At 43.5% G+C, this 1,153,433-nt stretch overlaps 4 protein-coding genes across 9 annotated transcripts; 2 read left to right on the forward strand and 2 right to left on the reverse strand.

Annotated features, from left to right (window-relative positions):
• The first annotated feature begins 42,721 nt into the window (after positions 1–42,721).
• PDE1B (phosphodiesterase 1B) lies at positions 42,722–699,779 on the forward strand. Of its 4 annotated transcripts, none has more exons than XM_033937713.1 (16): positions 42,722–42,855; positions 42,991–43,100; positions 548,100–548,213; positions 570,015–570,197; positions 573,531–573,597; positions 576,789–576,905; positions 592,686–592,826; positions 606,558–606,658; positions 610,171–610,296; positions 613,015–613,116; positions 614,643–614,763; positions 640,032–640,113; positions 659,333–659,453; positions 663,418–663,554; positions 676,207–676,314; positions 699,423–699,779. In XM_033937713.1, exons 2-15 carry the CDS (start codon positions 42,997–42,999, stop codon positions 676,287–676,289), a joined length of 1,599 nt encoding a protein of 532 aa, XP_033793604.1. In that variant the 5' UTR covers positions 42,722–42,855; positions 42,991–42,996; the 3' UTR covers positions 676,290–676,314; positions 699,423–699,779. The 4 variants fall into 4 exon arrangements, with proteins under 4 accessions (XP_033793604.1, XP_033793605.1, XP_033793606.1 ...); XM_033937714.1 differs by having other exon boundaries at positions 42,754–42,855; positions 42,995–43,100; XM_033937715.1 differs by lacking the exons at positions 42,722–42,855; positions 42,991–43,100 and adding an exon at positions 345,001–345,302.
• LOC117357327 (uncharacterized PE-PGRS family protein PE_PGRS54-like) lies at positions 501,004–506,799 on the forward strand. 2 transcript variants are annotated; one of them, XM_033937710.1, is made up of 3 exons: positions 501,004–502,285; positions 504,675–504,767; positions 505,723–506,799. In XM_033937710.1, exons 1-3 carry the CDS (start codon positions 501,142–501,144, stop codon positions 506,301–506,303), a joined length of 1,818 nt encoding a protein of 605 aa, XP_033793601.1. In that variant the 5' UTR covers positions 501,004–501,141; the 3' UTR covers positions 506,304–506,799. The 2 variants fall into 2 exon arrangements, with proteins under 2 accessions (XP_033793601.1, XP_033793603.1); XM_033937712.1 differs by lacking the exon at positions 504,675–504,767.
• Positions 699,780–742,558: 42,779 nt separating the features above from the next.
• Positions 742,559–880,616, reverse strand: PPP1R1A (protein phosphatase 1 regulatory inhibitor subunit 1A). The gene is made up of 7 exons (XM_033935383.1): positions 880,351–880,616; positions 792,272–792,332; positions 770,319–770,356; positions 764,169–764,232; positions 760,411–760,653; positions 750,962–751,087; positions 742,559–744,281 (listed from the first exon to the last, which is right to left on the reverse strand). The coding sequence occupies exons 1-6, from the start codon at positions 880,429–880,431 to the stop codon at positions 750,966–750,968; spliced, it is 609 nt and encodes a 202-aa protein (XP_033791274.1). The 5' UTR covers positions 880,432–880,616; the 3' UTR covers positions 742,559–744,281; positions 750,962–750,965.
• A 159,264-nt stretch (positions 880,617–1,039,880) lies between these two features.
• TESPA1 (thymocyte expressed, positive selection associated 1) lies at positions 1,039,881–1,134,710 on the reverse strand. 2 transcript variants are annotated; one of them, XM_033938382.1, is made up of 12 exons: positions 1,134,582–1,134,710; positions 1,104,764–1,104,964; positions 1,101,411–1,101,453; positions 1,095,250–1,095,299; positions 1,085,767–1,085,820; positions 1,081,293–1,081,329; positions 1,078,496–1,078,591; positions 1,075,336–1,075,544; positions 1,069,606–1,070,088; positions 1,059,134–1,059,540; positions 1,056,518–1,056,599; positions 1,039,881–1,041,051 (listed from the first exon to the last, which is right to left on the reverse strand). In XM_033938382.1, exons 2-11 carry the CDS (start codon positions 1,104,930–1,104,932, stop codon positions 1,056,528–1,056,530), a joined length of 1,620 nt encoding a protein of 539 aa, XP_033794273.1. In that variant the 5' UTR covers positions 1,104,933–1,104,964; positions 1,134,582–1,134,710; the 3' UTR covers positions 1,039,881–1,041,051; positions 1,056,518–1,056,527. The 2 variants fall into 2 exon arrangements, with proteins under 2 accessions (XP_033794273.1, XP_033794274.1); XM_033938383.1 differs by lacking the exons at positions 1,095,250–1,095,299; positions 1,101,411–1,101,453; positions 1,104,764–1,104,964; positions 1,134,582–1,134,710 and adding an exon at positions 1,090,056–1,090,066.
• Between the last annotated feature and the right edge of the window lie 18,723 nt (positions 1,134,711–1,153,433).

Below are 1,153,433 nucleotides of genomic sequence, written 5' to 3' on the forward strand. Positions count from 1 at the left end.
GAAAATGGCAGCTTTTTATATTTTTTCCATTGACATGAATGGGTGAAATCTGATTTTCTGTTTGTAGCTCCGCCCACATATGCAGGTGGGCCGCGAGACCCCCCAGAACATATCACCCCAGGTAGTGAGGGATCTGCATACCAAGTGTCGTTCAAATCGGTCAAGCCGTTTTTGAATTACTGTGAGAATGGCAGCTTTTTACTTTTTTTCCATTGACATGAATGGGTGAAATCTGATTTTATGTTTGTAGCTCCGCCCACGTGTGTAGGTGGGCCGCGAGACCCCCAGAGCATATCATCCCAGGTAGTGAGGGATCTGCATACCAAGTTTTGTTCAAATCGGTTAAGCCGTTTTTGCGTGATCGCGGCACATACACACACACATACATACATACATACATACATACATACATACATACCTCCGATTTTATATATATAGATTAATTAATTAATGGACGGCATTGTTTTAGATGGAAAAAATACTTCAGAGAAATATTTTTTAAACATGTCGCCCGGAGTTACCCCTGTAGCTTTAGGAAAGTTTAAAAGCCTAAGATTTAACCTTCTGTTAAAGTTTTCAATTTGTTCCACTTTTCTTTGAATATAAAGTTTATTTTTAACCAAGTTCCCAGTTAAATGTTGAAGAGATGTTATCTCTTTTCCCATTTGATCAAGCTTATTCGTAGTATCTGTTCTAATGGAATCCACTGATTTGGTTAAATCATCTATTTTACTCACAACCATTAATTCCAATGTCGATTTGGTAACTGCTTTTTCTAACCTTTGTAAGACACTCCAGACACCGTCCAAAGTAACCGCTGCGGGAGGGACCTATGCACTCGCTCCCTGGTTGTCTCGAACATCGGCACAAGTTTCCAGGTCAACTCCCTCTTCGCACGTCTGCATCAAACCACACAGGATTGGAGATGCAACGGCGTCACTGAAATCTGATGCCGGTCTCGGTGGTGGCAGGGTATATGGAGGAGAGAGATATGTTTCTCGCCCAGAGACTCCGGAGGCTCCTTCCTCCGAGGTAACAGCAGGCAGCTCCACTCCAATAGCAGATGGTGAGCTTGCCATGAAGCGGTCCATCCTCGTCTGTCCTAGCAAAGAGGGATTCAGCCAAACAGAGCCCTTCCTTTTGGTATGCGGCATTGTTACAATCCGACAGTCGAACGCCAAAAACTCCAGCAGTTCTTAAAGAGGTAAAAGTCAGGTAGGGACAGAATGCTATCTCTGGCTGCTAGCTCGCCGCCATCTTGGTTCTCATATTTATTGAATTTTTGGGTTTTTTTTTAATATATTAAATCTATCAAAATTCTGGGAGTCACACTAGACCGACATTTAAAACTAGCAGAACACACAAACTTAGTGGTACAAAAATGCTTTTTTACATTGTGGAAATTAAGAACCATAAAAAAATATTTTGATCCTTTATCGTTCAGACTATTGGTGCAGGCATTAGTTGTATCTATTTTAGACTATTGTAACATCATCTATTTAGGAGCACCCAGAAAATTCTAAGGAAATTAAGGATAATTCAGAATACAGCTGTTCGATTGATTTTTGGTTTAAAAAAGAATGACCATATTACTCCATATTATCATTTACTTAATTGGCTGCCTTTGGAGGCAAGAGTATTATTCAGATTTTCCTGCATCTGCTTTAAGCTGATATCGGGATTGTCTCCAGCTTACGGGATTGTCTCCAGCTTACCTCTTTCCTCATTTTGTGTTGCATAGACCATCAAGAGAAACTAGAAACTTCTACCTATTTGCTTATCCAAAAATTAATGGATGTAGATATAAGACCTTCTTAGATAGGACCTTAGCATTTCAAGCTGGTAGGTAACAATCTTGGTTAGGTAAATGTATTCAGCAAGCTATGTTATCCTATTGCAGTTTTCGGAAATTAATTAAGACCACTTTGTTCGATAAGTTTATTACTTAGTGAGTTTTATTACTGAAATTTTATTTTACAAATATTTGTTTTTTTTACTGTATTATTGTATTTCGCTGATTGTCCAGCTCTTTTTAGTGGAAACCGCCTAGAACTTTTGGTTATGGTGGTATAAAAGAATAAAGTTATTATTATTATTATATATTCATATAGGGATTTTTTTGTGAGTATTTATTAACTGTTTGAAATCCTTTTAAGAATTGCCTCCTATTTTTGTGATGGAACTGTAATACAATGACCATTTAATATCACTAATTTAGGACACTGAGTAATAGCTTTTAAAATATAACTGCTGTTTCATCTTTATTAAAATATATTGGCTAACATCCATTTTTTAATTGCCTGGAAGTACAAAAATGCAAACTGTAGTTTCTGCCAAATTGGTCTCTATAGGAGCAAAAAAATTGTATATCATCTGCATAAATACTCCAAATCCAGAAAATAGATGGCAATTAGGTGGAATATACAAATTAAATAGTAATGAAGATAAAGGAGTTGTTAATAGGATCCAAGAAGATTTACCAGTTCAAACACAAACCTGTTCATAATGATCAGTCAAGAAAGATGTAAATCAATCTAATATGGGTCCACTTGTATACCTCTTTCAAATCTATGCAACAAAATGAAATATGAGGTGATTGAAATGCAGATGATATGTCAAGCATAACAAATACTTAAGAAATGCCAGCCTCAAATCCATGAAAAATTTCACTGCAGTTGGACATAAGCAGTGCTTCAGTACTATGATGTTTAGTCAAATGATAAATCTATAAAATTATATCAAATCAAAGTAAAACATACCAAATCAAAGGCCAGATGTGGCATTGTCATCATCCAGTCAATTCCCAATGGCCTAAAGGAGGGAAAAAAACATCAGTTGATAAGATGGTTTTTAGATTGGCTTTAAAGTTTACTAGGGATTGCCCCATCCTTAGCATTCCATAGAGCTGGACCAATAACATTAAAATATCCTTGTGCGGACAAAGTTGTAACAAAGTTCTCATAATGAGGGGACAACTATCAGCCTAGTATGACAGGAATGAAGAGTTAGAGAAGGACAGTATGGAATGAGTACTTGGAAGAGATAGAGTGGTGATCCAGTATGAGGAACTTTGTGTAATATAGTCATAGGTGTTGCTATGGGGTGGCAAGTACCACCCCAAACAAATTGCTTGCCATCCCAGTTTCAGTGGGTAAGATTCAGTATTTTTCCCTCTTCCCCCTCCCCAGCATGGTCTGATATTATTTTTTGTCCTTCCCTTCTCCCCCCTCAGTGGTCCCCCAGCATTTCTGCTGGCAGCATCAATCAGGTGAGAAAGCTGCCTCTGGCTGGCCCCAGAAGAATTTCCTCTGCCGTGTTCTGCCTCCTTGGACACAACTTCCTGTGTCCACCTAGGCAGAACTAGAGAATGACACAGGGACAAATTTTTCCCTGTCCTCGCAGGAACTCATTTTCCTGTCCCGTTCCGGTGAGTTCTTTTCCTGTCCCTGCCCCATTGCTGCAAGCTCTGTCCTCATCTGCACAAGCCACAAACACTTTAAAATCAAGTTTCTGGCATTGGAGGAACCAGTTTCATCCTTTACTTTTGTTTGAGATTTGTGAGGTTAGGCGATCGTCTAGGAAAACTCATCTTTTTATGGAAGTTTGGGATCCGTATATTCAAAACCTTTCACCAAGAGCAAGAAATTTAATTCTCATTGATTTACATTGAAGCTAAGGTTGTTTAAATTACATTCCAGTTGTTTATTTTTCTTTATTTTTGTCAGCTTTCATCCAGGGAGAGGGAATTGATTATGGAATGAAAGGGATAGAATTTTTTTTTTTTTTAATAATATATGGATTAGAATTTTAGCAATTGTTAATTATTTATTATTTGTTAAGAATATCTTTTTGTCTAATTTATATGTATTTTACTCTATTTCTTTAAAAACATGTTTGAACATAAATAAGGGGGGTAGGGAGGGAGGAGGAGGAGAGAAGAGGGGATGGGGAAGGGGGTTTGGGAATGGGGGGAATGTATAGAGGTATGAGGTGGGTAATATGGAAATATATTTTGGAGGAATGATAGAAATATGTATGAAATTAGTATTGTGAATATAATTGTATTGAACATTTTATTGTATTATATTATTGTATACTTATTTGATTCCTTCAATAAAATGTTATAAATTAAAATCATAAGTGTTCTAGGCTCTTGTGGTTAAGGCAGAGCTTACAGGAATGGGACAGGAACAGTGATAAAACTCACGGGGATGGGATGGGGAAATTGAGTTCCTGTGGGGACAGGGAAAAATTGGTCCCCGTGTCATTCTCTAGGCGGAACACAGCACAGGGAATGCTTCCGGGGCCAACGGAAGGTAGCTTGCTCTCCTAATTGACCCTGCTGACATAATATAACATGACATTTATATACCGCAAAACCTTTCAGATCCATGCATTTAACAATTGAAGAGAAGCTGGAACATTAACAATGAGCTACACATAATCCTAACAAATTAGACTTTACAGGAGGGCTTCACATATGCAGGATGTTACAAAAACTTACTAAATAAGTGAGTCTTTAATGATTTTCTAAAATTCACGTAGGATGTTGAAGTAATAAAAAGTTGGCGGAAAATCAAATCATATAGGGCTAATGGATAAAATAACAGTCTGCAGAAATGGTGAAGCACCGCATGGGGGAGGAAGAAAGGCCAAGAACAATTCTGATCTGTACAAGGAGGGGGAGGAAAAGGATAAAAGATACCAGATTGTGCAAGGAAAGGCAGGGTGATAGATGGCAGAAAGTGGGTAAGGAGGAGAGGGACAGAAATGGTAGACCATGGGGGGGGGGGGGGGAGGGCAGGGGGCAGAATGCTGAACTGGAGAGGGAGTGAAGGGAAGAGAGTTTGAATGAAGGGGAGATATGCAGCCAGCCTGGGGAAGGAAGGAGACAGAGAGAGGCAGTTTCTTGGGGACAGGGCAGGAGACAGAGAGGAAAATATTCTGGCCCTGGGGTGGGAAATACTGAACTGGAGAGGAAGTAAATGAAAAAGAGCTTGGATGAGGGGGATAGATGCAGCTACCACCAGGGAGGGAGGGAGACAGAGAGAGATGCAGTGCCTTAGTGATGGGGCAGAGGAAAGAGAGAAAAAAATAATGCTGGCCCTGGGGTAGGGTAAAGGAGAAATGGAAGATGGTATGCAGAGGGAGTGGCGGGGTCAAGAGGAGTGATGCTGAATAGGGGGATGGGGACAGTGACACAGAGTGTAGATACTTTATAAGAAAGACAGAGGCATATTATTGTTTTTCATAGTTTATGAAATGATTTGTTTTCGCAGTTTGTGCCGTTGTTTTAATTATGTATGTTGAATTGTAACTCGCTCAGAATTGTTGGATGGTTGCGAGTAATAAATTTTTAAATAAATTAAAGCAAATGAAGTTGGATGTAGAAAAAAAATGTCATGTGAACAGGAGACCCTAGAAAGAGCAGAAGATGGCACTTGGAGAGGGGTGAGAAGGGGAACAGAGCAGAAGATGACTAGTACTTGATGATTGAGTGGGAAAGTGTTGGAGGAGGCTTAGCAGGGAATTATAGATGGGAGGATAAAGTGGGAATTTTGAGAGAATAAAGCAGATGAGAAAAGCTGGTAGGTAGATGAGAGGTGGAAAGGATACTAAGAACTAGAGGGAGAAGAATGGAAGAATGAGGGTAAACACAAATGGGCAGAAGTAAACACAGAGAAAAGTGAAAAAAGTAAAACAAAAAGGAAGCAGTGGTAGACAGATAAAGAGGAGGAAAAGAAGAGAGAGAAGAAATAGAAAGGCAAAACTGGAAAAGAATGTAAGAGAAGACTGACATAAAGAAAGTAGGAAAGAGACTGGGGCCAGCTCAATTAGACAAAAAAAAAGAAAAACTGCAGGAATGGAGTACAAGATGCCAAGACTTTAATCAATCAACATAAATACGAACAAAAAAACAGTTTGTATCCAACATATGGTCTATATGGTAGATGAACCCTTACCCGGCATGGTCCGTGTTTCGAAGAAACACTCCTTCTTCAGAAGTTCTTGACATCATGTACACCATTCCTGCAGGTTTTTTTCTTTTTTTGGTGTTCGACTTATCACTGCAGTTCTGTTGGATTTTTTGCTTGTTTGCTATCTCAATTAGAAAAATAAAATGCCCAGACAAAATGTAGAAAAGTAAAAAATATTACTTTTTAAGAATTGAGATACAGTCTGTCTGCTTGGAAAATGTACTTTTTTTTCTGTTTTTTTGTACTGTAGTTTGCAGAGTACAGGAGAAAACACATTTCTTTTTGTCCTTTACGGTACAGTATTTTCACCGCTTATATAGTTTGGCTTTTCTGGATGGCAGGGGGGGGAGGGAGGAAGAATCCCACTTCATTTTTTTAGCTGAATAAATTGCATTTTTCTTAGTGGCCAGCCACCCGCTGCCAATCCATATTAGCATGTTGCATTTCTTAAGATTTGTATTTCATGATGTGTATGTTCTTTCTAAATCGTGGATTTCTGGGTTTCCATCTTCTGGAATCCCAGTGGTGAGAGGGCTGGCCACTCCCATCATGTACTGTGATTTTCATTTTGTATCATTAATCAAGTGATATTGTGTGTATGTATAAGGAAGGAGGTGAAGGGTGAGGACCTGTGTTCCCTCTAAGTGGAGCACATGAGCAATCGCTCATACATTCTAGGAGCATCATTCACAGATTTTACATGGTCGGCGCTCCTTCCCCACCCCTACCCCCACTTGTGCCCTCCCTTCCCCCTGTACCTCATTAAATCCTCACCAGGGTGAGCAGCTTCTCCAGCCTGCTGCTCACGCCGACATTGGCTTTCCCTCTGATGTCACTTCCTGGCCCCACGACCAGAAGTGATTTCAAAGGGGAGCCAGGCCAGCGCAAACAGCAGGCCAGAGAAGTTGCTTATGCACCAGAATTGGGGTTGGGTAGGAAGAAAGATTGGTGGGACTTGCAGTGCTATCCCTAGCATTTCTTTTACCCACAGGTCTTCCCTGTGTGGTACCATCTGCTGTGCTTTTCATTTAAGGACAGCCTGGCCAGTTGTGTTCACACCCCAACATGCTTTAATTTCCCTGGTAATTTCTGGTGAGTTGAGCACCTGCAATCATTTTGAAAAGTTGGCTCCTAAGGTGAGGTAAACTTGACTTTTCAGCTCTTATGTCAAAAAATTCAGTCTCTCCTTTATGAAAAGTCTTAAAATAGGACTTCGAACAGCAAGATTAATTCAGTGAGAGCTCGATAGCATGACAGCAGATAAAGACAAGATAGTTTCTTCAGTCTGCAAATCCTCACCAACTCCTCAATTTCACTATTGCACTTCCCTCAGAGAGCCTCTGTGCTTACCCCCATGGTTTCTTGAATTCAGATACTGTCCTTGTCTCCACAACCTGAGAGCAGCAAAGAAGTTTGTTTTTCAGGCTGTGCACAATAGATATTCATCAGATGTTATTTGCATCATAAGTCACGACACGACTAGTTTGCATAACTTGGCTGTCTTGGAAACAAGACATAAAGAGTAGTCTGGTGTTGGCTTTCAGGCACCCAGATTCCTACTGTATTTTGATACTTGTGCTGATATGAAATGGAAAAGCCAGAACTACACAATTGGGGGTGACTGGATGGCTGTCTTTAATCTGGAACCACTCTGCTTCAAGGTCACCCTGTAGATTTACATAAAACAATACAGTGGGAATTAGCCTGATTGCTATATGTAATTGCAATTAACTTCTTAGATTTTGGATTAGAGAATGACACGGGGACAAATTTTTCCCCCATCTCCACAGGAACTCAATTTCCATGTCCCGTCCCTTCGAGTTTTGTCACTGTCCCTATCCCATTCCTGTAAACTCTGTCTTAACCGCATAAGCCTTGAACACTTATGATTTTAAAGTGTATGAGGCTTATGCAGATTAGGACAGAGCTTGCAGGAATGGGGCAGGGACAGGAAAAGAACTCCCCGAAACGGGATGGGAAAATGAGTTCCTGTGGGAATGGGGAAAAATTTGTCCCCGTGTCATTCTCTAGTTTGGATGACTAAGAAGTTCCAGTCTCTCACAGCAGTTAACAGGCTTCCTGTTACTTGTATACAGTATATGAGGCTGCAGCAACCACAGCAGGGCTCCTGCTGGCTCAGGTGCTATGGCAGATGCCACATGCCCCAATGGGGGGATTCATTGTTACTCCTTCATCCCCCCCCCCCCCAAATCACCCAGACCCTAACAGACTGCAGAGAGGAAGCTAATCTCACAATTCTGACACTAACCCCTCCCCCCCCTTTTGCAAAAGCGGTTTTTAACACCAGCTGGCACGTTGAATGCTCTGTGCTGCTCCCAACGCTCATAGAGTTAGGAGCAATGCTGAACATTCAGCGCGTAGGCCTGCACTAAAATCCGCTTTTGTGGTTTTATAAAAGATGGGGGGGGGAGGGGCGGTTAAGCCAAGGAGCCTGAATACAATAAAAGTTAGAAATCTCTACTTCTCCCCTCCCAAAGTTAGCAATCATACAATTATCAATCATCTTAAACTGAACTTCACATTTTCTCATTCAAGCTACCCATGAGAGGACAAGATCTATTCTACCAATAATTTTAGCAGCAAGCATTTCAACATAAATTAAAACAATATTTATTATTTATAGTACGGCATCTGTGCACATAAGAGTCTGCCATCAGACAAGTTTGGAGCAGGGAGAAATGAAGGGATCCCATTTGGGATAAAATAACTAACTAGAAATGAGACCTACTTGGCTTGTCTGTGATCTCTCCAGCTCCCTGATTCCCAGGTTAAAATCCTGTTTTCATATGTGATTTTCAGGTCCCTGGTTAATAAGGTCTGTCAGTTTTAAAGAAGTCATCATTTAAAAAAGCACTAGTGAAAAAAATGATACAATTTCATGTGGAAAATCAACAACTAGCTTTAAATTTGGTTTAATATGTTATTTATCCACCTGGAATTTCTAGGAAATTATGCAAAAATACACAGATTACCGAAATATGTTTAAGTGTTCTGATAATAGTTTTTATGTGTTTGTGAAAACCCATCTGTTCGATACTTAATCTCCTTCTCCCTCTCCTCTCCTCTCTTCCCTTTCCCCTTCCCTCCCACATCCTCTCTCTCCTCTTTTTCTCTCCCTTTCCTCTCCCTCCTACCTATTCCACCTCCCCTCTCCCCCCTCCTCTTCCTCTCCCTCTTCTTACAGTCGTCTTGAGCCTGTATAGGTATGAGCGACGCACAAATAGAAGATTAGATTAGATTGTGCCTCAATTGTCAATTAATCGTACTTACCCACTTACCTTTTACATAACCGCGAAAGCAGTTTTTAGCGCCGGCTGCTCCCGATGCTCATAGCGTTCCTATGAGCATCGGAAGCAGTGCAGCGCATCGGCCTGTGCTGAAAACCGCTTTCACGGGTTTGTAAAAGGCGGGGCTATTTACCCATAATGGCACTAACACATTAGTTTCATGTTCTCATTCACAAGTTTTCAATATAGATTATCGCTATGACGATGCTAATACTGAAAGGGAGAAATTCTATAAGAGGCGCCTAAGTTAGGCCTTCTTTTACTAAGCTGTGGTAATGGTTTCTACCGTGGCCTGGAGTGCTAAATGCTCCGAGACTGCTCCGACGTGCATAGGAATTCTATGAGCGTCAGAGCATTCAGCTCTCTGGGCCATGGTAGAAACCTTTACCGTGGCTTAGTATAAAAAAAAGGGGGAAGGGTTCAATTAGTAACAAGCTCATAATTGCAAAAAATAAAAATTAATTGGATGATAGGCACCTTTCTTTTTAATCGAAATTCTACAAAACATAGGCACCTAGGGCTCCTTTAACTAAGCTGCGCTAGCGGTTTTAGCATTCGCGCTAGATGCTAACGCCCCCATAGAGCTGGCGTTAGTATTTTCTGTGTAGCGCGGGGGTTAGTGCACGCTAATCTTCAGCGCACGCTAAAAACTCTACCGCAGCTTAGTAAAAGGAGCCCTTAGTGTAGGGTTACCATATAAGAACATAAGAACATAAGCGTTGCCTCTGCCGGGTCAGACCAGGGGTCCATCGTGCCCGGCAGTCCGCTCCTGCGGCGGCCCCCCAGGTCCATGACCTGAAAGTGTTCCCTACCTAACCTAATATATCTATACCCTATTCGCTCAATGTCCTGTAAGGTAAACCTCTATCTGTACCCTGTTATCCCCTTCGCTTCCAGGAAGTCATCCAGTCCCTTTTTGAACCCCAGAATTGTACTCTGTCCTATCACCTCTCCGGGAAGCACGTTCCAGGTGTCCACCACCCTCTGAGTGAAGAAGAACCTCCTTGCATTCGTTATGAATCTGTCTCCTCTCAGTTTTTCTGAATGACCTCTTGTTTTAGTTGCCCCTACTAGTCTAAAGAATCTGTCCCTCTCCACCTTCTCTATGCCTTTCATGATTTTATAAGTTTCTATCATGTCCCCTCTCAGTCTCCGCTTCTCCAGGGTAAAGAGCCCCAGCCTGTCCAACTGTTCGGCATATGAAAGGTTCTCCATACCCTTTATCATCCTCGTTGCCCTCCTCTGGACCCTCTCGAGTATTGCCATGTCCTTCTTGAGGTATGGCGACCAGTATTGGACGCAGTATTCCAGATGTGGGCGCACCATTGCTCGATACAGTGGTAGGATAACTTCTTTTGTTCTGGTAGTGATACCTTTTTTGATAATGCCCAACATTCTGTTCGCTTTTTTTGAGGCCGCTGCACATTGTGCCGCCTGCTTCATTGTGTTATCCACCAATACCCCCAGATCTTTTTCTTGGCTGCTTTCCCCGAGTACCCTCCCTCCCATCGTATAGCTGTACATGGAGTTCCCCTTCCCTATGTGCAAGACCTTACATTTCTCCACATTGAAGCTCATCTGCCATTTTTTTGCCCACTCACTCAGTTTGTTCAGGTCGCTCTGCAGTTCTTTGCATTCCTCAACAGTTCTGGCCCTGCTGGAGAGTTTTGTGTCATCCGTGAACTTGATAACTTCGCACTTTGTCCCCGTTTCTAGATCATTAATAAATATATTGAACAGCAATGGTCCCAGCACTGACCCTTGCGGAACACCACTTGTGACCCCTATCCAGTCAGAGTAGTGCCCCTTTACTCCTACCCTCTGTTTCCTGTCCGCCAGCCAATTTTTGATCCATCTGTACACGTTCCCTTCCACCCCGTGACTCCACAGTTTCTTCAGTAAGCGTTCATGGGGCACCTTGTCAAAGGCTTTTTGGAAATCTAGATATATAATGTCTACTGGGTCACCTTGGTCCAATTGCTTACTTATCCCCTCAAAGAAATGCAGTAGATTTGTCTGGCATGATCGGCCTTTACAGAAACCATGCTGGCTTGATCTCATCAGATTATTTTTTTCTATATGCTCATTGATACCTTCCCTGATCATTGATTCGACCATCTTCCACGGAACAGAGGTTAAGCTCACCGGTCTGTAGTTTCCCGGGTCGCCTCTCGATCCTTTTTTGAAGATCGGTGTAACATTCGCTATCTTCCAGTCCTCCGGGATTATCCCTGTTCTCAAGGACAGGTTGCAAATATGCTGCAGTAACTCTGCTGTTTCATCTCTGAGCTCTTTCAGTATTCTCGGGTGGATCCCGTCTGGGCCCGGAGCTTTGTCCGTTCTTAATCTATCTATCTGCCTGAGAATGTCTTCAAGGCTTACCTCCATGCATGATAATTTCCCCTCTTGGTCTCCCCTGAAGATTTTTTCCGGTTCTGGCACACTGGATGTGTCCTCTATTGTAAAGACCGACGAGAAAAACTTGTTTAGCCTACCAGCCACCTCTTTTTCCTCTTTCACCACTCCCTTCCGGTCACCCTCATCCAGGGGCCCCACCTCCTCCCTCGCTGGCTGTTTCCCTTTCACATATCGGAAAAATGGTTTGAAATTTCTTGCTTCCTTTGCTAGTCTCTCCTCATACTCTTTCTTGGCTTTCCTGACTACTCGGTGACATTCTTTTTGTTGCTTCCTGTGCTCTCTCCAGTTTCCTTCAGTTTTGTCCTTTTTCCACTTCCGAAATGATTTTTTCTTGTCTCCTATCACTTTCTTTACTTCACTGGTTATCCATGCAGGGTCCTTTGTCTGATTCTTCTTGGAACCTTTCCTAAATCTTGGTATATATAGGTTTTGTGCCTTGTTTACTGTGTCCTTGAATAGGGACCAGGCTTGCTCCACAGTCCGAGTTTCCTTGGAGCTGTTTTTGAGCTTCTTTCTCACCATTTGTCTCATGGCATCATAGTTCCCTTTCTTGAAGTTAAATGATGTTGCCTTGGTTCTCTTTCCCATAGGTAGTCCTACTTGCACTTTGAATTGAATCATGTTGTGGTCACTGGTTCCTAGTGGTCCTATGATCTCCACATCCTTCGCGGGGCCTTTCAGCCCATTGAGGATCAGATCCAGAGTCGCTGATCCTCTCGTTGGTGCCTCGACTAGTTGTTCCATGAAGCAGTCCTGGACTGCTTCCAGGAACTCCGTTTCCCTTGCACATTTTGAATTTCCAAGACACCAGTCTATCCCAGGATAGTTGAAATCTCCCATAACTATGGTGTTTGGGTTCTTGCATTCCCTTCTCAGCTCGGCTACCATTTCTGTATCTTCAGCTTGTTTGCCCAGGTGGACGGTAGAACAGTCCCATCTTTATCTCGGATCCGTTGCTTCCTGGTACTTTGATCCACAATGACTCCAGTTGGGCATTTGTCTCTGCTGTGTCCACAGTAGTTGAGTGAATGGTATCCCTTATGTATAGTGCTATTCCTCCCCCCTTCTGGTACGTCCTGTCTTTTCGGTAGAGTTTGTATCCTGGCAGTACTATGTCCCATTTGTTTTCCTCGTTCCACCATGTTTCCGTGATCCCTATGATGTCTAGTTTCTCATTATTGGCCATGACTTCTAGTTCCCCCATTTTGTTCTTTAGGCTCCTTGCATTTGTATACATGCAGTTCAAGTCTTGGCATTTTCCCTTCCTTTCTATTTTACCTTGCATTTCATGCTTCATTCTGTCCCCTTCCTGGCCTGTCAACTCCTGAGTATTGTCTCTTTTGTCCTCTCTTTGTGGTAGATTCCTATTGCCTTCCCCTTGTGGCGTGTTCCTATTGTCCTCCTCTTGTTCTTTCTCATCATCCAATCCCGTTTAGACTTCCCCTTCCAGTATGTTCATCCTTTCCCCCTCTCGCTTCATCTGACTCCCTTGTTTGCTCATAGTCTGTTGCTTGCCACTTGTGTCTTCCCCAAAATCTTTCCCCTCAGTACCCTCACTGGGTACTGTTTCCCGAACCGTCGATACCAGGTCGACTGTCGGCTTTCCCCTTCTACTTAGTTTAAAGCTTGCTCTATCGCTCTTCTGACGTTATTTGCTAGTTGTCTAGTTCCCGCCTTGCTCAGGTGTAGACCATCCTTCTTGAAAAGCTTGTTCTTTCCCCAGAACGTTGTCCAGTTCCTCACGAAGAGAAATCCCTCTTCCTCACACCATTTTCTCATCCATGCGTTAATTGATTGTAGCTCTGTCTGCCTCTTCGTTTCTGCCCTCGGTACTGGCAGGATCTCTGAGAAGGCTATCCGCTGGGTCCTCATCTTCAGTTTCCTTCCTAAGATCTTGAATTGTTCAGTCAGTGCATTCTTGCTGTATTCCCTCCTGGTGACATCGTTCGTCCCGATGTGGACTATCACTGCTGTCTCTTCTGTCTCTGCTCCTTCCAGGATTCTCTCAATCTTGTCAACGATGTCCTTTGTTCTTGCTCCTGGGAGACAGGTCACTAGCCGATCCTCTCTCCCTCCTGCTATGTGACTGTCAACATGCCTCAGGATTGAGTCTCCCACCAGGATTGCAGATTTCCCTTCTTTCAGCATCCGTGTCGGTCGCAGGTCTGTGTCCTTGGTGTTCTTTGTTTCTTCCAGCAAGGTTCCTCCGTGGGTATCCTCTACCTTGGTGTCAGATGTTTCTTGTCCTCTGCTCTGTGTGTCTTCCTCATTTCCGTGCTCCTGTTCTTCCACTCTCCTGTAGGCATCCTCAATGAACCTCTCGAGCTCCCTGACTTGTTCCTCGATGCACTCCTCTCACATGGGGTCTTCGGCTGTCTGGAAGGGGGCTTCGGAGATGTAGAGTCCCTCCAGCTCCTGGATCCTGAGCTTCAGCCGACTGACTTCGCTCTTCAAGCTTTCCAGTTCCTGGCATCTTCCGCACACATATGACTGCTGCCCGGAGGGGAGGTAGTCATACATGTGGCAGTCCGTGCAGTACACTGGGAAGCTCATCCTTCGGGTTCCTTCCGCTTCCATATTTGTCCGCTCTCTAGGAGTCCTGTTGCTCTTTGCTAGTGTCTAGGAGTCCTGTTGCTCTTTGCTAGTGTGTTCACTCCTGTGCCTGGCTCTTCCTTACCTTCTTCGTCTTAAGTCCTTCTCTGCCCCTAAACTATTTTGGAGTTACTGTTACCATATGACTCCAGAAAAAGGAGGACGGATTGAGACATCTGGATTTTACTTCTACTGAAAGCAATGGAAGTAAAACCCGGATGTCTCAATCCATCCTCCTTTTTCTGGAGTCATATGGTAACAGTAACTCCAAAATAGTTTAGGGGCAGAGAAGGACTTAAGTACCACTAGGTGATTCTTTAATGGACTTAAGCGCCTATAATGTAGACCAGTGTCTCGCAAACTATCTCCAGCTGCACCACACTAAACAGGTGGCTGCGGCTCGAGGGCACCTGAAAGTGTGAAGGCATTGATGTGATGATGTCACATGCAAGTCGTGCGTATGCGTGTAGACCCTTCATCCATCAGTGTGTGTGTGTGTGGGGGGGGGGGTGTCAACAGGAGAGGTACAGAGAGCAGTAGAGGTGCCGGGGAGGAGGAGAGGCACTGGCTATCTACAGGACGTGCTTCTCAGTGATCTCATTAGTATGGGTTGTATTTTAGAGACATCAATGATCAAGACAGATGAAATTACAGCACTGATGAATTGGACAATGACCTAACGACTGGATTACTTGTTCAGTAGTACAAAGCAAATCCAAAATTCAGTGGTCCTGTTATAAACAGCCATGTTAGGATGTTTAAATATCTTTACTGTCTTTGCAGTGCTTATGAAGAAATATATAGACACATCAAACTCTCCAGCTCTACCTGTCTCTTAATAAGCTTTCATTGGAAGTTAAAACAATGGGGGGAGGGGAAGGGGGAAGAGGGGGAGTGTATAGAGGTATGAAATAGGTAATATGGAAATATATTTTGGAGAAATGATAGAAATATGTATGGAAAAATTAGATATGTGAATATAATAGTAATGAATATCTTATTGTATTGTATTATTATATATTTATTTGAGTCCTTCAATAAAATGTTATAAATTAATAAGCTTTCACAGTACGCTTAAGTCACATTCAACCCAGCTGCACAACTTCTGTCTCCCCCTCTGTCATACTAGACTCCCGGGGAAGCTGTGGGTCTACCCTCCAGCTAGCTATCAGGGACAACAATTACCTTTCCCTAGGAATACCAGCCTTCTAATCTAATCTAGTATTTGTGTGTCACGCACACCTAATCATGTTCTAAGCGACTTGCAGAAAGGAAAGGGAAGTGAGGGTAACGCGGGAGGATAGAGGAGGGAAGAGGAGGAGGGGGGAACAGGAGGAGAAGATCCTAATCATATTAAGTAGAAGGGCAGGTGCGTATGACAATCTTTGAATAATTAGTTGTCAAAGAGTGAGGTTTTCAGTTTCTTCCGGAAAAGGGCATGATTGGTTTCAGTTCTTATAGTCTCTGTGAGATTGTTCCAGATTTTGACTCCAAGGAAGGTGAACATGGATTGGAAGATTCTTCTGTATTTGAGATTTTTTGTCGAGGGGAGGTTCAGTTGAATCCTGTTGAGAATTCTGCATGAGGTGGACCATGTATCAGACAGGAGTTTGATGAGTGGAGCGGCAGAGTTGCCGTAGATAATGTGATGCATGATACAGGATGTTTTGAATTTTATACGGGATAAGATAGGGAGCCAGTGGAGTTGTTTGAAGCAGAATAAGAATGAGTCATATTTTTTTCAGGCCGAAGATGAGTCTTATTGCAGTGTTTTGGATGAGCTGCATTTTGTGGATGAGGTAGGTCTTGATTCCCAAGTAGGCGGAGTTACAGTAATCCAGTTGGGATAGTATCATCATCTAGACCAGTGGTTCCCAACCCTGTCCTGGAGGACCACCAGGCCAATCGGGTTTTCAGGCTAGCCCTAATGAATATGCTTGAGAGAGATTTGCATATAATGGAAGTGAGAGGCATGCAAATCTGCTCCATGCATATTCATTAGGGCTAGCCTGAAAACCCAATTGGCCTGGTGGTCCTCCAGGACAGGGTTGGGAACCACTGATCTAGTCAACCAGGACATAATGATATTGATGGAAGTATGGTCTGAAGAGTCTTAACTGTTTCATGGTGAAGAAGGTTTTCTTTCGAAGATGGGATATTTGGGGTTCCATAGATAATGTAGTCTATGATGCATCCTAGGATTTTGGAGGTTTTTTCTACAGTGAATGTGTTGCCTCATTGGAGTGTGATGCTCATTGGTGCTGTTTGTTGGGCACTGTGGAAATAAATGACCTTGGTTTTGGTGGCATTTAGCTTCAGTTTTTGAGTGGTTGCATAGGCTTGTATTTTTTCTATGTTATCTGAGATTTTCTTGGGAGTGTCAGCTTGGTTTTCTGCCGCCAGTATGAGGAGTAGGATGTCATCTGTGTATGACATTATGCTCTCATCTTCAAGCTGGATGTCACCGAGCGAGCTCATGAACAGGTTAAATAGGATAGGAGAGAACAGAGAGCCTTGCAGGACTCCGCCGAAGGCCTGCCAGTTTTGGAATAGACTCCATCTTTTTTGACGGTGTATTCTCTGTTTATGAGGAAGTCAGTGAACCAGCACAGAACCGTGTCTGTTACCCGTGTCTGTTGCAGACTCTTTGCTCTGCCCAAGTCATGCCTGTTCCACCTCAGCCCCGCCCCCAGCCTCTTCTCATGTTCGGAGCTGCGTTGGGAGGGCATCTGCACGTGAACAAATGTGATACAATGATGTCACATGCATGCATGTGTGACATCTCCGTGTTGCATCTGCACATGCGCAGATGCCCTCCCAATGCGGTCCCGAGCTGGAGGCTTTTCAAAACCCGGATAAAATTCCAGGTATTGAAAAGCTGTTTGGATGCCTGGACAGTTCTCTAAAAAGAGGACATGTCCGGGTAAATTCTGACACCCCCTGGCAGCGGGAGAGATGCCCACTCTCTCCCATCTTTGCCCAACCCTCTGACAACTCCCCCCATGCCCCAGACTCTACAGGCCCCCCCACAGTAAGAGAGATGTCCACTCTCTCCCACTATCGCCAAACTCCCCCTGTGCCCCCAAATATCCCCCGCCTCTCCTTACCTTACTCAGGAAGACTGGCCGGAGGGACGCCTACCCGCTCCAGGTGGCAGGCCCGCCTCTTACAAAATGGCAGGCCTTCCCCTTCCCAGTGCATCCTGGGATGCACCTGGAAGGGGACTTGGCCCAGTTTGCTTAAGGCTACTTTATATGAGAGGGAAATGCCCATTCTTGGAAAAAACATTCAAAATGTGTTTTTTCCCCACAGATGGCCTACCCGTACGTTCAGGTGTTTATTTACCCAGACCGCTACTACATCTACCTTTAAGCCCTATTCCCCCCCTAAAATTTGCCCAAGTCCCAAACACCCAAAACAAGACCTTTCAGGTGTGAGAGGAACCAGTCCTTCACCTAAAACCACAATTCTCTAACTGGCGTCTGTCATAAGCGCCAGTTAGAGAATCATTGAACAGTCCCCCTCCTCCTGCAACGATTGTGGCAGAAGGGATGCCCAGTCTCTCCTGCCCACATCCGCTGCGACTATCCCTGCAACGATCGCAGCAGGAGGGATGCCCAGTCCCTCCTGCCTGCACCCGCCACGACTCCCCTGCAACTATCGCTGGCAGGAGAGATGCCCAATCTCTCCTGCCGGACACTCCCCTCCCGAACCCCTGAAAGTTCGCCAGCAAGAGAGATGCCCAGTTTCTCCTTCTGGACACCCCCAAACCCCCTCCCCCCAAAAAAAAGTTCACCGGCAGGAGAGATGCCCATTCCCTCCGGCTGGACACTCCCCACCCCCCCCAAAGTAGCCCACTGGGATGCACTGTGCACTGGGAGTGGCCTAAGATTCAGATCGGCCTGATTCTGATTGGCCAGATCCCCTAGGCCCCTCCTATGTGATATGGTTGTAATTTGTGATAATATTTATAAAAGTTTGATTTGTATAAGTGTTATGATAAATAAATGCTTTAAAAATTGAATGTATATAGATCTATAGCTTCTTTAATGTGTATGTAATGAATATGCATGAGAGAGATTTACTTATAATGGAAGTGACAGGTATGCATATTCATTGGGGATATCCTGAAAACCAGACTGGCAGGTGGTTCTTTAGGACAGGGTTGGGAACAATTGCCTTAAGGGACAAGGCTAGGGCTGATAACTAAGCGAAAGCGAATAAGAAGGAGGAGAAGAAAATGGAGAGAACAGAACTGTGAGAACAATGACCAGGATAGAATATTCTTAAGGAAAATTATGATGACTGGCTGACAGTAAGAAAATTCTAGAGTTCAGGAGCAGCAGGCTGGGCAGGTCAGATCATACTATATCTTGAGAGGTGGGTAGAAGATAGGAACAGTGGATTCCTTGTTTGGAATGCTATACAGTAGAGAAAAAGCTTGGGGATTAGAAAGCTGGTTCTTCCAAAGGAGGGATTGTGTTATGTTAGCTGATAACTGTTTACTAAAATGTTTAAGGTTTAACTTTTTTTCCAGCTGGAAAATAAATGGAACTTGATGGATTTTTAAACATTTTAACAAATATGGTGAATTAATTCACCATGCACCCAATATTCAGTATGTGCCTATATTTTTCAGTGTAACTTTAAAAAAAAAAAAGTTGATTAGGAAACATTCTTATATTCAGAAATAACATGAGTTCATTAGTTAGTTGCTTGGCTACATGGTTGGTTGCTAAGGGTTTTCATAAACCTTTAATAGAAGTCATTATGTATAAAATTGTAGTACAGCATTCTAACTCTTAAAGTATGCCAGGTTTCTTGGACCAATCTAAGAATTCACGAGACAAGAGACTCAAGTCTGGAAGCCTCAGGGACAATGGCCTAAATTCACTAAATTCACTGGTCTGGGCGATCTGTGGGTGATCCGTGGCCAAGTCTTGCTGGGCGACCGATTCACTAAGAGTCCTCATACAAATTAATGTGATCAGATCGGACGCACGCCCCACGGATCGCTGCAGAGCGATCGCGACGCATGCATAGACCATTCTGGTTGGCTCTAGATGTGCATGCGCTTGGTCTTCGAGGTCAAAACAAAGGGGGAGGGGTGGCTGCAGTACTCGCTGGCCCAAAGGAATCAAGATGTCCATATTTTAGAAATATTCTCAAGTGCAACCTGATTATTTATGGAACAGAAGACACTTTTAACCCGGACTGCACTGCGCCTTTTGCTGAAATATGGGGAGTGATTTTGTGGCAGAGAACAGGATTTCAGGGCGGCAGAGAGCAGGAGAGTCGGCAAGGACAGTTGCCTCAGCAGTCGCTTCTTTTCAGATCGGCAATCCCAATCGGTGTTTCTTCTTCTGCTTAGTGAATTGATGCCTTACTACTTATGCAGACAATTTCCCCTCATTTGCATGGGCGGATCGGATCGGGTCAGAGATTGATCGGCCACAAGGTTAGTGAATGGGGTCGGGGAACGATCGCAAACTGGTCGGGACACGATCGGTGCATTTAGTGAATCTGGCCCCATGTAATCTTTAGATAACTCTTGTGCTGGTCCCATAAAAGTGACCCTAGCCAGCAAATAATCCTATTTTATACAGGAAATCCAGATATACAGTAAAACATTAGATACAAGGAAATAAGTGTGCACATTTACCCATTTCTAGCCTATCTGAGTATAAATTGCCAAGTAAGGCTTCATGGTCAGGGCTGATACAGGTGAAACTTCTTTGTGCATGTATCAGTCTTAGGTGAGGCTATCCATAAAATACATATATTTATTTTGTTAGTGGTCTAGATCGGGACTAGTAATCACTGCCCTATCAATCTATTCTGTACTGGCACATGAAAACAGTCCACAACAGAATTAGGGTTATGAACCAAAAGGGTTTACTTATGGAAACCACTTAGATCAGGGGTACGGAACTCCGGCCCTCAAGAGCTTCCATTGTGCAAGGCATTGTGTTCATTAGGAGTTAGGTCCTCATTTACTAAGGTACGCTAATCGATTTAGTGCATGCTAAAGGCTAATGCGTACATGTTAGTCTATGGATACGTTAGTGTTTAGCGTGCGCTAATTTGATTAGCGTGTGCTAATCGGTTAGCGCATCTTAGTAAAAGAGGGGGGTTAGTTTTCATCTTTATGTGGATGATATTCAATTCCTGATTCCTGTTGGAATATCGCAGGACGAAGCGGTTTCATATCAGAACGACTGTTTTGTTGTCATTCGGGATTGAATGACGCAAAACCATTTAAAATTGAATGTTGCAAAAACAGAAGTATTATTTCTGGCGCATGGAAAGAATCTGGTTTTGTGCCCAGCCAAAATCTTTAGCAGGCAAGGTTGTTGAAGTTCGCCAGCAATGTAGGTATTTGGGAGTTGTGCTTGATTCATCTTTGTCATTTAAGGTTCATATTAAGGCAGTGACTACTGGTGTATTTTTCAAACTGCGGTTATTAAGGAGGTTGCGTGATTATCTATTGGATGACAACTTTTATACAGTCGTCACGTTATTGATCACACCACTGCTTGATTATTGCAACTTCATTTAGGGTTGCCCAAATGTGTTTTGCGTGCTTTGAAGGTGGCACAGAACGCTGCAGCCTGTCTCATTGCTCATGTCTCTAAATTCGATCACATCACCCCTGTATTACATGCGATTCATTGGCTGCCCATTGGAATGCGGGTGGAATTTAAAACTCTGTGTCTTCGTTGGGCTCCATGGCTGCCATGGTCAGTCTGGAATCTTTTCCTACCTTCCTATGGTGAAGAAAAAATCAAAGACCCAGGTTTTCCTGGAGGAGCCTGTTTCTGTCCAGACTGGCCCAATGGACGCCTTTCTGGAGCATGGCTCCCGAGCACAATTGCCGGAGGGAAATTCCTCGGCTGGGGAGGGTGTGCAGGCTGAGGCACATGAACTCTCTTTCGAGGTGGCCACACTGTCCTGGATGAGCGGAGTCCACCAGCGCACCCTGGAACGTTGGAGGAGTGGTTGGAGGTTAACCTGATGCCGGATGTCCCCTTGCTGTTCCAGCAGGGAGCGAGTGCTGACCCTGGAGGGACCACATACAGTTTAGTCACACTGCCAGCAATTGACTACTACTTAGAGGCCCAGAGGGATATCAGATTACCCTCCAAGCAGCATAGCTGCCTCATATTTCCCGAAGGCACCTCTGCTATAATATTTTCTTAATTTATTTTTCACTTTTCATATTAATTTTTCATTACTTATCTTCTATATATTGATACTTTTTGTTATTATTCTTCCATTCTTTTCTACTTTAGCTTTCAGCCATTGTTAAAGATCCCCCCAGCCGCCAACGCGTTTCAATCTCTTTATCAAGGCGAGTGGGGAAGCTGAAAAACCAGAAAAAACTCATATTAGTTTTCAATAACATTAATATTCAAGAGATACATTCCCTACCTCTTGCCCATTAACAAAAACTTCTCTCACCTAGTAAGTTACATCTCACACATCCAGCCGACAGTTCTCCAAAAGATAGCCGCAGCATACTGGCTATGGACTGTAATACTCCCACCCCTATGACATCACTTTTGGCCACCCGGGGAATTCAGAATCTACACTAAAGGATCCTATTTTAAAACTGAACTCACTTAGATCTTATTAAAATATATAGAAAATAACTATAAAGACCCCTCCAGAGAAGGCTACAGATCTACCTGGGCTATCCAATCTGATGCTTCATTAAGACTAGAGAATGACACGGTGGCGGTTTACCCGCGGCTACTGCGTTTAGCCGCGGGTAACCCGCCAAAAACAGGGAATGAAAATTAGCAGCCTCTGCGGGGACGGGGACAAGGCCATCACCGCCCCGTGGAGCGGTGAATGGTCTTGTCACCGCAGTGAGGCATAAAGATTGTGCGGTCCCCGCAGCCCCCACCTGCCCACCCGCACGCCGGCTCGATCGTTTAACCAGCTTCCTCTCTCCACCTCACCTTAGTTTGCCGGCTTTCTTTTTCGGCGACCGGAACACTTTCAAAAGAGCCGCGCACGCGCGGCTGCTCAGTATTCAATCTTCTGCTCTGACCCAACCGGAAACAGGAAGATGCAGCAGAGCAGAAGATTGAACTTTGAGCAGCCGCGCGTGCGCGGCTCTTTGAAAGCGTGCCGGTCGCCGAAAAAGAAAACCGGCAAACTAAGGAGAACTGGAGAGCAGTAGCATACCAAGGGGGGGCAGGAGGGGTGAAAAAGGTAATGGCGCCAGGCCTTGGAGCACCAAGGCAGACCGCTTCTCCCCCCTCCCAGCCGAACCCCCGCTGACCCTCCTATCTCTCCCCCCCAAGTGAACCTTTCCGACCCTCCCAGCGAAAGCAGCAAACCTCCCTCCAGTAGCATCGGCTTTCTCCTCCCTCTGCCGCATCATTGATGACATCATCAGTGACGCGCAGAGGGAGGAGAAAGCCGCGAAGGAGGTTTGCTGCTCTCGCTGGGAGGGTCGGAAAGGTTCACGGAGGGGGGGATAGGAGGGTCAGCGGGGATCCGGCTGGGAGGGGGGAGAAGCGGTCTGCCTCGTGCTCCATTACCTTCTTCGGGCAGCAGCAGCGTTTACAATTCGCTGCTGTTGCCGGCTTCAGGCCTTGTTCTCTGCCGGGTCCTGCCTACTTCCTGTTTTCATGAAGACAGGACCCGACAGATAGGAAGGCCTGAAGCGGGCAACAGCAGTGAATTGTGAATGCTGCTGCTGCCCGATGAAGTTCAGGACATCAGGACATCGGGGAAGGAGCAGGGAGAAATCGGCTGCTGGCTTGGGGGTGAGGGTAGGGAAAGAATTGTGGAAGTGGAGAAATTGGCACGATGGCTTTGTGGGGGCTAGGGGGAGAGAGAAAGAAAGGAAAAAATAAAGAAGGGGGGCCAGGGGGAGAGAGAAAGAAAGGCAGAAATAAAGAGGGGTCAGGGAGAGAGAGAAAGAAAGGCAGAAATAAAGAGGGGGTCAAGAGGGAGAGAAAGAAAGGCAGAAAGAAAGAGGAGGGCCAGGGGGAGAGAGAAATAAAGAGGGAAGCCAGGGGAAGAGAGAAAGAAAGGCAGAAATAAAGGGGGGCCAGGGGGAGAGAGAAAGAAAGGCAGAAATAAAGAGGGGAGCCAGGGGGAGAGAGAAAGAAAGAGGGGGGGGGGGCAGGAGAAGAAAGAAGAAGGACCAGAGACTCATGAAATCACCAGACAAAAAGGTAGGAAAAATGATTTTATTTTCAACTTAGTGATCAAAATGTGTCCATTTTGAGAATTTATATTTGCTGTCTATATTTTGCACTATGGCCCCCTTTTACTAAAACGCAATAGCGGTTTTTAGCACAGGGAGCCTATGAGCGTCGAGAGCAGCATGGGGCATTCAGCGCAGCTCCCTGCGCTAAAAACCGCTATTGCAGTTTAGTAAAAAGGGAGGGGGAATATTTGTCTATTTTTGTATAGTTGTTACTGAGGTGACATTGCATAAAGTCATCTGCCTTCACCTCTTTGAAAACCCGTGGAATATAAATGATAATTAACATTTTCTCTGTGTACAGCGTGCTTTGTGTTTTTAAAATTTTATTGTTGGTAGATCATTTTGACTTGGCCACAAAGGTAAGGGGGAGGGAGGGAGGGGAGCTGCTGAAAGACATCTAGTAATCCTTGCAGGCTTGACTGTGTAGGGAATTATTTTTGTAAAATCATGTTTTGTTATGTGACTGGCATTATCTAGACTTTAATTTCTATGAATGAATAGAATGAAAATTATATAAAATTACTTGCTTGCGGGGACCGCGTGTTCCGGCTCACACAAGGAAGGAGGGGGTGAAAGGGAAAAAGTTTTTCTTCCTTGGAAATAGATTCTGAAGTGACCTCATCAAAGAAGACCAGCACCAAATGTACAAGAAATCCCTTAAACAATGTCAAAAGAGCCCAAAATAGAAAACTGCTACTGCCTTGAGACTCCATTATTGAAGGAATCAACTTGAAATCACAGAAGAGACAGGAAAAGGTTAAATGCCTCATGGAATCCTCAGGTACGAAACACAAACCAAATTGTGAATGAAATCAGAGCAGACAGTAAGAATTATAAAATTGATGTCATTATCCATCTGGAAAAAAAGGCGTACTAGAAATAATGCCTCAGCAATACAATTTTCAGAAGTTCTATTTGCTCATGGTAAGGGAGAAGAGAGACTGCTAGTGATGGTGGGGGGACTGATAGAAGATATGAAAGAAGGGTGGTAGAAAGGAACAGATGGTAAAGGAGGGAGGGAAGGGTGGTGGTGGAAAGGAATAGAACAGACATTGAAAGAGGGTAGAGAGGAACAGACCCTGAAAGGAAATGTGGAAGGCAGAGTGGGGAGAAGACGCTGGAAGGGAAGAAGACAGATGCCAGACTATTGGGGAGCAGAGGGAAGAAGATGGGTGCTAGACGGTGACGGTGACGGGGCGGTGAATGGGATGGCAGTGGCGGTGATGGGGCGGTGAAAGGGATGGCGGTGATGGTGACGGGGCGGTGAAGGGAACGGCGGTGACGGGGCGGTGCAGAGGACGGTGGGCTGGGGACGGTGCAGTGATGGGGACAGATTTTTACCCCGTGTCATTCTCTAATTAAGACCTCCCGGGTATATAGAATGTAGTTTAAACATCCATCTTAATTCACCTAGGTTTAACCTACGTTCAGTATTACCTCCCTCCCACCTCACAATTATTTGATCTAATACCCGCCATTTTAAATCTTGAAGGGTATGCCCACACCTCAATGGCGGACTAAAGGGGATGACTCGTTCTGATTATGGATCCTCGATTTATGCTCCGTTAGGCGTGTACGGAGAAGAGAAGAAGATATAGGATGACCCTGGAGGGAAGCATGAGGAACGCTGTGAAACATCGATGCAGTCAGTGGGGGAACTTCAGCAAACACAGGTTATTTCAACAATTGTAGCTGGTACTGTAGTTTGTAATAAGGACCTTAGAACTGAGATTGTTCCCCTACAGAGGCCCAAGATCTTCAACATGGAAACAAATTGGGAAGCTATATCTAATTTACAAATTTCTCTGGGTAATCAAATGGAGCAACTTTCTTCAAAGTGTACAACGGTGCTATCAGAAAATCATATTGAAGATGAGGACATTGACTTTGGAAAATAAATTGGATGGAGTAGAAGTTAGGGTTTGGAGACCCAAGCTTTGACTTGGGTTAAAAATAGTGCAAGTCTGCACTTAAAACAGGAAATGTTGGAAAATTTTTACTAGGAGATCAAATTTGCGGATTATTAACTTTCCTAAACAAACTTCAATAACAGCAATAGTTATGTTTAAAAGATATTTGAACGAAAGTTTGAAAGTACCAGAAACCTCATATATCCGCCTCTCTCAAAAATGTATTATTTACCTAGAAGAATAAAGCCACAAAATCCTAACCAGCAGAATTTGTCTGCTGATAGTTTGGACTTATCTAATTTCCTGGAGAGATCGGATACTGTCTTCAAACACTATTAAAAAATAATGTTTTTAATAGTCTTTTAATATTGTTATAATTTACTTCTGCTCTAATTTCCTTCCTTGGGCAGTGCGTTCCAAGCATTTGATGCTAACCAGAAAAATGTCTTTTCTCTTGTGGTTGCCCAATGGGCCATTTTAAAATGTAGAGATGCAAGCCTAAAATTTTGAAAATATCCTAGACATCTCACGGGTGTATACAAAGTGGTCCATCTGCTCAGGTAGCTTGGTTCATGTTCCCATAACGCTTGGTGAACTAGACCTAACAGTTTAAATTTACATCTAAACCAAACTTGTAGCCAATTAGATCTCTTATATAGAGGTGTAACATGATCATGAATTGCATAGAAGCCTAATGCTAACATTTTGGTTGCAGTCTTTTTTGTAAATTATGAGTTAAACCCAGGTACACCATGTTTTCATAATCTCGACACAAATAATGAATACAATAAAGTTTGCAATGCAGATATTTTAATATATTTTTTAAAGGAGTGTAATTGTCTGAGAATATAAAAGCCTCTTTTAACTACCACTGGTACCTGATTTTTGAATGTTAAGGTTGAGTCAAGAAACACTCCTATGGCATTATCCTATGATACTGTGATATTTGGTATGGAAATGAGAAAAAAAAAGTCAGATTTCTGCGAATAATAATAAATTACTACTAATAATGACGGGTGTTGCCATTCAGCAAATCACATTTAATTGGAAGGATTGGAGGAAATTAAATTACACCTTCTGGTGGAACTCTTTATGCCATATCTATAAAATGGAAAGGTTTATTGCATTACAGCGGGGTTATTTTAAGAAGTTTCAGGATGTGTGGCAACCATTAATGAAATATTGTAAAGATTAATTTAAAAAAAAATTGTTTACCTTATATTTTATTAATTTAAGGAGCAGGGAGGGGGGATATTATTGTTATATGTTTTATATGATAATGGAATATATGGGAAAGAGGGTTGGGATAGGGGAGGGGATAAAAATTTATGAAATGTGTTAATGATTGTTTGTAAGTGATGTATTTATTGTTTATGTGAATGAATATATTTTAATACTTAATGTAATCTTGAAAATGAATAAAGAATTAAAAAAAAAAAAAAAGAAACACTCCTAAATATCTGAAGCTGGTGACTAACTGAAGGGGCTGTCCTAACAATACCCTAACAATGTCCTAATGATTTTAGATATGCCGGGGCCTAGGGCAGAAATTAAGGAGGAAGTTCCCAATCCCTTCTCCAGATATGCATTTCTTTTAGTACTGAACACACAGGGGTCCTGGGCCCAGATCCACCAAAAATTAGCTACCCCCTTGCTGTGGCTGCTGGGGATCCCAAAGCCCTGCCAGTTGAAGACTACTTCCTCCAGTCTGGCAGCCAGAAAATTTCAAGTTCTGAAGTTAGCAGCAGTGTCTCCGAGCTGCAACCAGCTGCAGAGCTTGGAGAGCTCTAACCTTGACTGGAGGAAGAGGTTTTCAGCTGCAGGGCTTTGGGATCCCCACCAGTTTAAGTATTTATATTTTGCATTTAGGCAGAGGGTATGAGAGAGGACAGGAAGAAAATTTAGTGCCCACCCACTTTGGTCTCAGGGCCACTGTCCACCCTCACCTCTCAATCCACCACTGCCCACACTCACCCCTCAATCCACCATCAACTGTCTGGTAAGCTACTGGACACAAAACAAAGATCTATGATAAATATATCTCAAAGCTAACATATTCCAGTAATAAATTTAAAATAAAAAACTTTTTTCTACTTTTGTTGTCTGGACATTTTATTTTTCCATCATGCTGGTCCCATTTTGTCTCTTCTGCTTTCCTCTGTCTTCTGATGATTCCCTTTACAGTGGTTGCTGTTCATATGTCTTTTCTGCTCGCTCCTGTCATGTTTTATTCCCTCATTACACCTGTCTTTAATTACTTCCTTTTTTTGCTCTTCCTTCTCTTTTTCTTTTCTGCATCTCCATCCACTCTAATGCCACCCTTTCCTTCTTTTTCCTTTTCAGCTACCTACCAACTTCCCTTCTCACTTTCTCATGCTGTAGCTCTCCCATTTCCCATCTCACTCCTTCCCCAGTCTCCTATACCCTTCTTATCTTTCATCTGCTCCTCATCACCTCTGAATCCACTATCCTCCATTATTCTCCTCTTTACTCTTCATTACTATATTTCTGTGCAGCCATGCACTTGCATTATACTTGCTGGTCGCCCTGGTAACCAGGATGTAAACATTCCAGATGCTGCTGTTGCTAGTGAGAGTCAGTTGGGAGGGAGCTATGATAGTGGGTGAAGTCTGTATTAAGTTGTCCTGCTCTCATGGCTGAAATTTGGTTGATTCCTTGAGTATTCACCTTGAAACCTTTTCTCTAGAAGTTTAAGGGAGTATGTGTGAGGTTCAAAGGAAAGGAATCAACCTGGTAAGAAAACTGAATGGTGAAAGATAGAGAGGAGTGTCTGAAAGAGCAAATGCAAGATATTAGGTCTGCTCTTGGAGGACTGTTTATAGAGGAACTAGGGATATCTAAAACAGAAAAAAAAAGTCCCTAAGACGTGTTCATTTGTGCAGAGAAGCTTTGATGACTGGCAGCCTGGTAAAGCTGTTCTAAGTAATGCATAGCTACTAGCTAAGGAAGAGGGAAGAGGGAAGAGGGCAATAATCACCAGTTCTCAATTCTCATAGGCAATGTGTGAAAGGAACTCTAGCTAGAATCCTTGAATAAAACAAACTGGGATTTTAAAAGAAAAACAAAGTGAAAGGCTGTGAAATATTTGTTTCTATAGAGTTGGTTCAGTCTCTGATGCACAGAGCAGGGCATTCAGTGCCTTTGAATGTTTTGGGGTGGGAAAGTCAGGGGACTGTTTTTGTTAAATTTTATTTATTGGGGCCAGCTAGTTATTCAGTTATGTTGAGGCAACACTCACATAAACATTCTAGAAAATGCCAGGATACTCCAAATTACATATTGTTAGGGAAGTAGATTTTTTATTTTGTTAATTTGGTATAGATAAGCTAGTAGGTGTGCTACTGAGATCAACGCTGGAGGTTCCTGACCATTATGACCAGAAAGGAAAAACAAAGGCATCCCAACTTGCAAGAAAGCTCTGGGAAGAGGAGGAAGCTAAGTGATTGAGATCAATATTTTTTTTAAAGTGTGCACACTGAACCAGGTGACAGATTTTTTAATAATAATCTGGGTTTGAAGAAACTTAAAGAGAGAATAATTTCTGACTTGCTTCTTTGAAATCTGTTAGTATTCTCAGTTACTATATAAAATGAGTTTCCTTTAAATGCAAGCTTATTTTAATAGAAATTGTTTTGTATGATAATTTTTTTTTGTGTGTGTGTGTTATTTTGAAATTCTTTTTTTTTAAATTCTTTATTCATTTTCAAACTTACAATAAGTGTGATAAAATGTCCAAACAAATTAACAATATCTATATCACTTAATAATCATCAATGGTAACAGTTATAAATACTTAACTCCCACCCTTCCCCCCTTACCTATCAAATAATCAATACTTATACAATACATAACTATAAAATTCCCCCCTTCCCTCACAATTGAACTTGTAAATTTAAGGGAAAAGAAAATTTCATCTAATCAGTACAATACTTTGTTAATGGCTCCCAAACATCTTGAAATTTCTTGAAACTACCCCGCTGTATTGCCAGAAATCTCTCCATTTTATATATATGACAAGGAATTCCACCAAAAATTATAATTATAATAATCTCCCTTACTTCCCTTCACCTTCCCATCTCTTTTCAACATCCAAAAGTTCCTTTTCAGAGGGGTCCTAGCATGGCAGCCATTCTCACAAGCTTTTCATCGTAACCTGCCCAGATGGAAACAGGAAATTGCATCAGAGGAGGCAAATCATGCCAGAGGGAAAGCTTTGGAGCAGCCACTGGCAGCTTGTCAGAATGGTTGCCGCACTGGGGCCCCTCTGAAAAGGAACATTTGGATGTTAGAAAAGAAGACTGGGAAGGTGGGGGAAAGCGAGGGAGATGAACAGAAGGGGAAGAAATGTCCAGACCGCAGTGCCCTCTGGATCTGTAGGGCCCAAGGCAGCTGCCCAGTTTGCCCTCCCCTAACGCCAGCCCTGATTCAGATGTGTCCTTTACCCCCTGCAGACAAGTTGCCTATCATATCTATGTTATCTGAATAAACTAGTGCTTATTGAGGTGTTTCACTTCTATTTTGCGGACATTGTGAATATATGTTAAATGCATGCTTGAGAACCGACAGGAGAAACTGCCTTCACAACAGTGAACAACACAACAAAGGTGACCAATTGGTGCTCAGTCTCTTTTATTGTGGTAAACTCGACACAATCGTGTTTCGGCCCACAAGGGCCTGCCTCAGGAGTCTTGTAGTGAAATCATGACAATTAACGTACAAATTCACAAAATATTTTCAAACATCTAATGAAACACTGCTGCTTGAAGAACCAGCGTGTACTATTGCCTGCAGCTGATTAAAAGTAACTGTCATGATTTCACTACAAGACTCCTGAGGCAGGCCCTTGTGGGCCGAAACACGATTGTGTCGAGTTTACCACAATAAAAGAGACTGAGCACCAATTGGTCACCTTTGCTGTTTTGTTTGATGTTAAATGAATGTACATTCCATGCTTATTATGATGTATAATTTGAATAATTTCTCATATTTTGATTATACGACTGTTCTGTGTTGCATTATTTGTATACAGTATATTGTTTATACAATATCATATTACTCCTATTTCTGGGATTCAGTCTGCCATTTTAAAGTTTACCTTGATCATGCTTATGCTTATTGCTATATTGCTAACAGAATTGTAAGTTTTATACCAAGCAGGAACAAGTACCAATAATCAAACCGACTTTCTGGATGTATCCAGGGAATATTTAGGCCTCTGAATGCTGCTGTGTGCCCAGAGCTGAAAGGAGAGTATCTGGAGGAGTGGTTAGGATGGGATGTGGGCCGATCTACACTTAGTCATCCTGCAGGGATAATCGAATGTTTCACGAGATGTTCTGGATGAAACTAATACGTTTTGGGTTAGACCAGTGGTTCCCAACCCTGTCCTGGAGGACCACCAGGCCAGTCGGGTTTTCAGGATAGCCCTAATGAATATGCATGAGAGAGATCAGCATATAATGGAGTTGGCAGGCATGCAAATCGGCTCCATGCATATTCATTAAGGCTATCCTGAAAACCCGACTGGCCTGGTGGTCCTCCAGGACAGGGTTGGGAACCACTGGGTTAGACGATGTAAAAGCAGGTATAAGTGCCAAAAGGTATCCAAAGTGACCAGATAACCACTGCAGAGCCAACGTAAAGAACCCCACACATTCCCCCAGTGATTACTGACCCCCTCACACTGCCACAAATATCACAATAAAAACATACATACCTGTCTCCCAAACATCAGCTCTTGCTATAGGAAAACCTAGAAGAGCTGCATACAAGTATCTTAAGTAGCCTGGGGGTGGGTGGGCTAGTGAACCATAGAGAGGAGGACCCAGACCCATAAGCCACTCTAACCACTACATTAATGGTGGAAAATGTGAGCCCACCAAAAAAAACCCAAACCTTACTGTACTGCCATATAGGTGGCATCTGCAGCCATAAGGGCTATTTGGGTTGTAGACAGATGGGTATAGTGTGTTTTAAGGGGGCTCACCATATCCTATAAGGTAGTTCTGGTGAGATGTTTGTGGCACCCTTTTTGTGAAGTTCACAGTAGTCCCTGTAAGGTGCCCCACTGCTCTGTTGCAATGTCTGGGTGGCCAGTCCATTACAATGCTGGCCCCTTCCACGTCCAAATGGTCTTGTTCTGGGCATTTAGGACTCAGACAAAATTTTTGATCAAAAATGTGGTATAAAGATAGACGTTCTGGCGGTCAGCACGATCAATGGCCTGGATTAAAAATTTTAGATGTATTTTTCAAGAATGGACATTTTTCTATTGCTGACTTTGGGTGTCTAGCGCCATACGTCCGAATTGGACTTAGACATTTCTTTTGATTATGCCCCAACGTGTGCATAGCTTAGAGACCGTTTTATAATTTATGTGCATATGTGCACACCCTCCTTAGACTTTGCCTAGATAAACACCAACCTGCAAAATATAAATCATTGACTATCGGCGCACACTTACCGAATACTGTGTAGCTGGAAAATGGTCATTTACAAGTATAAATGCCAGTCTTTTAGTCATTAATGCAGGTTCCTACTGCCTAGATCTAGGCAGCTCCTTAGACAAGAATTACCCTACACTGGCTGCAAATTCACAGATAGCAGTTGCATTTTACCAGCAGCCAGTAAACATAAACCTGTTTGAGAATTGACCCTTCATTGTACAGACAGGACAATACCCAGGTGTTGCTGCTAGTCTACATTGTCCCTTGTCTGGATATATTTCTTTCCTGCTGACAGCATGCGACATATTTTGCTGTTAAAGCTGCTGTATCTCGTCTTCACCTGGATTATACAGCATTTTCCAGTACATTCTGTTGTGGAACATCTGAGATTTTCTTTGTCAGCTCTGGGAAATGTGTGTTACTGATCTCTTTGTATTTTGCACAGTGCAAGAGAAAACCCATTTTCAGTTTCCATTTTTCCAGTTTGCATTGTATGCATATTTTGGCTTCTTATATTAATATAATCCTAGGACAACTCTTCCTTGTTCCCACTTGCCGTTCTCATTCATACATCTGCTGTTATAGTCACACTGGCTTCTTGGCATTTCTAGTACAGTGTTTGTATGCATCTATTTCTAGCCTGTGTCACTTTTTCTATTTGGTCCGTCTGTTTTGCATGTGTAAGTGAGGTCAGGCATTCTGGTGTATTTTTGTGCAGGAGTTTATAGCAGGCCAGCTTGTTTTATTTTCCAGCCTCCTTCCCATTGAAGGTGCACTGGATAGTATCTGCGCAGGAGTATTACTGGTGATGCTCCTCCATTTCCCTTCTCACTCCCTACCCCAGTCACATAGTAAAAGGAGGAGGAGGAGGCACCTACACATTGTGCTGGGTCCTCCTCCTCTGTTGTCCAAGACCAACTACATATTTCAACCACATAGGCCACTGTAGAGCTGCAAGGTTCAAATAAGCAATCAGATCTAGGAAGGCAGCAAAGAATGTGGTCCAACATGCATTGTGAGTCTTCTCTTGCTGAGTGATTGGGGGTGGGGGCAGGGAGAGATCGATCTAAGGGCCCGATTCACTAAACTCACAGATCCTGTAACGATCGTCGCTAAACCAGTTTGCCTGGTTTTGCGATCATTCGTGTTCCCCAACCTGATTCACAAAACTGCTGTCCGATGTGCTTTTCCTAGCACTCGCCCATTCTCCGATCCAAGCATGCTAATGAGGGGAAATGCCATGCAAAAGTAGGCAGCGATTGAATCATAAAGCACAAGAAGAAATACCGATCGGGTCTGCCAATCCGAAAAAGAGCAACTGCTGAGGCCCAGTTGCTCACTATCCTTGCCGGCTCTTTTGCCCTGAAATATCAATATCGTGGATACAATCCTGCATAAAACATCTATTAAAAATAACTATAAAATAACTTTAGATATGCACAAGAACTCATTCGTGAGTTACATTCTGTATCATGCACATTGCGAGCATGTATATTTCAAGCACGGGTTTAAAGCGTGTTGAAGTTCTGTTCGATACATGGCCGTAGTCTGCCTATACAAAAATATTAGGCACGGCGACAGTCACAAATCTTTCCTTTTTAAAAATTACCAAATATTAGGGCCAGCACTAGTAAATTGCATCTATCCCTCCCCCTTCCTTATGGGCTCACCCGCCAATGATGTATACGAATTAACCACACTCATTAACTACGTAGTAAAGCGGGAAGAATGTTTATACCCTGGTTACCAGGGCGACCAGCATGTAAACTCAGTTGTGTATCGGTCACTGGGCAAAAATCGGCCAGAGAATCGGCCAACAATGATCCCATCAGTGAGTTTAGTGAATCTGGCCCTAAGTGCCTGTAGGAGGAAGGGGAATCAGTGTCAGCATGATACTATAGTGGAGTCACAATGTGGGTTGGGGGCATAACAGACTTGGCGGTATGGGTATGGGTAAGTTAAGGCTAGGGCAGAGGAAGTTTGGGCTGTGAAATGAATTTGGGGATGAGAGCAGAGCAAGCTTAAGAATGTGCCATGAGAGTGTGGGAGCAGAGCAAGTCTGACAGTGTGACTTGTCTTGGTAGGGGTGAGTGGAATAGAAAGAAGGCGAGGAGGCGTATGTTCCTAGAAAGGAAGATGGCAGTTTGTGCAAGCGGGCAAGAAGACGACATGGTGGGATTACTGAATATACTCAAATACAGTACTCCCCCGAAATTCGCAGGGGCTCCATTCCAGGAACCTCTGTGAATTTTGAAAAACCACGAATACGGTTAAAAGGCAGGAGAGGCAGCTGGGGCGCCGGCGGGTGCAAAATCATTTGCGGTATGCTCTGATGTCCTCTTCCTGTTACTAAAGTCAGGCTACACCATTCAGGAGCTGCTCTGAGATGCAGCTCCTGATTGGTGTAGCCTGAATTTAGTACAGGAAGAGGCAGATGGAGAATACCGTGAATTAGTGAGTCCGCGATTCGCAAACTGCGAATTTGCAGGGGAACACTTTATAAACTTATCTGAAGGGGAGAAAAAAGGTTGACTCGAATAGAAACTGAACTCACGGCAGTCTCACGAGATTACTGTGGAGTGGAGGGATGGCCTAGTAGTTAGAGCTGCTGCCTCAGCACCCTGAGGTTGTGAGTTCAATTCCAGCATGCTCCTTGTGACTCTGGGCATCATTTAACACTACATTGCCCTAGGTACCACAGTTAGATTGTGAGCCTGGCAGGAGAGATAGGGAGAATACTTGAGTACCTGATTACTATTCAATGTATTGTAAACCACTTTGGGTGAATCTCTTCATTAAAAGGCAGTTCATAAATCTAACTAAATAAATAAACTTGTATCAGCCATTTTAAGTAGTGAGATTGCACAGAGCAGGATGATCTCTCTTGCCTTGCTCACTACTGGACCAGCAGGGTTTAAGGTAGGCCCAGGAAGAGGCCTGTGATGAGTCCAAGAGGGGGAGGTCTCAAATATAAACCGAGACCCCCATTTTTGCGACATTTTTTGGCTCCAAATCTAGGTTTGTATTCCAGTATGTACCAGAGGAAAAAGATGGAGTTGTTGGGAGGGGAAAACTTTGGGGATTAAGAGTCTTACTAAGAGTTATAGAACAATATTTTTATTGAGTTTAATATAACAACAGACGAATAAGAATACTTTTTCATAAAGAAACCCCCTCCTGCTTTCCTTTTACCCTCCTCCCCATCCTCTCCTATCCCCTATGAACTCCTTCCTTAAAACACAAATTGGATGTTTACATAGGCAGTATCAAGAACATAGAAGCATATTTCCATTTGGTTTATCAAACTATTAAGTAACATATTTCTCAACCTAAGTGTTAATGAGTCCAGGAGTGGAGTCCACAACTTGATAAATTAGGATATCTTCTCTCCCTTACCAATAATTGACATGTGCTCTATACGTGATAGCACATGCATGTGATTTCACCATAGTATTAAAGCAAGCAAATCCTGCTTTATCCATTGTGACAGAATACAGCACTTAGCTATTAAGCATGCTTTCCTTAAGTATAATCATTGATCATCTGTCTCAAGATCCAGGTCATCCTTTATATCCATCAAACATAATTTTGTACTTCTTGGAATGGAATGTCTCATCAGTCAATCCAAATGTCGCCATAACTGATCCTAGAAGCATGCAATAATAGAACAATTCTACCAACAATGATATGTCCCTAAACATTCTCAAATTTAATGCAGTTTGTGAAATGATTTTTCTATACTTTATTTACCCATCTAGAATGCTTATAAGGCTGATGAAGCATTCTATAATGAGTCTCCTCATTCTGCTAAATGTATTCCTCCCTAACCTCCTCTAAAAATTCAGCAGATGTTTAACCCTCCTCTAACAGCCAGATGCACTAAACAGGATTGGTAAGACCATGTGGGTCTGCTCTGATTTTTGGCCGATTCTAAGAGTTATTGATGCACTAAAAATTTTGCATGCAAATGATTCATGCAGAGAGGTTCATCGTAATCCCTGGCTCTCCTGTCCAATTGATCGCTGTGAGAGCGACTCTCACACATGAGCAGAGCTGGCAGGGGAAGTCCAAATAGCTGAGAAGCAGGGGAAGACTCAAAGCAGCCTCCTGTCACTCAGCTGATGGGGCAAGAAACCTTTTTTTTTTATTTTAAATGGGCACAGATGCTGTATCTGCCCCATTAAAAAAAGTCCCCTGGCCGATGATGGCTCTCCCCGATGTCTCCCCAATGAACCGGCAGCATGGAACGACCCTACCCACCCATGCCAGTGAATATCGGCAGGAGGGATGCTCTAGATGTTAATGTTGGTTTAATAGGTCAGGTTTGTTATTTATGTTTCATTTCTTCTAGGCTTTTTCTGTTACTTCATAGAGTACCAAGCAGCAGGGGCATAGCCATGGGTGGCCCCAACCACAATGGGCTCAGGCATACCTAGCAGCAATGCTTTCTTGTCAGAGCTAACATGGTGGGGAATGGGGGTTAAGAGAGGCAAATTGGTCCCTAAAGCTATGGGAGGCCCCTATAGTCCAGCATCTCCCTCACTCCTGCCCTCCTTCTGGTCCACCGTAAAAGGTGTCTTTCTTCATTGGGATCACTGACAGTGGTGACATCTGAGCCAATCAGGCCTTAGGCTCCTCCCTTTGTATCCCAGGATACAGAGGGAGAAGCATAAAGCTCTGATTGGCTTGACAGAGCCTTAGGCCTCTCCCACAGCATGTGGCACATGGATGCTCCTCAGTCAACCAGCCCCAAACTGGCATGATATAGGGGTAGAAAGGCTTGGGGAGTCCACAATAATAATTTATTATCAAAAACAAGGTGTTTTGAGCCAGATAGAGGCTTTCAAAATAAGACTGGTAAATCCAGTATGGCCATGATGACAGCATTTTGGCACCAGAAAACAGCCCAGGAGAGCTAAATAAAACTTCCAAAAATTAAGAAAAGGGGTTTTTGGAGGACAGTGACCCTAAAGGAAGCCTCAGAGACCCTCAAAACTCCAGTTCTTAAACCATCCTGAAGTCTCCCATAAAGAGTAATTGACTGCAGCTGGACAATGGAGAAGATTTTTACTTTCGACATGCCTCTAGGATTCTTCAGTCATTTGTCTCTTCAGGCTGCCTTTGATTCACATCACTTTCTTAAAAAATCAGACTCACCAATTCAGTGACTTCTGACACCTCTGGATTCCTAAAGCAGTAGCAGCTATGGCGGTGGTCGGCAGGAAGAGGCAGCGCTTGGAAAAGGCTGCTTCTGGCCTGTCCTGCCGGGGTCTTCCCTCTGCCGCATCACTGATGATGTCACTGATGACATGGCAGAGGGAAGCCCTGGTGGGGCAGGCGAGAAGCAGTCTGTTAAGTGTGCTACCTCTTCCTGCTGGCCACCGCTGCTGCTGCTTTGGGAGGCCCATATGTCAGTTGGTGCTGCACAGGAGACTAGGAGGGAAGGAAAGCTGCTGCACACGGGGATGGGAGGGAGGGATAGAAAGCTGCTGCACAAGGGGAGAGAGTAGAGAGAAAAAATTGTTGGACATGGGATAGAGGATAGAACATAACATAAGAACATAAGCATTGCCTCTGCTGGGTCAGACCAGAGGTCCATCTCGCTCAGCAGTCCGCTTGCGCGGCGGCCCATCAGGTCCAAGACCTGTATAGTAATCCTCTGTCTATACCCTTCAATCCCCTTTTCCTTCAGGAAATCATCCAATCCCTTCTTGAAACCTAATACTGTACTCTGTCCTATCACACCCTCTGGAAGTGCATTCCAGGTGTCCACCACCCTTTGGGTGAAGAAGAACTTCCTAGCATTGGTTCTGAATCTGTCCCCTCTTAATTTTTCCGAAAGCCCTCTCGTTCTTGTAGTTTCTCTATGCCCTTCATGATCTTGTAAGTCTCTATCATGTCCCCTCTAAGCCTCCAGGGAAAAGAGCCCCAGTTTCTCTATTCTTTCAGTATATGAAAGGTTTTCCATACCTTTTATTAATCTCATCGCTCTTTTCTGTACCCTCTCAAGTATCGCCATATCCTTTTTAAGTTACGGCGACCAATATTGGACGCAGTACTCCAAATGCGGGTGCACCATCGCCCGATCCAACGGCAGGATAACTTCCTTCGTTCTAGTTATAATACCTTTCTTGATAATACCTAGCATTCTGTTTGCCTTCTTAGAAGCCGCTGTGCACTGTGCCGACAGCTTCATTGTTTTGTCCACCAGTACTCCTAAGTCCTTCTCTAGGCTACTTTCACCCATTACTAGCCCTCCCATCGTATAGCTGTACATCGGGTTTCTGCTCCCTATATGCAAGACTTTACATTTCTCTACATTAAAGTTCATCTTCCATTTATTCGCCCACTCTCCCAGTTTGTTCAGGTCCCTTTGTAAATTTTCACAGTCCTCTTTAGTCCTAACCCCACTAAAAAATTTTGTGTCATCTGCAAATTTTATAACTTCGCACTTCGTCCCTGTTTCTAGGTCATTAATTAATACATTGAACAGCAGCGGTCTGAGTACCGACCCCTGCGGAACACCACTCATGACCCTTCTCCAGTCCGAGTAGTGGCCCTTCACTCCTACCCTTTGCTGCTTACCCGCCAAACAATTTTTAATCCATCTACGCACCTCCCCTTACACCCCATGGTTCCTCAGTTTCCATAGTAGGCGTTCGTGGGGTACCTTGTCGAAGGCTTTTTGGAAATCTAAGTATATGATGTCTATGGGGTCCCCTTTGTCCATTTGTTTGTTAATTCCTTCGAAGAAGTGTAATAAGTTTGTTTGGTATGATCTTCCCTTGCAGAAGCCATGTTGGCTTGTTTTTATCAGTTTATTCCTTTCTAGATGCTCATCGATGCTGTTTTTTATCAGCGCTTCCGCCATTTTCCCTGGGACCGAAGTCAGACTTGCCGGTCTGTAGTTCCCCGGGTCACCTCTCGATCCTTTTTTAAAGATGGGTGTAACATTTGCTATCTTCCAATCCTCAGGGATCACCCCTGTTTTCAGGGATAGATTACAAACCTGCTGTAGTAATTCTGCTATTTCCTTTTTTAGCTCTTTCAATACCCTAGGGTGGATTCTGTCCGGGCTCGGAGATTTGTCAGTTTTTAATCTATCTATCTGCTTGAGTACGTCTTCGAGACTTACCTCTATGGATGTTAATTTTTCTGCTTGATCTCCTTTGAAGATTTTTTTCAGGTTCCGGCATGTTGGATGTGTCCTCTTTTGTAAATACTGACGAGAAGAACATGTTTAGTCTTTCAGCCACTTCTTTTTCCTCCTTCACCACTCCCTTCCTGTCTCCTTCATCCAGCGGTCCCACCTCCTCCTTTGCCGGCTGCTTCCCTTTAACATATCTGAAGAACGGTTTGAAATTTTGTACTTCTCTGGCTAGCCTCTCTTCGTATTCTCTTTTTGCTCTTCTAACCATGCGGTGACATTCTTTTTGATGCTTCATGTGCTCTTTCCAGTTCTCCCCGGTTTTGTCCTTTTTCCACATCCAGAATGATTTTTTCTTATCTCCTATCGCTTTCTTCACTTCATTAGTTATCCACGCTGGGTCTTTTGTTTGGTTCTTTTTGCACCCTTTTCTAAATCTGGGGATATACTGATTTTGCGCTTCGCTCACCGTGTCCTAGAATAATGACCAGGCTTGCTCCACAGTCTGCGATTTCTTTGAGCTATTCCTGTTTCTTTCTTACCATTACTCTCATCGCTTCATAGTTTCCTTTTTTGAAGTTAAAAGTTGTCGCTGTGGTTCTCTTCCTCTTCGATATTCCTACTTAAACTTTGAATTGTGATCACTGTTTCCTAACAGTCCCACTACTTCCACTTCCTTTGCAGGTCCTCTTAACCCATTGAGGATTAGGTCCAGAGTGGCATTCCCTCTCGTCGGTTCTTTGACAAGCTGCTCCATGAAGCAGTCCTGTATAGCCTCCAGGAATCCAGTTTCCTTAGCGCAGGGGTAGGGAACTCCAGTCCTCGAGAGCTGTATTCCAGTAGGGTTTTCAAGATTTCCCCAATGAATATGCATGAAATCTATTTGCATTTTGAGTTTCCAAGACTCCAGTCTATCCCGGGATAGTTGAAGTCTCTCATAACAATGGTGTTACTGTTTTTGCATTCTCGCCTCAACTCGGCTTCCATTCAGGGCCGGATTTTCCTATAGGCTAACTAGGCTTCAGCCTAGTGCCTCAAGATCAAGAGGGGCCTACATTCAAATTGTTAGCAAAATTAAAATTACCCTATTCTAAAAACAGTGAACACTAAAACACTGAACCGAAAATAAGGAGAAATTCTACGCTTCGGGATCGGAACCGGCTCCGGCCGCAACGGGGCGCTGACTCAGCTTCTCCCTTTCTTTTTCTCGCCCTGGGAGGAGGAACGGGGAGGGAAAGACGTCAGTCCGGAAACAGCTGGGCAAAGCCCAGCCCCGTAGGGAGAGAGGCAAAACGTGGATCCGTCAGGACAGGGCGGCCCAGACTGGCATCGGGGGGTGGGGTGGGGGGTTTCAGTGGAAGGGGGGTGGGAGGCAGGCAGGCTGGCATCGGAGGGGGGGGTGGGGGGTTTAATGGAAGGCAGGCAGGATGGCATGGGGGGGTGTTCAATGGAAGGGGGATGGGAGGCAGGCGGGCATCAGAGGGGGGGGGGTGAGGTGAGGAAGGATGCACTGGGGGCACTATGGACATAGGAAGGGGCAATGTTGCGTGTTATGTTTGATTAGTTATTGTTACAAGTACTATATATGGTGCTGAGAATAAATGTCCAAATAAGTGTTCTCGACTTTTTTTTATTTATTATCCGTGTCACATTTTTTATAAAGGTTAGTACCAATAACAACATGTTTCATTTAACATATTGATATATATCACAGTAATGATGTATTTTATTATCTCTCATGTAATTTACAAACTTAAAAATGGGAGGTGAAAGGGCCTAAGTGGAATAGCCTAGGCCCTCTTTTCATCTAAATCCGGCCCTGCTTCCATTTCTTCATCGTTTACTTCGGTTTGCCCAGGTGGACGATAGTACAGACCCATCTTTATCTCGGGCCCATTCCTTCCTGGTATTTTAACCCATAGTGATTCCAATTTGTTGGTTGTCACCGCTGTGTCCACTCTGGTCGAGTGTATGGTATCCTTTATGTATAAGGCTATTTCTCCTCCTTTCTGATCTGACCTGTCTTTGCGATAGAGCTTGTACCCTGGCAGTACTATGTCCCATTTGGTTTTTTTGTTCCACCATGTTTCAGTGACCCCATTGATGTCTAGGTTCTCTTTTTTGGCCATGACTTCTAATTCTCCCATTTTGTTCCTTAGGCTCCTTGCATTAGTATACATGCAATTTAAGTCCTGGTATTTTCTTGTCTTCATTTTTTTTTTCCTGTGCTACGTTCTTCTTCTCCTCTTCTTGACTTGTCAAGGAAGGGAGAGATGCAGCAAAGAGGTAGAAAGGGGGAAAAGGAGAAATCCTACATATGGTGGAGGGGAGGGAGATATGCATAGAGAAGAGAGAGGGAGAAGTGGAGGGCAGGGAGAGATGGTGCATGGGGAGAGAAATGTTGCACATGATAATGGAGGGGAAGAAGAGAGAGATTTGACCCAGAACACAAGGCAGGGAGAGAGATAGATGATAGACAGTGGGAAAGAAACAGAAACATTGGATATGGCAGTGGAAAGGAGAGTACAGAGATGGAAGATGGATGGTGAGCATGGAGAAAGAAGAAAATGTCAAATGGGCAGGAAACCTTGGTGAGCGAGTTAACAGAAGAAAAACATGGGCCCAACATAATTTGAATAATAAAATGACCAGACAACAAAAGGTAGAAAAAATAATTTAATTTTCTATTTTGTGATTACCATATGTCAGATTTGAAATGCTGCCAGAGCTGGTGTTAGACAGCCAATGTGAGCTAGAATCTAACAGAGAGAGGGAAAGTCATTTTTGTTTATTTTTTACACCAAAGCGCTGGCGTGGGATTGGAGAGGGCAAAAGGGGGTAGGTACTCTAAAAATTAGTGCAGGCCAGCTAGGCAGGTACTCTGCAAAAGGGTTGCCCCCCCCAGCTACAGCCCTTTGGTCCAGACTATAGGTATCTTCTCCCAGGAAGAACCATCTCCTGGGAATAGGGTTACCAGACCTCCGGATTTACCCGGACATGGCCTCCTTTTGAGGCCATGTCTGGGGGTCCAGATGGCTTTTCAAAACTCTGCACTTTGTCTGGGTTTTGAAAAGCTTCCGACGTTGGGGCGGCATCCGCGGATGCAACGCACATCATTGCATCGCATCCGCACATGTGTGAATACCGTCCTGATGCACGAACTGGTTAAGGGGGCGGGGCTGGGGCATGACACAGGCGGAACTGGGCAGGCGGGGGGGTCCAGATTTTGCCCTACCTAGGAATCTCTGTAGCACCAGGAAGCCTCAAAATCGGATAAATACCTAAAAATAATAAATCAGATGCAGACCCTCTCTTCTTGCTTGCAGAAGGAAAAATTGAGGCCAACTGATGCAATGTCCAGTGAGACAAGGAGGCGGAGTTCAAAAATTTAGATGATGCCATGTGCAAACCCCGCTGGTGAAGGGAAGAAACCCACTTGTGAAGTTTACTGTGTGTGCCCTTTGGGAGGCTAGAAAAAAACAGTAAAATGACCTGCAACCTGAGGGAATGAAAAATGCACGCGATGGTTTCTGCCCCTCTGTGTGGGCTGAACAGAGTCAACACCTTGGCGCCCCTCCCCTTTCTCAACCGTCCCCTGCGGAAAGAGGGCGGGACGCGGCGTGAAGAGGCGGAGCCGGGGGGGGGCGTGACGCTGGGCGGAGCCATTGTTTCTGGAGGCGCGGCGGGAGCGCTGCGGAGAAGCGGCCGCGCACGTTGGCTTGTTGCTGCTTTTCGGTTCGTGCTCGCTCGCCGGAGCCGGATCCACGGTGGTCTTTCCGCTGGTTGGTGTGACGGCTGTGGCGCGGGTAAGCGATCCTTGCTCACGTTGTTCATGTTCTCGTGTCTCTATGTTTTCAGAGAGAACAGTGTTGACACGGTGTTCTTTTATTTTTTTTTTTTTTCCTTGTCCCCCCCCCTTCATCCCCCGCTTCTTTCCGTAGGCAGCCATGGACTCCCCGAGATCGGAGAAGGAGCTGCTCGAGTGCTGCCAGTCGCCTCTGGAGCTCAAGTCGGCACCTAGCAAGAAGATGTGGATCAAGCTGCGAGCGCTGTGAGTGACGGGGGTCTGTGCTCAAAGGGGCAAGTGACCCTCCTCCCTTGATCAACACCTCTTCCCCCTACCAACCATTACAACTGATCAGCTCCTGTCCTTCCAACTCTCCCGCTGATCCCTAGCACCCTTTCTCCTCGCTCTATCACCGTCACTTCATCACCCTGCTCTTTCCATTTTCAGCCCCCTGATTTCTCTGCATTTCCTTAAATCTTCTTCAGGCATTTCCAGCCCTCCTCTTCTGCATGTTGCTGGCATCTCTGACCCTGAAGAAGGGGGGTTGTTACCCTTGTGCCTTCCTGCATTTTACTGATCTAGGTTAGGTTGATGCTTTCCAACCCCCCCACTCTGAGGGTGCTAAAGCCATCCTTTTAGACACATCGGGAGAATGATTTCTTTCCTTTTTTTTTTTTTTTGGGGGGGGGGGGGGGTACGAACTGCAGCTCTTTAAGTTCTTAAACCACCGGTATCCAACAGGCTGTGTGACATGCATGCCTATCTATGATTGCTCCACACGAATGGAAGCGGCCACCTGTTTGACTGATGTCTCCATCAGAACCGCTGTCCACTGCTGCAGGTGCTACCGTAATCGGCCAGCTTTCCTCGGGGAAAATACTAGACCCACTCAGGCTGCTTTGGAAATCTGTTTTCCTTCTATCCTACCTTGTGCTAAAATGTGCACCAAAGTACTGGTGCTATTGTAATGGGGACATGGCAGCGATTACCCTAGATGCCCTACTTTCACTCTCTCCCTGTCACTTTCACATTGTTGTTCACAAAAATGAGTTTGCCATGCTGTAATATGATGTAAATGAAGATGGCGATTATTCAAGCATTGGATACTGATTATGTGGATCAAGACTCTTAATAGCCTTTTAATCAAATTGAAATCTCTCCTCAGATGAAGAGGGTATTAAAAAGGCACCCTGTTATCTCTGCAACTGAGATTCGAAAGCTTGAAGGACTTTTATGATCTGAGACAAGGTGTTAGCTTTTTGCATAGCAGACAGGCCATTTGTTTTTAAGTTAAAGCCAGTTCTGACACTTGTAGGAATTGACAAGGACTCTGTCTCTCCCCTCCATGGTTACTGTTTTTCCTGTGTCTTTCCAAAGGGTTCATTTGGTTTGATGCATTTCTATTCTCTCTAACAGTTTGCCAGTCTGTACAAAAGTGAGTGTAGTAGTATAATATTAATAATTTATTTTTTTGTATACTGCTATACCAAAAAGGTTCAAAGCGGTTCACAACAAGAAATGAATACATACAGTGTGAATAAAATAGCATAAATTTATTACTATGAATTTAAAATATATCGGCTAAAAAAATAAAATAGGAACACAATTAAGATGAGAACCTGTCAAACAGACGTGTCTTAAGTAATTTTCTAAAATCAGAGTAGGAAGAAGCCTCTATCATTAATTTTCCAAGCCACGTATTCAGTTTAGCGGCCTGGAATGAAAACATTTTGTCAAAGAATTTCTTGTATTGGCAGGATTTTATAGAGGGATAGTTGAAAAAATTGTATCCTATGTGTACTCTTAGTGGAATGATTCAAGGAAAAATGAGAGGTAAGATAGTCTGGTAGCATACTAAAAACTGATTTAAAACAGATACTGGAGAACTTAAACAGGACTTTGGACTCTGCTGGTATCAACTAAGATTTATTTCCCATAGATACAGAATGTGAATAACCCACCAGTCCTGTGTCTCTAACACTTGTAGAGAAGGGTGGCGGCAGACTTCTCCTTTCTGTGACTCTCAGTTTCATCTCACCCTACCTTTCCCATTTCATGGAGGACTTGGGCAAAACCTATCTGTTCTCTAACCAAGCCAAAAAACCCCAAAAACAAACGAAACCCTAACTGGAAGGCATCAAGGAAAGCTTTATTCAGAAATGTGAAGTTTTATGCTTAGTTTTGGATATTTTGTTTGAGATAGAAACAATACTGGTTTTGTATTAAATTTTCTAACAGCTTGTGTTAAGGATCACTGTAGTGTAAGGTTTGTAATGGTCTGAAAGAAATGTTTTGTATAAAAATTCCAGATACTGTTAGGGAACCTGAAGCCAGGTTTGTCTGGATTAAAGTTTCTAGTGCTATTTAGAGTTGGATAGTCATGTAATGCATTTTTTGGGAGGATCTAGAAAATACATCTGACAGTGATAATGAAAAAAAATCCATTGATAGGGCAGATTTGAGTGGGGCTAGGCTTGTAGTTTCCTTCATTTTGAGAATAGCTGTGTTACAGCGTTCCCAGTCAGATTCTTCAGTGAACATGACCTACTTTCTTTGGGTATATTGTGGGAGGGATGCTATACTTTTGATCAACTACATCAAAGCATATTTTTTGAGAGCAACTTTCAGCAGTTGACAAAGATAGCATAGTCCTGTTTTCCCCTTTGGTTTCATATTGTCATGGGTGTGCAGTCATCCCAGATTGAAAGCTTTTATCCTTGGGTTGCCAAACAAGTACAGTGGTACTTCGGAATCCGAACGCCCCAGAACTCAAACAACTTGGAATCCGAACTGTTTTTTAAATTAAATTTTGCCCCAGAATCTGAACGCTGCTTTGGAATCCGAACGTACGGGAACTGCAAGCGCTGCTCAGCCCAAAGCTTCCCCTCTGACGCAGCTTCCTGTTTCCGCCTGGGCGCTTCGCGTTAGATGGAAGCTTTGGACTTAGCACCGCTTGCCGATCTTGCTGTCTCTGCTGATTGGGATGCCCGATCTTGCTGTCTCTGCCGGTGGGGGCCCAATCTTGCAGACTCTACTAGGGGGGGCCCCAATCTTGCAGTCTCTACTAGGGGGGGGGGCGATCTTGCTTTCTCTGCCAGGGGGGCCCGATCTTGTGTTTACTGTTAAATTTATTTGAAAATCTGAGTTTGTGGGACCAAGGAAGGGATTAATCCAGTTTCTATTATTTTCAATGGGAAAAATTGTCTTGGAACTCAAACGGGGCTCTGGAACGGATTAAGTTCGGATTCCAAGGTACCACTGTACTTTGGTTTGTATCCATATCATGGTCAATCATGGGCAGCTAACCTTTAGGATAGAAGGAAACACCTAGTGGATATTCTTACGTCTTTAACACAAATTATATTCATTTTTTGGAATACTTTGTCCCTTCTTTCAAACAAGCATTTAACTAATTTGAACCTAAAAAAGGTCACAATGTTCATTTATGTTGCTTTAGGTTCTGCTTTTCTTTTCATCAGTTTTGATTCTACCTGTCTTTATTTTTATTTTGAAAATAACATTGCAACTGTGCCACAAAACCTGGACCCATAATAACCTAAGAGGTGAACTATGATAAAGACTGCCTGCTATAGGCAGTCTGTATTGCAGTGATTCCCAAACTTGTCCTGGAGGAACCCCAGCCAGGTTTTCAGATTATCCACAATGAGTATGCATACCGAAGAGGCAGTGTATTCAAATCGATCTCATGAATATTCATTGTGGATATCCTGAGAAAATGACAGGCTGGGGTTCCCCTGGGACGGGTTTGGGAATCACTGCTGTGGGTAATACAGGCTGCTGTGCAGCGAGCATTTGTTCATTCTAGGAAGGTATGGAAGGCTTGGTTCTTTTTAAATGCAAAAGAAACTTATTTTTGTGTGATGGCATCTTCTATGACTTGCCCAGAGGAAAAGAAAATCCGCAACAACAAATGGGTTACAGAAGATTACAGGCACTTACGAAGGGGGGTGCTGAATAGTTCTTCATCCCAACCAAGAAGAGAATGACGTGGATCTGATTCAATCAATGATCTGAAACAATGTCAAAGCACAGAATTTTGTATCTGCAAATTGGCACGAAATAAGATACTCTTTTCAGCTAAGGTGGCAAAATAACGCTCGGAATTTAAGAAGTTGGTTGGTTGGGCTGAGAATTTTTCAGCACTCCCTTGTAATGACCCAATGCAAAAAAATATGGAAAGCCATATTCAGAGAATGTCAGGGAAGTTCAGCAGAAGCTGTTGCTTGTGTGGGGCAGGAGCTTGGGGCGCTCTGACACTTGTGTTCTCTGCTCCTTGACACTATAGTGCAGGAGGAATTCTCTGTACTGTAATAGAAATGCTTACCATTTATATAGCGCCACTGGAACTATGCATTGCTGTACAATAGTGATAAGTATTCAGGTGCACCATGCCCTGCACTGGCGTAGCGAGGGTGGGAGGCAACAGGGATGGTGGTGCCACACCTTGCCCTCTTCTCCGCTCCCCCCCACTCCTTCCCTGCCACCCCCTCCCCCTCCACGCCTCTTCCCTTCTCCCATACCTGTTTAACTTCCTCGGGGCGAGCAGCATCTCCATCTTGCTGCTCGCGTCAGCTCTCCTGACAACACTTCCCAGTCGCAGGACCCAGAAGTAACATCAGAGGGGAGAGCCGAGGCCAGCGCGAGCGGCAGGTTGGAGCTGCTGCTCACTCCAGCGAAGTGGGGGTGGGGGAGTGAAGGCACGTGCGTGGCGGGGAAGGAGCGGGGTGGGGGGGGCAGGGAGGAAAAGAGTTGCTGGTGCCCCTACAAAGACAGCGTCTGGGGAGGTCCGCCCCCCCATGGCCCCCCCCACCCCACTGATACCCTGTTCTAGGTACCTGATGCAATGAGAGAGAAAGGCTTGTTCAAAGTTACAAGAAATAAATTGGCAACATTTGCATGCTTAAGTTTATGTGCCGAGTCCAAAACCAACTAGGTCAAAAATGTAATAATATCAAGTCGGGGGATCCATGACTTAAACACAATGGCTGTGTTTTGGTTTTCTGCACTGGTTTTATTCATGTGTTTAAATGGCTGCTGCCAGCCAGGCAGCTTTCTATTTTTTTTTTTCTTCCCTTGAGTTTGTGCTTGCAATGATACTGCTTTATTGCTTTCAAAATGAAAATGGGATTTATTATTGCTTTCAAAATTACAGTTGGATTTTACAACTGTGTAGGGGCATTAAAATGATATATTTTAGAGGTAAATCCCCTTCCCCCTATCCATTTTTCAATGTCGCACAATTTCTACCTGTTTAAGTTGGGGTTTTTTTTCCCGTTTCCAGAAAGAAAAACCAGAGGTGCACTAATTTTTAAGGGGGTACTTGAATATAGCTTTTATTCCACAAGAATGCTGTCCCCCCCCCTTGACTTTTCAGAAAGCTGGAGTGTGCTTTATCAGGTGTATACCCACTCATGAGCATTTTGAGACTGTAAACATCAAATGAGACTGCAGCAAGTCTGTATGGTTAACAGAATCCCATTATGTCATCAAGTTAGTCGTTTTGATAACAAAACTAATTCTCAGCGCTGCTCTCTTCTGCATTGGGGGAAAATGTTATTTGGCTCCATCTAAAGTGTGCAGGTTTCCTTGGGGCTGCTGCTGTTAGTTTAGGGGACTGTAAAACCACTCTATTAAGCGATGCAGGCACTTAGTTATGCTAAACAATGATACTAATTAATTATACTGCTCCTGTAAGCCTGCAGTGCCTGCTCATTTCACACCTGTGAGCGCTTGTCCAAGGGAGCTTGCCACTTGCAGCTATTATTTTTCCTCCTGTGCTCTTGAGTTTACAGGTAAATTGTAAGCGGGCTCCAGTGGAGCTCGCTGCAGTTAATGAGCTGTGCACTGGGAGAAAAGACCCTATTTCGTAAAGATTGAATTACGGTTCTTCCCTCGAGCAAACCTTACTGAACTACTGGGAGAAATTCAAAGCTCTGATACTGGGGATTAATTTGGTCTGCTAGTTGAGGGAGAGGAGAATGGAACTCCGAGGCAGCAAAATGTGAGCAGGGTGCCTTAGCTTCTTTTTGCTGACTTGGAAAGCTGGAGCTCAAATTGAACTGTTTTGGGAAAACAAAACCAAAAAAGAATGACAGGTGGTGTTGGCTGCTGGTAAGGGGCTGAAAGCGGTTTATTGGCACAAACATAAAATCTATAGCTTTGATATGATTCTCCCTGGCTTTTGTCCTTTGCATCTTCACCACCTTTTCTTTTTAATTGGAGAGACCACAGTAACTTTGATTTTTACTGTGGTTTTAAAAGGAATGGTATGAACACATAAGATATTTCTTGTACGGTACAACAGCAAACACACCTGCTTGCCGGTTACAGGAGCAGTGGACTATCACCAGGCTGGGGGGAAAGATTGGTCCATGCAAACCAGTCTCCACTCTGCCCTCATCTTCTTCATGCCCAGTGGCCTATGCTGTGTAGGCATAAAGTTGATTGGGCGATGGCCCTGACAGCTCACGCTGGTCCATTGCTTGTAGCAACTTGTGAAGAGCCTGGAGATTATGTCAGAGTTTACAGCTAACATTGGTGGCTGAATTTGTGCCAGAACTCCCCTTGTGGTGGTCATGTGGTTAGGTATTTTTGAGATTTGCTTGTCAAATTTGTTTGAGGTGGTCCCAAGTGGCCATGGGAGTTTTGCTGTACTACATGAAACTGCATTAAAGTACTGTGGTTTGACATGAAAGAGGGCATGATGTTTTGTGACACATCGTGTTAAGCGAAAATGAAATTGTTCTTACAGAGAATGGAGAATGTTGGTAGCAATCATTTGTCAACTGCAGTCACCATGCCATAGAACCTCCATAAGCATTATAGATAGTCCATTTATTTGTAAAGGTTTTATATTCCACTCATCTAAAACTTTTGTATTGAATTAAAATTCTAGTTTAAACAAACAATTTACAATGGACATAAAAATTAATGTCATACATTTGTCATCATTTGTCACGGGAACGGGGATCGCGGGAATCCCACGGTCCCGCGGGAATCCCCCCTAACCCACTGGACTCCCACGGGGACCCCCCTCTAGCCAACGGGACTCCCACGGGGATGAAAGATGTTGGAAGCTGGGTTCGTCCATATAATATTACTTTTAAAAGAGTTGCTTGAGGGAGAAGTCTCCCAATTGTTTTGTTAATTTCTGCAAGTTAAACACCTAGGGGCCTTTTTACTAAAGTCTAGAACAAGCCGCCCAAATCCCTTCAGCAGTGTTCAAGGCCCATTTAAAAGTCCACCTCTTTGAGAGTGCTTTCAACTCCTAACTCCTCACCTTGAGTTCTGCATCCCCTACCCTCTATGTCAGGTCTGTCTGTCCAAGTTAAATTGTAAGCTCTTCCGAGCAGGGACCATCTATAAATGCCAAAATGTACAGCGCTGCATACACCTTTCAGCACCATATAAGTGATAAATTGTAGTAGTACTAACCCCCCCCCTTTTTATGAAATCACATTAGGCTTTTTATATCCAGAGAAGAGCGACAAAAATGGTTAAGTGGCTGGAGGAGTTGCCGTACAGTGAGAGATTGGAGAAACTGGGCCTCTTCTCCCTTGAAAAGAGGAGACTGAGAGGGGACATGATCGAAACATTCAAAATACTGAACGGAATAGTCTTAGCAGTAGAGAATGACACGGTGACAAAATTCATCACCATTCCCGTCCCCGCGGATAACCGCGGGAAACCATCTTCATGTCATTCTTTAAGGAGAGAGGAAAGAATCAGAGTATAATTGGGCACAACCACTGACCCGCAAGCTTTGCTTTGAAGAATGCTGGTGTAGAAGAACCGAGGTTGAAATAGACACTAGAAAATGACATGGGATTATTTCCCGCGGTTATCCGCGGGGACGGGAATGGTGATGAATTTTGTCACCGTGTCATTCTCTAGCAAGGGTGAACAGTTTGTTCACCCTCTCCAAGGCAGAGAGAACGAGAGGGCACTCTCTGAAGCTAAAAGGGGATAGATTCCATACAAACATAAGGAAGTTCTTCTTCACCCAGAGAGTGGTAGAAAACTGGAACGCTCATCCGGAGGCTGTGATAGGGGAAAACACCTTCCAGGGATTCAAGACAAAGTTAGACAAGTTCCTCCTGAACCAGAACGTACGCAGATAAGGCTAGTCTCAGTTAGGGCACTGGTCTTTGATCTAAGGGCTGCCGCGTGAGCGGACTGCTGGGCACGATGGACCACTGGTCTGACCCAGCAGCGGCAATTTTTATGTTCTTATTAGCTCTGACGCTCATAGAATTCCTATGAGAGTTGGAGCTAATACCGCTGCGGCTGGCCATAAACAAAGTCTAACATGGCTTTGTAAAAAAAAAAAAAGGGGGGGGGGTTAAAAGTTAAGAAGCCCATATTTATAAGAAGGCTTCTCAGCCTTTAGTTCACACTAAGCTTTAGTAAAAGGGCTCCCAGGTTTTTTGTTTGGGTCCTAGCTCATATATGATATAGAGGAGCCATTAGATTTTATAAGGGGTTCAAAATGAAGCAAGGGATTGAAACATGGACCTTGCATAGAAACTGACTGATGAGACACGTAATTAGGACTGTTTTACTTGCAGAAATAGGCTTTTATAAAAAGTACACCCAGTATGGGCTGGATTTAGTGAATGGTGCTTAAAATTCAGCACCGAAAAAAATTGGCGTTGGTGTTCTGTTAACGGGTGTTCTGGAATGAACACTATAGAATAGCACTTAGCGTTGGGATCTGTGTTCAACTTTGGGCACGAGGATTTACATCAGCTGGAACCAGGTGCAAATCCTGGTGCGTGAGCTGGCACAGATTCACACTATTTTATAATGCACTGTGTGCCCCTGACCCACCTATGATCCTCCCATTGTTATGCCTCCTTTGCAGATCCGTGTGGAAATACTTGGGCATGTTTCTATAAATGGCTTCATAAGTGTGTTTGCACAGATCTGCCATTTTTGCCCTGTTTCGGTGCCTTGCAGCCGTTAGAAAACACTTTCTTCATTGAAAAGTTTGATGCAGAAGTAGCGCCTAATGTTCACTGCTATACATATATAGAATTCCCCTGTACGTGTCTAAAGTTATTTGTATAGGCTGTACTTGGATAACTACTCAGACTAGAGGTCTGAACTGGGATCGTGGGAATCCCATGGGTCCAGCGGGGGTCCTGCGGGAATCCCCCCAACCCACGGGACTCCCACGGGGACCCCCCTCTGGCCCACGGGACTCCCATGAGGACCCCCCTCTGGCCAACGGGACTCCCACGGGGATGGAAGGCTTTGGAAGCAGGATTCATCCATATAATATAATGGACACGTCAGCTTTAGTAAAAGAGGGGGTTTATAAGTTAAATACCTGAACAGAAAACAAAAAAAGGGTTCCACCAAAGAGATTCCACAAGGAAAACAGCGAAAGAAACTGTGGAATTGATGATCCTGTCAGAAGTAATTGCTGCTTTTTATGGGGACGGGCGGGGATGGAGGTAATTCCTGCGGGGATGGGTGGGGACGGAGAGAATCCTGGCGGGGACGAGTGGGGACAAAGAGGATCCTGGTGGGGATGGGTGGGATTTCTGTCCCCGCGCAACTCTCTAACTCAGACCGTGTCGAGGCATTTCTGGTGCAAGACTTGAGGAGGGATTTGCATTTCTGATTGGATTTAAAAAATTAACACAAAAAATTAGTGCGTGCTAAAGAGCAGATGTAAATGCATACGTTTCCTTGGGATAATATTCAAAGTGAAAATTTTGCTGAATCCTGTACAAGTAAATTTATACTTTTTTTTGAAAAAAACAACTTTTTACACTCGTTTATATAATTACACTCAAGTCTAAATCTTCTAAAAGAATTTTTAAACAGAGATTCAGTGTGCTCTTGAGGAGTTTGCGTTCTAGAAAACCCAATGTTAGTGGTGAAGAGGAAATTTAAGGAATTTTGGGCTCCTTTTACTAAGCCGCGTTAGCGGCTTTAGCGCGTGACTTTTTATCACGCGCTAACCCCCGTGCTAGCCGAAAAACTACCGTCTGCTCAAGAGGAGGCGGTAGCGACTAGCGCGGCTGGCGGTTTAGCGCTTGCTATTACGCGCTTTAAACCGCTAACGCGTCTTCGTAAAAGGAGCCCTAGGTGATTTCTGTGATCTTGTTACATCACAGTGATCTAAAATATGGAAACAGATGAGCCGCAGGTTGATCAGAGAGAACAGAAGCTAATGAGACAAAGGTGAGAGCAGCCATAGAGAAGTACAAGAGGGTCTTTCTGACTGCATTTCATTGGTTGCTGGTTTCCCTGCCAGCATATACCGTAAATGCTAAGCTTTACCCTTGTCATATATGGGCTGCACTAGTTTGACAGAGTGATTGGTCCCTTACTCCCCTCCTTTCTCCTTGTGTTGACATGAGGGTAATTTTCTGATGAGTATTTCAGAAAAAGCTTTTAACACACTTGTGTTCTGAAATCCCTGCATTTTTTTTACATGGCTCCAAATTGGGAGAATAAATTGTAAGCTGTGCATTTACGACCTGTTCTTTAAAATCCTTTTTATTCACCCCCCCTTTACAAAAATAGTGGGACTTCGGATTCTTGACTTTAGATACTATATTTTGCTTAATCTTTTAAAGCAGTGGTTCCCAACCCTGTCCTGGAGGACCATCAGCCAGTCGGATTTTTTAGATAACCCTAATGAGAGAGATTTGCATATAATGGAGGTGACAGGCATGCAAATCTGCTCCATGCATATTCATTGGGGCTATCCTGAAAACCTGACTGGCTGGTGGTCCTCCAGGACAGGGTTGGGAACCACTGTTTTAAAGAGTTTGAAGGAAGGACCAGAGTATACAGTTGCAGGAACCATACAATAAATTTCTTTAAGAATGTAAGAGGGCCATTTTTAAAGTAAGAATTGTTTTGTTGTAAATTCATAACCATTTATTGTAATTCAAAAACTTTCTAATTACAGTGAAAATATGTCTTAAACTCTTTTCAATATAATTCCCATTGACGTTCAAGCGTTTTTGAGACCGGAAGATGAGCTTGACAGTCCCCTCATTGAAAAAGGTTTCCTCCTGTTCCTTGAACCTGTTGTTGACAATTTCATGGAAGTCATCATAGGTCTGCATGTGTTGTTTCAAGCATCATGAGGACACCATTCTTTTCTGTTTGTGTTCTGGTGTCAACATTCTTGGAACCCACCTCACACAAATCTTGTAGTGAAGGCAATCAGTGGCAATTTTGTAAACAACAGAACAAGAAACATAAGAAAAATCCTGCATGAAGCTCATCAGTTGTGAATATCCTGTTCTGCTGAAGGTGTGCATCAATTGCAGTTTTCAATTTTTTGGTGATGACAGACAGGCGTCCGGATCTTGCTTCATTGTGCACGTTTGTTCTCCCTTTGTTAAACAAACATTTGCCTCATTCATTACACCTTCACTATACGCTTCAATTAGTTGGCGATGAATTTGAGCTGGGTGAATGTTCTTTGCATCTAAAAAATGAATCACTGATCTCACCCCCCCAATTGGAGGGATTGATGATAGACATGGTTAATGAAATACACCTGCAAAATTACATCTGATGCACTGATAGGCAGGTTATAGACAAATCTAGACATGTTCCTAACAATGTTCCAGTCCAAAGCACCTACTTAGCTTGTTAATATATGAAAACAATTCTTACTTTAAAAATGGCCCTCGTATATCTACGGTTGCCAGATTGAGTGACTTGCCCAGGGTCACAAGGAGCAGCGCAGGGTTTGAACCCACAACTTCAGGGTGCTGAGGCTGTAGCTCTAACCACTAGGCCACTCCTTCCTCCAAGAGATGACCTAGAATGACTTGGTGGATGAACTGATTTGAGCGACTGGTACCCCTCTGACCAGATTCACTTGTTTAATTATCCAAAGCAGAAGTTGCAAAGGAAAAAAACATGTGGGAGGGATATTTTTGATACGACGTCTAAGTCTGACTTTGGACATTTTGAGAAAAATGTTCAAAAATCAGGTAGAGAAAATGTCCATCTTTTTTTATTTTTTAAATGGCCGAGATAGATGTCTAATTTTATTTTGTCATTATCAAAAAAAGGGTCCAAATTTAAAAACATCTAAAATAAGCCATTTGCATGTAGGAGGGTCTAGCATTTTGAATGGACTGGCCATGCAGACATGCCAACAGCATGGGGCACCCTAGGAGGCACTGCTGTGATTTGCACACTAAGGGTGCCACGTACACATCTCACCATAACCCCTTTACATTATACGTGTATGTTGAGCCCTCCAATACTCCCCCCCAAACCTGTACCCACCTGTCTACCACCCCAATATCCCTTGTGCCTGCAGGTGTCACCTTTATGGCAGTACAGTAGGTTTTTGGTGGGCTCACACTTTTCACCACAAGTGTACTAGTTAGGGTGGCATATGGGTCTGGGTCCCCTTCTCTGCAGTCCACTGCACTGTTCACTAGGCTACTCTAGAAACCTGCTTGCAGCTCTGTTAGGACTGGCCTTAGTATCTGCAGCTGTCGTAGAGACAGAAATGTACTGTTACATGCAGATATTTGGTGGATGGGAAGGGGTAGTGTGTGGGGACTATATTTTCATCCCTCCAGTGGTCAACTGGTTAGTTTGGTTAAAATTTTGGCTCTTATTCGTTTTAAACACAGATCTAGCCCAAAACACCCAAATTGCATCCTGGACGTTTTGTAAAATGTTTGATTATTGCTATAAAATGTCCAAGTGCTAAGCTTGCCCTAATCCCTCCTAAAACATGGCTCTAACACAGTCCCTTAAGATGTGGAGGGGCATTTTCAAAACATACATCTAAGTCTGATTTGGATGTATGGCGCTAGATGTCCAAAATCGGCAGTAGGAAAATGCCTATTTTCAAAAGGCAAGCCACCATACGCTTAGAAATCTTTTTTTTTATCCTCTGTCTTGACATCTAGGCCATTGGGACGCTCAAACCGCCAGAATGTCTATTTTTAAACCACATTTTCAACCAAAATTTTGTCCAAGTCCCAAATGTCCAGAACAAGACCATTTGGGCATGGGGTGGCCAGTCCTGTAATGGACTGGCCACCCAGACATGACAACAGAGCAGTGGGGCACTTTATAGGGCACTGCTGTGAACTTCACATAAAGGGTGTCAGATAAACATCTTACCAGAGCTCCCATATATGTTATAGTGAGCCCCCCAAACCCAAGTCTTTCTGCAATAATCAAACGTTTTGCAAGACATCTTGGACAGAACTTATATGTTTGGAACTAGACCTGTTTTAGAAGGGTCTAAGTGCCACAAAGGTCCCAAACTGACCAGATAACCACTGCATGCATCAAGGTAAGATGCCCCCACACTCCCTCAGTGCTCATGGACCCCCTCACACCCACAAAGTTCAGAATATAAAAGTACATACCTGTCTCCAGAACATTAGCACCTGGTATGGGAAAGCCTAGTAATAGGCCCTGCCTTTGGAACCTAGACCTGCTAAGCCTTCCAAAAGTGAATCTGCCAAAACACTTTTGAACTTTACAATCACAGTTCCATCTTGGCTTGTGCCTGTCATGGGCTGGGAACAGGGCCAGTGGAAGAGTATTAGGCAAACCTTCAGCCTAGCACATCCATCAATTAAATCTTGGGCTCCTAAACCCCCTCACTGAGAATTTTAATTACTTTAACCCCAAAGAATAATTCTTTAAAAAATAACATGAGCACACTCTTCAAGTGTAAGTTCGCTCTGCATTTTTACATACTTTAAATTTGTGACCCTATGAGGCTATCTTTTAAGTTTTGATGACCCTGGTATCTTTTCTTTAATTTTTGGAATTTAGGTAATAGGGGACTTGGAGGGGATGATAAGATGGGGGGAGAGTTAAGAGGGGGTGGGTTTGTTGTGTTTGGGGTTATTCATTTTGGATATAATGTATGATTGTTATTGTCCTATAGTGTCATCCAGTTAGATTGTTTTAATTCCAATGCCTTGTTTATTGGTTTAAAACTAATTTAAAAAATATAAACATAAGGTACGTGTTATATAGAACATTAAAATCAGAATTCAGATCAATTGGTCAGTTGTCCTTCCAACATTTTTGCTATGGCCACATATCCATGAAGGCAAATGTGACTTTCTTTTGAAATGCAAACTGAGAACTTTAGCTTTCTACTTGGAATGTACTAGAGCCCTTATAATGTCTACTCAGATTTCTATTCTTTTGACCTCAACAAGCCTGTTTGGAGAAGGATCTCTGATGCAACAGTAGGTCTGGTCAGTTTGTCCTGTGGAATCTAACTTTGCCCCTTTGAGCCTATTTTATTCCCAAGTTGCTTTCTTTAAAAAAAGAAATATAAACCCTGAAAAAATATGTAAAGCTAGTTCTCAAAAAAACATCATTACTGTCTGTAGGCACTCTGTACATTTATTTGTAATTCCCCCTCCCCGTTTTTACTCTTTTTTTTTTTTCTTCCTTTTTCTTTAAAGGCAACATCTGAGGACTGCATATCCTGCTTGTCCTTGGAGAAAGCAAATTCCTCCCAGCATTCTCCAGGGTGACTCACAGGTCTACTCCAATTCACTGATTCACTGGGGGCCTCTGCTTCAGCTGCCCAGGGCTGTTTCTGACTGCTTTCCAAGTGCTGAGGAGGTCTTGTAGCCTATCTGCATATTTCTCCCAGCATTTTCTGGGGTGACTTGCTAGTCTAACCGATTCACTCAGGGTCTCTAATCTAGCTGCCGCATACTTTTAGGGAGGATGATCCAGATGATTTTTGGGCTCTTCACTGCCTGGATTCGAGGCAGATTCTGGTTGTTATTTGGAGGTGACCAGGTACTTGGATCATCTGTTTGTGTTCACAAGCTACAAGAAGGGGTGCAAGGTGTCTAAGGCTACCATTGCGAGGTAGTTTAAGGAAGTCATCTTGTCAGGTTATGTTTTGGCAGAGAAGCCCCTGTCTCTCAAGCTGAAGGTGCACTCGACTAGGGCGCAAGCCACAACTTTTGCTGAAGACACAAGCTGTTTTGACTGATGAATTATGTTGGTCCGCTGTATGGTCCTCAGAACATACCTTTTCTAGTCATCATAGATTGGATGGGGATTGGCAAGTCCCACCCTAATAGGACTGCTTTTTTTTTCTCTCGCATCTCCCCAGTCTCTAGATTGATCTGTAGAATGCTATGGAAGGAAAAATTATTTTATACCTGGTGATTTTTTTCCATTGGTCCTTACAGATCAATCCAAAGGCCTTCCCTATATGTTAACGCTCTTTCTGTTTCTTAGATCTGCAAGAGATAAATTTCAGCAGAAGTGGTTCACAAAGAACCTTTTTTATATATACTGTATATATATATATATATATAAATCCCACATCAATTCAACAAAAGATAAGGAGATAAAGAATTGTATCCTTGGGAGGAGTGGTTTTCCTCTCCATTACCTATGTTGGGTAGTGAAGTTCCTGGTGCATATGGCAACAGATGTTTGGCTTATTCACAGTTGTTGCATTTTCTCAATGTTGCTTCTATGCAGTTATTTCAGTAGAAGAAGAACATGAAGCAGACCCACCAGTATGGAAGATAAGTGATTTATTAATTTTAGTCACCTGATGTGGCTATATTTCTCCCTAAGGCTGCATCAGGGGTTAGAGCTATGATACAACCAATTAAATGCAAATTAAAACCATTAAAACATTAGTTCATTTATGAGGGGCTGCTGAAAAGTTCTCAGCCCAACCAAGAAGAGAATGATGTTGAGTCATGAAACTTACAAGTTATTCCCCACTTTTTTTGACACTTTTTAATTTCATATAATTGAAATGAAAAGTGTCAAGAAAAATGTGGAATAACTTGTAAATTTCATGGCTCCACATTATTCTCTTCTTGGCCAGGCTGAGAACTTTCCAGTGGCTCTTCGAATAACATTTATACTAAAAATATAATATGCAATGATGTCATCAGAACAAGGAAGTGTAATCGCAATGGGGATAAGTATGCTGGAACCTAATAATAGTTTGGCATCTCTCTGATGCCCACCCCAAAAGTCCCCTTTCCCCCTAGCAGTTGCAGATTTTCTCTTTGATTCTCCCCTTACAAGTCCAGCATCTTCCTGACTCCCTCTCCTCTCACTCTTGCAGGTCCAGCATCTTTTCTGCTTCTCCTCCTTCACAGGTCCAACTGGCTTCCATTTATTTATTTATTAGATTTTTAGCCCGCCTCCCAAAAGAGCCCAGAACGGGTTACAAAGTACATCCATAATAATCAAGACAGAGCAGAGATGACATTTTACATAAATTACAATATAGATGACAGTTTACATAAATTACAATATAGACATGACAATAAAACATATGTACTAAGTAGCATCTGGTGAAATTAAGTGACATAGGTGAGTTGACTGGGTGGCATTTCAGGGTGAATGACTTTAGGGCGCTGGGTTAGTAAAGAGGAAGGTTTTCACGGCCTGAAGTTCCAGAGTCCATCTAGTGATCTGACAGATGGAGGGATTGTGTGCCAAAGTTTGGGTACCTTCCTTCCATGTGTCCAAACACCTGTCCCATACGTTCTCTGTAGCTGGCCCTGGAAACTTTCCTCTGTTGCAACTTGCCACCTTTTGATGCAGCTTCATGTTTGTTTAGAAGTGGACCACATCAGAGAAAACGTTCCAGGGCTGGCTGCAGACAGCATGTGTTTATCAATACTGCAGCCTCAAAAACAGGTCAGAAGTGCTGGGGGAAGGGGGGGAGCAGATGCGGGAGAGGTGCTTGGACAGGGAAGGAGATGGAAGTCAGTTTGACCTGCGAGGGAGGAGGAGCAGGAGAGCTGCTGAAACTTTTTTGTAAGCTGCAGACCTCAGGCACCAGATAGGAATTTTTAGTTGCCATGGCAACCTGGTGCCTGGAATTTGTCAAGGCCTACTTTAGGTCATCAGGTACCCTCTTGCCAGACTGGCTGATCTTCATGGTTCATGTCAGGAAGATGCCTATTTTCCTCTAGTACAGGTGTGGCTACAGATGCAGAATGGGTAGAGTCCTTCGTTTTCCATTTAAATTGATTTTCACCTATTAGAACTGTTGGATTTTTAGAAAAATGAAATTGATTCAGCTTTTTTCACCCCCGTTTCAAAAACAGAGTCATAGACTTGCCATTCGTTCTAGCATCTCCTCCCTCGTAAAACTATCAGTTGGTCCAGATTCTACATGCAGCATAAGTGTGGAAGCAGCATATACATGAATTCTGCGATCAGTTGTGTGTCATCCCTCAGCAGAAAAAAGGAAGCTGTGAGTGGAAGAGAGATCACCCCTGAAGTTATACTAATACAGGGAATCTCAATCTAGTTCTCAACATACATAGCGAGTCAGGTTTTCAGGATACCCATATTTAATATTCATGAGAGAGGTTTGCATATAGTGAAGGTAATATGTGCAAATTTTTCTCATGCACAGAAACATAGAAACATGATGGCAGATAAAGGCCAAATGGCCCATCTAGTCTGCTCACCCGAAGTAACCATTATCTTTTTCTCTCTGTGATATCCCATGTGCCTATTCCAAGGCCTTTTGAATTCAGACACAGTCTCTGTCTCCACCACCTCTTCTGGGAGACTGTTCCATGCATCTACCACCCTTTCTGTAATAAAGTATTTCCTTAGATTACTCCGGAGCCTATCACCTGGACAGCTGACTGGGTGAGTGTGTCTCGAGGACTGGGTTTACATCCTGACATGTTTATATACCGTGTTTCCTCGAAAATAAGCCCTAGCATGATTTTTAAAGATGCTCCTAATATAAGCCCTACCCCAAAAATAAGCCCTAGTTAAGATCGACCCCTGAATGTCCCTGACACTTCCCAACTCAATCCCTGACACTAGTGCTACCCGATTTGCTGAAAAAATTGGACTCATCTGACCTGATATAACTCCACTCCGATGCCTCCTAAAGCAGCAGCTCTGAACAGGTTGCTTCGTGGTGTTCCCTACTGGGGCATTCCCTCTGCCACATCACTGATACTGCCATGTCACTGATGACATCATCAGTGATGTGGTAGAGGGAAAGCCCCGGCGGGGAAGGCACAAAGCAGCCCGTTCACAGCGCTGCTGCCACTGCTGTTTTTGGAGGCCTCGGAGGTACGCTATGTCAGTCTCACAGTGGTAGGGTCGATGGGGTTCTGCTGCACAGGGGGATGGGAGGAAGGGATAGAAAGATGCTGCACAAGGGGATGGGTGAGAGGGGAGGAAAGATGCTGCACATGGGGTGGGGGTGGGGTGGGGAGAAAGGAAAGAGGAAGAATTGGGGTGGAGGAGATGAAGGAAGAGATGATTGTTGTACATGAAAAAAAGATAAGACATCCCACGAAAATAAGCAATAATGCGTTTTTTGGAGCAAAAATTAATATAAGACACGGTTGACAAAATGAGGAGGAAAAATAAAGTTAAATAAAAACCAAAATCAAGGTCCCTAAGAATTGAGGTGTTTTTTTTTTTTCCATGGACTACCAAGTAGTCATTCAAAAAGTATTAAAAACTCACTTATTTGTAAAAGCCTTCTATGAATAAGGAATTTCTGCTTTAATGTACTTTTCCTAGGATCTTTTTATTTGCTGAATTTATTTTTTTACTGCATTTGTATTTTAGTATGTCTTTAGTTGAATTTGTATTTTTTGTATGTCTCATTTTATGTATGTTTATTTGTAATCTGCTTAAATAGGCGGAATAGAAAATTTTAAAAATAAATAAATAAATTGGTATTAGGCTATTGGAGAAAGCTGAGCTTGATGGACCTGTTTGTCATCCAGGTTGACAGGTTGCCTCAGTCTGGAGGAATAGGATGTAGAACTGTTTTGACAGGTCACCACCCAGTTTGGATCGTGAGTAATCAGCACCATGGTCAAGAGCATTGAGTTGAGGGATACCCTAGATCAGGGGTGCCCACACTTTATGGGCTTGCGAGCTACTTTTACAACGACTAAGTCAAAATGATCTACCAACAATAAAATAAAAACAAACAAACACAAAGCACACTGAAAGGCAGAGAAAATGTTAATTATTCATATTCCGGGTTTTTTCAAAGAGGTCACGGCAGATGACTCTATGCAATGTCACCTCAGTAACAAAATACAAAAATAGACAAATACACCCCCTCCCTTTTTACTAAACTACAATAGTAGGTTTTAGCACAGGAAGTTACGCTGAATGCCTCGCGCTGCTCTCAATGCTCATAGGCTCCCTGTGCTAAAAAACGCTATTGCGGTTTAGTAAAAGGGAGCCATAGTGCAAAATATAGACAACAGATATAAATTCTCAAAACCGACACATTTTGATCACTAAATTGAAAATAAAATCATTTTTCCTACCTTTGCTGTTTGGTGATTTCATGAGTCTCTGGTTGCACTTTCTTCTTCTGACTGTGTATCCAATCTTTCTTCCATCGGGGAACAGCCCCCAAGCCACCGCCGTCCCAAGCTTTCCCTGCAGAAGCGTCGCACTGACCAGCATTCCATTCCCTGACGTCAATTCTGACGTAGGAGAGAAAGTTCCGGGCCAACAAGGCATTTCTTCTCATTCCATCCAGCCTGAGCCCCATCTCTCCTTGATCCAGCATTTCCCTTCTGTGTCTGTCAGAATTACCATTCCACCTATTTTCCAGCATCACCCTTCTTTGTGTCCATCTCACCTATATCCCTATCTCACCACTTTTTCAGAATCTTCATTTGTCTCTGTCCTTGTCTTTACCCCATGTTCACCATTTGCCCTTTCAATGTCTTTATCTCCCCCCCCCCACTTTTTCAGCATTACTTCTATGTCTCTATTTCACCTCCTCTTCATGTCCCCTCTGTATCTCTATCCTTATTCAGTAGGTCCTGCTCACCCTTTCTCTTCTTTGTGTCACTATCTCCATTTTCAGCTTTCCCCCCTTTTCCTTTTGTTACTTCACTCTGTAGCCAGAATCTTTCCACCCTCCCTCCACTCCGGCCCAGCCCAGTATGAAATATTTCCTTTTGTTTCCCTCCCCTCTCTCTTTCTCTCTCTCTTCTCCTCCCTCACCCAAGAGTCCTGCATCTGGCCCTCTCCCTTCTACCCGCACCCGGCAACACCCCCCTGCTCCGCGGCTCTCTTAAGCAACTCGTCAGCAGCGGTGATCAAGACAAGCTGCCAACATCGAGGCCTTCCCTCTATGAGTCCAGCCTTTGTGGAAAAAGGAAGTTGAAACAAGCGGGACTCGCAGAGGGTAGGCCCCGATGTCAGAAGCTTGTGTCGATCGCTGCTGCTGAGTTGACGAAGAGAGCCGTGGAGCAGGGGGTGTGGCCGGAAGCAGGTAGAAGGGAGAGGGAGATAAGAAGGCTGTAGAAGCTCCGGAGCATGACACCGACCCCGGCCAGGATGATTTCTTTTTCAGGCTGCTGCTGCCACTGCCACGCTTCCCCCCCGAAATGACAAAGACAGCCTAAAGTGGATGCCCGGCGTCGGCGTCTTTGACGTTGGGGAGAGGAAGGCTGATAGGCCCGGTAGATCGGGACGGCAACACGAGTCTATCATGGAGCCCAGGATGGGCTCTGCGATCGACTCACGTTGCCTTCCTGAGCTACCGGTCGATCGCGATCGACGTGTTGGGCACCCCTGCCCTAGATCACTGTTCTTCAACCGCCAGTCCGCGGACTGGTGGCGGTCCACAGGAAATTTTTGCCAGTCCGCACAGGGCCGGCGAGATTGACTCACTTCAATTTCCTGCCGGTCCGCACAGGGCCGGCAAGATCAACAGCTGAAATCCGTGTTGGGCCGGAGAGATCTTGGGGAGCCTCCGACAGTGGCTTTTTCCCCTCTCTGCAGCTCTCCTTTACTTCCCAGTGCAGCGATTCACAAAGGTAGCCTTGGGGCTTTTGCTGAGTCGCGGCTGCCTCTGATGATGCAACTTCCTCTTTCCTCAGAGGCGATGCGACCCAACAAAGGACCCGAGGCTGACTTCCTGAATTGCTGCGCTGGGAAGTAAGGAGAGCTGCTGGGAGGGGAGAAAGCCACTATTGGAGTCTGGGAAGCTGCTGGGCAAGGGAAAAAAAGGGACAGCTGCTCCTGGAGAGGAAGAAGGAGAGATGCTGCTGGGAGGGGAGGAGGGAAAGGAGTCTGGGAAGCTGCTGGGCAAGGGAAAAAAAGGGACAGCTGCTACTGGACCTGGAGGGAAGCTGCTGGGCAAGGGAAAAAAAGGGACAGCTGCTACTGGAGAGGGAGAAGGAGAGATGCTGCTGGGAGGGGAGGAAGGGAAGAGAGTTACTGCTGGACAGGAGGAGGAGGGAAGGGAGAATGAAAAAAAGGAAGGAAACAGCTGGCAGAGAGATTAGAGGAGGGGAAGGGGAGAGACAGGCATGAGAAAGTAGAGAGATTGATGATAGGAAGAATCAGCAGAAAAATAAGCAGAGAGGGACAATGGTGGTAGATCTGGTATAGGAGAGATAAAAATGAAGAGAGCAGTGAAGCTGGAATGAATCATGTAAAAAGGAGAGAGGATGCGCAGGCTGGATGGAAAGTGGAGAGGGGCATAGAAAGAAGACAGATACCATATGGAAGGGGGAGAGGACAGACAGTGGATGGAAGGGGCAGATGCTAGATTGAAGAGACAGAGAGGGCAGACGCTGGAAGGAAGAGAGTGAAAAGAAGATGAAAGCAGAAACCAGAGACGACAAAAGGTAGAAAAAAATAATTTTATTTCTATTTTGTGATTAGAATATATCAGATTTGAAATATATATCCTGCTAGAGCTGGTGTTAGACATAACTGGGGACTGCAAAGCCCAGGCAGTGCTTCTTTAGCTTCCAGCTGGCTTAGGGCGCTCTGACCAGGGGGCAGTTGCCCTAGTTGCACTCCCCTAAAACTATTCCTATCATGTGTGATTGCAGTATTCTGTTAGCATGATATTTTTGTGTAGCATTCTGTAATAATTTGGCTTGTTCAGTTTTCTTGATAGTAGAAGGGATATATGTGAAGGGGAGGGGAGACAGGGTTTTGTTGATCCTTGCTCTGTATTTGTATTTATTAAATGACAATTGTACAGAATATTGTTTCTTTTTATACTTTAATAAAATACATTCAATATAAAATCATAACTGAGGCTTGTGTGGATGGGATCAGATGATTTGTGGGGACCGAGCTTGCGGAGATGGGGCGGTCTACAAAATAATTCTTTTAGTTCTGCCGGTCCACGGGTGTAAAAAGGTTGAAAAACACTGCCCCAGATTATATTTAGGGGCCCGGGGGGCCTTTTTATTTCAAGCCAGTGGAGAGGGGAAGTGGGTCTTTCTGCATTGACAGTCACTATGGGCTCCTTTTATCAAGGTGCGATAGGCGCTTAATGTGCGAAATACCACGCGTTCAACCGTCTGCTGCGCTTGTCTCTAACGCCTCCATTGATGAGGTGTTAGGTTTTTGGCTTTCTGCGGGGGTTAACGCTTGATGAAATGTCCGACACGTTAACCTCCATAGTGCACCTTGATAAAAGGAGTCCTATATTTATTTATTTAAAAGATTTCTTAACTGCTTATTCCTAGGCGGTTTTACAAGGAAAAATATACATAAAATAAAAACACAGAAAAAACATTTATACAAACAACAAACATTTCAAATCGTTCAAAAAGAAAAAATTATTTACAGCGTTCAATTGTATGCCTATACAGCAGTGGTGGAGTATAGGCCACCACCAATAGCACCAAGCTGGAGATAGAGCATTCTGGCTCTTATCACTTGGGGCTCCTTTTACTAAGGTGTGCTAGGGCTTTAACGCGCGGAATAGAGCATGCTACATTGCTGTGCGCGCTAGACCTTAACGCCAGCATCAAGCTGGCATTAGTTCTAGAAGCATAGCACGTTGTAATTTCCTACGTGCACTAAAAACACTAGCGCACCTTGGTAAAAGGAGCCCTTGGTATGGCTTTTCTGTCCCCTCTGATGACATCTCTTATTCTTTAATTTGACAGCTTCATTTGAGGGCTGCTTTAATGTCAATTCAGTGTTTTTTTTTGTTGCTGTTTTTTTTGTGGATGTCCGGCAGGTTTTGATGCCTTAATTGGCCCAATAAAATTTATTTTATATAAAGAACGATTAATGCACTTTTCAGATTATTCTTAACATTTCTGCAAACGGTTCAGTTTTTATGCAGACTTGCACAAATACTAGAACTCTGGGCTTCAGGGAAGGTATTTTTAAAAATGTTATATTTAGGGGGAAATTCTATAAATGGCTCTTTCAAAATTCAGCTCTGGAAAAATAATCAATGCTAGGTTATAAAGGGCAAACATTGAAGCAGTGTAAATCCTGGCATACAACTTGGGCTTGGATTCCCCCATATTCTGTAATACTGTGCCAAACCTTTCAGAACATCCCTGCCCCGCCACACCCACTTGTGGGTTACACCCTATGGGATTTGGGTGCCCAACATTATAGCATGCAGCCAGATGCACATGCACATCTTAACTGCCATTTAACATCAATAATTATTAGTTAGGCTCCAATTATTTCTTGTTAATAGCTTGTTATCCAATTAAGTTGTGTATGCATCCTGGATTTCCACTCAAATTTTGCTGTAATTCAAGATGCATGCACGGCCAGAGGAAGGGCATCGTCATCTTGCCAGAGGAGCTTTTTTTTTTTTTTTAGTCCATGTGACTATTTAACTTTTTATTGAAGAATATGATGATCCTTGATGCAGGCATTTGCTGGAATTCTACCAAGTTGGGTCCTTCATTACATTTGTTTAGTATTGGCTGTTCCTTGGACCACTTTTGCTCTTGTTGTTTTGCCCAAATATGGACACAATATATATAATCCAGGGGTTAAAGCCTTTTGAACATTTAGACAAAAAAAATCATATAATCTTTTACGAAAAGAATCTTTACAATCTTTCATAAATTACAGGTCAATAATTTAAGTATCTGAAGTAAGATCCAAGACATAAACCATTTAGGGGGGAAGTTATTGACATGGGCTACAGTTAACCCTGATTACAATAACTAGGTCTCTTTGCATAAAATGGGACCTGTGCTAAAATAGCATGAGTTGGTGGTAAATAAGCTGCCTTAATGGTAACCCATGTTGATAATTTCCCCTTCATAAAGAGAGGGGAAAGGAGAAAGAGAAATTCAAGGATTATGTTCCTAGAGGAGTAAAATACTATTTACCATATATACTCGAATATAAACTGAGGTAACTTCCCCCCCAAAAAAAACCCTCCCAAAGGTTGAATATAAACCAGCCAGGCTCTGCTTCTATCCCCCCATCCCTCCCCTGCCTTACCAGGCTCTTCACCAAGCCCACCTCCCTCCCTCCCTGCTAAGCTCTGCACCCTGTTTGCCCTCCCTCCCTGCCCTACCAGGTTCTGCATCCATCCCTCTCCCTCCCCTGCCGGTCTCTGTGCCCAGCCCCCCTCCTTCCTGTCATGCCAGGTTATATAATCTGTCCCCCCTCCCTCCCGATGCCTTACTGGCCTCCACTGGGCCTACCATAAATCCTGGTGGGCCAGTACAGGAGTGATCTCTCCTGTCTCCTGCCCTAGTAAACTTTAACAATTTTTATCTTCCTCCCCCTATTCCCCCCCCTGCGTACCTGTTAAGTCTCTGGTGGTCCAGCGGTGGGCCGGGACAGGAGGGATCCTTTCCGTCTCCTGCCACAGCCAACTTTAAACAACTTTATCTCCCTCCCCCCTTCCGCGTACCTGTTAAGTTCTAGTGGTCCAGTGATGAACTGTGGCAGGAGCGACCTTCCTTCACTCCTGCCCGTGCAGAGCCGCTAGCTAATTGGCTGCTGCAGGTTCTTGGCAGTAACCCAGAGAAATTATCTGATGTACAGAACCTGTCACATCCTCTGTATTATGTATTCCTCAAGCTTGTCCCATTCATTGACAATATAAATTGTCTCTCTGTAAACAGTTCTCATTAGGCTAGATATTGAAAGGAGATAACAGTCTTCAACTTCTGCATGTCAGGTTACAAAAATAGAAAGTTGCTCTACATATTATATAGACCAGGAAAATTAGGAAATTGAATGTCAAGTGATTGTAAAAAACTTATTTTTCTGCTGGAAAAGAGTTCAGAGAATTGAAGGCACGTACTGTACAATTAATATTTCCTTATCTAGGGAAAGAGGAAAAACAACTCAAAACAGTTGCCACGGCCATTTCCGAAGTACCTTTAGCATTGTATCTTTTTTGAGAAAGTCTTCTAGCTCTCTGTTCTTCTAATACACTTGCATCTTTAACAATAATAGGAAAATTAAGAATGTGTATATATATATATATATATATATATATATATATATATATGATTGTCATAAGATATTATTTTCATGTGGTATATATTAGTTGTATATGAATTTGGGAGGGGAGTGGGGGTTAAATCTTCTTGGTGTATGATATTGAAGATTTTTTAAGTGATGTTGTATTATAATTGTTTGATGTTTATTGTACACTTGATGTAAGTTATAAAATGAATAAAGAAATTAAAAAAAACAACAATAATAGGAAAAGAAGGCATTTTAAATGTTGGCAAAGAAATGTGCTACCTATTGAAATTCTGTTACTTGTGCCTGGGATTATTTAACATTGATGGTCCTGAATGGCTTTTTACTAGCTAATGCGAGTGCTGAAGTGTAGGGGTTTTTGTTTGGGCACTAGGATGAATGTCTGCTCTTAGACATCACAGTGCCCTCAGAAAGAAATAAGCTCTGACTTAGCGGTAAATTTAACTCCTTTTAAGGGCAGTGGGTAGAGATGCTTGGAAATTAAGTGTCCCCATTTCAGCTTTTATATATAAAACATGAAAGATAAGTTATAGTTTTTTCTACTATTTAAAAAATATACAAAACAACTAAAAAAAACTTTAAAAACTAAAAAGTATAAAATTATATATGGATGGTAGAGATTAAGCGATGAGGAGGCTAGCTACATTAAGCCTGAACTAAAATGAAATAATAAATTCAAGTGTAACCGCTGAGGTTATTCCTCCACTGTTAACATTTATATATGTTGATAAGTATTTATATAAATTGTGAATTAATAGTGATAAGAATATATGAAGATCTGTGGATTTTGATAATAAAAAAATATATACACAAAAAAAATCTAATTGTCTTGAAGCAAGGATTGTATATTGATGATTGATTTTTGAATGCTTCCAAAGACCTTTTTCATTAAGCTTAATAGTTTAGCTATATAAGTAGTGCTTTGGAAATTAACCAGCGCCTAAACTTAGGCACCTATTTCAGAGGCGCCCAACTAGATAGGCGCCTATCTAAATTAAATAACATGCTCAATTAAGCTTTTTAATCAACACTGATTGAAACTTAGGCGCCTATCAAGAAAACGCGATTCTGTAACAAGACGCCTCTAAAAATTTAAACGGCCTTCAAAAAAATAGGTGCTATGCAAGTTAAGCACCGGCGTGACTACGTGTTAGGCGCCTTCTTACAAAATCACTGCTCTTAAGCGCTCGCATGGGCGCCTCACTTTTAGTTGTGCCCAGAGCTGGCCTATTTACTGGGCGCCTCCAAAACAGCTGCCCAAATAGGTGCCGCTCAGTGCGATTCACTAAACAGCACCCAATTTTACTTGAATCGCACTGAACGGTGCCTATATCGGCGCCTAACTTTTGGGCGCTTCTTATAGAATTTGCCCTTAAGTGACGCATCAGGCAGGAAAAAGTGAAGCGGGCAAATGGTGGTTATGTTCTATAATTTATATTAGTGACAAAGGATGAGGTTATGCAAGCAGAATAACAGGGTCGACTGGGTACTGACAGAAATGTGTATGCTTTCAGAATCCCTTCTATGCTTCATGTCCTTATTTTTTCTCTTAAACTCCAATATATATAGTATATAAACCATATATCCTCACACCTCATTCATATCTTAGTTTTAAGAACATTTACCACCCGATCCTCAGCAAGGCCACCTTCCCACTCAGTGTTCACTCATAGTGGGCGGCTTTATGCCTCAATTCGACATAGGATCATTCTATTCTTTTTAGGTTATATACTTTTAGAATTTTTCTCTCCGTTTTCATTTTATTCTTATCTTTTATACTTCAATTTATAAATATTAATCCAAAGCGGTTTACTTAGCTTTGTTTAATCAAGCTTCTGGTCTCAGTTCACAGAAAGGGGGAGGGAGATAACCGACATGTTTCACCCATGTATTACCAGCGGTTTTCTCAAGGTTATCACTCCCTCATAACTCACACTCCATTCTGAACAGATCAATTCACTCTCATTTTCAAAAGGTATATAACCTAAAAAGAATAGAATGATCCTATGACGAATTGAGGCATAAAGCCGCCCACTTTGAGTGAACACTGTGTCCAGCACTGGTCTCCCTACCTAAAGAAGGATGTGACCCTGCTGGAGAGGGTGCAGAGGCGAACTAGTAGAAGGTATGGAAAATTTGAGCTACAAAGAACGCCTCAGAAAACTGGGCTTATTCACCCTTGAGAAGAGAAGACTGGGAGGGGATATGATAGAGACTTATAAAATAATAAAAGGATTCGACAAAATAGAGCGCGAAGCATCGTTATTCACGTTGTCAAATGTGACTCGGACAAGAGGTCATGGACTGAAGTTGAGAGGCGACAGGCCCAGGACAAATATGAGGAAGTTCTGTTTCACACAGCGAATGGTGGACGCTTGGAATGCTCTCCCGGAGGAGGTTGTGACGGAGACTACCATTCTGGGTTTCAAGAGCAAGTTGGATGCACACCTTCTTGCAAATCACATTGATGGATACAGGTAAACAGGTCTTCATCGGGGAACACCTGGCTTGGCCTCTGCGTGTGCGGGTCACCGGACTGGATGGACCAATGGTCTGATTCGGTGAAGGCGTTTCTTATGTTCTTATGAAGGTGGCCTTGCTGAGGATCGGGTGGTAAATGTTCTTAAAACTAAGATATGAATGAGGTGTGAGGATATATATTGGAGTTTATGATATATTATTGCCTCTTTCTCTAAACATGTGAATAAAGTGAGTGCCTTATTCTTAACTTATTTTTTCTCTTGCATAGCATGACATTGTTACATGCGTATTAAACGTACCTTGTGCCAACTGAAATGGTGGCCAAGTGTGGTAAACTCTGGGCTTAGCATGTTCTAATGAGGGACTTTCCCATACGCTAAGCCTAGATTTAATGCCGCATTTTGTAAGGCATCTATTTTTTATTTTTTTGCAGGTTGTGGGCTAATGTTGTCATTAATGCACAGTAACTGAAAAACTTAACACGGGAACACTTAGGACCAAATTCTATAAGCAGCGCCTACATTGTAAGCACTGCTCGACACAATTGTCAATATAAAAAATGACACTGGTTATAGAATCATACGAGTGCCTAAGCAGATGTAGGCATCGTAAGCGCTGTTCCTTTAGGCCATATTTTCACTCGCCTAATTTGGTGGTGCCCATGTCAGCCACCTAATATTGCTTTAAGTCGGCTAAGAACGCGTTGCCAGAGGATGTGGTAAGAGCAGATAGCGTAGCTGATTTTAAAGGTTTGGACAAGTTCCTGGAGGAAAAGTCCATAGTCTGTTATTGAGAAAGACATGGGGGAAGCCACTGCTTGCCCTGTATCGGTAGGATGGAATATTGCTACACCTTGGGTTTTGTCCAGGTACTAGTGACCTGGATTGGCCACCGTGAGAACGGGCTACTGGGCTTGATGGACCATTGGTCTGACCCAGTAAGGTTATTCTTATGTTCTTGTTCTCCAGCCATAACCACGCCTACTTTTTAATATAGGCATTGTTGGGCATCCCTAGGCATTGGATGGCGCCGCTAGGTGTCCTAAGAATTCAGCATCAAACTCTTAAATTGTTTAATTTTTTTTTTTTTTTGATTGGCTGAAAACTGGTATAGTCAATTACCATGCCGATTAAGCCAATTAAAACAATTATGTTCAGCATGGATCTCAAACTTAGGGGCCACTAGGCGGCTGCGATTAAGGCACCTAGTAGCACCCAAATAGGGCGCTGTTTATAGAATATGGCCATTTAGGAGGCTCTGAGGTCTCCTGCATTAACCCTGCGATGTCCAGTTAGCGTGTGCTAATCCTAGTGCACTTGCTAGATAATGGAGGAATGCTAGTTCTTCACCCATGACACTCTCCCTTGTAAAAATATTTTTTAAAAACTAGGTAACAAGTGGGATACCGCATGCTAACAAGCAAAATACTGCAAAATGCTATAACTTATTTTTGTGCACCAGCTGCTCTTGTGCTTATTGCCCTTTAGTAAAAATGCCTCTGTGTTTGTTGCTAGAAATGCATGTTTTACAGGTGAACAGAAAGAACTGGGATCAGTGTACCCAGAATGCTAATTTTTACTGTCACCAAATGTTGGCCATGGCATTGTATTAAATATGGTTTTATTATTAAACTAATTCAATATGTAAATCAACAAAACAGATTGGGAACAAGAAATACCTCCTGTGGAGTTGAAACTATATATTTTTAATAAGCATCTCTGAAGGTATACATTTCATTCCTAGCAATATTTGTGCCAGAGAAATGTTCATTAAAGGGATGAATAAGGGTTCCTAATAGCCCCCTCTGCCTGAGAGAATTATGCCACAACTGAGCTGTGAATCTCATTGCTTGGAATAGTAAAGCCCAAAAGAATTTACTCTCTGTGCACAAGAAGAGAGATCAGTGTTGTATCCTTAAGTGCTTCATTATGTATTCCTTTACCGTAATGAGAAGTCAAAATGATAGCGGTTTGTCATTTTACAGTCCTAAATGCCATGCAAATAAACAATCTTGATAAGAGCACATCTCAGGATCTGCTTGAAAGCTGCAGGGCCTGGGGTTGCTCTGACTGTGGATTGGTATAGAAAATGATTGAGAGCAATCGAATAAACTTAATATGGGAGCGTAAAATCATCAGCGATGTGGCTTGAATATATGCAACTTGAACCTTTGGGCAGATTAAGGCTACAGCGGCAAAAAGGGCAAACAGAATGCTAGGAATGATCAAGAATGGGTTCACGGACAGATCTGAGAGGTTATCATGCCGCTGTACCGGGCCATGGTGCGCCCTCACCTGGAGTACTGCGTCCAGCACTGGTCGCCGTACATGAAGAAGGATACAGTACTACTCGAAAGGGTCCAGAAAAGGGCGACAAATGGTTAAGGGGCTGGAGGAGTTGCCGTACAGTGAGAGATTAGAGAAACTAGGCATCTTCTCCCTTGAAAGGAGGAGACTGCGAGGGGACATGATCGAAACATTCAAAATACTGAAGGGAATAGACTTAGTAGAGAAAGACAGATTGTTCACCCTCTCTAAGGTAGGGAGAACGAGAGGGCACTCTCTAAAGTTGAAAGGGGATAGATTCCATACAAACGTAAGGAAATTCTTCTTCACCTAGAGAGTGGTAGAAAACTGGAACGCTCTTCCAGAGTCTGTTATAGGGGGAAAACACCCTCCAGGGTTTCAAGACAAAGTTGGACAAGTTCTTGCTAAACTGGTGAGACTGGACTCATTTGGAGCACTGGTCTTGACTTGGGGCCACCGCGTGAGCGGACTGCTGGGCAGGATGGACCATTGGTCTGACCCAGCAGTGGCAATTCTTATGTTCTAAAGGATGCGGGCTGCTCTCTGAAGCTGTCGGATGTGACATGACACTTTGGTGGTGGCACAAAAAAGCAAATAGGATATGTACCAGTACCTGGTCTATTGCACTTGGGGAACCATGTCCACTGAAAGCTGTCGCATGTTCCTTTAAAACAGGAGATTTTGTCTCATGCAATTTTTTTTTTTTTTAAAGATTCAACAAGAACAAGATAGAGTAGGTGAGCTTTCCAGACCTCAAAGGCCACCACTTCAAATGTTAAAAGTACAAGAAGACAAATTAAATTGCCAGTCAGATGCAGGATACCTGAGACCTTCACTTTTCCAGACTAGCATGTAGCAGGAGAGGGTTCATTACATTTTAGGGCAAAGCTGTCAGATTCAGGTTTTCTGTTTTTCTGCAACCTAAATTACTTAATAATTTTCTCGGTCTCATTACATTAGATGACCTGGATGATATGGAAAGGCAGAGGGCAAGATCTATCAGTCGTGTTTTTAGTCAGGGGCGGCAGCATAGCAGACAGCTGTGAATCCTGTGACCCTACAGTTTAGACCCTGTCTTTTTTCATTCCTGAACTGATGTTGATGCTTTATACATGATAATTTGTGTAGCATGAAGCGTAGAAGAGATTGTTATAAACAATTTTTCTTATGCTGTGTATTTAATGGCACTTTAAAATCTGACAAAGGGTGATAAATGAGTTATTTCCAGCAAAGAAGTTAGGATGCAATGTGAACCAATGACAATTATTTATTCATAAGAGTCATTTTGAGATAAACACAAGGAGTTAGTCATAAAGAAGTATACATTTATAGTGGTATAGTACAATAGTACCGTATTTTCACGCAAATAACGCGCACCCGTATAAAACGCGCACACGGGTATAGCGCACAGAAATCACGATGATATGCACAAAAACTTTGGTATACCGCGCTCACGGGTATACCGTGCATGCTGCCCGACGCTCCTTTCGCCCGCCCTGACTTTCCGTGCGCTGTCCCGACTCTCCGTTCACCCCCCCTGACTTCCGTGCACTGTCCCCCCTTGAAGGTCTGTCCCCATCCTGAAAGCCTGATTCCCCCCCCCCCCGACGTCCGATACATCCCTCCCCCCGAAGGACCGCCGACTCCCCAACAATATCGGGCCAGGAGGGAGCCCAAATCCTCCTGGCCACGGCGACCCCCTAACCCCACCCCGCACTACATTACGGGCAGGAGGGATCCCAGGCCCTCCTGCCCTCGACGCAAACCCCCCTCCCCCCAACGACCGCCCCCCCCAAGAACCTCCGACCGCCCCACCAGCCGACCCGCGACCCCCCTGGCGACCCCCACGACCCCCCCACCCCCCTTCCCCGTACCTTTGGTAGTTGGGCCAGAAGGGAGCCCAAACCCTCCTGGCCACGGCGCCCCCCTAACCCCACCCCGCACTACATTACGGGCAGGAGGGATCCCAGGCCCTCCTGCCCTCGACGCAAACCCCCCTCCCCCCCAACGACCGCCCCCCCCAAGAACCTCCGACCGCCCCCCCAGCTGACCCGCGACCCCCCTGGCGACCCCCACGACCCCCCCACCCCCCTTCCCCGTACCTTTGGTAGTTGGCCGGACAGACGGGAGCCAAACCCGCCTGTCCGGCAGGCAGCCAACGAAGGAATGAGGCCGGATTGGCCCATCCATCCTAAAGCTCCGCCTACTGGTGGGGCCTAAGGCGCGTGGGCCAATCAGAATAGGCCCTGGAGCCTTAGGTCCCACCTGGGGGCGCGGCCTGAGGCACATGGTCGGGTTGGGCCCATGTGCCTCAGGCCGCGCCCCCAGGTGGGACCTAAGGCTCCAGGGCCTATTCTGATTGGCCCACGCGCCTTAGGCCCCACCAGTAGGCGGAGCTTTAGGATGGATGGGCCAATCCGGCCTCATTCCTTTGTTGGCTGCCTGCCGGACAGGCGGGTTTGGCTCCCGTCTGTCTGGCCAACTACCAAAGGTACGGGGAAGGGGGTGGGGGGGTCGTGGGGGGTCGCCAGGGGGGTCGCGGGTCGGCTGGGGGGGCGGTCGGAGGTTCTTGGGGGGGGGGCGGTCGTTGGAGGGAGGGGGGTTTGCGTCGAGGGCAGGAGGGCCTGGGATCCCTCCTGCCCGTAATGTAGTGCGGGGTGGGGTTAGGGGGTCGCCGTGGCCAGGAGGGTTTGGGCTCCCTTCTGGCCCGATATTGTCGGGAAGTCGGCGGTCCTTCGGGGTGGGGGTGCGAGTGGTCCTGCTGGGGGGGGGGGATGTATCGGACATCGGGGAGTCGGCCGGGCAAGAGGGCTTGGGCTCCCTCTTGCTCCGATCGTGGATGCGGGTGCGGGTGGGAGCGCGTGCGAGCCGTCGTTCGGGGTGGGGGTGCGAGCGGTCCTGCTGGGGGGGTGAATCGGGCGTCGGGCGGGGTGGGAACTATGTTTTAAAACTTTTGTATACCGCGCTCACGCATATAACGCGCGAGGGGTATGCGCGGTAGGTAAAAACGCGTATAACGCGCGCGTTATATGCGTGAAAATACGGTAATACAAGGTGCCCTTACAGAAATGTGTTTAGTTGTACAGTAAGCTAGTATTTCCCCAAATGACAGTTAGAGCTCATTTAGCAAAATATAATCCCACCATCAAGCTTGCACCACTCCTGTAAAGGCATATCTAACTTTCTAGAATGTGTTAGAAAAGTAATAATTATAAATGGACCTTCATATCTAAAGACACACACCATTAGAGCCAGAGCTATCTCCGGACATTCGTTTAACAAGATATAATCATTAGTCCAAACTTGAAAAATGATGGTGTGATATCAAAAGTGATTTTTCGGGCATATAAAAATACAGCCATCCAACCTTCATTCCAAAATGGTTAAGACTTTTCAAATGTACTTATCTTTAACAAAGTAACTCCAATCATGGTGTATTGAATATAGCATTTAAACAGTAATCTGATCATGAACGCCTACTTCGGAAACTGAAGAACCATGGGGTGGAAGGAGATGTATACAGATGATCAGGAATTGGTTGGCGTGTAGAAAGCAGAGGGTAGGAGTGAAGGGCCACTACTCGGACTGGAGGAGGGTCACGAGTGGTGTTCCACAGGAGTCGGTGCTTGGACCGCTGCTATTCAATGTATTCATAAATGATCTAGAAACGGGAACGAAGTGCGAAATAATAAAATTCGCAGATGACACCAAACTATTTAATGGGGCTAGGACTAAAGAGGAATGTGAAGATTTACAAAGGGACCTGAATAAACTAGGGGAATGGGCGCCGAGATGGCAGATGAATTCAATGTAGAGAAATGTAAGGTCTTGCACGTGGGAAATAGAAACCCGAGATACAGCTACACGATGGGAGGGCTGTTATTGAGTGAGAGCACCCAAGAAAGGGACTTGGGGATATTAGTGGACAAGACCATGAAGCCGTTGGCACAGTGCACAGCAGTCACTAAGAAAGCGAATAGAATGCTAGGTATAATCAAGAAGGGTATTACAACCAGAACGAAAGAAGTTATCCTGCCGTTGTATCGGGCGATGGTGTGCCTGCATCTGGAGTACTGCGTCCAATATTGGTCGCCGTACCTAAAGAAGGATATGGCGATACTTGAGAGGGTTCAGAAGAGAGCGACACGTTTGATAAAAGGTATGGAAAACCTTTCATACGCTGAGACTGGAGAAACTGGGGCTCTTTTCCCTGGAGAAGCGGAGACTTAGAGGGGATATGATTGAGACTTATAAGATCATGAAGGGCATAGAGAAAGTTGAACAGGACAGATTCTTCAAACTTTCGAAAACTACAAGAATGAGAGGGCATTTGGAAAAATTGAGAGGGGACAGATTCAGAACCAATGCTAGGAAGTTCTTCTTCACCCAACGCTTCCAGAGAGTGTGATAGGACAAGGTACGGTATAGGAGTTCAAGAAGGGATTGGACAACTTTCTGAAGGAAAAGGGGATAGAAGGGTATAGATAGAGGGTTACGTAACAGGTCTGGACCTGATAGGCTGTCGCATGAGCGGACTGCTGGGCATGATGGACCTCTGGTCAGATCCAGCAGAGGCACTGCTTATGTTCTTATGTTCATAGTGGAGGAGATGTTGATGCAGATGGACAGGCTAACGATATCGGTAAAAGGAGGAGGTAATACTGTTGGCCCGTCCCTCAGCATCAACATCGTTTCAACTGCAAGGCCCGGGATGAACATAAGAATAGCCTTACTGAGTCAGACCAATGGGCCATCAAGCCCACTAGCCCGTTCTCACGGTGGCCAATCCAGGTCAAAACCCAAGGAGTAGAAACATTCCATGCTACCGATCCAAGGCAAGCAGAGGCTTCCCCCATGTCTTAATAACAAACTATGGACTTTTCCTCCAGGAACTTGTCCAAACCTTTCTTAAAACCAGCTGCGCTATCCACTATTACCACAACCTCTAGCAACGTGTTCCAGAGCTTAACTATTCTCTGAACGAAAAAAAAATTTCCTCCTATTGGTTTTAAAAGTATTTCCCTGCAGTTTCATTGAGTGTTCCTTACCCCCTCTTTTACTAAGGTGCGCTAACTGCTAATGCATGCATAGACTAACATGCACGCATTAGCGTTTAGCGTGTGCTAAATCGATTAGCGCATCTTAGTAAAAGAGGGCCCTAGTCTTTGTAATTTTTGACGGAGTGAAAAATCGATCCACTTGCATGAAGGCATTTGCTGACATCTGGGCATTCTGGGGCAGATCTGTAAGCAGGTGTTGCGATGCTATGCAATGGGGGCCTGTTCTGTATCAGCACCCGGGCGCCCAGATTCTATTACAGAATAATAGTGTGACCTGGCATTAGCGCAGCCTACATTTATATGCCCGCACACTAGCCATAGACCTGGTGTAACTGTAGGTGTCTAAATGCTGACACTTTTATGTTCATAAATATAAACTTACCCATGAAAGTGCTGGTATTCTGTACATTTACATACTCAAGTAGCGCTTAAATAAGGACATCCAGTTATAGAATCGCCCTTTACACAATTACCGTTGTACAAAGGATTCTACAAAGGACGCCTATCTTTGGACAGACTTGCATGGTCTGTGTCCCATAAGTGATGATTTTGTGTAGGATTAGCCTGGGGAGGGCATTGATGGGAACTCCATTAACTTGGAACATGAGAATGTTACTGGCCAGATTTTATGGTAGATATCCTGCAAACAGGATGGTTAGATAGGCTGGATTGAGCTTGGACGGCAACTTCAGTATTTGGAATCTAGGACAATACCAGGTGACCCAGAAATATCAAAGAAGAGACAAATTAATTTAATCATGTATTTTTAATGGGTATAACTAATGGGCAGACTGGATAGACCGTTCAGGTCTTTATCTGCTGTCATTTACTATGCTACATATACCTCTATGGGCACCTGTGTTACTATTGTACCAAGTTTCCAAGTTTATTGTAAATTTGATTGAATGCCTATCTAAATACTAAGCATTGTACAACAATATAATTGGGGTAAGAACAGAATTAAAAGCAACAATAATAAACAGACGAAATATACTCAGACAAACAAAACACAAAGTAAGTGTAATAAGAACAAGAAGGATAGGGGGGAGAACTACAATAAATACAGGAAATAGAACGTATATGGGAGAAAACAAAAGGACTAAGGGGGATCAATAAGAAAAGATTAGTAGTATGGTTAGCTGAAGGCATCAATGAATAGGAAGCTTTTTAAAGCTCCTTTTAAATTTGTCTAAATTTTGCTCTGCCCAAAGATAAGTAGGTAATGCATTCCAGAGTGTGGGTGCGGTAACTGAAAATATTATTGTTCTGTGGGTATTATAAATTGGAGTGGAGGAGAAGTTTAATGGGTAATACAGTGGCCTGAGACCCAGGTTCAGTTCCCACTGCAGCTCCTTGGGACTTTGGGCAAGTCACTTAACCCTCTATTGCTCTAGGTACAAAATAAGTACCTGCATATAATATGTAAACCACTTTGATTGTAACCACAGAAAGGCGGTATATCCTTTCTGGTCCATAAATATATACACCCCATAACCGGCTTTCGATGGATGTTGCCCTGGGATTTCTGAAGGATTTTGAACTGTCGCCAATTCTTTCTTTTTAAATGAGACTTGTGAATAACTTATTGGTTCACGTTTCAACCTAATTTCTTTGCTGGAAGTAACTAGTTTATCTCCTATGCTGTTGGCTGTACGGAGTTTATAAATATTTATTTATTGGGGTTTATTAACAATCTTTATGAAGAAATTCACCCAAGGAGGTATACAGCAGATATAATTCAACATAAAACTTACAATTTTGTTAACAGCATAACAGTAGTAAAAAGACCAAATATAAACATAAATACAATAAATGAGGTAGAGTTAAAATCAGTAAATTGAAACTTAATAATAGGACTACCATCAAGTTTCAAGTTTTATTTATATTTGATTAATCGCTTAATTAAAATTGTTTTTAAGCGAATTACAATATGACTTCCGGCGGAAGCATGGGGCTGTGAGGTCGAGTGCTTCGCGGCTCCGATACGCCCGCCACAGCTTTTTTGTTAATTAATCGGCGCTTTTCGCCGGACACTGCTCCCCCGGGCTGTGGGATCGCCGCGCTTGATCCGCGCTCCATTTTCACTGCGGGTGCAGGTGGGATGGCCGCTAAGACGCCGGCAAAGAGCCGCGAGCGTGGGAAGCCGCAAGACAGCAAGATGGCGGCGCACGCGGCTCCTGCCTCGCCGGAGGCCCCTAGCTCGCTTTGGGTGGCGGAGGTGTCGGCGGAGGTGCAGGCCGCGCTGGAGGGCACGCTCGGTGCCAAACTGCAGAGGATCTTAGATAAGCTGGACTCGATGGACCAGCGTTTCGCTGCTCTCACCTCCGAGGTCCGGGACACCCAGCAGAGGGTCAGCAATGCGGAGGATTCGGTTCTCCGGCTGACTCAGGAACAGGGGGTGCAGGCTTCCTCTCTGGCGGCGTTGAAGGCCAAGGTGGAGGACCTTGAGAACCGGTCCCGCCGGAACAACTTGCGGTTTGTCGGCCTGCCGGAGACTATTGCGGAGAGCGACCTGGGGGACGTCTTGGAGCATTGGCTGACGGAGTCCCTGGCTCTACCACAAAAATTGGGCCCCCTGCATATCGAGCGGGCTCATCGTTTGGGACGGCGCAGAGACGGCGCGGATCGTCCGCGGGTGGTGATCTGCAGGATTTTGAATTACCGGCATAAGATGGAGGTCCTTAGAGCTTTGCGGCAGGGGAAGAAACTGCAATATAACAACGTCTCCATCCTCTGCTTTCAAGACTATTCTGCGGAGGTTTCCCAGGCTCGTCGCAAGTTTTCTTCACTTTGCTCTGCGCTGGTTCGCCGCCATGTTCCTTTTTCTCTGCAGTACCCGGCACGTCTGCGGGTGATGTTCTCTGGCTCGGCTCATCACTTTGACTCTCCTGAGGCCGCTCAGAAATTTGTGGATGAGCACTTTCCTGCTGCCTCCTCCTAGTTTTTGGAGACTTTGCTGTTGCACCGTTGGAGATCCTTTTGAGATCTGGCCTTTTGGGGCTGTGGATCTCGGGGGTGCCTCCGTGGACCGACTCCTCTGCCTCCCTCTGGTCTTCTGGTGGACGTGCTTTGGCTTTTGAACTTTTTAGGGGCATTAGCTCCATGCTGTAGGGGTGCTTTTGACGTCTCTTGGTGTGGAAGGATGGGAGTGTGAGAGTGGGTTTGGTTGATTGTTGTCTGGGGGTTCCTTTGTTTGCGGTGGGCTGGTGGGTATGTGTGGTTGGACCGGGGGTTGTGAGTCGGGGGGGGAGTTTGGTGTCTGGATATCCTGCTGATCCTGTGGTGGGCGTATCTTGCTTTCAGGAAGTGGCAACCGTTGGGTTGTGGTGTGGCTGGTGGGTAGGGGGGAAGTGGGGGGGTTGGGGAAGGTGGGGAGTTTCTGGGACGGGGAGGGGGAGGTTTTTGGAGGGTTGGGGTAATCCTAGGTTTAGACTGGTGGGGGTCCGGAGGGCTTCTTGGTGGTTGATATGGCTGGGGGGGTGGTGGCTGGGACACTCCTCTGGTTCTGCTCAAAGGGTTTTATTGTACTTGCTATGTTATCTCTATCTTGTTTTTTCTGGAACATAAACTGATTTCCTGGAATGTGGGGGGTATTCATTCCCCAATTAAACGCTTTAAAATATTACAGCAGCTTAATCGGAGACGAGCTTCCTTGGCGTTCCTGCAGGAAACTCGGCTAACCTCTGTGGAACATGCTAAGCTCTGTACATGGTGGGTGGGTGATCATCTGGAGGCTCCGGCTCTGGGGGGGAAGGGAGGTGTTGTGATTCTCTTTCGTAAGGGCCTTTCGCTACAGACTCACAGGGTTCTCAGGGATCCTGGGGGCCGGTATTTGATTGCTTCGGTTACTCTTAACAATAAACCTCTGCTTTTATGTAACCTCTACGCTCCTAATAATCCCTCCGCCAAATTTTTTAGAAAGCTGCGTTCTCTTTTGTTGCAATTTGGTGAGATCCCTTTGTTGATTGGGGGGGATTTTAATGAGGTTCCGGACCCGAGACTGGACCGCTCTTCCTCGGCGGGAAGGGAAGCCCACAAAATTTGTACGGGGGCTCAGCTTTTGGCGTCTTCACTTGATTTGTTGGATGTTTGGCGGGTTTTGCACCCGGTGGAACGGGATTATTCCCACCTTTCTAGGGCCCATGGGTCACTTTCTAGGATCGATCTGGTTCTCTTGTCCAGGGAGTTACTTCCGGTGGTTCAGGATGCAGCGATTGGCCCCATTGAGATATCCGATCACGCGTGGGTGAGTCTGGTCTGGCAATGGGGGCCCTCTAGAGGGGGTGGCGCCCGGTGGGTGTTCCCTTGTCATTTATATCGGAATACTCGATTTCATGATTTTCTGTTGCGTAAGTGGGGGGATTTCCAGCATACCAATTTGGAGCATAGAGACGATCCTATCCTGTATTGGGAAGCTGCGAAAGCCGTATTGCGCGGGGAGATCTTGGCGTTTGTGGCCCACGAAAGTAAACTGCGGCACCGGGCAGTATTGGCGCTGGAGCGTCGGGTTTTGCTTTTGCGGAGACAGTATGCTGGTGGTGGCTCCTTGGAGCTCCGGACGCAGCTTTTGGAGGCTCAGCAGGATTTGAATGAGCTCTTACATCGGGGAGCGCTGAGATCACGGGATCACTATAAATTCCAACTCTTTCGGTTTGCCAATAAGAGTAGCCGGCTGTTGGCTCGGTTGGCCCGTTCTCAACGGGGGGGGCGTCCGGTGTGGCGGCGTTGAGAGACTCGGGAGGGGTTCTACACCATAAGCCTGGAGATGTTAGTCGTATTTTACGTGATTTTTTTGCCGCTTTGTATGATTCGCCTGACCCGGACCTCCTTGATGGTAAGGTCTATTTGGATAGTTTGGATTTGCCCCGCCTCTCGACTTTTGACTCTGATATGTTGGACTGTCCTCTTACTGCTGAGGAGGTGGAGAGTGTGATTCATGCGTGCCCGTTGGGCAAGGCGCCGGGGCCCGATGGTTTTCGAGGGGAGTTTTATAAGTTGCTCGCTTCCGAGATTGCCCCGATTTTGTCGGAGATTTTTAATTTGAGCGTTGCTAAAGGTTTTTTGCCTCGTTATTTGAATCTTGCGCAGATTATCGTTCTTCCCAAGCCGGATCGGGATCCGGTTTTGCCGGAATCCTATAGACCCATTTCCTTGCTGAATTTTGAGACGAAATTGATGGCTAAAGTGCTGGCCAATCGTTTGGCCCGGGTGTTGCCTTCGTTGGTGTCTGACCAGCAGGTGGGCTTTGTACGTGCTCGACCGGTGTCTAAAAACATTCGTCGTATTCTGTTGGCTTTGGAGAAGGCTGGTGTGGAGGGCACCCCCGCCCTACTTGTTAGTTTTGATGCTGAAAAGGCCTTTGATCGAGTGGGGTGGGGGTTCCTCTTTGCTGTGCTTCGTGCGTACGGGTTTGGCCCTTTCTTTTTCAATGCTCTCCAAGCGCTATATAGTGATCCAGCGGCACAGATCTCGGTGAACGGGGACCTTTCGGCCTCCTTTCCGATTCGGAGGGGTACCCGCCAGGGCTGCCCTTTATCGCCCTTGCTTTTTGCTCTTTATTTGGATCCGTTGATTCGGGAGCTGCAAGCTAATGTGGACATCTGTGGCCTTCATTTGGGTGCCACTCATTTTAAGGTGGCAGCTTTTGCTGATGATCTTTTGGTTTTTTTGTCTGATCCACACCGCTCCTTGTCTACTCTCTTGGAGAGTGTTCGGGAATTTGGGGACTTTTCTGGGTTTGCATTGAATCTGACTAAATCTGAGGCATTGGCCTCTTCGGCGGGGCTCCGGGCGTCTTGGGGAGGGACTTTTCCTTTGAAATGGGCTGATTCTTCCTTCCGCTATTTGGGAATTCGGCTTTCTATGGATGTGCGGGAACTTTACCGGTTGAACGTTACGCGTCTCTTGTCTTCTATGGGATCGGTTCTGGCTGCTTGGCGGGAGTTGCCGCTCTCCTTGATGGGAAGAGTGCATCTCTTTCGGATGGTGCTCTTTCCTCGATGGTTGTACGTCCTGCAGACGCTTCCCTTGTGTCTTTTGCAGCGGGACATACGGACTTTTTACTCTTTGCTTTCGAGGTTCTGTTGGGGAGGCCGCAAGCCTAAGCTACGGTGGCGCTTTATGGTGGGTTCGTGGGACCGGGGTGGCTTTGGGGTGCCGAATCTTAGGTTGTATAACTGGGCTTGTCTATTGCGGCATATTCGAGATTGGACTTTGGGTACCGCTCTGTATACGGACATCTCCTTCGAGCGCGATTATTTTTATCCTACCCACCTTGTGTCTCTTTTGCACGCACGGTTGGTGGAGGTACCTGCTCCTGGTAGACGTAGTGTCTTGTTTCGCCCCCTTTGGGAGGTGTGGCGGCGGATTCTTCCCATGTGGCATCAGGACTCGCGGGTTAGTGTGTTGTTGCCCCTGGCCGGTAATCTTTCTTTCCCTCCGGGATTCGGGCCTTCAGTTTTCGGAAGATGGCGGGCTAAGGGCTGTGAATATCTCTTTCAGGTTCTGCGGGATGACGGGGAGCTGCAATCCTGCGCAGACTTGCGACAGGGGGGTCTTCCTTCTCAAGGGCTTGATTTCGCGCATTGTCAGCTGCGTCACTATGTGCGCTCGCTTCCTAGAGATTCTCTCTCTTTGTCCTTTGGGCTACGGTTTAGAGCTTTTTTGGAGGGGGGGGAGGATCCGGAGCCTCAGATTTCGGTTTCTTTTTTTCACAGGCGGCTTGTAGCCCTGGAGCCTCCCCATGACTTTTCCTTGGTTTTGGAAGCTTGGCGGAGGGATGTGGGGCGGGAGCTTAAGGCAGATTGGTTGCTCCACGCTATACGCCGGATTCCGGCCCTAGTCTCAAATGCTGAGCTGCGAGAGTGCCATTACAGGACCTTGCTGCGGGCCTATACCTCCCAGAGCCGGGCCTTCTATATGGGCTGTGTGGATACCCAGGTTTGTCTCACCTGTAACACTGAAGTGAACTCTTATTTTCATGGCTTTTGGAGTTGTGAGAGTATACAGGGTTTCTGGGGGGCTCTGGCCTCCTTCCTGCAGGATCTCCTTCAGGTTCCTGTTCCTCTTTCTATTTTCCACATGTTGTTTGCTTACTTCCCTGCATTTTCTGCTTTTTCTTCCGCTGAAAAGTTGTTCTTGAGTAAATGTTATATTTTAGGGAAGAAGTGTATCTTGAACCATTGGCTGGCCGATGTTCCTCCCTCCTTCTGGTATTGGAGGAACAAACTACATGAGCTGATGTGTTGGGAGGCCCGGCTGGCTCGTTCCTCCCGCCGAAAGAGTAGTGACTTTATTCGTACTTGGCTTCCATACTTGGACAGTTTGCCGCCAAGAAGTCGTAGTCGAATTGTAAATGGGTTGCAATTATACTCTGCTCCACCTGTCTGACCTGGGATTCTTTCTGTTGGGGCTGGGGGGTGGCGGGGTTTGGGGGGAAGGGGGGGGGTATGGGTTTGAGGGGGGGTGTTTGGGTTTCTTTGTTCCCTGAGAGGACATCAGAGTCCAGTCCTCTTTGGGGGGGAGGTGACCTCCTTTGACTTTTCTTGTAACTGTTACAATCCTTTTCTGTATTCTGTGGTTGTGAGTTGTTATTCTATTTACCAATAAAAAAGAGTTTCATAATAATAATAATTACAATATATAAAAGTAACATATAATTAAACATAATACTAAAATAGGAAATGACATATAAGATATTATAAAACTAACAATTTATACAATAAATACAATCAAAAAAAGGGAGAATTTACATAACAAATATATAATTAGCTAATAAATTTATACAATAATGAAAAAGATAACAACATAAAAAAAAAAGATTTAGGAAAAGAAGCATGGAAAAGAAGAAGAAAGAAAACGAGGGAGAGCTCAGAAGTAATTTATAAGTTAAAGGCATCCTTGAAACAATATACTTATTAACAGCAGTGAAATTCAAATAAGTGAAATATAATACATGCTAAAAGGAAGATATAATACATAAGCATAAACCAGAACATTCAAATAACATAGATATGGTGCTGATGCTTTTCTACAGTATAATACAGCTTATAGCTGAGGGGTCAAATGCAGATATTAGATGGGGACAAGATGGGTGGTAGGGAGTGTGTTGGATGAATAGATGGGAGGCTAAACTCAAGGCAAGTTGTTTATACAGTTCAACAAGGTATAAGGAACTGATTTAGGTAGTATGTGTGGCAAACGAGTCCTGGTGCAGAATGAGTGTATAATCAATCACCCTATGTATTAAAGGCTTGGGTGAAGAGCCAGACTTTCACCTGCTTCCTGGGGTTAGACGTAGCCCATCTAGGAGTAAATTCCAAAGTGTGTGGGGTCACATCATACAATTTCTTTTGATGAGGGTACAGATAGTGATATGAACCACTGCTTTGGCCAGCTCTGTAGCACAAAGTATAGCAGGTCCCCGAGCTGGTTCTTCTGCTCCCCAGTTGGCCAGGCTTTAGATGCTGCAGATGGAGTCATGGTCATTGCTTAATGGTGATATCTAGTAGCTGGAGCCATAGTTACTGGGTTCTGGAGAGTGATTGCAGTAGCCACTATGCAATGATAGGGTATCTCTATACCTTAGAGCTGAACGAAACTTGCAGAAATTCAAAAGCAGTCTAAAATGCTTGCGTTTTAAAGATGCCTATAATTGATTTTTTTTACACGTATCTACTCCAGCCATTTTTAACTTTTTCCCTTTTCCTATTGTATTTTCCTTTTATGTATTCTTTCTATAAAATTGTAGTTCTTCCCTATTTTCCCATTGTTTTCAAGTCATAAGTATGTTTGTTTAGTTCATGTATGTCTAATTAATTAAAAAATGTTCGTCTCCCAATTATTTTTAAATACTTTGTACAACGCTTTGTACTTTTGGATAAGCGTTTAATCAAAACTTAAATAAACTATGGGCTGAGAAAGTGTTTGTTTTATAAAACAGGAGAAAAATCCCCTGAATAGTGAGCTATTAGGTTGCAGCTCTGGTTCTGACTAGGTTTGAAGCGCAGAAGGATGGTTCATGAATACATTTCAAAAAAGAAACCATTCCTTTAACTATATTGTTTCCTAGGAGCCATCAGGATAGCTCTGCAGGCTGAACTGTCCCTTTGTAAAGTCTACTGAAATAACATAAGATGAAGAAAATGAGTTTTAGAGCAAATAAGTCCTTTTGCAGATCTTTCTAGGAGTTAGACTGACCTTTTTTTGCCTTCTGAACTCCATTTTAAGGTTCAGTATACTTTATCTTTTCATTATTTGTAAAGTAGAATCTGTTCTCCTTTTGCTGCTTTGCATTTTCTTTCTTAGAGTGCATAATAACTTGTATGTTCCAGGAAATGTTTATCACCAATTCCCATTTGGTAGCATCTTTCCTTTAGCATATTGTTAAGGTTGTTGTGATAATTAAAAATGTAGTAATTAAACATACCCAATGTGGATCATGTGGCTCTATCCCTTTCACGGTGAAAGCATTTTCTCATTTGTTTAGGTTTAATATGCTGACGGAGATAGCTGGAAGGATCAGGCCTTTGTTGCTAACTCACAAAGTTTTTTTTTTGGGGGGGAGGGGTGAATACTTGTCATTTGTGTGATATATAGTTTGGGATACAAATATAAGCTGCTGGTTTATCTGGATCCCATAGCTAAATATCCTGAGAAAAGTTTGTGCATTACCAACTGTAAGAAGGTGAAAAATCTCAGACTAAATGGGTCCCTTTTGTATGATAGTGGCAGGCAATGAAAGGAGATATTGGGCCTTATGTCTATACATACATGTGTATTCTCTCACTGTTATTCACACATGCTTTCAGACCTGACACACACCTTTCATGCCATTTGGGCTTCATTTTAAAATATTGTAATAAAAGGTCATTATACATTTTACTTAATGAGCTTCCTGTTCTTTTTATTATGTCATAATAACAGCTGTTGTGATCGGCTTTATGAAAAGGTGGGCTGTAAATTTGATTTAAGATGTTGTATAGTGGGAGACCTGAAGGTGGCAGCATAATTGAACTAACCTCATGAAACTACTGGACCAGATGCACTCTCATTAGGCTTCAGCATCAACTGCTAACACTGAAATTTGCAATCTCTTGTGGAAGTATCAAATGGGGCCACACACATAGTAGTGGAAAATGAGGATGTTGCAGAGTAGGGGATAGGTGCATTGGCAGACGTGTGTGTGTGTGTTTTAAGACAGGTGGGAAGTTCATTGGCAGACCTCCGTGAGGGTCTTTTTGGGAATAGCTGGGAGTGCTGCAAAGCAGGCATAAGGTGTATTCCAGGACCTTCAATGCTAAGAAATGTAAGGTCATGCACCTCAGAAGCGGAAATCCATGCAGGACGTACTTCTTGAACGGAGAAACTTTAACTAGGACTTCAGCAGAACGAGATTTAGGAGTAATCATCAGTGCAGACATGAAAACTGCCAATCAAGTGGAGAAGGCTTCATCTAAGGCAAGGCAGATATTGGGTTGTATCAATAGAAGTTTCGTCAGCCGAAAGCCTGAAGTCATAATGCCATTGTACAGGGCCATGGTGAGACTTCATCTGGAATACTGTGTGCAATTCTGGAGGCCACATTACAGTAAAGATGTGCGCAGAATTGAATTGGTTCAGTGGATGGCCACCAGGATGATCTCGGGGCTCAAGGGTCTCTTGTACAAAGAGAGAATGAACAAATTGCAGCTCTACACTCTCGAGGAACGAAGGGAGAGGGGAGACATGATCGAAACATTTAAGTACCTCACGGGACGTGTCGAAGTGGAAGATGATATTTTCTTTCTCAAGGGACCCTCAGCCACAAGAGGGCACCCGCTCAAACTCAGGGGTGGAAAATTTCATGGCGACACCAGAAAGTATTTCTTCACAGAGAGAGTGGTTGATCATTGGAACAAGCTTCCAGTGCAGGTGATCGAGGCAAACAGCGTGCCAGACTTTAAGAATAAATGGGATACCTATGTGGGATCCCTACGAGGGTCAAGATAAGGAAACTGGATCATTAGGGCTTAGACAGGGGGTGGGTAAGCAGAGTGGGCAGAATTGATGGGCTATAGCCCTTTTCTGACATCATCTTCTATGTTTCCATGTTTTATGAGGTCTTAGTATTGGATTAGCTAAAGGTATTATAGGACCGGGAGGGGGGGGGGGGAGTAAGTCTCAGTACTGGAATAGTTGTGGAAACTGTTGGGTGGAAGTGAGGTGTATTGGTCTCAGTAATGGAATAGGTGGGGTTAGTGCAGGACAGGATTGAGATGCAGTGGCAGAACTGTGTGTGTGTGTGTGGGGGGGGGGGGGGGGAGTGAGGGATCTCGATACTAGAAAAGCTGGGAGTACTGCAGGACAGAGCTGCTTTTAGGGTGCTTGGTACTGGATTAGCTGGGAGGTACAGTGGGGCCGGTGTGAGGGCCATTGCCAAAGCTGTGTGCAAAGCTCTCTCTACCAGAATAGTCATGCGTGCTACGGGACAGGAGTGAGGTGTATTGGTGGGGAAGGTCTCAGTACTAGAGTAGCTGGGGTATTTCCAGGCAGGAGTGAGGTGCATTGGCAGAGCTGTGGGTGGGTTCATTGCTGATTCATTTGTTTGTGCCTTGTGACTAGGATGCCATCCTCATACATTCCAAGTGAAAGACTGAAGCCAAGCTTTGCTTTTATTATCAGATATATTTAAATCACCATAGTAGTGATAGGATATGAAAGGATCTATTTCAGTTCTGTTCTTGAACTGCGGGAGGTACTGCAAGTCAACAGTAGGAATCTTTTTATAAGGTCTAGCTTTTAAGCTTTTCTCTCTCGCTGTTTCATTTCTACAAGTTAGTGACCACTGAGTCAGAATTCTCAAATTCTTAGAAATGTGACAGGACTTATACTGTGCTTGCTTCTGTTGTAGCCCTTAGAACTGAACTGAGACCGCGGTCTTATTTCACTTGAGCCATCTAGGCTGTGATTATGAAATCTGAAAAAATTTAGATTATTTGGTAAGCAAATTTTAAGTTATTGTTTTGCTCTCTAAGGCATTTGTTTCTCAAATCAATCCTGGAGTACCCCTTGCCAGTCATGTTTTCAGGATATCCACAATGAATATGCATGAAAGAAATTTGCATATAATGGAGCAGTGTATGCAAATCAAGTTTATGCATATTCATTGTGGATATCCTGAAAACCTGACTGGCAAGGGGTACTCCAGGACCGAGTTGAGAAACACTGCTCTAAGGAATCATATTTACTTAAGATATGTATGTTTTGGCTGCTTTGGAAATATGGTTCCTTTGAACGTTTGCAGTTTATGATGCGCAACAATAATAAAGTGAAATCCACTGCTTATTCCTAAAATAAGCAGCATAAAATCTGTTTTACTACTTGGGATCTAGCTAGGTACTTGCGACCTGGGTTGGCCACTGTTAGAAACAGGATATAGTACTCCCCCAATATTTGCGGGGGTTCCATTCCAGGAAGCCCTGCGAATCTTGAAAAACCGCGAATACGGTTTTCAGCGGGGGAGACAGGAGAGAGCTTTGACACACAGCTCCTGATTGGTGAGGCCCAACTGTAGTACAGGAAGAGGCGGTTGGAGCATACTGTGAGTGATTTCCTTCACTCACCGGCGCTCCGGCTGTTCTCTCCTTCCGCTCTGGCTGCCCTCTCCTGCCCGGTCATTCGCAGTTGGAAAATACCGTGAATGACTGGGACCACAAATCACCAACCGTGAATGACTAGGGGAGCACTGTACTGGCCTTGATGGACCTTCGGTATGGCAATTCTTATGTTCTTATGAAATAAAAGAAACAAACAAACAAAAAAGAAACTAAGATGATATTGGACTAATTAAATATATTTTTACTGGCTTTTGAAGGCCATAACCTTCTTCCTCAGGTTAGGAATGAGCAAAAGATGACTTAGGTATATTAATAAAGAATTATAGAGGAGGTAGAATAAATTGTCAGGCCCCCCCCCCTCCAAATAGCAAATAAACACTATCAAATCTGCACACGTCCAAAAGATTGCTTTCATAAAAAGGAAAGGAAAAATCCCTCAAAATTATACAAACACCAAAAATCTTTCTTCTAACTGCAGTGTGATTCTTACAATAGATTAACTGAAAAATAAGCTTTCAATGATCAAAAAGTGTCAATGAGATACTTTGAAATTAAGGTCCATTTTCTGATGATAACCTGCTGCCTCAGGGAAAACTCAGACATTAATCAAGCTATTTGTGCCACTTCTGATCATTTATCACCTTTTTTGATCATTGAGAGTTTATTTTTGAGTTGAACTATTGCAAGAATTGTACTGCAGCTTGAAAGGTTTTCTTGCTCATCATTTGAATAGTTAAACATGACCATTTTTAATGCTTTTGTGATTTGGAGACTTTCTCCTTCCTTTTTATGATTAAACCGCTTTTTGTATATGCAGGTTTGATAAACAAATATTGCTATCTGTTGCTTATTCCTGAAATGAAGAAGGTTTTGGCCTTTGAAAGCTGGTCAAAATATGTATTTAGTCCAATAAAATGGTAAATTTTTCTTTTAAAATTTCTCTTCCACCACCTAATAGAGAGTGTGGTGTAATGGTTAAAGCTACCGCATCAGCACCCTGAGGGTGTGGGTTCAAACCCCATGCTGCTCCTTGTGACCTTGGATAAGCCACTTAATCCTCCACTGCCCCTGGACAGATAGGGAAAATGCTTGAAGTACTTGCATGTAAACCGCTTTGAGTTTGATTGTAAAACTACATAAAGATGGTATACAAGTCCCAGTCCCTTATCTTTAAAGTGGTTTAACATGACAACCACACTGCTTTATCCATGATGAAGGGGCTCTTTTACTAAAGCTTAGCTTGCTAATGGAATTAGTGCAGGCTGTATGCTAAGATGCCCATTTTATACCTGTGGGCATGTGCTAAACTTTAGGAAACAGGCCCAAAAAAGCAGAAGGAGCTCACATGAAGAGTACAGGCAGCAATCCTGCCTTATTTGAATCTCTGATGTGCTCTTTTTTACCTACCCCATTATTTCAGGGTGACTGTCCTGGCTGGGGATACCTTTGCTTCAACTCTGGTGCAATCTGACAGATCCAGAGACTATTGGATGCAGGTGAATCAGATTGTCAGCTCTTTGTTGCAGTAGAAAAGTTTGACCCTATGTAGTGTAAGAGAGCTCCTATGAATTCTATCATCTGAGATGGCCATAGATGTGGCTTTTAGTAGCTGACAGCAAACCCTAGTAGCTCCAGTAAAGCTGATGACATGCTGAGCTAGTAGCGATGATGAAGCTTTGATCAGCCAATCATCCAAAGAGGGAAAAAAGAGAAAAGCCCCTTGAGTGAAGGTCTGCTGCCATTACCACTGGGCATTTTATAAAGATATGAGAAGCAGAAGCTAGGTTGAAAGGTAAAAAAAACTTTGTATTGGAAATATTGAAATCCAACTCAAACACAAAGATACTTTCTGTGAGCAGGTAGAATGGATATGTGAATGTAAACCTCTTTGAGATCCAGAGAGCAAAGCCAATCTCTTTTTTTCTAGTAGAGGTAGAAGAGTTCCCAGAGACCCTGTGGAACTTCTCTTTCATCAAGTATCTGTTAAGACCTTAGTGGTCTAGAATTGCTCAAAGGCCTCCAGTCTGAGCCGAACCACACTCCCTGCAGTACCTCCCTCCCCACACTTCAATAAAAATTGGCAGGAAGGATGCCCACTCCCTCTTGCTGCCGTGACATCTTCCTCCACCAAACTGACCTACCCCCACCAGGACTTCCCGAACTGACCCTTCTACTTTCCTTTCCCTCCCCTTCCTCACTTTACCAAAAATCAGCAGGAGGGATGCCCACTCCCTCCTGTCATCGGATGAACCCCCGGGAAGGCCTGCCACAGATGAACTCCGTGGAAGGCCCGCCATTTTAGAATGGCAGGCCTGCAAGCAGGAGGAACTGAGCATCCGTCCTGCTGTCATTATAATTTATAGGTATGGGGGAGGTTTGGGGGTCAGGGGAGCATCCGGTGGTAGGAGGGAGAGGGCATTCATCCTGCTGATTTTTGGTAAAATGTGGAAGGGGAGTAGAGGGGTCGTTTGGGGAGTCCTGGTAGAGGGTGTGTGTGTGTTTAGTTCAGCAGGAGGGGGGGGGGATTCGCAGTGGTAGGAGGGAATGGGCATCCCTCCTGCCTCTATATTGTGTCCAGAGGTCATGGGGGGAGAGTCGCGTCAGAGGGGAGTTGAGCGGCTCACATTTTAATGGCTGTGCTATTAAAAACAAAAGAAAAAAAGCCCCAACAACTGAGTAGCAGGAGGTTGCTTTGGAGCTTCCCCTGCCGCTCAGCTGTTCAGCCTTCCCCAAACTGGCTCTGCATTTGTGTGAAAACCAGTTTCTAAGCGAGAGATCAGATGGAATTACGACTGCCCTCCACAAAACTCATTTGCATAGGCAGCCATTTGAACATCGATCGCTGTTTAGAAATCAGTCATAAAATCAGCCCACAGTGACCCGCATGGTCTTAACAACCGTTTTTATAATATTTGATATTTTTTTGTCATGTTTTCTGTGAATGTTTGGTTTTTTGTAACTCACTGAGAGCATTTGTATTTATATCTTGCATAATCCAAATACGGTGTCTGTGTGGATGCTGCCAACTTCCTTTTCATTCAAATAACCCAAGGGTCTCTACAGAAGACCTCTTCAGCTGGCAGGGCATGGGAATCTCCTCCAGCATCACCAATGAGGTGCACCACTGTTGGCTGGGGCTGAATGCAAAATGGGGCCCAGCAGTGGCTGTGCCACTGATTGCTAGAACTGATTTTTCTAGGAGCCTTGAGTGGCAAAGTGCTCACTTCTGAAGATCTATTTATGCATTCATTTTTTTCCAAGACAGGCCTGAATTAAATCTTTTTTTGTAAGAGCACTCTTCAGAGAAATTCTTTTCTGCTTGTGACCTTGTTGAGAAGTCCTTGTTTTACTGAGCTGCATCTGAATGAGAAAGTTAAAGAAAAATAATATCTACCATAAACCAATTGAGTGTGCCATTTTCATGTACGTCCTTTATCCTTATTACTCAAATCCATCAGCTCATAGTTTCTGTGGGAAACGGCTCTTATAAGAAGGGTTTTTCAAATTTTATTAAGTCTTCTGCTTCCCAAGGGAACCATGTACAAATTACAGCTTTGAGTTACTTTAGGCAGACCGTGATCTCTGGTTTTCAGTTGATGGTTGCTGGATTTTTTATTTTTTTTTTTGCCATTTGGTTCCTGCAGTGTGAAAGTAGAATATAAATCTCAGCATGTGATCTGACTCCTTTAGAGATATAATTAGTCTTTGTTTAACTTGGCTTAATTTGAGATCCAGCATGACTTGTTTGTTTTCCCAATAGAGGAAAAATAATTCTTGTTTTTCTGACTTGAATTTATCTGCTTCACATTGAGTTCTTCTGGTTCCCTGAGCTTCAGACAGCTCAGCTGTCTGTGTTGACATGGGACCTTAGGTCACCACAAACTGATCTCTTATGATTAGAGAACCAGAAGAGAGAGCCTCAAATTCTGTCCTTTTCTCACCTTGTGATATAAGAACATAAGAATTGTTGGTGCTGGGTCAGACCAGTGGTCCATCGTGCCCCGCAGTCTTCACGCGGCGGCCCTTAGGTCAAAGACCAGTGCCCTAACTGAGTCTAGCCCTACCTGTGTACGTTCTGGTTCAGCAGGAACTTGTCTAACTTTGTCTTGAATCCCTGGAGGGTGTTTTCCCCTATGACAGACTCCGGAAGAGCGTTCCAGTTTTCCACCACTCTCTGGGTGAAGAAGAACTTCCTTACGTTTGTACGGAATCTATCCCCTTTTAACTTTAGAGAGTGTCCTCTCGTTCTCCCTACCTTGGAGTGGGTGAACAACCTGTCCTTATCTACTAAGGGCTCCTTTTACTAAGGAGCGCTAGCATTTTTACCACGTGCTGAAGATTAGCGCGCGCAAAACCCCGCGCTAAATGAAAAATCCTAACACAAGCTCTATGGAGGCGTTAGCGTCTAGTGCACGGCACTGTAATAAAAGGAGCCCTAAGTCTATTCCCTTCATTATTTTGAATGTTTCGATCATGTCCCCTCTCAGTCTCCTCTTTTCAAGGGAGAAGAGGCCCAGTTTCTCCAATCTCTCACTGTATGTCAACTCCTCCAGCCCCTTGACCATTTTAGTCGCTCTTTTCTGGACCTTTTCGAGTAGTACTGTGTCCTTTTTCAAGTGCAGCGAGCAGTGCTGGACACAGTATTCCAGGTGAGGGCGTACCATGGCCTGGTACAGCGGCATGATAACCTCCGATCTGTTCGTGATCCCCCTTAATCATACCTAGCATTCTGTTCGCCCTTTTCGCCGCTGCCGCGCATTGCGCGGACAGCTTCATCGACTTGTCAACCAGTACTTCCAAGTCTCTTTCCTGGGGGGTCTCTCTGACTGGACATCCTGTATTTGTGTATAAGATTTTTGTTATCGACATGCTTCACCTTCTGTTCATTTTCTTTATAGCCACCATATATGCGGCTCTGGTAGTGAGGACAGCTTGGGACAAATTCTGTAAAGGACGCCTAAAAGTTAGACATCGTTTAGACCAGTGTTTCTCAACCCAGTCTTGGAGTACCCCCTTGCCAGTCAGGTTTTCAGGATATCCACAATGAATATGCATGAAAGACATTTGCATATAATGGAGGCAGTGTTTGCAAGTCAAGATTATGTATATTCATTGTGGAAATCCTGACTGGCAAGGGGGTGCTCCAGGATGAAACACTGGTTTAGACATCCAGTAGTATAACGTTCAGTACGGTTCTATTATGCATAGAACCACAATAGAAAATCGCACTCAGCGGCATACAGAGAATTTAAGCGTGCCTATATAGTTAGACAGCCATATAGTATCGCCTTTTAGGCATCACATAGACGTCCTGACAACATCTATAACGCTATCGTGTTTTAGCATTTTGATGTCATTAGAACGGTGATTTTATGCTATTTTTTACATTAACATGGTATGCAGTAAAATGGTATGCAGAAGGCTGCCCAATTTTACAGAGGGGGACTCCAGGCTTCTGGCCAGGCTCTTCCTGCCCAAGAAGCACCACTATTATATTTAATTTATTTATCTTTTAATTATTTATATACTACTTATATCCTAAGTGGTATTTACATTCGTCTACTTTGTCATATTTCCCTCCTGTCCCAATGGGCTCAAACTCTTATCTAGTGCACCTGGGGCAATGAGGGGATTAAGTGAAGCCCAGGGTCACAAGGGAGCAGTGAAGGATTTGAACCCACAACCTCAGGGTGCTGAGGCTGTAGCTCTAACCACTGCACTACACACTTGGGCATTAAACCACACGTCACTTCAAAAGCCAAACTTATATCCTATTGATTCACAAGCAGTCATTTCTCTAGGACAGTGTATCTCAAACTTTGTGCCTCCTCAGATTTCAGGTGTGCCGCGGTACACTGGGGAGGAGCAGAGGCGCTGGCACCAGCTGACTGCCTACAGGACGAGCCTCATGATGAGAGGCACATCCCATAGGCAATCAGTGGGCACCTATCCTTTTTTGTAGCCTTCTTCCCTTCTGACACCCCCCACTGGCGTCTCAGGGCCTGCCTGGAGGGCCTTCACACACACAGACATCGACATGATGATGTCATGCATGCATGTGATGTCATCATAGTGATATCTGTGCACTTCCTGGTGCCTCAAGCCATGGCCACTACTTTTAGTGTGCTGCGGCTTGAGAAAGTTTGAGGGACACTGCTCTAGGATAAATATCAAACATGTACCTTCAACACTTGTCCAGTTCCTCTGCTTTTCTCCAAAAACACTCCTTTGGCCTCTGTGTTCCTCAATCAAAGCACAAGAAAAAAATATATATATATATACCGTATTTGCCGGCGTATAAGATGACTGGGCGTATAAGACGACCCCCCAACTTTTACAGTTAAAATATAGAGTTTGTTATATACTCGCCATATAAGACTACCCCTTCTTCCGCACACCTTCTGCACAACAAAGAACATCAGAATTTATTTCAACAATTTTAATTAATTCACTAAAGCTGAATAGAACAATAAACCCATGGGAGCTGCCATGCTATTTGTTTTCTAAACTGTTAACCAAACTGAAACTGTCAATGATAGAAGGAAGATAACACATAGAGGGAGAGAGCAAGTGCCGGGCAAGTCCCTAGCAAGTTTGCTGGCATGACAGTTTCCCTTTAAAAGCCTTCAAAAGCCTCCTGTTCGCCCCCGCAACTTCCTTAAGGGCTAGACTCCACACACGGCCGCATGTGCGAGAGACGTAGTAAAGAGAAAAGGGGTGGGGCCAGAGCGCTGCTGCTTCCCGCTGCGCAGGATGAAGGAGCTGGCACCCTTGTCACACTGATGTCCCGCCATGGCCCCGCTGATGTCCCGGCAGGTTTACTAGTACCGTAAGCACCGTAAGGAGGTAAGGAAGGAGATGTTAGGGCATGTAAAGTAAGGGCAAGTAAACCAGTGTTCTTCAACCTTTTTACACCCGTGGACCGGCAGAAATAAAAGAATTATTTTGTGGACCGGCAAACTACTAAGACCGAAATTTTAAAAAACACATTTTCGCCCCATCTCCGCAAGCTCGGTCCCCACAAACCATCTGATCCCATCTGCACAAGCCTCAGTTATGATTTTATATTGAACGTATTTTATTAAAGTATAAAAAGAAACAATATTCTGTACAATTGTCATTTTATAAATATAAATATTCAGAACAAGGACCAACAAAACCCCTGTCTCCCCTCCCCTTCACATATATCCCCTCTACTATCAAGAAAACTGAACAAGCCAAAATTATTACAGAATGCTACACAGAAATATCATGCTAACAGAATACTGCAGTCACACATGACAGGAATAGTGTTAGGCTTTGCAGTCCACAGTTATGTCTCTAGCAGGATATATATTTCAAATCTGATATATTGTAATGACAAAATAGAAATAAAATGATTTTTTTTCTACCTTTTGTGGTCTCTGCTTTCATCTTCTTTCCACTCTTCCTTCCAGCATCTGCCCATTCCATCCACTGTCTGGCCTCTCCCCCTTCCATATGTATCTGACTTCTTTCTATGCCCCTCTCCCCTTTCCATCCAGCCTGTGCCTCCTCTCTCCTTTTTACATCATTCATTCCAGCTTCACTGCTTTCTTCATTTTTATCTCTCCTACACCAGATCTAGCATCTTTATCCCTCTCTCATTTCTCTGCTGACCCCATTTCCAGCATCAATCTCTCTCTACTTTCTCATTCCTGTCTCTCCCCTTTCCCTCCTCTAATCTCCCTGCCAGCTGTTTCCTTCCTTTTTACTTTCTCCCTTCCCTCCTCCCCCCTATCCAACAGTAGCTCTCTTCCCAACTCTTTCCCTCTTCCCCTCCCAGCAGCATCTCTCTTTCTACCTCTCTCCAGGTGCAGTAGCAGCTCTCCCTTTATCCATCAGCTTCCCAGCCTCCAACAGTGGCTTCCTCTCCTTCCAGCAGCTCTCAGTACTTGCCTGCAGCAGTGATTTCCTTAGGCAGCCTTGGGTCCATTGCCGCCTCTGAGGAAAGGGGAAGTTGCCAAAGTGAATCACTGCCCTGGTAAGTACAGAGCTGCTAGGAGAGGAGATAGCCACTGTTGAAGGCTCCCCATGATCTTACTCCTGCTGTGCCCTGCACATTCGCGCCCCCCCAACCAAGCCGGCAAAAACAGCTTTGCACCGCAGGCCCTGCCGCCCAAGACGAGCCGGAGGCCCCTACCCGCCGCATCCTGCACGTGGGCAGACTCTCAGCACTAACGCTGCTGATGGCCCCAATCGACACGCTGACCATCTCCTCTCTGCCTGCACTTTCCCCGCGGCCCTCTTCGGCGACTCGGCAGGGGCAGCGATCAAGACAGGCTGCCGATATCGGGACCTTCCCTCTCTGAGTCCCGCCTATTTTGTTTCAACTTCCTGTTTCCGCATAGGCGAGACTCACAGAGGGAATGGCCGACGTCGGCAGCCTGTCTTGATCGCCCGAGGCTGGGAGGAACAGAAGATTTCTGCAAACACCATCGGGGCAGAAAATTTAACGGGTCCATCTCGCCGGTCCTGTGCGGACCGGCAGGAATTTTCTGCGGACCGGCACCGGTCCGCGGACCGGCGGTTGAAGAACTGTGATGTAAACAGTACCCGGCGTATAAGACGACCCCCGACTTTGGGGAGGATTTTAAGGTACTGAAAAGTCGTCTTATACGCCGGCAAATACAGTATATCATACTAAACCTTCTGTTTTTTGCTATAAAGAGGACTCCTCTTTGATAATAATGGAAAAAGATGTTTAATACTAAACCTCATTCCCAAAGTTTAAGAAAATAAGAAGAGAAACCCTACTCATGGTGGCTGTGGCACAGAGTAAGTGGATATGTTTGACACACACTTTTGACATCATTGTGACATCATCAATATGCACCTAGATGCTAGATTGTCACAAAAAAAATAGGAATATGTTCTAGGGTACCTGACCATACTAGGGATTTGAACCCACCACCTTGGGAAAATGGAAGAAGCGCCTTTAACCATTTAGCCACTGGAGATTCCTTTTAGGTAGGGGTTCCTGCCATGTGAGATGATACCTTACATAGAAACATAGAAATAGACGGCAGATAAGGGCCACGGCTCATCAAGTCTGCCCACTCTAATGACCCACCCTATTTATCTTTGCGGATAGATCCCACATGTCTATCCCATCTGGCCTTAAAATCTGGCACGCTGCTGGCCTCAATAACCTGGAGTGGAAGACTATTCCAGCGATCAACCACCCTTTCAGTGAAGAAGAACTTCCTAGTGTCACCTTGCAGTTTCCCGCCCCTGATTTTCCACGGATGCCCCCTTGTTGCCGCGGGACCCTTGAAAAAGAAGATATCTTCTTCCACCTCGATGCGGCCCGTGAGATACTTGAATGTCTCGATCATATCTCCCCTCTCTCTACGTTCCTCAAGTGAGTAGAGCTGCAACTTCCCTAACCGCTCCTCGTATGGGAGCTCCTTGAGTCCCGAGACCATCCTGGTAGCCATTCTCTGGACCGATTCCAGTCTCAGCACATCCTTGCGGTAATGCGGCCTCCAGAATTGCACACAGTACTCCAGGTGCGGTCTCACCATGGATCTATACAGTGGCATAATGACTTCCGGTTTACGGCTGACGAAACTCCTGCGTATGCAACCTATGATTTGCCTTGCTTTGGATGAAGCTTGTTCCACTTGGTTTGCAGATTTCATGTCTTCCCTGACAATCACCCCTAAGTCTCTTTCTGCTTCAGTTCTTGTCAGGATCTCGCCATTTAGGGTGTAAACCTTGCATGGATTTTGGCTCCCCAGGTGCATGACTTTGCATTTTTTGGCATTGAAACTGAGTTGCCAGGACCTAGACCAGCGCTCCAGTAGAAGTAGGTCATGCATCATATCGTCTGCCATTAAATTTTTGTCTGTTGTGCTTTTGCTCACTACATTGCTTAGTTTGGCATCATCGGCGAATAATGTTATTTTACCTCGGAGCCCTTCTGTCAAGTCTCTTATATAGATGTTGAACAAGATCGGGCCCAGGACGGAGCCCTGTGGCACTCCACTTATCACTTCTGACATTTCGGAGGGGGTGCCATTCACCACTACCCTCTGAAGCCTACCTCCAAGCCAGTTCCCAACCCATTTGGTCAATGTGTCGCCCAATCCTAAAGAACTCATCTTGCTCAGCAACCTACGGTGAGGTACGCTGTCAAATGCTTTGCTGAAATCCAGGTAGACGATGTCCAGGGACTCGCCAGCATCCAGCTTCCTCGTCACCCAGTCAAAGAAGCTGATCAGGTTGGATTGGCAGGATCTCCCTTTAGTAAATCCATGTTGGCGGGGATCCTGTAGATTCTCCTCGTCCATGATCCTATCCAATTGGCGTTTGATTAGGGTTTCCATTAGTTTGCTCACTATTGATGTGAGGCTCACTGGTCTGTAATTTGCCATCTCCATCCTGGAGCCTTTCTTATGGAGTGGAATGACGTTAGCCGTCTTCCAGTCCATCGGGACGTTACCTGTACTAAGGGAGAGATTGAAGAGCGTAGATAGCAGTTCCGCCAAGACATCACCCAACTCCCTGAGCACCCTAGGGTGTAGGTTGTCAGGCCCCATTGCCTTGTTGACCTTGATTTTTGACAGCTCGCAGTAGACGCTGCTGGATGTAAACTTGAAATTACTAAACGGGTCAACTGATTTAACCCTTGTTTGTGGCTGAGGGCCGATTCCCGGCGCCTCGCAGGTGAAGACTGAGCAGAAGTATTTATTTAACAGTTTGGGCTTTATCCGAGTCCGTCTCCACATAGTCTCCGTCTGGTTTTCTGAGACGTACTATCCCGCCCGAGTTCTTATTTCTGTCACTGATATACCTGAAGAAAGATTTATCCCCTTTCTGGATGTTCTTTGCTAGAGACTCCTCCATGCGGAATTTGGCCTCCCTAACTGCTGCTTTGACGGCTCTTGACTTGGCCAGATATTGTACTCTAGAGTCCTGTGTCCCTGATTGTTTGTAAGAGATGAATGCTTTTTTCTTCTCTTTGATGAGGTCCGAGATCTCCGTAGAGAACCACTGTGGCTTGTTGTTCCTACTCCGTTTGCTTACTGATTTAACATAGCGGTTTGTTGCTTCCTGTATGGTGGCTTTCAAAGTTGACCACATTTCTTCCATGCTGTCACCATCTCAGGGTAAAAATAAGTTTCCTTTGGACCCTGGAAATGATAGAATGCAAATGTAAATGACAAAGTCCTCTTAATACCCACCCACAACCCATACTCTCTTATGAGACCAAAAAGAAGCTGTTAAGGTACTGGGGGGAGGAGGGGTTATGTGGATTTGAACCCACAACCTGTGGAAGATGGAAGAAGTGCCTCTAACCACTGAGCCACAAGAGTTTTCTTTGAGGTAGGGATTCCTATTATTTTTAGTGACATCCTGCCATCTAGGTGCATATTGATGATGTCACAATGATGTAGGTGCATATTGATGATGTCACATTAATGTAACGATTGTGCATCAGATATGTCCACTTGCTCTGAACCACAGCCATTGTGAGTAGGGTTTGTCTTATATTCTTAAACTTTGGAAATGAGGTTTAGTATGCAATATATTTTTTCATGTGCTTTGCTTGAGTAATGCATTATTAAATATCGTTTTACCATAATATCAAACTGGAGTATTCTTTGCTCCAAGAAAACAAAACCCATACCACAATAGCTGGACGCCTCCGGTACACCTAACCCAAGCCTAACTCGTGCCTAGCTAGCACCCAACTCACACCCAAATGTAGACCTGGTTTTGCAACGCCTACATTTTAAGCAAGAATATAGATGTGCTAGGACGTTGAGCACCATTCAATTTTATAAATAGATGTCCATAGTAAAACCATGCCCTCACCTATCACATTAGGCGCAGCATTTTCCGATGGGTGTCTATGAAATTCTGGATGCCTATTCTGTGAATTGCGCACAGCCTTTGGACGTCTAACTTTCAATTATTGCATGTTAAAGTCATTAATTGTGCTTATTATTCAATCTGTTTGGATGCCTAAGTTGTTGGACATCCACATTGTGGACACCTAATTTAGGGATCCTTTATAGAATTTGCCCCGTTGTGTATACCACCCAGGTTAGAGGGGAGTAAGAGGTTTCATGCAAAAGCAATCATAAATATTAACCCAGAATTTTGTGTTTGGGGCTTAAAAGAATTGACAGACCAGGAATTCAGAGATGCCATCAAATGAGAAGCTGAAAACGTCACCAGTTGCTCAAATTTCCGCTTTATCTTCAAGGAAGGACTGAAAAGCTAGTTAAACATTTTCAGTCTGATCAGGGATAAGCCCTGTCTCTTCATCCCCTGATAGTAAGGCTGCAGCCTGTCACAGAAGAAACAGTTCTGATGGCAGTAACAGGAGATAAGGACCCTGGCGGTATGATGGGAGCAGAACCTCTTGCATTTGCTGCAGTCTTGTTTCTGAAATCCTAGTGCCATTTTAAAGCAACTTTACTGAATGTAATTTTAGTAATATCCACTGGCAGTTTAAACACCTCATAGCTCTTTATTGCTCTGATTCTTATTTTGTGCTTCAGGAGCTTTGGTCGCTTAGATTTTTTTTTTTTTTGGGGTGGGAGGGGGGAAGATCCGCTTGCTTAATCGCTCCCATGATGATGAATGTAAGTAAATTAGGGCATTGCTGTGCGGTTCCTTATCTATACTCGATGCAGACTTCGGTGGATATCTGCAATTTAAATCTGTTTATGGTTTTGCTTGAACAATTCAGAACAACAAATATGACACATCATGTATTTTCTTTTGCATTCCATTTAACAAACAGAATGAACTTTCCAAAATTATATGTATGATTTCTGATCATTCCATTCTTCCATTCCTCTCCCTTTCAGATCCACCTTATTAATATTCAAAAGTTAAAAAAGAACCCACAGCAACACTTTTTATAATCCCTCAAATCCCATTTAAGAAAATACATGTTGCCTCTGGGGAGCAAAATCATTTGGACTTGCTGTATAATAATAATAATAATAATAATAACTTTTATTTTGTATTTCGCCATACCCAGAGAGTTCTAGGCGGTTCACATCAGTTAAACAAAGTTACAAATGAAGAAGTTGTGGGAAGTTAGGAAGTCAGTTAAACAGAGTTAGCTGACCGGAAGTCAGTTTAAACAGAAGTTACAAACAATGAAGTCATTTGAGTTCGGAGATTACAGTAAGGAGTAGGCAGGGATTCCCGTACAAGGTTTGCGGGGGGGGGGGGGGGGGAAAAGGATGGGGGTGGTAGGTGTTAAGGGTTCTGTATGAACTTCTGGCGAAATCGGAGCTGGCCTTTACTGGAAATACAGTGTCATTAACCTTTGCATGCAACTATCTGGGGCTTTTGCACCCCCCCCATCTCCTCCCAAACCTGGTCCTGTAGCTGAGAATAGATTGGGAATGGATCTGAAATAAGGCACAAGTGCACAGGTATCATGATTCCATGCAGGCTTCAGCCTCTTCTGGGGACTGAGATGCGTACTTCTGTGCCTGACCAAGAAGATGAAGCCATGGTAAAAATCAAGCCAGGTTTCCTACATTTGGGCCATAAGGTCAACCCAGGAGTGACAAGAGCTGTGGTGATAATAATATAAGAGAGAAATAAAGTATTACGAGGAGGAGAGGCTATTTGTCAGATTCCAGTGGCCACTTTTCATGGCCAATCTGGATAGCTTCTGGTTACTTATTGCACTTCTTTATAGGTTGTGCCCCCCCCCCCCCCAAGCCTAATTTTCCAGCTGGATACCTGGTTTTAGATACACGTAAAGCCATTGTCACTACTACTCTGCCAATCAAGTGGAGCAGGCTTCGTCCAAGGCAAGACTAATCATGGGTTGCAAACTAAGGGGTTTCGTCAGCCGTAAGGAGGAAGTCATTATGCCATTGTATAGATCCATGGTGAGGCCCCACCTGGAATACTGTGTGCAATTTTGGAGGCCACATTATCGCAAGGATGTGCTGAGACTGGAGTCGGTGCAGAGAATGGCCACCCGGATGGTCTCAGGACTCAAGGATCTTCCATACGAAGAACGGCTTGACAAATTACAGCTATACTCGCTCGAGGAGCGCAGAGAGAGGGGAGACATGATTGAGACGTTCAAGTATCTTACGGGCCGCATCGAGGCGGAGGAAGATATCTTCTTTTTCAAGGGTCCCACGACAACAAGAGGGCATCTGTGGAAAATCAGGGGCGGGAAACTGCGAGGTGACACCAGGAAATTCTTTTTCACTGAAAGAGTGGTTGATCGCTGGAATAGTCTTCCACTACAGGTGATTGAGGCCAGCAGCGTGCCTGATTTTAAGGCCAAATGGGATCGGCACATGGGATCTATTCACAGGGCAAAGGTAGGGGAGGGACATTAGGGTGGGCAGACTAAATAATAATAATAATAATAATAATAATAACTTTATTCTTATATACCGCACAATCTTGCGACTTCTAGGCGGTTTACAATGAAGAGAAACTGTACAGACAGCGAATTACAGAGTATAGCATTGAACATCTAGTGATAGTAACAGGAGAGTTACAGAGTCTGTGTATTACACGGTTTCACAATGAGTAGCATTATACAGTCGACGATATTCAGAGCATAAGTAGGAGAAGAGAAAGGAGATTGCGCTTTGAGTTACAAAGATGCAAGACTGCGAAGGTAAAAAAGATAACATAAGATGTTGATGAGAAGTAAGTTGTTAACTTGGTACATTTGAACGAAGGACGGGCACCAGTGGGAAAAACTGGGAACAATTAAAGATAAACATTTTGGAAGAAGAGGGTAGACGGACTCCTTGGGATGGGAGGAGGCTCTGATTTTAGGGGAGAAGTCTGGTTAGGTTATAAATTTCTTAAACAAGGTGGTTTTTAGTTCTTTCCTAAAGATACTATATGATTCTCTGGCGGCATCAGTGAAGTAGCCTGTCCAAGTTTGCAGTCTACCTGCTTGGAACTTGAATGTTCTATCAAAGAAGGTGCAATATCTACAGCCTATGATATTTGGGTAGGTAAAGAGGTTACGGTTTCTGGTAGGCCTAAATAGAGGAGTGGAATTCGAAGTGAGGTAGTAGGTAGCTGGGGGCCAGTCCCCAGATTAGTTTATAGCATGGGCCGTGGCCCTTATCTGCCGTCTATTTCTATGTTTCTATGTTACTCTTAAAATGCTCCCAGGACAAGGCCTTTTATACCGAAGCACTTTAGTGGTTCTGCAAATGGTATGGAGGGTGGGGAGGAAACAGACCCACCTGAGGAGGGAAGGAGGAGCAAAGAGTGGGAGGGTGAAGTAAAGAGGCAAGACCAGTGGAGTAGAGGAGTAGCCTAGTGGTTAGAACTGCTGCCTCAGCACCCTGAGGTTGTGAGTTCAATCTCAGTCTGCTCCTTGTGACTCTGGGCAGGTCACTTAACACTCCATTGGCCCAAATACCACAGTTAGATTGCGAGCCTGCCAGGACAGGTAGAGAAATACTTAAGAGTACTTGATTACTACTCAGTATATTGTAAATTGCTTTGGGTGAATTTCTTCATGAAAAAGGTGGGAAATAAAATAAATAATGAGAGAAGGTTGCATATCAGGTTGTTGAGGCGAAGAAGCATTATTTACCAAAAAATTATAGTTTCCACTATTGGCAAATGTTAAAGGATATTGAAAGGCTGACATATCTCCACAGTTTGTGATAAATCTTGTACATCTAAAATACTTTTGTTTTTCTTTTGACATAATAACCTGAACTATGCCAAACTAGTGATTTATAGGGCTGGATCTGATGATTTTCTTTATTTTGCTTCTTGAAAAGTTCTAATAAATTGGGAGACCTAGTTAATTCCCCCTCCCCTTTAATAAAACTGCAAAAGCGTTTTTTAGCGCAGGCTGGCGTGCTTAATGCTCTGTGCTGCTTCTGACACTCATAGGAACTCTATGAGTGTCGGGAGCAGCGCATTCAGTGCGCTGGCCTGCGCTAAAACCCGCTATGGAGGAGGGGGGGGGTAAAATACATCTGATTTTAATGGACATTGTTCAGATGTAATTAGTGAACTTTTAATCCAGATGGGCACAGAAATAGAGGCATTTATATGCCTGTAATAGGGATGGGCAGCCAGAAAAATTTTTAGTTTCATGCTTCCTGTACTGTTTATGGGATGTTTTGTTGTATTCGGGGTTTTTCGGTGTGTGCACTATTATTGCATAAGATTTCATGTTTTCAGTTTGTTTTTCGTGCAGTGGCATGGGATATGTCATTGGCATTTTCCTTGTCGCAAATGACAGCCCTTCCCTAGTGTCTAATGGCCTAGACCGCAGTTCTTCTAGCTTTGATTGATAAGTTGCAGTCAAGTCAAAGCTGACTCCTGGTGATCATTTAGATTGACTTTCTCCAGATCACGCCCTGTCTTCTGTTTGTGTGTGGAGACTTTTTAATAGAGCATATATTATTATTGTGACTGTATCGATCCTTCTTATAGACCCTTTTTGGTATGGCGGTATATAAGAATAAAATTATTATTATTATTATTGCTGGTCTTTCGCACCCTCTTTTTCCTTCAACCTTTCCTGGCATAATCATTTTTTCTAGGGACTCTGTCCATCGTATAATTTGTCTAGTCACATGAGCTACTAGTGAGAATCTAAGGGCTCCTTTTACTAAGGTGCGCTAGGGCTTTAACGCACGGAATAGCGCGCGCTACATTGTCCCGCGCGCTAGACCTTAATGCCAGAACTGAGCTGGCGATAGTTCTAGAAGTGTAGCACGCGGTAATTTCCTGTGTGCGCTAAAGACGTTAGCGCACCTTAGTAAAAGGAGCCCTAAGTTTTATTTGGTGAAAAACATGTACACTTACTCTGTCCTTAATAACGCTTATTCTAACCAACCTTTGAAGTGCCACCACATAATGGCTTGTGCATGGTCTATCAATGTCACTGTAAAAGTAGCTACTTGCTTTGTCCTCTTTGAAATCCTCTTTGAAAGCTACTTGCCCTTTGCCCTCTTTTGACACAAATAGCAGGAAGCTTATTCACAAGTCAGCATAAATATTAGTACATTAACCAGAAGATGTCAAATTTGGTGCTTTTTTGGCTTAATAAAATTAATAGAGGGTATTCTATATTTGTCAGGATTTATCTTTATTGATTAAAAAAGATTTTCTAGTAAAGCCCAAGACATTATCATTTAAAACACATTTGCCTCAAGTCCAGAAAGTGTAGTAGCTTTTTCTCCAAAAAGCATTTACCAGCCTTCACTGTGTGTTTATGTTCCAGTCTAAAAATCTCTGAGGGCATTCTAGGGAGGATTAAAGGCTTGCTCTTTATTGGTAGAAACATTGACGAGATCACTTTTCAGTGAACTCTCAAGAATTAATGTGGTGAGCATTATTCTACAAGCTTGTTGTTCAGCATCCATGTTAATTCCCATTTATTGTGTGGGCATCTATATGGCACGTTCCAGCTTCCTTTCGGAACTACACAATTGCACCTTATAATACTTTGCTACTAGTCACTGATCACACACTCTCCAATTTCACAAGCAGATTTCTCCCTGAAGAATATTTTCTTCAGAATTCGGGAAGCTTTACGGTACTTCCCCCCAAAACCTGACTAGAGAATGACACGGGGATATAAGAGTTTGAGGCTTGTGCAGTTAAGGCAGACAGGAATGGGACAGGGACAGCGACAAAACTAGGGGACAAGACGGGAAAATTGAGTTCCTGTGGGGACGGGGAAAAAAGGCCCCGGCCACAGGAGGGGTCTAAGGCAACTAAACCAATTCTGGTTGGCTCAGGCGCCTAAGGTCCCACCTGTGGGCGGGGCTTGAGGTACCTGGACCCGCCATTCTGAGGATGGCGGGCCTGCCTGCCAGCCGGGCTTGGGACCCACCCGTCCATCCAACTTTTTTAAGGTAAAGGGTGTCATCGCGGGGTCGGCGGGCCGATCGGGGGTTTGGGGAGGGCGATTGTGGGGGGGCTGCATCAAGGCAGGAGGGCTTGGGATCCCTCCTGCCCAGATTAAGTCAGGGGTGGAGTGTGGGAGCATCGCCGGGCAGTAGGAGTTGGGCTCCCTCCTGCCCATGTCGTGTCGGGTGGTAGGGGCTGTGTCGGAGCAGGAGGGCTTGGGCTCTCTCCTGCCCGATCCAATGGGGGGGAGGTGGATCGTGGCAGAATTGATGGCTCATCTCTCCTCCCGTGATAGCAATCACCCACCTCCTGAACCGCGGCGATGCCCTGCCGTGATCCTCACTCTGAAGTACCACGGTTCGGGCGGGGGCCATCTCTTCTGCCACAATCGTTGTGGTAGAGGGTAGGCAGGTTGCTGGAGCCACTGAGCTGATTGCGGCAGCCGCGATCAGCTCAGCAGCCCCTTTTTCTGCACTTATACCTTTTTTGACTTGGTCTAAGTCAAAACGTATAAGTGACGACTAGGCAACCTGCCTAAACCTTTGATTATACCTGCTGTACAAATGTGTCTAGGTTGGCCAACCTCCCGCCTTTTCCCGTCCTCTAAAAACACCTCTTTTCGCTCTATGCGTTTAGAGGCAGGGGAAAGGCCTAAGCTGGTTTTAGATACGTCTAAAACCAGCTTTGATTATGGGTATTTGGACGATCATGTTTTTTGATCGTCCAAGTACCCATTTAGACCACTTTTAAGACATTATTTAAAAATTTATTATGCGCCCCTTAGTATATACATTCCCCCCCCCCCCATGACCCTGGATTCAGACTATTACCAACTGGAACAAGAAAAAAGCAAGGTTATACATGTTTGCAAGCATTTACCCCCCCCCCACACATCTATTTTTTAGAAAGCTATAGTAGCAACTGCCACTTGGCAAACACTCAAGACTCCCATTGAATTCCAGTGGATATTGGAGCGATGACCGCAACAGCTACTACTGCGGTTTTGTAAAATGAGCTCTTAGCTAAGACTGCTGCTTTAAATAGAATTGATGCAGACTAAGTCTAATTATATATTGGGGAAAAGAAACAAACACTTGGTACTCTACTAAAGAGAGTGATTAAAGAGAAGCGTACGCAAGACTGTATAGAATCACTCTTCAAGTATGGAAATCAACTTTTATACTAGTCAAACTATTATCACTGAAGTCAAAAATATGCTCAGACACAGAGACAAAACAAGGGGCCAAAGCCCCAAGAATATTGCCTCACCATCCATTCATCACATATAGTGAAGTCAAGTGAAAAAATCTGTTGAGAAATCGGTGGAGGAAGCATGTACTTTGGAATTTCCATTTAAGTCTTTTGAGACATCACCACCCTTAAGAAAGTATTTTTGAGTGCTTCATTTGGTTCCCTCACGCAGGATCGAAACAGGCCACGTCGGAACCTCTGACTAAGCTAAGTTTTATGCTTGAAATAGTCTAACAGCATTAGAAAGTTCATGTACTAGTTTACAGCGAAGAGCTCTGATGATTTTTTCACTTGACTTCACTATATGCAGTGACTGGGTTGTGAGGCAATATTCTTGGGGCTTTGGCCCCTTGTTTTTGCCTCTGTGGCTCAGCATATTTTGACTTCAAAGTGATGATAGTTTGACCAGTGTAAAAGTTGATTACCATACTTGAAGTGTGACTCTATACAGTCTTAAATAGAATTGAGCCTGTTTTCCTTCTCAGGCAAGCCTGTCTATCTCTGGAAAGCTGCTGTTCTTAGCTTCTGTTTGGCAAGCAAGAACTTACTTGTGTGCTGCATTAGGAGTTTGAAGTGTAAAGTCTCAGGGGAGGGACACTTAACTTCCACTTGATTTTTAAGTGCTTTAACATATGGAACAGAAGCTGAATTCTGTCTAAATATTACAATTTGAAAAGTAGACAAGGGATTTCTTTTACAACTGTAATGCTACATGATTAGACGCATGTCATTGTCTGTATTCATCGTTCTTTTTCTCCCAAATCAAGAATATCTGCAAAAGACAAACCTTGTTTGATGTCCTGGAATTTAGCTGCTTGAGTGACTGTCATTGTCGTAATCTGTAGCTTGACAAGCACCATCATGTCCATAGTAGTACCTAAAAGCACTTCCAGAAGTGGGAGGCAAGGGTCCCTCTCTCTAAAAGTAGGCCATAAATATAGGTATAGAAAAACATTATTCACCATGGGGTTTCTTGAGATTCAACCTTTTATGCACATGGGCCAGGATGCTCCAGGATCCTGCAGTAAAGGCATGTCATTGCTTTTCTATGTCTGTATTGTGATGTTTGTGTAAAAATTATTCAGTATAAATGTGTAATTAGGTACGTGTACTTTATAATCTGCTCAGTAGTAAATGGTACTGTAGTCCTAAAAGTAAGTTATTCTGTTTGGTACAGAATTCTCACTGTGGTCTGGATATCTGGACTGACATTCTCACAGACTTAAAATGGGGAACATTATATTACATTGATGTCTTCTTTCCCGCCAACACCTTTCAGTTCTAGGCGGTTACAAGGGAAGGGTCAATACGGTTTGGTTAGATCATTTGACAAATTTCTTGAATAGTATGGTTTTCAGTTCCTTCCTGAATATTTTGTAGTTGGGTGTCGTGGTCAGCAGATTTGAGAGGTGGTGGTCTATTTTTGCTGCTCTGGCGGCTAGTAGACCGTCATAATTTTTTTTTGCTTTGCATGCCTTTGATTGGGGGTGGGTAAAGTGTGCTTGAGTTCTCCTTGGTCTGGATGTGTTTTTCCTGATTAGGCGGTTGTTCAGATAGCTTGGTCCATTTCCATTTAGGGCTTTGAATATGTGAGTCTTGGACAGCTGAGGTAATGTGGTCGTATTTTTTTTTTCAGCGAGTATACAGTCAAACCTTGGATAGCGAGTAACGTGATTTGCAAGTGTTTTGCAAGATGAGCAAAACATTTTATTAAATTTTAACTCGATAAACGAGCGTTGCCTTGCAGTACGAACATGTATACGCGTGTCACATCATCAGAACCCACAGTTCAAGCGCGCACCTCTTACGCCGAGCGCAGCTGAATGTAATAAAAGCATCATGCCCAATTTACCCATGGTTCAAACACGTACTACATACGCGTATCTTAACGCCGAGCTGAACGTAATAGCAGCGTCACGCTCAATTTACCCATAGCCCAAGCGCTCACAGCATACAGTATTTTGTATTAAAGTTTTTGAGTTGTGGAATGAATTGTCTGACTTTCCATTATTTCCTGTGGGGAAATTCGCTTTGATATACGAGTGCTTTGGATTACAAGTATGCTTCTGGAACAAATTAAGCTCGCAAACCAAGGTTTGACTGTATCTGGATTTTAGAGCCAGAGATAACTACTGTTTAGTTCTAACACAAAACTAGCTGAAAAGGTTCCCTGCACCTTGACCAGCAGCGAAATGAGTTACATAATAGATGTAGGAGTTGTGGATAATCACTGTTTCTTCTCACTCCCCCAAGTCTCTTAACAGAAAAAGCAACATATAGAGACAGAGCAAAAATGGCACACAGGGGTTGATGCTATAAGTAGCACCTGAAAAGACAAACTCCTAGAAAAATGTGTGTCAGCCATATTCAGGTGCTACTTAGAGAAAATCATGGCTACCAGCACCTAATGACAAACTTAGGCACTGATAATGTAGGCCAGGGTTTTAAAGACCTAAATTTCTGGTGCCTAAATTCATCATAGAATCATGCCTGGAGGCGTTTAGTGACACCTAAGGCCAACTCCACCCCTAAATACACCTACTTAGGTGTGCAGCATTGCTAGGCACCCAGGTGTTAGCTGCTGGTTCCAGGAGATTCCTAGAGGTGCCTAGGTTTAAAATTTTTTAAAATTTTAATTGGCTTTTAATGCTGTGCGATCAATTATTGCGTCACTTAAAGCTGATTAAAACAATTAAGTCAGGCACCGACAGGCGTGATCTAGGTACCCCTTACAGAATTTCCATCATTAGAGGCCGCAATGTTTATTTTAGAAGCACTATTCTAGATGTGCATAAACTGGCATTTAAATATGTGTATCGCATGTGCGTATAAATCCCGATTTTTAGGAATCTAGGATGGACGTATCTAAAACTCCAAAATGTGCATATGGCAAGGGGGTGTGGTGTGAGTGTTTTTTTGGGTGGGAATAGGATAGAGCCAAAAATACCTGTGCAGCCTCTAAGAAGAGGGATGCAGCTTTGAAAATGGACATTTTTCCTTTTTTAAAATTTAGGATTTTAGAAACATATACCACAAGATATACTTCTTTAAAGAAACACAGACCAAGTCACATTCGTTAATAAGGAAATATCATAGGCCCCCTTTTATCAAGCCACGTTAGGGTTTCTTTTATCACCGGCCGCAGTGGTAAAAGCTCCGAAGCTCATGGGATACCTCTGGGGTACCACACTTGGAAGGGTCAAGGCTCTCCCCCCCCATTTCCACCACCTCCCCAGGTTTTCTGAATTTAGAGGAGCCTTAACTGTACACCTGGCCACCTGTTCTGCACAGACTACAGTTTAGAGTGCCTGGGGTCTGCTCTCTTGAGACTGCTAGTTTAGCTGTGAGAAGTTAAAAAAAAATAAGACACAAGAAATAAAAGGAGCATAAAGTGGTCCTGAGGCCGCCATTTTTGTATGGTGTTGTACATGGGTTTTTTTGGTGCATTCAGTATGAGTGCTTGAAAAAAGCAGCACAAATGTATTTTATGTGGGCACCGAGAAGTGGATGCGGCTGGTGGCTGCACAAAGTGTACTGGCCAGGGGGACCTGGCTTTGAATGTTGATGTGTCATGCTTCCCTTCGCGCACACACCGCTCATTGGCGGGAGGTGGTAGTGATGTCCGGTCTCTCCTGCCACCCATGCTGGGGTTTCCTCATCTGCTGGCTGTCTGGCAGATTCGGGGTTGCAGACTGCAGGGGGGGGGGCTGGAAGTTCCCTTGTTGCTGCAGCTGGGGCTGTTAGTGTTTACTCGGTAGTGGCGGGGTCAAGTTTGGCTTCAATGCTGCGTATTACTTCAGCTGACAGTTTAGTGACTGCCCTTCCCTCGGTTTTGGCGGGAAGCGTGTCCATTTTGCCCACTGCCTCAGGTGACCTTCCTCCTGTCTTAGAGAGACAGTAACAGGTCTTAATTATTATGTCTTCTGCTCCTGCTTTAAATGCTGGATTGCCGCCGAGGTTGTTGTGCCCTGATTTTATGTTAGCCATGTGCAAGGCTTATTTACAGGTGGCTGGGGGTCCTGCTTCAGTTCCGGGGGTCTCGGGGTCATCAGGGGGTGGTGGTTTCTCTTCTGCAATCGCCCCTGTTCAGTCTCCTGCTACAGCTGCCTCTATGCAGCTCCCTCAGCCATCGTCCAAGCAACCGTGGGTGTCTTGGGATGAGGGTTCTTTTCTGGTTGATCCATTTCCTCTGGATGAGGACTTGGATCTTGGGGAAGATTTTCCAGATCTGTTAGGGATGTTTTGGATGGAGTTTTCCAAGAGGCACCGGTTGGTGAGGACGCATCTGTTGTGCATATATTTCATCGGGAAGAGTTGCAGCAGCTCATTCTTCAGGTATCTTCAGTTTTATACTTTGAAGAGGAAGCTAAGAACTAGAGAATGACACGGGGAAAAAATCTGTCCCCGTCACCGCCCCGTCACCGGCCCACCATCCTCTGCACCGCCCCATCACCGCCGTTCCCTTCACCACCCCGTCACCGTCACCGCCATCCCTTTCACCGCCCCGTCACCGCCACTGCCATCCCATTCACCGCCCCGTCACCGTCCCCGCTGCATCCATATAAGCCTTAGTACTGTAATATTTAGCTTATTCCTTTCTTATAAATCAAAGTTCCTGCTGCTGAACTAGAGAAAGAGATGTTCAGCTGGCAGGGCTTTGTTTATAAATTTTTATCAACACAACTAATATACTATTTTATCCTAAAGCAAAAAATAAATAAATAAATATAATTTTTTTTTCTACCTTTGTTGTCTGGTTTCTGCTTTCCACATCTTCTCATTGAATTCCTTCCATCCACTGTGTGTCTTCTCTCTGCGTCTTCCATTTGCTGTTACTGTGCCTCTCCCTTCACCCCCCCCAAATTGGTCTAGCACCCATCTTCTTCCCTCCGCTCCCTCATAGTCTGGCATCTGTCTTCTTCCCATTCTGTCTTCCACATTTCCCTTCAGGGTCTGTTCCTCTCCACCCTCCTTCAATGTCTGTCCTATTCCTTTCCACCACCACCCTTCCCTCCCTCCTTTACCATCTGTTCCTTTCTACTACCCTTCAGCTCCTCTCGCGTGGCCTATCTATCTACCTTCCTCCCTCTTATTTTCATGGCACGTTACAATGTAATTTGTGCAAGCCACTGGAGCCTGCGAGCTCGATCCCTGTCCCATCCCCACAAACCATCTCGCTTCTGTGCTCCTATTTTCCCCATTTCTAATATCTCCCCTATGTATCTGCCATTGCCCCCCCTGTGTCCATATACCATCCCCATGGCATGTCCCCTTTTTGTCTCTGTCCCTATGCCCCATGCACATAATTTCCCCTCTTTCTGTTACCTTCCTGTGTCCAGATTTCTCCTATCTTCCTCTTCCATACCAGTGTGTCTCTTCTTTTCAACCCCATCTAGCTTTTTTCCCTCTTTCTTCCCCCCCCCCCCTGCTTCTAGCATCTGGCTCACCTGCCTGTCCTTCCCTTTCTTTCCTGCTGTGGGTTTTTCTTTCCGTTTTCATCCCCTTGGCCCAGAATCCTTTTCCCTTTCACTCCCTCCTTACAGTCTGAGCCGGGAACACGGGTGATCGCACGGTCCTCGCAGCCCCCACCCGCCTGCCCAATCGATCCTAGTGTTTAGCCAGCTCTCTCCCTTCTCCTCACCTTAATTTGCAGGCTTTCTTTTTCAGTGACCTGCACGCTTTCCCAAAGAGCCACACACGCGCGGCTGCTCAGTGTTCAATCTTCTGCTCTGCTGCAACTTCCTGTTTCCGGTTGCGTCAGAGCAGAAGATCGAAACTGAGCAGCAGCGGGTGCGCGGCTCTCTGATAGCGTGCGGGTCGCCGAAAAAGAAAATCTACAAACTAAGGTGAGGAGAAGGGAGAGAGCTGGCTAAACACTAGAATCGATTGGGCAGGCGGGTGTGAGCTGCGGGGACCGCGCGATCCTTCATGCCTCACTGCGGGGACAAGACCCATTCACCGCCCCGCGGGCGGTGAATGGCCTTGTCCCCGTCGCCGCAGCGACTGCTAGTTTTCTTCCCCGTTTTCGGCGGGTGACCCGCGGCTAAAATGCGGTGGCCGCAGGTAAACCGCCACCGTGTCATTCTCTACTAAGAACCCCCATCATGTGGTGGACCCTCTGCTTAGAGCAGTGGTCTCAAACTCGTGGCCTGGGGGCCACATGCGGCCCACCAGATACTATTTTGAGGCCCTCAGTATGTTTATCATAATCACAAAAGTAAAATAAAACAGTTTCTTGATCATATATCTCTTTAGCTATAAATTACAATATTATTATTAAGACTTAGCCAAAAGGAAAGATTTATAAACTATGAAGAGTTTTACCTCATGCAAAATTGTCATTTCTTTAATAAGACATTAACTATTTTTTCTGCGGCCCTCCAAGTACCTACAAATCCAAAATATGGCCCTGCAAAGGGTTTGAGTTTGAGACCACTGGCTTAGAGGGATCTGGCAGGATCCTGCTCGTTTCCTAAGCATCAGAATATTTGGGATGTAGTCTATGTTCAGTAGAAAGTTCTGGACATGCCTTTTCGGTTGATGCGGTCCATGGCCAGACTCTACCCCATGCCTGATGGTGATAGAGGAACCTTTAAATCTCCCGTGTGTTTCGGCTGTTGCGCGCAGACATACCATGTCAGTGAAAGGCGGCTCAATTCTGAGAGACCCTCAGGACCATAATATGGAAGCTCTTTTTTTATTTTATTTTTTCGTTGTTTTGATGTGGCTGTCCAGGCGGCGATTTGTGGTGGTCTGGAACCCGGGCTTGTTTCTGGTGGTCTGAGAGAGTTCTTGACCGTAAAATAGCTGACTGATCCTTAGTGTATCAGGAAGTTGCTAAGATTGAGCTGGGAGCTTCTTATCTCTCTGATGCCATGTATGATCTGTTGTGTGCCTCAGCTAAGTCCATGGCTCTAGGTGTAGTGACCCGCTGTACCCTATGGCTTCGGGGTTGGTTGGAAGATGCGGTGTCTATGTAAGTTTCTCTACTGGGGCTTCTTTCTCTTCGGGGAGGAGTTGGATAAGCTGATTCAGGCCTTGTGACTCTAAGGTGCCTTTATTAAGGTGCCTCGGAATAGACAGGAAACAGAGTTCAGAGCATTAACGAAGAAATCAGAACCAGAAACAGGCAACAAGATGATTAGAAAAATAAAAATCACCAGACATATCTCAAAATGTTCATTGTGGATATCCTGAAAACTTAACTGGCTGACTGTGTCCCAAGTAGAGGGCGATTGAAAACAAACCTGCAGCCAAAATTTGCTGCTTAGTTTCAGTCAAAACTGAAGTAATCTCACCTCTAGATATAGCAACCCCCATTTCCATTTCTTTTCTCTTGCTCTCTCTTCCAAACAAAGGTAGCCCCTATTCCCTCTGCCCATAGTGCTTCCACCCATGCTTTCCACTCCTGCCCCCCCCAAACAGGAGTGGACCCATTTGAGTGAATTTCGTAGGTACCACCCTGGCAGGGGTGTGACCTCTTTTCCTTCCTTTCCAATGCATGCAATTCTTTTCGGGGCCCCACTTTGGGGGGGGAGGGGTGACTCCTCCAGAGGCTCCTCCACCACCCTTCTGGCCCAATGACTTGTTGCGGGTCCTTTCCCCGGTTCCAGTTGGAGCCTGGTTGCTGGAATTTTATTGGGGGTGGTCCAAGATCCCAAATGCCTAATTTTACTGGGGGTGGGCCAAGATCCAAAATGTCCAAACTTAGACTTAGACTCCTATTGAAAATGCCCCTCCATGACTTTTAAGATAAATTGTTTTGCACTTATTTGTTTAAAAAGTATTGGGATGAATAAGAACACTTAAAAATTGAAATATTGAAAAACTGGAACCAATGAAGAGCCTGATGTAATTTAAGTAGTGAAGATTATACTGTTAGCACCATCTGAGCGTCAGACTTATATAACTTATATATCAACAATAGCACATACATGTAAATCTTATGCTTTACGCTCCTCAAGTGCATTTGCCCCTTCTGCTATTTAGAGTATTGAATTTTGGTCTCCTGCTCATATTTTTCACATCAGTCCTGTTGTGCCATATTTGCCTTTTTTCTGCTTGAGTAAGAGTAGTGATTCTCTTTTGTAAAGCAGGAGTTTTAGTAAGCCACATAAAGCTATTGAGCTGACATACATTATTCATTCAATTTTCTATACCGTTACTCAAGCATTTTTCCCTGTCTGTCCCAGTGGGCTCAAAATCTATTTAATGTACCTGGGTTAGTAGGGGGAATTAAGTGACTTCCCCAGGGTCACAAAAACAGCATGAGTTTGAACCCACAACTCCAGGGTGCTGAGACTGTGGCTTTAATCACTGTGCTACATTCTCTCTGGAATTTCTTTATTTTATTTTCCAGGTATATGAATGTTTCCCTTCCAAATATTGACTCTCCCTTGCTCCTTCAGGCACTTGACCATACATCCTGTTGGTCAGCATCTCTAACCCTAGCCAAGCCCAACTTGAGAGAGACTTCTTGTTCAGGGCTTTTAAGTTTCTCTTGGTGCTCCCTTTTTATAGTGAATAACTAATGTTACCTTAGACTGAACAAAGCTTCAGATATTATTGTAAGAATAAGTCTGTCCTTCAGGCAGAATTCTCTCCATACTAGACATCATATTACTCCATACTAGACATACATATTACTACATACTGCTGAAAATTAGTAATTATATCTCTTTGTGTCATTGTTATTGGCTATATACTCACTGGATTCTGCTACACTGATGCCATATATCAATCATAGTGACCATTTGAGCTTTAGAAGCCTCCTGAATATTCCAGTTTTTTTATTCACCTTTGGAGTCACAAATGAGACTTGGGGGCAAATTTGAGCAGTGTCCTTGATTCATAAAATTGCACCTTAGAGTAATATAAGTTGAAAGCTTTTTGGTCCAGCCAACCAGCATTTGAGAAGGCCTTAATAATGAAGAGAGTATTTTGCCAAACTTCACAACCCTTGTGGGTCATGCACTAAGCATTAAAAATCATCACCCTCTGCAATTTGGCTCTAACCAAAGGTATGTTAGAAAAGCCTAAAGAATGTTATTACTTTGGCAGTGCACGAAAATTGCCATGCCAATGGAGTGATCTGATTCTCAAGATAGGAAAAAAAAAAAATGGAAGAGCTGTCTGAGGTGCTGAAAGAGACTGGTTAAAACCATTCACATGTGCAGATCCTTTTTTCCGTGACTGTCCTTTGCACATCCACAGATGGATCTGTAGGATGCATTTTGGAATCCATCACTAAGAAACTGAATATATGTTCTTGGGTTCTGGCAACTGATCAAGTTTTGCTTAACTATATAGAGTTTCAAATATGTGTTCTCCTCGCCCACTTTTCTGCAGTCTTCTATCCGCCACAGCACTAAACGTATGTTATCAATTCGGTCCTTGTAGCCTGTTGACATGCAAGGAGTCCAGCTTCTCCTTTCTTTTTAAAACTTTAATTTGGCAAAATGAATCACGAGGGGAGGGGGTTGAGTTGTAACTACAATTATGAATAGCTTGCATTAATAGGATACTATAACCTGGGTGCTATAACTTGAGCACCCAGGTTTAAGTGCCATTTGTGCACTATGATTATAGAATGCTAGCATTTAGGTATATAAGTGCTAGGCATGTGCTCAGTGGCTTGAGGTGATTTGATAGAGGTCTATAAAATACTGAGTGGAGTGGAAAGGGTAGATGTGAATCGCTTGTTCACTTTTCAAAAAAAAAAATACTAGGACTAGGGGGCATGCAATGAAGCTACTAAATTGCAAGAGGGTGTGTTGGAGGCATGTTTTAGATAGGCTTTAAATCTGGATTTTTTTGTGTGTGTGTGATAATGGAACAGAATAAAAAGGTCCAGGGCAGAAAAGTATGTTTTTGTCTAGTCCTGTTCTAGACATGACAGTCTGAAAAAGGTGTCCAAACTGACTAGCTGACCTCTGGTGAATGAAGGCATGACCCCTTCCCATCCCCCAAAGATGTGACAGAGACATTAGGTAGCAGGCCCCAGATATTATGGCCATTCCTAAGACAGCAGCAAGCAAGTGGATGCAGTAACCTAGTAGATGGTGAACAATGGGACCCAGATCAAATTCCCACTTTACCTCTTTCATTTCTGTATAAATATGTGAGCCTTCCTGGAACATAGAAATATCTCCCGTACCTAAATACATAAGTGATCTGCAAGCTTTGGGGCTGTTTTAGGTATAGTAGGTTTTCTCAGTTCCTGGAGAGCTCACCATACAATATGAAGGGGTTTAGGTGGGATTTATACCTGGGACTCTTTATGTGAAGTCCACTGCATTGACCACCAGGCTACCCCTCTGTACTATTAGGATGTCTGTGTGGCCAGTTTAACGGGAATGCTGTCAGACAGACCACTCTATGGCTTGGTTGTCTACATTTTTCTCTTGAAGTGTGTGGGGTTTTTTTCTTCAAAAATGGTACTTAAGATGCATGTGTTGAGCTTGAAAATGTCTAGCTCAAAGCCGTAATCAAATCAGAAACTTAAAAATTTTTTCTGATTCAATTTTGGCTTCTTGCTGGACATTGGGTTAAGACATTTTCAGAAAAATTTCTGAATTCAGACGTAGACATTTTATCGAAAATGCTCCTCTTGGCGTAAGTGGTTGCATAAATGCTGACTTATGCTAACATTCTATAATGGAATCTGGGCGCTCAGATGCCATTATAGAATTTGTGCTTAGTGTGCTGTTTCTATCACCTAAATTTTGGTGCACTTTGTAGAATTGACTTTCTGACACACACATACCTGTAAATGTTCTCCACAGCAATGGAGGTGTAATGAATTTTCTCTCCCAGTAGTAGAGAAAGCTTGGGTGTGTGTTGTCAATTTCTTGACACGGTGGATCTACTTAGCTCCTTTTGTACTGGTTCCATTATGTTTTTGTAATAGCATTTTGGAAATGCTAACATAGGATAGTTAGTGCAATCCATAGTTCGGCATAATACAAAAATGATTTCTTAGCAGGAAGAGGAAGTTTATTTTTGATTGCTGTTCATACTGAGTAACAGAAAGCCAAACTAATATAATAACCTCAGGTCTTCCAGGAGGTTTCTGATCAGTCAGAATAAGCACTTGGGTATTTTCCAGTTTAATGATCATGTACACCTGTCTCCTTTGACTTTAGTGGCAAATTTTTGATGAGTTGTAGTAGATTTGATGCACAGATTTACCTTAGAGCAGTAGTTCCCAACCCTGTCCTGGAGCACCACCAGCAAGTCAGGTTTTCAGGATAACCTTAATGAATATGCATGGGGCAGATTTGCATGCCTATCATTTCCATTATATGCAAATCTCTCTCATGCATACTCAGGGGTATCCCGAAAACCTGAGTGGCTGGTGGTCCCCCAGGACAGGGTTGGGAACCACTGCACTAGAGTTATGCCGGTCCTTTCTGTGACCATCTGAGGCTTTTGGCAGAGGAGTGCAGAACATGCAGAAGCTCTGTAGGGAGTGCAAAAAGGTCCAGCCCAGGACTTCATCAGCCTTTCATCTGATAAACTGTGTGTGTCAGATTTGTAGCCTCAAACCCTGCAATCTGTTCAGTACTTTGGGATGTCATGATGATTAAATATGTTACAATCTGTTAAATTCTGCCTATGTTTCAAAAAATAAAACTAGACCAGCCTCTCTTGGTGTTCTTCCATGTGTTGTAGCGCGAGATCATCAAATAATTCCTCCCATCTAAAAGAATTTTTGTATCTAACCCCCCCCAGCATCCCCATTATCTGTCCAATATCTTTTCAAAGGGAAAATATTTCCTTTATTGAACAGGAAATCTAGTGACAGATTGTCTATCTCCATTAATGCATATGTAATGTGCCAGAATTCTCTCTCTTCATGCTCTGCTGGAGGATTTTGAGAGGAAGTTCCCCCTGTATGATGGCTTATGAGCTATAAACCTAAACTGGAGCATAGCAACAGTGTTGAATCCCAGTTCAATGTTGAACTTCCAGTACAGTCAATGTTGTGGTTTCAGTACCTTGCCGATTGAGACAGTGAAAGTGGATTTGTTGGTACATCTCAGAGAAATCTCCTAGAAGTGAGGGAGGTCACTTATAAATACTGGAGGTATTATATAAATTGATGCTTAGATGTCCACACCATATACCAGGGATCTCAAAGTCCCTCCTCGAGGGCCGCAATCCAGTCGGGTTTTCAGGATTTCCTCAATGAATATGCATTGAAAGCAGTGCCTGCACATAGATCTCATGCATATTCATTGGGGAAATCCTGAAAACCCGACTGGATTGCGGCCCTCAAAGAGGGACTTTGAAGATCCCTGCCATATACAGTACATGTGTTAAAGGTACCAACTGATAGTTATCTATAAATGTGTATAAGGCACCACTTTAAAGAATGGTATTGAAGTGATACAGGGGGGAGGGGTGTACTTGGGCAGAATGTGGGTTTGTCTTCAAGTGACAAGCATAATTTACAGAATGCTGTCAATTATAGGCGAACCAATTTAGACCTGCTATTGACATGGCATAACAGACACCTGAATGAGGTGCTCCAATGCTAATTTAAGTCAGTATTTTGTAATGGTATCAATCCACCTCCTAAGCAGAGTGCCACTGTAGAGAATTGCCTTCCTTACCTATTATCACTAGAAGGAAGCTCTCTTTGGCACAATATAAGTATTATGGTGAGCATTAGCAGTAAGTTTGAGAGACTGAAATTGTACTCCACATTCTCTGCCTTAGGAGTCAGGCTCACTGCTGCCAAGGTATGCACAAAAGGTATTTGGAGATATTGTTCCCGAGTGAGATTTGCTGGAATGGACCTGTAACGGATCATGAGTATTTGAGTTGAATGTAATGAAAGGACAGACATTGAGCTGGATTGCTCTTAAGAAAAGTATTATGGTTAATTTGGGGGTGGTTTTGGGCCTGTGCTCTATAGGGAAGTTAGGTTAAATTTATAGCTGTCCAGACAAGGCCTGAACTATATTTTTTCTTAAAGAGAATTAAGCTGTCAGCATTATTGATTCAAGCTGGTATACTAAAGAACATTGCAACTTGGAGCTGGACTGTTTATTCTAGGTGAGATCATGGGACAGAAAAAACATGGTACAAGATCATTTAGGTCATGATGATCTTGGACAATTATGCCCGTCCATGAAGGTGGTCAAGAGGGTAGGTCTGCTGTGGGTTGTGTATGCTTAAACTGACTAGGCCTTTGCATCATTAGGACCAATTCCCATGACTTAATCCTCATTAAGATGGATCAATCATTTATTGCCAAGCTCCATTACTTCCATGTTAGCCTGTCGTTAGCCAATGACAGAACTTACCATTAATGGCTATGGAGACAAAATCTATATAACATGGGATATTCTGGATAATAGGGAGTATGAGTGTGAGAATGAGAGCCAAAGTGTTTATGTGTGAGTAAGTATGAGACAGTAAGATGATGACAGAATTGAGAGAGAGAGAGTTGGTGGTCTGAAAAAGGGAATAGAGGGGTATAGATAGAGGATTACTGCACAGGTCCTGGACCTGTCGGGCCGCCGCGTGAGCGGACTGCTGGGCACGATGGACCTCAGGTCTGACCCAGCGAAAGCTTTGCTTGTGTTCTTATGTCCAGCTCTGCAGATGGACTGCAAAGATGTGCCATGGAGAAGGATGTTTTGCCAGGGTTGGGGGACAACGATCTTTTCCAGGGCAGAAATACTGCTACAGTGAAATTCTGTTTTAAATTGGACTCTTTTTGGAGCAGTACTAGCCTGACAGCAGCTAGCAAAAGTTGTTTATTCACCGAACAAGGGGGTAAGATAGAGTAAATATGTGGTATTGACTCTGTGTAGAAACATTAAACATAATATCTTACTGAGACACAGAGATTGTAAGTTTTTACATATGTCTCTAATCTGACCTTAATTTAAGATTGTTTGTCAGTTAATTCCCCCCCTTTTACAAAACCGTGCTAGTGTTTTTTTGCAGGCCAGCGCACTGAAAGCTCTGTGTTGCTCCCGACACTTTGGGAGCAGGGCAGAGCATTCAGCACACTGGCCTGCGCTAAAAACTGCTATTGCGGTTTTGTAAAAAGGAGGGGGTGGGTGGGTAAATCTGCGTTACTATTAATTTGAATTAAATAAAAGTCATGCTTTAAATCTCATGTGTGTGTGTATGTAGTTGTGTATCTGTATCTTTATCTGTATATCATATAAAATATATATAAGAAAAGGCATAGCATTAAGAGGATTTACAGATACTGCCTAATAAGGTACAAACAGATTTCATAACAAATCAGTAAATCATTTTGTAGAATTTTTAGTAAAGACAATTGTACATTAGAGTACTATGCCTCAGCTATTTAAGCTGATACTGTGTGCAATTTTGATCGCCATATCTCAAAGATATAGTGGAATTAGAAAAGGTACAGAGAAGGGCAATGAAAATGATACAAGGAATGGGGCAACTTCCCTGTGAGGAAAGGCTACAGCAGCCTTCAGCTTGGAGAAGAGATAGCTCCTTGAAGATATGCTAGAGATCTATGAAACGCAGGCTGGAGTAGAAAGGGTAGATACGAATTGCTTATTTACTCTTTCCAAAAATACCAGGACTAGGGGGAATTCGGTGAAGCTACTAAGTAGGAGATTAAAAAAAGAAATAGGAGAAATATTTCTTCACCCAATGTGGAATTAAACTTTGGAATTCATTTCCAGAGAATATGGTGAAACCAGTTAGCTTAGAAGGGTTTAAAAAAGGGTTGGATAATTTCCTAAGATGGCTTGGAGAAATCTACTGTTTATTCCTAGGATAAGCAGCGTAAAATCTGTTTTTCTGCTTGGGATCTTGCTTGGGTACTTGTGGCTTGGGTTGGCCACAGTAAAAACAGGATACGGGGCTTGATGGACCTTTGGTCTGTCCTAGTAAGACAATTCATATATTCTTATGATAATGACAGTGCTCTTTAGTTGGCAGGTCAACATGATATATGTGAGTTTGTATGCCTGATATCCAACTGGATGATTGGGGAGTGGGGGGAGGCTCCTCCTTTTTTGTAATTCTTTTGCAATTGAGAAACATCTTACTGAAAACTCTGTTCAGGTGGCATCTTGGTCAGTTAGGACAGTGAATAGCCAAATGCAGAAACAGTGGTTCTGATGGAGGTGGTGGTGGTTAGTGCTGACAGAGAGATTTGGTTTCTTGGACTTACACAATAACATCATAATTCAGATTTTATGATTCAAAAGCATGCGCGACCAATGCAGACCCTCAATATTTGCGGGGGTTAGGGGCAGAGCTGGCCCGTGAATAGTGAAGTATCGCGGATAACTTTCAGGACCGGCTCTGACCCACCTCCGCCTCCCCCCTGCGTCCCGGGCCTTCCCCAGACCTTACCTGGTGGTCTAGCGGCAATGAGGGGCAGGATTGATCGTCTTACACTCCTGCCCCGTGCAGAGTCGTCATCAAAATGGCTGCCGTGAGTTCCCGTTGTAGTTTGATGATGGCTCTGCACGGGGCAGGTGTGTAGGAAGATTGCTTCTGCCCCGCGTCACCGCTAGACCACCAGGTAAGGTCTGGGGAAGGCCCAGGATGCAGTTTTCTGTTATTACAAACCATCAGGCAAAAATTGCAAATAACCGAATCCGTGGGTACTGAAACCGCGGATTCGGAGGCGGTACTGTAGTCTGCATCTAAATCTTACTATTCATTTTTTATGGAAGAGCTCAAATTCTCTCTTTCCCTGTAATTACCCTCCTCATCCCCCATATCTCTGAGTGTACTGTACTGGTACAAAAGTCACTAGCTAGCTCACATCTTCCATTCAATTTGTTTAGAAAAATGCAAACAAAACATCCATTGCAATGGGATTACTCTGTATGATGTAACAGTGACATAGTACACACTTCATAGGTGTCAGAAATGCTGTTTGTACACCCTGCTCTGTATAACGTGAAATCAGGTTGGAGGCAGGTACTTAACAGTTGTGTTAGCAGTTTGGTCATGGTGACATTGTGACGGTAGTTTTTAATCCCTACTAATAGCCAAATAGAAACAGACGAAGAAGGCTAGTAGGTAGTAGATTTTATCAATGATATACTGAAAGAGTCAATGATATACTGTCAATAATATACTGAAAGAGTTGTCCCCATTCATGCTGTGGTTTGCAGTCAAAAGACGTATGTTCAGGGACAAAAGCCAAAATGGAGGGCAGACTTCACTTGTATTTGGAATTTTTAAATCAATGACTTCACTTGCCAGCTCCTGCTTTTGTAAATCAAATGCTTTTGCTGAGTTATCTGATAAACCTGTAACTCTTTTATGCACAAGTAAATAATCACAAGCAAATAATGAATGAACTCCTCTACCAAACAACTGATAGCTTACACTTCAGCAGTTGCCCATACTTTGTCCAACAAAGCAGCCCATTATAGAACACAAGCCATAGGGCAAGCTTTCTTCACAGCCATACCTAACCTCAGCCAGGTACAGCACAGGGAGCAGTAGGGCAAGATGCCCACCCCACAGAACAGTTGAGCACAGCAGGAGCATCAATTTTTGGATGGGCATTGGGGTGAACTGGGTGGACATAACCCACACATTCCCACTTTGATCCCCACATGTTCCAAATTGCCCTGCTCAACTGAAACAACAGTCAAAATGAATACTTTGGCTGGTGGGGATCCCCGGATCCTACCAGCTGAAGAGTCCTCTCTGGAATCCCCATAACAGTAAGCAGTGCATTTCCATCAGTCAACATCAGCACTCCCCCCCCCCCCCCAATCCTGGCATATGCTTGGTTCAGCCAGCTTCCCCTATGCATGCATGGGAGAGAGGAAGAGTGACAGCATTAGTATCTGAAAATCCATTGCTCACTGCTGCACAGATGAATCTGCTTGGGGAAATCCAAAAATGGCTTTTCAGCTGTAGGGGCCTGGGGATTAACGATGTGTATCGCCACTGGATAGGCCTGAAGGGAAATTGGGTGGGCCCCAGGTGGGTGGGGCCCAGCCCATCCGGACACACTTGTGTCTATGCCACTGGAGTATAGGCAGCAGTCATTCAAGGTTTTACTAATACCACTCAACCAATATTTTTTTAGACCTTCTTTGTTGAGTTAATGTCTTGGAATAAAAAGCTAGCTTTCTGTTGTGACTGTTAGCTAATATGCCATTTTTCGCTAGTGGTAGTGTCAGTGGTTCTTTTGCAAATACCTGTTCACTCAGAGCATGACTGATGCATTTTACTTCTCACCATATCGATCAAGTCCTATCTTCTAAGTACAAATAATTGAGTCAGATTTTCCCGATGGCTTTGCAACAGTTATTGTTCGTGCCCGTGGTGGCTTTCCATCAGCACCTGTTGAAGGAAAGATCTCCATTTCCAAATTCCAGTTCATTGAGCCAGTGGTCTGCCCGGGCGCAATGTTGGTGGGGGCCCGGCACCCCTCCTCCTCTCTGCCCCCTCTGCCTCTTATCACTCTTCTTCTTGCCACGTACCTCTAGTTGTTCACCGCCGCGAGCAACAGTTTCAACGTGGTCCTTTATGACCGCATCAGCTCTCCCGCTAACATCACTCCTGGGAGCCACGCATAGGAAGTGATGTCAGAGGGAGAGCCGCCATGGTCGCGAAGAGCACATTAACGTTACTCACGGCGGTGATTGACTAGAGGTATGGGGGAAGGGAAGCGCACACGTGGCAGGTGGGTTCGGGGAGAGCGTTGATGAGGGTGGGGGAGGGGCAGCTCTCACCCTCGCTATGCTACAGCATTGCTACAGCATATGCTACAGCTATGCCACCCAGTCCCTAAAGCTTATAACATTAGATTAATTATTAAGGCATTATCAATCAGATTGTTCTCTTTAGAAAAAAATGTGAAGGGCATAATGTTAAGCCATAGTGTATTTTAATATCCATGACCTAGAGTGGCTGTTTTCCCCCTTCCCTTTGAGAATTTATTTTTCATTGCAGATAAGTGGTTTTTCTCTGGAACCTCTTGGCAGAAATAGTCAGAGGGATCATATTTTATTGTAACTATAAATTAGGAGATACTGCTAGTCACAGTATAATAAACAGGAGGAAAATTAAGTGCCATATTTTACAAAAGATTTTCTGTAAATTTAGTTGAAGAATCGAAAAAAAACTTAGTGGAAAAGTGTATGCAGGGGATAGGAAAGGTAGATAGTGGCAACCACCTAGTTGCTAAAGCGCTCATGGGAAAGGTGCTGCAAAGTCAGAAATATCGGGGTCAGTTTTCAAACAGTGCATGGGGAACTCAGGACCTTGAGGGCTGGAATCCAATTGGGTTTTCAGGATTTCCCCAATGAATATGCATTGAAAGCAGTGCATGCAAATAGATCTCATGCATATTCATTGGGGAAATCCTGAAAACCCGATTGGATTCCGGCCTTCGAGGACCGGAGTTTCCCATGCACTGCTTGAAAACTGACCCCCATGTCTGGCTTAGATGTTCAATGTTGCGCAGACATTTAAGTGCAGCCCAAGTTTCATTTTCGTTCGAACCGCACATATAATTAAACTAGCTGCATACTACATTGTACATCTAATTTTGTATGTGCAGGGAAAGGGGTGTTCCAGGGTGGGGTCTGGATTCATAGGTGAAGATATTGAACACCTCCATGCTGCGACCTCATGTAGAGTATTGCGTTCAATTCTGGTTTCCTTATCTCAAAAAAGATATAGTGGTGCTAGAAAAGGTTCAAAGAAGAGTGACCAAGATGGTAAAGGGGATGGAACTCCTCTTGTATGAGGAAAGACTAAAATGGTTAGGGCTCTTCAGCTTGGAAAAAAGACGGCCGAGGGGAGATATGATTGAAGTCTACAAAATCCTGAGTGGAGTAGAACGGGTACAAGTGGATCGATTTTTCACTCCATCAAAAATTACAAAGACTAGGGGACACTCGATGAAATTACAAAGAAATGCTTTTAAAACCATTAGGAGGAAATTTTTTTCACTCAGAGAATAGTTAAGCTCTGGAATGCGTTGTCAGAGGATGTGGAGAGCGTAGCTGGTTTTAAGAAAGGTTTGGACAAGTTCCTGAAGGAAAAGTCCATAGTCTGTTATTAAGAAAGACACAGGGGAAGCCACTGCTTGCCCTGTTTTGGTAGCATGGAATATTGCTACTGCTTGGGTTCTGGCCAGATACTAGGTACCTGGATTAGCCACCTTGAGAACAAGCTACTGGGCTTGATGGACCATTGGTCTGACCCAGTAAGCTTATTCTTATTTATTTATTTCGATTTCTATCCCATTCTCCCAGAAGCTCAGAATGGGTTACAAGTAGACATTCACAATCGTTTGAAAACAGTCATGACAACAAATAGGTTACAGTATACAATAACAGAGCTTATTCTAGAGCCCAGACATAGCGAAGAGTACTATGTTCTTATGTTCTTACCTATGCCTTTATATAGTTGGGCTGGCCATGCCAAAACCAGATAATCTGGTACACAGCCCAAATTTATATTCTAGATGTATGAGTATAATGCCAAATATCTCTATTTTTACTTCTAGAATAGGTGCATATTTTCAGCGGTGCACACTATACATGTTTCCAAGTTTATTAAAATCTTTCTATGGGCAATGCTTCCTAGGTGGCTGTACAATCTAAAAAAAAGGGAAAAAGTAATGAGACGTGACAATGGAGGTAGGGGGGAGAAGAACAAAATTCTGATAGAAAAGGTGAGATGGGAGATAACTTAAGGGTAGCTGTGCGTTGTTTAAAAGATAAAAACATAAGAATTGCCATACTGGTATAGGCCAAAGCTCCATCAAACCCAGTATCTTGTCTCCAACAGTGGCCAACCCAGGTCCTAAGTACCTAACTAGATCCCAAGTAGTAAAACAGATTTTATGCTGCTTATCCTAGGAATAAGCAGTGGATTTCCCCAAGCCATCTCAATAATGGCCTACGGACTTCTCTTTTAGGAAATTATCCAAGCCTTTTTTAAACACTACTAATCTGATTTCACCATTCCAGAGTTTAATTGCACATGTGTAAAGAAATATTTTCTCCACTTTGTTTTAAATCTGCTACTTAGCTTCATCGCATGTCCCCTAGTCCTAGTATTTTTGGAAAGACTAAACAAGCAATTAACATCTACCCTTTCCACTCCACTCATTATTTTATAGACCTCTTATATCACACCTGGGCTCTCTTCTCCAAGCTGAAGAGCCCTAGTTGCATTAGCCTTTCCTCATAGGGAAGTCGTCCCATCCCTTTTATAATTTTTCTCACCCTTCCCTGTACCTTTTCTAATTCCACTATATCTTTTTTGAGATACAGCGACCAGAATTACACATAGCATTCGAGGTGCAGCTATACCATAGAGCAGTGGTTCCCAAACCTGTCCTGGAGGACCCCCAGGCCAGTCGAGTTTTCAAGATAGCCCTAATGAATATACATGACAGAGATTTGCGTATAATGGAGATGCCAGGAATGCAGATCTGCTCCATGCATATTCATTAGGGCTATCTTGAAAACCCGACTGGCCTGGGGGTCCTCCAGGACAGGTTTGGGAACCACTGCCATAGAGTAATGTCTCGCAAACATTTTTCATCGTGGCACACTAAACTCAGGGTTGTTTCTAGAGGGCCTCTGAGCATGCGCGGTCATCAACCAATGAGCATGTGTGTGATGTCGGCCCTTCAGACACAGCCCTGAGCTTGGGGGCCTTCCAAAACCCAGACAAATTGCCAGGTTTTGGACATCCCTCCATCGCCAGGGGGGCAGAGAGGAGGAGAGGTGCTGGCACCTGGGCCGGCAGTGACAGGCTCATATCTCGCTTTGGCACACCTTGAATCTTAACATGGCATACTATTGTGCCATGGCACACAGTTTGCAATCCACTGCCATAGAGCAATACAAGGGCATTATAACATTTTCGTCTTTGTTTTCCATTCCTTTCCTGATCATTCCTGATTCTATTTGCTTTCTTAGTCGCCGCCGCCGCCGCACATTGAGCTGAGAGTTTCAACGTATCCTCAACAATGACACCTAGATCCTTTTCTTGAGCAGTGACTCCTAACAGAGAACCCAGCATCGCATAGCTATAGTTCAGGTTCCTCTTTCCTACATGCATCACTTTGCACTTGTTCACATTAAACGTCATCTGCCATTTTGACGCGCAGTCTTCCAGTCTCTCAAGGTCCTCTTGCAATTTTTCACAATCCTTTTGCGATTTAACAACTTTGAACTACTTTGTGTCATCGGCAAATTTAATTATCTCACTAGTTATTCTCATCTCTAGATCATTGATAAATATGTTAAAAAGCAGCGGTCCCAGTACAGACCCCTGAGGAACCCCACTATTTGCCCTTCTCCTTTGAGAATATTGACCATCTAAACTTATTCTCTGTTTTCTGTCTTAAGTGTGGGAAAACTGCTAACGATGAGCATCTTTAAAACGAAAAGGCTTCAATTAAGATTTACATTGTGCCTGAGATGATTGAAGATATAAGGAGATGAAATGAATAAATAAGAATTCGATTAAGTTAATAAGTTAAATTTTTGTGTGATGGGTCCTCAGTTTTCACAACTCTATTATCAGACCCAGCCTGTAACATCGGGTTGAGAGTTGTATTAACCCAAACAGGTTATTCAAATGTGAACCGTCCCTGGACCCAATATTTTATAGTGAATAATGTAATGTAATTTATTTCTTATATACCGCTACATCCGTTAGGTTCTAAGCGGTTTGAAGAAAATATACATTAAGATTATAAATGAGAAGTAAGAAGGTACTTAAAAATTCCCTTACTGTCCCGAAGGCTCACAATCTAACTAAAGTACCTGGAAATTAATAAAGAAGAGAAAATAAAGATGGTTGAAAAAAGAAAAATTCTATGTGAACTTATAGGATGGAAATTAAACTGACAGTGAAGAACTGTATGAAAAATACATATGGAATGCAGTTAGAGAGGGTAGGTTACAATCTATTGATGGTATTTGTTTAATTGGAAGGTGTTAAGGTGTTAAGTGCAAAATCACGCAACCAAAATCAAAAATTGAAAAATAAATCATCATTCATCTCTCTAATATACTATTGTACATATAATGCTACTAAGTCCATAAATCTATTTGAGATTCAACTTCCAAATTTCTTCCTCTGGTATCCAAAAATCAGGAATCGAAACAGTTCAAATAGTTAAAGAAGCTGGTACTTATCCTTGCAAACGTGGAGGCGTCCAATAAGACACATTCAGTCCATAGTTTTTGCTGTGAAAACTGAGGACCCATCACACAAAAATTTTACTTATAACACTGGGACTCGTACATCATTCATTCAAATACATTACCCATTTCAATAATAACCATTACAGCATTCAGTTGGGCAAATATTGGCCACAGCTTTATTTTGTATTATTTTCAAACATTAATTTTTAAAACTTTTATAAACATAACCAAACTCCACATTTAACCATTTAGGATTTACCTCCAACAGTTAATCGGTATCGACACTAGCTCCCTTATCCCAAACTCCCTTAACTCCCGGTGACTTACAGTGTCGTCAAGCCACCTCGAGGACATATTTACCATTCACCATCATAGTTCTTCCAATTCAATCTGCCTCTAATAAAGGATATGCCCTTAGGCCCCCAAACCTACTAGCTGCGACTGCCACCCCCCAGATTCCCTAACCCCTCCATCTTTCCACCCCTTACCTCCATACATCCCCTAGTGGCGGGAGGGAGGGAAACTCGAATCCCTTTACTCTCCTCACTCTCTTTCACCTGTGCTGTCTTATTTTTGCCCGCCAATTTCTATCTTCCTTTTCCCCCCTAGGCGTTAGCGTCTAGTGTGCGAGGCAATTTAGCATGCGCTAAGAAAACACAATAAAAACGTTATCGCAGCTTAGTAAAAGGAGCCCTATATTTGGGTTTTTGAGTTTAACAAATAATTTGAAGGTATAAGGAAGCAGGTCAGAAATACCGTAGTTGAGGTCCATATACTAAAAAAGTTGCTTTCCTGATGTGTTTATATATATTATATATCTATATATATAAAATCGGAGGTATGTATGTGTGTATGTGCCGCGATCACGCAAAAACGGCTTGACCGATTTGAACGAAACTTGGTATGCAGATCCCTCACTACCTGGAATGATATGTTCTGGGGGTCTCGCGGCCCACCTGCACACATGGGCGGAGCTACAAACATAAAATCAGATTTCACCCATTCATGTCAATGGAAAAAATGTAAAAAGCTGCCATTCTCACAGTAATTCAAAAACGGCTTGACCGATTTGAACGAAACTTGGTATGCAGATCCCTCACTACCTGGGATGATATGTTCTGGGGGTCTCGCGGCCCACCTGCACACGTGGGCGGAGCTACAAACATAAAATCAGATTTCACCCATTCATGTCAATGGAAAAAATGTAAAAAGCTGCCATTCTCACAGTAATTCAAAAACGGCTTGACCGATTTGAACGAAACTTGGTATGCAGATCCATCACTACCTGGGGTGATATGTTCTGGGGGTCTCGCGGCCCACCTGCACACATGGGCGGAGTTACAAACAGAAAATCAGATTTCACCCATTCATGTCAATGGAAAAAAATGTAAAAAGCTGCCATTCTCACAGTAATTCAAAAACGGCTTGACCGATTTGAACGAAACTTGGTATGCAGATCCCTCACTACCTGGGGTGATATGTTCTGGGGGTCTCGTGGCCCACCTGCACACGTGGGTGGAGCTACAAACAGAAAATCAGATTTCACCCATTCATGTCAATGGAAAAAATGTAAAAAGCTGCCATTCTCACAGTAATTCAAAAACGGCTTGACCGATTTGAACGAAACTTGGTATGCAGATCCCTCACTACCTGGGGTGATATGTTCTGGGGGTCTCGCGGCCCACCTGCACACGTGGGCGGAGCTACAAACAGAAAATCAGATTTCACCCATTCATGTCAATGGAAAAAATGTAAAAAGCTGCCATTCTCACAGTAATTCAAAAACGGCTTGACCGCTTTGAACAAAACTTGGTATGCAGATCCCTCACTACCTGGGGTGATATGTTCTGGGGGTCTCTCGGCCCACAACTCTATGTTGCTTGCTCAAGGGTGGGTTCACCCAAGAATTTATATGTTCTTGCTCCTGGAGGTGAAACTAAAATTGTTGTTTATAATCACGTTTTGCGTTAGTTGTATTGTATTCATTTTGTCAAATATTTCACATTATAATTTGAATATTGTACTTTTTATTAAGCTGTAAAAAAATAATTTCATTCACCACTATAAAGTATTTTTATTTGAATCCATTTACAGTGTTATTGCTATAATTAAATACCCGTGCAACGCCGGGGCATCAGCTAGTTATATATATATATATATATATATATATATATATAATTTAAAAGATTTCTCATCCGCCTAGTCCTGTTTCGTGGTATGTGGGAATTTTAAGTAAACTTTGATTGGTAGAGCTAAGTGATCTAGCAGGTGTTTATGAGATTATGTGAAGTATGAGATATGTGGGTTCACCTGAGCATAGTATTTTAAATATTAGTACTATATTTCCGCATGTATAGGCCGGGCCTATACATGGGATTTGCAATCCCCTGCAATGGGTGAGGCTTCCTTATATGGGGCGGACTATCTAAAGACATCATAGATAAGCTACCCCATTGGACGATCAGCCGTGGAGTCCTCCGTTCCTGCATCTCCCTCCTGGATGGCTGCCAGCTGCTTCCTGCCTCGTCGCGGCCAGCGGTGCAGGACAGGAGCGATCTTTTCAGCATCCAGCCGGCCCCGCGCTGCTTCCTCAATGCCTGTGCGAGTCCTGCAAAAACTGTTGCAGGCATTGAGAACATAAGAATTGCCGCTGCTGGGTCAGACCAGTGGTCCAGCAGTGTGCTCATGCGGCGGCCCCCAGGTCAAAGACCAGTGCTCTAAATTAGTCCAGCCTCACCTGCGTACATTCCAGTTTAGCAGGAACTTGTCCAACTTTGTCTTGAATCCCTGGATGGTGTTTTCCCTTATAACAGACTCCGGAAGAGCGTTCCAGTTTTCTACCACTCTCTGGGTGAAGAAGAACTTCCATATGTTTGTATGGAATCTATCCTCTTTCAACTTTAGACAGTGTCCTCTCATTCTCCCTACCTTGGAGAGGGTGAACAATCTGTCTTTATCTACTAAGTCTATTCCCTTCGGTATTTTGAATATTTCGATCATGTCCCTTTTCAGTCTCCTCTTTTCAAAGGAGAAGAGGCCCAGTTTCTTCAATCTCTCACTGTACGGCAACTCCTCCAGCCCCTTAACCATTTTAGTCACTCTTCTCTGGACTCTTTCGAGTAGTACCGTGTCCTTCTTCATGTATGGCGACCAGTGCTGTACGCAGGACTCCAGGTGAGGGCACACCATGGCCTGGTACAGCGGCATTGAGGAAGCAGCGTGGCGCCGCCTGGATGCTGAAAAGAATGCTCCTGCCCTGCACCACTGGCTGCGACGAGGCAGGAGGCAGCCGGCGAAGGTATTTACTGGGGGAGGGGGGAAGGGATGTATAGGCCGCCCCATTTTATAGGCCGTTTTAGGTTTTAAAATGCTTAGATAAGCCGTGGCTAGTAACATGGGGTGGCTTATCTAAGAGTTTTAAAACCTAAAGCAGCATTTCCTGCAGCCTATACATGGGGAAATACAGTAATAGCAATTTAACCAGGAGCCAGTGTGCATAAATGAATCAGTCTCATGGCTGCATTTTGAATCAGTTGTAATCTGTGAAGGTCTTTTTTTGTCAGACCAGCATAAAGAAAGTTACTGTAGTCAATTTGTTGGATATTTACAGAGTGTATTAGAATGTCTAATGCCAAAAGAAGGAGTAAAGGACGAATTGAGTGAATCATGTGAAGATTGAAAAAAAGATCTTTTGCTGTAACACCACCATAAATGTGTCTACCGTATTTTCGCGGATATAACGCGCGCGTTATACGTGATTTTACGTACCGCGCATACCCCTCGCGCGTTATATGCCTGAGCGCGGTATACAAAAGTTTTTAAACATAGTTCCCACCCCGCCCGACGCCCGATTCACCCCCCCAGCAGGACCGCTCGCACCCCCACCCCGAACGACCGCTCGCACGCGCTCCCACCCGCACCCGCATCCACGATCGGAGCAAGAGGGAGCCCAAGCCCTCTTGCCCGGCCGACTCCCCGACGTCCGATACATCCCCCCCCCGGCAGGACCACTCGCACCCTCACCCCGAAGGACCGCCGACTCCCCAACAATATCGGGCCAGGAGGGAGCCCAAACCCTCCTGGCCACGGCGACCCCCTAACCCCACCCCGCACTACATTACGGGCAGGAGGGATCCCAGGCCCTCCTGCCCTCGACGCAAACCCCCTCCCCCCAACGACCGCCCCCCCCCCAAGAACCTCCGCCCGTCCCCCAGCCGACCCGCGACCCCCCTGGCCGACCCCCACGACACCCCCACCCGCCTTCCCCGTACTTTGTGTAGTTGGGCCAGAAGGGAGCCCAAACCCTCCTGGCCACGGCGACCCCCTAACCCCACCCCGCACTACATTACGGGCAGGAGGGATCCCAGGCCCTCCTGCCCTCGACGCAAACCCCCCTCCCTCCAACGACCGCCCCCCCCCAAGAACCTCCGACCGCCCCCCCAGCCGACCCGCGACCCCCCTGGCCGACCCCCACGACCCCCCCACCCCCCTTCCCCGTACCTTTGGAAGTTGGCCGGACAGACGGGAGCCAAACCCGCCTGTCCGGCAGGCAGCCAACGAAGGAATGAGGCCGGATTGGCCCATCCGTCCTAAAGCTCCGCCTACTGGTGGGGCCTAAGGCGCGTGGGCCAATCAGAATAGGCCCTGGAGCCTTAGGTCCCACCTGGGGGCGCGGCCTGAGGCACATGGGCCAAACCCGACCATGTGTCTCAGGCCGCGCCCCCAGGCGGGACCTAAGGCTCCAGGGCCTATTCTGATTGGCCCACGCGCCTTAGGCCCCACCAGTAGGCGGAGCTTTAGGACGGATGGGCCAATCCGGCCTCATTCCTTCGTTGGCTGCCTGCCGGACAGGCGGGTTTGGCTCCCGTCTGTCCGGCCAACTTCCAAAGGTACGGGGAAGGGGGGTGGGGGGGTCGTGGGGGTCGGCCAGGGGGGTCGCGGGTCGGCTGGGGGGGAGGGGGGTTTGCGTCGAGGGCAGGAGGGCCTGGGATCCCTCCTGCCCGTAATGTAGTGCGGGGTGGGGTTAGGGGGTCGCCGTGGCCAGGAGGATTTGGGCTCCCTCCTGGCCCAATATTGTCGGGGAGTCGGCGGTCCTTCGGGGTGGGGGTGCGAGTGGTCCTGCCGAGGGGGGAGAAGAATCGGACGTCGAGGGGGGGCATCAGGCTTTCAGGATGGGGACAGGACTTCAAGGGGGGACAGGCAGATCTTCAAGGGGGACAGGCAGACCTTCAAGGGGGACAGGACTTCAAGGGGGGACAGGCAGACCTTCAAGGGGGGACAGGCAGACCTTCAAGGGGGGACAGGACTTCAAGGGGGACAGGCACGGAGAGGCGGGGCAGTGCACCGAAAGTCAGGGCGGGTGAACGGTGAGTCGGGGCAACCAGAGGAGAGTCGGGGCAGTGCACCGAAAGTCAGGGTGAGTCGGGGCAACCAGAGGAGAGTCGGGGCAGTGCACCGAAAGTCAGGGTGAGTCGGGGCAACCAGATGAGAGTCGGGGAGGGCGAAAGGAGAGTCGGGGTGGCCAGAGGAGAGTCGGGGAGAGCGAAAGGAGAGTCGGGGTGGCCAGAGGAGAGTCGGGCAGCATGCGCGTTATATGCCTGAGCGCGGTATAGAAAAGTTTTTGTACATATCATCGTGATTTCTGCGCGCTATACCCCTGTGCGCGTTTTACAATGGTGCGCGTTATATCCGCGAAAATACGGTAATTTAAGCATGCATTCTACTCTATTCTGCTCTGGGCAAATACCCAGACATCCCCAGTCGGATGTCCCTGTTTTAAAAACTGAGCTGTTCCTCTGCAAGTCTGGTCTTTGTAATAGATTGGCAGAGTTGATCAGGTCTACATCCTTTGTATTGTTGAATATTATAGTGCTGGGGTAGGCAATTCCGATCCTCGAGAGCCGGAGCCAGGTCAGGTTTTCAGGATATCCACGATAGATTTGCATCTCAAGGAGGCAGTGCATGCAAATCCATCTCATACATATTCATTGTGGATATCCTGAAAACCTGACCTGGCTCCGGCTCTCAAGGACCGGAATTGCCTACCACTGTTATAGTGGAATCAGTACAACCAGATGCATTTATATAAGTAAATGAGTCCAGCTCTCTTTTGCACTTTATAGTAAAAGATTGATTCACATAAACATCCACCCAGGATATACTGTATTAGCTCAGTTTTTGCAAGAAGATCTTGATTATATGGTGCCACTACTGGCACTGTATATAAATTCACTACCCCTTTCAAATCTACCATCACATTTTGTTTGGGCCATTATGGAGGAATGAAGAGAAATAAGGGCATAACTTTAGCTAACATCATGTTTAGATCTATTGCTGCATGACCCTGTAGCATTAATATTTGAAAGATACCTTGTCTTATAAGAGAGAGTGTGGCGCAGTGGTTAAAGCTACAGCCTCAGCACCCTGAAGTTGTGGGTTCAAACCCACACTGTTCTTTGTGACCCTGGGAAGTCACTTAATCCCCCATTGTCCCAGTTACATTAGAAAGATTGTGAGCCCACTGGGACAGATAAGGGAAAATGTGTGAGTACCTGAATAAATTCATATTGTAAATTGTTCTGAGCTCCCCTGGGAGCAAGGTATAGAAAACTGAATAAATAAAAAAAATAATTGACCTAATAATACCTTTGTAAACTCTTGAGTGAGAAGACAAATTAAAAAGGTTGAAATGAATCCTCCTGGAATCTTCTGAATAAATTTGTGCTATAAGTAGAGGACAATACTCCTCCGGCCTGATTTTATTTATTTTTTTTTTTAAGAAAAAAGCTGAGCTCCTTAAATTAGGCTCCTAACCCCCCTTTACAAAACCATAGCACGGTTTATAGCACTGGTTGTGGCAGTAACAGTTCTGATGCTGATAGAATTCCTATGAGTGTCAACGCTGTTACTGTTGCAGCCAGCGCTAAAAACTGCACTATGGATTTGTAAAGCCGGGGGGGGGGGGGGGGGGAAGGCAATTTTTGCTCTATTTGTTAAAATCTTAGGTGTCTTATGGGTCTTTTACTAAAGATTAATGTTTGTTACCTGCAGCAGGACTCATTGGAATAAAATAGGCCCTATGAACGCGCTTCCTGGAGAGGTGATAGGACAGAGTACAATTCTGGGGTTCAAAAAGGGACTGGATGACTTCCTGGAAGCGAAGGGGATAACAGGGTACAGATAGAGGTTTACCTTACAGGACATTGAGCGAATAGGGTATGGATATTTTAGGTTAGGTAGGGAACACTTTCAGGTCATGGACCTGGGGGGCCGCCGTGGGAGCGGATTGTCGGGCACGATGGACCCCCTGGTCTGACCCGGCAGAGGCAACGCTTATGTTCTTATGTTCTTATGACAGATAATATAAGCTAATCTTCAGTAAAAGACCCCCTAGGTTTTCAACTGAAAATTCTTCTTAATTTACAAGAGAAGCTTAAAAACACACTTATAAATTTAAGCCTGTCTTTCATTTGCCTAAATCTACAAGCTGAGTGCTGAAAATCAGTGCTAGGTTCCTAACTTTTTCCCCGCCATAAATTTTCCACCCACTGCTTCTAAATTTAGGAGTTTAGTGAAACTTTGAATATAAATTTAGATATTCAGCCCTTGGAAATCTTTCAAGAGGCCACCTTAGCAGCATAAATCCTTTAGATATTGGGTCCCTAGAGTTTAGATAGCAGCCATTAAAAACTCATTGACAAGTTGTTGAAAACATAAGCATAAGGTAATTGAGGTTGATGGGGTTAAATGCATCAAGGATTCATTAGCAGCAGCTGTGAATAACATATGGCTTAGCCCTAGGAAAACTGTTGAGGAGGGGAGCTTAATAATATAGGAGATGTCAGTGGAAATGACGTTAAAAGTCAAAATCTTGTTCTGGCTTTCTGATAGCTTTCAGAAAGTTTGTCTCCCCCCCACTTTTATGACATTGGTAGAGCACAGACAAATCAGGCGGGAATTGCATTGCTGGGAAAGGAAAGTATCTCTCTTTACTTTATGCAGACTGTTCCTTTAAATTGAGATGGTTCTATGAGGAGTTAATTTCTATGCCTTGTATATGGCTTTAGCCAAAACCTTGATTCTCACTCTTAGACCCTTTTATTTGGTACAGGATTTTCTCAGTATTTCAACTCTTCCCTCAATAGAGTCAGCGGTCTGTACCTTATGTTCTTATTAAAGTACACTGTATTTCCAACAAAATGGGACCCTTTTATTTTTCTCTATGCAAATGAGTAGCTGGATATGCAACTTAGCTCACAATAAGCCTATAATAGATCTATAATTTGGAAATATACCCCCTCCCCCCCCTTTTACAAAGCCGCACTAGAGGCTTCGGGGCAGTTACCACAGTGGCCCACACTATCTTAAACTGATCTTCATTAAAACACCACAAGGACCAGTATTCAAAAGTTAAGCTCCTAACTTGGGGCTCCTTTTTAATAAGCTGTGATAGCATTTTTAGCGTGCGCTTAGCATGCGCAGAATTGCCCCGCGCGCTAGATGCTAACGCCAGCATTGAGCTGGCGTTAATTCTAGCCATGTAGCGTGGGTTTAGCGCATGGGGCAATTCTGTGCGCGCTAAAAATGCTATCGCAGCTTAATAAAAGGAGCCCTTGGTGTCTCTGAAAATTTTTTTAAGTCCGAGTACCTAAGTTTATATAATAACCACTGGATGCCCCATAGATGCGCTAGTAGGTATATTTGTGGTTGGAGATTTTAAGGGGATAATGTTTTATTGTTGTGCTGTTCAGAACCTATTCTATTGCTTGAACTTGGCATTGGAATTGGTATGGTCAACGCCACTAATTTTGTTTATTTGATTGATATAACTTTATAGAGTGCGTTAATAGTATTTGTTAATGCTGACTGCTTGCATTTATACATTGATGGGTTTTTGAAAACTCAATAAAAATTTAAAGAAAAAAAAAAAATTCTATATACTACACCACAAGTTAGGCGCCATTTTGGTGTGTAACTTTTGGTGCCACAATGAAAATGAAGGGCTCCTTTTACGAAGGCGCGTTAGTGGTTTAATGCGCGTAATAGCGCACGCTAAACTGCTGGACGTGCTAGCCGCTACCGCCTCCTCTTGAGCAGGCGGTAGTTTTTCGGCCAGCGCGGGGGTTAGCGCGTGATGAAAAGTCACGCGCATGAAACCCGCTAGCGCGGGTTCCTAAGTCACAACATAGCAGTAAGCATTTACATCTGATTTCAGCAGGCATAAATGTTGGCAACCAAAATTGGGCACAAGAATCCGCTCTAAGCGCTATTCTTTAAAGGGTGTTCTGCGCAGAGTGCCCTTTATAGAACTCTAGTATAATGTGTATCTTTCCGGTGCCAATCTTTGGGTACCATTTATAAAATTCTAGACGAACATTGGGCCTAAATTTTGAAGCATAACTTTAAGCTCCTAAATTAAGATGAATTTTCAGTTGAAAACTTAGGCCTCCTTTATGAAGCCGCGTTAGGCTTTTGTATCGCCAGCAGCGACTGTTTTAGCTCCGAAGGTCATAAGAATTCTATGAGCGTCAGAGCTTTTACCGGCATAGCCGGTGATCAAAGAAAGCCTAATGTGGCTTCGTAAAAAAAGGGGGGGAGGGAGGGTTAGACTCCTAAGTTTGGCTGAAAAAAGGCTGTAAATTTATGAGCCTAGCTTATTGGAGTATCCTGCATTTTATTTTCTAGAATTTGGCAGTGTGCTAAAGTAGCAGTATCTGAGTCTCTGCTAATTCTCATTCTCAACAAGTGTGGATAAGATAAAGCCTTTTTTAAAGCTTTGATATTGAACTTGTTTGGTAGCCTATTGTGTTCTTGCAGTTAATGTGACATGTTCTCTTGGTGGCTTGATTTGGGCAGGAGCAAAGGCTTTTGTACAGACCACAATGCACAGCAGAAGTCATAATAATCTAGTTCAATACAGCACATTCTATTCATACAGAATTCCTGGCTGTATATATTTTCATATTTGTTCAATTTCCTATACTGTTCTCCCAGGGGAGCTCAGAATGGTTCACATTAATTTATTCAGGTACTCAAGCATTTTTCTCTATCTGTCCCAGCTGACTCGCAATCGATCTAATGTACCTGGGGCAGTGGGGGGATTAAGTGACTTTCCCAAGGTCACAAGGAGCAGTGTGGGTTTGAGGCTATGGCTTTAACCACTGCGCCACACTCTCCTCCTTTGACCCAGGGGCATAGCCAGATACGTGAGTCTGGGCCCAGGGTTGGATAGAAGAATCCTGCCCCACCCCTGCCCCACAGATAATTCAGTCCTTGGTCTCTCCTCCCGCCCACCTGCAGGTCATCCGGCTTCTCAATCCCCACCCTCCATATACATTTAAACTTCATCTTTTTGCCGGCATCAAGCAGCAGTTGATACACACTGCTCGCGCCCACCCCACAGCCTTCCCTCTGAGGCACTCTTGCTTATACAGAAGCAAGAAGCTGCATCATAGGGAAGGCTGTGTATATTAATCACCCCTCGCTGCTATCAAAGATCTGCTATTTATAAGGTATATGGGAGGGAGAGTTGGGAATTTTTAGCTGGCAGGGCTTTAGGATCCCCGCCAGTCACTTCATATGGGTGGGCCTGGGTCCACCCATGGATACCCCATTGATTCAACCTGCCTTTCCTGCTTCTAAAGGGAGATGGGAATAATGTTAAAAGGAATGCATGGTAAAACATGGGTTTGGTAAAAAGCAGAAAACGATTTGTCAGATTACATTGGCAATAAATGGTAAAACAAAATCTAACTTAAATTCCAGGAGTTTTCTAATTAATTATTATAGCATTCTACTCTCGAAATGTCTACTCACCTCTGCATTACTCCATTTTGAGTATTTAAGAAACCTTGAGGGGGGGAAACAAACAGGAAAACCCCAGTTTTACTGCCTGCATTTGTTGTTCAGTAAAGCATATTACTCCCAATAGTGACGTGATGTAATGTAATTTAAGATTTATAAGTCAATATTTCCTTGGAAACAGGACCCTGGTGAATTGCCTATAGATTGAACAACAAAACAGATACAAATATCAAACAAAATTTGAAGTCTTTGAATCTGCAGGTCAAAGCAAGAGATGGTTTCTCTCAAGATGTTGTAAGGATGTACATATTGGATCCTTATTACACAGGATGTCTCTGCTTTATGAAAAACCAATACACAAGAAAGCAGAAAAATACAATAATAACCAATCACACTTCTACATGTCAACAAAAACAGAACAAGTACATACGTGTAGGGTTAGCAGACGTCCGGATTTCCCCAGCCATGGCCTCTTTTTTAAAACCCAGCTTTTCAAAATTGCGTCGGGCAGGGAGAAAAACACCAAAATGTACCTGTATTGTCCAAAACTACCTCAGTGGTGTCTTCCTTCTTGACAAACATGGCTAAAAGATGCCATCCAGGACTAAAAAGGGGGAAGTGAAAGGTGAGAATTGATGTCATAGCCTCATTTCCCAAAATGCACCTGCTTAAAGGCAAAGGATGAACACAAATGTGGCTGAAAGCCGTCTTAATTCACTAAACTGAGTGCTGATCTCAGCAGAAAAAAAGCTCCATGCCAGATGTTGATTTAATCCATCCAATATCTTTCAGGCAGGGCGAAAAAAGTTTTAAATTAGCTGGATACACACAATGACCGGGAAAAACCAAGACGCAATAGGAAAGCTCAATTCAAATCAATTCAGATTTAAATTCTGTCTCACCAGGTCTTCACATATCTGATTTATAAGAGTACATCTCTGGACAGTATAGGCAGTTGGTCTGAACTACAGGTACACCACTGATTTTCTGACAATGGATGTCTAGCACCTCTTTTAGTCCGGTGGCAAGCAGCAATTACAACCTGCTGCTTGCAACCTACTCGAACTGATGTGACATCCTGGTCCCGCGACCAGGAAGTGATATTACAGGGACAGCCGAGGCCAGGGCAAGCAGCTTGTAGATGTTACTCACTGCTGGTGAATATTTAAAGAGGTTGGAGGGGGAGGAGAGGTGCCAGGGTTAGAGCATGTTCTAAAGGTGACCACCTTTGTTTGACAGAATGCTTATTCCATTAAGGGTTTGGAACCAGGGGTGCTGGAAAATCGGTGGTATACCTGTATTTGTCAAAGCACCTGGGTGGGAGGCACACAGTGGATCATTCCAGTTTTTAATACAGTGACTCCTTAGAGAGTTTGAGGAGAGCAGTGATCAAGAGAGGAAACAGTTCTTCCCCTTTTCATTCCTGTAAAATTCTGCATGGGAGACCCCTGCATTGTTCTGCTTGTGTTCTGAGATCAGCCACTAGCTGACGACAGGTTGTTGCCCTCTCTAGGATGGAGACTTGACTATTTATAAATGATCTAGAAATTGAAATGACGAGTGAGTTGATTAAATTTGCAGATGACACTAAAATTCAAAATTGTTAAAACGCATGCGGAATGTGAAAAATTACAGGCAGACCTTAGGAAATTGGAAGACTGGGCATCCAAATGGCAGATGAAATTTTATATGGACGAATGCAAAGTGATGTGCATTGGGAAAAATAATCTAAATCACAATTACCATATGCTAGGGTTCACCTTAGGGGGTCAGCGCCCAAGAAAAAGATCTAGGTGTCGTCATTACCAATATGCTGAAACTTTCTGCCCAATATGTGGTGGCGACGGCCAAAAAAAACAAACAAGATGCTAGGAATTATTAGAAAAGGGATGGTAAATAAGACCAAGAATATTATAATGCCTCTGTATCATTCCATGGTGAGACCTCACCTTGAGTATTGCATTCAATTCTGGTTTCACAACCAATTGTAAATAGTAGCACATAAATTACAAAATTTCTCAAAAAATGTTACCACACAGCGGTGGAGCTGCCCTAAGAGAACCGCATTTCATAACAAAGTGGAGAAGAAAGCCTCAAGCAATTTGTATAAGAAACAGCGATCCAAATGGATTTTTAGCCACTGAGCTATTATCAGATTCAAAAAAAACCCTCCACTGTCCAAAATACCAGTTTCAACCTGGGCTAAACCCACCACAGTGCACAGGGAGAAAAAAGTTGAAAAAACTTAACTTAGTTCATCGTGAAGAGACGTATATTCCCAATGCTGACAGACTTCCGCTACAGCCCTGTTTAATGCTCAGCTGTGAACTTCATCCGTTGTTAATTTTCCGACAAGGTTCTTGTTTTGCCCAAATAGGGCTGCTTCAGGGAAATTTCAAAACAATATTTCCAGACCTCTGCTCCATGCACTACCAGAATCTAAAACAGCTCTTCGGTTTTAAAGCTCTCGCTTCTCTGTATCCATTGACATCATTTCTGGGAACTCAGCTGTCAGTTCTAATTTAATAGAACGCACGCCATTCAATTCTTTGGTTAAGACCATTGGGCCATACAGTATCCAGAAAAACTATGTAACGTTGTTCAGACTGATACAGCTCCTTTTTAATATTACCCCTTCGCTGTGTTGGAGGAGTGTGATCAAGCATTAGACAGCGAAAATCTTCAAAAGAGTGTTGCCGTTTTCAGCAATGACGTGTGAGTACATCTACTTGCTTTTTATGGGTAATATTACTCTGATGTTCACAAATACGTGTGCTGTATGGCCAATATAACACAGGTCACAGGGGCAAATTATGGCATATACCACACCCACTGTCTCACATGATGTCAAACACCTTGAAGCCCAGGGTTTCCTCCCTGGAAATGCATTACTTCACAATGCATTCCGTCCACAACGAAAATGGCCCACCTCACTCTCCTCAGCATTAGACAAAACATCTGATTTACAAAGGAAATCCTTTAAGGTTTTATTCCGTGAAAAAGCAATATTGCAATCCAATGCCTATAGACCAGATTTAGGGCTCCTTTTACTAAGCTGCATTAGCGTTTTTAGTGCACGCTAAACCCGTGCTACACGGCTAGAACTAATGCCAGCTCAATGCTGGCGTTAAGGTCTAGCGCGGGAAGCAATTTAGCGCGCGCTATTCCGTGCGTTAAAGCCCAAACGCGGCTTAGTAAAAGGAGCCCTTAGTTTGTAACTCAGGCCACAATTGTTTTATTTTCCTATCCAATTTTTGAGAAACTGAGGAAAATCTCATTATATAAGAAACCGCATTTGTATCCTCCTTAGGTCTGTATTGGAGAAGCTGATTCTGAGTACTGTATCTCGTTTGTTTAAATGCCTTTGAAATCACCATTTTTGCATAGCCTCTTTCGGAATATTTCTGCTCTAACCCTTTCGATTGATTCAAATATTCTTCTGTAGAGTGACAAATTCTCCGATATCGAAAGAACTGAGATGTAGGCAAATTATTTTTTAACATGCTCAGGTGCATGCTTGTGTACAGTAACAGCGTAATCTGACGGGTTGGAATATACTGTGATCATTAATCTCTGCTGTTCCCTACAAAGTTTCACATCCCAAAAAACCAATTTGCGATGTTGCTGAGTTCATTTTAAATTTAATTGTAGAATGACACCCATTTAAATAGGACAAAAACCTCTGTAGATGTTCTTCTGTAGAATCCCATAACAAAAAAATGTCATCTATAAATCTTTTCCACAATTTAATGTGTGCAAAATAGGGAGAACCATATACTCAAGTTTCCTTGAACTTAGACATAAACAAGTTTACTATGGAAGGCGCAAAAGACAGCCCCATAGAAACCCCAGATTTCTGTTGAAAAAACTTATGATCAAAAATGAAATAATTTTTAGACTTTGCCACTGTGGTCAGAGCAACTATAAACTCCGTGGGCACCTGATGAGGGTGCAGACGACCTTCCAGAGCTTCTTCAACTACATTAAGAGCCTCCTTTTGAGGGATACAAGTGTACAGGGACTTCACATCCAACGTTACCATAGTATTGAAATCTATAAAATTCATACCACCCTATGAGAAACAATTTGTCTTCCTCGGAAAATACTGAAGAGTCTACGGGATGATTCCTCTATTGTGATCCGTAAGGCTGAGGTTCTGTTCTGGAGAGGATATGTAAATATGTGGACACTTTTCTACCACCGTTGATGTCCAGTATCCCTTTGTTCCTCCTAGACACCACCCATTTTTTGAACTGTTTGGAACCTCATATGAAAACAGTATCTGAACATACAGAATGAACCAATTAAAAACCATATATATGCATCAGAATGAAATAGATTCATTGAAGAAAATAACATTAAAACAAATGTGAATGATAAAATCAATGATGATTTTTTAACAAAAACAAATGTGGCACCATGCTTTAATAAGAAATAAATGGAAGATTGCAGGAGAAAAAACAGGGGGAATGGACAGTGTAATGTTGTGCAATTGAGCTCTAGGTAATGAGCTAAAGACCCAAATTTTGTGCACACCATGCCTGTTAGCCATGCTTAAGTGTAATAGATCTAGGTAAGTGCCAGTTTGTTGGTGCATAGAGATAAAAGGCAGAAGGAGTATGATGGATCTATGTAAAAATATGATAATCTAAAAACTGAGGCCAGTCCATGCAAGGAAAAAAACATAAAGGGAATATCTTGACTAGTAGTCACTGAGTTCAAGACACTCTAACAGCGTAAACGGAAAGAGAAAAAACATTATTTAAAAGCCAACTACACTGCTGTGAGATCAATATTCAAGGAAGCTATCGTCATAAAATCATGAAAGAAGATAAAAAAATAAAATAAAAGGTCAAAACAGAAATAAAACCAAAGGAGCAGGGTGCCACATTTGTTTGTGTTTAAAAAAAAAAAATCACCATTGATTTTAGCATTCATGTTTGTTTTAACATCATTTTCTTCAATGAATATATTTCATTATCCCAGGACAAGCAGGCATGATATTCTCACATGTGGGTGACGTCATCTACGGAGCCCCAGCGCGGACAGCTTTTCAAGCAAACTTGCTAGAAGTTTCAAGTTTGCACACTGCACCACGCATGTGCTAGCCTTCTTGCCCACTAGAGGGCGCATCCCCACCTCGTGGTCCTCAGTTCATTTTCATCCGCGGAGCCAGAAGCCCTGTGGAGAATTTGTGCTAATTGTGCCTTCTGTCGCCGCGGCTGTGTAGGGATTTTCGCACGGTCGCTGCGTTTTTTTGTCTTCTTCTTTCTTTATTTTCTTCTTTTTCAAAAAAAAAAAAAAAAAAAATCTTTTTTGTTCCGTTGCTACCGGGGGCTCCCGGTAGCCGTGGCCGAGGAACCTCGCTTGTTCCCGGCTCTCTTTTGGGCCCATGTCCCGGCCCGTAACGGGCTTTAAAAAGTGCGGGCGCTGTGAACGGCTTCTTTCAATTACTGACCCGCACGGGTGCTGTCTGCGGTGTTTGGGGCCCCATCACCCGACAGCGTCCTGCGAGAAGTGTGCCACTTTCCAGAAGCGGGCACTTAAACGCCGCAAAGCCCGCATGGCGGAACTTTTTTCTGTCGAGTCCCCTCCGGGGAAGGCCTCGAGTTCGGCCTCGGCTTCGGCCCCGGCCTTGACCTCGGCCTCGACGTCGGCATCGACCTCAGCTTCGGCACCCTCGGCTTCGCCTCGGGCCTCGATGCCTTCGAAACAGCCCAAGGCCTCGGGTAAGTCTCCGCTTCCCTCCTCAGCTCCAGGATCGTCCAAAAAGCCATCCTCGGGCTCGTCGGCGGGTGGGTCCGCCTCTGTTAAACCCAAGTTGCCCGCGTCCGCTGCCCCGAGGGAATACTCGAGACCGAGGTCGCCCTCTGAGGAGCAGCGGCAGGTCTTGCCACAGGGAATGTCAATCCCTGTGTTCCAAGAATTGCTCCGGGCGTTGATCGCCTCGGAGCTCACCGGGGCCATTGACCAGCTGCAGCAGGCTTCGGCCTCGGCGGCTTCGGCCCCGGTGGCTTCGGCCTCGGTGGCCCCGCAGTTGGCGACCTCGGCCTCGGGTACCGGGGCTTCAGCTCCCGAGGCGCCCACGGCCTCGACCTCGGCGGTACCCTCGGACCCGGCTTCGCGGGATCCGCCGGAGCGTAGCGTGCGCCCGAAGGACAAGGTGCGCCGAGTGCGACGAATCTCATCTTCGTCCTCGGGGTCCTCGCGAGGTTCATCGCCCTCGGGCAGGTCTCGAGCGAGGCGCAAGCCGAGGAAGGCCAAGCGGTCTCGGACCTCGCCTCGGCGGCGTGGTCGCTCGTCGCCGGCCGGGGCCGATGCCTTGCAGGTGGGGGACCTGCGTGTCGATAACCCCATTTTGTTCCGGTCTCCGGCCAGGGAGAGCTCTCGGGCTTCCTCGCCGGGGCCGAAGGGTCGGGCTTCGGTGCCTCGGACCCCGGGGGGATCCCCGAGGGGTTCCTTCCGACGCACCCGGTCTCCGACGCCGTCGAGGTCGCAGGACTGTGCCTCGTTGGGGTCGGGGTCGGGGAGGGAGCCCAGATACTCTCATGAGGCCTCTCCCTTCGGCTCCGCCGGGAAGTCACGGTCTCCCTCTCCTCCTGCAAAACCCTCATCCTTTACCAGGTTTGTACAGGATATGGCGGCGGCTTTGGGTGTCGACTTGTCTGAAGGGTCCACTCACACCAAGGAGTTCTTGGAGGAGCAGGATCTTCCTGCCCCTCCTAGGGAGTCCCCGCGCCTTCCGATTAACAAGGTCCTCTGTCAGACCTTCCTGCGGAATCTTGAGGCTCCTTTGACGGTCGCGGTGGTCCCCTCCAAAATGGAGTCTAAGTATCGCACCCTCCCCATCAAAGGGTTTGAGAAGGGCCAACTTTCCCATACCTCACTCCTAGTGGAATCAGCGGTCAAGAAATCGCAACCCTCCAGGGTCTCGGCGACGGTCCCGCCGAGTAGGGAGGGCTGGACCCTTGACAAATTTGGCCGTCGTCTCTATGCGAACTCTCTGATGGCTGCAAGGGTCTTGAACTATGCTTTTTCGTACTCTTCCTTCCTCCGTACGATGGTGAAGGACCTCCCCTCTTTCCGTGAGGTGATGCCGGAGTCGCATAGGGACCGGTTCGCCACCTTTAGTTCGAATCTGACCCAGCTGCGCCTATATTTATTCCACGCAGTTTATGATGCGTTTGAACTCGCCTCGAGGGTGTCCGCCTGTGCAGTGGCCATGCGCCGGCTGGCGTGGCTTCGGACCCTCGAGATGGAGTCGAATTTGCAGGAACGCCTGGCAAATTTGCCTTGTGTTGGGGTGGAGTTATTTGATGACTCTCTGGATGCAGCGACGGAGCGACTGTCTAAACAGGAACGCTCCCTGGCCTCTCTGGTGCGGCCGAAGCCTAAGGCTCCTGCCCAGCGTCCCTTCCGGCAGCCCCCGAGGAGGTACCCTCAGAAGTCCACACCGGCCTTCTCCAGACCGCCCCCTCGGAGACAGCCCCAGCAGAGTAGGGGTGGCCCCTCTAAGCCTGCCGCGCAGGGGGCCGCCAAGGCCGCGCCGTCCTTTTGACGGGATACGCGGTTGGGGGCGGGCCCCCACCGCAATATCGCGCCACCCCCTCCCCATCGGGGGTCGGCTGACGGCCTTTGCCGGGGCCTGGTCGGCGATCACGTCGGACGCATGGGTGCTCAGGATAATCTCAGACGGCTATTCGCTAAACTTCTCCTGTCCGCCTCCGGACTTGCCCCCCGGGGCTTGCCCTCCCAATCGGAACCAGCTGGCCCTTCTCCTGGAGGAAGCCAGGGCCTTGTTGAGTCTCAGGGCGGTCGAGGTGGTGCCTCGCGATCAGATGGGCCAGGGGTTTTACTCCCGTTACTTTTTGGTCCCAAAAAAGACCGGGGACTTGCGCCCCATTTTGGACCTCCGGAAGCTCAACAAGTTCCTGGTCCGGGAGAAGTTCCGTATGTTATCGCTCCCGGTTCTCTATCCACTTTTGGACGAGGGAGATTGGATGTGCTCCCTGGACTTGAAGGAAGCTTACACCCATGTTCCGGTGCATCCCGCTTGCCGCAAGTTCTTGCGTTTTCAGGTCGGGGATTTGCACCTGCAGTATCGGGTTCTTCCCTTCGGGCTGTCATCTTCCCCTCGGGTATTCACCAAGTGTATGGTGGTGGTGGCGGCGGCCCTGCGCTCGCGGGGTCTGCAGGTCTTTCCCTATCTGGACGATTGGCTGATCAAGGCCCCGTCCAGGGAGGGGGTTATCTTAGCGACCCGACAGACTATCAGTCTTTTGCAGGACCTGGGGTTCGAAGTAAACTTCCCCAAGTCTCAGTTGCGTCCGGCGCAGTCTCTCCAGTTCATTGGAGCCGTGCTGGACACGGTTCGCCTCCGCGCTTTTCTCCCCCCGCCTCGACGGGAGACTCTGCTTCGGTGGAGTCGCCATTGTCAAGGGCAATCGCAAATGTCGGCCCAGCACATGATGGTTTTGCTGGGCCACATGGCGTCGACGGTTCACGTTACGCCGTTCGCTCGCCTGCACTTGAGAATCGCGCAATGGACTCTGGCGTCGCAGTGGCGACAGGATCGCGATCCGGTGTCCTCCCGGATAGCAGTGACTCCTTGTTTACGTCGATCGCTCCGTTGGTGGACCGTCTCTTCCAATTTGTCAGGGGGTTTGCTGTTTCTCGTTCCTCCTCACACCAAGGTCTTGACGACGGACTCCTCCGAGTATGCGTGGGGAGCGCACCTGGACGGTCTGAGGACGCAAGGTCTGTGGTCGGCCGAGGATCGTCGGTGCCACATCAATGTGCTGGAGCTTCGCGCCATTTTTCTAGCTGCGCGAGCTTTTGTCCACCTACTACGCGACCAGGTGGTACTCGTGCGGACGGACAACCAGGTAGCGATGTACTATGTAAACAAACAGGGGGGTACGGGCTCTTGGCCTCTGTGTCAAGAGGCCCTCCGCCTTTGGGACTGGGCGATCTCCCAGAACATGTTCCTGCGGGCGGTGTACATTCAGGGAGAGCAGAATCAGCTGGCCGACAAACTCAGTCGTCTTCTCCAGCCGCACGAATGGTCTCTGAACTCCCGAGTACTTCGCGAGGTTTTCGACCGCTGGGGTACTCCTCAGGTGGATCTGTTTGCCTCTCCGGAGACTCGCAAGCTACCCCTCTATTGCTCTCGGATTTACTCTCCGGATCGTCTCGAGGCGGATGCCTTCCTCCTCGAATGGGAGGGGAGGTTCCTTTATGCGTTTCCGCCGTTTCCTCTGATCTTGAGAACGCTGGTTCATCTCAGATCGACCGGAGCCTCCATGATCCTCATTGCGCCTCGTTGGGCCAGGCAGCCCTGGTTCTCCCTTCTTCTTCAACTCAGTACCAGGGAACCTCTGCTTCTGCCGGTGTTTCCCTCTCTGCTGTCTCAGAGTCGGGGTTCGCTGTTGCATCCCAATCTTCAGTCTTTACATCTGACTGCTTGGTTTCTCTCCCCCTGACTTCGATTCCGGTGTCTCGGGCCGTGAGGGACGTTTTGGAGGCCTCGCGTAAGGTCTCGACTCGGCTTTGCTATACTCAGAAATGGACCAGGTTTACATCCTGGTGTTCTTTGAATAGTCTGGAACCAGTTTCGGTGCCTGTGGCTTCGGTTCTGGAGTATCTTTTGCATTTGTCTGAGTCTGGCCTGAAAACGACTTCCATTCGGGTACATCTCAGTGCCATTGCTGCATTCCATCGGCATCTTGAGGGTCGTTCTCTCTCTCTTCATCCTCTGGTGACGTGTTTCATGAAGGGGCTAGTGAATATCCATCCTCCTCTGAAACCTCCTCCGGTGGTGTGGGATCTTAATGTGGTCTTGGCTCAGCTTATGAAGCCTCCCTTTGAGCCCATCGACAAGTCGCACCTTAAGTTTCTTACTTGGAAAGTAGTCTTTTTGATTGCACTCACGTCTGCTCGTAGAATTAGTGAACTACAGTCTTTGGTGGCGGATCCTCCTTTCACGGTGTTTCATCATGATAAGGTGGTTCTCCGCACCCATCCCAAATTTTTACCTAAAGTTGTGTCTGATTTCCACCTCAATCAGTCTATTGTCCTTCCGGTGTTTTTTCCGAAGCCCCATTCTCATCCTGGTGAGGCGGCGCTTCATACCCTTGACTGTAAGAGGGCGTTGGCATTTTATCTCCAACGTACCAAGTCTCATCGGAAGGTTACTCAATTATTTTTGTCCTTTGATCCTAATCGTTTGGGACACCCGGTTTCAAAGCGCACCTTGTCCAACTGGTTAGCTGCTTGTATTTCTTTTTGCTACGCTCAGGCTGGTCTCCCGCTTGCGGGTCGTGTTACGGGTCATAAAGTCCGGGCGATGGCAGCTTCTGTGGCTTTCCTCCGTTCTACGCCTATGGAGGATATTTGTAAAGCTGCCACTTGGTCTTCGGTTCATACGTTCACCTCCCACTACTGTCTGGACACTTTGTCCAGAAGCGACGGCCGGTTTGGCCAGTCGGTGTTACGTAATCTGTTTTCATAATTTGCCATCCTCCCACCTGCCCTTTTTTGGTTGGCTTGGAGGTCACCCACATGTGAGAATATCATGCCTGCTTGTCCTGGGATAAAGCACAGTTACTTACCGTAACAGGTGTTATCCAGGGACAGCAGGCATATATTCTCACAACCCGCCCACCTCCCCGGGGATGGCTTTCTTTGCTATGATATGGAACTGAGGACCACGAGGTGGGGATGCGCCCTCTAGTGGGCAAGAAGGCTAGCACATGCGTGGTGCAGTGTGCAAACTTGAAACTTCTAGCAAGTTTGCTTGAAAAGCTGTCCGCGCTGGGGCTCCGTAGATGACGTCACCCACATGTGAGAATATATGCCTGCTGTCCCTGGATAACACCTGTTACGGTAAGTAACTGTGCTTTCTGATGCATATATATAGTTTTTAATTGGTTCATTCTGTTTGTTCAGATACTGTTTTCATGCAGTCATTATATATATATTTTTTGTTACTATGTCAATATATTTCTTTAAGAAGTTTTTAAATGTTAATTTAAATGGATCATATACACTAAAACCTTAGATTGCAAGTAACTTGGTTTGCAAGCGTTTTGCAAGACAAGCAAAACATTTTATTAATTTTTAACTTGATATACAAGCAATGTCGTGCAATACAAGTACATACAGTATACACACATCACAACTGAGCCGATGGTTCTTTTATCTCTGACGCTGAGGGAGTGTAGTGGACATTGTTTAAAGAACATAAGAATTGCCGCTGCTGGGTCAGACCAGTGGTCCATCGTGCCGAGCAGTCCGCTCACACAGTGGCCCCAGGGCAAAGACCATCGGCCCCAAGGGCAAAGACCAGACCCCTAACCGAGACCAGCCCTACCTGCGTTCATTCTGGTTCGGTTCAGCAGGAACTTGTCTAACTTTGTCTTGATTCCCTGGTGGGTGTTTTCCCAATAACAGCCTCCGGAAGAACGTTCCAGTTTTCCACCACACTGGGTGAAAAAGAACTTCCTTACATTTGTTCGGAATCTATCCTTTTTTAACTCGTTCTCTCTACCTTGGAGAGGGTGAACAACCTGTCTTTATCTACTAAGTCTATTCCCTTCATTATCTTGACTAAAGATGCCATCTTGGACGCCCTGTCAGGATTTATTCTCTGTGGGGATGCACTAAAGTCAGCAATCGTCGCTAAACCTGTTTTCACAACTTTAGCGACAATCGCTATTACCGACCCGATGCACAAAATGGACCACCGTGTTTTTCCCCTCGATCGCCCATTTCCGATCCGGCCATACAAATTAGCTAAAACCTCAGGCAAAATAGCCAAGTGATTGATGCACTAACATCGCTTTGTTATTCAAAAAAATTGGAGTTCTAAATGAGCGAGGTCTTGCAATACAAGTATATATAGTATTTTATATTAAAGTTTGTGGGTTGTGGAATGAATTGTCTGAGTTTCCATTATTTCCTATGGGGAAATTTGCTTTGATATACAAATACTTTGGAGTACAAGCACTTGGAACGAATTATGCTCGCAAACCAAGGTTTTACTGTATTTCCAACAGTGTCCTCTGCGTTTTCTACATGCTGAAACTGGGTTCCTGGGACCTGGGACTCGATCATTGGTTGAAAAAAACCTTGCCTTTCTGTTTGACTCGTGTCCAAGGTGCCACTTTGTTCCTCCTGTGGCCCTTCATCATATCCCTGCTTTCTCTTTGTTTCAGCTTTTTGGAATATATGGTGGCTATAGAAAGTCTAACTCCTTTGAACGTTGACATCATCGGCATCACAGAAACATGGTGGACTGAGGAAAACGTTTGGGACACTGTGCTTCCAGGATACAAACTATACCGCAGAGACAGAGTGACTCAAAAAAGTGGCCAAAAGAGACTATGGGGAAAAAATAGCCAAGGAGGTGAAGAACTTCTAGCCGTTTTTTTCGATATATTAAGGGGAAATGACCCGCAAGGGAAGCGATGGGGCCGTTGGATGACCGTGGAATAAAGGGAGTGCTAAAGGAGGACAAAGAAATCGCCGACAAACTGAATTTTTTGCATCTATATTTACCGAAAAGGATATACAAAACATACCGGAACCCATCAGGCTATATACTGGAAACGAAGACGGGAAACTGACAGGGTTGACGGTCAGTCTAGAAGAGATATGCAAACATATTGATAGGCTTAAGAACGATAAATCCCCAGGATCGGATGGCATCCATCCGAGGATCATCAAGGAACTGAAAGGGACTATGGCTGAACTGCTTCAGCTAATAGCCAATTTATCGATCAAATCAGGAAAGATTCCGGAAGACTGGAAGGTGGCAAATGTTACTCCAATCTTCAAAAAAGGTTCGAGGGAAGATCCAGGAAACTACAGACCGGTGAGTTTGACCTCGATACCGGGAAAGATGGTAGAGGCGCTGATATGGACACGATCTGATGAGGATCAGCCAGCACGGTTTCAGTAAAGGCAGATCTTGCCTGACGAACTTGCTGCACTTCTTTGAGGGAGTAAGCAGGCGGAGAGACAAGGGCAACCCGGTCAACATTGTATATCTGGATTTTCAGAAGGCGTTCGACAAAGTTCCACATGAACGACTACTTTGGAAAATTGCATGCCATGGAATCGAGGGTGAAATACTCACGTGGATTAAAAACTGGCTGGAGCATAGGAAACAGAGAGTGGGGGTAAATGGACAATTCTCAGACTGGAAGAGCGTCACCAGTGGGGTGCTGCAGGGCTCAGTGCTTAAACCTGTGCTCTTCAACATCTTTATAAAATGATCTGGACATTGGTACGATGAGTAAGGTGATTAAATTTGCGGAACAAAAATCTCATGCACGAATACAGGATGTCCGGGGCGGTACTTGGAGAGACCTCCCAGGAAAGAGACTTGGAAGTTCTGATCGACAAGTCCATGCTGTGGTGGCGAAAAGGGCGAACAGAATGCTAGGAATGATCAAGAAGGGGATCACGAACATATCAGAGAAGGTTATCATGCCGCTGTACCGGGCCATGGTGCGCCCTCACCTGGATTACTGCGTTCAGCACTGGTCGCTGTACATGAAGAAGGACACGGTACTACTCAAGAGTCCAGAGAAGAGCGACTAAAATGGTTAAAGGGATGGAGGAGTTGCCGTACAGTGAGAGATTGGAGAAACTGGGCCTCTTCTCCCTTGAAAAGAGGAGACTGAGAGGGGACATGATCGAAACATTCAAAATACAGAAGGGAATAGACTTAACAGATAAAGACAGATTGTTCACCCTTTCCAAGGTAGGGAGAATTAGAGGGCACTGTCTAAAGTTGAAAGGGGATAGATTCCGTACAAACATATGGAAGTTCTTCTTCACCCAGAGAGTGGTAGAAAACTGGAACGCTCTTCAGGAGTTTGTTATAGGGGAAAACACCCTCCAGGGATTCAAGACAAAGTTGGACAAGTTCCTGCTAAACTGGAATGTACACAGTTCTAAGTGAAATAGATTCTGGCACTGTCATCTTGATATAGGGACACTGGATTATCTGCTTTCTTTTGTCCCTTGATACTTAAGTTTTGGCGATCCATTTGGGGTCAAAAAAATAGCATACTGGAAGTTCCATTGGCATTGACGTATGATGCACTGCTGTTTGTTACGTGATTGATGGCCAAGAGTCCAATAACTTCACATAACAATAGACTACCTTTCATCATGACGGGAGTTGCCATACAACTTATTTTGAAAAATTGGGACAGGTTAAACTATAGTTTTTGGTGGTAATCCTTTTGTGCCAAACTTATAAATTTGGGACATTATAAAAAAATTCAAGGAGGTTTGATACCCATTGAAAATTTTTTGTAAAGATTGATTATTGGTTTTAGCCCTTTGATAATACACGTCCAGGATGGAGGGGGGTGGGATATGCCTTTAATTTATTATTTGATTGCAATTTTGTTTGTCTTGATCATATGTATTATTCTTGATTGTCTTTATGCTGTATGAAAAGGTGGGTGGGAGGGGAGAAAGGATATGTACTGATTATATCAATTGATGGAATTAAGTGCTGTTTATTTTGTACATTGTTAGATAATATGTTGCACTTGATGTTGGTTTTTAAAATGAATAAAGAAATGGAAGAAAAAGAGTGAATCATTTTCATCTGTTATCACTGCAGTTTGTGTTCATAGTTTTTTTTTCTGAGTATTGTATTTTGTGCAATTGCTTTAAATGCAAAGACTTTTTCATTGCAAACCTTTTTCATTTTTGAAACACTGCTCTTTGGTGTTTGTACCTTTGTGCCTTTAGGGTGTCTGGGTTCTCTAAAGAGTGCTTGGTGGTTCAGACCAGAACTCCCTGTAGGGCTTTAGCCTTCTTACCAAACGTGCCTAGTTTTCATTTACTGCCCCCTGGTATAAGATTAGTGCGGACCCTGGCCGGTGACAAATTATACTGGGCTATATTCAGGAAAGACATGGTAGGAAAAAAAGGGGGCAGAGGAATGTTATATGTTAAAGATCATATTAAAGCCACACAATTGCAGGATCTGCTGGGCAAGGAAGAGGCACTGTGGATCAATTTGGAAAGAGGGAATGGTGAATATATTTACATTGGTATGATATACAGTCCTCCTTCACAGATGGAAGAAGTAGATAGAGATTTAATAGTAGTCATTCAGAATGTATCTAAAGGGGAAGTCTTGCTAATAGGTGATTTTAACATGCTGAATGTTGATTGGAGTATCCCAATTGCAGGGTCTTCTAGAAGTAGGGAGATCCTGGATTCTCTACAAAGAGATCTGTTCCAGCAGTTGGTAATGGAACCTATGTGGGATGGGGTCATACCTGGACTGAGTGCTTACAAACGGGGAAATTGTTTCTGATGTTACAGCAGGTGATCCAGTGATCACTGCATGGTATGGTTTAATATTAAGATGGATATAAAGAGGGCTCATTCAAAAGCAAAGGTTCTAGACTTTTAAAAAACTAACTGTTCAGATGGGGGTTTACGTCAAGGAATTATTGTGATAAATTTTTACTGAGACATTTTGCATCAAGTTGTATGCATCTAAAATTTATCATGCAAAGGCCTTGGAATAAAGTATTTTATAGTAGTCCTGCTTGTTAATTATAAATGCATACACCAGAGACTGTAGGGCTTTTTTTTGTTTTAAATGAAAAAGTCTTCAACTGAATGGATCATTTTCAATTTGAACAAGCATTTACTTACTAGGGAAGAAATATGAAGACAGATATTTAATGCAGGCTCCACAGTTACTACCAGTTTTTAATATTGCTGTTGCAAAATAAATCTTGGAGTCAGCAATAATAATGAGGCCTGAGGGCACTATAGTTTCATTCATATAATTCATTGATTTAAAGGATGACTTTTTCCAGTCAACTGCTCCTCACACCTTATGGGGGAAAATTTATTTTTGTGGAAGACTAAGAATATATTCATAAAACATAAATTACCCAACTAAATAAGTTCCACTCCCCCCCGCCTGTCAATATAATATTTTTTAAATAAATGTTTTCCACATAATTAATAGTTCTAAGTCAGGGGTCTCAAAGTCCCTCCTTGAGGGCCGCAATCCAGTCAGATTTTCAGGATTTCCCCAATGAATATGCATGAGATCTATGTGCATGCATTGCTTTCAATGCATATTCATTGGGGAAATCCTGAAAACCCGACTGGATTGCGGCCCTCAAGGAGAGACTTTGAGATCCCTGTTCTAAGTGGATCCTTGATATCAAGTACAGCGGTGAGTCTGGGATAGTTGGGGGGGGTGACGCGAGCTGGGGGGGGAGGATGCCGGTTCGCAGGGGGAATGCCGGATTCGAATGAAAAAAAAAATGCTCTCGGGTAAGCGAGCGGGGGGGAGGATGCCGGTTCGGAGTAGGCGGGAGGAGGTTTTAGCATGCGCGGTATAAGCGTGTGCGCGCTATATTAAAATTTTATTACATAAATTTCTGTTCCCCGCGCGCTATACCCGTGTGCGCGTTTTACACGGGTGCGTGGTATATGAGTGAAAATACGGTAATTGTTTTAGCTGATATTCGCCGATCTGCCAAAATCAGGTCATGAATATGGTCAACAATTTCAGGAGTTGACACTGTCATGCTGAAGGTTTGCACACCACTTCTTCATTGTGGAGTATGATGGGCATTTTGTCATTCAGTGTTTGCATCATACATTCATGGATTTTCTTTGGAGTTTTCTTCTGCACGAATAGGAACTTCATGACGGCTCAGTGTTCCACACTTGAAAATTCCACACTTTTTGTTGACATGGTTCAATCATTGATCTGAAACAATATCAAAACATAGCATTACGATTCTGCAAATTGACACTTTGCAAAATAAAATAACACTTTTCAGCTAGAGCAGCAAAATAACGCTCAGAATTTTAGGAAGTTGGTTGGGCTGAGAACTTTTCAGCACCCCATTGTTTGAAGCAAAATAAATACGGTAGATATCGGAGATGCTATACATTCAGATTCCCAAAGTTGGTATATTCAAATCATAATGCTTTCCTTCCTTTATTATCTGGACAGCTCAACCACTGTTGCTGTCTCTCCTACATTTTGCAGGGGCTGAGTTATGAGCTGGGAGGCAGCATGCACCTCCACATTTTCCTGTGGGCATGCGGAGAGTGACTGAAAACTTTGCTTCTCTTTACATGAATGTCTGGGACATGCAGAGCCCAAGCTCTTTTATTAATATTTGGGGACCACGGGTCAGTTTTTTGCAGACAATGGAAAAAGTTCCGGTACTTAGACGCAGTAGTATGCCTTAGAAAAAAAAAAGCACTGATTTATATATCATTTATTCAGACAACCAGCTGTGCTTCCCTTTCTCCATCTGTATGCAGAGTTCTTAGAGTAGACTTTTGTTTGTGTTTTTGTGCTTTTTTCAAATGGATGAGTTTAAATGGACTAAAACTGTCTTGAAGAGGCCAAATTTCACCTGTTTTCCCTAGTATTTTCAGTCCTGCCTCTAATTGCAGGTGAAATATTTCATGACCACATCCTGTCTCTGTACCTTCCAATCAGGCTGATAATATGCTGAGTTCCTGTTTGAGAAGTGACTTGTTCCAGAGGGGGAAGAGTAGTGTGCCACCTGGTCTCTTTCCAAGCCCCAGCATGTACAAGAGGGACATTGTTAGCCTTCTCCCCAAGCAAAGAGGCAGTGCTTAACGAAGCACGCTAATGTTTTAACATTCTGCGTCATTAGTTATTTCTACCTCTGCTTTGCTTAAGCAGCTTAAATATTTATAGTAATGGAAAACTGGAGTGAAGGACATGAAATAACTCGGTTGTAACTCATGAAAAGAGAGCTCGAATGATTTAAAGATTTGCTTTGTATGGTAATATAACCATATGCTTTTCTTAGTGTTTTGATTTTTGTGTTAAGGCTGGGTATTATCTTTAACTCTTCCTATCTTTGTTCTTTGTGAACTTAACACTGGTGCTGAAAGGAAGGGAAAAGGGTTGGGATTTGATATATCCCTTTTCAGTGGTTACAGTCAAAGCAGATTGCATATTATGTACAGGTACATAATTTTACCTGGGGCAATGGCGCAGTCAAAAACTTTAATTTTCTTTCTAATGCTCTGTCTTAATGGATAAATGATGGAGTAATACTCAGTCCATGGCAGTCATTGTTTTAAAAATGTTAGCCACTGTGGAAGTTTTTTTATACCTGGTATTCATTGCGGACCTTACTTGGATACTAGGAATTTCACCAATACTTATCGGGGTATTGGTGAAATTCAGTCTGGTAGTTGGATAACTGCCCGGTTAAAGTTAGGCAAACCTTTTGGGGTTCTAACTTTATCCATATATTTACCTGATTAGCAATGATATTCATTCCATTAGAGATTGGCCCAGTTGTCTTAGCTCTGCCTCCTGGACTGCTTCGCTGATATCTAGACAGTGCTTGGTTGGTCAGTGATAATTTTCAGCAACACTGGCCATTTCTTTTTATTGCTGTCCAGGTAAATAACTTTAAATATCAGGCTTGATATGTTTATAGATATTTCTCTGTAATTCAGTAGATTTATTTAAGTTATTTCTATGATACTTTATTCCATTATCTGATTTTACATTATTTATGTATCAGATATGATTAAGGTACAAGATATATACAAAGATATATACAGTCAAACACTACTGAAAGCAAAGGCAACATAAAAGTCAAGCCTTCCTAAAGGACAGTAAATATAATGTCGTATGGAGCTGTACCGAATAGCATATTCTGCTATTTGGCCGAGTACAAATAATGAAAAATGTTGTTGGGTTGAATACGAATGCCAAATACGAATTGAGCTTTTCAGAGAACAAGTGCTTATTTCAGAATCATCTAAAACAAAATGAATGATGGCAGATAAAGACCTATCCATTAGTTATTCTCATTAAAAATACGTGATTAAATTAACTTATCTCTGCTTTGATATTTCTGGGCCATAGACTAAAGTCCACCTGGTATTGTCCTAGGTTCCAACTGCTGAAGTTGCCATCTAAGCTCACTCCAGCCTATCCAACCATCCCGTTGTTTGCAGGATATTTACCGTAAAGTCTGGCCAGTAACATTCTCATGTTACAAGTTAGTGGAATTCCCATTGAAGCCCTTCCCAGCCCATCCTACACCGAATCACCATATATGGGACATAAACCGTACAAGTCTGTCCAGTACCGGCCTTAGTTCTTTAATTTATACCATTTAGAGTCCTGGATTATTCATATTCAAATTTAAATCACTATTTGGCCGAATGGAAATAATGTATTCAGGGCACTATTTGGGATCAATTTGAATGAAATACAGATATTTAGTACAGCCCTCTCGTAGCTGGTAGACCCTGAATCACAAGCCAGCTCTTCAGAAAGAGATAGAGCAATTCTGCAGCCCTGTTGCCATACGAGTGTTGGTGTAACAGCTATGGGAACGGATGATGTGATGGAAATGTAGCAGTATTGCCAGGGGAAAGACTACCGGGCCAAATTAATCTGAGACGTGCAGCTTTGCTTTGTTAGGATTATCCCTTAAGTGTAGGCGGTGGGGTGGAATAATATGAACTGACAAAAGATACATTCTTTTTGTGTAGTAGGAATAAAAGTGGTTTTCCCAGAGCACATCAAAAGGTTTGATTCAAACTGTACAGATCCGGTGCTATCCATGCCATGTGGCTTGTCCGCATTCTAAATCTCCATTCTTTCATACATATATGAAGGTTTTAAAATTATTTATTTATTTTTAAAATTTCTAGACCACTTAACCGTAAGCGGTTTCCATATAAAGCATACATAATATTTCATCAAACAATATATAGCATGGGTTATTTCAGTTGCATAAGCACAACATAACATCAAGCTTAAAATCTCTTCATATCTCACACATAAACATAACATTCTCAGTAAAATGCAAAAATAGAAAACCATCAAAGTTCTCTTCAATATATAATAACACTGAATCATTCTTAAATCCTATTTCATAAAAAAAGCGTCAACAAATAATTGTGTGGTCAGCATTTTTTTTTTTTAATTTTAATCCTAAGAATTCTAGGGAGGGAATTCCAAAGGCTCACCTTAGCTATGGAAAGCACTGATGCTCTAGACTAGACCAGGGGTGCCCAAAAAGTCAATCGTGATCGACCAGTATATTGTGAAGGCAACGCGAGTCGATCACGGAGCCCATCCCGGGCTCTGTGATAGACTTGCGTTGCTTTTGCGCTCTCCCTGCTTTCCTACATCGTAAACAGGAGAGCAGAAGCACCGGGCCCACCAGACTTCCCCCTCCTGATGTCAATTCTGACGTCGGAGAGGAAGTTCCGGGCTAGGGGGTATATTTGTCTATTTTTGTATAGTAACTGAGGTGATATTGCATAAAATCATCTGCCTCTGAAAAAATCACGGAATATAAATAATTAACATTTTCTCTGCATATTGTGTGTTTTGTGTTTTTTTTTTAAATTTTATTGTTGGTAAATCATTTTGACTTTGTCATTTTAAAAGTAGCTCACAAGCCCAAGAAGTATGGGCACCCCAGCTCTAGACCTTACATACAGAACATTATTTTCCTTCATGGAAATCAGCCTCATCCCTCCTTCAGATATTAATGTTCTACTGGGCTGATATACCTTCCAGAGCGAGTGGAAACTTAAAGGAACTGACCCATATAAGGTCTGATGCACCATAGACAACAGTTTATGACAAATTCTTTGTGGTATTGGAAGCCAATGTACTGTAATTGCTTTAATACCGGTGTAATATGTGCAATCCTTGGTAGTCCCGCAATCTGATCCAGACTGAATGAAAGGCTTCAAATTCAGGGTCAGAATACATCTGGGTATATAAAGTAATACTGGCTAGTAGTAATATTCAGGAGGAAGTGGGATGTCCAGGTCAGATTTCGCCACAATATGATCAAAATCATCCTCCTGTCCTTTCCTGGGACAACAGAGCTTCAGTGCCTTTAAATTCAGAGAAATACCAAGCCTGTTTCTCTACCTAAACAAAGAGCTGGAGCAGCTTTGTACAGAGCAACAGAGATAAACATCGCTTAATCTAAAACAAGTTAGCAACTGGTGTAAATATGTCATAACAAACTACATAAAGCGTAGTTGTGTTTGCAAAATTTCATAACCAGTTCCGACTTTTAAAGTTGGTGAGCCACCAGATGGTCCTAGAGTATATTGTAGATGTCCCTACATAAGAAGAATGAACCAACATTAGGTCCGGATTCTCTAAACAGTGCCATTGTTGGCGGCCACTTAAAAAGCCGCCGCTGATCGTGTGCCAATCACACAGCAGCGCCATTTAGAAAATCGTGCTTCCTTCTAAGGTAGGTGATGGAAATGTAGGCCAGGGTTTTCAAGGCCTACCTTTCCGGTGCCTACCTTTGACGTGATTCACGTCTCCGTAGGCGCTTTACGGCACTCGTAGTGATAAGTTTCAGGCAGCATTTACCCGCACTTTGCTTAAAAAGCTCACCTGCTCCCTGAAGAAAAGGGTTGAAACGGATACTCTGTCAAAGAGGTGTTGCTGCTAAGCAAGCTAAGTACATAATGGTTAAATTAAGTGTATTTAGCTGTTGTATTGATGAACTGAATAACATAGTTATAAAATTAAACCATTAATTATTTTTAAAAAAAGAATATAGCACATATAAGAATATCAAACAAAATTAACCAATGGGACTAATGAGGAGTTCAGCCGGCTTGAGTCTGGTGACCCAGCTGGCATGCTGAAGACCCTGAGGTTATAGATCAGCAAGTTTGCACAATTATTGGCAAGATTAAGGGCTCCTTTTACAAAGCCGCGCTAGAGCCTTAATGTGCGGAATAGCATGTGCTAAATTGCCGCACGTGCTAGCCTTTTGAGCAGGGCTAATCCGGTACGTGCGATAAAACTGCTAGTACGGCTTTGTAAAAGGAGCCCTAAGTTGCACTTTGATACAGTCAAACCTCGGTTTGCGAGTGTTTTGTAAGACGAGCAAAACATTTCGCAAAACTTGTCTTGCAAACTGAGTGTTGACTCGATTTGCGAGCACCCCCCCCCCTGAGAACCGGCATCGCTCCCCCCCGTTCGAACCAGCACCCCCCATCTGAACAACTTGAAACTTACCCCCCCTCCCCCATCTGGCATCGGCACACAGCCCACAGGACATGCCGGTGCCGCTTAAAGAACTTTCTGCTTCTGCCGGGCCTTGAGCATGCATCTGCGCATGCTCAAGGCCTTCTCATTCTCCCTCTCACTGAGATTCTCAGAGATCTCCAAGAATCTCAGCGAGAGGGAGAATTAGAAGGCCTTGAGCATGCGCAGATGCATGCTGAAGGCCCGGCAGAGGCAGGAAGTTCTTCAAGCGGCACCGGCACGTCCTGTGGGCTGTGTGCCGGTGCCAGACGGAGGGTAAGTTTCAAGTTGTTCAGGCGGGGGGTGCCGGTTCAAGCGGTGGGGGGGGGAGCAGCGCCGCTGGCCTCGGGGGGGGGAATGTATCAAGCGAGTTTCCATTATTTCCTATGGGGAACTCACTTTGATATACGAGTATTTTGGTTTACGAGCATGCTTCTGGAACAAATTATGCTTGTAAACCAAGGTTCCACTGTACATATATAAAGATACATATATGATTGATCTGAGTTTTGACTTCCAGTGTTAGCCATGTCTGTAGTGACATTAGGCGCCGTAAAGCATCTATGGGAGTGTGATTCCAGTGCCTTCTAAATCAGTTTAAAATGTCATTGAAACTGCATTTTTCACTTAGCTTAGGTGCTGGTTTATAGAATATAGTTTCTAGGGCTTCCCTGTTTGGTGTCTTAAGTTGAGCTTCATCGCTGTTTGCCAGGTAGAAGGTTGAGTTCCTGGGTAGAGAATGACATTGGGACAAATTCTTCCCTGTCCCCACAGGAACTCATTTTCCTGTCCCATCCCCGTGAGTTCTTTTCCTGTCCCTGTCCCATTCCTGTAAGCTCTGCCTTAACCGCACACGCCTCAAACACTTTAAAATCATAAGTATTCAGCCATCGGATCACTCAGAGGAGTTGAAACAGCGGATCCCTCAGGATTTCCTCAAGTTGAATTTACCTTCACCTAAGGTTGCAGGTACTTTAATTGCACCAGAAGGTCTGGGTTTAGAACTTACACCTATGCAGACACCCAAGGTCTTTAATATGGAAACACTTTGGGAAGCAATATCTAATTTACAACTCTCATTGGGGACCCAAATGCAGCAACTTACAGCACGTTACACTACTGTTGTTTCAGAAAATTTGGATTTGAAAAATAGGCTATCTAGCCTGGAAAACAAAGTGGATGGACATGAGACCAGAATAAAAACTGTGGAGTCCCAGGCCTTGGTGTGGATTAGGGATAGTGTAAATCTTAATTTTAAGGTGGAAATGCTGGAGAACATGACCAGAAGATGTAATCTTCAGATTACAAATTTTCCAAAACTATCACTTATTCCAGTGCAAGATACATTTAAGAAATATTTGAGAGAAGTTTTGAAAGTTCCTGAAACCTCTTATCTGCCTCTCACAAAAATATATTATTTACCAACTAGATCAATAATTCAGAATCCAAACCAGCAGAATTTATCTACTGATAGTTTGGATTTGACAAATTTTGTAGAGAGATCTGATAATGAGGCACCGGCAACTGCTACGCTGCTTGTACAATTTGCAATTGACTCGGACAGAGAATGGATGCTCAAGTTATTCTTTAAGTTTAAGGACATACCATTTATGTCAAAATTAGTGAGAATGTATCCAGATGTGTCACGATTAATCCAAAAGAGAAGAAAACAATTCCTTATTTTGAGACCCAGGATATTGCAGCTGGGTGCGACGTTCATTCTCAGATACCCCTGTATGATGGTTTATCAAGGGAATAGATAGGGTTTTTTTGAACCTCAGCAGTTGACAAAATTTATTTCCGCTAAAGAGCAAGTTTAGTAATCTTGAGAGATTCTCTACTTCAAGTCAGCTCAGTTAAGTATGGTTCTTGAACCTAATCAGCTTCCATTTCTTTATTTTCCTCTATAGTTTGATTCGTAATATTCATCAAATTCACAGTTGTCTCCCCCTTTAATTGAGGATTAACTATACAAACCAGTGAGTTTAATTTCGTACCTTTGAATTAATGGAGAAGTGTCTCCTTATGCAACTTTTTTCTTATACATGAAGTAAATTTCTCGTGTTACATATTTTTCGTTATTCAAAGATGTTAAAACTGGTATTGTATTATTACTTCTTTTGACTAATATTTTGTCAAAAAATAAAATGAAAATAATGATTAAAAATAAATAAATAAAATCATATGTATTTGAGATTTGTGCGGTTAAGGCAGAACTTACAGGAATGGGGTAGGGACAGAAAAAGAACTCGTGGGGACGGGACAGGGAAATTGAGTTCCTACGGGGACAAATCCTATCCTGGATTAGTAAGGTGGTCTGTCGAGATGAGGCTTTTTCAGTTCATGACGCACAGGTTTGGAATACTCTCCCGTCCCACTTACGGGTGAAGTAGAATTTAAAGGTGTTTGGTTATGATTGGAAATTTAACTTAGAGGGGCAATTACCATATTTTCACGCAGATAACGCGCACCCGTGTATAACGCGCACACGGGTATAGCGCGCAGAAACCACGATTTTATGTATAAAAACTTTTGTATACCGCGCTCATGGGTATAATGCGCATGCTGCCCGACTGTCCTTTCGCCCGCCCCGACTCTCCTCTGGCCACCCCGACTCTCCTTTCGCCCTCCCCGACTCTCCGTGCGCTGTCCCGACTCTCCGTTTACCCGCCCTGCCCTGCCCTGCCCCCCCCCGCAGGACCGCTCGCACCCCCACCCCGAACGACCGCTCGCACGCGCTCCCACCCGCACCCGCATCCACGATCGGAGCAAGAGGGAGCCCAAGTCCTCTTGCCCGGCCGACTCCCCGACAATATCGGGCCAGGAGGGAGCCCAAACCCTCCTGGCCACGGCGACCCCCTACCCCCACCCCGCACTACATTACGGGCAGGAGGGATCCCAGGCCCTCCTGCCCTCGACGCAAACCCCCCTCCCTCCAACGACCGCCCCCCCCAAGAACCTCCGACCGCCCCCCCAGCCGACCCGCGAACCCCCTGGCCGACCCCCACGACACCCCCACCCCCCTTCCCCGTACCTTTGTGTAGTTGGGACAGACGGGAGCCAAAACCGCCTGTCCGGCAGGCAGCCAACGACGGAATGAGGCCGGATTGGCCCATCCGTCCCAAAGCTCCGCCTACTGGTGGGGCCTAAGGCGCGTGGGCCAATCAGAATAGGCCCTGGAGCCTTAGGTCCCACCTGGGGGCGCGGCCTGAGGCACATGGTCGGGATGGGCCAATCCGGCCTCATTCCGTCATTGGCTGCCTGCCGGACAGGCGGCTTTGGCTCCCGTCTGTCCCAACTACACAAAGGTACGGGGAAGGGGGGTGGGAGTGTCGTGGGGGTCGGCCAGGGGGGTCGCGGGTCGGCTGGGGGGGCGGTCGGAGGTTCTTGGGGGGGGCAGTCGTTGGAGGGAGGGGGGTTTGCGTCGAGGGCAGGAGGGCCTGGGATCCCTCCTGCCCGTAATGTAGTGCGGGGTGGGGGTAGGGGGTCGCCGTGGCCAGGAGGGTTTGGGCTCCCTCCTGGCCCGATATTGTCGGGGAGTCGGCCGGGCAAGAGGGCTTGGGCTCCCTCTTGCTCCGATCGTGGATGCGGGTGCGGGTTGGAGCGCATGCGAGCGGTCGTTCGGGGTGGGGGTGCGAGCGGTCCTGCTGGGGGGGGTGAATCGGGCGTCGGGCGGGGTGGGAACTATGTAGAAAAACTTTTGTATACCGCGCTCACGCGTATAACGCGCGAGGGGTATGCGCGGTAGGTAAAAACACGTATAACGCGCGCGTTATATGCGTGAAAATACGGTAGTAGGGAAAGTGGGGGGCTAAGGTTTTTTTTAGCTCTATATGAGTACTATGGAGTGTTTTAAAATTGTTTAACTGTATCAGGTTTACTTTTGTTGTACTTTAACATTCATTCTTTGAATTTCAGAGTTGTGATGTGCAAACATCATCAAATGAAAAAATAAAAGTAAACCGTTCTTATTACTGTAATTGTACCCTCCCTAGGAATATGAAACCCTGGTATTAAAATATTTTTTTTCACCTATATGTTGCCCTTCAACAGTGTTTCTCAACTTCTTCAAGCCAAGTACCCCCTAAGTCTAACAAATATCAACCGAGTACCCCTGCCAAAGCTCCACCCAGACCCACCCAGGCTCTGCTTCTGACCCCACCCCTATAATAATAGTATTAATTGTAATGCAATTTCTTCCATCCATTTTTCATATACACACAATGTAATCTTATTAATGCATAATGGTAACTACAAAATTTTTTTTAAACCCAAAGTATACTGTATGCATAGAGTGTGGTGTAGTGGTTAAAGCTACAGCCTCACAATCCTGGGGTTGTGGGTTCAAACCTACGCTGCTCCTTGTGACCCTGGGCAAGTCACTTAATCCCCCCATTGCCCCAGGTCTATTAGATAGATTGTGATCCCACTGGGACAGACAGGGAAAACTGCTTGAGTACCTGAATAAATGCATGTAAACCGTTCTGAGTTCCCCTGGGAGAACGGTATAGAAAATTAAATAAATAAAATCATTTATATTTGGGGTTATTTTTCAAATAAGACTTTAAAATATGCAATGTCATCTCAGTAACAACTATAGAAAAACAGACACATTTCAATCACTAAATTGAAAATAAAATCATCTTTCCTACCTTTGTTGGCTGGTGATTTCATGAGTCTTTGCTTGCACTTCCTTCTGACTGTGCATCCAATATTACTTTCTTTCTGCCTCCTGCATGCTTCCTCTCCTCCAGACCTCATTCCCTTCCCCAAACAACATCTCTCTATCTGTTCCTCCATGAGTCCAACATTTCTCCCTCTCTCAACCCCTGGATCATATGCAGCATTTTTCACCACTGTCCATCAGATCCATGTCCATTTCTCCCTCTATCACCCCTCTCCAACACAATGCCACAGCTCTCCTATCACTATGTCCAATATTCTTCCCCCTTGCATCCCCTTCAATTTGCCCCTCTGTTCCTTCTCCACCACCATTTCCAACATTTCTTCTTCTCATCCTTCTCTTCCTCATGCATCTCTACCTCGCTCCTCTTTCTCTCTATCCCAATTTTCCTCTTTCTTCCTTTCCCCATGTGCACCATCTCTTTTCCTCTCACTCACACACTCATGCCCAACAATTCTCCCTTTTTATTCCCTCCCTCCTATGTCCCGAGTTAGTGCCCCCTCCTCCCTCCTTTCTGTTTCCCATGTTTATGCCACCTTCCTTCCTTCTGAGTTGAGTTTGTGCCCCCTCCCCCTCCCTGCCTTCCAACTATTATCTCAATGCCCTAATGTGCTCCTTCCCCCCTCCTTTATCCCAGAAAGATTGTGTCCTCTTACTTGTTCAAGCTGCACTCGCTCCATCTGCCTTCAACAGCTTGTTGGGGGGACGCGCAGGCACATGTGGCTGACCCACAAACTTTCCCTCCAATGTTAGCTATGATGGAGAGAAAGTTTCTGGGTTAGCTACATGCAGTGTGCGAACCTATGCCAGCTGTGCATCCCCCAACAAGCTGATGAAGACAGAAGGAGCGAATGTGACAAGAAGGTAACTGGGCCCTCCTCTGACATCAGCTCTGACATCAGAGGGAAGCCCCGTGGGTCAGCTTCGGGAGGGAGGGAGGAGAGGGGGTGAGTGGGCAAGGATTCCTGGTAGCGGCTTCAGTGAGTGGGGTGGGCAGAAAGGAAGGATCTCTGGTGGTGGCAGCGCGGCTCTGGACAGGCAAGCAGGGAATATTCTCCATGATGGCCATGCCAAGTACCCCCAAAAAGCGGCCCGTGTACCCCAAAGGGTACGCATACCGTGTGTTCAGAAACACTGCCCTACAGCAACAAAGGACACTGGAAAGTTTACAATATTTCAAAGATATACAAGATAGCTTATTGGGCAGGTCTTTGTTACTATGTAACTTCATAAGGGTGTAAGTCTGTAGGGAATTGCCTAGTTTTAGATGTCAGGAAGGTGCATAAATGGCCTCTTATAGAATACTAACTGGTAGATCTGATGTCTTGTACAGGGTGGGCCACAGAAAAGTAGCCCTCCTCTGGCGATAGTATGAGAAGATGAATGAGCAAGTGGATTGTTCTTATTCACTTACCCACAAGTTACAACAGATGATGAAAGTGGTCCCCTCTCACGTCTATGCACCTTTGTGCACATAGCCTTCCATAATCACTATTCCAGGGAGAACCCCATCTTTCTAGCACTGGTATTAGAGGCGGGCTGCTTTTCCATGCTCCACCCTGCACTTTACCAGTGGGCTTGCATATGGGTGGAATCTGGACAAAATTTGTAAACATGCACGCAAATTGTAGTATTTTATGATTTATGTGTGACCTGACTTAACATCTAGGTCCACACATTTACACCTATTATAGGGCTGTCATAAATGATCACGTCATAAATGTAAGTGCCTTCTTCACCACTTGTGCTAGTATTATTCAAAGCAAAGTAGGCACTCGCTTTTCTTTCTAGAATACTCTTAAAATAGACTCTCGCTTTTCTTTCTAGAATACTCTTAAAATAGACACCTGCCTACCCTCTTGTCCTAGACGCCCTGTTAGATAGCTACCTTCATCTATAATAATAAAACCCTTAGTTAGCGCGTGTGCAATAGGATTGAAACTCCGTGCCTCCGCATGCGCAGTACAATAGAACCGCCGAGCAGAGAAGGGTCTCAGCGCACGATAAGGGTACAGAGGACTAAGGAAATGGTGAAAGGTGAGGTGGTGGGATTAGGATCAGTGGGAGGCAGGGTCGAGGCATGGTAGAGGCGGGACATGGGTGGGGTCAGGGTATAGGTGGGGCTGGGGTTACAGAGATGCAGCTTTTGGGGCAAACCACCGCCAGCCTGCCCAAACATTCAGTGCAGTGGCCAGGGAGGAGATAGGTGGGGAGTCAGGAGTTGCAGAGAGTGGTCTGAGGATACCATTGGGGGGTGGGGTTTGAATTGGTGCCGGCTCTGGTGTTGGGGTGCAGTTGGGTGAAGACGGTTAAAGTGGCAGATGTTGGAATGGGGAGAGGGTGGGTTGCAGTACCATGGGAAGGGGCAGGGGAGAGACAAGAGAGAAATTGGTCCTGGGGTAGGGTACAAGAGAATAAAAAAGGAAGAGAAGCTGGGTGGGGGTGGAATATATGGACAGGAAGAATGGCCTTCAAGGCAAGGGAAGGAAGGATAGATAGGGATGGAGCTGGGTCTGAAAGGGTGATAAATCAGTGGAGGATCAATGAGGGCCAAAAGGGTACAGAGGACTAAAGAAATGGTGAAAGGTGAGGTGGTAGGACTGGGATCAGTGGGAGGCAGGGTTCGGGCATGATATAGGTGGGGCTGGGGTTATGTGTCCTCTTTTTTATCTTCACAAATATTGTAACCCTACCTGTATCAAGAATGCATACCCCAAAAAGACACTCTATTAGTCTAATAGTGATCCCTGTTGACTGGTTAATGGTTAGCATCTATTCTAGCACCTGTTAATGTAACAGGCTTAAACACTAGTACTGCAATAAAAGAAGTGCTTAGGGTACAATACAGTGGAGAGCTAGAGCAGTCAGCCTTTTGAGATGTGGTTCTTTTTCTACTGTATGTTTTTATGAATTATGTGAACCGCCCTCTTATTGTTTAAGGAAGGGTGATATATAAATAAAGTAAACCATAAACCATTTAGATCTTGATTGATGAGAGGGTAATCCACTCGGTTGCAGAAATCCAGACTGTTGAGGAAGAGTGACAAAAGCCCAGGCAGGAGCCAATGGGCAAAAGTTAGGGTGGTAGGGTAGGACAGGGGGTTGAAACATGAATAAGCCTTCTTTTGGCCCTAAAAATATCTAATAACTGTTTGGGCTCAAAGAAATGGAAATTTTTATTTTGATAAGAAATAAAACATTTTGCTGGAAATTTAAGCAAAAAAGTAGCCCCAAGGGCCAGGGCTCTTGGTCGCAAGGCCAAGACTCCTTTCTATGCCTCTGGGTTTTCAAAGCTACGTCAGGAAAAATTTTATTATTTGAGCCCAAAAATTTATCATTTAAATGACAGAAATATAGGCGTAAAACATATTCTCCACTTTCCAAGGCTAGAGTCAATAAGAGAGTGGTTCTATCCATAACCATCGATCATGTGACACCTCTCCTTAAAAAGGCTCATTGGCTTCCAGTCATACACAGAATTACACATAAATTATGTACTATTATCTTTAAAACATTAGAAAATAAGACTCCAGCATTTTTATTCAGACTACTTATTCCATACTCTGTTAAAAGAACTTTAAGATCTAGTGAACGGAATCTTTTATCAGTTCCTACGTTAAAAGTAATAGGCACAAGAAGACAATTTATCTTCTCATGTACAGCTCCCCAGATCTGGAATGCGCTTCCTATGTTTTTACGGGAGGAGAAAGTGTTTGGGAAATTTAAAAGCGAATTAAAAACCTTTTTATTTAAAGACGCATTTTTAAACTAAGTAAATTTTATTATATAGTGTTATTCTAGTTAATTATTTTTCACTTATTTTTTAAATTCCTTATGTGTTTTCCCTGTATGTTCTTTCTTTACTATAAAAAATGTATTTCTCCCTCTCTTTCCCTTTGTTTTTGTTATAATTGATAAATTGTATGTAATGTTTTCGTTTTCATATGTGTATATTTTATTGTAAATCGCTTAGAAATTTGATTAAGCGATTCAACAAACAACCTAATAAACTTGAAACTTGAAACCACCTCAAGGGAAGTTTCCAGAAATAAAGACAGATCAACATTATCTTTAGATTTTTCCTTAGGAGTAGACTCCCCTTGAGGTCTCCTAATGTCCAGGTATTAAGCCCTAACAATTGAAGGTAAATTTTCCAATGGGATGGCTAGGACTTCTTGAATGTATCCACTGGAGAGATGACGGGACATTTAGGAAAGTTCAAAAATCTTAAGTTATTTTTCCTGAGTGAGTTTTCAAAATTTTCCAACTTGTGAGAAATAAATAATCTTTTCTTAACCATTTCCAATTGGATAGTCTTCACTTCCTTCAAACTTTCTTCTGGTTTCTCCAATTTCACACTTAAGTTAATTAGTCGCACTCCTTGTTGCTCAACCTTGGAATAGATAGTCCCATAGTCAGTTTTGATAGTTGAAAGACTCAATTTAAGGTTGGTGTCCATGATAGGGTTGGTTTCTTAGTCCAAGGATGAATGACCTGTCTATCGGCTGTAGGGTGGATATCCATTGCCTTTACTCTATATCTGTATAATTTTGTTCAATTAATCAACATTTATTCTCTTTCTTGATTCCAAATTTTGTGGACTGAATAGCTGATTGTATTTCTTAGTATAGATGTTAAATTTCTTTCTTTTTGGATATTCTGATCTCTTTTCAAGACTGTAATGTCAAAGCAGCTCCTGATTGGTGAGGCCCGACTTTAGTGCAGGAAGAGGCGGTTGGAGCATACCACGAGTGATTTCCTTCACTCGCTGGTGCTCCGGCTGCTCTCTCCTATCTCCCCCGCTAAAAACCGTATTCGTGGTTTTTCAGCATTCATGCGGGTTCCAGGAACGGAACCTCCGCGAATATCGGGGGAGTACTGTAATACCCTTCCTGGCCACATTAACAATAATATCTTCTACATTAGAATGAAAGTGCTTGCCTTTAAAACTGTCTCCTTGATGATGACATTGCTGCTTGAGGTGAAAAATGTCTTAATTTGGAATATTTTTTCTCCAGGAGGTGAAGAACAGTGTACTTTTTTTTAAGTTAGTAGCCTAAGGTAGTGGTTCATAGAGCTACAAGTCCAGCATGCAGTAAGGTAAAACCAGTGGTTAAAGTTACAGCCTCAGCACCCTGAGGTTGTGGGTTCAAATCCACGCTGCTCCTTGTGACCTTGGGCAAGTCACTTAATCCCCCCATTGTCCCAGGTACATTAGATAGATTATGAGCCCGCCAGGACAGACAGGGAAAAATGCTTGAGTACTTGAATAAATCCATGTAAACAGTTCTAAGCTCCCCTGGGAGAACAGTATAGAAAATTGAATAAATAAATAATCCTGACCTGAAATAAATGACTGCAATTGCGAGCCCTAGAAGGGTAAGAACAGTGGGATGAAGTTTGTACATGTATATTGATAAAAAACAAAAGGGGGCATATTGTATAGAATATCCATGTATAAATTTGGAACAGATTTAAATGTGGGCAAGATTTAAATTTGTGCGCTATTGAGGCTCCGGCTTTTACCCTTGTGTTATAAAATAGTCTTTAGATAGGCACCTTTTCCCACCTATGACATAAGCAGTCTTTTGCGCTTGAAATGACTTGACTATATGCATTCGTTTATAAGGTTTCTTACAAAGCAACAGATATTCAATGGTCTTTTCCATAAACAGATTGCTGCACAACGTAGTTCTTAGATAAGGTTGTTCACTTACGATCTGAGAGAAAAAAAAAATATTTGCCAGTCTCTCTTATAACAAATTGTTTCCTCCAGAATTTTGGAACCTGTTTTGGCATTCCCGTAACTATGCAAAAGCTTTTTTTTGTTTCTTTGTTAAGCAATCAGCAAATCGTGTGTATGTGTGTGTGAATATGGAAAAGAAGTGCATCACCTTTTCTGGGGTAAACTTCCCCAAAGTGGCAGAGGATGCCTTTAATCGGAGACCTTAACTGTTCCTCCGAGCTCTGGCCTGCTGTCTCCATTCTGAACGGCAGCTGAAAGCCAGCTGCAGTGCTCAAGGACATTCTATCCTGTGTCTAAAATGACTGACTGGCGCTAAATGGCCCAGATGCCTTCATCCCCACCAAGAAAATATATTGCAAGAGCTTTGTCAGTAGGAGATTTCATAGCTATTACCGACTAAACCTTTTACCCATCCAGTAACAGTGCTCTCAAATGATTCTCCTGAAGTCTGCATCACAGCTGAAGGCCCTGCTGTAAGGTCTATCTGTGTAGCACTTTACCTTTCCTATCAGTATCCTGCAGACACTAGACAGACGACTCTCTGAGAGAAGGTTATTAACCACAAATGCAAATAACAAGCTTTAACAGCGCAGCTAAGCCATTCCCTCTCTTTTCCCTACCTTCTTTCTGCCTCCCTCTCCTACAGTTTATTGTTCCTCTTTAGTTCGCTGTCTTGTTTTCTGTTTGACTCTTTCTTATTTGATTTTCATGTAAAGAGCAGATTAGATATCGGCCCTGATAAAAAGAATTCTCCCTTTATACAAATTGTACATTCTGCTGCTCACAACTTTTCAAGTGTTGAGTGACGATAGCTCTGGATTTACATCCCTGATTGTCTTAAGTATGGATGAGGGCAATGGGACAGGATCCCTCTATGAGGTCATAGCCAGCTGGAAGGGTGGGGGAGGGGGCAGTAACCTCTTTGCGCCAACATAGAGTGATCATAGACTTTGGGGAGGCTGTTAAGGTTATTGCTTACTTTCCCTGTTGGAAGTCCGTATCCGTGTAATGTTTAGCAACATGTTGCTGTGCTGTACTGACTTCTTCCTCTCTAAGATTCACAGTTTCTGTTCCTTTTTTGATCATTAAACTTTTCGTATATGTGGTCAGTTTTTACAGTAGCAAAGTAACACAATGTCAGATCAGGGTCATTTGCCTCTGCCAGTTTGACTTGTTGCTTCTGCATTCGTAACTCTAGGTCGGGTTTTCAGGATATCCATAAAAAAAATTAAATGATCATGCAAGAAATACATTTACATGTGCTGGGAGGGAAGGTCCAAGAAGGCACAGGGAGCACACACAATGATGTGAGCTCTTGGTGTCCCTGGAAGTTTGCTGGCCCTGATGGGGAAACAGAAAGACAAAGCACATACCTTTCCCACTGAACATGGTGCAGCTGCTGTTCCTGGTCAACAGACCTTGAAACCCATGTCAAAGAGGTTGGCTCCGGAAGTGATGCATTCTGCTGACGAACTTGTGTCGGCTATAGATAGGGTTACCAGATGTCCGGATTTTCCCAGACATGTCCTCCTTTTGAGGACATGTCCAGGGGTCCAGACGGCTTTTCAAAACCCGGTGCTTTGTCTGGGTTTTGAAAAGCTTTCCTTCGCACAGTAGAGCATCCGCACATGCACAGATGTCCTGTCCGACGAGAGCAGGGGGCGGGACTGGGGCCGGAACAGGTTGGGATTGGAATGGGACCTAGGTGTGACAGGGCAGGAATGGGTGGAACTGGGCGGGCCTGGGGGCAGGTCTAGGGGTCTGGATTTTCCAGACGGAAAATCTGATAACCCTACCCAGGGGGATTTCCGAAACCCGACAGTTTGTCTGGGTTTTGGAAGTCCCTGAGCTCAGGGCCACGTCTGGTGGCCCTCTGCGCATGCATGGATGTCAACGCGTGCATGCATGTGACATCATTGCAGTGACATCCATGCATGCGTAGAGGCCCTCCAGACATGGCCTTGAGCTTGGGGAAGGAGACTGGAGGTTCATGTAGGAGCAGAGCTAGGGGCAGAATGAGGCAGGGCTGGAGGCAACAGTACAGCAATTTATTATAGCAGTATTTTCTATTCTATCTTACTACTACTACTGTTTATTATTTCTATAGCGCTGAGAGGCGTAAGCAGTGCTGTACATTTTAACATACAATAGACAGTCCCTGCTCAGAAGAGATTACAATCTAATGTAGACAGGACATTTCAGGGTTGGGGAGGTTATAGTGGGTATAGGTATGGTTCCCAGGATAGTATATATGGGGAACTAGTTGAAGTTGGTTTAGGGATAGGAGTTGTCTTTGTGGATAGCTATTCAGTAAAAAGGTGGGCTTTTACCATTTTCCTGAAATTTAATAGTCCTGCCTGAGATATCCAGAGAACATTTCAGAAGTTTAGGGCTGTATTGAGATGTGTGGCTGGTGTGGAAACATGATGGCAGATAAAGGCCAAATGGCCCATCCAGTCTGCCCATCCGCAGTAAACATTATCTCTTCCTTTCTCTAAGAGATCCCACGTGCCTGTCCCATGCTTTCTTGAATTTAGACATAATCTGTCTCCACCACCTCTTCCGGGAGACTGTTCCATGCATCTACCACCCTTTCTGTAAAAAAGTATTTCCTTAGATTACTCCGGAGCCTATCACCTTTTATCTTCAGTCCTCATTCCAGAGCTTCCTTTTAAATGAAAGAGACTCGAATCATGTGCATTTACGCCATGTAGGTATTTAAATGTCTCTATCATATCTCCCCTCTCCTACCTTTACTCCAAAGTATACAGATTGAGATCTTTAAGTCTGTCCTCATACGCCTTATTACAAAGACCACATACCATTTTAGTAGCCTTCCTCACTGACTCCATCCTTTTTATATCTTTTTGAAAGTGCGTCCTCCAGAATCATACACAATATTCTAAATCACAGTTTTTCAACTGCCGGTCTGCGGACCGTTGGCGGTCCGCAGGAAATTTTTGCCGGTCCGTGTAGGACCGGCAAGATTGACTCACTTCAACTTCCTGCCGGTCCGCGCAGGGCCGGCAAGATCAACATGTGAAGCGTGCGCTGGGCCGGAGAGATCTTGGGGAGCCTCCGACAGTGGCTTTTTCCCCTCTCTGCAGCTCTCCTTTACTTCCCAGTGCAGCGATTAACGAAGGCAGCTTCGGGGCTTTTGCTGAGTCGCGGCTGCCTCTGATGATGCAACTTCCTCTTTCCTCAGAGGCGGCGCGACCCAACAAAGGACCCGAGGCTGCCTTCGTGAATCGCTGCGCTGGGAAGTAAGAAGAGCTGCTGGGAGGGAAGAAAACCACTATCAGAGTCTGGGAAGCTGCTGGGCAGGGGAAAAAAGGGACAGCTTGTACTGGAGAGGGAGAAGGAGAGATGCTGCTGGGAGGGGAGGAGGGAAATGAATCTGGGAAGCTGCTGGGCAAGGAAAAAAAAGACAGCTGCTACTGGAGAGGGAGAAGGAGAGATGCTTCTGGGAGGGGAGGAGGGAAAGAAATATGGGAAGCTGCTGGGCAAGGATAAAAAGGACAGCTGCTACTGGAGAGGGAGAAGGAGAGATGCTTCTGAGAGGGGAAGAGGGAAAGGAATCTGGGAAGCTGCTGGGCAAGGAAAAAAAGGGACAGCTGCTACTGGAGAGGGAGAGAGAGATGCTTCTGGGTGGGGAGGAGGGAAAAGAATCTGGGAAGCTGCTGGGCAAGGAAAAAAAGGACAGCTGCTACTGGAGAGGGAGAAGGAGAGATGCTTCTGGGAGGGGAGGAGGGAAAGGAATCTGGGAAGCTGCTGGGCAAGGAAAAAAAGGACAGCTGCTACTGGAGAGGGAGAAGGAGAGATGCTTCTGGGAGGGGAGAAGGGAAAGGTATCTGGGAAGCTGCTGGGCAAGGAAAAAAAGGACAGCTGCTACTGGAGAGGGAGAAGGAGAGATGCTTCTGGGAGGGGAGGAGGGAAAGGAATCTGGGAAGCTGCTGGACAAGGAAAAAAAGGACAGCTGCTACTGGAGAGGGAGAAGGAGAGATGCTTCTGGGAGGGGAGGAGGAAAGGAATCTGGTAAGCTGCTGGGCAAGGAAAAAAAGGGACAGCTGCTACTGGAGAGGGAAAAGGAGAGATGCTTCTGGGAGGGGAGGAGGGAAAGGAATCTGGGAAGCTGCTGGGCAAGGAAAAAAAGGACAGCTGCTACTGGAGAGGGAGAAGGAGAGATGCTTCTGGGAGAGGAGGAGGGATAGGAATCTGGGAAGCTGCTGGGCAAGGAAAAAAAGGACAGCTGCTACTGGAGAGGGAGAAGGAGAGATGCTTCTGGGAGGGGAGGAGGGAAAGGAATCTGGGAAGCTGCTGGGCAAGGAAAAAAAAGGACAGCTGCTACTGGAGAGGGAGAAGGAGAGATGCTGCTGGGAGGGGAGGAGGGAAAGGAATCTGGGAAGCTGCTGGGCAAGGAAAAAAAGGGACAGCTGCTACTGGAGAGGGAGAAGGAGAGATGCTGCTGGGAGGGGAGGGAAGATAATTACTGCTGGACAGGAGGAGGAGGGAAGGGAGAACGAAAAATGAAAGGAAACAGCTGGCAGAGAGATTAGAGGAGGGGAAGGGGAGACACAGGCATGAGAAAGTAGAGAGATTGATGATAGGAAGGGGGTCAGCAGAAAAATAAGCAGAGAGGGACAACGATGATAGATCTGGTGTAGGAGAGATAAAATTGAAGAGAGCAGTGAAGCTGGAATGAATCATGTAAAAAGGAGAGAGGGGGCACAAGCTGGATGGAAAGCGGAGAGGGGCATAGAAAGAAGACAGATACCATATGGAAGGGGGAGAGGACAGACAGTGGATGGAAGGGGCAGATGCTGGATTGAAGAGACAGAGAGGGCAGACGCTGGAAGAAAGAGAGTGAAAAGAAGATTGAAAGCAGAAACCAGAGATGGAAGGGGGAGAGGACAGACAGTGGATGGAAGGGGCAGATGCTGGATTGAAGAGACAGAGAGGGCAGACGCTGGAAGGAAGAGAGTGAAAAGAAGATTGAAAGCAGAAACCAGAGACGACAAAAGGTAGAAAATAATAATTTTATTTCTATTTTGTGATTAGAATATATCAGTTTTGAAATATATATCCTGCTAGAGCTGGTGTTAGACATAACTGGGGACTGCAAAGCCCAGGCAGTGCTTCTTTAGCTTCCAGCTGGCTTAGGGCGCTCTCTGACCAGGGGGCAGTTGCCCTAGTTGCACTCCCCTAAAACTATTCCAGTCATGTGTGACTGCAGTATTCTGTTAGCATGATATTTCTGTGTAGCATTCTGTAATAATTTGGCTTGTTCAGTTTTCTTGATAGTAGAGGGGATATATGTGAAGGGGAGGGGAGACAGGGGTTTTGTTGATCCTGCTCTGAATTATTTGTATTTATAAAATGACAATTGTACAGAATATTGTTTCTTTTTATACTTTAATAAAATACATTCAATATAAAATCATAACTGAGGCTTGTGTGGATGGGATCAGATGATTTGTGTGGACCGACTCGCGGAGATGGGGTGGAAACGGGGTTTTTAAATTTTAGTCCTAGTAGTTTGCCGGTCCACAAAATAATTATTTTTTTTCTGCCGGTCCACGGGTGTAAAAAGGTTGAAGAACACTGTTCTAAATGCATATAAATAAATAGCCTTTATTTTTATAATAACACTGATCTCATTGCTTGTTTAGTATTCAAGAGTTAAGAATATGGATCCTATAACGGGAACATAATTAAGAAAAACCAAAACAATAATTCTAAGTACTAAATAAAATTCCATTGCACATTTTCACGTTCCTCATTGCACTGTTCTCCAGTAGAAAGCAGTAGCTCTGTAGGTTGCTCCTGCACACACCTATTTACACCTACAGAGGACTAGGAGTGTGGATATAAAGAGTACTTGGTTATACAGTATAATCTCGTTATAACGAACTTCAAGGGACCTGGAAAAACAATCCGTTATATCCAGAGTTGCATTTTTTTAAAACTTTATTTAGGTCAACTTGAAACAATATACAATCAATGAACAACAGTCACTGCACAAGCATATCAGCAACATCAATAACAAACTCAGCAAAACATTGGTATGGCACGAAATGATTGCAAAACCAGAACACTAAAAGATGTCCTAAAGCAGGGCTGCCCAAGTCCGGTCCTCGAGATCTACAGGCAGGCCAGATTTTCAGGATATCCACAAAGAATATACATGAGAGAGATTTGCCTGCACTGCCTTCTTGGTATGCAAATCTCTCTCATGCACGTTCATTGTGGATATCCTGAAAACCTGGCCTGCCAATAGATCTCGAGGACTGGACTTGGGCAGCCCTGTTCTAAAGCATTATGTCATACTGTACTGGAAAGAAAAATACCTGATGGGCCGCCGCGGAAGTGGACTGCTGGGCGCGATGGTCCCCTGGTCTGACCCAGCGGAGGCAACATCTTATGTTCTTAAGTAAGGGTCTATTTCTGCGCTGTTTGCAACATAGGTACAGCTTCTGCCACTTAGGGCTTTTTTTACGAAGGTGCGTTAGGGCCTTAACGCATGGAACAGCGCACGCTAAAATGCCGTGCGCGCTAGCTGCTGCCGCCTCCTCTTGAGCAGGCGGTAGTTTTGCAGCTAGCGCGTGCCAATCTGGTGCGTGCGCTAAAAACGCTAGCGCACCTTCGTAAAAGGAGCCCTTAGGCTGTTGTAAACACATAAAACAACAGCTAAGAAGATGCCTGCTTGCCCTTTTCAACCAAGAGCCCTGTTAAAAAATGACCCCACCCCCGTCTGCCATTCTTTCTGGCACATCATCTTCCCCTCGTTCTTCCTATCTTTGTACCACTACTTTGTGTTTTCTGCTGTTTTTCTTTGCCTCTCGTCTCCCCTCTCCCTTTCTGTGACCTTGCTTTGATGGTGTTTTTCATCTCTCTTCAGTCAGACTGCATGCAGAAGTAATTCTAAAACTTATTACGCTAATTAATTCTTTCAGATAGTGTTTCATGCTCTCGGAAAAGAACTTTTGGAAGACATGCCTGGAAAGACAAGGTCTGTAGACTAAATGAAATGGCAGAGCCTCTCAAGTCATGGTCTCTGTTACCATGTTGACTGTGAATTAAAGGAGCACGAGGGCGTGTAAAAAGCTTTTTACTCTCCTGATTTATTTGTCTGTAAATTGTGACACTATTATTTATTGGAAATTATTATTGGATCCGGGCTCGGTACTTCAAAGGAAATATTTAGATGGAACTGACAGCACACAACAACAAACTAGGCAATTATAAATGCAGAGATTTGAAGTAATGTTAATCCAGCACCTTCCTTTCCAACAAGGTTACTTAGGGCTAGATTCACAAAGCTAATCGATTGGTTTGCGATCCCTTTGGGACCTAATTTTACTCCGGCCCGATTCACTTACCTCTCTGCCGATCCGATTCCGACCCACGCATGCAAATGAGGGGAACGACATGCAAAGTAGGCAGGGACGCGATTCACAAAACAAATTTTGCGATCCAACTGGGCTGGCCGATCAACTCAAGAAGCGACTGCTGGAGACCAGTCGCAAACGTCCTTTCCGACTCTCCAGCTCCATTGCCGCCCTGCTCTCTGCACGCCCTGCTCTCTGCTGCCCCGATCTCGCTGCCTTTATGCTTCTCGCCGCCCTGCTCTCTGCCCTGAATACAAACTCCACCTGCTCTCTGCTGCCCCGACTCTCCTACTCTCTGCCTCCTTCCCCACAGTGCATGCCCACGTGTTTAAAGCGGGGCTGCACTACGCAGTGCAGCCCCGCTTTAAACCTGCGGGCTCGCACTACAGAGAAGGCGGCAGAGAGCAGGAGAGTCAGGGCCAGTGAGTTTAAGGCTGCTGCCGCCGGGGATCGCCTTCAAGAGTGTTGGGGCCCCAAAAAACAAAACAAAACAAAAAAATGGAGCAGAAACGAACAAGAATACATGCGCAGACCATCTACAGGGAAAGCAGATGGTCTGCACATGCATCTGGATCGCACACTTGCGATCCGTTTCAGCGAATAGGAGTGTTCCTCTGATTGCCCCCATTTGAATATTGCTGGTTTGTGAATCCATTGTACCTGCCCGGATCAGACATGGATTGGTCACGATCGGGCAGGTTAGTGAATCAAGCCCTTAGTTGTCTTCACACTTAGACAATATCCCCCTAATTGTCCAAAATGTGCCTAGCACACACAGTTGCATATGCAATTTATAGGACAGGGTCGGTTATGCATGCAACTTAATTAGCTAATGAGCTGCTAATTGGCATTAACAATCAATTGACAGTTGGTGTTCATTGGTGCTAATTTGGATTAATTAGCAGTTATGCATTTAACTGCCCCTAGTCAGTATTCTGTAACTGGCATGCACAAAATCCAGAGCATGTAATTGCAAGGGTGGAGGACCTGAGAAAGGCATGGGTGGACAATACATTGCAGCCGTTTAAGAGCCATCAATTCAGCGTGGCCCTTTCAACGTGGGACTATTCAGCATGGCCTAGGGCTCAAGCTTGTGGTGCATTTGGTGGGGAGGCGATATCTCCCCCACCACCAGCACTCATTCATAGCACAATACCCCCCCATCAACACCCCCCCTGATGCAGCTATGGCACATGTGGTGGGAGGGGTCAATGCCCCCCACACCCTACAGCAGTTCTTGTCTGTGGCGCAATGCCCCCCTCCCAATCCAGCACTCTACTGATCCAGCAAAACCCCCCAACTCACATCAACACTCCACCTCAACGGTGCTGAACAATCCCCTCGATGAAATGGCCCTCTGAATGGGCGGCTCTTAAATGATGGTGGTGACAGGGTGGTGCTGAACTGGCGGCTCTTAAAGGGCAATGCTGAATGGTCCCATTCCAGTTACACACATGGGTTATGGAATTACTTGCATTTATGGGCTTAACTGCCTGGTATGAGCAAATGACTGGTATAAAAGCATGCAACTGAATTTTGGAACATAAATACAGGCATAGGCTAGCATTCTACAGTATAACGATTTTGGCATGTGACGCATCTCAGCACCAGCTTTAGGTGACCTTTTGAGAATTAATCTAATCTAATTCTTAGTCTTATATACCAAATTATCTCCTAAAAATAGGAGCTTGATTCGGTTTAATTAGATCACATAGAAAGATCCAGTAATATTCATTGGAGCTATAGCCTAAAAAGCGAGATGAGAGTTACTGGCGAGAGAGATGATACCGGTGTACCTAACTCTAGCTGAATAAAAACTTGTAAACATCAGCTGAGATAGAAAATAAAGTGATTTGATTAAACTCACATGTAAGGTCAATGACGAAGCTGAGGATTAGAATTCAGGCACAATCTTCCAAGGACACCGGAATGGGGATTAGATCTAAAGTCCAAATTTTCTTGTATCTCTCTATGCCACGTTTTTCTGAGCGTTTTTGTGTCATTTAACTGCTTTTAAAAGTTGGAGAAACTGGAATACGAGGATCGACTTAAGAAACTGGGATTGTTCTCCCTTGAGAAAAGGAGACTGCGAGGGGATATGATCGAGACCTTCAAAATACTGAAAGGAATCGACAAAATAGAAGAATAAGATTGAATATTCATACCAAAGCAAGATTGGTAGACTATTTTAACTTTTATTATTCAAAGTAAATTAGCATTTTCACATTTTCAACCTTTTTGGTCACCTTTAGATCATCACATACTATTACACTCAAGTCCCACTCTTCTTTTATGCACAAAAATTCTTCACCCCCTAAACTGTACTGATCCTTCGGTTTTTTACAGCCCAAATTCATGGCTGTACATTTTTTAGCATTAAATCTTAGCTGATAAATTTCAGACCATTCTTCACGCTTTGCTAGATCCTTCCTCATGTTGTTCACACCATCAGGGGTGTCTATTCTATTGCAGATTTTAGTATCAACTGCAAAGAGGCCAATCTTACCTGCCAATCTTAGCCTTTCAGCAATATGTTAAAAAGAACAAGCTAAAGAACTAAACCTTGAAGCACACCACTGGTAACATTCCTTTACTTAGAGAGATTCCATAAGGCCACTACCCTCTGTCGCCTTCCATTCAACCTCTTCCTGACCCAGTCCACAATTTGTAAGGTATTCACCCTGCAGAGGCCAGAACCATCAGGTATTTGATGAATGGGAGACAAGTAGAAGGGAAGGAGAATTAAGATTAAGTGATTCTGGTTCTGCCAACTTGCTGGTGAGGCCTCACTTGAAATATTGTGTTCAGTTCTGAAAGCTGTATGTTGCTAAGGATTTGAGAGGAAGGCAATGCACTGGAAGGCAATGCACCGGAAGACCTATGAGAAGAGGCGACTACCTGAATATGTATATTCCAGACTAGAGGAAAGAAGGGATAGAGAAGATATGATAGATGTTTAAATACTTGAATCGTCGTATTAATCCACAAATAATCTTTCCAGAGATGGAGAAGTGGTAAAAACAAGAGGACATATATTTGTATTTGTTTATTTAGTTGGAAACTCTTAAATATATTATATTGTGTCCAATCAAGACTGTTTAAAACCGCGAACAACTTACTCATGCACGCAGTAGAAATCGCTCCATCCAAGAAAATTTCATGCTGAATTGGGAGCGTCTGATGTCACTTCCGGCATTTAAACCCTAAAAAAAGGTTCAGACGCTCCCAATTCAGCATGAAATTTTCTTGGATGGAGCGATTTCTACTGCGTTCATGAGTAAGTTGTTCGCGGTTTTAAACAGTCTTGATTGGACACAATATAATATATTTAAGAGTTTCCAACTAAATAAACAAATACAAATATATATTAATGATAGTTTAGGAGTAATGCTTGATATTCAAATGTTTTTTAGGCACTATTCGGGAGCCTCGACCCTGAGGAAAGCGTGTGAAACATGGACATGTTGGTGGAGGCGCTCCCTGTTTAAAGCTAAATATAAGCTAAGTAAAGATTATTCATTTATGATTCATTATTGGATAAAAGAAAAAGAAAAAAGAAAAAATATATTAAATAAGATACATTTGGATCCCATGAAGATCGGATTCTATGGGTTTTCACCCATTTGAATCTATGGGCAATCTGACCCTCTGAGGATCGCGTATCTCATTTCTCCTTATGAATGTGGAGTATATTAGTACTATTACACTGGAAAAATTTTTCTCTTTTAACAGTGCTGGCACTGTACCAGCACCCCCGGACCAGTCACTGATTTTTTTGTTACCAAAAGCTGCCGCCGTGCTTGGAGAATGACTCGGCGATGTTTAAGAATCCACTGGAGTGCTGGTTTCAATAATCAAGGCCCATTTGCATGGCAGTGTCAGAGACTGCTAGAAAGCTTGCTAAAGACCGCGATAAACCGTTTTGATAATCCGCCACTAAAATGCATGCCAGGCTAAACCAGCTATAACCAGTTTAGCGGCCTTGTTAAAGACAACCTTAAGTTTTGAGAATCTGGCCCTTAGCAAGTAAAATTAACAGTTACTAGATGATAAGTTTGAGATTGTTTGGCAGACTGAACGGACCTTGCAGGTCTTCTTTTGCCGTCATTTACTATGTATGTAACTAGATTGCCTTTTTACCTGCTGGTACTGATAGGAAAAATACTTAAGAGTACCTGATTACTATTCAATATATTGTAAACCGCTTTGGGTGACTCTCTTCACGAAAAGGCAGTTAATAAATTCAAAAAGTTTTTTTAAAAACCTACCACTTTAAATATCTAGGGAAATATCCTTCATGAATGTGATTGGTAAGCCATTCAATCATCAGAAGCAGTGATTCCTCCTGTTCAATTTAAATGTTTTCTTACTATGGCTCTACTAATGTGGTCCCACTTGACACTTTGGGTAATTACTGTGCAACTTTACTGGGTAAACTGTTACTCTGATTCTGTGCCATCCTGTTCTATGAATTTTGGAATGGCATTTCCTGGTATCCCCACTGATCTGGGGCAATATGGAGGTGGAATACAGCTTCCTGAAAGCACCTTACAACATGAATAAGGAACAAAGTATAGCTGTCACCAAATTAGAGGCTCCTAATGGCCCTTGGGGAAGTCTTTATATATTCTGTGCACAACTCTGGAATAGAACTCTGATTTTAATTATCAAATGCAATAAAGTTCAGAGAGGAAGGGAAACAGACAAGGTTGATGGATCCAAATTAATTCAACATGAACAGCTGTGGAGTGACTTCGGGAAAGATGAGAGCACTCCGAGACACTCAAGTATAAATACAGCATGGACAGCTGTAAGACCTCAGGGAACAGGAAATGTGAGGGGCTGGGTGAGATAAGGCAGGGCTTCCTTAAGAATATTCCCTCACTGAACTTGAAACTGAGCTGCGCTGCATACGTCTGGTAGCGCTCTGGAAATAGTTAATAGTAGTAATAGTACCTTTGGCGTGACGTAGTTCAATTATCCCGTCTGGCTGGGAGAGCAGCCCTTCAGTAGAGAGCAAGGAGTTAAAACCCCTCTGGCAAACCAGAGCAGGGAGGGCCCAAGGGAAGAAGTCTCCAAGGGGGAGGCCCAAGTCAAGAAATTGCCCCAAGTAAGGACTTCTTAGCATTTGCAGAGAGGCTTTAGTACCTAAGAGAAGAGGAGTAGCCTGAACCTAAGTATTTCCCTGGGTTGGAAAACTGTATATGCAGCTCAGCCTCCAGAAGTTAATTATACATGTAAGGAAAACTGCCAAGGTAAGAGATAACCATAAAATATATTCAGAGAGGACCTGATTTTGGTGTATGTCCGGACGGGGCCCAAGATGGCATTATCAGCCACTGTGTTTAGGCCTGGCTAGTAGCCACCCTCTTAAGAGTATTTCCTGTGACTATATTGAAAGAGACTCTAATTAAAAGGACTGACGTCTGTGAATTACTGACCCTTTTGTACATAAATAGTGTTTTCTCTTTCACTTGCAACCTCTGGGTGTGTGCCACATTCATTCAAAGTCCTGCTGCCAGCGAGAAAGGGAGACCTTTACAAACATAAGATGCATGATCTGAAGCTTTGGTGGTATTGGAAAAAAGGATTAAAAACCACTCAAAGAAAACAAACACCAAATGGTTTGAGGAATTGGTGGGTTCAGTGGACTGACAAACAAAAAGGCAAGGGATGTGTCTTTTCAACCAATGATCGAGTCTTTATTCAAAACAAATAGACCCAACAAGGATCCCTCTTTTGACGTGTGGTGACACTTGGTGGATGCGGAGTTCAAAATGCACTTTGCTGAAATGGCATTAAGATTAAACGTTCTTGTGCATGAAGAACAGTGCAGTTTCACTGCACAAGAGCGTTTAATCTTTTATTTAAAACTTTATTTAGTTTTTAATGCCAACAAAAAGTGCAATACAATTTACATACAAATAATAATAATCAAATAAGCACTTATAGTCACAACTCGATCAGAGAGCAAGTCAAAACGCTGCTGGGAGGCTGCTAGTTGAGTTTGTATAGATTCCAATTCTACACGCATATCCTTGGATATTTCCATATGAGATTTCATCAAGGATTTAATGGTTTGTAGCTCAGTAAGAATCGGATCAGTCTCCTCCACGAGGTCCGTAATGGCGCCAGATTTATCAGGAGAAGGGGGAGCCGATTTGAGACGTTCGTTAGCTGGAAGCACGTCTGTTTTAGTTTTCTTGTTGGCCATATTGCTTCGGGTGTTGAAAAAAGCGTATAGCGAGGCTTCAGATGGAGAAAAAGTTAAAGATGCAGGTAATTGCAAGACGATTATCTGTAAGGAGAGTGGGAGCATGCAGCTCACGCAGCCATGCCTTTCGAGTCCAAACCGGAAGTCTCAAATAAGCACTTATAAACAATCAGAATCTATACAAAAGATAAAAATGCCCTCCCCCTTCCATCATTACCATCAGGAATAATACCAAAACAAAAGATTTACCCCCCCTCCTGCTCCCACCCCCCTTGGATGTGTGGGTGCAATACAATGGAAAATAAAGATAAAGGGCAACTATAACAAATCTACAAAAGACATCAATGGACCCCAAACCAATCTTATTATATTATATTATATATATTATATTATATATATATTATTATATATTATATCTTATTATGCCCCAGCAAGTCAGCATTCATTTTCTCATACTTATAAGTTAAGCATAAGCTCACCCACCAGAAAGTAAAACTAAGGTGATCCCAATTCTTCCAATTGCGAGTAATCATTTGCTTGGCTATCCCGGTCATAATTAGGAAAAGCCGGCATTTATAGCGGTCCATGGGGGGCATAATATGCAATAATGTTCCACATATGACTACCTCATACGTCAGTGGAATTGATGCCTCCAGTATGGTATTAATCTGTCCCCATATTGACATCCAAAAGTTAAGTATCAAAGGACAATAGAACTGCAGATGATCCAGTGTTCCTACATCAAGATGACAGTGCCAGCATCTATTAGTGCCAGCATCTAATTTTTGTAAACGAACAGGGGTCCAGAAACTTCTATGTAACAAAAAACCCGTTTGTTTCATAGATTCTGATGCTGTACATCTCATCCTCCAAGTCCAAATTCGTTTAATCTTAACGCCGTTTCAGCAAAGTGCGTTTTGAACTCCGCATCCACCAGCCAAGTGTCCCCTGAGGAAGGCATTCACCACACCGCTAAAACAGGGATCCTTGTTGGGACTATTTGTTTTGAATAAAGACTTGATCATTGATTGAAAAGACACCTCCCTTACCTTTTTGTTTGTCTGGTGGGGTGTTCTTCTGTTTGCCTGCTGGGTTCAGTGGACTAACTTTTTTTTGTTTTTACCTCTTAAGATGCTTATTGAAATTAGGGATGGGCATTGAAAATATCAACAACATATCCCATGCCATTATCAAACGAAAAGGAGCAAAAAAACCCCCATGAAAATGTATGTTTTATCTTTTACCAATAATAGTATGCGCTCTCTCTTTTGGGAGGCTGTGCACATAAGGCACACTGTTTTAAGAGTTGCTTTCAGCTCCTGATCCCACTCGCTGGTAAAGCACCCATGCCAGCATGAGAAACTCCTATCCACCTACTTGTCCTCTTTGCCTGTTGATTAGATTGTAAGCTCTACTGAGCAGGGACTGTCTCTTGAATGTTTTAATGTACAGCGCTGCATACGTCTAGCAGCGCTATAGAAATGATAAGTAGTAGTAATGTGTACTCAACAACGTTGCTCTTGTGTTGAAAAAAATGACCAAATGAAAATTTTCTGCCCACGCATCTCTAATTTAAATCTAGATTATGGTGGGGGTCTGAAACTCCGTAGCAACTGAAATTTGTTCTGCAGCACATATATAATGTAATTCAGGCTTTGACATGTATGTGTCCGTACTCTGGATCAGGGACTTTTATGTGAATCTCTGTAGCACTATGTCTACTTTAGAAACAACTGGAGTAGGTTTGTCCATGTCTCAATGGCTAGACCGTTCACATCATGGATTGCTGTGTCCCCTGCCTTTTCTTCCTTCCCCTCCATCATACAGTAGTTTGTGGTTATGGACATGCTTCTTGACAATCCTAGCAAATACCCCAATAATTTACTAGTAATGGAATTTAAATGCCATTTCCCCCTTGTAGGCTAGTTGTCCAGCCATATAGGAAACCTGACTATATAGTACTTGTGTTTACTGTAGCTGTTTTGTGGAATCCTGAGCATTTCATCTGGTAGTGCTGTCAATCCAGAGCACAATCTTGTATGTCCAATTCACTCCATTGTGAATGTTTACGTGTAAACCGTTCTGAGCTACTGGGAGGGCGGGATACAAATCTAAATAAAGAAATAAAGAAATTATTAAACACCAAATTAACTAGCAAAAGTGTTGCATAACACCTTTCTTCTTTTTTTTTTTTTTTTTTGTGAAACTTTAAATTTTTGTTAGCAGTTTCAAATACAAAAATATAATAGCAAACCTTACACACAAGAACCATGAGACGTCAAACTTCACCAAACCTCCCCTATTACATCAGGTCTCAAATGTGTGAAACAACTATCAAAAAGCCCTCTTAGTATTTCCATTCACAGTATAAAGGCAAAACAGGAAAGCCCATTTATATTTAAAATCCAGGGAGCGCAAAAATGCAGTGACTCCCTTAAGCCCCAACTGTGTTGGGCTCCTTTTACGAAGGTGTGCTAGGGCCTCAATGCGCGGAATAGCGCGCGCTAAATTGCCATGTGTGCTGGCCACTACCGCCTCCTTTTGAGCAGGCAGTAGATTTTCGGCTAGCACGCGCTATAGCGCACGCTAATCCGGTGCCTGCGATAAAACCGCTAACGCACCTTCGTAAAAGTAGCCCTAAGTCCTGAAAAATCTCTAATTGCAAAGATTTCCATTACTGTATATCTTCTTCTGCATTTTGGCCGCTACCAAGACCCTATCTTTTTCAGAATAGCAGTGGAAACAGTCCAAAATATCTTTTGGTCTGCCCCCAGGGTTCTTTGAGCTCTGTCAGTGGTAATCCAGGGAGCTGTAGATTTAGCAGACTTTGAGCAATATCCTGAACAACTGCAGAGCAATCCTTACATGCTGAGCTTCAGGAACACCTCTGATTCGGATATCGCATTGCCTAGATTCATTCTCCATATCCTCCATCGGGTCCCAGAGAGCGCACAAGTCCATGCTGTGCGATTCATAGAAAGACTGCAGGCCTTCAACCTGATCTTCACAATTCGATAGTCTGCCTTCTATTTCCTCCTGTTTAGCGCCAATCTCAGCAATATCCTTTTTGAGAGATTTTCACATCCTGACTTATCAAGTGGAACTCCTCTTTAAGCTCTGATAGCTACTGTTTCATGTTGTGCCTCGTGAACCCCACACATGAGCCTTCCGAGTCAGAGGCCGAGTCGTCTTCCGTCACGATGTCCAGGGGCATCATCGCCGGCTTGAGCTCTGTCTGGTATCGGGTTGATCTTGCTGCGGGAGCACTGCTTTCCCCATTTCAGGTCTCCTTTGTGAGACCATCATATATGAGCTCTAGCTGCCAGAGGTTTTTGCAAATTAATGCAGATGGCGGAAGCCCCGCACCACCATCTCTTAGGCTGACGTCACTTCCTCCTCCCTTTCTTCTTTTCTTTTTTTTTAATAAAAAAGGAAACTGTGGGCTCCTTTTACTAAGGTGTGCTAGCGTTTTAAGCGCATACTGCATTGCCGCGCTACGCACCAAGAACTAATGCCAGCTCAATGGTGGCGTTAGCGTCTAGCACGTGGGGCATTGCAGCGTGCACTAAGTGCGCACTAAAACCGCTAGCGCAGCTTAGTAAAAGGAGCCCTGTGTTAAGAAAAAAAGAGGTGGAATGGGTGTTGTCCCAACAGCTCCCAATTTGCAGATAAGCTCTCCAATAGCTCAGAGAGATTTTTTTTTTTTTTCTCTCTGAGCACGTGCCCCACTGGGCATGCCCGAGCTCTACCCATTTCCCCCCTGCTTCCCCCTAATCTCCAGGATGTTCTTAGCTGTGGCCGGGTCGGCTGTACGGGGAGGCGGGTGGATTGTGTGGCTGACTATCCTGCTGTCCACGGAGAACCTACTTTACAGGTAGGTAACTACACTTTAAATATGCCTTTTTCAGACTGTATGGCTGTTCCATGACCAGGATTTTGAAAATGCTTAGGTGAGGTGGTAGGGACTGGAGCAAAGTGGGAAAGAACACCATCACTTTCCGCTTATGAAAAATACGACCGAGGAGTATGACTTTAGCACCTCTATCTTGTTTTCCTGAAGTGAGTCTTATCTACTAAAGAAACTGCGACAAACCTTATATTATGTTTTTTTCTTTTTAATAGAGTGGTAATAATTGCATATTTGTCAAGTCGGAGATAATCAGCTCTGGCCTGCCAAGCAATGCTGCCGCCTAGAAAGGAATCGCCAACTGTAGTAAATGGACCTTAGCCCATTAATCTTTCATTGTGTTTGCCTCTCTTGAAAATAACAAAGCAGGGCAGATCATTCAGTAGCTTCTATTATAAAGGAATGCAAATTGCATTTAATGAAGTCTTCTATCCCTCCCTGCACATCTAGGCATCCTCTGTTCACTTCCACTATGCTGCTGTTCTGTTATGAAGGCAGATTTATTGGGAGGAGTTGTACACAGGGTTGGGGAGCTGGCACACCAAACCTTCGACTTTGATTCCAACTCCTCTATTTTTCTACCATCTGACTGTAACTCCAAATTTGACACTTACTTATATTAGGCTTTACATTTTTTTGTCTTGAATTTAAAATACTGATAGATATAATTTACATTTTCCAATACTTTAGATTCAGGACAAAAAATAATTTTATTCCTTGAGGTTAATTTCCTTCCGCCCACCCCAAGGCAGAGCTTTTTTGGCTCTTTAGTCAACCAGGGACAGGGCATTGCTTTGGTAGGATTTTTCTGTCCTTTCTTTTTTTTTTTCATCCAGGTGTAAGTACTTCTGCAACTGGGTAACATCATGTCACCAAAGCTGCTGCCCAGGTTACAGCTTCTGTCTCTGTGCAGATAGAAAATGTTACCCTAGCAGAGGGAGTGGTTCCATGTGCAAGCTGTCTTCAATTTGAATCCCTCATGAAGTAAGTAAAGGAACTGAGCGAAGAGATGGGAAGACTGAGAAGCATCCATGAGAATGAGAGGTACATCGATGAAATGGTTCATGAGGCATCAAAGATTTCCAGCAGTGGGGAAGAAGAGGCTGTGCTGAGGGAAGACAGCTGGACTCAGATTACGGAACACTGCAAGATTGGTACTGTGATTCTACCCGCCCTTGAACTGAAGAACCAATATGCTGCCCTGGAAGTGGAGGAGATGAGAGCATAAGGTAGTGGTGGTTGGCGATTCCTTTCTGAGGAGTACAGAAGTGTCCATCTGCAGACCAGACATGATGTCCCGGGAGGTATGCTGTCTACCTGGTGCCAAAATCCAAGATGTTACAGAGAGATTGTCAAGACTCATCAAGCCTGATTACTATTATCCAATGCTGCTTATCCACATCGGCACTAATGATACTGCCAGGTGCCCCTGCAAATGTATCAGAAGTGACTTTGTGGCTGTGGGAGAGAAGGTGAAGCAGTCAGGTATACAGGTGGTTTTCTCGTCCATCCTCACTGTCGAGAGTAAGGACCAGGTTTGAGAAGCACGCATTCTGGAGATGAATGCATGGCTATGTGGATGGTGTCGTCAAGAGCATTTTGGCTTCCTGGACCATGGGATGATTTTTCAAGGGCTGCTGAGCAAGGATGATATATATCTATCAAAGAAGGTAAAAAGTGTCTTTGGCAGCAGGCTGGCTAATCTACTGAAGAGGGTTTTGAACTAGAAGTGATGGGCAGAGTGATCAAAGCCTCCAGGTGAGTAAATAACTGAATACCTTTCCACGGATGGGAAAAGCGGGGCAATATCTGGAAAGCAGTATATACTAATGCTCAAAGTTTGGGAAACAAGATTCTGGATCAAGAAGATGAGTTGGATATAGTGGCTATCATAGAGACGTAGTTCACGGAGAACCATGACTGGGATGTAGTTATACTGAGCTATAAACTGTTCAGGAAAAAACAGGGTAGGAAGAAAAGGAGGGGAGTAGCATTATATGTTAAAGATCATATTAAAATAGATTATAAATCACAAAATGTGATAAAAGTAAATTGTGTTCAAAAAACCAAACCAATAATGAACACAAAATCAAAATAATGGATATCAAAAATGGAGGGGAAAGACCTCAAATGTGCCCGTGCCCAGAGCTCATAGCTTGTTTCAAAGGCACCTTGGGGAGCAAGGGTATTATCATGGGTCAGAAAACCCCTCCATATTTTGATTTTTATTTTTAATGTACTCTAGTGAAAAAAATAAATTTTCAAAAATATATCAAAATTTACTTAGTGCACAAAGGCTCTTTAGCCTACAAACACAAAATTCAGAGTGCTGCATTGAAAAAACTCCCTATGTTCAACGGGAGACGTACAAGGACAAATAGTGGAATGCAAAAATCAAACCATTCAGTCCAGCAACAGTCCAAATGCACAATGCAAAAACCAGCAGGAAATAAGTAAGTGAAGGAAGGCACTTATCTGTGATCCCAACTGTGGCCAGAACCGTTTCACTCGTTGGCTTCTTCAGGGGATATTAGAAGAAAAGTCCATCAACAAGAACATGCTGGAAATTGAAACCCCCCACGGCTTCAGTGCAAGAGAAAAATTTTATGTAACGCCAAAGTGAAAGCGGTAGCTCATTCCAGAGCTCGGTTAGTTTGAAAATAAAAGAGTGTAGCTGAATCTTTTGAAAGTTCTATTTTTACCCCTAAGGGAAGGAAATGTAAGTTTTAATTTATTTGAACTCCTAACAAGATGAGATCTGTGTGTATTCCAATCTAAAGGAATCAAAGTAATGAAAATACCAAAGAGAATTTTAAATACAATACAAATGCACTTAAATTGAATTCTAAGAGTGTTCTCAGGATGGGCGCCAAAGAGATGAGCTGGATCAGGAACTGGTTAAGTAGAACATGACAGAGGGTTATGGTTAATGGAGATCACTCTGAGGAAAGGGATGTTACCAGTGGTATGCCTCAAAGTTCTGTTCTTGGGCCTGTTCTTTTTAACATTTTTATAAGCGATATTGCTAAAGAGCTGTCAGGTAAGATTTGCCTCTTTGTGGATGATACTAAAATCTGCAATAGAGTAGACACCCCGGATGGTGTGAATAACATGAAGAAAGACCAAGTGAAGCTTGAAAAATGGTCTGAAATTTGGCAGCTAAAATTTAATGCTAAGAAATGCAAGGTCATGCATTTGGACTGCAAAACCCTGAAGGAACGGTACAGTTTAGGGGGTGAAGAACTTATGTGCCTTACAGAAGAGTAGGACTTGGGTGTGATTATGTATGATCTTAAGGTGGCCAAACAGGTTGAAAAGGTGATGATGAAAGCTCGAAGGATGCTAGGGTGTGTAGGAAGAGGTATGGCCAATAGGAAAAAGGAGGTATTGATGCCCCTGTATAAGACTCTGGTGAGACCACCTAGAACTACTGGCAGGGTGGTATACAACAAATAAATTATTATTATTTAGAATATTGTGTACAATTTTGGAGACCGCTCCTTCAAAAAGGTATAAAAAGGATGGGATCGGTCCAGAGGAAGGCTATTGAAAAGGTGCATGGTTTTCATCAAAAGTCGTATGGGGACAGACTTAAAGATCTTAATATATGTATTTTGGAGGAAAGGTAGGAGGGGGATATATGATAGAGACGTTTAAATGTTCCTAAATGGACTTTATTTGAAAGTATCAAAGTTCCAAAGGTACACTAAAATCATCCACATAAAATAATTCCATCCACATAAAAGTAAATCATCCACATAAGAGCCTTAAAGGACCTAGTTCGCTAGAGATACAGGACCCTACACGGTCCGCGTTTCGACAAAAAGTTTTCTTCAGGGGTCCCTGGGGGTCCTATAAAGGTGAGTATGCGGGAAACAATTGTGTGTTGAGCCGGAAGTGAGGCTCTTATGTGGATGATTTACTTTTATGTGGATGGAATTATTTTATGTGGATGATTTTAGTGTACCTTTGGAACTTTGATACTTTCAAATAAAGTCCATTTAGGAACATCGTCACTCCACAGAGTTTTTTCGGTTTCCTCTGGATTTTCTTCTTTGTGGATATTTTGGGGTCAATTCCTTTTGTTTTTTTTGCTTAGAGACATTTAAATACCTATGTGGTGTAAATGCACTTGAGTCGAGTCTCTTTCATTTGAAAGGAAGCTCTGGAATGAGAGGGAATAGGATAAAGTTAAGAAGTGATAGGCTCAGGAGTAATTTAAGGAAATACCTTTTTTGAGAAAGGGTGGCAGATGTGTGGAACACTCCCTTGAAGAGGTGGTGGAGACAGAATTCAAGAAAGCATGAGATAGGTATGTGAGATCTCTTAGAGACAGGAAGAGAAAATGGTTACTGCAGATGAGCTGGATGGGCCATTTGGCCTTTATCTGCCATCATGTTTCTATGTATTATATAATGTAAGTTTTTATTTTGAAGCTGGAGTTTGTTCATTTTTAGCGGCTCTGACTCCACCCAAAATTGAATTTGAGTCTGACTCCATAGCCCTGGTTGTATGGTTCACTGCTATAAACACTACTCCACAGTAATTTTAAATAGGAGCAAACTTGAGAAGAAAACTTAAGTCAAAATCAGGACCCTTGCTGGCCAAAGCCCAGGGCTCTTTCTAATGATGCAGCCAACCTGGACAGGACCCCCTATGATTGAAGTTGGCCTGATTGTAGGTACCCTCAGAGGACTCCCTCAGCCCATATTCTCTCCTCCCCCTACAAATACTCTTCTCCTTCTTTCACCTGTTCTCTATCCCAACACTTTCTTACCACACATGACCACCTTCCTGTCCATATACTCTCTCCTCCAATCCTATCCTAGCCAGTCTCTGCCTCCTCCAAACAGCCTTCATCACCAACTCCTCTAAACACTTTCTCTCTCCCCCCTCTCCCCAAACATTCTTTGGAGACTTGTTGTCAATGCTGCTTTGAGAATATCTGTTTTATTGTCTTTTAGGACGGCATGACTGTTAGTGAATTTGAGTTTACAATGTCTGAACTCCACACTCTGTTCACTCAGTGTTAAGAGAATAGTACATGAATTCAGGCGTCCTGCAGCTCGAATTTGCACAGTTGTATATGAAGACGCAGCAACTGTTCTGGAGGCAGAATCAGCACTGAGCCTCTGGTGAAGGTGACGGGAGAGAGTGTATCGAAAGAAGAGAGTTGGAGGACCACATTTAATATAAGCTGCCACTGGCTCTTGTGTCTTACAGTCAGGAACACCAATCTAGAGCATAAAGCTAGGAACCAAGAGAACTTGAATTATTATCTTATTTCTTCCAACAGTAAAGTCATTTTAGCTCTGTGCCTTGGGTTACAAAGCTATAATTGGGTTATAGCAGTACTTTTTTTTTTCTCATTTTCTTACACTTTCATGCCAGAAATGAGTAGCTAATACCTTTGCCTCTCGGATGTGAATTCTTGCATGTCTTAACAAATGTGATTTCCTATTGAGGTCATGATTAAATAAATCCAAATCTATCATGGTAATTAGTATAAGGAAGAGTTTAATGAGCAGAGCCTGGGACTGCGTAATCAGATGAGTTGCTAGGTTCTGATACAGGTCTGTTACAACTATTGATATAATCTTGAACAAGTTGTGTTTTCTTAGTTCCTTTGAGTAACTGATTACTAATCTCGTCTTAACCCTTTCTGTCTGAAAGCTGTCAGATGGTTTATATGCAGGACTTAGGGATAGATTCACTGAGCAAACCAATCGGTTTGCGATCCCTTTGTGACCCAATTTTACTCCGGCCTGATTCACTTACCTCTCTTCCGATCCGTGCTTGCAAATGAAGGGAACGGCATGCAAAGTAGGCAGGGACATGATTCACTTTAGAAATCTTGCAAACCGACTGGTCTGGCCGATCAACACAAGAAGCAACTGCTAGGGACCAATCGCAAATGTCCTTTCTGACTGTCCTCGGCCTGAATTCCCAGCCCTGCAGCCCATCTCTGCCGCTCTGCTTTCTGCCCCTTCCAGCTGAATTTTCCACACATCCAAGACACAGCAAATGCCCCTTCCAGCCAAGCCCTGCTCTTGCCGCCCTGACTCTCCTGCTCTCTGCTGCCTTTCCCCGCAGTGCAAGCCTGTGGTTTTAAAGTGGAGCTGCACTGCGGGGAAGGGCGGCAGAGAGCAGGAGAGTCAATAATTGCCTGCTTTAAATGTCTTTTGTAACTGAGGGATAGGGTCTGAACTGAATTTCTGATCGAAAATATTGTCTTCCAGCTGTCTTTTTATTTCTGCCTCCATTATGAGCAGCCTGCCGCCGGGGATCGCCCTTCCAGAGCAAGAGAGTCGGGGCCAGTTAACCCCCCCCCCAGCAAAAATGAACATCAAACGCATGTGTAGACCATCTACAGGGAAAGCAGATGGTTTGCGCATGCATCAGGATCGCATACTAGTGATCCGTGCGGTCAGAGGGGGGCATTCCTCCAATTGCCCTCATTTTAATTTTGTTGTTTTGTGAATTGGTCGGGCCTGCACAGATCGGCCACGGATCAGGCATGGAGAATCAGGTAAGTGAATCTAGCCCTTATAGTCTTAGATGTCAAAAAATGATAAACTTAAGTGTTTTATTTTCCAGCTAATTCTGGCTTCTTTGAGGGTAGTTGCAGATCAAGCAGGCAGGCAGCACATAGTCTGAGGAGGTGAGGGAAGAGGACAAAAAGGAAGAGAGATGCAGTCCCCCAGGCTGTGAGAGACTGCGTCACTCTTCCCTCCTGTCCACACTTCCTGGCTGTGATCTGCCAAAATTACTAGATCTTGGGGGAGAAGGGGAAGAGGCTGAGAGAAGGAGATTGCCAGGTGGGGAGGGGGCCGAAAGAGATCAGAGCTGCAGTGAGAGGGCATTGGAGGGGGAGTGTTGGGGGTTCGGGGGATCAACCAGGCCAAGCGGCAGGAGGGAGTAGGCATCCCTCCTGCCGATTTGATTTGGGGGGAGTGTCAGGGTGTTAAGCAGGAGGGAGTGGGCATCCCTCCTGCCACACAGATGTGGGTGGGAGCATTGGGGTGTTAGGCAGGAGGGAGTGAACATCCCTCCTGCTGCATGGATGTGTGGGGGTGGGTGGAGCAGGGTATTAGGCAGGAGGGAGTGGATATCTCTCCTGCTGCGTGGACGTGTGTGTGTGTGTGTGTCCTGTCCCACTGCCCGCTCAGCTGATCGTGGCAGGAGTATCCCCCCTCCCCCGATCAGCTGAGCTGGCAGGACTCCCTGAACTTAAGTGTCTCTATTCATCTCCCTAGACTCGCGACAAACACCTACAGTGTAGGCATCCTGCCTCTGGGAGGTTTTTTTAAAACATGCATCCTGATTGGCTGCCAGACAGCAGTAGGACGCCTACCACTGCCTATAATCGAGATGCCTGTTTGTTGAATCAGCCCCTAATTGATTAGCATGTAGTTAGAATGTGAGCCGTTACTGCCTACAAAATAGGTGACTCCTAAATATTGACCAAAAACAACACTAATTCACTGTCAACGAGCAGTAAATTATTTAAAAACAGTTCATTTATATCTTCTCAAATTATATAATGCAAGAAACTTATCTTGAAAATAGGCACTTTACTGCCATGCTGCCAAAAGTGTTCTTCTCTCTGCTGCTTACAGTACTCTGACGTGATCTGTGTTTTGCAGCAACATCGCCACTGCGACAGAGAACTATAGCGTCAGCTTTTTTTCATTCTACATAGTTGCCTTTCAAAATCAGTTTTCTTTTTCAGAGAGAATGGCTGCCACACCATGGCCTCTCTGAAAAAGAAAACACCCTTGCAGAAGCAGGAAGTAGGTGGGATCTGGCAGAGAGGAAGGCCCGAAGCTAGCAAGAGCAGTGAGTTGTGAACACTGCACTCCTTACAGAGGGGGTGGTGACAAAGAGAGGGAGAGAGGGGGAGAGAAATGCTGCACCCAATTGGTGAGAGGGAGGGAGGGGGAGAGAAAAAAAAAACAGGGAAGAGAGAGGAAGGCCTGACGCCGACGGAGCAGTGACTTGTGAACGCTGCCACTGCCAGTCCTGAGAACACCCCATTATGGGCTGCATCCAGGGCGGACCACCCCTTGCCCTCCCCATTGGTATGCCACTGAGCGCATTTAGCCCTCCCTCCTGTCAGCAGTGTTGCCACAGAGCAGCAAATGTCTTCCTTCCTTAAAATAAAAAAAGTTTCCCCCACTCAAGTTCCAGAGTGTATCTGTTGACTATGAACATCTCCTTCATTCCCCCACTTAGTAGCTCATCACAGCCCAGCCCATCTATCCAATGCCTCTTGCCATCTTTGAGATTCATATATGAAACCATTTGAACTGCACTTATCTAAACAGCACTGTACAGGTCAAACCATTAATTGCAATTTGAGCCATGTGAGAAGCAGAAATGCTTGAAGGAGGAAAAGTGGGTTTATAAGCTACAGCATAGGGAAGAGGAAGAAAGAAGAAACAGAACCAACCAGGAAGGCAAAGAGGAACAGGTCAAGGACATAAGGCCTGGGTTGAGACCCAGGAGCTCAAAAAGAGCAGGGATTAAGACCACTGATTAATGCTAAAAATAATAAATAATTAAGGAATTGCAGAGCTTCCCTTCCCAATTGTGCACTCCCCTCTCCCTCTTTCCTAGAAATGATGGTAGCTCTATCTCTCTTCCCTTATGTTTCAGTCTGTCATGTATTTGTCTAAAGTATTAGTTATATTTTCCCAATTTTATATATTTTTTAATGTAATGTACACTACTTTGATGATTCTTTAAAGCGGTATATCAAATTTTAAGAAACTTGGAAACTTAGATCGAGAATCAGGGTGGGAGCCATGAAGAGGGCTGTATTAGAAGAACTAAGAAAAAGTACAATAGAAAACATTTTGGGTCTGGTATTTAAAGAATTTTATGCTCTTAACTTTTGCTTGTTCTGCTCCTAAATTGAAAATTTATTAGAGCCAGATTCCTAAATCTATACTTAGAATTTCACGAACCTCTCGTTCTATAACTTGGCTGGTCTCAGCATGGCTGCACTTTTCAAGGCTGTATTGTTTGTTCCCCTGATGAGCCAAACATTGGTGAAACAAGGCCACTTGTTGGGAAGATTGGAGAAGACGTGACAGCATTGGAGCTCAAGTCATCTTTTGTCAGCTAACTCCTTGAACATGCCTCCAGATGACTTTGCCCTTTTCTAAACCGGAGCTGTTCTGTGAGGGAGTTATTTTACCAGTGAAAGTATCAAAAGCAGTTTTAATTTGTACCTTTTGGTTCTATACTGCTACATTAGTCTGAGGCTTTTTCTCCCTCTTTTTGGGGTGCATGCTGGGTTTGAAGAAGGAGGTACCTTGGTGCCACGATCACACATTTTGACTCATTATATGAACATATATGTTGTGCATCCTCGTATAATTTGTTAACTTAAACTTAAGTACCATTTGTGCACTTTCATAGGCATCCAGCTCTGTGAATGCTTGAGCACCCCAGTACAAAGCAAACTCTTTGTGTCCAGGGCGAGGTCGTTTCCACTGGGTTTAGCACCCCTAATCATTTTGAAAAGTTGACTTCTACATGTACTTCGATTAATAGAACATTAGCACTTAGCTGGTAAGTGTACATTTGTGCACATAAGTGCTAAGTGAGTACTCAGCGCTATTCTATATCATGTGCAACTGAGCTCATAAATGAATGGGAGTGCTCACAGGGGAGCAGCATATACAGATTGCAGAGTCAGCATTTATGAGTTTAATGTACATAGCACTGTAAGTTATGTGCTAAAGTGCCACATTTAAAAGTTAAAGGAAATGGGCTTCTTGAATATGTAGAAATAAGGGCCTGTGTTCAGACACAGAAAAATTCTGGAATCTCCACTCCTAATCTGCTCTTGTGCTGAAATGTGAGGTGATGGAGAAGGAACCTGGGTATCTCCTTCATTGCATTAGGAAGGCAAAAACAAAAGGCTCAGTTATGCAGGGCCCGAGGTCTTCCTTCACAGGAATCCAAGAGAAGAGAGGCTGCAGGAACCCAAAGGCGGCCTTCCTGATAGCCAATTAGGTCATCCAACCACAAAACTGCTGTTATATCCTTAAGCTGGCTACACTTATCCAAAGCTACAGTGAAGGAAACAAGACTGTAGGCAGGAGTTATGTAAGAGAAGTTTTGGCTCTGAGAAAACCCCATGAGCAGAAGGTATCTTTCTGACGCAGCAGAGGAAAGGCCCTGCTGGGGCTGGCTAGAAGCAGCCTGTTTATGGTGCTGCCCCTGCCTACCAGCTGCTGCTACGGCTTTGGGTAAGGGGGGGAGGAGGCTGTTAGGACCAGCTCTGCTGCTTCAAGATCTGGAGGTAGGGAGTTTGTCAGGACCAGCTACCGCTGCTGCTGTGGGGGCCAGAGGGAGGGAGATTTTTGGCTGCTGCTTCAGGAGAGCTGCAGGCAAGTAAGGGGGAGAGGGCCAAACGTGAGCTGAGGGAGGGAGGGCAGACCTGAATGGAGGAGGAAGTGGACCAAAAGTGTGTATGTGGGGGGAGGAAGGGACATAGATGCTGAACCTGCAGGGTGAAGGGCACCGGAGGGGAGATGGATGGATGCTGGAACCATAAGTGGAGGGGGGAAGGGGGGAGAGAGAAAGTGACTCAGACCAGAAAGGAGGGTGGGAAGGAAGGAACAGATGCTGGACCTACAAGTGGGGTTGGGGGGATGATAGAGAGTGACTCAGACCAGACAGGGGAGTTGGGAAGGGAGACAAAACTGCAGTTGGAGTGAGAGAGAGAACAGAGGCTGGAACCTGAGAAGGAAAAGGCAGAAAGGAATTTCAGGCCTTAGGCCAGGGGTGTCATAGTCCCTCCTTGGGGACCACAATCAAGTCGAGTTTTCAGGATTTCCCCAATGAATATGCATGAGATCTATTTGCATGCACTGCTTTCATGGTTCATAGTCAAAAGTGTGCGGTGACAAAGGTGCGCCGAGACAACTGAGCGCAAGGCGGAAGAAAAGGTGCGCCAAAGAAAAACTGTTTTAAGGGGCTCCGATGGGGGGTGTTGGTGGGGAACCACCCCCACTTTACTGAATACAGATCGCGCCGGTGTTGTGGGGGTTTGGGGGGTTGTAACCCCCCTCATTATACTGGAAACTTAACTTTTTCCCTGTTTTTTAGGGAAAAAGTGAAGTTTTCAGTATAATGAGGGGGGTTACAACTCCCCACAACGCTGGCGCGATCTGTATTCAGTAAAATGGGGGGGTTCCCCCCCACACCCCTGTCCGTCAGAGCCCCTTAAAACACTGTTTTTCTTCGGCGCGGGCTTCCGCCTTGCGCTCAGTTGTCTCGGCGCGCGCTTTTGACCGGTCACTGCTTTCATTGTATGCTAATAGAACATGCATATTCATTGGGGAAATCCTGAAATCCTGACTGGATTGCGGCCCTCGTGGAGGGACTTTGACATCTTTGCCTTAGGATAAGGGAATTTTTTGCTTTTATTTCCTGTATTTCAATACTAATTTCAAGTAAATGAAGAGTTTATGGTATAGTATGCGGTATAGTATTAGTTAGGCCTATTTTTATTGGTAACTCTCAAGCAATGAGAAACTACATTTATCTGGCATCTACCAATCCCCATGGGTGCTGAATAACTGAGAGTCTGCTGTAATAGAAGCACACTCATGCTCACACTCCCATTTGACTTGTCATGCTTAGATGGAAGGGTCTTTACTCAAGGCCTAGAACTTTTATACCACAAGGTGGTGATAGAACTGTTGAAATCAAACCACCCTTAAGTCTTGTCTCTGCTTGCTTTCTTGGTGTCCTTATCTTGAAAGGCAGTGTTTTGCACAGTACTGTTTCCCAATTAACAAATCACTTTAGGATGCAGTGTATATGATATCTGAAGACTGTTTGCTGTTCTTGCTTGTAAACTGACAGGATTATTTGTGCATCTGTGTCCTAGAATCTGAAGTGTATTCCAGTGTGTGAGCTTAGGGCAGTGTATCACAAACTGTGTGCTGCGGCACACTAGTGTGCCTCCTGAGATTTGAGGTGTACCGTGAGATGCTGGGGAGGAGGAGAGGCTCCGGCGCTGGTTGACTGCCTACGGGACATAACTCTCGTGGCGAGAGACATATCCTGTAGACCAGGGGTGCCCAATGTCGGTCCTCGAGGGCCGCAGTCCAGTCGGGTTTTCAGGATTTCCCCAATGAATATGCATTGAAAGCAGTGCATGCAAATAGATCTCAGGCATATTCATTGGGGGAATCCTGAAAACCCGACTGGATTGCGGCCCTCGAGGACCGACATTGGACACCCCTGCTGTAGACAGTCAGCCAGCGTCAGTGCCTCTCCTTCTCTCTGCGTGTCTTCCCTGCTCCTCACTGGCGGCTCAGGGCCTGTCTGGAGGACCTTCGCATATGCACGGATGTTGACATGCGCGTGATGTCATTGCGGCAACATCCACACACTTCTGGATGCCTCGAGCCATAGCCACTACATTTATTCTGTCGCAGCTCGACAAAGTTTGAGAGACACTGGCTTAGGGGGATGGTTTCAAAGGGATGCAACTTAAGTGGTTGCATAGACGACCTGGTTGAAAATTGGTTACCCCATCCACCCACATAACTAAACATGCACACTGGCTTTCATGTATTTTAGCTGGATTAGAGAGAGAGATTTCTGGGGAGTCAAATAGCATACCTGTATTTAGTTTTACAAATTTATGTGCATTATTTCACTCCAACTCTGCTACCACAGGTGCACAGTTTGTAGGCCCTGTCTAACTTTAGGCAGTTGTCAAAGGGAAATTGCCAGTATTATGTACTGTCTAAAATTGTAACTGCAAGGTCCTGGGGGTATTTAAGTATTCACATACAGTGCAGTAGAAGAGGATACAGGAAATTGCTCTCCATAGTTGAATAGTAAATGGATCCAGCTACTTGGACACACAGTCACATGACTAGGGACTAGATTCAGTAACCTGCCCAATCGTGACCGATCCATGGCAGGCCGACCAATTCACTACAGGGTAATATTTAAATGGGGTGATCGGAGAAACACCCCCCCTCCCACACCGACTGCATGGATCGCTACTGAGCGATCCAGACGCATGCGCAGACAATCTCTTTGCCTATCGATGGTCTGCGCATGCTCTCTCCGCAAGGAAGACACTTGCAGGAGGGGAGGGGGGGGGGGCAATCAGCCAGAACATGCTAGGCCTTAACCCGCCCAACTCTCCTACTCTCTGCCGCCTTCCTTGCAGTGCGAGCCCGCAGGATTAAAGTGGGGCTGCACTCTGAATGGTTTTGTGATTTCACAAGAACTCACTAATATAGCTGCTGCTTAAGCAAGTGAAAGATTATATACTACACTGCTCTGCTCTCATTAATTCAGTCAATGCCACTAAACAGATGCTAAGTTAATTAGCACTTTTAATAGTCTCTCACCATGGAAGTTGTTAAAAAGAATCTATTTCTTAGTAAAAGCTTTAACAAAAGCAACTTCTTTCTAACATTAACAGTACAGATATTTGTAAGTAGGTGAAAACCTCCAGAAGTGCCTGGTAGGAGGAACCCTGTGAAGACAATCTTGAGCATCATCCCCCATCTTTGCACTTGCTATGGAGAAAGGGCTAGATCAGTGGTCTCAAATACGCGGCCCACAGGCCACATGTGGCTCTCCAGGCGCTATTTTGCGGCCTGCGGTCTGGATGAGATCAAAACAGCATTTCTCTTCCCCCTTCCCTTCCTTTTGTAGCAGCAGCGTGTCTGGCCGGCTCAGTCGATCATTCCGTTCAAAGCCGCAAGTTGGCGGCTCCTCGCGCTATCCACTCCTGCATTGGAAGCCTCTCTGACGTCACAACATCAGAGAGGCTTCAGACGCAGGTGCGGATCTCGCGAGGAGCCGCCACCCGCGGCTTTGAACGGAACGATCAACTGAGCTAGCCAGACATGCTGCAGCTCCACAAGGAAGAGAATGGAAGGGGAGGGGAAGAGAAATGCTTCTGCTGCATAGGAAAGGGGGACCCTGGGGAAATGCTGCTGCTGCTGCTGTACAGGGAAAGGGAGAGGGAGGGAAAGGGGAAGAGAAATGCTTCTGCTGCACAGGAAAGGAGGAAGGGAAATGCTGCTTCTGTTGCTGCTGCACCCAATTGGGGAAAGAGAGGGAAGGAAGGAGAAGGAAGACAAGGGAGAGGAGAGGAACAAGAGAAGCCAAGTTCATGGGAGGGAGGGAAGGAAAGGAGATATCAGACCACGGAGGGGGAGGGAGAGATGGCAGGGCATGGGGGAAGGGAAGGAGACAGATGCCAGACCAGGGGAAAGGAAGGAAGGAGGGAGGGAGAGAAAAGAAGGAAAGAGATGCCAGACCTTGGAAATAGGACGGAAGAAGAGAGAGATAGGAAGGGAAGGTAAGACATGGAAACGTAGATTTTGAAAAGAAAGCAGAAAAATTGAACATTAAGTTAATGCCAAAGATGGATGCAAGGCAGAAAGTGAAGACGGAGAGAAAAACAGTCAAAGGACAAGAAGGCCCTGGAAACATAGTTGAAAGCACAGAAAAATAAAGTCACCAGACAACAAAGGTAGAGAAAATGATTTTATTTTCAAAATATTGATTGAAATGTGTCAGTTTTAAGAAAGAAAAGATATTAAACTTTAAATGTGAGGGCTGCAGAAAAAATACTTGGAGGGCCGCAGAAAAAATAGTTAATGTCTTATTAAAGAAATGACAATTTTGCATAAGGTAAAACTCTTTATAGTTTATATATCTTTCCTTTTAACTGTTAAAGGAAAGTTTTATAAACTATAAAGAGTTTTACCTCATGCAAAATTGTCATTTCTTTAATAAGACATTAACTATTTTTTCTGCGGCCCTCCAAGTACCTACAAATCCAAAATGTGGCCCCACAAAGGGTTTGAGTTTGAAACCATTGGGCTAGATTCACTAAGGACACTGATCGTGTCCCGACCACTTTGCGACCCGATTGTTCCCCGACCTGTTTCACTAACCTTGGTGTCGATCAACCTCTGATCCAATCTGATCCGTGCATGCAAATGATGGAAATGGCATGCAAATGTAGGAAGGCAGATATTCACTAAACAATTTAAGGGACACCGACTAGGCTGGCTGATCCAAAAACAAGCTACTGGTGAGGACCAGTCGCTTGAGCAAAAACCCTGCTCTCTGCCCCGACTCTTGCTGGTTCTCTGTCCCCACTCTTGCTGGCTCTCTGCCACGATTCTCTTGCTTGCTGTCCTTCCCTGCAGTGCAAGCTCGTGGTTTTAACCCACTTTAAACCCACAGGTTAAAACCATGGGTTCACAAGTAAAAAAGTTTAAAAAAAACAACAACAACAAACAAACGCAGACAGCAAACGCATGCGCAGACCATCTATAGGCAAAGTAGATGGTCTGCGCATGCGTCGGGATCGCGCTCAGGCGATCAGTGCTGATGGTTGGGGGGGGTGATTACAATTGCCCTCATTTGCATGAGGGTGCTTTGTGAATCAGCTCCTCAGCCACAGATCGGGTCTTTGGCCTTAGTGAATCTAGCCCAAAGGGAGGTAAACCTGAAACTGGAACTTGTAACTTTATTTAAGCAGCAGTAACACATGCAACACAGCCTATAGGCTCCTGTAGGCCAGACCCTGTCTGTGTTAGTGTCCCTTCCATGGTAGTCAGGGTGTCAGATGATACCTGGTTATACACAGCACAAGTTGAAAATGTGTTGTCATACTGTACCTCTTTTTTTCCAGTTTTAAAAATAAAGTGATTGTGAGGCATGTAACCAAAATGGGGAGGAAGAAACCTCTGTCTCTAAATATTATGCTTTATCACTATATTATTGTATTGGAAGGGACTAGAAAACTCTGCCACAGAGTTCTTCACAGCTGCTTGTGATGCGACACTGTTTTTCTTCGGTAAAAAGCAAAAATTTTCAACCACTGTTGTGTGATCCTCTAATACAGGGGTAGGGAACTCCGGTCATCGAAAGCTGTATTCCAGTCGGGTTTTCAGGATTTCCCCAATGAATATGCATGAGATCTAGTTGCATGCACTGCTTTCAATGCATATTCATTGGGGAAATCCTGAACACCCGACTGGAATACGGCACTCGAGGACCGGAGTGCCCTACCCCTGCTCTAATACCAGGTCTTGCAAACTATATGAAGCTGCGTCACACTAAACATGGTGGCTGCGGCTCAAGGCATCCGGAAGTGCGCGGACGTCGGCACGATGACATCACGCACATGCGTGAAGTCATTGTAATGACTTCTGCTCATGCACAAAGCCCTTCTAGAGGGGGCCCTGAGCCACCAGTGCGGGGTGCGAGAAGGGAAGAGACGCAGAGAGAAGGAGAGACATTGGCACCGGCTGACTGCCTACAGGATATTTCTCTCATTGTGAGAGGCACATCCTGTAGACAGCCAGCACTTCTCCTCCTCCCTCGTATCTCGCAGCATACCTGAAATCTCAGGCAGCACAGTAGTGTGCCGCTCGATACACTGCTCTAATACCAAGCAAACTCATGGGTGTCAAATCTAGCAAGAGACATGCAAAGCTACTTGTGTGATTTTATCAGACTTTTATTAAACTTGAAACTTGAATCTCCTAAGCTATTTGCTCATTGAGAGCATCAGTTGTTTCTTCTTTTTTTTTAAGGTAGTACTACTTGGTCTCTTTTTAGCTAAGTCCAAAACACAGAGTATGATGTGCCTTTGTGAACGAGATTAAGACCCCAAAAACCCAAAAAACAAACAAAACACACAAAAAACAACTTTGCCAGTTTTTCCTGTCTGTATTATAGTTTTACGTTGTTTTGGGATATTTTCATTTTTTACTTATTCTCTTTAAGTCTGAAGAGCTTCATGGCGCCATGCCACATAGCCCCACACTGATATTGCACTGCAGTTCCTCAAATGGACGAGTCCATGTCCACAGGAAGGCGACATCCTGGAGCTGCCATTAATTTCCCGACACCCCCCCTTGACGAAGATTGTTGAGATACCTATTCCCTCCTGTCTTGGCCACCCGGACCCCTCATGCCCCCCAACCTGTCCCCCATACCTTATACCGAAGACAACAGGAGGTTTATATGGGATGCCTAGTCCCTCCTGGCAGCAGGTCCACCTCTTCAAAATGGTAGACTTTCCTGGTGCATACTGGGATGTATCGGGAGGGGCCTTAGGCCCTGATGGGCTCAGGGACCTATGGCCCCTTACAGGGGGAGGAGCCTTGGGCACCTGAGCCAATCAGGGCCTTAGGCTCCTCAATGCACTGGGCAGGAGTCTAGGGCTCTGACTGGCTCAGATACCTAAGGCCCTTCCCCTGTGAGGGGCCATAGGCACTTCAGCCAATCAGGGCCTTAGGCCTCTGCCTTTTGCATCCCAGGATGCACCGGAAAGGGCAAAATCAGCCTTTTTGAAGTGGCCGGCAGGAGGGACTGGGCATCCCTCCTGCTGTCTTCTATATAAGGTACAGAGGTGGGATGGGGGGTCCGGGTGGCTGAGGCAGGAGGGTGTAGACATCCTTTCTGCTAACGATCTTTGTGGGGGGAAGGTCAGGAGTGTGTGTGGGAGGTCCAGGTGGGTGCAATTTTCATACAGGGGCCTGCTTTGGGTGGCCGAGGCAGGAGCATTCTTCCTACCAATGATCTTCACCGGAATGGGGGGGGGGGGGGTCTCAGGAGTGTGCGGGGCTCCAGGCTTCCAAGGCAGGAGGGAATTGGGCATCTGTCCCATCCATCTTTTTTTTTTTGTTCAGGGGCCATCGTCCTGGGGGGGGGGGGTAGGGGTGGTGGGGGCTGTCACAACTTATTTTTTAATGGAGGCAGATATTTTGCATGAGTAACACACGTACAACATCTATTCTAGAGGAAGGAGTGACAAGTGGTTAGACCTACAGCTTCAGCACCCTGAGGTTGTGGGTTCAAATCTCATGCTGCTCCTTGTGACCCTGAGCAAGTCACTCAATCCTCCATTGCCCCAGGTACATCAGATAGATTGTGAGTCCACCATTACAGATAAGAAAAATGCTTGAGTACCTGATTGTAAACAGCTTAAATAACTTTGATAGGCAGTATATAAATACCTAAAATAAATAAAAAAGAAGAAAATAAAGTCTTCCTGCCCTGAACAACTGAGAGGCAGAAGGCTGCTTCGGGGCTTCCCCTGCTGGCTCTGCACATGTGTCAAAGTTGCTTTTCCAACAACTGATCAGATGGGATTATACCAGACCTCCATGAAACTCATGTGCAGGATTAGCACCACAGACTGACAGCTGGCACTAGAGTAAGGAGGTAGGGAGAAAAAGCATGGATTTGTGGGTTAGGCTCTTTGCTTATGTAAACATTGTTATACCACTGAGTTGTTAAATACCCATCTGAGTTAAAATATTCAATATCACAGTAATATCCATATTTCTCACCGGTACAGTAGTTCCAATCAGTATCATATATCCATGTCACTGTAAGTCAGTCCAAAAAGAAATCATACTCATTAAATACCTAAGCTAAGTCATAAGTCATGATCTTTAAATAATAATTTAAAAATAAATTCACAAAGGTAAGATTTTATGTGTTTTCTTAAACTGAGATATTCTTCTCTGGCCATATAGACAATGGAAGCTCATTCCATAATATAACAGTTGGTACCAAAAATGCCCTCTTATGAAAACCACCAAATGTAAATCATGAATAGATGGAATATGTAATAGATCTGCATACTTACAATGTAAGGGACAAGATGGATATAATTAACAATCTTATCATGCATGTACTGATGATCTGATGTAGATTGTACCTCAAATGACAAATGTTCATAGACTACAAAATCTGGAAAAAAGGAGGCTCAGGGGTGATATGATAGAGACCTTCAAGATCATGAGGGGCATAGAGAGGGTGGATAGGGACAGATTCTTCAGGCTGAAGGGGACAACAGGTACGAGGGGGCATTCGGAGAAACTGAAGGGAGATAGGTTCAAAACGAATGCAAGGAAGTTTTTTTTCACCCAAAGGGTCATGGACACTTGGAATGCGCTACCGGAGGACGTGATTGGGCAGAGTACGATACAAGGATTCAAACAGAGACTGGACGGATTCCTGAGGGATAAAGGGATCGTGGGATACTGAGAAAGCTAACCAGAAAATAAGTATAGAAACCCGACCAGGTCGTGCATGTGCAAGACCGGAGGGCTAGGACTTTGATGGGAAGATAGGACTCAATAGGAAACCAAGGTGGCATGGGGGCCCCTTCTGGTGATTTGGACAGGTCGTGACCTGTTTGGGCCGCCGCGGGAGCGGACTGCTGGGCAGGATGGACCTATGGTCTGACCCGGCGGAGGCACTGCTTATGTTCTTATGTTCTTAAATAAGATATGATAGATAACCTTAGTTATAATGTCAGCAGAATAATTGGCTCACACAACTTCTGGTTACAAGTAGATGGTATTCACAGCAGTCTCGTGTATGGAGAAGGGGGCAATAAAGGGTTTGGTCTGCAGAGATTTGCAGTTACCGTATTTTTGCTCCGTGAGATGCACTTTTCCACCCCCAAAAAGGAGCAAATGTAAAAAAAAAACAAAAACCCAAACAAGACCCGTATCTCCTTTTGGCATCCCGGCTGTCCAGCGCGCTTTCTGCGCTCCTGCCTGGGTTCCGCTGCTCTGTTCCGGCAGCGTCAGTGGCACAGTGGTGCAGGAGGCAGGCGCGTGCTTTTTCCGTACCTGCTTGGTCCCTCTGGAACAATACCTGTCCACCCCGTGTAATCCCACCTAACTCCCCTGATTCTCTAACTGGTGCCTATATCACAGGCGCTGTTACGTTTCCTCTGAGCTGATTGTGGCTAGGGAATCTCCCTACTGCGATCAGCTCAGCGGCAACCGTAGCAGCAGGGAACCCCTGAAAACCTCCCCTCATGAAGTCAGGTGGCAGGAGGGATGCTCCCTCCCTCCTGACACCCCCCTGAAGAATCCCTCCCGAAGCATCTGCCGGCAAGAGGAGTTCCCAATTCCTCCTGCCAGAACCCCTCGAGCTACCCACAGCAGGAGGAGTGCTGAATTCCTCCTTCTGGAACCCAACTAAAACACCCCCCACCCAACCTTGATAGGCAGGAGGGATGCCCACTCCATCCTTTCAGAACACCCCCACCCTCAAAATACCCAACTGGAGGGGCTTTAGGTATCAGACCAATTGGAGTTTTAGGCCCCTCCCAGTGCATCCCAGAATGCATGGGGAAGGAGGTCTAAGATTCCAGTTGGCCCAAGTGCCTAAGCCTCCTCCAGTGGAAAGAGCCTTAGGCATCTGAGCCAGGTAGGGAATGGCTCACCATTTTCCAGTGGCTTGCCTGCCAGCCGGAGAGTGTATGCCTCCCTCCGGCTGGACCTTCTGTTTACAAGGTGGGGTGGGGGTGGGGTGGAGTTGCAGGTGGTCTCCTCTTTAGGGAGATCTCTGAGTGGGTGGGGTTCGTTGGGGGGGTGTCTGTCTGTCGTTGTGTGTGTGTTTCGGGGGGGGGGGGGAGGAGGGTGTTCTGGCAGGATGGAGTAGGCATCCTTCCTGCCTATCACAGTTTGGTGGGGGAAGGGAGGTTTCGGGCTCCTGCACTAAAAATGCATATTTGAATAAGAGAGACACTAGACTACCCTTGAAAAGAGCTATGCAAATATTATCTATTAAGGATAAGGATGTCATTAAGTTATTGCTATCTAAGAAAACAGCTTTTCTTATATCAGACCTATCCTATGGAACTCTTGTTTATAGTTGAATCAGGAGAAGCCATCTTATCATGCCATATGCAAAGCCACTAAGATTCTTTTGTTTTCCTCGTATTATTATTATTATTATTATTATTAATAGAGTATGCCGACTGTGACAGTGTGATATAGATTTGCTTTGACATTTTATGTTGTAGAGAAGAATGTATTTTTTTATTTTATGTATATGTTTGGAAGTGTTGATTGTATAACACTGTGACACAATTGTGATATGCGGTATATCAAGTTAATAAATCCAATCCAATTCTCGAACTAATTGGTTGGTGCTTGACAATGTAGCTACGCTAACCAATTAGCACAGAACACACCTACTCTCTGCCCTCAAATTCCCCCCAGCACTAAAAAATAAAAAGTATTTTTAGTGCATGGGAAGTGCAGACAGATGCCAGAACCACCGTAGGACACCTGAGCACATAGAAACATAATGGCAGATAAAGGCTTAGTGACCCATCCAGTCCCTAAGAGATCCCACATGCCTGTCCCAATCCTGCAGTAGTGATAAGCATGCATTAGTGATTACCATAGGGACCCAAAGTTAAGAAAAGACAGAGGAAAAGAGAAACAGGAACCAATGTAATTACAAAAACCTGAATGCCCAGCAACATAAAGTAGATAAAAAGCATTTTATTTTCAGTCTGATGATTTGGAATGTCAGCTTTGGGAATATGTATCTCTGAATGTTTTTGTATTTTACTGAGTACTAGAGGAAATTTGCTTTTCTATTTCCTTGGTTTGCACTGCATGCATAGTCTGGCTTCTGGGGTTTCTTGTTCAGTTTTTATCTGTATATTATTTGAAGTGGTCCCTTTTGTATTTGTTAAAGGTTGTCTGTGTGCTGTTTATGTGATCAAGGTAAAGTATTTCTGCTCGCATATTATCTCTATATAAGTTGATAGCGATCTGTGGTCATCTAGCTGTATTTTTTCCCAGTAAGAGACGTATTGGCCTTTGAGATCCTGTTACTATATTTGCAATGCAGCCTTTTTATAGAAAAGGTTGTGGCTTTGTGTGTCTTGGATGTTAGCACTGTTATGGTATGGTGGGCGTGCTACATAAGTACATCAGCATTGCCATACAGGGATAAACTGAAGGTTCATCAAGCCTAGTAGTGGTCTGTTTCCAGAAGTAGCCAATCTGGGTCACAAATACCTGGTAAGATCCCAAAAGAGTAAAACAGATTTTATGCTGCTTATCCCAGAAATAAGCAGTGGAGTTTCCTAAGTCCACCTTAATGGTTTATGAGCTTTTATTAGGAACTTGTCCAAACCATTTTTTTTAACCATGCCAGCCATTGGCAGTTGGTGACTCAACTGTTTGGGGAGGCTAAAGTGGGCAGGGCAAGGGTAGGGCTAGAGAGTGTGGCACAGTGGTTAAAACTACAGCCTCAGCACCCTGTGGTTGTGGGTTCAAATCCACACTGCTCCTTGTGACCCTGGGCAAATCACTTAATCCCCCCATTTACATTAGATAGATTGTGAGTCCACCAGGACAGCAAGAAAAATGCTTCAGTACTTGAATAAATTCATGCATAGGTGTCAGAACAGGAGAGGCCATAGGGGTCATGGCCTCCACAAAAATTTGGTGCCTGCCTACCCTCCCATGTCCCTGTGTTCTACCTTAAATCTTCGGGCCACCACCCCACAGCATCAATGAGCAGATCTGCCCGGAACCCTTCATTTTACTTCCGGGGGCAGATTTGCTCCTTGACGCTGCACAGCGGTTGTCTGAAGGAGGAGGTGGATGGGTGAGTCAGGAGAGATGCCACAGGAGTTTGCTAGGGCCAGTTCAGAGCTCCTGCCCCCCCCCCCCCAAACAGAACAGCATCCCGCTGCCCATGAATTCATGTAAACCGTTCTGAGCTCCCCCGGAAGAAAGGTATAAAAAATTGAATGAATGAATGAATAAATAAACAGAGCAAATTAAAATCCTTGGGGTGAGGGCAATAAAAATGAACATATGCCTTGAGGTCGAATTATACCTTGAGCATCATGAATGAAGCACAGTGACGTGGAGTACAAATCCATGCATCATAAGGTTAAAGAGAGAGCAAAATACTACTTTCTTTAAACCCCCCCCCAACAAAAAAACAACTTTTGGTAAACAGACTAGCTAAACAAACAAAGACCTGCAAAATATTCCAATTTAAAGGAAGATAAGTTTGAAAAAAGGTATGAAATAAATCCGTGCATTAAAGATCTCAAAAACAGGATTCATGATTACTAATTAGGACCTAATAAACCCACTAGGAGAAAAGAGTGCCATCTGCCCAGAGATAGATATTAAAAAAGGAAATGTGAATAAAATAACATGTTTAAAAAATATACATATGAATATATAGATGCACTTGATGCACAAATAAATATGGTAACAATGTATTGAACACGTTTGTGATGCACATTAATAAAGTGACTAAAATAACACAGAAATAACCACATAATAATACACATTAATAAAAAAAACAAGCAAATGAACACATTGTAACGCAAATCACTGTGAAGAACTGCATATAAGTTATGCAAGCTCCTAGCAAACAAAAGTAATGAGACACATTATAACATACATTACTAATAATGTAACCAGCAAATTGAATAATATGGAAACTATTTAACACGTAGCGCAAATCACTAAAAAGACCTGCAAATAGGGTATTATGCAAGCTACCAGCAAATAAGAATAAAAATAATGAGACACATTATAACATACATTAATAAAGTAACCAGCAAATTGGATAATATGGAAACTATTTGTAAAACATTGATAGAATGAAATAATGAAATCATATATATATATTTATATATATATATATATATATATATATAAAATGCAAATTTGCTAATTATGATGCATATTGATTAAAAAAGTGTAAGAATAACACAGATTGGTTCATTGTAATCCATATTGAAACTGTAACGAGCAAGTTGACTGACTGATTTAAAAGCTATTGTATAAACTATGGAATTATGTACTAATAAAATAGGAAGTGCATATGTATGAAAATATTTAAATGCAATTAGTACAAGAAATGATTTACCAATTGTATTGCACTATCCAAGTTTAAAAATCAATAAAGATTTTTTTAAAAAATAAATAAAAATAATATCAACATCAAAGAGATAATATATGACATAGGAACACTGAAAAAGGGGTAAAACACAGAAAGACTAAAAATGTCTTTTTAAAGAGAAACACGATCATCTCTATCTGTATTAAGGCCAAATGGGCAGAGAGAGTTTAGATCATGAATGACTTGTTGTGGGGTGGTATCTATATCACCACCTCTAGGATTCGGTTTAATTATCTTAAAGATAAAACTGATGTTCTATCTATAATGTGAGTTTTGATGATCCTCTTGGTTTTGCTAACATACATCAATTTGCATGGACATAATCAAGTTTATTAAGTTTATTAGGATTTTTTATATACCGCCTATCAAGGTTATCTAAGCAGTTTTTACAGTCAGGTACTCAAGCATTTTCCCCTCTCTGTCCCGGTGGGCTCACAATCTATCTAACTTGTATTGCAATCTTATGAATGATGTAGTTCATAAGTTTGATCTGTTGCAGGATATATAAATCTGTTAATTTCAAGACTCAAAGGACAAACTGTGCATCTGCCACATTTTCTGTGGCCTATATGTGTGCTTGTTTTAGTATCTGGAGAGATATCTGGTAATCTTGACGGAACCAGTTTCTCTGTCAAATTCTTATTAGAGAATGACACGGGGAAAAAATCTGTCCCCGTCACCGCCCCGTCACCGGCCCACCATCCTCTGCACCGCCCCGTCACCGCCGATCCCTTCACCGCCCCATCACCGTCACCGCCATCCCTTTCACCGCCCCGTCACCGCCACTGCCATCCCATTCACCGCCCCGTCACCGTCCCCGCTGCATCCATATAAGCCTTTTTCCTTTCACTCCCTCCTTCCAATTTGAGCCGGGAACACTAGCGATCGCACGGTCCCCGCGGCCACTACCTGCCTGCCCGGTCGATCCTGGTGTTTGGCCGGCTCTCTCCCTTCTCCTCACCTTGGTTTGTGGGTTTTCTTTTTCAGCAACCTGCGCGCTTTCCCAGGGAGCCGCACACGCGCAGCTGCTCAGTGTTCGATCTTCTGTTCTGCTGCAACTTCCTGTTTCCGGTTGCGTCAGAGCAGAAGATCGAGGCTGAGCAGCGGCGGGTGTGCGCGGCTCTCTGGTAGCGTGCGGGTCGCCGAGGAGGAGGATCTGCGGACTGGGGTGAGGAGAGGGGAGAGAGCTGGCTGGACACTGGAATCGATTGGGCGGGCGGGTGTGAGCTGCGGGGACCGCGCGATCCTTCATGCCTCACTGCGGGGGACAAGACCATTCACTGCCCCGCGGGCGGTGAATGGCCTTGTCCCCGTCGCCGCAGCGACTGCTAGTTTTCTTCCCCGTTTTCGGCGGGTGACCCGCGGCTAAAATGTGGTGGCCGCGAGTAAACCGCCACCGTGTCATTCTCTAATTCTTATCTCTCAAATAAGCAATGGCAAGCTTTTTGTTCTGGAAACACTCGTGTCCCTCTAAGATTTTCCAATGGGCTCTAATGATCTTGTTGATGTCTTTAAATAAATGTGTATAATGCTAAGAGCAAACAATATCTAGTGAAATCTTCATCGAGGGTTTCAGCAATTCTGCTCTTTCCTTCATCCGTGCTTTATTAGAAACATAGAAACATGATGGCAGATAAAGGCCAAATGGCCCAGTCTGCCTATCCGCAGTAACCATTATCTCTTTCTCTGAGAAATCCCACATGCCTATCCCAGGCCCTTTTGAATTCAGACACAGTCTCTGTCTCTACCACCTCTTCCAGAAGACTGTTCCATGCATCTACCACCCATTCTGTAAAAAAAGGGTTTCCTTAGATTAATCCTGAGCCTATTACCTCTTAACTTCATCCTATGCCCTCTCATTGCAGAGTTTCCTTTCAAATGAAAGAGGCTCGACTCATGCACATTTACATTATGTAGATATTTAAATGTCTCTATCATATCTCCTCTCTCCCGCCTTTCCTCCAAAGTATACAGATTGAGATCTTTAAGTCTGTCCCCATACGCCTTATGATGAAGACCACATACCATTTTAGTAGCCTTCCTCTGGACCGACTCCATCCTTTTTATATCTTTTTGAAGGTGCGGCCTCCAGAATTGTACACAATATTTTAAATGATGTCTCACCAAAGTCTTATACAGGGTCATCAATACCTCCTTTTTCCTACTGGCCATTCCTCACCCTATGCAACTTAGCATCCTAGCTTTCACCGTCACCTAAGAACATAAGAAGTGCCTCTGCTGGGTCAGACCAGAGGTCCATCGTGCCCAGCAGTTCATGCATGCGGTGGCCCAACAGGTCCAGGACCTGTGTAGTAGTCCTCTATCTATATCCCTCTATCCCCTTTTCCTTCAGAAAATTATCCAATTCCTTCTTAAACCCTAATACCGTACTCTGTCCTATTACGCCCTCTGGAAGCTCATTCCAGGTGTCCACCACCTGCTGGGTGAAGAAAAACTTCCTAGCGTTGGTTTTGAATCTGTCCCCTTTCGGCTTTTCCAAATGCCCTCTCGTTCTTGTAGTTTTCGAAAGTTTGAAGAATCTGTCCCTCTCCACTTTCTCTATTCCTTTCATGATCTTGTAAGTCTCTATCATATCCCCTCTAATTCTCCTCTTCTCCAGGGAAAAGAGCTCCAGTTTCTCCAGTCTCTCAGTGTATGAAAGGTTTTCCATCCCCTTTATCAAACGTGTCACTCTCCTCTGAACCCTCTCGAGTATCGCCATATCCTTCTTAAGGTACGGCGACCAGTATTGGATGCAGTACTCCAGATGCGAACGTACCATTGCCCGATACAACGGCAGGATAACTTCTTTTGTTCTGGTTGTAATACCCTTCTTGATTATACCCAGCATTCTATTCACTCTCTTAGCGGCCGCTGCGCACTGTGCCGACGGCTTCATTGTCTTGTCCACTATTACCCCCAAGTCCCGTTCTTGGGTACTCTCATTCAATAATATCCCTCCCATTGTATAGCTGTACCTCGGGTTTCTGCTTCCCACATGCAATACTTTACATTTCTCTACATTGAACTTCATCTGCCATTTCGTCGCCTATTCCCCTAGCTTGTTCAGGTCCCTTTGTAATTCTTCACAGTCCTTAGTCCGAGCAGCACTAAATAGTTTGATGTTGTCTGCAAATTTTATTATTTCGCACTTCGTCCCTGTTTCTATATCATTTATAAATATATTGAATGGCAGCGGTCCGAGCACCGACCCCTGCGGACCACTCGTGACCCTCCTCCAGTCCGAGTAGTGGCCTTTCACTCCTACCCTCTACTTCCTCCCCGCCAACCAATTTCTGATCCATCTGTGTACGTCTCCTTCCCCCCCATGGTTCTTCAGTTTCCGAAGTAGGCGTTCATGGGGTTACCTTGTCAAAGGCTTTCTGGAAATCTAAATATACTTGTCTATGGGGTCCCCTTTGTCTATCCGTTTGTTAATTCCTTCAAAGAAGTGCAGTAATTTCGTTAGGCACGATCTCCTCTTGCAGAAGCCATGTTGGCTTGTGGTTAGAAGTTTATTTCTTTCAAAATGCTCATTGATGCTATCTTTTATCAGCGCTTCCGCCATTTTCCCCAGAACCGAGGTCAGACTCACTGGTCTATAGTTTCCCGGGTCACCTCTCGATCCCTTTTTAAAGATGGGTGTAACATTGGCTATCTTCCAATCCTCCAGGATCACGCCTGTTTTCAGGGATAGATTGCAAACTTGCTGTAGTAGTTCCGCTATTTCCTCCTTTAATTCTTTCAGAACCCTTGGGTGGATTCTGTCCGGGCCCAGCGATTTGTCAGATTTTAATTTTTCTAACTGCCTGTGTACGTCTTCAAGGCTTACTTCCATGGATGTTAGTTTATTTGTTTGGGCTCCGTTGAAGATTTGCTCAGGTTCCGGTATGTTTAATCTTTCTGCCACTTCTTTCTCCTCCTTCACCACCTTTTCAACCTTTTTGGCCACCTTAAAATCATCACATACAATCACACCCAAGTCCTATATTTATGTGGGAGGATGGGCATCTTCTACAATGGAATCTTTCAGCCAGTTCTATAGCATTATTTTCAAAGTCTTGGAGATCAGTGCATATGCGTCTCAATCTCAGATATTGTGTGTAAGGTAAATTGTTTTTGAGAGATGGGTTATGATTGATTGTATAATGCAAGTAAGCATTTCTATCTCTGAGCTTTCTGTACAAAATGGTAATGAAGTTGTTTGTTCCTTTACATATCCAGAGATCTTAAAAAATTGATCTTAGTATCATCATAATTCATTTTGAATTTAAGATAGGGATCTCTTGTATTAAACCATTAAAAAAGTGTCCAATTGAATTGAATCTCCTCTCCATAAAATAAAAATGTCATCAATCTATCATTTATTAAAAAAAACCAACAAATATTGCTCTGAAAGGGATGATCTTGTAAGTAAATGCTTTCAAAATTAGCTACCTATAAATTAGCCAAAGCAGGTGCCATAGCGGCACCCATGATTGTGCCCAAAACTTGCTGGTAAAATTTACCTTGGAACTGAAAACAATTCTCTGTAAGAGCTATGGTAGCCAAAGCCAAGATGAAATGATTAAGAATCCTTCGATCAAACTCTCTGCCATTCAAGGTATTTTCTGTGATGGCAAGGGTATTAATCTGAGGAATGTTGGTGTAAAGTGCTTCAATGTCTAAAGTAGTTAAAATAATGTGGGCCAACTCGCACTCAAGGGGATCTAAAAGATTAATAAGATGGGCAGAGTCATGTATGTATGAATCAATTTTTGGTATGTAGGGTCTTAAAACATGGGACTCCTTTTACTAAGCCGCGTTAGGGCTTTAACGCACGGAATAGCGCGCGCTATATTGCCCCGCGCATTAGACCTTAATGCCAGCATTGAGCTGGCGTTAGTTCTAGAAGCAGAGCGCGTGGTAATTTCCTGCGTGCGCTAAAATGCTAGCGCAACTTAGTAAAAGGAGCCCATGGTCAACAAAAATCGACAGGGGTTCTAGTACAGACCCATTTGTTGAGACAATGGGTCTTCCTGGTGGGTCAATAACATTTATATATTTTTGGTAGCATATAGATGGTCGGTATAATTAGATGTACTTTTAAGAAATCTTTTCTCTTTTTGTGTAAGTAAGCCTGCTCCAAAGGAGATATCAACCAATTCTGCAATTTCTTCTTTAAGTCGCTCTGTAGGATCTTTTGGTAAGGGTAAATAATAGCCTCTGTCTTTAACTTGTCTCAAGACGTCTCGTATATAATCTGTCCTATTAAGGACAGCTGGTTTAATAAGAATGTCTTCATTATTGGACAAGGCCTTAACAGCACTGAATTCTTTGGTGAAATTGAAGTATTTTTGTTTTTTCTTCTTTGGTAATATCATTCATAACATACGTAGAGAATGCTTCTATCAGAGGATCCTTATTACCCGGCAGTAGAGAATGACATGGGGATCGGTGGTCACCGCAGTAAATCCGCAGGAATGGAGACATTTGCAACTGGTTTACCGCAGGAATGGGGACAAGACCTTTCACCGCCCCCCGGCAGTATCCATTTGGCTGGTCTCTTAACTACCGAATAATCTGTGTGAGTGTTTGAGGAATTGGAAAAGGCATGAATAATCTGTAATTTATGAGTAAACTTAAACAAGTCGACTGTGGCCTGGAAAGTATTGTACCGACAAGATGGAACAAAATCTCTTTTTCAATACTTCTTTTTCTAAATTTGTGAGTTTGATATTGAGAGATTAAAACTTGGAATTTCTAGTTCTAATCTAATCTAAACCTTAAGTTTATATACCGCATCATCTCCATGAGAATGGAGCTCGACACGGTTTACAAGAACTTAAAATAGTGGGTAGAGAAGAAGAAAAAGGATTACATGAATTTATGTGTAGAAGGGGGGAGAGAAAGGGGGGAAGGATAGAGCTACAATTTGCTGAAAAGCCAGGTTTTCAGTTGTTTGCGGAATAACTGAAGGGAGCTCAGGTTCCGCAGCGGGGTGGTGAGGTCGTTCCAAAGACCTGTGATTTTGAAGAGAAGGGATTTTCCCAGTTTGCCTGAATAGTGGATGCCACGTGGAGAGGGGAAGGCTAGTTTAAGCCTTTGGGTAGTTCTGGAGGAGTCGGGACTGGAGGAGTTGAAAGACAGTGGGATAAGAGGAGGCAGGATTCCGTGAATGATCTTGAAAGCCAGGCAGGAACATTTGAAATGGACAAATCGTGCACTCAGCACTTGTTGCTGTACCCCCTAAGATCTGCCCTGAAAACAAAGACGATACACAAGCGTTTTCAACTAGTGTGGAATTTTATTTGGCCGCAGCCGTAACAGCACTATTACATCACAACAACCATGTATAACACTTATTAGGTATAACCACCACATGATCAGGTGCACAGCATATTCCTCTCCCAACGTGGGGTTGCCGCGTCCGCCTCGTGTGATGCTGGATCGAGAGGAGCGACCTCCCCTCCGCTCACCCCTAATCTATCCTGCCCTCCTCCCCTTCCCCCCCTCCCCCCAGCCGATTGGCTCCAAGGCTTCGGCCGATTTGTCTTCGCTCCTCCCTATGTGGTTCGGAGCTTGTTTTTTCTGGAGATTATTGGGAGCCAATGAAGTTTGGCAAGGAGTGGGGAGGCATGGTCAGACTTGCGTTTTGAGAAGATCAGTTTGGCTGCAGTATTCTGGATTAGCTGGAGTCTTAGAATACTTTTTTTTGGATAGATTTAAGTAGATGGCGTTGCAGTAATCTAGTTTGGAGAGGATGATGGATTGGACAAGGATGGCAAAGTGTTGTTGGCTGAAGTAGGATCTAGCTTTCCTCAGCATGTGAAGGCTGAAAAAGCATGATTTTGCCAAGGAGTTGAGGTGGTCATTGAGGGAGAGAGAGGAATCGATAGTTCTGTTGCCACTGATTGTTGTGTGAGAATATTCTGCCGTGGTACGGTATACATTGTTGTTGAAAAGGTCTGTCTCTCCCTCTTTGATTGACTGGACCCCATGTCTGCTGATATGATTGAGAATTCGTGTGGATCAGAGTATTGATTTGTACTCTGCCCCAAATCCAAACTAACACCAGGATTCATTAACCTGCCAGATCGGGCCCAATCCTGGCAGGTCCGATCAATTCAGAAACCAAAAATATGCAGATGGGGGCAATCGGAGGAACTTCGGGGAAACTGAACCAAACACCACCACTGACCCCAACCCGTATGGCTTCCAGAAAGCTGGTCCCGCTCTTGCCAGCTGCCGCCCTCACTAATAATAAAAAGATAAATGGAGCCCGTGGTTTTAACCCGCTTAGAGCCCGTGGGTTAAAACCACGGGCTTGCACTGTGGGGAAGGGTGAGAGAGTCCAGGCAGGCAGGAAATCATAGCAGTTCGGGTCAGGCAGCAGTTTGGGCAGGCAGGAGAAGAGCATCGGAAAGACGAACAGCAGGAGATAAGAAGCAGGGCAGCATTCGGGGCGAGCAGGCAGGAGAGATTGCAGGGCAGAGAGCAGGGCTTCCAGTCAGAAAAACGTTTTCGACTGGTCCCCATCAGTCGTTTCTTCAGGTGATCGGCCAGCCCAGTCGGATCAGAAATTTGGTGTAGTGAATCGGGTCGTTGTCCAATTTGCATGCGTTTCACCTCATTTGCATGCACGGATTCAAAGCGGATCGCAGGAGAGGTAAGTGAATCAGGCCGGATGGAAATTTGATAGTAAAGGGGTCGCAAACTGATCTATACATGATTGGTTTGCTTTGTGAATCTAGCCCTAAAAAAGAAGGACTAACAGGTTCAATTTGTACATCTGATCTAGGTGTATTAATAGGGCTGCATAGAGAGGATGTATAGAGATCACAACCAATCTTACTTCTATAGCAAGCTTTTGAGCATCTCCCCCTTAGTTTTTCTTTGACTGGGGAGGGGAGGGGTGTGTGGATATGGGGAGGGGTGTGTGGATATAGAGTATATAGCATGTGCACCTGTGGAAATCCCATATACGTCTGCTGTTTTTCTCCCATGATCTAAGAACAGCCTTAGGAATGCTTCTTTATAACCTGACTAAAAGTGAACACTTTGGAAGGGGCAGAAAAGGAAACAGTCCAGTTTACCTGGATAATTAGCTTTGAGACTTTTGTACCTTAACGAACACAGGTACAACTTGTCTTGCTAGTACACTTCTCCCTCCATATTCGCTGTGATAGGGGATTAACAGAACTGCAAATATAGAAAAAACGTAAATAACTTTTCCATAAGTTATTCGTTGTTTTCTATTAAAAACTATCGTGAATATGGTGAAATCGTGAATAACATGGTGGGAGACCTGGCCTTTTCCTGAAGGAGAAGCAAAACACGGTGAAGAAAGTGCTGGGAATCAGCGATTTTCTTTGTAAACTCTTGGAATCAGCGATTTCTCTATGCAGACTGACGTTATTGGGGGGAGGGGGAGGGGGGAGAAGCCAGCAAACTAAAAAATGTGAATAATCAAAATCGCGATTGCTGAAACCGTGAATACGGAGGGAGAAGTGTAGTTTCTTGAATCTGAACAGAGCCAAAACAAAAAGCAAGTTGATATATTGTGGAAATTATGGTACTGCCACTTTAAGTCAAATTGAAAGAAATGTGCCTTTCTTCTTTAAGTTCCCCAGGAGTATGATATTGCTTAGTTCCCATCTGCAACTATGACACAGTAGATTAAAACAGTCTGATTGTGTGTTCAAACTGTCCTGTTAATGATTTTTTTTTTTTTTTTAAATCATCGGTTGAGTATAATCAGCAGTAAATTGAGTTGTTTTGTCGCTGTGATACACTGGAGCTGAAGTCTATTGGCGATGTGCAGACTGTTATAAGTGCGGCAATTATGCCTGAGAGCAGCTGAGTGTGAAATGCATACAAATGGAGGAGAAACTCAAGGTGTACCGTTCACTGAGGATTCTCGTTTTGTGTTCATTACTTTCTCAAATAATTTGGCTAATAATTGAACAAAAATGTGCAAGTTGAATTGCTTTGAGCAATTCAGAATGTACTGTACTTCCTAAAGTGTAAAGATGTCCTAAGCATACCTATGAACTTATTTTAAGTTATCAGTCACCCTGTTGATTAGATGGGGGATGGGAGGGGACAAGGATGTAACAAGATTCTCTTCCAAACCCTTCCCTAACCAGGAGGGAATCAGTGGCGTGCAGTCAGGTCTTTCTGGAGATTCTGTGAATGCCCAGCTCACATGTTTTTTTTTTTGTTTTGTTTACTTTTTGTCTGATGATGTTTGGTTGAGCAGGCTACCTGCTCAGCCAATCAAAGGGCATTAAGCAAAGAAGTCATGTTGGGAAGGGGATTCACTCAATTTCCCCTCCCCCTCTCCCCCCCCCCCCCCGAAGACCCTGACACCTGACAGTAGAGAATGATACAGGGACAAAGTTTATCCCCGTCCCCTTGTGAGCATTGTCTCTGTCCTTGTCCCATCCCTGAAGGCTCCATTTCCATCCCTGCCCTGTCCCCACGAGCTCTGTCCCCAAGGACTCTGACCTCATTTGCACAAGTCTCAATCACTTATGATTTTATATTTAAATCTTTTTATTAAAGTATAAAAAGGAACAATATTTTTCACAACTGTTTATAAATCACAGATACTGTAGAACCTTTCATTTCTGTTTGGTTTTGGTACAACCTTCACCTTGGGACATAGCCTTGACTGGATGCTGCTTTTAAAGATTACTACATCATTCATCCTGCATTTCAGGATCACTGAGATATCAACAGAGACTATGTGACACTGTTTATTCTGTCACTTTGGTTTAAATAAATCACCAGGCTGCATTGGCATCCTACATGCCTTTTCTTTGTTGGTTCTTGTATATTACAAGGCAAGATCTCTTCTTCCCCTTTTGTTTTGGTACAACCTTCCCAAAGATTTAGTTGCCTATGTTATTACATCTTCTGGGAAGGAAATTGGATTGTCTTTCAGACTTGGGTATAGAAGAGAACCTAAACTGTGTAGTGGATGAACAGGAAAATAAGTGTCTATTAAATGTTAGAAATATTCCTTGATGCCAGCAATGATGGATGAATCTGTTGTAATAACAGTAAGATGCTTGAGCAACTGGGCACATGATGGAAGGACATTGGAGATGGCAGATGAGACACAGAGACACAGATTATGTTATTTAATAGTAGTTCATTGAGATCCAAAAGCAGCTTCTGCAGTTTTTTTAATCATTGAATTCAGTTGCCAATTATCTAAGATGTGTTAAGTTTTTACATACTGATACTAGTCTCAAGTTTTTAGAGAGAAGGGAGGGAGGACAAAGTTTGTCCCTGTCCCTGTCCCCTTGTCATTCTCTACCTGACAGCAGTACTTCAGGGAAAATGATTGAATCCCTGGCCCACAGATAGGGCCAGTTCAAGGGATTATGGTGCCTGCCCCACTCCCTGCCCCTCCTCCCTCCTTTGATGTAAGGGAGGAGGCAGTGGGGCATAGAGTGGGTGGGCCCAGCAGCCTATTGGTAAGTTCAGCCCCAAGCTGGAAGCCTCTCTTCTGCTGCCTGCCTACCGCAGTTGATAGCTCTCTCTCTTCCTCCCCCAGCAGCAATTACCTCAACCTTTTCCCTGCAACCTCAACCTTTTCCCTGCAAGGAAACAGGGCATTGTCATAGTAGGTGAAGTTCCTGCAGGGAAATGTCCCAATGTTGGCTGAACATGGGTTGAGGTAATCGCTGCTGGGGACAAGGAAGGATGAGCCTGGGGAAAGGGGGGGGGGAAGGGGGGGGGGAGGAAGGAAGAGAATACAGAGTGCGATTAAAAACTGCTTTGAATCCAGTGTCTTCTCCAGGAATATCAGGCTCAAATTTAACAAACTGCTGAGAAGGCTAGGCCAGTTAGAGCAGTCTGCGGCAGTGCAGGGGGCCAAGTACTCCATAGTTTTAATTAGATTTTAGCTCGGCCATAACCAGGATTTCAAGCAAGACTTTACTTTTAGGTTCATTAAAACACAATCAAGTCACCTATTTTTAAACATTTTAAACAGTGGTTTCGGAGGCACTGCCAATTAAATATTGTGTGAATTTGCTAAGGAAACTGTAGAAACTTGGATGCCAGATACAGAAGTGTCAGGTCACCCAGTGGCTAGTGCAGAGTTTTGGTTGTGGTTGTATTTTAACGTTTTTCCCCAGTACATGGTATACTGGTATTTTTAAGACCCCCCCTTTGAAATTTGTTCTACAAGGGCCACAATACAACAGGGCAGTGTGAAGTTTAGAAAGCCAAGACCTGGGTCACTTAGAAGCTCTGCAAATCTTTCCATACCTGGTGACTTGAGCAAGTGTCCTTGGCTTTACTACCAGTCGCTGGAGGGAAGGAATAGTGGTGCTGGACCTGCAGGTGGGGGGAAAAATAAGAACTCAGAAGGGAGATCACAGTAGGTGATGTTGAACACAGCAGAGATACTGGACAAGGAACTAGAGGGACACAGAGAAATGAGTTTCTAAATATGGAGGAAGATAGGGACACAGAGATGGGGGACATGAAGAGAGAAGAAATGTAAAATGGACAGGGCCCCTGGCAAGTGAGTTAAGAAAAGACAGGGAAGCAGAGACTGGGACCATCTTGATTTGAAAAATAGAATACCCAGACGACAAAACGTTTCCCCGAAAATAAGACCTACCCTGAAAATAAGTCCTAGCATGATTTTGGGGTAGGTCTTAATATAAGCCCTACCCCCGAAAATAAGCCCTAGTCATCAGCAGCTGCACTTCCCCCGCCACACAGCCGAATCCCCACTGACTTTCCATCCTTCCCTCCCATCCGAACCCCCTGACCATGAGCCATAAATACCTTTCTTCAGAGCAGTGTCGGGCCAGCAGCACTCTAAACAGACTGCTTCATGGCCTTTTCACTGGGGAATTCCTTCTGCCATGTCACTGATGATGTCATCATTAATGCGGCACACAAAAGGCCCCGGGGTTCGGATGGGAGGGAATGATGGAGGGTCAGCCGGGAACCGGCTTTGTGGTGGGGGTGGGGGCTCAAGGGATGGGAGGGAGGCAATGATGGAAGCTGGGCAAGGGTTCTGCTGCACAGGAGGATGGGAGGGATGGAGGGATAGAAAGATGCTGCAGAGTGAAGGCACAAGGGGATGGGTGAGAGGAGAGGAAAGATGTTGCCCATGTGGGGGAGAGAAAGGAAAGAGGAATAATTAAGGTGAAGGAGAGGAAGGGAGAGATGATCATGTACATGAAAAAAAATAAGCCCTACCCGAAAATAAGACCTAGTGCGTTTTTTGGGCCCCAAATAACTATGACACTGTCTTATTTTCGGGGAAACACTGTAGTTATTGCATGTTTGGCATTTTTGTTCTGTGTATATGACCAAGGTATTCTATTAGTATGATTTTTTTATGTAGCCTTCTGTAACTATATTATAAAATTTTTAAGAAGTCTTTGAAAACTTATTTGTTTAATGAATATGTGGAGGGGCAAAATCAAAAAAAGCGTCTAAGTTCCCTTTTGGCCTAAGTCCCTAAACGTTCAACCCAGAAGCAGGGAAAGTGTCCATAACCAAAACATACGTCCAGGAGGAGTGGCTTTGGTGCCCCTGGGCCAATCCAGTCCCATTCTTCATTGAGCTGCATGCCGGACGGACGGGTTTGGCACCCGTCTGTCCGGCCAACCTAAAATAGGTACGGGGAAGGGGGGGTGGGGTGGGGTGGGGTGGGGGGGTCGTGGGGTCGGCCGGGGGGGCACGGGTTGGCTGGGGGGGCCGATCGGGGGTTCTTGGGGGCGGGGGATGGGGGTGCGTCGAGGGCAGGAGGGCCTGGGATCCCTCCTGCCCGTACTGTAGTGGGGGTGGGGGTAGGGGGGTCGCCTGGGCCAGGAGGGCTTGGGCTCCCTCCTAGCCCGAACATGTCGGGGGTGCCGCGGGTGCCTGGGGCAAGAGGGCTTGGGCTCCTTCTTGCCCTGATGTTATCGGGGGGGGGGGGGGGTCGCGGCTGCCGCAGGGCAAGAGGGCTTGGGCTCCCTCTTGCCCCGATGTTGTGTTTGGGGGGGGGGAGTGATTCATCACGGCAGGAGAGATGCCTCATCTCCCCTACCGCGATGCCATCACTCCTCTACCCGAACTGCTGTGGGTCGGGTAGAAGAGTGATGGCATTGCGGTAGGGGAGATGAGGCATCTCTCCTGCCACGATGGTTAGGTTGCCAGGCCGCTGAACTGATGGCGCCAGCGGCTATCAGCTCAGCGGCCCGTTTTTCGGCACTTAGACCTGGTTTTATTTCGTCTAAGTGAAAAAGGTCTAAGTGCCGACTAAACTGTATTGGTTATACCTGTTGTACGCCTAGGAGTAGGTCGGCCCACCTCCCGCCCACTGCCCGCCCTTTCCCCTCCTCTAAACACACCTCTTTTCTCTCTGTACGTTTAGTGGCAGGGGAAAGGCCTAAGTTGGTTTTTGATACGTCTAAAAACCAGCTTTGGTTATGGGTACTTGGACGATCAGGCTTTTTGATCGTCCAAGTAGCCACTTAGGACACTTTTTAGACGTTTTTTTTTTTTTGATTATGAGCCCCATAGTATGTTAAAGGGATAATTTCATCTGTTTTAATTCATGTTGCTTTTAGATTATAATTCTGTACATTGTCGCCAATTCTTGTTATGTTAACCGTAGTGAACTTCATTGAGGTATTTGCGGTATATAAATAAAATTGTACTGTATTTTGTATTGTATCCTAGTTAACTGGTATTTTGTGTAAAGTAGAATCCAGCTAACCAGTATTCAACTAACCGGCACTCTCAACCAACTGGCAAAAAAAGGTCTCCTGCGTTCCTCAGACAACCTCCAAAGTTGTGCTCATGACCCAACAATCCCCCTCCCTCCCTCCACTCCAGAAGCATCAGCGGTAGCCAGAAATTTCCCTCCCTTCCTCTAGCTCCAAAAGCAGCTAGTCTTGACAAACAGGCTGCTTGCAGTCAGCCCTGGTAGGGCCTCTCCTCTGCTGCATCACTTCTAGAAGGAGGGAGAGTAGGGGGGCTTGCAAGGACCAGCTGCCTGCTGCTTTTCGGCTGGAGGAAGGGAGGGAAATTTGTGGCTAGACCTGTGCTGATGGAGGGAGGGCAGACCTAGAGGGGGGAGGAGGACCAAAAGTATGGGGGAAGTTTTGAAGAGACAAGGATACTGGTCCTGCAGGGTGAAGGGCAGGGGAGATGGATAGATGCTGGACCAATAAGTGGGGGGAGAAGGTGGAGAGAGAAAGTAACCCAGAAAGAAGGAAAGAATATATGCTGGACCTAAAATTGGGGGTGGGGGGGAGATAAAAGTGAGGTGGGAGGGGAGACAAAACTATTTTTTACTGTAACTCTCAAGCAACCAGAAACTACAGTTATCCACCAATCCCCATGGGTGCCAGATAACTGAGAGTTTTAGGTCCTAAAATACCAGTTTTGCAAGTTAGTGCTAGCATTGTGAATTTGTTCTAGGTTCTGCATGACTTTTTGTTTTCAAGAATTTTATTTACTATACGGCTGTTGTGGAGATTACACTAGAAACCAAAATGTTTGGTGAGTTTTACAGAGCATTTCCACCAGTGGTATAGCCAAAAAGGCATGGAGAAGGAGCAGGTAACAACACCCATACGCTGAAGGAATGTGGAGCCTGTCTGCTCTCCTGTCTCAGAAATATATGGTAGTCAGCAGCAGCTTGACATTGATACCACAAGCAAGCATAGTTCTCATGCGTGAACTGAGCATGCTTATTGTACTGTTGGCTAAAGTGGGTGCCACCAACTAGCATGCCTCAGGAAAACAAGAGGGACTTGGTAGTCCAACCTTTCACTTCCCATTGAGTGATAAAGCCACTAAACCTCTTGAGATGAAAGGTTATATGCTGGGGCCATTGATCCCCTCTTTTTTGCTTCTCTGGGGTGTTATATATTTTGAGATTTTGTTAAATGGTTCTGTTTCATGTGTTAAGAAAATCTTCATGGATGTTGAAGGCAGCTGTACCATCAATTCAGCCCAGTGGCATTGTAAGAGGGGTGCGTGGGGTGTGGACTGCCCGGGTGCCAAGTTGGTGTGGGCACTGGCAACTCTCTGCCCTGCCCTGGCACACCATGCCACCCTTGTGCCATCCTTCTCCCCCCAGCCCATACCTCTGTATTATCTTTGCTAGCATGAACAATTTCTGCCTGTTGCTTGCGCCAGCCTGGTTCCCCTCTGAATCACTTCCGGATCACGGGGCCAGGAAATGACGTCAGAGGGAATCCAACACTGGCGTGTGGAGCATGCTTGCAGAAGCCACTCATGCTGGTGAAGATTAAGAGGTAAGGGAGGGGAGAGGGAGAGTGCAAGTGTGGAATGGGGCGGGAAGGAGCATGAGGGCACAGGGGGGGGGGCACCACTGTCCCGAGCGCTTCCTACCCTTACTACGCCATTGGTTCAGCTCAAGCACACAAGGTTTGCAATCTTGTTAACTGGTTGTGTTTCAAGTGTTAAGGACATTTTCATGGATGTTTCAGGCAACTGTACCATCAGGTTTGGCTCATAGTAACTATGACTTTGCATTGTCTGTTCATTGTCACTCCTATTTGAGTATGACCTGAAGATGAAATGGGTGATGAGACAAAGCTTATGTTACAGCAGTAGCCTCAAACTTGCGGCCCGCCAGGTACTATTTTTAGGCCCTCGGTATGTTTATCATAATCACAAAAGTAAAATAAAACAGTTTCTTGATCATAGGTCTCTTTAGCTATAAATTACAGTATTATTATTATTAAGAATTAGCCAAGAGGAAAGATTTATAAACTATAAAGAGTTTTACCTCATGCAAAATTGTCATTTCTTTAATAAGACATTAACTATTTTTTCTGAGGCCCTCCAAATCCAAAATATGGCCCTGCAAAGGGTTTGAGTTTGAGTCCACTGTGTTACATGCACCCTGGAGGTCATGTATTTGCTGTTCTGTGCTCTTACCTCTTGTTTGTAGGTCCACAATAACTTGCCGCTTCAGTCTCAAACTATCACAAAGTCTGAATTGCTCAAAGTATTTTTGTGATGGAATCTGCAGTTCTACATCAAATAACGTCAGTCTGTATAAATCTGAATAGATTTTGAAAAGGTGGTTGTGATGCAGACCTTAAGTTTCTTTACATCAATACAGAAGTCCCTCTGTGAGAAATTCCCTACCCCCATTTGTTTTAATTTGATTGTAAACTCTATTGAGCAGGGGTTGTTGCTTATTTGTTTAATGTACAGTCCTGTGAATGTCTAGCAGCGCTATAGAAATGATGATTAGTAGTAGTAAGTAAGAAGAGAAGCAGCAAATGTTAGAGGTGTTTTTCAGAAAGAGACTAAGACCTGACATCATTTAGCACAGTAACCTTGGTTAAGGGTATGTATTGCTCTAATGATTAGCACAGGAATGTCCATACTTGGGTCCTCAAAAGCTTCAATCTAGTTGAGTGTTCAAGATTTATTCAATGAATATGCATGACATTATTTGCATGCACTGCCTCCATTATATACAAATAGACGTCATGGTTGGCCACCCCTAGTTTAGCTCATCTACTGAATACCCTGCTTTAAATGTCACCACACACCATTGGGGGAGATGCAGTAAGCCTCGCATTACAGCTGCAGCTCTATTGCAAAAATAATCCCAGAAAAATAATGTGATGTGCAAGATGTTAAAATCTGTGTCAACTTTTCTGGCTGTGCTACAGTAAATATAAATAAAACCACCGGGACCAAGATGCCTTTTGCCCACCCAGAATTATAAAAACATGTCCCTTGTGTCTAGTGGCATTCCCCTCCCCCCTGCCTACCCATCAACAAAGAATCATAAAATTATGATCCTGGTGTTTGATAGCATCCTCCTCCTCAGACCCAATACCTCTTTTGACAGCAGCCATGCCCAGAGGCTCCTGCCTCTGGAGCAGTCCTGATGAAAATGGTGGCTCTTGCCTTGCCTGATATATTCTGGGATGCACTAGGTGAGACCAGTCTATCGTATAAGTGAATAAAGTTATAAGTACTTGGCATGGGCCCCAAAAGTGGCAAGGTTCCATGTTCCTCAATCCCAAGGCTTTCTTCAGGACTACCTTAATAATGGGTTATGAACTTTTCCTCCAGGAATTTGTCCAAACTTATTTTAAAACCAGCAGCATTAACTGCTTCACCAGATCCCTCCTCATGTTATACACACTATCAGGGGTGTCTACCCTATTACAGAGAAGCAAGCCTTACCAGAGAGCTCTTTTGCAATATCACTTAGATATGTAAACAAGATCTGTCCCAAGTTTATTCTTGTTTATTAGAAGCTTCTCTATTGCTACTAATGACCGGGGAGTCAATTATGAGTGGTTTGCATAAGTTACAATACCTGAGCTTCAGTAAAGGTGTTACAAGTACTGAATTTTGCAGTATACCACTAGTAACATCCCTTATCCCAGGACAAGCAGGCAGTATGTTCTCACTGCTGGGTGATGGCACCGACAGAGCCCTGATACGGACATTTCAAGAACTTGAAAAAAGTTCTTGACGCCCGCACCGCGCATGTGCGAGTGCCTTCCCGCCCAACGTAGGTGCGTGGTCCCTCAGTTTCTTAGTTTCTGCGGAGCTAAGAAGTCGCGTTTCAACGGCTTTTGAAAATTTTTCATTTCGCTGCCTTCCCTTGACTTTTTGTCAGTTTCTTCTTTTCTTTTATTGATAGGTTCATGCTAAAATAAAAAAAACCTCAAAAAAACCAATTATACTTAATTTTTTTCTTTACTGTTGTCGGTTTGGCCTAGTGGGGTCTTATGGATCAGCATTTTGTTTTCTCCCCTCTGCATGGCTCTTGTCCCGGGCTAGTTTTTCCTGCCCAATTTTCTTCCACGCGGTTGTTTTGTTGTGGAACTCGTCTTCACCGACATCCTTCTGCTATTTTAGCAATGTTGGGACCTCGGCCTTGCCGTTTTTTTCTTCCCTTGCTTTTTTTCTCTTCAGCACATTTTCATGTGTATTCTCCAGAAGCAGTTTCCCGTTGACACTGCCAGGAATCCGGCACCTGTCAATGCCAATGATCCGGAACCCAGCGTACTTCTGGTATCGCTTCTCCAGTCCACACCATCTGTCATACTTCTTCTTTTGGTAAGTTGGTTTTCTCCTTTGGGCTTCAGGTCATTGTAACAGGGAGTCTAATCCTGCCGACCTTGGTCATTATAGCAGTGAGTCAAGTCCTGCCGACCTTTTTCAACTCTCTCTCTGGCTCCGCTTTGATGTCGATGACTATCTTGATATGGGCATGTTCATCTTGGAAGCGTGGAGAAACACCGATGGTACTGATCATGAGCTAAGGATACTGGTGTTCTTTTCTTTTCTTCTATTCCTGAGCCACACCTATGGTTCCGGTCATGGACCAAGGATACCAGGGTTCTTTTCTTTCTGCTCTGGAACGACACCAATGGTACCGGTTGGGGACCAAAGGTGCCAGTGTTCTTTCTTTCTCCTCTGGGAGCAGCTCCGATGGTACCGGTCTTGGGCCCCAGGTGCCGGTGCTTTTTTCTTTCTACTCTGGAATGACACCATCAGTACCAGTCATGGACCAATGGTACTGGTGTCTTTTTCTCTTTGCTGGGGCATAATGCCATCGGTACCGGTCATAGACCAACAGTACCGGCGTCTTTTTCTCTTTGTTGGGGCACGACGCTGTCGGTACCGGTCATGGATCAACGGTACCGGTGTCCTTTTCTCTCTGCTTGGGAATGACACCATCGGTACCAGTCATGGACCAACGGTACCGGTGTCTTTTCCCGTCTGCTACGGTGGTGCTGTGTGCCTTGATACTGGCTTTTTCATCTAGAGAGTGTTGCACCTTTGTACCGGCGTTGTATCCATTGGTACCAGTTCTTCCTTTTTAACAGTGTTTTCTTTCATGCCACAATTTCGGTTGGCCTCGGCATAAGAACATAAGAATTGCCACTGTTTGGTCAGACCAGTGGTTCATCGTGCCCAGCAGTCCACTCACGTGGCGGCCCTTGGTCAAAGACCAGCACCCTGACTGAGACTAGCCCTACCTGCGTACGTTCTGGTTCAGCAGGAACTTGTCCAACTTTGTCTTGAATCCCTGGAGGGTGTTTTCCCCTACAACAGACTCCAGAAGAGCGTTCCACTCTCTGAGTGAAGAAGAACTTCCTTACATTCGTACGGAATCTATCCCCTTTCAATTTTAGAGAGTGCCCTCTCGTTCTCCCTACCTTGGAGAGGGTGAACAACCTGCCCTTATCTACTAAGTCTATTCCCTTCAGTACCTTGAATGTTTCGATCATGTCCCCTCTCAATCTCCTCTGTTTGAGGGAGAAAAGGCCCAGTTTCTCTAATCTTTCACTGTACGGCAACTCCTTCAGCCCCTTAACCATCTTAGTCGCTCTTCTCTGGACCCTTTCGAGTAGTACCGTGTCCTCCTTCATGTACGGCTACCAGTGCTGGACGCAGTACTCCAGGTGAGGGCGCACCATGGCCCGGTACAGCAGCATGATAATTTTCTCCGATCTGTTCATGATCCCCTTCTTTATCATTCCTAGCATTCTGTTCGCCCTTTTTGCGACCACTGCACATTGCGTGGACGGCTTCATCGACTTGTCGATCATAACTCCCAAGTTTCTTTCCTGGGAGGTCTCTCCAAGTACCACCCTGGAGATCCTGTATTCGTGCATGAGATTTTTGTTACCCACATGCATCACTTTACACTTATCCACGTTGAACCTCATCTGCCATGTTCCTGTCGGTGATGTCGACCTCCCTGCTCGATGTTGACTTCTCTATTGACGCCATGTTAATGTCTTCATTTCTGATCGATGTCACAGTCCATATTGACATCCAGGTCAATGTCGGACTTTCTTGTCAACATTGACATGTTCTACTGTGATTCCAGTTGTTTGGGTTGTCAGCCCTGTTGACATCATCTCTTCTAGTGTTGCCCGGTTGAGTTTTTTGATTCCGAGGACATTTTTACTTGAGTCATCTCTGTTTTTAACGACTCCTATCCTGTGACACCAATTGTCGTTGCAATTACCAGTGTCAGTATTGTTCCGGTATGGGAAGGCTTTGCAGTCATCAGGCTGTATTCAGCCTTCGACATTGACTCCTTGATGTTCTTGGTTTTGACTGGTTGAGAGGCTTGGGGTGTCTTTTGGAACTACGCCCTCTCTCTGAAGTGATGGGTGCTTCTTTATCACATGTGCTTTTTTCCCTTGAGTGGGGTTCGCAAAGCCTTCATAATTGCATGACATATTGTTTTTTAAAGATCCATTAGGGAAGTTTATGTAATGCATTCCTTTGGGAGTTGACTTGTACAGTCATTTCTTTCCATATGGAATTTCTTTTCCTTCCTTGTATTTATCTCCTCAAGGGTGGTTTGCTTCCCTTCCTTGATCTCTATGGGGACTTTTTTGACATGCCCTATGAAGCAGTTAACATGTGTCTTTGTTTCCCTCCTGGTGGAGTTCCTCCTCATGGCTAGTGTGTAGGTCTCTCTCTTTCTGGGCAGAGTGGACAAGGCTAGGGACCGGTTAGCCAAATGGGCTTGCTAGATTCTTCTACTGCCTGAATGGTTTTCCTTGGCATACATTTGTGTACGCATTCTATGTAGCCGCTTTTCAATTTCGGTACCTGGTTTTGCAGATCTGTTTTTTACGGATCTGGTCTGCATCTGAGTGTCTGTTTTTATCATTACTCAACAGGACAGGTTATTGAATATGTCTGGTTTGGGGAGGTGTTCCTGGGGCTGTGCTGGAACATGTTTCCTCTACATTATGGACCTGGTGAGTTTCTCTGGCCGCATCTGTGTAGCAGTTTTCACTTTCACGGCGGCTGTCTTATCAGTCTTCATGTACTCCTACGAGCCTAGGCTCTCTGAGTTTTCTTCATGTGGAGGCTTTATTCACTTAATCTTTTCACCCTGCTCTCAGATTCTGTTTTCTTTTGAGAGTCTGTGTGGGATCTTAGGCTGTCCTTCCTGTTTTCTCCTGCTAGTTCTCCTTGAAGGGTTCTCTTCAATTACTGGTCTTTCTCTTAATTGTCAAGGCCACTGGATGTCTGTGTGTTTTCTGGATTTCAGACCTCATGGCTCTGCTTCCTGATTTTCCGGGCAGCCGCTACAGGCTCCAATTCATACGGCTTTTGAGCTGTGTTTTTCAACCGTTCTCCTTACCAGTTTTGGTTTTTTCCTCCCAGATTATTCAGGGGGTGTCTGATTGTGCTGGCCACATCTATTCGTTTACAGGGCCTTCTTGTTTTTCCATTTTTTGAACATCCAGTTTTTTACCTGGTTGTTTTTTCCCTGAGAGATGGTTCAGATGTTTTTCTCTCTCATCTCTTTTTCTTTAACTTTTCATTTTCCGTACCCGTATTCATGTCTGTGTTTCTTTGGGGTACTTCTTTACTCCACTCTTTTGGAAGTGTTTCTTTTTTCAGATTGTTTTCAATCTTACACATGTTGTTCCTTTTGAACAACAGGCATTCTCCTGTTTCTGTTATGCCACGGGTCGGACTACATTCTTGTACTCCTCAGTGGTCTTTTGTTTTCCAGTGGTACCAGGCGAGGGCTTGTCTCTCAAAGCTTGTATATCTTTGATCTCTAGTCTCTACGGAGGTTCCCTTTTCTATTTGTTACCTCCTTGCATGGTCTTCATGCTGGCTGCATCTATTTTCTGCCTGGGGGTTTCATATAGGCATTCTACAGCCTCAGGGTCTTTTGACTGCCAGGCATCGGATTTTCCCATTTTTTCCTAATTTTTTCTAATGATATTTATAGGACCTCATGATTTTCATCATCTACCCTGTCCTCACGTCCTCCTTCCTTGCACAGTCAATTCAGGGGTTTTACACTACATGTAAATGAGCAAGGAGTCTAGGACTTTCTTCTGTTATGTCAGGAGGCCCTGTTTTTGTGACCTTGGAGACGATTGGCCATCTGCTCTTACTGCTATTCATGGGGAGCTGAATTTTCTAGCAGCCAATTTCAGCAGGATTCTTTAATCCTTTTACTCCAGGATTTTTCTTTGTCTGGCAATGGTTATTTTTCTCCTGGATTGGGCGAGCATCTTTTTATGTGCATTCCCTTCACTTCTTCTCCTATTGAGCTTTTTTCATCAAGCTCACGAGAGCTGTTACCACTATGATGCATGGTGACCTAGTCAACATGGGCTCTCCCTTCTTCGTCCACTCAAATTTTGGTAGCCCTTTCTTCTTCTCATTTTTCTGCTCGGTTTCACTCCGACTCAGGAATCTTTGATTTCTTCCAGTCTTCATTGGTTTTTTCTTTGGGCTGTATCTATTTCATTTATATCTTTCTCAGCCCGTTTGTTGATTTCTGCCTGGACACTAGCCACTCACCCTTGTTGATAACAAAAGGGGTTTCATTTTCTTTCCTGGTGTCTTTTTCTCTGCCTATTTCCACCTTCCTAACCGGTGTTATTTTTTCTTTGTTTGATTCTAGTCTCGAGTCTATAGCTCTCAGACTTCTTTTTAATGATACTGCATTTTTTCCCTTGATCTGTCGAGGAGCAACCTCTTTCTGATTTTTTTCTCTGGGTCCCAGGCTCATGACAGGGGTTTTTTCATGTGTGTAATCACACCTCATTCCTTCTTTTGTCGTCTGGACTATTTCTGTGGTTCTTTCCTGGTTGTTGACCATTTGTAACAATACCGTCAGCTCCACTTGAGTTTATTACCTGGAAAATGTTTTTTCTTATATCTCTTACCTCTTCCAGGGGGATCGGTGAGTTTCCTGCATGCTAGCAGCTTCCTCCTTATCAGTCTTTCATCAAGTCAAGGTGATTCTGTGTTCATGTCCACAGTATCTTCTACTATTTTCATTTCGCTCAGTCAATTCTGTCTGTGTTGTTTCCTGCACCTCATTTTTCCTATGAGGATCCTGGCTTTATATGTTTTGTCCTATAAGCGTTTTTTTGTCCTCCTTGTTACACAGGTCGGAGCCATAGTGATTTTATTCCAACCTTTTCTTTTGATTCAACTCAGTTTGGATATCCTATATTCATGGAAACGTTTTACACTTGGCTGATTGCCTCCCTCTCGTTCTTCTTTATTCAGACTGGCCTGGTATGGGGATATCGTGTCCCAGTCCCTAAGCTCGAGTTCTGGCAGCTTTTGTTGTTTTCCTTATAGTTACATTACTGGGGAACTTTGTTCAGCTGCCACCTGGTCCTCAGTTCATTCCTTCACTTCTCACTATTATCTGTTTTTTTCTCCAAACGGAATGGGCACTTTGGCCATTCTGTTTTCCAATTGTATTTCTTTGGCCAACTCTCCCACTATCCCATTTCTGTTAGCTTGGAGGTCACCCATCAGTGAGAATATGCTGCCTGCTTGTCCTGGAATAAAGCATAGTTCCTTACTGTAACAGGTGTTATCCAGGGACAGCAGGCAGATATTCTCACAACCCACCCACCTCCCCGGGTTGGCTTCTTAGCTGGCTTATCTTAACTGAGAGACGGGAAGGCACTCGTGCATGCGCGGTGCGGGCGTCAAGAACTTTTTTCAAGTTCTTGAAGTGTCCGTACCGGGGCTCCATCGGTGCCATCACCCATCAGTGAGAATATCTGCCTGCTCTCCCTGGATAACACCTGTTACGGTAAGTAACTGTGTTTTTCCTCAGTGCGAGTTCCATTTACCACTACGCTTTGTTGCCTTCTGCTCACCCCGATGCTCTGGAATTTATTCCCAGAGGACTACGTCTTACTCAAGACTACTTTTACTTCAGGAAGTAGGTGAAAACCTGAGCAAAGGGAGTTGGTTTGCATAGGATCAACAAATGGAAGAAAGGACTTTACTTCGATCTGATGGAGATTCACTTTGAATATTAACTATCTAGCTTAAGAGCTCAAGTTAATGGGAAGTAAAGGTTTATTTTCCGAGATTCTCAACTTGCTAAAGAAAGATTTAAGTGGTTTCATGGCCCATCTGGCTCTTCCATCTGCTGTTTCTTGTTTCCCTTTGTGCTCTGGTCAGAGAATATCTCTGTTTGGGTTGAATAGTTTCTAATCTAAACAGTTTTAATATTGAGGGGCAGCCCTCTTGAGCCTGTGTGTTGCCTGCCAGTTTATGCAGGACTGATACCATTAGCAGGGATAATTGCACTGGCAGATAACCTGCTGGAAGGATGCAGGAACAGATAATTCACTTGTATCCGTTTGCTTCCTTGTTTCTGAAACAGAGTGTTGGCAGGTTTGCTTTGAACAAACCTTTTGAGTTTTCCAGAGCTGACCCCAGCATGGGGCCAAATGCACTGAATGCTGAGGACAGCAGCAATTTAAAGGCCTATTTCTGTCTTAAAGCAGCAGGTGCTGATTCCTAGATTATGCCTATTTTTGGGGTCTGTTTTTTTTTTTCCCAAGCAACAAGGTAATGTGCCAATTTCAGCAATAGTATCACCTTGTAGAAGCCACATTTGGAAGATAATTTTATAATATAGGTGCTGGTTTATGTATGTAAATGTTTGGAACACTAGCAGGTACACACCACTGTTTCCCCTAAGCTGTGCAGAAGTCTTCCACCTACAATCCTGCCAGCAAGAGTTGCTGTTTCACTATCACATTTTCAAAAGTAAGGGACAGGCAGGCTCGGCAGGACTCCAGGGAACAAGCCTGTCCCTAGTGAAGCACTGAGAACTCCCACTCATAAAAGACCACATATTCATACGGAATAAAATATACAACAAAAAACAGGAAAATGGTCATATTGCGTCCCCTTGAGAGGATACACCAAAAACAACAATATCATGCACTTTCAACAACTGTTTAAATCTGTTTCTTGCCTTAACCTCCTCATTTGAACTCTAGATATGCTCCACTACCCCTACTCACTGGCATGGCCACTTCCTCAATCTTGTCATCTTCTCTAACTTCTCCCTCTCAAACTTCTCCACCTCTGACCATCATCCGATAACCTTCACACTTACTCACTCCCCCCCTCAGTCACGCCCAGCCATCACCAACAGATTTCAAAATCTCTAAGCCCTTGATCCTTCCATGTTCCACTGTTACCCAAGTCTTTCAAAGAGGCTGTCTCATTGTATAGCTCTATTCTTTCCTTTGCTCTGGATACCTTTGCTCCCCCTGTTTCCTGCTCTGTCATGTGCACCAGATCCCAGCCTTGGCTGACTACCAGAATTTGCTACCTATGTTCCTGTACCCACTCTACTAGGTGCCTCTGGCTTAAATCTCGTATATATGCTGACTTCCTACATTTTAAACTTAATTAAAACTTGAATTCTGCTCTTACACAGGCCAAGCAAAACTACTACGTCCACTTAACTTTCTTCCAACCCTCGCCGTCTGTTTGCTATGTTGAACTCCCTCCTCAAAATGCCCCCTCTTCTGACCCATCCCTCTCTCCCCATACGATGACTGAATACTTCCATAACCAAAAAAAGACAAGACAGATGTCCAATCAAACCAAATTGTACTTTAATAATCTAAGAGAAACAATTATGTTTTTCCAGTGATTTAATCCCCAAAACCTTATGCTTATCCTGGTGAAAGTGTACTGCATACCTTAGACTTCAAGCAAGCCTTAGCCTATCTGGAGCGGACTAAAACCCATAAAGAGGCAACCCAGCTTTTTGTTTCTTTTGAGCTAAACTGGTTAGGTAGCCATTGGCAAATGCACAGTTTCTTATTGGCTAGCAGATTGCATTTCTTTTACTTAAACTCAGGCTGGGCTGACTTTTACAGGTCATGTCAAGGTTCATAATGTCAGAGCCATGGCGATGTCAGTAGTCCACTTGAGCTCAGTCTCCACAGAGGAGATATGCAAGGCTGCGAAGTGGTCATCTGTCTACATGTTCACATCCCACTAGTGCCATAAGCAAAATTCCCAATGTGATAGCTGGTTCGTTCAGATAGTCCTGCAGAATTTTTTTCAGTGTCTAGAATCCAGCTTCACCCCCTTAGACCCATTTTTTATTCTGTTCCAGACTGCACTTTCACATTAGCCTTTTTTATTTCTTAGGCTGATTATTGTACAGGCCTTGACATTTTGAGTCCGTATGGTCCTAGCCTTGTTTTCGCTGAGCCTGATCGTTAGCTGTGAGAATATGAGGGGTCGACTTGTCCTCAAAGAAAGCAAAGTTACTTAACTGTAGCAGGTGTTCTCTGAGGAAGGAAAGCCAACTATTCTCACACACCCTCCCACCTCCCTTTGGCGTTACATTTTTTAAGCTATGTTATAGGACTGAGGGAACTGCACTCACATGTCGGGCAAGAAGGTTTCCATGCATGTACGGTACAGCACTGGTAGAAACTTTTGCATAAATGTTACTATCAAGCATCTGTGCCAGGCTCCATCAGATGACATCACCCAGCTATGTTAATATTCAGTCTGCTGTCCTTGGAGAACATCTGCTACAGGTAAGTAACTTTCGCTTTATTGTTTGTGCCCCTTTTTTTCTAGTAGTTGCACTTACATTTGAGATACCCTTGGCCTTTGGGTTTTTTCTTTGCACCTGTGTTCTGTTATAGAATAACAATATTAGTGTACACAACCTGCTTCCTTCCTTATTTTGGGAGTATGTTTGACTCCGTTTGTGCTAGTTAGTTAATAAGTTCAATTCTGCAGCAGGTCTGGCAGCATGCTGGGAGCAGTCCTCCAATTGCACATAAAAAAAATTGTAATTCATTTCTTGTATCCTGTGAGAAAATGGAGAGCTGATTGCCTTTTTCATTATAATCTGCCCTTTCAAGCAAAATCCTAGAGTACAGCAGAAATGTAAGAAGAATGCATTTTATCTTTGCTTGAAATAAAGATAATACACTTCCCCCTCCGTATTCGCGGTTTCCGTATCTACAGATTCACTTATTCACGATTTTAAACCTAAAATTCCTTTTTCGGGCTATTTTAAGCCCTGTAAGCCCCCCCCCCCATAAGCCTTACCCGGTGGTCTAGCGGGTTTTCGGGGCAGGAGCGATCTTACCACACTCCTGTCCTGTGCAGATCGCTCACAAGAAATGGCTCAATAGACTACGGAAGCTCAAGGCAGCCATTTCCTGTGAGCGATCTGCACAGGGCAGGAGCATTGGAAGATCGCTCCTGCCTGAAAACCCGCTAGACCACCAGGTAAGGCTTAAGGGGGGGGCTTTCAGGGCTTAAAATAGCCAAGGAAAGCGGGGGGTTAGGGGCAGAACCGGCCCAAATATTATTAGCAGTTTTTTAATATTCACGGGCCAGCTCTGCCCCTAACCACCGTGAATACGGAGGGAGAAGCGTAGTTCATTTCAAAAATTTCCATTTACATGTCCGGCGTATTCTGTTTTGGGAAAAGCCAAGAGGCTCATTGGAATGGCAGTTCCCTTATTTGATCTGAGCTCCTTCTTGTAAATATTATAATTTCCTTCATCAATAATATTATCAGCAGAACAAAGAATTAGATCTAAGTTCACCTTTGTTTCTTATATAGAATTGTCCTTAGTTTCTCCCTTAAACCTGTATGTATAAAAAGTTATTTTCTAAAGAATGTTTTCAGATTGACAACTACAGAGATTGATCTATGCTTTGATTGTCTGAATCTATGTAAGTATATACAGTAAAACCTTGGTTTGCAAGCATAATTCGTTCCAGAAGCATGCTTGTAATCCAAAGCACTCGTATATCAAAGCAAGACCTCGCTCATTTAGAACAGTCACTGCACTCCTGCAGCGACAGAGAGAGAAGAACCATTGGCTCAGTTGTGATGATGTGATGCGTGTATACTTTATGTAATCGTATTGTGAAACTTTGCTTGTTTAGAACAGTCGCTACACTCTTGCTCACTCAGAGAGAAAAGAACCATCGGCTCAGTTGTGATATGTGTATACTGTATGTACTTGTATTATAAGACATTGCTTGTATATCAAGTTAAAATTTAATAAAATGTTTTGCTTAAACTCTTGCAAACTAAGTTACTTGCAATTCAATGTTTTACTGTATTGTATTTTATGTTGCATATGGTATGTCCTGAGTATCGACATATTCTAGAGCAGGGGTGTCGAACCTTGGCCCTCGCCAGGTCAGGTTTTCAAGATTTCCCAAATGAAATCTATTTGCATACAATGGAAGCAATGTATGCAAATAGATCTCATGCATATTCATTGGAAAAATCCTGAAAACCCAACTGGTTTGTGGCCCTTGAGGACCGACGTTGGACAACCCTGTTCTACTGATATCTATTCACACTTTTTTTGTTTGACTTTTAAATTTGAACATTTCCTAGTATGTTCTCCCTGTTTCATTTCATTTACCCAGTTCATTTCATCTATAATATTCTGTGGATATATTGTTCAGAATTCATCAATTCAGTTAGGATTGTGTGGACATGTATTATAGTTATTTTATTCAGTGTATTTATTCCTCTGGTTTTACTTGATCATATATCTTTTTAAAAAAATGGATGTTATGTGTGACCATGTTTTTTTCTTGGTTTTACGTATTTAAATTTTCCCATGCACACTAGAAAGATATCTAACCTCCCCTTTTACAAAGCCCCATTAGGCTTTTTTATTGCCAGCTAATACCGCCATGGCCAGCGATAGAAAAGTCTAACACGGCTTCATAAAAGAGGGAGTAAATGAGCAAGCGCCCTGTTAAAATATATAGTAACTAGTCTTTAAGCCCGTTACATTAACGGGTGCTAGAATAGATATGTCTGTCTGTCTGTGTTTCTTTATCTCTCTCTCCTTGGCCGCTGTCTATATCCTTCTGTCTCCCCCCCCCCCCAGAGCACAGCTGTCTGCCCCCAGGATACACCTCCCCCCCAAAGCAGCCCCCTTTCCCTCTCCCTAACTGTCTCTCCATGGCCCTCTTCTGTCTTCCCCCCCCCCGAGCAAAGCTGTCTGTCCCCAGCACACCTCTCCCTATCTCTCCATGGCCCCTTCTGTCTCCCCCCAGCACAGCCCTCCCCCCCAAAGCAGCCCCCTTTCCCTCTCCCTGTCTCTCCATGGCCCCTTCTGTCTTCCCCCAGAGCAAAGCTGTCTGTCCCCAGCACACCTCCTCCCCCAAAGTAGCCCCCTTTCCCTCCCCCTATCTCTCCATGGCCCCTTCTGTCTCCTCCCAGAGCAAAGCTGGCCCCAGCACACCTCCCCCCCAAAGCAGCCCCCTTTCCCTCTCCCTCTTCATGGCCCCTTCTGTCTCCCCCCCCAGCATACCCCTCCCCCCAAAGCAGCCCCCTTTCCCTTTCCCTCTCCCCCTGGCTCCCGGTATTGATCCCCTTCTTAACCTCCCCTCCATCCCGGCGTCTTCTGGCCTGCTCCTCTTCAAAGCAGCCTGCGATCTTGGTGGCCGGCTTTAGCGAACCTAGCAGGCCGCTCTCTAACTCGGTAGCACGTTCCCTCTGACGCGATCCCGTGCGTCAGAGGGAGCATGCTACTGGGGTTGGAGAGCGGCCTGCGAGGTTCTTTAAAGCTGGCCACGATCGCAGGCTGCTCTGAAGAGGAGGATCAGCGGCAGCGGTGGCGAGTGAGGTGACACGGCGAGGACACGTGCAGGCAGCGAGTGAGAGGCAGCGGCGAGTGAGGGCGGGTGGTGACGCGCCGAGGACAGGGAGAGAGCACAGTTGCGCACCTTCAGCCCCCGCATGCGCCGTGAGGTTAGAATGTTGCCACAGAAGCACACCTCACGGCGCCACACCTCACGAATTTTCGAGAGCGCATGCGCGCTGTAGCGTTTTATTATTATTGACGTTCTTTGTCGCAGCGAGGAGGATTTTTTACTTTCCTGCCGTTATTCTGACAGCAACCTAAGATAAGTACAAGTAATTTGAGCTAACTATTTTGAAATACTAGTGCTGTCTGCGTTATGTTGATTGCAGTTAGAAACATTGGATTTGTCGATCTCTGCACAAATTTAATTTTTTAGTTATTTGAGTTTAGGCAAGATATTGCCTTTCCTTCAGATAAGAACATAAGAATTGCTGCTGCTGAGTCAGACCAGTGGTCCTTCGTGCCCAGCAGTCCGCTCCCGCGGTGGCCCCAAGGTCAAAGACCAGCGCCTTAACTGAGATCAGCCCTACCGCAGGAACTTGTCTAACTTTGTCTTGAATCCCTGGAGGGTGTTTTCCCCTACGACAGCCTCCGGAAGAGCGTTCCAGTTTTCCACCACTCTCTGGGTGAAAAAAAACTTCCTTACATTTGTACGGAATCTATCCCCTTTCAATTTTAGAGAGTGCCCTCTCATTCACCCTACCTTGGAGAGAGTGAACAACCTCTCTTAAGTCTATTCCTTTCATTATCTTCAACCTCTACTAAGTCTATTCCTTTCATTATCTTGAAAGTTTCAATCATGGGTTGCAATTGAATATTGGGAAGTCTAAAGTAATGGTAGTGAGTGATGATGATGTGGAATATCTTCCAACTGAAATCTAGGTTCAAGGAACAAATTTGTAGGTTAGAAGGTCATCTTTGGTGTCTGCTTAGATCACAGTCTTTCAATGGGAAGACAGGTTCTCAGGGTTATCCAGGGTGAGTAATCGCAATTATGGACACCCTATCGGTTAAAGCCAATGCTGTTGCCATGTGACGTTCGTTCGGTGGTACAGGCATTGATTTTGACACGCCTAGATTACTGTAATACGCTTTATTTAGGAATGACTAAAATTAGATATAAAACATTACAGCAATTGATGAATTCTACTGCAAGGCTGATCTCAGAAATCTCACGCAAAACATATTACCCCTGTACTAAAACAGTTGCACTGGCTTCCAGTGTCGCAAATGGTTTGTTATAAATTGTTGGCAGTGATACATCAGAGTTTGTATGGATCTGTTCCTTTGAATTTTCAGTCTTTGTGGGAGGTGTATCAGCTGAGGAGCGACTTAAGGTCTGAGGGTACCATGAGATTATCCTCTGAAATGGAGAAAACTGTCCGGTATGTTAAATCCAGAGTGGCAATGTTGTCCGCGGCAGGGGTCAAATTTTGGAATTCCCTCCCTGGTATCCTGAGGACCTGTTCCGACCGCTTACAATTTAGAAAGATATTGAAGACACAACTGTTTGTGGAGGCTTTTTTTTTTTTTTTTTTTAACTACCTAGTAGATTTATTTTAAGCTGTGGTTATTGCACTTTAAATACAGTGATGGCTAATGTGTAAATTTTTTGAGCTCTCGAAACTATTTTAGGGGATGAGATTGCTATCTAATTGCAATGTTATTTGAATGCACTTTGTAAATGTATTGTGTGTGAATTATTGTGAATGTTTTTCAACTGTTAACTGCTTAGTTTTAGGTGGTCTAGAAATATTAGAAATAAACAAATAAATAATAAACGCTTATTTGAGGAACTACGATAAGTTTTTTTAAAAAAAATACATTTAAAATCTGAGCCTCTTCCTACGTGTAGTCGCTATACTTTTTATTTGAAATTTCATTATGACATTTGATTAACAGCACCTTGTTCATTCTTCCGTTGTTACCATTTTGCAGACAGCCTGTTTTGGCAGTTGTGCAAGGTTTTATGTTGCCGTGCTTCAAACATAACTTACAGCAGTTAGCTGAGTGTGTTAGGTTTCTTCTCACGATTTCTTTTAAATATGTCTTCCCATACCTCACATGGTACATTTTTTGAATATTCATTACAAATTATCATCTCTGTAACATTTCACATATAATTACTTGCACTTAAATCAATTGGATGGTCAGACCACTTGGTTTATGATAATTGAAGGCTCACATACCCTTGGACGTTCCTCGTGCTTTATATTTTTATATTTTAATTCATTACCTTTACTTTTATTTATATTTTTTATTCTCTTTTACATATGATGTTTATTAAAAAATGTTTGGATTATATATGACCATTTTAAATGTGTTTGTAATGTTTTGTCTAGTATAAAATGTGCTACAAAAAATGCCCCAAAATGTATGCATATGCGTTGCTTTTAGGCTCCTGAGAAAGACACTTATGGTGTCGAAACACTGGCCGTTTTGAGTGTCTTTGCCTAGAACCCAGGTGTCAAACTGAAGGCCCCTGGGGCGAATCCGGCCCTCCTGGCTGTTTTATGCGGCCCGCAGTCAGATGGTGTTATGTTGTGGCTGGCTCCCTCCTCCTCACAGCCACAGTGTGCACGAAGCCTCTTCTCATGTCCCGCATCTCATCCAGAAGCATTCCCTCTGACGTTGTGACGTCAGAGAGGAGGTTTCTGGTTCAGGCGTAGAACGAGTGAGGATCTGCTGCACGTGGCTTCGTGCACACTGCGGATGTGAAGAGGAGGGAGCCGGCCACAAGATAACACCGGGGGCATCAGACCGCGGGCTGCATAAAACGGCCAGGTGGGAGCCGGCCAGAAGGTAAGATACCTGCCGGAGGGAGGCACAGCATGGAGGAAGACAACAAAGGTAGGGGGAATGATTTTATTTTCAAGTTGGTGTTTGAATTGTGGCAATTTTGAGAATTTTAATCTGCTGCACTGTTCAGGAAGAAATATATTTGTTTCTATTTCTCTGGGGTTGTACTGCATACAGAATCTTGAATCTTAGGGTTTCTTTTTTATATATTAAACTTTTAGTTTGTGGTCCCGTTTTTGGTAGGAATGAATGGTGAGAAGCATACAGTGTGATTTGTGTAGTTTAATTCTGTGGTTAACCATTATGTGTTAATGTGGTTAACCATAATGTGTTAATGTGTATATATGACAAATGAATGGAAAATATTATGTTATAATTAGTACTATTATGGGGGCGGGACCTGAGGCGGAGATTGGGCGGGGTCTGGCCCGTGACTTAGGCTGTATTTTGGATTTCAGCCCCTTAATGTGATTGAGTTTGACACCCCTGGCCTAGAAGGAAGTTATTTGCAAGGCTTTGCATGACCCATAAACAGTTGGAATGTCTTTGCATGGAAGAAAGTTTCTTGCATGACTTGGTATGAACAATAAATAGTTGAATTATTCCTACTTGTACATCCTAAGTGAGGGCATCATTTTGTTCCTACTCTTCTTCGTTTTAATTCCCTTTTCAAGCAATGCTTCTGTGCACCATAATTGTGCTTGAGTGGCCTAGTGATAGAACTGCTGCCTTAGCACCATGAACTGTGGGATCGATCCCAATACTGCTTCTGGTGACCCTGGGCAAGTCACTTAGGGGTCCTTTTACTAAGGCGCGCTAACCTTTGTAGCACGCACTAAATGCTAATGCGTCCATAGACTTTTTTTTATTTCAAATATGTTTATTAGGCTTTCAATAAAACATAAGTAAACAATACAAAGAAAGAATAACAGTATGTAAACTACAAGGCCAGTGAAGGGCAGACCATCATCACAACATGAGCCAATCAGACTTTAATGGACGCGTTAGCATGCGTTAAAACGGTTAGCGTGCCTTAGTAAAAGGACCCCTTAATCCACCATTGGCACGGGTACAAAATAAGTACTTATATATATATATGTACATCGCTTTGAATGTTTGACCATAAAAAGGCAGTATACAGGTCCCATTGGTGACCCGTCAAAAGCGTGCCGGACATTGGTGCGCCGCCAATCCCGCCCCGCCGCTTTCAGCCCTTCCCCTATGCGCTCTGAGGGGGAGTCTGGGGGTTAACTTACAACTCCTCACGCTCCTGCTGGGGGGGGTGTGGGAGGAGCCCCCCTCACTGCACTGAAAACTCCTGAAGACCGAAAACGGGAAGGAGAACAGGAGTTTTCAGTGTACTGGGGGATCTCCCCAAACCACCCCCCAACGGGAGTATAGGGAGTTTTAAGTTAAGTGTGGGGGGTCACCCCACCCCTCAAAACGCAAATGGATAAGCCTCAAACCAGCGGAAGCGGCGGCGTGCATTTTTCCTGTGTACAAATATTGGGGCAGGATTGTTGACGCACCAATGTCTTGCGTGCTTTCAACAGTGTACCTGATTGTAAAACCGCTTAGATAACCTCGATAGGCGGTATATAAAATCCTAATAAACATGAAACTTGAAACTTAATGAAACTACAAAGGTATCAAATAGAGAAATTGGAAACAAATATTAAGAATGATCTATTAAGATCCAAGATGGTTATTCACAGGAATGCTTTACTTTTTCCCGTTGAAACCTTTGCTTTTTAATATATATATATATTTTTTTACTATAACCTAATGAATAAATACAAGGGCTGTCAGCATGTTTAACTTGATGGACTGTTAGACACATTTGTCTCCTGGACTGATTTGACTACTTCAACCTTTGAAACAAAGCTTTTAAAAACACTTTTAAAATGTTAATTAATATTGAATATGGCAGTTTTCAGTAGCCCAGTGTCTCTCAAACTTTCTCAAGCTGGGGCACACTAAAGGTAGTGGCCGTGGCTTGAGGCACCGAGAAGTGCACGCACGTCGCTGTGATGACATCACGCATATGCGTGACATCATCACATCGATGTCCATGCATGTGCAGAGGCCCTCCAGATGGGCCCGGAGATGCATGTAGGGGGTGCCAGCAGGGAAGAGGGCCGGAGAGAAGGAGAAGCACTGGCGCCAGCTGATTGCCTACAGTAGTGTTTCTCAACTACTTTAAGCTAAGTACCCCCTATCAACTGAGTGCCGCGTTTGGCGGCACTTGGTGGTTTCGCTATCGCGGCAGGGGAGATGAGCCATCTCTCCTGCCGCGATCGTTGCTGGCGGGGGTGGGAGGGTGGATTCTGTAACCGGTATTGTTTTTGACAGACACCGGTTACATAATCCAGCTTTTAGGTGAAGGACTGGTTTGGGCGTTTGGGACTTAGGCTTTTTTTTGGTTTATTATATGTCTTAAGTGTAGACGTAGTGGTGGTCTGGGCGTTTAAACAGCTGAGGCAGGCCATTATCAAAAAAAGCCTCCTTTTGGACGTTTTTTTTTGAGAATGGACATTTTCCCTGCTTCTACTTTCAACGTTTAGGGCCTTAAGCCAAAAGGGGACTTAGACTTTTTTTTTTATTATGCCCCTCCACACTTCTAGAAATTTTACAAATAAATAGGTCTTCAACAATTTCCTAAAATGCTGATAAGATACAGAACTGACTATCAAATTTGTCCCAGGTTGCAGCCTGAAATGAGAAAAGCCGATGAAAATATCTTTTATGTGAACAACCCTTAACAGATGGAAAAGCAAAAGAAGTGTAAATACGCTGTGAACGTCTTGAATTAGCAAAAATAAAGTGATCCACAAGATAATTAGGTGCAAGACCATGCAACACCTTATAGCATATACATCCAAATTTGAATATCACTCTTGCCTCAACTGGGAGCCAGTGTAATTTATGATGATAAGGTGTAACATGGTCTGACCTTTTTAAATTCAAGATCAGTCAAACAGCAATATTTTGAATACTATACAAACTGTGAAGATTTTTTGGGTAATCTGCAAAATAAAATTACAATAATCCAGAATACTCAGAACTAAGGATTGCACCAACAATCTTAAAGAAGAGTCAAAATATGATCTGATTGTTTGCAGTTTCCACAAAGTACGTATAAAAGCTTTTCCAGACCAAGGCATCAGTCTGGTTGCTCATTGACGATGAACATGGCTTCCATAGCATTTCCAGCTCTGGCTGACCTGGGTATCGAACCCAGGCTCTCTACACAAGCCATCAGGCTGGCCCTCAAGAATTTTGATTGTATACAGAAAGTTTTAATAAAGTAATGTCCTTTTTATATTCAAATATTCTCTGTTATCCTTTCAATGTTATCCAGTACCCACAATTAAAATGCAAAGCTACATCCATTATCTAAATGGGGAGAATACTTTTATGATCAATAAATCCTTTTGTCCCTGTTTTCCCATTGACATGATTTGGAATTTTACCAAATAAGATGACATCGGGAGCAGCTGGAACATCTGAAATGGTAAATTTCTTAAGAAAATTGAGTAGCAGATTCCCTAAGGGGATAATGTGCCTATGCTGCTTGAAGCCGTAGCTTGGAGAATCAATTGAAATATTACATATAGTCCAATCAATCTATTGAAGGAGAGCCTTCATGAATAATATTAGCTGTAGCAACATCATACATGTACCATTAAATTACCCTTATTTTCCAAATATCGTATTTCAGCTTATTATCCAGTGTAGCTGACAGTAATTTTTTTAGACGTCATGTCAACAATAGATTGCATTCTCATATCAGTAGGATATAGAAATCTGTTTCCCTCCCCTCCATTTTTTCTCATTGAGGCATCCTTATTATTTAAAGAAAATAGACATATAAAATAAAAGGTATATGAAATGTTTTTATTGGGGCTTTCTTACACCAATCCGTGTCTTCTCTAGTTTGTGGGGAATGTCATCTTGCTTACTAGCTTGTCTGTTGAAATCTAACATATAATTTATTTCATTTGTTTATATTCTGCATTTCCCAAATACATTTTTTATCAAGGCAAATCACAGTTCAAAACATGGCAGCTTGAATAAGCACCAGCCAGAAAACCTGATTTCCAAAATGTAAACCGTAGATAGCAGCATAAAAACATAAATAGCAATCACATCGGTAAACATATTTCTTGAATCACAATATCAATGATAAATATATTAGACCTTCAAGCAGGTTATCTTGTTATTACACCTATACATATTTATTTCTGTGTTGTAACATGCAACAATGTTGGCAACATTCCTGGGACTTGAATATGCAGTTCTTGAACAAAATTCGACCAACAAATAAACCAGCAAGGAAGAAGCTAAAATCGAGGCTGATTATGATCCCCCCAGTTGTTGAGTAGTTTCATTATTTATTTAAAAGCACTTATGTGGTAGAAAACTGAAACGCTTTTCCGTAGGCTGTTATAGGGGAAAACACCCTCCAGGGATTCAAGACAAAGTTAGACAAGTTCCTGCTGAACCATAACGTACGCAGGTAAGGCTAGTTTCAGTTAGGACACTGGTCTTTGACCTAAGGGCCGCCGCATTAGTGGACAGCTGGGCACGATGGACCACTGGTCTGACCCAGGAGCAGCAATTCTTATGTTCTTATGTGGATGGTGGTTTTTTTAAAAACGTGGCATATAAATGGGTGACATCGTTAAACGGCCAAAGGTATCCTTTTAAAATTGAGGTGGCATTTTATAGCTTACTTATCTGATCGGTAGTGAAATTCAGCCACTGACAAGGTCATGTTATCAAGGGTTTTCCATGTGCTAAGCCAGATTTATTTAATTCATTTTCTATTCTTTTCTCCCCAAAGAGCTCAGAACGGGTTACAGGTTAATAGGTTACAATTTGCCATAGTTTAGTACAAGGATTTTTTTCCTGGTACAAGTTATTATCCTAACTCGACACAAACTAAGGATCTAATACCATTATATACAGTATAATATACAGTTTACAGGTTGCAGTTTGCCATAATTACAGTGCAAGGTTTTTCAATTCAAGTTTTTATCCTAACTCGACACATTACATGTGAAGATGTTCTTACGTAAAATTGCATGGCCGTGTGTACAGATAACTCACAAGCATTTTCAAGGTCCTAGTTTGTGTGTTTGTGATATGTGCATGTACTCTTTTTTTTTTTTTTTTAACCATTTGCAGAGCAGAAGTAAATTTATATGCTTCAATTTATATGTCGATGTGGCTGGTTTGGGCAGCATGCTTAATAAAGGCACATACGTGCCTAGGTTGTGGTGATAAAATAGGTGCCACCTGGGACTTTCAGCATAAGGGCTGGGTATAAAATTACCCCCTAAAATAGGCATTTATTCATTAATCTCATTTGCATTAATCTCATTTGCATAAATAGCAGATTTCACTTAGTTGTCTATTTAAGGTTTGGCGTGAATCTTCATCTGAGCTACTTGAACAAATAGTACCATTTAAAATCCGTGTAACTTTAAATGCATGACTCATCCATTCACAGGTATTGTAGGAGTACATAGTGCTATAAACTAATTTTAGGTAATCAGAGTTATATGGGCTCTCATGTCTAGGGGAAAGCACTATTACAAAGCCCAGAGAACAAACTTTCAAGGGTGATGATGCAGAGGAACTGAAAGAAATCTCAGTGAATCTGGAAGATGTACTAAGCCAGATTGACAAGTTAAAAAGTGATAAATTGCCTGGACTAGATGGTATTCATCCCAAGATACTAAAAGAACTCAAACATGAAATTGCTGACCTGCTGTTAGTGATCTGTAACCTGTCGCTAAAATCGTCTGTAGTACCTGAAGATTGGAGGGTGGCCAATGTTACACCAGTTTTTACAAGGGGTTCCAGGGGATATCTGGGAAATTACAGGCCGGTAAGCCTGACTTCAGTGCCGGGCAAAATGGTGGAAACAATTATAAAAAATAAAATTGAGGAACATGTAGACAAACATTATTTAATGAGACAAGTCAGCATGGGTTCAGCTGAGGGAAATCTTGCCTCACCAATTTGCTTGACTTCTTTGAAGGTATGAATAAACATGTGGATAAAGGTGAGCCGGTTGATATAATGTATCTAGATTATCTGCAAGCTTTTGATGAAGTTCCTCATGAGAGGCTCCTGAGAAAATTAAAGAGTCACGGGATAGGTGGCAAGATTTAGTTGTGGATTAGGAATTGGTTATCGGATAGAAAACAGAGGGTAGGGTTAAATGGTTATTTTTCTTAATGGAGGAGAGTAAACAGTGGGGTGCCACAGGAACCTGTACTGGGACTGGTGCTATTTAATTTATTTATAAATGATCTGGAAATTGGAATGATGAGTGAGGTGATTAAATTTGCAGATGACACTAAACTGTTCAAAGTTGTTAAAATGCTTGCAGATTGTGAAAAATTGCAGTCAGACCTTAGGAAATTGGAAGACTGGGCGTCCAAGTGGCAAATGAAATTTCATGTGGACAAATGCAAAGTGATGCACATTGGGAAAAATAGCCCAAATCACAATTGCAGGATGCTAGGGTCCATTTTGGGGTTAGTACCCAAGAAAAAGATCTGGGTGTCATTGTAGACAATACAATGAAACCTTCCACTCAATGTGTGGTGGCGGCCAAAAAAGCAAACAGAATGCTAGGAATTATTAAAAAAGGAATGGTTAACAAGACTAAGAATGTTATAAAGCCCCTGTATCGCTATATGGTGTGACCTTACCTGGAGTATTGCGTTAAATTCTGGTCTCCTTATTTCAAGAAAGATATAGTGGCACTAGAAAATGTTCAAAGAAGAGTGACCAAGATGATAAAAGAGATGGAACTCCACTCGTATGAGGAAAGACTAAAAAAGTTAGGGCTCTTCAGCTTGGAAAAGAAACAGCTGAGGGGAGATATGATTGAAGTCTACAAAATCCTGAGTGGAGTAGAACGGGTACAAGTGGATCGATTTTTCACTCCATCAAAAATTACAAAGACTAGGAAACACACGATGAAGTTACAGGGAAATACTTTGAAAACCAATAGGAGTGAAACATTTTTTCACTTAGAGAATAGTTAAGCTCTGGATCGCATTGCCAGAGGTTGTGATAAGAGCGGATAGCGTAGCTGGTTTTAAGAAAGGTTTGGACAATTTCCTTGAGGAAAAACCCATAGTATGTTATTGAGAAAGACATTGGGGAATCCACTGCTTGTCCTGTATCAGTTAGATGGAATGTTGCTACTCCTTGGGTTTTTGGCCAGGTACTAGTGACCTGGATTGGCCACTGTGAGAACGGACTATTGGGTTTGATGGACCCATTGGTCTGACCCAGAAAGGCTATTCTTATGTTCTTATTTTCTGCTTGCTTCTTCGCTTGTAGAAGACAGACTTAAGTTATGCACAAAATGCTTTTACTCAGAAATCTAACAAGCCATAGAAAAATGAAGTCATGGCAGACGACAATGCTAAAGATAAATACATGCATAAATATATATATATATAGCACTCCTATGCAACATGTGCAACTACTAATCAAAACTGTATCAAACACAGAATATACATACAGAAACATAGGGCTCCTTTTACTAAGGTGCAGTAGGGCTTTAATGCACGGAATAGTGCGCGCGACATTGCCACACGCGCTAGACCTTAATGCCAGCATTGAGCTGGCGTTAGCTCTAGAAGCATAGTGCATGGTAATAGCACACGGTAATTTCCTGCGTGCGCTAAAAACGCTAGCGCACCTTAGTAAAAGGAGCCCATAGATTACTTAGAGACAGAAAGCACACAACTAAGGTATCACTGAGCTAATAATCATGTCCCATAAATCTGTCCTTTTGAGGCAACTGCCATATGTCCCTGTCTAACCCAGTGAAACAATAGAGGAATCCCTTCACTCACTATTAGGTTGTAGAGAGGGCATCTCCACGGAGGTGTGAAGGATTCGCCCTCTCTCTCCAGCAGTCAGCCAAGACGTGCCCATGGTCTGCTGGTCTTATACGAAATTACAGCACTGCTGATGAACCAGATCTAGCAGGAGGAGAAATGCTAGCACCAAAGCTGTCAGTCATTCTTTTGTCTTTCAGAGGAAAAGTTGACAGGTCTCTGAAATCAGGCAGTCTCATTACTTTCTTCCCAGCCCAGACAAGGCACTAGGAGACAGTTCTCTGTAATCTTGTTTTCAGGGGTAGCGCACAAAGTCCAGACTTTACTCCTCACTCCTCCAGCTCTAAAACTTATCTCTTCCAAACTACAAAATTGTCCAGCACCTTTCTTTTTCTTTATCTAACCCACCATATGCTCTCTTGTCCTTCCTCCACTGAGGGTCCTCCCAATGGATCAATCATTGCCCGACCTGAAAAGGGTATATTTCAGTCATATAGCAGAATCATGAAGCCTGCATGCCAGTGTCAGAGGGACCCACAAATCATCCCATAAATAGAAAGGTACCAGGCATGAATTGTCCAAGTTCTGTAGATGTAGTTACTCTCCTCCACACATTCTACTAGTAGCAAAGGGGCCCAGCTCTGGTAAAGATGACCTTGTCAGAGCACACACATGGCTTGGTCTAGGGGCCGCTGCATGAGCCGACTGTTGAGTGGACTGCTGGGCAGGATGGACCACTGGTCTGACCCAGCAGAAGCAATTCTTATGTTCTTGTAAAATTCCAAGATGCTTTAAGCGGGAGAAAAAATGGATCTTGGCCTACGTCAGGCTACAGCCTAAAATGGCAGTGCAAAAATAGCCCTACAGTATGTGGCAGGCTGAAAACTGATATCTTTGTCTTAATAGCCTATATCTTCTCACTGCAACTCCTTATGACCCTCAGCAAGGTATGTAACACTCCATTGCCCAGGTACAAAAACAGATTGTGAGCCTGCTTGGGACAGAGAAAAGTACTTGCAAGCATATTATGTGTACCGTGCTGTGTACATCTAGTGTTGCTATAGAAATGACTAATAGTAGTAGTAGTAATATATCCATCAGCATTTTGAAAATGCATGAATTAATGGCACATAAAGCCAAGATGGATTTAGCCTAAGGAAATCTTGTCTTGCCAATCTGCTGTGTTTTCTTGGAGGGTTGAATAAATGTTTGAGAAAGGTGATCTGGTTGATACTGTGTATCTGGATTTTTCAGAAAATATTTGACAAAATACTTCCTGAATGACTCTTGAGGAAATTAAATAGTCAAGAGATGGGAAGCAGCCATCCTGTTGTAGATTGATAACTAGATTAAAAAATAGAAAACAGAGAGTAGGGTTAAATTGTCAGTATTCTCAACGGAGAAGGATAAATAGTAGGGTTCCAAAATCACTCTCACTATCAAGAGTGTTTATTTATTCATTACATTTTCTATACTGTTCTCCCAGGGGAGCTCAGAAGGGTTTGCATGAATTTATTCAGGTACTCAAGCAGGCTCACAATCTATCTAATGTACCTGGGGCAGTGGGGGGATTAAGGGCTAGATTCACTAACCCTCCGATCCGTATCTGATCCGTGTGCGATTGGAGGCAGGCCGACCGATTCGCCAACCATCTGCATGCAAATGGGGGCGATCGGAGGCACACCCCCAACTGACTGCACGGATCGGATTGACCTCTGACAGTAGTGACAGGAGAAGCAGCCTCCTGTCACTGCTGTCAGGGCTCTGCCGGATTTTTAAATTTTTTTAAAAATTGGGCTGATATTTTGTGTGTTTTACACACGCAAAATATTAGCCCAATTAAAAAAAAATTAAACACCCCTCCCTCTCCTGACAAGTGCCCCTTCCCCTCTCCCTCCCCAAACCAAAAAATTCCTGGAGTGAGGATCCCACTCCCACCACCCCCTGAACGGTCCACCGCATCCCCGGCCTGCCTGCACCTGCCCCCCTCCCTCCCCATACCTTTAAAATAGTTGGGAGCAGGAGGGGTGCCCGGTCCCTCCTGATCCGTAGGCCTTCCTCCATGATAGCACCATCTTCAGGAGCAGGAGGAAGCGTAAAGTCCTCCTACTCATGCTGCTCTCCGGGGCCACTACGCAGTATGGGCCTTAGGCCACGCCCCGGTGTATCATGTGATGTATGGGGAGGGGCCTAAGGCCCTGATTGGCTGAGGCGCCTCGGGCTCCTCCCTTGGGAGGGGCCTGGTGCACCTCAGCCAATCAGGGACTTCCTTAGGGAGGAGTCTAAGGAAGTCCCTGATTGGCCATAAACAATGTTTTAGCAACCCCCCAAATTTTCTTCGCTGCATTTTTCACTGTGTTCATTCCCTCAATTTGCTCCCCCAGAGCTGCAACTCTTATCAGCTGTATGAGAGACATTGTGTAGCTGCCTAATGTGGTGCCTTGATCATCTGTGTAAGCTCAAGGTTGACTGGCGTCTATCCCCTCCAAAACAGGAACTTCATAGGGGGAGGGAGTAAGCAGGCTTTGAGCATGTGCAGATGCTTAAGACCCAATGTTGGCTTGCCACACAATGCCTCTTATGCAGCTGATGGAGTTGCTGCTCTGGGAGAGTGAGATAAGGGAAGTAATTGCTTGGTGGCAGTGGCATGGGTGGAAGTGTTGGACACATTAGCAGGGAGGGAGGTAAGGAAGAAGGGAAGGAGAGAGCTGCTGAAGAAGGGAGGGGGAGAAGGAAGATGAGAGATGCTGAATACCATGGGCAGGGGAAGGGAGGTAGGGAAAGAAATGCTGAAGGCTATGGTGATAGTAGTGGGGTTGAAAAGAAGGGAAGGACAGAGATACTGGAATCAGGAGAAGGGGAAGTTGAGCGGGATAGAAGGACAGATTCTGGAGACCAGGGATGGAGGGGTCAAAGGGGGGTGTGGAAGAGAAGAAGAGAAATGCTGGACACCATGAGGGGAATATGGGATGGTATGGAAAGATTGGGGGTGGGGGTGGGGATAGAACTTGAACACTCCCAAACAAAAAGGCATTTTGCTGTCCCTGAATTGCAAAAGGACCTTATGAAATTGGGTATCAGATGACATTTGCAGTCATACCGGGTTATCTCTTATCTTTTTTTTTTTTTTTTTCCAACTGATTCCACACTAGCCATTTTGTCCTGTTTGTCTGTCTCAAATAGATTGTAAGCTCTGTCGAGCAGGGGCTGTCTCTTATGTGTTTAGTATATAGCACTGCTTACATCTACTAGTGCTAGAGAAATAATTAGTAGTAATACAATGTAATATATTAAGAACAATTTGGACAAAATATTTCTTTACTCAGTGTATAATTAAGCTCTGGAAATTTGTTGCCAAAGGATGTGGTAAAAGCAGTTAGCATAGCAATGTTGAAAATTAAAGGTTTGGACAAGTTCCTAAATAAGAATTCTATAAACCATTATGTTTCTATCTCCCATGGCAACTATGACATCTCTCTCCATGTCTTGAAACATTGAGTCTTACCACAGTGATCCATGCAATGATAGTTTCACAATTGGACCAGTATAATCCTCTCTACATTGATTAACCCAAAAAGACTTTGTACCAGTTCAAATTAATCAGAATCCTGCAGCAGGTCTGACAGATGGGTGCAAGTGGCATGACCACATCACACCCTTTCTGTAAAAACTACATTGGCTGCCTCTTATCTTTGATCTTTGATATTTAAGGTCCTCAGACAAATTGGGCCAGAGAACCTAAAGAATAAGTTGGAGGCCTCGGAGATGTGTAGAGGGTAAGGACCTCTCAAGAAGCATCATTGTCTGAACCCTCATCAAAAACAAATTACATGATGTGATACCTGCCAGCGAGCCTTCTCAGAAGTAGCTTCCATACTCTGAAACTCTCCTGGTGCGGCTACGCTGGACCCAAGGCTACCTCTGTTTAAGGAAGCCTTTGATACATGTGGTCACTGATTATTTACTCATTCTGCTTCTAGGCTAGTTTACTGCCCACAGACTTAGACTAGTTTCACCTGTATATATAATTCACCTGTATGTATAATTTGCTTTCAGTTTGTCCTATTTACTGTATATTTCTGAACTGCACTTGCCCCATCATCTACCTGTTAAGATGGGCCATTCTAGGACAAACATATGCCCTCCTGTATTGACACTAAACCATTGATAACTACTTTTTCAGCCTAGTTTTCCAATCCATTTTACACATATGAAGGACATTATTCTAGAATCTGATGCTGAAGGTACTGAAGAAAGCATATCAATTATGTGTGAAGCGTATCACCTGATGATTCTGAAGGGTAAGAAAAATGGAAGTAGGAAAGAACATCTTTCAAGGGCAGGAATAAACATATTTTTATTTCTGCTTTTGCACTTTCCTTACACAGTAATTCACCTGCAGTATAACCATCCTTTGGAATTGATACAGACTCTGTGGTATACTAGCTTTGGGGTTATAAAGACCGGTGAAACCTGGTGCGTGCAATGCTGCTTGTGGTACTTATTTAAAATGTAGCGGTTTTCAAAGGTTTATTTTTTATTAATCTTGTTATACCGCTCGTTCATTTCACTGGTCCAAGCGGTTTACAAAATACAATAGAAATTATATATATATATATATATATATATACAGGTAGTTGTCGACTTACAACCGCAATCGGTTCTGACTGATAGTTGGTCCAGCAGTGTATCCTGCTTGAGATCCTCCTGCCGATGTCAGCTGTCAGAAGCCAGCAGCGCACCCGGGTCGGCATGCGCAGGAGCGAGCTTTTAGAACTCCTGCCTCGCCCTGCACACTTACTGAAACACTGCCACCAGTTCTCACGGGACTTGTGGTTCTCGCGGCACACTGTGGGGAGGGGTAAAAAATACTGTGTACTGTAGTTAGTAAGGGCTGGGGAAACGCGTCGTAAAGTCGAACTGTCACAAATTGCATAGGTTGTAAGTCGACGAGTACCTGTATATATAAAAGAACTCCATTATTAGATAGGATAGACCTGGCTCATACAAACAGCAAACATACTAAGAAACATTCACTCTTAATAAAAAAAAAACAAAACCCTTCATTGTTGAGCAGGATAAATCTAACCATATAAACAACAAGCAACACTGGAATTACCTGCAGCGGCATTTAAGCCATCACTGCACAAACTGTAGCAGCACTGGAAGCACCCAAAACACAGCAGTGGTGCATTTGCACTGGTCTGATTCCATCTGTGCAAGCAAGCCATTGAAAAAAATGTGCAAAAGAATCTGATGCCTTGTTACCTCCTTATGCATGGTGATTACTTATTGCCATATGGGTACCATTTTTTGTTGTTGTAAGAATGCACAGGCTATTCACTCATAGCATCCTGCCAGTTCTGCTTTCCATCCTGCCTTATGACAGCTTGGAAACTTCGCTGACCAGATGGCCAGTCAGTCAGTTGTACAGTCCTCAGGAACTGTTCTTTCGACAGTGTAGCATGGCAGCATTCAATGATACAGCCCGGACCGAACAGCAGAATTGTGCCAGAAGGAGTTCATTCCTTCAATCTGATATAATAAATGTCCTGAAATTGTCCTGGTTAAAAAAAAACAATAAAAAAACTCAACCTATATATGATACAGATCTGCTTCCCACAGAGCACTGGCCTGCACTCATGAACTGTGCTAGTTATCTTTGCTGCTCTCGCAAGCAGATGCATATTTTGTGCCGCTATTATTTCCAGCGTTTTCTCTGTATCATTTACTGTGGGGTTGCTGTCACTTTTCTATTACTGAAATTTGTTAGAAATGCTTCCTGTCTTCTGAAAAGCTGCCACCAATTTGAACTCAGCTTAACACCACATAAATGGAGGTTGGTTCCAACTTAGTGTAAAATGGCTGCCGGCCGGTTTGGAAATTGAAAAACATACAGTCCCTCTGCGAGAAAAGGACTGGAAGCTGGCAGATTTGTTCTAAACAGTGACTGATATAACAAATAATAACGAGTGAGGGCTACACTGTGAGACTTTATTGGCTTTAAATGTTTGGTTAGCAGGTGCTATTTTCCACCCATGCCCTTGTTGCTTTTCATAAGAGGTGCGTGTGTGTGGGGGGGAGGGGGGGACAGAAATTTGTGGAAGGCCCATGCAGCACTATTTCAAATTCTTATTTCCTGCTAAACCCTGATTACAATGCTGAATTAGGAGGTGGACTCTGTCATTCTGCTCATTTTCTCTTCCTGTTCTAATGCTTCATTTTTGGCTCTTATGGTTAGGGATCCGCTCTGCTTGTCCCTATCTTTCTTGAGTTTTGCTTACAGCTTCAGTTGTACCTGGAGGCTGTGCCATGCATTCACCATCCTTTCCATGAAGAAATTCTTATGTTTTATGTCTGTCCTCTCCTGATTGAGCTTGTATGTGTTATAACCCTCTGCTGTTCCTTTGTATCCGCACAATGATATGGACCAGAGAAGCCCTGTGGCACTGGTCGGCTAGCTTTTCCTTTTCTGCCCTCTCCTCCCCTTTAATAAAGTGAGCGGGCACAGTCTCTGTTTCCGGCCTCCAGTGCTAACCAACTACATAAGCTTGTTCGCTCTATATATGGCAAGAAGCATCTGAAAAGCACAGAGAAATGCTAAGTTATACAATACAATACCATTTTTATATGTATACCGCCAATACCTCCATGAAGTTCACAGCGCTTTGCATAAATAATTATGGTAACACAAATTAAAAACAAGTCTTTAGGTCTTTTTTAAAACATTTAAAATTAGATTGCTGGTTGATATTAGTTGGTAATGCTTTCCACAGTTTTGCTGCTTAATATGCCCATGTGGAGTTAAAAGTTCTACTTTATCTAATGTTCCTAATGACTGGATACCCAAAAGTATCATTGTTTCTTAGGTTCAAAGATGGGTATTAGAAAAATTAACGAGATGTAGCTTATAATCAGGAGCTTCTCCAAACTGTATTTTAAATTGAATACACTAGAATTTATAAAATATTCTCCCTTCTATAGGAAACCAGTGTAATTCACGTAATTAGGTGTAATCATATTGCTTTTCTTCAATCTGAAGATTAATCTAATGACTATATTCTGTAGTGGGAAAATGCTTGAGTACCTGATTGTAAAAACCGCTTAGATAACCTTGATAGGCGGTATATAAAATCCTAATAAACTTGAAACTTGAAGTGTTTGGAGTGTTTTTGTATTATAAATTTAGGGCAATTTATAAAGGTGGCATTGCAATTGTTCAGTTGAAACAAAACTAGAGATTGTACTAATAGAAGGAATTGATAATTAAGTACTTTCTAATCCTCCTAAGTTTCCAGAAAAGACCAAAAGACTTTTTGGTGACCCGTCAAAAGTGCATCGGACAATCACGCCCCGACATTTGCATGCATGACAAATGCATGCCACATCCTGTGTCTTCCTGTTTGCGCTCTGAGGGGGAACTCCCCCAACACACTCGCGCTTCCATTGAGGGGGGAACCCCTCCACTACACTTAAAACTTGCGCTTTCCTTCCCAAGTCTTCCCATTTCCGCTCTTCCGTTCTTGAGGGTGTAGGGGGAACACCCCACTACGATTCCGCTCTACTTCAGGGGGATGCTGACACGCTCCGTTGCAGCTATCCCCTCACTATACTTACCATTGCACCCCAATAATCTCGTTCCCTTCATGCGTGCACTTGTCCCTGCGCACATTTGACGGAGCAGAATTGTCGGCGTGCCAATGTTCTCCACGCTACTGATGGTGTACCAACTTTTTTTATTAACAAGTTGACTTCATAATGATGCATGTAGTGTCCGGCTATGTTATGACCCCAGGCACAGCATGCATGATCCACAGTATAGGAAGCACTAGTATAGAGTATATGAGCACAGGGGAGGTTGTGCCCACAGCTGCAAATATTGTTTATATAGACCTTTCAAATTTCAGTCATCTAAATGGTTAATATTTTAAATAATATCTATATTCTTAAATATATAACATTATCCCCTGGATTCTATAAAGGTTGCTCAAATTTGTGAGTCCGGAATTGGGCGCAGATCCAGGATCTGAATGCAAAATAATTAATGACAATGATTTAATTATTGGAGTTATAAGCCCTTAATTGGTACTAATTGACTGATGGACTACAAAGAAATGTACATTATTACCAGAACCCATTATGTGTCACCTAAGGAAAACTTATAAGGTAAAATCTGGTATTAAAACTATAGCAAATCCAACCTATAGCTGTCTGTCAATTAGGATAAAACTTGTACTGTTGAACCTTTTTACTTCCCTGGGCCGCATTGGATGAAAAAAAATTTTCTGGGGCCGCACTAACACTAGCTGATGAGCAAAAAAAATGGTTGAGCAGGTCCCAAATTTGCAATCACTAATATAGAAGATGTACGTATCGAATAATAAACCTTCATTAAAGGGACACTGTGGAGAGGAACCCAAAAAAGAAGTAATACTTACCCTGACTGAGAGATCCTCCACGTACACCGCTGACAGTGGGAGCAGCCACAGGCTTCCGCATCCCCATTCTGATGAGCAGGGATGCGTGCTCCTGGTTCTCCCATTCACTTCTATTACAGCTATGGTGAGCCTCTTCAGAGGTGAGCCTCATCAGAGCGGGGATGCTGAATCAACTGTCAGCAGCGCACATGGAGGATCGTTTAATCAGGGTAAATATTACTGCCTCCCACTTTGAGCTTAGGCTCCCTCAAAATGAACATCTCCCCTGCTGTAGCTAGTAGGGATCCCCAAGCCTCACCAACTGACGGCCACCTCCTCCCCCTCCAACTTCCCAAGTTCTGCAGCTGGCAGCAATATTGCAGAGCAGCTGCCTTCCCTCCCCCCTTGGCTTTCATGCATGCATGAAAGCAGGGGCAGCTTGAGGATATTGCCATTGGCTGCAAAGCTTAGAGATTTTGAGTTGCCAGACTGGAGGAAGATATCTTCAGTTGGCCGGGCTTGGGAATCCCCACTAGCTCAAGTATTTATAAATTGCACTCAGGCAGGGTGAAACTTTGGTGCCCATCCACTAATTTAGGGCTCCAGTCCCTCTCCCAAATCAGCTATATATGACTACACCATTGAATACAAAAACTAGTTGTGATGCACATAGCCCAAAGCTAACATAGTCCAGTTAATAAATTCAAAATAAAACAATTTTTTCTAGCTTGTTGTCTGGATGCTTTGTTTTTCCATTATCTTGGTCCCATTTTCTCTTTCTGCTTTTTGTCTATCTTGAACTAATTCTCTTTCCAGTGTCTGCTGTCCATTTTTTTCTCCTCTTCTCTCTTGTTCCATTTCCTCCTTATGCCTGTCTCCAACATATTGAATTTTCCATTTCAACTTTCTTAACTTTTTCTTTTCTTTTTTGCCTCTGTCCATTCAAATCTTGCCTTCTTTCTCACCTGTCTTCTTTTTAAATGTTCAGCTACCTCTCAATTCTCCATCTTCTCTCAGTCCCTAGCTCTCCCATCTCACTCCTTTCCCAGCCTCCTATTTCCTGCTATTTACTCCCCATTACCACATTTCTACCACTGTAGTCACTGCACTCTTACTCATCTTGTCATCTCCCTTTTGACCTCATCCACATGGCTCACCACTTTCAAAATTCCCCTCCCTCTCTCCTCTGGTCAGGCTATTACTCTGTCCCTTTCTTTCCATCTCCTAGCATCTTCTTATCCAAGCTCTCTTCCCTCCTGCCCTACCATGGGTCCATCTCTGCTCCTCTATCTCCAGGGTCCAACATTTTGCTCCCTCTCTTTTTTGTTTTTCTTCTTCCCTCCCCCCTTGATGCTGAACAATGGAATGGAGGGGAAATAAAGAGAGATGCTGCATCTCTCTGTCTTCCATCCCCAGGCCTAACATTTCTCCCTCCCTCCCTTTCATCCTCAGATCCAACTTCTCTCCCTTTCTCTTCCCAACTGCCCCCCCATCCCATCTCTCCCCCCCTGCCTGCCTCCCTTCCTTCCCCAGGTCCACCATTTCTCCCTTTCTCTTCCCAACAGTTCTCCCTTCAAGTATCTCTTTCCCTCTTCGTCCACACCACCCCAGGTCTAACTTCTCTCCATTCAGACCATTGCCCTCTGTTTCTGGCCCCATAAGCTCTCCCCCAACGCCCAATCTAGTACTTTAAAAAAAAAAAATTTCCAAGAGGCTTCCTCGGCCCAGTATGTTCACCTCCTTCTCTCTGCACCCATGCATCTCTACCTCACTCCTCTTCCACCACCTTTCTTTCCCTCCCTCCTCTCTCTGCCCAAAAGTTCTCCTCTTTTTTCATCTCCCCATGTGCATCATCTCTTTCCCTAGTCAGATACCCAATACTCCCTTTCTATTCTCTCCCTCACCTCAGCATCTCTTTCCCTCACTCCCTCCATTCTTCTATCTTATGGCTCATGCTTCCCTCCCTCTTTCCCTTCATTTGGAGTCCTAAGTTTATGCCCCTCCTTCCTTCCTTCCATCATTTGTCCTCCCTCCCTCTTGTCCCAACACGTCCTCCCTCCCTTCTGTGCCGCAAGTGTTTACCTTCTTGCCGGCTCCCTCCTCTATCTTGCTGCAGCGTTCGCTCAAAGCCATGGGCAGCAGTTCCTACACGCCTCCTGCGGCTGATCTGGAAGCCTTCTCTGATGTCACGACGTCAGAGGGAACTCTTCTGGGTCAGCAGCGGGAGGCATGTAAGAGCCGCTGCCCGCAGCTTTGAGCAAACGCTGCAGCAAGATGGAGGAGGGAGCCGGCAAGAAGGTAAACACCCGGAGGCGGCAGAGAAAAATGCCCCCTTGCCAGTCAGGTTTTCAAGATATCCACAATGAACATGCATGAAATAAATTTGCATATAGTATATGCAAATCAAGTTTATGGAAATTCAATGTGGATATCCTGAAAACCTGACTGGCAAGGGGGTACTCCAGGACTGAGTTGAGAAACACTTAGGCCCTGATTCTCCAAAGTGCATCCCGATTTTAGGCAGCTGTAGGCGTCCTACAGCTTTCTAATCAGCCAATCGGGATGCACATTTTTTTTAAAAAAATGCTCCCCAGGCAGGCCTGAAGGCACCTCCGGGAGCCTAGGGAGACCCGCAAGATGCCTAAGCTCGTCTAAGGGCCTTAGGCGGGCCTTAGGCTGAACCTAGGTGGCCCTACGCGTCTTCCTAGTAGAGGAGAAGCTTAAAATGTAGACCAGCAAAATGCTGGTCTACATTATAAGTAGACGCGGCCGCTATACTTATCGTGGCAAGGGATCTCTCTGCCGCTATAAGTATAGTGGGCCGCGGCCTGTCCGATCGCTGGCAGGAGGGTGCCCAATCCCTCCTGCCCGAACACGCACCCTCCCGACACTACCGACCGCCCCCCCCGACATAACCGATCTCCCCCCCCCGACAATATTGATAGCTGGCAGGAGGGTGCCCAATCCCTCCTGCCCGAAGACGCACCCCCCCCCGGGGCTAACAACCCCCAAACCTCCACTCCACCAAACCTGTTCTTACGGCGAGATGGGTCTTGCACATCGAGCCGGCAGGCATGCCTCGTCGAAATGAGGCGGGCCCGCCCCTTCCCGGCCCATCCCGCCGAAGCCTAAGGCCTGATTGGCCCAAGCTCTAGAAGCCTGGACCAATCAGGCCTTAGGCATAGCAGGTCCGCCCATCCCCACTAAGTCTAAGGTCTGATTGGCCAATCAGGCCTTAGATTAAGTGGGGATGGGCGGACCCGCTATGCCTAAGGCCTGATTGGTATAGGCTTCTAGAGCCTGGGCCAATCAGGCCTTAGGCTTCGGCGGGAAGGGGCGGGCCCGCCTCATTTCGACGAGGCGTGCCTGCCGGCTCGACGTGCAAGACCCATCTCGCCGTAAGAACAGGTTTGGTGGAGTGGAGGTTTGGGGGTTGTTAGCGCCGGGGGGGGGTGCGTCTTCGGGTAGGAAGGATTGGGCACCCTCCTGCCAGCGATTGATATTGTTGGAGGGGGGAGATCGGTAATGTCGGGGGGGGGGGTCGGTAGTGTCGGGGGGGGGGTGCGTCTTCAGGCAGGAGGGTTTGGGCACCCTCCTGCCAGCGATCGGTCAGGGGGCCACGGCCCGCTATACTTATAGCGGCAGAGAGATCCCTTGCTGCGATAAGTGTAGCGGGCCGTGTCTAATCTAACCCGATTCTCTAACCTGCGTCTGTAACATGGACGCCGGTTACAGAATCGGGGTTTAGTTTAGGCCGATTCTGAATTGGACGCCTCTCCCGGGGGTCCTATACAGAATCAGGGCCTAGGTGTCTTGCGGGCCTCGCCTTCAATATAGGCGGCCTGCCTGGGGAGCATTTTTTTAAAAAAACGTGCATCCCGATTGGCTGATTAGACAGCTGTAGGACGCCTACAGCTGCCTAAAATCGGGACGCACTTTTAGAGAATCAGGCCCTTATAGAATAACAGTTCCGTGCCCAACTTGCTCCCTAGGATTTACACCAGGCTTCATCAAGCACAAGTCCTCACACCCAAAGTTGGGTGCAGAAATTTGCACTAAGTGCTATTCAATAAAAGGTAGTCATTCTGGAACACCCTTTATTGAGGAGTGTGGATTTTTCCTTGTGCCATATATTGAATCTGGCCGTATATCTTTCATAGGGCTCCATTTACAAAGCCATGCTAGCAATTCCTGGACAGCAAATACGATGAAGCCCATTGGTTGCTTGGCTATTCTCTAATATACAATATCTTAGAGTACGGTGCAGGGTTATAACTATAGCCTCAGCACCCTGTGGTTGTGGGTTCAAGTCCACATTGTCCCCCGTGACCCTGAGTGGGTCACTTGCCCCAGGTACATAGATTGTGAGCCCACCAGGACAGACAGAGAAAAATGCGTGAGTGCCTGAATAAATTCATGTAAACTATTCTGAGCTCCCCTGGGAGAATGGTATAGAAAATTGAAAGGAATTAAATGGGCTTTGTCACATTTGCTGTGCAGGAATCGCTAGTACATCTTTGTAAAATGAGCCCTTTATTTTTAACGCTGTCAGATTGTATTTCAGTTTGGCTAGCCTCTGAGCCCGACTATATTTTGCTGTGGTTAACGCAGAGAGCATTGGATTTTGTTTTATTTGGATACTGTGGAGCGTGCCAAAATATGCCCATGTTATTATTTCTACTCTTGTCCCAGTTTAAAAACAAAAGTTTTATTTTGCCAACCTAACTGCACAGTGTTCTTGCTCCAGGATTTCTGGGAACTGCCTGCAGCTCAATATGAGACATATTTTTCTTCCTTAATTTTTGGCAGTAATGTCCTTGGCATAATGTTGCCAGATGGCTGTGGGTCATCCAGGACAGCTGTGCCAGTCCAGTCGTTAAAATAATTCTATGCCATTGAATTCTGAAAACTGTCACTATGTTTTTAGCCTATGTTTTGAACAAAAGGCTTTTGAGATCACTGTATATCTGTGTTTGTCTATTTTTCTTGCTGTGTGCAGTACCTGATAGACTGTCCATGAGGGGATCCTGAAGGTGTTTGTTTTTTAATCCACTCATGCATGAGGATGACCCAGAATAAAGGCTCTATTGGAACTTTATGCTGCTTGAGGTTACTGGTGACAGTGGTGTAGCAAGGGTGAGCCTGCGATGGTGGTGCTATTCACCCTCCCCCATCCTCTTCCCCACTCCCCTACTGTGTGCACACGCCCTTCCCTGTACCTATTTAATTTTGGCGCGAGCAGCCACCATCATACTGCCCGTGTCGGTTTTGGCGCGCTGTCTGACATCACTTCCTAGGCGCGCGTCCTGGAAGTGACATCAGAGATAGTGCCGAAGCCAACATGGGCAGCATGTTGGTGGCTGCTTGCACCGAAGTTAAAAAGGTGCGGGGGAAGGGAAGGGGCGCATGCATGACAGGGTGGGCGAAGAGGAGGAGGGGTTGCTGGCGCCCCGAGCAAGATGGCGCCTCGGGTGAACCATCCCCTCACCCCCCCTCCCTTACTACGTCACTGACTGGTGATACTTTAGACAGAGGCTGAACCATTCCTGGTGTTTATTTAAGTATATTGTACAGTTCAGTGCTGCAGTGAGATTCTAGGTGTGCTGCAAGCGGCATGTTACCTGTAGGCGAGTCAGCCGGTGCCTCTCCTCCTCACCAGCACCTCACCTCCTGTCCGCAGCTCCCTACTGGCGCAGTAATTTCAGGGATAACAAGCTCACGGCCTTGTCTGGAGGGCCTCTGCGCATGCTTGGGCGTTGATGTGATGATGTCACGTGTGCACATGACATCATTGTGGTGATGTTTGTGTATGCGCTGAGACCCTCCAGCTGTGGCCCTGAGTTTAGTGTGCTGTGGCTTGTAAAAGTTTGCGAGACACTGGTTTGTTGCTCAATATTTATTTACTGCGCTTTTGAAGAAAAAAAAATTCACCCAAGATGTAGTATCCAGCAAGAATAAGTTGAAGATAGGCAACAGGCAATTACTGCAGTATAAATATTCAGATAACAATACATGGTGTAGCATAGCGTGCTGCTTAAATTGTCAACACAATCCTTTACTGTGGATTGGTCCAGCTCTTTGTTAGGGAATGGAAGCTGTAAAGATGTTAAACTGGCCCTTTAATAAATCTGGGAGCTTGGTTCCACCTATCCCAGCATTCTGTGAGAATAAAATCATGACTGGTCTTTTCATTGAACTGGATGCTTTGGGAGGCATAAAGGCAGTGGAGTCCACACTCTTTACTTTCATCTAGCTGTAATGTTTCCCATCTCCTTATTTAGAAGCAGTCTTCAGAGACATTTTTCCAACTAAAACAAACTTTAAATTGGACTCGACCTTGAAGGCTCAGTTAGTAACAAAAATGATGGATAAAAACCTTCAGAGTCCATCCAGTCCTGCCCAACCTTCACATTCAGTATCAGTGCAGAAGAACTCTGATTCCTGATCCGATTATGGGCCGACAGCTGTTGGCTAAGGGACTCTCTTTTACAGTGTTCTATCTTATGGTATAAATTGTCCTATTTAGTTCCTATATTGCTTGTAACATAAGCCACCTTTTGTGTCTGACTTTTCCCTCTGTTATATTTTATAGCTTAACATTCTTTGTATCAAATAACATTAAAATGTGACACCTAGTGGTCAGATATAGGATCGATGTTGACTGGGTTTCAGAGTTGGGTAATTATGAATGAAGGCTCATGAGCCAACAAAAGCCATTTCTGAGTGAGCAGGAAGGCAAAAAAAAAAAAAATGATGATGGAGGAAACTGCTGAACCAATGCATTTAAAGTTCAGGTATTTCAAATTGCCTTTTGCTTTCTAAACAGCGGACTGTAGTGGCTCATTGTTTTGAGCACATCTGGATTTTTTTTTTTTTTTTAATTGTTACTGAACACTGCTGCCCCCAGTGGAGGTTTAAGGAGAACTGAGCATTGCTGTGGTGGAAGCATTTTTCTGCTTCCAGCTATATGCAGATCTAACACTGTACCAAGCAGAAATCTCAGCTGCATTCCAACTTGTCACTGGTTCTTCTCACTAAGCAGCAGGCTCCAGGAGAGAGGATACAAAATATTAAAATAGATTTCTTGTTTTGCTTTTAGCATTAGTAGTTGGGTTCCACCAGGATTTGCTTTTGAGGAACTCATGTGAAATTGGAGAGTCCCAAAATCTTAGTTCCCCCCCCCAAAAAAAAAAGAGTTCATACTTGAAACAGACTGCATTTGTATATAGCATGGAATGTGTGAAATTTGCACAAAGAGGCATATATGCATAAGATATAAGATAACCCTAAATGTGGTATACTTTGAATTCCCCTGAGAGGCAACTAGACTCACATACAAACACTCTCATTCAGATTATTTTTTTGTGGACCACCAGTTGGTAAGTACTGCAGGACAAATAATGTCCAAGCCAACACCTTAATTCTTTATAGGTCTTTTTTTTTTACATTATTCATCCATTATGATAAAAGTATCTTAATTCTTTCAAAATCTGATGAATCCAAATGAACATGAATGCATCTTAAATACTAGAACAGTTTCTCATCATATATGGTATTCAGTGAAAAACATTTTCTTCTGTTGAATTTATTCAGGGAACAGTTGTTCATACTTAACAGATTTTGAAACTCACTTCTTCAAATCCAAACAGAAGAATGGCTCTTTTAGGACTAGATTCACAAAACTTACCGATCGTGTACCGATGGTTTTGTGATCGTTTCCCGATCCAATTGTTCCCCGACCTGATTCACTTAACAGCTGTGCAATCAGTCTTCAATCCTATCCGCACATGCAAATGAGGGGAAATGCCATGCATAAGTAAGAAGCCGATTCACTAAACAGAAGAAGGAACACCGATTGGGTTTGCCGATCCTAAATGAAGCGACAGTCGCCACTGTCCTTGCTGACTCTCCTGCTCTCTGCCACCCTGAAATCTCCCTTCTCTCTGCTGCCTTGAAAACAACCATCAACATAAAAAAATAAAAAACTGTACATATGCATACTTTCCCCATTTTATATATTGTGCAAAAAGCACAATGTGAGCCCATGGTTTTAACCCGTGGGTTTAAAGCGTGTTCTGATCCGTAGTCTGGCTGCAAAGCGTGTTCTGATCCATTCTGCCTGCACAAATTTAAATGATTCCTTTCAGGGAGCTGCTGTCTAAGCCACCCCTCCCCCCCTTGTTTTGACCTCGCTTATGCAGAGAGCAAGCGTATGCGCAGATCGCATCGAAGTACAGTTAACCAGGATGGTCTGCGCATGCATTGCGATCGCTCTGCAGCGATTCATGGGGCGTGCGTCCGATCGGGTAATGTGCATGAGGACTCTTTAGTGAATTGGTTGCCCGACAGAACTCGGCCACGAATTGCCCAACGACGATCCAGACCGGTGAGTTTAGTGAATCTAGGCCTTAGTAGCTAACATGAGCTGGATTTGCTCTGTTGCTTGAAGAACAGTATACAAACAAGAATATGAAGGGGGTGGGGGGGCACAAGGAAGGTTTGTTTGCGGTTTTTCTGCTCTTGCCAACCTGTGAATCATAAGAACATAAGAAGCGCCATCTCCAGATCAGACCTTCGGTCCATCAAGTCCGGCGATCCGCACACGCGGAGGCCCCGCCAGGTATACACCTGGTTTATTTTATAGCCACCATATCTTTATATGCCTTTCTCAAGGAGATATGCATCTAGTTTGCTTTTGAAGCCTGGGACTGTCGATTCCGCAATAATCTCCCCTGGGAGAGTATTCCAGATGTCCACCACTCTCTGTGTGAAGCAGAACTTCCTGAATAATAGAAATGGTAGAGTAATTTTTTTTTATCTCTATGTATGTTTTTACCAATGTTCCCCCTCCTTTACTAACGCTTAGCATGGGTTTTAGCACCGGCAGCAGCATTAACTGCTCCGACGCTCATAGGAATTTATGAGCGTCAGAGCAGTTACGGCTGCTGCCGGCGCTAAAACCCATGCTACGCGTTAGTAAATCTGTATGTGGATTTAATTTTAATACATGTTTTTTTATTCAATTAATGATTGTAAACCGTCTAGATCAGGGGTGCCCACACTTTATGGGCTTGCGAGCTACTTTTATAATGACTAAGTCAAAATGATCTACCAACAATAAAATTAAAAAAAAAACACAAAGCACACTGAAAGGCAGAGAAAATGTTAATTATTCATATTCCGGGTTTTTTCAAAGAGGTCACGGCAGATGACTCTATGCAATGTCACCTCGGTAACAAAATACAAAAATAGACAAATACACCCCCTCCCTATTTACTAAACCACAATAGTAGGTTTTAGCACAGGGAGTTACGCTGAATGCCTCGCGCTGCTCTCAATGCTCATAGGCTCCCTGCGCTAAAAAACGATATTGCGGTTTAGTAAAAGGGAGCCATAGTGCAAAATATAGACAGCAGATATAAATTCTCAAAACAGACACATTTTGATCACTAAATTGAAAATAAAATCATTTTTCCTACCTTTGCTGTTTGGTGATTTCATGAGTCTCTGGTTGCACTTTCTTCTTCTGACTGTGCATACAATCTTTCTTCCTTTCTTTCAGCCTCCTGTATGTTTCCTCTCCTCCAGACCTCATTCTCTCCCCCAACTTTTTCTTTCTGTCTCCCTGTTCCCCCTTCTTTCTGTCTCCCTGTCTGCCCTTTTTCTTTCTTTCTCCGTGCCCTCCCCAAGCCACTCGGTTTGCTGCCACCGCCATCGGGGAACAGCCCCCAAGCCACCGCTGTCCCAAGCTTTCCCTGCAGAAGCGTTGCGCTGACCAGCATTCTGCTCCCTGATGTCAATTCTGACGTAGGAGAGGAAGTTCCGGGAAAGCAAGGCATTTCTCCTCATTCCATCCAGCCTGAGCCCCATCTCTCCTTGATCCAGCATTTCCCTTCTATGTCTGTCAGAATTACCATTCCACCTATTTTCCAGCACCCCCCTTCTTTGTGTCCATCTCACCTATATCCCTATCTCACCACTTTTTCAGAATCTTCATTTGTCTCTGTCCTTGTCTTTACCCCATGTTCACCATTTGCCCTTTCAATGTCTTTATCCCCTCCCACCACCACTTTTTCAGCATTACTTCTATGTCTCTATTTCACCTCCTCTTCATGTCCCCTCTGTATCTCTATCCTTATTCAGTAGGTCCTCCTTACCCTTTCTCTTCTTTGTGTCACTATCTCCATTTTCAGCTTTCCCCCCTTTTCCTTTGTTACTGCACCCGGTAGCCAGAATCTTTCCACCCTCCCTCCACTCCGGCCCAGCCCAGTATGAAATATTTCCTTTTGTTTCAATCCCCTCACTCTTTCTCTCTCTCTTCTCCTCCCTCACCCACGAGTCCTGCATCTGGCCCTCTCCCTTCTACCTGCACCTGGCAACACCCCCCTGCTCCGCGGCTCTCTTCAGCAACTCGTCAGCAGTGGTGATCAAGACAAGCTGCCGACATCGAGGCCTTCCCTCTACGAGTCCCGCCTTTGTGGAAAAAGGAAGTTGAAACAAGCGGGACTCGCAGAGGGTAGGCCCCGACGTCAGAAGCTTGTATCGATCGCTGTTGCTGAGTTGCCGAAGAGAGCCGCGGAGCAGGGGGTGTGGCCGGAAGCAGGTAGAAGGGAGAAAGAAGCAGGTAGAAGGAAGGCCGTAGAAGCTCCGGAGCATGACACCGACCCCGGCCAGGATGATTTCTTTTTCAGGCTGCTGCCGCTGCCGCTACTACGCTCCCGCTCCCCCCCCCCCCCCCCGAAATGACAAAAACAGCCTAATGCCCAGCGTCAGCGTCTTTGACGTCGGGAAGAGGAAGGCTGATAGGCCCGGTAGTTCGGGACGGCAACACGAGTCTATCACGGAGCCTGGGATGGGCTCCGCGATCGACTCACGCTGCCTTCCTGAGCTACCGGTCGATCGCGATCGACGTGTTGGGCACCCCTGGTCTAGATAATTATTGATAGGTATATCAAATGAAAAATAAGCTTGGAAACTTGGAATTCTGAGCTCTTAAACCCCCCACCTATCATCTGAGTTTCAAGGTTTAAATCAGGTCTCAAAACTTTCCTATTCAAAGATGCTTTCAATACCTAGATCAGGGGTGTCCAACCTGTGGCCCTGGTCAAGGGTGATGAAGTGTTTTCCTCTGCTGCCCCCATCTTGTCGGCACCCTCCTCTGTCTTGCTGCAGCATTTGCACGTTTGTGTGGCCCCAGAAACATTTTTTTCGGCCAATGCAGCCCAGGGAAACCAAAAGGTTGGACACTCCTGACTTAGATCTTGACATTTACACTCGGACTTAAGTCTTAGGAATTTTTTCTTTTCTCTTCTTCTCCATTCTACTCATCCTTTTCCCACCTTCTTGGTTTGTCCCTTCACTTCTCCTTTATTTTAATACGATGTATCCTCTAATCGTTTTTCCCTTTTGTGTCCAGTATGTCTGTTAATAGTGTCTAATTATCCTTGTAAGTCTACCCTAATTTTATATTTTTGTAAAATTTGGTTGGAAACCGCTTAGGCTTTAAAGTGTAGTTACTTACCTGTAACATAGTTTTTCCGTGGACAGCGGGATAGTCAGCCACATATGGGTGATGTCCCATCAGCTCCCATTTGCAAATAAGTTCTCCAATAACTCAGATATATATTTTTTTTCTCTCTCTCGCTCTCTCTCTCTGAGCACGTGCAGTGCCGGGGGCCCCACCAGGCATGCCCTAGCACTACCCATTTCCTCCTGCTTCCCCCTAATCCTCAGTCTTTAGTCTCTGCCCGTTCCCATCTAAGATAAGTGTCATCATTCATTTTGGTGGTCAGTCTGATATAGTTGTGATATATTGGATTATTTTTGAGTTTTTTGAACAAAACTACTATTAAAGTGAAACCTGAGACATGCAGCTATAATACACAGCTATTTCATTGACAAAGCTTAATCTGTGCAATGATTGAAGAATAAGCGCTAAGAACAAGGGGGCAAGCAAACCCCCTAATTGAGCTTCATACATCTCTGAGCATATGGAGGCATTGCCTTTCTTTGAGCATCTTATAAACTACACTTTTGAGTAATAGGAGTAACGCTATAGAAGGTGTTATACATCCATTTTTAGCATTAACTTTTAACATTCAACTTTCTTCCATTTTTCTGCTTTCTTCTCAAAATCTACTTTTCCATGCCTTCCCTTACCATCTATCCATGTGTACCATCTCCTCTCTCTTTCTTCTCCCCTATTCCCATCTATCCATAAGGAGCATTTCTTCTTATCTCTTCCATGTCGCACCCATTCCTGTGCACCATCTCCTCCCTCTGTCTCCCCTTTCCCATTCCCTCCATTCCTATGCACCATCTCATCCTTCTCCCATGACCATACATCTCTGTCTTCTCCCTTCCTCCCTCATATGGTCTGGCATCTTTTTCCTCTCCTTCCCTCCCTCTCCCTTTCCTCTCCATCTCTCTCCTCTCCTTTCTGTGGTCTGGCATCTCTCTCTCCCCTCCTTCCCTTCCATTCTGTGGTCTGGCATCTCTCTCTCTCTCTCCTTCCCATTCCAGTGGTCTGACATCTCCCCCTTCTTTGGGTCATCTCTCCTCCCTCCCAGTGTAACATTTCTCCTTCCCTCCTCTCCACCATTATCATGTCCAACAATTCTCCCTCTTTCTTCCTTTTCCCATATACATCATCTCTCTTTCCCTCTCACGCCACACACATATGTCTAACAATTCTCCGTTCCTTTTCCCTCCCCCACCGGCAGCATTTCTTTCTCTTCCTTCCCACTACTCCACTTGTGCAGCATCTCTCTTTTTCTCCTTTCCTAACCCCCCCAGCCCATGCATTTGTCCTTCCCAACCCTCTCCCAGTACGTGCAGTATCTGTCTTTCCCAAATCGCTGAGCATCTGTCCTCCCTGCCTTCCCAACTCCCTACCCCCTGCACTTAGCCTCTCCTCGCCAGGCTCTGCACCCAACCCCCTTCCTTCCCCCTCCCCTGTCAGACTCTGCACCCAACCCCCCTCCCTCTCTGTCAGGTTTTGCACCCAATCCCCCTTCCCTGTCAGACTATGCACCCAGCCCCTTTCCTTCCCTCCCCTGTCAGGTTCTGCACACAGCCCCCCACCCTGTCAGGTTCTGCACCCAGCCACCCCCCTGTCAGACTCTGCACCCAGCCCCCTTCCCTCATTCACTCTGCACTCTGCCCCGTCCTCCTATCTCCTTTGGCCTGGTGGTCTAGAGGTGCAGCAGGCAGGAGCAAGCTTTCCGGCTCCTGTCCTGCTGCTAACCCGGCTGTTCACGGCTGGTTTCTTCTGCTGCTGCGGCAATGAGTGGGAGCATGCTTTGACGCTCTTGCTTGTGAGAATTTGTGGGACCCAAAGAAGCCGCTGAGTGCCGAACAGAGCTTCAAAGCATGCTCCCACCCATTGCCGCTCAGCAGCAGAAGAAACTAGCCGCGCCTGGCTGGGTTAGCAGTGGGAAAGGAGCCGGAAAGCTAGCTCCTGCCCACTGCATCTCTGGACCACCAGGGATGATGAAAGTGGCAATTTTGGGGGAGGCCACAGCCCCTGTCCCCTCCCCCGTTCAAACGCCTATGCCTTATCCATTTCTATTACTTCTACCTGAAATTGGACTCTGTGTAGATCCTTTCTAAGTTGGTCCTTGGGCAGCTGCTCTGTCTACCTCCCCCTTTATCCATCATTGAGCTACTACAGTATAATGCATAGTTTTGTTGAATTAAAACAGTGTAAACCTGCATGTTCTCCAAGTCTGTTTCCATTGTCCTAGTTCCAGCTATTATAACTATGGCAGCGGGTCTGGGTGAATTCAGATCCTGCTTTTGATATGTTTCTGCTAGTTTTGCTGTAATGGAAAATATTATTAATCTCAACAGCTGTGTTTTATTAAGTTTGGTATGAAAGTTTTGAAAATCTCTGGTTAGCAGGTTCCCCATTTTTTAAAAAATTATTATTATTTTAAGAGTGTTTCTTTTGCTGTGAAGTGTCAGGATCTCAGCACTGGTTCCAACTGAGCTATTTTTGTATTTATTTACACATATAGACCCTTTCCTTGGAATATCCAATCAAGACGGTTTACAGAGTATAAAAATCATAAATGTATAGTTTAAGGCAGAGGAGAAATTAGAAGAACATCACCACACCAGACCCATCTACATTCCATCATATAACCAAAAAGTACTTCAGGCCTTTTCTAAACAGTGCTCAAGATCGAGCTGCTTTAAATTTACTTAGGGAGTTGATTTCACCACAATGCTTACATTATCTTGTACATAAGAATTGCCGCTGCTGGGTCAAACCAGTGGTCCATCATGCCCAGCAGTCCGCTCACGCGGCGGCCCTCTGGTCTAAGACCAGCACCCTAACTGAGACTAACCCTACCAGCGCACGTTCTTGTTCAGCAGGAACTTGTCTGACTTTGTCTTGAATCCCTGGAGGGTGTTTTCCCCTATAACAGCCTCCGTAAGAGCATTCCAGTTTCTACCACTCTCTGGGTGAAGAACTTCATACGAAATCTATCCCTCTTCAACCTTAGAGCGTGCCCTCTCGTTCTCCCTACCTTGGAGAGGGTGAACAACCTGTCCTTATCTACTAAGTCTATTCCCTTCAGTACCTTGAATGTTTCGATCATGTCCCCTCTCAATCTCCTCTGTTTGAGGGAGAAGAGGCCCAGTTTCTCTAATCATTCGCTTTGCTTGTAGGCTTTCTATCGCCATTTCTTTAATTTTACTTCTTTCACAAAGAACGTAATAATTGCCTGAGGGTGTAAGTCACTAGGCCAAGAAAGAAATAAGTCATGGAATGCTTTCCATCCCCCTCTACTTTTGTTTTTGTATCTGTGTTTTGTGTGTGTGCATTTTTTCTGTGCATAACCCTGACCTGGAGGCACAGAGAAGGAAATGTTTGAATGGTGCACTATCCAAAAATTCATCATTTAAAAAGAATTATAAAATTAAACCAAGTGTGATAATATTTCTAACCCTTAGACATCACCATCAACAGATTTCAAAGGATGGATTATACAGCTGCTTAAGAGGGTGCCACTGTCACAAAGCAACACATATTTCCAACATTTAATAGACATTTATTTTCCTGTCTATCCACTGCACAGTGTTAGTTCTCTTCTACGCTCACGTCTGAAAGACAATCCAGTTATCTTCCCATATGATGTAAAAATAGGTAACCAAATTTTTAGGAAGGTTGTACCAAAACCAGATCGAAATGTAAGGCCCTATTTGTGATTACAAACAAACAGTTGGACAGAATATTGTCCCTTTTCATACTTTAATGAAAAGATTTAAATATAAATGAGGACAGAGCCCATGGGGGCAGGGACAGAGCCCGTGTGGACAGAACGGGGACAGACTTTGTCCCCGTCCCATTCTCTAGCTAGAATTCACAGTACAATTTACAAGCAAATAAAATTACTGAATCAATAAGTAAGCCTAACAAGGATAGGAGTGTGGCTGCAGGAAGGGAGCCTGCCTCATTAAATTATTTGTAGCCCTTCTGTGAGTTTGTGTTTGTTTTCAGTGTTTGTGTTTGTTTTCAGTGCGTGTGTCAGTTTGTGGGTAGATAGGGATGTGTGTGTTAGTGACAAGGGCAGGAAATGGGTGAGAGGCAGTTTAAAAGATATAATTCCCTAACTTCTATTTTACAGTGAATCAGTGTTATATGCTACAGCTGCAGGTATTCTTTGACTTTGGGGGGGGGAGGGGGGTCCTCTGGAACCTCCTATCTGAGTCTCTCTTCACACCTTTTCTTCAATACCAAATTTTGTCCATGAAGGTTTTGGAGATTATTTTGTCCCCACAGATAAATGAGAGGGGGAGGGGAAGCTTTGTTCATGGATTATGGGCATAGTTCTAGAAGTAGAGGAGGTTGAGGGGTAGCTGTGAGGTGTTATGAGGGTAGATGGCAGGATTGTGGTGGGCAGGTGGGAACTAGTACGGTAGTTTTTGTTGATAGCAGGGGTAGTTAGGGTAGTTTGAGGGTTTGTAGAGCTAGTATTTTTTTTTTGGTGGGGGAGGGATACTCGAGGCAGTTTAGAGGATGAAGGAAGTTTATGGGAATAGGGTACTACGCTTCACTGTATCTAAGTTTCTCTATACTTCAGAAGCTGGAACTGTCTCCCATAGAAATGCATTGGACTTATTGAGATGCTTATTTCTGTAGATCCTCCAGACTGACCTGGCCTATTTTTGACCTTGATGTTTCTTTTTACTAGTTCCCCTTTCCAAGCTAAAGGTATTCTTGTTCATTTAATTTTTTGGAGAGTCATTATGCCCCTTCCCACCCCTCCCACCCCCGACATTGACAGACATAGTCAGCCACTTATATATTATTGTTTCCAACTTATTTTTAGTTTGAGAGAATAAAAAAGATGTGTGTGACAGGAAACCAGCAAGATAAGTCTTATCAGCATGTGAAGATGTTGATGCTGAGCATTTTACTGATCATTGAAGAGTGAATTATGGTGCTAAAACCATGAAAAGTATGTTAATCTCTTGATGCACTTTTGTTTTGTAAGTGAGACCTAGCTATATTTTGCTGCTACAGAAATATAGCTAGGTCTAGCAACCTTTATTAGTTGAACTATTCAGCTTCCACTAAATTATGCGAAGGCCAGTTGGGCTGTGATCCAGATAGAAATTCCAGTTTGGGGAATCAAATGATAAGTAAATTCAGAGCAAAAATTCAGTTGTAAGCAGTTGTGTAGGCATACTTAACATTTTGGGTTGGTCCAGAGTTAATATAGGTGGGCATAAGGCAACTCTTCCCCCCCCAACCCAGCATCTCCACTGCCCTACACACCTCCCCCTTCCTTTAGTTCACAGATTTCAACGGCAGTTAGAACAGACTTCCCTTCCTACCCAAGTAGTAAATAGTGGAACTAGAAAAGGTTCAGAGAAAGGCAAAAATAATAATATAGGGTATTCAATACCTCCCTTATGAAGAGAAGTTACATTATGTTAGAGCTTTTTAGCCAGTAGACAAATGGATTGGAGGGAATATAAGAAGTTTATACAGTGGAACTTTGGTTTACGAGCATAATTCGTTCCAGAAGTATGCTCATAAACCAAAATACTCGTATATCAAAGCAAGTTTCCCTATAGAAATAATGGAAACTTGCTTGATATGTTCCCAAACCCCCCCTCCCACGAGTCCAGCGGCGCTGCTCCCCCCCTGCTCGAACCGGCACCCCCCGCCCGAACAACTTGAAACTTACCCCCCGTTTGGCACTGGCACGCAGCCCACAGGACGTGCCGGTGCCACTTGAAGAACTTCCTGCCTCTGCCGGGCCTTGAGCATGCATCTGTGCATGCTCAAGGCCTTCTAATTCTCCCTCTCGCCGAGATTCTTGGCGAGAGGGAGAATTAGAAGGCCTTGAGCATGCACAGATGCATGCTCAAGGCCCGGCAGAGGCAGGAAGTTCTTCAAGTGGCACCGGCACGACCTGTGGGCTGCGTGCCAGTTCCAAACGGGGGGTAAGTTTCAAGTTGTTCGGGCGAGGGAATGCCGGTTCGTGCGGTGTGGGGGGGGGGGGCAGTTCGAGCGGGGGAGGGCCTTTGCGAGCGGGGGAAGCGATGCCAGTTCTCGGGGGGGGGGGGGGGTGCTCGCAAATCGAGTCAACACTCAGTTTGCGAGACAAGTTTTGCGAGAATGTTTTGCTCGTCTTGCAAAACACTCGCAAACCGGGTTACTCGCAAACATATGGCCAGGATGCTGAACACAAATTTGCAAAGGTTTGTTTTGTTTCCCATTCAGCACATAATTAAACTATGAAATCTGTTGGTGGATGAAATAGTCAGTGTGACTAACATAGCGGGAGTCAAGCGCTGTAGACAAATTCCTGGACAAAAAGAATATAAATAAAAGTATTATCCAGTGTAACCTTTTCTCATCCCAGGAAATGAGCAACGAGGAAGACTGGATTCAGGAATCCTTTGGTTACACTTTTATTTGCTTTTTTATTTTTTTTAGCACCCACACACTCCTGTTTATAAAAAGCAATCAGAATTTCACTCACCAGTTCTCTTTCCACATCCAAACATTGTTGAATCTGAAATATAACATTTGCTGTCTAAAAGGACTTAGAGACTATAACTTTTTTTTGTCCATTTCTCTTTTCTTTGACTTTGTCTCAGCTAAAATTCTTCTTTGAACCTACTGCTTAAGCCAACAACCAATCAAGTTGCTTTTAGCTGTTTCCAGGGCTCCTGCTACTTGTCATGCACTTTTCTCAGTGTACATGCCAAGTACAAATGTTCAGCCAGGGAGGATAAGGCCACCACAGAGAGACTGAATGAATTTTTTGCTTCAGACTTTACGGAAGAAGATGTAAGAGATCTACCTGAACCGTTTTCAAGAGAAACTGAAAGAAATCTCTGTGAATCAGGGCCTTAGGTCCCTCACACTGCTTCAAAAAATGCATTGGGAGGGGGAAGGCCTGTCATTCTGAGCATGTGGTCCTATATGCAGGAGGGAGTGTGCTTCCCTCCTGCCGATTTGTCAGAGGTTGTGGTAAGAGCAGATAGCATAGCTGGTTTTAAGAAAGGTTTGGACAATTTCCTGGAGGAAAAGTCCATAGTCTGTTATTGAGAAAGACATGGGGGAAACCACTGCTTGCCCTGGATTGGTAGCATGGAGATATTGCTACTTCTTGGGTTTTGGCCCTGGATTGGCCACCATGAGAACAGGCTACTGGGCTTGATAGACCATTGGTCTGATCCAGTAAGGCTCTTCTTATGTTCTTAGGTTCATCTGAAGGTACGGGGGTGTTGGCCGGGGGGTCCAGGAATGTTGGGAGATGTGGAGGGGTCCGGTGGTGTCAGGGGGGGAGGGGGGGATGTCGGAGGTCCAGGGATGTCAGGGTGTCCAGGAATGTTGGGGAGGATATAGGGAGGTATTTGGGGGGAGTCCAGAGATGTGGGGAGTGTCCAGGTATGTTTGAGGGAGGGGCGTAGGGCTCAGCTGCTCTTTTTTTATTTGGTTAGTTTGGAGGTGTACTGGAGAGGATTGGTGCTTGGGAGAGAGGGAGAGAGGAATCTCCCTGCCAATTCAGCTGAACCTGGCAAGGGGAATCTCCATCAGCTGAGCCGGCAGAAATCTCAAAAACCAGCTCAGCTAATGGGGATTCCCCTGCCACGATCAGATAAGGTAGTTGGATAGGTCTGCAAAACTTGCTTTTATGCGTTTTTGATGTGGACGATTTTATTTTTGAAAATAGCTAGAAAAGATAGACATACTAAGGACTAAAATGTCTACATGGGTCACTTCCAAAAATAAAAGAGAAACATCTGGCTGTTTCGAAAACGTCCAAATTAGACTTAGACATCCTATTGAAAATGCCCCTCCATGTCTGTCTCTAACATAATGATTTTTCCCTTTATGCTCTTAACTCCCTATTTTTCTTTTCTGTCTTTGTCCACTCAAATTTTACTCCTTCTTACCCTTCTTTTTAATTTTAAATTTAAATTATCTATCAGTTTTCCATTTCCTCTCCGTTACTAGCTCTCCTCTTTTCCATCTCACTCCTTTCCCTGCATCCTATTTACTTACATTGACACCCTATTATCACATTTATATTTCTGTACTCACCATTCTGCCTTCACTCATCTTCTTCCCACTCTCTATTGACCTTTCCCATATGGTCCAATCATTTCCTGAATACCTCTCTCTACTCTTATAGCCCACCTCACTCTCAATGCCTGACATCTCAATGTCCTTTTCCTGTTCCACCTCTCTTCCCTCTTGTCCCCCATGGGTTTTTCTCTCTTCCCACTCCCATGGTCCAACATTATTCCCTCTCTTTCATCTCTCCCTCCTGATACAGTATCTTTTTCCTCCCTCCATCCCATTGTTTAGTATCTTTTCCTCCTTTCCACCTTCAGACCCAATATTTTTCCCTCTTTCTTCCCTCCCATCCCCAGCTTCAACTTCTCTCTTTCTTCCAGACTGCCCTCCCATCCAGCATCTCACTCTCCTTCCACCCGCCCCCTCCCCATCCCTAGGTCCACCATCTCCCCCTTTCTCTTCTCAACTGCCCACCATGTCTCTCTTTCCCATCTCGTCTCTCTCTCCTTCATACCACCCTGGTCCAATTTCTCTGCCTTTTTTCTTCTCTCCATCCCATTCTTCTCCCATCTTTCTCCCTCTGCTCTTTTTCTGAGCCCATCATTTCTTCCCCTTCACCTCACCCCCCCAGTCCAGCATTTTCCCCTTTCCTTGAACCCCTCAGTGACCTGTATCACAAAAACATCTATTTAATGGGGCCCCCATGGGCTGGTATGTCTCCTCCTACTCTCCATCCCTGTCCAGCATTTCCCTCACCTTCCTGGTTTCACTTTAAATGCATTTTTCTTTTGCAGGATTTTTCTAGCATGGCAACGATTTCTGCCTGAGATCTCTTCAGTGCTTTCCCTGTGGAGTGGTCCATCCCACTTCTGATACAATTTCCTGTTTCTGCCTGGGTAGACCACGGCAGAGGGGAAGCATTAAGCAGGCCCCAGGCAGCATATTGGGTATCACTGCCATGTGGTAACACCCTGCAAAGCAAGATGCATTTAGAGTGAGTCCGGGAAGATGATGGGAATGCTGGAAGGGGGTGGTGAGAAGGGGGAGACATTTCAGCCCATGGTGTGTTCCCTTGAGCTGTGGGGCCCAGGGCAACTGCTCTGTTTGCTCTCCTTAATACTGGCCCTGGTGTCATGTTGTAAGAAACTGAGCATATTTTATTAACATGACCAGGGTTAGCAAGATAATAGATTTAGTGGAGAATTAAAATGGAGGGTAGGAAGATTTTTCTTTGCTCTTTCTCTGTAAAATGGCTGGATCCTACTTTCATAATTAGGTATGTCAGACCAGCAAAAGGCTTGTGCTGAGCTGTCTGATAAAACTGGCAATTGAACATGTGTTTGGTTTGGACTGGAATAGGTGTCATGCAGAATATCCAGTGGGCTGGGATGCAATGGGGAGGGGCCTGAGGCTCTGATTGGCCCAGGTTGTTTAATGCCCCTCCTATGGGTGGGGCCTTATGCGTCTGGGCCAATCAGAGCCATAGGCTTCCAGATGCGGCCTCCAAGCTCAGGGCTTCCAAAACCCAGACAAACTGCTGGGTTTTGGAAATCCCTCTGGGCGCCCTGCCATGTCTTCTAAAAAGAGGACATGTCCGGGTTTTCCTGGATGTCTTGTAACTCTACCCATGCCATCACCTCAGAAACTGTTCTTAGATCAGGCTTATCCCATGCCCTCATTGTGTATACATCATATCACCATACACATAACCTTACTCTCAAATTTCTACCCACAGTAGATGCACACTACCTACAGTCGTAAGTACCCTCCTACATGTACCCCAACACAGGACTCCAGAACCCTGACCCCATACACACACTATACAATATACCCCTCAATTTCCATACATACCACTACTTCTCCTGACTGGAAGCCTTTAGGGGATTTTGCCCCCCCCCCCACCAATCCCCACTACCTTTGGAGAAATGGTATTATAAGGGCCCATCTTAATTTTTCTACCTAGGGTGGAGATTCGGTTGAAGTTCCATTTTTTATGGGTTTGGGTTGGCCCCAGACCTCATTCCTGTTTGAGAAGTTCATATGCTATGAAGTAACTGTATTTTCCCTTGTGACATTATTTGCCCAGTATTTATTTCTTGCCTTGAATTTGCCTTGACAATAGCTCAGACTTTTAAAATCTTTTGCTGCTTCAGTGATTGACTCCTTTAAAGGAATTCTCCTGTATACTGTGGGTTCCTCGATATCTTGTTGCATTTCAGCCAAACATTTCTGTTTTACAGAGAATTTGAACTCACCACATATTCCCTTGAGCACTGTTGTGGTGGATGCTGTTATACTTCCTTAAATCTATCTGTGGTTTTCTCAGGCCATGAGAACAGGAAAATGTGAAAAGGGTAACTGCTGGGACAGGAAGAGAGTCTTTGGTACTTAGTGCCACTTAATTCTGAAGAAGGAAGAACCAGTCTGGCAGAAGGAGGATGGAAAGCAACTCTTTATGATTGTTCTTTTCTTATAGCCCTAATATTTTTCTTCATAAACGGAGAAATATGCCTTCTAAATGCGAGTTGAATTTAATTGCACTTATTAATCTTTGTTAATATTGAAAAGCAAGAACATTCAGTGTATTTTTCTAAAAGAACTCTTGATTAAAGTAATAAAAAATTGGGATAGTTACATATGGCTGCTCTGACTTTCAGATCATATTTGACTTACTTTTTGGTTAAAATCATATTAATGGTTTTATTCCCAGCGTAGAGCAACAATGGATTTACAATGTGCAGAGTGACTTCTCTCCTGAGCTGATGTCGGATAAAAAGATATAGAAAAAGTTTATTGTGAGTCAGCCTTTTAACTCGGTAACAGTGCTGCTTCCTGTCATTGGCAGGGCCTAGGCTTGAATCCTGTGCCCAGTTCTTAATCCCAAGGTTAGCCGGGATGAAGACTGTTATAGAGCTGATGCTTACAGGTCCTATGGGGTAGACCATTACTCAACAGTGACACCTAGTGGCCAGATTCAAAGTGTTCATGTGCAGGTTCCAGGAAGAGCTGTGGGTTGTATCCCACTGGCCTGGGATTATCACTGCAATGATTGAACTACTAGGGTGGGGGGCATAGTAATGAAATAAGAGAAAACCTGAAGCCAGTTGTAAATAAATGAATGCTCATGGTACGATAGCTCAATAAATGTTGGTTCTAATTGATTTGGGAGGCCAGAGGACACTGCATGACCCCAAATCAATACATAATGCTTAAAAAAAAAGAACTGAATTGTCATTTAAAAAAAATTCCTTCTATAATAGTGTATTGAAAAGTGAACTTAAATGATCTGGAAGCCATAGTGCAGCTGCAAAAAGACTCATTTTGTATAGTGATTCACCACCACAGAAGGCAGCACTTCTTTTCAAAGGCGGAAAGAAAAAAAAATGAAACAGTTTTATAAAAATGGAAGACTTTCCAAGGCTGCTTGAATTGATCTGACAAACTGCTTCTCAAGGAGGACTTCTGAAATCTGCAGCACTTTTCTTCAACTTGAAGGATGTACTTTGGATTTTCCAAGTGAGTCTGTGGAAAATCGGAGATATCCATTAAGCTGGAGCCAAGCTGGTTCAACTTCAAATTCACTGTAAAATTTACAAGTAAGAAAATGAAATGCACATCTGAATCTATAAGAAAGGACAGGAGCGTGGATGCAAAATGGGAGAATGTATGGTGGGAGAAGCATGTTAGCATATATAGCAAGCCTCATGGAATTATTTCTAGCCTCTTTACATTGGGGGGTGGGGGGGAGGCTGCTAGAACTGCTTCTACCATAGAAATGCATTGGGACACTTTGAGGGGGGTTTATTTCTGTGGAGTTCCCAGTTATAAGAACATAAGCAATGCCTCTGCTGGGTCAGACCTGAGGTCCATCGTGCCCAGCAGTCCGCTCACGCGGCGGCCCAACAGGTCCAGGACCTATGCAGTAATCCTCTTTCTATACCCCTCTATCCCCTTTTCCAGCAGGAAATTGTCCAATCCTTTCTTAAACTCTAGTACCGTACTCTGCCCTATTACGTCTTCTGAAAGCGCATTCCAGGTGTCCACCACACATTGGGTAAAGAAAAACTTCCTAGCATTCGTTTTGAATCTGTCCCCTTTCAACTTTTCCGAATGCCCTCTTGTTCTTTTATTTTTTGAAAGTTTGAAGAATCTGTCCCTCTCTACTCTCTCTATGCCCTTCATGATCTTGTAAGTCTCTATCATATCCCCTCTAAGTCTTCTCTTCTCCAGGGAAAAGAGATCCAGCTTCTCCAATCTCTCAGCGTATGAAAGGTTTTCCATACCTTTTATCAGACGTGTCGCTCTCCTCTGAACCCTCTCAAATAACGCCATATCCTTCTTAAGGTACGGCGACCAATATTGGACGCAGTACTCCAGATGCGGGCGCACCATCGCCCGATACAACGGCAGAATAACTTCTTTTGTTCTGGTTGTAATACCCTTCTTGATTATACCTAGCATTCTATTCACTCTCTTAGCGGCCGCTGCGCACTGTGCCGTCGGCTTCATTGTCATGTCCACCATTACCCCCAAGTCCCTTTCTTGGGTACTCTCATTCAATAATATCCCTCCCATCGTATAGCTGTACCTCGAGTTTCTGCTTTCCACATGTAATACTTTACATTTCTCAATGTTGAACTTCATCTGCCATCTCGTCGCTCATTCCCCTAGTTTGTTCAAGTCCCTTTGCAATTCTTCGCAACCCTCTTTAGTCCAAGCTCCACTAAATAGTTTGGTGTCGTCCGCAAATTTTATTATCTCACACTTTGTCCCTGTTTCTAGATCATTTATGAATATATTAAATAGCAGCGGCCCGAGCACCGAGTCCTGCGGGACACCACTCGTGACCCTCCTCCAGTCCGAGTAGTGGCCCTTCACTCCTACCCTCTGTTTCCTACCCGCCAACCAGTTTCTGATCCATCTATGTACATCTCCTTCCACCCTATGATTCTTCAGTTTCCGCAGTAGACGTTCATGGGGCACCTTGTCAAAGGCTATTTGGAAATCTAAATATATGATGTCTATGGGGTCTCCTTTGTCCATCCGTTTGCTAATCCCTTTAAAGAAGTGCAATAAGTTTGTTAGGCACGATCTCCCCTTGCAAAAACCATGTTGGCTGGTTATCAGAAGTTCATTTCTTTCAAAATGTTCATCGATGTTTTCTTTTATCAGTGCTTCTGCCATTTTCCCAGGAACCGAGGTCAGGCTCTGTAGTTTCCCAGGTCACCTCTTGATCCCTTTTTAAAGATGGGTGTAACGTTGGCTATCTTCCAATCCTCCGGGATCACGCCTGTTTTCAAGGATAAGTTGCAAATTTGCTGTAGTAGTTCCGCTGTCTCCTCCTTTAATTCCTTCAGAACCCTTGGATGTATTCCGTCCGGACCCAGGGATTTGTCAGTTTTTAGTTTTTCTATCGGCCTGCGCACATCTTCAAGGCTCACTTCCATGGATGTTCATTTTTCTGCTTGACTTCCATTGAAGAATTGCTCAGGTTCCGATATGTTGGATGTGTCTTTGTTTGTAAATACAAATGAGAAGAACATTTTAAGCCTTTCTGCCACTTCTTTCTCCTCCTTCACCACTCCCTTCCTGTCTTCGTTGTCCAGCGGTCCCACCTCCTCCTTAGCCGGCTGCTTCCCTTTAACATATGTAAAGAACGGTTTGAAATTTCTTGCTTCCCTGACTAGTCTCTCTTCATACTCTCTTTTGGCTTATCGAACCACACGGTGACATTCTTTTTGATACTTCCTGTGCTCTTTCCAATTCCCCTCAGTTTTGTCCTTTTTCCATTTCCTGAATGAATTTTTCTTATTGTCTATCGCTTCCTTCACTATTTTGGTTATCCACGCCTGGTCTTTTGTTCGACTTGTTTTGCACCCCTTTCTGAATCTGGGGATATATAGATTTTGCGCCTCGCTCACCATGTCCTTGAAAAAAGACCAGGCATGATTTACCGTTTGCCATTTTTTGGAAGTGTTCCTAAGTTTCTTCCTTACCATTTCCCTCATTGCTTCATAGTTTCCTTTCCTGAAGTTGAACGTTGTCGCTATGGTTCTTCTTCCTTTCGGTACTCCTACCTCAACCTTGAACTTGATCATATTATGATCGCTGTTTCCCAATGATCCCACTACTTCCACTTCCTTTGCAGGTCCCCTTAACCCATTTAGACTTAGATCCAGAGTGGCATTTCCTCTCGTCGGTTCTCTAACAAGCTGCTCCATGAAGCAATCTTGTGTAGCCTCCAGGAATTCTGTCTCCCTAGCGCATTTTGAGCTTCCAAGACTCCAGTCTATCCCGGGGTAGTTGAAGTCTCCCATAATAACTGTGTTGCCACTTTTGCATTCTTGCTTCATCTCGGCTTCCATTTCCTCATTGATATCTCCGGTTTGCCCGGGTGGACAATAGTATAGGCCCATCTTTATTTCAGGCCCTTTTCTTACCGGTATTTTAACCCATAGAGATTCCAGCTTGTTGGTCATCTCTGTTGTGTCCATTCTTGTCGATTGTATGCTTTCTTTTATGTATAGGGCTGTTCCACCTCCTTTTTGTCCTGACCTGTCCTGGTGATAGAGCTTGTACCCCGGCAGTGCTGTATCCCATTTGTTTACCTCATTCCACCATGTTTCAGAGATTCCAATGATGTCTATGTCTTCTGCATTGACCATGGCTTCTAGTTCCCCCATTTTGTTTCTTAGGCTCTTTGCATTAGTATATATGCAATTTAGATCCTGGTATTTTGTTGTCTTCATTTCCTTTCCCTGTGCTTCGGTCTTTAGTTTCTTCTCTTTTGCTACAATCTTTCTAACCTCCTCTTCTGGGTTAATCGACTCCTGCAATTTGTCCCTTGTTTCTTCCCAGCCTTTTTTCCCCTTAGTATCTTCACAGGATACCTTCTTCCGAATCGTCGACGCTTGGTCAACTGTCGTCTTTCCCCTTCTTCTTAGTTTAAAGCCTGTTCTATTCTGATCTGGCCCATTTTTTAATTTGATGTGTCGCTTCACCAGTCTTTCCTCAATGCCAAATTGTCATATTTCCAGTCTTTGATGCCAAAGCACTTTGAGAGATTGGGGAAGAAGAGCACTTTTCCATTTCTTTTCTGCATAATTTCTGGGCTATCTTGTGGCTGTGGCATGCCTGGTTTGTTTCCAGAAGCTTAAGACTTGGCTCTTTCAGAGCCGTTGTGCGAGTATAGTCTTTAGTGGCTGTCTCCACGGGAGGCCTGGAACACTATGCAGGAAGAAACACTATACTGGGGAGCAAACTGCACATTTTCTGTCCTCCTCCAAACTCACCATTCATATACTTACCACTATCTCTCCTATTGTCATCCCCTCTATCTGCCATATCCTCAACCAGGACCGGATTAAATGATAGGCCCAAGAGGCACGTGCCTAGGGCCCAAAATAATCAGGGGGGCCCCAGGGCTGGTGTTAGGAGGTGACAAACAGGCCAGCTGCCCTAGGCCCCACAGCTCAAGGGGACCCCGCGATCCAGACAGCTCACTTAGCTGCCATCAGCCCTGCCTTTAGCTACGGTTCCGCAAAAACGAAGATAGAAGCCGCGGGACTTTTCCTCTGGCCTGCATCGTTATAGGCTCTGCCAATCTTGATCCCGCCCCCCTCTGAAGTGACTTCCTGCTTTTGAGGGGCAGGATTGAGACCAGCGGAGCTTATAGGAAGAGCGATGCAGGCAAGAGGAAAGGTCCCGCGGCTTCTGTTTTTTCTGGTTAACTACCTCACGCTCCTCGTCTCTCCATAGCCGTTGGCCAGTGTTAGGCCACCGAGACCCCACCTCGCTCGTGGCTCAGAAGGCGAGACAAACCTCAGTGGCAGGCTCGAGCCAGTGCATGCGATCATCCTGCCCACCCTCTGGCGTAACTTCACATTTCCGGCAGGCCCGTTGGTCAGAGGAAGCCTCCCGGGGGAGGGAGGGAGGGAGAGAGAGCAAGAAAGGGAAGGAGCTTATAGCGGAAGAGCAATCCAGGCAAGAGGAAAGGTCCCATGGCTTCTGTCTTTGTTTTTGCTGGTTAACTACCTGGGTGTCTGTTTTCTTGGACTGTTCTAGTACTAAGTGTAGCAAGGGAAGGAGCTTGCTGTGCAGTAGTTCTAGATAGCAGGAAAGCTGCCCATGGAATCTTTTTTTATGCTGGGCAGCCCCTGTCTATTTTTTTATTTGAATTTGCTGCAAGTGATTTGCTGCAAGTGATTTGCTGCAAGTGATCCTCCTCTCTCCCCATGCCTGAGTGTTCTTGCTGCCTTCCCCAATAGCCAAGTCCTCCTCCTCCCTCAGAGCATAAACATAGAGTTTGTCCATCCCCTCCCACCTCGAGCAGAACCCGAGAGGGCATGTGCGCTCTCCCATCCTCGCGCTCCTCAACTCTCCGCAGCCATTGGCCAGTGTTAGGCCACCGAGACCCCGCCTTGAGGAACAAACCTCGGCGGCAGGCTCAAGCCTGTACCATGATCGCCCCGCTCACCCTCCAGTGTAACTTCCTGTTTCCGACGGGTGCATTAGTCAGAGGAAGCCAGCAAAAGGTAGCCCGGGGGAGAGACTGAGAGAGAGCGAGAAAGGGAAGGATGGCCTCCCTCGAGACATGTGAAGGACAGGGCAGTGGCGCTGCTACTGCTGCTGTCCCCAACTAAGAGATTCTGAAAGCACCGGAAACCACAGCCAGATACTATTTCCATGAAGATGATTAAAGTAGAAATGACAAAAGGTAGAAAAAAAGATTTTTTATGTTGCTTTAGAATAAAATAGTATTGTAGTTAGTTCAATAATCAATACAGTAAAACCTTGGATTACAAGTAACTTGGTTTGCAAGTGTTTTGCAAGACAAGCAAAACATTTTATTAAATTTTAACTTGATATACAAGCAATGTCTTGCAATACAAGTAGATACAGTGTACACACATCACAACTGAGCCAATGGTTCTTCTCTCTCTGACGCTGCGGGAGTGTAATGATTGTTCTAAATGAGCGAGGTCTTGCAATACAAGTACGTATAGTATTTTGTATTAAAGTTTTTGGGTTGTGGAACGAATCATCTGAGTTTCCATTATTTCTTATGGGGAAATTCGCTTTAATATACAAATGTTTTCGATTACAAGCATGTTTTCAGAATGAATTATACTTGTAAACCAAGGTTTTGCTGTAGTTGTATTAAAACTTTTAGAAACAGAAAATAAGGTAATCTTTTTTATTGGACTAATTTTTATGCATTTTTTTTACTAACTTTTAGAGACCAAAACCCCCTTTCTCAGGTCAGGACAGTATAATGTAACAGCAGTATACTATATTGACCTGAAGAAGGCTGTGGCCTCTGAAAGTTAATTGAAAAATGGATTAGTCCTATAAAATGGAATATTCTTATTTTCAATTTTTGTTTTATTTCTATTTGTTAATTTGTAAACTGGTGGTTATCTGTTTCTTCAAATATACATCTGCTATATTTATATTTTGCAGAGTATTAGGGGCCTATGTGACATTGTTTCTGTGGTGTTTCACTGTATGCAGTTTGGCTTCTTGGTGGTTCAGTTTATCCTTTATCTACATATTTCTATTTTTAGTGAGGATGTATCTGTGTTCTGTGTGTATGAAAGACATGGTTTTCTGTTAGCTTTGTTTGGCTAAATGCATCGGGCATGATTCTTGGGAGCAACTGATTTGAATCTCCTTATTGTCTGCCGATCTTCTTTTGTTCCACATTGGATTCTTTGGTGAACTGCTTGCTTTGTTGTTTTATTACAAGTTAACATACATGGAGTGGAACGTACTAGAGGAGTTAGTTTTGGTTGTTTATACATACAAAATCCTAATAAACGTAATAATAATAATAAAAATAAACGTTACAGTTGGTCGACACAGAGACAGTTGAGAGGCGTTGTAAACTTGTTTTTTTAATATAGACTTATATTTCAAATAGTATTACTGCTTTACAATATATTTGAACACATATACTGAGCAGAGTTTTGGTTCTACCCTGCTCATAGGTGCATTGAAATGATGATAATTGTACAAATATTTCCAATAAAATATTTTTTATTAAAAGTTTACAGACAGTCCTGTTTCAAGGCATTCATTTGTACAATGGAGGAACAAGTCAGAGAGTGTAAATGCAACTTCCTTGACTTAACGCCCTCAAAATTCCGTTCTGCTAGGTTTACTTAAATATACCTAATACATGATGACATTTTACTGCCTGCATATAATTGGTCAAGAATACTTGATACTATATAAGGTGCTTGCATGCATATTGGGGGAATGTCTGTCCCCCCTCACACAAGAATTCCTAAAAGTTATATTTTAATACTAGCTTATCTAATAAAGAAAGATACAGAAGAAACCAAGAGAAGGTATTACAATATTCTTACAGAGGAAAAATTATCCATACACACAGCTTTAAATCATTTCTCCTTAAAAGTCAAACTGCTGCTCCCATGTTACTGAGTCACTTAAGAGCATGCACTGAAAATCCTGTGTCTCAGTGAAGAGAAGGGGAGTGGCCAATCCACTCCCACAAACCCTACATTTTCCTTTATGAATCCTCAAGTACGATTTTTAGAGGTAATTATATTTCAATCTGAACCCTTGAATATGAAAGTTCCTACATTAATAATTTACTAAAATTTAATTCATCATATTTGCATTTTGTATATCCAATTAGCATTTACCCTGCAAAAAAAGGAGAGGGAAACCCCTCCCCCTGGAATGTAATCTCTCTAGTAAGAAGAAAAGTCCATCTCTATAGCAACCAGGTCAAAAGCCAAACCTTATCTGCCACAGGTCTTTGGAGACCAGACTGGGCACACATTGAAACAATGGAACTTCATAAAACTAAGCTATAGCCTGTGTGTATCTTCTCTGGTCTTCAACAGAGCTTATATATTAATTCTCCTGTCCCTCCTGTCCCAGTCCGATTCTAATTATTTTTATCTCCCTCCCACCTTCCCCGTGTACTTTTAAGTATCCCTGGTAGTCCAGTGGTGAATTGCGGCAGGAGCAACATTCCTTTGTTCCTGCCTGTGCAGAATTACTGGACCACCAGGGATACTTAAGGTACACTGGGGAGGCGGGAGAGAGATAAAAATAATTAGAATTGGACTGGGATAGGAGGTGGGAGGGATGCTTCCTGTCTCGGCCACCACTGGACCATCAGGTCTCACGACAAACAATTTTGTAGTCTTTCTTTTCTCTCCGTATACTTTGCCTATGTACTTTTGGTGTTATAGCCTCCGGAACTGAGTAGAAAGTTCCAGATTCAGTCTGTTATTTGTATAATCAGTCAAGTTTTCAAGTTTTTATTTTGATTTGATAAATCGCTTATTCAAATTACTAAGCGAGCTACAGCATAAAAAAGTAAATATATAATTAGACATACAAATTAAAATTAACAGTCAAGTTTCAAGTCTTTTTAGTTCAACTGTACTTATACTTCTGCCTCATTATTGTTATTCCTTTTGGCTCTTGCCAAGTCCATTTCTTACTATTTGGTATGCTTAAGATCAGATATATTCACCCCAAGGTCTCTCCTGTTTAGTATGCATTAGGATTACAGTATTTTGATTAGGGGGGAATTCATAGATTAAGTTTGTGCTGTTATGGCACTGCTCTCCAGCATTGCTGCTATGATCATTAAAGAATTCTGTGTGAGCATTTGTTAAGTTTCATTCAAATGCTCATGCAGAGCAACTAATTACACCTGGCTGACCAGGTTTGAGCAGTATATTTTCCTCAGTGGCATACCAAGGGCAGGGTGAAGTCCGCCCCAGGTGCAGCTAGTAAAGGGATGCATGGAGAAGCTGCAGGGCCACAGTTCACACGTGCATGGCCTTTGACTCTGCTGCCCCCTCTGACATCAACTTCCTGTTCTGGGGCAGGGGACTGGCAGAGCTAATAGCTGCGTGCACACAGACTGCAGCCCTTGTGACCGATTCACCTACCCCCCCACTGCTTGGAAGGGGTGCTCCCCCTCCCCCCCGGGTGGAATACAAGCCAGGTACACTACTGATTTTCCCCAGATTCTGTATAGGTTGCCTAAATTTGGGCATGGATCCTAAATGCAGAGTGAAACCAATTAATCAAGTGCTAACAATTATTGGAGCTAGCAAGCGCTTAATTGGCAGGAGTTACACACAGCTTTGTTCTATGCCGAGGGTTACCATATGGTTCCAGAAAAAGGAGGACAGATTGAGACATCCAGGTTCCATTGCTTTCAATGGAAGTAAAACCCGGATGTCTCAATCCATCCTCCCTTTTCTGGAACCATATGGTATCCTAGCTGCGCCCTATTCCAGGGGTGGGCAACTCCGGTCCTCGAGGGCCAGAATCCAGTTGGGTTTTCAGGATTTCCCCAAGGAATATGCATTGAAAGCAGTGCATGCAAATAGATCTCATGCATATTCCTTGGGGAAATCCTGAAAACCCGACTGGATTCTGGCCCTCGAGGACCGGAGTTGCCCACCCCTGCCCTATTCTATAACTTGTATGCCTAAATTTCATAGCGCAGAATTCCTAAGCACCAAGGTCATGGGAGGGGCAAAGGTGGATCAGGGATATTCCCAAAAATGAAGTACCATGTTATAGAATACCTTGTCAGCATTTACACTGCTTTTGGCAGGCATAAATACTTGCACCCAATGTTAGGCACGAAATGCATGCTAAGCTCATATTTTATAAAGGATGTTCCATGCATAACACGCTTTACAGATCATCCCAGCACCTGACTTTGGGCACCAAATATTGACTCTAGCCCTTTGGGTGTAATTGTATGAACCTTTTTCACATGTACAAATTCCTCAGTTTGTACCTGTGGTGACAAGAAGGCACATATTTGTAAGTAGGCATATTCTGGTTTACAAAAAACTAAACGGTTTACATTAATTAAAAGATACACAAGGTAAAAACAAACCTTGTCATAAAAATCTACATAATTAAACAATTTATTTTCTTTAAATGTCAACTAATAAATCACAAAAATGCAATAATAAATAGCTGAGTTTTTAACTGTTTCTTAAATTGAAACCAGTTTGCACACAGTCACACTTGCATACTTTATAAAACACATGTATACTTGTTGACTATTGGTCCTCCAGCCTCGCTTCTCTGACCAGAAGTCAGCCAACAACTTCCTCGATTCGACTTCCAATATGTCAAGCAAACATCTGTCTATGGGCCACAGCAATCCACTTCACTTCTGCTTCTCCAAACCAAAAGTCCATCCACAACAGTCTGCTACTTTCAAACAGAAGTCTATCCAGGATAGTCAGCACTCTCCTCTGGCCAATCTCCATCGTCAAAGGTATCTCTCCTTCAAAAGGTGAGAGATCAGTCTCCAAATTCCCAAGGCTCACCAGCTATAAAATCCTAATTTGGGTCCCTCTGTATAGTGAGTGTGAGTAATTTATAAGTTTACTAGTAGTCATTCGGATCAACCAGAGTCTCCTCTCTCATCTCCTTCTGGACCTAAGAGGGCCCTTTCTCCCTTCTGGAGTCTTATTATTATGTCCTATACAAACTTCTCTGGTTTATGCAAATCAAATGCAAATGCTGTCTTCAGCTCATCAGTTGGATATTGGCCAGGGAGTTCTATAACAAGGGACCTGAAAGTTAGCCTGCTCTTGCCACCTCCCATGTAACCTTCCCTGATCTTCTACAGCCTCCCATGGCAGATCTAAGCTTGTATATATACGACTATGGTTGACACGCTAAGCTGCCATCCTATGTTTTGCCATACAATGCTCATCATGCTATGTCACACCATACCATATTTGTCATGTAATGTTTTTACCATGCTTTGCTATGTATGTAAACTTGTAACCCGTTCTGAACTCTCCTGAGAAGATGGGATATAAAACCAAATAAATAAATCCCCAATCAACCAAATCTCTAAGGGGGCTTTGGGTCTAACATCAGACCAAGTTATCATCCTATGTTGCCTATTCCTGGGAGGTTCCTCCTCTCCATGCCCTGTCACAAAATACTAAGCTGCGATAGCGTTTTTAGTGCACGCAGGTTTTTAGCGCGCGCTAAACCCACGCTACGCAGCTAGAACTAACGCCAGCTCAATGCTGGCGTTAAGGTCTAGCACGCGAGGCAATTCAGCGCACGCTAAGTGCACACTAAAACCGTTATCGCAGCTTAGTAAAAGGAGCCCTAAGGTTTATGCCTTCTTCTAAGCATGTAAATGTCCCTGTCTTCAATCTAGCATGAAGACAAAGAGCACATATTTGCTAAAGTGAATATTACTTTCCTATTGATTTATGGAGTTCCATTCTTAATTTGTAATATTGGGTTTTATTGTTAACTGCTTTGATTTGCCTGACAATTAAAGTGGTATATCAAAGTGATTAAACAATAAATGATTGCCAGTTTATCCCTAGTTTTATTTATTTGTTATAAATAAATAAATCTTGCCCTCTCTGCCTAAACAACATATTCTAAAAATTGCCCTCCAGTCTATGAATTCAGGGTTTGATTTTTTTTTTTATATATATAACATAGTCATTGTATCAGTTTTTATGTATTTTCCCCAAAGTGTAGTGTTTGAAATGAGACGTTTGCAGTGTCTCTGTGACTACACTGAGCATCCCATATACTGCATCCCCCATCTCTGTTTGAGCTCTTTCTCCAGTGTAACCCTTTACTGAAATATGATAAGTTTAATGTGGGAATTAATATGTGCTATTAATGCACACCTACTCACACAGTTAAAGCAGCAGCTCAATTCCAACATTAGCTGACAGACATGGAATGAGGTGAGAACTGTGCCTTTACATGTAACATGCGATATAGTAAGAATATAAGAATAGCTTTACTGGGTCAGACCAATGTTCCATCAAGCCCAATAGCCCGTTCTTATAGTGGCCAATCCAGGTCACTAGTAACTGGCCAAAACCCAAGGGGTAGCAATATTGCCGATACTGAGCAAGCAGTGGCTTCTTCCATGTCTTTCTCAATAACAGGCAATGGACTTTTCCTCAAGGAAATTGTGCCAACCTTTCTTAAAACCAGCTACGCTATCCGCTTTTACCAAAACCTCTGGCAATGCGTTCCAGAGCTTAACTATTCTCTGAGTGAAAAAAAATTTCCTCCTATTGGTTTTAAAAGTATTTTGATGGAGTGAAAAATTGATCCACTTGTACCTGTTCTAATCCACTCAGGATTTTGTAGAATTCAATCATATCTCCCATCAGCCATCTCTGTTTTCCAGAACAGTTAATGCCACCTTTCAGTAGGTAGTGGTGGTTAGTGCATCCATGTTATTTCCATTACATTTAACACATGATAAGTTTATTGTGTCTGCATAAACTGTATAGGAAGATGTTTGGCACATTCTAACAGGTCATCCAAAGACTTTGCTATTATTAAATAATTTTGCTATTAACACATGATACCAGTAACATTGTAAAATGTACCGAAAGAAGTAATCACCTGTTAATGTGTGAAAACAGCCCCATGGTTTAATGAGTTGAAAAAATTGAAATGTGATCTCCAAAAAGGAGAATGGATATGGAGAAAATATCCATGTTGGTCAAATCTTGAGCGTTACAGTCTTTTGGCGTCATCACTTCTTTTGGCAAAAAAGGAATTCTATAATAAGACAATTGAGGATCCCCCTTCTCAGTCTAAAGTTATTTTCTACCATTGCTAAATTGGTTGCTGAACCTAAAACTAAAGATTTAATGTATCTTTTACCGTGTCAAAAGATGGCAATGAGATTTATGGAGAATGTTGTAAGTATTAATCTTGAATTCGCTGCTGTAGACCTTCCTGTTGACATGAATTGACTTTTAGAAGTTGAGGTAACATTAGAACAAATTTAAGATAATTCTGAAGAAGCCCTTGATAGTTACCAGCCTTTGGTAGTGAAAGGCATGAAAACGGTGATTCCAAAAATTATCCACTAGTGAGCTACCTTAAAAGATCCTTCATTAGTCTTAAATCTCTGTAAATAGCTCGTTTCCAATATTAAACTTACCCTTTCTTGCAAAAGTTGTAGAAAAGTGTGTTCTTGACCAATTAGTCAAATCTTTAGATACAAATCAGGGACTTGATGATTACCAGTTTTGATTTAGAGCAATGCACGACACTGAAACTCTGTTGATATCTATTTGACACAATTCATGCAAGTTTTGATAAAGGTTCTAGCTATGTGCTAGTATTATTGGATATCTCCGCTACCTTTGACATGATCAATCATACAATTTTTTTTGCCACAATATCAGTCAATAGGGATAGCAGGAATAGTTCATCAATGATTTCCTTCTTTCATATCTGACAGACAGTTCTGTGTAATGAAAGGACAGGACAGTTCATCAATGCTAGAAGTTCAATCAGGAGTGCCTCAGGGATCTCTTTGTTGGCTGCCCTGTTTAATATCTTTCTTAAGCCGCTCTGTATTCTGTTAGGAACCCTAGGACTCTCATATAGGATCTGTGCTGATGATATCCAGTACTGTTTTAAAATTGAGCAAACGTATGATAAAACTCTAAATTTATTAAGTTTGTGCTTAAATGTGGTTAACCAGTAGATGAGTGAATCAATTGAAACTGAACAGGAGCAAAACACAAGTTATAGTATTGATGAGTCATCTTTTCTTTTTCTTCCCTGAATCTTGTGAGATTGATTGATACAAACTGGATTTTTTTTTTTAAGATCAAAACGTTAGGAGTGATAGTTGATTCAGCACTTAATATGCGTGAACAGATGCAGAAGGTGATTAAATCAATCTTCTATTAAGATTGTTCAAAGATTGAGAGATATACTGACAGGAGACAATTTTCGTAGAGTTGTACAGAGTACCATACTACCCTTATCTGACTGCTATAATGAGCTGCTAATAGGCATACTGAAACAATATCTAAAGTCTTTACAAACTATGCAGAATGCGGTTGCTTGAGTCATAATGGGACTGACCAGGTATGATCACATGACACCAACATTACAAAAGTTACATTGGCTTCCAATTGAACTTAGGATCCACTATAAGATCTTAATGCTGGCGTTCAAAATAATTACAAAAGGAATTTCCCCTGCAGTGGCGGCTTCTTTCTATTTACCCCAGCCTTCACACTCACTGTTTTCATCTGCAGCTCACCTGGTGGATGTCCCATCGCATAAATTAATGTATCATGAAGAATACAGGGCTTCAATCTTTTATGTATTAGCCCAGTACTTTGGAATGCTCTGCCCACAAGGATCAGAGCACTGCAAGATTGAAAATAATTTAAAATCGCACTGAAAACCTAATCAGCAGGCATATCAAATGATTAGATATAGAGGAAATCTTAACTCTGATAATATGGGACAGCAAGAGTTTTAATTCTTTCAGTACAGGTTATGATTTTAGTAATTATGTAATGCTGGGTTATATTAGTTCTAGGTGCTGAATTATGTATGTGACCTCGTGAACCGCCTAGAATGGTTGAGATTGTACGGTATACAAATCTTGTAAATATATTAAAGGAGGCGATAGGGGAGGGAGACCTTTATGTTGAAATTAGGAATATGAAAATGTGTATCATGTACCATCACTACCACCAAAGCGATCCAATTCTGGGAGTTATAAGCCTAGTAATTGCAGAAATATGGTCCTGCTGAAAATCATAATGTATATTTTGATGCAATAAAACTGTTTCCAACTGGAGATATTTATCCTCATGTATAATACCTGCTTGCCAGATGCTAGAAGAGTTTTCTCATGTTTATTCTGAACCGGAAGAATGAAAAAAAACCCAACCTGTTGGCTTGTTTGGTTCTTTTTGCCTTTGTCACTCTGTTTTGCTTTTTATTACCCCCCTCGGCCTTTTATTTTCCTTAAAATTTATTACTACTACTATTAATTATTTCTATAGCACTACCAGACGTATGCAGCGCTGTACAGAGTTACAAAGAAGACAGTCCCTGCTCGAAAGAGCTTACAATCTAAACGAACAAGACAGACAAACAGGATTTCTTGGATACAGTTAAGGCCCTTAAGTGTTTCTCTAGCAGTATGCATTGCAAAAGGTTTTAATTAATGTCACATTTCTGTATGTTGTAAGTCATCGTGGTTGAATAATCAGATTTTTCCTCAGTTTACAGATTTCAAAACTCTAAAATAGTATTCCGCAAACTTTCTTGAGCCGCGACACACTAAACGCAGTGGCCACGGCTCAAGGCATCCGGAAATGCGCACACGCGAATGCCCACCAGATGGGTCCTGAGACGCCAGAAGGGAGTGCCAGCAGAGAAGGAGAGGCGCTGACTGTCTTCAGGACATGCCTCTCATCACGAGCCGGCATTGGTGCCTCTCCTCTTCTCCAGTGTGCCGCAGCACACCTGAAATCTCAGGAGGCACACTAGTGTGCCGTGGCACACAGTTTACAACACACTGCTCTAAAATATACTTTTTATTAAAGGAGTTTCAGCTCTGGATTACTCCCTAATACTGATTTACTTTTCATTACAGTTAGTTTATATACCATCACAGCAATCACATCCAAAACAGTGTCCACAAAGATAAATATATGAAACACAGGCAGAAGCAGTCATTAGCTGACTATTCCCTTAACAAAGGAGAACAACCCCTAAAAATGTAAATCCTTCCCCCATTAAACATAATCCTATAGAAGCCCATACTCCTGACCACCTCCAAATAACATACTCCCCTCATAAACTAAATCGTACTAAATCATTTTCACTCCAAGAGTGTGCTTGCAAGAAGTCAAACAAAACAAAACAAAACCAATTACATATGCATATCACCCAGGCTTCACCAAACAATCATTACCATACTATTCTGCTCAAGACTGAAGATACACGATTAACTGGGCTGTTAGAAAAAGAGTCACTAGCTGTTGTAGACATCTGTTCCTGAAGTATTTAGACAACTGACCTACACAATCTTACTCCACAATAATTGACCTTTGTAATAGGGAAGCTCCTGTCACAGTGAAAACTACTGCTAAAACTCCCCAGAATGCAGCACAGGGCTCTGTAAAACCCGGCATGGAGCCAGGACAGCTGGTTCAGCCAAAAGAATACAAGCCAAGGCAGGTCCCAGCACAGCTGAAGAGCCAATTAGGGAAGGCTCTGAGAACCACTAATTTCCCCTATCACTCCTTTCCAGAGGTCAGGGAGAAACCTGAGACCAATTTAGAGAGGGGTGGAGTCAGACCCGGGAGTTTGCCTTATAGGCAAAGTAAGTTGGCAAACTTAGGAAGGAGGAGGGAGAGAGAGAAGGAGGACACAGCTGTCTCTGATGAGAGAAGCCAAATCACTCAAGGAGTTGCCAGGTCACAGAGGGTGCCTAAGACCCAGCATGAGCGTATGGCAGGAAGCCAGCACCTAAGGAAAGGTGGTACAGCATTTGGGAGGTACAGTGACTGGCAATTTAAACCCCAGAGAGAAGGGCTGGTAAATTATCCCCAGGGAAAGGCTGCAGGTATTTTGGCAGACTTGCAGAGAGGGGGATGGGAAGCACAGCCTGGGGGAAATGAGGAAACGTTAAGCCAGAGTTCTAATGAGGGTGAATGGGAAATGTGCAGTGTCCTGAGTGATAATATAAGTGAAGAGGACATGGACCTGGGGGAATACAGTATTTTGAAAGTCCTCAGCTACTCTCACGAAGAACGTTCTCCCATTGTTTACTTGTTTCACACGGAAGCCAGAGCAGGGCTGGCAAAGCTAATGAGGTGATAAAAATGTGTTAAGAAGATAAAGAGAGCTGAGAGGGGAAAAGGCTTGACGCAAGCCGTGCTCAGCTAGAAAAGCCAGAAGGTGTTAAGATCCAGAGAGATCAATAAATCCCAGTGGGGGATACGAGCCAAGGAAGGCATTGAACTGATATAATATTTTGATGTTATAGTATTTTTTGCTTTTGATAAGGAGGTGCAATCCAGCTCCTCAGTAAAAAAACCTGGACTGTAATATAATAGTGTGCAGGATGCACCTAAAGGACTGTAACCAACCAAGGTGAATGTTTTCTTTTTGCTTCTGTTTTCTTTTCTTTGTACTTTGGGACACTAATAAACCTGGTACTGTTTTTCAAGGAATCCGGTATCCGGGTTTTCCTTTCACCACCATATAAAAGGCGTACTAAAATTCTTGCTTGTGGTCCGGGCCGGTGTTTCCCACCTACTCGGGGACGGGCCCGGCCACACCCTACAGCTGTTAATCTCTAGCTTCTAACTTTGTTAATTCCAATTAATTTGTAACATCTTTTAATCATTGTAAACCACATCGAACTTCACGGTCCTGCGGTATATAAACTGTTATTATTAGATCTGAAGATGAGTTTCGCACTAAAGAGCCTGAAACTCAAAAAGGTCCTGTCTATGAGATAAACAACGATACTACTTGACCAGATCTTGGTGATTACCTTGCATTGTACTCTTTCAGCTTATTTTGAAAATAAATTGTCCATTAGCCCTCATGGCTCTAATCACCATTGCTGAAAGTTTGAACCTAATCTATTCAATTCTTAGAAACCAATGAAGTTTGTCCAGTGAAGGTCTTACTAACCCAAAATAGTCCTGGATCCCATATTCTGAATAACCTGAAGTTGGTTCACATACCTATCTGAAATTCCCATGAACAAATGTTCATTCAACAAAGACAAAACAGGCACCTGAATGACTGTTTTGAGAAAGTTGTTCTCATCCAGGTAAAGAGAAGATGGCGCCTTGAAGGAGATGGTATGAGTAAGTCTTCCTTAATCCATGCTGTTTATTATTTGCTTTTAGATAGATCTGAAAAAAGAAAGGACTGCTCCAGCCAGCAGTCAAGTCTGTATTAGCCCAATCCCCTGACCTTACCTGACTATTCCACTTTCACAGCTCTCTCCCCATGATTTAAAACAACCTTTTTCTGGTAGTCCAGATGCCCCCTTCCTCAGACTAAAAATTTTTAAATCCCTGGTATCATGGCACCCTTGCCCCTTCCCCAGGCTCCTTCAAGGAAGTGACATCAGAGGGAAGGCTGAGGCTGACATGAACAGCAGGTAAGAGATACTGCTCACTACTGTCGAAGATTTGAAGAAATAGGTGGGGAAGTGCCAGCGCTCCTGCCAAGTTGGTGCATGGGATGCTCTACCCCCTACCCCTCCTCCTTACTATGCCACTTCAGGGGAGGAGGGGAGCAGAGAGGGTTGTTGGGTTGGGGAGGCAGGGACTGTTGCAGAAAGCTATCTAGGGCAGCAGGGATGGGTTGGGGGAGATAGGGGGTGTCACTAGACACCCATTCTTCTCAAAACAACTTTTCTGCACTACCTTGAACCTAGCAAAAAGTCCCATGGCACTCTAGTAACACCTCTCTCTCTCTGACCCAATCCTCCCCTTATCCTCACTTTAAATAAAACTTTCCCTGATAATCTAAGCATGGCCACAGAACTGGTAATGACTGCATTACTAGTCACTTTAATGCAGTATGCAATGAAGGTTTTGTCACAAGTTAACACCCATGCTTAAACTCTTTCTGCATTGCTAGACCAGTAAAAATGGCAATAAAGCCAAGTTAAACACATGGTAATGCTACCTGCATTGGCCCCTGTGTATTTCTTAGTTATGATGCAGTCCACTTGAGCACTAACGAGTTTCAAGTCAAGAACAAATCAGTCATGAAGGTTGTCCGCCATCTGAATATCAATCGTATTTTGGAATTTCTTGCCCTAGAGCTTAAGAACAGAAAATAATTATATCGGGTTTCAAATGGTCTCAAAACTTACTGTTTTCTCTCATTTTTGAAAAGGTCATTGAGGTAGCTGTCAGAAGCTGGAGAAAAAGAAATAATGGGTTACGTATCATTTTAGTTGTTATTGTAACACACTCTTTTCCACTGTTGTCCTTTTCCTAATTTCTCCTGACACGTCTGTGTTCACTTGTCGTCCACTTCAATGTCTTTCTCCACCAGACTGCTTGGAAGATGTTTTTTCTCCCTTTTCTGTAAATCACTCTAGTATAAGTAATGAAGTGCAGGCTATCAAATACTGTAATATAAATGAATCATGTATGTCTGAAGATTTAGGCATTTGGTTATGAATGGTTCTGTAGACTGGCTCTTTTCGTCTAATACATTGACTGTTTTTGTCCATTACTCTTTTCCGCTGAAAACTTGTTTTCAGCAGATAATGAAAACAAGATTAAGTGAAGTGGAGTTAGGTCAAGAGAGCAGAAATTCATTTGCTACTTTGACCCTACAATCACTGGCTGTGCAGAGAAATAAAATGAAGTTAGGCTTTCAAACTACAGAAGATTCAGGAAATATGGAATTTATTTCAAAATTGTGCTTCTGTTTGAAATTTCACATTCATGGTGGTTTCATAACTGGAATGTCTCCCTCAGGCAAAGCCACACTGGGGCAATAGCAAAATGCTAGTAATAGCAGAAATTAGAAAGGTACATGGAATTCATTATGATACCTAGGTATGTTTTTATGTTTGTTTTATTAACATTTGATAAACCGCTTAAGCATATTACAGATCAAAGTGGTTTACAATAAAATACAGGTACTTAGAACTTCCCTATCTGTCCTGAAGGCTCACAAACTAGCTAAAGTACCTGAGTAAACAATTATTAAAATAGAAAAGATATAACAAAATTCCAAGAATTGTGAGAGAAAAGTACAATTCATATAATAATAAAAAAAAGAGAAAAGAAATAAAAAGTTAAATTAAAAACATACAAATAAGTTGAAGAGATTGGAGATTGAGCAAAATAAATTCCAATCTGGTGTTAAGTCCAATCATAAATCCGGTAAGGAAGGATCGACACAGAGAATCTCTTCTGCTTGATCATGCAGTGCTTACCTTTTCACATTGCCTTACTCTGCAGTGAAAGTAGGGTCAGGGCCAGATCAGCTTTGTCGGCACTTGGGATACACATTCGATATCATGCCTCTTGTCTTCCTTCATATACCTACTACTACTTATCATTTCTATAGTGCTACCAGGTATATGTAGTGTTGTATACCAAACATGGAAGAGTCCCTGCTTGAAAGAACTTTCAATCCAAAATGACAGATAGACTGGACAAAAAAGTGCATCTATACACGTCGCTCAGGTGGGGAATTACAGAGGGAGTGATAAGACAGATATGGGTGCTTAGCAGGTAGGTTGGAGTTAGGAATTGAAAGCAGCATCAAGGAAATGGGCTTTGAACATGGATTTGAATCCTGCCAGAGACGACACTTGACTTACCGAGTCAAGCTGTTTGTTCCAGGCATATAGTGCAGCAAGGTTGAAGGGACAGAGTCTGGAGTTGGCCACAGAGGAGAAAGGTATAGATAAGAGGGACTCGGGAGGAGAGATACTAAGAAGCTGCAGAGTGAACAGACTTTTAGGTTAATAAGAGGAATTTGAATTGTATGCGGAAATGGATAGGGAGCCATTGAAGTGACTTGAGGAGAGGAGTTGTGTGGGTATAGCAGTGTTGGCAGAGTATGAGGTGTGTAGCAGAGTTCTGGATGGATCGAAGGGGGGAGAGATGCTTTAGCGGTCGTCCAGTGAGAAGCAGGTTGCAGTAGTCTAGGCGAGAGGTGATGAGGCTATGGACAAGGGTCTTAGCAGTGTGTTCAGAAAGGAAGGGTCAAATTTTGGTGATGTTGTAGAGGAAGTAATGGAAGTGAGAGTTGTTAGAGTTGGTCAGGACAGGAGGCGGGAGGGATCCCTCCTGACACAGCCCACCGCTGGTCCACCAGGGCTTACGACAGGCCCAATGGAGGCTTGCAAGGCATCAGGAGAGAGGGGGACAGGATGCAGACCTGGGCAGGGATGGAGGGGGGGTCAGGATGCAGAGCTTGGCAGGGCAGGGAGGGAGGGATTCTGGATGCAGAGCCTGGCAGGGCAGGGCACTTGAATATAACCCCCCTCCCCTCCCCAGTTTATATTTGAGTCATCTTTTTTTCCTCCTTTTGGGGGGGGGGGGGGAAGGTTACCTCGGTTTATATTTGGGTCAGTTTATATTTGAGTATATACGGTACTTTGAAACACACTATGAAATACACATGTTTTACTCTTTTGGGAACTTGCCAGGTACTTGTGACCTAGGTTGGCCACTATCGGAAACGGGATACTTGGCTTGATGGACCTTCGATCTGTCCCAGTATGGCAACTCTTATGTTCTTATATGGCACCAAGGAAAAACCACATCATTAACAAAATTACATTATTTTCATACTAAGGATGCAGCATTTTGGTTCACTGGTCCCTAACTGTGCCTCATCGCAGAATCGAAAGAAGGAAGCAGAGTAGTCCAAGTCTTTGTATGTCTTGTTTTGTGCAGAGGCTGATATTCCTTGTTGACTAGTGTCATCGCAGAAATGTCCAGATTTAAGAAACATTTAGTGCATCTGTTTGTTCAATTATTTCCATTCTGAGTTATTCTAGCAGAGCTTGAGACATGGAACTTGACATATAGAGTATTGCTATTAAGTATGTTTTATGGTAACCTACGTAGTTAATAGGGGGATAGGAATAAGGAAAAAGACATCAATCTTAATTAAGGTACATTCATAACCCTGCAAACTGCAGGTCCTCGTCATCCATTCTAGTCTCATTCTCTTTCATATTCTGCTCCTTAGTGTTCATTTGAGCTTGAGCCCTTCAAACCACAGTAAAAACACTGTATTTTATAGTAGTATACTACACATGATACTGTATGTACTCGAATATAAACCGAGGTAACCTTTTCTCCCTCAAAAGGAGGAAACAAGGTTGACTTGATTATAACCGTGTGTGTGTGCGTGTGCTAATATTCAAGTACCCAGCCCTGCCTGGCTCTGCCCCCTGCCCCCCTCCCTTCCTGCCCTGCCAGGCCTTGCAAGAACTCATAGCAGCCAATCATTAGCAGATCTCCACGGGGCAGAAGCGTGGGAAGGCTGCTCCTGCTCCGATTAATCGCTGGACCACCAAAGATTGTAAAAGGTATGTAGAGGAGGCGGGAGGGAGATAAAGGAAGGCATAGTCGGCTGGGACAGGAGGCAGGAGGGTTCCCTGGTGTCCCAGCCCACCGTTGGACCACCGGGGATTTTAAAAGTACACGGGGGAGGCGGGAGTATAGGTAAAAGTTTATTGAGTTGGTGGGGCCAGGAAGTGGGAAGGATCCCTCTTGTCCCAGCCCATCACTGGTTTACTAGGTGTTACAGCAGGCCCGGTGGAGGCCTGCAACAGGTCTGGAAGGGGGGGGGGCGGATGGGCGCTGATCTGAATATAAGCCGAAACCTCCCATTTTTGGCCACAAACATCTCTGCTTATATTCAAGTATATACAGTATATGGTAAATAGTTATTTTTTAGAATTTATATCTGTGGTGTACAGTTTCCTTTTCTGCCTCTTATCTTCCATAACATTTGAGAATGACACAGTGACAGAATTCATCACCGTTCCCGTCCCAGTGGAAAACTGCAGGAAACCACCCGCGTGTCATTCTTTGAGGAGAGAGGGAAGAATCAGAATATGAATGGGCACAGCCACTGACCCTCAAGCCTTGCATTGAAGAATGCTGGTATAAAAGGACTGAGGTTGAGATAGACACTAAAGAATGACATGGTTTGGTTTCCCGCAGTTATCCACAGGGACTGAGACGGTGACAAATTCTGTCACCATGTCATTCTGTCTATGGATTATTTTCATTATTACTCTGTAGACTGCCTTGACAGCCTGGCTAAAGGGCAGCATACTAAATAAAGCTTGGGACTCTGGTAGGTGTACTGATCTTAGAAGAAAACTGGCTGCTTTGTAGTCTATAATAAATCTTAAGTGTTTTTACTGGAAAGAGGGTGTTATATATTGGGGTAGGGTTACCAGACATCCGGATTTCCCCAGACATGTCTTCCTTTGAGGACATGTCCGGGGGTCCGGGTTTTGAAAAGCCTCTTCAAATCGCGTTGGACAGGGAGGAAGTCCACACATGCGCAGACGTCCTCCCTGCCCAACAAGAGCAGGCAGCAGGGGGCGGGGCTAGGGAGGAACTGGGGGCAGGACTAGGGCATTACAGGGCAGGGATGGGCAGAACTGGGTGGGTCTAGGAGTCCAGATTTTGCAATTGGGGTTTAGGGGTTATCTGCGCATGTGCGGATTTCCAGCCCGACAAGAGCAGGGGGGGGTAGGGACTACGGCATTACAGGGCAGGCCTGGGTGAGTCTGGGGGCGGGTCTAGGGGGTCCAGATTTTCCAATTGGGGTCACTGACTTCTACCATTGTTAGGGTCTTAAGGAGCCAATTTTATAACTGAGCGCTAATTCTATAACAGAATCTGGGCACCAAGATTTTATTAAAGATCACTAGCTTAAATCAGCATTGATGTGCGTACATTTAGATGTGTCTACTTACACCATACCAGTAGCAGGCAGAAATGGTCACCCTTAACTGTGCCAGTTTATGATTACAATACTCAGTAAGTTACATGTGAAATATTAGTCCTACCCAGCCTCCACCCATGCTCCTTTCCTGTGAACATGCACTTAACTTTTACATGCTAAGAAATATGTGTCATTTATAGCATAGAGCACTCAGCTAGCATTTACATGCATAAATATATAATTTGAGCATAAGTGCTAAAATTCTATAAATTATGTGCACTGTTATTTATAGAATGAGGGGAAAATGCCCAGACAACAAAGGTAGACAATATGAGTCATTTTAATTTTGGTTTAGTGATCTGAATATGTCAGCTTTGGGAAAATGAATGTATAGATCTAATGATAAGAGTTGTCCTGTTGAAAGTTATACTGAGTGAACATGTTCCACATAGGTGTCTAATAAATAAGCTAAGTGCCTTTGTGATGGGCCCCAAAGTGAAGGACTGGGTCAGGAATTGGTTGTGTTGAAAGTGACAGAGGGTAGTAGTCAAAGGAGATCTCTCTGAGGAAAGGGAGGTTGCCAGTGGTGTGGATCAAGGTTTGGTTCTTGGGCCTGTTGTTTTTAACATTTTTATAAGCAATATTGCTAAAGGGCTGTCAGGTAAGATTTGCCTCTTAGCGGTTGGTAGAGTAGACACTTCCGATGATGTAAATAACATTAGGAAGGACCTTGCAAAGCTTGCAGAATGGTCTGAAATTTGGCAGCTAAAATTTAATGCCAAGACATGCAAGGTCATGCGTTTGGGCTGCAAAAAACCCAAAGGAATGGTACAGTGCAGGGGATGAAGAACTTTTGTGCTTGATAAAGGAGCGGGACTTGGGTGTGATAGTACAGTATGTGATGATATAAAGGTGGCCAAACAGGTTGAAAAGATGCTGGTGAAAGCTAGAAGGATGCTAGGGTGCACAGGGAAAAGTATGGCCAGTAGGAAAAGGAGGTATTGATGCCCCTCTATAAGATTCTGGTGAGACCTCATTTAGAATATTGTGTACAATTCTGGAGACCACACTATCAACAAGATATAAACAGGATGGAGTCGGTCCGGAGGAAGACAACTAAAATGGTCAGTGGTCTTTGTCATAAGACGTATGGGGCCAGACTTAAAGATCTCAATATGCATGCTTTGGAGGAAAGGCGGGAGAGGGGAGATAAGATAGAGATGTTTAAATATCTACATGGCATAAATTTATTTATTTTAAAAATTTATATACCATTTAAAACTAAACGGTTTACATGGTTTACATACACAATGTTAAAATGATAATAATAACTTTTATTTGTATACCGCGATACCACAAGCAGTTCAGAGCAGTTTACAGAGGAAGAGACTGTGCATATACAGTGATGATACAGAGAATATTGTCAAGTACATTGGTAACAAATTTCAATTATATTAGTGAGCCGAAAGAGGTTAGATATAACCGGAAATATGTCGGAGATACAGCAGGTAATGCAATGATATGGCAAGGTAGGAAGGAGTCAGAGAAATTTATCAAAGAGATAGGTTTTAACTGATTTCCTGAAGGATTGGTAGGAGGGGGCACATGAAATGAGGGTAGCTAGACAATTATTCTATTTGCCGGCTAGGAATGACAGTGTTCTATCAAGGAATCTCTTGTATACACCTCCCTTCAGGGAGGGGAAGGCAAATAGATAGGCACTACGTGTGCGAGTGGTGCCAGGAAACACAAAGTGATGCGATAGGTAAATTGGGGATGAACCAGTTATGGTTTTGAAGCAAAGGCAGGCGAACTTGAAGATGACCCTTGCCTCCATTGACAACCAGTGAAGTTTTCTGTAGAACGGGTTTACATGATCTGACTTTTTGAGACCATAAATGAGACGGACGGGGGTATTTTGGATGATTCTCAGATGTTTGATGGTTTTCTTGAAGGATCCCAAATATATGATGTTGCAGTAATCCAAGGTGCTCAAATTAGAGACTGAACCAGCAATCAAAAGGAGGGGAAGTCGAATTAGTGTTTGATGGTACGGAGTTTCCAGAGGGTGCAAAAGCATTTTATAACCTGAGCGTTGGTATGGTGTTCAAAAGTCAGGTATCGGTCCAGGATGACTCCAAGGATTTTAATGGTGGAATTGATTGGGTAAGTTAGCCAGTTTAGGTACAGAGAGATATTCGTTAGTTTATGGTTGGGACTTGTGAGGAAAAGCTTCGTTTTTTCTGGGTTTAATTTTAGTTTGAACTGTGTAGTCCAGGGGTGCCCAACACGTCGATCGCGATCGACCAGTAGCTCAGGAAGGTAACGCGAGTCGATCGCGGAGCCCATCCCGGGCTCCGTGATAGACTCGTGTTGCCGTCCTGATCTACCGGGCCGATCAGCCTTCCTCTCCAGTGTTCTCTCTAGGGCCTTTTAGCTGGGCGGTCCGCCCAGCTGTCATCTGCTGCTGCCGCTACTGCTGAACATTAAAAAAAAACGGCTTGGAGATTTCAGCCCGTAGCAAACTTATGCTCCGTGGCTCTAACGTGTGCGTGCAGGCTTCCCTTCTCTTCCCTCCGAAACCGGAAGTTATGTCCGGGGGGGGGGGGGGAGAAGGGAAGCCAGCATGCACATGTTGAGAGCCCTGAAGCAAGCGTTCGCTATGGGCTAAGGCGGGAGACAGATTAGTGAAGCATTTGCTCTTCTTGCTGCCGGGTCCTGCCTACTTTCTGTTTCCGCGAAGGCAGGACCCGGCAGCATTTCCCCCAATAGGTCGATCGTGATCTTGGGCCAATCAGCCTTCCTCTCCCCGACGGCAGAATTGACGTCAGGGATAGGAATGCTGGTCGGCTGAAGCAGGGAGAGCTTGGGGGGCGTCGGCTTTCGGGCCTGTTATTGGTGGCGGTTTGGGGCCTGGTCCCCGATGGCAGTGGCTTGGGGGAGGGCAGGGAGAAAGAAAGAAAAAGGGCAGGCAGGGAGACAGAAGGAAAGAAGAGAAACAGAAAAAAAAGAAAGGGAGGCAGAGAGAAAGAAAGGGCAGGGAGAGAGGAAGGAAAAGTTGGGGGAGGGAACGAGGTCTGGAGGAGAGGAAGCATACAGGCTAAAAGAAAGATTGGATGCACAGTCAGAAGAAGAAAGTGCAACCAGAGACTCATGAAATCACCAGACAAGGTAGGAAGAATGATTTTATTTTAAATTTAGTGATCAAAATGTGTCTGAATTTATATCTGCTGCCTATATTTTACACTAAGGTCCCCTTTTACTAAACCGCAATAGAGTTTTTTAGCACAGGGAGCCTATGAGCGTCAAGAGCAGCGCTGGGCATTCAGCGCAGCTCCCTGCACTCTAAAAACTGCTATCGTGGTTTAGTAAAAAGGGAGGGGGGTATATTTGTCTATTTTTGTATGGTTGTTACTGAGGTGATAGTGCATAGAGTCATCTGCTTTGACCTCTTTGAAAAACCCTGGAATAGGAATGATAATTAACATTTTCTATGCGTACAGTGTGCGTTGTGTTTTTTTAAAATTTTATTGTTGGTAGATCATTTTGACTTGGCCATTTTAAAAGTAGCTCGCAAGCCCAAAAAGTGTGGGCACCCCTGGTGTAGTCCATTGTTCTACCATAGTGAGAACAGAGGAGGTGAGTTGTTCAGTTTCTTGTGTCAGTAACATATTAAAAGCAAATACTTGATAAAATAATCATATAATAAAAAAGAAATACATATAATAAAAAAGAAATGTGGAAAGAAGAGCTCATAGATGAGAGATCGAATCAAGATGGCAAAGGAGTGAGTCGCACTTTCAGGTGGCTCCTGCACTTTGTCGGCAATCTTTGCATTTTCCTGTAGGAACTTTACATTTTCTGTGCAGCATGCCTAAGCGCAGGGGTAAGCAGAGGAGTGTTCTTCCTGCCTCCTCTTCCACCTCTCTGACGCGACAAGTGGTAATAACAGCTTATGCTGTTCCAGCTGAACTGGGCATTGCTGCTGACCGAAGTGGGCAGACCTCAGTCTTGGAGGGCGAGGTATCGCTCAACCCTTTGGGGCCTGGAGTTCCTCCACGTTCTGGGATGATGTCGAGGATGCCTTCAGCAGCTCAGGAAGCGCTGGAGTTGATGTCTTCATCGGTGGGGGCAGGCCTTCAGGGGGGTGTTGCAGGCCTTCGGGGGGACAGGCCTTCAAAGGGGGGGCAGGCCTTCAGGGGTGGTGGTGCAGGTCTTCAGGATGGGAGCACAGGCCTTCAAAGGGGGACAGGCCTTCATGGGTGGTGATACAGGCTTTCAGGGGGACAGGCAGGCCTTCATGGGTGGGGTGCAGGCCTTTGGGGTGGGATGCAGGCTTTCAGGGGGGGACAGGCCTTCGGGGGAGGGGGGCTGGTGTAGAAGTACATGGAGGGAGGGAGGGAAAGGGAAGGGTTTCAAAGAGACGTGTATATGCCGGACTTTGGGGGGAAGAAATAATGGGTCTAAAAACAGAAGAGAGGGAGAGAGATGGTGGACAATGGGATTTAGAAAGGGAAGGACAGAAAGGGAGAGAAGTTGGATACAAGGGATGATGTGGAGGGGAGATAGAGATACTGGATAGGAGGGTAGTTGGGAAGAGAAAGGAAGATATGGTAGACCCTGGGGTGGTGGGGAAGGAGGGGAGATGCTGGATGAAAGGGTAGTTGAGAAAAGATGGATTTGGGGATAGAGACGAAAAAAAGGAAAGATGCCAGACCTCCGGGGGAAGGAAGGGAAACAGAAGGGGAGGACAGAGATAGAAGATGGATGGTTAGCACGGAGAAAGAAGAAAGGAGACCCTGGCAAGCAAGTTATCAGAAGACAACCAGAGCCTGGGACCAACAAGATTTGAATAATGACCAGACAACAAAAGGTAGAAAAACTAATTTTATTTTCTATTTTGTGATTACAATATATCAGATTTGAAATGTGTATCCTGCCAGAGGTGGTGGTAGACCTCGAATGTGAGCTAGGATTTAACAGAGAGAGGAAAAGTCTTTTTTGTTTGTTTATTTTGTTTACACCACAGCGCCAGTGTTGGTAGGAGAGGGAAAAGGGGGTGAAGAGGCTATAAAATAAACCCGCCAGGATATTTGAAAAAAACACCCAATTGGGCAGGATAATCGAATCAAATTGAAAAATGTATTCAATAGGCTGAATCGAATCAAATCAAAAAATTTTTTCCTGAATTGGACAGCACTAGCGAATAGCTGCGTCTTTAGTAATTCTGGAATGAGAGAACATAAGATGAAGAGAAAGGGTGGTAGATGTGTGGCATAGGCTCCTGGTAGAAACAAAGACTGTGTCTGAATTCAAAAAAGCGTGGGACAAGCATGTGGAATCTCTGAGAAAGAGGAGGAGATAGTGGATGCTATGGATGGGCCAATCAGCCTTTATCTGTTTCTATGTAATAAGGCCAATTAGGCTGTTTTGGTGCTTTAGGGTTTTCTAGACCAGACTGATTTGGATGGAGTTTGTTAGTTCTATTTAGAAACTCATCCACTTGTTTAAATACCAGGTGCTTGGGAGCAAAAGGGAGGGTAGCAATCGGGTGAAAGTTAGTGTTCTAATGGGCAGTATAAACAATATTAAATAAATTTGAATGTGAAACTTTATCTTTGCATTTTGCATAGTACAGAAGGAAATGCATTTTAGTTTCTATTTCTTTCATGTTGCGCTGAAGGCAGAATCTGGCTTCTTGAGGTTTCCAGTTTTTCTCTGCATGTATCTAGTTCTAATTTGTGGTCACTTATTCTGTATTTGGTGTGAATCTGCCCATGTTCTGTGTGTGTGACTGGGGTGAGGTGTCCTGCTAATGTCTAATGTCTGTGTGTGAATCCATCTTGTGGGCTGATGTTTTAGGGTCTGTTAGAATATCTACAGAGCTCCCGTTTTATGAGCTTTGCTGCTAGTTGCAGAGGTGGAGCCCTAGGTTGCTCTCTCTTCCTTTCATCAAAGGGACATCCTTTCACCATGCCTCCTGTTTTCTAGGAAAAAAGCACTATTGGAATTACAAATCTGGATTTCAAGTTCACGTTTATTATTTGATAAATCGCCTATATAAAACATTCTAAGCGATGAACAATTTAAAAACAACTTATGGGGAAACAGACAATTTTAAAACAGCATTTTAGAAAACAAATATTATTAAGACACAAGTAAAAAGTCAGGATATTTATAAGGTTTCTTTATACATGTGGCTTAGTGACAAACATGATATAAGAGGGAAAAGGGAAAAAAAGTTACAATTTGAGGTAGCAGTAAGCTTATTGAGCCTCAAAAAGGGCTTAATTAGTTAATTAAATGTGTTTTCTATCCCATTGTCCCCAAAGGGCCCAGAGCGGGTTGCAGGTTAAACATACATAATATCAGTACAAGATTATAATATAAGTTTTCATCCTAGTTGGCACATATTAGGTGTAGTTATCCTTATATGACACAGATTGGTTCAGTTACTAAATATACAATTCTTTGTAGTCCATAGATCAAGGGCAGGCGGTCAGATTTTATTGCTTTTCTGAAGTTGAGGAGACCTTCAAGAGATCTGATCTGTGATGGCAGTCGATTCCAGTGACTCGGAATGAAGTGGGAGTAGGCCCGTTGTTTGGCAGTTTGAAGGGCAAGACCAGGGGGGCGTTTCGAGACGTATTTCTCCTGGGAGCGGAGGGACCGGTTTGGCACATACGGAGGGAGTTCAGCCATCACATAGCCCAGCGCTATGTTGTGCAAGGATTTGAACGCTAGCATCAGGCCCTTGAAGACAACGTTTGGCTACAGGCAGCCCGTGAGTTATATGGTTAATGACCTGGAAAACCACTCTTCTTCAAAGCATTTTGATATTTCAGCTGCTTTTGATGCACTCAATCATTCGTTACTTTTATATAGACTGAGTGAACTTGGCATGCAGGATGTGGGAAAGAACATGCGAAGTAAGGAGGGGCCCCTGCAGATCTCAGGCCTGGGGATCATCTTGTGATGTTCCTCAAGGCTCACTGTTGTCCCTCTCCTTGTTCAATATTTATTTGTATCCCTCCGTTCAGAAGTGTCCATTTATTTCTATGCTGCTCATATTTTTCTGCTTTGTGCAAAGGATGGTTTCGAAGATACCTTAAGTAGGAATAAAACAAAAACATAAAGGAAAAAAATAATACCTTTTTTATTGGACTAACTTATGATTAGCTTTCGAAGGCAGAAATAAGCAAAGGTTGATTTTGCCATCATCGTTCCTCTCCTCCAAAACATGAGCAAGTTGCGTAATACCCTTGGATTTCCAGTGGGAGAAGGGACCTGGTAAACATCTCCGGGGGAGAACCCGCATTGCCCATAAGGGGCAAATATCACAAAGAGTGGGCATGGAGCTTATAATGTTCTCGGCATTGTCTCCAGGTCCACCTTAAAGATTTCACCAAAGGATATTGTTTTATACTCTGCAATAACTTAGCTCTGACCTGAATTACAAGCTGGATGTAGGTCGCCCATCAAATTATTTTCAAATGCTAAGTCACAACAATCGGACGTTTGAAACATCCAGACTCGTAACATCAGTGACAGGCAATATTATAAGCTTTAAGATATGGTAAATCCATGCACCCTCCCCCTTCGCTGCCGCCATTTTCTTTATGTGCGGCTGCCTGAAAATATTGCTTTATTTTACTGGCGCATTTCCGGGTCATCTATAGAGTGTCGCTGGGGTGTCTAGCAAGACAAGAGGGATCAAATTTTTTAATGTAACAAGGAGAACCCCCAGATCTGAGCGCTGTCTCCTTTTTTTCTCCAGGGCTGATTGGAGCTTCAGGCTCAAGCTGCCATCGCTCTGATGACATCACAGGAAGTCGTCCACCTTTTTAATGTATAAACCTTTCCAGCAGGCTGGATCTGTTGGTAGCAGCATTTTACAATGTTTGCTTGAATTTTAAAGTCAGTGACCATGTGTGTGTATTGTATACGTGTGTGTCCCATGCCTTATAGCTGTGTCTAACAGACACACACAATGTTTTTAGCCTTGCTGCTGCTTGTTCGGAGCTCCAGCGATCACAGCTCTGCCTTCTACTAGTCCTGTAGAGTTGTGCCTACCGCTCAGCTCTTGTGCGCAGGTGCTAGGCGTGTTCCTACCCCTTTTACTTCTGATTCTCAACACAAACAGCGTGCCGTTTGTGCTGAGCATCACCTGGTAAAACTAAATTGCTCTGTTTTGTATCAGTTTGAGGTGTTCTGTATATCGGCTCCTAAGTCTGATGTGTTTAAAAGGATGCTGGGGCTTTAGCTAGACTACTTGATTAGTTGAATTTCCCCCAAAACTAATGGGAAGGATCAATAGTGAAAATGTATTTCCCCCCCAAAAATTGATGAGGGGGCGCTGGGTGGCTCTTAGCCTGGGTTGGGTTCTTGAAAATGAGCTGGCAGCTTGCCATGGCGCTGCTGAGCACCGCAGACTGCTTGCTGGTGCTACTTCCTTTGATTGGACCTCTTGTGTTTACCTCTGTTCTGTTGTTCTTGATTCTTGTGTTTTTTTCGGAGAGCATGTATTTGTTGCACATTGGCTATACTGTTTGCTCCAATAAAGATATTATTTTAAAAAACTAATGGGAAGGATCAATAGTGAAAATGTAACTACATATGTCTTTTATAGGTCAGAAAGAAAAAGAAAGCTCTGAGGGTGGAAAGTCTGCCTGTGGATTTTGGTGTCTAATCTGTATAATGGTTTCTGAAGTTGTATAGCTATGATTAAATGGGCCCCTGTAACTAGGGTTATCAGACGTCCGGATCACCCCGAACATGTCCTCCTTTTGAGGACATGTCCAGGGGTCCGGATGGCTTTACAAAACCCAGCACTTTGTCTGGGTTTTGAAAAGCTTTCCTCCACATCGCGTTGGGAAGGAGGGCATCCGCGCATATGCAGATGTCATGCGCATGTGCATGTGATGTCTTCGCATCGCATCCACGCATGCGCAGATGTCCTGCCCAATGAGGTCAGGTGGCGGGGCAGGATTGGGTGGGATGGGGTGTGATTGGGCAGGGATTGGTGGAACTGGGTGGGTCTAGGGGTCCAGATTTTCCAAATGGAAAATCTGGTAACCCTACTACTACTTATTATTTCTATAGCGCTGAAAGGCGTACACAATGCTGTACATTTTAACATATAATAGACAGTCCCTACTCAGAAGAGCTTACAATCTAGTTTAGACAGGATATTTCAGGGTTGGGAGATTATGATAGAGGAACATAATCTTTTCCAGAGAAAGGAAAATGGTAAAACCAGAGGACATAATTTGAGGTTGAGGGGTGGTAGATTCAAAGGCAATGTTAGGAAATTCTACTTTACGGAGAGGGTGGTGGATGCCTGGAATGCGCTCCTGAGAGAGGTGGTGGAGAGTAAAACTGTGACTGAGTTCAAAGAAGCGGGGGATGAACACAGAGAATCTAGAATCAGAAAATAATATTAAAAATTAAACTAAGGCCAGTACTGGGCAGACTTGCACGGTTTGTCTGTATATGGCCATTTGGTGGAGGATGGGCTGGGGAGGGCTTCAATGGCTGAGAGGGTGTAGATGGGCTGGAGTAGATTTTAACGGAGATTTCGACAGTAGGAACCCAAGCACAGTACCGGGTAGAGTTTTGGATTCTTGCCCAGAAATAGCTAAGAAAAAAAAATTAAAAAATTTAAATTGAATCAAGTTGGGCAGACTGGATGGACCATTCGGGTCTTTATCTGCCGTCATCTACTATGTTGCTATGTAAATGATAGAGTGGATATAGTCATCTGACAGCAATGAGTAGGAGTTAAGAGTGGAAAACAGTTTCAAAAAGTGGGCTTTTAGCTTGGATATCAATACTGCTAGGGACAGAGCACGATGTATTGATTCAGGCAGCCTGTTCCAGGCATATGACACCGCAAGAAAGAAGGGACGGAGTCTGGAGTTGGCAGTGGAAGAGAAAGGTACAGATAAGAGGGGCTTGCCCAATGAACGGAGATCACAGGGAGGAACATAGGGGGAGATAAGTGAAGAGAGATATTGGGGGGCTTCAGAGTGAATGCACTTGTAAGTCAGCAAGAGGAGTTTAAACTGTATTTGGAAATAGATGGGGAGCCAATGAAGTGACTTGAGGAGAGGGGTAATGTGAGAATTTCGGCTCCCGCGGAATACAAGTCATGCAGCGGCAATTTGAATGGATTGAAGAGGTGAGAGATGGGTGCGCAGGAGGCCCGAGAGAAATAAGTTGCAGTAGTCTAAGCGCGAGGTGATGAGAGCATGGACATGGGTTTTGGTAGTGTGTTCAGAGAGAAGAGGACAGATTTTGGCAATATTATAGAGGAGGAAGTGACAGGATTTAGCGGTTTGTTGGATCTGAGCAGAGAAGAAGAGAAAGGAGTCAAAGATCACCCCAAGGTTGCGAGCTGACGAGACAGGGAGGAGGATAGTGTTATCCATAGAAATAGAGAATGGCGAGAGGGGGTAGGTACGTTTAAGTGGAAATATAAGGAGTTCAGGTTTAGACATATTCAGTTTGAGATGGTGGTGAGACATCCAAGCGGCAATGTCAGACAGGCAGGCTGAAATTAGGCCCTGAACTCCTGTAGATATAGCTGGCGTGGAGAGGTAGATCTGAGCATCATCAGCATGGAGGTGATATTGAAAGCCATGAGAGGAGATCAGTGTACCAAGAGAGCTGGTATATATAGAAAAGAGGAGAGGGCCCAGGATAGAGCCTTGGGGTAAGCCAGTAGACAGCGGGATGGTGGTGGAGGAGGATCCGCCGTAATATACGCTGAAGGTACAACGAGAGAGATAGGAAGAAAACCAGGAGAGAGCAGAACCCCCGGAATCCTAGCAAGGATAACACGTCAAAGAGGAGGTGGTGATCAACAGTGTCAAAGACAGCAGACAGATCGAGAAGAATGAGGATAGAGTAGAGTCCATTGGATTTGGCCAGGAGCAGGTTGTTAGAGACTTTAGCAAGGGCAGTTTCTGTAGAGTGGAGAGGGTGAAAGCCCGATTGAAGCGGGTCAAGAATATTATGAGAAGAAAGGAAGTCTGGGCAACGGTGGTGAAAAGCACGTTAGAGTAGTTTGGATAGGAAGAGGAAGAGGGAGATAGGGCGGTAGTTGGAGGGGGATGTAGGGACTAATGAGGATTTTTTAACGGCATATTTGAAGACATCAGGAACTGTAGCAATGGAGAGCGAAAGGTTGAGGATGTGACAGATGGAAGGGATTACAGCTGGAACGATGGATCCGAGTAGGCAGATAGGAATCAGATCAGAGGAACAGGTGGTGGGTTTGGAAGAGAATAGAAGGTGAGCAGTTTCCTCTTCCGTTACTTTAGAAAAGGAAGAAAGGGTCATAAGGATTGTTGAAGGGAGGTCGACAAAGTGGACAGTCGGTAGGGTGGCGGGTGAGGCGACATTGTTGATAATTCAAGGTGGATCTTGTGAATCTTGTCATGGAAGAACTCTGCCATCGTCTGGGGGGAGAGCGAAGAGGGGATAGGAGGTGGGGGCACTTTGAGTAGAGAGTTGAGTATGGCAAAGAGATGGTGAGGGTTGGCACTGAGAGAGTTAGTTAAATGGTTGTAGTAGTCCTGTTTGGCAAGCGAGAGGGTAGATTTGAGGGACATCAACATGAATTTGAAATGAATGAAGTCAGCAAGCGAGCCGGATTTAAGCCAAAGACATTCAGCAGCTCGAGCACAGGTAATGAATTTGGAGGGGTCAAGCCTGAGTTCATGGTGTGGCTGTGGAGACTTCTCCTAGAGGTAACTTATACTTTAATGAAAGTGACTGAATGTCTTGGATTAGTCAATTAGCAAAAAAGCTAAGATTGAAGATAAGAAGTCACAGGAAAGAAGAGAGTTTCATATGCATTTAAGAATACAGCATTACGAGAAATAGTCAAAATTCCAAATACTATTTGAAAAGCATGAAAGAGAGAGAATTACATGAAAGAGAGAGAATTTCAATGCAATTAGGCACAGAGTATATTACCAAAAGAGACAATATGTGTATATTAGATCAACTGAAAGCCCTACTGAAATAGAATGAATGAATGGGGTTATATAAAACTTTAAAGGTACTGCTCCACTGAGCTGGGCGGAGGGATTTTGGCAGGGAATGAGTTGATCGCAGGGAGGTTTAAAGTCGGGTTGGGTGAAAATCCTGTCAGTCAATGAATCAAAAGAAAAGATGTGTATATTAGAGCAATTGAAAGCCCTACTGAAACCCTACCTGTAACACCATCTTTCCCAAGATAATAGGGGGAGCAGGACAGGACAGTAGGGTCTGTAGGGGGAGGGACCCTTTCAGAGTTCCAGTAAGCAGATCCTGCAAAGCACAAACACTTTCCAGACCTGTATAGAAAACCTATCATAATAAAGCAGCAATCGCATCCAAGACTCATATAGTAACAACCTTACCTTTAAAAGACAGCACTCTAGAGCAGTGTTTTTCAACCTTTTTACACCCATGGACCGGCAGAAATAAAAGAATTATTTTGTAGACCAGCAAACTACTAGGACTAAAATTTTAAAACCCCATTTCCGCGAGCTCGGTCACCTTAGTAACTATAGAAAAATAGACAAATATAGTGCAAAATATAGACAGCAGATATAAATTCTCAAAACTGATACGTTTTGATCACTAAATTGAAAATAAAATCATTTTTCCTACATTTGCTGTCTGGTGATTGATTTCATGAGTCTCTGGTTGCTTTTCCTTCTGTCTGTGCATCCTTTCTTTCATTTCTTTCTTTCTGCACTCAGGCCCAAGAATTGTCCCTTTCTATTCCTTCCCTCTTTCCTTCCTATGTCCTTAGTGCCCCCAGTGCCTCCTTCCCATGTCCTTAGTGCCCCTTCCTGTCTTTAATGCCCCCAGTGCCTCCTTCCCATGTCCTTAGTGCCCCTTCCTGTCTTCCAGAATTGACGTCGGAAAGAAGACTTCCTGTCGGCTTTTTTTTTTTTTTTTTTTTTGCGCCTGTCCCTTAATCTTGCCGGCCCTGTGCGGACCAGCAGAAATTTCCTGCGGACCGATACCGGTCCGCGGATCGGCGGTTGAAGAACAGTGCCCTAGAGAAAACATCTTTACACAGAAACAACATGCTCACAGAGTATTGTACCTTGGTTACACATTCACAGCACAGAACACAAAAATATGAAACAAGGGACAACAGATCAATACAAGAGATATGAAAGCAACAACCAGAACTAAAGGGAAACCTCTGTATGTACAGCAAGCCTAGAGAAATAGAAACTGAAATACAAGGTATCTGAGATGCACATTTCCCAAAGCTGACATATTTCAAGTAATAAATTCAGAATAAAATACTTTGTTTTACCTTTGTGGTCTGAGTATTTTATTTTTCCATTTGCTCTGTTCTTTGTGTTTCCTTTTATGCTTTTCTCTGTTTTTTTTTTCTCTTTTCAGGTCTCCTGTAGAGAGTTGCGCGGGGACAGAAATCCCACCCGTCCCCACCCGTCCCCGCCAAAATCCCACCCGTCCCCACCTGTCCCCGTGAGGAATCCCTCCGTCCCCACCCGTCCCCGTGAGGAATCCCTCCGTCCCCACCCGTCCCCGCGATGAATCCCCTCCGTCCCCACCCGTCCCCGCGAGGAATCCCCTCCGTCCCCACCCGTCCCCGCAAGGAATCCCCTCCGTCACCACCCTTCCCTATAAACTTCAGAAATAGTTATTTTATTTAATTATGCTACTGAATTAAAGGCTCTGGTAGAGACCCATTTACAAATAAGCAAAGAGACTTTACTAATTTGGAAAAATTAATTGGGAAGAATACATACTTTGTAAATGGGTTTCTACCAGAACCTCTAATGTAAATATAAAATATAAATACTCAGCTGATGAGAACCCACAAACTGTCAGCTGAGGACTTCCTTTGCAGTTGGCCGGGGGTCCCTTTTGCCAAGCTTGGCAGGCAGCAGTAGCGTCCCTGAGTCACAGATGCTGGCACCTCAGTGGCTCATGGATGCTGCCAGCGACTGCTGCACTTGGTGGAGGGGAGTTCTGGCCATCTCTAGAGGAGGTCCTCTGCTGGCGGTGCTTGGGGATCCCCACCAGTCACAGCAAGGGTCAACAAGTACTTCAACACTGTAGAAATAAAACCAGAAATGCATTTCCTTTTCTTTTGAACACAATACAAAGACATCTGCCATATACATTTCCCAAAGCTAACATATTTTAGTCAATAAATTCCGTTTTTTACCTTTGTTGTCTGGAGACTTATTTTTCCATAAAGTTGGTCCCAGTTTCTTTTTTTCCGCTTTCCCATCTTCTGTAAATTCTTCTGTTGCTGTTCATTGGTTCCCCCTACCATGGTCCAGCATTTATCTCTTTCTCATCTTTCGTGCCTGCCCACCAGCCCCATGCCCAACATTTCTCCTTCTATCACCCCTCTCCAGCATTATGCCACATCTCTCCCTCCATTCCCTTCACCACTGTCCAATATTCCTCCCTCTTGCATCCCTTTCAATCTGCCCCATTGTTCCCTTGCCACATTTCTCACTCTCATCTTTTTCTTCCCTATCATATTCTGTACCTTCCTCCCTACGACCAAAAATTCTCCTCTTTCTTCCATTTGCCGTGTGTACACAACCATCTCTCTTTCCCGCTCATTGACACACCCACACCCAATTCTCCCTTTCTATTCCCTCCCCCACCTCAGCATCTCTTTCCCTCCTTTCCTCTCTCCCCAGTTCATGACTTCTGTGTCCAAAAATGCACTCCCTTCCACCACTTCATTCGAGTCCAGATAACAGCAGGGGTTGGAGGCAGCCTGCAGCAAGCCATATGTAGCCGACCCAGAAGTCTTCCCCCGAAGTCAGAGCTGACATCAGAGGGAAGGCTTTGCATCAGTCTGGCGGCGGCTGAGGTGTCAGGTGGGAAGGGGTAGATACTGGATGTAGGAGGTGAGAGGAGACAGACTGTAGATAGAAATGGGGAGGGATCAGACACACTGGATGAAAGGGGAAAGATAAGACAAACTGGAATGCCTGGGGAGAGAGAAAAAGACAGATGATGGATGGAAAGAAAAGGAGAGGGGAGGAAGACATTGAATGGAAAGGAGGAGAGGGGGAGGATACGGATGGAAGGGAGGAAAGAGAAAGATGGAGCAGACACTGAATAGAAGGGGGAGAAAGAGAAATGAAGCAGATGCTGGGCTGAAAGGGGGGAAAGATGGGCAGATGCTGGATGGAATGGGGGGAGAAAGAAGGGTGGATGATGGATGGGATGACAGAGGGGGCAGAAAGGAGGAAGAGAGGAGACAGATCAGATGCTGGGCAGAAGCAGCAGACAGAGGGGCAGATGCTGGATGGAAAGAGGGGGAGGGGCAGATGCTGGATGGAAAGAGGGGGAGGGGCAGATGCTGGATGGAAAGGGACCTCAGGTCAGCATCTGAATGGCCGTGCAAGTCTGCATGGGTCCAAATGGTGCCACACACTGCTAGACCCCCCCCAGTCCATTGTGCTTTCTAGAAGCCAGTATTGTGGTGCAGCCTGGTCCCTGCTAGGTTTTCTCCCCCTAGAATGGGACAGACTGTGCTTTTGCCGGCAGAGGCAGAGTGGTGAGCCTGCACGATGTCGCAAACTAGCCCCCCTCCCCACCCCACCCCACCCCACCCCACAAATGTCCTCCACCCAGAACAGGATCGAATCTGGGTTCCCAGTAGCTGAGCAGTGAGCCTACCGAGGTATCCCCTACCGAGAATGGAACCAACTCTGCAGTAAGAAGACTTAAAGAAGACTTAGAGCCATAGAGGCACGAGACTCCCACGGGGATGAAAACAGCCTACCTAAATTCTGGCGATGCAGGCATGCAGCTTACAAGTCCGGCGTCGCGGCAGGAAATAGCCATGCTGAGCACTGAGCTCAGCACGTACACAGATGAAAGCCTTGCTTGCTGATTGGTCCGGCGGCACGGCGGGGCGGGGCCGCCGGACCAATCAGCAAGCAAGGCTTTCATCTGTGTACGTGCTGAGCTCACTGCTCAGCATGGCTATTTCCTGCCGCGACGCCGGACTTGTAAGCTGCATGCCTGCATCGCCAAAATTTAGGTAGGCTGTTTTCATCCCCGTGGGAGTACCGTGGGCCAGGCGGCGTCCCCGTGGGAGTCCCGTGGGTCAGGGGGGCATCCCCGTGGGAGTCCTGTGGGCCAGGGGGCATCCCCGTGGGAGTCCCATGGGCCAGGGGGGGGAACCCACGGGACCCGCGGGATTCCCGCGATCCCCGTTCCCGTGCAGACCTCTAGTCTCCTGTCCATATGGTATTTCTTCTCTCTCCATTTCTAACATCCATCTTTCCCCTGTGTCCCTATCTGCCATGTCCAGAATCTCCCCACTGTGTCTCTATTCTTCCCCTATATTCAGCGTCTCCCCTATGTGCTTGTATCTCGTGCTGTCCAGCTTCTGGCTTCAGTGTCTGTCTTTTTCTCTCCCTCTGTCCTTATGTTCCTTTCATAACCAGCATTTCTTCTGTGTCCTTGTCTGTTCCCTTGTCCTGCCTCTCCTCCCTTTTCCCACACCTCCCACCTTAGGGCCAGCATTTCTCCCTCTCTCACACTGCAGCTCCTTTCCCTTGCAGTGCAGCATCTCTGTCTTTCCCCTCCCCATTCCAGCTTCTCTCCTTCCCACCTCTGGAGTCCATCATCTTCCCCCTCTTCCCCCCCTGCTGTGGTCCAGCACATCTTTTTCCTTTCCCCCTCTTCAGTGGCTCTGCTCTCTCCAGTTTCTGGTACTGACATTGAAAGCTTGCCTTCAGCCTGAGACCTTCCCTCACCATGTTACACTCATAGGAAGTTGCATCATTGGATGCAGGATGTAGCAAAGGGAAGGTGACTGGGGTTGGCTAGAGGAAGCCTGTCTTTACTCCTGCAGGCAATCTGTTGCAACTTTGTAGGTCCTGGGAGGGAGAGATATCAGAGCTATTTTGGGGGGGGGGAAGATGGGTGAAAAGAAGAAGAGATGCTGGACGGTGGAGACGGTGAACTTGGATCTAAGCTGGGAGAAGAGCACTTCAGCTGCCATTGCTAGTTGTGTTATTATAGAGTTACTTGGGGTAGTGGCAACCTGCGGTCATCCTGCTATTTGGAATGTGAAAGCTGTCCCTGTGCCCTTTTAAACATGTCACTGTTGCCCAGGGGGCCAATTAGTGTCATTGGCTATAATAACTGTTGAATCCTTATGGGTAATTAAGAAGATGCCCCCCCTGCCTTGCTAGCTAGCAGGAATGGATACAGCTGGTATTTCAGCTCTGGAACTTCTCAGCAGGAAAGATATTAACCCATGACTCCTTGAGCATGCAAAAATTAAAGCATAACAAACGCCAATATGTGCTGTCATTTTTCACATCTCTGCAAATATCAGCTTATATATGAAACAAAGCAACAATTTAATCCAAAAATGCCTTCAGTTGTTTTAGGTTATATTCCGTCTACTATCATTCGGTATTCTTACTTTTTTTATCCTCTAAATATTTTATTTCTTGTGTTTGTTAACATTTGTTTGGAATAGAAGACATGGACATTTTTATTTGGTCACATGTATGACTTTTATAATCTTCCCTGAGATGTTGTGTCAGCCATGTTTGCTATCCAGCCCCTAGGTTAAGAATGAATTTCGTTTTTTAAATTGTTCTTAAGTTGAATTTATATGTAACTCGGATCCTATACGGTACACAGTCTATAAAAACATTAAAGAAACAGTGGTGGAAAACTAGAACGCTCTTCCGGAGGCTATTATAGGGGAAAACACCCTCCATGGATTCAAGACAAAGTTAGACAAGTTCCTGCTGAACCAGAACGTACGCAGGTAAGGCTAGTCTCAGTTAAGGCACTGGTCTTTGACCTAAGGGCCGCCGCATGAGCTGACTGCTGGGCACGATGGACCACTGGTTTGACCCAGCAGCGGCAAATCTTATGTTCTTATGTTTAAATAGAAAGAAAAGATAAGAGGTTTACACTTACTTTTGTTCTTCATCCGTTCCACTGTTCCCTCTCCACCACCACATCCAACATTTCTCCCTCTCATCTCTCTCTTCCCCATACATCTGTACCTCACACCTCTCCCACCACCATGACCAATGTTTCTTTCTCCCTCCCTATGCCTAACAATTCACTTTTTTCTTCATTTCCTCATGTACACTGTCTCTCTTTCCCTCTTACTCAGGCACCCATATCCAACAATTCTCCCTTTCTATTTCCTCCCCCACCTCAGCATCTTTCCCTCACTCCCTCCATTGTTCCATCCTATCCCCCAAGTTCATGCTCCCTCCCTCCTTTCTTCCTTCCTTCCATCCTTTGCCTGAAGTTTGTGCTCCCTCACTTCCTTCTATGTCCCAACATGACCCTGCTTCTCCCTTGCTTTGCCAATGCACCCCTTTTTCCTCCCTTCTTGTCCAAACACGACCCTCGTCATCTTTCCCTCCGTTCTGCGACCCAAATTTGTGCCTCTGCAGGTGTTTACCTCGTCTGGCCGGCTCCCTCTTCCCATCGCAGTTCTCTTTGCAAAGCTGCAGCCACGGTTCCTGCATGCGGCTGACCCAGCAGCCTGACCCTTAGTGCCTCCCGCAGGTGTTTACCTCTTCTGGCTGGTTCTCTCCTCCCAGTGGCACAACTCTTCGTGAAGCCGCGGTCGCTGGTTCCTGCATGCGGCTCATGGCTAACATGAAAGCCATCACAAGTAGCACCAGACTTTGAGTCAGAAATCGACTCCACAGCGTGCATGCCTCTTGCCATGTTAACATTCATTTATTGTACTTTTTTTAATACAAAATCAATGAAAAAATTTTGAACTATAAAAGAAATCGACTCCACAAACTTTACTGTCCTTTATTTATTTAAATATTTCTAATATTCTAAGCAGTGTACAATCAAACAAAATGTAAGCATACAACACCCATAATAAAAATAAACAAATATAAAACCATCAATAAACATAAATTATTTAAAACAATATTGAGTCAGCTTGCTAGATCTGAGTCATCCTCTACGTATATCAATTAACTGCTACATCATAGAAAATAGCTTGAAATAAATAAGTCTTCAAATGCTTCTTAAATTGTAATAAGGATCCTGTCATTATGAAGTCTGAGGGCAGCCTATTCTATAATTTTTAACCAGCTATCAAGAAGATTGAAGTCCTGTATTCTTCGAGTGGCACAAATCTAAATGATGAGCCATCAAACAGATTCAATTCTGCTGATCTTATTGCACGCACTGGTTTACAGTGCATTCTTGCTATTTGCGCATCAAATATATACGATTTTGCAAATTTGTGGATGCACAAATTCTGACTGCTATTCATGTTGCTATATTCACATATTTGTGGACCTGTGCATTTAAAAATCAGCCGCATTTGCTTCCACTTTCGCTTTCACTTTTGAAAATGGCCACCAAGCATCCAGAGAGGGAGTTGCAAGCAGCAACTCCAGAAAGAAAGAAACATGCATGCAGGAACCTAACCTTGTTTTTCTTATTAGATCCATTATAAACTTTCCGCAGTTTTTAGGAATCACATGTATGGCTTAAACCTAACATCTATTTTTTTTAATTAGTTATTTAATTTTCTATACCGTTCTCCCAGGGGAGCTCAGTACAGTTTACATGAATTTATTAAGTTACTTGAACATTTTTCCCTGTATGTCCCTTTCCCATAGACATATTATTTCGTTATTCGTGAATTTGCACTTTGCGAAGATTTTTCGGAACCATACTACAGTGAATAATGGGAATGCACTGTACTTAAATATAAATTTGTAGAAATAATTGGTGATACTATATTTGCCAAACCATAAAAAGAAAGAAGGAATATCTTGTATTGAATTCAAAATTCTACAGGCAGCCAATGTAACTTCAGAATTGGTAAGATATTATATATTGTTTTCCCTTTACAATTGTTTAATTTGGCTGTACTTGTTATATGTTGTAACAATTAATAAATTTATAAATAATAAAAAAAAAAAATGGTAAGATATGATCAAAGTGCCTCAGCCCTAACAAAACTCGGACAGTGGTGTTCCGAGCCAATTGTAATGCCTTCAAGGACTTTTTTGGGGAGTCCTAACAATAGGCTTTTATAGTAATCAAACATTGGAATGATTACACTTTGATCAACCAACCAGAAATGTTCTTGACTTAAATAATCTCTCAACCATCTAATCACCTTTAATTTCATAAAAACTATGCCTATTACTTGTATTTTTAACATGTTCTTTCATACTTAAAGTCATGTCAAGGATGATACCCACTATCGTCATCTCTATCCCATCAATAATAAAGGATTTTGGAATTTTAGAAGTCATACAACCTGACACAATCAGGGGTGTAGCCAGGGTGAGAGGCACCTGAGAAGGTGGTGCCCCCGCCCATCTCTCCACCCCTGCTCCTTCCCTGCCCCTCCTGCTGCGCATGCGCCCCCTTCCCTTCCCCCGTACCTCTAGCTGTTCACCGCCATGACCAACAACTTCAACGTGCTCCTTGCGACTGCGTCCTCTCCCTCTGGCATTTCTTCCTATGCGTGGCACCCCAAAGTGATGTCAGCAGGAGCCGATGCGATCGCAAGGAGCACGTTAAATTGTTACTCGCTGCAGTGAACAACTAGGGGTATGGGGAAGGAGGGGCGCGTGCGGCAGGATGAGGAGTAGGAAGAGGCGGGGGGCAGAGAGGAGGAAGGGTACTGGCACCCATGAATGCCATTGGACCAAATCATTACATGTGTCTTAGATGTGTTCAGTTTCAGATGATTCCCTTTTAACCAGAAGTTGATTGCTTTTAAATACAAACACAGTATTTAGGAACATTACTAAAGTTACCATATTTAACGACGGACAAACCCAGATGCATGGCCCTGCCCCATTCTACCCCTAGCCCTGCCTTCTTCTGCCTCCAACCTGCCCCATTTTGCATCCAGCCCCTCCCCACCTCCAGCTGTGGCCCCCCAAAAGCCTCGACTCTTTTCCTGCCCTCCAGGCTGCGTCTGAAGGGCCTCCAGCATGCATGGATGCGTATAATGTCATCCGCGCATGCTTGTTTAAGGCTCTTCAGATGTGGCTGGAGCTCGGGGCTTTCCAAAACCCGGTCAAACTACTGGGTTTTGGAAAGTCTTCTGAAAAGAGGACATGTCCAGGTTTCCCTGGTCACCTGGTAACCCTACAAATTACACTTTACCTTCACTGATCAAGTAGTAACTATTTACAGTTCTTTCCTGCTTTCTCCAGACACAGATGAAAACACAATTAATTGTTACTTTTATTCCCTTAGATCAGTGTTTTTCAACCGCTGTTCCGCGGCACACTAGTGTGCCGCGAGATGTTGCCTGGTGTGCTGTACGGTGCAGACACTGATTAGGCCTCAGGCCGGGTCCCGCACGCGCTCCCATGAGACTCCCCCGGTCCCCGCTGCTGTTCAGTTTCGATCTTCTGCTCTGACGCAACCGGAAACAGGAAGTTGCAGCAGAGCAGAAGATTGAACACTGAGCAGCCGCGCGTGCGCGGCTCTTTGGGAAAGCGTGCATGTCGCCGAAAAACAAAACCTACAAACTAAGGTGAGGCGAAGGGAGAGAGCTGGCTAAACAGTAGGATCGATTGGGCAGGCGAGTGGTGGCTGCGGGGACCGTGCGATCGCTTGTGTTCCCGGCTCAAATTGGAAGGAGGGAGTGAAAGGGAAAAGGATTCTGGGCCAAGGGGATGAAGACGGGAAAGAAAAACCCACAGCAGGAAAGAAAGGGAAGGACAGGCAGGTGAGCCAGATGCTAGAAGCAGGGGGGGGGGGGAAGAAAGAGGGAAAAAAGCTAGATGGGGTTGAAAAGAAGAGACACACTGGTATGGAAGAGGAAGATAGGGGAAATCTGGACACAGGAAGGTAACAGAAAGAGGGGAAATTATGTGCATGGGGCATAGGGACAGAGACATAAAGGGGACATGCTATGGGGATGGTATATGGACACAGGGGGGGGGGGCAATGACAGATACATAGGGGAGATATTAGAAATGGAGAAAATAGGAGCACAGAAGCGAGATGGTTTGTGGGGATGGGACAGGGACCGAGCTCGCAGGCTCCAGTGGCTTGCACAAATTACATTGTAACGTGCCATGAAAATAAGAGGGAGGAAGGTAGATAGATAAGCCACGTGAGAGGAGCTGAAGGGTAGTAGAAAGGAACAGATGGTAAAGGAGGGAGGGAAGGGTGGTGGTGGAAAGGAATAGGACAGACATTGAAGGAGGGTGGAGAGGAACAGACCCCGAAGGGAAATGTGGAAGAAAGAGTGGGAAGAAGACAGATGCCAGACTATGGGGGAGTGGAGGGAAGAAGATGGGTGCTAGACCAATTGGGGGGGGGGGTGAAGGGAGAGGCACAGTAACAGCAAATGGAAGACGTAGAGAGAAGACACACAGTGGATGGAAGGAATTGAATGAGAAGATGTGGAAAGCAGAAACCAGACAACGAAGGTAGAAAAAAAAATTATATTTATTTATTTATTTTTTGCTTTAGGATAAAATAGTATATTAGTTGTGTTGATAAAAATTTATAAACAAAGCCCTGCCAGCTGAACATCTCTTTCTCTAGTTCAGCAGCAGGAACTTTGATTTATAAGAAAGGAATAAGCTAAATATTACAGTACTAAGGCTTATATGGATGCAGCGGGGACGGTGACGGGGCGGTGAATGGGATGGCAGTGGCGGTGACGGGGCGGTGAAAGGGATGGCAGTGACGGTGACGGGGCGGTGAAGGGAACAGCTGTTGATGAAGAGCTACGTGTGTGTCTTTCTTCGATTCTAGCCAGAATATCAGCTTTGTGTTCAGCCAAACAGGCCCAGGTTTCGCACTGAATAAAGTATTTTATAATTTTTCACTATTCTGTTTACTTAATATTTCATAATAAAGTAATTATAAAATACTTTCTTTGTGTTTATTTGATTCCTATTCAAGAGAATTACTTTATATATAGTCAATATAGGCACAGAGTTAAATTTTTTAACATTTTCTAATGGTGGTGTGCCTCGTGATTTTTTTCATGAAACAAGTGTGCCTTTGCCCAAAAAAGGTTGAAAAACACTGCCTTAGATGGTTAAACCTACTTGCCCGGTTGGTGAAGGTCTTTCAAGATTACCTGCTGCTCATTCTGACAGTAGTTAAACATATATCAGTGCTTATTTATTATTCACCTACAGTTTCCCCAGACTCCAGATGTTGGCAGGTGTCTCCAGGTAATAAATAGTAAATTAGCATACCCTTCAGCCCTGTAAGTTCCAGAGCTTTCCTATACTGGAGCTTTCTGTTGACTAGTGGGATGCACAGAGGTCAGCAAGAGGCCACAAATTAAAATGGACCTCAGAAACACTGCTGGAATAAAACACAGGCACCTCTCTCCCATTGGCCAGCTAGCTTCTCCCTACTAGAAGGAAGTGACAGGGCAACTGATCAGCAAAATCCAATATAGCGGTACAAAAAAGAAGATCAGAGGAATGTATTCTTCAAAATCTTTATTTGTCTGTGAGGTCTAAAATTAAAAACAGACAAGCCCGATACTGGCTGCATTTTGCCCATTCAAGGGCTATGTCAGGAGCTAGATAATATTATCAATAAACAAAAGAAGTTAGCAAAAAAAATAGAGGCTCCTTTTTACAAAGCCACGGTAGCAATGCTGCTGTGGTAAATGCGAAGTCCATAGGAATTGTTTGCACTTAGCAGTCAGTACGCATGTGTGCACTTTCCATTCTTATTCTCGCTACGCCAAGGATTCTGCTTGTTGAGCCCCTCAATATTAGGTATTATTTGTCTATGTTTGCCATGCTTCGCTTGTATATAACACTGTTTGTCATGCTATGTTCTGTCATACAATGCACGTCATAGTATGTCTCACCATACCACGTTTGTCATGTTATATTTTACCATGCTTTGTTAACAATGTTTTGCTATCTCTGTCAGACAATGTCCTGCCATGCCATGTTTACCATCACTTTGTATAAATGCACTTTAACATGTATGTAAACTTGTAATCCGTTCTGAAGTTTCCTGGGAAGACGGGATATAAAACGAACTAACTACCGTATTTTCACGCAGATAACGCGCACCCGTGTAAAACGCGCACACGGGTATAGCGCGCAGAAACCACGATTTTATGTACAAAAACTTTTGTATACCGCACTCACGGGTATACCGCGCATGCAGCCCGACTGTCCTTTCGCCCGCCCCGACTCTCTTCTGGCCACCCCGACTCTCCTTTCGCCCTCCCCGACTCTCCGTGCGCTGTCCCGACTCTCCGTTCACCTGAGGCACATGGTCGGGTTGGGCCCATGTGCCTCAGGCCGCGCCCCCAGGTGGGACCTAAGGCTCCAGGGCCTATTCTGATTGGCCCACGCGCCTTAGGCCCCACCAGTAGGCGGAGCTTTGGGACGGATGGGCCAATCCGGCCTCATTCCATCGTTGGCTGCCTGCCGGACAGGCGGGTTTGGCTCCTGTCTGTCCGGCCAACTACCAAAGATACGGGGAAGGGGGGTGGGGGTGTCGTGGGGGTCGGCCAGGGGGTTCGCGGGTCGGCTGGGGGGGCGGTCGGAGGTTCTTGGGGGGGGGCAGTCGTTGGAGGGAGGGGGGTTTGCGTCGAGGGCAGGAGGGCCTGGGATCCCTCCTGCCCGTAATGTAGTGCGGGGTGGGGGTAGGGGGTCGCCGTGGCCAGGAGGGTTTGGGCTCCCTCCTGGCCCGATATTGTCGGGGAGTTGGGGAGTCGGCCGGGCAAGAGGGCTTGGGCTCCCTCTTGCTCCGATCGTGGATGCGGGTGCGGGTGGGAGCGCGTGCGAGCGGTCGTTCAGGGTGGGGGTGCGAGCGGTCCTGCTGGGGGGGGTGAATCGGGCGTCGGGCGGGGTGGGAACTATGTAAAAAAAATTTTATATACCGCGCTCACGTGTATAACGCGCGAGGGGTATGCGCGGTAGGTAAAAACACGTATAACGCGTGCGTTATATGCGTGAAAATATGGTAAATTATTTTATTTATTTTATTTTAAAAATTTCTATACCGTTTTTTTCCAAAACGGTTTACAAAAAGTTACATACATAAAATATTTAGAATCAGAACAAAATTAGAACAAAACAGACAGATTCAGGACTCCTTTTACTAAGGTGCGCTAGCATTTTTAGCGCACGCACAAGATTAGCGCATGCAAGCCGAAAAATTACCGCCTGCTTAAAAGGAGGCGGTAGCGGCTAGCGCACGCAGCATTTTAGCACACGCTATTCTGCGCATTAAGGCCCTAACGCACCTTTGTAAAAGGAGCCCTCAATCTTTACATTAGATCATTTGCTCAAAGAAATGCATCTCAGAATAGTTGGGTTTTTTAACATTTTCCTGAATGAGCTCTTATCTCTACATTTTCGAATTTGGCCAACATGGCTTTTCCATAACTTAACTCCTTCACATGGAAAAGTCATGCCATTTGTTTCCGCATATTTAGGATTAGCTTTCGTTTTCAGTAATGCCGAACTCTCAGAACGCAATGATCTTAGTGGTTGATACCCAAACATCAGACTCTTAAAAAATTCAGGAATCATACCATATAGAAATTGTTGACATATCATAACTTCTTTGTACTGAATTCTAAATGCAACTGGCAGCCAATGCAGTTGTCGGAGATATGGGGTAATATGCTCATATCTTGATGTTCCAGTTATTTATTTCATCTTCTATCCCATCCTCCCTAAAGATCTCTGAATGGGTTACAGGCTAACATCCATAATATACAATTAACAGGTTACAATTTGCCATAATTATAGAACAAGTTTAATAAATAATCTTTATGTGAATTCCATTGAATGACCCCTGATGAAGGTAGACACGCCGAAACACGGACCGTTTTGGGTCCTTCAATAAATTAGCTTTTTTAATCGCTCGCAACTTGATGGTCCCTTGTGCTTCCTGTTTGGTCTATACTTTGACTCCCTCTCCATTTTGATTGTTTGATCAAAGCTACAGATAACAATAAATACACAATAGCTTGGTATACCAAACTAAAAATGACCCTTCAAATAGCCATAAAAAATTCTAGAGAGAGCTTCTGACCAAATTTCTCCAAAAAGCATTAGCGTACAATTTAGATACTTTTTATTGATGTTTATTTACATATTATTTATTCTTTTACTAACATGGTTTTTGTTTTATTTATTGATAGAATTATCTAGCTCCTTACACGGCCCTTGCATGTGGGAAACACAGCCATTGTCGGGTGTGTCTATTTTTTTTTTAATTTTAGACCTCACAGAGAATAAAGATTTTAAAGAATATTTTCCTGATTCTGATCTTCCTAATACATTCAGAAGTGAGAGCACTGACATTAACATGACTTTTAGGAACAGCAGTGACAAGTTCAGGCAGATTTAACCTGCTGAATCTCTCTGCTACACCCTCCTCCCTTTTCCCCATTGTCACTTCCTCATACTCCTCTCCTTTTCCTTCCTCTTCTCAATTATCCTCCATGTCTGTGCTTCCCAGAAATGAGGAGAAGGCCAGAGACCAGTTGGGATTTGTGATTATTGCACTAGGACTGATATTGGAGAGGCTACAATAGAAGAGCCTAATATGGTAGGAGCAGGGTCAGAAGATTGCAGTGTAACAATTAGATAACAGAGCCACCTCCTCTCTTGCAAGAGCAGAGACAAAGGGAAGAATGAAAAGACAAAACTAGATAGCTGAGAAATAAATCATTGACTCAGCAATACTGTAGGCTAGAGAATGACATGGTGACAAAATTAATCACCGTTCCCGTCCCTGCGGATAACCGCGGGAAACCATCTTCATGTCATTCTTTAAGGAGAGAGGGAAGAATCAGAGTATGAATAGCCACAACCACTGACTCTCAAGCTTTGCTTTGAAGAATGCTGATGTAGAAGGATTGAAGTTGAGATAGACACTACAGAAATATTGTGATGTCATAATGCCTCATTCCACCAGTGCCTAAGAGCCAATCACATCAGTGATGTCACAATGGCATCATTATCCTTGGCTCACATAAGAATCGGAGTATGAATGGCCACAACCACTGACCCGCAAGCTTTGCTTTGAAGAATGCTGGTGTAGAAGGACTGAGGTTGAAATAGACACTAGAGAATGACATGGGATTATTTCCCGCGGTTATCCGCGGGGATGGGAACGGTGATGAATTTTGTCACCATGTCATTCTCTACTGTAGGCCATGGTCTAGCCAGAATGTTCTCAGGCCCTGATGTTCAAAACTTACCGTGCATTTCACGTTCGTCGCTAAACCAGTTCTAACCAGTTTAGCGTGCAAGCATTTTAGCTTCTGATGCACAAAATGGTTCTGTGCGGTCTTTTGTGTGCCCTGTAGCAGCCTCCGAGGTACAACAAGCTCGTTAATATTAAAATGAGCACTTCAGGTGATGCCCAGACATTCCTGGGTGATGCAAAAATGAAGCACCAACCTTTAATGCTCCGAAATTACTGGCAGGTCTGGAGGTGCCGATAGTTATAAAAAAAAAAAAAATACATTCAAAATACTTTTATAGGATTTGGAGGCACCAAAAAAAGCATATATATCGTGATATAAGTGTGTGTTAAAAGCGTCTCTCAGGCGCATCTGTTAAAAGTACTTCTCAGGTGCATGTGTTAAAGACGCATTTCAGGCATCTGATTGCATGAGGTGGAAGTTAACACCCCCCAAGCCCCCAATGGCACTTATGACGTTGTAGGATTGCTCTATCATTGTCCTTTTAAAATCTTAAGGCCTGGATAGGCCTGACACCATTTTATTGAATTCATCTTTGCTCCGCCATAAGGAACTTTGATGAATTAGCTCTTTTGAACAAAGAGACTATGGAATTTGCTTTGCTACAGAGTTCAGTTTGAGAAAGTATGTAGAAACAAGTTATAGGCACGTTAATGACGTCTGTCCTGTTTCTTTATCATCTTGGCTGGACATACTGTATTAACCTTGGAAGAAGGTACACGAAGAAGCCTATTCAGCCTCCTTAGGTCCTGTCCCTGCTTGGGATAAATCATGTTTGGCCAGCTGGTTCCTGAGCATGTGAGGGATGAGGAACACTAGAAAGTGAGCAGTTTATATATCTCATATTGTTTTTGATAGAGCTGATAATCACTAGTCAAAGTAACAGTTTCATTCTGAGCAGCTGACAGTTTAGACTTAAAGAAACAGAATGTGTATTATTTTGTTCAGATAAAGCATTTTGGAGAGACTGCACTTTTTCTAACAAAATGTGTTTTAACTCTCACAATGAATCAGGCTGTAATTACAACTTGTGATGCTGTTTACAAAGACCAGATAAGCCTTCTACTGCCATGTCATGCAGGATACACCAGGAAGAGGCCTAAGTCCCTGATTGACCCAAGAGCCTAACACCTCTCCTATGGGCATGGCCTTAGGTGCCTGGGCCAATCAGAGCTCTTAGGTCCCTTCAAGTGCATCCCAAGATGCACCTGGAAAGGGAAGGCCCATCATTTTGAAGAGAGGGCCTGCCAGCAGAAGGGAGTTGGCATCCATCCTGCCACTCTTCTGAATAAGATACGAGGGGTAGGGGTGACTGAGGCAGGAGGGATTGGGCATCCCTCCTGCTGATTTTCATGGGAGAGGGTTTGGGGATAAGGGGGTCTGGGTGGCTGCTGAGGCAGGAAGGAGTGGGCATCCATCCTGCCGATATTCACAGGGGACATCGGGGGGGGGGGAGGGTCTGGGTGGCCTGCCAAAATTTTTTTTTTGGGGGGGGGCTATCACGGGAGGGGGTGCAGCATGACTTTTTTTAAAAAAGGGGGGCAGATATTGTGTGTGGGAAACACACACACAATATCTGTGCCCATTAAAAAAAGAAAGTCTTCCTGCTCTGAATAGCTGAGCGGCAGAAAGCTGCTTTGGGGTTTCCCCTGCCACTCAGCTGTTTGGGCTTCCCCTGCCGGGTCTGCACATGTGTAAGTTGCTTTTCCAGCAACTGATTTCATGGGATTATGTTGGATCTTCTTGAAACTCATTTCCATATGAAATTGTTTCAACATCGATTGCCGTTTTAAAATCGGACAATTTGCCAGCACTACAATGACCCAATGGATTTTACCAGTGATATTAGAGATTATACCAACAATATTACAGCTAGAAGGTGCTGAACAACAGAGAAAGAAGTAATCAGCTGTTATTCTGTTGCCAGAAGTATTTTGGCAGCAGTGGCAAGGTGAGGATGAATGGATAATCATTTTAGGAGAACTGTTTATGTGAAGAGAGCCTGAGGGGGGGAAGGATCAGTAAGAAGATGAGAAGGGGTGAGTTGGGGGGATATGTGTCAAAGCAAGAAAGTGTGAAACACTCCCTATTCTGTCTGCTCCCTCCCATCCTGCCAGGATCTGGAACTCTCCCTCTTGCCCCTGATCTTCCTCCTCTAAAAGGTCCACCTGATCATCAAATGCTTGGTTCTTTTGGAAGAGGTCCAGCCAGGCCATTAAGGTCTCAGAGTCAGATTCTCAAAGCTCTGACACCATGGTAAAAAATATACCGTGGTTGGAACGATTTACTGGTGATTCATCATAGTAGCATGCAAATTATATGCATGCTATATGTGGAGAATCGCCAGTAAAGGGTGGGGGGAAACGGATTGTCCCAGGTGCCTAAGGCCCCTCCCAAGGCCACTAGGGGGAGGGGTCTTAGGTGCTTGGGCCAATCAAGGCCTTAGGCCCCTTCCAATGCACCCAAGATGCATCGGGAAGGGGAATGCCCACCATTTTAAAGAGGTGGGCCTGCCAACAAGAGGGCATCACTCTTGCCGATCTTCCACGTGGGGTTCCGGGAGGGGAGTGTATCGGTAGGGGGGGTGTATCAGCAGGGGAGGGTGGCACTAGACCACAAAGCTTGTTTTGGAGCTCTGTGGGAGGGTAGGAAATCGAGGTCATTCGTGGTGGTGGGTCTGAGCTGCTTTATTTTCCTGGCCGTGCCTGAGCCAATCAATGCTCAGGCACTGACAGGAAAGTAAGGCTATGACAGCTTAGACTCTGCCGGTAAATATTGGCCCTGATTCCTCTTAAATGGAGGGGTGTTCCTTTTTGAGAATCGCCTGGAGAACTCATTTTAATATTAATGACCTCGTTATACTTCATTTGAATAATACAGTCAGAGAGTGCTAGAAAGCATGGAAAATACCACGGTGAGCCGTTTTGATAATCGGGCAGTAAAATGCGTGCATTTAATGATGGTTTAGTGCCATCGTTAAATGCATGGTGACTTTAGAGAATCTGGGCATCAGTCTTTTATTGGGGTGGTTATATGGGGAGATGTTGGAGTCTTTTCTTGAAGGAGAGGTAAAGAGTCCATTGAACCATCAGGCCCTCAGCTTATTGCCAGAGCGCTGGCTGACAGTAAGGCCTATTGGGTTTTTTATCTTTGTCTAAGAAAAACTGAGGGTGTTTCCTTTTTTTGTTGTCCTATGCCTGTTCCTTCCAGTTCTCTTCACTTCATTCCTGATTCTTCTTTCTAACTGATGCTACATGAAATGCTTTATCAGTATCCAGAACTTAGTTTGCACATGATTAGGGTTACCAGATGTCCGGGAAAATACGGACATGTCCACTTTTTAGAGGACTGCCCAGGTGCCCAGATGGACTTTCTAAATCCCAGCAGTTTGTCTGGATTTAGGAAAGTCCCAACGAGCTCCGGACGCATCTGAAGGGCCTCTAAGCATGCGCTGACAACTTCATACACACCGCACATGCTCCAGGCTCTCAAGATGTGGCTGGAGCTCGTTGAGGAAGTAGAAAGGAGGCTTTGAGAGGACGGGGCTGGGTGCAGAACCAGAGGTTGAACTGGGTGAGGCTGGGGCAGAATGGGGCATGGTTGGAGGTGAAACAGGGCGGGGCCAAGTGTCCGTAGTTTTGCAGTCTAAAATCTGGTAAGCCTACCCATGATGCTCTTCATTAAAAGCCCTGAAGGGAAGGTGTAGGAGTCAGGGATGAAATGCCCATGTTTCATGTGAGGCTGAACTTGAGGTGTGAGACCGTACATCAGGAGTGCCTAAATGGTCGATTGCGATCTTTTTCGCCCTGCTGCTTCCCCAAGCTAGGCCTGGCGCATACAAGCACCGGACTCACAAGACTTCACCTCTAACATCAATTCTGATGTCGGAGAGGAAGTTCTGGGCCAGCCAATCGCTGCCTGGCTGGGCTGGAACTTCCTCCCCGACGTTAGAATTGACATCGGAGATGAAGTCTTGTGGGCCCAGCGCCTGTACGCACCAGGCCTGGCTTGGGGAAGCAGCAGAGAGAAATCGGCATGGTGGCTTGGGGGGGTAGTGGTTAGGGAAAGAATCGGGGAAGTGGAGAAATCAGCATGATGGCTTGAGGGGAGCAGGGGGAGAGAGAAAGAAAGACAGGCAGGCAGGGGGAGAGACAAAGAAAGAGAGACAGAAAAGGGGAGGGGGCAGAAAGAAATATTGGATTTACAGAAGAAGGAAGTGCAACCAGAGATTCATGAAATCAGACAAAAGGTAGTAAAAATGATTTTATTTTCAATTTAGTGATCAAAATGTGTCCGTTTTGAGAATTTATATCTGCTGTCTATATTTTGCACTATGGCTCCCTTTTACTAAACCGCAATAGCGGTTTTTAGCGCAGGGAGCCTATGAGCATCGAGAGCAACGCAGGGCATTCAGCACAGCTCCCTGCTTTAAAAACCGCTATCGCGGTTTAGTAAAAGGGGAGGGGTATATTTGACTATTTTTGTATAGTTGTTACTGATGTGACATTGCATATTTTAAAGTCATCTGCCTTGACCTCTGAAAAAAAAAACAAATTCAAATAATAATTAACATTTTCTCTGCGTACAGTGTGCTATGTGTTTTTTAAATTTTATTGTTGGTAGATCATTTTGACTTGGTCATTTTAAAAGTAGCTCGCAAGCCAAAAAAAGTGTGGGCACCCCTGCTTTACAACATACGGAGCGCCTTAAAGAAAATGCAGTATTCCTGAAAATCTGAGCGTGTAATATCCATCCATAACCCTAAATCTGTTATCTAGTAAGCATGCTTTTATCCCTCTCTGCACTGTGTCTTAGGAACAAGGTTGTCCCAAGAGCCATTTGAGCAGTGGGCCATCCTTTGTTTCCCTTTGAAGTGGTTGTGGCATGGTGAGTGGGGGTGGTGACACTATGAGATGCATCTGATTAGGAATTAAACCCCTATCAGAGCATAGGAGTGAAATGAAAATATTAAAGAGAAAAAAAAGAGCCCAGTATCTGATATTTAACTGCTGACTGAATTAAAAAAATAGTAAGAAATTGGCAGCACTGCTGTTAGCAATGAGTAATTCAGATGTGAAATTCTTTAACAAGCTACTTGCAGGCCACCCCTCTCCCCCCTTCATTTTCTTATTGAAAGACTGGTACTGAGGTACAGCTAAATGGGAAAAACTTTGTATAGTTCAAACTTATTTGCCACTACTTCCAGCTCTCTTCAGCAGAATGTTAAAAAAAGAGCTGAGATCCTAGAAAACCCTTTTGTCACATTATAGCAAAATGAGCTGAACCCTGGGATTTGGGGCTGAAGGAAAGGCTTGTAGAGCCAAAGTCTGCCCAGGTTAAATAGGATTTTTAATATTTTTGTAATATTTCTGAGAGGATTATGGCCTTGCATTCCAGTCAGTTCAGTTATGTAAAAACACAGCCTATTTACTAATTTCTTACAATGTAGTATTATGATTTATAATGGCTGAGTCTCTGGGAGTTACCTTAATCGCTTAAAAATAATTCCTATGGCTAACGTTTGAGTCTAGTTTTAAATCTTCATTTATCCTTAAATTTATATGTACAAAAAAAAAAAGAGGGTGGCAGATTTAATATCAATTGCATATCCCCCAAAAGACGTGTGTATTTGTTTTTAACAATTTTCAGCAGATAACTGCTTCCCACCTCAATTCACCCAACTCATTCCAACTCTGGCATCTGCTTCCCTTCTCCCATGCCTTGGGATCTCTTTCCTTTCTTCTCCTTCCATCTTTCCCTCAATGCTCTGGCATCTCCATTCCTTCCTTTCGCTCCCTCCCTTCCCAATGGTCTGGCATCTTTGTCTCCTTCCCTTCCCTCCCCACATGCTCTGGCATCTCTCTCCTCTCCTTCCCTCCCATCTCTCCCTCCCTCTCTATGCTATGGCATGTCATCTCTTTCCTTTCCCTCCCTTCCTTCCCCATGGTCTGGCATCACTCCTCTCCCTTCCATTCCTTCTCTTCCCCCTAATTGGATGCCTTTCTTCCTTATGCCCCCTCCCTCCAATCAGGTGCATGGTGCAGTATTTCTCTAACTCCTCCATGGATTCTTCTCTTTTTCTCATTGTCAGCAGCCTTCACAATTTGCTGCTCTGTTGGAGTCAGTCATCCTATCTGTTGGATCCTGCCTGTTCCTGCGAAGGCAGGACCTGGCAGAAAGGAAGGCCCAACATCGGCAGAACAGTGAGTTGTAAAACTCAAGCTGCCGCTGCCAGAAGGGGAAGTTCCTGGACCATCGCTTCAACACCAGGAGCATCCCCTTATGGTCTGTACCCGGGATGAACCCCTCCCCCCTCCTTGGTTCACCACTGCCTCACAGGTAAAAATTGGTGGGATCTGAACTGTGCAGAATTTGAAGAAATTTAGCAAACAGAGAGTAATGACAAACCCTTGCATGTCCCGAAATCAGACAGAAATATACAAACTTCCCTGACTGCTGCTGTTTCTTGAGTTTTTGTTGACTGCCAATGCTGACCCCCAAAATGTCCTGTGGTTCTGCCCAGTAGGCAAAGACAAATTTTTGTATTTATTTGGTTAGTTTTAGATCCTGTCCTCACCAACGAGCTCAGAACGTTTACACACTGTACTTTTAATTGTCCCAGCTGGCAGGTATTTAGCTAGTTTTACTGGTCTGCCATAATTAGCTCTCCCCAGGCTCCTGGACCTGAGATCTATTAACTGAAGGATGAGCCTAAGTGTTTCTTTAAAATAAATATATAAAGGTATCTTTTTAAGGCTATGTTGGTTGGAAACTGAATACTGGCAGAGTTCCCTATTGTAGTTCTGTAGTTTGAGAAAAACTTGAGAGCCTGCTTCTCAGAAACACATGACACAGTTCCTGCGTGTGTTTATATTTTTTTTAAACTTTCTTTCTTGTTCTCCTCCCCCTAACACACGGACACGCACACACACACACACACACACACACACACAGACAACCACAGCTGCTGCTGCTGCTTCTCTTTCTGCTACTTGCTGGGGGTCTCTTCATTAGCGTGTCCAGGGAAGACGGCTTGAACCTTTGCTGTCATGCAGACAGAGGCCGTGGGATTCAGCCGATACTGTGTTTCTGCAATGGGGGCTTTAAAACTTGCGCCCTGTGCTCACCAGAGCTAAGCCTGCATCGCCCGGGCAGCTGCTGGGTTCCAAAGTTAGCTGGGAGGAACCACTGGAGATTGTATTTTCATGGCTAAATTTATCAGAATCCAGAAAAAGCATCTGCATGCTCCAGTGATAAGGTAAGTCTTACCACCCCCAGTGGTTTGGGCAGTGCACTGAAAAAAAAATGAAGGTAGAGATTATCAGTGCTGCAGCATTTGTGACAAGAGAGAGGTTATATTGATGGGTAATACATATGGAACCTGTGTCAGATTTTCAGGAGAGCTTTGCTGATTAGAGTGTGAAAACCATTATCTGGCCAAAAACAAACAGTAGAGTTTTGTTTTTGATGTTGGGACTTCAGATCTGAACTGTATTTAAACCAGAGACAGTCCGTAAATGTTCAGCCCTCTATAACATGCTGGCGGCTCTTGTTCCGGGCTAGCATTTCCTCAGTGGTGTTGGCCCAGCCTGTGCTTAGTGCCTTCTTATTTCTGGTAGGCAGCAGGACCTCAAGTTCTCAGGCACTGTGTGAGCTGAGGGGCGAGAGAAGTTCTGTTTCTCCTCTTTGCTTTTGGATCTTCACTTCTAACGTGTTGTGGGGAGGGAGCAGGAGGAGGAATGAATTGCCATGATAAATAATTGCATATAATAATTTGGCTTTGAATATGAAGTGTCATCCCGGTTGGTAAGAGTTGGGATATCGACATTTCAGACACAAGAAAAAAAAAAAGTATGTATGTTTGTGTTTTGTGATACCTTTTTCCCTTGTTTTAATTTAATAACCACATGGCAATACATGAGCATTGAAACCTTCTATGTATTTTAAAATGATGTAGTTCAACACATATTTCCTATGCCTGGAATAAATTGAGTTTGTCCTCCAAGCACCTTCCCTTACCTTGTTTAAAAGCAGATTGAAAACCCACCTTTTTGATATAGCCTTCAATCCATAACCCTACTCTCCGCTGTCCTCCAACCCAGCCAGCAGATTAACCGTTCCCCTTAACTATTTCCATGACATCCTGTTTGTCTGTCTTGGCTGTTTAGATTGTAAGCTCTTTCAAGCAGGGACTGATTTCTTCTTTGTGACTGTACAGCGCTGCGTTCATCTGGTAGTGATATAAAAATAATTCATAGTAGTAGTAGTGTGAAGAGTTCCAGTCTTTGGGAAGCAGAGCTGAGATTGTGATGTCATAATGCCTCATTCCACCAATAAGAGCCAATCTCATCAGTGATGTTACAATGGCTTGCTTGGCCTGTACTTCCCTCTGCCCTCCAACCCAGCCAGCTGATTAACCGTTCCCCTTAACTGTATCCATGACATCCTGTTTGTCTGTCTTGTCTGTTTAGATTGTAAGTAGAGAATGACACGGGGCCAAATTTTTCCCCGTCTTTGCGGGAACTCATTTTCCCGTCCCCGCGAGTTCTTTTCCTGTTCCTGCTCCTGCCCCATTCACGCAAGCTCTGTCCTCATCTGTACAAGCCTCTAAAATCATGTGTTCGAGGCTTGTGCGGTTAAGGCAGAGCTTACAGGAATAGGGCACAGACAGTGACCAAACTCACAGGGTCAGGGTGGGGAAATTGAGTTCCTGCGGGGACAGGGACAAATTTGTCCCCGTGTCATTCTCTAATTGTAAGCTAACTGAACAGGGACTGTCTTCTTTGTGACTCTGTACAGCACTGTGTACATCTGGTAGCGCTATAGAAATAATAATAGTAGTATAGTCTCTCGTATATAACATTTTGTTTGTTTATCAGCTCTCTCTCCACCATTCCTATCCCGTCCACCCTCCTCCCCCTGATTCTGGTACACAGTACACTCTGAGGTTTTGTAGGGATTGCTGATATTAGGTAATTGTTTGGACCTCCTGTCCTGCATGTTAAGGTTTTCTCCACTCCATATAGGGTTCCCAGCATTTCTGAAAACCACTGGTATTATTTTTATAGGCATGGTCTCACTTATCCAGATGGTCACCTCTGATTTGGGGGCATGCTGTTAATCAGGGTGTCATTTGGGTCCTCCACAGCTTCATCACCTCCACCTAACCAGCATCCCATTTCCCCTTCAATAAGCCGTGGGCTGACGTCCACCTTCCTGCTTGTTGCTGTCTCCAGAAATCTTGTAAACTCCCATCATAGATCTTGTATTATAGGGCATCCCCATCACATGTGCTCATAGTCCCCAACCTGCCTGCAGTCCCTCCCAACAACTGTGCGTTGCATTCTATACATCCCTACTGGGGTTAGATGATGAGTTCTATAAAGAAATCTATAATTAATTCCTATCAGGGATACCCAAAAAGAAACTCTATTTGTCATCTTCAGTACATCTGGCCAAACAAAATCCTTTCCTTGTAACTCTAGCCATTCTTCCCACAAGTATAAAAAAGAGCTTATTTGTTCTAACGGGGCTAATAACTTAGACAAAAGCCCCTTAGTTGCCTTCATAAGGAGTTAGTGAGGCAACCAGGCTCTCCCAAACATCTTTACCTTTCAGATAGAGTTACAGCTAAACATAATAGTACCTCTCCTCATCACTCCCCCCCAGAACTCAGATCACAGAACTCATTGATGACCTTCCGGATAGCGGTAAAGACCCTCCTCTTCAACTAAAATGACAACTGTGATCTACCCCTTAAACTCCCCCATCCTTCTACCCTCCCCCCTCCATCCTGAACCTCTACTTAAATTACTGTATAGTCATCTCTTAACATGTACTTAAATTGTTGCATAGTCCATTCTTAACCTGTACCTAAATTTCTGTATAATCCCCGTACTTGAACTACTGTATAATCTTTGTACTGTCTAAATATACACCACTGTGAATGTTTGCTTGTAGGCCGTTCTGAGCTACTGGAAGAACGGGATATAAATAGAAATAAATAAATAAATATATCCTTTGAAGGTTGTCAAATCAGCCAAATTACCTTCTGCTGTTATAAGATGACCCACATTCACTAGCCCCTTATCACCCATAATTTTATATATCTGATACTCCCATCCTGGGAGAAGTCTTTTTATTAAAGCAAATGGCCAGAAAGCCTGATATGTGCTTCTCTTCCAGCAGTACCTTTGTCACCTTCTGAATCAGTAAAGTCAGTTCTACAGAGGTTTCACCTCATAGAAATCTTTTTTATGCTAATAAGAACATAAGAGTTGCCGCTGCTGGGTCAGACCAGTGGTCCATCATGCCCAGCTCACGCGGCGGCCATTTTGGTCAAAGACCAGCGCCCTAACTGAGACTAGCCTTACCAGCATATGTCCTTGTTAAGTAGGAACTTGTTTAACTTTGTTTTGAATCCCTGGAGGGTGTTTTCCCCTATAACAGTCTCCGGGAGAGTGTTCCAGTTTTCACTCTCTGGGTGAAGAAAAACTTCCTTACGTTTGTATGGAATCTATCCCCTTTCAATTTTAGAGAGTACCCTCTCGTTCTCCCTACTTTGGAGAGAGTGAACAACCTATCCTTATCTACTAAGTCTATTCCTTCAGTACCTTGAATATTTTGATCATGTCCCCTTTCAATCTCCTCTGTTCGAGGGAGAAGAGGTCCAGTTTCTCTAATCTTTCGCTGTACGACAGCTCCTCCAACCCCTTAACCATCTTAGTCGCTCTTCTCTGGACCCTCTCGAGTAGTACCGTGTTTTTCTTCATGTATGGTGACCAGTGCTGTAAGCAGTACTCCAGGTGAGGGCGCACCATGGCCCGGTACAGCAGCATGATAACCTTCTCCGATCTGTTTGTGATCCCCTTCTTTATCATTCCTAGCATTCTGTTCGCCCTTTTTGCCACCGCCGCACATTGTGTAGACGGCTTCATCAACTTATCAGAACTCCCAAGTCTCTTTCCTGGGAGATCTATGCAAGTACCGCCCCGGACATCCTGTACTCGTGCTTGAGATTTTTGATACCGACATGCATCACTTTACACTTATCCACGTTGAACCTCATCTGCCATGTCGATGCCCATTCCTCGAGCCTGATTATGTCACGTTGTAGATCTTCACAATCCCCCTGTGTCTTCACTACTCTGATTAACTTCTTGTCATCCGCAAATTTAATCACCTCGCTCGTCGTACCTATGTCCAAATCATTTATAAAGATGTTGAAGAGTACAGGTCCAAGCACCGAGCCCTGCGGCACACCACTGGTGACACTCTTCCAGTCCGAGTATTGCCCATTTATCCCACTCTCTGTTTCCTATGCTCCAGCCAGTTTTTAATCCACGTGAGTATTTCTCCCTCGATTCCATTGCTCGCAATGTTCCAAAGTAGTCATTCATTCGGAACCTTGTCAAATGCCTTCTGAAAGTCCAGATATACAATGTCGACCAGGTCGCCCTTGTCTATCTGCTTGTTTACTCCCTCGAAGAAGACAAACCTTGAAATAAGAAATACAGTGAGAGCACACATTACAATCACATTAGAGGAAAAATAATAAGTATAAAGGAAAAAAGAAAGACTATAGGCCTCTTTAATCAAGCCCAATAGTGTGGGCTGGCACAGTAAATGCTCCGAAGCCCATCAGGATATAAAGGGCTTCAGTGTCTTTACCAAGGCAGCATTACTACCACAGCTTTGTAAAAGGGGCCCTATGTCTCTACAACAATTTAGCCCACAAAACTGAGGGGAACTTAAAGGAAATAAAAAAGTAGGGATCAATAAGGAAATAAAGAAAATATTAAAAGGCAGTGTAAGCGCTTCATGATTATATCAAGCCTTTATACATATCCCTAGTTATTCATGTCATCAGTACAGATGATATATAGATCAATCTAAACTAAAACTAACTAAACTAAACCTTAAGTTTATACTACATCCTCTCCATAAAGATAGAGCTCAGCACAGTTTACAGGAACTTTAATATAGGGAAGGAAAAACATAATAAGAATTAGTGATTATAAAGAGGGTAGCGAGATTTACATTTTTGAGAAAGGAGCCCAGATTTTGCAGCAGGACAGGAATGTTATTCCAAAGCTCAGTGATTTTGAAGAAAATAGATTTCCCTAATTTTCCAGCATAGATAACGCCTTTTAACGAGGGGAAAGATAGTTTAAGTTTTTGGATGGATCTGGTAGTGTCAGGTCTCGTAGAATTCCAAGATAGTGGACTTAGAGGAGGAAGAATGCCATGCAAGATCTTGAATGTTAGGCAGGCACATCAACTCTCCACAATTTTTTGTTCTCCAATACATCACTGGACCACCAGGGATTCAAAAACGTAAAAATAATATCAGAGTTGGGCAGGAGATGGGACGGATCCCTCCTGCCCCAGCCCAACCCACGAGGTCATATGGCGGGCCCAATGGAGGCTTACAACAAGTCTGGGAGGGGATAGGTGGGCACTGACCAAATAAAAGCTGAGACCCCCATTTTTTTGGCCCCAAAATCTCAGCTTATGTTCGAGTATATATGGTACTGATCCAATGTATGACAGCACTCTGGCAAAGCATCTTCAAAATCTTGCAAAGATATCTCAGTGTAACAGAAGCAGTGCTTTAACATCCAATGAGCTGTCTGGAGTGCACTTCTAACTAACTCCACCTGTCCTGTACCTAGTGCACAGGTGTCAAAGTCGGTCCTCGAGGGCCGGAATCCAGTCGGGTTTTCAGGATTTCCCCAATGAATATGCATGAGATCTATGTGCATGCACTGCTTTCAATGCATATTCATTGGGGAAATCCTGAAAACCCGACTGGATTACGGCCCTCGAGGAGGGACTTTGACACCCCTGACCTAGTGGAAGCCATGTGAATGACATTTATGTTTAGGAATTTCAGTTCCCTAAGATACACAAATCCAGCCAGACACTTCATTATCTTGAGCTGTGGAAGGGCTTGGAGAGAACCTCCAGGACATATAGTTCTCTTTCTAACTCCTTAAATGACTCTGACAAAGAGAGGATGCTCTGTAAGCACCTCACACCAGACTTATGTGCTTAAAACCAATAACCTGTTTTGTCTACTTGCCTTTCTGTTCTACTGTATAACCTTGTCCCATCTAGGGCATCAGCGCAGTGTTTTCCAGCCTTTTTGGGTGCAAATCATGCCAACACATTCAAAAATGTGCAGCACATTAAGCTCTGCAGTGAAAGCATTGCAGATCTGGGAGAAGATTTATAAACATATGGCCTAAAGAAAAGCTGGGTTAGTCTCATTAGAAGGTAGAAGGACTCAAGAAGGAGGGTCAAGCGGAGGAAGAGGTAGAGGTGCTAGAGCAATGTGTATGTTGCAGAAAGCAAGGCCTTCCTATCTGTCCCCTATATGCTGACGATTTATTACCTCATTTCCAGGACTCATGCTGTATCTAGGACGGAGAGTAGCATATGTGACTACATATCTGCTCAGAATGAGCTCCTGCATGTTTTAAGAGCCACTGCTTGTGTTTCTCACTGTGAGATGTTGAGAACAGAGTCTGTATGCTGCTTTGGACCTGAGTATGAGGCAGTGGTAGGTCTCTTAGTCAAAGCTGTGGGTGAGATTCACTTTGCCATTAAAGGTGCATATAGTATTAGGTACTTCTTGGAGGTGAAATTAATCACTTATAAAGTTTGTTTCTTTCTAAATATTTATTTTATTTTATTTATTCAGTTTTCTGTACCGTTCTCCCAGTGGAGCTCAGAACAGTATACATGAGTTTATTCAGGTACACGCAAAAAACAAAAGGAATTGACCCCAAAATATCCACAAAGAAGAAAATCCAGAGAAAACCAAAAAACTCTGTGGAGTGACGATGTTCCTAAATGGACTTTATTTGAAAGTATCAAAGTTCCAAAGGTACACTAAAATCATCCACATAAAATAATTCCATCCACATAAAAGTAAATCATCCACATAAGAGCCTTAAAGGACCTAGTCCGCTAGGGATACAGGACCCAACACGGTCCGCGTTTCGACAAAAAGTCTTCTTCAGGGGTCCCTGGGGGTCCTATAAAGGTATGTACGTGGGAAACAATTGTGTGGTGAACCGGAAGTGAGACACTGCTTGCATTTGCAATGGAAAGGTACACAAGCATTTTTTTTCCTGTCTGTCCTGGTGGGCTCACACTCTATCTAATGTACCTGGGACAATGGAGGGATTAAGTGACTTGCCCAGGGTCACAAGGAGCAGCGTGGGTTTGATTGAGCTAGAAATATTTTCTCTTTCACAACAGCTTTCTAAGCATGCCTATACACAACAATATTCACTCATAGGTTCAAGCAGACACAAAAACAAGGAAGAAAGCAAAAAAGTAATAACTTTTGAATTTGCTCTCTATGGGGTGTGTATTTTGTTGCAAAATGGTAGTATACAACTGTAACTGGGGATGTAATGGAGCAGTCATTTGCCATGCAGCCTGTCAATGGGAATTTGATTTTTTTATTTGTCTAAAAACAATCTTCTGAAGTGCCCTTTTAAATTATTTCAGGCAATACTGTACCTAACAGTGCTGGTATTTTCTTTCTGTTTATTTTTCTTCATATGGTTCTTTCATTATTCTCTCTGTTGGAAGCCTAATACAACATGATTTTTAGAACCTTTAGCTGCCCCTGACTTTAAATCTCTTTTGGGTGGTTGTTGAGACCATTTAAGGCTTAATAAAACAGATGTTGATTATATTTTGTTAGCTACAGAGGCTATTGGGGCAAACCCATTATTTCAGAGGACATAAATGCTTCCTGTTCTTGGGGCCATGTTAGCACATCAATCGTGTTTGGACTCCTCAAGGAAATAGTTTTCCACTGTACTATTTCATTTTGGCCAGTAGTATATCTAGTCTTTTCTATGAAAAAGCCGAGTTAAGTCAGACCCATAAGCACGAGATATTGCACATTGCACGAATGGATATATTTGTACACTAGAGAACACAAGATGGTGGAATTCTGCGAAGTCATATTTGTAGGGTTACCAGACATCCGGATTTCACCGGACATGTCCTCCACTTTGATTTCCTTCCTGCCCGACAAGAGCAGACAATGGGGGGCAGGGCTAGGGTGGGACTGGGAGCGGGATTAGGGCATTATCCCAGGACAAGCAGGCAGCATATTCTTGACTGATGGGTGACGGCACCGACGGAGCCCCGGTACGGACAATTTTAGAGTGATTGCACTCTAAGAACTTTAGAAAGTTCTAGCTAGGCCGCATCGCGCGTGCGCGAGTGCCTTCCCGCCCGACGGAGGCGCGCGGTCCCCAGTTTCTTAGTTTCCGCGGAGCTAAGAAGACGCGTGTTTCCAACGGCTGTTGGAAATTTTTTTCAAGTATTTTCACCTTCCCGCTCGCGCGTTTTTTCTCTTCGAGAATTTTTTCCTTTTCTCATTTTAATTTGTTCGTGTTAAAAAAAAAAAAAAAACTACTTTATTTCGTTTTTTTGTGGTCGGCCCCAGCGGGGCCTGTTGGCACCATCGAAGCCTCGGGCTTCGATTTTGCTACAGCCGTTTTTCCATTCATGCCCCCGTCACCGGGTTTTAAAAAGTGCCAGCGGTGTGCACGCCCTATATCTCTTTCCGACCCGCACAATTTGTTTATTTTTGATCGTTTGTCCGAACTTTTATACAATTTGGAACACAGAATAAAAATATAGGAAAGAAAATGGTATAAGCAGAAATAAAAAGAAAATCTATTTCAGTTTATTCCAAACCCGTGTTGCCGGATGTTTCAGAGCCAAAATTGTCAGTTTTTTAATTATGTCTCAGCCTAAACAGGCTAAATGCATTTGTCTTGAGAGCTGAGCCAATACCTCAGATTTCAGGAGAAAAATCAATATCTCCTACGTTCAGGTATTCAAATTTTAAGTCTGTGTCTAAATTTTAATTTTAGTTCTTCTTGTCATTTTATTTTTTTTTATTCAGGTCTTATTATTTTTAGACATCCGTGTGTAAGACACAACAGTTTAAATGTATAGACTTCATGGCATAAATATTTTGATATGTTGGCCCTTCCTCTCAAAGACCTGAAACAAAACTGAATTAACACTGGAATCATTTGTAAATGCTTTTTGTTGTTTTTGAAAATAACACAACAGGAGCCTTGCATATAGGAAAGTATTGTATTATTAACAGAAATTATGAGTTTTATGCCATAAGCCTCATTCTGCGCTTATAGAACAAATCTTTATTAAGCAACGACTTACTCCTTTCAGTTATGAAATTGGTTTGAGTATAAGAAATGAGGTTTTCAGATACAGCTCGGCTTTTTGGTAAGCTAACCAGGGAACTTTATCAGTAGTTACTTCTAATAAAATACTTTTTTACTATCCACACTATAACAAACGGCTAAGTAAGGACTTCCTTAGGCTCAGATGCCTTGGGCTCCTCCCTGTAAGGCCCCTCCCAAGGAAGGAGCCTAAGACGTCTGAGCCAGTCAGGGCCTTAAGCCCCTCCCCATGCATCACATGATGTACTGGGGCAGGGCCTAAGGTACAGTGGCGTGACGACCAGAGGTAGAACAGAAGGTGTTTTCAGTACCTCCTGCTTCAAACATAAAGGTACGGGCACCGGGGAGGGGAGGGGCACTGCAGTGGCAGGAGGGAGTGGGCATCCCTCCTGCTGTTTTTTTTAGGTTCGGGGGGGGGGATGGTAGCTCAGGGGTGCTAGCGTGGGGGAGGGCTTTTTTAATGATGCGTGTTTAGGTTGCACAGAACATCTGTCCCATTTAAAAAAAAAAGCAGAAGCCCAGACAGCAGTGACAGGAGGCTGCTTCTCCTGTCACTACTGTCAGGGCTCTGCGCATGTTGCAGTCGGTGGGTTTGCATGCAAATGATTTGCATCTCCGTGCAAATAATTTGCATGCAAACTTGATAGTGAATCAATCGCTGTTTGAAAATCAGCCAGAAAATCGCCCAACAGCGATTGAGTCGCTATCTTTAGTGAATCTAGCCCTTAATCCTCCAGAGCCCACCACTTTGAAGTCAGCTTTGAAATGCCAAAGCAACAAAAAGGCAGTATACAAGTCCCCATTCCCTTTCTCTTCTTCTAGATAGCATCCTGCAGAGATTAGGAAGGGAAAGGGAGAGACTAGAATATACCATCCTATAATATAAAACTCTAGCCGCGCATGCGCACTCCTATCTGCGTGCTTCCGTGATCAGTAGGTCTGTGACTGCAGAAGTGCGCATGCGTGACTCCCCAGCCTTAATTCCCAGCATCCGCGAACTACTCTTTTGTTTTTCTCCGTCCCCTTCAGTCCCTCTAATTTGCACAAGCGCGTCAGATCGAGCTTCGGACTACAGGACCCACAAGGCCGCCGCCGCGGCGGCTCCTCTCTCATCTTCCGACGCAAGTGCAGCTCATGAGAGGAGCCGCGGCGGCGGCGGCGGCTTTGAAAACGGCTCCCTTACTTTAAAAAAACTTTCGGCAGCAGCAGGCCAGCCCGCGGGAAGGGAAAGGGGAACCGAACAAGAACAAGAACATTCATTTCTGTGCTTCGGCCAGCTCTTCAGGCTGGGCCGAGTCAGTGTGGGGACTCCCCATCCTCCAGTCACCCCCCTGGGTGAGTGCGGCCTAGCCCCATTCGTTGTGCTTCAGTTGCTGGGTTGCGGTGGGGAAGGAGATGCTACAAGCAGTGCTAAGAGCTGACAAGATGGTTTTTGTATTTGAAAGGAGAAGAGCTGGGGCTGCTTTGTTATAATCCTTATGCCAGGCAGCTCTTTTTGGGAGGCAGGCTGGCATGGGGGGTTAAATGGAAGGGGGATGGGAGGCAGGCAGGGAGGCTGGCATCGGAGGGGGGTGGGGGGGGTTTCATGGAAACATGCTGCGGCAGGCAGGCAGACTGGCATCGGTGGGGGAGGGGTTTTTTAATGTAAGGCAGACAGGCAGGCAGGCTGGCATCGGGGTGGTGGGTGGGGTGGTTTCCATGGAAACATGCTGCTCAGGGGGATGGGAGACAGGCTGGCATCGGGGGGGGTTCAATAGAAGGGGAATGGGAGGCAGGCAGGCTGGCATCGGAGGGGGGTGGGGGGGTTTCAATGGCAGGCAGGCAGGCTGCCATCGGGGGTGGGTGGGATGGTTTCCATGGGAACATGCTGCTCAGGGGGATGGGAGGCAGGCAGGCTGGCATCAGGGGGGGGTTTCAATGGAAGGGGGATGGGAGGCAGGCAGGCTGGCATTTGAGGTGGGGTGAGGGGAGGAAGGAGGCACTGGGGGGCACTAAGGACATAGAAAGGGGCACTGGGGGCACTATGGACATAGGAAGGGGCACTAAGGACATAGGAAGGAGGCACTGAGGGCACTAAGGACACAGGGAGATTCACAGACAGAAAAAATGACAGACAGGCAGCGTGCAAGGAGAAACAGACAAAGAAAAAAAATACCCAGACAGACAGACATCTACTCTAGCACCCGTTAATGTAACGGGCTTAAAGACTAGTACCTAACTAACTTTTCTCTCTAGCCAGTTCTTCCCTCCCCTCTTGTTATTTTCTAAGGGCTAATGCAAAAAAATCAGGTGCTATCAAGTGCTTGCAGGATAAAAAAGCCCTGCTCCATTTCAAGACTAAATTTGAAAATAAATTATGGACTTTAGAAATAATAACAAAATCCCCAGTTTGAAATTTGCTCTTTAAACCTCACTGTATACATCACAAAGGCAGCCAAAGGTATTTGCAGCACCCACTTAAACTCCCTGTTCTGTTCTCCTGTACGCCAAGGATAGTTTTAAAACCTGTTTCATCTCTTTCCTTTTGTGAAGGTCTATTGTCTACATCCCTGCAGCTGTGAAAAGCTTTCCACAAAGCACTGATAAAGCTTAACACTCACACCATTCAAGAATCTTTAGCAAAATTCCCAGAGAGAGAAAATATTTAGAACGTGAAAAGCTTGCCAAATGCTCAGCCTTTCAAAAATGCAGCCAATGTTGTATCTGGCTAGATGTCGGTGAATTATCAGTCGAAAGGTCCTCAAGTTGTAGTTGAAACTTTACAAAATAACTCGTTACTGCTACTACTTATCATTTCTATAGCACTGCTAGACGTACGTTATAACCTAGTCTGTCAATTTTGCCATTGGGCAGTTTATAGAAAATTCACATTTGGAGTTATAGTTCGATATATTACATTTTTTTGGTCAGGTAGGCATGTATAGTTTCTAGATTCATCATATCACATCAGTTTTTTGACACTGGTAACTGGGAAATCTTAGATGTTTAATTTGATTAAAATAATCAAAATTTAGGCTACTTATTTACCTACAAAAATGTTTCCCTTTCTTATAGAGTCATGGATTTGATATACTGCCTTTCTATGGGTACAATTAAATATACCACAAGAATATACATTTATTAAACTTGTGCCATTTTTTTCCTTCTCAATCACTGGTAAGAAGAACACTTTGTTAAGTTTATATACCATATTTGCCGGCATATAGGATGCACAACCAGTCACAACAGGGTTTGGATGGGGGACGCCCAGGGTAAGCTACAGTCCTAGCCTGCAACAGCTCCACTTGAGAAATGAAGGGCGCTCTCAGTGTGAACCATCAGCAATGGGAGCAGAAGCTCCGATACTTCACTTCTGGGTTGAGGCGGGAAGCCTCCACCACCACACCATCATTGAGCCCCCTATGTGTATATAATGAAAAACACCTGCAATAAGGCCCTAAATAAATAATGCAATCTAAGCAACCCCGTGAGCAAATCAAACTCAAACGGTGGAATTATAACCTGAGCGACCCCCACACAAACCCTGCCAGCCGAAACCCGCCAAGCTAGAAATAAAGCAATAAAAAACAATATCAAAAAATGCTCAAATTCAATCACAAATAATACTTATCTGAACCAAACTACCACGAATGAAAACGCCAGGAGCCAAAGTTCAACCACGCTGGTTTCGGGGAGGAGCCCTTCTTCAGGAACCTAGCCCCCGACCACAAACCAAAAAGCAAAGAAAAAATGCAAAAACGCGAAGCGGGACGGCGGGACGCTTCGCGTTTTTGCATTTTTTCTTTGCTTTTTGGTTTGTGGTCGGGGGCTAGGTTCCTGAAGAAGGGCTCCTCCCCGAAACCAGCGTGGTTGAACTTTGGCTCCTGGCGTTTTCATTCGTGGTAGTTTGGTTCAGATAAGTATTATTTGTGATTGAATTTGAGCATTTTTTGATATTGTTTTTTATTGCTTTATTTCTAGCTTGGCGGGTTTCGGCTGGCAGGGTTTGTGTGGGGGTCACTCAGGTTATAATTCCACCGTTTGAGTTTGATTTGCTCACGGGGTTGCTTAGATTGCATTATTTATTTAGGGCCTTATTGCAGGTGTTTTTCATTATATACACATAGGGGGCTCAATGATGGTGTGGTGGTGGAGGCTTCCCGCCTCAACCCAGAAGTGAAGTATCGGAGCTTCTGCTCCCATTGCTGATGGTTCACACTGAGAGCGCCCTTCATTTCTCAAGTGGAGCTGTTGCAGGCTAGGACTGTAGCTTACCCTGGGCGTCCCCCATCCAAACCCTGTTGTGACTGGTTGTGCCTCTTTGTTGTTACTATTTTAGGATTTTTGGCATATACATTGAGTGTAGTGTTGGGCATATAGGATGCAGCGGCGTATAAGACGCACCCCCTTTTTTTGCATACATTTTTAAGAAAATAAATACTTTTCTACATTTTTAAACAAATTACAGCACAACAAAGAAAAATGGAGAGACCCAATGATCCACAGTGAAAACAATCCACCGATGAAAACAAAAGCAAAAACTGTGGATACAGATGTTCTGGAGATAATTTATTAAACACTGACATATAAAACCATGAAAATTCAATTAAAAAAGTACAATGATAAAAAATACTGTGATAAAAATCCAACCGGACCCTACACGGTCCGTGTTTCGGCGAACACGCCTTCCTCAGGGGTCCAATGGTTTGCAACCTCACATATAAAGAATTGGACTAAAAACAGTCTATTGTCTTTAAACATGTGAGCAAAGAACACCGCAGACAAGCTGAAGAGGAGGCAGTAGCGGCTAGCGTGCAGGGCAATTTATCGCACGCTATTCCATGCATTAAGACCCTAATGCGCCTTCGTAAAAGGAGCCCAAAGTCTTGAGATCTTTGTGGAACAGATACGGTAATACGAAGCCATTCCCCCGTGCAGCAGAACCCCGATGACCCCGCCAACCCATCCCCTTGCACAGCATCTTTCCATCTCTCCTTCCCATCCTGTGCAGAACCCCGATGACCCTCCCACCGCCAGGCTGACATACCTCTATTTCAAACTGCAGCAGCACTGAACAGGCTGCTTCGCAGCATTCCCCGCCGGGCCCTTCTCTGTGCCACATCACTGATGACATCACTGACGCAGCACAGGGAATGCTCCAGCGGGGAGGTAGCGAAGCAGCCTATTCAGTGCTGCTGCAGTTTGAAACAGAGGTATGTCGGCCTGGCGGTGGTAGGGTCGTCGGGGTTCTGCTGTGCAGGATGGGAAGGAGGGATGGAAACATGCTGCGCAAGGGGGGAGAAGAGAAAGCACTGCCACCAGCAAATCGGGGAGTTACTGGCACATAAGACGCACCCCATATTTTAATCATATTTTGAGGGTAAAAAAAGTGCGTCCTATATGCCGGCAAATATGGTACTTTGTATATATTATTTTTCAATTTTATGAAACAAACCACAGCTTAATGTGTTCCATTGTCCTAAAACATCTATTAATAAACTCCACATTTTCATCATCTTATAATTGTAACTTGGGCTCTCCCTAGGAGATGTAAGGGTTACGGAAAAAGATTTATTTCAAGACCCAAAGTGGAGACTGTAAGGGCGGGGTGTGTGTGTGTGTAAGTTATTAATGTGAGTTATTGTTACGTTTGGTTATTTAAGAACAGGGACCCATTTAATGCATTTGAAACCCTGTGGTAAAATAGCCCAGCGGAGTAGAGGAATAGACTAATGGCTAGTGCAGTGGTCTGATAACCAAAGAGCCAGGTTCAGTTCCTGCTGCAGCTCCTTGTGACTCTGGACAAGTCACTTAATTCTCCATTGCCCCAGGTACAAAATAAGTACCTGTATATAATATATAAACCACTTTGATTGTAACCACAGGAAGGTGCTATATGAAATCCCATTCCCTTTCCCTTATTAGCAAAAATGTTGATGAAAACCTCAACGTATGGTTATTTCTAGCATGGCCTTCATATGGGGGGTGGGGGGGGAGTCTGGGCTCTCCTCCTCCTCCTCATTTGTTACTGGTGGCTACTTTCTGCTTCAGTATCCTGACCCCTCCTACTGGGTGAGCCATAACAGAAACACCACATGGTTGTGAGGTTATAATTTAACACTTGTGAAAGGTTTCCTCAGAAGTAGGGGTGAGGGACTGGCACTGGATGAAATGGTTCAAGTTCTTCCCTTTTGTTCATACACGTCCAGGGTGGGATGGGGATGGGGTGGGTGGGAATATTTTATGATTTCTTTTGCTTATGAATAACTGTTGGGTTTAAAGGAGGGGGGATATTTGATGCTAGTTAGAATTTGATGATATATTAAGTGATGTTAAAGTATAAATGTTTGTATTATGTGATACACTTATAGTGAGTTTTAAAAATGAATTAAGATTAACAAAACAAAAAAATCAAGTTCTTCCAAGTGTATTAAAAATTTGTTATACCGCCAAATCAAACTTCTTGCAAGGAGAAGGAGGTGATAGTGGGAAATACCAGACAGAAGTAAAATACTTGTACAGCTTTTATTTGCTTTCTTGAAGTTGGATAGGTGAATAGGAATGAGAGAACCAAGTTGTTTAGAAATATTTATAAAGACATGCCATTAATCATCAGTTGCGTGAAAAAAATATTTCTTTTTCTTCATTAACACTCTATACTTGATGTATCACCACAACTGACTGTCTTTCCCAGCATCCCTCCTTGCTCTTTGAAAGTTAATGTGCAGGCATCTCAATTACTATACTCCAAAATATACATGCCCTTCTTCCTTCATCAGTATGTCTCCCTGTCCAGTGTTACCCCTCTGAACATATCCAAAGTGACTTTGTGGCTCTGGGAGAGAAGGTGAAGCAGTCAGGTGCGCAAGTGGCATTCTCGTCAATCTTCCCTGTCAAAGATATAAGCCAGGGCAGAGATGAATGCATGGAGATGAATGCATGGCTGCGTGAATTGTGGTGTTGAGAGAATGTTGACTTCCTAGACCTTGGGATGATTTTCCAAGGGCTGCTGAGTAAGGATGGTGTGCATATATCAAAGAAGGGAAGAAGTGTCTTAACCTACTGAAAAGGGATTTAAATTAGAATCATTGGAAAAGGGTGATCAAAGCCTCCATGTGAGTTTAAGCACTCAGGGAAGTGAATCACTAAATACCTCTACACAAATGGGAAAGGGAGTCTGCAGTATACGCTAATGCTCAAAGTATGGAGAACAAGGTTCTGGATCTAGAAGCTGTGATGGAATAGACTGAGATGGATTTAGTGGCAGCCACAGAGACATGATTCATGGAAAACCATGTCTGGGATATAGTTATCCTGGGCTATAATCTGACAGTCTTGCAGTGTACCTTGTGTGTAGCTTTAATATGATCTTTAACATATAAATTGTATTAAAGCTATACAATTGCAGGATCTGGAGGATAAGGAAGAGGCTCAATCTGGAAAGAGGGAATGGTGTGATATACAGACATCCTTCAAAGACAGAAGTGGACAGAGATTTAATAGTAGACATTCAGAATATAGCTGTAAAAGGGAAAGTATTACAAAATGTTGATTTTTGACATGCCAGATGTTGATTGGGGGTATCCCTATTGCGGGGTCTTTCAGAAGTAGGGAGATCCTGGATTCTCTACAAGGATAGCTGTTCCAGCAGTTGTTAATAGAACCCATGCAAGATGGAGCCATACTGGTCTTAGTACTTACAAATGGGGGAGTAATCATTTGGCATCCAGTGATCACCACATGGTCTAATATTAAGACAGGTGTAGTACAAATTTTAAAATTTGTTACAAACAAAATTAGGAATATGACATAATCTCAGGAAATAAATTTAGTGCATTGTTTTTAAAGTAAATGCATCTAGCCCACAATATTCAGCAAACAATTTTGTAAGGAAAGTAAGTAAAAGTAAGAGGAAAAGAAAGCCACTTTGGGTCTCAAAAGTAGTAGCTGAGAAGATAAGGAAAAAGAGGTTAGCTTTCATACACTACAAATGATCACAGAAAGAGGAAGCCAGGTAGAAATATCTGGAAAAATTAAGAGTGGCTGGTCAGGAAAGCAAAGATGCAAATGGAAAAAAAAAATAGACGACACAGTAAAATGGAGGGACAAGGCATTTTTTAGTGATAGGAAGAAGTGCAAAATTGGCATTGTGAGACTGAAAGGTAGTGTTACCACACGTCCATATTTACCTGTACATGCTCTCTTTTTAGAGGACTGTCCGGGCGTCCAGACGGTTTTTCAAAACCCAGCGCTTTGTGTGCGATGTCATCACGTCACATCTGCGTATGCACAGATGCCCTCCCAATGCAGCTCTGAGCATGAGAAGAGGTTGGGGGATGGAGCTGGGCATGACTTGGATGGTACAGGGCAGGCCTGGGTAGAACTGGGCAGACCTGGGGCGGGGCCATGGGTCCAGATTTTATGATCGGAAAACCGGGTAACCCTACTCCAAGGTGAAGGGTAGAAATATGTAGAAGCCAATCAAAATAAGGCTGAATCGCTTAACAAATATTTCTGTTCTGTGTCCACAGCTGAAGCACCGAGAATAGGACTGCAGAAGACAAATGCAAATAGGGATGGAGGTGTGGTAAACCCTAATAGATTTTCAGAGGATTGGGTTTGTGAGGAGCTAGCTAAACTAAAGGTGAACAAAGCAATGGGGCTAGATGGTGTACATCTGAGGGTACTGAGGGAAGTTAGGGAAATCCTGGCGGCTCCGCTGGCTGATCTTTTCAAAGCTTCTCTAGAGTTGGGAGTGGTACCAGAGGACTAGAGAAGGGTGGATGTGGTCCCTCTCCACAAAAGTGGAAGAGGGAGATACAATATAGATGTTTACATAAGAACTTAAGAATTGCCAAACAGGGACAGACTGAAGGTCCATCAAACCTAGTATCCTGTTTTCAATAGTGGCTGACCCAGGTCTCAAGTACCTAGCTAGATCCCAAGAAGTAAAGCAGATTTTATGCTGCTTTATCCTAGGAATAATCAGTGGATTTCCCAAGCCATCTCTTGGAAATTATCCAAGCCTTTTTTAAACTCCGCTAGGCTAACTGATTTCACCACATTCTCCTGCAATGAATTCCAGAGTTAAATTACATGTTGTGTGAAGCAATATTTTCTCTGGTTTGTTTTAAATCTACTACTTAGTAGCTTCTTCGCATGTCCCCTAGTCCTAGTATTTTTGGAAAGAGTGAACAAGCGATTCACATCTACTCTTTCCATTCCACTAATAATTTTATAGACCTCTTATCATATCACCCCTGAGTAGTCTCTTCTCTAAGCTAAAGAGCCCTAGCCATGTTAGCCTTTCCTCATAGAGAAGTCGTCCCATCCCTTTTATCATTTTTTGTCGCCCTTCTATGTACCTTTTCTAATTCCTATGTGGCATAAATAGGCATGAGGCCATTTTCTTTCAGTTGAAAGGAAGCTCCAGAGTGAGAAGGCATGGGATGAAATTAAGAGGTGATAGGCTCAGAAGTAATCTAAGGAAATACTTTTTTTACAGAAAGGGTGGTAAATGCATGGAGTAGTCTCCCTGTAAAGGTGATGGAGACAAAGTCTGTGTCTGAATTTAAGAAAGCTTAGGAGAGGAGGAGTACATTTGCTTTGGTGAAAACTTAGTGTCACATCTAATTTTCCCCCTCCATTACAAAGCTGCACTAATGTTTTTAGTGCAGGCTATGGCGGTAACAGCGCGGACGTTCATAAGAATTCTGTGAGCGTCAGAGCTGTTACTGCAGTGGCTGGTGTTAAAAATGGTAGCAAGGCTTTGTAAAGGAGGGGGGTTTATTTGGTAACATAAATCGGCTTACACTAAACTTGGCAGATTTCAGATGTTTTGGAAAGACTGATTGCCTGTATGTGTGTCCTGATTTTGGGTATTTGAGAGCTGCATCCTTGCCCCTTCAGCATGTTCAGTTGACAAATCAACTTTGTTTATGTAGGTAGGCTTTTTGTTACAACAAGAAAGTTGACCCTGGTCCCTCCACAAAAGGAACGCAACCAAAAAAACAAAAGACTTGTGGAGAGTTGATGTCCACGATGAAGGCTTTATTAGAACAAATAGATAATCCACATAAAAATGTCTAGGGCCTGAACCACTGGAAAATATGGGCCCAACACGGTCCGCGTTTCGACACAATTGTCTTCTTCAGGGGTCCCTATAGGTCCTATGAGCAGGCTTGTGGATTAAATAAAAAACGAAAACCTCTGTGCTGGTGAGATATACTCAATAGCAAAGTAAAGTCTTTTGTTTCTTGGTAGGCTTTTTATTGCAAATTTTTGCAAATAGAACCATCAATCACTGCAGCACAGAAATAATTGAGTTTGCACTAAATGAAAATCCTATATATATATATATATATATATATATATATATATATATATTGACCCCCCCACCCCCAGATTGTATTCTGTTCTTTGCACATGTCTCCTGCCTATAGGGCTGCCCAAAGTGGTTACAACATATTAATAATAATTCATAGTCAATAGCATATTGAAATATTCTTCATAAATATAAAAGACTACAGAATAGATTCTGGACTCATTACGAGCCAAGCTGATTTCCTCTTTATGACCAGAATTAGTTTAGGTTGTCTTTTTTATTTACCATATGCTTGATATACTGCCTATTGCGCATAGCACTAAATCTAATAAACGTTTTGACTACGTCATCTTATAGATTGATAGGCAGTTTTTATTTATATGAGGGCAAGCTGCCACTGCAAAGACTGGAGGGAGAAATGCTGAAAATACTGTTTCTTTTTCTGTAATGGTATTTGGTTCTGTATGCTGCTTTGTTTTTTTGGCATCTGCTTCACAAGAATAAAGTTTTCAGAGAGAAAACCATCCAACTATCCCCTCTTCTATGAAACCATGCTAGCGTTTTTTAGCGCAGAGAGCCACGCTAAATGGCCCGCGCTGCTCCCGATGCTCATAGGAACTCTATGAGCGTCGAGATCAGCGCAGGCCATTCAGCACAGCTCTCTGCGCTAAAAAACACTAGCGCTGTTTCGTACAAGAGGGAGTATCTGGATTTACCAAATGTATTTTCTATTTTTAAAATTTGTGTGGGCTCTTCAAAGGTGGTGTCATGTTAGTTGCTTTGTATATACCAGTATCTCTCAAACTGTGTGCCACGGCACAGTGGGTGTGCTACGAGAGATTCCAGAATTTCACTTTATTTTTTAAAATTCCCTTCATAAGTATACATTAGAATAGATGACTTGTACGTCATGTACGCAAGAGTTTATCAATTTTATGAGCATCTGTGTGCATAAGGATAAATAATAATAATAATAATAATAATTTTATTTCTTATATACCGCTGTACCGTGAAGTTCTAAGCGGTTTACAGTAGAAACAGAAGAAATGCAATAAGTAAGATTAATTAAGATGAAGAGAGAGTACTTAGAGTTCCCTGACTGTCCCAGACAAGCATTATTCTCTGATATGATTGGTCCTTGAAAACTAACAAGTAATTTGAGTTTTATTTTTTATCCAGTAGTTATCTTAACTTGAGCAACAAAACAATCAAGGCTATATTACCGTTTGCATCTTCTTATCTTTGCGAACTTGGATTTTCAGCTCTGTGGATGGGTCAACTTCGGGGGAGGGGAGGGAGCACGAACTTGACACAGAAGGAAGGGGGTGCTAACTTGGGACATAGGAGGGAGGGAATAGAAAGGGAGAATTGATGTGCATGAGTGTGGGAGTGAGAGATGGTGCACATGGGGAAAGGAAGAAAGGAAAATTGGGCATAGAGAGAGAGGAGTGAGGTAGCGATGCATGGGGAATAGAAGGATGAGAGGGAGAAATGATGGATATGGTAGTGGGACGGCAGATTGAAGGGAATGCATGGGGGAGGAATGTTGGGCATAGTGATGGAGGGAGAGGTGTGGCATTGTGCTGGAGAAAGGGGTGATAGAAGGAGAAATGAGCATGGGACTGGTGGGAAGTGGTGAAAAATGTTGTACATGACCCAGGGAAAGAGAGAGGAAGAAATATTGGATGTGGCAGTGGGGGGGGGGGGGGGGAAGAGATTCCTGGATTTCTCAAGACAGATGGACAGTGAGAGAGAGGAAGACATATTGGCAATAGGGGTGGAGGAGAGAGAGGAAGAAAAGTTGGACTCATGGAGGGACATAGAGAGATGTTGATTGAGGAAGGGAATGGGGTCCGGAGGAGGAAGCGTGCAGGAGGCAGAAAGAAAGAAATAATGGAAATGCAACCAGAGACTCATGAAATCACCAGACAATAAAGATAGGAAAAATTATTTTATTTTCAATTTAGTGATCAAAATGTGTCAGTTTTGTGAATTTATAACTGCTGTCTATATTTTGCTCTATTTTTGTCTATTTTCTATAGTTGTTGAAGTCATCTGCCTTGACCTCTTTGAAAAGAAACCCCAAATATAAATGATAATTAACATTTTCTTTGCGTACAGTGTACTTTGTTTTTTTAATTTTGTGGTTACCATTATGTATTAATAAGATTATATTGTGTGTTTATGAAAAATGGATGGAAGAAATTGCGTTACTATTAGTACTGTTATTATGGGAGTTGGGTCTGGGGTGGTGCTTGGGCAGGGGTATCGGTTGGGATTAGCTAGGCTTAGGGGGTACTTGGCTTGAAGAAGTTGAGAAACACTGTCATAGACCAGTCAGAGAGATACTGGACACAGACTCTGAAACTGGGGTGTTTTTTCCCACACAAAGTGACTACCATGAAGGCATGCTAAACATTAGGACTGATTTTGCCAGTGAAAGAACTAATACTTCTTGCTTTTCAAGAGAAGTATGGCAGGTCTTTATCTCATGGTTCGAATGCCATAGTAGTTCTTCCAAGGGCAGTATGCCATTTATATTATTTAGTCTGGAGCACTGCTAAGGCTGCCTTTCGATGGTGCCGTGAAGGCTCCCACTAGGTATGTACTGAGTTGTTTACTAAGAACAGCTTCTTTGTTGGTGATCAAACGGGCAAATGCTGGGAGCAGTGGTATACCAAAGGGAGGGGGGGGAGGACTGCCCCGGGTACACACCCTAGGGGGGGTGCACAACTGGCTGGGTCCAGAACCTCCTGGGACCTGCACTTCAGCATGGCTGCTGGTCCACCCCCGTGGCCAAGAAAAAGGCTAAGAAGCCGGCGGGAGCGATGAAAGCGTCCTTTAAGGAACACCCTCCCGATCTGACTCTATCCCGTCCCCTTCGTGACACCATCAGACAGCGTTCTCAGCCATTGGCCGACCTTGCCTGGGTGCTGTGACCCAGGCAAGGTTGACCAATGGCTGAGAACGCTGTCCGGTGGCATCACGAAGGGGGCAGGATAGAGCCAGATTGGAAGGGTGTTCCTTAAAGGACGCTTTCATCGCTCCCGCTGGCTTCTTAGCCTTTTTTGAACCATAGCAGTGGTGAACCAAGGAGGGGGGGTGTCAAAAAAATGATGGGTCAGGGGGAGGGGGGTGTCAAAAAATGATGGGCCCCGGGTATCACATACCATAGGTACGCCACTGGCTGGGAGCAATGCTGGCAGTGACTTCAAAAGTTTGTGGGAGGGAAAAACTGATGTTCTTTTTTGTCCTGAATGGCAACTGTCAGTTCAAACAGAGTTGGCTAAAATTGATTTCAATGATGCCTGCTTTTAATTTCTGGAGTAGTATCTTGTCTAGAATGTTATGCATCTAGGGTACGAATTATCTTGTTTAGAGTTACGAAATAAAGGTTAATACACTGAAATAAAAAAATATAGGGTGATACCTTTTGCAGACTAAGTACATTTTTGATTAGCTTTTGAGAACTAAAATTCCCTTCCTCAAGTCGCAACAGATGACTGTGCTAGAATATTTAAATGAAATCATTAAAATGTTCTTGTGACCTAGGTTGACTACTGTTGGAAACAGGACACTGGGCTTGATGAACCTGCGGTCTGTCCCAGTATGGTAGCTCTTATGTTCTTATGACAGTCTAAAGGAGGAAAAGTTAGGCAAGGGTATAGGAGGGAAAGATGGAGAGGTGATAAGAAGGTGACAAGCAGTATTGGTTTATAATGTTTTAGAAAACCCAAATCATAGTTAAGTCCTTTCCCATTAGTTTCAAAGTATCTGATCATTTTAGCTTTAAAAGTCTTGCGTCAATGGATTATTTTATAGCTTCTTTTCCTTATCCTTCATTATCCTGATCATTGATGCTGTACTCTGGTCTTCTAGCACACCAAGAGTGGGGTGGTAGGGGTGGGCTGCTCAAGGAGCAGACAGAGTGGGTGTGTGTTTGTGTAGAGGTCGCAGGGCCACAGTCCACATGTGCTTAGCCATCAGCTCCACTCACCCCCGTCCCATATGACATCAATTTCTTGTTCAGGGATTGGCTGAGCCGAGGATCACAAGCATGTGGACTGCAGACCCATGATCGCTCTCCCCCCCCCCCTCCCAACTGCCTGGAGGGAGGGTGTGCTCCACCCTGGGTAGCCACCAAGTTAGGTATGTCACTGCTCTGGTCACAAGAAGTGCTCCCTCACAGAGCTTTTGCCTTTATTGCATCTGCGAAGAAGGCAAACAGAATGTTGGGTATTATTTAAAATGGTATTACGACCAGAACAAAAGAAGTCATCCTGCCGTTGTATCGGGCAATGGTGCGCCCGCACCTGGAGTACTGCGTTCAGTATTGGTTACCGTACCTTATGAAGGATATGGCAGTACTTGAGAGGGTCCAGAGGAGAGCGACACGAATGATTAAGGGCATGGAAAACTTTCATACACTGAAAGATTGGAGAGGCTGGAGCTCTTCTCCCTGGAAAAGCGGAGACTTAGAGGAGACATGATAGAAACCTACAAGATCATGAAGGACATAGAGAAAGTAGAGAGAGATAGATTCTTCAAATTTTCAAAACATAAAAGAACAAGAGGGCATTCGGAAAAATTGGAAGGGGATAGATTCAAAACAAATGCTAGGAAGTTTTTCTTTACTCAGTGGGTGGTGGACACCTGGAATGCGCTTCCAGAGGACGTAATAGGGCAGAGTACGGTACTGGGGTTTAAGAAAGGATTGGACAAATTCCTGCTGGAAAAGGGAATAGAGGGGTATAGATAGAAGATTACTGCACAAGTCCTGGACTGCTGGGCACGATGGACCTCAGGTCTGACCCGGCAGAGGCATTGCTTATGTTCTTATGTTATGTTCTTATGATCATATGCCTAAGAACTGAATTGTTTTTGTAACATGTAGCCTTTCTCTCCAAAGTAGCATCCTTTTTCACAATTTTTACATTGAATAAGATATTACATTAGAGGAGAGGCAGGAATAACATCCCCTTATGTACACTGTACTTCCCATGTGGAGTCCTGTGATATGTGCTAGCACAGTTTTATGTTCTGTCAGAAGCAGGCTTTTCACACATTTTTTATTTAGATTAGGTGGTTGTCAGAAGAGTAGCCTAATAACACTAGGAATGGCTCAGTCTGCCCCTTGTGCCAAAGAATTTTCAGCAGCCCTGGTATTACATGTGTAATCGATGTGATCACAGGGTTCACCCTTTGCATTTGTGAGACATTTTGGTTTGGTAGATTTGAGCCTTTTGGAGCATTGCAAGCCATCTATGGAAGAGGGTGTATATTTACCAAAGCTTTAAATCTAGATTTTTGTAGTCTTTTTTATTTAAGAATTGTCCTAGAATACAGTGGGTAGGGGAGGAAGTAAAGGATGAAATAACATATGATCTAGTGTGCCTTTTTCATGACCACAAGACTAACATAAAGGGGAATATTCAGAGTTAAGCTTATTTAATTGAAGAGGAATCCATACGACGCGTCTAACCACAAAAAAATAGAGATTGTTTCATAGAAGCAGATTGACAACATCGGAGGCGCTTGAGGAATATAAGTCTCCATTGATCATCAGTAATAGACACAGTTAATTCACGTGACCAAATGTCATGTTTTTGTTGTTCCAGTTGTACTAATATTTTGTACCAATTAGATGCTTCATGACCTAATCCCATAATCCCTTTACACAGTGAAAGAATGCTTGGTTTAGAAGATTTTACTGGGATTTTTGAACAAACAATAGCATGGCGAAGTTGTAGCCACTTGAAGCTGTGTGAAAAGCTGACATGATAACTTGCACGCAACTCTGAAAAGGATTTCAAACAATCAGATTGTAATATATCTGACATTGTGTATACCAGGGGTGCCCAATAGGTTGATCGCGATCGACGGGTAGCTCGCCAAGGCAAAGTAAGTCGATCACCCAGGACTCACTTTGCCTTGGCGATCTATCGGGCCGATCAGTCTTCCTCTCCCCGATGTCAATTCTGCTGTCAGAGAGGAAGTTCGTGCCAGCCAATCGCTGCCTGGCTGGGCGGAACTTCCTCTTCGATGGCAGAATTGACGTCGGGGAGAGGAATGCTGGTCGGCCGGAAGCAGGGAGAGCATGGGGCGGCGGCGGCGGCTTTGGGGCCTGTTATCCATTGGTGGCGGTTTGGGTCCTGTTCCTCGATGGCAGCGGCAGTGGCAGTGGCTTGGGGAAGGGCAGGGAGAAAGAAAGAAAGGGGGCAGGCAGGGAGACAGAAGGAAAGAAGAGAAACAGAAAAAAAGAAAGGGGGCATGAAGAGAGAAAGAAAGAAAGATCAGGGAGAGAGGAAGAAAAAGTTGGGGGAGGGAATGAGGAGTGGAGGAGAGGAAGCATACAGGCTGAAAGAAAGATTGGATGCACAGTCAGAAGAAGAAAGTGCAACCAGAGACTCATGAAATCACCAAACAAGGTAGGAAAAATGATTTTATTTTAAATTTAGTGATCAAAATGTGTCTGAATTTATATCTGCTGTCTATATTTTACAATATGGTCCCCTTTTACTAAACCGCAATAGTGGTTTTTAGCGCAGGGAGCCTATGAGCGTCGAGAGCAGCGCTGGGCATTCAGCGCAGCTCCCTGCGCTAAACACTGCTATTGTGGTTTAGTAAAAAGGGAGGGGGGTGGGTATTTGTCTATTTTTGTATGGTTGTTACTGAGGTGACAGTGCATAGAGTCATCTGCTTTGACTTCTTTGAAAAAACCCCAGAATAGGAATGATAATTAACAATTCTATGCATACAGTGTGCGTTGTGTTTTTTTAAAATTTTATTGTTGGTAGATCATTTTGACTTGGTCATTTTAAAAGTAGTTCGTGAGTTAAAAAAGTGTGGGCACCCCTGGTGTATACGTTCCATCCATTCTTTCCATATAATGCGTTTTCCGTCAATGCAGATATTCCTGTTTCCCCAAAGAGAGCATAAATTCGATCTTCCAAAAGGAATATTCAGTTGAGAGTCAATTTCAACAAGCGCCCTTTAAGGGTTTAGTTATGGAAGTACAACACAGATTTTACTGTCCCGTGGTTCATGATTTTTGGCAACAGGTGTGGAGTCATGTTCAAACACTGTTACATATGGATATTTCCTTGACATATGCGGGTGTAATTTTCAATCTCTTAGAAGCTTCTGCTGATATGACTAGTGATAATAAGTTGCAATTCAAACCATTCTAAAAACATGAAAAAATGCATCTTTGTTATCTTTTCAATTTTGGTGGAACTCGGTTTGCTTAATTGGTAAATATGAGGCAACCATAATGGAAAAGAGAGTCAAGAAGGCTAAATTTAAAAAGTTGTAGTTACCTATATAAGAATATGTAGACAATGGTTGAGTGTTATTAAAGAATGGATAAGTATGTATGTATAGGTATGAATGTATGTATGTATGGTTTTTCACTCTCTGCAAATGGGGTGGGATGAGAGGGTTTGGGGATAGTTCTTAGAAATTTCATGAATATCCTTTGCATTGTGATGATATAGTATATAATCAAGCTTTTCAGAATTTATATTCTCAACTGTTTGAATGTATGTTTATTATATAAAATTTCAATTAAAAAATTTGGAACTGCAAAAAAAAGAAAACCAGGATTTGATCAGCTTATTTAGGTTAGCCTTGCATTGTGCATTGTGTTCTGTTGCATGTTTTGCCAGTTAACTGAGGCTCAGATTTTCATACACTCCAGAAATTCCTAAATGCCAGTTTTTGACCTAAGGGCAATATGCGTGCTTTTCCCTATGAGTGCTTTGCAGAGCAAGGTGAAAGGGAAGAGTGCTAGACTAAGCTGTGCACAAGGTTTAGGGCTTCTGCCATGTTTTCAGGTCAATGTGACAAGTTTTCAATAGTGTTAGAGTAGAAGTGGGCAACCTTGGTCTTTGAGAGGGTTACCATGTGGCTCCAGGAAAGGAGGACGGATTGAGACATCCAGGTTTTACTTCCGTTGATTTCATCCATCTTCCTTACTTCCATTGCTTTCAAAGGAAGTAAAATCTGGATATCTCAATCCATCCTCTTTTCTTTCTGGAGCCATATGGTAACCATAGTGTTTGAGGGCTACGACCCAGTCAGATTTTCAGGACTTCCCCCATGAATATACATGAGATCTATTTGCATCTATTCTTTGGGGAAATCCTGGAAACCTGACTTTGTAGTGGCCCTGAGATCGAATTTGTTCACTCCTGGCTTAAAGGATGGATTTACAATGCTATCTTATTATATGTAAAGTGGGAGGATAAATGCGGATATGGGAAATTTGTTATTTTTGTTTGCTTTCCTGATGATGAGACAAGTTTGATATCTTTCATGTACTGTAGATATGATTACAGCAATTTTCTAAGGGCTTTTTAGAGTTAAATAAGGATTTATCTATAGAAAAAGACCCTTTAAAGATTGCTCCTGGTTCTTTGGGACTGGAGTGGACCTAAGAAAACAAAAAATGTAATTATTTAATTTTAAAAAATCTGCTTTCCACCCTTTTACCAGAACTCACATCACAACCCTATCACTCCTTTAGGTGCCAAGACTGCAGTGCTCAGGGTGTCTCCTCAGGAGGAAGGTGTGGATCACTGGCAGAACTGCTGCCTATGCACCCAGAGGTTGTGAGTTCAAATCCCGGTGCTGCTCCTTGTGACCCTGGGCATGTCACTTAATCCTCCAGTGCCCACCGCTTTGAACGTCAGCTTTGAAATATCAAAGCCACAAAAAAAAGTGGTACACAAGTCCTCATTCCCTATCCCTCGCTTGAGGGCTGAGACTACTAGTGCTCAGAAAATTATACCATGCTGGTTATACTACATTCTTTTGCATGAACTCGTATATATAGTAAAGCAAAATCATAAGGACCACAGGCAGCCAAGAGGAATAGTGTGTTAACTGCAGCCAGAGGAGAAAAACATAGGAAATTGAACAGCCTTCATTTGATCCTCACACTTAATCCTCAGGGGAGATCAAGTGATAGATGTGTCCATAAAAGATAGCAAGTCCACTGTATTAACTGGAAACCTATTATTTCTCAAAACTCACGAGGCACCATTCAGAGACTGAATTTGCCATTTAAATTGTATAATTGGAAAGGAAACATTCTGAAGAACATGAGTTCCCCCTACCCCCCCCCCCCCCCGAAATAGATTTAAACAAGATGACTAGTCTAATTACACTAGAGCACTTTATTTTCTCTTCAAAGAAGACGTGTGTGTTCTATTCCCATTCTGCTACTGATTGTGTGATGATGGGCAGCAGCCTAACTTTCTGTGCAGTAGTTAGAGGTTGGACAGAGGTTTCAGATCAACTATGAATTTAAACTATGGGGTTTTCTCCTTAGTCACGCTTTATTTACAATGCCTGGGATTCACTAACCTGCCCGATCGGGCCCGTCCGATGAATTCAGGAACGAAAAATATGCAGATGGGGGCGATCGGAGGAACGCCCCCATCTGCCTGCACGGATCATTCTATAGCGATCCCCGTGCATGCGTAGACCATCTATAGATGGTCTGCGCATGCCTGTCTGAGACGCGATACTTTTTTTTGGGTTAGTTTTTAGCCCTGCGAGCCCGTGGTTTTAACCCGCTTTAAACCCGCGGGTTAAAACCATGGGCTTGCTGGGTGTGGAAGGGCAGGAGAACAGCGATGTGGCAGGAGAGATTCGGGGAAGATCAAGGCAGAGCAGGGCAGCATTCGGGGCGAGCAGGCAGGAGAGACTGCAGGGCAAAGAGCAGGGCTTCCAGTCGGAAAGACGTTTTCGACTGGTCCCCAGTAGTCGCTTCTTCAGGTGATCGGCTAGCCCAGTCGGATCGGAAATTTGGTGTTGTGAATCGCGTCCCAGCCTACTTTGCATGCGTTTCACCTCATTTGCACGCATGGATTTGAAGCGAATCGCAGGAGAGGTAAGTGAATCAGGCCGGATGGAAATTTGATAATAAAGGAGTCGCAAACCAATCGGTACACGATCGGTTTGCTTTGTGAATCTAGCCCAATGTCCTTTTATTTTACCTATCCAAAAAAGGTTGGAAGTGTTACATTCTCAGAAGAACATAAGTTGCAATTTCCACATAGAGACAATTACAGAACACCCCCTCAGTTCAAGAAGTCTGCTCAAGTAGATACTCTTCACAATAATAATAATAGAGCTCGTTTATTTATTTATTTGTATACTGCCTAACAACGGAGGTTGTCTAAGTGGTTTACATTCAGTTACTCAGGCATTTTTCCTTTGTGTCCTGGCAGGCTCACTATCTAATAATGTATCTAGGGCAATGGGGGGTTAAGTGACTTGCTCAGGGTCAGAAGGAGCTCACGCGGCTTAAGACTGGATGGGAATGAATTCTCAAGGAATGGGTCCATACATAAGAACATAAGAAGTTGCCTCCGCTGAGGCAGACCAGAGGTCCATCTCGCCCAGTGGTCTGCTCCCACGGCGGCCCATCAGGCCCACTGCCTGAACAGTGGTCTCTGACTAATTTTACAATTTACCTCTAATCCTATCCCTATAACCTTACCTCTACTCTTATCATTAAGATGATTTTTTCATGGTGTCACACAGGTGCAAGTCTTTTGATCCTGATTTACCTATAGGCAGTAGCATAGTAAGGGGGTGGTGGTGTGGACCGCCCGGGGTACCTTCTTCATGGGGGTGCCGGCGGTGGTGCCTCTCCTCTTCTCCGCCTCACAGCATACCTCTTTAAATGTTTGCTGGTGCGAGCAGCAGCTTCCACCTGCTGCTTGCGCCAGCCTTGGCTCTCTTCTGATGTCACTTCCTGGTCGTGGAAGATGCTGCTTGTGCAGGCAAACATTTCAAGAGATAGGCAGCATCTTTCTCCTTCCCTGTAATGTTTTCAGATGTTTTCAGCTAAACAGTCTCAACTACTAGCTTTATTATAGCTCAAAGCAGCAATATGAAGTTTTGTATTCTACCCAGATGCACCTTGCACTTCCTGGAAAATCATAGAGACTTACACAACAGCCAGCATGACCTATCACATCTCCCTCTCTTTAATTAACAGTTTCTGTATATCAGGATAGTTTTCATATGACTCGCCCAAAACATGTCCTGATGGGTACCGTGATTTGTGCAGTTCCAAGGCTGACTGCAGCCTAGCAGTGTTGTTTAAGTACTTGGTCAAAGTACTTATGTAAATGTAAAAATAAATGCATTTCTAAATACTTAAGTACAGTTTAGAATATGTAAAAAATTAAGTTAAAAAAAAAAAGCCCAAAAAAGTTATTGCCCAATATAATACTTTTTGAGTAAAAAGTGAAATTATTAATTACAATGAATGCAACTATTAGTAGAGCCTGCCACCTACAACAAAAGAAGACAATAAAGGCATATTAAGTGCCCTCTGTTGAACGTTCCAAAGTGCTGTGCAGGAAATCCTGCGCAGTATTCACAGAATCAAAACTGTTCCCTATCCCATTGTGGTGTACTTTAAGCAGCGCAGAATAGAGAAGCATGAATCGAATCTTAGAGTCTGACAGAGATGTACAGATTGGTGAGAATTTCCTGCGTCTGTCTAAAAGTGAGGTTGAATAGTCTTGAAAGATGTTAATGGGCATGGTTTCATAAAGCACTTTATCATCAAGTCTACTTTATGCGTTTAGTTAAAGATCTTTACAATAACTACATGGGGTATGACTGATCCTTCCTGTCTGTGACCAAGGCGATAGGTCCTCAATTTCAAACAGTTCTGTGCGATGCTTTATGGGCAACTCTGACATCAACCAATGCTCCAGTACTCAAGAGAGTTGCTGGTCAGGCACCATTTCAGGAATACCAACAGAATACAGGTTGTTGCATCTCGACCTGTTCTCTATGTCATTCAGTTTATCTGCGTATAAGATGAGACGGGCCAGAGTATCTGTGCACTGTTTCTCCGCCAAAGTCATCAAGTCTTCCAAGGCGGACACTCGCCTTCAAGTGCCATTATCTTCTGTGAAAATTCAGTCATAAAAGTCTCCAAAGGTACTAAGTTGCCCGGAAAGCTTATCTAATCTCAGTTCTAAGGCCTGAACCACAGCACTAGTGAGTTGAGCAATGTGTGCCATGGCCAAGGGCAGCATAGGTTGTGCGGCCTCCTCCACGATGGGTCATCATGCAGCCTCACTTTCTCCCTATCTTTTTTGGTTCAAAGTTATCCTGGATGCCGATTTTGTAACAAATCTGTCCATAAAGTTGTGCCTAAAAGCACCAAGGATCTAAATGCCGCCAATGGATGATTTAAATTAGATAATTCAAGAGATGGGGGGGGAGTCCTGGAGTCAGACACAAAGCAACCTACCTTGCTCAGCTCATCAAGTGATCTCCCCACACAGGTTGCCACCGATTCCAGTGCTGACAGAACTTTAACACCTCTAGAGCTTAGTCCATGGTTATATATGGACAAGAAGTCTAAAAGAACCTCTCTTCTGACATTGAGGAACAGGTGTACATTTTGGGGTACTGAGGGATTTAGACAGCTGTGTGATTTCCTTTTTAATACTTTTTACTTTTGTAAGAAAATTAATGAGGGGGTGTAAAGCAGGAGAATGTGCATAACAATATTGAAGGGACTGCTAGGGAGAGACGGAGAACTGTGGCTATTTAGAATCTGTTATTAAAATGTCTTAGTTCCCTTGAATAGAAGAAGCGTTTAAGCTCCCGTAATGCAAACATGCTTGGAATTAAAATGCATGTTAGGCTCTGACTGACTATTTTGGGCATAGATTTTTTTTTTTAAAATCTGTGGTCAATATTTAAAACTAGTTAACAAGGTGTCTGGACTGAGGTAGTGCTATTCAGTGGCATTATCTGGATAATATTGCAGAATGTTAATGGTTTCTTATATACCTGGATTCAAAGCGGAAGAAGATATCTTCTTTTTCAAGGGACCCACGGTAACAAGAGGGCATCCGTGGAAAATCAGAGGTGGGAAATTATGAGGTGACACCAGGAAATTCTTTTTCACTGAAAGGGTGGTTGATCGTTGGAATAGTCTTCCACTGCAGGTGATTGAGGCCAGCAGCATGCCTGATTTTAAGGCCAAATGGGATCAACACGTGGGATCTATTCACTAGGCAAAGGTAAGGGAGGGTCATTAGGGTGGACAGACTAGATGGGCCGTGGCCCTTATCTGCCGTCTATTTCTATGTTTCTATGTTTCTATACAAAAGGATCACAAAAAATTACAAAGAATGAATAAGAACAAAAGACTTGAGATTATAGATATTAAAGCCTTGCCAAAGTTGCCGAGCCCCTTTAGGAGTAGTATTCTTTTTCGACCTTTGTGGGTAGGGTGGCACCGGACTCTGCAGTTGTGGAATTAGGACTCTCATGTTAGTGTACTCTTACCCTTGGTGGGGAATTTCACTTTCCCTCTGGGTGTTGGCCCGTCCATTTTTGGTAGCTGGCGGGCCCGGGGAGTTGAGCAGTTGCAGCATATTCTGCAGGAGGATGGGGCCCTTTTTTTCTTGTGACAACATGGAGCGGCGGGGGGTTCCTAAGATTGGCCTTCCTTTTGCCTATTGTCAACTTAGGCATTAAGTAGGCTCTCTCCTGGGGGGTTACCTGGGTGGAGATTTTGGGATCCGCTTCTGTGCTTTTTTGGCAGTGGATCAGGACACTAGGGTCTCAATTTCTTATTTTCATAGACAGATGATGGATCTTCGACCACCCAGGGTATTTCCCGGCATTAGGCCAGCAGCGTGATTTGAAAAGGAACCTTGGGGGGAGTTTTTTGTTAAAGGTGCTGAAACGCACAGCTGGCCTAGTCTATAATGCTGAATTACAGGAATGTCACTATCGCACAGTCCTGCGGGCTTATGTTTCTCAAAGTCAGGCTTATTATAGGGGCTGTGTTGACACTCAACTGTGTGTTGTTCTGTTGAGGTTAACTCTTATTTTCATGGTCTCTGGGGTTGTGAAAGGAGCCAGGTCTTTTGGAAGGCACTGGCCTCCTTTTAGCAGGACCTTTTGCAGGTTCACGTGCCTGTATCGGTGCTTTCTATGTTATTTGCTCATTTTTCTTTGCTCTGTGTACACTTCTTCAGAAAAACTATTTCTTAGTAAATGTTTCATTCTGGGGAAGAAATGTATCTTCTGAACCACCCTCCTTTTGGTATTGGAGAAACTGGCTATATGAGCTTATGGGCTGCGAGGCTCATTTGGCCTATTCCTCTTGCCGCCAGAGAAGAGACTTTGTAGACACCTGGACTCCATATCCGAACATTTTGTCACCAGTGAGTCGTAGCCGTATACTGAATAGACTCCAATTATATTCTGTCATACCTGTTTGACATCTAAACTCCATTTGTGCAATGTAGTATTTTCTGTTGGTGGGAGGGTGGGGGGAGGGGAGGAGGGAAGGGGGGTTGGGAGGGGTTCTTTCTGCGGAGAAGGGGTGGTTTGTTGTTTGATAGTGGCCATGGAGGACATAAGAGTCCAGTCTTCCGTGGTGGCTAGATTCTATTGTAAACATTGTTTTCCGCTTTTGTTGTTTCTGCTGTTGTCACTGTTTAATACAAAGATTAAAATACGAAAGCTAAGCATCATGGATTAAGAGAGGCCTATATTTCAAAGAAGGAGGTATTCAGCAATTTGCAAAATAAGCAGTAAGTAGATATAGTTCTAATTTCTGCTGCCAAGGGGGCTGACCCACTCAGCGGGAGATTCAGGATCCGAAACCAGCCCAGCCCATGTTTGACCCATTGAATCTTATCTAGGTACTGCCAGAGCGGTCCAGGGGTGGAGCTAAGGCAGAGCTCGAGGTTCTCCTGATTCCCCCTTTTTTCAATGCTAGTACCTGGATAACTGTCCAGGCAAGTTACCTAAGTCAGTGGAATAGCCATCCTGTCTTGCCTGGTTAGCTACCTGGGTGCAAGTGCTGAATACTGGCAATACCTAGATAACGTCTGTTGGCTGCGGAACACCCAAATATTCAGTGCTGATATCTGGGTACACCCTAATGCCATCCAGGTATAGAAAAACCCACTGCTGCCAGGGTTTCATAAATTCTGACCACTGAGGGTCTGATATTACCCCTATATACAAGGGTAAATCAAAAAGTAAAGGCAAAATATATTTAGGGTTCCTTTTGCAAAGGTGCGCTAGCGGTTTTATCGCACGCACCGGATTAGCGCGCGCTATAGCGCGTGCTAGCCAAAAATCTACCGCTTGCTCAAAAGGAGGCAGTAGCGGCTAGTGTGCGCTATTCCACGTGTTAAGCCCCTAGCGAATTTATGAAATTTATGGCTTTATTAGAAGTATCTGTGAACAATTGAACATATCACTTTTCCACATAGTCCCCATGCAAGATAGCGCATTTGTTGTATCGTTCAACTAGCTTCTTCATTCCTGCAGCAAAGAAGTTTTTTGGCTGCTCCCGAAGCCAGGTGAGCACTCCTTTACTTCATCATGCTTTGTCTTTTGCTCTCTGAGTTGCAGTGATGCATCCAGGTCTCGTTGCCAATGACAGTTCTCTCCAGAATACTCGGATCTTCTTCATACCATCTCAGGAACTGGGTCGCAACCTCCACATACTCTTGCTTGTGCAGATCAGTAAGCTGTTTAGGAACCCATCGTGCGCAGACTCTCCTGTATCCTAAGTCATCATTAATTATGGCAAATGCAGATCTATAGCTGATATCCAAATTTGCAGCCAATTGAGGCACCGTTATCCGTCGGTCTTTTCTAATCAAGGCATCCGCCCTGCCAATGTGCTCTTGTGTGTGCGATGTTGATGGGCGACCAGAACAATCTTCATCGGTTACACCTGTTCTTCCCGCTTTAAACCTTTTTAACTACTCATAAACCTTTCATTGATTCATGGTGCTATGTCCATACTGAGTCAATATCCGATTGTGAATTTCCATAGGTTTCACTCGCTCTGCCCAAAGAAAGTACACTACTGCACGTTGTTAATCGGGTGTTGCAATCTTGCAATGGAGCGTCCATGTTTCTGACCTTGTGGCTGCCACATGACTAAAGGCCAAGCGCTGCAGTGTTCGTGAATGAACAGGTAACATATGTTGCATTTTGCTAGCTCTGTTCCAGTTATCGCGTAATTTAACAATTGCCTTTAATTTTTGATTCGCCCTTATATATTATCCACATGCATGTTTTTACAACATGTGGAGACATTAGCATTGTATAAAATATAACGTGTATGCAATTAAAAAACCCAACCAATGGTGTGTCACACTTCATATTTATTATTACTTTTATATGTTCTCAAGTTTGACTGACTCCCCCTAGTGGCTCCAAAGGAATCTACAGTGGTGTATTGTACGGGTAGACTTAAAGGCATCTGTTTCTTATGCTTAATGAACTGTGTTGCTCTTCTGTACAAGTGAAGGAGTCAAATTGTACATGGAAGAGGGGCCTGTTACTGTTCAGAGAATCTACCACACAAATCTGCTCTAATATTTTGTAGACAGGTGACAGACTTAGCACAAAGTCTCAGTATTCAGGGGCCTAGGGTAGAAACTGGGGAAGGAGCTTCAAAGCCTCCCTTCAGACTGTGCTGCCTTCAGCTTAAGGCACGCTTGAGGCCCCCTGAGGGCCCAAGGCAATTAACTAGTTGCCAACCCTTAGTACCAGCCCTGCACTGATCCAAGTACGGCCAGGCTTTAAATTCTTGTGTGCTATTGACAGAAGCACAACAAGAAGGTTTTTATATTGTAAATCGCTTTGATCTTTTAAATTTAGCTAAGCGGTATATAAAGTGTGTAATAAACATATTGCAAAATGAAAAAAATAACTATTTTTTATTTGGATCAACTCTGCTTGAGTATGAAAGTGTTAAATTATTGAAGTGGACTATGTGTGATGATTGTAAGCCACAATGTCAGAAATTGTAAGTTATCAGGTTCAGTAAAGGAATAAATTAGTAATTATTTTCAGTTTGCGTGGTTTGCTAAGCTTTCTATTTTAGTACAGTAGAGCTTCAGGTTCGAAACACATCACCCAGTTATCTTTTCACTACAGGAGCAAATCCCAACAGCTTTAAACTAGAGAATGACATGGGGACAAATGTGTCCCTGTCCCCATGGGCCCCTGTCCTGTCCCCATGAGTTCTGTCCCTGTCCCATCCCTGCAAGCTCTGTCCTCATCTGCACAAGCTTTAAACAAATCAAAAGTGTTCGAGGCTTGTGTAGACGAGGACAGAGCTTGCAGGGATGGGGCAGGGACAGAACTCACCGAATGGGACAGGGATGGAGATAGATCCCATGGGGATGGGGACAAATTTGTCCCTTTGTCATAGACTCCTACTTCTGTGGGAAACCTGTGCAAAAAATGTGAAAATTTGTACAGTTATTTAAAAATTCTGCATTCCTTATTTTCTAAATTTTTTTGTACACAATTTCCCCCTCATAAAGGTGTGGGTTCTCTATGCTCCAGCCCTGTCCCCACTCAACTTTCTCTTTGCTCAGGCTCGAACTCCCACAGACACACTCACCCCCCTCCACCCTATCCTATCCCCAACACCAACTTTTCAAAATTATTGGGAGTGCTAAACCTAATAGAAAATGCCTCACCCTTGACACAATCAAGGAGTTTGTTCATTATTGGGGGTACTCAGGCAGCAAAAGGGCTGGCTTCTATGCCCATAGCTCTCTCCCAACCCTGCTTCCTCTGGCACACATCCTCATAGCTCTTTTTCCGTCACCACCCCTGTATAGAAGTGACATAGGTGGGATGTGTGTATGTGTACATTGGAAGTGGTCCGATCTTGTGCCAAAGATTTATTAATTTTTGTATTAATAAAATTTTAAATATTGGATCTAATGATGTATGGGGCAGGTCTTATTTAGACCTTATGTCTGGTGTTTGTCCTCTATGAGATCTTGCCCGCGGCTAAATCGTGCTCTTAGTAGTGAGCTTGGCCCATACTGAAGTCCTCCTGGTACTTCTATTATTGTAGATATTTTCATTAATATTCATTTGTGTCTTATATTTTGGCTTATTCGCACCAGGTGAAAAAAAAGTTTCTTGTCAATCCTGGTTTTGGGATTTTTATATTGGAAGTGGCACAGGTGCTGCCACTGCTTCCGTGAACCTGTGCGGAATTCTGCATTGGAGGAGAATGGCATCTCTCCTAACATAACGATAACGATACCCGGTTTTCATCTTAGCCCAATTCCTGCTGGTCTTGGGGATATCTTTGGGGTTTTATATTTCTTTTTCCAAATACAAATGTATACATTATACATGATTTGAGGCTTAAATGAGGAGATAGACTGAAGAGCAAATTGTTCATAAGCACCTTCTTTCTTGAGTACACACTGCAGCTGTTTGTGCTGTTTTGCTTATGAGGCTGTGCTGCTTTTGCAAAACTGAGAAGGCTGGGCTTTGTAAGCTTCAGTTTATAAGGCTAGCCATGGATTAGTCACATGATCTTTTAAGACATGAGAAACCCAGATGTTTCCAGGAATTAATTACAAATCTAAATAGTAAAAGTCAAATGTTAATGATTCTGTCTCTAACAGCAATATGAATTAGAATGAAGAAAAAATAATTTGCTATCACCCAACTAGTTTGCAGCTACAATTAAAGTGTGATTTCTATGCATTAATGATCATGGAAAGAACATTTTCTCCAGTTAAATTAATCCATCTTTCCAGATATTTCAATATCTGAAAGATATTGGTATTGTACAGGAAGCAAAAGAGAGAACGTTCTAAAACAAACAGTCATCATATGTGGCTTTGAGGACGAACAGCATTAGGAAATATTTTATCTCAGGGTTGTAGATGCATGGAATACGTTGGCAGAGTAGGTAGTGGCAATTCATGCTTTATGTGTTCAGTGATGTAGTTGGGGGGGCAGACTACCCCGGGCGCTGTTTTGGTGGGGGCGCTGGCACCTCTCTGCCCCCCATGCCACACTTGCACACTCCCTTCCCTGCCCCCCATACCTGTTTAAAATCTTTGCCAGCACGAGCAACTACACTAGCCTGCTGCTCGTACCCACTTGGCTCCCTCTGAAATCACTTCCAGGTTGCGGGGCCAGGAAGTGACATCAGAGGGAAAGCCAGCATGAGCAGCAGGCCGTAGAAACTGCTCGTGCTGGCAAAGATTTAAAGCAGTTTGGGGGTAGGAAGGAAGGGTGTGAGGAAGGCATGGGTTAGGTTGGCACAGAAGAAGTGGTGGGGGGCAGAGAGGAGGGCATAGGGGGTGCCACCACCCCTGGCACCTTGTACCCTCGCTACAACACTGTCTGTGTGCAATATCTTGGGGATTTCCAGTTCAGTATTTTTACAAGACTTCTCATGAAACTCTGTGGGGTGAGCCATCCCACTGGCAAAGTCGCACTGCTAACCTGCAGACGGCTTCAGTTCGATCCCAGTATGAGTGCTTCTGTAACCTGGGGCATACAACTTAGTCATTGTTAAGGGTATGGCTAGATTTAGAGTCCAGGATACAGGGTTCTGGAAGGAGCCCTGGCGCATAGTTCCTGACCTCGGATCCACTGCTTGCAATGACCAGACTAGAAACAGAAGACTGGAGAGGGGTCTGTTAAAATAGGAGGAAAACCCTTGGGTCATGTTTATTGAAAACCCAGGGAAGCAAAAAATAAACACACCGGCCCACAGACAACTCTCTGCGATTTCTAGGTGGGCATGAGTAAGAGCTGCTCTGCGCTAATCTCGCTAAACTTCAGCAATGGTTTTTAAAGGTCATGTCTGCTGATAAAAGAACCATTCTTGTGTGCTTCGCAGCATTAATGTTTAGACTTTAAACCTCCTTGGAAACGGTGATGTGTGTGTATTAATAATAATATATTTTTTTTAAATGCCAAAATAGTTGATTGTATGAAGTTATCAAGTTGTGAACAATTTATAGGAGCTGCTACTTGCATGACAGTTTCTACACAGATGATTAGTGGGGTCCTTTCCCAGTCATTAGATGATTGTATGAAATTTAGAATTTACTGCTGTATCCATTAGCCAGTTGTTTATTTGATCAGCAGTATAGTATTTCCAGTTTCCTTAGTGTCCAGCTGCACCAGTCTCTGCACGATGGGTCGTATCCCTTTCTTACCAGCAGATGGAGGTAGAGAAACTGATGTCTTAGTGACATCACTAGTATAAGGGCTGGTGCAAAAAGAACCGAACAAAAGACCTGGCATGGATAACCAAAGAAGTGATGAAAGCAATAGTAGACAAGAAACACTTATTCCGGAAATGGAAAAAGGACAAAACTGGGGAGAACTGGAAAGAGCACAGGAAACATCAAAAAGAATGTCACCGCGTGGTTAGAAGAGCAAAAAGAGAATATGAAGAGAGGCTAGCTAGGGAAGCACAAACTTTCTAACCGTTCTTCAGATATGTTAAAGGGAAGCAGCCAGCAAGGGAGGAGGTGGAACCCCTGGATGAAGGAGATAGGAAAGGAGTGGTGAAGGAGGAAAAAGAAGTAGCAGATAGACTAAACATGTTCTTTTCGTCAGTATTTACAAAAGAGGACACATCCAACGTGCCGGAACCTGAAAAAAATCTTCAAAGGAGATCAAGCAGAAAAATTAACATCCATGGAGGTAAGCCTTGAAGACGTACGCAAGCAGATAGATAGATTTAAAAAACCCAAAAACGGACAAATCTCCGGGCCCGGACGGAATCCACCCAAGGGTACTGAAAGAACTAAAGGAGGAAATAGCGGAACTACTACAGCAGGTTTGTAACCTATCCCTGCAAACAGGTGTGATCCCGGAGGATTGGAAGATAGCTAATGTTACGCCCATCTTTAAAAAAGGATCGAGAAGTGACCCAGGGAACTACAGACCGGTGAGTCTGACTTCAGTTCCGGGGAAGATGGCGGAAGCGCTGATAAAAAACAGCATTGATGAGCATCTTGAAAGGAATAAACTGATGAAAACAAGCCAACATGGCTTTTGCAAGGGAAGATCGTGCCTAACGAACTTATTGCACTTCTTTGAAGGAATTAACAAACAAAATGGACAAAGGGGACCCCATAGACATCGTATACTTAGAGTTCCAAAAAGCCTTTGACAAGGTACCCGATGACCACCTACTACGGAAACTGAAGAACCATGGGGTGGAAGAAGAAGTACATAAATGGATCAAAAATTGGTTGGCGGGTAGGAAGCAAAGGGTAGGAGTGAAGGGCCACTACTCGGACTGGAGGAGGGTCACGAGTGGTGTTCCGCAGAGGTTGGTACTCAGACCATTGCTGTTCAATGTATTTATAAACGATCTAGAAACAGGGACGAAGTGCGAAGTAATAAAATTTGCAGATGACACCAAACTATTTAGTGGAGTTAGGACCAAAGAGAACTGTGAGGATCTACAACGGGACATGAACAAACTAGAAGAGTGGGCGACGAAATGGCAGATGAAGTTTAATGTAGAAAAATGTAAAGTCTTGCATGTAGGAAATGGAAACCCGAAGTACAGCTATACAATGGGAGGGCTGGTAATGGGTGAAAGTACCCTAGAAAAGAACTTGGGGGTGATGGTGGACAGGACAATGAAGCCGTCGGCACAGTACGCAGCGGCCTCTAAGAAGGCGAATAGAATGCTGGGTATTATCAAGAAAGGTATTACAACCAGAATGAAAGAAGTTATCCTGCCGTTGTATCAGGCGATGGTGCACCCGCATCTGGATGACTGCGTCCATTATTGGTCGCCGTACCTTAAGAAGGATATGGCGATACTCAAGAGGGTTCAGAAAAGAGCGGCGAGATTGATAAAAGGTATGGAAAACCTTTCATATGCTGAAAGATTAGAGAAACTGGGGCTCTTTTCCCTGGAAAAGAGGAAGCTTAGAGGGGACATGATAGAGACTTACAAGATCATGAAGGGTATAGAGAAAGTGGAGAGGGACAGATTCTTCAAACTTTCGAAAACTACAAGAACGAGAGGGCATTTGTAAAAATTAAGAGGGGACAGATTCAGAACCAATGCTAGGAAGTTCTTCTTCACCCAAAGGTTGGTGGACACCTGGAATGCTCTTCCAGAGGGTATGATAGGACAGAGTACGGTATTGGGGTTCAAGAATGGATTAGATGATTTCTTGAAGAAAAAGGGGATAGAAGAGTATAGATAGAGGATTACTATACAGGTCCTGGACCTGATGGGCTGCTGCGTGAGTGGACTGCTGGCACGATGGACCTCTGGTCTGACCCAGCAGAGGAACTGCTTATGTTCTTATGCAGTCTGAAAAACACCAGTATTTTCTCTATGTCAAACAAATGGGAGGCTATGTGGGCATGTGCAATTGGTCTTGGCCTAAGGTTACCAGACGTCTGGGAAAACCTGGACATGTTCTCTTTTAGGGTGCCTGGACAGATTTCCTAAACCTAGCAGTTTATCCGGGTTTTGGAAAGCCTCGACCTTGGGGACACATCTGGAGGGCCTTCAAGCATTTGCGAGTGTGACGCATTGAAGTCACATTAATGTGCGCATAAGAATAGGCTTACTGGGTCAGAACAATGGTCCTTCTAACCCAGTAGCCCGTCCTCTTGGTGGCCAATTCAGGTCACTAGTACCTGACAAAAACCCAAATAGTAGCAACATGCTCGAAGGCCCTCCAGACACAGTCCCGAGCTTGGGGAAGAAGAGATGAGGTTCGTGTGGGAGCAGGGCTGGGTGGGGTTGGAGGGTGGAAAAGGGGCAGAATGGGACAGGGCCATGTGTTCTCTTTTTTTTAACGAGGAAATTTGATAACCTTATCTTGGGCCTTGCAGGCTAAGGCTGCCCCACTTGGTTGAGTTTAATAGCCTTGCTCCCAGGACTTTGTTCCCTATGGGGCATTTGCCGTCAGTGGTTGTGAGTCCCCATTCCTTCTTTCTGCTGTCCCATACCTCTTTGAGGGCATTCTCAATTTCAAAGTTCCTTTTAGTTTCAAACGGCCTGGTGGGGAAATAAGCTAGTTAAAAACAAAAAATTAAATAAAAAATAATAATTTATTTATTCAGTTTTTTATACCATTCTCCTAGGGGAGCTCAGAACGGTTTATATGAATTTATTCAGGTACTCAAGCATTTTTTCCTGCTGGGATCTCAGTCTATCTAATGTACCTGGGGCAATGGGAGAATTAAGTGGCTTGCCCAGGGTCACAAGGAACAGCGTGAGTTTGAAGCCGCAACCTCAGGGTGCTAAAACTGAAGCTCTAACCACAGGGCCACTCTTCCACTCTAGTGTTTTAGTGGTAGACACTGGAAACCCAATCAAAATTATAGTTGAATAATCAAAACATCACAAAATATTGCTGAAGACAATGTATGAAAGTCATCCGTCCATAGTAATGGTCAGAACTGTAATATTACATCATCTGAATGACCTTCTTCATATTGTTGAAGACTCAGCCAAGAATCAAGAATAGCACCCAGACGTTTAAGTTTCATTCATATTAGAAGAACAAAATCATTCAACTGAATTTTAGACAAATAACACAGTGTGCTTTCATGTGTGACCACTAAGTCCTCTATTGTTTTTAGATTAATTGCAAGACTATGGCAATTTAAGCATACTAAATCACTTAAAAGTATGTAGGCATAGAAGTTATATGTATACCAGCCAAAAATCAGTGAACAGCACATAGATCATGATAGCGGAAAACCTCTCTAAATTAATACCCTTTGTCCTAGCTTGTGCTCTCCGGTCACAAAATAGCAAAATGCTTTGTCTTCTGTCTCAATCAGTTGTTCACTTTGAAACCATCTGAGATGATACCATTTTTTATGGAGCTCTACTGTTAGAATGTACTCCCTTTTTACTCAAGCTGAAAATTTCTCCTGAGATTCAAGTAAGGACTGATGACTGTTTTAAAAAATTCTACTTAGCTTATGAATAAATCCAATGAGAGTAGCAGAAAACCGTTAGTCTAATTTCTTTTTTTTTCTACCATTTCCATGTTTTATTGGTTTCCTTAATTTCTGTTGGTTCTTTTTATTTAAATTTTGTGTATATTTGAACTATTGATATATTTTTCTATTAGATATTCTACATCACTTCGATGACTCCTGTCGAAAGGCAGTTAAGCAAATACAAATAAAGTAAACTAAATATCATCAGCATAAAAGTATAAAAAGAAAATCCCAACTCTGTTTATAATTTCACCTCATGGTACCTATAGGGTAGAACTTGGGTTACGCCTGCTTTAATGCAGACCAAGCTGATTCCGGTGGCCTTGATAAGGAAGAGTGAAAGCAGTCCAATACAATCATCCCTATCCCCATCTGATGCTTGTAAAAGATGTTTATGATCTACAAAATGCTGGATTTAGTGGAAGGCAACATAGGCATCTCCCTAGGATGCCACATTTTGAAGGTACCAAATAACCAAAGAAGAGCCAGCTCCCATTACTTGAAAGTTTGATACATGTGCTGGGGCACTGTGGGCTTCCTTTGCTCCTTTTCTGACTCTCCACTCTTTAGGTTCTCTGGTATCTCTGTCTTACGATCATGCCTATGGGCACCACACCTTAAATCATCCCCAGTGCCAGATATTGGAGGAATCAGTCAAATAGATTCAAATGGGGACAATGAACTCAATACTTTCAAAAGAATTGAGTGTTTAAAGAGAGTATATCAAATTTAATGAAATAATCACTCTTAGTCAGCTCAAAATAAGATATTTTAAAGGTGTATCAACTAATAATGAAACTTATGCTCAGAGACTCGAAGGCAATAAACAGGGGAAAAACCCCAACACTACTGCCTCACCGCCCAATCATCGCATGTTCAAAAAGCTTCAGTTGCTATCAAAATTGTTGTTATATTCGGAACCTGCAAGCTAAAGATAGGTTTGCCATATAAGTTCTTAATTACATGCGAATATAGTGAATTGCATAGACTGTGAGGCACATAATGTTATAAAAGAATATAACAACAATTTTGATATCAACTGAAGCTTTTTGAACATGCAATGATTGGGTGGTGAGGCAGTAGTGTTAGGGTTTTTTCCCCTGTTTATTGCCTTCGAGTCTCTTAGCATAAGTTTCATTATTAGTTGATACACCTTTAAAATATTTTATTTTGAGCTAAGAGTGATTATTTCATTGAACTAGATATTGGAGGAAGCCATAATCCTTGCTGGTCATCTTGGAAGACTTTCACTGGTAGGAAGTCAAACAGGAAGAGGAGGAGGAACCCTTAGGTCTTTGTGAATGAAAGCTCATAGGGCTAGATTCACAAAGCAAACCGGTTTGCGCCCCCTTTGCGATCAGATTTCCCTTCTGCACTATTCGCTAACGCCTGTAGCGATCCGAACCCGATCCTCCCATGCAAATTAGTAAAACCCCATGCAAAATAGCCAAGCAATTGATTCACTAACAACTGAGTTACCGACAGCTCTGCAGGTTTTTTGACAGGCCTGCCTGTCTTTTTTTATTCATTTTTTTTCCATGGCACAGATATTTTGCGTGTGTTACACATGCAAAATATCTGCCCCATAAAAAAAATAAATAAAAGACAGGCCGGCCTATCAAAAAATGTTTCCTCCTTCTCAAAAATTTACTGTCTTCCAATAAAAGATCAAGAACGGCAACAAGCCCAGCATCAAGATCAGGGATCAACAGATGGACTTAACAACTCTGTTGGATACATCATTGAAAGAGTTAGTTACACCAGCTACTTTGCTGGTCACAGTAGTATTGTTGCCTGATAAGATTTGGATCCTAAAATTATTCTTCAAGAACCGACATAAGGAATTTCTGGGACAAAAAATTCAACTTTTTCCAGATGTGACAAAAGAAACCCAAATTTTTGTTGTTAAAACCAGGTGTTACTGCAGTGGGTGCAATTTTTCTTCTATGATGTCCATGCAAATGTGTTATTAAATATAAGTCTAGAAAAAAGACCATTTAAACTAAATAATTAATTTATGGAGCATGTATGGTTGGGCAGACTGGATGGACCGTTCGGGTCTTTATCTGCTGTCATTTACTATGTAGTTTTGGCATTAATGGAAGAAATAAATATTTTGCCCCAGTGTAAGAGTTACATTACATTACATTAGTGATTTCTATTCCGCCAATACCTTGCGGTTCAAGGTGGATTACATAAAAGTTTTCAGAAATTATATTAAAGTTTACAGGAATAGCATAAGAGATGTCGTAAGAGTTACATATGAATTACCAAAAAGTTGTCGAGATCTTAAGGTGATAAATGTTTGGGTAATAAGAATTACCAGAGAGTTGTCGAGATCTAAGGTGGTAACTGTTGGTTAAATAGAGGCATTTAGCATTAGTTGGGTAGTTGGGGGCATATTAGAGTATATTAAGGGTATAGAGTAGGTAGGAGGGGTTTGGGTAGGAACTGGTCGTGTTAGATAGGTTTTATGTATTTTTTGAAGAGTAGGGTTTTAGTATCTTTCTTGAAGGTTTTGTAGTCTGTGGTCGATGACAACAGAGTGGTTATTTGTCTGTCCATTTAGCTGCTTTGGTGGCTATTAGGTTGTCATATAATTTTCCTCGTTTAACATTTTTGGTTGGTGGGTGTGTGAATAGTGAGTGGGTTCTCCTGTGCCTGGTTGAGGTGGATTGGGTTAGTCAGTTATTCCAGTAGGTTGGGCTTTCTCCGTTAATAGCTTTGAATAGTAGGCAGTAGAATTTGAAGTGTATTCTTGCTTGTATTGGGAGCCAGTGAGAGTCATGGTATGCTTCTGTGATGTGGTCATATTTTTTCAATGAGTAGATGAGTCTTAGGGCTGTATTTTGTATAGTTTGTAATTGTTTTATCATGATCGCTGTACATGGGAGGTATAGTATGTTGCAGTAGTCTATTAGTCCAAGGATAAGGGATTGTACCAAAAGTAGGAATTGTTTCCTAAACTAAACTAAACTAAACCTTGGGTTTATATACCGCACCATCTCCACGAATGCGGAGCTCGGCACGGTTTACAGGAAGAAGGATGAGAGAGGAACTACAGTGGAGAGATTAAAGAGTTAGGTGTAAAGGGGAAGGTGAGAGGCCTAAAAGGGGGGAAGTGTTACAGTTTTGAGAATAGCCAGGTTTTTAGGTGTTTGCGGAAGAGTTGGAGGGAGCTTGAGGTTCGGAGTGGGGAGGTGAGGTTATTCCAGATCTCAGTGATTCTAAAGGGGAGGGATGACCCAAGTTTGCCTGCATGGGAAATACCTTTTATGGAAGGGAAGGATAGTTTAAAAATTTGGGAGGATCTGGAGGAAGTAGGGGTTGGGGAGTTCCAGGATAGAGGGATAACGGCAGGAAGGATGCCATGTATGATCTTGTATGCCAGACACGCACATTTGAAGTGGATCCTGGGGATTACTGGGAGCCAATGGAGCTTAGACAGGAGTGGTGAGACGCGATCAAATTTGCTTTTCGCGAAAACAAGCTTAGCTGCGGTGTTCTGAATCCGCTGAAGTCTGTGGAGGCTTTTCTTGGTTAGGCTGAGGTAGATAGAATTGCAATAATCCAATCTGGAGAGGATGATGGATTGTACTAGGACTGCGAAGTGTTTTTGGTGAAAATAGGGTCTGACTTTCCTTAGCATGTGAAGGCTGAAGAAGCATTTCTTCACCAGGGATTGGAGATGTTCGTTGAAGGATAGAGAAGAGTCTAAGGTGACACCCAGAACTTTGCTTGAGAACTCGAGCTGTAATGGGGGGCCGGTGGACAATGGGATGGAGGAAGGTAGATGGTCTAATTTTTGGCCGAGCCAAAGGAGTTTTGTTTTGGACTCGTTTAGTTTCATATGCATTGTGAATGCCCAGGATTGGAGGTTCTTTATGCATGAGGATATGTTCGTGAAGAGGTTAATGAGGTTCGAGTCGGTCTCAAGGAGGACGAGGATGTCATCAGCGTAAGTGTAAAGAGTTTCAAGGGGGGATAGTTGGAGTAGTTTCAGGGAAGACATGTAAATGTTAAAGAGGATTGGGGAGAGGGGTGAGCCTTGTGGGACACCACAAGTCGGGGTCCAGGGGGAGGATGAGGTGCCGCTCATGTTAACCATGTAAGAGCGGGAGCGCAAGAATTTGGAGAACCAATCAAGAACTATGGAGCTAATGCCTATCTCGGAGAGTTGGAAAATTAGAATGTTGTGGTGGACAACGTCAAAAGCTGCGGAGAGGTCGAATTGTAGAAGGACAGCAAACTTGTTACGAGAATGCAGTTGCTGAACCTTAGAGATTAGAGAGGCCAATAGGGATTCAGTGCAGAAGTTGGGTCTGAAGCCATATTGGTAAGGTAAGAGGATGGAGAATCTTTCTAAGTAGGAAGAGAGCTGGGTAGATATGATAGACTCGAGCAGTTTGGTGAGGAGAGGGATATTTGCTATTGGACGGTAGTTGGATGGTATGGAGGGGTCTAGGTCAGCTTTTTTCAGTAAAGGGGTCAATGCGATATGTCCCATTTCAGTGGAGAATAGGCCTGATAATAGGGCAGAATTTATGAGTTTGGTAAGAGATGTGATGGCCTGTGCAGGGATTTTCTCAAATAGGTAGGAGGGAAATGAGTCCAGGATGCAGTTGCATGATTTTAACTTGAGGCAGAGTTTAAGGGTCTGAGAATCAGATATGAGCTCGAAGACAGTCCAGGATCTGTCGGCAGGGATGGGGTTGAGAGCAGCTAGGGTGGGGTTGGGTTCGGGGGGCACCAGAGAATTGTAGGAGATTGCGGGCGGGAAGGAGCGCCTTAAGGTAGAGATCTTATCATTGAAGAATTTTGCTAGGACCTCGGCTGAAGGAGATGAGGGAAGAAGGGTGGAGTCATTTTTAGTGGTTAGGGAGCGCCAAATGTTGAACAATGTGCCATTCTGGTTTTTGGATTTGGAGATCTTGTCTCCATAGAAGTTCTTCCTTGCTTTTTTTAATATTGAGTTGTAGAGTACCGATCAACAGAGATAAGTTGAAAGTTTTTTCTTCTATCAACTATGCATAGATGAGCCCTGCTCATAGTTTTTCTATTTTGGGAGTGTGACGGAGGTTTTTGCCAGTGAGGTTACCAGCCTACCACCTTTATCCACCATTGTGGTGGTGGGAGGGCATTTGTCTGAGGCTTTTCCTCCAGTTCATTTGGAACATACTCCTTCAAACTAAAGCAGCACTGCCTACATTTATATATGACATTGCTCTTTTCTCTTTTTCTTGTGAAAGTGTGTTTTACTATACTATTGATTTTTCACATATCCGAATATTTTGTGACCCCTGACGTAGCCCATTTCGGGTCCCTCATTAAAGGTTTGATTATCCATTCTTGAAGGCTTGTGGTGCTTTTTATTCTGGTCCATTGCCTAAAGTTAGATGTCAGGATGCTGTGCACTGAGCATGAGTTATAGATTAGCGATTATATAGGTCAGGGATGTCAAATGTCGGTCCTCAAGGGCCGTAATCCAGTTGGGTTTTCAGGATTTCCCCAATGAATATGCATGATATCTATTTGCATGCATTGTTTTCATTGTATGCTAATAGATCTCATGCATATTCATTGGGGAAATCCTGAAAACCTGACTGGACTGCGGCCCTCGAGGACCGACATTTGACACCCCTGATATAAGTAATTGCTATTGTAGAATACTGGCGTAAGTCTGCGGTTACCGTATTTTTCGCTCCATAAGATGCACTTTTTCTCCACCCAAAAGTGGGTGAAAATCTCGGTGCGTCTTAAGGAGCAAAGGTACAAATTTTAGCCTCCCCCCGCACCATTTTAGGGCACCCCGCTGCCGCTGCACCTTTAAAAGCACCCGCCCGCCGCCACTGTCGCACCTTTAAAAACACATGTCCACCGTCGTAGTACCTGGTGATCCAGCATGTATCCCTCCCTTACTAGCAACGCACAGGTCAGGAGCGTGGATGTCAAGAGCAAGCTTTCCGCACTCCCGCTTGGGCCCGCGCCGCTTTCTGAATGGCTGGCATAAATTCTAAAAGTACTGGGGGGTACGAAGGATGATTTAAAAGTACTGGAGGGGGGTGGGGTGGGGGATGATTTAAAAGTACTGGGATGGGGCTGATCTAAAAGTACTGGGGGGATGATTTAAAAGTACTGTGTGGGGGGGTTTGATCTAAAAGTACTGGGGGGTACAGGGGGATGATTTTAAAAAGGTACTGGGTTGGGTCTAGTCTGTAGGGATGGCAGAGGGAAGGACTGGATACTCCTGGGGGGGAGGGGGGTTGGTTTTGGGGTGGGCTGCAAGGGGGGGTGAGTTTGGTACTGGTTATTGTTTAGTATATTGAAAACTTTGATGACTTGGATGTGCTATGTTGCTATATGTGATTTTTGTAATCAATAAAATTGTTTCAAAGTAAAAAAAATACTGGGGGGTACGCGGGGGGTATGGGGGATGATTTAAGGTATGGGAGGTACGGGGGGTATAGGGGCCTGCCTGCCTGTCCTGTGCCCTATCCTTGCCTATTACTAGACCACCAGAGGGGGGGGACAGGGTACAGAGCCTGGCAGGTAGAATTTCGTTCAGAATGTTTTTTTTTTCTTGTTTTCATCCTCTAAATCTAGGGTGTGTCTTATGGAGCGAAAAATATGGTACATATCTACTTTAGGTGGGAGCAGTACTGCCAGCTGAAGGGCTAGTTTAAATGCTTGAGCCCCTAACTGTTGTTAGCTAGGCTTGTAATTCCTAGTATGCTCCTTGTGACCCTGGACAAGTCACTTAATCCCCCCATTAACCCAGGTATTTATTTATTTTAGTATTTATATACTTCTTATAGCCTAAGCGGTTTATATTCAGGTACTCTAGCATTTTCCCTATCTGTCCCAGCAGGCTCACAGTTTATGTAATGTACCTGGGGCAGTGGAGGATTAAGAGACTTGCCCAAGGTCAAAAGGAGCAGCGCAGGTTTTGAACCCACAACCTCAAGGTGCTGAGGCTATAGCTCTAACCACTATGCTCGAGTACCTGAATCAATTCATGAAAACTGTTCTGAGCTCCCCTGGAAGAATGGTGTAGAAAAAAATTGTTTTTTACCATGCTTTGTTAACTTTTCCATCTTTGCCAGCTAATGTTCTGCCACGCCATGTCTGCCATCACATTGTATAAATATACTTTATTATGTATGTAAACTTGTAACTTGTTCTGAGCTGTTCTAGGAGGATGGGATATAAAATCAAATAAATAAATATTCTGTAACATGTATGCATAAATACTAGGCATAAGAACATAAGAAGCGCCATCCCCGGATCAGACCCTCGGTCCATCAAGTCCGGCGATCCGGACACGCGGAGGCCCTGCCAGATGTACACCTGGTATAATTTTTAGTCACCCATGTCCTATACCTCTCGTAGGAGATGTGCATCTAGTTTGCTTTTGAAACCTAGGACGGTCGATTCCGCAGTAACCTCCTCTGGGAGAGCATTCCAGGTGTCAACACTTTCTGCATGAAGCAGAACTTTCTGATATTTGTCCTGGACTTGTCCCCCCTTAGCTTCATTCCATGTCCTCTTGTCCGTGCCTATGCTCCTCCCATGTCCACACCTCCTAGCAGCTAGACGCTTTAAATTTTGTGTGCACAGTTGGTAGACTATCAACTAAGGGTAATTAAGTATGTAACTGCAAATTAGAGACAACTAGAGCCAATTAACAAGAATTATAACCTATTTTTGGTTGTTCATGCCAATTAGAAGCTTATTAGGCCATTAAGTTGCCTGTTTAACTGACACTATGCTATAAAACTTGTAACTTTGTGCACTAAGGGTAAAATTTTGCATCCCAGATTATAGAATTATGTAGGGTTACCAGACATCCCGGTTTCCCCAGGGGGTCTGGATGGCTTTTCAAAACCCAGCACTTTGTTTTTTTAAAAGCTTCTATCAAATTGCCATCGGGCAGGAGGGCATCCGCACATGCACGGATGCCCTCCTGCCTGACGAGAGCAGGCAGCGGGGGAGGGGGAGGGGGGATGGGTGGAACTGGGCAGGCCAAATGGAAAATCTGGTAACCCTAGAATTAGGGGAATAATGTACATGTACAAATGCATACAAGCTTCCTGTTGTACTTAAGTGAGGTGTCCCAGACAGCAACCTGCAATAAGGATCGAGCCTAAAGTCCTCCCAAGGTACGCAGGAATGCAAGGCCAAGAGAACATTCAGAATTAGAAAATAGAAGAGCAAGGCAGAACACAGATATAGGAAACCAACCTAAAACCAAAGCATTCCAGCTCAAGAATCAAACTGGAATAGATTGAATTTTTGTTATTAAAGACTTTCTCTTGTTTCAATGCTGTTTGATGAGCAATTGGTTTGAACAGCCCTTTGGCATGCTGAGCTGGATTTATGGGCTTCCTGCTAATATTTGCAGTCAATCCTTATGTGATCTGGGCTGGTGTCTTTCTGTAGCAGCAGGTGCCTTTCAGTAGATAAATGATTAGCACAGGAGCAGTTACCGATGCTTTCTAAGGTAAAAGAAGCATAAATTGTAACCTTGAATAAAGAAGGAAGCAAGGCTAGCTGGGCCCCCTTCCCTCCCTTTGGGCTTCACCTTTTAAAGGTCAGACTTTATCATCATTTCCTATGTCATTTTAAAGGGTGTGCTTCTGTTTCTGGCCTACTCGTTAATTTACTCAGCTCTTATAATTGATACCACAGCATGTGCCACACTGATTTGTGAAAAGCTTTTTATTCAGTTAGGCAAGGACCCTTTGCTGAACAGTGCACCTCTCTCTGCTAGAAACAATTTGAAACGCATGCTGTGCCAAACACCATGCGGGTGCCATTTCTTCCTTTTTTTTGGCCCTAGGCTGTGAAGGTACTTGTTTTATCTCATCTTATTAATATTATGGTAATGGCTTTTGAGACAAAAATGCAGTAATGTAGGTTTTCTGGGAAGTAGAAAATTGTCTGGAAAATTTTCCATGCAAATTTTATTCTGATTTCCATAAAATTTGTATTAAATTTTTCACAGAAAGTATTACTTTGCAAAATGTCCCGGGACCCTGAACAGATTTGTAATCTTATTTGACATATATATATGGTATAGCAGAAATCATGGCATCATATTAATTTCCCACATTGTGTTTTTTAACAAAGCTGTGGTGGTATTAGCTCCGAAACTCATAGGAATTCCGAAGCCGGTGATAAAAAAGCCTAATGCAGCTTCATAAAAGGGAGGAAGGGGGTTAATTGGGTAGGGAATCAATAAAAATGCTTCAAGTGTTTAAATGTTATCCTGAAATATTCAAAGTTTTATGTGGTCATAAATTTATTATTGGATTTTCTTTTTCTTTTTTTTTTGGGGGGGAGATCATGTAAAACGTAATATGATAGAATTATTTCTTGTACGTGATTTACTTTTAAGGAAAGAAAAAACAACAACCTGGAAGGCACTGAAAATTATTGGTGTCCATTTTAACACATGCAAAGAATGGTAAATGATATGTATATGCCCTAACCATTCACTCTTCTGCTTCAACTTTCTTCCATTGAAGTCTTTGCTGCCCCCTCATTTTCCCTGACACTCCATAGTACTGCTTATTACTTTCAGAACCAGACTGAGGCAGGTATGAACTACCTGAATGACATTCTTTTGCTACACATTGGCCGTACCAGTGAGCCTATAAACAATATTTTCTTATCACATAAGAACATAAGAATAACCTTACTAGGTCAAACCAATGGTTCATCAAGCCCAGTAGCCCGTTCTCACGGTGGCCAATCCAGGTCACTAGTATCTGCCCAAATCCCAAGGCGTAGCAATATTCCATGCTACTAATACATGGCAAGCAGTGGCTTCTTCTGTGTCTTTCTCAATAACACACTATGGACTTTTCCTCCAGGAACTAAAAACAGCTAAGTTATCCGCTCTTACCACATCCTCTGGCAACGTGTTACGGAGCTTAACTATTCTCTGAGTGAAAAAAAATTTCCTCCTATTGGTTTTAAAAGTATTTCCCTGTAACTTCATCGAGTGTCACCTAGTCTTTGTAATTTTTGACGGAGTGAGAAATCGATCCACTTGTACCCGTTCTACTCCACTCAGGATTTTGTAGACTTCAGTCATATCTCCCCTCAGCCGTCTCTTTTCCAAGCTGAAGAACCCTAACCGTTTTAGTCTTTCCTCATACGAGAGGAGTTCCATCCCCTTTACCATCTTGGTCGCGCTTCTTTGAACCTTTTCTAGCACCACTATATCTTTCTTGAGATAAGGAGACCAGAATTGAACGCAATACTCCAGATGAGGTTGCACCATAGAGTGACACAGGGGCTTTATAACATTCTTAGTCTTGTTAACCATCCCTTTTTTAATAATTCCTAGCATCCTATTTGTTTTTTGGGCCGCCGCCGCACTTTGGGCGGAAGATTTCATCGTATTGTCTACGATGACACCCAGATCCTTTTCTTGGGCGCTAATTCCCAAGATGGCTTAGCATCCCTAGCATCACACTGCAGCTTTTCCGTTAATTGTGTGCCTGGCTGATTTTGAGAACTAGAAAGTTAGTAGCATGTTCATTTGTTACTCTGAGTTTTCTCTTTTGGTCTTAATCGAACTTTAAGGCTTTCAGGTCTATGCACAAGAAACTGCTATTGGTGAAAATGGATCTGTAGAGCAGCCCTGAATAACAGTCAGGTATTGCAGAAGCCTTTCCACTAAGTGAGCAGTGCATTTGTCCAATATTTGTCACCAGACAAAAGAGTGCGTTTGGAAACGTTCACAACCTTGAGGATATTTCCCAATGACATCTGAAGGTGGGTTGGTGGGACTTGAAAGAGAATAATAATACCAGGATGGCCATATTCAATTTTTCAATTTCCGAGGCCTGTATCCTGAGGTTACCACGCACTAAGGAGAACCATGTGACCTACAGACATCTAAGAAATCCAGCTGGCAGAACTAATTGGGAAGGTAGAATGTTTATAGCTCTGAAATGGAAAATAAAGCTGTTAGAATAATCTCACAAGAATGCTTTTATAAACAGGCTCCTAATTTTCTTTTCTCTTCTCCTTTGAAGTAACAATTCTCTTTTTCTAGGTTTTGCTTTTAACAACCCTTCTTTTCAATTACTGCTGTTTTATTCTGACTTTTTCTCTTCACATATTCTACAGCCCACACTAAAGTTCTCATATATGGCCCTTTCCTATAGATAAGAGGCTACAATAAACCCAAATTGATATCCCGGTAGGCCCCTGATTAGGATTCACAGATTCTTTTCTAATTATCTAAGCCTCTTGTTTTCCTCTGTTTTCAGTTATCTTGAGTGAAGAAGGGTTACCTTCGAAAGCTCGTCATAAAATGCATTGAGTTAGTCCAATAAAAAAGTATCACCATATTTCCTTTGTTTTAGTTCTTACCTAAGTTATCTTGAGTTTCTTTCTATGAGAACTCTGGTTTCTGGGCTGATAAGGGGTCCCAGGTGATAGGGTCATGAGAAGGGTAATTAAGGTACCTGGGACTAGCAGGAGATGCCATTGCAACCTAGGAGTCACCCCTGTGCCCCCAAATTTATTACACCTCCAATTAAGACAGGCTAGGATTGTTAGGGACTTGAGAAAAAAAACAATATCTCAAATGGTCAGGATACATGAAAGAGATAAGAGATGAAATGAGGTCATTAGGGCTAATACAAATGCATATTCCTATTCTCCCAATGTAAGAGAAAAAACTATAAGACGCGGACTCTGAAGCTAACAGAATACGGGTTTTGCTCTAGATGAGTTCTGAGTCTGTTGCTTATCACTGTGGAGCAAATCCCCTCCTTTGTGTCTGTAAAATATCTGTCTGCTTTGCAAGAATATGTTGTGTGTGTTCATACTGTAGGGATTTTTCTTTAGGGATTTTGTTTAGAGATAGGGAAATAATCTTGTTTCTATTATTTACTCATATACTTTTTTTCTCCCAGGATATTATGTGTGTGAGAATATGAACTAACCTATAAAGAAGTACATAAGAACATAAGATTTGCCGCTGCTAGGTCAGACCAGTGGTCCATCGTGCCCAGCAGTCTACTCATGTGGCGGCCCTTAGGTCAAAGACCAGTGCCCTATTTGAGTCTAGCCTAAGGTGACCATACGTCCCGTTTTGAACGGGACAGTCCCTTTTTCACATCCCCTGTTCTGTTGTCCCCACTCCCAGCTTCGGGACGCCCGAAATGTCCCGTTTTCAGAGAGGGCGTCCAAAGCTGTGAGTGGGAACAACGGGGCAGGGAATCACAGCCTGGATTCAGGCCCCGCTGACCCTCCTATCTCTCCCTTCCGACCCTCCCAGCGAGTTGACAACCTCCTTCCAGTAGCGTCGGCAGCCGCAGCAAGCTAAACAGGCTGCTTCACGGCTTCCTCCTGCCGGCGAAGCGTCACTGATGACATCATCGGTGATGCGGCAGAGGGATTCGCGGGCAGGAGAAAGCCGCGAAGCAGCCTGTTTAGCTTGCTGCGGCTGCCGACGCTACTGGAGGGAGGTTGTCAACTCGCTGGGAGGGTCGGGAGGGAGAGATAGGAGGGTCAGCAGAGGTTCGACTGGGTGGGGGGAGAAGCGCTCCATTACCTTCTTCGGTGCTCCATTACCTTCTTCGGGCAGCAGCAGCAGCGTTTACAATTTGCTGCTGTTGCCGGCTTCAGGCCTTCCTCTCTACCGGGACCTGCCTACTTCCTGTTTTCATGAAGACAGGACCTGATAGAGAGGAAGGCCTGAAGCTGGCAACAGCATTGAATTGTGAATGCTGCTGCTGCCCGATGAAGTTCAGGACACCAGGCCTTGGGTGACAAGGAGGAAAGGGAGCAGAGGGGGAGAGAATTGGGGAGAGTGTTGAAGGAAGATGAGGGAGGGAATGAAAGGAAATGCCAGGGCTTGGATGGAAGGAGGAAGGTATGCCAGACCAAGGGAAAAGGAAGGAGGAGTTGTCAGAGCATAGAGGGGGAGGGATAGATGGAAGAAAAGGAAAGGAGAGAGATGCCGGGAATCAGGGAAGGGATGATGCCAGACCATGGGGGAAGGAAAGAAAGGAGAAGAGAGAGATGCCAGAGCATAGGGGAGGGGGTGGTGACAAAGAGAGAAAAACAGAGAGGTGACAGAGCTGAAATCAATCATGTACAAAGGAGAGAAGGGGCACGAGATAGATAGTTTATGGAAGGAGCATAGAAAGAGGGAAGATGCCATATGGAAGAGAGAGAAAGAGAGAGAGAGCGGACACTGGATGGAAAGAGCACAGAGGGCAGTGAATGGAAGGGGCGAGATAGAGAGTGAACAGTAGATGGAAGGGATAGAGAGAGAGAAACAGCAATGAACAGAAGTGTGGGGGAGAGGAGGGACAGCCGCTGAATGGAAGTGTGAGGGACAGGGGGAGCAGATACTGGAAGGAAGTGGGGAGGAGAAAGGAAAAAAGGGCACATGCAGGATTGAGGGAAGAGGATATAGTTAGTTACTGGAAGGGGTGAGGGAAAGAGGTAGCAAGCTATAGGTAGACACAGTGAAAGAGGGAAATTGAGGACTGAATAGTAAAAAAGAATTTAGAGAGAGGCAGAAAATAAATTGAGAAGGAAGACCAGGGAAGAACAGGAGGAAGGGAGCGGAGAGAGAGATGCCAGAGCAGGGGGGAAGGAGAGGAGACAGATACCAGACCTGGGAGGAGGAAAAGAGGAAGGAGACAGATACTAGATCCGAGGGGAAAAAAGGAGTAGAGAGATATGCTAAAATCTGCTGGGAGGGAGGAAGGAAAGAAGGAGAGAAAGAGGCAGAGAAAGAGGGGGTTGTAAGCACATTAGTAAGACTACAGAGAAAAAGGCTTTGATGAAAGTGGAAAGACAGGAGGCAGATGCAGGACTTTGGGAGGTTCAAACAGAGGGGGAGAGAAAGGGAGACCTGGAACAAAGGTAGAAAGGAGAACTGACACTGAATCTGGGGAGGGTAACAGAGGGAAAAGAGAGAGAGACCTGGACCCAAAGGGGATGGGGCTGGATTCTGAAAGAAATGTTGAATGCAAAAGAAAGAAAGATTGGATGCACAGTCATTAGGAAGTGCAACAGAGACTCATGAAATCACCAGACAACAAAGGTAGGAAAAATGATTTTATTATCAATTTAGTGATCAAAATGTGTCTGTTTTGAGAATTTATATCTGCTGTCTATATTTTGCACTATATTTGTCTATTTTTCTATAGTTACTGAGGTGACATTGCTTATTTTAAAGTAATCTGCCTTTACATCTTTGAAAAAACCCTGAAACTCGTAAATGATAATTAATATTTTCTCTGCGTACAGTGTGCTTTGTGTTTTTTTTTTTATATTTTATGTTTACCATTATGAATTAAGATATTGTGTGTACAAGAAAATGAATGGAAGAAATTGGGGGCGGGGCTAGGGTGGGGCTAGGGGTGGGGCTAGGGCGGAATTGGGGGCGGGACTGAATATTAATAGATGTCCCGTTTTGATGAAAAAAATAAATGGTCACATTAGTCTAGCCTTACCTGCGTACGTTCTGGTTCAGCAGGAACTTATGTAACCTTTTCTTGAATCCCTGGAGGGTGTTTTTTCCTATAACAGCCTCTGGAAGAGCGTTCCAGATTTCTACCATTCTCTGGGTGAAGAAGAACTTCCTTACGTTTGTACAGAATCTTTTAGCGAGTGCCCTCTTGTTCTCTCCACCCCGGAGAGGGTGAACAATCTCTCTTTCTCTACTAAGTCTTCATTATCTTGAATGTTTCGATCATGTCCCCTCTCAGTATCCTCTTTTCAAGGGAGAAGAGGCCCAGTTTCTCTAACCTCTCACTGTACGGAAAGTCCTCCAGTCCCTTAACCATTTTTGTCACTCTTCTCTGACCCTTTCAAGTAGTACTATGTCCTTTTTCATGTACGGCTACCAGTGTTGGACGCAGTATTCCAGGCACACCATGGCCCGGTACATGTAAGACTGTATACAGTTGTATGCATGTGTATTTTGGGGATTGTCTTTGTGGTTAAGTTTGGTGCTCTGAATTTTGGAACACTTCTGAACCCAGTTGTAGGTTCTGGAATGGTCTGAAAGAACCGACAGAATGGATGTCTTTGGCACACACTGGCCCATATTTGGTGGCTCTCCTTCAGCTCATTAGAATCCGAAGTGGCCCCAGCTGAAAAATGAATGAAGACCACTCATTATAGAACACTAGCATAACCTGGTATCAGCACTCCTAACTTTATGTGGCCACAGTTACACCTGCACATATAAATTATTTTGAGAAAGTCTATCATAGACATTGACTGTTCAAGAATTGTCTAACATTGACCCAGTGGCGTACCTAGGGTATGTGGCACCCGGGGCCCATTATTTTTTGACACCCCACCCCAATGTAAAAAAATATTTTTTGTAATGATCATGAAATGGAATAGAAACAGGCAGTGAAAATTTTCTTTTATTGAACCTCATACATGTAACCATTATTCCAAACATAACATGACATAAAATAACATAAATTATGTCTGAATTGTCTTGACATCAGAAGTACATATGAAGTAGTTGCAGATGATGCTTGGGACAGTTCTGATTGTGTTAGTTTGGTTTTATGTGTTTTTTGAATAGAAGGGTTTTTATTTCTTTTTTGCAGGTTTTGTAGTCTGTGGTCGAGGTCAATAGCTTGTAGAGTTGGGGGTCGAGTGTTGCAGCTCGAATGGCTAGGAGGTTGTCGAACAGTTTTTTTCTTTTGATGATTTTGGTTGGAAGGTGTGTGAATGATGCGTGAGTTCTCCTATGTCTGGTGAGGTGGATTGAATTATTTAGCTGAAGAAATTAATTACCCCCCTACCCCATTCCACACACATTAATTTTCTTCCATTTTTGTTCCCATTATAAAAAAACACTGATAAGTTCCCAGAAAAAAAATACATTAAAATAAGAAGTGAAAACAAAGGCCCCTACAGATGAGAACATAACATAAGAATAGCCTAACTGGGTCAGACCAATGGTCCATCATGCCTAGTAGCCCATTCTCATGGTAGCCAATCCAGGTCACTAATACCTGGTCAAAACCCAAAGAGTAGCAATATTCCATGCTACTGATCCAGGGCAAGCAGACACATCCCCCATGTCTTAATAACAGTCTATGGACTTTTCCTCCAGGAATTTGTCCAAATCTTTCTTAAAACCAGCTACACTATCTGCTTTTACCATAACTTCTGGCCACTTCATTTTTAAGTTTAGATCTTTCCTTCCAAACAGAGACCTTGCTAGATGTCAAATACAGCACAAGGTAACTTCACACGGACTTAGCTGTGCAGGAAATGTGAATCTCCTCATACACCCACCATATAGTGCAAAAATGTGCAAAGGTCTGGTTTTTTTTTTCGATCACTACATAGCCTAATGCCACACAAGCAGCGCTGTTACAAACATATTCTGTAGGTCAATGCTAAGGTTAACAAAGTTTCCTTCCTTGGACCAAAAGGAGATACTGACAAACCACTGGAAGAGACCCCAAAACAACTACCCAGGAACAACACCCAAAGACCCACTCAGTGTGTGAACCAGTTGAGTGGAGTGGACTAACTGGGGGGTGGAAATGGGCCCAGAGTTTGCTCAGCAGAATTTCCCAGACCACCTCTTCCTCTCAACACATTGACACGTTGCCACCACCACCACTAGGAACACCTCACCGGGTAAGCCAGCAATGCTATAAACTTTATAAAACACATTATTATATTTTCTTATAAAACACATATTTTAACTGAACTCTCTGACATCCTCAGCCTTTCCATTCACAAAAATAGAAGGAAGAAAAGTTCCCATTTCCTGCTATCTCATGTCCCTGGCCTATACAATGTTTTTCTTCTGCAGATCCTTCAAAAGTCTCACCAAATCCTCGTTTCACTTGCATTATAAAGTACTGAGGATGCCATCTCTCCCCAATCCCAGTTTCTAAAGTCTAAGACAGTAGCGCAAACTAGTGCTGCCAGATTCAGGAAAAAAAATTTTGATTCGATTCAGCCTATTGAATTGGTTTATCGATTAAATTTTCCTGCCCAATTGGGTGTTTTTTTCAAACATCCTGGTGGGTTTATTTTATAGCTTTTTCACCCCCCTTTGGCTTCTCCTAACCACACTGGCACTGTGGTGTAAATAAAATAAAGAAACAAAAAAGACTTTTCCTCTCTCTGTTAAATCCTAGCTCACGTTTGCGGTCTAACACCAGCTCTGGCAGGATACGCATTTCAAATCTGACATAATGTAATCACAAAACAGAAAATAAAATTAGTTTTTCTACCTTTTGTTGTCTGGTTATTTTTCAAATCTTGTTGGTCCAAGGCTTTGGTTGTCTTCTGATAACTTGCTTGCCAGGGTCTCCTTCTTTCTTCTTTCTCCTTGCTAACCATCCATCTGCCATCTCTGTCCTCCCCTTCTGTTTCCCTTCCCTCCCCCGGATGTCTGGCATCTTTCCTTTTTTTCATCTCCCTCCACAGATCCACCTTTTCTTAACTACCCTTTTATCCAGCAGCTCTCCCTCCTTCCCCACCACCCCAGGGTCCACCATCTCTCTCTTTCTTTTCCCAGCTACCCTCCTAACCAGTATCTCTATCCCCCCCTCCACACCATCCCTTGTGTCCAACTTCTCTCCCTTTCTGTTCCTTCCCTCCCTAAAACCCATGGTCCATCATCTCTCTCCCTGTCCTCTATTTTCAAACCCATTATTTCTTCCCACCCAAAGTCTGGCATATGCACGTCTCTTTGAACCCTTCCCCCTTCCCTCCGTGTACTTCTACACCAGGGCATGTCCTCCCCTGAAGGCCTGTCCCCGCCTTGAAGGCATGTCCCCCTCTTGAAGGCCTGCCTACCTGTCCCCCCGAAGGCCTGCACCCCCCCTGAAGGCCTGCCTGCCTGTTCCCCTTGAAGGTCTGTCCCCCCCCTTGAAGGCCTGCCCCCCCTTGAAGGCCTGCCTGTCTGTCCCCCTTGAAGGCCTGTCCCCCCTCCTTGAAGGCCTGCCTGCCTGTTCCCCTTGAAGGCCTGTCCCCCCCCCTTGAAAGCCTGCCTGTCCCCCTTGAAGGCCTGTCCCCCCCTCCGAAGGCCTGCACCCCCCCCCTTGAAGGCCTGTCCCCCCTTGAAGGCCTGTCCTCCCCCCACAAGGCCTGCTTGCCTGCCCCACCCTGAAGGCCTGCTGCCCCCCCCAAAGGACCACTCACCCCCCCACCACCTCGAAGGACCGCTTGCCCCCACCACCACCACCACCACGAAGGACTGCTCATCCCCCCTACCTCCCCGCACCATTTACCTGGGGAAACAGCCTGCACAAGATTGTGATGCCAGCGATCTTTGCCTGCTTCGGCTGTTTCCTCTGCCGAGGTCCCGCCCCTCTTCTGATGTCAGAGGAGGGGCGGGACCGCGGCGGAGGAAACAGCCGAAGCAGGCAAAGATCGCTGGAATCGTGATCTTGTGCAGGCTGTTTCCCCAGGTAAATGGTGCGGGGAGGCCGAGGGGGGGGAGTGGGAGGAAATCCAGATGTGACACCTAGACGTCGGGGGCTGAACCGGAAGCAGGGGGTGAACCAGACCGGGAGCACCCCCTCAGGGTTTGCACCCGGGGCGGACCGCCCCCCCCTTGGTACGCCACTGCTTTGACCACCTCTTTAACACTCTCCCTTATAGTCATTAAATACTCAGACCCTCAGAAATGCCACCACGATACTCAAATGTTATTTCATAGTATCTGGCTTTATGCATTCAGTCCTCACCGGGTCATTTAAATGTCTTTTTAGTTAGATGCAATTCTATTATTCTATTATTAAAGTTTGTCTAATATATTTGAAGCTTTAATACTTAGCTTAAGTGGTCTGATTTCAGGGATTAATAAGCCGACATGTTTCACCTGGAGGGTTTCTTCAAGGCTACCATCCCTATAAGACATAAAATATACCTTGTTAATATAGTTTATCCCCTAGTAATTAATCTCCTAGTAAAATCTAAACACTTATATTCACACCAAACTATTTAAACTGTTGGTTACTACCTTTGTGAAACTTATCGCCGCATATCGATCATCGAGCTCCTGTTATCAAGATGGCCGCGACATTTTCCTCTTTCCACCTGTCATAGACCAGGCAAAACTCTTATCGCATAAATGCTTCAAGGATGCACATAACGCCACCCATGTATAGTCCCTCCCTTGAATTTATGTGCTAATGGCACTTACATATATTGTGACAAAATAGTGTTAAAGGCATCCTGCTGGTTCTTATGCACATAAATTCTGGTATTCTGTACATGGGTGTAGAAATGTAGATGTCCAGTTATAGAATTGTCTTTAACAGTTGCCTTAAAGTTTGTCAGTATGACAATCCTTGTATCTTCGTTGCATTCAAGCTTACTGTCCTATGCCAGAAGATTTGATCCATGAGCAAACCAACAAGACACACTGGCTGCAAGTCTATAAATTGGCATCTCATTTTATGTGCCGCAAAGGGACACAAGTTCCATAAGTGCTTAAGAGGGCTCCTAAGCCAATATAAAATATTAGTGCAAAGCCACATTGCTATGTCAAAAATAAGCGTGCCTATGTATGGCAGGTCAATGCTGGCATAAATGGATGCACCTAAGTGCCCCATGCGGTCTGTGCAGAGCTTAGCGCAGATCGTCCTGGCCACTGCCACAGCAGCAGGAAAGGCCTTCATGAAAGGTTGCTGCAGGATAGCGGCAGCAGGAGATGACCTTTTAGGAAGGCCTTTTCTGCTGCCATGGCACAGGGAGGCAATGCCTTTTGCCTCTGGCTGCCAATCGGGGCAGAGCAAAGGGTCAGGAAGGGCAGAGCAATGGGCTGGGCTAGGCACGGACCCTGAATCTCCTGCTGAGTGGGTCAGCCCCCTTGGCAGCAGAAATGAGCACTATAACTACTTACTGCTTATTTTGCAAATTGCTGAAAACCTTCTTCTTTGAAATATAGGCCTCTCTTAATCCAGTATGCTTAGCTTTAATATCTATAATCTCAAGTCTTTTGTTCTTATTCATTCTTTGTAATGTTTTGTGATCCTTTTGTAAACCGCTTTGAATCCAGTAGGAGATATAGCGGTATATAAGACACCATTAACATTAGCATCTGCACCAGCTGCAGAATCTTCCCTTTGTTGTAGCCTGCCCCACTTTGATGTAATTTCCTGTTTCCTCAGGGATGTAGTAGAGGACGACGTCAGAGCTGGTGTGGGTTGCATTAGGGGAAATGCTGCCGGTGCATAGGAGGGGATAACTAAATTGTGAGGTAGACTGGGGGAGGGTGGCCTGAGGGGGGGTACCAGACCCACGACTAGAGGTTTTGGCCGCTGCAGAGGGATTAGGTGAGGCAGGCTTTTAGCACCCTTGAAGCTTGACGCCCTGAGCTTCTGCCTCAACTGGTCCGTGCCTTGAGCTGACCCTACTACTACTATTTATCACTTCTATAGCTGCTTAGACTTAAGATCCTTGTGCTGGTTCTATCTGAAGGCCCAATGAAAGAAACTCACAAGCTATAACATTGTTTAAAACTGTTTATTAGCAGTAAATTTCCTGGTGTGAAAACAGAAGCTACATATTGTCAGAATATCTCACGAAGGTCTATACACAAACACACAAAAAGAGAACTCTCAACAAATACAGAATAGATGGCCACAAACTGGAAATAGAAATACGTGGAAAGGTGCTGGATAAGGGAGCAGAGCGGCATATATTGCTTTGCTTTAGCCTCACACTTCTACCCATTTGCTCCCTTTACACTACCTGGAAGGGGAGCAGGCAACCTGAAATTCCAAGTCCTGTCTGCTCATATCTATTAAACCTTTTGAGCTGTAAAGTCTTGATGGGCAATTTATGCTGCCTGCCAGCAGGGGGTCACTCTGGACCTTTGGGACTAGCTGGTAGAAACATAGAAAATGACGGCAGAAAAGGGCTATAGCCCACCAAGTCTGCCCATTCCAATTATCCGCCCCCCAGAGTTCACTCCCCTAGAGATCCCACGTGAATATCCCATTTCCTCTTAAAATCCGTCACGCTGCTGGCCTCAATCACCTGCAGTGGGAGTCCATTCCAATGATCCACCACTCTTTCGGTGAAGAAGTACTTCCTGGAGTCATTCTGAAATTTCCCTCCCCTGATTTTCAGCGGATGCCCTCTGGTGGTTGAGGGTCCCATGAGACAGAAGAGATCATCTTCTGACTCGATACGTCCCGTGATGTACTTATACGTTTTAATCATGTCTCCCCGTTCTCTTCTTTCCTCAAGTGAATACAGCCGCAATTTTTTTAGTCTTTCTTCATACGTGAGATCCTTGAGCCCCAAGACCATCCTTGTCGCCATTCGTTGAACCGACTCGATCCTCAGTATATCCTTATGGTAGTGTGGTCTCCAGAACTGAACACAGTACTCCAAGTGAGGCCTCACCATGGATCTGTATAACGGCATCATTATTTCAGGTCTCCTGCTGACAAAACCTCTGCGGATACAACCCATCATCTGTCTTGCCCTGGAGGAAGCCTTCTCCACTTGATTGGCAGCCTTCATGTCCTCACTGATAATCACCCCTAGATCGTGTTCTGCCGTGGTCTTAACCAATGTTTCACCATTCAGTACATAAGTTCTACGTGGATTTCTCTTGCCCAGGTGCATTATCTTGCATTTTTTAGCATTGAAGCCTAGCTGCCAAGTAGTTGACCATCTTTCCAGCAGCAGTAGATCATGTGTCATATTGTCAGGTAATACACTTTTGCCTACTATGTTGCAAAGTTTGGCGTCGTCAGCGAACAGTGCTACTCTTCCTTTAAGTCCTTGCGTCATATCTCTTATGAATAAATTGAATAGAATCGGGCCCAGGACTGAGCCCTGCGGCACCCCACTGATCACTTCCGATGCCTTGGATGGGGTACCGTTCACCACCACCCTCTGAAGTCTACCGCTCAGCCAATCCCCAACCCATGTAGTTAGAGTGTCTCCCAATCCCATCGTTTTCAACTTGTTCAATAGCCTTCGGTGTGGGACGCTATCAAATGCTTTACTGAAATCCAAATATACCATATCCAGTGATTCTCTGGCATCCAGTTGTCTAGTAACCCAGTCAAAAAAGCTAATCAGATTAGATTTGCATGATCTACCCTGGGTGAACCCGTGTTGGTGTGGGTCACGTAGGTTTTCCTCATCTAGGATTGTGTCAAGATTCCGTTTGATCAGAGTTTCCATGAGTTTACACATTACAGATGTGAGACTCACTGGTCTGTAGTTTGCCAACTCTGTCCTGCAGCCCTTTTTGTGGAGTGGGATTACGTTAGCTGTTTTCCAGTCCAAGGGGACTCTTCCTGTGCATAGGGAAAGATTGAAAAGCACAGATAATGGTTCTGCCAGGACTTCACTTAATTCCCTGAGCACCCTGGGGTGTAGGTTGTCCGGTCCCATGGCCTTGTTTACTTTGAGTCTTGATAGTTTGTTGTAGACGCTACTGGGCGTAAACTCGAAATCCTGAAACGGGTCTTTCTGGTTATCCTCCCGTCTGAAGCTGTGGACCAGCTCCTGGCGCTTCACAGGTGAAGACTGAACAGAAGTATTCGTTTAGTAGTTCTGCCTTGGAAGAATCTGATTCCGCAAAGTTACCGTCCGATTACTTCAGTCGTTCTATCCCATCTTTGTTTCTTTTTCTGTCACTAATATAGCTAAAGAAAGATTTGTCCCCTTTCTTAATATTCCGTGCTAGCTCTACTTCCATTCGGAGTTTGGCCTCTCTGACTTCTTTTTTGACAGATTTAGCTCTGTCTAGATAGTCCTTTTTCGCCCCCTGGTTTCCTAAATGTTTGTAGGTGATGAATGCTTGCTTTTTCTTTTTAACTAGGTCTGAAATTTCTCTAGTGAACCATTGGGGTCTTTTGGTTCTCCTGCGTTTACTTACTGTTCTTATGTATCGGTTTGTTGCTGCATGTAGGATGGACTTCAGAGACGACCACATATCCTCTAAATCGTCAGATTTTGTTTGTTTATACAGCTCCTGATGGACAAAATCTCCCATTCAGTTGAAGTCTGTGCCTCTAAAGTTGAGAACCCTTGTTGCTGTGTTTGACTTAGAGAAACCTTTCCTGAGGTTGAGCCATACCATATTATGGTCGCTGGAGGCCAGTGTATCACCTACTGAGACATCTGAGACGCTATCCCCGTTGGTGAGTACCAGGTCCAGTATCGCCTGGTCCCTGGTGGGTTCCAATACCATTTTCTTGAGACGTGCACCCTTTATGGAGGTTAATATTCTTTTACTGCTACCTGTAGTTGCGTGGGCTTAGTGCACGCTAATCTGCTGCGTGCGCTAAAAACGCTAGCGCACCTTAGTAAAAGGAGCCCTTAGTTTGCAGCTATGGATATGTGTATTCTCTATAGCTAAGTACTTTGGATGTATTTTTACTACTTGATTTTCTTAGCTAATTTGTTCAACTATGTTATAAGGACTGCTGTACTTTTCAGGATGTGCCTTTCCACGTTGCTGCTTTACATCTCTAAGGAGTAGTATTTTTCTATTTTTGCCATTCCTGCTGTTGGATGAAACGGAATTAAAAACTGGCAGTGGTGGAGTTTTTTCATGGCCAGTGATGAACTAAGGACCCACTCGCTTTGCAGTTTTTACTGTCGTGATGAGTTTCTTGATTGGTTGTGAAGCCTTTTTTCTCCACCTTAGTCTGGTTGTTATCCGTTTTCTACCTCATTAGAAGGAGATAGTTTTTGGTGTGTGTGTGTGATTATATTTATCTCTGCCAGTGATTTTGGTATTCAGTTTTTAAATAGCCAATTTCCCATTGTAAATGGCTTTTGGAAATTGCTCTCATTATATGTTCACAAAAGTTTAATACTTTAAAATACGATGTCAAAATATATGTTTTTATATGATTGTTCTCAAGTTTTATTATCAGCATTTGGGGGGTTTGCAGGTGCAAGTTTGAAGTTTCACCAAGGGCGCCTAATGCCTGTGTACCAGCTTTGCAAATAGGCTGATAGAATAGAATGTCCCTTTCTTATTTTTTCTTTTTTTTATAAATCTTTATTCATTTTAAAGCCAAAAATAAGTGCAACATATTATACAGTCATTTTATACATTAACATCACTTAAAGTCAATCAAAATTATATTCTATGACAAATACTTATATCTCCCCCCCATACACACACACACTACATATCCAACAATTTGCACTCAAATTAATAATATATCCCTTTCTTATTAAATAGCATTAGCTAAGTCTCACTGTATCAGCCTGAGCATGAGAAAGCTCAAAAGCATTCCTCTCAATGTGTACAAATGTGTGATGGGCAGGAATCCTTTTTATGGCAGAAAAATTTTTACCTTTAAATAAACACCGGTAAGTCCCTGAGAAATATTTATAAGGAATTAATAAGCACATTCTGGTTAACTGCTGGAAGAGTTCCTGGTCTGTGAGTAAGATTTCTGCCGTTAACATGCAACCTTTATTACTTCCTTCAATAGTTTAATTACTTCCTTTTATGGTGACTTTTCTGTTTTGCGAGTGTGTGTGTGTGTATGTTTTAATTCCCTTGCATTTTATATTCTGCTCTGTAAGACAGGTTTAGATGAATTTCCCTGTGGAATTTTGATATAATTTCTAAACAAAATGAAGAGATTGATCAATTTATGGATTCATGGATTAGCACTAGTACTCATATTTTAAATGAAATGGCCCCTATAAAAGTAAGAAGAAAGATCTAGAAACTTAGATGGATGGTTCGACTCAGAGCTTCTAATGGTAAAAAGGGAATTAAGGAAATTAGAAAGACAATGGTTAAAATCAGGAACTTCAGAGCATAGAGAGGTTTGGAGGCAAAAACTGAAAGTCTATAAAAATCTGACAAAGGAGAAACGTAAAAATTTTTATGCCCCCCAAATTGGCAATGTACCAATTAATAGTAGTAGTCTTTTTAAATTAGTCAATGACCTTTACGATATTGAGACACTTATTGATCCCACAGAAGAATCCATTCTAACTGCGGATAGTTTGGCCGATTTTTTTCAACTCGAAAGTACAAAAATTAAGGTACTCTTATTATTACAGTCTCTGACAGGAGAGCTGTTTTAAAAATGAAACTTGCATCTGTTAAAAGACTAGATTCAGCATCGTTGTTGGTTTGTGAGAGGTCATCTTGTCATGAAAGAGCGCCTGTAGATTAATTGATTTATTTCATTTTCTATCTCATCCTCCCCAAAGAACCCAGGATGGGTCACAGGTCAACATACACAATATACAGTTATTAGGTTACAATTTGCCATAGTTACAGTACAAGTTTTTCAGGTACAAGTTATTATCCTAACTTGACAAATACTAGGGATCTAATACCAGTATACACAATATAATGTGTAGAGTTCTGTGTATGGCTAGTAGCACTATAGAAATCATAAGAAATAGTAGAAAGGGGGCTGCTGAATCAGCAGTGACAGCATCCCTTTCTGCTATTCCAAGTGATACTGTTGAGAGTTGGCACTCATGCGTTGTTCTGCGCAGTGTTTCCCAGCTGAACTGCCTCTTTCAGATTCTAGTTGCTTCACTGTATGTGTCCTTACTGCTTTATGAGCTCTGGAACTCGTTGCTAGAGGATGTGGTATCAGCGGTTAGCGTAGCTGAGTTTAAAAACAAGATTTGGACAAGTTCCTGGAGAAAAAGTCCAAGTTTCCAAGTTTATTACATATTTGATATACCATCTATCAAAGGTTACCTAGACAGTTTACAATACTAAACTTTAAAAAGAAAAAAAAGAAAGGGGAGGCATGCATGTCTAAAATATCAAGGACAGATCAGACAAAGACATGTGATAACAAGGGGGCTTATGGGTAAGGATAAGTAAAGTACATTGAGATAAAATAAATTAAAAGGGAGGTAAAAAAGGGGTGGAGATAACATAGGGAGGGGATAGTGCTTCTTAAAAGCGGTTTGTGGTTAATAGTCTGACCAGGATTGTTGATGTGACATCCCAGAAGATTTTTGATTTTGCTATTATAAATTTTGAGTTTAACCAAAGTGATTGACATTTTGTCTTATTAACCAGTATTGGTAATTTAGCATCCAAGGACCTTAGAAATTATTAGCAGAGGAATTAGGTGATTCCAAGAAATTTAAAGAGATTTGGGGGCCATTGGAATTTTATATAAAAGAATCTTAACTATATAAATCTTATATAAAAGAATCTTAAATAAAATTCACACGATCCTGTCAACTTTGAAATTCCAAAGACGCATCTAGGTTTAGGGAAAGAGGGTGGGGATGAGAGGGAGAGTGGGAGGGTGGAGAAAGTGTTTGTGGTTTCATTTATAAAATATAAGTGCTTTTATGTATTTATTGTAATGTATTTATTGCACTTACAGTTAAAACAGAAAACAGATGTGACATCCCCATTTTATTTATAGCTGGTAGGCATCTCTAAATAGGAATGTCTTTAACTTGCTTCTGAATTTGTCAAGGGAGTTTTTCAAGTCTGATATCTGGTGGGAGAACATTCCATAGGGAGGGGGCTGTGACAGAGAAAATAGTGTTACGCGTGTAGAATAGTGCTATTGAGCCAGACATGGGGGATGCCACTATTGTCCCTGGGATTTGTAGCATGAAATATTGCCACGGTCTGGGTTTCTACCAGGTGCTTATGACCTGGATTGGCCACAGCTGGAAGCAAGTTGCAGGACTAGACTTAGGAGAAATGTTAGGCAATTATTTTTCATAGATAGGGTGATTGAGGCCTGGATTGAGGCCCAGGGAGGTGGTGGAGAGGAAAATGGTGATGGAATTAAAAAATGTGTGGGATGAACACAGAGGAGCAGATTCTGCAAATAGCACTATAACTTAGGCAGTGGTAGGTGCCCTACTGCCGCCTAACTTGTTGTAATTGATTTGATCGGCACATTAATTGACTACGCCAATTAAAATCTTGTTTAAAAAATGTAGACGCCCACAGGCACCTGCAAAAAAGGCACTGGAATCTTATCTGTAGAGGCGCTTAGCAGCACCTAAGGTCAAAGTAGGTGTGGTTTTGGCCAAAAATGACCTTAGGCACCATTAGAGGCATGATTCTCCATCCAGAAACTGAAGGCATAGGCCTCGGAATGGCCATGCCCCCCCCCCCCCCAAAAAAAAAAACAAAAAAATTGTGTCCTTCGGTCTCTTCTCTTTCCCTTCCACCATGGACACCCTCCTACACTCCTACCTTCTCAGCCAGCAGTGCTTTGCCTAAGGCTTACATTCTAGCACTGCTAGCTGGTTGGCCGGCCAGTTCGAGTCTCTTCTCTATTTCAGACTGCCATAGAGAGGAGACAAATCAGCCAGCCAGCCAGCAGCACTGCCGGCTGGGAAGGTAGGAATGCAGGAGGGGAGGCTGCAGGGGGAGAAAGGAAAGGAGAAGAGAGAAACCAATACTGCATTTCTAACAGTAATTTATAGTGTCCTTAATCAGAGGGGACACCCCTCAACCTATCCACAATGGAAAAGCTTGCAAACTCACCCTCAGCTTCTTTTTTGAGGTAACCAAGTGATGCTCCTGTGCAGATGGATAGAGGCCAAATGGCCCATCCACAGCATCCACTATCTCCTCCTCAAAGCATGGCTTCCTTTTCAGCTGGGGTTTACCAGACATCATCGTCCTCCGTTTTGCCTTTTGATTTTTTTTTATAATGAATACATTTTTTTCTATTCATCCCAGCACAAAGAGTAGTAGTTCAGGGAGATTTATACCTTGCTGTAGTAATTAGTTCACATGACTGTTCCCAGAGTGCAAAAGCTGACCCTCCATCATTGAGATCTGCTAGTTGGAGCAGTCTTGACAGCCTCTAAGTGTTTCTGTCAAAAAATGTCTGAATTTCTAAGATGCAACTTGCCTTTGAGTGCATGACAACATCCTTGAGCAGCTAAGAGCTGTTATTATTGTTGCTCTTTCCCCCCAACCACCACCTCCAACAGTTCTTGGTACATTCTAAAAGTGAGGCAGGATTTGTTCTGCAGTTAACATTAGTTGATATATTGCTATGATGAAATGAAGATGCACTGGTAAAAAAAAAAAATAATAAAGCTGTTTACAAGCTACTCTGCAGTGATGAAACTGCATGTGGGGAATGAGCTGTAAGTATTCCCTGCAGACCACTGGTGTTCAGAACAGATCTTGTTTGGGTCACTGCATCTGTCCATCACAGGTATGTAGTGGGTCCCCAGTGGACTGCTGTGTGGTCAGCATCTGAGGCTAAAGTTGTGGAGGGGGAGACCTATTTTCTGGGTCCTTAGGGGTGGGGGTAGTTTTTGGATGATTTCTTACTTTCTTCGCCTCACCTTTCACTCAAATGCTCCTCCACAAAATAAGGTTTCTGTCTACTTCAGAAACTATGATTTAAGAAAAAAAAAAAAATTGGGGTGAATCAAAAAGTAAACAATGCATTTATTGGTTAAGTCACAAACTAGCAAAATGGGGAAAATAACCCTAAAAGTAAAAATGACAAAATATTCGCAAGATTCTGATTCTGTGTAAAATAATGCTTCAAAAAAACACAAAAATAGACTTGAAGTGCTCATATTCAAAGGGTTTAAGCACCTACCGTTGAGAGTTTAGTTGTATTAATTTCATATACCATTTAACATTTGGTACATCTAACTGGTTTACTGTAAAACAGTATATACAGAACCTCATTTTAAAAAAGAACATTTGTGAAGTAAAAGAAGTCTAGGTACGCATATGGAGACTACAGGCAGTATTTTAGAAAAGCAGTAATGAGCATGGAGACAAATCTTAGATACATATATTGCTCTTCCCCCAACACTGATGTGAAAAAAACAAACAAACCTTGAAGCAGGGACATCCTAAACTAGACTAAAACTTAGCTTTGTATACCAGGTCTTCAGCCAGAAAGGAGTTCGACTCAGTTAAAAAATACTGAAAAACGTAACAATCAGAAAATATTAATATGACTGGTTTCCAAAGTGTTTGGCAAATAAAATATTTTTTAAAGATTTACGAAAAAGTTGAAAAGGACCAGGACCCCTTAAAATAAGAGGAAGTTCGTTCCATAGTTGAGAAAATTTGAAAACCATGGATTGACTGAAATTCTTGACTCGTTTGATTCCTTTCACTGAAGGAAGGGAGAGTTTGAATTGTTGGGTGCCTTTTGCATAGGAGAATCTATAAACATTCCATAATACAGGGACAAGAGGGATGAAGATACCATGTAAAATTTTAAAAGTAATACATGCACATTTGAAGTGAATCCAGAGATAGACCGGAAGCCAGTGAAGGTTTAAAAGCAAAGGAGACACATGGTCAAATCTACTTTTTCCCAAAATTAATTTTGCAGCGGTATTTTGTATCAGTTGGAATCTTTGAAGGCAGGTCTTTGTTATGCCGAGATAGACAGTGTTACAGTAATGTAGCCGGGATAATATGATAGATTGGACCAGAACAGAGAAGTATTGTTGGTGGAAAAGATTTCTGACCTTCCTCAACATTCGAAGACTAAAAAAGCACGGAGAAACTGAAAGGGGACAGGTTTAGAACCAATGCCAGGAAGTTCTTCTTCACCCAGAGAGTGGTGGACACGTGGAACGCACTCCCGGAGGTTGTGATAGGGCAGAAGACACTATAGGGATTCAAAGAAGGTTTGGATAAATTCCTGAAGGATAAGGGGATTGAGGGGTACGGACAGAAGTAGTGATAGGTTATAGGATGAGGCAGGGACCACTTGACAGGTCATGGACCTGATGGGCCGCCGCGGGTGCAGATTGCTGGGCGCGATGGACCTCTGGTCTGACCCAGTGGAGGCAACTTCTTATGTTCTTATGATCCTTAAAAGTAAGAGAAGAGTCTATGAGAACTCCCAATATCTTGGAAGAGAACTCGATCTGCAGGGAGACCCCGGAATCCAAAGTTACAGTTGGAGGAAGACAGTCCAATTTTGGGCCTAGCCATAAAAGTTTGTTTTTGCAGCATTTAGCTTCATCTGGACAGACATAGCCCAGGCTTGGAGTTTGGAGATACAATGATTTATTTTAAAGGCTGGGTTGGTGAGATCTGAATCAATCTCAATCAACATAAAGATATCATCCGCATAGGTGAACAGTGTTTCCCAAGCTGACAACTTATAAAGGTTCAATGTAGTCATATAGAGATTGAACAGGACTGGGGAGAGCGGAGAACCCTGAGGTAGCCTCTGTATTCATATGTCTAGTACCTGTTTTGTACTCAGCAGGATGGTGACATGTAGAGAATGTTGGAAGATCAGTGTACTTGTGGATTCTGGCACTGAGGCAGCCTGCAGATAAAAACTTGCCAGGATGCTTATGGCGACATTTTAGACTGGGTAAGTATCAATATACATGTCATATGCACAAACAAAAGAGTAACCTGTAGGTATTTCTCTCCTCAGTTCACCATTATAAAAACACCATTATGATCCCCCTAAAATCCCCCATCTAAAATCTTTACATAATCATTTCTTTGAATATACGCTCGTGCATCCCACAAAACAACCCACTTGCATGTTCTATAAACAAACCCCAAAGATGGCTCCCAACATCCCCTATCTGTATACAAGGCCCTTAAAGCATTATTCTATCCAGGCAAGCCATCTTTGGACACGCTGCAGATCTCCTGACCTTTCCACAGTTAGCCTAACACTGTACTGTGCACACTTTGTTTTAATGCTCCATCTACAGCAGGGGTGTCAAAGTCCCTCCTCGAGGGCCGCAATACAGTTGGGTTTTCAGGATTTTCCCAATGAATATGCGTGAGATCTATTTGCATGCACTGCTTTCATTATATGCTAATAGATCTCACGCATATTCATTGGGGAAATCCTGAAAACCCGACTCGATTGACACCCCTGATCTACAGAGACAGAAAATGGCCCAAGCTAATTATGTAGCATATAAATGGTACAGGCATCTCTGAGAAAACCAAAAAAACTCTGTGGAGTGACGATGTTCCTAAATGGACTTTATTTGAAAGTGTCAAAGTTCCAAAGGTACACTGAAATCATCCACATAAAATAATTTCATCCACATAAAAATAAATCATCCACATAAAAGCCTTAAAGGACCTAGTCCGCTAGGGATACAGGACCCAACAAGGTCCGCGTTTCGACAAAAAGTCTTCTTCAGGGGTCAAGTTTCAAGTCAAGTTTATTAGGATTTTATATACCGCCTATCAAGGTTATCTAAGCGGTTTTTACAATCAGGTACTCAAGCATTTTTCCCTCTCTGTCCCGGTGGGCTCACAATCTCTCTAACGTACCTGGGGCTATGGAGGATTAAGTGACTTGCTCAGGGTCACAAGGAGCAGCGCGGGGTTTGAACCCACAACCCCAGGGTGCTGAGGCTGTAGATCCAACCATTGCGCCACACACTGCGCCACACACTCCTCGTCCAATTGTGTGGTGAGCCGGAAGTGAGACACTGCTTGCATTTGCACTAGAAAGGGCACATTTGATTACTATCTGCTGATCCCAGCAGTGTAATTGGCGTAAACGACGCAGAGAAAATATAGGAAACCAGGTGCGTGAAATAAGAGCAAGTTTCTCAGATTTTTTTTTTAAAGCAGCTGATTAGTAATAGCATTTCTTCTGTAGAGTTTTACACTAAATATTCATAGAGAAAGCTGAGAAAAGACCACCTGCAAACCTACATTCTCCTGCAATACCCATCAGTAAATTGTGTCTAAATAGTATGCTTTATGATGTGCTCTGAGTGGTTCTAAATAAACAATGAGACTGCTTATGTAACACAATAACTCATATATGGTAATTGTGCTGTTGTTACCCAGAAGAGCATGGAAGCTGATTTTGAGCACAGTTTATGTGATAAAGTCCTTGTTTGCAGCTCCAATTTCTGTACTGTCAGAATATAAGAGATGTCATTTCATGTTGGCTAAATGAAAAGACCTAAACGAGCAAAATAAGCTCTCTTTTCTTTTGAGACAATGCTTGGCTTATTTATTAAGTAAATTATGGCCCTTGAAGGTGTGCTGGTACGCTAAATGGTCAAAACGATGGCTGTAGATGGAATATGTCCTAAGGGACCTCAAAGAAATTCTGGCAAGTCAAGTGAAAGTGAACGACTTGTTCCATACATCTCTGCAGAATGGAGTGATTTCACAAGACTAGGGATAACCAAATGTAGTCCCGCTCCATAAAAGTAGTGCCACAGAGGAAAATGGAAAATACAGGTCAGTTTTTTACTTTGGTGGTGGGAAAATGATTGACCACAAACTAACCCAAATTTACCAAACCCCATTTCACAAAATACGTAAAAAATTGATAAATCTAAATTGTAGAATGTACAATTTAGATTTACTAATTTTTTTACATATTTTGGGAAAATTATTGGAAATTCTTCTATAGAAAAAGGATATGATATGAAGATCTATAAGAGAGGAAGTAGACATAATAAGCGGTGAATAAAAAAAAAAAGCTTGCCAAATTCTTAGCAACTAAAATTGAGGGCAAAACAAAAATGTTTTGCATTTGGGGCCCAGAAATCCATAGGAATTGCCTCGGTATGGGGAAGTATTTCTAGTATTTTACCCATGCATATGGGGGAAGGGGGAGTTCTAGACCCACTAGACCACCATGAAGTAGAGATTCTCTGGGGGATGGGATACAGGGCATAAACACCAATATTTCAAAATGATTGAGGGTACCAAACACAATACAAATTGCTCCTCCCTAACACAATGAGGGAGCTTTGTTAGTATTGTGGGTGCACAACACCTACTGGCAACAACAGACCTGGCTTCTGTGGTCCAGGAAGGCCTCTAAGTTAACTGAATGTTCTAACTTGTGCTTATTAGATGCTTCATAAGTATTATGTCTCCCTTTCCATATGTATTATATCTCACTTATTTGAATTTCAGTGCTGTTAATAAGTACAGTGGTACCTTGGATTACGAGCATAATCCGTTCCAGGAGCATGCTCGTAATCCAAAATGCTCGTTTATCAAAGCGAGTTTCCCCATAGGAAATAAAGGAAACTCACTTTGATAGGTTCCCTCCCCACCCCCCCTGAGGCTAGCAGCGCTGCTCCCCCCCCCCACGAGAACCGGCATTGCTCCCCCTGAAGACCCCCCCCCCCCGCGAACCGGCACCCTCCCCCCGCGATCTGGCACCCCTCCACTGCCATCGGACACCCCCTCGCCGCGACTTGAGGTCCCCCCCAACCCACCCGAACCCTCTTCTTACTTTGATGTAGCCTCCGCACCGGCACCGGCAGCAGCATGTCCTGTGTGTTGGTGCCGGTGCCCGAAGATCTGCCTCCTGTGCTGGGTCTTGAGCATGTGCGCATGCTCAAGGCTGAGAGTTCACGTTCGACGTGAGAGTTCACGTTCGATGTGAACTCTCAGGCCTTGAGCATGCGCACATGCTCAAGACCCAGCACAGAAGGCAGATCTTCGGGCACCGGCACCAGCACAGGACATGCTGGTGCCGGTGCGGAGGCTACATCAAAGTAAGAAGAGGGTTCAGGTGGGTTGGGGGGACCTCAGGTCGCGGCGGGGGGGTGCCTGATGGCGGCGGGGGGTGCCGGATGGTGGCGGGGGGGTGTCGGATCGCGGGGGGGAGGGTGCCGGTTCACAGGGGGGGGTGCTCGCAAATCGAGGCATGCTCGGTTTACGAGGCACCAAGTTTGCAAATGTTTTGCTCGTCTTGCAAAACACTCGCAAACCGGTGCACTCGTAAACCGAGGTACCACTGTATATTGTTTCATGGTAGTCCTATTATTAAGTTTCAATTTACTGATTTTAACTCTACCTCATTCATTGTATTTATGTTTATATTTGGTCTTTTTACTACTATTATACTGTCAACAAAATTGTAAGTTTTATGTTGAATTATACCTGCATTGGGTGAATCTCTTCATAAAGGCGGTTAATACATCTAAATAAGTAAATAAATAGGCCTTCCATTTCAAAGAGAGTTCCCAAAACTTCTTTTACAGAACAAAGGCCAGGATTCTCAAAAACTCACGTTAAAAGTGACAGTCTGCTAATGCAGCCATTTTGATAGCGAATCGGAAAAAAGCGAGACATTCTTAAAAAATCGTGCATGCAAATAAGGTCGACGGACAGCAGTGAAGATTTGCATGTGCCCATCGCTGGTGTTAGTGAATGGCACATGCGCAGAAAAAACACGTCAAGAAAAAAAACCCCAAAACACAACAGCGGGAGAGATATTCTCTCGCTGCCCTGAAATCCCAGCCGCACACCATCTCTTGTGAATACACGCTCGTGCATCCCACAAACCACCCTATTTGCATGTTCTATAAACAAGCCCCAGAGGTGGGGGAGGGAGGTGCATGGCCAGGATTTCAGGGCAGCAGGAGAGTGTAGGCATCTTTCCCGCTGCGGTGGGGGGCGGGGGTGGCATGTGACTGGGATTTCAGGGCAGCAGTAGCATGTAGGCATCTATCCTGCAGGGGGGGGTGTGTGGGTGTGGCGCTTGGCTGGGATTTTAGGACAGCGAGGGGGATGTTCACCGATGCTGCAAGGGTAGGGGTGTTGTGATGCAGTAGGAGAGAATGGGCATGTCTCTCGCTGCATCACAACACTTTCTAGCAGTCTCTGAGACTGACTGGCACCCCTGGACCAGTTGCTTATTTTTGTCGCCAAAATGGGTGCCAAAGTACATCTCAAGCTGACACTGGAAAGTGCTCTGGAAGTAGCTGAAGTTTTTCAGTAGGCTCAATCTGTACCTAAGAACCCCAGCCTAAATTAAAGAATATGCTCTTGAACCCTGGAAAACATATACAGAATAAATGAATGATGTTGCAACCACTGAAAATTCAGCGCTCAATGTTCCAAGTCTGTCAGAATCTATATCTTGCTTCAACTGTAGAGAAAGAGGACACCAAGAATGTTAATCTAATGGCATCATACAGTATGCTTGCAACTTTTTGGATGCTCCTCATCCTAAGATACAGAATTTTGTGGTCCAAGTTGAGCTGGAGGGGACCCCCACCCACTCAAGATTTGGTGGACTTTCGAAGTGTAAAGACTTATTCAGAGAGAGTTAATCAAGAGACTCTAGATACATTTTAATAGGACAATGACTTTAACCTGCATTCATGGACACCAGAAGGATTACCCTAAAGTCTGGCTTTCAATCAAAATTCCTGTGGGGCAAGCCAAGTTAGAAGTAGGAGTCTTACCTTGACTTCCACTCCTGGTTGTCTTGAGACAGGACTATCCAGACTTTGGAGCTTTGTGGGTCCAGTTAACCACCAGTCTACCAATGCTGGAAAATATTTCTGTAAGTCTTCCCACTAGAAGACCTGGGTTTCAGGTAATCCCATTGCACAAAATAGCCCTGGTTCAAAAGAAGTCAAATTGGAGCTGACTATAAATAGAGCTTTTTCTTATGTTGGCCCAGCTCTTTGGAATTTATTGCTGAATGGTTTTTATGTTTGGCTTGTTTTATTATGCCTTCTGGAAACTACTGAAGTCGATTTTATTCCAATAATATTTTGGATTTGGAAACTACTAATTTCAGGGATATGGTTGAATATAAAGAAGTATTTGCAGTTATATTTTGTATTTGTTTCTACTGTGATGTTACTGTTTTATAGATTTTTATGTATTGAAATATTACTATAATTTTTCTTAATGTAGCATTGTTAATTGCTTAATACATTTGTCATAGTGGTATATCAAGGACTATAAATCAAATCCAATCCAATTAGCATTGCTATTATAATTCCAAATAACTTAGATTAAGATAAATCTAGTGCTTCTGTTAGACCTCTCTGCAGCATTTGATTTCATAAATCATTATCTCTGTAGATTACATAAGATTAGTTTTGTTGATATTGTCTTATAGTGGTTTTATTCATATCTTACAGATAGAACGAAGCAGTGCAGGCAGATGGGGCATTCCTCCGATCGCCCCCATCTGCATATTTTTGTTTTCTGAATTGGTCAGACCTTCCCGGATCGGGCCTGATCTGGCAGGTTAGTGAATCCTGGCCATAGTTCTTTGGCAGAACACTCTCTCAGATCCCCATATTTATCAACCTGAGTTGTGTTGTCCACAAAATATCCTAATTCTCAGCAACAAACTTAACAAGGATAGTGGATTGGCTTAGTGATCACAAATTGAAATTGAATTCCAAGACATCAAGAAGACCTCTGATTTCCCAGAAAAAAAAACCTTTTCCCTCTGCTCCTATTCCTAATGCAGGCTCTAAAGTTCCTTACGAATCTGTGAAGGTGCTTGTGTTAGACCAGACCTTAAAGGCCAAATGCTGCTGCCTAACTTAATGACTTTAATTGGCTATGGTCGCTGTGGTAATTGACTGTGTCGTTAAAACCCGATTAAAAACTAGTTTTATAAAAAGTATTGCACCGTTAGATGACTATACTTTGGGATGAACACTGGCTATTAGGCTTGGCTTTTCTGAAGTAGGCTGTGAAAACCGAAAAATTGTTTATAGCTCTTCTGAGGGCTGTTTTAAGTTCTTTAATTTGTAATTTTTCAATTTGTATTTTGTATTTCTTATCTTTTTCTAATTTTTTTTTTCTTCTTTAATTTTTATATGTGAAATCTGTTTTATTAAGGAACAAATACAGGAACAGCAATGACATGAACATTCCAATAATTCCTGGTTAATAAACACATGTTCTACCCCCTACCCTCCTAAATCTTCCCAGTATAGAGAATTACAGACAGAAAGCGGTCTGATGAAATTTTAAAGTTCAATGATATTTGTATGATTTTATTTAGGAGTGAATGCTTTTTGTAAGAGTGAATGTTCCTTAGTATTTTTGCTTTTTATATGGATTAGGTCTATACTATCTAATAATAGATTTCCTTTTTATATTTGTTTTATTTTATTATAATCTGTAAACCGCTTGGACCAGTGAAATGAACGAGCGATATATCAATATTAATAAACCATAATCCATAACCATAAAATAGATCCAGAATACCAGAAAAAATATATAAGCATGGTCATCAGTGAGTACAGGAAAAGTCCCCCTCTCACAAGTCAATCAAACACAAAAGAGAGAAATTCCAGAGGCTTTGATTCTTATAGGCTCCAGAGCCACTCACCCCCCCACCCCCCACCATACTAACTTTTTTAAAATGGGGAACTACAATGTTTGTTTATTTGTATTTATATACTGCTCTTCAATACAACATCAGTACGGTGTGTTCAATAAGAGGCTCCGGCCCCTGGGGTTCAAGGAGTCAAGATAAGCACTCCAAGAAATCAAAAATTGTTTCCGTCCCTTAGAATATTCCTCTACATCTCGGGCTTCCCAGAGTACCAAGGTGTGAACCTGACTCCTCCATTGCCAATAGGAAGACGGTTCCGACGAGATCCAGGATTGCAATTTACGAGCCAGGAGACACACCTTTTGACACATCAAACCCCTCCCCCCCTTTGGTAAATATTCGAAAAGTCTCAGGAACATTGTGACAAACCCAGCATCAGCTCTAGTCTTGACTCTGGTAAGATCCGGTGCAGAAGAGCTGACCAGGTTGATTCTGGCGGTCAACTTGAGGCTGATCCCTCTTGCCCCTACATTCAGAGTAATAGTGGTATGGAACAGAGGCAGACAGACTGGCAACAGCAGCCTCCGGGCTATAGGGCAGCTAGAGAAGCCACAAGGAATGTAGCTGCACTGAATAAACCCAGGCAGAGAAAAGCTGCTTTAGAACCAAAGCCCATCCCCCGCTACAGGCTGAAGGGGATTGGCTCTGTGCTGCTTAAGAGCAGACTGATGCAAGCAGCAGGAGGAGGAGCGAGTGACCAGGGTGAGTCACTCCCCACAACCCAAGGCAAGGCAGGAGCCGTGGAGCCAGGCAGCAGAGCCAGAAGTTCCAGATTGGCCCATGCAGGAGGTGGAAGAAATCCTCCCCACCTCAAGCTTTCAGATTCCTGATTGTGTGGAAAGCATGGAGGTACAAGTTGCTGGTCCTGTACATGAGAACCAGATAGATCTTATGGACACAAATTGAGCCAGGCAGTGAGTAGCTGGAAAGCAGTGAATGTGGGTTTTTTTTTCCCCCTCTGCCTTTCCTTTTGTACCAGAAAGCCTGAAGAATTTGCCATTTGCTTTTGAAGCTAACTAATAGTTTGATTTCAGAAATTGACTTACCTGAATGCTGGCAACTGATGTTTTTCTAAAAGTAAAGGTTGAAATTATAGAACCTATGAACTGTGTGAATGAGTTTGTTTGGAATTTTGCAAACATACTGTGGCTACCGTTTGCTGGCAGCTAATCACCTGATCTCACACAGCTGCCTTGCCTTCCTGAAGGTAGCTGAAGAGACCGGGGTTCTTTGCAAGGCAGTGCTGGGGCTTACTGCCAAACAAAGTTTCTAACCTTTGCTGTGACACAAGTTTGTTTAGTCCCTGTCTTGACTGCTGGAAGTTATTTATGTTTTATGCTTCTAACAAATACTGTTGAGAAGAAGTTTGAGTTATGTTTGAATACCATTATAAAGCATATTGCTGAATCAGAGTGCAAGAACTCTGGCAAGATAACCTGTATGGGATTTTTGCTTGTATATTTTGATTTTCCCTTTTTGTTCAGCTGAATTTATTTTGCCAATATTTGCCTTTTATGTTTCACCTTTTTGGGACCACCAAGGTCAGAATAAAGCTTTGATTCTTTATTTAAGAACGCTGTCTGAGGGGTGATAACTTGAAGCCTATATTGACCCTTGCCTCCCAAGCCTAGGCAGGCACCTAGAAGATCTGAAGATACCCTTGTTATAGGGGACACGCCAGAATTCCAGTGTTTGTCACAGATTAGCTCTGCTCTGAGGAGTGTTGGTGACAACATCCAAAAAAAGTTGTTCAACTGTACCTGTGACTGCACAGCCCAATAATTTACCTGGATAGTTCACAATAAGCAACCAGAACTTTTGAATATACCTGCAGCTCCAAAAAGAATGAGACAGTATATGGGGCTCCCCACCACACTTAATACAGAGAGGCGTATCAATACCACCCACTGTAAAAAGTTGGTTCTGCGAAAAATAGGCCAGGTAAAGAACCCAAAAATAGTATTCCCGCAGTCCCGCACCAACCACCAGTCCGGGAATATTTATTCTTTAATTTTTGTAGGGCTGCATTTTGATGAAAATTTGTAATTCCAATTGAAGGTATGTTATTTATATATTTATTATTTTCCCATTGCAACTCTTTATAATTATGGGCAATGGAGAACTAAGTGACTTTTTGCCCAGAGTCACAGGGATACTGATGGGGATGGAGGAGATTAATTGTGGGGATGGATGAGGATGGAAAGAATTATAGCAGGTGCTACTCTCTACCCCAGAAGAAGTGACGAGCAGTGAAAGGGATTACAGACACAGATAAAGGAGACGTATGATGTGTGACTATACAGCATTTGCTTAATACTGCAGACTGCCCTAAAGCAGTATTTGTTCTACATAAATCACCCAATATCAGTCTGAAACATAGAAACATGAAGGCAGATAAAGGCCAAATGGCCCATCCAGTCTGCCCATCCACAGCATCCACTATCTCCTCCTTCCCCTAAGAAGGTGTCTCGCAAACTTTCTGGCCAGCGACACATTAAATTTAGTGTCCCAGCCAGAAGGCACCCAGAAGTGTGCGGACATTGACACAATGACATCACGTGTATGTGTGATGTCATTGCGTCAACATCCATTCATGTGCGAAGGCCATCTAGCTGTGACCCACTTCGGTGGAGGGATCCGGGAGGTGTGGGGGAGAGGAGGAGAGACACCGGCCAGGAGGAGAGTCATCTGCGCTGGCTGACTGTCTGTAGGCAGTCAGCCAGCATGGACAACTCTCCTCGCCAGTGTGTCGTGGCACACAGTTTGCGATACAAGAGATGAAATGTGCCCTGAGCTTTTAAGGGAAATCTCCGTCTGCCCCCCCCCCCCCCCCCCGAAAAAAAAAAGAGAAACAACTTCTTGGAGAAGGGTGTGAATTTGCTAAATGAAAGAGGGAAGACAGAAGACAAAAATATTCTGTGAACCCTTAAGAGAAGAGTTGCCTAATGGACTGCCCTAGACAAGACGGCCCTTAACAATATTAAGAAAAGCCTTGCTTTCCGCTTGCAAAGTTGCTCATGTGTCAGCAAATGGGTGCAACAGTTACTCTGCTCACAATTTTGTTCATGGGTCAGTGAGTGCTTTCAATACAGGGCACATGCTCAGCCAGTGTGGTTTACTGGAAAGTAATCTCTCTTTTTAAAAAAAAAGCATATCAGAGCTGAATTTGAAACCTTTAATAGAAATATTTGGAATTTAAATACTTATCAGGACTTCTAGGGGATGTGCTTTCAACCCACCAGTAAGTTACTGAAAGGCTTAGTGGAATCCATACGTGACCCTTCACCTGTTGTGCTAGGTTAAATGCCTCCTCAATAATGGAATGAATGAGGCCATTCTTGAAAGCAACTGGCACCCTGCATGCAAGCTGCTTCCAGCAAACTCCACAGAAAGGAGTTTCCCTGCAGTAAAACCAAGAAAACACTGCAACTTCTCTTGTGCAGTGGTGGTTTGGGCCTGGGTTTCTTATTCACACAGGCTAAGGACTTTTTACTTGATCTGTCATAGTAAAAGCAAAACACACAGGTACAAATGAATATGTAAATTTCCCAGAAAATAAAACTGTACACCAAAAGGAAAAAAAAGGAAAGAGAAGAGAAGCCCTAGCACTGAAGAAAAGACGTTTTGGCCAGAAGTATAGTTCAGATACCTCCCGAATGCAGAACTCCTAACGTAACTAGTTTTTGAACTTACATCTTCATGTGTTGAAGGATTTGCAGGCCTGCTTGCTTTGTTTGAAATCAGTACAAAATGCCTCGGAGTGAGGAATCAAAAAGTCAGAACTGACTAAAGTCTCTCTCTAGAAAGAAACGGCCCAACCAGTGGCGTAGTAAGGAGGAGCGGGGGGTGAGATACGTCTAAAACCCAGTTTGATTATTGGCATTTGGACAACTTGTCTTACTGATCATTCAAGTGCCGATTTAAGCCGTTTTTTGACATATTTCTGTTTCGATTATGAGCCCCTTAATATACAATAGAAAATTACATCCAGGTGACTCTTTGCTACATGCGCTGCTTCCTCTGGCATTAAAAAAAAAATTATGTTGGGCATTTCAGAAACTTTCTGCTTCTCTTTGCAGTTTCTGCATAAAGTGACGCATATGAGTAAGAGACATCTCTTCAATCCTCATTAATTTCTACAAATTAAACCCGTTTTGAGCCAAATATGACAAAATTAGCATGACAAAATATGATGACAGACTTACAGTTGATGCAGCCAAGGGATTTTTAAAAGAAGTGATGAACTATTTGATTTTTAAACTGGAAAGTTATGATGTTGTATTACATTGAGTCAGTTTTCTCTGTATATTAAGATTTGGTTCAGTGCCTTATTCATTTCACTGCAATGTTCTGGTTATTCCCCAGGGCTAGGTCATAAAAGTTAGTCTTTCTGTGGAATTTCCTGTGACTAGCCTTTTTTTTAAAATTATTTTCACATTACTCATTTCAATTTCCTTTCTAATAAATGTATTTTGCTAGATTACTTCTGTAAGTCATCTGCTTTTGGCTGGGAGATAGGGAGATGGCGAGTGGGGGGACTTGTTAAATTCAGGCCCACTTTTGCAATAAATAGAAACATGATACTCTCACATCAAATTATTTTTTTTATATGAAGTTACAGCTGGTAAAAATTCTCAAAATGCACTGCTTTCTGTCCCAAATGGTTTCCCACTGGGCACGGTTTAATTTGGCCACTGGCTACACTCTCTTTTTTTGCTAAGAGGGAGGTTTAAGTTTCTTTCTTGGCTGTTTTGCAAATTATTGAGAAGAAATGGTGTAAAAGTTCTACATTCTGAAGCAATCTCGTTAATTTGCTCTTTTTGATGTTTAGTTTCAGCGCCTTGGAGCGTCTCTCTAAATAGTTCAGCGCTTATCATGTTGATCGTTATGCACTTAAAAAAGTTCCAAAACAAACATATTTGTATAGATGCACGATAGTGTTCAACACTAAGGGCTTCTTTTACTACGCTGTGCTACATTGCCGCGCGCGCTAGGCGCTAACGCCTCCATTGAGCTGGCATTAGTTTTTACGCATAGCGCGGGGGTTAGCGCGCGCTAATCTGCAGTGCGCACTAAAAACGCTACCGCAGCTTAGTAAAAGGAGCCCCCTTTTTACAAAACCGTAGTGCAGTTTTTAGCGCCGGCTGCGGCGGTAACAACTCGGACGCTCATAGGAATTCTAGGAGTGTCGGAGCAGTTACTGCTGCGGCTGACGCTACAAACCATGCTCCAGTTTTGTAAAAGGTAGGGGTTGGGATGAGGAGGCTAGATCCTCCCAAAAACTGAAACTATCATTCCCCTCTGCAAAAGGTATATCCCGCGTAGGAAAACTAGGAACATCCCTCCCCTTTAGAACCACAGAACTCTGGAACAACCTCACATCCCCACTCAGAATTTCAAGCTCCCTCCAATCCTTCCGCAAACACCTGAAAACTTGGCTCTTTTCAAAAATCTAACACCTCCCGCTCTTTGGTACCCTGTCCCTCTTTATCTTCCTAGTTCCTTTCCTATAACCCTTCATTGTAGCTCCTTTTCAACCTAACCCTGTAAACCGTGCCGAGCTCTACACTTGTGGAGATGGTGTGGTATACAAACCTAAGGTTTAGTTTAGTTTAGTTTAAAATATAAATATAAATGTCCCCATATCTTAGCCTTTTGGAACTCAATCTGGGATCAAGTAAATTGTTTATTGGAAAACCATGTAGCGTTATTTTATGATACTGTGATTTTTGGAATGTCTATGAGAAAAAAAAAGTCAGATATCAATATGTAATAACAAACTTTTATTGATTTTGACTGGAGGTGCCATCCAACATATTACTAATAACTGGAAAGATCATAGTAGGCTCAATTTTAATTTTTGGTGGAATTCAGTATGTCACATATATAGAATGGAAAGGTCAATAGCGGTACAGAATGGAAATTATAAAAATTTTATTAAAATTTGGGAGCCATTAACGTCCTTTTGTCATGATTGATGCCATTTTTCTATTAATTTTCTATTAATTATGTATGATTTAGGTTTGGGTGGGGGGTGGGTTTCCAATATGTGAAAATATAAAGATTAAAGGGATTTGAGGGTGGGAGGGGAGGGTTATATTTCTAATTATAAGATATAATGATAAAATGAACAAGTGCTCATATTAATTTTGTTTATTGTATATTTTTGTACACTTGATGAAAGTTTTAAAATGAATAAAGAATTTAAAAAAATAAAAAATAAAATATAAATGCATTCCTTGCCCTGCTGTCTTCGTTTTAGGTAGTTTGGCATTCTTTATACGTTTCCAGAGACATTGCATTTGAATTGTGTACCTGTAAATACAAAGCGAAACATCATCTCTGTTTCAAAGAAAATATTATTTGGTTTACAGCTCCCCTCCCCCCCAAAAAAAATACTTAAATACTTAAGCTAGCATTGCTGCATGAACCACATCTAACTTAGAGAAGCTGGAAGATATATATGTCTTAGAATAATCTGGATTCTGTACATTCTGTAAAAGTTTGTATCGGATCAAAGGAGCAATAGTACAGAGATGTTGAACATGGGCTATTGAGATCGTAATGTCTCTTACGTGTTAACTGAAAAGGGCTCTGTGTAGTTTCGGGGGTTCATGTACAATACATTTGAATAATTCATACATTACCTTTTAAAGGTCTTAACCATCTTGTACATTTTTCACATTCTGCTATCACAAAATACAGTTCAAATGCATTAATATAGGAGTTTAACTAATTGTAACCCTTTCCAGTTTGGGGTCCCCCCCACTGCCTCTTATTTATGCTGTGCAGGAGCCCAGGGGCACATCTTCAGGAAGATAACATTGTCTTTGTTCAGGTTTAACCTCGCTGGGGTTCTGGGCCCTAGGATGGGACCAGTGGAACTGGTAGGCCTTTATCACCTGGAATCCATTCTTCACACAAACCCACTTCCACAAAATAAAGTCCAGGTCTGAGTATCTTCTGAATCAATACTTTACTTAAAATTAAATGAAGTGGCAGATATAAAACAAAATAGCCATAAAGAAGCATAGTAAGAAAAATAAAAAGTACACTCATTCCTATCTTCTAGGTTTCTCTTTTCTTGGTGAACCCCTTCCTCCTCTTGGACTTCCAAATCTTCAGGAGCAAGAGACTGACCTCAGATGTAACGACAGATTCCCTTGGGGATTCTGGCTTTAAGCGTTCAGTCTTCTACAAATATTATTATTTATGTGTAAACTAAGTACCTTGTTTTGCTCTAAATTTGAGCGCTAAGTCTTAATTTTTTAGATATTGTATTTGAAGTAAGAAAATTAAAAATTTAGAAACTTAAAATTACATAATCTTATGATTGGCAAACTGATCAGGTTTGGTACATAACGCTTAGGTGGTAATGGCTTTTTGAGCTACTGGAGTGGTACCGCTGAGGTTCTTAAATTAGCTCTTATATAGAACTCCTCTTGCAAAACCCGCACGGCATATATAGTGAAGCCCATAGGAGCCGAAAGCAAGGTTAAATATGAAAGATTGAGTTAAACTTGCAGATTGGGTAGGCCTATTAACTTTAATCCAAAAATGTGACCAATCAATGTTTCAATTTAAAATTTTAGATCTTTTTTCCCAGGGCAGAAGCATTCATATTAAAGGAAATACAGTATGTTAAAATTGGATCCTCCAGATTTTAGGTAAGATTTCCTCATACACTGATGATTCAAGATATAAGTAACAGTCTTATCACTTTAAGCAGGTCATAGAGTACCGTAGTTATATAGTTCCTTGTCAAAATTAACATGGATGATATGATCCTGGTATTATCCTTCCCCCTCTCCCGCCTCCCTTTCTCTATTACATGAGTGAAGATGAAATTTGAACCACTTCTTTTTTTTTTGTGAATCATAATTATTTTTCATAATAATTATCTATATAAAAAGTATACAGATAATTATTATACATATACAAATATATAAAAGATAACTCAAACATGAAACAGACTAGTTGTACATATAAGCAGGGAGATAGTATTAATTGTAAGCCAATAAAACCAGTGTCCCATGCCAACCAAATCCAGTACATATAATTTCAGCTGAGAGTACCGTATTTTCGCGGATATAACGCGCACCCGTGTAAAACGCGCACACGGGTATAGCACGCAGAAACCACACTTGTATGTACGGAAACTTTTGTATACAGCGCTCATGGGTATACCGCGCATGCTGCCCGACTCTCCTCTGGCCACCCCGACTCTCCTTTCGCCCTCCCCGACTCTCCTCTGGTTGCCCCGACTCACCGTTCACCCGCCCTGACTTTCCGTGCACTGCCCCGCCTCTCCGTGCGCTGTCCCGACTCTCCGTTCACCTGCCCTGACTTTCCGTGCACTGCCCCGCCTCTCCGTGTGCTGTCCCGACTCTCCGTTCACCTGCCCTGACTTTCCGTGCACTGCCCCGCCTCTCCGTGCGCTGTCCCGACTCTCCGTTCACCTGCCCTGACTTTCCGTGCACTGCCCCGCCTGTCCCCCTTGAAGGTCTGCCTGTCCCCCTGAAGTCCTGTCCCCCCTTGAAGGTCTGTCCCCATCCTGAAAGCCTGATGCCCCCCCTCGACGTCCGATTCTTCTCCCCCCTCGGCAGGACCACTCGCACCCCCACCCCGAAGGACCGCCGACTCCCCGACAATATCGGGCCAGGAGGGAGCCCAAATCCTCCTGGCCACGGCGACCCCCTAACCCCACCCCGCACTACATTACGGGCAGGAGGGATCCCAGGCCCTCCTGCCCTCGACGCAAACCCCCTTCCCCCCCAACGACCGCCCCCCCCAAGAACCTCCGACCGCCCCCCCAGCCGACCCGCGATCCCCCTGGCGACCTCCACGACCCCCCCACCCCCCTTCCCCGTACCTTTGGTAGTTGGCCGGACAGACGGGAGCCAAACCCACCTGTCCGGCAGGCAGCCAACGAAGGAATGAGGCCGGATTGGCCCATCCATCCTAAAGCTCCGCCTACTGGTGGGGCCTAAGGCGCGTGGGCCAATCAGAATAGGCCCTGGAGCCTTAGGTCCCACCTGGGGGCGTGGCCTGAGGCACATGGTCAGGTTGGGCCCATGTGCCTCAGGCCGCGCCCCCAGGTGGGAACTAAGGCTCCAGGGCCTATTCTGATTGGCCCACGCGCCTTAGGCCCCACCAGTAGGCGGAGCTTTAGGATGGATGGGCCAATCCGGCCTCATTCCTTCGTTGGCTGCCTGCCAGACAGGCGGGTTTGGCTCCCGTCTGTCCGGCCAACTACCAAAGGTACGGGGAAGGGGGGTGGGGGGGTCGTGGGGGTCGCTAGGGGGATCGCGGGTCGGCTGGGGGGGCGGTCGGAGGTTCTTGGGGGGGGCGGTCGTTGGGGGGAGGGGGGTTTGCGTCGAGGGCAGGAGGGCCTAGGATCCCTCCTGCCCGTAATGTAGTGCGAGGTGGGGGTAGGGGGTCGCCGTGGCCAGGAGGGTTTGGGCTCCCTCCTGGCCCGATATTGTCGGGGAGTCGGCGGTCCTTCGGGGTGGGGGTGCGAGCGTCCTTCCGGATGATGAATCGGGCGTCGGGCGGGGTGTGAAATATGTAAAAAAAATTTTGTATACCGCGCTCAGGCATATAACGCGCGAAGGGTATGCGCGGTACGTAAAAACGCGTATAACGCGCGCGTTATATCCGCGAAAATACGGTATATGTGTGAAGCATGGAAGAGAGTTCCCAATGAGCATCATAATGAGCATCCCAAATGACTCAATTAAATGATAAGAAGTGACTCTCTCTATTGAGGTAATTTATGTCAACGGTCCAAGTCACAATAAAGTTGAACATATCTCCATACTCTGAGAAAAGAACTAATAGAATGATGTTTTTCAGCTATTACACTTTCAAATTTGTTGGTTATGCATACCGTTTCCACCATACGATGTATTCTACCTTAGATAAGTCCTTCCAACTGTGCAAAATATTTTAATAGCCAAGAATAATAAGATGTTAAGTAAACGGGCATTGGACTTAGACATAGAGTATGTGAGACCATGTTCAAGAATAATAATTTTAAGAGGTAAGAGTGGTGGATATGGTGTTCTAGACTTTATCCCAATACAATTTAATATGTGAGCATTGGTATAACATGTGCGGAAGTGTACCTTCAAATTTTCCACAGAACCAGCATAGATTGGAGCCTTCTTTGGAAAATTTAGCGAGTCCAGTCGGATCGATGCAGTCAAAAGTATATTGATTGAAGGACTGGAGCCGATCTGATAGACTTGAGTAATCTGGTACCCACTTTCTGCCAAAGCTCATCATCCACGGAAATGTCTAAATCCGGATGCCATTAGTGATATAGACACAGTTGAAGTTTGTCTCATTTAGAGGCAACATCTTTAAGTGGAGCTATAGTAATAATATGTTGAAAGAGATCAGGTGTTGATTTCAATTTTAGAAGTTCTGGAATTGAAGCACAAACACAGTTTTAATTTGAACCACTTCTACCCAGGCATGGGGGATATAAGTAGATTGGATCAGCATATCCTAGTTTGATACGGTTTCTTCAGTGTCCTAGTGTTCTTTTCTCTTAGTGGCAATTGCTGGACAAAACTCTTAAGAGTGCACTTCAGTACAGCAGAGAGAAACTGCTGAGTTGGCACACCAGTCATGTCCCATCTTCATCCCCCACCTCCCCTCCCCACCAGAATGTTGAGCCGCTAGGCACGTGTCTAGTTTGCCTGCACTGTAAAAACTGCAAATAGACAACTTTAAAAATCCCTTAAAGGAAATAAAATTTATGTCAGAACATCAAGCATTAGTATTTAAAGCAGACGCTCATCAACTAGCCTACACAGCAGTTCCTCCCCATTAAATCTGCATCTAGTGTTGACAACGGGTTTAAAGTAAATTGGCTTAAAATGATCTTTTTTTCCCCTTTCATTTCATTAGAAATTACACGTTTGGGTGTTTAGATTCACACAGAAGGTGCTGTTAAATTATAACATCTTAATTAGCCGGGTGCAATGAAAACAGATACACTGTCTTTTTTTAATGCAAACTAATTCTATCCAGAAAATAAACACCACCACCATCACTACAATTTGTTCATTTTCATTTGTTTCTGTTACTATTGCAACAATAAAATGCTTGTCAGATGCTAAGGAAACTCTAGGGCATTGCGTCGAAATCCAGTCCTTAAGGCAGAGGTGTCAAAGTCCCTCCTTGAGGGCCGCAATCCAGTCAGATTTTTAGGATTTCCCCAATGAATATGCATGAGATCTATTAGCATACATTGAAAGCAGTGCATGCAAATATATCTCATGCATATTCATTGGAGAAATCCTGAAAACCCGACTGGATTGCGGCCCTCGCGGAGGGACTTTGACACCCCTGCCTTAAGGCATACCTAGTCCCATCAGGTTTTCAGGATATCTAAAATGAATCTGCATGACAGAGATTTGCATGCACATAAGAACATAAGCAGTGCCTCTGCTGGGTCAGACCTGAGGTCCGTCGTGCCCAGCAGCCCGCTCATGCGGCGGCCCCAACAGGTCCAGGACCTGTGCAGTGATCCTCTGTTTATACCCTTCTATCCCCCTTTCCAGCAGGAAATTGTCCAATCCTTTCTTAAACCCCCAATACCGTACTCTGCCCTATTACGTCCTCTGGAAGCACACTCCAGGTGTCCACCACACACTGGGTAAAGAAGAACTTCCTAGGATTTGTTTTGAATCTGTTCCCTTTCAGTTTTTCCGAATGCCCTCTTGTTCTTATATTTTTTGAAAGTTTGAAGAATCTGTCCCTCTCTACTCTCTCTATGCCCCACATGATCTTATAAGTCTCTATCATATCCCCTCTAAGTCTCCTCTTCTCCAGGGAAAAGAGACCCAGTTTCTCCAATCTCTCAGCGTATGAAAGGTTTTCCATCCCTTTTATCAGACGTGTCGCTCTCCTCTGAACCCTCTCGAGTAATGCCATATCCTTCTTAAGGTACGGCAACCAATATTGGACGCAGTATTCCAGATGCGGGTGCACCATTGCCCGATACAGCGGCAGGATAACTTCTTTCGTCCTGGTTGTAATACCCTTCTTGATTATACCTAGCATTCTATTCGCTCTCTTAGCGTCCACTGTGCACTGTGCCGTCGGCTTCATTGTCATGTCCATCATTACCCCCAAGTCCCTTTCTTGGGTAATCTCGTTCACTAACATCCCTCCCATTATATAGTTGTACCTCGGGTTTCTGCTTCCCAGATGCAATATTTTACATTTCTCAACGTTGAACTTCATCTGCCATCTCGTTGCTCATTCCCCTAGTTTGCTCAAGTCCCTTTGCAATTCTTCGCAGTCCTCTTTAGTCTGAGCTCTACTAAATAGTTTGGTGTCGTCCGCAAATTTTATTATCTCACACTTCGTCCCTGTTTCTAGATCATTTATGAATATATTAAATAGCAGCGGCCCGAGCACCGAGCCCTGCGGAACACCACTCGTGACCCTCCTCCATTCCGAGTAGTGGCCCTTCACCCCTACCCTCTGTTTCCTACCCGCCAACCAGTTTCTGATCCATCTATGTATGTCTCCATCCACCCCATGGTTCTTCAGTTTCCGTAGTAGACGCTCATGTGGCACCTTGTCAAAGGCTTTTTGGAAATCCAAGTATATGATGTCTATGGGGTCTCCTCTGTCCATCTGTTTGTTAATTCCTTCGAAGAAGTGCAATAAGTTAGTTAGGCACGATCTCCCCCTGCAGAAATCATGTTGGCTTGTTTTCAGAAGTTCGTTTCTTTCCAAATGTTCATCGATGTTTTCTTTTATCAGTGCTTCCGCCATTTTCCCCCGAACCGAGGTGAGACTCACCGGTCTGTAGTTTCCTGGGTCACCTCTTGATCCCTTTTTAAAAATGGGCGTGATGTTGGCTATCTTCCAATCCTCCGGAATCACTCCTGTTTTCAGGGATAGGTTGCAGATTTGCTGCAGTAGTTCCGCTATCTCCTCCTTTAATTCTTTCAGAACCCTTGGATGGATTCCGTCCGGATCCGGGGATTTGTCAGTTTTTAGTTTTTCTATCTGCCTGCGCACATCTTCAAGGCTCACTTCCATGGATGTTAATTTTTCTGCTTGATTTCCATTGAAGAATTGCTCAGGTTCCGGTATGTTGATTGTGTCTTCATTCGTAAATACAGACGAAAAGAACATGCTAAGTCTTTCCGCGACTTCTTTCTCCTCCTTCACTACTCCCTTCCTGTCTCCGTCGTCTAGCGGTCCCACCTCCTCCCTAGCCGGCTGTTTCCCTTTAACGTATCTGAAGAACGGTTTGAAATTTTGTGCCTCTCTTCATACTCTCTTTTGGCTTTACGAATCACACGGTGACATTCTTTTTGCTACTTCCTGTGCTCTTTCCAGTTCTCCTCAGTTTTGTCCTTTTTCCATTTCCTGGATGAATTTTTCTTAATGCCTATCACTTCCTTCACTATTTTAGTGATCCATACCGGATCTTTTGTTCGACTCTTTTTGTACCCCTTTCTGAAACCGGGGATGTATAGCCTCCTCAGTATGTAAATCTATCTCATGCATATTCATTTTAGATATCCTGAAAACCTGATGGGACTAGGTATGCCTTAAGGCACAGGTGTCAAATGTCGGTCCTCGAGGGCTGCAATCCAGTCAGGTTTTTAGAATTTCCCCAGTGAATATGCATGATATCAGTTTACATGTACTGCTTTCATTGTATGCTGATAGATCTCATGCATATTCATTGGGGAAATCCTAAAAACCTGACTGGATTGCAGCCCTCGAGGACCGACATTTGACACCTCTGCCTTAAGGACTGAGTTTAGAAGCAATGCCCTAGAGTTTCCCTTAGCATCTGACAAGCATTTTGCTGTGGCAATAGCAGCAGAAACAAATGAAAATGAACAAATTGTAGTGATGGTGGTGGTGTTTATTTTCTGGATGGAATTATTTTGCATTAAAAAAAGACAGTGTATCTGCTTTCATTGCACCCGGCTAATTAAGATGTTATAATTTAACAGCACCTTCTGTGTGAATCTAAACGCCCAAACGTGTAATTTCTAATGAAATGAAAGGGGGAAAAAGATCCTTTTAAGCCAGTTTCCTTTAAACCTTTTGTCAACACTAGATGCAGATTTAATGGGGAGGAACTGCTGTGTAGGCTAGTGGATGAGCGTTTGCTTTAAATGTTAATGTTTGGTGTTCTGACGTAAATTTTATTTCCTGTAAGAGATTTTTAAAGTTGTCTATTTGCACTTTTCACAGTGCAGGCAAACTAGATACATGCCTAGGGCTGAACATTCTAGCTTGGGGAGGGAGGGGTATGATTGGAGGTGGGCCATGTCAGGTGTGCTAACTCAGCAGTTTCTCACTGCTATACTGAAGTGCACACTCAGATTTTTGTCCAGCAATTGCCACTAAGAGAAAAGAGCAGAGGTAGGCCAGAGCCACTACCACTGTTATCCACAATTTCCCTCTCCATGCAGTCCTCCAGCCAGCAGGAGAGCCCTTGAACAGTGCATGTTATCTATTTTTTTTTCTTTTAGCTTTAAACTGCTATCAGAACTGTATGTAGTGGCAGGGGACTTTGGCTAGCATGGGCAGGGCAATGGAAGGGCATAGAGTGGGGCAGTTGTGGGTTTTTTCTTATTCAAAAAGTTGGCAAACTTATATGCATCTGAAAGACATACATAGGAATTTAAACATCTCTATCATATCTACATTAAAGGAGAATGATAGGGATGTTTAAATACCTAGGTGGCATAAAAGTGCATGAGGTGAGTCTCTTTCAATTGAAAGGAAACTCTAGAAAGAGGGGGCATAGGATGAAGGTGAAAGAAGAGAGACTAAGAAGTAATCTCAGAAAATAATTTTTCATGGAGATGGTGGTGCATGTGTGGAATGGCCTCCTGGTAGATGTGATGGAGACAAAAAAGTGTATCTGAATTCAAGAAAGCTTGAGGCAAGTATATAAGATATCTAAGGGATAGTAAATGGTATGGTTTGGCTTGGCAGGCCAGATAGGCCATATGGTCTTTATCTGCCTTCATTTTTCTATGTTTCTAAATCACAGGGACATTTGAGCGATTGAATTCTCTGGTCAGTAGCCTCTCAGGCTTAGCTCAGCTTAGTACTAGAGACCTAATCACAGAAGTTGGAACGCTTAGCGAGAGGGACCTCTGAGGTGATGCACCTGAAGGGAGGAGAGGTCCCAAGCTACTACCTGTTATCTGATTACAAATTTGATTTGAGGAAGACTTTCAAGGGGCTGTGGAGATTGGTAGGAAGCAGAAGCAGGAGGGAACATTTAATTCTATATCCCCCCTCATAGAGTGACAACTTTTGCAAAAGAGCTGCTGTTCTGGAGCACAGTAAAACCAGATATTGTAAAAGGTAGTCTACCTGAACTGACCTAGGGTGGCTATTTCTCTCTGAAAAAATAGAATTTTATTGAATAAAGCCTAGTGTTGTACTGTGTGCTCAGTCAGTTAGACTGAGCCTGTTATATATTTATTTTTTTTACTTTATATTTGTATTCTGCACTGTTTTAAAAGTAAATAAAAATTGATCTCTTACACAGCTAACAATCATAATTGAAATAAAAAGTCACTATTGTGTTGATCCCTCCACCAGGAATGTTACAAATTTATCCAGACATGTCCACTTTTTAGAGAAATGTCCAGATGGTTTCCTGGACTGAAGGGAGTTTGTCCGGGTTTTGGACTCACTCTCTCCAGTCCAGCCCCCACCCCAGAGTCAGGCAATGCTTTTGTGAGTTTCCCTATCCCCAGTACAGGGGAAGAGAAGCAGCATACACGTGGCAGGAGGAGGTGGGGAAGGAGCATGTGGAGATGGGGGGTAGAAAAGAGGGCGGGGAGGGGCACCACTCACCCTCGCTACATCACTGTTTACACCCATACTATCTCTTACTCTCTCTCTCTTAAACAGACCTTCTGATTTTGTTTTAAAATTTTTCCTGGGTCCTGCAGCCCCTCTCTTCTGTAGAAGTACAACACTTCTCTATCAGAGCAAGTAAGAGCCTCACAAAATGTACTTAGATCCAGGGTAGGGTTACCATATTTAATGATGGACAAACCCGAATGCATGGCCCCGCCCCATTCGGTCACCAGTCCCGCCTTGTTCTGCCTCCAACCCACCCGTTCCACCTCCAGTTCCGCCCCGTTCTGCCTCTGGCCCCACCCCCCCAGAAGCCTCATTTCTTTTTTTCGCCGACCTCTAGGTCGGACAAACTGCCGGATTTTGGAAAGTCCATCCGGGAACCCGGACAGTCCTCTAAAAAGAGGACATGTCTGTGTTTTCCCGGACATCTGGTTACCCTAGGCCAGGGCTAATCCATTAGTGTAGCTGTATCGCTGTGCACTAACCGAGTAGCATGTGGTTAGTATGGGAGTCCTTACTGCCTACCCAACTAACTTCTAAATTTAGGGATGCTTTCATTAAGGTACACTAATAGATTTACTATGCACTAAATGCTTTGCAGCCTATTGTATGAGCAACATAGCACTTAACGAATTTACTCCAATTCTTTGAGACCGTGAACAAGCAAATTGATAGTGGAAAGCCGGTGGACATAATATACTTGGACTTCCAGAAAGCATTTGACAAAGTTCCACACGAAAGACTTCTCAGGAAGCTACAAAGCCATGGCATAGAGGGAGATATACAAAGATGGATAGGCAAATGGCTGGAAAACCGAAAGCAGAGAGTGGGCATAAATGGGAAGTTCTCCGACTGGGAGAGAGTGACTAGTGGTGTGCCCCAGGGCTCGGTACTTGGGCCGATCCTTTTTAATATTTATATCAATGACCTGGAAAACGGAACATCCAGTGAGATCATCAAGTTTGCAGACGACACAAAACTCTGCCGGGCAATCAGATCGCAGGAGGACAGTGAGGAACTCCAGAGCGATTTGTGTCGGTTAGAAAAATGGGCGGAGAAATGGCAGATGAAGTTCAACGTGGAGAAATGCAAGGTAATGCATTTAGGCAGTAAAAATAAGGAATACGAGTACAGAATGTCAGGTGCAACTCTGGGGAAAAGTGAACAAGAAAGGGATCTGGGTGTACTGATAGATAGGACCCTGAAGCCGTCGGCACAATGCGCGGCAGCGGCAAATAAGGCAAATAGAATGTTGGGCATGATAAAGAAAGGAATCTCGAGTAGATCGGAGAAAGTTATAATGCCGCTTTATAGGGCAATGGTCAGACCCCACTTGGAATACTGCGTCCAACATTGGTCTCCCTACCTAAAGAAGGATATAAAACTGCTGGAGAGGGTGCAGAGACGAGCAACTAAACTAGTGAAGGGTATGGAGAAACTGGAATATGAGGATCGACTTAAAACACTGGGATTGTTCTCCCTTGAGAAAAGGAGACTGCGTGGGGATATGATCGAGACCTTCAAAATACTGAAAGGAATTGACAAAATAGAGCAGAGAAGATTATTTACAATGTCCAATTTGACACGGACAAGAGGACATGAAATGAAGCTAAGGGGGGGCAAGTTCAGGACTAATGTCAGGAAGTTCTGCTTCACACAGAGAGTGGTTGACATCTGGAATACTCTCCCAGGGGAGATTATTGCGGAATCGACAGTCCTAGGCTTCAAAAGCAAACTAGATGCATATCTCCTTGAGAGAGGCATATAAAGATATGGTTGGCTATAAAATAAACTATAATAAAGTAAAGTCCCCCTATGGGAAAATAACCTATATAATATTATCTAAATATTCCCATATATAGAGAAAAAAGAGAAAAAGTGTGGTGTTAATTCTTAACTTTATTTAACATATACTCTATTTTATCTAGGGAGAGACCTCAGACACGGAGCCCACGCACAGACGTTATTCACAGACCGGAAAATTCAGCGTGGTTATGCGCTCCCTTGCTCCAATCATTGGTCTTCTTCCCTCCTAATCTCTTATCCCTATGTGTATTCTAGGAAGATGTAATTATTTTTTTGAATTTTTAGTTTATATATAGAAATGTCTTAATAAATAACTTCTAAAATATTCCTTTTGATCACCATATTGTGTCTACACACTCGTTCCCTTGAGACCCAAACTAGCAACAATTTAACATGTTTGATTTATGTTGAAAGAAGTACTTAGCATTCATTATTTAGCTTATTTTAGCAAAAGTACTTAGCTTTAGCAGTGCTCATGTATCAACAGATACCAACGTGGCCAGCGTTTCGTGGATTTGGCTTTATATCCACTGCTTCAGGGCCATTTCACGTGTGTACCAAGCTATTATCTCAAGTACGCTACCAGACGGCTGGTAGCGTACTTGAGATAATAGCTTGGTACACACGTGAAATGGCCCTGAAGCAGTGGATATAAAGCCAAATCCACGAAACGCTGGCCACGTTGGTATCTGTTGATACATGAGCACTGCTAAAGCTAAGTACTTTTGCTAAAATAAGCTAAATAATGAATGCTAAGTACTTCTTTCAACATAAATCAAACATGTTAAATTGTTGCTAGTTTGGGTCTCAAGGGAACGAGTGTGTAGACACAATATGGTGATCAAAAGGAATATTTTAGAAGTTATTTATTAAGACATTTCTATATATAAACTAAAAATTCAAAAAAATAATTACATCTTCCTAGAATACACATAGGGATAAGAGATTAGGAGGGAAGAAGACCAATGATTGGAGCAAGGGAGCGCATAACCACGCTGAATTTTCCGGTCTGTGAATAACGTCTGTGCGTGGGCTCCGGGTCTCTCCCTAGATAAAATAGAGTATATGTTAAATAAAGTTAAGAATTAACACCACACTTTTTCTCTTTTTTCTCTATATATGGGAATATTTAGATAATATTATATTGGCTATAAAATAAGCCAGGTGAATACCTAACAGGGCCTCCGCGTGTGCGGATCGCCGGACTTGATGGACCGAAGGTCTGATCCGGAGATGGCGCTTCTTATGTTCTTATGTTCTTAACACACAATAAATCATTAGTGCCCCTTAGTAAGTAAACTTCTTTTTTTAATTTATTGCATTTCAGCTATAAAATAACCATGAATACAGGAAAGAAGCCCCAGCAAAATTACAATATATAAGAAATTAAAAAAAACTTCTGGTGCAAAGGGCATATGAGTCCTGACAGTAGGCGATATTCCAATATTCACGAGTTGATTGCAGATGGATGGAATTTTACATTCTTCAGCTCTGCCTCCTTCTCCAGTTCTGTAGAGCCCCCTTCAGTTTTTTCCTTCTACATGTGAGTTGAGAAGGAGTGATTCTGATCTATTCTGAAATCCTTTTATAATTTGGGATGGGAAAGTTTATTTGAGTTTGAGGCTTTCGGTGCTAAAGAGATTCCCAGTGACCCTGGGGCAGCTCTACCTGGTATAGGATGCAGACTCTGTGAAAGTAGTCTGCAGCTGGCATGGCAACTCTTGGGGTTCCTGTCCAACCGGCCTGCATTTGAACTTGTGGAGTTCTCCTTGAAGCTAGCTCACATTCTGATTTATCAGGTGCTTGAGTACAGGCTGTTCGGCCCCAGTGTCTATCCAGCAGAGCTTAATGTGTGCCAGCTGCATAAATTCCTCCTGCCACTCGCGTGTGGATTCGCGGGGTTTGAGGCTTCGGTTGGGCTTTAAGTCTGACTGGTAGCCTGTAGATCCCAGCAAGTAGACTTGCTTTGGTATGTCACCTGCTATCTTATATTCCCTTTGCACCGGAAGGAAGATTAGGTACTTACCTTGATAATCTTCTTTGTGGAAAAAGGGCATATGAGTCCTGACACCCTGCCCTATCATTCTGGAGTTCACTTGCCTACTGTTTGGACAAACAGAGATGTCCAGAGCTGGAGATTTTCTCCTGTCAGGAAAGGAACCGTAAAGCAGTAAGTGAGACTCTACGAGTTCCGTAAATTTAATGCTGGTTGCATTTTAATGAATGGTTGTTCGTTCCACATAAGTTGTTTAAGGTGTTGTTTAACCTTGTTAATTATTTCTCACGGAGCAGAGTAGAAATATTTTAGTGGGGAAACTCCCTGTTCCCTCTACTTTTTATTTCTCAATTTTAGTGCCATTCGACTGCTTTGGTACAAACTGAAGGGGGCTGTACAGCACTGGAGAAGGAGATGGACCTAAAGAATGTAAATTTCATCCTTCTGCAATCATAAAAATAGCCTTACTGGGTCAGACCAATAGCCCAGTAGCCTGTTCTCACAGTGGCCAATCCAGGGCACTAGTACCAGGCAAAAAACCCCAAAGAGTAGCAACATTCCATTCTACCAATCCAGGGCAAGCAGTGGCTTCCCCCATGTCTTTCTCAATAATGGAGTATGGATTTTCCTCCAGGAACTTGTCCAAACCTTTCTTAAAACCAGCTACACTTTCTGTTCTTACCACAACCTCTGGCAATGCGTTCCAGAGCTTAATTATTCTCTGAATGAAAAAATATTTCTTCCTATTAATTTTAAAAGTATTTCCCTGTAACTTCAAGTGTCTCCTAGTCTTTGTAATTTTTGACGGAGTGAAAAATCGATCCACTTGTACCCATTCTACTCCACTTAGGATTTTGAAGACTTCAATCATATCTCCCCTTAGCCGTCTCTTTTCCAAGTTGAAGAGCCCTAACCTTTTTAGTCTTTCCTCATACAAGAGGAGTTCCATCCCCTTTTTCATCTTGGTCACTCTTCTTTGAACCTTTTCTAGTGCCGCTATATCTTTTTGAGGTAAGGAGACCAGAACTGAACGCAATACTCCAGGTGTGGTTGCAACATGAAGTGACAAAAAACAACCTGATAAAGGAACAATGCTACTTCAAAAAACCTTTGAACCTTAGGTGGTGCTCAGATTCCAAGATGGAAAACAAGAGACCTCAATATGGGGACTTAACCCCTATAGAGACTCTGTGGTATCTATCATTGCACCGTGGAAGAGATTTATGTGAAGTACTTGTTGATGATGGACTGTTTAGTCTCTATCTTTATACACTTCAAAGTGAAATAAACTTTAAACTGAGTGAGCTTGAAAAAATGAACTTAGCTGTAAAAATACAGGAAGCGTTGGTACTGCAGGGTCCTGACGCGTTTCGCCGCCCTGGCTTCCTCAGAAGACCCGCAAGCAACTTGTATACAGCCTGTTCTAATTGACGTCATTCTCTGACGTCAATTAGAACAGGCTGTATACAAGTTGCTTGCGGGTCTTCTGAGGAAGCCAGGGCGGCGAAACGCGTCAGGACCCTGCAGTACCAACGCTTCCTGTATTTTTACAGCTAAGTTCATTTTTTCAAGCTCACTCAGTTTAAAGTTTATTTCACTTTGAAGTGTATAAAGATAGAGACTAAACAGTCCATCATCAACAAGTACTTCACATAAATCTCTTCCACGGTGCAATGATAGATACCACAGAGTCTCTATAGGGGTTAAGTCCCCATATTGAGGTCTCTTGTTTTCCATCTTGGAATCTGAGCACCACCTAAGGTTCAAAGGTTTTTTGAAGTAGCATTGTTCCTTTATCAGGTTGTTTTTTGTCATGGACATTTAGGAACAATTTTGTTTTTTGAGTTTACCCAGTTGTTCATATTGCAACATGAAGTGATACAGAGGCATTTTAACATTCTAGGTCTTGTTAACCATCCCTTTTTAAATAATTTCTAGTTTTTTGATCACTGCCACACATTGGGAGGAAGGTTTCATCGTATTGTCTACAGTGGCACCCAGATCCTTTTCTTGGGCGCTAACCCCCAAGGTGGACTCTAGCATCTGGTAGCTGTGATTTGGGTTATTCTTCCCAATGTGCATCACTTTGCATTTGTCCACATTAAATTTCATCTGCCACTTGGACACCCAGTCTTCCAATATCCTAAGGTCTGCCTGCAATTTTTCACAATCTGCATGCGTTTTGACAACTTTGAACAGTTTAGTGTCATCTGCAAATTTAATCACCTCACTCGTCGTTCTAATTTCCAGATCATTTATAAATAAGTTAAATAGCACCGGTCCCAGTACAGATCCCTGTGGTACTCCATTATTTACTCTTCTCCATTAATAAAAATGATCATTTAACCCTACCCTCTGCTTTCTATCCGATAACCAATTCTTAATCCAGAACTGAACTTTGCTACCTATCCTATGACTCTTTAATTTTCTCAGGAGCCTCTCATGAGGAACTTTGTCAAAAGCTTTCTGAAAATCTAGATACACTACATAAACCGGCTCACCTTTATCCACATGTTTATTCACACCTTCAAATAAGTCAAGTAAATTGGTGAGGCAAGATCTCCCTCGGCTGAACTCATGCTGACTCTGACTCATTAAATCATGTTTGTCTATGTGTTCCACAATTTTATTTTTTATAATTGTTTCTACCATTTTTCCTGATATTGAAGTCAGGCTTACCGGTCTGTAATGTCCTGGATCTCCCTTGGAACCCTTTGTTAAAATTGGTGCAACATTGGCCACCTTCCAATCGTCAGGTACTATAGACGATTTTAGAAACATAGAAACATAGAAAAAAAAAGCGGCAGAAAAGGGCTATAGCCCACCAAGTCTGCCCATTCCAGGTATCCCCCCCCCCCTGAATTTACTCCCTTAAAGATCCCACGTGAGTATCCCATTTTTTCTTAAAATCCGTCATGCTGCTGGCCTTTATCACCTAGAGTGGGAGTCTATTCCAGTGATCCACCACTCTTTCGGTGAAGAAATACTTCCTGGAGTCGCCATGAAACTTCCCTCCCCTGATTTTCAGCGGATGCCCTCTGGTGGTCGAGGGTCCCACTAGCCCGAAGATATCATCTTCTGACTTGATGCATCCCGTGATGTACTTATACGTTTCAATCATATCTCCCCGTTCTCTTCTTTCCTCAAGTGAGTACAGCCGCAATTTCTTTAGCGACAGGTTAATCACTAACAGCAAATCAGCAATTTCATGTTTGAGTTCTTTTAGTACCTGGGATGTATATCATTTGGTCCAGGTGATTTATCACTTTTTAACTTGTCGATTTGGCTTTAATACATCTTCCAGATTCACCGAGATTTCTTTCAGTTCCTCTGCATCATCACCCTTGAAAACCATTACTGGTTCAGGTAGATGTCTTACATCTTCCGTAAAGATCAAAGCAAAGAATTCATTCAGTGTCTCCGCTATTGCCTTATCCTCTCTGAGCACCCCTTTTGCTCTTTGATCATCCAATTGTCCAATGGATTCCCTCACAGATTTTCTGCTTCTGATGTACCCAAAAAAATTGTTATGAGTTTTTGCCTCTTTTGCAAGTTTCTCTTCATATTCTTTCTCAGCTTTCTTTATTAATGCTTTGCATCTAACTTGCCAGTGCTTGTTTCTCTTCTTATTTTCTTCATTTGGATCCTTTTTTTTGCTCTAATAGCTACTTTTACTTCACCTTTTAATCATGCCAGCTCTCGTTTCCTCTTCTTTCCACCTTTGCTAATACATGGAATACATCAAGTTTCAAGTTTATAAAAATTTTTTTATACTGCTCAATCAGACTTCTGAGCGGAGTACAATAGGGTTTGCAGTTGACAATTCAAATATACGTAACATACTTAGACAAAGACAAACGGGAACAAATGGAAAGAAGGGTAGGAACTACAATATTTTAAGAAAAGAGTACAATTAGGGAGAGAACAACTGGGAAGGGAAAGATGATGCCTTCTGCTGTTGGCGTCTGTGTAGCACTTATAAGGGCAATTAAGTATCAAATGCATCTTTGAACAAAAATGTTTTCAGCTTTGTTTTAAAATGAAGCAGAGATAATTTTTCACAAAGATAATTAGGAATAAAATTCGAAATGGATGGCGCAGTCACTGCAAAATTATTGGATCTTATTGTATTTATGTACTTGAGGGATGGGACTGCGAGAAGATTTTGAGACATAGAGCAAAGTGTTTTAGATGGACAATAGAGGATTAGTAAACTATTGATAAATTCAGGTTGGTTACTTTGACGTGTCTTGAATGTAAATAATAGAATTTTATAACTAATTCTGTGTTCAACAGGCAACCAATGTGCTTTGCGCAAGAGGGGGGAAACATGATTGCATTTTTTAGCATTAAATATAATTTTTATTGCAGTATTTTGCACAATGTGGAGGCGTCTGGGCTTCCACGATGGTATTTTTAAAAAATAACCACACCTGGTTTACAGTCCTAACCGTTGCAACTGATCCTTTTAGCTTCTTTTTAACCATTTTCCTCATTTTATCATAGTTGCCCTTTCGAAAATTAAATGCCTCTACAGTAGATTTCTTTTGTGACATCACTTATAAGTATGGAAATATCACCTACTGTCAGGACTCATGCCCTTTCTCTAGAAAGAAGATTATTGAGGTAAGTACCTAATCTTCCCTTCATTATCACCAAGAAAGCACTTACCCCCCCCCTTTTTTTTTTTCCAAAACCATTGTGAGTTTTTTTAGCACCGGTTGCCGTGGTAACAGCTCTGATGCTCATACAACTTTGTAAAAGGGGATGGGGTAAGTGAGAAAAATTTGAAGGCTTTGTTTTCTCTAGCAGGTCCAGCATTTCTCTCGTTTCCCTCGAATCTTGAAACCCCCTGCTCATCTTTCTCTCCCTTGCTGGTCTGGCATGCACCCAGGCGAACTCAAGTCTATACCCCTGCATTACCCATCTTTTCCTATTCTGGATATGAATACAAAAATCTATATTTTTTATTTGCAGACTTAGAAACATAGAAAGATGACGGCAGAAAAGGGCTACAGCCCATCAAGTCTGCCCACTCTATTGACCCACCCCATTAAGTCTGAATGCTAATGACCTAGTTCCTTAACTCAACCCTCGTAGGGATCCCACGTGGATGTCCCATTTATTCTTAAAGTCGAGCACGCTGGTGGCCTTGATCACCTGCACCGGAAGTCTGTTCCAGTTATCTACCACCCTTTCTGTGAAGAAATACTTCCTGGTGTCACCACTAAATATACTTGATATACTACAATTTAAAACCATGTCAAAATGGTTTACAACTTAATAATATAATAATAATAATCAATAGAAAAGAAAAAAGAAGAATAGAAAAAGATGAGAAGCAAGGTTTGCATCAATCATTTCCAAAAATAAGATTTCAGGGCAACCTTGAGGATTCCAGCAAAGCAATCCATAAAAGGAGGACAAACACAGTACAGATTTTCCCATGGAAATTTATTTGACTATATTTGGGAGGAGGTTATTTCTTTGATCTGGACTACTTTTGAGCATGACGTAACTTTTCACTAGTTTTTCCCAAGGCCGAATTTGGTCCTGTTCTTTTATGTTATGGTATTATATTGGGTCACACAAACCAGCAAGAAGAAGAACAGAAAAATACAACCAAACCCTAAATCCAAACTGTTTATGTCTCTGGGCTCCTTTTATCAAGGCACGCTACAGGGGTTAGCGCGTTGGACATTTCATCACGCGCTAACCCCTGCAGCAGCCAAAATTCCTAACGCCTCGTCAATGGAGGCGTTAGGTACTAGCGCGGCAGGTGGTTTATTAAACTGCTTCCGTGCCTTTGTAAAAGGACCCTTCTGTCCACTGGAGGGTTACTCATTCAAGAAAGCATGCCCCAAATGTCACAATGTGGAGAAAAACGCCTCATAGAACACGACAGCTATTATAATACAGTAAATACAAACTGTCTCATTATATCATTGGCATAAAAAACTCCACAATATATAGCATACTTTTATCAAAATGAAAAAAAAATCAACTGCTGTGTGCACATGCTGGAAACGCCAGGCTACTTCATCTCCAATGTCGGAGACATCCCACACTGAAACTGGATCCTCTGCCTCTTTATATCCTACCATTTCTTCAAGTTTCAAGTTTATTCATATATTTGATTAAACGCTTATCGTAGGATACTAAGCGTTGTACAATGATAATAAAAACTTTTATAGACAAACAAATAAGTCAGACAGTTTTCTTACTTAACTATTAAGACCTTAGTGGTACAGTGGGAGGAGAGGGAGGGGAGAACTACAATATTTATAAAGGAAAGATACATAAAAGGAAAGTACATTAGGGTAGGGAAAAGTTAACAAATTTGCTGGACTAAGTCAAATAATCAATTATAGGCATCTTTAAAAAGAAAACATTTTAGATCGCTTTTGAACTTCTGTATATTTTGTTCGGATCTTATCCTTAAACAGCATTTTGATTTTTTCGGACCATTAATACTTTTTTTGATTAATGAAAGTCTACAGTACAGTATTATGCCATTGGCTTGGAAAACCACCATTATCCACCCCATTGTTAAAGACCACAAAATAAGTATTGAAGAGAAATCAAATTATAGGCCAATTGCAAATATCCCGTTTCTTGCAAAAATAACAGAGAAAATTGTCTTTAATCAAATATCAAACTTTATAGAACAAACAAATATTCTACACCTTAACCAAACAGGTTTCCGGCAACACCATTCTACCGAACATTCCCTGATAGGTATGACATCTTCAATACTCTGTCACTTGGATCACCATTCTTCTGTTCTTCTGATTTCACTTGATCTTTCTGCAGCTTTTGACACAGTTGATCATAATCTTTTATTGAATAGATTGCAATCCATAGGCATCTCTGAGCAGGTCCTTCTTTGGTTTAGATCCTACTTTGACAATCGAACCTCTATAGTTTCCTTTAATGATTCTACTTCCTCGAGTTTTTCTGTCTCCTATGGCATTCCACAAGGTTCTATTCTGTCTCCTCTCCTGTTTAATATTTTTCTTTCTCCTCTTATGACTCTCTGTCAATCTATCGGCTTCTCAGTATTTGCGTATGCTGATGACATACAACTTTTACATCCTCTCGACCCTAACAGTCCATCGGAAATTGCTGCTATCAATGAGAAACTTAATCAGATTCATCTATGGCTTGACAATAATAGACTGTCTTTAAAGTTTTTTATTATTATTAAACATTAATAAAACTAACACTTTACTTTTCCCTGGAAAGATAATCATAAAATTGCGGTTCCCATTAATATCCAAGGGGTTGCGCTCAAACAAATAAACAAGATTCGGATTTTAGGTGTCATCTTAGATGAAAATCTAACCTATCATGACCACGTCAGTTACGTGGTTAAGGCTACTTTTTACAGATTACGTCAAATACGATCTATCTCAAAATTCCTTTGTCCTAAATCATTAAATATACTAATTCACTCAATGATTATTTCGAAAATTGACAATTGTAATGCTTTATTCAAGGGAATGGCTCAAAAAGAAATTAGAAGATTGCAGATTATCCAAAATGCTTCCATTAAATTAATTATGGGGGCCAAGAAGTTCGATCATGTCTCGCCATTACTCCAAAAGGCACATTGGCTCCCAGTTGCACATCGAATTTTATATAAGTTATCCTTACTCACTTTTAAATTGTTACTATACAAAACCCCAGCTTTTATTTACAAAGCTTTAATTCCATATACTTCTCCTAAAATTTTAAGATCTAATGAACAACTTTTATTGGTCATTCCTACTCTTAAAATCATAAATACTCGAAGACAATACATTTTTACTGTTACGGCACCTCAGACATGGAATTCACTCCCACTTTATTTAAGAGAGGAGAAGAATCTGGATAAATTTAAGAGCCAACTTAAGAGCTTTCTTTTTAAAGATGCTTTCAATATCTAATTGAAACGTTAATTGCTCTTTTTATCTGCTCACTATTTTATTCATTTGTGCATTTTTATTTCCAATAATTTTATTTGTTTTTCCCATTCCTTTTGGATTTTACCTTTAATCGTTTTCTCTTTCCTATCATAAATTGTATTTCTTCCCCTTCTACCCCATTGTTTCCTTGTTATAGTTTTAATTACCTTAGTTTTAATTTGTCTGTTTTTAATGATTTTTATATTGTTGTTAATGTTTACCTCTTATTTTTTGTACATTTCAGAAATTTATGTTATTATTTGTACATCACTTAGTAATTGTGATAGGCGATTAATCAAATAACTAATAAACTTGAAACTTGATAGGCAGAGAATTCCAAATCATAGGCGCAGTTACCGAGAAAATTGTGGTACGGCGAGTACCTATTATCCTTAGAGATAGGACACTAAGAGTATGTTGAGAAGTGGATCTAAGGGCTCTAGGTGGGTCATATGGGATTAGAAGTCTGTCAATGAATACTGGGGTGTGTGTTTGTATTGTTTTGAAAGTTAAAAGGGCGATTTTATATGTTATCCTATGTATGACTGGTAACCAATGAGCTTTTCGTAGTAGTGGAGTAACATGATCACAAAAAAGAAGTTCAAAGTGGGTTACAATAATTCTTAAGTGATAATTCAAGGCAAAAATTCAAATTACTTTCAAGCATTTGCACATATCAGACCATTATAAAGTTATATTCCCAATAAAAAATCTGTGAAAAGGCCAAGTCTTTACCTGTTTATGAAAGTCCGTGTAAGATGTCATCATACGAATATCTAAAGGTAAAGAATTCCATGTCTGAGCTACACTACTACTACTTATCGTTTCTGTAGCGCTGTTAGACAAATGCATTACTGTATATTAAACATTCAAGAGATGGTCCCTGCTCAGTAGAGCTTACAATCTAATCAAGCAGACAAACAGAACAAGTAGGGGGTTAGGGGAGTTTCTTAGAGAGGGAATGATAAAATAGGCAGGGGTGCTTTACAAGCGAGTGGGAGTTAGGAGTTAAAAGCAATCTTGAAAAAGTGGTCTTTTAGCCTGGATTTGAATATTACTAGAGATGGAGCTTGACATATAGACTGTTCCAGGGACATAACCTAGAGTTGACAGTAGATGAGAAGAATACAGATAGGAGAAACTTACCCAATGAGCAGAGTTCCCGAGGAGGAATATAAGGATGGTCTGGGAACTTCCCCATATAGAGTCTTATATGCTAGACAGCATAATTTAAATACAACTTGTAAATTCACTGGGAGTCAATGCAACTCCATAAACAATGGCGTAACGTGATCCAACCTGGACTTAGAAACATAGAAACATAATAGCAGATAAAGACCAAATGGCTCATCTAATCTGCCCATTCACAGTAACCATTATCTCTTTCTCTCTCCGAGAGATCCTACATGCCTATCCCAGGCCTTTTTGAATTCAGACACAGTCTCTGTCTCCACCACCTCTTCTGAGAGATTGTTCCACGCATCTACCACCCTTTCTGTAAAAAAAAGCATTTCCTTAGATTATTTTTGAACCTATCACCTCTTAACTTTATCCAATGCCCTCTCATTGCAAAGTTTCCTTTCAAATTGAAGAGACTAGACTCATGCGCATATACATTACGTAGGTATTAAAATGTCTCTATCATATCTCCCCTCTCCTGCCTTTCCTCCAAAGTATACAGATTGAGATCTTTAAGTCTGTCCCCATATGCCTTATGATGAAGACCACATACCATTTTAGTAGCCTTCCTCTGGACCGACTCCATCCTTTTTATATCTTTTTGAAGGTGCGGCCTCCAGAATTGTACACAGTATTCTAAATGAGGTCTCACCAGATTCTTATACAGAGGCATCAACACCTCCTTTTTCCTACTGACCATACCTCGCCCTAAGCAACCTAGCATCCTTCTAGCTTTCGCCGTCACTTTTTTAACCTGTTTGGCCACTTTAAGATCATCACATTTTCATCACACTACGAAATATTAATCTTGCTGCTGTTTTCTGTATTAGACAGTTTTCTCATTGACAGGCGGGCAGATAGACATTCTCAAACACATGTGTACAGTATAAATATTTCCAACACATTGGGTTGACAATAATAGAAAAATGGCTAATTTTTAAATAGCTTTTAATATTTATGTTTTCTATTATTATTTTCCTTTCCTTTAAACTTGTTGCACAGTTACTCCGGAAATCTGTGGGTTGTTAAATCCAAACTGGTTTAAACATGATCTATCCTAACCTAGCTTGCTTTATGCTTAAGTATGTAAGGTTGGCAGATATCTATGCACCTGATGAAGGGTGTGCACTACTTGGTTAAGGATATTGTTGTTTTTTTCCTTAATAATAGCCACTATTTTCAGCATCTAATCTAATCTTCCATTTGTGAGTCGCACAAACCTGTCCAAGCTCAAGGCGACAGATCAAAGAGGATGAGGGAAAAGGAGTAGGGGTGGGGGACTCAGAGAAGCAAGGGGAGGGGCCTAGAAGGAAGGGGTGCTATACAGAAGCTCAAACAGTTAATTGTCAAAGAGGTGGGTCTTCAGGTTTTTCCTGAATGCGGTGCAGTTTGTCTCCTTCCTGAGAGCTTCTGGAAGATCATTCCAGGTTTTTACACTCAGATAAGTTAGCATAGAGTGAAAAATTTGCTTGTAGTGGAGGTATTTTGTGGATGGCAGGTTTAGTTGAATTCTGTTAAGGATTCTTCTTGATGTCGATCTAGCAGTAGAGAATACTTGGATGAGGGGGGCAGCTGAGTTTCTGTACAAAATCTGGTGGATACATGAAGTTTTGAAGATTATTCGGGATGATATTGGGAGCCAGTGTGGACACTTTTCAAATGCACATACCTAGACAGATTGCTTTGTTTGGGAATTGTCCTTTCCATAGAGGCACAAGGCATATGTAGGCACTTAACAACAGATTTCATCTGGTGGATGGCGTATTTAAATTTGACTGCCTTAAAAACAACAGGTGTAAAATACTCAGGCACCTTCTACCTATCCAACTTATAAGCAATTTTCTACAGAAAGCTACCTAGGTAGTTTCCCCTCTGAAACTCCACTAAAGGTTGTGCACATATTAAAGTGCATCCATACCTTGGAGCATTGTTGGCTTGTGAAAAAGTAGCAGTTGATCCTCCTGCTTATACCATACAATACTATACCATACCATTTTCTATATCCCACAATTTTCTACTAGCAATCATTGCTGTTTACAATAGTATAACTACAAAGACATTTGGTTGGAGTTATAATAAAATTTTTGGATCCTACATAACTTAAGAATTTATTTCTAGACCACCATTACCGTAAAGTTCAATGCGGTTTACAAAATAATAGCTATGATACGTAAATCAATGTGAAGAATATGTTAGTATTAAGAGCTAAGTCTTAAGTTGCATCCTGTAATGAAGGTAAGAAATGGATAATGATGAAAGCCGCTTGGAATCATTGTCCCATAAAGCAATTTGAAAAGAGAGGGTTTTATCATGGGTGGGGCTCATGTGAATTGCAGAAACAAGAGATATGTCTTTAGCATGTTCCTGTAGTTGAAGTAGGTGGGAAGCTAACGCAAACCTAGACTTTAGATCCCTGAAATTTGAAGGTAGTATTGGAGAATGGAGATGAACATTAATATCATAGCTTGGCTATTTTATTTTTTTATATCTCTGAACCATACTTTTTTGCTTTTGCTTCCTAAGCGCACAAAAGAACCAGTAAAGCAGGATATCGGACTTTACATTGGCCCTTTGACCTAATTAAAGGAAATTAATGATGTGCTTACTCTGAGACAATACAAGATATAGGATGGAAACACTGAACGTGAGAAAAAGTAGAACTTATCAGGATGGCTCTTGCCAAATGCTAAAATAAACAGGCACTCATTCTTTTCTCTTTTTTGACATCTGAATTAAATTTTCTATACTCTCTGTCCTGCAAGGCTGAGCCTTATAAATGACTGTGACACATTCCTAAGTTGTGGTGACTCAACTCTTCCCCGCCTTTCTCTCTCTCCCTCCCTCCTCCGATCCTCCTTTATAATTATCCATGCCACTGTGTGCTTTTATTTACTCTGTTTAATTATCGATGTGCTCCAAAGCCATTTCTAGAAACACTGTGGTGGCATTGGTCCCTGTAGAGAGGGGACATAATGAGAGATGAAAAGCAATCAAAACACTACACAACAAATTAGAATTTTTTAATACATTTAATAGCATGGGTTTTTTTTTTCAAAGTTTTGCTTGCCTGGCATTGTTTATGCAAAACTATCTTGAATGGTGCTTCAGCATTACTTTAGCTGTACAAGTGAAATAATGGCATCTTTGTATCATATACAGTCTAGATCAGAGCTCTTCATTGTAGGGCGTACATGACAGTGGTGGCTCCTCCACTAATCCTAAGTATGACCACCTGACACTTCTCCCTTACACACTATCACCCTCCCCCCTCTTGTTCCGAGACTTGCTGCTGGCAAATCCAGCATATTAGTTGTTCTTTTTCTACCTGTTCCCACATCACTTATCACCTTTTACAATTCTATTAAATAATGATTTCAAATTTAAAATATGTGTATATGTGAAAAGCTTAGACCAACAACCCCCCTCTAGTGAAATACACAGAGGCAGTTGCTAATGAGACCATCACAGCTCTTCCCAGTCTCATACCACCGCATGATATAAATTCTTAACTTATAATCTTTACTGATTACTTATCTTTCTTTTTCTTTTTTTGCGGTGGTTCTGTTGTGACTTCTCAACAATTGCTCCGGGTCAAAGATAAAACACTTTGACGAATGCTGTCTCTCATTTCCCTCGACCCCCCCATTAGCAACTGCCTCCTTGTGTATCACTAGAGGTGGGTTGTTGGGTCTTAGCTTTTCACATATACACATATTTGAAATTTGAAATCATTATTTAATAGAATTGTAAAAGGTGATAAGTGATGTGGGAATTATTAGATGATCACCTGAGTTCAATGGATTATTTTTCATAAGTGATTGACTTTTTCTACCTGTGCCATGTAGCTGTTTGTAAGTTTCAACTATTTATTCCCTAACAACACCCATACTTTTCTCACATGATTGAAAGAGCAGTGAAGGAATCAATGCAGTCTGTAACTCAAACTCATTGAAGACAAGACTCATATTGTGCTGGAGGAAAACAGAATAGCCATTCTGAGGCCAACAAGCCTCTGCTGAAAAGTGGAATGCAGACCAGCCTGAATGGGCTGAGGGTAGAGGCAGGAGGATAATAATAACTTTATTCTTTTATACTGTCATAACCAAAAGTTCTAGGCAGTTTACACTTAAAAGAGCTGGACAATCAGCGAAATATAATAATACAGCAAAAAATACAAATATTTGTAAAATAGAATTTCAATAATAAAACTCACTAAGTAATAAACTTATCGAACAAAGTGGTCTTAATTAATTTCTGAAAACTGCAATAGGATAACATAGCTTGCTGAATACATTTACCTAACCAAGATTGTTGCCTACCAGCTTGAAATGCTAGGGTCCTACCTAAGAAGGTCTTATATCTACACCAATTAATTTTTAGATAAGCAAATAAGTAGAAGTTCTAGTTTCTCTTGATGGTCTATACAACACAAAATGAGGAAAAAGGTAAGCTGGAGACAATCCCGATATCAGCTTAAAGCAGATACAGGGAAATTTGAATAATACTCTTGCCTCCAAAGGCAGCCAATGAAGTAAACGATAATATGGACTAATAAGGTTTGACGGGGGGAATGGTGGTTGAAATTGAGAACAGTTGGGGTTTGGTTGGAGAAAAGGTGGGGAGAACAAGTAGGGAGGGGGCAAGGGCTAGGAGACATGGGCAAGAAATGTGTTGGGTAGGGGTATGAGCTTGGGGAAAAAGAGAGGGTGGAGGAGTAGGCTATGTTTTAGTTATGAGTCTCTCTAATTATGCTTAAGCATCCAGATTGATCACAACACAGGGGGAAGCCGCTAGGTGAGCTGTGTCATGAAGAAAGAAAATCCCCGTTCCTAGTGTGCTGTTCACTTTGTCCAGCTGTAATCTTGACTCTCACACTGAATTGTGTTTGCTTAAGTGGACACTAGGCCTTGGAATTGAGATTCCAAATTGGCCACCTGTACTTCTGTTATAAGTATTATTTAATGTCTTCTTTCCATGTGTGGTTGTTCTCTTCTGTCCTATAATGAATTGTAGTTCCTTTCATGATTCTTTTCTTTAACATTGTAAACTGCTTTGATCTGTGTTCCAGAATAGGGTGGTATATTAAGCTTTGAAAAATATCAAAACATGATGGCAGATAAAGACCAAATAGCCCATTCAGTCTGCCCATCCGCACCATCCACTATCTCCTTATCTCTTTAAGAGATCCCATGTACTTGTCCCATGCTTTCATGAATTCAGATACAGCCTTTGTCACCGGGAGGCTGTTCCACATATCTACTACCCTTTTGTAAAAAGCATTTCCTTAGATCACTCCTAAACCTACAACCTTTTAACTTCATCCTGTGCCCCTTTGTTCCATGGTTTTATTTCAGTTGAAATAGACAGTCCTTCTAGGGTTACCATATGGCTCCAGAAAAAGGAGGATGGATTGAAACATCCGGGTTTTATTTCCATTGAAAGCAATGGAAGTAAGTAGAACACATCACTTTGTTATAAAGCCTTACATGGTCAGGCACCTGGGTATCTGTTAGATCAATTTGTGTTTCCTTCCGTACGAGGCTGTGTCTATAAGAAGTTCCTACAAAGATTATTTGCCTATCAGGCAGCTAGCTGGGACATTAAGCTTCGTAATTTGTTTTCTTTGTCATGTTCATATATGCACTTTAAAAAATTATTAAAATCTACCCCATTTGTAAGATTTTAAGGAAACTAATTATTACAATGGTCATTTTGTAGATCACTGTTGTACAGTTTCTTGGTTTTGTAAACCGCATCGATCTGAAAGGTTTTGCGGTCTAGAAATTCAATGTAATGTAACATCGAGACATCTGGATTTTACTTCCATTGAAAGCAATGGAAGCAAAACCTGGATGTCTCAATCTGTCCTCCTTTTTCTGGAGTCATCTTATCTCCTCCTGTGCATTAATGCCACAGAGATGTGATAGAGGTTTATAAAATCTTGAGTGTGTGGAAACATTAGGAAAAGGGTCACTCCATGAAAGTAACTAGTAGCAGAATAGCAGATTTCTGCCTAGAGCTCTTGATTCCTTTCAATTATTATAGCCTTTTTCCTTCAAAGCTTCTAAATCCTCACCCATGAAAAGAAAAGCTGATCAGGGAGCAGGACCTTAGAGCTCACATTTATTAATTATCCATCAAGAAAGTATTATTAAACTTCAAAACCTTAGGCGGAACTGTTTGAAATATAGTCTTATAGGGAAGGTGGAGATGAGCATCCACAGAAAATATGCAAAATATTTAAAAGAAATAACCCTCCAATGTAAACTTAGATAAAAATAATTGCTTTTTTGGTTTTTAATCAGATCTTCTGTTAATCTACAGGAGCTCTTCTGAAGTTGTTTGTGCAATGAAAGCTGGTCATATTATTGTTTTAAACTCTAAGAAGCGTCTGGGAGATGTCCAGAAGGCATCTGATCATAAATTTATATGAAGAAATTTTATTATTAAAAATATAAACAAAATATGCATAATTACATAATTCCCTCAAGAGAGATGCTTTCTTTTGTACCAGGAAACAAAGTGAATGAATAATTAGGTTAGATTAAAGATTTTATCAGGCTTAGGTATACTGATTAAATAATCAACATACAGTATACTGTTCCACATTCCAGCATGCTGCATACCAACGATTCCTTATTTTACAAGTGATAAAGTATAAAATTGTATAGACTGACACAACAGACGAGTAATGCCAGACAGACAGGGCAGGTGGTAACAAGTGTAGATTCTTTAATACAGTGCTACTTCATACTCTTTTGAGAACTGAACTTCGCTGTTTGCCTTCATGCGAGTGCTTTCTCCGCAGCGAATCTTGAGTACTTTAGATAAGCGTCCCCTGAGGAAGATGTCTCCAATATGCCGAAACTTGGATCCTTGTTGGAACCACTGTTTTGAATAAAGACTCGATCATTGGTTGAAAAGACGTCTCCTTGCCTTTTAGTTGGTCTGCCAGTGTGACTCCTGGACATTTCACCTTATCGAGGATTTTTTTGGTACATCTTCTTTCACATTGTCTCTTCCTCTTATATACAGTATAGGCAGCGGAATGATGTGGGTCATTGAGCCACGGCTTGACCATTATTTTGCCCAGCACATCATCAGCATAGGTTTATCTTGCCCCTCCAGCTAAAAATGTTTTCTGCTGCCTCTGTCCTGGTATATCACATCACCTTGTCCTGGGTTCACATTTTCCTTCCCTTGAATGTATAACTGTATTCATACCTTAAGCTTAGCCCAGTGGGCTGTGAGTTTCTGATATTTAAGAGGTGATACCATTAGAGGCCAACCAAGTTTTGGCTCTGATTCTAGCACTGAAACCATCCCCAAATTCTTTCTCTGCTCAGTTTCAGTCAAAAGGTTATTTTAATTTTTGGCCATCATTTCAGATGTGGCTGAAAATAACCATGTGTTTTCAGTGAAAACGGAAAATTTGCATTTTGTCTTACTTGTCTGTCTCTCTTCCTCCCTCCCAAAGACCATCCCTTCATGCCTCCCTCCCCCTATCTGTAGACCCTTTGGGCCTATTTTACAAACCCTGGTTGTCTAGGAGTGTATTTGGGGTAAGAGCGATCCCCCAGTTACTCCTGTCTGCTCTCAAAATGACCGCTGTGTCTGGGGCATTATTCCTGCCCTTACTATACCACCGGGAATTGTAAATAGTCCTGGGGTGGGGCTAAGCCTTGTATTCTTTTTTTTTATACTGCAATTGCAAGTAATGCAGTTATGATCTTGCACAATGATTTATATAGTAAATTGTAGTGCTTATTTGGGTAATTCTTCCCAATTTGCATCACTTTGCCCTTCTCCACATTAAATTTAATTTGCCCTTTGGATGCCTAGTCCTCTAGCCTCCCAAGGTCCAGTTTCATGCAGTCCACATGAGTTTCACAACTCTGAACAGTTTTCTGTCATCTGCAAACTTGACTGGTAAATTAACTTGATTAATATATTCCTTAATGTCCTGTTTGAAGAACTTAAGGTGTGCATTGAGATTAATTCCAAAGTTTATATCCACCCGCAGGCTTTTGAATGAGTTTTCTCAATTGACAAGACTATCTTTGAATTAGACTGTGACAGAAATGTCTTTGGTTCTGAGTGAAAAGAAGTGTTGGTATCTAAGAATAGAATGAGAAGAAGTAAAAAGCAGAGGGAGAAGAAAAAAAGACTGAGGCCCAAATTCTGTAACCATCGCCTAATGTTAAGCACCTATTTTGGAGGCGCCCAACTAGATAGGCGCCTATTTAAATTGATTAACAAGCTCAATTAAGCTTTTTTAATCAGCCTATCAAGAAAGAGCGATTCTGCAACAAGGCGCCTCTAAAAATTTAGGCGGCCTTCAAAAAAATAGGCACTATGCACGTTAGGCGTAGGCGTGGCTACGTATTAGGCGCCTTGTTGCAGAATCGCTACTCTTAAGCGTGCTTAAGCGCTCACATAGGCGCCTAACTTTTAGTTGTGCCTAGAGCTAGCCAATTTATTGAGCGCCTCCAAAATAGGTGCCACTCAGCGTGATTCATTAAGCACCCAATTTTACTTGAATCGTGCGGAACAGTGCCTATTTCAGCGCCTAACTTTTGGGTGCTTCTTATAGAATTTGCCCTTGAGTGCTTTGGGATGAGGAAAAAAAAGAGGAGAGTAAGTCAAATGACTGGACTGTGGGTTCTGGAGGAGAAGAAAGTACTATACTTTCGGTGGAATGAAGTAAAGAAGAGTTGAGGGTAGTGGGGTGTACACTCACCTGGGAAAAATGCACTCAGTATGTTCTGTTGCCACCACCATTAACATAGAAACATGACGGCAGATAAAGGCCAAATGGCCCATCTAGTCTGCCCATCCGCAGTAACCATTATCTCTTTCTCTCTCCAAGAGATCCCATGTGCTTATCCCAGGCTTTCTTGAATTCAGACACAGTCTCTGTTTCCACCACCTCTTCCAGGAGACTGTTCCACGCATCTATCACCCTTTCTGTAAAAAAGTATTTCCTCAGATTACTCCGGAGCCTATCACCTCTTAACTTCATCATGCGCCCTCTCATTGTAGAGTTTCCTTTCAAATGAAAGAGACTCGACTCATGCTCATTTATATAACCTAGGTATTTAAACATCTCTATCATATCTCTCCTCTCCTGTCTTTCCTCCAAAGTATACAGATTGAGATCTTTAAGTCTGTCCCCATTCGCCTTATCATGAAGACCACACACTATTTTTGTAGCCTTCCTCTGGACCGACTCCATCCTTTTTATATCTTTTTGAAGGTGCAGCCTCCAGAATTGTACACAATATTCTAAATGAGGTCTCACCAGAGTCTTATACAAAGGCATCAATACCTTCTTCTTCCTACTGGCCATACCTCGCCCTATGCAACCTAGCAACCTGTTTGACCACTTTAAGATCATCACATACAATCACACCCAAGTCCCGCTCTTCCATTGTGCACATAAGTTCTTCACCCCTAAACTGTATTGTTCTTTGGGTTTTTGCAGCCTAAATGTATGACGTTGCATTTCTTAGCATTAAATTTTAGCTGCCAAATTTCAGACCATTCTTCAAGCTTCACCATATTCCATGTAAAAATAATTATTGAGGGAAGGGGGGAGGAGCACATGCTGAATGGATTTGTCCATGATGAGTATGTCCTGAAGGAATTTTAGAGTCTCTATTCATCCAGACATTGATTATGTTGCCACTGAGAAAAGCAGCCATTTCAGCTATATATAAATTGTTGTGGCCGAGTGACAGGAAGGAGGGATCCTGGTGATGTTTCATTACAACTATGAAGTGACATATGCCCAGACATCAATGTAGGTCTGCTGTTCCTAAACATTTATCTTTACTTTTATTATCTTGACTGAGTTTATTACTTTAATTAATTTTAGTGCAGGATATTATCAATTAGAGTCAGTGGTTCATTCAAAGGCATGCTTTAAGCTAGCATGTTCAAACCGTGGCAGCAGGTTACCTGCTGTAGGAATATGAGCAGTAGAGTACCACACCTGGGACGATAGGGCAGCTGGTGGTTCTCTTGTGTAAGTAGTTTCTTTGCTAGAAAACCATCCTGTCCTCATATTTGTAGTAGTGATGCTGAAGAAAACTTAATTGTGTTTTAAAGTGATTGTATAATTTTTGTCAGCACTAATGGACGGGTTGACCTGGCAGCACATTTCTAGCATTGGTTCTGCAAGGCAAGTTTTAAAAGTGGAAAAAAAAAATATTCCTGTAATTAGCTAGTTCCAGCAATGTAGATTTTGGGCCCACAGAAGGGATCCAGATTCAAATATCAAGGCATCTAATTGGACACATTGGGGCTCATAATAATAATTTTTTAAAAAGTCTAAAAAGTGGCCTAAATGGGTACTTGGGGATGATCAAAAAGCCTGATCGTCCAAGTACCCATAATCAAAGATGGTTGTAGACGTATCTTAAACCAGCTTAGGCCTTTCCCCTGCCTCTAAACACATAGAGGGGCATAATCAAAAAAACCGTCTAAGTCCCTTTTTGGCCTAAGTCCTTAAACGTTCAAAGCAGAAGCAGGGAAAGTGTCCATAACCAAAACAAACGTCCTTGTTTTGATTATGGCCTGCCTCTACTAAACGCCCAGATCACCACTACGTTTACAAGTACACCCCCATGACCTCTACACTTTTTGGTCATAATGAACCAAAAAAACACCTAAGCCTCAAACGTCCAACAGAAGAGCTTTTAGGCGAAGGAGGAGCCAGTCCTTCGCCTAAAAGCTGGATTCTGTAACTGGTGTCTGTCAAAAACAACACTGGTTACAGAACCCCCCCCCCCATAACGATCCAGGTAGGAGGAAGCCCAAGCCCTCCTGCCATGTCGAAACCGCGACCCCCCCCCCATGACATTGGGGCAAGAGGGAGTCCAAGCCCTCTTGCCCCGTCGAACCGCGACCCTCCCGACGGCATCAGGGCAAGAGGGAGCTCAAGCCCTCTTGCCCCGGTGATTGTGCCCCCCTCCCTCGCCGAGTACGAGCAGGCCAGGAGGGAGCCCAAGCCCTTCTGGCCCCAGCAACCCCCCTTCCGACAGCAATGGGCCAGGAGGGAGCCCAAGCTCTCTTTGCCCCGGCGACCCCCCTCCGACAGCAATGAGCCAGGAGGGAGCCCAAGCCCTCCTGACCCCGGTGACCCCCCCCCTCCGACAGCAACGGGCCAGGAGAGAGCCCAAGCCCTCCTGGCCCTGGTGACCCCCTACCCCACACCCCCTACTAAAATACGGGCAGGAGGGATCCCAGGCCCTCCTGCCTTCGACACAACCCCCCACCCCCAACGACCACCCCCAGAACCCCCGATCGCCCCCCCCGCTGACCCGCGACCCCCCACCCCCTTCTCCATACCTTTTACGTTAGCCAGATGGACAGGTGCCAAGCCCGCCCGTCCGGCAGGCCAACGTAAAAGGTATGGGGAAGGGGGGTGGGGGGAGTCGTGGGGTTGGCCGGGGGGGTCACGGGTCGGCGGGGGGGCCAATTGGGAGTTCTGGGGTGGGCGGTCGTTGCGGGAGGGGGGTTGTGTCGAGGGCAGGAGGGCCTGAGATCGCTCCTGCCCGTATTGTAGTAGGGGGTAGTGGGTCACCGGGGCCAGGAGGGCATGGGCTCCCTCCTGGCCCGTAGCTGTCGGAGGGGGGGGTCGCCGGGGCCAGGAGAGCTTGGGCTCTCTCCTGGCCTGTTGCTGTCAGAGAGGGGGTCGCCGGGGCCAGGAGAGCTTGGGCTCTCTCCTGGCCCGTTGTTGTCGGAGGGGGGGTCGCCAGGGCCAGGAGGGCTTGGGCTCCCTCTTGCCCCGATGTTGTGTGTGTGTGTGGGGGGGGGGGATGCATCGCGGCAGGAGAGATGCCCCATCTCCCCTACTGCGATGCCATCACTCCTCTACCCGAACTGCCGCGACCCATGGCAGGAGAGATAGGGCATCTCTCCTGCTGCAGGTCGCGGCAGTTCGGGTAGAGGAGTGATGGCATCGCGGTAGGGGAGATGGGCGGAGAAATGGCAGATGAAGTTCAATGTGGAGAAATGCAAGGTAATGCATTTAGGCAATAAGAATAAGGAATACGAGTATACAATGTCAGGTGCAACTCTGGGGAAGAGTGAACAAGAAAAGGACCTGGGTGTACTGATAGATAGGACCCTGAAGCCGTCGGCACAATGCGCGGCAGCGGCAAAGAAGGCAAATAGAATGTTGGGCATGATAAAGAAAGGAATCTCGAGTAGATCGGAGAAAGTTATAATGCCGCTTTATAGGGCAATGGTCAGACCACACTTGGAATACTGCGTCCAACATTGGTCTCCCTACCTAAAGAAGGATATAAAACTGCTGGAGAGGGTGCAGAGACGAGCAACAAAACTGGTGAAGGGTATGGAGAAACTGGAATACGAGGACAGACTTATAACACTAGGATTGTTCTCCCTTGAGAAAAGGAGACTGCGTGGGGATATGATCGAGACCTTCAAAATACTGAAAGGAATTGACAAAATAGAGCAGAGAAGATTATTTACATTGTCCAATTTGACACGGACTAGAGGACATGTAATGAAGCTAAGGGGGGACAGGTTCAGGACTAATGTCAGGAAGTTCTGCTTCACTCAGAGAGTGGTTGACACCTGGAATGCCCTCCCAGATGAGATTATTGCGGAATCGACCGTCCTAGGCTTCAAGAGCAAACTAGATGCATATCTCCTTAAGAGAGGCATATAAGGATATGGTGGACTATAAATTACAACAGGTGTACACCTGGCAGGGCCTCCGCGTGTGCGGATCGCCGGACTTGATGGACCGAAGGTCTGATCCAGAGATGGCAGTTCTTATGTTCTTATGGAGGGGTAGGCAGGTTGCTGGGGCCACTGAGCTGATCGCTGCAGCCACAATCAGCTCAGCGGCCCCTTTTTCGGCACTTAGACCTGGTTTGACTTCATCTAAGTCAAAAAGGTCTAATTGCCGACTAGGCAACCTGCCTACTGTTTTGGTTATACCTGGTGTACGCCAAGGTGTAGGTCGGACCACCTCCCGCCCACTGCCCGCCCTTTCCCCTCCTCTAAATACGCCTCTTTTCTCTCTGTACGTTTAGAGGCAGGGGAAAGGCCTAAGCTGTTTTTAGATACGTCTAAAAACCAGCTTTGGTTATGGGTACTTGGACGATCAGGCTTTTTGATCGTCCAAGTAGCCACTTAGGACACTATTTAGAAATTTATTTTTTTTTTATTATGAACCCCATAGTGTGAAAAGAGGTGTTTTTAGAGGAGGGGAAAGGGCAAGACAAGCAAAACATTTGATTAAATTTTATCTTGATATACAAGCAAGGTCTTGCAATACAAGTACATACAGTATACACACATCACATCATCACAATTGAGCCAATGGTTTGTTTGTTTTTCTCTCTCTCTCGTGACTGTTCTAAACAAGCAAGGTCTTTCAATACGAGTACATACAATATTTTGTATTAAAGTTTTTGGGTTGTGGAGTTTCCATTATTTCATATGGGGAAATTCACTATGATATCTGAGTGTTGTGGATTGCAAGCATATTTTCGGAATGAATTATGCTCGCAAACCAATGTTTTACTGTATTTGGGACAGAAAATCTGTTTGCAGAGCACCTATAAACATTTTTCCTGTAATGGTCTTGGTGGTCAGTGAGTTAATAATTTGACAGAGCTTGGAATTGGGCCTATGGGCATTGCCTGGTGATTTCAGCTACTGCTTGGAGCCAGATAAGAGATTTATTCTTACTACACATGGTGTATATATCTGAGCTCTGTTTGGTCACTTCAGGGCTTCTAAGTATTCCCTCCCTTTTTAATTCCTACAGGACCAGTATAGCATTACCGAGTACTTTAGCCACATTTATTATTTTCTTAAACTCTTACTCTTTAACCACAGTTGGAAACTTCCTTCCCTGCTCTAAATTTTAGTCTCTCTCTCAAAGCTGAATTCAGGAACATCCTTCTTTCCAGACTGAGGGGATTCTTGGGTCCTCTACTAACTGTGGCCCCTTTTTCTCGTTTGAGGGGCCCTGTTTAATTGTCCCTTCAACAGCTATTCTGTTTTCTTTCAGCACCATATGTCTCTTCAGTGAGTTAGAATTGCATGGTGCCCTGATTTCTGTACTGCTCTTTTAGACTCTTAGGAAAGTATAGGAGTTTGAGCACTACATGATTCACCCTATCTGGCTAAGGTAGAAAACAGAACAACTGTTAAGGGTATAGGGCTCTTTTTACTAAGCTGCGCTAGACCTTAATGCCAGCATTGAGCTGGCGTTAGTTCTAGCCGCGTAGCGCGAGTTTTGCGTGTGCTAAAATCCTGCGTGCGCTAAAAACGCTATCACAGCTTAGTAAAAGGAGCCCATAGTGTCAGCAGCAAGTCTCGAGGCAAGGTGAAGAAATGGAATATAGTTTATAGTTTGTTTATTTATAGTCCACTTTTTCCAAAACAGATCACAAAGTCACATACATAATATACAGTATATAATAAACATCTGTATAAAATCAATTGACAAAAAAAAAAAAATATGTCTTAACTCTATCACAATGCCCATTATTCCACTATAGAATAAAACAAATTTTCAACACCCATACTTCATATTACAGAATCAATGTTTGGGGAAAGAGTCAGAGTGCTACACTTAGGTCTAAATTCAATAAATGGCATTCAAAAAAAATGGCGCTGAACAAAATGGGCACTAGTTCTATAATGGGCACTCATAGATGAGCACCCATTATAGAACAGCATTGAGTGCCAATTTTGGTATCCAAATTCGGGTACATATCCCCAGTATTCTATAACGCTGCATGCAAATTGTAGGAATGCACTTGACCCACCTTTGCACCTCTCATGGCCACATCCCCTTTTGGGTTGTGTGTTATGGGATTTGGGCACACACATTGTTATAACACATAGCAAAATGTGTGCCCAGTTCCAAAATTGGTACTGAGTAATGCACTCAATTATTGGCACTAATTGGATCCTTAGTCAATTTAATTGGGTGCACATATTTTTTATTTATTTTAAAAACTTAATATACCGCCTGGAGTCACAGCAGTTTCCAAATAAACATACATAGATCAAAAGCAAAAACAATACAAATTATTCTTCAAAATAGTATTAACACAAGTGAAAATAAAACCTAAAAATGTTAGAAAAATGCCCAGACAATATTAGGAAAGACAGATCAAAAATATGCATCTACAAACAACACCCAAATACTGCCACCCAGTTTGGACACCATATATAAGATCTGGGGATCTTACTGCTCTAGAATCATCTAGAACAGTGTCTTGCAAACTTTCCGAAGCCGCAGCACACTAAACTGGCAGCGAGATGGTGTCCAGAAATGCTCAGATGTCGACACGACGATGTCACACATGTGTGATAAACAAAAACAAGGAAAACTGCAGAAACATGTACAATGATGCAGGCTAAATTTATTATATCATATAATTGAACGCAGTTAATAGTACCACCTTAAAAATTAACCGAGGGACCGATTAATAAATCAAATATGTGTGATGTCATTACGTCAATGTCCGCGCATGTGTGAAGGTCCTCCAGACGGGGCCCTGAGCCACCAGTGCAGGGGGGGGATTCTGGAAGAGAAGAGGCTTGGAGAAGTGCTGGCGCCAGCTAACTGCCTAGAGGACATGTCTCTTGCCGCGAGAGGTACAGCCTGTAGGCAGTCAGCCGGCACCGACGCCTTTCCTCCTCCCCAGTGTCTCATGGCACATCTGGAATCTCGCTGTTCCGCGGCACACAGTTTGTGATACACTGATCTAGCACATCAAGAATTACTGGAATAGTTATGGCCATTGGTGCTATGGGAAGATTAACTTTCTTATGCTATACAAGATTTTGAGACAACTTTTTCTAGTGATAATGCTATTGCAAGTTGCATCTGAATTCTGATATATAAAACGTGTGTTGGAATTTTCATTAAATTTGATTGCTTACAAAACATTACCTACATTATCATTAGGACTAGTTGGCATTTACTTCTATTCATTCCATAGAAAAAGAATTGAGAATAATAAGAATGTGCATTGCCATGACTTGTATTTTTTAAAATATTGGTCATAGCTATAATATGGAAGAGAGGCATAGTCAGTAGAAAAAAAGGAGGTGATAATGCTTCTGTATGTCTCTAGTGAAACTTTATCTAGAGTACTGTGTACAATTCTGGAGGCAATACCTTCAAAACGATATAAAGAGGGTCAGAGAGTGGTTACTATAAAATGTATGGGGCAGGCTTAAAAAAAATCTCATGTATATTTTGGAAGAAATATGGGAAAGAGGAGATATGATGAAGGCATTTAAATATCTCCATGGCACAAATGCACAGGAGGTGGGCCTTTCTCAATGGAAAGGAAGCTTTGTAAAGAGGGGTCATAGATGAGTTTGAAAGGAGATAAACTCAGGAGTAATCTAAGCAAATCTTTACAGAAAGGGTGGTAAACTTGTGGAAAGGCCTCCCAATGGAGATGGTGGAGATAAAGACAGTATCTGAATTCAAGAAAGCATGGGCCATGCACAGAGGATCTCTAAGGGAAATCAAGGGATAGTAGACATTAATAGATAGTATGGATAGGGTGACTGGATAGGCCAAGTGGTCTTTATCTGCTGTCATTTATGTTTCTAGATTAGAGAAGAGGTAAAAAGAAGAGTAAGATGGGATATTACATAAGAGAACTGAGGATATATGCATTTCAAGAAAGGGACAGGAATATTGAAAGAGTGTTGTGGGGCAGGAGATAGAAAGAACAGTACAGGTAAAGGAATAGAAGGGGCAGGACCAGAAAAAGAAGGGACAAGGTGAGAGAAGGATAAGTACTGTGAGAGGAAAAAGAGAGAAGGGACTGGTTCTGGGAGGGAACAGTATAAATAATTGAGAGAATAATAATTTGTGAGTGGAGAAAAGAGAGCACAGAAGGGAAAATTATTGAAAGAGGTGAATTTGAAGGAGAAATGTGTGAAGATGAGTAGCCATGTATTTCCTCCAGCGATAAGCAATCAGTTGTACAAGTGGATGACATAATTTACCGGTGCTAACATAAAGCAGTTCCTAGACTGCTATGAGAAAACCTGGAAATGCTTTTATGCACTTGTGCAAGACTTCCCAACCAGCCATCATCACACTAGGTCTTAGATCCAAACCTGCCTGAATTTTCCATATTTGTCAATCTGGCCTAAAAACCAACATGCAGATAAAATCCCCATCTCAGTTAGGTGCCATCGACTTGTGTTTGAGTTCTATCGACTTGATGAATTAGAGATCTAAAAATAAATTGGTTTTGTGCTAGTCCAGTAAGATCCTCCAGCATCATCCCCATGGTTGTTTTCAACGTGTCCAGCCATCTGGCTGCAGATCACCCTCTTTACCTGGTTCCTTCAATCTTCCCAAACATGATGTCCTTCTCCATTGATCTTTCTCTTCTGACAGTATGACGAAAATAAGACAGTCGTAACTTCATCATTTGAGCTTCATGTGACATAGCCAGTTTGATCTCTTCCAGAATTGAGTGTTTTAGCTTTTTTAGCGGTCATCTGGCAGCGTGCATAAAATCCTTCTCCAGCACCAAAGCTCAAATAAGTCAATCTTCTTTTTGCCTTGTTTTCTTAGTGTCCAGCTTTCACATCCATAATTGACCACTGAGAAAATTAGTGTGTGGACAAGTCTGATCTTCATTTGGAATGTTATTTCCTTGCCTTTGAATACTTTGTTGAGAGCCTTCATTGAAGAACGACCAAGTACTATTCTACAAAGTATTTCTTCCCTGCTAGTTGCTTCTTTGTTTACGAAAGAGGCCAGGAGATTGAAATCCTATACAACTTCTATTTTATCGCCTTCATGCTCAAAATCATTATCATTTTCTGTGTTCATTGATCTTCATTTTATTTATGTTCAGTTCTAATCTCATGTTATGACTTTCAGCTTTGGCTTTTCTCAGTAGATACAGCATGTCTTCTTTGCTACTGGTAATGAGTGTTGTATCATCTGCATAGTGCAGGTTTTTTATATTTCGGCCACCAACTTTGAAACCAATACTCTCGTCTTCCAAATTTGCTTTTCTGAAGACTGCTTCAAGTTTATTTCAAGTTTCAAGTTTATTTAAAAATTTGTTATACCGCCTAATCAGGTTTCTAGGCGGTGTACATAAAGGTTGAACAGGCAAGGTGACAAGATGTCTGACACCATCTCTGTATAGCCTTCAGTTGTAAGATTTATTCAGGGCTTGTTTCAGTTCTTCATTCAAGCTACCTGCTGTGTTATGGGATTTCACTGTGATTATGACTTAGCAGGTAAAAGCCCCTTTTGATCTACTGAATTCTGTAAGCTGAAATACATGACCTAAAAAGTCACTTTTTCTGGTATAGTTCAGTTCAGAGTCACTGAACTGTAGTGTCTAATGACTTATCCAGCTTCTACCAAATTTCATTCTAACAGTGAAGTGTTGTATACTTTATCCTAATTCGTGCCTTTAGTGATTTTGGATATATACCTTAACCAGCCAATCTGCAAACATGTGTGCCGAGGCTGAATGTTTATAACGTTCGTTAGAAAGGTCCACCCAACATTGCTTCCTTTCATTCCGATATGCTTGTAATTATTATAATCCAAAACAGTACATTCCTTTTTAGGAAATTTGTGTTATCAAATTAATGCAGTATTATCTATTATTATATGATTTATGTTTTCAGATGATATAAGTACCTAGTATGTCATCATATGTTTAACTGGGGCAGTTTCTATAAGGTAATATTTATATTATAATCTGCAATGAATTTGGGGCTTTGGCAGAGTTTAAATTTTAGTGTAACGTGATGTAACTGGATAGCAGACTGAATCTTTGGTTATGTGCAGACAAGTCTAACTCTTTGAGTATGTCAAAGCTGAAAATATTAGAGCCATAGTAGTGTGAGTGCACTATCAGGAGGAGAGTGTGGTGTGGTGGTTAGAGTTACAGCTTCAGCACCCTGAGGTTGTGGGTTCAAATCCCGTGCTGCTCCTTGTGACCCTGGGCAAGTCACTCAATCCTCCACTGCCTCAGGTATATTAGATAGATTATGAGCCCACCGGGATAGATAGAGAAAATGCTTGAAGTACCTGTATTTAAACCATTTTGAGTGTGGTTGTAAAATTACAAAAGGGCGGTATACAAGTCCTAATCCCTTTCCCTATCTGAAACTGGTGTCCACTGAAGAGATTTATGAAACTGTGACTTGGAGTAAAGTTCACACATTTACTTCTCCTTGATATTTAGACTTCAACTTTCAACACAACAGTAAGAATACAAGAGTTGGTTGTCTGTTGAGGTCATATAGCACAGTGTTTCTCAAACCTTTCCTGGGGGACTACCATCCATTTGGGTTTACAGGATATCATTAATGAATATGCATAATATAAATGTGCATGCCCAATACCTTCATTATATGCAGATATCTCAAGCATATTCATTAGGGATGTTCTGGGTGATGATAGCGATGGTCCCCCAGGAGAGGTTTGAGACAGATTGATAGAGATGATTTCAGAAAAAAATCAGCTGTTCCATCCAGTCTGCCCAGTTATTCCTGTCCATTGCCAACCCTAAAAGAGGCCATTGATATAAGATGCTGCCTAATTTTAAACACCAGAAAGGTATGTAAATGACCTTTAACAGAATACCACCTATGGAAAATGTACACAACATGATTTGATAGTATGTGCTTTATAGCGGGCATGCTCTTGGATAGAACACACAGATACATATGTAAATGATAGAATTCTATTATTATTTAAGCATATGTGCTAATATCTTGATGCAAACATTTGCCTCAGCTATAGGGCTGGTGTAAGTGATCACACCTTAACATATGTGCATTTTCAGCCATTTGAAATAATATATAATGTTGATCTCATTAGCAGACTATTGATTTTGCCTCCAGGAACTTGTCCAGACCTTTTTAAATCCAGATACGCTAACTGCTGCAGTCACAAACTCTGGCATTGAGTTCCAGAGCTTAACTGTTCTATGAGTGAAATAATATTTCTTCCTATTCATTTTAAAAGTATTACCACGTAACTTCATTGAGTGTTCCCAAGTCTTTGTACTTTTTTGTAAGAGAAAAAAAAAAATCAATTTAGTTTTACCCATTGTATACCACTCAGGATTTTGTAGACCTCTTTCATATTCATCCTAGGTGGTCTCTTTTCCAAGGTGAAGAGCCCTAACCTTTATAGTCTTTTCTCAAATGAGGAGTTCCATCCCCATAATCATTTTGGTTGCCCTTTGAATCTTGCGTAATCCGCTATATCTTTTTTTGAGATACAGTGACCAGAATTGCACACAATACAATACTCATGGCGAAGGCTGTGGCTGCCCTGTTCTAAAATTACCCTAAACGTGTGAGTGCCTATTTTATATCTCATCTTTTCCTAGATAATTTTTGTCAGTCTTTCACTGCACTCCATCTTTGTTGGTAGGTCAGAATGCAGGATCCTCTTCATAATTTATAACTAGCACTCTCCTTTTCCTATATCCAAGTGCAAGATCCCAAAATAATCCTGAGAGCCAACGGTACCAGCCCGGTTGTTACTTGATGATGAAATTGTTTTTTAGGTTCTTGTGGCCTTTCTGGCTGCTCCCCACCGCATCAATCCAGCCGCTTTGTTTTCTAAGGTCTTTTCAAGAGTTCCCAGAGGTTGGGGGTTTTCTTTCACTTTCTTGTTTGCAACCTTTTGGTTGAAAGGCAACCCCTTATCTAGAGATTCCCACGTGTGGTTGATTGTTTGCTTGTCCTCAGAGAAAATAAATAAAGCTGTGTTCTTATAGCAGGTGTTCTCCAGAATCAGATGTTCTCCCATGGCCACTAGAAGGTGCGCAGAAGACACAGATTACTGCTAAGGATGCCTGAGCACTCTATGATCCCTATTACTACAGCACCAGTAGGATGGGTTTGTTTATGTTCCTGTTTATTAAAGACTTTATACTGGTTTGCTAAATTTAAAAGAGCAAATGCTACATCAACAGAGAGGGTCCTAGCAGGTTGCATCATCATGGGATGTTCCCCTTCCCTCTTCATCCTGCCCAGTAACTGGCTGAAATTCTGGAAGGCGCATTCTCACTTTCTTTCTGAAACTGCCTGATTAGCCCCACATAACCACATTCCTCTCCTTATGAAGTTGATTTTCAGCTATGATAGAGACCTGAAGGGTACCCACATAAGTGACAGGCTGGGAAGACTCGTGCATGTCCAGGAAAGTCTTGATAGGGCCTTTCCGGAATTCTCTTGGAAATGCTCTGCATTGGGCACTGTTGGGTGGCATCTTCTGGTTATGTGACTGATTATCCTGCTGTCAAGCAGGTTTGTTTTGCAATAGCCACAGTATCCTGTATGTTCTCTTTGTGTTTCCTGTAATTGCAGGTTAAGAAATGACCCCTCATTTCCAGGGACATCTGGTGATAGGTCCTGTTGTCATTGTTTTTCTTTATTCTTCACTGTGCTTGGTTTGATGCTAAGACTCTTTTATTTGTTTCTCAATCTGGCAGCCAGTGTATCAGATGCGCTTGACAGAGCCCATTATAGGACTTCAATTACCCGCCAACACCCAACACGTTCTTTTGGCAAAGCACATCTCATTTATATGCACTCGAGAAGCAGCGTCTGAAAAAAAGAGATTGAAAATGTAACCAGTAAATTTAGCAGTAGGCTCCTCAGCATGTTGGTGTTGTCATTTGTGTCTGTGGTCTACTGTAGTATTGATGTAGTATGGATTTGATCTATAGTAACTTTAAAATGACAGGTCAGCGCATCAGTGATTTATTGACCTATAGTGGTGTTTTTCACAGAGACATGCACTGGGTATTGGATGAGGTGGCAAAACAGTTTGAGTTTTCAGTCAGAAGCTCTCATTAGCCTTTTTGCTTGTCACTGGGATTCTTGTTTTGTGTTAGATAGTTCTTTTGCTTTTTAATGTTTGAGATCAGGAAATGAATTTGGAAAGTAGCTCACACTGCTTGGAAGAATCTGCCTCTGTGGTGGAATTTTTGATGGACTTTGAAGCATGTTTTCTTTTTGATTTATTATGACTGCAGAGAAACATTCAGAGGTAATGAAAGTGCCCCTTTGTTAAGCTATCTCTTTTCTTCTGAGTGGGTTAATAACTGCTCTGTCCAGCAGTTTTCAGATTTTCATAGAGGTGGCTGATCTAACCCTCCAAAACTGTGAAACTAGCAGCAGTTGTACAGTATCTCCAAACCACCCCTGCAGTCTGTGGACTTCAAAGAGCAGACTAGCTCAGATACTGGGAATGTGTAGTGGTGTCCAATTACAGCCTAAAAGCTTTTGATTCAATGTGATTCACTCATATGAATCAATTATTCGAGTCAGTTCTTTAAGGCTACTATTGATAAACAGAAAATAAAATAAATTTTTCTACCCTTGTTTTCTGGTCTTCTTAATTTTTATAATTGTGTTGGTCCCATTTTCTGCTTTCTTGTATCTTCTCTTAATTATTTTTCAGGGTCTCCTAGTCTGTTTAGTATTTGTCTACGTCCATCCCTTGCCCCTGTCTTCCTGCCATGTTGAACATCTCCCCTCTCTGTACCTTTATTCTTGTCCTGTCCCTCTGTAATTCTATCCTCCCTCCCCATGTCCAGCACCATATCTCTATGTCCCTATCTGTCCTCATGTTTAGCTTCTCCCCTTCTCCCTTCTTTCCTCCTCCTCCCCTCTTCTCCTTCCTCCTCCAGGACCATCATCTTCCTTACTTCTCTCTTGTCCTTCCCTCCCCCTTCCATCTAGGGTGTTCTCTTTCATTTTGATGGTTCCAGAAGCTGTTATTGGTATCAGCTAATCAATATGCTTTTTATGACTCATATTTTATTCATTAAATTCTCATTTAAAGAAACAGAAAACAAGGTTCTAAATACATGTGATGTAGTTTCCTTTATAAAGGTTCAGACTCTTAAGGCAGGCCAAGTATCCGAAACACATGCATATCGAGTTTTAATCACAATAAAGAAATTGAGCATCACAGGTCATCTTTTCTGTTTTCATCAGCCCTCCTCTGCCCTGTTCCATCCAGCCTCTGCCCTCTCTCTCTTCTCCAGGCTCTCCCTCATCCATCCAGCCTCTGTTCCTTCTGTCCACCCCTCCCCCTTCAATACAGTATCAGCCTTCTCTCTGTTCACCCCTGACAGCCAACCTTTATCTTCTTTCTCTCTCTCCAGTCCCTACTTCTTCCATCCAGTCTGTGTTCCCTCTGTCCCCCCAATCTAGCATCTGCCTCCTCTCTGTTCCCTCCTGACACCTACATCTGCCCTTTCTCTTTCACTCTCCAGTTCCCACCTTTTACATTTAGCCTCTTTCCCCTCCCCCCCCCAATCCAGTGTCTGCCCTCTCGTCCGAATATCCATGCCATCACTGCTGTTGCTTTTCTAGAGCAGCAGCAGCGGCAACAACAAAAGAAACAACTCATTGCAGGATGCAGAGCCAGCATTCGTGTTTGCTACCAATTCTGCCCCAAGAAGTGACGTCCAAGGGAGCGGGACCAGCAGCCAGTGCGAATGCTGACTCCAGGCCTCACAGTGAGTAGTTTATTTTGCTACCTCCGCTGCTGCTTCAGAGAAGCAGCAGTAACAGCGGCTTGGGTGATAGAAGGAGAGAGGTAGAGAAGCTTGAGTTTTTTCCCCCAAAACATAATCAATATGAATTGATTTGAATTGGGAATTAGACAGCACTAGTGTAAATCAGATATGCCAAGTTTCAATCTTTAGGAGTGTGTCATACTCATTTGAAAGCTCTCTCATACTCTCTGGACCCTATTTCCCACTCATCAGAACTTCAGAACCAGCGAACTGATCTTGATCACTGTTTTCATGAGCGAGAAACCTTAGAGAAGTAAACTGAGTGGTCCTACCAGTGGAAATCTGAGCACTGCTTCCCCTTATCCTGTCCCTTTCCCCTTTACTGCAAGAACATGTGCTCTGAAATCAATGTACATAGTGTTAACTAGTGGAAGACAATTTTCAGCTTAAAATATTTACTCAAATGGCTCCTCACTTCTTTCAGAGGCTTCAAAGAAAATCCAGTTGATCATTTTATGCTGCCTTGATTCATTTGCAAAGCACTAAATTTATAACCTGGATGTATCATCTGAAAAATCTCATTCTTTGGACTTCAATCTCACTCCTTGGTGTGATAAATCTCACTTTTTGTAATGGATCACTCTTAGTAGGGTTACCAGACGTCCAGACAGCTTTTCAAAACCTGGCACTTTGTCCAGGTTTTGAAAAACCTCTATCAAAATGCCGTCAGGCAGGAGAGCATCCATGCATGCATGGATGTCCTCTTGTCCAACGAGAGTAGGCAGTGGGAATATAAGAACATAAGAACATAAGCAATGCCATGTACCCAGTAGTCCGTTCACGCGGCGGCCCAACAGGTTCAGGACCTGTGCGGTAATCCTCTATCTATACTCCTCTATCCCCTTTTCCAGCAGGAAATTGTCCAATCCTTTCTTAAACCCCAGTACCATAATCTGTCCTATTACATCCTCTGGAAGCGCATTCCAGGTGCCAACCACACGTTGGGTAAAGAAGAACTTCCTAGCATTCATTTTGAATTTGTCCCCTTTCAACTTTTCCGAATGCACTCTTGTTCTTTTATTTTTTGAAAGTTTGAAGAATCTGTCCCTCTCTATGCTCTTCATGATCTTGTAAGTCTCTATCTAAGTCTTCATGATCTTGTAAGTCCCCTCTAAGTCTCCTCCAGGGAAAAGAGACCCAGTTTCTCCAATCTCTCAGCGTATGAAAGGTTTTCCATCCCTTTTATCAGACGTGTCGCTCTCCTCTGAACCCTCTCGAGTAACGCCATATCCTTCTTAAGGTTCGGCGACCAGTACTGGACGCAGTACTCCAGATGCGGGCGCACCATCGCCCGATACAACGGCAGGATAACTTCTTTCGTTCTGGTTTTAATATCCTTCTTGATTATACCTAGCATTCTATTCGCTCTCTTAGCGGCCACTGCGCATTGTGCCATCGGGGGCAGGGCTAGGGCGGGACTAGGGCATGATGGGGCGGGGATGGGTGGAATTGGTTGGGCCTGAGGGCATGGCTAGGGGTCCGGTTTTTCTAGATGGAAAATCTGGTAACCCTAACCCTTGGCATCTGATAAAGTGATTATCCATCTAATCTGTGTCCCTGTAATGTGAAGTTAGACTATGACAAAACAGAGTTCACTAAATAATTCCACAGAGAGAAGGAGACAGTCAAAAACAAAACGGAACTGTGAAAACGATGATCTCAATAACCAGTTTATTGAAAAAGGTTAAAAGTCTTCACAGGTAAAAGCAATGCAAATAATTGACACATCCAAATTGTATACAGCAAAAGATCTGTGGCATGGACCCGACACGGTCTGTGTTTCGGTATGAATCCTTCTTCCGGGGTCCTATAAAGATATGTAAGTGTGTAAGTCTACTGTTGAACATGTAAGTATGAAAGAGTTACATAGTGCTCATGCAATCCATAAAATGATAAAGGAGTGGTGAAAACAAATGAATGGGTGATGGGTGAGTATATAATTTGGTGCTCCTAAGAGGCATAAATAACTAGAAACAAGGTAAAATCTGCTGTAAGGATTGTGATTTAGGTGTAAATGGAGAAAGGTGAATGAGAGTCCATGAGGTTGAAAAGACGACATGCCAAGAAAAACACGTGGCTATGGAACAAATGGTGATGAAAAATATTGAGTGTCAAAAAAACCAGACCGAGGAGGATATGTTGAGCCATAAGATATAGAATTGCTGAATTGAATCCAAAGTACTGTGTGCATCTGGTGGTAGGAGGGAGTGGAATCCCTCCTGCCATTTTCGCTGGGGGGGGGGGGGTTGGTTAGTTCCTGGTGCCGGGACATCAGGAAGGTCTTTTTTTAATGGGACCAATATTGTGTGTGTGTAACATATGCACATCTGTCCATTAAATAGAAAAAAAGGTTTCCTGCCCTGAACAGCTGAGTGGCAGGAGGCTGCTTTCGGGGCTTCCCCTGCCTCTCAGCTGCTCGGGCTTCCCTTTGCCGGCTTTGCGCATGTGTGAGAGTTACTCTCACACCGATCAGTCAGACGAGAGAGACGGGAATTATGACAAACCTCCATGCAAATCATTTGCATGCAATCTTTTTGGTACATCAATCGCTCTTCCATAGTTGGCTAGAGAACCGGCCAACAGCGATCCAGTTGTGAGGTGATTAAATTTGCAGATGACACTAAACTGTTCAAAGTTATTAAAATGCACGCAGACTGAAAAATTGCAGGAAAACCTTAAAAAATTGGAAGACTAAGCATCCAAATGGCAGATAAACTTTAACAAATGCAAGTGGGTTGAATAATCAGAATCATAGTTACCAGATGCTAGGGTGCATCTTAGGGGTCAACATCCAAGTAAAAGATCTAGATGTCATTGTAGATAATATGTTGAAATCCTCAGTGCAATGTTTGGCAGCAGCCAAAAAAAGCAAATAGGATGCTAGGAATTATATATTGTGTGTGTGTGTATATATATCCCATACCCTTTACCCTTGATGCAGTTTGATTGGTTGAGCAGGCAGCCATCAAGCAAAAATTATAAACAAACAAACAAGCTTGCTATACAGTTGGGAATTCACTGAAAACCCAGACGGCACACCACTACTTTATGCAGAATTATGTTTATACTATAGTAAAGAAATCTTTTTATACCCTTAGAAAGTTGAGGACTTTAAAGAAATATTTTTTTCTACAGATTTGTTCAGGGTTTTTGTATAATTGCTCCTTCTGTCACAGTTTGATTACTGCAAATTTACTCTGGCAGGTTGTTCTAATATCCTGTTTAATAAGCTACAAGCTACATAAAAGTGAATCTGTTACGTGTTTTTATGCTAAGTTGTGCTGGCTATCTATTATAGCAAGAGTGCATTTTAAGCTTTGTGGTTTTTAAAATTCTAGTGGAGGAAGCTCCCTCATATATGACAAATTTAATTACATTGCTACATGGTTCAAATGCTAGGTATAACACCCATAATCAGTTTCTATTATGCTTTTCAGATATGAATAATTTGAAATTGGTGAAGCATTTTTCTTTATCTGTACAATATCAGATAGTGGAAATCTGGAATGCCTTGCCTCACTTTGATATCTTTCAGACATTATCTACAGTTCTGGACAAATATGAAAGCATTTTTGTTTTGCAAATTTGGTATATCAGACTATTAGGGGCATAATCAAAAACCAAAATGTCCAAAAAAACCTACCTCAGTCGACACTTGGGTGTCCTATTCACCAGGACATCCAAGTGCCAATTATCAAGACCGTTTTCCTGGACGTCTAGTGAGATGTTTCACTTGCTGTGCATCCAGAGTTCTAGGGGGCATATTGGGAGGCTTGTTATGGGCGGGCTTTAGGCTTTCTTAACTTTGACATCTTATGGCAATAATTGAACCTTCCCACTTGATGGAACTTAGACGTTAGGAGCCAGACCTCTTTTAGAAGCATCTAAGTGCCACAAAGTTACCCAAACTGACCAGATGACCACTGGATACATTAAGGTATGGACCCCCAACACTCCTCCACTGCTCATTGACCCCTCCCAACCCCAAAAAATCTGAATGAAAAAGTACATACCTGTCTCTAGAACAGCAGCACTTGGTATGGGAAAGCCTAGTAGAGCATCACACAGGTGTCTTAAGTAACCTGGTGGATGGGCTAGGGAACCATAGAGAGGAGGACTCAGGCCCATAAGACACTCTAACCACTACATTTATAATAATAATAATAATAACAGTTTATATACCGCAATACCGTGAAGTTCTATGCGGTTTACAAAAGATTACAAGAGGTACAAATTGAGAGAACTTAAGAGAGAAGAGAGTGAGAATAGGTCAAGAAAATCGTTAATTGAGAGAGGTGTGCGGGTCAGTTGTCTAGGTACTTCAGGAATAGGTATGTTTTTAGGCGCTTCCTGAATTCCTCGTAAGCGGTGGGCGAAAGCAATTGTTTTAGGTCTTTGCCCCATAATGCTGCTTGATGTGAGAGAAGGTGTTCATGGTGTTTTTTTAGTTTGCAACCTCTGACTGGGGGGGGGGGAAACGAAGTTCAGATGTGAGCTTCTCTTGTGTTTGTTGGTGGAGAAGGTGAAAAGGTCTGTTATGTATTTAGGGGCTAGACCATATAGTACTTTGAAGCAGAGGCAGGCGAACTTAAACTTTACGCGTGCTTCTGTCGGTAGCCAGTGCAACTGCCGGTAGTAAGGTGTCACATGATCAAACTTCTTTAACCCGAAGATAAGTCTGACCACTGCATTTTGCACTAGTTGCAGACGTCGCATGTTCTTTTGGGAAATTGCTAAATAGGCGATGTTGCAGTAGTCAAGTTGACTTAGTACGAGGGATTGTACCAGGATTCTGAATGCTGACGTATCAAAATATTACTTAACGGATCTCAGTTTCCAGAGAGTGAAAAAACCTTTTCTGATTAAGGAGTCTACCTGGTCTTTCATGGTTAGGCATTGATCCAGAGTTACACCCAGTATCTTCATGGTGGACTGAATAGGTTAATTAAGATCGTTGATGCATAGTGGGGTTTTGGTGTCAAGCGGGTGAGGGGAAGCTATGAAGAATTTTGTTTTTTCTGAATTAAGTTTATGGTGGAAAGTGTGAGCCCACCAAAACCCTACTATAGAAACATGTTGGCAGATAAAGGACAGATGACCCATCCAGTCTGCCCATCCGCAGCACCCACTATCTCTTCTCCCTTAAAAGATCCAACATGCCTAAGGTTATCATGTTTGTGAGGGGCCCTGCCCTTGGCCCCAACCCTAGCCCTGGTCTCGCTCCTCTCCTGTCTGGGGAGGAAGTGTCTAGCATCCTAAACTGTCTGCCCTGTCCCCCACCTACATCTGGGTTTGGCTAAAATTGAATCTTCAGGCCGGCCAGCAGCAACATCAAAGTGAGCCTGCTGCCATCGGCCTGCTCCAGAAGCCTTCTCTCTGGGGCTTCCGCTTACATGGGAACAAGAAGTCGCTCCAAAGAGAAAGCTTCCAGGCCAGGGCAGGCTGATGGCAGCAGGCTCTGCTGCTGTCGACCGGCCTAAAGATTAAATTTCAGTGAGGAGGTAGGTGGGGGACAGGTGAGAGAGAAAGGCACTGTCTCACCGTGGAGGACAGGGGAGAGAGAAAGGCACCGTCCCATGGGGAAGGGGGGATGTTGAAGGGGAGGGAGAGAGAGAAGTACCCATGGGAGGGGAGTTGCAGAGAGAGAGAGAAGCACCCATGGGGGAGGAAGAGGGAAGTACCCACATAGGGGGGTTGAAAGAAGAGAGACAGAAGCACCCATGGGGAGTTGGAGGGAGGGGGGGTAAGGTTGGAGGGAGGGAAAGAGAGAAGTACTAAAAGGGTACAGAAGATGAGAAGGGGGTCTAAGGAAAGTTGGGATGAAAGTTGGGGTGGGAGGGGTGAGACTGGTGAAAGATGGGGGACGAGGCAGTTTTAAGACTAGTGGGAAGCGGGCCAGGGGTGGGTCAGGGTCATGTGTCCTCTTTTTTAACTTCAGAAATGTGAACACAGAACAGAAATATTTGTTAAGCAATTCATTCTTATCTTTATCAACTTCTACATATTTCTTCTCTTCAACTTTGAGTCTCACAGTGCCACTTTTGCACTTCTTCCTATCAATAATATATGTAAAAAGTCTTGCCCCCCCCCCCCCCTGTTTTGCAGTGCTATATAGGTGCCGCCTGCTGCTATAAGAGCTATTAGGGTGGGAGACAGGTGGGTATAATAGGTTTTGGGGGAGTTTTGGAGGGCTCACCATAAATTATAAAGGTGTTATGGTGAGATGTACTTCTGGCACCCTTTATATGAAGTTCACAGCAGTGCCCTCTTAAGGTGACCCATTGCTCTGTTGGTATGTTTGTATGGCCAGTCCATCATAATGATGACCATTCCCACGTTCAAATGGTCTGGATTTGGACATTTTCAACTTGGATGTTTCTTTGGTTGAAAATGGGGTACCTAGAGTAGGTGATTTTCAAAAAAATATATTTTTGGACATTTAGTAGTTCGGTTTTCAAAAATGGACGTTTCTGTGCTTCAGACTTTGGAAATTTAGTAGGGAACGTTTAAGTTGGACTTAGACTTTCTTTTTGAAAATGGCCCTCTCTGTTTCTAATTGACAGTTTTTGGCTATGTGTAGTTTACTCCAAACTTCTTTCTTTTTTTCTTTATGTAATTTTCAGATACACTAATCTAGTTTCTTCTTAATGTAATGCGCTCTGAACTGCCATGGCCATGCACAACTAAACATGCTGTGATTACGCAAGAGGCACTCCTCACCTGATTCCAGACAGATAGCAGCGAATAGTCAGCCACAGATCCCTACTGTCAGCACACTAGAAACCTTAGAGAGAAAAGATTGAGCAATGTACATGGCATTCAAAAGTTGGTGAAACATGGTGAACATGGTGAAAGGTACCGATGGTGGAAATCCTACTTTAAAGATGCCGAAGCCATTATGAAGCCCACACCAAGACAAGAGTTGAACCTGATGATAAGATGTCTGGGACCTGAGTCATCCGAAAAAGTGAAGATATTGAAAGATGCATTTCAGCATGATGATGCCTGAAGCCTGCAAGAAATATGGGAGAGACTAGATGTCTCACTGACATCCAAAACTGAATGTAGCTAAGACCGAGCTCCTAATCCTTCCAACTAAACCCTCCTCCCCCCCCCCCCCCCATTCTCTATTTCTGTAGACAACACTCTCCTCCTCCCTGTTTTGTCAATGTGCATCCTTGGGTTTATCTTTGACTCCTCTCTCTCCTTCCCCACTCAGATCCAACAAATTGCTAAAGCCTATCGCTTTTTTCTCTATAATATTCCCAAAATCTGAGCTCTCCTTTGCGAGCATACTACCAATAGCCTTATCCACACCCTCATCACCTTTCGCTTACTTCTCTCAGGTCTTCCGCTCAACCTTCTCTCTCCCCTTCAATCCATTCAAAATTCTGCTGCACAACTCATGTTCCGTGAGATCCACCATACTAACATTACTCCTCTCCTCAAGCCACTTCACTGGCTCCCCATCCATTTCCTAATATAGCTCAAACTCCTCTTTCTGACCTACAAGTACCGTATTTTCACTTATATAACGCGCACCCGTGTAAAACGCGCACACGGGTATAGCGTGCGGAAAACACAAATCTATGTACAGAAATTTTTATATACCGCACACACCCATATACCGCGCATGCTGCCCGACTCTCCCGTCGCTGCCCGACTCTCCTTTTGCCCGCTCCGACGCTCCTCTGGCCTCCCCGACTCTCCTTTCGCCCGCCCCGACTCTCCTCTCCCCCTTGAAGTCCTGTCCCCACCCTGAAAACCTGATCCCCCCCGACGTCCGATTCACCCCAACGCAGGACCGCTCGCACCCCCATCCCGAAGGACCGCTCGCAAGCACTCCCGTCCTCTTGCCCCAGCCAACCGCGGCACCCCCGACACGATCAGGGCAAGAGGGAGCTCAAGCCCTCTTGCCCCCCACGACACGATCGCGGCAAAAGGGAGCCCAAGCCCTCTTGCCCCGCCAACTCCCCAACTCCCCGACAATATCGGGCCAGGAGGGAGCCCAAACCCTCCTGGCCACAGCGACCCCCTACCCCCACCCCGCACTACATTACGGGCAGGAGGGATCCCAGGCCCTCCTGCCCTCGACGCAAACCGCCCCTCCCCCCAACGACCGCCCCCCCAAGAACCTCCGACCGCCCCCCCAACCGACCCGCGACCCCCCTGGCCGACCCCCAAGACACCCCCACCCGCCTTCCCCGTACCTTTGTGTAGTTGGCTGGACAGACGGGAGCCAAACCCGCCTGTCCGGCAGGCAGCCAACGACGGAATGAGGCCAGATTGGCCCATCCGTCCCAAAGCTCTGCCTACTGGTGGGGCCTAAGGCGCCTGGGCCAATCAGAATAGGCCCGGGAGCCTTAGGTCCCTCCTGGGGGCGGGGCCTGAGGCACATGGGCCCAACCCGACCATGTGCCCAAGACCCCGCCCCCAGGAGGGACCTAAGGCTCCCGGGCCTATTCTGATTGGCTCAGGTGACTTAGGCCCCACCAGTAGGCGGAGCTTTTGGACGGATGGGCCAATCTACATAAAGGTACGGGGAAGGCGGGTGGGGGTGTTGTGGGGGTCGGCCAGGGGGGTCGAGGGTCGGCTGGGGGGGCGGTCGGAGGTTCTTGGGGGAGGGCGGGCGTTGGGGGGAGGGGGGTATGCGTCGAGGGCAGGAGGGCCTGAGATCCCTCCTGCCCGTAATGTAGTGCGGGGTGGGGGTAGGGGGTCGCCGTGGCCAGGAGGGTTTGGGCTCCCTCCTGGCCCGATATTGTCGGGGAGTTGGGGAGTTGGTGGGGCAAGAGGGCTTGGGCTCCCTTTTGCCCCGATCATGTCGGGGGGGGGGCAAGAGGGCTTGAGCTCCCTCTTGCCCCGATCGTGTCAGGGGTGCCGCGGTTGACTGGGGCAAGAGGACGGGAGTGCGTGCAAGCGGTTCTTCAGGGTGGGGGTGCGGGTGCGGGTGGGAGTGCGTGCGAGCGGTCCTTCAGGGTGGGGATGTGGGTGCGGGTGGGAGCGCGTGCGAGCGGTCCTTCGGGGTGGGGATGCGAGCGGTCCTGCTGGGGGGGGGGTGAATCGGACGTCGGGGGGGGGGAACTATGTAAAAAAAAATTTGTACAACGCACTCACGCGTATACCGCGCAAGGTTATGCACGGTTTGTAAAAACACGTATAACGCGCGCGTTATATGCGTGAAAATACGGTACATCTCTCCTCACTTATCTCCCCCTATGCTCCTCCTGTGTACTCCATTCATTGGATGTGTCCCTCCTATCCGTACCCTTCTCCTCCACTACCAACTCCAGACTCTGTCCTTTCTATCTTTCTTGGAACAGACTGCCTGAGTCATTACGTCAGGCTTTGTCTCTAGCAGTGTTCAAATCCAAGCTAAAAGCTTGGGTAATGGCAGTATAAAAGAATAAATTTATTATTTTTTTTTTTTGAGGCTGATTTCAACTCCTAAACCATATGACACCTATGTCCATCCTTTCATTCTCTCTGCAAGAAACTCCCCAGCCCTTAAATGTTCTGACTGCAAGCTCTTTTGAGCAGGGACTATTTCATATTAAAAGTATAGCACTTCGTTCACCTTTCAGCGCTATAAAAATGATATATAGTAATAGCAGTGGCAGAATGGAAGATCCAGTATAACATAACATCCATAAATATATATTTTTTAGGGGGTCCTATTTTAAACTGTGGTAGGTTTATTGTACTTACTGCATGGTAAGTTCAGAGCCTGGAGGGTAAATAGCAAGGCACATTCCCTGATTAGCCCTGGATTTACCACATACAGCAGTCAGATGATGCAGTACAGGCATCATATTACATGCAGAGCTAGATAGTGTGGGAGTACCTGCACTATCAGGCTCTGCATATAATGCAGTGCAAACCCACTTCCTACATTCAGATTTCCCCAGTCACCACCCAGAACCATCACACAACCTGATGGCAGACCTGACCCTTCCAACACAAGTCCCGAACCACCTGGATATAAGTCCTGACCATCCTGGTCGCTAAATCCACACTCTGAGGCCAGCCCTGATACCCATGAAGACATTTGGGGTCTCCAACATAACCCCTCCCCCCCAAAAAAAAAAACAACCACCCTGCCTCCAATCTCTACTCTTTCCACTACTCCAAGATTTACTCAGGGGTTTGAATTGGTGGAGCAGTGGGGCTCAGCTGGCAGTGATCCTCCTGGGCTGGTGCCTGTATCCAAAATAGCGCTGATGGGCCTTAGTGGTAGTTTCACAGTACTACCAATAGGGGTCATCCATCCATTTATACCAAAGTTCTCCATAGTGGACTGCTGATAGCATAGCTGCACTTACTACCTTCTTTTGAGGTGGCCAGGTAGTTATGACAGCTAGTATGCAAATGATTCCCAGATACACAAATTTTCACAGCCAGATACACTTCCATCCACCCATGCCTCACGGAGATCCCACCCAGTCCTAAGTTAGGCAGCTAATATGAGATTTATACCACAGCAACTGTCTTTTTAGCAGAGGGCCGCGCTGCTGTCTGCTGCATGGTAAACTCTACATTAACTGCTTAACACAGCTTATTAGAAGGATCCCCTTAATTAGCAGAGCTTTAATTTTGCTGAGATATCTTTAAAAATTATATCATTTTATGTATTTTAATTTTCATTAGTATAATTATGTGTTGTTATATGGTTATGTCTATAATCTGCCAAGAAGTTTTAGATTGAGAGGAGCAGGATTTTTTTTTAAATAAATAAAAATCTTTTTTATAAAGAATAACTATTATATCCTTGGCATTTCAATTGCCCAGCAGGTGGGAGTGTCTTTCTGGATGGATACTAGTTACAGCACTAAATGGAAATAAATTTGCCTATAAATTGGCTTAAAAATTTAATTTCTCATCTGCTGAGTGCATTCCAAGTCTGCCCATCTGTGGACTGGCAGTGTTGCCTCAAACACACCTACTTTGTTAGCAGGCCCAAAATGGATGTCCTGGCAGTTGAGGAGTACAACTTTCAAGCTGGATTGCCATCAGATTTGTGTTTATTGCAAAGTGGCATCCAGTTAAACCTGCACTTGGCTTTTTGGATGATGCTGCCTACTCATGCATTTGCTATTTCACTGAAAAAGATGAACATGGTAAAAATCTTCCTGTCTGGCATTGAATTATTGTAAATTAATGAAAAACTGTTATTACAAAAGGTTACGGAAATGTGTGAGCAATGGAATCCTATGCACCTTTCATGGTGGGGGAGAGTCCAAACTATTAAGATGATGATTTTACCTGTGGTTTGCTATCAGATGGGCATGTTGACAGTTTATTTTCAAGGGTCCTTTTATAAAAAATTAAATAGCATTCTGTTAAAATTTATTTGGCTGGGTAAAACTCCTAGAGTAGCTTTGGTATCTTTACAAAGATCAATTTCAGAGGGAGGGGTAAATTTTCCAAACTTTTATAGGTACCATCAAGCCTATATTTTGCGTCATGGTATGTATTGGATCCTCCCAGAACTCATGGAAAAACTCCCAGATTGGTTAAGGTTAGAATGGCAACTCATGTCTCCATTGCGATTGTCCCATGTCCTCAGTATCAAAATGCCTAACTATAGTAAAGATAACAAAATACTAGCAGATACATGGAAAACTTTAAGATATATAAGTAACTTAACAACTATTCCAATTTACAAATCTACAAATCAATCTATATGGGTAAACTCCAAGATTCAAATTGGCGGAGAAAGACTAGTCTGGAAACATTGGATGATAGCAGGAATACGTATATTGGATGATGTCATCTCTAATGGTGCTATGCTTGAATTTTCACAGTTGCAACATAAATTTGGACTTAAAAAATCAGAAAATTTCAGATGGATGCAACTGAAGCATGCCATTCAGGCGGGGTTCCCTGAATGGAAAAACCTTAATAATCATCATAGTATGGAGTTTCTTTGTTTCCAGACAGACTTCTTGGGTCACCAGGCCGCCCAATGGTATAAATTATTAACTGAACTTACTAAGAAGAAATTAAAAACTGGTTTAAGAGATATTTGGAGTATTGAGATTAAGCATGAAATTACTGCATCTCAATGGCCACGAATTTGGTCTTGGAGGATGAAATGTACGGTATCAGCATCTATGAGACAAACATGGTTTTTTCTATTGCATAGAGCGTTATGGACCCCTGTTAGATTGCAAAAATTAGATAGTTCTTTGTCTAATAAATGCTGGCATTGTCATCTAGAAGCAGGAACTTTAGATCATTTATTGTTTCATTGCCCATACATTAATAATTTTTGGAAATCAATTTGGGACCAAATTAACAATTTATTAGAAAACCCAGTGGCATTATCTTATGATACTGTGATATTTGGTATGGATATGAGAAAAAAAAAGTCAGATTTCAGCGAACAATAATAAATTATTATTAATAATGACAGGGGTTGCCATTCAACAAATCACATATAACTGGAAAGATTGGAAAAGACTAAATTATACATTTTGGTGGAATTCTTTATGCCACATATATAAAATGGAAAGGTTTACTGCGTTACAAAAGGGATATTTTAAAAAATTTCAGGATGTATGGAAACCATTAACACAATATTGTCAAGATTAAGTAGAAATATTTCCCTTATGTTTATTAATTTATGAAGAAAGGGGGGGATATTTTATTTTAACATATATCATACAAAAATGAAGTTTAGGGATGGGAGGGAGGGAAGAGGAATAGAGATATAAATAAACACTTAATGTAATTTATGAATATGAATAAAGAATTTATATGATTATAGAACATATGATAGAGAGGGATGGGAAGGGGAGGGGGGAAAAAAGGATGTACTGCACAAATAATAGAATGTTAAATGATATATTTACTGTTAATGTGATTAAATATATATATACATTTAATGTAATTATGAAAATGAATAAAGAATTATAAAAAAAAAAAAGAATTATTGTAATGGTTTTCTCACAATCATGGGTTAGGCACAGTGTCAGTGCTTTAAAAATTATGCTATTTATTTATTTAATTTATAAACTGCTAAAATCTAAGCGGTGTATATAATATGAGTATAGATGTAGTTTGTCTGCTAAGTTTGTGTAGAGCAAGGGATAATGAGGTTACATAGTTGGAGGAGAAGAGGAATAGGGACCAATTCAGCATTAGCCTAGATCCTTTGAAGTAACACATCCTCCCCACCATACTATATCTATAATAATCCTCAAGTGGTTCTGTGGAAATGATTCAGGTTGTTGAAGAAACATAGCATAGCTGCACTTACTGCCTTCCATTGATGTCCGTGATGGAGCCAATTTCAATTGCTAAAAGACATACCTGGGATTGGGAGGATTGCCAAGACCAATGTGCACTAAGATCCCTTTGGGCAGAATTAAAAACATGCAAATTGGACTGCAGCTGACACCTTTTCTCTTGTGGTTAGAGAGCTTGTTAGTTTATATTTTGTCTTTCTTATTTTACCTTGTGTGTTTTACAAGTTTGTACATACTCGTATTCAATATGTAGAGAGCAAGAATTTCAGATTGCAAATGAAACAATACCTAAAAATGAATAAAATAGCTTTCAAGATGGCCTGCGAATACTTGTTTTTATAAGCTATCTTTACATAATTTGCCTTTGAGTGGTTAATGTAAAGACAGGAAAGTGAATTAAATGTGGATTGGCCAGTGTCTCTCAAACTTTTTTAGCTACGGCAGACTAAATGGAGCAAATGTTTTTTGCAGCATATTACAACTGAAATTATAAAATTACAAAACCAACAAAAAATTAAATTTGAGAGTTATTTATTTAAAGTTCTTTAAGCTATTGTAAAGGGGTGAAAAACACTTACACACTTAAATAGTACTATGTTCAATTAGTTACTCACATCAACATTTCTTCAAAGACCAAATGCACCACTTCCTGTTCAAACCCCCTGGTGGTGAAGGATGATACTACAGTTTGCGCATTTAAAATTAATTTGGTTATGAGTTTTAGGGTTTCCCAGTTAAAATATCAACCAGCCAGCGTAATTATTCTCTTTAATTTCTTCAAACCCAGATTTAAAAAAAAAAATCTGCACACTTAAAAAAAAAAAATATTGATCTCAATCACTTAGCTTTCTTCTCTTCCCAGAGCTTTCTTGAAATCTGGGTGCCTTTGTCTTTCCTTTCTCATCACAACGGTCAGGAAACTTCAGCGTTGATCTCAGTAGCACACCTACTAGCCTATCTATACCAAATTAATTTTTAAAAATCTACTTCCATAACAATATATAATTTGGAGTATCCTGGTGTTTTCTAGAATGTCTATGTGAGTGTTGCCTCAACATAACTAAAGAAATAAAATTTAACAAAAACAGTCCCTGACTTTCTCACCCAGAACCCCAAATCACTCTCTCATACAATCAGGGAATAGTTTGCAGTCAGCCCAAAACAATTCACAGGCACTGAATACCCTGCTCTGTGCATCAGAGACTGAACCAACTCTATAGAGTTGCCTGTGAGAACTGAGAGCTGGTGATTCTTGCACCCTTCCATGGTAAGCCTTAACTAGCAGCTATGTCTTACCTTAGAACAGCTTTACAAACTGCCATACATAAAAGCTTCTTTGCACAAATGTACCCTTCTTAGGGACTTTTTTTCTGTTTTAGAAATCCCTAGTTCCTCTAGAAACAGTCCTCCAAGAGCAGACCTAACATCTTGCATTTGCTCTTTCAGACACTCCTCTCTGTCTTTCACCATTCAGTTTTCTTACCAGGTTGATTCCTTTCCTTTGAATCTCACACATACTCCCACAGTCTCCCTTAAACTTCTAGAGAAAAGGTTTCAAGGTGAATACTCAAGGAATCAACCAAATTTCAGCCATGAGAGCAGGACAACTTAATACAGACTTCACCCACTATCATAGCTCCCTCCCAACTGACTCTCACCAGCAACAGCAGCATCTGGAATGTTTACATCCTGGTTACCAGGGCGACCAGCAAGTACAATGCAAGTGCATGACTATACAGAATAAATGTTTTCACCCCTTTACACTATGTATGGGTAGTTGTAACAACGGTGAAACTAAAGTAGACAGAATAGAATCATTAATCAAAGTGATGGATGTGCTTGTTTTTGAGTGCAAATTAACTCAAAACATGACTCGATAGTCGACAAGCACACACACATTTCATAATCTACCATCTGCAGTTCCCTTCATTTCGATTTAATTTCTGTCAGAGCTGAAAATCCAAGTTTACAAAGATAAGAAGATCCAAACGGTAACAAAGCCTTGATTGTTTTGCTGCTCAAAGTAGAATAACTACCGCATAAAAAATTATCTCTAATGGTAAAATGCTTGAATTTTCACAGTTGCAACATAAATATGGCCTTAATAAATCAGAAAGTTTTAGATGGTTGCAATTGAAGCATGCCATTCAGGCGCGGTTCCCTGACTGGAAAAACCTTAATAATCGTTATAGTATGGAATTCTTATGCTTTCAGGTGAACTTCTTGGGCCACCAGGCCACCAAGTGGTATAAATTACTAACTGGATTTATTAAAAAGAAACCAAACACGGGTCTGAGAGACATTTGGAGCATTGAGATTAAGCATCAAATTACTGCATCTCAATGGCCATGAATTTGGTCTTGGAGGATGAGATGTACAGTGTCGGCATCTATGAGACAAACTTGGTTTTTTCTGTTACATACACGACCATCAGTACTGATGACCACTTCCTCCCCCCACTGACCGGCCCTGTGCATAACTGTGCGCCAGTGCTGAAAGTGCCTGTTGCTCGTTCCCCTGCTAGGCTGTTGCAGGGCCTTCAGCATCTGCGCATGCTCAAGGCCTTTTGCAGGGCCTTCAGCATCTGCGCATGCTCAAGGCCTTCTGGCTCTCACCCTCTGTGAGATTCTCATGTGATCCCAGAATCTCATGAGAATCTCAGAGGGTGAGAGCCAGAAGGCCTTAAGCATGTGCGGATGCTCAAGGCCACGCAGCAGCCTAGCATGGAACTGGTGACAGGCACTTTCAGCACCGGCGCTTGGGTAAGCACAGGGCTAGTCAGTGGGGAGAGGAGGTGGACAGCAGTACTGATGGTCGCAAAGGGAAGGAGCAGTGCCGGTGGCCTCGGGGGGAAAAGCGAAGCCGGTTCCCAGGGTGACCTGGGGAGAGGGGGGGTCAAAGTGGAGGACAGCAGTGAGAGAAGTGTTGGAAGGGTCGAGTCGGGTGGGGGGGAGGGAGGGAGAAGGAGTGATTTATTGTATTGTCCGTAGAACGAATCATCTGGGGAGGGAGGAGGAGAGATTTCAGTGGAATGAATCATCCAAGTTGCCATTATTTTTATGGGGAACTTTGCTTTGATATACAAGCACTTTGGATTATGAGCATGCTTCTGGAATGAATTATGCTCGCAAACCAAGGTACCACTGTATCTTGAAATTTGAGAATGCTATCACTGTTGCCATATCACTGCAAGTTTTCATGCACTATTGGATAATTCCTAGCTCCAAAATGTACAAATCCCAGCACTGTTTCCCACTAGTATAAATTCATGAAAATGTTGGGGGTAAATATTTAGTTGTCATTAGTGAGTGTTTTGCATAAAGCACAGATTTTACTGATTAATTTTAAGACATGACTGTTGTGTACTGATCAGCTGAAAGCTATCACAATGATGTGTCCATACCCCTATAAACCTTTCGAAAACTATGTTGTTAATGAATTTCATTTTGGCTCCAGTGCGAACAACAGCGGACATTGGGTAGCTGTTGGCTAACTTCTGGATAGGTAAATGCAGAACTCTGTTGTCAAGTCTGCCAAATAGTTGCAAGATCCTTGTAGCCAGTCAAGCTGCTGAGGATTTAAATCTATTTTATAACTTTCTGAGCCTGAAAATCATTCTGATGCATAATCACTCTGTCCTTCCGACCGAGACAAAACAGCAGCCCCATAATCGCAGAGACTCATCTTTCCAATTAGCTTGTGAGGAAGCAAGAAGGAAAATCAATTTTAAACCTGCTGCCAACCCCTGTGCAAGGACAATCTCAAGGAGAGGCGCGCACTGCCTTTGCATTCTGGGTAATGCTCATTCCTTCACATCAAATTCACTCACTCGCTTGCTGTGTACAGGCGTCAAGCCTAATGATACATGCTAAGCATGAACTAGACTGTTTTTATTCTCTGGCTACACGTCTGACTGCTTTCTCTGCATGTGGTTATAAAATAATATTTTAGCTTGAAAGTGGTAATAAAGCTTACACCATTTATTGTTCCTCCTTAAAAAAAGTGTTGGTTTTTTTTGCTATCTCTAAGACAGAAGTGTTTGTCTGTTAAGCAGAGACTGTCTTACATGTTTTGTGAACAGTACTGCATACTTTTAGTAGCACTGTAGAAATAAGTAGTAGTAGAAGTGTTTGACTTGTCCACCTTCCATCCTCACTTGCACCCCCCTCCCCCATCCCTGTTGCCACCCAGAGTGACTTTCCTGTGCATCCTGCCCGTCACCTAACAGCCTTCTCCCCTCACCTTAAAATTGCCTAAAAAGACAGTACAAGGCCGTCAGTGCATAAAGAAGCACCCCCCATAACTACCATTATAATTAATTAATTAATTAATTATTTAAAATATATATATATACCGCATATTAACTATGCGGTTTACAAAATTACATGCAAATCAAATTAAGCTCCATAACAGACAACTGCAGATCAAGTTTCAACAAAACTAGCACAGGAAGGCATTAACAAACAGTGAACTTTCATGAACTTCATCCTCCCAGCACAATATCACAAAATTCCAGGAAGGCATTAATATTGTGTATATCCTGAAAACCTGGCTGGCTAGGGCTCCTCCAGGACAGGTTTGGAAACCTCTGCTATAAAGAATAGGAAAGAATCTCAATCTCAGTAAACTACCATACTCAGACTCTCGGTGGTACCTCTAATCATCTAATTCCTCATGTCCCATCTCATTCTTCTTATTCCAAATAAGTCAGTCTACTTATTCTACCATCCCTGCTAGAACTTCATTTTGGGAGTTCCTTTAGGCTCATCTCTCTGAATTTCCCTTCCCTCCAATCTGAGCAGTCATTACCCAAGTTCCAACTGGGTTTAAAGACCTTGGCCTAGATGTACAAAACTCACCGTGCATTTAACGATCGACAGTTTTAACTGGTTTAGCATCAAATTACTAAGCTATCGATGTACGAAATGGCAAATCACAGTCTTTTCCATAGTTTGTAGTAGTTTCCGATAATCGTGTGTAAATACATTAAAACGAGCTCATCAGTTTTAAAATGAGCATTCCAATCGATGCCCACATGATGCACAAATGAAGTGCCAGTTTTTAATACTCCTATGGGAGTGGCCTTAGGTGCCTAAGCCAGTCAGTGCCTTAGGCCTCTCCCAGTGCATCCCAGGCCCGCTATTTTGAATAAGGTATGGAGGAGTCAGTTCGGTTGGATTGTGATGTATGGGAAGGTCCGGCTGGCCAAGGCAGGAGGGTATGGGCATTCCTCCTGCTGATTTTCACAGTGGGGTCGGGTGTGTGTTTGTGTGTGGGGTCTCCGGGTGACTGAGGCAGAAGGGAGTGCACATCCCTCCTGACGATTTACATGGTGGGATTCGGGGTTGGGGGGGGGTCTGGGTGTGGGCATCCTTCCTGTCAATTTTTTTTTAATGGGGGCAGATATTGTGCATGTGTAACACATGCACATCTGTGCCCATTTTATAAAAGGAAGTCTTCCTGCCCCAAACAGCTGAGTGGCAGGATGCTGCTTTGGGGCTTTGTTGCAAAAGTGTCAGTCACTTTTGCAACAACTGATCCGATGGGATTACAGCGGACCTCCGCGAAAGTCATTTGCATGCAAAATTGAACATCAGTTGCCGTTTTCAAATTGGACATTTACCGGCCCCACAGTGACCCAAAGGATTTTAATGGCGATTTTAGAGCATTCCGGCCCTGGGCTCAGTTTGAAGAAGAGAGTGCATGAGTCTTGGGCAAATGTCTCTTTCCCTTCCTCTTCTTTCTTTGCTTGAATAGCTCTGATGCATTTATTCTCTGTCTTGATGTCTAATCTAATCTAATCTTCTATTTCTGCATCGCACATATCTAGGCAGGCTCAAGGCGACTTACAAAGAGAAGAGAGAGGAGTGGAGAGAGAAGGGGAGAGTGAGGGGAGGAGAAAAAGGGGAAATTTTTGAGCAGGGGAAGATCTGAGAAGTTCAAGTGTCAAAGAGGTTGGTTTTCATTTTTTTCCGGAATGTGGTGTAGTTGGGTTCTATTCTGGTCGTTTCAGTGAGATCATTCCAAGTTTTCATTCCTAGGAAGGTAAGCATGGAGTGAAAAATTCACTTAGAGATTCTTTGTTCAGGGAAGGTTTAGTAGTATCCTGTTAAGGGTTCTATGGGAGGTAGACCATGCCTTTGAGAAGAGTTGGATGAGTGGAGCTGCTGTAGGAGCTGTATATGGGTTTGAAGGTAGGTAACATAATCTTGTTCAGGAAAAAAGGCCTCAGATTTGGAGCATACATGTAGTCCTATCATGGACTGAACGGTCAGCGTAATGTTACAGCTCCATACTTCAGTCATATCAGTCCATGATAGGACTACGCATATGCTCCGAATCTGAGGCCTTTTTTCCCGAACAAGATTATGCTACCTGTTTGGTGTATTTTTCATATTAAGTGGTATATGCTTTACATATGAGTAAAGGATATTTTGGCCACTTGGGTTGACAACATTTGAAGGTAGGTAAACAGTAAAATTAGAGGACACGAATTGAGGTTGCAGTTTAGTAGGCTTAGGAGTAACACAGGAAATTCATTTTCATGGAGAGGGTGGTCAATGTCTAGAATGCCCTCCTGAGGGAGGTGATGGATAGGGTTACCAGACATCCAGATTTACCCGGACATGTCCTCTTTTTAGCCGGATGGCTTTTCCTGGGCATCTGGCACTTTGTCCAGGTTTTGAAAAGCTGTTGAGGTCAGTGTCGAGTCTGGAGTGCATCTGTGCATGCGTGCAATGTAATCATGTCACATCTGCACATGCGTAGACGCACTCCAGACTCAGTCCGAAAAGACGAAGTTTGCGTGGGGGTGGAATGGGGTGGGGTGGGACCGGGGACAGAACGGAGCGGGCCCAGGGATGGGGCGGGACCACGTGTCCTCTTTATCCAGATGCAAAATCTGGTAACTCTAGTGATGGAGAAGACATGGTTATGAAAAGGGAAAATAGTAAAAAGAAAATCCGATTTTGTCCGAATTGGTACATATGTATTTCAATCAATCTGAGTTGTTTTTGTTAGCTATGATCTCTCTTTAGAATAGGTTTCAAGGTGTCTTATATTTATGATCCTTCAGCATAAATGTAAAGCAGTACTTACTGAAAGAAAAAAAAATCTAGTGTATTAGACAAGCTATTGTGACCTGGATTCCACAAAGTTAATTTTATTCTCTGTACTAGCTGATGACCCGGCGTTGCACGGGTATTTAATTATAGCAATAACACTGTAAATGGATTCAAATAAAGATACTTTATAGTGGTGAATGAAATTATTTTTTTACAGCTTTATAAAAAGTACAATATTCAAATTATAATGTGAAATATTTGACAAAATGAATACAATACAACTAACACAAAACTTGATTATAAACAACATTTTTAGTTTCACCTCCAGGAGCAAGAACATATAAATTCTTGGGTGAACCCACCCTTGAGCAAGCAACATAGAGTTGTCCATGGGAAAAACAGGGGGATCTTAAATCCACTCCACAGTATGTAATAGTCTGTCCCTGTGATTTGTTGATTGTGATAGAGAATGCAAGTCTCACTGGAATTTGCAATCTCTTAAACTGAAAAGGAAGATCTGTTGGAATAAGTGGCATCCAAAAGTTTCAGTATTGATTTAAACCACAGTTCTTCAACCGCCGGTCCGCGGACCGGTATCGGTCCGCAGGAAATTTTTGCCGGTCCGCACAGGACCGGCAAGATTGACTCATTTGAACTTCCTGCCGGTCCGCGCAGGACCGGCAAGATCAGCATCGGAAGCGTGCGCTGGGCCGGAGAGATCTTGGGGAGCCTCCGACAGTGGCTTTCTCCCCTGTCTGCAGCTCTCCTTTACTTCCCAGCGCAGCGATTCACAAAGGCAGCCTCGGGGCTTTTGCTGAATCGCGGCTGCCTCTGATGATGCAACTTCCTCTTTCCTCAGAGGCGGCGCGACCCAACAAAGGACCCGAGGCTGCATTCGTGAATCGCTGCACTGGGAAGTAAGAAGAGCTGCTGGGAGGGGAGAAAACCACTATCAGTCTGGGAAGCTGCTGGGCAGGGGAAAAAAGGGACAGCTGCTACTGGAAAGGGAGAAGGAGAGATGCATCTGGGAGGGGAGGAGGGAAAGGAATCTGGGAAGCTGCTGGGCCAGGAAAAAAAAGGGACAGCTGCTACTGGAGAGGGAGAAGGAGAAGGAGAGATGCATCTGGGAGGGGAGGAGGGAAAGGAATCTGGGAAGCTGCTGGGCCAGGAAAAAAAAGGACAGCTGCTACTGGAGAGGGAGAAGAAGGAGAGATGCTTCTGGGAGGGGAGGAGGGAAAGGAATCTGGGAAGCTGCTGGGCTAGGAAAAAAAGGGACAGCTGCTACTGGAGAGGGAGAAGGAGACGGAGAGATGCTTCTGGGAGGGAGGAGGGAAAGGAATCTGGGAAGCTGCTGGGCAAGATAAAAAAAGGGACAGCTGCTACTGGAGAGGGAGAAGAAGGAGAGATGCTTCTGGGAGGGGAGGAGGGAAAGGAATCTGGGAAGCTGCTGGGCAAGGAAAAAAAAGGGACAGCTGCTACTGGAGAGGGAGACGGAGAGATGCTGCTGGGAGGGGAGGAAGGGAAGAGAGTTACTGCTGGACAGGAGGAGGAGGGAAGGGAGAATGAAAAAAGGAAGGAAACAGCTGGCAGAGAGATTAGAGGAGGGGAAGGGGAGACACAGGCATGAGAAAGTAGAGAGATTGATGATAGGAAGGGGTCAGCAGAAAAATAAGCAGAGGGACAACGATGATAGATCTGGTGTAGGAGAGATAAAAATGAAGAGAGCAGTGAAGCTGGAATGAATCATGTAAATAGGAGAGAGGGGCACAAGCTGGATGGAAAGGGGAGAGGGACATAGAAAGAAGACAGATACCATATGGAAGGGGGAGAGGACAGATAGTGGATGGAAGGGGCAGATGCTGGATTGAAGAGACAGAGAGGGCATACGCTGGAAGGAAGAGAGTGAAAAAAAGATTGAAAGCAGAAACCAGAGATGACAAAAGGTAGAAAAAAATAATCTTATTTCTATTTTGTGATTAGAATATATCAGATTTGAAATATATATCCTGCTAGAGCTGGTGTTAGACATAACTGGGGACTGCAAAACCCAGGCAGTGCTTCTTTAGCTTTCAGCTGGCTTAGGGCGCTCTCTGACCAGGGGGCAGTTGCCCTAGTTGCACTCCCCTAAAACTATTCCTGTCATGTGTTACTTCAGTATTCTGTTAGCATGATATTTCTGTGTAGCATTCTGTAATAATTTGGCTTGTTCAGTTTTCTTGATAGTAGAGGGGATATATGTGAAGGGGAGGGGAGACAGGGGTTTTGTTGATCCTTGCTCTGAATTATTTGTATTTATAAAATGACAATTCTACAGAATATTGTTTCTTTTTATACTTTAATAAAATACATTCAATATAAAATCATAACTGAGGCTTGTGTGGATGGGATCAGATGATTTGTGGGGACCGAGCTCACGGAGATGGGGCGGAAACGGGATTTTTAAATTTTAGTCCTAGTAGTTTGCCGGTCCACAAAATAATTCTTTTTTTTCTGCCGGTCCACGGGTGTAAAAAGGTTGAAGAACACTGATTTAAACAACTCAATATGTGGAAACTCAGGTTGAAAAGAAACTCCATGCATTTTTTTCCCGGTTCAGAATGGAACCTGTGTTCCTAGTTCAGCATATGTGAGTACTCATGTAATGTAAGAAGGAGCACGAGAGCTAGTCTCAAAGGGCGGAGTTTAACACGGGGCTGGGAGGCCCTGGGGTTGTATGCAGGCAAGATAGGAAGGGGGGGGGAGGAGAACCGTTAGAAGGAGAAGGGTATCGAAGGAGGGGAGGGGTTCGCGCCAAAAGGAAAGGCAGGGGTAGGGTAGTGTGGAGAAAGGGGGCGTTTCTGCAGAGGGTTTTTAGTTACGAGCCTTGGAGGACTAAGTTCGTTGCAGGTCCTCCAAGGCAGAATTTGGCTATTACCGGACGTTTTTTCACTTACTTGTGTTACTATGGCGTCTTCCAGTCGGGCGGAGGTCTGTGGGGAGGAGGAGGAGGCAGAATTGTCGTTCTTGGCCGGGGACTCGTTCGCGGAAGAGACGCTGGAGCAGGTGGGTGTCTGCTCAGTAGAGGAGCGTGTGCAACCGGCACGACGTTCAAAAGAGGAAGCGCTGAGAGCATTAGCCCTTGTCGGTTCGGGAGGCCATAGGGGGACTTGTTCGGGGTTCCTTCCTGGGGGGGGGAAGGCCCGCCGTAAGTCTAAGGCGTCGGGCAGTGTGCAGGGAGCTGTTCCGGCCGGCCGCAGTTCGTTGGATTCGTCGGGGGGCGGGGCTTCAGCGGCGGTTGCCAGTGCTGAGTGTGTGAGCAGGAATATGCCGGTTAGCAGGGAGGTGGCTGGAGATATTGCTTCGGGGAGTGGTGTGAGTATGGGGGGCAGGGTAGGGTCTATGGCAGCAGGAGTATCTGAGCCTTCTTGCTCTGGGGTTTCGGGTGCTAGAGAGCTTTTCTCGGGTTTGTTGGCGGGTGGACCTGGTGATTCCTGTGGGTCGCCTGGGGCTTTAGGTTTGGGTAGGGGTATGAGTGCTCCCGGTTTTATGTCCGGTGCCGGGGGGGTACCTGCAGGTCCGTTCCCTGGTCTTTTTTCCGGTAGTTGGTCTCCGAGTTGGGGGGCGGGTTCCTGGGGTGCTTCCTCCTCGGGTGGGGGTTTGATGCCTTCAGTTTCTCAATGGGGAGGGGGTGTTCCGGGTAATATGGGCTTGGGGCTGATGCCAGGGTGTAGTTATGGGTCTGGATGGGGTGTCCCTGTTGGTATGCCGGGGTTTTGTTTTCCTGGTCCTGCCTCTGTTTCTTGGTCTCCACAGGTGGCGTGTATCCTTCCGGGAGGACAGATGGTGCAGACGGATGGATTGGGAGCAGTGGGCAGTCCCGGAGTTGCAGAGCGACCTGGCGGTTCTGGTGCGGAGCGCGGATCGGCGCTGACTGCTGGTGCAGTTGCTGGCGGAGGCGCTGCGGTTTCTGGCCCCAGTTCATCCCTGATGCCTGAGGTTGCTGTTCGTGGCGGCTCGGTTCAAGCTTCTGATGTCTCTTCCTTGGTGGGGACTGCTGGCCAAGGCGTCTCTGGAGTGTCTGCAGGAGTGTCGGGAGCTTCTACTACTGGTAACAAGGCGCCTGCTCAGGTTGCTGGTGGGGGGAGGGCGCGGCGTAAGAAGCGCAGGCGTCGGCGTCGGGGTTCCTCTTCGTCCTCGTCTGGGTCTTCCTCCTCGGGTTCTACGTCTTCTTCTTCGGTGGAAGCCGGTCCTTCGGGTGGTGTTGAAGCTGCTGGGGTAGGTAGTGGTGAAGCTTCTACAGGGGAAGTTCGGGGTGCCCCGGCTTTAGTGGCACTTACCGAGTTGTGGGAAAAGGTTCCCCGGGATTTGCGGCGGAAAATTCGGCGGCGATCCTGCTTAGATATTTTTCGCCTCATGGAGGGTAGAGCCCATAGGAAGCGGCATAGGAAATCCAAGCGTGACGGGAAGGAGGTTAAAGTTTTTCCGGTGGCTCGTTCCATTATTAATTGGATTCGGGCTTTTTTGCGATTAGCGAGTGTGTGGGGACGCGCTAATCCGCAGGATGCTGGTTTATTATTGTCATATGCGGATTCGATTTTGGATTCCTATCAGCGTTTCGGCGGGTGGGCTTGGTTGAATTACGACGAAGCCTTCAGAGACAAAATGGAAGAAAATAGTTTCATGTCTTGGGGTTCTCAGGATGTGAATCTATGGCTTACGCATATGGCTTCCAAATCCGTACCGGGTATGCCAGGGCGGACTTTTGGGACTCCGGGGAGCGTCCGGCCCTTTCGCGGCGGGTCGGGGGGGAGTCCTTCAGCAGGGTCCGACGTGTGTTGGAAATTTAATAAATCCAACTGTCCCTTCTCCGACTGTAAATTTCGTCATGCCTGCTCCGTCTGTGGTCAATCGCATTCGGCTCTTAAATGTCCCAAACGTGTCGGTGGAGCAGCTGCGGGGGTCGGCAAGTGATGTGGTGGTGGATGTGCCTACTCCGATTCGGGTAGGTGCTTTGCGCCCGTGGTTGCATAGCTATAGTCGGCGGAGGGTGGCGGGTATTTTGGAGGCCGGGTTTACAGAGGGTTTTGATATTCCTTTTTTGGGGGAGGTGACGGCGGCGCGTGTGCAGAACTCATCTTCGGTGTCTGTTTTACGTGGTGTAGTGTGGGATAAGTTGTCTGCGGAAATACAACTGGGGCGTATTGCGGGACCTTTTCGTGTTCCACCTTTTTCTCGGATGAAGATTTCACCTTTGGCGGTGATCCCTAAGAAAGTGCCTGGGGAGTATCGTCTCATTCATAACTTGTCTCGGCCTTTGGGTCGGTCGGTTAATGATGGTATTCCAAAGGATCTTTGTACTGTGCGTTATGCCTCTTTGGATAGTGCATTGAGGCTTATCGTATCGGTCGGACGTGGTGCTTTGTTAGCGAAGGTGGATATCGAATCGGCCTTCCGATTGCTCCCTATTCATCCGCGGGCTTATCCGTTATTGGGTTTTCGTTTCGAGGGTTTGTATTTTTACGACCGATGTTTGCCCATGGGCTGTTCCATTTCGTGTGCGTACTTCGAAATGTTCAGTTCCTTTTTGCATTGGGTTTTAGTTCAGCAGGTAGGTGTTGACTCTGTTGTGCATTATCTGGATGACTTCTTGTTTATAGGTGCAGGGAGTAGCGGGGTTTGTGCGCGTCTTAAGCAGGTTTTTGAGGACTTGGCGGAGGATTTCGGTGTGCCTTTAGCGCGTGACAAATCGGAGGGGCCGGTTACTTCTTTGGTTTTTTTTGGGGATAGAGTTGGACACAGAGGCTCTAGTTACTCGGCTGCCTCTGTTGAAGGTTCGTCAACTGCTAGGACTCATAGAGCAGGTGATTCAGGCTCCTAAGTCTACCTTGCACACGATTCAGTCTCTATTGGGGTCTCTCAATTTTGCCTGTCGAGTTCTTCCTATGGGTAGGGCTTTTTCGCGTAGGTTGGCAGCGTCCACGTCTGGGGTACGGGATCGTCATCATTTTTTGCGTCTCCCGGCGGGTGTACGTGCTGATTTGCGTATGTGGGCCGTTTTTCTTCGGGATTTTAATGGTACGGTACCGATGCTGGCGCCTGAGCTTTCTAGCGTTGATCTTGAGCTATTTTCTGATGCGGCGGGTGGTGTTGGCTTCGGTTTGTATTGCAATGGTGACTGGTGTGCCGAGCGTTGGCCTGCGGAATGGGTGCGGTCCGGCGTCACAAAGAATATTACCTTGTTGGAATTATTTCCGCTCCTGGTGGCTTGTGAGCTCTGGTCTGGGGTCTTGCGCAATAGACGGGTGGTGTTCTGGTGTGACAATTTAGGAGTAGTGGAGGTCGTTAATCGGCAGGCGGCGCGATGTTTGGCGGTCAATGCGCTCATGCGGGAGTTGGTTTTGCGCTGTTTGCGTCTGAATTTGTTTGTTCGTGCTCGTCATGTTCCGGGTCTGCAAAATGGCATTGCTGATGCTTTGTCTCGTTTCAATTTTTTGCAGTTTCGTCGGCTGGCGCCAGGAGCTCGAGCAGAAGGTTCACGGATGCCAGCGCGTTTGTGGAGCCTGGTCGGGAAGGAGTCTGGGAGATGCTCCGTATGTCCGTAGCCTCTTCTACGTGGTCCCATTATTCAGCGGGTTTTCGGTCTGTGGCAGCTTTCTTAGCCGATAGGGGCTGGTGTCCGGGAGATGTGGCCGAATCCTTATTAGAGGATTTCGTGTTGTCTTCTTTTCGGAATCGGGTTTCCCGGGGTGTAGTTCGTGGTCAATTAGCGGGTTTTGCCTTTTTCTGCAGGGCATTGGGTTGGGCTTGTCCAGTCTCTAGTTTTTTGGTTCAACGGTTGCTTCGGGCGTTAGGACGTGTGTTGCCACAGCCGCGTGACTCGAGGTTGCCCGTGACGCATGAGCTACTCCTACGTTTGTTGGCGGTATTGCCGGAGGTGGCCCACTCGCCGTATGAGGCCTGTTTATTTCAGGCGGCTTTCTCCATTGCCTTTTTTGGTGCCTTAAGGGTTAGTGAGTTAGTCGTAGGTCCGGCTTCGGGAGTGGTTCCGCGGGGCCTTCGGATTCAGCATGTGACTGTGGAGGATTCGGTTTTAAGGCTGCATATTGTCAGTTCTAAGACGGATCAGTATGGGGTTGGGCACTGGGTGGTTCTGCATGCTGTGTCTGGCTGTTTGTCTTGTCCGGTTCTCCGGCTGCGTACTTACTTGGCCATTCGTCCCACTAGCTCTCAGGTATTGTTTGTGCATGCGGATGGCGCGCCTTTGACGCGTTACCAGTTTCGGGCGGTACAGAGTTTAGCGCTAGCACGTTGTGGTATGAATCCGGCGGATTTTGGAACTCATTCATTCCGGATAGGTGCTGCCACGAGTGCTAGTAGGGCGGGTATGTCGGGGGAGGGTATTCAGAGATTGGGTCGTTGGGTTTCGAATGCGTTTCGGGGTTATATTCGTCGTGAGGGGGTTGGGGCCGGGAGTGTTGCGGGGAGAGGTTCTCAATAAGGGGATTGGCAGTAGGTGTGATCTGTTTTGTTTATTTTCTGTTTCAGCTCCCAGTTCCTGTTCCTATTCTCTGTGGATCGTGGGCCATTCTTTCATCCACTGGGCTAGTGAACGTGCATGTATCCGCCCGGGTGGCCGTCATCTTGGACTGGGGCATTTGGGACTTCGTGTTTCCTGGTGGGGACAACGCGGGATGCATTGGAGTCAACTTTTGGTCTTATTGACTGATTTGCGATCTCGGACTAGTCATCCTGACATACTTCTGATACATTTGGGGGGGAATGATGTGGATGCATTGACGGGAAAGGATTTGGTCAATAGGATCAAAGATGATCTGCGGGTGGTGTGGGATTGGTTCCCGGGGGTGTTGCTAGTATGGTCTGACATAGTGCCTCGTCCAAGTCGTATAGTGTCCCGGCGTTGGACAAGGGGCCTGGCCAAGCTCAACAGGCAAGTTGGGAAATGGGTGGTGGGTCACGGTGGGTGGCAGATACAGCATGATTGGGTGGACGTTAATTGTCTTGGTTTGTATCATACCGATAGGGTTCACTTGTCGGATGTGGGATTGGATCTTCTGCTGGATGATTTCGCGTCCAGTTGTGAGAAGTTCCTCAGTGATCGTTCATAGTCGCTGCTCTTTTGGGGGAGGGCCTGTGTGGTACAGGCCTGTGGCGGGTCTCCCGAGCTACTGGGTGCTGGGGCTCATCCGGCGATGAGCGGTGGGCCGGCTGGGAGCCGTGCCTTGGGGTCAGGTGACCCGGGTTAAAGGGGCATGAGGTCATGCCACCCCTCAGACACTTGCTGTTGGTGGCGGGGTCGGGGGCAAAGGTACTGTTTACACAGGGTAGCTCGGGAGGAGCTTGCTGAGGTTGATTGTTAATTGAGGTTCAATATGTTAATGATGTTAATTTATGCAAGTTAATTTATTGGTTAATGTGCTTTAATAAAGAGCTGCGGCTATTTACCACAGTAATGTGTTTGGTGTTATTGATGTGGGTGGGGTGCAGAGAAAGGAGGGATAATGACAACTGAAGGGACTATCCAGATCCCGATGTTAGAAGGAGCACGAGAGCTAGTCTCAAAGGGCGGAGTTTAACACGGGGCTGGGAGGCCCTGGGGTTGTATGCAGGCAAGATAGGAAGGGGGGGGGGAGGAGAACCGTTAGAAGGAGAAGGGTATCGAAGGAGGGGAGGGGTTCGCGCCAAAAGGAAAGGCAGGGGTAGGGTAGTGTGGAGAAAGGGGGCGTTTCTGCAGAGGGTTTTTAGTTACGAGCCTTGGAGGACTAAGTTCGTTGCAGGTCCTCCAAGGCAGAATTTGCCCACCCTCCCTCCCTTTAATGAGATTGAGTGGCTTGGGAGGCGGGTCTCCCGAGCTACTGGGTGCTGGGGCTCATCCGGCGATGAGCGGTGGGCCGGCTGGGAGCCGTGCCTTGGGGTCAGGTGACCCGGGTTAAAGGGGCATGAGGTCATGCCACCCCTCAGACACTTGCTGTTGGTGGCGGGGTCGGGGGCAAAGGTACTGTTTACACAGGGTAGCTCGGGAGGAGCTTGCTGAGGTTGATTGTTAATTGAGGTTCAATATGTTAATGATGTTAATTTATGCAAGTTAATTTATTGGTTAATGTGCTTTAATAAAGAGCTGCGGCTATTTACCACAGTAATGTGTTTGGTGTTATTGATGTGGGTGGGGTGCAGAGAAAGGAGGGATAATGACAACTGAAGGGACTATCCAGATCCCGATGTTATAACATTATGAACTGGGGTGCATGAAGGAAACAGTTACAAACACAGTTAGAACATGCAAACTCTATATGTATGGTGTCCGTGGTAGAATAGAAACAATGTCCCTAGTGGTTATAGTGTCATAGAAAGTGTTTTAAAGTTGGAATTACTGTGAGAATGGCAGCTTTTTACATCCTTTCCATTGACATGAAAGGGTGAAATATGATTTTATGTTTGTAGCTCCGTCCACGTGTGCAGGTGGGCCGCGAGACCCCCAGAACATATCACCCCAGGTAGTTGGAATTACTGTGAGATTGGCAGCTTTTTACATTTTTTCCATTGACATGAATGAGTGAAATCTGATTTTATGTTTGTAGCTCCGCCCATGTGTGCAGGTGGGCCGCGAGACCCCCAGAACATATCACCCCAGGTAGTGAGGGATCTGCATACCAAGTTTCGTTCAAATCGGTCAAGCCGTTTTTGATTTACTGTGAGAATGGCAGCTGTTTACATTTTTTCCATTGATATGAATGGGTGAAATCTGATTTTCTGTTTGTAGCTCCGCCCACGTGTGCAGGTGGGCCGCGAGACCCCCAGAACATATCACCCCAGGTAGTGAGGGATCTGCATACCAAGTGTCGTTCAAATCGGTCAAGCCGTTTTTGAATTACTGTGAGAATGGCAGCTTTTTACATTTTTTCCATTGACATGAATGGGTGAAATCTGATTTTATGTTTGTAGCTCCGCCCATGTGTGCAGGTGGGCCGCGAGACCCCCAGAACATATCACCCCAGGTAGTGAGGGATCTGCATACCAAGTTTCGTTCAAATCGGGCAAGCCGTTTTTGCGGTGGCAGCTTTTTACATTTTTTCCATTGACATGAATGTGTGAAATCTGATTTTCTGTTTGTAGCTCCGCCCACGTGTGCAAGTGGGCCGCGAGACCCCCAGAACATATCACCCCAGGTAGTGAGGGATCTGCATACCAAGTTTCGTTCAAATCGGTCAAGCCGTTTTTGCGTGATCGCGACACATACACATATACATACACACATACCTCCGATTTTATATATATATAGATGTTCAAGTAGCAGAAGTTGGTAAAGGAGTTTATGCCTTTTAAAACATCAACTGGATTAAAAGGGTGAAAATTGCAGTGCTGCTGGCCACCTCCTTTCTGCAGTTGTCCAGAGAAGCAGAGCTTTCATCCTCCAGAAAGTTTCATTTTGAACTTACTAGTGCAAAAGCCACACACTGAAAACTTCAGTTTCTACTGCAAGCATCATTAGCGTGACCATTTATTTTTTTCATCAAAACGAGACATCTATTAATTGTCAACCCCGCCCCAATCCCACCCTAGCCCCGCCCCCAATTTATTCCATTCATTTTTCATGTACACATTTTATTAATTAATAATGGTAACCGTAAAATTAAAAAACCTACAAAGCACACTATACGCAGAGAAAATGTTAATTATCATTTATATTTGGGGGTTTTCAAAGATGTCATAAGAACATAAGAAATGCCTTCACTGAATCAGACCTTAGGTCCATCTAGTCCGGCGACCCACACACGCGGAGGCTAAGCTAGTTGTTCCCTGATGAAGACCCTGTTTACCCGTATCCCTCAATGTGATTTGCAAGAAGGTGTGCATCCAACTTGCCCTTGAATCCCAGAATGGTGGTCTCTGTCACAACCTCCTCTGGGAGAGCATTGCAAGCGTCCACCACTCGTGTGAAACAGAACTTCCGGACATTTGTCCTGGGCCTGTTGCCCTTCAATTTCAGTCCATGACCTCTTGTCCGAGTCACATCTGACAATGTGAATAACGGTGATTCTTGCTCTATTTTGTCGAATCCTTTTATTATTTTAAAAGTCTCTATCATATCGCCTCGCAGTCTTCTCTTCCCCAGGGTGAACAAGCCCATTTTTCCGAGGCGTTCTTTGTAGCTCAAATTCTCCATACCCTTAACTAGCTTCGTGGCTCGCCTCTGCACCCTCTCCAGCAGGGTTATAGCCTTCTTTAGGTAGGGAGACCAGTGCTGGATACAGTACTCCAAGTGTGGTCTGACCATTGCTCTGTAAAGCGGCATTATGACATCCGCCAATCTACTTGTGATTCCCTTCTTTATCTTGCTTTCTTTGACACCGCTGCGCATTGAGCCGACGGCTTCAGGGTCCTGTCTATCAGTACTCCAAGGTCCCTATCTTGTTTGCTCTTGCCCAATGTCACACCTAACATTTTATATTCATGTTCCTTATTTTTCCTGCCCAGGTGCATCACTTTGCATTTTTATATATTAAACTTAATCTGCCACTTTTCCGCCCACTTCTCTAGCCGGTTCAAATCTCTCTGGAGTTCTTCGCTGTCCATGTGTGACCCAACTGTCCGACATAGTTTAGTGTCATCTGCAAACTTGATTATATTACTTGTTGTTTCCTCTTCCAGGTCATTTATGAAGATATTGAATAAGAAGGGCCCAAGAACTGAGCCCTGGGGCACACCGCTTGTCACCTTTTCCCAGTCCGAGAACATGTCAAGGCAGATGACTTTAAAATATGCAATGTCACCTCAGTAACTATAGAAAAATAGACAAATATAGTGCAAAATATAGACAGCAGATATAAATTCTCAAAACTGACACATTTTGATCACTAAATTGAAAATAAAATCATTTTTCCTATCTTTGCTGTCTGGTGATTTCATGAGTGCGTTTCCTTCTGACTGTGCATCCTTTCTTTCTTTCTGCACTCAGGCCCAACAATTGTCCCTTTCTGTTTCCTCCCTCCTTCCTTCCTATGTCCTTAGTGTCCCCAGTGCCTCCTTACTATGTCCTTAGTGCCTCCAGTGCCTCCTTCCCATGTCCTTAGTGCCCCCAGTGCCTCCTTCCTATGTCCTTAGTACCCTCAGTGCCTCCTTCCAGTGTCCTTAGTACCCCCAGAGCCTCCTTCCTATATCCTTAGTGTCCTCAGTGCCTCCTTCCAATGTCCATCTCACTGCCTTCCAGCCTTTGTCCGACCCCCTCCCTCGAAGCCAGCCTGCCTGCCTGGCCAAAGCCTACCTGCCGCACCTGCCATCCCCCTTCCCTCCCTCCAGCGCCCGATTCAACCCCTTCGCCCCCCGGACTGCCGCCGCTGCCTGCCAGCCTCCCTCCTTCCCTTCCTCCAGCGACGATTCAAACCCCCATCCGCCCACCACCGCTGCAGCGTCTTCTTGCCGCCCAGAAGCCTTCTTCCCGACATCAATTCTGACGTCGGAGAGGAAGATCCAGGCCAACCAATTGTTGACTGGATGGCCGGGAACTTCCTCTCCGACGTCAGAATTGACGTCGAGAAGAAGCCATCTGGGCGGCAAGAAGAAGGTGCGGTGGCGGCGGATGGACGGGGGTTTGAATCGGTGCTGGAGGGAGGGGAAGCAATCGCCTGTCCTGTTGTCCCCGCGCACAGCTTTGGGATGCTGTCCTTAAAACCGGGTTTCTCATCTAACCTCAGACTTGGGCACATTTTTGATTATGCCCCTCAAACCGTATAAGTCTATCCAATACCAGCCTTACTATCTCCCTATATCACCCCTTCAACTAATTCTTGTTTCAGTCCAGATCCATCTGTTTCTACCCAGATAGTTATGACTGCAAAAACATTCAATTTGATGGGGTTTAGGTGGTGGTTCTTTTTTTTTTTTTTTCTTTTTCTTTTTGTCCGTCTTTTTTTATATATAGATTCTCAAAGGGGATTTTTTTTTCTCGTCATTGCATTTTTTGTTGTTGAGTGATTGCTGCTAAGCCTCAGGTAAGAAATGGGGAAGGAAAAATGATGGCATGTGTAACATTAAAAGTCTTCTTTCTGACAGTGAGAGCCCTAAAGGAAGGTTTAACCTTTGATCTACTGAGGACTCAGAACTATTATTCTCCCATGTCAAGTGCACTTGACTTTGACTAGAGGTTAAATTGAGAGGCTATAAATCTTGATGGCAATAGGGAGATATAGAAAAACAGTTCTAGGTAAATACTTGTAATCAACCACAGTTTTTTCTCAAAACTTCTAGGAGGTAAAAGTGTTACCAGTTTATGCAGATGAATCTTGGAATAAAGAGTAAGCTTCTGTAAGATTGCACCTGAGCCTATATCACTTCTTAACTTCAACCTATGCCTTCTCAATCTGAACTTCCTTTTTTTACGAAAGAGAATCATCTCGTGTATTTATGCCACATAGGTACTTAAATGTCTCTATCATATCTCCTCTCTCCCACCTTTCCTCCAAAGTATACATTCTGAGATCTTTAAGTCTGGCTATACAAGTGCTATTGGATTGGGTATGAAGGTGCTGAATTGGTTTTCAGTTGTTTTTTTTTTAAGAACAAGAAGGTATTGTGTAAAGGGAATAAATACAAATTCAGACTACCGGAGTACAAATTGTGGTGTTCAACAAGAATCACAAGTGTCGCCTTTACATTTTAATTTGTATATGAGTGCTTTGGATGAATGGCTAACAAACGTAGGAATTTTTATTTTATCTTATGCTGATAATATTTTTATTTTAAGTCCTGCATTGGATAATCTGGAAAAGGCTCTGGGAGTTGCTCAAAAGGTAATTACATTAGTGGATAATTGGGCAGCCAATAATTTTCTAAAGCGGAATAAACAAACAAAAAAAATAATTAGTTTGTTTTGGTAATCCAAGTGGATTTATTGGTAAGAAAATAGTATTGAATATGGGTGAGATTCTTATGATAGATGAAAAATCTAGGGTTTGGGGAATTATTTTGGAGTGTGGTTTGACATTTGAGAGTCAAATGGTTTGGTAAAGAGGTTTTTTTTGTTTGCACCAATTACGGGCAATACGTTCTGTTTTATCTTTAGATAGTTCTTACCACCATTTGAAAACTATCATATTGCCTCAGTTGGATTGTTGCAGCTCACTATATTGTGGTGGTACATTAAACTTGAAAAATATGCTGCAGCTGCTTCAGAATACAGCTATACATTTGATTTTTAGAGCAAAAAATTATGACCGGTTTACTCCTCTTTTGAATCAATTACATTCAATGGCATAGTAAAGGGGATGGCCGTCCGCTCTGGGTGCTATCTAGGTGGGGAAGCCAGCACCCGTCCTCTTCTCTGCCCCCCACTCCTTTCTGCCCCCCACCTGCCGCACACATGCCCCTTCTATTCCCCTATACTCTTGAATTTTCCCAGCATGATCAGCATCACGAGTTTGCTGCCCACGTCAGTGTCAGCTCACGTCACTTCCAGATCCGGCACCTAGGAAGAGGTGTCAGAGGGAGAGTGGCACCAATGCAGGCAGGGAAGGGGATGGAGAAGAAGGAGGGGTTGGGCATCTCCACCCTACGCATCACTCACCCTCGCTACACTACTGGTTACATTGGCTGAAGATTAAAAAGCGAGTGAATTTTAAATTAGTTGTATTTATATACAAATTATTACAGGACCAGAAGGCTTAATAAAATATATAACTTTTCCAGTAAATATATTTACTTCCCGGTATAAACTTCTGTTAAAGCTTGTCTATTCAATAAGTTCATATGGTCGATTGAACATTTGAGGTTATAGGGACTAAACTTTGGAAAGATCTTCCAAAAGAATTAAGAAAAATTTCTTCTTTTATATTTATAGATAATTGTTAAAAATTTTATTTTTTAAAAGATGGTGATGGAAAAATTTGTTTGGTACAATGTGTTTTTAAATTGTTATCTGCCTAGAATCTATTATGAAAATAGAGCAGAGTATGAATAAATCAGAATAGAATAGAAAGAGATGACTGATGAATTTTTATTCACCCAACTTTGGGCAGGATACAATCTATCAAAGAATTCAATTCCAATTGCTGAATTTTGTGAGGGGAGTAGTGATTTTGGATGGTGACCTTAATGTGGCCCCAGACGCTTGGTTGGATCATTCTAAAAGGGGTGGTGAATATAGTAAAATTCATAGGAATTTTATGCACCAACTAGAATTAGAGGATAACTGGAGACTTTTCCATGGAGTGCAGAAAAATTATACTTTTTATTCTCATGCTAATGAAACCTATACTCGTATAGATTCAGTTTGGTCTCACCATAATGTATGGGTGATTCAGGCAGAGATAGAGCCCATCTCTATTTCTGACCATGTCCCAGCCTGGGTTGCCTTTTCTGGTTTTGCTAATCTTAAGGGGCTGAGATTTTAGCTTCTCAATGAGTCTCTTCTGAATGATATGGAAATCTGTGAAGATATTCATGGCACAATCCAGCAATATTTATAGTAGATGTTAATGATACTGGAGAGATGGGAGACATTAAAATAATTGCTGAGACACTGGCAGATAGACTGTCTACCATCCTACCAAAGCTTATACATGATGACCAGTTGAAGTTTATTCATGGGAGGCAAGTGCGGGATAATATTCACCAAACTGTTCACCTGGATTGGGAGACTTAGTGCACCTGAACTTGTTGCTTTCCATTGACATGGAGCAAGCTTTTGATGTTAGTCTGGGGGAGAAGTTTTGTACTGGGGTAAAAGCTATGAATGAGGCCCCTCAGGGGAGGACTCAGGTTAATGGGGAATATACAATTCCCTTTGTGATTGAGCATGGAAATAGACAGGTGTACCCCCTCTCCTCTCTGTTTGCATTGTACATTATCCCCTTGCAGCTCATATACAATTAAACCCAGATGTGAGGGGGTGAGGACAGGGTAAGTTGACCATAAAATAGCTCTGTTTGTGGATAACATGCTAATGTATATGTTCAACAACTTGGATTGGCTTTCCCTATGCTTCTAAATGAGTTTGGAATCTATGGGAGAGTTTCAGGGTTTAAGACCAATATAGGCAAGTCAGAAATGTAGAAAGTTAATTTACTAGCAACAGCTGAATCTCAGCTAAAAAATTCTTTTCCATTTCAAATGACCCCCCTCCCCCCCAGGGTTATTTGCTATCTGAATTCAAGAACACATGGGACAAGCAGACAAGATCCCTGAAGTATAAGAGGATTATAGAACTGAAAATTTGATGTAAATGGACTTACTATCATTTTCAGTGCTTCTATGTTTAACTACATGTACTATTTTCAGCAAGCATATTGTATGTGCTTACGTGACTATAAGTTTTTGTGAAAGCCCTTTTATTTATGTAAAATAGGCATTACAGGCAGAAAAAAGTTTCAAAAATTATCCCTACTATATTTTTAATTAGAGGACAAAGCAATTTCAGTAACACTGGTTTTGATTTCTAATATAATGCCGTTATAGTTGTTGATGGTTAGTTACAGTCCGTCTTCATCATATCTGTCTTAGTTGAATGACAGACTGATTTGACAGTGATAGAATGGGACTCTTCTCAGTGTATTGTGCAAAATTTCCTGAATATTTAGAAAAATATAAAACTGCAGAAAAAGGAGCAATTGAATGGCTATTGGTGGTCCTGCTTTTCTGCATTTATTTTAGAAAAGTCAGTGCAGCTTTTTGCTCCGTCCCCACCATGTGGTATAAGCTGTGCAATTCAGTTATAATGGGACAATAATTCATCCCCGAAAGAATGTTGAAGTCCTTTGATTAGCAATGTTTCAAAATTATGCTTGACAGCTGAGTTGATTAAAAAAAATAATGGCGACAACAGCAGATGTTTGCTTGTTGCTTTTTATAGACCGCTATTCGCATTAACATCAAAGCGGTTTACAAAATAAAATTATGTGAGAAAGGAACGCCAATATCAATAGTAAAGAAAATTTTTAAACAATTTTAAGAACAAAAAGAGAGAAAACAAAATCTAAATGGCTGCAACAAGGAAACCCTTTACATCTTATGGAAATGCTAAACCAAAAAGATACGTTTTCAGTAAGCTTCTAAACTTAGGATAAGAAAGTTCAGATTGTAATTCAAAAGGGAGAGAATTCCATAGTGATGGAACAGAAGCAAAAAAAAAAAAGAGCAGAATTACATGTAGATGTTAACTAAATGGACAAGTCAAGGAAACCATCCGTGCAATGAGCGGTGGCGAAAAGGGCGAACAGAATGCTAGGAATGATTGAGAAGGGGATCACAAACAGATCTGAGATGATTATCATGCTGCTGTACCGGGCCATGGTGCGCCCCCACCTGGAATACTGTGTCCAACACTGGTCGCTGTACATGAAAAAGGACATAGTACTACTCGAAAGGGTCCAGAGAAGAGCAATAAAAAATGGTTAAGGGACTGGGGGAGTTGCCGTACAATGAGAGGCTAGAGAAACTGGGCCTCTTCTCCCTTGAAAAGAGGAGACTGAGAAGGGACATGATCGAAACATTCAAGATATTGAAGGGAATTGACTTAGTAGAGAAAGAGAGATTGTTTGCCCTCTCCAAGGTAGGGAGAACGAGAGGGTACTCTCTAAAGTTAAAAGGGATAGATTCCGTACAAACGTAAGGAAGTTCTTCTTCACCCAGAGAGTGGTAGAAATCTAGAACGCTCTTCCGGAGGCTGTTATAGGGGAAAGCACCCTCCAGAGATTCAAGAAAGGGTTAGATAAGTTCCTGCTGAACCAGAACGTACGCAGGTAAGATCTATACTCAAATAGGACACTGGTCTTTGACTTAAGGGCCACCGCGTGAGCAGACTGCTGGGCACGATGGACCACTGGTCTGACCCAGCAGCGGCAATTCTTATGTTCTTATGGCAAAGTCTGTCTTGCCCCCAATCAACATCTGGCATGCTAACATCACCTATTACTAATACTTTCCCTTTTATAGCTATATTCTGAATGTCTGCTGTTAAATTTCTGTCCACCTCTGTCTGTGAATGAGGCCTGTATATCACACCAGTGTAAATACATTTCCATTCCCTCTTTCCAGATTGACCCACTGTGCTTCTTCTATACCTTGTAGATCCTGCAGGATTTTCAATACCCTGTACATCAGTGTATAGCAAACGGTGTGCCGTGAGAGGCACGTCGTGTAGGTGAGCCAGCCAGCATTTATGCCTCTGCTTGCTGGCGCCTTTCCTATTCTCTGCACCTTCCCACTGGCATAGTAATTTTAGGGTTAACAAGTACAGAGCCCCATCTGGAGGGCCTCTGCGCTTACGCAGATGTCAACATGATGTCATACCTCTGTGTGATGTCATCACACTGATGTCTGCACATGCATGGAAACCCTCCAGCTGTGGTCCCGAGTTTATTGTGCTGCGGCTTGGAAAAGTTTGCAAGACACTGCTGTAGATCCTCCAGTTGTATAGCCCTAATCCTTGCTGTAGCTGGTGGGGATCGCCAAGCACTGCCAGTTCAAGACCTCCTCCACCAAAGATGGCTGGAATTCCTTTCTATCAAGCATGGCCGTCGTTGGCAGCATCTTTGAGCCACTGAGGTGCCAGCATCGGTGACTCAGGGATGTTGCTGCTGCCTGCCAAGTTTGGTAAAAGGGCGTTCTGGCCATCTTTGGAGGAAGTCTTCAGCTGACAGATCTTGTTGATCCTTATAACGTACATTGGAGGCCCTGGCAGAGAGACTCATTTAAAAAGTATTGTGGCTAGGTCCAGCCCCGGCCACACACGCTCGGATCTAGTCTCCACAGAGTGTCAATGCGGTGTGTAGGCTTCACTAAATAAACAGTCTTTTTTGTTTTTGTTTTTGCACTTTCAAAATCTCAAAAGTTTTATTTTCCTTTACAATCCTTTATACAGGGAAACTGGCAGCAAAATCTGCTGTCCGGGCTTTCAACTCAGTCCATGCTTCAAAAATACAGCCCACTTTACAAATCTCTAACAGTTCAGGATTTTTATATTCCTCAACCAAACAAAAGAGCAAATTAGTTTTCCAGCTTTTGCCCCTGGGCTGCTGCCTTCTCTCAATCCAAGCAACCTTTGTAATTGGGGCAAACACTGGCTTCTCTCAGCCCACAGGCAACTCCAGACAGTGCTCCTGCCTGCACTAAATTCTCAGACTGCTATTATGATCCACAGTCAAATTAAGGGACACTCTCTTGTGCCTAGCTTCAAAGAGCTCTCTCACCTTACTGCCCTGACTCTTCCTAGGTGGGCCAGTAGGTGTGAGAACAAGCTCCACCCAAATACAGACAAATGGAGCCTGTACACCTCCCGTGTTCCCCAATTAATCAATATCTCTGGACATGGACCAACTTTGGCACTTGCAGTAGTCTTGGTTTTAAACCTGGGTTCCTCTGCAATAATACTGGGCTTTTCTCCCCCACTGCACCAAAGCTCATTCACTCACTCCTGCCCCCACTCTCAATCAATCCCTGTTTCAAATCCCTTCAGTTACAGGATCCTTGTTTCACTCTTAACCATACATTCCTTCCCCTGGTTCACAACTATAATCCATGTCATATTTTACATCATCATTATCAAACCCTTGTTCATTCACCTCCATGGGAGCTACTTCTATGCCCTGTGGCTCCCTTCCCACACTCTGTACAAGCTCTCGTTTCTCACAGCCAGCCTGCTTGAACTTTTCCTCAGAAACCTCCCCATCCCAAGCTAACCTTGCTCTGGGAAAATGATTCTTGCCTGGCCTGGGAGTAGCAGATGGCAGCCTTAAATGAGATAGTGGCACTGGAAAGTAAACAGGGTTTTCAAATGCTCCTGGCAGAGCTCTCAGCTGTGCAGCTCTACTATGCCGTTTCTGTTGCTGCTCTGGCTCTTCCTGTTTTTGCCACTCATCCCTCCAGCTCTCATCTGTGGAAGCTCTATTCTTCCTGGGCTCTAGCCCTGCTGGATACACATCAGCCCTGCTGACTCCACTCCTTTCTTTAACCCCCCTATATGTCAGCTTGTAAAGCTGCAGGTTTAAAAGAAGTTTTTACTGCTGCAGTTTTGAATAAGGAATAATAGCATAGATTAAAGGAATTCTGAGCTGCTGCTGCACTCTGTCCTGTTCTCTGCCTTTCTGATGTGTGAGCTGTCTGCTTGCCAGACCTTACAGTTTGCTTTCTGGTCCTAGGAATAGGCACTGGAATAGGGTTAGCAGCAGAGTCTCTGAATGAGACAGGATCCTGCCTGTCACGGTATGTATTCTTCCTAATTAATATTTCCAAATAAAGTACCTTTGCTTATTTGGAAATGTTAATTGAAAAGAATTCATACATCATACATGGAATTCATACTTCATACATGGATCTCTGCCAGAGCCTCTAATGTACTTCAGTAGCCAGTGGTGTACCAAGGGGGAGAGGGGCAGGGGACAGACTGCCCTGGATGCAGACCATGGGGGGGGGGGGGTGCTCCTAGGGTCAGCATCAAGGTCCAGTAACTTCACTGCTCTGCCAGCATCAAGCTTTTCTCTCTCCTGGGTCCTGCCTCCGCAGAAGCAGGAAGTAGGAGGGACCAGCAGAGAGGAAGGCCCGACACTGACAGAGCAGCGAGTTAAGGCTGCTGACAAAGAGAGAACTCACATACCTCCGGGCCTGCCTTCTAAAGCAATAGCAGTAGTGGTGGTAACCAGCTGTTGGAGGCAGAACTCTGAGCAGGCTTCTTGTGGCCCAGCCACCAGGTTCTTCCTCTGCCCCATCATTGATGATATCACTGATGATGCAGCAGAGAGAAGCCCTAGCAGAGCAGGCCACAAACAGCCTATTTGGCGTTGCCTCTAACAGTTGCCCACCACTGTTGCTGATGTTGGAGGCCAGAAGGGATGTCAAATCTCACTGTTGTAGTGGTGGTGGTGGGTCAGTTGGTGTGACACAGGGGAAAGGGAGGGAGAGATGGAAAGCTGCTGCATATGGGGGAGAGAGGAAGAATTCTTGGAAATGGGCTGGAAAAGAGGAAGGGATATGCAACAAAGAGATAGAAAGAGGGAGAAATCCTGCATATGGTGGAAGGGAGGGAGACATGCATGGAGAAGAAAGAAGGAGAAATGTTGGACATAGGGTGGAGGACAGGGAGAGATGGTGCATGGGGAGAGAGAAAGAAATGTTGCACATGATAATGGGAGGAGAGGAAGGGAGAGATTGTGCATGGGGGAGAATAGAGGGGTTTGGCCCAGGGCACAAGGCAGGAAAAGAGAGAGATAGTGGGAAAGAAAAAGAAATATTGGATATGGCAATGAGAGGGAAGGTACAGAGATGGAAGATGGATGGTAAGCATGGAGAAAAAAGACAATGTCAAATAGGCAGGAGACCCTGGTGTGCGAATTAACAGAAGACAAACGTAAACCAACATGATTTCAATAATAAAATGACCAGACAACAAAAGATAGAAAAAATAATTTTATTTTCTATTTTGTAATTACAATATGGCAGATTTGAAATGTGTATCCTGCCAGAGCTGGTGTTAGACAGAAAATATGAGCTAGGACCTAACAGAGAGAGGAAGTCTCTTCTTGTTTATTTTGTTTGCAGTACAGCTCTGGCATGGAATGGAGAGGTTGTAACCCTATGCAATGTTATATTGTAACACTGTGAATGTTAAACTGTAACCCTTTCCAAGCTCTCTGGGGTGGATGGACTATACAAATAAATAAATACAATTATTAAATATATATATATATTTTTTTTGTTTGTTTTTTTTGGGGGGGTGTTAAAAAATAATCGGCCCTGGCTGTTACATACCCTAGGTATGCCCCTGTCAGTAGCATAATTAAATAAAATAACTACTTCTGAAGGTTATGGGAGGGGATGGAAGAGATTACTGGTGTGGACAGGCGGGGACGGAATGGATCTTAGCAGGGAAGGGCAGGGACGGGTTTGATTTCAGCAGGGAGAGACTTGATTTCTGTACCCATGCAACTCTCTAGTTCTAAGTAATTTAATTTAATACAGAGTTTATATACCACTATATCACCATACAAGCTTCAAAGCGGTTTACAATTAAATCAAGCTAATTAGGTACATTGAAACTTCTCTCAGTGTCCCGAATGGGCTCACAATCTAACTAAAGTACCTAAAAAAATATTTAATTACATGTAAGAGATATAGAAAAAAAAGGAAAAGGGAGAAGTAAAATACTTTTAAGTAATGCAGCAAAGGTGATTTGGGGGCCATGCCAATGCTAAAAGAAGTTATATCAATGTCCAATAATAGTGGAAGTTACATTTAAGGCTCTGATCTTGTGATATGGGTCAGTCACTGGCAGCGTGTAGGACCTGCTGCCTGTGGCTGCAGAATTGTGAAGGGAACAGGTGGCGGAGGCAGGTACACTCCCATGGGAGTCTCTCAGGATCCCCAACAACCCCTTCCCATGCAGCTTCCTACTAAGAACTAGCTGTAGCTTGTGCAACAATCTTCCCAGCAGTCCTATTCAAAGTGTACTACAGTAAGCAATATAGAAAATTACAGGGGAGAGAATCAGTTCAAATAAGAAAGCAATAATCCTTGGTTCTTTCTCTCTGTTTAAGGGTAGCAGGCACAGGGAGCCTGTGTTTCCTGCTGGAAAATAATCCAAATGGGGAAAGTAAATTAAAACTGAGCAAAAATCATCTTTAGTTTCCTTCTTTATAAGAACCTTGTGATGTTTCTTATGGAACCAGATTTCACTTTAGCACGACCAGGGGTCATGTGTGTTTCATTATTACCCATTTAAAAAATGACTTACCTAGTCCCAGTCTGATATGGAGCTCTGTTTTGTGTCAGATTGCTTCAGGACTTTAGGCTTATCATTATTAATTTCTCACAGCTTTTTCAAGTGCACTAGGTATTTTCCTAGGTTTGGAGGACTCACAATCTAATTTTTCTTCTTGAGGCAATGGAGGATTAAGTGACTTGTCCAAGATCTCAAGGAGCAGTAGCAGGATTTGAACCAGGCACCCCTGGATGTCAAGCTGAGTGCTCTAACCACTAGGCACTATGCTTCAGCCTATTCTAAAGCAGAAAAAAAAAACCTTGCTTAACATTTAAAATGGCATTGATCCTTTATTATCTGGTCACAACATATTTTCTGATTCCTGCTTGTTGGATGCCTTCACTCCACTAATCAATTTCTGGATTCAATCCAAAGGATGTTGTTTTCTGTAAAGAGTAAGTCCGATATTGTTCCTATAAATTCAGTACTATCATCTCTTCTTGAATAAATGCCAATTTGTCACTACTCATCAATGTAAATCTTTAAAACACTTAATGCTGTGTATATAATGCTTAGCCAGTGGTGCAGATGAAATCTTTGTACTCATCTTTTATGTTAAGTAAAGCAAATTGTGAAAGACCCCGTACATTTTTCCAACATAGAAATGAGATTATGGGCATCTAATAATATATATTGGGGCAATGGTTAAAGTTACAGCCTCAGCACCCTGAGGTTGTGGGTTCAAACCCACACTGCTCCTTGTGACTCTGAGCAAGTCACCTAATCCCCCCATTGCCCCAGGTACGTTAGATAGATAGTGAGCCCACCAGGACAGACAGGAAAAATGCTTGAGTACCTGAATAAATTCATGAAACCATTCTGAGCTCCCCTGGGAGAACAGTATAGAACAGTGGTTCCCAATCCTGTCCTGGAGGACCACCAGCCAGTCAGGTTTTCAGAATAGCCCTAATGAATATGCATGGAGGAGATTTGCATGCCTTTCACTTCCATTATATGCAAATCTCTCTCATGCATATTCATTAGGGTTATCCCAAAAAACTAACAGGCTGGTGGTCCTACAGGACAGGGTTGGGAACCATTGGTATAGAACATTGAATAAAAAAATATAACATATGTCAAACAGCTGGTTGTTCAATGCATAATATAGGACTCCTTTTACTAAGGTGCATGCCCAAAGGAACATCTAATTTAAATTGGCATTTATAGCCTATTTATTCCCTATAATGGTACAAAGCAGCGTACAACTAATTGCAAATATAATAATGCCTATATAGCTATTATACTTTAAACAATCTATAATAAGATGCTAAAACACAGAGTCATTTCAGGCTACTACAGCTCACATAGTTCTCAAATAAGTTTTCAAACCTTTATGAAATAACACATAAGATTAATTCTTTAGACTCAATGGCAAGTTATTCCAGATCAGATCAGCCTAAGAAAAGGAATTCTCCAATAATTTTTGAAATCAAATTTTCTGAAAGAATGGACTAACTAGGTTCAATCAGTGTAACCTGCGGCTGAAGCCTAATCTAGATAGAAATTGGACCAAATGAATAACCTGTAGCGGAGTTGAACCATGAAAGATCTTTAAAATAATGCAACAGGATTTAGAGAGAATACGAAACCAATGTGTAATTCCTTCAGTAATGGGGACAATGTGAGCAAATTTACTCAGTTTAAAAATCATGCGAGCCACTGTATTTTGTAATAATTGAAGTTGATTTTGTAGTCTCACTGATTTACCTAGATAACAATATGCTGCAGTAATCAAATTGAGATAATGTAAGACTTTGAGCCAATAGTCTGAAGTAGTGCTCATGAAAATAGGAGTAAGTAGTTCTTAATTGCTTCAAATTTAAGAAGATTTTCTTGAAAAGGCTTTTAATTTGGCACTGCCCACAAGATGAGTAAGACTCTGAGAGACTTATATAATTTATTTACATTTTGGGCACCAAATGGGTGGCCTCTATGCACAGAAATTGGCAAGATGGACACACCTGGTATAGTACATTCATTGATTATATAGTCTGTACAATCTTTAGTTATCCCCTCCTGCCTGTCTGCTCATTGGGTAGAGCAGTACAGTTCACAAACTCTCAAATCCTTCCTACCTATTTCCTATATCTCCACCCCTTATTCTTCAGACCCTGGCCATATTTAGAGCTGCCCATATTTGGGCACTGTTCCCTCCTTTCACATACTCGCCCCTCACGTGACATACATAGACCATCTTTTTAAACACTAGTGCTTATGGTAAATTCTGCTGATACCTCGACACAATGTTCATTTGACTGTAGGCATTGTATTCAGTGTCCCAGGAATGCCCCCTCCCATCTTTTGAGTCAGCAATACTTCTTACTGCACAATGTAAGACAAACTCCTTCTGGAATTTTACCAGTATTTCATTTAGTTTTCCATTACCACTTTATTAATATTTTCTTTATAATATTACCTCTTTAGTGACCCCTGCCTTATTAGAATAATATGCATAAGTAATATCTTTATAGTTTCTCTGTAGTTATATAACCATGTCTGATTATATGCAAGTGTTATACAATTAAGTGTTCATCTCCTCTGTTATTCTTCAATAATTAACACTATTAGAAAATATTAATATTTTCATTTCTCACAGTAGACTTTTCAACTTTGAAGGTAATCCAATTTGAATGCAATGAATATTTACATAATAGTTCAGTATGAGTTAGTAAACCAGAGAACCATGGTCTTATTCACGTTTAACTGTAACATGGAAGATAAGTTTGTCTATACAAGTAGGTTAGAGAGTAACACGGGAGTGGTTATCATAGTAATACCATGGTTACAGGGAGCACTTTGGAGAATCCCCCAGGAATACCATGGTAACAGTAGACCATTCTAAGGTAGTGCCACCGGAATGGGGACCATTATCGCTGTATTCTCACCATTGTTTCTTCTAAGCTGCATAACCCTGCCAAGCAGTTGGTAGAGTCGGAATCAGCACCTTCTCCCTCCTGCACCACTCTCCCACCCTCTGCTCATGCTTTCCCATAGCAGCAGCAGCAAGCTGAAATAGAGCAGTCATGGGACCCTCTCCGACATCACTTCTTCTATGGCAGAATCAGCAGCTGTGGGTAGGTCTGAGAAGGTCCCATGAGTGCTCTGTTTCAGTTTGTTACTTCTGCTGCTGCTTCAGGAAATAAGTAGTAACAGTGGAGATGCTTGGAGTAGATGCTGATGGATGTGGGTTTGGGGGAAGAGAGGGGATAGACGCTGGTGGATGTGGAGTGTGGGAGAGAGAGGTGATAGATACTAGTGGAAGAGGGGTGGGAGAGAGAGGGGGGAAGACACTAGTGGAAGGGGGTGGAGGAAAGAGATGGGCAGACACTGGTGGAAGAGGGATGAAGGAAAGAGATGGGACAGACACTAGTGCAAGAGGAGCGGGGGAGAGCGATGGGACAGACACTGGCGGAAGAGAGGTGAGGAGGGAGCAGCAGCAGTGGTGGGGATGTTTGGAGGTAGATGCTGGTGGATGTAGGGTGAAGAGAGGGGACAGATACTGGTGGAAACAGGCAGACGATAGAAAAGGGGTGGGGAGAGATGGGGCAGTCACTGGTGGAAGTGAGAGGAGAGAGAGAGAGGGGGGCAAAAATAGAAAAGGTGGGTGGGGGAGAGATAAAGGGCCGGCTGGTGGAAGGGGGAGGAGAGAGAGGGGCAGACAGAAGCTTATGGATGAAAGGAGGGGAGAAGAGAGGGACAGATGCTGGATGAACGGAGGGAATAAAAAGAGCAGATGGGGAAGAGGATAGAGTTAGTGAGATATTGAGGAAATAAGAGGAAGTGAAATAGGACAGCTGGGGTTAGGGAAAGAGGGAGTAAGCTATAGGCAGATACAGAGAAAAGAGGAAAATTGAGGACTGGATAGTAAGAATTTAATGGGCTTTGGTGCATTTACCACGGCAGCTTCACTACCGCAGCTTTGTGAAAGGGGCCCTTAATCTAGAATGAGGCAGAAAGTAAAGAAAGTTGAAAGGAAGAGAAGAAGAGAGAAATAGGAAATCCTGGCAGGAGAATTTTCCATTTAAAATAAAATAGTGTGGTAGTTGTGCTAATAAACATCAATAAATAAAAATAGAAAATGGAAATAAGGTGTTATCTTTTTATTGGACTACATAATTTTAATACATTTTTATCAGACTTTCAGAGACCAAAACCTTCCTCAGGTCAGAAGAGGATACTATAACAGCAGTATACAGCTGTGACCTGAGAAAAATGGATTTGGTATTTGAGAACTAAATGAAAACTGTATTTAATCCAATACAATGATATATTTTCCATTTTTTGTTTGTTTTGTATTTGTTAGTTTGTAATATAGTGATTGCAATATGTCAGGTTTTGAAATTTACATCTGCTATCTTTGGACTCCTTTTACTAAACGGCGCTAGAGGATTTTAGCGAAGGCCTGTGAAGTAAATGCTCTGATACTCATAGAATTCCTATGAACATTGGAGCATTTACCTCACCTGCCCGTGCTAAAAACCTCTAGCGCCGTTTCGTAAAACCCCAGCATTTATATTTTGCAAAGTACCGGGAGACATGCATCTCTTTCTCTAGTGTTGCACTGTATTCAGAATCTGGCTTCTTTGGGATCAGTTTAACTTTAATTTCTATTTTTAGTTTGTGATTACTTATTCCATTCTGGGTGGGGGTGTATTTTTGTAGTGTGTGTATGAGAAAGACATGGCTGACTGTGCATTGACTTTCTTTTTCTTAGAGAATCATTTAATAGGTGCATTCTAATTACAGAAATGATTGGTGGTGTATTAGGCTAGACCAATGTCCAGCAACTTTCTCGAGCCATGACACATTAAAGGTAGTGGTCATGGCTTGAGGCACCTGAAAGTATGTGGATATCTGATGACATCACACGCATGCATGACATCATCATGTCGATGTCCACGTGTGTGTGAAAGCCCACCAGGCGGGCCCTGAGACGCCAGTGAGGGGTGCCAGAAGGGAAGAGGGCCAGAGAGAAGGATAGGTGCTGGCGCCCACTGATTGCCTACAGGACGTGCCTCTTGCCACAAGAGGCACGTCCTGTAGGGAGTCAGTTGGCGCCGGCACATCTCCGCCTTCCCAGTGTACCGCGGCACACCTGAAATCTCAGGAGGCACACAGTTTGAGATACACTGGACTAGACTAACATAAAATCTTCCTTTGAGCAGGGAGATGCAAGGAAGAAAATTAAGACTGCAGGGACAGAGAGGGTCAGGGATGAAAAACACTGGGATGGTGAAGGGATGGGGTTATAAAGTTTGCTTCATTGTGAGGACAGGGTAGGAATGGGAAAAATCTTTGGTTGCGGGGAGGGAATGGGGATGAATTTTTGCCCCTGCATCACTTTTTTTTTTAAATTCTTTATTGAGTTTTCAAACTTCAATAGTGCAATACATAAAATGTAACATATAATAATACAATAAAAGCACATTCAGCTTACACGTATTCATAACCAACCATATTCTCCCACTCACCCAATGATTATTCAATAAAACACAAAAATATAGATTATCACAAGTACCTTATCCTAATCCAATTAATGATATCCTCCCATTCACCCACCCACCCCAAGTGCAAATACCCAAAGAACAAAATTAAGACAGAAATAATCCCCCCCTCCCCCCCACACTTCCCTGGATGTGCATGAAAATAAACTAACTCCTGATCAAAGACCTACTAAAGCAGGGATCTCAAAGTCCCTCCTTGAGGGCCGCAATCCAGTCGGGTTTTCTGGATTTCCCCAATGAATATGCATTGAAAGCAGTGCATGCACATAGATCTCATGCATATTCATTGGGGAAATCCTGAAAACCCGACTGGATTGCGGCCCTCAAGGAGGGACTTTGAGATCCCTGTACTAAAGTGAAGAAATGTAAGATGTCAATGGACCCCCAAACCAATCTAAATGAATTACTGTGCCCCAAACTATCGGCATTCATTCTTTCACATCTAAACTGGAGCACAGATTTGCCTACCAGAAAGGGAAATTTAAACAATCGTAATTCTTTCAATTTCCTGTTATCATCATTTTCTAAATTAGAATCCGAGTGATCTGTGACAGAAAAGATGACTTCATCCGTTTGCTAAAGAGAGAGAGAAAGAGAATGAATCAGGAGAATTCATGAAATCATTAAAAAGGTGGTTGCCAAGCATTCGGTATTGTCCATTTCATTTTTACAAACAAAGAAGAACTGCAGACAAAAGTACAAAATGCAGGCTAAGTTTATTGAAACAATTATATGTTGCGGTTAGTGTCACCACCTTTGTACAAACCAGGGGACCTGACACGGTCTGTGTTTTGGTTAATACGCCTTCATCAGGGGTCCCTAATTTGAAAGGTATCAAGTTAAACTGCAACAAAAAGTAACATAAGCCTGTGTAAAATGAAATCAGTCGCTGCAACAGTATCTTTGGAGGGTTTGCAAACTTTCGTCTACAGTTCTTCTTTGTTCTGATTGCTTTTTACTGCAGACTAGTTGGATTGTTTTTTTTGTTTTCGTTTGACCTCCATTTCATTTTTACTGTATATCTTCTATAAGTCAGAAGTTTCTTGAACCAGTTCAGAGCCAATCCTGTAATACCTATTCCTCAAGTTTAGCAAGTAATATGGCATAATCAAACATATCAAATGCAGCTGACCAATTGAATTGCAGCATTAGAACCTGAGGACCAATAGCAAGTAATGTCCTGACTTTAATCACTAATATTAATAATAAATGATTCCATTTATTAAGCAGCTGTAGAGAGTTTTACCGCAGGTTAGCGAGGTAAATGCTCTGATGCTCATTCAGTTCCTATGAGTGTCGGAGCATTTGTCTCGTCATTCTGCGGTAAAACTCGCTATTGCTGTCCCGATAAAAGGAGCCCAAAGTCTCAGCACTATGTAAGGCTTTGAATCTAAAGTGAGAAGAGTGCAATATTTGATATTTATCTAAATAATTTGACAACTGTTGTGCTGCGACTGTCTGGAATACTAGCTATTTTCCAATAACAAGCTGGCAAGGCTAAGTCCAAATTTATAGACTTTGGAATTAGAGTTAATATAATTTCACTAATAATAATAATAATTTTATTTCTTATATACGCTATACCCTAAGTTCAAAGCGGTTTACAATGAGAGTACTGCTGAGAGAGCAAGCAGTGTTTACAAAAGGAGACATATGTTTACAATAAGATACATATGTTTGGAGTTGGACATAGGATACAAGCTTTGGAGTCAAAAGACTTGGATACGTAATCTTTGGAATAAGATATCTCAGGTACACAGGCTTGGAACAGTGTACATATGGGTCAAGTTATAGAACGAAGGCATATTCATAAGATACAAGCGATCAGAGTTGTTTACAGGGAGGTATTTACAATGTGAATTAGATACAGGGTGATACAATGTGAGTAAGATACCGGAAGATTTTTACAAGATATTTCTAAAGTGAGAAGGAATTATTAAAAGAAGTTTATAAAGAGAATATGATACTTACAATGAGAGAAGATTTATACAGGATCTTTGCAATGGTAATAAGATATCGGGCATTCCCATGAGCAAGATATGGGAAGATTTTACAAAATACGGGATGATTAGAAGGTACAAGAGGTCGACACTGATTACAGGGAGAAATTTACCATGTGAATGGGAAAGGATAACGGCGTGATACGACAAAGGAAGGGCAGGGGTAGCGGAAGGGCTAATGGGGGGAGCACATGGGAGGAGGGAAACTTAGGTAGCATTGAAGAGACGTGTCTTCAGGGATTTTCTGAAGTCAGCATATGAGGTGGCCTCGAGTATAGGTTTTGCTAGCCATGTGTTCAGTCTAGCTGCCTGGAATGATAGCATTCTGTGTCAAAGTACTTCTTGTAGCGGCATGATTTCAGTGGAGGGTAAATGAAGAGATTTGCTCTGCGAGAGGTCATATTCTGGTAGTTGGTGGGGAGTTGGGAAGCTAGGTAAGTTGGTAGCATCCCGAAGATCGCTTTGAAGCTGATGCAGGCAAACTTGAAGAGTATTCTGGATTCTACTGGTAACCAGTAGAGAATTTGGAGATATGGGGAGCAGTGTTCCCTCTAAGCGGGCGGGTGTTGTGAGCAAACTTTTTTCACTGTGAGCTAAAAATATCGGGCGCCAGCAAGTTATGAGCCAAATAAATATGTTGCTTTCTACCACAGAACTTCCTTACGTTTGTATGGAATCTATCCCCTTTCAACTTTAAAGAGTGCCCTCTCATTCTCCCTGCCTTAGCTACTAAGTCTATTCCCTTCAGTACCTTGAATGTTTCTATCATGTCCCCTCTCAATCTCCTCTGCTCAAGGGAGAAGAGGCCCAGTTTCTCTAATCTTTCGCTGTACGGCAACTCCTCCAGCCCCTTAACCATTTTAGTTGCTCTTCTCTGGATCCTTTCGAGTAGTACCGTGTCCTTCTTAAAGTACCAGTGCTGGACGCAGTACTCCAGGTGAGGGCGTACCATGGCCCGGTACAGCAGCATGATAACCTTCTCTGTCTCTTCAGTCCAGCATCTGCCCCTTCCATTAACTGTCTGTCTTTCCCTGCCATCTCTCCTCCTGCCCCCCCCCACCCCCCAATTTGGTCTAGCATCCATCATCTTCCTTCTGTTCCCCTCATGGTCTGGCATCTCTATCCTTCCCTCCCCCCTGTGGTTTTTAGCATATCTCTCTTCTCATTTCCTCCACTCAGATCTGATCATTCTCTGCTCTCTCTTCCCTTTTCTTCTCTGGTCTTCCTTCTCTATTTTCTGCCTCCATCTAAATTAAATTCTTTCTTACTATTTAGTCCCGTTTCCCTCTTTTCACTGTGTCTACACACAGCTTGTCACCCCTTTCCCTCACCCCTCCATTATCTTACTATTTTCTTCCCCCTTTATTTATCTCCTCCTTCCATCCAGTATGTGTTCTTTCCCCACTTCCATTCAGCATCTGCTCTCCCTTCTCAACTGACATCCATCTGCCTTCTGCTCTCTCTCCCTTCTTCTCACTTCCATCATCTGTCCCCTTCTCTCTCTCTCTCTCTCATCTCCTCCATTCCATCATCTGCCCCTTCTCTCTCTCTCTCTCTCTCTCCCCCCCCCCCAACTTCCATCATCTGCCCCCCTTCCCCTCACCTTTGTGGGTCACTTTCTTTCCCCTGAGGGTGGCTCATGTCACAGGGGAAGCTTTGGCCGAGCAGAACCGCTTGATTGACAGTGGAACTTACTTGATTGATGTCGATGCTGGGGCCCGTTGCCGTTTGAAGGAAAAAAAAAAAGGTGGAAAAAAGGAACCTGTAAAGGCGAGAGGAAGGGAAACCTCCAGGACAGCTGCTTTTTGCCCTCCTTCAGCGGCCCAAGAGTTCAGACCAGCAGCGGCAGCTCTGTATGCTTTTAACTTCGGCACAGAGCTGCCCCTAATCAATAGTTTAGCGCGGTTTCATGAGGCAGCCTCGGGGCCTTTGATAGCCGGCCCGCTTCGATGATGCGATGTGGGCCGGCCTAGCAAAGGCCCCGAGGCTGCCTTATGAAACCGCGCTAAACTATTGATTAGGGGCAGCTCTGTGCCGAAGTTAAAAGCATACACAGCTGCCGCTGCTGGTCTGGAGGTGCGGAGACAAGGCAGGAGGCAAACGCGGTGGAAGGCAGGAGTCCCGGCGAAGGCAGGAGTCCCGGCACAGCGACTGCAACAGGAAGTTGCAAGTCAGCTGACGCCGGCCTTTCGTTGCGGCGGGGACCGAATCCTTCGCGGACCGGCAAGATTTTGTTTGCGGACCGGCGGTTGAAGAACTGTGCTCTACACTGTGTGCGCTGTGACGAGAAACTTGTGCGCTGCGAGGTAATATTTTGTGCGTCAGCGCACCCCAGCGCAGCTTAGCGGGAACACAGAGTAGATATGTTCCCATTTTTTCAATCCAAAGATGAGTCGGACTGCGGTGTTTTAAATTAATCTTAGCTTGTTGAGTGACTTTTTGTAGGCTCCCAAAAATATGATGTTGCAGTAGTGTATTGAAAATAGCCTATGTTCAAAAGATTATCATTAGAGTGGTGATCCAGCTCCTAACCGCTGGTAGAAATTTATGAAGCAAATAAGTTTGACAGGAATCTAAAATACTAGAAGATTTACAAAGTTTTTTGATCTTTTTTACCTGATCGATACATCTTCCAAACTAACAGAAGACCAATATCTATCTACATAAATTTCTGAATTAGATTTTCTATAGCTGCTGATAAGTTGTTAATTAGAGAATCGCAACAACAAACAAAAATCTCAAACTCCACTGGACAAAAGGAAAAACAACAAACAAATCCTGGCAATCAAAGAGAGCGGGAGAGTGAAGTAGCATTGGAGCATTTCGTTTTCCGGGCCTTGGTAGAAACCTCCACTGCGGCTTAGTAAAAGAGGGCCTGGATTAATTTACACAGACAAATTACTATATAGACTATCTGTGCTGTTTTACAGTTAGAATATTGTTGTAGTATAATACTCTCTCCTGTTTTAGGATGAGTAAACACTTGTGTTTTCACATTGACATGGCATACACAACAATTCAAACATGGATAGTGTCCCTAAACCTTATCTTTTCTCAAAAGCACTAGAACTGCCAGTGGTACCAGAATATCTTTCAGATTTTTATACCTTTTAAAAACAAGTAAAATATCTTCTTCAGAAAATGCTGGTATTGATTGAATGATAAAACAATGTTTTTTCAATATTTTAATAATATCATGAGAGACAAATGATCATAATATAAAGTGCAAGCTATTTTATCACATCTCTTTTCATGTCTAACTAATAGAGAACTCCTTTCTTGAACACTTGCTCTTTTAAGACCTTCTCTAATATATTTCATAGGGTAATTTATTTCTATAAATCATTCTGATTTTCCTTATCATATTGTAAAGAGCAGATCTTATTGACCCTTAAAAACTGATTATAAGGTAAATTGCGTTTCAATGACATATTGTAGCAGCTATTATAATTTAGCATTTGTTAACATCAGAAGGTTTACAATACAGAGTAGTTTCAAAAATATTATCTTCTGTATTATACTGAATCAAAATATCAAAAAAGGGTATTTTTCCATCAATATAATGCAAATCAAATTTAAGATTGTCGTCTCTGGTGTTCAATCTTATATCATCATTCTTCAAGATCAAAAAAATAGCACCAAAGACCAATTTCAGATGCATAAGGATGATTACAAAAATGTCTATGTAAGTTGGCTATATATAAGTTGGCTAACAAGGGGGCCATAGTGTCCTTCATTGCAGTTCCTTTAATCCGTCTATAGAACTTGCCGTCAAAATAAAAATAGCTTTCTTTAAGAGCAATTGAAGCAAGTTCTAAAATATATTCAGTAGGTATTCTCAAATGAGATGTTCTAGTGCACAGTGCTTTTCATTCAACTTCCAGTGCTTCATCTTGTAGAATATTCGTATATAAAGATTCTATATCCCTCTTGTTGATTTGGGGGGATGAACTGTCTGGGGTTGGGTGTAGCCAGCTCAGCTGATCGCAGCAGGGGTATTTTTCCCCCCAGTCAGCTGAGCTGGCAGGACTCCCTGAAGCTGTGGCTGCCTGCTTAGCTGATCGGGGATTCCCATGCCATGATCAGCTGATCGGGGATTCTCATGCCATGATCAGCTGATGGCAAGTGATCCCTCATCTAAGCCACCTATCTTTGTGATCAGGCAGGCATGATTCTCTAACCTGCACCGGTTGACATAGGCGCCAGTAAGAGAATTGGGAGTGGGAGGTGGGTAAAGCATCTGTTCTTTCAGGTAGAAGCAATTCTACATAGGACACCAGTACCCAATTCTCAGGCACTTCTTAGGTGGCCACCAAGACCAGCATCCTATACAGAATCAGGCCCTTGATGGGGACTGCCCCCAACTTTGTTGGTTGGGCTGAGATCTTTTCAGTGGCCCCTCTGAGATACATGCCCTGAGACACTGGCTCTCTCTCCTGCCCCAAGCACCGTAATTACCACCCCTACACTAGCTGTGCATTAGAAGAGATGATGCTGACAGTATACATGAATCGCATGACCAAAATGCAGGTCCTTTAGATCCTGCTGCCTGAGCAGCCTCCTACCTCTGATCACATTAGCACAACTTCCAAATTAAATTACTGCCTCCTATACCATTGGGTGTCATGTTCTATGGTTTTGTTCTGCATTTGTCATTTTTTTTTTTTTTTTAGAAACAGGCTTAGTGGAGATATGATTGAGCAAAGCATTTTGAATGTTTGATCGTTACAGCATACCTTACAGGTGGTGGCCAGTCATATTACTGCTGTAGGCCAGTGCAAAATTCCTTTCAGTCTCTGTGGCTCTGAAGTGATTTAAGTTATAGATTGTGAGTTTTGTCACAGATCGGATGAAAAGAGGAGAGCTCTAGAAGGCTGTCACAGATTTTTTCTTTTAATGTGTGTTATATTTGAAGTACCACCTTTCTGTAAAGGGTTAAACCAAACCAGTCTACATTTTATGTACAGGAATTGAACCCGGTTCCCTGCCTGCTGCACTAACCTTTAGGCTACTCTGTCTACTCTGATAAAAAGGCATCACCTACAACTTTCTGATAATCCTTGTTTCAGCAAATTGGGGAAACAGTCTTGTGGCTTTTGTTTTTTGAGTTCTTTCTGAGAATACCCGGATGTGATGCAATGATGTCACACGCATGCATACATGTCATGTCATCGCATCACATTCACACATGCTTGGAGGCCTTCCAGACGCGGCCCCGAACTCTGGGGAGAAGAGAGGAAAATTGCAAGCCATGGAATCGAGGGAGAAATACTCGCGTGGATTAAAAACTGGCTGGAGCATAGGAAACAGAGAGTGGGGGTAAATGGGAAATACTCGGACTGGAAGAGCGTCAACAGTGGGGTGCCCCAGGGATCGGTGCTTGGACCTGTACTCTTCAACATCTTTATAATTGATCTGGACATAGGTACGACGAGCAAGGTGATTAAATTTGCGGACGACACAAAGTTATTCAGAGTAGTGAAGATGCAGGAGGATTGCGAAGATCTACAACGTGACATAATCAGGCTTGAGGAATGGGCATCGACATGGCAGATGAGGTTCAACGTGGATAAGTGTAAAGTGATACATGTCGGTAACAAAAATCTCAAGCACGAGTACAGGATGTCCGGGGCAGTACTTGGAGAGACCTCCCAGGAAAGGGACTTGGGAGTTCTGATTGACAAGTCGATGAAGCCGTCTACACAATGTGCGGCAGTGGCGAAAAGGGTGAACAGAATGCTAGGAATGATAAAGAAGGGTATCACGAACAGATCGGAGAAGGTTATCGTGCCGCTGTACTGGGCCATGGTACGCCCTCACCTGGAGTACTGCACACAGCACTGGTCGCCGTACATGAAGAAGGACACGATACTACTCGAAAGGATCCAGAGAAGAGCAACTAAGATGGTTAAGGGGTTGGAGGAGCTGCCGTACAGCGAAAGATTAGAGAAACGGGGCCTCTTCTCCCTCGAACAGAGGAGATTGAGAGGGGACATGATCGAAACATTCAGGGTACTGAAGGGGATAGACTTAGTCGATAAGGACAGGTTGTTCACCCTCTCCAAGGTAGGGAGAATGAGAGAGCACTCTTTAAAATTGAAAGGGGATAGATTCCGTACAAACGTAAGGAAGTTCTTCTTCACTCAGAGAGTGGTGGAAAACTGGAACGCTCTCCCAGAGGCTGTCACAGGGGAAAACACCCTCCAGGGATTCAAGACAAAGTTAGACAAGTTCCTGCTGAACAAGGATGTACGCTGGTAGGGCTAGTCTCAGTTAGGACACTGGCCTTTGACCAAAAGGGCCGCCACGTGAGCTGACTGCTGGGCATGATGGACCACTGGTCTGACCCAGCAGCGGCATCTCTTATGTTCTTATGATGAGAGCATTATTCACCAAAATAGAGAACAGGGGAAGGGGAGAGGCAGGTTTAGGAGTTCATCCTTGGGCATGTTTAATTTTAGATGGCGGCGAGACATCCAGGTAGCAATGTCAGCCAGGCTGGCTGAGACTCGGGCCAGGATTCTTATTGAAATTTTGGGCATAGAGAGGTGAGGCATCAGCATAGAGATGGTACTGGAAGCCATGAGAAGAGATTAGAGTGCCTCACTTCCCTCATGGTTCAGAGCTTAGAAAAGCAATAAAGTACATCAAACCACATTGTTTCCCTCTCCTGCCCTGAGCTTGAATACATCAGTACAAAACATAACATTTAGGTTTCAGGCAGGAGAGAAGTTTCAAGTTTCAAGTTTAAGTTTATTTGGATTTTATATACCGCCTATCAAGGTTATCTAAGCGGTTTTACAATCAGGTACTCAAGCATTTTCCCTATCTGTCCCGGTGGGCTCACAATCTAGCTAACATACCTGGGGCTATGGAGGACTGAGTGACTTGCCCAGGGTCACAAGGAGCAGCGCGGGGTTTGAACCCACAACCCCAGGGTGCTGAGGCTGTAGATCCAACCACTGCGCCACACACTCCTCACAGGATGCAGTCCAATGTGTTCTCTTCCACTGACCTCCTTCAAGCTTCCAGGTCATGGCTGGCATTAGGGTTGTAGAAACAGGGCTCCAATACCACAGGGTTCCCCCTGCTTAAAGCTGAAGTAGAATGCTAGTAGGCTTAGAAGTAGAGAATGACATGGGGACAATTTTTTCCCCATCCCCGCAGGAATTCAATTTCCCCATCCCATCCCCACAAGTTTTGTCGCTGTCTCTGTCCCTGCTCCATTCTTGTATGCTCTGCCTTAACTGCATTAGCCTCAAACACTTATGATTTTAAAGTGTTTGATGCTTGTGCAGATGAGGGTGGGTCTTGAAGGAATGGGACAAGGACAGGAAAAGAACTTGTGGGGTTTGGAAAAGAGTTCCTGCTGGAATGGGGAAAAATTTGGTCTTTGTGTCATTCTCTACTTTGAAGCCCTCTCCCAAGTTTCAGTCCTGGGCTTCCAGCATGTTTAACATTAGCTCTGCGCCAGATGGTAGGAGGAGAGGGTGGAAACCGAGAATTGCCTTTATAGTAGCCATCAAAATCATCCCTTCATCTTTGGCCTAACTGCCAGTCTACCATGGCAATTCCATAAGGACTGGCTAGTTATACAGCAGGGGCTAATATATATGGCTCTTACTGTGATCCCTGAGTATAACTACTATGTATAAAGTGATTTGAACTATTGGAAAGAAGGCAGTCTTTTAGTTGAATACACTCCAGTGAGTCTGCAGGAAACTAGACCAAGGCTGTCTCATTCTGGGCATGCTTGGAGACAGTTCCCCTCTACCTTCAAACACTATTCTGGTCCACAACAGGAGTTGTACTCGAATCTCCAGTACCATATGGTTCTTTGAACTAGCAGTTTATTGTAACCTTGAAAACAATGTCGTAACCTTGAAAACAATGTCGTAATGTTGGTTAATGTAGAATCCAATAGTATTTTTATTTATTTATTTAGATATAGCTCACATCTTCTAATTGGTAGCACCAGCTCAGTACATTTCAGGCACAGTAGGTATTTCCATGTTTGCAAATGGTTTACAATCTAAGGGTTCCTTTATTATGTGCATTAACTGCAAAGCAGTTATGTAAAGGATCACCTGGTTTTAGGCTCCAGGAAGGCACCTATTTGGTGCCTGTTATATAAATTAACATAAGAATAGCCATACTGGGTCAGACCAGTGGTCCGTCTAGCCCAGTATCCTGTTTCCATGTGGCCAATCCACAAGTACCTGGCAGAAATCCAAATAGTAGCAACATTCCATGCTACTGATCTCAAGGCAAACAGTGGCTTCCCCCATGCCTCTCTCAATAGCAGACTATAGACTTTTCCTCCAGGAACTTTCAAAACCCATTTTCCTCCAATAATTTGTTCAAACCCATCTACGTTAACCACTGTTGTCATATCCCCTGGTAATGAGTTCCAGATCTTAACTATTCTTTGAGTGAAAAAACAGTTCCTCCTAATGGGTTTAAAAGTATTTCCCTGTAACTTTGAGTGTCTCCTACTATAGACTTTTCCAAGCTGAAGAACCCTAACCTCTTTAGTATTTCCTCTTATGAGTGGAGTTCCATCCCCTTTATCATCTTGGTCATTCTTCTTTGAACCTTTTCTAATTCTGCTATACTCTATATTTTTTGAGATATGGTGATCAGAACTTAATATAATACTCAAGGTGAGGTTGCGTCATAGAACAATATCGAGGAATTACAATATTCTTTGTCTTTTTTTTATCTCTTTTCAAATAATTCCTAGCATCCTGTTTGTTTTTTTAGCCATTGCCACCCATCGAGTGGAAGGTTTCAGCATATTGTCTACAATGACACTAGATCTTTTTTCTTGGGTGCCGACTCCTAAGGTGGATTCTAGCAGTTATGATTTGGATTATTCTTCAAACAAAAGCACAGCGTAGGAGACAATAACCAATGGAATTGGATGGGAACACTTTATTCAACACCACAATTTCTAAGCTCTAAGATCGATGGCATATCTTGCACAACAAATGTTAGGAGTCCATGGTTTGTCTTGATCACCAATCTTACAACTGAAATACAGCTCATATGCTTTCTTAACAAGTCGAGTCATGGTGCGTCTTTGAGGCATAAGCATATACTCGCCACAAACGTAGCAGAATATATCACAGCTGTTGCAACATTGGCAAGATATTTTTGCTGTCATAAATCATCCTAAAACAATTAATAATTAACTGGCTTACTAATTAAGCTACTTACATAGACAATACTATGCCTTGAAGTAGAGAATGACACAGAGATAAATTTGTCCTCATCCCCATAAGAACTCAATTTACCCATCCATCCCCATGCATTTTCTCACTGTCCCTGCCCCATTCCTGTAAGCTCTGCCTTAACTGCACAAGCCTCAAACACCAATGATTTTAAAGCGTTTGATGCTTGTGCAGACGAGGACAGAACTTGCAGGAATGGGGCAGGGACAGGAAAAGAACTTGCGGGGATGGGAAAATGAGTGCCTGTGGGGACGGGGAAAAATTGGTCCCCATGTTATTCTCTACTTTGAAGTATCAAAATACACCTGAACTGACAGACACGTAATGAAGATTATCCCTGTATGTGAACTGCTTTAATATAGCCTTTTCAGGCAGCATCCATCAAGCCCATGTACAAGCATGCCCAGACTTCATCATTTCCATGGACATTATGCAACCTGCCCTGAATGTATGCCTGGACATGCCCACACTATATCCAGCAAGGTATAATTTGAGCAATAGGCCTATATTAATAATTAGGCTAAAAATTCATTTCATTAGCCTGAAAGTATAACAAGAAATTTTAAAAACATATTTCTTTTTGTTAAAATGGTACGTGATATGTAATTTTAAATGTGATTTTCATGATCAGCAGCCAAAATCTGTAAGAAAGTGTTGAAGAAGCAAAAACTTTGTTGTCCAGTGATATAGCATTATGCTTATTTGAATCGATTTCTCTGTACAAGTTTTGCCTGATTTGCCTTTATTTGAAATTTCATACATTAAAAAATGTAAAAAAAACCCAACCAAATTAAAAAGCAGGGGATGGGGGTAGGTCGAGAGGGGTAGAGCTAGGCTGGAGGGCCCCACTGAAGTAGTCTGCACAAGACCCCACAGTTGCTAAGAACCACCCTGGCTCTACCACCAGCTTATGTCCCCCTTACTAGGGGGTCCTTTTATTGAGGCGCTAACTGATTTAGTGCATGCTAAAGATTAGTGTGCGCTAAATGCTAAGGCATCCATTATATTCTATGGGCACCTTAGCATTTAGCATGTGCCAATCTTTAGCATGCATTAAATCAGTTAGCGCACCTTAATAAAAGGACCCCTTATTTTGGCTGGATTCTGCCTCACAATATACAGAAGAGCAGATGCAAATCTTCCGGTGCCATAATTCTTAGCTCTGCATGTAATTTTGGGCAAGTCACTTTATCTCCCATTGCCTCCAGTTATCTAATCAATAATTGAGTAATAATATTTATAACATTGTTTATGCTCTCTTTTTGAAGTTTTCATGCAGGCTGGCAAAACAGAAAAAAAGGTGTTGCTAGGCAATCTGTTTTAGAAAGCCTCATGTGTATTTCTGAAAAGCTAAAGCTTCCCATATTGCTAAAGAGTTTATAGAAATCCTGCCCTGGTGTCCAGTGGTGTAGTAAGGGGAGGGGCGGTCCACCCTGGACACAATCTTGATGGGGGCGCCAGCACCTGTCCTCATCTCCACCATGGCCCCCACTACCTCACACGCCCTTCTCTTGTATCTCTTTAGCATTTGTGGTGCGAGCAGCAACCCCTACCCGCTGCTCGCACCAGTGTTGGCTCTTCCTTAGATGTCACTTCCTGGACCCGCACCTAGGAAGTGACATCAGAGGAAGAGCTGATGCTGGCACGAACAGCAGGTTAGGATGGCTGCTCGCACCATGAATGTTAAAGGGGTACGGGGAGAGGGTGGGGGAGGAGCGCCATTGCCCCAGGCACCTCTCACCCTCGCTACACCACTGCTGCTGTCCAAATAGCATTTTAGTTCTGAAGTAACCCATGTTTGTGTGGGCATGTGAAGCATCACTTTGAGAGAGATTTAGAACAACTTTTATGGTTACGCACCCTGGTTGGCTTCAACACTGTCAGCCAGAGGTGGTAGACTGCCACATAAGGAGCCAAGTTTGGCTCCAGAATTCTATAGGGGAGGTGGTGGTCAAGGATGAAGGAAAATGGGGAAAATCTTAAGGGCTTTTAAATAGAAATTGCCCTTTCCCCTCACCATATCAACCAGTAATTTTGAACTAGCTTGACTAGACTACTGTAATGTAACACTAGTTCTTTGCGCTAAAACATTGCTATCGCGTCTACCACTAGTTCAGAATGCAGCAGTAAGACTCATATACAGACTATGGAAATCAGTACACCTACAGCCCTGCTAGATGAAACTACATTGGCTGCCCATCACTGCAATAATCAAGTTTAAATTAGGTATCATTGCCTTTAAGATCCTGAGAGGGAATGCCCCCAACTACCTAACAGAGTTGGCCATCCTACTCCAGGGTGCCTCCAACAGATATTCCAGCAGAAATCTTTTCCAGTTCAAATTTCCAGCCTGCAATAATATAAAGTCTACCAGGCAAATTACCTTATCCATGCAATATCTATTAGCAAAATGCTGGAACCAACTGCCACTTACATTACGATCTTGTGATCACTATCTCGGGTTCAGAAAATGTCTAAAAGCATTTCGATACCAAGACAGGGAGCCAACCCTGAAGTAACTAAAATAGTAATTGTAAAAGCTCATTTCTAAATTGTCTAATGAAACTCCTGGGACATAATAATGAGCCAACAATGACCTACATGAACTTGAAGCTATTGGTATTTGTAACTACATAAGAACATAAGAAGTTGCCTCCACTGGGTCAGACCAGAGGTCCATCGTGCCCAGCGGTCCGCTCCCGCGGTGGCCCATCAGGTCCATGACCTGCGACGTGGTTTCTGACTATTCCTATTACCTACCTCTACTTCTATCTGTACCTCTCAATCCCCTTTTCTTTTAGGAACCTATCTAGACCCTCCTTGAACCCTTGTAGCGTGCTCTGGCCTATCACAGCCTCCGGGAGCGCGTTCCATGTGTCCACCACCCTCTGAGTGAAAAAGAACTTCCTAGCATTTGTTCTAAACCTGAAACTATGGCCCTCTTTTACTAAGGTGGGCACGCTAAATCCACGCGTGCGCTAACCGCTAACGCGTCCATAAAATAACATGCATGCGTTAGCATTTAGCATGTGTTTAGTGCGCGCTAATATTTACCGCTCGCTAAAAAGCATAGCGCACCTTAGTAAAAGAGGGGTATGTATTTGTAACTATGACCTATCTGTACTGAGCTACCTGTACTAGCAACTCTATTGAATGTCCATGTCAAACTGTCCATTGTAACTTCCTGGGTAACTCATCCGACCTTGAACTGAATAGGTAAAGGTGGAATAGAAAGATGGCAGAGCAAATAGATTTGGGGATAGGCTGCTAAATGAGGAAAGCCTCAAGTAGACAAGATAAAGGGGTATGCCAAGAATATAAAATTCAAAGACACTGTATAAATCATAATTATTAGTACAGCATGTGAAAGAATCCATCCTCTTTTCCTCAATGGCTTATACATGAGCAAGCAGGAGATAGACTTTTATATAAGATGCCACGCCACAGTAGGGAATTTCTGCTCTCTGATGACAGAGGCTGCAACAGAAATAAATGATACCAGATCAGCATCATTTATTTAAAAGAGACTTCAGTGCTGTAAGAAAACCCCTTTATTCACTAGGACCATTTTCCTGTGACAGAAAAGAATGGATGCTATTCAGAAGTGGTGATAGGCACCATCAGTCTGAAATGCAGGGTGTTGGGAGAACATTTATCTTCTCTTCCTCATTAGGCAACGTTTTCTTATTTGGCTTAGGTGGCTGCTGTTTGGTTTGAAATGAATATCAGGCTGGTTCTCACCCCTCCCCTCCGCAGTGGATTTTACCTATATCCTGTTAAGCTTACTGATTTGCTAGTTCAAGAATAACATTTGGAATTCACCTGATGCACTTGCAGGATCATTTTATCTCTATCCTTGCCCCAACCCTCTGGACTCTTAGGGCTCCTTTTATCAAAGTGCGCTACGAGGGGTTAGCACGTCGGACATTTCATCACGCGCTAACCCCTGCGGCAAGTCAAAAAACTAATGCCTCGTCAATGGAGGCGTTAGTGGCTAGCGCAGCAGGCGGTTTAACGCACAGTATTCCGCGCATTAAACCCCTACCGCACCTTGGTAAAAGAAGCCTTTAGTTCAAAACCTCTTTTATTACCATTTTATGAAGTCCAACGAACAATAAATGCACTTGTGTCCCCAGATTCTATTTAACATAAAAGTTTATTTATCTATCTATATATATATATAAAATCGGAGGTATGTATGTGTGTATGTGTGTATGTGCCGCGATCACGCAAAAACGGCTTGACCGATTTGAACGAAACTTGGTATGCAGATCCCTCACTACCTGGGGTGATATGTTCTGGGGGTCTCGCGGCCCACCTGCACACGTGGGCGGAGCTACAAACAGAAAATCTGATTTCACCCATTCAAGTCAATGGAAAAAATGTAAAAAGCTGTGGGACCGATTTGAACGAAACTTGGTATGCAGATCCCTCACTACCTGGGGTGATATGTTCTGGGGGTCTCGCGGCCCACCTGCACACGTGGGCGGAGCTACAAACAGAAAATCAGATTTCACCCATTCACGTCAATGGAAAAAATGTAAAAAGCTGTGGGACCGATTTGAACGAAACTTGGTATGCAGATCCCTCACTACCTGGGGTGATATGTTCTGGGGGTCTCGCTGCCCACCTGCACACGTGGGCGGAGCTACAAACAGAAAATCAGATTTCACCCATTCAAGTCAATGGAAAAAATGTAAAAAGCTGTGGGACCGATTTGAACGAAACTTGGTATGCAGATCCCTCACTACCTGGGGTGATATGTTCTGGGGGTCTCGCGGCCCACCTGCACACGTGGGCGGAGATACAAACAGAAAATCAGATTTCACCCATTCAAGTCAATGGAAAAAATGTAAAAAGCTGTGGGACCGATTTGAACGAAACTTGGTATGCAGATCCCTCACTACCTGGGGTGATATGTTCTGGGGGTCTCGCGGCCCACCTGCACACGTGGGCGGAGCTACAAACAGAAAATCAGATTTCACCCATTCACGTCAATGGAAAAAATGTAAAAAGCTGTGGGACCGATTTGAACGAAACTTGGTATGCAGATCCCTCACTACCTGGGGTGATATGTTCTGGGGGTCTCGCTGCCCACCTGCACACGTGGGCGGAGCTACAAACAGAAAATCAGATTTCACCCATTCAAGTCAATGGAAAAAATGTAAAAAGCTGTGGGACCGATTTGAACGAAACTTGGTATGCAGATCCCTCACTACCTGGGGTGATATGTTCTGGGGGTCTCGCAGCCCACCTGCACACGTGGGCGGAGCTACAAACAGAAAATCTGATTTCACCCATTCAAGTCAATGGAAAAAATGTAAAAAGCTGTGGGACCGATTTGAACGAAACTTGATATGCAGATCCCTCACTACCTGGGGTGATATGTTCTGGGGGTCTCGCGGCCCACCTGCACACGTGGGCGGAGCTACAAACAGAAAATCAGATTTCACCCATTCAAGTCAATGGAAAAAATGTAAAAAGCTGTGGGACCGATTTGAACGAAACTTGGTATGCAGATCCCTCACTACCTGGGGTGATATGTTCTGGGGGTCTCGCAGCCCACCTGCACACGTGGGCGGAGCTACAAACATAAAATCATATTTCACCCATTCATGTCAATGGAAAAAATGTAAAAAGCTGTGGGATCTCCAGTTATTTTACTTAGCAACCTTGACCCACCAAAACTTTGCAATGGCACAAGGCTTTGTGTAAAGAGGTTACTGTCCAATGTAATTGAAGCGACTATCTTAACCGGAAAGGGACAAGGTGAAACCATATTTATCCCGCGGATACCACTTATTCCAACAGATCTTCCTTTTCAGTTTAAAAGATTGCAAATTCCAGTGAGACTTGCATTCTCTATCACAATCAACAAATCACAAGGACAGACTATTACATACTGTGGAGTGGATTTAAGATCCCCCTGTTTTTCCCATGGACAACTCTATGTTGCTTGCTCAAGGGTGGGTTCACCCAAGAATGTATATGTTCTTGCTCCTGGAGGTGAAACTAAAAATGTTGTTTATAATCAAGTTTTGTGTTAGTAATATTTCACATTATTATTTGAATATTGTACTTTTTATAAAGCTGTAAAAAAATAATTTATTTCACACTATAAAGTATCTTTTTTTGAATCCATTTACAGTGTTATTGCTATAATTAAATGCCCGTGCAACGCCGGGGCATCAGCTAGTATACCATAAAACCTTACAGTTCAATGCGGTTAACAATAAAAGAAAAGCGGTACAAACACAGTCACATACAAACTTTAAGCTGACAACATTTTTAAACAGAAAAAGTCTGAAGCAATTCTCTAAAATGTTGCTTTGAAATGGAGTTGCTTATCAAAATACTAACCTCCTCTTTTATTAAACGGCGCTAGCGGTTTTTAGTGGAGAGAGCCGCGCTGAATGCCCCGCACTGCTCCCGACGCTCATAGGAACTCAGTGAGCGTTGGGAGCAGCGTGGGCCATTCAGCGAGGCTCTCTGCGTTAAAAACCGCTAGCACAGTTTCGTAGAAGAGGGGGTCAAATTCTCATCCCATGTCGCAGCCTGAAAAGACAGTATATCTGTAAAAATATCTTTTATGCGTACAACCTTTTACAGAGAACAAAGTAAAATGCTTCCAAGATGCGCCTGCAAACAAATTAATTTATTTATTTAATTCATTTTTCTATCCCGTTCTCCCCAACAAGCTCAGAACGTTTGGTGGCACAGGTATTGATTTTGTCACGCCTAGATTATTGTAATATGCTTTACTTGGGACTGACTAAGATTAAATATAGGGTGTTGCAGCAATTGATGAATTCTACGGTGAGGTTAATTTTGGGAATCTCACGCACAGAACATATTACGCCTGTTCAAAAACAGCTGCACTGGCTCCCAGTGTCGCAAAGGGTTTGTTATAAAATGTCATCAGTGATACATCAGAGCTTATATGGATCTGTTCCTTTGAACTTTCAATCTCTGTGGGAGGTACATCAGCCAAGGAGGAATCTAATGTCTGAGTGAGATTAACTTCCATGATGGAGAAAACTGTCCGGTATGCTAAATCTAGAGTCGCAATGTTGTCCTTGGCAGGGGTAAAATTTTGGAACTCCCTCCCTGGCATCCTGAGGACCTGTTTTGACCATTTACAGTTTAGAAAAATGTTGAAGACACAACAGTTTGTGGAGGCTTTTCTCTAAAATTATGTCGGAGACATATTTAATAAGAATCCTGAACTGTGAGTGTTGCACTGTTCCTGACACTCATAGAGTTCTTATGAGCATCAGGAGCAGCGCAGGTCATTCAGTGCAGCTCCCGGTGCTAAAAACGCTAATGTGGTTTAGAAATTTTAGAAATAAATAATAAATACTTAGTAAACTCAGAAGTATCAATAATTGAGTGCTAACAATCAATTATTGAGGTTAATTGGCACTCATTAAAAATTTGCGCACACATCTGGATGCATGCTATTCTATAAGGCCTGGCGCAACTCCCAAGGCGACTGCACTGAAGAGAGGAGCCCGAATGGCCTCTATAATGGGGAAAGCAATCCAAATATGGGAGTCGAACACACAGCAGGGGACGATCCAAAGCAAACTTTGTTGAGCAGGATGTAGGTTGCACAGACTCGACACTGACAGTGTTTTGGCAATTCTGCCTTTGTCAAGAGTCTAATGAATCACAAAGGTACGAAAGATAAAACCAAATAGTTACTGTATTTTTCATTCTATAGGACAAACCCGAACATAGGACGCACCCCCCTGTAGAGGAAGAAAAACCAAGAAAAAAAAATTTGGTTCAGAATTTTTTTTTTCTTGGTTCTTCCTCGTCTACATGTAGGTACATCTGGTGGTCTGGTGCTGGGAAGCCCGCAGCCCGAACATAGATGCATCTGATGGTCTAGTGCTGGGAAGCAGCAGTCCGCAGCAGCAGCGAATACACCTCCCCCACCCCCAGGTACCTTTATTTAATGGGCAGTGGTATCTCTTGCTGGATGGCTGCCTTTCTTCTTGCAGAGTGGCGCACAATGCAGGAGCATGACCATTGCGCTTCCTGCCTGGTCCCGCACTGCTCTGTGATTGGCTGCCATCAGTTCACTCTGCTTAACTTGGGTGCAGTATGACAGTATGGAGTGGCACACCATAGTTTGACATCACCCCACCTCTCTCTGGTTCTGATTTGTTAGTGTAATTTGATGTATGACGTTCTCTGTCATGGCTTCTTAACGCGCAGCTGCGCTCCTCTCTGTTATCTCCGCCCTCCCCCAGCCGGCTCGATGGTTCTTGTGTTCTGTAATCTGGGTTCCTGAAGAAGGGATTTTTCCCGAAACCAGGCTGGTTGGACCTGGTATCCTGCGGATCTCCCGGCTTTCGGGTGACCGCTTCATCACTCGCTTCAGCTTCAGCTAAGTCGGCTTTTTGATTTATCGGGAGTTCTCTGGGAGAGGTTCTCTGAGAGACTGTTTGATTGACCTCACTTGTGTTATTGCTTGTGCTTTATTTTGCACTCTTCACGTTTTGATTTATCTCACACACTTTGGTAGTACCCTATGATGGTGTGGGGGCAGGGACTTGTTGGTCCTTGTCTCATATGTGAAGCGTAGGAGTATTGCTCCCTTCGCTGCTTTATCACACTGAGGGTACTCCATTATCAAATTACACTAATTACTGCTTGATTTCTTATTACTTGTGTGTTCATATGTTTGGTCAGCAAGCAGTCTCTCCGAGAACCGTATGATCTTTTCTGCCTCCGTATTGGTATCTTGTTAACTTGGGTGCTGGCATTTATACCAGGTTTCAACAGGCATAATTCCAGTGCCCAAAAGTTAGTCACAGGATCCACACAAACACTATTCTTCTACCATCATTCGCTCCCTTTTACCGACAAGATTGAGATTATTTTAATTTAAACTTAGCCAACTTTGGACAATTTAAAATATATTTCCCCCTTCCTTTTATGTTATACCTTTTTATTATTTTTTTAATATAAAAAATTGTATTGTTTTTTTAGTGTGTATTTGTAAGTTAACTTTTTTTTTCCTGTTTACTATTATTGTAAACCGCTTAGATATTCAACAAGCGGTATATCAAGATTTGAATAAACTTGAAACTTTATAAGGAATGTGGCCTTTATAGAATAGCATGTAGTGCTGAATTTATTCAGGGCTCCTTTTACTAAGCTGCGGTAGCGTTTTTAACGCATACTGCAGATTAGCGCGTGCTAATCCCCGCGCTACAAGGAAAAACTAATGCCAGCTCAATGGAGGTGTTAGCGTCTAGCGTGCGCGGCATTGTAGCGGGTGCTAAGCGCGTGCTAAAACCGCTAGCGCAGCTTAGTAAAAGGAGCCCTCAGTGTCCAATATTTGTGAATTCCCTTCATGATAATAAATAGACATAAAACGAAGAAAAGAAGATAACTTTTTTAAATACAGTTTTTATTAGCTTTTGAAGGCTTTCATCAGGTCAGAAATAAAAAATGTTGGCAAATGTTTAAATATATAGTATAAGCAGAAAAAAGGTATCATCATCTTTAGTTTGTTTGGTTTTATTTCTCTTTATTACCTTTAAAAGTGGACTAACACGGCTACCACAGCACTTTACTCCTTAAAGAACAAAGCCAGGCATATCGCCTGACCTACCTTGATATATATATCCTTACAATGCTATTTACTCAGAAAAATTACTGTAAAATTTGACCTCATTGTTAGTCATATGTTAGACCTATATGCAGCTGGGTTTGAATATTAGCATAACCTCCTTTCACACTCCTCCTCTATTATTTTGACTAATGTAGGTGGTTCTTTTAATGCATCTCATGTTTTGTTTTAATATTGTTATGGATGATCACTGGATATTGTATAAGAAATCTGGCTATTTTCCAGACCGCCTCATCCAAATCACCTCTACCAGGCATAGAAAAATACACACCCCATTCACTTACCCCCCAATCAAAGAAGTAAAATGGAAAAAAACTATACAACGGACTACTGGCCACTCAGGCAGCGAAGATAGTCAACCAAGTCTCCAACCTATTGACAACAACCCCAGACTAAAAGATGTTCAGAAAGGAAATAAAAACTATATTCTTCAAGAAATCCCTTAATAAAGCTTAATACCATGATAAAGCTTAACCCCCCTCTTACCATCCCCTCCCTAACCCCAGATCCTACTTTTCCCTCTCTTGGAAACCTTCTCTGATCTAACGTTGTAACCCTTCTTCCATAACTCTTTTTGTAATCTGCTTTGAACCGAAAGGTAATGGTGGAATAGAAATCTGTAATGTAATGTAATGTAACATGAGAGGGTAGCAGTAGAGCTGGTGGTATATAAGAAGAAGCAGCATTTTGGACTGAAGGAGCTTAACCCCTCAGTAGATACTGATCTTTCCAATGTTGAGTGCAATTTAGTAAGAGCAATTTCTTTGTTTCCTGCAGTCTAAAGTTCATGGTGAAGCAGCTGGAAAATGGAGAGGTGAATATCGTGGAATTGAAGAAGAACTTGGAATACACAGCATCATTGCTAGAAGCAGTTTACATTGATGAGACAAGGTGAGGTGGCTTCAATTTCAGGAGCTAGTTTAGAAAGCATTGTGGCTTGCTTTCTTTGTCCCCTGGGCTGCCAGTTTTCAGGCTGCTTGCAGATATGAGATAACCAAGCTCTTGAAGCTTAGTCTCAATGAGGCCAATATTCAGAGCGATTTAAGTGGATAGGAAGCTCTCCTGTCCACTTAAATCGCTTCTGGCTGCCTAAGAGGAGATATTCAGTGGCACTTAACCAGAGAATGCCACTCAATATCCCCTCAGACCACCCAACTAAAAAGTTGGCAGGTCAGGAGCAGTGCTGGGGGCAACACTTGGGAGGATCCATAGGTTATGCAAATGCCAGCATTTTTGGTGCTGGCACTCACATAGCTAAGTGGCCAGATAGAATTTGAGCACTGAATATCGGGCCACTAAGTACACATGTAGGCCTGGATGGCCTACATGGATGTCGGGTAACATAGAAACCTAGAATATGATGGCAGAAAAGGGCCAGCGGCCCAACAAGTCTGCCCAATCAAGATCCCTCCCACCCTCGAGGATGTTCCGGAGGCCGGGGGAAGGGTGTGTGTTAAGAAATAGCTATGCCATTCAGCCAGCTTTTCAACCAAAGCTGCATAACTCACTTATGTGGGCCTGGCTGAATATCGGCCATGCCTGCAAAGTTCTGGCAGCCTGCCTGCTCACACAGCCCCTAATATTCAGTGCCAATGCCCAGTCATAGCCCAGCACTGAATATTGGTGGCTAATTTAGCCGGCGACGGTAAGTGTTTATAAAAGCGATGACTGCAGCTGGCTAAATATTGTGGGGAAATGTTACTGTAGTTATGTCCATCGACCAGCAGATGGAGACAGAATACACAAGAAGAGCTGTATGATATAGGTCCTAGCCATCTGTACAGCTCCTCAGTATTTGCTGTTTCCAAGCAGATGGATGGTCATAACTTTCAGCTCTGAGATTTGGTAGGCCGCTCCTGGTCCAGTTGGTCAACTGGTTCCCAGTCGAGCTTTCCCATTTGTAGCCTCTTGGAATGCACACTTGGTGGTGTTAGCCTCTGCCGCCTAGCCCGCTGCCCCCTCTCCCAGTCGGCTCCTCTCCCAGTGTGATTTAGACTGCAGCCTCTCCCAAAAAAAACCCAGAGAGAGAGAGAGAGAGAGAGAGAGAACCTGGTCACTCCTCTCTTCTTTGGGTGCAATTTTGATCATCATTGGTTCTGATATGATACTAGTATCAAATGTGCAAGATTCATTAATGTTTTGAAATAATGAATAAGTCAGTTGTTTGTGTCGAGAGGAAGATGACCTGTGGTAATGCACATTATCCCAGGACAAGCAGGCAGCATATTCTTAACGCATGGGTGACGACACCGACGGAGCCCCGGTACGGACCTTTTTAACTAGAAAGTTCAAGTTGGCCGCACCGCAAATGCGCGAGTGCCTTCCCGCCCGACGGAGGAGAGCGTGGTCCCCAGTTTCTTCGTTTCCGCGGAGCGAAGAAGACGCATGTGTTTTCAACGGCCGTTGAAAAACTAATTTTTGCCTTCCCGCTCGCGTATTTTTTCACTTTCTTTCCTTTTTTCTTATCGGATTCCCTTTATTTTTGTTTTCAAAAAAAAAAAACTCGTCGAGTTTTCCTTATTTTTTCAGGCCGGCCCCGGCGGGGCCTGTTGCCACCATACAGGCCTCCGGATTCGATTTTGCGGAGGCCGTGTTTCCATTCATGCCCCCTCAACCGGGTTTTAAGAAGTGCCAGCGGTGTGCACGCCTGATCTCCCTCACCGACCCACACAATTGGTGCCTCCAGTGCTTGGGTCCAGAGCATCGGGCTGATACCTGCACCCGCTGTGCTACGCTTAAAAAGCGTACTTTGAAAAATCGGCAGATCCAGCAAAATATTTTGTTTGGTACCGGATCTGCCATGGAACCGGCTGCGACGTCGACGGCACCACAAAAGTCGGCACCGACGACATCGACACCACTGGACCCTTCCTCGGGGTCGTTGGGCCCAGGTAAGCCGGCTAAGAAGCCTCCCACTTCCCTTGAGCGCCCTCCTGCCACGGTTGCGACACCGGCCCTCCCGGCACCGCACCGGCCCCGCAAACGCTCCGCTCCGATCTCGGTGAGTGCCTCATCATCGGCCTCCTCATCGCCGGAGCGTAGAGCGGCACCTATGGTATCGAAGAAGAAAAAAGCGGTACCGGTGCCTCCCTTGGACGACCGCATCGCGGCCATACTCCAAACACAGTTACAGGAGCAGCTGCAACAACAGCTCCAACAACTGTTGCCGGCGTTGCTGGCACCGCACCTTCCGGTACAGGACCGGTCCGAGCCTCACACTGTCCCATCGGTGTCGACCCCCTCGGTACCGATTAATACCTCCATGCCGGTGTTCTTGGCAGAAACACCTACAGTGCATACCCGTGATGCTGCCGACCCTGTCCTGTCCCAGGAACGACATCGGTCTTCCTCACCCGGTACCGCCTCGGTGCGCTCAGGCAAATCTCTTTCAAAGACCCGCCATGCCGAGCCCTCCACACCAATGTCCAAACGTACGCACCCCGACGTTAGGGACCCAGATTTGTGGGAAGACTCCCCTCACGGTACCGAGGAGGACGCTTCGTCAACTGACGAAGAACCCTCCATGACCGACACCATCTCCAAACCAGAGCAATCCTCTTTCTCCAAATTCCTTAGGGAGATGTCAGCAGCTCTTTCCATTCCCTTAGAGTCCGACTCTAAAAAGTCTCAGGCTTTCCTCGATGCCCTAGACTTTGAGCAACCTCCCAAAGAATTTCTGAAGTTGCCCGTCCACGACATCTTACGGGAAACTTTCTATAAAAACTGGGAAGCTCCCCTCACGGTTCCTGGAGCCTCTCGTAAATTGGATAGCTTGTAACGGGTTATTCCAATCCCAGGATTTGATAAGCCTCAATTGCCCCACAAGTCCCTTCTGGTGGAATCTAGTTTGAAAAAATCTCAGGGTTCCAGTGTATATGCCTCCACCCCTCCTGGCAGAGAGGGAAAAACCATGGATAAATTTGGTAAGCGCCTTTTCCAAAATGCCATGTTAGCCAATAGAGCCAACAACTACACCTTCCACTTCTCCTTCTACATGAAGCATCTGGTGCAACAGCTCTCCTCCTTACAGAAATACCTTCCTGAACGTAAGGTCCCTCTTTTCCAGCAACATATTTCCAGCCTCCTCCAACTCAGGAAATTCATGGTTCGCTCCATCTATGACTCATTTGAGCTGACCTCTCGCGCATCTGCCATGGCGGTGGCCATGCGACGTTTGGCATGGCTGAGAGTCTCTGACCTGGACATTAACCACCAGGACCGCCTGGCTAACGCACCTTGTCTGGGTGATGAACTCTTCGGAGAGTCCCTGGACTCAACAACCCAGAAACTCTCAGCACAGACCAGGTGGGACACTCTGATTAAACCTAAAAAGAAGACTCCACCTGCTCGCACCTACAGACAGCAGTCTTCCTACCAGTGCAGGTTCTCGGCCAGACCTCTCAACCCGCCTCAACAGCAGCCTCGCCGACCTCGTCAACAGCATCAATCTCAGGCTCGCTCACAGTCTCACCAACCTGCCAAGCCTCTCCCTCCGTCAAAACCATCTCAGCCCTTTTGACTTTTTCCTCCGGGGCATAGCCAGTCTCCCATCATCATTGCCTCTTCCTCAGCCTATCGGAGGTCGCCTCCAAATCTTCCTCAGCCGTTGGGAGGTCATCACATCAGACCAATGGGTCCTCAACATCATTCGCCACGGCAACTCTCTCAACTTCCAGACTCTTGCACCAGACAATCCTCCCGTAGAGTCTGCTTCTCACTCCTCCCAAACCCCCCTCCTCCTGAGGGAGATCCAATCCCTCCTTCTTCTCAATGCCATCGAAGAGGTGCCTCCGGACCAAAGGGGTCAGGGATTCTACTCCCGCTACTTCCTGGTTCCCAAGAAGACAGGAGACCTTCGTCCCATCCTCGATCTCAGGGACCTCAACAAGTGTCTGGTCAAGGAGAAGTTCAGAATGCTCTCCCTTGCCACGCTTTACCCTCTTCTCTCTCAACACGACTGGCTATGTTCCCTGGACCTCAAAGAGGCCTACACTCACATCCCAATCAATCCGACTTCACGTCGCTACCTACGGTTTCAGATACAGCACCGTCACTATCAGTACAAAGTGCTACCTTTTGGCCTCGCTTCATCGCCCAGGGTGTTCACCAAGTGCCTTATTGTGGTGGCGGCCTTCCTCAGGTCTCACAACCTCCAGGTGTTCCCCTACTTGGACGATTGGTTGGTGAAAGCACCTACGTCTCCACTTGTGCTACAAGCCACTCATCACACCATCTCTTTCCTCCATCTCCTGGGGTTCGAGATCAACTACCCCAAGTCGCATCTGCTTCCCACACAGCGACTTCAGTTCATTGGTGCAGTTCTCGACACCACACTAATGAGGGCGTTTCTCCCCTCCGACCGTCAACGGACCCTGCTCCACCTCTGTCGTCAGGTGCTCCTTCATCACTCCATTCCTGCCCGACAGATGATGGTCCTCCTGGGCCACATGGCCTCGACGGTCCATGTGCTTCCTCTGGCGCGACTCCACCTCAGGACACCTCAATGGACTCTTGCCAACCAATGGTCACAGACCACGGATCTTCTTTCTCATCCCATCTCTGTGACATTGTCTCTTCAGCAATCTCTTCAATGGTGGTTGAACTCCTCAAATCTTTCCAGGGGTCTACTCTTTCATCTACCCCCTCACTCCAAGATCATAACCACGGATGTCTCCCCCTATGCGTGGGGAGCTCACCTGGGAGATCTACGCACCCAGGGACTCTGGACCCCGCAGGAGCGTCAACATCACATCAGTTTCCTGGAACTCAGAGCCATGTTCTATGCTCTCAAGGCCTTCCAGCACCTTCTCTGCCCTCAGGTTCTTCTCCTGTGCACAGACAATCAAGTCGCCATGTACTACAGCGGCGTGTTAGATTTCAAGAGAAAATGGGATATTCATGTGGGATCTCTAGGAGAGTAAGAATCAGGGAGTGGGTCATTGGTATGGGCAGACTCGATGGGCTATAGCCCTTTTCTGCCGTCAATTTCTATGTTTCTATGTTTCTACATAAACAAGCAAGGCGGCACCGGATCTCGCCTCCTTTGTCAGGAGGCTCTCAGCATCTGGACTTGGGCCACGTCCCGCAATCTCTTCCTCAAGGCTGTCTATATCCAGGGCGAACAGAACTCCCTGGCCGACAATCTCAGCCGCATCCTTCAACCTCACGAGTGGACTCTGGACCCTTCCATACTCCACTCCATCTTTGCTCGCTGGGGCAGTCCGCAGGTGGACCTCTTTGCAGCACCTCACAACCATCAGCTGCCCCAGTTCTGTTCCAGACTCTTCTCTCCTCATCGTCTGACCCCAGATGCATTCCTGCTCGACTGGACGGATCGGTTCCTCTATGCCTTTCCTCCACTACCTCTGATGTTGCGGATGTTATCCAAACTCTGCAGGGACAGGGCCACCATGATTCTCATCGCTCCTCGGTGGCCTCGCCAACACTGGTTCTCCCTCCTGCTTCAGCTCAGCTCCAGGGAGCCCATTCCTCTTCCTGTGTTTCCTACTCTACTTACGCAGCAACGTCAGTCTCTACTGCATCCCAATCTGTCTTCGCTCCACCTGACAGCTTGGTTTCTCTCGAGCTGACCTCTCCAGAGAATCTGTCTCAGCCTGTCCATCGCATTTTGGATGCCTCCAGGAAACCGGCCACCCTCCAATGTTACCATCAGAAGTGGACCAGGTTCTCCTCTTGGTGTCTACTGCATCATCACGATCCCACCTCATTAGCGGTGGAAACTGTACTGGACTATTTGCTCTCTCTGTCCGATGCTGGCCTCAAGTCTACCTCAATCAGAGTCCACCTCAGTGCCATCACTGCGTTTCATGAGCCTATCCTCGGAAAACCTCTCACGGCTCATCCCCTGGTTTCCCGGTTCATGAGAGGCCTCTTCAATGTCAAACCGCCTCTGAAGCCTCCTCCTGTCGTCTGGGACCTGAATGTGGTTTTATCAGCCCTCATGAAACCCCCTTTTGAGCCTCTTGCCACAACTTCGCTCAAACTTCTAACATGGAAGGTCTTTTCCTCATTGCCATCACCTCTGCCAGGAGGGTTAGTGAGATGCATGCACTGGTCGCCGATCCACCGTTCACTGTTTTTCACCATGACAAGGTGGTTCTGCGTACCCATCCTAAATTCCTTCCCAAGGTGGTCTCGGCTTTTCACCTCAACCAGTCCATTGTGTTGCCTGTCTTTTTCCCTAAACCCCATTCTCATCCTGGGGAACAGGCGTTGCACACGCTGGATTGTAAGCGTGCCCTTGCATACTACCTTGACCGTACCAGGGTTCACCACTCGTCCCCTCAGCTCTTTCTGACCTTCGATCCTAACCGTCTAGGTCGTCCTGTCTCTAAACGGACGCTTTCCAACTGGCTTGCTGCCTGTATTGCGTTCTGTTATGCTCGAGCCGGTCTCTCACTGGAAGGTGCTGTCACGGCCCACAGGGTCAGAGCTATGGCTGCTTCTGTGGCTTTCCTCCGTTCCACGCCCATCGAGGAAATCTGCAAGGCTGCCACTTGGTCCTCAGTTCACACGTTCACTACTCGCTACTGTCTGGATGCCTTCTCCAGACGGGATGGACACTTCGGCCAATCTGTGTTACAAAATTTATTTTCCTAATGGCCAACCATCCCTCCTCCCTCTCTGTTAGCTTGGAGGTCACCCATGCGTTAAGAATATGCTGCCTGCTTGTCCTGGGATAAAGCACAGTTACTTACCGTAACAGGTGTTATCCAGGGACAGCAGGCAGATATTCTTACGTCCCACCCTCCTCCCCGGGTTGGCTTCTTAGCTGGCTTATCCTAACTGGAGACCACGCACTCCTCCGTCGGGCGGGAAGGCACTCGCGCATGCGCGGTGCGGCCAACTAGAACTTTCTAGTTAAAAAGGTCCGTACCGGGGCTCCGTCGGTGACGTCACCCATGCGTTAAGAATATCTGCCTGCTGTCCCTGGATAACACCTGTTACGGTAAGTAACTGTGCTTTTTAAATTATTATTTGTAATTTGTTTTTAGATAGCACTTAGGGCTGCACATTTAATGCATTAATAATGTGATTAACATGCGTTAAAAATTTTAATGCAGGTTAACACAGCTCTCTCCCTCTGAGTATCTTTGTGTTGGTACAACATACTGGACCATTTTCCAGAGACATAACTTGGGAAGGGGGGTGGCGAGGCACAAGGGAAGCAGTCACACATTTGCCTCTCACCTTCCAGCAGTCAAACAAAGGATTCCCAATGTGACTGGGGAGGTGTGTCGCCTAAGCCTTACTCCTGTGCGATTTAGCTGCCATCCACAGCCAATCCTTCCTCCTCCCCTTAGGTGGTCCTCCAACCCCATGATACTCCCTTTCCGGTGGCGCAGGCAATTGAAGCAGGGCACTGCAGGTCAGATCATGATTCCCTTCTTCCTCTCCCTAAGTAGTCCTCCAACCCCCCAGCACCTCCCCCTGGCGACACAGGCAATCAAAGCAAGGCACTGCCAGCCGGATGATGATCCCCTTCCTCTTCCCCCTAAGTGGTCCTCCAACCTCCCCCGGCAATACAGGCGATCAAGGCAGGGCACCCAGCTGGATCATAATTCCCAGCACCTCACCCCGGTGGCACAAGCAATTGAAGCAGAGCACCGTCGGCTGGATCCAGAGCCCTTCTCTCTAGCGCCTCTCGCCTCCTCTGATATAACTTCCTGTTCCTGTGTAGGCAGATGTGCCAGAGAGTAAGCCCCTGGAGCGGCTGGCGGTTCAAGCACCAACACCAAAAAGAAAGCCTCAGGAGGCCAAAGAACCACTCACGGAAAGAAAGAAAGGAATCACAACATATTAATTTGCCAGACAAGGGGAAGAATGATGTTGCAAAGGGGAATGGGGTGGGGAGCAGATGCCTGACCAGGAGGTGGGACCTGAAGTGGTGAAGAGAAGAGATATGGGATGGATGCTACAAAGGGAGAGAGAGAGAGGGGCTTTGGGTGGGTGAGAGAGACAACATTCCTTCAGCACTACAGTGCTAAAGGCAAAATTGTAGGGCCAAGAGGGCCAGGAAGAAAAGTGAGAGAATTCAGACAAGATGGCGGGGGGGGGGGGGGGGGGGGGGTGAAGGTTAAGAAGTGCCAAAAGAAAGAATGAGAGATGTGGAGGGGGGATTTTTGAGAGAGATGCTTGAAATAGAGGATGGAAAAACAAAGAAGGTAGATGACCACAGATGGAGGAGAGGGGAGAAATGATGACCATGGAGTGTTGGGAACAGGAGGGGAGGGAAGAGAAAAGGAAAAAAATGGTGGACCATGGATGGAGGGAAGGGAAGAGATGGTGCCCATGGGGTGGAGGGGAGATGGGAAGGGGGTGCATGCGGAGAAGAGAGGAGAAGAAAGGGAAACCAGAGAGACTGGAGGAGATGATGTTCATGGAGAAGAGGAGAAAGTAAGATGGTGCCCTTGGAAGGGAGGGGAAGGTAAGGTAATGGAAGAGATGAAAACTAGATTTGAGATGGAGGAATAAAATGGATGAAAGCTGAATGTGAAATATTGATATAGTGTGAGAAGTGAAGGAGAAAAATGAAATAGTGAATAGTCAGGAGGCACTGGAACCAGAGTTGATGGCATGGAACTGTCCTGCATTCACAGGGAAACAGCACCAGAGTCAGGTAATGAGAAGATTAGAAAGATAAAATCTCCAAACAACATAGATAAGATAAATGATTTTATTTTTAATTTAGTTGAAATATGTCAATTTTGAGAATTTACATCTGCTACCTCTGTATTGCACTGTATAGAGGGTATAGAGCAGTGGTCTCAAACTCAAACCATTTGTAGGGCCACATTTTGGATTTGTAGGTACTTGGAGGGCCGCAGAAAAAATAGTTAATGTCATTAAAGAAATGACAATTTTGCATGAGGTAAAACTTTCTATAGTTTATAAATCTTTCCTTTAACTGTTAAAGGAAAGATTTATAAATATAATGAGTTTTACCTCATGCAAAATTGTCATTTCTTTAATAAGACATTAACTATTTTTTCTGTGGCCCTCCAAATACCCTATTTTTTCTGCGGCCCTCACAGTTAAAGTTTAACATCTTTCCTTTCTCAGAACTGACACATTTCATTCACTATATTGAAAATAAAATATTTTCCCTACCTTTGTTGTCTGCTGACTTCATTTTGTTTCCAGGGCCTTCTTGTCCTTTGACTGTTTTTCTCTCCGGTCTTCACGTTCTGCCTTGCATCCATCTTTGGCATTAACTTAACATTCAGTTTTTCCCTTTTTTCTGCTTTCTTCTCAATATCTACATTTCCATGTCTTACCTCCCTTCCTATTTCTCTCTCCTTCCCTCCCTATTTCCATGGTCTGACATCTCTCTCCTTCCCCTCCAGTGTAACATTTCTCTTTTCCTTCCTCCTTTCTGCCCCCTACAGTCCATCTTCCTTCCCTTCCTCCTTTCTGGCCTCCCTCCCAGTCCAACATTTCTCCCTCCTTTCCACCAGTCCAACATTTTTTTCTCTCTTTCTCCTGCATGCTTCTCCTCTGATCCTCCTTCCTTCAACCAAACATCTCTCTCTCTCTCCCTCCAAGAGTCCAACTTTTCACTCTCTGCCCTCTCCCCCTTCTCCAGTGTAACATTTCTCCTTCCCTCCTTTCTCTCCTCCCCATCTATCTTGCCCTCTCCATGAATCAAACACTTTCTGCCTCCTGCACGCTTTCTCTCTCTGTCCTTGCCTCTTCCCTCAATGACATCCCTCCTTTGCACCTCCCAACCCAACATGCTCTCTCCCTATGCACCATCTCACCCTCCCCTCCAGTGTGTAGCACCTTTCCTTTCCCTCCCTTTCTGCCAGGCCCAGCAGTACCTCTTCTCCCTTCCTTTTACCTCCCCCTTGTCCAGCAGTACTCCTTCCCCCTTCCCCCCTGTCCGGCAGTATCCCTTCCCTGTTCCCATTGTCCAGCAATACCCCTTCTCCCTTCCCTGCTTCCCTTGTCCAGCAGTACCCCTTCTCCCTTCCTTCTTCCCCTCCTCCCCTTGTCCAGCAGTACCCCTTCTCCCTTCCTTCTTCCCCTCCTCCCCTTGTCCAGCAGTACCTGGTGCACACTGGGCAGGAAGAGAAGCTCCGGCATCAGCTGACTAGCAACTTCCTGCAGCTGCATCTTATGCCGGGACTTCTGCCTTCGCGTATCCGGCAGATACGCAAAGGCAGGAATCCCGGCATACGATGCGGCTGCAGGAACTTGCTAGTCAGATGACGCTGGACCTTCTCTTCCTGCCCAGTGTGCGAGATGGTGCCGGCGTCAGCGGACTTGCAACTGCCTGCTGCCGTTACGCATGCTGGGACTCCTGCTTTCGCGTATCCGGCAGATATGCTAAGGCAGGAGTCCCAGCATACAGGCAGCAGGCAGTTGCCCAGATTGTTGGATTGGGTTGCCCAGTTGCAGTTGCCCAGATTGCGAGTTTGGGTACTAGACCACGGGCTGCAAAATAGCAGCTGGGGGGCCAAGAGTTTGAGACCACTGGTATAAAGGGTACTTTACTGGCAGTGAACAGGGTCTCTTACCTGCTCCTTGTGCTGGCTGAACCTTCCCTCCAATGTCACTTCCTGGCCCTGTGAACATGAAGTGATGTCAGAGAAATGCCTGGTCTGTGTGAACAATGGAAAGGAGTTCTTGCTCTCTGCCAGAGAAGACTAGAAGGGGTACGGGGGAGGGAAGTGCATTTAAGAGATTCCTCCCCATCACTGGGGTGCTCCACCCCTCCCCCTTTACTAATACGCTGACTGGAACAGAGACATTCCTGGACCCGGAGCTGGGGTAAGGTTTGGACTTAATTGCATATTTGATAACATATACATACATAGAAGGTCATCTTATAATGTTAGAGTTCTTATCCCTTAATCTGTTCAATTCCCTCCTTAAGCTATGTTCTCAAAGAGGCAGTAAAAACAACACAGAAGCGCAGCTTGAAATTAAAGAGGTTTATTGTAAGGAATTAATTTAATGAAATTACAGAGAGAAATTTGTGTACAAACGGTTAATGTGTAACTGGATGGCAAGCAACTATATTTCCAGACAGACTTGTATGCTGTAGGAGAGTATGCAAAGAGAGATTCCCTCCATGATAACTGCACTGCTTCCTCACTATAATCTATCACTTGGTGTACTGCATTTTCCATAGTGTGCACCGTAAGGTTAAATTGTGCCTTGGAAAATTGCAATTGTGTTAATGCATTCCTAATACTTGTGGTCAAATTGGAAGTAAATGTGGACAAGAAATGTAAATCTTGTATTTCTGTACTAACCTCAAATGACCAAAATGAATATGATATGATTGGACAATCATATTCTGAATTCCTTCTATCTCAAATGTGCCACTGAGACATGCAATCAATTTCATTGGCCAGCCATATAATGTTCACATGTTCTGTAGTTTGCAGCACATAATTACAGTTACCTAAGAAATAAATCTGAAACTGAGTATTTGTAACTGTGACATTATATTCTCGGGCAAGTGAATAATGTTCCATGTCAAATACCATTAAAGGTGACTGCATACTAGTGTGTGTAAAAATGTATAATGAATTATTGCATAAATATAATTCTTGTGTAATAATAGGATAGGTTAGAATTTCTCCTAACACATAACCATGATTCAAATTGGTGTAACAAAGAAACTTTTCTGCCTCTTTAGGTCCTGTTGCTAACACAGATGTATAATAATTTGTATGAACTATTATTTTCACTTTCCATAAATCACTACACTGAGATGGGGGAAATGTGTTTTCTAAATATGAGTTTAACAAATATGGCCATTTCCCTTCCATTAGATCTTTAAATATTGTCACCCACCACCTCAGGGCAATGTGTCCAGGGCTGTGGGGACAAGGAATATCTCTTGTGGGCCGCGGAAGGCGCCACAAGGAAAGGAAAAAGCAAAAGGTTTTTGCCCACAAGTCAGGTAAGTCTTTCAGAAAAAAAAACCAGGACTGGATTTATTTAGGTTATATAACAGTGAAACCAAAAACATAAAAAATAAACAATTGTCAGGAATTTCAACCAAGCAATCCAGTCTTCCAAAACCTCGAGCTTCAATATCATACCCAATAAAGTCTTTCAATTCACATAACAAAAAGTGCTCTGTATTCATCAATAAGCATCAGTTTAAAGTTCTTTCAAAAGAAAAACTAACAAAAGAACAGTCTCTTCCCTTTGGTAGTTACTCAGATCACTGTCAGTGACACAGCACTGTTCTCCCTCAGCAATAAAAATGCTGACCAGGTGGTGTGCTCCACGTGATGGATTAATGCTACATAATAGAGCCCACTATCCCACCTCAAAACTTGGGGCTAATTCCCCCACCACACTGGCAGGGTAAAGTGCATACTCCCTCCTTAAACAGGGAGAAACTCAGCAAACTATTAAGCATAAGTTTTTCAGTCTTAAACTCCTGTGCTTCCCTGCTTCAGCCACAACAGGGCAGGTAAAGCACAGCTTCAAAAACAAACCAAAAACAGTTCATACAAAAACATAAGTAATAGAAATCCTCTTTAGGCAGTTACTTTACTTGCCTTGGAGAGACACACTTCCATAGGTTGAGAATCCAGCTGAACCTCTGCACTTGGTTCTAACTCCAATTCCATGGCTTGTGGAACTTCAGAGAGGTCAGGAGTTATCCCAGCACCAGCTTCAGCAAACTCCATGCACTCAGGGGTTTGTTGGTCCTGCAGAGCTCTCAGTCCTGAGCTAGGCTGCCAGTACTTTTCCTGCGACTGTTCTCCTCCTCTCCAGTTCTCCCTCTGCCTCTCTAACTGTTCAGACCTGAGTTTAAGGAACCTGCAGCCCCGCCCAACACTCCCAGGTGCAAAGCATTTCCGGTCATAAGACTTGGGAAGGTGTGGGGGAGGGGAAGACTGCAGCTCAGCCCCTAAGCTCCCTCTACTGGACACAGTAGAAATAGCAGGAAAAAGGGTAAACTGGTATTTAGCTTGAGCAGTTTGAGAACTAACTGCTCCAGGCATAGACCTTATGCTAGGACCAGTCCTAGCAGGCACACCTCGCATACCACAATATGGAAGAATAAGCTGTAGCATAGATCTGAGTACACTGTAATGCTTTTGACGCATTCCTTCTAAGAAAATAAGTATTCCCTTTCAATATCTTTAAATATTCGTGCTGTTATATCTATCTCCTTCTGAGTGAATTTAGAAACTATCCTTGTGACATCCTCTTTGATGGCTGCTAATGCCTCCTGAGTGTTTAGCTAAAGCTGTCAATTTATTAATCGGTGCTTCAATCTGCTTGGAGTTTTGTTTTTTTTTACCTCCCCATTGCAGTTCTTATAGCTGCAAGTGATCCCCCTAACCAACTGGAAAGATCATGGATTTTTCTTTCTGTCACTCTTGGTTTGGGTACGAAGCCTCTCGATAAAGCTAGCATCAGGTCTGTAACTATTTGTCATTTTGCTGTTTGTTTTAATAATTATGGGACTCATAATCGAAACAGAAATACATCTAAAAACCCACCCACGTCAGCACTTGGACAACCTAAAAGACAATTCATCCAAGTGCCGATAATCAAAACGTTTTTTCAGACGTATCCAGGGACATTTTAGGTCTCTGAATGCCGCTGTGCGCCCAGAGCTGAAAGGGGAGTTTTTTGGAGGAGTGGTGAGGGCGGGAAGTGGGCCAACCTAGACTTATTTGTACTGCAGAGATAATCAAAAGTTTTACGAGGCTGCTTGGACGGAAATTTTACATTGTGACTTAGGTGATCTAAAACCAGGTCTAAGTGCCCAGAAGGTATCCAAAGTGACTAGATAATCACTGCAGACCCACACACACTCCTCCAGTGATCACTGACCCCCACACACCGCCAAAAAAATCAGAATAAAAATGTACATACCTGTCTCCAGAACATCAGCATCTGCTATAGGAAAGCCTAGTACAGCTGCATAGAGATCTCTTAAGAAGCCGGAGGGGGGGGGGGGGGGGGGGCTAGTGAACCATACAGAAGTGGACCCAGGTCCATAATCCACTCTAACCATTACATTCATGGTGGAAAATAGCCCACCAAAACAAAAAAAAACTACTGTACTGCCATATGAGTGCTACCTGCAGCCATAAGGGTTATTGGGGTTGTAGCAGGTGGGTATAGTGGATTTTGGGGTTTTTGGGGGGGGTTCAACATTTACTTATAGGGGAGTTCTGGTGAGATGTTTATGTCTGAAAATGAAACCTAAAATTGCCAAAAATAATTCAACAAGATACCAAAAAGTTTGGCAATAAATTTAGAAAGGGCAGTAGCCCTCACTATATTAGCCAAAATATGCTGAAAAGTTTTAATAAATTAAATGGAAGGTAACAAAACCCATTGAAAGGAAAGAGAAAGACCTCAGTACTGGGGAACTGCAATAGATCAATCAACTAGTAGTATAACCCTGGGCAGACAACTCATGTTTGAATAACCTAATGGCTATGACCTAAATGAGTTTGCCCCGTACATCATAATGTCTCCTCTGTGGTGAAAGAATAAATGTACGGTATTTGCCGGCGTATAAGACGACTGGGCGTATAAGACGACCCCCCAACTTTTACAGTTAAAATATAGAGTTTGTTATATACTCGCCGTATAAGACTACCCCTTCTTCTGCACACCTTCTGCACAACAAATAAAACTTAAAAGAACATCAGAATTTATTTCAACAATTTTAATTCAAATGTTTACTTACCCCCTCCCCCCACCCTTTTATCAAACTGCACGGCAGAGTAGTGCAACTTGATTTAAAAAAGGGGAGGGGGAGGTAGCTCGTATATAGCACTGTTAGGGCATAAGATAGGGCAGTCAGTTTTCGGGGGGAAGCGAAGCTTAGCCAAGCAAAGAGGGACCGGTTTAGCGTCCAGCAACCAAACGCAAGGGAGGAACCTCCCATGGATTTAAAATGCCCCACGAGGCCCTTCTCTTAAGTTTGGGGACCAGCTGATCTAGAGCGAGACGAACACTCGGCTCACGCGAAGCACAAACCCAACCTTTTATCTCCCGAAAGGAAAAAAGAGCTGCACAGACCCGACATGTGCACGCATTCCTATAGCAAAACCTGGTTTATTTATCTTTTTAAATAAACTGGCTAAGAAAAGACCTTATTATCACCAGACCCCGCCGGCGGACCCACTACTCACCGGACGAGCCGGAACAGCGCTCCGTCTAACCACCACATCCCGGCACCGGCTCCCCTCCCCCGTAGCACGCCTCGCTCTCCGAACCCCAGGGCGAGCTTAACCCGGCCGGCAACACGACTTCAATCCATCGCACGGGCTCACTGGTGGGCGAGCGAGCTAAGTCTCCTCTCATTGGTTGCGCTTTGACGGCCCGCTGCGTGGTAGGCGGAGGCAAAAGGTGAGGCGGGCTGGTGGGCGGGGGAAAAGTGCAGAAGGCAGGAGGTAAGGAAGGAGATGTTAGGGCATGTAAAGTAAGGGAACGTAAACAGTACCCAACGTATAAGACGACCCCCGACTTTGGGGAGGATTTTAAGGTACTGAAAAGTCGTCTTATACGCCGGCAAATACGGTAAGTGAAAATAATAATAATAATGTGAAAACTATTCAGTATACTCTCCTCATCTAGCGATTGTAAGTTTTTAAAAAGCTGTCATCTTCAATTTTCTTTCGCTGCTCAGACCCAAAAAACAACAAAAAATAAGTTATCAAAAAACAATATTTGAAAAAACCAACTTATCTGAGCCCAAAGGAAATGAGTCACTGCTCGAGCTCCATTTGACTATCCTCTTCAGGAGCAGAAACCCAATAATCCTTCTTAAAGAATCATGGCTCTTGGAGTCCAGCCCCTCCTTGGCTACAGGGCTTGGCTCCTCTCTGAGAAGATGTGAGGTTTCTGGCTCTTCTCACTCCTCTGAAGTGACCTAGCCTCTTCCTAGCATAACAGGGAATTTTACTATAACCCCTCAATATCTACGAGCAGCAGTTTTATAAGTAACTCAGGCTCTCTTACCTCATTCGCTGTGTTTACCAGCTGTATGCTGAACCCTAACTCTAGCTATGGGGTTCAGTGTGAAGGGACTATCCTACCGATTAGATAGTAATCCCTCCCACAATCCCTTCTCGTGAGGTTCAAGTTATACTTCTCTAGCCTTACTCTCATAGCATAGCACTGCTTTCATAGCCTTGCAGACAGGAAAGGGTTATTGATTCCCCTCCCCCACACACTGCAGCTTCCCCTACACGTAACAGAAATACGGTACTTCTTGAAACTTGTTAGCTTTAACTTTCTTTTTTTAGGCTAGCACTGCGCTTAGCATAGCCTTAAAACTGAGCTCTTTGTTTAGCATAAAGCAGAAAAATTACATAACATTCCTTAATTCAACTCTAAGGGAAGAAATATCATTAATACAGTGTTCTAGGCAACTCTCAGATGTCTTCATTTCTGTCTCATCTCTAGAACTAACTGAAACATTCTTTTCGAAATCCTTGAATTCTTCTATCACTGGCATGAATACACTTCCTTCAGACTCATTCAGCATTTCTACTTCTGGGACCTTTGGCATATGGTTCCTACCCTGTGTAGAATCTTTAGTCTTATAAGAACATAAGAATTGCCGCTGCTGAGTCAGACCAGTGGTCCATCATGCCCAGCAGTCTGCTCACGCGGCGGCCCTCTGGTCAAAGACCATCAACCTAAACAAGACTAGCCCTACCAGCGCACGTTCTTGTTCAGCAGGAACTTGTCTAACTTTGTCTTGAATCCCTGGAGGGTGTTTTCCCCTATAACAGCCTCTGGAAGAGTGTTCCAGCTTTCTACCACTCTTTGGGTGAAGAAGAACTTCCATACATTTGTAAGGAATCTATCCCCTTTCAACTTTAGAGAGTGCCCTCTCGTTCTCCCTACCTTGGAGAGGGTGAACAGCCTGTCTTTATCTACTAAGTCTATCTCCTTCAGTACCTTGAATGTTTCGATCATGTCCCCTGTTCGAGGGAGAAGAGGCCCAGTTTCTCTAATCTTTCGCTGTACGGCAGCTCCTCCTATCCCTTAACCATCTTAGTTGCTCTTCTCTGAACCCTTTCGAGTAGTACCATGTCCTTCTTCATGTACGGCGACCAGTGCTGGATGCAGTACTCCAGGTGAGGGCACACCATGGCTGGTACAGCAGCATGATAACCTTCTCCGATCTGTTCGTGATCCCCCTTCTTTATCATTCCTAGCATTCTGTTTGCCCTTTTTGCCGCTGCCGCACATTGCGTGGACGGCTTCATCGACTTTTCAATCAGAACTCCCAAGTCCGACATGCATCACTTTACACTTATCCACGTTGAACCTCATCTGCCATGTTGATGCCCATTCCTCGAGCCTTGTTACAGATCTTCACAATCCCCCTGCGTCTTCACTACTCTGAATAACTTCGTATCGTCCACAAATTTAATCACTTTGCTCATTGTACCTATGTCCAGATCGTTTATAAAGATGTTGAAGAACACAGGTCCAAGCACCGAGCCCTGCAGCACCCCACTGGTGACACTCTTCCAGTCCAAGTATTGTCCATTTACCCCCCACTCTCTGTTTCCTATGCTCCAGCCAGTTTTTAATCCACGTATTTCACCCTCGATTCCATGGATCGCAATTTTCCAAAGTAGTCGTTCATGCAGAATCTTGTCGAACACCTTCTGGAAATCCAGATATACATTGTCGACCAGATCGCCCTTGTCTATCTGTCTGTTTACTCCCTCAAAAAGTGCAGCAAGTTCGTCAAACACGATCTGCCTTTGCTAAAACCGTGCTGACTGGTCCTCATCAGCCCGTGTCCGTCAAGGTGATCAATGATGCTGTCCTTTATCAGTGACTCTACCATCTTTCCCGGTACTGAGGTCAGGCTCACAGGTCTGTAGTTTCCCGGATCTCCCCTCAAACCTTTCTTGAAGATCGGCGTAACATTCGCCACCTTCCAGTCTTCCGGAATCTTTCCCGATTTGATCGACAGATTGGCTATTAGTTGAAGCAGTTCTGCTATGGTCCCTTTCAGTTCCTTGATAACCCTCGGATGGATGCCATCCGGTCCCAGGGATTTATCGTTCTTAAGCCTATCAATCTGCCTACACACCTCCTCTAGACTGACCGTCAATCCTGTCAGCTTTCCGTCTTCATTTCCAGCATATAGCCTGATGAGTTCCAGTATGCTGTGTACATCTTCTTCGGTAAATACAGATGCAAAAAATGTGTTCAGTTTGTCGGCAATTGCTTTGTCCTATTTTAGCACTCCCTTTATTCCATGGTCATCCAACGGTCCCACCGCTTCCTTCACAGGTCGTTTCCCCTTAATATATCGAAAGAACGGCTTGAAGTTCTTCGCCTCCTTGGCTATTTTTTCATCATAGTCTCTTTTGGCCCCTTTTACTGTCATATGGCACCTGCCTTGATGTTGTTTGCGCTTGTTCCAGTTTTCGTCCGTTTTGACCTTTTCCATTCCTTAAATGAAGTTTTCTTGTCTCTGATTGCTTCCTTCACCTCTACAGTGAGCCATGCCAGTTCTTTGTTCTTTTTCCTCTCGGATCCCTTATTGATACGCAGCATATATAGATTTTGCTCCTCGGTGACTGTGTCTGAGGTTCTCTAGCCCTGATATCTCTCTCAGCCTTTCTTCCCTGAGTGGCTACTGCTGAGGGCTTTGGAAAGCTGCCCTCTTCCTTGCCTTTCCAGCCTTTAGTGGAGCTCCTTTGCTTCTGTCTTCCCACTGGTTTAATCAAGCCCACAGGTGAAACAGAAGTTCTTATTGATTGAAGCACAGATTGTTTGCCTGCCTGTTTGCCTGCTGTAGCTTTGCCTAGGGTATTTTCTCTGCCTCTCTTCTCCCTCACTAGAGCAGGAGATGGGGAATGTATGAACTGTCTCACCATGTCAGGATCCTCAGCCAAGGATGACTAAGTCTGTGGTGCAGAAATACTTTTATTTCCTGCAGCTCTTGGCTTTAGCTGTTTGCTACAGACTTTCGCTTTCTCTCCAGTGACAGGGCAGGTTCCTTTATTCCTTTGCTGAAACCTAGGGATTTCTCTGGTTGCCAACTTTTCCCTGTCATATTACGTAGGCCTAATTCCTCACCAAGATAAAATATATAATGGGGTAAAGTCCAGTCTTGGCTTTCCAGCACTTCTGCATGCCTAGAAACATCGATTAATATCTGGACTTGATAAGGTAACGATCCTGGAGCAGCCAGCCTTAATAATTTCAGCATTTCAATCTGTCAAATCTTGTGCCTAAACCATTTCCACTAAAGCTGCTAAGAATTCCCTGTGTCCTCAAACTTTTCCCAAGCATACAAGGAACGAATTAAAGCCCTAATTTCTGAGGTTTTCAAGGGCACAATTATGTGTTGTTCCCCCCTCTACGTGCCCAGGCATAGCAATTCTATTCATAGCTCCCACTGGATAATTTCTTAACTCTCATATGCCCAATATCTCCAACTCCGATCCACTCACATAAGTGTCATAGCAATTGGCATCTTTGCCACTTTGACTTGAAGTTGTTCATTCTCCGCTTGCAAATTCTTTCTTTCTTCCAACAGATCCTGGACCTGTTTCTCTGTTTCAAGTTTCTGTTGACTAAAACAGGCATTCACAGATGTCAGAATATGTAGCTGATCTGTACCTTGCTTCAAGTTATCTGTAAGCATCTGATTACACCATTGTAACTCATTAATTTTCTCACTCATGCGGTTAAAACTATCCATAGCACAGATTTTATACTTCTTTTCTCACTCGTGAGAGATAAGTATGTTTCATATTGGTTCTGTAACCCTTATACATTCAATTATAAAACCTTTTGTAAAAGGATTACGCCCTGTTTTTTCCAGGATTCTCTGCACAACGTAAACTTTTGTATTTAATGCTAAAGCAGCTGTGCCTATCACTCTGGACGCTGATCTTTTCCTAAACCTCTTGAAAAAGAGGAAGAGTGTGGTGCAGTGGTTAAAGCTTTAGCCTAAGCACCCTTGTGGGTTCAAACTCATGCTGCTCCTTGTGACCCTGGGCAAGTCACCGAATCCTCCATTGCTCCGGGTACATTAGATAGATTGTGAGTCCACCGGGACAGAGAGGGAAAAATGCTTGAGTCCCTGAATAAATTCATATAAACTGGGAGGACAGTATAGAAAACTGAATAAATAAATACACTAATTTCTTTCTTGTTTACTCACCTCTCTGGTTTTATTTACCTGTTTCGTACCCTGATCGAGCAACTGTGCTTTTTTTTCCCCAAAAGAAAATCAATATGGCTGCATCTGTGAACACAATTCAAAAGAGAAGAATTAAGACAGAATCCTTTTAACTTAAGTTTCCCCCTCGTAGCCATCCTCTGCTTATTATCCCTTAATCTGTTCAATTCCCTTCTTAAGCTGTGTTCTCCCAAAGGCAATAAAAAAAACACAGAAGTGCTGATTGAAATTAAAGAGGTTTATTGTAAGGAATTAATTTAATGAAATTACAGAGATAGATTTTTGTACAAATGGTTAATGTGTAACTGGATGGCAAACAACTATATTTCCAAACAAACTTGTCAAATATCTAAATTCTTCTAAGTTCTTATACGTTTTTTATTTAATTAATAAGTATGCATATATTTTAAGAATAACAAAGTTCCTCAGATTTTACTCTTAGTAAACTTCAGCTATATAATTAACTTAAAAAGAAAAATATATTACCCAAGTGTCTCCCTTAGATTGGCCTTCAAAGTTCATATAAGCCTGCTTCCTCAAAGGAATGGAGGAAGTAGTTGCCTTGTACCTCTGACTCAGTGCCTTATGTATCGTAACATTTCATGTTCTTGTGTCCTAAGGCAAGCTGATGATACATTCTTCCTGGGAGGAGAGGAGAGAATATTCACGCCTGGCCCTTTCTCATTGCCCTAGGTCTGCTCTACCCCTGCAAACTTGCACCCAGCGAGAGAGGTTGTCTTCTGCAGTTTGCCGCTAAGCTAATTACGGCAGCCTGCAGAGCGAATCTAGCAGGCTGCCATTGGCCCCGAAGTACATTCCTGCTGCCGCGGTCCTGCTCCTTCTCTGATGTCAGAGGCAGGACCGCAGCAGAGGGAACATGTGCAGAGACTGATGGCAGCCTGCTAGGATTGCTAGGATAGGCTGCCTTAATTAGCTTGTTGGTCCTCGAAAGCGGTAGGGGTGGCGCTTTTAAAGGTGAGATTAGGAGGGAAGAGCAGGAGCAGGGGAGAGGAGTGAGAGTTGTTTTGGGCCGCATGCAGCCCGGGGGCTGTATGTTGTGCAGGGCTGTGTTATGTTATTCTCCAATGTCCACCATGAATGTCAGCTTTGAATGCCAAAGCCACAAAAAAGCGGTATATGAGTCCCCATTCCCTTTCCCTTTATAAAATTACTTAAAATATGCTTCTTTTTGAAGTGCTCACATGAGTGTTCTAAAAAAAAAAGCATAAAAAAGGCACATTTTTGGGTGCTAGACAACTGGTATAAATATGTTCATATACTTTCCTTAGGAAAATTTTTAAAGTGAAAGTATGCACATATTAGAATTGATGTACTTTGTGTATACTTACTGCACAAGTTAGGTGGTCTATTATAAATGTACCCTCCCTCTGTAAATACTGGAATTATGCTAATCCCCAGAATTACAATAATACTCTCCAATACTTTTTTTTCAGGCAGTTTCACTGTAAAACTTAACAAGCATACCATCTGTTCTTCTCCAGGCAAATTCTGGACACGGAGGATGAACTACCAGAGATACGCTCCGATGCAGTTCCATCCGAAGTGCGGGACTGGTTAGCATCCACCTTCACCCAGCAGACCAGGTCAACAGGACGTCGGTCCGAGGAGAAACCTAAATTCCGCAGCATTGTGCACGCTGTACAGGCAGGCATCTTTGTGGAGAGGTAAGAAGGATAAAAGGGGTCGAGCACATTTATCCAGCATTTGCTAAGATAAGAAATAGACAAGTGGAGGGAAGTAACATGTAAGAGAGCAAGAACACAGACAAAAACCTCCTAATCGAGCCAATGAAACAGAAATGCATAATGCAGAGGCTCTCAACCAAGTCCCAGGGAAACTCAGGCTTTCATGATATCCACAGTGAATATGCATGAGACAAATTTTCATGCAACAGAGGCAAATCTCTCTTATCCATATTCATTGTGGATATCCTGAAATCCAAGACCAGCTTGGTGTGTCCCGAGGGCTGGGTTGAGAACCACTAATGCACAGGAAGGTTTATAAATGCAATTATTCAGATCCAAAGACTAGACTGTTGCAACAAGAAAGGATAAAGCACATGTTAGATAGGCCTGTTGGTCTTTGACATCATATTCTTTTTCTGTGAATGTCTGATATTGTTCTCATTCAGTTTGCTTCATAACGATGCTTCATTTATGAAATTGATATATACAGTATTTCATACACATAAACTGTGTGTTTTTGAATGCTACCTCATTTTCAAAAACCAGTGCAGTGATGGCACAGATTAGCACACTTTATTTATGCATTTGGTATAGATTTACATATACATGTAGATATTCTAGTCTCTGATAAGCAGGTGCAATGGAACCACATACCGCATTTGTGTAGCTCAGCCTCATGCCACTATGTGTGATCAGTGGTGTGAGGGGGGCGGTCTGCCCCGGGCACCATGTTGGTGGTGGTGCCAGCATCCCTCCTCTTCTCTGCTCCCTCCGCCTCTTCCCATTCCTCCCCTCGCTACGCACCCCCCCTTCCCCAATACCTCTAGTTCACCGCTGCAAGCAACAATTGAATATGTTCCTCGTGACCGCGTGACATCACTTCCGAGTGCCGCACACAGGAAGTGACATAAGAAGAAGAGCGGCCGGGGTCACGGGGAGCATGTTGAAGTTATTACTTGCGGCAGTGAACAACTAGAGGTACGGGGGAAAGGAAGAGGGGGCACACACTGCAAGGGAGAGCGGGGCGTTGGGGCGCCTCCGCCCTGGTTGTCTTTCACCCTCCCTATGCCCCTGTGCGTGATCTTTCAGACCTTTCCCAGTTGCTGTACAAAGATACGCAGTAGTTGGCAGTATTCATACAAGACTCACAGCTGTTCCATTTTTCCTTTGCCCTTTCTTGGAAGAGGACGTTCTACCAGATCATCCATGGGCAGCAATTTATGTCCCTCAGGATATTTTCAGAGATTTTTCATTCTTTGCAAAGATGTCTACTCTTCACCTAAGCTGTTGCTACTTTCCCCAAACTGCTGTCTTTGCTTTTTCATCATTTTTCATGAATTATTATTTTTTAGTCCCTTAATTTATCAGGGTAAGAACAGTTAGTCATCCTACCCTAAGGAACCTGCATTTATTGCTAGCAGTCTGCTCGACTCATTCTCTTTGTGAAAATATCTTCACTTCCTGATTTTGTTTCCCCCCTCATGTCTGAGAAGCAAAACTAGCCGTTTCAAGAGGTGTCCCAAATACTTGCAGCAGATATTTCTCATGGATTATTACACTGAGTGTTACGAATGTCTGAGTGCAGTTCTCAAAGTCTCCTCATTTAACCACTGAGAGGGGCTCAGGCCCAGCTGGAGAAGTTCTGTGCCTGTCTGTCTGTCTATCTGGTACAAGTCAATCGAGCTCAAAACTGGTCTTAAAACCTAAAGAGAAGGGTGTATTGTGCAAAATTGCTCAGGCAATTTATAGAATTAATAATAATAATAAATTTTATTTTTATACCACAGTACCTCTCAGTTCTGTGTGGCTGACAATAATGAAAAGCTGAACAAGAACAGCAATAGTTCAGCAGTAGCATTAAAATTTCATAATAACAGCTGGCAAATTTGTCAAAAGATGGGTTTTAACATTTTTTCTCTAAGCTGAACAAAAACAGCGATAATACAGCAGTAGCATTAAAATTCATAATAACATCTGTTACACACCTAATTGAACTGATTGAAGGACAATAGGCTTTAACAACCAATAATTGCTAATTGAAGGTATGGCTCACTGATAGAACTACTGCTTCTGCACCCAGAGGTTGCGAGATCAAATCCCAGTGCTGTTCCTTGTGACCCTGGGCAAGTCACTTAATCCTCCAGTGCCCACCGCTTTGAAATGCCAAAGCCACAAAAAGGTGGTATACAAACCCCCATTCCCCTCCCTTATTAGTACTAGTTGGCAGTTAGTCACATAAGTGACTTGAGTTGATATTCTAGAAACTAAGTACACAATTTCTAGAGCACACAGCTGCAAGGAGGCTGTGGACCTGAGACGAGCATGTGCAAGTCAGGAGCATGCCTAGGAGTTACATGCATGGGTTATAGAATACTAAAACAGCACAAAAAGTGTAACCCTTTGGACAATAGCCAATAAAGTCCAAAAATAAGATCCGATCTACAATTGGCTAGCACTCTTAATCCCTTGGAAAAGAAGTCTGAACTGGGAAAAGGACAACCTAAATAGAAAAAATTCTTTAAATAATGGACATCAGTATGAGCCCTTGGTAAGCAAGCGAGAAATTAAGGCTCGGCCAGTATCTCATAGGTGACCAGCACCAGACCAAAGTCTAGATGAGAAATGCCCCATACATCATTTAGTCCTTTTCAAAGTTGTCAAACATGTGAATGAAATCACACTCCCAGAATAAAATAGAGATCAGACCTACACACCTACATATTTGACAACTTTGAAAGGGACTAGATGATGTATGGGGCATTTCTCATCTAGACTTTGGTCTGGTGCTGGTCACTTATGAGATACTGCCCGAGCCTTAATTTCTCGCTTGCTTACCAAGGGCTCATACTGATGTCCATTATTTAAAGAATTTTTTCTATTTAGGTTTTCCTTTTCCCAGTTTAGACTTCTTTTCCGAGGGATTAAGAGTGCTAGCCAATTGTAGATTGGATCTTATAGAATATTAGCCATGTGGCTGGCTTAAGTGCTATCGCCTAACATTTAACACAGAACTATGGACTTAGGCTAGTATTCTATAATGGCACTTCAGTACAGAGCTGCCATTACAGAATTCATGTGCAGCACACATCATCCTAATACATAAATTTCAGTGACCTTTTGAGAATTTCCCCCTTAATGTGAACAAATGACTTAGAACCATGTCATTGTACATATGGAAGAGATTACATACAGTTAGTAAGTCATTTATAATGCTGGGTCTTTTAGGTGTCAAGACAGTTGAGCTATTTTTAGGCTTCTTTATGGCATGAATTCTGCTAGAAAAGGCTTCACTATTTGGCTTTATATTCACAGGATGTTCCGAAGAACGTACACTGCAGTTGGACCAAACCATTCTCTGGCTGTGGTTAATTCCTTGAAGGTATAACAGAATATTTTCAGTCCTGCTCAGAGAAATTTTAAAACACCAAAATGGCTCTGGTAATAAATGGGCGAGATAAAATCTGCGATGAAAGCAGAAATTTCTAAATTTTAATGATAGGGTCCTTTGGGAAAACACATTCACTCTCAGCATTCCGTATGTCAACTTGGTTCAGTGGGGAAGAGTTTGTTTACAGTGTTATAATTCTGATTTAATTGGGTGTAAGCCCGTGTTAATTTATTGATTTATTTTTTTACTTCTGTTGCACAACTATTGATGTCAGTTTTGAAAGGAATTTAACTGGGTAGCTACAACCTCCAGAGTGAAATTTAAACACTGCATACCAGCTGAAAGTATACACATACTTGGAGAAATCCCATACATTTAACTAAATAAAATATGTTTCTCAAGGGGGGTGGTTTAGTTAGGAACAATTTACATTTAAGAATTTAAGAATAGCCTTACTGGGTCAGAACAATGGTTCATCTAGCCCAGTAGCCCGTTCTCACAGTGGCCACTCCAGGTCACTAGTACCTGGCCAAAGCCCAAAGAGTAGCAACATTCCATGCTACCGATCCAGGGCAAGCAGTGGCTTCCTCCATGTCTGTCTCAATAACAGACTATGGACTTTTCCTCCAGGAAATTGTCCAAACCTTTCTTAAAGCCAGCTACGTTAGCCGCTCTTACTACATCCTCTGGCAATGTGTTCCAGAGCTTAAGTATTCTCTGAATGAAAAAATTTCCTCCTATTGGTTTTAAAAGCATCTTCCTGTAATTTCATGGTGTCTAGGCCCTCCACTATCCTGTCTATATCAAATTTTTCAACAATCTCCCTTTCCCCTCCCTATTTTAGATTGTAAGCTGCCTAGAAGGTCTGTCCAGTGGACGGGATAGAAAATCTATATAAATTTGAAACTAATAGATTTACCCAGCTTCCCTGCTTGTACAACTTACAGGCATTAAGTATACAGGCATGTTTTTATCTGCTTATGCAAAATTTCAGAAAGAAACAACCTCGGTGTTTTCTCTTCAAAAATCTGCTTAACATTTAGTACAATTGAGATTTTTCCTTGCTACAAAAAACAATGGGAATGATTTGCTTATTTATTGGGATTTATTAATCACCTTTATGAGATTTTTAGTGTGGGTCGGCAAGGTAAGTGCTCCACCGCTCATAGTAATTCTATGAGCGTTGGAGCATTTACCGCACCGGCTCACGCTAAAATCCTCTAGCGCAGCTTGATAAAGGGGGCCCATAAATATAATACAATGTCAGCATAATACCAATGAAACACGCATTAGAATCCTCTAAGGATTGGCCAAGTGCATGCAAATTTTTTTTTTGTTTGAGCGACACATTCTAAATTTTTTTTTTTTCATGTGAGCAACTAGTTCTAAAAACCAGATTTGCAAGTATTTTTGTGACCACGTCCTGCAAGCAGTCGACACACAGTTTGCGATACACTGTATTAAAGGCTTGGGAGAAGAGCCAAGCTTTCACCTGTTTCCTGAAGTAGAGGTAGTCTTGAGTTAAATGTAGACCCTCTGGGAATAAGTTCCAGAGCTTGGGGGCTACTACTGAGAAGGCTCACTGGTGGGTATCACATTGTACAATTTCTTTTGATGCGGGTGCAACAGTGATGCTTCTTGAGAGAGGACCTTAGAGGTCTCACAGGTGTGCAGAAGGCTAACATTTTCTTTAAGTGCTCTGGCCCATTTTGTCTGAAAATCAAAGCATATCAAATTTGGCCCTGGTAGCCAGTGTAGTTTTTGCAGGACGGGTGTGTGATGTCATCCTGCAGGTTGAAGTGGTTTTATAAATTTGGCTTGCTGTAGCACATTAATGTTTATTTTTATTTGATATACCATTACTAATGTAATTCTTTTTATCTCCTTTCATTGTCTTTTAGTTTTCTACTCTGGTCCCTTTTTTTATCTGGGATATAATAGAGCTTTTTCTTTTCTTGTTTGGAATATTGATTGTGTTTTCATATTGATTATTTCTTTTTTAATGCTCATTTTTTCTGTAACAGGTTTGAATTGTTACTTTTAGCTATTAGATAGATATAGAACAAGATGCAAAAGCACCTAGCTGGCATACAGAAAATTATACCCTCTATTATTAAAAAACTGTCTGAAAATGATGTATTTATAAATGAGATGAGAGTGAAAAAGGTTCTGTTGATATAAGATGTTATTACTACTTGATATTTGCACGTAGGACAAAGCTGAAAAAGGAAAGCAGAGCTCTCATAGAACTGGTACACTACAGTTACCTAAGAACATAAGAGCTTCCCTGTTGCAGTGTTCTTCAATGCAAGGCCTGGGTTCTAATGGCAGCCCCTGGAGACTTCAGGGGTGGCCCCCATCATCATTCTGTTTTTACTATATTAATCTCTGCCTCTTTTCCTATGCTTCTGATAAAAAGCAAAAAATGGATGGGGAAAATGACTGTAAGCAGTGTTGTGGCTCTCCTTCAGCTTATTTGAATTCAAAGTGGCTCTGACTTAAAAATTAGTGAAGGCCACTGCCCTACAGGGTCAGACCAAAGGTCCGTCTAGCCCAGTATCCTGTTTCTCAAGTATCCGGCAGAATTCCAGAGAGTAGCAAGATTCTATGCTACTTAATCCCAAGGATAAGCAGTAGCTTTCCGAGGTCTCTCTTAATAACAGTTTATGGACTTTACCACCAGGAACTTGTCCAAATCTTTTTAAAACCCAGCTACTGAAATTACTTTTACCACTTGATCCAGCAATGAGTTCCAGAGCTTAACTATGGGGTCCTTTAATCAAGGCACAGTAGGGGTTTAACGGGCGGAATACCGCGCGTTAAACCGCCTGCCGTGCTAGTCGCTAATGCCTCCATTGACGAGGCATTAGTTTTTTGGCTTGCCGCAGGGGTTAGCGCGTGATGAAATGTCCGACGCGTAACCCCCGTAGCGCGCCTTGATAAAAGAAACCCTATATGTTGAGGGAAAACATACTTTCTCCTATTTCTTTTAAACTTCAGGGAGTGTCCCTTAACCTTTGTACTTTATGAAAGAGTAAGCAATTGATTCACATTTATCTATTCCACTTATATCAAAGATGAATCTTGATGATGATCTCTTGATAAGGAAGGTTGCATTCTGTGTCTGGTATCCTTGTCCCTTTCCAACTTGCTGTGGAATAAATTCTTGTTTTGTGTTCCAGAACCTGGACCTATGGAACTTTGATGTCTTCTCCATGAACAGAGTGAGTGAGGATCATTCACTGAAGACCATAGTGTTTGAACTGCTGACCAGACACAACCTTAACAGTCGCTTTAAGGTCAGAAAAACCTGTGTGCATATGAATGTTGGCTTTGTGCAAATACTAAGGAAAATAGTTATGGATTTTTCAGACTTTCTCTATTTTCAGACCCTTTTCAGTTTGTTGTACACTTTCCGTTGTAATGAATTGTACACACATAGGTTACGGCATGTTAAATTGATCAGGGTTTTTTTTCTTAGTCCTCCTGCTGCTTTCACCATCGATTATTATTAGCGTGGCCACTGCGAGGGAGATTGGGGAGGCGGAAGAGAGAGAGAGGAGATCGGTGGCAGTTGCAGTGGTAGAGCGCGCACACGCGATGGAGCCTTCCAGCCGACAGTGACCAAAACAGAGAAGCCAAAAAAGGAGCGGGGAGGTGGGCCCTAAAAGAAATCAGGAATTTTTGGACCACATCCATTTTTCATGGATTTTCACAATTCGTGGGGGCTCCTGGGATGTAACCCCTGCAAATTTGGGGGGAGTACTATATATATATATTTTTTTTTTTTTATTGGGATGGAATTGACTTTAGAGGGGAGGATGCTTATCATTCATGTTAAAATTGGAGCATCAATGATGTCAGTAGCGGGTGTCAAACTTTGGAATGCTCTGCCAGGCATACTGCATTTTTGTGTTGGAAAGATCAATTTTAAGAAAATGTTGAAAGTGCAGCTCTTTGTTAATGCATTTTTAAAAAGTGCACCTACTTTTATTCTTCTTGTAAGATATAGTGCCAATGAATATCTGGGTTTTAACTTTTTGCAGTTTGCTTGCTAAACATTTTATTGATAAAATATTTGTCTATTGTTTGTTCATATTTATGCAACTAAAGGGCGATCAGTATATTATGTGTGTAACCAATATGTGAACTGCATAGTTATATGCAGTATATAAATTTTTAAATAAATGGAAGAATATCTAATATAGGACCCCTTTTGCATAGCCACGGTAGCAAGTCCAGCGTGGTAAATGTGCCGCAGCCTGTTCAGTTTTTATGGCTGCATCACATTTGCTGCGCTGGTACTCACTTTGCAGCCTTGTAAAAGGGACCCATAATATTTAGCACTTAACCTTTAGACTGATGTGCACAAAATGAGTTGTAATATTATATCCCTATGATCTAATAAAACCAAAAATATATAACAATAAGTGAAAAACATACATCCTACAAAATGGGTCAAATTAGGTCATATTTGAAAGTTTAATTGGCATTTGCATGCAGGGAGTGGGTTTATCTATGTAGACAGTCCAACAAATTTAGGTAATGATTTTAGAACAGGGGTAGGCAATTCCGGTCCTCGAGAGCCACAGGCAGGTCAGGTTTTCAGGATATCCACAATGAATATGTATGAGATGGATTTGCATGCACTGCCTCCTTGAGATACAAATCTATCTTGTGCATATTTATTGTGGATATCCTGAAAACCTGGCCTGCCTGTGGCTCTCGAGGTCCGGAATTGGCTACCCCTGATTTTAGAAAAGCCGTAACTAACACGTATATGTCAGCATGATGTAAAATTTTCAAAGGATCATGTCCTGGACAGGCATCAGAAGTATGCAAATATTTCTTATTTTGGAAAGAAATATATGCAAACTTTATAAAATCTAGACACTGGTGTTTACTCCTGCTCTGAGGAATGAACAATTGTCAGCTAAATACGGGGTTGGATAGTTGATTAGGGCAATTCTGCTTGTCTCTCTGGCATTAAAATCCACCTTTACAAAATTTAAAACTGAGTTTTCAATAAATGCAACCTATATGAAATCCAGGCATTCAGGTGTAACCCTGGGTGGTATAAGCAGCTAGGCGGCTGCTTGGGGTAAGTCCAGTGGTAAAGAGACTGAGGCACACACTTATTTGTTGGTTGAGGGCCAGGACTAGTAACACCAGCAGGCTGAACAAGTAGAGCATCAGACTTTACTTCCACACCATGCCAACAAATTATGTCAGTACTAGAGTCTCTCTTTCTCCATGTCCAAAAATTTACTGATAAGATAACAGTTGCACTTCACATAATTAGGTTGCCCACCACATACAAAGCATCCCTCCTGTTTCTCCTGCTCTGGGTGGTACCTGCCTGCTAGAGATTAAGCAAAACAGACTGACTCTGTAACAGTAACACAACCCCAGAGGAGGACTCGTTATACAAAAAGTTAAGCTCAGAGATATAAAACTCTGAAGAGGGAGAGGTAACCCCCTCTTAGGGAAAGAGTTTATCTTCCAATCATTGCTTCATAATTGTGACAAACGAGCCCAACTCCAAGGTGTAAAAGTTTTAACTGTGTATATATCTCAATGTGGATGCAATATGCATTCAACAGGCTTTCAAAAATAGATAAATATTCTGCATTCAGGTAAGCACTAGAATGAATGCTAAAAATTCTAGTGCTTACCTGAATGCAGAATATTTATCTATTTTTGAAAGCCTGTTGAATGCATATTGCATCCACATTGCGATATATACACAGTTAAAACTTTTACACCTTGGAGTTGGGTTCGTTTGTCACAATTATGAAGCAATGATTGGAAGATAAACTCTTTCCCTAAGAGGGGGTTACCTCTCCCTCTTCAGAGTTTTATATCTCTGAGCTTAACTTTTTGTATAACGAGTCCTCCTCTGGGGTTGTGTTACTGTTACAGAGTCAGTCTGTTTTGTTTATAGCATAGTGCCTTTTCTGACTCTTAGTTACATTGTCCCTGCTTATAGTGGAAACACAATGCTAGAGATTAAGAGCAGGGTGCCTGGTTGGAGTAACAAATAACCAGATCTTGATTTCATTCTTCCTGAAGGTCTGCATTTAATGTAGTAGCTCCAACATTGTGGAATACTTTCCCACTTGAACTGAGGATGGAAACTTCCACGTCACGGTTTTTAAAAGCTCTAAAAACATAGTTGTTTAGACGGGTGCTTTTTTTTGTTAATTTAATTCTATTTGTTGTGTATCACTTTTTATCACCTTGCAATTAATATTCTCCCTCCTTTTGTTTCTTATAATTTTATCTTTATTGTCTGTTTTCCATTATTATTTTTTTTATTATTAAAAATCGTCTTGATATTTTTATGATTGTAAGGGGGTCTAACAAATTATACAAAATAAATAAACTTCAGTTGACTCCTTCTCCTTCCCTAGGACAAGAAGGGTCCCAAGGCTCTCCTCCACACTAAACAAGCCAGCAGCCTTCTGCAGGTTCTGCTTGTCCTCTGTCATTTTTATCAAAATGCCTTTTGGAGTACTAGCCTGTGAATACATAGCAAGGCTAAAACTTCCCTCTATTTTGCTGCAGACATGGCAAGAAGAGTTTCCCTGAAAACTAAGGCCTTCTTTTACTAAGATACGCTAACTGATTAGCGTTCGCTAATCGATTTAGCGCATGCTAAACGCTAACGCATGCAAGTTAGTCTATGGTCGCGTTAGCGTTTAGCATGCGCTAATCGGTTCACGCACCTTAGTAGAAGAGGGGGTAAGGGTCAAAGGTGGGAGATGGAACCTAAGATGTTTTTGCTGGGTTAGGGTTGCATTATATATGGCTTGTGCTGCCAGTGATTATCAAAAGCACTCCTTTACTTCTTCTACTTTCCAGTTGTTTCCAAACTATTAAAGTTCTTCCTCCTTTTGGAAAGATCTTGAGTCCTCCTGACAGGTAGCGGAAAGCACAGAATTTATGAAAAGGTCAATGCTTAGATTGGAATAAAAAGTGCCTAACTGCTGCTAATGTCAGACACCCTGATTTCTGTTATTAGATGACTTAACTGAACAGTGTCTGCGCCAGGGCTGGTACTCGACATGATAGGGATCAGGGCAGATGCTATGGAGTGGGCCCCAAAGCTGGCTTGTAGGATGTCCCTCTTTCAACATCATTATATTGAAAAATACACACTCAAAATATGTTATCAACTAAAGATAACCAGTTGAAAATGTATTTTGAGTGGGCATTTGTGAATATAGAAATAGTGTAAGATCTCCACTCTCCTCCTTAATGAATTAGTTATTTTCCTCTTTCAACTTCAGGCAGGTTTGGGATCCCCAGAAACATGGGGGCCCGGGGCAATTGCCCTGTTTGCCCACCCCTAACACTGGCCCTGGTCTACTGAGAATTAAGTCCTTATTTCTGAATTTCTCATGATGTTACACCAGCTACTGTTGTTAGGCTGAAAACATGTTCAAGGGGCAAGTGATTATTTCATTCAATGTTCAAATTATCAACAAGGCATCAAATAAGAGGTCAATGAAATTCAAAAACTGAAGGAATAGTGTACTTGTAAAGGAGTCGCTCTTGATCTTTCTACAGAAACAAATTCTTTTAGGAAATAACCTTGCATCTAGATCTTAATTTCCTGTGAAGCGTGAACTTGCTCAGGAAGTGAATAGACCAAGATAGGGTTGTTATCTGACACCCTTCAAAAGTGGCTGAGCACTTGGATTCAGAGGAATGATAAGCTAAGTCCAAGATGTAAGTAGCCATTAACATGAGTCTAAAAATGGCACAGACCTCACGGCAAAAGTTTTGCCACTTTTAGTCTCAGCTTAGGGAGGGAGAAGCATTAGGGTCCATCAGAGCTAGTGTCATGGAGGGCTGTCAGAGCCATGACCTATGCAGAGACTAAAAGCAGTAAAACTTTATTATTTCACAAGCTATTAAAGTAGCCTACAGGTTAGGACATCTGTCTTGGGCTCTGCTGATCTGGGTTCAAAACCGGCTTGAACCAAACAAAAATACAATTTCCTGCTGCAGCTCTGGGGTAAAACGCAGACCTCCCTTAGCTGAAGTGGTTATCGAATGCTTTGGTACAAACTGAAGAGAGGCAGTGCAGCCCATTGAGGAAGGAGGCAGAGCTGAAGAAAAAGTATTGTTTCCTTCTGCAACAGCTCACAATTTGGGGGATTCAACTCACTTATCAGGACTCCGTATACTGTGTTAGCAGATAGAAGATTATCGAGAAAAGTACCTAATCTTCCCATGTAGAGAGAAACCAATATGTACTGGAATGGCACCGAGGAAGATTCTGGGTTTTTTTTTGAGAAGCCTGTTCCACTAGCTGAAATTAGTTTAGAGGCCTTATGGCAGACAATGTACATTCAATATGTGGTTACTGGAAAATGTATGGTTTGTTGTTTTTTTTAAGAAAAAGGAAAAACTGGAAATTAAATTTGAGGATTTTGAAAAGCAAGAAAATGGGGTGAGAAACACTAGTTAATTCTTTAAATAATGGAAAGGTTTTTCTCCAGAGGAAAACAAATCATGTAGAGAACCTTGTTAAGATTAGAAGTTTAAGAGTGATTTAATTTTCTGAAAGTTGATTCTGTTCTTCCTACTGAATTATTTTGCCAGCTTTTTTTACGTTGACATATTGAGGATAGCTAAAGATTTTCTGCCACCTATTATTAAGGCTTTCTATTTATCTAATTCTGAAGTGTATTAAAAAAAGTAATTAAGGAGTCTCCAGCAGTGAAACCCAAGCTTTCAACTCCTGCAAGGGCCGAGAATGCAGATTTGATTGTTTCTGTGGTTTTCATTCATTTTCCAATGTCAGGGCTACATTCTTAGCATAATTTGTACTCTGTTTAGTCTGAGATTTAATTCAAAAATATTTCATATGCGACAGTAAATCACTTTCTTGGTCAGAATGTTAAAATCATCCTGTTTAGACGGAGAATGTTTATAGATAAACTGCATTAAGCTGTATTAGATACAGTTGATTTCTTTGTGAGGCAATCAGCCAAGTATAACATTTATCTTGAGATCAGAATTAAATCCTTAGTTGTCCTGGGTTTGCTGATTATCTTTCTACTTAATAAGTGTCATGAACATGAGGACACAGCTTTTCATTCTTAATTGTTTCAAACAAGACATATAGTATTTGTCACTGAAATGTGCCTGAAGTCAAAACAAACAAACAAACAACACCCCCCCCCCCCCAACAAACCTCGGCAACACATGGCCTTACTTAGCAGGGGTAATGACCTGACAATGCAATGGGACTTAATATACCATCTTTCTATAGTTACAATAAAAGCAGTTTACATATTATATACAGTTACTTATTTTATGGCTGGAGTAATGGAGGGTTAAGTGACTTGTCCAGAGTCACAAGCAGCTGCATTAGAAATTAAACCCATTTACCTAAGTTCTCAGGCTGCTGTACTAGCCACTAGGCAGAATAACTACAGTTATTCTTTAAGTGATTATCATAGTTTGGAATTTGAAATTATCTTAAGTCTAGATGGGATTGTCATTTGCCTTACATCAATATAAGGAAGTGTTTCTTAACCAGACTGTCATGGGATCAGCAGAAGCAGGCCAGTGACTCTAAGGAGAGAGTGACAGGAGGAAGCACAGCTGGAAGTAGGAGACTTGGCCACATAAATCCTGACATTCTTCCTTAATTTATTATGAGCCTGCGTTTTCTGCAGGTAGGGGCACCATTAGGTACTTTTTTTATTTCAGTTTGGGTGGCTTTGCACCTTAAGCCTGGCGTGCTGTCAGTGACCTGAGGGGGCTCATAACAAATTAAGAAAGAATGTCAGGGTTTGTGCAGCCATGTCTCCTGCCACTAGGCTATGATTCCTGCTGCTGCTCTCCACTGCCCTGTTGTCATATTGCAGGGAGAGATGCTGGGCTACAAATGAAGAGGGAGGAGTAGGTACACTACAAGTATGGAAGAAGGAGAGAGGAGATGGAGATGCTGGACTACAAATGAAGAGGGAGGAGGGAGGTACACTACAAGTATAGGAGAGAGGAGATGCTGGACTGCAAGTGTAGGAGGAGGTACACTATAAGTATGGAAGAAGGCGAGAGGAGATGGAGATGCTGGACTGCAAGTGTAGGAGGAGGTACACTACAAGTATGGAAGAAGGAGAGAAGAGATGGAGCTGGAGATGCTGGACTGCAAGTGTAGGAGGAGGTACACTACAAGAATGGAAGAAGGAGAGAACAGATGGAGATGCTGGACTGCAAGTGTAGGAGGACACTATAAGTATGGGAAAAGGAGAGAGGAGATGGAGACGCTGGACTGATAGTGTAGGAGGACACTACAAGTATAGGAGAAGGAGAGAGGAGATGGAGATGCTGGACTGCAAGTGTAGGAGGACACTACAAGTATGGGAGAAGGAGAGAGGAGATGGAGACGCTGGACTGCAAGTGTAGGAGGACACTACAAGTATGGGAGAAGGAGAGAGGAGATGGAGATGCTGGACTGCAAGTGTAGGAGGAGAGATAGAGGACAGGGAGATACTGCACTACAAGTAGGGAGAGAAAAAGGGGACAGGCAGATGCTGGTATTAGAGGCAGACTTAGATATTGCTACCACAGATACATGGTTCAGTGATTTCCATGGATGGGATACAAAACATATCAGGCTATAATCTTTTTAGGAAGGATAGAGATGATTGAAAGGATAGAGGAATAGCTCTGTAGTTGAGAAACAATGCAAGGGGCCTGGGGAAAGGAAGAAGCGATGTGGATTGCCTTGAAAAAAGAAGATGAAACCATTATCTACATGGGTGCTGTTCCATTGCTCGTTTAGTCAGTGGCACGTATCTCCCATTATGTCTGTCCACTGTCATGTAAACAACTTACATTTGCTGCCATCTCTTTTAACTCAATGAATTAGGACAATCGATTTTTAGCTGTATTCTCTTACAAGGTGCTATTGATTATTCCCCTAAGGTGATATTGTAAGTCACCCTTAATACCTTGTAACTAAGTGTTATTCAATCAACTTTTATTGGCCCTCAGAGATGTCACCCAGGGATCAACACGATCATATCCCTCGGCTTTACACACCCAATCGTCATCGGGTCAAAACTAAAGTGCAAATGGTATATTCTTAGAACTAGAGTGGTCATCCCTTTTATGATGTTTCGCTGGGGGTGTAAGGGCTTCCCCTAAACCAAAATGATGGGAGGATAGGAGAAAGAAAAAACAGAAAAGTAAACATTTCCCTCCCCCGGAGTGGGTGTGGGCAGAGGTTGGGTTCCCTCCCCCTTCCCACCGCACTTCCGGGTTTTGGGACATTTAAACCCGCTTCTAAGCACGCCGCGGCCATCTTGGAAAAATAACTTAGATCGGGTGGCCAGCCGTGTATAACTAACAAAAAAGGTATGAGCATATTTATGGTGTGAATGTTATACATTTTATGAGTTATGCTTAGCGTTTTCTATATCTAAACAAGGTCTCTTGTTTACAGGGATAGTAGCCCTGAAGAAACCCCCTTTTTAGGGGTGAAACATGTCGGCATATATATCCCTTACCAACTGCTACTTACCATCCCGGTGAAGCTAAGTATTTTCTTTAAAACTCACAGTTATATTTATTGTTTTAAGATTATTAATAAGAGTTTAACACACAAGAAAAAAAGAAAAAAGAAAGAATATACCATTTGCACTTTAGTTTTGACCCGATGACGATTGGGTGTGTAAAGCCGAGGGATATGATCGTGTTGATCCCTGGGTGACATCTCTGAGGGCCAATAAAAGTTGATTGAATAACACTTAGTTACAAGGTATTAAGGGTGACTTACAATATCACCTTAGGGGAATAATCTCTTTTAACTCGGCATACAGCAGTGGACCCTTCACACATACCTATTCCTCCTAAATTCCTACTCCTCAACAAGCTCCCTTTCTCCAGGACACTCACTGCTTCCAATGATTTTCTCCAAAGCCCTAGCAGAGTTCAGTCTTTAACACTGCACTTGCAGGTCAGCACCTCCTCTCTGTGTGTAAAGTAGCCTTCCCATTGGCTGGATCCTCCCAGACTCTGTGCACTGGAACAAAGAAGATTGGCGAGCTAAAGTCTGAAAAGTATCCAGACACTTTAGCCATCATTTGGCTTTGAGACAGTAAATTTAGAAATCTGTAGAATTCTGAAAAAAATCCAACCAGTTGGCAAGCCTAGCTTCCTGAATTCTGAGCAATTTGATAGGACCTCCTACATTTGTTGATCCTAGGAATATGCCTTAATCTGGCTCTGGTCACCCCCTCTATTCTTTTGTTTAGGGTGCTACTGCCACTCCTTGGAGGTTACCCCGCCTCCCATACCTTGTGTGGTGTGCAGTAGTCATTTCACTTTTACTTGGGTAGAAATGCTGTACACTTGGATTCCATTATTTCCCATTTAGGAATCCTCTGTTTTCATTCCATGATGTTTTGAATTACATCACTGTTTTTGTCTCCTGCACACAATATAAGAAAATAATCTGTACAATTGCACAATTCAAACTTCACCTAAATACACAAATAAAGCACCAAAATTAAACAAAACTTGCAACACACACTTTCATATGTACCTTGAGCTGACTAATAAATGAAAAAAAGAAGGGGGAGGGAGATCCCCCCAGAGCTCTTTCTGGTGCCACCAGAATCCCTTTTCCCCTTGACAGAGTTTAGCTAGTGCTAGGGCCTTACAGGACGTGAAATGGGAAGAGCAAGGCTATCTAGATCAGATGAGAGAATGGTGTTATAGGAGGAGATGGCTAAATTGACAGACTTATATAACATAGTAGTTGAAGGGAGGGATGAGACAGTGGTGGAGAGGGTGTTGGGGTCAATAGCCTGAAGGTTCCTAAAAGAATAAGTAATGATTGGTCCGGTCTTGGTGGAAGGGTTATGAGTTGTAAAGATTAACAGATGATGGTCAGAGAGAGGAAGACTTGAGGTACGGAATTTAGTGGTAGAGAAGTTGGAGGAAAAAACAAGGTCAAGGCAATTGCCATTCTGGTGCGTATGGGTGGTGGAGCACAGTTGGAGACTGTATGAGGATGTTAGAGTGAGAAACCTGGAAGTATAGAAGTCAGAGGAGTCATTGGCATTGATGTTGAAGTCACCGAGGATAAGGAAAGGAGATGAGGGTTCGAGAAAGAAGGAGAGCCAGGAGTCAAAGTCAGTGAAGAAAGAAGAGAGGAACTTATCAGAGGGTCAGTAAATGACTGCTACTCAAAGAGGTAGAGGATCGAATAGACAGATGAAGTGGACTTCAAAGGAGGGAGAGCAGTGAGATTGAGGTGGAAGAAGGGGTTGATATCTACAAGACGGTGAGAGTAACAGCCCAACACCACTTCCACAACCAACTGGGCGAGGTATATGTGAGAAAAGGTAGCCTCCATGATATAAGGTGACAACTGAAACAGAGTCTTTGGGGCAGATCTAGGTCTCAGTTGTGCTAGCCAGTGGAGAGATTGAGAGATAAAGAGTAGAGAAGGACATGGTGAGCGATACCCGTGGGAAGCCGCGGTGTGCTGAGGTTTGGCCGCGGGCTATGGAGACTCTATAGTCAAATCGCTGCAGACACGGGAACAAAAGTTTTCACCGCCCGCAAGAACGGTGAAAAGATTTGTCCCCGCAGGTAAATGTACCCCCTTCTTTGTGACCGCGATTTACCGTGTCTTTACCATGTCTGATCCTTCTTCAAGTTTCTTCCGGCGGCCATGCTGTCTCGGCCATGCTGTCTCCAATCTCAATCGCCGACTTGCGCGTTGCTGCATTGACTCTGCCCCCTTCAATATACTGGCTCCTGATTAGTCACTTCTTACTGCTCAAGCAGTGAGGGGACCAATCGCTACTGCCACACATGATTTGAAAACCCCATTTAATGGGTTATAGTGGCACAGCAGTAGCGATTGGGATTTTGGAAACATTTCGGAGCTGAGAGGACTGGAGTCGCTGCCTGGACTGGAGTCACTGCGGACTTGGAGAAACTGAAAACTTCATCGGCGCTACAACTAGTTGTAAGAGGTAAGGTGGGCCGCGTCCCCACACTTTCCTTCTGCTTGCCTGCCCAGGGTTCCCCGGGGGTGGGGGGGGGGTCATTCTTTGCTCCGGTGACCTGTCGGAGTCTGGTTGAGCTGCTCTTGCAGCACGGAGCAGGTTCTTTTTTTTTTAATCTACTAGTGTATTCATTCCCATGGGTTACTGAATACTGAACACGTGCTGCAAGACTGGAGGAATCCAGCATATGTTCAGTAACCCATGGGAATGGATACACACTGCTTTCGAGTTTCAACACGTGGTGGATCTCTCTGATCCTGTGCGATCCTGGGAGAAATTGTTGCATCCTTCCCTGCTCCCTGAAAACTTGGGTAAGGTGGGCCGCATCCCCACACTTTCTGCTTGCCTGCCCAGGGTTCCCGGGGGTGGGGGTGGGTGGGTTCATTCTTTGCTCCATTGTCCGGTTGAGCTGATCGCAAGGGAATCCAAGATCAGCTGATTCCCTGGCATCAGGAGCAAGGAAAGAACACTCCTCCCAACCCAAATCCAACTTCCATTTTTGATCTTGTGGCTTGTATCTTTTTTTTTTTTTTCCTTCCTCTCCTTCCCTCCATTCTCTATGTATGGTACAGCCTACAATTGAGAGATTTCTTTATAATAATTATGAGGAGGATCTCGGATATGGCTAAGGAAGACTAATGGACTAGTTACAGCTAGAGCTGTGCTAATGATAAAGCTTGTTGTATGGCTGAGAAACTGTGCTGGTATTTGCTCTCTCTATCATAAGTGGACTAAGTAGTGATTCTTGTGTGTATTTGCTCTATGCTGGTATTTGCTCTCTCTATCATAAGTGGACTAACCCCCTCTACTTATTAAGTATATAAAATCATACCTGTTTGAGGCTTTTATGGATGCTGCGGGGATGGTGACGGGGTGGTGAATGGGATGGCAGTAGCGGTGACGGGGCGGTGAAAGGGATGGCGGTGACGGTGATGGGGCAGTGAAGGGAACGGCGGTGACAGGGCGGTGCAGAGGATGGTGGGCCGGGGACGGGGCAGTGACGGGGACAGATTTTTTCCCCGTGTCATTCTCTACTAAAGAGGTCATAGAATAAGGTAAGTTTGTTGGAGACATTCCACAGGGTGGATGAGAAAGGCAGAGAGGAAGGGGGGAGGAGTGGAACAAAAATAAGATTGGTTACAATGTGGTGTGACCTGCATGAATAGGGTGAAGGATGGCTGGGAGGAATGGGATTGGGATTGATGTCCCTGCCAGAGAGCAAGAAAAGGAGAAAAAGAATACGGATGAGTGTAGGAGAGGCATGGGGTGGGACTGTGCCATGGTTGAGAAGCATACAGGTAAAGTGGAGATGGCTGAATGAGAGGGAGAAAGTGTTGAAGCTCTAGGGCTGAGAAGAAGGTGGAGGAGATGGTGAAATCAAAAAGTGAGTGGCGTGGTGGTGGGGGGTTAAGTGGTTTGGGATGAAGAGAAAGACTGGGGAAAGTCAGTATTAGGAGGAGGAGCTGGTGCACAGGAGTCATGGGGAAAGAGGAAGGAGTGGGCACTAGGTACCTCCTTAGTGGACAATGAGATTTATCCTGGATATGGGAGAGTTTCCTTGGCCAGACTGGTGACAAGTCACATTTGTGAGACAAAGGTGGCTAATGTCATAAGATGAAGGTGAAAGTAGATTGGTAACGTGCAGGAGGCATAGTTATGTGAGCGCTAAGTGTAAGAAAGTAGGGTTAAAGAAAGGGTAGAAATAAATCTGCTCATGCCGTCCCCACAAAAAAAAGAAAGAATGAAGTCAGTTATAAATTTTATGGACCTTTTTAAATGCCTGAGTCAGGGCGGAAAGGAAGGGCACTGCTAGATAATGAGCTGGTCACAGGTTTGTGTTGAAACAAACTTAAAGGAAATCTTGTCAATCTGTGGAGACGGGGCAATGGAATTACAATTAGCGGAAAAACCAGGATTGCCTTGTGAGTATCCTTCAAATTCAGTTCAACCACTTTATCATGAGGACTTAAGACAGCTGTCTTCCAGACTACTGAGTAGAGGTCTGCACGGGAATGGGGATCGCGGGAATCCCGCAGGTCCCACGGGGGTCCCGCGGGAATCCCCCCTAACCCACAGGACTCCCACGGGGACCCCCCTCTGGCCCAAGGGACTCCCACGGGGATGGAAGGCTTTGGAAGCAGGGTTCGTCCATATAATATAATGGACACGTCAGCCTTAGTAAAAGAGGGGGGTTATAAGTTAATTACCTGAACAGAAAACAAAAAAAGGGTTCCACCAAAGAGATTCCACAAGGAAAACAGCAGCGCAAACACAAAAGAAACTGTGGAATTGATGATCCTGTCAGAAGTAATTGCTGCTTTTTATAGGGACGGGCGGGGATGGAGGTAATTCCTTGCGGGGATGGGTGGGGATGGAGATCCTGGCAGGAACAGGCGGGGATGGGTGGGATTTCTGTCCCCGTGCAACTCTCTACTACTGAGCCCCTTCTGTAATTTCAGCCTCAGAGAAAAAATACATTCTGTTGAATGGAAAAGAGCTTCCTTTTCCCTTCCAGGAGCCTTAATGGTCATATTTATATTTTTGCTGTTTTTATACAGTTTGCCTCTTTTGTAAGCTGTTGTGAACTGTAAGGCTGAGTGGGCTATAAATAAAATTTTATGTTATGTTTGTTACATACCTCTTTTCTGCTTTTTGGTGACATCAATTGCCTATACAGGATCACAGTCTTTTATTCGAAATGCGTGGGACCAGAGACATTTCAGATTTTAGAATTTTTCAGTTTTTCGAATGGTACCAGCGGCCATAGTGATTCATATTCATTGACTGCTGCAGCTCTGCCGGCTTCTCGCTGTCACCTCCTGCTTTGCTGACATCACTTTCTCTTTCCTTCCTGGCAACAAATAAGAATCACTGCGGCCACTGGCAACGGTTCATAGACAACAACGCGGAAGACAAAGGCGCGTGCCGATAACTGAGCACAAGACGGAGGTGCGCGCCGAAGAAAATTACTGTTTTTAGGGGCTCCAACGGGGGGAGCATCCCCACTTTACTTAATACAAATCGCGCCAGCGTTGTGGGGGGTTTGGGGGGTTGTAACCCCCCACATTTTGCTGTAAACTTAACTTTTTCCCTAAAAACAGGGAAAAAGTGAAGTTTTCAGTAAAATGTGGGGGGTTACAACCCCCCAAACCCCCCACAACGGCCCCACAATGCGGCGCGAGCCCTAAAAACAGTGATTTTCTTTGGCGCGCGCCTCCACGCTGCGCTCAATTGTCTGCTCGCGCCTTTGTCCCGGCGCGCTTTTGACCTGACACCACTGGCAACACCTCAGAGGTACACCAGTGTGAGGTAAGATGAAAAAACTGAACTACTATCAGCGTAGAGAGAAGTCTTTACAGTGACTTTGGGTCCAGGTTTCACTTTTGACGCTAAAAGTAAGCTTTTTTATACAAATGAGTAATGTTACAAAAAATTTTGGGTTTTGGAGCTTTTTAGTTTTTTGAATTTTGGATAAAGGATTTTGTACCTGTATTTCATACTTTTATACCACTGATCATTAAAAACCTTTGGGAGATGTTGCATCGCTCAACATTTACATCGCCAGAAGGAATACTGTACTTCCAAATCTAAGAACGTTACCTTTGCAAGCTTTGATTTACCACAGAAAGGCAGTATATCAAATCCAATTACTTTTATCCGTACCCCCCCTTACCCTCTAGACTCAGCTCTTATCTCTGGTAGAAGCCTATGGAGCTCTACAGTTGCAACATTGGCTTAAATTGGTAGGATGTCTTTTCCCATATTTAACTTATGCAGCCTTTGATTTGGTTTCGCCTGGCCTTTCTAACTTGGTGTTGTTCTATGCACTTAGGTGTTTATTAAAATCTTTGAATGATAACAGAGTAGTTGTTCCCTGTATTTCAAAGGCTCATCTGGCCTCAACTAAAAATTGTGCATTTTTGAAATCTAATCCCAATATTACGGAACAGCTTGCCTGTAGAATTGAGAAAGGAGGAATCTTTTCAAAATTTCAAGACATTTAAAGGCACATTTTTTTCAAATGGCCTTTTTAAATTGATGAGATGAATTTGGGATTGTAGTCGGCATTTATAAATGTTTATAATTTTAAAATTTGTATTAATTAATTAATTTTGTTTATTAATTTGGATATTATAGGATATTATGGGCTCCTTTTACTAAGCTGCGATAGTGGTTTTAGCGCAAGCTTAGCGCGTGCAGAATAAGGGGAGAGTGTGGCATAGTGGTTAAGCCTACAGCCTCAGCACCCTGAGGTTGTGGGTTCAAACCCATGCTGCTCCTTGTGACCCTGGGCAAGTCACTTAATCCCCCCATTGCCCCAGGTACGTTAGATAGATTGTGAGCCCACCGGGACAGAAAGGGAAAATTGCTTGAGTACCTGAATAAATGCATGTAAACCGTTCTGAGCTCCCCTGGGAGAATGGTATAGAAAATTGAATAAATGAAAAAAAAAAAATTGCCACATGCGCTAGACGCTAACATCAGCATTGAGCTGGCATTAGTTCTAGCCACGTAGCGGGAGTTTAGCGCGTGCTAAAAACGCTATTGCAGCTTAGTAAAAGAAGCCCTGTGTATTAGAAATGCTTTTTTCCCCCTTTCTTTTTCTTTTCTATTTAAATGGAGTTCTTTTCATAATTTGAATTGAGTTATATTATAAACCGCTTTGATCCTGTTTGGTTGTATATGTGTTATATAAAGATTTTAATAAACATATAGATGACTATGAAATAAACTGATGACTTCTGAGCATACTTTGTAGACGTTGCATTTATTGTCTGATGCCCAAATATCATAGATGTCTCCATTTCTCATAATTTTCAGGCATCTAAAGACTGTGGTTTCCAGAGAAGAGTGTGGGCTCCTAAATTACGAGTATCTTTTTTTGGCTGTGAGCGGTCATTCCATTGTCTAGGCTTCAGTGCTGACAACAGTGGAGTCTAGAATTAAGCTATACCGATTCTGTATACACTGCAGGTACACAGACTTTATAGTAGATCACTCATCGGTTTCTTTTGATGTTTTTTTTCCCAGATCCCTGTGGTATTTTTAATGTCTTTTCTGGACTGTTTGGAGAGTGGCTATGGAAAGTATAGAAATCCATATCACAACCAGATCCATGCGGCAGATGTCACACAGACTGTTCACTGCTTCCTGCTGCGTACAGGCATGGTGGTATGTATCCTGTAGTGGGAGATGCCTGAGGGTTGAGGGTATTAATACACTGCTTCCTGCTATATTTTGTATAGTGTTTTATGGTGTACAGTGGGGAATCTCAAATATTAATGAGCAACGCCGCACTACTTGCAGTATGCAGATAGAGTGATATGGGTGAACATAATATAAGATCATAAGAGTTGCCGCTGCTGGGTCAGACTAGTGGTCCATCATGCCCAGCAGTCCGCTCACGCAGCGGCCCTTAGGTCAAAGACCAGTGCTCTAAATGAGTCCAGCCTCACCTGCGTATGTTCCAGTGTAGCAAGAACTTGTCCAACTTTGTCTTGAATCCCTGGAGGGTGTTTTCCCCTATAACAGACTCCAGAAGAGCATTCCAGTTTTCTACCATTCTCTGGGTGAAGAAGAACTTCCTTACATTTGTACAGAATCTATCCCCTTTTAACTTTAGAGAGTGCCCTCTCGTTCTCCCTACCTTGAAGAGGGTGAACAGCCTGTCTTTATCTACTAAGTCTATTCCCTTCAGTATCTTGAATGTTTCGATCATGTCCCCATAGAGGCAGCATTGAAAGCAAGGCTCAGCCTAGTTTTCTAAAGGAAATTCTGATTTGTGCCATCCTTGAACCTCTAGATCACATCTCTTCCAAATTTGAAAGTACAGTAAAACCTTGGATTGCAAGTAACTTAGTTTGCAAGTGTTTTGCAAGACAAGCAAAATGTTTTATTAAATTTTAACATGATATACAAGCAAGGTCTTGCAGTACAAGTACATACAGTATACACACATCACAACTAAGCCAATGGTTCTTCTCTCTCTGACACTGCAGGAGTGTAGTGACTGTTCTAAATGAGCGAAGTCTTGCAATACAAGTACATATAGTATTTTGTATTAAAGTTTTTGGGTTGTGGAGCGAATCGTCTGAGTTTCCATTATTTCTTATGGGGAAATTCGCTTTGATATATGAGTGTCTTGGATTACAAGCATGCTTCTGGAACGAATTATGCTTGCAAACCAAGGTTTTATTGTACTGAGAGATTCTTTTTATGTGTTAATGAGTTAAGAGAGTGTCATTCATTAAACTTGCCAGATGTGGTTTTACCCAATGCATCATCTATATTTGTCCGACAATATTCTGCCATGCTACGTTTGCCATCACTTTGTGTAAATACGATACTTATGATCTGTGGTTCAGAGGTCTAGTATATTCTCTGTTAGCTAGCTGAAGAATATATCAATCCACTGAAAGACAAGGAATGGAAGCAGTTTTATAACAAGTGCTTCCTTTTAGGCGCTGTGATTCTCTGTGATGAAAGCCTACTCTACAAAAACATCTGGGTCAGTGGCATAGTAAGGAGGGGGGACGTTTTGTCCTGGGCTCCAGCATCTCTTCCCCTCCCCCACTACTGCGCACGCGTGCCGCTTCCTTTCCCCCGTACTTTGTTAACGTTTACGGCACAAGCAGCAACCCCAACCTGCTGCTTGCGCCAGTGTCGGCTCTTCCTCTGACATCACTTCCTGGACCCATGCCTAGAAGTGACGTCAGAGGAAGAGCTGACGCTGGCATGAGCAGCAAGTAAGGGGTTGCTGCTTACACTGTGAACATTAATGAGGTATGGGGGAAGGAAAAGGTGCACGTGGCATGAGGGGCAGGGGAGGGGTGCCTCCTGGGCACTTCTCACCCTTGCTACACCACTGATCTGGGCGCTCAGATTCCATTATAGAATATTGTCATAACCTGGCATCAACATGCCTAACATTTAGGCAGTGGCGTACCTAGGGGGGGGCGGGGGGGGCGGGCCGCCCCGGGTACCAGCCCTGAGGGGGTGTTCCCGGCCTTGCCGCTCAGTCCCCCCCCCCCACGCCCGAAGGACCGCTCGCCCCACTGACCTTCCAGCACACCTATGAAGCAGCCCGCAGCAGGATCGCGACGTCAGCAATCCCTCAGCTGCTTGGGCGCTGTTTCCTGTGCCGCGGTCCCGTCCCTCCTCTGACGTCAGAGGAGGGGGCGGGACCGCGGCGCAGGAAGCAGCGCCCAAGCAGCTGAGGGATTGCTGACGTCGCGATCCTGCTGCGGGCTGCTTCATAGGTGTGCTGGAAGGTCAGTGGGGTGAGCGGTCCTTCGGGCGTGGGGGGGGCAGTAGCTTAAGGTAGCCCGGCGCAGGAAGCAGCTCCTAAGCAGCGCAAAGATAGCTGACGTCGCGATCCTGCTGCGGCTGCTTCATAGGTAGTGCGGGGAGGCCAGGGGGGCGAATGGTCCTTCGGGGTGGGTCGGGGCATCAGGCCTTCAGGGTGGGGCGGGCGGGTGGGCAGGCAGACTTTCAAGGGGGAGGGGGGTGACAGGCAGGCAGGCAGGCAGGCCTTCAAGGGGGGGTGCAGGTCTTCGGGGGGGGGGTGCAGACCTTCAAGGGGGTGCAGGCCTTCAAGGGGGGGACAGGCAGGCAGGCCTTCAAGGGGGGGACAGGCCTACAAGGGGGGGGGGGGGACAGGCCTACAAGGGGGTGCAGGCCTACAAGGGGGGGGGACAGGCCTTCAAGGGGGGACAGGCCTTCAGGGGGGGTGCATGCCTTCAGGGGGGGGTGCCGACCTTCAAGGGGGTGCAGGCCTTCAAGGGGGGGACAGGCAGGCAGGCCTTCAAGTGGGGGGACAGGCCTTCGGGGGGGTGCAGGCCTTCGGGGGGGGGGTGCAGACCTTCAAGGGGGTGCAGGCCTTCAAGGGGGGGACAGGCAGGCAGGCCTTCAAGGGGGGGGCAGGCCTACAAGGGGGTGGGACAGGCCTTCAAGGGGGTGCAGGCCTTTGGGGGGGTGCCAACCTTCAAGGGGGGGTGCAGGCCTTCAAGGGGGGGGACAGGCCTTCAAGGGGGGACAAGCAGGCAGGCCTTCAAGGGGGGGACAGGCCTACAAGGGGGTGGGACAGGCCTTCAAGGGGGTGCAGGCCTTTGGGGGGGTGCCAACCTTCAAGGGGGGGACAGGCCTTCAAGGGGGGACAAGCAGGCAGGCCTTCAAGGGGGGGTCAGGCCTTCAAGGGGGGGACAGGCCTACAAGGGGGTGGGACAGGCAGACCTTTAAGGGGGGACAGGCCTACAAGGGGGTGGGACAGGCAGACCTTTAAGGGGGGATAGGCCTTCAAGGGGGGACAAGCAGGCAGGCCTTCAAGGGGGGGTCAGGCCTTCAAGGGGGGGGACAGGCCTTCGGGGGTGCAGGCCTTCGGGGTGGGTGCAGGCCTTCGGGGTGGGTGCAGGCATTCGGGGTGGGTGCAGGCCTTCGGGATGGGTGCAGGCCTTCAGGGGGGGACAGACCTTCGGGTGGGGGTACAATCCTTCGGGGAGGGTGCAGGCCTTCAGGGGTGGGGTTTAGGCGTTCAGAGGGGGACAGACCTTCGGGTGGGAGGTAAAGTCCTTCGGGGGTGCAGGTCTTCAGGGGTGGGGTGTAGCCCTTCTGAGGGGGGACAGACCTTCGGGGGAGGGGGGTCCTGGTGTAAAAGTACACAGAGGGAGAGAGGGAAGGGGGGGTTCAAAGATACGTGCATATGCCAGACTTTGGGGGTTAGAAATAATGGGTCTAAAAACAGAGGAGTGGGAGAGAGATGGTGCATAATGGGATTTAGGGAGGGAAGGAACAGAAAGGGAGAGAACTTGGAAACAGGGGATGGTGTGGAGGGGGGATAGAGATACTGGATAGGAGGATAGTTGGGAACAGAAAGGGAGAGATGGTGGATCCTGGGGTGGTGGGGAGTTGAGAAAAGGTGAATCTGTGGATGGAGACAAAAAAAAGGAAAGATGCCAGATCTCCGGGAGAGGGAAGGGAAACGGAAGGGGAGAACAGAGATGGCAGACGGATGGTTAGCACGGAGAAAGGAGACCCTGGCAAGCAAGACAACAAGAGCCTGGGACCAACAAGATTTGAATATTGATCAGAGAACAAAAGGTAGAAAAAATAATTTTATTTTCTGTTTTGTGATTACAATATGTTAGATTTGAAAAGTGTACATGAGACAGCTTGAAATGGGAACTTTTCTATTTTTGTGAATGGCAAGGCTGAGTTCAGTTAAAATATATGCTTTATAAGAAAATATAATAATGTGTTTTATAAAGTTTATAAGCATTGCTGGCATACTCGGTGAGGTGTTCCTAGTGTTGGTGGTGGTGGTAGCATGTCAGTGTGTTGAGAGGAAGAGGTAGTCTGGGAAATTCTGCTGAGCAAACTCTGGGCCCATTTCCACCCCCAGTTAGTCCACTCCACTCAACTGGTTCACACACTGAGTGGGTCTTTGGGTGTTATTTCTGGGTAGTTGTTTTAGAATCTCTTCCAGTGGTTTGTCAGTATCTCCTTCTGGTCCAAGGAAGGAAACTTTGTCAACCTTAGCATTGACCTTCAGAATATGTTTGTAACAGCGCTGCTTGTGTGGCATTAGGCTATGTAGTGATCGAAAGAAAAAAACAGACCTTTGCACATTTTTGCACTATATGGTGGGTGTATGAGGAGATTCATTTCCTGCACAGTTAAGTCCATGTGAAGTTACCTTGTGCTGTATTTGACATCTAGCAAGGTCTCTGTTTGGAAGGAAAGATCTAAGCTTAAAAATGAAGTGGCCAGAAGTTATGTTAAAAGTAGATAGCGTAGCTGGTTTTAAGAAAGGTTTGGACAAATTCCTGGAGGAAAAGTCCATTGTCTGTTATTAAGACATGGGGGAAGCGTCTGCTTGCCCTGGATTGGTGCACTCAGCAGCAACAAATACTAGTTTTGGCTGGCTCTTTCCCCGCATTTCTCCTCTCTTCCCCACGATTTAATATCCAGTTCAGGCAGTAAGTAAATGCATCGGCAGGGGGGTCTGGTAAGTCTTGGGGGCTGGGGATGGAAGGTGAGAATCAGTTCTGGAAAAATGTGATTTTTTTTTTTTTAAGTACTTTGTGAAATTTGTTGTTGTTGTGAAATTTATTGTTATACTTTGTTTAAACTTAAAAAGCGGTGTCATTAACAGTGAATCTAATCGAAAAATCGATTCAACAGGGTGAATCGAATCGAATGAAATATTTTTCTCTGAATCGGGCAGCACTATTGGCTACCATGAGAATGGGCTACTGGGCATGATGGACCATTGGTGTGACCCAGTTAGGCTATTCTTATGTTATGTTCTCATCTGTAGGTGCCTTTGTTTTCACTTCTTATTTTAATGTATTTTTTTCCTGGGAACTTATCAGTGTTTTTTTATAATGGGAACAAAAATGGAAGAGAATTAATGTGTGTGGAATGGGGGGGTAACTAATTTCTTCAGCTAAATAATTCAATCCACTTCAAACAGACATAGGAGAACTCACGCACCATTCACACACCCTCCAACCAAAAACGTCAAAAGAAAAAAACTGTTCGACAACCTCCTAGCCATTCGAGCTGCAACACTTGACCCCCAACTCTACAACCTATTGACCTCGACCACAAACTACAAAACCTTAAAAAAAGAAATAAAAACCCTTCTATTCAAAAAACACATAAAACCAAACTAACATAATCAGAACTGTCCCAAGCATCACCTGCAACTACTCCATATGTACTTCTGATGTCATGACAATTCCGACATAATTTATGTTATGTTATGTTTGGAATAATGGTTACATAAATGAGGTTCAATAAAAGAAAATTTTCACTGCCTGTTTCTATTCTGACCATTTATTCCATTTCATGGTTATTGCAAAAAAAAAAAAAAAAAAATTTTTCCATGAGGGGGGGGGGTGTCAAAAAATGATGGGCCCCGGGTGCCACATACCCTAGGTACGCCACTGCATTTAGGCACCTGAACTTAACACCAGTCGTAGACCTGACGTAAATGCAGATGCTTAAATGTGGCAAGGATGTGCGCAACTTTCAAAAAGTACAAGACTAGGGGACACAGAAATGCTTTTAAAACAAATAAGAGGAAATATTTTTTTTCACTCAAAGAATAGTTAAGCTCTGGAATTGTTGCCAGGGGATGTGATAACAGCAATTAGCGTATCTGGGTATAGAGAAGGTTTGGACAAGTTCCTGAAGGAAAAGTCCTTAATCTACTCCTGGGACAGACATGGGGAAAACCACTGCCCTGGGATTAGTTGCATGAAGTATTGCTACTATTTCTGTCAGGTACTTGTGACCTGGATTGGCCACTTTTGTAAGCAGGATACCGGGCTAGTTGGATCATTGATCTGCCCCACTTTGGCTATTCTTAAGATCATACTTTTCAGTATTCTATAAGTTATTCCTGTATAAGTGACAACCTCACCCATGTTTCTCCCATTCACTGCCAATGTGAATGCCCCTTGTAATTACGCACTATCCATTGGATTCTATGTGCGATGCTACATTTGGTCATGCTACCGAAATTTTTGCACGCTTCTACCTAAGCACCATTCTATAAAACAAGATCCCTAAGTCCCATAGTGCATATCCCAAAAGGAGGTGTGACCATAGGAAGGACATGGGCATGTTGGGCATGCCAAAAAGTTACACGTGTAGTTATAGAATACTGGATAAGAGTGCCTAACATGGGTGCTAAGATTTACACCAGGTTTCAGCAGGCATAAGTTTGGTGCCAAAGTTAAGGATAGCGCTTAGCTCTGATTTCTTTCATGCTTATTTTTTAGCTTTATTTACATAATCTCCCCCCCCCTATTCCACTTACATATGGCATTACAGAATAGCAGTTAAAGAGTAATTCTATAACTGAGTGCTCACGGCTGCATACTGCTTTGCAAACATATGTGCAGTGAATAATGGCACTTGCACACTACAGTGCCCTAAGCCAGTGGTTCCCAACCCTGTCCTGGAGGAACACCAGGCCAATTGGGTTTTCAGGCTAGCCCTAATGAATATGCATGAAGCAAATTTGCACTTCCATCATATGCAAATCTCTCTCATGCATATTCATTAGGGCTAGCCTGAAAACCCGATTGGCCTGGTGTTCCTCCAGGACAGGGTTGGGAATCACTGCCCTAAGCTATGGCTCATTGGTTGATCTGCTGCCTCTGCATCCAGAAGTTGTGAGATGAAATCCCGGTGCTGCTCCATGTGACCCTGGGCAAGTCACTTAATCCTCCAGTGCCCACCATTTTGAATGTGAGCTTTGAAATGCCAACGTGACAAAAAAGCGGTATACAAGTCCCCATTCCCATTTTGCAAGGGGGACATGTAAGTGCTTTTGTGTGCAAATTCAAAGTGGGTGTACATGGGGGCAGAGCATAAGAGGAATGTGGGTGGGGCTCTTTGTTATACTGATAACTTACAGAATAATGTATGTTGTTAGCATTATTGCCACATTTTGGTGCCCTCGGTTATGCCAGGTCTATGGCTGATGTAACTGTGGGTGTGTAAACATAAGATGTGCCAAAACCAGATTATAAATAATGGAATATTGAGATGCTGCTATACCATACCATACAATACAATTTTTTATACCCTGCAAGGATTCAACAAGATCTCTAGAAATTCATTGCAATTACAATATGATTCCAACTTATAATTGAATGTAACATATAAGAATTATAAACAGGAGATGAGAATTACAAAGAAAAGAGATATGTCTTTAACAATTTCCTGAAGTGGTGCTGGTGCATACACTCTGGTGGGTTGTTCCAAATTTGGGACCTTGATATTCGAAGGTAGACTCGAATAACTTTTTCCAGTGTTATAGACTAGGCATTCTCCTTGCAGCATCAAGAGGCACCTATTGTACTTATCAAATTGCCACCTTAGTGTTTTGCTGCCACTTAACACATGTAAGTATACACTTACCCGTGAAAGTGACAATATTCTGTTCACTCATGTGCCCAAGTGGCATGTGAATACAGACACCGTACTGTAGATATGTGTCTTTAAGACTCCATAGGTTATGGGTTAACCAGGTTGATACCAACAGTTTTTCACTTCCCAGAAACCAGCTGTAGTTCCCAACATTCTGGGTTGATGTAGCAGGTTGGTAGCTGGGCACCATCTAGCAAGGAAAACAGCCAAAAGATTGTCACAAAAAAATCCAAGTAGTTAGGAGGCTACAAACAAACAGCACAGCATACAAGCCCCCAATATAGACTGGTGTCCATCTAGCAAGGACTTGGGGAATGATTCAATAATCTAACCAGTGTAGTCAACTCATAGAACATGGCGGTCAAACATTAGGAGATGGGGTTCAATTAAATGCAAGAACTTGTATGCCCAGTCTGCTCAGAACAGAGCTGGCTTGGATAAGGAGTAATGATTATACAAGTTCTCAAGCTTCTGGAGTTGGCAATTTGACAGCATGGACTTTTATGGCTTGCCTTTTCCTGCCATCATCTACCAATTTAATTAGACAAATAATTATTATTATTTTTTTTTTTTTACTTTTTTTTATTAGCACAGTAACAAATGCAGACTTAAACAGCCCACAACATAGACCCAGTCCACTGAGTGACTCCTAGTAACGCCTTTACAGTTAAACAGCTTAAGGTATTTTACTACAGGTATCCAGAAAGTTTAATTAAAACCTTTAATCTTTTCACAAGAAAGCCGAAACAAACTGTTTTAGAGAAGCAGCCCTGGTAGCAGTATCATGATGGATTTTCTGTATATCAAACAATGAAATATCTCAAAGTAATGTTTTAAAAAGCTGGTTTTAGATCTACTAGTTTGATCATCTTTACTACTGCTACTACTACTAATAATTTCTGTAGCACTACTAGACATATGCAGCACTGTACATCAAAATATAGAAGAGACAGTCCCTGCTCAAAAGAGCTTACAATCTGGTCAAGTCAGACAAACTGGACCATAAGAACATAAGAACATAAGAAGCGCCATCTCCGGATCAGACCTTCGGTCCATCAAGTCCGGCGATCCGCACACGCGGAGGCCCTGCTAGGTATACACCTGGCTTATTTTATAGCCAACCATATCTTTATATGCCTCTCTCAAGGAGATATGCATCTAGTTTGCTTTTGAAGCCTAGGACTGTCGATTCCGCAATAATCTCCCCTGGGAGAGTATTCCAGATGTCAACCACTCTCTGTGTGAAGCAGAACTTCCTGATATTAGTCCTGAACTTGCCCCCCCTTAGCTTCATTTCATGTCCTCTTGTCCGTGTCAAATTGGACAATGTAAATAGTTTTTTCTGCTCTATTTTGTCGATTCCTTTCAGTATTTTGAAGGTTTCGATCATATCCCCACGCAGTCTCCTTTTCTCAAGGGAGAACAATCCCAGTGTTTTAAGTCGATCCTCATATTCCAGTTTCTCCATACCCTTCACTAGTTTAGTTGCTCGTCTCTGCACCCTCTCCAGCAGTTTTATATCCTTCTTTAAGTAGGGAGACCAATGTTGGACGCAGTATTCCAAGTGGGGTCTGACCATTGCCCTATAAAGCGGCATTATAACTTTCTCCGATCTACTCGAGATTCCTTTCTTTATCATGCCCAACATTCTATTTGCCTTATTTGCCGCTGCTGCGCATTGTGCCGACGGCTTCAGGGTCCTATCTATCAGTACACCCAGATCCCTTTCTTGTTCACTTTTTCCCAGAGTTGCACCTGACATTCTGTACTCGTATTCCTTATTTTTACTGCCTAAATGCATTACCTTGCATTTCTCCACGTTGAACTTCATCTGCCATTTCTCCGCCCATTTTTCTAACCGACACAAATCGCTCTGGAGTTCCTCACTGTCCTCCTGCGATCTGATTGCCCGGCAGAGTTTTGTGTCGTCTGCAAACTTGATGATCTCACTGGATGTTCCGTTTTCCAGGTCATTGATATAAATATTAAAAAGGATCGGCCCAAGTACCGAGCCTTGGGGTACACCACTAGTCACTTTCTCCCAGTCGGAGAACTTCCCATTTATGCCCACTCTCTGCTTCCTGTTTTCCAGCCATTTGCCTATCCATCTTTGTATATCTCCCTCTATGCCATGGCTTTGTAGTTTCCTAAGAAGTCTTTTGTGTGGAACTTTGTCAAATGCTTTCTGGAAGTCCAAGTATATTATGTCCACCGGCTTTCCACTATCAATTTGCTCGTTCACGGTCTCAAAGAATTGGAGTAAATTCGTCAAACACGATTTCCCTTTCCTGAATCCAATGTTCTTATGTTCTTATACATGATGACCAGTTGAAGTTTATTCATGGGAGGCAAGTGCGGGATAATATTCACCAAACTGTTCACCTGAATCCATGTTGACTGGGTTTCATCAAGTCATGTGTGTCCAAGTGCTGAACTATGCTATCCTTGATCAGTGATTCAATCATCTTGCCGGGGACAGATGTAAGACTCACAGGTCTATAGTTGCCCGGTTCTCCTCTCGATCCTTTTTTGAAAATTGGCGTGACGTTCGCTTTCCTCCAGTCGTCTGGTATCTGACCAGTTCTGATTGACAGGTTTGCAAGTTTTTGCAGTAACTCTCCGATTTCGACCTTCAATTCCTTCAAGACTCTCGGGTGAATTTCATCCGGTCCAGGGGATTTGTCACTTTTAAGTTTGTCGATCTGGTAGTATATCTGATCTAAGTTCACTTCAACTGTGGTGAGGCTGTCCTTTATTTCTCCTGTAAACAGTTTCTCCACTTCAGGTATTGTTGAGGTGTCCTCCTTCGTAAAGACAGACGCAAAGAAGGAATTTAGTTTGTCTGCGATTTGTTTATCTTCCTTGATGTACCCTTTTCTTCCCATGTCGTCCAGGGGTCCCACTGCCTCTTTTGCAGGTTTTTTCCCTTTCACGTATCTAAAGAAGGGCTTGAAGTTTTTGGCCTCCCGGGCTATTTTTTCCTCATAGTCCTGTTTTGCATCCCTCACCGCCTTGTGACATTTCTTCTGTTCATCTTTATGTTTGTTCCAGGCTTCGGTTGTCTTCGTGCATTTCCATTTTTTGAAAGAGTCCTTCTTTTCTTTTATGGCTTCCTTCACCTGTATGGTAAGCCATGCTGGTTCTCCTTTGCCTTTAGTTCTCCGATCTTTGGAAATCCTCGGAATGTAGAGATCTTGTGCTTCTGCAATAGTATTTTTCAATAGGCACCATGCCTGGTCTACTGTTTCAAGTTTGTCCACCATCTTCTCGAGTCGTTTTGTTACCATGGCTCTCATGCAATCGTATTTACCCTTTTTAAAGTTTAAGGTGGTGGTTAAGGTTTTGGCATGTTTCCCTTTCCCGATGTCAAGTTTAAAGTTGATTACATTGTGATCACTCGTTCCCAGTGGAACCATGACTTCTACTTCTGTTATCGGTCTGGTGAGACCATTTAGGACCAAGTCCAAGGTGGCGTCGCCTCTTGTCGGCTCTTTTACCATTTGCTCCAGGAAGCAATCCCCTAGCACCTCCAGGAACTTGGCCTCCTTGCCGCAGTTGGAGGCTCCTAGTTTCCAGTCTATTCCTGGGAAATTGAAGTCTCCCAATATAACTACATTGCCTGTCTTGCATACTTGTTTGATTTCCTCCATCATTTCTGAGTCAGTGACCTCCGCCTGTCCTGGGGGACGATAGTAAAGGCCAATTTTTGTATCTGCGCCATTGTGACCAGGAATTTTGATCCAGAGGGACTCCAGCTTCTCTTTCCTGTCTGTTGTAATCATTCCAACAGAATCTATTCCTTCCTTAACATATAGGGCAATACCTCCACCTTTCTGCCCTTCTCGATCCCTTCTATATAGTTTGTATCCCTGTAGTACTGTGTCCCATTTGTTTTCTTCATTCCACCATGTTTCTGTTATGCCAATGATATCCATGTTCTCATGTCTTGCTATCGTCTCTAGTTCTCCCATTTTGTTTCCTAGACTTCTAGCATTTGTATACATACATCTAAGTTCCCTTCGTGTTACCTTTTTGGACCTTCTACTCTTGGCTGTCCTTACAGTTTCATTTACGGTATCCTTTACTGCTCCTGTGTTATCTCCCATGTTTGCTGTGTGGTCATCCCCTCCTGTGTCTGAGTTGTCCCTTCCTGCTTGTTCTCCTTTGTTGGCTGTGAGGTCGACCTCTCTTGTGTATGAGTAGTAGTCCTTTGTTCCTACGTCGGGGCATCCTGTTGTCCGTGCCATCGACCGGTGGTCGACTGTCGGCTTTCCCCTGTCCTTCAGTTTAAAGCCTTCTCTATTGCTTTCTTCATGTTGCCTGCCAAAACTCTTGCTCCTTCCTTGTTGAGGTGTAGTCCATCCCTTCTGTAGTATTTACTTTTTCCCCAGAACGCCGTCCAGTTGCGCACGAAGTCGAAGCCTTCGTCTTCGCACCATCGTCTCATCCAGGCGTTGATCACTTGCAATTCCCCTTGTCTCTTTCCATCTCTCTTGCATCAATACACAGTGCTCAGGTGGGGGAATTACAGAGGGAATGAGAAGACAGGTGGGTTGGAGTTTGGAATTGAAGAAATCTGTATTTAAATACTACCAGAGATGGAGCTTGATGTACCGAGTCAGGCAGTTTGTTCCAGGCATACGGTGCAGCAAAGTTGAAGGGACGGAATCTAGAGTTGGCCGTAAAGGAGAAGGGTGCAGATAAGAGACTTATCCGATGAGCGGAGTGCCTGGAGGGGAGTGTGGGGAGAGATGAGAGGTACTGAGGAGCTGCGGAGCGAATAAACTTGTAGATCAGCAAGAGTAGTTTGAACTGTATGCAGAAACGAATAGGGAACCAATGAAGTGACTTGAGGAGAGGGGTAATGTGGGGCATAGCAACATTGATTTGTTTTCTACATTTCTATTCTGCACTATCCATAGATCTAGGTGGATTTTAACAGACATACACAGCATTACTGTATTTCCCCCAACTATAGGCCGCAGCTTATAGATTGAATTGACAAACATGAGTACTGGGTACGGCTTGCTTATAATGGGTGTCCTATCTAAAGACATCCCCCCTGTAAATCATCCCCCCGTACCTTTTTAAATCCCCCTTAAATCCCTCCCTCGCTAAACGGCTGCCTCCTCCAATCTTGTGGCCAGCGGTGCAGGGCAGGAGCGATCTTTTCGGCATCCAGCCTGGCCCCACTTCCTGAATGGTTGGCCTCAGTTCTCACGAGTTCCGAGAGAACTGATGGCAGCCATTCAGGAAGCAGCGTTGGGTCAGGCTGGATGGCGAAAAGATCGCTCCTGCCCTGCACCGCTGGCCACGAGATTGGAGGAGGCAGCCGTTTAGCGAGGGGGGATTTAAAAAGGTACGGGGGGGATGATTTACAGGGGGGATGTCTTTAGATAGGCCACGCATTATAAGCAAGCCGCACCCAGCACTCATGTTTGTAAATTCAATCTATAAGCTGCGGAGACTGGAGGAGGCAGCCGGAAGCCGGCCAGCGAGGGAGGTATTTAAGGGAGATTAAAAAAGGTACTGGGGGAGGGGGGATGATGGACTTGGTTTTATCTGCAGTCATTTTCTCTTTCTATATTTCTAGAAACCTTGCACAAGATATGTTATGCCTGTCTTCGGATGGGATATCCTCTCATGAAAGGCACAACACCAACTCTCTGTATTTGGAAGGGAATTGGTCGTTTTGATTGGATACAAAATTAACTTTGTTTACCAGCTTTCCCTTTTCTGAATGTCCTCCTTCACTGGTTTATTTTAATGGAAAATTAAATTGCCTTCCTTTCTTCCACATTTTGTCCCTTAAGCACTGTCAAATGCTGATGTGATTCAGCCAATGGACTGCATTTGGAGCCTGGAAGAAGTTAGGTTTAATTTGGCTGGGATATGCTAGGCTATGCTGACCGGGTTACAGTCCCAACTCTCTAATTTAATCTTTCTCATTTCTTTTCACAGCACTGTCTGACAGAGATTGAGGTCTTGGCCATCATCTTTGCAGCAGCTATCCATGACTTTGAGCACACGGGCACCACAAACAGCTTTCACATTCAAACAAAGTGAGTGCCAAAACTCAGCTTGGCAGTGAGGTGGTTTTCGTTGCTAGCTTTTAGAAATTAGTAAACCTATCATGGAACGGAATCCAAAGAGAATGGGCTATTCATGGAAGCACAGTTGCTAGATCTGGAGCTGGATTAAAGCTACATTCTATCTTTTCAATATGATTATTTTCCCGAAATGGCTTTATGTTCTGCAGGTGTTGCCTATTCATCGTTTGCAAAAGGATCTCCGATCGCTCTCTCTGCTTTTATCTCGATTTGGGGGGGAGAGGTAAAAAGCCACATCTGGCTGTCCACTATTTGATAGGGTCATGGTCGCTGGGGGGAATGGGTGTCCCTGATTTGCGGACATACAATCAGGCCTGTTTACTCTGATATCTTGGGGATTGGATTTTAGGGCAGGATGTCTATACCTGCTTTGACTATGAACTGGCTTTTTATCACCCATTGCACTTATCATCTTTGCTTCATGCCCCGCGGACTTCCCTCCCCTCTCATTTGTGTTCTAGCTTTCTCTTGGGATCCCTCCGTGAGATTTGGAAGGTCTTGGTGTTACGCCTGGGGGGCACCCGGGGGTGTCAGATCAATTACCTCTTCAGGGGAATCTTCAGTTTTCACCGGGCTGAACTTCTTTTCATTGCTGGGCATGGTTGGGAATGACTTTGTTGGCACATGTACTTGGTTCCAATAGTGCCCTTCCCCCAAGGCGTGATTTTCAATTTAAGGAAGGGATTGTGGCTACTGATTCCTTTGCTTATTTTCAACTGGGCCATTACGTGCATTCCTTGGCTGGGGAGGGCCTTCGGTTGGGTTTGGGAAGTAAACTTCACATCTTCTTTGTCCAATTTGTGGACGAGTGACTCTCGGTTTCGGCGCTCCATAAAGCTTTGTGTCTTCTTGCTCCACTTCAGTCTTGGGAGGCCATGTGTGCTCATTGAGCACCGGAATTAGGTCTGTTATCGATTGATTTGGATATAGGCTGCCTTATTAAATGTATCCCGATCCCGCTGACCTCCGAGAGTGCCAATTTTGAGTTTTACACCGTGCATATTTTACCTGGGTTCAATTATATCATTCTGGTTTCGCTGAATCAGATCAGTGTGAAAAATGTAAGAGCGCTCCCAAGTCTTTTTTTCATGCTTTTTGGAGCTGTCCAGTGTTCAAGTCTATTTAGCAGCGGGTGGTCCGCTATTTGGAATTTCTATTGAGACGCCTGTACCTTTCACTCCAATGGGATTTCTGTTGGATAAGTATGAAGCCTTTTGATTTCCTCCTGGGGTTGGCCGGTTGTTTGTACAGAAGGCAGGGTTGGTGGCTAAGAAAATTATTTGGGGGGAATGGGTATCGTGTCACTCTTCCTCTTACTGGTCTTGGTGTAATCGCTTACATGCTTTAATGTTGCTGGAGAGGGGCAGGGTGCATGGCTTCTTTCATCAGTCTAAGTTTTTCCTGCAGATTTGTGGTCCTTATATAGATTTCTTATCTCCTAGAGCCCGAGGTCTGATTCTTAATGCACTAAACTTCTGATCTGCCTTGAGTATGGTGGTGGTGATGGTGATGGGGGAGGGAGCGACCCTGGGATTGTCCACATTTCTGGATTTGGATCTCCTAGTTATTCCTCAGTGAGATTTTTTTTTTTTTACGTGCATGTGTCTGTGTGTGCTCATAGCAGTCTTTTGTGGGAGGGGAGGGGGGAGGTTTTTTATTGTGTTTCTCGGGGCCCATCAGAGTCCAGGGCCCTGATTTTCATGATTTCTCTTTGTTTGGGATCATGTTTGGGGCCTTCCCGTTTGGCTATTGTGGGACATTTGCTCTTTCTTTGCCTTTCATGTTACTTGCTGTATTTTTCATTGTTGCCGATATCATTGGGGGATGGGGGTGGAAAGGGTGTTATATTGGAGGGGGTTTAAATTGTATTTTGAGCAAGCACTGTACCTCTTGCTGTATCTATTGTCCTTTTATCTTTTGTTCAATAAAATTGTTTTCACATAAAGCTATATTCCACCCAAGGCAAACTATATAGTTTTAGATAGTAAACAAGATAGTAAATGGAATTAACCGTTCTGAGCTCTTTGGGGAAAACGGGATAGAAAACAAAATAATAAATAAATAAAATTAATTAGGATGAGTGTAACTAGAATTATCTATGATGAATATAGTACACATTGCTAGAGCTATGTAGGATGCATATAAATAAACAGTAGATTAAAAAAGTTATAACAATTAACCTATTTAGGAGGGTGTAAATATAGCATACTTAGGGCTCCTTTTACAAAGGTGCGCTAGGGCCTTAACACGTGGAATAGCATGCGCTAAAATGCCGCGCATGCTAGCCGCTGCCGCCTTCTTTTGAGCAGGTGGTAGTTTTTCGGGTAGCACATGCTACAACGTGTGTTAATCCGGTGCGTGCGCTAAAAACGCTAGAGCACCTTTTTAAAAGGAGCCCTTAGTTAGAATGGTTAACTGTAATCTTGTGTAAACATAGTATACATACGATACATATGTGCATGCATTTGTCCTCACTCCCTCTCAGTAGCATCCCTTCTCCATTGCTGCTTCTGCTGTCAGCCATACTCCCTCCCCTCCCCCAGAACTGGCAGTACCCCCACCGTCAGGCCTCTCTTCGACCCAGAAATTTCCCCGCTATCAGTGCACCCCTCCCTCCCTGCCACTCGAAGTCTTGGCAGCCATTTTCAGCACTGAGAAAGCACGGGCAGGAGCAAGAGGGAATTGTTTCTGCCCCAACGTCCCACTAGACCACCATGGAAGCATGGTAGGCCTTGGGGGTAGGCCTTGGGGGTCCTGCTGTTGGGTCCAGGAGGGGGGTGGATCATTACTCTTTGGGGTGGGGGTGGGGCAAGAGGGAGGGAAGAAGTATATACAATGCAGGTACAAGATCCATTCTTTAAACCGAAAAGCTTCGAAAATCAAAATATACCTGGTCTCAAGGATTTTGGATTAAGGATCTTTTACCTGTATTTTTTTTTGTACCTGGGACAATGGAGAGTTAAATGACTTTCCCAGAGCCATAAGGAGTGGAAGTGGGAAATAAATAATATACCTTTAACTGTGCAATTAATAATAATGAAAATTTTTAAATAATGCAATTAATTGTAATTAAAACTTTTTAACCAAAGTGCAGCCCTAAAAATTACCCCCTGAGCAAGGACCATAATTTTTTCCCTCTCATCAAGGGATAATTTATTGCCATAGTACCATAAAATGCATGTCTTGGTAGGAGCTTTTATTTTATTGTTTACAGTTTTAACATAAAAGATTAAAAAATAAAAACCTAGTATTTGCGCTTTCTGGTACACCTTGCTCTATCTTTTGGGAGTTGCTCCATAGCACAGAAATAACTCTGGGGATGGGCAGGTGGTGGCTAGTTAGATTCCTGAAGCAGTGCAGGCCTGGAAAATATTTCAGTTAATCTAGTCCCTTACTGTTAATACTACTTCTGTATAAACCTGCATGTGCTGTGAGATATCTCTTAACCTGTTCTCTCCTGTCAGGTCCGACTGTGCTTTGCTATACAACGACCGCTCAGTGCTGGAAAACCATCACGTCAGTGCAGTGTTCCGCATCATGCAGGAAGACGAGATGAATATTTTAATTAACCTCACCAAAGATGAATTTGTGTAAGTTGATTCTTTTTTCTGTAAAATGCAGAACCATCCTTCCATTTCTGTCTGCTCTTTATTTGGCAGCTTAATCCCTAGTGGCAATATTGCAAGACTTCCATTAGGGTTCAGAAGTGCTATTTTGAACTAGAGAATGACACGGTGGCGGTTTACCCGCGGCCACCGCATTTTAGCCGCGGGTCACCCGCCGAAAACGGGGAAGAAAACTAGCAGTCGCTGCAGCGACGGGGACAAGGCCATTCACCGCCCGCGGGGCGGTGAATGGTCTTGTCCCCGCAGTGAGGCATGAAGGATCGCGCGGTCCCCGCAGCTCACACCCGCCTGCCCAATCGATTCTAGTGTTTAGCCAGCTCTCTCCCTTCTCCTCACCTTAGTTTGTAGATTTTTTTTTTCGGCGACCCGCACGCTATCAGAGAGCCGCGCACGCGCGGCTGCTCAGTGTTCAATCTTCTGCTCTGACGCAACCGGAAACAGGAAGTTGCAGCAGAGCAGAAGATTGAACACTGAGCAGCCGTGTGTGCGCGGCTCTCTGATAGCGTGCGGGTCGCCGAAAAAGAAAATCTACAAACTAAGGTGAGGAGAAGGGAGAGAGCTGGCTAAACACTAGAATCGATTGGGCAGGCGGGTGTGAGCTGCGGGGACCGTGCGATCGCTAGTGTTCCCGGCTCAAATTGGAAGGAGGGAGTGAAAGGGAAAAGGATTCTGACGGGGACGGTGACGGTGACGGGGCGGTGAATGGGATGGCAGTGGCGGTGACGGGGCGGTGAAAGGGATGGCGGTGACGAGGCGGTGAAGGGAACGGCGGTGACGGGGCGGTGCAGAGGATGGTGGGCCGGTGACGGGGCGGTGACGGGGACAGATTTTTTCCCCGTGTCATTCTCTATTTTGAATCTCGGAACACTCAGGTAAACCAGATAAACCTCCTGCTTCCCCGGTAAACACCTGGAAACCCCCAAGCATGGGGCTTAAGTCTGTGTAGAAGGGGTGGAGGGTACTGTTTTGCATCTGTGGCTCCATAATTCATTGCTGATAGCGGGGATGCAGCTGTGCTGTCAGCAATGCTCTTTACCTTTGTGGTAACTGCAGGACAGGTACTGGCAGCGTCTTCAACATTTATTGCATAGGCTCTGTAGTTACCAATGATTCCAGTGAAACTGCAGAAGTTCACTGCAATTTAGAAAACAGGCCCCTCATTGCCTCCAGCATGATGAATTAATTATGAATTATCACTGATCTAATCTACCCAATAAAAATCTCTTAAGCATTTTCTCCATCTGTCCTGGGAGGCTCACAATGTAACTGTGGTACCTGGGTCAATGGAGGGTTAAGTGACTTGCCTAGAATTACAGGGAGCAGACTGGGATTGAACTCGCAACCTAAGTTTGCTCAGGCAGCAGCTCTAACCACTAGCCAACTCCTGCCCTCCCCATTGTTAGAATTTACCTTATCTGCATTAACTCTTAGGGAGGAAATCAAAGCTAGCAGGACTGTTTGTATACTGTGATTAGAATGGAATCCGGACTGTTGAGGATCTAATATACAATGTTGGAATAAGTATTCTTGTAATTGTATGCCTACCATTGCTTCCTTCATTTTAGAAAGAAACTAAATATTATCCACTGGTCTATAATTGGCACAATTTTTAGGGTCAACACCAGAACCCTTTAACAATGGAATAAGGCCAATATATCCTAAACAATCAGACATGATTCCATTTGATAGTACAGAGTTAAACAACTGAATAAGAATAGATAGGAACTTTGAAGGCATAGATTTTAATAATTTGTCTGGAATAGGATCCAGCCAACAAGAGCCTTTTGCAAACTTCCTAACCAATCTTCCCATCAAGTTTATGTCAAACCTCAGGAAATATCCAAAAACGATCAACGGACTTCCTTGAGCTACTTTATAATCTCTTTCCACAACTTCATCTACAATATTGCCTAAGGACGTAATTTCTTTGTCTAGTTTACTTATAATATTCACTATCTTTTGCTGAAAATGGTTAGCTATATCCTGTTGGGAAATCTCTACATTTGATGAATTGACCTCAGTAGAAGTCAAATGATTCACCACTCAAAATAATTATTTTGATGATGTACCACATTCCTTTATTTTCTGTGAAAAAAATCATCTTTAAAAAAAAAAATCTGAATCTGCTGCTTATATAAATTAATTTTCTCTATTCTGTTTTTATCTTATCGACTTGTCCCTTTCACCGTGCCATCTATAATTGTATACATTCCTGTTTCATTATTTTAAGCTCTGGTGTATGTCAAGGGTACAACAGAAACATAAGACTCTGGAGAGTTGATGTTCCAGATGTAGGCTTTATTAAAAGTTCAACTTAGTAATCCACTAGGAACTATGGACCCAACACAGTCCATGTTTCGACAATACTGTCTTCCTCAGGGGTCCCCCTATAGGTACTATGATAAGACCTCATGGATTATATATTAGTCCTAATGAACAGATTCAGTAAAGACTATGTGCTAATGAGAAATCCCACTGAGTATCTGAGATGCAGTTCTCTCTTCCCACCACTACAGAGAGCACTTGACATGCTCAACTTCACAAGCTCTCATTTAGAATTGTGCCTGAGGCTATTTGTAATAGTAGAACTTCACATTCATCCAGTTAATAGAGTACACTATCAGAATTACTTTGCTAGAACTGTTACTGTTACTGACCATGTTTTTTTTCCCTCTGGGGTAGAGAGCTGCGGTCTCTTGTGATTGAAATGGTACTGGCCACAGATATGTCGTGTCATTTCCAGCAGGTGAAGACTATGAGGTCATCAGTTCAACAACTGGAGACGTGAGTAGCACAGACCACACTTCATAGACACAGAAAAAGGTGGGGCAGAGAGAAGGAACCAGAAGAGAGATTTTCTGAATTTAAGGCAGCATAGGTGAATAGAGTAAAGGCTTAGAGAGAACCTTTCTTTGTCGGAGTGGGAGAAGTGGAGTGAATGGTCACAGCTGGTGCAAGGGTGCTGGGCAACCTAAACGAACCTTCATCCTTAAACCCTCCTCGATTAACTTCAGCTCTAGCCTGCAGCTGCACCTTCTCCCCCCCTCCCACACACACACACACACACCAAGATTTTGATAATTAAACTCAATAATTATGATCATTACACAAACATTCTGGAAAGATGCAGTTTAAAGGTTGTGGTGATGGTTTTGTCAGTTTATGTGATTTTAGAACCTGACCTTTTGCTATGACTGCAGCTGCTGTGCTTCCCCTAAGAAGCTACTGCCCTTGCTGACTTGCCTAATGTTTGGTGAGCAGACCATAAAATAACTAATGCTTTCGCTACATCAGCATTTTCCGATGGCAGTGCTGTAGGCCGTTTGATCTCACACTGTCATTACGTATGCAATCATAGTGACAGCATTTGTGGAAGGGTCTGCTGTAGAAGACTTTTGATTAATTGTCTATCTGCCTGAATGTCTGCTTCCTTTATGAGGTCTGTTCAAAAAATTCCAAGATAGTTTGAATTGTGCGCCAATGGGAAGTTCTTTTGAGATGTGCTAGGCAGCGTTGAGTAGCTTCAAACCTCAAGAGTAACCTCCTTTTTTTCCCCGTTTGTTGATATCTGTTTTCGTCTCCGAGCTACAACAGTTTTTGTGAAAGCATGTTTTCGTGATTGGCTATTTTTCATCATGGGTGACCTCCTTGAGCAGCGCTAGAGTGTGAAGTTCTGTTTTAAATTGGTTAAGATCGCTACAGAAACTTATGAAATGTTGAAAGTGGCTTATGGAGAACCTGTCATGAATAATAATAATAATAACTTTATTCTTCTATACCGCCATAGTCAAACTGACTTCTAGGCGGTTCACATAGAAAGAAGGCTGGACAATCAGTCATGGAAGGTGTTTCGAATGCATCAAAATTCATGAATTTTGTGCAAAAAATGCAATACAGTTCTTCCCCAGCCACCTTACTCTCCTGACTTTGCCTCTGCTGACTTCTTGTTTCCTAAACTTAAATCCACACTGAAAGGAGAGTGATTCAACACCATTGAAGACTTAAAGCAAAATTCAACGCAACAACTTTTGGTCATTCCTGAAGATGTGTTTAAGGACCGTTTCCAGAAGTGAAGACAATGTTGGGAAAGGTGTATGCGTAGGGAAGGGGAGTACTTTGAAGGGGAGCCAATGGAATAAGTTGTAAGATCGTTTAATAATTTTTTTATAAAATCAGTCCTGGAACTTTTTGAACAGACCTCGTATAAACTTTGCTGTGGCCCATCTTCCTGATAGACTGCACCTTAGCTCTGACAATCATCCTGCAATGCATGTGTTCTGTATCACACATTTTCCTCCTTCCTTTGGCAGGATTGATAAGTCCAAAGCCCTCTCCCTCCTGTTGCATGCAGCGGACATCAGCCACCCCACCAAACAGTGGAAAGTGCACAGCCGTTGGACCAAAGCTCTTATGGAGGAATTCTTCAGACAGGTAGGAGAAGCTCTGCCTTGGCAGGCCTTGAGCAGAGCCTAGTGTGACATTTGTTGATGTGTTTTCAGGGAAACTGGTCCAGTCTTAACTTGCAAGTAGTATGACGATCTTATATGTTTGTTTTTATGATGTCAACTGCTTTGCAGTCTATCAAAGTTGTTAAACCTTATAAACTTGATAAAAGCACTTAGAATGTCTGTCTAGAAACAAACTAACTACAGGGCTTCAAAGAAGGTTTGGATAGGTACCTGGAGGACAAAGGGATTGAGGGGTACAGATAGGAGTAGAGGTAGGTTATAGGGATAGGATTAGAGGTAAGTTACAAAATTAGTCGGGGACCACTGTTCAGGCAATAAGCCTGATGGGTCGCCGCGGGAGCGGACCGCTGGGCAAGATGGGCCTCTGGTCTGTCTCAGCGGAGGCAACTTCTTATGTTCTTAAAATTTAGCAGAATAGCATGAAATTTGGCATGTGGGAGAACCCAGTACAGACATATCAGGTTCAAAGATGGGCCAGATCAGACCTGGGGTTCCAGAGAAATAAGTCATCCCTCCAACGCAGCTCTAAACCTTCCCCCTGTGTGAGTAAGGCTACCCTGTCTGCTTTCATTAGCAGCAGAGACCATGGGTAGAATGGAGCCAATGGAAAGGCTATGGGTGTGGAGCACTGGAAAGCTGCTCTAGTCCATGGAATGGAGAAGGTGAGTATCTTGTATTGTACAAGTGACTTTTCTTTACATGGTAGGGGGTGGAAGAAAAACGAAGCCCCTCTCCCTTCCCTCCCCCCACTCAAAAAAAAAGTCCAAATATATTTCTATGGGGGAAGGAGTTCTGGTAGTTGCATCTTCAGTGCTGGCTAAAGAAGTTATGGCTCCCTGAGTTAACTGTTTCAGTAGTCCCCCTCCCCAAACGTACATTGGTGCCTCAATGTCCACTCTTCTGCTGGCATCAGCTTCCATCCCCCCCCCCCCACCCCACCCACTGGCATTAGCTCTCTCCCCACCCCTCCACTGGCATCAGCTCTAAGAACTTAAGAATAGCCATACTGGCTCAGAACAAAAGTCCATCTAGTACAGTATCCTGTTTCCAACAGTGGCCCATCCAGGTCACAAGTACTTGGCAGAAACCCAAATAGAAACATTCCATGCTACTGACCCTAGCTCTGCCTGCTTGTTTTATAATAAAGAGTGCATGTTGCTTTGCTTTCACCATTGTGCTCTCCACAGTTGAAACCCCAGCAACATTTGAGGTTTAAACGCGAGAACAGAAAGTATCTGTTCTCAAGTTTAAACCTGTGGTGGTGCTGGTGGTCACACAGAGAAAAGAGCACAGCAGTAAAAAAGAAACTCTTGCTGCTTTCAAGACTGAGCCAGTGAGTCTGGCTTTCAGCTCCTTTGAGCATTGGCACCCTGAGCCAGCACCTTACTTGGTTCATGCCTTGAGTGACCCTGAAAGAACTATATTTTTCTAACTGCCCATCTTTCTCCTCTCCTGATCACAGTTCCACAGAAAGCTGACACAGATATAGCTACAGACACACACACCTAGATATTCATGCACAGACCTACATAAACACATATACAGATAAACATACAAAACAGAGATACATTCATTAACTTTTCTAGACCGTTTTCCCAAGGGAGCTCTGAACGGTTTACATGGATTTATTCAGGTATTTAAGCATTTTTCCCTGTAGGCTCAAAATCTATCTAATGTACCTGGGGCAGTAGAGGATTAAGTGACTTGCCCAGAGTCACAAGTTGCAACCTGGGCTTGAACCCACAACCTCAGGGAGCTGAGGCTATAGCTTTAACCACTGCACCACACTCTCCCCCATCTGCACATACCAGTGGCATAGCTACAGGTTGGCCTGGGTGGGCACAGATTCACCCACTCTTGGCTCAGGCCCACCTTTTCTGGCCTCTCAACACACTTCCGGTGTGACCACAAGGGTCCCCCCCCCCACTTCCTCTTCCCTAGATCAGTCTGCAGCCCAGCAACGCCCTCCCCATTTTATCACCAAGTTCGTGAGCGGCAGCAGCAGTACATATCTGCTGCCTGCATTGGTCTCTGCAGACTTCCCTCAGCTGTGTTCTGCCCTCACTGATGTCACTTCCTGTTTCCTCTGGCGGGACACAGTAGAGGGGAGCCTGCAGAGACCAGCTCAGGCAGCAGATGTATTCTGCTGCTGCGATTCATGAACTTGGTAAGGCACACCAGGGAAGGGGAGTTGCTGGGTCACATACTGATCCAGGGGTGGAAGAGAGGAAAAGAGATACAGGACAAAGGGGGTGGTTTTCACAGGCCTCCCAAAATAATTGTGGGCTCATACAGAGGGATTCCATTAGCCATGTTGTGCATGCTTTCCCCACTTGTTGATACAGTGATCTGGTCCTATCACCATTTTGGTCCTGGAGAAAACTGGATTCTCTGATGAGCAGCTTGGTGAGCTATGCCATTGGGTTAATGGATCAGTGTGGAGTATGAGGACTCTACTAGCACTTCACCAGAAAACTTTTCAGCATATTTGAAAATTTTCCACTTCCTGCTGGACCAGTTGCTCTTTAGTTTTCTTCTTGAACCGTTGGAGGAGGAGAAAAGTGTCCACCACTGAACTGCTGCTACTGCCATTTTTGGATCCCTTTTTCTTTGTGACAGTTTAAAAAATGTTTCCTAGTCCGTTTTTTGTTTTCTACCTCTTAGTCACACCAGTGAAGCTTTCCGGCAATTTTTCAGGTTGTCTTTTCTTTATTCATTGCTTTCTTCAGCTTGACAGCCCTGCTGGATCACATTGCCTGCAGTTTGTTTTCGTGGAACATCTTTCTTAAGAAATATTTCATCTTTCAGTTTCCCTTTGATTATCTCTTACCCTGGCTGAGAAAGAAGCCAGCATTTCAAATAATGTCTACAGTGCTTTCAGGCATTTGGCTTCTGCCCAAACATGCAGAAGGAGAGAATCTGAACCTACCTGATTATCAGTTATTCCAGCTTAAAGCTGGCTTTAATGTCTATTGCTGTGATGATAGGCCAGTGATCTCAAAGTGATCCTCAGTCATTTTGATTCTTGAAACCGCCCCATAGGAGAGAAAAATCAATTTTCCCTATTCAAGTCATCATCACAGGGTATTTAAGTACTTGGCTCATAGGCTGAAGTAGGTGAACATCAAGGCATGTACAGCAGACTTCTGGGGGCTAGGGTTTAGTGCAGCTCTTGAAGGCAACAGATGTTTGTTATGGGTCTTGAGGAGTGAGGTGAGCATCTGTTGTATCTTCAGTCGCTCTCCTCTCAGTGCAGCCCCAAAGAAAAAACCCCAGTCACCTCAGTGATAGCATAAAAATATAAATTAATTTAACAGTTCAATATATTGTAAACAAAAATAGAAAAATGCAAAATATGACAGTTTACCTGGGTCATCTCCTTACATCTCCTTCCATTGATTTGTTCCTCAAATATGGATCCTCTTCTTTAGTTACTCCTGTTCAATAATGCTTATCATTTTATAGTACTACTGCATGTATGTGGTGCTGTACATTTGGGATAAGTATTCAGGTTCAATATGTTCCTGTCCCTGAGAGTTTACAGTATAAAGTAGGTACTTGAGGCAATGGCAGACAAAGTAACTTGTCCAAAGGAATGTGAAGGGAATAGCACCTACTGAATGTGCGATTTCAGGCAACTGGTGATTATGATAGACCCCTTTAAAATAAACACAAATATAATTTCCCACTGACTGTATCACATAGGAATTTTAAAAAGCACGATGGTATCTTTAAGGGACTATAACATGTTTAATGCGCAGATTCTGATATGCTACAATAGTTCACCGTGGCTAAAAGTGTTTTCCTACTGATTTTCGTTTGTACTTAGGGCCTGATTCTCTAAAAGTACGTCCCGATTTTAGGCAGCTGTAGGCGTCCTACAGCTGTCTAATCAGCCAATCGGGATGCACGTTTTTTTAAAAAAATGCTCCCCAGGCAGGCCGCCTATATTGAAGGTGAGGCACGCAAGACACCTAAGCCCTGATTCTGAATAGGACGCCCGGGAGAGGCGTCCTATTCAGAATCGGCCTAAACTAAACCCCGATTCTGTAACCGGCGTCCATGTTACAGACGCGGGTTAGAGAAACGGATTAGATTAGAAACAGCCCGCTACACTTATCGCGGCAAGGGATCTCTCTGCCGCTATAAGTATAGCGGGCCGCGGCCCCCTGACCAGGAGGGTGACCAAACCCTCTGCCAAGAGACGCACCCCCCCGACACTACCGACCGCACCCCCCGACATTACCGATCCCCCCCTCCCCCCCGACAATATCAATAGCTGGCAGGAGGGTGCCCAATCCCTCCTGCCCGAAGACGCACCCCCCCGGCGCTAACCCCCCCAAACCTCCACTCCACCAAACCTGTTCTTAGAAGGGTCTTGCACGTCTTGAGCCGGCAGGCACGCCTGGTCGAAATGAAGCGGGCCCGCCCCTTCCCGGCCCATCCCGCCGAAGCCTAAGGCCTGATTGGCCCAGGCTCTAGAAGCCTGGACCAATCAGGCCTTAGGCATAGCGGGTCCGCCCATCCCCACTTAATCTAAGGCCTGATTGGCCAATCAGACCTTAGACTTAGTGGGGATGGGCGGACCCGCTATGCCTAAGGCCTGATTGGTCCAGGCTTCTAGAGCCTGGGCCAATCAGGCCTTAGGCTTCGGCGGGATGGGCCGGGAAGGGGCGGGTCCGCTTCATTTCGACCAGGCGTGCCTGCCGGCTCAAGACGTGCAAGACCCTTCTAAGAACAGGTTTGGTGGAGTGGAGGTTTGGGGGTGGGTTAGCGCCGGGGGGGGTGCGTCTTCGGGCAGGAGGGATTGGGCACCCTCCTGCCAGCTATCGATATTGTCGGGGGGGGGAGGGGGGGATCAGTAATGTCGGGGGGTGCGGTCGGTAGTGTCGGGGGGGGGGGGTGCGTCTCCGGGCAGAGGGTTTGGGCACCCTCCTGGTCAGGGGGCCGCGGCCCGCTATACTTATAGCGGCAGAGAGATCCCTTGCCGCGATAAGTATAGCGGCCGCGTCTACTTACAATGTAGGCCAGCATTTTGCTGGCTTACATTTTAAGCTTCTCCTCTACTAGGGAGACGCGTAGGGCCGCCTAGGTTCAGCCTAAGGCCCGCCTATGGCCCTTAGACGAGCTTAGGCATCTTGCGGGTCTCCCTAGGCTCCCGGAGGTGCCTCCAGGCTTGCCTGGGGAGCATTTTTTTTTAAAAAAACGTGCATCCCGATTGGCTGATTAGACAGCTGTAGGACGCCTAAAATCGGGATGCACTTTAGAGAATCAGGGCCTTAGTGTCTAGTGCATCTCGATACAAGATCCAACAATAGCATTGATGGATTCCAGTTGCCCTGATATCTTTTTTCCATAGTGGCAATGTGCTGGTGAAATCTTTCACCATGTTCATCGCTGACTGCAGCAAGATTTGTGGGGAAGAAGTCCAAGTGTGATGTAGAAAGTGCATCTTCAATAACATGTTGCACTTTATAGTTTTGTAAGCTCGAAGAAGTTTGTCAACCAGTTGAATATAGTTTAGAGCTCTGTAACTGCCAAGAAAATTCTCAGTGATATCCTTGAATGCTTTCTAGGTGATTTTCTCTGGCCCGACTAACAGATCTTCAAATCTCTCGTCATTGATGACGTGTCTGATCTGTGGACCGGCAAAAATGCCTTCCTTAATCTTGGTGTCAGTTATTCTTGGAAACATCTTCTTAGATAAGGAAAACATTTGCCTTTCATGTTTATCGCTTTTACGAAATTTTTCATCAGTCCAAGTTTGTGTGAAGAGGAGGCAAAAATATCTTGGTCAGATCAACAAGTGGTTCATGTACCATATTTTTTCTGTCCTGGAACCAAATTCTTATTGAGTGGCCAGTTCTTTTGAATTTAATGCAACACCTTAGCACAACTATCCCATTCACATATAAAACAACAATACTTGGTATATCCAAGCTGCAGAGCCACTACTTTAAGATCACCGCAGATGTTCCAGTTGTACTTTGTATCCTGGATATGCTTTAATAGCAGTTTCATGTTTTCATATGTTTCTTTCATGTGTGCAGCGTAGCCAATAGATATCAATGGGTAGACATTGTCATTGTGAAACAAAACAGTCTTGAGGCTTAACACTGACGAATCAGTAAAAAGATGTCAGTCATGTGGGTCATGTGTACAAACCAAAGCTGTGAACATAAGAACATAAGAAGTTGCCTCCGCTGGGTCAGACCAGAGGTCCATCGCGCTCATCGGTCCTCTCCCGCGGCGGCCCATCAGGTCCATGACCTGTAAGGTGATCCTTGTCTAAAAACCTTTATTCCCCTTTATGCTTCTATCTATACCCTTTCATAATCCTATCCCTACCTCTATCTGTACCCTCAATCCCTGTGTCCTTCAGGAATTTATCCAATCCTTCTTTGAAACTCTGTAGTGTACTTTGTCCTATTACAACCTCTGGAAGCGCATTCCAGGTGCCCACCACTCTCTGAGTGAAAAAATTTCCTAGCACTGGTTCTAAACCTGTCCCCTTAACTTCTCTGAGTGCCCCCTTGTTCTTGTGGTTCCCAATAGGCTGAAGAATCTGTCCCTATCTACCTTATCTATGCCTTTCAAGATTTTGAAAGTCTATCATGTCTCCCCTGAGTCTCCGCTTCTCCAGGGAGAAGAGCCCCAGCCTTTCTAACCTGTCTGCGTATGAAAGGTTTTCCATACCTTATCATTTTTGTCACTCTTCTCTGAACTGTCAAGTATCACCATGTCCTTAAGGTATGGTGACCAATATTGGACACAGTACTCCAGATGTGGGCGCACCATCGCACAATACAGCAGCATGATGACTTCCTTCGTCCTGGTTGTAATACCCAATATTCTGATTGCTTTCTTAGGCTGCTGCACATTGTGCCGTTGATTTCATTGTTGTATCCATCAGCACACCCAAGTCCTTTTCAAGGTTACTTCCCCTAGTACTAATCCCCCCATTTTGTAGCTGAACATCGGGTTCTTTTTCCTTATATGCATGACCTTGCATTTCTCTATATTGAAGGTCATTTGCCATTTATTTGCCCACTCCTCCAGTTTGTTTAGGTCCCTTTGTAGATGTTCACATTCCTCCGGTTTTAACCCTGCCGCAAATTTTATAATTTCACACTTCGTCCCTGTTTCTAGGTCATTTATAAATACATTGAACAGCAGTGGTCCGAGCACTGACCCCTGTGGAACACTGCTCGTGACCCTCCTCCAGTCAGAGTAGTGGCCCTTCACTCCAACCCTTTGCTTTCTTCCTGCCAATCAGTGTTTAACCCATCTGTATACGTCCCCTTCCACCCCGTGGTTCCACAGTTTCCTAAGTAGCCGCTCATAGGGTACCTTGTCAAAGGCTTTTTGGAAGTCAAGATAAATGATGTCTATGGGTTCCCCTTTGTCCATCTGGCTGTTTATCCCTTCAAAGAAGTGCAGTAAGTTAGTTTGGCACGATCTTCCCTTGCAGAAGCCATGCTGGCTTGCATTCATTAGTCCATTTTTTCCTATCTGCTCAAAGATGCTGTCTTATCAGTGCTTCTACCATCTTGCCCGGAACTGAAGTCAAGCTTTCCGGCCTGTAGTTCCCTTCAATGTCAGTGCAGATACAGAGGTTTTCAACCTGTGCAAAGAAATTTGTTAAATCATCTTGGTGGCTTCAAAAAACACATTTTCATACCTGGCGAAAGCAAACACCATCCCTGCAGTCTTGAACCCAATAATTCTGCTTTTTCTTTTGACAAACCTAAGTCCCTGGCCAGGTCATTTTATTCTGACTGTGTTATAAGATGAGGCTCACCAGACGTACATGGTTCAAAATCAGGATCAATGTCACTGTCAGTGCTTGGCTAGTGCAATGCAGATTCTTTGCTGGTTTCATTTAACCCTTTCAGGACCATAAGGATCGTAGGCCAATTTTTGTGGTTTTGACGACATTTTTATGGTTAAAAAGGGCTTGCAGATGCCAAAAAATTGATTTTTTTTGTGAAATATCATTATTTTTATTTAAAAAAATCACACTTCTGGCTTATGGACAGTGTGGCAAGTGAATCTTCTCGTCAATCTAGCAACGACGCTAATGAATGAATGTCGGAACCAGTTTGTTTACATAAAGGCAGTATCATATGGAATCCGTACATATCAAATTTAGAACTGTAGACTATCCCAATCAAAATTTATAGGATTTTAAAGTTATGGGACAAATATGTCCCTTGGTCCTGAAAGGGCTACGCTCCATTTCTCTGTTGGCTTCGGTACCAGAAGACTGTCATCATGAGGCACTGGTCTCATGGCTGGAGGCAGATTGGGGTATTCAATTGATTTCTTATTTTTACCAGAGAAACCAGACAAATTTGTCAGACATAAGTAACAGTCTGTCAAGTGATCCTTCTGTTCTCTACGTGTCATTGGGATAGCAAATTGACGTTGACTTCTGAGTACCTCGGAGTCAAGCCCTAAGATTGACAGCACATCTTGAACAATAAATGTGAGGAGCCCATGGTTTGTCTTGATCACCAATCTTGCAACCAAAGTACATCTCACATGCTTTCTTAACTATTCAAGTCATGCTGCGTCTTTGAGGCATAAGCGTGTGCTCGCCACAAATGTAGCAGAATGTATCACAGCTGTTGCAACATCGGCAAGACATTTTTGCTGTCACAAATCGTCCTATAGCAATTAATAATTAGCTGGCTTACTAATTAAGCTATTTACATAGACAATACTATGCCTTGAAGTAGAGAATGACACGGGAACAAATTTGTCCCCATCCCCGTTAGTTTTCTCACTGTCCCAGTCCCTGCCCCATTCCTGTAAGTTCTGCCTTAACCACATAAGCCTCAAACTCTGATTTTAAAGTGTTTGAGGCTTGTGCAGATGAGGATGGAGATTGCAGGTATGGGGCTGGGACAGGAAAAAAACTCTCCTGGACAAGATGGGAAAATGAGTTCCCAAGGGGATGGGGAGACATTTGTCCCCGTGTCATTCTCTTCCTTGAAGCATCAAAATACACCTGAAATGACAGACACATAATGAAGATTATCCCTGTATGTGAACTGCTTTTCTATGTAGCCTTTTCAGGCAACATCCATCAAGCCTGTGTACAAGCATGCCCAGATTGCATCATTTCCATGGACGTTACGCAACCTGCCCTGAATGTACACCCGGACTTGCCCACACTATATCCAGCAGGGTATAACATGAGCAATAGGCTTATATAAAGAATTAGGCTAAGAATTAATTGCATTACCCCCTCTTCTACTAAACCGCGCTAGCGGTTTTAGCGTGGGGAGCTGCGCTGAATGGCCCGCGCTGCTCCCGACGGTCATAGAGTTCTTATGAGTGTCGGGAGCAGTGCGGGTCATTCAGCACGGCTCCCCACGATAAAACCACTAACGCGGTTTAGTAGAAGAGGCCCTTAGCCTGAAAGTATAGCAAGAAATTGTAAAAATGTACTCTTTTGTTAAAACGGTACGTGATACATAATTTTAAACGTGATTGGGGGCGTGGCTTGGAGCGCGCACAATATGGCAGCTTGACCGCGGCGCTCTTCAAACCCAGGCAACAAACTGACAGAAAATAACTGTTTTCTTTCGCTCGCCCTAATTTATAATATTAAAAAACAGCGTCGGAAATGGCTGCGACGAGACAGGGAAAATCTGAAAAGCCGTGCACATCGGGTATATCGGCGAAAAGATCGAAAGTAACTCCTGTGTCACCGTCGAGTGTGCCGATCCCGCTGGAAGCTGAAGACTTCACTGAGAAAACAGATATTATGGCAGAACTCTTCAAAATTAAAATAATGTTAACTGACAACGCCAGTAAACTTACAGAAGTAAAAGAAGAACTGCTCAGCCTTAAACAAGAGATTCAAGCTGACAGACAACGGATGACTACAATTGAAGAGAGAATTGAAAAGCTGGAAAATAATACACAGAACTATGAACAGGAAAGAAAAGAAATGGCAAACTTAAAAAATCATCTGGTAGATATGGAAAACCGAGGAAAGAGAAAGAAGATTAGAGTACTTGGATTAGCTGAAAATCTTGAAGGGGGAGATGCCATTCAGTTTTTAGAAAACCTTTTACCTAAACTTTTACAACTAAACTCTAAATGGCCGTTAGAAATAGAACGTGCACACAGAATCCCCACAAGAAAACCAGTAAACCAGGAAACTCCTAGACCCTTGATATTTAAAGTATTAAGGTACCAACAAGCATTGGAGATCTTAAAATTGGCAAAAGCAAATAAAAACTTAAACTATAAAGGGTCTAAATTAATACTGGTTCCAGATTTTGCTAAACATACTGCAAATATAAGAAAACAATTTCTCACATTCAGACAGCAGTTAAAAGAAAAAGGATACTTGTATGGACTCTATTACCCATCTACAATGAGGGTGTCTACTGGGAATAAATCCATTTATTTTCAAGATCCAGCAAAACTAAAAGAATTTTTGACACAAGAGGAACCAATGTTAACATGAAAAACTGATTAAAAGACAATTCTCAACTGAAGAAGAAAAGGAAAAAATACAAGATAATATGAAAAATAAGAAGATAAAGAAAAGAAGAAAAAGACAATGTTTTTCAAGATCCTGGAAAAAAAAAAAAGAGAAGATTCATCTAAGGATAAGAAATAAAAATGCAAGATATAAAAATGGTTAAAAAGAAAGAAGAAAACAATGACTATTAACAAAATGAATTAATTTTAAAATATTTGAAAATCTTTGATTTGACAATTTTTAAAATATTTTGGATGTTATGAATTAAATTATTTATAAATTTTATTCCATCCAATTTTAAAACATTGATAAATTTTAATTAAGCTATTATTAATATACTGGATATTATTATATATATTATATTAATAATAGATATAAATTATTTATAGAATTATTGTTTCTATATTTATTACTGCTAATATTATTGAGGGGAAAAATTGATTAACTAGTAGGAAATCACTATAATATAGACATTAAGTATAAAATCTTAAAGATATATATTATATGTTATCTATTTATATTACTATGAATGATGATATTTAAAAAAAAAAAAAAAAAAAATGGTTTAATAATGATTTTATTTTAATTCTGAATAATAACAACAAATATATTTAATTATTTAAATGAATATTTAATATATACGAATTTGAACTGTGTACAAACATTGTATTATTGAAGGATTAACATACTAGTTATATTTAATGATTTCAAAATATTATATGATTTATTCAATTATAATTGATATGAATTATAATATATAATGGGATTATTAATGAAGGGAAAATGAATAATAGGGTGGGTAAAGAAACATAGAATATATTGAATTAGAACTTAATTTTTTAAAATAATTTTTGAATGATTAGTTGCCTGGGGGAGGGTATATAGGTTTTGCATGTCCAATGTGTGTTCCAAGTCAAACATTGATAGTGGGAGGGTGGGGTGGGAAAATAAAGGGAGGGAATGGGGATAAATATACATTAATTGTGCTAAGATCTAATCATGTTTATTATCATAGAATATTGCTTAAAATTTTAATTATAAATAGATGGATTTAAAAATTTATTCTATGAACGTCAATGGTTTAAATCATCCTATTAAGAAGAAAAAAATATTATCATTCCTTAAAAATCAAAATGCGGACATCTACTTCATTCAAGAGACCCATCTTTCGGAAATTGAATCTAAAAAATTATCTGGGGGCTGGATTTCTAAATGTTTATTTGCACCGGCTTTAAAGAAAAAAGCTGGAGTGGCTATATTGATAAACAAAAAATGTAATGCAAATTTCAAATTAATAAATTATGACCCCTTAGGTAGATGGGTGCATATCAAAATGGATCTGGGAAATACTACCATGGATTTATTCAATTTATATGCTCCTAATACGAATCAAATGGAGTTTTTCAAACAAATTCAACAATTACTTTTACCACTGGCTACATCTAATTTAATAGTAGCAGGGGATTTCAATGCTGTAATGGATCCAATTTTGGATAAAAAACCAAGTAGAATTATGAAATCATTAGGCTTAGATAATTTGACTCAATCTTGTGATTTAGTAGATATATGGCGTATTCTTCATTTTAATGATCAAGAATTTTCCTTTTGTTCTCAGGTCCACAAATCCTTTTCAAGAATTGATTATATATTTGTTTCCAATAACTTAGCGCAGCGTGTGTTAAAAGCAGTAATAGATCCTATTATAATTTTGGATCATGCTGGTGTGTGGATTAATCTTCAAAATAATGATATTGAACATTTCAATTCAATTTGGAGATTTGATAATAATTTTTTAGCAGATTTAAATTTTCTGGAAGAATTTAAATTAAAAATACAAGAATTTTTTCAAATTAATGATTCGGATAATATTAATGCTGAAATCTTATGGGATGCTTTTAAAGCAACAATGAGAGGTAATATTATTTCATATTCAGCATATATTAACAAAAAACATAAAAAACAGTTTCTTGAATTAGGAAAACAAATTAAATTATTAGAAAATAAATTAATTGAAAAATGGGAAAATAATACATTACAAGATTTATTAAAACTAAAAGTTAAATATAATGAGATTTCTTCTCAATTTGTGAGGAAAGATTTATTTAATAGACAAGTTCAATTTTACGGAAATTCAAATAAAGCTGGAAAATTATTAGCAAATTTTCTTAAAGCAAAAAAAAGAAAATCCAAGATTATTGCAATAAAAGATATACAAGGTAATACACACACTAATAATAAAGACATTTTAATACAGTTTCTTGATTTTTATAAAGATTTATATTCTTCTGAATCTTATGAAAATAAAGAACGAGATGGACTAAGTTTTTTAAATTCATTTATTGGACCAAATGTTCCAGATCATATAAAAAGAAGTTTAGAAGAACCTATATCTTTAAAAGAAATAGAATCAGCATTGAAGTCTCTTAGAGCTGGATCCGCTCCGGGTGGTGATGGTTATACGGTTGAATTTTATAAATCATTTCAAAACATTATTTTACCATATCTATTAAAGTTATATCAGTATCAAATGAATAATGGAAATATATCAGGTACAATGGCTGATTCACTAATTATTGTCTTACCAAAACCAAACAAAGATCCTACTTTGGTTTCAAACTACAGGCCTATTTCCTTACTAAATGTAGATGGTAAATTAATTTCTAAAGTACTAGCAATAAGATTGGCTAAAGCTCTTCCTTTCATTATTGATGTACATCAAACAGGATTTATTGCAAAAAGACATTCATCACACAACACTAGATTAGCATTTCATTCTTTAAACCTAGCAAAAACTATGAATGATCCAACTTTTATGCTATCTTTAGATGCAGAAAAAGCATTTGATAGAGTAGAATGGAAATTTATGTATCAAGCTCTAGAATGGTTTGGAATAGGACCCGATTTTATTAAAATGATTCAGACTTTGTATAGCTCTCCTGGTGCAAGATTATATATAAATAACAATTTATCAGATAGATTTAACTTGCAAAGGGGAGTTAGACAAGGATGTCCTTTGTCCCCATTACTGTTTGATATTGTTTTAGAACCCTTGTTAATTGCAATTAATCAAACTAAGGAGATAAAGGGAATCCCATTTTCTTACTGGGAATATAAACTTTCTGCATATGCAGATGATATCTTATTATATTTAAGAGAACCGGGGAATACTATTCCAAATTTACTTAATCTTCTAGAGGAATTTGGAAAATTTTCTGGATATAAAATTAATTGGAGTAAATCAGAAATTCTTCCTATTAATGTTCACTGCACCAAAGGATTATTTGATTCATATTCATTTATTTGGAAAGAGGAAGGAATAAAATATTTAGGAATTATGATCAAAAATACAATAGATGATACAGTCAAAGAAAATGAAAAACTTTTATTGAAAAAAATTACAGAAATATGTGAACAATGGAATCCTTTACATCTTTCATGGTGGGGAAGAGTTCAAACAATTAAAATGATGATATTGCCTGTGGTTTGTTATCAAATGAGTATGATACCAATATTTTTTCAGGGGTCCTTTTATAAAAAATTAAATAATATTATTACAAAATTTGTTTGGTTTGGGAAAAGACCCAGAATAGCTTTAGTATCTTTACAAAGACCAATTGTGGAGGGAGGGGTAAATTTTCCAAATTTTTATAGGTACCATCAAGCCTATATTCTAAGACAGGGTATGTATTGGATCCTCCCAGATCTCATGGAGAATGTACCAGATTGGCTATATTTAGAATGGCGGCTCCTGTTCCCATTACATTTAGATCATTTAATTAGTATAACAATGCCTAGAAGATATAAAGATAACAGAATTTTATTAGATACTTGGAAAACATTAAGATTTATAAATAACCTATCAACAGATCCAATTTCTAAATCACTAAATCAGTCTATTTGGGTAAACTCCAGGATCAAGATTGGCGGATTTAAAATCGTCTGGAAACAATGGATAAGTGCAGGTATACGAACATTAAATGATGTCATTTCAGAAGGTTCACTGCTTAGTTTTTCACAATTGCAAAATAAATTTGGCTTAAATAAATCACAATATTTTAAATGGATGCAATTGAAGCAGGCCATTCAGGCAGGGTTCCCTGAATGGAAAAATCTTAATACTCAACATAGTCTACAAGTTCTATGTTTCCAGGCGGATTTCTTGGGACACCAAGCCGCAAAATGGTACAAATTAATATATGGATTTTTAAATAAAAAAAAGAAAAATGGACTTAGGGATATTTGGAGTATTGAGATTGGACAGACAATTTCTGTTTCTCAATGGCCACGATTTTGGTCCTGGAGATTAAGATCTACAAAGTCAGCATCTATGAATCAAACATGGATGTTTTTATTACATAGAGTGTTATGGACCCCTACGCGCCTGCAAAAGATAGATAGCACTAGATCCAATAGATGCTGGCATTGTAAAACAGAAATAGGGACGTTAGATCACTTAATTTTTTTTTGTCCCTGTGTAAATGCCTTTTGGAATTTAATTTGGCCCCAAATTAATAAGTTATTAGAAAATCATGTAGGACTCTCATATGACACCATACTATTTGGCACTGCAATGAGAACTCAGAGTCCGATCTCAGCAAATAATAATAAGCTGCTATTAATATTGACAGGAGTCGCCATGCAACAAATAACTCAAAACTGGAAGGACTTCACCAAATTAAATTATACATTCTGGTGGAACTCTGTCTGTCATATCTATAAAATGGAAAAAGTAATAGCATTACAACATGGGAATCTTCATAATTTCATGAAAATTTGGCAACCATTGACAAATTATTCTACTGATTAGATTTCTTAGCACATTTATAATAGATATATAGGAATGGGGAGGGACTTATATAATTTTTGGATTTACTATTTATGATATGATATATTGAATACAATTACAAATGTTATGAAATAATTAATTATATTATATATAAATTAATTGATGTAAGAATATAAAATTTATAAATAAATTATCACAATAATGATTATATTAGAATGGGGAGGGGAAGGGAATGTATATTATATGGTTTTAAGTATTGGAAAAAATGGGAGGGATATATAATATCTGATAATTGAATTATTTGTAATCACAATTTTTCATGCAATATTTGAAATTTATATGTACAATTAAAATATTGTAAGAATGAAAATTTATAAATAAAATATTAAAAAAAAACAAAAAAAAACAAAACGTGATTTTCATGATCAGCAGCCAAAAATCTGTAAGATGCACCCGAAAGTATTAAAGAAGTTGTTGTCCAGTTATCAACTGGAAACTACTCACTTTTATGCAATATAAATTTCGTTTGCAGTATTACACTGATAAACAGTCCATTCATGACTCTTTCCAATTTGTTTGTTTCCAGCCCTATAATATTGAGACCTTATTACTATCCACCTCTCTAAGTATTAGTTGTTTTACTTGATATTTTCATGGCATTTCTGTTAGATTAGAAGGTTTGGAATTGACTGGTCTTGTTCTGAAATGATTCTCCTCTTTGCCTAGTAAAGACAATCAGCAGGTTTATTGCAATTGTAGGTTTTTTTTATCTAAACAACTTCAGGTGCCTCCGGGATCTCCTCTGTCAATAGGTACTATTTAAGTTGTATTTAGCCCCTATTAGTTCAGCTTGACATTCATTATTGCAATTATGCTGGTGACATTCAATTCGGGTTTTTCTGATATCATATAAGAACATAAGAATAGCTTTACAGGGTCAGACCAATGGTCCTTCAAGCCCAGTAGCTGGTTCTCACGATAGCCAATCCAGGTCACTAGTACCTAGCCAAAGCCCAATGTATAGCAATATTCCATGCTACCGATATAGGGCAAGCAGAGGTTTCCCCTGTGTCTTTCTCAATAACAGACTATGGACTTTTCCTCCAGGAATTTGTCCAAACCTTTCTTAAAACCAGCTACGCTATCCGCTCTTATCACATCCTCTGGCAACGCGTTCCAGAGCTTAACTATTCTCTGAGTGAAAAAAATTTCCTCCAATTGGTTTTCAAAGTATTTCCCTGTAACTTCATCGAGTGTCCCCCTAGTCTTTGTAATTTTTGATGGAGTGAAAAATCGATCCACTGTCCATTGCGTTTCTGTTTGTGGATAACACATAAATGTAGTTTGCCTGTTTACTTTAGAGGGGTAGACAATAAGAAAGCCATATTGCTATTCGAACCAGCAACATTTGAGCAGTGGGCTCTTGTTCCCCTGGCCCATCCCAACTACCCCAATGAATTGGGATTTTTCTTCCATTGAAGAATGGATGTCTACCAATAGCCTGACAAGGAATCCAGGATTCATCGCAAAAGAATTGGTGATACGATGTTTTCAGTGGTAGGAGTCCAGCTCTGGAACTCTCTTCCTGAGGCTCTGAGACTATGCCAAGAACGGGGGTGCTTTAGGAAACAACTAAAAACTCAACTTTTTGTTGATGCATTTAGGTAATATGCATAGTTTAGATATGCTGTTACAATGTATAATGTTAGTGCATTTCGAAGATTATTTATTTATTATTATTTCTAAAATTTCTTAACTGCCAGGAGGTTCTTCTTCACACAGAGGGTTGTGGACACATGGAACGCGCTCCCGGAGGAAGTGGTCGAGCAGAGTACGCTACGGGGATTCAAAGATGGATTGGATGGATTCCTGAAGGATAGGGGGATTGAGGGATACAGATAAGGGTAGATAAGAGTATGGAAAGAGTAAAGATAAAAACAAGGGGGCTATAGGGCTAAATCAAATAAACATGACAGGTCATGGACCTGATGGGCCGCTGCGGGTGCGGACTGCTGGGCGCGATGGACCTCTGGTCTGACCCAGCGGAGGCAAATTCTTATGTTCTTATAACTTAGCAGTTTACAGTGTAAAACATTCACAATGATTCAAAGAACATATAACAATACTTTCAGTACACACATTTAGCCCACTAAAAATAGCAGGGAATTATAGTAGGATTACATATCATCAATCGTTAATGACTCAAGAGCATTATTCATAGTTCAGATTCCTCTTTAAACATCTCCCTTCCACATAGCATCAAAGGAAGGCATCTGCATACAATTGAGTTTTTAACATTCACTTAAACTGTAATCGATCCTGTTGATACTATTTTGCCACCTATGAATTATTGAAGGGATCTTGTAAAATAAGTGGAGAGTTCCATTTTGATAATTCTGCCATGTTGATATAATTTTATTTGATGTATGTGCATTTTGTTACTGTATTTATTTATGGGTTTGTTTTTTTTAATATATAAATCTTTATTAATTTTCAAATGAATTTATTAGTACTAGGCACTAGTACAATGAATTTATTAGTACTAGGCACTAGTATAATGAATTTATTAGTACTAGGCACTAAACTTATTTAAGTCTTCAAGAAAGAGGCAATGATATATCAAACACCCTATATATGTTGGTCAGTAACCCACATATCTTCACACCTCATTCATACTTCACTTCAAAAAATACCTTCAACTCGATCCTCAGCAAGGCCACCGTCCCACTCAGTGTTCACTCATAGTGGGCGGCTTTATGCCTCAAGTCATCACTGGATCGTTCATTCTTTTTTTGGTTTTTATCTTTATAAATTTTTTCTTTCCGTTTTCATTTTTCTCTTATCTTTAATATTTGTAATCTGTAGTATCAACCTTAAATGTTTATACTTAGCTTCTGGTCTCAATTCAAAAAAGGGAGATAAACAATGAATTTAAACATAAACACTACACAGAACGCACTTTAAATACACAAATAATTAAAAAAAACAATCATTTTCTCCCCCATCTTCCCCATAATTAATAGAAGAATAAGTACATATTTAATTTTAATAATATAGATAATTAAATATAGCAAACAATAATACATTCCCCTCTCCCCACCCACCCTGGATGTGTATTTATGTATGTTAATTTTGTATAACGCTTTGATTTAAGGTGGTATATACATTTTTAAAATAAATAAATAAAGCCAAAGTAGTGGTGCTGTCCAGAGCATAGCCGTTTTTTGATTGTCATAAAGCAGTTAAACTGGGGAAGAGGTGGGGGTCACTCAATTATAATGGCATCCCAGGTTTGGAGACTGGAAGCGATGCTGGATTCTTCTTTAGCAGTGAAACCACAGCAGTTGAATAGGATAAAGTTGTTCATTTTTCTTGATAACGTAAGAATTGTGTTTGCAAGCTCTGCTTCTGTCTCTTGGAATATTATAATTCCTTGTATCTAGAGTTTGCAGCAAATTCTTTGAAACCCTTACAGGGGTATACAGAGTGCAGTTGCTAGCCTGCTGTTGTGATACCTCTCATCATTTGATCACATTACACTTTCTCCGTTCCCTCTGCACTGACTTCTGTTGGGTATTAGAATTGCTAACCATGGTTCATTGGGCTTTATGTAGAGATACGTACTTCACAATATATATTAATACAGTTTTGAAAATTTGCAAGTGCACTTATTTACTTGGGCCCAAGGACACTCAGTTACTTCATATTCTCTCAATCAGGCAGTGCTATTTAACTGAAAATCGTAATTGCAGTTTTTCAAAAGCAGGTCCAGTGGAATGGAACAGAGTGGAGAGAATGACTGATCAGTATTGTGATTGTGTTTAGGAAACAGCTGAAGACTTTATTGTGTAATGAGGCATTTTCAGTGTGAACATCATGGTGCAAAGTGTTACCTAATAATTAGGCAGCATAAGGGAACCTGCTGCATTATAATATAGATGACCGAGTGAATGTTAATAGTTTATGTATTTTTTGAAGGAGTGTGTATGTTGTTTTGCTATCTGCGTGGATAGAGCAGTCTGTAAAGGTAAAATCAAATAAGGCATTCATGTAAACGTTTCTAAGGGTAAAGAATGGATAGAGCACCTTTGGATCAGAACCTACTGTATACATGTGTCTTATAAAGTACATGCATAAGTGCAGCACAACAGAAACAAACAAGAGAGACCCAGCAATCCACAGTAAATTAAATCCAATGAGAAAAGCAAAAAAAGACTGTGGATAAGATGTTCCAGAAATGATTTATTACTTTCCACTTTGACACGCAGCTCCTGATTGGCGAGGCCTGACTTTAGTACAGGAAGAGGCGGTTGGAGCATACTGTGAGTGATTTCCTTCACTCACCGGCACTCCAGCTGCTGTCTCCTGCCTCTCCACTGCCCTCTCCTCCTTCCCCTTCGTGGTTGGAAAATACCGCGAATGACCGGGACCATGAACTGCGGACCGCGAATTCGCAGGGGAACCACTGTACATGTATAACTAAAACTCTGAGAGCTGCAAAGTCCTGAAGTAAAATAGAGCAGATTATGGAATAAGCTATCGCGGGAATTGAGACTGGAGGGGAATTTTAAGGCCTTTAAAACTATGTTGAAAACTTTTTTTTCTTTAAAGAGGTATTTGGAGAAGATTCGGAGGCAACAGAAATAATTCACATGTATATTGAATTACCGAAACATGTTCTTTCTTCATTGGAACTTTGTAAAACATTGCAAAAGAGAATTATGTATGCATGAATGAGAAATATTATGACTGATTCTTATTTAGGTCTTTCCTATTGTTATTGGAGTTCTTCTCGTATATATTTTGCATTGTAATGATGTAAACAGCTTGGATCTGTCATAAGAACCGGTATAACAAGTTTTAATAAAACTAAAACTTGTTCTGGAAACAGTGCCAGGAGCAAGCCTTTGGACAAGATAGGGGGTAATATCTTATCGTCAGAGGAGAGCTAGGGAGCCACACCTATGGTCGGTAGTGGCCAACAGTAACCATCAGTCCTTGCAATGAATAACATTGCAATTATGGGGTTCTCTCCAAAAATATCACGCAAAGCTAAAATATGCCAGTGTCGATGTATGCAGTCCACAAATCTTGGTGACTTTTCAGGATACTGTAAAATACAGGCAAGTCTGTCTTCTTGTGAGGACTGCTTGCCTTGAAAACTGCTGTAATAAGCAGCACTGGAGAACCATGAATCATAAACCTCCATGCTAAATTGACTGTTTGAGTTTTATATTGTTCAAATTCATTCTTGTATAAATCCATTTCAGTCTTAGAGATTGACTGGCAGATCGCCTCATCTTTATGCATCTGGGATGAAAACTGTCAAAGTGTAGATGCTTGCTGCACTTAACAGGTTTTGTAAACAAAGTGGTATTTCTCCCCTCCTCCCCACCCCATCGTTTTAAATCGAGAAATAAGGAAAGCCAGTTCACGTCTCACAGATTAAGACACAATAAATTAATCCATTTCAGAAAAAAAAAAAAAAAAAAAAAAGAACACTGTAGTCTTAAAACCACCAGTGGATGATTTGTATGAGGAAAGTACTAGCAACAATATTTGTGCTCTGTGTGAATGTTGGATATAGATTTGACGAATTGAAGTGTGAAGTGTCTTTGAACCAGTTCATGAGTCTTGAAGGGGTGCGGATTGAGTTGATCTTCTAAATCTGAGGGAGCAATTCTGGATTTTTATTATGATCTGCTCATTCCAATAGATGTGCTGCCTCCCATTTTACATAGAACATGGGGATCAGAATCGAGTCATCCAGGTTGAGGACATGCTCGGTTCCAATTGTATTTTATAAAAGGATCTGCTGATGCTGATTTTTTTTTTTTTCTAAAGTAACTGTAGAAATGCACATGTATTTGCTGGTACATGCAACAGGAGCAGCCATTTTACAAATACAGATGGTATCCGGGTTATGGATGTCCGACTTGTAGTTACAAATGTGGGTCTGGCTTCTCAAGTAGGCCCCCTCCTCCATTCCAGCTGCACTTGTTTCTTCTCAAAGCCGCTGGCATCGGTCCATAAACATTGCCCATGGAAAACAGCAAAAAATGAAGGAATCAGTTATGGGCCAATGATAATAACTGACTGAGGTGTTTGGTCATATTGTAATAACAGGAACTCACTGCAGTATGGTACAAATAATTTAAAGGGAGAGCTGTGTATTTTAATACAGCCTACATTTGTTTCATTCCCATCATGTGTCTGATATCGTATGCGCCATGGGGACTAATAGCATCTATTATACATGTAAATATTTAGCTTAAAGGTATTTACAAACGTGTGTGTAAATGCCAATAATCTATTTAAGACCTATTTTGCAATTCCTGCAGGTATTTGCAAGAGGGGCGTGCACAAGGGGGAACATGAGTAGGTCTCTCACACATATAAGTTACAGACTACTGTAAGAGAATGAGATGGGATTTGATATACAGGCAGTCCCCCTTAAGAATGAGTTCCATTTTTTAAGCCCTTCTTAAATTTGTATATGGAATTTGGCATATTTCCCATCTATTGCATAATGACAAATTGATCACCTTTTCAGACATCATGGCCAAATTTAATATTCCTCCTTCTCAATATTTCAAATGGATTCAACTTCACCATTGTCTTACTGCGAGGTACCCTTCCCCAGCATCTCTTCATACCACCTCAGAATTACACTCTCTGGCTCTTTCCTTCACTGCCTCCAAAGGCCAATCATCTAATTGGTACAAATTTATGCATTCTAAATGTTTCGCTGCAATCCCAGCTTCCCTGACTTAATGGGATATGTTGTTGCAGTCTCCATTAACTGATTGTATTTGGAAGGAACTGTGGGCCAGAATTTTTAAATCGCTCCACTCTGCCTCCCATAGACAATCCACGATTTTTCTATACCATCGAGCCTTCTGGACTCCTTCCAAAACAGCCAAAATTAAGAGGTCCTCAGATAGCTCCTGTTGGACTTGTAAATCCTCAGAAGGCTCTCTACGACATATGATATATGATTGTCCCCATTTACAGATTTTTTGGTCCTCTATTTGGAATGTGATTACCAAAATTTTTCTTATAATGACCCCTTTACATTAGATGTGTTAATTCTGGGATCCTCAGCACTATCCTCACCTTTATCTTTGTATCATGATCGCCTTTTGACCCTTTTGCTATTTCTAGCTATTCAATTAATTTTGCAAAATTGGAAAGACTTCTCTAATCTCAGCTTCACTCATTGGTGGAATTCGGTTTGTCTTCATGTTAAATATGAACAACATTTGGCAGAACGCTCTAAATTACTATCCACTTATAATAAAACATGGTCGATACTATTGGAATACTGCACTCAAGACCTTTGAACTAATAATATTTATTAGACCTTTACCTGCATAATATCATTCATCTAATTGATTTACTCATTTGCATTTCTCATTGGTGTTTAATATCTACTGCATTCTCAGGACTCATCAGTGACGCCTTCAACATTTATGATAATTGGTTTCCTATGCACATCCATTGCCCTACCAATTTCTCTATCTTGCTATTTATTATGGCTAGAAGACTGTTTTGTATTATTTAATGCTTTGTGTTTGATACCGATATATTATCTTATTGTGGTGATGTACTTGAAAGGAGCTGTCACTTCTTTTCTTGTTGGGCTTTCTTGGAAGCCTGTTGTTGTTTATTTTATACCTATAAAATCAAAATATTTTGAACTAAAAAAAAAAATTGTATATAATTCATATCCTGTACAGTACGCAGTATATAAAACATTAAAGAAACAGTCCTCAAAATAAAGTACTGTAGTTTAAATAGAAAGAAAAGATAGGTTTACACTTACTTTTGTTCTTCATTCATCCCACTGTTCCCTCTCTTCCCTATGCATCTGTACCTCACACCTCTTCCAACACCATGTCCAATTCTTCTCCCTCCCTCCGCCCAACAATTTACCTCTTTCTTCATTTCCCGTATGCACCATCTCTCTTTCCCTTTTACTCAGACATCCATGCCCAACAATTATCCCTTTCTATACCCTCCCCACCTCTGCATCTCTTCCCAAGTTTCCAAGTTTCAAGTTTCCAAGTTTTATTGATTTTGATATACCAACCATCAAATTAATATCTAGCTGGTTAACAATCGAATTAAAAAGATAGGGAAAACTGAGAAAAATTAAAAATAAAAATAAAAAAATGTGTGAACATATAATAAAATAAACAAACAAACGAACAAACAATTACCAGACGTACTAGAATGTGAGGGTAGAATAATGGGATGGGAAAAGTTACATATTAAAGAAGAAGAAGGGAGATAGTAGGGGTTGGGTAGTACATAAGGGAGGGGTTGCTTTGTCAAGGAAATTGTTGTGAAAAGGAAGAAAAAGAATAATAGTTCTAATGATTATTAAATGCATCACCAAATAGGAGAGTTTTAAGACCAGTCTTAAATTTATCAAGTCGAAGTTCATCACGGAGATGCTGTGGTAGGGAGTTCCAAAGAGTAGGTGCAGTTACTGCGAAGTTCACTTTCCGTGTATAGTAGAAATCTCTTAAGGAGGGGATGAAAAGAAGTTTTTGGTCGGTTGATCTTAGTGTGCGTGGAGAACTTTGAGGAATAAGAAGTTTATCCCCTCACTCCTTCCATTATTCCATCCTATGTCCCAAGTTCATGCTTCCTTCCCTCCCTCCATTCTGTGTCCCAAGTTCATGCTTCCTTCTTCCATCCTTTGTCCGAAGTTTGTGCTCCCTCCTTTCCTTCTGTGTCCCAAATTCATGCCTCCCTCTCACGGGTGTTTATCTCTTCTGGCTGGCTCCCTCCTCCCAGCTACACTTCTCTTCACAAAGGTGCATCCGCGGTTCCTACATGTGGCCCACGGCTGACTCAGAAGCCTTCCAGGTCAGTCGCAGGCTGTATGCGGCTTTGCGAAAAGAAGTTCGGCTGGGAGGAGGCAGCCAGCCAGTGGAGGTAAACACCCAAGGGAAAGAGGCAACGAATTTGGGATGCAGAACGGAGGGAAAGGTGACACTGGGAATGAGGCTAAGACTCCGGTTGTCCCAGGTGCCTAAAGTCCCCTCCTCTGAGAGGGCTCTTAGGCATCTGAGCCAATCAGAGCCATAGGCCCCTCCCTGGTGTGTTCCAGAATGCACTGGGAAGGAGAGGCCCACCATTTTGGAGTGGCGGGCCTGCCAGCCATAGGGTGTGAACATCTATCCAGCTGGACTTTCAACTAAAAGGTACCTGGGGGGGGGGTGTTGAGGTGTGGCGGTAGAATTAGGGGTATGGGGGAGGGCCTGAAGCCTTGGAGGTGTTTGGGTGTGTTGGCTTTGCATGGTATCAGGGGTACAGGGGGTGGCAGCAGGAAGGAAAAGGCATCCTTCCTGCCGGTCTTCAACTGGGGGGAGTGCGGGGGTTCCCTGCCTCTCAGCTGATTGTGGCAGGGGGATTTCCTTGCCACGATCAGCTGATTGCATGGGATCCCTTGGCGATTCTCTAACCAGCACTTGTGACATGGGCGCTGGTTAGAGAATTGGGGCGGTTAAGTGTCTTTCCTTAGGGCAGATGCAATTCTATAGGACGCCGGTGTGCGATTCTCAGCCGCTTCATAGGCAGCTGCTGAGACCAGCATCCTATATAGAATTCCCCGCTCAATCTATAACTGGGTCTGTAACTATGTCATTTACATGTGTTGTTTATCCTGAAAATCCAACTTGGTAGGGCTCATGAGATTGCACTGTTGTGTTCCTTCAGCTCTCTGTCTGCAGGATGAACTTACCAGATATACCACTGGCAAGTGCTGGGTCAGGAGCTAAGACCATAACTAGCTATTTTAAAAAAATCCTTGAACAGTCAAACTCAGTCAACCTTAAAGCCATTTGCCATGATGTTGGGAGGTCCTGAGTCCATCCTAGTGGAACAGAAATCCTTTTTTACCCTTGCTTCTGCTTTTCATTTCTCTTAGGGCGACAAAGAAGCAGAGCTGGGTCTCCCCTTCTCTCCATTATGTGATCGTAAAGCTACACTAGTGGCTCAGTCTCAAATAGGTGAGAGGACAACTGGTATCCCTGGACCAGCCAAGGATGCCGTGCTCAGGGCAGCGTCTTTGGGATATACAGTGTGCTTATACTGTGCATGCATAATGTAAGCTAAGTGTCTGTGTATTTCTGTGTCTTTTGTGTCAGTGTGTATGCTGTTGCATACTCTGATTAATGTCTGCATTATTTGCTCTGTGTTCGTATATATTCTGTATGTTATATGTATATATTGTAATGCTCTGAGTATGTTTTGTTCAAAGTCTTTAGTATTTAAGCAATAAAACTTCAGCAATTCAGTAATGTGTTTACTTGCATGTTAAAAAGGAAATTTAATGTGCTACACAAAATAAATTTTGCTGAAGGCTAACTAAAACACAATATAGCATGGCCTTGGTTTTGATATGGATATTGATACAGAAGAGAGTAATGTCCTTTTTGGCTGCTGCAAAATCCTCTCTGCTGATTAGCTTTGGGTATTAAAAGAGAAGGCGATAAACAGATCTAAATTAATAAAAATAATAATTAAACAAGATGAATATGATGGGACTAGGAGAAATATTGACTGCATGGTTTAAAGACTGGCTCAGTGGTAGACTTCAGAGGGTGGTGGTAAATGGTACTCCCTCAGAAACGTTGGAAGTAACCAGTGGAGTGCCGCAGGGCTTGGTCTTGGGTCCGATACTATTTAATATCTTTGTACGAGACCTGCCTCAGGGACTTCGAGGTAAAATTATATTATTTGCCGATGACGCTAAGCTATGCAACATTGTGGACAGTGCAACCGTGCCCGATACTATGAGGCAGGACCTACTTTTACTGGAACAATGGTCTAATACTTGGCAACTGAGTTTTAATGCCAAAAAGTGTAAGGTTATGCACCTTGGTAGCGGTAACCCCTGCAGAACATCTTGAATGTTGAAAACTTAACAAGAACTGTCGCAGAATGGGATCTGGGTGTAATCATTAGTGAAGATATGAAATCTGCCAATCAAGTGGAGAGAGCTTCAGCCAAGGCTAGACAAATGCTGAGTTGCATCCGAAGAAGTTTTGTCAGCCGAAAACCTGAAGTTATAATATAATGCCGTTATACAGTTCCATGGTGAGACCTCATCTGGAGTACTGTGTTCGGTTTTGGAGGCCACATTATCAAAAGGATGTGAAGAGAATGGAATCGGTTCAGCGAATGGCCACTAAGATAGTCTCAGGACTCAAGGATCTCCCATATAAAGAACGTCTAAGCAGGCTGCAGTTATATTCTCTCGAAGAACGCAGAGAGAGGGGAGACATGATAGAGACATTCAAATATCTTATAGGCTGTACTGAGATAAAAGAAGATATCTTTTTCCCTATGGGTCCCACGGCAACAAGAGGGCATCCCGCTCAAACTCAAGGGTGGGAGACTTCATGGTGACATCAGGAAATACTTCTTCACCAAAAGGGTGGTTGATCGCTGGAATGGTCTTCCACGTCAGGTAGTTGAGGCCAGTAATGTGCTCGACTTCAAGGGACGATGGGATAAACATGTGGGTTCGCTCTGGGGAAATGCTTAGGGGGAGGGTTCTTTGAGTGGGCAGACTTATTGGGCCGACGGCCCTTTTCTACTGTCATACTCTATGTTTCTATCTTCAACATGCCCCCTTGAACTTTGGATGCACAGCGACTAAGAAGCTTAGCAAGACGTCCAGAAAGTTGGCTTTGAAAATCGGCACTTGGACGCTTTGGCAAGAAAAACATCCAAGTGCCAATTCATGACAATTTTGGATTTCTTAGTGTTTTAAAAATGCCCTTAATAGTGTTGCAAATGCATCCCCAAAACAATTTCCATGGTGATAGGACCTTTTATAGATCGATGCCTACTTCAAGTCCAAACATTTGATAAGGTTCTTAATCATCTGACCTTTATCAACTCAAATCAAGCCATTCACCAGTACAAATATTATATCAACACAAGGAAAAAAAATTCTTTATATATGAAAAAGAAAAATCACTTATCTGTGTTGGCGCTGAGCAGGAAAATGAGTAGTGCCATTTGACGCCTACAGACATCATGAAATATATTTAAAGCTGATAACTGCACAGGAAAAAAGTGGCATTTTAGCAGAAAATCAATGCTGCTTCCAAGGGCTATCAACATTTCAGGAAGATTGCCATCAAACAAATTTTAATCTGCAATTATGCCTCTGTTCTACAAAGGAAAATCTACATGGTGTATGACAAGAACAATGGGTTTCTTTTCCTCATGTTGATATATATTGTACTGCTGAGTGGTTGGATTTCAGTTGATAAAAGGACAACAGATCTGGATCTGAAATAGGCATAGACTTATAAGAGGTCCTACGATCACTATAGATATTGATCTAACACAGAGGCTGCACGTAGAAATAGTTGTTTGAGTAACTATTGAACTTCATTGCCTATAGAAAATTCTCTTCGCACCATGGATTTTCCCTTCTTTTTTTTTCTTTTTGTTATCAAGGTAAGATATGCACATATGTACAGAATAGTGCTTGGCAGGATTTTTTTAAAATTGCATTTATATACACAAATGCCATTATTCTAATCATTTGCATGCATAATTGGGATATAAATGTTACTGCCTATTTTATAGAATTACCCCCAAGGGTGGTTGTGTTATAAAGGTTTTTTATGTGTCTAAACTCTATTTTACATAGTGCTGCCCAATTTAGGGAAAAAATTTTTGATTCAATTCACTTTTCCTGCCCAATTGAGTGTTTATTTCAAATATCCTGATGGATTTATTTTGTAACCTCTTCACCCACCCTTTGCCCTCTCCAACCCCACACCGGCACTGTGGCGTAAACAAAATAAACAAATAAAAAAGACTTCTCTTTTAGGTTCTAGCTCACACTCGCTGTCTAACACCAGCTCTGGCAGGATACACATTTAAAATCTGACATATTGTAATCACAAAATAGAAAATAAAATCATTTTTTTTCTACCTTTTGTTGTCTGGCCATTATATTATTCAAATCATGTTGGTCCCAGGCTCTGCTTTCTGTTTGTCTTCTGTTAACTCGCTCACCAGCATCTCCTGCCCATTTGATGTTTTCTTCCATCTCTGTACTCACCATCCATCTTCCATCTCTGTACCTTTCCTTCCACTGCCATATCCAACGTTTCTTTCCCACTGTCTACCATCTCTCTCTTTCTCTCCCTGCCTTGTGCCCTGGGCCAAACCTCTCTATTCCCCACCATGCAGCATCTCTCCCTTCTCCATTATCATATGAAATATTTATTTCTCTCTCCTCATGCACCATCTCTCCCTGCCTTCCATCCTATGTCCAACATTTCTTTCTCTAGCTTCTCCATGCATGTCTCCCTCCCCTCCACCATATGCAGGATTTCTCCCTCTCACCCCTTTCTACCTCTTTGTTGCACTCTCTTCCTCTCCTCCACGCAATGTCCAACAATTCTTCCTCTCTTCCCCCCTGTGCGGCAGCTTTCCATCCCTTCCATCCCCCTATGCAGCACTTCCTGACTCAACAGTATGTGAAATCTTGAGGGGGAGGGGGGGCTGGTGCTGTGGAGCGAATACACTTGTAGGTCAGTAAGAGGAGTTTTAACTGTATGCAGAAACAGGGAGCCAATGAAGTGTCTTGAGGAGAGGGGTAATGTGAGCATAATGCCATTGGCGGAATATATGAGGCATGCAACAGAGTTCTGAACAGAGTGAAAGGGAGAGAGATGGTTTAGCGGAAGACTGGTAAGAAGCAAGTTCCAATAGTCTAGGCAAGAGGTGATGAGGGTATGAATACCACCTCCTGTTGCAGGTAAATTAATTTGCTGCTTCTTGCTGACTTTCTGGTATAACGTATTACTGCTCTTTTAGGTTAATTTTGCAGCGTAGAATGTTTTGCAAGGGCAATGTAGACTCCGAAGAGTTATTCCTGAGAAACTTCACTCCTCTCAGAATAGCTGGCAGATGCAGCTTTTTTTTCTGTTTTGGCACATTTGGTCTGTGCCGTTTTACAAGCTGTACCTGCTTCTTCACATTATCCTACCCTATAATCTCCCTGGGCATTCAGAAGTTTATAAGCAGACCCATAAGCTCTCCAGGTGCTCCCTCGTTGGATAGATTTCTTTTGAAAGTAATCCTTTACTCTCTTGTACTCTGTCTTGGTTTTTCATGACTTGTAGATTCCCCCATACGTCTGAGATTTGTTTTAGCCTCAAGCACTTCAACATTCTGTGACATTGAAGTTTTAAGACACTGATAATCCTTTCATGTTCACATTCTCAGACTCTTCTCATGGAGTCACCTTTGAGTGAAATAACTTTTTGCATCTCTAATTTCCTCAGGTGACTGGTGAGGTGTAGACAAGAGTTTTCATTGAATGACTTTTCTACGAAGGGACTTTACACCTTTGTAGTCTAGTCATTTCCTTTCTTATTGCCTTAAGGAAGATTTTCTTGGCTTTAAAATTGACACCTTTCACATTTCTATCTTTTGACTTGGGAGTTCTAAAGGAAACGGCCTACTAAAATTGCAGACAGACAGTGACAGGACTGGAAGTTAGTTAGAGGGAGCGCAAAATGAAGGTCATTAGATTAAATTATTTTGAAGATGTAAACAAGCGGTTGTTAAGCTGGTTGTTACAGTGTGTTTGGATGTTCAGAAAACATTTGACAACATCCCATATGAGAGACTCATTAGAAATGTAATGCAGTGCCCTTTTATAGTTTGAAAAATGGCTAAAATAGCATTTCCCAACTTTTTCACTCCTACGTTACGGCAAATTGGCTGGTTTTAAGAAAGGTTTGGACAACATCTTGGAGGAAAAGTCCATTGTCTGTTATTGAGAAAAACATGGGGGAAGTTACTGCTTGCCCTGGATCAGTAGCATGGAATGTTGCTACTCCTTGGTTTTTGGCCAGATACAAGTGACCTGGATTGGCCAACGTGAGAACGGCCTACTGGGCTTGATGGACCATTGGTCTGACCTAGTAAGGCTACTCTTATGTTCTTATGAGACTCTCTTTGTGGACCAGGGAGGTGGGAACAAAAATCCAGCAGATTTTAGGTTCTTTCCCCACTCTCTCCCCCCCCTGCTGTCTGACTCTGCTCAACAAAAAAAACCCCAACTTAAATTGGGATCCCAAGACCTGCCAGCAGAAGACTTTCTGTCCACCCCACCCCCACCCCCCCTCCCCCACCCCCAATGATGCTGAAAACACTGCTCTCCACCTTGGCAGTTTGTTACAGCTCCTGAGCTGCCAACACCAGCACATTCATAGGATCAACGTGGATTACAACAATATACAGTAGCTAGGCATGCTTCTGGTGTACATTCAAATATATTTTTTTAAAAATCACATTTTCTTCAAACCATGGGTTTAAAAAAAAAAAAAAAAATGTACTATTACAGTTTTAAGAGTCTGAAATTAAACAGAACCCTCAAGAAGTCAGACTCTGCATAAAATGCACCACTAGAGAAAGAAAAAAACTGACCTGTAGGCCCCTGTATTTTGCAAAATATAAAGACAACAGGTGCAACATTTCAAAAACTAACATACTCCAATCATATTACAAATTATCAAACCAAATAAAAAATGAAAAATAAGATGATACCTTTTTATTAGACTAACAAAATACATTTTCCAAAAAGCTTTCAGAGCCCCAAATCTCCTTCCTCAGATCAGGACAGTGTGCTGCCATTATGGTATAATGTCCTAACCTGTGAAAGGAGGTTTTGGCCTCTGACAGTTGGTTAAAAAATGTATTAAATTAGTCAAATAAAACATATCACCTTGTTTTCCATTTTTTTATTTTATTTTAAATTGTCTGGCCATTTTATTTTTCCAATCTCTGCTTTTTTTTTTTTTGCTTTCCTCAGCTTCAGGTCCATTTGTCATTTTTTCTCTCTTTCTGTCTTCTTCACCTCTTCCACTATATCATAAGAACATAAGAGTTGCCATACTGGGACAGACCGAAAGTCCATCAAGCCTACTATCCTGTTTCCAACAGTGGCAAACCCAGGTCACAAGTACCTGGCAAGTGCCCTTTTATAGTTTGAAAAATGGCAGATTTTATACTGCTTATCCTAGAAATAGGCAGTGGATTTTCCCAAGTCCATCTTAATAATGGCTTATGGACTTTTCTTTTAGGAAATTATCCCAAATCTTTGTTAAACCCTATTAAGCTGCTTTTACAACATTCTATGGAAACAAATTCCAAAGTTTATTTACGTGTTCAGTGAACAAATACTTAAGTGGCAAATCCCCTGGACCGGATGGAATTCACCCGAGAGTCTTAAAAGAACTGAAGGTTGAAATCAGAGAACTACTGCAAAAACTTGCCAACCTGTCAATTAGAACTGGACAGATACCAGATGACTGGAAGATAGTGAATGTCACGCCAATTTTCAAAAAAGGATCAAGAGGAGAACCAGGCAACTACAGACCTGTGAGTCTTGCGTCTGTGCCTGGAAAGATGGTTGAAGCACTGATTAAAGATAGCATAGTCCGGCACTTGGATACACACAACCTGATGAAAGTTAGTCAACATGATTTCAGGAAAGGGAAATCATGTTTGACGAATTTACTTCAATTTTTTGAGACCCTGAACAAACAAATTGATAGTGGAGAACCGGTGGACATAATATACTTGGACTTCCAGAAAGCGTTCGACAAAGTTCCACATGAAAGACTTCTCAGGAAACTACAAAGCCATGGAATAGAGGGAGATATACTAAGATGGATAGGCAAATGGCTGGAGAACAGAAAGCAGAGAGTGTGCATAAATGGGAAGTTCTCAGATTGGGAGAAAGTGACTAGTGGTGTGCCCCAGAGCTTGGTACTTGGGCCCATCTTATTTAATATTTTCATCAATGACCTAGAAGAAGGAACATCCAGTGAGATCATCAAGTTTGCAGATGACACAAAGCTATGCCGGGCAATCAGATCGCAGAAAGATAGCGAGGAACTCCAGAGTGACTTGTGTCAGTTAGAGAAATGGCAGTTGAAGTTTAATGTGGAAAAGTGCAAAGTAATTTAGGCATTTAGGCAGAAAGAACAAGGAACACAAGTATAGAATGTCAGGAGCAACTCTGTGTAAGAGCAAACAAGAAAAGGACCTGGACGTACTGATAGATAGGACCCTGAAACCATCGGCACAATGCGCGGCGGTGGCAAAGAAAGCAAACAGAATGTTAGGCATGATAAAGAAGGGAATCATGAGTAGATCAGAGAGTGTTATAATGCCGCTTTATAGAGCAATGGTCAGACCATACTTGGAATACTGTGTCCAACATTGGTCTCCCAACCTAAAGAAGGACATAAAACTGCTGGAGAAAGTGCAGAGACGAGCAACGAAGCTAGTAAAAGGTATGGAGAAACTGGAATATGAAGAACGACTCAAGAGACTGGGATTGTTCTCCCTTGAGAAAAGGAGACTGTGAGGGGATATGATCGAGACCTTCAAAATACTGAAAGGAATCGACAAAATAGAGCAGGAAAAATAATTATTTACAATGTCCAATTTGACATGAACAAGAGGACACGGAATGAAGCTAAAGGAGGACAAGTCCAGGACAAATATCAGGAATGCTCTCCCAGAGGAGGTTATAGCGGAAGCGACTGTCCTAGGATTTAAAAGCAAACTAGATGCACATCTCCTTACGAGAGGCATAGAGGGATATGGGTGACTAAAAATTACTGCATAAACACCTGGCTGGGCCTCCACGTGTGCGAATCGCCGTACTTGATAGACCGAAGATCTGATCCAGAGATGGCACTTCTTATGTTCTTATGTTTTAAATCTTCAACTCCCCAGATTTTATGTAGCTTCCCCAGACTTAGTAGCTTCATTGCATGCTTCCTAGTCCTACTAATTTTGGAAGGAGTAAACAGCGATTCACATCTACCTTTTCCACGCCACTTACAGCCTCTTTTACACAGCCACATTAGTGGCCGCGCTGCACTAATGGCCCCGAAGCCTTTAAAGGGCTTCGGAGCTGTTGCCGTGCGGCTTTGTAAAAGAGGCCATTAGTATTATATAGGCCTCTATCATATCTCCCCTGAGCCATCTCTTCTCCAAAGTGAAGAGTCATCCCTTTCCCTTTATCATTTCCGTCCCCCTTTTCTAATTCCACTATGACTTTTTTGAGATGCGGTGACCAGAATTGCACACAGTATTTAAGGTGTGGCTGCACAATGAAGTGACGCAAGGGCATTATAGCATTCTCATCTTTGCTTTTCATTCCCTTTCCTGATAATTCCTAGCTTTCTATTTTCTTTCTTAGCCGCAACTACACACTGAGCTGAGGGTTTCAACATATCTTCAACTATGACACCTAGATCCTTTTTCCTGGGTGGTGACTCCTAATGTGGAACCCTATATCATGTAACTATAGTTCGGTTTCCTCTTTCCCAAATGCATCACATAGCACTTGCTCTCATTAAATGTCATCTGCCATTTTGATGCCCAGTTATGCAAGGCCCTCTTTCAATTTTTCACAATTTTCTTACGATTTAACAACTTTGAGCAACTTAGCATCATCAGCAAATTTAATTACCTCACTGGTTATTTCCATCTCTAGATCATCATTTATAAATATGTTAAAAAGCAGCAGTCCTAGCACAGACTCCTGGGGAACCCCACTATTTATACTCTTTGCACTTTTTAATCTATATATATAAAATCGGAGGTATGTATGTGTGTATGTGTGTATGTGCCGCGATCACGCAAAAACGGCTTAACCGATTTGAACGAAACTTGGTATGCAGATCCCTCACTACCTGGGGTGATATGTTCTGGAGGTCTCGCGGCCCACCTGCACATGTGGGCGGAGCTACAAACAGAAAATCAGATTTCACCCATTCATGTCAATGGAAAAAATGTAAAAAGCTGCCATTCTCACAGTAATTCAAAAACGGCTTGACCAATTTGAACGAAACTTGGTATGCAGATCCCTCACTACCTGGGGTGATATGTTCTGGGGGTCTCGCGGCCCACAACTCTATGTTGCTTGCTCAAGGGTGGGTTCACCCAAGATTTTATATGTTCTTGCTCCTGGAGGTGAAACTAAAAATGTTGTTTATAATCAAGTTTTGCGTTAGTTCTATTGTATTCATTTTGTCAAATATTTCACATTATAATTTGAATATATGTGTGTGTGTGTATGTATGTATGTTCCAGCATAACTCTTCAATGCATGGACAGATTTCAACCAAACTTGACATTCACATTACTTACTATCTGAGGACAAACACTGTGGGGGTGGGAAGGGGGGGGGATATGTAAAAATGATTGAAAATGACATATTTTAGTATCTACCCCATAGTGTTTTCGGGCTCACAGATGAATATTCAGCATAACTCTAAAACGCATGGAGAGATTTCAACCAAACTTGGTACACATATGACTTACTATCTGGGGAAAAATATTGTGCAGGTGGGACGGGGTAAAATACTGTGGGGGTGGGAAGAGGGTGATATGTTAAAATTATCAAAAGCGACAGATATTAATGTCCAACCCATAGTTTTCGGGCTCGCAGAGATGAATACCGACACTCCCGATGCCGTTTAAGTCTAAGTTCAGCCCCATAGAGAGGGACATTCCTTTGGGACATGTGGAGGGTAGGGGGTTGGGACATGTGGGGGGGTAACGTGGGGGGTGGGACATGTGGGACATAGGGGGGTGGGACATGTAGGGGGTTGGACATTTTGGGATAAATAAATATCCGGGCAACGCCGGGTTATCAGCTAGTTCTTTATAATTCTTCAAATATGGTCTAAAATGTCAACATAAAAGGGTAGTGTAAGCCTGTATATAACAATTGCTTAGTGAACCCCACTATTTACCCTTCTCTATTGAGAATATTGACCATTTAACACAGTGGTCTCAAACCCACGGCCCAGGGGGCCACATGCAGCCCACCAGGTACTATTTTGAGGCCCTCGGTATGTTTATCATAATCACAGAAGTAAAATAAAATAGTTTCTTGATCATATGTCTCTTTAGCTAGAAATTACATTATTATTAAGACTTAGGGCTCATTTTACGAAGGTGCTCTAAACGTTTTAGCGCATGTACCAGATTAGCACATACTAGCCGAAAATCTACTGCCTGCTCAAAAGGAGGCGGTAGTGACTAATGCGCACGGCAATTTAGCACGCGCTATTCCGCACGTTAAGGCCCTAACGCGCCTTCGTAAAAGGAGCCCTTAGCCAAAAGAAAGATTTATTAACTATAAAGAGTTTTTTTTAACTCATGCAAAATTGTCATTTCTTTAATAAAACATTAACTATTTTTCTGAGGCCCTCCAAGTACCTACAAATCCAAAATGTGGCCTTGCAAAGGGTTTGAGTTTGAGATCATTGATTTAACACTACTTTCTGTTTTAACCAGTCTTAATCCACAATAGGACATAACTTTCTGTCCCATGACTTTCTAATTTCTTCAGAAATGCCAGGCACTTCTTGTTCATGGAATTTGTATTCCCGTCCAGGCACTACAGCTGCCTTTGCTTTAGAGGAGGGTATTCACTCCTGTCCCATCCATACACCTTCTCTTTCTTTCCCTCCTTCCAATCAGCATGTTTTCTCTCCCCCCACCCACCCCAGCATCATCTATTTCCCTAACCCTCACTCCCCAGCCCCTTTATGGTTGCTGGTTTTCAGGACCAGCTGCAAGCAACATCCTCTATATCAGTGGTCTCAAACTCAAACCCTTTGCAGGGCTACATTTTGGATTTGTAGGTACTTGGAGGGCCTTAGAAAAAAAAAGTTAATGTCTATTAAAGAAATGACAATTTTGCATGAGGTAAAACTCTTTATAGTTTATAAATCTTTCCTTTTGGCTAAGTCTTAATAATGATATTGTAATTTATAGTTAAAGAGACATATGATAAAGAAACTGTTTTATTTTACTTTTCTGATTATGATAAACATACCGAGGGCCTCAAAATAGTACCTGGCGGGCCGTATGTGGCCCCCCCCCGGGCCGCGAGTTTGAGACCACTGCTCTATATACAATGCTGCTGACTTCCATTCTCACCTCTTCACTTTGGAACAGGAAATGAGTCAGAACTGGCATCTACACATTTAAGGCTGCAGCTCTGTGGTTGTCTTTTATGTTCTTTTGCCGCTGCTGCTGGTCTTTAGAAACAGTGGTGGGAGGGTGGTGAACTAAACTAAACTAAAATTTAACCTTATATACCATGTCTTCAGCCAAAGGAAGCTCGACGCGGTTAACAATAAATTAAAAAATAAAGTGAACTGAAATACAAGAGAGTTAGTTTTCAAAATGTTTAGCGGAATAAAAAAGTTTTTAGAAGTTTACGGAAGAGTTGGAAGGAACTGGGACACCTCAAAATTAGGGGAAGTTCGTTCCATAATTGGGGAAATTTAAACGCCAGAGAGCTGCTAAAATTCTTAACTCCTTGAATTCCTTTCCTAGAAGGAAAAGAATGTTTAAATCGATGAATGTCTCTCGCCTATGAAAATCTGTAAACATTCCATAGAAGAGGAACAAGAGAAGCAAAGATACCATATGAAATCTTAAAAACACTTAAACTGAATTCTAAAATAAACCGGGAGCCAATGGAGAGAGAAAAGCAAAGGAGTCACATGGTTGAATTTGCTCTTTCCATCGATCAACTTCGCGGCGGTATTCTGAATCAATTGTAGTCTTTGAAGGCAGTTCTTAGTGATGCCAACATAAATGGCGTTACAATAATCTAACCGGGATAATATAATAGATTGGACCAAAACAGAAAAATGACATTGATGGAAAAGAGATCTGACCTTCTTCAACATTCGTAAGCTGAAAAAACATTTCTTAACCAGAGAGTTTATTTGATCTTTAAAAGTAAGAGAAGAATTAAAAAGTATTCTCAAAATCTTAGAAGAGATCCCAATTTGTAGGGAGGCTCCAGAATCCAAAAGTACAGTGGAAGGAAGATGATCCAATTTTGGGCCTAACCACAGAAGTTTAGTTTTAGCTGCATTTAGCTTCATCTGGACGGATGTAGCCCAAGTTTGAAGTTTAGAGGTACAGTGATTTATTTTAAAAGTTAAATACACTCAGAAACAAAAGCATCTTATCCCCCCAATTATTAAAGCATCTCATCCCTCTGAGCCAGCATCTCACTCTTTCTCCCCTATCCTGGAGCCAGCATCTCTCTCACCCCTGTCCCACTGAGCCAGAATCTCTGAATTCCCAACTGTTTGTAACAAATATGCAAATAAGGAAATTACTGTAAACACGTGAAATCAAGAATGTTGTACTGAATGATTCAATAGAAGCATTATGAGTTACTACTACTAATCATCTCACGCAGAACTATAAATTAAAATAATCAAGAGACAGTCTCAGCTCAATAGAGCTTACAATCTAATTAACAGACAAACAGGACAAATAGGGGGTTAGGGAGTTTCTCAGGCATGGGTACTTTACCAGTGAATGGGGTTAAGAGTTAAAAGCAGCCTCAAAAATATGGACTTTTAGTCTGGATTTGAATAATAAAAACAATAACTTTATTTGTAGATTGCAATGCCTCACAGTTCAATGCAGTGTACAACAAAAAAAGAACTGTACATACACAGGTATGAAGGCGGTTTATAGGAGCACGGGGGCTGTTAAGGTTACTCAGAAAGATAGTGAAATTGGATACAAGCAGTGAATTATGCTTTTTACCACCTTCATACCTCATACATCAGATAAGTGGTTCATTGATTTTATTCTTATGAACATTTATATATAAGCTATCAATTGTATGGAAGGCAGGTTGAGGGATGCTATAGTGCGATGATGGTCCCTCAATACAATCAGCACTTGTACTTTAAATGGTGCCTTTGCACTTTTGGTTGATGACTGAGCACTTTATTAGCACTTGTTGTACTTTATTTATCATTCTAATTAATTTTTTTTGTATTTGAATGAAGAATGAACTTGTGGAGAGTTTTTAGTATTCAATATTTAACACAAGTTATTATATTTAATTAAATCCTTGAGTTTTTTGAGTGTAATCATAATAGAAACATAGAAGATGACGGCAGAAAAGGGCTACAGCCCATCAAGTCTGCCCACTCTGCTTACCCACCCCCTGTCTATGCCATAATGACCCAATTTTCTTATCTTGACTCTCGTAGGGATCCCACATGAGTATCCCATTTATTCTTAAAGTCTGGCACGCTGTCTGCCTCGATCACCTGCGCTGGAAGCTTGTTCCAATGATTAACCACTCTCTCTGTGAAGAAATACTTTCTGGTGTTGCCATGAAATTTTCCGCCCCTGAGTTTGAGCCGGTGCCCTCTTGTGGCCGAGGACTCACACAGATTGCCCTGATCAAAAGTTTACATACCCTTAACAAGTTCTGCAAATTCTTCAGATGAATAGATGAAAACTGGAAAGAATGGATTGAATACAATAAGTACAGCCACGCTTTCTGTGAACTCAACCACTGCCCACCATATCTCTTGACATCCTCAAGCACTAAGTTCCGTACTCTACTCCTACATTGGATACAAACCATGCTCACGGACGGCATTTTCCCGACGGAACTCAGCAAAATCATCATCACCCCAATCCTAAAAGACCCAAAAGGACCAACAGACCAACCATCCAACTACAGACCAATTGCCTCAATACCTCTATATATCAAACTAACAGAAGGACTAGTAGCCAAACTCCTCACCAACTACCTCGAAGACCATAACTTACTCCAGCTCACGCAATCGGGCTTCAGAACTAACTTCAGCACAGAGTCACTACTAGGCTCCCTTATCGACACAGCAAGACAACACCTTAGTGTCAGTTTAGTAAAATGTAAGGATGGTCGCACCCCCACAATGTTAGGTGGTAGGGGTTAAGTGAAATGCGCACTGACCAACGCCAGGTCCCAGGTTCAGTTCCCTCACCGATGACTCACCAGGAAGTAGAATCAGAGGCACAGCCAGAGGTTTTTGCATAAAGAATATATTATAGAAATAGTCTTACAGAAAAGCAATATTTATAATCATTACAATTAAATATTACACTTAAATAGAGAGCCCAGCAGTTCCCCTGCCTTACAGAGTCCAGAAGGAATTGAGTGTGAAGTTTCAGGGAAAGGCAGAGAGAGAGAGAGAGAGAGGGGGAGGGGGTGATGTTTCGTGTTGCATAGATAAAGAGAAGGATAGACAGAGAGATAGAGAGAGCTCAAGAGAGAACCAGAGTGCCAAGCCAAGAGCCAAGAGATAGCTAGATAGAAAAAGAGAGAGAGAGGGCCAAGACCCCTCTCCTGATAGCTTGATAGGAAAAGAGACACACCCATTGATAGAGCTAAGAGCAGGCTTTTATACCTTGGAATCTTATTCTGAATAGAGAAAATATTGTATCTCCCAGTATCTTTCTGTTTAGAATTTGTAAACTGTTTGAGACAATGGTTAATTTAATTAACAAAGGAGGGTGTAATACCTGCAAGCATGGTGATGGGATTAGGTCTCTGGCTTCTTTGTTTCTTGATCTGTGCAGTTGGACCTAAGCACCCTCTTAATCAGACATTAACACCTTTTAGCTAGTCATGATTCAATCAGGGAAACTTAACACAGTCTCCCTGCACTAAGGGTCTATCTGCCTTCCCATGCCAGAGCCAGATTGATATAATCTCCCATAAGCCTCTAGGCTGACATCTCCCATAATTTTTTTATTTTTATTTTTATTCTTTGAAATGAGGGCAAGCTTGTGGTACCCTCGCTTACCTCCAACAGTACGTCCCCTGTCTTGCAGAATCTCCAAGCTATGAAGATAGGTTGTTTAGTCCGTAAACAGTTCCCATTATGAGTTCAAACCTCTGTCTTAGGTCGTATAGGCCATAATCTGGGCGGGGATCCCAGTATGCTTATATCTTACCCATCGTTGAGCGAATGAACGGTGCATAAGGGATGCATGAAGCTTTTTCCGGAGGTTCAGGTATAAAGGTACCAAGATGTCATGAGAGAGTGTGCAAGTATGGAATATGGGATAATATTATATCTGACCCTGGTAATGGTAATGCAATAGGCCATGCCAAATTAAAACCAAATTAGAACCAAATTAGCAAGTGTCAGAGAAGATACTGGAAATACATGTATAACTGCCTTAAAAAGCTAGAAGGAAGCTTGTGAGATAAAGAAAAGTACATGTGTTTCACTTTACAGCAAAGGAAAATCATAATAATGCATAGCAAAATTTGTACAATAATTAAGATAATGATAGGGTGAATTAAAACATTAAATACGTGGTTTGCAGTGGGCGAATACCCAAAGAAAAGTTCCCAAACTGAGACATGAGCGTCTCGTATTAAATTTTGTGCAATCTGTCCATTTAAAAAAGTGATATTATGATTCACTTCTTTGGAGGTTTTCTTAAGTTGTTCAATGTAAGTATGGAGTTCAGTAAAGTTCAGCAGCTTTTGAAATGTCTCATTCCCCATACCAAGAGGTAGTGGATACCCAGCATATGAAATAAAGTCTGGAATGTCCATAGAATAGGCTAAATAGGTGGAATTGTACAGCAAAGCGTTTTTAGGAAGGTGGCTATATCCGATGAGCAGGAAACATTATGTACAGCATGTGTGTAAAGGTCTTTGCAGTCAGGGTGCAGGAAGATGAATTAGTCCAGCAGGAACCGGCAGTCTCTTTAATCTGGTGAGATGCACGCTTGGGATGAAATGATGTTTGCACAGGATCTGATGTTTGCACAGGATACAAGTGGTGTTCACCCTTGAGATGAAATGATGTCTGTGCATACAGGGAGGGATTTGAAAAGAGTCCCGATATCATTCAGCAGCTGTACTCCAGTGTGATCCAAATAAGAGATAGAAAATGGAGGAGAAACCATGTTGCCTGTACTGAATGTAGAGAGAGAGAGAGAGAGAGAGAGAGAGAGAGAGAGAGAGAGAGAGAGAGAGAGAGAGAGAGAGAGAGACCAGTTCCCTGTACTGAATGTGGCAACATGTAACAATATTAATGCATTTACTTGGTATAGTTATGGCAAAAGAGAGGCAATATTCAGGTACTTAAGGTTCTAAATCAGACATTCCAAAAAGATATGTTTTTGTGTGCTGCATATAACTATTATGGCACTTCAGAGAGACCATAATTCTGTACTGAATGTATATAAAAAAAAATTATGTCAGAAATGTGTACTGAATCTAATGCGGAGCATAGAATAAACACGGTATAAAGTGAAATCTTTACTTAAAAATATAACCCCTAACTAAGCTAAATTTAGGATATAAAAAAAAACATTGCGCAATTGGGCTAGTTAAAAAAAAATAAAAATGGGGAAAAGAGCTCTAGAAATGGCCAATATTATGTATCCTGGGGTACCCTCTAAACTAAAACAAATAGACAAAAGACAGACCACATGGCACAGACAACATAAAACACAAATTTTGAGGCGTCCATCTGTCAAGTGTTCAGGGCTGAATTTAACTCTGCAAATAAACACATTGTTATAGAGAGAAAAAAAACCCCAGCAAAGATGAACACCTGAGTAGTACAAATAATACATATCATAACCATCTCATATTCAGAAAAGGCATAAAGCTAATATCTTCTTTGGAACGTCTCTATCTCTGCAGTGATAAAGAGGAACCTTGGAAAACATTAGAAATATCTTTGTGCCAAAATTGGTCTGGGATGGCTATGTATATATATCCGAACTGCTGCTAAGAAAAAGAAAAAAAAATTTCAAATTAGCAGCATCCTCAAGGTCACTTAAAGCAAACTTTGTCCATGTTCCATTCAGGCCGACCTGGACCACATGTCTGCCACCTGGGTCCCACTGCACTCGGAGGAGTGGGCACTGCGGTGCAAGCACTCGGAGGAATGGGCACTGCGGTGCAGAAGTCAGGTTATCTGTTTTCTTTCTAAACTCCTGAGAAAGAGAAACCATTTGTTTTTGAATATCGTGCAATGTGTGTTTTCTGGAAAATTACCCTCATATGGACCCCCTTTCTTGTCAAAATATTTGTGTACAATATCTGTGAGTTCTTGAAAATCAAAAGGGTTCATATTTGAGGCTGCAGAAGTCAAAAGGGTTCATATTTGAGGCTGCAGAAGTCTGCCTTGGTTCGTGGGCAGAGAGAATGGGCTTCTAAATGTCCCTGTCTGTGTGTAGCCTTTGAGATTGAAATGCTCCTACTTATGAAGGAGGGAGACTTTAGTTAAGAGGTTGAAAATCGAGGTAAAGCGTGTTAGGCAAGAGTCATTGGCATAAATAATACACTTATGCCTACACTTGCCCCCACTGGTTACTACCTGAAATTTACAGGCAGAAGTTTAGCAGGATAAAATATAGAAGAGCAGAGGTGTCAGCTGCCAGTTCCAGTCCAGTGTGCACTGGGCCTTTCACAGGGCAGAGACTGACAAGAAATAGAATTAAAAGCACAAGGTAAAAAAAGTAAAAGTTATTAGTACAGATGTGGCGTGTCTTAATTGAGTGACTGTTTTCACTTTGAACCCTGCTTTTCTTCAGAGCAGCTCAAATATTCTTACATGCAACACCCTAGCAAGTCCCAACCACAACCAATTTAGAAATCAACTCAATCAATTACCCTATTCAAACCACCCTAAAACTACTAGGTATGACTATTGACATAGGCTGCACCATGCAACCACAAATAAACAAAACAATACAGAAATCCTTCGCAGTTATGGGAAACCTTAGATAAGTCCGAAAATTATTCTAAAGAACACAATTTCAGCTCTTAGTACAATCTCTAATCCTAAGTATACTAGACTACTGCAACATCCTCTACCTCCCCTGCCCTGCAATAATGATTAAACAACTACAAACAATTCAAAACACAGCTCTGAGACTCGTCTACTCATTGAAGAAACATGACCACATTACAGTGGCATACATCGATTGACTTTGGCTTCCAATCCAGGAAAGAATACAATTTAAATTCTGTTGTATACTATTTAAAACTATAAACGGAGACAGCCCAATCTACCTAAACAACCGCTTTATCCAAACTACCTCGACCAGGCATAGAGAAACACACACCCCATTCACATACCCCCCCCAATCAAAGAAGTAAAACGGAAAAAACTATACGACGACCTACTAGCCACTCACGCAGCAAAACTAGATAACCAAATCTCCAACCTATTGATAACAACCCCAGACTACAAGATGTTCAGAAAGGAAATAAAAACTATACTCTTCAAGAAATCCCTGAATAAAGCTTAATACCACGAATACCACCTTCTTACCATCCTCTCCCTAACCCCTGATCCTACCTGACCCACTCTTGGAAATGATCTTTGATCTAACTTTGTAACCCTCCTTCTATAACTCTTTTTGTAATCCGCATTGAACCGCAAGGTTATGGCGGAATAGAAATCTGTAATGTAATGTAATTGTGTGGTAAAAAGATGATGTTTCTGGGGGCTGAGAGCAGAGAGGAAAAGCAGTAGTGTGACTTGTTTTCTGCTAGAGATGGAGACATCTGCCTCAGAGGCAGGGGTACAGCAGAACACCCACAAGGGCTTAGAAGCCCCTAGAATTAAAGGGTGGGTTCAAAGGTTACATCATGAAGCCAAGCATTTCATGACATTGAAGGGAATGGGATTTATGAACAGTCGGCTTAGAATAAAGTTAGCATAATCCATGCAGGAAACTGGCTATCTGATTTTACAAGCTGTCAGCATAGTACAAACCATAATGTAAACAACCACACACAAGCTGTGGTAGGGGTTACCAGGCATCCGGGAAAACCCAGACATGTCCTCTTTTTAAGGACTGTCTGGGTAAAGGATGGACTTTCTAAAACTTGGCAGTTTGTCCAGGTTTTGGAAAGCTCCAAGGAGCTCTGGTCACATCTGGAGACCATCTGAGCCTGCGCGAATGACATCGCACACATCCGTGCATGCTCCAGGTCCTCTAGACGCAGCCAAAGCTTGTCGGAGAAGAAGAGGAGGAGGTTTGTGGGGGCAGGGCTGGAGGCTGAACTGGGAGAGGCTGGGGCAGGATGGGGCCAGGGTGGAATGGGGCGGGGCCAGAGACAGAACAGGGTGGGGCCATGTGTCTGGATTTTTGCAGCCTGAAAAACGGTAACCCTAAGCTGTGGAGGCACAGCATGTGCAGTAAATAAAGCAATTTGAACAAAAAAGTTGAGTTGGACTGAACTGGGAATCAGAGAGCAGCAGATTTTCCACTCAGGGTTTCAACCGCAGAGGGTCCCTTGAGCCCTCTCACCTTCTGATTATGAACCCTGTGGTTTTATGCTTGCAGGTTTCATCGAGTTCATCGTTGACCCAACATTCTCAGTCCTGACAGATGTGGCAGAGAAGATTGTTCTTCCCCTGATAGAGGAAGGCTCTAAGTCCAAATCTCCAGCCGCTCCGCAGTCCAGGTATGTACCCATTGACAGGTTATGTTCTGCAGGTCCTCAAGAGTGGTTTTCAATTGTGCCCAGTCAAACGTAGTTCTGAATGGACTCCCTCCTACATAAGCCTCGCCAAAAGGAGGAAGGTGTGTTGTGTTCACTTCCAACTCTAAAGAAAGTATCATCCAATTAATTTATTTATTTAATTCATGCTATATCCCATTCTCCCCAAAGAACTCTAAACGGGTTACAGGGTTGAAGGCTGCCTTTTTCTTGCTCATGGAATAACACTCTAACCGGCATGAAAGCCTCTGTCCTGCTCAAAGTGAAATCACAGGGTGTTTTTTTTAAATCCCCTTTTCCTTCCCCTCCCCCTTATCCGCTTTCCATGGAGCACTTTTACTGAGGCAAGAGCAATTGCAAGAAATGAGAAAAGCATCACTGTATAATGGAACAAAAATAAATATCTTTCATGTCTCAGATCTCTCCCAGGCAGTCTGGTAGATGATTAATAACGATGTCATTGATGAGACATGCAAGGACTTCACTGAAGCAGAAGCATTTCATTTGTTTTGGGTTTTTTTCATGCCATTGCATATGTGCTGCCTGTTTACCATCCCACAGGAATCAATGCATGAGATTGAAATGTACAATGCTGCTGTTTCCCCATGTTCGTAGTAAAGTAAAATGAATAGTGTTTTGTGAATGATGTCACCGTCAAGTGGCTTGGATAATAACATGCAACCCTTGAAAAACTGTAAAAACGCTCAGTTGTGATTGGATTGCTGTCATGCTATTCTTGACTTAGAGCTGATATCTTTATGCCGTGGACAACCATGCTTCTTTCACTTTTCAGACGTGATGCGCAAGGCTCAGCCAGTGGCTTGGTACAGTGAGGTGTGTTGTACTACAGAGGGCCCAGATGACATTTAGTTCAAAATACTGCTATAAAGTTGATTACAGGCCATAGGAAGTTTGATCACGTTACACCTCTTTTAAAATCAGCACACTGGTTACCCATCTGTCATCAGGTTATTTATAAAATACTTTTATTAGTTTTTAAAATTTGTGTTGCAGATGCTCCCTCTTATCTCTTTAGATATTTAGTTAGTTAATTGGTTTATTTATTTTAAAATTTTATAGCCAGCTATATCCACAGTTCTGAGCAGGTTACATAACAACATTCATAATAACTAAGGGGGTCTTTTACTAAGGGCTCCTTTTACAAAGGCGCGCTAGCGGTTTAACGCGCGTTATAGCGTGCGCTAAACCACCGGACGTGCTAGCCGCTACCGCCTCCTCTTGAGCAGGGGGTAGTTTTTGGCCAGTGCGGGGGTTAGCGCATGATGAAAAGTCACGCGCGTTAACTCTGCCAGCGCGGATTTGTAAAAGGAGCCCTAAGGCACGCTAGCTTATTTAGCAATTGCTAAATGCTAACGCATCCATAGAATATAATGTGCGCGTTAGCATTTAGCGTGCGCTAAATCGGCTAGCGTGCTTTAGTAAAAGACCCCCTTATGTTTCTTTCAGAGTTTTAAGATCTAATAATCAAAATCATTTGGTGGTCCCTACATTTAGAGAAATTTTTGTAGACACTGTGTAGTTCAATTTTTTCTGTTCAAGGACCAGAATAATGGAATTTACCTCCTATTCATCTTAGACTTCAGACCTCTCTTAATCTTTTTATAAAAGATCTTAAAACTTTCCTGTTTTCAGATGCTTATCCTTACACTAGTATTTTAGCCCGTTACATTAATGGGTGCTAGAATATATGTCTGTCTGTCTTTCTTTATTTCTGTCTCTCTCTCCCTCCCGCTGTCTTTATTTCTGTCTGTCTCTCTCCCTGGCACCCTTTGTCTGTCTGTCTTTCTGTATCTCTCCCTGCCCCTGTGTCTTTCTTCTTTTCTTTCTGTCTGCCTTCCTCCTGCTGTCTGTCTTTCTTCCCCCCCCCCACTTCCCTGTGCAGCAGCCACAGCAGCATTCCCTCCCCCTCCATGTCCCTGTGCAGCAGCATTTCCCCACCTCCCTGTGGAGCAGTCACAGCAGCAGAATTCCCTCCCCCCAAACCACTTCCCTGTGCAGCAGTAGCGTTTCTCTTACCCCCCTTCCCTTCCCGCAATCCCGACAAACCTGCCTATTCCAGCAGCGTGTGCAGCACTCTACACACGCTGCTTCGGGGCCTTCTACTGCCCTGATTTACTCTGGCACGTCCCTGATGATATCATCAGCGAAGCGGCAGAGAAAATCAGGGCAATAGAAGGCCCCGAAGCAGCGTGTGTAGAGTGCTGCACACGCTGCTGGAATTGGCAGGTTTGGAGTCGGGACCACAAAGATCGTAGCGGTTGGAGTGTTTTGTCGGCGCTTCCCTTCCCGCCCCGCGAGGTGTCGCCACAGCTCCTCTCGATCCCCACCAGCGTCAGAAGCCTTCTCCGATGCTGGTGCGGCTGGTGAGAGGAGCCGAATATTGTGGAGAGCAGGGAGTCCAGCGCTGGCGGCCAGTCCTGTCGGCGAGTGTAGGTAGATGCTGGAAAGAAGTAAGGCTGGGGACTCGCGCAGGTAGGTGCTGGGAAGAAGTAAGGCTGGGGACTCGCACATGCGCACTCCTGCGGCCACAGACTTACGGATCATGGAAGCACGCAGTTAAGAGTGCGCATGTGCGGCTAGGGTTTTATTATAAAGGATTCTTAAGAGCTATCTCTAAGTTGAACTCGACTAGTTGGACTGAGCTTTAAGATCTTCCCTTCCTAGAGTCCTCACCTTGCTATTGATGAGGGAAAAATTGGGTTGGGTTTGTGAGAAATATAGACTTTCTGCTCTACTGACCCGTTGATGGCAGCAATTTAAGGATATCTGGGGTAGATTTTTGGAGGTGGAGGGTACTGATCCATGTTGATTCTGGGGGGGGTCCTCTTGGTGTGCTGGGGCTCTGGTCCTCGTATTGTTATACTTTATTCTATTGAGGTACAGGGCTAGTAGTACTAAGGGAGGAGGGTTCTATCAACTGTCTCTTGGGGGAGAGGGAGGTCTTTTATGGTTTGGGGGTAGGGGTCGGGGGGGTGTTTCCTTGGGGGCTTAAGAAATTGGTTAACACTGTTACTGAAGGTACTAGGGCGATTAATGTTTCTGAGCAATGTTTCTATATTGTTGTAGATTCTTTGGGTTGTATTTGCAGTGTTTAAATAAACCCCCTCTTCTAAAGCCCTGAAGCCCATAGAGATATAAAGGGCTTCGGGGCTGTTGCCACGCAGCAACTGCAAGCGCGGCTTTGGTAGAAGAGGGTGAAAGAATTACAAAAAAAAAAATCTTTCCTCTCCTTATTTGTTTCCCAATGTGTTTTTTTTATTTTTATTTTTTTTTTTGTCTTTACTATCTGTTAATGTGCTTCGACCTTTTTTTCCACACGTTCATGTTGTGTTTTTTATACACATCCCATTTTTTAATAATTTTATAATTATACTGTAAGTTGCTCAGATATTTTAAGATTGGCAGAATATCAAATTTTAATAAAACTTGAAAACTTGGATTTTTGAGCTTGGCTTCTGCTCCATAGACTGGCCAGAGCTGAGGATATTGGAGAGAGCTACACTGAAAGAACCTTTGTAAGGAACTATAGCTTATGAGCCACAGTCATGTGCATCTTTTTAGATTACCTGACTTGTACAGGAGGGGGCAGGGTATGCCTGTTCACGATGGGGATGGAAGGAGACTTTGATTCTACAAGGGCTCTCATTGCAGAGATGCCAAGCTACCCTGTTCCAGGAGGGAGATTTTACACCAGTTGGGGATTTCGGCCAGCCCTGTCTTGCTGCATTATTGCAGCACTGATTTCAATTGATAGAATCAGAGACTACAAATCCCATACTGCTTTGGGATACAGATTTAAAACCAAGACTTGCCAAAACCTCTTCCTCCTGGAATCGAGCGACTTGGCAGCTCTCTGTCACTGGCATTGTTTGTATTTTGTGTTCTCCTGACTTCTGTCTTCCCACAGCTCTCACTGGAGACAGCCCTCCCTGGACGAACAGGCTGACCTTGGAGACATCAATGCAGACATCAGAAGCTTCCGGTCCACCTGGACCAAATACATTCAAGAAAACAAGCAGAAGTGGAAGGAGAGAGCAGCAAGTGGTGAGTGCAGAGTCTTGTGCATATGATTATCAGTGCAAGAGAAACAGGTTGTCACCAGCAAAGAAATGGAGCTCATAAAAAATTACAGGCTTCTGGAGGGTACAAGAGAGGGTAAAGAGGAATTACCGTATTTTTCGCTCCATAAGACGCACATTTTTTCCACCCAAAAGTGGGGGGATAATTTAAGGTACTGGGGGTACATGAGGGTATGGGGGATGATTTAAGGTATGGGGATGATTTAAGGTACTGGGGGGTCACATGGGGGGTATGGGACCTGCCTGCCTGCCACTTGGCCTGCCTGCCCTGTGCCCTGTCCCTGCCTGCCCTGTGCTCTGTCCCGGCCTACCACTAGACCACCAGAGGGGGAACAGGGTACAGAGCCTGGCAGAGAGGGGGGGACAGGGTGCAGAGCCTGGCAAGGATAATTTGGTTCAGAATGTTTTTTTCTTGTTTTCCTCCTCTAAATCTAGGGTGCGTCTTATGGTCATGTGTGTCTTATGGCGCGAAAAATACAGTACTAGCAGTGATGTAGTAATTTGGGGGGATCAGTCTGCCCTGAGTTCCATGTTGATGGGGGGGGCCAGCACGCCTCTTCCTCTCTGCTCCCCCGTCTGTTCCCATTTCTCACCTCGTCACATGGATGCCCCCCATTCCCTTCCCTCTTACCCTGCAGGTCCAGCACCTCTCTCCCTTCTCTCAGCACCTCTCCCATGGATTTAACACCTAGCTTACTCTTCCTTTCAGTTCTCCCTGCAGTCCAATACCTCTTTTCCTTCCCTCCAGCTCCCCCTCCCATAGGTCCAACATCTTTCCCCCTACCCTCTAGCTCCAGCTCTGACCTGTGTTTCCAGTACCTCTCCCTTCCCTCCAGATCCTAACTACAGTTCTGGCATCTCTCTCTTTCCTTCAGCTCCAGTCCCCTCCCCCTCCACGTAAGTCCAACACCTCTCTTCCCCCAGCCAACTTCCAGCACCGTCCTTCACTTCAACTCCAGCTCTGGAGGTAGCCAGTACCCCCTCCCCCACAGGTATAGCGATAGCGGCTGCAGCAACACCCTCCCTCCCCCATTAGGGTCAGCATCTCCTCCCCAGGTCCCCTCACACCTATGTTACCCGAAGGAGCCAGCCACGCCATGATGAAAAATCTTCAGAGGCCAGTTCCAAGGTGTTGCTTGAATCTGATCCTGATGCAATTTGTGGAATAAGGCTTTTTACCACTCCTGGAGGGTAGTAGAAGGTCTTGCTCCTGTTCCTGAGGACTAACCGCAGTTTGCTTCAGGAACCCGACCCCGTGTCATTCTCTAGTGTGCACTGCTGGATGTCTGCCAAATGTTCAGTGACTGATTCCTTTACAAAATAAAAAAAAGTCCACCTAGCGAAACACTGAAGACCATACAACTTATGCAACTGAGCTCCAGAACAGAGAGGTGTAGACATCAAAGCAAGCTTGGGATTATTTGAGGAGAGCCATGATACGAAAATGTGGCTCCATTCAGATGTGGTTCAAGATCTGCATTCTTTCTTTTTACTAAAGGTTGATGTTCTGATATTTGAATCCTTTATATGATGCTTTCTCTCTGCTATGCACATTGTGGCCTGTAATTTCTGTTCTTCCTGTGATACCAATTAAATTTTATAGTTGTAGTTTAATGTACTACACATTTGGAGTGCCAAAGAGCACTCATTAAGAAGATGAAGCATTGCCAATCTCTTGTTAAGAGCAATTAAGTAAATTGTTTATTGGAAAACCATGTAGCGTTATCTTATGATACTGTACTTTTTGGTATGTCTATGAGAAAAAAAAGTCAGATATTAATGTGTAATAACAAACTTTTATTGATTTTGACCGGAGTAGCCGTCCAACATATTACTAATAACTGGAAAGATCATAGTAGGCTTAATTTTAAGTTTTGGTGGAATTCAGTATGTCACATATATAGAATGGAAAGGTCAATAGCGGTACAGAATGGAAATTATAAAAACTTTATTAAAATTTGGAAACCATTAATGTCATTTTGTCATGATTGATGCCATTTTTCTAATATTTTTCTATTAACTATGTAAGATTTAGGGTTGGGTGGGGGGTGGGTTTCCATTATATGAAAAAAAATAAAAATAACTAGAGGGATCTCAGGGTGGGAGGGGGAGGGTTATATTTATAACTATAAGATATAATGATAAGATGTATAAGTGCTTAAATTTATTTTATTTGTTATAATTTTTGTACACTTGATGAAAGTTTTAAAATGAATAAAGAATTTAAAAAAAAAAAAAAGAGCTACGTGTGAGGCTTTGCTGTAGTTACTTTGCTAACATTTAGTTCTGTCGGGTTGTTTTTCTTGGCTTACTATCGATGCTCCTCCCTACCAGCAGCATGGTTCCTCCTAAAAGGTGGTGTCTGCAGCTCGAAGCTTGAATAATGGAGGTTTTCCCACAAGCACAGAATTGAATGAAAATCAAGCTTAAAATTTAAAACGAAGTAAACATTTGGGCTCCTTTTACTAAGCTTCGCTAGTGGTTTTAGCGCACGCCAGATGCTAACGCCTCTATAGAACTGGCATTAGTTTTTCCACGTAGCACGGGGGGTTAGCGTGTGCTAATCTTCAGCATGCGTTAAAAACGCTACCGCAGCTTAGTAAAAGGAGCCCTTAGGCTCTGATTCTGCAAAGTGCGCCTAAAGTTAGGCATGGTTTGGGCGTCTTCAGTAGACGTAGTTTGCAGAATCACGCTGAACAGCGCTCAGCGCTAGTTAGACGTCCAAATTTTTGGGTGTCCTTTACAGAATCGGTTTTGTAGGTGGAAGTTAGACGTCCAGCCAGTGTCCTTAATATAATAATTCAGATGTTATTAGAATGGCGATATTATGCTGTTTTTCTTTATAATTGTGATATGCTGACAGCATACTATTTCTCTTTTATATGTTTAATCCTTTTATTTATTTCTCTTCTGTCAGCGTGAGTGTGATTTGAACCAAGAACATCAGGGTACAAGGCTATAGGTTTTACCAGTATGCTACAGAGTAAGCTAACAAATTGTATGGCAATTGTAAAACTAAGTCTTATAGGCATTGTAAGGAAGTCTACTTTTGTGCCACAATTAAAAATGTGTTGCTGAGGGAGTTGTTTGGGATTCAAACCCATGACCTCTGGAAAATGAGCACAGGGCTTTTACCCACTGAGCCACAGCAGCTTCCAGTCAGATCTTTCTGACTGCCCTGTGATACCTTAGCCGATCACTAGGCTTCAGGTCTTCAGGATCTCGCTCCACCACAACGCCCAAGAAGTCATTATGATGCAAAGTCGTCAGCCAAACCTCCATGCATTGGAGGGAGGTTATCAGCCTATTGGGGGGCATGGGTGGAGATCACCACAGATAGCTGGGTGCAGGATATTATACAGGAGAGGTACAAGTTCGAGTTCTTTTGTCCACTCCCAGACCTTTTTCTAGACTCTCCGGCTGGGAAGGCAGAAAAATCAGCCAAAGTTCGAGCAGCAGTACAAAGGCTGCTGGATCTGGAAGCTATAGAGCCTGTACCAGAAGAAGACTTGGGCTCTAGCAGATACTCAATATACTTCATAGTACCTGTGACAGGGTGTTCCAGGAATCTAAGGTCCACGGGTCTCCTCATCCACTTGCTGAACAACTCATGGGGGACAAGGAAATAACTGGAGGATTACAGTCCTGCTTAGGTGGGTAGGTTCGCAGGGACCTGTGCACTGGCAGGGCTAGAATGACCAGTGGCGAGAAGGTCCGTGGGGACCTGTGCATCGGCAGAGTGAGAGTGATCAGTGGCAGGAAGGTCCACAGGCACCTGTGCACTGGCAGAGCCAGGATATGCCAGGGTGACCAGACCACTCGGAAGGACTGAATGACATGGAGAGAAGCTCAGCCTACACTATTGAAGATATACAGAACAAACAGCAGACTAGCGCAGAAAGTATTATCAAAGACTTTAATTCCAACAAATAAATATTTATGGCTGATATGGCCATATATCTTAATGCATTCTGCTTCATTTTTTCAATCAAGTTCCTTATATTCAACTTGATGTATTTTATCTGTTCTATGCTTTAATTCTTTCCCTGCCATGCTGGTATTTTCTGCATTATATTGTAAATGCTTTCTGTCTTTATCTGTTTTTAAGTCCGTTATTCTAATTTGTATTTTATCTGTATCCCATGTATTAGCTCATCTTGTTGTGAACCGCCTAGAACTTTTTCGGTATAGCGGTATATAAGAATAAAATTATCATTATTATTATTATTAAAAGGCTGCCATCAGAGGCAAAACTGTAGGGCAAGAAAATAAGGTTAAAAATCATATACTAATCATTCATATAAAAGCAAAAAAAAAAAAAAAAAGTTATAAATAATAAACATGTAAATAAGTAGTGATACATAAAATAACTCATATCAGAGGGTCTGTAAGAAAATTAATATGCAAAAAGATCTTTCAGAATAAAGACATTCAAATTAGCAGCATTGGACTGTGATAAATTGTATACAGTGAACAAGGAGTGACAGGTGGGCAGAATTATTCATCAGTGTGCATAAGAGTGGAACAAGCTCATGAAAATATTCAATCATATTAGTGAGTATACAACTTATGCAGAATTTTGAGTTGATGACAATACATATCTAGAGAGGTAAAATCAAAAATACACACTGTCCTCTAGAACGAACAGTCAGCTGAATTCCAAAATAATTGTCAGATCACTAAGCATAACAGCAAATTAAAACCAAATTAAAACCAATTAAAAATAAGAACTAAAAACAAAGGTCATTGAAAAATACAGCCTTGCAACAAGTCCTTCAGAGTTTCTCAAGCAAATCAACCCAACTTAGAGGTCCTTTTACTAAGCTGTAGTAAGTGCACGCTTACCACACATTGTTTTTTGTTTTTTTTTCCCAATCTTTATTCATTTTTACCTCTTACAACGTGTATCAATAAATTACCACACATTGAAAACAACAACCTTGGGATGCGTTCTGGTGTTCCACGGTAAATGGGCATAAGAATAGCCTTCCTGGGTCAGACCAATGGTCCATCAAGTCCAGTAGCCCGTTCGCACGGTGGCCAATCCAGGTCACTAGTACCTAGCCAAAACCCAAGGTGTAGCAATATACCATGCTACTGATACAGGGCAAGCAGTGGCTTTCCCCGTGTCACACTACATAGAGTACACCAAAAAATATTTTTCTTCAAGGTGGCATGTCTGAGTGGAGAGTAGGCATGACAGTGCTAATCAGTATATGGGACATTGCTGCCTGCTAATTGCTTATTCTGGGGGCCTTTACCGCCTACAAAATAGGAGACGGTAGAGGCTCATGTCTTAATTTTTTTAATGACCACTCACTATGGTATAAGAAAATAAACGAATTTTTAAACAAAAAAAAGAGATCAGGACTTAGGGATATTTGGAGTATTGAGATAGGACAGATAATTTTTCCATCTCAATGGCAAAAATTTTGGTCCTGGAGAATACATACTACAAGATCAGCATCTATGAGTCAAACATGGTTGTTTTTATTACATAGAGTTTTATGGACCCCTACGAGATTACAAAAATTAGATAGTAATAGATCTAATAGATGCTGGCATTGTAGGATAGAAGTGGGGACATTGGACCATTTACTATTCTTTTGTCCCTGCATTAATTCCTTTTGGAAATTAATTTGGCCCCAAATTAATAATTTATTAGAAAATCATGTTGGACTATCATATGATACAATATTATTTGGAACAGCAATGAGAACACAAAGATTTCAGCTAATAATAATAAACTTTTATTAATTTTAACAGGGGTCGCCATACAGCAAATTACTCAGAACTGGAAGGATTACACTAAATTGAATTACACTTTTTGGTGGAATTCAATTTGTCATATATATAAAATGGAAAAAGTATTGGCATTACAACAAGGTTATATTAAAAAATTTAATAAAATATGGGGACCATTGACAAATTATTCTACTGATCAGATATAATAACACATGTATAGAATATATAGAAGGGGAAGGGAGGGAAAACTATTGTAATATTAATATGATATAAAATTCTGATAAAGGGTTTATTTAATTCACATTGTAAGAACATTTAATAATAATTTCAAGTGTTTTTTCATAATTGAATGTATTACATGTATTTCACTTGATGTAAGAATTTAAAAAAAGAATAAAAAATATTTATTAAAAAAAAAATGACCACTCACTAATGGTGAAATTAAGCCACCCTTTTTTTCTAACATAAGCCACAGTAGAGTTTTCTAACGCAACTGGGAGTGCTAAATGCTCCGATGCGCATAGGATTCTGAGTGACAGAGCAGCTTTGGAGCATTTAGCGCTTTGGGCCATGATATAAACCTCTACCATGACTTAGTAAAAAGGGTGGGGGGGGTTAGTGCATGGTCATTAATTCATAAAATGGGAAAATCGGCCATTTTCTGGCCATGTGAAAAGTGGCCTTAGCACGGGAGACTTATAAGGCCATTTTTCCTTGCAGTTTAGTAGAAGGGCCCCAAAGTTTCTAAAAATGTATATGTCTAGTAGGCAGGTCAAGTCAAGGTTTATTTATTGATATTTAATACAACATAAGAATAAAAGAACATAAACAACACATAACAAGTTATAACAAAATAACTAATGGCATCACCTTCATAAGTCACTAAATAGTCTGCTCTTAAATGGTATTTGAACATTAGTCTTTATTATCTTGTTTAATATGCTTTTCATAATATGAACTTACAAAATCCCGATTTAAGCCCCAAGGGGCTGTTTTCTAAAGAAATTTTTAAAATCAAAACTAAGGACCCCTTTTACAAATGCAATGCAGGCCGTTCAATTCCTAACAGTTAAACTGGAAGGAGGAGCATGTTCACATCTGAAATAGCTAAAAGCCACTGCCAAACTCTAAAACATGTCACTTAATAATACTAAAAACACTGGTGACATCATCGGAATTGTGGCCAGCTGGAAAGCACTAAAACAAAAATTAGATCAAAAGTATGTGTTATGCCTACCACAAAATGCAAATTATTAATTAAAAATGCTGCTACAATAGTTGAATAATTACAATTCAGTTTACTATGTGCAATTAGTTACTAACAGCTGGGATATATAAAAACCCAATATCAAATCATGTTCAAAACAGAGAGAGAAATAAATAAATATTCCATAAATAAGGTTAACTCAGTAAATAGTGGTAAATAATAGAGAATGACACGGGGACAAATTTTTCACTGAACCCACGAGAACTCATTTTCCCATCCCGTTCCCGGACGTTCTATTCCTGTCCCTACCGCATTCCTGCATCTGCACAGGCCTCAAACACTTTAAAATCATAAGTGTTCAAGGCTTGTTCAGGTAAGGCAGAGCTTACAGGAATGGGACAGGGACAGTGGCAAAACTCCCCATGTCATTCTCTAGTAAATAATTCAAATAATAGGACTATAGCCTGGCTGCCTGAGTAGGCCCATTCTTACTATTGGAAGCTAAGCAGGATCAATCCTGGCTAGTACCTGGATGGGACACCACCTGGAAATACTAGGTGCTGTAGGCTGAGGGGTCCTATGTTGGGCAGCAGCAACACAGTGGATTCACACACTGTGCGGGAGAAGGCAATGGCAAGCCACTCCAGTACTCTGCTGTGAAACATCACAGGGTGGATTCTTCCTCACTGTGCATGTTCTTATGAGTCGGTGGCCAACTCGATGGTACGATCCATCCATCAATAAGTCCATATTCTTATAAAACATACAGGCCCTACACCACAGGGCTACCCAGCTTTTCTGAAACGGGTGATGCTTCAAGGCAAAAAGACTATATTGTTTCTCTGGCTGGAGTGACGGGCCCCTAAGAACATAAGAATTTGCCTCCGCTGGGTCAGACCAGAGGTCCATCGCGCCCAGCAGTCCGCAACCGCAGCGGCCCATCAGATCCATGACCTGTCATGTTTACTTGATTTAGCCCTATAGCCCCCTTGTTTTTATCTTTACTCTTTCCATACTCTTATCTACCCTTATCTGTATCCCTCAATCCCCCTATCCTTCAGGAATCCATCCATTCCCTCTTTGAATCCCCGTAGCGTACTCTGCCCGACAACATATGGAGGATGCATATGACAACTATGCTGAAATTGGAATGCACACAGCTGAGACCCCTGGATTCCCCAGCTAGCCGGCGGTTTATGCGCATTTGGGGACCTTTCTGGAACTCCTTCTCCTCAATTGCACAGAGCAAACTTTTGAACATCTGAGATACTGTGTGAGACAAGCTGTATATCGCTTGTTTACGCTACTTTTTCTTGTCCTCTCTTTTCTCTCTTTCTCTTCGTTTGCTCCCTTGCCTTCAGTTGGGTGTTTGAGTGTGTGGGGGTTGGGTGGGGTGGGAAGTTGAAATTGAAAACTGTTTGAGCTTGTTGTTTGCTGCTTTTGATATACTTTTCACTGAACTGCAGGTATTTGTGTTAGTTCTGGCTGCTTCTGGTTGCTCAATAAATATGATTTAAACATAAAACATACAGGCCTCCTTTTACTAAGTCACAAGTGCTGTGCCCTATGGGCATCAGGACATTTAACGCATCAGCCTGTGCTTTTGGGCTTAGTAAAAAGAGGAGGATAATTTGAACAGATGCATAAACAGAAAGACATATATCCGTCATAATTTGAACATTATAAAAACACAAGGCAGATCACTACATAGATAATTCCTTCAGATTTACAGTTGGAGAAATGTCTTGGTAATTACCTTTCACCAGTTTTATAATATATGAACATTTTAGTTTTGAGATTTAATCCACAAGCAGACAGCACCAGCACCCTTTTCCTTGCCTTTATTTTTGGCTAACCCCCCCCCCACCCCCCCCCCCCCCCCCCGCCCTATGCCTATGTGGTGGGCTGCCTCACTTTGCAACAGAAGTGGAAGTAAAGGGCAGACTGGGATTTTATAGCCTATGAACATTTTCCGTGCCTGCTAGGCTTGCCCCTCTTACACAGGAACATAAGAACTGCCGCTGCTGGGTCAGACCAGTGGTCCATCGTGCCCAGCGGTCGGCTCACGCAGCGGCCCTTAGGTCAAAGACCAGTGTCCTAATTGAGTCTAACCTTACCTGCGTACGTTCTGGTTCAGCAGGAACTTATCCAACCTTTTCTTGAATCCCTGGAGGGTGTTTTCCCCTATAGCAGCCTTTGGAAGAGCGTTCCAGATTTCTACCACTCTCTGGGTGAAGAAGAACTTCCTTACGTTTGTACGGAGTCTATCCCCTTTTAACTACTCTACCTTGGAGTGGGTGAACAATCTCTTTTTCTCTACTAAGTCTGCTTCAGGAGTGAGACTAGGAGATATTGAGCATGGACACAGGCTCCAAGGCCCTGCACTGCCATTTTCTTAGGCTGTGGCACTGTGAGAAATTTCATAACCCCTTTTTGTCTGTTTTAAAAGGGGCATATTTAAAAGACATAAGGCGTCTTCAACTTATACAAAACACAGCAATAAAGATAATTTCAGGCTCAAAAAAATTTGACCATGTCACCCCATTACTGCAAAAAGCTCACTGGTTGCCAGTTACATATAGGATTACATATAAAATAGCACTTCTAGTCTTCAAGACTATACAAACCAACACTCCGGCATTTATAGATAGGGTTTTGATTCCACAGAGCTCATCGAGAGTTCTTAGATCTACTTCACAGTTTACCCTTAATGTTCCTTCCTTGAAAATTATCGGAACACGCCGTGCTTCTATTTTTTCTGTGACTGCTCCAATGACTTGGAATTCTCTTCCCTTATATCTAAGACTCGAACAAGATTTGCAGAAATTTAAGAGTAGTTTAAAGTGCCTTCTTTTTAAAGAAGCCTTTAACTGAAAATACAATGTCCAACCAAGATGTAATACTTTACGATTTCAGCCATCTCCAAATTAAGATTTTTAATAGCTCTTTTATTCGACCCCCATCTCCGCCAGCATTCCTCTTCTTCCTAACCTCCTTATGTACTTCCCTTTTATGTACTTTTTCTTTAAAATTGTATTTCCTCCCCTCTTTCCTACTGTTTCCCGTGGCTTTAAAAAGCAAATACCCAAGTAGGTCTGGTAACGAATTATGTATATGTGATTTCTCTAAAAACATATTTTTACCTTTTGTACAACGCTTTGTAATTTGGTAAAGCGTTCAATCAAATAATATGAATAAACTTGAAACTTGTTTTAATTAGATTGTAAGCTCTATTGAGCAGAAATTGTCTCTTGCATGTTTAATGTCCAATACTGCATATGTCTAGCAGTGCTGTAGAAATGATTAGTAGTAGTAGTAGTATGGCAAAGGTGGCAGGACATGTCCGGGGAAATCCGGACGTCTGGTAACCCCTAAGCCAAAGTATTCAACAAAGAAATGTTTTGAGTAGATGTCTGAAAGTAGAGACAGTTGGTTCATTTCTTATAGACAGGGGGGAGGTCACTCCATAATTTGGGTTCCAGGTAGCAGAAAGCTGTGTCGTTGTGAGATAGTGAGATGGAGGGCAGTCAACCGCTGGCAAAGAGAGTAACAAGCGATCAAATTTGCAAGTGATGAAACAGTTTTAAAGCAGTTAAGAGCACAAGTAAATTACAGAAGAATTGTCAGACTGGAGAGCTGTGAAAAAACAGCCTATGGGAACCACTGTTTACAATGATAAACTAAACTAAACCTTAAGTTTATATACCGCAACCTCTCCATAAAGATAGAGCTCGGCACGGTTTACAGGTACTTTAATAAATGAGGGAAAAACATAATAAGAATTAGTGGTTATAAAGAGGGTGATGAGCTTTACATTTTAGAGAAAAGCCAGGTTTTCAGATGCTTTCGGAATAATTGGAACGAGCTCAGATTCCACAGCAGGGCAGGAAGGTTATTCCAAAGCTCAGTGATTTTGAAGAAAAGAGATTTCCCTAATTTTCCTCCATGTTCAATATTTTCAATATTATTAATGCCACTTTCAATTTAATTATTCTAAAATTTGAATTCATTACCTAATGATTGATTTCTTTAATAACTATAAATAAATAATCATAAAGTGCTCAGTGCCACCACCAGGTCATTGGTAATGAAGTTCAGACCACCATAGTTTTGGAACCATCATTGCACTTTACTGTTCTCTTCCTTCCTTAAACATTAAGTGCCATGGTATAAACTTTACTCAAAAATCACTGTAAATAAAATTGCTAATACAGTTCTTATATGAATCACTTTAAATGTGTGTTTAAAACTGTACTTATCTTGTTGTGGCCTTCCTATCCAGCATTTTACTATCATGTGCCATGAACCGCTTTGGACTAATCCATATAAAGTGCTGGGCATCTATTGGGGAAATTGCATTTAACATGGACAAGTGTAAAGTGATGCATATGTGTAGGGCTTGTGTTTTCCCCTCTCCCCAGCATGCAAAACTAAACTAAACTAAACCTTAAGTTTGTACACCGCATCAGCTCCATAAAGATAGAGCTCGGCACGGTTTACAGGTAATTCAATAAAAGATGAGGTTGCCTGCTATAGACTATGGGCTCCTTTTACTGCGGTGCGTTGGGGCCTTAACGCGTGGAAGAGCGCGCGCTACACCTGCATTGAGCTGGCGTTATTCTGGAAGCGTACCACGTGGTTTAGCACGCGGTAATTTTGGGCGTGCGCTAAAAATGCTAGCTCACCTTAGTAAATGGAGCCCTATAAGCTGAGAGAATTCCTGTGACCTGAGATCTTGCCTCACCTCTCTTATTGACTTGGTGTGACCTTGGGCAAGCTGATGAATTGCCTTACCCCTATGTTTACTATGCAGAAATGGAACAATGTATAGTAGTGCTAATTTGTTGTTTTTTTTTTCAAGCTTTTCTGAGCTAATATTCTGTTTCGTGAGTTAATTTTTTACTTTCTGAATATCATCTTTTTTGCAGGTTATTAGATTTGTCCTGCTTGATTGAAGTAATGTAGTAGATGAGCGGCTGAGATGTAATTTATGGGTTGAGATGGTATAATCTTATGATTTTTGTTGATGTAGAGCAATGGTTCCCAAACCTGTCCTGGAGGACCCCCAGGCCAGTCGGGTTTTCAAGATAGCCCTAATGAATATGTATGACAGAGATTTGCATATAATGGAGATGCCAGGAATGCAGATCTGCTCCATGCATATTCATTAGGGCTATCTTGAAAACCCAACTGGCCTGGGGGGTCCTCCAGGACAGGTTTGGGAACCACTGATATAGAGGATCTTTATGTCGTGCAAGTCTTGAAATATGTATGCAATATGGTGGGCTGCCTTGGATAAAGGCAGATTAAAAATGTTTTAAATAAAATAAATATTTTTAATATCCTTTCTCCCTTCTTGGAACTTTTTGTGCACTTGCAACACTAGAAATTTTTTTTTGCTCCACTCTTGTGACTGCTTCCAAAACCGTAAAGCTTGTAGGGGTCTTTGTTGAATGAAGCCTGCTGCGTAAAATTCAAATGTTACTCATTTTAAGCTAAATCACTCCTCTATGCATAGCCAAGGAAGGCTGCTTTCAAATTTATTTAGTGTATTTATTCAGTTTTCTATATCGTTCTCCCATAAGAGCTCAGAACGGTTTGCATGAATTTATTCAGGTACGCAAGCATTTTCCCCTCTTTTCACCAGCTCTCTTGTCTCCTCCAGGGATAACTAACCAGGCCTCTATTGATGAGTTGTCACCATGTGAGGAGGAGCACAGTACGGAGGAAAATGGCAACGTGGATTAGTGCTCGAGATGTCTACAGAAAAAGGGTAGGTGTTAAATGTTGTCAAATAAGCAATCAGCCAGACACTTGGAACTGCTGTTCTTCCAAGGCTATAGTAAAACAAAATGGCTTCAATAGAAGAAAAGGAGTGATTGAGAAGTGACCCAATTAGGCTTGAAAAACTGCTCAGAAATATGAAACTCTGAAGGGAAGCAGTTAAACCTCCCTTGGAGAAGAGTTCACCTTCCAGTCACTGCAAACTTAACAAGTTTATGGGCACACTCAAAAACTCCAAAGATGTTTAAAAAAACAAAGTTTCAAAGTCTTTCTGTTTTATGCAAGAAATGTCTTCATTTGGTAAAAGTTAAAACTGCCACCACTGAGTTATTTAGCTCTGTTTATTGTCTTTGGGGGTCTTCCAAGGCTGGCAGGGAGGCGCTACACTTCTGGAGGGGCTGCCTTTCCATCACTGACACTGCAGAGCTAACATTGTATAGTATTAAGGGTTGCGTAAGGTAGGTGAATTGTATTGCTGGAGCTGCTGTCCTTCATGAATCTGACACTATAGGGGCATGCATTAAGGGAGGCACTGGATTGCAGGAGACACAATCTTCTGGGCAAGATTAACACTATGTTGGGCTGAGGCAAATGTATATTTGTGGGATCCTATAATTAATCTGCAGTTCTCTGTGGGGGAGTTTTATCAAGTTTCAAGTTTATTTGGTGTTTTATATACTGCCTATCAAGGTTTATCTAAGCCAGTGGTTCTTAACCTGGGTTCAACTGAACCCCAGGGGTTCGATGAGTCAGTCTTGCGGGTTCGGCGGAGGTCAAAACACACCTCCAACTCATATAGCGCTTCGGTCACATTCAATCATCTATCAGTTATTCAGTGATTTTGATCAAGACTGATCGTGTACTCGGTTTCTTGATCTATCAATCTGTAACTAACGCCTTATATACATCAATCAATTCCTGATCAAAATTTGTGATTTAACTGATAGATGATTGAACGTGACCGAAGCGCTTATGATTCGTGATGATACGCCCCGCTTGTCCATAATTGGCTGCAGGTGATCACGCAACATCGCTTGGCCTATCTGTGCTGCAGGGGATTTGATGCGCACAGTAGTCGAATTGTAACTGTTGTGATGGTATGTCGTGTGATACCTATCTTAATATTTTAATCCCTTACTAACTATGTCGAGCAAAATACTAAAGTGGTCGGACGAATATGTACAATATGGATTCACATGTATAACGGAACGTGATGGGAGTCAGCGTCCTAATTGCATGATTTGCAATGCCAAGTTGAGTAATTCTAGTCTAGCTCCGGCAAAACTAAGGGAATAAAGAAGGGTTTGATGAACACGCATATGAAACTGGTGGGGTTCAGTACCTCCAACAAGGTTAAGAACCACTGATCTAAGCGGTTTTACAATCAGGTACTCAAGCATTTTCCCTATTTGTCCCGGTGGGCTCACAATCTATCTAATGTACCTGGGGCTATGGAGGACTGAGTGACTTGCCCAGGGTCACAAGGAGCAGCATGGGGCTTGAACCCACAACCGAGGCTGTAGAATCAACCACTGTGCCACACACTCCTCCATAAATACCATAGATACTGTTGTCTCTTATATATGCTTCCCGCAATAGGGAACTTCCACTCACAACCTACCTCCTCTTTTTACCCTCTTCACACCAGTTCATGTCTTCTGAAGTGGCTTGGAGTGGAGGAGCATCTAGTGACTTTAGTGTACCAAGGTCAGGACGGTGGGGTGGTTTGCCCTGGGTGCAGGCATTTGGGGAGTGTGTGGAGTGGTAACTGGGCCACGGTCTGCATGTAGGCAGCCGTCGGTTCCACCTGCCCCTGGCTGTTCTGGGGCAGGGGATAGCAGAGCCTAAGCCACACACAGGCAGACCGTAGCCCTGTAACTGCTCCATGCATCCCCTAACTGCTTGGAGAAGGGGGTGCTCCAGCTGAAGGAGAGGGTTCTCTGCCCCAAGTGACTTCTGAGCCAGGTACACCACTGCCTAGTGATTAGAGCAGTGACCTTTGAACCAGGAAAGCTAGGATTCAAATCCTGCTTCGCTTACTGATACAGAGCTGGAGCAAGCCATTTTCACCCTCCATTTTTTCTAGAAGAAGCTTAGATTGTAAACTCTGTGGGCCAGGGGCCTACCAGCTGTATCTGAATTTGTAACTTACCTTGAGTTTGGATTTGAAAAGGGAACTAAAATTCAAATCCAAATGCTCAGACCTTGCCTTACATACAGAAGTAGGTGGGCCCACAACATAGCTTGTGAGTACCATTAATTTTGTCCTTGCATGTAGTCAACAGTCTGCCTTCCATATTTAGGACCAGTCTCTGCAACTTCCCAGGGCTGTTTTAGAAAGATGAGCTGGGGCAGAGGGTGGCAGAAAAGAGAATGATGGTCTGTGCAAAAGGGTAGGAAGAAGCAGTCAGGCAGCCAGGGAAGATTGTGGAGTTCATAGTCCTAGGGAGGGACTGGATATGATGAAGGACTTCTGCTTCTGGAGTTCATGCCACAGAAGACAACCATAGTCAGGGAGAGTTACACCAACACAGTGATTGCTTTGCGGGAGTCAATCAAGGAGAAAAGATGAGGGAAAACTCACAGCAGACGTGCTGCTTCTTCAAAACAATGCGCTGGTGCCCATTTCACGTCAATCACAGGCTGCCTTCTGAGAACGTGGGTTTCAGCAACTGAACCATCACCCTACAGTCCTGACCTGGCTCCCTTGGATAAATTCTTGTTCCGAGTTTTGAAGAAATCTCTTCATGGACATCATTTTTAAGTGATGAAGATGTCAAGGAAGCTGTGATGTCCTGGATTAAAAGTCAATCAGAAGAATTCTTTTCAAAGGGGTTAAAGTCATTGCAGGAAAAGTGGATGAAGTGTACGGAGCTATCAGGAGACTATATTGAAAAATAAAACAAACGTTTTTTGAAAATTCTTCTTTCCTACTGAAGTAGATAAATTATTTTATTTATTTAAATTTTTATCCCATTCTCCCAGAAGCTTAGAACGGTTACATTATTGAACACCCCTCAGGATGCCAAACACAATATGTGTTGCCTCTTTAATATTGGTGGTACTCAACACCTGCTGGCACTAAAGAGCTGGCTCCTATGGCCAGAGGATCTGGGTTGTTATTTTTTTTTCTTTTTCTTTTTTGTATAAATATTTTTTATTCTTTTTTTTTAAAATTCTTACATCAAGTGAAATACATGTAATACATTCAATTATACAAAAAAACACTTGAAATTATCATTAAATTTTCTTACAATGTGAATTAAATAAACCCTTTTTCAGAATTTATATCATATTAATATTACAATAGTTTTCCCTCCCTACCCCTTCTATATGTTCTATACATGTGTTATTATATCTGATCAGTGGAATAAATTGTCAATGGTCTCCATATTTTATTAAATTTGTTAATATAACCTTGTTGTAATGCCAGTACTTTTTCCATTTTATATATATGACAAATTGAATTCCACCAAAAAGTGTAATTCAATTTAGTGTAATCCTTCCAGTTCTGAGTAATTTGCTGTATGGCTACCCCTGTTAAAATTAATAAAAGTTTATTATTATCAGCAGAAATCGGACTTTGTGTTCTCATTGCTGTTCCAAATAATATTGTATCATATGATAGTCCAACATGATTTTCTAATAAATTATTAATTTGGGGCCAAATTAATTTCCAAAAGGAATTAATGCAGGGACAAAAGAATAGTAAATGGTCTAATGTCCCCACTTCTATCTTACAATGCCAGCATCTATTAGATCTACTACTATCTAATTTTTGTAATCTCGTTGGGGTCCATAAAACTCTATGTAATAAAAACAACGATGTTTGACTCATAGATGCTGATCTTGTAGTATGTATTCTCCAGGACCAGAATTTTTGCCATTGAGATGGAGAAATTATCTGTCTTATCTCAATACTCCAAATATCCCTAAGTCCTGATCTCTTTTTTTTGTTTAAAAATTCGTTTATTTTCTTATACCATTTTGCGGCTTGGTGTCCTAGAAAATCCGCTTGAAAACAAAGGATTGGTAAACTATATTGAGTGTTAAGATTCTTCCATTCAGGGAACCCTTCCTGAATGGCCTGCTTCAATTGCATCCATTTAAAATATTGTGTTTTATCTAATCCAAATTTTTGTTGCAATTGTGAAAAACTAAGCAGTGATCCATTTACTATTACATCTTTTAAAGTTCGTATACCTGCTTTTATCCATTGTTTCCATACTATTTTAAATCCACCAATTTTGATCCTGGAGTTTACCCAAATAGATTGATTTAAAGATTTAGTCAAAGGATCTGGTGTTAAATTGCTTATAAATCTTAGTGTTTTCCATGTATCTATTAGAATTCTGTTGTCCTTATATCTCCTAGGCATTGTTATACTGATAAAATGTTCTGGATGTAAAGGAAACATGAGGCGCCATTCTAAATATAACCAGTCGGGTACATTTTCCATGAGATCTGGGAGGATCCAATACATTCCCTGTCTTAAAATATAGGCTTGATGGTACCTATAGAAATTTGGAAAATTTACCCCTCCTTCCTTAATTGTTTTTTGTAATGATGCTAAAGCGATTCTTGGTCTTTTCCCAAACCAAACAAATTTTGTTAGAATATTGTTTAATTTTTTATAAAATGACCCCTGAAAAAATATTGGAATCATACTCATTTGATAACAAACTACAGGTAAAATCATCATTTTAACTGTTTGGACTCTTCCCCACCAAGAAAGATGTAAAGGATTCCATTGCTCGCAGATTTCTGTTATTTTTTTTAATAAAAGTTTTTCATTCTCTTTTACTGTGTCATCAATTGTATTTTTTATAAGAATACCTAAATATTTTAGTCCTTCCTCTTTCCATTTAAATGAATATGAATCAAATAGTCCTTTGGTGCAATGGATATTAATTGGAAGAACTTCAGATTTTTCCCAATTGATTTTATATCCAGAAAACTTTCCAAACTTTTCTATTAAATTAAGTAGATGTGGAATGGTGTCTTCTGGTTCTCTTAAATATAATAATATATCATCTGCATATGCAGATAATTTAAATTCCCAATTAGAAAATGTGATTCCCTTTATTCCCTTAGTTTGATTTATTGCAATTAATAAGGTTTCTAGAACGATATCAAATAGTAAGGGAGATAAAGGACAACCCTGTCTAACTCCCCTTAGCAAGTTAAATTTATCAGATAAATTATTGTTTATATTTAATCTTGCTCCAGGGGAGCTATATAATGTTTGAATCATTTTAATAAAACCAGGTCCTATACCAAACCATTCTAGAGTTTGATACATAAACTTCCATTCTACTCTATCAAATGCTTTTTCTGCATCTAATGATATTAGAAAAGCTGGATCATTCAAATTTTTTGCTAAATTTAGAGAATGAAATGCTAACCTAGTGTTATGTGAAGAATGTCTTTTAGCAACAAATCCAGTTTGGTGTATATCAATAATAAAAGGAAGAGCTTTTGCTAATCTTATAGCTAGCACTTTAGCAATTAATTTAGCATCTACATTCATCAAAGATATAGGCCTATAATTTGTTATCAATGTCGGATCCCTGTTTGGTTTTGGTAAGACAATTATAACAGAATCAGCCATAGTTCCTGTTATATTTCCATTATTTATTTGATATTGATATAAATTTAATAGATAAAGTAATAAAATATTTTGAAATGTTTTGTAAAATTCAACAGTATATCCATCTCCACCTGGAGTGGATCCAACTCTAAGAGCTTTCAATGCTGATTCTACTTCTTTTAAAGATATATGTTCTTCTAAACTTCCTTTTATATGATCCGGAATATTTGGTCCAATAAATGCCTTTAAAAATTCTATACCATCTTGTTCTTTATTTTCATAAGTATCAGAAGTGTATAAATCCTTATAAAAATCAAGAAATTGTTTTATAATATCTTCATTACTAGTGTGTGTATTGCCCTGTTTATCCTTAATTGCAATAATCTTAGATTTTCTTTTTTTTGCTTTAATAAAATTTGCTAATAATCTTCCATTTTTATTTGAATTTCCATAATACTGTACTTGCCGACAGAACATATCTTTCCTTACAAATTGAGAAGAAATCTCATTATATTTAACTTTTGTTTTTAATAATTTCTGCAATGTATCGTGTTCCCATTTAGTAATTAATTTTTGTTCTAATAATTTAATTTCTTGTTCCAATTGTATAAATTGTTTTTTAAGTTGTTTTTCCATATATGCAGAATATGATATGATATTTCCTCTCATTGTTGCTTTATAAGCGTCCCATAAAATTTCAATGTTTATGTTATCCAAATCATTAAATTGAAAGAATTCATGCATTTTTTCTTTAATATTTTCTATAAATTTTATGTCTGCAAGTAAAGCATTGTTAAATCTCCAAATTGGTTTAGAATAAACAGATATATCATTTTGTAGATCAATCCACACACCAGCATGATCTGATATAATAATAGGATCAATAATTGCTTTCATCACTTTTTGTGCTATGTTATTAGAAACAAATATATAATCAATTCTTGAAAAGGATTTATGGACCTGAGAACAAAAAGAATATTCTTGATCATTAAAATGAAGGATACGCCATATATCTACTAAATCACAAGTTTGTATCAAATTATCTAATCCTAATGATTTCATTATTTTACTTGGTTTTTTATCCAAAATAGGATCCATTACAGCATTGAAATCTCCAGCTACTATTAAATTAGAAGCAGCCAGTGGTAGTAATATCTGTTGAATATTTTTGAAAAACTCCATTTGATTTGAATTAGGAGCATATAAATTGAATAAATCCAGGGTTGTATTCCTCAGATTCATTTTAATATGTACCCATCTTCCTAATGGATCAAATTTTATTAACTTAAAATCTGCTATACATTTTTTATTTATGAGAATAGCTACTCCTGCTTTTTTTCCAACAGCAGGTGCATAAAAACATTTGGCCACCCAACCCTCTTTTAGTTTATTAGATTCAATACCTGACAAGTATGTCTCTTGTATGAAATAAATATCAGCTTTTTGCTTATGAAGAAAATTTAGTACTTTCTTTCGTTTGATTGGATGGTTAAGACCATTGACGTTAAGAGAATAAATTTTAAGAGCCATTTAAATTAAAAAGTAATATTTTAATTAAAATTTTATAAATATATTTTTGATCAGATATCCACACATGTTTAATATTTATTCTTCTAGTTATTATTAAACCCTTAATTTTAAGATTTTCTTTAATTAATTTCATCTCCCTTTTCCCATCCCCCTCCCTTCCTTCCCCATTTAGCAAAAATAGTGTATACTTGGTAACACGCATATCAAGGTCAGCCATAACACACTCCAAGAAGACCCTTTAGCTTTCCAAATACAGTTTAAGTCATTAAATATTTAAATAAAATTAAAATATAAATAATTCATATATTATATATCTGTGAATTCAATCAGTTACATATACATTTCTTAGGATATTTTAAAAGTCTATATTTATTACCATCAATTCATTAATAATTAAATAAATATAGTATTTTTCATTCTATCTCAAAAAACTTTTTCCTCTTATTTTATATTTTATTATAGTAATATCATTAATATGGGAACATAATGATATAGGAACAATAGTTTCACAAGTAAAGAATCTCCCCCCCATGAGAGAACACCGCTAAAATCACACACCAGGCACATACATCGTTTTTCCACTTATCTGATTCTTTCTCTCTCTCTTCTCATTTTTATTTTCTTCTTTTTCCTTGTCTTCTTTCTTCTTCTTTTCTTAAGGAGATTATATTGAATAGTTCATTACGATCTTCCAAAGTTATTGTAATCCATTTTCTGATTTCTTCTTTTTCTTCTTTTTTCTTCTTATATTTTATATTATATGTTCATGTTGTGTTTCCGGTATGAAAAAAATCCATTTCCTTCGTTCCTTACGCATAGACCTTCGGGATTGTAAGTTTTTAGATTTTTAAAGTCATTTTAAAGAGAGAAGAGGAAACACAATTTAAACAAGCATATATATGCGTCCGGTGTGCGACCCCGCAGCAGTCTCACCACAGGAAAAGAAAAACTTCACCCGAAAAACCATTCCCCTCAATTTTTTATTTATTTATTTTTTTTAATCTCTGATGTTCCCATCAATATATTCTGTCTGTAATCAATTTCAAAGCAGGCTTTTAGTTATATTATCCTTTCTATATTACATTCATTTAAATTTATGTTAACTTTCTTTTTCATATTTTATATTATAATTATTTCCTGTTAAACTTACAAACATATAATTGCATTAAGCCTTTTAAAATTTTTTTTTTTTTTTTTTGCATTTTAGAATGTCTGTTACATTCTAATTCTATTGTAAGAGAGACGTTGAAAAGAATATATTTGAAGCTAAATAAAAACATTCTAAATCGTTGCATTTTGAAATATAGTAAATTCTTTAAAGTTATTTTCTCTATATAATTAATATATGATGATATATATAGTATAATATTTCCCCAAATTTATATTAATAAATTAAAGACATATTATTCAAAATTAGGATAACATAGGTATTTCTTGAGTTTGAATAAATTTCTCTAGTTTCTCAGCATCATCAAATGTAAAAGTTTTATTTCCGATGGTAACCTTCATGTTTGCAGGATACATTAATCCAAACTTTGCACCTAATTCTCTTAGTTTTGGCCTCAATTCCAACAACTTTTTCCTTTTTATAGCTGTGTTTTTAGCAAAATCAGGAACAAAGTGGATATAAGCATCTTGATATTTAAGACCTTTATTTTGCTTTGCTAGTTGAAGTATTTCTAAGACCTGTTGGTGGCGCAATAGTTTGAATATAAATGGTCTTGGTCCGTGTTGATTTTCTCCTCTCTTCATAGGCACTCTATGTGCTCTTTCTGCCTCTATGGGATATTTTGTTTTTATAGGAAGTAGTTTGGGTAACAGATTTTCAATAAAGAGTACCGGATTTCCCTTTTCTGCTCCTTCTGGTAATCCAATCAAACGGACATTACTTCTTCTTTCTCGATTAGAATAATCTTCAATTTCTTTAGTAAGTATTTCTATTTTTTTTCTATCTGTTCGACTGTAACTTGCTTCTTCTTCTACAAACATCATTCTTTCTTCTAGATTATTTGACTTTAATTCCAGGAGATCCATTTTTTTGTTTAGTGCTGAAACGTCCTCTGATATATTCGTAACTTTTTTCGTTAATACTGATAGCATTTCTTTTATTTCCTTTAGTTCTTTTACTACTTCTATATCTGTCATTTTTGAACCTGTCTCCTGTTCCGGTTTTGATCTTTTGCTGCTACCAGCCACCGCAAAGTCGTTTTTGTTCTGTTTTCCTGTTGCCATTCTTTTATCTTGTCTTCTTTATTAATCCAAGCTTTTTTTTCCCTTATTTTTAAAGTTTTTTTTAGACTTTTTGCAGACTTTCAAGGTCTTTTTCTTGGAGCTCACTTATTAGCCAACCTTCCTCATGCGCTTCCAAGCCACGCCCCCCTTATTTTTTTTTTCTTAGTGCATTGACACTGTAGAAGCAAACCTTGGGGAAGTACAGCACTGTTTAGAGGTGTCGGAGCACCACTAGTACTTCTGTACTCATATTGATTCTTCAAGGCAGTATTTGGGAAGGCACTACACTGGCGGAGATGGGGGTCCTTCCAGTGCTGACATCACCAAGTATCAGTCTGTAGAGGAGGTGCTGCTGCAAGGAAGGGTGTCATACTGAAACAAGACATTACACTTGGGCTTGATTGCCTGATGCCACCTTTTTCTGTCACAATGGTGGCTTGAATTGAATTGAATTGAAGTGTTAGCAAGGTTATTGCTTCACACTGAAAAAACCCCACATATTTTCCACCATTGTCCCTGCTTTCTACTATGGTCTTTGCTTCAAACCAGTTCTAAGCATTCATTTTTTTCTAGGACTAAACATGCTCATCTTTGATAAGTGGCTCTTCAGACTCGCCTCTCAAGCGATTTGCACAGAGATAAAAAGGCTCTTTCACAGAATTCCTTGCAGAACAATTTACACATTGTGCACATTTATTGACTATGACCTTCAATTCACATTTGGCGTATTTCTAAGTAACAAAAGACATGTAGGAGCATTATGTTGGAACTGAGACTGGCACTTGCTAGGAACTGTGAGAAGAAAATCATTAATGGTCCACACTTGAAGCAACTCTAGATGGAGTCAGCACAGTCAGGGAATGGTGTTTCCACTACAGTTTTCTTTGATTGACCACCTCAGAAGTTAAAGATATTAAATTCTTATAGTCTTATCCAGCCTAGGTATTTGGCACCCTAGGTGAAACTTCAGAAGGGTGGTCAATGGCAGGATCCTTCAAGGAGTGGCTCAAGGCCCTTCTTCTCCATTTCCAGCATCTCCCCTTCCCTACCATTCTAGTCCAGTATCAGTCCCCCTTCTGCGTCTCTTGTATTCTCCCCCTACCCCCAGCTGTTCTTCTTCTTACCACATTCCCTCCTCTTACTTTCTCTTCTTCTTCCCCTATATCCTTTGCTTTTTCTTTCTAGTCCTTTCCTCTTAATCTCCATATACCGTCAGCTACCCCTTCGCCTACACTCTCCTCAGATTTGTCCTGTCACCCCACCTTTTCCCCTCACTCTTCCCTCTCTTTCCACTCTGATTCCCAACCCATATTTCAATCTCTTTGCCCCCTACCTCTTGCCCACCCTCCCCAAATGGCCGCATTTCTTTCTCTTATCCCTTCCCCTTCATCTTATGCTGTGGTGTTCTCATTCTTCCCCTTCCACTATCTTTTCAGGTCCACTACCAAATTTCACACTATACCTAAGGTGACCATTCGTCCCATTTTGAATGGGACTGTCCCTTTTTCTGATCCCCTGTCCCGTTGTCCCCACACACAGTTTTGGGATGCTGAAATGTCCCGTTTTCAACTTTGGCATCCCGAAGCTATGTGTGGGGACAACGGGACGGGGGATCGCAGGAGAATGGGCTTTCTCCCTGCTTACCTATCTGCTGCAGCTGCAACAACAGCTGGAAAGGCATGTCCCGGTGTCGGCCCAGAAGCCTTCTCCCCAAAGTCAATTCTGACTTGGAGAGGAAGTTCCAGGCCAGCCAATCGCTGCCTGGCTGGCCTGGAACTTCCTCTCCGATGTCAGAATTGACATCGTGGAGAAGGCTTCTTGGCCGGCACCGGGACATGGCTTTCCTGCGGGTTGTTGCGGCAAGGGCAGGAAGTAGCAGCGGGTGGCGGCTGTGGACCGGAGGGGGGAGCAGAAGAATTGGGTAGGCTTCGGAGGGAAGGAAGGAGGCAGGCAGACAGGCAGGAGTCCTGCAGTTCAGCTTTTTCATATTCGGTGAGGCAGGGAGAGAGGGAGGCTGGCTGGCCGGCTGGCTTCTGGGAGGGGGTGGGACAAAGGCTGGAAGGTAGTGAGGGGGAGGCAGGCAGGCAGGCTGGTTTTGGCAAGGGAGGGGCACTAAGGACATAGGAAAGAGACACTGAGGGCACTAAGGACATGGGAAGGGGCACTAAGGACAAAGGAAGGGGCACTGACATAGGAAGGAGGCACTGGGGGCACTAAGGACATAGGAAGGAAGGAGAGAGGGAATATAAAGGAACAATTGTTGGGCCTGAGTGCAGAAAGAAAGAAATGGAAAAAGGATGCACACTCAGAAGGAAACGCAACCAGAGACTCATGAAATCACCAGACAGCAAAAGTAGGAAAAATTTCATTTTCAATTTAGTGATCAAAATGTGTCAGTTTTGAGAATTTATATCTGATGTTTATATTTTATACTATATTTGTCTATTTCTCTATAGTTACTGAGGTGACATTGCATATTTTAAAGTCATCTGCCTTGACATCTTTGAAAACTCCCCAAATATAAATGATATTTAACATTTTCTCTGCATATAGTGTGCTTTGTGGTTTTTTTTTTAAATTTTATGGTTACCATTATGAATTAATAAGATATTATATGTACATGAAAAATGAATGAAATAAATTGGAGGCGGGGCTAGGACAATTAATAGATGTCCCGTATTGATGAAAAAAATAAATGGTTATGTTAACTATAACTCTTCTTTCTACGCCGCCCTCCCCCCCATGATACTCGTCTCAAGCCAAAGAAAAATCTGGCAAAAGCATGCTTCCTCCTTCCTTTGTCTCTCTCTCTCTCAGAGGGTCAGAGTCTAGCAGTGGCAGCAAGTTTGGGATAGTAGGAAAATGACTAGGGTTACCAGATTTTCCTTCAGGAAAATACAGACCCATGGCCACGTGCCCAGTTCTGCCTCTGTCACGCCCTGTTCTGCCCCAGCCCCGCCCCCCAGACGGCATCTGCATATGCGCAAATGTGACGCAATGAAGTCACGCTTACGCCTGCTGGTTTATTCAAAGTGCCTGCTTTGCTGCAAAGTCTGTGGATCTTGTTTACCCATGAACATTGGACCAATTTATAAAAGAAACATGCATGTGCTTTCTTTTTGAAAACAGCGGTGGATAACAAAGTATTCACAGACTTCTACACTTACTTTCATGGAAACTAGCATTTATATTTGAAAGTGCCATGTTCATTATCCTTTCTTCATTGTGAAATCAAATATTTAAAAAAAAGTCAGCCCAAAGAAAAAAAAAATATGGAATCAAAACTGTAACAGGAGGAAAAATGATTACTTTCAATCCAGCACAAAGCCTATTGAAAAAACAGTCACTTTGAATTTACATTAGGGCTTCTTTTACAAAGGTGCATTTGGGCCTTTTTAAAAAAAAAAAAAAATCTTTATTGATTTTCAAACTTCGATAGTGCAATACAAATGGTAAATCAGAAAAACTGCACAAAACACACTATTCACTATACAATTATTACATTAAACAATCATTTTCTCCCATCCTCATCTTCATTCGTAATATAATAATACATATGATGTGATTACAAATTATAAATAAATAATTTCACTATTCAATATACATTTCCCTCCCTTCACCCCCCCCCTCCCTGGATGTGTAAGGAAATCTAATGATAAAGAAAGAAACATGACCCTTATTATAATGCAATAAAATTAGTCAATGGACTCCATACATCATTAAAGGATTTACCAGTCCCCAAACGTTCCGCCATCATCCTTTCATACTTATATGTGGTACACAACATTACCCACCAAAAAGTGAAATTGATCCTATCATGATTTTTCCAATTCTGTGTAATCAATTGAACAGCTATTCCTGTCATAATCAGGAAAAGCCGTTACCGCCTCCTTTTAAGCAGGTGGTAATTTTTTGGCTAGCTTGCGCTAAAAACGCTAGCGCACCTTTGTAAAAGGAGCCCTTAGTCTTCAAAATATGGAGCAGCTAAGTTAAAATTGGAGCATTACAAAGAGCGTCAATCAAATATGAGACAAACATCAGAATGCGTAAACGTCCCACAATCAAATCATTGGGGATTAATAACCCCTTCAAGGCATCACATATTTATTCACATGCCTCTTATACCATACCATATTTTTTTTATACCCTGCAATTGTCTGCTGGAAATCAATGCACCTTACATAAGATTAATTAGGATTCATAACAGTAACATCAAGGATCAAACAGTGAGAATAGAAGTGCTTTTAATGATTTCCTGAATTGAAGGTAGGAAGAGATCCATCGCTTATAACCTCTGTGACTTCAATAAACACTTTCAAATACTCAGGATCAAAAATTATGCACCTAAAAGGCAATTATATAGGCTGATGCTTGCATTTAGGCTCCAGTAGCATGCATATGTCACAGAAGTCTTGCACATATGCACATCATTCACACCAGTAATTGAAAATTACACTGGGTGCTATTCTGTAATCAGTATGCTTCAGTGCTTAGGGAGCTACTGCGAGGGGGCATATGTGGGGGTAGAGCCTGGGTGCATCATGGCATGTCACCAAGAGATACACACAACTAATAGAATGCTATCAGTTGTGAGTGTTGTGTGGCATGCATAGGCTCACAACTGTACAACAGTCACTGACATGATACGAGGGGGTGCTGAAAAATTCTCAGCCTAACCACTGATTCGAAACAATGTCAGACCGCAGAATTTTGTTTCTGCAGATTGACACTTAATTAAATAAGATAACACTCTTTCCAGCTGCAGTGGCAAAATAACGCTCAGAATTGAGGAAGTTGGTTGGTTAGGCTGAGAACTTTACGGCACTCGCTCGTATAAGTTGGACTCTCAGCATGTCACAGCAATCTTTTTCAAATTTTCCCAAACTTTTGCAAATTTGACAGCTACCAATTTCAGTAGTGTTCCTGGCAAAGACTACACCAAATCGTTTCCCGAAATAATCCTGCCATGAATACACTAATTCTGGCACCAAAATCTGTCACAACGAAAATCTGTTGTGAAAAAAGTCTTGCTGACTATCTTCAAATAGTATGCTTAGGTGCATTACAAATTGTTGCAAGTTTTCCCCATTGTGGTACCTGCATCTTGGTGCCAATTTACAGAATTGCCCCCATATTGTTTTGATAACATAATTTAAAATGTACAGAGATATCTGGAGAATATCTGCACTCAGTAGAAATCCGTCTTTGATGTAAACCTTTTTATGCAAAAACATTTATCTTGAATAGGGGATAGAGATTCCACCCTACATTCCAAATTGGACAGCTTCTCAATGTGGAGAGTCAGAATTTAAGCTTGCTGTGCCTGTAGAGGCAAGTACAATGCATTGTAATAGTACCCTTATACATTTTTCATTTTGTTGCCTAAGAAATCAAATTCAAAATACATTCAAATAGGAGTTTTTCACTGATCTGCATATCATTTTCTTTTCTGATGGGACTCCCCCCCTCCAATTGTACAGAAACATTCATAAAGTAATTAAGAATAACAAACCAGAAAGTCTTCATTGCAGTGGGTAAATATTCCCACTGATTGTCACAGCAAAACTGAATTATCTCCATCTCCAAACATGGCCTTACCATGGTGATATAGAGAGCCTTCCTGTATTTAAACACAGTAACTGAGTTGATTTGAATACTCCTGGATGAAAAATCAAGCCGTTTCTGTTGAGTGAAATAAATTTGAAGAAGGGACTAAACATGCCAAACACAGAACTGTTGAAAGACTTCTAGGATAAAATTATTCAAAGTTACAGATTGATGACAAGCTGTATGAAAATTTCAGTATGTTTGAATATCACTCGGGGGCATAGTCAGATCCATCACTATAAAGATGAAACAGATTGGCAACACCAAAGCACTGCCTCGATCTGGCTGTCCCTCCAAAGACAGCAGATAAGAGTTTAAGAAATTGCTGAGGAAAGTCACAGTGAAGAGCGAGAACTGATGGCAGCCATTCAGGAAGCAGTGCGGGCCCAAGCAACATCGCGGAAAGCTGATTCCTGCCCTTACTGATACTCCCTTAAAAGGGGAGGGGCCAACATAGAAGAGCATAGAGCAACCACAGCAAACACAGAGGACATACAAGCAAACAGAGCAGAGGGCAACCACAGCAGACACAGAGGGCACACAAGCAACAGAGCAGAGGGCAACTGCAGCAGACACAGAGGACACACAAGCAACAGAGCAGAGGGCAACCACAGCAGAAACAGAGCAGAGGGCAACTGCAGCAGACACAAGCAAACAGAGCAGAGGGCAACCGCAGCAGACACAGAGGACACACAAGCAACAGAGCAGAGGACAACCGCAGCAGACACAGAGCAGAGGACAACCGCAGCAGACACAAGCAAACAGAGCAGAGGGCAACCGCAGCAGACACAGAGGACACTCAGGTAACAACCAAGCAGGGAGAAACCACTTCAGACCAGCAGACCGACAAGCGGACAGCAATGGAAGCAGCAGACAGAAGCAGCTTGTTGAGCTACCCAGTTTTTTGCACCGTTTGCCATATGTACGACTACCTCTCCTCTGGGAGTCGGTCTTATGTATGCCCTCGATGCGAGGAACTGGAGGGTCTGAAGAAACAAGTTAGACTCCTGGAAGGCAGAATACTGGAACTAGAAGCACTTCGAGCAGTGGAGGAGGAGTACAGAGAGGCAGAAAACTTCAAGACAGAGGAGATCATTGAGGAAGAAGTCAGGGAGTTAGAAAAGTTCATCGAGGAGGCATACAAGGAGGTTGTGGAAAATTACGAGCAATAGTGGAACTGGCAAGATACACCCACAGTGAGTGAAGACCACCTGGAGGACAACCACATTGAAGAAATGGGTGACACAACAGCGACTCCTAGAAATAGTGGAGGAAACCCACAGGAAGACGAGTCCAGTGCAAGCCAACACTAGGTAGAGGGAAGATGAAAGTGCACATAGGACACGGGCCTACGGCTGGAGAGACAAGAGAAGACAGAGAGGACAGCTATCGTCGTGGGGGACTCCGTCATCAGACAAGTTGACAGCCACATAGCGGGAGGAAGAAAGGATCGGCTGGTGACCTACCTACCGGGAGCCAAGATAGAAGACATAGTGAGCCGCATCGACAAGATCATCGAAAGAGGAAGATACGGCGGTGGTGATCCATGTGGGGACAAACAACATGAGCAACAGGAACTACAGCAGAGAAGGACTGAAGGACCAGTTCCAGATGCTAGGAAGGAAGCTAAAGACCAGAATGCCGAGGGTAGCATTCTCAGAGATCCTGCCGGCAACCAAGGCTGATGAGAAGGGGCAGATGGAGCTGCAAGCAGTCAACGCGTGGATAAGGTATTGGTGTGAAGAAGAAGGATTCCACTTCGTGTGCAACTGGACGACATTCTGGGGAAAGAGCAAGCTATTCAGGAAGGATGGATTCCACCTCAGTGGAGACAGAACGAGGCTACTTGCAAGCAACATCAAGAGAGAAGTTGAGAAGTTTTTAAACTAGGAAGAAGGGGAAAGCCGACAGTCGACAGAGAGTTGATGGTTCGGGAACCAGTATACCCAGAGGATGCCATGCAGGAAGATAGCAGGGAAGACTCACCGGATCATAGGCAAGACAAATCTTGACAGATCGAAAGGGACACAAGAGGGAAGGAAATGCAAGAAAGTAACAGGCCGCAAACTCAAGTATATGTACATGAATGCAAGGAGCCTAAGGAATAAGATGGGTGAACTAGAAGCTATGGCACAAAAAGATAACCTTGAAATCAATGGCATCACAGAAACACGGTGTAATGAGGAAAACGTCTGGGACACTGTGCTGCCGAGATACAAGCTATACCGCAGAGACAGAGTGAGTCAAAAAGGTGGGGGCATTGCCCTATACGTCAAAGAGGGAATTGAGTCTACTAGAGAGAACTCATCGGAAATGAAAAATAAGTTAGAGTCTCTATGAGTAAAAATTCCAGGAAGAAATGGACTGGAAACTACTACTGACCCCCCAGGGCAGTCTGATGAAATTGATGGAGAAAGAACAGATGAGATTAAATGCAACTGCAAGGGAGGCGTTATTATGGGTTGACGGTCTAAAAGAGGTATGCAGGCAGATTGATAGGCTTAAAAATGATAAATCTCCAGGACTGGATGGCATCCATCTGAGGGTCATCAAAGAGCTGAAAGGGGCTATAGCTGAACTGCTTCAACTGATAGCCAATCTGTAGATCAAATTGGGAAGGATTCCGGAAGAATGGAAAGTGGCGAATGTTACGCCGATCTTCAGGAAAGGTTTGAGAGGACATCTGGGAAACTACAGACCGGTGAGTCTGACCTCGGTACCGGGAAAGTTGGTAGAGGCATTGATAAAGGACCGCATCATTGATCACCTTGACGGACACAATCTGATGAGGACCAGCCAGCATGGCTTCAGCAAAGGCAGATCTTGCTTGACGAACTTGTTGCACTTCTTCGAGGGAGTAAACAGGCAGATAGAAAAGGGCGAGCCGGTTGACATTGTATATCAGGATTTTCAGAAGGCGTTCAACAAGGTCCCGCATGAATGACTACTACAAAAAATTGCGAGCGGATAGGAAACAGAGAGTAGGGGTAAATGGACAATACTCAGACAGGAAAAGCGTCACGAGCGGAGTGCTGCAGGGTTCGGTGCTTGGACCCGTGCTCTTCAACATATTTATAAACAACCTGGAAATTGGTATGACGAGCGAGGTGATTAAATTTGCAGACGATACGAAGCTATTCAGAGTAGTGAAGACGCAGAAGGATTGCAAAGACCTGCAACAGGACATAAACACACTCGAGAAATGGGCCACGACATGGCAAATGAGGTTTAACGTGGATAAGTGTAAGGTGATGCATGTTGGTAACAAAAAACTTATACAAGAATACAGGATGTCTAGGGCGGTTCTTGGAGAGACTCCCCAGGAAAGAGACTTGGGAGTACTGGTTGACAAGTCGATGAAGCCATCTGCGTAATGTGCGGTGGCAGCGAAGAGGGCAAACAGAATGCTAGGAATGATTACGAAGGAGATCACGAACAGATCGGAGAAGGTTATCATGCCTCTGTACCGGGCCATGGTATGCCCTCACCTGGAATACTGTGTCCAGCACTGGTCGACGTACATGAAGAAGGACACGGTACTACTCAAAAGGGTCCAGAGACGAGCAGCTAAAATGGTTAAGAGGCTGGAAGACTTGCCATACAGCGAGAGATTAGAGAAACTGGGCCTCTTCTCCATCGAAAAGAGGAGACTGAGTGGGGACATGATAGAAGCATTCAAGATATTGAAGGGAATACACTTAGTAGATAAAGACAGGTTGTTCACCCTCTCCAAGGTAGGAAGAACGAGAGGGCACTCTAAAGTTAAAAGGGGATAGATTCCGTACAAACGTAAGGAAGTTCTTCTTCACCCAGAGAGTGGTGGAAAATTGGAACGCTCTTCCGGAGGTTGTTATAGGGGAAAACACCCTCCAGGGACTCAAGACAAGGTTGGTCAAGTTCCTGCTTAACCAGAATGTACTCGGGTAGGGTTGATCTCAGTTAGGGCTCTGGTCTTTGACCTGGGGGCTGCCGCGGGAGCGGACTATTGGGTGCAATGGACCACTAGTCTGACTTAGCAGTGGCAATTCTTATATTCTTATGTTCTTATATTCTTATAATTGTCCTTCATATAAATATGCCACCCCCACCTTCTAGTTTAAATGCTAATCTTTAGCGCACACTAAATTGACTAGCTTGCCTTAATAAAAGGACCCCTTAGTTATGTATTTATTTTAGGTGTTTATATACCACATATAAAAATTATCTAAGCGGTGCCCCATTGCCATGTGGTGAGAACCTAATCCAGTGGTCTCCAACACGTGGCTGCTGAAGTCCTCCACTGCGGATCTCAAACAGTTTAGATAAAATTCTCTTCAAATCCTATAAATGCGTTCATTTTTAATCTTGCCCATTTGGTTTTATAACTGCAAACAAATCTCTTAAGTGGGCTACTCAGGTGTCTCATTTATGGAATTTGCTACCGTTGACTATCCAAAATAAAGAGAGGTTTTAAAATCTATCATTGAAGTGTTGTAGAATCAATATTAGTTTTATATCCAGTCTGAACAAGCAGGTCAAGGTGGTTTATAAAATTAGTAGTATGTGTAAGCTGGAAATCTTTTGGCAGCCTTCAGAGCTTTCTTGTATTTACTGTACACTGTGGCTCTATATGTGAAAAAAGTTTTAGGCTACTGATTTAATCTATAACAGCATCTGGGAGCCCAGATTAACCCAGTGCTAGCATAAACCAGTAGCACTAACATCTACATTCTCACAGAGACGGAATGAGGCTACTTGCAAACAACATCAAGAGAGAAGTTGAGAAGTTTTTAAACTAGGAAGAAGGGGAAAGCTGACAGTCGACTGAGAGAGAGAGTCGATGGTTCGGGAACCGGTATACCCGGAGGATACCGTGCAGGAAAATGGAGGGGAAGACTCACCGGATCACAGGCAAGACAGATCGAAAGGGACACAAGAGGAAAGGAAATGCAAGAAAGGAACAGGCCGCAAACTCAAGAAATAAGATGGGTGAATTAGAAGCTATGGCACCAAAAGATAACGTGGACATCATCGGCATCGTGGAAATATGGTGGACTGAGGAAAACATTTGGGACACTGTGCTACCGGGATACAAACTATACCGCAGAGACAGTGGCTCAAAAAGGTGGGGGGCATTGCCATATACATCAAAGAGGGAATTCAATCTACTGGAGAGAACACGCCACAACAGACGAATAAGTTAGAGTATCTATGGGTCATAATTCCGGGAACAAATGGACTGGAAATGAAGACGGCATCTCCTACCAACCCCCAGGTCAGTCCGATGAAATTGATGGAGAAATGACGGATGAGATTAAATGCAACTGCAAGGGAGGCAACGCAGTTATCATGGGTGACTTCAACTATCCGGGGATAGACTGGAACCTAGGCAAGAGTTCCTGGATGCTGTAGGCGATTGCTTCCTGGAACAACTTGTCAAGGAAAATAAAAGATGGGAAAAGCAATTCTGGACTTAATTCTAAATGGACTGTGAGGACTGGCAGGGAAACAGCGATCACAACATGATCCGCTCCGACCTGGATGCAGGGACGAAACATCAGTCCAGAATGATGGCCACGGCACTGAAATTCAGAAGAGGGAATTAGAAAGGGATGAAACTCATGGTGGGGAAGAAGATTAAGAAGAGAATAAGCACTGTAAAAACGCTAGAGCAAGCTTGGTCCCTTTTTAAGGACACAAACACCGAGGCGCAAAATCTATATATACCGCGTATCAACAAGTGATCCAAGAGGAAAAAGAACAAGGAACCGGTATGGCTCACTGCAGAGATGAAGGAAGCGATCAGAGACAAGAAAACTTTGTTTAAGGAATGGAAAAGGTTACGAACGAACGGACGAAAACTGGAATAAGCACAAACAACATCAACGCAGGTGCCATAAGGCCAAAAGAAACTACGAGGAAAAAATAGCCAAGGAGGCGAAAAACTTCAAGCCGTTCTTTCGATATATTAAGGGGAAACGACCCGCAAAGGAAGCAGTGGGGCCGTTGGATGACCATGGACTAAAGGGAGTGCTAAAGGAGGACAAAGCAATCACCGACAAATTGAACACATTTTTTCATCTGTATTTACCGAAGAGGATATACACAGCATACCGGAACCCATCAGGCTATATGCTGGAAACGAAGACGGGAAACTGACAGGGTCGATGGTATGCAGGCAGATCTATAGGCTTAAGAGCGATAAATCCCCGGGACCGGATAGCATCCATTTGATGGCCATCAAGGAACTAAAAGGGACTATAGCTGAACTGCTTCAACTAATAGCCAATCTGTCGATCAAATCGGGAAAGATTCTGGAAGACTGGAAGGTTCTGCATGAACGACTACTTCGGAAAATTGCGAGCCATGGAATCGAGGGTGAAATACTCACGTGGATTAAAAACTGGCTGGAGCATAGGAAACAGAGAGTGGGGGTAAATGGACAATACTCGGAATGGAAGAGCGTCACCAGTGGGGTGCCGCAGGGCTCGGTGCTTGGACCTGTGCTCAACATCTTTATAAAAGATCTGGACATTGGTATGACAAGTGAGGTGATTAAATTTGCAGATGATACGAAGTTATTCAGACTAGTGAAGACGGAGACGGATTACGAAGACCTGCAACGTGACGTAAACACGCTTGAGAAATGGCCCGCGACATGGCAAATGAGGTTTAATGTGAATAAGGTGATGCATGTTAGTAACAAAAATCTTATACAAGAATACAGTATGTCCGGTGCAGTACTCGGAGAGACCCCCCAGGAAAGAGATTGGGAATACTGGTCGACAAGTCAATGAAGTCATCCGCACAATGGGTGGCAGTGGCGGCGGCGGCGGCGGCGAAAAGGGCAAACAGAATGCTAGGAATGATTAAGAAGGGGATCACAAACAGATCGGAGAAGGTTATCATGCCGCTGTACCGGGCCATGGTGCACCCTCACCTGGAGTACTGCATCCAGTACAGGAAGAAGGACACAGTACTACTCGAAAGGGTCCAGAGAAGAGTGACTAAGATGGTTAAGGGGCTGGAGGAGTTGCCGTACAGCGAGAGATTAGAGAAACTGGGCCTTTTCTCCCTCGATCAGAGGAGATTGAAAGGGGACATGATCGAAACATCCAAGGTACTGAAGGGAATAGACTTAGTAGATAAGGACAGGTTGTAAACCTTCTCCAAGGTAGGGAGAACGAGAGGGCACTCTCTAAAATTGAAAGGGGATAGATTCCGTACAAACGTAAGGAAGTTCTTCTTCACCCAGAGAGTGGTAGAAAACTGAAACGCTCTTCCAGAGGCTGTTATAGGGGAAAACACCCTCCAGGGATTCAAGATAAAGTTAGATAAGTTCCTGCTGAACTGGAACATACGCAGGTAGGGCTGGTCTCAGGGCACTGGTCTTTGACCTGAGGGCTGCCGTGTGAGTGGACTGCTGGGCACGATGGACCACTGGTCTGACCCAGCAGCGGCAATTCTTATGTTCTTATACCAACAACCATTTGGCATATATATTTCTGCCTAAATAACAGCATGGAAGGGCACAGTACTGTAAGTTGTAACTGGGAGCTCCTCCCATCAGTGGTGTAGTCAGGGTGAGAGGTGCCTGGGCCTTCCACATGCTATTTTCACACCCCTCCAGCTGCTTGCGTGCCGCTTCTCTTCCCCTGTACCTCTCTAATGTTCCTGGTGCGAGCAGCAACCCCCAAACTGTTGTCATGCCAGCGCCGGCTCTTCCTCTGATGTCACTTCCTAAGCACGGATCCAGGAGTGACGTCAGAGGAAGAGTTGATGTTGGCGCAACATCAGGATGGGGGTTGCTTCTCGCGCCAGAGAGGTTACGGAGGTACGGGGTAAGGGAAGCGGTGCACATTCGGCAGTGGGGGGAGCAAGGGGTGAAGAGAGGATGGCGGGTGCCTGTGCCCTCACCAAGATGGCACCTGGGGCGGACCGCCCCCCTTTACTACGCCACTGCCTCCCATGAATATGTTATGTCACATGCAGCTTTGTAGAAAAGCGCTTTGGTGCCCTGCTATCACATATACATTTTTAAGTGCTTGTATTCTATACATTTATGCACATGGTGAGGGAGGGGTATAAATGCAAGTACTGTACTTAGTTTTTAGAATTTCCCTTCACATGTTAATTTCCTTATTAATATATCCTCACAGGTCCATTACAGCTGAGCAATGCAGTTGAGTCCAAAGTCTTCGATTCCATTTGAAATCTGCCCCATCCACACCGCAGGACAGTCCTGTTGCCATTAGCAACGAAACCATAAGCGCTAGAGCTAGAAGAAATATTCATCGACTCTGGAGCTGCAGGGTCCTCAACGGTGCAAGCCTGTCCCTGCTGCGTTCCGGCACAGGGAGCATCGTAATAACACTCCACTGTGTGATTTCAGCAATCCTCCGCTCTCATCAAACTGTTAACTGTTCTGGTACAGTGTGCCACCATCCAGTCCGTGTGTCACAGCGGATCCACCCGTGGATCCAGTCAGCTGCATGTAAGGTTAGAGTGGCTTTGTCTTTCACTGTGTGACTGAGCAGAACTGGTGGGGGAGGGGGGTTAGAGGCTGGGATTTTGAGTAAATTAAGGGTGGATGAAAGTGAATTGGGGTCTTTCCACAATTGAGGGGAGGGAAGCTAGACAGTTGGAGACTTGAGGCTGTTTTAAATGGAGTGCTAAAGTCTAAATGTGTTTGAGAAAGAAGTGCAAAACCCAGCTTTTATAGGCTGTAAGAAATCCTGAGCTATATGTGTCATTTCTAAGGTACTATGTGTTTTGATATAATGAACACACCGGCACTGAGCCAGAATAACTGCTCTCAGTGAGGTCACTGTATACCATTGCTTAGTCCAGTTATTTCTTCTTGTTTATGTTTTCTATATCTACGGTGTTATCTCCTTTAATTTCTTCTTTCCGTGGTAACTACCATGCTCAAGTGGCTCAAAGGTCCCTTGCTGGCCTGAGGGCTGGAAGGCACCTGTTCCAGGACATCCACTTGACACCACTCATTTGCAGCAGCTGTCTTCCTTTCGCCAGGCCTGAGCAGGACATAAAATGCTCAAGGATTTCTAACAGACCTAGAAAAGGAGTTTTCCGTAGAAATGAACACCACCAGTACTGCTCTCCCCTTTCCCTCAGGGTCCTCTTAAAAATGAGCTTCACAGGGGCAATTCTATTACTGGTGCTGCCACTTAAGCATCCGGAGGGCACGTGGCAGGACCCTATTCTGTAAAGGAAAGCAGGCAACTACTTTCCTGTCTAGAATTTTAATGTAACCCAGTATAGACACAACTAACATTTAGATGCCCGCAATTATGCTTGCCATAATGTGTGAGCACCTGAGTGCGGCTGGGACTTGCATAACTTTCCACATTCTGCAAGTTATGCGCATGTGAGAACCCCGCCCATGTCTTGTTCATGCTCCACCTCCCGTGTAAGCCCCCCCTTGCAAATATGCAGTATGTCAGTTAGGCAGGTAGTTGCAGGATGGTGCTTAGTGGCGTGCTAGCATATATGTGTTTAAGCGCACACAAAGGCACATGTATGCTAGTATTCTAAATATTTATGTGTGAAATGTGCATGCATAAATTTAGCAACTAGTTTTAAGAATTGCCCTGCAGAGCTGGTCTTCCTGCACTGCAGTGCTTCCATCATCCACTCTTCCAGCACACTGAGAGCCATTATTGTTCCATTGTGCTGTCAGTGGACAAACAGATGAGATTATACAGAGATATGGTAGCTATATATTTAAGTGGGAGTGCGGTCCATGCACCACTGGTAAAAGTACGAGGAAGATGACTCTAAAAACCAGAGAATGAGGATGGTTGTATGAGAAGAATGCGGGTAAATCAGACAGGGCTGTACGGAGAGTAATGACATGCCTGTCTGAAAAAATACGTCCTCCGGTGTATTTTACATGTTGAGCAAGAGGGGGCAAGGCATATTGCGAGTGAGAGTGACGTTCAGAGATAAGGAGGGTGGCCAGGAAAATACACATATGTGAGAAAAGACTGAAGAGAGAACAGAAGGAGAGACCTTTGCTGGAAAGTTATAACAAATGGTGAAGGCTGAGTGTTTTCATGCTGCTACATCTCTATCACTTAATACAGATGTACAGAAGGAGCCAGTGAAAGATTTAAGGAGAGGAAAATTGATGCCACATTCTAGATGTGCTTGAAAGGACAAGGTGGGAGATGGGGCAACCAGGAAAGGACATTATAGCTGACATAACTAGCATGTAGGTTAGGTTGTAAAGTTCTAGTAGTTGTATTGGGCCTGGAGAAAACTTAAGCCTTTATAAGCTGTGAAACCTTTTAAAGGTCCAGTGGCTAATCCCATGGTCAGAGCATCATAAATCAAAGAGGGACAGGCCTAAACACCTGAACCTGTTTGGAAAATATGATGGTATAAATGCACAGGAAGCTGGCCTTTTTCACTGGAAAGAAGGATCTAGAATAGAGAATGACATGGGGACAAATTTTTCCCCGTCCCCATGGGAACTCATTTTCTCGTCCAGTCCTGGCGAGTTCTTTTCCTGTCCATGCCCAATTCCTGCAAGCTCTGTCCTCATCTGCACACACCTCAAACACTTTAAAATTATAAGTTTTCGAGGTTTGTGCGGTTAAGGCAGAGCTTACAAGAATGGGACAGTGACAGCGACAAAACTTGTGGGGACGGTTCAGGAAAATTGAGTTCCTGCAGGGACGGGGAAAAATTTGTCCCTATGTCATTCTCTAATCTAGAACAAGGGTCAGATGATGAGAATGAAAGAGGATAGACTCAGCAGTAATTAAGGAAATGCTGCTTTACAAAAAGGTAGTAGATGTATGGAATGGCCTCCCAGTCTTTGTGGTGGCGAAAAGGGTAGTAACTGGATTTAGGAAATCATGGTATACATATAGAGGATCTCTGAGGAAGATGTTGTAGAGCTAAGCACTTGATGTGAAGATTAGATAGGCTATATGGTCTCTATCTACCATCATGTTCTATATTTCTGTACTGCAGCACATGAACCATCAAGACCATAAAGTTTCCTTCATATCTGTGTGGTCAAAAATGCTCAAGTCCTTGAAAAGCTAACACAACCCACTATCTTTGACTACAGAGGAGGAAGCCATCTTGGGCTACATTGTGGACAATAGACAAGAAACTTTGGTAAAGGAGTGGATATATGGCAGAACACTTACAAGACAGGAGCTGAATGTGACTCTTGAGATAATGGGCTTGGGAGATGGAAAGGCTGATGGCTCTACTCAGGCTTATTGTAAGAAGCAGAAAAAGATAGAGAGGATAGAATGAGAACACCAGATATTTGCCCAATTTGAGATGATAGTGCTATATAGCAGAGATGCTCACAGACAAAGAAATGAGATTGATGACAGAAGCGAAGGATAGAGAGATCTGGCTGCCCTAAGGAGCTGGAGAGAGCATATATGGTGAGCTCTGATGATCCAAATAGGATGGGCAGTAATTCTGAGAAAAGAGGAACAGTATCTCAGTTGGGTGCATGTCTTTGGTACAAAAGAATACAGTTGTGTCTTCAGTTCAGTATATACATGTTATTTGGAGAGATGGTGTCTATAGCAATGGATATAACAATTTGAATGTTGCGACACAGTTGATATCATGATATCACTAGAATATCTTTGCAATATAAAAGAGCATTGATGTCCAAGATGTTGCAGCATACGGCAGGGCACTGCCAGAACAACATTTCAGTAGCTGCAATTTAAAAAGTTATTGGCCCTAGAGCCTGTTTGAAACCTAGCACAGCTGGAGCACTTCAGAGATGACCATATAGGGTAGGGCTTCCCAAACCAGTCTCGGGGACCCCACAACCCATTGGGTTTTTGAACTATCCAGAAAGACTATGCATGAGATGAATTTACATATACTCTATTGCTAGTATATGCAGGATATTTGTTGTGGATGGCTTAAAAGCTCAACAGACTATGGGGTCTCTAGGCCAGGCTTGGGAAGCCCTGTTATAAGCAATATATAAAAACCATGCACTTTACTAAAATGAAGAATATTATGTATGTAAGGAAAATGATATCATGAAAGCTTGAAATAAGTGTCTGCATTTATCCTCTAGAAGCCCTTCTAGCACTTTAATATGACTTTCTAGAGAGTCCTTATTTTTGGATATTGGCTGAAAAGCTATATTTTGTGATTATACTGGTTGTGCTATCCAACTCATTTGATCTGGATGGTTTTTGACACTCTGCCCCTCCAGGATACTCTCTGATCCTGCAATTATTTTGGGACCTATAGCTTGCAGAGGGCATGCCTACTATCACTGAAAAAGAGCAGTGGCATTTGAAGTCATCTGTGAATATTATGCAAGATGGGATCAGAGGGAGGCAAGTGGGGATAGGGCACAGGGTGTCTTTCATCTGCCGCTTAATAGGTTCAGTGCAGCAATTTTCAGCAGCACGTAGAACAGGCTTAGGGCATTTTTATCCTACAGGCTGCCTCACGTTCAAGGCAAGTAGCGAATAATTGTCTGATCTGAGAAATGGCCAGCCTGTCTGCTCTAGTCTCTCCCCTGCTGTTCAAGCAACAACTAAAATGGCTTGCTCATTTACTGCTCGTGTGAGAGATGCCGAATAAGAGTGAGATTTATATGAACCCGCACTGGTATACATTGTGGAAGTCATAAATCTTCGGTTTTGGCTAGTAACCATATTCTAATCAGAAATGGTGATTTAGCAAACACAGAAGATATAATTAATTGCTCACTGATCCGTATGAGTCTCTTGTAAAGTTGTATGGCTTTCTGTACCTGCCTGTTTACTAATCTCTGCTTTCTGTCTCCTAACATCTATCATGACCATCACAATTTCCCAGTTGGATTTTTATCTGAAAACCATTCTTTTTGTTAATACAAATTAATAATCTGTAACAGCCACTCACGGCCCCTCCAGCTGGATTTGAATTGAAGGCTCTTCCTTAGTTGCCGAGGTGTGGGTTTGTCCTTCCACTGTTCAGGAGAACTTCTGTTGCTGTTTTAGGAGATCCTCAGCAGAAGCTGGAAACTTAACTTCTTAGCCATATATAATATTTGGTGATGGAAATTTCATTTAACGAGAGATTCAGCCATGTTTTCTTATCCTGCTCCAAAGGACAGCAGCCATGAAAGCTGTCAGAACAGGCTTCTGTATCCTGAGTGCTGCTAAATTCTCCTATTGGTATCATTTAGGGCAGTGGCCTCAAACTCAAACTCTTTGTAGGGCCACATTTTTGATTTGTAGGTACTTGGAGTGCCTCAGAAAAAATAGTTAATGTCTTATTAAGGAAATGACAATTTTGCATGAGGTAAAACTCTTTATAGTTTGTAAATCTCTCCTTTTGGCTAAGGGCTCCTTTTACGAAGGTGTGCTAGCATTTTTAGCGCACGCAACGGATTAACGCATGCCATAGCGTGCGCTAGCCAAAAAACTACCGCCTGCTCAAGAGGAGGCTGTAGCGGCTAGCGTTTGCTATTCCGTGCATTAAGGCCCTAATGTGCCTTCGTAAAAGGAGCCCTAAGTCTTAATAAAAATATTGTAATTTATAACTAAAGAGACATATGATCAAGAAACTGTTTTATTTTACTTTTGTGATTATGATAAACATACCGAGGGCCTCAAAATAGTACCTGGTGGGCCGCATGTGAACCTGGGCCGCAAGTTTGAGACCACTGATTTAGGGGGTAATTTTGTAAGAGCATGTGTACAAAATTGTAAGAACAGTGTCTATTTTATAAAGGTAAATTGATTGATTGAACTATTCAAAATATTTTTAGAACACGTACAATTGGATCGATTTTTTACTGCATCAAGATTTACAAAGACTAGGGACACTCGATGAAGTTAGAGAGTAATACTTTTAAAACCAATAAGAGGAAATATTTTTTCACTCAGAGAATAGTTAAACTCTGGAATGCGTTGCCAGAGGATGTGGTATGAGAAGATAATGTAGCTGGTTTTAAAAAAGGTTTAGATAAGTTCCTGGAGGAAAAATCCATAAACTGCTGTTGATACAGACATGGGAAAAGCCACTGCTTGCCCTGGATCGGTGGCATGGAATGCTGCTACTATTTGGGTTTTTGCCATGTACTTGTGACTTGGATTGGCCTCCGTGAAGATGGGATACTGGGTTAGATGGACCATTGGTATGACCCAGTAAGGCTGTTCTTAAGTTCTTATGACCTCAGTGGTGATACTCAGTGGCTGCCTTGTTTTCATGCCACTAAGATTTACCCTCTCACTTCATCCTTGGCCATTTTGTCCACCTAAGTTTAACGGCCTCTTTTACAAAGCCACTCGGCAACAGCCCCAAAGCCCTTTAGATCTCTATGTTAGCACAGCGCAGCCGCTAGCGTGGCTTTGTTAAAGAGGCCGTAAATTATATTAGATTAATATTGTACTTTAATTTTACAAAATTTAAATGTACGTACTGATCTACTATCTCATTTTAAGATAGCTGAGGGGATCATTCTCCAACATCAGTTGTATTTCATTTTCTGTGTTCCAAGGAATACCACTGTGCTTAGTCTGACCGGTCCTTCTAACTCTCAGAACTTTCATAGTCAAGAAGAGTTGGGAGGATGGGTCAGGCTGAGCACAAGGGTATTCCTTGAAACAACATGCAGCGAAACATGACTTAAAATGAGACCTGCAGATGAATACATTGTAATATTGTACTTTATTTTTACAAAATTTAATCTAATATAATTTAACCTTAGGTGGACTAAAAGGCTAATGATGATGTGAGAGTATAAATTATATTAGATTAATATTGTACTTTAATTTTACAAAATTTAAATGTACGTAGTGATGACGTGAGAGTATAAATCTTAGCAGCATGAAAACATGGCAGTCACTGAGTATCACCGCTGAGATCCTAAAATATTTTGAATATTTCAATATGTTGTGAATCAGGCTTATTGGAGTGATTATTAGTTTATCATTGTTATTTTGAAAGATTCCTGACATAAGACTTTGGCTATCATAAGATTGCAAGCTATCTTATAAAGGTAACATAGGGATGTGCATTCATGTGAAATGACATGGAAAACCTGAAATGTCTTTTTTTTTTCCCGAGAGTTGTGAGTAGTGTGGAATCTGGAAAAAAAAAGTTTCACTAAACCACACGGGAAACAACACAAAACAAATGTTTGGGTTTCACATCCCTTACCTGTATGCCTTTTATAAAAGAGGCTTCTAGAAGCATCCCTAGAAGTGCACAGTTTCCACCTGCAGTAAGGCAGCTACAACCATGTACATGCACTCTTATCAGGGCAAATTTTTTTAACAAGATTTCTATATGCATGTGCAGTTTACACTCAAGCGTGCAGAATATAGTAACATTTGTGGGTACGCACACAATTATGTGACCAAGTGGCAGCAAAATTCTTAAGCGCATTTCTTTAAGGGTTCACATAAGAGTATGTGGCTTATATAATACGAGGGGGTGCTGGAAAGTTCTCAGTCCAATCAACTTCCTAAATTCTGAGCGTTATTTTACCGCAGTAGCTGGAAAGAGTGTTGTTTTAATTTGTTAAGTGCTAATTTTCAGAAACTTAATTCTATGTTGTGACATTGTTTCATAAAAACAAAATCCAACAAAAACTGCAGTACCGCCAGCCAAAGCAAAAACAAAAAACAAACTATGTACGAGATGCAGGCAATGTTTATTATACCAAATATTTCATTTATGCAGTTAAAAATACCACCTTATAACAAACCAAAAGACCTGACACGGTCCGTGTTTCGAAAAACACTCCTTCCTCAGAGGTCCATGGTTGCTAAGGTATAAAATAAGCTGCATAAAAGGTATAAAACAACCACCTATCTGTAATCCTTCTTCACTTGGAATGTGTGACACAAAAATAGTCAAGCAAAAGCATTGACATTGTTTCATAGCATTGATTGAACCGTATCCATGTCAATCTCTTCTTGGTTGGGCTGCCTGCAGTTAACACCATCCTGTGGTTACTGTAACTGTGGACAGTGTATCGCAAAACTGTGTGCCGCGGCACACCAGTGTGCCTCCTGAGATTTCAGGTGTGCCGCGACACACTGGCAAGGAGAAGAGTTGTCCACGCCGGCTGACTGCCTACAGGACGTGCTTCTCATGGCGAGAAGCATGTCCTGTAGGAAGTCAGAAAGCGCAGATGACTCTCCTCCTGGCCAGTGTCTCTCCTCCTCTTCCCTCACCTCCTGGATCCCTCCACCAAAGCGCATCACAGCCAGATGTGCCTCTTCACATGCGCGGATGTCAGTGCAATGACATCACATCATCGCGTCAATGTCCGCGCACTTCCGCGTGTCTTCCAGCCGGGGTACTGGATGTAGTGTGCCACCGTCCGGAAAGTTTGCGAGACTCTGGTGTAAGGCACACCGATGCAAAGTTGCACTAGTATTCATAAAACCAGAGACCAAATGGCCTATTCAATCTGCCTATCCATGTCATCTACTCTCCCTTTCACTCCCTTAGAGATCCTATGCACTTGTTCCATTTTTCCTTGAATCCAAATACCGTATTTTCACGCAAATAACACGCACCCGTATAAAACGCGCACACGGATATAGCGCGCAGAAATCACGATGATTTGCACAAAAACTTTGATATACCGCGCTCACGGGTATACCGCGCATGCTGCCCGACGCTCCTTTCGCCCGCCCTGACTTTCCGTGCGCTGTCCCGACTCTCCGTTCGCCCCCCCTGACTTCCGTGCACTGTCCCCCCTTGAAGGTCTGTCCCCATCCTGAAAGCCTGATGCCCCCCCCCCCGACGTCCGATACATCCCTCCCCCCCCCCCCGAAGGACCGCCGACTCCCCAACAATATCGGGCCAGGAGGGAGCCCAAATCCTCCTGGCCACGGCGACCCCCTAACCCCACCCCGCACTACATTACGGGCAGGAGGGATCCCAGGCCCTCCTGCCCTCGACGCAAACCCCCCTCCCCCCCAAGAACCTCCGACCGCCCCCCAGCCGACCCGCGATCCCCCTGGCGACCCCCACGACCCCCCCACCCCCCTTCCCCGTACCTTTGGTAGTTGGGCCAGAAGGGAGCCCAAACCCTCCTGGCCACGGCGACCCCCTAACCCCACCCCGCACTACATTACGGGCAGGAGGGATCCCAGGCCCTCCTGCCCTCGACGCAAACCCCCCTCCCCCCCAAGAACCTCCGACCGCCCCCCAGCCGACCCGCGATCCCCCTGGCGACCCCCACGACCCCCCCACCCCCCTTCCCCGTACCTTTAGTAGTTGGCCGGACAGACGGGAGCCAAACCCGCCTGTCCGGCAGGCAGCCAACGAAGGAATGAGGCCGGATTGGCCCATCCATCCTAAAGCTCCGCCTACTGGTGGGACCTAAGGCGCGTGGGCCAATCAGAATAGGCCCTGGAGCCTTAGGTCCCACCTGGGGGCGCGGCCTGAGGCACATGGTCGGGTTGGGCCCATGTGCCTCAGGCCGCGCCCCCAGGTGGGACCTAAGGCTCCAGGGCCTATTCTGATTGGCCCACGCGCCTTAGGCCCCACCAGTAGGCGGAGCTTTAGGATGGATGGGCCAATCCGGCCTCATTCCTTCGTTGGCTGCCTGCCGGACAGGCGGGTTTGGCTCCCGTCTGTCCGGCCAACTACTAAAGGTACGGGGAAGGGGGGTGGGGGGGTCGTGGGGGTCGCCAGGGGGATCGCGGGTCGGCTGGGGGGCGGTCGGAAGTTCTTGGGGGGGAGGGGGGGTTGCGTCGAGGGCAGGAGGGCCTGGGATCCCTCCTGCCCGTAATGTAGTGCGGGGTGGGGTTAGGGGGTCGCCGTGGCCAGGAGGGTTTGGACTCCCTTCTGGCCCGATATTGTCGGGAAGTCGGCGGTCGTTCGGGGTGGGGGTGCGAGTGGTCCTGCCGGGGGGGGGGGGGGGATGTATCGGACATCGGGGAGTCGGCCGGGCAAGAGGGCTTGGGCTCCCTCTTGCTCCGATCGTGGATGCGGGTGTGGGTGGGAGCGCGTGCGGGCGGTCGTTCGGGGTGGGGGTGCGAGTGGTCCTGCCGGGGGGGGGGGATGTATCGGACGTCGGGGAGTCGGCCGGGCAAGAGGGCTTGGGCTCCCTCTTGCTCCGATCGTGGATGCGGGTGCGGATGGGAGCGCGTGCGAGCGGTCGTTCGGGGTGGGGGTGCGAGCGGTCCTGCTGGGGGGGTGAATCGGGCGTCGGGCGGGGTGGGAACTATGTTTTAAAACTTTGGTATACCGCGCTCACGCATATAACGCGCGAGGGGTATGCGCGGTAGGTAAAAACGCGTATAACGCGCGCGTTATATGCGTGAAAATACGGTACAGTTTTAATTTCCACCCCCCACCCCCTTACCAGGAGGCTGTTTCACAAATTCACCACTCTTTCCATAAAAAAGTATTTCCTCAGGTTTCTTCTGAGTTTGTTCCCTTTCCTAGGGTTACCAGATTTAAAGACGGACAAAGCTAGATGCATGGCTCCACCCCTTTCCGCCCCCAGTCTCACCTTGTTCTGCCTCCAGCCTCGCCCCCAAAAGGCCTCATCTCTTTTTCCCGACCTCCAGACCGCATTTGGAGGAATTCCAGCATGAGCAGATGTGTGTGACATCATCCGAATTTGCTTGTTGAATGCCATCCAGATGTGGCCGGAGCTTGGGGCTTTCCAAAACCTGGATAAACTGCCGGGTTTTGGAAGTCCATCTGGGAACCTGGTCAGTCTGGACATCTGGTAACCCTACCCTTTCACCTTCATCCTATGACCCTCATTTCAGAACTTCCTTTCAGTTGAAAGAGACTCGCCTCCTGTGCATTTATTAATGAAATCTAAGTGCTCAGATGTCATTATAGAATAGGCTCTTGCCGCTCAACATCAGGGGCCTAAAAAGAGGCACTTGTTCCACCCATATGTCAAATATACTTTACACATTGAAAATTATTTCTAAAAATAGTCCCTTATTAGGATAGATAGTAACATCGTAACATAGTAGATGACGGCAGATAAAGACCAGAATGGTCCATCCAGTCTGCCCAACCTGATTCAATTTAAATTTTTAAATTTTCTTCTTAGCTATTTCTGGGCAAGAATCCAAAGCTTTACCCTGTACTGTGCTTGGGTTCCAACTGCCGAAATCTCCGTTAAAACCTACTCCAGCCCATCTACACCCTCCCAGCCACTGAAGCCCTCCCCAGCCCATCCCCTACCAAACGGCCATATACAAACACAGACCGTGCAAGTCTGCCCAGTACTGGCCTTAGTTCAATATTTAATATTATTTTCTGATTCTAGATCCTCTGTGTTCATCCCACGCTTCTTTGAACTCAGTCACCGTTTTACTCTCCACCACCTCTCTCGGGAGCGCATTCTCGGGATGTATTAATATTGCTCTCTGGCTTTAAACTAGTGCAGAAATTAAATATTTCACATTTGCCAGTGAAAATATTCAGGTATTTTCAAGAAGAAATACTGATGTTAAGCTTTACTAAACTTGACTAGTGAAAGTACATACATTTTATGTTGATGGGGAGAACTGGTGGTAGTGGTGTGTGGTAGGGCTGGGGGTGTGGAAGGTTGACTAGAAATTTGTCTCAGTTGACAAATTCAATTTATTTGGCAAACTCTGCCCATGAAGGCACACAATAAAATCTGTAGGTGAGAGGAATGATAAAATTTCTACTGCCACCATTCTTAGAGAAATTTGCACTATATTTGAGCAGAAATTGGTGAGGCTGGCAAATGTTTCCTTGGCAATGAATGTATGTTGGACAGTTATCGGATCTGGGACCAGCTTTTTCTGCCCTGGGACATATACTCAGAACTACTCACCTCCCCCACCCCCACCTCCCACCCCCTTTAAAAAAAAAAAAATTCAGTTTACTTTAGTTGTAAGAGCAGGGGGAGGGATTGCATGGAGGACCTTCTGGGGCTGAATGATCTATCAGTCAAGGTGGGGGCAGGGACACCAGCAGACAGTGGTGTCTTTGGAACAGAAGTACTGTATTTAAGGAGGTAACACTTTCTACTGCTAAACACTTGGCAAAATAACACAAAATCCTGCTTAAAGATACCATAACTCCCGAGACTGAAACTGTAATAACCCTTCCTATTAAAAGACAGAACAATAAATATTAAACCAGGTCCAGAGCTAAAACATACCAAGCAGCCTGCTATAGATCCTTACATAAGAACTACAATCTAGCAAAATCCTTTACCCTAGTCTTAGATGTCCATGTTTTTACCTAAAGGACCATAGATTAGAAACAATCAGACTGAAATGGACACCCCTGAAACCTTAGACTCTATGGTGCAATACTGAAAAAAGAGAAACAAATACAGTGGTACCTCGGAATCCGAACGCCCCAGAACTCGAACGATTTGGAATCTGAACTTTTTTTTCTTCATTTTTGCCCCGGAATCCGAACGCTGCTTTGGAATCCGAACTGAAAGCAGTGCTCAGCCCAAAGCTTCCCCTCTGACGCAGCTTCCTGTTTCTGCCTGGGAGGGAAGCTTTGGGCTGGACACCACTTGCAGCTGCCATTGCCGATCTTGCTGCTGGGGGTCCCGATCTTGCTGTTTCTGCCAGGTAGGCCCGATCTTGTAGGGTTTGTGGGACCAAGGAATGGATCAATCCAGTTTCTATTCTTTTCAATGGGAAAACTTGTCTTGGAACTCGAATGGGGGTTCTAGAACAGATTAAGTTCGGATTCCAAGGTACCACTGTACATTTCCTCCTTGTATTGGGCAAAATGCAGAAATTAAGGAGATTCACCTCTGAACAGACATTCCAATCCCTAATCATTTAAAATCTTTTTTTTTTTTCTTTTCTACCTTTGTAGTGTACACTTTTTATTTTCTAATCAGATTTGTCTCAATTCCATATTCATGTTTCATTATAATCCATTTAGAACTTTTATGTGCCTGACAGAATATAAATTTAATAAATGAATTGGAAAGGTTTGCCTCTCTTTTCTACTTTCCTTGTATCATAGAAACAGAGAAAATGATAGCAGATAAAGATATTATCCCAGGACAAGCAGGCAGCATATTCTTTACTGATGGGTGACGGCACCGACGGAGCCCCGGTACGGACAATTTTAGAGTGATTGCACTCTAAGAACTTGGAAAGTTCTAGCAGGCCGCACCGTGCACGCGCGAGTGCCTTCCCGCCCGACGGAGGCGCGCGGTCCCCAGTTTCTTAGTTTCCGCGGAGCTAAGAAGTCGCACTTTTCAACGGCTGTTGAAAAGATTTTTTCCTGACGCCTTCCTGCTCGCGAAATCTGTTAGGAAATTGTATTTCCTTTTTTTCTTTTATTATTTTCTTAAAAAAAAAAATTATTACTTTCTTTTTTCTTTACTTTAGTCGGTTTTGCCCCGGCAGGGCCTGCTGCCACCATCGAGGCCTCGGCCTTCGATTTGGCAGAAGCCGTTTTTACTTTCATGCCCCCCCAGCCAGGGTTTAAGAAGTGCCAGCGGTGTGCACGGCCTATCTCTCTTACGGACCCGCACAACTGGTGCTTACAGTGCCTAGGTCCAGAGCATCAGGCTTCCACCTGCACCCGATGTGCCACTTTGAAAAAACGTACATTAAAAAACCGACAAATCCAGCAACGGTTGCTTTTCAGTGCCGATATGTCTGACCCGGCGGCATCGACACCGGCATCGGCCCCAACTCAGTCAGCACCCACTTCGTCGACGTCGCGCAACACCGCGCCGGCGTCGCAACACCCAGGTAAGCCGGCTAAGAAGCCATCCCCGCTGGAGCGTCCTTCGGTCTCGATAGCAGCGAGCCCAGTCCTGCCGACCGTGAGGCACCCGCGGAAGCACTCCGCCCTAATTGAGGTGAGTCCCTCAACCTCGGGCTCATCATCCTCGGGGCGTCGAGCGGCACCGCAGGTACCGCAGAAGAAAAAGGCGGTACCGGTGCCTTCTCTGGACGAGCGCATTGCAGCCGTCCTGCAGATGCAGCTAAAGGAGCAGTTACAACAGCTCCTTCCTGCTCTCTTGACACCGAGCCTTCCAGTCCCGGTCCGGTCTGAGCCACCGGTACCGGCAGTGGAGCAGCCTCTTTTGTCTGCATCCACTTTGTCGGTACCGGTCCACTCTGTTTCATCGGTCTCGATGCCAGTCCTCGCACCGGAACCGAGAGCGCAACACCAGGCTGTTCAGACTTCGGCACCCATGTAGCTTGTAACATCTCCCAGTACCGTGTCTATGAGGTCAGGTAAGTCGGCACGCAAATCCCAACACCTGGAACCCTCCACTCCGGAGTCTCGAGACCGTAGCTCCCATATTAGGGACCCTGATCTGTGGGGTGACTCCGAAGAGCCTTTTCTTTCTGAGGGTGAGTGTTCCTCGGATGAGGATGATCCTGCTGCCCCTGATCCATCCTCCAAACAAGATTCTCCATCTTTCACTTCCTTCCTGAAAGATATGTGTGAATCTCTGTCTATTCCTTTGGAGGCTGAGTCTAAAAAATCCAAAGCCTTCCTTGATGCATTGGATTTTGACCAGCCTCCAAAGGAATTTCTCAAATTACCCCTCCATGATATCTTGAGGGAAACCTTTTATAAAAACCTGGAGACTCCCTTGACCATCCCAGGAGCTCCTCGTAAATTGGATTCTTTATACAAAGTGATTCCTATCCCTGGATTTGATAAGCCGCAGCTTCCACATGAATCCCTTCTTGTGGAATCTACGCTCAAAAAGTCTGCCGGAGCTAGTGTATACGCTTCTGTCCCTCCTGGCAGGGAAGGTAAAGCCATGGATAAGTTTGGTAAACGGTTATACCAGAATGCAATGCTAGCTAACAGATCTGGTAATTATGCTTTCCATTTTTCTTTCTATCTTAAGCATCTTCTTACCACCATGGCTTCCTTTGAAAAGTACCTTCCTGAACGAAAACAACAGGCTTTTCACCACTGCTCATCATCTCTCTTCCAACTCCGTAAGTTTATGGTTCGCTCAATATATGACACATTCGAACTTACTACCAGAGCAACGGCCATGTCTGTGGCTATGCGCCGCCTTGCTTGGCTCAGAGTGTCGGAGCTTGATGTCAACCATCAAGATCGGTTGGCCAATGCACCATGCCTGGGGGATAAACTCTTTGGGGAATCCATGGACTCTACCACCCAAAAGCTCTCCGCCCATGAGACGAGATGGGATACTCTGCTAAAAACAAAAAAGAAGACTCCACCAGCGCGGCCTTTCAGACAGCAGCCGACCTATCAGCGCCGTTATGTGGCTCGTCCCTTGCCATCAGCTGCCCAACAACCTAGGCGCCAACGTCAGCAACAACGACAGACCCCTAGGCCACCACAGCAGCAACCTGCGAAGCCACCTCCACAGCAAAAGTCCACACAGCCCTTTTGACTTAGTTCTCCAGGGCATAGCCAGCTACCTACCATCTGCCCATCTACCTCAACCTATAGGTGGCCGTCTTACTTCTTTCCTCAGCCGTTGGGAGATCATCACCTCGGATCAATGGGTCCTCAACATCATCCGCCACGGCTATTCTCTCAACTTTCAGACACTTCCTGCCCAAAGTCTGCCAAGAGCGTCTGCTTTGAACACTCCTCAGTCTTCCCTCCTTCTTCAGGAGGTTCAATCCCTCCTCCTTCTGAACGCCATAGAGGAAGTTCCTCTAGATCAAAAGGGGCAGGGATTCTACTCCCGTTACTTTCTAGTTCCCAAAAAAACAGGAGATCTCAGACCCATTTTAGATCTTCGCGATCTCAACAAATGCTTGGTCAAAGAAAAATTCAGGATGCTTTCTCTGGCCACTCTCTACCCTCTTCTCAATCAAGGCGACTGGCTATGCTCCCTCGATCTCAAAGAGGCATACACTCACATACCGGTAAATTTGTCCTCCAGACAGTACCTCCGCTTCATGATCAATCATTGTCATTACCAATACAAGGTGCTGCCCTTCGGTCTTGCCTCCTCTTCAAGAGTGTTCACCAAATGTCTGATTGTGGTGGCTGCCTTTCTACGCTCTCACCACCTTCAGGTCTTTCCTTACCTGGACGATTGGTTAATCAAGGCCAATTCATCTCAGACAGTACTCCTGGCCACCAACCAAACCATCCTGTTTCTACAACTTCTGGGGTTCGAGATCAATCTACCCAAATCTCATCTCATCCCCACTCAGAGACTTCAATTCATTGGAGCGGTGCTGGACACAGTCCTCATGAGAGCATTCCTGCCATCCAACCGTCTCCAAACTCTTCAATCTCTATGTCAGCAGCTACTTCTGCAAAGTTCCATCTCTGCCAAGCAAATGATGATACTCTTGGGTCACATGGCCTCCACAGTTCATGTCACACCCTTCGCACGTCTTCACCTGCGCACTCCTCAATGGACCCTAGCTACCCAGTGGTCCCAAGTGACGGATCCGTGCTCACGACACATATCTGTGACATCATCTCTTCGTCAGTCTCTACCTCCTCATCAACTTGTCATCACCACCGACACCTCCCCTTATGCCTGGGGAGCTCATTTGAACGAATTCCAAACTCAAGGTCTTTGGACAGCCCAGGAAATGAAGCATCACATCAATTTCCTGGAACTCAGAGCGATGTTTTATGCCCTCAAGGCCTTCCAACATCTCTTTCCTCAGGTCCTCCTGCTGTGCACAGACAATCAAGTTGTGATGTACTACATCAACAAGCAGGGTGGGACAGGCTCTCGCCTCTTGTGCCAGGAAGCCCAGAAGATTTGGGCTTGGGCCACAGATCACCAACTATTCCTGAAAGCTATCTACATTCAGGGGGAACAGAATTCCTTAGCGGACAAGCTCAGCAGAATTCTCCAGCCTCACGAGTGGACACTCGATCCTTTAACTCTACAGTCCATCTTCGCTCGATGGGGCACTCCTCAGATAGACCTCTTTGCAGCTCCTCACAATCACCAGCTGCCCCTCTTCTGCTCCAGACTCTACTCTCCTCACCGTCTGGCAGCGGATGCATTTCTCCTGGATTGGTCCAATCTGTTCCTGTATGCTTTCCCTCCGCTACCTCTCATGTTGCGAACCTTGTTCAAGCTCAAGGGGGAACAAGCCACCATGATTCTCATCGCTCCACGGTGGCCCAGGCAACATTGCTTCTCCCTTCTACTTCAACTCAGTTCAAGGGAGCCTATTCTTCTTCCATTGTTTCCTTCTCTACTTACACAGCATCAGGAGACCCTTCTGCATCCCAACCTCCAGTCTCTACACCTGACAGCTTGGTATCTCTCGGGCTGACTTCAAGTGATACGCTGTTGTCTCAGCCCGTTCGTTCTATTCTGGATGCCTCCAGGAAACCTGCCACTCTGCAATGTTACTATCAGAAGTGGACACGATTTTCTTCCTGGTGTCTTCTTCATAATCATAATCCTACGTCCCTGGCAGTGGAGACCTTGTTGGATTACCTTCTTTCTTTGTCTGACTCTGGTCTCAAGTCTACTTCCATCAGAGTCCACCTCAGTGCTATTGCTGCTTTTCATGAGCCAGTTCATGGGAAACTTCTCTCAGCTCATCCTTTGGTTTCCAGATTCATGCGGGGTCTTTTCAATGTGAAACCACCTCTTAAGGCTCCTCCTGTAGTCTGGGATCTCAATGTAGTTCTCTCCGCCTTAATGAAGCCTCCGTTTGAACCTTTGGCTACAGCTCCTTTCAAGTTCCTTACTTGGAAAGTGCTCTTCCTTATTGCTCTTACCTCTGCCAGGAGGGTCAGTGAGCTACATGCACTAGTTGCGGATCCACCTTTTACAGTCTTTCATCATGACAAGGTGGTTCTGCGTACACATCCAAAGTTTCTCCCTAAGGTTGTCTCTGAATTCCATCTCAACCAATCCATTGTTCTGCCTGTCTTCTTTCCGAAACCTCACGCTCATTCTGGAGAACAGGCTCTGCATACTTTGGACTGTAAGCGGGCTCTAGCTTACTATTTAGAGCGTACTAAGCCCCACAGATCATCTCCCCAACTCTTTCTATCCTTTGATCCAAATAAATTGGGGTGTCCTGTTTCTAAACGTACGTTGTCTAATTGGCTGGCAGCGTGCATTTCATTCTGTTATACTCAGACCGGACTATCACTGGAAGGTTCTGTCACGGCCCATAAGGTTCGAGCTATGGCAGCATCTGTAGCTTTCCTCCGTTCCACTCCTATTGAGGAAATCTGCAAGGCTGCTACTTGGTCCTCAGTTCATACTTTTACATCTCATTATTGTCTGGATGCATTCTCCAGACGGGATGGACACTTCGGCCAATCTGTTTTGCAAAATTTGTTTTCTTAATGGCCAACCTTCCCTCCATCCCTCTTTTTGTTAGCTTGGAGGTCACCCATCAGTCAAGAATATGCTGCCTGCTTGTCCTGGGATAAAGCACAGTTACTTACCGTAACAGGTGTTATCCAGGGACAGCAGGCAGATATTCTTGCGTCCCACCCACCTCCCCGGGTTGGCTTCTTAGCTGGCTTATCCTAACTGGGGACCGCGCGCCTCCGTCGGGCGGGAAGGCACTCGTGCGTGCGCGGTGCGGCCTGCTAGAACTTTCCAAGTTCTTAGAGTGCAATCACTCTAAAATTGTCCGTACCGGGGCTCCGTCGGTGCCGTCACCCATCAGTCAAGAATATCTGCCTACTGTCCCTGGATAACACCTGTTACGGTAAGTAACTGTGCTATACGGCCTATCCATTTTACCCATCCATATAAACTACTCAGTGCTATAGTCCCATGGAACTGAATCTTGCAGACGTATCATGATATTAGCTCCAAGAAGATATGATTAAATACATTTTCTGCTACCGGACTATAGGGAAGTGTGAATGGAAGAGGTTTCAGAGTGGGTAGCCCACAGTTGCCTTTTCAAGAATGGAGAACTGTGGGAAGAGGGAAGGAAAGAAGGAGGGAATTAGGGGAAAGAGTGTTGCCTGATGCCCCTTGCTGCCCCATTCAAGCCTCAGCTTTGACAGTTATAACTAATTCTGATGATAGCCAGAAGAATCCCAGACTGATAAACAGGCCCTCTATGCCCAGCTCCACAATAAGAACATAAAAATAACCTTCCAGGATCAGACCAATGGTCCATCAAGCCCAGTAGCCCATCCTCATGGTGGCCAATCCAGGTCACTAGTACCTGGCCAAAATCCAAAGAGTAGCAACATTCCATGCTACTGATCCAGGGCAAGCAGTGGCTTCCCTCAAGTCTGTCTCAATAACAAACCATGGACTTTTCCTCCAGGAAATTGTCCAAACCTTTCTTAAAAGCAATGCGTTCCAGAGCTTAACTATTCTCTGAGTGAAAAAATATTTCCTCTTATTGGTTTTAAAAGTATTTCCCTGTAGCTTCATTGAGAGTCCCCTTGTCTTATTATTTTTTAAAGGAGTGAAAAATCTGCTGCTGCAGAGAATGGAAAGGCCAGTTCCCTTGTTTGTCTTTTTTCAGATTTCTTTTCACAAAGCAGCCTTGAAGGCCTCTCTTTCCCTTCACCTGGTCAAGATACTTTGCAGAAATAAGCACTGATTTCTAGAAACGCATTATCACTCTCAGCACACACATGGAGGAGGCAGGAGAGAAAGTGGTATTTGGAGGGAAATTAACAGCCACTTACAAAATCAGGGATTCCGTAAGGGTTGCACATTTCTGAGGGATGATTGCTCATTAATTTATTGGCATCTGGCACCGAGGAATTGAAAAGACAGCAAAGCACTTTGAATTTGTACAAGGTAATAAAACCTGAACCGATAGAAATCTGATGCTGTACCCTTAGTGCCATGAAGATGCCAGCTCATGCGTCTCCTGGGCAATAGTTAATTTGGTGATGACAGGAACAGTCCGAACACTGTGAAAGATTCACTTGGAGGTTGTCTGGCTGCTTCAGAGCTCCCTGGGACTGTGTAAACAATGAGCCACCCATATCGGGAAATTATATGCCATCTTTGTCAGTACTTAGATCAGGGCACTGCACGTTAAATCGGCACAACTCTCACCTGTACACATTTCTCCAGGTTACAAATGTAAAAGCCTTGGAGGGAAATTTCCTGAATGTTTCCAGTTTATTCCCCTAGTCCTTCATATATTTGAGCCTGGTCTTTCTGAACCAAAATGCCTCTTCAAAATAACTAGGGAAAGCTCTCACCATTACTGAGTAGCACAGCAGGTGATAGGAAAGCATAGTATAGTGGTTACTTTAGAAGCTCTGTTTATTTATGTTTCAGACATCTGAGAACCAGAATTTAGATATCTATATGGCACGGATGTCAAAATCCCAATTTTATAAAGTCAGGACATGAATATCTAAAATTCCTATATGTCCATATGGCAAGGGGGTGTGGTCTGGGCATGGTTTGGGAGGGACTTAGGGATGGGCCAAAAGATAGACATCCAGCTCCAATTGCAGAAGGGGAAGTGACATCCATGTTCACACAAAAATATGACCGTATTTAAACCTGCTACTTGGCTCAGCCAGAGTGCAGAAAGTTGCTCCAATTGAGCAGTTCTCTAATGAATGGCGTAAGGCAAATCACAATAGGTATTTTCCTGTCCCAGGGGGGCTCATAATTTTAAAAATGAAAGAAAAATTATACAAACAACTACCATGGGACTTGAACCAGTGATTTTTAGTTCTCTGGCTCAGCAGGCTGTTCTTACTATTAGACCACTCCCTCACATGGACATTGCTATGACCATTTTATAATATGTTATATCCAAATTTGGGCACACCATTCAATAATAGTAGTAGTATTAGGGTATCCCACAACTGAGCATAAAATATTAAGGGAGCATAAACTTCATAGATCCCTAATTGATAGTACCAAAACAAGCAATCGCAGGATAATACAATTCTAAATACGCCATTATCTTTTCCATCCCTCATCCAGCTAAGAAGAAGAAACAATTAGGTAAATGAACCTGAAATCATTAAGTTTTTACCAACAATAAGATTCTCCAATTGATCAGGTTAAAAAAATATATAACTCTTACCAGACGTCTGGATTTACCTGGACACGTCCTCTTTGTAGAGGACCCTTTGGGTGCCCAGATGGCTTTTCATAACCCAGCACTTTGTCCATTTTTTGAACAGCTGTTGAGATCGGGGTTGAGTCTGGAGTGCATCTGTGCACACGCTGATGTGATGTCATCACGTCGCATCTGCACATGAGCAGATGTACTCCAGACTCGGCCTGAAGAGATGAGATTTGTGTGGGGCTGGGGCTGGGAGATGGGGCCAGACGTCCTCTTTTTCCAGATGCAAAATCCATATTCTGAGTTGGACGATCTTTCTGAAATGCGACTCTGTACTTCCACTAAGTAAAAATGCAAAGTCCTCAAATGCTAATTGATCTATCTATATATGTAGATATAAAGGTTAACTAGTGTTTAAGCCGGTTACACTAACGGGTGCTAGTAAAGCCTCCTTCCCTCACATGTCCCCTATTTTCAGCCCCAGCTCCAAACCCATTTTACCCCCCCCCCCAGCCGCCTTCTCCCATCTGTTCACTTTCAGTCCGAGCCCCCTTTTGTCACCAGCAGCATTTCCCTCCCCACTTCCTTATCCAGCAGCACCTGTTCCCTGCTCCCCCTGTCCCTCTTCCCTGCTCCCCCGGTCCAGCAGCACCTCTTACCTGTTCCCCCTGTCCCTCTTCATTGCTCCCCTGGCCCAGTAGCACCTCTTCCCTGCTCCCCCTGTCCCTCTTCCTTGCTCCCCCGGTTCAACAGCACCTCTTCCCTGCTCCCCCTGTCCCTCTTCCTTGCTGTCCCGGCCCAATCCCCTGCGAAGTCCAGGGAAAACTTAAAGCAGCAAATGCATGCGTGCAAGCCTACACAATGAGGCCAGGGGTGATGCAAAATGCCGGGCCCCGTTGCTGTGTATGGATGTTCTGCAGAGTGCATAAAACACAAAAGAGGTATTTGGGGCAGATTCCTCCCTCCCCCCCAGCACTTATTCACCGCGGACCCGTACACTGCAATCAACCGAAGAGCGGTGTGAGTAGGCGAGAGGGCGGCAGGGGGGTTTGGAGGTCGGGGCACGTGCGGCAAGCCGCCGCTCACGTCTGAAGATTTAAAAAAGGCGGTAGGCATTGGGTCGGTGCGGCAAGCCGCCGCACGCACCTGAAGATTTTAAAAGCTCCCCTAGATCGGTCTGCCCAGCTCCTTACCTTAGTTGAAAGACGCTGCGGCGGCGCCTCTTCGCAGGAGCAGGGCAGACCGAAGAACAGCATGGCCAGCAGCCGCCGCGTCTGACATCCGCCTCAGGGGAGGAGAGAGTGTTTCGCGCGCATGTGCACTCCTATCCGAGGTGCCCTACAGCGCACGGAAAATGGAACATGCGATGGGAGTGCACGTGCACGGCTTAGCCTTTTATTATATTAGATGAGGCACTTCCCAAGAATCTACAAGCTGGAAAAAAAACACCTTAATACAGTGTTTTCCAAACTTTTATCCAATATACCCCATTTTACCACTTAAAAATCACATGATTCCAGGCCTCTAGTCCCTTCTACTCTCTCTTCAATGATCACATTTCTCCAATCATCCAAAGCATGTAAGCGGAAGCAGTAGCAGTTAGTTCAGGACCCAGTGTGTCAGTGTGCAGTGCACTCACAGACCACAGTACTCTGCATGAGTTTCCAGTTAACAGGAAGCTCACATGAGATAAGGGAGCAGTCACAAAGCCACAGGCCTCATACTAACTGCCTCTACAAGGCATAGACAGCGTGGAGTTTCAGAAAGAAGGGGAGCAACCCTGTTTCGGTGACTTCTGGTGATGGAGCCCTATCTTTGGCCTACAGTTTGCGAACCGCTACCTTAATACTTGAGAGAAACTTTTATTTCTCATTGGCTTTGGACATGCAGAACGGTTTCTCGCAAACTTTCCAGCTGGCGGCACACTAAATCCAGTGCCCCGGCTGGTGTGCGGACGTCGAGGTGATGATGTCACACACATATGTGATGTCATCACGTCCACGCATGTGTGGAGGCTCATCTGGTCGCGATCTGCTGATGGAGAGATCCGGGAAGTACGGGGAGAGGAGGAGAGACGCCGGCCAGGAGGAGAGTCATCTGCACCGGCTGATTTCCTACAGGACGTCCTATAGGCCAGTGTTCTTCAACCACCGGTCCATGGACCAGTGCCGATCCACAGAAATTTCCTGCCGGTCCACAGGGCAGCACGTGCATCAGACCCAAAACAGTGTTCTTCAACCGCCAGTCCATGGTGCGATCAATGCGTCGTTATCTTCGAGCCAGCTCCCTCTTCCTAACTGATTCAGTGCACAAAGCCACGGGCAGTGGCTCCTATGGGCATCCTGCGCCTGAACCGAAAGCCTTCTCGCTGACGTTCCAACGTCAGAGGGAAGGCTTCCAGATGAGGCACAGGACGTGCAAGGTGCAATTAGTACTATTATGGGGGCGGGGTCTGGGGTGGAGATTGGGTAGAGATGGGCAGGATCTGGCCCACAACTTAGCCCAATGTTCTTCAACCACCGGTCCACGGACCGATGCCGGTCCACAGAATAATTCTTTTATTTCTGATGGTCCATAGATGTAAAAAGGTTGAAAAACTGCTGTAGGCAGTCAACCAGTGTGGATGACTCTCCTCCTCGCCAGTGTGTCGCAGCACACAGTTTGCGATACACTGATCTAGAAGGTACTCTAATTGAAATGACTGTATAAAACTGTAAACGATTAAATATCAAGCAGTACATTTGATCTTATAGCATGAGATTCATGTGTTCTGGTAGGAGACCAAAAATTAGCTGGCCGACGTTGTTATGCTTTAATAATTTGTATTTGTTATAATCATAGAAACTTAGAATATGACAGCAGATAAGAACTGCAAGGTCTATCTAGTCTGCCCATCTCTGAAGCTCTATGGCAATCACCTAGGGCTCCTTTCACTAAGCTGCGATAGTGTTTTTAGTGTGTGCGCTAGACGCTAACGCCAGCATTGAGCTGGCGTTAGTTCTAGCTGCATAGCGCAGGTTTAGCCTGCGCGGCAATTCTGCGTGCACTAAAAACGCTATCGCAGCTTAGTAAAAGGAGCCCCTAGTCTCAAACTGCACCATCACACCTTCATATTTGAGGATTCTCTGTGCCCAATCAATACTTTCTTGACTTCTGTAACCGATTTTACTTCTACCACTTCTCTTTCCTTGGAGAAATATTCCCTTATGTTATTCTTGAGCTCGTGACCTAAGAGCTTCATATCATGACCTCTTTTTCTAGAACTTTCTTTCCTCATTTGCTTCCTGTGCGTTATTAATAGTTTCACTCTTCTCTACCTGCCTTGGGTGAATCTCTTCATAAATACAGGATAGGTTGCCAAGTCTCATCTTGGAGGACTTAATATTGCAGACTCTGTATGTATTTGGTAACCAATTGGCGTTCTCAGGAAGTACCAAGGGTAATCTTTACAGATGTATTTGGTGATGAATGATATAACCTGAGTGCACTGTTACAAGGATATCTTTAGAGAAGCAATATCTTTTTATATTTATAAATATTCAAAGTGTTCATGGTGTCATCCATTCCACCTAATTTGCAACTAGAAACCCTGTTCATGACTGAGCTCCCTTGAATCACAGTCAGCAGGGTGGAGGTGCTAACCAAATGAGAGAAACCCATAATCCAATGAGACTCAAATGCATCAAAGGTAAAACATTGAAGAAATGTGCTTATCCTAGAAATACTTGCCCTCACATTCTTGTCCACATCCCCAGCCCTCAGTCTTAAATACTTCTTTCCTCTCCAGTCTCCTTGTACATACAGTACACCTGAGGCAGTATGTTAAGTGTCATTAAGGGAAAAACAAGCAAAGTTCAGCACAATATTTCCACAGAAACAAAAGCAAAAGCAAAGACTGTGGAACTGATAATCTTGATAAAAACTTTATTTGAACAAGGTGCAGAAAATAAAATATTCAAGTGCCATTAAGGCCCATTGAATTACCTTTGTGATAGGTTATTTGGCACAACTGTTCAAGACAACATTGATTTTGTTCACCAGGAAAGCGTAGGGTGTTCAGACAGCTTTCTGAATCAGACAATAGCAGTCCCATTTGACTCTGCACGGAAGGGTGGTTGAGAGTATTTATATACCACTTATAGCCCAAGTGGTTTACATTCAGGTACTCAAGCATTTTCCCTATCTGTCCCAGTGGGCTCACAGTCATTCTAATATATCTGCACCAATGAGGGATTAAGTGACTTGCTCAGGGTCACAAGGAGTGGCGTAGGTTTGAGCACACAACCTCAGGGAGCTGAGGCTGTAGCTCTAACCACTGCATCACACACTCCCCATGATGTTTGGAAACCATTCCTATGATGGTTTGGGAATACTGTGCAGTCAAGTTTGTTGCCACAAATCTTGAGTAAAGTCATGTGATTTGCTGTGTTAGTAGTCCATTTGCATATGTAGAAATAAAGGTCAACAAACAAGCTGTAGACAAACTCTTTTTATTGGACTGATAAGTAAGTCAGAATTTTACAGGGTTCTGCTTCCTTCATCAGGTTACTGAAAACTGAGCCAAGAATGGTTTGGCCCAAGTACAAGTAAATTATAGGCTAAATTACAACATTAGTATTTGTTTATGAAGCTGTAAAGAGACGTAAAGTTAATGGATTTACAGAGAAAGAAGACAAGCAGCAGAATTTACAGCTACCAAAGGATTTAGCCAAGAAACCATTTTCCTTGTTAAGTTCCTTCATGGATACAAGATACACATCACAGGGAAGAGCAAGGTGACACTGCATCAATGCCAAGGTACATTCAGGAATACAGGAATGTAAAGCCATTTCTAATCAAAATGAGGAAAGACTTTAACCCCAATACAGATGGACTTAAATGAGAGCTAGAGGCTGGTGCCCTTGATGTTGGTGCCGGCAAAATGGCTAAAGCTACATATATTAGAAACAAATTATTGACCATATAGACAGACGCATGTAGCTTAAAGGGAATGAGTCAGCAAGGGTTTCACAAAGGGAAGTCTTACCTTACCAGTTTGTTAATGTTTTTGAAGGTGCAAATCAACAATTATATTCAAATGAGGTTTTTACAAATTCCTGGAAGAAAAGGTCTATAAAAATTATTGGCCAGCTAGATTTGAGAGAACCATTGCTCCTCTTTGGAACTGAGCCATTTTTTAAAAAAGATGTTTTTGGGATCTTCTGAATACTCTTGAACCAGACTGGCAACTGTCCGAGACCAGATGCTGGTCTCATTGGACTTTGGCTTGACTCTGCAGGTCTGTCTTTTCTTATGTTCTTCTGTTGATGTCCTCATCCAGTAGCAGACATAATCCTTCTATGGCTGTATATTCTGATGTTTGTCTCCAGTTTTCTCAACCTCGGGACCAGCTCAAGAGACTGTGGCACCCTGAGCCAACTTTCGCATCAGCACCCCCCCTCCCATGATCTAGTAGCTCCCCTTCATCTCAAGCTTCCCCCGCCCCCTAATGCTGGCAATAAAGGGCCCCCCAAATCTTAATTCAGCATCTCTCCCTGCCTGCAGAGGAGAGGGAAGAGAAAGAGAGATGCCGGACTGAGATTTTGGCATCCATTATCACAGGCACCCTGGGCCAGGGCTTTACCTGGTCCATAAGTTGAGCCAGTCTTACTCGACCCACATGCTTTCTTCCAACTTTACACCTTAAAACAGAAAGCAAACACCATGTCTGTCATGACACATATATGGCCAGATTCAGTAAATGGCACTGAAAAATAAATTGATGCTGTTCTGTAATGTGCACCCATTATAGAAGAACATTACGTGCCAATTTCAGTGCCAGGATTTCCAGGCATAATTTCTGGTGCCCAGTTTGGGCACCCATTCCCGGTATTCTATAATAGTGTGCACAAATGTTAAGAATACCCCCTTTTAGGTTGCATATTATTTATTTATTTAATTTTCTATCCCATTCTCCCAGGGGAGCTCAGAACGGTTTACATGAATTTATTCAGGTACTCAAGCATTTTTCCTTGTCCTGGCGGGTTCCTGATCTGTCTAATATACTTGGGGCAATGGGGGGATTAAGTGACTTGCCCTAGATCAGAAGAAGCAGTGTGGGGTTTGAACCCACAACTAGAGAATGACACGAGGATACATTTGTCCCCGTAGGAACTCAATTTTCCTGTCCCTGCCCCGTTCCTGTAAGTTCTGCTTTAACCGCAGAAGCCTTGGACTCTTACGATTTTAAAGTGTTTGAGGCTTGTGCAGATAAGGATGGAACTTGCGGGAATGGGGCAGGGACAGGGAAAGAACCCAAGGGGACGGGAAAATGGGGAAAAATTTGTCCCTGGGTCATTCTCTACCCACAACCTCAGGGTGCTGAGGCTGTAGCTTTAACCACTGCGCCACACTCTCAGATATAGTGTGATAGAAGACTGCATGGCAATCATTGTCTGACAAAGATGGCAAAAACATAGTTAACAAAGCATGGAATAACAAATTTAATATGACACAGCATGGTATGGTAAGACATAGCATAGCGAGCATATGGGATTTGGGCACATATTGTTATAGAATAGCACAATGTATGCCAATTAGCATCCAATTAGTGGCACTAATTGGATTGTTAACCAGTTTAGCTGGGTGCACATCTTGGATCGGTGCCAATTATGGGCACCATAGATAGAATCCAGGGGATAATGTATGTGTATATGCAAGCAACTTTATCCCCAGCTCTTCTGCAGTGGCATGAGAAAGGGAGAAAAGCTCTGGGTGCAAACAGTAAAAGGCACTCCAACTTGTATGCTAACTTTTATTGCAAAAAAAAAAAAACAAAAGTCATGCCAGCAGCTGAACCTTGGGTTTCTATGCCACTCAATGCAAACCTCAGTTTTTACTCTCTGTCTTTGTGTCTCCCTTTTTGTCAGCCTTGTAACTTACTGTAGAAGGATTGTATGTTCCTGCAATTCATCTGCTATGAAGCAGTCTGACCCTAGAAGGGTTATAAATGTTCTGTAACAACCTACCATGCAATATAAAGGACTCTGTAAGAAGCTAAAGTGCTCTATAACCAGGGAAGAGTTGACCCTCTCCAACCTTAACTTAGCAGTGAGTCACAGGTTATCAGACTGTCATGGTTCTTGTTCTCTCCTAGTCTATAAATATCTCATGTACTTTGTTGTAAATATCTGGCATCTGATGCATTCGTACTCTGTATATTCTATGTAGTGTTTGTATTTTAAACATTAATTTTCTAACATTGCAGTAATATTATTTTTGTTCAAATGATGATGGGCAGCACAGTGCTACCCTTTAGTGAAATGCAAAAACATGTGAAAGATGCAGAATTCAAACTATGCGCATGTATAATAAAATAAAAATTAAAAAAGAAAACAAAACAAAAAAAAAGGATCTGGATTTTGTTTTTCCATTATAGATGAAAATATCTTAGAAGCTAAACTAAAAGTCACACGATTAAGACAGCTTCTGACTTGTTAGGCACTCATCTGGTTCTTCCTAACTCATATATTGCATGCATGGTATGCTGCCTTTTTCTTCCCCTGTTTTGGAAACCACTGCTATATGCACCGTCCTCTCCATTCATCTGCCTCGAGCACAATTCCTGTAAAGTATCTCAGAAGGATACTGAGAAAAGTTTGACGTGAAGCAGAGTGGAACAAATGACAGAGTGCCCTCAAGTAAATAAAATAAATAGGCATACTTTTCTAATTAAGGCACAGGTGTTGGAATTTTAGAAGTAATGAGACCCATGACTCCCTTCCCCGGTGAGATGGTCTGTATTTTTTCCCTCAGGCTGCGACACTCCAAACGGCATAAATCAAAAGCATCAGGGCCAACATGGGGTCCTGAGCATCTACACTAGAGGGTGACATGGGGACAAAGATTCATCCCACTCTCTTAACACATGCTGAAGGCCTAACGGCCCTTCCAAACTTCCTGTTTAAGAGACAGCAAGCCATGAGCATATGCAGATGCTCAAGGCTCCACACCTACCACATCAAATGTTTTTGGTGTTACATTGGTTGGAGTGTCACCGCCCTGGAGATTGGGGAGGAAGTCAAGGTAATTAACACGTCAGGTGGGAGATGGAAAGAAGGAGAAAGATACTGGAGACCATTGTGTGGGGGCTTGGGGAAAGAGAAATGCTTTAGGCCACAGGGGTGGGGTTTGAGAGGTAGGGAGGAAAGAAATGTCGGACACCATGGATTTAGAAGTTGAGAGAAAGGTAAGGAAAAAAATGCTGGACTCATTCAGGGAAGGGGTTTGAGATGAGAAAAATGCTGGATACCACTGTAGGGGGTGGGGTTGCGAGAAATGGATAGAGAGAAATGCTGGACATCTTAGAGGAGGGGATTCTGGGATGGTAGGTAAGCAAAAGGGAGATATAGGTTTGTCTCCTTGTTATTTTTATGTACAACGCTTTGTACCTTTGGATAAGCGTTTTATCAAAAACTTGAATAAACTTGAAACTTGAAAGCAGAGCTGAGGGCAGTGTTTGGATGGGGGTTGGGGTACAGCTTGGATGGAATTGGGGATGGAGCATTGGCTCCCCAAACAAAATGATGTTCCACTGCCCCTGAATTAAGGGGCCCTTTACTAAAGGGCATTAAGCCCTAATGCATACCTAGTGCATGATAAACAGGTTACCGCAAAATACGTTGAACATTTTGTGATATTTTGTCTGTTAGCATGTGTTAGCTGTTTCTTGTTCACATTTTTTGCAGAAGGTGTGTCATGAGCGTGGTAGCATTAACCAGCTAGCATGTTCACATTAGCACAAGCTAACTGGTTAATGCAGGAGCACAGGGCTTTCTAAACAGGAGATGGTAAGTGCTCCTGCATAACTTTTTACATGCAACACATGCTAATGCCAGCATTAACATTCATCCTGAAAAACGTTATGAAAAAATGCCTTAAATTGTGTGCAGGAAAGTCACCTAAATAATTTCAGTTACACCAGTGCACCTTATGAGCATGTTCCAAGCATTTGATTACAGAATGGCACGTCCATAAACTGATTTTTCAGTCCCAAGCCTGTTCTGGAATTCAGCATTTCAGAGGCTGCTTTGTTTTCTTTATGTTTTGTTGTGTTTATTTTTTGTTTTGTTTTTTTTAACAGTTTTGGCCAAGATATACAGTCTTGGAAGTGTTCAGAACCTGTCTCCAGCCACAGGCTATTCAGTTTTTTTCCAACAACAACAAAATGTTTGGGAGAAAATCAAGGACTTGGGCCTAGCAAAACATCAACCATGTTTTACAATAGAACACCAAAGGAAAGCACTTCTTTGCAGCATTCTGATCCAATATGGGCTATGCTCTCTGAATCTCTTTGATTCCATGTACGGCAGAATCACAGAATTAGAAAGCATTTGGTTCCATGTACGGCAAATCACAGAATTAGAAAGCATTATTTGAGAAGGGACAGAAAACCAAAACTGAAAATGTTATAATGCCACTATATAATCCATGGTGCGATGATGCCTTGACTATTGAGTTCTGATTGCCTCATCAACCCTCTCTCTACGCCCCCCCCCCTTCCAAAAAAAAAAAAAAAGAACTAGCAAAAGAACAGAGAAGAACACCAAAACTCATGAAGGTGACAGAACAGCTCCCTTAGGAAAAAAAAAGTTAAACAGGTTAGCATCTTCAGCTTGGAGAAGAGGCACCTGGGAAGGGACATGACAGGAGTTAGCATAAGAGGGGAGAAATAGAAACATGATGGCAGATAAAGGCCAAATGGCCCATCTAGTCTGCCCATTCACAGTAACCATTATCTCTTTCTCTTTCTGAAAGATCCCATGTGCCTGTCCAGGCCCTCTTGAATTCAGACACAGTCTCTGTTTCCACCACCTCTTTTGGGAGACTGTTCCACGCATCTACCACCCTTTCTGTATAAAAGTATTTCCTCAGATTACTCCAGAGCCTATCACCTCTTAACTTCATCCTATGCCCTCTCATTGCAGAGTTTCCTTTCAAATGAACGAGACTCGACTCATGTGCATTTACATTACATAGGTATTTAAACATCTCTATCATATCTCCCCTCTCCTGCCTTTCCTCCAAAGTATACAGATTGAGATCTTTAAGTGTGTCCCCATATGCCTTATGAAGATCACATACCATTTTAGTAGCCTTCCTCTGGACCAATTCCATCCTTTTTATATCTTTTTGAAGGTGCAGCCTCCAGAATTGTACACAATATTCTAAATGAGGTCTCACCAGAGTCTTATACAGGGGCATCAATACCTCCTTTTTCCTACTGGATATACCTCTCCCTATGCACCTAGCATCCTAACTTTCTTCGTCACCTTTTCAAACTGTTTGGCCACCTTAAGAACATCACATACAATCACACCCAAGCCCCGCTCTTCCGTCATACACATAAGTTCTTCACCCCCTAAACTGTACCTTTCCCTCTGTTTTTTGCAGCCCACATGCATGATCTTGCATTTCTTAGCATTAAATTTTAGCTGCCAAATTTCAGACCATTCAAGCTTCGCCAGATCTTTCTTCATGTTATTCACACCATCCATCGTGTCTACTCTATTGTAAATTTTGGTATCATCCGCACAGATGCAAATCTTACCCGACAACCCTTCAGCAATATCATTTATGAAAATGTTAAAAAGAACAGGCCCAAGAACAGAACCTTGAGGCACACCACTAGTAATATCCCTTTCCTCAGAGCGATCTCCATTGATCATTACCCTCTGTCATCTTCCACTCAACCAGTTCCTGACCCAGCCCATCATTTTGGGACCCATCCCAAGGGCACTCAGTTTATTTATTAGACATCTGTGTGGAACACTGTCAAAGGCTTTGCTAAAATCTAAATACACCACATCTAGCGCACATCCTCTATCCAATTCTCTGGTCACCCAGTCAAAGAAATTGATCAGATTTGTCTGACAAGACCTACCTCTAGTGAATCCATATTGCCTCCAGCCCTGTAATCCACAGAAACTTGACCATTCTCTGGTAAACCTTTATTTATTCCTTTAGTGTACAATTTAGCTTTTTAATTTGTTAACAAAGAACGTGATCAAATTTTGGAGAGTAGGTCTATGTCTAATTAAAAGCTAGAGGCGACAATCTCTTATTCTGGAAGTAAACAACAGGGGATGAATCTCCTCTGAACCTTGATATTTCCAAACAGCCTATAAAGAGCATAGGATAGTTCTATAAAGGCATGAAAGTTCCAGCATGGCACTTAAACTCTGATGTTTTTAAACACACCATCTTTGTTTCTCATGGGTTTTCTTTCTGGCCTTCCTGCTTTTTCCTGAGATGAACTACCAGGAAAATATTTGGTGTGCGTCCAACAAACCCCCTCTAGTGGTGTGTACTAAGAATACACAGAAAAATACTAAATTCAGGTATCATTCACAATTCCCCCTTCATCACGATGCAGTTATACCTTATCAGTTTCGAAAAAATGACAAAAAAATAAAACATAGGTTCACAAATAAGAGCATCATATAGACAGTACTTCTTCCAGGTGTTCCATTCCACCCTCTAACATATCAGCTTAAAAATAATGGTCTCAAAATCCAGAAAGAAAGAAAATGAGGATGTACAGATAGTGCGGTAACGTAGGGTACTATGATGTTTCATTTCTGTTTTGTAATCCTTTTTATGACATAATAAAACTTATTGAACTTTAAAAAAAAAAAAAATGGTCTTGGTTATGCTACAATAACACTCATGACACTCTGCAAAATTTTCTATGTATATGCTGACTTCTTTCAAAGATGCTTGCATATAGTTGAATAAACCCATAAAAAATTGCAAAATCTCTCTGAATTGACTTAAAGATCTCTTTTAAGAAAAAGTGTTGTTCAGGGCAACACAAGAGATGGGTACCTGCTCAGGATATATGTAACACTACTCATGACCTGGGTGCCACTGAGATACTAGTTGGACAATGGCAGGAGGTGGTGCAATCCAAGCATCTTTGTTGCAGTGCTATAATTTTTTAAGACCTCAAGCCAGTCTCCAAGTGCACCCTCCCAAGAGAATTGCACTACAGGTTCCTATGATACACATTTGAGGTCAGACAATTAAGTTTGCAAACTCATCCTAAAAAAAGTGTTACATTCCAATATTACTATGGTCAACTTCAAAGTACTCACTTTGGGAAGCTATGCACCAAGGCCAACGCCTAGTCCACCCTTCAAAACAATTTTGGAACTCTTTTTCTGGAATGCCTATCAGAGCTGTTGTTATATTACTCTTTTTTTAAATTCTCTATTCAATTTTTAAACTACAGAAGTGCACAATAATTAATACACTTACATATAATATTAAAATTAAAGTACATTAAACTTACAAAAAGTTATAGAAAAGACAATTATTTCCCCCTATTAATCAATAAATATCTTCAATAAATACCTTCAATAACAATCAATACATACCCTCTAAACCAATTCCAAAATGTACCCCCCTCCCCCCACCCTCCCACCCTGGATTTGTATGTTTAAAGGGACATCTAAAGAGATCAATCCTTACAGTATTTAGTTAATGGTTCCCAAACATCCATAAATTTCGTATTATTTCCCTGCTGAATGGCCATAACCCGCTCCATTTTAAAAATATAACAAAGGGATTCCCACCAGAATGTGTAATTTAGTCTATCCCAATTTTTTAAAATAAGCTGCATGGCAACCCCTGTTATTATAAAGAGAAGTTTGTTACTTCTCACAGATAGTTGACTCTTCGCTCTCATAAATGTTTCAAATAAAATGGTATCATATGATAGTGCCACTGGATTCTCCAATAAATTATTAACTTGAACTCAAATAGATCTCCAAAATTTCAGTATCAAGGGACAATAGTATAACAAATGATCCGACATCCCAGGTTTGAGATGACAGTGCCAGCATCTATTAGATTTGGAACTATCCACTTTATGTAAACAAACTGGGGTCCAAAAAGCTCTATGTAATAAGAAAAACTATGATTGTCTCATAGATGCAGACACTGTACATTTCATCCTCCAAGTCCAAATTCGTGGTCATTGAGACGCAGTATTACTCTTGATATCCTGAATGTCATCAAAATGTCCTCCTTTCAATATTTCCTGTATCTTCGGATAAAGAAAAAAGTCATTGGGGGCCAGAAAAGGTGAGTAGGGAGGGTGTTCCAATACAGTTATTTGTTTTCTGGCTAAAAACTTCCTCACAGACAGTGCCATGTAAGCTGGTGCATTGTCATGATGCAAGAGTCATGAGTTGTTGGTAAAAAGGTCAGGTTGGAATATATGGTAAGGAGGGTTGGGTTAGGGGAGGGGATAAGAATTTATGAAATGTATCAATGATTATTTGTAAGTGATGTATTTATTGTTACTGAGAATGAATGTATTTTAACACTTAAAGTAATTTTGAAAATGAATAAAGAATATTTAAAAAAAAAAAAAGTTCAGGTTGTTTTCATCTTAACTTTTTCATGCAGCATTTCCAAATAGTAAACTTGGTTAACTATTTGTCCAGTTGATACAAATTCATAATGAACAATCCTTCGGATATCAAAAAAGTTGAGCAACATCATTTTGATTCTTGATTTGGAATGGCGGAACTTTTATGGTTGTGGAGAATTGGCCGACTCTCATTGTGCACTTTGATGCGATAACATAGCCCAAAACATCGTCTCTCCAAAAGGTCTTGGCAAACTTCAACTCTCCTTTGCTTTTATTCATTGGTGAGCTCCTTCGGGACCATTTTTGCACACACCTTTCTCATGCCAGGATTTCCAGGTAAGATTTTCCTGTTTCTCTATCAATGCTTACTTGGTCTGCTATTCTTCTCACAGTCGGCCGACGATTATGATGTACAATTTGACAAACCTTTACAATGTTTTTGTCAATTCTGCTTGCTACTGGCTGCCCTGACCATTCTTCATCAGTGACACTTTCTCTCCCCTCAGAAAAATGTGGGTGGGAAGGGTGGGAGATAATTGCATATTATTTGTACCATTGATGATTATTAAGTGTTATATTTATATTGTTTGGATATATTGTTACACTTATTGTAAATTTGAAAATGAATAAAGAATTTAAAAAAAAAAAGAAAAATGTTTAATCCATTTGTACACTGCCATTTTCTTCATGCCATTATCCCCATAAACTTGAACTAATGTCCCTGATTTCACTTCCACTCTCCAAGTTTAACAAGAAATGTAATATTTTTTTCATTGCTCTAATTCAAGCTCTGACATTCTTGTGACGGCACACAAAAACACACAACAATAATGAACGCCACTCAGCAAGATACCACCACACATTGGCACAAACACAGCTGTGAGACACTGATATACCAAGGTTATATAATCTTACTGAGTTGTTTGTACAGTCCTGCCAATGTAAGCGCACAGAGGCAAGTTCATGAACTTGTCAGACCTCGTATATGCATGTGGACCTATAGAATGGGACTAGTACCCATGAACACCTGTCCTCCACACTGTGGAATAGAAAGTGATTCATTGGAACATCACTTGGTCATGATCTTATGGAGGGCTGCTATGAGATGGTGTGGCCTAGTTGGGTAACTTAACTCAGAGTAGGCTTATGAAATCAGTGGATTTATATATGTTTGGGATGTTTCCCATGTCCCCAAGGTTACCAAAACAGAGAGCATATTTTATGACTGATGGCTAAAAGTTATTTTTAATTAATTGAGTATCAGAGAGGAAGCCCACATTTATTCAAAAGAAAAATGGATTGAGGGAGTGGCCAATGGCAAAGACTCAAAGGCAGCATGCAGATAGAGGACTCTTTGTGAGTTTGGGATGCTTACATACAGTCTTGTCAATGCGTATCCAAAATATGATCCTAAATATGAAAAACAATGGAAAGAGAACTTTGTCCATAGGAGAGAGCTCAAATACTGTGTTGGGATGGATTTTTTTTCCTATGTCATGATGTAAGAAGCAGTGTAGGGTAAAAATGGAAGAATAGTGCAGCTTTTAGCGCAAGAGGGGGCTATGGGATAAAATTTGTGTTTGGACAAGGCAAAGTGCTATGTTTTTGGCATTAAAAAAATTAAAACTAAATAAAGCCCCTTTCTCACTGTTGCTCCATTACATTTCTTACCCTCCCTTCTCTCAGGTTTTTTCTCCTCTCAGCTCAGGATTAGAAGAGGCAGGGAAACTGGAAGAAATGCTCTTGAGGAGGTCAGAATAGTAGTGAGCAGAGAAAGAGTGGCTAGAGATAAGGAAAAGTAAGATAAGTGGTTTGAGGAACACAAGCTGAAGAGTCAAATTTTCCCAAGATTCACTGAATCTGTAAAAATCTTGAAAATCCTGCCAAGATCTAACCAGGCTGGAATATGCTTGATTTGGGTCAGACCTCCGATGATTTACATATCTCTACTTCTGAATTCTCCACAGGATGGATAGAGCTAGGCTCGAGGACACATTCATGGTAGTTGCTTATACGTAAGGTCGTTTGCTCTACCTAGGGCAGGGGTGGGCAACTCCGGTCTTCGAATCCAGAATCCAGTTGGGTTTTCAGGATTTCCCCAATGAATATGCATGAGATCTATTTGCATGCACTGCTTTCAATGCATATTCATTGGGGAAATCCTGAAAACCCAACTGGATTCTGGCCCTCGAGGACCGGAGTTGCCCATCCCTGACCTAGGGTTACCATATGGCTCCAGAAAAAGGAGGACGGATTGAGACATCCGGGTTTTACTTCCATTGCTTTCAGTGGAAGTAAAACCAAGATGTATCAATTTGTCCTACTTACTTCCATTGCTTTCATCCGGGGTGGAGGATTTCATTTGGAGGGAAGGGTAGGGGGGAAGGGGATGGAATCAAGGGGGGTGTAGAAAGGAATGGATTAGTTCATGTGGAAATTTAATTTGGAGGAATGATATAAGTATGCATGAAATATTATTATGATTCTTATTGTAATGAATGTATTTTTGTATTATCTTATTGTATTTCTTACTGGATTCTTTCAATAAAAATTGTTATAAATTAAAAAAAAAAAAACCTAGGCCTGCTTTCAAACAAAGAAGGGAGATGAAATCCAGGAAAGGTAGAAGGGAGACAGGACAATGGATTAAAGAGCAAGATGGGCCAATAACAGAAACACAGAAACATGACGGCAGATAAAGGCCAAATGGCCCATCCAGTTGGCCCATCCACATCATCTGCAATCTCCTCCTCTCCCTAAGAGATCCCAAGTGCCTGTCTTGAATTCAGATACAGTCTTCATTTCCACCATCTCCATCGGGAGACTATTCCATTACTGGTCCAAGTAGGTGGATAGGGACAGAGAAAATACGGTAAATACCTATACGCAGGGCTTAATTTCTGGGGGGAATGGACTGGAATGCAGTTCCACCACTTCTATACAAACTCCAGAGCAGCAATGGTGTTTGCTCCAGTACCTGCCTGTTAGAAATCCTGCATGGAGCAGGAGGTGATGGAGTGAACTTGGAGCAGAACAGAGAACAATCACTTTACTCCCTAATTCAGTCCCTCTTTTTCTGTTACTGCTGCCCCCCGGCCCAACTGACCCCTCACCCGTCTTCACAGCTCCACTTCCTTTTTTGTCTACAAACTAATCCCTGCCTCTATGTCAGCGGTAGGGAACTCTGGTCCTCGAGAGCCATATTCCAGTCGGGTTTTCAGGATTTCCCCAATGAATATGCATGAGATCTATGTGCATGCACTGCTTTCAATCCATATTCATTGGGGAAATCCTGAAAATCCGACTGGAATATGGCTCTTGAGGACTGGAGTTCCCTACCCCTGCTCTATGTAATAGGTAAACTGCTTTGGTTATACCACAGAACAAATGAACTCATTTCCAGAATCACTGATGCAAAACAAGCATTTGTACATGTATGTGTTGTCAAATGTGGAATCAAGTGACCAATAATTCACCACCACGAAGATTTCTATGAAATAAGTATCTTCTGTTACTTTTAACGCTAACTTGACTCTTCATCATACTCTAAAAGCTAACTACTTTTAGATGTTTTTTGTGGAGGGAGCTAAGACACTTCCTGTTTCTCCTGCTGCAAAATTGTGGGTTTATTCCCTGGCATTCATTGCTCCATAATAATTAGAATTATTATCTTTTGATTAATTAATGCACTAGTTTCAGTGTACACATTTATTCACCATGGTAGCACACATGACCCTATGATGGTGTGTGTCAGTCAAGTGGGTTGTTACTCTCTTATTCAGTCTAAAGCAGGGGTGTCAAAGTCACTCCTCGAGGGCTGCAATCCAGTCAGGTTTTCAGGATTTCCCCAATGAATATGCACGAGATTTATTAGCATACAATGAAAGCAGTGCATGCAAATAGATCTCATGCATATTCATTGGGGAAATCTTGAAAACCCGACTGGATTGCGGCCCTCGAGGAGGGACTTTGACACCCCTGGTCTAAAGGATTAAGCATTTGAGCTGCTTTTTAGTTGGCTTGCTAGCTTACTTTCTCACACTGAGGGCTCACATTATCACTAATTTATTTATTGTATTGGTGCATTACTCTTCATTTAGTTTGGAGCCACTGACTGCCCGGTAAGGAGCATCAGGAACTGTCTTCAGTATTGCTGATGTTCTGTTTAAGCATCTTAGTGCAGCAAAATTTGAGACTATTTTGATACCAATAATTCACTATCAGAACATCTTGCAGGTCAGCATCGCTACTGGCCCATCTATATCTGTCACAGGTTTTAACGTACTAAACCCAAACAGGAGATTCTACCTCCTCAAGTTAGAACAAAGGAAAACAAAAGAGGAGACTCAATCTTTTTATTCACTCAAGACCTGACACATACGTGTTTCGGCCCTAAGGCCTGCCTCATGGGTCTTTTCCTCAATATGGAGCACTATTTTGCTTTTGATTGAGTGCAGACAAGGAATTGTCCCTAAGCACAGCTTATTGGCTTTTTAAAGGCATTCCATTGAATTACTCATCAATTTTTAAATTTTGGTTTTACTTTATAAGAGAACATTTACAAAATAGTGCTCCACACGGAGGAAAAGACCCCTGAGGCAGGCCTTACGGCCGAAACACATAAGTGTTGGGTCTTGAGTAAATAAAAAGATTGAGCATCCGAGGTCTCCTCTTTTGTTTTCCACAGGTTCCAACATTGCAAGTTCTCCATCATTGAGGACGAGGTAAGGTAAATGAGGTGTGTGGGATGAGGGACTAGTAGGGAAAAAGTTACAGTTTGTTCCACATTAGAAAAGCAGAGATCAATGTAACATAGCAATCATTCCTGGCCTAGTACAAACTCCAGGTAGTAGAGTTCACAAAGTACTATCATGTTATGTATTGTCCTATCATGTCATGATCTAAAATGTACTGTCAAGCTCTACATTACTATTATGTAATGTAATGTAATTTATTTCTTATATACCGCTACATCCGTTAGGTTCTAAGCGGTTTACAGAAAATATACATTAAGATTAGAAATAAGAAAGGTACTTGAAAAATTCCCTTACTGTCCCGAAGGCTCACAATCTAACTATGTCAACTTGTAACCCGTTTTGAGCTCTTCTGGGAGGATGGAATATAAATCCAAATAGATAAAGTATAGAGTTATACCAAATGAGCAGGATTAACATAAGAATTGCCCTATTGGGTCAGACCAAAGGACTATAAAGCCCAGCATCCTGTTTCCAATGGTGGCCAGCCCAAGTCCCAAGCACCTAGCTAGATCTCTAGTAGTAAAACAGATTTTCTGATGCTTAGCCAAGGAATAAGCAGTGGTTTCCCCAAGCCATCTCAATAATGGACTGTGGACTTCTCTTTTAGGAAATTACCCAAACCTTTTAAAAACCCCACAGAGCTGATTTCACCACTCTCCAGCAATGAATTCTAGAGTTTAATTACATGTTATGTGAAGCTAGTCCTGTGGCATCTACAAGCTTGTAGTTCTGTTGTTTCTAAGAAAAGCAGAATCTAGTCCCTCAATGAGTACATTACATTACATTAGTGACTTTTATTCCGCCATTACCTTGTGGTTCAAGGCGGATTACATAAGAGGTTATCTGGACATTTCCAGAAGAGTTACAGAATTGAACGGGTTACTTTGGGGGACTGAAGTGCTTCCTGCGGTGTTAGTTTGTTTTGATGGATTTCTTGAATAGAAGGGTTTTTATTTCTTTTCTGAAAGTTTTGTAGTCTGGTGTCGTGGATAGTTGGTGGTCTATTTTCGCTGCCTGCATTGCCATTAGGCCATTGTACATTTTTTTGCATTTGACGCCTCTGATTGAGGGGTGCATGAATGATGTCTGGGTTCTCCTTTGCCTGGTTGTGGCAGTTCGGTTAAGGCGGTTTGTTTATATAAGCTGGGCTGTCTCCATTCATGGCTTTAAATAAATATTCATGTACTCAAAGACTTCATTGTTTTTTTCGCTGAATGTCCAGCTCTTCTTTATTGTAAACTGCCTCGAACTACTTTGGCTATATATAAACAATAAATTATTATTATTATTAAATAGTAGACAGTAAAATTTGAATAGTATTCTTGCTTATATTGGGAGCCAGTGTGAGTCGAGGTAGGCGGCGGTGATATGGTCGTATTTCTTCAGCGAATAGATCAGTCTCAAGGCTGTATTTTGTACTGCTTGTAGTTGTTTTATCAGTACAAGTAGAACCAAGACTAGCTTTGGATGACCAGGAGCCATTTGATTACCTTACCCACCGAGTTCATTGCAGCACAAAGAGAAGGATTACAATGAAGGGGTGCCCCCCCCCCCATACGAAGGTACATTCTCCCTTGAGAAGCATTGGGGGGGGGGGGTGATTTTGTGTGCAAAAAGGATGTTTAAGGTACATACCAGAGGGAAGCCCAAGAAGCCATGAAGCAAAGGAGCAGATGAGTTTTCAACATTCTAGAACTGTGGTGTACTACAGAAAGGTGAGGAAGGCATGTTTACAAAGGCTTTAGAGAAAGCTCTGTATCTTAAGAAAAGGTTTTACTAATACAGTGGGAAAGCAAATGAGCAAAGGAAAAGCCAACCAGCCATTTGAACTAAGAAAATTTATGTTTTTTGGTGGTGGTGTTTTGCTTAAGAGAGGATGAAGCTTCCACTACATAACAGGCGTATTTGATCTCCCGAGCAGGTCAGTGTAGGCCGAACTCTAAATCAAAGGAAGTTTCCGGTGTCTGCTAGTCAATTTATGCTGTACATTCATGGAAACACTTGAACACATTCCCTTTTTCTTTGCTAGTTTTTCTTGCATCTGGTTTTGTAAACAGCATTCACTGGTAAACAAGTAGAGCCCTTTAAGACTGCTTAAGATGGTTGGTAGCTGAAAGTGAAGGTAAAGCCATGCAGAGTCGTGCAAATGAGATGGAGAAGCACAGGGGATCAGTATGCAATCTGTGGAGTGAGATATTGCAGGAAAGGTTCTGGCAAGGGGTTATACATGATCTTCTTAAGTTAATACAGCAGTACAAGGCAGAAACTAGAGAAAATCAAGGATGCCAAGGGATAGGCATAATCCGCACAAAGAAGTGATAATGCCACTGCCAATTCCAGACTTTGTTCCTTTCATCTAGCTGCTCCCTATGCCTGGAATAAATGACCTGAGTTCTCCACCAAGCCCCTTCCCAAGTTTAAAAGTAGACTGAAAACCCACCTTTTTGATATAGCCTTCAATCCATAACCCTACTCCCCACTGCCCACCAACCCAGCCAGCAGATTAACCGTTCCCCTTAGCTGCATCCATGACATCCTGTTTGACTGTCTTGGCTGTTTAGATTGTAAGCTCTTTTGAGCAGGAACTGTCTTCTTTTTGACTCTGTACAGCGCTGCATACGTCTGGTAGCACTATAGAAATAATTAATAATAGTAGTAGTAGTAGTAGTAGTGTGAAGAGTTTCAGTCTTTGGTAAGCAGAGCTGAGCTTGTAATGTCATAATGCCTCATTCCACCAATAAGAGCCAATATCAGTGATGTCACAATGGTTTGATTGGCCTGTACTCTCTCTGCCCTCCAACCCAGCCAGCAGATTAACCGTTCCCCTTAGCTGCATCCATGACATCCTGTTTGTCTGTCTTGGCTGTTTAGATTGTAAACTCTTTGAGCAAAGGACTTAGTCTTCTTTGTGACTCAAAATAGTGTTGCGTATGTCTGGTAGTGCTATAGAAATAATTAATAGTAGCAGTAGTGAACAGAGCATCAGGAGCATTATATCCCTTGCAGAAATAAAGAAATACAGAATAATACAGCACATGATGACATTAAGGCCCATATAATCCACCCAATTTAATTGCTGTTCCATTGCCTTCCATCCCAGTTACTATCTTCAGCCTCACTCCTTTACAACTAAGAATCCCTCTTTACATAGACACGGTTTGAAATAAGCATGGGGGAGGTGAGGTGATGTCATCTCACATGTTATGCATGCTTATTCTGATTTGATTTCCCTCCACCCACTGACAAGATGACTTCCATAGCTTTTGCTGCCCCTTCCCCAAGTATGCAAACAATCCACACTTATGCCTCTTTGCCACTGGGAGCAGTGGCGTAGTAAGTGTGTGTGGGGGGGGAGGGGTCCGCCCCAGGCACTATCTTGATGAGGGCGTCGGCACACTTCCTCTTCTCTGTCCCCTCACTCCTTCCCGGTCCTCCTCCCACCTTCATTTCCCACATCGTACCTCTATCTCTTTGCTGGCGTGAGCAGCAACTGCAACCTGCTGCTCGCACCAGCGTCGGCTCTCCCTCCGATATCACTTCTGGGTCCGGCCCCTAGGAAGTGACATCAGAGGGAAAGCCAACGCTGATCCGGGCAGCAGGTTACAGTTGCTGCTTGTGCCAGCAAAGACATAGAGGTTTGTGGGGGGGGAGGAGGGGGCATGAAGGCACATGGGTGGAAGGGGAGGTGGGAAGGAGCTGGGGGGACAGAGAAGAGGGGAAGGGTGTCACTGCCCCGGGCGTCTCTCGCCCTCATTACGCCACTGATTGGGAGACTGCTCTTAGTCTTTCCATGAAGCAATGTTCTCTATTGCCACTCACCTCTGAGGTAGTCCTTTTAGGCCAGCCTCGAGCCTGTCTATTGCCTTTTGGAAGTGTGGCTTTCAGAACTAGCCATAGCCCAGCGAAAGGCTACCAACATTTCAATTCCCACCTGAAATGTCATACAGTCTGTATTCACATTGGACTCTACCAGAAAGAGGATCAAATAAATAAGAAAAGCCTCCACAATGCTTTTCATTTTCTTTATTTAAAGTAAATGATCTCATGAAAGCCAGAATTAGGAATGATACTCCCTTTCTGGAAATATATTTGCCCATATCAACAACAGGCACCAAAGTCTTGAACAGTAAAATCTACATAGGAATGACATCAAAGCCAGAACAATTTGAAGAGGCTGAAAATTAGGCTGGTTTGTTCTTAGCACAGGGGCAATGTTTAAAAGCTTTTACTTAGGAAAATGAATGTTCACCTGTGTATAGATGTGGTTTGAAACTTGACCCCTCTCCCTCCCAGTTGCAGGAAAAAGTATAAGCAATTCTACTTCAATGTGCATAAAACAGTGAGTGGGATTAGGTGGGAGGGCAAGCATGTACAGTGGTGGAATTTGTAAATTACCATGCATATTTTTAGGCACACAACTTGCATTTGCTTCACTGCAACCAGAAAATACCCAGGCTGTGCGCACCATCTGTGTTTTCAAAGGGAGATTCCACAGGGCATTTCCCTTTGAAAATGAACTTACATGCCCTAAGGCAGTGTTTCTCAACTCATTCCTGAAATACCCCCTTGCCAGTCAGGTTTTCAGGATATCCACAATGAATATGCTTGAAAGGAATTTGTATATAATGGAGGCAGTGTATGCAAATCAAGTTTATGCATATTTATTGTGGATATCCTGAAAACCTGACTGGCAAGGGGGTCCTCCAAGACCGAGTTGAGAACCAATGCCCTAAGATTCAAAGTAACTGTGGACTTTGTGCTTATTAAAACATTGTGGCTTTGCTTCTTGCCAGTGGCATAGTAAGGGGGGTAGGTGGTGGGCAGTCCGCCCCGGGTGCCATCTTGGTGAGGGCGCCATCACATCTCTTCTCCATCCCCACCCCCCACATCCTTTCCCTTCTCCATACAGTGTAGTTACTTACCTGTAACGTAGGTTCTCCGTGGAGAGCAGTCAGACACATATGGGTGTTGTCCCAACAGCTCCCAATTTGTTTAGTTTCCGCAAATTGAGAGCTGTTGGGACAACACCCATATGTGGCTGACTCATCCTGCTTGTCCTAGGAGAACTCTTTTAACTTCCCCAAGCAGCATCACCAACTTGCTGCCCGCATCCGCATCGGCTCTCCCTCCGACGTCACTTCCGTGTCTCGCGCCTAGGAAGAGCTGATGCCAACGTCCAGTGAGATGGTGATGCTGCTTGCACCAGGGAAGTTAAAAGAGGTACGGGGTAAGGAAAGAGTAGCGCGCAGCAGGGGGGGGTGGTAGAGAAGAGGGCAGGGGAGAGGTGCCTCTCACCCTCGCTACGCCAGAGCTTCTTGCACTACATTGCTGTACTCAACAAGGACTCTGGGTCAGATGTCCAAGAAAGCTGCAAAAAAGTGCATTTGATCGTATTCTTCATCTATAAATATACAAATGTCTAAAGTAGACACCTATTATGGAAATAAATGAAAGACCAGATCAGAGATGTGATGAGACCCCATTTCCAGAGAGAGGCTTTTGTGCCCAGTCCAAGAGTTCTTGACCTCAGAATCACAGATACTGTAATGCATTGGGGTAGAGTATCCGATCCTCCCTCCTCCCCTTCCCAAACACAATGGCTTGCTGAAAACTTAACTTCACATGGATTGGTTTAAATTTGTCCCTCAGGGTGCGATGGTGCTCTCCTGACCGCTCACTAGAATAAACTAAGGCTGAAGGTGAATGGAGGGTGTGCAGCGCCCTGCATGTGGCCATTTCCCAGACGGGGCATCTCTAAAGAAAAACGTTTACGGACTACACACAGGCACTCAATTACAATGTCTTAAAAACTATTTCCGCAAAACAGGACACGTGTGCTCTTCCTTCCTGCTCTGGTGGCGTAGCTTCTGCTGCCCTTGACAGACAGAGTCTTAGTTTAGGTAGGCATTCCTGGGAGAAGAAGAGGAAGAGAGAAAAAAAAGGGCAGAAATGCAGATTAGGAAAGAAAAAGAATTAGAGTGATTATTGATAAATTATTGCTCAATAAATCCATAAATGTAAGAACTGCCGACTGACCTGTCAATTCTCAAGATTAAGACCCTCATTTAGCAGATTCCATACTTGCAATAGCAAATATCCATTACTAAAATAATGTAAGAGCCGGTGCTATACAGAACAAATTGATATGCCCAGACTCCCTGTATACACTTAAGTAAACTGGAGACAGAGCCCCGAATAGGCCTCGATGACTAAGACAAAAATCCAAATAAAGAAGTCACTGAAAGAGTGGTGGACCATTGGAACGAGCTCCCGGAACAGGTGATCGTAGCCAGCAGCATACAAGATTTTAAGAATAAATGGGATGCCCACATCGGATCCCTACGAGGGTAGCGTAGAGGAGGGCAGCTTGGGGAGGATTGATAGAGTGTAGCTTGGGGGAGGGCTGTTAGAGTGGGCAGACTTGATGGGCTATGGCCCTTTTCTGCCGTCATTTTCTATGTTTCTATAAGTAAAAACAGAGGGGTCGATATTCAAAGTAATTTAACCAGCCAGGAACCACTCTTGTGTGGGGCTATTGGCTGGTGTTCAATGGCACTCAGTGGGGGGCACTGGCACCCCCTTCTCCTCTCCATCTCTCTTCCCACTCCTCCCTCTGCCGCGTGTGTGCTCCTTCCCTTCCACTTCCTACCTTTTTAACTTCGGTGCAAGCAGCCAGCAACTATCTGCCCGCATCAGCTTCGGCGCTCTCTCTGACATCACTTCTGGGACAAGTGCCTAGGAAGTGATGTCAGAGAGAGTGCCCAAACTGACGCAGGCAGTAAGTTGGTTGCTGCTCGCTCTGAAGTTAAAAAGGTTACAGGAAAGGGGGCGTGCGCACTGCAGGAGGCGGGGGAGGGACACCACTGCCCCAGGCGCTGCTACCCCTCGCTACCCCACTGATTGCACTTAACCAGGTAGTGTCGCTGAATTATCGGCACATACCATAAAATAATATATTGCCGGATATTTTGTGGGCAGACTGGGGGTGGAGTCAGCACTTAGGCGGTGCTAATATTCAGTAAAAGGAGCAACAACGGAGTAGACGAAAAACCAGCAGAGACTAAAAGTGTTCTAAAAGGACTGCTTTATTGACCACAAAATGAGTTCAATGATTCAATGAATAGTTCAGTGGCTTGACACAAATTGTGTTTTGGCCAATTGGCCTGCCTCAGAAGTCTAAACAAGTATCATAGTCATATAAGGTACCAATAAATGTCCTGATACAAAGTTGAAACAATGAACACTATCCTGGCAAAAAACACTAAAGGGCGCACAGTCCCGATAGGCTAAGACCAAGAGGTTTGTGTGACCCTTAAGTGTGTGAACCCGAAAGCATGGTGTGGTTTGAGAGCGCACTGTCATAAAATGGAACAATTTTGGGGGGGAGGGGACGGACCCCATAGAGTGGAAATCCCAATCTGTGGTGTGTTCTGTAAGTGTACAGTTACAAAATGCCACAATTTGGTGTGTGTGTGTGTGTATGGGGGGGGGGGGGGGGGGGACGAGACTCCAAAGTGTGAAAATCCCCAAAAGTGATGTGGTCTGACAGTGCACAATCACAAAACGCCAAAAGTCCAGAGGTGTGTGAATCCCCAAAGTGCAAAACCCCTGAAATCCAGGCATTTTGGGACTTGCACAGAACTAAAACCCATGAAATTTTGGGGGTTTGGACCTTTCAGAAGTCACACACCCCTTACCTTCAAGCAAATTTGGGTGATCAGAAGTGCCTTTTGGAACACTTTAGTCCCTGCCAATTTTTCAGCTACTCCATAAGCAGTTGCTCCTTTTGTTGTTGTTCTACAAAGGACTTGTTTTGCTCTTCTGTTTGTGTGCTGATAATATTCAGTACATATCTGTCTACGTTAAGGACCCATTGTGGCAGTGGTGTAATAAGGGGGGGCAGGGAGGCAGGCCACCATGTTGGTGGGGGCGCCAGCACCCTTCTTCCTCTCCACCCCGCCTCTTCTCACTCTTCCCCTCGCCACATGCATGCCCCTTCCCTTCCTCTGTACCTCTAGTTGTTGACCGCCGTGAGGAACAACTTCAACGTGCTCCTCGCGACCGCGTCCTCTCCCGCTGACATGACTTCCGGATGCCGCACATAGGAAGTGATGCCACCGGGTTGCTGCCACTTCCCGCGAGAATTGAGTTCTCATGGAAAGCAGCATGGGACCAGGCAGGCAACCCGGTCTGCCGCTATGCCGCCAGAGAACAGAAGAGGAGGCAGCCACAGACACATTAGTAGCAGACACATTTTAGATACAGTGGTACCTCGGAGAGAACGTGAACTCGCAGGCCTTGAGCATGCGCAGATGCTCAAGGCCCAGCAAGAAGAGGAGGCCGATCTTTGGGCACCGGCACCAACGCACAGGACATGCCGGTGCCCAGATGACAGTAAGAAGCGGTGGGGGCTGCCCAATCGCGGTGGGGGTGGGTGCCCAATCGTGGCGGGGGTGTCGAATCGCAGGGGGGTGCCGAATCACGGGGAGGGTGCCGAATTGCGGGGGAGAGGGTGCCGTATCGCAGGGGGGGAGGGTGCCGGATCGCAGGGGGGGCCTTCGAGGAGAGCCGGTTCTCATGGGTGGGGGGATAGAACAGCGCCACTGGACTTGGGGGGGGGGGGGGAGGGAACGTATCAAAGCGAGTTTCCATTATTTCCTATGGGGAAACTCGCTTTGATAAACGAGCATTTTGGATTACGAGTATGCTCCTGGAACGGATTATGCTCGTAATCCAAGGTACCACTGTAATTTTATTTTGACTATGCATGATTGTTTACTTGTTTGGTGGGTTAACTTTACTGTTGATTTTGGCTTTCTTTTCTATGCACACATTTACAAATGACCTTTTGCATTAGTGGGATATCAAATGAACAATAAACATATACCTAATAGAAAACTGAACAAACTGGTTTAGTATAGATCAATCCTACAAGGCATTCAATGGTAACAGAATACCTGGCCTTTTTCACACACACAAAATACAGATAGACTCTCACTATTATTATTATTATGTATAGAATAAGTAACCATAAACTCAAAATATAAATATGCAGACAAACCCCCACAGAAAATCAGACTCTGGATTTAGTGGAACATCAGAGAAAGAGAAAATAGTGATTCATCCCCCTGAACTGTACAAAATATATTGCAAAGATGGCAAATTTCAAAATCTGACATATTCTACTCACTAACCCCCCCCCCCCCTCCCTTTACAAAACAGTAGCCCGGTTTTTAGAGCTGGCCGTGGCGGAACAGCTCCAACACTCATAGGAATAGTGGACTAATTTAATACTTTTTTTTTTGCTAGCTTTCAGAGGTCAGAAATGTATGAAAAGAGACTTGAAGACCTCAATTTATATACCCTAGGCCCTAGGGGTGTGAAACTCAATCACATAAGGGGCCAAAATCTAAAACATAGGCTAAGTCGCGAGCCAAATTTTTTAGTAAGGGTTCTTTTATTAAGGTATGCTAACCGATTTAGCAGTTACCACCGCTGCTGGCGCTAAACCCACGGTATGCGTTTGTAAAAGAGGGAGGGGATAATGGTGTTCATTAATGTTATGATTTTATTGATTTTTACTTCTCATTCCTTCTCTAAGGGCTCCTTTTACTAAGGTGCGTTAGGACATTAGCACGTGGAGTAGTGCTCGCTACAATGCTGCTAGACGCTAACGCCTCCATAGAGCTTGCGTTAGTATTTTAGTCTATCACGTGGTTTTGCACGCGCTAATCTTCAGCGCACGCTAAAAACGCTAGCGCACCTTAGTAAAAAGAGCCCTAAGTGTCATTTGTTTTAAATATTTTTATTGGTATTCATGTTTTTATTAAATTACATATGTCTGATTTGTGTATGTCTGATTTGTACTGGTCATTGCTCTTGATGCAATATGGAAGGGGACTGATCAAGATCATCAAGTTGTTGGAATAATACATGAGGGTAATAAAGAATTTGGAACTAGTGGGTCACAATTTTCAGATTTAACATGTTCCTTTGGTCTACTTTCTTTCCATCTGTGTCTAGTGTTCAGTGATCTTTAGCTTGCGGAACACTAGCATTAGACCTTGATACTCTGGAGTACATTAAAGCCGCTTCTAAAAGGCAACTGATGCAAATCCTGGCCTGGAGCTAAGTGGGCTTTGTACTTCAAATTAAGGCATCTGGCAGACAGAATGAAGGGGAGTCTTCCATACCTTGAGTTCAAAAAGAAAAGACTGGTACATGTCGCTATAATACACCAGGCTTCAAGCTGTGTAAGCACATATCACACGACCTCACAGTTCCTCAAATGAGAAAAGCATTCAACATAAAGGGACCCTATTCATATTCTTTGTCAAATGTAGTATATATCATTCAGTATTTAAAAAAATGTGAAAAAGGATGCTACAATTTTTGAGCCCTAAAGTGAATGACTGCCTCAAGGAAATCGAACAAAATGTTGGGTATCATTAAGAAAAGTATCACGACCAGGACGAAGGAAGTCATCCTGCCACTGTATCGTGCAATGGTGCGCCCGCACTTGGAGTACTGTGTCTAGTACTGGTCGCCGGACCTCAAGAAGGACATGGCGGTACTTGAGAGAGTCCAGAGAAGAGCAACTAAGCTAATAAAGGGTATGGGGGACCTCTCATATACTGACAGACTGAAAAAGTTGGGGCTTTTCTCGCTGGAAAAGCGGAGACTTAGAGGAGACATGATAGAAACCTTCAAGATCATGAAGGGCATAGAAAAAGTGGACAGGGACAGATTTTTCAAACTATGGGGAACCTCAAGTACAAGGGGGCACTCAGTGAAATTGAGAGGGGAAAGGTTTAGAACAAATGCCAGGAAGTTCTTTTTCACACAGAGGGTGGTGGATACATGGAACGCGCTACCGGAGGATGTGATAAGCAGAAGCACGCTACAGGGCTTCAAAGAAGGTCTGGACAGGTACCTGGAGGACAAAGGGATTGAGGGGTACAGATATGTGTAGAGGTAAGGTTATAGGGATAGGATTAGAGGTAAATGGTAAAATTAGTCAGAGACCACTGTTCAGGCAGTGGGCCTGATGGGCCGCCGCGAGAGCGGACCGCTGGGCGAGATGGACCTCTGGTCTGCCTCAGCGGAGGCAACTTCTTATGTTCTTATGAACTGGTTGAGTGGAAAGCGAAAGAGGGTAAAGTAAATTACTAGTGGTGTGCTGCAAGGTAAGTGATATCGCTGAAGGGCTGTCTGGTAAGGTTTGCCTCTTTGCAGATAATACCAAATCTGTAATAGGGTAGACACCCCTGATGATATAGATAATATGAGGAAGGACCTAGTGAAGCCTGAAGAATGGTCTGAAATTTGGCAGCTCAGATTTAATGTTTAGAAATGCAGGGTCATGTTTTGGGGCTGCAAAAACCTGAGGGAATGGTACAGTTTAGGGAGTGAAGAACTTCTGTGACAATCTTAAGGTGGCCAAACAGGTAAACGTGACAGCGAAAACTAGACGGATACTTGGGTACATAGAGGAATGAAGGAAAAAGGAGGCATTGATGCTCCTGTATAAGACTCTGGCGAGACCTCGTTTAGAATATTGTGTACAATTCTGGAGACCACATCTTCAGAAAGGTATAAACAGGATGGAGTCAGTCCAGAGGAAGGCTACTAAAATGGTCGGTGGTCTTCGTCATAAGGCATATGGGGACAAACTTAAAGACCTCTATCTGGAGGAAAAGTGGGAGAAGAGAGATATAATAAGAGATGTTTAAATACCTACATGGCATAAATGCATATGAGGTAGGTCTCTTTCAGCTGAAAGGGATCTCTAGAATTAGGGGCCATGGAATAAAGGTGAAAAGGGACAGACTCAGAAGCAACCTCAGAAAATTCTTTCTCATGGAAAAGGTGGTGAATATGAGGAACAATCCAGAGTACAAGACAAGCCAAAAAATCCATCAAAAAGTTCCACAGGGATAACAAGGAAGCAAAAACAAGGAACCAATGATCTTGACAGAGTCTTTAATTCAACCAATTGTAGTATATACAATGCAGAATTCTTTTACTGTGTTGCCTATGTACTGCATTGTGTATGCTTCAATTGGTTGAATTAAAGACTCTATCAAGATCATCGGTTCCTTGTTTTTGAATACGAGGAACAACCTCCTAGTGGTGGTGGTGGAGACAAAAGTGTATCTGAATTCAAGAAAGCTTGGGACAAGTATGCTGGATCTCTAAGGGAGAAGAAGGGATGGATCTAGAATCAGAAAATAAGATTAAATATTGAACTAAGGCAAGTACTGGGCAGACTTGCACGGTCTGTGTCTGTATATGGCCGTTTGGTGGAGGATGGGCTGGGGAGGGCTTCAATGGCTGGGAGGATGTAGATGGGCTGTAGTATGTCTTAACAGAGATTTCGGCAGTTGGAACCCAAGCACAGTACTGGGTAAAGCTAAGAAGAAAAAATTAAAAAATTTTAAATTGAATCAGGTTGGGCAGACTGGATGGACCATTCGGGTCTTTATCTGCCGTCATCTACTATGTTACTATGGTAGATAGCATGGATAGGCCAACTAGACAGGCCATATAGTCTTTATCTGCCTTTATTTTTCTATGATATGACATGTCACCTGCTCAGTCAGCGCTTTGCAGGTCCGTGGAATCCCGCCATGGTATGTGGCTTGTCTGCATGTCCTGGCACAACTCCTCTGTCTGGTTCTCTTTAACCTTTTGTAAAGACCCAGCTGATATTTCACCTAAAAGAAAAAAAAAAATAAGGGTTTTGAGTCATTTTTATATTAGAGAAGGGCTTTATGATAAAGTATAGTACAATAGTAGTATGACACAGCTGCTCAGATCCATTCATTATACTGCTTCATACAGTGTTTCCAAATATATTTATCAATACTAGAGGGAACTAGAACATCAGCTTCTCGTGAAATTAACTTCTGACTTCCACAAGTTCTCACCCTCTACCATACACTGCTCCCTAAAATTCCTGTCATCTCTTCCCCCTTTTGTGCCACTTCAACTCTCTAATTCCTTCCAATATGTTCTTCCTCCACTATTTATTTATTTATTTATTCAGTTTTCTATACTATTCTCCCGGGATAGCTTAGAACAGTTTACATGAGTTTATTCAGTACTCAAGCATTTTTCTCTGTCTGTTCTGGCGGGCTCACAATCTATCCAGGGTACCTGGGGCAATGGAGGGATTAAGTGACTTGCCTAGGATCACAAGGAACAGTGTGGCTGTAGCTTAAACCACTGCGCCACACTCTCCCCACTATACCTTCTTCCTCTTCTGCTTTCCTTATCTTCTTTTAACCCTCTCCCAGTAGCTTTGGCACTAGGACAGCTGGGGTGTCCACTTCAGTGTGTGTCTCAACCCAATTATGCACTGGCATGTCTTGGTAACACCATGAAATATAGGATGAAGTGAAGAGGTGATAGGCTCAGGAGTAATATAAGGAAATACTTTTTTACAGAAAGGGTGGTAGATGCGTGGAACAGTTTTCCGGAAGAGGTGGTGGTGGAGTCAAAGACTGTGTCGGAATTCAAGAAAGCATGGGATCTTTTAGAGAGAGGAAGAGATAATGGTTACTGTGGATGGGCAGACTGGATGGGCCATTTGGCCTTTATCTGCCATCATGTTTCTGTTTCTATGAGACCTACTGGCACAGCAACTGAGAAATCCTACTGCTTTCTGGCTAGTAGGAGATAAGCGGGACACTTCATGAGCACTGGTGTGCAGAGAGGGCAAGAATAGAGGGAACACTGGGACTTAGAAGAAGAAAAATGGCTGCTCGGAGGAGAGGAGAAGATGGTGGAATGAAAGAAGAGTGACGTGTGCCCGAGAAACCAAATGACACTGTGCTGATGCTACTGCTCCACCTAGCCTTTCATTCTATAACTTTAACACCTAAATATAAGTGTCATTTATGCAGAGCCGCCATCAGAAATTTCTGGGCCCCTTACTGAGCAATCCTATTGGGCCCCCCACGCACCCCTTCCCCCCCGACCCCCCCCCTTCTTCCATGGGCCGAATACACACATACTTTTCTCTGTCGCCGCACTCTTTGACCAAAAGATTTGTAAGCCTGCAACCACGTCAAGGTATACTCTTTCAGCAGGGCCCTAACCTAACCTAAACTAAACTAATCTATACCTATCTATTCTAAACTAACATATGTCTAATACTGAACTAATAACAAACTAACAAACATCTGCATAATAAATAACTAATAAATAATAGTGCTAGTAGCTATAATTCACTTTTGAATGTAAAATCTCAGTTAAGGATTTCTTTTGACCTTTGTAGGCCAGAAGTAGATCACAATTGCACAATATTTTTTGTAACAAGTATTAAATGTGTTTTTATAAATACTGTAAGCTTAATAAATATATCAGAAAAAACTACACATCTGAACGCATATCTGAACATACACATCTGTATGATCCCATCCTCCTCTGCTTGCCTATAGCTGCATCATGCATGTTAAAAATTTACGATATGTTGATATGTGCACCTTCCTTCCTTCCCATCCATCCTCCTCAGCCTGTCCTTACACATCCACAGCTGCATATTAATGATGATGTATATGTTATGATGATAAATAAGTGCATATGAGCACATCATTAACATGCAGCTATGGATGAATATAAAAAAGAAACAATATTCTGTACAATTGTCAATTTATAAATCAGCGTCTTCTCCCCATTCTCTCTTCCCCATTTCCCTTCAGCGTCCTCAGCCCACTCTCTCTCCACTTTCCTTCAGCACACGCACATAAAAACAAGCAAGTAATTTATATCATTTTCATTCTATTCATTCATAGAAATTAAAGTCTAAATAATGCCAGTCACATAACAAAACATGATTAAATTCCCTGCACAGTCAAGCCTTCAAGGATTACTAGATGTCTTTCAGCAGTTCCCCTCCCTCCCTCCCCCTTACCTTTGTGGCCAAGTCAAAATGATCTACCAACAATAAAATTTTAAAAACACAAAGCACGCTGTACGCAGAGAAAATGTTAATTATCATTTATATTCCGCGGGTTTTCAAAGAGGTCAAGGCAGATGACTTTATGCAATGTCACCTCAGTAACAACTATACAAAAATAGACAAATATTCCCCCTCCCTTTTTACTAAAACGCGATAGCGGTTTTTAGCGCAGGGAGCTGCGTTGAATGCCCCACGCTGCTCTCAACGCTCATAGGCTCCCTGCGCTAAAAAACGCTATTGCGGTTTAGTAAAAGGGGGCCATAGTGCAAAATATAGACAGCATATATAAATTCTCAAAGCAGACACATTTTGATCACTAAATTGAAAATAAAACCATTTTTCCTACCTTTGGTAATTTCATCAGTCTCTGGTTGCACTTTATTCTTCTGACTGTGCATCCAATATTTCTTCCCTTCTTTCAGCCTCCTGTATGCTTCCTCTCCTCCAGACCTCATTCCCTCCCCAAACTTTTTCTTTGTTTCACCCTGCCCCTTCTTTCTTTTTCTCTCTCTCCATACCCCCTTTCTTTCTGTATGTCTGTTTTTCTCTCTCTCACCCTGCCCCCTTCTTTCTCTCTCCACACCCTCTTTCGTTCTGTATGTCTGTCTTTCTCTCTCTCTTTCCATGCCCCATTTTTCTTTGTTTTACCCTGCCCCCTTTCTTTCTTTCTTTCAGGCTTCCTGTCCCCCCTTTCTTTCTTTCTCCCTGCCCTCCCCTATGCCACCACCATTGGTAAAATGCTGCCACCGCCACTGGGGAATAGGCTGCCACTGCCGCCATCGGGAACAGGCCAGCGCCGAGTTCGCCCTGCTTCTCTTCCCCGCAGCAATTGGCTGGCCCAGAACGTCCTCTCCGACGTCAGAATTGACGCGAGTGGCGAGAGTTGGCCGGCCCCACAGGGAAAAGCAGGGAGAACTTGGCGCCGGCCTGTTCCCGATGGCGGCGGTGGCACTCAAGTGACTAAAGAGCCGCAGTTTGCCGGCCTAGGGAGAACACTGGAGGGTGGCCAGCTGTGCACCCCCTTGGGACGTAAACCTGGGACGGGGCGGACCGCCCCCCCCCTGGTATGCCACTTTCTGTACCTCACTCCCTCCCTATGACCAAAAATTCTCATTTCTTCTATTCCCCGTGTACACAACCATCTCTTTCCCTCCCTTCCTCTCTCCCAAGTCCATGCCTTCTGTGTCCAAAAACTCATTCCCTCCCTCACCTCAGTATCTCTTTCCCTCCCTTCCTCTCTCCCAAGTCCATGCCTTCTGTGTCCAAAAACCCATTCCCTCCCCCACCTCAGCATCTCTTTCCCTCCCTTTCTCTCTCCCAAGTCCATGCCTTCTGTGTCCAAAAACCCATTCTCTCCCCCACCTCAGCATCTCTTTCCCTCCCTTCCTCTCTCCCAAGTTCATGCCTTGTGTCCAAAACGCACTCCCTCCCCCCTTTTGTGTTCCGCGTTTGCCACTCAGCCCATCTTTGCAACTTTCTCAGCAAAACGAAGCTCAAGCCGCGAGGCTTGTCTTCTGTTTCCTGCCCGGAGCTGACAGGGGGCCCGGGCTCCCCCAGGGTCCTAGGCCACAGTCTAGGGGGAGGGGCGGTCCGCCCCACGTGGACAGGAGAGAGCTGGACGGGGGACCCGCGGAGTTCAATACATCTTGAGCCGCGAAGCTCGTCTTCTGTTCCTGCCTGCCCTGTCGCGCACAAATAGCCGACCGGAAGTATTCTCCGACGTCAGCGCTGACGTCGGAGGGCAGGCTTTGCTTAAGCCCTCCCTCTGACGTCAGCGCTGACATCGGGGAACACTTGCGATCGGCTATATGTGAGCTGCAGGGCAGGCAGGAACAGAAGATGAGCCTCGCGGCTCGAGATGTATTGAACTCCGCGGGTCCCCCGACCAGCTCTCTCCTGTCCACGTGGGGCGGACCGCCCCTCCCCCTATACTTTGGCCTAGGACCCTGGGGGAGCCCGGGCCCCCTCTCAGCTCCGGGCCCCTGAATGCAGGACTGGTGGTACTGCCCTGATGGCGGCCCTGCATTTATGTACTAAAATCATTTATTTATTTATTTGTTCATTTTTTATAGTCCATCCTCCCCAGAAGCTCAGAACGTATTTCAATAAAATAAAATAAAGTTAGGTTCTTGGAAATTCCCTAACTGTCCTGAAGGCTCACAATCTAGTTAAAGTACCTGAGAAAACAATTATTAAATAAATCATGTTGGTAAGTGTATACTGGCGTGCTACGTGAGCATCCAGCGCTATTCTACAAATGACTAGAGCTGCACATTTAACAAGTTAATAACACGATTAACACGTTAAATGTTTAACCTGCATCACAAATTTTAAAGCACGTCTATGCAGGTCCCCTTACCTCCTCGATCTGCCCTATCACTGCCGCCACAATCCAGTATGCCCTTGGGAGTCCCTCCCTCCCTCTGACCTTTCATAGGCTGCCAGTAGGGCTAGCGATTAAGGCAAGGGCACTACCAGCAGGCTAGCCAGATCCACAGTCTCTCACTGTCTCTAGAGTCCCAGCTACATAGGAAAAAGGATTTGATATACTGCTCTTCTACGAGACAACTGAATTGAAAAGTGCCAGATTTGAGAATTTACATTTGCTTTCTATAGGTATATTGCACTATGCAGGAGAAAATGTAAGGGGGTGCTTTATGCGATTAATCAGTGATTAAAAATTTTAATCAATGTTCAGCCCTATAAATGACACATGCAACTTGTTTGGTGCTTAAACTCAAGGAAGATGTACGTATGGATAGAATACCGTAAGTTAAATGCTCAGCTGCTATATTTAGATACAACCGTTTACACTTACTATTGACATGGAAAAAGTGAGCGTACCTAATTGTAGGTGTGCAGATGCCAATTTCTCCAAGGACAAGCAGGCATAATATTCTCACATGTGGGTAATGTGCAGAATCTTTTTACTTCCCGAGCACCAATCTCCCTCCAACCCTCTTGGATTTCACCAGGATCATGTCTGTATATCCACCCTCCTTGTCCAGAGTCATGATCCTGGCAGCTTAGGAGTCGCACCTGTGAGAATATTATGCCTGCTTGTCCTTGGAGAAAGTATAGATACTTACCTGTAGCAGGTGTTCTCTGAGGACAGCAGGCATATGTTCTCACAATCCACCCACCTCCCCTAGTTGGATTACTGAGCTGATGGTCCCAGGAGCTGACATCGGGCGGGAAGACACTGCCTAAAAAATTTAAACTGACAGTCCACTTGGTAGTGTCTCGTACTGGGTTCCACAGACGGCGTCACCCACATGCGAGAATAAATGCCTGCTGTCCTCGGAGAATAGCTGCTATTGGTAAGTATCCTTGCTTTATGCTAGTATTCTATAACAGAATCTTGGCGCCCAGATGCCGTTATAGAATTCATACAGCACATCGCATCTAGGTATCTGACTTAGAAGCCCAGTTATAGAACTGCCCCTTAATATCCAGTCAACAGGAAGGGAGGACGGAGGCAGGAAGCTGGTCCCTTGGCAACAGGCCAGCTCCGCTTCACTTGTTCTCTCGCAGCAGGGCACGCTCTCTCTAGCGCACAGAGCACAGACTGCACATGGAGCTTACTTCCAGTTGCATTATCCCAGGAAACACTGCACTTAGCCATGTGGAACTTAGGGCTGGCTGACTTGCATTCCTCTGCTGTGTGAGGATTGCCAGGCACAGCAGCTCCAGGTCTTCAAGGATAGATTGAAGCCATTTTGGTTAGACCTCAGAACACCCATGGATGTGAATAACTGCATTTGCTGAAAATCTGAAACTACAAATTTATGAATGGTATACAGTAAAAGACTGCAGTTCACTGGCTCTGTTTCAGTGTTGCCTTCTGATCTTAGTGACATTGATGTCTCCAAGTCTTGTCTTTATTCTATTAAATATATTGTGCTGTAATGATAATAATTTATGTAAATGCATCATCTTTTGTGCACAATTGAAGTTTTAAAAATGAATAAAGAACAATAATAAAAAAATGACATTGGATGTCAGGTCTGAATCATCTGGATTTTTTTTTTTTTTTGCCTCTCTCCTCTAAGTAACTCAGCTATCACAATATGACTCAAAGAAGAAGTATATGAGCTCGATGCTTCTACATTGTGGGAAGACATTAACTCCTGCATCCCTTTTGGAGCAGAGTGGCATTGATATCTCACTCGTTTTCCCCCCAGGGAGCATAAAGCTAGCAACCGATGCTTTATATTACATTACATTACAAAGCATTTTTACATTCCGCCGTAGCCCTTATGAGTTCCAGGAGGATTACAATAAAGCACGTTAAACATGCAATATTGAAGAAATCATAAAAACAACCAGTTCAAAAATTTCTCACATAAAACTGTTTTTAAAAGCTTTCTAAAAACTAAATAATTAGTTTCTGATATAACAGTGAGAGGAAGTTTATTCCAAACAGCTTGAGAATAAAAAAGAAGCACTAGGTTGACAGAATAGCTTAACTGATTTAAGCCAGGGGTGTCAAACTCAAATCATCTAAGGGGCTGAAATCTAAAACACAGGCTAAGTCGCGGGCCAATTTTTTTATTAAGATACTTACCCCCTCCTTTACTAACTCACAGCGAGGGCCCCAGCATCGACGGCAACTGCTCCGATGCTCGCAGGACTTCTATGAGCATCAGATCAATCATCGGCACCGGCGGCACCAAAACCCACGCTAAGCGCCAGCAAAGGAGGGGGTTAATCTTAGTAGAAGTATAGGGATACAACCTCTCCAAACCCACGTCGGCTATGTGTTACATACAAAATAAATAAAAAAGACTTTCCCTCTCTCTTTTAGGTCTTAGTTCACGCTTGCTGTCTAACACCAGCTCTGAAAGGATACACATTTCAAATCTGACATATTGCAATCACAAAATAGAAATAAAATTATTTTTTCTACCTTTTGTTGTCTGATCATTTTGCTTTTGGTCTCAGTTTCTCTTTCTGATTTTCTCTATCTTCTAATTCTCTTTCTAGTGTCTGCTGTCCATTTCTTTCTCCTCTTCTCTCTTGCTCCAGTCTCTGTCTCCAATATATTGATTTTTTTTCCTTTCAACTTTTCTCTTTTTCTTTTCTGCCTCTGTCCACTCAAATCTCGTCCTCTTTCTCATCCTTCTCCTTATTTTTAAATTTTAAGCTACCTATCAATTTTCCATCTTCTCTTATTCTGTAGCTCTCCCATTTCCCATCTCACTCCTTTCCCAGCGTCTTGTTTCCTTCTCTCCTCCTCTCTCCTCTTGGTCCAACATTTTGCTCCCTCTCTTTTCTGTTATTCTTCTTCTCTCCTCCTCTTTTCTGTTGTTCTTCTTCTCTCCTCCCTTGATGCTGAACAATGAGATGGAAGGAAAAAAAAAAGATGCTGCATCTCTCTCTCCCTTCCACCCCCAGGCCTAATATTTCTACCTCCCTTCCATCTCCAGATCCAACTTCTCTCCCTTTCTCTTCCCAACTGCCTCCCCATCCTATCTATTCCCCTGTCTATCTGCCTCCCTCCCTCCCCCCAGGTCCACCATTTCTCCCTTTCTCTTCCCAATGGTTCTCCCTTCATGTATCTTTTTCCTTTTTCCTCCACACCACCCCAGGTTCAACCTATCTCCCTTCATATCTCTCTCTCCTCACAGCCCAGCATGTCTTTCCCTCCAGTGCCAGTCCGATATTGCCGCCAAGCCAAAAAATCTGCCGGCCGCGGTAATTCAGCAATGTTGTACGTGGCTCCCCCTCCTGCTTTTCGCTTGCCGCGGTCTGTCTCCAATGACGCGCAACTTCCTGTTTCTGCACGGGTGGACCACGGCAGACGAAAAGCAGGAAGGTGAGCCAAGGACAACACCGTCGGGAGGGAAGACCTGCTGGGCTGTGAGAAGGGGAAGTTCGGGAGCATTGCCGCAGGCCACATACAAAGACCAGGCAGGTCGGATTCAGCCCATGGGCCTTGTGTTTGACACATGTGATTTAAGCGATGGAAATTGTAAACAGAATTGATTTTGTTGCATATGACCCTATGAAACTAAATCCAGCAAATAAGGATGTAAACTATTAAAAGCCATGTAAACTATTAAAAGCCAATACACAGAGCTTATAAATTATCCTGGTAGAAATTGGTAACCAATGTAATTGAACAAAGTAAAGTAATCCTTTCATATTTTGGATCTGATAATATAACTCTAATGGCAGTATTTTAAACCTGACCTGATAATTTAAGCAAGTGTAAGCTAGTTCAGCAGCAGTACCTTGCTTAGGATTACCATATTTGTGAAGACCAAAAAGAGGACATGTCCGAGTTTTCGTGGACGAATAGTAACCCTAGCTTTGCTGTGGGTTTGGGGTTCCATCCTGACTCATGTCTGATTTTTAGGTCAGTTGGGACTCAGCATGCAACAGGCACAGCAGTAACCATTTCAGTCACCACACAACACTGACCCCTGGTGGTGTATTTAAAGCCCATTATCTCAGGGTCCTAGAAGGAGCTCTAATATGAATTAATTTATTACTAATATTTATATGTCACCTCTCTGAAGAAGCCTGATGTGGTTTACAGCATAGATTAAACGATTATCAACTTTACCCACATAACAAAGGCTAGGGAATGTAATATATTCATAGGGTTACCAGGTGTCCGGATTTCCCCGGACAAGTCCTCCTTTTGAGGACATGTCCAGGGGTCCGGACATCTTTTCAAAACCCAGCACTTTGTCCGGGATTTGAAAAGCTTCCCCCGAAATTGTGTCGGGCAAGAGGGCATCCGCGCATGCTCTCCAAGTAGCGGGGGCGGGGCTAGGGCTGGATTAGGGGCAGGACAGGGGCATAATGGGATGGGTCTAGGGAGGACCAGATTTTATGAATGTAAAATCTGGCCATCCTATATATCAGTAAACAGCCTTACTTCATATACTTTTCAAAAGCCTTGGCCAAGGGCTGTCACTGCAATGACTGAATTAAAGGGGATTTAAAAGAAGGGAAATAATCCCCAGGTAGTTGTGAATAGAGGTTCACATTTTCTATAGAAAATGTCAGGTAAACCCCCTCCCCCCCAAAAAAAACAAAACCCATTAGCTTTTATTTACACACATTTCAGAGGTGCCAGCTCTCCAGTTTCTGTTGAAGTCAGTCTATTATCTGCTTCCACATGGGCCTGCACAACGTGACTGTGCACATCAACATTGGTGGGGGCAGAGCTTGGGTCCAAGCAACCCTGGCAGCAGGTCTCAGGGCTATACACTTCAGCCAAGCTGTCCTGGGGCTCTGAGCATCCATCGCTTTCGACTTCCTGCTCTTGTTTGCACAGGTGATGCTCCACCATCAACTGCAGCTCTGCAGAGGAGAAAGACAAAGAGGAGACATTCTTATTCTTAGTATTAATTAACATCTCACAAACTGAGGACCATTCCTCATAATATACAGCAAAGGCACACGGTTGCTCACACTAGCAGAAAGGAGCAGTGGCGTAGCGAGAGTGAGAGGTGTACAGGGTGGTGGTGCCCTTCCCCGTCGTACGCACGAGCCCCTTCTTGTTCCTCATACCTTCTTAACTTCTCAGAGGCAATCAGCACGCCTGCATCGGTGTCAGCTCGCCATCTGATGTCACTTCCTAGGCGTGGGACCCAGAAGTGACATCAGAGAACGCGCCAATGCCGATGTTAGCAGCAAGGTTGCTCGCCCCGGAAAAGTAAAAAAGGTACAAGGGAAGGCAAGGAGCATGCAGCAGGGGGAGGAGCAGGGCGGGCAGAGAGGAGGAGGGTTGCCGGCACCCCTAGCAAGACGGCACCCAGGACAGACTGCCCCCCACCTCCCCCTACCCTCCCCCCCTTAACTATGCCACGGGAAAAGAGTTAAAGTGATGACAAACTGAAGCTTGGAACAGAGTTAGTAGTTGCTCAGGAGTAGGGCTACCAGATTTCCTCTTAAAAAAAAAACAGAGGGCACCTGCCCCCCGCCCTGTTCTGCCCTCAGCCCTGCCCCCAGCTGAATCTCCTGAGGTACAGCTTGCAAATGTATCTCATGCATATCCATTGTGGATGTCCTTGAAACCTTGGTGTGTCCCGAGGCCTAGGCTGAGAACCCCTGGATTATAGAATAAGTGTAGGTTAGCATTGGTGAGCCATGGCAGGCTTAATTGCTGGTGCTAAAGTGCACCAAGTGACACAACTTACAGTACAGGGAGAATCACCCATGCTTTTACCATACATACGTCTCTTTGCATGTATGCACTAAGGGTTAGATTGAGCAAATGGTGCTCAAAAAATGGCGCTCAATGTTATTCTATAATGGGCACTCAAAGATGAGGCCCCTCTCCAATTCTAGAATTAGCACTGAGTGCTGATTTCGGTACCCAAATTTGGGCATCAGGATTCACGCCTGTTGAAAACAAAAGAAATTACTGGAGTCCAGTTTGGATATGCAACCCCAGTATTCTATAACCCTGCTTGCAAATTTTAGGAATGCCCTTGACTATCTGTGCACCCAGTGGCATAGTAAGGGGAGGATGGGGGGGAGGGGTGGACCGCTCCAGGCACCTCTCCACCTCCCCCATGCCATGCTTCTGCCCTCCCTTCCCTGCCCCCCCATACCTCTTTAAAATCTTTGCCAGTGCGAGCAACTACTCGCCTGCTGCTCGCACCAGCCTGGCTCCCTCTGAAATCACTTCCGGGTTGCAGGGCCAGGAAGTGACATTGGAGGGAAAGACAGTGCCAATGCGATCAGCAGGCTGGAGAAGCTGCTCGCGCTAGCAACGATTTAAAGAGGTGGGGGTGGGAAGGGAGGGTGTGAGTGTGGCATGGGGATGCGGAAGGAGTGAGGGAGGGGAGTTGAACAGAAGTAGGGCTGGAGAGGAGGGTGCGCCACTGCCTGGGGCACCTCCTACCCTCGCTATGCCACTGTGTGTACCTCCTGTGGCCATGCCCTCTTTTGGGTTGTGCATTATGGGGTTTGGGGGCACATTGTTATTCGAGGGGCCACTGAAAAGATCTCAGCCCAACCAAGAAGAGAATGATGTGGAGCCATGAAAGTTACAAGTTATTCCACACTTGTCTAGACATTTTTTGTTTAATTTCATATCGTTGAAACAAAAAGTATCAAGAAAAGAGTGGAATAACTTGTACGTTTCATAGCTCCACATCATTCTCTTCTTGGTTGGGCTAATTTTTCAGCGGCTCCTAGTAGAATAGTACATAGCAAGATGTGCGCTCAAATCTGAATTGGTGTCAATTAGGAATAATTAGCACTCATTTATTGGCACTAATTGAAATGTTAACCAATTTAGTTGGGCGCACATCTAGGATAGGTGCTTAATTTTGGGTGCCATATATAGAATCCGGGAATAAGCAATTTGTGTATAGGTACCTACAACTTATACATATAAGTGCTAGTATTCTATAACATTACAAGCAGCTGGAGCCTAAATTTATGTTGAAAAACCATGTGTGGTCTCAAGCCGGAAAAGCAATTAAAACAAAGAAGTAAGAGCCTGTGTTCCAAGAAACAAGAGGGAACAAGAGTTTCTGGGCATCACAGGTACCACTAAACAATACACAGTTTTACTTAAATCAAGTGTCCAAATATAGAAACTAATTGCTCAGGAGGATAACAAATGTCATAAAAATGGAGACATATACCGCAGTGTTCTTCAACCACCGGTCCGTGGACCAGTGCCAGTCCACAGAAATTTCCTGCCAGTCCACAGTAAAAGAAAAAAGGCTTGAATTATATTAAATGAATAGATCCATGTGATGTGAACGTGGGAATCGGTGTGGTGGTGAATAATTAACCGATGAAAACAAAAACAAAAACTGTGGATACAGATGTTCTGGAGATAATTCTTAGCATTTTTTTGCTACTTCAGCTTGTCTGCGGTGCTCTTGGCTCACATATTTAAAGACAATAGACTGTTTTCAGTCCAATTCTTTATATGTGAGTTTGCAAACCATTGGACCCCTGAGGAAGGCATGTTCGCCGAAACATGGACCGTGTAGTGTCCTGTTGGATTCTTATCACAGTAATTTTTATCATTGTACTTTTTTAATTGGTTTTATATGTCAGTGTTTAATAAATTATCTCCAGAACATCTGTATCCACAGTTTTTGTTTTCATCGGTGGATTGTTTTCACTGTGGATCATTGGGTCTCCCCATTTTTCTTTGTGGTGAATAATTAAACAGCATCTTACTTGGAAATATGGCTTATGACACAAACGTTTTACAATGTAGCTGAAATGGAACCAAAGTATACACTGAAGCACAAACAGTAATAAATATCTTTTTTAAAGTAAATTAATTGGTAAACCACGGGGACAGTTCAAATCAAATTAAAGTTCATCACTCTTTAATTTATCTTAGTTTTCTGAATTCTCTCACTGGGGATCTGCACTCAACATTCACTATCTCTTTACACATATTTCTTAGCTCTTTGAGACCATTTATCCCATTTAAGATATTATTATTGTTTTTTATTTTGTTTCATTTTTCTAACAAAGGCTAAGGAAGCTGAAACACAGATCGTATTGGGTCCAATATACTGTATGTCTCCATTTTTATGACATATGTTGTTATTCTCCTGAGCAATTAGTTTCTATATTTGGACATTTGATGTAAATAAAAATTTTTAATGTTTAGTGGTACCTGTGACAGCCAGAAACTCTTGTTCCTTCTTATTTTGTTTTGGCTTAACTTCAAGTGTCAAGTTATAGAATGAGGGGAGGAAGGGTCGGTTGCATCTGTAATCTGAGGAAGAAAACTCTGTGGTCTCACTGGTTCACACACAGCAATACCCAACGCTAATGTTAGAAAAGATTTGGTGTGAGATGTTATCGCTTTTCCATTGCTGTCCTTTTACCTTTCATGGTTGGTGTGATCCGGGACACTTTTGTTCTCTGTCTAGGGGACATCAGCAGGGTGGACTGCAAGAAACAGAGAAAGCATTATGATGGGCCTTTGAAAGTCCAAGCGGTGCCATGCCATCACAGCTGGCCAATGAGATCTAATGCTAAAGCAGGGCTTGTTTAGAATCCTCCAATTGCAAAACGATGCTGTGGGGTGGTCTACGTCATGCGGACGGTCCTCCCAACCACAGAAATGGACCTGGGTACCACAAAGATCGGGTAATACTAAAAACAAAATGTGGAAGTGGGTCTGGTTACTATTTATGCAGTGGACTTATGTTGTATCAATTTCACTTTTAGCATATTGTGATATTTTTGAATTGTTTTTTGTATTAATAAACTTTACAATTTTACACTCTTGGAAGCCCAGGAACTGGTTCCACATTTTGTTTTCAGTTTTGTTTAGAAAAGAACATAAGTGTTTCTATACTGGGACAGACTGAAAGTCCATTAAGCCTAGTATCCTGCTTCTAGCAGTAGACAAACCAGGTCACAAGTACCCGGCAAGATCCCCAAAAGAGTAAAATAAATTTTATGCTGCTTATCCTAGAAATAAGCAGTGGATTTTTTTCCAAGCTCATCTTAATAAATAGCTTATGGATGTTTCATTTTGGAAATTATCCAAACCTTTTATAAACCCTGCAAAGCTAACTACTTTCTCTGGCAATGAATTCCAGAGTATAATTACACATTGAGTGAATACATATTTTCTCTGGTTTGGTTTTAATTTAATAATAATAATAATTTATTCTTATATACACTATTTATATTATTCTTGGCAGGATTACACAACTTTCAACAAAAAATACAACATAAAATATAAAGGACAGACAGACAAACTACCTAGTACACCCAATATAAACACCTTTAAAACCCATTCTGAGAGAGAACGCTCCCAATCAGTCTTCACCTGCAAAGGCTTCAGTCACAGTGCAGCTTTAAACTTCCTGCAGAAAGACATGATTTCTCTCTTTTGTTAGAGAAGGCAGTGAGTTCCATCAGACAGGGCTAGTTGCTGAAAAGGCCTTCCTTCACCCCTACTGAAATCAATCTCAGCTCTATATAAAATGTGACCAGGCTTAAATTCTCATTAGCTGACCATAAGGAACACCAGGAGACATGCGGCTCTATAGAATTCTTCAGCAGGCCAGGCACTTCCCCCACATAAAGCCTGAAAAATCAGGTATATCTTAAATTCTACCCAGCTCTGCTCTGGTAACCAGTGCAAAGCTCACAGATAGGGGGGAAATATGCTCCTGCTGCCCCCCCCCCTAATTCTGGAAAAAGTTGCAACACATGAACCACAGCAGTTGGCAACTCCAAAAATATGGAAGTAAGGAGGGTTTTACTCCCATTGAAAGTAATGGACGTAAAACCCCTTTTTCTGGAGTTATCTGGTAACCCTTATCATACCACAATCGGTGTAACATCCACAGCTTAAAAAAAATACTGTCCCAGCTACGTAACCCACAGGAATGTTCAAAGAGACCATGAAATCTACTACTACTCCCAAATGTACTACCTACTCTTGAACCTCTCAATACACTAATTTCAGAGAACTAAGATTAAAACCGTTGTTTAACTCCAGGAGTGAAGCCCGATTCTGAGGACCTCAAGCCAAAAGAGGCTGCTGAATTGATTAGCCTTGAATAGGCCAGAAAACTAGATAGGATTTCCAGCCTGCTGACTCAGCCCATGTAGGGCTAAGTAAGTATGTCCAATTCCTTTCACGGAACGGGAAACAGCAGGCAGCACTAATTATATACGACATTTAGAAAGTCCACAACTCCTCTTTGATTACTCTTCAGCGAGGACACTGTGTTCTCCACATCACCTCTTCCCTCAGTACAGCATTTAACATCAGCTGTGCTTACGATGAAATAATGGAACACACAGTGACTTGAGCCGATTGGAAAATTGGGCAGATAAATGGCAGATGAAGTTTAATGTGGAAAAATGCAAAGTGATGCACTTAGGCAGAAAAAATAAGGAACACAAGTATAGTATGTCAGGTGCAACTCTGGGAAAATCTGAACAGGAAAAGGACCTGGGAGTATTAATCGATAGGACACTGAAGCCGTCGGTGCAATGTGCTGTGGCAGCGAAGAACGCGAATAGAATGCTAGGCATGATAAAGAAGGGAATCACGAGTAGATCAGAGAAAGTCATAATGCCGCTTTATAGAGCGATGGTCAGACCACACTTGGAATACTGCGTCCAGCATTGGTCTCCATACCTAAAGAAGGATATCATACTGCTAGAGAGGGTGCAGAGACGAGCAACAAAGCTGGTGAAAGGTATGGAGAACCTGGATTACGAGGAAAGACTTAAGAGACTGGGGTTGTTCTCCCTTGAGAAAAGGAGACTACGAGGGGATATGATCGAGACATTCAAAATACTGAAAGGAATCGACAAAATAGAGCAGGAAAAAACGTTATTTACAATGTCCAATGTGGCACGGACAAGAGGACATGGGCTGAAGCTAAGGGGGGACAAGTTCAAGACAAATATCAGGAAGTTCTGCTTCACGCAACGAGTGGTGGATACCTGGAATGCTCTCCCAGAAGAGGTAATTGTGGAATCCACCATTCTAGGATTTAAGGGTAAGTTAGATGTACATCTCCTTATGAGTGGCATGAAGTGACATGGGTAGGGGTAGGCTAGATGCACTTCTCTATACGAGAAGCTTGGAGCGATATGGGGACCAAAACTATGCCAGGGTACACCTGGCGGGGCCTCCGCGTGTGCGGATCGCCGGACTTGATGGACCTAGGGTCTGTTCCGGAGATGGCGCTTCTTATGTTCTTATCTCTCTCTCTGGTATAGGGACTTAGGGTAATTGAGTCTCGCAGATGGCACAGATGTCTTCTAGGATGAAAATGCCAGGGCACCGTGGGTAGATACTTTATCCACAACGCTCGGGACCAGAGACATTTCGGATTTTAGCATTTTTCGGTGTTTGGAATGATGCGTCACCAGCGGCCGTAACGATTCATATTTGTCGGGTGCTGCAGCCCCGCAGTCTTCTCTATGCTGCCTCCTGCCTTGCTGACATCACTCTTCCTCTTTCGTTCCTGGCTGGATGCGACAGAGAGAAGCGTGCGGGGCCACAGCAAGTAACGAATCTGAATTACTGTGGCCACCGGCAACACCTCACAGTGTGAGGTAAGATGAAAAAAAAACCGAACTACTATCAACGTAGAGAGAAGTCTTTACAGTGACTTTGGGGCTAGGTTTCACTCTTGACGCTGAAAGTAAGCGTTTTTGCACAAATTAGCAATGCAACAATGTTTTTTAAAAAATGTTTGCTTTTTGGAGCTTTCCGGTTTTTAGAATTTTGGATAAAGGATCTTGTACCTATATAAATGTTTCTCTCCTGGTCCTTAAGGTAGCACTGGTGACCAGTAAAATGGTACAAAGGATCCTTAGATTTCACCCAGCTGGAACCACCAGTGGAAACAGCATTTTCCTTGTTTCTCTTTTAGTCTGGCAGAAGCATGAGAGGGGCTCCTGGTTCCCAAATACCTATGGTTTTATAGCTTCTGTCTGGTTTCTGTTAGGCTTACCAGACATCTGGATTTACCTCTTTTTAGAGGCTGGCTTTTCAAAACATGGCACTTTATCCAGGTTTTGAAAAGCTTCCAGCTCGGGACATTATCAGGAGAGTAAATGCGCATACGCAGATGAAGCGCAATGATGTCACATACATACCCGCATGCATGTGATGTTATCCTGTAACACCTGCACATGCATAAATACCCTCCCAACCCGGCTCCGAGCACTTGAAGGGGTGGGGCGTGACGTGGGTGGAACTGGGCAGGACTGGGGGGGGCAGGACCACGGGTCCGAATTTTATAAACATAAAATCTGGTAACCCTAGCTTCTGTGAACTTGTCACCTTTTATGTACTTGCTGGGTTAGCAGTGCAAAGTTCACTATAAATGCTACTTCTAGCTGGCTAGGGCATAAGGCATGAGGGACCTCCCTTACAACAAAGGTCCTGACCAGGAGAATAAGCCAAAAGTACAAGCATTTGAATTTTGTGTATGGGACTTATATACTGCCTTTTTGTAGTTTTGCAACCACATTCAAAGCAATTTCCATATCTGTCCCGGTGGGCTCACAGTCTAATGCAGTGTCTTCAACCACCGGTGCCGGTCCACAGAAATTTCCTGTCGGTCCACAGGGCCGGCACGTGCATCAGGCCCAAAACAGTGTTCTTCAACTGCCGGTCCTGGTGCGATCGATGCAGCGTTATCTTCGAGCCAGCTCCCTCTTCCTCACTAGTTCAGTGCACAAAGCCACGGGCAGTGGCTCCTACGTGCGTCCTGTGCCTGAACTGGAAGCCTTCTCTCTGACGTTGCAGAGGGAAGGCTTTCAGATGAGGCACGGGATGTGCAAGGAGCCGCTGAGCCGGCCTGAAGATAACACCGGGGACGGCATAAAATGGCCAAGCGGGAGCAGGCCAGAAGATAAGGCATAGCATAGAGGGAGGGAGACAACATAGGTAGGGGGGGGGAATGATTTTATTTTTGAATTTAGTGATTGAATTATGTCAATTTTGAGAATTTACATCTGCTGTCAGTGTGCTTTGTGTAGTTTAATGTTGTGGTTAACCATTATGTGTTGTTAATAAGATTATATTGTGTATCTGTGAAAAATGAATGGAAAAAATAGTGTTACAATTAGTACTATTATGGGGGCGGGGTCTGGGGTGGAGATTGGGTAGAGATGGGTGGGGTCTGGCCCATGACTTAGCCCAGTGTTCTTAAACCGCCGGTCCACAAAATAATTATTTTATTTCTGCCGGTCCATAGGTGTAAAAAGGTTGAAGAACACTGCTCTAGAACATATTTTTGAAAAAGATGAATTTTAGGTTTATTTTTTAAAGATCTTATCATTCACTTCAGATCTTAAAGGATAAAAATGTAAGAATAGCCTTACTGGGTCAAACCAATAGTCCATCAAGCCCAGTAGCCCGTTCTCACAGTGGCCAATCCAGGTCATTAGTGCCTGGCCAAAACCCAAAGAGTAGCAACATTCCATGCTACCGATCCAGGGCATTTGGGAGTAGTAGTAGATTTGGGAGTAGTAGTACATTTGGGAGTAGTAGTACATTTGGGAGTAGTAGTAGATTTGGGAGTAGTAGTACATTTGGGAGTAGTAGTAGATTTGGGAGTAGTAGTACATTTGGGAGTAGTAGTAGATTTCATGGTCTCTTTGAACATTCCTGTGGGTTACGTAGCTGGGACAGTATTTTTTTTAAGCTGTGGATGTTACACCGATTGTGGTATGATAAGGGTAGCAACATTCCATGCTACCGATCCAGGGCAAGCAGTGGCTTTCCCCCATATCTGCTTCAATTATAGACTATGGACTTTTCCTCCAGGATAAGGCAACCCATTCCTTATTTTAGCAGCCTGAAATCAAAAGTCATTTCTAACTTACACGAGTAAGATAATTCAGAATTGCCTGTAAAATGTAACCTAAAATGATCTTCTAGTCCTATATTACTCTGGGCTAATGTAGAAAAGAAAAGGTAGTGGTAAACAGAATTTGCTCCAAGGAAAAGGATGTTATTAGTGGAGTGCCACAGGGATCTGTCCTTGGGCCGGCTTTTTTCATCATCTTTTTGAGTGATATTGCAGAAAGACTGTCTAGTAAGGTTTGGGTTGTCTTTTTTTTTTTTTTTTTGCAAATGATACCAAATGAAACACTGAAATAGGATAGATACTCTGGAGGGTGTGGATAACATGAGGAGGAATCTATCAAAGCATGAAGAATGGTTTAGAAATTGGCAACTAAGATTAAATACTTAAAAAAATTGCCGGGTTATGCACTTGAGCTACAAAAAAAATCCAAAGGGAACGGTATATCTAGAGAAATATACAATGTAAATTTTAAAGTTTGAAACTGTTCATGTTATTTTAGAGAAGGGTTGTATTGTAATTCCTAGGTATTCCTAGTTTTCTTTTTTCTGTTAACCTGTTCTCAGTATATGTGGTTTATGATTCCATTAGCTCGGCATTAGTACATCATACATGTAGAACTACTGGGCTTCCTTACTATATAATGACTTTACTACTAGACGGAATTCAGCTTACCTTGTGTAAAGGGTTACACATCCTGTCTTCATCGATCTCTGAAGGATGAGAAATAAACAAAGAGTTAGTCCAAGCGGTGGTGATGATTTAAATATCAAAGCATTGGCTTTTGACCCATTACACTCTATTCCTATCTCCCCACTTTTCCCTTCACCATTGCCATATTGCAAGGGGCAGAATATACTACAGCTAAAACCAATGAAAGAGCAGACACAAAAAGCTTGAGAGCCCAAATCTAAGCTCTACTGCTATGTGTTACCTTCAGTGGCATAATAAGGAGGGAGCGGACCGCCCCCAGGCGCCATCTTGGTGGGGGTGCCAGCAACCATCCTCCTCTCTGCCCCCCCTGCTGTTCATGTGCACCCCTTCCCTTGACAAGCAGTATCATGAACTTGCTGCTTGCATCAGAGTCGGCTCTCTCTGATATCACTTCCGGGTCCCTTGCCTAGGAAGTGATGTCAGAGAGAGAGCTGACATGACGCGGGCAGTAACTTCATAATGCAGCTCGAACTGGAAAATTTAGAGGTACAGGGAAGGGAAGGGGAAGCGTGCACGGCATGGGGGGTCAGGAAGGAACAAGGGGCAAAGAAGAGGGTGGGGTAGGGGCGCCACTCATCCTTGCTAGGACACCGGTTACCTTAGTGTAGTGGTCTTCACTCCGAGTTCTTAAGGTCCACCAAGTGAAGTGGTGGAAACTATTAGAGCTAAAAGAGAAACCTTTAGAAAGTAGAAGGATCCAACTGAAAATAATTGTTCGGGGGAGGGAGGGGGAAGGTGGGGGGGATCAGTGCTGACCCACATATAAACCGAGACCCCCATTTTTGGGCCCCAAAATCTCGGTTTATATTTGAGTATATATGGTAAGCATTTGCTTCATACAGGATACAATGCTTCTTAATAATTTTTTTCGAAATAGAATCTTCATCCAGTTTCCAAATAGCCATTTATGCTGCTAAATGGCTTTGGGAAATTTTTCTCTTACAGTATGAACTAAATAAAGCTTAATAATTACAGGTTTAATGTCCAAATATGCAATTTACTGGATAGCTCTGGAAGGTGTGGCATTGAGTTCAATAAAATCTTGGGAGTGAGAAGAGGGATGCCTAGAGGCCTTGAATTTAGTTTTATTTTTTGGTAGGGGGCCCTAGGCTGAACATTTGCCTGGGACACCTAATATCCGTGCACTGGCCCCGCAGCTTCCACACGGAAGAGGTGATTTCACAATTTCCAAGAGTAAGCAGCACCACTTTCATGCGCAGCTGTGCAATTTTACAAACCTAATAATAATAATAATAACTTTATTCTTGTATACTGCCACACCACACAGTTCTAGGCAGTTCACAAAAAAAGAGAACTGAACAGTGAATAGTACAGATACTGAAGAAATACAAATGATGGGGAAAAAATATCAAATGACAAATTTATCAAAAAGATAAGTCTTCACCAAGTCTACACCAAAAGAATAGTAGGATGAAGCATGTAAAATAGTTTCGCTTAGCCAGGCATTCAATTTGCCTGCTTGAAATGAAAGTGTTCTGTCCAAAAATCTCTTATAATGACAAGATTTTAATGTCGGATAAGCAAATAAATATGACCTTCGGGTAGATTTGATGGTGTGAGGCAAGTCAAAGTGAGAAGAAAGGTAAACAAGCTTGAGTCCAAAAAATTGTGAACTAAATCAGAGCCCATTTGGGGTTGGCCTAGACATCTAATTTCAGCCCATTAACTAGTGAGATGGCAATTTATATTTTTCTGAAATGAGTACTTTTTAATTTTCTATGCATGCCTTTGAGCTGTTTCAAGACCCAAAGGGGACATTTATTTCTCCCATAAACCTGTACTGCCTTAGTTTAATGGGAATGAAATCTCTGTGTGGTGTGGATCACCATGAATAATGACTTGCTATTTACACATATATGCAATCTGTGTGTATGAATGTTGCTGTTTACACAAGATGCCTCCAAAATAACAACCACAGAGCGGCAAAATTAAAAAAAAAAAAAAAAGTCTAAGTCCATTTTGGAACTAAGGCGTTAGTCATCCAAAGTCTGCAGCGTCCAAAGTCCATTCTTGAAAAATACATCCAAAATACAGTGGAACCTTGGTTTACGAGCATAATTTGTTCCAGAAGCATATTCGTAAACCAAATTGCTCGTATATCAAAGCGAGTTTCCTCCTAGGAAGTAAGGGAAACTCGCTTGATTGGTTCCACCTCCCCACTCCACGAGGCCACTGGTGCTGCTCCACCACCCTACCCCCCTACCCCCGCTTGAACTGTTATCGCTCACCCCCGTAAACGACCCCCCCCCCGCTCGAACCGGCATGGTTCCTGCCTGCGAATGCCCTCCCCCCCCCGCTCGAACCGGCATTGCACCCCGTGCTGGAATCAGCATCCCCTGCCCGCCCAAAGAAGCCCCTTACCCCCATCTGGCACCGGCACGCAGTACCAACCCACAGGACGTGCCGGTGCCAGTGAACGAAGATCCCGCCTCTTGCCTGGGCTGGGCCTTAAGCATCTGCACATGCTCAAGGCCTTCTGGCTCTCGTTCTCTTCAAGAAAGCGGGGGATGCCGCTTCCAGCGGGGGGGAGAGTGTGTGTGAGTGAGAGTCTGTGAGAGTGAGTGTGTGAGAGTGAGTGAGTGTGTGTGAAAGTGAGTCTGTGAGAGTGAGTGTGAGAGTGTGTGTGTGTGTGTAATGCCAGCTCTTAGGGGTGGGGGCGTTCATGGGCGGGGGAGCGATGCCGGTTCGAGCAGGGGGGGGTGTTCGCAAATCGTGTCAATGCTTGGTTTGCAAGTCACGGATTTGCAATAATGTTTTGCTCGTCTTGCAAACCACTCATAAACCGTGTTATTCGCAAACCGAGGTTTGACTGTATTTTTTTTCGAGAATTGTCTACTTCTATGTCCAGCTGTTCAATCGTCCAGACTGCTAAGTCATCTATCTTTATACCCCTTTTTCATCCCCAAAATAATCCAAGTCCAAAACACCTTTTGAACATGGGAGGGGTCAGCAAAGTGATGGACTGGCCACTCAGACATGGCAACAGAGTAGTTGGGCACCTAACAAGGCACTGATATGAACTTCACAAACAGGGTGCCACATAAACATCTCACCACAACTCCCTTATAGGTCATGGTGAACCCCCCAAAACCTACTATACCCACCTATCACCCCAATAGCCCTTATGGCTGCAGGTGGCACTTATATGGCAGTGCAGTAATGTTTTAGGGGGTTTTGGGGGTGCATATGTTTCACCATGAATGCAGTGGTTAGAGTGGCTTATGGGCCAAGGTCCTCCTCTCTATGGTTCACTAGCCCCCCCCCCCAGACTACTTATGCCACCTCTGTGCAGCTCTACTAGGCTTTCCTATGCTAGCTGCTGATGTTCTGGAGGCATGTATATACTTTTTTATTCCCATTTTTATAGTGTGTGTGTGGGAGGGGTGTCAGTGATCACTGGGGGAGTGTGTGTGGGTCTGTACTTTTTCCCTGCAGTGGTTATCTGATCACTTTGGATATCTTCTGGGCACATAGACCTGTTTTTAAATCACCTAAGTTCTGTCTAGGCAGTCTCGTTACACTTTCGATTATCGCTGCAGGATGACTAAGTCTAGGTCGACCCACATCTCACTTACCTCCCGCCCTAACCACTGCTTCAAAAACGCCCCTTTTCACTCTGGGCGCACAGCGGCAGTGAAAAGGCCTAAGCTGCTTTTAGATACATCTAAAACCCGTTTCAATTATTGGCACTTAGACAACCTGTCTTTTGATCATCCAAGTGCCAATATAGGCGGGTTTTTAGACGTATTTCCATTTCGATTATGAACCTCTTAATCTCTCTCTGTCACGCTAGGCATATCATTGTTGGGTAATAAGTAAATGTTTCCTACATTCCTCACCCTTTTGGAAGTATCCATGCGTCCATGATGTGGCAGAGTAGGGTTACCATATGGCTCCAGAAAAAAAGAGGACGAAATGAGATATCCGGGCTTTTACTTTCATTGAAAGCAATGGAAGTAAAACCTGGACGTCTCAATCCGTCCTCTTTATTTCTGGAGCCATATTGTAACCCTAAGGCAGAGTAGCCTAATGTTTAGAGCAGTGGGCTACAATCAGAGATGCAGGAGCTCAAATCCTACCAATGCCCCTAGGATCTTGGGCAAGTCACTGATCCCTCCATTGCCTCAAATACAAACTTACAGCTAAAGATACTAATTTGTGTTAGCACATGATAACATCTTTAACATGTATTAGTAGTAACTAAAGGGAGAAATTATTAACATTGGCTACTGTTAAGACGTTTTACTTTAATGTTAACCCTTGTTATTAGCAACTACGTTCAACTGCATGAAAGGGGCTTGTGGTAAAATAGTGCAAGTTAGTGGTAAAATTGCACATCTTAATGGTAGCCTACATTAATAACTACACCCTTAAGTCTCATTTCATAATATGGGACCTGCAGTTCAATAATGCTCACTATCAGTGTTAACACATACTCAGTGGTGTCGCAAGGGTAGATGACGCCTGGGGCGATGACAGCCCCTTCTAAGCCCCCTCCCTACTGCACCAACCACCCCCTGTGCCTTCCTCTCTGCTCCCCCCTTCCCACCCCCGTACCTCTTTAAATCTTTGCCAGTGCAAGTAGATTCTTTGGCCTGCTGCTTGTACTGGCTTTCCCTCTGATGTCACTTCCTGGCTCCTTGACCCAGAAGTGATTTCAGAGGGAGCCAAGCAGGTGCGAGCAACAGGCTAGAGTAGTTGCTCGCGCTGGCGAAGATTTTAAAGTGGTATGGGGAGGAGAAGGGAGGGCACAAGCGTGGAGAGTGTGTGTGTGGGGGGGGGGTGAAGAGGTGCTGGTGCCCCCACCAAGACGGCGCCCGGGTCAGTCCAACCCTCTGCCCCCTTTACTATGCCACTGCACATACTAGTGAGATAGCACGTGTTAGTAAGTTCAGCTGTTACACCGTAAGCCAGGGATGGGCAACCTTTTTACAAAGAGGGCTGCATAAACATCAGCAGCATCCCCAGGAGGCTGCATACATTAAATCTCCCCCCCACACCCCCACTCACCACAATGCGATTCTCTAAACGGCACCTGTGACATTGGCGCTGGTTAGAGCAGTGTTCTTCAACTACCGATCCATGGACCAGTGCCGGTCCACAGAAATTTCCTGCCGGTCCACAGGGCCAGCACGTGCATCAGGCCCAAAACAGTGTTCTTCAACCGCCGGTCCTTGGTGCGATCGATGCGGCGTTATCTTCGAGCCAGCTCCCTCTTCCTAACTGATTCAGTGGCTCCTATGGGCATCCTGCGCCTGAACCGGAAGCCTTCTCTCTGACGTTGCAACGTCAGAGGGAAGGCTTCCAGATGAGGCACAGGGCGTACAAGGTGCAATTAGTACTATTATGGGGGGCGGGGTCTGGGGTGGAGATTGGGTAGAGATGGGCGGGGTCTGGCCCACGACTTAGCCCAGTGTTCTTCAACCGCCGGTCCATGGACCGATGCCTGTCCACAGAATAATTCTTTTATTTCTGCCGGTCCATAGGTGTAAAAAGGTTGAAAAACACTGGGTTAGAGAATCGTAGTGATTAGGCAGGGTTAGGCATCTGTCTGTTAAGATGCGATTCCCAAAAGCCGCTCAGGTAGCTGCTGAGACTGGGCGTCCTATACAGAATCAGGCCTGTGTGTCTAACCTCTCTTCATCTGTCTTTTTGAGGAAAAAAAAAAAATTCATCTCCAAATGAAAAACGCACCAAAGAAGTCATTGGGATGTAGGAGAGCCCAGCATTTGAACTACACTGGCCAGAGAAACATCCCAGCAGAGCAGTGGGGCATCATAAGGGACACTGCAGTGAACTTCACATAAAAGGTCCCAGGTACCCATCTCACCATAACCCCCTTATCTGAATAGGCAGGTTAAGGTGGTTCACAAAATTAGTGTAAGACAACGACAATTTATTATTTCTTTAGTGCTACCAGGTGCACACAGCGTTGTACATTTTACATGCAAAAGACGCTCACTGCTCTGAAGAGCTTACAATCTCATTATGACAGACACACAGAGGGGGCTAAAAGATAGTAGAGGACAATTAAGGGAATGACAGACAGATGTTGGTTGAGTCAGTGTTTACATGCACCTTCAAATAAGTGGGTTTTTAGTCTGGCTTTGAATACCGCCAGAGACGGAGCCTGACATAGCGAGCCAGGCAAGTTGTTCCAAACATGCTGCCGCATCTGGAGTACTGCGTTCAATATTGGTCGTCTTAAGAAGGATATGGCGATACTCGAGAAGGTTCAGAGGAGAGCGACGCGACTGGTAAAAGGTATGGAAAACCTTTCATACGCTGAAAGATTAGAGAAACTGGGGCTCTTTTCCCTGGAAAAGAGGGGACATGATAGAGACTTACAAGATCATGAAGGGCATAGAGAAAGTGGAGAGGGACAGATTCTTCAAACTTTTGAAAACTACAAGAACGAGAGGGAATTCAGAAAAATTAAGAGGGGACAGATTCAGAACCAATGCTAGGAAGTTCTTCTTCACCCAGAGGGTGGTGGACACCTGGAATGTGCTTCCAGAGGGTGTGATAGGACAGAGTACGGTATTGGGGTTCAAGAAGGGATTAGATAATTTCCTGAAGGAAAAGGGGAGAGAAGGATATAGATAGAGGATTACTATACAAGTCCTGGACCTGATGGGCTGCCGCGTGAGCGAACTGCTGGGCATGATGGACCTCTGGTCTGACCCAGCAGAGGCACTGCTTATGTTCTTATGTTCTTACAAGGCAAAAGAGACAGAGATGAGAGCTGGCGGTAGAGAAAAAGGATACAGAGAGGAGGGACTTGTCTGATGAGCAGAGTTCCTGGAGGGGAGAATAGGGGGTAACAAGAGAGGAGAGATACCGAGGAGCCTAGAGCGAGTACACTGGAACATCAGCAAGAGGAGTTTGAATCGTAGGCGGAGACGGACTGGGAGCCAGTGAAGCAACCTGAGGAGTGGAGTAATGTGGGTATAATGTGGTGGAATTACGAGGCACGCAGCAGCGTTCTGAACAGATTGAAGGGGAAAGATATGGCTTAGTGGAAGACCCATTGCATAGCGAGAAGCACATTGCAGTAATCTAGAGAAGAGGTGACGAGGGCACGGATGAGGGTTTTGACAGCATGCTGAGAAAGGACGGATTTTAGCAATATTATAGAGAAAGAAATGACAAGTTCTGGCAGTCGGTTGGATATGAGAGGAGAAGGAGAGCGACAAGTCAAAGATGACCCCGAAGTTGCAAGCTGATGAGATAGGGAGGATGAGACAGGGAGTGTAAGCTTGAAATCTTTTGGTCGCCCTCAGAGCTTTCTCATATTCACAGTGTGGCCCCTTACATGAAAACGATTGGAGACCACCGATATACGTTTTAAACTTGATTCATCAAGCACTAGTGAGTTGAGGCCTATAACAGGCAGCTAATTACCTGAAACCTTCATTTACATACAAGCAATTAATTCAAATTTAAAGTAATGGTCTGCAAGGACAAGTGATTGATGAGCGGCAAGAAATGTCTGCTCCCTTCTGAGCTGTGAATGATGTAGCCAGCACTATAAAAAGTTCAATCTTATGTTGACAAGCTCTTACAATCAGTCTGAGCACTCAAAGGATATATGGGTTAGTTAAGGTCACAGCTCTCAACTTTAATCACCAGACTACATTGTCTAACCAACTAGGATTAGAAGTGGCTAAGCATGGTGTATTACGTACATTGTGACAGTGATTATATTTGCACTTCCACTGAGTAAACTATATATATATATTTTTTAACAGAAATAGGGCCTCAATTGATGAAAAATTACCAAGCAGCTAAAATATATTATTATTAGTAGATTATCTTAAAAAAAAATCCCAGGTGTAACCCAGACCTGGAGCTGACAGGGTTGGAGCAGAAAAGGAATATTACAATCACGAGCCCACGACACCCTGAAATGTGATACTCCTTAATACCTAGGCCGCAGTGCTGTACAGTAGCTATGTAAATATGACTAATCACTTAAGTAAAAGTTTTGCTACTTTTACTTGTAAAACAGTACAGAATAATGTTACTTTTACTGAAGTAATAATTTCACCAATGTTCACTACTTTTATCCAGTTACATCCGATGCTTGCATTTCAAATTAAAATGTAACAACAGAAGCAAGGTGTAAATGACAATTGCTCAGTAAATCAAATCGAACAGCAAACCTTGTTATGCAAACAGTGGATCATTCTACGAGGGGGTGATGAAAAGTTCTTAGCCCAGCCAAGAAGGGAATGACGTGGAGCCATGAAACTTACAAGTTATTCCACATATTCACCCCTAAGTTCAACACACTTGGCACATCGTGTCTGTAATCCTTCCCACAAAAATTCTCTGATGTCTGGTCACTGAAATACTGCTCCGCTGCTGCAATCACCTCTGAATCACTCGAAAATTGTCACCCTTTCAAACTCTTTTTAAGGTTTGGAAACAGAAACTAGTCAAATGGTGCAAGATCTGGTGAGTAGGGTTGACGGTCTATGCACTGAAACCACAACTGCTTCTAAACAAGCACAGTTTTGCTAGCCTTGTGAGCAGGTGCATTGTCTTGGAAAAAAAGAATTCCCTTCCGTAGCTTCCTTCTCCTTTTTTTTCAGGGCCTCCTTTAATCAGCATAGCAACTTACAGTAGTATTTTGCATTAAATATTTGGCCCCTTGGAAGATAGTCGGTCATTACAACACCTTCCATGACCTTTCCTGCTGACTTTTGGGCCTTGAATTTCCTTGAACTTGGAGAACCTGAGTGCCGCTATTTCAAGGACTGTTGTTTTGTCTTAGGATCATAGTGGTGGGGAAGGGGTAAAACGCGGACCTGACGGACCTCGCGGATCTAAACCCTTACGGCCTTAAAAATCTGAGGTCCGTGTCCCTGCCGCTTGTAGTTTCTGTCGCTGACAGACCTTGATGAGATTTTTGCACTGACGGGTCCGTCTCAGCATAGGGAGGGAAAAGTGTTAGGATCCGTCAGCGCTAAAAATCTCTTCCAGGTCTGTTAGAGCCAGAGACTAGTGCTGGAGTTTGGAGACTGCTTTTCCATAAAGCGCGGCCAAAACCTATGTCCCCGCTCTCTTGGCTTCTGCTCTGCCGCTCCAGCACTAGTCTCTGGCTCTGACAGACCTGGAAGAGATTTTTAGCGCTGACGGATCCTAACACTTTTCCCTCCCTATGCTGAGACGGATCCGTCAGTGCAAAAATCTCATCAAGGTCTGTCAGCAACAGCAATTACAAACGCCACGGACCGACACGGACCTCAGATTTTTAAGGCCATACGGGTTTAGATCCGTGAGGTCCGTCAGGTCCGCGTTTTACCCCTTCCCATAGTGGTGTAACCATCTATCATGAACAGTAACTAGTTGTTCCAAAGAGTTGGCACCAACTCACTCAAAATGCTGCAAAATCAACTTGGAAGTGTCCACTCAACGTTGTTTCTCATCAGTATTTAAATATTAGGGCACCCACTTGGCTGACAACTTCTGCATACCCAGTTGCTCGTGAATTACACACCCAACACTTTCCCTGGATACCCGTAGTGTCTAATCAATTGTTTTAGCTGATATTTGCTGATCTGCCAGAATCAGGTCCTGAACTTGGTCAGAAATTTCAGGAGTTGACACCATTTGAGGCCTCCCATACCTTGCTGCATCTTTGGTCTCAAAATCTCCACGCTGAAAGTTTGCACACCACTTCACCGCGGAGTATAATGGGAATTTATCGCTCAATGTTTGCATCATACATTCATTGATTTCCTTTGGAGTTTTCTTCTGCAGGAATAGAAACTTCATAATAGCTCTGAGTTCCACACTTGACAATTCATTGACATGGTTTAATCGGTTCATAGACAACGGCGTGAAAGACAAAAGCGCGCGCTGACAATTGAGCACAGCGCGCGCCGCCGCACCGCTCTAAATTACAGTTTTTAGGGGCTCCAACGGGGGGTTTTGTTGGGGAACCCCCCCAGTTTACTTAATAGACATCGCGCCGGCGTTGTGGGGGGTTTGGGGGGTTGTAACCCTCCACATTTTACTGTAAACTGAACTTTTTCCCTAAAAACAGGGAAAAAGTGAAGTTTTCAGTAAAATGTGGGGAGTTACAACCCCCCCACAACGCGGCGCGATGTCTATTAAGTAAAGTGGGGGGGTTCCCCAACAAAACCCCCCGTCGGAGCCCCTAAAAACTGTAATTTAGAGCGGTGCGGCGGCGCGTGCTGCGCTCAATTGTCGGCGCGCGCTTTTGTCTTTCGCGCCATTGTCAATTGTCTGGGCGCACCTTTGTCCCGGCGCGCTTTTGACCTGACACCGGTTTAATCAATGAACTGAAACAATGTCAAAACATAGCATTACAATTCTACAAATTGGCACAGTGGCATAACACTCATAATTTAGGAATTGGATTGGGCTGAGAACTTTTCAGCACCCCCTCATATCTTAATGGTATTGAGGAGTGGCCTAGTGGTTAAAGCAGCTGCCTCAGCACTCTGAGGTTGTGAGTTCTAATTCCCACTGCAGCTCCTTGAGACTCTGGGCAAGCCACTTAATACCACATTGCACCAGGTATAAAATAAGTTCCTAAAATATGTAAACCACTTTGATTGTAACCACATACAGAAAAAGCAGTATACAATTTTCATCCCTGTTAACCTTTAATTTTTGCTGTGAATATAGCTTATGAGAACAGTGAAGTTGCCTGGGCTTGTTGAACTGGTTACTGGTCTCCAGTCAAAACAGAAAAGTGATGAGAAGGGTCACTTTGAAGCCTAGATAAAGCTGAACCTGGTAGCAATTCTTGGTGAACAGATATGTCTACCACAATAGACTTCTGGTCATCTGACAGAAAACTAGATTCATAGTCTTTAGAGAGGAAGTCTGCTTGTATGGCCCCCAAGTCTGAAGGGTCCCCACACATTTAACATTCTTGCATCAGCTCTCAAAGATATTCAAACAGAGTTTGCCATCAGATAAAAAAAAAATATTGTTTTTTTCTGTTACATAGAGCGTTATGGACCCCTGTTAGGTTGCAAAAATTAGATAGTTCTTTGTCTAATAGATGCTGGCATTGTCATCTAGAAGCAGGAACTTTAGATCATTTATTGTTTCATTGCCCATATATTATGAATTTTTGGAAATCAATTTGGGACCAAATTAATAATTTATTAGATAACCCAGTGGCATTATCTTATGATACTGTGATATTTGGTATGGAAATGAGAGCAAAAAGTCAGATTTCTGCTAACAACAATAAATTATTACTAATAATGACTGGTGTTGCCATTCAGCAAATTACATATAATTGGAAGGATTGGAGGAGATTAAATTATAACTTTTGGTGGAATTCTTTATGCCATATCTATAAAATGGAAAGATTTATTGCTTTACAAAGGGGATATTTTAAGAAATTTCAAGATGTGTGGAAACCATTAACAAAATATTGTAAGGATTAAGTAAAATTATTTCCCTTTTATTTATCAGTTCAGGATGTAGGGAGGGGGTATTTTATTATTACATATATTATATAATAATGGAATATATGGTTGGGAGGGATGGGAAAGGGGAAGGGATAAAAATGTATATAATGTACCAATGATTGTTTATAAGTGATGTATTTATTGTTACTGTGAATGAATATATTTTACACTTAATGTAATTTTGAAAATGAATAAAGAATTTATTAAAAAAAAAAAAATTATTAGAACAATAACAGACAATGGTTCCAACTTTGTGAAAGCTTTCTCTGTAACTGGACAGCATGATGATTATAATGAACATGAAGATGAATGTGATCAATTATATCATGCTTCTTCTAATGTAGATAATAATGGAAATGATGATAAAGTATTCTTCACTATATGAAAGTCAAGTGTTTCAGATAGAGATTTCCTTGATCAATATCTGCAGGTTCAGTCAAAAGACGACAGTAATGTTGCAGCCTGGCCTGATTTGAAGGAAAGTAATCAGACTGAGCAATCCACTTTCTTCCAGAGCAGTTGTTGAACACTTTTTTTAGCTGTGCTAGTTTAATAATGACTCACAAGCACTCTTGCATGAATGACAGTCATTTTCAAATTTTAGTTTTACTAAAAGCAAAATGGATTGAATTGTAGGGCAGTAGAGTTGTTGGGATAAAAAAACATTCGTTGTAATTATGATAATTTTACTTTTTACTCAAAAAGTATTATATGAGGCAATAACTTTTTCCCCTTTTACTTAAGTATTAAAAAATGCATTTATTTTTAGATTTACTTAAGTACTTTGACCAAGTACTTAAACAACACTGCTAGGCTGCAGTCAGCCTTGGAACTGCACAAATCACGGTACCCATCAGGACATGTTTTGGGTGAGTCATATGAAAACTATCCTGATATATAGAAACTGTTAATTAAAGAAAGGGAGATGAAACAGAAGTCTCTATGATCCCTCCAGGAAGTGAAGGATGCATCTGGGTAGAATATATAACTTCATGTTACTGCTTTGAGTTATAATAAAGCAAGTAGTTGAGATTGTTTAGCTGGCCTGAGAATGTCTGAAAATGTTATGGGACAGGAGAGAGATGCTGAAGAGGTAAGGAGAAAGGAAAGGGGAGAAATGCTGGATACTGCGGGGTAGAAGTGGAAGGAGAGAGATACAGAAGGAAGGAGTTAGGAAAACAGAAAAATGCTGGACACCATAGGGGGGTTGAGAGTGAGGGAATGAGATAGAAAAAATATATATATATATCATACTTCTATGGAAGGATAACGGCAGCCTGATTGGAACCTAAGGCAGGCATAGCAAGCATCACAACATTTTAATTGGTTCTCAGTACCCAGTGCAAATATCAATGGGAAAGATTTTCCTGCTGTCTTCTGGATTCGCTCTGATTTCTGTCCCATGCTTTCTACTACTACTATTTATTATTTCTATAACGCTACCACACTGCATTAGGGATCGCTGGCATTGTCAGCATTTGAATTCTGAATTGCACCCGAGTCCCTGTCTCTGTTGTCTCATCACCAGTCTTTTTTGGATTGCGCCCAGAAATTTTAAATAACCTGTACACTCCTCATCATGTATGTGAGTCTCCATGAAAATCAGCAGTTCACTGCATCTCCAACAAATCTCTGAAAAGCCTGGGGAGTAACTTGAGAGACGACAATGGGTTTAACTGCGACACCATTTTCTGTCTGACTTTCTTGGTGTCTTTGGAGGTCATTGGATGCTTTGAAGAATTCACAGTGCACACTGGGGTAATAAGAGAAAGACATAATGTGTGTGTGTGTGTGTTCGTGCTTGTGCCATAGAACGACACAGATGTTCAGGAACAAAGAGGAGGAAGAAAGGAGCAGAGATTGAAAAGAAGAAAGAAATACCTATGTGTGACAGCAAAGGAGAGAGAGAGAGAAAAAAACGAGACAAAGAAAACACCCAGGGAAAACAGGGTCAGCATTTTAAGACCTGTAAATTATTAAAGACATTTTAAAAGTCCCCAAAAAATGTTCCACGTGTTTTTTCAAGGTAAACCTGAAATGGAAAGGGCCACTAGAGGGTGGGGAAAATGGGGGGGGGGGGGGTGTACAAGGAGGTATATGTATCTGTGCATTGTCGGTTAGAGGAGTGGTATAAGCAGACCTCTTCCTTCCTCCCCTTCCTGCCCCTCCCCTTTCTCTTCCTTCCTACTGTCTTTCTCAACTTCATTTCCCTCTCCCTGTTCCCTTTTTTCCTTCTTCCTTTCCTCTTATCTCCTCTGACCTGCTCTTCAGTCAGAATGTTTCATCATCACTGGGAGTTGGGGACTCTCTATGCATCTTTACTAGACTGAAGTCTGGCCATGATCTTCATCAGTGGGAACTAGAGAGTTGCATGGGGACAGAAATCCCACCCATCCCCGCCCGGATCCTCTCCGTCCCCACCCTTCCCCATCAGAATCCTCTCCGTCCCCACCCATCCCCGCAAGGAATTACCTCCATCCCCACCTGTCCCCATAAAAAGCAGCAATTACTTAAGAACATAAGAACATAAGAACTGCCATCTCCGGATCAGACCCATGGTCCATCGAGTCCGGCGATCCGCACACGCGGAGGCCCAGTCAGGTATACACCTGATGTAGTTTTAGTCACCCATATCCCTCTATGCCTCTCGTAAGGAGATGTGCATCTAATTTGCCTTTGAATCCTAGCACAGTGGATTCCTTAATAACCTCTTTTGGGAGAGCATTCCAGGCGTCTATCACTCGCTGCGTGAAGCAGAACTTCCTGGCATTTGTCCTGGACTTGTCCCCCCTTAGCTTCAAACCATGTCCTCTTGTCCGTGTCGCGTTGGACAATGTAAATAATTTATTTTCCTGCTCTATTTTATCGATGCCTTTCAGCATTTTGAACGTCTCGATCATGTCCCCTCGCAGCCTCCTCTTCTCAAGGGAGAACAGTCCCAGTTTCTTGAGTCGTTCCTCATATTCCAAGTTCTCCATACCTCTTATTAGCTTCGTTGCTCGTCTCTGCACCCTCTCCAGCAGTTTTATATCCTTCTTTAGGTTGGGAGACCAATGTTGGACACAGTATTCCAAGTGTGGTCTGACCATTGCTCTATAAAGCGGCAGGATCATCAATTCTACAGTTTCTTTTGTGTTTGCGCTGCTTTTTTCCTTGTGGAATCTCTTTGGTGGAACCCTTTTTTTGTTTTCTGTTCAGGTAATTAACTTATAACCCCCCTCTTTTACTAAGGCTGACGTGTCCATTATATTATATGGACGAACCCTGCTTCCAAAGCCTTCCATCCCACGGGACCCGCGATCCCCGTTCCCGTGCAGACCTCTAGTGGGAACTGGGGACTTCCCCTGGTTCTTACTGGACTATGCCACACTTTGCAGGTGGGAACTGGATATTCTAGTCAGTGCTGCCTGGAATCTCATCAATCATGAACTTAGCCCCGGTCTTTGCTAGTAGGAATTCCCATCAGCAACTGAATCTTGCCACTGTGGATCCAGCTAGGGGGGATCCTAGTCAGGTTTTTACTCAGCCTCACCGCCTCAAGAAGTTCAGTTTCAGTTTGTCTGCTTTTCCTCATTTTTCAAACCTGTGAAGCTGCCAGCCACAGGCAATGCTGAGTAACACACAGCAGCAGAGGCAAAGGAACAGGCTTCTACAGATGTCTACTATTAATGGCAGTGTTGGGAGCAAGAGATGAAAGGGAGCTGATGTGAGGACTTGGAGCTAAAACAATAGGGCCGATTCTGATACCGGAGTTGGGGTTGGGAGAAGGGGCTAATCCTGAGGTGAAAGAATGGAGATGAGGACACATGTAGGGGGAGGGGAGGGGAAACAAAGGTGCATGCAAGGAAAAGGTGGAGAATGATAGGATGCTGAGGTAAGGAGTAAGAAGACAGGATTAATGAATATTGGAGAAAGAAGTATAATACGGATAGTAGGGTAGGGGAGAAATGGGTATGGAGTACAAAGGAAGGGCAATGGATGCTTAACAAAGGGGAGAAAAAAGGCAGATACTAGGGATTTGGGGGTATGTAAGAGAAGGGACTGAATTATTTCAAGCAGACAAGTCGATTAAATTTAATCCAGGTCTTCAGTACAGTTACAAAGCTGCCAAGTTTTGAGAGGGAGTCTTTTAGAGCTGTACTAAATAACATATTTTATTATTTGGCCAAATACAAATACCGAATATAAATGATGGGCAATGAGCTTTAACATTAACAAATAATAAAACAAAATATGAAATCAGAGATCAAGTGTTTATTTCAGTAGGATTTAGCACAGTAAAGCCCTGGATTATTCATATTCATATTTAAATCACTTATTCAGCTGAATATGAATAATGCATTTGGGGCCCAGCCTCAGCCCCACCCATCCCACTTCTTGACTCCACCACTAGCATGCCTCTCCCACCAGCAGCAGGATATGCCTTACTAAACTATCATTTGCTGCTGCTGTGGAGCCAGCCTTGTGATAAAAGCTGTGAGATTTTCCAGCTCTGATTGTGAGACAGGGCCTATGGCAGCAGGAGATAAGAATTGTCATACTGGGACAGACCAAAGGACCATCAAGCCCAGTATTCCTGTTTCCAACAGTGGCCAAACCAGGTCCCAAGTAGTAAAACAGATTTTATGCTGCTTGTCCTAGGAATAAGCAGTAGATTTCCCCAAACAATCTCAATAATGTCCTATGGACTTCTCTTTTAGGAAATGATCCAAACCTTTTTTAAACCCCGCTAAGCTGATTTCATCACATTCTCTGGCACAAATTCCAGAGTTTAATTACACATTGTGTGAAGAAATATATTCTCTAGTTTGTTTTAAAGCTACTACTTAGTAGCTTCATTGCATGCCTTCTAGTCCTAATTTGTTTTTTGTTTTTTTTGAAAGACTGAACAAGCGATTCACATCTACCCTTTCCACTCCACTCAGTATTTTATAGCCCTCTATCATATCACCCTTGAGCTGTCTTTTCTCCAAGCTGAAGATGACCGTCTTATTATTAATACATCTCCTGCTGTCAATGAAGGGGAATGCTGCTAAGCAGGAGTTCTTAGCTCTCCAGTGGGAGAATGGCAGATGACTCACAAAAGTGGGAATCTCTGCCTGAATACAGGAAACTTGGCAGATCTGAAGTTGGTGCACTGCAAGATTATTTTTAAGAACTATCTTATATAAATTATCAAACATAGGCTGGGACAATAGGTAAAGATCATAGAGGTGCTATGTAACCAGAACTGCCAAGTCTACCACATTGAGCAGGAGACTCCAACTTTGGAGGGCCCTCCCCCACCCACAGTCAAAAAACTCATGTAGAATGTGTGGGAGACTTGGGAATAAGGTTACCAGATGTCCAGGTTTTGAAAAGCTGATGAGATCGGGGCTGGAGTGCATCTGCACATGCGTAGATGCACTCCAGCCCTGGCCCGAAGAGACAAGGTTTGTGTGGGGCTGGGTTTGGGGGCGCGAAACAGGGCGGGGCTGGGGCAGAGCGGGGCGGACCCGGGGACATAACAGGGCAGGCTTGGGGGCGGAATGGGGAGGGGCCACGTGTCCTTTTTTACCAGATGGAAAATCTGGTAACCCTACTTGGGAACCCACTAGACATTTTTTTTCTTTGTACACAATCACAAATGACTTCAAATCTCGCAGCACATACCGCCTGCTGCCAGATTAATAGGCAGGAAGTGTCAATTGTTAAGATTTGAATCTGTTCACAGTGATAGTGCTGACAATTCTGTGGGGGGAGGGAAGAATGGTAGAGTGAGAGCAGGATTCCAGAGCTGAATGATACCTAGGCTAACTTGGATTTGTCCATGTTTTCTGCTGTTAGATTTAATTTACAAAACCTGTTTCCACCAAAAATTTCTGTTTATGATTTTGAATTTTGATTTGGTGAGATCCTTTGAGCCTGAACCCTAGAAGAGTGCTTTCTCCTTTCCCCCATCCAGGAAGGGAGTGCAGTATGGCTTCCTAGAGCCCCCAAGTAAGCCCAGTGGCACCATAAGGAAGTGCCATAGAAGGATTTTAAGATTTAAGATGTGCACTTAGTTTCCTCTCCTGAAACATTCATTTTTCAGCAGTTAAATACAGCCACTTAATGGAACTTGATGAATTTATATAGGGAGGAAAAAAGTGTACTGGAAATAAAGCTGTATCATTGCATTAAAGATGTCTGCATCCCTCAGAGGTACAAAGGTATTATTCCCAGCACTGCAGTAACAGGTTACATGGTTAACAGTAGATGTAATGTTTCTATTTAGCCAGCAGAGGGCACCAGATAAGAGTACATAAAGGCCAGGGGGTGTTCATGACAGCATATACTGACGATGTTCTGCTTAATATTTGTACTTATGCTTTTGTATGTTTTGCGTTTTCTGCGACTTTTCATTTTCAATAAACAGATTTAAATATAAAAAGTGAGAAAGGGGATGGAAAATAGAATGGTTCTAGTTATCAGAGCTTGGTTTAGGCCTCAAATCCTCAAAAAAGAGACAAGATGGAAAGAGGTAGTAAAAGAGCCTGAAAAGTCCAAGATTGAAAATATTGATCAGTTTTCTTGGTTCATTACATATGTAAAGTCAAGGTTTGAGAGACTGTGGAAAGAAATGCCCAGCAATGACAGAGTACCACCAGTCCTCCTGCAAAGACTGTAATACACTTTCTGGGTTCCCCAAAACAGGAAAGAAACTTTGGGAGGTTTTAGAGTTGTACTGCATATTCTAAGCCAGTAGTCTCAAACTCGCGGCCCGGGGGCCACATGTGGCCCGCCAGGTCCTATTTTAAGGCCCTCGGTATGTTTATCATAATCACAAAAGTAAAATAAAACAGTTTCTTGATCATATGTCTCTTTAGCTATAAATGACAATATTATTATTAAGACTTAGCCAAAAACAAAGACATTAACTATTTTTTCTGAGGCTTTCCATGTACCTACAAATCCAAAATGTGGCCCTGCAAAGAGTTTGAGACCACTGTTCTAAGCCCACCTATATGCATAACTGGATTTAGGTAAAGCAGAGCTGCCAGGTCTCCTATATTGTGTGGAATACTTCCACTTTAGAAAGACATCTCCTGCAGAACACAGGAGACTCAGAAGTCAATTTCTAGATCATTTATAAATAAGTTAAATAGCACTGGTCCCAGTGGCATGCCACTGTTTACCTTTCTACACTGAGAAAAATGGCCATTTAATCCTGTTTTCTATCTGATAACCAATTCCTTTAAAAAAATTTTTTTTAATATATATCTTTATTGAGGCAACAACAGAATGCCATATACAAGGTAAATAACACAGTACATCAGAAGTGGCATACGCAAAACACTACAATACCTAACCCACAACTGAACATTACCTCCTATCCCATGACTCTAATTTTCTCAACCAGCTCACCTTTATCCACACCTTCAAAGAAGTCCAGCAAATTGGTGAGGCAAGGTCTCCCTTGGCTGAACCCACACTGACTCTGTCCCGTCTACGTGTTCCACAATTTTATTTTTTATAATTGTTTCCACTATTTTGCCCGGCACTGAAGTCAGGTTTACTGGTCTGTTATTTCCCGGATCTCCCCTGGAATTCTTTTTAAAAATCAGCATAACATTGACTATCCTCCAATCTTTAGGTATTACATACTCCACTTATATTATATTATTTTGGTGAGTCAGATATATAAGAACATAAGCATGGCCTCTGCCGAGTCAGACCATGAGTCCATCGTGCCCAGCAGTCTGCTCCCGCGGCAGCCCCCCCCCCAGATCCATGACCTGTAAGTGATCTTATACCTAAAACATTCTGTTCCTTAATTCTTTAATATCCTGTATGGTAACCCTCTAACTATACCCTTCAATCCCCTTTTCCTTCAGGAAATCATATAATCCCATTTTGAAACCCAAAATCGTACTCTGCCCTACCACCTCCTCTGGTAGCGTATTCCAGGTGTCCACCACCCTCTGAGTGAAGATGAACTTCCTAGCATTTGTTTTGAATCTGTCTCCTTTCAATTTTTGCAAATGCCCTCTTGTTTTTGTTGCCTCCGCTAGCCTGAAGATCTGTCCCTCTCTACCTTCTCCATACCCTTCATGATCTTATAAGTTTCTATCATGTCCCCTCTAAGTCTTCGCTTTTCCAGGGAAAAGAGCCCCAGCTTCTCTAGCTTTTCAACATATGAAAGGTTTTCCATGCCTTTTATCATCCTTGTTGCTCTTCTCTGGACCCTCTCGAGTATCGCCATATCCTTCTTAAGGTAGGGCGACCAGTATTGAACGCAGTACTCCAGATGCGGGCGCACCATCGCCCGATGCATTATCTTATATAGCACGTTTTCAGATGGGATGCTGGGCAGAGCAGGTACAGGGCACACATTTACACATACAACTTAGAGAATACTATAAAGTGCATGCCTGGGGCACTAAATGTTCTGATGCTGATAGGAATTCTATGAGTGTTAGTGCAGCTCCGGACCGTGGTATAAACCTTTATCGCAGCTTAGTAAAAGGGGGGTGGGGTGGCTAAATAAATAAATTAAATTCATGGGAAAAACTTCCAATTTGCACAGTGTTTCCAACTTTAGGTTTTCCTGGACAATACTAGTGAATATGCTGCAGAGATAACCAGTGATCTCGCACTGAATATTCACATTTGACTAGTTAAGCACTACTTAACCAATCAATGCCATTTCTGGACAGCTAAATAGCCCTCAATATTGGTCGCATTGTTATTGAATTACCCCCAAATTGTCTTTCTTCCCCATTCAGCAACGTTCTGTATCTTCCAGCTCTTCACAGCAGAATTCTGTAACTACACTCCTCAAAGAGGAAGCCCTGCCTTACTTTATATGCGATTGCTAGACAGGCCGATACCTCAGGCAGTACTTCACTCTGAGGAGTGTGGGCACAAATAAATAGGGAAGGGAATAAGGGACACAGCAAGCTACAGTTGCTGGACAAGTAAGAGTTAGATGACAATTTCTTACAAAATAAATATTATAAATAATTGACACTGAATCAAGAATTTGTTTTACTATACTGTACTTCTTATATTTTTCTATTAAATGATCCTAAATAGGTCCAGTTCACAAATTAAATACAATTAAAAGAATTGAAAATTTCTCATTAAAAATGCATTTAAAACATCCTATTTATAAACTGTCTAATGTTTAAAATACCAAGAGTGTTAAAGTGCTTTTTTTTTTCTTTAGATTCCCGGGCCCTGATTCTGTATAGGACGCCCGGGAGGGGCATCCTATACAGAATCGGGCCTACACTAACCCCGATTCTGTAACTGGCGTCCATGTTACAGATGCCGGTTAGAGAATCGGGTTAGAATAGACGCGGCCGCTACACTTATCGTGACAAGGGATCTCCCTGCTGCGATAAGTATAGCGGCCGCCTGTCCGATCGCCGGCAGGAGGGTGCCCAGCCCCTCCTGCCAGAAAGCCACACCCCTCCGGACCCCCCACTAATGCCCCCCCAGGGCTACCACCCCCCCCCCCTTGATGACCTCCCTAACCTCCCACCCAACTAACCTCAAAATTGTTGGCCGGTCGGCCGGATCTTGCTGCCGTTCAGCCGGCAGGCCCGCCTCGGTGAAATGAGGCGGGCCTGCCCCTTCCCAGCCCATCCCCTCTAAGTCTAAGGCTTGATTGGCCCAGGCTCTGAAAGCCTGGCCCAATCAGGCCTTAGGCATGGCGGGTCCGCCCATCCCCACTAAGCTTAAGGCTTGATTGGCCCAGGCTCTAGGCCAATGGTCTGTCCCAGTAGGGCTATTCTTATTTGACTTATTTATTCCACAGTTTAGAAGCTTATCAACTACATAATGGACTAATTCCATCTATAAAGCTGAGAAAAATTTATCATCAAAAAGATAATAAACCCCAGAAATCAGGTACCCCACTTTACGTACCTGTCGTTTTTAGTCTGTAAATCATAAAAAAAACACCATTGCACAGTCCCATTCTACTGAACCTTTAACACACAAAACTTTCAAAAATGAAAGTTACCTTCCAAACTTTTATAGCCTTTATTTCTGTTATATATAACCCCTTTTTTGGTACCTTGTCGCTAAGTGGGTCACATAGTTAAAAAATTATTTAAGCACATATATGGCATCTAGACCTATATATGCATACCAATATTGGTATATGCTAGCATTTTGCATATTTATGCATAGAATTGGCATATAAATGCTAACACTACTTTACAGAATTACCTCCAAAAAGTACATAATGGTTCTGAAAATTGTTTTCCCTAAACACACAAACCTATTTAGCAGCACTCGCACAAAGTTTGGTTTCACCAGACTAGTTTACAGGCTGTAATGTAGAAGGAGTCCTCATCACAGAAGACACATACAAACCACATTTCCCATGGTTTATCCCACAAGTCAGTGCTGGTGCATTACTTAAATCATTCAGAGCTGGCTGCAAATGTTTGTCCTTACCTGGCGAGGACTGGTCTCCACTAAGCACTAAGGTGGCAGGAGTTGGGCGACGTCTTCGAATCTGCAGAAATAAGAAAGGAACATTCTGGATTAAACTCTGCCTTATAAAAAAATAATATCATGTGAGCTGCATTTACTATTTTCAAAATTTTCAAGAACTGCAATGGTCCGAAATTCACATGGCAATAACTAACCTCTTGGTAATTCCTTAAAAACCCTACCAGAGATAAGATTTGAGAAATAAGTGATCTATTCCTTGACCATGCTTGCTCTTTTACAATTCCAAATCATTCAGATACCTGAGCCAGAATCTGTTGCCATGAGCCTTCAATTAGAATGCCCAGGGTTCCCACCATCCCCAATACCCAATTGTGAAACTGCAGTAATTGTTCAAGGCCAGGAGCTACGTACGTATCATGGTTCCTTCTGGGACGCAACAACATGATTCTGGCCATTAGGTGTCACCCTGAAGCAATAACCATGACTTGTTCCCCCAGGAGATGTAAACTGAGAATGACACGGTCAAATTTTTATCCAGCCCCGCGGGAACTCATTTTTCTGTCCCGGCGAGTTCATTTCTTGTTCCTGCTCCATTCCTGAAAGCTCTGTCCTCATCTGCACAAGCAACAAATACTTTTAAATCATAAGTATTTGAGGCTTATGTGGTTAAGGCAGAGCTTACAGGAATGGAGCAGGGACAGGGACAGTAACAAAACCTGCGGGGACGGGATGGGGAAATTGAGTTCCTGGGGGGAAATTTGTCCCTGTGTCATTCTCTATCCACATCATCCCATCTGCAACAAATTTGAGGAGCAGTAGACCCAGCTCAGGAAATGAACCATGAACTTTCTACCTGGCAATGCACAGCACTTGCTACTCAAGCCACCAAGCTGGCTAGAGAGGACAATTTTTCAGACACTGCAAACAAATAAGTGCACTTAAAATTATTAATACACGGTGACATTTAATTTTTCTGTTACAGCTCCGCAAACATGGAATTCCCTCCCTATTTACTTAAGAGAAGAAAACAACTTAGATAAATTTAAGAGCAAACTGAAAAGCTTTCTTTTCAAGGATGCTTTTGATATCTAAAAAAAAAAAAGCTTGATTTAGAGTTTCACTTCATCTTCATAACCTTTTTAAGGTTCACTGTTTATTCCCTCCCTATTGTTTTTTTTACCATAATTGTCTTCTTTTCTTACCCATCCTCTCCTCTCGTTTTAACATATTTGTACTGTTAGTTCTTATCAGGTTACGTATGTTTAGTCTATTTGTTTTGCTGCCCTTTTAATTGTATATAAATTTTAATGATTTGTTCATCGCTTAGAAATTTGAGTAAGCGATCAATCAAATATACAATAAACTTGACACTTGATCTTTGAAAATCTGGGTAGTGCATTAATGCAGATATTTTTGTACTAATTGCATACTTTGCATTATTTACTAAAGCAGAAAGTTTTCAGAATTAGCAACAGTTCTACATTTCTCCTTCCCCAACTATAGAATGTCAGACCTTTGTTTGGCACTACTTTGAGAAAGTAAATGAGCTGAAGCAGTGGGGTGGGGGGAACGTGCACCTTTGCTGCCTATAGTCTCTAGTGGGACTGTGTGTGTGCATGTGTCATGTATGTGTGTGAGGGAAGCTTACACTGCTGCCGCCTATGCTTTACCTGCCTTGTGGTAGGAAAGCTTGTGCTGTACCTATTCTGGGGTGGGTCAGAGCAGTGGGGGTGGGCCAGCAGGTTGGATGGGTCAGGCATTATGGCTGCCAGCTTTATGATAGAGAAAAAACTTGTCATCTGAGCACCCATGCCCTGCCCCACCCCATGTCCACCTCTACTCTTCTCTCATTTTTTAAACTAGAACTTTCTGCTAGAGATAGAAACTTAACTATTTCAGCCTACAGCTTTAACAGATAGTCTGGCAGGCAAAGCAAGGTCTAGCTCAGTCTTCATTAAAAAGGAGCAAACTTTAAAACTAGTTAATAATATAGTATGAGTACACAACCCTTTTCCCTTAGCTGATGTGAACCGATAGTGTATCGATCGGTTTGCGACCCCCTTTGAGACCCAATTCACTAACCTTTGTACCTATCCAATTCTGATCTGTGAATGCAAATGAGGGGGAACGGCATGCAAATGAAGGCAGGCTGGGCTGACCAATCAAAAATAAGCAACTGCTGAGGACCAGTCGCTCAGGTCCTTTCCGACTGCCCTGCCTTCTGCCGCCCTGCTCTCTGCCCCGACTCTCCTGACCTTCCCCACAGTGCAAGCCTATGGTATTAACCTGCGGGTTAAAACTATGGGCTCAAAAATGAAATTAAAAGAAAAAAAAATTGCTGCTTTTGTAAGCATGCGCAAGCCATCTACAGGCAAAGAAGATGGTCTGCACATGCTTCAGGATCGCTCACTAGCGATCTGTGTGGTTGGAGGGGGGGCGTTCCTCCGATTGCCCCCATTTAAATACTGACCCGCTGTGGATAAGTTGGCCTGCCTTGGATCAGCCATGGATTGGGCACGAACGGCAAGTTAGTGAATCTAGCCCTTAGGCCAGTGGTTCTTAACCGAACCCTTCTTTATTGGAAAAATAAAATATGATTTTTACAAATTCAAAACATAGATATACAGTGAGGGAAAAAATAATATCAATTTTGAAAACAAAAAAGTTCTATATTTCGAATAATAATAACATAATAATGAAATTTACTGCAAATTAGTGTGACTTCTGCTGTTGCCTCTCAGAGACCAGTTCAGAAATGCGCGGCTTTACCTTGGCAAGTGCCACTCTCATGTCATTTTCGCAACAAAGTCTGTTCCTTTTCTTCGTTTTTATGTCCAGCATCCTCAAAAAGGATTGTGCGCTATATGAGTCGGAGGTGTGTTTTGACCTCCGCCGAACCCGCGAGACTGACTCACCGAACCCCTGGGGTTCGGTCGAACCCAGGTTAAGAACCACTGCCTTAGGCTAAAGCATTAAAGTTAGGAGCAGAGCTCAAGCTTTCTGTTTAAAACAAGCAAACAAAAAAACAAGCTTCTGTTCTTTGCCTTAAGGAGCAGAAAGCAGTGCTTCTGTCCTGAATTAGGTGTTAAGGTTCTGTGAGGAACCTAGAATAGCTGTAAAGGTCACCAGGGTAATCTGATTACAGTTTGAACTTCAAATAGTCTGTTTGTAGCAGTCCTCTAAGAATCAAATCTAAATATAGCAAGGAAAAATCTAAGTTAACCTTCTTTCTGAGAGGGCAGATTGTGGCAGAGGGAAGGCCTCGTAATGGGCCTATGTGAATCACTCACTACCAGCTGGCCTAGTATTGTGGTGAGGGAGGAAAAGGACGGAGAAGTGCTGGATAGTAGGTGCCTGGGGTGCACTGCTTCTAGGAGGGCCTCGGGTGGGAATGGGTGGGCCTGCGCCCATCCAGGCCCACCCATGTCTATGCCCCTGGTCAGGGTGTGTGTTGGTATGTGAAGGAATGTGTATTGCTGCTGCCAGTGCTCTTCTGGATCTCCTTCATCTCTCTAAATACTAATATTTATTATATAGTTTATTTTGGAACTGAAACATAATTCTGAAAACAAATTATAGGATGCAAACATGCCATTTTAATCTAATTTGATTTTTCACTGCAAATAAGTTAATTGATGAAAATACTGTGGATATAGCAGTTTAGGTGAAAGCTGAGAGTAAGTAGGTTAATTGAGATTTAAACCTTGCATGATTGCAGCAGGGAGCTTTCTATTAGAAACTGTCAATCTAAAGAGAGTTGGCATACAGTTCCTAATCCATCACATACCCCCTCTTTTACTAAGGTGCGCTAATTGAATTAGTGCATGCTAAATGCTAACGTGTCCAAAGACTAACATGCACGCGTTAGCGTTCAGCACGTGCTAATTTGATTAACGCGCGCGAATCGGTTAGCGTACCTTAGTATAAAAGGGCCCTAGTGTCCCATTATAAAAAAAGCAAACCCCACTCTGGCCTTTTCCTCAGAGTGCAAGGACCATTCCCCCCTCCCCCCCCCATGTTTTGGCTCAGTTTATGTTGTTCCAGGCCACCGGGCTTGAAGCCAAAGTGTGAGGAATGAATCCTGCCAGCATGTTCAGAAAGACTCCTATTGAGCAGCTGATATAAAGTGTTTATTCAGAGTTAAGCCAAACATGGAAGATGGGCCAGAGGGGAAGAGGGCGCTCTGTTTGGAAGACAACCCAGCTCTTCAAACAGCATGCCCCCTTCCCTACAATGACCTTGAAATAATAAAGTATGCCCTAGAACAGTGTTCTCCAACCTTTTGACACCTATGGACCGGCGGAAATAAAATAATTATTTTGCGGACCGGCAGTTGAAGAACACTGGGCTAAGTCATGCCCATCTCCACTCAATCTCCGCCCCAGACCCCGACCCCATAATAGTACAAATTGTAACACCATTTTTTTCATTCATTTTTCATATATACACACAATAGAATCGTATTAACAACACCTAATGGTTAACCACAAAATTAAAATGCACAAAGCACACTGTATGCTTTTTAACATTCATTCCTACCAGAAAACAGATAACCCCACGCAAATGTAGGACCAAAAACTAAGGGCTCCTTTTATGAAGATTGGCAGAGGGAAGGCCTCGTAATGGGCCTATGTGAATCACTCACTACCAGAATTGGCACTACCAGAATTGGCACTCCTCTACAAATCTTTCTTCAATGTTGAACTTCTCGAAAAAGGCAGCCACCACTCACTAGAATATATGCTAGCCTCAATCAATGATGAGCTCCATCCTCACCCACTAGGTATCTTATTACTCTATCGCCCGCCCACCCCCTGGAGCAATTCCTCCGAACTTGTTTACGAGACCATATCAAACGCATTCCTTAAGTTCCAAAGACTACTGATCATCGGAGATATCAATCTCCACCTTGATGACACCTCCAGCAAAGACACATCCGATTTCAATAATTTCCTCATCTCTCTCGGCCTCTCCCCCCCCCTGCCCCCTCTCCAACCCATGAAAAAGGCCACACACTAGACCTCATCAGCTTCCTCGATCTCACGGATTACAAAACTTCAACCGATGACATCCGTTGGGACCACGTTCCCTGGTCCGACCACTTTCTAGGAACCTTCTGTCTCCCCATCTTCATGTCTCACCTTGGAACCTCTCCTCAGCCCTCTAAGTCCATTACTTTCCGCAAGAAAATTTCAAGTGATCAGTTCTGGTCCAAATTTCTTGACACTCTCTCATCCAATCCTAAGCCATCAGATTCTGCAACCAACTGGCACAATTGGACCACTCTCTCAGAATCCACCTACCAATCTCTCGCCCCGCTGTCCACCAAAACCATCTCCTACCCCCGTAAGGCCCCCTGGTACCTCCCACAACACAGGGTGCTAAAACAAAAATGTCGATCCCTGGAACGCATCTGGAAAAAATCTAAATCCCCCGCAGATAAACAAATCTGGAGAGTCAACATTAAACTCTACAACAATACACTCAAAAGAGCTAGGAAAAATTTCTATGGTGACAAGATCTCCAGTTCAAAAAACCAGAACAGTATGCTGTTCAATATCTGGCGCTCCTTAACTCCCAACACCAACCCTTCTATACTTCCCTCCTCCCCATCAGTGGACCTACTAGCAAACTTTTTCAATGAAAAGGTCACCGCCTTGAGAAGCTCCTTTCCTCCCGTAGTCTCCTACAATCCTCTGGTGCCCGCCTCCCCCGATCCTACTACAAAGGTCCCCACCCCCGTCCCAGTCAACAGATCCTGGACTACCTTTGAGCAAGTATCCGATTCGCAGGTCCTCAAACTCTGCCTGAAACTGAAATCCTGTAACTGCACCTTGGATCCATTCCCATCCTATCTATTTGAGAAAATACCCACACAAGCCATCTCCTCTCTCACCATACTCATAAATTCTGCCCTATCATCGGGCCTCTTCTCCCCTGAAATGGGACGCATTGCACTGACCCCCCTACTGAAGAAAGCTGACCTAGACCCCTCCTCCCCATCCAATTATCGCCCAATAGCAAACATTCCGCTCCTAACCAAATTGCTAGAGTCCATCGTCTCCTCCCAACTCTCAGCCTACCTGGAAAGATTCTCTGTCCTCCTACCCTATCAATACGGCTTCAGACCCAACTTCAGTACCGAAACCCTCCTGGCCTCCCTAATCTCAAAGATCCAACAATTTCACTCTCACAAAAAATTTGCCGTTCTCCTTCAATTCGACCTCTCTGCTGCCTTCGACGTTGTCCACCATGACATTCTAATCTTCCTACTCTCCGAGATCGGCATTAGTTCTACAGTCCTTGACTGGTTCTCGAACTTCTTACGTTCTCGCTCTTACACCGTCACCAAACATGGTTCCTCTTCCTCCCCATGGAAACCGATTTGTGGAGTCCCACAAGGCTCCCCCCTATCTCCCATCCTCTTCAACATTTATATGTCCTCCCTGAATCTTCTCCACCTATCCCCCCTAGAAACACTCTACACCTACGCCGACGATATCCTGGTCCTCATCGAGACCGACGCGAACCTCACCAATCTCACAGCTAACATTTCTTCTTGCATAACCAAACTCCAATCCTGGGCTCACACTGTACAAATGAAATTGAACGAGTCCAAAACTAAACTACTTTGGCTTGGCCCTAAACTTGATCAATTACCCACTTCCATCCCACTGCCCACAGGCTCCTCTCTACAGCTGGAATTCTCTAGCAAAGTTCTGGGCATCACCATAGATTCATCATTATCCTTCAACGACCACCTCAACTCCCTGATAAAAAAATGCTTCTGCAGCCTTCACATGCTGAGGAAAGTGAGATCCTGCTTCCACCAAGAACACTTTGCCGTCCTCGTACAATCCATTATCCTCTCCGGATTGGATTATTGCAATTCCATTTACCTAAGCTTAACAAAGAAAAGCCTCCACAGACTCCAACTAATCCAGAACACCGCGGCCAAACTTATCTTCTCAAAAAGTAAATTTGACCATGTCACACCGCTCCTGTCCAAACTCCACTGGCTTCCCGTTATTTCCAGGGTCTACTTTAAATGTGCCTGCCTAACCTTCAAGATCCTCCACGGTATCCTTCCTCCTTTTATCCCTCTATCCTGGAATTCCTCAAATCCAACCTCCACTAGATCCACTCAAAAATTAAAACTATCCTACCCCTCCTTAAAAGGCATCTCCCTTGTTGGTAAACTTGGCTCTTCCCTCCCTTTCAGAATCACTCAGCTTTGGAACAGTCTCCCCTCCCCTCTCCGCAATTTGAGCCCCCTTCTACCATTCCGTAAGCATCTGAAGACCTGGCTCTTCTCCAGAACGTAACCCCGTCCCGCTCCTGGCACTCTCACACCAACCTCTCTTCTCTCATACTTATATAATTCCACTGGAGTTCCGTTCCTTCCCTAACCATGTAAACCGTGTCGAGCTCCATCTGCGGAGATGATGCGGTATATAAACCCAAGATTTAGATTAGATTAGATTAGATTAGTGTTTTTGGTGCACGCACAGGATTAGTGCGCGCTATAGCCAAAAAACTACCGCCTGCTCAAGAGGAGGCGGTAGCAGCTAGCGCGTGCTATTCCTAACGCGCCTTCGTAAAAGGTTCCCTAAAAATACTAGTATTTACAAACAAACCCTAAGATACAAGACTCTACAAGCAGTATAACCCCAGAGGAAAAGAAACAAATGCATTTCTTCCTGAAAAGACAAATCAATCACTAAATAAAAAAAATAAAAGCATTTCCCCCACTGTTGTCTCTCTCCCTCCATGTGCCTTGCCTTCTGGCCTGCCCCCCGGTGTTATCTTTGGGCCGGTCAACTGTGTGATCAACGCAGCATTTTTGGGCCGGCTCCCTGAGTACTGCATTGCACAAAGCTGGGGGCAGCGGTTCCTCGCGCGTGTCCCATGCCTCATCTGGAAGCCTTCTCTCTGACATCAGAGAGAAGGCTTCCGGTTCAGGCGCAGGCTGCACGTAGGAGCCTTTTCCCACGGCTTTGTGCACTGCAACATTCAGGGAGCTGGCCCGAAGACGCCGCGTTGACTGCGCCGTGGACCAGCGGCTGAAGAACGCTGTCTTTGGCCCGATGGATGTGCCGGCCCTGTGGACCGGCAGAAAATTTCTGCGGACTGGCACCGGAGAGAACAACGCCCTATAACACTATGGTGGGCATCAATGCAATATTCTAATGCACACTCTATAAAGATCTCTCTTAATGCAGTAAACTAATGTTAATAAATGCATGCTGACAGAAAAAATGCGCACGCTGCTGGAAGAGAAAACAAGCATGACTTCCACCAAGACTACTTGGTCCAGGACCTCCCTGGCTCAGGCAACCCAGCTTAATGACTTTGAGAGGGGGGGGGGCAAATGCGCTGTGTTGGGGGGAAGGGTAGGCAGACACGGGGACCGGGTTGCGCGTTTTCACAGCTTCTGTGGTGCCTGAGCTGCAGGAGAGGGAGCGAGTTGTACGTGGCGGGGAGGCCCCGACTTCCTGAGCTGCAGCTTCTTCGTCGTTGAAAGTCGCTGCTGCCGCCGCCGCCACAGCTCCTGTCTCGCAGCTGTGTAATTTTTTTTTTTTAATTTGAAAGCCGCCGCCGGGGCCGCGCATGCGCAGTCGTATTTTCGCGACAGCTCAGGGAACACGTTTTTTTTTAGTGCGCATGCGCGGCCTACCATTTTATTATATTAGATAGGTTGCCTAAAGTTAGTCACCAGAATGATGTGCAATAAATGTGAATTCTATAGCGACTGTTTAGCACAAAACTGTTATTATAAAATACTAAATGGAAACAAACTAGCCTACCACTATAACCATAAAGTGCATCACACTCTTCTACCACGGTCTCAGAACTGGAGCCTACGCATGGTATTTATATCACAAACTCGAGTGATCAGCGTAGCAATTTAGCTCCCTGCTCCAATCATTGACCGCTTAGATTTTAAAACATATAAACTTTAATAATTTAATCTTAAAATATTTCTTGTAGAAAACTCTTTTATACATACTTTTAGTTCATTTTATTTTAGTTCATTTTATAGAAAACCTCACTATCAGTGCAAATTTTAAAATTATAAAATACTATCATAAGTCCGCAAAGGCTAATGCAAACGATCGTGCCTTAATGCTGGCCATGTTCTATAAGATCACGCCTAATAGCTTGCCAGAGCCCCTTACCCGCCTATACCCCTCCCAGGTCCTGTGGAGTTGTGCACATAGACAATGGCGCTCAATGTATAGAATAGGTTCATAAGTCAGTTACATAGGTAACTACAAATAATTGTCAATTAATTTATTCATTCAGTTTTCTATACCGTTCTCCCAAGGGAGCTTAGAACAGTTTACATGAATTTATTCAGGTACTCAAACATTTTTTCCGGTCTGTTCCTGCAGGCTCATAATCTATCTAATGTACCTGGAGCAATGGGGCAAGATTTAATTTTGTTGATGTAACCTTTAGATCAGGGGTGTCCAACCTGCGGCCCCGTGAAGTATTTTGTGTGGCCCCGGTCGAGGGCGATGCAGTGTTTTCCTCTGCTGCTCCCGGGTGTTTACCATCTTGCCGGCTCCCTCCTCTGTCTTGCTGCAGCGTTTGCGCATTTGTGCGGCCCCAGAAACATTTTTTCCAGCCAATGCGGCCCAGGGAAGCCAAAAGGTTGGACACCCCTGCTTTAGATCTTTAAGTCTGTTTCTCTATGCTTTATGGAGAAGTCTGCTAACCACTTTAGAAGCTGTTCTCTGGACAAACTCCATCCAGAAGAACCCAAACCTCTTCAAAAACATCCGTCTTGGATCCAACAGGACTTTTATACTGTAGTGTTCTATCAAAACAAGACTGTTTCTAGGGATGCTAGAAGAATTTCAAACAGATAAGTAATTTCAAACAGGACTTGAGAGTATACTTTTAAAAAAATTGATGTAGGGGAGTTATATCACATGAACATTTATAACATATCCAGTGTTACTCACTCAGCATTTCTTTCACAGCCACAGAATGTAAGAAAACGTTTAATACACCTGGCCCACTATATTTGGAACACATTTACATGAATAATGAAACATTAATTAATGATTCTAAAGGCCAAGTATCAATACTTAGTACCAATAAAGTGTCAATTTAGCTCTAATTAGCAAATTAATTACTCATGTAACCAACCCTGTTCTATAACCGCACACCTAATTTTAGTCACTTTTAGAGATTTGGGGGGATTTAATAGGACCTTATACTATGAAGATCAGCGGTATTTTCCTGGCATGAGATTTCAAGGTAATATATTATAATAGATGATGGTACATAAAAATCATTTTGGACCACTCTCAATGAGGAACACATTTCTTCCTTGGCATCCCCAATAAGGACGATTCTCAAATGTTTGTGGTAAAATCCGACGGGCCACTGTCACGTTTGCTACTGTAGTGATTTCAAAAACATGAATCATTCTTTAAAAAACACGCATGCAATGAGGTTCACAGAGAGTCACGGAAGGTCGCTAAATTTGCATGTGTCAATTGCTGGTGATAGCGATCGGCACATGTGCAGAATAAACACACAAACAATAATATATTTTTTTAAAACACCCCAAATCGATGATCAGCAGGAGGGATGTCCACTCCCTCCCACAGCTGACGTCAAGCAACCCCCCTTCCCACAACAGCAGTAGAGATGTCTACTTCCTTCTGCCATCAAGCAACCTCCCCTGCCATCACCCTCTCCCCCACAGCGGGAGAGATGCTCACTCCCTCCCGCTGCCAAGCAACACCCCTGACACCCTCCCCAACAGTGAGAGAGATGCCCACTCCCTTCCGCTGCTGCCGTTGTCATGCCTATGATGACCCCCTATGTTGCTGACGATCATTCGCACCCTCCTTACCTTGTTTATGAAGGCTGGCCAGAGGGCCCGCTTCTTCAAAATGGCGGGCCTTCTCCTCCCCATGCACTAACCCCTCCTCCCCCCCCAAAAAAAATAACCTAACATTTATTTATTGGTGCAGGGGGCATTTCTGGGGTAATAGGGCCTCATGCGCTAATGGGAATATTAGCAAGTGGCCATTAATAGAGAATTCTGAAAAATTGGCCTTTTTCTGCTGCAGTAGCTTTAACATGCGGGAAAGATCTACATAAGGGCGCACTAAGCCCTCTTTTGCCACAGCTTAGTAAAAGGGCCCCATAATTGCTATACCATAGTTGACAAGATATTTATAAGTAAATTTAAGTTGGGAAAAAATTCCTCTTAACCTTTAAAACATTTTATTTCAGTTGCCTGAGTTTGTCTTGCAACATTTGGGAAAACAATCACTGCCTGATCACAAACACGGGAGTTGTTGATTGGCAAAATACAATTTCAAAATAGCTTTTTTTCTCATTTTCAGTTTGAAAGACAATCAGTTTCACTATTACATCCTTAGAAAACTCTAGAAAATGTGACATGTTAAGACTATCAAGAGACAGTAACAGAACCAAACTCCTCTCTTCTAATCTTTTAATTCCTTTGGGAGGTAACAAATATTAGCCAAGGAAATATTTTCTACCTCAGGATATTTTAAAATACGCTGTATCTCTAATGCACATTTTAAATAATTTCAAAAAAGACAGATGGTGAGTGAGATGAAAGTTAAGAAAACGTAAGTTCTTAGCCCTCAAAACATTTTTAAGAGTTTCCGTTTGAAAATGGAGGTGGTGCAGATGAAAACAGTCAGGCAAACAGGAGAACACCTTGCATTAGAGTATAGGTACATAACAAGAAGGCACGGAAGACGTCTTTTCAACCAAATGTTCAAGTCTTTATTAAAAAAAAGGTAGTCCCAGCAAGGATCCCAGTTTCGGTGTATGATGTACGTCTTCCTCAGGGGACACTTGGCTGGTAGACAAACAGTGCAAAATACGATTGTGGAGACAATCTGCAGCGCCTTGAGCTGTACAGAATACAAAAATGTGTGGGATAAACACAAAGGAATCCTGTATGGAATGAATGGAACCAAACAAACTTAGTGGTGCTTAGATGGCAACTCCAGTAATTGAGGAACGAAGCCAGTGCCAGATAGACTTCAACGGTCTGTGCCCTGATCATGGTTGGACAGATTTAAATGGGTTGGAGTGGGGCTTCAGCAGTTGGAGAACACAAATTAAGATCAAATATGCATATATACAGTGGTGTAGTAAAGGGGGTGGGGGTGGTCTTCCAACCCCCAGCACACGTCCTCCTCTCCTTCCCCGCCCCCCTCCCCCCACTACTGCATGTACATGCCCCTTCCCTACCCCCATACCTCCCGGCACAAGCAGCAACTCCAACCTGCTGGTTGCACCAGCGTCGACTCTTCCTCTGATGTAACTTCCTGGACCCGCACCTAGGAAGTGACATCAGAGGAAGAGCTGACGCTGGCGTGAGCAGCAGGTTGGGGTCGCTGCTTGCACCGGGAACATTAAAGAGGTGCAGGGGAATGGAAGAGGTGCACACGCGGGGCAGGGAATGAGCGGGTGGGTGTAGAGAAGAGGGCAGGAGAGGGGTGCCACCACCCCGAGTGCCTCTCACCCTCGCCACACCACTGCATATGTAGTATCGCATCCTACCTTATGCTTTTTATCTTCTTGGGCAGATTGGATGGATCTTATACTGTCCCCATTTCTGTCCTTGTGTCCCATATATCTGTCACCATTTCTGTCCTTGTGGATAACCGCAGGAAACCATCTCCATTTCATTCTTTATGGAGAGAGGAAAGAATCAGAGTATAAGTGGGCACAGCCACTGACCCTCAAGCCTTGAATTGAAGAATGCTGGTGTAGAAGGACTAAGGTTGAGTCGTAGAGACACTAAAGAATGACAGTCTCTGGTATCCAGGGTAAATATTGTGATGATATAATGCTTCTTTCCACCAATGCCTAAGAGCCAGCCTCATCAGTGATGTCACAATGGCTTCATTGTCCTATACCTGGCTCACATAAGAATGGGCACAGCCACTGAAATGCTGGTGTAGAAGGACTGAGGTTGAGATAGACACTAAAGGATGACGGGATAGTTTCCCATGGTTATCTGCAGGGACAGGAACGGCGATTAATTTTGTCACCAAGTCATTCTCTACTGTACAGATCTTTAACTGCCATCATCTTCTATGAATCTTCACAAACAGCAGAGATGCCAAATCAGACTGGTACTCTTTATTGCTTAAAAAGACTTGACACTACAAGTACATATTTCGACCATCAGGCCTGCATCAGGAGCCTTGATATAATTGTACGGATTATCAAAGTGTAGTCACAAAAACTGAATGTACATCCCAATAACATAGACACCGGCAAACAAAACTAGATCAGTATGCACCAGCATTTAGTTAAACTATGAATCCTCATTCATTTTTCAAATTAGATGTAACTGCTGAGCCATGTAATAATAGTTTGTTCAAGCTTTTGTTAAGAATTCTCTGAATTAATCAATCTAGTATCAAGTTCCTTCATCTTCTTCACAGAATCTTGGATAAATCGAGATAACTGCAGCAAAATTTGCTGCAGTTATCGTACACATTTGTCAAATAGTATCTAAAGAAATTTGTGAGCCCTATGAAGCAGCTGGGTCAGAGATATTCTTGGAAGTCATCTGCATTGGTTCTGGAAAAGAATGCCAAGGGATGACCTAGATTTGGTCTGTGATTTATTCCAATATCTTTCCCACATATTGAGTAATGATTTATTTAATTCATTTTCTATCCTGTTGTCCCCAAAGAGCTCAGAATGGATTACAGGTTAAACATACATAATTTCAGTACAACATTACAATGCAAGTTTTATCCTAAGTTGGCACATATTAGGTGTGTCTGATATTAATATACAGTCAAACCTTGGTTTGCGAGTAACGCGGTTTGCAAGTGTTTTGCAAGACAAGCAAAACATTTTCGCAAATCGTGACTCACAAACCGAGCATTGACTCGATTTGCGAGTCCCCCCACCTGCGAACTAACATCGCCCCCCTGCCCGCAAACGCCGCCGCCCCCCCCCGCTAACCGGCATCGCCCCCCTCGTGAACGCCTGCCCACCCAAACTGGCATCAGCACGCAGCACCAACTTACAGGAGATGCCGGAGGATCATGCTGTTTACCGGGCTGGGCCTTGAGCATCTGCGCATGCTCAAGGCCTTCTGGCTCTCGTTTTCTCCGAGAATCTCATTCTCTCTGAGAATCTCAGAGAGAGGCGGGAGCCAGAAGGCCTTGAGCATGCGCAGATGCTCAAGGCCCCAGTCTGGCAAGCAGCACAATCTTCCGGCACTGGCACCTCCTGTGGGTTGGTGCTGCGTGCCGGTGCCAAATGGGGGTAAGGCTTCAGTTTGGGCGGGCGGACGTTCGCAAGGGAGGGGGCGATGCCTGTTCACGGAAGGGGGGGCAGCGTTTATGAGCGGGGAGGGGGGTGATTCCAGTTCGCAGAGGGGGATGTGGAAGCGCACCAGTGGCCTCAGTGGTGGTGGGGTCTTTTGGGGATGTGGTGGGGTGGGGTGGAGCAGCGCTGGTGGCTGGGGGGGGGGGGGAGGTGGAACCAATCAAGCAAATTTCCCTTATTTCCTATGGGGAAACTCGCTTTGATATACGAGTAATTTGGTTTACGAACATGCTTCTGGAACGAATTATGCTCGTAAACCAAGGTTCCACTGTACACCATATACAGCTTCCCGGTTACGAATTGCTATAATTATCCTTACAGTACACGTTTAATCCTAATTTGACTCATATGGACAGTTTACAGGTTAGATTTGCCATAGTTACAGTGCAAAATTTTACAAAGTAAGTTGATCATGGAAGCACACAAATAGGAGTGCGCATGCGCGAGTTAGCCTTTTATTATATAGGATTCTTTGTAGTCCATGGATCAAGGGCAGGGAGTTAGATGAAGAGGTATGTTTTTATTGCTTTTCTAAAGTTGAGGAGTCCTTCAAGAGATCTGATCTGTGGTGGCAGTCGATTCCAGTGGCTTGGTATGAAGTGGGAGTAGTACCGTTATTTGGCGGTTTTAGTTGAAGGCGTTTTGAGGCGTATTTTATTCTGGGAGCGGAGGGACCGGTTTGGCACATACGGAGGAAGTTTAGCCATCACATAGCCGGCACCACATCGTGCAAGGATTCGAACGCTAGCATCAGGCACTTGATAACACGTTTGGCTACAGGCAGCCAGTGAGCCAATGCTAGAGCCTGGGAGACAGGGTTACGGGCACGGAGGTTTTTTAGAAGTTTGATTGCTGCATTTTGAACACACTGGAACCGTTGTACCTTCTTCACCGTAAGACCATTGAATAGCACATTGCAGTAATCCATGCAGGAACGTACTAAGGCACAGAGTAGTTAGGAAAAGTCAAATTCTGAAAAGTAGTTCTTATTTTTCAGAGTTCTCACAGGTAGTAAAATGAGGAAGATACCACCTGAGAGATATGGTTGGAAAGCGACAGGTTGCTGTCAAAGAGTATTCCTAGGCTGCGCACTTGGTCTTTTGCCGTTAGAGTAGTCGAGTCCCGGCACAGCGAGGGACAGGCACGGTCGCAGCGTTCTTTGTGGATCCAAAGGAGTTCCGTCTTGGAGGCATTTAGTTGACGGACATCCAGTTTTTTATTTCCGAAAGGCAGTTTAGGAGTTTCACAATCTGTCGTCATGCCAGATTTTTGGCTCTGACTTTAAACTATACTGACTTATTGAGGAGTTTTATTTCACGTAGCCCTCTCCATCTCTGATATGGACACTCCTCACCAACCCATTGCTTTCCCCCAAATATTCCATTTCAATTAGCTCAATTACTAATACACATACAGAAATGCAAACAGTGCCTACAGGCTGGAGACCGTGCAAGCTTTTAAAACCAATAGGAGGAAATATTTTTTCACTCAGAGAATAGTTAATCTCTGCTGGAATGCATTGCCAGAGGGTGTGGTAAGAGTGGTTAACGTAGCTGGTTTTAAGAAAGGTTTGGACAAGTTCCTGGAGGAAATGTCCATAGTCTGATTTTGAGACAGACATGGTAGGAAGCCATTGCTTGTCCTGGATCGGTAGCATGGAATGTTACTGCTATTTGTTTATTTGCCAGGTATTAGTGACCTGGATTGGCCACTGTGAAGACACGCTACTGGGCTAGATGAGCCACTAGCTATTCTTATGTTCTTATTACTGAGCATTAAACCTATTTAACTGTCTTCATTATCTAGAAAACTAGCAGTTCAGGAAACACTTGTACTTCGAGCTGAGAAAGTATGCAAAATGCAGTTTAACATTAGCCAAATGATTTCTTACTGTTGTTATTATTAAATGTCTCCCTTGGGGAGGCATAGGTGAGTAATGAAGGTAAAGGTGTGAAAGCAGGGATATATCCCACTGAGTGGTGTCTTGGAAGAGTAATAAAAACAGAGACTTAGGATGTTCTGAGGCTCTTTGAGGTACACCCAGGATGGGGCATCTGGGTTTCTCAAGAAGACAATTAAAAAAAAAAAAAATGCCTGGGGGAGGGGTCTTGAAAGAATTCCTGGAGAAAGGGGTTAAAGATTATGCATTTCTCTATAGGGTTGTCCTTCCAGAAATTTGTGTCAGAGGAGCAGACACAAGGGACCAAGATGCTCCACAATGTCTACAAACTGTCAGAGAACTGCTATGAGAATAGTGAGGCAGGAGCTGCTCATAACCTGAGACAAGACAGTCACACAGACCAAGTACCAAGAAAAGTTCAAGACAAATAGAGAGAGATCCCTGGAGTAGACCAAAGGAGTACCTAAGATCAAGGGAAGCCATTGCATCTCTTTCTCTGTTTAAGTGACTGTTCAAGTTTATTTTATGAACAGTTTTGCCATCCTAAAACTGTTCATCAAGCTACACCAAATTATTTCATCAAATTTTAATAAACCTAAACATACACCAGTAAACTCTTATTTTAAAACACAATCCAGAGTTGGCATTATTCCACTACTGATGTGGCCCTATGTCCCCTGAAACAAGACTTCCCCCATGCTGCAGGAATCCAATGGAGCCCAATTGCTTCTGTGAGAGCCCAGCAACTCCCCAAAATGGCTGGTGAGACATAGGGTTACAAAGGGAAGCCCATAGAAGATTTGTGAGAGGTCAATGAAGGGGGCATACATCCTAGGATGTCACAGCAGCTCCCTTGAAAAGGCACGACACTAATAGAGCATACTCTCCACTAGCAAAGTCCTGCTGCAGGATTCATACTTACAGGCTAATATTCAGAACCTAACGCTGGTGCTAGAGACAATTTAACACTGGTCTTAGGCTGCGCACATGTTCAAAGGCCACCAGCGCAGGACACAGCCTTGGCGCTGATGATCAGTGCAACTAAAATGCAGATATAAACAAGGCAAGCAGTATTCCACCTGAAGCGCACTGTTAGGATTGGATTTCTGTTGCTTGCTGCCACCCATGGCCCTTTCTTTCCTTTCAGGCGGCAGTTAGGAGTCTCCTGGGCGATAGGCCCCACAGGCTTTCATTAACACAGCTCCCTCAGAGTTTGCTTTCTTGGCAAATCTTGCACCGGGTTCCCGAAATCCAAGGTGCTGCCGCATTTTCAAATGCAACCTCCCCCAGATTGAGGGAGTAGAGCAGAGTTTTTTAACTTCTCAAGCCAAGTACCCCCTAAGTCTAACAAATATCAACCGAGTACCCCAGCCCAGGCTCCACCCTAGACCCTCCCAATTTCTGCCCCTGACCCCACCCCTATAATGATAGTACTAATTGTAATGCAATTTATTCCATCTATTTTTCATATACACACAATATAATCTTAATACATAATGGCAACCATAAAATAAAAAAATACATAAAGCACACTGTACACAGAAAAAATGTTAATTATCATTTATATTCATTTTTTTTCAAAGAGGTCAAGGCAGATGACTTTAAAATATGTAATGTCACCTCAGTAACAACTATAGAAAAATAGACAAATATAGTGCAAAATATAGACAGCAGATATAAATTCTCAAAACTGGCATATTTCAATCACTAAACTGAAAATAAAATCATTTTTCCTACCTTTGTTGTCTGGTGATTTCACGAGTCTGGTTGCACTTCCTTCTGACTGTGCATCCAATATTTCTTTCTTTCTGCCTCCTGCATGCTTCCTCTCCTGCAGACCTTGTTCCCTTCACCCAACCAACATCTCTCTCTGTCCCTCCATGAGTTCAACTTTTCTTCCTCTCTCCTCTACCCCCATTAGCAACATGTGTGTCTCTCTCTCTCACTGTCCTTCTCTCATTCCCTCCCTTGCTGCATAGGGAGTGGGGAAAGAGAGAGAGAGATCCAGGGTGCATCTCTCCCACTCCCTCTACTGTCACATCCAACATTTCTCCCTCTCCCATCCCCTGGATCGTGTGCAGCATTTTTCACCACTGCCCACTAGCCCCATTTCTTCATCTCCCCTCTTCAGCACAATGCTACATCTCTCCTTCCATCACTATGTCTAACATTCCTCCCCCTTACATCCCCTTCAATCTGTCTCTCTGTTCCCTCTCCAACACCATATCCAACATTTCTCCCTCTCATCCTTCTATTCCCCATGCATCTCTACCTCACTCCTCTCTCATAAGAACATAAGAACATAAGAAATGCCTCTGCTGGGTCAGACCCGAGGTCCATCGTGCCCAGCAGTCCGCTCACGCGGCGGCCCAACAGGTCCAGGACCTGTGCAGTAATCTTCTATCTATACCCCTCTATCCCCATTTCCAGTAGGAATTTGTCCAATCCTTTCTTGAACCCCAGTACCGTACTCTGCCTTATAACGTCCTCTGGAAGCGCATTCCAGGTGTCCACCACACGTTGGGTAAAGAAGAACTTCCTAGCATTTGTTTTGAATCTGTCCCCTTTCAACTTTTCCGAATGCCCTCTTGTTCTCTTATTTTTCGAAAGTTCGAAGAATCTGTCCCTCTCTACTCTCTCTATGCCCTTCATGATCTTGTAAGTCTCTATCATATCCCCTCTAAGTCTCCTCTTCTCCAGGGAAAAGAGACCCAGCTTCTCCAATCTCTCAGAATATGACAGGTTTTCCATACCTATTATCAGACGTGTTGCTCTCCTTTGAACCCTCTCGACTAATGCCATATCCTTCTTAAGATACGGCGACCAATATTGGACGCAGTACTCCAAATGCGGGCGCACCATCGCCCGATACAACGGCAGGATAACTTCTTTCGTTCTGGCTTTTTGATTATACCAAGCATTCTATTCGCTCTCTTAGCGGCCGCTGCACACTGTGCCGACGGCTTCATTGTCATGTCCACCATTACCCCCAAGTCCCTTTCCTGGGTACTCTTATTCAATAACATCCCTCCCATTGTATAGTTGTACCTCGAGTTTCTGCTCCCCACATGTAATACTTTACATTTTTCAATGTTGAACTTCATCTGCCATTTCGCCGCCCATTCTTCTAATTTGTTCAAGTCCCTTTGCAACTTTTCGCAGTCCTCTGTAGTCCGAGCTCCATTAAATAGTTTGTGTCGTCCGCAAATTTTATTATCTCGCACTTCGTTCCTGTTTCTAGATCATTTATGAAGATATTAAATAGCAGCGGCCCGAGCACCGAGCCCTGCGGGACACCACTCGTGACCCTCCTCCAGTCGGAGTAGTGACCCTTCACTCCTACCCTTTGTTTTCTACCCTCCAACCAGTTTCTGATCCATCTATGTACGTCTCCTTCCACCCCATGGTTCTTCAGTTTCCGGAGTAGACGTTCATGGGGCACCTTGTCAAAGGCTTTTTGGAAATCTAGATATATGATGTCTATGGGGTCTCCTTTGTCCATCCGTTTGTTGATCCCTTCGAAGAAGTGCAATAAGTTCGTTAGGCACGATCTTCCCTTGCAGAAACCATGCTGGCTGGTTATCAGAAGTTCATTTTTTTCAAAATGTTGATCGATGTTTTCTTTTATCAGTGCTTCTGCCATTTTCCCTGGAACCGAAGTCAGGCTCACCGGCCTGTAGTTTTCCGGGTCACCTCTTGATCCCTTTTTAAAGATGGGCGTAACGTTGGCTATCTTCCAATCTTCCGGGATCTCGCCTGTTTTCAGGGATAAGTTGCAAATTTGCTGCAGTAGTTCCGCTATCTCCTCCTTTAATTCCTTCAGAACCCTTGGATGTATGCCATCCGGACCCGGGGATTTGTCAGTTTTTAGTTTTTCTATCTGCCTACGAACGTCCTCAAGGCTCACTTCTATGGATGTTAATTTTTCTGCCTGACTTCCGTTGAAGAATTGCTCAGGTTCCGGTATGTTGGACGTGTTTTCGTTTGTAAATACAGACGAGAAGAACATGTTAAGCCTTTCTGCCACTACCTTCTCCTCCTTCACCACTCCCTTCCTGTCTCCGTCGTCCAGCGGTCCCACTTCCTCTCTAGCCGGCTGCTTCCCTTTAACATATCTGAAGAATGGTTTGAAATTTCTTGCTTCCCTGGCTAGCCTCTCTTCATAATCTCTTTTGGCTTTCCGAACCTCACGGTGACATTCTTTTTGATGCTTCTTGTGCTCTTTCCAGCTCCCCTCAGTTTTGTCCTTTTTCCATTTCTTGAATGATTTTTTCTTATTGCCTATCGCTTCCTTCACTGTTTTGGTTATCCACGCCGGGTCTTTTGTTCGATTCTTTTTACACCCCTTCCTGAATCTGGGGATATACAGATTTTGCGCCTCGCTCACCATGTCCCTGAAGAAGGACCAGGCATGATTTACCGTTAGCCATGTTTTGGAAGTGTTCCTAAGTTTCTTCCTTACCAATTCCCTCATTGCTTCGTAGTTTCCTTTCCTGAAGTTAAAAGTTGTCGCAATGGATCTCTTGCCTTTTGACACTCCTACCTCAACCTTGAACTTGATCATATTATGATCGCTGTTTCCCAACGGTCCCACTACTTCTACTTCCTTTGCAGGTCCTCTTAACCCATTTAGGATTAGATCCAGAGTGGCATTTCCTCTCGTCGGTTCTCTAACAAGCTGTTCCATGAAACAATCCTGTGTAGCTTCCAGGAATTTTGTCTCCCTAGCGCATTTCGAGCTTCCAAGCCTCCAGTCTATCCCAGGGTAGTTGAAGTCTCCCATAATAACCGTGTTGCCGCTTTTGCATTCACGCTTCATCTCGGCTTCCATTTCCTCATCGATATCTCTGGTTTGTCCCGGTGGGCGATAAAACAGGCCCATCTTTATTTCAGGCCCTTTCCTTCCCGGTATTTTAACCCATAGAGATTCCGGCTTGCTGGCCGTCTCTGCTGTGTTCATTTGTGTGGATTGTATGCCTTCTTTTATGTATAGGGCTATTCCACCTCCTTTTTGTCCTGTTCTGTCCTGGCGATAGAGCTTGTATCCCGGTAGTGCTGTATCCCATTTGCTTTCCTCATTCCACCATGTTTCAGAGATTCCAATGATGTCGATGTCTTCTGCGTTGGCCAAGGCTTCTAGTTCCCCCATTTTGTTTCTTAGGCTCCTTGCATTAGCATATATGCACTTTAGATCCTGGTATTTTGCTGTCCTCCTTTCTTTTCCCTGTGCTTCGGTCCATATTTTCTTCTCTTTTGCTGCAGACATTGTAACCACTTCTTCTGGGTTAGTCGACTCCTGCAGTTTGTCCCTTGTTCCTTCCCAGCCATTTTTCCCCTCGGTATCTTCACAGGATACCGTCTTCCGAATCGTCGACCCTTTGTCAACTGTCGGCTTTCCCCTTCTTCTTAGTTTAAAGCCTGTTCTATTCCTCTCTTGACGTTGTTTGCTAGGAGTCTAGTTCCTGCTGCGCTCAGGTGCAGTCCATCTTTCCTGTATAGCTTGCTCTTGCCCCAGAACGCCGTCCAGTTCCTCACGAAGTGGAATCCTTCTTCCTCACACCATCTCCTCATCCACGTATTTATTGATTGTAGTTCCTCCTGCCTTTTCACATCTGCCCTCGGTACTGGTAGGATCTCAGAGAACACTATCTTCTGGGCTCTCATCTTCAGCTTCCTTCCCAGAATCTTGAATTGTTCTAACAGCGTGCTTCTTTTGTAGTCTCTCCTGCTGACATCGTTCGTCCCGATGTGGATCACTACAGCGGTCTCTTCTGTCTCCGCCCCTTCCAGGATCATTTCAATTTTGTCCCCGATGTCCTTGGTTCTTGCTCCCGGAAGGCAGGTCACCAGTCGGTCCTCTCTCCCTCCTGCTATGTGGCTGTCCACATGCCTAAGGATCGAGTCTCCCACTAGGATCGCTGACTTTCCTCTCTTCAATTTTCGCTTCGGTCTCAGGTCAATGTCCTCAATGTACTTCACTCTTTCTTCTTTTGGGCCTCGACTAGCCAAAATCTCCCCCTCTTGCGATAGCCCTCTGTGGGTGTCATCCTTGGGGTAATCTTCTTCTTGCTCTCCCTTGCATGTTGGTATCCGTGTAGCTTCTTCTTTCATCTGAAGTTCGTTCTCTTCCACCTTCGTCCTGTATGCCTCTTCAATGAATCTCTCGAGTTCCCTGACTTCCTCCTCAATGTGTCTCTCCGTGGCGTGAAATCCTTCTAGCTCCTGAATCTTGTCCTCTAGTCGCTTGACCTCCTTCTTCAAGCTTTTTAGTTCCTGACACCGACTGCATACATACGACTGTCTTCCCGAGGGGAGATAGTCGTACATATGACAGTCTGTGCAGAACACTGGAAAGCTCATCTTCTGGCTTCCTTCTGCTTCCATTGTTGTTCCTTCTTTAAGATATCAGTTGAGATTACTTGTGACTTGTGCCCGCTTTGTGTCCTTTCTCTCTCCCTATCTGCTGTTGGTGTCCTCCCTGACTCTCTCTTTGTGCTGGTGCCCTCTCTTTTTTCACTAACTGTCTCTGGTGTCCTCTCGCTCACTGCCTGTTGGTGGTGTCCTCTCTGTCTCTTCTCTCTCTGTGTTGGTGCTCTGTGCTGGTGTCTCTCTCTCTCTCTCTACCTGCTGCTGGGGTCCTCTCTCTCTCTACCAGCCGCTGGTGTCCTCTCTCTCACTCTCTCCCTCTGCCTGCTTGTTATACTTGTGTGAACGGCTTGGCCCTTTGTGTCTGTCTCTTTCTTACCTTCTGTGCTTTCCTTCTGTACTTGTCGCTTCTTTACCTTCTGTCTTACTCCGTTGCCTTGTCCCTTCTCAAAGGCCCTTCGCAAAGGCGCTCTCGCTAAGGCGAGCACCTTTGCCGCTTGCCTTCGCTGCGCGCCGAACAGCTGCGCGCCGTTGGCTCCGCCCCCTTTCAAGGGGGAGTCCGACGCTGCCTCTGACGCAGTGGGGGTGGGCGGAGCGTACTCTCGCCGCTTCCACGAGTCCTGTGCTTCTTCCTGCCTCCTTCCCCTGCGCAGAACTCTGTGTCTCCGACTCTCCCTCTCTGTCCGGCTACCAGAGCACGCTGCCTTCTTCTCCTTTGCTCTGGCAACCCGATTCAGCGCTCGCTGCGTTGGCTCCGCCCCCTTTCAAGGGGGAGTCCGACGCTGCCTCTGACGCGGTGGGGGTGGGCGGAGCGTACTCTCGCCGCTTCCCCGAGTCCTGTGCTTCTTCCTGCCTCCTTCCCCTGCGCAGAACTCTGTGTCTCCGACTCTCCGTCTCTGTCCGGCTACCAGAGCACGCTGCCTTCTTCTCCTTTGCTCTGGCAACCCGATTCAGCGCTCGCTGCATTGGCTCCGCCCCCTTTCAAGGGGGAGTCCGACGCTGCCTCTGACGCGGTGGGGGTGGGCGGAGCGTACTCTCGCCGCTTCCCCGAGTCCTGTGCTTCTTCCTGCCTCCTTCCCCTGCGCAGAACTCTGTGTCTCCGACTCTCCCTCTCTGTCCGGCTACCAGAGCACGCTGCCTTCTTCTCCTTTGCTCTGGCAACCCGATTCAGCGCTCGCTGCGTTGGCTCCGCCCCCTTTCAAGGGGGAGTCCGACGCTGCCTCTGACGCGGTGGGGGTGGGCGGAGCGTACTCTCGCCGCTTCCCCGAGTCCTGTGCTTCTTCCTGCCTCCTTCCCCTGCGCAGAACTCTGTGTCTCCGACTCTCCCTCTCTGTCCGGCTACCAGAGCACGCTGCCTTCTTCTCCTTTGCTCTGGCAACCCGATTCAGCGCTCGCTGCGTTGGCTCCGCCCCCTTTCAAGGGGGAGTCCGACGCTGCCTTTGACGCGGTGGTGGTGGGCGGAGCGTACTCTCGCCGCTTCCCCGAGTCCTGTGCTTCTTCCTGCCTCCTTCCCCTGCGCAGAACTCTGTGTCTCCGACTCTCCCTCTCTGTCCGGCTACCAGAGCACGCTGCCTTCTTCTCCTTTGCTCTGGCAACCCGATTCAGCGCTCGCTGCGTTGGCTCCGCCCCCTTTCAAGGGGGAGTCCGACGCTGCCTCTGACGCGGTGGGGGTGGGCGGAGCGTACTCTCGCCACTTCCCCGAGTCCTGTGCTTCTTCCTGCCTCCTTCCCCTGCGCAGAACTCTGTGTCTCCGACTCTCCCTCTCTGTCCGGCTACCAGAGCACGCTGCCTTCTTCTCTCTCTATGTCCAATTTTTGCTCTTTCTTCCTTTCCCCTTGTGCACCATCTCTTTCCTTCTCACTAACACACTCATGTCCAACAATTCTTTTCTATTCCCTCCCTCCTATGTCCCAAGTTAGTGCCCCCTTCCTTTCTTCCTTTTGTGTCCCATGTTCATACCCCTCCCTTCCTTCTGTTTCCCGAGTTCATGCCCCCCTCCCTGCCTTCCAGCCTTTGTCACAAAATCGTGCCCCTCCCTTGTCCCAACGCGCTCTTTTCCTCCCCTTCCTTTCTCCCTTTGTCCCAGATCATGTCCCCTCTCTCCCTTACTTGCTCGAGCTGCACTCGCTTCCTTCAAGGTAATCTAGCTGGGCTACGCCTTCTGCCTTCAGCGGCAATTGTTGCAGGGACGCGCGGTCAGTGGTTCACACACTGCACGTGGCTAAGCCATAAGTCTTCCCTCTGATGTCAGCTCTGACGTTGGAGAGAAAATTTCAGGGTCAGCTACGTGCAGCATGAAAGAGCTGTTGATGCCTCCTTCCAACAAGTGCTGCTGAAGGCAAGAAGGAGGTAAGCGGGATTCCCCGCTGCCCTGAAGGTTTTCCTCTGACATCAGCTCTGACATTGGAGGGAAGCATTCTGGTTTGGCTTCGGTGGAGGGGGTGGACAGGAAGGAGTAATCCCCGGCAACAGCTTCGGCGGAGTAGTGGATAAGAAGGAGGATTCCCGGGGGGGGGGGGGTAGGGGTAGGTGGGCAAGCAATATCCTCAGCAGCAGCAGTGGCCAGTGCCTCATATCCCCAACAAGCAGCTCGTGTACCCCTAAGGGTACACAAACCGTGTGTTGAGAAACACTGGATTAGAGCATGCATTAAAGAGAAAAGGAAAATGCAATAAATCAAAGCCATGGGTAGGGTAGGATGATCCAACAAATCGGGTCGAGAAAACCAGAAGAGTGAAATTCTGATTCCTGCTTGAGCCTGATCTTGTGTGAATGAGCAAAGTAAGTTCTGATGACGCCCCCCCCCCAAAAAAAACAAAAAACAAAAAACAACCTCACAAACTTCCCAATGTTCAGCACTAATAGCATGCATATGATTTGCATGCTATTAATGCTGAACATTAGCAAGTTATTTTTTTGCATTGTTCCCGCGGTGTTCTCTTATGCTGTACAGAACAGCGCAGGAGTTCTGAGCGTTGGCCAGTTAGGTTCCTACAACTGGCAACACACAGCATGTCCCTGAAATCCTGCTGGCCCTCCAAGGATTCTTAAGCAAGCTGAGAAAACATTCTGATTTTAGGAGTACCCCTGAAATTACTGTTGACATGTTGTTTTCTCAGCATGCACCTTGCCCCATTTTTTTGTTGTTGTTGTTTCTCGATGTTTGATAGGTGGCGTTTCTTGGCCTTTTGTACTGTGATTTATTTATCTTTATTCTCTAATGCCACACCATCTGCTATTGTTAGCAAGAGCATAAGAAAGACCTTGTTTGCTCCTTTCCTTAACAAATTACTATTTTTCTGCCAATTCTGTCTTACAAATTGCAGTGCTGGCCCAGAGTAGACCCAGAGGCTGTAGTTAGAACAATGAGCAGCATAAGAGAGGCATAAAAGCACTTGAATCTAAGGGCTAGATTCACTAAGCAAACCGATTGGTTTGTGAACCCTATATGACCCGATTTCCCTCCGACCCGATTCACTAACCTGTGTCCCGATCATCCTCCGATCTGCGCATGCAAATGAGGGGGAACGGCATTCAAATGTAAACAGGAAGCAATTCACTAAAATAAAAAAACCAACACCGACTGGGCTGGCCAATCCAAAACAAGCGACTGCTGAGGACCAGTTGCTGAGGTCCTTTCCGACTGCCCTGTCTTCTGCCTCCCTGCTCTCTGCCCTGCTTCTGTGCCCCGATCTGCTGCCCTGTCTCAGCTCCGATCTCCTGCCTGCCCCGAATCTCTCCTGCCGCCCCGACTTTCCTGCCCTTCCTCGTACTGCGAGCCCGTGGTTTTAACCTGTGGGTTAAAACCATGGGCTTGCTGGGCTAGTAAAAATTTTTTTTTAAAGTTGCGGCTCTTGAACGCATGCACATGCGATCCATGCGACCGGAGAGGGGCGTTCCTCCAATCGCCCTCATTTGAATTTTTTTGTTTTGTGGATTGGTCGGGCCTGCACAGATTGGCCAAGGTTCGGGCACACAAAGCAGGTAAGTGAATCTAGCCCTAAGTTGCTGGAAAATGAAACCAGAAGGCTAGATTTACTAAAGAATTCCATCAAGTTAGCGTATATTATTTTACTACTAATCCTATTTACGCATTGGGACTCTGTTAGCATGTGCTTATATGGTGGTCTAGCCCTTAGTTGTCTTCCACTGAGGATTTATCTTTATTGGTCTCCTTTATCCTTCAGGTTCAATTGGAACCAGCCTCTACTGGGCGCCAGTGCCATGAGTCTTCATTCACTCTCAGGCCAGGATTTTGAAAACCTGCGTTAAAAAGCGACAGTCTGCTACCGCAGCCGTTTTCATACCGAATCTAAAAACCTGAAACATTCTTCAAAAAATTGTGCATGCAAATAAGATCAGCAGACAACAGCAAAGATTTCCTACATTTGCATGTGCAGAAAAACGCCATTAAAAAACCAAAAACACACTCTCCTGCTATTGGACGAGGGAAGAAGCAACATCGACTTTTTTTCAATCGCGCATAAAACATGCCTTTCTCTCCAAAAAACTACAATAATTCAGGTAAATCTTGTAATTTGTTTTTAATGTAAAATTTAATTAATACCCACAGCCAGAAACACACAAGGGTATCATACACGTGCTCAAGAAGAAAGACTGGCTGTTAACAAGTGCGCATGAAACATGCCTATCTCTCCCAAAAACTCAAAAGACGTGTGATTTCACTACCCTTCACTAAAATATATAGATACACATTTTTTTTTTCATTAGCCACAGTCAAAACACAAGTGCTGGCACTGAAACGACACCCCCTCTCCTGTCGCTAATTTTTGTCGACAAAAGCCGATGCTGCTCTTTGAAAATGCCTCGGCGATTTTTAAGAAGGCTTATTTCAATGTTAAAGAGCACATTTGCATGTCATTGTCAGAGACTGCTAGAAACCTCACTAGAGACAGAGATAATCCATTTTGATAATCTGCCGCTAAAATGCGTGCAGGCTAAACCGCCGAAAACAGTTTAGCAACAGCGTTAAAGTTTTGAAAATCTTGCCCTCAGTGCTTTTTTTTATTATAAAAAGATAATAGTGGTGGAACAGCCTAGTGGTTAAAGTTGCTGTCTCAGCACCTTGAGGTTGTGGGTTCAATCCCAGTGTCATTTCTTGTGAAAAGAAACCCAGCAATAGAAATGAAAAAAAGGTTTATAAAATAATTTATTTTTGTGTGCACACATATATACAATTTTTTTTGTATTTTATTGAATTTTGGCACTGAGACACATTCACTGGTTTTAAAAGTGTCACCTAGTCAAATACTTACCTGTGGTTCTGGATATCCTGGAACAAAATTGGTATTAAGCTGAAAGGCCTGACATGTTTGAGGTTTAAATATTATCACTAATTATAATGGTGTTATCAATGTAAATTTGATCACATGTGAATGATAAATTAGCTTTGCTATTCCTTTATGTTTAAGTTATAATTTACCTTGTTTAAACAACATCTGATAACCACAATTGTTGGACATATTTTTTTTAGTTTTCTTTCACCCTCAATTGGTATTGTTTTTTAGCTACTATAAATAAATACAAATATTTAAATGTTCACATCCGTGTTGGTGTGAATTGAAGGGAAAACCTACTGAAACATCTGACCGTGATTATAAAACATCTCATATATTTAATTATAATTAAATTGTAATGTAATTGCATCACATCACCACTAGGGTTTTTTTTCACTTGCCTGTCCCTCACTATTGAAAATGTGATAGTGAAACAGCATCCCACATTCACAGGTGGTGGACTCCTGATCAGCTTAGAGTGAACAGTGTTGCACCAACATACTTTCTCCAGGCCTTCCTCCTTCATGGCCATTGAAACTGGCTACTAAGGGGGGTCTTTTACTACGGCGCGCTAGCCGATATAGCGCACGCTAAATGCTAACGCGCCCATTATATTCATTGGCTTGTTAGCACTTTGCGTGTGCTAAATCAGCTAGTGCACCTTAGTAAAAGACCCCCTAAGTGTTTCTTCTGAGCCAGTGGCATAGCGAGGGTGAGAGGAGCCCAAGGCGGTGGCTCTCCTTTCCCGCCCCCAACTTCTTCCCCGCACTCCCTGCCATGCATGTGCTCTCCTTTCCTACCCCAACACATACCTATTTTAATTTCCCCGACATGAACAGCATCACCAACTCGCTATCTGCATCGGCATCGGCTCTAACCTCTGACATCACTTCCTAAGTGTGGGACCCAGAAGTGATGTCAGAGGAAGAGCCGATACTGGGTGAGCAGTAAGTTGGAGTTTCTGATAGAGGTACGGTGGAGGGGTAAGTGAAGGCGCTCATGGTGGGGGGAGGAGTAGGAAGGAGCGTAGGGGGGTGGAGAGGAAGAGGGGTGCCAGTGCCCCCACCAAGACGACGCCCAGGGCGGATAAGCCCCCCACCCCCACCTTACTATGCCAAAGTCTGAGTCCTATCTGAGATGTCTATTTTTCTGGGATCTGTAAGCAGTCTCAGAAGCATCTTCAGCACACCAGTGGAGCAGAGTCTTGGTGAAGAATTCAAACTTAGTTCCTGTGCCTGGCCACACATAGTACTGATGACTCCTAGAAGGGATTTGTTAGCATAAACCCAGCATATACTCAGTGGTGTACCTAGCATACGTGACACCCAGGGCCCATCATTTTTTGGCACACACCCCCATCCATCTGTATGAAAAACATGATTTTTAGTAACAAGCCACACGTCACACATGAGTACCTAAGAAAAGGCAGCATCTTACATACTGCAGTGAGCAGTACAATATCAATACACCCATTGTAAAACTAAACAAGCTAAACTAGTACAGATCAATCCTACATCGTCAATCCTAACAGAAAACCATGTCTTTCGAACACACAGAACACAGAAAACACCTTCGCCTAGTATGGAATATGTCTCATCACAAACTGTAGTGTGGATTTTAGCCACGGTGGTAACAGCTCTGACACTCATAGAATTCTGAGCATCAGAGCTGCTACCACCGTGTCTGGCGCTAAAAAATGCTCCACAGTTTTGTAAAAGGGGGAATAAAATAGAAATACATAGACAAAGGTTAAATTGAACCAGCAAGAAGCTGGACTCTGCATACAATGCAACACCACAGAAACAGTGACACATGTCTCCTAAAGCAATAAATAAATAGAAAATTTTTGTTCTACCTTTGTCTTCTCTGGTTTCTGCTTTCCTTATCTTCTCATTCAATTCCTTCCATCCACTGTCTCTCTTCTCTCTGCGTCTTCCATTTGCTCTGCTACTGTGCCTCTCCCTTTCTGCCCCCTTCCAAATTGGTCTGGCACCCATCTTCTTCCCTCTGCTCCCCCATAGTCTGGCATCTTCTTCCCTGCCAGCGTCTTCTCCCCACTCTCTCTTCCCCATGTCCTTTCAGTATCCTCCCCACTCTGTCTTCCCCATGTGCTTTCAGTGTCCTTCTCCCCCCTCTGTCTTCCCCATGTCCTTTCAGCGTCCTTCTCCCCCCTCTGTCTTCCCCATGTGCTTTCAGCGTCCTTCTCCCCACTCTGTCTTCCCCATGTGCTTTCAGCGTCCTTCTCCCCCTCCTCTGTCTTCCCCATGTGCTTTCAGCATCCTTCTCCTCCTCTGTCTTCCCCATGTGCTTTCAGCGTCCTTCTCCCCCCTCTGTTTTACCCATTTCCCTTCAGCGTCTTTTCTTCTCCACCCCACCTTTCCTCCCTTTTTCCCTTCCTGCCCCTTACCTTTGTGGCGCTTTCTTCCCTCCCCCCCCCCCCGACGACAGGCCCGGTCCGACAAACGTCCCTGCCCTGTGGCCGGCGACGTCTAAACTGCCTTCGTACAGCAGCTGGCTGCTGTATGGCTGCCATAAAGGTTGTCTCTGATGCAACTTCCAGCTGCGTCAGAGATGACCTTTAAGGCAGCCACATGCAACTCCAGCTACTGTAAGAAGGTAATTTAGACTCGTGGCCACAAAGGTAAGGGGCAGGGAGGGAGAAAAGGAACTGTTTCAAATTCACCGCTGAATTTTCCAGACCTGGCCGGCTGTGCACCCCCACTAAGCCTGCACCCAGGGCGGACCTCCTCCCCCCTTGGTACGCCACTGCATATACTCATGAGATATCAACTCAAACAGGATCACAAAATCCTCATTTGGGCTGTGAGCAAAATGACAAAAAAAAAGAAAGAACAGGAGAGTACAATTGTATCCCCCGGTTCACCTGTACAGGCCAACAGAGTTCTATAACTGGGCCTCTCTGGCTTAGCGGGAGGGGGAAGGCAGGGCCTGCAGGGACATTGGGCTAGATTCACGAACCTGCCCGATTGGGTCCGATCTGGGCAGGTCCGATGAATTCACAAAGCACCAATATGCAGATGGTGGCGAACGGAGGAACGCCCCCATCTGCCTTCCCGGTTCGTTTGATAGCGATCCCAACACATGCTCAACCATCTGTAGATGGTCTGCGCATGCACTAGACCTCAGGGCCAGCATAGATTTTTTTAAAAATAGGCGATCGTTTTATTGGAGCCCGTGGTTTTAACCCGCTTAAGCCCGCTTTAAGTGCGGGGAAGGGAGGCAGGCAGGCAGTGTGTTCGGGGCAGGCAGGCAGGCGCGTTCAAGGCTGCAGGATAGGGGTTGATAGGGCAGCCGGAAAGAGCATCAGCAACTAGTCCTCAGCAGTTGCTTTTTTTTGATCGGCTAGCCCAGTCAGTGTTGCAGGGTTTTGTTTAGTGAATTGTGTCCCTGCCTACTTTGCATGCTGTTGCCCTCATTTGCATGCGCAGATCGGAGGATGGTCGGCAAAGAGGTAAGTGAATCGGGCCGGGGTCGCAAACCGATTGGTACACGATCGGTTTGCTTTGTGAATCTGGCCCACTATTGACTGAAATCGATGCAAGTTGAAGTAGAGAAGAAAGATGTAGGGCTAGAGTTATAGGAATAAATGAGGTCATAGCTGGAAAAAGGTATGTTTTTTTAAAATTTGCATTTATAATATTTTACAAAGACAAGACTTTGAATAGAAAAACAAACTCAGCAAACATTAACATTCAATATATAGAAAAAATAAATTAAAGCTCCCTTATATCAAGCTGTGTTAGGGTTGTTGTTTTTTTTTTTTATCGCCGGCCGCAGTGGTAACAGCTCCGACGTTCATAGGAATTCTATGAGTGTCGAAGCTTTTACCGCAGCGGCCGGCGATAACAAAAACTGTAACATGGCTTGATAAAAGGGGGCCTAAGTTAATTTAGGATTATAGTCCACTTGGAAGGAGCCAAGATGATCCAAAAGGCCATATGAAACTAATCAGCAAAGGAAAATATTTTATAGCAATTAAAGAAATAATTAGGAACAAAAATCCTTTAGTTATAATTATACATAGAGATGTGACAAGACAAAAATATTGTGAATCAAAGTTACAAAGTTACATCTTTACCTTCTAGGAAAAATTTTAACTGAGATGACTCATAAAAGATATATTGAGGGCTATTTTTGATATTGACGTCTAAATACAGGATTAGACATTTTCAGAAGTGCTTCCAAAAATCAGGTACAGAAAATGGCATTTTTCAAAAAAGCAAAATGTCTTTTTTAATTAAATGACCATTTCTAGATGTGTTTGCCCTAACTGCGCCTATCTTTTTTGATCATTTAGAAAAAAAAGTTCAAAAGAAAAATACAACAAACAAGCCCATGGGATGTAGGAGGAGCCAGCATTTTTAGTAGACTGGTCACACAGACATCCTAGCAGAGCAACTGTGCACCTTAGGGGGCACTGCAGTGGAACCTCACATAAAAAGGTCCAGGTACATATCTCACCATAGCCCCCTGATAATGTATGGTGAGCTCTCCAACACCCACACAAAACCTATTGAACCCAACTGTACACCACAGCAAGAGCCCGAATGCCTGTAGGTGTCACCTATATGTAGGTACAATGAGATTTGGGTAGATTTGGAAGTCTCATATGGACCACCATGAGTGTATTAGTTAGAATGGAGTATGAGCTTGAGTCCCTATCTCTATGGTTGACTACACTGCCCACTAGGCTACTCCAGAGACCTGCTTGCTGCCCTAATAGGACCGGCCATAACATCTGAAGCTATCATACAGGCAGATATGTATATCTTTGGGGGTGGGAGGAGGTCAGTGATCACCGGGGGAATGTGAGGGCCATGATGAACTACCCTATGCTGACTGTGCTGAATTGTCCCATTCCCAGAAAAGAGTTTGGGCAACATAATAAGAAGCTGACTTAAATCTTATTTGGGGGTACATTACGAGGACATGGAAAATGGGAATCTGGAACATGTCTTAAAGCATCAGTGTAACACATTGGACTTTTTTTTTGGCAGGGTTAAGTGAAACATGATTAGTCTTTCTCTGAAGGAGCAGCCTCTCCAACCACATGCCAGTTGATAATCCTTAAAAAAAGAGTTACTACCACAGCAATAGCAATTTCAAACATTTCTCACATACAGGATACCCACCATACTTCTTAGTTAGAACAGCATGTTCCTGACATCTGGACTACCTGATAATTCAAGATAGCAAGAAGAGAAAATGATGTATCAAACCCCTACTCCCTTAGTCTAATGGTCTCAGAATAGACAAAGCATGCAACCTTCATGATGTGTGTCTGCAATTACATATTGCTAAAATTATAGTTGGAGATGCAGAAAAGGAGAAAAAAGGGTGAGAACAAAGAGGAAGATGGGAAGAAAAATTTGGAATGAACTTCTCCCGTTCCTATCAACCTTTCAGAAAGCCTTAAAAACTTATCTGTTTCGGAAATTACTAGCTGATGCTTCTATTTTAAATTAGCGATCGTAAATGATGAAGCTTGTAACTTAATACTCTTTCCATGTCCTACAACTATTTCTGTAAACCGAGTCGAGCCCTATTGTAGGGATGAATCAGTAAATAAAACCACGGATTGGATTGGAAAAAGAAATCTGAAAGAAAAAGAACTGATGGGAGAGAAAGTGGAGGAGAGCAGGGCAGAGGAAATCCGGAAGAGAGGGAAGGCTTCTGAATTGCCTTCTGATATCTAGGTCGTGTAAAATCGCAGTTTTGTGCATTGCTAACGTGGTTGGTGTGTAATGACTTTGACGACGGGAATATCAATACGCCATACAGTCTGGCTGCCTTGTTGTGGTGTATTTCCCTAGTAATTATAGTAATTGTCTCTAATGGATGTCTTGCTTACCACAGATATTTTCAGAGAAAAGAAAGTTGCTAATATGCTGAAAGAGAGCGAGGGGGATCAGAGAGTTTTCTTTTGTGTGGCAGTGTTTCGGGGAGGGGGAGAAAGAAAGAAGAGAAGAGGCACGGCAGTGAGGGGGATGCAAGGTGCTCAAATGATAAGAAAAGATAATGAGAAGAGATGCTACAGCTAACAAGATATGGGGGCAGAAGGGAAGAAAGAAACCACAGGGGGAACCAGTATTGAAAATTAAAGAAATACCAGAGGGAGGGGAAAAACATGTTTTAGGGAAAGATGTTGACAATGAAAAAAAGAAGAAGCACAAAGGAAATTCTGCTGACTAGCTATAAGAAAGTAACAAAACAGCAAATGATCCTAAGCTCTCAGTGGTGTGGTGTAAAAAGTGCCATTGTTTTTGGTCTGTTCTAAAGGAAGGTATAGAGATGGAGGGCAGCAAAGTTTGTAGAAGAAACCAAAGTAGGAGGCACTGCGCATAGAGAACCAGATGCTCAATCAAGCGAATGTGCCCACTTCTTGCTGGGTAAATCAATAAAAATAGTATTTGAAATCATAAGCACTAGGATAGATGTATTCATTTATAGAGTTTGTCCTCTCTTTTAATTGCTAGCAGAGAGTTTCAGATCATGAATAAGGGCCCTTCAATCAAGTTAGAAAAGGATTCTTGGTCTTTCACAAAAAGATCTGCACTAAGTCAGAAGATCCTACATGGCATTCTTCCTCCCCTAATTCCACTATCCTGGAATTCTTCGAGACCCGACACTACCATATCCGCCCACAAACTCAAACTATCTTTCCCCTCGTTAAAAGGCGTCATGTATGCAGGTAAATTAGGGAAACCCTTTTCTTCAAATTCACTGAGATTTGGAATAACCTCCCTGCTCCACTGCTGAACCTAGGCTCATTCCAATTATTCCGAAAGCATCTGAAAGCCTGGCTTTTCTCCAAAACATAAAGCTATCTATTTAAAATGTAAAGCTAGCTATCCTCTTCATAACCTCTAATTTAATATTATGTCCTTCCCTTATTTATTGAATTTACCTGTAAACCGTGCCGAGCTCTATCTTTATGGAGATGATGCGGTATACAAACTTAAGGTTTAGTTTAGTTTAGAAGATAATGCGTACTTTTCTGCTGTCTCGTATGAGTTGAATTTACTCAAGGTAGTTAATTTTCAAATAGTACTTGGTGGGCATTGTGCTGGGTGTCCAAGTGAGCTGCATCTATGCAACTAGATATGCACTCCAATATATGCCTAGTTTTATAGAAGTGGAAAAAATGGGTGTGAAATGGGGGTTCTGTGGTGGAACCTACTAAGCACCTACTCTAGACATATAGATGGAGATATGCTTGGGGTGGACATTCCAAAACTAGGTATGACCATGTGAGTATAACCCAGATAGAGTTACCATATTTTCTGACATAGAAACCTGGGCACATGGCCCTGCCCCATTCCGCCACAGCTCCACCCCATTACGTCTCTGGCCCATCCCCGCAAAGCCTCATATTTCTTCTCTAACATCTAAGCTGTGTCTGGAGGGTCTCTGAGCATGCGCGGATGCATGTGACATCATCTATGCATGCTCTGAGGCCCTCCAGATGCGGCCGGAGGTCAGGGCTTTCCAAAACCCGGATAAACTACCTGATTTTGGAAAGTCCGTCTGGGCATGTCCTAAAAAGAGGACATGTCTGGGTTTTCCCAGTTGTCTGGTAAGCCTAAACCCAGACATATATACTAAGATCCCGATTCTGTAAATGGCATCCCGATTGTAGGCAGCGGTAGGTATCCTACCGCTGTATAACCAGCCAATTGGGATGCATGTTTTTAAAAAAAACCAAAAACTTCAGAGGCAGGCCACCTACATTGGCAGCACCTCTGGGAGCCTAGGGAGGCCTGCATGCCTGCCTAAGCTTGCCTAAGGCTAAGCGTGGGCATGGTTTGCCCCAAAAGTAGCCTTAGGCAAACCTAGGTGGTCATACGCATCTCCCTAGGCCAGCAGGAGATGCGTACAATGTAGGCCAGCAAAATGCTGGCCTACATTGTAAGTAGACGTAGCCATTAAGCTTATAGTGGCAAGGGATCTCCCTGCCGCGATAAGTTTAGCGGCCGCATCTGCAGGCGCCAGTTGTCCCCCTCCCCCAAATGAATGCGGCAAGAGGGATGCCCAATTCCTCCTGCAGGAACAACTCTTACCCCCCTCCCTGTTGATCGCCAGCAGGAGGGTGCTCAATCCCTTCTGCCAGAAATCCCCCACCCCCTGTAGATTGCCGCAGGAGTGTGCCCAATCCCTCCTTCCGGAATAACCCCCCCCCCCCCCCACACACACACACCTGCCTACTGCTAAGTTTGTTCGGGGTGGGTGGGGGATGTTCCAGACAGGAGGAATTAGACATCCCTCCTGCCGCGATCGTTCGGGGGACGACGACTGACAGCCACAGCCGCAATGCTTATCGCAGCTGTAATAAGCTTAGCGACTGTGGCTTCCAGTCCCAGTTCTCTAACCAGCATCTGTAACATGGACGTCAGTTAGAGAATCGAGTTCACTTTAGGTTCACTTTAGGCCTGATTCTATATCGGATGCCTGTTGACTTCTGAGACCGGGCGTCCTATACAGAATCCAGACCTAAATATGTATTGGTGTGCACTATCTGCACCTATATATCTGGAGTAGGCATATAGGTTTACAAATAGATTAAGTGTGCATTTTCAGCAGCACAGGCTACACAAGCAGCATTGCTGAAAATTTACTTAATCTAGGAGTACATTTTGGGTGCATATCCAGATGTCCTTTTGGAAAATTGACTGAATCTGCTTTCAAATGCTGCTGTTTCTGCCCTCTCAATAAGTTAGCAGTAAAATTCTATTTTCTTTTGAATAATCAAACCAGAGTGGGTCTAAATTTTTTTGGGAATGGTTGCCTTGACTGAGGTGTTATTAAAGTGCCTACCTGAAGGGTTCCCTGATGGTCTATGGTAAGCCAGGCAGAAGAGATCCTCAGTTGTTCCCACCTGTGTTAGCTCTGAGTTCAAAATGATAGCCATAACCTCTAAAGGTAGTCTTGCAGTACTATCAAGCTCAATGTATGGCAGTGAGATCCCTAGTGGTAGTACCATGAAACTGTTGCTAGATGTCATGGTCACCATTTTGAATCCATAAACAACAGAGGCAGGAGCGACTGGGGACAGCTCCTGCTTTCCCTACAGTAGACCATCAGCAAACCCTTCTGGTAGGCCTGGGGAAAATCACAGGGGGGTTGGAGGGTATTTGAGGGGAGGCTTTGTGAGGGTGGATGGCTTTATGGGATAGAGTCATGTGCAGGGGAGGTTGAAGAATTTCAGGGGCTGTTATGTGTGTGTGTATGGGGGGTGGAGGGGTGGACTGAAGCTCTTCAGAGCTGGTCAAGATTAGGTAGGCTCCTCTATTCAGAGAGATTGTGGCGTGGGAAGCAGTTTTGGTGGGATGGGGAACCAGAGGTCTTTTAATGCCTTTTTAAGGTGCTGCCCAGTGCCCAGGAGATAGTGGATGTTGCGAATGGGCAGATTGGATGGGCTATTTGGTCTTTATCTGACGTCATGTTTCTATGTTCAATTTGTGCAAGAGGGGAAAAGGTACAACAAGCCTCCATTCTAATTCCAAAGTCTAAGAATAGCTATAGCATACAACTTGAAAAATGTGTCAGTGTGCATCTAAAATTAAATATTGCTGAAAATAGAATTAGAGGGGGGAGATGTGCCTGTTGGTTTAATCACTCACCACCGTTCTATACTGAAAGGGAGTGGGCTGTTTCTCTCTTGAAAGTGCTGAATTTTTAAAAAAAAGGGTTCCAGAGGTGATCCGGGAAATTATAGACTGCTAAGTCTGACGTCGGTGCCGGACAAAATGGTAGAGGCTATTATAAAGAACAAAATGACAGGACATATATGTAATTTTCACAAAATTGCGCAAATCACTCCATTTGTAAGCTGAAAATATTCTTCACAGAGCTTTGCAGTAAAATACTTTCACTGACTTCCAAACAATTCTCAAGTAGTGTTTACAGAGCCGTCAGAAGCGGCACCCCAGATATGCAAGATATCAATTTGTGGAGTTGTTGTTTTTTTTTTTTTACCACTGATGCTTCCTCATAGGCTCAAACAAAACTAAGGGCTTCTTTTACTAAGCTGCGCTAGTGGTTTTAGCATGCGCTTAGCGCGAGCTGCAATGCCACGCGCACTAGACGCTAACGCCTCCATTGAGCTGGCATTAGTTTTTCCATGTAGCGTGGTGGTTAGCACGCACTAATCTGCAGCGCGCACTAAAAACGCTACCTCAGCTTAGTAAAAGGAGCCCTAAGTAGCTATATTGTTTCTATTAGCTTATACTTTACTAGTGTTTTAGCCCGTTACATTAACGGGTGCTAGAGACTCCTCTTTCTCCTGCCCTTGTTCCCTCTGTTAGGCGGTGATATTTTTTTCCACTCAATTTGAATTCAAGATGGAGGATTGTACTAGGAGCCGTCGCCGAGATCACCACTAAAGCTACGGAAGAGCCTCTGCTCGCCTCTGTATAAAGTCCTTTTTTTGTTGTAGGCTTCCTCCCCCTCCCTTTCCCGTCCCATCTTTCGCTTTTTCAACCCCTTGCATTTCCCTTTGCATGGTCTCCCTCGTGCTGTGATGGTGCTTCATCCGCTCCTTCTCCTGCTCACCGCTACTCCCACACAGAGTGGGGGAGACCTACGGCGGCACTGAGTTCACTTCTCCCTTCCTTCACTGCTTTCCTCCCCCTTCATGCCTGCGCTATTCAAGCAGATCGGGCAGCCTTTCCCCCCTTCCCAACCCCCTTTCCTGTGCCTGCTCGGAGGGGAGGCTCTTTCCTAGGATCTTGCTGTCACGGGGGAAGCAGCGGTACACGGATGATTAATGCATAATAATTGTAATCCATAAGGGAGGGATGCACTGGCGATGAACTGTCTTACAGTGAGGGAGGGAGGAGCCGCGCCTGGCGTGAAGTGTAAGGGAGCCGGCAAGACCGCAGGGACCATTGTATGCACGCATGCGCACTCCTGCTGGCCACGGACCTACAGATCGGGGATCATGGATCACGCAGGTAAGCGTGCGCATGCGCGCTTAGCGTTTTATTATAGTAGATAGGAGTCCAGCTTTTAAGCTTGAATAAATAATTTAATCGAGACTTATCTGGAGTCCTGGTTCAAAATTTAGCTGATACCAGGAACAGCAGAACACCAACGCCAAAGTAAGCATGGATTAATGAGAGAAAGCCAACATGGTTTTAGTCAAGGGAAATTTTGTCTCACCAATCTGCTGCATTTCTTTGAAAAGAGTGAATGAGCATGTGAATAAAGGTGAACCAGTTGATATTGTGCAGGGCGGGACACAGTACTTGAATACAGCCTATCTAGAATCTAAGGGCATACATCATTGTCTCTCAAACTTTTTCAAGCCGGGGCACACTAAAGGTAGTGGCCATGGCTCGAGGCACCCAGAAGTGCACAGACGTTGCCCTGACGAAATCATGCGCATGCGTGACATCATCACGCTGACATCCACGCATGCGCAGAAGCCTTCCTGACAGGCCCTGAAATGCCAGTAGAGTGTGCCAGCAGGGAAGTCTAACAAATATCAACTGAGTACCCCAACCACAGACCTCCCAAACTGGTTCTGAGAAGTTTAAACTTTCCACAGCTGGCGTAGATAGTAGAATGAGGTGGAGATGATATGTGATTATGCTGAGTCACTGTCTGAGGGCTCATGGAAAGTGGCTTTCCCCCCTAAAAAAAGCCACCTACTACTCCACTGCCCTAGAGGGACAAAAGGAGGCTAAGCTTAGTGAACCCACCCCCCCCTCACATGCTCTGCGGCACATAGAACAAGGACGCTCCTCAGATGGCTATCCAGCAAATTTGAAGAAAAACAGCTTGAGGGATCCATATTTGTTGATTTTAATCATAATCGAGGTGTTTCTGAAACAAAAAGTGGCTTTTAAAAATGGGATTGAAAATCCAAGATGGCCTCCGTGGCTGCATGATAGTGCCATAAAATGTTCTGATGGAAAATATTAAAAGCACAAATAATACAGAAAGGGGTTTTTGGATGTGGGGAACCTGGAAACAAGCCCCAGGAACCCCTAAAACTGCAATGTAACCCCCCCCCCCATGTGTCCAATAGACTATAATGGCTAGTATTCACTGTGATGCTGGTGCTGTGCCTGCTGCAATTTTCACAGAAGCTGGGAAATGACAGACTTACGGCTTCAGACAAGCATTAAAAAATTCCACATATGCTTGTTTCTTCTAGCTGCCACTCAGACTGTTAGAACCTGAAACCCTGGACCCCACAGCTCCTCACACCTCTTCAGGAGGGATGCAGCCGGCACCTGCTAAAGTTCCAGAGTCCGGCACAGATGCCAAACGTCCTGCTCTAAAGCTCCAGTACTGACCAGTAGTGAGCCTCAGGGCAGGATTAATTCGTCGAGGGCCCCTAGGCACACAAGTACACTGGGCCCCCTGCCCCGCCCCACCCCATCATGTGCCCAGGCGGAAACAGGAAGCTGCATCAGAGAGAAGCTTTGGGCAAGCAGCACCGCTTGCAAAATTACAGTTCCTGTTGCCTTTCTTACCCGCGTTGCTTGCTTGTCTTACTTTCCGTCGATGGGGGGGGGGGGGCATGTTGCTGATCGAGGGGGCCCGCGTTGCCGATCGATGCTGGAGGGGCCCATCACCATTTGGAAAAAACAATGTTGATGCCCGCCTTCATCGGGCCCCCCTGACCATTTCGGGCCCTAGGCACGTGCCTACTGGGCCTATTGGTTAATCCTGCCCTGGTGAGCCTTGCTCTGTGGGAACGGTCCCCGAGTCACAAGTATTAGTGCATGGCTAGGTAGGTGCCCTGAACCAGGTTGGCCCTCTCAGCTATAGTCTTTTAAACCAAGGATCTGTGTCTCCACCGAGGCAGAGCTGACCCAGGTTACCTGGTACCTATTGGGCACCATAAAGCCTCTAAAAGTGGATAGAAAAAAAACGAAAATAATAAACCGAAAACAGAGCAGATCAGAATGACATATTCAACAAGAGTGCAGAAGGAGCACAGAGCAGTGTCAGAGGAGGCAGAGATGTAAAAAATGTAGATGATGCCTTCTACACAAATCAGTGAGTAGGGGTACACAATCCATTGGTCAAGACTCAATGCCTTTTGCACTAGAAAGAGAGGACAGCAGACAGGAAAGTAGAAAATAGAAACTGGGACAAACATGCTTCAATTTATGTTGTTGTTTTTTTATTATTTTAATTGCATGGGGGAGGGGGGGTTCTGAGCTGTCAAACCCTTACTTTCTTGTCAGCGCTTGAACCAATCAGCACTCAGCCACTGATCAGAAAGTAAGGCAATGACAGCTCAGACCCGTTGGTAAATTTTGACTGCAAATGTGGCACGAGGTCATTTTTAAGTTTGCTTGCCTTTACTTTAAAACCATGACAGGTTCATCCCCAACCTATCTGTCTCATCAATTCGAATTCCCAGGCACAACTAATACACGCAGTGCCTACTTGTTCGCTTTTTCATCCTTAAAGGGCTGTACCTACATGAGATACCTCGATAGAACATTATCTCTCCAAGCAGGCAAATGGAACAAATGTTTAACCAACTTTATCTCAAACGCACTTTCGTACCAAACATTTAGGAAGTCAATCAAAACTTATCTCTTTGACAAATTTCTCTGACCCCACTTCAGCCTTGATGTACTTCCAAAACACTTCCAGATAAACTTGACTAAGCTTAACATGCCAAAGTAATTTCAAAAGTTCTTTGTAATAGTGCTGCCCGATTCACGATTTGAATTGGTTCACTGATTCACTTCGGGTGAATCGATTTGAATCAATTTAAAACAAAAAAAAATCGGCCTCCCGATTCGATAACTGACCCTCCCCCCTCAAGCAGCAGTGGCAGTGCTGCCTCTTGCTGGATGGCCACTGCCGCACCTGCTTTAGAGGGCGAGGGGGAGGGTCAGTCGGGAAGTGTTTACAAGCTGCCATAGGTCTTTGTAGCTGTTTCCTTTACCGCAAACCTGCCTCTGATGTCAGAGAAGGGGCGGGACCACGGCAAAGGAAAAGCTCCGAAGACCTATGGCAGCTTGCAAAGATCGCTAGCATCAGCGATCTTCTCTGCAGGCTGCTGATATTATGTAAATGGTGCGCGGGAGGCCAGGGGAACACACAGGCCTTCCGGGGGGGGGGGGGGGGGGGAGTGTGTGCAGCTCTTCGGGGGGTGCAGTCCTTCAGGGGGGGGACAGGCCTTCAGGGGGGACAGGCAGGCCTTCAGGGGTGAGATTCAGGCCTTCAAGGGGGGACAGACCTTTAGGAGAGGGGGGTCCTGGTGTAGAAGTACACGGAGGGAGGGAAGGGGGATTCAAAGAGACGTACATATGCCGGACTTTGGGTGGAAGAAATAATGGGTCTAAAAACAGAGGAGAGGGAGAGAGATGGTGGACAATGGGATTTAGAGAGGGAAGGAACAGAAAGGGAGAGAAGTTGGACATAAGGGATGGTGTGGAGGTGGGGGATAGAGATACTGGATAGGAGGGTAGTTGGGAAAAGAAAGGGAGAGATGGTAGACCCTGGGGTGTTGGGAAAGAGGGAAAGATGCTGGATGTAAGGGTAGTTGAGAAAAGGTGGATCTGTGAATGGAGCTGAAAAAAAGGAAAGATGCCAGACCTCCGGAGAGGGAAGGGAAATGGAAGGGGAGGACAGAGATAGAAGATGGATGGTTAGCACGGAAAAAGAAGGAGACCCTGGCAAGCAAGTTATCAGAGCCTGGGACCAACAAGATTTGAATAATGACCAGACAACAAAAGGTAGAAAAACTAATTTTATTTTCTGTTTTGTGATTACAATATGTCAGATTTGAAACGTGTATCCTGCCAGAGCTGGTGTTAGACCGCAAACGTGAGCTAGGATTTAACAGAGAGAGGAAAAGTCTTTTTTGTTTGTTATTTTGTTTACACCACAGCGCCAGTGTGGTTAGGAGAAGGCAAAGGGGGTGAAGAGGCTATAAAAGGGTTAAAGAGGCTATAAAATAAACCCACCAGGATGTTTGAAAAAAACACCCAATTGGGCAGGAAAATCAAATCGAAAAATCGATTCAAAAGGTTGGATCAAATCAAAATTTTTTTTCCTGAATCAGGCAGCACAACTCTGTAATGTCGCTGTCTGTATAGAGTACAGTCTCTTCCCCTGTAAACTGCTTTGAATTGTTTGTGGTATGGCGGCATATAAAAATAAAGTTATTATTATTATTAGAGAATCATGTGGCGATTATAGAGAATCGCTCAGAGTAATCGTTGTACTACATTTCCAGAAAACATTGGAAAGATCTCGCTAAGCTGTACTGATAATGTAATGTAATGTAATGTAATTTATTTCTTATATACCGCTACATCCGTTAGGTTCTAAGCGGTTTACAGAAAATATACATTAAGATTAGAAATAAGAAAGGTACTTGAAAAATTCCCTTACTGTCCCGCCGCTAAAATACATGCATGCTAAATCGGCTGGAACCGGCAGATTTTTGTTTTGTGAATCTGCCCCTTAGTGATTTCCCTGGTGTTGGATACATGAAATAGTGTCCCAGCAGAACTCAAAAGTAAAATAATTTAGAAAGGCCTAGATTAAGCACAGATGGTCTTTGGATGGGAGGGTAATGCCTGAAATCATATAGGCCCTGTGGTACTGCATCAGTGATGGGCAGACTAGATTGTCATTTTCAACATATGATTTTTAAACATAGGCAATCCAACAGACATTCCACCTATGCTCTATTTCTTCATCTGCATAGCTAAACTACAAAGCTGCCAAGTTCTAGAAGGGAGAATTCTGGCCAGTCCTGGGTTTGAGCTTCCATCTCACAGCAGTGTGGTAATTGAAGTCCCTGATTTTACTCCCTGAAATCAGAACTGGTCTATAATGCAGTATGATGGGGATGTGAAAAATCCAGGACTGGCCCAAAATCTTCCTGCTGGATCTTTAATCTTGACAACTCTAAAGTTATGATACCCTGACTGGGGTTACCCTATGGCTCAAGAAAAAGGAGGACAGATTGAGACATCCAGGTTTCATTTCGGTGTCAGGTCAAAAGCGCGCCGGGACAAAGGCGCGCCCAGACAATTGAGCGCAGCGCAGAGGCGCGGGCCGCTCAAAATTACTGTTTTTAGGGCTCTGTCGGGGGGGTGTGTGGGGGGGAACCCCCCCACACTTTACTTAATAGACATCGCGCCGCGTTGGGGGTGTGTGGGGGGTTCTAACTCCCCACATTTTACTGAAAACTTAACTTTTTCCCTGTTTTTAGGGAAAAAGTTAAGTTTACAGTAAAATGTGGAGGGTTACAACCCCCCAAACCCCCCATAACGCTGGCGCGATGTCTATTAAGTAAAGGGGGGGGTTCCCCAACAAAAACCCCCGTCGGAGCCCTAAAAACAGTAATTTTGAGCAGCGCGCGCCTCCGCACTGCGCTCAACTGTCTGGGCGCGCCTTTGTCTTTCGCGCCGTTGTCTATGAACCTTCACTTCTATTGAAAGCAATGGAAGTAAAACCTAGATGTCTCAATCCATCCTCCTTTGTCTGGAACCATATTGTAACCCTAATCCTGACTGGCCTCCAAAGTAACCACCTCCCAGGTATCCTTGCGACAGTACAGGTAACTAGCATACTGATTACAGGCATTCTAAATTAGTATTTCATACCAAATGAAAAAAAAAAAAGCTGTACCAAACCTAGTAATTATCTCTAACAAAGAGTCTGGGTTAGATCGCAAATAAAGAGAAAAAGACTTGGATGGCATGGAATGTGAATCATCCTTTTAACAATAAGACTCTGTTTTACTTGATTCAAACCCAGTTCTTAACAGGCAGCTGTGATATCCCCAGCAAGTCCCCACTCCCCTATGTTTGGAGAAGATAATTCCAAAAGTAATGAAGCTGTACCCTGTAGGAGCTGCATTCATTACACAGTAGGAGAGGGGTCAAGTACCAGACAAATTCTATGTCCAAATCACACATATAATCCTGATTCAGCCCAGCCAGTCTTTGGTGTTGCTAATGTATGTGATTTGTGAAATTTTCAGGCTTAACTCTGCATACAGATAGGATGGAAAATTTTCCATTTCTATAAGTAATTGCCAATAATAATAATAATGAATGAATGCCAATGCAATATTAGGCAGGCTTGTTGATTTCAAAGCTGTAATTAATGTGGCCAATATTCAGCCTTGGGGAGGAACTGCTGCAGCTGAAATAAATCCAGATATTCACTGCTGGCATAGGTGTAATTTGTCTGCTTTGTTTGAGGGGTTAGGAGTAAGGAAATCAGATTGGTGGACTCATAGTAACATAGTAAATGATGGCAGATAAAGACCTGAACGGTCCATCCAGTCTGCCCATGCGCCCTTCCTCCTCACCTCATATTGGCAACTACCGTATTTGTCGCGCCATAAGACGCACTGGACCATAAGACGCACCCTAGATTTACAGTAGGAAAACAAGAAAAAAAACATTCTGAACCAAATTGTGTACTAATATACACCAGGCTAAAAAACCCAACCCCACATTTCTTGCCCCCTTCCCTGCGACAAACAGTTACACACGGTAAAAGGAAAATAGAGCAACATTTCTTCCAAGACATTCCAATAGCATCTTTTCTGCAATATTGAAGTCCTATGTGAACTTCCCTACATTCTTTGAGTTTGTCAACAACCACTATTTATGTCACTTTTTCTTCAGTTCCTTTTCTTCACTTAGCTCCATTCTCTTCGGTGATCACTATTTTAAATTCAATCAAAGCATGTGTTTTGTAACATTAGTTTGCTATGTACCATATATATGTAGGGTGTTTTCATACATTTTACCAAAAGAAACAGATTTAAAATGTTAAACTCCCTCTGTACTGTTTCCCTGCTTTTTTTCCCCCCTATATCACACAGAAGCTTTAACACTTGTGTATGTATTGTAAAAAGCTCTAGCATTTCACCTTAAGAAAGCATTCTGGGTCACATTCATCCACAATCTTTTCACAGTCCTTCAGGAAGTTTTCAGTTGTTTTCTTGTGACTGTCTTTCATCTGCTTCCAAACCCGATGTTCTTTTATTTTCTTACTGTTCCAATTTTCAAGTTCTTTTAGCACCTGTTTCTTTTTCAAATCTAAAAGTTGGTAAATTTCATCAAACTGAGTTGTGACCCTTATGCTCTCCGGCCACGCACTGTCCGAAGACCACTTGCCGGCACATTTTGCAAAAGAGCTGCAAGCTACAGCCCGGGTACTTGAGGCAGGCAGAGCCTTTCAGCCTGGGAGCCTCTGCCTCCGCAACCCCACGCCCACAGTCTCTGCTCGCCGCTCCTGGCTTTATCAGTTTGACCACCTCGGCCAGCTTGGGAAGGCTGGAGGTGCCCCCCGGCACGGCGCAAACTTTGCGGTAGAGGGGGCACGGCACCTGTGTCTCCCCGGCCAGGGAATAAAGTGGCTGCTAGCCACAGCCAGGGTCTGTGCTAGTTGCTGGACGGCAGCCTCCTCATGATGTCAGGACCAGCGGCACACAAGTGCGCTTCTATATGGGCACACGCCACTTCTCGCGGGACTCATGAGAACTGACGGCATGCGAGCCCATAGAGGAGCATGCGGGCCCATGGAGGAGTGCGCTTGTGCGCTGCTGGCCCTGACATCATGAGGAGGCTGCCGTCCAGCGACTAGCACAAGCGGGAAGTGGCACACAATCAGGAAGTAGCCGGGACTGGCCCACAGCGCCCCATGGATTGGAGAGGGAGAGATGCAGCGCTCCGATCTGGAGGAGACGACGCCTGACTCGGGACTTGGTCTCTGCATCTTCGTTGTGCTCCCAAGGTTCTTCAGAGGAGCAGGAGTTGGCGGATATGCACGAGAGAGCATTTTAAAAACGGTACCGGGCGGGCAGAGGTGTTTAAAAAAATTTTTTTGGGGAAAAAAGTGCATCTTATGGAGCAAAAAATAAGGTATTAACTTTCTCTCCCCTCCCTAGTACTCTTTCACACACACGCACTATCACACCCCAGCTCCTTCTCTCAGGTCTGCTGACTCAACCTTCCTGCCTATTCAGTCCTATTCATAATAAGTAGGGTTACCATATGGCTCCAGAAAAGGAGGACGGATTGAGACAGCCAGGTTTTACTTCCATTGAAAGTAAAACTCAGATATCAATAGTGATATAATAACATATTCTCACACCTTTATATTTCTTGTACTCTTATCTTATTTTAGACTTATAGTCACTCCTCTAGTTCTTCCTTATTAATCCATTTGTTCTCCATATTTCGTCTCCCCTAGGTTTTGTCTTCTGCTACTCATTTTATTCTCTTAGCATTTATTTTAGATTTTCCATCCTGTCTTCTTCATTCTTTTACTTATGTTATAGGCTCCATTTCTTTTGTTGTCCCTTTTTCTTGGTTTTTCTTTATCCTACCTATACTACTCCATTCTCCACTCCCTCCTTTCCTGGTCTCCCACATATATTCCTTGCTCCTCGCTGTCTCATTCACACACCTTCTCCGCTGTCTCCATAAGTCCCTCATTGTAACATAGTAAATGACAGCAGATGAAGACCTGAAAGTCCATCCAGTCTGTCCAACAGTCAGGCTCATTATTAATTCATGATTCAAATGGTCTTTCTTTGACATTTCTGGAACAAAGACCATAGAAGTCTACCTAGCGGTGTCCTTAGATTCCAACTACTGGGGTTGCCAATGAAACCCACTCCAACCTGGTCAAACCATATTGCCATTTGTTGGAGAGAGACCATAAAAGTCTGCCTAATGTTGTCCACGCATTTCCGTCGAAGACCTCTCCAGCACATCCTAAACCAAATTGCCTTATACAGGAGACAGACTGTGTAAGTCTCCCAATACCGTTTATTTTTATATTTCACTTCTACCATATGTCTTCTCCTCCATCCCGCTCTCCTTGATTATCTTCCTCCACACCCTCTCTCTTCTTCCTTTTCTCTTTTTTTGGCTCTTTCCTACTCATCTTTTCTCCTCTTCTTTCTCTCAGATCTTCTTTTCTACAAATTGGCACTTAACAAAATAATATACTCTTTTCAGCTACAGTGGCAAAATAACATTCAGAATTTAGGGAGTTGGTGGGTTAGGCCAGGGGTAGGGAACTCCGGTCCTCGAGAGCCAAATTCCAGTCGGGTTTTCAGGATTTCCCCAATGAATATGCATGAGATCTATTTGCATGCACTGCCTTCAATGCATATTCATTGGGGAAATCCTGAAATCCCAACTGGAATATGGCTCTCGAGGACCGGAGTTCCCTACCCCTGGGTTATTCTGAGAATTTTTCAGCACCCATTCATATTCAGATAGAGCAGAGGACATCTATAATGATATTTAGCGATGAATTCATCAATGGGTGTTAAGCGATTTAGCATGCCCTAATTATAGGAATATAATGGGCATCTTAGCATTTAGCGTGTGCTAGCAACATTCCAGAATCCCAAAGAGTACCAAGATTCTGGAATTCTAAATAGTAGCAACATTCTGTGCTACTGATTCAGGGCAAGCAGTGGCTTCCCCCATGTCTGTCTCAATATCAGACGATGGACTTTCCCTGCAGGAATTTGTCCAAACCTTCATTAAACCTAGCTACGCTAACCATTGTGACCAGCTCCTCTGGCAACGAGTTCCAGAGCTTACCTATTCATTGGGTGGAAAAATATTTCCTCCTGTTTGTTTTAAAAGTATTAGCAAATACGACACCGCAGATGTTGGATGATGAAATGCATGTTTGCTTGTCGACTATCGAGCCATGTTTTAAGTTCATTTGCACTCAAAAACGAGCTCATCCATCGCATTGATTATAACAATTCTATTCTATCTACTTTAGTTTCACCATTGTTACAATTACCCCTACATAGCTTAAGGAACTTTACATAAATAACACTCAAATTTAATTTTTTGTTGGTTTTGCAATTTTATAATTTCAATTATAATGTGCCACAAAAAAAAATTTGCTCTGTTTAGTGTGCTGGAGCTATAAAAGTTTGAGAGATACTGACTTAGTCTACCCCCCCCCCCCCCTTACTAGACTGCAGTAGAGGTTTCTACTGTGGTCTGGAATGCTCAATGCTCTGACGCTGCTCCAACGCTAATAGAACTCCTATGAGCATTAGAGCAGCTTCTAATGCACTTAGAGCATTAGAGCAGCGTCGGAGCATTAGAGTGCTCAGGGCCTTGGTAAAAACTTCTACCGCGGCTTAGTAAAAGAGGGCCTAAATTAGCTATTAGTCAAATTATGTTGAATATTTGCTTTCATGCAATTAGTTTATTAACTCAGCATAGTGGGGGTCACAAAACAAATCAATTTAGTAATTGTAACTAAAAACACAATGGCGCATTTATTTCAAGTTTTTATTTTTATTCCAATATGTTAAGTTTTATTCCGAAGGACACTGAATTCTCCACACTTTATGGGAACTAGTAGGTTTAAATAATCTGTACATACATTATTGTTGGTAAAGATAAATGCTCATTGTGCATTTAAATGTTTTCCCAGTTATGGGTCTCATTCCTCTTTAGCACAAGCATAAATAACACTGATAACAAAGAAACATCTTTTCAGACAGAAACTCCCAGTGATCAATTGCAATCTGGGACATAAACCTTTTTATTCCTGCCTGGTTTGTTATGTTCTTAATTCAGTTTTTGTGAGAAAATTCATTCCATAGCATCATATGTTTGCACTACACAGGCAATTTATTTTAATGAGATATTTTAACTTCTGTTCCATGCTTAAAAAGTTTTTACTGTGAACAATCTCGGTCTTTTACGGATTCATAATAGATTTTAATCTCATTTTTTATTTAAGCTAAATTGGTTAGTGCCCATTGATGAATTCTCCCCTCAGCAGCACTTTTTGGGTAGCACCATTAAATATCAGTGGATAACCGCAGGAGTTATCTAGATGTTTCCTTTTGAATACTGGGCCCAATGGTTTACTGATGATTATATAAGAAAGTACATACAGTGGAACCTTGGTTTACGAGCATAATTCATTCCAGAAGCATGCTCGTAAACCAAAATACTCGTATATCAAATCGAACTAAGAGAAACCCGCTTGATTCGTTCCCACCCACCCCCATCCCCCGAGGCTAGCGGCGCTGCTCTATCCCCCCAAGAACCGGCATTGCTCCCCGCCGCTCATGAAGCCCCCCCCCCCGCGTGATCCGCCATCCCCCTGCTCATTTCGCCCCTCCCCCGTGTGATCCACCATCCCCCCGCTCATGGCACCCCCCCCCACACACGATCCGGCATGCCCCAGGCACCCACCCACCCACCCGATCACATTCCTTACCCCCATTTGGCACCGGCACCAATGCACAGGACATGCCAGTGCCGGTGCCCGAAGATCTGCCTTCTTCTTCGCGCTGGGCCTTGAGCATCTGCGCATGCTCAAGGCTTTCGGGTTTCCGTTCTCTCCAAGATTGCGGCGGGGGGGGGGTGCATCGTGAGTGGGGGGTGCCGGATCACGGGGGGAGGGTGCCGGATCATGGGGGGGCGCTCATAAATCGAAGCTCACTCAGTTTCCGAGGCGCCGATTTTGCGAATGTTTTGCTCGTTTTGCAAAACACTCGCAAACCAGTGCACTCGTAAACCGAGGTACCACTATATGGGTTTTTTTTTACTGGTTTGTAAACTGGAGGGTGAACATATTTACATGATAATGCAAACCAAACATGACATTCAAAATTCACCTGTAATACCATAACCAAAACTTAAATTCCTACACCTGTAATTAATTTTATGTTTGTGTTCAGTCTAGCAAACACAAAGAGCACTACCTCATTCCCCTGCTCCTGAGCAGAAGTGTTTGCCTAAGAGATTTTAGCTTTTTACCTAATTTTGGACTAATATCAAAAATACAATAATATCAAAAAATACAAATCATTATAGTACAAGCCTTATACAGATTAGCAATACAATAAAGTGGTGGAAAGATGTCACCTGAGAAAGTTCTACTTCAGTAGTCCTATGGAAGTTAAGAAATTAGTATGTAGCCAGTTTGACTTGCAAGTTAGCTCAGCCTCCGATACACAAAAGGGTTCTTGGGGAATTTTACCGATTGTGGTAGCAGCCACTGAGAATCCTAGGCAAATGTATTACAAAGAGCTCATCAGTATTCAAATGAGCACTCCACGTAATGTGCAGCAAGAACCGCCCACCTTTCAGCGGTCAAAATCTTCCAGCAGGTCTGAGCTGTCAATAGGCTGCGGTAGAAGCATTTTGAGCCAGATTCTATTACTGGCGTCTAAACTTAGGCGCCGATAATGTGAGCATGTGCATTTATGCCACTCATGTATTTAAACATCTCTATCCTCCTGTCCTCCAAAGTATACATATTGCAATCTTGAAGTCTGTCCCCATAGACTTTAAGACAAAGACCCCCGATCATTTTAGTAGCCTTCCTCTGGACCAACTCCTTCCTGTCTATATCTTTTTGAAGGTGTAGTCTCCAGAATTGAATACAATACAGTGGTACCTCGGTTTGCAAGTAACCCGGTTTGCGAGTGTTTTGCAAGACGAGCAAAACACTCAGCAAACTTTTGACTCGCAAACTGAGCACTGCCCCGATCAACGAGCACTTACAGTCCAGGAAGCGCCACTTCGGGGGATTCCTCTTCCGTCTTCTGGCCAGCCTTCTACATTGGGTGCCTTCCGTAGGTTGGATGACCTCTGTCTGGGCCTAAGCGGCCGGGTGCTGTCCCGCCTGCGCATTGCGTGTGACGCGCACAGCGTCAATCATCGGCATTGTGCGTGGCATGCTGGTGGGGCGGCGCTCGGCTGCGTGGGCATCCGACGTGGAGAGCTGGCCGGTGGATGGAGGCATCCCTCTGAAGCGGCACTGCGGGGTTCTCCGGCGGCTGGCATCCCCCCCCAAAGTGGCACCGTGGGGTTCTCCGGCGGCTGACATCCCCCCCGAAGCGGCACTGTGGGGTTCTCCGGCGGCTGGCATCCCCCACTGAAGCGGCACTGTTGAGTTCTTCTTCAGATGACCGACGGAGGAGGCAGACGGAGGAGACGGCGCTGTAGCACCCAGCACCCGACAGGTATAGACCCCGGGTTCTAGAATGAATCATTACTGTTGACACTATTTTCTATGGGGAACTTTGTTTTGATAAACGAGCATTTTGGATTACGAGCATGCTCCTGGAATGGATTATGCTCGTAATCCAAGGTACCACTGTATTCTAAATGAGATCTCACCAGTCTTATACAGGGGTATAATCATCTCCTCTTTCCTATTGGCTATTCTTCTCCCTATGAACCCAAGAATCCTTCTAGCTTTCGCTGTCACCTTTTCAACCCATTTCTTTAGCACAGAAATAACCTAGTTAAATCTGACTACTATGATAAAAAGGACTTGGCAAAGACACAATGTTTAAGAGATCCCAGAAGCAGCTCGTGTGTTTGTCCCTGCCCTCTTCGCTGTCTCATCTGCTCAGTGGTATGCAATTCTCTCTCTGGGGGAAGTCATTTCCTACAAGGCCTCGGCAACAGCTCAGCCTTCGCAGCTGTATGCTTTTATTTATGTAACGTCACATCTACAGCAGGGAGTGCGGCACTTACATCCGAAGATGATTAGGGAATGAGAGGTGCTGGGAAATGAGACAAAAAAATCTAATTTCAAAACAAATGAAAAGGGTATTAAAAACTAAATCAGAATTAACCAGTGAGCCAGTCTCTGCAGAGAGGCCTCCTGGCTAGCTTTTGATTAGAGAATGACATGGGGACAAATTTGTCTCTGTCCTCGCAGGAGCTCGATTTTTCCATCCCGTCCCCGAAATTTTTGTTGCTGTTCCTGTCCCTACCCCATTCCTGTAAGCTCTACCTTAACTGCACAAGCCTCGAACACTTATGATTTTAAAGTATTTGAGGCTTTTGCAGATGAGGACAGAGCATGCGGGAATGGTGCAGGGGCAGGAAAATAATTCATGGGGACAGGATGGGGAAATGAGTTTCCTTGGGGACGGGGGGAAATTTTGTCCCCGTGTCATTCTCTACTTTTGATCTTTCACCCTCTGCACACTATGAGGTATCCAGGCATGCTGCTTCCATTTAAAAACAGGACTACACTAAAATGCATGACCCAGGAGTGGCTCTCTAGGTAGCTCTTCAGGTAAGACTGTGTAGCTTTGATTCCCAGTAGACTTCTGTTGTTTCATCCCATTGCATTTTTTTTTTTTTTTTTTACTTTTCATTTTATCACTTCTCAAAGAAAATTACATATATAAAAATAATACTAGACTCTTCCAACATAGTCACTACAAACATATTCACATCTACTACATAGGAACCCAAAATGAGAAGAAACAAGAAAACGGAGAGGAAGAATACAAAAATCCAAAATGGACAAAAATAAATAAGAGCACAGAACTCTCTATACAGCCTACCTAACTACCACAAAGCCCTATCTCCCATCAACTACCTGAGACTCAAGGTGGGTAATTCCCATTCTGAGCTCTAATTTTTCCCCAAAGCAAACAAAACACCAGAAGAAAAAGGGCCTGTGTTCCACACAAGATATAGGAGAATCCAAAACGGAAACCAAGTGGAACTGTGGCTTCTGGATGTCACAGAAGAAACAGATGAGTGGATACAAGATTTATGAACTACGTATATTTAAAATGTCCAAACATTAAAATACACGTAAATGCATGGAAAGAATCAATCCAAAACAGGCTGTGCCAAATGGTCAGACCCAGTACGCTCTGTGTTTTGGTAAACCTTCATCAGAGATCCTGATAACTTGTAGGGCGTAACAGGCTGGTAATTTATACTTATACACCCAAGTAATACCGATCTATTTGAGTGGATTGCACATAAAAGCATGAGCTGGTAGGAACTATCCTGGGCTTGTATCAATGCAGCCAGCTGTAAAGGATCAATATATGGTTCCTTTGGGCCTTGAAATGTTAATCACACACTGCCTAGGAAATTTAACAACAACAAAGGGGGTGGGACATGACATACTGCTTTTTTTTCTGTGTGATTTACACAAAGTGGTTTATATGGAGCAATGAAGTGGTAGGTGGCTCGCCTAGAGGCACAAGGAGCTGCAGTGGGATTTGAACTCACAGTCTCAGAATGCAGAGGCAGCTGCTCTAACCCCTAGGCTACTCCGCCCAAACAGCTACCTGTCTGCTTCTTAGTTTAAGAAATTTTCTTTTTTTTATTATATATTTACTCAATTTTCCATAAACATCCAAGCATATTAATCTTCTATAGATAGTCTGGTTAACCAATAAAAAAAATAAGGCATAGTTCATTAAACATACAACAAGGATACCATACTAAATGAAAAAAAAAATAGTATAGTTACAAATAATTAATCACACTCAAGTCCACTATCAGATCCAAGAATTACGGAGTAACATCATTTCAGGAAAAATAAAATTATAATGAAACTTAAATGTCTGCTGCTAAACCAGGAGCCCAAAATTTATTCATGAGTGATTGTTGTTGTCGTTATAATTCCTTCCTTTTCTGCTCGTTTTTGAGATATAAATGATGATCAAGAAAAACATATTTGAATGAATTATATCTAACTATGCATTTGCAAGGATATCGGAAGAAAAAAAATTCCTCCGATCTGAATCACCCCAGGTTTTAACAAAAGAAACTGACGTCTTTTTTGAGTTTCCTTTGAGACATCAGGAAATATTTGAATATTCAATCCCAGGAATTCTTTCCTCCTATTCTTGAAGAACATATTCAACAGCCAATCTCTATCTGGAGATAGTGCCATTGTGATTAGCAGAGTAACTAACTCTCGATCAGAAGTTTCCAGTAATATAGATAAATCTAGTGAAGATTGCTTCTGTCTCTTGATTTTGCTGCAATGTTGGCAAGTAATACGCCCGTGTAAGCGGGGGCAAGGATTCCTCAGGAATTTGCAGAATCTCAAGAAAATATCATTTTATCATGTCTCTGGGAGATATTGAGGAAATCTTAGGAAAGTTTATTAAACGTAGATTATTAATTCTATTATGATTTTCAAGATTTTTAAATTTCCTTCTCAATAAAATATTATCTTTGACCACTACATCTTGATTTTGTTGTAACTTCTTTTTCTATTTTTTTAATGTCCATTTTATACACAGTAAATTCATTTTTTAAGGTATTAATCTCTTCTTTATGAGTATTCATTTCTTTTTCCAAAGCTTTTATTTGGGGAGTAAAAGATTTCCTCAAATTCACAACCAAGTCCCAAATTGTTTCAAGTGTTATTTCCTGAGGTTTAATAGGTTCAAAGAAGAACTTAGCATAGTTAGTGGAGGAATAGCCGGTGTTTTTACCTCAGAAATGACTCTCTTCTCCCCTGCTTGTGATGTTCCAGCTACAGCTTCATCTCCGGGAGAAAGCTCAAACCAGGAGGTCTTCAACGCCATTCTCACCGAAAATTCAGCCTCAGGAGTCGAGAACACTTCCTCTTCGGGTGTGTTCTCTTCTCACGGTGAGCTGGCTCTCTGTGGTGTAGGTTGCGCGGGAGGCACTCTTGCGTTGGGGCTAAGAGTGACATTGAACCCAGGAACAGACGCTGTTGCGTTACTCTCCGGCAACGTGTCCAGTGGGCAACTTCCCGACAGTGAGGGTTCCGGCTTCAATCTTCTGAGAAACTCGTCAATCGTCAGAAGAGGAGCTTCTGAGCGTCAGGAGGCTCCACCGGCGCTTTTGCCCCATCTCTTCGGCATCCACCTAAGTTCCACATCGTTTAATGAAGAAAAGACTGCGAGGTAATCAGGAGCGTTCAGTAGCAGTCAGGCGCCCGCAGCCATCTTAGATCCCCTCAGTGCAAGAAATTTTCAACAAACCCCACTAGGTTCTGGGATACACATCAGGAAACAAAATATTTAAAGCATAGCCATACTGGGTCAAACTAATTAGTAGCTAAGTGTCCTGCTTCCAACAGTGGCCAATCTAGGTCACAAGTACCTGGCTGAAACCCAAATAGTAGCAACATTCCATGTGACCAATCCCAGGGATAAACAGTGGCTTTCCCCATTTCTATCTCGATAGCAGACTATGGACCAGGAACTTGTCCAAACCTTTTTTTTTTTTAAACCTAGATAGGCTAACTGATGTAGCCATATCCTCTGGTAACGAGTTCCAGACTTAACTATTTGATGACTGAAAAATATTTCCTCCTATTCATTTAAAAACTAATACCATGTAACTTCACAGTGTTAGACTTTGTACTTTTTGAAAGAGTAAACAAGTAATTCACAATTATCCATTCCACTCCACTCAGAATTTGTAGACCTCAAGGCTGTCTCTTCTCTAAGTTGAAGAGCCTGAACCTCTTTAGCCTTTCCTAATATTAGAATCCTTTCATTCCCATAATCATTTAGGTTGCTCTTTTCTGTACCTTTTTCCCAGTTCCATTATATCTTTTTTGTTAGATACAGAGACTAGCACAGTATTCAAGGTGAGGTCACACCACAGAGCAATACAGAGACATTATAGTATTCTTTGTCTTTTCAAGAATCTGTGAAAAGGATTCCTGAAAATAAGATTGTGGTGCTTCTGTCCACTGCATTCTTTTGATTTTATTTTCTATTATATGTATTAATTGATCTTACATAAGCCACCTTCAGCACAAAGCTCACAATAATCCCCCCCAAATATTTCTTTGTGATTAAAAAAACCCACATACAATCAAACAATAAAAACAATAACCAAGCTATGTACACTTCCCCTCTGATTTCCTTATGAGGGGCAGAAATAAAATCAAAAGTGCTTTTGGCTTCTTCACTTGATTTGTTGGATGTTTGGCGGGTTTTGCACCCGGTGGAACGGGATTATTCCCACCTTTCTAGGGCCCATGGTACACTTTCTAGGATCGATCTGGTTCTCTTGTCCAGGGAGTTGCTTCCGGTGGTTCAGGACGCAGTGATTGGCCCCATTGAGATATCCGATCAAGCGTGGGTGAGTCTGGACTGGCAGTGGGGGCCCTCTAGAGGGGGTGGCGCCCGGTGGGTGTTCCCTTGTCATTTGTATCGGAATGCTCGATTTCATGATTTTTTGTTGCGTAAGTGGGGGGATTTCCAACATACAAATTTGGAGCATAGAGACGATCCCATCCTGTATTGGGAAACGGCGAAAGCCGTATTACGCGGGGAGATCTTGGCGTTTGTGGCCCACGAAACTAAACTGCGGCACCGGGCAGTATTGGCGCTGGAGCGTCGGGTTTTGCTTTTGCAGAGACGGTATGCTGGTGGTGGCTCTTTGGGGCTCCGGATGCAGCTTTTAGAGGCTCAGCAGGATTTGAATGAGCTCTTACATCGGGGAGCGATGAGATCACGGGATCACTATAAATTCCAACTATTTCGGTTTGCCAATAAGAGTAGCCGGCTGTTGGCTCAGTTGGCCCGCTCTCATCAGGGGGCGTCCGGTGTGGCGGCATTGAGAGACTCAGGGGGGGTTCTACATCATAAGCCTGGAGATGTTAGTCGTATTTTACGTGATTTTTTTGCCGCTTTGTATGATTCGCCTGACCCGGACCTCCTTGATGGTAAGGTCTATTTGGATAGTTTGGATTTGCCCCGCCTATCGATCCTTGACTTGGATATGTTGGACTGTCCTCTTACTGCTGAGGAGGTGGAGAGTGTGATTCATGCGTGCCCGTTGGGCAAGGCGCCGGGGCCCGATGGTTTTCGAGGGGAGTTTTATAAGTTGCTCGCTTCCGAGATTGCCCCGGTTTTGTCGGAGATTTTTAATTTGAGCGTTGCTAAAGGTTTTTTGCCCCGTTATTTGAATCTTGCGCAGATTATCGTTCTTCCCAAGCCGGATCGGGATCCGGTTTTGCCGGAATCCTATAGACCCATTTCCTTGCTGAATTTTGAGACAAAATTGATGGCTAAAGTGCTGGCCAATCGTTTGGCCTGGGTACTGCCTTCGTTGGTGTCTGACCAGCAGGTGGGCTTTGTACGTGCTCGTCCGGTGTCTAAAAACATTCGTCGTATTCTGTTGGCTTTGGAGAAGGCTGGCGTGGAGGGCACCCCCGCCCTACTTATTAGTTTTGATGCTGAAAAGGCCTTTGATCGAGTGGGGTGGGGGTTCCTCTTTGCTGTGCTTCGTGCGTACGGGTATGGCCCTTTCTTTTTCAATGCTCTCCAAGCGCTGTATAGTGATCCAGCGGCGCAGATCTCAGTGAATGGGGGCCTTTCGGCCTCCTTTCCGATTCGGAGGGGTACCCGCCAGGGCTGCCCTTTATCGCCCTTGCTTTTTGCTCTTTATTTGGATCCGTTGATTCAGGAGCTGCAAGCTAATGTGGACATCTGTGGCCTTCAATTGGGTGCCACTCATTTTAAGGTGGCAGCTTTTGCTACAGGTGGAAGTGTAGGAGTCTATGCCACTGGAAATACTGCTCAGTGAAATCATATGAAACCGTAACCGCATTCTTAAGTACGAGTCGTACTTAAGTCGAGCGTCTGTAACATTCTTCAAGCTTCGCCAGGTCTTTCTTCATGTTCATATTATTCACACTATCTGGCGTGTCTACTCTATTGTAGATTTTGGTATCATCCGCAAAGAGGCAAATCTTACCCGACAACCCTTCAGCAATATCGTTTATAAAAATGTACTATACAGGATTTATATCCTGCAATTTTTCACCAAGAATTCTATGTGGCTAACAAAAGACTTTGTACAGCGTTTACAGCAGGAACAGACATGAGAGATCAGTACAGACATCTATCCTGGCAAGAGTCAACTTATAAGGAAAAGTAATATGTCTCAAGTGTCTTCTGGAAGTGGAAGTATGAAGAAATCTATCGTAGAGAAGATGGGAGTTTATTCCAAATATATGGAGCTTGTAATTTGAAAGTGGACTTAGAACATCTTTTTTTTCAGTGGACTTGCGTGATAGACTGGTGTTATACTGTCAGGCAGGAGCCTGAGTTCCATTCCCAGCTCTTACTTGTCAGTGACCTTGGGCTGGGAGTAATGCCAAAGCAAGCACATTTCATGGGGGAGGGAGAGCTTAGTGCAGTGGTCATACTGGTATTTTAGATCAAGCTGCACCGCAGCCTACCCTCTCAGCTACAGAGAGCCCTGCAGAACATGAACCAGCATACACTACAGGAAGAAATGTGAAAAGCACACAAAAAGAATGCCAGACTCAGAACAGCATGAAAATCAGATGGGAGAAAGGCTTTGCATATCAGTTTCCTGATGAGAGCCAGATGGGAAAAAGTAAGAGTTCATACATGATAGTGTCCCCTGATGAGATGGATAGTTATGTGTAACGGAAGAGGTTATATTCTCCCAGCTGAAGAAAGAAGCTATGCGCGATGATTCCCTGATAAGAAATAAATGCTGGAGACTTACGGGGCCCTGACAGTTCAAATACAAGAACATCCACGCCTAACATTTAGTTAGGCATGTTTGCGGTCATCCGGTCATTTTCAGTGGCACTTAACCAGTTATTTCTGCTGAAAATGACTGGTTAGTGCCATATTCAAGAATGGCTAACTCGTTGATGTTCCAGGGTGAAGTGCCAATATTCAGCCCCTCACCACATAAGTATCCACAGTTTTAGTCAATGAGTCCAGATTCTCCACTATTTTAGTTACCTCTTCAGACGATTTTTCCATTTTTGTCTCCATCCGCTGAAGCAAAGACCAGATATTGTGCAAGGAAACCTCCATCGGTGAAGACAAATTCTCCCCACTCTTGCTTGCTTCCATCAGCTGACCAAGCTCGGACGCTGTGCCCTAGTCGGGAGTCCCCGCGCCTCCACTTCCGGGATCGCGTGTCTCTCGCTTCAGCGTCTCAGCGGTCGCTGGACACAGAGGTGTGAGGGCAACCGGAGGTGACAAAGATGTTTCAATGCCCGAGAGGGCAAGCGACTCCCTCACCTCGCCACCCAAAGCCAGGCTCTCCACTCCGGAAAATACAGGCGCCAGAAGAGCAGAAAAGAAGCGGTCCATAGTTTGCTGCAGCGGGATGGACGCCAGGGCCAGCGAAGAAGAGCCCCTAACCACCCCTTTCCTCTTCGTATGGGGCATCTAGACGAGGTATAATTATTATCAGAGAGAAGCAAACTCGGAGAGATCTCAGCGCGTCTCTCACTGCTCCTCACATCGCCGCCATCTTGACACGCCCCTACAGGCCCCTCTGCTCCTCACATCGCCGCCATCTTGACACGCCCACATCGCCGCCATCTTGACACGCCCTCCACATAAGTAAACTTGCTTAAATCAGGTCACATACTGTAAATAACAGTCCTAGCTCTAATCAGTTTGGCTTATGTGGTGATGGGTTGAATATTGATGTAACCGGTTATCTTAGTCGGCTCAATCTCACCTCCCCCCCAAAAAAAAACAAACAAAAAAATTTAACCACCTAAGTGCTGGCCCCACCTCACTGCCAAAATATATGGTTTTCAGTTTGGGGCTAACTGACAATAGTGCCACTAACTGGTTAAGTGCTGCTGAAAAAGTCCACTTACGTTATCAGAGAAATAACCTAATTAAATCTAATTGCTTTTATTTAGCCACAAACAGTCTATTTCTCCAGCCAGGAGCAGTTTCTAGTATGTTAAATCGCTTTGAATATCGATCCGAAGAATGTTACAGATATACGTGGAAGTGCTAGTCACACTCTAAGTGGTATCCTATAACTTTTACACATAACTGGAGAGTGTGTGGCGCAGTGGTTAGAGCTACAACCTCAGCACCCTGAGCTTGTGGGTTCAAATCCCACACTGCTCTTTGTGACTCTGGGCAAGTCACTTAATCCCGCATTGCCCCAGGTACATTAGGCAGAATGTGAGCCCACCAAGACAGATAGGGAAAAATGCTTTTATACACGTGAATGTATAGAATACTGAAAGATATATGCTTAAGTGCTGCATTAACCTGTGTGCATTTACACCTGTTATTGACATGGCATAGGTTGACATGCCTAAATGGAGGCAAGTTAATGTCGGCTTACGATGGTATTCTATAATGGAAATTATGCACATAATTGCTATTATGGGATTCATGCTTAGCATGCCAACTTTTGGCCCCCTTTATAGAACTGCCCCCTATATGGTTAGGGGGTGATTCTATAAAAAGCCACCTAGTGAGGTGACAAGCACACGCATAATTGCCAGGATACCTGTTGTTCACACATGCATGACAATAACCAGGCTATGCGCTTTTCCTGTAAGTATGCGCCTATCTTTGCTGGCGCATACACATCAGACGGGTGTTTGCACATGCGGAGTCTGGATGGAGCATGAGCGAGGCACACACTTATGCACGTAAATTATAGAATACCATAATTTAAACATACATCCCCTCAATCTAGGCATCAGCATTTACACTGGCTCTATGGCTGATCAGTGCTCACTTAAAAATAGGCACCCTTTTTATAGAACTGCCCTCGACTTGTCCAGGTAACTAGACAAATTGTTTGAATACTGACTCTGTCATCTTTTGCTTATTCTGTTGACTCGAGGGACTATAAGTTCCTCACAGCTAGAAAAAAGGTGTCAAGTTATTCCAATGAAAAAGCTCCATCTTATTTATTTTTTGTCACACTTTATTTCAGTAATATTCAAGTTGGCTAACACGACAAACATACTACTTTGTTCACTATATCATCAGTAGTCATCCCCTCAATATTCAGTCGGTAATGGGCAGTGTTTTGCTGCCTGCTGCCAGTATTATTCCTGGATAGTCAATGCTGGACCCTGACCAGGTTTCAGTATTGAATATCTGTTTGTTTGTTTTTTTGCTGGTTAAGTTAATATTCAGCCTTTGACCACATAAGCCAAACCATTTAAATATAGGACTGCTATTTATGCAGCCTGATTTAAGAAGTTGATATATTCAATGAATGAGGGGCTGAATATTAGAACACAATCCAATTAAATTGTAAGCTCTTTCAAGCAGAGAACGTCTCTTGCGTGTTTAATGTACAGCGCTGCGTAGTAGCAGTAATTCCACCCCTGAAATGCCTACACGTTAACTGCTTTTGAATTCTGTGCCCTTTCTTTCTTTCTTTCTCCCTGTCCTCTCCCAAGCCACTGCCGCCGTCATCGGGGAACAGGCCCCCAAGCCACCGCCGCCCCAAGCTCTCCCTGCAGAAGCACCGGGCCGACCAGCATTCTTCTCCCCGATGTCAATTCTGCCGTCGGAGAGGAAGTTCCAGGCCAGCCAGGCAGCGATTGGCTGGCCCGGAAATTCCTCTCCAACGGCAGAATTGACGTCAGGGAGAGGAAGGTTGATTGGCCCAGTAGATCGCGAAGGCAACACGAGTCTATCATGGAGCCCGGGATGAGCTCTGTGATTGACTCACTTTGCCTTTGCGGTTGATCGCGATCAACGCATTGGGCACCCCTGCTATGGAGCATGACATTGTGGATGTATTTCTTGATGAATGTGTGTCACTAGTTCCAGTTATAGAAAGCATCCTTAGGGCCAGGAAGTAGAAGGCCAGGAGTGGGGCACAAAATCATGACGACATGGAACCAAGCTGGTATATACCTTACTATCCACAATGCTAAATACAAGCCCTCAGGGACACTGGAAACCAGTCCTGGTTTTAAAACTGTCCTTGTTGGGCTAATGCTGTGCAGGGCCATGCAGAAGACCTGAGTTTGATTCTGAGTAGAGAATGACATGATAACAAAATTCATCACTGTTCCCGCCCCCATGAATAACCGCGGGAAATCATTTCCATGTCACTCTTTAAGGAGAGAGGGAAGAATCAGAGTATGAATGGCCACAGCCACTGACCCTCAAGCCTCGCAAAGAAGAATGCTGGTGTAGGACTGAGGTTGAGATAGACTCTAAAGAATGATACGGGATGGTTTCCCATGGTTATTCGTGGAGATGGGAACGGTGATGAATGTTGTTACCGTGTCATTCTCTAATTCTAAGCCTGGCTTCTTTGCCTTGGGCTAGTTAACTGGTGATGCTGCTGAACTAGTATTCAGAGCCCCCCTAGGGAGGGAGTCTCTGTCATTTGTCAATGGTGATAACTATGGATCATAAGAAGTTTCAGTACATGGCCCCTGATCAACAACTATTGCAGTGATTACTGGACTAGGAGGAAGGTGATAAAAAAGATGGAAAATGTATATTTGTGAATGAAGGCTCAAGATACTGCAGCCAATAGACCCTTATTAGATCAAAACAGTACAAATCTTGCTGCCACTGCAGATTTTATATTCCTGCACTTATTGATACAGAATGCAGTATTGCAAATCCCAGAATGCTCAGGGGCAGAGGACAGATCCTAGAACTGGCTCCTTGTCACTGTCAGATGTCAGAGCTTCATATCATTCACTGCAAAACTTGCTTGCAGCGCAAGGTGATAGCAGAGGACAAATTTTCTGCTGACTAGTGCAGAGTTAAAAATAGTCTTGTGGTGTGGGGTGTAAGAGTGAGGAGGCAGCCTTTGTGTCTGACAATATGCACTACTGACCCAGCTGTCCTAGCAAAGATACCAGCTCTTTCATTTACCACCCTCCCCCCCCCCCGCCCTTTTACAAAACCTCAAAAGTGTTTTTTAGCGCAGGCCGGTGTGCTGAATGCTCTGCGCTGCTCCTGACGCTCATAGGAACTCTGAGTGTCGGCATCAATGCAGAGCATTCAGGATGCTTGCCTGTGCTAAAAACCATTCGCAGTTTTGAAAAAAAAGGGGGGGGGGGGTTAGAGAGAGGTCTTCTCTGGATATATGTTTCACTCTGTATCTGCCCGTCAGGCATCTCTCCTATAATCTTTTCAAATCAAAAGCATTTCAGTGGAAGATTATGATGTAGCTTCCTTTTCTCCTTTATTGTTCTCCTGATACAACCCAGGGAGTTATGCGTCCAAAAATGCAAAATTATGCAGAAGTAATCCCTATAATGTTTGTACAAAACACATAGAACTGTACAGGTATTTTAACACACTAGAAAACTGTAATAATGCTTATATGATTACAAAGAACAAATTGAATCCTTTTAGATAGTAATTGATTCTCACAAAAATGAAAAAGGCCCCCGTCAGAGGCTTCTGCAAAACTGCAGTGTCTGGCAAACAGGGTCTTGGGATGGGACCAGCAATAGCTGAAAAGCCATGGGCTGAGCAGTCACTCATCTTTCACATTTCTAAATAAATCTACAGCCCCAGATATTTGTTCAAAACCAGAGCATTTTACTGATAAAAGTCAACATGAAGCAGTAGCTCAGCAGGGGGAAAGATTACAAATGGTACAGCAAAAAAAAGTATGTAGTTTCCACAGTTTCCAGTCTCTAGCAAAAAAAAAAAAAATGTGTTACACAAACAAACTCTGTCTTGATTATTCACTGAATAAAAAATGTCATGTGCTTTCTCCCTCACCACCCCTAGGGCCTTTTTTCTTGACCCCCGAAAACGGAAAAAATCCTCTTATCCCTCGTCAAGTGTAAAAATTACTTTTAGATGCCAGGACCAGCTTCCTAGTCTTCTGACATAGGGATCCTCACCCTCTAGGATGCTGTTTCCGGGCCAAATAAACACAACTTTTACCCACAGAGATTGTTGTAGTTTTCAAATCACCTGTTTATCTGAATTAATGGTTTTTAGAAATTGTCCTCATTATGGGAATATATACAAATTAAAGTAAGATATTTTCGGAAAGAGTGATGTTGGGGTAATCATTGGAACTGGATTGAAGGGTAGGCCAAGTAGGCACATGCTTCGGGCCCAAACAGTTCAGGGGGGCCCAGAACACTGACTCTCCAATGATGTTACTGGACCTGCCTCTGGACCTGGCTCCAGACGTCTAAAGTAGCACCATCTTCATTATTTGGTGCAGCCAAACTCGCAGTCTTCAAAAGGCCGCAGGCAGCGGTTCCTACATGCTGCCTGCAGCTGACCCAGAAGTCTTTCCTCTGATACTGTGAGTTTGCATCAGAAGGAAGGCTTCCAAGCCAGCCATGGACAGAGTGTGGGAACCGCTGCCTGCAGCCTTTTGGAGACTGCAGGTTTGGCTGCATTGAATAATGAAGGAAGGAGAAGGTACTACTTCTACCTATGAAGCCAGGCATGTAAGTACACTCTCACAGGAGGGGAACATGGGGGGAGCAGAGGCGGGAGGGGCAGGGCCATGAGGGGACAGGTGTGGGGAAGGAGCAGGGCCATGGAAGGGCAGATCCAGGGGGCTCAATGTACTTGTGTGGCTAGAGACCACTGAAGAACTAATCCTGCCCTGTTAATCATAATTATTGAGTTTAAATGTCAAAATCTTTGGGGGAGAGAGGCTAGGAACTTCACTCCTCTGTCTTACATCACTAGCCGAGAACTCTCCCATGGAGAGTTCCCCTTTTATCTCTATCTATATGAGATGCTAAAATGTAATAAAGGAGCTCTAATCTCCACACTGCGATGGGAGCTCATTTATATCTTTTATTACTGACCACACACATTGTGGCAGACTCACTGAACTCAAGCAATGCTATGAAATCTCACTCATTCCCCACATCACTTGACTTCACACACTGTGATAGTGTCTCACTCATTCCCCTCTCACTGACTTCAAACACTGCAATGGAATCTTCCTTACTCCTCACCACTGACCTCACACACTGCAATGGTGTCTCACTCATTCCCCTTGTTGCTGACCTCACATACTACGATGGACTTTCTTATTTTTCATTTCACTGACTAAAGTGATGCATGTTGGTAACAGAAATCTCATGCACGAATATAGGATGTTCTGGGCAGTACTTGGATAGACCTTCCAGGAAAGAGACTTGGGAGTTATGATCGACAAGTCGATGAAGCCGTCCACTCAATGTGCAGCAGCGGCGAAAAGGGCGAACAGAATGCTAGGAATGATAAAGAAGGGGATCACAAACAGATCAGAGAAGGTTATCATGCCACTGTACTAGGCCATGGTATGCCCTCACCTGGAGTACTGCATTCAGCACTGGTTGCCGTACATGAAGAAGGACATGTTACTGCTCGAAAGGGTCCAGAGAAGAGTGACTAAGATGGTTAAGGGGCTGGAGGAGTTGCTGTACAGTGAAAGATTAGATAAACTGGGCCTTTTCTCCCTCAAACAGAGGAGATTGAGAGGGGACATGATCGAAACATTCAAGGTACTGAAGGGAATAGACTTAGTAGATAAGGACAGGTTGTTCGCCCTCTCCAAGGTAGGGAGAACGAGAGGGCACTCTCTAAAATTGAAAGGGGATAGATTCCGTATGAACATAAGGAAATTCTTCTTCACCCAGAGAGTGGTAGAAAACTGGAACGCTCTTCCGGAGTCTGTCATAGGGGAAAACAGCCTCCAGGGATTCAAGTAAAAGTTAGACAAGTTCCTGCTGAACCAGAATGTACGCAGGTAGGGTAGTCTCAGTTAGGGCACTGGTCTTTGACCAGAGGGCCACCACGTGAGCGGACTGCTGGGCACGATGGATCACTGGTCTGACTCAGCAGTGGCAATTCTTATGTTCACAAACTGCTAAGGAGACACTCTCATTCCTCATATCACTAAGAACATAAGAATTGCCGCATCTGGGTCAGACCAGTGGTCCACCTAACACACTGCAATGGAATCTCCCTTATTCCTCATGACAGTGACCTGAGGTACTGTGATGGAATCTCATTCATTTCTCATAATTAAATTACATTAGTGATTTTTATTCCGCCATTACCTTGCGGTTCAAGGCGGATTACAGAAGAGGATTTCTGGACATGTCCAGAGGTGTTACAGAGTAGAGTGGGTTGCTTCAGAGGATTGAAATGTTTCATACGGTGTTAGTTAGTCTTCATGGATTTCTTGAATAGCAGGGTTTTTATTTCTTTTCTGAAAATTTTGTAGTCTGAGGTCACGATTAGTAGATTGGAGAGCTGGTGGTCTAGTTTTGCTGCCTGTGTGGCTAGTAGGCCATCGTACAGTTTTTTCCACTTGATGTCTCTGATTGGAAGGTATGTGAATGGTGGCTGGGTTCTCCTGGTGTCTGGTTGTGGTAGTTTGGATTAGGCAGTTGTTCAAGTAGGCTGGGCTGTCACGATTTATGGATTTAAATAATAGACAGTAGAATTGGGAGCCAGTGTGAGTCGAGGTATGCCTCGGTGATGTGGTCGTGTTTTCTTAGTGAATAGATTAGTCTCAGGGCTGTGTTTTGTACTGTTTGTAGTTGTTTTATCATTGTTGCGAGGCAGGGGAGATAGAGGATGTTGCATTAGTCAAGGAGACCTAGGACTAGGGATTGGACCATGAGCTGGAATTGTTTTCTGTCGAAGAATTTTCAAACTTGCCTTAGGTTTCTCATGACTGTGAATGATTTTTGTATTGTTTTGTTGATTTGTGCTTGCATGGTGCAGCATCGGTCTATCGTCATTCCCAGAAGTTTTAGAGTGGGTTGAATGGGGTATGTGATTGAGTTTATTACTAGGTTTGTTATGGTTGGGATTCTCTCTCATGCTTGCCTTCATTGTTCTCAAACTCTGACTAATTCTTGCTCAATTTTGAATTTGATTCATATCATCAGTTGAAACATCTCTTTCCCTCAAGCTCCCAGGGTTAGAGATGATTTGAATCAAACATGGAATATCTCATTCTGCAAAGTTTCTATTGATTACTGTGTAAGTTCAGCCACGAACCCCACCATCACAGCCATGACATTGGAGCAGAGAAACCAGTTCTATGAGTGCAGTGGGTTCAGCAAGCCTTTTTACTGCATCCATTGAGGGGTAATGTAGAAACAGAGAAACATGATGGCAGTTAAAGGCCAAATGGCCCATCCAGTCTGCCCATCCACAACATCTGCTATCTTTTCCTCTCCTTAAGAGATCCCACATGCCTGTCCCATGCTATCTTGAATTCAGATACAATCTTCATCTCTCCCACCTCTACTAGGAAACTATTCCACACATCTACCACCCTTTCTGTAAAGAAGTTTTGTTTTGGGTTTTTTTACATTACTCTTGAGCCTATCACCTCTTAATTTCATTCTATGCCCTCTCCTTCTGGAGTTTTCCTTCATTTGAATGATTGTGATGGAAGCTGTGCTAGAAGTGATGTGGCTAACACAGTGCTGCCATCTTGGTGTGGTGGCTGCTGAATTAATAAGTCTTCTGTCTCTTAGTTCTCTTTTTCAGTAGCTATATCTTGCTAATGTATTGTGCTAATCCTAGCTTTTGCCTTCTGCCCTGGATATTTTTCAGAATAACATTTTCAGCATGCTCCAATCTTCCAACAGTGATCCAAGCTTGTGGATGGTAATAAACCTGACAATGCGGTAAATTTACTACAGTCTAGGGCTGTTCAAACCCTGAGCCACTGCAGAGTAGTGACTCAATGCTCATACAAGGATGATGCTCTGTGATATCAGTGGATGATGTCATTAGGAGAATGTGTCTCTCACAATGAGATTAAGGGAGAAGATTTTGTTGTAAAGAGGCCTAGTCTTCCTGTTTGGAAAATGTTTGTGATGAAATCATGTTCATCGTGGGGTTAGGAGGCAAGGTGTTAATTCCCACTCCTACCATGCCCTATGTTGTACAAACAGGATCTCTGCCTCAGCCACTCTAAATCATTGTGGAAACTATGCCATTAAGGTTCTCGCCTTGTAGGTTTCTTGCATGTATTACAGGCAAAAGTTCTTACCCACCAAGACAGAAGTAATTTACAGGTCAGTGTTCTGATGAGAAAATGAAGAATGAAAAACAAGGAGCAGCATCGCTTCTCAGCCTTTTTGCTAAGATCAGGGTCGGGTCGGGGTCTGAGCCATGAGCTGAAATGGCTCCTTTTTGTGGCTGAGACTGAGATCCTGAAAGACATGGAGCCTGGAGGGAGTGGGAATTAACACCTTGCCTCCTGATCCCACTGTGGACATGATTTCATCACAAACATTTTCCAAACAGGTAGGCCTCTTTACAACAAAATCTTCTCCCCTTAATCTCATTCTGAGAAACACACTCTCCTAATGACATCATCCTCTGATGTCACAGAGTATCTTCTATGTATGAGCACTGAGGCCTCCAGATACACTAAAGCCAGCGATCGTCGCTAAACCTGTTTTAACAGCTTTAGCGACTATTGTATTTGCAGACCTGATGCAGAAAACGGCTCACCACCTGGTTTTCTGCACGATCGCTCATTCCCTGATCCGACCATACAAATAAGCTGATTAATATTAAAATGCCATGTAAACAAGTATAGCGATTGATGCGAGTCTAAGACCCTGATTGGTTTGAGTGAGCCAATCAGGGCCTTAGGCTCCTCCCCCTTTTATCCCAGATACAGAGGGAGGAGCCGAATGCCCTGATTGGCTCAAATACCTAAAGCCCCACCCAAGGGGCATTTAAGCCAATCAGGGCCTTAGGTCCATTCCTGTGCATCACATGATACACTGGGGAGGGAAAGGCCTGCCATTTTGAAATGGCGGCCCTACGAGCGGAATGGACTGAGCTTCCCTCCCGCTCTAATTTCCTTAAAAAGGTACAGGGGAGGGGTTTGGAGGGGGAGGGGTTCGAGGGATCTCTGGTGGCAGGAGGGAGTGGGCATACTTCCTGCCTTTTTTCAGGGGGCATTTTTGCTGCTTGGGGGGGGGGGGGGTTCATGGTTCCGGTTCGTCAGGGAAAGCCATCATTGGCGGGGAGGGGTGCTTTTATTTCTTTTTTAATGGGACAGATATTATGCATTTATAATGTGCACAACATTTGTGCTTATTAAAAATAAAAGGTTTCCTGCCCCAACAGTTGAATGGCAGGAGGCTGCTTTAGGGACTTCTCCTGCTTCTCAGTTGTTCGGGCTACCCCTGCCGGCTCTGTGCATGTGTGAGAGTTTCTCTCACAGCGATCATCAGACAGCAGAGTCAGGGATTACAACAAACATCTGCATGAATCATTTGCATGCAAACTTTTTAGTGCATCAATAGCTCTTTCTGAATCAGCCAAAAAAATCGGATCGGTGCAGACTCACATGGTCTTACCAATTCTCTTAGTGCATCTAGGTCTGTGTCACTACCACTCTGCAGTGGCTCAGGGTTTAGACAGCCCTAGACTATAGTAAATTTACTGCACTATCAGGTTTATTACTATCTACAAGCTCGGAACACTATTGGAAGATTGGAGCAAGCTGAAAATGTTGCTCTGAAAAATATCCAAGGCAGGAGCTAGGATCAGCACAATACATTAGCAAGATATAGCCACTGAAAAAGAGAACTAAGAGACAGAAGACTTATTAATCCAGCATCCACCACACCACTATGTTATCCACATCATTGCTAGCACAGCTTCCACCACAATCATTCCACTATTACTGAATCCTTCACATTAGTTGACCAATTACGAGTGTGATCAGGACCGCCTCAGTAATGTCCCTATACTGGTATGGCATTTATTTTGATTCTCTGTTTGGATCTCCAGACCAGACAAGATGCTGTGTGGTCTAATGTTAGTCAACACTATTCTGATGCGTGTTCTACCAGTTAGAACCTGTTTTCTTTATTTCCATCCCTGGCTCCATTATACAATGGCATTGATTAATTTGTAGCATTCCGTTTTCTGGTTCCCCAGAGAATGTCCGGGATTGTAGCAACAGTGCCATGAGGAAGTGGCATCTGGTGTGTGTCACAGGATTTATTTCAATAAAAATACTGCAATAAAGTGCAATGAAAATCGGCAAACTGTAGTCTTTGATTTTTGGTTCCTTTAGTGTATTCAAACTGCCCTCTGCACAGCCCCCTCAAATACTCACACAGATTCAGCTTTCAATCTCCTTTCTCCAGTCTCTCCTGGCATGAAAAGTGTTCCCTATCCTATGATGATCTTTGACATTCTTTGAACTCCCTCATCTACCTCCTTCCAGTATCAAGGTGTCAGTCATTGACTACATCAAAATTTTACCCAGTGGAAATATCAACATTCCATCCTCTGTCTCCTGCTGATGCCCATTTCAGGCACTTTAAGACAATGAAGCATTGCCAGCAACTGCACAGCTCTGCAATGTCCTCTAAGCCGACCCTATGAGACAGTTCTTTAATGAAATGTAAAGTCATGGCACAAAATTGCAGGGAAAAAAAAAAACCCCTGCAATGCTGCTAGTGATTCTAACTCATTCTGTGTATTCTGCTATGGACTCATAGCAAGTCTGTGGCACCTTTAATTGAATTTTCCAAAGATGACACTGACCGTTACTTTTCCAGGCCACAGAAATCCCTTCTTGAGGATAATTCTTGGGATGGTCACAAAAAGGTAATATACCATGGAAAGAATCCAGTTTCCTCACTGGTATAATGCATTGCTAGGGTAATTATCTTTATAATCCTTTCAAAGCTTTGTTGGGATGTGGGACAGAATCGCACAAAAAATAATACCTGCTTCCTGCCTTTTCTCTAATATTTCAGAGCTGCAAGGGGATAAGTCTTAAAGGTTAATGCTTTCTTCCTAAGAAAAAGGCGAGCAATCACAGGTGCCAGATGTGACAGAATCTTCACACCTCCACAGCTGTTTTTGTGAAGAGACAGTGTGTTTTGACTGGGTGTCAGAAAGCTATGGAGTTAGTGTTTACAGCACAGAATAATATTTCCTTTTAATTCACTTCCATGTCCCTATCTCACCTGCAATATACATAAACACGTCCCCTCCCCATATCCCATTCCCCTCCAGCTGTCAGAGGGATCTTGCTGTAGCTATATTTAGAACCCAGCAGTCTTGCAATGATCAGCTCTGTGGAAAAAAAATTAACATTTTAAGGCAGACAGAAAGGAAATTCTTTTAGAAGACACTGAGCTCTGAACACATGATTTACCTCACCCCCCCCCCCCCCCCCCCTTTGATCTGATAGCTTTGCGTTTGCACATAACTCTTATTAGGGCTAGGAGACTTATAAGCCTACCTCTCACCTCCCCCCACCCACTCCATCTGCTAATGTTCACCCCCCTCTCTTTTTTTAACCCACTCATTGGCAGGGACAATGCTTGGCTAAGAGCTAGAGGGCCGCTCCCTTTATAATCCAGAATTCATGCATCTGGCTACAAGGTGCCAACATTGAGCAATAGCTGGAATGGCCTCTCGCCCAAAGGCTACTTATGTAAGATCCCCAGTCCTGACTGGCCTGGGGAGCCAAATCCAGGCTGAGGGACACAGATTTCCCACATGTCGGTGCATAATTTATCTACTTCAGTGTCTCTCACTGAGAATGTAGGTCATGCTGAATTCCTTATGGATATGTGTCTTCATATGTTAGTACTACTTTGTCTGTAGATGCATCTCTCTATGCATTTTTTTTTGGTGTATATGCTCTATATGTTTTGTGCGTGTTTTCCTGATGCATTTTTGTCTGCAAGTGCTTTTTGTCTCTTGCAGCTGTACTTGTTGCTTTTTAGAGAATGACACGGTGACAAAATTCATCACCGTTCCCGTCCCTGCGGATAATCGCGGGAAATAATCTCATGTCATTTTCTAGTGTCTATTTCAACCTCGGTCCTTCTACACCAGCATTCTTCAAAGCAAGGCTTGAGGGTCAGTGGTTGTGGCCATTCATACTCTGATTCTTATGTGAGCCAAGGATAATGAAGCCATTGTGACATCTCTGATGTGATTGGTTCTTAAGCACTTCTGGAATGAGGCATTATGACATCACAATATCTGCTCTGGATACCAGAGACTGTCATTCTGTAGCGTCTATTTCAACCTCAGTCCTTCTACACCAGCATTCTTCAAAGCAAAGCTTGCGGGTCAGTGGTTGTGGCCATTCATACTCTGATTCTTCCCTCTCTCCTTAAAGAATGACATGAAGATGGTTTCCCGCGGTTATCCGCGGGGAAGGGAACGGTGATGAATTTTGTCAGTGTGTCATTCTCTATTGCTTTTCTTAAAAATACCAAAAACAGAGGTTCACTTGGCCAACTGGAAGTAAAACCAGCACTGGAGGGCCAACAGGATGACTCAATGATGGTGCTAGACACTGCTAGGTGGAAGGACTAGGGTTCAATGCTTGACTCAGGCTTTTTTATGCTGGGGTGCCCAGGGCTGGGAATGCTGCAGACACAGTGCTGACAACCCCCACCCCCCCCCCCCCCGAGAAAAATGTAATATTCATTGTGCAATGGTGACACCTAAGACTAGGGTGATCAGATGTCCAGATTTACCCAGATCTTTTTAGAGGACTGTCCAGGCATCCAGGTGGCTTTTCAAAACCCGGCACTTTGTCGACTGCAATAAAGAAATCCGTCGACTGCAATTAATTCAAAACTCATCTATAAAGCCACAAAATATGATCATGTCACCCCGCTACTTCGAGAATCACACTGGTTACCAGTCTCTCACAGAACAACTTATAAGATTCTTCTCCTAGTTTTCAAAATTAGGACCTCCCATCTTCCCGCCTTAGACAAATATCTAACCCCCTCATACCCCTGCTAGGGCCCCTAGATCTACTAATCAGAACTTACTGACAGTCCCCTCAATTAAGGAATTATACTATACTAGAAATACTATATTTTCCACTGTCGTGTCTTCACTTTGGAATACAATGCCACCTCACCTCCATGCTGAAAACTACCTAAACAAGTTTAAAACACACCTTAAAACATTTCTATTCAACGACTCCTATCTAAACTCCAACTGAAAACCCAACCCCCCCCAAAAAAACTAATAAACAGAGAAACGCTTTTAAGCAGCGACATTCCCCTTCCCTTTCTTTCCTTTTTTATTCATTTATACAATGTAATTAACAACCTCCCGTTCCCCCTCCCTCCTCTTGTCACCCACTTGTCTCAGTTATGTCTTTGTCTTGTCATTAATTTTCCCCATTTTTTTTCTCTTAGCTATTTATGCAATTTTAAATATCTTATTCAATTTTTATTATTGTAAACCAACCAGATACTTGTGATGGTTGGTATATCAAATTACAAATAAACTTGAAACTCTAAAGTTAAAAGGAGATAGATTCCGTACAAACGTAAGGAAATTCTTCTTCACCCAGAGAGTGGTAGAAAACTGGAACGCTCTTCTGGAGGCTGTTATAGCGGAAAACACCCTCCAGGGATTCAAGACAAGTTAGACAAGTTCCTGCTGAACCAGAATGTACGCAGGTAAGGCTAGTATCAGTTAGGGCACTGGTCCGCGTGAGCGTACTGCTGAGCACAATGGACCACTGGTCTGACCCAGCAGCAGAAATTTTTATGTTCTTATGACCAAAGGCAGGTGAAGCCCCCTCCCAGGGTGGGGCTTCAGAACTACTAGACACATCTACAAGAAAGAAGATTATCACGGCAAGAACCTAATCTTTCTTTCTAGTGCAATGTGTCTAGTAGTCCTCAACATTAGGGATGTACCAAAGCAGTCCTCTAAGTCTAGGGCAGGACTTCTGAGACCGCCTTTAATAATGAGGACCCAAGAGCAGCATCCTCCCCGGCTGCCATGTATATGCTATAGAACCTGGTAAAGGTAGGAAGAGTAGACCATGTCACTGTTCTACAAATCTCCATGGGGGAAATCGCCCAAGCCTCTGTCCATGAGATAGCCACCCCTCTGGTGGAGTGTGCCTTCAACACAATTGGTGGCTGCTTACCGTAGCTCACATATGCAGAGGAAACTGCCATTTTCCTGTGGGGAGTGTGTGGTGCAATGGTTAGAGCTACAGGCTCAGCACCCTGAGGTTGTGGGTTATAATCCCATGCTGCTCCTTGTGACCCTGGAAAAGTTACTTAATCCCCCACTGCCCCACATACATTAGAGAGAGTATGAGCCCACTAGGACAGATAGGGAAAAAGCTTTGAGTACCTGAATGTACACTACTTAGGCTATAAGTGGTATATAAATACTAAAAATAAATTTTAATCCATCTGGAGATCAAGGCCTTGGATACAGATCTTCTTTTCTTAGCATGACTGATCAGAACAAAAAGATGACCAGAAACTTGAAACTCATTGGTAACTTTGAGGCAGCAAAGAAACACTCTCCTGATATCTAGCAAATGCAATATCTTGTCCGTTTCCTTCGACCCTATAGGCCAAAAGGTGGCAAACAGATTTCTTCACTGACATGGAAGGCAGAGACTACTTTCGGTAGAAAGGACGGAACTATGCGCAAGGAAATCCCTTCTTTCACAATCTTAAGAATTGGCTCCCTGCAAGAGAGAACTTGTAACACAGACTTGTCTTGCCAACTTAATCACCACCAAGAACACCAACTTGACCGTCAGATCTAAAAGAGAAGCTTCCTGTGAGGGCTTATAAGGAACGCTACTTGGTATTAAGGTTCCAGGTTGGGAATGCTAGACTCACCGGAGGATGCAACCTGAGAGCTCCTTTAAATAATCTTGCCACATCTGGGTGAGAGGCCAGAGAATCACCTTCTCCCCGAGCTCAGATCTAACAGACAGGTCCTTGTCAAGTCCCTCTTGCAAAAATTCCAGGACTACCGAGATTTGGGCTTGTAAAGGCATTGATCTTAGCACACCAGTGTTGGAAGGTCTTCCAAGCCTTGGCATAGGCCACCATCATCAAAGGCTTCTTGGGTATAAGCAGAGTGGAACCGACTCCCTTCCTTACTAGGGCCACCCGCTCAAGAGCCATGCCATAAGCCTAAAGTGTTCCGGATTCTTTATGGGGCTCGGACCCTATGTCAGGAGATCTGCCTGAACCTGTCTCTCTGTAGGTGAACTAGATCCACATGCCACAGTCTGTGGGACCAATTGGGCGCCACAAAGACAACTAGCCCCGGCTAACTGTGAATGACTTGATCTAGCACGGCCCAGAGGAGAAACACGTACAAGATCCCCTTCACCAGCCACAGCTGGACCAACACGTCCAAACCTATGCTTCTGGACTCGTATCTTCAGCTGTAAAAATGATCCACTTTTGTATTTGCCACTGAGGCCACTCCCCTTGGTTGAGTGTCTGCCAACTGAGATAGTCGGCCTGAACATTCTCCACTCCCACAATGTATGTGGCTGAGAGAGCCTGCAGATGAGTTTCTATCCACCAAAAGAGGAACAGAGCCTCTAGATGTAACAGGGTGCCTGGTGCCTCTTTGCTGGTTGATATAGGCCACCGCTGTTACATTGTCCAAGAATACCCTGGCTGCCTTGTCTCTCAGGGACTTCTCTAAAACCTGCAATGTCAGCCAAATGGCTCTGAGTTCCATGTGATTTATGGACCACTTTTGCTGTGTTGGGGACCAATGACCCTGAACTGGGTGTCCATTGCAATGACTCCATCTACTGTAAAAGCTTTCCCTCTACTGTAAAGGCTGGAATCAGTCGTCAGTATCTCCCAGGAGGGTATACAGAGTGGCATGCCCTTTGAGAGGGAGGCTGTCTGCAGCCACCATCACAAGATGTTTTTTGCATCCTGTATCCATGATGACCACCTCTAGAGCTGCAGCCATTGACTCCAGGACTTGAAGATAATACCACACTGTCAGAGCTGGACTCAGAAGCAGGTTTTATATCTGTTTCTGGAGTTTCTGTCTGCACCTGGCCTACAGCTGTGTCAAACAGAACTCCCAGGGTACTCCAAGTGCTGGATCGGCTCTAAGTGACTCTTCTTGCAGGAGTTGGACCACTCTCGAGACTGCCAGTTCACCTTCCTGTACTTGGACCTCTGCCTTGCATAGGAGCACTGCTTCCACCACTATAACCTTGATAAAGGTTTGAGGAACCATGGCAAGGACAAAGGGGAGAGCGGAGAATTGGAAATGCTGCTCCAGTACATGGCAAACCAAAAGAGCACAGCTTGATAAAAGAGGGGATAAGTTGCCAGAGTTCCTTGCATTGGAGACACAGTTCAGAGAGAAGGTAAAACAGGCATAATATCATTGTTCCACACTTCAACCCTCCATGTCAACCAACTCTGCTGCCCATATTTCTGTCAATCAATATTAACGTGCTTGTTATTTCATCAAAAGGTTTTATTATTAGAAAGCAAGTAAGCTCCATTTAATTTATTATGGGCCTTGCTAAGGCACTTTTTAGAAACTGAGATCATTTTGTTTTGCTATGTCGAAGGTGTGAAAATGTATGTAATCAAAATTTTTTGTTCATACATCTTTATTATGATTTTCAGAAAACATAATAGCCAATTAACAATAAACATACTCTAGTAATCAGATAAATATAAGTTTAAGTTACAACAAAGCAATAAAAACCGTTGGGCCATCCAACAGTTTCATTTTTCAGCTGTAACCACTTCATATCTCTTAGTAAGATATACTAGAGTTCACCAATGGTTCATGGTTATTACTATATTATTCTTCCAATTACTGGTACTTAGTATCACCTCAAGAGCTAGAGTAAGCAAAAGGTTGAATAAGCATGCATTCAGTTTGGATAACTTCGTTGTCAGTGCTTCTGATTTCCATATTACCACGGGACATGAAAGCTGGTCTGTATATAGAAGATTCACACAACTTCTTGTCCAGATATGACCATTCAATAGCCCTGAAGATTTGGACAGGCATATAGCCTACAGGAAAGTTTGCAAGACCAACATTTATTGTTAGCAGAGGCAGTAAATTTAGCTTTTTTAAATTGAAGTTATTAAAGCCCAATGTGCTAGACATGGACTATGTCACAGAAGCAGAGAAGAAATAAGGGCAATCTGTTTCCAGAAGATTCTCCGTCACGTTTCTAAGTGAGACAAATCTGTTTCCCAAACCCCTATGCACTCCCTAATCACTAGCACTCTAAATAATTTAGGAGTTTATAGAACTTGGATGCTGCTTAGGTTGGATAGTTAAAAGTTCACTATGAGTTGCTGTAGTCTCTATACAGTTTTAAACTACCAATCTGAATGACTAATTGGGACACCCTGCACCAGAATTGTAAGATTATTCCAAATGAGTGATCTTGTAGATGAGTTCATACTTTCTCCAAATCACCACAAGCTCAATGAAAAGCTGAGTTGAGAGACAATCATTTCTCCTTTTCAGGGGAGGAGATTCAGTGGGATCAGCGCTATTAAACTTTCTTCTAAGGTAAACTAAACAAGTTTGCCTTGATCCAATTCTGGAACAAACCTTAAGGAGCTATCTTTAAGAATGAGAGCTTTGTGGTGTCTCCTAAGGTCTGGAAATTTGACTCCCCTTCTGGACTTTGCAAGCTCAATTTTGCAAAGGCGATACGAAAGGGGCGGGAGGTGAGGTTTCTTAATCCACAGAAATCAGTAGTGATTGATGTGAGAAAGTTTGTTAATGTCCACTGTCTCTAGGAAAGTTCTTGCAACTGAGCATCTATTTCCCAGTATCTTGTTTCCACAGGATGTGATAAGGATCTAAATCTTCTTTAAGTGTTAGGTCATTCATATGGAGGCCTTCATCTAGTTCACTTTATCGACTGAGAGATTAGAAAATTCCTCTATTTATTGTAAAAACGAGAGTACTGAAAAAGGATTAAGGAATAGCGTGACATTGCATATACAGATTTTGTATTCCTGTCCTTGAACTATAAGCCTTTCAATATTCAAGGATTTTCATATCACACTGGCAAAAGGTTCCACAGCTATAGCAAATCAAAGAGGTGAGAAAAGGCAGCCTTGCCTGATTCTATACTGCAAAACAATTCAGTGAGACAACTGGGGAAACATATACCCGAGCTTTAGTCAAGGTGTACAGAGCTCATAGTCAAATCGTTTCAACAATGTAAAGACCATTTGACCTAACGGAACATTTTTTTCTGCAGTTTTCAGAAACTCACAAAAGATCTTAGAGCTATGCAAGGTTCTCCATCTTGCAATTAGCCCAATTTGATCACCATGGATGATCAATGGACTGATCTCACCTAACTGTAACGCCAAAATTCAACTACTGTATTTTATTCTCAAATGAAGATACCATCCAAAACTGTGCCATCTGGGGAAAAAAACTTGATATAAATCTAGCAGTTTCAGAATTAATACTGATGAAAAAGTACAGTGATACTCTACTGAGTAATCATCGGGTTCTGGGTTTTTTTGCCTTAGGTTCAGGGGTCTTCATCCATGTAGAGCCCCTCAAGAGTTTTTTTGAAATTGTTTTAGGACCTTAAAGTCAGAAAATACTTGCTGGCTTAGTTGAGTGTGAAGAGATTTGTCTCTACACTAGGGCCAGCTAGCTTTATGATGCTGAGGAAGTAAATGCCCAGCTTGATTGCCTTCATCATAAAAATACACACAGTTTTGTAAACAGACAGATACTAGCTTGCTTACTAAGAAATGTGCTGTATTAGTATTTTGGTTTGTATAATGATGATAAAATGTCTTTAATGCCCTCCAAATCTTTGATCTGCCTCTTCAATCTTCTTAACTCAAGGTGGATCCATTTATAAAGGCCAACAGAGAAAGTTATGGCCCTCTAATGGATTACAAATTTTCATGTGCCCACTAATTTTTCACAGTAGAATCTTTGGGGTTATTATGAACACAATAATCCTGTATTATGGATGTTGTGGAACTTTGGTCCTGTTAAAAACTCAGCAATGAAACTCCACAGAAAAGGTAATGTGTCTTCTTTTGCAATTCCAAGAAGCATTAGAAATGGTGACTGGAGAAATGCATGTAGTCTGAGCCTATTGAATTAAACTTGCTGAAATCAAAAATAATACTAGAGTAACTTTGATGAGGTTATGAAGAAAACGAGTAATCCTGTTCTATTGAATGCCATAGTCTCCACGGGTCCACCAGTAACATATTCTGAATTATGGACTGTGACAGAGGACAGGATTGAGGAACGTGACATCTACTGTACATCTTGACAGCAGAACCAGGGCAACATCTAAAGGCATAATGATATCCCTCCTCTTCCATTAGCATGGGTTAAAGTAGCCTGTATAATGCTGTTTTTTTTCAGATTCTTGAAAAACTTCAGGGTCCATGAAGATGGATATTTTTGATGCTCTACAGATACATATCCACTCTCCTGATTTGTAGATTGAGATAATACAGTATAAGATAGTTCTTCATGGGAATCTCTACCCTATTTTTCTTATGTATTGCCTGGTAGAAAGCTAATATAACCTACATGTGATAATTTTAGGGATTCTTTATTATTCAAATCAGTTTCTTGAAAAGAAAGAACTTTAGTGAGGCCTTCTTTTCTGAGATACAATATTTATTTATTCATTCCCAACTTTTCTATATCGCCTTTTGCTAACAAGTAGAACAAATTGGTTTACAAAGCTAGTAAAAACCAGAAGGGAAAAGAAACACAAATTCAACTGGAAAGTGAACAGTCAATCAAAGGGCAAGTGGACACTGACATGGGCATGCTGCTCACGCCAGAGAAGTTAAAAAGAGAAGGAGAAAGGGAAGGGGGAGCGTGTGTGCCAGGGAGTGGGGAGGGGCATCACTTCCCCGGGCACCCTTACTACACCACTACTGGTAGGGCACCTACCAGCCCCTAAGTTAAAGGATCATTTATAGAATATTGGCCAAAGTAAATTCTGTGCACTGTTTATAGAATAGCACCTAGCACTTAGGTATGTAACTGCTTATTCTTGGCACCAGTCTTGCACGTAAGAGCTAGTATTTGGTGTGCTATTAGGGCCCTGATTTTACAAATGGGCCCAGATTCTGTAAACTGCATCCCAATTGTAGGCAGTTTTAGGCGTCTTACAGCTGTCTAATCAACCAATCAGGATGCACGTTTTTTTTTTAAATGTTCCCCAGGCAGGTCGCCTATATTGAAGGCGCCTCCGGGAGCCTAGGGAGGCCCTACCTACCTACCTAGCCTTAGGTGAACCTAGGCGGCCCTATGCGTCTCCCTAGTATAGCGGCTGCGGACTCCAGTCTCCCTGCTCCCTCTAAACAAATGAGGCAGGAGGGATGCCCAAACCCTCCTGCCGAAAGACCCCCCCAACCACCCTCGACGATTGCCAGCAGGAAGGTGCCCAACCCCTCTTGCCGGTAGGCTCCCTCTGATTATCACGGCAAGAGGGTGCCCAACCCCTACTGCCCGATGACCGCTCACCCTTTCCCAAAAATTGCCGGAAGGAGGGTGCCCAATCCCTCCTGCCGGACCCCCCCCATGAACCCCCGATCCCCGAACATCCCCAAATGAAATTCCCCAACCCCCCTCTCCGGAACCCCCACCTCACCTAGTAAGTTGGCCAGACGGACAGGTCCTTGCACTGACCGGCCGGCAGGCCCACCTCCTGTGGGTTTGGCATGGGGAGGGGCGGGCCCGCCTCATTTGGACGGAAGCGGGTCTGTCAGACAGATGATGCGAGGACCCATCCAGCCGGCCAACTTGCTAGGTAAGCCTGGGGGGGATCCAGGGGGGGGGTTGTGGCGTTTTCATTGGGGGGGTCTGGCAGGAGGGATTGGGCACCCTCCTGCCAGCGATCTTTGGGAAAAGGTGGGCGGTCATCAGGCAGGAGGGGTTGGGCTTCCTCCTGCTGCGATTGTACATGGGGGGGGTGGTCATCGGGCAGGAGGGGTTGGGCTCCCTCCTGCCGTGATCATATGGGGGGGGGGGGGAATGGAAGCCACGGCCACTATACTTATCGTAGCAGGGAGATCCCTTGCAGCGATAAGTATAGCGGCCATGTCTACAGTAATCCGGTTCTGTAACTGACGTCTGTAAAATGGCGACAGGTTAAAGAATCGGGTTTATTTGGGGGGGGGGCCTAGGCCCGATTCTGTACAGGACACCCTTCCCAGGCATCCTCTACAGAATCCGGGCCCTGGTGCCTATCTAACATGTAAGCACTGGGGAATGCAAATGTGTGAATCACAGTTAGGCGCAGTTTACAGAATCGCACCTAGCAGCGCCTAAAGTGCTCTTAGGCATTTAAACCTTAAGTGCACTCTATTTATGCCAGGGGATTCTTGGCCTAAATGAGTGTTTACCAGTGCCTAAGTCAATACAAGCCCATAATCAGCCCTTTTAATGAAAAGCACGCCCATGATCTTCCCTGTAATCACACCTGTTTCCTGGTACACATCTCGAAGTAGATGCCTACCTTGACGTGGTAGGCGCCTACCATGCTAGGCACCTACCATCCAATTAATTGTGATTTAATTGAAATGTAATTACAATTAAGGCTGATTAAGGCTTTTTAAACAATTTAACCCCCCTCTTTTACTAAAGCTCTGAAATGCATTGCCAGAGATGTGGTAAGAGCGGATAGTGTAGCTGGTTTTAAGAAGAGTTTGGACAATTTCCCGGAGGAAAAGTTATAGAGAAAAACATGGGGGAAGCCACTGCTTGCCCTGGATCGGTAGCATGGAATGTTGCCACTCTTTGAGATTCTAGAATCTTGTTACTCTTTGGGATTCCGGAACCTTGCTATTCTTTGAGATTCTGAATGGAATGTTGCTACTCCTTGGGTTTTGGCCAGGTACTAGGGACCTGGATTGGCCACCGTGAGAATGAGCTACTGGGCTTGATGAACCATTGATCTGACCCAGTAAGGCTATTCTTATGTTCTTATGAAAGGCACAGTAAATGCTCTTGATGCCCGTAGGAATTGAATGGCACTCGACTTTGTAAAAGGGTGCCTAAGTTAGGTGTCATTTATAGAATAAGGGCCTTGCTGCCTATGTTGAGGCACCAGTTTATCGAATAGGGCAGAAAATAATTAATTTGTTTCTTTGGCTATATGTTGTCATTGCCAGACACTAGCTTTTTTAAATTTATTCCAGACTTCCTACAACACTCCACTTAAACTGTTTAGCAGGGCAAAGTGGTTTACAGAGTAATAAAAACAAAGAAAAGAACTACAATAAAAATAGAAAATATACATAAGAATTGCCACTGCTGGGTCTGACCAGTGGTCCATCGTGCCCAGCAGTCCGCTCACGCGGCGGCCCTTAGGTCAAAAACCAGTGCCCTATTTAAGTCTAGCCTTACTTGCGTATGTTCTGTTCCAGTAGAAACTTAACCAACCTTGTCTTGAGTCCCTGGAGGGTGCTTTTTTCTATAACAGCCTCTGGAAGAACGTTCCAGATTTCCACCACTCTCTGGGTGAAGAAGAACATCCTTACATTTGTACGGAATCTATTCCCTTTTAACTTTAGCGAGTGCCCTCTCGTTCTCTTCACCTTTGAGAGGGTGAACAATCTCTCTGTCTCTACTAAGTCAATTCCCTTCAATATCTTGAATGTTTCGATCATTTCCCCTCTCAGTCTTCTCTTTTCAAGGGAGTAGAGGCCCAGTTTCTCTAGCCTCTCGTTACACAGCAACTCCCCCAGCCCCTTAACCATTTTTGTCACTCTTCTCTGGACCCTTTTGAGTCCTTTTGCCATCCCAAGTCCTGTAAATTTTCTTCCCACTTCTACCTCTAACCCTCTGTTGTAGTTCCTTCCTATTTCTCCTACTGTAAACCGCGTCGAGCTCTACGAACGTGGAGATGATGCGGTATACAAACCTAAGGATTAGATTAGATTAGATTAGTACAATTTCCTATAGCGCTGAAAGGCGTACGCAGCGCTGTACATTTTAACATGCAATAGACCAGAGATACCCACACTTTTTAGGCTTGCGAGCTACTTTTAAAATGACCAAGTCAAAATGATCTACCAACAATAAAATTTTTTAAAAAACACAAAGCACACTGTACGCTGAGAAAATGTTAATTATCATTCCTATTCTGGGGTTTTTTTTTCAAAGAGGTCAAGGCAGATGACTCTATGCACTGTCACCTCAATAACAACCATACAAAAATAGACAAATATACCCCCCTCCCTTTTTACTAAACCACAGTAGCAGTTTTTAGTGCAGGGAGCTGCGCTGAATGCCCAGCGCTGCTCTCGACGCTCATAAGCTCTCTGCGCTAAAAACCACTATTGTGGTTTAGTGAAAGGGGGGCCATAGTGCAAAATATAGACAGCAGATATAAATTCAGACACATTTTGATCACTAAATTGAAAATAAAATCATTTTTCCTACCTTTGTTGTCTGGTGATTTCATGAGTCTCTGGTTGCACTTTCTTCTTCTGACTGTGCATCCAATCTTTCTTCCCTTCTTTCAGCTTGTATGCTTCCTCTCCTCCAGACCTCATTCCCTCCCCCAACTTTTTCTTCCTCTCTTCCTGCCCTTTCTTTCTCCCTGCCTCCATCTCTTTTTTTTCTCTCTTCATGCCCCCTTTCTTTTTTTCTGTTTCCCTTCTTTCCTTCTGTCTCCCTGCCTGCCCCCTTTTTTTCTTTCTCCCTGCCCTCCACCAAGCCACTGCTACCACCATCGGGGAACAGGCCCCCAAGCTGCCACTGCCGCCATCGGGTAACAGGCCCCAAAGCCGCTGCCACCCCAAACTCTCCCTGATTCCCTGCATCAGGCCGACCAGCATTCCTCTCCCCGACATCAATTCTGCCGTCAGAGAGGAAGTTCCGGCCCAGCCAGGCAGCAATTGGCTGGCCCGAACTTCCTCTCCGACGGCAGAATTGACGTCAGGGAGAGGAAGGCTGATTGGCCCAGTAGTTCGCCAAGGCAAAGTGAGTCTATCACGGAGCCCGGGATGGGCTCTGCGATCGACTCACTTTGCCTTGGCGATCTACCAGTCGATCACGATCGACCTATTGGGCACCCCTGCAATAGACAGTCTCTGCTCAGAGAAGCTTACAATCTGATTTAGACATGACATTTCAGGGTTGAGGAGGTTATGGTAGAGGAAATGATACAGTGGGTATAGGTATCTGACAGCAGTGAGTGGGAGTTAAGAGTTGAAGGCAGTTTCAAAAAAGTAGGCCTTTAGCTTGGATTTGGATTGATTCTGGATTAATAACAGAAAGATGGTATATTAAGTCCTATTACTACCAATCATTTCCATAGTGCTACTAGGTGTATGCAGTGCTGTGCATGTTATGTATATGCTGGTACCTGTTCCTAATGGGTTTGGGGCAATGGAGGGATTGGTGGCTTGCCCAGGGTCACAGGGTGCTGTGGTGGGAATTGAACCCAGTTTGCCAGAATTAAAGCCACTAGGCTACTTCTCCATCACCTTCCCCTGCCCTTTTTCCCTTTCCTTTCTTGACTTCACATATAGTTTTCATCTCCACATGGGCCATTCCATGAATTCACCACCCATTCCATGAAGAAGTATTTCCTCAGGTTACTTCTGAGCAATGGCGCAGTATGGATAGGAGTAAGGGTTACCATATGACTCCAGGAAAAGGAGGACAGATTGAGACATCCGGGTTTTACTTCCATTGAAAGCAAATGGAAGTAAATTGGACAGATTGAGACATCCGGATTTTACTTCCATTGAAAGCAAATTGGACAGACTGAGACATCCGGGTTTTACTTCCATTGAAAGCAATGTCTCAATCCGTCCTTCATTTTCTGGAGCCATATGGTAATCCTAGGTAGGAGGCGTTTCGGGCGATGGTGCCCTCCCTGTGTCCCCCACGCACCCACTCCTTCCATGCACCCTGCTCCTTCCCACCCCCCCCTCCATTCCACACTTGTGCTCTCCCTCCCCACCCCCACATACCTCTAAATCTTCGCCAGCGCGAGTGGCTTCAGCAGCAAGCTCTTCAGCAGCAAGCAAGCATTGGATTTCCCTCTGATTTCACTTCCTGGCCCCTTGACCCAGAAGTGATTCAGAGGGGAACCAGGCTGGTGCAAGCAACAGGCAGAAGTTGCTTGCGCTAGTGAAGATAATACAGAGAACCGGGTTGGGGGGAGGGATAGCACAGGTGTGTCAGAAGCCAGTGCCCCCATCGACTTTGTGCCCAGGGCGGTCTGCATCCCTTGCACACACCCCCCTCCATACTAAGCCACTGCTTCTGAGCCTGTTCCCTTTCACTGTCATCCTATTCCCCCTCATTCCAGAGCTTCCTTTCAGTTGAAAAGACTTCCCTCCTGTACATTTATGCCACAGAAGTATTTAAACATTTCTATCCTATCTCCCCTTCCCACCTTTCCTCCAAAGTACACATACAGTATTGAGATCTTTAAGTCTGTCAGCAATGCGCTTTATAACAATGACTATTTTGATAGCCAGACAGCAGATAAAATCTGGACTGCATTGAGTCCAAATCAGAACTCAACACTACCTACCTCTGAAGCAAGAAGAAAAGTTATAGCTGTGGAAGGAGAGGAAGAGGTTAGAAGTGGAATTGCTACCTCACCATTTGGTGGCATTGTACGGGAGGGGCAGGGAGTGTGGTCCGCCCCGGATATAGTTTTTTTTTTTGGGGGGGGGGCACCAGCGCCTCTCCACCCACACACCAGGGTACCTCTTTAAAGTTCACTGACACAAGCATCTTCCACTTGCTGCTCGTACCAGCCTCGGCTCCCTTCTGACATCACTTCCTGGATGCGGGACCAGGGCATGATATCAGAAGGGTGCCGAGACTTGCTTAAGCAGCAGGTGGAAGGTGCTGCTTGCACCGGTGAACATTTCAAGAGATATGCGGGGGCAGGGGGCACACAGAGCGGCGGGGAAGACTAGGAGGTACCACTCTACCATATCTCTGGACTTACAGTACAATTCCTGCCTTTTCTAGAGACAAACTGGACCCCTAAGTTGAAAGGCCCAGTGAAGTCAAGTGAATGTCAAACCCAGTCTGAAGTGGATCAGTTGATTTCATTTTGCTAAGTGTATAACGAACGTATCCTGTTTTCACCACATTAAAGATGGAGTCCTAGCCTGCAATCGTCCACTCCAATGCCTCACAGCAGGGCTGCAAGCTGCTCTGTGGAAACCCCAGATTTGATTTCCAGGCCCAGTTTCTGCTCCCCGTGGCAATGCTGAATGGTGTCATCTACTGGCTAGACTCAGGTGCATGTATACTAGGTTTCAGAAGAAGTACAGTTACATTACATTGTTATTTATATATCACATTACCTTCCAATTCTATGCGGTTTACAGCTAAAAGAAACTGAGACAGTCTCAGGAAATACAGGTTAACAAATTATCCAATTCTGATTTTATAAAAATTTATCAAATAGTAATGTTTTGTGGTCCCTGGCCAAGGAACCATCACTGCAATAGCTGAACCGAACAAAGCAGGAGGTTATAAAAAAAAAACAAAAACCCCCCAGAAAATCCCGAGGTAGTTATAAATGAAGATTTATGGCATTATTGCTCAACAGAGACCTACTGTGGTGTAGAATGGATACAAGTGAATCGATTTTTTTTACTCCATCAAAAATTACAAAGACTAGGGGGACACTCGATGAACTTACAGGGAAATACTTTTAAAACCAATAGGCAAAATAATTTTTTCCACTCAGAGAATAGTTAAGCTTTGGAACACATTGCCAGAGGATGTGGTAAAAGTGGTTAATGTACAGTAGCGGGTTTTAAAAAAGGTTTGGACAAGTTCCTGGAGAAAAAGTCCATAGTCTGCTATTGAGACAGACCATGGGGGAAGTCACTGCTTGCCAGATACTTGTGACCTGGATTGGCCACCATGATGGACCATTGATCTGGCCCAGTAAGGCTATTCTTATGTTCTTAAGCAGAAAAAAAGCTGTCAAACTACAAAACAACAACAACACCTATCTATCTATTTTTTTAAAATTAGAATCATGTTTCTTGCCATGGATTGGATGTAAAACCAGTACTACCTTATGCAAGACAACATCAAATATTTTGTGTCACCTCACCCTAATCAGCTCTGAGAAGCTCCAATTCCTGCTTCTCATAGAGACATTAGATCTGCAAATCCATAGCTACCCTGAGGTAACAACAAAAGTGGAACAGCCTCTCTAGGCTGACCTGGATAGGTAAATACCCTAAAGGGCACTCTTCCAATAATCAATAGATTCCATGTAGCAGCTCAAAACTTATCTTGAAAAAAAAAATAAAAATTAGTAAGCAAGTAAAAAGGAGTTTCAAACAAATGTTCTCCTCATTCTTTGTTTGCCTAATTTTGCAGATCTCATTGACCTTCAATTCTTCAACCCATCACAGAAGTGATCAACTGAGTCTGCCGGTTATGGTCTATTTGCTTTGCTAAACAGAGCAGAGAACGGAGGCCCGCTGGGGAAGGCGCAGTCTCAAACTTTTGCCCTATGCAGATAACACCGTCCTTCTCTGTTCTGCTCGTTAACGGATTCGCCTCTCAAGGAAAAAAAAAAAATAAAAGGCAGCAAGTTTCCAAATAAAGTCTGGCAGTGACCCCGGAGACACAGGTGCACAGTGGGAACACAGATTTTTTTTTTTTTTTTGCAGCTAACCTTCCCCGAGGTTTTTAGTTCTCCGAGACCAGCAGACAAAGGACCTGCAATTTCGCAGCAGCCGGGATGCGGAGAGAGCCGGGACCGGAACCTTTTACCCGGTCCGGAGCGCATCGATCCGACCCCCCCCCCCCCCCTCCCCTTAGTTTTGCCCGTGGATCCCTCACTTACCTGCTCTGCTGCCTCCGGATCCAGATGCGGCTCCAGCAGCGGGACGGTGAACTGTATTTTCCTGGGGCTGTTTGGGTCCATCCTGGCCAAGGGATGCGTATGTGTGATTTGCTCGCCTTCCACCTCCCCTCAGGGGGGGAATAATAGCGACCAGCAGAGAGAGATGAAATGAATAGGATCAGACCGTTCTCTTACACCAAGCTCCCTTCTTCCTCTCACTGAGCTTCGCTGCTCCCGATGAGAGCGGTGACTATTGGCTGATCAGATCTTATTCTCTCACTCCCCCCCCCCCCCAACACACCCTTACTACAAAAAATTAACTCTTCCTGCGCTGCCTGGCTAGGCCAACGAAACTACAGCGAGTTAGAGGGGGGGACGATCAGAGCGTCAGGGGAGGAGGATGGAGGAATTAAATTCTGGAAGAGGGAGAGGTAGAGATGCCGTGTTTGTTGCATTCCTGCCCCTGAGCTTTTTTTTTTTTTTTTTTGCTGCTCCTATGATGTAAGTAAGAGCGCTCATTACCTCATCTGTGTGTTCACCTTTGGGGGGTGGGGGAGCAAACATGGAGTCAGAGCCCTCTCGGTATTCTGTGGCAGGTTGTTGGTAGATTTAGGGAGGAGATGTAGCGAATTTTGTGTGGAATATTTACATATACTTGGCAGGGCAGAAAGGAATGCAAGAGTTCAGGCAAACAGGTAAGGTTTTCAGGTTATCCCTAATGAATAAGCATAAACAAAATGAGATAGATTTGAACCCACAACTTCAGGGTGCTGAGGCTGTAGATTTAACCACTCCTTAAAGCTACAGCCTCAGCACCCTGAAGTTGTGGGTTCAAACTCACACTTCTCCTTGTGACCCTGTGCAAGTTACTTAATCCCCCCATTGCCCCAGGTACCGTACAATAGATAGATTGTGAACCCACGAGGACAGACAGGGAAAATTGCTTGAGTACCTGAATAAATGCATGTAAACCATTCTGAGCTCCCCCTGGAAGAACAGTATAAAATATTGAATACAAAAAAGAATCCATGCAACTCTTTCTCATTCATATTTTTAAGGATATCATTTAAACCAGGGATCTCAAAGTCCCTCCTTGAGGGCCGCAATCCCGTCGGGTTTTCAGAATTTCCCCAATGAATCTGCTTGAGATCTATGTGCATGCACTGCTTTCAATACATATTCATTGGGGAAATCCTGAAAACCCGACTGGATTGTGGCCCTCAAGGAGGGACTTTGAGATCCCTGATGTAAACCCAACCTGCTTGCAGCACTCAAGGCCTGAACTCCTGCATCCCTGCGCTAGGTTTTCTGGCAGCCCGTCTGGGTCTTCAATTTACACCACTCCAACCTATACATTGAAGCCCATTTTATCTCATGCTTCTCAATGCACCAGGAGCAAATGCCATAATCACCACAGAGATAGGGTGCCAGTACCAGAACAGGTTCATCCCATTGCGGGAGGAATGAAAAATCTCTCTGAGCTATTGGAGAGCTTATCCGCAAATTGGGAGCTGTTGGGACAACACCCATATGTGGCTGACTATCCTGCTGTCCACGGAGAACCTACGTTACAGGTAAGTAACTACACTTTGCGGGAGGAATGAAATAACACAGGAGCTCAGGAGAGAGGCAACAAAGGTGGAGGAAAGTGGCAACATCCTTTTGCTACCCCGCTAGCGGTTGGTGTACCCCAGGGTTCTGTCTTAGGACCTCTTCTCTTCTCTCTCTACACCTCTTCCCTCGGTGCCCTGATCTCCTCCCATGGCTTCCAGTATCATCTTTATGATGATGACTCCCAGCTCTACCTCTCTACACCTGAAATTTCACCTAAAGTCCAAGAAAAAGTCTCTGCTTGTTTGGCTGACATTGCTGCCTGGATGTCCTGCCATCAACTGAAACTAAATATGTCCAAGACTGAGCTGCTCCTCTTTCCTCCTACAACCCTCTGCTCCTCCTCCTCCTCCTTTCTCCAGCTCTGTAAATAATACTGTCATTGTTCCAGTCTCCTCTGCTCGCAACCTTGGCGTCGTCTTCGATTCTGACCTCTCATTTTCTGTGTATATCCAACCTGCTGCTAAGACTTGTCGCTTCCATCTCCTCAATATCACCAAAATTCACCCTTTCCTCTCTGAGCACACTTCCCGGACCCTTGTCCAAGTTCTCGTAACCTCACGCTTAGATTACTGCAATCTACATCTAACTGGTATCCTGCAGTGTCGCCTTTCCCCCTTGCAATCTGTGTAAAACTCTGCTGCATGACTCTTCTACCAACCTCGCTATGCTCATGTCGCCCCTCTCCTTAAGTCACTTCACTGGCTCCCTATCTGCCATCGCATACAGCTCAAGATCTTATTGCTGACCTACAAGTGTGTTCATTCTGCTGCCCCTCAATATCTCGCCTCGTTTCTCTCTCCTTGTACACCTCCCAGAGAACTCCGTTCCTCAGTTAAGTCACTCTTAACGTTACCCTTCTCCTCCACTGCCAATTCCAGACTTCGTTCCTTTCATCTAGCTGCCCCCTATGCCTGGAATAAATTACCCGAGTTTGTCCGTCAAGCCCCTTCCCTTGTTTAAAAGCAGACTGAAAACCCACCTTTTTGATATAGCTTTCAATCCTTAACCCTACTCCTCTGCCCTCCAACCCAGCCCACTGATTAATCGTTCCCCTTAACTGTAACCATAACAACTTGTTTGTCTGTCTTGCCTGTTCAGATTGTAAGCTCTTTCAAGCAGGGACTGTTTTCTTACTCTTTGTGACTCTGTATAGTGCTGCGTGCATCTGGTAGCGCTATAGAAATAATTAATAGTAGTAGTAGTAGTAGTATGTTGACAACAGCTAGATGCAAGGCATTTTCATCTCTTTGAGTAGGACTACTAGGCAGTGGTTCCAGCCATGGCAGCCGAGCCCAAGAGGCTGCAGATGATCTGCAATTTTGGAGCCCCTTCAAATGCAACGTCCCATGCCATGCTTTCCTCATAACACTGCACCTGTCTTGGCTCAGCCAAACTTTTGCCCTTCACAACAATTGCAGATTAGAGGAAGACATTTGGGCGGGGGGGGGGGGGGGTCTGCCCTTTCTCACTCAACCATAATGATATTCTATTGCCCCTTAATTATTTTGAAGGGCATTTCAGAAAAAATATTTAAATGAGAAATCAGATGTCTGAAGTTCCCCTATAATTTTATAACTGGATCTAGGGGACACTCGATGAAGTTACAGGGAAATACTTTTAAAAACCAATAGGAGGAAATTTGTTTTCACTCAGAGAACAGTTAAGCTCTGGAATGCGTTGCCTGAGGATGTGGTAAGAGCGGATAGCATAGCTGGTTTTACGAAAGGTTTGGACAAGTTCCTGGAGGAAAAGTCCATAGTCTGTTATTAAGAAAGACATGGGGAAAGCCACTGCTTGCCCTGAATCGGTAGCATGGAATGTTGCCACTCTTTGAGATTCTAGAACCTTGTTACTCTTTGGGATTCCGGAACCTTGCTATTCTTTGAAATTCTGTTTGGAATGTTGCAACCTTGGGTTTTGACCAGGTACTAGGGACCTGGATTGGCCACCATGAGAATGGGCTACTGGGCTTGATGGATCATTGGTCTGACGCAGTAAGGTTAATCTTATGTTCTTATGTTCATTGAACCTGTTCTACAATGCATGTTGAATGGACATCTATTTATTTATTTTTAGTATTTATATACAACTTATAGCCTAAGTAGTTTACATTCAGGTACTCAGGCATTTTTCCCTGTTTGTTCCAGGGGGCTCACACTCTATATAATGTACCTGGGGCAACAGGGGATTAAGTAACTTGCCCAGGGTCACAAGGACCAGCATGGGATTTGAAAACACATCCTCAGGTTGCTGAGGCTTTAGCTCTAACCACTGCACCTCCCCCCCCCTCCCCCTTATATGACTATGTGTTTGATGACTGTCCATTTTAGGCACAAACCCATCCAATCTGTGGATGGTGCAAATGCAGACACAGAGACATCCATTCCACAGTGCATTAATGTCTATATTGTACACTAGCAATATAGATGTTCATATTGCTGTCACTTGCCCCCTCGCCCTTATGTCTGATACCATCTTACACACATCTTGCCCCCACAACAAAGAGTGACACCCTTGAGCCCTACCTTCATCCACCCTAAAGCGTCCTCATCTCACCAGGACCTACCCGCAATGGTGGATGTCCCATTACAGTGTCTCCAGCGGCAGTGGTCTCTCTCTCTACTTCTGCCTGGGAAGTCACTAGGATCCTCTCTGCCACTGCTCAGGGACACTGTCATGGGATATCTATTGTATAGGCAGATCCTGGTGGGTCACAGAGGTGTGGGGATGGGTGAGAGTAGGGCTTGAGAGTGTCGCATCTCTTTGTTTTGGGATGAGGTTGTGTATTGGGGGGCTTGAAAGGCATGGAAGGGGTCAAAAAGGGGATCAGACATAAGGAGGAGGGGAGGGTGAGAGGGACATTGGAACTTTTGGTGGAGGGGGTGGATAAAAATTTGGACCTGGCTGGGGGGGGGGGTGTTTAGGAGGCAGGTACATGGGTTTGGGGAAATTGGGGCTATGGGGGCTTCACATGGGTTCATAGACAAAACCACGGAAGACAAAGGCGCACGTCGACAACTGAGCGCAAGACGGAGGCGCACGCCAAAGAAAATGACAGTTTTTAGGGGCTACGTTGGGGGGTTTTGTTGGGGAGCCCCCCACTTTACTTAATACAGATCGCGGCGGTGTTGTGGGTGGTTTGGGGGGTTTTAACCCCCCTCATTATACTGTAAACTTAACTTTTTCCCTGTTTTTAGGGAAAAAGTGAAGTTTTCAGTAAAATGTGGGGGGTTACAACCCCCCAAACCCCCCACAACGCGGCGCGATCTGTATAAAGTAAAGTGGGGGGTTCCCCCACACACACCCCCATCGGAGCCCCTAAAAGCAGTTATTTTCTTCGGCGCACGCCTCCGCACTGCGCTCAGTTGTCGGCGCGCGCCTTTGTCTTCCGCGGTTTTGACCTGACACATGCCTTGTACAGTACACGGCAGGACAGAAACTGGACACACTCCCTTCATGTACCAGACGGGCTTTGCACTTAACCCTGTGTTATGTTTTGTAGTGGATACAGAGTAAGCTTAAATAGTTCCTGACCCTTCCACCAAGGGTCCCTTGGATTTTCCAGAGAGCAGATCTAACGCCTGACAACAACAACCTTTAAGGACTTGGACATTCCTTCCTCTTCTGAACAGGGAATGAACATTCATATTTTTAGCCTGCCCAAGACCCACCCACAACACACTCAGATTACAATCCCTTCCAGATACACATTCTTATCCTGGCGTTGTATAATTAAGATTTGGGTATCCGTTATTCATGGAATAAGGACGTTTAAGTGCCAATTTAAGAATTCTACAAAATGAATAGTACTTCTAATAAGCACCTTTGCATATTGAATAATGTCATATATTTGGTTTTATACATGTTAATAAAGTAGTTTTTTGACCTTGATTTGTGTCTTCATCATTTATGTTTTTGCTTTGGGAGTTTATTGGTGTGGTTATTCTTGGATCAATGTGTGGAGGGGGAAGAAGAGCAGACCTCTGGGATGGGAGAGGAGGAGAGGAAAGAGAAGAGTAAGGAGACGGAGACTGAAGAAATATTGAGATGGGGAGGGAAGACAAGGAGGGCAGATAGGCTCTGGGATCGTGGGAGAGTGGCCCTCCTCTGGCCCCAACACTGCTCTGCCTCACATTTCTCCCTCATCCTCTCCCATGACGGCCCAGATCAATGTGGGAAGGGGAAAGCAGAACAATAGAGTAGAGAAGGAGTTAAATGTGAGGCTGTTTCTACTTTCCCATTCAACTCATTCCTGGTTTCCCACGGTGATTCCTTGGAAATAAAGCAACTATGAAGGAAAGGGGGAACTTTGTGGCCCTCCTCAAAGTTGTGGAATCACAAGGAACCAGGGCCGTACTTAGCTCTAAGAAGGTGGGCTCTCATCCCCAGTCTCCCATTCTTCTCTTTCATTTTCCTTTGCCTTATCAGGGTGATGGGATAAAAGCACACGAGACAATCGAGCGTGACAATACTGAGCAGACAATTGCGCGCAGGACATCAGCGCAGTGGACGTAAACTTAATTTTAAACTGCTCCGAGGGGGGGAGGGTGTGGGGGGAAGCCCCCCCACTTAAGTTAGTACTGTTGCCACTGCCGTTGGGGGGTGTGGGGGGGAACCCCCCACACACATTACAGAGGAAATTGATGTTTTTCCCTAAAAAAAGGAAAAACGCCTCTTCCCTATATAATGGGGGTTCCCCCCCCACACCCCAACCTAACGGCAGCACAAACAGTACTAACTTAACTGCGGGGTCCCCTTCCCAAACCCCCCCTCGGAGCACTTTAAAATTAAGTTTAAGTCCGGCGCACTGATGTCCTGCGCGCGATTGTCTGCTCGGTATTGTGAACCCCTTCGATTATGAACCCCTTTTCAGTCATCCAAATGGTACAACTCATTTGATTTCTCCCTTCAGCCTTTGAGCTTGCGCCATCATAAGAACATAAGCAATGCCTCCGCTGGGTCAGACCCGAGGTCCATCGTGCCCAGCAGTCCGCTCACGCGGCGGCCCAACAGGTCCAGGACCTGTGCAGTAATCCTCTATTTATACCCCTCTATCCCCTTTTCCAGGAGAAAACTGTCCAATCCTTTCTTAAACCCCAGTACCGTACTCTGCCCTATTACGTCCTCTGGAAGTGCATTCCAAGTGTCCACCACACGTTGGGTAAAGAAGAACTTCCTGGCATTCGTTTTGAATCTGTCCCCTTTCAACTTTTCCGAATGCCCTCTTGTTCTTTTATTTTTTGGAAGTTTGAAGAATCTGTCCCTCTCTACTCTCTCTATGCCTTTTATGATCTTATAAGTCATTTCCCAGTTTTACTCTATTGGACGCAGAGACCCTGTAGTGCTGCTGATTTTTTAAAAGAGCAAAGTTGCAATACAGAGAGACCAAGTGGCACAAACTAAGCCCAAAAATTACACAGGAGTGCTACCATGCACCACAGCAACTTTATTAAGGAGCTATAAGATCAAACCCTGCAAGGCCATGTTTTTGGCAGGGGTAAAAGTTGAACGTAACATAGTAACTGATAGCAGATAAAGACCTGAACGGTCCATTCAGTCTGCCCAAGAGTCCTACGCATTATACATTCTTTAATATTTTTGAGCCATAGACTGTGGAAGGCCACCCAGTACCATCTTCCCACTACCGGAGTTGCCTTCGAAGTTCCCTCCAGTCTATCCTAACCATCCTGTCATTTGCAGGATACAGACTGTAAAGTCTGTCCAAATCACCGGAGCTTCTATCAAAGCCCTCCCCAGCCCATCCTAAACCGAATCACCATATTCAGGACACAGACCATGCAAGAATGCCCAGTATCAGTTTTATTTTGTTTTACACCATTCATTTTCTAATTAGAGATCCTCTGTGTTCATCCCATGCTTTTTTGAATTCCGTCACCATTTTCATCTCCACCACCTCCCTCAGGAGGGCATTCCAGGCATTCATCACCCTCTTTGTGAAAAAGAATTTCCTTACATTACTCCTAAGTCTACCACCCCACAACCTCAATTAATTTTCCCTTATCTGGAAAAGATTTGTTCCTATATTAATATCTTTAAAGTTTTTAAACATTTGTATCATATTTCCCCTGTGCCTCCTCTTGAGTATTTAGGTCTTCCAGCCTCTTCTCTTACATCTTTCGGCGCAAGCCCCATAACATTTTGTGTCGCTTTCCTCTGGAACATTTCAAGTCTTTTTACATCCTTAGCTAGATACAGCCTCCAAACCTAAGCACAGTACCCTAGCTGGAGTCTCACCAACAACCTGTACATGGGCATCAAGACCTTCTGCTGGCTACGCCTCTCTCTGTACAGCCCAGCATCTTTCCGGCTACAGCCACCACCTTGTCACACTGTTTTCTTGCCTTCAGATTCTCAGACACTTATCACCCCAAGGCCCTTTTTCATGTCTGTGCATATCAGCCCTCACCTCTTAGCACATGAGGCTTGCGCCAGAAGACGTATGAGGAGAGACTGGAAGCCCTGAATATGTATACCCTAGAGGAAAGGAGAGACAGGGGAGATATGATTCAGACGTTCAAATACTTAAAGGGTATTAACGTAGAACAAAATCTTTTCCAGAGAAAGGAAAATGGTAAAACCAGAGGACATAATTTGAGGTTGAGGGGTGGTAGATTCAGGGGCAATGTTAGGAAATTCTACTTTACGGAGAGGGTGGTGGATGCCTGGAATGCGCTCCCGAGAGAGGTGGTGGAGAGTAAAACTGTGACTGAGTTCAAAGAAGCGTGGGATGAACACAGAAAATTTAGAATCAGAAAATAATATTAAAGATTGAACTAGGCCAGTTACTGGGCAGACTTGTACGGTCTGTGTCTGTGTATGGCCGTTTGGAGGAGGATGGGCAGGGGAGGGCTTCAATGGCTGGGAGGATGTAGATGGGCTGGAGTAAGTCTTAACAGAGATTTCGGCAGTTGGAACCCAAGCACAGTACCGGGTAAAGCTTTGGATTCTCGCCCAGAAATAGCTAAGAAGAAAAAAAAAAAAATTTAAATTGAATCAGGTTGGGCAGACTGGATGGACCATTCGGGTCTTTATCTGCCGTCATCTACTATGTTACTATGTTACTACCCCTAAGTGCATCACTTTGCACTTCTTTGCATTGAATTTTAGTTGCCAAACATTCAACCATTCTTCTAACTTTTGTATATCCTTTTTCATGTTTTCCTCTCCCTCTGAAGTGTCCACTCTGTTACAAATCTATGTTATCATCCGCAAAAAGGCAAACCTTATCTTCTAACCCTTCAGCAATATCGCTCACAAATATATTGAATTGAGTCCAACATCAAGCCTTGTGGCACTCCACTACTCACCTTTCCTTCCTCTGAGTGAATTCCGTTAACCACTTTGGGTCTTAAATTCAGCCCAAGTTTATTCAAGAGTGTCCTATGAGGAACTATGTCAAAGGCTTTGCTGAAATCTAAGTAAATTGTATCTAGCACACGTCCTCAATCCATTTCTCTAGTCGCCCAGTCAAAGAATTTAATCAGATTCATTTGGCGCGATTTACCTTTAGTAAAACTATGTTGCCTCGGACCTTGTAAACCATTAGATTCAAGGAATTTCACTATCCTCAGCAATGCTATCATTATTTTTCCAATAACTAAAGTGAGGCTTGCCGGCCTGTAGTTTCCTGCTTCATCTCTGTGACTGCTCTTTTCCAATCTCATGGAACCTCTCCCATCTCCAAGGATTTATTTAACAAATCTTTAAAAGGACCTGCCAGAACCTCTTTGAACTCCCTCAATATCCTGGGATAGAGCCCATCCAGTCCCATTGCTTTGTCTACCTTCAGTTTTTCAAGTTGTTCATAAACACTTTCTTCCTTGAATGGTGTAGCATCCACACCAGTTTCATGTGCAGCTTTGTCAGCCAATCGTGGTATAGTATGTGGGCTGTGGTGTCCAAATATTTATGTCCAATGGAACAAAGGCTTAACTATATAAAATGCTGTAGATGAGTAAACAGGAAAGGTTCTAACAACTGCAAAAAGTATCCTGAAGTAACTTTGTCACCAAACACTGGATATTGCTCACATCTTCCACCTATTTATTTTTATTTAGCTCACATCTTTTTCAGTAGTAGCTCAAAGGTGAATTACATTCAGGTATATAGATATTTCTCTATCTGCAGAGAGCTAACAATCTAAGTTTATACCTGAAGAAATGGAGGGGTAAGTGACTTGCCAAAGTTCACAAGGAGCTGCAGCAGGATTTGAATTGGGCTTTTCTGGTTGTCAGCTGCTGCTCTAACTACTAGGCAATAGGCACCAACATTTCCAAATGACTGGGGCGCCAAACAGAATACAAACAATAGCCTTCAATGGACGCAATAAAGGAGCTTAATAATGGGAGTGCTTAGCATCCACAGACACCCACAAAGCTTTCTCCTATGCATTAGGCTACCCCTTTTATCCTTATAGTCCCTTCTTAGACCCCTGCCTTCATCTTTTCTCTCACTCCCCCACCTCCCGCTCTGTCTCCATGTGCCTTCATATCTCCCCCTTTCAACTGCTGTCTCCATTTTTCAGTCTCCCTTGTCATCTCCATCAGTTCTCCCTTGTCATCTATTTCAGTTCAATCATGCTCCCTTAGCTTCCCACCACCTCAAATCTCAGTCTTCTGTTTTAATTTCTCATCTCAACACTTAAATCAAGCATGAGTCTCCTGGAGCAACAGTACCCAAGGAGTCATGATGCCAATAAATGATGTCAATTAATATGGGTCTTAGGGACTGTAAAGGAGTATGTGCACTGTCTTGATGTAAGCAACTTCTCCTTTTCCTCTTCACCCTCTGTCATCTGCATGGCTTTCTTTTCTGAACTGGAAACAGCCATAATAGGGTGAGGAGGAGTTATCATGTGGAAAATGAACACTTGAGCCCTTTCAGAGCTCCACCAAATGAACTATGCAATTATTTACACTACCCAAGGATGAACTGTGTTGTCTATTATGTACTCATAGCACTCTATGCTGGATGAGATTTCTTATATCCCCTTTAATTTTTCAGTCTTTTCACTATTCTGCACTCATATAGCATGCTGCCAAAGTCTAGGACTCTATAAGCAGTTAAACCTTTGCACACCAACACACACACAGGAAGTCCTTATAATTTTCTGAAATATACTTTATTGAAAAATATAGTAAATATACTCACAGTTGGTAGATTTTTTAATATTGCAGCTAGAGGTGAAGATTTGAAGAACAGAAGCTTTGTGGTAGAAGTGAGAGAATAGTTATACAGAAAGATATTCCAAATTCCAAAGATGAAATGCTGAATTATCCATGTGTGTGGTTAGATAGCTCAAGGAGAGAACACTGGTCCTTTGGAGACTAGAGCCTCATGTATTTCAAACTGAAAAAGTGTGATTGACCCATGAGACAAAGGATCCTCAAGGAATACCCAAAAGGCTAGAGGAGAGAAGAGATCAATAGGGACAGAGCTTGGCAACAAGTATCAGAGAAAGGTAATACCTTTGCAGACCCATCAGAGCAAAGTTTGTAGAGGTAACCAGGAAGTACAGCAGTGAGACAAAGGGAAGATGTCTTAGGAAGGAAGTACAGCAGTGAGAAGAAAAGGGAGGATGTCTTAGGAGAAAATACCATTGGCAGAGAAGCTTATACAGGTAAGCAACAGTGGCTGCAACATGCATGAAACTACATTGCACACAATGCCTTGCTCACACACCACAGCAGGAAATGACTGAAGCATTAAAGTTCTATGGAGTGAGAATAATATTAAACACATCTTAGAGTTATGTCATAAACTAGTATGAAACTGCCAGGAGCAAAACACTGCCAATTGCAGGCTGCACCAGGTGTGTACATGATAACTGTGCTACTGCCAAAGAAGTAAAAATAAAAAGAGGAGAAAATAAATGTGGGGACTCTGAGCCACTGTAGGGCTCAAGGCCCTGCTGGTTCCGACCCCATGTTTATTTTTTACTTCCTTTGGTGTAAGATGGATAACTTGCAATCCTTCTGGCTATTGATGTCAGTAAGGCAAGGGGAGGTAAGAGGAAGGAATAGGGAAGAAAGAGATGCGGTGGGTGAGCTATTATGACAAGAAAAATCCCTTAGACCAGTATAGGCACAATTTGCCCTGTGTATTCCCATTCCAGGAGACACTACAGTGTCTGATAACCTGACAGATATATGAGCTTTCTGTAGTAATCTGTAGGTTCATGAACCATCATGCTTTGCTGATCTTGAACTAATGTTCTTAGATCAGACAATCAGAATTCTTAATAAGGAGCTGCAAGTTTTATATCCTTTTGGTGAAGTTACCTGGTTGCTCCTTTAGCTGAAGATGCCTTCTAATTGTCAGTTGATTGGTCCAGTCCTGATTGGCTGTCACATTTAAACCCTTCAGCCACACAGGCTCTCTATTGGTACAGTAATCTTGCACTGCATCACTTAATCTCTCTTCCTGTAGTTTGCTCTTGTTTCTTGTGTGCTTGAATACAAACCTGTTCCTGCTTTCCTGCCTGCTCAAATACCTCTTTATTCTCAAGTATGCTCCAGTTCGTCCGTCCAAAAAGCCTACATTTTGATCAGTGCCCAACAATATTTCCTGCCAGGTTCAGTACAGCCAGATAACCTCTCTTCTTAAGACCTTACATTATCTTCCTAGCTACTTCTTTCATCAGCTTCTGAAATTTGTTCATTAAGAAAGTTGCTCTTATCTATGTCCTTCTAAACTAGCAACTCCACATTTTCCACCCGGCTATGCACCGGAACAGACTTTCTGAACTGGTGTATCGTGCTCCCTTTTGGTGCTGCTTTTAAATTGATCATAGTGTAACTCAGATCACTTCTGGGAGTGGGTTTGACTTATCACCCCTCAGGGAGTACACAAACAATTTATAAAAACTGTAAAAAGACATTCTGGTAAAGAGGGAGAGAGGCAGGACTGCTTAATCATCCTGGAGAAAACAGTTTACACTATTCCACATCTTAAATAACATCAAGTCCGGTCCAGAGGATGCTCTCTTAAAAGCAACTTTGTTAGATATTTGCAAACAGAATAAAGAAAAGCTCAGAAAAATTAGAAGGTACTGTACATTTCCACACAAGTAACTCTAGTTTCTGATTTTGACATATCCAAGGATTTATACAGTTTATATCAGCTTTAGCCTTGAATAAGTTGCCTTTCTCTATTTTGGCTCGTGTTAAAGATGTTATACGAGGGTAAGTCAAAAAGTAAAGGCAAAATACATTTAATGGCTTTAATAGAAGTAACTGTGAGCAACTGAAAATATCACTTTTCCACACAGTCCCCATGCAAGACAACACATTTTTTGTTATCATTCATTTAGCTTCTGCGTTCCTGTAGATAAGTTTTTTGGCGGCTCCTGAAGCCAGGTGAGCACCACTTCCTATACTTCATCATGCTTTGTGATTTGCTTGTGCCAGCCTTGGCTCTCTTCTGACATCATTTCCTGGTTGCGGGACCAGGACGTGATGTCAGAAGGAAGCCGAGGCTAGCGCGAGCAGCAGGTGGATGATTCTGCTTGTGCCAGCGAACATCTCATGAGGTATGCGGGGAGCAGGGGAGGCGCTGAAGCAGTGAAAGGTGGGGCATGAGGGGGTGGGCGCATGTTACAGTGATACCGGGTGCTACCGGCCCGATTAATAAGGTGTTAGCTGAGGGGCAGGGTGGTAGAAGTGTGGAACAGTCTCTCAGAAGAGATGGCGAAGATGGAGACTGTGTCTGAATTCAAGAGAATATGGGATAAGCACGTGGGATCTCTTAAAGCGAAAATGAGATAATGGTTACTGTGGATGGGCAGACTGGATGGGCCATTTGACCTTTATCTCCCGTCATGTTTCTATCTCAGGAAGTTGTAGGCCTATCTAACTAGTTAGTGCCAATTATCCACAATTTAAATGTTTTTCTTATCAGTATGAGGATTTCCTTATTTTCCTTAAGTAGTCAATTTATTCTTCTTTATATATTTTTTCTATGATTGAAATTCTTATTGACAACTTTGATTTCTGAATTCCAGATTTTTCTTGATGTTCTGAATCTTATCATTAAACCAAAAATAAAAGAAATATCTTCACTCTTAAAACACATAGGTACAGTTTGGCGTCTTGCTACATTAGCCTTGTTAGTTTTAATCACTTTTTAAATAATTGAAATTCCTAAAACCTAAATTTTTCATATATGTCTTAAATACATAACATAGGAACATAAAAAGTTAGAAAAAGGGTAAAGGTAAAGAGCTTCATATTCTTTACAGGTGCCTTCTGGGTAGGGTAACCAGAAGTCCGGATTTCCCCGGACATGTCCTCCTTTTCGAGCTTTTCAAAACCTGGATGGTTTTTCAAAACCTAGCACTTTGTCTGGGTTTTGAAAAACTTCCCATCAAAATCGCATCAGGGAGAGGCATCTGTGCATGCACGGATGCAACGCGGTGACATCATGCACACGTGCGTGTGACATCATCACATTCCATCCACGCATGTGCAGATGCCGCCTGGGGGCGGGGCTTGGGGGATGAATGAAGCGGGTCACAGATGGAATAGGGCAGGCCTGGGGGCGTGGCCACGGGTCCGGATTTTCCTTTAGGAAAATCTGGTAACCTTAAAACTATTAATATACTTAGTAGGGTAATTTTGTAATTGACTTGTGTGTGTAGAACATGTCCAATATGCTCAAATAGGAAATTATAAAAATTATATCAATGTATACAAACATAAATTTGGACACTTAGAAAATATAGGATTGAATATTCCAAAGGGTAAATTCTACATATGGCACTGAAAAAAAATCAGTGTAGGAAAAAAACACGCATAGTGCTATTCTATAAACCACTCCTAACGTTAGGCACGGTTTATAGAATATGTGTAGTGGCCAGCTCCATGACTAAAATTTAGGTATAACCATTTATAGCAACTAAAACCTTCTGTAAATGCCCTCACCTAAATTCTGTGCAGACTGGGTGTATTCTATAACAGTGCATGTAATTTATAGGCATGCCCACGGCCCGCTCATGCTCCTTCCTTGGCCAAGCTCTTTTTGGGGATCATTAAACAATTAAGCTGCATGCACCATTTGGCCATGCACCCAAATTTGCGCATACAACTTTAGTCGCAATATACAGAATCCAGGAGACAGTGATTTCTTATCCTGCTAAAAGGTCAAATACAATATAACTCTTACACAGAGTGTGCAGATTTACCACCTCCAATATACTCCACGCATCAGGTTTTATATCCCCAGATCCTCAGAAGTATCACCTAGGACTCACATGTATTCATTGTCCCTATGTACTACTTTCTCACCGGGTCTTATAATCAATTTAAATTTCAATATTTTATCTATTTAAACACCAATTTCAGCGTGTGATGTATTACAAATACTTAGCTTATAAGTGTGCTCTTCCTTTAAGGGATTTTATAGCCAACATGTTTCACCCGGAAGGATTTTTTTCAAAGCTCATTATCCCTTTAAAAGCTTTGCGCCGCTGTATCTGACAACTGAATATAATTCAACATTGGCTGTTGGCTGAATTACAATAAAATATAACATAGAAAATACTAAATAAATACGAAAAGAATAACAAATATTGAGGTCCTTTTACTAAGGCGTGATAACCGATTTAGTGCACGCTAAATGATTTAGCACGCGCTAATCGATTTAGCATGTGCTAAAGATTAGCACGCGCTAAATGCTAAAGTGCCCATTATATTCTATGGGCACCTTTGCATTTAGCGCGCGCTAAATCAGTTAACGCACCTTAGTAAAAGGACCCCAATGATAGGAAAGAAAAGAACAAACCCAAACATTCCAATCTATTTCCCTATGAGAAAGTCCTTTAGCAATAATTTTTCAGCAGCACTAACCGTACAGAAAGTAGTTCTATAACAAAGTGCCTATTCTATAAAGGAATGGAGATGCCCACTCTCTTTTACAGAATACTATGAGGGGCCGCTGAAAAGTTCTCAGCCCTACCAAGGACAGAAGGAGTGGAGCCAGTTTTCGTTTCATTTCATGTCATTGAAACGAAAAGTGAAAAGTGTCAAGTAAAGTGTGGAATAACTTGTAAGTTTCATGGCTCCATATCATTCTCTTCCTGGTTGGGCTGAGAACTTTTCAGCAGCCCCTCATAGCCTCACAATATATATTTGCGCCTACAATTTGGCTGGTGTTACTGTGCGCACCTAAATGCTAAAGATGTAGACCACTTTATAGTACTGGAGTGGAAGAGTAGCCTGAGAACCAGGTTCAGTTCCCAATGTAGCTCCTTGTGACTTTGGGCAAGTCACTTAACCCTCCATTGTCCCAGGTACATAATAAGTATCTGTATGTCTCCTTACTTGATCCCCCCCCCACTGCCCCTGAGTCCTCCAATAACGGCCCTGGTGGTTTAGTGGCTGGCCCTATCTCCCCCGCCGTCCCCAAGCCTTCCAAAAATTGCCCCATTCAATTCCCCCTCCCATTGAACATCTCTCCCTAAGTGAGAAGGGATTAGGTTTGCTCTGTAGCTTGGAAACCCTTGCCCCAAAGGACTAACAATTTTGAAAGGAATCAGACACTCCAGACTGCATTCTGATTGAGCTTTAAATCTGAATTCTGTATATATGTATTTGTATTCTCTTTATTGTGTATATTCTCAAAGCCTAAAGCCAAGTCATAAAAATAAATAACTTCTACTTTATTTTTATTCTGATTATAAAAAAAGAATTGGTTATTGGACAGAAAACAGAAGGTAGGGTTAAAAAGCCATTTTTCTCAGTGGAGGAGAGTGGAGTGCCACAGGGATCTGTACCAGGACTGGTGCTATTTAACATGTTATAGAAATAATTATTAGTAGTATTTATTAAGAGTCTGAAAATCGGTACAATAAGTAATGTAACTAAATTTACAGATGACACAAAACTATTCAAAGTTGTCAAAACACATGTGGACTGTGAAAAATTGCAGGAAGACCTTAGAAAACTGGGCATCCAAATGGAAAATAAAATTTAATATGGACAAATGCAAAGTGATGCACATTGGGAAGAATAAGCCAAATCATAGCCACCTGATGCTAGGGTCCAATTTAGGAGTCAGCACCCAAGAAAAAGATCTGGGTGTCATCGTAGACCCTATGCTGAAATATTGTGCCCAGTATGCAGTGGTAGCTACAAAAGCAAACTGGATGCTAGAAATTACTAGGAAAGATGGTAAATAAGGCCAAGAATATTATAATGTCACTACCGTATTTTCACGCATATAACGCGCGCGTTATACGCGTTTTTACCTACCGCGCATACCCCTCGCGCGTTATACGCGTGAGCGTGGTATACAAAAGTTTTTCTACATAGTTCTCACCCCGCCTGACGCCCGATTCACCCCCCCAGCAGGACCGCTCGCACCCTCACCCCGAATGACCGCTCGCACGCGCTCCCACCCGCACCCGCATCCACGATCGGAGCAAGAGGGAGCCCAAGCCCTCTTGCCCGGCCGACTCCCCAACTCCCCAACAATATCGGGCCAGGAGGGAGCCCAAACCCTCCTGGCCACGGCGACCCCCTACCCCACCCCGCACTACATTACGGGCAGGAGGGATCCCAGGCCCTCCTGCCCTCGACGCAAACCCCCCTCCCTCCAACGACCGCCCCCCCCAAGAACCTCCGACCGCCCCCCCAGCCGACCCGCGACCCCCCCGGCCGCCCCCCACGACACCCCCCCCCCCCTTCCCCGTACCTTTGGTAGTTGGCCGGACAGACGGGAGCCAAACCCGCCTGTCCGGCAGGCAGCCAACGACGGAATGAGGCCGGATTGGCCCATCCGTCCCAAAGCTCCGCCTACTGGTGGGGCCTAAGGCGCGTGGGCCAATCAGAATAGGCCCTGGAGCTTTAGGTCCCACCTGGGGGCGCGGCCTGAGGCACATGGTCGGGTTGGGCCCATGTGCCTCAGGCCGCGCCCCCAGGTGGGAGCTAAGGCTCCAGGGCGTATTCTGATTGGCCCACGCGCCTTAGGCCCCACCAGTAGGCGGAGCTTTGGGACGGATGGGCCAATCCGGCCTCATTCCATCGTTGGCTGCCTGCCGGACAGGCGGGTTTGGCTCCCGTCTGTCCGGCCAACTACCAAAGGTACGGGGAAGGGGGGTGGGGGTGTCGTGGGGGTCGGCCGGGGGGGTCGCGGGTCGGCTGGGGGGGCGGTCGGAGGTTCTTGGGGGGGGCGGTCGTTGGAGGGAGGGGGGTTTGCGTCGAGGGCAGGAGGGCCTGGGATCCCTCCTGCCCGTAATGTAGTGCGGGGTGGGGGTAGGGGGTCGCCGTGGCCAGGAGGGTTTGGGCTCCCTTCTGGCCCGTGTCGGGGAGTCGGCGGTCCTTCGGGGTGGGGGTGCGAGTGGTCCTGCCGGGGGGGTGGATGTATCGGACGTCGGGGGGGGGCATCAGGCTTTCAGGATGGGGACAGACCTTCAAGGGGGACAGGCAGACCTTCAAGGGGGGACAGGACTTCAAGGGGGACAGGCAGACCTTCAAGGGGGGACAGGACTTCAAGGGGGACAGGCAGACCGAAGGGAGTGAAAAAGCTATAAAATAAACCCACTAGCATGTCAATGTGTTGAGAGGAAGAGGTGGTCTGGGAAATTCTGCTGAGAAAACTCCGGGGGAGTCGGGGAGGGCGAAAGGAGAGTCGGGGAGGGCGAAAGGAGAGTCGGGGTGGCCAGAGGAGAGTCGGGGCGGGCGAAAGGACAGTCGGGCTGCATGCGCGTTATACCCGTGAGCGCGGTATACAAAAGTTTTTATACATAAAATCGTGGTTTCTGCGCGCTATACCCGTGTGCGCGTTATACACGGGTGCGCGTTATCTGCGTGAAAATACGGTATATCACTTCATAGTGTGACCTCACATTGAATATTGTGTTCTTTTCTGGTTGCCATATTTTGAGAAAGGTATAACAGAATTAGAAAAGGTTCAAAGAAGAATGACCAAAATGATAAAGGGGTTGGAACTACTCTTAATATGAGGAAAGGCTAAAGAAATTAGGGCTTTCCAGCTTCAAAAACAAGGCAGCTGAGGGGGGTGGGGGGGGAGAGATATGATTGGGTGGTGTAGAACTGGTAAAGTGAATCGATTTTTCATTCTTTCAAAATGTACAAAGTCCAGGGGACACACAATGAAATTACATGCAAATATTTTTAAAACAAATAGGAGGAAATATTATTTCACTCAAAGAATAGTTAAGCTCTGGAACTTGTTGCCAGAGAATGTGGTAACAGCGGTTAGTGTGTCTTGGTTTAAAAAAAAGTTTGAACAAGTTCCTGGAGGTAAAGTGCATAGTCTGTTATTAAGATAGACATGGGGATGCTACCTGCTTGCACTAGAATCATTTAAATACAACAAACTGGCTTCAATGAAAACTAGTCTATAAAGTGTGACCCAAGTGACTATATAAAAAAGCTCAGAGATATGAAACTCTGAAGGGAAGGCTACTAAACCTCCCTAAAAAGAGTTCACCTTCCAGTCATTGCAACTTCATAAGTCCAGGTCACACTTTAAGACTCTAAGTAGTTTGAAAAAGAAGGTAGGAAATTGTTTGTTCTCTTACTTAGCAAAAACACTGCCACCACTGTGTTCACTTAACTTTCAAATGCAGCTTACAGGGTCCCAACGTGGCCCCGTTTCGATCTCTGCTTCAGGAGACCCGATGCCAGGTTGTTCTGAAACCTTGGAGCTGTGAATTTCTACACTTCTTGGTATTCAATCATATCGCCGCTTGAACGTTTATAATCTTCGTGATGTTCAGTCACGTCGCTGCTGGATCTAGGTGTTGCTTCTAAAAAGCAATTCTGAAAAGTTCCAACCGCCAGGTTTATAAACGTTCAAGCAGCGATATGATTGAATACCAAGAAGTGTAGAAATTCACAGCTCCAAGGTTTCAGAACACCTGGCATGGGGAGAGGTAGGGGTGGGTGGATGGCGAGGAAGAAGGTGACAACACAGTCTAATTTTATGGTTTATAAGGTGATAGAAAACCCAGATCTTTGTTAAGTCCTATCTGATGGGTGTCTCACTTAACCCATTCCTACCCTCTCCCTATGAAATTGTCATTGGAATGTTTTTATGTTTCACTTAGACTATATGTGGTATATAAATGCTTAAATAAATAAATTCTGATATTTGTCCAACATTTGCTCATTACTGATCGGGAGAAGATGTTGCCTTTTAAAGCTAATCATAAATGTATTTACCGTACTTAGTCCAATAAAAATGGTATCATTTTATTTACTTTTCTGTATTTTGTTTTATTTTTATTACCTTTAAAACTAGACTAGCATGGCAGAGTTGATGTTGCTCCTAAGCCTCCCAGCCTGAAACCTCAACACAGAATCTCTAGTGCTGGTTCCTGCAGTGCTTTTTTTTATCAGATGGAAGAAGCAGGGGACCACAAATGCCACAATGCAATCGGCATGTATAGCCCAAAGCCTCCCCTCCAGAACCTGGGCCACTTGACAGACCTGCTTTATGGTGAGAGTGCTTCAGTGGTAGAATGTACTCTAATAAACAAGCTGAGACAGCTTGTTTATTAGAGGATAATTTATAGTCACACCTATTCTGAGCATGACTGATCAATGCTGGGTGACATTGGAGAAGGGTAGCTGGAACACGAAGTTCTGAATTTTCTTTCTTTGATGCTTCACTTTATTTAGCATCCAAGCTTCATGTTTGGGGAAACAGAGAGTGGAGGAGAAGGGTAAGGAGCACAGAGAAAATAACTGGGGAGAATATCATGTAGAAGCCAACTCGATCGAGGTCAGTCTTGAGAGGCTGGTAACCCTAATATGAAGGGAAACTGGAAAGAGATCAAGGCTTTAACCTGTCAGGTGGATGCCCTATTTAGAGAGAGAATTTTGCAGACAACAAAATAAAACAAGGTTCTCCAAAAAATATTCTTAAAAATATGCTGCTTAAAAAAAAAAAATCACTAAAATGCTCCAGCTACCTAATGATTTTTCTTATGATTCAGAAAATATGCTGATATACTGGGCCAATTTCTTTATTTAATTGATTGATTTTTGCTTATTTTATTGTGCTTGTAGCAGGTTTCTGGGTCTCGCTGCATCTTTGTCAGGTAGAAACCGACATTTCAGCCACCATGCTGTGGGATCTGAAGTTTGTCTTTGTAAATTGTGGGTTCACTAACCTGATTGGGAACAGGGCAATCCACCAATTTGAATTTTGGCGGGAAAGTCAGTTGATCAGAAATTTGAATTTTGTTGTGAAAGTCAGTTGGTCTCTTTTTCCATAGAATGGAAAAGTCTCTGGTGGGTTTAGAGATGTTCTCCCTGTCTCAATCTGTCCTCTTTTTTTCTGGAGGCATATAGTAAACCTATGCAAGCCCTCTGGCACTGATAGAGACGGCAGTGCCCCCTCTGCTCACATGGGCTTCCTGTCCCCATGAAAACCCATACAGCACATGGAGTGAGCATTGTGCTGTAGGCTCTGATGGTGCCTGAGGACTCACAGGCCCCATGCTGACCTCTACAATAGAAATTGCCTTGCTGCTGCTATCACTGCAGTCTCAGGCCCAAATTCAGACATGCTAGAAGCAGCAGCACCCCAGCACTTACCAACATTTGGCACTGGAGGCAGCGGCCAATGCTACCTGTGCCTCAATCTGGGCCTGCTTACAACACTGTAAAAAGAGCAAAAGGAACAGTTAGAAAGGTTACTATTACTTGTTCATTCAGGTCCAAAGGCACAAAGGATGCTGAGGCAGGATTTTTTTTTTTTAATACCGCCTATCAAAGGCAGGCAGGCAGGGCAGCATCTAGGATTTGCTTCCTTTTGTAGTCATTGCAATAAATATCATCCTAAATAAAAAGAACACTACAGGATAAGACTATATATCAACTGAGAAAACATGTTTGGAGCTTATTGTAGAGAATGTATTTGCGGGTAGGGGAGGAGAAGTACAAAAAGAAAGCTACCTTTCAAATGATCCATCTGGTTTTATCTAAGAAAAGAATAAGCAAGCAAAAACAACTACTAAACATCGTGTGACATGAGGTAAAATAATAAACAACACTCTGGCTTTTAAAAATAAACATGCACCTTTCTCCCCATATACCAGGCGTGAAAAGCACAAACCTACAGATATATAGCAAAAGGAAAGAAGTTGATTACATATATCTGTTTTGTACATTTCTGAAGGATATAGCAGACTCTGAGTTTTCTTTTTAAGTTATTCACATATAAGATACAACTATTGATTTTTTCCCCCCCTCATTTGTACTTATCTCTGTTTGCATTGTCTTCATATCTAGTCTGCTTCTTTCAGAGTTTATCAGTCTTTCTGTCACCAGACTCTTCTATTTGCAGAATCCACAGGTGTCCATGAATGTGCATCTATTAAAGTTATCTATTTCTATAGTGTCTATTTATAATATGTATCTGTTTGTCCTCAAACTGCAGCTTCAGCCGTCTCTGTACAGTATGTACCTATATACGAAATCTCCAGTAAACAAACTCTCCCTCTCTCCCCAAGAATGAATTATAGTCCACAGGAGGTTCTGGATAGAAATGCCTGGAGTCCAGCTGCTGTTTTTTCTCATAGGATCCAGAGCTGGATTTTAAATGGGGACATCCATAGGCAAGGGGTGGGGACGCCCCATCTAGATTTTCCCTCAGCTTTACCTTTATAGTGGCAATTGGTCCTGAGCAGAAGCAGAAAATCCTAAACTGGAATTCTGTGCTCAGCATTACTGTATGTTGGGTGTCAGCGTTTGTGATGGACCAACAAGAGTGTCAGCAAATGACTCTAGGATATTATATTAATTATGGTCCTGGGAATGTTATTGCCGATAGACTGAATAAGCCTCTTGCCCATAATCCACATATCTTGAGCCAGAATGGGAGTATCCAGCAAGCCTAGATTTCTCAAGAAGATATGTTAACTACCAGTGCTTGAACAGAACAAAAGAAGCCAGACCGACTGATTCCATCTACCATTCCTGCAAAAGAGTCACATTTCCTTATCAATTAAGGGCCATTGTCTCAAACAAATACTAAATTAAGGCACAAAGAGATCCTGGAAAATATGTTAAGATCAGTATTTATTAACAATAGATGCTATTTTTAGAACAAGACTCAAATCTATAAAGACAGTTTATTACACCTTGATCCCTCTCTTGCTTATCTCTCTCTCTCTCTCTCTCTGCCTCCTCTCTTCCCCCTTCAGCCCCTACACAGATATACATCCATTGATACAAACTCTCTTTTCTCTCTCATTCACCAAAAGCAAAGAAAGAATTTTGTAGCATAGCTCTCTAAGCATTGCTTCTTTGTAACTCTATTAAGCTTATTATAAAACTAGTGTTTAAGCCCGTTACATTAACAGGTGCTAGAATAGATGTGTAAAGTTTTAGCACAATGAGGCACTGAGGCTTTTCTTTCTTTGCTTCCTGCTCCTCCTGTCCAGCAGTAGCCCATCTCCCTTCCTTTTACCTCCCCCCTGTCCAGCAGTACACCTTCCCTGCTCCCCCTGTCCAGTAGTACCCCTTCTCCCTTCCTAGCTCCCCCTGTCCAGCATCTGCTAGCCTCGCATTATCCAAGTGGGCCGGCCTAGCAAAGGCCCCGCGGCTTCTTGATGAAACCACGGCTGCTGCCGCTGCTGGTCCAGGGGTGAGAAGAAGAGGCATCCCGGCAGCGTAGGCAGAAGGTAGGAAGTCAGCCGGTGTCGGAGATCGGGGCAGAAGGCAGGAAATCAGCTGAGGCAGGCACAGGTGATCAGCGGCAGGCAAATTATTATACTGTGCATGCGCGGCATGGAAGCACGATACGCGGAGGCACGGAGATTAAAGTGCACATGCACGCTAAGGGTTTTATTATGATAGGTGTACTTTTTATGCACCACCTGGCTCTTGTTGTATTTTAATTCCTGCTGCCTCTTTCAGGGTTGAACCCAGGACCTAGAATAGATGAGATTATACATAAAAACAAAAAGATTACATTTGGGAGCCCTGTAACACTCTGCCTCCGTTTATATGGGCTTCGTGCTGGCAGTGGTTGTGGTGGTGGTAGGAGGTTGGGTCATGCCCCAGGCATGACAGCAGTTCCAACACTTCATTCCAATTTAGAAGTTGCTGCATATTCTTGAGACCAGCCACAACTGGTACAGGATAAGGGTACCATGACCTCAGGTGATGCTCTGGTACCAATTAGAATTTTGTACTGGAGGCAGTTGTCTATGATGCCTATGTCAAAATTCAGGCCTGAAAGAGTTAATAGAGAAGACTGCATCTTCCTATGAGATTGATGTCCTACCTCTTCTCTCAATGTAAGGTGGTCCTGAATGTGTCTATTATTAATGATGTGTGTTTTTACAAACTTATAACATTAGTGCCAGTAAGAGGGGGTGTAATAGTCATCTTGGCCCCCCACTAGAAGGTGTCTACAGTTGAGTGGATTAAAGAAAACCACAGGTTGCTTTTTTTTTCCTTTTCCTTCTGGATCCCTTCCAAAAAGAAGTCCAGGGCTCATGCTGCAACTCTAGGAGAAGAGATTTCTGTGAGCTGTCATGGGGAGTGCTAAGAAGAAGTAAAGAGCTGATTCCTACTACCATAATTATTCCTCATACTTGGAAACCATGTTGAGTCGGACCAAGGTCCATCAAGCTCAGCATTCTATCTCCGAGTGTAACTAATCAGGGTTACAAGATCCCTACAGGGCTGTAGCTACCGGTAAGCCTAGCACCCCCCCCCCCTAAAAAAAAAAAGCTGGATAAACCATTGGTATAGATAGTAGGGATTCTCAAGAACCTGTTCCAAGTCAGTTGTGCAGTGCAGTGAAGAAGATGTCAGACAGGGGCAGCATTTTGAGCCTCTGATGCCATCACAGAGAGCACGTTCAGTTTTTGTGAGATCAGCAGTGGGCAGTGCAAGCCCATCAGTAGTCAACTTGCTGACAATGCCAGCATCAGAGGCCCAAAGCGATGCCACTGACTAAAGGCCTTTTCGCTGCACTGCAGTCTATGGAGGAGAGTATGGCATAGTGGTTAGAACTACTAAGATATTTTAGTTTTGATAGGGGCAGGGAAAGGGAGAGAAGAGAAAATGAAAGTAAGGGGTCACAGACAAATGTTTGGGAAGATCAAAGGAACCAAGTGAAGAGGGTGACCTGCAGTCATATGGCTAGACACATTGAACAACTCCCACAAATCTTACAGTTCTTATACATTATATACCAATTATATACCAATTACTTTATAACAACTAGCTGGTTATCGCTGATACCAAAAAATCACTGCTCAATTTTAGGGATCTTCAGATTGCTGTGAGTGTAACATAACACCTAACGGCTGCAATCCTCATTAGTACCCAACTACACAGTGTTTCAGACTTTAATTCATTTTGCTTTTTACTTTTTTTCTTTTTAAACTTGACCCCCCCTCTTTTTCTTCGATGCGTTTCAATTACTTTTTCAAGGTCGGGGAAGACTACAATATAAAATAAAAAAGAATATAAACTCAGTTCAAACTGGAACCTCCTATGCTAACAAAAAGAGGACCAATTCCACTTACATCTCCTGAAGGAGCTTTTAGCGGCAATGCTGTACATATTCCAACATTGCCGGCATCTCTCAGCAATATTACTAACCTCCCAGTGACATCATCATCAATCTCTTTTCTCCATTAAGGGAACTTCCCAAATAGTCATAGCAACTGTCAATCAGCCAGCGCCATCCAATCTTCAGTGTCATTGAGCCTATTAGGTTTCATAGAATTTAAACGGAACATCCATCTGAGTTCTTTAATATTCAATGTCCATTCAATGCTCTACAAATACTCAGACTGATCTCTCCCAGAGTCTTTCTAATAGCTGACAGGAGAGAAACACCCTCTGTTAGTTTGGACGAGCCACTGATACTCTCCTTCCTTGATCACCTGACAGCATGTTTCCCTACTGGTCGATGACATCTTCCAAGGACTTACTGAGCCCCTTTTAACCTCAGCCTTACCTTGGAGAGGAAACCCTTTTAAGTGCTGATTGATGAACTATAACATGGTGACCGTTGAATGCTTTCTTTTCATTATGAATGTTACCAGATGAAAGTGTATATTTTGGTAAGTTATCAAAGTATCTTAGTAAACTTGATTAGTTTGGAACTTCCCAATCCTATGTGGCTGTGTGGGATTATGGAAGATGCAAGGGAGTGCCTACAGCTTTAAGGACTTTGGCATTAGTCTTCCCTTCTCTAAATGGGTTGACTTTATGCACATCCTGGCAGGAATGAGTTGCACTCATAAGTCAAGGTGTACCTGAATATCTCAGCTTTATTGTGGGTGCTCAACTTAATCCTTGAGTTGTGAAAGACTGCCTCCTTCTGAAGCTCATAAAGACTAATATGTAGAAGCAACATATCAAGATGTTCTTGGGATTTCTTTTTAATCAGGGGCGCAATGCAACTGATAATAATTATGTATCCTTCTGCCATATTTTCTTGGTCTCTATGGGGCTCATGATTGAAATGGAAATACGTCTAAAAACCAGCCTAAATCGGCATTTAGACAATCAGTGAGGCAGGTCATCCAAGTGCCGATAATCGAACCGGGTTTTAGACATATTTAAAAATGACCTACCCCTTCACAGTGCTGATGAACGACCAGAGCTAAAAGGGGCGTGTCAGGAGGAGTGTCGAGGGCGGGAATTGAGCGGAACATGGGCCATCCTAGACTTAGTCGTACTGCGTGTATAACTGAAAGTTTTACAACACTGCCTAGACGGAACTTGGATGTTGTGACTTAGACCATCTAAAACCAGGTTTAAGTCACAAGAAGATATCCAAAGTGACCAGATAACTACTGTAGGGATAAAGTATAGACCCCTACACACTCCCCCAGTGATCACTGCCCCCCCCTAAAAATTGTAATAACAACTTTACATATCTGCCTCCAGAACATCAGCACCTGGCAGCTTGGCATAGGAAAGCCTAGTAGAGCTGCACAGAGGTGGCTTAAGTGGTATGGGAGGTGGGTTAGTGAACCATGGAGAGGAGGACCCAGGTCCATAAGCCACTAATCACTGTATTTATGGTGAAAAATGTGCACCTCCCTAAAAAACCCTAACCCTTTTGTACTGCCATAATAAGTGGCTCCTGCAGCCATAAGGGCTATTGGGATGGTAGATAGGTAGGTCTAGTTGATTCTGGGGGTGTTTTGGGGGGCTCACCATGACCTATATGAGAGTTGTAGTGAGATGTTTATGTGGGACCCTGTTTGTGAAGTTCACAGCAGTGCCCTGTAAGATACCCCACTACTCTGGTGCCATGTCTGGGTGTCGAGTCCATCACTTTTCCGGCCCCTCCCACCCCCAAAAGGACTTTTTTTAGGCGTTTGTGACTTGGATGAATTTTTGGATGAAAATGGGGTATAAAGATGGATGACTTAGCGGTCTGGACAATCAGAAGGCAGGGCGTACAGTTGGATGATTTTCGGAGAAAAAAAATATGTTAGACGTATTTTTTGAAAATGGACCTTTTCCCATGTCCGACTTTGGGCGACTTGTGACTTAGGCCTAAAATGGACTTAGACATTTCTTTTGATTATGCACCTCTAATTGTATTTGTTGGCACTTTTTGATCTTTTCTTTACTTGTAGTACAGAACAGCCACTTGGTTCAGACATTTCCTTTAGTAATGCTTTTCTTCTTTGCTACAATGTCCAGTTTCTTCTTTCAAGCTTATATTGATAGTCATAACGTCTTCATTCTCAGGGACTCAATTCTAGTGTTCTTCTGCTATATCAGTGTCCTGCAAACATTTTATTGCTCCGTGAAACACTAAGAGAGCAAATGTTTTTCTGTGGCACATAGCCCCAAGTTCAGGGAACATGAGACAAGGTTTGTGTGAGAACGGAGAGGAGGAGAGGCACCGATGCTGGAAATGACACATGGTATACGTCATGTGTTTTTTAATCCCCGGTGGCACACCCGGAATCTCGCTGCGGCATATAGTTTACAATTCACTGTGCTATATCAAGTTATAGTGTTTATGCAGTTTGCAGTAGATGGGATGTGCTTCTTTATCATACCTTTCTGTATACAGGTCTTCTGATATCAGCACATCACACCCAGTGATGAGAACCTAATCAAACCGCATTTCGTAAGAAACTAAAGACCTTTCTCGTTGACTCCATATGCTCTACCAACAACTAAACCCAACATTTTTCAATGCCGAACTCTTCGTTCTATTTCAACTGGGAACCAAGTTCTGAGCATACAACCAGCTAATGACTGTAAGACTCCATCCACCTCATGCCAACTCATTGTATCACTTTAACTTCTTGTAGTGCTTTATTCCTCCTCTAAATGCTCCTTTAATGTACTACCCATGGCTCCTCTTTCCTACACCATTCCTCCTCCTGGAATGACTGAATTTTCTTGTTAAATCCCATAGGTCTGAATCTTCGCCTAGTACATCCTTGTATCTCAATATTTATCCTAGCTTCTACGCAATATATTATCAGTTCTCCTTTCTGTATTGTAAGTCGCCTTGAACCTTTATAAGCATAGTACGATGCAGAAATACCAGATTAGATTAGATGCATCACTGTTTCCACTTCAGTGCTATAGAATCTTCATTTCTCTGTTTTACAGGGTTTTTTTTTTTTTTTTAAGCTGGCTGTAAACCATTTTTATTTTGTACTCTGATGTCTTGTGCTACAGTTATCAGTCTCTCATCCTTAGGCTTAGATTCATCTTTACTGTGTCAGGTTTTGATATACTCTCGGTTGCCGAAGTAACTCTAAATTTCTTTCTGTATGTATGCCTTTGTCAATTGTTTATTCTTGTTTGTTGGTCTAATTCTTCAGTTTTTTCTCTTGTTTTGCAAATTCAGTTGCCTGTCTCCCCATATGTGCTGGTGGATTCTTATTCATTCCTTCTGCTCATCAGAATGTTGGTCCAAGTTTAGGGATGGATTTTGCATTTAGCTGTTTCCTTTCATACTTCGACTATAGGGTGAGATAGGCACATGGGATCTCTTAGAGAGAGGAAGATATAATGGCTACTGTGGATGTGCAGACTGGATAGGCCATTTGGCCTTTATCTGCCATCATGTTTCTATGAGTCTTCGGGTCCCACTGATGCTATAGTGTGCCTAGAGGTCTATGATACTAGCTCAGTATGGGTAATCAATTTCCATAAGACCCATATTGCCTTTGGCTCTTGGGATGTATAATCTCACATGCTGGATCATATAGACAACTTGGTGGCTTAGAGAACTTTTCTTGTTCTGACATCTAGTTTGTCAAGATCTTTATGATAATGGTTACTGCGGATGGGCAGACAGGATGGGCCATTTGGCCTTTATCTGCCATCAAGTTTCTGTGTTTCTTAGTGCAAGCTTTCAAAACTCTATGAGAGTACAGAGATTGCAAACCTGTATCTTTTTCTGTGCTATTAAAGCACTTTTCAATATCAGTTTCAGTCTTCTGTAGTACAGTATTCCCCCGATATTCGCGGGGGTTCCGTTCCAGGAACCCCCACGAATATTGAAAAAAACGCGAATATGGTTTTTCATGGGGGAGACTGGAGAGGGCAGTGGGAGAGGCAGGAGAGAGCAGCCGGAGTGCCAGCGAGTGAAGGAAATCACTCGCTGTATGCTCCGACCGCCTCTTCCTGCACTAAAGTTGGGCCTTACCAATCAGGAGCTGCGTGTAAAACATGGTCTAAGTCACAAAAAAAACACCTAAAGTCACCAGAGAAGCACTGCAAACACATAAAACAGACCCCCACACACTACCCCACCGATCCCCGACCCCCCCCCCATAAAAATATTAATCACACCTTTAAAATTCAGCCTCCAGACCATCATCACCTGGCCGCCTGGCATAGGAAAGCCTAGTTGTCCAGCACAGAGGCAGCTTAAGTCGTCTTGGGGGTGGGTTAGGGACTCATGGAGAGGAGGACCCATGCCCATAAGCCCATGTAATCACTGCATTGATAATGAAACATGTGCACTCCCCTATACACCCTCAAAACCCTTTTGTACTGGCTTATAAGTGGCTCCTGCAGCCATAAGGGCTATTGGGGTGGTAGATAAGTGGGTCTAGGGGATTATGGAGGTGGTTTGGGGGGCTCTCTGTGACCTATAAGGGAGCTGTAGTGAGGAGAAGACATGGCACCCTTTTTGTGAAGTTCACAACAGTGCCCTGTAAGGTACCCCACTATTTAGGTGCCATGTCTGGGTGTTCAGTCCATCACTTTGCAGACCCCTCCCATGTCCAACAGGGCTTTTTCTATGCATTTTGGACTTGGATGAAAAGTTAGACGAAAATGTGGTATAAAGATGGATGATTTAGCGACTTGGACGATCAGATCTGCAGGACATATAATTAGACGATTTTCAAAAGTAAAAAAATTTTGTATATTATTTGTACCATTGATGATTATTAAGTGATATTTTTATTATTAATTTGTTTGGACATATTATCACACTTATTGTAAGTTTGAAAATGAATAAAGAATTATTTAAAAAAATAAAAAATAAATTTTGGACGTATTTTTCAAAAATGTGTCCTAGACTGTTTTTTTTACTTTGGATGACTTGCAAGTTGGACGTAAACGGACTTAGACGTCCCTTTCGATTATGCCCCTCATAGTGTGCAAGTTTACCCAGTACTGGCTTTAGTTCAATATCTACTATTATTTTCTGATTCTAGATCCTCTGTGTTCATCCCACACTTCTTTGAACTCCGTCACCGTTTTCCCCTCCAACACCTCTCTTGGGAGCGCATTCCAGACATTCACCACCCTCTCCGTAAAGAAGAATTTCCTAACATTGAATCTACCACCCCTCAAACTCAAATTATGTCCTCTGGTTTTGTTGGATTGCTGCATCTTTTTTCTACTCCAAGATATTAATATATGGCTTCCTGTTCAACTGTTAAATTATGCTCTTCTGCCAGAGAGACATTTTCCTATTGCTTAGTTTTCCATTAATCTTCATTTGCCCTGCAAAAGATTCGCTCCACAGGATCCTTATTTGAACCAAATGTATTATATGCATTGGTTCATGCTTTCATTGAAAATAGGCTTGATTACTGGAAATCTTTCTGTGCAAAATGACAGTTACAAATCACAGGCACCCTCTGCATACATAATACAGCAATAAAGCGTTTGATAGTACAAAAAAAAAAATCTGAGCATGTGGCCTCACTCTTCAGAGAGCAGCACTATCTACCCTTTGCTCCTTGAATCAAATTCAGAATTTGGATTCTGGCCTACCACACTTGCTCCACTAGTCTGCCTCTCTACCTATCTTCATTACTCATTCCCTATATCCTTCTCCATTCACTGAGATCGGCTTCTAGATATCCCTCTGCCTTCTAAATTTAGATTAGAACTGATGCAACATTATGCCATCTGTTACATGGCAACGTATCTTTGGAATTTGTTACCCCATGAGCTATGGAGTGAGGGACCCCTCATACCTGCAACCTTTAGCTGACAGGTAGATTCAGGAACTGGGGGAGGAGGTGGCATCCCAAAAATTAGAACAACAGTTTGAAATGTACGTATCCTAGATATAAGAAGCAATGCAAACTTACAGGGAATGTGATCCAAAATACAACATAAAGCAGACTTTGCTAGGAAAAGAGAATTCTGGGCTGATGGTGATTGTGTGAAATGCAAATTGTTCAAGGCATCATAGAAACATTCGTTTTTGGAATGTCTGAAACTGATTAATCTTTGGAGAAAGACAAAGGATGATGCAGAAAGAATTATCAGAACTATAAATTGGTAAGGTCTTTACAGAAGAACCAATTCATCTGGCTATGATAGTGGTGAGATTATCCATAGCATACATGTGGAAAGCTCATAGTTACATGGGTAATCATGTATGGGGAGAAGGAAACTGTCGTTTAATCACATGTACTGCTATTCTCCTTGGGGAGTGAGAGGGTTTAATAAACTGATCCTGGGTGGAGGAGGAAGCTCCAGGTGGGAGAGGGAGGGCGACCACATAAAATAACTGGGAGCTTGACTGAGACTGTTCTTCAATGGGTTTGTCATTGTTCATTGTTAATGCTTATGCTCTAATTTTATGTAGATTATATTTCAAGCAGCCCTAAGAAGAAGTACTTGGTCAATTGTGTTATATAAGCCTCTTTTCACCCTTGCTCTTTTGCTCAGCTTGGAAGTAAAGAAATTATACAAAAAGGCCTATAAATTGGATACTTTCCTTACTGTTACTAGGAGATACTACCTCCCTCTAGAAGTGCAGTTATCAAAAGTAATCCCTAAATTCACCCAGGTAACTCCTCTTACTTAAGTGATTCTGTAATACTGGGTGAGTGAAGAATTTCCATGCTATAATGAATGGGTAAACATTAAGATGGATTTGAGCACCTCTGAGTTGAGAAGCTTATGCCAGACACAAAATCTGGACTGGTTGAGATATAAAGCCCTCTGGCAAAAATTGTGAGAAATGAGAGAGCTATCTTTAGCATAAACATCTGACCATAGGATATTCCAAGTTTGATGGGGGGGGGGGGGGGGGGGGGAGAGGGAGAGAGGGACTGTGTATATGAATGAAAGCATGGCTGGGAATAAATGACCAGGAAGTGATGTCAGAAGGGAGCCGAGGCCGGCATGATCAGCAAGTGCTGGCAAACTTTTAAAGAGGTATGCAGGGGACAGAGAGGAGTAGAGACACCGATGCCAGCACCCGTCACAAAGGTGCCGCCGTGGCGGTCTGTCCCCGCCCCCCTTACTACACCACTGTCTGTGTGGCTTACAAAATTACACACCTAATAAATCATGCATCAACAAAACAAAAACATAAAGTATCATATATCCAAACAATAATCTACTAAATATCACTGTACATGCTCTCCCCTCTACACCATCCCCATGAAGCGATAAAGAGGCATTATGATATTATTTTGTTTTATTCTCTATTCTAGTCCTAATAATTCCTAGCATTCTGTTTGCTTTTTTGGGCCATCAAACAGTGAGCAGAAAGTTTTCCTAATGTGACGCATACTGGGATCTGTTACCAATATACATTTCTTTGTAAATCATCGGTCATGGGCAGGAGAGTTAGGTATGTTTTTATTGCTTTCCTAAAGTTGAGGAGTCCTTCAAGGGATTTGATCTGCAGGGGTAGTCGATTCCAGTGGCCCAGTATGAAGTGGGGGTAGGAACGTCGTTTGGCGGTTTGTAGTTGAAGGTCATGGCCAGGGAGTGTTTTGAGGCACGTAAGAGGAAAGCTTATCTGTCATGTAGTGTGATGCCATGTCGTGCAAGGATTTAATACATGGAGTCTAGTCTAGGCTTCCAAGATGGTATTTTTGAACAATGTACACAACTGATTTAACTTCTTAACCTTTGCAGCTGCTTTTTATAGCTTTTATCTAATATTACTGGAGGGTTAGAAAGAAACGTGTACCTCTTTTGGATGGCACAGACTTTCATTTTACCTTTCATCCATGTGGGTTCAATCCCTGTATTGCTCCTTGTGATCCTGGGCAAGTCACATTGCTCTCTGTTGCCCCAGGTACTGTAATAAGATTGTGAGACCACCAGGACTGATAGGGAGAAATACTTAAGAGTACCTGAATATAAAACTGCTTCAAATAGAAGGAGTTTATAATAAATGTAAACAAATAGATATGAAAGGAGATTTGAATATATTTACCCTGGAAGGCAAGAGAGATATAATACAGGCATTTAAATTCTTGAACGATGTTAAAGAACACAGCAATGTTTTCCAAAAGCAGAAAGGCTATACAAGTAGAGAGCATGAAATAAACTGACAAGAATGGAAACATAAAAGCAATATCAGAGAGGATGGTGGATGCTTAGTATGCTCGTGCGTGGGAACTGGTGGGATCAAAAATAAGAAAAATGAAAACCACAAAGGGGTAAAAAAAAAAAAAACACCACAAAAGAGAATAATACACACTCACACACAAAATGCTTGAGTACCTGAATAAATCCATGTAAACTATTCTGAGCTCCCCTTGGAGAAAGACATAGAAAACTGAATGAATAAATAAATAAATAAATAAATACTGGTGAATAAGTAGTGTAAGGATGAACCAGGACAGAAAATATAAACTATAAAAGTTTATTAAAAATATTAAAATTAGATATGGCAGCAAAAATACTACATATTCCAGGACACAGTAAGTAGAATGACAACAGAATTTAAAAAGACATGGGATAAACACAAAGTTTCTCTATATTGCATGAAGATGCAATAAAAGTACAGTATAGAGTATTTCCACACAGTGAAACTTAAAATAACTTTCACATTGTACAGAGAAAAGGCATAGAGGAGGGCTCAGTTACAACCCTAATGACAAAGGAGTCCCACGTACAACCCTAGCTCCCTTTCTGGGCAGATTGGTGGGCTGTGCTAGTCTTCCTCTCTGTTACTCATTTTATCATAGCTGCCCTTTTGACACTGAAGTTCTAACGCAACAGATTTCCTTAGTATTTTTGCTCCAGTTATGAACTCAGATTTGATCATTGCTGCCAATCAGGCCCAACATTATTTCCTCTCATACCAAATCCTGCATTCCACTAAGGACTAGATCTTTTTTTTATTTTTAATCTTTATTCATTTTCAATCTTACATCAAGTGTACAATCAATAAAACATTACCGTACAATTAAACACATCACTTGATAATCTTTCTAAATTGTCTTACAATACATAAAATTACCACTCTCCCCACCCATCATTCCTCTATTATTTTCCCCAATATGAATAATAAAAAATTATACCTCCTCTCCCCCCAAACATTAAACATTAAACAGTGTAAAGTTCAATAGAAAATGGTGTTTACTCATTACAATAAGAAGTTAATGGCTCCCAAATTTTATTAAATTTCTTATAGTTCCCTTGTTGTATAGCTATTGTTCTTTCCACCAAAAATTATAATTGAGTCTACTGTAAGGACTAAATCTAAAATAACTTCCCCTCTTGTCAGTTCCTGAACCAGCTGCTCTAGAGTAAACAGTCCTTTTTTTCATCTAGTAACTTTATCTCCCTTGCATTTCCAGACCTCACATTCAGCCACTGTCCATATATCTCTGTGGATTAATTTAGGCCAGCTATATGTCTATACCAGCTAAAACCACGTGTGAATGTGTAGAGCAGCTGAAAATTGCCGCTCTCTGTAGAGCTGGCAGTAGTCAACGCTGTCTTTCCAATTCTTGTTATTTCATGCCGTTTCATAGTTTTGACATTTGCATTTTCCTATTACCACTACTACTACATATCATTTCTATAGCGCTACTGCTGTTCACAAACAGGTAAGAAACAATCCCTGCTCCACAATCTATTCATGACAAACAAGACAAATGATTAAGACAACATGGGTATTAAACAGGCAAATAAGTGGTTAAGATTTAAAAGTAAACTGAAAAAAAAGTGGGCTTTTAGCCTGGATTGGACAAGGATGAGACACAGAGCAAGATGTACCAACTCAGGAATTCTATTCCAGGCGAATGGCGTAGCAAGATAAAAGAAATGGGGTCTGGACTTGGCAGTGGAGGAGAAGAGTACAGATGGGAGTGAAATTCCAGATGAGCAGAGTTCTAGGAAGGGGGCTAGAGAGAAATAAGAGAGGGGAGAAACTGAGGAGCAGCAGAATGAATGCGCTTGTAGGTCAGTAAGAGACGTTTGAAGTATATGCTACAAAAACATAGACAGTGGCATAGTAAGGGGGGGGAGGGAGGGGCAGTCCACCACAGGTGCCGTCTTGGAGGGGTCGCTGGCATTTCTCCTCCTAACCGACCTTATGCAGCATGGGCACCTTCCTTTCCCTCTGACACCCCAGACAGCAAGTGACCCCCCACACCTTCCAATCTTCCTGACCCCTCCCACAAAATCCTGGTGGTCTAGTGGGCTGGGGGAGTTTTGGACCCCCCCCCCCAGCTTGAGGTGGCCCTTCAAGGAAGGAGGGAATGGGCATTCCTCCTGCCTGATTTTTGACAAAAGGTTCGGGGGAGGGGCCGGTATAGTGGGTAGAGGGTTCTTGAGCTGGGGAGAGGTCTGATCTGAATCTTCCAGCCCACTAGACCACCAGGATTTTGTGAGAGAGGGAGTGGTGTTCAGAAGGTGGAGGTCCAGGTTTTGGTGGCAGGGGAGGGGGTACATGCTCAGCGGGGGATCATGGAAGGGCACCTCCACCCTGGACACCCCCTACCCTCGCTATGCCACTGCAAATAAGGAGCCATTAAAGTAACTTGAAGAGCTACAAAGGGGTGCTGAAAAGTTCTCAGCCCAACCAACTTCCTAAATTCAGAGCGTTATTTTGCCATGGTAGTTGAAAAGAGTGTTATTTGTAGGATTGTAATGCTATGTTTTGACATTTTTTCAGATCATTGATTGAACCATCTCAACAAAAAGCGTGGAATTTTCAAGTGTGGAACTCTGAGCCGTCATGAAGTTCCTATTACTGCAGAAGAAAACGCCAAAGGAAATCCATGAATGTATAATGCAAACATTGAGTGACAAGTGCCCATCATATTCCACAGTGAAGAAATGGTAAGCAAACTTTCAGCATGGAGATTTCGAGGCCGAAGATGCAGCAAGGTCTGGGAGACCTCAAATGGTGACAACTCTTGAAATTGTTGACCATGTCCATGACCTGATTTTGGTTCATTGGCTAAAACAATTCCTGAGACACTACAGATATCCAGGGAACGTGTTGGCTGTATAATTCACGAGCAGCTGGGTATGCAGAAGCTATCAGTCAAGTAGGTGCCCAAATGTTTGAATGATTATGAGAAAAGACGTTGAGTGAACACTTCCAAGTTGATTTTGCAACATTTTCAGCGAGCTGGTGCCAACTTTTTGGAACTAGTTACTGTTGATGAAGCATTGTTACACCTCTATGATCCTGAGACAAAACAACAGTCCATGCTTTGGCAGCACTCAGGTTCTCCAAGTTCAAGAAAATTCAAGACCCAAAAGTCAGTAGGAAAGGTCATGGCCACAGTGTTTTGGGATCAGGAAAGTGTAATAACTGACTATCTTCCAAGGAGCCAAACAGTTAATGAAGAATATTACTGTAACTTGCTGTGATGATTAGAGGTTGTAAACTGAAAAAACACCATGAACATCTTCTCTCGCACCAAGGAGCATCATGGGGTAAAGACCTAGAACTAGAGAGTTGCGCGGGGACAGAAATCCCACCCGTCCCCGCCAAAGTCTCACCCGTCCCCACCCGTCCCCGTGAGGAATCCCACCCGTCCCCACCCGTCCCCGTGAGGAATCCCTCCGTCCCCACCCGTCCCCTCGAGGAATCCCCTCCGTCCCCGCCCGTCCCCGTGAGGAATCCCCTCCGTCCCCACCCGTCCCTATAAACTTCAGAAATACTTATTTCATTTAATTATGCTACTGAATTAAAGGCTCTGGTAGAAACCCATTTACAAATAAGCAAAAAGACTTTATTAATTTGGAAATATTAATTGGGAAGAATACATACTTTGTTGCCTGGTTTCTGCTTTCCTCATGTTCTCATTCAATTCCTTCCATCCACTGTCTCTTTTCCTTCTGCGTCTTCCATTTGCTCTGTTACTGTGCCTTTCTCCCCCCTTCCAAATTGGTCTGGCACCTATCTTCTTCCCTCCGCTCCCACCATAGTCTGGCATCTCTGTCTTCTTCCCTGCCAGCGTCTTATCCCCACTCTCTCTTCCCCATTTCCTTTCAGCGTCCTTCTCCCCCCCTCCATCTTCCCCATGTCCTGTCAGCGTCCTTCTCCACCCTCTGTCTTCCCCATGTCCTTTCAGTGTCCTTCTCCCCCCTCTGTCTTCCCCATGTCCTTTCATTCAGTGTCCTTCTCCCCCCTCTGTCTTCCCCATGTCCTTTCAGTGTCCTTCTCCCTCTCTGTCTTCCTCATGGCCTTTCAGCGTCCTTCTCCACCACCCCCTGTCTTCCCCATGGCCTTTCAGCGTCCTTCTCCACCCCTTTGTCTTCCCCATGTGCTTTCAGCGTCCTTCTCCCCCCCCCCTTGTCTTCCACAAATGCTTTGTGTCCTTCCCCCCCTCTTTCCCATGTCCTGTCAGTGTCCTTCTCCCCCTTCTGTCTTCCACAAATGCTTTCAGTGTCCTTCCTCCCCCCCATCTTCCCCATGGCCTTTCAGCGTCCTTCTCCACCCCTTTGTCTTCCCCAGTGCTTTCAGCGTCCTTCTCCCCCCTCCTTCTCTCTCGCCCCGGGTGTTGCACAGCCGGCCAGGTCCCCTTACTTTTATGGCGCTTCCCCGACCGACCGACAACAGCCCCGGTCCGACAAATCTCCCTGCCCTTAACCGCGAATCTAAATTTCCTTCTTACAGCTGCTGTAAGAAGGTAATTTAGATTCGCGGTTAAGGGAAGGGAGATTTGTCGGACCAGGGCTGTTGTCGGTCGGTCGGGGAAGCGCCATAAAAGTAAGAGGACCTGGCCGGCTGTGCTACACCCGGGGCGGGGCGGACCGTCCTCCTCCCTTGGTAGCCACTCGAGCCGCGAGGCTACTCCTCCTCACCTAAGCCCTCCCTCCCTCCGACATCAGCGCTGACGTCGGGAAGACTTCCGTTCGGCTCTGTGCTGCAAGCAGAGCAGGTAGGGAGAAAAGCCGCGCGACTTAGTACATCCAGCCCCGCAGGAACCCCGCAACCCTAGGGGGCGTCCCCATGGGATTCCCGCGACCCTAGGGGGTGTCCCCACGGGATCCCCGTGACCCGAAGGGGGAACCCGCGAGATGCCCGCGGGTCCCGCGGGATTCCCGTCGTCCCCGTTCCCGTGCAGCTCTCTACCTAGAACAATTGCTTTCGCCCACTACTTATGAGGAATTTAGGAAACATCTGAAAACACACCTGTTCCTAAAGTATCTAGACAACTGATCCTCTCTTCTCTCTCCCCTCTATAGCGATTAACTTGTTCTATTGATCACTCTCTCCTCAAAAATGGATTTCCTGTCCTATTAACCCTCTTTCTTCCTCCCCTCTTAAAGTCAATCAATTTGTACCTTTGCTTAATCTTTGTAAACCGCATAGAACTTCACGGTATTGCGGTATATAAGCTGTTATTATTATTATTATTATTATTATTAATAATAATAAAGGAGGCATTGAAAGGAAAAAGGAGAGGGAAGCTGCGGAAAGGAGTTCTCTTTTTGCAAGACTATGTACCTGCTTACAAGGCTGGCATAAAGATGGATGTTTTAATGCAGCTGGGGTTTCAGTGCATAGACCATCCACTCTACTCACCAGATCTTGCTCCATCTGATCATTTTCTGTTTCCAAACCTTAAAAAGGGTTTGAAAGAGTGACAATTTTTCAAGTGATTCGGAGGTGATTGCAGCAGTAGAACAGCATTTCAGACATCAGAACATTTTTTGGAAGGGTTACAGAAACTTCTGGAAACGATGTGCACAAGTATGTTGAACTTAGGGATGAATATGTGGAATAACTTGTACGTTTCATGTCTCCACATCATTCCCTTCTTGGCTGGTCTGAGAACTTTTCAGCATCCCCTCGGAAAGTGTTGTGAAATTGGCAAAAGAGAAATCATGCAGCAGAATTTTGCATAGATGGAAGAGGAGCAAAATGGTTCCATAGATGATCTATGAGGAGTAAATTGCAATAGTTTAAGCAACAAGTGATGAGTGTGTAGAAAAGGAGTTTTTGATAGTGAGCTCGGAAAGAAATGAGACAAATTTTGGAAGACTTTGCATTGGACAAAAACAAACTAGGCCCAGCTGAACCTGAAACAAATAGCCACAGTTTATTGTGATACCTTCACAGTAACCCACACATGCTCTAGGCGGGGTCTCTGGCTTATAAAAGGGCCGGTGGAACCACTGCTGCCATAAGTGCTGTACCACACTAAACAATTCAAGCAGTTTATTAAAGATTAAATAAAAGGAATATACAAATTGAAAGAACAAGAAAACCAAAATAGAAGACCACAAAACCAAAGGAACAAGAGAGAGAATGAAAATAAAAGTTTGGCATTGTAGTCTTTTTTAATGTTTCTGACTTTTAACAGTTCTCATGACTCATCAGCTGCAGTTAGCAGAAGTTAATGAATGAATTAGGTACTGAGAGGGAAAACAAGAGGAGGGGGGAGGAAATGAGGAATTTACGCACTGCTTGCGTAAATAGGGATCTTCTTTGGAAAGCTGCCAGGATCAAAGGTAGCAAGCGACTCCAAACACTTGGAAAACCTACTCATGCATTGTGTTCCTGGGAAAGGACTGGAGCTGCTAAATGACTTCTGCTCACACAGAGACAGGTCCATGTTTGCCCAATTAGTGCTGGCAGGTGCTGAAGTGCATCATGTAGGGATCTCAAATGGGTCATCAGCTCCTCTTCAGCTTGCTGGCTGCCAGGCAGAAGGGGCGCTGGGCAGGAGCTGCTGCTGAATGAGCTCTTAATAATGTATTGGTAACACCGCATACAAAGTAAGCCACAGGAGACAAAGGCAGTGGGCGTTTGCCTCCCTCAGAAAGCAAGAGCATGTGTTGTGCCAGCAGGGCCAGATTATGCCTTTCTGAAGTCCTAAACTAGGTCAAATGTAAAAAGCCCCATACCACTGAAATAAAAAAAAGGATTTATTTTCACAGAAACAACATTGGACTAGATAAACTCGTTAGCTTTATATTTATGTAGATGCTTTAGAAATTGTAAAAAATGGAATAATTATCTACAACAGGTCTTGCATTTTGCCCATTTGCATTATACGATAGTTTCAAGCTGACATGTTTGTCTTTGATTTCCTAGATGTCAGTTACAGTTAGACAGACCAGCTGACCTCATGTAGTAAGCAGCGTATGCTTGTACTTATACATCAAAAGAAACTGAATACACATGAGTGGGCCAAGGGGGCACAGGCCTACCAACTTTGGACTTGGGCCCACCCAGCAGCGGCACAGCAATGATGTGGCTGGCAGGGATCCCCAAGCCGCACCAGCTGAAGATTTCTGGTATCTCTTACTCTGTGAGATCCACTTCCCTGGTACCTCTAAATCAGTGGTCTCAAACTCACAGCCCGGGGACCACATGCGGCCCACCAGGTACTATTTTGAGGCCCTCGGTATGTTTATCATAATGACAAAAGTAAAATAAAACAATTTCTTGATCATATGTCTCTTTAGCTATAAATTACAATATTATTATTAAGACAGCCAAAAAGAAAGATTTATAAACTATAAAGAGTTATACCTCATGCAAAATTGTCATGTCTTTAATAAGACATTAACTATTTTTTTGAGGCCCTCCAAGTACCTATAAATCTAAAATGTGGCCCTGTAAAGGGTTTGAGTTTGAGACCACTGCTTTAAATCCTTTTGGTTTTCACTAGCAGTGAGCAGCAACACATTACTCCTGCTTGCACTGGCCTGAGCCTTCTCTCTGACTCAACTTCCTGTTCGTGGAACCAGGATGATACGTCAGAGGAAAGGCTTGTAGCTGGCATGAGCAAGAGGAATGAGTTGCTGCTTGCTATTGGTGAAGACCTAAAGGATTTAAAGGTATCAGACGGGGTCGGGGCCTGGGGGAGTGGAATTTTAAATAACTCCCTGATCACCTGGGGGGGAGTGTTGGTAAAAGAAGAGATGGCAGGCAGCTGGGTGGGGGGGGGGGGGGGTGGAGGGTTGTTGGTTTCAGGCCTACCCATATTTGGATGCTTGGCTACACTCCTGGAATACACAATCACATAGGAAAACAAAGAAAACCAGGAGCATAGCCACCTGGACCCTATGGGGTAATTCTATAAAGACTATACCAAAAACTGGCAAAAACTCAATGATTGTCTGAGGAGAACAATCCAAAATGAGACTGCTATAAAACAGAGCAGTATATATATGTGTAAAATTTGAGAGAATTCAGTAGTGGGAGCCTGTCCATGTGAAACCAAAATCTCCAATGACAGTATCTCAAATTAACCCCCCCCCTTACAAAACTATAGCGTGGTTTTTAGCACCAGCCATGGTGGTAAGAGCTCCAACGCTCATAGAATTTGAGGCTTTGTGGACCATTGGTCTGACCCGGTAAGGCTATTCTTATGTTCTTATGATCTCATTTTGGATTGTTCTCCTCAGACAATCATTGAGTTTTTGCCAGTTTTTTGTATAGTCTTATTGAGTTTTTATTGGCATCATTTGTGGGTTTTTCAAGTACAGTAAATCTATAAAGTACATGCTAATAGTTACACGCCAGTTATGAATGTCAATCATTAGACCGATGATGATTAGACACGTAAAGCTGAAAGACAATGACAGCTTTATTGAGTTTTAAGTGGTGTTGCTGAGGTCTGGGAGCTTGAAAAGTTTGAATGTAATGTGAAAAAACTTATAAGCGTTCTTTTGAAACTACCAAGAGCTGCTATTTCCATCAGTAAAGTAGTGGAGATTCGTGGTCGTATAGTTTGTGAATTAAAGATCTTCTGAAGAAGCACTAAAGCTTGTTTCACTGGGATCATTGTGTACAATGCGGTTACGTCAAACATAACTAATATCCAGTGTGGTTCAACATTTTGGATTTCTGAAATCATTTTCAGCATATGGGTAGTGTCCTTAATATATGATTTTACCTTCTGGACATCATTTATATTCTGCTTTTTTTTCAGAGAGGTCAAGGCAGATGACTTTAAAATATGCAATGTCATCTCAGTAACTGCTCGTACAGAAAACTCTTCTTCAGTGCCACTTACTACATAGATACATCAAGAAGCAATACAAAACCCCACAAAGAGCATAAGAATAGCCATACTGGATCAGACCAATGGTCCACCTAGCACAGTATCCTGTTTCCAACAGTGGCCGATCCACAAGTACCTGGCAGAAACCCAAATAGTAGCAACATTCCATGCTACTGATCCCAGGGCACACATCATAAGTGCACAAAATCAGCATAAACTGTAAACGTTGATAGTACTTTCCTTTCGCCTTCTTCATTTCCCATGAATAAAACCACTGTAAATTACAATACCTTTGTAATCCTCATCTCAAAATTTCCTCCATCTCCTTTTAGCCTTCCTTAGCAGACGTTTCGCCAACTGCAACCCCCTATGATACCACGAGTTCCATTCCCTGTGTTGCACATTGATCACTTTTAGAGAAACTTCCTCTTAAACTCAACCAGTTAAGGTCTTATTCCAACCGTGAACCTGTTCCTCCAAAGACAAACACTGAAAATTAATTAGAAGTCAAGTATTCAATAACGATATGGGTATAGGTATGGGAGTCGATATTCTAGACAATTTTATTTTTTATTTATAGAACTTATCATTTACAAATCAAGTACAGTAAAACCTTGGTTTGTGAGCATAATTCGATCTGAAAACATGCTTGTAATCCAAAACACTGATATATCAAAGCAAATTCCCCATAGGAAATAATGGAAACTCAGCCAATTCATTCCACAACCCAAAAACTTTAATACAAAATGCTATACATACTTGTATTGCAAGACCTCGCTCATTTAGAACAGTCACTGCACTCCTGCAGCGTCAGAAAGAGAAGAACCATCGTCTCAGATGTGATGATGTGATGCGTGTATACTATATGTACTCATATTGCAAGACATTGCTTATATATCAAGTTAAAATTTAATCAAATGTTTTGCTTGTCTTGCAAAACACTTGCAAACCAAGTTATTTGAAATCCAAGGTTTTACTATATAATACTCTGACAGATCAACAAAAATAAGGAAACAAATTTCTAGAAGTTAAACAATATCTCATCAAATATTTTTCCCACAATAAGCAATGGGGTCAAGAAAGGATAAATTATAAAGAAATACAATGGTAAATTTGAGTAGAAGCAAGACTCATCCTTAACCTATAGCCGGTACTTGCAATATTGTGGTATGCTATTCATTCTTAGTTATAACCACCAGCTCTTCCTTTGCCACAATAAATTCAAGCAGTTGCTTAGGCTCAAAAAAAAAAGAAAATTTTTATTTTGATATGAAATATAACACTTTGCTGGAAATTTCAAAATAAATGTAGTGCCCTAGGCTAGGACTCTTGGCCTTTTGGCAAATAATTTTTTCCTTCGCCTTTGTGACTTTTGAGACATGTCAGGAAAAATACGAATGATAGAGCCATGGAACTGGTCATTAATATGTTGAAAATAAAGATGAAGAATATAATCCCTATCATTTTCCAAGGCAAAGGTTATCAAAAGGGTTGTCCTATCTGTTGTAATTTCTAGCGAACTCTCCAGAAATGCTGACAAATTCATGTCCACTGAATTGTCTCTTGGAGTCTCCTTTGGAGTTGAGACCCCAGGGTCTCTTTTAATATTCAAGTATTGTGTTCTCACAATTGGAGGGAGATTATCCGTTAGAATAGCCAAAATTTCACAGAAGTATTTCCGTGCCATTTCAATAGGTGATATAATAGGGCACTGTGGAAAATTCAAAACTCTCAAGTTGTTCTTCCTAAATTGATTCTCAAAATTCTTCATCTTCCATGATATAAAAGATCGCTCCTTAATAAGTTAAAAACATAGTAACATAGTATATACCCTCAATATTTGTGGAGGTTAGGGGCAGAGCTGGCCCGCGAATAGGGAAAATCGCGAATAATATTTTAGGCCAGCTCTGACCCACCCCCGTCTCCCTCCTGCCTCCTTCCTGCATCCCTGACCTTACCTGGTGGTATAGCGGTGACGCGGGGCTGGAGTGATCATCCAATGCTCCTGCCCCGTGCAGAGCCGTCATCAAAATGGCTGCCATGAGTTCCCGTTTTGATGATGGCTCTGTACGGGGCAGAAGTGTAGGAAGATCACTCCTGCCCTGCATCACCGCTAGACCACCAGGTAAGGCCTGGGGAATGTCCGGGGCAGCGTTTTTTTCATTAAAAAACAAGGGGCAAAAAGAAATCGCGAATAACCGAATTTGCGAGTGGGGAAACTGCGAATCGGGAGGGGGAGCTGTAACATAGTAAATGATGGCAGATAAAGACCTAAATGGTCCATCCAGTCTGCTCAAACATACACTCTCTATAATTTAATGATTTAGTTTATTATTTTTCTTAGATATTTCTGGGTCAGCTCTGCCAAGTATTGTGCATAGGTTCCATCTACTGGAGTCTCCATCAAAGCTCACTCCAGCCCATCCTCAACTGAATGGCCATATACGGGACACAGACCGTGCAAGTCTGCCCAGTATTGGCCTTAGTTCTTCAATATATACCATTATTTTCTGATTAGAGATCCTCTGTGTTCATCTCATGCTTTTTTTTTTTTTTTTAACTCGGCCACCATTTTCCTCTCCACCACCTCTCTCAGGAGCACATTCTAGGCATCAACAACCTTCTCCTTAAAGAAGAATTTCCTAACATTACTCTTGAGTCTACCACCCCTCAACCTCAGATTATGCCCTCTGGTTTTACCATTTTCAATTCCAAACTATTCATCTCCTTGATCTTATCCTCTTGCTTCTCCAATTAGTCACCAAGATTAGATAATAACAATCCTTGTTCCTCCATCATGGAAGAGATAGTCCCATTAGTCCCATAATCAGTATTAAGCACTGAAAAACTTAATTTAAAGTTGGAGTCCATAATAGATAAAGCCTGCCACAACGCTTCCATATCAATTCTAGCTGTTTTTCTCAACTCCCCAAATTTCAAGATATTCCCTCCTGAAGCTCCCTTCCACCTCTCCTGCAGTGTGGAGCGAAGATTTTTTAATACCGGCTGAGCTTTCATAATACGAATCCAGTATCACTGTCCCTCCTGGACTGGGCTCTGTAAATCCCTCTAGGGGTAACAGTTCTCCACTGAAGTGCTTCCAGGTTGGGGAGGAACCAGTCTCTGTTCCGGGTTCAACGAGACCTGGTCTGCATTGAGGTCCACCGAAAGACTCGGGTTCTCTGCCAAAATAGGTTGGGATAAGAGCTTGCTACCATATAAACCTGGACCTGGAGGACATGGCCCAGTATTGAATACCTGGGCATAACAATGCAGGTGACCATGTGAGATGTATTTTCATTATATTTGAATGAACATGCCTGTAGAGAGAATACTTTCCCCCGTATCTCCTTTCTTTATCAACCAATTTTGATGCCAGTTTTTCTTTTTGAGAAGCAACTCGTATTACTGTTCCCGAAGCTGTGGTATAGCTGGCTCAAGCCTTCATCAGGCACTGCATGCCTGCATAGCCCTGTAATTCAGGAAAAATATAACTGTGTCCTGCTCTGTGGTCATCTAACAGGATTGCACGGCCCCTCCTCCAGGTTGTCCCCTTTTCTTTCACATGTGAGGCCTGGGGATTTCCTCTCTGTATATTCCTTCTGGTGAGAGACTTGACTGAACTGTTTTCCCAGTTGTATTTTGTGTGTTCCACATGCTGTGCACCACATTGCTTCCCAATTCAGGTGCTTTGGATAGCAGCACTTGGATAAGTGTAATAAATGTTACTATTTTTGTGCATTTATATAATGCTTTTAGTCAAAGTGCTGTTCAGCTAATTAACAAGAAATAGTGTGTTACAATGAAGAGCAATGTTCTCTCTAACATTTCTTGATGGCTGTGCAGGTGATTTTGTGCATGTGTGAACTGATAGGATTTGAAAAACGTTGGGAGTTATACTCATGAACTTACCTCTGATAGGGCTGAGTGCATAACTTTGCACTCAAAATTTTAATAAACTCCTAAATTTGGGTGGCAACAGGGACAGATTTAGGGCAGGGGAAAAAGTTAGTTTTGCACTGATTTTCAACACTAGGCTCACAAATTAGGCTCAAAGGGCCTGATATTCAGCGCTAAAAAACACCTAGCTGTAGGGTTACCATTTTTCGAGCTGCATAAATCTGGACACATGGCCTTGCCCTGTTCCACCCAGTTCCGCCCAAACCCTCCCAGTTAGGGTTCCAGCCCTGCCCTCACAAACCTTCCCAAACAAGGTTTGGCCGCGTCTGGAGGACCTAGAGCATGTGCATATGTATGTGATGTCATTCATGCATGCTCAGATGTCCTTCAGATGTGACCAGAGCTCGTCCGGGCTTTCCATAACCTGGACAAACTGCCAGGTTTTGTAAAGTCCCTCTGGGACCCCGGGCAGTCCTCTATAAAGAGGACATATATAACGGTATCCTGCAGAAAGAGATTAGGCGACTCCAATTAATCCATAACACTGTTATTAAAATTATTACCAAATCCATGAAATTTGATCATGTCATCCCACTCTTGAAAAAAGTCCATTGGCTTCCTATCCCTCACAGAATAATTTATAAAATTGCTTTGTTAACATTCAAAACTCAAACAAAAGTCCCTAGCTTTATTGAGAAACTTCTTATCCCCCATATGCCATCCAAATCACTTAATTCAATTACTCAACATTTACTGTTTGTTCCTTCTCTAAAGATTATCAATATTTATCGTACAACTATTTTCTCGGTAAAGGCACCTCTTCTATGGAATTCTTTACCCGCTCATCTTAGAGAGGAAAAAACCTTAGACAAATTTAAAGGAGTAATAAAAAGTTACCTTTTGGAAAATCTGGTGACCAGCTCTGTCATGCAACAAAGCTGGTCACCACCAATATTCAGTCACTCGCTTGCTAAGTTTGGTGGCCAGAGAGAGCCGCCTAAATGGCTGGTCTATCTTTGGCTGTTAAGACTTAGCTAGCTAGCCACTGAATATTGGCCTAGCCAGCTATGTCTCAGCTGGCCAAAAATAGACTGGAAATTTAATGCTGGTTACCAGATGCGGCACCAGCATTGAATTTCTGTTATTACTGCAGACCATGAGATTGCTGGCGATCAACCATGGTTGGGAGGATAAATCTTAGCAAATGAATTGCAGGCCTGTATTTATAGCTTTTATGCTTCTAAATTAAAATGACATTTCAGCTAAAAATAGGGCATAAATTTAGAAGCTTTTTTAAAATATCAGGCATATGATATCATGCATGTATTGTGGCGAATGCCTTTTCTTTTCCTTCCATATTAAAGAAATGGGGTCTGGGCCCTACCTCAAGGTTATGGGGTGGGGTAAGGAAAACTCCTTGGGTCCTGATGGGTGAGAAATGCCATATTCTTAAGGCCTTACTTTGCTGGATTTCTTCACTGATCATATTCTCCTCTTCTTTCCAAGGAGAAAACTCAGCCAGTCCAGGTTTTTGGAAAAAAAAAAAAAAAAACAACCTATATTGGTAATTTTTTTTAAAGGATGTATCAACCCTTCCTTGGGAGTTTGCTTCAGATGGTACACAAGACAAATAGGAAAGAGAGATCAAGCTACTGTACCTATGCCTGTGGAGGCTAGAGGAGAATCTGTTATCATCTGTGCATGTTCAGTTCAAGCACCAACTGAGCATGTGCGAGGAGTACTGGTATTGGCTGTCAGAAAGGAGACTGCCAACTTCTTCACTGCTGAGTCAGTACTGGGGCAATTCCAGGCAGTAGATCTCATCGGCTGGTGAGGATTGGGTACCCCTGCCAGCTGTTGAACAGGTATTTTAGGTTGTGGAGTAGGCCTAAGCCCAAACAGGGCCTCCCCTCCCTCTGTAGCTAGGCGACTGATTTGGACATAATCTCCCCAATATTTAAATTCAACACTTGGCGTTTCTTTTTACTATTGGTGACGGATGGTGGCACTCAAAATTTGGTAAGATAGATATTTGGTGCCATTATCCAAATAGCAGTGACAGTGCCAGTTCCAGGTAACTCTCTGGTCAACTTAAGACAGCTTATACCAACATACAGTCTGGCTCCACTCTGGATAACCCCAGCCTAACCTGGATAGTGCCAAAGTACTCTGTCCAATTTTCAGTGGCATTTCTCAGACAATGCCACTGAAAATGTGAGTATGACCCCAGTGAACGGGACTCCCTTAAAATTTATAGTGATCTCTTCAAAACTTCCCCAAAACCTACTATACCACCTGTCTCCCATCCCAATAGCCCTTAAGGCTGCAGGTGGCACTTATAGGGCAGTATAGCAGAATTTTGGTGGGTTTTTATGAACTCACACTTTCCACCATATATGTAGTGTTACAATGTTTTATGGGCCTGGATCCTCCTCTCTTTGGCTCATTAGCCCATCCACCAGGCTACTTAATACACCTGTGTGATGCTCTACTAACCTTTCCCATACCAGCTGCTGCTGATCTAGAGACAGGTATGGACTGTATTATTTTTTTATTTTTTTGGGGGGGTGATGGGTGAGTCTACCAAAATCCTACTTTACTGCCATATAAGTGCCACCTGCAACCTGAAGAGCTATTGGGGGAGTTTTGGAGGGCCACCATACTGTACATTATAAGGGGGCTATAGTGAGATGTATATCTTGCACCCTTTATGTGAAGTTCATAGCAGTGCCCTCTAAGGTGTCCCACTGCTCTATTGGGATGTCTCTGTGGCCAGTTAATTATTATGCTGGTTCCTCCAATGTCTAAATGGTGCCTATTTGGATGTTTCTAGCCTGGACCTTTTTGGTCGAAAATGGCAAATGAAGTTAGACATCCTGGTGGCCTAGATATTTTGGTGGCCATGACATCCAAGTAGGTGATTGTCAAAAAAATAATTATTTGGATGTCCTGTTCGAAAATAGCCATTTCTTTCCCTCTGACTCTGGACATTTTGCGGGAAATGTCCAAAGTTGGACTTAGACGTCCTATCGAAAATAACCCTCCACATTAACTGGACAAATTGGACTGCATAGAACTCAGTCCTATTTTTATCCAGTTTCATTTAGGTAGGTAGTTAAATGCTGAATATCGCTCTTAAATGGATAAGGGATGGTTGCACAAACCTGGCTGTTCAGTACCAGGCATTGAACATCCAGGCATAATGCTGGTGGCAGCCAAAAAAAGCTGACCGATGCCAGCTGAATATTTGTCCCATTAGATGTAGGAAAAAGACAAATTTAATTCCAATCCAGATAATTAGAGACATTAAGGCAAAGGAAGAAACAGAGAAAATGATAGTGGATTGAGGTGATATGGCCTATCCAGTCTGTCCATCCTTTCCATCTGCTATTTCATCCCTCATCCTTTCCCTTAGAGATACCAAAAGCTTCTCCCATGCTTTATTGAATTTAGATACAGACTGTTTCCTTTACTTTCACCAGGAGGTGAAAGCATCTACCAATGTTTCCATAAAGTAGTATATTCACAGATTATTCCTGAGTCAATCCCTTTTAACTTCATTGTATGCCCTCTCATTCTAATGGTTCCTTTCCATTGAAAGAGATTTACCTCCTATGCATTTATACCATGGAGGTATTTAAATATCTCTATCATATCTCTTCTCTCCTTCCTTTTTTCCCCAAAGTATACAGATTGAGGGCTTTAAATCTGTCCCCATACGCTTTATGTCAAGAGACCACTATTTTAGTAGCCATCCTCTGGACAGAATTCATCCTGTTTATATCCTTTTGAAGGTGTGGTCTCCAGAACTGTACACAGTAGAGAGCTGCACAGGAATGAGGCTAACGAGAATCCCACAAAATCCATGGGGATCCGGTGGGGTTCTCCCCTGGGTCCATGGGAATCCTGTGGCGATTCTCCCTGGGGTTGTGGGAATCTCGCAGGGATGGAGACACCTCTTGAGAGGCTCCCATGGGTGTATTACCTTGCTCGTCCAAGCAGCACCTCCTTCTTCCTGCCTTCCAGCCGCACTTCGCCACAAAGCTGCATGGAGCGTTTCCTGAGCTGATGTCAGAGGGAAGGCTTCTGGATCAGCCACATCAGCATGTAGGAACCGCTGCCCATGGCTTTGTGAAGAAGCAAGTGTGGCTGGAAAACAGGAAAAAGGAGGCCTACTTGGACAGCTCTGGTACATACCTACAGGAGGGGGACATGAACTTGGGACACAGAAGGGAGAGAGGGAAGGAGCAAGCACATTGGGACAAGGAAGAGAGAGAGGGTGGCATGAACTTGGGACAAAGGAGGGAGCACTGCCGAAGAATAACATGGTGAAGAGGAAAGGGAAGCCGCGTTTGTTCCCAGTTGAATTGGCTCCCTCCCCGGTGTTGATACAACAGACGCTGGAGAGCTTTCTCTTACCAGTTAAGCATGAAAGTCCATGGGGAGGAGGTGAGCAGCAGACAGAAGATTTCACCCGCAGCACAGCAGAAGCCACGCTGAGCCCTGAGGAACGCGAGACTCCACTTCAACCCGGAAGTGAAGCTGAGAAGTCGATGGGAAGCCCCGAGAATATTGGAGAGGTTGCTGATGGAAGCTTCGTTTCTGGGACATCGTTTGCTTCTTCTCTTTCCCAAGAGGTGGCACCACCAACCGGGGAAATCTGTGAAGGAGCAGTAGGAGGATGGTTGGGGGGAATGCTCCTGAGGTCTGAATACACAGCAGCCAACACTACAGATGCTGGGATTAAGAGCTCCACCAAATTGAAGAAAAGACCGGAGAAAATAACTTGTTACGGTTATGGAGGAAAAATTGACTGAACGCTTAGATAAGATTTTCCAACTCCCAGAGGTGGTACAAACTTATACTAAACAAATTGGGGACTTTACAATAAAGGTGGACTCCCAAGTAAAGGAATTTGGTGAATCTATAGAAGGGGCTAAGAAAGTTTTTAAACAGCTTTGGTAAAGGATAATTTGAATATTCACCAGAAAATGGAAAGACTGGAAAATTATGAGAGACGTTTGAATTTAAGGTTTTTGAATTTTCCACAATCTTCTATTTTACAACCAATCAAGATGTTAAAGAAATATTTCAAAGAGGTCTTGAAAATCCCTGCTGAATCTATGCCTCCAATAACAAAAGTATATTATATTTCCTTGGGTAGCCCACAGAAAAAATTACCTTCGTTGCAAAACCAGCAGGCCAGTTTAGATATTACTGGCTTACTGGAGAGCTCTGAATCTATTTCAAATACAGCAACCCTAATTGCTATGTTTGCGTTAGAATATGATAGGAATTGGATATTTCAAATGTACTTCAGATTTAAAGATGAAAAATTTATGAATAACTCAGTTTTGATATTTCCTGACCTTTGTAGGTCCACTCAACAGAGGAGAAAGGCCTTTTTGGCACTTAAACCCCTGGTAATGGACCTCAAAGGGACTTTTTTTCCTGCAGTTCCCATGTAAATGCATTATTAAAATGGAGGAGAAATCCTATGCGTTCTTTAATTCTGAACACCTGAAAAATTTCTTGGAAGCAAGAAAACCTCCAGCTCCAATAGCTATCTCTACCCCTTCAAATGCGAATTAAGTTGGAATTTAAGAGGCTTAACAGATCCGCTTATTGTAATCTAGTCTTTCTTGATAGTATTTTTGAATTATTTCCTGTCTTTTCAACATTTTGCCCTAGTCTTCTAATTTCTTATATAATGAGGTTTCATAGAGTCATTAAAGGACTTACTAGTCCCCAAACGTTCCACCATCATTCTTTCAGACTTATATGTGGTACACACATTTACCCACCAAAAAGTATAATTAATCCTGTCATGGTTCTTCCATTTATTTGTGATCAGTTGAACACCTATTCCTGTCATGATCAGGAAAAGGCGACTTTTATACTTATTTAAAGTAGGCTTAACATGAAGTAACGTACCACAAATTACAGCCTCATAGGATAAGGGGATAGATGACCCAAAAATGAGATTTATTTGTCCCCAAATTGACTTCCAGAAACTAAGTATCAGTGGACAAAAATATAACAGATGATCCAAAGTCCCTGTATTAATATGACAATGCCAGCATCTATTAGATTTAGAATGAAGAATGTTAAGTCAGAAATTTTGGGAAAGGGTGGGAAGGGTGGGAGATAAGAGCATATTATTTGTACTATTGATGATTATTAAGTGTTATATTTATTGTTAATTTGTTTGGATATATTATTACACTTATTGTAAATTTGAAAATGAATAAAGAATTAAAAAAAAAAAAAGTCAGAAATTTTGAGAAAAGGAAAGTTTTCAATTGTTTTCTGAATTGTTCATAAGAAAAAGATGTAAGTAATAAATATAAAAAATCTCTATCATGATATGCTGCTTGATATGCCAGCGTATGGTCAAGATAGTTCTTACTTTCGCATCCTTTCACTGATGGAAAGATGAAAAGAGCGAGTGACTTTCTACTATTCTTATGAGATGCTATAAGAAATATATCAACTAGATATGATGGAGCTGATCCAAAAACAACTTTATAACACAGACATCCCAACTTGAAAATAACTCGGGCCAGTGGCATCTATTCCTTTTTTTTTGTAAAGATCATGGAAGGACTGGTCCAACTTCAACTAACCAAGTACTTAGAGCAATACTTTTTACTACACGAGTCTCAGTCAGGCTTTAGGTCTAATTTTAGTACTGAGACAGTATTGACCACATTACAAAATTACTTTAATAGTCTATTAAGTAGGGGTATTGCTGCATTGGTTCTCCAATTCGATCTGAGTAGCGCGTTCAACTTGGTGGACCATTCTAAGGGAGAGATGGAGAAATGTTGGATGTGGCTGTAGAGGGGGTAGGAGAGATGCACCCTGGATCCTTCTCTCTCTTTTCCCCACTCCCTTTGAAACAAGGGAGGGAATGAGAGAAAGAGAGACATGGAAAATGAGAGAGAGAGAGGGAGACATGTTGCACATGGGGGTTCAAGAGAGAGGAAGAAATGCTGTGCAGGAGTGGGGTGGGAAAAAAAAGAGAGAGAATGATCCAGGATAGAAGGGAATGAGGATGCTGTAGAAGGGGAGGAAGGGAATAAAGAAATGCTGGATCATGGTAGGTGGAACCAAGGAACAGCAACCGCTTGAAGAAGAATTTGTAGAAGATAGGAAAGCAGAAAAAAGAGAACCTGGAATCAACTTGATGGAAAAATTAATCTCCAGACATCAAAGCTTAAAAAAAAGGAATTTATTGACTGAAATATATTAGCTTTGGGAAATGTATATAGCCATAGGCAGCGGAATGCGTTTTTGTTGGGGGAAAAGCTCTGCCCTAGACCTGCCCAAGCTCCGCCTCAGACCTACCCCCTCAGACCCTGCCGCCATAAAAATAGTACTAATTGTAATGCCATTTCTTCCATTCATTCTCCATATACACACAAAATAATTTTATAATCTGTCTTTCCCTCCTTCCAACCCCTCTCCAGTAAGGCTATTCTTATGTTTATAAATTAACCTTTATAAAGTTTATTTCTATGCATTATTTTACTGAAAGAGGCTGAAGTGTTACTTTGTTGTTTTTTGTTTTCAGTCTGTACTGGCAGTAGGAGGGAATTTACTGTCCTTAGTTAATCCCTAAATCTTGAGGCATGTTTCTCCTTTTTCCATTCAGAAATCTTACCCATTACATAAACACACTCATTACAGCAGTTCAACACTAAGCTGGGGGATCTGAGATGCACGAGAGGGGAGGCTTTCACTATGTTTTCCATTTAATAGCCCTTAATTGGCATATGGCACCATTGTAAACCTTGCTGATTTGGAATGTTTTGCTCATATCATCTGGTACACAAAAGCTCCTTCCAACTAGAGAGTGAAGCGGAGGCAAAAATTCATCTCTGTCTCCTCATCATTCCCCCAGTGAAGTGCATTTTTCTTCCCTGTCCCCAAAAAGTTAAACTCATCAAGTAATACTGGAAAAAACCAGAAATACATTTCCTTTTCTGTTGAACAAAATACAAAGACATCTGCTATGCACATTTCTCAAAGCTAACATACTGTATTTCTGTCAACAGATTCAAAATAAAATGTGGGGTTTTTTTTACCTTTGTTGTCTGGAGATTTATTTTTCCATCAAGTCGGTTCCAGTTTCTCTGTTTTCTACTTTCCTGTCTTCTGCATTCCTTCCTTTCTCTTCTCCGCCCCCATGTGCATCGTGTCTCCCTCTCTCTCACACTGTTCACCATCTCTCTCAGTCCCTCCCTTGCTGCAAAGGGAGTGGGAAAAGAGAGAGGGGGGATACAGGGCAAATTACTCCCAACCCTTCTACTGCCAAGTCCAACATTTCTCCCTCTCTCATCCCCTGGTTCCTGAAGTGTACAGCATCTTTTCCCCTCCCCATCAGCCCCATGCACATTTCTCCTTCTATCAACCCTCTCCACTGGCATGCTGCATTTCTTCCTCATTTCCCTCCACCAACATATCCACCATTCCTCCCTCTTGCATCCCTTTTCATCTGTCCCATACTTCCCTCTCCACCACAACATCTGATATTTCTCCCTCCCTCCTCTCCACCATCATGTCCAACAATTCTCCCTCTTTCTTCCTTTCCCCATGTGCACCATCTCTCGTTCCCTCCCAGTCCTTGCACATACGTTCAGTTATCCTCCCTTTCTCTTCCATCCCCTACTATCAGCATCTCTTTTTCCCTCCCTTCCCACCTCCACACCTGTGTAGCATCTCTCTTTTCTTGCCTTCCCAACCCCCCAGCCCATGCAGCATCTGTCCTTCCATGCCTTCCCAACCACTTCCCAGCCCGTGCAGCATTTGTCCTTCCCTGCATTCCCAGCCCCCCAGCCCATGCAGCATGTATTTTGTCTTACTATCTCAACCCTCCACCCCATGCAACATATGTTCTTTCCACCCCACTAGCCCATGCAGCATATTTTCATCCCTACTTTCACAACCACCAGCCCGTGCAGTATCTGTCCTTCCTTGCCTTTGCAACCCTCCTGCCTGTACAGCATCTGTCCTTCCTATCCCTAGCCCATGCAGTATCTGTCCTTCTCTGCTTTCCCAGTCCCCCAGTCCATGCAGCATCTGTCCTTTCCACCCTCCCAGCCCATGCAGCATCTCTCCTTCCCTGCCTTCTCAACCCCCCAGCCCCTGCAGCATCTGTCCCTCCCAACCCCAAGTCCATGCAGCATCTGTACTTCCCTGCCTTACCAACCCCCCCAGCCCAGGCAGAATCTGTCCTTCCCTGCCTTCCCAACTTCCTCCCAACCCATGCAGCATCTCTCCTTCCCTGCCTTCCCAACCCGCAGCCCGTGCAGCATCTGTCCTTCCCAACCCCCAGTCCATGCAGCATCTGTCATTCCCTGCCTTCCCAATCTCCCCAGCCTGTGAAGCATCTATCCCTCCCTGCCTTCCTATGAACATAAGAATAGCCTTACTGGATCAGACCAATGGTCCATCTAACCCAGTATCCCATCTTCACGGAGGCCAATTCAAGTCACAAGTACCTAGCAAAAAACCAAATAGTAGCAGCATTCCATGCCATCGATTCAGGGCAAGCAGTGGCTTTTCCCATGTCTGTCTCAACAGCAATTTATGGACTTTTCCTCCAAGAACTTGTCCAAACCCTTTTTAAAACCAGCTATATTAACCGCTCAAACCACATGCTCTGGCAACACATTCCACAGCTTAACTAGTCTCTGAGTGAAAAAATATTTCCTCCTATTGGTTTTAAAAGTATTGCTCTGTAACTTCAGCGAGTGTCTCCTAGTCTTTGTAAATCTTGATGCAGTAAAAAAATCGATCAGCTTGTATCCGTTCTACACCACTCAGGATTTTGTAGACTTTGATCATATCTTCCCTCAGCTGTTTCTTTTCCAAGCTGAAGAGCCCTAATCTCTTTAGGTGCCAGTATTTATGCCTGCTGAAATCTGGTGTAAATGCTGGCATCTAATTTTCAGGAGTTGACCATGCAAATGACAAATATTCTATTCTATACCATCATGTCTAACTTCTAGGAATGCCCTCAATCCTCCCTTGGCCACACCCCTTTTGAGAAGTGCACTAGAAAAGTTAGGCACTGCTGTTATAGAATAGTGACTAGGGCAGATACAGGCGCAAATTGTTGCCAATTAATGTCAATGCCTTGTTAACTAATTTGCGCATGCATCTGCCTTCTGCACCCACATTTGGGTGCCCAAATTTTGACGCGCTATATACTGTATTTACCCCAAAATAAGACCTTACCAGAAAATAAGCCCCAGCATGATTTTTCAAGAGGTTCATAATATAAGCCCTACCTCAAAAGCAAGCCCGATTTAAGATTGACCCCGAACCCTCCCCCCCCCGAATGTCCACAGCAGGAGGAATGCCCAATTCTTCCTGTCGCAATGGTGAACCCTCTCGATACAGTCCAAGGCAGGAGGGATGCCCATTCCTTCCTGCCGCTGGCCCAATCATCCCCTGAACCCCACCAAACACTCCAGACTCTACCTCGATACTCCCCAACTCCACTCCGACACTCCCTGACTCAACCCGACATTCCCCGATACCCTAACACCCCCAACACTCCCTTACTCCACCCCGAACGTACCTCCCTCCCCCGTACATTAAAAAATAAGACATCCCCTGAAAATAAGCTCTAATGCATCTTTTGGAGAAAAAAATCAACATAAGACCCGGTCTTATTTTAATCCAAGGGTAAGTGACCAAAACAACCACAGTTATACAAGGGTTCTTCAAAAAGTTTCCGCACTTTCATATTTTCACGAGAAATGGTTGGATCAGGAGAAGTGGTAAGAGGGCGTGTTAGTAGGATGTTGGGAAAAATGTATCACATAACAGGATGATTATATGGAAAAGTGATGTAATTTGCTATTGAGATGATTCATAAATAGTGTTTAAAGAATAAATGTGTGGAATCTTTTTGAAAAAAAACTAAAAAACTAAAACTTAGGGCTCCTTTTACTAAGGTGTGCTAGCGGTTTTAGCACATGCTACATTGCTGCGCACGCTACATGCCAACGCCTCCATAGAGTTTGTGTTAGTATTTTTCGTGTAGCACAGAGTTAGTGCGCACTAATCTTTAATGCGCGCTAAAAATGCTAGTGCACCTTAGTAAAAGGAGCCCTTAGTTTTATAGACCGAATCATCAACCAAGAGGAGCTCGACTTGGTTAGCAATAATGTAATATATAATACATAAACTTGACAAGGAAAAGTAGACTGAAATAATTAATTTCCAAAATAAAGCAAAAGAACCTAAACTTCTTAATGTAAGCGGTAAAGCATTCCAGAATTTGGTTAATTTAAAAGCAAAAGAATGACTAAATCTCTTAAAAGTTTTGTTTTTACCACCGAGAGAGGGAAATGTAAGGTTTAATATTTGAGAACTTCTGGCAAGATGAGATCTATGAACATTCCAGTCTAAAGGAATCAGAGTGGCAAAAATGCCAAATAGGATCTTAATTGCAACACAAATGCACTTAAATTGAATTCTGAGATACACTGGAAGCCAATGTAATTCCTTGAGCAGAGGGGTTATGTAATCAAATTTACACTTACCGAAAATAAGTTTAGCTGCAATTTTCTGTATTAATTGAAGTCTCTGCAGACTGACCTTTGAAAGATCCAAATACTGTACTCTGAATTGCAGTAATCCAACCTTGACAAAATGATTGATTGAACCAATACAGAGAAGTGTTGTTGGTGAAAAAGTGCTCTCACTCTTCTCAGAGCATGGAGGCTGAAAAAACACTTTTTAATAAGCGAGTTTAGTTGGTCCTTAAATGTAAGTGAAGAATCGATAACAATACCCAGTATTAACGAGGAAAACTCAATTTTCAAGGATTCTCCTGAGTCTAAGATCACAGCAGAAGGGAAAGAATCTAATTTTGGGCAGCCATAAAAGCTTAGTCTTGGCAGCATTTAATTTCATCTGGACCATCGTCGCCCAGGACTGAAGTTTGGTAATACAATGGTTAATATTGGTTATCAAATTATCGAGATATGGATCAACCTCAGGTAATATGAAGATATCATCAGCGTACGTTAGTAAAGTTTCTCGGGTATTCAAATCATAATGTTTCAATGAACTCATGTAGATGTTAAATAAGATTGGAGACAATAGAGAGCCCTGGGGGACACCGCAGAGGGCTCTCCACGGTTTTGAATTGGAACCTTTCATATTGACTAAGAGCGGGAAGATAGAAATTTGTCAAACCAGTCTAGAACAATTTGATCAAGGCCGATTTCTGAAAGCAGGTAATGGAGAATATTATGATTAACTACATCAAAAGCTGCAGAGAGATCGAACTGAAGTAAGATAGCATGCTTCTTACTAGACTGTAGCTGTTGAATCTTAGAAAGAAGTGAAACCAGAAGAGTTTCTGAACTGAAATTCGGGCGAAACCCATGCTGAAAAGGCAAAAGAATAGAAAATTTCTCCAGATAACTTGAGAGTTGGGTGGCAACAATTGATTCCATAAGTTTAGTTAAGAGAGGTATGTTAGCAATTGGTCTATAATGGGAGGTAACAGTTGGATCGAGATCTGATTTTTTCAGAAGGGGAGTAAGATTTATACCCATATCATGCGAGAAAAATCCTGTGTCCAAAGTGTAATTTAATAATATAGTCAGCCAATTGATTGCCTGAGGAGGAATATTGGCAAAAAGATATGAGGGGAAAGGATCAAGAATATATTTACATCTTATCAGTTTTGCACAAAATTTTGAGACTTGAGACTCAGATACTAAGTCAAATGAATACCAGAAGCAATCAGCTGGCGTCAACATAGAATTATCCTTAGAATCCCTTAAAAAGAGACCAAGGTTCACTGCAAAAAAAGAATTCCTAATAGTAACAATTTTATCTTCAAAAAAAGAAGCAAGAGAGTCTGCTGTGGGTAGTAAAACCTGAGAAGATGTATGATCATAATTGGTCAGTTTGCACCAGAGTCTAAATAAGATACTACTTTGATGATTAGAATTAGCAATTTTACCTCCATAATAGTTTTTTCTTGCTTTCCTCAGCTCAAAGTTATATTTTCTTACAGTAAGTCTCCAACTAAGTTTATTTAAGTCTGAAGTAGATTTCTTCCATTTTCGTTCAAGTTTCCTACATGTTTGCTTAAGTTCTCTATGATATGGTGTGAACCAAGGAGAATATTATTTAAACTAGACTCCAAGGCGCCAAAGGGCGATGGACACGACTGATAGTGGCATACAGAAATAGGCATAAAACCCAAATAAAATATCCATATTTAAAACTCTGATGACAACTTATCTGATAAAAAAAACAAAAAAAACCAAAATTAACTATCTCAAAAGAGTTGTAATAAACAGAGAGCCAGCTGTGAAGAATAAAAATTAAGCAAACTTAGGAAAAATAGGGAATTTCCAAGTACTGTACCTAATTTTTACTTTTATTTTTTACTTTTATTTTATTGTAACCCGTTCTGGGCTCTTGGGAGGACAGGCTATAAAAATGAACAAATAAATAAATAACGTCAAAATAAAACATAAAATAAAAACCACAAGTTGTGCAAAAGATTGGTTGAACTACTATCTAAATAGATACTTATATGAAAAGTTGTAAGATGCTTCTAGATGAGAACAGCTTCCTGACTAAGGCCCAAATTCTGTAACCAGGGGCTAAAGTTAGGCACCTATTTCGGAGGCGCCCAACTAGTTAGGCGCCTATCTAAATTGAATAACAAGCTCAATTAATGTAATGTAATGTAATTTATTTCTTATATACCGCTACATCCGTTAGGTTCTAAGCGGTTTACAGAAAATATACATTAAGATTAGAAATAGGAAAGGTACTTGAAAAATTCCCTTACTGTCCCGAAGGCTCACAATTTAACTAAAGTACCTGGAGGGTAATAGAGAAGTGAAAAGTAGAGTTAGAGGAAAAATAAAAATAAAATAAACATTTTAACAAGACAGCATTGATCTAAATACTTTGGGAGGTAGAAGAGAGGAGAGAAAGGAATAGAAGCAGAAGGGGGAGACGTTGAACAGTAGAATTCTGGAGAAATTTAAATGATAGAAATAGAACAAAACAAAGACAAAATACAATAGATAAGATTAAAGATAAATCATAAGCTGGAAAGAAAAATAAAATAAAACTTTGTCTTCAATCCACGGTTTCAGCGTCAGTGATGAAGTGGAGCAATTAAGCTTTTTAATCAGCACCGATTGAAACATAGGCATCTAACAAGTAAATAAAACAGGCTTAAAGTAAGCATACACAGTGAAAGCCCTTGTAAAGAAGCAAAGCTGCTCAGATAAGCAAAATAAACAGAGCGAGTAAAGTAACTGATAAAACCAGATTAAAGATAAGCATAAGCAGTGAAAACACTTATAAGGAAGCAGAACGACTTAAAACAGAAAAAAATACGTTAGAAAGTAAGATATAATCTACAGCCTAAAATGGGCTTGTAATCAAACAAATAAAAACATGCTAAGAGAGCTCAGGGAACAGTACCCTGAGTACAACTTGTAAAAATAAACTTAGAACAGCTTGAATCGACAGCAAATATCAACAAGCAGACAAAAAGCTAGTTGCAGGAAGATAGACATCAAAGATGTTACAGCATATATGTACATATATGTATATGTTACAGCATATAGAACTGCCATGGGTTTACAAAGGCTCTGCAGTTGGTGGTGGTTTTGAATATCAATCTCAACAGGCTTTTAAGCTAAATGAAACGATTCGTCTTTCCAAGGAAAGTTACAAAATCAGTTACGGTTGGTATGCCCCTTCCCCCGAGAGCTTACAGTCTAACTTGGAAAAAGAGGCAATGTAGGGTGAAATGACGCCTAAGACACATGAGAGGAAGAAGGAGAATTTGAACTCTGGCTCTAAGTCTGATGCTCTACAACGCTAATCCTGTTTTCATCTTTTCTGTTTAATAGATGTGGTAGTTTCTTGTGGCTATGCTTAGATTTTGGAAATAACCCCAACTGCTCTTCCATGTACTGACATTCATTTTAAAAAATATCTTTATTCATTTTAAAGCCAAAAATAAGTGCAACATATTATACAGCACTTAAATTCTATCAAATTATATTTATGACAATACATATATCATCCCCCCCTTTATACATATCCAACAATTGCACTCTAATTAATCCCACCCTGTCTGGACGTGTTTGATCAAAGGGCAAAATCAACCATTATTCCTTACAGAATTTTGTCAATGGCTCCCAAACATCCATGAATTTCTTATAATGTCCCTGTTGTATGGCCATCATACATTCCATTTTAAAAGTGTGGCATAGAGATTCACACCGATCCCATTTTTTCCAATTCCTCAAAATAAGTTGTATGGCAACCCCTGTCATAATAAAGAGAAGTTTATTATTACGGGAAGATATTTGGCTTTTAATCCTCATTAACGTGCCAAATAGCACAGTATCGTACGTCAATGCCACTGGATTTTCCAATAATTTATTCACTTGACCCCAAATGGATCTCCAAAATTTAAGTATTAAGGGACAATAGAACAGTAAATGATCCAATGTTCCTACATCGAGATGACAGTGCTAGCATCTATTAGACTTAGAACTATCCAATTTCTGTAAACAAACAGGGGTCCAAAAAGCTCTATGTAACAAAAAAAAACATGTTTGTCTCATAGATGCAGACGCTGTACATATCATCCTCCAAGTCCAAATTCATGGCCATTGAGATGCAGAAATCTGGATGTACTGGCATTCCTAAAGCTGGCACACTGCTTTGGTTCTTGACATACGCTCCCTGCTTTCTTCACAGCAACCTCAACTCTACTGCTTCCAGAATTAATCAGATCTGGTGCATGTCCTGATTCCTATGCTTTTCTGTTTAAACAGAAGAAAATATTCAGAAACAGATGGAGATTTGGTTCATATTTATTTCAGAAGTGAGAACAAAAGAGATACAGAGCTGTCACTGGGGACACCTGATACCTCCCTGTAATCTGAAATTATGCCCAGATGTTCAATGCCAGCACATGTTTGGGTACTGGCATCAAATATCTGGGTATGTGCAGACCAGATAAGGACTGAATGAATCTCTTCGTAAAGGTGGTTAATAAATCCAAATCAATCAATAACCCTTAACCGGTTAAGTTAAACTGGACAAAGATAGGCCTGCTATTCATGTAGTCCTATGTGGCCTGTTAAATTAACTGGTTAAGTGCTAAATATAGGGACTCATCTGGTTAAGTGCTGACTTTACCCCTGGACAGCCCACACAATAACCAATTATGGCTTTAGAGGGGTACAGTGGTTACAGCTACAGCCTCAGCACCCTGAGGTTGTGGGCTCAAATCCCACACTGCTCCTTCTGACCCTGGGCAAGTCACTTAACCCTCTACTGCCCCAAGTACATTAGATAGATTGTGAGCTCACTGGGACAGATAAGGAAAATGCTTGAAGTACGGTACCTGTATATAAACCGAGTGCAGTTGTAAAACTACAAAAAGGCTGTATACAAGTCCTAATCCCTTCCCCCCACCCCACCCATTCAGTGGCAGTAAGGCGCTGAGTGAGTTAACTCGATAAGAGCCTTTCTCAACCAATTAACTCCCTTTGGATACTTACCCCCAACAAGTGCATACTCTTTTCTGATAGTGCACGCATGCGGTCTTCTGAAAAAGAATGCACTCTTTTGAAAGAGTGGGCACTGGCAGGACATGAAAAAAAACACAAGACTGGGGATGATATTCAGTGCTATTTAGCCTGCTGGGAATGGCTCCTGGCCAGCTAAATAGCACACAGCAGCTATCTGTCGCTATTTAGCAGGAGACAGCTGGCTCTCTCCTGCTGAATATTCCTTTTGGCAGATTAGCTCGGGACTGGTTATGCTGCGCAACATATCTGGTCATCGCCAATATTCTTTTGCTCGTCGGCTATGGCCAGATAGACTCACCTAAACAGCAGGTGTGTCTTTGGCTGTTAGGACTTAGCCGGCCAGCTGATGAATATCGGCTTAGCTGACTATGTCTCTGACAGCCAACTCCCATGTTGTTTGAGTTGACATGCCATGTTTTTGTGAATACTTAGCAGCAAGCCAGTGGTAGTGTGGGTTGTGTGATGAAGGGAAGAGGGCAGTGCATTTTAATCATATTTGCTTTTGCAGTTTAGAGCGGTGCTCCTTTCTCAAAGATGCATATGCCTGGGGTGAGATGCTATTTTTTGCTCATGCACCTTGAGAAGTGTTTCTAGCTCCCATACCAAGGGATTCATTGGAATTCATTGCTAAAGAATGTGGTAAAAGTAGCTAGCTTAGCTAGGGCTGCCTGTTACTTGCTTTCTAACATGAGAGCTAGAAAGCTAGGACTGGAATTTTCACATCTTTTCAATTTTAGTGCTTCCTTCCAGCTGGAGAACGCCTTTATTCTTGCCATTTTTGGCTGCTGGAGTTGGGCTGTTCTGCTGAGTCATCTATGGAAGGAGTGGCTGCTGGGAGAAACAAATGCATGGACAGATGGGACAGCATAAGGTCACTTTTCTCTTTACTGCTTTCTTGCAAAGGATCTGTGGTAATTGTGTATTGTTTAATACACAGAATTTTATATTTGCTTTTTATAGATCTCCTACAAGAACACAACCAATTCCAGGGCAGCCTTTGGTAGCAGTCTACTCACAGCTATACATTTCCAGTTTAGTTGAAAGATATTGGCTCTTCCTCAGGTTGTTTGCACATGGCTGTTTGTAAATGACTCGGTGAAGATGGCAGCCATTGCAGAATTTCAGCTAGTTAAGTTCTTCTAGGAAAAGAAAAATTCCTTCTTGAACCACAAGAAGTTAATAAGAGTTGATCTTATGAATTGCCATACTGGGACAGACTGAAGGTCCATCCAACCCAGTATCCTGTTTCCAACAGTGGCCAACCTAGGTCCCAAGTATCTAGCTAGATCCCAGGTAGCAAAACAGATTCTATGCTGCTTATCCTAGGAAATTATCCAAACTTTTTTTAAACCCCGCTAAGCTAACTGATTTCACCACATTCTCTGGTAACAAGTTCCAGAGATTCTGTGAAGAAATATTTTCTCCGGTTTGTTTTAAATCTGCTATTTAGTAGCTACTACGCATGTCCCCTAGTTCTAGTATTTTTGGAAAGGGTGAACAAACGATTCACATCTACCCTTTCCCACTCCACTCATTATTTTATAGACCTCTATCATATCACCCCTGAGCTATCTCTTCTCCAAGCTGAAGAGCCCTAGCCACTTTAGCCTCTTCTACTGTTGCTACTAGATGCTCACCAAATCTAAATACCCAGTGATGCCATTAACCTCCAAAAGTGTATCCAACTTCATTTTACAAATATTTCACAAAGTACTGTATCTGGAACTGTCACGGTCAGCATCATGGTCCATAGCTCCAGGATACTTGGCATAAGGAGCCTCAGTGTCTGGGTGAGCATGAACTGCACGTTTTACCATTCATTTATTTATAATATTTATAACCCCTTTATATCAAAGTGGATAATCATTGATGATTATGTATGGTTTATCTGTATCTGGTTTGGTCAGCTGTCCACAAGTGGGGTTCATATATAGTCAACTCTGGCACTGCACATTTCATTTCCACTATTACCATTTTTACACTGAGCATCAGGGCAGGATTAATTCGTCGAGGGCCCCTAGGCACCCAAGTACAGTGGGACCCCTGCCCCGCCCCACCCCACCATGCGCCCAGGCGGAAACAGGAAGTTGCGTCAGAGGGAAACTTTGAGCAAGCAACACCGCTTGCACAATTACAGTTCCCGTTGCTTTTTTTACCCGCATTGCTTGCTTGTCTTACTTTCCATCGATGGGGGGAGGGGCCGCGTTTCCAATCGGGGTGAGGCCCGCGTTGCCGGTCGGGAGGGGGGGCCCGCGTTGCCGAACGATGCTGGAGAGGCCCATCGCCATTTAGAATAAACAATGTTGATGCCCTCCTTCATTGGGCCCCCCTGACCATTTCAGGCCCTAGGCACGTGCCTGCTTGGCCTATTGGATAATCCTGCCCTGCTGAGCATGTCACTTAATCTCACTGAACCTCTCTTTGGTTTATGATGTGGCAGAGCTTGGCATCTCAATTAATTGCTTGCAAAGCATTTTGAAAAGCATAGTTTAAAGCTGAAACAGCAGTATTCAGTCTTAATGTGACAATAAAAGCTCCAAAAAGGGTTATGTATGAGGGGGTGCTGAAAAGTTCTCAGCCCAACCAAGAAGAGAATACACAGATATGGGAGGAGACAGTGGTGCAGTGGTTAGAGCTAAAGCCTCAGCTGAGGTTGTGGGTTCAAACCCTGTGTTGCTCTGTTATCAGCCTGAGCAAGTCTCTTAATTCTCCACTGCCCCAAATACATTAGACAGATTGGGAGCCCACCAGGACAGAGAGGGAAAATGCTTGAAGTATCTGTATATAAACCACTTTGAGTGTGCTTGTAAAAACTACAAAAAATAAAAAATAAGGCCGTATACAAGTCCCTTTCTTCTTTCAATGAATGATCTGAAACAATGTCAAAACAGAATCAATGGCAAAGCAAGGGAGGGGCAGTCCGCCCCAGGTGCAGACCATGAGGTGGTGCTCCCAGCCTTGGAGTCATGGTCTGGGAACTTCCCCTTCCAGCAGTGCTGATGTCGGGCCTTCCTTTCTGCCGGGTCTTGCCTTTGCAGAAGCAGGAAGAGGCAGGACCTGGCAGAGCAGCGAGTTGACAGAAATGACATACCTAGGGTTACCATGCATCCGGGAAAACCAAGTCATGTCCTCTTTTTTAAAAACTGTTATATAACTCAAAAGTTTGTCCGGATATTGGAAATCCTGAGCTCAGAGGGTGTGTCTGGAAGTCTTTGCGCATGAGTGACTGTCACCATGATGATATCATACGCACACACGCATGCATATGATGTAATTGTGTCAACGTCCACACATGAATGAAGGCTTTCAAATGCGGCCTTCGAGCTCGGCAAGGTTCGTATAGGGAAGGGGCTGGGGGAAGAACGAGGCGGGACTGAGGGCAGAACGTTGCGCAGCCAGGCATCTTTTGTCAAAGAGGAAATCTGGCAACCCTAGACATACCTCTCCGGGCTGGCTGTATCCTAAATCAGCAGCTGTAGTGATTGGGCTGTTAGAAGCAGCACTCTGAAGAGGTTACCTGTAGTCTGCACTGCTGTGGTCTTCCCTCTGCCGCATCACTGATGACACGGCAGAGAGATGCCCTGGTGGAGTAGGCCACAAACAGCCTGTTCACAGCAACTACTTCTAATGGCCCAGCCACTGCTGTTGCTTGTGTGTGTGTGGAGGGGGGGGTTCAGTTGGGAGGTGCTGTACAGGGGGAAAGGGAGGGAGCAGGGCAGGCAAATGGAGCAGCTGCCCTGGGCCCCAAGGCTCTGGGGGGCCGCCGTGGCCCAGCATTTCTTCCCCCTTCTCTCCGCGGTACTCCAATGTCACGTCTCACTGAAAAATCTTCCGGCCTCTGCAGTGATTCAGAAATGTTGCCCATGGCTTCCCTTTCTGTTTTCCATCTGCCTTGGTCCATCTGGGCAGAATCAGGAAGTTGTGTCATTGGAGACAGACCACGTCAGATGGAAAGCAGGGAGGAGAACCGTGAACGACGTTTCTGAATCGTTACCAAGGTTGGCAGATTTTTCAGCGAGACAGAAGGTGAGGGTACATAAGAATTACTGCTGCTGAGTCAGACCAGTGCTCCATCGTGCCCAGCAGTCCGCTCACGCGGTGGCCCTCTGGTCAGAGACCAGCGCCATGAGACTAGCCCTACCTGCGTACATTCTGGTTCAGCAGGAACTTGTCAAGCTTGGTCTTGAATCCTGGAGGGTGTTTTCCCCTATGACAGACTCCGGAAGAGCGTTCCAGTTTTCTACCACTCTCTGGGTGAAGAAGAACTTCCTCATGTTCGTACGGAATCTATCCCCTTTCAATTTTAGAGAGTGCCCTCTCGTTCTCCCTAACTTGGAGAGAGTGAGCAACCTGTCCTTTTCCACCAAGTCTATTCCCTTCAGTACCTTGAATGTTTCAATCATGTCCCCTCTCAATCTCCTTTATTCGAGGGAGAAAAAGCTGAGTTTCTCTAATCTTTCGCTGTACGGCAACTCCTCCAGCCCCGTAACCATCTTAGTCACTCTTCTCTGGACCCTTTTGAGTAGTACCATGTCCTTCTTCATGTATGGTGACAAGTGCTGACGCAGTACTTCAGGTGAGGGTGCACCATGGCCTGGAAAGCGGCATGATAACCTTCTCCGATCTGTTCGTGATCCCCTTCTTTATCATTCCTAGCATTCTGTTCACCCTTTTCGCCACCGCCACACATTGCGCAGACGGCTTCATCGACTTGTCAATCAGAACTCCCAAGTCCCTTTCCTGGGAGGCCTCTCCAAGTACCGCCCTGAACATCCTGTATTCGTGCATGAGATTTTTGTTACCGACATGCATCACTTTACACTTATCCACGTTGAACCTCATCTGCCTGTCGATGCCCATTCCTCGAGCCTGATTATGTAACGCTGCAGATCTTTGCAATCCCCCTGCGTCTTCACTACTCTGAACAATTTCGTATCGCCCACAAATTTAATCACCTCACTCGTCATACCTATGTCCAGATCATTTATAAAGATGTTGAAGAGCACGGGTCCAAGCACCGAGCCCTGCGGCACCCCACTGGTGATGCTCTTCCAGTCCGAGTATTGTCCATTTACCCTCATTCTCTGTTTCCTATGCTCCAGGCTGTTTTTAATCCATGTGAGTATTTCGCCCTCTATTCCATAGCTCGCAATTTTCCGAAGTAGTCGTTGTCAAACGCCTTTTGAAAATCCAGATATACAATGTCGCCCTTGTCCATCTGCCTGTTTACTCCCTCGAAGAAGTGCAGAAAGTTTGTCAAACAAGATCTGCCTTTGCTGAAACCGTGCTGGCTGGTCTTCATAAGACTGGTGCGGATAGAAGGGGGAGAACATGTTGGGCGAAGGAAGCCTCCTGGACTAACTGGGGATTAAAAAAAAAAAGTATGACGGGGAAGGATATTAAAAGAAGTGGCAGATTGGGCAGAGAAGTTGGACCTGGGATGGTGTGGAGGAAGAGGGAAAGAGATACTTGAAGGAAAACTGTTGAGAAGAGAAAGGGAGAGATAGTGGACCTGGGGGAGGAAGGGAGGGAGGCAGGCAGGCAGGCAGGGGAAGAGATGGGATGGGGGCAATTGGGAAGAGAAAGGAAGAGAAGTTGGATCTGGGAATGAATGGGAGGGAGGGAAACATTTTAGGCCTGGGGTGGAAAGGAGAGAGAGACGCAGCATCTCTTTTTTTCCCTTTATCTCCTTGTTCAGCATCAAGGGGAGAGGTAAGAAGAACAATAGAAAAGAGAGGGAGCAAAATGTTGGACCATGGGGAGAGAGGAGGAGACATGGACCCATGAAAGGGCAGGAGGGAAGAGAGCTGAGATAAGAAGATGCTAGGGGATGGAGAGAAAGGGACAGGGAGAGCCTGACCAGTGAAGAGAGTGAGGAGGATTCTGAAAGTGGTGAGCCATGTGAATGAGATCAAAAAGAATATGACAAGATGAATGAGAGAACAGCGAGTACAGTGGTAGAAATGTGGTAATGGGGAGTAGATAGAAGGGCATAGGAGGCTGGGAAAGGAGTAAGATGGGAAATGGGAGAGCTAGGGACTGAGAGAGGATGGAGAATTGAGAGGTAGCTGAAAATTTAAAAAGAAGAAGGTTAAGAAAGAGGGCAAGATTTGAGTAGACAGAGGCAAAAAAAGAAAGTTAAAGTTAAGAAAGCTGAAAGGGAAAAATCAATACTGTACATTGGAGACAGGCATAAAGAGGAAATAGAACAAGAGAGAAGAGGAGAAAAAATGGACAGCAGACACTGGAAAGAGAATTAGTAGAAGACAGACAAAAAGCAGAAAGAGAAACTGGAACCAAGATGATAGAAAACCAAAATGTCTAGACAAGGTAGAAAAAAATTGTTTTATTTTGAATTTATTAACTGGAATATGTTAGCTTTGGGATATGTGCATCACAATTATTTTTGTATTGCATTCAGTGGCATAGTCATACAGCTGATTTGGGAGAGGGACTGGAGCCCAAAATTAGTGGATGGGCATCAAAGTTTCTTCCCGCCTGAGTGCAATATATAAATATTTGAGCTAGTGGGGATTCCCAAGCCCTGCCAATTGAAGACATCGTCCTCCAGTCCGGCAACCAGAAATCTCCAAGCTTTGCAGCTAATGGCAATATCCTCAAGCTGCCACTGCTTTCACGCATGCATGAAAGCCAAGCAGGGGTGGGGAGGAGGGAAGGCAGCAGCTCTGCAATATTGCTACCCAGGGCCGCCATCAGGGCAGTACTACCAGTCCTGCATTCAGGGGCCCGGAGCTGACAGGGGGCCCGGGCTCCCCCAGGGTCCAGACCACCATAGCACAAATTCCTGTATTATGCTTCTGCTGTGCACAACAATAAACAATAAACACTGCTGTCATACTTTTTTTTGTCCCCTGCCGATTTCCTGATAGCATCCCCCCCCTGGACAAAAGTGGGGGGGGGGAAGAGGTACGTGGGGGGGCCCAATAGGATTGCTCAGTAAGGGGCCCAGAAATTTCTGATGGCAGCCCTGTTGCTACCAGCTGCAGAACTTGAAAAGTTGGAGGGGGAGGAGGCCATCATTTGGTGAGGCTTGGGGATCCCTACCAGCTACAGCAAAGAAGATGTTCATTTTGAGGGAGTCTAAGCTCAAAGTGGGAGACCCAGCCTCCTCTCATGGTTATGCCACTGATTGTGTTCAAAATAACGTACTTGCTGAATTTAACTTTTTGTGATTTCCAGTTCAGTTTTGGTATTCATATTTCTATTTCTAATTTATGATCCATTGTTCTATATTTAGTGAAGGTCTACCTGTTTTGTGTTTAAAGAAGCCATTTTAAGGTGGGAGGGGGAAATTGGAAGATGAGCAGGTAGAAGAGGGGCCCCCTCCTTAATTTCTGCCCTGGGCCCCAGCATGTCTAAAACCTAGGAGGGAGAGATGGAAAGCTGCTACACAGGAGGATAGGAGAAAGGAAGAATTGTTGGACATGGCCTGCAGACAAGGAAGGGAGAGATGCAACAAAGAGGTAGGAAGGAGTGAGAGGGAGAAATCCTGTATATGATGGAAGGGAGGGAGACGTGTATAAAGAAGAGTGAGAAATGTTGGATATAGGGTGGAGGGCAGGGAGAGATGGTGCATGGGGAGAGAAAGAAATGTTGCATATGATAATGGAGGGGAGGAAGGGAAAGATGCTGCTTGGAGGGGAACAGAAAGGTTTGACCCATGGCAGGGAGAGAGAGAGAGGGATGGTAGACAGTGGGAAATAAACAGAAATGTTGGATAATGCAGTGGAAGGGAATGCACAGAGATAGATGATGAGCATGGAGAAAGAAGAAAAAGTCAAATGGGTAGGAGACCCTGGCAAGGAAGTTAACACACAGAAACCAGAGCCTGGGACCAACATGATTTGAATAATAAAATGATGAGACAACAAAAGATAGAAAAAATAATTTTATTTTATATTTTGTGATTACAATATGTCAGATTTGAAATGTGTATCCTGCCAGAGATGATGTTAGACAGCAAACGTGAACTAGGATCTAAAAGAGAGAGGAAAAATCTTTTTTATTTATTTTGTTTACACCAGTGCGCTGGTGTGGGGTTGGAGAGGTTGTAACCCTATGTAATGTTATATTGTAACACTGTGAATGTTAGACTATAAAATAGGCTATAAAAATAAATAAATTATAAAATGACTAAAATATTTTTATATATGGGGGGTATCAAAAAATGATGGGCAACAAGTGGCACATACCCTAGGTATGACGTGAGACGTTTCGGTGTCCCCTTTGAGAGAAGCATGATCTGTTGGGATACACCCTGAGGCAGCTTATTTGTGAAACACTGGCCACCATTAGTGTACCGATCAGCAGAAGATAAGTTGAATATTTTCTTCTATCAGTTAATTATTTATTAGTGAAGCACAGCTTAAGGCTTAAGGCTCCAATACATATTGAAGGTTTTTTGCCAGTGAGGTTACCGCTTGACCACCTTTTGTAAACCACTTCGGTGGAGGTGGGAGGGCCTTTTCTGAGGCTTTTTCCTTCATTTTTGAATTGGTTTGTAGCCCACACTATTCATACACTATACCATAGGACATCACAGCAATTTACATTGAAAGTGTTTATTATTTTATTTTTTTACATACCATAGGTATGGAATTTTGTTTCTGCAAATTAACACTTAGCCCCTCTTTTACGAAACTACGATAGCAATTTCTAGTGCGGGGAGCCGTGCTGCTCCTGACCTTCTTTGAGTTCCTATGAGCGTTGGGAGCAGCGGTTCCCTGTGCTAGAAACTGCTATCACAGTTTCGTAAAAGGAGGCCTTAATAAAATAAGACAACACTCTTTTCAGCTGCAGTGGCAAATTTAGGAATTTAGGAAGTTGGTTGACTGGGCTGAGAACTTTTCAACACTCCCTCGTAATGAACACTTGAACACACAAAGTCAGAGGTGTGAAGAAAGTACAAGAGGTTTATTTACAGCATGCCGGACTCTTGTGCAGTGAGCAGCCTGCTTACAAGAGTGCCAGAAACAGGAAATGCATGGACTTTTATGCCCTTTTCACAAACTAATATATGCAAAATCTACAACTTCTCATTTGTTACTTCTATAACTTTTCTACAATTATTATTGGTCCTAAGCCAGCACTTGTGATAGGTTCAGGGGTACAACTTATAGTCCTATAGGAAGCTAGTTCATTTACCTGCTTATCTAAGCCTTGCAGTTCTAAATGTTACATGTTCAGGAGGGCAGGGTACATCATGGCTCAAACTCTTATCTATTTAGCTTACAATGTGATAAGGCAGGGACATACATTTCAAGCAGATAATGTCAGCAGATTGTACATTGTTTCCAGCTATGTAGGCCAGAGCAGTATTTCAAACAACAGTTAACCATTTCATGACCCTACAGTAATATTTCCTTTTAATAATTCAGACCCAGTTAACGCTTATATTGTTCCATACACATACAAGAGAGACAAATACAAAACAAATAATGCTGTATCTTATGCCAAAGCATTAAAAAAGGCAGTCATAAAATGGAATTTGAGAGATGATTCCCAGCTGCCCGTTCTACTTCACAATATCACACCTTACAAAGTAAAGACCATCCCCAGGAGTTTCTATATCACACTTTAAGAAATTGGAAAGGGAGACAGGGAGAAAGGGTAGAGATTTTTAAACTACAGGGGCAGCAGCCTCTGCAACATTTCTAGGATTACAATATGGCTCCAGAAAAAGGAGGATGGATTGAGACATCCGGGTTTTACTTCTACTGAAAGCAATGGAAGTAAGGAGGACAGAGACATCTGGTCTTTATTTACATTGAAAGCAATGGAAATAAAACCTGGATATCTCAATCCATCCTCCTTTTTCTGGATCCATATGATAACCCTAGTGCTGCCTTATAACACAGCAGCAACAACAAAGTAGGGCTACTTCCTCTTCCAGTTGAACTTGGGAGCTGGAGTGTTCCGCTTTGACTACTTCCCCCCCCCCCCTTCCCGTGTTTCCCATCCTTTCCAAAGCCCCAAGCTTCACAGAGAAAGCAACCAAGCACCCAGGGTGATAATTTCCTGCTGCTATGATGCAGGGAGGCAGAGTGGGGCTCGCAGGTGCAGGTTGTGTCAGATGAGGAGATCGAGTCGTTCCTTCTGCTCCCCTCCTTGAAGTATGCACTGCGGGCTGTGCACGTGGACCCGGAGGCGCAGGTGCAGCGCGATGCCGGCTCCGCCACCACTCAGGTACACCGAGAGTGAAACAGGGTTCCTGGGCAGCTGAGATCAGTCTCCTGGTGGCTGTAGCCTCAGCAGCCGCCGGTCCTCCTCCCAGCTTACGTCCAGAGTATTTCCGGCACCGCAAATTTCGTCAAATCCAGTCCGCCCCCTGCGAGAGGTTGAGTGCCACTTCGGCCTCGAGGCCCAAAAAGTGCAGGTCCAAGGGCCTGCCGCCACCCAGCAGCAAGGGGATGCAAAGGCAGGTGAGGAGGAATAGCGATGGCCCCTCTTCCATGCTTCCAGCGCCTCAGCCGGACAGGGGGAGCAGGGATGAGGTGCTGCTGGACAGGGGGGAGGTAACAGGAAGAGATGGCCTACTACTGGACAGGGGGAGCAGGGAAGAGTGCTGCTAGACAGGTGGGGAGGTAAAAGGAAGGGCGAAGGCCTACTGCTGGACAGGAGGAACAGGGAAGAGGTGCTGCTGGACAGGGAGGGAGGTAACAGGAAGGGAAGCCTACTGTTGGACAGGGGGAGCAGGGAAGAGGTGCTGCTAAATGGGGGGGGTTGGTAAAAGGAAGGGAGAAGGGCTGCTGCTGGACAGGGGGAGCAGGGAAGAGGTGTTTCTGGATGGGGGTAGGTAAAAGGAAGGGAGAAGGGCTGCTGCTGGACAGGGGGAGCAGGGAAGAGGTGCTGCTGGATGGAGGGAGGTAAAAGGAAGGGAGAAGGGCTGCTGCTGGACAGGGGGAGCAGTGAAGGGGTGCTGTTGAACACAGGGAAGGTAAAAGGAAGGGAGAAGGACTGCTGCTGGACAGGGGGATCAGGCAAGGAGTGGTGGTGGATAGCCAAGGAGAGAGAGAAAGAAAGAAAGACAGACACACACATCTATTCTAGCACCCGTTAATGTAACGGGCTTAAAGACTAGTTATAATTAAAACAAATAAAATTTTGATATGGTTTTTAGTGGAATGGTTGACCGATGAAGAGGCTAGTTATATGTAACCCGAACTTGAATGAAATATGTTTGTATGGGTGTAGCCACTGAGGTCTTTCTCCAGATAAATGATTACTTAAAATAGATATAAACAAACTCTTTTTTTTTTCTTCTTTGAATTAAAGAGAAGATCTCTGAGAGAAAAGGAAAATAGAATAGAATAATATACTTTAATGGATTTGAACAGTGTGAAAGTGGAGATTTGTTTACTGATTGACTGATTTGTGGATTTGCTTCACTTAATAATAACTGAAGAAAGAAAAAAATGTCAGTTGATCAAGTGGTTATAGAATACTTGCATTCCCACACCTAATAGTAGTTGGGCACCAACATTCACACCGGCCTTTGGCTGGCATAAATGCTTGCACCCAAATTTAGTAAGCTAGTGTTCTTTTTTTAAAAAAAAAAATAAATCTTTATTCATTTTCAAACTTACAATAAGTGTGTCAATATGTTAAAACAGATTAATAATAAGTATATCACTTAATAATCATCAATAGTACAAATGATATATTCTTATCTCCCATCCCTTCCTTGTACAATATGTAATCATAAAATTACATCCCCCTCCCCCCTCATAATTGAATCTGTAAATTTAAGGGAAAAAATGTCATCTAATCAGTACAATATTTTGTTAATGGCTCCCACACATCTTGAAATTTCCTAAAACATCCTCGCTGTATTGCAATAAATCTTTCCATTTTATAAATATGACATAAGGAATTCCACCAGAAATTATAATTTAATCTACTCCAGTTTTTCCAATTGTACGTAATTTGTTGAATGGCAACCCCAGTCATTATAAGTAATAATTTGTTATTATTTGAAGAAATCTGACTTTTTGCTCTCATTGCCATACCAAACAGCACAATATCAAATGAGAATGCCACTGGATTGTCTAATAAACAATTAATTTGGTCCCAAATTGATTTCCAGAAAGTCATAATAAATGGACAATAGAATAATAAATGATCTAAAGTCCCTGCTTCGAGACGACAGTTCCAACATCTATTAGACTTAGAGCTATCCAATTTTTGTAACCGAACAGGGGTCCATATTGCTCTATGTAACAGAAAAAAACATGTTTGTCTCATAGATGCCGACACTGTACATCTCATCCTCCAAGACCAAATTTGTGGCCATTGAGACTAAGCTAGTGTTCTATAAAAATTCCGTGGGAACTGCCTTTATAGAATTTGCAGTTAGCGCGCATCATCCCGGTCCATAACTTTGGGCAACTATTACTGAATTCTCCCTATATGTATATACAGTAGTGTGAATTCGTTGAAGAAAGCGTGCACTATATGCAAATTTTTTAAAAAAGAAACTAAAATTTTATGGCTGCATATGCTTACTAATCACTAAACTCCCTTTGCACCCACCATAGAGAATAAATATACCCCCCCCCCCTTTTACAAAGTCACCTTAGACTTTTTTAATCACGACCACCGCGATATTAGTTCCGACGCTCATAGGAATTCTATGAGTGTCGGAGCTAATATCACCGCGGCTGGCGATAAAAAAGCCTAAGGCGGCTTTGTAAATGGAGCCCATAATTTTCAGGCTTTTCTGTCTCTTCTTTCTACCACTGCCTACTATTAAACAAATTAATTACCGTAAGTGTGCCGTACACAGCACTTTACAGATATTTACAAAAAACAGTCCCTGCTCAGAGAGTTAATGTTAGTTGAGGAACAGAAACTGATGGAAGATAGACACTAAGGAATAATTGTGGTTCTCAGGGTATCACACTGCACAAGGAATAAAAGCCACCCCCTGTAATTTTTATAGCTTCTATCTCACTGTATCACAAACTGCAGGGAATAAAGACCGTCCCCGGATATTTCCATCCCTTCTAGCCCACTGTATCAATCACTGCACTGGATATAGTCTACCTCACTTCATACTCGTACATTTCTATCCATACATTACATAGAATAAATACCATCCCCGGGCATTTCTAGACCTTTTATCTCACTGTATCACAAGCTAAAAGGAATAAAGTCTATCTCCAGGCATATCTGTCCCTTCTATCTCACTGAATTGCACGCTACAGGGAATATAGACCATAGGTATTTCTATCCCTTCTATCTCACTGCATTGAACACTGCAGAGAATGAAAATCATTCTCAGATTTCTATCCCTTCTATCTCACTATACACTGTACATGAAATTTAAAAAAAAAAAAAAACATCCTATGGTATTTCTATCTGCTTATCTCCATCCCGCTGTCTATGTCTCTTTATTACTATATGAACTGCAGTCTCCATACTGAATACAGGAATAAGAGCCACTGTACTCGCAACAAAGAAAACAAAGTCAGCTTTTCTGTAATCTTCAAACCGTTGTAAGCTCTGCCAGATCAGCATGAGGGGTAATTTGTGGCAAAACACAAGCAATAAATTTACAAAATGCAATGTCTTGCTGTGACCCGAGATGACTAATTTGAATTCAGATTGGCAATTAGTTTGTATGTTCAGGGCAAAATGTAATTAGCGGTTGTGAAAGATCTGAAGCCACCTGCCATAGCTTTCATTTATTGCTGCAGAAATGGTTTTAATAGGCTGCAGAATCCAAGAAACACAAACGCCCAGTGAACAGTAGCTTTCACCGTGAAGTTGAAGGCTCTGGGACTGAACAGGGCTGTTCGGCACAACAAACAACACAGCCGGTGAAGTCACAAGGCTGGTGCAAAAGAGATCATCCAGCCCTCCCCCCCTCTCCCCCCCCCCCTGAAAATGCAGTGGTGACATTTGGACTATACTTTTCATTCCTTCCTCTTAGCACCTGGAATTGTCTTGCAAGGTGGATGTGAAATTTGTTAAGTGGCTCGGTCTCAAACTGTGGAATCTGATGAGAAAAAAGAGGAGCCGATGAAAAAGACAGAGGTGCAAGAGGAGGCAGCCATAGCTCCAAGGGTGCGTCTGGTCCATTAGCACTTACACCGACTAGGTGAGATTCTCATTTTTCCCATATAGTTAAACAATGTTCTACCAAGCTATGAGGGAGTGATGATAAACAGAACTCCAGAAAAAAAATGTTTCTATTGACAGTTGGTAGAAGAATGAAAAGAAAAGCTGATGGAGTTAAGTGAAAGGATGCTGCAGGCTAATAATGGATGGATCATGCCACTGACTCATGGCAACATGCACAGTGAGGAATCCCCCCTCCCCTCCCCCCCCCCCCCCCCCCGGTGGTGTTTCACAGCAGAGTACAGGAGTGGTTTGCAAATTGCCATTGCCTTCTCCTTCACAGTGTGTGGCTCCAATATGTTGCTGCTGCCCAACATAGGGCCCCCTCAGCCTATAGCAGAGGTTCTTGTGGTACACGTACCTCAGGGGGTACACATACCATTATCAAAGGGTACGCGGCGTCGGGGCTTTTCGTCTCCCAACTTCCTTCTGCCGTCACATATCTCCCGCCTTCCTCGTCTTCTTTCTCCACACCAACAGCAGCAGCTCACTGTATGCTTTTAACTTCCCCAATAGTTGCAAAACTTTCTTCAGAGGTGAAACCGTTCCAAAAATAAACATATCTTAAGAAAACTTCTGGGATCCAATAAAGACCACGTTTTTGTTTCCTGCTGCAGGGAACCTGGATCAAGTTTTAAATACACTCACTGTTGTAGGTCTCTGTAGAGTCAAAAAATTTCTATCAATACGTGTTACTGTTTTCTTAAGTTAGTTTTCTTTGATAATGTTTATTTTTGGAATTGTTTCACCACTGAAGAAAGTTTTTCATGAAAAGTTGCTAACATGTTTTTGTATATGCAATGATTGGGTGGTGAGATGTATTTTGGAACTTGGCCCCTAGGTAGTCTCCAGGTCTCTGAGCATATATTAAACATATACTGCATGCATACATATTGAACAGTGTGATTTAAAGATTGCAAAAGGGATTATAGTGTTACCTAACTTTTAATGACCTTTGTTGAATTCACCCCTTAATGTCATGTAGTGCTGTGTTGCCTCTGTGGCAGATGTCTGCCAATACGTCTAAGCAAATTTCATTGAAAAAACATGGAAAACCCCCTCATTGACTTTAATGAAAAAAAATGAAACAAACAAGATGAATGACTCAGAATTTAAAGAAATGAACTGACTGGGTACAGAAGAGTTGCCCAACTGGATCAGATCAAATCCATCTAGCTCAATATTCTGTTCTATCAGTGGCCAGTTCAGGTCACAAGTACCTGGCAGAGTCCCAAAAAGTAGCAAGATTTGGTGCTACTTAACCTCAAGAATACACAGTCATTTTCCTAGGTCTACCTTACAAATTGTTTATGGACTTTACCTCCGGGAATTTGTCCAACCCTTATGTTCAAAACCAAATAGAACCAAAACCTTTTTTCCCATGCACATCCTGGAGAAGTCATACTGTATTTCAACTTTTTGAAAAGACAATTCAAGTTTTTATTAAAATTTGATAAAATTGCTTATCCAACTTCTAAGCGAGATACAAATTAAAAATATACAAGGGAGGCAAATATAAAATAAAAATAAAATACGCCAAAACAATACTTTAAAAAGAGAAAAACAATGAAATTCAAATGGTGTAACTAATCAAAGACAACTGTTATATGACTTACCGCAACAAAAAGGGAAGAGGGGGAGAAATCCATTTGAAAAAGGATAGAAAACAAGTAAGGAAAAACCAACAGGGGGGGGGAGGGGGAGGGACACTGAAACTTGCTTCTTTGAAAGAGAGATTGGCAGCCATGACTGACTGTGGATGCTTCTCAGTTTACCCAGCACCTGCCCTACTCTACTCTTGTTTAACAACAGAAAACTTTTGCTGTTATTCATTTATCTCAAAAATGTTGCCTTAGCCAAACTGCTAAAGGTCATCAAAATCCAGATCCATATTGAACAATGATTTAGAGACGATTTACTTTTTCAATTATAACTTGAAAACTACAAGACAATAGAGAGGGGATGTCATTGATTTATTTTATTTTTAGGTAAATAAATGACTTGTTCTATTGTAAACCCCTCCCCCCCAAAAAAAAAAAAATCCCCAAAACAACAGAGTACGGGAAGTCCTGGTGACGCTGAGGGCAGCCACACTGCCAGACACTGACTCCCAGATTCTGTATAGATTTCCCAAAATTGGGCATGCAAATTTGGGCACCAATTGCAAAGCAACACACAAATTAATTAGCTAATTATCCCCTTCTTTCACAAAACCGTGCAAGAGGTTTTTAGTGCTGATCAGTGCGTTGAATGCTCTGCGCTGCTCCAACGGTCATAGAGTTCTTATGAGCCGTAGAGCAGCGCAGAGCAGAGCATTCAGTGCACTAGTGCTAAAAACCATTTGCGTGGTTTTGTAAAAAGAGGATGGGTAGGTGTTAACAATCGGCATTAATTGGCAGCAACTTCAGAGATACACCCTTATCTGTCCTATGCCTATCCAGTAACATCCCACCCCACCACCCCTAAGCGCACCCCGACACACCCATCCCCTGTATCTTTCTGAAGTAAGGCCAGTTGGAGGGATGCCTACTTTTCCCTCCAGTTGGCAGGCCCGCCTCTTCAAAATAGTTGGCCTTCCCCTTCACAGTGCATCCTGGGATGTACTGGGGAGGGGCCCAAGGTCTTGATTGGGCCAGATGCCTAAGGCCCCTCCCATAGGAGGGCCAATCGGTGCCTTAGGCCTCCTTCCCCATGCATCATGGGATGCACTGGGTGTGGCCTATGACTCTGATTGGTCCAATCCAGCCAACCGAGGTTAACCAGCATCTAAAAGAGCCATAACCTTGTGGATTGTGCATTGTATCAAATTCTATTGCACAAAAAGCTCACGTACCACCACCATCAAATTGGAGCACATAATGTACGTGCGACAGCTTCCTCAATAGCAAATTTAAAATCAATCTCTATTCAAAACATCTGCAAAGCTGCAACCTGATCTTCGGTTCATACTTTTATTGAACACTAATGCTTGGACCAAAGCTCAGTACAAGACATTCAATTTGGACAATCAGTCCTATGAAATTTATTTGCACTGTAATACAATACATTATCAGTATAAAAGAAAGACAAGTATGATGTCCAATCCAACAAATTAAGTACAGTACTCCCCCGATATTCACGGGGGTTCCATTCCAGGAACCCCCGCGAATATCGAAAAATCGTAAATATGGGTTTTCACCTGGGGAGGTAGAAGAGGGCAGCTGGAGAGGCAGGATAGAGCAGCTGGAGTGCCGGCGAGTGAAGGAAATCACTCGCGGTATAGTTCAAAGGCCTCTTCACCAATCAGGAGCTGCTTTGACACGCAGCTCCTGATTGGTGAAGCCCGCCTTTAGCACAGGAAGTCCCGGTCGGAGAATACAGCGAATGACTGGGACCGCGAATGACCAGGGGAACACTGTATTTATTATATAAGTGCAATAATATACAGTCCCAACATGGATCAGGTTTCAGCAATGAGAGCTGCCTTCTTCAGGGGACAAACTAGAATACTTTAAAAAGGTCCACTATACTGTACATTTCAATAGCATATCCCTAGTGAGACGCTATTGTGTTTGCAACAGCTTTGAGGCTTTATATACTACTCTGTACTTTATTTGGTCTTATGCAGAGTATGATTTTGGGTTTCAAAAAAGGGTTGGATAAATTCCTGAAGGAAAAGGGAATGAAGGGTATAGTTAGAGGGGTACTATACAGGACAAAATGTCTTAAGTAAAGGATCACTTACAGGTCCCTGACCTGGGGGGCTGCCATGGGAGCGGACTGCTAGGCGCGATGGACCTATGGTCTGACTCGGCAGAGGCAATGCTTATGTTCTTATGTTCTTTTTAAAGTATTCTAGTTTGTCCCCTGAAGAAGGCAGCTCTCACTGCTGAAACCTGATCCATGTTGGGACTGTATATTATAAAAATCCAAATAAACAAGAAAGGATGTCCAAAAAAATAATAACCCAAAAAAACACCCTCTAGAGCAACCGGTCTACGTATCAGAATTATATCAAAAAAGGAGAAAAGACCTCAGTGTCCAATAAGGGCTTTAAATCGCTACCCACATAAACAAGCTAGTTTCAAACATAATTTGAGACCAGCAGACACATCCTTGGTCAAAAACTCCCAAAAGAGAGAGCTATAATGTCTCAGTCTCTATCAAAAAAGCACACTCCCTTTCAAAACTCTCTTTTAAATTCAAATTTTTCAATAAAAGTCACTTTCATTTCATACAATTTTTTTAGTTTTTTTCAATTTTTTCAATGAAGTCACTTATCTGAATATTGCTGTTTGAACGTAGTCCTGGGGTTAGAAAAGCAGGAAAAAATTGCTCCATGGATAGTAAGCTGAAAGCTATTCAAGCATGACCATTACCATACTTCCACATAATCCAACAGGGCTCCCTGTTTCGCTAACACGCTTCTTCAGGGATTTGAGTGTCCATTCACCCGCTTCCACTCTTTTACGAACGTATAGAACAGGGTTTAGCGCCGGCAGCGGCAGTAACTGCTCTGACGCTCATAGGAATTGTATGAGCATCGGAGCAATTACTGTTGCTGCCGGCGCTAAAACACGCACTATGTGTTCGTAAAAGAGGGGGTTAGTTTGCTGGATTGGACATCACACTTGCCTTTCTTTTGTACTGTTTTCCTTTTTAAGGCATCAGGCCCCCCCCTTTTTTCCTGTTTGTCACTGTAATATATTACCACCACCACCTGCTTCTTGCAGCTAGGGACTCACCAACAAATGTGCCTGCATCTCCCCTGCTTGTCTCCAGAGAAACTGAAGTTGCTTACCTGTAACAGAGGTTCTCCTTAGCAGGGGAATGCAGCCACACTTGCCCACCCATTGTCCCCACAAGAAAATACTCGTACATTTGCTAGAGACAAAGCTAACAAGGAGAGGCAAGGAGCTCTGAAGGCAGAGTCCCCTTGTACATGCCCAGTAAGCTCAAAAGCTTACTATAGGTAGGGGAGAGCACCGGGCACACAGGCTCAGTCAAAGGACTTCACCTACAAGTGTGGCTGCATTCCCCTGCTGTCTATGGAGAACCCCTGTTACAGGTAAGCAAATTCACCTTCTCAATGGGTCAAGATGGACATGGGTGGGCATTTAGTCTTCCACCTCCTTTTTCCTCCCTCCCCTCACCCCTGCCCCCATTGTCCCCCAAATTAAAATTTACAATACCTTTAGCTGGCAGAGATCCCTAAGCTCCACCATTTATAGTAATCCAGAGCTGTCTTTGGGTAGCTGTCAGCAACTCAAAGGTTTGCCACTGACATCAGCACCGTGAGCATGCTCTATTTTTGCTCATGAACTGAACATGCATGATAAATAAGCATGCTCATGGTACCTGTATCAGCTGTGGTACTTTAAGGCACTGGCAGCCACAATATAGTTGACCATGGAGGCTCTGGATTTCTACAGCTGGCAGGGCTTTGGGATTCTTGTGTGTTTGGGATAATTGGTATGTTTGGCTGCAGGATAGGCCTGAGGCAAAAGTGAATGGGCCTAGGATAGCCTAGAATCGCCCATGGCTACATCCATGGTCTTTTAAAAACACACATCATCAGTGAAACATCCTTTTGTGACTCATCTGGGACTGCAATGAATAAGTCTAATTTAAGAAGATTACAACTTCATATATTTTTTGTTGAGAGACTCTCTCTATCCCTAGATTGGTTTCTCATCAGTGACGTCAGCCTATTCACACAACAGGAGAGTTAAATACTAGGGGAGGAGCTGTTCGCGGCCATCTTTGTGAAGCCATTAAGAAGCTAAGCAGGTCGCGCTCATTAGTGGGTATGTTATACAAATGAATGATTCATTTTTTATAGATCCTAATATGAAGAAAAGTAGGATTTATACAGTTTTTGGCTCTCTAGGAAATAGTCAATGTCTTCTCATCCTGAAGCAGCCAGCACAGGAGAAACACTGGCCATCAGCAGTGTGTGGTGGAATCTCCTAACAATCAAGCCTGCTCCAATCAAGTGGAGCAGGCTTCGTCCAAGGCAAGACAAATCATGGGCTGCATACGAAGGGGTTTCGTCAGTCGTAAGGCGGAAGTCATTATGCCATTGTATAGATCCATGGTGAGGCCCCACCTGGAATACTGTGTGCAATTCTGGAGGCCGCATTATCGCAAGGATGTGCTGAGACTGGAGTCGGTGCAAAGAATGGCCACCCGGATGGTCTCGGGACTCAAGGATCTACCATACGAAAAACGGCTTGACAAATTACAGCTATACTCACTCGAGGAGCGCAGAGAGAGGGGGGACATGATCGAGACGTTCAAGTATCTTACGGGCCGCATCGAGGCGGAGGAAGATATCTTCTTTTTCAAGGGTCCCACGACAACAAGAGGGCATCCGTTGAAAATCAGGGGCGGGAAACTACGAGGTGACACCAGGAAATTCTTTTTCACTGAAAGAGTGGTTGATCGCTGGAATAGTCTTCCACTACAGGTGATTGAGGCCAGCAGCGTGCCTGATTTTAAGGCCAAATGGGATCGGCACATGGGATCTATTCACAGGGCAAAGGTAGGGGAGGGACATTAAGGTGGGCAGACTAGATGGGCCGTGGGCCCTTATCTGCCGTCTATTTCTATGTTTCTATGTTTCTATAAGTATTAAATCGAGTGACTTTTGCTTCCTGCATGGCACAAGGCTTTTTGGTAACAAGTCCAATTGAGGAGGGGTTTTTTTTTTAAAATGCCGATGAGGTATACCTACCCCTGGAAGGTTCTTCCACACTTTAATTGGTTGGTGTGGGAGGGGTTCTGAGGCTTTTTCCTACCTTTTGGACATTTTGGTAATTTTTAAAGCCAATAGTGCTTGAGGCTTAAGTCACTCTGATTAAATGATTTCCCAGATGGTATTTAGCCTGCACATCAGATGATGAATGCGCTGATTGATTAGTAAGGGAGTTAAGTATTGTAATTTGAATGACCTTATATACTCAGATAAAAACGAAAATTTGGGCTCCTGTTACAAAGCCGCGCTAGGGCCTTAACGTGCGGAATAGTGTGTGCTAAATTGCCGTGCGTGTTAGCCGCTACCGCCTCCTTTTGAGCAGGCTAGCTTTAGATTTTCGGCTAGCGTGCGCTAATTCAGTGCATGCCCTTAATCTTCTGGGCACAGCTCAGACATGATTTCCCTTATGTACTTCCCATAAATGTCTTACTATCCTATATATTTTATGGATTTACCCCCTTATCCCGCTGTCTCCAATACGTTTGCAATGTCTTGTCAGCGTAGATTTGTATTACTAGTTTGTAAATCCTCTTTTTAAAAAAAAAATATTTTATACACTGTACTTGTACACCGCTTAGAACAGGGGTGTCCAATGTCGGTCCTCGAGGGCCACAATCCAGTCGGGTTTTCAGGATTTCCCCAATGAATATGCATGAGATCTATTAGCATACAATGAAAGCAGTGCATGCAAATAGACCTCATGTATATTCATTGGGGAAATCCTGAAAATCCGACTGGACTGCGGCCCTCGAGGACCGACATTGGACACCCCTGGCTTAGAAGTATGATAAACGGTATAACAAATTTTAAATAAACTAAATTTAAAAAAGATCCTTGAGTTCAGGATACTTTTAAACATGCGGTTCTGAGTGTTGAAATGAACTGTGTGGTCTTTTCATGATAGTCCCAACCACGCAATACTAATGAATTGAGAAGGTTTTTAAGAAGTATAGATTCATTAATTTAAATATGAAGGAATTAAGTGAAATGAACATTGAACATTGAATAAATATTGAATATTTAAAAGAAAATTTAAAAGAAGATTAGAAAAAGGAGATTTAGTTAGGAGATATAATATAAACTTTTTATGAATTAATAATAATTAATATTAAATGTTTTTCGTTATGGTAGGGAGGAGGGGTTCATGCCAATGATGTAAATAGGAGTAAGAGCAAAGAATTTCTTTCTCTTGAAAGAAATCCCAGAATGAGAAAATTACTCCACAATCTGAGGCTTGTCCCCATTTAATTAATAATTAACAATAAAATTAAAACCACAAACAGAGCCATTTTGACTTTTAGGAATGGGTTTTTTTTGTACTTTTAAACATGAACATAAATGTATTCATCTGCAGGAATCCAGAGGTGCATCCATGTCCTTTTAATCCATGGTAGCTCAGTCTGAAATCTATAGAGGATAAGTTGCATTCCTGCCAGTGAGCTTGTGCTTTGAGATTTGTTCTGCCTGCATCATTCACACAATTTTTATTTATAGGACAGGAGTAGAATGAATTGTTTCTAATACATAATTAATGAAACTGTTCAGCTAGCAATTTTTAAACTACTACAAAGAGGGAAAGAGGGAGGAGTTGATAACTGAATGGCAGAAAGAGAAGGAGGAGGGAATTTGGAAGGAAAATGGAAAGAGATAGAAAGTGAGTGAATAACTAGGACCTAAATGGACTTGGATGTGCTTAAGGAACATGAGCATCCTTTTCTCAAGCCGCGGTAAATACTCCACTCATTCTGTTTCTATGACCATCAGAGCCTTTGTCTGTTCAGAGCATCCATCACCTCTGCAGTATGACTTGTGTCAGGATAAAAGGTAGAAATCAACATGGAATACTGCTTCCAACACTGGTCGCCGTACATGAAAAAGGACATAGTATTGGTTAGGGACTGGGGGAGTTGCAGTACAATGAGAGATTAGAGAAACTGGGCCTCTTCTCCCTTGAAAGGAGAAGACTGAGAGGGGACATGATCAAAACACTCATGATAATGAAGGGAATAGACTTAGTAGATAAAGACAGGTTGTTCACTCTCTCCAAGGTAGAAAGAACGAGGGGACACTCTCTAAAGTTAAAAGGGGATAGATTCCGTACAAACGTAAGGAAGTTCTTTTTCACCCAGAGAGTGGTGGAAAACTGGAACGCTCTTCTGGAGGCTGTCGTAGGGGAAAACACCCTCCAGGGATTCATGACAAACTTAGACAAGTTCCTGCTAGACCAGAACGTACACAGGTAAGGCTAGACTCAGTTAGGGCTCAGGTCCTTGACCTAGGAGCCGCCGTGGGAGCGGACTGCTGGGCACGATGGACCACTGGTCTGACCTAGCAGCGACAAATCTTATGTTCTTATGTTTACCGCGCCGGTCCGCGCTAAAACACTCAGGAAAAGGGGGCCTTGATAATTATTACTAAAGAGAGCTTTTACTGTATAAATGATCAGCTGAGCTAGTGACAGAGAAAGTCAGTGACAAGGAAGTGAATGAAACAGGCAGCTGATGGCAAGAGATAGCCGGTGAGCAACAGAGAACGAAACAGCAATAGATATGACAAATGACAGACAGAATGGGGTAGTCAGTGAGCGTGAGAGTAACTGAGCAGGAGCAGCAGTTAAAATTTGATCGAGACGGTGAGGTGCAAATTCTCAAAACGGTGCCATTAGCTAAGCTGTCTTACCACCGCCTAACTTAATCATTTTAATTGGTTCAATCAGCACAGTAATTGACTGCACTGATTAAAAACCAGTTAAAACTTTGTTTAAAAAATTGGAGGCACCCTTAGATTCCCTTTATCTAATCTAATCTAATATTTGTGTGTCGCGCACACCTAAACAGGCTCTAGGCAACTTGAGAAAAGGAAGAGGGTTAGGGTGGGAGGGAGGAGTGGAAGGGGGGAAGGAAACATAAAACTTAGGCGAATTAAGTAAAGGTCAGGTGCTTATGATGATCCAAGAAGAGATACCTAAGGGCGCCTACAGCCACTCTAAGCGTGCTTAACGCCAGAAGTGGCCTTAGGTGACCTAAGTTGCCTCTTTAGACATGAATCTCAAGGAAGGTAGGTGCTGGAAATGTAGACCTCTAAAATCCCGGCCTTCATTTCTGGCACCTACCTTTCATGTGGCTGCGATCCTCCAAACAGTGCCATTGCATGACTGGCACACGGTTGGCGTCTGTTTTGTAGGCGGCCACCGATAACGGCGCTGTGCGCAGAATCCGAGTCTCTCATAATCAGTGAGAGATGCAATCTGGCAGCACAGATTGAGCGCAATATTGTTCTACTGGTGCTGCTCTTCCACCCCCTCTCTGAGCTAATGTATTACTAATACTTTAAATTGGGGTTTACATAGGGTTACCAGACGTCCAGATTTCCCCAGACATGTGCCCCCTTTGAGGACATGTCCCGGGGTCCAGACAGCTTTTCAAAACCCAGCACTTTTTCCGGGTTTTGAAAAGCTTCTGACGTCGGGACAGCATCCACGAGTGCGTGAATGCAATGCGGTGACATCACATGCACACGTGCGATGTCATCGTGTCGCATCCGCACAAGCGTGGATGCGCGAATAAGTTAAGGGGCTGGGGGCCGGATGTGGGTGGAACTAGACGGACCTGGGTGCGTGGCCATGGGTTCAGATTTTCCTTTGGGACAATATGGTAACCCTACATGCTACACAATCAGGCGATTGATGAAAAGCGGAATAAGCTTCCCACCATGCGAAGAACCGCTACTGCACTATGCTGGGTACTGCATTACCTATGAGCTGAAGCAAATAAGCCTCACCACAGACTTTCCAGTTGCTGCCTATTATCAGGACACTACTAGTCCTGTTTTCTTTCTGTTTTTTTATTTCAATATTCTTTGCCAATTGGATTCAACACTGCTAGAAACTGACATGTGCTCAGGGCAGGATTAATTTGTCGAGGGCTCCTAGGCACACAAGTACACTGGGCCCCCTACCCCGTCCCACCCCGTCTCCACCCCACCATGCCCCGCCTCCTTCACCGCCCCATGTATTTACTTCTTTATTTCCACTTTATTTCTTTTATTTTAAAATTCAAAACAAACAAAGATTACCATACCAGTGCCAATGTTCAGTTTTTCTTCTACGCAACCTCCAAACATCTCTGAACAAAACTCCCTTTCCTTCCTTCCTTCCTTCCTTTAGCTGGCAGGGCTTTGGGAAGCCCACCAATTTATATTTTGCATTTGGGTAGGAGGCATGGGGCATAGCGGGAAGAAAATTTAGTGCCCATCATTTTATTGGACTAATACATTTCTTACTTAGCTTTTAGAGGTTAAAACCTCTTTCTTCAGATCAGTAAAGTATACTGCTGTTACAGTATCCCTGTCCTGACTTGAGGAAAGGAGTTATGGTCTCTGAATTTATAAAAAATGTATTGAAATTAGTTCAATAAACAGTATCATCTTATTTCCATTTTCTATTAATAAACAATTATCAACAAAGCTACAATAATACCTTATCCTAAAGCGAAAATAAATAAATAAAACAAACAGAAATTTTTTTTCTATCTTTGTTGTCTAGTTTCTGCTTTCCTCATCTTCTCATTATTCTCTTCCTTCCATCCACTGTCTGCCCCTTCCAGAAAATGTTTGTCTCCCTCTGCCATCTCTGCTCCTGCCCCCTCCCCCACTTGGTCTGGCATCCATCACCTTCCCTCTGTTCCCCTCATAGTCTGGCATCTCTCTCCTTCCATCTCTTCTTCCTTCTCCCCCCATTGTGGTTTTTAGCATCTCTCTTCTCATTTCCTTCACTCGGATGTGATATCTCTGTGTCCTTCCTCATTCTTTGGCATCTCTCACCTCTCTCCTCTCTCTTCCCTTTCCTTTTCTTCTCTGGTCTTCCTTATCTATTTTCTGCCTCTGAGTAAATTAAATTGTTTCTTACTATTCAGCCCTCAGTTTCCCTCTTTTCACTGTGTCTACTCACAGCTTGCCACCCCTTTCCTTCACCCCTCCACTATCTCACTAACTCTATCTTCTTCCCCCCATCCAGCATGTGGGAAAGCAGTAGTAGTGGTGAGGAGGTGAGGGCTGGGAACAAGTTCTCCCCACATCCATCATCCCTTCAGTCTCCCTTATCCCCACTTTCATCATCTGTCCTGCCCTGCCCCTTTCTTCCCACATCCATCATCTGCCCTGCTCTGCCTTGCCCCCTTCTCTCTCTCCCTCCACCCCAGGCCCATCTCACTACTCACCTTTCACTCTGATTTTTTTATTTTAGAATGGCGACGCTTCCCCAAGCATTGATCGGCAACATGCCCCCCGCCCCCCCGATCGGCAACGCGGGCCCCCCATCGACAGAAAGTAATACAAACAAGCAAAGCAGGTAAGAAAGACAAGGGGAACTGTAATTTTGCAAGCGGTGCTGCTTGCCCAAAGCTTTCCTCTGATGTGCCCAGGCAGAAACAGGAAGCTGCGTCAGAGAGAAACTTTGGGCAAGCAGCACCACTGGCAAAATTAAAGTTCTCCTTGCCTTTCTTACCCGCGTTGCTCATTTGTATTACTTTCCATCGATGGGGGGGGGGCCCGCATTGCCGATCAGGGGGGACCCGTGTTGCCGATTGGGGGAGCCCGCATTGCCGATCGGGGGGGCCCATCGCCATTTGGGAAAAACAATGTTGATGCCCTCCTTCATTGGGCCCTCCTGACCATTTTGGGCTCTAGGCACGTGCCTACTGGGCCTATTGGTTAATCCGGCCCTGCATGTGCTGGAAGTGTTAGAAGTCATAATATTTCTTATTATTTTGTATCAAATAAATGCATTATGTCTTTTCTTGATATCTTATAACAGCATAATATCAACAAACAATGAAACAGTTACAGAACATGAACTGACCACAAAAGGTTGTACAGTATATCATAAATTTAACAAAAAGAAAAAAAATGCAAAAGTAGCATTGCAAAAAGCCAAAGAGAAGGAACAACTCTCTTGAAATGGATTTCATTAATATTTAAATGAACAATATCAAATATTACCAATACTAAAAACTGGTAAATAAAACCAAAACCAAAGGAGAATACCATAACAGGGCAAAAATCAGCCTATAGAAAAACAGATATATATTAATATTGTAGTGAGAATCAGAAGAGATATCATCATAGAAAGAACTAATACAACTCAGTGTGGCTCAGTGGGGAAAACTACAACCTTAGCACCTGAGGTTGTGAGTTCAAACCCATGCTGTCCTTGTGACCCTGGGCAAATCATTAGGGGTCCTTTTACTAAAGGCGCGCTAACCGCTAACACACCCATTATATTCTATGGGCTTGTTAGCATTTAGCGCGTGATAAATCGCTTAGCGCATCCAGGGCCGGATTTAGATGAAAAGAGGCCCTAGGCTATTCCACTTATGAGGCCCTTTCATCTCCCATTTTTAAGTTTGTAAATTACATGAGAGATTATAAAATACATCACCCGGGGCTGAGACCGATTCCCCTCTGGAGCCGGGAAAGGGGTGGGGGGGGGGGAGAGGAGCAGCGGGATCCGATCCGGAGCTGGAGCACGTGTGCAATTCGGATTCCCCACCCCCGGCTGAATTTTGATGAGTCGCTGGCGCAGGCGCCATGAGGAGTGACACAGAAGCACACTTCACGCCACCAGGACTCACGATATTTCAACAGCGTATGCACACTCTAGGATTTTATTATTTATGATATAATAATGAAAATATAAAATAAAGCACGTAATATACATTTTAAAATATGCAAATTAAAACATATGTTAAAAACTTACTTAGAATTCCGCGAAATGAAGATATTGTCACAAAAATTTTTTTCAATAGTCTATAAACACTTCAATAAAGTATTGAACCTACTGAACTCAAAAGGCGAGAATCAAATGATCGTGTACGCAATTCTAAAATAAGAATCTTTTCTAATAACATTAACACGTGTTTCATATTATCGAAGTAACACGAATATAACCGAACGTCGGGATATCAATAGGTCTGTTCGTTGTCTGTTCCAATCTACACCAATCTGCACTTTATTTATGCAAGAACAAACCAGAGCTTAGTAGTAGAGAATGACACGGGGAAAAAATCTGTCCCCGTCACTGCCCCGTCCCCGGCCCACCATCCTCTGCACCGCCCCGTCACCGCCATTCCATTCACCGCCCCGTCACCGTCACTGCCATCCCTTTCACCGCCCCGTCACCGCCACTGCCATCCCATTCACCGCCCCGTCACCGTCCCCGCAGCATCCATATAAGCCTTAGTACTTAGCCAGCAGCCCCCACCCTCCCTCCACCTCACCTTATATTCGTTCCGAGTTTGCCGGCTTCCTTTTTCCCTAGCCGCACGCGTTCAAAAAGCCGTGCATTTAGCCAGCTCCCTCCCTCCACCTCACCTTAAATTTCGAGTTTTCCGGCTTCCTTTTTTCCGAGCCGCACGTGTTCAAAAATCCGTGCACGCGCGGCTGCGCGAGTCAATCAAACTTCTCCTCTCCTGCAACTTCCTGTTTCCGGTTGCGTCAGAGGAGAAGATTGATTGACTCACGCAGCCGCGCGTGCACGGATTTTTGAACACGTGTGGCTCGGAAAAAAGGAAGCCGGAAAACTCGAAATTTAAGGTGAGGTGGAGGGAGGGAGCTGGCTAAATGCTACGGGCGGGCGGGCGGTGGCTGCGGGGACCGCGCGATCCTTGATACCTCACTGCGGAGACAAGACCATTCACCGCCCCGCGGGCGGTGAATGGCCTTGTCCCCGTCGCCGCAGCGACTGCTAGTTTTCTTCCCCGTTTTCGGCGGGTGACCCGCGGCTAAAATGCGGTGGCCGCGGGTAAACCGCCACCTTGTCATTCTCTACTTAGTAGCATAAGGCACGTCAATATTTGCCATAGCAATCAGTGAACGTATGAACTATACTTTGGTGCAATCTAGTATATACAAACGAACAGACCCAGTGAGCCAAACGCATTGATCTTAACCAATACATTTTTATGTTTGTTTATTAGTCATATGCGTAGAATTTCTCCTTATTATCGGTTCAGTGTTTTAGTGTTCACTGTTTTTAGAATAGTGTAATTTTAATCTTGCTAACAATTTGAATGTAGGCCCCTCTTGATCTTGAGGCCCTAGGCTGAAGCCTAGTTAGCCTATAGGAAAATCCGGCCCTGAGCGCATCTTAGTAAAAGGGCCCCTTAATCCCCCATTGCCCCAGGTACATTAGATAGATTGTGAGCTTGCAGGACAGACAGGGAAAAAATGCTTGAGAATCTGAATAATAAATTCATGCAAACCATAAAAAATTGAATTAAAGCGCTATAGAAATAATTAATTGTAGTAGTAGTAATTTTCCCAGGGAAGCTCACAACAGTTTACATGAATTTATTTAGGTATTCAATGGGTGTACACACACACACACACATAACGGTTCTTCAAAAAGTTTCCACACTTTCATATTTCACAGGAAATGGTTGGGGTGGGAGAAGTGGTAAGAGGGTGTGTTTTGGGATGTCATGTGACCAGTCAGTCAGGCAAAACAGGGTGATTATATGGAAAAGCGATGTAATTTGCTTTTGAGATATTTAATAAATAGTGTATAAATATTGTAAGTATATGCCAAATCCTTGAATTCAATTAAATTAATGTAATAGAAAATATAGCTAAATCGATATTTAAAAAGAGGAGTGTGATAAGGGGTTCCAAATCTGATAGTATCGTCATGGTTTCTGTTTCATGAATCAGGTATGCTTTTCCACACCTGCTATGTACCATACTTTCTCGTTTAGAAGGTAGAGAGAATTGGCACCATCTTTGTGCCACACATACTTTAGCAATAAGTAATAATAATTTAATAAGATCTAAATGAGCCACGTCCTCAATGTGTACCATGGGTATTTCAAGAAATATTAAAGATGAATTTAACTGGATTTGTTGGCCTCCAGTTTTGCTAATATGGTCTAAAACTGCAGACCACAATTGCTGAATAAAGGGATATTTCTGCAAGTTGAACTTTGTGGTAAATATCTATGACATTGAACGGGGTATATGAGATTTTCTTCACTTCTGCCTGAGGACCATTGCCTAAGAAACGTGATCTCTGCAGAACCCTCCATAACTGACGTACCTTACCTATCAAACCTTATCACTTATACTTATTCTCTTTTCCTGTTTACATCCCCTCTTTTTATATGCCCTTGTAAATCTTTCTCCTCTCTCTTCCTATATTTTTAAGCTTTGTAAACCGTGTCGAGCTCCACTTCCGTGGAGATGATGCGGTATATAAACTTAAGGTTTAGTTTAGTTTAGTTTAGTTTAGTTTAAAACCTTGGTTTGCGAGCATAATTCGTTCCAGAAGCATACTTGTAATCCAAAGCACTCGTATATCAAAGCTAATTTCCCCAAAGGAAATAATGGAAACTCAGACGATTCATTCCACAACCCAAAAACTTTAATACAAAATGCTATACGTACTTGTATTGCAAGACCTTGCTCATTTAGACCAGCCACTACACTCCTGCAGCGTCAGAGAGAGAAGAACCATCGGCTCAGTCATGATGATGTGATGTGTGTATACTGTATGTACTTATATTGCAAGACCTTGCTTGTATATCAAGTTAAAATTTAATAAAATGTTTTGCTTGTCTTGCAAAACACTTGCAAACCAAGTTACTTGCAATCCAAGATTTTACTGTACACAGCACCTGACACTGTTTTCTTTATTTCCATATATTCAAGTGAACTAACACCAGATTACATTTATGGCTATTTAGTTCTGGTTCTGCTGCTGCTATATTTATTATATTGGCATACGAGACAAAATTCTAGATACAAATCATCAGGCTGAACACAATAAATTCAAGCTACCTTCTATGAATAAAGATGGACGCGTACAAAGTGCTGACTGCTGCAAAAGATCTATAAGAAAATATATATGTGCTCTCCTACTCTACTAAGACAACTGGGACAAATGTTGCTGTTCAAGAAACAACAATTTTCAGTGGGAATAATTCAGAGAAATCCATCATCCACACACCTAGCCTCTACATTACCTGTGAGAGACAGCGACGTGCTGTTGAATAAAAGATGAGATGAGATAATGGAACTTTGGAGTCACCATACACAAATTTGGGTGCAAACTTATAATCTGACCTTTCCATCTGCCTATGAAGTGCAAATAGCATTTTGGTTGACTGCCAGTAAATTCTAAGTGTTGCATTCAAGAATAATATAAGTGGGGAAAGCATGCAGAGCATGGTTCGTGGAATTATTTCCAGCTCAGTATATAACAGAGAAAGAGAGAGAGAGAATGTGTCTGTATATATGCAACTGTGTGCATATATTTGTTTATGCAAGCACACACATATATACCAACATACTTGACTACTAGTCGACCTCATGCATAGGTCAAGGGACAATTTTAGACATATAAATGGTCTACCCCATGATCCGTGCTTAGGGCGGCCCTCCCTTCGCCTGGGCCAGCACTGCTCTCTTCTCTTCCCTCCAATACCCCGCAGCAGAGAGCAATCCTTTCTCCCTCTCTCCCGGGAGGTTATCATGCCGCTATAGTGTGCCCTCACCTGGAGTACTGCGTCCAGCACTGGTTGCCATACATGAAGAAGGACATGGTACTACTCGAAAGGGTCCAGAGAAGAGCGACTAAAATGGTCAAGGGTCTGGAAGAATTGCCCATACAGTGAGACATTGGAGAAACTGGGCCTCTTCTCCCTTGAAAAGAGGAGACTGAGAGGGGACATGATCGAAACATTCAAAATACTGAAGGGAATAGGCTTAGCAGATAAAGACAGATTGTTCACCCTCTGCAAGGTAGGGAGAATGAGAGGGAACTCTCTAAAGTTGAAAGGGGATAGATTCTGTACAAACGAAAGGAAGTTCTTCTTCACCCAGAGAGTGGTAGAAAACTGGAATGCTCTTCCGGAGTCTGTTGTTGGAGAAAACACCCTCCAGGGATTCAAGACAAAGTTGGACAAATTCCTGCTGAACCAGAACATACGCAGGTAAGGCTAGACCAGGGGTGCACAACTGGAGCGTATGCAGGTGAAGCTGGGCTCATTTAGAGCACTGGCCTTTGACCTGTGGGCCACCACGTGAGCGGACTGCTGGTCTGACCCAGCAGTGGCAATTCTTATGTTCTTATGTGTCCTCTGCCTATACATTACTAACTTCAGTTACAGTTAGCAATAATCTTAAGCTGCTTATGGCCTGTCCTGGAGCCATACCTGTGGAGCCACACAGCCTGACCCAGGGACAGAAGGGGCAAATGCTGCATGAGGGGGTGAAAGAGGGGGAAGATGCTGGTGAAAAGGGTGGGGGGAGAGGGCACCCATAAGATGGAAGAGGACAATAAAGAGGGTCAGCACCGAATAGAAGATGGGAGAAGGGGAAGATGTTGGATGAATGAGGTGAGAGAGAGGACAGGCACAGGACAGGTCACCGTAAATATGACCATATCACACCACTCTTAAAATCCACACACTGGCTCCCCATTTCACATAGAATCACCTACAAAATCCTATTACTTGTCTTTTGAATCCATACAACTGATACTCCTCATTACCTAGCTAGACTTCTTACCTCCCACTGCCCATCAAGAACACTCAGACCCTCAAACCAAAATTGTCTTATTAGCCCATCTTTCCGTGAAATACTTCCAGATACCATCCATTGCTCCACTTTTACTGTTCAAGGCTCGGAAGCGATTGGTTTTTTTTCCCCCCATCATAATAAGAAAGCATTACATTGCTGAAGCTCGGAGGTGATGGTTTTTTTCCCCCTCATAATAAGAAAGCATCCGAGACTCGGAGGCGATTGTTTGGGGTTTTTTTCCTCATAATAAAACACTGCACTGGTGGAGCTGGGGATTGAACCGGCTCCAGTCTGGTGAGAGAGAGGACAGGCACAGGACGGGTGAGAGAGAGGACAGGCACAGGACGGGTCACCGTAAATATGATTGAACTGGCTCCAGTCTGGGACCCTGGGGACAACAGGGTGGGCGCTCTGACTGCTGAGCCACGAAAGGGGTCTCTGTAGAGGTAGCACATTCAACAGACTTTATCATTGTCGAGGCTCAGAGGCGATTGGTTTTTTTCCCCCCCTCATAATAAAAAAGCATCGCATTGCCGAAGCTCGGAGGTGATTGTTTTTTTTCTCCTCATGATAAGAAAGCATCCAAGGATTTTAAAGTTCTAGAACAGCAGAACATAACACATAATTTATTTGGACAGCCAGCTACAGTCAAAACTGGTAAAAAGCAAACATTGCATTCCTGCAAAACTTGAAGGTACTTTTACTACAATGTCCAGGTTCAACACAGCCTTAATTCAAACACAGTCTTTTTCCATTGCATAATCTACTGCCTCTGAATTAACTTCATCTAATTCCATGACTTCTTCTAGCCACACATTTTCATTACTTCCAGGAATATCAGCCAGATAATCATCAATCATTTCAGTATCAAAATTATCACTGATAACATTAGTATCAGGCCTGACCTGTGTCTTTGGTTATGCTGTGTCCCTTCTTGCTCTAGGCATAGGTTATTACATTTTGCTCCATTCTCCTTCAAGATTGTGGTGGTTCTGTGTTTGCCTCGTTTCTGATTTAATCTGCCTGTTCTTATAGGGACTTAGTTAACAAGCACCAGGTGTGGAGTGTTCTCTAATGAAGTGTTCTCTAGAATGTATTGGGTGTTGCAGTAAATCAGTTCCCTCATGGTTGTTGTGTGTAACCTGCTGAACATCCCCACTAGGAACAATAACTCTGGCTCTGCCAGTTCCTAACATTTCTTCTTCCCACTTTCTCAACCTAGAGCTAGGAGAATACAAAATGGGAAACCTGCTGCTCATAGTTATGACTTCCCTGTTTATTTCTGATTCTAGGCTGGGGTGTATGATGTGCCAAATTAGAAATTTTTTTTATTTTTTTCTGCCTGGTTCTGTGACACTGTTTAATCGTTCATACTCAGTGATTACACAGGAATCAAAATCGAAATCCTTTCTTTTGGAATCAGGTCTCTCTCAAGGATCAATTTTATCTCCTCTTTTATTTAATATCTATCTTGCACCACTTTCATCCTTAGCACATTCAATTGAGTTTACAATGCATGTCTATGCTGACGACATTCAGATTTTATATACTATTGATTCTTGCTCCATTTCTGAAATTACAGCTATTAATGAGAATCTCGTTTATATTTCAGATTAGTTAACCAAACAAAGACTTAAATTAAATTCAGACAAATCAACATCTGTAGTCTCTACTAGAACATAAGAATTGCCGCTGCTGGATCAGACCAGTGGTCCATCATGCCCAGCAATCCGCTCACGCTCCTAAAGATCATGTTACTTTGCCTTTAAAATTTGAATTAAATAACACATCAGTTCCTCTGGTTACATCTACCAAGATTCTCAGGGTAATATTTGATTCTAAACAATCATATAAATTGCAAATTTCAGAGGTAGTAAAATGATCTATTTTTAAACTAAGACTAATTTGATCTGTTCGCTCCTTACTTTTTTCAGAAGCTTTGAATATACTGGTACACTCATTAGTGATCTAGCAATTAGATTATTGTAATGCCCTTTATGCTGGGGTACATTAAAAACATATTCAAAGACTTCAGAATATAAAAAATACAGCTATTTGATTAATATTTAATATTCATAAATTTAATCACATTACTCCATTTTTGAAAGCAGCCCATTGGCTCACCATTTCTTATCGTATCATGTACAAAATATTTTTATTGACTTTCAAAATAATAATGATGATGGGCGAACCTCTGTATCATGCATGTTTTTTTAATTCCATATACGTTCTCAAGAACTCTTATATCAGAAAATAAAAAACGTGTTATAGTTCCAAGATATCGCAAAATTGTCCATGAACATATTAGGACTTCTGCTTTCTCAGTAAAAGGTCGACAACTTTGGAACTCTATTTTGGCACTCCGATTACTGAGTTCAACTAAGTTTAAAAAGCAGTGTTTAAAACATTTCTTTTTTTCAGGACCACTAATAGGGCTCCTCTTACGAAGGTGCGCTAGCGGTTTTATTGCACGCACTGGATTAGCGCGTGCTGTAGCGTGCGCTAACCAAAAATCTACCAGCTGCTCAAAAGGAGGCGGTAGCGGCTAGCGCACGTGGCAATTTAGCGCGCGCTATTTCGTGCGTTAAGGCCCTAGCGCACCTACGTAAAAGGAGCCCATAGAGAAGTCTGAATGATCCATATGAAGCAAGTGGTACAGATGCAGTCAAAAGAAGGGGACAGGGCAAACAGAGAGAGTAGCCAAACCCAGAGCATCACAAACCAAAAGTTATCATTTAAGACACATGCATACATTTTTGCCATCTCAATCATGGAGAATGCACTTCATCTCTGGTGCCTTCTGCATCCTATATTTTGAGTTTTCTCCTCCCTGCAAATGAAGACACTATTAATAAAACTCAATGACTCATATTTCAAAAGTGAACATATGTGTTGACTGAGCATTGTATGAAAATCTACTATGCACGTGTTTGCTAAAATTTCTCAGAATATCTCTGGTGGCCTCTTTTATATTTTGTAAATAAATCAGCCTTGGGTTTATGTTTTTTTACAGTTAAATTTGCATCTACATTAGTCCATCTCAGTTTTTGATAAAAAGCCATTCTGTTTTTCTGGATTTCTCTATCTCCACCCTAGTCTTGAATGTTCAAAACACAAAGCCGTCATGATAGTTGACTCCTCCCCCATTAACCCCCATTTTTACAAAACTGCAGTGCAGTTTTTAAAACCGGCCACGGCGGTAACAGCTCGGATGCTCATAGAATTCCTATGAACATCGAAGCTATTACCGCCATGGCTGATGCTAAAAGCCACGCTACAGTTTTGTAAAAGGGGTGGGCGGGGTAGGAGTTTGTCATTTTTGTTCTTCTTATATTCTTTATAGTACAAAATTAATCCATTAAGTTATGGAGAACTATGGAGAATTATATCTTCATTTCTGTAACATGTATTTAAACCAAAGATAGCTGACAAGACTCAATTCTGGTATAATGTTAAATAATGTGTCAAGATACACCAGCAGATTTCCATATTGACCATGATGCATTCTATTTTTTCATTTATATTTATTGATTTTTTGAAAATTGTATCAAATCAAAATAATTTGAATAGCAAAGGAAATTGTGTATTCCCTAACACCGATTACATTTCAGAGGAAATTTCTGGGGAATTTTTTACATTGTGTAGAAATGTTAAAGGACTCCATATTGTTTATATAGTAAATTTGTCATACTATGCATATACATAATTAAACTTCACAATGATAGATCTGCCTGCAAACCTGAAAGTTTTAGACTATATCTAATCTAATCTAATCCTTAGGTTTGTATACCGCATCATCTCCACGTTCGTAGAGCTCGACGCGGTTTACAGTAGGAGAAATAGGAAGGAACTACAACAGAGGGTTAGAGGTAGAAGTGTGAAGAAATTTTAGAGGACTTGGGATGCCAAGATATAAGAGTTTCCTTGATTCCTAAGTTGAAGGGAGACTTACATTTTTTGAGAAAAGCCAGGTTTTCAGATGTTTGCGGAAAACTTGGAGAGAGCTCAAGTTCCGAAGAGGGGAGGTAAGGTTGTTCCAGAGCTCAGTGATTTTGAAGTGGAGGGAGGTCCCTAGCTTTCCTTTGTGGGAAATGCCTTTTAGCGAGGGGAAAGATAGTTTTAATTTGTGGGAGGATCTGGTGGTATTAGAGTTTGAGGAATTCCAAGAAAGAGGGATAAAGGGAGGGAGGATACCATATAGGATTTTGAAAGTTAAACAGGCGCATTTATAGTGGACCCTGGCGATTATCGGAAGCCAGTGGAGCTTGGCCAGGAGCGGGGAGACATGGTCAAATTATGAGTTTCACATAAACTAACTCACAGTACCTTTTATTTTTTCAGATTTTCATGATTATAGCACGTGTATATATAAGCATAAAAATCATCACTTAGGACTCCTTTTACTAAGGTGAACAAGCATTTTTACCACGCGCTGCATTGCCCCGTGCGCTAACCCTGCACTATGTGCCAAGAACTAACGCCAACTCAAAGCTGGCGTCAGTGTCTAGCGTGCGCTAAAACCGCTAGAGCAGCTTAGTAAAAGGAGCTCTTAGGTCCAGAGGTTGCCGAGGAAGCAGCCTTGTTTGGGCGCATTGTCACTACTACTCAGGATTTAGCAGAGAGTAGTATAGGAGAGTTCCCTGTTGCTTTGGAAGAAAGTGGTAAACCTGGTAATGCTCGAGGGCATTTGGAAAGCCCTACAGAAGCTGGACACTACAATTGCAAAGGCAACACAAGAGATATCTTCATTAGTGAGTATAGTTTGCCAAAAAGTGTACAAGTTTGCTACTCAGATTTCTGGTGTTAAAGAAGAAGTGAAACAAGATCTGACTAATATTATTGTTAAAGATAAGATCATGTTACCTAAAAAGATTGAGCAAAAAGAAAATTATAATCATAGGCGTAACCTTCATCTTCTGAACTTTCCTAAAGCCCTTGGAATCTCTCCTTATGATGCCTTTAAAAAGTACTTGATTGAGATATTGAAATTTACCTCAGAGACTATTCCTCCTTTAAATTTGATATATTCTATTCCTGTTAAAAAAAAAATGTTGGAGGAAATTCAAGGGTCTGGTGTTCAGACTAAGAGCTGTTGGTTCTCATAGGCTTCTGTGGCTGGTGTCATGATTGTTGCAACCAGGGCAGGATTAACTCTTTGTTGGGCCATAGGCAAATAGGTTTGTTGGGGCCCCTCATTGTAATTTAAATATATTTTAAAGCTCCCAAAAATGGAGCCTTGAATGATTCTGACTACAGAGGAAAACTGGCAGAGGAGGAAACAGCAGATAAGAGGCCCTGCTCACTGGCTCCTCCTGCTGACTAGATGGAAGTACACAGGGAGTGAGGAAGAATAGACAGACCTCTGTGGTGAACAATGGCTCTGCGCCCTCCCGATTCTCTTCTCTGTGGCAGCAATTTTTAGATCAACAACAAGCAAATCCTCAAAGAGGCAGGGGAAGAGGATGATCCAGAGACAGGAGCAGAGGGCGGAGAAATACCTGGAATAACAATTAATGAATGTCCACCAGAAGTTACCCTCTACTCATTTGAAAATCCCTTAAATCAAAAGCAATATTATCTAAGACATATTACCACATGTACAACGGATTATGTGGTATATATGGTTAAATGTCCATGCCAAAAAATATATATTGGAAAAACAACCCGACAATTAAAAGTTCGAATGACGGAACACAAATCACGTTTGCACCTTGAAAGAAAAGAAGCTCCATTAGTAGTACATTGCTTGGCATATAATCACACTTTTGAGCAACTCCGCTGTATGGTGATTGATAGAATAGTGGAATCTGTCAGAGGAGGGGATAGGGGGAAAAAATTGTTATAATTGGAGCATAGGTGGATTGATCATTTGCAATGTTTGCAACTAGAGAATGACAAGGTGACAAAATTCATCACCGTTCCCGTCCCTGCGGATAACCGCGGGAAATAATCCCATGTCATTTTCTAGTGTCTATTTCTAGTGTCTATTTCTAGTGTCATATTCTAGTGTCTATTTCAACCTCGGTCCTTCTTCACCAGCATTCTTCAAAGCAAAGCTTGCGGGTCAGTGGTTGTGCCCAATTATACTCTGATTCTTCCCTCTCTCCTTAAAGAATGACACGAAGATGGTTTCCCGCGGTTATCCGCCGGGACGGGAACGGTGATGAATTTTGTCACCGTATCATTCTCTATTTGCAACCCAAGGGACTAAATATATCAATCAACTGGCAGACCTTTTTTTTGATAATTTGAGATGAAAATTAGGTATAGTAAGTTTTGAATATATAAGAACAAACATGCCGTTCATGTATTAAATAGTAGCCAATTATCAGTTAGAATAATGAACCATGGTGTTGCTTAAGTCACCTTTCAGTTGAATATAAATTATTAGGAGTTCTTAAAATTAAAACTAAATTGCTGCCCATAAAATCTGTGATTAGATTGGCTATAATATAGTATTTCCAAGGTAGTATTTCCGGTTAGAGTGTCCATCATCTTTAAAACTCCATAGATGTGAATGCAATTGATCTTTCCGGTGAAACTAGCCCGGAAATGACATCAGACACCATGAAATGCGCTTCGGCAGAATTTTTCGATGTGTCCTTGAGAAAGTTGAAATTATAATATTTCACAAAGAATAAAGAGGACAGGTACGCTTGAGAAGTTGCTGGCAAAAGCCTTTTTAGTTAGCAGAAGGGCATGTAATTTTAAAGGAGCAGCAGATAAGGCAATTTAAGTAAAAAGATGAGTTCAGGACTGAATAGTTGAGCTAAAACTTGATATCTAGTAGTTAGCAATTTGTGAATATGGATATATAATTAACATAGATATATAAGTAGAGATTTGGAAAAGTTTTATAAGTATTATGAGATAAATTAATATTAAACTAAGTCTAATGGTTTTATAAAGAAATAAATTTAGAGATTTTAGGAAATACTTAGGATAGAGAGGTTGGTAATTGACCAAAGAATATTCCTTGATGCCTTCATTAATTGTAATAGCTATAAATATAGGATACTTAATAATATAAGATAATTAAGTTTAAGAACAAGTTTATTAATTTTTAATAATTTATTCTTCCCTTATTTCTGTTTTATAGCGTTAACTTATCTACCACTCTGGTCCTGATGAAGCTCTTTTAATATAATCGAGAGCGAAACGGAGATCTTCCATCGTTATTGCGATTGTGGTCAGAGGGCTGGGTTTGAATGATTATACCCGAGCTAAGTATTATTATATTCATAGTATATTCATATTATATCATAAAATTGAAATAGAAACATAGAAGATGACGGCAGAAAAGGGCTACAGCCCATCAAGTCTGCCCACTCTGCTTACCCACCCCCTGTCTATGCCCTAATGACCCAATTTCCTTATTTTGACCCTCGTAGGGATCCCATATGGGTATCCCATATATTCTTAAAGTCTGGCACGCTGTCTGCCTCGATCACCTGCACTGGAAGCTTGTTCCAATGATCAACCACTCTCTCTGTGAAGAAATACTTTCTGGTGTTGCCATGAAATTTTCCGCCCCTGAAGAATTAATTTCCGCCCCGGAAGAATTAATTTAATTAAGGATATTAAACAAGCCATATACTTTAAATTGAATAAAAAAGATACAAGGACCGATGATAGCTCGCGAAATAGTCACACTATTTCATTAAACACATTCAATTTGAATTATAATAAGTGTATGGGCAAATTTCTTTAGGTCTAACATCAGTCTTCTTTGGAAGGGAATAGTGTGTTTCACAAGTGACATTGAAGTGAAGGCAGCAATTAATGTACCAGGGCAAAATTCTGCCTCGACTTACACATTTGAGAGGGCCCCTCCTAAATATTTGAGCCCTAGGCCCATGCCTAGTTTGCCTATGCTTTAATCCTGCCCTGGTTGCAACCCAGACAATAGCAACAATTAAGAACTGTTCATTGAACTTATTTGAAATCCTAGAATCAACATCTGTGGAGAGCTCTGAGCGAGCTATATTGCTAGTTCAATTTGTTTTCAAGCAGGATTTAAACACAGTAATGAAGCTATTTTTTTTTTCATAATGCTCAATCTTTATTTTATGGGAAGAAGATATGGATATACCCTGATGTAACAAAACAAACTTAGGAGAGAAGGAAAATATTCTTGGCCATGATACAAGACGTTTTGTCCTTGGGTGCAATGTTCATGCTAACATATCATTCTAAATGTATTATAAAGTATCTGAGGATAAAATATGTACTTTTTTTTTACCCCCAGAACAATTGAGATCTTTTATAGACTTAAGAAGATTGCATCTGAAAATTTCTAACTTTAGGCTCCTTTTATAAAGCCGTGGTAGTGATTCCTGGTGCGGTAAATGTGATGCAGCCCAAAGGAATTGAATGGGCTGTATCACTACCGTGGTTTTGTAAAAGGGGCCCTTTATTAGAGGGCTATATTTGACAATAGGTAGTGGTAGTGGTGGTGGTGGGGGGGGGGGGGAGGGTGGGGTGAGGGGTAATACGTTAAGGGCCTTTCATGATACTTTTCTTCTGTGGATCTCCTTATCCTTACTGACCTGTCTCTCTCTTTATTGTGGTTTAAGAAGGAACATAAGAACATAAGCATTGCCTCTGCTGGGTCAGACCAGGGGTCCATCGTGCCCGGCAGTCCGCTCCCGCAGCGGCCCCCCAGGTCCATGACCTGAAAGTGTTCCCTACCTAACCTAAAATATCCACACCCTATTCGCTCAATGTCCTGTAAGGTAAACCTCTATCTGTACCCTGTAATCCCCTTCGCTTCCAGGAAGTCATCCAGTCCCTTTTTGAACCCCAGAATTGTACTCTGTCTTATCACCTCTCCGGGAAGCACGTTCCAGGTGTCCACCACCCTCTGAGTGAAGAAGAACTTCCTTGCATTCGTTATGAATCTGTCTCCTCTCAGTTTTTCTGAATGACCTCTTGTTTTAGTTGTCCCTGCTAGTCTAAAGAATCTGTCCCTCTCCACCTTCTCTATGCCTTTCATGATTTTATAAGTCTCTATCATGTCCCCTCTCAGTCTCCACTTCTCCAGGGTAAAGAGCCCCAGCCTGTCTAACCGTTCGGCATATGAAAGGTTCTCCATCCCCTTTATCATCCTCGTTGCCCTCCTCTGGACCCTCTCGAGTATTGCCATGTCCTTCTTGAGGTATGGCGACCAGTATTGGATGCAGTATTCCAAATGTGGGCGCACCATTGCTCGATACAGTGGCAGGATAACTTCCTTCGTTCTGGTAGTGATACCTTTTTTGATAATGCCCAAAAGGAAGATTTTATGTTTTATGTTTTCTTATTATAATTATATATTCCTTTTTTTTTTTTCCATTAACCCACTCTTTTACTAAGGTGCACTAACTGATTAGCGCCCGCTCATCGGTTAGCACCCCTTAGTAAAAGAGGGCCTAAGTGAATCCATGTTTCTTTAATAAGCATTCATTACTTGTAAATTTATTCAATAAAATTAAATTTAAAAAATACAGCAAGCATAAATCCAGCATAATAATATAACATAATGCTATATAAAACAAAATGAAATCATGAAGGCATTAGATCCCTAGTATGTATCGAATTACTTGTACTGTAACTATGGTAAATTGTAACCTGCTAATTGTATATCTATGTTAACATGGGGAAAACATGATAGAAAATAAATTAAATAAACAAACAAATATTAGCGACTTATCCACACCCCTCTCCCTCACCCCTTTGTTCTCCCCCCCTAAGGTTATTCCCTCTTAAAATAAGCATTTAACTGTTCTCGTTGTTCCAACACTCCAAGGCTCCTATTGACCATGCAGCAGTTTATTCCATTAGCACAATGACTCTTATAATTTCCCCTTCACGGGTCCAAAACCAGTGTCTTGCAACGCTTAGCTGGCACCTGACAGTCAGCAATTTAATAGAAGTGCAACCGCTCCCCTTTCAACATGATGCTGGCGTGGAACAAAAAGGAATGAAATTTTTTCAGTGGTGGCCCCACAACTTTGGAATACCCATCCAGCCCCCGTAAGGGAGGAGAATAACCTTGTTCGTTTCAAAGGCCTACTCAAGAGCCACCTATTTAAAGAAGCGAATACCATTTGATCTTTTTCAATCTTTTCATTCTTCAATTTTTCTCTAAAAAAAAACCCCAAAACAAGTAGCAGTATTCCCTCTCCTTTTCCTTATTCATCTTTCTTTCCTATATAACTTGTAGTTCTAACCCATACTTGTAGTTCTAACCCATATTTGTAGTTCTAACCCATATTTGTTAATTTGTCAACCATCAGTACGCCATTTTTTGATGTTTTATTTAAATTCTTTTCATCATTTTGTCATTGGCATTGTTTTTATTTTTACTTATGTTTTTGTTTTCTCAATTATATATTCATTTGTAACTCGCTTAGAATTTAGATAAGCGACTCAATCAAATTTTAATAAAAACTTGAAAAACTTAGAGAAAAAGTACGGACAAAGGTAATATTCATTTCATGTTACACCTCATCCCAGAATTCCCAGGCAATCGGGCATCCCCAGCATAACGGGAGAAGAGTGCCCCATTGTGTTGCAATCCTGCCGCCAAAGTTCCAGGAACCTAGGATTTATTTTGTGAAGGTGAATGGGGGTTAGATGCCATCTTAATAAAACCTTCACGTTAGCTTCTTTAATACCAGCAGCTACAGAGAATTTACGAGCCCTCAGCAAAATATTTCCCCAGTTTCTTTCCCACTCTGTCATATAAGTTAGCCTAGAAAACTCCTGGGAAATAAGGAAGGCATATAATGGTATCAAATCTTTCGCCCCCCTGATGTGTCAGTCATTGTGTTTCCCACATTGTGTGCAGCCCAGTCTTTTTATGCCACACTTTCAACTATTTATAGAAATCCCCAATGGAGAGCCTGGAAGCTATCTGCAATTATTACAAGGAATGTTTGACCCATAGAAACGGAAGATCTGATTTGAATGGGGAAAGATCTGCATCCAATAAATTAATGTTTACAGCCTCCGTCTTGTCCAGATTGATCTCAAATCCAGAGACTGCTCCATATGCCTTTTCCTGAAGAAGATTTGGAATAGAAATGAGCAGCTGGGTAAGTAAGATGTCATTTGCGAATAGGGCTATCTTATAGTCCTCACTCCCTAGCTCAAGACTCTTGATATCTGGATTATGTCTGATGTGCTCTGCCAGAGGCTCCATTACTAGGGCAAACTGCAATGGGGAGAGAGGACATCAGCATACATTCCATTCCATTCATTCCATTGCACTTTTGGGGCTAGTGTCGAGGCTAACTATCCAGCAAATAAATTTAAACCTCCGCCCATCTTTTCCCAATAATGCTAGCATAAAAGCCCAGCTGACCCTATCAAATACTTTTCTGGCATCTAAACCTAACAGTGTGTACCTACTTGTTTGTCTGACCAAATGTAGGTCCTTTTTAACAATGTCAGCCCATTTTTTTTCTTTCTTGTTCCCTTCGCTTAAATTGCAGACGTATAACCAGCATGTTAACTTTTATAATTGCTTTGTTCAATTTTTTTGTTGTTGTTGTTGTCAACTGCAACTGCACTGTTTGTATTGAATCTAACTGCTGTGAACCGCCTAGAATTCCCTGGGTATGGCGGTATACAAAATACATTTATTATTATTATTATTTCCTGACTACAAAACTTGTTTGATCAGGGTGGGCAATCAGAAGCAGTAGAAATGCCAATCTCACAACCAACAACTTAGGGCTCCTTTTACTAAGGTGCGCTAGCGTTTTTAATGCACGCTGACGATTATCATGTACAAACCCCGCGCTATACGAAAAATACTAACGTAACCTCTATGGAGGCGTTAGCGTCTAGTGCGCGCGCTAAAACCGCTAGCAAACCTTACTAAAAGGAGCCCTTAGTGTGGTGCAGTGTTTAGAGCTACAGCCTCAGCACCCTGAGGTTGTAGATTCAAATCCCATGCTGCTCCTTGTGACCTTGGGCAAGTCACTTAATCCCCCAATGTCCCACCTACATTAGATAGAGTGTAAGGCCACCAGGACAGATAGGGAAAAATACTTGAGTAGATCTTAGGGAAATGTACCAAAGAAGTTAAGTGCATCCGCCTTAAATTTTGTCTGAGCTGAAGTGCTCCAGATTTGTTTGAAAGCTCATTTATTTTCATATTGCTTTTCTAAAGAAGTTACCAGTAAAGTTGTTTTTTTACTCAGAGACCCGGACTAGAGTAGGATTTTTCCTATGCGAAAATAAGAAGTTTGCAAAGTATAGTAGGTCATCTAGACCAGCGTTTCTCAACTTCTTCAAGCTAAGTACCCCCTATGTCTAACAAATATCAACTGAGTACCCCTGTCCAAGCTCCACCACAGACCTCACCCCCATAATAATAGTACTAATTGTAATGCAATTTCTTCCATTCATTTTTCATATACACACAATATAATCTTATTAATACATAATGGTAACCATAAAAATTTTTTTTAAAACCCACAAAGAATACTGTATGCAGAGAAAATGTTATCATTTATATTTGTGTTTGGGGGGGGGGTTCAAATAGGTCAAGAACATAAGAATTGTCGCTGCTGGGTCAGACCAGTGGTCCATTGTGCCCAGCAGTCTGCTCATGCGGCGGCCCTTAGGTCAAAAATCAGTGCCCTGAGTCTAGCCCAGGGGTGGTGAGCAACTCCGATCCTCGAGGGCCGGAATTCAGTCGGGTTTTCAGGATTTCCTCAATGAATATGCATTGAAAGCAGTGCATGGAAATAGATCTCATGCATATTCATTGGGGAAATCCTGATAACTCGACCGGATTCCGGCCCTCAAGGACAGGAGTTGTGCACCCCTGGTCTAGCCTTACCTGCGTATGTTCTGGTTCAGCAGGAACTTGTCTAACTTTGTCTTGAATTCCTGGAGGGTGGTTCCCCTATAACAGCCTCTGGAAGAGCGTTCCAGTTTTCTATCACTCTTTGGGTGAAGAAGAACTTCCTTACGTTTGTATGGAATCTATCCCCTTTTAACTTTAGAGAATGCCCTCTTGTTCTCCCTACCTTGGAGAGGGTGAACAACCTGTCTTTATCTACTAAGTCTATTCCCTTCATTATCTTGAATGTTTCAATCATGTCCCCTCTCAGTCTCCTCTTTTCAAGGGAGGAGGCCCAGTTTCTCTAATCTCTCACCTCAGTAACAACTATAGAAAAATAGACAAACATAATGCAAAACATAGAAAGCAGATATAAATTCTCAAAACTGACATATTTCAATCACTAAATTGAAAATAAAATCACTTTTCCTACCTTTGTTGTCTGGTGATTTTATTAGTCTCTGGTTGCACTTCCTTCTGACTGTGCATCAAACATTTCTTTCTACCTCCTGCAAGCTTCCTCTCCTCCGGACCTCATTCCCTTCCCCAACCAACATCTCTCTGTCCCTCCATGAGTCCAACTTTTCTTCCTCTCTCCTCCACCACTATTGGCAACATTTCTCCTTCTCTCATCCCCTGGATCATGTACAGCATTTTTCACCACTGCCCGCTAGCCCCATGTCCATTTCTCCTTCTATCACCCCTCTCCAGCATCTCTCCCTCCATCACTATGTCCAACATTCCTCCCCCTTACTTCTTCTTCAATCTTTCCTGTTTCCTCTCCATCACTATATCCAACATTTCTCCCTCTCATCCTTCTATTATGCCCCATGCATCTCTACTTCACTCCTCTCTTTCTCTATGCCCAATTTTCCTTTCTTTCTTTCACCATGTGTACCATCTTTCCCTCTCTCTCACACATTCATGCTCAACCCCTCCTTGCCTTCCAGCCTTTGTCCCCAAATTGTGCCCCTCCCATGTCCCAATGCACTCCTTCCCCCCCCCCCTTTCTTCCTTTGTCCCAGATCACGTCCCCTCTCTCCCTTACTTGCTCGAGCCACACTTGCTTCTTTCAGGGCCTCCAGCTGGGCTGCTCCTTCTGCCTTCAGTGGCATTTGCAGGGACATGCAGGCAGAAGTTCACATGCTTATCCACAAGCCTTCCCTCTGACTTTAGCTCTGACTTTGGAGAGAAGGTTTCCATGTCAGCTGCATGCAGCGTGAAAGAGCCGCTGACATGTCCTTCCATTGAGTACCGCTGAAGGCAGGAGGTAACTGGGACCCCCCCCCCCCCCCCCGCTGACCCTGAAGGCTTTCCTCTGACGTCAGCTCTGACATCGGGGGGAAGCTTTCTGGGTTGGCTTAGGTGGAGGGGGGCGGACAAGAAGGAGGAATTCCCGGTGGTGGCTTCAGCGGAGAGGGGCAGGGAGGGGGATGGGCAGGCAGGCAATATCCTCTGTGGTGGTGGCAGCCTGTGCCACATAGCCCCAACAAGTGGCTCGCGTACCCCTAAGGATATGCGTACTGCGTGTTGAGAAATACTGCTCGGACTATATCTCTTTTCACCCTGGTCCATCCTATAAATGCATAAATGTGATGCCACCTTGGGACATCGCTTGTTGTTGTTATGCCATTGACTTGTGCTTGAGTACTAGTGACTTGATGAATTGTAGATCTAAAAAGAAATCGGTTTTGTGCTAGTCCAGAAAGGTCCTCCAGCTTCATCCCCATGGTTGTTTTCAACGTGTCAAGCCATCTGATTGCAGGTCGCCCTCTTCTCCTGGTTCCTTCAATCTTTCCAAACATGATGTCCTTCTCCAGTGATCTCTCTCTTCTGATGGTGTGACCAAAATAAGACAGTCCTAACTTCATCATTTGGGCTCCGAGTGACATAGCCGGTTTGATCTCTTCCAGAATCGATTTGTTAGTTCTTCTGGTGGTCCACATAAAATCCTTCTTTAGCACCAAAGCTCAACTGAGTCAATCTTCTTTCTGTAGTGTCCAGCTTTCGCAGCCATAACTGACCACTGAGAAAATGAATGCGTTGACAAGTCTGATCTTCATTTGGAGTGTTACCTCCTTGCTTTGAATACTTTGTTGAGAGCTTTCATTCTGCTACTACTATTTACTATTTCTGTAGTGCTACCAGACGCACGCAGCACTGTACATTAAATACCAAGAGATGGTTCCTGTTTGAAAGAGCTTACAATCTAATTATGGCAGACATACAGGACAAATGGTGAACCCACGTATGTTTAGGTATGGAATTACAAAGGGAATGATGAGGTAGAGAGGGTACGGGCCTACAGACGGATGGTAGACAGATTTTTGTGCTTTGCAAGTTGGTAAGGTTAGAACTTTATCGCAGCTTTGAAGAAGTGGGCTTTAAGCCTGGATTTGAATACCACCAGAGATGGAGTCTGACATACCGAGTCAGGCAGGCTGTTCCAGGCGTGCGGTACATCAAGGCAGAAGAAATTGAGTCAGGAGTTGGAAATAGAGGAGAAAGGAACAGATAACAGAGGCTTACCTGATGATCGGAGTTCCCGGGGCGGGGTATAAGGAGAGATAAGAGAGGAGAGATACTGATGAGCCGCAGAGTGGAAATGTGTGCGTGTGTGAACTTAACTAGGTTGCCCATGCCATTATTTACAAGTAGCAGCTAAATTAAATAATTACTATTATCAGATAGTTTGTTCGGAGTCTCAGTGCCGTAACAGTGTATCTGCAGTCCACATTCATTTGTAGTTTCCATGACAACAAGCAATACTGAAACCTCAGCTTTCATAATGATTATTTTCTCTATAAATGCAAGAGCACCTTTCATCCAAGGATCCCAGCACTTTACGCTGATAGTATAGCAGGCAGTTAGTTACCCCTGCGACCTTCTGCCTTGCAAACAGATTTTCTCAAGTTGCAGTTTCCAGTTTTTTCCTTATAGCTGTCCAGTGTGGGTGCTGTGATTCTGTGACGATAAGTGCTACATGATGACTGAGTACAATGAGATGAGCAATTTCTAAAGCCATTTCCAGACCTTTCTGTGTCTGTAGATCTTGTCTCCCCTGGCTATCAAGTTAGATGAAGGAAACACTGCACTAACATCTTTTTCAAATACTTTGAAAATTACTGGTTAACCCCAGAGTCAGACCATTGCTCCATCTAGCCCAGTAGCCCATCTTCATGGTGGCCAATCCAGGTCAGTAGTACCATAGCAAAAAACCAAATAGTAGCAACATTCCATGCTACCAATCTCTGGGCAAGCAGTGGCTTCTCCCATGTCTGTCTGAATAGTAGACTATGGACTTTTCCTCCAGGAAATTGTCCAAACCTTTCTTAAAACCATTTCTGGCTGGTTAAATCACTTTGAATACTGACCCCCTCTGTGAACAATTTCCAAAAAAGATCTTTTCTTTTTAAGCTGATTGAGCCATCAGGCACAGAGAGAAACTTCCTAAATCTTCCTGAGGGAAACTTCCCTTCTTTGGTCCCTTGGACACCTTAGTCCTCAGAATCTTTTCACACAAGTTCAGCCACTACTTGAGTGACATTTGCATGGATTGAAGGGATTGAACCTGTTAGGTTACACAAGTTGGACAGTTCTAAATCTAATAAATGCTGGCATTGTCATCTGGACATAGGGACACTGGATCATCTGTTCTATTGTCCGTTGATACTCAACTTCTGGAAGTCAATATGGGGACAGATTAACCTCGTACTGGATTCAACAATCCCTTTGACGTTTGAGGCAATTATATGTGGAACATTGCTGCATATCAAGCCTCCAATGGATCGTTACAAAGGCAGACTTTTCTTGATTATGACAGGGATTGTTATGCAAATGATAACCCGCAATTGAAAAACTTGTGACCGCCTCAACTTTTCATTTTGGTGGGCCAGTTTATGTTTAAGTTACAAATATGAAAAGATGAATGCAGATATGTTAGGGAATAGCAAATTATTTAAATTGGTTTGGGGCCCGTTGACATCCTTTGTTAATTCAACATAGTTGTCTTTGTTTAAATTTTTTGTTTATTTTTATGCTTATCCAGGACGGGGTGGGTGGATGGGGGGGGATATCTTTCTGGTTCATTTCTTGATTAAATTGTTGGATGGGAGGGGAGGGATGTTTATTATCTGTATTGTTATTAATGGAACTTATGTGCTTATTTTGTTATTAATGTATATATAATTTATGGCACTTTGTATTAGTTTTGAAAATTAATAAAGATTAAAGAAAATATTAATCAAGATTTAAAACTCTCTAAACAAGTTCAGAAAACTTAATCAAGGACAACACCAACCTCAGGAGGAAATTAGAAGCATTGGAGAACTTTTCATGCACTAACAATCTAAGATTGGTTAATTTCCCAAGGATTACTATGGTAACATCTAGGAAAATGTTTAAAAGATATCTACAAGAGGGTTTGGAAGTTCCAGAGGAGGTAGTACCTCCATTAACACAGGTCTATTATCTTCCTAATGACCCAAAATAGCAGCAACAAGTATCGGTTCAAGACCCATTAAATGTTTTCTTGACGTTAGAACTTTCTGATAATGAACAAGTGATACCATCAACTTTAATTCTGACAGTTGCTTTAGCGCCAGATAAAAATTGGTTACTGAAACTTTTCTTTAAAAATAAACAGAAAGATACAATACAAAATGTATCCAGATTTAGCTCGTGATACCCAGCGACGTCGTCAAGAATTTTTACTTCTAAAACCAGGGGTATTAGCTCTAGGGGCAACTTTCTATTTGCGTCATCCGTGTACATGTATTGTGCATTATTCTTTATAAAAATTTGTTTTCTTTGAACCTTTCCAACTGTCCATGTTCTTATCATTGTCACGACTGGAAAAAGAAAAGAGCTAATGTCATGTAATACAAAGGAAAAGAGATAGACCTGTCCTTAGTTAATTAAACCTTAGTTTTCTTCTGGTTAAAATTACCTTTAGTCTTGCTTTTGGTAACATTTTGGATCCTAATTTGGAGGACTTGAGTGGAATTTAAGCACATATTTGATTGCTTTAGGAAGTATATTTTCTTTATATGTATAATTCTTGATGGCTTAGCTTTTACTTTCTGTATGATATGTAATATTGAAATTATAAATAATTTAAAAAAAAGAATACTTATGGTAAAAGCCTTATGGTACATGAAGAGGCAAAATATCCATCTTATATACAGCCCCAATGTGAATATCATATAATTTATGGCCCCTTTACAAAGCCGTGCTAGTGGCTGCGCTGCGCTAACGGCCCCGAAGCCCATAGAGATTTAAAGGGCTTCGGGACTGTTGCCACGCGGCTTTGTAAAAGAGGCTGCTAATCTCTTGATGCTTATTTCAAGGCGGTTTTGACCAACTCATGTCAATCACATCCTTTGTCATGTCCTGTCATTTTGTGCTAGTTATTCTTCAAAAGTAAATAATTGGTTACTGGGCTAGTTTGAAAATAATTAATTACAATTAGTGGGAACTAGTAAAAAAAGTAGTTAACTACTTTATTGAATACTGAAAGAATAACTACAGTAACTGATTACTCAGTATTGCACAACGTTGCGTAAAGGCATTTGTTGCTTTTACACAGGCAGTAATTTTGCTGATCCTAAAAAAAAGGGGGCCAGCAAAGGGAATCAACTGACTGATTTTCAGCCAATTTCTAACATTCTATTATTGATGACGTTGCTGGATAAAACGATGCTCAGGCTATTCTCCATAGTGATAGTGGTAGTTCATAAATCACAATCAATAAACAGACTAAATTCAGTCTTTTTATCCAGCTCGGTCTGACGATTGCCCTGATCACAGCAGAAAAATGATCCTTCACACCATGGTATACAGCAGGGATCTCCAAAGTACAGCCCACAGGCCACATATGGCCCGCGATATGATTTTATCTGGCCCGTGGAAGAATTGTACAGAAATGCGCCAATTGGACTAATTTTCCAATGAGAATCTGCAAAAAAAACCCACATGGGGTGTTGATAGATTTCAAATGCATTAATTAAAATTGTGTTCAAAATATATATATATTTTTTTTTTTTAATTCTTTATTCATTTTCAAAATTACAATAAGTGTTATATATGTTCAATCACATTAACAATAAATACATCACTTACAAGCTATCATTGGTACATTACATAAACTCTTAACCCTTCCCCTTCCCACCCCTCCCTACCATATATTCTATTATCTTATAGAATATGTAATAATAAAAAAAATCACCCCCAACACTATTAAACTGATAAATTTAAGGGAAACAATGTCAACTAATCCGTACAATATTTTGTTAATGGTTTCCACACATCCTGAAATATCCCCGCTATATTGCAATAAATCTTTCCATTTTATAGATATGGCATAAAGAGTTCCACCAAAAATTATAATTTAATCTTCTCCAATCCTTCCAATTATATGTAATTTGTTGAATGGCAACACCAGTCATTATAAGTAATAATTTATTGTTGTTCGCAGAAATCTGACTTTATATATTGATATTCCATATTATGTTAATATTATTATTATTCATAACTTTATTTAATTCTGAATTGTAATTGCATACGTCGCGGAATTTCTTAGTACTTGTTCGGCCTCAATCGACAGTGTCAATTTAATCTCACATACTCTGTAATTAGTTTATAAAATGTTCTGCTTTCAATAAAACTCATATATCTAGAGTTTTTTGTTTTTTTATTATGGTCTGCTGAAAAGTGCTGAAGTACCCAATGTGGCCCTCATGGCGAAAAGTTTGGAGACCCCTGATATACAGTATGAGGGTTAAAGCAGACCATGGCTTTGAGATCTTTTTACTTCAACTAGATCTGTTGGATTTACGAGGGTGGTTTGAAAAGCCTGGTAAAAAAGCAAGTTAAACAACGTAGTCTTCATCAACGGTCATACGCTTAGGGCTCCTTTTACAAACGTATGCTAGCGTTTTTAGCGCATGCACTGGATTAGCGCACGCTAGCTGAAAAATTACTGCCTGTTTAAAAGGAGGCGGTAGCGGCTAGTGCACGTGGCAATTTAGCGTGTGCTATTCTATGCATTAAGGCCCTAACGTACCTTTGTAAAGGAGCCCTTAGTCCAGCGAGTTTCCAGTTTTTTCTAAAGCTATTTTTCCTATGATATGAAAAAACTGGAAACTCGCTGGACTAAGGACTCCTTTTACTAAGGTGTGCTGGCGGTTTTAGCGTGCGCTTAGCACATGCTACAATGCCACGCACGCTAAATGCTAACACCTTCATAGAGCTTGCGTTAGTATTTTTCATATAGCGCATGGCTTGCTCGCACACCTTAGTAAAAGGAGTCCTAAGTGTATGGCCCTCGATGGAGACTACTTTGTTTAACTTGCTTTTTTTTTTTTTGCCAGACTTTTCAAACCATCCTCTTAAATGTTTAAAAAATCTAGGGTTTACAGATATTGCCTTGCAATGATTTTCTTCCTATTTGACTTATCAATCTCAAGTCACCTTTTGGAGTGTCTTATTGTCCAGATTTTGGTCTTTACAATATGGAGCTCTTTAACATAGAAACATAGAAACATAGAAATAGACGGCAGATAAGGGCCACGGCCCATCAAGTCTGCCCACTCTAATGACCCACCCTATTTATCTTTGCTCATCCCACATGTCTATCCCATCTGGCCTTAAAATCTGGCACGCTGCTGGCCTCAATAACCTGGAGTGGAAGACTATTCCAGCGATCAACCACCCTTTCAGTGAAGAAGAACTTCCTAGTGTCACCGTGCAGTTTCCCACCCCTGATTTTCCACGGATGCCCCCTTGTTGCTGCGGGACCCTTGAAAAAGAAGATATCTTCCTCCATCTCGATGCGGCCCGTGAGATACTTGAATGTCTCGGTCATATCTCCCCTCTCTCTACGTTCCTCAAGTGAGTAGAGCTGCAACTTCCCTAACCGCTCCTCGTATGGGAGCTCCTTGAGTCCCGAGACCATCCTGGTGGCCATTCTCTGGACCGATTCCAGTCTCAGCACATCCTTGCGGTAATGCGGCCTCCAGAATTGCACACAGTACTCCAGGTGCGGTCTCACCATGGATCTATACAGTGGCATAATGACTTCCGGTTTACGGCTGACGAAACTCCTGCGTATGCAACCTATGATTTGCCTTGCTTTGGATGAAGCTTGCTCCACTTGGTTTGTAGATTTCATGTCTTCCCTGACAATCACCCCTAAGTCTCTTTCTGCTTCAGTTCTTGTCAGGATCTCGCCATTTAGGGTGTAAACCTTGCATGGATTTCGGCTCCCCAGGTGCATGACTTTGCATTTTTTGGCATTGAAACTGAGTTGCCAGGACCTAGACCAGCGCTCCAGTAGAAGTAGGTCATGCATCATATCGTCTGCCATTGAATTTTTGTCTGTTGTGCTTTTGCTTACTACATTGCTTAGTTTGGCATCATCGGCGAATAATGTTATTTTACCTCGGAGCCCTTCTGTCAAGTCTCTTATATAGATGTTGAACAAGATCGGGCCCAGGACGGAGCCCTGTGGCACTCCACTTATCACCTCTGACATTTCGGAGGGGGTGCCATTCACCACTACCCTCTGAAGCCTACCTCCAAGCCAGTTCCCAACCCATTTGGTCAATGTGTCGCCCAATCCTAAAGAACTCATCTTGCTCAGCAACCTACGGTGAGGTACGCTGTAAGGCTCATATTTAAACTTTTCTCTATTTGTCAGGATAACTTAGTGTTTTTGCATTGATTTTTAACCTTTTTTTTTTTTTTTTTGCCAATGATCCAGTTTACTATTGCTGAGCAAACACTATCACTTCAAATCTTAAAACAAATTCTTGAGTAACATTGCTGATTGGGTTATTTCAGTATAAGTTAATTTTAATCAGGAAACACCTGCTGCCGTGTGGCTGTCATGGGCAATAATAAATTGTCAGTTCAATCAGTACTTGCAGGTTCCTTAGAGAAGATGCGTGATTGTCTGCAAAATTTAGGGGTGCTGCGGCAATCAACAGAGAGCAGATTGTCAAATTAGTTAGGTGGCACACTTCTGTTTTTATTATCTGCACACAATTTGCCAGCTCAAAGCCTTTTTATAGCATTGACTCGAACAAAAGTACTCTATTCTTCAGTTCATTCTGAAGTTACTAGCAGACTGTCCTACTCCAGTTCTTTACATCAGGGTTTGTCCAAATCAAGTCTTAAGCCTCTTACACTGACCGAGAACTCTGCTGAAAGGTTGTTAAAAGGGAATACATAGCAGGGTTATAGCATCCCCTATGCTTCATGTAGTAGAGGCCTCTGGTGTGTGCCCCTATGGCTCAAGGGAGGAATATTCTGGATTCTCTGCTCCTAAGTAAAGCTTTGGACCAGTATGTTGTAATGGGAGGTGGCTTCCATCTGTCAGTCAGAGAACAGGAGAAGCTACTTTCAATTTGGAGGAAGGTATAAAGGGCCTAAAAATCCTGCACCTAGTGTTTTTCTTCGTAGGAATCTAGGGAGTAGGGAGGGTCTTCCTTCACAGGAGTCCACGCATTATTGGTGAGACTGACCATAGGCATTGGAATGGGGGAGGCCACAGGGGCCATGGCTAGGGCCTGTTCTTTTTAACATTTTTATAAGCGATATTGCTGAAGGGATGTCAGATACAATTTTCCTCTTTGCGGATGATACCAAAATCTGCAATAGAGTAGACACCCTGGATGGTGTGATTAACATAAAGAAAGACCTGGCAAAGCTTGAAGAATGGTCTGAAATTTGGCAGCTAATATTGAATGCTATGGCATGCAAGGTCATGCCTTTGGGCTGCAAAAACCCAAGGGAACGGTACAGTTTAGGGGGGTGAAGAACTTATGTGCACGGCAGAAGAGCGGGACTTGGGTGTGATTATATGTGATGATCTTAAGGTGGCCAAACAGGTTGAAAAGGTGACAGCGAAAGCTAGAAGGATGCTAGGGTGCAGAGGAACAGGTATGGCCAGTAGGAAAAAGGAGGTTTTGATGTTGAGAATCTGGAAACCCATTTCTGAAGCTTTAAACAAAATACAGAAAAATAGCTGTTTTATTGCTGATGCTGTTGAAATTTGGAAGGAGTGAGCACTTAAAAACAGAATGACACAATGACAGAATTAAATTGCATTTAATCCCTTAACTCTGGTCAATGATCACTTCAACTAGTCCAATGGCACACATTAATCATAACAATCAATAGACTAGTGAATATGTCTCAAACAGTCTCTCCATATAAATCATTTCATTCCAATATACATTTCCTTCTTTATTTTCTTCAGGCTTCAGAAGCGTGTTCAACTTCACAGTGTTAACTATGAATGCCTCCCCTTTCTTTTTTTTTTTTTTCTTTTTAAAGTTTAGTATTGCTAACTGTCTAGGTAACTTTGATAGACAGTAGATCAAATATGTAATAAGCTTGGAAACAATGCATCTTGAATTTCCACCACAAGCTTCTTCATAAGCCAAGACTTAAGTATGCAAATTCTACTTGTTCATGTGTTTAATTTATATCCACAGTTATTTAAGACCACTTATCTTCTCTGAAGTTATTCAATTCACTCCTCAGCTCAGAGTATGACCCAAGCACCGCTTAGAGCTTTGACTGAAGCCGGCACGTATGTTTCGCAAAGGCTGCATCAGGACTCTCTATTGGTCATCCTCTTATTCATTTCTCATGCACTGTATTATTCTTTTTCCCCATAGCTTCTTTCATGCCAGTAAACCAAGTCATCATAAAAAAAAAAACATTTACAAAACCAAACAAATGGGACAAGTAAGTTCTCCAGCTCATTTTCTTGCAAATATTGTCAATATCTGGTACCAGGGTCAAACCTTAAGTGCTGAAGAAGAGGAGTTAGCTATGATATGGATATCCAGGAATCATCCATATATTACATATACAACTACAATAAACTTCAGAACTAAGGGGGGGAACCATTCAAGAAATATGTTTGCCGATGATGTTTTAAAGAAGGTCACACCAGTGAACTGGTGGAGGTCACTTACTAAGCACTTGGATTTAGAGACTGTTGCAGTAATGATTTCACTTCTAACAGTGGTAGCTTCTTCTGTGTGAAAAGTGCTCTTCATTTGGACTCATTCATTCCAAATGGAGAAATCATTTGGGACCCAATAAAGCAGGAAAGCTTATTTTTCTTTTGCAGATTATGAACAAAAAAGTAAATGAAGATGAGTCATCTACAGAAGACAGTATTTTAAGTTTTTCATGTTTGGACTTGACTGTTAGTCTTAAGACTTTTTTAAATGATATTTTGTTTAACCACATTAGTTAACATGGGTAAGCAAATACAAGAATACATGTGCTATAATGTTATTGTTTTAGTTAAATAAAACTATTTAAATTGTTATTAGCTAATGATTATTTTCTCCATTCAATAAAGTACAGCAGAAAAGTTATCCCAATATAAATGATTAACCTATTAAACTGGAGATAGTTCATCTTGTAATAATTTCAATTATTTGTATTTCTAATAGTATAACCAAATCAGTAAATTATTGATGTGACTATAAAAGTTTCAAGTTTTATTTAAATTTGATAGATCGCTTAATCAAAATTCTAAGCGATTAACATAATTAAGGGGAAAGGGAATGGGACTTGTATACTGCTTTTTTGTGATTACACATTCAAAGTGGTTTTACATATACAGGTACTTATTTTGTACCTGGGACAATGGAGGATTAAGTGACTTGTCCAGGGTCATAAGGAGCAGTGCTGGGATTGATCCCATGACCTTAGGGTGCCGAGGCAGCAGCTTTTCCAGTAGGCTACTCCACACTCCCCAAGTGAAACCTTCATCTGGTTGTAAAATATTAAGATTATGCCAGCAAGAATGAGTCTGTCTGTAGAAAACCATGACTTAGATCAAGGGTGTCAAACTCAGGCCCGTGGGCCATATTTGGCCCACAGGGTAATTAGATTTGGTCCGCGATTTGGCCAGAGATTTGCCTGGCCCTCTGTTTCTTCCCTCCCTCCATCCCGGCTTCCCGGTCTTACCTTTAAAGCAGCCTGCAGAGGATCACCGGTCGGCTGTAGCGATCCTAGCAGGCTGCCGTAGCCTCCGCAGCATGTTCCCTCTGCCGCGATCCCACCCCTAATGTCAGAGGAGGGCGGGACCATGGCAGAGGGGATGTGCTGCAGAGGCCAACGGCAGCCTGTTAGGATCGCTACAGCACCAGTAATCCTCTGCAGGATGCCCTAATTAGCTGAAGGTGAGACCGGGAGGCCAGGGGGGTTAAGCTGGAGGATGCTACAAAGAAGGAGGGGTCCTGGTGTAGAAGTACACAGATGGAGGGAGGGAGGGAGGGAAGGGGGGGTCCAAAGAAACGAGCATATGCCGGACTGAGGGGGAGGGGGAAAAGAAATAATGGGTCTAAAAACAGAGAGGGAGAGAGATGGTGAACAATGAGATTTAGGGAGGGAAGGAACATAAAGAGAGAGAAGCTGGACTCAAGGGATGGTGTGGAGAGATAGAGATACTGGACAGAAGGATACTTGGGAAGAAAAAGGGAGAGATGAAGGACCCTGGGGATGGTGGGGAAGGAGGGAGAGATGCTGGATGAAAGGGTAGTTGAGAAAAGGAGAGATGGATGGTTAGCACAGAGAAAGAAGAAAATGACAAATGGGCAGATGACCTTGGCAAGTGAGTTATCAGAAGACAACCAGAGCATGGGACCAACATGATTTGAATAATGACCAGACAACAAAACGCAGAAAAAATATTTATATTTTCTGTTTTGTGATTAAAATATGTCAGATTTGAAATGTGTATCCTGCCAGAGCTGGACTGGAAAAGCGTCATGAGTGGAGTACCGCAGGGTTCGGTGCTTGGATCTGAGCTCTTCAGTATATTTATAAATGACCTGGAAATTGGTTCGACAAGCGAGGTGATTAAATTTGCAGATGATACGAAGTTATTCATAGTAGTAAAGACACAGAAAGATTGCACAGACCTGCAACATGACATAAACATGCTCGAGAAATGGGCTGCAACATGGCAAATGAGGTTTAACGTGGATAAGTGTAAGGTGATGCATGTTGGTAACTGAAGGTACCTTTTAGGATAAGGCCCTCCGTTAGTAGTGCAGAGACTTGAGCCAGAGACTGAAGAGATGTAAAAAGGCTTTTATTAAACAAGCATATATGCTGGACTTCTGGGCAGAACTGGCTGCATAAACAGAAGACCCTGAGGATCTCGGACACAAAAGTTATATAGGGTCCTAAGTCCTAACCAGTCCAAACCAGTTCTAACCAGCTCTGACCAAAAGGTAACAGCAGAGAGAAAAACAAAACCATAAATCCATCCTATAATCTATACATCAAGGCTAACTAACAGCAACATCCTTTTGCCTCCTGGCCGTGCCTGGTACAAGACAGATACAAAGAACAGGCCTGCATGCATACGTGATTTCTCAGAGCAATAAAATGGAGTCACAAGTTGTTCTTTGTACTAATTATGACCCACTGATAGTTTCTTCATATACACCGTGACCCAGCCATGTCAGCTAGCTAGGGATCCTTCATTCCCAACTTTTCTTCTGTAGGCTAGCTGACTAGCTGGGCTACGGGAGGTCAGGGCCATCTGTATCAGAGGTGGGGACTGGGTGATAGGAGGAAAGGGCCAGGACTAGAGCGGTGGTACTTTTGTCAATCGTAGTCCTAATAGTACGGTTGAGGGTTTTCAATAAACATGGTAACAGGCAAGGAAGAACACAAAATATGACAGAGAATACCAGGAAAATTATGGTGAGGGCTTTAAAGAGTCCCGGTTTGGAGGCCCAATCAGTCAGTGAGTTGAGTCCAAACATATCAGCAGAAAAACCCTTTCAAGTCTGGACAGGAACGTGAGCTAATCTGGTAATTTTGTCTATGACCTCTTCAACCACAAATCCTTCATCATCCAGTTGTAGACAGCAGTTGGAAAGATTGAATTTTCCACACACCCCTCCTTCAGCGGCCAATAGATAGTCTAAGGCCAGTCGGTTCTGATAGATGGCGGTACGCATCATAGTGTTCGCTTTGGCCAGGGCTCCCAGGGCCCTAGCTGTTTCATTGGTGATAACTTCTAAAACCGCCTGCAGTCGTATGAGGCGGTTAAGCATGTAGATTGGGGTCCGGTACCCAAACATACCATCATCAGCCCAAGTAGCAGGACCGTAGACAGCAATGATGCGCTCCGGGGTCCAAGTGTCTCCCCATTTACCAATCTCCAGGCTTCTTTCAGAACAGGCCCGTTGATCGAATACTGGGACAGCCAGATGTTCTCCTTCGGATAACGGGAGGAGGAAGAAGGCTGGTTTGATAGTGCCCAGAAAACAAGTGCCAGTCCAATTTGAGGGTAGAGTGGGGTATGCCATTTTCCCACAGATCCAGTAGTATCCTTCTGGTGCAGCCCAAGGGGCAGAAGCAGGCAGGTTGAGGTAGACATTTAATGTGGTAGCATTGCCAGTAGTATTCCATCGTCTGGGTATTTTTAACTTAGGATCTCCGGTCCAATAAGTCCAACCGGGCTGAGAGGTACTGTTTTTAGTCCATAAGGATTGGCACTGCAGGTGTCCAACACGAGTGGTAAAGGATGGTCCGAGACGCTGTATGCAGTGTTTTGCCAGAATGGAGTTTTTCAGAGGCCAGCTGGGTGCCCCCGCAGACATAACAGTTTGTCAGATTTAAGGTAGCTCCTATGGCTTCAGCGAACTGTATGAAAAGGTTGCGAGTGGTGGCAGAGGGCACAAAGTCTTGTTGGTCAAGTTTCATATGTCCATAAAAGTCTGGGAACACAATGCTGTGTTGTTCAGGGATTCGGTGTCTCTCAACGAGTTTGATGTGCAAGACAGTACCAGGGTCCGTGCCTTTACCATATATCTGTAGGCCCACAAGATAGCGAGCTTTCCGGAAGCTATCGTCGAGATTCCATTTAAATGGCTGTAGAATAGTGAAGTTAAGTGGGTTACAGTTCTGGAGGCCACAGTCAGAGGTAGTCACCCCTTTGAATAATATGGCTCGGGTGGTAGGCAGTCGGGTCATACCCCAAGTGGCCCAGGATACACATTTCCAGTAGTTACAGTAGTAGTGTTCGGAAGACCCTTCACAGTGGGACGGCTTCTGTCCCGCCAGGCACATGTATTTATCGTTGTGCATATATTCCCTCCTCCATGCTAGGGCACCACAACGTCCAAGGAAGGTGGGGTTTTGGTCCATGGCATGGCAAGCATCAAAGAGGACTGAGGCTGGGACATGGGGATTAGTGACCAGGGTTTGTTGAATCAGGGGGCCCTGATCCCAGACTGACCTGACCTCTATCCAAGTATCCCTATTAGTTGCTCTGGGGTCGAAACAGATCTGTGAATCTCCATTATTACATATAGAATATTCAACCTTGTTTTATATACATACAGGGGTCACTAGTTGACCCTTACACTCATAATTAGTTTGAAATCTAATAACATTTTCCGTTTTGCCCCCATTGTCCACTAGTGCCACACAAGGGGCACACCCAGGCGTGGGAGGGGTAGGGGACATGGACAATGTTGGCAAGACGTAAATCACAAGCAGTAAATATACAACAGAGTTCATGTTAAATATCTTGTCAGATCTCCGGATCAGACGTGCGTGATTACTCTTCCAGAGTGTGGGGTAGCCGCGTGATTTTCAGTTGAAGGTCAGTAGGCCCTTTTTCACAAATATACTCAGCAGCGGGCTTCACACGGCTGTAGTGAATCCAAGACTCGTGGCGGGACAATTTGACAGCTGTGGGGGAAGCAAGTAAGACAGTGAAAGGCCCTGTCCAAAGGGGTTTCAGCGGTTCTTTCTTCCATACTTTCAGCCACACTTGATCCCCAGGTTTGTAGAGGTGGACAGGGGTTGTAATTGGTAGCGGGGCTCTAGAAATGACCCAGTTCTGTAATTTCATAATGGTCTTTCCTAGCTGCTTTATCTCTGCGTCTGTGATAGTGTTCCCTATCTGTTCAAGAGACTCAGGGTCTAGACTGACTATTGGCGGGGGTCGGCCATACATGAGCTCAAATGGGGACAACTGATTGCGTTTACCTGGGGTACAGCGGATGCGAAATAGAACAGAAGGGATCAGTTTGGGCCATGGCAGGCGGCTTTCCTCTGCCGCTTTTCCGAGGAGGGTTTTAATAGTTCTGTTGATGCGTTCAACTTGGCCAGAGCTCTGGGGTGATAGGCCGTATGTAATTTCCAGGTGAGTTGCAGAGCCCGAGAGACAGCTTGTGTGACTTGTGATATGTAGGCGGGGCCATTATCGCTGCCAATCACTAGGGGCAGGCCATAGCGAGGGATGATGTCATGGAGTAAAACCTTTACTATTTCCCTACTTTTCTCTGTGCACACTGGGTAGGCCTCTGGCCACCCAGTGTGGGAATCAATGAAAACCAGGAGGTAACGGAACCCATGGGAGGGGGGCAAGTGGGTAAAATCTGTAGAGAGGACTTGCATGGGGTGTGAACCGATAGGCTGGTGACCAGGAACGGGGGGTCTGACAGAAGAGGGGTTGTGTCGGAGGCAAATGACACAGCGGAGCAGAACATGGGAGATGAGTTGAGAGAGATTCGGGATATAGAAATTCTGTCGGAGAAGAGTGCGGAGAGCTGGGTTACCGGCATGAGAAAAATCGTGTGCACGTTGGACAACAGTGAGGGCCAGGAGTTGAGGGACGTACAGGAGGGGGGTGGATGTGTGGGAGGAGGGTATAGTAATCCATCCGGATGGGAGGGTGCAATGGCCAGATTGCTGCGTGGCCCACTTGCGCTCGGGGTCAGTGTACTGGGGGGAAAGGGAATGAAGGAAAGGTTGAGGGGAGGAAAGGGATAACAGAAGAAGGTGTGTGGGCGGACCTTGGAGGGCCGCCTGGCGAGCCGAGCGGTCAGCCAAGGCATTACCGCGGCTGATGAAATCACGGAGGCGACGGTGGGCCCAGCAGTGCATGATAGAAACTTTGGAGGGTAGCAGGATAGCATCCAAAAGGTCCAGGATGAGTTGGTGGTGTTGGATAGGGGATCCAGAGGAGGTGAGGAAGGAGCGCTGGCGCCAGAGGGCAGCGTGGGCGTGAACAGCTAGAAAGGCAATTTAGATAGGAAAAAAACAAAAATGCAAAAAGGGAGAGAAAAATCTCCAAAAATGGCCAATGGTATAGTTGGTTTCCTTGGGGTACCCCACAAACCAAACAGATAGACAACACAAAGATTACAGGGCATAAACAAACATAGAAAACAGAAAAGGCGTGAAACTTTTCTTCCAGCTGGCAAGGATTCAGAGCTGAACTTAGATCTGCAGAGAAATGCACAGTTATACAAAAACAAACATCCATCATAGCACGAATCATAATTGGGTGCACACAGTGACAAAGTAAAGTGTGATATAGCACATGGCATAATAATCACATAATCATAAAAGGCATCTATTAATGGTTACTGGAACATCCGAAAGAGAAAACGTAAGAATGTGATCACTCTGGCTTGGTGCCCTGCCAATTACATTCATAAGGCAGACAGGGACGCAACTGCTAGGGTGTGCTTCAATCTTGAAAAATAAGCAAAACTTACTAGGTACAGTGTACAATGTTAAATATAGAGGTATTCTGAAGTATGGCAATGTCAATTCAAAGGGGAAAAAAAGAAACATGTTAAATGTTAAGTGCAAGGTCATTTCAAGGTTACTGAAAGCAGAACATTGTCCTCCTTCTCTGGGTAGAAAAAGGCTCATTGTAACAGGTCCAGAACAGCTCTGTATGTATGACTGCGAAGACAAAGAAGAGACATTTTAACGTGACACCACCCCTGAGGTCACTTAGCCATGTTCCCTGCAGGCAGACCTGGAACCCTTGTCTGCCACCTGGGTCCCGCTACACTCTGAGGAGTGGGCACTGCTGCAGACTAGATGTAGCTACTTTACTCTGCACTGTCCTTACATAATAACTACCCCCTTCCTCTGGAGTTTGAGCTACCAAGTTTATTTGAAAGGTATTTCTCTTTCCAATTGTATTTAGAATCTGATTGATAATAACACTTTATACAAACATGCATGGGAAGAAAGAATTCATAAAGAACACCAGGATAAAGACACAATACGGGAAAGCAAGGGAGACTGTTAGCACAAAAGAAGTAATCTCAATCCATCCGTTATCAATAAAACTCATTCATAAAGGAAAAAAAAAAAGTTGACCACATTACACCGCTATTGATTAAGTCCCATTGGTTACCTATTAGCCACCGAATTACTTTTAAGATATTATTCTTGGTTTTTAAAGTTCTAGCTTTCAATGAGCCTCAATTCATGTCTAGAATGATCATTCCTTATTATGCCCCTCGTTCTCTACGATCATCATCACAAGATTTATTAACTGTCCCTTCCTTAAAAATTGTGGGTACAAGAAGAAATGACATGTTTTCTGTTACAGCGCCACAAACGTGGAATGCACTGCTACTGTACATCAGAAAAGAAAAAGATCTTATCTCTTTTATAAAACTCTTAAAAACTTTGTTATTTAACTTTGTACTTGTGTCTTAAAATTGTTTGTCCTCTAAAATGTTTTTTTTTTTTTTTTTGTTCAGCGCTTAGAATGTTTGTATAGGCGATTCATCAAATAATAATAAAACTTGAACTTGAATTATCAAGCCCATGTTTAGCAAATATTTCAATTTTCAGAAAAATATGGATACTTAACCTCTATCATTGTTAGTCTTGTACTTTAAATCCCCCAACACTGGAATACAAAGGCAGGGATGTGCCCAACACAAACCCCACATGTCTGACAAACGGTTGCTTTTTTTTTTTCTTTTTTTTTTTTTATTACCAGCAGACACACTTTGACAACTGCGAGAACACATAAACTATCTGGCTCAACTTTCTTGAAATTACTCACTGTCTGTAACAAATCCACTGCACGCAACATATATCTAAAATCACAGTCCTTATTCTCGTTCATCAGTGCGAACTCACATTCTTAATTCTGTCTTGATCCACATGCATTTTACCCTGTTAAGCAACTTACACTATCCTGTCTGCAACTTTCGGCAAAACAATCATGCTGGCTTGCTTTACCAACCTTTCCCAGGTTTCCAACCTAAATGCTATTTCCATCTCCCCGGGTAATTTCTCAACATCACCAATTTCTCGTTCTCTGTGTCTTGTCAGGTGTCCCCAGAGCTTTTGTTTTATTAATTTGACAAGTATGACAAAAAGTTGATTAAATTCCAAATACTAAGCCTTTGACAACAATAAAAATAAGGATGAAGAAAACAATAAAAAATCTTAGGGTCGCCATAATCGCCAGAAAAGGCAGTTGTAAAATATTTAAGCATGATCTGAAGGGGGTCGGTGGTGCTCTGACCCATATTATACAATCTATATATGCACCCAACAAAAGTTCCAATTTCCAGAAACCAGAATCCTATATACCTCTCTGTGCTTCACAACGGATTAAGAAGTTACTAGACAGAAGAGGTAGAGACAGGATAGAGAAGGAATCAACTTCTCACTTACCAAGACAGGTCCGGTACCGGCACAACAAAACCAGGAGCCAGAAATCTCCACCGATTTGTTCCTTCTCGAGGTGCAATCCGTTGTCTTCGACGAGAAACCGTTCCTGGTCAACCACCAGGTTAATGCCGGCTATTACGGGTCTCGTAGGAGGCAAGGTTTGAAATCCTCCGAGGGAGACGATCGTGCCAAACAGGCTCAAGTCTGTAGATCAAGTCCCTGTTTGGCTGCGCCAAATGAAGGTACCTTTTAGGATAAGGCCCTCCGTTAGTAGTGCAGAGACTTGAGCCAGAGACTGAAGAGATGTAAAAAGGCTTTTATTAAACAAGCATATATGCTGGACTTCTGGGCAGAACTGGCTGCATAAACAGAAGACCCTGAGGATCTCGGACACAAAAGTTATATAGGGTCCTAAGTCCTAACCAGTCCAAACCAGTTCTAACCAGCTCTGACCAAAAGGTAACAGCAGAGAGAAAAACAAAACCATAAATCCATCCTATAATCTATACATCAAGGCTAACTAACAGCAACATCCTTTTGCCTCCTGGCCGTGCCTGGTACAAGACAGATACAAAGAACAGGCCTGCATGCATACGTGATTTCTCAGAGCAATAAAATGGAGTCACAAGTTGTTCTTTGTACTAATTATGACCCACTGATAGTTTCTTCATATACACCGTGACCCAGCCATGTCAGCTAGCTAGGGATCCTTCAGTAACAAAAATCATATACACAAATACAGGGTGCAGTAATCGGAGAGAACCCCCAGGAAAGAGACTTGGGAGTTCTGGTCGACAAGTCAATGAAGCTGTTCGCGCAATGCGCGGCGGCAGCAAAAAGGGCGAACAGAATGCTAGGAATGATTAAGAAGGGGATCACGAACAAATCGGAGAAGGTTATCATGCAGCTGTTGTACCAGGCCATGGTATGTCCCCACCTGGAATACTGCATCCAGCACTGGTCGCTGTACATAAAGAAAGGCACAGTACTACTCGAAAGGGTCCAGAGAAGAGTGACTAAAATGGTTAAGGGACTGGAGGAGTTGCCGTACAGTGAGAGATTAGAGAAACTGGGCCTCTTCTCACTTGAAAAGAGGAGACTGAGAGGGGACATGATCGAAACATTCAAGATAATGAAGGGAATAGACTTAGTAGATAAAGACTGGAGGTTGTTCACCCTTTCCAAGGTAGAGGGAATGAGAGGGTACTCTCTAAAGTTAAAAGGGGATAGATTCCGTACAAATGTAAGGAAGCTCTTCTTCACTCAGAGAGTGGTGGATAACTGGAACGCTCTTCCGGAGGCTGTTATATTGGAAAACACCCTCCAGAGATTCAAGACAAAGTTAGACAAGTTCCTGCTGATCCAGAACATTCGCAGGAAAGGCTGGTCTCAGTTAGGGTGCTTGTCTTTGACCTAAGGGCGCGGACTTCTGGGCACAATGGACCACTGGTCTGACCCAGCTGCAGCAATTCTTATGTTCTTATGAGCTGGTGTTAGAAAGCAAACGTGAACTAGGACCTAAAAGAGAGAGGAAAATGTCTTTTTAAATGTATTTTGTTTATATCACAGAGCTGGCGTGAGGTTGGAGAGGTTGTAACGCTATACTTCTACTAAGACTAAGGGCTCCTTTTATTAAGGTGCGTATTTAGCGCACACTAAATCGATTAGCATACCTTAATAAAAGGACCCCTAAGTATCTTAATAAAAACTTCAGCCCGCGACTTAGCCTATGTTTTAGATTTCAGCCCCTTATGTGATTGAGTTTGACACCCCTGACTTAGATGAGGAGTGATGCTGCTGACTAGTGATTTAAATTGATTTAATTTAAATCAAATCCTCATTGGGGGTGGCCTCTACAAGATGTTATCCTGGACACTGATCTTTCCACTCTGCAACAAAATAGCTCCTGAACACAGGACTGCTTTGCATAGTGAGGCCAGTGCCTCCTAGAAGAGATGCAGTATAGAAAGCTGTGACAGGAAAATCACATTTACTTCGTCTACAGAGAAACGCACTTATCACCATGGCAACGTGGCCTGCCAGCTTGTAGCAGGACCTTTGCACACTTTATTGACCTGGTGATGTTGCATCTGAAATTATCAGCACTGTGTCCGTGTGCTGTCTCCGTATGTCAGTGGTTTCCAGACCTCACAGCTGAACAGGCATTTAGGATATCTAGTAAAGCTGTGCTGTTATTTAATAAGAATTGAAAAGTGACATTTGTTGTTTCGTTTTGAGTCATTCCCTGTCTGAAACGACAATGAAATAAAACAACAAAAAAAACGCAAGAGTCAAATGATGTTTCATTTCTGCTCCTGCTAGTGCAGGCTACCTCATTTCCCTTGTTGCAGTTAGCACAAGGAAAACTATCTCTAGCACATGGCACATGCTAACGTGACAGGATGAAGAAGCAAATCAGAGAAACAAAATAAATGAAAAATGAAACAAAAATATTATATGCAAACCCCTAATAAGAGTGTGTGTGGGATAATTTTCAACAGCAGCTAAGGGCCATTTTATAACAGGTACACTGAAGCTGCATTTTCTCCTGCTCTCAAGTAGGCATAAATGTTAGCACTTAAAGGAGATAATTCTATTAAATATTGCAGTGATTTTCAATGCAAGGCCTGGGGGTAGCGGCATAGTGAGGGTGAGTAGCGCCCGGGGTGGTGGTACTCCTCCCCCATCCTCTTCTCCGCCCCTTACTCCCTCCCAAACCCCCCTTCCCTTCCCCCATATCTCTTAAATTTTCCCTGTGTGAGCAGCATTACGAACCCGCAAGTGACGTCAGGGAGAGGTGACACCGACACTGGCAGCAAGTTCACAACACTGCTCACACAGGGAAAATTAAAGAGGTACGATGGAAGGGAAAGGGCGCACCCGCCCAGCATGGGGGGGTCAGGAAGGAGCGGGGGTTGGAGAGGAAGACAGGTACCTGCGCCCCTTACAAAGTCCGCGCCTGGAGCGGACCACCCCTGCCCCCTCCTATGCCAGCGCCTGGGGACCAGTGGTGCCCCCCCCTCTCCCCCCGAGACTTCTCTGGTGGCCCTCATTGCCTTTCTGGCTGATTTGGGGTTTTATTTCTGCTGCTCTGCCTCTCTACCCAGGCTCAGAACAGAAATGGGAAAGTAGATACGGGGCATGAGCACATGTTTGAAGGATAAGACATTTCTCAACAGATAAGAGAATGCATTTGGAAATGGTCACAACTTGGAAAATACTCTCCAATGAAGTCTAAAGTGGGCTCTAAGAATGGATATAAGCAGTGTTGCCCCTTCCCCCATGGGAAAATATTTAGTGGCTCTCCATCTCATTAGAATCCAAAGTGGCCCCACCTAAAAACATAGTGAAGACTAGCCTGTTATATAGTATACCAAAAGTTACGTGTGAATTAGTCATCAAACATTTAGCGCAACTATGGAAGTTAACGGATGTAAGGTGCCAAACTGGAGTTGGAATAGCAGTTAGGTGTCCAAATGCTCATTTTCAAAGTAGATGGACGCCTTAAAATGCCTACAAAAACATCCATCTGCTAAAAAGTTTGAATCCTAATTTTGGAAAGTCAGAATTTGGACATTTCACACTGCAGTTCATCCAAATAGCAAAGGGGGGGGGGGGTGTTGTGAGCATGTTTTGGGTGAAACTAAGGAAGGCCCAAAAGTAGGACATCTAAGAGGAATTTTCGAATGGGAAGAAACATACATGTCTAAAAAGAAGGATGCTGTTATCTAGACCTGTTTCTATCACAACCAAATTACAAAATGTTGCTCTAATTGAGCAGCTAACCACTCTAATCCCTCAGTGGTTGTCATCCCCCTTCCTTTCCCCTGAAAATGAAACTGAAAGGAAAGCCAGGCACTATGAGGTACATAATTGAAACGGAAATACGTCTAAAAACCTGCCTAAATTGGCATTTGGACGACCTAAAAGACAGGTCGTTCAAAAGCCGATAATCGAAACGGATTTTAGACGTATCTAGAGGCATCTTAGGCCATTTCACTGCCTCTGTGCGCCAAGAGTGAAAAGGGGCATTTTTCAAAAAGTGGTTAGGGTTGGAGGTAGGCAGAATATGGGCTGACCAAACTTAGTCATCCTGCAGCGATAATCAAAAATTTGACGAGACTGCCTAGATGAAACTTATATATTGTGACTTAGGCGATCTAAAAACAGGTATAAGTGCCCATAAAGTATCCAAGTAACCAGATAACTACTGCAGGGACAAAGTACAGACACCCCCCCCCCCCACACACACACACACACACACACTCCCCCAGTGACCACTGACCCCCACACTTCCATAAAAACCCAAATAAAAATGTATATACCTGCCTCTAGAACATCAGCATCTGGCATAGGAAAGCCTAGTAGAGCTGCACAGAGGTGGCTTAAGTAGTCTGGAGGGTGGGCTAGTGAACCATAGAGAGGAGGACCCAGACCCATAAGCAGGCAGATAGAAAAACTAAAAACTGACAAATCCCCGGGTCCAGACGGAATCCATCCAAGGGTTCTGAAGGAATTAAAGGAGGAGATAGCAGAACTACTGCAGCAAGTTTGCAACCTATCCCTGAAAACAGGTGTGATACCAGAGGATTGGAAGATAGCCAACGTCACGCCCATCTTCAAAAAGGGATCAAGAGGTGACCCGGGAAACTACAGACCTGTGAGTCTGACCTCGGTTCCGGGGAAAATGGCAGAAGCGCTGATAAAAGAAAACATCGATGAACATTTGGAAAGAAATGAACTTCTGATACCAAGCCAACATGGTTTCTGCAGGGGGAGATCGTGTTTAACTAACTTATTGCACTTCTTCGAAGGAATCAACAAACGGACGGATAAAGGAGACCCCATAGACATCGTATACCTAGATTTCCAAAAAGCCTTTGACAAGGTGCCTCACGAGCGTCTACTCCGGAAACTGAAGAACCATGGGGTGGACGGAGATGTGCATAGATGGATCAGAAACTGGTTGGCGGGTAGGAAACAGAGGGTAGGGGTGAAGGGCCACTACTCGGACTGGAAGAGGGTCACAAGTGGTGTTCCGCAGGGCTCGGTGCTCGGGCCACTACTATTTAATATATTCATAAATGATCTAGAAATAGGGACGACGTGTGAGATAATAAAATTTGCAGACGACACCAAACTATTCAGTGGAGCTCGGACTAAAGAGGACTGCGAAGAATTACAAAGGGACCTGAATAAACTAGGGGAATGGGCGACGAGATGGCAGATGAAGTTCAACGTTGAGAAATGTAAAGTACTGCATGTGGGAAGCAGAAACCTGAGGTACAACTATACGATGGGAGGGATGTTATTGAATGAGAGTACCCAGGAAAGGGACTTAGGGGTAATGGTGGACATGACAATGAAGCCGACGGCACAGTGCGCAGCGGCCGCTAAGAGAGCGAATAGAATGCTGGGTATAATCAAGAAGGGTATTACAACCAGGACGAGAGAAGTTATTCTGCCGTTGTATCGGGCGATGGTGCGCCCGCATCTGGAATACTGCGTCCAATATTGGTCGCCGTACCTTAAGAAGGATATGGCGATACTCGAGAGGGTTCAGAGGAGAGCGACACGTCTGATAAAAGGGATGGAAAACCTTCCATATGCTGAGAGATTGGAGAAACTGGGTCTCTTTTCCCTGGAGAAGAGGAGACTTAGAGGGGATATGATAGAGACTTATAAGATCATGAAGGGCATAGAGAGAGTAGAGAGGGACAGATTCTTCACACTTTCAAAAAATAAAAGAACAAGAGGGCATCTGGAAAAGTTGAAAGGGGACAGATTCAAAACAAATGCTAGGAAGTTCTTCTTTACCCAACGTGTGGTGGACACCTGGAATGCGCTTCCAGAGAATGTAATAGGGCAGAGTACGGTACTGGGATTTAAGAAAGGATTGGACGGTTTCCTGCTGGAAAAGAGGATAGAGGGGTATAAATAGAGGATTTCTGCACAGGTCCTGGACCTGTTGGGCCGCCGCGTGAGCGGACTGCTGGGCATGATGGACCTCAGGTCTGACCCAGCAGAGGCATTGCTTATGTTCTTATGTTCTTATGTTCACTCTAACTACTACATTTATGGTGGAACATGTGAGCCCAGCAACTCCCCCCCCCCCCTCAATCTCTACTGTATTGCCATATAGGTGCCACCTGCAGCCATAAGGGCTTTTGGGGTGGTAGACAGGTGGGTATAGGAAGTTTTGGGGTACTCATCATGATCTGCAAGGGATTTGTGATGAGATGTTTATGTGGCACCCTTTTTGTGCAGTTCACAGCAGTGCCCTGTATGGTGCCCCACTACTCTGTTGCCGTGTCTGAGTGGCCAATCCATCACTTTTCTGACCCCTCCCACATCCAAAATGTCTTTTTCTAGGCGTTTCTGACCTCGACAACTGTTTTGATGAGAATGTAGTATACAGATAGATGACCTGACGGTCTGGTTGATCAAATGGCTGGATGTACTGTTAGACGATTCTCAAAAAAAAAGAAAAAAAAAAAATTGGGATGTATTTTTCGAGAATGGACTTTAGATGCTGCCGACTTTGGGTGACTGGCACCTTAGACCCAAAACAGGCTTAGACTTTTTTTTATTATTATGCTGCTCCATGTCAGCTGCAGATATTATAGCCATTCTGATGAAAGAATAAAGCAGGCCAGAGGACTAGCTTAGCAGTTAGTGCAGTGAACTCTGAACCAATTCCTGCTTCAACTTTTTTTTTTTTTTTTTTTTTTTAATTTGAGCTTTCTAGAAACAGAAAAATACCTACTGTACTTAAATACATAAGAAACCTGAAAGCTATTGAAGTGGTGTACATTCAGGCATGGTAGGTATGTTTCAGGTCCCAGAAGGATTACATTTACAAAAAAGAGTTATAGTGAGTTTTGAACCTATATTTCATTCATTTATAGTCCATTGTACTAACCAATGGGCTACTCCACTGTTCTGCAGGGGTGTCTCTGTGGCCATAGTTTTGAAAATGATGCCAGACAGCTATTCATGTCTCTTTTTTTTTGTTCACTTTGGAACATGGCTATTCATTTTTGACATTTTCAGTGCAAAAATGCCAATGTCCTAGCCATAATAATTGAACAGGAAACGTACGCATTTTTCCCTGTATGATTATGGATATAAGCTGGCATTTTTGTTTGTGTTTTTTTTACATTATGAGCAGAACAGATTTTTATGGACTTTGACATTTTTTGAAAATGCTTCTCCATGTGTACTTAGGTGCTATTCTATAACTCAGCACTTAAGTGTTCTAGCATGTAATTGCAAAAGGGCATTCACATGGATAAGGCATGGCGTTATGATTATTTCAGTGCATCCTTTGAAGAATAGCTGCATTTACACATCCACCTACTGATTTTAGGCACCAGCATTTACACCTGCCATAGACATGGCATAAATTTTAGCGCATAACCATGGACTTACATTATATTTATTTATTTAAAATTTTTTTATACTGTTTACAAAAAAAATTAAGTAGCTTTTACATCAACTAAAACATACAAATGATAAAAACAAGCCGTATCATAAAATCTACATAATAAAACAATTTCTTCTCTTCACTTGTCAACTAATAAATCACAAGAGTACAGTAGCAAACATGGTTAAGAAGATCCATTTCTTCAAAAGCCGACTAATTGTAGCTGTATAGTTTGTTTCTTAATAAAAACAGATTTCACCATAAAATCACAAAAATGCTAGCTTAGTGCCCAGTTTTGCTTTGTTTTTTGGTTCCTACCTTTGAGTGCCATTTATAGAATCCCTTTCAAACTTCACAAGTACGCGAAGAGAGCAATCACAATAGCTCAACTTCTTAAACATCACTGACTCAAAAAATCTCCAGAATGTTATTAAGCCCCCCTGGATCGTTATAAATGCTGGCTTTTTCTGATTATGACTGGGATAGCCATACAGATGATAACTCGAAATTGGAAAAATTATGATCGTCTTAATTTTTCTCTTTGGTGGGCAAGTTTATGTTTAAACTATAGGTATGGGAAAATGAATGCCGACATACTAGAGCATTCTAAGATGCTTAACTTAGTTTAGGGGTCCATTAACGTCTTTTGTACAATTGTCATAGTTCTTTTATCCTTCTTTTTGTTGGTATAATTCAGACACATCCAGGGGGGGGAGGGAGGGGAGGGCTATATCTTTAGTGTGATTTCTTGATGTAATTGTGGGGTGGAGGGCTTATATTGTTGCATTGCTACTGATTGAATTTAAGTGATTATTTGTTAATGTTACTGATATGAATATTGTGTTGCACTTTTTGTTAGTAATGGAAAATCAATAAAGATTAAAAAAAAACACAACCTCCAGAACGTTGTGGAAAATAATCGAGGGTAATACAACTAAACAAACACCAGTTAGTAGCCCCTAGGAAGCCTCGATTATTTTCCACAATGTTCTGGAGGTTTTTTTGAGCCACTGATGTTTAAGAAGTTGAGCTATTGTGATTGCTCTCTTTATATCTGAGGCTTTTTCCTCCATTAAAGATTGATTTTCTGTGCTGTGCCAGAGCAGCTACTCAAGTGGGGTTGTTTTACCACCTACAAGTATACATCTTCTTGCATGTACAGGCTTGGTGTAATTTTATAAAAGCCTGATAATTTTTTTTTTTTAAATTTACTTTTATAATGAACAAGCATATTTCAGATGAGGGGGTGCTGAAAAGATCTCAGCCCAACCAAGAAGAGAATGACATGGATATGGTTCATTCAATGATCTGAAACAGCTGACACAACAAAATAAAATAACACTCTTTTCAGCTACAGTGGCAAAATAACACTCAGAATTTAGGAAGTAGGTTGGTTGGGCTGAGAACTTTACAGCACCCCCCCCCCCTCGTACATGAGGTATGAAGCCAGGCATAAGAAAAATAATATGTAAAAATATTTTGAGAAAAAATAAATCTTAATGTACTAAGGTTCCCTATGAGTTCATAATTTCTAAAAGGTGTGAGGGGAATTATTAGGAAAAAGAGTCAGATGTTCAATTATTGTTGACAAATGGACTTTATTAGAAAGTATCAAAGTTCCAAAGGTACACTAAAATCATCCACATAAAATAATTCCATTCACATAAAAGTAAATCATCCACATAAGAGCCTTAAAGGACCTAGTCCGCTAGGGATACAGGACCCAAAACGGTCCGCGTTTCGACAAAAAGTCTTCTTCAGGGGTCCCTGGGGGTCCTATAAAGGTGTGTACGTGGAAACAATTGCAAATGCAAGCAGTGTCTCACTTCCGGTTCACCACACAATTGTTTCCCACGTACACACCTTTATAGGACCCCCAGGGACCCTTGAAGAAGACTTTTTGTCAAAACGCGGACCATGTTGGGTCCTGTATCCCTAGCGGACTAGGTCCTTTAAGGCTCTTATGTGGATGATTTACTTTTATGTGGATGGAATTATTTTATGTGGATGATTTTAGTGTACCTTTGGAACTTTGATACTTTCTAATAAAGTCCATTTGGGAACATCGTCACTCCACAGAGTTTTTTTGGTTTTCTCTGGATTTTCTTCTTTGTGGATATTTTGGGGTCAATTCCTTTTGTTTTTTTCAATTATTGTTGACACCTTAAAAACTATTTCTGTTTTCCGTTGACTCCTTAATAAAGATGATTTAAAATAAAAAAGAGAAAAAGAGCAAACAAAATAAGGTCCCTGGCGAGAAGTTACATTATTAAGACTTCAATTATAATTACACTCCTTGGGTAGAGGGTAGCTGTACAACGTGTTTGTTATCAAGAAAAGCCCTAAGCTGCTTCAGTTCGCAAAATAGGTATTGATTAGTATCTAGCTGAATCACATATTTACAAGGAAAATGTAAGAAGAAAAGTGCTCTGAGGTTTAAAACATCAGAGCATGACATCAAAAAAGTATTTTCTTGTTTCCTGTGTTTCCACACAGATGTTGGAGAAAACAGAGACCTTTCTATCCAAGAACAGTCTTCCAGAGTTTCTATAATAGAGCATTATACTTCCAAAAACAATGGCCAATCAGGGACTTCTTTAGACTCCTCCTTAAGGAAGTCCCTGATTGGCTGAGGCACCCCAGACCCATCCCAAGGGAGGAGCCCGAGGTGCCTCAGCCAATCAATGCCTTAGGCCCCACCCTGTGCATTACACACACTCATCATCGTCGGAGGCTTGGAGCAAGAGGGACTGAGCACCCTTACTGCTCCCAACTGTAAAGGCACGGGAAGGGGCTGGGTCTGGCCGGGAGCTGGGAGGGGGCATCCCTTGGATGGCAGGAGGGCGTCGGCAACCCTCTTGACATTTGTTTTTGGAGGTGGGGAAGTAGTAGATATGGCAGGAGGGAGTGGGAACCCTCCTGCCATAATTTTAAGAGCTGAGGTTTAAGGTACGGGGTCGGGGTGAGCCGAGCCCAGCTGGGTTGATGGTGGGTTTGCGATGGCAGGAGGTAGTTGGCATCCCTCATGCCATATTCATTCGTTTATGCATGGGGACGGGGTGGGCAGCGTCGAGCCTGATGGCAGCGGCGATGGTGGTGGCGGATTTGGGGTTAAAACCATGAGCTTGCTTTGCTAAAAAGCACTGCAAGCCTATGGTTTTAAAGGGCAGAAGAGGGCAGGAGAGTCGGCAAGGATAGAAGCGACTGGTCTTCATCAGTCGCTTCTTTTCTGATCGGCAAGCCCAATCAGTGTTACAAAAATTGTTCAGTGAATCGCTGCCTTCTAAAATTTGCATGCCATTTCCCTCATTTGCATGCACGGATCAGGATGGGATCGCTACACACGTTAGTGAATCGGGTCAGAGGGAAATCGGGTCGCAAAGGGCTCGCAAACCGATCGATACACAAACGGTTTGCCTTATGAATCTGGCCCAGACATGGACAACTCCGGTCCTCAAGGGCCGGAATCCAATCGGGTTTTCAGGATTTCCCCTATTAATATGCATTGAAAGCAGTGCATGCAAATAGATCTCATGCATATTCTGTTGTTAGGGATCTGGAAGAAAGGGGCAGAAGAAACGGGAGACTTAAACATCATACCGGCCATTAGCCAGAATCTATGTGGATACTGGCCAATATTCAGTGCTGGCACCCAAATATTTAATGACCACAGTTAGGACAGCCATTTAAGTGATCCTATTTGGAAGCTTAGATATGTGGCCACCCGGGAGGGATCTTGCCGGGTACTTGTGACCTGGATTGACTACTATTGGAAATAAGATACTGGACTTGATGGACCTTTGGTCTGTCCCAGTATGGTAATGCTTGTGTTATTATGTGTTTGTTGTCTCATAGGCTGAGTAGGCCTAGGCCCTATAGCCCTCTCTTGAACAGTGTGTACAGTGATCCAATCAACAAAGGGAACTTGGCAAATCTGGTAGACCAACAGCTCCTTATCCACTTGTATTTAGTATGTTCTAATCCAGAGATGGGCAACTCCGGTCCTTGAGGGCCAAAATCCAATTGGGTTTTCAGGACTTCCCCAATGAATATGCACAAAATCTATTTGCAAGCACTGCTTTCAATGTATATTCGTTGGAGAAATCCTGAAAACCCGATTGGATTCCGGCCCTCGAGGACCGGAGTTGCCCATGTCTGTAATCTGTTCTTAATTTCAAATTATCTTTCATCCAGCAGTGTAGTAAGAGGGCAGGGTCCTCCCCAGGCGTCATGTTGGTGGGGGCGCCAGAACTCCTCCTCCTCTCTGCACCCTCCGTTTTTTCCCATTCATCCCCTTGCCACACATGCCCTCCTCTTTTCCTTTACCCATACCTCAAGTTCACCGCCATGAGCAACAACTTCAACGTGTTCCTCGCAACTGCGTCAGCTCTTCCTCTGACATCACTTTTGGGGGCCACATATGGGAAGCAACATTAGAAGGAGAGCCGCTGGGGTCACATGGAGCACGTTGAAGTTGTTACTCACAGCGGTGAACAGCTAGAGGTGTAGGGGAAGGGAGGGCCCCCCAAGCGCCTCTCACTCTAGCTACGCCACTGACTTCATCTAAATAATGCAGTAATGAGAAAGCGACTCACCCAGAGGTTTCACCTCAGCCAGACTTTTCTTTACATTATTTTAAGTGTAAATGTCTTTGTTCTGTCATCCATCCAATTAGTTTGGCCAATATGATCCAACAAATCTGAAATGCGGTTTCTTAAGGGTGTGAAATTAGAGGACCTTTTAAGCTCTTAAAAGCTCTGAGATTACTCTATATATTCATTAACTTCAATTAGAATTCATGAATGCAATGCCCCCATTTTCTTTTTAAAATAATAATAGCTGCCTACGAATTTGAGACATTGAATAGCACACGTCCCCAATTCACTGATTTCATTATAGTCTAAATTATAGCATCAGAAGATTTTCGAGGCACGAGTTACCATATGTTTGATGACTGAAAATATCAATGTGTGAGTAAAAAATTTCCAGTAGTCATAAATTTAGAAATGGGACATTTATCATCCTTACAAATGCTACAGACTGTTAACACTAAAATTGTTTTCTTTAACACTTTTAAACACCTTCCACTGCTAATAAATTATATTGCCAGATTTGATAATGCCTTTTTGTTTAACTATGAAAGAGCTTCATATTTGTTTCAGTGTTATGATGATCCCAACATAATAAGAAACAATTGATTCAGGACATGGTTAAAAAGACTAAAACACATTAATTTACCCTGAGGAATCATGTGATGACCTGGTAGCAAGTGGACGCAACTCATGAGACCGCCTCATGCTTCCTTGGCTATAATGCCTTTTTGGGGAGTTGCTTACCCTCATTTTTAAGGCTACAATGTCTGTGAGTGGCTGTAGAAGTGAAGAGTGATCCTTGGGGACAGCAACCAGTGTGCGTAATAGTGATCATGTCCTGTAAAGTTAGAAGACTGCAAGTAGAGAATGTAATGTAATGCTGCTTGATCATAGTGAGAATCAGGAAAGGGAATGGGATTTGATATACCAGTCCTATCATGATTTAAAATGAGATAGTGATTAGAAAGCCATTTTGCTATAGCAGTGTATTGGAAACTGTGTGCCACGACACAACTGGTGTGCCTTTTGAAATTTTAAGTGTGCTGCGGCACACCGATTTTAAGAGAGGCTCCGGCGCAGGCATCTGACTTCTCCTACCGTCGCGTATCCTGGGATTGAATTTTACTACTACTACGGTCGCATATCTGCCAGGACTCCTGCCTTCCTTGTCTCCGTGCCCTCGGACCAGCAGCAGCAGCTCGATGTGCTTTTAACTTCAGCACACAGCTGCCACTAGCAGTAATGTAGCCCAATTTCATTAGGCAGCCTCGGGGCCTTTGCTAGGCTGGCCCACTTCCCATCGTCGAAGTGGGCCGGCCTAGCAAAGGCCCCGAGGCTGCCTGATGAAACCGGGCTAAACTACTGCTAGAGGTATTGCTGGGCAGGAAGGGAGAAGGGGTACTGATGAACATGGGGAGCAGGGTAGGGGTACTGCTGGACAGAGGGGGGTAAAAGGAAGGGAATACTGCTGGACAGACGGGGGTAAAAGGAAGGACAGAGGGGGTAAAAGGAAGAGGTACTGCTGGACAGAGGGGGTAAAAGGAAGGGAGAAGAGGTGCTGCTGGATCTGGAGGGGGTAAAAGGAAGGGAGAAGAGGTGCTGCTGGATCTGGCAAAAAGGGAGGGAAAGGAAAGGTGCTACACACTGGAGGGGAGAATGAGATGGTGCATGGGGAGAGAGCATGTTGGGTTATGGGTGGGAAGGAGGGATGCCACTGAGGGAAGAGGCAAGGACAGAGAGAGAAAGCGTGCAGGAGGCAGAAAGTGTTGGACTCGTGGAGAGGGCGAGATGGATGGGAAGGATAGAAAGGAGGGAAGGAGAAATGTTACACTCTGGGAAAGGGGGAGAGGGCAGAGAGTGAAAAGTTGGACTCATGGAGAGAGAGAGATGTTGGTTGGGGGAGGAAGGATGGACCAGAGGAGAAGCATTCTAGAGGAAGAGAAAAAAAATGTTGGACTAGTGGAAAGGAGGGAAACATGTTGGACTGTGAGGGGGGCCAGAAAGGAGGAAGGGAAAGAAAAATGTTACAGGGGGGGGAGGATAGATGACTAAAGGAAGGGAAAGATATCAGACCAGGGAATAGAAGAGAAGGAGCGGAGTCTGGTAGCGCTATAGAAATAATAATTGTAGTAGTAACGAGAGTTACCATTTTATGGGACAGAGAGGAGAGAGATGCCAGACTGGGAAGGGGAGAAAGGAAGGAGAGAGATGTCGTACCCCTGGGGGGGGAAGGAGAGCGATGTCAGGCCATGGAAATAGGGAGGGAAGGAGAGAGAGATAGGAAGGGAAGACATGGAAAAGTAGATTTTGAGAAGAAAGCAGAAAAATGGGAATATTGAATGTTAAGTTAATGCCAAAGATGGATGCAAGGCAGAAAGTGAAGACAGAAAGAAAAACAGTCAATGGATAAGAAGGCCCTGGAAACATAATTAAAAGCACAGAAAAATAAAATCACCAGACAACAAAGTTAGGGAAAATGATTTTAGTTTCAATACGGTGATTGAAATGTGTCAGTTTTGAGAACTTATATCTGCTGTGTATATTGCGTATATATGAAAAATGAATGGAAAAAAAATTACATTAGTAAAGAGGGTGGGATCTGGGAAAGAGCTTAGGTGGGTCTAGGGTAGAGTTTGGGAGGTCTGTGGTTGGGGGTACTCAGTTAATATTAGTTAGACTTCCTTGCTGGCATGCCGTACTGGCATTTCGGGGCCTGTCTAGAGGGCCTCTGCTCATGCATGGATGTCAGCGTGATGATGCCCCGACTCGAAAAAGTTTGAGAGGCACTGTGCTATAGAATTTAGACAACATTACATAGAAACATAGAAATAGACGGCAGATAAGGGCCACGGCCCATCTAGTCTGCCCACCTTAATGACCCACCCCTACCTTTCTCTGTGAAGAGAACCCACGTGACGATCCCATTTTGTCTTAAAATCGGGCACGCTGCTGGCCTCAATCACCTGAAGTGGAAGACCATTCCAGCGATCTACCACTCTTTTGGTGAAAAAGTATTTTCTGGTGTCACCGTGCAGCTTCCCTCCTCTGATTTTCCTCGGATGCCCTCTTGTAGCCGTGGGACCTTTGAAAAAGAAGATATCTTCTTCCACCTTGATGCGGCCCGTGAGATATTTGAACGTCTCGATCATGTCTCCCCTCTCTCTGCGTTCCTCGAGTGAGTATAGCCGCAACTTATCCAGCCGTTCCTCGTATGGGAGGTCCTTGAGTCCTGAGACCATCCGGGTGGCCATTCGCTGGACCGACTCCAGTCTCAGCACATCTTTGCGGTAATGAGGCCTCCAGAATTGTACACAGTATTCCAGATGGGGTCTCACCATGGATCTATACAATGGCATAATGACTTCAGGCTTATGATTGACGAAACCCCTACGTATACACCCTATGATTTGTCTAGCCTTAGATGAAGCCTGCTCCACTTGATTGGCAGTCTTCATGTCTTCACTGATGATCACCCCTAAGTCCCGTTCTGCTACAGTCCTTGCTAGGATCTCGCCATTAAGGGTGTAACTTCTGCATGGGTTTTGGCTGCCAAGGTGCATGACCTTGCATTTTTTGGTATTGAAACCTAGTTGCCAGATCCTAGACCAGCGCTCCAATAGGAGTAGGTCGTGCGTCATATTGTCGGATATTGAGTTTTTGATCGTTGCACTCCTTTCTACTACATTGCATAGTTTGGCGTCATCTGCGAATAACGTTATTTTACCTCGAAGCCCTTCTGCTAAGTCTCTTATAAAGATATTGAACAGGATCGGTCCCAAGACCGATCCCTGCGGCACTCCACTGATCACCTCTGTCATTTCAGAGGGGGTGCCATTCACCACCACTCGCTGAAGCCTGCCTCGAAGCCAGTTCTCAACCCATTTTGTCAAAGTGTCACCCAATCCTATAGAACTCATTTTGTTCAACAGCCTGCGGTGTGGTACACTATCGAAAGCTTTGCTGAAGTCTAAGTATACGATGTCCAGGGGCTCCCCAACATCCAGCTTCCTTGTCACCCAGTCAAAGAAGCTGATCAGGTTGGATTGGCAGGATCTCCCCATAGTAAATCCATGTTGACGGGGATCCCGTAGATTCTCCTCGTTCATGATCGTATCCAATTGACGTTTGATTAGAGTTTCCATCAGCTTGCTCACTATTGATGTGAGACTCACCGGTCTATAGTTTGCAGCCTCCATTTTGCAACCTTTTTTATGGAGTGGAATGACGTTAGCCGTTTTCCAGTCCAACGGTACTATACCCGTACTAAGGGAGAGATTGAAGAGCGCGGATAGTGGTTCCGTCAAGACATCACTTAACTCCCTGAGCACCCTGGGGTGTAGGTTGTCTGGCCCCATCGCTTTGTTAACCTTGAGTTTAGACAGCTCACAGTAGACACTGCCTGGCGTAAACTCGAAGCTACTAAACGGGTCTACTGAACAATCCCTCGTCTGTAGCAGAGGGCCAGATCCCGGCTCCTCGCAGGTGAAGACCGAGCAGAAGTATTCGTTTAAAAGTTTAGCCTTTTCCGAGTCCGCTTCTACATAGTTCCCGTCTGGTTTCCTAAGGCGTACTATCCCGCCTGTGTTTCTGTTTCTGTCGCTAATATACCTGAAGAAGGATTTATCGCCCTTCTTGATGTTCTTTGCTAACGTCTCCTCATTTCGGAATTTGGCCTCTCTAACTGCTGTTTTGACGGCTCTTGCCTTGACCAGGTAGTCTTCTCTCGAGTCCTGATTCCCTGATTGTTTGTAAGAAATGAATGCTCTTTTCTTTTCTTTTATGAGGCCCGAGATCTCCACAGAGAACCACTGTGGCCTATTGTTCCTTCGCCGTTTACTTACTGATTTTATATATCGGTTGGTTGCCTCCTGTATGGTATCTTTCAGAGCTGACCACATTTCTTCTACGTTATCTGTTACCGCTTGGTTTTGTAGCGCTTGATGGATGAATTCCCCCATGTCCTTGAAGTTGGCGTCCTTGGTCAATGTGTTAGCTTTGGCGAACCTCTTTTTGAGATTGAACCATACCATATTGTGGTCACTGGAGGCCAATGCTTCGCCCACTGAGACCTCTGTGACACTTTCGCCATTTGTAAGTAACAGGTCCAGTATTGCCTGCTTCCTTGTTGGCTCCAGTACCAGCTGTTTCAGTCTTGCTCCCTTTATAGAGTTCAATAGCCTCCTGCTGCTGCTGGATGCAGAGGAAAGTGTGTTCCAATCCACACCAGGCATATTGAAGTCACCTAACAGTACTGTATCCCCACGCAAGGTGATATTCTCTATGTCTCCGATCAATTCCATATCCAGGTCCTCCTGTTGATTTGGGGGTCTGTATATTACGCCAAGATACAGGCATTTGTCTTTCCCCCTGGCCAAATTTACCCAAAGGGATTCCCCTGTGTACCTGACATCTGCAATTCTGGTGACTTTAATGTCATCTTTAGTATATAGTGCTACACCTCCTCCCATTTTGCCCTCCCTGTCCCGGCGAAGTAAATTGTAGCCTGGTATGACCATGTCCCACCCGTGGGAGTCCGTGAGCCAGGTCTCAGATATCGCCACCACATCCAGGTCAGCGTTCCTCATTTCAGTCTCTAATTCTAGGCTCTTGTTGCCCAAACTGTGGGCGTTGACGTACATGGCTTTCCATGTCGCAAGTTCGCTTTTAGTGCTAGTTTTATTGTGAGTATCTACCCCAGACACAGTAATGTGTGAACCCTGTGGGGGAATTCCCGCTTGAGCTATTTGGACTCTTTTGGTACAATTTGCAAGGTGTGTACCCTCCCTAGACCCAAATCACAACATGTACCCACCCCAGACTCGGAAATGTGTGTACTCGCCCTAGTCCTGGACCCAGAATTTCGGTGTCCACTTACCCCAGTCTCCAAAAAGTGTTGGCAGCCTAGCTCGCCAGGTGGGTTGATTGAGCCTGTACCCTCCCCCAACTTACCTAGTTTGAAGATCAGTGTAAGATCTTGTGTACATTGTGTACATTGAAGATCAGTGTAAGATCAGGCCAGTGGCGTACTAAGGGGGGGGGGGGCGGGGGGAGGTCCGCCCCAGGTGCAAGCCCTGAGGGGATGCTCCCGGTCCGGTTCCCCCACCCCACTGCGTCCGGTTCAGCTCCGATGTCTCGCGTCTGAATTCCTCCCCCCTCGGCCTCCCCGCACCATTTACCTGAAGCAGCCTGCAGCAAGATCACGATGCCAACGACCTTTGCGCTGCTTCGGCTGTTTCCTCCGCCGTGGTCCTGCCCCTCCTCTGACGTCAGAGGAGGGGCGGGACCGCGGCGGAGGAAACAGAGCCAAAACAGCGCAAAGATCGCTGGCATTGCAATCTTGCTGCAGGCTGCTTCAGGAAAATGGTGCAGGGAAGCTGGGCGGATGAGTGGTCCTTCGAGGTGGTGGGGGGGCGAGTGGTCCTTTGTGAGGGGGGGGCAGCAGGCCTTCAGGGTGGGGCAGGCGGGCGGGCAGGCAGGCCTTGGTGGAGGAGGGAGACAGGCCTTCAGGGGGACAGGCCTTCAAGGGAGGGGGACAGGCAGGCAGGCCTTCAAAGGGGGGACAGGCAGGCCTTCGGGGGAGGGTGCAGGCCTTCAAGGGGGGGACAGGCCTTCGAGGGGGGGTGCAGACCTTCAAGGGGGGGTGCAGGCCTTTGGGGGGTGCAGGCCTTCAAGGGGGGGACAGGCCTTCAGGGGTGGGATGCAGACCTTTAAGGGGGGGCAGCAGGCCTTCAGGGTGGGGCGGGGCAGGCAGGCCTTGGGGGGAGACAGTCCTTCAGGGGGACATGCCTTCAAGGGAGGGACAGGCCTTCGTGGGGGTGCAGGCCTTCAAGGGGGGGCAGGTCTTCAAGGGGAACAGGCAGGCAGGCAGGCCTACAAGGGGGGGACAGGCATTCGGGGGGGTGTAGGCCTTAAAGAGGGGGGAGAGGCCTTCAGGGGTGTGATGCAGACCTTTAAGGGGGGGACAGGCCTTCAGGGGAGGGGGGCCCTGGTGTAGAAATACACGGAGGGAAGGGGGAGGGGTTCAAAGAGACGTGCATATGCCGGACTTTGGGTGGGAAGAAATAATGGGTATGAAAATAGAGGAGAGGGAGAGAGATGATGGACCATGGGTTTTAGGGAGGGTAGGAACAGAAAGGGAGAGAAGTTGGACACAAGGGATGTTGTGGAGGGGGGGGAATAGAGATACTGGTTAGGAGGGTAGTTGGGAAAAGAAAGAGAGAGATGGTGGACCCTGGGGTGGTGGGGAAGGAGGGAGAGATGCTGGATGAAAGGGTAGTTAAGAAAAGGTGGATCTGTGGAGGGAGATGAAAAAAAGGAAAGATGCCAGACATCCGGGGGAGGGAAGGGAAACGGAAGGGGAGGACAGAGATGGAAGATGGATGGTTAGCACGGAGAAAGAAGAAGGAGACCCTGGCAAGCAAGTTATCAGAAGACAACCAGAGCCTTGGACCAACAAGATTTGAAAAATAACCAGACAACAAAAGGTAGAAAAACTAATTTTATTTTCTGTTTTGTGATTACAATATGTCAGATTTGAAATGTGTATCCTGCCAGAGCTGGTGTTAGACCGCAAACGTGAGCTAGGATTTAACAGAGAGAGAAAAAGTCCTTTTTGTTTCTTTATTTTATTTACACCACAGCACCAGTGTGGTTAGAAGCCAAAGGGGGGTGAAAAAGCTATAAAATAAACCCACCAGGATGTTTGAAAAAAAAACACCCAATTGGGCAGGAAAATCGAATCGATAAACCAATTCAATAGGCTGAATCGAAAATTTTTTTCCTGAATCTGGCAGCACTAGTTTGTGATACTGTCGTAGACTTTAGGACCTGGGATTGGGGAGAGATGGCATCCTCAGTACTTTAAAATGCAAGTGAAACAAGGATTTGGTCAGACTTTTGAAGGGTCTGCAGAAGAAAAATATTGTATAGGCCAGGGACATGAGACAGCAGAAAATGGGAACTTTTCTTCCTTCTATTTTTGTGAATGGAAAGGCTGAGGATGTCAGAGTTCAGTTAAAATATGTGCTTTATAAGAAAATATAATAATGTGTTTTACAAAAATTTATAAGCATTGCTGGCATACCCGGTGAGGTATTCCTAGTGGTGGTGGCAGCGTGTCAATGTGTTGAGAGGAAGAGGTGGTCTGGGAAATTCTGCTGAGCAAACTCCAGGCCCATTTCCACCCCCCAGTTAGTCCACTCTACTCAACTGGTTCACACACTGAGTAGGTCTTTGGGTGTTGTGCCTGGGTAGTTGTTTTGGGATCTCTTCCAGTGGTTTGTCACTATCTCCTTCTGGTCCAAGGAAGGAAACTTTGTTAACCTTAGCATTGACCTTCAGAATATGTTTGTAACAGCGCTGCTTGTACTGTAATGTAATATATGAGGTTCAATAAAAAAAAAATTTCACTGCCTGTTTCTATTCTGACCATTTATGGTCATTACAAAAAATATTTTTTTACATGGGGGGTATCAAAAAATGATGGGCCCCGGGTGCCACATACCCTAGGTATGCCACTGGATCAGGCTGTGGTGGTCCTCCCCCTTGGTTAATCTTTGTTAGCAGAAGATTCATGGAAAAATGTGTTTTATTTTGGGGAGATCCTTTTTTTCCAGCTTCCCTTTTTTTGTCTTGCTGGAATATGGGTGGGATGTGGAATATACATTGGGAAGATCCGAAAGCGGTTGTACATCTTGTTGATGCCAAGCACTACATTATTGCCGCATTCTAAAAAGCTGCCCCATCCCTCACTCACTGGTACTTCGAAGTGATAGAAATTGCTCTAATTTAAAAGCTATCTTACTCTTTCAAGGGGAAACTTGATGTCTACAATACAGTATAGAACATGAACTAGAAATTTCGAGAACAAAGAGCGCAATGATTGTGTATTATGTAACCTCCTAATTTTGTGTTTTTCTGGGGGAGGGGCAGGGACTTTGGGACCTTGCTGACTATAGATATAAAGATGCAGATTTGTCATTCAATTTTGAATTTTAAAGCCAAATAAAATAAAAAGTTTTAAAAACTGTCAGCGGTACATATGTGCCAATAAAATACACAAAAGTGCTCAGCTATTTGAGGAAACAAAGGATAGATATACAATAGACTCACTTGGCTCTGAATATGAGAAATTACAGAGAAATTAGGTGGGGAGGTTATTGCGGTGGCATTTAATAGTAGACAATGGAAAAGACTGGAATAGAGGGAGCATAAGACTGCATTGGATCCTAATGGGAGGTATGTCTTAGTGCTGGGAGAGAGAATGGGTTTGAAAGTGTACTGTGCAACTTGTATGCAAATAAATATGATCACAAATTCTTCTCCTAATTAGCGGTGGTAGTGGAATGTCCTACTGCAAGAGTTGCGGGTAAAGGCTCTGTGAGTTACTGAGGGTTTGGTGGGAGGGCAGGTGAATTTTACCTATAATTTATTTCTTCTAGGATACTGGGGAGACCATGGAGAGGAGGAGACTCCGTTTCAAATGATCAAAGTGGTGAAGAAATGTATACTCCATGCTTTGCTCTTGGTTAAAAAAAAAAAAAAAGAAGAAGATAATTTTGAAATGAGTAGACCAAAAAGGAAGCATCCCCTATCATGTGTAGCTCCACTGGATGGAGAGGATAGCATTCCCATATCCTATGTGGCTAGACTACATGCTAAAAGCGGACATGAGATCAATGATCTCAACTGTAAATATAATCAGGTGATAGATTGCTCACATTCCACAAAGGCTGTAGTCACGTCCCCCCCCCCCCCACACACACACACACACACCTTTTCCTAGTCCAATTTTGACGTCAGGTACTTAGATCCCTGTAGTCGACTTAATCAAAGTCTTGGGAGTAACTTTGGATAGTACTATGCCATTTACAGTGCATATATCTAATGTTGTTAAAGCTAGTTATTTTAAATTTCGCACTCTGATTATCATCTACTCATTAGTTATATCCAAATTGGATTATTGCAATGCGCTTCTTCAAGGGATCATTATTCAAGACAATAATCGCCTGCTACACATTCAAAATTGTGCCATACATCTGCTTACAAAATCACAAAAATATAATCATTGTCACATCTCTTCTACAGAATGAACATTGGCTCTCCATCTCCCATCACCAAATCACCTATTAAATCATACTATTGACGTTCAAAGTATTCCACACTGGTCCTCCCCCTTTATTTTTTCATATAATAACACCTTACATGCCATCTAGAAACCTCTGTTCCTCTCTAAACACAATTTGCTAGGAAAAGTCCATAGTCTGTTATTGAGAAAGACATGGGGGAAGCCACTGCTTGGCCTGGATTGGCAGAATGGAATGTTGTTTCTCCTTGGGTTGGCCAAATGCTGTGGAGCTGGACTGGCCACTGTGAGTACGGGCTACTGGGCTTGATGGACCATTGGTCTGACCCAGTAAGGCTTTTCTTATGTTCATTCATGTATGTGCATTTACACAGTCAGTATTCTATATGAAGCCATGTATGTGACTCGGGGAATAGTTGTACTGTAGGAGCCATTACCGCAGGGGCACAGGCCGGGGGCTCTATAGAGGAAATCTCTGTGGGAGGAGGAGGAAAATATCTGCTATGGGATCTCAGGGGGAGAGTGTGGCACAGTGGTTAAAGCTACAGCCTCAGCACCCTGAGGTTGTGGGTTCAAACTCACACTTCTCCTTGTGATCCTGGGCAAGTTACTTAATCCCCCATTGCCCCAGGTACATTAGATAGATTGTGAGCCCAACAGGACAGACAGGGAAAAATGCTTGAGTACCTGAATAAATTCATGTAACCAGTTCTGAGCTCCCCTGGAAGAACATTATAGAAAAATTAATAAAAATAAAACTTCTAGGAGACTGTCTCCATCACTAATCCTCCTATAGGTGTAACATCAAATTATATCTGTGAAGGGATAGTTACATTTATCTCAGCAAAGCAGAATCTTTACAAATCCTGCAGTAAAATACACAGTTTGAAAATTAAACCCATTTTAAAGCATGTGCTATCATCTACAGCACATCCCTTTCTTCCCATGCCTCAGTTCTAATCTCTCTTCTACCACTGACCTTGTGTGACCTTGAGCAAATGGCTCTCGCTCTCTCCTCCCCCTGCATCCTTGAGTTATAGACTCTCCCTGTACTTCCAGTTACCCAACTGTAATTAGGTAACAATATATTACTGTTGTAAGTGACGTCCAGTAAGTTCCTTGCTGTATGTACTCTACTGTGCTAAAACAATAGATGAATTGATTGTTTTTTTTATTTCTTGCCAGTTTTCTGTAACTAAGAATCACCCTGCCATTCCCACACAGACAATTCTTCCCAAGTACCATCATCAGGTACTAATTTGGTTCTGGTTGCTACTGGCAACATGCAGAAAAAAAATAATTTCCCCACCCCTCTTTTCCGACAAATCCCAGAATCTTCTGTGTTGACCTTTGACAGCCAAATTAGTTTTCAGATCTACCCCTCTTGCTCTTATTCACATTCTCTTTTTGAGAAAAATTGAGCCCAGGCTGAATCTGGTCCCAGCTGGCTTCAATGTGAACCTTACCACCATTTAGGAGTTGGTTTTCAAGACACAGATATACAGTGTTATAGCATTCTGTAGGTGAAGTTTCAGCCTGCTCTGCGTATACAGGGACACAACTACTTGACCAGCATAGCACTAAAAATTCATGCTTGCAGAAAGAGTGGCAAATGTGTGGAAAAGTCTCCCGCTAGAGGTGGTGGAGACAGAGACTGTGTCTGAATTCAAGAAAGCCTGGGATAGTCACATGTGATCTCTTAGATCTTTATGATAATGGTTACTATGGATGAGCAGACTGGATGGGGCCATTTGGCCTTTATCTGCCATCATGTTTGTATGCTTCTTTTCTACCCCTAATCAAGCCAGACTTCTTAGAGACTTTAGGGTGGCTAAATGTAGCTGGTTATTGAAAAAGTAAAAAAAAAAGTTCTGCCAGTCAGTAGCAGTAAATTTTCAGTTAGGTCCAGTTTCATAATTATGGAAGTTAGGAGGCTAGAATCTTTCGAAAATGCATTAAGGAAATATGAATTGCCATATTGGGTCAGACAAAGGGTCCATTTGGCCCGGCATCGTGATTATAATTCAGATCACAAATATCTGGCAGAGCCCAAAAAGTGGCAAGATTCTATGCTACTAATCCCAGGGAAACGCAGTGGCTTTCTCCAGGTCTACCGTAATATCAGTTTATAGACTTTTCTACCAAGAACTTGTTTAAATCTTGTTTAAACCCAGCTATGCTAACTGCTTTTACCATATCCTCCAGCAACAAACTGAAGGCTAATTATGTCTTGAGTGATTTTCTCCTATTTGTTTTACATGTATTATTTTATTACTTCATTGTGTGCTTATTTTTTTTTCTAATTTTATTTGACTATGTGTTGAACTTTTAAACAAAATGCCTCATGTACATATCTCAAAGTATGACCTAGAAAGTCTAGAATGATAACTGGGAAATAAGCAAACAGTAGAAGACACCATGATATAGAGCAGTGCTCTTCCTAAAGAGAAAGAAAACAAGTCCTTCACCGTGTAGTTGGCTTTTCATTAGGGCAGCACTTCTCAACCCAGTCTACAGGGCATGCTCAACCAGTGAGGTCTTCAGGACACCCACCATGAATATGCCTGAGATTAATTTACATACACTGCCTCCATGGTATACAAAGTTACTTCTTGCATATTTATTGTTGAAATCTTGAAAACATGACGGGCTGGGTGTATCCCTTGCACCGAAGGTCCTTCACAAAAGATGTTTTGTGGGGATGCCTGTTGCTTAACAGGGAAAACAGAAAAATAGCACGTAAGGAAATGGTTTCTGGTGGATGGAGAGGCAGAGTTCACGACCTAACTTGAACAATTTGAAAGAGACAAAAGATAAAAAGGCAAAATTTGCATAAGAAGGTACATACAATAAGGCTCGGATTCTCTAAACAGCACCATTGTCAGCGGCCACCTAAAAAGAATCTGCCGGTCACGTGTCAGTCACGCGATGGTGCTGTTTAGAGAATCACACCTCCGGCAAAGGTAGACACCGAAAATGTAGCCCAAGGTTTTCAAGACTTACATTTCTGGCGCCTACCTTTGACAAGAATCATGCCTATGTAGGCACTTTATGGTGCTTAATGCAACTTTCGGTGTTAGCCATGCCTACAGTGGCATTAGGCGCCATAAAGCAGTTCTGGAGGCACGATTCTGGTGCCATTTTTTTGGACACTGGTAGGAACATATTCATTATGAAAATCTTGAAAACACAATTGGATTGTGGCCTTCAAGGACTGTGGTTGCCCACTCCTGCTCATGAGTATGAGAAAGTTTCAGTATTGAAGGATATATGTTTGATTGTTTTTCAGAGAACATTAAGGCCCCCTTTTATGAAGCCGCATTAGGCTTTTTTATCGCCGGCTGTGGCAGTATTAGCTCAGACGCTCATAGAATTCCTATGTGCATCAGAGCTTATACCGCCATGCCCAGCAATAAAAAAGCCTAACATGGCTCTGTAAAAGGGGAGACACAGAAGGGAGGGAGGGGGCATGAACTTGAGACATAGACTGGAAGGAGGGAGGGAAAGAGATGCTGAGGTGGGAGAAGGAATAGAAAGGAAGAATTGTTGAGCATGGGTGAGAGTGAGAGGGAAAGAGATGGTGTACATGGGGAAAGGAAGAAACAGGAGAATTGTTGGGCATAGGGAGAGAATTGTTAGACATGGCAAATGAGCAAATGAGGTTCAATGTGGATAAATGTAAGGTGATGCATGTTGGTAACAAAAATCTTACACATGACTACAGGATGTCCGGGGCAGCGAATAGGGCGAACAGAATGCTGGGAATGATTAAAAAGTGGATCATGCCGCTGTGCTGGGCCATGGTACGCTCTCATCTGAAATACTGTGTCCAGCACTGGTCACTGTACATGAAGAAGGACACGGTACTACTTGAAAGGGTCCAGAGAAGAGCGACTAAAATGGTTAAGGGGCTGGAGGAGTTGTCGTACAGCGAGAGGTTGGAGAAACTGGGTCTCTTCTCCCTTGAAAAGAGGAGACTGAGAGGGGACATGATAGAAACATTCAAGATACTGAAGCTAATAGACTTAGTAGATAAAGACAGGTTGTTCACCCTCTCCAAGGTAGGGAAAATGAGAGGGCACTCTCTAAAGTTAAAAGGGGATAGATTCCGTACAAACATAAGGAAGTTCTTTTTCACCCAGAGTATGGTGGAACACTGGAATGCTCTTCTGGAGGCTGTTATAGGGGAAAACACCCTCTAGAGATTCAAGACAAAGTTAGACAAGTTCCTGCTGAACTGGAATGTACGCAGGTAGGGCTGGCCTTAGTTAGGGCACTGGTCTTTGGCCTGGGGGCCGCCGTGGGAGCGGACTGCTGGGCATGATGGACCACTGGTCTGGCCCAGCAGCGGCAATTCTTATGTTCTTATGTGGGAGGAGAGTGAGGTAGTGAGAGATGAAAGGGAGACATGTTGGATGTGATGGTGGAGAGAGAACAGTGGTAGACCACGAAATCATGCTACTGTGCCTTGAAGCAATGGGAATCTCGGGAAAGGCAAAGAAATGGTTCCAAGAGTTCCTAACAAATAGATCCTACCGAGTAATCAGCAATGGAAACTACTCTAAACCATGGAAAAACCCTTCAGGCGTACCTCAAGGTTCCCCCCTATCCCCCACACTTTTCAATATCTATATCGCCTCCTTAGGTCACCTACTACAAAAACTAAATTTAATATACTACATTTATGCGGATGACATATCCATCCTCATACCCTTAAACGACATCACAAAAGAAATTGTAGATAATCTCTCAAACACAATGACCGAAATCGATAAATGGACCACTAATTTCAAACTAAAACTAAACACAGAAAAAACAAAAGTCTTTCTGGCTAGTCCCAATGACAAAATTACGAGAACATCGATAAAAATAAATAATCACGAATACGCAATTTCCAAAAACATAAAAATACTGGGCATCACTCTTGACACTCACCTAACTATGACCGACCACACAAACTCACTAGTGAAAAAATGCTTTTACACGCTATGGAAACTAAGAACCATAAAAAAATACTTTGACCCTTCTTCATTCAGGTTGCTGGTACAGGCACTGATCCTATCCCTCCTTGACTACTGCAACATCATCTACCTAGGCATCCCACAAAAAACAATAATAAAACTGCGACTAATACAAAACACCGCCGTTCGCCTAATTTTTGGACTAAGAAAAAACGATCACATCAGCCCCTACTACAAAAAACTACACTGGCTTCCAATAGAAGCGCGAATTCTATTCAAATTCGCTTGCACCTGTTTCAAACAAGCCTGGGGACTAGCACCTTCATACCTACAAACTCACTTCACCCTATACAACCCCACAAGAACGACCAGAAACAAAAACATCTTTGCATACCCAAAGATTACAGGCTGCAGATACAAATCCTTCTTGGACAGAACCTTCCAGTTCCAAGCGAACAGACAGCAAACCTGGCTGAAAAACCACATAAACGAACCAAACATGACTTATAATACTTTCCGCAAATCGATCAAAACCACCCTATTCGCTAAATTCATTGGCTAAAACGGTCCCCTCCCCACTAAGACCCCTCTCACGGATGTTCTAAATCTTTCAGACACTCATTACCCTTAGATCTCCAATTAATATGTAAGTTACCATTTAGACTATTGTACTGCATCTAGACTCTTTATTCGGTACTGTATTTAAACTTATTGTATGTTTTGAATTTGGACTCACTCTACTGTATTATATGTGGATTTATTGTATTGTATTAGTATTGTACTGTACTTGTTATTCGCTGAATGTCCAGCCTTCTTACAATGTAAACCGCCTAGAAGTCGCCTGACTATGGCGGTATAGAAAAATAAAGTTATTATTATTATTATTATTAGATGGAAAGGGATGCAAGATGTAGGAATGTGAAGGGAATGGAGGAAGAGATGTGGCATGGTGCTGGAGAGGGGTGATAGAAGGAGAAATGGGCATGGGGCTGGTGGGAAGGAGCAAAAGATGCTGTACACAGCCCAGGAGATAAGAGAGGGAGAAATTTTTGATGTGGCAGTAGAGGGAGTTGGAGAGATGTGTCCTGGATCCCTCTTTCCTCACTCCCTTTGTAACAAGGGAGGGAAGGAGTGAAAGAGAGATGGTGGACAGTGAGAAAGAGGAGACATGTTGCACATGGGGGTGGAGGAGAGAGGAAGAAATGCTGTGCAGGGGTGGGGAGGGGAAAAGGAGTGTGCTTTGTGTAGTTTAATTTTGTGGTTACCAGTATGTATTGTTAAGAAGATTATATTGTGTGTATATGAAAAATGAATGGAAGAAATGGCATTTACAATTAGTGCTATTATTATGGGGGTGGGGTCTGGGCAGAGCATAGGCAGGTCTGGGGTAGAGCTTGGGCAGATCTGGGGTGGGGTCTAGGGCGGAGCTTTTATATCCTCCCAAACAAAAAAGCGTTCCGCTGCCTACTGTTAACCAAGTCTACTATTTGGAAGTGCTGAAAAGGCTGTGTGAAAAAGTTAGACAAAAACAACCTGAACTTTTCTCCTACAACTCATGGCTCTTGTATCATGACAATGCACCAGCTCACATCACTGTCTGTGAGGGAGTTTTTAGCCAGAAAACAAATAACTGTATTGGAACACCCTCCCTACTCACCTGATTTGGCTCCCAATGACTTTTTTCTGTACCCGAAGATAAAAGAAATATTGAAAGGAAGACATTTTGATGACATTCAGAACATCAAGGGGAATATGATGGTAGCTCTGATGGGCCTTCCAGAAAAAGAGTTCCAAAATTGCTTTGAAGTGTGGGCTAGGTACTGGCATCAATGCATAGCTTCCCAAGGGGAGTAATTCAAAGGTGACCGTAGTGATATTCAGGAATGGTTTATGTAGCACTTTTTCTAGGATGAGTTCATGAACTTAATTGTTAGATCTCAAATGCATCTGGAGGTCACAAACAGGGTGCCTTTGAGAGGGCCATAGGCTTCAGGGAAGGACTAAAGATCTGGGTCTTTCCCAAGCTTTTCTCTCTTGAAGCTTCTTCCCAAAAGGCAAAGAATCTTGAACCAAACATAATGAATTGGCAACCAGTATAATTTGAGTAGGAGTGGAGTGACATGGTCATATTTGTGGGCAACAGACAGAAACGGGCAGTGGAATCTTTGCAGTGTTTGAAGATGTTTCAGTTGATGATTGGTGATACTGGCATAAATGGAATTGTAATAAGCAATCCTTGAGATCATTTGCTACCAAATGAGTATGTTACCATTATATTTTCAAGGGTCCTTTTATAAGAAATTAAATAGTATCCTCACTAAATTTATTTGGCTGGGTAAAAATCCAAGAATTGCTCTAGTATCTTTACAAAAGCCGATTGTGGAGGGCGGGGTAAATTTCCCCAACTTTTATAGGCACCATCAGGCCTATATAATGCGCCAGGGAATGTACTGGATCCTCCCCGAGCTCATGGAGCATTTCCCAGATTGGCTGTTTTTAGAATGGAAAATTATGTCCCCTATGCGACTATCTCATGTATTAAGTATCAGAATACCTAGATATGCTAAGGACAACATTATAATATTGGACACATGGAAAACAATTAAATTTATTGATAAATTAACAGATATTCTGATAATGAATTCTACTTTTCAGTCCTTATGGTTGAACTCCAAGATTCAAATAGGCAGTGCTGGGATCGCTTGGAAGAATTGGATGCAGGCAGGCATTCATACATTGGATGATGTTATATCTAATGGAAAACTGCTTGATTTTTCACAACTGCAACAAGTATTTGATCTCTTAAAGTCTCAAAATTACAGGTGGTTGCAGTTGAAGCAGGCCATTCGGAGTGGGTTCCCTGAATGGAATAACTTAAAAACTTATTATAGCTTGCAGATCCTATGCTACCAGACAGATTTGTTAGGACATCAGGCCGCCAGGTGGTATAAATTAATTTCGGAAACTTTGAACTGAGAGATATTTGAAGCATTGAGATTAAGCAGTATATTTCTGCATCTCGATGGCCACAAATTTGGACTTAGAGATTACTTGTACAGCGTCAGCATCTATGAGACAACTTGGTTATTCTTATTACATAGGATTTTTTGGACCCCAGTTTGTTTGAATAAAGTAGATAGTTCTAAGTCTAATAGATGCTGGCATTGTCATATTGATATAGGGACCTTAGATCATCTGTTGTATTATTGTCCATTAATACTTAATTTCTGGAAGTCAATTTGGGGACAAATAAATATTATTCTTGAGTCATCAATCCCGTTAACCACGAAGCCATAATTTGTGGTACAATATTGCATATAAGCCTTCTTTAGATGGATATAAAAGCCGGCTCTTCTTGATTATGACCGGAATAGCCATCCAGATGATTAAATGTAACTGGAAGAGTTACAACAGACTGAATTACACATTTTGGTGGGCAAATATTTGTTCCATGTATAAATATGAGAGAATGAATGCGGAGTGTTTGGGGTCTAGTATGATATTCAATAAGGTATGGAGCCCATTGACTGCATATGTTGAATTGCAATGAATGTCAGGTATCTCCCTTTTTAAAGATTCCTTATACATTCGGGTGGGGGGGGGAAGGGGAGGGTATTTGGAATTGCTAAAGGTATTTATCTATAATATTGCAATAATATATGCATATGCAGTGTAATAGTTAAGTGAGGAAGGGAGGGAGAAAAGGATTGGTAATGTATTAATTTTGTGTATTTTAAGTGCGTTATGTATAATGCTCATGTTTAATAATAGTTATATTGCACTGTCAAAATTAGAAAATCAATAAATAATTAAACAAAAAAAAGAAATGCAAGGGTAGGTGTATGCAAGGTAGAAAATCAAGAAAACCGCACAAGGAATGGAGTTATCATGCAGATACAAAACCAAGTTTTTAGACTTGAAATTTGTTTATGGAAACTGAATTTAGGATCAAGTGTGATCCCCAGATAATGGATTGAATGAACTATAGGAATCACTATGTCAAACAAAAGAGGGACTAAGGTTGATCGTAGATAGTGACCTGAGATCCAGCAAGCAGTGATTTTCCTTGGGTTTAGGACCAGTTTATGGCTAAGGAGCGAATCAGCTATAGCGACAAGGCGGGATTGAAGTGGTTGAAGGCCGGGAGGAAATGGGAAAAACCATGGAGAATATCATTAACATGGTAAAATGCCCTGATGTTATAGCAACAAGGCGAGATTGAAATGGTTGAAGGCTGGGGAAGTTGGATGTGGGAAAAACTAGGAGAAAACCATCACTTAGTAAAATGTGAATGTTGAATTCATATACAAGAGTTGCCAGTGGGCTCTATTAAATAGAAGAGAAGACAGACTAGAATCTTTTTTTTCTCACAAATCTTTATTGATTTTAAAAACCAACATCAAGTGCAACATTTTATCAAACAATTTACAACTTAAAGCAGCACTTAATTCCATCAATTGATATAATAAGTACATATCCCTTCCCCCCACCCATCCATTCATACAGTATAAAGACAATCAAGGTAATACAAATGACCAAGATAAGCAAATTACAATTGAATAATAAATAAAGTACATCCTTCCCCCCAGACTAGACTAGAACCTTGAAGGACACAAGAAAGGTGATAAGCAGATGAAGTGGAGCGCAGAGAGAGGGGAGACATGATCGAGACGTTCAAATATCTCACGGGCCGCATCAAGACAGAGGAAGATATCTTCTTTTTCAAGGGTCCCACGGCAACAAGAGGGCATCCGTGGAAAATCAGAGGCGGGAAACTGCGAGGTGACACCAGGAAGTTCTTTTTTACTGAAAGGGTAGTTGATCGCTGGAATAGTCTTCCACTTCAGGTGATTGAGGCCAGCTGTGTGCCTGATTTTAAGGCCAAATGGGATCGACACGTGGGATCTATTCACAAGGTAAAGGTAGGGGAGGGTCATTAGGGTGGGCAGACTGGATGGGCCGCGGCCCTTATCTGCCGTCTATTTCTATGTTTCTATGTTTCTAAGTGCGTATAGGAGTGATGACCAACCAGAAAAAAACAACCAGAAAGGAAGGAGGTGCACCAGTCAAGAACTGTACCCGCATGCCCAATCCCATGAAGACAAGCAAAAAGGAGGGTGTGATCAACCAAGTCAAAAAGCTGCTAATTCAGTGAAGTTACTAGAACCACCTTTTTGGCATCAAGGTTTGAGTAGATCTCACTAAGGAGAGCAGTGATGATAGTTTCAGTGCTATGTTTTGTCAAACGTGGGAGAAGAGATGAAAATGGCATGAAGGGTTGTAGAATATATTTAATAACTGTTTATCATTAGCAATCAAAGCCTTCATCAGTATACAGTACACAGAGTAGGAACAAGCAAGCTTTCTACAAAGTCACTGTTATTCAGTCTCTGTTTCATGTCATGTATGTTAAAGGCTTATTCCTTCTGCAGAGTATTTTGTAGAAGACATTTTAAGTCAGCATTGAAACTTAAAAGAAAAGCCCCTTATTTTTGAAATTCTGGAAGTACTAGTGCTCTTATGTCTTCTCCAGGAAGACATCTTTTTATGACCAGGTATGCTAATTTATAAAGAAACCCTGAATACTGAAGTGCTTTCTTTCTCCAAGCCCGTCTTCTGGGGGGAAAAATGCAGTGTAGGTTTTAATAAAAAGGAATCATAAAATGACTATGAATAATAAATAAATAACTGAATAAATAAACCGAACACAGATTGATATTTCCCTTGAGATCTAGTCCTGCGGGAGATGCGTTCATTGAGGAAATCTCTTTGATGGTGAGGTCCTTGCTTCTCTTGCATTCTTGGACTCTATGGTATTCCATGCAGCATCTCGCAATTGCTTAAAAACAATATGGCAGCTGACCGTCTTGCAGTATTTGCTCAAGGTTACATCCGTGCCTCAAATGAACACTCCTTTTCCTATTCAAAAACAGATCTTTCTTTGGTCCAACCAACAGAATGACGTCTTGCTACAGAACTGACACCGGTAGAGCAGATTCAGGCACAGGGTCCTCAACAAAACCACTGCTGTCCGACTGGGCACTGTCCACACGAAGGATGAAGTCTGAAACGTAAGAGACCAACGATGAAATGGCAAAAGAGGAACGTCAGAGACATTCCCACACTAACAAGAGTGAACAACTTTTATTTAGAGAACACACAATTTAAATATATTCTAGATTCTATAATGCTACAATTGCTTTTTAGTGTAATCGTTTATTCTTTTTCTACTAGAATTATTAAGGTGTGTTGAAATAGAGAGCAGAGAATTGTGATAATTAAGTTGTAGGTGACACAGTAAGTTAAATAAAAAGGTATCTTTGACAAACTTTTGATAGTATCTCTTGTTATCAGATCCTAGAGAACCCTCAACCCTCCCCCAAGTTTAGCTTTCAGCTCTGAGGGTAGGGGGAGGGGAGGTTGGTGCAACTTACCATAAGGGGTCAGGTAGTCAAATAAGAGCAGCCTGAAACATAGTGGAACATTCTCTGAGGTACCGCCAGGAGTCAGGCAGCACTATTCACTATTTTAAGGAATTGCCCTGCTGGGGCAGAAATATCTGGGATTCATACCTATTCTTCACAGGATGGAAAGGTAGACTTGGTGGGGGTGGGGGGGGGATGTTACAGGAATTCAGGAGAGCCCTCCAGGAGAAAGACAACGTTTCAGAAAAGGGAGCAGGACTTCAAAGATCTACCTTGAAAAAACAAAAGCAAAACATCCTCCTGTGGGAAGTGCTGTTATCAAAGAGATTTTTTTTTAACAAATACTGACCCCTTTAATAAACCCTCAGGAGCACTGGTTCATGTGTTAAAAAAATATGAAGCTCTGGGAAGACGTTAACGACAACTCATGAGATGTAACTAACTTCCCCCCCCCTTCCCCTTTTACTATACCACGATAGTGGTTATAGGCGCTGGAAGCCACACTGAATGCTCGGCGCTGCTCCCAATGCTCATAGAGTTCCTATGAGCATCAGGAGCAGCACGGAGCATTCTAAGCAGCTCCCTGTGCTAATAATCGCTAACATGGTTTAGTAAAAGGTGGGGTTTGAAATTACACAGATTACCAACTCATTTGCATAATAATAAATTGCTTTGCTTGTATTTGCAATGCAATAAATGTATTAATTTTAGCACCATCCTGGGCTTGAGACTTTCTGCTTTAAAGCTGTGTTAAGGCAGCTTAATGCATGCTAAACTCAAGTAAGTCACATTAATTGGGTATTTATTTATTTACAGGTACTTAATATGCCACAGATCAATATTAATGCATGCTATGCAGCTTAATAAATAGACCATTAAGTGAAACATTGAAATGCAAGGATTTATGTCATTTTTTAAAATGCTTTTTGTGGTTTTGATTCTGTAAACCATTCTGAGCTGACTACAGTTCTAGTATATAAAATGAGATGTATATAACTAGATAAATATAAATCATTGACCTCACTATCACAGTCTTCCTTCATAGCAGATCTCTGAAGTGAGAGAGCATGGTCCCTGGGGCGGAGGGGGGAAGGTGCCTGGTATCCCCCAAACTCATTGATAGAGGGGTAGGTCTCTTAAATGTACTTCCCCCTTTTCAAGTCTTTGGTGACAGCAAGCAGGGTTTCCTCCCCATTGCTCAAGCCAACACTCTACATCATTTTCTCAGGAACAGGGCGGGACCAGGGGCAGAACAAGGTGGGGCCCACGTGTCTTCTTTTTTTTTTAGAAAAAAATCTGGTAACCCTAGGTACAGGGGGAAGGGGTAGTGCATCTAAGAGATAGGCCTATCACTAAGAGAAGGGAGGAGAGATGCTGGTGCGCCACTCCAAGATCACCAATGCCCCTCCCCCACCTCTCCCCTTTCCATATTACATCTGATGGGAGACAGTGGGAATGGTCTAAGTAGGCTCATTACGCTGCATCAGCCCACAGAAGTAGCATGGCAGCAGCAGGAAGAGGTGACAGGAGAGATGGGTGAAGTTTGGAAGGGACCAAGGGGTACACTGTCCACAAACTATGGGAACCTTTCATGGCGTTAAGTCCTAGTGTGTGCTTACCACACCGGGGGCTTGCGCTCAGGCAACGCGCTGTAAGTTCCAAATCTGTACATGCTACTCGCACGTTAAAAATATTTTCAAATTTTTGTTGGAGGAGGCATGTCTGGGACAAAGAGGAGGCATTCCTGCTGCACTAATCAGTTAGCACGTCCACATTACCGTGTGCTAACTGCTTATTTTATTTATTTATTTCTAAAACTTCTAGACTGCCTGTAACTAAGCGGTTAGCAAAATAAACATTCGCAAAAGTTCAAGAAGCATAAATTTAACCCCCTAAAGGTAACCTCAAAAACTGAAGGAAATTATATGTTGTCAATCTTCACTGAATTATAGAGCAAGTATCTCTACAACAAGATTTTAGAAAAAAACAACAACCCTCTTCATATAGTACAGTCTTTAACATTTTTCTGAACTGTAACCAGTCAGAACAGGTCCTGTAGGAGTACACCTGGGGAAGGGAAGGCCCATTTTGAAGAGGCAGGCCAGCTGGCTAGATGAAGTAGGCATCTCTCCAGTCAGCCATCTAATTCAAGGTATAGGGGAGAGGGGTCAGTGTCGGGGGGAGGGAGTGTTGTGTGGCAGAGAATGAGTATCTCTCCCGTTGCTGTGGGGGGCTTGGCACCGGGAGAGAGTGGGCATCTCTCCCGCTGCTGGGGGGTGTTTGGTTGGCAGTGGGAGAGATTGAACATCTCTCCCGCTGTTGTGTTTTTGGTTTTTCTTTTTGCATTTTTTCTGCGCATGTGCCCATCACTATAGAAACATAGAAACATAGAAATAGACTGCAGATAAGGGCCCACGGCCCATCTAGTCTGCCCACCTTAATGTCCCTCCCCTACCTTTGCCCTGTGAATAGATCCCATGTGCCGATCCCATTTGGCCTTAAAATCAGGCACGCTGCTGGCCTCAATCACCTGTAGTGGAAGACTATTCCAGCGATCAACCACTCTTTCAGTGAAAAAGAATTTCCTGGTGTCACCTCGTAGTTTCCCGCCCCTGATTTTCAACGGATGCCCTCTTGTTGTCGTGGGACCCTTGAAAAAGAAGATATCTTCCTCCGCCTCGATGCGGCCCGTAAGATACTTGAACGTCTCGATCATGTCCCCCCTCTCTCTGCGCTCCTCGAGCGAGTATAGCTGTAATTTGTCAAGCCGTTTTTCGTATGGTAGATCCTTGAGTCCCGAGACCATCCGGGTGGCCATTCTTTGCACCGACTCCAGTCTCAGCACATCCTTGCGATAATGCGGCCTCCAGAATTGCACACAGTATTCCAGGTGGGGCCTCACCATGGATCTATACAATGGCATAATGACTTCCGCCTTACGACTGACGAAACCCCTTCGTATGCAGCCCATGATTTGTCTTGCCTTGGACGAAGCCTGCTCCACTTGATTGGCAGACTTCATGTCCTCACTGACGATTACCCCCAAGTCTCGTTCTGCTACCGTTTTTGCTAGGATCTCGCCATTAAGGGTATAAGACTTGCATGGATTCTGGCTGCCCAGGTGCATAACTTTGCATTTTTTGGCATTGAAGTTGAGTTGCCATGTCCTAGACCATCGCTCTAGTAGGAGTAGGTCATGCATCATATTGTCGGGCACTGAATCTTCGTCTGTTGTGCATTTGCCCACTACATTACTCAGTTTGGCGTCATCGGCGAATAATGTTATTTTACCTCGAAGCCCTTCTGCCAAGTCTCTTATAAAGATGTTGAATAGGATTGGGCCCAAGACTGAGCCCTGTGGTACTCCACTAATCACCTCCGTCATTTCGGAGGGGGTGCCGTTCACCACCACCCTTTGGAGCCTACCTCCAAGCCAGCTCCCAACCCATTTCGTCAATGTGTTACCTAATCCTATCACCAAAGATGGGCACATGCAAATTTAGCACGTCTTCACTACTTTCCACCAACTTCATATACATGAGCATTTTTTTAGCGAATGACTCTTTTTTAAAAATTTGCTACCAGAATGGCTGTGATAGCAGCCTGTCATTTTTTAATGCATTTTTTTGAGAATCTAGGCCTCAGTCCTGGAGTACAGTACTCCCCTGAAATTCACGGGGCTTCCATTTCAGAAACCCCACGAATTTTGAAAAACCACAAATGAGGTTTTTTTTCCCTGTCAAAAGGCAGAGGAGGCAGGATAGGGCAGCTGGAGCGCCGGCGGGTAAAGAAAATCACTCGTGGTCTGCTCCGACCATCTCTTTCTGTAGTAAAGTCGGGTTACACCAATCAGGAGCTGCTTTGACACACAGCTCCTGATTGGTATAGCCCGACTTTACTACAGGAAGAGGTGGTCGGAGAAGACCGCGAATGAGCGAGTCTGTAATCTCTTGCCAGTCAGGTTTTCAGGTTATCCACAATGAATATGCAAGAGATTGATTTGCCTGCACTGCCTCTATTGTATGCAAATCTCTTTCATGCATATCCATTGTGCATATTCTGAAAACCTGACTGGCAAGGGGGTACTCGGGACCAACTGGGGAAATACTAGTCAAGACCAGGGGTAGGCCATTCCGGTCCTTGAGAGCCGGAGCCAGGCCAGGTTTTCAGGATATCCACAATGAATATGTATGAGATGGATTTGCATGCACTGCCTCCTTGAGATGCAAATCTATCTCATGCATATTTATTGTGGATATCCTGAAAACCTGACCTGACTCCAGCTCTCGAGGACCGGAATTGCCTACCCCTGGTCTAGACTAAAGAAGAGTTTGTATAAGAAGCTGACATTGAGTTCATACAGTTATTCTAGTTACAAGGTCAGTAAAATGAATGGAACACCCTATCCCCTCCTTACAAGACAGAACATTGTAGCTATAAAAATATTACAAATCAACAAGGTCATGAGTCTCTTTTCATCTGCTGGAATATGCTGCTCTCTACTGGTAAAAACTGGTAGAGAATCATGAGATCATGTGCTTGTAACTGCATCAGGCACCAGGTGCTACTGTGATTAGAACAGATGGGGTAATCTTGGACCTATTTACTAATTTGCAATAAAGTTCTGCAGTTACTAGCATTGCCCTTAGCAGTTAACACAGAGTTAATGTATTTAAACGCTGGAATTTGTTGCCAGAGAATGTAGTGAGAGCAGTTAGATATTTCACCTAAAATCCAAGAAAAAGTCTCTACCTGTTGGTTGATGTTGCTGCCTGGATGTCCTATCGTCATCTGAAACTAAACATGTTGAAGACTATGCTGCTCCTCTTTCCTCCTGAACCCTCTACTCCTTTCTCCATCTCGGTCAATAATACTGTCATCGTTCTAGTCTCCTCTGCTCGCAACCTTGGAGTTGTCTTTGATTCCGACCTCTCATTTTCTACACACATCCAACAAACTGCTAAGGCCTGTCGCTTTTATCTCTACAATATCACCAAAATTTGCCTCTTCCTCTCTGAGCACACTACCAAGACCCTTGTCTACACTCTCGTAACCTCACGCTTGGATTACTGCAATCTACTTCTAACTGGTCTCCCGCAATACCGTCTCTCCCCCTTGCAATCTGTACAAAACTCTGCTGCACGAGTCATCCTCTACCAACCTCGCTACACTCATGTCACCCCTCTTCTTAAATCACTTCACTGGCTCCCTATCCGCCTTCGCATACAGTTCAAGTTTCTATTGCTGACCTACAAGTGTGTTCATTCTGCTGCCCCTCAATACCTCTCCTCTCTTCTCTCTCCTTATACACCTCCCAGAGAACTCCATTCCTTGGATAAGCCACTCTTGGCTGTGCCCTTCTCCTCCACTGCCAATTCACGTTAACTTATTTTTCCAGCTTAATAAATAGACCCCGAAATGAATTTTTCACAAGTGCACACAGAGAGTTCAATTCTCATTCCAGAGTACCTAGATTGCAATGTTTTAATTAGTAGCTTACCCTATCATTTCATCTCACCAAACAGTAAACCCCCACTGTAGATTCAATATTCTTCAAGTGCCCCTAAACCTATCAAAAAGGTTTCTTGCAAAATCCTCACATACCCAGTTCATATCATTTAGTTATCTTCAATTTATCAGGGTGGGAAAAGCCTCAGAAAATGGAGCAGCTATACCACTGCAAAGCTCTCAATCACTGGCTAAAAAACTTCCCTTATTAAAGAAAGTGTAGTTACTTACCTGTAACGTAGGTTCTCCGTGGACAGCAGGATAGTCAGCCACACATGGGTGTTGTCCCAACACCTCCCAATTTGCGGATAAGCTCTCCAATAGCTCAGAGAGATTTTTTTTTTTTTTTCTCTGAGCACGTGCAGTGCCCGGGCCCCACTGGGCATGCCCGAGCCCTACCCATTTCCCCCTGCTTCCCCCTAATCCCCAGGATGTTCCTAGCTGTGGCCGGGTCGGCCGTATGGGGAGGCGGGTGGGTTGTGTGGCTGACTATCCTGCTGTCCACGGAGAATCTACGTTACAGGTAAGTAACTACACTTTCTCCTAGGACAAGCAGGATGAGTCAGCCACATATGGGTGACTCCCTAGCCGAGGGATGTACCAACTGGACCTGCGCCTTAGCGCTTTGTGCATCCCTCGCCTGGCTGTGGAGGCCGAGCCGGGCAGGGTAATCAGGCAAAGCAGGTAAAGTTGTGGAAACAAGGTTTTAGATAAAGTGCTGTGTTAACTGAGCAATAATACTCACAGAACAATGAACTGGTCAATGACAATCAATGAACAGTGAGAAACCAACTGGTCAACAGTGACCATTTGTACTTGCATGTGAGAATTCATACTTGCCTATTCCACATTCAGTCTAGACAGGAGTGCTGGAAGACCTACTTAACTCACAGAACAGCGAAAACTGGTCAATGACAATCAATGAACAGTGAGAAAACCAACTGGTCAACGGTGACAATTCATAACTGGTCAATAGTGACAATTCGTACTTGCATATGAGAATTCATACTTGCCTATTCCACATTCAGACTGGACAGGATTGCTGGAAGACCTACTTAACTCACAGAACAGTGAAATTGGTCAATGACAATCAATGAACAGTGAGAAACCAACTGGTCAACAGTGACAAATCGTACTTGCATGTGAGAATTCATACTTGCCTATTCCACATTCAGTCTAGGAAGGAGTGCTGGAAGACCTACTTAATCAATATCTATAACACCCTACTTGAACAGTGTTTGTTGATATTTATAACCCCCTACTTGATCAGTGTTTGTCAAGGCTGTGCTAGTGGTTGCTGTCCCTCCCGGGAGGGAAGAGCCACTTCCAAGACTGCTCGGCCGAATGCATTTGGAGCGTGGAATGCTATGTCGAGGCAGTAGTGCTTGGTGAAGGTGTGCATGGAGGACCAAGTGGCTGCATCGCAGATGTCCCCTATTGGGGTGTGGTGCAGAAGTGCCGTTGTGTTGGCTATGGTTCTGCGCTGGTGGGCGTTGGCTCCCACCTGCGGTTGATGCTGCGCTTTTCTATAGGTGAAGGGGATGCACTCTTATATCCAGCGCGAGCGCCTGCGTTTGGTGGCCGGAAGTCCTGGTCTGTTTTGGTCGAAGGAGACGAACAATTGAGGCTTGTCTAATCTGCTGCATAGTCAGGGCCCGCACACAGTCCAGGAGGTGTTGCTGAGGTGGCAGTGTGCATCCCTGTGGGGAGATGTAGAGTGCCGGGAGGCACGCTGAAGCCACCTTCGGCAAGAATCGGGGGTGGGTTCTGGGTACCACCCTGTTCTCATGAGGGAGTGTGTCGGTAGACACGATGGTCAGGGTTTTCCCAGCCAGGAATACGGGATCTGCCTCCCCCAAAGGTTTGAAGGGGTCGAGGTGAGATGATGCGGCACCAAGTTGAGGTCCCATCCGGGCGGTGGTGGTCTGGCCGGTGGGTGCAGATTGGACAGTCCCTTCATGAAATTTTGTGATTATTGGATGCCTCGACACTGGTTTGCTGTCTAGGCCAGCGTGGTATGCCGTGATTGCACTTAGGTGGACCTTGATGGAAGTGGGTTTTAGGTCCCCCTGAGATAAGCTCAGTATGTACTGCAGGATGTCCGGTATGGGGCAGTTGTAGGGGTCTCGCTGCGTGTCTGTGCACTGGTAGCGGGACCTTCTCCCTTTCAACCCATAGCGTTTTCTGGTTGAAGGTCTTCTGGCTGCCAAAAGAGTGTGCTCCACATCTTGTGGTAGGTTCATCCTCTTATCATCCATGCGGTCAGGGCTAAGGATCGCAGGTCGTGGTGGAGGGTAAGGTTCCCGCGTTGTGTAATGAGAACTGCACTGATCGGGAGCGGGGAGAGGTGGGTGAACCGCTATCCCTTGCCGGAACGGGAACCATGGTTGCAGGAGCCCAAACAGGGCAATCATGATCACTGTTGCTCTGTCCTGAAGAATCTTCTGCAGGACTTAGGGTGTTCCAACTCACAGACAGACCGTCGGGGCTGAGACGGCGATGGGTTGATCTCTTTGCGCAGAAGGTCGAGTATTTTGAGTTCGGTTCGGTTGCAAACAGGTCGATGCTCGGTGTGCCCCAGGTGCTGAAGATCTTCTTCATCGCCGCTGGGTTGAGACACCACTCATCGGGATCCAGCTGGTGGCTGAGTCTTTCTGCCAGGTCGTTCTGCTCCCACAGGAGGTAAGTTGCCTGGATGGGGCATTGAATGGAGTTGGAGAACTCCCACATGTGGCAAGCTTCCTTGCATAGCGAGGTCGACCCTGTCCCTCCCTGTTTGTTGATATAGTGCAAGGCCACCTGGTTTTCTGTTTGGGTGAGGACTGCCCTGCCTGTTTGAAGGTTTTGAGGGCATTCCCTAAGGCCCTGAGCTCCAGTAGGTGGGTAGTCAGAGGTCGGGTACACTGGTCCCAGTGACGTCTGAGGTGCCCTTTCAGGGATCACGTGAGTAGTCTGGTGTGCTGCACAACAAAGACCGGAGTGTGCTGACGATGAGCTGCTGGCAGGGATGCACTGGGCCAGGGATGTCATGGCGTCGATCTGGTAGTCCCGTAGGACGGCCTTGGTCTGCGTGGTGTTGATGACTGCCCAGATGAACGATATCCCCTGGGTGGGTATCAGGTGGGATTTCATGTAGTTGATGAGGAACCCCAGTTCTTGGAGGAGGGTTATGGTGGTTGACGGGGCTGCCAGCTGTCGAGATAAGATAGGACGCGCACCCCTTGAAGGCGAGGATGTGCCACTGCCACGCACTTTGTGAATGCTCTTGGAGCCGTTGAGAGTCCAAGGGGCAGGACCTTGTACTGGAGGCGTCTGTCTTGGCTTTAGAAGCGACGATGCCTCCTGTGGGCTGGGTGCATGGGATACTAGCCAATACTCGGGCTGTAACAGGGCCAAGACTGTACCCAGAGAGTGCGTCTGGACCTTGTGTATGCATCTGTTGAGCTTACAGAGATCCAGGAACGAGCATTGTCCTTGTCCATGGTGACGCGGGGGTTCCTGGAGTAGAAACCCCTTGGTGATCTCCTCTGTTCGTCACCGCCTCTATTGATTCTGCCGAAGCAGGTCCTCTCCTTGCTGCAGGAAAGTTGGGTCATCAGATGGAGGGTGCCCCGCCCACTCGGGGGAGGGGGGGGGCGGGAGTGGAGACGAATTCGGAATCCCTGCTTGATGATGCTGAGGGCCCACTGGTCGATGGTGATCCTGGGCCAAGCCTTCGCAGACAATCTGATCCTGCTGGGCCAGAGGGTGATCAAGGTTCTGTTTTTGTCTTGGGGAGAGGGCTGCCCTTGGATGCCCCTGCCCCTCGGACGGTGCTTGTTTGCGTAGCAGTTATGTTACTGTTGCGAGCGCTGGGGCACAGACTGCTGCCAGTGTGGACTGGCTCAATTGTGAGCTGGAGTCTCTATTTTATTTTATTTATTTATTTCCTCTCACTGGCCTCCTGATAAAGCCGCATCTGGAACTGGAGCGCAGCAATTCGTGCGCTCAGCATTGCGCCCTCGAAGGTCTTTTTCCCCGTGGAAACCAGGGTTTTTCAGGTCCTTCCCTGAAGGGGGTTGGAGGGGGGCTCGTGCTGCCCTGTTTCTCTTAAGCTACCGCAATGTCCATGTATCTCTGCTGCGGGTTGTCGAATCCCTGGGCTGGAAAGATCTGGTAATTCAATCCCAGTCTCCTTGATGTTGGTTGCCCTGAGGAGGGAGTCAGCCAAATCTTGTCTCTGCAGTCCAGGAGGTTCTTGTGGACTGGAATCGCCACTGCCTGCGTGAAGTACTGGTACTGGTAGTTCAGGCCTTGTAGTACTCTGTCTTGGGTACTTGTTGTCCACCCACGTGGATCTTGAAAAAGGCTGTGAGTTTCTGGAGGGACTTGGGGGGAGTCCTCGTTTGTGGGGTTTTTTTGTTGTTTTTTTTAGTAAATATTTATTTATTTTTGTGGGTGGTGACTCGGGGCGTGGCTGGAGGCTGGTGTGTAGCTTGTTCCTCCATTGCTTGGGTGCATGGCATGCCGCTGAACCGCGCCATGTTGTTGTGCGTGGCTCCCTCTAAAGGGGGACATAGTGGGGAGTGTAGCCCGCTGAGAGAGGAGTGGGTCAGCAGGAGGATTAACTGTGGCTGCTGGTCCCACCCCTGTTGGTTCGCAGGTTCATGTGCTGCTCCACTTGACTGGTTGGGTGGCTCCATGTACCCCACCGTCCTTCTCTGTCCTTCTTGAGAGGGGGGGAGAGCCTGCAGAGAAGGGGCAGGATGCACCCCTTCATCTGTGCCAGTGCTACTGGCTGCGTTTCCTACTGTGCCTGGAGGCAGAGAAAGAGGAGTGATAATGCCTCTTGAGTGGGCTTCTGCTGCTGTACTGCCTATTGTATATTAAACTGTACAGCGCTGCATATGCCTTTCAGTGCTATAGAAATCATGAATAGTACAGAGTCCCTCATGCTAGCTGGAAAAGCACTCTGCCTAGGTTTTATGAAGAGCAAACAGCTTTTTAGACTGAGGAGTTTCAAACCCCCACCTTTGGAGAGGCATGGTCTGACATGCCGCATCTCTGAAGATATCAGCACCCTGCTGAGAAAGGCAGACTCCTCGTTCCCAACATGAGAGGGGGAGGGGGGCAGGGTGGGAAAGGTGTGAATTGTAGACTCTGCAGGACCCCAAGAGGGAAAGAAACATCGAGTTGTTGTTTTTTTTTTTTTCAGCATGTCCTTTATAAGCTGAACTCTGGGGCAGCATGTCTCCTACTGGGGGGAGAGGTCTGCAGGTCCCCTCCAAGGGAAAGAAGCATGGGAGATTCTTTCTCCTTAAATTCAGAATGGGAGGAGGGTGGGGCAGAGCCCTCGGGGCTGCAACAGATTATCAGAGGTTTTCTCAAAAACAAGCAGATAGGACTTACCTTTGAACCCCAATCGGCTCCCTGCAGAGGCTGGCTGTAAGAGGCAGCATGCCGTCTGGAGGGTGAAAGCCCCGATCTGTTGCTTGCAGAGGCTGTGGATATATGCAGCAGCATGCAAGACTCCTATCGGCTGCCCTGCAGAGGATGGCTGTAGGTGGCAACATGCAGGGATTCCTGGAGAGATCTCTCGGTCTGGCGAGACTCCTATCGGCTGCCCTGCAGAGACTGGTTCTAAGCGGCAACATGCAGGGACTCCGGGAGATATTTCTCTACCGGGCCAAGTGCAGGCGGGGGGATTAGCTGAGCCAGGGCATCCTGGAGGCTCCTTGCCACTGTAGCTTGTGGATCCCCCGCTGCTGCATTCTGATGAGGATGGCTGCTGGAGGAAGATTCTCGGGCCTCACTTCTCTTCATGCCTGGCTGTAAGCAGCAACATGTAGGAACTCCTGGAGAGATCTCTCGGTCTGGTGAGACTCCTATCGGCTTCCTGCAGGGGCTGGCGGCTAGCGACAGCATGCAGGACCTCCGGGAGAGATTTCTCGCCGGGCAAGTTGCAGACGGGGGGGTTGACTGAGCCAGGATGTCCTGGAGGCTCCTCACCAGATTCGTCTGTGGATCCCCCGCTGCTACGCTCCGATGAGGATGGCTGCTGGAGGAAGATTCTCGGGCCTCACTTCTCTTCATGAAGTCTCTCAGTGCCCTCTTCCTTAGCTTGCGTGCACGTGGTGACATGTGCGCACAATGCAAGCCACACGGAAACCTCGAGCGCCGGATCCAATCAGTGGGCGCACAATTCATGAGGATCCAGTGTGTTCATCCTCCTCCTGCATCCCAGTTGTTTCTTTAGATGATTCAGGCATCTTCAAGTTGATGAGTAGAAAAGTTGTAATGGAGAGCTGTAGAAAAATCCGACCGATGGGAACGGGCGGAAACTAAAGATTGGGGATTAGGGGGAAGCAGGGGGAAATGGGTAGGGCTCGGGCATGCCCAGTGGGGCCCGGGCACTGCACATGCTCAGAGAAAAAAAAAAAAAAAAAAATCTCTCTGAGCTATTGGAGAGCTTATCTGCAAATTGGGAGGTGTTGGGACAACACCCATGTGTGGCTGACTCATCCTGCTTGTCCTAGGAGAATTGTCAGGACTGCAAGAGAGAGTTTATCGGAGCTGTTATTTAACCGCTGTTGACATTCCAACCAAAGTAAAGCCCTTCATACCAGATATTCCTCTGGGGAGTAAGAGCCAGATTCTCTAATATCGCCAGTAAAATCCATCGGGTCGCTGTAGTGCCAGCATATTGTCTCATTTCAAAATGACGATCGATGTCGAATCAATTTATGTATGCAAATGAGTTTCACGGAGATCCACCATAATCCCATCCAATCACTCATTGGAAAAGTGACCGACACATGCACAGAATTGGCAGGAGAAGCCCGAATAGCCTCCTGCCGCTCAGCTGGTTGGGGCAGGAAGACTTTTTTTTTTTTTTAATGGGCATAATAAATGTTGTAAAAGACACCGGAAACGAAACAAAATGTTTTGGGCTGTCCATACCTAGCATTCAGAGGCACTGCATAATCATGACACATAGTGGCAAGACTCAGGCTCATGATTGAAGGTTCAGAAGGAGCCCTATTGCCCCAGCCTAGGATCAATCGGGGACGGGGACGGACAGTAAATGGTGCCTAAAATCAGGCACCAAGAAGATCTGCGCTAAACTAGTATTCTGTGAGCATGCACACCTGTTGAAACCTGGCATAAAATAGGAGAAAAAAATGACACATTATATAGGAAACTCCCTTTGAAACAGTTCTTCCTTTCAGAGAGTAAAAGTATGGATGTTGTGAATACCACATGTACTTTACCCACAGGAAAAAGCTTGAAGAAGCGGAGGTAAATATGGGTCAGGTCTAATTTGGAAGCCCTGTGCATATTTTCAGCACCTGCTTCATTATAATCCAGCACTAGCAGCTAGGAGACTAATTTAGGATTTAGATTTTACATTTAATTGCTTGCTTTTCTCCAGATCTGAGCTCGAAGCAAAGTATGTAAGCTATTTTCCTGCTCAAGCAGGCTCGCCGTGTTAGCTGCATTTGAGGCTATGGAGTATCAGTGGGAGAGTAGCAGCAAAAAGGAAAGAAAAGAGTCCAAGATGTACAAGTCAGATCAATTGATTAACAATCATACTGTCATAACACAGCACTCGACACAGCTATGTTTCAGCACACTTATGTTCCAGTTGCAAGTATGAAAGAATGAACGTGGAATGTTTGGAATATAGTAATATAAATAAAGAATTGGCTAAACGGTCTTTAGGGTTTTGGTTTGTTGAGCTGATATTGGGATATAGTAACGCATTCAAAATGGTGTGGAGCCCATTGACTGCATTTATTGAGTCACAATAACTCTCATGTACCTTTCTTTTTATCTGACTTCCTTACACATCCAGGGTGGGTGGGTTTGGGGAGGGGAATGTATTATTGTTTGCTATACGTAATTTATCTATATTATTTATTGTTGAAATTAAATATGTACTTCTACTTTTATTAGTTAAGGGGAGGGGGAGAAAATGATTGGTTTTTCGAATTATTTGTATATTTAAAGTGCGTTTTGTGAAGTGTCTATGTTTAAATTCATTGTATTACACTGTTAATATTTGAAAATTAATAAAGATTTAAATAAATTTTTAAAAAAAATCATACTGTCATAACACAGAACTCGACACAGCTATGTTTCAGCACAAAAAAAGCCTACATCAGTCCATCATAACTATTTTGGTTATCAGTCCAGTAAATAATCAGAAATAAATATTAAAGAATGACACAGGAACTCATTTTCCCATCCTGTCCCTGCGAGTTCTTTTCCTGTCCCTGCCCCATTCCTGCAAGTTCCATCTTCATCAGCATAAGCCACAAACACTTTAAAATCAAAAGTGATCGAGGTTTGTGTGGCTAAGGCAGAGCTTACAGGAATGGGGCAGGGACAGCGAAACTGAGTTTCTGTGGGGACGGGGACAAATTTGCAAAGTGATGGACTGGATACCCACACATGGCAACAGAGTAATGGGGCACCTTACAGGTCACTGCTGCGAACTTCACAAAAAGGGTGCTATATAATTATCTCACCATAACTTCCTTATAGGTCATGGTGAGCCCCCCCAAAACACCACCAAAGCCTACTAGGCCCACCTTACAATCCCAATAGCCCTTATGGCTGCAGGTGGCACCTATATGGCAGTACAGAAGGGTTTGGGGGTTTTTGGGGGGTGCACATGTTTCACCATGAATAATGTGACCATTTATTTTTTTCATCAAAACGGGACACGTATTAATATTCAGTCCCACCCCCAACCCCGCCCTAGCCACACACCCAATCCTGCCCTAGCCCCGCCCCCAATTTATTCCATTCATTTTTCATGTACACATAATATCTTATTAATTCATAATGGTAACCATAAAATTTTTAAAAAACCACAAAGCATACTATACGCAGAGAAAATGTTAATTATCATTTATATTTGGGGGGGTTTCAAAGATGTCAAGGCAGATGACTTTAAAATATGCAATGTCACCTCAGTAACTATAGAAAAATAGACAAATATAGAGCAAGCCTTTAACTACACAGCGCTAAAAAGTGCTAGCCCCAACGCAGGTCTTTCCTGTGTGCTAAGGCCACTTTTTTGCACTACAGGGGAATGGCTGGCTTTTCTATTTCAGCAATGATGGCTACATGCTAATTTTCCCATTAGTGCATGGCCATTAGTATATAAGCACTTACCATCACTTATTTAGGTGCCATAAGGGATCACGCACTAATTGGTTAGTGCACAGCAATGTAGCTATGCTTACCAGTTAGCGCAGAACATACCTGCTCTACACTCCTAGCACTAAAAAATAAAAACTACATGGGCAGCACATGGAAAAACTGAATGCGCAACCACGTTAATGCATTTTAACCTACTGTAAGAATGCATTACTGCTGACCACCGCTTAGCAAAAGGACCCCTTTATCTGGTTTGCTATTAGTTAGCAGTCTTTCCCAGATATTCAGCACTGCCTTTTAGCCAGATATTGAATAAGTACTGAATAAGTGACGTTTTTTTAATCCACAGTGGCTGGTATTAAAAAAAAACCCCAAAACTGACCATTGTTGGGCTTAAAATTAGCAAAGGGAAAAGCATCATGACATCTTGTCATACTCAGCCCTACTTACTCATCATCCGTCATTTTATGGCTGTGTTGTTTGGGACACGCCTGTTGGAAATCTTGATTTCCTCATCTTCGTTACTCTGGATCTTAAAAATAAACACAAATTTTTAAATTCTACAGAACTTGAGCCTGATATTCAAAGTTTAACTGGGCAGGAGAAGCTCCTGCCTGGTTAAACCTCACTGAGCTGACCAGCTGCTGATATTTGGCAGATCTTAACTGGGTAGTTCCAACAACAACAATAATTTATTAGTTCTAAAGTGCTATCAGATACACGCAACATAACATAACTTTATTCTTCTATACCGCCACAATCAAATGATTTTTAGGCGGTTTACACCGAAAAGAGCTGGACAATCAGTGAAATACAAAATACAAATAGCAAAAATATAACGTATTTCTTAAGAATAGTCAGAGTAAAATTAATTGTAATTAGTATAGCTTCTATTTAGGAAAGAGCCAGTCTCTCCCAATAAAGCTTACAATCTAATTATGATGGACACACAGGACAAGAGATAGGGAATTAGAAGAAGAATGATGAGTCAGATAGGGTGGAGGACTACGGAAGGAATGACCAGCAGAACTGGGTGCTTTACAAGTTGGTTGGATTAGAACCTAAACACAGCTTCAAAAAAGTGGGCTTTCAGCCTGGATTTGAAAACTGCCAGAGGTGGAGCCTGATGTACTGAGTCAGGCAGGTTGATCCAGGCATACGGCGCAGCAAGGTAGAAGGGATGGAGTCGGGAGTTGGCTGTAGAGGAGAAGGATACCACCAGGAGAGACTTGTCCGACAAACTAAGTTCTTGGGGTGGAGTGTAGGGAGAGACAAGAGAGGAGAGATATTGAGGACTGCAGAGTGAATATATTTGTAAGTCAATAGGAGGAGTTTGAACTGTATGCGGAAATGAACAGGGAGGCAGTGAAGCAATTTGAGGAGAGGGGTTCGTGAGCATAATGACCCTAGCAGAATACAAAATGTGCAGCTGATGAGACATGGAGGATGAGAGCATTATCCATTGAAATAGAGAATGGAGAGGGGGGGAGAGTTTAGGAGGAAAGATGAGTTCAGTCTTGGCCATGTTTAATTTTACATTGGTGGTGAGACATCTAGGCAGCAATGTCAGACAGGCAGGTCAAGACTCCAGCCTGGATTCCAGTAGAAATTTCAGGTGTAGATAGGTAGATTTGTGAGTCGTCAGCATAGAGGTGATACTGGAAGTCATGGGAGGAAACAAGAGCACCAAGGAAAGAAGTGTAGATGGAGAAAAGAAGAGGTCCCAGGACAGAGCCCTGAGGTATGCCGACTGATAGCGGAATGGCTGCAGAGAAGGATCTTCCAGAGTTTACTCTAAAAGTGTAATGGGAAAGGTATGAAGAAAACCATGAGATAAAAGAGCCTTGAAATCACATTGAGGACAGCGTATCAATGAGTAGGTGATAATCTATTGTGTGAAACGCTGCAGATAGATCAAGGAGGATGAGGATGGAGTAGAGGCCCTTGGATTTGGCCAAGGAACAGGTCATTGAAGATGCTAGTAAAGGTAATTTCTGTAGAATGAAGAAGGCGAAAGCCAGACCGAAGCAGGTCGAGGATAGAACAAGATGAAAGAAAGTCAAGACAATGGTAGTGAACTGCACATTCAAGTAGCTAGGATAAGAAAGGGTTGAGGGAGATGGGGTGATAATTGGAGAGGCAGGTACGGTTCAGCGAAAGTTTTTTGAGGAGTGGCGTAACTAAAGCATGTTTGAAGGCATCAGGCATGGTTGCAGTGGAGAGTGAACGGTAGAGGATATGTCAGATAATAGGAGATGACAATAGAATAGATGGTGATTAGAAGACTGGTGGGGATGGGATCAGAGGAACAGGTAGTGAGTTTGGAGGAGGAGAGAAGATGTGCAGTTTTCTCTGTGATTTCAGTGAAGGAAGAAAAGGCAGCAGGGGCCAATGGAGGATTGGCGGGGCAGACGGGAGAAAGGGGAGGCGGAGGTGATTCGGTTGAGAACTCAAAGTTAGTCTTGTAAACCTTGTCATGGAAGTATCAGCCATAGTCTATAGAGAAACTGATTTGCTGAAAGTGAGGGTACATTGAGTAGAGAGTTGAGTGTAGAGAAGAGATGGCAAGGGTTGGATCTGAGAGAACCAATCAAGTGGGTGTAGTAGTCTTGTTTTGCAAGTGAAAGGGCAGATTGGAAGGAGATCAGCAGAAATTTGAAATGTAGAAAGTCAGCATGAGCGCGGGATTTCAGCCAGTGTCATTTTGCAGATCGGACACAGGAACATAAGTAGCAGATCTTAGAGGTTAACCAGGGCTGAGGTTTGGCGCACGTTACAGAATGTGACTTGGAAGGAGCTAGGATATCAAGTTCCACTAAATATCTCCGCTAACCAGCTATTCACTGGCTACGTTAGGGGTGGACAATGGGCAGTACTTGGTTGGGCGATTACTTAGCCGGTTAGCGATAGTTTTTCGGCTAGCGCATGCTATAGCACGCACTAATCCGGTACGTGCGCTACAAATGCTAGTGCACCTTTGTAAAAGGAGCCCAATGTTACTGGACCTGGTAAAATCCTTGATATCCAGGGTTCCATTGCCTCTTTGTGAGGATGTAGGACACTTACCTCCTCCATTTCAAAAGAACTGTCTCTGAATAAGATCCTTTGGGTCAAAGGTAGTGCTTCGTCCAATGAACACAAAGCAGGGCTATCATCAAAAGACTGTGTAATGCCATTTCGCATCGGGCAGTGCAATGCTGAATAAATCATTTGAGAATTGACTTGGGATGACTGGCTTTTCCCCTTGGTCAAGGTTTTGTCTGAATTTGTCAAACTATCATTGCTATCAACTTGTAAGCATGGGCACTCTGTGGAATTGTCCTGGGTGACGACAGCAGGCAAGGACTTCCCCACTTCCATAGTGTTTCTAGGAACGTAAATTCTAAGGCCTGGCTCAGTTCGGAAACCTTCCATAGCCTGGTGTTGATGTGGTAGACATATCCTCCTGGGTGTATCTGACATCACTGCTGCATCTGTGGATGACAATGGAGGATAATGAATGACTCAGGTTATGGTACGCAATCTGTCCAGCTCTTCGGTCTCACTCTAAAGCACTGCATCTGCCTAAAAATATATGGAGCTTGTTGATGTACATGCGCGTGACATCAGCGTGTCACATCCACGCATGCACAGATGTCCTCCTGCCCGACGAGAGCAGGCAGCGGGGGGCGGGGCTGGGGCATGACAGGGCGGGATTGGTGGAACTGGGCAGGCCTGGGGGCGGGTCTAGGGGTCCGTATTTTCCAAACTGAAAATCCGGTAATCCTAGCACAAAACCTTTCAAAAGGCCATGCAAGGTCATACCAGCATTAAATTCATGACCCCCAAATGAACAAGCCCTGTCTATGATAAGTCAGTAGTATACCTTCAGTTGGGAAAATAGGATAAGCCAGATTTCTACAGATTCCACATAAAACCTGCATACGAACACAATCCCTCACCTCAGTTACACATGGAAAATCCACAGCATCACATGGTATAAATAACATTGCAAATCAGAAACAAATATGTAGACATCAAATTAAATGGAATCCCCAGACTCTGTTAACAGTGGAACACTGAAGAATGAAAAATGGAATTGCATTTTCTTCCTGTACAGGACAAAATGTAAGAGTAATACACATTTTCAAAAGTGACATTTTTCATTCTCTAAGAATGGAAAAGTAAGTATTTTGAACCTTTGCCTGATCATTTTGTTTTTCCAGTTCGATTGGTCCTAGTCTCTTTTTAACACTTCCCCTTGTTTTTGCTTAAATCCTATTCTAGGATCTCGCATCCATTTTCTGTTTCTTCACTTTTTCCCTTCATGTCTCTCTGACACTGATCCTTCTGGTTCAGTTTTTTTCTCCGGGTGGGGGTGGGGGAGAACATTCGGGTGAAGGGGGGTGTCGGCAAGAGAGACTGGGCACCCCTCCTGCCAGCGAACTTCTGTGTGTGTGTGTGTGTGTGTCAGCAGGAGGGACTGCACGATGCTTACGGGGGGGGGGGGTCACAGGGGATAGCAGCAGGAGGGCTTGGACATCCTTCTTGCTGGGAAAGCTTGCGGGAGGGTTCAGGGAATCGCTGCAGGAAACATTGGGCATCTCTCCTGTCACGATTGTTGCTGGGGGGGGGGGGGGGAACGGTTTCACGATTCTCTCACCGGTGCTTGTGACAGGCGCTAGTTAGAGAATCGTGGTTTTAGGTAAAGGACTGGTCCCTCCCACGCCTAAAAGGTCTTGTTTTGGGTGTTTGGGACTTGTGCAATTTTTTTTCCCCTGAGAATAGGGCTTAATGGTAGACATAGTGGTGGTCTGGGCGATTAAACTACTAAAAGTACAGCTTGCCCTACTTTGGGCACCTAGGGCCTTAGACCAAAAGGGGACAAACCTTTTTTTTTAATTATGCCCCTCTTTGTGTTCTTTGATGAAGGAAAGAGGTAAACCATTGGAGGGCAGAGTCATTGATTCCAAAATAAAGATTAATTTTTTTTAATTATGCAGCATGAGGCTATATATTCATGTAATGTTTAAATTTTTGGTAAATTAATTCCATTAATCCATTCATAATGTCACAGGCAATTTTTCTATTTAGACGATATTGTCACAGATGCTTGGTTTTGCATTTTTCAAAACTATGAATTGGTGTTTGCAGAGATAATATGCTTCTTCTTCTTCACAGCAAAAACGTTATAAAATATACAGAGTTGAGAAAAAGACCTCAGCCCTTTGCAAATCAATGTACACAGAATCAATCCTTACCTCTTAAGTGTTAAGTTTGTATATCTGCTTAAAGAGCTAAGTGTGAGGAGGGAGGGTCAAACAGTAGACACGAAAGTGAAACCTTTTGAGCAGAATACACCACAAGTCTTGGTATCTTTGTGTGTATAGCCCATGGTTTATCATATTATTATTTCCTTGGAGGAGGTCGTGAAAGAGACCCAGTTTGGGAATCTTTTAATGAAGTTCCTCTACCTAAGGGTAAAGCATGATTTAAATCAAGTGTTGCTGATGAGTGATTTAAATTGTGATTTAAATCAAATCCACCCTGCCCCTTATCCCAACATCCATTGCCTCACCTACCCATTCCTCCATCTCTTCCCCATACCCCCTTCCCCAGCATCTGTCCACTTACCTCCTCCTCCAATATTTATTTACCCTGCCTTTCCTACTTACCCTGACATTCATCCCTCTTCTCCTTCAGCAACATCTTCCACTGGATATGCTCTTCCTTTGATCAGACCACATTGCCTATCCTCCTTTCTCACAACCCAGTATCAACCCCTTCTTACGTTGCCACCAGCCAGCATACTCCTCCTTCTCTCAGCCCTAGAATCAGGTCCTTCTCCCCAAATCCCATTCTCTCAACTCAATTCCCAGCCTCTTTGTCAGCCCTTTGCTCTTTTCCTAAATCAGCCTCTGTTTCCCAATTCAATTCCCAGCCCCCAGCATCAACCACCAGCTCCCTTCTCCCTTTTCTCAGTCCTCAGAATCAATTGTCATCTCCCTTATCCCTTTACCCAATCCCTGGCATCAACTGCCATCTCTTTATTTTCCCATTCCCCATCAACCGCAAGCTCCCATTTCCCAGTCCCCAGCTTCTTTTCCCAATGCCCAGTCCCAGCATTAGCCCCTAGCCCCCTCCTCCAAGTCTCTAGGTCTAGTAACAGTCTCCAGCCCTCATCATTAGTCTCCTGCAATTTTCTCCCAATGTTCTGCCCTCATTCACAGCATCTTTCTCCAGTCACCATCCCTCAGCTCCCTCCTACCTGCCTCCCCCAATTGTGCTGCTGCCTGCTCTTCTGCTTTGGCTGCTCAGCAGGCACAACAATAAGGAAGCCAAGGAAGAGAAGTCATACAGCTGGAGTGGGGGGAGGGGGGAGAGACAGACATGGTCTCACAGCTGTGGAAGAGTGATCCATCGAGGTAGGCTTTTGGTGCCCTTAAATTTGGGTACTCTCAGCCCAGAGGCATATTCAGGGTCAGTTTTGGGTGGACCTGGAATTCATCTTCGGCCCCATTCTCTGCTCTCTCTGGCAAAGACCTCCTCCTCTTCCTCTTCCTCCTCCAGCAGCCAGCACCCTTTAAAGTGGTAGTCAGCTGCACTGTACTTAGGCAGTTGCCACCACCGACAGGCTGCACATACCCAGTGCTTGCACATGCGTGAAAACAGCATGTGGAGAGAGGGCTGGTGTCAGCGTCAGCTCGAGGCAAGTTCTACTAGTTGCCATTTAGAAGAGTGCTGGCTGCCCGAGGAGGAAGAACTAGGAAGTTTCCAGCTGGCGTGGTTTGGGGAGCCCCGCCACCCATAACAAGGGTGCAACAATTGGGGGTGCATCCATGTCCAAATGGGGTGGGCTACTGTTTGTGTGTGGCACTGGCACTGGCTTGCCTTTTAAGCTGGCCCTATTCTTTTCTCCCTCATGTCCAGCATCTCCCCAGCTTCTTTCTTCTCTCTTTCTCACATGACCCAGCATATATTCCTCTTTCTCCTCTCCCTTCCTATTCAGCATGAGCTCCCCCGGCTCCCACAGTCTGTCCCCCCCTTCCCCCTCCTCCGCTCTCTTCAAACCTGTGGCTCATTTCCACTGCAATGGTTCTGTGCTCTTTTTTTTTTTTAAAGGTGATAGAGCCACCTGCACAAAGTCTCATGCTGGCAGCAGGAAGTGCATCACAAGGGAGGTTCTGGCAGAGCCTTACTGTAAGTGCTACAGCACAAGGCTCTATGCCAGTGGCTCTATTACTTTATTATAATTTATTTATCTTTTGCAGAGCATGGAACCACTGCAACGGAAATGAGTTTCAGGTTTGTAGGAGGGGAAGCCAGATGGGACAATGCAGGAAGGGAAGGCAGAGGAGAAAGAAGGGTATATATTGGAACACGTGGGGAAGAGGGGAGGTGGAGGAAGCACTCAGCCCAGCCCACGGTGTAAGGATTACCACATGCTAACTGGATACTTCACACTAACAGTTAATGCATTTTCTTTTTGCAAGTGCTATGTGCCACTTGGAACATTAATATACAATCTGAAAAAAGGAGAAAAAAAAACAACCAAAACAAGAAGCCCTACTTTAATGCTGTATTAAATCTGGGCTTAGCGTGCTCAAAAGTGCTACATTAGAATGCCCTAGTCAGATTATAAATGTTAATTAATCTGCCTTTGCATGGTTCTGAAACCCAGATCCTGAACTTATGAAGATCTACTCCAGTTTTGGTTTAAGCATGCATGTTAATGAGAGAACTCATTCTTAACACAAGTTTAAAAAAAAACCACTGGCACAAATACACATGTCTAAAGTAGTGCAATATAACAACAAATTGGGAAGGCCAGTGGCTCTCCCAAGTCTATCTGGCTAATAATTTTGTTATGGACTTTTCCTCCAGAAACTTAGCTTATCCTCTTATGAACCCTACTATGATATTTAATAATTAGGAGTTGTTTCTGCCTGAATTTGAATACCAACCACTACATCACATAAAACCAGGCTGAGCTTTCAGACCTTTCTTTTATTCTTGTCACTCCGCTATTCATTAGTCCTCTTGTCACTCCTTCTAAGATCACTTAAACTACTTCTCTTAAACTACTACTCCTCATTCAATTCCTATTACTACAGTACATCCATCACTCTTAATACTGCATCTATCAATGGATACACACACGGAGCACTTGCCAAAGCATTTTTGGTTTCATCCTTACATGTCTAGAGAGCGTTGCACTCGCACAAACATTCAAATGCATCGATACGTATAGGTCAGCGGTCTCAAACTCAAACCCTTTGCAGAGCCACATTTTGGATTTGTAGGTACGTAGAAGGCCGCAGAAAAAATAGTTAATGTCTTATTAAAGAAATAATAACTTTGCATGAGGTAAAACTCGTTATAGTTTATACATTTCTCCCTCTGAATCCGTGGTTTCAGTATCTGCGGATTCGGTTATTCGCAATATGGAGGGGAAAAGAAATGCTGCATCCCGGACCTTACCTGGTGGTCTAGCGGGCTTTTGGGGCAGGAGAGACTACGGGAATTCACTGCAGTCATTTTATATGAGTGATCTGCACGGGCAGGAGGGTAGGAAAATCGCTCCTGCCCCGAAAGCCCACTAGATCACCAGAAGGCAGGGGTGGGTCAGAGCCGGCCCAAATGTTATTCGCGAATTTTCAATATTCGTGGGCCAGCTCTGCCCCTAACCCCCACGAATATTGAGGGAGAAATGTAAATCTTTCCTTAATTGCTTCTGATAATTTCAGCTATACACAGCTGAAAGCAGTACAACACGCAGAAAGTGAAGTTTAGATAGTTTTTCATTTTCTGCATGTTGCACTGCTTTCAGCTGTGTATAGCTGAAATAATCAGAAGCAATTAAGGAAAGATTTATAAACTATAAAGAGTTTTACCTCATGCAAAATTGTGATTTAGATTCTAATCTAAAATATCAACTGCAAAAGACAAAATTTTGGTGTAATCCTCTTGGCTTTTTTGTAGAGGGGAGAATCAATATCCAACTTCTGCCTGAAAAACTTGTGCCTCCTCCAGCACAGGACACAACCGCCATCTTACATCAAGCAGTCACCACCAGGAGAGGTGCCGAATTTCACGAGAGTTCATGAGATTACGTACAAACACACAAGCTGCACTGCCTCTAATGGTTACCTTACGTTCTGGAACCTCACTGCTGTAAGCTCACACACTCCACCTCACAATCGCGTACAGATGCAGGAAAGCGCTTGTGTGAGGTTATAGTACCTGGCCAGCTGCATGTGGTCTCTGAGCCATGAGTTTGAGACCACTGATAGAGGTAATATTCAATGTATATGGGTGCTTGTTGCTCCACTGTTGCACTTATGATAATGTATGTATCATTTTTACCACATGATCTCCTTATGTATTTTCTTATGTTAAAATTTGAATAAAAGATTTTAAAGATGAAATGATACATATTCTCCCATCGAAATAAAAATCTCTCTCTTCAGAGAGGGTTCAAAGATTTGAAAAATAACACACAAAAATGCAAATAATTGAGAGCAGAGAGAAATTCTAATTGGGGGTTCACGGCCAGGCTATTAGACACAGTGATTTTATATCAGAGACAGTACTAGTATCCATATTGCTCCTGAAGAAATTTTAATTCCTTTGCAAGCTGTAATACTTTAATCCAGCTTCGTGAAGTTTCAAGACCAGGAGGAAGACCTATGTATTATATCCACAAATATGATTTTCATGACAGTTCAATAAAAAATATCATAATTTTAGTTGTTTTTAGTTCTTGTATTTTTATTCACTGTTTGTATATTTTTAGTACTGTATGTGAACCGCCTAGAACTATGTGGTATGGTGGTATATAAAATAAAATTATTGGGTCACTATATAGGAGGCCTGAGTTTGGTTGAGGGTGAGGGTGACTTGAGTGCTGAGTGCTGGTCACGGAGGTGTTCGATAGTCTGGTTTGTTTTATTTGGTTTATTGATGTCTGTTATTGAGGCATCTTGTATGACTTATGGAATTTTATATTTTGATGTATGTGTGGGTTTGGCCAGTTTTGGCCTTCAATTAAATTTGTCATTGATGCGATGTGTATGTTATATGTAATTTGATTTGATATGTAAGTATGTAATTTGTTATAGTGTGTCTCTGACGTGTTTTGTACGATATATGTAAATCTTTCATTTTGTATGTTAATATGTAACTCACCCTGGATAAGGGCGGGTGAGACATAAACAACCAACCAACTTATGCAATGAACTGTGAATTCCTCCCAACCGCGTTTTTCTTCATCCTGATGAAGTAGTTTGTGAAACACAAATTTGTGTTAAGAGGACTGAGGTTCATTGTTCAAGAATACAGTATATTCAGGAAGAACTATAAACATTTTTTATATTGGATTGAATTGATTGAATTTTGGCATTTGAACACTTTGGACAATTCGGACGCTTTAAACATAATTGGAAAGCTTCTGGTAGAGGATTTTACTGATATCATTAGACATAAGATAAATAATTTTTTCATGCACTATTAAGGAATTTTTCTATTGCTGTCCTTTTTAGTGGGTGAAATAATGTTGAAAATGATCTTGTATTTCATTTTTCATTACCAGTGAACATGGATGATAAGATTATTCACACTGGGCACCTTTTTCAATAATTTAGTTTTATTGTGTGTAGTTTGATTGTTTCAGATGTGATTTTTTGAGCTATATGGTGTCAGCATAGCTATCGCTAGCATTCAGCATTTTCAGTTGGCATAACTTATGTCAGCAAAGGCCTATGGGAAATGATATCAATCTGACTTTGGCATGTGAATGCAGATAGACCCTGAGGGCAGGGAGACTGTTTTAAGTAGCCCTGATTGAATCATGATTAACTAAAAGGTGTTAATGTGTTAATGTCTGATTAAGAGGGTGCTTAGGACAATGGGTCCAGGTGCACAGATAACTAAAGTTAATCGGAAACTATTGTCAGAGGCATACTGGAAATTACATTTGACCATAACCTATTCTTCGGCTGTCTAGCACAAGTTTACTAAGGAGGGGGAGATTTAACTTCTATTGAAGCTCAATAGTTTTCAATATTCAGAATAGGATTCCAAGCTATAAAAGCCCTCTCACAGCATCACCCCCTCTCTTGGCTCTTGGCTTTTGGCACTCTGGTCCTCTCTTCTATCTCTCTCTCTCTCTCTCTCTCTCTCTCTCTCTCTCTCTCTCTCTCTCTCTATACATTCAGTACAGGCAACATGGTTTCTCTCTCATTTTCTATCTCTTATTTGGATCACACTGGAGTACAGCTGCTGAATGATATCTGGACTCTTTTCAAGCCGGTTTGCACAGACATCATTTCATCTCAAGGGTGAACACCACTAGTTTCCAGTGACTGACAGATCCTGTGCAAACATCATTTCATCCCAAGTGTGCATCTCACCAGTTTAAAGAGACTGCCGGTTCCTGCTGGACTAATTCAGCTTCCTGCTCCCTGTCCGCAAAGATCTCCTACTCCTCTACTTCTTCACACACGTTGTACTACCTTGGAGCTGGACATTTTTGTTTTCACCTATTCTTTCCACAAAACATTTCCTGTTCGTTGGATCCCCGGATTCATGACAACCACCTTCCTAAGAACGCTTTGCTGTACAGTTCAACTTATTTACTGAACAATACCTGGTGTAGTCATTCACCTCTGTCCTCCATCACCATTAATGGGACAACCTACTCCACACCTCTGGTAACTAATGATTCTATGGACATTCCAGACTTTATTTCATATGCTGTACATCCACTACCTCTTGGTATGGGCAACGAGACATTTATCACTTTTGAAAATGGACACATTGCATAAACTGTAGAAAATTTGCTACGAGACACTCATGTCTCAGTTTGGGAACTTTTCTTTGGGTATTCGCCCACTGCAAACCACGTATTTAATGTTTTAATTCACCCTATCATTATCTTAATTATTGTACAACTTTTGCTATGTATTATTATGATTTTCCTTTGCTGTAAAGTGAAACACATGTACATTTCTTTACAACGCATATCTTACAAAGATCCTTCTAGCTTTTAAGGCAGTTATACATGAATTTCCAGTATCTTCTCTGACACTTGCTAGTTTGGCTAATTTGGTTCCAATTTGGTTTTAATTTGGCATGGCCTATTACATTACCATTACCAGGGTCAGAGTAATATTATCCCATATCCCATACGTAGATACTCTCTCAGGACATCTTGTTACCTTTTATGCCTAAACCTCCTGAGAATGCTTCCTGCATCCCTTATGCACCGTTCATTCGCTCAATGACGGGTAAGATATAAGCATACTGGGATCTCCGCCCAGATGATGGACTGTACAACCTAAGACAGAGGTTTGAACTCATAATGGGAACTGTTTATCTTCATAGCTTGGAGATTCTGCAGGACAGGGGACGTGCTGTTGGAGGTAAGCAAGGCATCTGCGAAATGCAGACTGGCTGTTTATAGAAGGGTACCACAAGCTTGCCTTCATTTCAAAGAATTAAAAAAAAAAAAAAAAGAAATTAAAAAAAAAAAAGTATGGGAGATGTCAGCATAGCTATCGCTAGCATTCAGCATTTTCAGTTGGCATAACTTATGTCAGCAAAAGCCTATGGGAAATGATATCAATCTGACTTTGGCATGTGAATGCAGATAGACCCTGAGGGCAGGGAGACTGTTTTAAGTAGCCCTGATTGAATCATGATTAGCTAAAAGGTGTTAATGTGTTAATGTCTGATTAAGAGGGTGCTTAGGACAATGGGTCCAGGTGCACAGATAACTAAAGTTAATCAGAAACTATTGTCAGAGGCATACTGGAAATTACATTTGACCATAACCTATTCTTCGGCTGTCTAGCACAAGTTTACTAAGGAGGGGGAGATTTAACTTCTATTGAAGCTCAATAGTTTTCTATATTCAGAATAGGATTCCAAGCTATAAAAGCCCCCTCACAGCATCACCCCCCTCTCTTGGCTCTTGGCTCTTGGTACTCTGGTCCTCTCTTCTATCTCTTGAGCTCTCTCTTTCTCTGTCTATCCTTCTCTTTATCTATGGAACATGAAGCTTGGACCATCACCCCATCCCCTTTTCTCTCTCTCTGCCTTTCCCTGGAACTTCAGGCTTCTATGTCTCTCTTTTCCTCTGAACTCTGTAAGGCAGGGAAACTGTGTTGCTCTCTCATTAATTGTAATGCTTATAAATATTGCTTTTCTGTAAGCCTATTTCTATAATATATTCTTTATGCAATCACCTCTGGCTGTGCCTTTTTGATTCTACTTCCTGGTGAATGTTCAGTGAGGGAACTGAACCTGGGACCTGGCGTTTGTAAGGGTGCCTCTCAAGTGACCCCACCAACCATACATTGTGGAGGCCACTAACAAACCTTACATATGGGTCTTCTACTTTTTACATTTTTGTAGTGTTTTTGGACTGCCAAAAAGAGCAAACACATACAGTGACGCTGCTTTTGCTCCAATCAGACATAATCAAATAGAAAAAAAGAAGAATGGTTACTGGAAAGAAATGATACTTAGGAAATGTTTGGGCTTATGGCTCATTTTACCTTTTGGCAAGAATCTGGTAGGAAAGCCTTGTGAAACTGCTGGAGAATCCTGCTGTGGAAGGTGAACTTGCTGTGAGCTGCATGCATTCTCAGAAGCTGAGCTGAACTTCACCATGGCCCCTACATCCTTTAAGTCTCTGCCCTGACACCACAACTTATCTTCCCTCACCATCACCAGCACCTCCTGAACCACCTCTTCTAGGCTACTTAGCTTTGTCGGAGACTCCTGTGCCACCTTGCACAGGGATTTCCTGTCTCTCTGCGAGGTGTACAGGCACATCCGGTCTACAACATTTCTCAGGCGGTCCATGGGTGACACAGGCTCCTCCTTCATTCTAGGGATCATGACACTGGGAGTACTGGAATGGTCCCGGAAGCTGTAAGAGGGTGCAATTTTCTGCACGGGAGTCTTTGAAACATAAGAGTAGAGACAACAAAGGACATTTGCAGTAGTAGCCAGTGCCTCGACCTGCTTAAAACGACCTGCCAATTGCAAAAAACAGAGAAAATAAAAATGGGATAAAGGCAGATAGATAATTGAATAGGCATACTTCAAATGGCAATGAAAGGCTAATCTTTTGAAAGCAGTATTTATTATTTATAAATCATTCTAATTAACACAATGTACTATGTAATAGAGAAACCTAAAAAACAGGGGGTAATTTTATGAAGTCTTTTCCATGTCTTCAGCTTGTTTTACAGAGAGATCAGCTACACAAAATGATGCCTAACAGGAACCAGATGGAAGTTGGAATGAGATTTTCAGCTTCAGAATTTTTCTGTGCTATACATTGACTCAGTTTGCAAAAGATACAGGAGTGCTGATTCATGCTGGAAACTTAAGATAGTGTCTAGGACTTTCTGGCAATCAGCCAAGCCTGTAAATGTTTGCTGCAACTGTGATAATTACCCAACCTATGAGGAATGAGGTGACATCATAATCATTGAGCCTATGAGTGTCCTTGCATAGCAACTGCAATATCAAACCACGTGCAGAAGAGCATGTCTCCTCCAATCCTATCACTGGGTGAAAACAACCTTGAAAGCCTCACCTCTACCAGTGTGAACAGCAAATATTGAAGAGCAATGGAGCTGATCAATGCAAGTTCTGCTAGTCATACTAGTAGAGCATACCAAAGCTTTTGCCATCTACAGTCTATGTCCCACAAATGGCGGGTCCGCCCATCCCCACTAATCCTAAGGCCTGATTGGCCCAGGTGCCTAGCCTGGGCCAATCAGGCCTTAGGATTAGTGGGGATGGGCGGACCCACTATGCCTAAGGCCTGATTGGTCCAGGCTTCTAGAGCCTGGGCCAATCAGGCCTTAGATATAGTGGAGATGGGCCGGGAAGGGGTGGGCCTGTCTCATTTCCACGAGGCGGGCCTGTCGGCTGGACGGCAGCAAGACCCGTCCAGCCGACCAACATTTAAAGGTTAGTTGGGGGAGGGAGATTAGTTGGGGGAAGGGGGGTCGTCGGGCTTTCCAGCAGGAGGAGTTGGGCATCCTCCTGTTGGCAATTACGAGTTTGAGGGGGAGGGGGGTTCGGGGTTAGGGGTTAGGGGTTCCTACAGGAGGAGTTGGGCATCCTCCTGTCGGCGATTACCAGTTTGGGGGGGAGGGGGGGTTCGGGGTTCCGACAGGAGGAGTTGGGCATCCTCCTGCCGGTGATGGGACAGGCGGCCATGGCCGCTATACTTATTGCAGCAGGAAGATCCCTTGCCACGATCAGTATAGCGGCCGCGTCTACTTACAATGTAGACCAGCATTTTTCTGGCCTACATTTTAAGCGTCTCTTCCTCTACTAGGGAGACGCGTAGGGCCGCCTAGGTTCGCCTAAGGCTCCCGGAGGTTCGCCCTAGGCTCCCGGAGGCGCCTTCAATATAGGCGGCCTGCCTGGGGAGCATTTTTTTAAAAAACGTGCATCCCGATTGGCTGATTAGACAGCTGTAGGACGCCTACAGCTGCCTAAAATCGGGACGCACTTTGTAGAATCAGGGCCACAGTGTATGAATAATGGTGTACCAATGTGGATTAACCCAAATAACTGTGTGAGTGAAATAGTGACAGGAGTGGAAAGATGACCTACCATGGTAAATAAGGATTAGGACAAACTGCAATAAAAATTATCAAACTGATATAAAAATATAAGAGCATATTAGTACCATGTGACAGAACATGAAAAAGAACATGAAAACCGAAAAGACTTTTATTACAAAAGTATAAAATATTGATCTAAAAGTAAATCTTAGAAGTGTTTGAAAAACTCATTAAAACATATTAAAACATAACCATGCTATATCCCTAGACAGTAAATACAATTTTATTCCAAACGTATTATCCTTGTTATGATAAGGTCTATAAACCTATATACCCAACAGCTTAAGCTCTAAGCAAGTTTTATCTTAAAATAACAATCTAAAGAAAGAAAGACTAACGAGAAGGTGCATTTTAAAAGGCAAAATACATATTGAGACAGGGAGTGCATGATAAAAATATGCAAAGACAATCTATGGAACTGGCAAATGAAGCCTTATCTTAAATATTGACCTGACCACCATGTCTGAAGACCAGGCCATAATACAAACATTTAACAAACCGCTATATTAAAATGGGCCACATGTGAATGTGAAAATGTAAAGACAGGGAAACTCCAGTGACATCGTAAAAACTTACTTGGGTAATGTATCTAAAAACTAGTCCCACTTAGATTATAAAAAGAAAATATGAACAGCGAACGTGCTAAGGCAATGCAGTCTAAACCAAAGTCAAAAAAGGACCTATGGAGGCGTGATTTCAGTTAGAGAATGACACGGGGAAAAAATCTGTCCCCGTCACTGCACCGTCCCCGGCCCACCATCCTCTGCACCGCCCCGTCACCGCCGTTCCCTTTACCGCTCTGTCACCGTCACCGCCATCCCTTTCACCGCCCCGCCACCGCCACTGCCATCCCATTCACCGCCCCGTCACCGTCCCCGCAGCATCCATATAAGCCTCAGTACTGTGAAAAACCATGAAGACAGAAGAGAGTTCTGCCACTACTACTACTGCACTGAGAATCTGTTTCAGTGTCTCTGCCCTGTAGTAAAAACAGAACATAAAATAAATCAATTAACTTGTCCTCCCTTTCAATGACGTGTCCCCCATGTTCACCTATAGCTCAAATCAGGTCAATTGTGCACACTAAAAATGCAGGAGAATCTGGAACGTGAGCGCAGGCATGCAGTGATACAAAAAAAGCAGACACCTGACCAACTGCAGTGTTCCGCCATCTCCCTCCCTCCATCTCACCTTAGATGTAGAGTATGCCGGCTTTCTTTTTCGTCCAGCCGCATGTGCGGGTGCTCATTTGTTCAATATTCTCCTCTGACGCAACCGGAAACAGGAAGTTGCAAGAGAGGAGAAGATTGATCAACGCGAGCGCGGCATTTTGAATGCATGCGGCTGGGCGAAAAAGAAAGCCGGCATACTCTACATCAGTGTTTTTCAACCTTTTTACACCCGTGGACCAGCAGAAATAAAAGAATTATTTTGTGGACCGGCAAACTACTAGAACTAAAATTTTAAAACCCTGTTTCCGCCCCATCTCCGCAAGCTCAGTCACCTTAGTAACTATTGAAAATAGACAAATATAGTGCAAAATATAGACAGCAGATATAAATTCTCAAAACTGACACATTTTGATCACTAAATTGAAAATAAAATCATTTTTCCTACCTTTGCTGTCTGGTGATTGATTTCATGAGTCTCTGGTTGTGTTTCCTTCTGTCTGTGTATCTTTTCTTTCATTTCTTTCTTTCTGCACTCAGGCCCAATAATTGTCCCTTTCTATTCCCTCCCTCTTTCCTTCCTATGTCCTTAGTGCCCCCGATGCCTCCTTCCCATGTCCTTAGTGCCCCTTCCTGTCTTTAGTGCCCCCAGTGCCTCCTTCCCATGTCTTTAGTGCCCCCAGTGCCTCCTTCCCATGTCCTTAGTGCCCCTTCCTGTCTTTAGTGCCCCCAGTGCCTCCGTCCCATGTCTTTAGTGCCCCAGTGCCTCCTTCCTATGTCCTTAATGCCCCTTACTGTCTTTAGTGCTCCCAGTGCCTCCTTCCCATGTCTTTAGTGCCCCCCGGTGTCTCCTTCTCATGTCTTTAGTGCCCCCAGTGCCTCCTTCCCATGTTCTTAGTGCCCCTTTCTGTCTTTAGTGCCCCCAGTGCCTCCTTCCCATGTCTTTAGTGCCCCTAGTGCCTCCTTCCTATGTCCCTCTCACTGCCTTCCACACTGTCCCACCCCTACCCCCGAAGCCTGCCTGCCTGCCTGTGCCTGTCTACCTTTCTCCCTCCCTAGCCAAAGCCAGCCTGCTGCCTCCCTGCCGCTAAAAAAAAAAAAAAAAAGCCTCCCTTCTTTTCCTCTTCTCTTACCGCCATGCTGCAGCTGCTAAAGCCGGAAGTCTTCTTTCCGACTCAATTCTGATGTCGGAGAGGACATTCTGGGCCAGCCAGGCAGCGATTGGCTGGCCCAGAACGTCCTCTCCGACGTCAGAATTGACGTCGGAAAGACTTCCTGTCGGCTTTAGTAGCTGCAGCATGGCGATAAGAGCAGGAGAAAAGGAGAGGCTTTTTTTTTTTTTTCTTCGCGCAGACCGGCAGAAATTCAACCGGCGGTTGCTCTTCAGTTCAAAGGTGAGGTGGAGGGAGGGAGATGGCGGGGACCGCGCGATCTTGATTGCCTCACTGCAGGGACAAGTCCATTCACCGCTCCACGGGGCGGTGAATGGCCTTGTCCCCGTCCCGCAGAGGTCACTATTTTTTGTTCCCCGTTTCGGCGGGTTACCCGTGGCTAAACGCGGCTAGCCGCGGGTAAACGCTACCGTGTCATTCTCTAATTTCAGTGCCTTGAAACCCAGTTAAAAACGTCATTTATATGGCATTTTTTTACAGAGCTTGGGCACCTAAAAAAACGGTGCCAGTTAGAGAATCAGGGCCTTAGGTGCTCCCTTATAAAATAGTGCCTCAATGCTGTTATGTGCATAACTGCAATTTATCCCTGTTTTGGTGCTTAACTTCCATTTGAGTGCCACATGTTATGCATCAAATTGGCCCCTATCTTGAGGCTCACAATATAGAATCAGGAGTACACAGTATTATTAATGTAGCATGAGTACCACCAAGTCACACTAAAATACTTGCAAGATACTTCTTTGTCATCAGATATCAATATTACAAAAGCATGGGAGCAAGCGTTCTATCTACACTGAACACTGAATGATGACTTCCATTACAGAGGCAGTCTGAGATGAGAGGGGAAGAGGTCTGTTTTACATTTGTTTTCCCAGTTTTAATACTTCTGCATGATGAGTATTTCGTGTTGTTTATAGCCTAGAACTTGTTTAAAATTTGCAAGCAATAAAACTGTGACTACTGTATATCATTGGATCCAAGGAGGTCTGATTGAGAATATGGGAGAACTGAAAAATGTTACATTTAGGAACAAAGAATATTGCAGTGGTGTGCCATGGAGGGGGGCGAACCGCCCTGGGTGTAACCCATAAGGGGGTGTTCCGACTCCTCCTCCGAGTGCCAGCAGCAGCAGAGGCGTTCACAATTCACTAGTCTTGTTGATGCTGGGCCTTCCTCTCTGAGGGGAGGGGGATTAAAAATGATCAGCCCCAGGTGTCACATACCCTAGGGGGCCTAGGTATGCCACTGCTCTCTCCAGTTGGTTTAAGATGCTGGGTCAACATCATACTCACTTGCTAAAGTTAGGCAAGGATCCTCCAGTTCTATCCGGTGTACCTGGGCTTCCAAAAACACTCGGAAATTGATGCCTTTCACCTGGGAGGGAGTTTGGAAAAACCGTGTGGGAATCTTGGTCATGATTTGAGGTTCTTCACAAGCAAAGCCCAGGTTATAGAGAATGACCTCTGCATCCTCCTGACACTTATCCAGGATCTCAGTCACACTGTGAAGGAGGAGAAAATAATAATGCAGTAAATATCAGCAGATAAAGACCATATGATCTATCCAGTCTGCTTAATCACCTGCCTATACTGCGCTATCTAAGGTTCTCTCCCAGCTGTCAGACATGCAAACTTAACCATCCACGCTGTTCTAGCTTTTATTACCTTCCTTCCTTGCCGTTATTGTGCTAAGGATATCTACAAGCTGTGAACCATACAATTTTTACTGAGTGCTGGAAATAGACCCCTTATTTAGGATTACCAGACGTCCGGGAGAACCCAGATAAATCCTTTTTTAGAGGACTGTCCGGAGTCCTGGAAGGACTTTCCAAAATCCAGCAGTTTGTCCGTGTTCTGGAAAGCCCCAACGAGCTCTGGCCACATCTGGAGGGCATCTGAGCACGTGCGGATGATGTCACACACATCTACGCATGCTCCAGGCCCTCCAGACACGGCCGGAGCTTTTCAGGGAAGAAGGGAGGAGGTGTGTGTGGAGGGGGGGGGGGCTGGAGGCTGATTTGGGAGGGCTGGGGCAGAACAGGGTGGAGCTGAAGGCTGAACTGGGCAGGCCAGGGCAGAAAGGGGCAGAGTGGAGGTGGAACAGTTTGCCATATATCATATTTTTGTGACATGAAAAATGGTAACCCTACCCCTTATTCATTTAGGGACTGATTCTATAAATAGTGCCCAAAATAATTGGCGCTGATTCGAATGGTACCTAGTGTGATTCTATAAAAGGCAAGCACCATATATAGAATCATTAGGCACATCCATTTAGGCCAGACATGTCAAACTCTGGCCCACAGGCCAAATCTGGCCCACGGTGTATTAAAAGTCGGCCCGCCAGACATTTACCATTTTATACTTAATCTGACCCACCGGCACAAACCGTTACCGCTGCTGCTGCTCTTCACTCGTGTCTGCCTTCGCCAGATCCTCCCTCCATCTCGGTTTCCTGGTCGTCTCTTCAAAGCAACCTGCTGAGGATCGGTGGCCAGCTGTAGCAAGCCTCGCAGGCTGCCGTCCACCTCAGTAGCACGTTCCCTCTGACACGATCCTGTACGTCAGAGGAGGGTTGGGATCGCGGCAGAAGGAATGTGCTACCGAGGTCGACAGCAGCCTGCGAAGTTCACTACAGCCAGCTGGCGATCCTTAGCAGGCTGCTTTGAAGAGACCAGGAAGCCGGGAGGGAGGGAGGGTAGGAACGGCGGGCCAAATCTGAAGGTGAGACCGGGAAGAAGAAGGGGGAAAACATGCAGGCCTTCGGGTCGGGGGGTGTGCCCTTAGTGTAGAATTATGTGGAGGGTGAGAAGGAGGGGTCCAAACGTGCATATGCCGGACTCAGGGGAGGGTGGGGTGGGGAAGAAATAAAACTTAGTAATCTATTACCTTTCCTAAGTGTATGCAATACAACTGTGGAATTTGGCCAGTCACTTAGAATTTCAATGGAAAAGGTGAGGGTGGGGAAGAAATAAAACAGAGGAGAGGGAGAGAGATGGTAGACAATGGATTGGAGGGAGGGAAGGAACAGAAAGGGAAAGAAGCTGGACACAAGGGATGGTGTGGAGGGGAGAGATAGAGATACTGGATAGGAGGGTAGTTGTGAAAAGAAAGGGAGAGATAGTGGACCCTGGGGTGTTGGGAAGGAGGGAGAGATGCTAGATGAAAGGGTATCTATATGGGGTTGAATCGGGTGCTGGAGGGAGGGAAGGAGGGAGGCTGGCTTTGGCGTGGGAGGGAGCGAAGTAGGCAGGCAGGCTGGATTGGGCGTGGCAGGGAGGGAGGTAGGCAGACAGGCTGGCTTTGAGGGAGGGGGTGGGACAAAGGCTGGAAGGAGGGGGGACATAGGAAGGGGACATAGGAAGGAGGGACATAGGAAGGAAGGAAGGAGAGAAAAAGGCAGAGAAGGGGGGTGTTGTAAGCAGAAGAAAGACAAGAGAGAGAAAGGCCTGGACCAAAGGGGAAAGACAGGAGGCAGATGCAGGATTATAAGAGGTGCAGACAGAGGGGGAGAGACCCTGAGGAAGAGCAGAGAGAGGCAAGATCATAATTGATGAGGGAGAGAAAGGGAGACCTGGAACAAAGGTACAAAGGATAACTGGCATTGGATCTGGGGCACTAAGGACATAGGAAGGAGACACTGGGGACACTAAGGACATGGGAAGGAAGGAGGGAATAGAAAGGGCCTGAGTGCAGAAAGAAAGAAATGAAAGAAAGGATGCACAGTCAGAAGGAAACACAACCAGAGACTCATGAAATCACCAGACAGCAAAGCTAGGAAAAATGATTTTATTTTCAATTTAGAAATCAAAATGTGTCAGTTTTGAGAATTTATATCTGCTGTCTATATTTTGCACTATATTTGTCTATTTTTCTATAGTTACTGAGGTGACATTGCATATTTTAAAGTCATCTGCCTTGACATCTTTGAAAACTCCCCAAATATAAATAATTAACATTTTCTCTGCATATAGTGTGCTTTGTGGTTTTTTATTTTATTTTATGGTTACCATTATGAATTAATAAAATATGTGTACATGAAAAATGAATAGAATAAGGATTGGTGTCGGGACTGACAATTAATAGATGTCCTGTTTTGATGAAAAAAATTAATTGTCACGTTAGGTTTGAACGATAATGCTGAATCCAGCAGAAGAACAGGAACAACCAGCTCGTCCAGAATTATAGTAGATGGAAACCTCTCCAGCTGCCCTTTTCAACCTACACATAACACTTTAGTTTTACCAACATCCAACTTTAACTGATTTTGATGCAACCATGTTTTAACAATTTGAAAACAATTCTGAAGATATGTATCAGACATAGACCCGCCTACTGGTATCATAAATTGTATATCGTCTAAGTATATTTGAAAATTTACATCCAATGCTCTTAGTTTGTGGCAAAGAGGCAACAAATATATATTGAATAATACTGTGAATGCAGTGGCTACCTGGAGCAGGTCCTGTTCATCTTGCTGGACACATTGCTGGAGACAAAGCTCTGACTCAGTTTCGGGAATGTGGGGTCAGAATTAGCTAACAGCGGCCTGTATATGCAGAAAAAAAGCAAACTATCAGAAATCTAGAAATGCTGTGAGGCTATTACAGGTTTGAAAAAAAAAAGCTTTAACATTGCAGCAATATTGATAACAGCTCAGAAGAGACGCAGGAAAAATGTTGAGTTATGGTCACCCTGGAATTCATTGTTAAATATTTTAAAGATGCATTTAATGAGTAAACGAAATGCTAATGACTCTTTTTATCCATATATTCATTATAATCTACATTTGTTTCCCTTCCTCTTGTTTTTTACCTTAAATGTTTTTCCTTTAAATACCGATTGTAATTTTTTAAATAATTCTCCCTTTTGTTCTGATATTGTCTGTATAAGTTGTTTTATTATGTCTAATAGACTTAGACTTTGTCTAGGATTGTTTATATTTGTTGATTTAATATGATTATCTGTCTAAATCCATGTTTGTGAGATATGTTTCCCATAATTTTGTATTTTATTTAATGTGCATCGCCTAGAATTTGGAATAGGCAATTAATCAAATTTCATAATAAACTTGAAAACTTGGAAACTTGGTGGGCATGGAGGGATAAAGGAAAGTCAACTTTCTCTCTTCCACTCTCCAGAGCTGCCAAGGGAGCCAACCCGCTCAGGGGGAGATTTAGGGTTCGCCTCCAGCCCGCCAGGCACTACCATTACTCCACCTGGTCCCAACCTTTGCTCCGCCTCTGGCACAACTGATAGACAGCTGGAGGCAAAAAAGTGGCCCTCTCCATCCAGTGGAAGCAAGAAATGCTTCAGAGAATGTCATTGCCTGCTGTCATAGGATCTGACTATCCTAACAAGTTATGATATGCTCACCTCCGTTCCTTAATAAGAATTGTACAATAATGTCAAATTGAAATTTTATTTAATTAATTGTTAATTGATTGTTTGATAAACTTTGTTGAAATTGATATGAAATAAAACTAAAGCAGTAGCTATTCATTAGCTCTTTTAAGGAATCTTTAATACTTTTTTTATATATAAGATTTCATAAAAACATCGTGGTACCCATATATACATCTCTTTATACAATTTAAATTGGGCAAGATGGAACTTTAGGTCTAATGTTTTTTGATACCTTGTAGGATTAGCAGCAGGAGACGGTGTTCTATGAAGCGTTTCCTGCTGCCGCTGGATGGGGAGGGCCAGTCAGTGGGAGATCGCAGCTGATTCATGGGAGTGCGGAAGATGAACTGCAAAAGCGGGGAGAATTGGCAGGTCTGACTCTCTCCTAACACTCTCTTCGCTATACATGTTCTGGCTACCCCTCTCGCTATGGATCATCCCAGCCCTCTTTCCCCATCTCTGAATCTGAGGTCCACTCTCATCTCAGCACTGTCCCCCTCAACCCAATACTCTCTCCCTTTGCATTTCACCAGTATCACGCAGCAGAGAACATTCCTCTGCTTCCTGTTCCTGCACATCCCCTCCTAGGCAAATTGTGGGGAACATGAGTGGGGACAGAAATGCAGAGAAGAGTCACTCTGGTTCCTAATTCCAGCATCCTCTTCTCCACCCTTATACAGTTACAGTTATTTTATTTGATATACTTGTGGCACGACCACTCTCTCCAGCTTCCGACTCTCCCACATACCTTCCCCGGTCGCTGTAATTTTAAATCTTCCGGCAACCACTTTGTAGCATCAATGAGCAGGCCTGCCCTGGAAATCTTTATTCTGCAGCGATGCTGCGCGGTGGCTACCTGAAGATTTAAAATTACAGCAACCAGGAGGAGGTGGGTGGGGGTAGTATGTTTATGTTTATTTAAGATTTCATATACTGCTCCTGCATTTTACTGACCTAAGCGGTTTACAAAGTATCAAACTAAAATAAAATTAGGCACTTCAGAAAAACTACCCTAACTGGCATTTTTGACTGCCAATTTTTGAGGAGGTCATGGCCCCTGCAGCCTCCCTCATTCCTAAGTCTATGCCTTAATTGGGATGCCCTTATAATATTACTCTGACTGAATGCAGATGAAGAGAGAAGGAGGAGGGTGACTGCAAAGGTATTGGGGGGGGAGACATCTTTTGGTGTGTTTAGCATCAGTTTTTTTTTAAACCCTGAGCAGAAGAATTATGGCTACTATTGTTAGTCTATCTCAGTGGTCTCAAACTCGTGGTCCGCCAGGTACTATTTTGAAGCCCTCGGTATGTTTATCATAATCACAAAAGTAAAATAAAACAGTTTCTTGATCATATGTCTCTTTAGCTATAAATGACAATATTATTAGAGTTTTACCTCATGCAAAATTGTCATTTCTTTAATTAGACATGAACTATTTTTTCTGAGGCCCTCTAAATACCTACAAATCCAAAATGTGGCCCTGCAAAGGGTTTGAGTTTGAGACCACTGGTCTATCTGGATGTGTGAAATAAGGGCCAGGAAGCATGTTGGAGGTGACACCTTTTTAATGTATTAAACTAGTCCAATTAAAAGGTATCACCTCCAACTCACTTGTGGATTCTTTCAGTACCTTAAATTCTAAAACCTTGTCTCTCTCACTATGAATAACTGACTTCCTCGCCCCTGCTAGATTTGGGTTTCAAAGGGAGCCGTTGCCTTTACCACCTGAAAAACAGAAAGTTAGCCAAGCTGTCTAAGGCAGTTCCTTTACAATCACATAAATCAAGTCAGCACATTTGAAATAATAACAGCCAATTGAATAGGGAATGGAAAAGTTTTCCCACCTCATGTCAGTTTTATCATTTCCAAGTAATACTCTAGCTGAAAGAAGAAATGAAAATAAAGTTTAAGATTTTAGGTCAAAATTGTATGCGACGTGTGTTCATGATTTCATGATGTGGGAGGCATCCTTCAGAGCTAGGTTCCAATCCCATCTCTGCTCCTTGCACACTCTGAGGAGAATTCTATAGCAGAGCACCTCCTATAGGTGCTGGCTGGTTATGGTGCCCATTTTAAGCGTATTCTATAAACATATGCTGAGTATTGGCTGCTCCTTAACCAGCTGGTTAGGGGTGGTCCGGGGATGGCATTTGGGTAGAACTGCTGTTTAGCCAGTTAGAAGCAATATTCAGTCTATTAACCAGCTAAATATGAAAACAGAGGCCCCCTTTTATCAAGCCGTGCTAGGGTTTTTTTTATCATCAGCCACTGCAGTAAAAGCTCCGATGCTCATAGAATTCCTATGAGTGTCGGAGCTTTTACCGCAGTGGCCAGCGATAAAAAAAAACCCTATCGTGGCTTGATAAAAGGGACCAGTTAGAATAGCACAAAGGCTGTCTTAACTTTATCCGCGTAGCTAACCAGACACCCAGTGGTGTAATAAGGGGGGGCAGGGAGGCGGTCCACCCCAGGCGCCATCTTGGTGAGGACGCAGGCATCTGTCCTCCTCTCCACCTCCCACTCCTTCCCCACCTCCCTACTGCCATGTGTGCATACTGCTTACCTTCCCCCATACCTTGGTAACATTCCTGGTGCAAGCAGCAACCCCAACCTGCTGTCGCACCAGTGTCAGCTCTTCCTCTGACATCACTTCCTGGACCCGCACCTAGGAAGTGACATCAGAGGAAGAGCTGACGCTGGCACGACAGCAGCTTGGTGGTTGATGGTCGCACCAGGAATGTTAAAGCGGTATGGGAAGCGGCAAGCACACTGCAGGAGGAGGCAGGGAAGGAGCATGTGGAGGTGGGGAAGGGGTGGAGAAGAGTGCAGGGAATTGGCACCACCACCTGGGCACATCTTTCCCTCACTACACCACTGCAGACACCAGTCTGTATATGTCTGTGCCCAGTTCTGCAATAATCTGGAAATTCAATGCTGGAGGCTGAACATGCCCTGGCATTGAATATCTGGGGTTCACTATGGATCAGTTTTGGATATCAGCACTAGAGAATGACATGGTGACAAAATTCATCATCATTCCCATCCCTGCGGAAAACCGCCGGAAACCATCCCTATGTTATTCTTTAAGGAGAGAGGGAAGAATCAGAGTATGAATGGGCACAACCACTGACCCTCAAGCCTTGCAATGAAGAATGCTGGTGTAGAAGGACTGAGGTTGAGATAGACACTAAAGAATCACAGTCTCTGGTATCTGGAGTAGATACTTTGATTTCATAATGCCTCATTCCACCAATGCCCAAGAGCCAACCTCATCAGTGATGTCACAATGGCTTCATTGTCCTATACTTGGCTCACATAAGTATCAGAGCATGAATTAAGTTAAGTTTTGGATATCAGCACTAGAGAATGACATGGTGACAGAATTTATCATCGTTCCCATCCCAGCGGAAAACCGCCGGAAACCATCCCCATGTCATTCTTTAAGGAGAGAGGGAAGAATCAGAGTATGAATGGGCACAACCACTGACCCTCAAGCCTTGAATTGAAGAATGCTGGTGTAGAAGGACTGAGATAGATACTAAAGAATGACACGGGATGATTTCCCGTGGTTATCCATGGGGACAGTAATTACGGTAATTCTGTTACTGTTTCATTCTCTAATCAGCACTTAATTGGCCAAATGCTGATTCTGCCCCTGGTATGCCCCAAAACAACTGGTTTTGAGGTCAGCACTAAACATTTTATTTTCAGCGGTGCTGACTAAGTGCTGCTGAAAATTAGCATTTAGCCCCAAACAGGTGATTTAATTGGCCAGCAGATGTTTCCGACTAGTTAAATCACATTGAATATTAACCCCTTTGGACTCAATATTCAGCTGGTGGAGATCAGCGTTTTGCTTATCTGTACTGGTGTTAACCTGGGAAATTTGATGCTGGGCCTTGCCCGGGCACTGGGATTGAATTTCTGGGTTTCTGTAGCCAGCTAATGCAGAGCCAGATAAATTGGTATCGCACTTAACCAGCTATGGGTTGCTTCATAGAGATAAGACTCTTTCATATGATCCTATTTATGCGATTAATCTGGACAATTACATGCTGAATATCAGCACATAACCAGCCAAGTGCAGACTCTGTCCCAAAATTGACATGGCCTGATTCTCGAAAAGTGCATCCTGATTGCAGTCGATGGTAGGCGTCCTACTGTCATCTGGCAGTCAATTGGGATGCACGTTTTTGTTATTTAAAAAGTGTCCGAGGCAGGACACCTACATTGTAGGCCTTTGCAGCACATCTATGGAGATGCGTACACATTCTTAAGCATGCCCAAGGCAGGGTGTGGTTTTTCCCGGAAGATGCCTTGGGTAGGCTTAAGCATTGGTATGTGTCTCCGTAGATGCAAGACAGACACCTTAAATGTAGGCCTGCAAAATGCAGGCCTACATTTAAGGTGTCTGTCCGGGAGTAAAGACACGATTCTGAATAGGACGCCAATGCATGATTGATGTGCAATTGGTGGCTGCTTCTTAGGCAGCTGACGATACCGACGTACTCTATAGAATCAGGCCCACAGTTTTCAGTTTGGCACTAATTGGTTATTTTCAGCAGGGCTAACTGGTTAAGTGCTACACAAACATAAGAACATAAGAATAGCCTTACTGGGTCAGATCAAATGATCCATCAAGCCAGTAGCCCGTTCTCACGGTGACCAATCTAAGTCCCTAGTACCTGGCCAAAACCCAAGGTATCAACATTCCAAACAGAATCTCAAAGAATAGCAAGGTTCCGGAATCCCAAAGAGTAACAAGATTCTAGAATCTCAAAGAGTGGCAACATTCCATGCTACCGATTCAGGGCAAGCAGTGGCTTCCCCCATGTCTTTCTTAATAACAGACTATGGAGTGTTCCTCCAGGAACTGAAAACCAGCTATGCTATCTGCTCTTACCACAACCTCTGGCAATGCGTTCCAGAGCTTAACTATTCTCTGAGTGAAAAAAATTTCCTCCTATTGGTTCTAAAAGTATTTCCCTGTAACTTCATCGAGTGACCCCTAGTATTTGTAATTTTTGACAGAATGAAAAATCAATCCACTTGTGCCCGCTCTACTCCACTCAGAATTATGTAATGGTTAGTCCCAAACTGGCGATTTAACAGGCCAGGAATTGTTTCTGGTCAGTTAAATTGCTTTGAATAATGACCCCCTATGAGTATAATGTTATACACTCAGCCCTGATCCATTTGTAAGAGGCCGATTTAGGAGCATAATTCTCAAATTAAGAGTATAAATCCTTGGAATATTAGGACGTTAGGGTTTTTTTGGACCCCCAGGCCCTATAACTTCACACAGGATATGGAGATGAAATCAGGACTGGCACATGGAAATAAGTAGTGCTCCGAGTTGTTTTAACACTACATCAATGGTTAGCAGTTGACCCAGTTCAACAGATCCAATCCTGATTTTACCCCATTGCATATGTGGAAAGATAAATGCGTTTTCTCTAAGAAAATCAGTATTGCATCTCTTTCTCTTTGCATATAAAGAAGAAAAACAGGACAGGGTCAGCCTTTATGTGTTGAACTTCATCAGTCAGCCTCACTAAACATTGTGTAATGGGCTCAGTTAAGCAGCAAGCTGATTCAGTTCTGGCTTCACCCTGTGCATTCATGGATTTGTTCTCCTGATTTCCTAAGTGATGTCAACAATCAAGTTTATTTATTAGTTTCAAGTTTATTAAAAAAATTTTAAACCACTTAATCAGGTTTCTAAGCGGTGTACAATATAAAATTAACATAAAAACAGGTTAAAATTCGGGATACTAAACAATACCAAACTAATTTAGTGAAACACATAATAAGACATATGGACTAACTCCAAACAATAGGAAAAAAGGGAAGAACTACAATCGTGAAAGAGATAGCGCAACAAAAAAGGGAAAGAACATAATGTAAGGATAAAAAGAGATGAAGCTTGTTTGTTTTGTCCTTAAGAGGACAGTTATTGTTCAAAGGCATCCTGAAACAAAAATGTAACCTTAAGTACAATCCCATGCATTTAATAGGGGAAAACTAAGACTGGATGAATCTGTTCTTTATGATATGGAGCCAGATAAAATCTAATCTTCAATTTATATACCAGATCATTTCCATAAGGAGCTCGATTCGGATTAAAGTTTATTAAAAAGTGGATAACATACTAATAAGCCATTTAGAGAGGATACTATTAGTTAAGATTAGATAGATGATAGATTAGATAGATGATAATAAAAACCCTATCTATGACACTGAGTGGGACTGAATTCTCCAATCTACCCCCCACCCCTGCCCCATCCAAGAGCAAAAATTCCAATCTTATAGGTTTACCTTCTGCACCCAAATTCATGTCATCTTCAAAGCTGTTGCCATCACTGCTAGTCCCTGCAAAATGAAGATGGAGAGACAGAGGTTAGTGCAAGCAAAATACTCAGGAGATGCCAAAACCTATCCAGTGGAGTTTTATGCAGCCAGAAATCATCTCTTTCTCTCTCTGAGAGATCCCATGTGCCTCTGAGAGATCCCAGGCCCTCTTGAATTCCACGCATCTACTACCATTTCCGTAAAAAAGTATTTCCTCAGATTACACCTCTTAACTTCATCCTATGCCCTCTCATTGCAGAGTTTCCTTTCAAATGAAAGAGACTCGACTCATGCGCATTTATATTACGGAGGTATTTAAACATCTCTATCATATCTCCCCTCTCCTGCCTTTCCTCTAAAGTCTACAGATTGAGATCTTGAAGTCTTTTCCCCAGACTCGCCTCCTGTGCATTTATATTACAGAGATATTTTAAATGTCTCTGTCATATCTCCCCACTCCCACCTCTTTCCCAAAATATACATATTGAGATCTTTAAGTCTGTCTCCATGTTTATGACACTGATCATTTTAATAGCTGTTCTCTGGACCAACTCTAGCCTGTTTTGATCCAATAAATCAGTCATCAGTATATCTTTATGTGAAAGTTAAGTCAGCATTTTCTTAATTCTGAAGTGCTGTGGGGTAATTAATAGATCTTTTTCCTACATTTTAATGTGCTGTGTGCTAATGTTAAACAAAGGTATAATACCAGTGCAAAACCTCTTTTTGCCTACAGTGGCCATTGACAATCAGGTAATAATAATAATAACTTTATTCTTCTATACCGCCAATAATCGTGCGACTTCTAGGTGTTTTACATTTGAAGAGAGCTGGACAATCAGTGAGATGACAGTATGTAGAATCTTGAAATACAGCGAAATACAATATACAGTTTGTTTAGAATTTTTAGAGGGGGACATGTTTGAAATAGGAGCTAATTACAAAATACAGTTTGTTAAGAATTTCGGAGGGGCATTGGATAGAAATAGAAAAGAAAAGGATTAACAGAGTTACTGTTTAGGTGATATATCTGTCGAATAAGGCAGTTTTTATGGCTTTTCTAAAAACGTGGTAGGTCAGTCTGCCTATAGAGGCTGCAGCCTGTGGTAGTGTAGGGCCGGCAAGTAAATTACAGCCCCCTCCCCCTTTATTTTGAGCTCGCTTGTGCGAAAAGCAAGCGCATGCGCAAATGGCATCTACAACCATCAAGGACGGATCGAGACATCTGGGTTTTACTTCCATTGCTTTCAGTGGAAGTAAAACCCAGACGTTTCAATTCATCCTCGTTTTTCTTCAGCCATATGATAACCCTAGTTCCTGGTCAGCAGCACTGATTTTGGTAGCAGATACACAGTTAGAACATACGAATAGCCTTACTGGGTCAGACCAATGGTTCATCTAAAGCCCAGTAACCCGCTCTCACGGTAGCCAATCTAGGCCCCTAGTACTTTTATTACTTGGCCAGGAGACATTAATGCTCATGCTGATAGAGAGAGAGAATCCAACTAAGAAACAGCATAGTTGGGTACTACTATTATTATTTCTATAGTGCTACCAGCCATACGTAGCACTATGCAGAATCACAAAGGAGACAGTCTGTGCTCGAAGGAGCTTACAATCTAAATAGTCAAAACAGATAAACAGGATGCCATGGATACAGTTAGGGGGAATGGTTAATCTGCTGGCTAGGGCAGTTGGGAGTAGGATTATGGATTGAAAGCTACATCAAAAAGGTGGGTTTTCAGTCTGCTTTTAAACAAGGTAAGGGGAGGGGCGTGGTGGACAAACAGGTCATTTATTCCAGGCATACGGAGCAGCTAGATGAAAGGAATGAAGTCTGAAATTGACAATGGAGGAGAAAGGTACAGCTAAAAACAACTGATCTGAGGAACAGAGGTCTCTGGGAGGACAAACCTGGAGTATACTCGATATAAATATTTATTTTAAGACTCTTCTAAAGCCTTTTTTTCCTCATTTTGCTTTCTGTTCTGACAGTCCTAAAATTATCACATTTATTAATAACATATTTTGTTTTGTTATGATGGTTTAAATAGAAATAAATAGCCATGATGTGATTTGTGTGTGTGTGATTATATAGGTCTTTCCTGTTTTTATGGATTTCTTTCCTTTATTCAAGCATTTGATCTTAATTGGTAGCCGCTGTTGTAAGCTTCAGCAAGATATCAAATTTTAATAAACATAAACATATGGAGAGAGAAGAAAGAAGAGATATTGAAGGGCAGTAGGTCTTTTGCAAGATTAGTGCCTCGCTTACAAAAATGCAAAACTTCTTTATTACCTACCCCCAAGCTTATCCTGTGCACGCTGGGAGTTCAATATTGGCGCCTCATCAGGCAAACCGATTTTCCAGTGCCATCCATCTTTGAATATTTCCTAGTTGCTGAATATCAGATTCTGGATGCCAGGCAGAAAATTCTGATCTGCTCTCAGAAGCAGAAAAGCAGATTAACTGTGTGGCAGCCCCAGCTTGCTTCTAAAAGTTTTCCTGCCCATCTTACTGGGCCAAACAATAAGCTATTTTTAATACATTCCAACGGCTTTCCTGATTTCGCACGGATGATACATTTTAAGCATACAGGGGAAATGAGTTGTTTCTCTCTCTCTAATGCCAAGTATGTGCCATTGTTAAACTGCCAATCACTGGTATTTCTAAATAAATGAGCGGTACGCCCCCACCTAGAATACTGCGTACAACACTGGTCGCCTTACATGAAAAAGGACATAGTACTACTCGAAAGGATAGTAGATGACGGCAGATAAAGACCCGAATGGTCCATCCAGTCTGCCCAACCTGATTCAATTTAAATTTTTTTTTTTTTTTTCTTCTTAGCTATTTCTGGGCGAGAATCCAAAGCTTTACCCGGTACTGTGCTTGGGTTCCAACTGCCGAATTCTCTGTTAAGACTTACTCCAGCCCATCTACACCCTCCCAGCCATTGAAGCCCTCCCCTGCCCATCCTCCTCCAAACGGCCATACATAGACGCAGACCGTACAAGTCTGCCCAGTAACTGGCCTAGTTCAATCTTTAATATTATTTTCTGATTCTAAATCTTCTGTGTTCATCCCACGCTTCTTTGAACTCAGTCACAGTTTTACTCTCCACCACCTCTCTCGGGAGCGCATTCCAGGCATCCACCACCCTCTCCGTAAAGTAGAATTTCCTAACATTGCCCCTGAATCTACCACCCCTCAACCTCAAATTATGTCCTCTGGTTTTACCATTTTCCTTTCTCTGGAAAAGATTTTGTTCTACGTTAATACCCTTTAAGTATTTGAACATCTGAATCATATCTCCCCTGTCTCTCCTTTCCTCTAGGGTATACATATTCAGGGCTTCCAGTCTCTCCTCATACATCTTCTGGCGCAAGCCTCCTATCATTTTCGTTGCCCTCCTCTGGACCGCCTCAAGTCTTCTTACGTCTTTCGCCAGATACGGTCTCCAAAACTGAACACAATACTCCAAGTGGGGCCTCACCAATGACCTGTACAGGGGCATCAACACCTTCTTCCTTCTACTGACTACGCCTCTCTTTATACAGCCCAGAATCCTTCTGGCAGCAGCCACTGCCTTGTCACACTGTTTTTTCGCCTTTAGATCTTCGGACACTATCACCCCAAGGTCCCTCTCCCCGTCCGTGCATATCAGCTTCTCTCCTCCCAGCATATACGGTTCCTTCCTATTATTAATCCCCAAATGCATTACTCTGCATTTCTTTGCATTGAATTTTAGTTGCCAGGCATTAGACCAGAGATCCAGAGAAGAGCGACAAAAATGGTTAAGGGGCTGGGGGAGTTGCTGTGTAATGACAGGCTAGAGAAACTGGGCCTCTTCTCCCTTGAAAAGAGGAGACTGAGATGGCACATGATTGAAACATTCAAGATATTGAAGGGAATTGACTTAGTAGAGACAGAGAGATTGTTCACCCTCCCCAAGGTGAAGAGAATGAGAGGGCACTCGCTAAAGTTAGAAGGGAAAAGATTCCATACAAATGTAAGGAAGTTCTTCTTCACCCACAGAGTGGTGGAGGTCTAGAACGCTCTCCCGGAGGCTGTTATAGGGGAAAGCATCCTTCAGGGATTCAAGACAAAGTTGGATAAGTTCCTACTGGAACAGAACATACGCAAATAGGGCACTGGTCTTTGACCTAAGGGCTGCCGCGTGAGTGGACTGCTGGGCACGATAGACCACTAGTCTGACCCAGCAGCAGCAAATCTTATGTTCTAATGTTAATACCTGTCCCTTGTCCTGAGTTGCACAAACACATTTCTTGAACCCTAATCTTTTTTTTGTGGCGGGGGGCTTCATCTTCTAAATGAAATGGAAAATCATTTTATTAATCTTTTACATATCGTAATTCATGATTCTGAAGAATATAGTTGGAAGAACACAAATTTAAAGTGATCGAACCCTGCCATCAGAAACAGTGAGATTTACCCATTATCTAATGTTTTATGCATATTCATGATCTGTCGCATGATATTTAATAACTAAATCTTAGAGAAATCTCATGAGATTGTAAACTTTAATTATTTAATAGGCTCAGGCACCCATTTAAGGGGGGAAAGATTAAAAGAAACTTAATTTTATCTAAAGGATCTAATGTTTCAGATTTACTAAAATGTATTTTGAATCTGGAGAATTTACTAAAATGATCAAAAATGCTCATTACAGTCAAAAATGAGTTCTTAAGGCCACTTGGAGATAATAGGTTGTCATCTGTACACTGGGCAATTTCAGGAGTCCTTTTATAGATCTGCGCTAAAAAGTGACCTGCGATATTTGTAGCATGTGGGCTTACCATGCGCTAAGGCCACTTTTTAGAGCAGGGGTAGGGAACTCCCGTCCTCGAGAGCCGTATTCCAGTCGGGTTTTCAGGATTTCCCCAATGAATATGCATGAGATCTATTTGCATGCACTGCTTTCAATGCATATTCCTTGGGGAAATCCTGAAAACCCGACTGGAATACGGCTCTCGAGGACCGGAGTTCCCTACCCCTGTTTTAGAGGCTCTAAAATGGCTTCAGTTTGAGTTTCCCTCTATATGGATTCAATTTGGATGGCAATAGATTCTCTTCATAATGTATGTGCTAGGATCTCAGAACTCATACAAATTCATTTTAATAAACTACAGAAAAGTGAAGAAGATATTAAAATCCAATCTGAAAAGATAAAGGGCTTGGATCAGAATTTCCATAGGGTTCAAATTGTTCAATCTATTATGATGCAAAAAAAGATGGTGATTCAACAGAAAATTGGGTATCAGGTCAAAACCGCGGAAGACAAAGGTGCACGCCGACAACTGAGTGCAGCGCAGAGGCGCACACCGAAGAAAATAATTGCTTTTAGGGGCTCTGATGGGGGTGTGTGGGGTTACTTTATACAGATCGTGCTGTGTTGTGGGGGCGTTGTGGGGGGTTTGGGGGGTTGTAACCCCCCACATTTTACTGAAAACTTCACTTTTTCCCTAAAAACAGGGAAAAAGTTAAGTTTACAGTATAATGAGGGGGGTTACAACCCCCCAAACCACCCACAACGCCGCCGCGATCTGTATTAAGTAAAGTGGGGGGGGGCTCCCCAACAAAAACCCCCGTCGGAGCCCCTAAAAACTGTCATTTTCTTTGGCGCGCGCCTCTGTCTTGCGCTCAGTTGTCAGCTGCCTTTGTCTTCCGCGGTTTTGTCTATGAACCGAAAATTGAAAACTTTGAGAATTTTACTTGACAACTAAATCTCAGACTTTTAAATTTTCCTAAACTTCTTACTTCTCCTCGGGACTTATTTTATAGGTTTTTGAAAGAGGTATTTGAATATTCTGAAGAGGGCCTTCCACCCCTTCAGAAGGTATATTTCCTACCAAATCCTATGTTCTAGTCCCAAGGTTGATGACGCTGTTGTAGATGTATCAGCTGGCAGTTTGAACCTCACTAAGATTTTGGAGTCTTCTGTAGAAGAAGTTATATTGAGATCTACATTAGAGAATGACACGGGGACAAATATTTCCCTGTCCCCGCGGGAACTCATTTTCCTGTCCCATCCTCATGAGTTCTTTTCCTGTCCCTGCCCCATTCCTGCAAGCTCCGTCCTCATCTGCAGAAGCCTGAAACACTTTAAAATCATAAGTGTTTGAGGCTTCTGCGGTTAAGGCAGAGCTTACAGGAATGGGGCAGGGACAGCGACAAAACTCACAGGGACAGGATGGGGAAATTGAGTACCTGCTGGAACGGGGACAAATTTGTCCCCGTGTCATTCTCTAATCTACACTGTTGGTATCGTTTGGTTTTCAACAAGATAAAGAGGCACTTATGAGACTTTTTTTTTTTAATGAAAGAAACAAAATTTTTGGATAGTAAGATCTCTATGTGTGGGTCTGCCACACTCATTATATCCCATGTGCTAACTTATTAGTGCAAGGCATGCATATACTCTGCCCCAAACACATCCCTTGCTAAAAAATAAAAAGTATTTTTTAGCATGTGATTAGTACGTGCCAATCCCACCGTTGACACACTCCTCCTGAGTGTGGCACTTTCTGCAGATTTTAAGTGGCTGTAAGTGTGCATTATTTCTTATCGTCCCCTTAATTTGGTGCTTGCTCCCATTATTTAATGTTTATATCTAGCCTCTTGGCGAGATTATCTGGCAAGCTGGCTTCAAATATCTGATGCATGTAGAATCTTCAAAGTCTGTTATGAGTTGGGAAGAAATCAGAATGGATCCACTGCTATCGGTGAATTTCTCATACTCATGGTTAAAATTCTAGGAGTGGTGACAGACTTTTTATGACTTTTTAATGCAATAAAGCTTCTCCTTCATTGATTTAAGTAGTATTCCCAATTTACGCACCTTCACAGAGCATAGGAACATAAAAGCATAAGAAAACCCTGCCGGATCACAGCAAGGCCCAACAAACCCAGCAGCCTGTATCCAACAATGGCCACTCTGGGTCACAAATACCTGGCAGATCTCATAAAGAAGATGCTGCAATGTTTAACCTGATGCGCATTCTTTCAGCTCATTAACACTTGGATCTGGCATCACTCTGTTTTTTCAACAAACGATGTTAATTTTATTCATGCTCAATTTTCATAAGCGTGATGTCATTTTTGTTCCTTTTGGCTTTTACTGTTCAACACTAATCTTCAGATTTAAAGTTCTGTTTTTATCAATTTACCATTATTTAATAATTGGCATAGGTCCTTAGTTTTCTTTTTTACATGAATGCAATGCAAGTTTATCTTTCAACATCGATAAAAAGGAAGAGTTGGATATGGTGTATTGTATATAAAATAAAGTCCTTATCTTTTAATATTCCTGTGTTTACTATACATATGAGAGCGTTTTACTATCAAATCTCATTTAGATAAGTTTTTGTTTTAACTTTATTGGTTTTCCAATCTAGAACAGTGCTTACAAATTATATATACAATTATCATCAGAGATAGCACTTACAATCAATCAGATATTAATACAAGATAATTATCCCCACTCCCCCATTCCACCCTAGTTTGAGAACAAAAAGAAAAGCATTAAAATATACATGAAATTAAAATCTCAAACAACATTTGTTAAGTATATAATCCCCCCTCCCTCCCTCCTGCCCATCCTGGATATGCAATCTAAAAGGGAAAATAAAGGTTTAATTCAATTTAATCAGAATGAACAAAATTTGTCAATGGACCCCATGTTAATTTAAACTGCTTATTATGGCACAATGTTTTTGAATTAATTCTCTCATATTTATAACATAAGTATAAAAATTCCCACCAAAAGGTAAAATGGAGTCTGTCCCAATTTTTCCAGTTTTAGTGATCATTTGCATGGCTATCCCAGTCATAATCATAAAGAGCCTACTCTTATGCCTATCTAATGAAGGTTTAGTCTGTAATGATGTCCCACATATAACCATCTCATAGGTTAATGGAATTGAGTATTCCAGTATCAAGTTGATTTGCCCCCATATAGATCTCCAAAAGTTGAGTATCAAAGGAAAATAGAATAATAAATGATCGAGTGTCCCTACGTCAAGATGACAGTACCAACATCTATTAGACTTGGAACAGTCCATCTTTTGTAAACGAACATTTAGATAGTTGAGTCGTGATTTTAATATACAGGTCCGCAAGGCAAATACACATCCTATTTCATCCGCTATAATAAAACCCTAAGCGCGTATGCGCCCTTCAAACGGCGTGATCCCTGCCTCTGTGATTTGTGCCTCCATGGTGCCGCATGCGCAGTAGGAGCCTGAGGCGGTTTGCGACTCGTGCGGCGGTTTCCCCAGCAATGTTCCTGCCCCTATCTCCAACACCGGCTGACTTCTGATGAATCAGCAGTGGCAGCAGCCGCAGGGCATTTGCTAGGCTGGCCCACCTAGCAAAAGCCCCAAGGCTGCCTGGCCTAGCGAATGCTGGACAGGGAGTAGGTAAGGGAGAAGGGGTACTACTGTGACGTTCCTGCCTCAGGACGCAAGGAGCCGAAACAAAGTTCTAGAGCCCAATACCACAATAGAAAAAGCTAGATCCAGGCTCAATCCCCTGCCCACAGCATCATAGTGCCCGTGATCTCCATTTCATTTCAGGAAGGGAAAGGCGGAACAGGAGCTTCCCACATGCAACAGGCAAAGGAAGAGGCATTGCAGATGCCAGTTCCCTGCTGCCCAGAAACTCACCTATGGCTGACTTGGCCCAATGCCCATATGGGCCGTTTCATCCCCTTTCCGACAGCTCAGACGGACACAGCCTCCAGCTGTTCATGGCACTGACCGCGTAGAGGAGGAATAACAGCCGGCAAACCGAGCTGGGAAATGGCACTGCTGCAGCTACTATGCATGTGTACACCTCAGGCCAGCGAGCAGGGAAGGGGTACTGCTGGACAGGGGGGAGGTAAAAGGAAAGTAGCAGGGGTGCTGCTGGACAGGGGGGAGCAGGGAAGGGGTGCTGATGGACAGGGGGGGAGGTAAAAGGAAAGGACAAGGGCTACTTCTGGACAGGGGGAGCAGGGAAGGGGTGCTGCTGGACAAGGGGGAGGTAAAACGAAGGGAGAAGGGATACTGCTGGACAGGGGGAGCAGGGAAGGGGTGCTGCTAGACAGGGGGGAGGTAAAAGTAAAGGAGAAGGGAAGACATGGGGAAAGAGACAGAAATAAAGAAAGACAGAAAGAAAGAAAGAAAGAAAGAAATACCTAAGTCTACACATCTATTCTAGCACCCGTTAATGTAACGGGCTAAAAAACTAGTTTATATATAATGTTTTTTATTCCTATATAGCATCCATGTATCCAAGTAGTCTATGGAACATAGCTTACATAAGATATGGTTAAAGTCATCTGCAGCACTGCGCACTAACCTAACCTTTCAACGCATGTCATAATAGAGGAGAATTATGTCAAGGGTCTCCAGCAGCTGTAACTAAAGCAGAGATTGTTGTCTTACCACTGGTACTTGGCATACATGACTCCTCCGGCAGCATTTCTGAGAATAACCTGAAAATCAGGACATAGAGGTCAGGAGACAGAGAAGCCTGTACAATAATATCTCACCTGCCCTCATGGATTCCACAAAATCATCTCTCGGGGGGATTCTATACATGGTGCCCAAAGTTGCGCAACAAAATTTGGGCATCTGCCGAAGTTGTGTGTGCAACTTAATTGATTAACGAGTCCTTAACGAGCAATAATCTAATCTAATACAAGATTTCTGAATCACTCTAGTATAGTGATCTCAAACTCAAACCCTTTTCAGGACATTTTTGATTTGTAGGTTCTTGGAGGGCCTCAGAAAAAAATAGTTAATACCTTATTAAAGAAATGACAACTTTGCATGAGGTAAAACTCTTTATAGTTTATAAATCGTTCCTTTTGGCTAAGTCTTAATAATAATATTGCCATTTATAGCTAAAGAGGCATATGATCAAGAAACTATTTTATTTTACTTTTGTGATTATGATAAACATACCGAGGGCCTTAAAATAGGACCTGGCGGGCCGCATGTGGTCCCCGGGCCGCGAGTTTGAGACCACTGATCTAGTACCATTTAGTTCAAGGCAATTTATATCATAAAGAAGCCATAATAATTCTCTGGGAAAATGCAATTCCTTAGATAAAAAGTACTAACTTTACAATATAATATAAAAATGTTTTCAATATTCTATGAAATTTCCAAAAATTGGGCACTAACAACCCATAGTTGCAGTTAACTGGCATCAGTTTGAATTTGCACCTGCAACTTGCTGTATACTATTTGATAAGGCTCGGTGCCTAACTCTCATAGTGTGTGTCAGAAGAGGAGGCGTGTCAAGGGCATTCTAAAAAGTTGCACATGGAATGACAGAATTTGCCCTCAGCGTGCCTAACCTGGGTGCCAGCATTTACACCTGGTTTCAGCAGAAGTAAGGCCAGCGCCCAGAAGTTAGGCTTCAAGTTTATTTAGTCTCGATATACCACTTTAATTGCCAAAGTGGTTTACATTGTACAAAATTTAAAATATAAATACAAACAGGGAAATGAAAACACAAACTACAAGATATTGACTGACGAGACATGCTACAAAAGGGAAATGGGTGGGACACATTATATAAAAAGAAAAAGAAAGGGGAATGGCAAGAACAAAAGGGAGAAGGGGAATGAGGTATAAATCTCATAAGCATCTTTAAAGAGAAAGGTTTTGAGGCTGGATTTGAAGTTATTGGAGTCAGTTTCCTGTCTCAGGGCTAATGTGGTTTCCGTGCCTAAGCCCTATTCAATATAAGGCGCGCCCTTTATAGAATAACACTCTAGTGATGAATTTTTTGGGCATCCAAATTCTGGTCAACTCTGATTTGTTAGTCAGCTGGCGGCACTGGCCAGAAGCTCACTCAGGAATGAAAGCGAAGAGTCAATGTCCCTTCCTGAGGAACCCGTGATTAGGCAAAACTAGAGTCGGGGGGGGGGGCGGGCGACTTGGAGAGCTTATCATCTGGCAAATTTTATTTACCAAGCACGGGGTTCCAGCACAGACACTGTACTTATCAAACAGCAAATGATAAGATAAGTACAACTTTTAAGTGAATTCTCAAGTTCGTTAGAAAGATAAGGCGGTGGGACTTGATGTAGCCATGATGGTCCCGTAACAACCCATGCTGGTGAACTGTATGTTTCACAATTTTCATGTGACTCTGGGTCTGAGCACATTATTCTTAATTGAATAGTAACTTGATTATTATTTCAAGAAATCTGTGATATTAATTGAAGAGAGATCCAAATTCTGGTGCCATTTATAGAATTTCCCCCTATCTGAATCATGAGCATTTGCTATCGTCAAGTGATCTCGATTTGACAAGGTGCAGCTTATTCTAATTTATAGATGTCTTTATCTAAGCAGGAATTCCAACCCAAAAAACAGCAGCCAACCTCTATAACAAACCAAGTTTACAAGAAACAGGTAATAAGGTTGGTAGTCAAGGCACTGCAAATGTCTTATGTCTATAATGAAAAAAAAATGGAGGGTACTGTTAGCCTGTAAAAAAGGGAAATTATATACAAGAAAACCATTATTTGTACGGTACAGATGATCTCTTTATTAGATTAATAATAATAATAATAATTTATTTCTTATATACCGCTATACCGTGAAGTTCAAAGTGGTTTACAATAAAGATATATTTTGTCAGGACGTGTTATGCAAGGGGAGAGAGGGTAAGAGTTAGTCTCAAATCTAGAATTGGGGAGGAAGAGGAGGTTGGGCATTTAGAATTTGTTAAACAATCGAGTTTTCAGGGATTTTCTAAAGCCTGTGTATGTAGTGGCCTCAAGTACGGGTTTTCCAAGCCAAGTGTTCAACCTAGCTGCCTGAAAATGTTTAAAATGTTTAACAAATGTTTAAAACACAAACCTGTCCAGGGTTACTAATAACTCTTTCTCAGCCAATGTTTTTGTCAATAATCCTTTCATAACAAACTTTCATTCTTAGAAAGTCCATGCTAAAGAGGTACCCCAGTGACGGTATGAATATTGTGGAAGTTACTGTAGATGATGATTTCATGTTTTCCCATCATATCAAATTTTAGCTTCATAGACTTGACCTTCTTTTTGCTGCTGTTGTGCAGTTGTCTTAGGCTGAAAAGGTGTCACGCACACGGCTACATTCATAGGGTGCGGACTTCATATTATAAGAACATAAGAATTGCCCTACTGGAACAGACTGAAGGTCCATCAAGCCCACTATCCTGTTTCCAACAGTGGCCAACCCAGGTCCCAAATACCTAGCAAGATCCCAAGTAGTAAAACAGATTTTATGCAGCTTATCCTAGGAATAAGCAGTGGATTTCCCCAAGCCATCTCAATAATGACCTATGGATTTCTCTTTTAGGAAATTATCCAAACCTTTTTAAAACCCTTTTAAGCTAACTGATTTCACCACATTCTCTGGCAACAAATTTCAGAGCTTAATTACATGTTGTTTGAGGAACCTAGTCCTTTCTACTCCATTCAGTATTTTGAAGACCTCTGCCTTATCACCCCTGAGCCATCTATTCTCCAAGCTGAAGAGCATGCAAAAACAGATAGTGAATCGCTGTTTGAAAATCAGCCAGCGAATCGGTCAACAACGTTTGAGTCGCTATCTTTAGTGAATCTTGGCCCTAGTCCGCTGGGAACGTTAGACCAAACATGGTTCTGTGTTTTGACAAGAATGTCTTCCTAATACGCGTGAGCTCTGCGTGAACCGAGCTACAACAGCCAGATTGGAGCTTATCAGTTTGGATTGTAGTACCTTTTGGATTGTTTAGCTTTACCACATATCCTCCACCCAATGACTAACAGGGACCCCTGAAGAAGACATTCTTGTTGAAACACAGACCATGTTGGGTCCAACATTCTTAGTGGACTAGGTTCTAAAGGGTTTTTGTTGGACTTTTTCTCTGTGGATTCTCCAGGGTCAATTTATTTGTTCTTTTAAACAACCGGCTCCTCCTTTGCCTAAAAGGTCTTGTTTTGGGTGTTTGGGATTTGGACAATTTTTTGGTCGGGAATGTGTTCTAAACATACACGTAGTGGTGGTCTGGGCGATTAAACTGCTGAATGTGCAGGAAAGCCATTGTGGACATTTTTTTTCGAGAATGGACATTTCCCTACTACCTACTTTGTGCTCCCAGGGCTTTAGGCCAAAAGGGAACTTAGACATTTTTGATTATGCCCCTCCACGTATTCAATGCACAAACCGTCTTTATTCAAAGCCTTTACAAATTGTTTCATCAGACCTAGCTTTATATGTAGTGGTGGCAGTATGATTTTATCTCATGTTACCAAAGATTCATTGATTACATTTTGTCCTCCAACCATCATATATTCCCTTGGAGGCCAATCTTTTTTTGCCCAGTATTCATGTTTGGTTCTACTATCCCAAAGGCATACATAGGTAAGAAACTAGAGCTGGTGTGGCCTAGCCAATGCAATTTTCTGAATCAGCGTCCCAAATAACCCCAGGAACAAGTCAAATTACTCAATACACAAATAAATTTTTTTTTTTATTGGCCTGTATAATAAATGTAAACCACTTTAGATGTACCACAGAAAGGCAGTATATCAAATCTATGACCTTTTAGCCTTTCTCCTTTACCTGAAGAAGGGGGTTTTGGCCTTTAAAAGCTGGTGAAAAAATGTACTTAGTCCAGTAAAAGGGATCACCTTACTTTCCATTTTTTATTTTACTTGTACTTATTATTTTTTTATTTCAGTGATTGGAATTGGAGACAACCAAAACCAGTGGCTTTAGTTCTGGCCTAAATCAAATCCACGGCTGAAATTTGCAGCTTGATTTCAGACGGAACTGAAGCTGAAACTGAAACTGTGGCCCTGCTCCCACTGCAAGTCTGTCCCTCTGAGTCAGACTTTTTCCCCAATAGAGAACACTTGCCCTCCCCCCAGGCTGACCACTGCCCTCCACCCGTAGGCCCTCCTTAGGCCTACCTTCTAAAAGCCCTAGTGGTCTGGCCCCTGTTAGCTCTATTGTAAAAATGGCATCTGGGGCTTCCCGTAACAGCCTCTCAAGACTGCTGTAAGAGGAGGTTGCGACCATCATTTTGGGATTGGAACCGGCATGGACAGGAATGATTCCCAGTCGCTCTTTCTCATGCAATTTCCAATCTCAAAATGGTAGCTGTGATCTCCTGCAGCAGTCTTGTAAGGCTAGGATTACCAGACGTTCAGATTTATCCGGACATGTCCTCTTTTGAGAAGGACTGTTCAGGCGCCTGGACAGCTTTTCAAAACCCGCCACTTTGTCCGGGTTTTGAAATGCTTTGAGCTCAGGGCCACATCTGGAAGGTATCTGGAGGGCATTGGCTTCGAGCTCCAGGAGAAGATGTTCGGGGAGGGAGGGCTGGGGCGGAATGGGGAGTGACTTGGGTGGAACAGGTTGGGGCTGGGGATGGGGATATGTGTCCAGATTTTACAGATGTAAAATCTGGTAACTCTATGTAACGCAACCAGCGGGGGCAGGAGCATCTCGGCATGCTCGTGCCCTGAATAAACCACTAGATTACCAGGGCTTTTAGAAGGTAGACTCAGGGAGGGCATAAGGGTAGGGGGTGGTATGCGGCTGGTGGGGGGCAGATGGGATCTCTGTCAGGGGAAAGATTAGGTTAGAGCAGTGGTCTCAAACTCACAGCCCGGGGGCCACATGCGGCCCACCAGGTACTATTTTGAGGCCCTCTGCATGTTTATCATAATCACAAAAGTAAAATAAAAGAGTTTCTTGATCATATGTCTCTTTAGCTATATATTACAATATTATTATTAAGACTTAGGCAAAAGGAAAGATTTATAAAGTATAAAGAGTTTTACCTCATGAAAAATTGTCATTTCTTTAATAAGACATTAACTATTTTTTTTCTGAGGCCCTCCAAGTACCTACAAATCCAAAATATGGCCCTGCAAAGGGTTTGAGTTTGAGACCACTGGGTTAGAGGGATTGACTGGGGGGGGGGGGGGCAGGATCATAGTTTTAGTGTCCATTGAAAATGCATTCTCAGCTGAAACTGAACCTGAATTTCAGGTCAGTTTCAGTGCCCAATCCAAATCTGAAACCAAAATTCAGTTGGCCTCTAATTGGAATATGTCAGTGTTTTAAATTTACATTTGCTGTATATAGTTTGTAAAGATTAAAGGAGATATGCATCGATGTTTCTCTGGGTTTGCACTGAATGCAAAGTATGGCTTCTTAGGGTTTGTTTAGCTTCTGTCCACATATTTCTATTTTTAGTTTGTGGTTAGTGTTCTGTGTGTGTGAACAGTATTCTGCTAGCATTAAAGGGGTGGGTTTTATAAGAAGCCACTTAGTTTTAGGAAGCAGGAAGATACATCAGTTGTGGTATTTAGATTAGTTTTTTCACCTATTTGCTATATCAACCTTACTGTAGTTAGAGGCATCAAAGCAATGTGCAGGCAATGCACATCTGCCATCATGTCTCTATGAGTGTGATATTACAAGAGAAACTGACTTTGGGGAGAGAATTCATGGTTTTGTAATTCAGTGGTGTGGATGCGGATGGAGGCCTACCTGTCAAGTCTAAATTGGGCCCAAAGAAATGCTCGTGCTCTGGATCCAGAATGACTTACCTACAGTCCTGCAGCCAGTTGTAGATCTTGCTTGTAGAATTTCCTATTTTTAAAACAGAAAAGCTCATAAAATTATCACAAACAGATTTTAATGTTTTGAAAACTGAGCTATTAGAATGTGGAAAGCATGTGACTGATGTTAGGGAAACCTCCTCTGACCCTGTCCAAATTTAGATTTGGACCTGCAAATGTCTGACCTAAATTTACTTGGGCTGTCAGAATCCGCTTCTGTGCAATTTACAACAAACTTTTAATAAAAGTGCTTTTATGTGGATCAGTCTGAAACATATTTGAATTATGAGACTTTTAAGCATTCCTGGACTCCAAGAAATCAATACACTGGTGCCGATATTCAGACCGCGGCAGGAGACAGATGGCTATCTCCTGCACTTGGTGGCAAAACCACATTTTGGGCAGGTTATTTGGCTGCTGATGTCGAACTTAGCCGGCAAGTTGATGAATATTGGCAGGCTATGCCTTGCAACATAGATCAAATAGGAGCAAATAGAGAGGAATGTTCCAGTTTGGAAAATGAATATTTGAAAGTATCAAAAGACTGAGATAAGTGTTTTTTGATATTGTTGGGACATTGCTGATATTTACTGGGACATTCTCCAGAGGAGTCTTTGACAACATTGCCACTGAAACTGCTCTGAGCTGTTTTACTTGAATAGCCATTACAATTTAATAGATTTTTTTTTTATTGTGGACTGCTATTTAGAAAAGCACAAGTTTGAAAAGCGAAAATATAAGACTTTATGTGGAGTTTTTTTTACAGACCCATAATGATATGGGCCCCACTGGACGCTTTATGAGTCTGTGAGTCAAGTTAATGAGGTCGGCTTTTCTCCACTGTGTCTTTATAATTTATTTATTATTTTTTGTGTTTGATGTGTATGGTGGTCCCAATAATATCCATATAGCTGTATGTTTAAATTTGGATTGATGTCATATTGATAATATGTGCATATACACAATTTATTGTGATTGCAACATTGCTTGTCACTGGCCAATCTGTCGAACAAAATATTCAGCAGAAGAGCAGGAAAGTCGATCTGTTGGCGGATATCCTGCTTTTTGTTATTTGGCCTGTCAGGAGCTGTTCCTGAGTGCATAATAACCCACTCCCTTTTACAAAACTGTAGCATGGTTTTTAGCACCGGCCGCGATGGTAACAACTCCAACACTCATAGAATTACTATGAGTCGCGGCCGGCACTAAAAATACGCACTATAGTTTTGTAAAAGGGGGTGGGGGGGTAAATGACAACAGATAAAGACTTGAATGGTCCATCCAGTCTGCCCAGTCACACTCCTGAGGGGAGATATGATTGAATTCTACACAATCCTGAGTGGAGTAGAACGGGTATAGGTGGATCAATTTTTTGCTCCGTCAAAAATTGCAAAGACTAGGGGACACTCGATGACGTTACAGGGAAACACTTTTAAAACCAATAGGAGGAAAATTTTTTTCACTCAGAGACTAGTTAAGCTCAGGAACGCGTTGCCAGAGGATGTGGTAAGAGCAGATAGCATAGCTGGTTTTAAGAAAGGTTTGGACAAGTTTCTGGAGGAAAAGTCCATAGTCTGTTATTGAGAAAGACATGGGGGAAGCCACTGCATGCCCTGTATCGGTAGCATGGAATATTGCTACTCCTTGGGTTTTGGCCAGGTACTAGTGACCTGGATTGGCCATTGTGAGAATGGGCTACTGGGCTTGATGGGCCATTGGTCTGACCCAGTAAGGCTATTCTTATGTTCTCCTTAAACACTCATGTTTAAATTGCCTTTTCTTTAATATGTTTTTAGGTCCCACTGCTGGAGTTGCCATTGAAGCCCACTCTAGCCTCTCCCAACCATCCTGTCACTGGAGCTTCTATCAAAGCCCTTCCCAGCTTATCCTAAACCAAATCACCATATATGGGATGCCCAGTACCGGCCTTAGTTTTCGTTGTACCATTAATTTTCTAAATAGAGATCCTGTGTGTTCATCCCACGCTTTTTTGAATTTTGTCACCATTACCATCTCCACCACCCTCTTTGGGAGGGCATTCCAGGAGTCTACCACCCTCTCCTTGAAAAAGAATTTCCTAACATTACTCCTAAATCTGCCAGCCCACAACCTCAGTTTATGCCCTCTAGTTTTACCATTTTCCTTTCTCTGGAAAATATTTCTTTCTATATTAATACCTTTCAAGTATTTAAATGTCTGTATCATATCTCCCCTGTCCCGCCTCTCCTCTAGAGTATACATATTCAGGTCTTCCAATCTGTTCATGTTCGTCTTCCTAACTAGCTTTGAAATTTCTGCCCCTCTAAACTGCAAAATAAGATCATTAAAAAAAATAATGCAGAACTTCTCAAACCTGTCCTTGGAGCACCATAGCCAATTGGGTATTTAGGATATCTACTGTACAACGAATATGCATGAGACAGATTTGCACATATGCAGTTGACGTTACATACCAGGACAGGTTTGGGAAGTTCTGCATGGTGATTTCATCTAATATTGCAACAAGTTACTAAACAGAATATGGCAAAAAGTACATGGCCAGGAGGCAACCATTACCCTTTTAAGCTATGTTTCATCAGGCTTACAATTTGTCAATTTCAGTAGCAAACAAGTGGAAATTTAAATATTCTAAGGCTAGGAGCTTCACAGGGCTGGCCCCTAATTTGTGAAATAGGTTGCCTGTAGGGTTGAAAGTTGCAGTAGACTAGCTGCAGTTCTGTGGGCTGACAAAAACCATGATTGTTTCAAACTATAGGCAAGGGAGGGTGGGTATAAGGGCCTTATTTTAGGGCCAAAAGGGAAATGCTGGGAGGAGAAAATAGATAAGCTCTGGAACTTGTTGCCAGAGGGTGTGGTAACAGTGGTTAGCATAGCTGGGTTTATAAAAGTTCCTGGAGGAAAAGTCCATAGTCTGCTACTGAAATAAACATAAGGGAAGCCATTGTTTATTGCTGGGATTGGAAGCTTGGAATCTTGCTGCCATTTGGGGTTCCACCAGACACTTGTGACCTGAATTGGTTACTACTGAAAGCAGGATCCTAAGCTAGATGGACCATCAATCTTACCAGGTGAGGTTATTCTTATGTTGTTATAGTAGAAAGCTTGTCTGTTTTATTATTATATTGACTGTTAACATTGCATTATTTATGTTTTAATCTTTTAATCCACTTTGAACAACTGGTCAGACTGTAGAGGTGGAATATGCATCTTTAAAATTAAATTACATTAAGTTACATCATGCCAATGGTCACTTAACCAGGTAATACAAGCATTCCTGCGGGGATTATTTTCATTAATTTGGAGGCGTGGCATCAAAAGGCCAAAGGTCAAATTATCCTTACCATCTAGGAAGGCTTCATCCAGTTGCTGCTGTTGCGTTTGTAAGGTATTTTGCATGGCTGTGGCAGCGGCCTCTGCTTCATCCACTGTGGTGTGCCAGTGTCTGGTCCGCTGTGCCCAAGCCCTGCGTCTTTGCCAGGAAAAAGAGCCCAATACAGATGGGCTTTCCATGGCGCTGATGAGATCAGAGCAAGCGAAAATACCTGGAAAAAGGAAACAAAGAGAAATCTGTGTACTAGCGGATCTCATTCTGTTTTTAATTAAAATTTACAATTCATTATCAAGAATTACCCTGTACAGAAATGACAAGTCTGGTACAACAGTGAATAGGTCAACAGAAAGCAAGAGGTAATAAAAAAAAAAAAAAATGGTGTCTCAAGTTCACAACTGTGGGAGAGTACAAGAAAGAAAAGATCAGGAGTATTTTCACATACAAAAGAATAGAGTGTTCATCTGTACCTAGATCTCAGTAACAACATAATATACAAGTTACATAACCCTATCTGAAGGTACACCAGGAAAAGCAAATGACAACCTCTTACTGTTAATAAAAGGAGGTCAACCAAATAGACTCACAAAAGACGTGGTTAATACACTGGTATTCGACACTACATTTAACTGAAACACTCCAGGTCTGTGCAATAAAAATTTTCTATACCATTCTCCCAAGGGAGCGCAGAATGGTTTATGTGAATTTATTTAGGTACTCAAACATTTTTCCTTGCCTGTCCTGGTGAGCTCACAATTTATCTAATGGACCTGGGGCAATGGGGGGATTAAGTGACTTGCCCAGGGTCACAAGGAACTGTGCAGGTTTGAACCTATAACCTCAGGGTGCTGAGACTGTAGCTTTAACCACTGTGCCACACTCTCCCCATCAGCTACCTGCCTGATTACAATGGCGCTAACACTTATGCAGTTCCTGCAGTCTCCCATTTATCAAAACCTTTTTTTTATATATATTCAATAGAGAGCTATCAACAAACTTCCTCTCTCAAGGAGAATATCTCTGGACACTGTGGAGACCTTCCAGGTATTCATCAATCTTCAGATCTGTTTGATAGGCGAAGGTCAAGCATTTAGACAATACATACATATTTGAGACAGTCAAGCAGGTTAAATTGAAATCTGACAGGGCAGGCCTCCAAGACTCATAGGCCTTTCTACTAGAAAGAAGATTATTGAGGTAAGAACCTAATTTTCCCTTCTAGTGCATAAGGCCTATGAGTCTTGAGGCAGTGGGATATACCAAAACAGTCCCCTGAGTCAGATCCAGGTAAATCCAGATACCACAAAACAAGAACATCATATCGTGATATCTACAATACATGCACAGTCTCGATCAGCAGGCAAAACCAGCATTACTATCAAAGTAGCTAGATCCACACCGCCCTTATCAGAAGTCTCTTATATTGCAGTCACATCTAAAGTGCCCTTGACAGGCTACATTTGCTATGGTTCAGGTGTAATTCTCCGTGCTGTAGGCAAATAATACATCTTGGTAACAGATGACTAAAAAACAGTACATTGAGAGGCATTTCAAGCATTTCTGATGGCTAAATCTGCCGCCTTAGCACCCTGAGGTTGTGGGTTCAGTCCCAGCAATGCTCCTTGTGACCCTGGGCAAGTCACTGAATCCCCTCATTGCTCCAGGTACACTAGATAGTGTTTGAGTTCGCCAGGACAGATAGGGAAATATGAATGTATGCAAAAAATAAATAAAATAAAATAAATGCATGTGTTGCTAGTTTTTTGCTCTAGAGCAGGAGTAGGCAATGCCAGTCCTTGAGAGCCGGAGCCAGGTCAGGTTTTCGGGATATCCACAATGAATATGTATGAGATGGATTTGCATGCACTGCCTCCTTGAGATGCAAATCTATCTCGTGCATATTTATTGTGGATATCCTGAAAACCTGACCTGGCTCCGGCTCTCGAGGACTGGAATTGCCTACTCCTGCTCTAGAGGCATACAGATGTCAGACAGAAGACCTCTCCTTACTTCCTGTGGAATCCTTGAGGAGTGAGAGTAGGTCCAGTGCTATCTGTTTTGCCGCCCTGTGCAAATGAATACTGAGCTGCACCCCCTCCCCCCCCCCCCTTTTGCCTGTTGGCTTCCAATGGAGCCCTTCAGGAAATTCGTTTCTTACAGCATTGATATTAGAAGTAGTCTGAAACCCTGTTAGAGAAAGGTTACCAGATTTCTATATGAATTCCCTCTAGTGCCATCTGCTAGGTGCATTCCCCCAGATTCTATATATGACCCACAAAACTGTTCATGTGCCCAATTTAATTGAGTAATGAACAAATTAGTGCTTGTAATTGGGTGATAATAATCAATGATCCGTGCTAATTGCCAATAATTAGAATTTAGGGGCACATCCTGCTAGGCGCTGTTCTATAAAAATGTGCACATAAATTCTTGTAAACAGTGGTGCAGTGAGGGTGAGTGGCACTCCTCCCCTGCCCTCTTCTCTGCCCCTGCTCCTTCCCTATCCCCCCCTTCTCATCCATCGTACATCTTTAATTTTCCCAGTGTGAGCAGCATTACAAACTTGCTGCCCGTGTTGTGTTGGCTCTTCCTCTGATGTCACTTCCTAGGCATGGGACCTGGAAGTGATGTCAGAGAGAGCCGACACCGACAAGGGCAGCAAGTTCGTGATACTGCTCACGCTGTGAAAATTAAAGAGGTACAAGGGAAGGGATGGGGTGCATGCACACGGCAGGGAGGTCAAGAAATAGCGGGGGGGAGGGGGTTGGAGAGGAGGACAGGTGCTGGCGACCCCACCAAGACGGTGCCCAGAGTGGACTGGCCCCCCTTCCATCCTTACTAAGCCACTGCTTGTAAAGCACATAGTTAAAAGTGGGGGTGGTTAGGGGGCCAATTGTGGGCCTGTTTTTAAGTTAGGAGCTATTGGGTGCCTAACTTAGGGGCAGACATTTAGACCAAAAAAAAACCCTGGCATAAATAGGGTGCACATAAGTTTTAGAATGCTTAGTGCCACCTAAGAACACTTAGGTGGTGCTAAGCTTGATTCTATACTGGGTGCCTAACTTTTATAGAATCACGCTTAGCACTGCACTCGTCGGCACTAATTTTATAGGCAACATATATAGAATCAGACCCAGAGAGTCTTTCATCAAATAAAGAGCAAGGGAACACAAATGAGATTAAAAAAATAGACAAAATTTGAACCAGAAATCCCAAGAAGTCAAGACTCTGCATGCAGATCAGCACTGGAGAAATAGAAACAAAAATGTATACAGAGGCTTCAGAGATGCACTTATCCCAAAGTTGACATATTCCAATTCATAAATTCAAAATAAAATAGTTTTCTACCTTTGTTGTCTGAACATTTTGGGGTCAATATTCAAAAGATTGTCCTCCCACCAGGTCTCTGAGATGCCTATTATATCTGCCTCATCATTTAATGCTATATACTCTAACTCTCCTACTTTATTTTTAATCCTACTTCTAGCATTTGTATACAGACACTTTAAATTGTGGTTTTTCCTTATATCTACAGGCTGCTGAGAAAATGACAGGGATAACTTGACATCCTTACTCTGCTTCCCTCTTAAGCACTCTTGGCTTTCTTTTACTATTTTTGAAACTTCTCTATTGGTACTCCCTAAATGTTCTGATTCAACAGTATCCTTCAAGGATACGCCCCACCAAACCATCTGCTCCTGGGCGACTGTCGGCTTTCCCCTCCCCCCTCATAATTTAAAAGTTGCTCTATCTCCTTTTTAAACATTAGCGCTAGCAGCCTAGTTCCATCCCTGTTAAGGTATAGTCAATCCTTTTGGAACATACTCCCCCTTCTCCAGAAGGTAGCCCAGTTCCTAACAAATTTAAATCCCTCATCCCTGCACCATTGTCTCAACCACGCATTGAGACTTTGGAGCTCTGCCTGCCTCATGGGTCTTGCGCGTGGAACATAGAGTATTTCTGAAAATGCTACCCTGGAGGATCTGGATTTCAGCTTTCTACCTATATCTTTGGATATTCAGTACGGAGTCTACCAGTCAAGTGTCTTCTATATGCCGAAACTGGGATCCTTGTTGGGACTTAAATAATGATTTGAATAAGAGACTCGATCATTGGCTGAAAAGACGTCTCTCTTGTCTTTTTTCAAAATTGGTCTGATGACCACCGACGTCCAGTTTGCGGGCACTACACCTGTTTGTAGAGAGGTGTTGATGAGAGGAAGGATGGAGTCTACAAAGGCATCTTTCACCGCCACTAGGAGGCATGGCGGACAGGGGTCCAGGTTGGAGCCGGAAGGGTGAATTTTGTTTAGTATCTCAGCGATGTCATCACTGGAGATAATTTCAAAGTTAGTTAGGTTCCCAGTTGTAGTTTTAGTTGTTTTGTCTGAGTCATGAGGGGACAATATCTGTACTGTGGCAGAATCAAGGTGAAACTGTAGTTTGTCTGCCTTGTCAGTGAAGTAGTCTTAGAGTATTTCGCTCTCGAGTTCAGTGTTAAGATACTGATTGTCTGCTTGTGATGTTGTGAGTATATTTTTTCTTAGTTTGAAAAGGTTTTATGATCTATTGGAGGTCTTTAATTGCTGTTCAGAGTAGTACTTCTTTTTGCCTCTAGGGTGGCTATTTTATATTCTTCATGTAGTTCCTTCCATTTGGACCTATCACTGTTAATTCTGGATTTGTACCATTTCCTTTCCACTTTCCTTAGTTCTCTTTTCTTAGTTCTTAAGTCATCAGTAAACCAGGGGGAGGAATATTTATGGGGGTAGACGAGAACCCTTACAACCTACAGAATGGATGGTAGTAAAGGCTCCCATGCTAATGGCCATGCGCTGTGGGGAAATTAACACGTGACCATTAATAGAGGAAATGGAACATGCAGCCATTTTACAGCCATGCTGGAAGTAGTCTCAGGGTGCAGGAAAGCCCCATAAGAACATAAGAGTTGCCTCCGCTGGATCAGACCAGAGGACCATCGCGACCAGCAGTCCGCACCCACGGTGGCCCATCAGGTCAATGACCTGTAAGGTGTTCCTTGTCTAGGCCCTTTAATCCCCTTTATTCTTCTATCAATACTCTTTCTATAACCTATCTCTACCTCTATCTGTATCCCTCAATCCCCCTATCCTTCAGGAATTTATCCAATCCTTCTTTGAAACTCCGTAGTGCACTCTGCCCTATCACAACCTCCGAGAGCGCGTTCCATGTGCCCACCACCCTCTGAGAGAAAAAGAACTTCCTAGCATTGGTTCTAAACCTGTCCCCTTTCAGTTTCTCCGAGTGCCCCCTTGTACTTGTGGTTCCCCATAATCTGAAGAATCTGTCCCTTTCTACCTTCTCTGTGCCTTTCATGATTTTGTAAGTTTCTATCATGTCTCCTCTGAGTCTCCGCTTTACCATGGAGAAGAGCCCCAGCTTTTCCAACCTGTCAGCGTATGAAAAGTTTTCCATACCTTTTATCATTTTCTGAACCGAAGTCAAGCCTGGATCCCCCCTCGATCCCTTTTTAAAGATAGGTGTGATATTTGCTATTTTCCATTCCTCTGGGATCTCCCCAGTTTTCAAGGATAGGTTACAAATTCATCGGAGTGTTTCCACTATTTCGTTTCTTAGTTCTTTTAGTACCCTTGGGTGGATTCCGTCCGGGCCTGACGATTTGTTGCTTTTTAATCTATTTATCTGTTGGAGGACATCCTCCTGGCTTACCTCTATTTGCTCCAGTTTTTCTTCTTGATCCCCACTTATGATCTCCTTGGGTTCTGGTACATTGGATGTGTCCTCGCTCGTGAAGACCGACGAGAAAAACTTGTTTAACCTATCAGCTACCTCTTTTTCCTCCTTTACCACTCCCTTTCTGTCTCCATCATCCAACGGTCCCACTTCCTCCCTCGCCGGTTGCTTACCTTTCACGTATCTGAAGAATGCTTTGAAGTTTCTTGCTTCCCCAGCCAGCCTCTCTTCGTATTCTCTTTTTGCTTTCCTAACCACTCGGTGACATTCTTTTTGGTGTTTATTGTGTTCCTTCCGGTTTTCCTCAGTTTGGTCCTTTTTCCATTTTCGGAACGATTTTTTCTTGTTACCTATCACCTTCTTCACTTCATTTGTCATCCATACCGGGTCGTTTGTTCAATTTAATTTTTTTTTTTTTTTTGCACCCTTTCCTAAACCTGGGGATGTACAGGTTTTGTGCTTCTTGGACCGTGTCCTTGAGTAGGGACCAGGCTTTCTCTACGGTCTCCATCTTTCTTGAGCTGCTTCTGAGTTTCTTTCCCACCATGCTAGTAATAATGCTGGCAGCTTTTTAGAACAGCTTAGTGAAAGAGCCCCAAATGTCTGTGCAACATGATGAGATAATCATCACCATTTCCAACTACAGGCAGAAGAAAAGAATATCTTTAATCAGTAATATTTCAAGCTGGATTGGATCAAAGTAAATGTCCCTTATTGAATTCAATGTTATCACACACAGGGAAACTGAAGGAAGAAAACTCCTCGTAATGCTGTTATCCTGTCTTTCAATTTCAAGAATTCATCCATATACTTTATGATGAAGACCACTTGCCATTTTAGTAGCCTTCCTCTGGACCAATTCCATCCTGTTTATATCTTTTTGAAGGTACGGTCTAAATGAGGTCTCCCCAGAGTTTTATACAGAGGCATTATCACCTTTTCTCAGCCTCTCCTCTTCCTATACACCCAAGCATCTTTCTAGCTTTTGCCATCACCTTTTCTACGTGTTTAGCCACCATATATGATCATCATCATATATGATCCTATCCAAATGCACAAAAGTTCTTCACTCCCTAGACTGTAATGCTACGTTGGGTTTTATGCAGTCCAAATGCATTTTTTAGCATTATATCTTAGCTGCCAAATTCTGGACCAGTCATCAAACCTGGCTAGTTCCTTCCTAATGTCTAGTCTTATCTTTGGCATTTATAACTCACTTCCTCCCAAATAAAGGTTAAAGCTAGGTAACACATATAAGAAGGCTGCCGCAGATGAGGCCAGAAAATCATGCAGTAGAAAGGTTAATTTATAACATTTAAATTAATAAGTGAGATGTTTGTGGAATGAATATGTCTTTAGTTGACTACAGAAGCCCATTTAAGAAGGAATTTGATAAATTACTTGTAGAGAGTTCCTGATATTATTCATGCCTTCAGGAGTTTCTAGCCTATTGCAAATGTTGATGTCATCTACGTAGAGAGAAGCCTTACCAGTCAGCCTTTTGGTGATGAGTGGGTGGATGAATCATGCCACTGAGTTGGCCACTGACTCAAGACAACACATGCAGTGAGGAATCCACCCTGTGATGTTACATAGCAGAGTATGGTGGTGGTTTGCCATTGTCTTCTACATGGTGTGCATCTCAACTGTGTTGCTTCTGCCCAGCATGGGGGTCCCTTGGTCTAGGGTGCCTGGTATTCCCAAATGGTCTCCCATCTTACTGCTTGGCTTTTGATGGTGATGGTGGGCCTACTCAGGGCAGCCAGGCCATAGGCCCTTTGGCAATATTGCTTACTAAAATGTTAAAAATAATTGGATCAAGAACTGAATGTTGCAGCACACCACTGGTAGCATCACTTTCCTCAGAGTGAGTCCTAGCTACCCTCTGTCACCTTCCACTCAATCAGTTCCTAACCCAGTCAGAGAGGTTATTTTACTATTAATTCAAGCTATTAGCAACTACAGTAATTCTCATTGCATAAAATGAGATCAGTGCTAAACTTGCACAGTTTAGTGGTAAAATAATCCATCTTAGCCCTTGTTCATAATGCCCTCCCAAGTAAGGTTACCATATGTCTAGGAAAACCCAGACATGTCTTCTTTTTAGAGCAGTGTTTCTCAACACAGGGTACGCTTACCCTTGGGGGTTTGCGGGCCGCCTGTTGGGGGTTTGTGACCTGGCCGCCGCCAGGGATCCCTCCCTGCCTCCCACTGGGAATCCCTGCCTGCTCCCCACTGAAGCCACCGGTGATCCTTCCCTGCCTGTCTGCCCGCACACTGCACCACCCCCCACCCTCAAGGCCAATCCTGCCACCAAACCAGAGCTGACACACTCCACCCCCCCACCCCCCAGCAGCAGAGATGGGCCACTGCACATGAAGTGACTCACACACTGCACGGGGCCGGCTCACAAGCCTTTCCCCCAACTTCAATTCTGACATCAGAGAGAAGGTTTCAGGGCAGCAATCGCTGCCTAACTGGCCCGGAACCATCTCTTCAACGTCAGAATTGACATCTGGGGGAAGGCTTCTGAGCCAGCCCCGTGCTGCGTGAGTGGCTGCATGCACCGGCTTGGCCCGTCCCTGTGTGGAGTTGCTGCTGGGGGAGGATGGAACGTGTCAACTCCGGCAAGGTGGCAGGGTCGGCTTTGGGAGTGGGGGGTGGGGGGTGGTGCAGTGGGTGGGCAGGGAGACAGGGAGGGATTAATGGAAAAATATACAGAACTAAGAGAGATCAATCTAAATACTCAAAAAATACCTCTCTTATCAAACTCTTAATATTTATTACAATAGAAACAGTGATGAGTGTTTTTTTCTAATAAACTTGTATCCAATTTAGAGTTTATATGCTTTAAGCACTTTTTAAGGGAAAGGAGCCTCAGATCTCCTTGCGTTGTCAGTGAGTTAATTAAATAACCGCACTAGATAGGAAGATAACCTCATTGTATTTTTTGAGTATTTAGACAGGGAGGGATCCCCAGCAGTGGCAGCAGCGGCTTCAGTGGGGGACAGGCAAGGATCCCCGGCAGCAACTGTGGCTTTTGTGGACAGGTCAGCTTCATAGGAGGAGGGGGTGAGGGGGCACAACACAGAAAGAATGGAAGAGGCTTGAACATGGGGGCATTAACTTGGGACATATGAGGGAGGAAATAGAAAGGGAAAATTGATGGATATGAGTGTGTGAGTGAGAGAACGTGCACATGGGAAAGGAAGAAAGAAAAATTGGGCAGACAGAGGAGTGAGTTAGAGAAGTATGGGGAATAGAAGGATGAGAGGGAGAAATGTTGGATATGGTGGTGAAGAGGGCAGATTGACAGGGATGCAAGGGGGAGGAATGTTGGACATAGTGATGGAGGGAGAAATGTGGCTTTGTGCTGGAGAGGGGTGATATAAGGAGAAATGGGCATGGGGCTGGTAGCAGTGGTAAAAAATGCTACTGGGGAATGAGAGAGGGAGAAATGATGGATGTGGCAGTAGAGGGGGTGGAAGAGATGCCTGGATCTCTCAAGACAGATGGAAACTGATAGAGAGGGAGACATATTGCCAATAGGGGTGGAGGCAAGAGGAAGAAAAGTTGGACTCATGGAGGGACAGAGAGAGATGTTGGTTGGAGAAAGGATTGGGGTCCGCATGAGAGGAAGCGTGCAGGAGGCAGAAATAAATAAATATTGGAAATGCAACCAGAGACTCATGAAACTGCCAGACAACAAAGAACATAAGAATTGCCGCTGCTGGGTCAGACCAGTGGTCCATCATGCTCAGCAGTCTGCTCCCGCAGTGGCCCCTAGGTCAAAGACCAGTGCCATAACTGAGACCAGTCCTACTTGCGCATGTTCCAGTTCAGCAGGAACTTGTCTAACTTTGTCTTGAATCCTTGGAGGGTGTTTTCCCCTATAACCGCCTCCATAAGAGCGTTCCAGTTTTCTACCACTCTCTGGGTGAAGAAGAACTTCCTTATGTTTGTATGGAATCTATCCCCTTTTAACTTTAGAGAGTGCCCTCTCGTTCTCCCTACCTTGGAGAGGGTGAACAACCTGTCTTTATCTACTAAGTCTATTCCCTTCAGTATCTTGAATGTTTCAATCATGTCCCCTCTCACTCTCCTCTTTTCAAGGGATAAGAGGCCCAGTTTCTCTAATCTCTCGCTGTATCTGCTGTCTATATTTTGCTCTATATTTGTCTGTTTATCTATAGTTGTTACTGATTGCGTATTTTAAAATCACCTGCCTTGACCTCTGAAACCCCCCCCGAATATAAATGATAATTAACATTTTCTGTGCGTACAGGGTGCTTTGTGTTTTTTAATTTTGTAGTTACCATTATGTATTAATAAGATTATATTGTATGTATATGAAAAATGGATAGAAAAAATTGCATTATAATTATTACTATTATTATGGGGTGGGGTCAGGGGGGAGCTTGGGTGGGTCTTGGGCAGAGCTTGGGCGGGGGTACTCGGTTGGTATTTGTTAGGCTTAAGGGGTACTTAGCTTGAAGAAGTTGAGAAACATTGATATACACTATGTGTTTCAATGGTCATCCCTAATATGGCCTCCTTACAGGAAGTGCTGGTATCCCAGGCCATCCTGCAATCCATGGTGTCCTTCCAGTCCTTCATTTGCACCATAACTACAAAGTTGTAAGCATGGAGGAAATGTAGAGCCCAGATGCATGGGGAAGGTATTCCAACTGCACTGTAGTTATCCCACTTGATAAGACTGCTTGGATCTCTTTAATGACAGTCAAAGATCTATGGCTAACCATATCATTCTTTGAAGCAGATGTTCATCATCCATTGGAATGCACCTCAATCTCAAAGTGTATCACACGTGCACCTTCCAATGGCTTTCACATATGATATGTGGCCTGCCCCACTGTGACAGAGGGCCAGTAACTGTTGAGAGAACTGGTTTTGATATATCTGTATCTAGAATAGCTGGGGGCAGTGCTGTTCCTCTTTAACCGGTATTTGGCACACATACATCAAATGTAGCCCCTACACCTTGAACAATGCTTATGATATCCTAGCATACTGCCTCTCCCTTGAGCAGAATTCAAGAAGTGTTGAGAGAGTTGTTAATGGATGGGGAGATACCTGGCATGGGACAAGAACACAAACTTTGGGGTCTAGCACACACATGGTGTGTCCTATTTTGTCCTGCAGGTAAGGAATTGGGGATCACATGTGTTCAAGGCTCCAATGATATCACATTAGAGCATCAGGTCTATGCCCTAATGGCACTACCTGTTCTCAAATGTCTTGTCAGGGTTGCCATGTGTACCCATAGGAATACAGTGTTACATGTTGTTGTTCTTGGAACACACTACAAAGATAGGAACATAAGAATAGCCATAATGGGTCAGACCAATGGTCCATCAAGCCCAGTAGCCTGTTATCACGGTAGCCAATCCAGGTCCCTAGTACCTGGCCAAAACCCAAGGAATAGCAACAATCCATGCTACCGATCCAGGGCAAGCAGTAGCTTGTCTTTCTCAATAACACATGACTTTCTCATGTCACATGTCAGCACATGTCTTTCTCAATAACAGACTTTCTCATGTCAGCACATGTCTTTCTCAATAAAAGACTATGGACTTTTTCTTCAGGAAATTGTTCAAACCTTTCTTTAAACCAGCTACGCTATCTGCTCTTACCACAACCTCTGGCAATACATTCTGTATACATGTTAACCTTTTTCTTCCGTTTTTACCTGAACATTGCAACTCAGCTTCTCCTGTTTTCAGCCGCCTGTGATATACAAAATGGCTGGTTCAGAACGCCGCGGCCATTTTGTATATCGCAGGTGGCTGAAAACAGGAGAAGCTGAGTTGCAATGTTCAGGTAAAAACGGAAGAAAAAAGTTAACTTGTTTATGGTATAAATAGGATTTTGTTATTAATATCTTTGTTTTGTTCTTTTGATTTATAGTTCCCCCGATCTTGAAAAAGCTAGGCAAAACGCGTCGGGAAGGGGAATGAACTTCTTACAAACAAAACAAAACAAATGAAAAGCTAAGTTATATTATTTATATATTTATTTAAAGAAATAGTGATAAGAATATGAATGATAATGAAAAACAGATGAGGTACTAGGAATGGTGAAGAATCCCACCACCTGTATCTATGTGATAGGGGTGGAAATCTGAATTCCCAAGAAGTACTCTCTGTGTTGAATTTAATTGAGAAAGAAAAACTAATACTGATGATACATCTAGTACTATTGTGTGTTGTTTGGTTTCAGTTGATCTGAGGAAAGCACATGACACAACATATGTGCAGTGCGTAAAGGTGCCCATCCCATAGACAATTGGGGACAGAGTCTGTAATTGGTGCCTAAAAAGACAGGCACCTAAACTTAAGCACCTATTACATGGCAATCATGCTTAGGCAAAGATCAAAGAACAAACAAGTGGGAAACTAGAGATGCTTCCAAACACAAACTTTTATTAAAAGCAGAGATTCAGTTCTGTAAATGTAAAAAAAGGACTCAATGCGGCTCTCTGTTTAATTTCATCTTGAGTTCACCTTTTTTTTCAAAATGGACTTAAGAAACCTGACCACATTGGTTTATTGAAAAATCTCCTGCAGAGTACTCAAACTCCTGAAGAAGATACAGTTTTCTGTACCGAAACACCTGCATCGTTGTGTCGTTTTTTTATATTTACAGAACTGAATCTCTGCTTTTAATAAAAGTTTGTGTTTGGAAACATCTCTAATTCACCACTTGTTTCTTCTTTGATCTAAGTCAGCGGTCTCAAACACGCGGCCCATGGGCTGCATGCGGTCCCCCAGGGACTATTTTGCGGCCCGCGATCTGTCCTCTCCACTTCACAAGTTTTCTGATTGTGGAGAGGACAATCACGTACAGACCGCGACTGCGGCTCGCCTAAAGCAGGGGTCCTCAATCTGCTTCCCTTCCCGTCTCACTGCCCTCCACCAAGCCACCGCAATCGGAGAACAGGCCAGCGCCGAGGTCTTAGTTCTCCCTGCTTATCTTCCCCAGCTTGGAGCCAACCAATTCTCGCCACCCGACGTCAATTCTAACGTTGGGGAGGAAGTTCCGGGCCAGCCAATCGCTGCCTAGCTGGCCCGGAACTTCCTCCCCAACATTAGAATTGACGTCGGGTGACGAGAATTGGTTGGCCCCGCGCTGGGGAAGATAAGCAGGGAGAGCTAAGACCTCGGCGCTGGCCTGTTCCCCGATTGCGGCGGTGGCGGCCTGTTCCCCAATGTTGGTGGCTTGGGAGAGGGCAGGGAGAAATAAAGATAGAAAGGGGGGAACAGAGAGACAGAAAGAAAGAAGGGAGATGGGACACCGAAAGAAAGGGGCATGGAGAGAGAAAGACAGAAAGAAAGGGCGGGCATGGAGAAAGAAAAAAACAAAGAAAGGGGGCACGGAGAGAGAGAGAAAGCCAGACATATAGAAAGAAAGGGGGCATGGAGAGAGAGAGAAAGAAAGAAGGGGGCAGGGTGAAAGAAATAAAAAGTTGGGGGATGGAAGGAGACAGATGCCAGACCAGGGGAAAGGACGGAAGGAAGGAGGGAGGGAGAGAAAGGAAAGAAAGAGATGTCAGACCATGGAAATAGGAACGGAAGAAGAGAGAGATAGAAGGGAAGGTAAGACATGGAAACGTAGATTTTGAAAAGAAAGCAGAAAAATTGAATATTAAGTTAATGCCAAAGATGGATGCAAGGCAGAAAGTGAAGACGGAGAGAAAAACAGTCAAAGGACAAGAAGGCCCTGGAAACAGTTAAAAGCACAGAAAAATAAAGTCACCAGCCAACAAAGGTAGAGAAAATGATTTTATTTTCAATATAGTGATTGAAATGTGTCAGTTTTGAGAAAGGAAAGATATTAAACTTTAAATTTGAGGGCTGCAGAAAAAATAGTGTACTTGGAGGGCTGCAGAAAAAATAGTTAATGACAATTTTGCATAAGGTAAAACTCTGTATAGTTTATAAATCTTTCCTTTAAGGAAAGATTTATAAACTATAAAGAGTTTTACCTCATGCAAAGTTGTCATTTCTTTAATAAGACATTAACTATTTTTTCTGCGACCCTCCAAGTACCTACAAATCCAAAATGTGGCCCCACTAAGGGTTTGAGTTTGAGACCACTGATCTACGTCTTTGTGGTGTCCATTACAGAATCCTACCTATTAGTCACCTACACTGTAGGCCAGGGTTTTAAAAGCCTACATTATAGGCACCTAAGTACTTTAGAGCAGTGTTTTTCAAGTCAGTCTCGGAGTATCTGCTTGCCAGTCAGGTTTTCAGGATAACCACAATGAATATGCATGGAAATGATTTGCATACAATAGAGGCAATGTATGCAAATTAATCTCATGCCTATTCATTCTGGATATCCTGAAAACCTGACTGGCAAGGGGGTAGTCCAGGACTGACTTGAGAAACACTGCTTTAGAGAATCACGCCTCATGGTTCTTGAATCCTTCTCTGCCACAAAACACGTCTACTTTGGAGTTAGGCACCATAAGATAGGCGTCTGTCTTATGTAGAATCGTGCCTAAGAAGATAGGTGCCTACCGCCCAATTTCATTTTTATTTTTTTCAATTCTATGCTTATTAAAGCTCAGAATTGACATCAATATGCTAATTAAGTTGGGTGCATAACATAGGCGCCTATTTATTTAGATGCCTATTTAGTGCCTGTCTTTGGGCACCTTTCACTACTGAGACCCAGACTCTTTGCTTTTTTCATGTAGATGGATGTTGAGGATGCTGTGAGGCTGGACTGTTTCATGGTCTCAATTTCATGTCTGTTCCCACTTCCCAGTAGCAAAGATTTACATTATTTCTATCTTTTTACACAGTACAGGATACTATGGCATGAAACTCATTATAATATTATTCATAGGACCCCTGAAAAAAACATTCTGTCGAAACACGGACTGTGTTGGGTCCAGGGTTCAAAGCTTTTCAGTGGACTGCTTTTCAGTGGACTAATTTGCCATGTTTTAATATTATTTTAATATCAATAAAGTCCATCTCAGGAACATCATTTCTCCACATTGTTCTTTGTTTCTTCTTGGATTTGGCTGTGGAGATTATTGGGTCAGTTCTCTTGTTTTTGTTTGTATCTTTTTACACAGCCTACAATGGTTTTCACACTCTGCCTTTGCCTATTAAATGCCTTCTTTTAGTAACACTAATAAAGGCAATTCTATAAGTTGTCACCTATATTTAAATCAATGTTTATATTTAGGGCATGATTGGCACCTATATTTAGGTGCCAATCGTGCCCCATTAATAGAATAATAGCACTTATGCATGTGATTGGCAAAATAATCGGCAGTTATGAGTGTAAGTGCTAGGTGCTATTTTGTAAACAGTGCATCTTAAGTGCTTAGCATGCAACTATCAGGAGACTATACACGTGAGCTAAACATAGCATCAAATGGACATTTCATCAAGTGATGTCCACAACTTTTAGAATACTATTAATTGTATGCCTTGCATGATGTACTTCTTATTTGGTCCATGCTCACCATGGCTGCCCGCAGAGATCAAGCATCGACTAGCACTGGGGCGTGCAGCTATGGTGAGCATGGACCGAATATGGAAGTGCAAGGATATCTCATTCACCAACAAACAAAGACTGATCACTGCCATTGTGTTCCCAATTTTGACATATGGCTACGAGACAAGGGCATTCACGAAAGCAGATAGAAGTAAAATCACCAACAAAGATGTTCTTGGTCATATAAACCCAGCCCTGGAAGGCAAGATTACGAGACAGAAACTGACCTATTTTGGACATTTGATGAGGGTGAATTCACTATTAAAGGAGGTGCTACTTGAAATGGTCAGTGGTAAAAGGAAACAGGGGAGAGCAAAGGCCCATTGTCTGGATACCATTAAGAATGACATGGGAATGAGCATCAAGTAATTGAAAGAAGCCATGGAAAACAGGGAAGCCTGGCGAGGACTGGCCTACAGAGTATCCAAGGGTTGGACACGACCGAATGGATAGTAGTAGTAGTATTAGTAGTCTTTCATGAAGCACTTAGGTGTGCCCACTTACTCCATTCGGTATGCCTATACAGCTTTGCGCTAGTATTCTAGAATGGCTTAGTTATGCCCTTAAGTGGTTGTAGAGTTGGCACTAAGACCAGGGGGGAATTTTCAAGAAGAAAGTAAGACAAGCTGGGAGAAGCTCTGCCTTAGTCGCCAAGATAAATTTATGTGTGAAATGTAAAACAAAAGTGGGATCCTTTTTAGCACTCTTCTCAAGAATGTGACTAGAAATTTATAGGTAGAATCTTTGATTAGTTTGAGATTAAGCTGGGATTAAATTCATAATAACTTTGTTTTATGAGTGTTACTGCTTGGTGTCTTGAAGGTATTTGAGGACCATAAACTGCACAGATCTAAGAAATATGATTATATAATCTTGCAATTGTGTTAATAAAAAAGGTTATGCAGTAAAAGAACCTAGATATCTACAGCTACATGGGCTACTCAGAATTACAATATTTCTAATTATTTTATCCTTTGTGATTTTGAGACTGAGCAATCTCTCCTCTGCTATATTCCATACTCCTATAGAGTCTGTCACTGGAAGAGTTGGAGAGAGGGAGAAATGCTTGGAAAGGTTAGTAGGTTTCTGCTTGAATGCTTAAGGGTCAGATTTGAAATTGCTACTGTCTTCAAGAGCTCCAAGCCCTTCCCTCCCATGTGTTCCCTTCCTATCCAAAGATACTGAAATGTTGCCTTCATGAGTGTCCTCAGGCTGAAGCAAGATACAGATTAAAACATTGATTTAATATAAATCACAAATGCAGCTAAGATCACTCACATTCACGTGGGTTTTCTCAATGTGTTTTATCTTCCCTTCTGATAAGAATTCAGTTCAGCAGTTGAAACACATGCTAAGAAGTACATCACCTACTTATATCAACATCCTCATCGCCTCCTGATGTATCCCTTCCCTGACCTCTATATTCTCAAGAGCTCTGTACAACTTCAGTCAAGAAACAAAATGGAAGCACGCAGCTCTGTTGCCCAGTGACCTGTTGGTGGATCTTTTTATATTAATCCTCTGGGTGTTGTGCATTCACACTGCATTTTAAGAAGTCATCTTTGTCCCCTGAATGGGAAACCACAAGGTACAAAATGCAAAATGTTGGCTAGGTATAAGGAAGGTCAGTGGAAAATTCCTCCCCCGCCATTGATGGGGGCATAACAACAGCAAGCAGGTGGCAAGTTAGAGAAATGAAGCAATAACAGAAACTGATTCTGCCTTTTCAATGGGAGCTCGTTTCTCTATCGGACGTTGCTAGCACCACCATTTCACTTCTGAGTGTCCTCAATGGGACTGTACAATGTGTCTTGAAGTAACAAAGAGCTCAATTTCCATGACTAATTAGTCAGGTAAAAATTCCTCATGACCTGTATTGGTAACTCAAGGCATCACATTAGAGTTGCATGGTATTTCATGCATGGTATTTCATTGAAATATTTTATTAGAAAATTTGGCACCCTGCACTGAAACAGCAGAAAATACTTTCCATCTTCTCCTATCCCCCACCCACGTCAAGAGCCTCTCTAACAGTTCGTTGTGAACTTTCTCATACAAGGCATTGACAGAGCAATTAGGTCCACCCAGACTTCCCATTTGTGTCTGGCTACAGTCACAGGTCTTATCTAGCATATTTTCTGTAGTAAACGATGGCAGAAAAAGAACAAAATGGCTCACTCAGTCTGTTCAAGATCTTTTTTTCCACCTACTCTCCCCTTCCTCCGTGTATCTCATTCTATCCTCTACTGCCAGCTACATTAAGAAATAATACAAAATCCTACATAAGCACACTCACACCCTATAGCAAATCTGCAGTAACAAGACTGAAGACTCTGAAGAGGCAATGTTCCATATATGATCCTGAGCCCTTTAAAATGTAAAATGAGTGAAGCCTGCATTGATCGTGTACGTCAAGTTCACTATAAAAATGTAAGAGTCTACATGGGCATTTTGTCAATCCTGACAGAAAGATCTAGCAAGTAATAGTTCAGCGAGATTTTCTGTCACCACTTGTGCTCTGTTTGGAACTGAATTCACTAACAAACTCTTAAATCATTGGCTATGGATTTAGCCTTAACCCCAGACACATTAAAGATGTTCAGACTGCATCATCCATGCTATTTGTGGATTATTTGAATTTATACAGTTCCTGTGATCATCATGGTAGTGCAACGCCTCCGGGTAGTGAAGACTTTCAAAGGCAATACCAGAATGGCTTTTGACTTAGAAAAATGTGCTAAGGCAACTTTTTTAATGGAAAATTAAGCAATATTGTAAACATCTCTCAGGCTGAAGTCTGCAATATAAAAACCTGAGCAGGAAGAAATATAAATGCATCAGAGAAGTTGTTCCAACAATTTAGCACCAATTACTGAGTGAAGAGAACATTAAATAATACGGCAGAAGGCAGAGATTGACAATGAAAGTGCTCTAAAAGCACAGAATAAGTTTTCAATCCCTGTACTCTCATAGTTTTGGACTCAGAATGGCCTCATAGGTATCTTGAAATCTCAAAAGAAAACTCCACCCCGCCAGCCTCTGTATACAAGCCCAGTATATGCTGAGTTTGTACGTCCTAAGAACTGAAGGTGGCATAGATTTTACAGAAGTACGGTATCACAGGCCTCCAGGTATATTTAATAGCATCAACGGATCTAAATATTCTAAAAGTGTGGAAGTATGAAAGTGAATGGACATAACTCCACCATGTTGGGTCCTTCTCCTTCAAGATATACTATATATACTCGAATATAAACCTAGATTGTGGGGCCAAAAAAATGGCCCAAAAATGGGGTCTCAGTTTATAATGCTGCTAGACGTGTGCAGCGCTGTACATTAAACATGTAAGAGACTATTCCTGCTCAATAGAGCTTACAATCTAATTAAGACAGACAAACAGGACATATGGGGGTTAGGGAATTTCTCACAGAGGGAATGATAAAACAGACATGGACCCATCTCAGGCCTCTCCCTGGGCCTACCTTAAGCTCTGCTGGTCCAGTGATGAGCCAGGGCAAGAGCGATCTTCCTATGCTTCTCCCCCATGCAGTCTCACTACTCAAAATGGCTGATGCAAGTTCCCACATGAACCCTGTGAGACTGCCATGAGTTTGGTTTATATTTGAGTCAACCTTTTTTTCCCCCTTTTGGAGGGGAAAAGGTTACCTTGGTTTATATTTAGATAGGTTTATATTCGAGTATATATGGTATGTGGATTGTTACTGTTCAAATTTTCGATGAAATCAAGCCTGCATCAAGAACATCTTTCTCCACAGTTTCTTTTGGCATAACTACATCTTCAAATGTGAGCAAGTATTCTGACGAACATAATAAATGTTTGACAGCAACAAACAATAGTGACTAAAAGACAACTATGGAGGGAAATACAGAGCTACTTTAGAAATCACAAGTAAATTAACATCTGGCACAAGAACAGTCAAAGAGAGGAGAAATTAAACCTAGATATGACTGATTGCAGCACAGTAAATCCAAATAGACCAATAGGAAAATCAAAACGTAAAATGCAGAGTAAATACACTGTCAAATCATAGGGAAACAAGATTTTATGTATGCGATATGGAAACCGCATAGTTGTATGTGGTATATAAATTTTTAAATAAATAAATAATAAAATAAATATCAAAACCATAAAATCAAACTCAGCATACAGTTGCTTAAAGACAACATATATAGTGTGTTTAACTGCTCAGAAGTGTTGTCTAAGACAGTGTTCTTCAACCACCGGTCCATGGACCAGTGCCGGTCCACAGAAATTTCCTGCCAGTCCACAGGGCCAGCACGTGCATCAGGCCCAAAACAGTGTTCTTGAACCGCCGGTCCACGGTGCGATCGATGCAGCGTTATCTTCGAGCCAGCTCCCTCTTCCTAACTGATTCAGTGCACAAAGCCATGGGCAGTGGCTCCTACGGGCATCCTGCGCCTGAACCGGAAGCCTTCTCTCTGACGTTGCAAAGTCAGAGGGAAGGCTTCCAGATGAGGCACAGGACGTGCAAGGTGCAATTAGTACTATTATGGGGGCGGGGTCTAGGGTGGAGATGGGCGAGGTCTGGCCCACAACTTAGCCCAGTGTTCTTCAACCGCCGGTCCACGGACCGATGCCGGTCCACAGAATAATTCTTTTATTTCTGCTGGTCCATAGGTGTAAAAAGGTTGAAAAACACTGGTCTAAGAGACCACTGCCCAAAGGTATTTCCTATGGCTTGTCTCAACTACTTCCAATCATTGTGCTAGTAATGCCACCCAAATCCACAATGTTCATATATTAGTGAAAAATATAAACCAGTGCACTTATCTCATGTCTTCTGTGTTTCGCTGAGGCTGCTTCAGAAAACCCGTACTGCCAAGTTCCTTCAGCGTGCATTCAGTGCCATTGTGAAAACTAAAGAACCCAGAAGACATGAGATAAGTGCACCGGCTTATAGTTTTTCACTAACACATGAACATTGTGGATTTGGACAGCATTACTAGCCCAGCAGCTGTGGTGGCGACCCCCACAGAAAATGATCCTGACAGATGGAATGCCGGTAGAGAACCTCTTCGGCTGGCAGGGCTTGAGGATCTCCTCCAGCTATAGCCACAATATGAGAGGGCTGGAATTCAAAGTGAGCTACTTCCCTCCCCTCTCCCCACCCTCCTGCTACGCCACTGCAATAAACACGTTACTGTTTATGAATATAAGTTCAAAACATGACTGGCCAAGATGTCTCCTTCCGGAAAGGGGATAACTTAGAACAGCGGTCTCAAACTCAAACCCTTTGCAGGGGCACATTTTGGATTTGTAGGTACTTGGAAGGCTGCAGAAAAAAAATAGTTAATGTCTTATTAAAGAAATGACAACTTTGCATGAGGTAAAACTTGTTATAGTTTATAAATCTTTCTTTAATTGCTTCTGATAATTTCAGCTATACACAGCTGAAAGCAGTGCAACATGCAGAAAGTGAAGTTTAGATAGTTTTTCATTTTCTGCATGTTGCACTGCTTTCAGCTGTGTATAGCTGAAATTATCAGAAGCAATTAAGGAACGATTTATAAACTATAAAGAGTTTTACCTCATGCAAAATTGTAATTTAGATTCTAAAGTATCAACTGCAATAGACAAGATTTTGGTATAGTCATCTAGGCATTTTTGTAGAGGGAAGAATCAATATCCGACTTGTGCCTGGAAAACTTGTGCCTTAAAAGTGTCTGGTGGTCATGTCCGCAACCGCCTTCAGCTCTCACCTCCTCCAGCACCGGACACAACTGCCATCTTACATCAAGCAGTCACCATCAGGAGAGATGCCGAATTTCAAGAGAGTTTACGAGATTATGTACACACGCACAAGCTGCACTGCCTCCAATGGTTACCTTACATTATGGAACATTGCCCGCCTTACTGCTGTAACCTCACACAAGCGCTTTCCTGTGTCTGTACACGATTGTCCTATCCATTCCATCTCACAATTGCGTACAGACACAGGAAAATGCTTGTGTGAGGTTACAACAGTGAGGCGGGCAACGTTCCAGAACAATGGTAACATACCGAGGGCCTCATAATAGTGCCTGGCGGGCCACAAGTTTGAGACCACTGACTTAGAAGCTATAGTTCTTGCTACTCTTTCAGCTTTCCCTCCAACCCATGTCTGTCTTCCCCTGCCAATGACAGGCACCTGTCCAGACAGCATTATATTATGCCCTAAGCAGTCATATATGTATGCTCTACATCAGGGCCGCCATCAGGGCAGTACTACCAGTCCTGCATTCAGGGGCCCGGAGCTGACAGGGGGCCTGGGCTTCCCCAGGGTCGCAAGCATAATCTCCTCTCCTTTTCCTTATCTGCCCTGCCGCAGCACACAGCCGAACGGAAGTCTTCCCGATGTCAGCGCTGACGTCGGAGGGAGGGCTTAAGCAAAGCCCTCCCTTCCTCCGACGTCAGCGCTGACATCGGGAAGACTTCCGGTCGGCTGCTTGCGGCAGGGCAGGTAGGGAAAAGGCAGTCGTGTACCAAAGGGGGGGGGGGCGGTCCGCCCCGGTGCAGCCATGGGGGGGAGTGTGCACAGCCGGTTAGGTCCCCTTAGCCTTGTGGCGCTTCCCCCGACCGACCGACAACAGGCCCGGCCGACAAACCTCCCTGCCCTTTAGCAGCGAATCTAAATTATCTTCTTACAGCAGCTTCAATACTCCAGCTGCTGTAAGAAGGTAATTTAGATTTGCGGCTACAGGGCAGGGAGGTTTGTCCGACCGGGCCTGTTCTGTTGTCGGTTGGGTGGGGAAGCGCCACAAAGGTAAGGGGCAGGAAGGGAGAAAGGGAGGAAAGGTGGAGTGGAGAAGAAAAGACGCTTAAGGGAAATTGGTAAAACTGAGGGGGGAGAAGGCCGCTGAAAGCACTGGGGAAGACAAAGGGGTGGAGAAGGACGCTGAAAGGACATGGGGAAGACGGGGGGGGGGGGAGAAGGATGCTGAAAGCACATGGGGAAGACAGAGGGGGTAAAGGACCCTGAAAGGACATGGGGAAGACAAAGGGGTGGAGAAGGACGCTGAAATGACATGGGAAGATGGAGGGAGAATGAAGCTGAAAGGGCATGGGGAAGACAAGGGGGGAGAAGGACGCTGAAAGCACATGAGGAAGACAGAGGGGGGAGAAGGACCTGAAAGGATATGGGGAAGACAAAGGGGTGGAGAAGGACGCTGAAAGCACATGGGGAAGACAGAGGGGGGAGAAGGACGCTGAAAGGGACATGGGGAAGACAGGGGGGAGAAAGACACTGAAAGCAAATGGGGAAGACAGAGGGGGGAGAAGGATGCTGACAGAACATGGGGAAGATGGGGGGAGAAGGATGCTGAAAGGAAATGGGGAAGAGAGAGTGGGGAGAAGACACTGGCAGGGAAGAAGACAGAGATGCCAAACTATGGGGGGAGCGGAGGGAAGAAGATGGGTGCCAGACCAATTTGGGAGGGGGGAGAAAGGGAGAGGCACAGTAACAGAGCAAATGGAAGACGCAGAAAGAAGAGAGACAGTGGATGGAAGGAATTAAATGAGAACATGAGGAAAGCAGAAACCAGGCAACAAAGGTAGGAAAAAAATTCATTTTTTTTTTTTTTGCTTCAGGATAAAGTAGTATATTAGTTGTGTTGATAAAAATTTATAAACATTAGAGGCTCTGGTAGAAACCCGTTTACAAAGTATGTATTCTTCCCAATTAATATTTCCAAATTAATAAAGTCTTTTTGCTTATTTTTAAATGGGTTTCTACCAGAGCCTTTAATTCAGTAGCATAATTAAATGAAATAACTATTTCTGTAGTTTATAGGGACGGGCGGGGACGGAGGGGATTCCTCACGGGGACGGGCGGGGACGGAGGGGATTCCTCGCGGAATCCTTAGCATGTCACATACAGCATGTTACATTACACAAAGTCTGTGTAATGTAACATGCTGTATGTGACATGTTGAGGAGGATGGGAAGGAAGAGGTGCACACTCATAACATCATTATATATTCATCAATAGCTGCATGTTAATGATGTGCTCATATGCACTTATTTATCATCATAACATATACATCATCATTAACATGCAGCTGTGGATGTGTAAGGACAGGCTGAGGAGGATGGATGGGAAGGAAGGAAGGTACACATATCAACATATCGTACATTTTTAACATGCATGATGCAGCTATAGGCAAGCTGAGGAGGATGGGATCATACAGATGTGTATGTTCAGATATGCGCTCAGATGTGTATGTTTAGATATGCGCTCAGATGTGTAGTTTTTTTTATATATTTATTAAGCTTACAGTATTTATAAAAACACATTTAATACTTGTTACAAAAAATATTGTGCAATTGTGATCTACTTCAGGCCTACAAAGGTCAAAAGAAATCCTTAACTGAGATTTTACATTCAAAAGTGAATTATAGCTACTAGCACTATTATTTATTAGTTATTTATTATGCAGATGTTTGTTAGTTTGTTATTAGTTCAGTATTAGACATATGTTAGTTTAGAATAGATAGGTATAGATTAGTTTAGTTTAGGTTAGGTTAGGGCCCTGCTGAAAGAGTCTACCTTGGCGTGGTTGCAGGCTTACAAATCTTTTGGTCAAAGAGTGCGGCGACAGAGAAAAGTATGTGTGTATTCGGCCCATGGAAGAAGGGGGGGTCGGGGGGGGGGGAAGGGGTGCGTGGGGGGCCCAATAGGATTGCTCAGTAAGGGGCCCAGAAATTTCTGATGGCGGCCCTGCTCTACATGGCTTAGGTGGGAAGCTTATCCCCAGGGAACGTGACTGAGTAGAGAACTGCAGGAAGGTTTGCCTTTCGTAATGGCACTGCAAAAATCTCTCAAGTGCAGGGAATCTGAAAGAGAATAATCTTAATATGCAAATGTCTTCTTACTTTCCAAACCAACTATGCCATCTGTCTGCTCAGTCCACAACACAGGCTGGAAAATAGTTTAGACAAACAGGTTGATATGGGTATGCTTGCGTTATTATGAGCAAGAATGTGTCTAAAAATAAAACTTGTATGCGATGGAAACCACAGGAAACTATTTCACCTTCCTCAGTACTCTAACGTGGGCAGTCATTGTATGATACCTATTCTCTGCCTCCAGAGATCTCCGTGTTATTAAACTCAGCCGACCACAGTGAGAAAATCAGTTTACATTCTGCCAACAGCAGCTAAAGGAAAACTATTAAGCCTCTGTAGAGATAGAAGATAGAAAGGCAGAAAGATCTCTCCAGGCCTGTCCAGTCTACCCATTCTTTGGTTAAGGTGGCTCCAGAAAACAGAGGACAGATTGAGACATCCAGGTTTTACTTCCATTTCTGTCGATGGGAGTAAAGCACGGCTATCTCAATCCATCCTCTTTTATTCTGAAGCCCTTTCTTTGGTCCTCCTGGAATAACATACGGCCTACAATTTCAGTCTTGCACCCACAGCTAATGGTCTCCTCTGCTCATTTCATGCCTTCCGGAATTCCCATGCCAGTTTTTGCCATCACTACCTCCACCAAAACATTGTTCCATACCTCTATCACTCTTTCAAACAAATTATGGGGCCTAAATACTAAGCATTGTTCTCATAGATACAAAATGAGGGGATGGAGGAAGGGGAACTATTTAGTGTATCTGGCTCTAAAGAAATAAATAGTAATACTTTTAAAATAAATAGGAGAAAATACATTTTTCATGCAACGAATAGTTAAGGTCTGGAACTCATTACCAAACCAAGTGGTAAAAAAAACCAGTTATAACTAGATTTAAAAAAGGTTTGGCCAAGTTTCTGGGAGGTAAATGCTCAGGGAGAGCTACTGCTTATCCCTAAAGTTGGTAGCGTGAAATCCAGTTTATCTCTAGGATTCTAAGTACCAACGCTCTCAAAATCTTACGGCACAGCAAACGTACACTCCTGATGAGACGGGCAGAGCCCCTAAAAAAGCACAACTAACTTTCATGGGGTTATTCAGGATCCCAAAGTCTAGCACATATAGCAGCTTACTCTTGAAAAGATCACCTCGAGGTAGGAAAAAGCCTCAGAGCCCCTCCTCCACCGACAGTGAGGGGTATTTTTCATGTTTTACACGATTAACCATTACTCCTTTATTTTTTTCAAGTGTACCCACTACTATCTCCTATAAAAGGCAAATGCTAGATCAAGTAGATCTTTGTTTTAGTCATATCAGAAGTAGAGACCATGGATCTCCAGGGCGTTAGAACCAGTCTTAGCTATTGGCTTATTTGCGGGCTATCATTGATCCAACTACTTCTCTTTTTCTTAATTTATAAATTTTTAAATGACTACTTTTAATTTTTATTCATTTTTTACTTGTTTTTATTTATTTGCTATTGTTCTTTTTTATTTCATAATACTTAGCTCAGCTGTTGACGGAAGATCTCTGTTTCGCTCTCGTATTGCATTGAGGGCTTCTTCAGGATAGAGCTTTTCTACAATTATCATTGTTTGTTTAATCTGACCTCTGCATGATTCTCAACGTGATTTAGTCATTCAGGAGAATCTTTTGGATCAATGAAAGCCCGCAAGTAAGCCAATAGCTAAGACTGGTGGTTCTAACAGCAATTGACTGCAGGCCCTGGAGATCCGTGTAGTCTCTACTTCTGATACGACTAAAACAAAGATCTACTTGATCTAGCATTTCTCTTTTATAGGAGATAATAGTGATTATATGATTAACCACCTTCACATCCTGAGGCAGCTAATGATTGGCGAAACGCTGGCCATCTTCAGTGTGTGGTGTGCTTCTAGCCCCAGATAAGTACTCCTTCATTCAGTACCCATAAGTCTGCTTTGCACAAAGCTTTTTCTTAGTAAAATATCAATCGAGGAGGTTTTTTTATACCTGTGACTTAACTTCACCCCATGATAGTATCCACTTTTTCAATAGCCACATTGGGTTAGATTCACTAAGCAAGCCGATCGTGTACCGATTGGTTTGCGACTCGATTTTACTCCGGCCCAATTCACATACCTCTGTGCCGATCTGATTCTGATCCGTGCATGCAAATGAGGGGAACGGCATGCAAAGTAGGCAGGGATGCGATTAACTAAAGACATTTTTGAAACCAACTGGGCTGGCCGATCAACGCAAGAAAGCGACTGTTGGGGACCAGTCGCAAACGTCCTTTCTGACTGTCCTCGAGCCTGAAATCCCAGCCCTGCAGCCCATCTCTGCCACTCTGCTCTCTGCCCCTTCCAGCCGAGCCCTGCTCTTGCCGCCCCGACTCTCCTGCTCTCTGCCACTCTTCCCCGCAGTGCAGCCCTGCTTTAAAACCACGGACTCGCACTGCGGGGAAGGATGGTAGAGAGCAGGAGAGTCAATAAATTGCCAGTAAAAAAAAAAACAACCACCCAGCAAAAACAAAAGTCAGGAGCAGAAAGGCATGCGCAGACCATCTACAGGGAAAGCAGATGGTCTGCACTTGCATCAGGATCGCACACTAGCAATCCTTGCGGTCCGAGGGAAGCGTTTCTCTGATCGCCCTCATTTTAATTTTTTTGTTTCCTGAATTGGTCGGGCTTGCACGGATTGGCCTCGGATCAGGCACGAAGAGTCAGGTTAGTGAATCTAGCCCAGACATTGGCCACTCCAGTCTTCGAGGGCCATAATCCAATCGGGTTTTCAGGATTTCCCCAATGAATATGCTTTGAAAGCAGTGCATGCAAATAGATCTCATGCACATTCATTGGAGAAATCCTAAAAACCCGATTGGATTCCGACCCTCGCGGACCGGAGTTGCCCATCCCTGATCTAGCCCATTGTCGGCTGGTGGAGGAGAGGCTCTGAGGCTTTTTTTCCTACCTCGAGGTGATCTTTTCAAGGGAATGTTGCTATATGTGCTAGATCCTGAATAACCCCATGAAAGTTAGTTGTGCTTTTTTAGGGGCTCTGCACGTCTGATCAGAAGTGTATGTTTGCTGTGCCGTAAGATTTTGAGAGCACTGGTCCTTATTTTCATTTTTCTCATTATACGTGAGTTGTTCTAATTCTCTGGGATTCTGCCAGGTTCTTGCAACCTGGATTGACCACTGTTAGAAGCAGGATACTGGATTAGATGAACATTTGGCCTGATCCAGTAATCAAGATATGATTGCATTTGTGTTTAAGATTATATGCTAGCAAAAGTAGCCCTACAGAGTACATTTTTGAAAGGTCTTTTTATTAGGAAGTTAGAAACTGCTCTGTTGCTCAGTTACTTTTCAGTTAAAAGGGCAGAATAAGTGCAGGGTGGCTCATCCAGGAGATGTAGCTGACATGGCTTTAGATTAGAAGCAAAGCTACAAAAGTTAATCCAGAACTCAGCTGCTCCTTGTCCTGAATAGATGTTGAATTAGGACCTACTAAGGGGAAGAGAAACGTAGAATATCTTATCTGCTGGTTTTTTTAGTTACTTTGCTTTTTTTAGCTTAGTTAGTTTAGACCTGCATGGGACAGAGATGGGAATCTGCAGTTATGACTTCAAGAACTATATCAGGAGCTGATTATGGAAGTGACCATGAGCTTTTGACAGGCAAGATCAACGTAAAGCTTCGCAAGAAGATCATTAGAGACCTCCCAAAATATGACATTGAAAATATTTAATGCAGATGGTAACTCGTAATTGGAAAAATTATGAACGCTTCAATTTTCCTTTTTGGTGGGCGAATTTATGTTCAAGCTATAGGTATGAGAAAATGAAGGCTGGTATGTTGGGGCATAGCAATTTTTTAAATTGGTTTGGGGACCATTGACATCTTTTATTTCTTCATTAAAGTTGTCTTTTGTCTTTAATTACTGTTTATTTCCCTACACTTCCAGGGAAGGGTGAGAGGGTGGGGGAGGGGGATATTTCTATCTTAATTTTAGCCTTTTGAGTATTTACATCCAGGGTGGGATTACATTACTACTTTAAATAGGGAAAGGTTATTGAAAAAAAAAAATCTATCGGCCCCTTTTCAAAGCCGCGCTAACGGCCCCGAAGCCCATAGAGATTTAAAGGGCTTCGGGGCTGTTGCTGCGCAGCAGCCGCTAGCGCAGCTTTGTAAAAGAGGCCATATGTATTTGTGTTTTTATTGATTAGTTATTGGGTGGGTGGGCTAAAATGGTTGCTCATGTATGTCTGTAAGATGAATGTGCTTTTCTTGATTTATTATATGTTTATATACTTGTGTATTGCACTGTTGATATGTGGAAAATCAATAAAGATTTTTTTTTTTTTAAAGAAAATATTCAATGGTGGTCACCCCCTGCCTGGGGTTACCATATAGCTCCAGAAAAAGGAGGAAAGATTGAGACATCTGGGTTTTATTTTCATGGAAATAAAACCCAGATGTCTCAATCTGTCCTCCTTTTTCTGGAGCCATGTGGTAACCCTACCTCTGCCCCTTCTGATACCAATGCAAGGAAGGGATCAGAGGCAGCACAGTAACACTAGTACCTTGTCTGATATGCCTACTTACTCCCAGCTCCCTAGACTCATAACTTTTATTTGCTGTGGAGGGATGGGAGAAAGGTTATTGTCTGAACTTTCACTGCACCCATGACATCAGCCTTGGACTTGCTACTGCTCCAGATCCCAGCCTTAGACTAGACAACACACACACCATTCCTTTCCTGACATCTCTACCTAGCTGCACTCACAGCTGACATGCCACACCTACCCTTCCTATCCCAGCTACCAACCCTTCCAAAACCCACAAGCACCCCTCACACTACCCCACCCCCCAGTTGGAGACACCCACACATATACCCTGCTCCAGACACCCCTCAATTATCATATATACCCCCCACACCCTATCCTTCACTCTGACTAGAGCTCTAAAAGGAAACCCCTGCCCCTTCCTACTATCTTGGGCAACATGATGTTACAGGGGGTAGGGGGCATCTTAAGTTGTCCATTAGAGACCCACCAGAGGCCTATTCCACTGCTGACAACCATACCGTTCCTTTCAGAAATACATACAACCCCCAACTCCTTTTTCAACTCCCTCTCCAAGTACAGCCAAATTCTAATACCCCTTCCAACACCCAAACATGCTTACACTCTGAAATCCCTCCGTACACCTGAATACTCAAAAACCTTTACCATCCTCAGGAACTTATTTCCACCAACCAGACACTTGAACACTAGTGACCTGGATTGGCCACCATGAAAACGGGCTACTGGGCTTGATGGACCATTGGTCTGACCCAGTACGGCTATTCTTATGTTCTTATGTTTTAGAATATTAAAAATCCACTTTTTATTTCATAAACTGTTTCAAGTTTAATTTGGATGCAACCCCCTCCCCCCTTTGTTCTTTTCCTTCCTCCATGTAAACTACATTGCCATCCCATATCTTTTATATCTTTTATCTCCCACGCCCTCCAAAAGTCCCCTGAAATAAGCAGCGCCAACTTCCCCTTGCCACACTGATATCCACTCAACAAAAACTACTTTCACCCCAGCCCAGTGCGCATCATGACACCTCCAAACCACAAGAGTTAGAATCCAAAAGCAACGAGATAAAAGTGCCCAGGAGTCTGCGTCATATATAAGGGAAACAAAGTGAGGGCAAGAACTTACCACATACAGGGACCCCTCCTGCCCACAGCAAGGGGGGTCTCCAGTGCCCACTGACCCTTGCTCAGGGCACAGGCATCCTCTGGCCCCAGCTAGTCCTCCTGCTGACAAGGTCCCTGAACCCTCGTTCTTCTCTCCGTCCTGTCCTCGTTCTGACATCAGTGAAGAAAGAGGAAGTAGAATGTGCTTTATTCTTCGGTGTGTGTGTGTGTGTTGTTGTTTTTTCCAAAGTCAGGGGAAATAGAAAAGAAAACCGCAAACTGGTTACCCACATCCTGAACTCAGGAAAGTGACATTAAAAATGTTGGAAAGATGCACTCCAAGGGGTACACAAAGTTTCCAAAGACATTCTTTTACAAACAGTACAAACTGCCAAAATGTGTGTGTGTGTGTGTGTGTGAGAGAGAGAGAGAGACATGGGGATGCTGTGTTTGGGTATGTGATTGTGAGTTAAACTTTATTTGTGTGCAAAAAAAAAAAAAGGATCAATTTTTTGTGTTTGAGCCAGGAACTGAGCTTCTGTGTGTATATTTGAAAGATAGTCACACCCTTCCCTCTCTTTCCTTTGGTTTTGTCCTGATTAGGATATGTTTTTCCGTTTGGGCATTTCCTATAAGGAATTTTTAGATGGTTGGACATAGCTTTGCCCAACTCCAATGAAAGCTGGCTCTTGAATTGGGCCCTAGGGATGAGGGGATATGGCGGCTTTCCTGCAGCCTCCACCACGCTCCCCAGCGAAGAGGAAGGAGGTAGTGCAAGCCTTCCCCTGGAAGACATGCAACGCTAATTTAAATTTGAAGAAAGGAAGCTCCCTGGCTTATCATTATGCCAGAGGAATAAGGAGGAAGTCTTTGAAGCTTTAAACCTCTTTCATCCTGCTGCAGAAGCAGGATTCTCCAGTTTGCAATCTGCATCATCTGTAGGATGAATTCCAGAAGGGCCATGTGACTAAAGAAAGGTTTAAGCTTTGACCTAAATAAGTTGTCAATACTGTGTTTTAAAGTGGAACAAGTAATATCAGTCCTACAGAACAGCATATAGCAGAAATGCTAAGTCTCGCTCATTAGGGACATGTCTCATTCGTTTGAAAGCTTTCTCATTCTTGCACTCTTTGAGCCCTATTTCTCACTCATCAGAACTTCAGTACCAGTGCAACTGATCTTGATCACTGCTTTCATGAGAAGCATAGAGAGGTAAGCCGAGTGGCCCAACCAGTATGAAAAATCTGAGCACAATTTCCTGCCTACTGCTTCCCCTTGCCCTGTCCCTTTTCCCTATACTACAAATACACGTGCTCTGAAACTGATATACATACTTGGGTGGAAAAGAATTTTCAGCTCGAAATATTTACCCAAATTGCTCTCCACTTTTTCTGTATTCTTTCAGAGGCTCCAGCCAGTATCATTTAACGCTGCCTTGATTCATTTGCAAAGCAATACTATATTTAAATCATTCTGGATTTATACCCTGGATGTACCATCTGAAAAATCCCAGTCTATGCGATGGTTCACTCTTGGCATCTCTGATATAGTGTCAACGAGCACTATACATCTGGAACCTCCAGTTGGGTGAGTCCCCTGCAGATTGTGTATTCCCTTGTGATCCGAAAGGTATGAAAGCAAGAGCTGTGAAGAACTCAGTTATAAATTTTAAAAAAAGGTGGAGTGACTGTAGCACACAGAACTGGCTATAACATGGTACTGCGCACTGAGGAAAACCCCCCACCCAACTAATATGAGGCCCACAGGACAAACCAAGGCTGGGGCAGAGAAATTCTTCCTGCCTTAAGTCTGGGAGCTCCGCTGAGAGGGCGATGCTTGTGGGAGGAGCTTACTACACAACCATTGCAGCAGCACCAAGCCAGGAGTCTGTTGCCCACTACCCAGCCACTTAATAATTTAATGGTTTTTCTTATGTACAATGTTGCAGTTGAGCATTTGGCAGGAGTACCCGAGCCTGGAGTATTGATTTGGTATGGATTATCTAGAGAATTCTATATATGTCACCTAATTTTATGCACTATTTCTGTACCGATTTTTCAGCACAGAAAAGTATTATAATGGAAGCAATGAACCAAAATGGAGATCCATGTGGAATTACACTTAAGCACCCAGTTATAGAATAGTACCTAATTGTTTCTGAGCAGATCTGAAAAGGGGGGGAGGGTTATGGTGGGAGGGTGGATTGGGGGCATTTCCTCCTGTTCAGGTCCTTCCCTCTCTTAATCCTCACCCAGGCCTGACTGTAGAGAATTGTAAGGCTTAGGACCAAACCAATTGGTGAGACCCCTCTTAAGGTTTTTGTAATGATACATATACCTCTCTCCTCTATCTTCTGAAATGCACTTGTGCCTCTTTTAGCTCCCTCTCCATACCTTTCTCTCCTCCCTGCTTCTCCACTGATCTCTATGCCCAAGTCCTGCTCTCCCTAACCTCTATTCTCCCCTCACTAATCCTTAGATCCCCATGAAAATATATCCTTGAAGTGTTGTAAAATCAGTATTAGTATTCATTTTTAACGTTTAATACCCAGTCCGAACAAGCAGGGCAAGGTGGTTTACAAAATTAGTAGTATGCATAAGCTCAAAATCTTTTGGAGGCCCTCAGAGCTTTCTCGTGTTCACACTGTGGCCTTTTACATGAAAAAGGTTGGAAACCATTGTCCTATTCCAGTGTATCGCAAACTCTGTTTCCTGGCAGATTCCAGGTATGCCGCAAGATGCTGGTGAGGAGGAGAGGTGCCGATGCCGGCCACTGCTTACAGGACGTGTCTCTTGCGGCGAAAAGCACGTCCTGTAGTCAGTCAGCCTGCGCCAGTGCCTGTGCTCCTTCTCCTCACTTTTCTTTCTGCAGCACCCCCTTCCCCCCCCCCCCACCACCACCATCGGCAGTATTAGGAGGCTCATGGCCACGGCTGGAGGACATCCTTGCATGTGCGTGATGTCATTGTGTCGACGTCCGGGTATTTCCGGGTACCCTCCAACCACTACCCTGAGATTAATGTGCCACAGCTTAAAATGTTTGCAACACACTGCCCTATTCTATAAAATGAACGCCTAAATTTTATAGTGCTGAACTCAAAAGGCATGGCCATGGGAGGCTCATGGTAGTAAAATGGGCTCATTGAATATTTAAATGAGCACGCCAGGCGATTTTCTATCATCGCCAGGTAGTTCTCCAAAGCACTGACTTTTAACAACCAAAAATTACCAGCAGTGAAAAGCACATCTCCGGCGCATGTATCTGGCTATGGCTCATGATAAAAAATTTTTAAATAAACACATTATTCACATAAATTATAGTAGTATAATAGTAATGGGGAAAAAATCTCAAACGAACGCTTCTTGAGCTTGTGTAGTAAAGGCGTGGTTTATACACGTTTGTTGAAAGCTGACAAGTGCACCTCCCCTCCCCTCCCTTCTCCATCCAATAGCACTGGCACACTTTTGATTGACACAATGACATAGCCTTTGCTGGTAGTTCTCTGCCCCTCCTATCCACCCATGCCATCCTTGGGTGCATGTGTATGACATTCATAGGCATTTACTTGCTCTACGGAGAGAAAACCCTGCAAAGCATACCAGGATTTGTCATGTGGTGTAAAATCAAAAGCCCATATTGTGCACCAATAAGGCACACCAATGATATGTGTGCCTACTGTGTAAGTTTTCCCAGCACATGTGCACATTTATGCCTCTTTCTATGGACTATTTTATGCATGGGCCAATTGCTATCACCAGCAACTGATCTCATGAAAATTTGGCAACCCTCCACAAACCTCATTTGAATGCACGGTTTTTTGAGAATGGCTAGTCTTTCTTGGATCATTAGATTTACAGCTGCTACAGCGACCCATCAGATTTTACCTGCGATATTAGAGAATCCAGCCCTAAGTTAATATTCTAGAATGTGGCAATAAAGCAGGGCAGATGGTCAGGAACTTCATTCTGATCAGCTTCTGTTGCCACAGACTCCTATTCCTCCCAGATACTTCAGTTAAGCTCTGGAACTTGTTACCAGAGGATTTGGTAACAGCAATTAGTGTAGCTAGGTTTTAAAAAAGGTTTGGACAAGCTCCTGGAGGAAAAGTCCATAATCTATTATAGAGACTGACATGGGGGAAGTCATTCCTGGGATTGATAAAATGATACTTGTGACCCTGATTGACCACTGATGGAAACAGGATACTGGGCTAGATGGACCCAGTCTGGCCCAGTATAGGGTTATCCTCCAAACTTTTCTAACTCACTTATATTACAAAATTATCCAATCAAACAACGCTCAAAGTCAGCTTTAGAAAGCTATACGGGAGTTCAGATTCCACAATTTCATTCAAAATTGGTAACAGTGATATTCTTCATTATTCCCTTAATAGCTTAGCTGCTATTTATTTTATATTATTTTTTCTATTATTTTTTTCAGTTTTTTTTATATATATTTTATCTTTATATATCTAAACTTATTGTTACAGAATAATTTATTATTTCAATATAACTTAGCTTTTGTCATTGCTGGTTCCCCTTCTCAATGCATTTTGCCTATCTTTCTCAAGGTCGGGGGAAGTTTACCGTATTTTCGCGGATATAACGCGCGCGTTATACGCGTTTTTACCTACCGTGCATACCCCTCGCGCGTTATACGCGTGAGCGCGGTATACAAAAGTTTTTATACATAATATTGTGGTTTCTGCGCGCTATACCCGTGTGCGCGTTTTACACGGGTGCGCGTTATATCCGCGAAAATACGGTACTTATCTATATTTGCCGCTGGCGATCCAAAACCTGAACAAACTGCCAGGTTTTGGAAATCCCTCTGGACACCCGGACAGTCCTATAAAAATAGGACATATTCTGGTTTTCCCAGACGTCTGGTAACTTTCTATCACATATTCTCTCTCTTACTCTGCCATACCCCCTTCTACAATCCCAGCATTCTCTTCTACTTTCTTCAGCGCTTCTCCCCTCTCCCAGTTCAGTCAGGGTACCAGAAATCACTCCTGTCCTGTATTCAAACCATGGATATGGAAAAACAGGTCCAAGTGGAAGGGACTATAGAAACAGAGCCCTAGAAATTTGATTTTATGTTCTGCAGTGACCTGGCTCTGACTTTGTTTTCTTTAGTTTTAAGTATATCAAATGAAGCAAAACAAGCAAACAAAAAACTCCAACAAAATTTAAAAAAACAACAACAAAAGAAGAACACATATCTTGGGCACACCCCTAATCTGCTCACCAAATCCACAGATGCAGTAGAGTAAAACAGACTGGCTCAGCCTGTTTGGGATGATCTGCCTCGGTTTTTATGCAGTAACTTGCTCTATGCATTTCGTATTACATTCTCAACCGTCCTCTCCCTGTCTCATCTGTGAATTGACATCATTTTCCCCACTACCATAAGGTACATTGCAATGGTTTCCATCTGCTTCCTGTTTTGGGGTGACTGCAACAGAAATGCCAAAGTCAAGATCACAGTTTGCTGGAGTTTTCTAGCTGTCTTGATGGTTGTCTGCCCACAGCAGGTGGTGAGGCGGATGATACCATGTTTGTGACTGGCGAACAGGTGTCTGCATGTAACCTCTAGTTTCTTGTAAACAAAAAGAATGCTAGTGTCCTTTTCTTAAAGGGGAAAGGACTAAATTTCTGGTTTCCCATGAATGGAATGATTCTTTTCTCACTTTTTTTTTTTTAACCTGTAGAAATCTCTATTACATGATAAAATAATAATTATAGCTACAACAGTTCGAGGTGGTTTACAGTAAGAAATGCTGGACAATCAGCGAAAAAACAATACAAATAACCTGAAATACATACATACAGGATAAAAAGTAAAACAATGAATCCTTACGTTACAAATCGATCAAACAATTGCGTTTTTACTGATTTTCTACAACTAAAATAGGATGGAGCACGCATGATAGTATTACCCAACCAGTCATTCAGTTTACCTGCCTGGAAAGCAAGAGTTCTGTCCAGGAATCTTTTATAAGACAAGCCTTTATCGTTGGGTAGGTAAACATATGGATTCTACTTGTAAGCCTGTTAAGGCGAATCAAGAAAAAGTGAGAGACCAAATACGCTGGGGCCAAGCCAAATATTAGTTTAAAGCAAAGACACGAAAATTTAAACAAAACTCTTGCTTCCATCGGCAGCCAGTGTGATTTTTGATAATAGGGACTAATATGTTCCCATTTTTTCAAACCATAAATCAGACGAACTGCCGAATTTTGAATAACTCAGAGTCTTTTAAGGGTTTTCTGGAATGTTCCCAAATAAATAATATTACAATAGTCAAGAATTGTTAAGATGGAAGATTGAACCAGCAAACGGAATGATGCTACATCAAAATATTTTTTAATGGTTCTGAGTTTCCATAGGACTGAGAAACATTTTCTGACTAACAGGTCCGTGTGCTCTTCTAAAGTAAGATGTCGGACCAATGTCACACCCAGGGAAACTATTTATACAAGAAAAATCTCTTTATACTTTTTATGTTTATCTAATGAGCACACAGATTTGAACGTGTGAATAAACATGTGTATAAAGGTGAGCCAACTGATGTAGTGTATCCAGATGTTTAGAAAGCTTTAGAGCTTGACTCTATCCTGAGGATTCCCCAGCCAGTTTTCAGGATATCCCTAATGAATATGCATGAGAGAGATTAACATATAGTGGAGGAGACAGGCATGCAAACGTGCAGTTTAAAGACTTTTTTCCTTGCAGTCAACACAATAGTATGTTAATTATGCATGAAGAACAGGATTTTGTTGAGTCTATAGATCGGGCCTAAAACAATTTGTAATAAGTTTTAATGAGCATGTTTGGGGAATGTGAGGTGAATGTAATGTGTAATTATAGTGTAGCAACTACAATGTGATTAAAGTAAAACAATATAATAATTATTAAGGGTTCCTTTTATTAAGGCACGCTAACCGATTTAGCGTGCGCTAAATGCCAAGGCATCCATTATATTCTATGAGCGCCATAGCATTTAGGGCACTTTAAATATAACAACTTTTGAACTGTTTTATTGACGTATCATTTGCATGCTTTGAGTATAGTGAAATGATTCAAATGAAGAGTGGCTGACAACAATTTAGTTTCGTTAAGGGCTTCTTTTAGAAAGCTGCCGTAGAGGTTTCTACCGTTGGCCAACGAGATCAATGCTCTGATGCTCAAAGGAATTTACCTCGCTGGCCCACGGTAGAAACCGCTACCGCAGCTTTGTAAGAGCCAGCCTAAAGTAGGGTATGCATATTCATTAGGGATTAATTACTTTTGCACAAATCGTGTTGATAGTGGTCGATAGAGGTGGTGGATAAATAATAGGGATTTGTTGTCTTGAAAAAACAGTAATAGTGAAGCATGTTAGACAATATACTTATCCTTAAACTGACCCCAAAGCCAAACACAAATATCTGGGGGAAGAGTGTGGCACAGTGGTTAAAGCTACAGCCTCAGCACCCTGGGGTTGTGGGCTCAAATCCCACGCTGCTCCTTGTGACCCTGGGCAAGTCACTTAATCCCCTCGTTGCCCCAGGTACATAAGATAGATTGTGAGCCCACCGGGACAGACAGTGAAAATGCTTGAGTACCTGAATAAATTAATGTAAACTGTTCCAAGCTCTCCTGAAGAATTGAACGAATAATAAAATTAAATATGTGGAGGGGCATAATCAAAAAAAAGTCTAAGTCCCCTTTTGGCCTAAGACTTTAAACACTGAAAGTAGAAGCAGGGAAAATGTCCATATCAAAAAAACGTCCAAAAGGAGGATTTTTTTTTATAAAGGCCTGCCTCTACGTTCAGCTGTTTAAACGCCCAGACCACCACTACGTCTACACTAACAAAATATAATCAACCAAAAACAGCCTAAGTCTCAAACGCCCAATACAAGAGCTTTTAGGCAAAGGAGGAGCCAGTCCTTCACCTAAAAGCTGGATTCTGTAACCGGTGTCTGTCAAAAACAACACCAGTTACAGAATCCAAACTCCCCCCCCCCCCCCACCCGACTACGATCGGGGCATGAGGGAGCCCAAGCCCTCCTGCCCTCAATGCACCACCCTCCCACAATCCCCCCCGAACCCCCAATCAGCTCTCCGCCAACCTGCGAAACCCCCCCCCCCGACCCCTTGATCCCTCATCCCCAATCCCCTTCCCCATACCTGTAAAAGATGTCTGGATGGACGGGTCCCAAGCCTGTCTGTCCGGCAGGCCAGCCATCCCACGAATGGCTGGCCTTATGGCCTGATTGGCCCAGGCGCCTCAAACCACACCCATGGCCCCAATTGGCTCATTAAACAATTAAAAGTTGCATGGCCTGGGCCAACCAGATTCAGCCCAGTAGCCTTAGGACCCTCCTGTGGGTGGGGCCTTAGGCACATGGGCCAAACCCTGGATCCCTCCTGCCAGTATCTTAGTGGGGGTGGGGTATAGGGTGGTCACCTGGGCAGAATGGGTTGGGCTCCCTCCTGCCTGATCTTGTAGGGGGGTCACGTGGCCAGGAGGGCTTGGGCTCATAATCGAGGTGGGGGGGTTGGGATCACTGGGGCAAGAGGGTTTGGGCCCCCTCTTGCCCTGATCATAGTCGGGGGTTCGGGATCGTAGGGGCAAGAAGTCTTGGGCTTCTTCTTGCCCTGATCGTAGTCGGGGGTTCAGGATCTCCGGGGCAAGAGGGCTTGGGCTCCCTCTTGCCCGATTGTAGTCGGGAGTTCGGGATCGCTGGCGCAAGAGGGTTTGGGCTCTCTCTTGCCCTGATGTTATTGGGGGGGGGGGGTGTCGCCGGGTATGAGGGCTTGGGCTCTTTCCTGCCCAGATCAAGTCGCGGGGAAGGGATGATCGCTGTAGGAGAGATGGCTCATCTCTCCTGCTGCGATGGTGATCACCCACCCCCTCCGAACCATGGCACTTCGGGGTGAGGATCGCCGGCAGGGGAGATGCCCTGCCACGATGTTCACCCCGAAGTGCTGCAGTTCGGAGGGGGGTGGGCGATCACCATTGTGGCAGGAGAGATGAGCCATCTCTCCTGCAGCTATAGTTGCAGTAGGCGATAGGCAGGTTGCTGGAACCACTGAGCTGCAGCAATCAGCTCAGCGGGCCCTTTTTTGGCACTTATACCTGTTTTGACTTGGTCTAAGTCAAAACCTATAAGTGGCGACTAGACATCTTGCCTAAACTTTTGGTTATACCTGCTGTATGCCTATGTCTAGGTTGCCCACCTTCCGCCCACCTTCCGTTCTTTCCCCTCCTCTACCAATGCCTCTTTTCGCTCTATACGTTTAGAGGAAGGGGAAAGGCCTAAACTGGTTTTAGATACATCTTTGATTATGGGTACTTGGACAATCAAGCTTTTTTGATCGTCCAAGTACCAATTTAGGCCACTTTTTAGACGTTTGTTTCTTTTATTATGATCCCCATAATGAATATTTATAAAGAAATTAGGATTTAAAGTAATTGAACATACAAATTGAATATAGATTACTTTGATCCAGTGACGAAGTGACATGTTAGTCACTAAGTAGATGAAAAGATTGAGCCTTGTGTGTTGCCTTTGAGGATCCGGGATCGAGCAATTTAAGATAAGATCTTTAAGGGTGGTGATTTAACTTAGGCCATCTGAATAAAATGCAGCATTCGTTAGGGATATCATGAAAACCTGAATGGTTAGGGGTCACCCAGTACTGGGTCGAGACCCACTGCTTTAGACATGAAAGACTCCTGAGAAAAATTACTCAACTCCTCCCCCCTTTTTTATACTAAGCCGTGATAGAAGTTTCTACCGTTGCCTGGAGCGCTAAATGCTCTGACGCTCATAGGAATTCTAAGAGCATTGGAGCATTTAGCGCTCTGGGCTGCAGTAGAAACCTCCATCATGGTTTAGTAAAAAGGGGGGTAGGGGTAAATTAGGAATGGTTAATAGAAAACAGAGAGTAGGGTTAAATGATCATCTCACTCAGGATAGGAAGTTGAATAGTGGAGTGCCACAAAGATCTGTAGTAGGGCTAGTGATATTTAACATATTTATAAAAGATCTAGAAATGGTGATTAAATTTGCAGATGACACAAAACTATTCAGAGTTGTTAAAACACATGGTGTTACAAAAGCATAGCGTGGTGTAGAGTTTTGTATAAATAAACTTTGTGACCCCCCCTCCCTTTTGCAGAACCATCGCGTGGTCTTTAGCACCAGCCATAGCAGTAACACCTCTGACGCTCATATGAGCGTCGGAGTTGTTACCACCGTGGCCAGCGCTAAAAACCGTGCTGTGGTTTTGTAAAAGGGGGGGCTTACAAAGTTCAGACATACAAAGAACTCTATACACAGATTCTATATAAGCATGCCCTGGCCCGCCTATTCCCTTCCCTTGGCCATGCCCCCTTTTCCAGATCTGCGCATTAGAAATTGCATGCACCATTTTATAGAATACGCTTAGAAAGTTACACATGTAAATTCTTTTAGTGCTAATTAGTGACAATAATTGCTTGTTAGTAGCCAATTATTGGCCCCAATTGGCTCATTAAACAATTAAAAGTTGCAGGTACAATTGGGTATGGCTTAGTAAACCAAAGCTCCATCTCAATTAACTGGGGAAAAAGGAAACATAGACCCCCCCCCCCTCATCCGTCTAGAGCAGTGAATCACATACCGTGTGCCGCGCAAGATTCTGGGTGTGCCGCCAGGGATTGATGGATACATGAATGTCACTTCCAGCATCAGCGCCTCTCTTCCTCTCTATTTCATCTCATTTTCTCTGAGCATGTGGCCGTATCTGGAGGGCTTCCAGGCATGCGTGGACGTCAATGTGATCTCATGCGCATGTGAACATTCGTGCAATGTTATTGCGTCGACGTCCATGCATATTTGGAGGCCCTCCAGACACAGCCCCTGAGCTCAGGGAAAACGAGATGAGGTTCGTGTGTGGTGGAGTTGTGGGTGTGCCACAGTAAAACATTTGCTCCATTAGTGTGCTGAAGCAAAAATATGTTTGCGGGACACTGGCCTAGAGGATGAAAACTCAAGAGGGCAAAACACTAATCTAACTATACCCGCACGAATACCTGCCTACCACCATCAAGCAATTCATAAAACTACAGCTACAACTATCAGACTAGTACATGGAAACTTGGTCCTAGTAAAATGCCAGATCAATCAATAAAAAATTTCCTATCATCCACGATGTCATCAGTGAATACCACTTAGACATCTTGGGAATAACTGAGACCTAGCTGGATGAAAGTGGAGGAGTACTGTTTGATGAACTATCCTGCACCAACCAAGACAAGGAAAGTGGGGTGGAGGGGTAGCAGTCCTGATCTGAGAGACAGTCAAACTGCACCAAGACTCCATCGTCCACCTAAATTTTTAGAAAGTTTTTGACAAAGATCCTCATGAAAGGCTTCTGAGAAAATTAGAGTCATAGGAAGCAATGTTTTGCTGTGGATTAGGAATTGATTATTGGACAGAAAACAGAGAGTAGGGTTAAATGGCCATTTTTCACAATGGAGGAGGGCAAATAGTGGAGTGCCACAGGGATCTGTACTGGGACTGATGGCATTTAACATATTTATAAGTGATCTGGAAATTGAGATGATGAGTGAGGTAATTAAATTTACAGATGACACTAAACTGCTCAAAGTTGATAAAACACATGGAGACTGTGAAAAATTGCAGGCAGACCTTAGGAAATTCGAAGACTGGACGTCCAAATGGCAGATGAAATTTAATGTGGACAAATGCAAAGTGATGCACATTGGAAAGAATTATAGTTACCAAATCCTAGGGGGTCAGCACCCAAGAAAAAAAATCTGGATGTCATTGTAGACAATATGCTGAAACCTTCCATCCAATATGCAGTGGAGGCCAAAAGAGTGACCTAAAAATGTACACTGGTTCTGAGGCCCACAGGAGTGACAAAATGTCTGAGTGACAGAATATCTGGGTATGATAATGGCCAGTAGGACAGGCAGTTGGATGACAGCAGAATGCACATTCCTGAGTACTTGGCCACCTCTTTCACTAGCAGGTGTTTGTGCTGTCAGACCTATGCACATATTTGTTACCACTTACTGAAGGGAATTACCTGTTTGGGAATGTGAGATGGTTTACTCATTTGTGAGTGTGGCTGGGTCCTATAGAGACTTGCAATCATACAGCCCCTACTGTATTTACTTTCACCAGCACCAATGAGATGCTATTCTCAGAAAGTGATTTTATTTTGTCTATGCACAACTTCTATATCACATGTTTGTTGTTAGGTGCCATCAATTCGTGCTCGAGTCCTAGCAAATTGATGAATTGTGGATCTAAAAAGAAATCAGTTTTGTGCTTTTCTGGAAAGGTCCTCCAGCGTCATCCCCATGGTTGTTTTCAATGTGTCAAAGCCATTTGATTCCAGGTTGCCCTCTTCGCCTGGTTCCTTCGATCTTCCCAAACATGATGTCCTTCTCCAGTGATCTCTCTCTTCTGACAGTGTGACCAAAATAAGACAGTTGTAACTTCATCATTTGGGCTTTGAGTGACATAGCCAGTTTGATCTCAAGCCCTTATTTCAAGAAAGATATAGTGGCGCTAGAAAAGGTTCGAAGAACAGCGACCAAGATGGTAAAGGGGATGGAACTTCTCTCGTATGAGGAATGACTAAAATGGTTAGGACTCTTCAGTTTGGAAAATTGATGGCTAATGAGAAATATGATTAAGAACATAAGAACATAAGAATTGCCATCTCCGGATCAGACCCATGGTCCATCGAGTCCGGCGATCCGCACACGCGGAGGCCCAGTCAGGTATACACCTGATTGTTCTAATCACCCATATCCCTCTATGCCTCTCATAAGGAGATGTGCATCTAATTTGCCTTTGAATCCTAGCACAGTGGATTCCTTAATAACCTCCTGAGTGGAGTAGAATGGGGAAAAAGTGGATTGATTTTTCACTCCATCAAACATTACAAAGACTAGGGGACACTCAATGAAGTTACAGGGAAATACTTGTAAAACCAATTGGAGGAAATTTTTTTTCACTCAGAGAATAGTAAAGCTCTGGAACGTGTTGCCAGAGAATGTGGTAAGAGCGGATAGAGTAGCTGGTTTTAAGAAAGGTTTGGACAATTTCCTGGAGGAAAAGTCCTTAGTCTGTTATTGAGAAAGACATGAGGGAAGCCACTGCTTGCCCTGGATTGGTAGCATGGAATATTGCTACACCTTGGGTTTTGGCCAGGTACAAGTGACCTGGATTGGCCACTGTGAGAACGGGCTACTGGGCTTGATGGACCATTGGTCTGACCCAGTAAGGATATTCTTATGTTCTTCCAGAATCACATGTAGACCTTTTCATACCATGGAGACACTGTCAGACACATCTCACTGTTTACTATGCAGTTCTGGCCTAGTTCACTTTTTTTTTAGAAAATCAAGAAGGACTATACTATATATTTTAAGTAATTATAAATCACTTATACTCTAAGTGGTTTTACATTCAGGTACCTAAGAATTTCTCTCTATGTGTCCCGGTGGGCTCCCTCTCTGACTAATGTACCTGGGCAATGGAATGTTAAGTGACTTGCCCAGGGTCACAAGGAGCAGCACTGGGCTTAAACCTGCAAACTCAGGGTGCTGAGGTTGCAGCCCTAACCACTAAGCTACTCTTCCACTCCATATGTAAATAAATGAATAACAACCCAAAAGGGAAATATTGAAAACCCCTAAGCTAAGATTACTACACCACATACAAATTTATGGAGAAAAAAAGAGACCTCTGAAATAGAAATTGTCATGTACTTCAGCCCAACTATGGACTAGATTCACTAAGCAAATTGATCGTGTACCGATCGGTTTGAGAGCCCTTTGCGACCCGATTTCTCTCTGACCTGATTCACTAACCTGTGTACCGATCCAATCTCAATCTCAATCCGGAATGCAAAGCAGGAAGGACGCGATTCACTAAACTTTCTTCTGGCACGACTGGCTGGCCGATCAAAAAACTAGCGACTGGTGAGGACCAGTCGCTTGTGCTTAAACCCTGCTTTCTGCCCCGATTTTCCTGCTCAGGCCGCCCTGCTCTCCGCTCCGATTCTCCTGCTCTGGCCGCCCTGCTCTCCGCTCCGATTCTCCTGCTCTGGCTGCCCTGCTCTCCGCTCCGATTCTCCTGCTCTGGCCGCCCTGCTCTCTGCACCGACTCTCCAGCCCTACTCAGCTCGACTTTCCTGCCCTGCTCAGCCACCTGCTCTTCCCTGCAGTGTGAGCCCATGGTTTTAACCCGTGGGTTTAAAGCAGGTTAAAAACACAGGCTCACGAAGTAAAAAAAAACAGTAAAGTAAAGTAAAAAAAGAAAAAAACACGGGCACGAAGGACCAGCACACGTGCAGACCATCTACAGTCAAGGAAGAAGGTCTGCGCATGCTCAAGGATTGCTCTCCAGCGATCCGTGCGGTCAATAGGGGGCGTCCCAACGATTGATCCCATTTGCATGCAGGCCTTTAGTGAATTTGTCGGCCTGCCTGCAATTGGACACGGATCAGACACGGATCTCAGATTAGTGAATCTAGCCCTATGTTGTGCAACTAGGGCTAGTCACAGTCATTGGAATTAATCTAGTTCAGTTGTCCCTTATCTCCCTTATGTTGGCATTTAGTTCTTTGGGGTAGAAGGCTTGTATATTGTACCACCTGGCCAGCTGTTCCCAGGCCACATATTTTTCTGCTGTCCCTCCTCTGACCAGTGTCACACCCGTGCTCTTTGAGCTGCGTTGCGAGCCCCCGGGATCATGAGAAAGTTCTCTAGCCCAGCATGTCCCTTACCACCAAGGGACCCTTCAGGACTTTTCCTGGCTTCCTATCAGCCTAATAAGGGCATGCAAGGGAAGAGTCCAAGTCAGAATGCATTAAATCTTAGCTTTATTATGGTTACTGGTTTCACCAAGCAAAAAGATAGGGTTCAGCTCAGCAGTTTCAAAACCAACAATCATTCACCTTTGGCCAACATAAGCTTCCCAATCAGGGCAAAACCCTCAAATCCAGTGTCCAGGTTTTGTAAGTAAAGCATTATCATTCAGTCCCCTGCCTCTGGACTTTCTCAGTATTCTGATACACAGTCCTCTTCACCAGAGCAGGTAGTTTAAGAACATCAGTTTAAAACATTTACTAAGCTGCTTATGCTCCAGCAGCTGTGCCAGTTCATGGGCATGTAAAGCCCAGAAAAGAAAAATAAAACTCCAAACAAAACTGAGCAACAAAACAGGAAAGCATGTCACATGGTTTATCTCCAGCTCAACGTTTCCCCAAACAAACTGTTGTTCTGTAAGTAGGCATAACACTCACATGCACAGGTTTTATAAGGAAAACTTAGCACAACCAAGTCTGTGGAGAAGTTTTCTTTTGGATAGCCTTGGCTCTGGGAAAGTGCAGGGCTCTCAGAACGTTTCCCTGCTGAGACGTTACTGTGATCAATTATGCACAGCTATGGGGGAGGAACTACCCAGCTCAGCCTAGCAGCTAACAGGAAAATACCTCCAAACATTTGTTAGGCTCAGAATTAAAGCTCTCAGGCACAAACTTAATGTTTAATATAAAAGGAGAGAAATACAAATCCCCTTCAAAAACAAACACTGTCTTCTCTAGAGGCTCAGAGATTGTAGGCAAAGCCACAACACCTATCTCTCACTGCATTTCATGGGAAAAGCCTCAGGTCCCACCAGACTTTCCTGCGTGTCCATTGCTTCCCCTGGGTTTTCTTCCCAACCCTCAGAGGCAGAAGCAAGCTCCTCTGCATCTATTATATGCCAGTCTGTATTATCAGACTCCTCTGGGTGGAGAGAGAGTAGCTGACTCTCCCCAGGTTTCCTCTCTCCCGTTTGCCTCCACTCTGCTTCCCCACTAGTGTCATGCACTGCCTTGTTTTAAGCTGTGGAGAGACACTCCCCCCCAAGCCTAGGTGGGGGAAGGGCCATCCACACACAAGCTTGTTCCATCTGGCTAAGTGCAGGTTCCTTTCCAGCCTTGACTCTTACATGGATAGGCTGCTGGAAAGGTAGAAATCTCCTGGCAGGCTTAGGGACAGGTTTAAACTGTGTGCCGCTTTCAAGCTTATCCTTTTCCTGCCCTGCCTCTTCTGACGCCACTTCAATGTCTGAGCAGTAGTCAGCTAGCTCTGTAGTCTGTGATTCTACTTGGTCAGCTCTCATGCATAGGGGTATAGTGTATTTCTTCCTTATCCCTGAGGCAAAACCCGCACCGGACTTGGGTTTGTCACAGACAAAACCTGAAACGGACTTGGGTTTGTCACACCAGGCACTGGGAACAGTTATGTGTCCTCATCCCAACATAAGACTGGGAAAAATAGGAGTGTCTTCTCACTCAAACTTAGGTTTCCTTGCACAGGCCACCATTTTGGAAATATCACTGTGCCTGCCATGTCAGTTCACACAATAGAAACATAGAAAGATGACGGCAGAAAAGGGCCACAGCCCATTAAGTCTGCCCACCCTACTGACCCACCCCATTAAGTCTGAATGATGATGACCTAGTTCCTTAACTCTCATAGGGATCCTACTGGATGTCCCATTTATTCTTAAAGTCGAGCACGTTGGTGGCCTCGACCACCTGCACTGGAAGTCTGTTCCAGTGATCTACCACCCTTTCTGTGAAAAAATACTTCCTGGTGTCACCATTAAATTTCCCTCCTCTGAGTTTGAGCGGGTGCCCCCTTGTGACCGAGGGTCCCTTGGGAAAGAATAAGTCGTTTTCCACTTCGACACGACCTGTGATGTACTTAAACGTCTCAATCATGTCACCCCTTTCCCTGCGCTCCTCTAGAGTGTAGAGCTGCAACTTGCCCAGTCTTTCTTCATATGAGAGACCCTTGAGTCCGGAGACCATCCTAGTGGCCATCCGCTGGACCGACTCAGCCCGAAGCACATCTTTACTGTAATGTGGTCTCCAGAATTGCACACAGTATTCCAGGTGAGGTCTCACCATGGTTCTGTAAAGTGGCATTATGACTTCAGGTTTGCGGCTAATGAAACTTCTTTTGATACATCCCATCATTTGCCTTGCCTTAGATGAGGCCTTCTCAACTTGTTTGGCAGCCTTCATGTCTGCACTGATGATTACTCCTAAGTCCCGTTCTTCTGAAGTCTTAGCCAGTGTTTCTCCATTCAAGGTATAAGTTCTGCATGGATGCATGACCTTACATTTCTTAGCGTTGAAGCCCAGCTGCCACGTCGAGGACCAGTTTTCCAACGTGATCAGATCCTGCGTCATATTATCCTTGAGAATGCTTTCACTTACTATATTACACAGTTTGGCGGCGTCGGTGAACAGTGCTACTTTACCCTGAAGCCCTCGGGTCAAGTCACTTATGAATATGTTGAAAAGGGATGAGCCCTGCGGCACTCCGCTAGTCACCTCCGATGTCTCAGAGAGGGTGCCGTTGACCACCACTCTCTGAAGTCTTCCACTCAGCCAATCGTTGACCCATGCAGTTAGTTTCTCACCTAACCCCATCGATTTCATCTTGTGCAATAGTCTGCGGTGTGGGACACTGTCAAAAGCTTTACTGAAATCCAAGTACACTATGTCCAGAGACTCTCCCGAGTCTAACTTTCCCGTCACCCAATCAAAGAAGCTGATCAGATTGGATTGGCATGACCTACCCCTAGTGAATCCATGTTGACAGGGATCCCTTAGGTTCTCCTCATCCAAAATCGTGTCTAGTTTACCTTTAAGTAAAGTTTCCATGAGTTTACATACTACTGATGTGAGACTTACTGGTCTGTAATTCGCAGCCTCTGCTCTGCAACCCTTTTTGTGCAGAGGAATGACGTTGGCTGTTTTCCAGTCCAGGGGGACTCTCCCCATACTTAGGGAGAGATTGAAGAGTACAGCTAACGGTTTCGCCAGAACATCGCTTAGCTCTCTGAGCACTCTTGGGTGCAAATTGTCCGGTCCCATGGCTTTGTTCACCTTGAGTCTTGACAGTTCACTGTAAACATCAGCAGGTGTGAACTCGAGTTTTTGAAATGGGTCTTCCATACTTTGCTTTGTTTCCAGCCGTGGCCCGTGTCCTGGTGCCTCGCAGGTAAAGACTGAGCAGAAGTAATCATTCAGTAGTTTGGCTTTATCGGAATCTGTTTCCACATAATTTCCGTCTGGCGTTCTAAGGCGTACTATCCCATTTGCGTTCCTTTTCCTGTCGCTAATGTACCTGAAAAAGGATTTGTCCCCTTTCTTAATGTTCTTTGCTAGAGTTTCTTCCATTCGAAGTTTGGCCTCCTTGACTGCTGTTTTGACCGCTGCAGACTTTGTCCTGTATTCAATGTTTGCTTCTTTTTCCCCGGTGCGTTTGTATGAGAGAAATGCTCTTTTCTTCTCCTTGACGAGGTACGAGACCTCATCAGTGAACCATTGGGGTTTCTTTTTTCTTTGTTGTTTATTTACTGATTTTATAGCGGATAGTTGCCTCATGAAGAGTCGATTTCAAGGTTGACCACATGGCTTCCACATTATCAGTTTCTTCTTGAACCTGCAGTGTCTGATGGACGAAATCTCCCATGCATGCGAAGTCAGTGCCCCTGAAATTGAGTACCCTTGTTTTAGTGTGTGATCTAGGGAAGCCTTTCCTAAGATTAAACCATACCACACTGGTGGCTAGCGTTGCTCCCACCGAGACCTCCGAGACGCTTTCTCCGTTCGTAAGTACCAGGTCCAGGATGGCCTGGGCCCTAGTGGGCTCTAGTACCATTTGTTTGAGCCGTACTCCCTTCATGGACGTTAATATCCTCCTGCTATCACAGGTTGTCGCTGAGAGTGTGTTCCAGTCTACATCAGGCATGTTGAAGTCTCCTAAGTACATGGAGATATCCACATGG

Source organism: Geotrypetes seraphini, chromosome 3 (assembly GCF_902459505.1).
Source record: "Geotrypetes seraphini chromosome 3, aGeoSer1.1, whole genome shotgun sequence".
In the NCBI taxonomy this organism is placed as follows: Eukaryota; Metazoa; Chordata; class Amphibia; order Gymnophiona; family Dermophiidae; genus Geotrypetes; species Geotrypetes seraphini.

Bases quoted from the DNA above. Each gene is read 5' to 3' on its own strand.
- PDE1B (XM_033937713.1), top strand. From the start codon at position 42,997: ATGGACTCCCCGAGATCGGAGAAGGAGCTGCTCGAGTGCTGCCAGTCG. The intron at 573,598-576,788 runs GTATAACAGAAT...TTTGTGTTCCAG, and splicing joins CTGTGGTTAATTCCTTGAAG to AACCTGGACCTATGGAACTT. The intron at 613,117-614,642 runs GTGAGTAGCACA...TTCCTTTGGCAG, and splicing joins TCAGTTCAACAACTGGAGAC to GATTGATAAGTCCAAAGCCC.
- LOC117357327 (XM_033937710.1), top strand. From the start codon at position 501,142: ATGGCGTCTTCCAGTCGGGCGGAGGTCTGTGGGGAGGAGGAGGAGGCA. The intron at 502,286-504,674 runs GTAACAAGGCGC...AATTTTTTGCAG, and splicing joins GTCGGGAGCTTCTACTACTG to TTTCGTCGGCTGGCGCCAGG. The intron at 504,768-505,722 runs GTATGTCCGTAG...TTTCTGTTTCAG, and splicing joins AGGAGTCTGGGAGATGCTCC to CTCCCAGTTCCTGTTCCTAT.
- PPP1R1A (XM_033935383.1), bottom strand. From the start codon at position 880,431: ATGGACCCAAACAGCCCCAGGAAAATACAGTTCACCGTCCCGCTGCTG. The intron at 792,333-880,350 runs GTAAGTGAGGGA...TTATTTCTGCAG, and splicing joins ATCCGGAGGCAGCAGAGCAG to ATTCGAAGACGTCGCCCAAC. The intron at 764,233-770,318 runs GTAAGCTGAATT...TGTTTCTTGCAG, and splicing joins TGTGTAACCCTTTACACAAG to TCCACCCTGCTGATGTCCCC.
- TESPA1 (XM_033938382.1), bottom strand. From the start codon at position 1,104,932: ATGGAAAGCCCATCTGTATTGGGCTCTTTTTCCTGGCAAAGACGCAGG. The intron at 1,095,300-1,101,410 runs GTAAGTCATTCT...CCTGATTTTCAG, and splicing joins AACTGGCTGCAGGACTGTAG to GTTATTCTCAGAAATGCTGC. The intron at 1,085,821-1,095,249 runs GTAAGACAACAA...TTCATTTTGCAG, and splicing joins ATGTATGCCAAGTACCAGTG to GGACTAGCAGTGATGGCAAC.